This window comes from Sus scrofa, chromosome 10 (genome assembly GCF_000003025.6).
Source record: "Sus scrofa isolate TJ Tabasco breed Duroc chromosome 10, Sscrofa11.1, whole genome shotgun sequence".
In the NCBI taxonomy this organism is placed as follows: Eukaryota; Metazoa; Chordata; class Mammalia; order Artiodactyla; family Suidae; genus Sus; species Sus scrofa.
In genome coordinates, this window is record NC_010452.4 from 56,796,114 (window position 1) to 57,918,763 (window position 1,122,650).

A 1,122,650-nucleotide genomic window follows, 5' to 3' on the forward strand; every position below is an offset into this window, starting at 1 on the left:
GCTGCCTTCAGGGAACACGTTTCACTGGACACAGGGCACAAGAAGACCTCTTTGGGGCTCCACTGGAAGCCTGTGAGGAGGGCTGGTTAGTGCGCTTGCCTTACAGTGGAAGGAACAGGGGCCCTGGGAGCTCAGACCACAAGCAGGAAACCAGAGGCCTGTCCCCTGCGCCCCAAAGACCCCACTCGGAATCACCACCCTTTCCACCTTGTCTCCACATGCTTATCTAATCTCTTTTCTCTTCTTTTTTCTTTATGGAAGTTCACAGGCTAGAGTCTGAATCAGAGCTGCAGCCGCAGGCTTACACCACAGCCACAGCAACATGGGATCTGAGACGTGCCGGGGACTCACACCACAGCTCACAGCAACGCTGGCTCCTTAACCCACTGAGCAAGGCCAGGGATTGAACCTGCATCCTCATGGGTACTAGTTGGGTTCTTAACCCACTGAGCCGTGGTGGGAACTCCCTGTTTATCTCATCTTTAATTCCTAGTCTCACGTCCCATGCTTCTTCTCCCTAGTACTAAGGGAAGGGAAGCTCATGCCAGATTTTATCATTTTCATTATTTGTCTTGTGAATGAAATAAAAGCGCTAAAAGGAAGGGCCGGCAGTTCAGTCCCTTGGCACACACGCCTAGGGGAGAGGGCCACCCCTGAAGGAGGTCAGTCCAGTTGGTACCCAAATGACTCCAGAGCCAAGGTGACCCCCACCCTGCTGGCTCCTGGTGATCAGAGTGCAGCTTCTCTTCCCTCCACAGCACAGGCTTCCTTTTGCTTCCCAGAGAGACAGAGAAGAAGGACCGTATGTTACACTGCAATTCTCCCCACAGATGCTAAAACATGGGGCATAGCCCTGTGCTTTGAAATAAGTGTATATCGTCATGTGATGTGTTCAGTGAATATCAGCTGAACTTGCTTGTGTCAAGACTGTGCTCAGTATCAAAAAAACAAACAACCCAATCAAAATAAAATGGGCAGAAGATCTAAATAGACATTTCTCCAAAGAATACAGACAGATGGCCAAAAACACTTGAAAAGATGCTCAGCATCGCTAATTGTTAGAGAAATGCAAATCAAAACGATAATGAGGTATCACCTCACACCAGTCAGAATGGCCATCTTCAAAAAACCTACAAACAATAAATGCCAGAGAGGGTGTGGAGAAAAGGAAACCCTCCTGCACTGTTGGTGGGAATGGAAATTGTGTGCAGTCACTATGGAGAACAGTATGGAGGGTCCTTAAAAAACTAAAAATAGAAGTACCGTAATGATGCAGCAATCCCACTCCTGGGCATCTATCCGGAGAAAACCAGACCTCGAAAAGACACATGCACCCCAGTGTTCATTGCAGCGCCGTATACAATAGCCAAGATACAGAAGCGACCTAAACGTCCATCAGCCAGAAGAATAAAGATGCCATTTGCAGAAACATGGATGGACCTAGAAATTATTGAACCAAGTCAAGTAAGTTAGACGGAGAAAGACAAATATTGTGTGAGATAAAGAAAATGCAGAATCTATCCAAAAATGATACAAAAGAACTTACACAACAGATTTGTTTTGAAATTTGAAACCAAATTTATGGGTGCCAAAAAGGAAATGGGGGCAGGAGGGATGAATTAGGGGGTTGGAATTGACATATACACATCACTATATATAAGATAGATGGGTAAAAGGATCTACTGTGTAGCACAGGGTTACCTACTCAATACTGTGTAATAACCTACATGGGAAAAGAATCTGAAAAGGAACAGATATATGTATACAGAGAACTGATTCACTTCGCTGTATGCCTGAAACTAACACAACTTTCCAAGTCAACTACACGCCAATAAAATGTATTATTTTTTTTAAAAGTGAAAAGAATGGTATTTCATAGAATCCCATGATTTGTTCAAATGCTTCATGCTGATAAAGAATCATCAGTGATGGCCATTTGGGAACAGAATGTGAAGGAGAATGGCTGTGTGTGTATATGTATGACTGAATCACTTGGCTGTGCAGCAGAAATGATCACAAGCTTATAAATCAACTATCCTTCAATAAAACTTAAAAAAAAAAAAGAATCATCAATTAAAAAAAAAAAAAAAAGACTGTGAGGTCGGGTCCACACCTGCCTCTCCATCCTGTGCCATCCAGCCCTCAGGAAATGCTGAGTAGATGACAACAGGAAGACGCTTCATGGGACTTGCGTTGAACCTTCACTACACTTCAGAAGCCGATCATTCCCAGCAAACCCAGCCTTTTCAATAATCACACAGAATGGCTTCTGTGTTAAAATACCCCCTCCTAATCTTGCTGGTGTCTCTCTGAATTCCTCTGTATCAGTCATTAATTAATCAATCATTCAGCAAAACTTTAAGGGTCTGCTAATGCTGGGCAGCAGGATGTAGGGATAAATGATTGCTGTGCTATTGGGCATGATACTATGCACTTATTTTCCATCTAAGGCATGCAGACATTTTTCAAGCATTTGTCTTTTTCTTATGGGTTTTTCTTTGCGAATCGTGAAAAGGCAACGCAAAGCTGCTGTTAAACTGTGGGAACGTGTAAACCATCCAGGACAAAAATGTGCCATTTCCTTCCTGCCATTTTCTCCCCTTTCTAAAGAATAAGCAGATTTTTTTCATGGTTATTTTTGAACATGGTCAAAAGGGGTTACCCTGCAGTAACACTGATGGAGGCTTCCCAGCCAAGAAGCTTATAGTAACCACCATTCTTACAGGCCATATCCTGCCATTGATTTTTACACAGGACTCCCCATTGATTGCAACAGGGAGTTTTTCCCTTAGATCGATGGCAGGATACAGCTAGTGACATTAAGCATAGATAAAAGACCCTTGAGTTAACTGTCAACAGAACGCAAATTTAGATGTAAACTCATTTAACAAAACTTAGCTTCAAAGGTGCATCAGAAAAGACAGCATTTCAAAATGCTTCCCCCCCTCCCCCGCCCCACCCATGAAGTTCAGTGTAAATAAGATTTCTTATTCCCAAACCATGATTTCCTTAGATATGTCTTTTTGCTTTTCATGTTTATCTAAATCCCATTCTCAGCGATACTCCTAATAAACTGAACGGTTTTTTTTTAATTTTTTTTATTTTTTAGGGCTGCCCCTGCTGCATATGGAGGTTGTGGGCCTAGGGGTCAAATCAGAGTTGAAGCTGCCAGCCTTCGCCACAGCCACAGCAACGTGGGATCTGAGTTGTGTCTGAGACCTACACCATAGCTCACGGCAATGTTGGATCCTTTAACCTACTGAGCGAGGTCAGGGATTAAACCCGCATCCTCACGGATGCTAGCTGGATTCTTAAGCTGCTGAGCCAAAACGGGAACTCCTGAAAGATTTTTTCTTCTCTCTCTCTCTCTCTTTTTTTTTTTAGGAAATGTGGCATTTGCCCTCAAACAGTATAACATTTAACTCTAGTACAAAGTGGCAGAAGAAAAGAAAGGGAACAGAGAAGGAAGAGAGTGTTTCAAATTCTGGGGTGTTAAGAAAGATGTGTGTACAGTATGTACACAGTTTCTCTAGTACTGGAAATAAAAAATTAAATATTTAACCATCCATATTTTCTGATACTATATAATACACACTTGTACTGATCCTATTAGAATGCCAATAGGTACATCCATATATCAAGACACAAAAGGGAAATTATCCGTAGGCAGAATGGGTCACCTTCCCTCCCAGGATTCCTGGGAAGACCCAGTTGCACCTGATGTCCCAGAGAAATTATTAAGAGCATCCCCGTGCACCCTCAAAAGTGACCCCAGTTAGCTGATAAACTCCATGCCCACACTGCTGGCATGTGTGAAGTTCACAGTCCAGAGCTGCAGGTGTACCAAGATCGAGACCTCATCCTAGGACACAGTACCTTCCCCACCAACCATCACCCAGTCTCACCACCACAGCACCAAAAGCCTCCTCACAGCAATGCCCAGCTTAGACTGTCCTCTGTCAAGAAAAATTAGGAGTTCCTGTCGTGGAAATGAATCCACTTAGTATCCACAAGGATGCGGGTTCAATCCCTGGCCTCCCTCAGTGGGTAAAGGAACTGGCATTGCCATGAAGTGGGGTAGGTCGCTGACGTGGCTTGGATCTGGTGTTGCTGTGGCTGTGGCTGTGGCCAGCAGCTACAGCTCTGATTCGACCCCTAGCCTAGGAACCTCCATATGCCAACGGTGGGGCCCTAAAAAAAAAAAAAAAAAAGAAAGAAAGAAAGAAAAAGAAAAGAAAAATTACAAATTTCATGACAAATTTGTGAATGTAACCATATAAAATTGTCTTGAAGGTTTCGTCAATCTGAACAACCTAAATTAGAGCCAGGAACTCTGAAACATTTTTCTAATTAGTGGGGGAACCATGTGGGGTTGACTCATGTATATTTGAAATTGACATTAATCTCATTCAAACAAGTTTAATGAATAATCATTAAAATTTGATATAAGTAGATTTCTCCCATTTCTTCCATTTTTAACAGAGGAATTGTGTGTATAAAAGGAAACAGATTTAGCCTTTTCTCTCTGGACATAATACCATCTGATTGACAGATTTAAAAGATTCTGTCAGCCTCATGCTTAGATTTTTTTTCTTTTTCTTTCTTTCTTTCTTTTTTTTCAGTTTTAGGTTGTTCCTTTACTTTGCCCCCTGTTCATACACCCAAGTAGGGAACGCAGATTTTTTTTGTTTTGTTTTGCTCTTTTTCTACGGGCACACCTGTGGCATATGGAGGTTCCCAGGCTAGGGATCTAATCAGAGCTGTAGCTGCCGACCTACACCAGAGCCACAGCAACGCCAGATCTGAGCCACATCTGGGATCCTCACCACAGCTCACGGCAATGCCAGATCTTACTTAACCCACTGAGCAAGGCCAGGGATCGAACCTGTAACCTCATTGTTCCTAGTCGGATTCGTTAACCACTGAGCCATTTTGGGAACTCCAGAATCTCAGATTTTACACAAAATAAGCTGCTTACATTGACATCCTGGAAGTGAAATCTTAAATTTGAGGAAATGAACACAGACAAACTCACAGTGAATATGTCTCAGACTCGTGGCTTAGAGAAATTTCACAAAGCAAAGATTACTCAGCTCTTGAAGTTAGTTTATGGGAAACGGAATTTTATGGCTCTTCCATCCATGAGACTCATCATCTCTGCACACCAGTTGCCCCTCCCCCTGCAGCCAGCAATTAAGAACAGGGCTGCATCTGGACATTCTGATGCAAGAGTGACATTCGGATTTAGCCTGACTTGTAAACAGCATGATTCATAAAAACCCAAGTGAGTAACAAAAGAAAGCGGACAAGGCAGTGAGGAGCTGTAATCATTGTGAATCCAAGGATGTGCAAATGTCCACTTCTTCCCGGCTGCTCGGGAGGCAAGCAGCTGATGTGTCAGCCCAGATTCCAGAACAATCCGCAATCTCCATTAAGCACTCATCATGCAAAAGATGGGTTAGCTCTGAGAAGATGTATCAGAAAATGACCACTCTCTTCTTAAGGATTACCCTCCAGGTGAAGGGGGGAGAAAAAAAGATGCGTTATGTCCCCCAATCCCTTCTGTGCCAGACAAAACCATTGCACAAGATTAGAAACCAGAGGGTGGAAGTTGCTTCCCTAAGGGAAAAGCCTTTCTCTCCAAGCCACCGCGATTCCCGAGGCTGGGGTCCTGAGTGGACGCTGGCTTCCTGCCTCCCGTATAAGACAGTTGAATTCCTCTGTCCTTCTCTCTGGTGCAGAAAAGCTCTTCAGCCATACCTCCTGGAAGCTGATCCATCTTCTTGCTAGCCCAGCAGACAGGGGTTTTTAGAACATAAACAGTGGAGTTCCCTCTGTGGGTGAGCAGGTTAAGAACCCGACATAGTGTCCATGATGATTTGAGTTCAACTCCTGGCCCCGCTCCGTGGGTTAAGCATCCAGCATTGCCACAAGCTGCGGCAGAGGTCACAGATGTGGCTCAGACCTGGTGTGGCTGTGGCACAGGATGGCAGCTGCAGCTCTGATTCAACCCCTAGCCTGGGAACTTCCATATGCCGCAGGTGCAGCCCTAAAAAGAAAAAAAAAGAAGAAGAAGAACATAAACAATTCTACTGTGGTTAAGCACCTGAATGCATGAGAGATTTACTGGGGGGCGGGGGAGGGGGGTAGGAAAGCTATTGTCTGCCTTTCTGTATGGTTATTTATATTCAATCTCAGCTCTTCACTTTTGCACACACACACACACACACACACACACACACACAAGAAATTAAGAAGGATTCTCTGGAGTTTTGCACACACCAGACAGCCTGTCTGGCGTTGGCCGCCGTGCATTTTTTTCTAGCTATGGACACCAGCAGAGCAGACCAGCATATCTTTCTGGATTTTCTTCTGAGCACATGGTAGGACTGCCATGCCTCGCCCTCCTCACCAGGTGTGGGCCTGTGATCTGCTCTGGCAGGAAAGAGAATGGGGTGACACACCTCCCTTCCAATGTGTGACTCAATTTCTTTCTCTTTTCCCTCGGCCACCTTGATCAGCAATTTTTTTAGCCGGTGTTGTTCACTCAGATCAGGTCCTAGAGGTGAGACGAGGCAGAAAACGATGAGCATGTGGACAGAAAATATACCCTGTTCTTCAAACTACTGAGACTGGGAGGTCTCTTGTCACTGCCCTTGAACCTCGCCTCTGCGGCTGAGATACTAACCTTGAACGGTCTCCCCAGTCTCTGAGACACGCTCATGTTTACACCGCCTACTTTGGAGCAGAGTCTCAGAGCCCAACATGGCCCTGTGCCCTATGTTCAAAGAATGGAACACCAGTAGGGCCAGCACAGACGCGTGATGGGTTCCGCATCAGCAGAGTGCTTTGCAAAAGCTCTCCAAAGCTCTTGACGTCAGGTCTGAGCTGCATGCCTCTGCGAAGAAAAAAAAAAAAGATCACTTTAAGAGTCCAGGCCTTTTGTTTTTGAAATCAGCTCTTGGTCTTTATCCCTTTCCTACCTGAACTTACTCTCCTCATAAATTCAAACAAGATAACTCGCCCATCAGACGTTAATAAAGACATAGGGCCGCCGATCCATTTTGGGAAATACACACTGAGTCATCCATTTCTCCACCTAACTGTTCAGCTGCCCCCACTTCCAGGAATTATTTCTGTCGAGAACAGCAGTTATTCATTCTCCAGCCCCCAATTCACCCCGGCTCAGCCATCTCTCAAGCCATAATAGGGCAATTTGGAAACACAAACCAACTCAGGGATGTGGCCAGTCTCTGCGCATGTGCATGGCTGCCTCGGTCTCTTCCACAAGCGGGTCGGTGGGGCTGCCTGGTCAGCAGCGGCAGGTGCTGCCCCAGGATTCTCACCTTCCATCAGCACACAAATAACAAGCGCAGCTACTCTCTTTCACAGGCCTGAAAGAAACTTAAACGGGGCGGGGAGTGGCCAACACAGTGACACGGAAATCTTCAGATATGGAATTTACCTGAAGATACCTTTTCCACCATTCGACCCGCAAATGATTACAGATCGGTCTAATCGTGGGCACAGCAAAGGCAAATCATATTTAGATGAAACCTAGAAGTTCAAAAGACTGAGGGGAATCTTTTGCTACAAAGGCAGCAAGAGACACTCGAACACACCAACCTACAAAACCGAGCTTTTCATCTCATGTCAAAGACGGCTCTGCCGAGGTGATCCAGAAAGTGGATTCGATTATGCCACTTTGTTCTGAAGATATTTCTGTTTGGTAAAAGTGAGGCCCCTCTTTGGGTTAAATGCCCCTTCTTTATGCTCCCCCAGTACTCTCTGCATCCTGCCTGTGTGCTGTTCCTGCTGCAGAGGGACGGCTGACGCCCTTCTCTGACGGTGTGTTCCTTCTGGGAGGGGACCGTGTCTGATTTTATTGCCGCATCCTTGGCAGGGAGCATCCGGCCTGGCACAGAGCACTGACTCGATAAATATTGAACACTGAAGGCTTTTTGATGATGTCACTTTTGAGTATCCCAGACTCTTCTCCTGCCAGGGCAGAGTCTGGCAAGGGCCAGGGTCCCCCATGCAAGCTTCCCCCCAGGAAGGAACAGATCAGGAATGAGGCAGAAAACTTCCCCCAGATCAGGCTTCGCATAACTTAGGGGAAAGTCAGGAGAAGGGCCCAACCATCTTCAAAGTCTATAATTATATTGAGGAGCTACATTCTGTATCTTAAAATGACTTCTATAAAAAAAAAGTTATGAGAACATTTGATCCTGTATTTGGCAGATTATAATCTTAAACACACGCATGCACCCCACTTCTCAAGGGCTTCTTTTAAGACTTTTAAAGATCCAAACCCCTTCTTGTGACTGATAAGGCCTGGTGATCTGAGCCTGCGGACTGGGTTTAGGACTTCACCATCTCTTCCGGGGAAGAAATTCAAACACCCAAAGCATTGATTAGATTAGTCACTTGGGGCCCATGGAACTCACTTTAAGAATGAACCAGTCCTGGAGTTCCCGTCGTGGCGAAGTGGTTAACGAACCTGACTAGGAACCATGAGGTTGTGGGTTCGGTCCCTGCCCTTGCTCAGTGGGTTGACGATCCAGCATTGCCATGAGCTGTGGTGTAGGTTGCAGACTCGGCTCGGATCCCGCGTTGCTGTGGCTCTGGTGTAGGCCGGTGGCTATAGCTCCATTCAACCCCTAGCCTGGGAACCTCCATATGCCGCGGGAGCGGCCCAAGAAATAGCAACAACAAAAAGACCAAAAAAAAAAAAAAAAAAAAGAATGAACCAGTCCTAAAAGTACAATTCAAAAAGACACATGCACCCTATGTTCATAGCAGCACTATTCAGAACAGCCAAGACAATGGAAACAACTTAAATGTCCACTGGCAGATGACTAGATTAAAAAGATGTAGTACATACATACAATGGAGTCCTAACTCAGCCATTAAAAAGACCAAAACAATGCCATTTGCAGCAGCATGGATGCAACTAGAAATTCTTATACTAAGTGAAATAAGTCAGAAAAAAAAGACAAATACCACGTGATATCACTTATATGTGGAATCTAAAATACAGCACAAATGAAACTTTCTGTGGAACCAGAAACAAATTCATGGAATGGGGAACAGACTCAGTTGCCAAGGGGGTGGGGGGAGGGAGTGGGACGGACAGGGATTTGGGGAGTAATAGACGCAAACTATGACATTTAAAATGGCTAAGCAATGAAGTACTGTACAGCACAGTCTCTTGGGATAGAACATGATGGAAGATAATATAACAAAGGGAATGTATATAAAAGACAATGTAAGAAAGGAATGGGTCACTTTTCCATACAGCAAAAGTTGGCACAATATTCTAAATCAACTATCCTGTAATAAAAAAATTTAAAAAAATTTTTTTTGAGGATTTTCCTTTTGCCTCAAAAAAAAACAAACAAACAAACAAACAAACAAACAAAAACCAACCAGTTCTTCCATTTTGGTCTTGAATTCCGGTCACCTAGTGCCTCCTGGGATACAGGCAAAGGAGCCTCCTCATGGCATCTTTTTATCAAGCAGCTCATCAATCGCAAATACCTGGAAATTTGGAAGAAACTGCCGCAGAGTTTTTGAAATCTTTATTAAGGGTCAGGGACAAGGACAGACAGAATAGAAAGCAAAGGAAATGTTTAGGTGATAAACAATTGTAAACATTAGTAAGGCACAGGAACCACACTAGCGTTTTTAAGACGGCTAGGATTTTGGAATGGAGGTGGTCCAAAATTTTAACAGAAAAGTGAACACGTTTAGTCTTAGCAGTAGGGATGTATTTACGAAGTGCACAAATTTCCCAAGAAGAAACATGAGGAAGGATCCCGGAAGCCCAGACGCAAATGGCTGTGCTCCATACAGCAAAAAAAAAAAAAAAAAAAAAAAAAGTAAAACTGCTTCCCAGGTGACAGCAGACACATTCCGTGGACAGATATTTGTTGTAAATGACCCCACCTGTCCCGCTGTCATGTAATCGGTGGTCTGTTCTGCAGAACTAACCGGGTGTGACGCAGAGTGTAGGAGGGGTTAGGGGTGTGGTCACGCCCTGCAGGTTGTCCTGTGGGGTGACCAGGACATCTCCACCAGTGCACCCAGCCTTGGGGGTTCTGCCTTGGGGGTTCTACCTTGACCCGATCTGGACTGCAGAAGGCTCCCTGCCTCATGTGAACTCCAACAGGACCACCGCTCAGTTCCCTTGAGAACCATGGATCTGCAGGAAATCAAATTCAGCAGAGAGCACTAAGTCCGCGATGACCCAATGCGAGTGTGTTCCGTCCCTAAGCCGACTGTCAGCTTGATTTGGGGCTCAGGGGAAGTCACCAAAGGAGGACAGGCCACCGCTCTCTATGACTCATAGAGCTAGACGACCTTAAGAGACGTGCATTTCATTTGGCTCCAAAATAGAACACACTTCCACATGAGGTAACTGGGGCCTCGTTTTTGAAAATATACAAACAGCAACCGACTGGAATACGATTAAACAAATTCCTGCAAAACGGTGGGAGCCCGTCTCTCATGCTCCTTCCGACTCTAAACACTGTATAATTTGGGAGATTGATTTCAGTCCCAGAAGATTTCAGATATGCCGCTCTGTCGAGTTCATCGAAAGAGAGATCAGAAAAGAATAACATGATAAATGATGTAGAAGGAATTTAATCACGGACCCAACACGCAAAACGAACAGTCGACACTCCACTTGGAAGCAGGCGTCTAAGGAAGTCAGGAGTGGTTGCCTCGTCTTCAGAGGCTGATCTGTCCGAACGAACCAGGGCCATGGAGAGATTTCAGGGGGTGGTCATAGGACAGGGTGTCAGATAAATCAAGTCATCTTCCATCTGAAAGAGCCTTAAGCCGCTGTGCTTTCTTCAAGAATTTACATTTGGTAGCGCTAGTTCTAAAATGGAGCAAGACGGTTCCTGGGTGGGGTGGAGGGAGCCTCTGTTGGAATCGACTCAAGGAAGTCTTTCTAAATGACACATCCTTTCATATAACTCTCTAAAACATGTTTGCTTTCATTTGCTCATCAGAGAATAAAAACATTAGACCACAGTGAAATGGTCTCCTCCTTATTAGGTTTTCCAAGGACAGTTGAAAAAGTTATAGGCAGTGTAAACTGATGCACACTCTGTCAGATGCCGATTTAGCAATGTATCAAGAACTTTGATATGTAACTTTTCTTTGACCAAATTATTCCATTTTATGGAGTCGATTCCAACACAATAGTTTGAAATACACACCAAGGTTTAGCTCTTCATCTTATCATTACTTGCAACGGTGATAATTATATACTCCATATGCCAAATAAATGGAGCAAGCTGTAAAAATGAAATGAAACTAAAATTAAAAAAGTGAATTACATGTCCTTTGGGAGGAGCTGAGGGGAGGTGGGCGGGGGAGGGGTGGTCAGGCCAGAGCGTGTTTGAAAATGTTCCTCTGGTGACTCTAAGAGGCTTACCTGTTTCCGTATCATTTCACAGAAAATGGAATAAAAAGAATTTTCCTTCATTTCCATCTATTTTGTTAACGATTTTCCTCCAAAGTTGGCTTCCCTTCTCCCATGGCCTGACTTCCCTTCTGCCGAGTAGGCTGTTAAGGAAATCTCTGAAACAATTTGCTCAGTAAATCTGTCTTAGCCAACTCTAAAAGCTTCTTTTTTTTCCCTCCATTTCAAAACCTCTATTAATTTGTGGTGATAAAAATCTTTCTCATCTTGAGAGTTCAGTGAAAAAAAAATTCAAAAATACGTGATTGCCAAAAATTGTGGTAAATTCCCTTTTGTGTTGCTCCACCAGTACGAATTTACCCCAACCAGACCTCCCATGTTTAGGGACCTTCCTTAAACCCCTTGACTTTTTAAGATTATGAAACTTGCTCTGGGTCCAACCCCTTCCGTGTCCACACCCGCCCACTCCATGAAGAGACAGAACATCTGCTCCTCGGCTCCCTGGGAAAGTATATTTAATTATGGGATGCTTTCCTTTTCAAAATGGTGCTGGCTTTTTTCTCTCTCTCCTTTCTTTCTTTCTTTCTTTCTTTCTTTCTTTCTTTCTTTCTTTCTTTCTTTCTTTCTTTCTTTCTTTCTTCCTTCCTTCCTTCCTTCCTTCCTTCCTTGCTTCTGGGGCACAAACCAAATAAAATAATCTCTTAGATGTTTAAATCAGATAACAGCATCTGCATCAACAAAAATCACAGCTAATAGCATAACATCAGGACTTCTAGACCTGCTGAGAGTCAAGAGTCAGGTTCCGACATTGCTTCTCACTGCATCCATGAAAGGAATTGACCTCAGGAGACTTCTAGAAGTGCGGGTGTGCTGAAAACAAGAAGGTGAGGCGGTAATGGAAGATTACGGAGTCTTGCAGACTTGAGGATTCAGCTTGTGTGCCTCAATCCTGGCACGATCTATTGGAAAATTGTGTGTGTGTGTGTGTGTGTGTGTGTGTGTGTGTGTGTGTGTGTGTGTGTGTGTGAGAAAGAGAAAAAGAAAAAAGAGATACATCGGGGGAGATGGAAACAAATCAAGCATGTTCATTTTTCTCCTGAGAAACATGACATCTTCCCCATCATTGTATGAAAGACTGAAAAACTAGAAGTAGGGATTTCACCAGAGGCAACTTTTACCAAAACACACACACACACAGTTTAAGTAAGTGTGAGCCTGGTATTGTTCACATTTAAACACCAACCATGGACCAGTATCACCAGCCTTTGTTAGAACTTTGTTGTTGTCGTTGCAGATTTGTCTATTTTCCTAGCATCTTATTTTTTTTTAAGCCCTGTTTTTCTAAAATCCAACAAAAAACTAGCCAAAAAGAAGTTTGCTTCTGTCTGAGCAAGAGCAGAGGAGGAATAAAGGAAAAGCTCCCCAGGTTCAATTCAGTTCAGTGGATATTTTTGGAACCACTTCGAAGCCCTCGCACTTGCCCTCATGAAGTGGACATTTACTGGGGAGACACACAACTGAAGACACTGGAGTTCAGTTTGCAGAGGCAGGTTGGGGAAGATTTCCAGTGATGTGACGTCTACTCGTGGTCCCTGAACTCTCAGAATTTCCAGGGGTGTCCTGGACACTACGAATGCATGGATCTGTCCCTGGATCTTTGGACTCAGAATCTCTAGGACAGGATTGTCTGTTCAGAGTTTCCCCAGGTGAAACGGAAGCAGTGGTCTGACCCTGAGTCCTGGGAGGAGAAAAGCAATGAAGAGCGCCCAGGGGCCAGATCACGAGGGGCTTGTGCATACTGTCAAGGGGGGTGGACCTCACTCCAGGACAGTACAGTTGGGCGAATGGAGGTAGTGACTGGACAGGGGTAGAGGAGGATCCGTGGCTTCAGGAATAAAGCCAGGAGGCGTCAGGAGCCATAACAGATCCACACCCCTCTCGGGGGCTTTAAGCTGCCAAGAAACTTGTTGAACTGTTTGTCCCCAACCCCTTCCCTTCTGTCTACACCTCCCACTATCCACCACTGGGGATAAGAGATGAGGTGGAAATAGATACCTTAGTTAGGATCAGCTGGTCCACTTCCACTTTTCCAGGCACAAACAGCAAAGTCCACGGCTGCACCAAAGCAGAAAGGATGCAGTACACACTACCTCTCCAGGTGGCCCTGTGTGACCTCTTTGTCTACCTAAGGCTACTTCAATGCTCCTTTTAGCTGACCGCACTTGCAAATAAATATCATGGTTGGTTCGAGTTTCTCCCTTGATGCCGGTACTTGGCCCTAAAACCTGCCATAAGATGACCCTCGAACTGTCCCCTTTGTCACGTGACCACGTCCTCTGGGTGCAAATCTCCCTGGCTTCATTAAGAGAGTCCATGTCCCAACAGTAAGGAATGGATCTATCACAGGGGAAAGGTTGGGGCTTCGTGTTCACCTGTCCCAAGGTTGCAGGGGTGCGTACAGAGAGACGGGACATCAAGGCTTATTTTTAGGAAGCAGAGTTTATTTGTGCCAGCGCTGGCTCAACAGATTCATATCCAAAGGCTAAGCCCCAAGCGCAGAGGGGTGTATGTAGCCTTCATTAGATTCCCCTTTACATTTCAGCCCCTTTGTCTTCCTCATGGGGTAACATACTTTCTGTACATTCGGATTGGTCTATATTACGCTTACACAGGCGCACACACATGCTGATTATGCCACATTGCCTTCCCTTTGTTCTGGGAGGGCTCTTACCACACCAAAGGTGCATCCACCCAAGCGTAACTGGGTAAACTGGGCATTAGGAGTCAATGTCGGTGGGAAGATTTAATGCAAACATTTAGTGGTGACAGGTCAAGGGGTAGGTGTTTGAAAACCACTCATAGCTCTCCCAGCCTCTGTTTAAGTAAATATACTTGTACCAATAAGACGTGAGGTTTCCCTGAGCAAAGGGAGTGAGGGGAAAACAACCCCTCGATGACAGAGGTTTTTATATTTACTAGTAACCACACCGCAAATAAAATGTGCTGGAGAGGATGTAAAGGCATCCGCCTTATCCAGTGGGTCTCTAAACAGCGCCGTGGCTGAAAGCTTCCTCCAGCGTGGAGAATCTCAATTTAACATACGTTGCTGTGGGGAGAAATGGAGGCAAAGATGAGAGTTATCGAAGAATGACTGACCCTGAATTTCGTTTTCTGCTCTTAATCTAACCACAGCCAACGATTTGAACCCCAGAGCAAAACGTCCAGAAATCTCAGTCTCTCCTACTCAGAATTTCTTTTCTCTTAAAACCTATGTCAGAATATTAGAGAGTATTCATAGGTCAAAATTATCTAATAAAAGTCATTATTAAGATCAAGAAATTAATTTTGGTGAAAGGAAGCTTTAACATGACAAATGATTTTCTGGAGGAGGTAGAAGTGTCTTTGCATTAGATTCTTATTTGGGAAAGAAGAAAAAAAATTCTTAGGTGTGAACTGAGTTACTATTCTAAAGCTGGGGTTTAGGAGTTCCCATCATGGCTCAGCGGAAACGAAGCTGACTAATATCCATGAGGACGCAGGTTCGATATCTGGCCTCGCTCAGTGGGTTAAGGATCCAGGGTTGCCGTGAGCTGTGGTGGAGGTCGCAGACACGGCTTGGATCTGGCATTGCTGTGGCTGTGGTGTAGGCCAGGGGCTACAGCTCTGATCCATCCCCTAGCCTGGGAACTTCCATATGCTGCAGGTGTGGCCCTAAAAAGACAAGTAATAATAATAATAATAACAACAATAGTAATAAAGCTGGGGTTTAATTTGCCAAATGAAGCCAAGATCCAGATTCAAAGGAAAGCAATTGAAAATACAAATCTACAAGATGAGCTCAAAACTGAACTCTCTTTTAAACAGAGAGAAAACCTTTCACAACAAAAGCATCCCAGTTTTGAGCTATTCTTCCCAGAAGAGGGAAGGAAAAGTGGAGCAATAAACCGAAGCAGGGAGATACCGGGGCGGGGGGTGCGGGGGGAGCTAGAATGTTCTGTTTTCCATGTGCAGGGGGCTTGACTGTGTCATACGTGCCACCTGAACTCACATTCTGAATGGATAAGAACCCTTTCCTCGGGTGTTTGACAGAGCCTAAAACTTGTGACTATGGATTCAGAAACATCTGTCTTCTGCAGCCTCTCTCTATGGCTCGCCTTCAACTACATCTTGGGTGAAATTAATAGCTCTAGGCAAGCAGGCTGATGCCTCCAGGGGAAGGAGGGGAGAACACCGAAATATTAATACACCATCAGAGAAACGACTCGAAAGCCAGCAGCAGGGACCGTTTAGTCTCCTCAACTTGCATGACCTGTGTCACTTTAAAAGTGAACTAAGGAAGGAGTAAGAAGATGTGGTGCACGTAGACACTGGAATATTACTCAGCCATAAAAAGAATGAGATCATGCCATCTGCAGCAACATGGATGGACCTAGAAATTATCATACTAAGTGAAGTTAGTCAAACAGTGAAAGACAAACAGCACATGATATTACTCATATGTAGAATCTTAAAAAAAAAGGCAGAGCTTCCTTGCCTGCCTGCTTACATCTCTCACAAGCATTCTATCCTAATAAATCTGTTTCTTGCCCCAAAAAATGATGCAAATATGAACTTATTTGCAGAACAGAAACAGACTCACAAACTTTGAAAAACTTATGGTTACCAAAGGGGACAGGTGTTGGGGAGGGATGGGCTGGGGGGTTGGGATTGCCATATGTACACTGAGGTACATGGAATGATGGGCCAGCAGGGACCTGTTGTGTAGCACAGAGAACTCTACCCAATATTCTGTAATGATGGACTTCTAAGAGTCCGTGGACCTGAGTTTGTGGTTGAGAAGGCAGGAGGGCGCCTCGGGACCCAGTGTTCAGCTTCTCCTAGTCTGTGGCCAAACCTAAGCAAGACATGAAAACTGATTTTTATAGAGTCCAAGGCACTGACAGTATATAAAGTTTTATTGTCTGATTTCTACAACATGATCCTTGCTGTGTAAATTTTCATCCTGCTGAGAAGGCAGAATGGAAGACACCGAATGCGAGGGGCGTCCAGACCCGCTCAGAACCCCGGGGGTTAAAAAGCTGATACCAGTAATTACTTAGGCGTGAAGCCTGCAAAATTCAATATCAAAATCAGGGCTGGTTCTCAAGAGATAACCGAGGGTGCCAGAGAGGCCGGCGTGTGTCAATTGCCCACCTGCCAACACTTCAGGTCGGTGGGATCTTGCTAAGTTTTCCTGTGAAATCGTAGGAAGGGACAGACGGCTGTGAGGTGGCCCTGCACGCTGTCCTTACAGCAAAGGTTCAGCAACAGCAAGGACGCTCATCTTCCTTTGGGGGCTAGAAAAGCAGATTAAGGAAACGAGACTGAAAGTTAAAATTTCACCTTCAGTAATGACCACCCGACGAAGGCAGGGCTAATGTCAAGACGTAAACAAGGTCTTAATTCTGACTCTGTGCAATGATTGACACCCCTCCCGAAAGAATGTATTTGCTGATGGAAATAGGGAAACGAGGTATTTATTCTGATGCTGCGCCTAAGACACCCGGCACTAGCACTCTGCTTTTCATTTATTTTATTCATAATTATTCAAAATCATCCAGAGGGGCAGAGGAGGCTTTCAATGGCAATTTCATGGTCCTGACTTCAAAGAAGTCACACGGTTTTCTGAGATTCGCCCAACAGAGTGAATGACAAAATCACAGAACTGCGTGTTTCTTGTGCTCCGCGTGGCAGGTGACCCAGATGGGTGCCTCGGTGACATGGAAAGCCCTTCATTTTGGAGGCTGAGACCTGGTTTGAGGCCCCAGCTCCACCCCCATCCTAGCCCAAGGGCTTTCGACTACGTTTCAGCAAGGCCTACTTTTTGACTGGTTTTATTTCCACCGCCTTTAAAAATCACATTCCTGTCATCTCTCTTCTGAAGTTATTTAACTTTTGCCATTAAACATTTTTACTGCATTCGCTGGAATCATGCTTTTCTGAAACACTGATATGCGAAAGAATACAATTTCAAGCTACCTAACCATGGCATAAAAACGGCCTTGAAGGGACTGCCATAGCGATTCACATAAAGTTATGAAAGAGTGCCTAATGCAGAGCATGTGTTAGATGGTCTGTTTTTATGAAATCAATATTGATACATAATTTAAGCAGTAAAACCTACTATAAAGTTTATCATGAATGACTAGAGTGGATCCCTACTCCTCACCTTTGTCTACTGTGAGTCCTAATGCCCAGTGGCAAATGCTTTCAGCTTCTTTTCTGTTTAATTTTTTTCAATTTTATTTTTTTTAAATTTAAAGTACAGTTGATTTACAGTGTTGAATCAATTTCTGCTAGCTTTCGACTTCTTAGCTAATTCGTTTGAGACTTGCTTCCATTTTTCTCAATACTGTGATGAAAGTCAGACCTAAGGTGTCAATTCTCTATTAAAAACAGGAGAGGATTTAACTCTCTTATACCAATAAACACCCTCACAGACACACACACAGAATCTCTCTGTTCCCCACCATCCTCCAATAACTTCATATAACAACTTTGTAACTATGTGCAATTATTGTTTCCAGCTGAACCAGGCAGTGGACTGTGACAATACTTCCTTCTTCATATATATTTTCTTTCAGTCCATAATTGCCTCAGTTGGGTTTGTTTGTTTGATGGTTTTCTATCCCCCATCACTCAATCATTCTTTAATAGACATGAGGCCCCCTCACATGGCCACATGCGTCATGAATATTAACCCTTTTTTGATTCCTGTCTCCTGGAGTCCTCTGTGCCCTGCTCTAATCTGCTCTGGTTTCATTCTGCACAGCCGGGATGTAGTGCCTTCTCTTCACCATCAACCCAGAACTTCTTTTTTTCTCTCTTTTGCACCAGATGTACAGTTTTCTGATTCCCTCTCTCTTTATTCCTTTGTCTTCTAGAACGATCTTTTAGAGGCTTCCACAGAGGAGACACAGGGAAGGTCACTGTTTTGAGCCCTTATTATGTTTTTAAAAATCCTCGCTTTTTTTTTTTTTTTTTTTGCTAATTTGACTTGCTCAAGATTTTCAGGTTGCCTTTACAATTTTAAAGCCATTGTGAGATTGTTTTTCCAGCTTCCACTACTGTTACTAAGAAGTCTGATGCATATATATGCATGACTGGGTCACTCTGCTGTACAGCAGAAATTGGTGAAACATTGTAAAAGAACTATACTTTAATTAAAAAAAAAAAAAGTCTGGTGCAGTTCTAAAACTTAGTCCTTTACGTGGTGTGTTTGTGTGTGTGAGTGTGGGTTTTCTTATTTTGTTTTGTACTTCTTTTAATCAGTAGAACCTTCTGATATTTTTTTTCTTTATTCCTATTGCTTTGGAATTTCATAATAATGAGTCTTGGGTGCTTTGTTTTGTCTGTTTCTTAGTTTTTCATTTATTATTTTGGAATCAGTGTAGAAACTTATGATCTTCAGTTTTGAAAAATTTTTCTTGAATTGTATCTTTGATAATTTTCTCTTTTCTTTTTTCACCACTTCTGAAATTCTTATTAACTAGATGTTTTACTTCCTGGATTGAGCCTCTGCTTTTCTTTTTCTCCTTTTATATGGATAAAGTTATCTCTTTTCTTCCACTTCTTGAACAATTTTCAACTTTGTGCCTATTAAATATTTTATTTTTGCTGTTTTTAATTTCTAATAGCTGTTTCTAGTTTTCCCATTGTATACTGTCCTTATTTCATTTTTTTTTTTTTAAGGCTTCGCCTGCAGAATATGGAAGTTCCCAGGCTAGGGGCTGAATTGGAGCTGCAGCTGCCGGCCTACACCACAGCCACAGCAACATGGATCTGAGCCACATGTGTGACCTACACCACAGGTCCGTGGCAATGCTGGATCCTTAACCCACTGAGCGAGGCCAAGGGTGGAACCCACATCCTCACAGAGACAATGTCAGGTTCTTAACCTGATGAGCCACAATGGGAATTCCCTGTTCTTATTTCATAAATGCAGTGTCTTCCTTCTCTCTCTGAGAATGATAACTGTGGGGGTATTTTGTTTTAGTTTTCTTTTCCTCCTCACATTGTTATTTTTTCATATTTTTCGTTTTTTCTATCTTTTGGTTTGTTTTACCTTTCACAAGGGAGCCTCTCCCAAGGAACTGGTGGTTCTTAGCTGTCACTCATTTATGAAAAAGGAACTAGAAAGCTAATTATAAGCTCAGGGCGCCTTTGCATTCAAGTGCTAAAACGCGGACCAACTCTTTTAATGGCTGATCCCAGATGTCAGCATCAACAAGTTTTTTCCCTAGGACCATCCATTTCTCTAGAGAGAAATCCTCCAATCTCCAGTTACTGCCAGGGTGCTGAGGACCTGGGGAGGGAAGGGGCCTGAGGCTGGGGAGGTGCGTCTCTCAGTAAGACACAGTCATGGAATCGCTCTGCTTTCACTTCTGCAAAGTACCCCACCTTCAGCTTCCTCATAAGCAGGAGTCAACTCTCTGATCAGCTTCTATGGGGACTCTGCCTGCCGCCTGCTCAGGTTGGGAAGAATGAGAGAAAGAGGAGACGGGGTTCTACCTCCTCCAGAAACAGAGTTTCCAGCCTGCTCCAGTGCCTTTTCTGCCAGTCCTTGAGCCTGCCCCAGATCTGATGAGATAGCAAAGGACTCCTCATTGCCATTTCTCTCTGGAGGCACAGAGACTTCAGATAGGGGTTTCCAATGCCCCTCTGTTTTCCATCCTTCTGAAATGTCACTGAGCCTTCCTGTCCTCACTGTGTCCCTCTTAGCCTCTCTGTCCTTTGGTCTTTAACCTTTTAAAATGATTTAGTGTCAGCTTAGAAGCACTTGGGAGGGAACATCGCCAGCCATGCATGCTCAGTCCACCCCGAGGTCGAATAATGATAAATGTTTTACTATTGTTACCTTTTTTTTTTTTTTTTTTTTTTTGCTTTTTTTAGGGCTGCACCTGAGGCATGTGGAGATTCCCAGGCTAAGGGTCTAATTGGAGCTTCAGCTGCCAGCCTACACCACAGCCACAGCAACACCGAATCCAAGTCATGTCTGTGACCTACACCACAGCTCATGGCAGTAATCGTTTTCATTTCAGTTCATAATAAGGTTACTAGGTAATATACCTGGGTTGGGGGGTGGGGGGAGCCACTCTCACGGCATGTGACGTTCCCAGGCCAGGGATCAAACCTGCGCCACCACAGCACCCCGAGCTGCTGCAGTGACAGCACTGGATCCTTAACCCACTGAGCCCCACTGGAACTCCTGAAGAGCTGTCATGATAACCATTGCTCATGTCCTCTAGCCACTGTGACTATAAAGCAGGTTTAAAAAGGGAAGCGTCATTGGTAAAAGTCAGAACCTAGAATATTTGGTGTCTCTCACCTTGGCTCTGAATAGCTCAGCCGTAGAAAATTCTCTCTCCTCCCTCTCAACTCAACTGCAGCTTTTCAGCAGATTTCCTCCTGATTTCTGGTTCCTTTCCTCCAGTCACTTTTTAATCGGCCCGACCACACTTTGACCTCCCAGTGGCCCTCCGGCTCCGGGCACGTCCTTCTCGCTCCCAAACCCATCTTGGTGTTTCCACGCGTCCTTCAGCTCTTCCTGGTTCCAGTTGCCCGGGTCGGCTTTCTCCTTGTCAGGTCATCAGCAGGTCTCGATAATTCGGCTCGCAGATCACTGACCCAGCCAGGCATAAGTGAACTTCAAATTAAGTCCTTCAGCTCCTCAGAGAAAAGGCGCCACATGCGGGGGAGGGGATAAGCAAGGAAATCAGAACAAACATCGGCTTTCCGGAACGTTCCCGACAATTCCACGTGCAAGCAGGAAAGAAAAGCATAGTCTGTGCACACCGGACGGGGGAGAACCGGAGCCTTCTCTGCCCTGAGCTTACAGAAGAAGCGCAGCAGGAGGCCCAGTGGAGGTCCACACAGACCCCACGCCTCTCCTGGGTGACACACACGGAGAAAAGTCAGGGTCGCTGCTCCCTCTTTAACCCAGAGTTGTTCTCTGTGATGAGCCAAAATCCTTTCTCTGCCTGGAATATGAATTATTGGCAATCCCCCCATAGACCTTGGAATACGAGGCCTCAAATTTCTGGAAAAACATCTCAATTTCCATTCCTGTATCTTTCCTTCTATCGTTCTCCCTAAATACAGCCCAATCTTTCTGCAGAGAGAATTGCAATTCTGGTCGCCAAGTGGGATCTCTGCTCTTTTGAATATTTCCCTTGCCTCTGGGAGGCTCCAGCACATGCATTTATGTATCAACTGCAGAGACGCCACGGCCCTACCATAGAAGGGTCGCGCCCTGAAACTTCTGGGTTTAGGAGGGAGTTGGCAGCTCCAGAGTGAAAGGACAGAGGGGAAAAAGTGGGAAGGAATGTCAGAGGCACTACAGCGAAAGTACAGCACCTTCAGGTGACATGAGCATAAAGGGTAATTGTTTGGCAGCTGTCATTCCACCAAGAGACCCCACGGCAAGACCAGCCTCAGAACTCACATGCGGTGAAATCATGCAAGTATGTGAGGAAAGTTGAATAATGGAATGATTTAAGTGAAGATACTGTCATTGGCCGAAACCTCCTGAATTGTTATTTTTTAATACAAAAGAAACACTGGCAAAATCTCAAGTTAGAAATCTCTGGTTGACACAGCCCCCCCCACCCCCAGCATCCCTTTGCAAACCTCCCAGTGAGTTGAGGAGGTTTTCTTATGCCCCCAAATATTTTGGTTTAATAGAAGATTGTTTATCTTGGCTGCTAAAATTTCACATGTCAACTCTGACCTTTTCTTGGGTTGAAAAATACTGAACTCACAGAAGAGAGGAGAACGCTCACCCTTCCAGATAAAATGAAAATTCGGCTTGCTTCATGAGATACTGCATGGAAAGAATGCTGATGTGTGAGTTCTTTAAAAGCCCCCCCCTCCCCCATCCTCTGCCTTCCCAAACCTTCCTCCAGACAAACAGGGATGAGGAAGACGGAAGGAGGGGAAAATATGCCAACTTCAGACCATGCACGATTTGGCCCTTTTTCTTGAAGGCAGCCTCATCTGTCCAATCACAACACTGAGTTAATTAGCATTTCCACCATCAATACCCCATTGTGAATAAAGTAATAAAAACAGGAGTTCCCATCGTGGCGCAGTGGTTAACGAATCTGACTAGGAACCATGAGGTTGCAGGTTCGATCCCTGGCCTTGCTCAGTGGGTTAAGGATCTGGCGTTGCTGTGAGCTGTGGTGTAGGTCGAAGACACGGCTTGGATCCCCCGTTGCTGTGGCTCTGGCGTAGGCTGGTGGCTACGGCTCCAATTAGACCCCTAGCCTGGGAACCTCCATATGCCGTGGGAGTGGCCCTAGAAAAGGCAAAAAGATAAAAAAAATAAAAATAAAAAAAATTTAAAAATAAAAACAACAGCATACTTTATCATAGAAGTGACTTTCAAATCATTCTTTCATCGACCTTTTTTTTTTCTGGTAAACATGAGATCGTTGTACTTTCTGTAGGAAAACTGAAGTAATTTATGCAAAAGAAAATTTGAGTGGTTTAATCAATTGGGAGAACCGAAACCAAGTGAAAAAAATGGAAGTAGTTCCCCTTGTGGCTCAGCGGTAACAAACCCGATTAGCATCCATGAGGATGCGGGTTCCATCCCTGGCCTTGCTCAGTGGGTTAAGGATCCAGCATTGCCATGAGCTGTGTGGTGTAGGTCACAGACTGGGCTCGGATCCTGCATTGCTGTAACTGTGGCCTAAGCCAGCAGCTACAGCTCCAATTGTACTCTTAGCTTGGGAACCTCCATATGCCCTGGGCGCAGCCCTAAAGAGACAAAAAGACAAAAAAAAAAAAAAAAAAAAAAGAGAGAGAGAGAGAGAGAGAACAAAACGGAAGAAAAAAGTGACAATTTAGGGGTAAGTATTTCACTAACCAGCCTTCGTGAAAAATACCAAGATGGCAGAAGGGTCTTTATCTTCCCCAAGTGATGACTTTAAAATAACATTTTAAAGCTTGCACCGCACTAGCAGGGATGCAGCTGCTGGGCTGTTTTTCTTGGCAAGCCCCGCGATCCTTTGTGGGTACTGAACAAACCTGACCTTGGGGGCCGAGCAGCTCTAGAACGAGGCTGCTGGATGGTTCTCCAGAGAGTTCAGACACTTGAGTGAAAAGATATGTATAAAACCCACTTTTTGTTGGGAGGCAAGGAAATATGGACACTTAACCAGGTGTGAAAACACGGCTGAGCTTCTGTAAAAGTGGGGTCAGCTCTCAGCAGTCTCAGGAGGTGATGAGAAATGCGCCTTCCCAGGCCTCAGATGCTTGGCAGAAAAACAGCTCCTTCAACTGCACTAGGAAGTCACCATCGAAAGCAGGTGCGTCCTGGGACAGAACGGCAGAGTCAGCTGCAATCAGCTTCCACAGGCCAGGGCTGGCCTCCCGTGAGTCTAGGACGTAAGAGTTTGGGGGGGATTCAGAAAGCAGGCTGTAGATTCCCCCCCACTGAGCCTTTATTTTGAGCCCTGGCCCTGGCCTTAGGCATGCTTCCCCTGCAAGGATGCTTTCTCGGCTTTCCTGAAGTGTGTGGGGTTTGGATGTTATTATTATTACTGTTATTATTATTATTAGCAGCAGGAGTAGTGTTGTTATTTTTTGTTTGTTTTTAGCAGCAGCAGTAGTAGTGTTTTACTATTATCATTTAGAGGGTCCCCTGTACATAAGCATTCGTGGGTCCTGTGCAGGGCACCATGCACGATGCCTCAAGTTAAGGTGAAAATGTGGCTTTGATAGCTTCATGGAAGACTGTATTACTTCACTCCTGAGTCTGGTTCAGTTCCCTCACTGACTTATTACTACATTAAAAATGTTTATTTCATTCAACAAACAAACAAAAAGAAGTGACCATCTCTGCTTTGTAGACCCGGTTTCCTTAGGGCTTTCAATTAGGAGAACATTCCTTTTCCCCCCCGACTCTTTTGAAGTTCGGTCCAGGTCAATGAGCACCTGAAGGTTTGGGGGCAGCAGATAATAAGCTTCATCAGCCTACTGATGGGTGAAAATGCTCACAGAGTCGCAGCACTGGCATCTTTGGCATTTTCCTATTCCAGATGTGCCTGGATAACATCTGGGATCAAATGCAGTTGAGGGGTTTGAAGTGCCCAGAAGCTTACTCCTTTTTTTTTTAAGACCCCAATTACACTCACTTAATACGTGGTTTCCTCACCAAAAATCTTATTAGAAAAAAAAAAAGTTTTCTTGAGAGCCAACATCTAAATGTATCAAGAAATTTCAAAAAAAAAAAGAGTTCCCGTGGTGGTGCAGAGGAAACGAATCCAACTAGGAACCATGAGGTTGAGGGTCCGATCCCTGGCCTTGCTCAGTGGCTTAAGGATCTGGCATTGCCATGAGCTATGGCATAGGCTGGCAGCTGTAGCTCTGATTCTTCTCCTAGCCTGGGAACCTCCATATGCCTCGGGTGCAGCCCTAAAAAGAAAAAAGAAAAAAAGAAGAAGAAGAAGAAGAGGAAGTTTCTGCAGTAAAATGTGTTGCTCGTGGGACGTTAAGAGTCAAGGAAGAGAATGTTTCCACTTGGCAAACAGCTGAAAAACACAATCTGAACATCTGTAGAAGTTGCCAGAGTATTTCGTTTGAGGCGGGGGCTGATAGAAACTGAAAGAATGGTTTTAGAGAAATAAACCATACATAAGGAAAGCATGGTGACCCTTTCATAAGCACAGCGTCCTTGACTTTGCTTGGTAAATTTACTTAGTTCAAAACAAAAGAGTACTTTAACCATTTTATTTTTTCTTTGGTAAACTGACTTATTTAAAAACAAAAGATTACAGGAGTTCCCTCGTGGCTCAGCAGGTTGAAGATCCTGCGATGTTGCTGCCGTGGTTCTGGTCACTGTGGTGGCACAGGTTCAATCCCTGGCCCGGGAACTTCTGCATGCTGCAGGGCCCCGTCAAAACAAACAAACAAAGACCACATGAACCATTTTATTTTTTCTTGGGTAAATTTACTCATTCCAAAACAAAAGAATACACTAACCACTTCATTTTTGAACTATGGTTGCTAAGATTCAACCCATAATTCCAGGGGGATGTTGCCTTGTCTATGTAAATTACTAGGTGGCCCAGGCTGCATGATTCCTCACCAGATCACTTATGGGAGAAGATCACTTTTCCTGAAGACTAGGGCATGGTCTTACAGTTGTCGTCTTTTCAAGATGTATTTTGCCTCACTACTCATTCTTAACTGATAGATGGAAACGTGCATGCTGCAAATCTATTCCTCTTTGAAGGGTAGAGCACCCCCTTTTTCTAGAGCCCCTGGATTGTTTCAGTCAACGTAGCCACAAAGCTCATCTGCCAAGAAGCCACCTTTCCTGTGGCACCTGCCTTGCCTTGTCCTTGTCAGGCTCTCCCTTTTAACTTCTGCTTAAACTCTTACAGGCACAACTTCCTGCTGATTCTGCCTTCCCTGGCTCGCTCTGATTCCCCCTTCCTGCAGCCCCCCAGGTCTGCTCTGCACGTGAGGCTCCCGGCCGTGAGCCAAGCCACAGTCAACTCATCCCTGCTTCCTAGTGAAAACGCATTGCCATCAGGTGTCGTGTAATCACAACAAATCGGACATGGTGTCTGTGGCACAGTGGGGGAAACCAAGGCATGACACCTGTGCTGGTCAAAATCTGCCTGCCAGGGGACCTTGCAGGGAAATGCAAAGTGGGTTTGCCTTGTAGACAGAGCTAGGGCACGTTGTTTTGAAAAACAATAAGATGTCATTAAGTCTCCACCAAATAATACTGGTTCAATTCATATAAATTCAACATACTCAATATTAAATGTTACAGGAGAGTTGGGGAAAGCTGTATGAAGAAGGCGACACTTGAGTATGATTTTGAGGAGGAGGCAGAGTAAGGGCTCATACACAGGGCTCTGCAAAGAAAAAATAGTAGCTTTAAGGTAGGGGCAGGTGGCTTGGGGCAGCTGGTGGGGGGCAGAGAAGCTGGGAAGGCAACCGGGGGGGTCTTACGTTGGCTGGTCTGACTTCCACACCAAACTAATAGACGGTCCTGCAGACAAAGAGACAAAGAGCAGCCCCTGACAGTTTCTGAGTAGGGGATTGCATCATCAGAGCAATATTCTCAGAAAGGTGAATCTGACCATGCAGGTGGGTTGGGGACAAAAGGGACCAAGCAGACAGCCACGGGGAAGCTGGGGCAATCATCCTCAAGGGAAGTGAAAGTCTGAGTCATGGGTGACAGTGTAGCTGGGAGTTGGAACAGAGAGAGGATGCATCAAAGACTTGGATCTGACTTGGACCTGAAGGGTGAAGGAGGAAGGAGCTCCGAAATGACGAGGTTGGGTTCCCAGCCCAAATGACGAGGATGCCAAGTCACCAAGGATTGAGCCAGGGAACCTGTCCTAGATGTTTTTTGTGTTTTTTTTGTTGTTGTTGTTGTTTTTTGTCTTTTTGCCTTTTCTAGGGCGGTTCCCACAGCATATGGAGGTTCCCAGGCTAAGGGTCGAATCGGAGCTGTAACCACTGACTTATGCCAGAGCCACAGCAGCGCAGGATCTGAGCTGCATCTTGGAGCTACACCACAGCTCACGGCAACCCTGGATCCTTAACCCACTGAGCAAGGCCAGGGATTGAACCCACAACCTCGTGGTTCCTAGTTGTATTCATTAACCACTGCGCCGATGGGCACTCCCTAGATGTTTCATTTGAAGGAACAACCAGGCATCCAAGTCCAGCCTGGAAGACACAGGACTGCAGAAGAGAAAAAGCTAAGAACCGGAAAGAGTGGTGAGGGTCATGTGTGGGGGAGGGAGGGGTCTGCATGAGGAGGACCCCAGGGCCACTGGCCTGGGCTACGCGCTTTGTAAGTGTCAACTACTTAAATGAATGAGAGGGAGAAAAGGAGATCAATATGAATGAATCGGCATTAGCCCCACTTCCAGCAAAGATGGAATTGATGAAATTCAGATACAAATGAAGGCTGAAAAGTATAAAAGACCCAAGGAAGCAGGTGCTCTAAAAAAGCTTAGTAAGATTGAAACCATTCCTGCCATCTAGAAATTACTGAATAAAATAGGCATAACATGATGTAATTATATCATAGAGCATAACTTGCACGAATGAACTATACGGCAGCCACTCACAAAATCCAAGAATATTTTCTCAAGTACCAAGGGTACTGTTCTGCTCAATAAATTATGTCCTCAAAATGGACCTCTGGCATTCTCCTGAAATAGTGGGATTTCTGAATTGGAGAATCCAGGCACCCTGCTGCCAGAAGAGGTGCATTACATGGGACGTCCAATCTTTTGACTCTCTCACTGAGAACAATGCTTCAGTTCACCACCTGCTGTAAAGAGCTTTGTTTGGACTTTTTTTTTTCCCCCTCCTGAAACTAGTAACAAAGTTATAGACAATGCTTATTTCTCCAAGCACTTGATTTTTTTTTTCTCATTTCCTGAGAGCCTGGGTGGAAGATAAGTGTGGGGACTTGTCCGAAAATTGTCAGGGGCAGAGAAGAAACGGGGGACCTGCCATAATACTGACCATTTGTATTTACAGCATCTTCGCTTGAAAGAGCTGTGGATGGTTTTAGAACTAGCCAAGTGCAGATGAAAAATACGACGGTAGTCATGTTAAAGATTTTTGAGCTTGATCAATAAAACTTTTGTACTCCACCAACAAAAAGTACTATTAAGACAAGCTTGCCCACTGCATTCTTGTCAACAGCCGTCATAAGTGGATGTTTAGATTTAAATTAATTAAAATTAAAAATTCAGAGTCTCAGAGTTCCCGCTGGGGTTCAGCAGGTTAAGGACCCTACTAGTATCCATGAGGATGCGGATTTGATCCCTGGCCTCACTCAGTGGGGTAAAGGATCCAGCATTGCCATGAGCTGCAGTGTAGGTCACAGACGAGGCTCAGATCTGGCATGGCCGTGGCTGTGGTATAGGCTGGCAGCTGTGGTTCAGATTCAACCCCTAGCCTGGGAACATCCATATGTCATGGTTGCGCCCCCCCGCCCCCCGCAAAAAAAAAAAAAAAGAGAGAGAGAGAAGAAGAAAACAAAGAAAGAAAAGAAGAAAAAGAAAAGAAAAATTCAGAGGCTCCATCCCTTTGGCCATATCTCAAGGGCTCAGCAGCCAGGGCAGTTAGTGGCCACGGTATTGACCTGCAAAGAACACTTCCATCTTTGCAGAAGCTTTTTGGATTGTACTGCTCTGAACGGATTGTCAAACCCTGGTGGAGAGTCACTTTCAGATGAGGAGTGTATCCAACAGCCACTTAACTGTTTATGTCAAAAATTGGCCGCAATAAAAATTTAACAGTAATTAGGCAATACAATTTATTCCCCAGACATAAAAGGAGCAGAGACAACGTTTTTCATTATATAGCACAGAAAGGACATAACAAAGGTGTCCTCGATACGGCAAGGACCGCACTGAAATGAGTGAGAAGAAAAAAACTGCGTCTTTTCAACAGGCATAGTCTTTAGAGATGTGTATGAAAAGGTGCTTTGTAACGGTCCTCGCAATCCTCTAAAATTCACATAAATAATTTAATCTGTATTATGTCGCTTTGGTGTTTAACACACACGGGAAGCCTTCAGTGTGGAAATTAGGCTGATCTCACACACAGAGCTCAAGGCAACCTCCAGCCAGTCAGATACAGGGCAGTGGAACAGAGGAACCAGGACCAGAGAGAGGGGCATTGGTTCAATACCAAGAAGGTCAGGTGACAGCTGCTCACAAAGACCCTCCTGTGGTCCGGCGGCTGGGGAACCTTGTCTGGCACCTAAGGCCACGGGCGGTGCTTTTTCCTGTCCACAGCCGTGCAGTGGCTTTTCTGGACCAGCCCTCTCCCAGGCCTTGCTCTGTGGGGCCTTCCTGTGGCTGGTAAAGCCGTGAAAGAGACACAGCAGAATAGAGCTGTGTCCTTTTTCATTTTTATTTTATTTTATTTTTACTTTTAGCTTCTTAGGGCCATATCCATGGCATATGGAAGTTCTCAGGCTAGGGATCGAATCTCGAGCTGCAGCTGCTGGCCTACACCACAGCCACAGCAATGCCGGATTCTTAACCCACTGAGCAAGGCCGGGGATCGAACCTGCATCCTCATGGATACTCCTCGGGTTGGTAACACCCTGAGTCAGAACGGGAACTCCCTATTTTTACTATTTTTGCAAGGATGCAAATGAACTTACTCGCGGAACAGAAACAGACTCACAGACTTTGAAAATCTGACGGCCACCAAAGGGGACAGGTAGGGGGAGGCGGGTGGGAGGGATGGACGGGGGGTTTGGGACTGGCGGGTGCACACTGAGATATATGGATGATTGGCCAAGGAGGACCTCCCGTAGAGCACAGAGGACTCCAGCCAATGTGCTGTGACGGTCTGTGTGGGAAAAGAGTCCGAAAGAGAATGGATGTGTGGATGCCTAACGGAACCCCTTTGTTGTGCAGCAGAAGTGATCACAGCCTTGGAAATCAACTAGATTGCAATAAAACTGTTTAAAAGATTTTTTTAAAAAGAACAATGCTCTGAATTGCGAGTCAATGAAAGTCGAGAAAGGTCCATTTGGGGGCTGATCTTCATGGAAGAAATCTAGCACCATCCCTGAGACCCCCCAACTCCAGTCTGGACCCATCTCTATGTCCAACCCATCACTTAAAATATGCAAGGGTGTAGAGGAAGAAGCCCAGCGTGGATGTTAGGGGACTTCCCTGCCTCTCATCCCCACCCACGCTCCGGGCTTCGCTTGATCCCCAAAGCTGACTCCCCTTCCCCAGGATGGCTCTCCTGAGGGCAGCCGACCGCTCCTGGACACACGGACTCAGCCCCTCCAAGTCAGAGTTAAAATACAACCCCCGATACAGAACAGCCTAGCTCTGCCCGCCTGCAGCCCAGCATTGCACCAACTCCCTTGGGGGCCTGAAAAACAGCCACTCACAGCTAGAGCCATCAGTCATCACACACGTAGTGGCACCCTTTACTTGTGTCACATACATGTATAGGATCCAAGCTTGTGCCTTCATGAAGCTTCCGATGGAAGTTCCCTCTGTTTTTAAAATGCAAACATCTGAGACAGGAGAGTGACAGGCAGTCCCGGGGCCCTAGGCATCGCTGAGTGTCTATAGCACATGGACTGCGGTGGGGAGGAGGATGCTGAGAGGTACGGGGATGGTGTTGGAGGCCCTGACTGGAGGGAGGAGGCCCACGAAAGTCAGGCTCAGCACAACCATTTAAGTGAACAGCTGGAGCCTCCTTGCTCTCACCATCGAGAAGCTTCAAGGGTGTGTCACAAGCCTTTTTTCCTTCCTTTGTCCTCGCCTTTGTTTTTGTCCTGGTTTCCCAAATCCCTAGACCTTTTTTTACCCAGTGAGGACCAACTAGAACATCCATTAATTCTCTAAAAGTCACATATTAACAAGCAACTGCTATAGGCAGAATATCTGTGTCCTTCAAAATGCAGGTATTAAAACCTAGCCTCCACTGGGATGGTCTTAGCAGGCAGGGCCTCTGGGAGATGATTAGGTCCTGAGGGTGGAGCCCTTATGGTGAGGTTAGTGTCCTTATAAAGAGGGCCCTTGTCCCTTTCACCATATGAGGACACCAGGAAAAGGCAGCTGTCTATGAACTAGGAAATGAGCCCTCATCAAACACAGAATCTGCCAGCAACTTGACCTTGGACTTCTCAGTCTCCGGAACTCAGAAATAAGTGTCTGCTATTTATAAACTCCCTGGTCTATGGTATTTTATTATAACTGCCCTGACGAAAACAACAACCCTAAAACAATAAGCCTTTCTGTTTATCCTACTCTGTCATGAATATAAGCAGCACATCAGCTGTGGTACCAGCTTCAAGATCCCAGGCTTTCAGGGCCAGGTATCTGGACAAAGCCTGTTGGGTGAGAGTTAAGCATTTTCTTTCCCTCAGGCTGAATGGGATGCTCGTACTGAAACAGGTAAATGGGGAGTTCCTGTTGTAGCTCAGTGAGTTAAGGACTCAAAACAGTTTCTGTGAGGATGCAATTTTGATCCACGGCCCCCCACTCAGTGGGTTAAGGATCTGGCATTGCCACAAGCTGTAGCATAGGTCACAGATGGAGCTTGGCTCTGGTGTTGCTGTGGCTGTGGCATAAGCCTGCACCTGCAGCTCCAACTTGAGCCCTAGCCCAGGAACTTCCATATGTCGCAGGTGCAGCCTTAAAACAAAACAAAACAAAAAAATACAAAAAAAGAAGGAAAGAAAAGAAACAAGCAAATGGGGCCGAGCATGTTCCTAAGCTTGCAAGGAAAGTAAGTAAGATCAGCTACTAAGCTGCTCTGTGATTTACCAAGACAACAATTTTAATTGCACTTGGGCAGATGAGCTAATTACGGTCAGAAAAAAACGAGCACAGGGGTTACCATGAACGGCTTTTTTTTTTTTTTTTTTCCCCTAGGAAACAGCACACAGGTGATGTCCTTAGGCAATTCAAGGGTCTCTTCAAGGGTTTGGAAAGATATTTAAACCAAAAAGAGTTCAAGATAAAGGCTGGGAGGGACTGGGTGTGATTGTGAAGGTTGAGTGGTGAAGGAAGCGGATCAAAAGAGGTAGGAGAATGGCTCACAAAAGGCGGCCCTACGTGGGAAGGAGCAATTAATTGGATCAGTCTGTTAAGGCTCAAAACAGTCTGATAGAAAGACGACGTAATATCCTGATTGCTGAGTTAGGATCCCAAGTCTGCCATATGACTAATAATTAAAGCCAGCTCTTGGGAAAAGGAGTCCTCAATTTGTAGATTCAAAACGGAGAATGCAGCTAGCCCTCGGATCTTACTCCAAACTTTCTTTGGGTGGGGGATACGTTAAGATGCTCAAAAAAAAAAAAAGTTTGGAAGCATTCTATGTAACCATGACGAACCGGAGGTCCTAACGAAAGGACCAGGAAACAAACTTGGCTTCCCAACGTGCAGCCACATCCTACGCAAACCCCAGAGTCTGCCTTTGAAGACGCAACGGCTCCCCTCCACGTGAACGTCAAAGAGTCTTAGTGATGTGATTGCTGGGTTTTCTCTTTCTTCCTCCATTTTTCTACCCACCTCCTATACTTTGGGCACCCACAGCCACGCACGAATGCCACCAGGTGTAGGCAACCAGTCCCGCTGCAAACACAAACACCTAGGCCCTGGCCTGGGGAGACCCTGGGTACCAGAGGAAGGATGCTTCTGGTCGCTGTGCAAATGAATCACGGGCACAGTCAGGCTGAGTGTGGAAGATTATTGGATTGTTTTCTGCAGTTTTCACACTGGATAAGGCCCCACCTCCTCCTCTGGGAAAGGGAGATATTAGCTTTTTGTTTTGTTTTGTTTTGTTTGTTTTTTTGAGGGCTGAGGGTAAGGCAAATGGAAGTTTCCAGGCAAGGGGTTGAATCAGAGCTGCAGCTGCTGGCCTACACCACAACCACAGCAACGCCACACAACACAGAACCTTGTCTGCAAACTACACCACAGCTCACAGCAACGCCAGATCCCCAACACCCCTGAGAAAAGCCAGGGATCGAACCCGAGTCCTCATGGGTATTAGCTGTGCCACCATGGGAACTCCGAGTTATTCAAGTTTTTTGACTAAGAACAAAATAAGTGAGAAAAAGCCCACTGAAGTAGATGGTATTGGAGAGAAAGAAATGCAAAGAAGATGTTTTATTTATTTATTTATTTGAAGGGAGTGTTAACTCTGCTCCCAGGAAGAGTCAAGGGCTCTTGTTTCTCCTCAACAGGGAGAGGGAAGCAGAAAGTGGCAGTGGGGTTAGGAAGAGACAGTGGAGGACGTGTGACATTGTTGGGGCGGGTGGGGGGGAGGCCTGCTGGGAGGAGACAGCTGGAGGGCATCGCCAGGGACCGTCTGTGAAAGAGGCTTCCCTGTCAAGGACAGCTGAGAGCAAGGCGCTGGCAGAGGCCAACACCAAAGGCATGAAGCGCCCGGGGAGAGCAGAAGGCAGCCTCTAATCAGCACTCAGCACCCATAGCATCACCTGTTATCACATGTGGGCCGGTGGGGGTGGGCTAGGACCCCAAGTCTCAAAGATCCAGATTTAGCAGGTCTGGGATGGGGCCAGTAGATTTGCATGTCTATCAAATGCCCAGGCGGTGCCAATGCTGCTGGCACTGTTGAGAGACACATTTCTGCAAGAGAGCATCGTTGCCATGCAAGAGTGGATTTTACGGGAAACCAGTGTCCATGTGCCTTTAACAGGCAGTGTCCGTGTTGCAGTGGAACCGTGTACTGAGCCAGGCCTCTGAGGAGAGGACTTGCTTGCCGTGGAGATGCACCAGGATGGCCAGTGGGGCCCATGTTCCCAGGAACCAAGGGAAAAACTCACGGCTACGTGTTGTTTGTTTCCAGCAGAGTCATCTCTGGGCAGGGGTCATTCTGGGAAGTATTTGGTTCAAATATAGACACGGCTTTGGGAGCCCTTCTCTAATCGAATGGAAAACTTCATAATCTTGTGATTCCACTTCTTCGTGTTCTCAGTTGCAAGACAAGTCAAAATCCACCTGCATTTATACAGGATTTTTTCCTCCCGTGCACAAGCAGTGGTTTCCCTCTAGGCCTATTGAAAGGCCTTGGAGACATCTGAACACCTGTACAGAGACCTGAAAATCACATTTGCTCCAGAAAGAGAGCTGATACTGCTCAACAGGTTGGCTGTTTGGTCTTGAACCTGACTTGGTGGGGATGGACCCAGGTGCTCTCAAAGGGAATGACAGTAACACACCTAATACTGTTAACTGAAAAAGTCAGTGACTCCCAGGCAGGTATGTTCTGTTTGGCCATCTAGAAACTGGGTCTCCGGGAAATGGGCATGAGACAGCGACTACGGCTATTGGTTCAAAAGCCTCACTTCCACTGTAAAGCCATTTCAGCGCTTGTTCATTAAACTTAAAACATCAAAGAGGATTTGCAAATCTGGAAGACATTTATGAAAAACTTAAATGGGGTGTCACTTTGGCAGTGTAAGTGGCATGAACTGTTTGATTTTCAACTATTTACAGATGTATCTGACTCTGGGATTAATGCCTATATTTTCCAGGAGAAAGTATGTAGGCAAGATTTTAACCAAATTGGCCGGAAAGCAGAAAATTATTTTAAATATATGTAAAGTGGAACTATTCGCCTGTATATAGGATATGTCTCTTTGTGTATATGAGAAAAGAGAAAACTTTTTTTTTCACGTTTGTATTGTTTTATAATCCTTGATACCAGAAATTCTACATCAGAAAATTTAAGAACATAATGTTCTATCTTCATTTTTGTTTGGAATTCCTGAGTCTCACAGTTGCCAAATCCCTTCTTTCCTGTGCATATTATGTTTGAGAACTTTCTTTAAATAACTATTTGGAAACTGGTCATATAAGACAATGCCAAAAGACAATATAAATTGGGAACATGTCTGGCCCTCTGCACGTCTTCTAGAAGTCTTCTCAAATATTGTTTTTCTACTGCAGATTCCAGTAAATGAATGATACTATGACTCAGAACTTCAACCCTTGGGGGGAAAAAAAGAAGAAAGTTCAAATCTTTGCCTAGAATATATTTGAAAGATTAAGTGTTTTCTGTAACTCACATTTTAGTGATTATTTATGTCGCTTCTTACCCCTAAAATGATTTGCTGTGACTTACGTAAGTACATACAATACCTCTGAAAGCAAGCCAAGAAAATGAGGAAAAAGAAAAAATAATTGCTCTAAGGACATGTCACTAGAAGTCTGCTGTACCTTGGGATCTGCATTTTCTAACAGCCAACTCAGAAAAGAAAATACTCTTTTTGAAAACTATCAGAAAAGAAATCAATTACTCGGGAGAAGACTAATTGCTCCTGGTACTAAGGGCTGAGTGAACATTTTTTACATGGGTCAGTTTAGAGAGAATTCTCTGTATTCCCAACAGCTCCTACATGATATAATAACGGCTTCTAAGACTTGAGTCCTGTACACCCCTGAAGGTATGCCAAAGGGTCAGGCCCAGGGGAGCGCTCAATCAGAGAGTGCCATGAGGCGGTCCAGAGTATGCCAGAGCATTCCAGAAACTCGGCTGGACCCTTGTCTGGCTTAATCCAAGAAAATGCGGTCTCTCTAGAAAAGCAGATGGGCTGCCTACTAAGGCAATCGTCCCTAGATATTACAATCTGGAAGCAAGCCCTTATAAAATGTTGAACAGGGTTGCCTAACCCTCCACTTGCATATCACTGGGGGAGCTTTAAAAGGGGAGTCCTGAGAGTTCCCGTGTGGCTCAGCAGGTTTTGAAGCCGACTAGTATCCATGAGGATGCAGGTTCGAACCCTGGCCTCACTCAGCGGGTTAAGGATCCGGCATTGCCGTGAGCTGCGGTAGGATCTGTGCAGACGAGGCTAGGATCTGGCGTTGCTGTGACTGTGGCAGCTGCAGCTCCTATTTGATCCCTGGCCTGGGAACTTCCATATGCTGCACTAAGAAGAAAATACATAATAAATAAACCGATACATACATACATAAAATAAAAATGGAGTCCTGTTCCTGGTATTCCCGAATGCCCACCCCTCACCTTAATGTTCACTCTTTGCTCCCTGCTCCTGCCCTAGCTCAGGTCATCACAGCATCTCCCCTAGAATTCCTGAGCTCTAATCTCCTTCAGTCTCAACCCTTTGGGAAGGGTTGGAATTGTTTGGATTGAATTAGGTTTTTGATTAATGCATACCCCCAACTTTCAAAGTCTTGTTTTCTTTGATTTCCCAGAATAAGCCGTATCATCTTTGGGTCTCAACCTGCCTTTCTAAACATCCCTCTCCCATACGAGTTCTGCTTTTTCCATTTTTGGCCTTTCTTCCAGTGGAAATACCTCTCTGATCCCAACCGAAATGAAACCCTAATCCTACCCAGCATTCAAGGTAGGTCGGCCATGTGTCCCACACATCAATTAGCTTGGAGTTAACTTTGGAAAGTTAACTCTTTCCAAAGGCTGGAGTTCAGTGACTCTTGAGTGGCTAAATGAACCCATGAATGTTCATCTCAGAATGTTCCCTTGGTTGCATTAGACAGGAAAGGAAGAATTTCTTTTATTTTTAATTTCTCTAGCACAATCCTTTCCGGGGGAAAGAGTCATTTGGACCTGCTTTGGCACTTTTTAAAAACTAAAGAGAAAAGCTTTCCTACGTGACCCTTCACAGGGAGCAGAAACCTTTCAAGTGAGTCACACATTGGATCCTCTCAAGGAGGCCTTGTTTCACACCACGAATCAGCACATCCGTGTGGGGCGAGCCCAGTCATGACACAGGAAAATCCACACGACAGGAATTTGCTCAAGATCTTGAAACCAGGCAGCTCTGCAGAAAAGCAAAAGCTCTGCTAGGAAAAAAGCATGGGGCGCACTCTTCACCTGCCTGCTATTCTGGGGGCAATGACACCACAGGACACTGTGATTTATCAGAGGAAAATCGCCTGGTAATAGGAATAGAACTAGACCTCATTAAGATGAAACAGTGTCTGATATCCTTGAGTCAGACAAAAGACTATGAAATTGATGTGGTCAGCCTCACTGCCAAGCTGCATTTGCCAAGAACCCAACCAAGTGGCAATTGACAGCACTTGAGGAGGAAAATACCCACAAACGAAAGAGAAGCGTGTTGAATGTAAACCTTGGGTCTTAAGTGTGTTAAAACAGGACTTTGCATTTGAGTTCCTTCCACGGTGAGATCATTCAGAGCACATCTATCAAAGGAACAAGGTGTGTACACTTAATACGCTCTCTCCAAGCCCTCCAGCCAAGGGGGGGGGGTGGTGGTAGGAGGATTGATTTAATTACCACACTCTCATCATCTTGAAATAAGTGTGGGCTTGTTTCTAGGGCTGAAAGACCAAAAGTGCTCATGAAGGGGAGGAGGAGAAGAGCTGGTGATGTTTTTGGAGATCACCACTGTCACCAAGGGACCACCCGCTAAGACCCGCCCCCCGCCATCAGATAATGACACTGTCAGTTACCAACGCTGCTTGCTGCCACCTCCCAAAATATGTAGGACCAATGACAGCACATGTTCCCAGTGCCTTTAGCTAGCGAGCCACACAGTCTGTGTGTATGAACAGCCTTGATTCACAAGAATGGAAGAAGGGTATCAATACATTCTTCTAAGAAGCAAGTAGCAAGTCTCTCTCCACGCCAGGCTTGGTGTTTCTGTTGTGGTTTGATATTGTCTATGGACTAATAGAAGTAAAATCAGTCATGATTCTTTTTCTCCAGCATATATCTGTATTTATGAATTCCATACAAATTCTCCCAAGATACTACCTCTGGTCTCCCACTCATGGGATCATCTCCAACCTTTTGCTCCCCAGGCTCTGATGTCCCTTCCCCGCACTGGACCACATTTCTAATACAGCCACTGGGCAGAGGAAGGAGGGCTCAAACGTATTCTGGAGACCCCTCCCCAAGGGGCCAACTCAAGAAAGAGGTTCCACTGCTCCCTCCTGGCTCTGACCCCTCTTCCTCCTTCTCCTTGTTGTTCATTATTTTCCAAAAGAAAAAATACTATTTTTGAACTAATGTGAGGTCATTTTTTCCCCTTTTCTAAATTGCAGTATAGTTGACTTGCAATGTTGTGTTAATTTCAAGTGTATAGAAAGTGGTTCAGTTATATACTTATATTCTTTTGCAGATTCTTCTCCATTATAGGTTATTATAAGACATTGAATCTAGTTTCCTGTGCTATGCAAGTAGGTCCTTGTTGTTTATCTGTTTTATATATAGTTGTGTGTATACGTTAGTTCCAGACTCCTTTTTGTTTGTTTGTTTGTTTTGTTTTTTTAGGCCCGCACCCAAGGCATATGGAGGTTCCCAGGCTGGGGGTCGAATGGGAGCTGCAGCCGGCAGCCCACACCACAGTCACAGCAAAACCTGAGCCGTGCCTGCGACCTACACCACAGCTCAAGGCAACACTGGATCCTTAATCCACTGAGAAAGGCCAGGGATCGAACCTGTGTCCTCATGGATTCTAGAAGAGTTCGTAACCCGCTGAGCCACAGGGGGAATCTCCCCAGACACCTCATTTATTTCCCTCTCCTGCCCCCACCATGCTATCCCCTTTGATAACCATAGGTTTGTCATCCATGTCTATGCGTCTGTTTCTGTTTTGTAAATAAGCTCCTTTGTATCCTTTTTTTAGATTCAATGTACAAATCCCAATTTACATTCCCCCAAACAGTGTAGGAGAGTTCCTTTTTCCGGGTGAGGCCGTATTTTTAAAAGCACAGACACGTCATGTAGTCTGCTTCTCAATTTGAAACCCTTCAACGTAGATACATCTATGTGTGGTAGATACAGTTTTTAAAAATACATTTCTTGTTGTGAGCTGCTGCTTTAGAACAGAATGTTTGTCAGGAAGAAATCTTGGGAGAGCGCCCCTTATTGGACACGCAGCTCTTGCTCAGCCAACTGTGAGAGCAATAATAAAGGGGGCAGTTCTGTGCTGTGGGAAAAGGCCAAATAAACACAAAAGTGCAGGATGTGCCTTACAGAGATTTACTTTGAAACGTGACCCATAGTAATTGCAAAAGAGGGAAACGCTTTCCCGTCATTTCTTAGAAACCTACCTCATCTGAACAAGTCGAGTGAAAATGAAGGAACAACAGACTTTCCGAATTTTAATCTTACTTCTTAAAATAAATAAATTCCTCCAACAGGGCAAAAGGGACAACTTGGTAAAGGACCAAACGATGGGCTGGCAAGGCTGGGAACCAGCTCAGCCTCTGGGTGATGAGGACACCAGGAGTCAGTTACTGAGACTTTCTGATCCCGCTTCCTGCCCCCTCACCCCAAAAGGTGAGATTCAACCACTGACCTCTCATAGATTGAGAAAAAAAAGTAATAATAGGAGGAGGAGGAGGAGGGAAGAGGGACGGGTAGAAAAAGAAGATGAAGAAGAAGGAGGAGGAGGAAGAGGTGGAGGAAAAGGAAGAAGGAAGAAAAAGAAGGAAGCTTCTTTGGAAAAATCCTGAACTTGGTGAATATGTAATTCAAATCACAGCATTTGCATTAAATTATTTCAAGAAAGTTGCTGAAGGGACTCATCCTTCTAGCTTTGACTCTCCTGGAAAATTTGCTTCCAAAGAGCCTTGCAATGAGCAACAGGGTTTTAAAAAAATTGTTTTTTCTACAATCAAAGACAAAATGAATACGGCGTATGTGAGGTTTGGCAGGATAAGAAGAAAAGCAAGGAATCTCAGGTTGACCTGGTCTAGAACCTTCTGCCAGCCATGCTCTGAGGTCATTTTACCAGTTAAGGGAGATGGCAGAGAGTCTTCCAAAAGTGATGTGGGGCTCAAAAAACAAGCAGGCACCCCAAAAATCAGAGCCCTTTAATTTTTACTGTGAAATAGGAACATTTATTTTCTCTATATTTAGCATACAGCAGAGATTTATTTGTTAATGAGTCCTGTGTTTGCAAAGAAGTTTCTGTATGTGATTTAGAAAAAAATGTGAAAACCCCACAAATAGAAGAACCATCATTTCAACGTTAATTCCCTTTCCCACCCATTTCTCACAATCATGTACTCTTGATATATTTAATCTTTTGCAATGGTTCCCATAGCAACTCCTCCTGGTAGAGGCAGAGCTGAAGGCTACTGGAGTCTTGAAACTCAGCCCTGCCCCGGGCAGGTTTCTCTCACTCTCTCTCTACTTGTTTATATTAAATGTTGGGCATTTTACAACACTTCTCGCATTGGCCATCAAAACCCTGCCAGAGATGAGAACATGAGATTCTTTTAAGGACACAGGATGTGTTGTTTTTGTTTTGTTCCATCGGGGGGTTTCCAAACAGAGGCCCCGACTCATTTAAATCTGCACTCTCCACCCCAACTTACAAATTCTTTAATAGCACTTAGAAAACATGAGGGGGTGCTCCTTAAGGGGTCGTCATTCAAATCTGTCCCTAAAGAGTGAAAACATCACCTTTGCTCTGCCCTCAGGTTCTGGGATGACCAGGAAAACAAGATGCTGGAAATCTCGTGCAAAAATGCATGGGTGACACAGGCAGGGTTTGCAATGGCAGCTTTGGGACCGTGTAATGCTTACAAATTCAAATGGTAGGACATGCTTCTCACTTCCTTCCTGCAATTTGTTTCTCTGCCCCCAGATAATACCAGCTCGGAGGAGTGGGCTTGGGGACTAGAAAATCAAATATTATTATTAATCACTGTAATTACTTTTCTTGGCCCAACTGTGGAGCTGGGAAGCAAATCAAACTCTCTTGCGTGCAGTCTTAACTAAAACACGTTGCTGAACCACGATGACTTCATCCTTAGTCATCTTAAACTAGAGAGACTATTACTGCAAATCCTTTTTTCTAAAATAAAATTGAGCTTATTTACATGCATTCAACTCATAAATAACAGAGTTTAAAGTTATTCTTCCTGAAGGTGGAGAAAAGTCTTGTCTCTAACTCCCAAATGTCCCCCCCAACTTCAATATGAACAAAAGTGGTTTAAAAGTGACTTACATGCATTGGTATGAAAATGCCCTTCTGCTTACCAGTTGAGGAAGATTAAAGTTTCAGAGTTAATAATACTTAAATGCCTTGGTTGAAATTATAGCAGTTAGACTTCTAATAACTTAGTGGTACATTCCATTTTCTGATAAATGTACATCTAGGGCCTCCGCTGTTGCCAAACTCTATGGGGTGCCGTTCACATTGAAAAAGTCAGAGATTCATGTATTTATTGCGACCATTCTCTGGCAAATGGAATTAAAGTCTTTTGATCTTAAACAAACCAAAACCAGCATATTGTGACAATTTTCTGAGAGTGGAAAGCCAAGTATCCTGAGGAAAGCATGTCTTTTTCTAATTTGCACAGAAGAAAATACTCAATATATTAAATGCATTCCACTTAAAGCCATTGATATGAATTATAGAATAGACCAAGATATTTTGATTGAGATTTCTGGTCAGATGAAAGTATTGGTTATTTTGTGCTATCTTCAACAATGATTACAAAGATTGCTTGAATTTTTCAACTAGTGGATTTTATCATCAGAAAGTCAGGTTGGAGACCAAATGAACACGGCATTTTGACCGTTTGTTAAAATGTCACTATGACTTAGCTTTATGGGTGGCAGGAAACCAAAATTTTCATTTCTGTTAGCTAGTTTAGACACACTGCATTCTTCTGTGATTCAGGTCACATCATTTTACCCCATTCAGGCTAGTTTCTTCACCTAAAAAATATTAGTACTGAAACCCCAGGGTCTCTGTATATTTTATAGGATTATGAATTGGATCCACTGATACCTTCAGGAATGCATAATTGTATTGCAGTCAAAGAGACACAGCCTTTAAAAACGTTAATATTTCATAGGTCAAACAGCAGTGTATTAGACATTCAAATAGGTCAGCTTCTATTTCCTTTTTTGAAAAAAAATACATTGACATAGTACCTTGCATGTAATTAAAGTATACAATTTGATAAGTTTTGATTTATGTCTATACCCATCATCGCCACAACAGGATAATATCCATCACCCAGACAAATTCCTCATGTTCCTTTGTAATCCCCCCTTCCTGCCCCACCCCTTCTCCAACCCTATTTCAATCCCCAGGCAACCACTGATCTGCTTTATTCATTACAGATTAGGTTATGTGGGGTTTTTTTAGAATTTTTATATGAATACAAATATATAGCGTGCATTGGTTTTTGGTCTGACTTCATTCAGTATAGTTACTTTGAGATTCATCTCATGTTCTTGCAAATATTGATAATCTATTCCTGTTTATTGCTGAGCAATATGGGATTGTATGGTGATACCAGAGTTTGTTTAGCCATTAACCTGTTGATGGGTATTGCGTTTGTTTCCAGCTTGGGACAATTACAAATAAAGCTGCTAGGAACATTGGTGCATAAAGCTTGGTCTGGATGAATATTTTCATTTCTGGGAACAGAGTGGCTGGATCCTATAGTCCATGTATCTTTAACTTTTTAACTGACAGATTATTTCCATGGAGGTTATGCAAATGATTATTTCCAGGGGATTATGTGCATGTACAGGAGAGTTCTAGTTGTTCCACGTCCTTGCCCGCGTTGGCATCATCGGTCTTTTTATTTTCAATTTTTCTTTGCTTTTTAGGACCGTACCCATGGCATATGAAAATTCCCAGGCTAGGAGGGGTCGAATGGGAGCTATAGCCACCGGCCCATGTCACAGCCACAGCGACTTGGGATCCAAGCCACGTCTGTGACCTACACCACAGCTCACAGCAATGCCGGATCCTTAACCCACTGAGCAAGGCCAGGGATCGAAATCACATCCTCATGGATGCTAGTGGGGTTTGTTAACCACCGAGCAACAAGGGGAACTCCTCATCGGCGTTTTTAAACTTACACATTCTAACTGGTGTGTAGTGACGTGTACTTGCGGTTTTAATTTGCATTTCCCTCTGTTCAGCATATTTCTACGAGTTTATCTGCCATCCATATATCTTCTTTGGTGAAATGTCTATTCAAATCTTTGCTCATTTGGTTTTTGGATGTTCGTCTTATTACTGAGTCTTGAAACTTCTTCCTGTATTCTGAATACAAGTTCCTTAGCAGCTCATATGTGATTTGCAAATATTCTCTCCCCATCAGTGGTTGTCTTTTCACGTTGCTTACAGCGCTTCCAGAGAACAGAATCCTTAAATCGATGAAATCTAATTTATCAAACTTCTTTCTTTTATGGATTGTGCTTTTGATGTCATAGGTAAGAAAGCTTTGTCTAATAAAACACAAAATTTTTCTCCTATGAAGATAGAAGTATTCTTCTAGAAGTTTCATAGTTTTATGTTTTATATCAAAGTCTATGATCTAGTTAAATGAATTTTTTCATATGGTGCAAGGGGTGAACTGGTATTGTTTTGTAAATATGGTTATCCAGTTGTTCCAGCAAAATTGGTTGGGAAGACTATCCTTTTTTCCACTGAATTGCCTTTGCAACTTTGTCGAAATGTGCATGCCTGGGTTTGTTTACGGACACTCCAAGATTTGTCTGCTTATCCTTGGCCACCTATCAGTTTTTGCTTCCTGTATTTTGAAGTTCTGTTATTAGCTGCATTAGCACTTGCAGTGGTTGTGTTCTAGAACGAATTGACCCAGTGTTCACTATGTAATGACCTTCTTTATGGCTGCTAATATCCTTTACTCTGAAAACTGTTTTGCCTGATAGTAATATAGGCACTGACATTTTCTTTTGATTAGTGTTAGCATGATGTACATTTTCCCATACTTTTACTTGTAACCCAATCATGCCTTTGTAGTTAAACTGGTTTCTTATAGGCAGAATATAGTGATTCTTCTTTTTGGTTTGTTTTTTTCTGCCTCTGACAATCCGCCTTTTAATTAGAGTGTTACCACCCTTGTAATTATAAAGATGATTGGGTTAGAGCAACCATCTTGCTATTTGTTTTTATTTACCTCATCTTTTTCTTATTAAATGGTTAAATTTTACCTATAGCTTCACTATTTACTTATATTTGTTCTATCTATTTCTTGCTCCCTTTTTTCTTTTTCTCTATTTTTTTTTGATTCAGTGTCTTTTTCTAATTTGCTTATTTATTTAAGGCTTATTCATTGACATCTACACTATGGCGTATTCTAGGTATTGGAAATATAACAGTGTGTAAAACAGACAAAGGGGCCACTTGAGGAGGCAAGTAAGAGGTTCAGTCGAGAGTCAGATCACATAAGGCTTTGCAGATCATGGTAGGGCTTGGGTTTTATTCTCTGTGTGATGAGAAGCTACTGACAGGTTTTAAGCATGAAAGTAACACGATCTGGTTTAAATCCTAAGAGAATGACTCTGGTTGCTGTGTGGCAAAGCTAGATTAGAAGCAGAAAGTGCAGTTAGGAGGTGTTGCAGTTCTCCAGGGGGGAGAGAGTGGTGGTGTAGCGTAGGATGCTCTGTTGGTTGGATTCTGGCTATTATCAAGGTAGAACTGATGGAACCTACTAACCAGTTGGATTGGGGGGAGGGGGAGAGAAATCAGGGATGATTTCCAGGTCTTTCATCTGAGCCATTCCATGAAAGCCGGTGTCGTTTGCTGCAGAAGATGGGGTTTGGTTTTGGTCCTACAAATGTTTTAGGAAATGTTCATGGGATATACAAATGGGGAGGCCAATTAGGATGATGGATAGGAGCCTGGAAGGTGAGGGGGAAGGGCAGCCTGTAAAAGAAGGGCAGCCTGTAAAAGGCACCAGGGGGCTGTGTCAACTTTTAAGATGATATCTCAAGTGCTATATCCCAGGAGAAGAAAAATTTATTTTCTTGTGAGACATATATGCTATGTTACTTTGCATTCCAACTCCAACACAGCCTATACTGTTTTAGTGAAGGTTCTTTTGATCACAAAACAGCAGAAACTGACTCTGGATAGCTAATGCAAAAAAAAAAAAAAAAAAAAAAAAAAAAAAAAAGAGGAAGAAGAAATTGCTTGAAAGGAGTTTTTCAATACAGTCATAGAATTAAAGGAATATTAAAAACCACGACACAAGAAGAGCAGCATCCAAAGCCAGACCAGAGAGCTCTATGATAAGCATTTGAGGAATTGCTATTAATGGAACTCAGGTCCAGAGGTGCTAGGTCCTCCAAAGTCATTGCCATGCTCTAAAAAGCCAGGAAAAGGACTATCTGTCCCTCATGTGTTAGCGGAGGGGACTGAAAGAAATCCTTGCTGTTAAAGTGTGGTCCTTGGATCAGCAGCTTGCTTGGAATGCAGCATCTTAGGTTCCACCCCAGACTTAATGACTCAGAATTTAGATCACAACAAGGTCACCAAGTGACTAAAATACATCCTCTGTGTGTGTGTGTGTGTGTGTGTGTGTGTGTGCGCGCACGCGCCCGCACGCACGCACACGCCTGGTAATTTTTGATTGAATGCCAGACACTGCGAGTCTCACCTCATTGGCTGCTGAATATTTCCATAGTCCTATAAATGTTCTTGCATTTTTTTTTTCCTGTGGTCAGTTTCCTTGGAAACATGCTGATTCTCCTGGGTCCTTTAAGCATGACCAGTCAGTACCAGTGGAGCATTACAGCTAGGGAAAATTTTTCTCACCACTTTGGCAATGCTCTGAGTACTCTACTCAATGAACCATAAATTATGAGTTTTCCACTCTGACTTCGGGGGGATGGGCAGTATTGTCGGCCCTAATGGAGCTCTGGGCACTTTTCATTCTCATCCTCTTGACTAGTTCTTTCTCCACCTTGGATAGTTTCCTCCCAGACATGCACTGATCACTTTTCAATGGAATACTTAAGGAGGACACCCAGCAGACTTCCAGAGTTCTCTTTCTCTTTGCAGCTCCCTCCCCTCTGGTGCTCTGTGCTGTGAAATCTAACCACCTCGATCCACCTGTGCTACCAGCCCCCACCCCCACCCCCACGCTCCTTAGCTCCTTAGCACAGAGAGACAGCTTGGCTCCATGAGGCTTCCCTTTTCTGCATCATGGCCTGGAAACATTCATTTTCCACCTCATATGCTGGGTCATGCGCGGGACTCACCTTTCCTATTTCCTTGTCTCAGTGTCTCTATATTTTATTACCCAGTGGCCTGATGGCCAGTGTTCTGATAATTTTGTTTCCTATACTTTCCCTAGTCTTTTAGATTTTCAGGTAAAAGGACATATCTGGCCCATGTTCATTTGTCTTGGCTTTTGCAAGAGAAGCAGTACCCTTACGTTCTTTATGTAGAAAAGTGACTTGGTATTAACAAGAGGCAACGTGGGGATATCATTTAGGAGGCTATGTCCAGGTAAGACTACAGATGGGAAAAGGAGGTGTGAGAGGTATGTGGGCAGTAGAATCAACAGTATTTGGTGACTGATAGACGGTGCAGGAAGGGCAGAGGTGGGTGAAGAAGTGCTGGTATGTGACACTGGATATACAATGACACTACTTGCTGACACAGGGAATTCTGGAAAGGAGCCAGTTTGGGGTGCTATAAGTTTAGTGTGGAATATTTCAACTTGATTTGGATAAGCAATGTTTATGGAGTTTGGAATGACTCATGAAAAGGTAAGGCTCAGACAAGAAATTGTAAGAAAGTAGGAGTTCCCGTCATGGCTCAGCAGAAACGAATCTGACTAGTATCCACTAGGATGCAGGTTCGATCCCTGGCCTCGCTCAGTGGGTTAAGGATCCAGTATTGCCGGAGATGTGGTGTAGGTCTCAGACACGGCTCAGATTTGGCATGGCTGTGGCTGTGGCATAGGCCAGCAGCTACAGCTCCGATTTGACCCCTAGCCTGGGAACCTCCATGTGCTGCAGGTGCGGCCCTAAAATGGCAAAAAACAGAACAAAAACAAAACGACAAAAAAGCTTCTACAAAAAAAAAAAAGAAAGAAAGTAGATTATAAATAATAGAAATAGAAGAAGACAAGAATTATGATGAAATTTTTCTTTCATAGTATTTTCTGGAGCATTACTACTCTCCTTTATAAGAGGCGTGTAGTTAACACTTAGAAATGAAGAATTTTCACTGACCAATACTGACTACTCTAACATGTCAACAAGATAAAAACGGCTTCCACTTCTGATTTTAGAGCCAGCAATGTTAAAGACTTACGTTAACAGAATAGATATTTTATAATGAATGCCTTGTAAGATGTTACATTTTTGCATAAATGAAAAGTCTTGACTTACGCCATCAGGCTTTTATGTTAAAAGCTGTTGCATCCTATCAGGAAAACACTGACCCCAAATGTAGACAATAGACCAATGTCCAAAGAGGTCAGAGCATTGAGCCAGATTGACAAAGCGAGGAAGGAAAATGTAGCTCAGCTTGCAGACGAGGTGGTGGGCTTGGCTGTAACACATCAAAGAGGAAAAAAAAAAAGAAAGAAAGAAAAAGAAAAGCAGTCTCCCGGTGTCAACTGAGAATTTCCAAATGTGAAATAAAAAAATACTTATAAGGAATTCATTATTAAAATATTTACTCCATTAATCGTAATAATAAAAGTAACCTTCCTAATTCTAAATTCAGAGGTCAAAGCCGTTTTTATCTTTTATGGACATGTTAAAAGCAGATGGCATTGGTTCAGGCGGAGTCTGAATGATCTGATTATGAGCCCATGTCAAACGTGCAGACAGTTTTCTGCAGCGAGAGCAAACACCTGCTGAACTTCCCATCATGTTTAATGCTGCACTGAATTTTGAGATATAAGATCACAGTTTAAATACTTGGCTGACAAAACAGCATCCGGCTGAAGATGTTGACCTTTATTTGTCTAAAACACAGAACAGTCTCCCCCGTCAATGAGCATGGCTGTCGAATGCTCTGGGTGCAGCCACTCAACACTGGCAGGACTGCAAGTCGAGGCATGGGTGTTTGGCATGCGCTTCATCAGCTGGGGAAGGTGAGATGGAGCATTACACTAATTTCAGTAGGAACTCTAATGGGCTCTTAATTACATGTAGTGTCTGGTAGATTCATTGAGTTGCTGATTACAAGATGTAACGTGGCACATATTGAGCAGGTTACCGCTGTACCTTTAAAACGGTGCAGGTCCTAAAGAGACACGCACATTCTCAAGCCATGCTATTGTGAAGCTAAATTGGGGAAACATTTTTGGAGGGCAATTTGGCGACACCTATCGAACTGGAAATGGGCTTACGTTCCCTTCCACCAAGCAATTTGAATCGAACACTCTTACCCTACAGATGGTTTCACACGCGTGCACAAAGACATATGGACAAGGATTGTCGTTGCGGAGTGGAGGGTAATGGCAAAATACTGGAAACAGCTTAAATGTTCACCGGTAGGGAATTGGTTGGATAACTTATGAAATTTCCACACACGGGAATAAACTACAGCTATAGAAATAGTGAGATTGGCTTCTATAAATATCAGTTGGGAATCATTATCTGAGATTTGTAGATATGTGAGAAAACAAAATTCAGAACAACGTGTAATAAACGCCTCTTTGTCCAAAGGAGGAGGAACAAGTGTACACTCCATATACAAGGGTATGTTTGAAAGGATACATCAGAAATGAGTAGTCTCGGTTGATTCTGGAAAAGAGAACTGGAAATAAGAAACTAAGGGCAAGGAAAGGGTTTACTTTTCATCCATATCCTTTATATGTTTTGAATATTTTACTATGTGATATATAAGCTGTTCAAATATTAAAAATTAAAAATCCATCAAATATGGAAAATTATATCAAATGCCATTATAAATTTTGACACAGCTTCAGGGGAAAAAAAATACTTGCTCGGAGTACAGCAGAGGTCCTTAAGAATGTGCCAAAATCCTGTTAAAATTGCATATTTAAAGGAAATGAGAAGTTTCTGCCAAAAAGAATGATGATTAAAATGAAGTCAGAAATATGGAAACAAAGGCATTAGGGTGCTTTTCTTGCTGGGCACATCAGCTTCACATTCTGGAAAACATCATGACAGCTTTCCTAGACAGAAGACACTCTGAGCCTCCATATCCTCTTTGTCCTCTTGGAAGCTCAGACCCAGGAAGGAGTTGGCCTGGTATTTATTAGGATTTTATCAATAAACAGGTGTGTCTGACCAACAAGGGAAAGATGCTCAGGGAAATGAGAAAAGAAATCGTTTGAAATTGTACATGAACAAAAGAGCATGTTTACTGGGATAAAAATTTACCAGAACAGAGTTCCCGTTGTGGCTCAGAAGTAACAGACCCAACTAGTATCCCATGAGGATGTGGGTTCGATCCCTGGTCTCACTCAGTGGGTTAAGGATCCCCCATGGCTGTGGCTGTGGTGTAGGCTGGCAGCTGCAGCTCCGATTCAACCGCTAGCCTAGGAACTTCTATATGCCACAGGTGCAGCCCTAAAAACAACAAAAAAAGGAAACACAATATGCACACAAAAACTTACAAGAACAAAAATACTAGAATAAAAAAATATTTTATCTGTCACATTTCTAGGTAATGAACTGTAAATATCTATCAAAATGACCTTCGTCTGCATTACCTGTGAGTTTGTAGAATATAATAACGGTGTACATGATAAAATAGCTGAAAGGTATAGTCACTCCCTATGCAGCCCTGCAAAGCTCTGCAACCTAGAGAAAGAGCAAAGGATACAGTGAGTACTTTGTAAATTTTGCTGGAAGATATAAAATCTAAACTGAAAGCCATTATTTTGCCTTTATAAACATCAGAAGCTTTGTTAACACCTCACTTTTTATCTTAAAAAGTACTTTCTTGTAACAGGCCTGGTTCAAGACCTTAAGGCATTAAGGGAGTTTTTTTGTTTCAATTAGATGCTTTAAAAAAATTGGTGCTTTGTTTTCCTTTTTTTGGGCAGTTTTAACAATTAGAAGCTGATGGGCTAAAAGGCCTAATGAGGAGAGTAGCCATCAGTTAAAGATGCAAATCACCAGGTGGAGGGTAGACCTTTCAGTGAAAAAAGTCACGTCTGAGATTTAGAATTGCCTTCATCACTCCTTAAAAGATGCTCAACCTCGCTAATCCTCAGGGAAACACAAATCAAAACAGTAATGAGTTATCTATCACCTTACACCTGTTAGAATGGCTGTTATCAAAGAGAACACAAATAACAAATGTTGGCGAGCATGTGGAGAAAAGGGTACATTGGGCTGGGAATGTAAATTGGTGCAGTCTCTGTGGAAAACCGTATGGAGGTTTCTCAAAAAATTAAACAGAAAATTACCATATGATCCAGCCGTTTTACTCCTGGGTATATATATGAAAAAACTAAAAGCACTCATCTGAAAAGATACATGCACCCCAATGTTCAAAGTGACATTACTAACAATAGGCAAGCTATATAAGCAACCTAAGTGTCCATCAATAGATGAAATGAATAAAGAACACACACATACACACGATGAAATACTACTCAGCCATAAAAAAGAATGACATTTTGCCATTTGGAGCAATATGGATGGACTTGGTGGGCATTATGCTAAGTGAAATAAGTCAGAGAAAGACAAATAAATGCATGACATCACTTACATGTGGAATCTAAGAAATACAACAAACTAGTGAATATAAGAAAAAAGAAGCAGACTCATAGAGAACTAGTCGTTGTCAGTAGAAAGAGGGAGTGGAGGAGGAACAATATAGGGGTAGAGGAATACGAAGTACAAAGTATTAGGCATAAAATAAGCTACAAGGATATATTGTTTAACAGAGAATATAGCAAATATTTTATAATAAGTGGAGTATAATCTTTAAAAATTGTTTATCACTATATTGTGCACCTAGAGCTTGTATCATATTATACCTCAACTATACTTTAATTATTTTTAAAAAGAATTGCCTTCATCAAAGTTTAATCATATTCCACAAGTTTCTGGATGTTTTCTTAGGCAAATTCCACTCTGGCAGAACCTAACTAACTCTACATGCAAGTTTCGAGAAGATGAAAAGCATATGCTCCCAACAGGCACAGGTGGCTGCCTTTTAAAAAACTGAACAGTTGCCAAAGACAAACAGCAATTTCTATGGGAGAAACCCAAGGAGAGAAGAAAAAGAAAAGCAAGAGATAATGAAAAGAGAGGATACATCAGAGGATAAATAAAAAAAAAAGTTAATTTCCTCTAGAGGGGCAAACTCCTCCCCTTCCTTCCTGCCTCAGAGCAGAGCAGCTCCCTGCTACGCCAGACTCAAGTCTCACTTCCATTTACCTAATAAAAACCATTTCCACACCTCCCCTCTCCACTCGAATCATCTCAAGCATTCTACGCTAACCTTGAACGATTATTCTCCCCAACCTTGTAGGCGTTCACTGAACGTCTCCGCACACATGCGGCTGCAAGATGGCAGATGAGTAAGTCATGATTCACCATCAAGTTCACAGTTGAGTGAATGTTTTATGGTCCCTGACTCTGAAGCTTGAGCCCACAAAGTAGAACAGACTTCAACATAATCTATCATTACACAAAAGTCCTACTTGGTGTATTAAATAGCACTTAGACTAACAGCTGAACAGAAGGATCTCCTCCGACTTCAATTATTATTATTCCTATTCACAGATTTTCCACAGCTCCAAACACTGAGTATTTGACATTTGTATGGCTTCCTGTGATTCAACTAAGAAATGCCTCATCTCTGATGTGGAGGGGTAGAAACGGCCTTACAAAATTCTCTCCTGCCTACAGTTACATAAATCTATGGCTCCGTACATTTGGTAACCGAAAAAAGTCAGAGCCGCCACAGTATTAATCATTCATTGATGCTACAACATATTTATTGATGGTTTAGTATATGTCAGGTGCTGTTCAAGGCCCTAAGGATAAAAATGTGAACAAGACATAGATCCTGCTTTAAAATTGCAAAGAACATTGAACATGAATGGAGTGTTGCGTGGAAGGGAGGTGCAGAGAAAGTAGGTCACAGAGGTAAACAGTTGGCTAAAATAAAGGTGACTGCTGCTATGGCAGAGATACGCCTTGGAGACAGAAGAGCACAAAGCAAGGACACCCGAGTCTAGGGTCAGAGAAGATCTCTGGGAGCAGGTGAATTGTAAGGAAATTGCTAGGACTTAGGTGGGTCTATCAGAGAAAGGAGAGCCTGTAACATAACATCCAGAAGGGGTGTCCCTGTGCTGGAGACACTAGACGAGGGGACCCATTTTTCCACTGCTTCTCCCCATTTTTAACACAGGCCTTCCTTATCCTGTGCCATCATGGATACTTGCTGAATGAATAAAGGTTGATGGTTAATGTGATTGTTCTATACATCTGTAACCTAGAATTGGAATGTTCGAGAATGAGGTTTTAGGAGTAGCAAGGTCATAAAGAGATTTATAGGTCTTTGGGAAGGAGTGTGTAGCCTATTCTACAGGTAACAAGGAACAGTGAAGAATTATCTCCGGAAACAGACATGAAAAGCTTCGTCATCATTTTTCCTGAGAGTTAAAGGCCTCTTGTCAGTGCCTGTTCCTGCCTCGGTCCTTTCGCGCGCATGTGACAGCGCCTGACTTGATGCTTCACTCTGGAGGGAGGACGTGGGACTATTACCAGAGCCGCTCGGGGACCACAAGAGTGAGACTGTGGAAAATTACCTTGTGAGGGTTGGGAATCTGTGTATCCGGGTGTCTGTTCAAGGGCAGCCTTGCAAAGGCTGAGCTGCTCTCCTCCCAGAGGGGGGGCCCGAAAAGACAGAAACACCTCGCTTGGTAGAATAGAAAAACTCAAGCTAGGAAAATACCCAAAGAACAGAGCACCTGAGGGAGACAGAATTCCTCAGTCTTGAGACGACTCGCCAGGGTTCTCAGTGTCCATATCCAATTCACAGACTTATCACCCTGTACATCTTTGTTTGCACCACTGCATCACGGAGGATGTGCAAGGTGTGTGTCCCGAGGGATAATGGGCGCCATACACACACCTACAAGTTCTTAAAGAGGCTACGCTCTCGGTGACAAGGATACGATTCCAACTAAAGACGGCTTCCCGGGAAAGGGTGTAAACACCCAAGGTTATGTGAGTACATGAGTGGCTGTTTAGACATTCAGACTCATGAAAGTCAAAAGCAACATAAATATCTGCTGATATCCAGTCCTGTGACATCTTTAGCAAGAACTTCCTCATCGTGGGTGAAATCTCTCAGCCAGCCAATCACTTCTCCCCAATCCACCCATCACTGTAGAACATTCTTTGTCTGGATGCTTGATTTAATCGGCTTCACAGGTCTCTGATGTCTTAGGCAGAAAACATTGAAGATATTCAATCACTTTTTTTTTTTTTTTTAAGGGCTGCACCCAGAGCATATGGAAGTTCCCAGGCTAGCGATTGAATTTGAGCTGCAGCTGCTGGCCTACACCACAGCCACAGCAACTTGGGATCTGAGCCAACAACACCACGGCTCATGGCAATGCCGTATCCTTAGCCCACTGAGCGAGGCCAGGGATGGAACCCACATCCTTGTGGATCCTAGCCAGGTTCGTTAACTGCTGAGCCATGAAGGGGACTCCCAATATTCAATCACTTTAGAAATAGTAGTTTAACATTACAAGGAACAAAACTAGAATAGGAAGCCACATAGGTCTTTGGAGAAATTTTTAGTCAATTTTTCTCTTTCTTTTTACCTTTTATGAGAAATGGATTAAGTTCTTAGTTTCAAGTATTCAGAACCAAAATAGAAGATAAGTATCTTTTTCTCACCTTTATTTTGAGACACTACCAATAGTGGATAATATTTTACGGTTAAGAATCTGGAAATTATATAATTAACATCCTAGAAAATCTCATTTATGGTTGAGAGGAGTTTCCATGTATGGAATAGCACATTTTTAACAGCCCCTTCTCACAGACAAGTGTCAATGAACCAACGATGACCGGGTAATAGATGATGGGACAGCTCAAGGGCAAATTATCAACAGTATCAGAGGCATAGGACTTTACAACCAGGGGATGTCACCTTGTTATTAGCCATACATGTTCCTGCCTATCATAAGATTGACTTAAAACACTTGATTCCAAATTCCCAATTCTAACTTTCCAATTATGTATCACCTGGCTTAGGGAGTATAAATAAATAAACTTTGGATGAGTAGATAATGCCCAGAACACCTGTCTCAAAACTCTACTCCTAATTGTTTCAAAATAGGAGAAAAATACCTTAAAACTTGAAGGGGAGAAAACCCAGAAGCTGTTAAGGATGGCAGCTTCCAAGTCAAATCACTTAATGTGGTGCCACGTGCTATGTTCATTTCAGTTTTCCCACAGACGAAAAAGGCTAATGGAAGGCATAGTTGACGTTTTCTTCTCTCAGTGCTGCGAATTCTTTTCCTTGCCATTTCTTTCTGGCAAATCGATGCGCACCGTTATTTTCTGAGCACACTTGGAGGCAGCTGCTCCAGCAGGAGTTACCTTTTGCTGAATTCCACCAGCGATCCATTACAGAAGACAGCTTTGGCCCGGTACTCGGGAGCTGGGCTGCTGGTCCCTGCTCCTCCACCAGTTTGTGGTGTGACCTTGAAACATCATCGCCTTTCTGGGGTCTGGGTCTTCACATCTAATTGAAGAGGCCTGCATGGGATGAACTCAAAGATCCCCCCACCGAAACATCATCACCCATGGTTATGAGATAGAAGCGCAGTCATAGCGGGAGCAGAGAAGAAAGAGATGAGACAGTGGCCTGGAAGGAAACTAGTTCATGCTGAAAATTCAGGCCAGCAATTTGATCCAAAAAAAAAAAAAAAAAAAAATGGTGGGTGGCAGATTTGCAAGAGCCTATTTTTCAGTTTCACAGTTTCCATCTCAGATCTTGGAAAGCCAGCATCTCCAGTCTTTTCTCCACTTTGGCGCCTCTGACTCAAAATCAGCCCTGAGTTCAACCACTGATTGGCTCACCAGGTCCTTAACTAGGGCACTCCTGGTCCACATGAGTCTCTCTTCCCGCTCCGTCCCCTGTTCTGAGCCAGCCACGCTGCAGGCACCAAAAGGGGTGAGGAAAAAGGAAGGGAAGGTACAGATACACGGCGACAACATAGCGAAGCGGGGCGAGAGCCTGAGTCAAGAAGGAATTCAAAGCAAACAGAGTTTAGCCAAAGGATGTCTGCGAAGTGGGTATGAGATGCCTCACATCCTCCCTCCCCCATCCCACCCCACGGGTAAATCTCAGCAAATACCCAGAGGAGGAGGACAGAGGGAACAGTAAGCAGGGAGCCAGCTTCCCAAGAATGATGGAAGAAATCAAGAATTTTTTTTTTAATCCCATATCAAGAAGAGACTGTATCATCAACAGCCGAGGGAAAACGCTGACGGCCTGTGGCTGGCATGATTCAAATCCGGGCGAGTCCAGGCGTCAGAAAGACACACCGCAGGGATCAGAAGACCGGGCTGCATGACTTAACAAGTCTCTCCTCCTCGCTAGGTCTATTTTGGGACCTAGATGAGAACGGCAGCTAGGGCCCTAGGGCTCCAGGAGCAAGAATACAGTCAGTGAAATCAGGCAGTTGATAGTGATTGGACCCTGATTGGACCCTAGTTTGGGCAAACAGTAGAGCAGGACACAAGCGTGTCTTCCCTGCTGCTGGCACTCAAGTTCTCCATCACCGGAAAAGCAAACTGCTTCCTGACGATAAACACACCTCTCGTAAGAACATTTTGGGTCCTTGTGAGATGTTCACGTTGGGGGCAGGGTAGCTTTGGGGAAGGGAGGCATTTTATATTCTCTGCATCTAGCTAAACAGCAGACTGGAACCACGTATTTTTCTGACCTGGGTAACTTAAGGAGGCTATTCTGACAAAGACCACAGCAAACTTCAGCCCAGCTGGAGGTGGTGACAGTCGGTGGGCAGAGCAGCCTATGCCCCCTTCATGGCACACAGCTCTCTAGGTATGGGTGCCCTGCTAAGAAAAGGACACTGGGAGTCTCATTTGTGTGTCAAAGAACAGCCAGGTATGCTGGAGCCCACCCCAGTGTATTCCTGCTTCTCCCAGGGGACGGTACCCTGTCGCAGGACAAACTCTGCTTTTAGAAACAGGGAACTATGAGGGGAGGGCGAGATGAAACAGGTTTGAAAGTGAGTATGCTGCTCTGACATTGAAGCACCAAAGAAAAGAGCTACCAGCAAAACAACTCAGGTAGCCACCCAGAGCCCCAGGACCGCAGCTCCCCACGTCCTGCAATGGAATTTTCTGCTGCTGTTCTGAAACAAGTGGCTTCCTTGTTCACAGGAATTCCAGATCCATTTCCCTTGCAGGTTCTAACCAAGCTCTCCCTCATCCAGGCCTTCGGTTCTAACAACGTTGCTGCAAGAATGGGATGTCTTCCAGAACAAAGCCTGGTGTCCTTCCTCCACCGCTTGGATCCTAATGAAAGAGTTTAGAGATGATCAAAGAAGTTTCTGCCCGAAAAATCCAGACTTTTTGCCTAATAATAACATCAAAAGAAATCAGACGGACTCTTTAAAGTTATCCCTGGGTTCTTTAGAGCTTCAATGTCATACCTACCGCGAAGCTGGTAACAGGTGGGGATTTTACAGAAATCAGTGGACCCAGTTAGCATCAGGCGTCCGCAAGGCAAGCACTTCCAGGCTACAAATTATTGCTGACATTTCCAGACACAGACTGACGGAGCCAGGACAGCCTTCTCCCCACTTTTGGAAGATGATTAGGGAGCAAATTCTCTACATCTACTCTACCAAAGAGGTGGATCCTAAAAGTTTGTCGTCATACTGACCCGTGCTCAGGAGACTGGAATGTCCTTACTCAAATGAAGCCCAAAACAGCCTTGTCTGTGATGCTTACATGTTGCACTTCTAGGAAGGTACATATCCAGGCACCCAGACTGCCTAAAAATCATTATCGTGATAGAATTATATAGTCGTTTGTTGATCATGGCGTTGTTTCTGGATTGTCCCCCTGTGAAATTTCACACACCAGTCTTGCAATAAAGGAGTTCAGAGCCATTTCTGTTTTCAACTAGTCATCTTCAAACTGTTTCCTTCAAATAACAGTGCTCCAGAATCTGGACCAAAATATTCCATGTGTAGTAGCATCCTGGAGTATCAGACAGAAACAGTCACCAGGAGAAAGTTGGAGCTAATGATTGTCAGGTAGGTTTTCTCACACAGAGTTTTCTCAAACCCTGGGTGCTTGCTTCCCTCACGTCTGTTAGAATTTGTAGGCAATATGCTAGCAGATGATAATGCGGACGAAAAATAGCAAATAGGGAAACTCCGTCAGAGCCGACCCTGCTGATTCGACAGCTGGTTTCTTTTCCCACCTACATGGGTGTTCCGAGTTGTGATTTTTACATGGCAAACATGTAACAAGCTTTCACTCAGCTCTGCAATTTACGGGGTGGGGTGGGGTGGTCTCTACCCACAATTCAACAGCCTGTTCAAAAATAAATGTCTCGGGAGTTCCCTGGTGTGGCAGATTGAGGATCTAGTGTTGTCACTGCTGTGGCATGAGTTCGATCCCTAGCCTGGGAACTTGCATGCCATGCATGCAGCCTAAAATAAAATAGGAGTCGGAGTTCCCGTCGTGGCGCAGCAGAAACGAACGCGACTAGGAACCATGAGGTTGCAGGTTCCATCCCTGGCTTCACTCAGTGGGTTAAGGATCCGGCATTGCCATGAGCTGTGGTGTAGGTCACTGACGCAGATTGGATTTCATGTAGCTATGGCTGTGGCTGTGGTGTAGGCCAGCAGCTGTAGCTCCCATTGGACCCCCAGGCTGGGTACCTCCATATGCCAAGGGGGCCGCCCTCTGAAGCAAAAATAAAATAAAATAAAAAATAAAATAAAAAGTGTCTTATCCAATGAACTAATCTTTGAAACAGAAACATGCTCACAGACATAGAGAGCAGACTTGTGGTTGCCAAGGGAGGTAGAGAGATGAGGGAGGGATGGATTGGGAGCTGGGGATTGGCAGATGCAAACTAGTATACAGAGAATGGATAAACAACAACAAGGCCCTACTGCAGAGCAGCGGGAACTATAGTCATATTCTGTGATAAACCATCACAGAAAAGAAGATGAAAAAGAATGTGTGTGTGTGTATATATAATTTATATAAAATATATAATATATACTATAAAGTATAATATATAATAATGTTATATGTGTGATGTATAATACAGTATATTAACGATCACTTTCCCTCCAGCAGAAATTAACACATTGTAACATGTGTGTTATAATTAACATTGTAAATCAACTATACTTCCATAAAATAGATTTTTAAAAAGTAGGTGTCTTACTTTAATAGGAGGTAAGAGCACAGGCACCCTCTATTTCCTCATCAGGCCCTCTTAGAACTCACTGTCTCTCTGCAGAGCAAAACTCAGTGAGAAAAACAAGACCAAAGGAGATAGATGCCCTCTCCACCATAATCTAAAGCAGGGCGAGCTTTCTCCGCAAAGGCCCAGCTAGTAAATATTGCAGGCTTTGGGCAGCATGCTCTGCCACAGCTATGTCACTGTATTCGTGCTCTGATAAAGTTTCAGTTATCGATACTGAAATGTGAATTTATTTTTCATGTCACGAAATCTTTTTTCAACCACTTATAAATGCAGGAAAAAAAATTTGCATTTGACCCACAGGCCACCATAGTTTGCCCCTTTATCCTCAGGTCTAACTGCTTTCAAATGCATCCTTGGGAGTTTCCATTGTGGCGCAGCAGAAACGAATCCCACTAGGAACCACAAGGTTGTAAGTTCGATCCCTCAGTGGATTAAGGATCCTGCGTTGCTGTGGCTGTGGTGTAAGCTGGGAGCTGTAGCTCTGATTTGACCCCTAGCCTGGAAACCTCCCTATGTGGTGAGGGTGGCCCTAAAAAGCAAAAAAAAAAAATCCTTGCTCATCGGAAAACAGTGTACCTGACCCCCTCGTTTGGGCCCTTGGATGGGTTACATCTACTGAATTGGCTTTGCCGTAGTTTCAACAAACTACGCAAAGGATGTAGAGAAACAGCGGCAGATGAACTTCACAACTGGGTTTACCGAGAAGATGCCACCCAAAGCATCACCTGCTGCTATTTGACCTTGGGGGTGTTTTCTCAGGGTGTTGATCTTAGGAATGGTTGTACTCCTGGGCAAATGGATTATCACAGAGAATAATGTTGATAACCTTCTCTCTTTGCTTTAGCTGCTGCAAAGTTCACAGGCCAGTTTGTTCAGATCTAGCACACAAAGTATCGGATTATACAGCGTATGTTTTGTGTAAATACATCCCATTTTTTAATCTTGTTTTTCTAGTCAATTTTTCTCTTTATAATGACTCCTTCACTTTAAAACATGATTGTATTATATGGATTTTAATAATTAGTCCAATATGGCAGGACGCAAAAATAATAATAGCAATAAAAGATACGCAGTGTACTTATATTTCTGTACCTAAAATTGCTGGTAATTTATTAATCAAAAATAATTTGTTATAATGTCCCCAAAAAAACGCCATGACCTCCAGATACCAGTGAGACCAGTGGTTTTCCAACGTGTCATGGCTGAAGAGTCTGGTCCTTGAAGGAAATCTTAGGCAGAAGCCCAATAATGCATCAGACACAACAAGGAGTTGATTTGAGTGAAGTGGGATGACCCGCTCAAGGAAAGAAGGTCCAGAGACCACCTGAAGGACAGTCCCTGGGGGTCTTATTAGAACGACAGACTTCTGGGCTCCACTCAGAACCCCTGGATCTTTTTCTTCTGGGCATGGAGAATGACAATCTGCATTATAAATGAGATCTTCAGAGGATTCTCTCAAACAGTAAAAGTTGAACAACATCACCCAAGAACTCTGTTAAGGACAATTTGGAAAACACTGTTCCAGATAATAACACCAACTACTGGAGAATTTAGAGAGGTTGGGGCTAGGGAAAGGGAGCCGTCTGGGAAACTGGGCCTGTTCTTGGTACACGTGATGATGAGATGGCCCCAGGACACGTTTGGCTAGGTTCAAATCCTGGCTCTGCAGGTACCTAGCTGTGTAACCTCAGGCAAGGCACTTAAGGTCCCTGTAAGGACCTTCTTGCTAATCTCTACGCCCCATTGTAAGATGAGGATGTTGATAAGCAAAGGCTTGCTGGAAAGATTTTGTGTCTGCAACCTTAGAACAATTCCCAAACACTTCTCCTTATTCCATCTCCCTCGGATCAGGCATATATAACACCTTTCCCAACATCTCCTCCTAGTTCTCCCCCTCTGCTTTCTTCTGTCACTCCCAGTCTTCTGTTTTACCCACTTTGATGTCAAAACTCAACATTGTGGAACAGAAGTGGAGAAGGGGAAACGGCCTCTTACGGTTGAGGGTGTCAGGACCATGTTGAAAAGATGAGCAGGAGGATTGGGAGGGACGTGGTTGCTGTTAACCTTGAAGCTATCGAGCACGCCTACGGATTAGACAGCATATTCTTTGGAAACCCCACAAATAATGTGTCATGTGCAGACTACACCTGACTACTCTTGCCTGAAGGCACCTGCGCCTCCTTAGTGGATTGGGCTGAATCTTGATGACCCACCGCAGGCCAACACCAATTTCCTTATGTCCCACTTGAGTCCAGCCACGTCCTCACAACCCCCACAACCTGGCAGCCACAGTGCCTACATTACCAAGAGGCAGTGCTACTCAACAGACATCGTCTTTTAATGCAAAGGTACAGTAAGCATAATAAGCACATTTCAATCAGTAGCCAATTGCTTCAAAAGATTTTCGTGACTTAAGGAAGCAAAATGTAAGATTTAGGAGGTCCTGCTGTGGCTCAGAGGGTTAAGGACCTGATGTTGTCTCTGTGAGGATGCAGGTTTGATCCTTGGCCTCACTCAGTGGGTTAGGGGTCCTGTGTTGCCTTGAGCTGCAGTGTAGGTTGCAGATGTGGCTCAGATCTGGTGTTGCTGTGGCTGTGGCATAGGCCTCAGCTGCAGCTCTGATTGGACCCCTGGCCTTCGAACTTCCATTTGGCAATTAAAAAAAAAAAAAAAAGTGGCAGATTTACTTGGTAGTACTGTGTGTCTATTCAGAAGACGTACGAGGGAAAGGGGACGACTCTTGCCCCAAAATGATGAAAATTGGTTCTTGGAAAGTAAAAGAATCTCAGTTAGGACAATGGTTTATGGTCATATGGAGAACCACAGCACATAAAGAGATATACACTATATTTGAGATATTAAAATTTCATGGGGAAAGAGGACAATTAAGAAAAAATGTCTTCAAAAGCTTGGCAGGGTGGTGGAGAAGGATATTCATAAAAAAAGCTGGGGAAACATTGTTTCAGTGGATTAGGCTGATGCGAATTTGGCAGCAGAAGAAACTCAGGATGCGCAAATAAAAGCAATTTTTAGACAGAACCATTAAAATAATCCTGAAGCTTGCTGAAGACTCTGAGGGGGCCTCCGAGCTTCTGGAAACATCATAGCTGGCAAAAGTTTTAAGACTGGGTCTAGGATGGGGTTAAATTAAAGCCATGCATATAAAGTACCTCCATTGTGCTGTCAGTTAGTTCATGGCCTGATTCTAAAAAGCCTTATCATTGAAAAGTGAAAAATCATTTTTTTCAAAGAGAGAAATCCACTCTGTATTCTTGAATTAAAAATGACGCCCCATGAATTCTGAACGATAACAATAGCTACAATAAAATGATTGAGATGCCCAAATTCATCTAATCACACATTCTGTCTGGCCTATTCAAGCACAAAAGAATGAGTCCCAGGCTTTCTTCTCACTGTGATCTGTAAATAGGAAAGAATGTATGAGAGATGGGGAGATCAAGTTCTGTTGGAAACGCTCATATTTTCACAAAATGTAGATTGCCTTCTAGAGAAGCGATTGGCTGAAAATTTAGTTTATTAAACCAGGCTCCGAAAACAGAAGTTTAAAAGAGCGGTATTAATATTCTGTTCAAACCCTCTCTTGATTTCTATTTTGAAGGACACCCTCTGACAGCTTGATATTTTATTACCGTGAAGAAAAAGAAAACGGCTCCTTTCCATTCATCAAAAAAAAAAAAAAAAAAAAGTAAAAATAGGTTTCACTAAAAGCTGACTCTGACAAGTCCAAATGGAAAGTTTGATTTTGTGAAGAGATAAAGACTATCTCTCAGAGTATTGCAATCCATTCTGAAAAAAAACTTAATTTTTTTTTCCTCCCTAGATTTTCACCTGTTGGGATCATCAATCCCAAATGCTTCTTTGAGTGATGTCCTTCTGTCCTGCCGCAGAAAATGAACTATTTTTGCTCCACCCCTAGTGGTAAATTCCATTTCAGCAGAGGGATGAGGCCCAGACTCCAGCAGGCTCCCATCGATACATTTGGTTGTGATCCGGAGATGCTCATGGGAGATAAAGAACAGACAGAGGCCCTGATTGATGTCCTACCCCCCACCCCACCCCACCCCCGCAGCAGTGCACTGACAGGCCAAGCCCTGGGGAGCAGAGTGGAAAACCAGACGAAGGCAACCGAAAGGGTTGCACCGACCAGCAATGGACACAGGATCACCACTCAAAGCCAAGAGAACACAGCCCCAGTGCAGAGCATCATGTGAAATCTGGACTCTACATCTGATCAAAGCAGGTCTCTGGACCACCGGGCTCCCATGGACCAGCCGGAGGAGCCTGCCCCCGAGCTGGGCAGATAGGCTGCTGTCCTGGCCCCGCTCTGGTCACTCCTGACATGGCTTGCTTTGACTGGCAGCTGAGATGGAGGCGTCACCTTGGCATCAGGTACAGCCTAAGAGCCCTGCAGATCAGACACTTTGCAGGACAAGTGACCATGGAGAATTATCAATGGCTGAGTCCTCATTACAGGCAGCTCTCTAGCGTGACAATTCTTGCCTGGTAAGATTCCGATTTACTTTCGAGGACAGGCATGTAGAAACGCACAGTTTCTTCTTCTGAGGGGCAGAGAGCAGACTTTACAAATACTGGGCAATTCTGCTGGAGAACTTTGAAACTCCTTAAGTTTTGAGAGTGAAAGTACTAGATCAACCAGCTACAGAGTGAGCTACAGTAAAGAGAAAAGAGCAGCAATCAGGAACATTCTAGTAGCCAGGCACAAATGATCCACGCAAACCCACAGAAAGGATCTGAGCGAGAAAGGACCCTGTGTTCCTGCATTTGTGCTTGTATACCTTCTGAACACAAACCACATCTAGTTGCTTAAAAAAAAGATGCATATACATGCAAATACTTCATAGAGAGGATTGGAAAAAATCAAACATCCAAAACCTTTCAATTCACGCTTGTGCTGTTCAACAGAAAGAGAATAAACAAGGGGTAAAACAGATTTCTAGAAAAGGCAGACGTCAAAAACTGACATTTGCCTTCCGAAGGACCCATTTGGACAACGTCTCACGCAGGGAGCACAGGAGATCCAAGGATCACTCACTCTCCTCAAGGCATCTGCCCATCCGTTGCTAATGTAAGCACAGAGGATCTGTATTTTCTGGCAGCAATTTCATACAGTATAAATGCTCTGAAGAAAATGACTGCTCAAATCAGATAACCCACAGGAGAGTGCGGTGCACCCAGTGGGCAATGAATCAAAGTTAGTCACTGTTATTTGAGAGGTCAACTTGCTTTCCAGAGAACGTCCACCTACACGGACACAGGAGGTGCCCTTCTACAGGAAAAGGACCAATAACAAAATCTCCTCAGCTCTCCCAGAAGACCTGTATTTCTTCCAGCACAGTGGCCCAAACAGCCCCCCTCCAGTTCTGAGATGAATTCTGATGAGAACCATCACCATTCGTTGCTGCTTCAGATCATCCACTTGAGATGGTATTTTGCCGTCCTTCTTTCCCTTTTCTTGTTTTGGTTTGGTTTTCATAACAACAGCTGGGCTCTGAATCAGCTTCTTTTTGTCCCTTGAAAGTGGCTGGAATCTGAGGGGGGGTTGAAAGATGCGTCTTCATACCACTGATCAAAGATGCTTTGCCCTGAGAACCGCTCCCTCCCTATCTGTGCATTCATCAAATCCTCCCCTTTTCCTCCAGCGCAGAGAGTGTTTTCCTTCCCTCCCTCCAGCCTGAAGTCTGATTCCAAATTAGGAAAGTTGATGGAGTGGCTGTGCGGAGAGGGAGACCCCCAGGGGCTTTCATCTCAAAGACCACAAACTCGATCCCCTGTTTAGCCAACCGTAAGGCTGCGCCTTATCTGTCCCGCTGGAGCCCCCTCCACGGCGGGGTCAGAGTCAACACCTGAGAACTGGCAGCGACCAATCTTGCGTGTTTGTGAAGGCATGACCTACAAGGGACAGCCCCCTGGGGGACGTGACCCTGGAACACACATCCGGGATCCTTTTCCAAATGACGCCCCCTCACTTTCTTTGCTGTCAGCCACTCAGCCATTTGTCTTCTGTGAGTCATTTTATCTTTTGCAATAAATTTTTATTGGGCATCTATAATTCCTTCAGACTCGAGGCCCTAATTAGGAATCATGTGGGTCATATAAAACCTTTTTTTGGTCGGGGTAGCATTAGGTAGGCATTATTTCACCCCACCTAGCATACACCTTATTCCATGCCCAAAGGTCCATGCCAATAATCATATTCTAATTGCCTGCATTTGGGCTCTTTCTGGCTTTGCCAGTCTTATTCTGAGAACGGTCCTTCTGATTCACCAGAATAGCTAGTATTTGCTGAACCAAAACACTGCACCAGTCCTTTAAGAAAGGAAGAACACTCAGCATGGGACTGTGTTGCCTAGCAACACAGGACTAACTTTTCTCTCCTTTTCCCAAATCGGTGGACAGCCTCCTCTTGGTCTGCCAGCATTCCAAAGCAAAACTGGCCCCCACCCCTTTTAAAGTTAGGAATGATGTTTGGTTTTCTAGTTTCAGAGAGTGGACTTCAACCATCATCACTCTTCTCCTGAATTTCACAGTAATCTTGGTTCCCTCATTTTCAGTAGGGCCTGGTTTGTCTTCCCTCTGGATAAACACTGCTCTTATCCTCCAATCAAGCACCGTATCTAAAAAAAAAAAAAAAAAAAAAAAAAAAAAAAAAAAAAAAATGCTTATTTCTCATAAGAGAACATAAGCCTCCAATAGAAGTGGAAATGATTTTAATTCATACTACTAATCCCAGGCAATTAAATGGCACTTTCTAACTTGCCAAGTCCTTTCACATAAACTCATTCATTTAATTCAACTTCTAGATGCTCAGCCACACTTCTTTGGCTTATGACATCACATCACATTCAAAAATTTTTTGAACTATGATAGAGAGGTCGGTGGTGCTATCTTTGGTCATTTTACTTTCAAGTTTGGAGACAGTATCTAGTGATGAGGCTTTCACATGGTAATTGTGGCATTTCCATCCTTGGCCTGGTCAGAAATCTAAAGGAAAATCAAAATAAAACCTTTCATGGGCTCCTTTCTTTTCTTCCTCCCACACTGAGCTCCATTTTATAGGAAATGAGTCTTGGTGAGGGCCGATGAGCCAGTGAAGACCCCATTTCCCTGGCTTCCTCCAGCCCCAGCCCCTCTGTGTCTTTGACGGAAGCGGTGTCACATAGCTGCAGGGACAGTGGCTCAGCTGAGGAGACTCCTGTGCTCACCCTTATCTTGATGCCCTTTTCTGTCTATTCAAGGTTTTTGACATTTTCTCCAGACAGAAGGCAAAGAGATGTTCTCACAAAGCATCCCCTATGCTTTATAGCATGTTCGTTGTCGACGCCACTATGGGCCACATGAATTGGGTTTAACGACCCTGGCTCTTCTTGGTAGCTCACTTAGCACTGGCTTCCATCTGACTCACAAATAGTGGGTCAGTGTTTGGGTCGCAGGCCACAAAAGCACAGTGATTTCCAGTCTTTGTTCATTCAGTCAGTGTGGGCCCAGGCACAGCAAAATAAGTGGCCAAGTTTATTAAAACCACCCAAGTCTTGTATCTTCAATAAAAATATTCTACAGGGTTTGGGTCTTTGCTTTCAGAGGTTGGAAACAAAGCGTCAGCACAACCCGTTTCAAAGCCCCTCAGAGTCAACCTAAAGATATGAATAAATTAAATTAGATGAGGGAATTTTCACTCCAAAGGACTGTGTTTAGACATCAACAAAATGTAAGAGAAACAAATGTGTCCTAAAATATCTAAATCCTTTGGCAGCTGTATTATTTGGTTTGTGTTTCAGGATATGTGAATATGTATATTTTAAGGCTCCAAATATGTAACGTAAAAAAAAAAAAAAGAGAGAGAGAGAGAAGAAATACACTTAAACATTCATCTTGACATCCTGCAGTGTTTTCACTGACCAAGGAAGCCTTAGTAGAAACGATGCTTCTTTCATTCCTTTTTAGAAGAAAGTTCTTTCACACCAGAAAAAGGATTTTCCGAGAGTCTTTTTCAGCCTCCTCCTTCACTTCCCCGCAGCAGCAGAGGGTCTAGTCATGGCTTTGGAAGGGACCATCTTAGAACGTGAAGGAAAGAGTGCGCATGCGTGCATGGGGGATTGCCCCCCAACCCCCACCCCTCCGCACCCCCACCCCCACGTACCGCACGAGCAATCTCCACTGGGATGTCATAGTGGGGTCGGAACCAAAATAAAACATCAGCCACTATTTCTATGAATTTCCATATGGCAACAGTGGACTGTGAAACCAAGCTCAGGTCCCCCCTCTAGCAGAAGCAGCCCCTCTCAAACAGGGAATGAGCGGCCAAAGAGAGGGTCTCAGGCCCCTCTAGCAGGGAAAAGGTTGGGTCCGGAGGAAAAGAAGAGCGTGGAAGAGCATCATGCATGACATGGGACGGTTGTATTGAATACCGGCTACTGCACTGAACTCCTGCAACGAGGTTCTGAGGAAGGTACCTCAGTTTAACAGATGAAAGAAATTCAGAGCACTGAGCACCATTCCCAATTTTTACAATTTAAAAGTGATGGAGATTGGGTTTGAATTCCAATCTGGCTTCTCCCAAAGCTTGTCCCCACTGTTGTCACCTGCAGGCTCACCGTCTTTCTTAGTCCTGGAGACAAACCTCTTCAACTGAGTGAAACAAGAAAAGTGAAGAGTAGAATGAGTGGGTTGATGGAAACAGCACACCTTGTGCTTCCCTAACTCTGCCAGCACCGTCCTGTCTCTGGGGTGCCCTCTTCTCCAGGAGCCCCATGTTCTCACCAGGCCCCCCCCCCCCCCGCCTCGATGCTCACAGCATGCCTTCCACACGACAACCCAAACCCTAGATGTTTCCCAAGCGTTCTTTTCATCAAAATTTCCCCATCTCACATCCCATCCATGGTGGGGAATGTTCCCTGCCAAGATAACTAATCAGATCACTTGATTCATGAGCCAATACCTTAACTCAACCCCACAAAAATGTAAATAATGTGTAAATTGCAAGGTCATTTAGGTGAAGTTTTTTCCTGAGGGATGCTTTTCTGAACCCTTCAAATTATAATCCCTAGTCAGATTAGGCCTGTGGTTCAACAGCATCTTTATCCATATAAACAAAATCAATGATTTAACCACGATTATCCAGTGTATAGGTCAGGTTACAGGGTGGAGAAAATAGCCTTAGGTCCTGGAGAGCTTTCCCAGGGAACGGTGATAAAATACTTTACATCTGATCTCTAATATCCTGTTCCCTGTTTGTGCTAGACCTGCAGTGAAAACAAAATTGCCCCTTCTGCAAAATTTCATGGTCTACCATTCTATGATATGGAGGAAGGTCCAGGATGGATTAAAATGAAATCATCAATGGCCCCACACTGACAACCTATGAAAGACTTGATATCTCTTTCTATCTCCAAAAAGATAAAATTTGGGGAGTTTATCTCTCCCAAAAGAACACTCGTAACTCAAACCACTTCATCACGGAGTCCACTAAAACAGCATAAAAATACGTGGGGAAGCATCCAAAAAAAACATACATAGTATACCCAAACCTTCTGGATGCAATGTACTATCTTGGGGCTTCCTAATATCAATATCCAAATGTTCATCTTTGACAAGAAATAAGCTATATTACTGGTTCCAACACAACATGCTATTCAAAGACACAATCCAATATGATTGCTATACAGTACACGATTGAACCTGGTCCACACGGAAATGTCAAACAATTTGAGGAGAATAAGCCATTTATATTTGGGTTTGGAATATGATGTCATCCTGAAATTTAAGCGTGATTGTGTCTGATAGTCTAGGGAAGGACTTCTAACAAGACAACTTGGTCACACGTTGAAGATCTAATCCAGAAGAATCCGGGAAGAGTTTCCTGATCTCATTTCTTCTATTTGTCCTCTGCAGTATTTGCCTTCTTTTGAAATTCTCTTTCCTCGACTTCCCTGATACCGTATTAAACACAATTAAGTTTTTTCTCCCTCAGTCCCTTTGCTCTGTGGTCCCTTTTCTGCCGCTGCATCCTCCAAAGGCCAGCCATGGTTCTCTCCTCGGCTCATCTCTCTCTTACTTGGGACAGTTTTGCCTAGCTATGTGTCAGAGAGTCAGCGCATCTTCTTGGCCCCAAATCTTTATCTCCCACTCTGGACTCTCTACCGATGTAAAATCTTCTATTTCTGATCATCTGAACAGCCTCTTTTGAACTCAAGAAATCTGAATCGAAACTCCCAAGTTAAGAGATGCTGTTTGAGGAGAGAGACCATGTCTGTTTTTGGAAATACCCACCCTTAGTTCAACAGTCCCTTTTGCAAATTGATGTGGGAAAGATCTGGACCCTGGCTGTGAGGTTGGACTAAATGAACTTAGTTAAGTTCCCATCAACAATGAGATTCTGGAATTTCTTTGCCCCCACACCAGTTTCCCCTTTTGAACTTTTCCTTGTCTCCCAGACTGAGAATCACGGAGTCACTATTGTCCCTTGTTTTCATTTTCCTTCCATATGGAATTGATCACCAGGTTCTAGAGATTCTCCTACCCAGCTTTGTAGGATCTCCCCTCCTCTCCATCCCCATCCCTCAGCCCAAACGGCAGCACAACTAAGCTGCTGAGGCTGGTTGGTGCCTTTGAGCCAAAGCTGGGATGACTCTAGAGTCAGAATCTCTGTGGTGATTTTTCTACCAGCAGGTGACAACTTAGAGGAGGGAGTCAGACAGAAAGAGCAAAGAGGAGAAGAGCAAGAATGAGGAATGAAAGTAAGAAAGAAGGTGGACCTGCAGCTTCTCCTTCATCCCCAGTCAGCTGCTCTGTCTTCAGAGAGGATGCTGGGCTCACTGCTGCCTCTGGGTCCATGGAGCCCTCCTCCCAGGTCTGCTTTGACAAGCTCACTCCACTGCCCCTAAAAGCCCTGTCTCCATCTTTCCCTCAAGACCCCAAAACTGCACGCGTAATTAACCAGACTCAATTTCCCTTCTCTTGAAAAAAAAAGACAATATCTTTCATCATATTTGGGAGCCTCACAATCTCCATCAGGAACTCCCAAAATCCTATGCAGTCTTAAAGACCCAACCACACACATCTTTACTGTCCAAGCGTCTCTCCCAATTTCAATCAGAAATACATCATCTGGAGTTCCCACTGTGGCTCAATGATAATGAATCCAACTAGTAACCATGAGGGCATGGGTTTGATCCCTGGCCTCACTCAGTGGGTTATGGTTCCGGCATTGCTGTGATCTGTGGTGTAGGTTGCAGACATGACTCGGATCCCATGTTGTTGTGGCTGTGGTGTAGGCCAGCAGCTGCAGCTCTGATTCAACCCCTTGTTTGGGAACTTGCATATGCCACAGGTGCAGCCCTAAAAAACAAACAAACAAACAAACAAACAAACAAACCCTCTTCCTTTTCAAGTATTTATTCTCTAAGATTATATATCAAGTAGATGATGGTGTCTCGCACCTAAAGTGTTATCATTACCACATTTGTGTTGTAATTTTTACACATAGCTCAGCTTTTCCACTAGTTCACTTCCTGGAGGTCTGACTCATGCTCCTTTTTGAATATCACAATATTAAATATAGTGTCTCACACGCAGGAGGCATTTGAAAAGTTGTCGTTGGCTAACTAAGTTAATGAATGAATAAATCTTCCTTAGCAACACCCTGCTAATAATAGACTATTCTTTCTTAAACAGCTATAAATTTTGCTCTCCCAGTATTCCTTGAGGGAGGCAGTAATTTGGTTTCGAAAGATTTCTATACAAAAAGAAAAAAAAATAGAGTTGAGAATGTGAACCAACCTATGATTGATATTAGCGACTATCAGTGAGGTGTGCACAGGTTTGGTTTTGTTTTTTTTTTTTAAGCACAGAACTTAGTACGACTGAAAGCAAAGTTTTCCTCAGACAAATTAATCCACAATTATCCCACATCACCATGGTAGCCACACGTGGACACTCTTACCCCATCCTTGCTAGATGCAATTGGCCAATGTTCCTGGAACAAAATTACTATATGACCACTAAATTTAAAAGGCCAGCTTAAGTCCAGGTACAACAATACAAATGAAATCACATAAAATAGAAATGAGACAAACCCTACGATCAATTCTAATACATGCTCATGTAAGATTTACTCTGCTCTCAAACTCTTTACCCTTCCTGCTCCAGTATCCTAGATAAAGGGAGGTTGTTGCTAGCTGAGAAATTGCTAGTTTCCTGTCTCAAAAATATGGAAGTTCATGGAGTTCCCATTGTCACACAACCATTGTCACACAACAGGATCTCAGGAGCCCTGGGAGGCAGGTTCGATCCTGGGCCCGGCACAGTGGGTTAAGGATCTGGTGTTGCCACAGTTGGAGCCTAGGTCTCACCTGCGGTGTGGAGTTCTGATCCCTGGCTAGGAATTCCATATGCCAGGGGGCAGCCAAAAAAGAAGGGGGAAAAAGCGTGGATGTTCATCCACTGTGATAATATCCACTTGAAAAGAGATTTTATGAGCTGCTGCTTGTGCTCTGTGAGTTTAGAACCATCTGTTCAGCCTCAGAGCTGATATGATGGAACTGACAATATGTTTCTGTACATTTAAAACCTGAAGGACATGGAGACCAATGACGTTACTTGAGTTTTTACAACAACAGTGTAGGTAATGCCATTCCAGCAGCTGTTCAGCAAAGCCTGCACCCCTTTAAGGTCTATAGCATGATGCTAGTTATTTCTTCAAGCCGTTGATAATTGCCAGGCACTGTATTAAATATTAGGAATAGAAAGAGATGGACAAGATATGGCCCTTGAGAAACTCATCTAGGCTGAGAAACTGACATGTCAACTAGCATTCAGCATGAGATGGGAGATGCACATTCCAAGTGATGGAAGGACGCAAAGGAAGTAGCCCCAAACTCTGCCAGCTGGTAGGCAGCCAAGTTCAAGTTTTGCTTTTTGGAAATTTTTGGATATTTTTCTGAATAGATTCAATTCACTCTTGGTTGAATCCATATACTCAGAATCAGCAGATAAGCAGGGCTGACTATACACCAAAATAACAAGAATGTTTTTCTCTGGGCAGTAATTTTAAAAATAATTGTCTATTGGAGTTCCCGTTGTGGCTCAGAGGGTTAAGAACCCGATTAGTATCCATGAGGGTGTGGATTTAATCCCTGGCCTTGCTCAGTGGGTTAAGGATCTGGCATCACCATGCGCTGTGGTGTAGGTCACAGGCGTGGCTTGGATCTGGCATTGCCATGTCCGTGGCATAACCACGGCTGTGGCACAGCCCAGCTGCAGCAGCTCTGATTTGACCCCCCTAGCCTGGGAACTTCCGGATGCCACCAGTGCAGCCCTGAAAAGAAATAATAATAATTTTCTATTGCATTTACATATATGTTTTTCATATTTCCTGTAATTGGTATATAGAAAAATTTAAACAATAAACATTTTAAAGCTGGTTGACTGCATTCACAAACAACTTTCAGAATCTTTCTCTAGCCATCCATGAGCATATTAAAAGAACTCATAATTTCGAAAAGAGAATTAAGGGGCAATTAAAACAAGCCCTGTAGAGGCGTGCTTTCTTTGAACCCACACGGAATCTGAATGGAATATCACATCTCACTCCTCTGATTGCCTCAATTAGATCATAGCCCTTGAATTATTTTGAGGCTACCAATGTGTACAGGTTTATCAAATGTTTACTTTCTAAACATTCCTCATGATCACCTTTGATTTCTGACAATTCCACCCCTGTGCACAGCGGGTCTGAAAGCAGGTGACGCCCCTTCTCATTCGAATTCCGGTTCAGTATTTATTGAGAGATCCGGATCTCGACACAAGGCAGGGAAATCCGCCTCTCAGCCTCGAGGATGAAATCGGTCATCACCATGGTGAACAAGGCTGGATCTCCGCGCATTTTGCTGCTCTTGCTAAGCCTTGACCTCATACCATTTGGGAAGCAGGAACCCTTGGGGCAGCATGTACCTGCTTGTTTACTGACTCCATTCACTTTTTATTTTACCAAATACAAGTTGTTAAGTTGCAGTCATGTTGTTGGCCGTTATGAGAGAATCAAAACATAAATTCAAAAAAAGGAAAGGCCTCCCTCGTATGGCTGGGGTCCTTCACAGCTTACACGGAGCCAGTGTGGAGTATCGTCCCTCTGCCCCACCTTCCCTGGTTGGTCCGCCCACATCTTCGGGTACTTACGTTACCACAATACTCACATTTTCTGGCTCCTGAGAACAGGCTAGGTGAGGGGGTGCGTTCCGCCGTAAAGAACAATTTGCCTAAATAGGAGATTGCCATCTCGCCCATTAACTTTCCATTACCACTCTGTACTCCTACGGATGCTCTCACCATGCTTTCTACAGCTCCTTATTGTGCTGCAAAAATACAGACTGTCCTGTCATGAAGAAGAGGAAACGATGTTTTGAGTGAGGCAAGGCAAGGAAAACGTTTGTGATCACTGTCTCTGACTTGAGCAAACCGTGTGTGGTTTTGTGTAAACACTCAATGCGCCTATATGTGGCTGTGGTAGAGCTACTTTGTTGCCCTTGTACGACTGAACTATTTAAGATGATCTGGCTGTTATGCTTAAGGACACATAAACCAAAGAGGCTCTTGACACTGTTCCAAAGACGTGACTCCTTCTCTGTTTTTCTCTCTCATTCCTAAATCATTGGGAAATATATGAGAAATGACGGCCATAGAACTACCAGCATAGTTCTTTGCATTAAGATTTAGTATATGTATACATGTCAGTTACAAAAATAAATAAGTAAATAAATAAATTAAAAGTAAGATAAAACAATCATAGAAAACACTTTGGAAAAAAAATCCTAATTTTCTGTGGAAAAGCCATTGGACTGGGAATTAGAAGAAGGGTTTCAGATCCTAATCTGTCCCTTGTTATGAAACACCATGAGCAAGGGAAGCATGTTCACTTGACAAGAGCCTGGAATTAATGAATGAGACGGACCTTGGTTTGCATGGAAGCTCTACCACGTACGTCTGTATGACCGTCAGTGAAGGATTCCCCAGTCCTGCTTTCTTCATCTATAAACGTGAGACAATAATACTATCCCACTCATGAAGTTGTTGTAAGAATGTGGAGCATTTAGCACAGAATCTGGAAGACAATAACAGCCAATAAACAACAGGTATCGTTATTTCTACTAAGACATTATTTCTGGGCAGCAGATTCTTCAGCCCTATAACATAACTGTATGAGACCACATCTGAGGGTTCATCCGGGTATAAGCGTCTATAATGAACTAGACAGTGATTGCATTTTACAAAAGAATTCCTCACAAGATGATTCAAATGACAAAAATAACATGTCAATTCATCAACAAAAATATTAACCTCTATGTTAGAACTCTTTATGTGAGGTAAAGATTTGATACTAAGAACCATGTGTGGGAATTATGATTATGTTTCTCTGTATTTGCTCGTTTATCTTTCTCAGTAGACGCTGAAGTTTCTTCAGGCAGGGATTATCTCTTATTTATCTGAGCCCTGGTGTTCAGCTCATTGAGTAATTTAAAGCAAATATGTGAATGAATGAATGACTTAATAATGGGAACAAGTAGCCTAAAATCTCTGCCCTTGTAGAGAATATAGCCAAGTGTAGACACTTTGGAAAAAGTACACTCAATCATGCTAATTATTAGAGAAATGCAAATGAAAACTATAATGAGGTATCATCTCACACTGGTCAGAAAGGTCACCATCAGGAAGTCTGCAAATAAGAAGTTCGGAGAGGGTGTGGAGAGAAGGGAACCCTCCTACACTATTGGTGGGAATGTAAATTGCTTCAGCCAGCATGGGAAACAATATGAAGGCTCCTTTAAAAACTAAAAATAGACCTGCCATATGATCCGGAAATCCCATTCCTGGGCAGATATCTGGAAAAGATAAAAACTCTACTTTGAAAAGATACATGCATAAGCAGCGCTGTTTACAGTAACCAAGACACGGAAGCAACCGAAACATTCCTCAGCAGAGGAATGGATAAAACCATGTGGTACAGCCAGACAGTGGAATTCTAATCAGCCATTAAAAAAGAATGAAAGAAAGCCATTTGCAGCAACATGGATGGGCCTAGAGATTATCATACTAAGTGAAGTAAGTCAGACAAAGAAAGACCAATATATCAAATATATCAAAGAATATATCAAATATATCAAAGAAAGACCAATGATATCACTTATAGGTGGAACCTAAAAGAGAAGCGATACAAATGAACTTACAAAACATAGACTCACAGATATGGAAAACAAACTTATGGTTACCAAAGGGGAAAGGTCAGAGGAGGATAAATTAGGAATCTGGATTTACCAAATACACACTACTGCATATAAAACAGATAAACAAGGACCTACTTACTATACAGTATGATATAGTAGGCGAATGATAGTCAATATCTTGTAATAACCTATCATGGAAAGGAATCTGAAAAAGGAAAAAAAATATATCTATATATATATAACTGAATTAGTTTGTTGTATACCTGAAACATTGTAAATCAAATACTTCAATTAAGGGAGTTCCTATCATGACTCAGCAGTAACGAACACAGCTAGTATCCATGAGGATGCAGGTTCCATCCCTGGCCTGGCTCAGTGGGTTAAGGATCTGGCCGTTGCTATGGTCATAGACATGGCTTGGATCCTGAGATGCTGTGGCTGAGCTGTAGGCCAGTAGCTACAGCTCTGATATGGCCCCTAGTCTGGGAACTTCCATATGCCACATATGCAGCCCTAAAAATACAAAAAAATCAAAAACAAAACACTTCAATTAAAAAAAAAAAAGGGGAGTTCCTGCTGTGGCACAGTGAGTTAAGACTCCTACTGCAGCAGCTCAGATCACTGGGGAGGCTAGGGTTTGATCCCCAACCCAGTTCAGTGGGTTAAAGGATCCAGTGTTGCTGCAGCTGCGACCTATATGGCAGCTGTGGCTCTGATGCAATCCCTGGCCCAGGAGCTTCCATATGCCATGGGGAAAAAAAAGTATGGAAAAGGTAAAAAAAATCTTGGACTGAAGTGTGTAAATTCAGTTAGAGTGGTCAAATGAAAGCCTCATTGAGAAGGTGAAATATGAGCCAAGAGAAAAATGTAAGGGAATAAATTGCTTTTGTTAGCTCGGTGTTCCAGATGGGAGGGAAAGTAGGGGCAAAGTCTTTGATCCGGGAGGGCAATTCCGAGTTAAAGGAGAGGTAAGAAAAGGGTGTGGTCAGCATGGAGGCAGTGGGGAGAGAAGCAGGGAGGCAGTCAGAGGTCGTGGGGAGGAGGACAGATCCAGTGGGGTCTTACCGGTTCTTTTAGATGCTTTGGCTTTTACTCTGAGTGAACAAAAGAGATTTTGGAGTTTGAGCAAAGAAGTGACAGAAGAGATTTGTGGATTACTTTGGCAGCTGCATTGGGTCAAATCAGGTGGGGAGGTAGAAGAGGAATAAAGGGAATCAGTTAGGAGGAGGTTATTGCTACTTAGAGATAACAGGAGTCCTCGTGGTAAGCTGATAAAAACTGATCACATCTGGGATAAACGGTGAAAGTAGAGCTCTAGGATTTGGGTTTATAAGACTTACAGGTAAGATTTAGAATAAGAGAGAAGAGAAGAATCAAAGATGAGCAACCAGAAGGGAGCAGTTTCCACAGGCTGGGATGTTGAGACTGTGGGGGAAAACAGGTTTGAAGGGAAACATGAAGAACTCCTTTTTTTTTCCCTTGTTTGGTGTGAGTACGTAGAGTGCTAACTAAAAAGTTAGGTATAGAGTCTGGAGTCCAAGATACGGGCTATAGCCAAGATATAAATTGGGAATGATCAGCAGATAGATGATATTTAAAGCTATGGAACTGAATGAGATTTCAAAGACGATGTACAGAGATAGAAAGATGAATGGTCCAAGAACCAAGCCTGGGGATGCGTGAAGGTTTAGAAGCGGTATCCAAAGAGAAACCAGCAAAAGAGTTGGAGAAGGACTGGCTAGGAAGGAAGGAAGAAAACTGGGAAAGAGTGGAATTCTAGTCACAAAAGGCATCAAGGAAGAGAGCTGTGTCAAATGCTATTTATTGGTCCAGTAAAACAAGGACCAAAAACTGATGATTGGGGTCAGCATCATGGTCATCTATGACCTTGAAGATGGAGGTTTAGAGAAGAGGTGAGGCAAAAGCCTGATAGAGAGGATGCAAGAGTGGATGAGTGGAGGGGAATTAGAGAGAGTGCATATGGGAAACTCAATTTTTATTAAAAAGAAAAGGAGAGAGCCAGAGTAGTACCAATAGGGGAAGTAGTCTCTAGGGAAGGGTGTTGTTTGTCTTTTCGAAGATGAGAGAAATAATCATGTATTTGTGTGCTGATAGGAATAAGCCACTGGAAAGGGGGAAATTATGATGTAGGAGAGAGGAAAATTGTTAGAATTATTTTCGAGTTTGAGAGAGGCTAAGACCTAGTGGACAGAGGAAGCAGTTGGCTTTAGCTACAGATCAGGGATGGTTCCTTCATAATCCTCTGCAAGGAAGATGAAGGAGAAACGGGCAAGTTTAATCTTGTGGTTTTCTAATGATGAACATAGACTGGCTTCTTTCTTAAATTCACATGTGATCACAGGAACAGCCCTGGAGTAGTTATTCCAAATTGCAGCTGTTGTGGAAATAATTTTAATTCAGCAAATAACAGTTTCACCTGACTGTTCAGGATCCATCACATCTATTGCCTGAAGCAAATTACTCCTAGACAATATAGCTCAGTTCTGGAACCAGCCATGAAACAGTGATTTTTGAGACTAGATATTTAAATTTGGATTTGTTACATAGCTTATTATTTCAGTATAACAGCAATCCATAATAGCATTTCATATCTAAATTTTCTTCCTATATTATGAAGCAATAGTCTTTAAAATCCTTTTGATTACTCTCCATCTTCTCAGACTGCTGATAGTCCCTACTATATATGTCATTTATTTAACATTTTATCAACTATTTTTTTTTCTTTTTGTCTTTTTAGGGTCGCACCTGTGGCACATGGAGGTTCCCAGGTTAGGGGTCTAATTGGAGCTGTAGCTGCTGGCCTACGCCACAGCCACAGCAATACCAGATCTGAGCCATGTCTGCGACCTACACCACAGCTCACAGCAATGCTGGACCCTTAGCCCACTGAGCAAGATCAGGGATCAAACCTGAAATCTCATGGTTCCTAGTCAGATTCGTTTCCACTGCACCACTCCAGGAACTCTCATTTTATCGACTAGAACGTTGTATTGTTTATTTCGTGAATGTAAAACATAGTGTGTGCACACATATCAATAAACATGATATTGTAACTAATTGGAGAATATGAGCCACATTTGCTTCTGTGTCTGTGTTACTGATGATGACTGACAGTGACCTAAAGAGCAGCAAAACCAGGAAATTTCTGGAGAAACATCCACAGTCATATAGTTATTTTAAAAATAAATACAACTGTGAGTCCACAGAGAAATAAAGCCTCCTGGACTATCAGAAACAAATGGCAAGTCTATATGCATTCTTCAGAGAAGAAGGAAACTTTCCAAGACAGATATCAGATCATTTTTTAAATAGAATCTTTCTTTTAAAAATTTGCCATGAGTTCCCACTGTGGCTTAGTGGAAACGAACTTGACTAGTATCCATGAGGATGTGGGTTCAATCCCTGGCCTTGCTCCGTGGGTTAAGGCTCCAGCGTTGCCATGAGCTGTGGTGTAGGTTGCAGATGCGGCTCGGACCTGGTATTGCTATGGCTGTGGCCAGAAGCTGCAGCTCCAATCCAGCCCCTAGCCTGGGAACTTCCATATGCCACAGGTGCAGACCTAAAAAACAAGCAAACAAAAGAGTCTCCACCGATATACCATGTCAAGTGAAACTTGCACACCTCTTCTTTCACATCCAAGGTTGATCCTCTTCTGCACAGCAGGTCTCATCTACCTACTGTAGTTTTCTCAAGGGAACATCATATACCACCGCATACCATAGTATCAGGCACATAAAGGCACTTGATGTATACTTGTTAAATTTAATTTTTGCAGAGAAATCTTCCAGGGATTACAAATATTTCTGTAGACCACAGTTTTTAATTACTGGAGAGTGCATGTTAAAGCAAAATTCTGGCACATGTTATTTATATGAATAAACTATAAAGTGCAAATTTTTATGTTAATCAATAGCTTCTTAAAATGTGCTAAGAGTGATACATTTTGTTAACATTTATTAATTAGGCTTTGTTGGCAAACGTTGCAATTCATTATCGAAATTAAGAAATATAGAAAAACACAAGGAAAAAGAAAAAACACAAAAAAAAGAAATGTTATGTTATCATCCCAAGACCATGTCCCAAATAAATTCAGTAAGATTTTATTATATCCTTCCAATAAATACTTTTTCTATTAGGCATTTTATAGTACCTGTTTTATAACATGATTTTTTGACAAAATTAATTGTAACTCAGTCCTTGTCCACACATGACAGTTTCCCAAAATGCAACCTACTCTTTTTGAATTAAACGAAAACACCTTGCTGCCCTTCATTTAACATTTTGCATCAAAAAAAAAAAAAAACACCTCCTATCAAAGCAATCCATTCACAGTGAGTTGAATGGATGTGTTAGAGGGAAAACACACCTTCACTGCTGCCTGATGAGGAAACCTACAGGTGCCTTGTCTGGGCTGGAACTGGGGTGCCTCAAAAATGCAACCTTTGTACACAAACACATTAACCATCTGTGGCAAAGTTGCAACGGCAGCCAGTTCTCTTTTCCTAGCGACTCCCCCACAGTGCATGTTCCTGCAGTTAACACCCAGAACTCAAATTATTTCCCATCCAGAAAGCCCTAAAATATGAATGCATAGATCTCCTATACAAATAACCAAAGACACTGCTTGAATAAAGATATTTTTATTGCCACTCATTAAATTTCGATGTTTGAAATGTCTCAAACAAATGCTTTGGAACAGCGTCATGCCAAAATGTACCCACACAAACAGAAAGGCAACTCAGCTTCAAAAAACAAAGTGCTAACAGCCACCGTGCTCTGATTGGCACCACATGGGACTCTGGGCTACCATGTGCTGCTTTTTCCACCCAAATTAACTGGGAACATTTCCTCCTGCCGCCCCCCCCCCCCGAGTTCCTTCCCCCCTCTGACTTAGAACACATTACATGAAACTTGAATGCTCTTTGGGTAAAGATACCCAGAGACAGGACCATGCAAATTGATCATCATCAAATAGAGAGAGCTGTTTATTTTTAATCCCTGGGCTGCCAAGATGACATTTTACATGTTCCAATAAAGACACATCCAACTGCCACCATAATCAGCATATAGTTAATTTCCAGGAGGGCTGTTTTCGTACCTGACCTGTAGCCAGCAGCGTGAACACTCCAGGCTGCTTTCTCCATGGAAGCCCTGTCTGGTTATAGCACAGCCCTGGTGGCATTGGGGGGAAAGAAATATGATGAAAACACATTTTACAGAGGAAGAAACGGAGATGTGAAGTTTCTTTTGCTTATCCAAGATCCCCAAACTCCTAAGAGATGGAAGAAAGAGAGAGATGGAGGGTAAGAGATGCCAAAGCCCAAATGGGGTCTGTCCGGCGTTTTGGAATCCTGAGGCAGCTCACAACGACCTTTCCCTTTAGCCTGAGAAAATAGGATATTTCATTCACACAACAATCAGACATTTGTTTCACTGAATGATTAATTTGCAATACTTGGTACTGTTTAAAAGCAGAGTTTCACTAAAAAGACAAAAAAAAAAAAAAAAAAGAAAAGAAAAGAAAAAAGAAAAAAACCAAAAAACCAAAACCAAAACCAAACAAAAACCTTTGAGTTTCTCTTGACTTGAACAAAGCATCTGTGTGTGTTTCATTACAGCTTGTCTCCTAAGTGCCGCTGTGTAGACCATCACAACAGCCCTGGAGGGTGTAAGAGATGGAAGAACTATCTGGGAATAACCAGGGCACCCATTTGAATGCCCTGTGGCTTGTCAGTATTCGCTGCCAATGGGCATCCTTTAAAGACAGTGCCCTCCCCTGCGGCTCAGGAGTGCAGATTCCAGAGCATCGCAGATGCGCAGATGCACTAACTCAGACCCCTCCGCCCAGCACCCTCCTGGGAGCACGCTCAGCATTTGCACCTCCGTTGTCACCATGTTGCCCCTTAGCCTCCTGTACATGTCTGGACCTTTCCTGCCCTTCAAGGCAAGTTATAAGCTCCTCTTCTGCTGTGAAAGACGACTCAAAGGGAGATAGTCCGAGCCAAGAAAACATATGGTCTAATTTCCTGGAAGAAAGAATGGAAGGAAAGGGTTCTAAAAGAGCTCTATTTTTAGAGGAAAGAGGTATTGAACAGCGTAGTGAGTTTGCTAAATTGTTTTTAAAAAACAATTTTAAAAGACAGGTGTGCTGACAGGTGTGCTGTTTCCTGAAACCAGATCACATTTAAAAAAATCTTAAGCAGGAAATACATGTCAATGTGTTGTTCCTTTGACATTGGAAGCGATAAGGTTAACTATTCATCCCACCACCTCTTTATCACCATCGGCCTCCATCCCCGGCTGCCCGACCAGGCAGGCTGGCAGGCAGAGGTCTACAAAGCAAGTAAGCCCTCTCCCCGTGGGTAGCCCTCATTAGGAATTTAATCATTCTCCCAAGGACTGAGCTTTCAAACCCTTCTCATTACCAAAGCACAATACAAAACACCGTAGCTATGGGTGAAAACCTAGAAAATACTCAGGACTACAAAGCAGCAGGGCAAGTTCCCATTGCGGCTCAGCAGTAACAAACCTGACTAGTATCCATGAGAACATGGGGTCGATCCCCGGCTTCACTCAGTGGGTTAAGAATCCAGCATTGCCATGAGCTGCAGTGTAAGTCACAGACACGGCTCAGATTCTGTTACTGTGGCTGTGGTGTAGGCTGGCAGCTGTAGCTCCTATTTGACCCTTAGCCTGGGAACCTCCATATACCACAGGTGTGGCCCTAAAAGAAAGAAAGAGAGAGACAAAGGAAGGAAGGAAGGAAGGAAGGGGAAAGAAAGAAAAAGAGAAAGAAAGAAAGAAAGAAAGAAAGAAAGGAAGGAAGAAAGGAAGGAAGGAAGGAAGGAAGGAAGGGGCGTTCCCGTCATGGCGCAGTGGTTAACGAATCCGACTAGGAACCATGAGGTTGCGGGTTCGGTCCCTGCCCTTGCTCAGTGGGTTAAGGATCTGGCGTTGCCGTGAGCTGTGGTGTAGGTTGCAGATGCAGCTCGGATCCCGCGTTGCTGTGGCTCTGGCGTAGGCCGGTGGCTACAGCTCCGATTCGACCCCTAGCCTGGGAACCTACATATACCGCGGGAGCGGCCCCAGAAATAGCAAAAAAAGACAAAAAAAAAAAAAGAAAAGAAAAGAAAATGAGTTCCTTAAAAAAAAAAAAGAAAGGAAAGAAGGAAGGAAAGAAAGAAAGAAATGGAAGGAAGGAAGGAATGGAAAGAAGAAAAGAAAGAAAGAAAAAGAAAGAAATGGAAGGAAGGAAAGAAAGAAAGAAAGAAAGAAAGAAAGAAAGAGAAAGAAAGAAAGGAAAGGAAAGAAGAAAGAGAGGGAAGGAGGGAGGGAAAGGAAGGAAGGAAGAAACAAAGAGAAAGAAAAGAAGGAAGAAAGGAAGGAAGGAAAGAAGAAACAAACAAACAAAGAGAAAGCAGCAGCACCACTTGGATAGAGGTCATTCCCAGCTCATCATCACTGGTGGCCTGGGACTGAAGGGTGAAGCAAAGCCCTCAGAGAGTGTCTGTTACAGTTTGGTCCTTGTGGTGAAACTGGGGCACATGCAGGGGATGGGCTTCTTGGGCAACCGGTTCTGGGGCCCCTGCCCAATGAAGCTTGCACCTCGGGGTCAATGGCAGAATCGAGAGAGACCCACGGAGGAACAAGTCTGGTGGGCTCAAAGCAGGAGAAATACTGCCTGGATTCTAAGAGCCTGTTCTCATACCCAAACTGGGCTCGGCATCCTCACCAATTCAAACCAAGAAGAAAGTGGATTTTCTTGAGGGCCTAGGTGGGGGAAATCCTGATAAATGGTGAACTAGGATTAGAACACAGACCAGCTTATCTGTTACTTAATGATGCTTAATGAATCACATAGAAACTGCACAGAATTCTCATCCCATTAGTGAGCTTGCCCATCTGTTAATTATTGTTGTTGTTATTGTGTTGCTCTGGTCTGGAGTCAAGGTGGCACCTTCCCTGGGTGGGATGCCTGGGTGACTCTCTCAGTTCAGGGTCTTGGATCCCGTGGGGAGGGAGGACAGGTGGGCAGCTCTGCTGACAAGCAGCCCAAGCTGACTTCAGTCTGCATGTGCTCCATCTGACACAGAGAAAGGGGAACTGTGCATTTGAATAACCAGATTACATGTTTACTGCCTTCTTAAACACCGTCCCTTTCCACCCCGGCTCTCACCCCACGACAGCCTGAAGCCCTTTCTTCTGCCCATCACCTCCCAAGCGCAGTCCTCAGAAAGGGACCTCTCTGGGGGCAGGGAGCGTGGCTTGTTCTCCTTTGCCCCCAGCCCCTCCCACAACTCCCAGAACAGGGCTCGCACACCACCGGCGCTCAATAAATATTTATTGGAGTCAATCTGCTGTAACCTTCTTCATGCTAGCACTCTGACGATGCTAAACATCTAAGCCAGTCAACTTGAGAATAACAAAACTGTTTTCCTAAGGAGGAAGCATATTTCCAAATGACATGTGTGAGCTTTTTCTGATTACAAAAGTAATACATATTCATAGTAGAAATTTGGAAAACTCAGGAAAGCATAAATAAAAAGTAAAATAATTAATACTCCCATCCTCTACAAAAGAACCACTGTGAACGTTTTGAGGCTTATTCTTCCAGGTTCCTTCCCATGCCTCAGTTCACATATATTATAAAGCTGGAATCATAGTGATTACTATTTTTAATCTTTTTAACATAACTTATGAGCTTTATCATGCGTGTCCTTAAATATTCTGGAAGAACATGATTTCTAATGGTTGCAATGTGTTCTACCATATGGATGTTCCAGCATTCTGTAATTTAACCAATTTCCTTTGTTGGGTATTTTGGTTGTTTTTAATTTTCCACTATTATAAATAAAGCTTCAGCGAACATCCTAGCACATAAATCTTTGCACCCATTTTAATTATTTCCATATGTGAAATTCCTAGAAGTGGAATCGCTCAAAGACAAAAAGCAAGAGTATTTCGAAGATGAAAACTGATACGCAGGCCAGCGTCTAATTTCATCCATTTTGGGAGATGAGGACCGATGGACCGAGGACCAGGTACCATCCCTTGGCCTCAAAACACAGCCCTGACTTTCTTGGTTCATGGATCTACCATCCTGCACTCTGCAAGAAGACCATCTTCTACTGAGAAGAAGTGCCACACACTGAAAGGAGGCTGTGAATCCAGACTAACCTGTGTTCTACTCCTGACACCTCCACCTGCCAGCCATGCGACCTTGGCTAATGCACCGAGCCCTGCTTTCGACAAAGACATAGTGAAGATAAAAGAAGGAAGTGTCCAGCAATGCCAGTTGGTCACTCGGTATTTTTTCTACCACCCCCACCACCATCAGAAACCTGTTTTCCATTGTGGGGAGCATTGTGCTGGGTGAATTTATGAAAAGTCACTTTCCCTTGGCAGCTAGACATGGTTAGGTGTGGCCTTAGGTATTAGAACTTAATCTTAAGAGGTTGGGGGAAATTGAGTGGGACTCCTGGGAATGCTTTTTTTCCCCCAGCTTGACTGAGATATAATTGTCATACCACATTATATACGTTTAAGGGGTACCATGTCATAATGTGACACACAGATGTATTGCAAAATGATCACAATAAGATCAGTGAGCATACCCATCACCTCACCTACTTACTTTTTTGTATGTGTGATGAGAACATTTAAGATCTACTCTCTTAGAAACTTTCAAGTATAAGATACAATATCATTAACTGTAGTCATTACGCTGCAGTGCTTTTCCCTGGGGAAAAGTTATAACTAAAGTACAAAGTTATAACTAAACGTTGTACTTTTGACCAATATCCCTTGACCAACAAAAGCTGTACTTTTGTTTGTTTCTTTGGCTGTGCCCGTGGCATATAAAAGTTCTCAGGCCAGGGATTGAACCTGCGCCATAGCAGTGAGCTGAGGCAGAGCAGTGACAATGCCAGATTCTTAACTATTAGGCCACCAGGGAACTCCTGGGTAAGACGTCTTAAAAGCAGGAATGGTTGAGGAAAAACTCTTTCATAGTCCCTCCTTCCTGATGCTTTGGACTCAGATGTGATGGCTGGAGCTTTAGCAGTCATCTTGAGATCTTAAAAGTGAAGTCACACACCAAGAGTATTGGAAAAGAAATGCTGATGCCTGGGTCCCTTGTGATACCATGGAGCTGCCACATTTGCCCTGGCCTGACTCTTTGACACTTCTCTGAGTCAAGAAACATTGGTTAAGCCAGTTTTGTTTTGAATTTTCTCTTATCAACAGCCAAACCTAATTCTAGTTGATGAGAATACCTGAATTACGTAGTCATTGTGAGGATAAAATAGAGTGATGTATTTATATACCCGGCATATATCAGGCTCTCAGTTAAGGTTCACGTCTTTGCTGTTTTAATTGTATCCAGTTTTTATTCCCAGAACATGCTAACCTCCTACTGACCCTCTCTCCTTTTCCCTCTCGGCATGAAACCACAAAGGACCTCCTCTTCCAACTTCTGGTGGAGAATTTCTTCCTGGTAATCTTAGCACTTTATCTTCTGACATAAATTTCTCCTTCTTTCATCATTTTCTGCTTCCTTCCTTGAAGTCCAGTTTCCACTAATTTACTGGGATTTCTGGACCCATGTGCCTCTCTTAAGGATACAGAACCAACACTGATTTTCCAACAAGTAACCCAGAAATTTACTTTATATTTCTTGTTGAGACATAAGCATTCATCGCTCCAAATAGCTGTCACATACTCAGACATACTTGTGCCTGAAGTTCTAACGTACAGCTTGGATTACCTTACAGATCAGATCTGGCAAATTCCCGGGTCCAAAGAAAATCAGAAAACTTTGTTTTCAATGTGGAAGTCAGAAAAATAGCTCATTGCCCCATCGGAAGTACTGAGGTTCCATCTACTACGTTCTCTTGGTGGACTCAGAATCGAAATAACCAGGGCAGGACCTGCTTCTTAAATGGTTGGAGTGAAATTAATTTAACCAGTCAACAAAGTGACTGGACCAAATTTGATCAGCTGTTAAATTAAAAGGCAAAGCCATTGTTTGAAATCAAAACTGTCCTCAATTTTGCTTGCATACGTATATGCAATTACAAAAGAGGCTAAATTATATTTATGATAGCATTTGTTTTAATCTTGGAAACAACTTCAATGTAACAGATTCATAAACCAGGTTATCCCCATAGATGCAACCTTCAGTTATAAATGTATAGAAAGTAGCTAATAACAGGGAAACTATTTTTAATGTTAGGGAAATGAAATAGACAGAAGACATAAACAGCATGGCCATTCTGTCCATCTTAGTCACTGTTAACCTGCTTTTTCCGCTACCCCCACACATCCATGGGGCATCTTGACACTTGCATCCCGACACCTGCATCCCCGTGTTTTCCTCCGTCCCCGTTCTACGCACCTTCCTGGATAACATGGCCATCCTGGTAGAGCATACATTCAGTAACCTGGCCTATGGTTCTTTGGTTTCTGGAATTCCAGTGATCTTCCACCCTTACATTTGAGGCTATGATCTGGTTTTGAGTTAGGTTTTGTATATGGTGTGAGATAAGGGTTGATCTTGATTCCTCAATACCTGCAGTTCTCTTTTCTCTGGGTCTTCATTGCTGGCTTCCCTCCAGTTTTCATCCAATCTCACTTCACATTCATTTTGTTTCTACAGAAAGTGTTGTTTTCTTTTCTTCAGGGCTCCATTGTAATTATTGACTCAATTTTGACTCCCTTCCTCGATTGTAAGTCTGGGAACAGACACTTCCTTATTTGGCCTTATGTTTACCAAAACCTCTGACAAAGCCTGGAAATCTGTGGGCATCAATCCATGTTTATGTAAAAAAACAAAGACGGCATCAGGAAAAAAGCCTGAAAGTAAAATACACAATCTGTGTGTGTGTCTGTGTGTGTGTGTGTGTGTTCATACACACCGATATATAGATAGAGATTTTGCCTTTTTTCCTAATTCCTTGTATTTTTTATAATAAAGATACATGGCAATAGTAGGAAAACATCTGTACTTAAAGAGAAGAGGGAAAAGAGCTACAATTTTGACAGGCAAGAATAAGTTACTGTGCTGACAACCTCACTGGACTGTGAGATCAAATGAAACCATGTAATTGCAAGTAACTTTTTTCAAGGCACTGTACAAATACAAAGTAAAGTTCTAAACAAACCTCAGATGTTAATGCCCTTGTCATCATCCAGTAAACTCCGGATTCCTTTAGGGAAGCCCCCTGTCACGTGATCCCCAGCACGTAGCCCAATACCTGGCATAAAGCACATCAAAAGTCTTAGCGTTTTCCACTAACATGTGTTGAGTAGCTACCATGTGCAGACCGTGCATTGTGCTAGAGTTTAGAGAAACATCTACCATCATGACCTACTGTGCAGTTGAGACAGGGAATAGGTTTATCCTGAGCAAAATGACATCTGCTGGTGTTCCTGACATGTCATCTTTTCAAAAATTCAATTAAGATGACCATGTACTATATTTCAAACAATTTTTGCCTCCGGGCTGATCATTTGAGCTTCATGGGGTGGGGGGGGCATGTTAGAAAATCCCACGGGCCCCCTTCATGTTTCCCAGCCCACCACAATCAGTCCCATGACCAAGTGAAGTCCTAGCAAAAGGGGGAACACGCACAGTGCCCCGGGCCAAATCAGTCCCCCACCGGCACATGGTAAGGGCAACCCAGGAGGAGGTGTCACATGAGTCCCAGAGATGGGACAGGTGCACCTGCCTCACAGTCTCAACACCCCCCCCAGAGGAAGCTGCTCACTAGACACACTGCAGTGGGAACGTGGAATGATTGGAAGAGGGGTAGACAGACACATAACTCTCACACAAGGGGGTTGGAGGGGTAGAAATGCTGAACACAGGCTGAGAGAGTTCAGGGTAGGGCAGGATTACAAGAGAACATCATGTTATCTTAGTTAGGGAGGCTTCTGCTCCTGCCTGCCTGCTGGGCAACACAGGCTGGGACAGCTCTGCAAAGAGATTAGGGCATCTGTGTGCCCACCTCCCTGTAAACCCTGATGGGAAGATGGCAGCCCTAGGAGTTCATCACTCAATCCTGGGCATTATGTGGGACAAGGCCCGAGTGCGGTGGGTTTTCCATTTCTTCTGGAATATGTGAGATGAGCAAGCACCACAGGGCAGGAAGGGAAGCTGGGGACCACCCAGGCCAACCTCCCACGCGGGGCTTCGCTATTTGTTGGATTTTTCTGTGCCTGAGCTTATGTCCACATTCAAGGACGAGTGACTTTGGACTCCCCCTTCCAGGAGACCCTTGAATTTCTGAAGCTCCCCACATTTAAAGGAAAAGGAGAAGAAATGAACATTCAATTCGATGTAACTCAAACAATCTGTTTTATCAAAGCAGATTGATCATAAATCAGAAGCAGAGGTGCCGTCCAAATCACAGACACGAGACAGGAACTTGGCAACCGCCCCATCTTGGCAAGCTGCCCTTCCAGGTCCACACGGGGTCAAGATGGTAATTCATTGCCTGAAATTACTTAATTCTGCTGTCTGTAACAAAAGCGTTATTTATCTTCAAGTACAGAAGCCTGTCATTTCAGGTAAAATTGATATTTGGATATCCAAGTTTACACTCAGGTGAACGGTTACTCTACCGTTGGACTGACTCCTTTGCAGGGAACGTGTCTTAAACATTCTAAAATAGGATTCCGTGGACAACAAAATAAAAAATCCTTTCCTGCCACCTTTTCTGGAACACAGGAACTCCACAAAGCTGCATCTATCGCTACCAGAAAACCCTCCTTCCCACTGTGGTCAGCAGATAAATGTCTGTGCTAAGGCAAGTTCCAAGAGTCTGAGCAGTAAAAATCTTTACAGTGCCAAGCCAGATTGCTGGGGGGGTCAACTGTAATGTTCTTTCAAATTAGAATAATTAATAACAATTTTTTTTTCTAGTCATTGACCCAGGCATAAATGCAGGCTTGAAAAATGGCCCAAACAGATTTACACGATGCCCTAAAAGAAAGTTTTCCTCTATGGCACCAACACAAGCCTTACTCCAGATTTCTGGCAGAGCTCATCTCGGTTGCCTTGCTCCAGCGAAGTGGGCCTACGCACTCTGTAAAATAAACTCAGAGAATGTTCTGCAATCTGCTGGGGGAGGTGCTTGCTAAGTGAGCATCTTTCCCCTCCGTAAGCTGAAGTGTGATCATTTCTCTGTTCACCTCATTTGCATGATCTAGTGAGAAATGCACAACCTTGGACGCTATTTGCAGCTATGCACATCTTAGGCCTTGACACTAAGAAGCCAGGGCTGGTATGGATGACTTCAAGGAACACGTGTTAAATGACACAGGACAGCATCCTCATTCTCTGAAGATAGGAAATGATTGATCTCTTTATAAAAGCCCATGCATTTCTTTAAGAAACATGTAACAAACACTGAGAAAACAGTGTAAGAATCTTACTCTTTGGTAAACTAGAGGTAGATTGGAAGGCTGGACACAACACACTATTAGAGAAATGGATGGGCCTCCTGGAGAGAGGTCGATTCTGTCTTAGGCCAGAAGGTGGTTAGACTCTCCGTTGTATTTCATGAAAAATGTTGGGGAGAGAATCTAGCCAGGTGACTGTCTAAACATCATGCCTTCCTTATTCAAACAGGAAAGCTTTCAAATGAAGATATCTCTAGCAGAGACACAAAATCAGCTGGTGCTGGGGTTTTTCCCTAAAACTGAAAGGATGTTTGGAAGAACCCGGGTGACGGGTGATACTGAAAACTCTTTGTGCCTCCAAAAAAGAAAAAGAGATCTTCTTTTATACACATGTGTGGCATCAGACAGACCTTCTTACTCTCTGCAGAGAGTTCATCTTTTTACTGTAAGTTCTGGGCTGCAGGTAAGCTGATGATATGTACTTTGCCCTTCTCTCTTTTGAGGAAGAAAATGACAGCTGGACGCGGCACAAGGCGTTGCCATCTGTATGCATGCGACTAAGCCAATTTAATTGTTAGGATAATAGGACTTTCCAGCATTCCTTTCCAAGCGGGGGGGGGGGGGGGGGGGGGGGAAGGGAAGGAGGGGACCAACTTAGACTTGCTCAGATTCTGGAAGTGATTTTTCTGTCTTACGTAAATTATTACGATAGTGGAAACTATTGACATCACGATATTTACTCCATAAGATCCTGTTTTGTAATTGCATTTGAATATGTAATACGGCACAAGAAATACCTCAGGGTAAGGTGGGGCGCTCTGTCCATGTTGGAGCTGAGGAGACACATACTCTGAAGCAGCCTGGGCTTCTGGGTGGGGGGGCGGGGGTTGTGAACATCAGAATACAGCAGGGAATCAGGAGGCGTCAGAAACCCAACATGCTGTCAATGGGAGAAGCAGGTCTGAGCTCCCTATGGAAAGGCACGAGCAGAATCAATCAGATTGGGCTTTAATTAGGACACGAGTCAATCAGGGGACTAAATTCCAAGGCTAATTCTAGTACTGTCCAAACCAAACCAAAAACCAAAAAAAAAAAGCTCAATTAGACATTGTCTTCTGGTCCGCCTCTAAAACGGAAGCATCTGCCTAATGAGAAAAAGACATCATTCATCCAAGACAAATTAGGAGACTCGTCCAGGGAGGGTGCATGCACAAACGACGTGAGAGGGGCTAAGAAATTTCTATAACTCTCAAGAACATGTTTATAGCATTACCCAGCCTTTGATGAAATTCTCATTGCAGCCCGCTCGCAGGGCTGTGTGAAGGGAGTTATCCTTATCTTTAAACGAACAAATGCCAAGAATATCCCACCCCAATAGCCTTTCTCCGCAGAGCAAGAAAATGTGTCATTTGGGGGACTGACTGTGTATTGAGCTTTCGCTTTCTGTGTCGATTATATTTTTCAAATTCGTTTTTATTGAATTGGACCAGCTTAAAATGTAATTGGCTTCCTCGAAGACAAAAATAGGTCTCATAACAGTTGTACTGAATTTTTAAAATGCAAAATAGAAAAATAAAATGACGCATGCGCACTTATCCAAGGCTGCCAGCCCCAGCCCCCACTCTCTCCCACCCGTGTGCGGTTTGATCCAGACTGTACGTCTTTCCTCTTAAGGCGCCCAGGAAATTATTACACACGCGACCATATCAAGCAATTTGACTTGGAGGGAGTAAGTTTACCTCCATTGCAGCTCTGCATTTTAATATAAGGAAAGCCAGTGCATATGGCCATTCATTTAGCAAGAGTTCCTCACCTAAAAATATCTGTTAAGGATCCACCTGCAGGTACAGTTGTATTGAGAACTCAGCAAAGCTCACCTGTGTCTGAGGGAGTGGAAATGTCTTCCTGCAAATAATATACCATGAAAAATCATATTTGTCCTCAAAATGCAATTTTTCATGGCCAGACTAAATTTTTAATGAAACATTTTACTTTGCTCTACCAAAATACAACTCCCAGAATAGTCTCAAGGCCAAAATGACATATAATTACTTGAACTTATCCTTTTTTTTTTTTCAGTACAACCTGCATTTTTACATGAAGATCATAGGGCTTTGTATTAATAAAAGGACCGGGTGTACAGTGATGCCTCTACTTACCTAGGATGGACGGGTTGGTTAAAACTCTTGTGCTTCTTCATGGCCAAAGATTTTTTTCCTCCTTTGAGAGGAAATCAGGGCAGTGAGTGTGAAACCCAGCCCCAGCCTAGGGAAGGGCCCCACAGGTGAAAGGTCCTGGGAATGACTCCTTCTGCAACACAAAGGAAAATGTGAAAAGAGCTCCACCCTGGAAACTTTCTTTTTACCCTTTCCCAATCTCCTTTATAAAATGCAGCCCATGTCCTCAAGGTACTTAGAAGGGAAAATATCTTCCCTCCAATATTTCTGGCGATGACCAATATAGGAAGTCACTGGCCCTTATAATAACTCATGGCGGAGAATTCAGTGTTAGACGAGATCCCCCAAAGAGGAAGTGGAAAGATTGTGCCTCCTTCCGTGCTCCTCATCTCCAAGCCTCTTTCTTCCTCTAAGGACCTCTCTTTTCTTTCTTTCTTTTTCTTCTTTCTTTCTTTCTTTCTTTTTTTTTTTTTTTTGCTTGTTTTTTAGGGCCGCACTCACGGCATTTGGATGTTCCCAGGCTAGGGGTCTAATCAGAGCTGTAGCCACTAGCTACACCACAGCTCATGGCAACTCCAGATCCTTAACCCACTGAGCGAGGCCAGGGATCGAACCTGTGTCCTCATGGATGCTAGTCAGATTCATTTCCACTGAGCCACGTCAGGAACTCTGACGTTCCTTTTCTTATAGTATCTTCCATCATGGTCTATCCTAAGAGACTGGATGTAATTCCTAGACAGTATTTTTCCTGGAAATTTTATGTTTATGTTTATTTCTGGTTCCTGGTATCTGAGTAAGAGCAATTAAATCAACCCATCTTAAACTATACTAAGTTGTGTTTAGCCCTCTGCTAGTCTGCAATTTATTACCTGGGCCATCTTTGCCATACAAGTGGCATAAATGTGACCTACTTTGCTATAACACTGCAGTTTAGTCCCCTTTGATAAAGGATGGAGCCTGTAATGAACCCCAGCATGGAATGAAATGTGTGTTCTGATGGTAAGATAAATATCATTTTACCTTTTTAAGCCAAAGAGATTCTTTCCCCAAACACTTAATTTGATTCCACTCTGAAAAAGCATCCATTTCTATCTCTTCACTAAACAATGTGATTTTTATTTAAACACTGATATGGGCACATTTATTTCTTAACCTACATTTTTTTTCCTCTTTTTTTTTTTTTTTTTTAATTGCTTTTAAGGGCTGCACCTGCAGCATATGGAAATTCCCAGGCTAGGGGTCAAATTGGAGCTACAGCTGCTGGTCACAGCCACAGCCACAGCAATGTGGGATCCAAGCTGCCTCTGCAACCTACACCACAGTTCTCGGCAACTCGGGATCCTCAACCCACTGAGTGAGGCCAGGGATTGAACCCGCATCCTCATGGATCCCAGGGAAGGGAACTCCCTTAACTTACATCTTTACATCCCTGTGTCCTAGCAAGTGATCCTGCCCACTTACGATGGTAGTGTGGCTTCTTACCCAAACAACTCAGTGTCAGCAGAACTCATGGGTACCAGGAAAATCCCATGGCTTAAAATTTCATTCACAGTCGAATGCAAGTACTTGAACTGAAAGGAACCAATCAAAGTGGATTTGGCATTAAAAGCCCCATGAAGGAGAAAAACCTATCTACCGACACTTACTTGGTGTTAGGAATAATACTCCTTGAAATCAATCAACCAACGACAAAGAAACTTCTTGGCAATGCCTGCACTGAATGGAAACACCACTGGCTCTGCTCTAATTGTGTGATTATCTCTAATTTCTCTGGGTAAAATTATTTAAATATGTGGGGAGGGGGTGTACACATCGATAGGTTTCACAAAGCACCTGCAGAAAAAAAAGAGTGACTTGAGAGGCAGCATGAACTCAAACAGAATTAGAAACAAACAACAACAACAAAGGAAATTACTGGACTAGAAAATGTGCACAGATTTGTGTCCTTTACTTTTGCAACAAAGTGCCATTCAACCCACGTGATGCCTCTTTTTCTCCAGCTCTCCTGCTTAACAGAGTACAGCTTCAATACGAAATACAGCAGAATAAGACACAGCTCATCCTGGCTCTGGGTCCCTGCCATAAGCACAGAACTTCAGGTCAATGTCTGGCCAAGAGGGAGGGGTCTTGTCAGGCTGAGCCATCAGGCCACAGCAGGTGGCCCTGCTGCTTCCCTGGCCACTCTACAGTCCCTCTGAAATAGAGTTATCCTGGAGAGTGACAGGTTACCTGCCCCAGAGGCTACAGCCCAATGCTGCCTCCAACAGACAGCGGGAACCCACAGAGTTAAGGAGCCCACAGAGTTAAGGAAAGCCACAGCACATCATCTGTGACCCAGAGAAGCGTCTCGAGGGAAAAAGAGCAGCCAACTTTCAAGTGGGTCAGTATTTGGCCTTTGTTTTCAAAGTCACTCTCAGGCTACCGTAGTTCTACTCCTGGGATGAGATTTAGTGGAATACCAACGATGCTTCTTTCTTACAAGCTGGCTTCTAATAGCAGGCAGTTTCAGACCATCTCAGCTCATCTGCTGAATAAATACTTCCAAGATAAGGAACTTTTGCCTTTCTATTCCAGACCATGAGTCGTGTTCCTTTTAGAATGTAATCTCATGTAAACACGACATGGTGTCTTCTTGGCTCCATTTGCCCTGACATAATAGAAAAATGTTAATGAGAGTAGGTTGTCCAAAGCTCCCATCATTGCTCAGAGGAAACCAATTTAACTAGCATCCATGAGGATGCAGGTTTGATTCCTGGCCGTGCTCAGTGGGTTAAGGATCCAGCATTGCCATGAGCTGTGGTGTAGGTCGCAGACGTGGCTCGAATCTGGCATTGCTATGGTTGTGGCATAGGCCAGTGGCTACAGCTCCTATTGGACCCCTAGCCTGGGAACCTCCATATGCCATGGGTGTGGCCCTAAAAAGACAAAACAAACAAATGAACAAACCTAAAAAAAAAAAAAAAATGCTTGACAAAATGTTCCTCTGTATTATGATTTTGATCCTAATTTTACCAGGTAAAGTTGATTTACTGCATCAAGGACAAAGCAGAGAACTACCTTCCTCCCTAACAATGGTACCTAGAGACGATTATTCTGTGGTCATCAAAGTTTGTATATTTTGGCGGATGGATCACAGAAAAACACCTTATCCATGCCATTTCACTGATATCTCACAGGGTTTTCTATATCCAGTGGAGACTGGTGTTGTTTTATAACATGCACTGAAGAGCAAAATAATACCACATTTTTCCTTTCTGATTTTAACAAACTGACTTTAAAAAAGAATCTTGGGAATTTATCATATACTAGGTTTTTGAGAACTAAATTGTTAGATTTGTTTCAAAAATTCAAAAAATTCAAAAAATTCAAAATTCAAAAAAATTCAAAAAAATTTGTTTCAAAAATATTAAGGACCTACCACCTGCAAGACACCAAAAAGGAAAAAGAAGAAAAACTATGCTCTTTGTTTCAAAAGTTCCCTTACTGCAAATGGCTAAGCCTTCCCTTCTCCATTCTCTGGTTAGCTAATGCTGGGTCCTTTTAGGAAAGGAAATATGGAGAAAGAAATCATAGAAAATGGGCACTGCCAGGCAGGCTATTTGGTCATCTACCTGTTAAACTGCATTGCACCTGAACTTTGAAAAAAAAGAAAGAAAGAAAAAAAAAACCCCAAAAAACCTTTGAATGAAATAAGCCATTTCCAGTATGTCAGACAAACATAATGCATTTTGTTCACACCTTTTCTTATAACAGGTTTCTTTCAAAGGTAAGGTATATTTTTACACTAGCAATTCTTTTTAAGATCAGTAAATGCTGAGTTTAAAAAAAAAATCTGCAAAGCGCCTCATTCACATATGGACATTTTAGGAGGGACGGGGTCGGTTAGACTCAGAAGACATTCAGCACTTTCTAAATGCATACCAGTTCATCAGTTTCCTCAGGAGGAATGGTGAAAGCTGGCTTGCATTTTTCCCTTGCTGGAAACATCGGTGTACTCATTTTCTGAACATAAAATAATAATGATTTATAATAGCATCCCTTCCTAGTGTTAGACTCTATTGGCTAGAATCATATTACTAATGGAATTTAAGCTATTTTCACTTATTATTCATAGTGATACTCAGGTTCAGCTCTAGGCAAAATTGTTACACGGGCAAAACTCATCATTGGTGCCTTCCCCTTTGGTAGAAATTTCCCCCGATGGGGAAGTCTAGACCCATACTTGCGAAGGTGTTTATAGCAAATGCAGCAAAACCTTCAGCACCACCTCTTCCAGGGATATTTGCACACAGATCAGGAATTTTTAACATTCTAGGGGAAAAAAAGCAGCCCTCTAACCTTGTGATTGCCAGGTCCTCCTGGCCAGCCGGAGAAGGAGTATTTGGTCCAGAAGAGCCCCGAGGAGCCCCCTTCAAGGTCCACCATGCCAATCTGTCAAGGGGGAGGCTTACTCTTATAAAAATAATAAAGCACTCAATTTTTAGCATAAATCTAGCTATTATGTATAAGTGTATATTAGACAAAGTTTTTCACTTGGACATTATAAAGTAGCACTTTGCAAAATGTTGCACATCCTGCTAATAGATGTAGCGTTCCTATTCTCTGTGCTTTTTCAAACTACAGAAGGCAGGACACCTAGCACCGTTTGTTCTTTGTTTATCGAGAGGAAATTTCCCTGCACTGAAGAAGGGGAGAAATTGCGCAGACTACAGGCAAGTCTCCTATCTCCAGACATCTTATGCATGAAAATGAACAACAGAACTTCCATGGACCGGACAGCCAAGTCAAATCTCCATTTTTATTTTTATTTTTATTTTTTGTCTTTTGTCTTTTTAGGGCTGCACCCGTGGCATATGGAGGTTCCCAGGCTAGGGGCTGAATGGAGCTGTAGCTGCCAGCCTACACCACAGCCACAGCAACTCTGGATAGGAGGCGCATCCGCGACCTACACCACAGCTCACAGCAACACCAGATCCTTAACCCATTGATGGAGCCAGGGATCGAACCCACATCCTCATGGATACTAGTCGGGTTCAATAACCACTAAGCCACAACAGGAACTCCTCTATTTTTATTTTTATATTTCTTTTATGGCTGCACTGAGTCATATGGAAATCCCTGGGTCAGGGACCGAATCTGAGCTTCAGCTGTGACCTACACAGCAGCTGAGGCCATGCCAGATCCTTTAACCCACAGCAGGGATCAAATCCATGACTCTGCAGCCACTAAGCAACTGCAGTAGGATTTTTTTTGGGGGGGGGGGGCACACATGCAGCATATGGAAGTTCCCAGGCCAGAGGTCAAATCAGGCAAACTATACCACAGTTTGCAGCAACACTGGATCCCCAACCCTGTGAGTGAGGCCTGGGATTCAACTGGCATCCTCATGGATACTAGTCAGGCTCTTAATTCACTGAACCACAGTAGGAGCTCCCTGCAGTCAGATTCTTAACCTGCTGTGCCACAGTGGGAACTCCCATTCTCCATTTTTAAAGTCATTCCAGGGGAAAGAAGAGAGTAGAACAAAAGAAATTTCAGACTGAGAATCAAAGTTCCAAATTCAAATCCTGGACCTCCTGCTGTGAGATCTTGAACAAATCACATCTCCCTGGTCGAGGATCTAAAATCCTCATCCAGACGGAGAACTAGATTCCAAAAATCCCTGCCAGCACTAAAAGCATCTTGAGTCGAAAACACAATAATAGACAAATATGACTAACAGTCCAACTGAAATGCCATCTTGGAGTGATAAAGTCTGGCTTTAAATATTTGAACCATTTGGAATAATGAATGGAAGTCTTATTTCCTCTCCTCCATAGTCATACTTGCACCTCTCATAGACTTCCAATTATGATTCATTAAGAAGGAAAAAAACCTTTCTTCCTGATTTAGTGAAGAGCTCATTTTAAATATAATTCGGGTCAAAGTTTCCTTTTCTGTGTCGGGCGAAATTACGTAACTAACTCCAGAAATAGGATTACGGAATGGGTAAGATAATAGCATTTCCAATAATTAATGAGTCTGGTTGTCTTGGTGCATGCAGTGACCATTTCATGCAGATCTGTATTTATTTTATAGTCAAATCTAGGCCAAAATGAGACAGATCGCTGAGCTCGTGGTTAGGTTTGTAGATCAGAGTTGGGGGAAAACCTTGCCAGTTGCTTTGCTGGTTTCCATGAATTGCTTAATAACGCTTAAGTGGCTTTTGAGAAATTGAATTTTCCCCACTTTTCCTCAGGCAGGAACCAGAAACAGGAAAAGCTCTAAATACAGTTAACAGAACCCTTTCCTTCAGACTATTTCCTGATGCTGAATACAGATCATAACCCAGATTGGTTCCTTTATTTTCACTTAACATCATCTGTAGAGGAACACTTTTTAATAATAGACTGCTCTTTGAGTCTCTGATTTAAGTAGTGACTATTGATTGACTAGTTAGAACTTCCGTGCTTTATGAATTGTTCTCTAGAGGTGATGAAATGAGGAAATCAATGCTCTTATTTGCGTTTAGAGTCAGTCTACAGAGTGAATTGGATTGTCAAACACCAGAGACAAAGGATATTTTAGAATGGCATTACTTAAGGAATACAGTTTTAAAAGGGCTAATCAGATCAAGACAAATATTGCGCCAAGTATTGCTAAATGTTCTGAAATGAGTGATTCATGCGGAAAATGTCCACCCTCAACCACTTTCTATTGAACAGAAATTGTCACACTCATCTTTGTTCCTTTGGTGCTTACCTTGTGCAAAGGAAGGCCATTCACCGACTGACAGCGTGGTTCAGAGACCCCCAGAACCGGGCTGGTCCTGGCTTGTCGGCCTTGAGCATGTGGCTTAGTGCATTTAGGTCTTAGTTCCTTTTCTGTCGAATGGAATCGTAATAGTCCTTCCTCCAAGAACTGTAAGGAGGATTAAATAAGGTCACATGTCATGTGATGTCTGGCCGCACACGGCAACGAGGTAGATTTCACCATGATTATGGGTATCATGCCTACATGGTAAGTAGGTACTCAATAACTCCTGATGGAGTGAACTTTGAGACAAGTTTGCAGAGGTTAACGCTCCCTGGTCTGCCCCCGACGTCTCTCCCAAGGTCCATGCTCATGCCCACTTATTTCAGCTATGTATTTAGAACCTGGTGGCCCAAATCAAGACTCTGATTGGGTCCCCCTAGAAGATGTGTTACTTTGGGAGCCAATCATAGTTAAGAGGAAGCAAAGGTCCGAATGGCTCAGGCGTGGGTTACAGGATCCCTCTCTGGAGCAGGGGGTGGAAGGCCTCCCAGATCACAATGACCGAGTATGGGGAAAGGCTGGATTCCCCAAGAATCTAGAGATGCCACAGGGAGAATGGGCAATGGGTGCTGAGAAGGAAAACAATCAATATCCACCAGATTATTTGTCCAGACCAAGAAAAAGAAATTGTAACTGTGTATGGCATTAGCTATTAACCAGAATCTGGTGGTGATCATTTTGCAGTATATACAAATTACCTTGTATACCTGAAACTAGTATCTGTGTAATTGACATATATGTCAGTTTTAAAAAACAGTTCGATTTTACCTCTTTAACGTATAATTCATTTCATGTCCATTAACAACAGTTTCTCTCTCCTTCTCTTCCAATTAAATATTGTACCTACCTTTCTGGTGGCATTGGATCACTTTGTCCTTGTGGCGTGTCATTTAAATAATCACCTGAAAAAGCTTGAATGATTAAAGTGCAGGTGAGATTTAAAATACTCTCACCTAAGGGTATATATTAAACTAGAGGTTGTTTCCTTTATTTTTCTCACTGTATCCTCCAAAGGAAAGTGCAGTAATTTAAATGTAATTATTAGCAAGTAAAGGAAGGTGGCTGCAGGTTTATAAATAAGAGCAACTGCAAATATGCACTTAAAAATTCTCCAGGTCATCCTCTGATACGAGTGGAACTGAAAAGCATCAGCATGCTGAAGAGAAATTACCTGTGTAATACTTCTAGTAGACATATCCAAAAGAGCTAGGAAATCCTTGCTCCCCACCCGGTGCTGACATAGCCAATGAATCTTTATTTTTCCCTTGAAAATTCACATCATGTGATGGAAGATAGCAGGAAGAAAAGAAGGTATATCTGTGTACGACTGGGTCACTATGCTGTACAGCAGAAATTGAGACAACGCTGTAAGTCAACTCTACTCTAGTAAAAATAAAATTAAACAAAGAAAATCCACATCATTACTGCCCTCATTAGCTGGATCTTTTAAAGGTCTGGAAAATATGAAATCACAAAGGTATATTTTTGAGTCCTTCTTCTAGCCTGGCAATAATTTGAGCAGAGTAACACTGCTTGAAAAGTGGATTTGAATGAATGGGTGCATTTGACCGCTAACACACTCTAACACATTTCCTGAGTTGCATGACAAACCATTGCAAACATCTTGAAAGACTTTTCTCCACACCGGAAAACTATACATTGTATTTCACAGTTGCTCTGCTGGTCTGGGAGCGCCCATTAAACAACCCAAGTGATAAACAGACGAATCAAATTCTGGGAACGCTGCTGTTTCAGTATCATCACAGCAACTCCTGTTAAATAGGTTACTTCTAGATCCAGATCCTAGGAATGATATTATTTATTTATTTATTTACTTATTTATTTTTGATTGCTCCTGTGGCATGTAGAAGGTCCTGGGCCAGGGATCAAAACTGTGCCACAGCAATGACAATGCTGGATCTTTAATTGCTAGGCCACCAGGGAACTCCCACTTATTTTTTATTCTTTATATTACTGGAAGTACAAGATACCATTCTATCAATACTCTCTCTTACCTATTTCCATGTCATAAATATTACCAGTTTAAATGACTCCATAAGTTCCAGGGAGAAAAAGAGAATGAGAATTTTGCAGACAGTTTTGTGTTGTTATTCTCTGAAAATTATTTACGAGGCTAGTAAAATATATGCCCAATGTTTTGATTTCAATCAGAAACAGAAGGTTCCTCTCGTCGCTGCCTGTCAGTACTCCTTGGTGTAGTCAGCTTTGCAGAATTTCATTCCATTTAAAATAATCTTATCTTACAAGTAAAAGTGACAGCTCTGAGTGAAAGAAAGACATTTTCTTGAGTAGAAGCAGTAATTATTTCCATTTTTCATTAAAGTAACCCATTCAGTAGTAAAGATTAGAGAAAATTTAAATTATGAAATAAAATTGCCATTAAAGCAGAAATGAGCTAATGGAAGAAAATATATAAACAAGATGAATATGAATACTTTTGAAAATTAAAAAAGCAAGTCAGGATAAACATTAATAGCAAATACTCTGCATTTCCAAAATAGCTTCTATCTAAAAAAAAAAAACCCTAAGAATTGAAGGCAAATGAACCAATAATTATAATGCAAAGGAAGAAAGGCAAAAGAAGATAGGAGTCTCTTTACTTTAGCCAAAAGAAACAGAAGCCAAAAGAAAGAAAAAAATTCAAGAATTTCTTTTTCTGTCTCACTCTTTTTAACATTCTTCTGAGAAATGAGTTTCTTTGAGGATATTTTTCTCTCAGTGGGTTTTCTATACTCCACGAGCTTCCGTGGATGGTCGAGTGAGATAGGCCGGGTGTGTTGGGGCCAAGATGGTAATATGTGTGTATTTTGGAAGGAATACACTCCTTTGTTGCCCTGCTTCATTTTCCCATTCTTCCTCCTTCTATGGTGTTTCGGAGTAGAGGGCAAAGATACAGTGGGAAGGCAGGACCTAAAATTCCTCCAATCCAGCTCTGAGGCCTCTGGAAGCCTCATGCCAGTAACTTAAACCCATGCTAAGCTCATCAGAAAACGGACAGGAGAACCAGAAACTACAGCCTTTGCTGGTTGTGCTGAGCGGTAGCTCTAACAACTCAGTCTTTGTGTGGTATTTTCTCTGCTCTGCCAAGATGTACCTTTATTACTAGAATAAACTGTGGCTGCACTTCCACCCCCCCCAGCCCCTCCACTCCCCAAAAACTAGAAATTCTGGGGGAAAAAAAATCTTCATTCCCACTTAATTAAAAAACAAAAAAATAGAATCTATTTTATTTTTAAAAATCTCAAAATTCCCATCAAGATTATAAAAATGCTATTCCTTCTTCTGGGTATAAGCACCTTCGAGGGAAAGAAAAATATGTTAAAAAAAATTTAAAAATTTCTCAGAATAAAAGTTAATGCTGTTTTGAAGCACTTGAGCCCGGACTGCAAACCAATGGTTGTCACAAGGCATCCCCCCCATCTGGCTTTGCTCCTCCCCTCCTATGACAGAGAGGTCCTTTGTCAAGCACTGTATCCGACATAGAGTCAGATTTCTCACATCCAGGCTTAGGAGAGTCACCTAACTTCTCTAGGCTTAAATCCCTTCATCGGCAAAATGAAAATGAGATAATGCGGCCTGGCACTCAGTCAGTGCTCCTCAACTGCTCTTCATTCATTATGCGTTCTAGCCAGTGATCATTAAGAAAAAAGGAAGGAAAGTGGAGCCTATTCATAATAAAAAGGCAAGTCTGTTTTAGAGACAATTTTTAGTTCACAAGATATGCACATTTTATAATGAGCAGTTGAAATCTCTGAGCTCGAAAGGGAACTGAACCATCACTCTACCACCGCAAGAGCAGGTAGAAGGAGACGGAAGCCTAGGGATAGGTGATAATTTGACCTCATTATGAAGTTCCCCTGGATTCTCAAGAACCTCTACGTCTTCTGCACAGCAAAAGAAACAATCGACAAATGAAAAGGCAACCTGTAGAATGGGTTAAAGCATTTGCCACCCCTGATAAGGGATTGATAGCCAAAGTACATAAGAACACATATAACTCAAGAGCAAGCAAATGCCAACAAAAAAAATGGGCAACAAATATTTTTCTAAAGAAGACATACAAATGGCCAACAGGTACATGCAAAGATGCTCAACACTGCTAATCATCAGAGCAATGCAAATGAAGACCACAGTGAGATATCTCCTCACAGCTGTTAGAATGTCTGTTGTCAAAATGATGAGAGATAACAAGTGTTGATGAGGATGTGGAGAAAAGGGAATACTTGTGCACTGTTGGGAGAAACTTAAATTGGGGCAGCCACTATGTAAAACAATGTAAATTAAAAATAGAATTGCCATATCATCCAGCAATTCCACTTCCAGGTACATATCGGAAGAAAATGAAAAAAGGATGTCAAAAAGATATCTGCACTCCCATGTTCATTGCAGCATTATTCATAAGAGCCAACACATACAACACCCCAAGTGTTTGTCAATGGATGAATGGATTTACCCATTTATACATTTATGCCGTGGAATATTATTCGGTCATGAAAAAGGAGGAAATCCCGTCATCTGAGACAACATAGATGGACCTTGAGGGCATTATGCTAACTGAATGAAGTCAGAGAAAAACAAATGCTGTATGATATTATGCATATGTACTATCTAAAATTCATAGAAACAGAGAACAGATTGGTGGTCGCCAGAGGTAATGGTAATTATCTAAAGTGAAGCAGGTGTTAGCTAAGCTGTGGGACACCATTTTGTCATATAAGTGTATCAGATCAACTTGTTGGACACCTTAAGTTCACACAGGCTTATATGTCAATAAAGGTGGGGGGAAACCTGTGTCAATCCCTCCAACTCCTCCAAAGCCTATGGAAGCCGCATTTAGAAGCAACATTGGTGACATGATCTCTTTTCAACAGGGAAGCTACCGTAAGAAATACTCCACCGAGAAAAGAATAAGGCGTAAGGATTGTGGGCATTCAACTCACCTCTCTCACACATTTACGCCACCTTGGCCATGTCTCTTAACCTTTTTAAGCAAGTGTCTACTTTCACCATCCGTAAAATGATGATTTTTCATGGGATCTACTTCACTGGCTTCAAGGAGTCATGTAAACTCAAATCCTTGGCAGGACGTGGGCTTAACATACAGACTGGCCGTTATCTATGAATATGATTCTCTCGCATTCATCAATGTGATTACATTGTTAATATGTGATTTTTTTAAAAAAATGGTAGCTATACTGAGAAAAGTCATCCATAACAAGGTCAGTTTAAGGATGCTGCTCTGGGGCCCAGCCTCCCCATCCCCGTAGAGGCCACGGGCAGCACTGTGGTCCACACAGCACTCTTCTCAAATAGGAGGGATTCATTGCCTTCTCTGACATCTGAGCAAGGAGTCAGCTCCTGCTTTGGGTGATACAGCCAGGACTCACCCCCACCTGTTCCTGGCCCCCTTTGTCCCCTCTCTCAGGTCCTTTTCCTTTCTTGCCCACACAGCGTCGAGGCTGGTCCCATGGGCTGGTAACAGGTGGAGTTACCAGTACTTCAAAGTGATGGGGGCAGTGCTGCCTCCGGAAGCCGTGTTATCTTTTAGCAGGTGACTGGAGTCCAGGGGCGATAATCATTTCAAACTAGCCAGAAGCGGGAGAACCAGAGAACCATAATAATGTTAGTCAGGTAGCCGTTTCTACCTTATCAGCCCCAGCAGATGCAAACAGGCGCTGACAAATAGGACACCAGAGGGGAGGATAAAAGTGGAATTAGAAAATAGCCACCTCCAGGAGATCCCGGGCTTCCAAATTCGATAGGCAATTGTAATATAGATAGCACGGAAAAACAGATAATAAATACAGCTTTTAATTCCAACATGACCTTCAAAGAGCTTAGAAACACAGACGAAAGGCCCCAAACCTTTGAAAGAGCAGATCCAAACAACGAGCATCTGGCCCCCCACCCCGAGCACAGGACACACCACAGCCGGCTCTTCCCCCGTCACGGGTGCGTGGCACGCTTTTATCACATTTTATGGCACGTTCTGAAGTTCTTCATCACATGGGGAAGATAGCTTCCTTTACCACGTTGTTATCTCATTCCAAAGGTATCTTATCAATATTCACTGGGAGAGCGCCTGGGTATTTCTAAATGACAGCACAGGACAGTGTACGATAAACAGGAACAGTGCTGCCAGCTGATCGGCAGGCACGATAAGGAGAAAGTGGCCAGCCAGAAAAATCATCTGGGCTCGGGGAAGTGTCAGCATCATGGTAATCTGGCAGGAATGATGCCTCAGGGCGCCCCGGGACCCTCCAAAAGATGAAGGGGACTCAGATAGGCGAGGTCGGAGTGGCCCAGGTTTCCCGCAGAAGTAGCTCCTAGCTACAGCCCGGTGGGAGCCACTCACTGTCCTTGAGAGGCAATGCAGGCACTGCCTTCACCTGTCCTTCTCCTTAGGCCGTATTTTATGGGTGATGGGTGTCAGAGCCAGAGCATTTCAATTGAGCTGAACTACGTGCGTGACCCTCTTAAGGATCAGGCGGGCCCTTCCCACCATGACATTGAAACAGAGACTGTGTCTGCCCCTTGGCAGTTTGTAAATCATACAGGAAACCCTGAAAGCCTGGAGTCCCCTCCAGTGCCCTTGATGCTGAGATGTCCCTTCCATAGCCCTGCCCACCCCTTCGTTTCTGTTCTAATGTGGATCATTTGTGTCTCGTGTAGAAAACTGGCTGCAGGATTGGAGGGATTAACATGCAGTTTGCTCTCTCGAGCGTTCAAATATTCAACTGCTTTACTAATTTCCAGAGTACTGTAAAAATATGCTCTTTTCAGTGAAATTATACGAATGGTGTGGTTAAGAAAGATGCGTACGCAAAGGAATGAAGTTCCACCAAATACACTGACACAGCCATTCTCATTTCTGATGGTAAGACCAGAAGCCTTCTCCAATCGATACAGTAAAAAGGCATACACTGGGTCTGTAAGAAGTTATAGGAATTTGATCCTAATAATGAAGATATTAATTGATCCAGAAGTAGATGAAGCAATACTGTTCAGAAAACTTTCTAATCTTCTCCGTCAAGCCCTATACACCAGGTGCAAACCCAGCCCCAAAGATGGAACATTAGAGATGACCTCGGAGGCAGGTCACTGACCCCAGCAGACACCAGGATCCCTTTTGCTGGACAGAGGAGGCACAATTCACAAGCAATTGAGTGGAAATGATTTCCTTTCTGGGGCAGTCGAGCTGGCCTAACAAAATCACAAATGCTGGGATTGGGTTCGCTCGGTTGTTTCAAAAACAATGCTAATGATGTCAGGGTGGCGGGGTCAAACCCCATATGGGCTCAGTGTCTTTGGAAAGGCCGGGGCGGCTTCGGGAGCAAACATCACAGGTCGTGTGAGGGCCCAGTACCGAGACTTCACCACCAGTACTTCTGGAAAAGCAATCCAAGGAATAGCCTCTCCACCCAGTAATGCCCAATAAGCATGGCCTCGAAAGGAGGCTTCGAGGTTATGAGAGAGTCTTAGCCAAGGGTCCAGATTTCGCTGGACATTGTCAAGGAGATCAGAGGAAAGAGAGCTCAGGAATCAGGGCTGGAAGAATGATGGCTCTGGGAAGAGAGGGTGGTGTCCCTGAAATAAACTGGGATAGAACAATCACAAATAATCCCAAAGGGGAGATCAAGAAGAACGATGTAGGAGTTCCTGATGTGACTCAGAGGGTTAAGAACCCAACATAGTTTCTGTGAAGATGCAGGTTTGATCCTGACCTCACTTAGTGGGTTAAGGATCCAGCATTGCCACAAGCTGCGGCATAGGTCACAGATGGATCTCGGATCTGGGGTCACTGTGGCTGTGGTGTAGGCTGGCAGCTGTAGCTCTGACTCGACCCCTAACCTGGGAACTTCCATATGTTGCAGGTGCAGCCCTTAAAAAAAAAAAAAAAAAGACAAAAACAAATCTAAAACGGCTACTGGGACAGAACAAGGAGCTCCAAAGAAAGGAGAGTCTCGGCTGCTCCCAACACGCAGCAGAAATGTTCACTCCAGGAGCCCCTCCCTAACCCCCCAAACCTAACCCAGCCTCCCCTTCATCGCTGAACCACATCGCCACTTTGCAGGTAAAACAGTTTGAAGAGAGGGGGCTCTTTCCTTTAGGGTCTGCATTCTAAGTGCTGGGCAACACATAAGTGGACTTTTGCGAATAAACACTACGTTTTTGGTTTCTGGTTTTTGGGTTTTTTTGTTGCTGTTGTTGTTCTTTTTAGGGCTGCACCTGTGGCGTATGGACATTCCCAGGCTAGGGGTCAAATCAGAGCTGTAGCTGCCAGCCTACGCCACAGCCACAGAGACCCCAGATCCAGGCCACATCTGTGACCTGCACCACAGCTCACAGCTACACTGAATCCTTAACCCACTGAGCAAGGCCAGGGATCGAACCCGCGTTCTCATGGATACTAGTCGGGTTCATCACCACTGAGCCACGATAGAAACTTCTAAACACTAAGTTCTGAAGTAACTTCTCAGATTTTTCAGTTTCATTTTTGCACCATTCCTAATTAAAAATTAACCACCCCTTCTAAATAGGAACTTGGTGAGTCAGCTCCCGGAAAACAAATTATTTTGACAGCAGCAGCATCAAAGAACTGACAGATAAGAATCACCAGCAGTTCAGAATTCAACCCTTTTCTATAAATATGTTTAGGTCCTTCCTTCCTGCCGCCAGGCACTGTGGGTGCCAAACACAAGCTCAACTCCACTTAGCAAATGAGAAGATGGAAAGGGACCCTCTTTTTTTAATGACTGGCTGACTAAGCATTTAAAAAGTTCGGTTGAATCCTGATGGCTAAGCACTGCTCCACTAAACACAGGCGGAAGGCCATTCTTAAAAATTAAGATACAACTAACCGATGGAGTGGTTAACAAACAAGCAGTGACTCTCAAGGCTCGGGATTGAGATGTGACAGCCGAGCGTGAGAAATCTGTTAATTACGTCTTTGAAAAAATCAGTCATTCAAATTTCAGTTTCCCTAACGGGTTACCCTTAGCCTCCGACCTACAGATAAACTCCCAGGTATTTTTTCCAGCTTCGTTGATCAAGGTGTACAACCATTGGAAAGAAGGCAATCGCTTTTCCCAATCCTGGGCCATTTAACGGTACCTCCCTCAGAAACAGGCTGGGGAAACGCCACTTCCTAAACACACAGACCTTTAGGAGATGGTCCCAGAAAGCAACACCGACAGAAAAGTCCAGACACCTATGCCTATGTCTTTTTTTATTATTGAAGTATAGTTGATACACAATTTTGTGTTAATCTCAAGTGCACAAAGTGACTCAGTTATATATTTTTTTCAGATTATTTTCCATTCTAAGTTATTACAAGATATTAAATTTTGTTCCCTGTGCATACAGTCAATCCTTGTTGTTCATCTATTTTATATATAATAGTGTGTATCTGTTAATCCCATCCTCCTGAGGTATCACCCCCCAACCCCCCCACCCCACCCCCGGCACCTTGGTCCCCTCAGTTTGTTTCCTATGCCTGTGACAGATACGTACACTTATCAATTGAAACTATGATTTGATGAATATGCTTCAAATTGTTTTCCTGGAGAAACATATTTCTAATGCTAACTGTTGAGGAGGAAGTACAAGAGAAAAGGTTAACAGCCCAAGAGATAATGCTGACATGTCAGAGGATCCAAATAATCAAGTTAAAAAAAAAAAAAACTGAATTTAAGAAGGAAGATGAGAAATGTAATTAAGCACTCTCCGTTCTATTATAAACAGAAGAAGGATTGACGCTCTCAGCATCCTAATGACTGCTGGCTACACACCTTGACAGAGTGAAACTTCCACAAAGGACTCTGCTTTAGGGACCTCTGTACACACTGAACTGTCTTATCCATCAAGCCTTTCCTCCAACTCATGGGGTCACATCTGAATTCCACCTCGGCATGGCTCCAGTCCCTCCTGGGAATGTGAGAGTGTTTACTTGATGTTCAGGGAAAACAGACAAGGAGCAGAAGGGTTGACTCTGGGGCTGACACGCCAAACAAGGAAGTCTCTTATTTTCCAGTCTTTTCCCAACCAGCCCAGCCCTAAAACCCTGCTGTCTTCCTTCCTGTCCACAAGCTCTTATCTGCATCATTCACTAGATACTTGTCCTAACTGGTAGGGGTAGTTGTCTGTTTATATAAACTTACCATGCTCTCAGAGTAGACAATAAAGGAATTGACACGGGACCCCTTCAAATGAGATAACATGATTCATGTCATCTATTTCTAGAACTCCCCCCAACTCCACTCCACATGATAGCTTAGATAGTAAGTAACCCGTACATCTGTTGATTAAATATATGTGTGTAAGATATTTTTGTTAGAGAACTTCATTACTCAACTACCAAGTCAGGGAGTTAAATTAGATGATTTTTAAATTCCTTTTGAGCTTTAATGGTCCATGACTCGTATGCATTAAGTTTCAGTTATACTAAGGTTTAGCTTTGCATGGTCCATAAGAAAAAAAGTATTTGTTGACAAGCTAATAGAGCCTGACAAACAAGACCCAGGGAAAATGACTGAGTGGAAAGCCATTAAAAGGAAAGAAATAATGGCATTTGCAGCCACATGGATAGACCTAGAAATTATCATGCTACGTGAAGTCAGTCAGACAATGAGACACCAACATCAAATGCTGTCACTTACATGTGGAATCTAAAAAAGGATACAATGAACTTCTTTGCAGAACAGATACTGACTCACAGACTCTGAAAAACTTATAGTTTCCAAAGGAGACAGGTAGGGGGGTGGGAGCGGGTGGGAGGATGTACTGGGGGTTGGAATGGAAATGCTATAAAATTGGGTGGTGATGATCATTGTACAACTATAAATGTAATTGAGTAATACAAAATTAAAAAATTAAAAAACCATCACATTGAAGAGTGGTTGGGGAAGAGGAAGTGAAAAAGGCAACTGAGTGGAGAAGGAGAAGGAAAACTGAGTGTGTTCTCATAAAAACAAAGACAGAAAAAGAGATGGACGGCGCCCAGGGCTCCTGAGAGAGGAAGGTTAAATCACAGCCATTGGGTTCAAGGGCAAAGAAGTCGCTGGAGGCCTCGTTGAGGACAATTTAGTAAAAGGATAATGAAAAGTCTTGAGAGCCACAGAGCTTACCTTCCAGACCTCTGCACAGGACCAGCCATGGCCAACCACCATCTCTCCCAGGAGCTTTCATTGGCATGTGGGTTCTGGTTTCTCTTCCACCCTAGAGAGTCCTATCTGGGATCCTTTTCCTCCCGCCCACACCCACTGAGCATGGGCACTGGCCGAGGTCCAGCCCCCAGATGGCCCTGCTCCAACCCACCCCCAACCCCGGCCCCTATCAAGAACCCCATCCTCACACCTCCATCATTTCCACGGCCAAAGCGTATCTCCCGCAGCCGCTTCCCCAAGCCGCTGCCTCCCCCTGACTGTCTCTCTCTCTCTCTCTTCCTCTCTCGTCCCTCCCCCTCCATCTCTGGCGGTGACCGCTTTGCCCCACACCACAACCTCACTGTTACCTGCATATTTTGCATCTGTACCTTCATCAGCTGGATGCATCTCAAACTGGAGATACCCCGCTGCACCCTGCACGGCCCCGCCTTCCCGCCTCCTAACCCCTCTAGTCCTTCCCGCGTCTCACAGCTCCTTCGGGGCCGGCCTGCATCCACGCTGCGGAGCGATCCCGTCTGCCTCACATCCCCAGTGTTGCTCACATCTTTCCTCGCCTTCCGTTTCCCACCCGACATTCCAGTTGGGGCGATTCTTACTCTTGGCCGACACGGAAACAGATCTCTCATCGGTCGTCTTTCATTCTGCCTCTTCAACGCGGCACATGTTGGCCCAGGGTCCAGCTCCGCTCAGGTTTCTCCTGCCTATGTAACTGAGCAGGGCCCTGTGGGGCTCGTGGGCACACAAGCCTTTCTGTGGCCTCCATGTCTTGTTTTTAGGGAAAATGCTTCAGCCTCCATGAGCTTCCCTGAGTTCCAAAGGGCAGGTTTAAACAGTGGCTAATCAGGAAAGGGAGGGGAGGCGGAGACCCCGGAAAAGCAGTCAAGGGACAGCAGTGCAGCCCTGGGCGCGGTCTGGGTTCCTCCTCCAGAAATATACATAACAATATCTTTGAGCCTTTCTGCAGAACAACAACCCCCAACAAGTGGAAGATGTTAATTGCTTGATGAAGCATTCTTCATTCTGCAAAGGAGGACCATCAGAACCAGTCCTGGGGCCACTAAACATCAGCTTTGAAAGGCAATGAAAGCTCACTTCTACCCCATCCTTCTCTAGGGCCTTATTTCCCACTCCCTAAACTATAAAACCACCTCCCAATCTCTTCCAAGTTGGGTCCCGTCTTTAAGGCATTAACCTGCTGCAGCCTCCTTTGCTGGCAAAGCAATGAATCTATCATTTTCTCCTTCACCCAGAACTCTGTCTCCAAGTTTGTACTTGGCACCATTGGACAGAGGCTGAGTTTTGGCAACACTTCGAAGCTGAATGCCTCCCCATTGCCTAGTGAACGAAGTTCAGACTTCTCCTCTGCATCTTTAGAGCCTTCTGTAACTTGATATTTTATATCTGGCATTTCAGTTTATTGTCCCTCTGCCTGCTCTTTCTCTAAGGCCCAAGCAACCTAGACTGGTCATCCTGGAAGGCCTTAAACCCACATTTCTCAGCCAGCCCTTGTCCATCAAGTTTCCTCCCTGGAAATGCCCCCTGTCCACGAAGCCCATCTCCAATGCCAGCCCTGCCATTACCAACTCCTCTCCACCAACATGTCCCTCCGACCCCACCCCCCGATTTTTATATTTTATTTCTCTTGTGGCACTCATGGTTGTTTTATCCTAATTACATTTATCTGTGTCTCAGAATCATCACCCTCTACTGCGATCCAAGATTCTCAAAGACCAAATCCATGTCTGCTAACCCGGGGCTTTTGGTGGACAGTCGTTGTCTGTTGGCCTGAATTAATGAGATGCCATTGTACATGTGTAAGCATTTGTTAATAAGAGTTAATTTTTTCCCTTTCTAGTGGCATCAAGAACAGAGGTCCCAAATTGGCAGTTAGAAGCTGAATCTGGCCCACAGATGTGTTTTGTTGAATCCACAGTTATTTTTTTAATTGAGTCTACATTTTTCAATGGAATCTTGTACATAAAATGCCAGATTTTCATTCTCTCAATGTGGAGTGTTCTGGCAAGAGGGAGCCCATATTCATTTCTGACAGGAACAGACTGAAGCGGGGGCCAGCCTGCTCCCCTTGGATGGGGTGGGTAGATCTCAGTTCAGTCCCCCCCCCCCCAATACTCCATCCAGCCTCCCAGGTCCATCCACAGCCTCGTTGACGGTACCAAGGCTACCCTGAGGGCATTAGCGTTTGCAACCCCTGGTCTAAAGTCCTTGCAAGAGTGGTCTGAGCACCTATGCTGATCCATGTTACTAGCTCAGAACTGTACCTCAGATCAAGTTTGAGGGGTACATGAATTGGATCATGGCATTCCATCCCCTCCTTTCAGTGGCCGCCCCCATTCTCACCTCCCCGCCCCCAATACCCTTGGATCTCCGTGTAATGTGCTGTGCCCCTTTCTCATCAAAATGCACCTGCCCTCTAATGCAAGCTGGATGATTAATATGGGTCCAAACGCTAATGAATTAGTAATGATATTTCCTGCATGAGTATAGTATAAGGATGACAAATCTATGTCAAGAATGATGTAGCATGCACACACGCAGACACACAGACACACACACCATGGCAGACGTCACAAATCCATCACAGGTCTCTTTCCAGCTAGATCCAGATAAGTCCTCAGAAATCTTCTCAGTACAACCCTTCAGGAAGCCACCACCAGTGGCTGGGCGCTGGCCCCAATGCAGGCACCCTGCGTCTTTCATGTATGTCACCTCTTTATTCACACAGCAGGAAGGAGTCGTGTGGACAGAGAGGTAGCACTGTTATCCTTTGGGAGATGAGAAAATCGATTCCAAAAATATCTGTCACTTGCTCAACATTATAATGAAGGTTATTTGAGATAAATGTAAAATCCTGTCCTCTGGGTCAAAAATCCACACTCCTGCAGGAAGGGAGAGGAAGGAGCTAACAGCTCACCAAGAAAAGATTTAGAGGCTGTGGTTGGTGGTAACTGAAAAGGAATGAATATATGATGTGGCACCCCAAATTTAATGCAACACTAGACTCTCAAGGATGGAGAGAGTGGCAGTCCTTTCCTCTCCAGGCTTCCTGGGGGCGCTCACAGCCAGCACCCCAACACCTTGGCTGCTTCCATTTAACAGAAATAGACATGACATCACAGCCTGGAAACAAAGGGTGACTCAGCTGGAAAAGAGAAGAGGCGGCAGATACCAGAAAGTGGATCTGGACACAAGAAAGGAGGACATTGCTCGCTTTGTGATCCATCCCTGTCACTGGAAACCCAGAGGTGGTTTGGGAAGAATTTCACATGCTGGGTACAGAGAATCCCTCCATGCCTCTAAGAAGGCTTTCACGGCTAGTGCTCCCTGCTTCCATGCAAAGGTCCCTTAGCTGGGAATGGCGGCAGCCAACTTTGCTGATACCTGTCCTGGCACACTTTCCTGCACATGGCGTATCTGTGTTTTCACAAAGGACGGCCATGCCTTAGAACAAGGCACGTGTAATGCTCTGAATCTGAACAACAGGACTTGCCAGAGCCAGACAATCTCCGTGTGTCTGTCCAAGGGGCTGAGGGCTCACTGATCCCCATATCATACCTCGCTGCCCTGCCGTCTTAACCTGGACGTGAGCTCAATCCTGCCAGCCCAGCTCTGTAAAATGCCCAGGGATACCTGCTTTGTAAATGGATCGCAGAGTGCCAAACTAGCTAATCATCTGTAAGAGCTGCCACCTTTGGATGCTTGGTCCTGAGTTTGCGTCAGTGAAGAACCCACGAATGGGGCTCTGCTCCACCTTGGCCCGCCAGGATTTGGAGGCTGGCATCCTGGGGCTGGTAGCTGTGCAGGGGGTCAGGAGAGTCAGGTTACAGGAAATACAGAGAATGGGGCCCAGGGTCAGTGAAGCAAGCCAAAGCCTCTCCCTAGATCTGAAAAGAGCAGAGCCAAAATGCAAGCAAAAGAGCGGGTCGCCAGATATACCAAGAAGGCAGTGGTTCGTTTGCTTGTTTGTTTTACTGTAAGTTTTCCAGTTGTCCATTGTATTGAACTGTAATTGACATATAGCATCGTTTAGTTTATACGATACATGCGTCTATTGCAAAGATCTGCACTCTTAGCCCTTTTCACATCTACAGCAGTGGTCTTACCTACAGTCCCCCACTGCACGCTACATCCAGGACTTATTTCTCTTACAACCGGAAGTTTGTACCTGTTCCCATTTCACCCACCCCACCCCCCTCTCTACCTTGACTGTGGGGAAGGACCAAGCAGTACCAGGGCAGTGGGGGACCGCCAGGGGCAGCTCAAGGTCTCCAGAAGTAAGATAGAAGAATGGCTACGACTTTCTACCTTTCCAGAGCCGAGACGTAGCCACCACATCACAGCCGGTGTGCGTGGATGTGCTCAGGTGGGTCCCCATGCTTGTAGGCACGTGCGCGTGCGCGCACACACACACACCCTACCCACAACCACACGTCCATATGTTTTACCTCCTTGTGTTGCAAGCCAAGTGAAGTCATCTGCATCACTTGACAAGAACACAAATGGGAGAAAATAGAAACAGACTACGCCTGTGCCTCATGACCTGGCAACAGGAGTCTTCCTGCAATCCACTCCCCAGTGCAGTGGAAGCCTCACCTTCTGCTGGGTTTTCAAAAGTGGTAAAACCAAGCGTACATTCCCAGAAAGCAAATTCTTCTCTGCTTCCTAGGTGGCCATGTCATACAAAGCACCACACAGAGGTGGCTGCCTCTTAAATGCCTTTTAATGATTCTGGGGAGACACCAAGAATCATATGATCGATGCCGAGACAGCAGGTTTTCTAGGCTCTGCTGCAAGTGTTGGATTCCTTCAGCATGCCAGGCTAAATCCACAGCAGAGAAAGAGTTAATGGCATCTAGTCTCGCTTAAAGAGTTAACCAGATAGCTTTGTTCGAAGGCAAACTAAAACTAAAAAAGAAGGGAAAAAACTTTTTTGGCTTGTAAAAAAATTCTAAAATTAGTGATTAATGGATATACTTAGCAGAGTATTGCTTGCATTCATCTCTGTCATAAGTTGCCTTGGGAGCTTTGGGGGCCCTTTATCTGTGTTAATTTTGAAAGAGATGATCATGAGAAGTATGTTTTGAGACGTCATCTTTCATTCCTTAGCACTGGGTGGGAGGCTCTCCAGGCTCTCCATTAAGCCTGGAGCTTAATGACGGTGCCACCTCTGTGCCACCACGGCACAGAGGCCTGGAAAACATTGCCCGCTCTTCTCTGAACGGAAAATGCCACTGCTTCTTCCAGCCCCACATTCGGGGAAGGATCAATGTCTATTTCTAAGGGTCAGGCTTGAGTCATAACTCAATATTAAATGCTTGACGGAATGGGGTTCTTTCTAATCAGTTCTATTATATAATCCAAGTCCCCTTTCTAGGAACACAGAGGCAAAAAAAAAAAAAAAAAAAAAAAAAGGCACAAAGTCCCAAACAATCCATACACTGTATAAATACAGAACATGAGGCCTGCTGGGAAGGAGGTGGTTGGATGCACTTGCAGTGAAACTGAGTCCCTGTTACCCAAAAGAAGCTCTGTTATGATCTGAGGAAACAGGTAAGTTATGACACCGCATCCGTTACTGGTGGTCTCTTGATGGACAGGCTCGGTTATATTGCTTTCCACGCACAAAGGACATCTGTGACCTCTGAGACTCTGGGCTTTGTGACTTGACCTAGGAAAGAGCTGGGGCTCAAGGGGATCGAAGGGGCCCCAGGACAAGAAAGAGGCAGAGCTGGGGAGTTCCCGTCGTGGCGCAGTGGTTAACAAATCCGACTAGGAACCTTGAGGTTGCGGGTTCGGTCCCTGCCCTTGCTCAGTGGGTTAACGATCCGGCGTTGCCGTGAGCTGTGGTGTAGGTTGCAGACGCGACTCGGATCCCGCGTTGCTGTGGCTCTGGCATAGGCCGGTGGCTATGGCTCTGATTAGACCCCTAGCCTGGGAACCTCCATATGCCGCGGGAGCGGCCCAAGAAATAGCAAAAAAGACAAAAAAAAAAAAAAAAAAGAAAGAAAGAGAAAAGAAAGCGGCAGAGCTGGAGTTCAAGCTCAGGTCCGTGTGGTGGCAAAGCTGGCGCTCCACGTGGCACTCACTCCTTCCACTGATGCACTCTAACCTGCTGTCTCTGGGTGAGGGGAGGGCTGGGGAGAGAGGGAACCAGGCAGGTGGGTGTTCTGAGCACAGAGTGTTCCAGAGGGCGGATGGGAACAGCAGGTCAAGATGAGAAATCCAGGGTCTAAGCAGAGAATGTCCACCGTGGCAGCCACAGAGCAGGGATGGGAGGAGACAGCCCAAGTGTCCATATCCTACAAGGAGAGCGAGCCCAGGATTTGCCAGGACCCAGGCACCAGCACACGGGAGGGACAGAGCCCGAAGCCAGACGACAGACGTCCCTGCCACCAGATGCTCCCTCTGAGTCTCTGCCTCCTCCCTGCCCCCGGCTCTGCCCATCCTCCAGTCTGGCCTCAAGCCCTGCAGGTGAGGAAAAGGAAAAGAGCTGCCAGGCCTGGGAGCAGACCGCTCCTCTGGCAAAGGCGGTCCCCTGACAGGTGGCGGGAGGAGAGCCTGTTCCCAGTCAAACCGGGCTGCGCGGAGAAAGCCAAGAGGAAAAAGAACAGTGATGCCATCTCTTCGAAATCTCTCTGTTCCCCGGGGAGGTGGCTGCTGGCTGGACCTTGGTGGGAGAGGAGGGAGCCTCCCAGCTGAGGACTGACCCCCAGATGTGGGGCCAGCAGAGACTGGGCCCCAGATGAGATCCTAACTCCGGCTAACTGTGGAATCAGCCTCACAGCAACACTCCCTGAAAACGCCTCGTGGCCATGCACCTGTGCACACGTCCTTGTTTTTATCACCCCAGCCATCCTGGGGCTTCCTCACTTCCCAGGCGAGGACCTCGTTGTTCCCCTGGATGGGGGACGTGCCCACGGCAAGGAGGAGCAGGCGCTCCTATAGAAAAACGTCCCAGAGTCTACAGAGATGGTCAGACCCCAGAGCCCGAGCCCCTCCTGCTGCAGCCCGGGGAAGAGGACTGCCCCTCAAGCTCCCCAGCCGGGGGGAGGTGGGGGGCAGGACTGGAGGGTGTGCACCAGGAAAGGGACACACACACAAATACACACAAACACAGACACATCCAGACACACATGCAGACCACATGGAGACACAGAAACACACACAGACACACATTCACAGGTACACACAGATACATACAGACACACACACCCCTGCACACAGACACACATGCAGACTGCAAAGAGACACAGAAACACACACAGATACAGACACACACACAAAGACGTGCAGACACACACAGACACACAAACACACCCACACGCGCAAACCCCAAGGAAACACAGAAACATACATATATACCCCCCACACACAAATATACATGCAGACACACATGCAGAGCATATGGAGACACAGAAACACACACCTATACACACACACACACACAAACACACTGAGACACACTTACACATGCACACGCCTCCTACATCCAACTTTTCAGGTTTCAGAGGTATTCCCAAATCTTATTTTCAAAATGACCATACACATTCCTTTTCCATCCAGAAGACACACTCTAAAATACATTTAAATAGAAACACGCATTTCAAACAGGAATATAAATCTGTTTCTTCACCTCCCTCTTAAGAGCAATTTGCTTGTAAATCTTTCTCCCCAATTTAACTTTTTTTTCCAAATGGAAGTATTTTTTTTAACCTCAAAAGAATTATATATCCATTGTTTTCAAATTTAGACAATATTATTACAATTTCCCTTCATCTAATATTTCTGAATTAGTCCAGCTTGATTCTTATAATAATTAAGGAATGTGGGTGAAATTTATGGAAATATTCCAGCTAGCATATTTAATCCCCTGCTTTTGGACTGGGACTTATGGGATCTACAAGTCAAAATGAAAGTAACCTCGACACAGGGAAAAAAAAATTAAAGATATTTTTCCCACGCCATTCACGAAAATGTGTATTTAGCACTTTGGGCCTATCAACAGGGCAAATGAGAAAGCTTCCCAGGAGAAAAAATAAGTGTATTTCACGAGTTCATCTGAAAGCTCTGTTTTTAATTTTAAACACATTGCGTCTTTAGAAAGTCCGTGTCGTGGCAGTTGGTTTAAGGGGACCTACGCATCGATAGTGGGTTATTCTGATGTGCCATTTTACTGCGGCAGCAGCAAGACCCTTCAAAGAAACTCGCAGGGGCTGCCGTGCCTCAGAGGGGTCCGTTCCTTCAGTCACACCATCCTCGTTCCCAAATGGGCTCTTCCTAATGAGCACAGAAGCTGAAAACACCGGAAAAATACCCTGGAAAAGGGTGCACAGCATTCTAATGGGTTACAGATGGCCCGGGAACCTTCCTGCCATTTTTTATTGTTTGCTCGCTTCCTTTCTTCTGTCGGCGGTTTTATTGCTTGCTTTCCTTCTTTGCCTCCTGGATGCTTGAATCAACTCCCCGAATCTTTCCACGTGGGGTGGGGGTAGGGGTAGAGGGCAGGACCCACAGCCCTTGGCCATGAAGGTGTCCAGCAGATGGACAGAGAGGGTCCTCGGGCTTTGAACGGGGTTCCACACAGTCCGTAACAGAGGATGCTCCGATGAGTCAGGCCCAGCCCGGAGGTTGGAAAGTGCATTTCTGTAAAGATACTAAACTTACTTTAACATTTTTCGTATTTTTCACTCCTCACCGTTAAAATAATGTCCTCCGAGACCAGGGAAACTGATCCAGATCAGCTTTATTAGGTTGGCTATCAATCAGGGAAGCTCAGGCTGCTGGCGGATTACTGTGTGCGGAGAGCTAGTCAGCATGTTGATGGTTCTGCCTCTTAGCCCCGTTAACTGGCTCACAAGGCTGGGGAGGATTATTCCCTGACACTTGCGTATTCTTGCTGAACCTGGAATGTGACAGCTCAAACCCAACCGCCAGCAACGACGTCGCGTGTCACTGACATGGAAATAAAGAGCAACTGAGCCAAACCACAGAAGATCAGGTGGAACTTGGTAGGTGCGCCGGATCCGGAATCAGAAGACTTGGATCAAGTCCCCAGCGGGCACCCCCGCCCCGCCCCGGGTCTGGCCGAGGCCCCCCGCCTCGCATTTGCCCCGCCTCTGCTCACGTTTGCCCCGCCTCCTCCTCTGCGTCTCCTGGGAGACGCTCCTCCTTCCCACGCCAGCACGTGCCCCTTCCGGCCTGGATGCGGGTCAGAGCACACACTGCGCGTGACCCCAGCGGCCTTGGGCATGTCTGACTTTGAACTAAGGGAAGCCAGCGCCCTGTGCCCCGGAGGGGAATCTGGGAGCCACCAGGGACCACGTTTGCCACCAAGCAGAAGACACACGTTTGTAGAAGGAAAAGAGGATTTGGACGCACCCAGGGTAGCAGAGACGGAGCAGGAAACCCAGGGACCCCCGCTCCCCTTCCATCACTCCGAGGACGAGATTTGCCCTTGCCCTTCGCGTCGTGGGGCTCCATGAGCCGCTGCATCCCCTCGCCACGGAGCTCACTTGAGGTGGGTTCATGTCGTGTAAGGTTCAGACGGCCTGAGGCCAAGATGCTAGGAATTCATCTCTCTGGGCCTCCTTGTCTGTGGAGGACTTTTAAAGCCCTGTATTCCTTGGGATGGAATCTCTCTGCTATCAATGGGCCCTGAAATGACCGTTGCCTACCTATGGGAAAATCTCCAAGCGAGAGTTCCCATTGCGGATCCATGAGGTTGCAGGTTCAATCCCTGGCCTCGCTCAGTGGGTTAAGGATCCAGCGTTGGTATGAGCTATGGTGTAGGTTGCAGACACGGCTAGGATCTGGTGTTGCTGTGGCTGTAGTGTAGGTGGGCAACTGCAGCTCCCATTCGACTCTTAGCTTGGGGACTTCCATATGCTGTGGGTATGGACCAAAAAAAAAAAAAAAAATTCCAAGCTGGTTTGCCACCCCACTCAGTGAATTTGTCAGGGGCTTAGGCTGCTTCTCCCCTAAGGGTACCGGGGTGGTCACCAAGAAAATTAGTGCACGGCCAAGGAGGGGATTTGATGCTATTTCTGCCTGGTGGGATCAGCCATGGTTACAGTCCAATGACCTCTGTGCGTTTCCCGATCTCCCCTTCTCTGAATGCGAGTTTTTACTGTTCATGGTCATTCACCTCACCCTGTACCCCGATGGCGTGCTGAGCATGGAGAGGGTGCAGGTGACTTGTTTTCCCTGTCCTGGGGAACCTTGCAGAGGTGGACAGAGGTGAGCGTGCCTCCCCAAGACCCCAGGGGACTTGTGAGTGGTCCCTCCTGGGAAAGGGGTGGGTGTGATCTATGAGAGAAGAGGGCACACGGATGTTGGAGGGCCTGTGGCAGAGGCTGCTGATCTTCCCCAATGCCTCCTTCTTAACCGGATGCCCAGAGGTTAGCTGGATGGGCCACTGGAGGAGGTAAAATACACGCTCCAGCCTCTAGCAGTGCAGAGAGGCCATGTAACTAAGCTCTGGTTGAAGGGGATCCAAGCCGCTTCTGCAACCTACACCACAGCTCACGGCAATGCCAGATCCTTAACCCACTGGGCAAAGCCAGGGATCGAACGGGCGTCCTCACAGATACTAGTCGGTTCTGTTTCCACTGTGCCACAACGGGAACTCCCATAGTTTAAAGCTCTGGGTAAAGAACACCTGGAGACAAACCCTTAAAGTCATGAATGTGGCCTTGGGAAAGTTAATGTTTCTAAGCTTCAGCAGCTTCACCTTCAAAATGAAGAGAATCACACTTAGCTTGTGGTCCAGTTGAGAAACTGTGCTATGGACTGTGTTCCACCTGAGCTCACCGCCCACCCGGCCATCACTCTCTACCCATCACGCTCCATCCTCTCGCATCAGCCTCCGGAGCTGAGCTGTTGCCCCTACCCACCCGGTCCTGGCTTCTCCCCTGTTCTACCTGCTGGTGTTGCCATCTTCCTCCTGAGTGTGCTCAGTTCCATCCAAAGCCTGATGCCTCTTGGTGGCGGCCCCTCGGGCTGTGTTTACAGAATCAATGAGTAAATGAGCGCGGGAATTAAATATGGTACCGACATAAACTCTTCTCCAAAAACACACCCAGTATCTCCCCTAAGCAAAGACCTATTCAGTTGCTGTGTTGATAAGCGCGGTGGCCTCCCCCAAGGGCTCCCTCCTGTGTCCTTCACTGTCATTGTCATAAAGGGCGGCATGAATCAGGTGACATGTCATGACTTCATCTCCACACTCCTAGAATGTCCTGGACGAGACGTACCACGAGGGAAGTTCACGTTTGCTTCTAAGTTCCTGGGCTTAACCCAACCCTGCACTCTGGTGGCCTCTGTGTAGACGTGAGTCAGCCAAAGCAATCTGTGCTCCCTCACAGGTGGCGGGACAGCCCTGCTATGGGGTCGGTCGGTCGGCAGGGGCGGAGGGAGGTAATGAGGATGTGGGCGCCACCAGGAGTTCCCCACTGGGAAGGAATTTCCAGGTCCTGGCACAGAACCTGGGAACAGCTGCTTCTGCCCTGGGAACAGCGCTGGCTTCTGATATCGATAAAAGTGAAAAAAAAAAATGTGAAAAAGGGAAACCTTCCTGTTTGACTTACAAATACAGCACCTGTTCCATGAACTGAGGACCCCCTGGCAGCCTAGTATCTCGCCCCCCTCGGCACTGCCCTGGGGTTTAGAACAAAGAACAACATCCGTGTGGCTTTGCTCCAATGATTATCTCAACCTTGCTTAGAGGACCTGTCTACATAGGGGGAAAAAAAAGCATCTTTTTTCTTCTCGTTCTCTATTCACAAGTGTTAAGAATAAGGCCCTGAACATTTTAGGAGGTAGGAATGAAAATGATATTAGAAAGGGCTGGAGTGACAAAGGGGAAGAGGGAGGTAATTTGATGAAAGAGCGAAGGTCCAGATAGGTGGGAGAAGGGTGAGGATGAACCCGGAAAGAACCAGTAGATGGTGTTACATAAGCGGAACCGTGGGGCCCAGGGACACTCTCTTGGGCTTATGGCTGCAAAAACCCATCTACCTGAAGACCTGCAAAGAGTCACAGATGATTGAACTTGGAGTTTGAGTTCATCATGGCAGTCAGCAAAGTTATTAAAACATTTCACCAGGCTTTCCCTTTTATGCCCCATCCTATTGCATCCGTGGTACCCGCACAAGCCGTGTCCATGGAGAGGTTCTGCCCCATCAGGCGCATGGTTGCTGAGCTGCAGACTTGGCCGTGGCCGCCCTCTCCCCGCTTCCCTCTCTCCCGGCCTCTGACCCCTGGGCATTGCTCCAGGCAGAGCAAACGATTCCTTGGGACTGTGTCAGGCAGTGTGACCCTGGTGATGTGGCCTAGAGAGCAGACGTGGCTGCTGGGCAGAGGGGACATTAGCTGCCCCTAAGGAACCAAGGCCTCCCTGGGGCTCTGTGCACCTGAGCCCCTTTCAGCGCACAGGTCCCCTCGCTGTCCGAAAACAGAGCATCCGGCGAAACCTTTCCTGAGCTTAAATGGCATAGAGGGAAGAAGCAATGACCTCCTTTTGCAAAAGCAAAACTATTCTTCAGATTTTGTGTGACTGGTGAAAACAGGCGCTCCTGCAGGTTTTTCATCCAAGCAAAGTGGTATAAAGGGAACCTTCTAAAAGGGAGGGAAACCTGTATTCCACAAGCCAAATGGACAGCTATTTATTTTGGCGCTTGACTCTCTTTACTGTCGCAGTTGATTCATGGCTGGTACCCGTCAGCCTTTCTCTCTGCATCTGTGCTTTAGGCTCCTTAAAGATGGGGACCGTGTCCCAGGCGTGGTGACTTCCCACTCAGCGTGGAGTGGGGGTCCGGCTACGGACCAGGATAGAGCCTCTGAAGGTGGACGTGGACTTGGAGATTCAGCTCTTCCGCCACGTCCCCCGTCCTAACTGTCCTCTATCCACGGAAATACGACTTCCATCTGGGGCCAAGGAGTGTGAGAGTTGGCCAAAATGCTCCCCATTGCAGAGCTTTTCTCTGGCCAGCGATGACTCATTCTGGTCTTTAAGCGAAAGACCTGGAAGGCCTGTCACTTGCAGAGGCCGCGTGCCAAGCGCGGGGTGGAAGAGCCACTTCTTTCTCCGCGCAGCATCCGTCTCCCCTCCACTCCCAGATGACCTTACTTTCCGAAGCGCAAAGGCGCCGGCTCGTTTGGGGCTCAGCTTTGCCAACAGGCACAGATTTCTGCGCCACGGTGTCTCCTCTCTTTCCCTGGAGAGCATCCCAATCTTCCTCTCACCTTGGAACATTCTGGGCACTGGGAGCTGGATGGGAACGGCAGCATGAAGGACTCCAAGTAGCTGAGCTTTCCCCATCCGTTCTCTGCTCCTTGCTACCATCCAGGGGAAGTAGGAAAAGGGGTAATTGTGGCTTGCATGTGAAAGACACTCTATAAATGGTGTAGAAATGTTTGGTGCAAAAACGCAAACTGCGATGGACAGCTGAGAGACTGGTAGGGAACGACCATCCTTGCAGGATCCCTCCTGGAATCGTGTTGATGAGATGATTCTTTTTTAATCCTTTTTTGGCCGCACCCAGGCATGCAGAAGTTCCCAGGCCAGGGAGCAAATCTGTTCCACAGCAGCAACCCAAGCCGCTGCAGTGACAATGCTAGATCCTTAACCCACTGAGCCACCAGGGAACTCCCAATTAGACAGCTCCTGAACCATGGGAAAGAATACAGTAAGTATGTGGCATGGATCCACATAGGTAGGTGATCATCAAATAATTATTCCCTGTCTTTTTTTTTTTGCTTTTTAGGGCTGCATGGGCAGCATGTAGAAGTTTCTAGGCTAGGGATCAAACTGGAGCTGTAGCTGCCTGCCTACACCACAGCCACAGCAACACCGGATCTGAGCCACATCTGTGATCCATGCCACAGCTTGCAGCAATGTCCTATCCTTAACCCACTGAGCAAGGCCAGGGATTGACTCTGCATCCTCATGGATACTAGTCGGGTTCTCAACCCGCTGAGCCACAGCAGGAACTCCCACTTCCCTATTATTTTAAGTACACTCAGCAAACATTAATTAGGTGACTACTACATGCAAACCTCTGTGCCAAGTTCAAGACCAGAATGAGGACAGGGTGTCTGCTCTCAGGGAGTACACCTCTATTGGGAGAAGGACAGGTTTACAAATCACAAGGGTGTGTTGAGACCCCAGTGTGGTGAGATTTAGCAGCATGATTCTCCCTTGACATGGGGCTGATGGATGGAGGCCAGGCAGGGTTGGTTCTGAACACAGTGTCTCCCTGGACTCTGAGAGAGGCTAAGGTTTTCCTAAATATCACGTGGATGCATGGTGTGCTTGGGTGGGGCTGAGTAGGGCAGGTGAGTGTGAGGGTAGAATGATGTTCCTGGGAGAGGAAGGTCATGAGCAAGGGCATGGAAGGCCAACGACACGTGTGCTCCGGCAGAGCCTGGCTGACCCAACGCACCTTCAGCAGAAGGTGTGTAGCGGTGCCGAGGGCCAGAGAGATGCTGGGAATCTGACTGTAAAGGACTTGGCCCTCTGTGTTTGGGAGACATCCTAGAGGCTCCTAAATGATCTTACCTAAGAAAGGACCTGATTACCTCTGTTTCAGAAAAGGGACTGCTCTCCCCTGTTAATGGAGAGATTGAGTGTTCGCGGTCGCACCTCCAATACCGATGTATGAATTCAAACATGGCACCATGACGGGGAAAATCAAGGTGCCATTGATACACCTGTGTAAAGGGTGCACCACATTGTCCGGGCTCAGGGGTGCCTTTGGGTGGTTCCAGAGCCCGGCCACGTAAAGAGAGAGGCGTTGCTCTTCCTTGCATTGCCCTGCTGGGTGTCCAGAGCCCCACCTCTTTCTCTTGAACATTTTCTGGGATAGTTTCAGGGAGGTTCCCTACCTGGGGTTAATCGGACTGGAAGGCATTGGTCCTCTCCTGCCCCCCTGGCCTCTTACCCTCTTGTTCTGTCCTCCCCCCACCTCTGTCCTAGGGCAGGAGCCTTGTTTTCACTCATGAAGTTTTCTCCCTAATTTGGCCTAGGTAGAGTCTTTGCCTTTCTCCTTAAAAGAAACAAACAAACAAACAAACAAAAATGCAGAAGGAGATTTCTTTTCCTCTATTTTCTACTCTCGTTTCCTCTTTAAGAGCCAAGAGTCGCAGAATAATCCAAAGCTTGAATAGTGAACAGAACAAAAAAGAAGAACATACTGGGGCACAGGAAATTCTGCCAATATTTTATAATACCTCTAACTGGAGTTGAACCTTTAAAAACTGTGGATCACTATATTGTACAACTGAAACTTATATCATATTTGTGTATCAACTACACCTCAATTAAAAAAAAAAATTCCAGGAGTTCCCGTCGTGGCGCAGTGGTTAACAAATCCGACTAGGAACCATGAGGTTGCGGGTTCAATCCCCGGCCTTGCTCAGTGGGTTAAGGATCTGGCGTTGCTGTGAGCTGTGGTGTAGGTTGCAGACGCAGCTCGGATCCCGCGTTGTTGTGGCTCTGGTGTAGGCTGGTGGCTACAGCTCCGATTCGACCCCTAGCCTGGGAACCTCCATATGCTGCGGGGAGTGGCCCAAGAAATGGCAAAAAGACAAAAAAAAAAAAAAAAAAAAAAATTCTGGTGTTTTCCCCCAAAAAGAAAAGAAAGATTAGGGGAAAGTTGTTTCATATTTTGAAATTATCCTATAGCAGAGGATTCTTTCAATGTTACTGGGCTTTATCAATATATGTATTACATATATGAAATGAAAATTCTTGAAATTTATCAAATACTTTCCTACCAGCATTCGAACATATCCAAGTTCCCAGAACACAGGTATTTATAGACCAGCAAATACTAGTAAATCCATCTGGATCTTAATTAATACAGTTATATTTTCACGCAGACAAAACTTGAGCGCTGATTATGATCATTCAACCAGCTGGCTTGTTCCTCCCCAGTGACATCACTGCTCTGAGGAACTGTGCGTAGAAAATATTTTAGCAAATCACACGTTTTATGAAAAAGGAACTCAAGGCATGGAGAGAATTTACTCCATCCCTCATCTGTAAATCCTAGTCCAATCTGAGTGTATTTATCTCTCTCTTAAGGAGTCTCCTTAGGCTACTTAAGCTTTATAATCTTTTTCCAAAAGTCACTGGGTTCTAAAAAATGTCTCTGCTGGTACAATACCTGGTTCATTGAGGTCTCCCCAGGACTCCCACCAGCTCTGGAGGCCCCACCACTGAAACAACATCCCTGAGGTCCCAGATCTGTTGATAAAAGTCTCCAGGTGCCATGAAACTCTTCTGCACCGTATTTCACCTGTCCAAAAAGTGCCAGGTTTTATTTCTGTTCTGCTAGATGACATAGTACAAAATGTTTGAACAGAATCACCCTTCACGTGGTCCACCCAGGAAGGTCCCAGTGACACCAAGGCTACTGTATTTCAAGATGCACCCACGGTGTGATGGGCATTCTTCATCTTTAGATAGATTGCTTTTAGATGGACCCTGGATCCTTGTTAGGCCTAGATGAGGGTTTTCCAGGGTAAGGGGGAGCCACTGAATAGTCTGTTGAAGATTCTTGCCCTGGCTTTATTTTCTCTGGACCTACCTAATGCATATAATTTTGAAAACTCTTCCTTTGGCCTGGTCATTCAATCCAGGCTTTTTTCTGGCAATCAGAAGAGTGAATCTGGGAAAGATGCCTTGACTTGGGTTCCTCACATTCTGCTTTACATGACGGAAATTAAAGAATGCCCTCTTTCTTGTTATTTTTTTAGTGTGCTTGATTTCATCTTACAGTGCTCTTCCCAAACATATAAAAGTGGAGTCATTCTCATGGTATGTTGACAGGTAGGAAAGCCCTTCATCACTCCCAAACATCATCTTTGCACAAGTGAGTGAGTGTTGTGTGTTGATGTGAGCAGTTTTTGCCTAGAAGCTCATCATTAGTGAATCACTCACCTGGAATTTTAAAAATGCATATTCTCGACTATGATGGGTTTTTTTTTTTTTTTTTTTTTTTTTGTATACCTCTATCAATCCTAACTGATTAAGTCATTCTTTCTTCAAGTATTACAGTCCCCTGGAACAGTCTTTGAAACCACAACTTTCTGGGCTCTACCCCTATGAAATCCGAATCTTTAGTGGGAGAAGATTTAGCAAACATTCTAAAGATTTCTTAAGAACCCTAAAGTCTAAAACCATCAACCCATGAAAAGACAACCTATTGACTGGGAGAAAATGTCTCCAAATGAAATAATCAACAAGGGGTTAATATTCAAAATATATAAAAGCTCATATAACTCAATTTTCCAAAAAAAAAAAACAAAAAATCCATTTTAAAAATGGACAAACGACCCAAATAGATGTTTTTCAAAGGAGATATACAGGTGCCAACATAATTAATCATCAGAGAAATGCAAATGAAAACCATGATTAGATATCACCTCACACCTCTCACAATGGCAAGCACCAAAAACATCTACATATCACAAATGTTGTTGAGGATGTGGAGAAAAGGGAACCCTTATACACTGTTGGCGGGAATGTAAATTGGTGCAGCCGCTATAGAAAATAGTATAGTGGTTCCTCAAAAACTAAAAATGGAATGACCATGTGATGAAGCAATTCCACTCCTAGGTATGTATCTAAGGAAAGCAAAATCACTAACTTGAAAAGATATATGCACCCTCAATGTTCATAGAAGCATTATTTACAATAGCCAAGATATGGAAGCAAACAAAGTGTCCATCAACAGAGGAATGGATAAAGAAGGTGTGGTGTGTCTAAACAATGGAATGCTACTCAGCCATGAAAAAGAATGGAATTCCGTCATTGGAAACAATGTGGATGAGCCTACAGGGCATTATGCTTAGTGAAAGAAGTCAGATTGAGAATGACAGATACTGTATGTTACCACTTATATGTGAGATCTAATAAAAAATAAAACAAATGAATAAAATAACAAAACTGAAACCGACTCACTGATATAGAGAACAAACTAGTTACTGATAGGGAGTGGGAAGGGGTGGAGGGCAAGACAGGGATATGGGATTAAGAGATACAAACTACTATGTATAAAATAAATAAGCCTGGAGTTCCTGGCACAGCAGAAATGAATCTGACTAGGCTTAACCCACCTTAACCCTCACTCCGTGGGTTAAGGATCCAGGGTTGCCATGATCTGTGACGGCTCGGATCTGGCATTGCTGTGGCTGTGGTGTATGCCAGCAGCTCTAGCTCCAACTAGACTCCTAGCCTGGGAAACTCCATATGCCACAGAGACGGCCCTAAAAAGCAAAGTAAATAAATAAGCAAGCAAGCAAGCTAGAAGGACACACTGAAGAGCACAGGGAAATATAACCATTATTCATAATAACTTTAAATGGAGTACAATCCATAAAAGTATGGAATTATTACATTGTACACCTGAAACATACACTGTTGTAAATCAACTATACATCAACTAGAAAAAGAAAAGACATTAGCTGAAATTAAGAATTTGATAGCTGGGTTGTGTCTCAGATTAGAAAGAGGAGAAGAAAGAATTACCAAATTGAAAAAGAAGCCAATTCAATATCCAAATGAGGAGTTCCCGTCGTGGCACAGTGGTTAACGAATCCCACTAGGAACCATGAGGTTGCGGGTTCAATCCCTGCCCTTGCTCAGTGGGTTAACGATCCAGCGTTGCCATGAGCTGTGGTGTAGGTCACAGACGTGGCTTGGATTCTGCATTGCTGTGGCTGTGGCGTAGGCCTGCAGCTACAGCTCCGATTCGACCCCTAGCCTGGGAACCTCCATATGCCGCGGGAGCAGCCCAAGAAATGGCAAAAAGACAAAAAAAAAAAAAAAAAAAAATCCAAATGAGAAAAAAAACCCAAAGTCTGAGAACCACTAGATTAAATATTAATAACAACTATGATTATCCTGGCCTATGTAATCTCTCCATCAAAAAAAAAAAAAAAAAAACTCTCCCTCAAAAAAAATACTGGGGTCTCTCAAGACAGTCTTTTGTGGATTTGTATGCAAAGAAATGGTCTGACAGCACCACCCAGGAAGAACTATGTTACAGCAGATATGACGACAGTGGGGTACGACGCTCACAGAATCATTAACACCAAAAACACCTCCAACGAGCCTTTTCAGGCACTGCCCCCACTCCTCCAGTTTTTCTGCTCTCAAAAGCATGTGTTATCTATTCTTTCCCCCTTATGCACTGAAAAACACACGCTGCAAAAAGAACTCTTTGGAGGGTTGGAGAAATGTGAAATGAGCTCTCTCTATATATTAAACCTTAGGATAGAATTATTAGTTGAAGTGGGTGTGATGATAGGCATGTGGTGTATAAGCGGAGGCCCTTCCTCTCGAGGGATGAATGCAAAGTATTCAGGGGCGAGGTTCCACTTACTTTCAGATGATTCAGAAAAATAAGCCTATATAAGTATATGCATCTAGTACAGACACAAATACACATGCACACATGTACGTATGTGTGCGAGCCTGAAGGAACGTAAATATGGCTCAACGATTGACTGGTTCATCGAGGGTGTGTACTGAATTATCTTCTGTTTTGTAGATTCCAGTTGGGGGGAACAAATCCCTTTCTGCGCTTCTGGCGGCTCTCACCCCACCTCCCACGCCCCAGCACACGCTGCCCACCCTCCCAAGGCCACCGTGCTTCCCAGGCTCCCTGGCATGTCATGGGAGCCCCTAGAAAGAGAGCCGTCTGCTCTCCCTCTAATGTCTTTCATTAATTTCCACTGGGGCTCATGGCGAACTTCCAGGAGGTCTGTCCACACCTGCCCATGGTCACCACACAGACGGTCACCGGGCCGCTCAAACCGGGCTCGTAGCCGCAGGCTGACTTTGTAGAGACACAGGACACAGACAGAGCACCTTTCCCTGGACAGGACATGTAGGAAAAAAGAGCATTTTCCATCCAAACAGCAAATGGCTATGGTACAAAGCTTGATGGAACTGGACACATTGCAGTTCCCTTTGCATCATGAGTTTGCAGGTTCGGGCCTGTTAGGACACTGCATCTGTTACTGAGCTGGTCTCCTGATGGGCAGGCTTGGTTGTATTGCTTCCACACACAAAGGACATCTGTGACCTCTGAGGCAGGGCCACGGGTTTTGTGACTTGACCTAGGAAAGAGCTGGGGCTCAAGGGGATGGGGGGCCCCAGGATAAGAAAGTGGCAGAGCTGGAGTTCAAGCTCAGGTCCGCATGGTCGCAAAGCTGGCGCTCCACGTGGCACTCACTCCTTTCACTGATGCGCTCTAACCTGCTGTCTCTGGGTGAGGCTGGGGAGAGAGGGAACCAGGCAGGTTCGTGTTCTGAGCACAGAGTGTTCCAGAGGGCGGATGGGAACGGCTGTAATTTGCAGCATATGAAAGTATCCACCTTGTAATGCAGGGGTACGCTTATCACTCAGTTTCCAACGAACAGTTAACTGAAAAACTCCAGCGTCTGTCGAGATCCTAAGAGACTGGAAAAATAGCCGATGGACAGTCCAGGCACTCTTGGATCTGAGTCCATTTTTAGGTGGATGTGAGAGTTCCCTGGTATCTCTGGACTAGATGGGCCTTGAGACCAGATCTCTCTTATTCACCACTAAACCCATCTGCCCCTGGCAGTCCTTCTCCACCCACAGTTCTTCGGTCCTGGACTAGCTTAGCATGATATAGCTGAGGAGAACCATCCAGAATGGCCAGAGGAGAGGTATAACAATGTTCTAGAAAGTGTCCTGTTATTTGCATCTGCCAGTGGGGTCCCAACCTCCATGGATTAAAGCACTTTTCAAGATCTCGGGGACAACAGGCCCAGAGCCCTCCGCATCAGGGGAGAGATGAAAGGCCACATCCAGCAGGCATCCCGGGTACCATGGAAAGCAGGCAGCCAGCACCGTGCACAGGTCACTGGAGCCAAGCCAGGCCTCAGTAGCATTACCGTGATAACTGCTATTGCAGCCAAAAGCACACTGATTGTGCGTGTGATTCCAGGAAAGGGCATTGCCGTGTAGAACCCTCTTTAGAGGTTGGGTCATGGGAGAAAGAGGCTGGGGACCCCCACTTGGGGACGAGATGCCAGAAATAAGATAAGGAGTTCCCATGGTGGCTCAGTGGGATAAGAATCCTATACTCTCTGTGAGGATGCAGGTTCGTTCCCCAGCCTCGCTCAGGGGGTTAAGGATCTGGTGTTGCCGCAAACTGAAGCATAGGTCACAGATGCAGGTGAGCTGGAATCTCGTATTGCTGTAGCTGCGGCACAGACCAGCAGCAGCAGCTCCAATTGGACCCCTAGCCCAGGAAACTTCCATATGCCTCGGGTACGGCCCTAAGAAAGAAAAGAAAAAATTAAAATGAGACACAAAACCTAAGTGAGATGCTTCTGGGTTCCAAGAGGAATAGCCACCCTTCTCTGTGCGGTGCTGACAGCACTTCCCGATCCCTTAGCGAGGGGGAAATGAGAAATAAATACCAGACACCAACTGCAGCAACCTGAATGCTGGCCCCCAAGAGGTCCAGTCCTAATGCCCAGAACCTATTATGAATATGACGCCACCCAGCAGGCGAGCCTTTGAAGGCGTGATGGAATTCAGGATCCAGAGGTGGGCAGATTCCCCTGGTTATCTAGGTAGGAGATGACACTGCCGTAAGAGAGAGAGGCCTGGCGATGATGGGAGCAGAGATAGGGATGCTGCGGCCACCAGCCAAGGCCAAGGGAGGCTGGCAGCCTCCAGAAGCAGGAAGTGACAAGGAACAGACACTCCCCTGGAAAAAACCAGCCCTGCTCACACCTGGCTTTGAGACGGCAAAACTGTGAGAGAACACACTTGTATTGTTTCAGGGCACTAACCCTTCGGTAATTTGTTACAGCGGCCACGGGGAGCTAATATACCCACCATACAGATGTTAACTGCGGGGGGGTTATGCTGGAGTTGGCTAAGCACAAATGGCACCCCCCATTTCCATGTACATTCAGTATTTCTCATTAACCCCTCTTTCTGTGTCTTCGTAAAATTTTGCATTACCAAATTCTATCAAGAACTGGTATGGCTAGAGAGAGAGAGAGAGGTCTGAGGCTGGAAACTCCAGCCACTGCAGCAGCCAAGGAGGACTCTGGGCTAAGCGGAGGCGACAGCTCCATCACAGCCCCTTCTGCAGGTGCCGGTACTATCGCGAGAGCAGAGCCAGCTCCGTCCCCTCACCCCTGCAACCGACCACACCACTCAAAACATCAAGGATGCGGGAACTGGGGGCTTTAAGATTGTTTAACAGCAGGGTCCCAAAGTGGCCCGGGGAGGCAGTCAGATATCATAGGATCATAACAGACACGCGTGCCTTTGAATCCTAGCTCCACAAGGACCAGGGCTGCGTTCTGAGCTTCCGTTTCCTCTGAAATCTGAAATAATCACACTTCCATCTTTCCCGGTGGAGAATTACATTGCAGAGGGAAGGCACTAGAATAGCAGGAGGTGGCTTTCCTCAGCCCTAGAGAGTGTCCGAGAAGGGGGCCGTCTCCTATGTCCACCCAGCTCCCCAAACAGGACCTCATCTCAGGAGGGCCAAGCTCTGGTGCACAGCACTTGCCATCTACTGTGGCTGCCGGACCACCTTCAGTTCATGGAGTTGACATCCGCGTGACACCAGCTATGTGACACATGGGGTGATTCGGGCTGGGCCATAGGAGGGAGGCATGTGGGGGGGCCAAACCATGGCCCTTCCCCAAGGAAGGTCCCTTCCAGGGTGTCTGGACAAGAACAGAAATACACACTTGGGGTTGAGTAAGTGGAGAGCCGTGGGGTGGAGTGAGACACCACGGCCAGTTCACGGGCAGATGGAAGGCTTCAGCATGGATGCCCAAAGGGGGCTGTGATTTTTGTAGGCCCTGGAGATGGGCGGGGCTGTGACAGATGGCAGAGGGGTGAGGAGGGGGCGAGAACATCTGGGGCCTGCCTGCACAAGGGCGAGCAGCCTGCCGTGGGTGGCATTTCGTGGACGTATGTATATCTGCTCACTCCAAGCGCAAATGCCATTCCTCAGTCCAGAGGGTTCTGCTTGACTCGTTATAGTCAACACAAGGCACAGAGAAGAGCGGAGTGTTTAATGCTCAGCATGGCTGTTGCTCAAGAAAGAGAAGGTGACAAGTGCATTTGGAGCTGATTTTCACTCTCACCAGAGGATTAACGGGAGCTGCTTTTCTGAGTTAGAGAAACAATGGTAGAGCCAGCAGGTGCCGTGAGCAAGAGGAAAGCTCAGAAAGACTCGTGTGGCTGGGCAGGCACTCCAGGTATCCTTGGGGAAGGGTCTGCAGAGGGGGCATGCCAACAGCTGGGGGGACCTAGGCCCTTGCTTCCTGATTCTGAAAATCAGAGAGGCCAGCCCACAAGGGCTGGGGACTCTGGCTGTGTGGTGTGTGCCAGAAAAGAAGCCAAGGACCCAACAAGACATTCACAAGAGGGAAGGGGGGTATGCACGGGTGACTACAGCTCAGCCAAAGGCGAGGGTCATGGGATGAGCTGGTCCCAGCAAAGCAGGGCTCTAATGCTGGAGGCTCCTGCAGAGCCCATGAGCTAGTTCAATGCAGCATTCTGGAACACACGCTGGGGACCTGAGCAGGAACTAAAGGGACAGTAAACTTGGAGCCCAATCAATACGAGATCTACCACTGCACATAATCAGGGGATCTAGGCTGGGGAGGCCACCCCCCCTGGACCCCCTCAGAGAGACATCCAGCAGGACCACTCCTCTGGGGGCAACTACTTCGTGCCGGGCAACTTGGAGAAAAAGAAGAGCATTTATCGTGTTAGTACCAGCTGGCCAGAAAGATCCTGCTATTTCCCCGGTGTTTGGTGTTCAAGGCAGATGATGCCAATACCAACGTGCACACCCGGATCTGTGTCATCATGTCCACACTGTGACATCCCAGTAGGGCTGCCCAGGAGGCAAGTTCGGCGCAGACGGTGGCAGCCACCCGGGCCCTGGGATGCTATTGATGAGAAGTACTTGTTAAACATCTGAAAAATCTTTCCTGTACCAGGTTCCATGTAGATTACATTAAATTCATAAGTAAAACCCTTGTCCATGTGTCTCATTTATATTCAACCCTAGATAAAAGTCCCTCTTTCTCCACAGCTTCCCGTCACCTATTATTTTTTAATCAGATAATTGAACATCAAACTACACGCGGACGGAAGAAAGCTGATGAATGAAAGGGACACTGAGCTAATACTGCTGGTCTTCTGAAGTTCAAGCCAAAGGACCGGACGGGGCAACTGGTTACATTCTTTGGAGTCTCAAATTCACCGAGATCATTACCAGAACTTTCTCGGCCGTCTTTCTTATCTCCAATCTGGCTCTCCAGCTGCACCACTTTTTGTGATCAAAGAGTGAAGGAGGCTCCCGGGACCTCAAAGGAAAATTCTGGTGGGACCTCTACCTTGAACGTGCTGTCAGAAGGAACTTCAGGGGAACAGGGGCCATGAAGGGCCCCGGGGCTGCTGACCTGGGAGCTCTGCCTCCAGTTGTGCGAGGGAGACGCAGGGTCAGACAGCTGCTCCAGGCATGTTTGTGTCTGTGTAAATATCCATATACTCACTCCGAACTCCGAGAGCATTCTGGCCATCTGCCACAAATCCGGCGTGTGCCTCCGCCGTGGAGGCAGCATCGCAGATGGAGCCGGGGGTCAGCCCCGCACGTCTGTACGCGTCTCAAGCACGAGACCATCCCAGAGGTGCGTTTCTGAGACCTTGAAATTGTTCCCGTCCCCTTGTGACAATAAATAGCATAATTCAAATGAAATGTTGTTGATGGTTCCATTGTTCCAGGGCTGAGGATGCCAAAGCGTTGCTAGTGAGACAATAGGACATCAGACAGCCTCCCCTCTGGTCCAAAGCTATTCTCTAAACACCACCCATAACTCTCCCTCTCATATCCACATCAACAGCCCACTGAACAAGTTCCTACTTCAGATCCCAGAGGCAAAAGGGAAGAGCCAGGCATAGTCCAGTAAACCCTCTTGAGTCTCCCCCCGCCTTCCCCCCTCAAAGCATCGCTGTCTTAGCTGTTCTTTCTTTCACTGGATTCTCAGCACCAGTGCCTTGTTTCCACAGAATCACAGTAATCAAAGCTAAAAAAGACGTTGCATGATTCTTCCCTTCACACAAACCCCAAGGGCAAGATGTTACCAAACTCCTACACGTAGAACCTCCCACAACAGGTCTCCCTGCTGGGAATCGGGCCTGAGCTCAGAGTCACATGTGACGAAGGAGTCCTGTCATCCGCGTAGGAGAACAGCATTGGGCTTGGCAGGTGTGAGAGGCTGCGGGGACGCGCTTTCCTTCCCAAAGAGCTTTCATCCCTCTGCTCTGCTCTCATTTCCTGCTCAGGAGTCGATGCCTCGGGTTCATGTATATTTCTAAGCACTCTCATAGCTCATGCTCCCCGTCACTAATGTGCAGCGCATGCCCCAAGCCAAGAAACTCTCAGGCAGATGGATGGGGCAGGAGATGGGGGGGAGGCTGGCAAACTCCATGGAGCCTTGTCCTGTCTGAGCCACAGTGTGACCTTGGGAGCTGCAGGGCCAGCCCACGGCAGGCCAGCTGGAAGCCAGCTGTTCCAGAGATGAAATATTTTACAGCATCTCTCTTGAGGTTGGCTTCCCGTGACCCAGTCATAGGCCTTCCCTTCCATCCCCTAGACCCCAAAGTGCTCATCTCCTGGACTGTTCTTTTGGGGGTCTGCCTTGACTCACTTTACAGGGGTCTGCCTTGACTTGACTTTACAGGGTCAAGATTCAGTGACATGACCTAGGTCGAACTTTCAATATCTTAACATGAAAAGAATCACCCAATGACGGAAATACAGAGCTGGCCAGTGCAAGACATTTAAAACCCCAAACTAGAACCTCATCAACTGCTTGGTGGGTTCTTGGGTTTCTTCTTTTTTTTTTCCCCTTTTTTCTTTTTAGGGCTGCACCTGTAGCATATGGCAGTTCCTGGATTAGGGTTCTCATTGGAGCTGCAGCTGTAACCTACACCACAGCCACAGCAAAGCCAGATCTGAGCCCCATCTGTGACCTATGCTTCAGCTTATGGCAAGGCCGGATCTTTAGCCCACTGAGCCAGGCCAGGGATCGAACCCTCATTCTCACAGAGATCACATTGGGCCCTTAACCCACTGAGCCAGAGCAGGAACTCCTTGTGTTTAACTGTAAGCAATAGAATAAACATTGATTTTTCACAGTCTTCCCATTGTTATCTTTCCATCACACGTGGGCATGATAGGCTCTAGGAAATGATACGGCTCTAGGCAGTGCATCAAATACATAGCCACAGGGATAAGAAATTGTCCCCAGACCTTTTGGTCTATCATTCTGGCAAAGTGGGCATGTCACATGACCGAGGACAAGTCTTCTTTCCAGCAGCTGGGCCCACGAAGCTTGTCCAGCGATGGGGAGCAGGTTCGCACACAGAACGGACACTTGGTCATGAGCTGTCCAATTTCAAAACTGTAGGCATTTGCGTTCCACATCGGTCTGAAATCAGCCCTGTGAAGAATCTCGATCAGACCCTATCGATCAGTTCTCTAAGCATCTCTTCCAGGGATTCTCCAGATATACTTGACTGAGCTGGATTTAATTAAAGCACGTGGCTAGCTACAGATCCTATCAGGTGCGCTTTGTGAAAATTATGACGCGAAGGCCCCAGCTTCTCTAAGGAGCGCTCAGCCCTGATGTTCCTGACGTCTGGAATGTCCCATCTTGAGGAAGGATGTGGGCAGGTCTGCCCTTCGTTTTCATGGGCACCCTGCATTACTGTCACCTGCTTCCCGCTTCCAGCCACCCCCTCTTGCCACCCAGATTTCTCTCTGATAGTGAATGGATTACAGAGTGGTCCCTGAGACCACATACCCGACACTCCCATCAGCCCGTCCCACTCTGAGATGTATCTTTCCTGTCCACACAGAGAAAGGAATGAAACGATTTGAAGGATCCACACCCCCTCCCTACCGTGTTTTTTAAAAATCATCTTAGACCCCCCGGAGAAGGTCATCCTGGCGAACACCCCCTGGCCTGATTCTTTGATTCGCTGACAGTGGGGCAGAGTGGGAATTACGGGGGTGCGGAGGAGATAGATTTTCAACCCCTTTATTTTCTTGAAACTATTTCCTCTGCTGGTGTGAATGGAATTTTAAAAATGATATCTAAAGCACAGCAGGAAAATAATGCAAATCTAGCGCTGGAAATTCCTTCCCTCCAGGCACCATTCAAAAGCCAAACTCATTTGAGGAGAGTTCCAGGGGTTCAGAAGCGTTGAGAGGGCACTTGCTTTGCCTTGCCCGATTGCATCGACGAAAGAGAGGCAGGCGCGGGGTGGGGGATGCGCTCAGAGACCCTGGGCTTGGAGCGTGGAGCCGTGAGTCAGCCGCAGAGACACCCACGGGAAAGAAGCATTCAGACTTGTCGAGATGCTATCTGGAGGCGTGTGTAGGTGGCTCTCGTGTTGCAGATGCTTTCAGAGTATTTTGTCATGTCATTTGTTCCATTAAGATTTGTTTAAAAGAAGGGGAAAAAAAAAAAAAAAAAACCCAGGAAGCTAATGTCAACAGCTAAGAGGATTTTTTAAAATACCATTCCTCCTACTTCAAGTGGCATTGCCTACATCAACACTTAGCCCTACAGCAGTAATGCTTGTGAAAGAAATTATGTGAAAACGGCAGTCAAAAGTTCCTATTATTTCAGGAAGCTCTTTCCAAAACACCTACTTTGATTTCCCACTTCTGAACACAAGTAGCCACGGCCGTCCTTTTAAGCGGAAGCCTGTTCTGAAATGGGTGAGTGGTGTTGCCGTGAAACAGGAAGCTGGCGAGGAGCAAAGCACAGATGTAACCCCCGGACAGCACCTTCTGCAGGAGGCTGTTCTCAGTCTAATGGAACACGTGCCACGGGCCAAGCCTGGGTGCCAACCCAGCCCAGAGGGGGCAAGGTCTTGATGGCAATGGGTGCTGGAACGGATATAGTAAGACATAGAAAGCACCAGAGGTGAAAGTCAGGTTGAGTGAAATCCTGAACTTTGGGGTAACACTTAGACTAAAAGGACTTTGGTTTTGCTTTCCCCTTCTTCCTTCCTTCCTTCTTTCCTTTTTTCTTTTTAGGGCTGCACACATAGCATATAGAAGTTCCCAGGTTAGGGGCTGAGTCTTAGTTGTAGCTGCCTGCCTACACCACAGCCACAGCAACACCGGATCCTTAGTCCACTGAGCAAGGCCAGTGATCAAACCCGCATCCTCACAGAGACAACATAAGATGCTGAACCCACTGAGCCGCAATGGAAACTCTGCATCTTTTTTTAATACCCTTGTTTTGATGGTTTTGTTGTGGTTATGCAGAAGACTGCCCTTGTTTATAGGAAAATACACACTAAAGTATTCTGAAATGATGAACTATTAGGTTGGCAATTTGATGGCAAGTGGTTCCATTTTAAAAATATTGTGTTCGCAATTTTTGCTAAATGAGAGATTCTTTAAAAAAATTTTAAATCTTGTAGGAAAGGTAAGCTACAAGGATTTTGCATAATTTAATACAGCAGTGCAGTTTTCTCAATAGTGACCTTAAGCCAAGAAGTGTAACAGAATTGTCTAGGGAGATTTTCAAAACCCACACATACACACATGCATGCACACACACAAACATACAGAGAAGTACCCAAATTTAGCCACTAATCCAAGCTAAGTGAGCTCTAATGAAGAGACACTGATGCTGAACACAAAGAAAAGGCTCCAAAGAAGCATTTGCCCTCTTTTCTCCTATTGATGTGGTACCCAGATTAGCACATAAGGCTGAAAACTCCTTTTGTCATCTGTATGGTTAACTCTCAAAGTTTAGGTCAGCCTAAGAGCAGAGGTTCAATAAATGGCAGCCAGTATCATTAATATGTGCCAGCAAGGCATTTATCAAGGGAAATACAATTACCCTTGAATGGTAATAACGAGGGTATTTGCTTGAGGCTCAGAGAGGCTAAGGTTCCTGCTCAGGGTCACACAGCTAGCGATGTCATTGGTACTTTCTCTTCCTGACCCTGGTTGGAGGCCAGATGAACCTCCCTTCCAGGTCCCCTCCACTCAGTTGGACAAGTCCCTCCCTTGGTAGGAAAGACCTATAGGGAAAATATGAACAGTTTTTCAAAAAGAAACCCCCTCTCCCATCAGAGTACCTTGGAATTGAGTAAAAGTCACTTCAGTGTCAAGATATGTCATCACTATCCCAACCTCAGGAGGCCGAGGATGCGGTTCTTCCCTCCCCTGCCATTTGAATCACCCCACAGCACCGGGTGGAAGCCTGAGCCCTCCTGCCTCCCAGCCCACATGCTATTGGAGAGGAAGTACTTGTCCCCACCACCCATGCTGGATGCACCGTACTTTCTCTCTGACTTCCGCCGTCAGCCCCACTCGCTGCCTCAGCCTCAGAGTAAATGGGGCAGAATTTGAGGCCCTCGCCCTCATCTGACTTCTCTACCCAAGCAGTTCTAAAGCCGGAACACACCAGCGCTTGATATAGCTCCTGAGCCTGTGCAATAGCTAGGGTTTTTTGCAGTTTTGTGAGAGGCACTCAGATCTTACGTGTAGAGGCGCTTAGCTCTCACCTTAGCTCTTAGCAAATTTTCAAAGGAAAATCCCTACCGTTGTTGTTGTTAAAAAGTCTGTAAACTGGATGCTGTATCTCAGTCCCTATCTTCACGTCCTAATTTGATAAACAAGCCGTTCCCATTAACAGCAAAAGTTCTTGGATCAGCTCAGGTACTGGAAAACCCCCGTTAAAGAAGTAGGGGAAAGAAGCACAAGGACTTAGAAAATGAGCCATAGAAAATGGGCAGGAATGCTTAAGTGATGCACAGGGCTAAGTGATGCAAAAGGGACTCCGTTTCAAGCGTCCCTGCCCAAAGGCAAGTGGTCCAGTCCATTCCCACAGACAACAAACCTTTATCCAGAATCTGCCACTTATCAGGCACCATTCTCGCCTCTGAGTAGACAGAGATGAACACGACAAACAACTTTTCTGTCCCTGTGGAGCATCAATTGCTCAGTCATTCACTCAACAAATGGTTATTTGCTCATACAATATTCAAAGCCCTGGGCGCTTGTCATTTGCTCCCTTCTGGCTTTTCCAGCCCTGGCTCCATCCAACTACTTAGCTTTTTGGGCTGTGTTGGCCACCCACTCAAGTCTATTAAAGAAAAAAGTGTGCAAGTGCTACCTTTGGTTTTCTCAGCTAACCACCCAGAAGTCAGGACTTGACCTTCGTGATTTCTGTCTCAACGAGGAGTTCCGTGATACCAGCTCCCAGCCGTGTAAAGCTTAGGAGAATTTTTTTAATGAAGAGCAATTGCAGAGGTCCACAGGGTCTTTAAGACCCCTTGTTTACTCTCTCTGGACACTAGTGTCACCAAAATGCAAAGCTCTAAACGCTCCAGAAAGTGAAGCTAAGCCTGGCCTCCCTACTGCAATTTGAAGAGAGTGAAACCCACCACCCACTGGTTCCCAAGACCAATGAACTGGCCAGCCTGTATCCCGTCTGGGTGCGCTGAGGTAGCTTTCAATGAATCCCACTATTTTTATGACAAAAACAAACTTCTAGAGTTGTCTGGGATTGATTTCGGGCCCTTCTTATGATGGGAAAGAAAAGCCTCCCTATTTGTACAAGCCTCTGCCTGTTTACAGAGAGATTCTGAACATGCTGCCAACTGGAGAGCATGGAGCTGGCCTGGTTTTGACAAGAATCTTAATTAGTAACACCAGGAAAAATCCCATTTGGACCAAAATTCCATGTTCCAAAAGTTTTCATCTCAACTCCCCTAAGGCTTATGAATGACTATTTCTGGAACGGTCTAGAGAAGAGGGAGTAAGATAATCCAGGACCATATATTTATCTCATCATATTAAAGTAAAAAAAAAAAAAAAAAAAAACCCAGGCACCTCCAAACTCACAAGTTGGAGCATGAAAATGAATCCGTATAAACACTGACGACCCAGAACCTTGGGTTTCCTCATGGGGTCCTTCTATCTTAGGAAGAAATTTACCAAGAACCCTCATCTGCTTTCCTGGCCGGGCCACAGGGTCCGTTCTCCAAACTTGGTTGGGAAGAAGCATCTTCAGTTAAAACAACTTAATCTGTTTCCTAGGCCAGCATTTCCCAAACATTAATATGCAGGCGAACCACCAAGGGATCTTACTGAAAATCAGGTTTTGCTTCAGGAGGTCTGGGGCAAGGGCTGAAAACCTACTTTCCTAAGAAGCCCCCAGGTGATGCTGATGCTCCTGGTCCATAGGCTACACATTAAGCAGCAAGGTTCTAGGTGAGGACCGAGTATGAGAACTTGGTACTGCCTTATGCAGAGGTGGCCCCCAACAAGTTAGAGGGAGGACGCAGTGCTGGAGAGCAGAGCCTGGAGGAGAAATGGACTCTGGCTCCTGGAGCACTTCGCCCTGGTAGGGCCTCATCCAGCCTCCCATGAGCGATGTCTCCCAACAACATGCCACCTAACCCCCAGCAAAACACTTCCATTGTCTTTTCCCCACACCCACCCAGGGCTGCTCAAATCCTAGGCTACTAGAAGATGGAGAATTCCAGCTCTGGCTTAGCTTTACTAGTTAAAGACTTACTTCGGGGACTTTCCAGTACAAACTGGCTGACCTGCTTTCTCTCCATCTGAGATGACCTTTGAGGAAGGGACCCTTCCTGTACCCAGTTTAGCAGGGCCTCGTTGAAAACTTGGGGCTACTGACATCTGTGATTCCAAGATTTCCAGCATATTTTCTCCACATGGCCCTGACCTGCAGGTTACTGTCTGGTCAGCTCTGGGGAGGGCAGATCTGACTTTTACAGGAAGGAGCTGCTTTCCAGCCCCATCCCTCATTCTCATCCTATTTACCTAAATAAAAGATGAAGCTTTTCAAATAAACATATTTTCTTCAAGCAAGCAAGGATTAAGATGGAGGGGATTGATTAAAATAAAAAGAAAATGATTGAGCTCGGGGAGAAAAAAAGGATATAAATAAAAACATTCATTAGAATGTTCAATGACAGTAAAATGTGAAACTCCTGACTAATTTTGCTTTGGGGTTTTGCTTCCATAGAGGATCATGATGCATTCTTTTTTACCCAAATTTCTGGGCCCCAAGAAGATAATCCCATGTGAGGAGATGGGCCCTCTGTGCAACTGTAAATACTTAATGGCACTACCCATTGAGATGGTTCCTCTCCTGATATTCCAGTTCTTATTAAATTAAACAAAAATGTGTGAGGAAGTGTGGCATGGGGAAAGAATGCAATTCCAAGTTCCCTATGACATGTTCTGAGCTATAGGCCTTACCGTTCAAAGTGTGGTTTGGGGACCAGAGCACTGGCATCATCTGGAAACTTTTACAAAAGCAGTCTCTCTGGCCCCACTCTAGACCTACTGAACTGGAATCTGCATCTTAACAAGACCTCTATGTAATTCATAAATACATTAATCTTTAAGAAACACTGAATCCCAATTCCAGTATTTATGTAATATGACATTTTGGCAATTCTTGTTTGAGGCAAATTTGCTCAGTCAAGGAACCAGTCCTGGAAATGCAAATGAACTGGCCACACAGCTTGTAATTCTACCCCACAATCTCTAGTATGGGGGAAAAAGACCCAGATGCCTCTCTCTCAGAGAGATTCTTCTAAAGAAAATGAGAGTTTTGCTTTAATGGGCATGGACAGTCTAAATTGTCTTTGAAACTATTTTGTAGGAGAGACAAAAATATCCACAAATTCTACTAAATGGATCATAGCTGATGGACTGAATTTGAGCTAACCACACATGACATTTGTGCCATTATGCCCAAATGAACCAAAGAGCCAAAATGGGGACTTGGTTTGACTCATAGAGTAGTAAGAGTAAGTGAAACTCCTCTGCCACATGACTGCATCTAGCCTCTTATTCCAAAGGTCATTCTCTCCTGCTGACCATTCCTGAAGTACTTCTTACCATAGATTTTTTTCTGCTCCAAATTAGGAATAGAAGTGTATTCTTATTTTAAGGAATGGTAAGGTGGGCTATTTGGATCAATTATCCTGCCCTAAACAACCAAAATTTGCTGATTAAAATAAAGAAACTTTTATAGTATAGGGAACTCTACTTAATATTCTGTAATAACTTACATATGAAAAGAATCTGAAAAAGAATGGATATATGTATATGTATAACCAAACCACTTTGAGTATACCTGAAACTAATACAACATTGTAAATAACTATACTCCAATAAAATTGAAAGAAAGAAAGAAAGAAAGAAAGAAAGAAAGAAAGAAAGAAAGAAAGAAAGAAAGAAAAGAAAGAAAGAAAGGTCTTTCTTAGGTGATAAGATATAAAAGAAACTATAGCACTTTTGCCCTGAGAGAATTTGTCAATCTGGAAAATACAAATTTTCATCTGAAAAGTTCATGATGGAGGAAGATGCAAATCATAGTCCACAGTTTACAAAAAGTGTGGTGGCCCCTAGATAGGGTGGTGCCCAAAAGATGGGCCATTTTAAGGTAAAAGTGAACCAGAAGTCATCAAAACCTAAAGACTGGCATCCCAGTTGAGACCACCTAAAGCTTTACACTCAGTTTAAGTGTCTGAGATTGGAAAGGCCCCCAAGCACCCAGCAGAAGCAAACATAAACCTCTCATTGAGGAAGGACTGTCATCAAAGATAATCAGGCAGGTAAGGAACCAAGATACCATGAGTAGCAACCAAGAGAGGTATGCATCAGAAAGTGACTCCAGATATTGGAATTATCAGACAGTAATTTACCAACATAGAGCTCAATAATCTTAAAAAAATCAGAAAACATTATCTGGAATGCAGCACACAGGGAAACAAAAAGATGGGAAATACAGAAGTAAGAAGCATAGAGAACAGACTATAATATCTAATATACATTTTATTTGATGTTTCAAAAAAGAAAGAGCAAAGAGGAAGAAGCAATATTAGAAGAAATAACAATGGAAACTTTCTAGAATGATGAATGTTGCCAAATTATAGATTTAAGGAGTATAGAAATCCCCAATAGAGCAAATAAAAAGTTACACCTCCATATATCACAGTGAAACAGCCGAAAACTACAAGTAAAGAAAACATCTAAAAACAAAGAAATATAAAAGGCTACGTTTATAAAGACTGACAGCTGACTTCTTAAAAGTAACCATAAAAGCTGAAAGCCAATGGAAAATATCTTTCATATACTGAAAAGAATTGCTGTCCATGCAGAGTTCTATAGCCAGTGCACCAATCTTCCAAATATGAAGGTAAAATACAAACAATGATATTGTCACCAGCATACCCTCATTAGAGGAAATTCTAAAGCAGTATTTCTCAAATTTTCCCTGGCGAAGAACTAGGTTTTGGATTTTGTACTTTTTTTTAATGTCCACTCTCTCATGGTCTTGAACCTTTGGTTTATTCCTTGCTCAGCAAGTCAAGTACACAGATCATCCCTTGGATAGTCAGCAGTGCTAAATGCTACACAAGTTTTAGATTCTCACTTTCTGTATCTTGCGGTGGTAATTGACACTTTGCAGACTGGCAATCTTTCTGTGGACCCCACTTTCAGTAGCACAGTTTTAAAGAATGCACTTTAGGCAGAAGGAAAGCAATCCCATATGGGTTGTCTGAGATACAAAAAAAGAATACAGAGCCAAGAAAGTGACTGATCTTGCTGAGGATGCACTGGTAAGGAATCTGAACGTCAAGTTTTACATGGGAGCAATTTCACATCTCTTTTTAAATTAAGTGGATCTGAGTTAGCTGTGGCAGCTCATTAAAGCAGCTTTACAACCCAGCTTTTGATCTATGGCAGGAAAGAGTGAATCTCACTGCAGAGAAAGAGGGAGAAAGAGAGGGAGAGAGAGAGGGAGAGAGAGGGGGGAGAGAGGGAGACTTTTCCTCCTCTTTTCAAAATCAAATACGTTGTATAATGATGCACAGTCTTTTGAGAATTATTACATTTCCCTGATGATATAGGTAATTGTGAAAAACCACTTGAGAAAATTGCCCCAGAAAAACCTACCTAAACAAAATTTTAAATCAACTATATTTTCTCTCTCATATTGTCACAAACAACAAGCTAAAACAGTGGCTGTGATTAAGTTACAGAGTTCTCAGGTAGAGTTCCAGTCGGAACATGGCAGTATCAGGAAAAGTGCTTCTTTTTTTTAATTGCTTTAATAAATAATAATGTCACAGCATCAAAGAAACATTTACAACACAAGTCTAGTAGTCTTCAAAATAATGAGAGCTTAAACATAAGATTCTGACTGCTGACTACTAAGGAGTTTATTCAGCCATCCAAATCAGAAATTAGCATTCTACTATTTCACATATTTTATATATATTTGGATCTTATCTGCTTCTTTCCTTTGTCTCACGAATTAATTAATATATCTCCTTTACCCTCAAATTCCTTCTCCTCCTTAACATCTCACCCTAAATGCCACCCATCATAGGAACTCTGCCCCAGAACCCACGATGGCACCGTGACATGGTGCACGCCTCACCGGGGGTCGCTCTGCCATCTAGTTTCCCAGGCTGAGACTTCGGAATTGGATTTTTAAGATCTGCTGCCTGAGTCGTCTTTATTAACTTTGCTTCCCTAAGGTCATTTCCCTCTTCAGAATCCTTCCTCAGCCCCTCCATTTCCACCACACTGCAGTGTCACTGTTCTCCCGGCCCCTTACAAAGCTATCCGCCCCTCTTTGCCGCCCCCCGCCCCTGCCCACGAGCATCTGCGTGACGGCAGGTGCTCATCCATGGCTCCCTTGCGCGCTTTGCTGGTTCCAGCCATCACAGCTTTGTTCACACTGTCTTTTCCTCCTGACACCCTTTCCTCTCTCTCCCAAGACTCAGGGCAACTTATGCTTCCTCTGCCAAATGTTGGAGACACACACTGAGGAAGGAAAAAAGTCCGTGCTGAAAAGCAACTGAGGAAAATTAGTCCCATAGTGGGAAACCAATGTCATATGCACCCGTGACTGGTTTTTGTTGCAAGGAACAGGTAACGACTCTAGTCAATTGAAGCTGTAGAGGAGATTCATATAAGGCTACCAAGTAGCTCACGGAGTCTGTTCTCAAAATTGGAGAACAAAGTTTGGCAAATGGACTGGATGGCAGAGGGCGGGAACAGAGCCAAGTAGACACGAAGTTATCTGGTGGGACAGCCCCATAACCACCATCTCCGCCATCGCGAGATCCCCGCACTTGTGCGTGGTGTTCCCAGCAAGTCCAGAGACCCTGGACTCTTGCACGGTAGATACTTTTTCAGTTCTCCCTCTGTCCTCCACTCAGTTATTCAAAGTTAAGAGTCCAAGCAAGAGCATCTGATTCTGGGCCTGGGTCCTACCTCCCCCTCACCTGCCAGGAGATAAGGAGAGGGACTAATTAGCCTTTGAGGATGTCTTGGTCAGGAGTGAGGCCCCGCCTCCTACCAGACCTGCGCAATTGGAAGGTTGGGACCCCAGACAGAAACAAACGTGCACTCCAGCAGTTAGGAGATTAATTCCTCCTTTTCCAAGTACGTCCACTCATCCCAGCCCAGTGATGGAATGTGCATTCCGGAAAACTTGGGGGAACAATCTCAACCTGGATTCTTGGTGATGGAGGGAAAGTGAAAGTCCTGTAGTTAGTGTGAGAACATCTTCATGCCCTCAAAATGGGACTTACGCTATTAATAATATTTGATGGTTAATAAATAAGAAGTATCAGCCACTGTGTGAACGGTGACAGTGGCTCATGCACCCCTTCCGTTGGTGTACATCAGAACCCTCGGGAAGCACAGGAAGAGTCAATAACACAGACGCCTCTGCTGCCAAGATGCTTCCTTTCATCACCTTTACTTTTCCTGCTGAACCCAGGTGCAGACCTACTGTCATTTCAGACCTTCTGTATGATCCTCTCCAGAAATGGAGGTCTTTAAGTCATTTCTAGTGAGGTCAAGTCTCAAGGCCACCCTGGTACAGAGTTAAATGTTGCTCTCGAGGGTACACCCAGAAATACCTCCCGCTGTCCTTCACAGATGCGGGCGTGTTAAGGCCAGAGATGCTCAGGGCTCTGTCTTGATCACACAGCCGTCAGGCAGCCATTGGAGAGGTGGCTTAGGAAGGGACTGGGCCCTGGAGCTGGGTTCTCCCACTGCCATGCAGCAGGCTGGGGACCACAGCTGGAACCATGGAGAAGGAAGGAAAGGAGGATGGCCTGGGGTCCACAGGGGACAGCCAGGGAGCGCAGGTGGCCCTCCCGCCAGCAGTCAGCATCTGTGTCAACAGGTGAGAAAAGTAAGATGCCTCAGAGAATGCTGGGAGGCTGCCAGCATCCAGTCTTCCCTCCGCCTTGACAACAACACCCCAGCCTACCCTATGCAGTGATGTGCGCAGCGGAGAGTCTACACTTCTCCACCACTCTTGCAGTGGAGAGCGGGGAGGGAGAGGCCAGTGGATTTCTGGGAGAGCCCCACTATGGGTGCTTGCCCTTTCCTTTCCTCTTGGTTAGATTATGGGTGTAATGGCTGGAGTTCCTGCAACCATTTTGGAAGCTGAAGATCTCTGAATCATCTTAAAGCCAAACAGAAAGACAAGAGGAGCTTGAGTCCTAGACCGCTTGCCTCCAAGCTGTTTCAATGTGAGTGAATGAACACTTAATTTTTCATGCCATGAATTTGGGTCTCTTAACCCAATAGACTCATTCGTACTGTGGACGAAAATGAGCAGAGGTACCAGAGCAATGCAGATGCCCAGGGTGAGGAGCAGTTGCAATTGACCGAGAAGAAAGCAGGAAGAAGTAGAGCTTCAGCCACCTTCTAAAAGCAGGATTTCCGCCCCCAGCTCCCTGAGGACTGGGCTGCCAGTCTCGTCATCCAGATGGAACTTAATCCAGGGAACGAGAGAGCATCCAGGTTCCAGAGCTTTTAATACGAAACCAGAACTGTGCCAGGAATACATGAAAGCACAGTGATCAGTACACAGTGTAGCCCAAGGTCAAGGCTGCATGAAGAGCAGAAAGGATTGGTTGCCAAGTTGTTAAAGCCCTCTGGTCTGGAGTCAGGACTGGTCCAGCGGCCATGGTGAGGAGCAGCTGTGGTGAGCAGCGAGGCAGGATGCTGAGGCTTTCTGCTCACCAGCCCCCCACCCTGGGACAGGGAAGAGCCAGGTTCTCACCAAGAGGTCAACCCACAGCGTCCCCTCCTGGGAGAAGCTCCCTCAATCCCCAGCCCTGGCTGACTCCTCCCCTTAAAGGGGCTGAGACAGAGGAGGGAGGCCGTGAGGGCCTGTCACTGCTCAGGGTTAGGGAGTCAGAGACAGGGTCCTGGGGGAGGGGAGAAGGCTGACCGTGCCTGGCCTCTACTCCTGGGGACCCATGGAGAAATTCGAACATCTGTATGGTCCCCTGTCCTTGACCCATGAGGACTGAAATCCGCCCAGCTCACGGGCCCCACCTTGGCCTTGTCACCACCAACCCAAAAGGGCTGCCACAACTCACAGCATCAAGTGTGCACCTGAGTCAAGCCTTTCTCAGGCTTTGCCTTATATCTAATTGGCCAGAACTAGGTCACATGACCGGTTGCAGGAGAGACTACCAAAATAAATATTTAGCTTTTTTTTTTTTAAGTTTCTTTTGTGAGAAATGACCTCTGCCAGCACAAAGAAGGAGGCTAGAAATGGGTTGAGCAGTTGACCTACTGTGTGGCCTTGGGGATAGCAGGTGCTGCTCTAGAAAGAAGTGTAAGCAAGTAACCAGTGGTGAATGACCTTTGTTCTGCTCAGCACAGGTCTGCATTGCAGTGGACCCTTCCCCAAGCACGTGACAGTTAGTGAGTGACCGCTGGCCTCTCCCCTCCATCCCCTCTGTATAAAAGGAGTCTGAATTCGGACTGAGGCAAGACGGTTTTTTGAGACACTAGTCTGCCAGATTCTCAGTCTGCTTGCGTTCCAATTAACGTCACTATTCCTTGTCCCAACAACCTGTCTCTGAATTTATGCGCTTGTCGTGTGGTGAGCAGAGCGACCTTGGGTTCGGTATCGGAAGGAACAGTTTTAAAGTTAGGCTCCAGAAACCGTCTAGAGACTCAAGTCAGAGAATCGACCAATGATGTGCTTAAGAAAGGTGGGATGGAGAGAGTCTATTGTTTTCTTTTCCCCGGGCTTGCGGGTCAGTCAAGGTGTCCTCTGCTGTCATTGGCACCCGAAAATGACTCGGAGGTCACCCCAAGATCTTCCACCAGCCCCCTTGAAGGCCCATTTATAAAATCACCACAAGCAGTGTGGGTGTTACGGTACAGAAGCCCCTCCAACATCAGAATTCTGGAGCTGAAGCTTAGGGCAATTGAACAATTGAATTGCTGACATTTGAATCTCAAAGTAATAAAAACACAGGGAATGGCTGAAGCCACCGGATTCCAATGAGCTCTCCCGGAGGTGCCCTCATGCCAGCTCTTCTAAATCTCTGGTTGTTCAAATGGTGTTTTTAGATATATTTACTGCTCAGTATCATTTTAATAAACTCCTTTTCGGATTAAGGTCAGCAGCGTAGCTGCCGCTTGCACTTCAAGAACCCTGGCTGTTGCAGATGGAACACCACCTGCCCGCAGAACAGGGAGGCGAAAGCGACTCTTTTTGAAAAAGAAAACAACGCAAATTCTCTCTCCTCTAAAAGATTTTTCAAAGCCCAACATTCAACTACTTGGATGTTATTCGGGTCGCGTGTTTTCCCACTAAAACCAGCCCATCGGCGTGAAAAACAAAGCACCTGCTGACGTGTCGCCCCAATCGGCAGCTTCAACCCACCCAGGCCTGTATCTGACCTCCTCGCCAACAGATGTGAACCCCACCTTGTGCCAGGGTCTCCATGTGCTGGGAAATTGCCTGGCAAACAACCCAGGACCCTCCTCTGTGTCTAAAGTAAAAGAGCACATTGATTTTATGAGGACTTGCAGCGCTGGAATGATTTGCCAGCTTCTGTCCTCTTCCCTTAGAGACTCAGCTCAACAATGTCCTTTCCATCACGAAAAACAAAACAGAAAAAGCAGTTACCCTTCGCAATAATAAACTTTACTCTTAAATGATTCTCGAGTCCTTTCGCCAAAGAGATCTTCCATCAGATGCCATTTTTACTACAAAAGAAAACCAAGGAGGCCTCTCTTCAGCAGAAAGGGAGAGATACGGCCCACATAGACAGCCAGTCTGTCGGAGGTAACAATATTTCATTACCTTGTGTCAAACTAATACACCGTTATAATGATCTGATCATTAGGAGAACCGTTCAGTCAGGCTAATAGCCCGCAAACTATCAGCCTATAAAACAAAGCTGATCACTCGCTGCGCTGCAGGCCAGGCGTCAGACCCGGGAAGGGAATCCTGCTTTTGCTCTCAAAAATCAGCGCCTCGGTACCCGGTAAGGAAACTCTCGTGCAGTGTGACATGCCCTTGGTGAGGAATGGCCCAATTGTCACTTCAGCGCTGTGCTATTCTCCAGACATCTGCGTGGAGAATTATCATCCTAGAGCCACTCAAGCCCATGTGCAATTAAAACAGGGTTCCTTAGCAACCAAAACAGTGTTATTATGCAGCCAGAGGAAAAGGCCTCTGATTAGCAGAAAATCCAGATTCCAAGTTCTGAACTAGAACTTCTCCCCAAACCCAGGCTCTGCTGTCCAAGGCCAGCAGCCACCACAGGGCTCTCCTCCCAAGTCACAGCGTGGCTGGGACCCCTGGGGGAGGGGGGTGCCAAGAGGAGGTGAAGCAGCAGTGCTGGGAGAGACTGACCGGGTGGCCGGGGTGCTGCAGACAGCCCAGGAGGCCCCGTCCCGGAAAGACTTGAGAACACTTATCGTCGGGAGCATCTGCAGGGCCCAGATTGTCCCAGCACAGTCCCAGGCCTCCCTGTACGTTCCCTGTTCCCCGGTCCCCTCCCTCCTGCTTCCTGACACTGTTTCAGTGGGAGTAACATGATGTCCTTGGAGCTGTGCTCTTCCCACGGCTGGAATCCCTCCCCCGGGGAGCCGGCAGCCACCCAGGGACGTTTGGCTGGCATGAACTTGAGAATGGCCGTCTGGGGGGAGGGACGGGGCAGACTGGGATTCTGGGCGCGGCCAGAGGATGCAAAGGAGACCTCATTTCCCTGCCCCCATCGGCCGCCCCAGACTCTGGTGGGAAGAAGAGGACAGACACACTGGCTCTAGGGTCCTCCCCTGAACCCCAGACATCCCCACCTCATGCTTTGGGAACAGCCTACGCTCATTTTATGATTTCTCTCTATGGCAGAGTCTTGCTTACACCACAGCTCTGTGTATTGAAAATGCCCAGAATCTCTGCTTTGTGGGGCTGAGAACTCCTCTCTGTCTCCGCTTATTCCTCTGTTGGACGATGCCTGGCAGGAAAAAGAGGAAGTGGCAGAATTCAATTCACTTGGCACAGCACAGCGAAAGTGATTTGCAAGGGACAGGCCAAGGTTCTTGTCTGCCCAGAGCCAGGCCTGGGGGACACTGTCTGTGGCTGAGGATGGAGGTGGGGACTCGAGGGCCCACCTGGGAGCCAGGGAGTAGTGGTGGGGAGACCATCAGCCATGTGTGCGCATGCTCACAAGCTGGGACACGGCATCAAGCCTCCAAAAGAGAAAGAAGCAAACTCGGCTCCTCTTGTCCCTTCAGAGGAGCCCTGCAGACCCCGTTGCCGTCGGCCCAATCTTCACTTTTCAGGTTTTATGTCCCTCCATTAGGATGCTTTTGAAAATCCCAATTCCACCGGGATTAACAATAAGGGCACTTGTCATTTCACGACTTTCAGGGTGAGCAGTGTCGGCAGCTGGGGCCGCAGGCTCTCAGGCTCACATGGGGGGGCTGGGCTGAACTCATCCTGGGTCCGCAGCACGGCGGCCACAGGCATTCCAGGCATCGTGCCAGATGCAGGGTGTGGGCGGAACTGTGTCCTCCAGATTCTTATGCTTCTGCATATAGCTGTATCTGGAGATTGGGTCTTTAAAGAGATAAATAAGGCAGAAGGAGGTCATTAGAGTGGGTCCGGTCCGACTAGCATCCTTATAAGAAGAGGAGATGGGAACACATTGACCCATAGCAAACGACAACATCCAGACACAGAGCGAAGATCACCATCCACCAGCCCAGGAGAGAGAGCTCAGAAGAAACCAAGTCTACCAGCAACTTGATCTTGGGCCCCAGAATTGTGAGACAATGCATTTCCATCGGTTAAGCCACATGGTCTGGTACTTTGTTAGGAGACCGCCCACCAAACACACACGGGGCCACTTCCAGAAACAGGGAGGACACACTCTCTCTGCCGCAGGATTCTGCAGGCTTTTCTTCAAGTCTCACTGGCCGGAATCAAGTCTCAGACCCCTTCCTGGTCAACTGGGCACGATGAATGGAACTGGCGTGATTGGATTAAACGCCTCACCGGAGATGGAATGGATCTGGGGATGTAAACCCCCATGGGTTTAGCCATGCGCAGCCCCACAAAAATAATTCTCTCTGCTTCTTCATCCTTGGCTGTTCATACTCGGGAGACAGTGGAATAAGAAGACCTCAAATGTGGGAAATGAATCACGGTGGTATGTGTGATGGCTGATTATGTTTCCCTTGCAACTTCTTAAAAGTATGCAGGTCGGTCTGATGTTTTGTAGAAACCAACAATCATATACCTGCTGAAATCACATCTTTATTAAGAAGGATACAGCGTCTGTAGAAAAAGACCATTCAACGTTTGTCCTTTGAGGTCACGTGGCAAAACATCCTTTGTCATCCATCAGGGCAGAGCACAGCGCCGCATACATAGTTGGTACCCGAGAGTGGAAGGTCGATGCCTCGTTACTTTAAGAACTTGTGTTTTATGAGAAGAAAGGATTGAGTTAAAATCTGAACAATGTGTAGGAAATAAATAGAAGCAACTAACGCTAGCCAAGAGAATGAAAAATTAGATTTTTAATCCCTCAGCAATGAATACATCCAGGCTTTGATTGGTCCCTCTGCCCAGAAGTGATTATATAGCTTCTTTGCAAAGAGGTTGGATGCTTTGTAAATTGGGGGAAAGCATTGGATATACGGTCCTCCTCCCCCCTCATACAACACTGCTGGAGTTATCCGTTCCAGAGCCTTCCCCACCCACAGCACCTCAAGCAACCACATTTAAAGGAACACAGCCCCTCTCCACGGCCATAACACCTTGGATCACTAGTCAATGACCAATCCACGGACAAGCCAATGTCTCTGTAGTCTTGAGGTCTACCTCAAAAAACACGGGAGGTGCTCATCCGAAATCTGAACTGTGAAACCAAGTCAGATCAGCAGCGACATTAATATCTGAAAAGATGCAGAGAGAAGACTCCCAGAACAGCCAGAGTTCCACATGTTCCTTGAAAGGATACAAGGAGCCAGGAGGTAGAGCTGGGGTCATGACCAGGCAAGTTATGAAGAGGCAGGAATGGAAAGGTACAGAGCAGGTGGACAACATGGGGGCTGCCTTCCAAGGTCAGCTCGGAACACCATCCGCTTATGAAAATGCTGTACCTGCTGTTCAGAGTTTTTTTGGGGGGGATCTTCAGGGCACCCCTTTAGGGTAGTGTGTCCTGTTGGGTAGCCCCAGATACGTCAAGATTTTTCCGGATGGTGTATTTGTTCTTACCTCGGGGTTATGTATGGCCAAGTCTTAGGCACATAATTTGCAAATCGACCAGCTCAATAGATTCCCTGAGTCACTTCCGGGGCTTCAGGGGATCAGGAGTTTGGATGAGCGTCACCAAGGTCTTTTCCAGCACTAATGTTTTGTCCCCACAATTTTCATCAAGGCCTCTTCTTCCTGCTGGTGGGGGTTAAAATGGCAGAAACGCTTTGGAAACAGCTTGGCAAGTTTTTGTTTTTGTTTTTTAACTGAAGTATAGCTGATTTACAGTATTATATTAGTTTCAGGTGTATAGCATAGCGATTCAATATTTTTCTATGGAGTTTCTATTGTGGCTCAGCGGTAACGAACCCAACTAGTATCCATGAGGATGCGGGTTCAATCCCTGGCCTCACCCAGAGGGTTAAGGATCTGCCTGTGGCATAGGCCATCAGCTGCAGGTCTGATTTGATCCCTATTCTGGAACTTCCATGTGCTGCACGTTTGGCCCTAAAGAGAAAAAAAAAAAAAAATCTAGAGTATATGCCATTTAAAGTTATTACAAAATTTTGCTTGCATCTAGATATGAAAAAATATAGGAACATTTTCCAGGAGGATGAGACCCCCTTAAAAAGCATATCAAGGGAGACTTAACAAGCAAATGTAACATTTAGAAACTGCAGGTACTCTGGACAATATCAGCCTATCTGGTCACTTGGCTTCCCTGTGCCACCTGTGATCTTCTGGGTTTGAGCTGGGGCCACAGGCCACCCTTCTTGCGTGTCCCTGGCTGCCCCCCCCGGCAAGGGATGGTTGGAACTACTTTCCCCAACATCTCCAACCTCGGGCTGCAAAACCAACATACAGTTTCCAAAGGATGGATGCCTCACCATGGGGACATGTGCTTGCAAACACCAACTGTCAATTTTCTGATTTCCTCTTTAGCAGATTTCCCATAAACCTAATCCCTGGAGACCCAGGAATACAAACACAAAAACACAACTTGAGTCCAAATTGCCCCGCAGAAGGAAGCCAGGGAACAGTGGAGAGAAGGCCAAAGACAGTGATATGTGTTGCTCCCAGCGGTCGTGAGAAAGAAAGTTCATGGCTCCTGGGTCCATGCTTGGAAAACTCACATCCCCTCGGGTGGTAGATCAGACCCCTGCGATGTTTTCTGGATGGATACCTACGGCCTTCCAGTGTTGGCTTCTTAGTCTTCTTTGATGTTTGCTGCACCTAGTGTTAGGGTCCGAGGTGGAGGCGGGGATCAGCTATAACAATCCCCCTGCTTTGGAGGCATCTAATAGAGCACACGTTTGCTCTCTTAATCACCACATTTTCAAAGGCCTATAGGAAATGTCAGGGGAAATTAGCTTAAAAAGGTTTCTGGAGTAAAGGCTGGTCAAAGGGACGTAGCAGGAGTCCTTTATCCACCTGTCTGCTCTGCTGCGGCCTGGAGTGTGAATTTGCAGTGGTTTCGGGACAAAGCAAGGTGGGTGGCTGGCCAGCCTCAGGGGAAGATGCTTTAGGGCCTCGCAGAGCTCTTTCCCATAGTCCTCCTCGCTGGCAGCCGCGTCTGTGTGGGAAGGATTTGGGTCCTGTGAGGTAGAGAGCATTGAAACCTCTCATGAGGAAAAGCCAAAGTCACCAGCTTTTCTGGGAAGGGCTGGTTAACAAAAGCACCGGCCTAGACTCCACTTTATGTGGCGGTGTTGTCGCCAGTGGGCTAAAGCCAGGCTTCCAGCACAAACCACCAGGGCTGCTCCTGGTCTCAGCTGAGCAGAGAGGAAAGCCAGTACCCTGGGGGTCAGGCAGAAGAGGGTGGGCAGGGCCTTCTGTGACAGCTGCAGGCACTCAGATCTCAAAACCGCAAGACCCTTCATGTCCCCAACCCTACCCCCCCCCCCACTCTGTTCAGGCCCAGGCCATGCTCCCTGCTCCTCTATGATAACACTCATCAGGGTGTTTTGTGAGGACTGATCGGCTTGGGTGGTACTGAGGGTAGAGCTCCGGCTTTCTTTTTCGTGTTCTTGGCACCTACCATGGCACCAAGAACATAGATGGCTGGTTGGTGAGTGTTCATTGAATGAATGAATAAACGAAAACAATTTATATATTTAAATCTTCTAAAACACTTAATAGCAAAAAGGGACATAATATATGCTTAACATTCAATAATGGATGGGTGGATGGATGGATGGATAGATGGATGGGTGGACGGATAGGTGGGTGGCTGGCTGGCTGGCTGGGATCCACTGGCCTGAGCACACCCAAGCCTGCAGCATCTGAGCTGTAATTCCCCATGACCTGGAGTTAGCTTCTAAAATCTCCCCTTGGGCTTTTCCCAAAAGCCACAGTGCCCCCCAGGCCAGCAGCCCAGGCCAGCAGCCCAGACCATGCCAGACATCACAAGATCCAGTCCATCCCAGAGCCTGTCGTGACATCAGGAATTTTTCCAGGCCTTTCCAAAACATGACTTCACCTGGAAAATGTTCTACCTTGTCATGGTGTGAAGTAGAGGAAAATGGAATAAATTATTCCAGTTTGATGCCCTCTTTTCTTTCTAATAAACCCCATTTTCCCACATTATAATTAAAAGGAAAATATTAGAGCACAAACAGCATTATAATATTGAATTGCTATATTTGGTAGAGTTTCCTCTCTAAACCCACATCAATAGGCAATTTAACAATAGGAGAAATCTCAATGGGAGTTCAACAGATGAAATTAACACAGCACACAGCTCTGGACTAAAATATTTCTTTGCCCATGTAATTGCTTGCAGCCACCCTTGTGTAAAAGCCCCCATCAGATTACAGGATTTGTTGTATGTAAATTGAAGACTAAATGGTTGGTAGCACCTTTCAGCTCTGCAATGCTGGAAATGAGTTTTTTAATAGGAAATTAGATTAGTAATATTTTAGTCAACAAAAACGTGGAAAAATTCTGCATAAAGATGAGAAAATCATTCATGCAAAGAGACTTGAGACTCAAGAGCGAGCAGTTGTGGAAATTTGTGAATGGTTATTCACAAAAGAATTTCTCTGCATTTCTCCTAGTCAAAGTCCAGGATAGAAAAAATGATTTGCTTCAGACCCTTATCGCAAGATTCCGCCACAATTAGTACTGTAGATAACGAGAGTGGGGTCCCTTCCTGCTAGCTCCCAACATGCCGTGTGCAACCTGGAAGCTTCAATCAGCTGCAGGGTAATTACTGTGCCTCTGGCATCCACATGCTTGGGATGTGGGCTGCATCCTAAGAACATGGCCCACGGAAGCTGGGGTGGGGGTTGTTGGGGAGGGGGAGGGAGACGGGGGAGGGAGGCAAAATCTGGTATCTGGCTTCCTTACTCCAGCAAGTGGACCTGGTTGTGTTCTAGGAACCAGGACTAGGCAGGCCTTACTTGTTGTTCCAGGCCAGGTGGAAAAGAGAATGCTGGGTCTCACCCTCAACCCAGGAAAAATGGAATCCAGAAGAGAGCAACAAAATAAGTGGGCGAGAACCAGGGCAGAGAGAACTGTCTTTCAGGGCTGGTCACAGAGCCCCCAGGTGCCAGGCTGAAAAGGAGCAAGACCAGAGGTTAACTTTTGGCGACAGCCCTTGAAGGCTCCCTTAAGCAGGGGCACATCTAGGTTTGGAGGCCAGTGTTTGCAACTCAGTCGGGAGCTCCAGGAAAAGAACAGAAAGTTATGAAGACTCCCCGACACACAAGGCACAAGGTCTTGCCAGGAAGGAGCCTGGAGCTGAAGGGTCCTATGTCTCTGTGAATCGGCCTCTGGTCTCAAGACATCCCTGCAAAAAAGGGAGCTGCCTGTGCATGAATGAACGTGGCTGGATGAGGATGAAACCAAGAGATGCCTGTGTTTCTTCACCGAGATTGGATATGGTGTGAAGGGATGAGAGCCCTGGGTCTGGGGCTGGTCCCAGACAAAGAACAGAAAACCGCAGGAGGAGGTGGTCCAGCCTCCCCCACCAGGAGCAGGGAGTGGGCAGTGTGGGTGCTGCCAACAGGTACGGGCCTGCAGAAAACTGCCCCTCTCCGTCCAAATGGCCCTTCAGAGAGCCCTGCTCAGGCAGCAGCATGACAAGAGGACCAGGTAGAATCAGGGCCAAAGGAGCCCGAGAAAGGGTGGTTCCATCTTGAGTTTTGTCATGGTTCAGACATTGAGTTTATGCAGAGCCACACTGCCTAAGTCCGATCTTGGCTCCACCACTCACACTGGGTGGCTTTGGACAAATAATAAACCTCTCTGTACTCAGTTTTTCACATCTGTAAAATGGGTACCCTACTAGCATTGGCCTCCTAGGGTTATTGTGAATCAGTGTATTTGAAGCAATGAAATAGGCACAATATTTTAAACCAACTATACTTAATTAGAAGAAAAAGATAATCACATTTATATAATCCTACATCCTTAAAAAAAAAGGCAAATTCAATGAACAAAATAAAGCAATTAGAACATCAAATAATGAAAATAAGCTGTGATTATTATCTGTTCCTTTTAAATGATAATTATGCAGATTGATGGATCTCAGATGTGTGTACCTGAGATCAGCAGGCAACCCTTTTTAAAGTAAACTTATTAATGAAATATAAGATACGTATTTTTAAAAAGCATGCATAGCATAAATTGCACAGCTTAATACCTATTCATGCAGTCACTGCTATCCAGTCCAAATTAGGATATATCTGCATGGGATGTGCTTTTATAAATGCAGATTCTCTAGCCTCTTTCCAGAGGTTCTGGAGGAAAGAGTTACCATTCCCAGCCTCCCTCACATCAGCACCTGCTGGGACCAGTGGGGGATGAGCGAGAACCATCTTTAAGGGCTGGTCACAGAGCCCCCAGGTGCCAGGCCAAAGAGGAGCAGAACTAGAGGTTTCCTTTTGGAGACAGAAGGATCCCTCAATCAGAATGAAATGCATTCTATTGTGTTGCCGTCCTGCCCTGCTGATAGGCAAGGAATTACAGGATTGACAAACTGACAGTTTCCCAAAGAGGTTGGACTTGGCGTTAAGTTAATCAATGACTCAAGAACATTGTGGGGAAGCTGCCATGAGAGACGAGTGGCAGAGGAAACACAGAAACACCCAAAGTACGGGCTTCGCCCCCCCGGAAGCTGACAGACCACAGAGGCCGGTGAGACGCGCGCACACAGAGGCATCATCAGTGATGAGAAGCCAGACACGAGAAGGACTCAGGGGGCGGAATATGTGATCGAAGACCTGCGTGTGGAGAGAAATCACGGAACTGGAGCAGTCAAGCATAGTTTTAGAGGAAGGAGACAGAAATTGAGTTGGACGTGGAGGGATGAGCAGGATTCGGGCAGGTGGAAGTGGCTGCTGGCGAGGGCAGAGCAGAGGGAGGTTTTCAGGCCAGGGAACCTCGTGCACCCAAATCAGACAGGAAGGCAGGATGTGGTCTGATGGGAGGGAAGGTTTAGAGATGCAATCCAGAGGAGAAAAGGCCCGAAACGTAAGTCTGGGTCAAAGACAGCCTTGACGCTAAGCTCAGGTTTGAGGGTCCTTGAGTCCCTTGAGCTGCAGACTTGATAACGTTGACTCAGGAAGCTTGGTCTGGCTTCAGGGCACAGCCCCAAGGGGAAGCTCCCGGGGCTGATGGCACTGAATAACCTACCAAGTCACCATTTGGCCACAGGACAGCCAGGTCCTGGCCACCAGGGATGGTGCCAGGTTAGAAGGGCTGTGTTCCTCAGCCCTCTTGTGTCCCCTCCCTGGAGCTCCTCACTCACAGTAGGATGTTCCTTCTGCAAGTCCCTGTGTTCACGGAGGGGCCCTTCTTCCTGTAAGAGACGTGAAACAAAAACAAAAGCCAGAAGGGGCCTGTTTGAGAATATTCTCCTACCTGGGACTGAGCTGCAGAAGGAGGAAAATTAAAGAATGAATAGACTAAATAGGTTTATGGGTTTTTTTTAATATGCTTCCCCCACCCCCCATATCCAGTGGTTTCCCACAGTAGAGAATTAAATTACTCTAAAACACAACTACTTCCCAAGAAACCAGATAATCTTAATCATTTAGGGAATTTAAGCAGAATAATAAGCTTCAAAAACAAACTCTGGGAGTTCCCTTCGTGGCTCAGCAGTTAATGAACCCAAATAGGATTCATGAGAATGTGGGTTCCATCCCTGGCCTTGCTCAGTGGGTTAAGGATCTGGCATTGCTGTGAGCTGTAGTGTAGGCCAGCAGATGCAGCTCAGATTCTGCTGTGGTATAGGCCAGCACTGTAGTTCCCATTTGACCCCTAGCCTGGGAACTTCCATATGCCATGGGTGCGGCCCTAAAAAGCAAAAAAAGAAAAGAAAAAACCCTCTGGTTTGGGGGTTATTTAAGCAGCTGTCCTATAAACATGTTGGGAGATTCCCCCCAAAGCGTAACAGACCTAAAAAGGAGTTAAAGTCAATATTCTGAATGCATCCACCAAAGCTTCAAGAGTCTGTTCATCATTGGTAGGTTGGGTAAGGTGAGCTGACTTTTTTGCAGACAGGAGTTGTGGCCTCTACTCCTGAGCTAAGGGTTGAATCCCTGATACTGGGAAGATGGTTGGGTGTGGGGTCCCAGCCTGGATGCGGGAGCGTGGAGCCTGTGCGTGAATTGGAGACCAAAGCTTCCAACCATCAGTTTATATAAGTAAGAGGCTCTTGCTGGAGGAGAGGAGGAAACAGTAAAGAGGGATGAGTGGGAGGGGACACGTGGGAGGGGACACGAGGGAGGAGACACGTGGGAGGGGACGAAGAGCCCAGTGACTGTCTGTTTAGGAGCCAGCTTTCTGAACATCGCTGCAAACTCCCTCCCAAGCCCCATGGATAGAGGGGCTGCCAGGAAAAACAGAAGGAGCTACTTTCACAAAGGAGCTGGGAAGAAGAATAGCAGCTAAGGTTTTGGGGGGCCCTTCGGTTCTAAGCCGAGAACGCAGCAGTTGCATGACCGATAAACCCTCTTAACAACCCTGTGAGGTAGGTACTGACATGGAGTGCTGTGCCCATGTCACAGATGGGGACCCTGAGGGGTTAATGTCCAAGGCTATCCAGTGAGTAAGTGACCAGGCTGGGATCCAAACCCAGGTCAGAGCCCATGCCTCTTGACACACGGCACTAAATTGTGTCGCAAGCAAGGTTGGGGACAATGCTACATAGAACAGGGGGCCATGGGGGAAGGACAGATTCACCAGAATGGAATTTAACATGAATGGCCCTAAAAAATCTTAGTATTCGTGGGTTCTTTCCAACCAATGGTCCCATTTTCACATGAGAACCTGTAGATCTTAGCCAAGAAAGGATTATAAAGAAAACAGGCAAACAAAAGATGCATGATGATTGAGTCAGACTAAAGAGGGACTCAGCATCTGAAAGAAAAAAAAAATTAAAAGAACACTAACAGATCCATTAAAGCTACACTGTGGCAACAATTGGAAGGTACACTCTGGCAGCAGACACTTCTTAACGTAGAGATTCCTTTAATGTAGGCTATTAACCCTGGCCCCCACCTCGGGCTTGTGTTCCCCTTTGTAAGAAACTTTTAATCAGAGAGTAGCATTTCCTCCCCTTCAAGGGTGATCAATACTCACACCTGTGCCAAGAGGCCATCTGCCAAAGCCAGCATCTTTGCCAGTCTCTCCAAGTTTCAAAAGGAAAGTTGGCAATCCTGAGCAGAGCATGAATCTTTGACCGTCTCCTAATGGGCAACATTATTAAATAGTGATCAGGCGGCTCTAGACTCCTCAGCATCATGTCATCAAAGGATTCAAAGAACTGCCCGAGTGCCTGGCACCTGCTCCTTGCCTCGGCTCCCTCATCCTCCTAAGGATGACCTGGAAAACTTGCACCCCAACTTCGCAGTATGTTCCGTGAGGTCTCTGAGTCTCTGGCTCACCCTCAGCTGGATGGAACTCCAGCGAAAAATAGTGATCTCATAGACTCATTCCGGAAAAGTGACTGGGGCCATGTACGGGGGGAGAGATCCGGTAAAGAATGGCCTCGGCTCTGCCCCCACTAGGAGCCAATGCTCCATCCTGAGGCTCAATCCGTAGCGACGGGAGAGCTCTTACTTCTAGTCATTGCAAAAGCTAAGCTTTTACACAACTCTTTTTGGATTAACCTTTCAAATCTCTTGATAAAGGCCAATGAGACAAGATCAGGCCAAGAGTTCATCATCGTAAGAGAGGTAAACTTGTTCCAGCTACTGAATCCAATCCAGGATTAAAATGACAGCATGTTAAGGCTTTTGTTTCTGAACCAGTCTGAGGGTTTAGACAATTTCTCGGGCTCCTCTTTATTGCATCAGCATTTTTTTTTTTTTTAAAGGAAAAACAGCAAAACAAAACTCCCAAACCTCTCTCACACATGCCAAATGGAAGGTAGTTTCTCTTTTAATTTCTTTAGCGTAAGTCACTGGTCAATTTCAAGGAATTCCCACTTAGCAAGCAGATTTGAAGAGCAAGTGCAAGCCTGATGAGAGCAGGGATTGTTACCTGATGGGTTCAGTGATGTATCACAAGCTCCTCAGATGGTGTGTGACCCACTGAACAAGAACAAGGTGCATGGATGAGTCCACGAGTTCTCAAGAGCCCGCTGTTCCCCAGCAGGCTCTGAGTTTAAAAATCTCTGCAGCTGGGTCTGTCCAGCCTGGTCCAGCCTCTCGCCCACAACATCCTCCTATGAAGGTACCAGAGCCCAGTCCCACCTCCTTCTGGAGGCACCAGGATGACCGCATCGCGGGTGACCTCCCTGTGTTTTGACCATAGATGCCCCCCTTCAGCAGCCAGCAGTCCTGGCACCCCGCAGGCAGTAAGCCCTTGTCATCGTAGGGGACATGGCCCAAAGTAGGTGAGAGGATGAAAGCTAACTAAAGAATTTTTAATTCTTTAAAAATAAGGTGACAGTATTTTAATGGAGACATGTAAAGAAGTAAATACACATCCTAGTCTAAACACGCACCCATACCTCTCAGTGCTGGTGTTACTTCTTCCCTTTCTTCACAGGTATGTGTATACACACACATGTACACACACGTACATACACATATACGCAATCAGCCTTGATGTGGGCACAATTTGCTATTCTGCTGTCTTTCCCTGAACGTTACTGCAATTATATTTCCAGGTTGGTGCAATTTACTCCATAACGGATAACACACTAGTCCATCACTTGCCATAATTTTCTTAGCCGTTCTATTTTTGGCATATTTAGGTCCAATTTTTAGAACACCTTTGGGTATAAGTCTGTCCACCTTTGGGGTTGTTTCATCAGTTACATTTTAGGAAAGGGAAACCTCCATGCCATAAGGTATGAGGTTTCTAGGTTCTTGATGTTTTGCCAAATTGTTAGGTATTCAGGATCTTTCAAGTCTCAGCTCAGTCACTAGACCTTTCACTGTCCCCATGGTAAGTATGTCCCTTCCTCCTGTTATTCCTTCACAGAAACTTGTTTTTTTGTTTGTTTTTTGGTTTTTGTCTTTTTGCCATTTCTTGGGCCATTCCTGCAGCATATGGAAGTTCCCAGGCTAGGGGTCTATTCTGAGCTGTAGCCGCCGGCCTACACCACAGCCACAGCAACGCAGGATCCGAGCCGTGTCTGCAACCTACACCACAGCTCATGGCAACGCTGGATCCTTAACCCACTGAGCAAGGCCAGGGATCAAACCTGCAACCTCATGGTTCCTAGTGGGATTCGTTAACCACTGAGCCACGACGGGAACTCCATAGAATCTTGGTTTTGAGCACCCTTGGCACAGTGTAACATACTATGTGTATTAGCGTGTTTATTTAATCAGTGTTTGCTTCCACCTTCAGACTGTAATTTTAATGAGAACATTTTTGTCTGTTTAGTGCATCACTGAATGCGTGGTGATGGCACATTGCTCAGGACAGATGGATGGATGGAGGAATATTTCTATTATCCCCTAATGGGGTTGGGCATTTTGGCTGCTGTGGTGCTTGAGTTCACAGCAGCCCACCCCTGGGTAAAGCGGTCCATAATGCTTTGCAAACTCCTGCCTCCCAGCATCTGAGAAGTAAGCGATGGTTAGAACTGAATTTCCACTTTCCTGCTCAGAGACCACTGGACTTTATCTCTTCTTCTTCTTCTTCTCCTTCCCCTTCCCCTTCTCCTTCTACTTCTTCTTCCTCCACTGTACCTGTGGCATATGGAAGTTCCCAAGATATAGGTTGAATCGGAGCTGCAGCTGCTGGCCTACACCACAGCCACAGCAAAGCAGGATCCAAGCCACACCAGCAACCTATGCTGCAGCTTGTGGCAACACCAGATCTTTAACCCACAGAGCAAGACCAGGGATAGAACCCACATCCTCATGGATGATAGTTGGGTTCTTAATCCACTGAGCCACAGCAGGAACTCCTGACCACAGGACTTTATCTTGGTCTACATTCCTTTTCACTTCTTCTGAAGATGCCCAGGCTTCTAGGTTATGGTCATAAACTGGCCTGACATCCCTCGTGGGCTTTCTCCATCCTTATTGCTTCTCCCTCCTATCGACACTGCAGGCTTCCCAGGGGCCACTGTTTCCCACTCACAGGGCACGTATTTTGGGCTTGGCAGTGGGCGATGCTCCTGCTGAGGCTCCAGGTCATTCCTCCTCCCTTCTCCCCAACCCCGTCCCACTCCTTTGTGGCTGTGAACTCGCTACAGTCCACGCGGTTTCACTCTTGGTGGCGGCTTCTATCACATCACCGTCCGGGGACGATGCCAGCACCAGAATCGCCGTCTGGCAACCATATCTGTTGCTGTTGTTGATTTCAGTGCCCACGAAGAAGATCCTTTTGACATGCAGGTCTCTCAGTTCCTGCCCATGTCACATGGGGCACCTTCTCTGGCCACCGCACCCTCAATATTCCCTCTGGAATCACTCCTCAGAGCACCCAGTCATCAGCTTGAAACCCCAACTCCAATCATTCTTTGCCCCCAATTCAAGACAGACCTTACTTCACGTCCTCTCCTGACTTCCGGTCCTCACTTTCCTCCTCATCCAGCTCCAATCACAATCCATGACAAAACATAATCCCGGCCTCCTGACCCCTCTGCAGCGCACCTGGCACCTGGCAGCCTCGCGTTAGCACTTCTGGATGCTTCTCCCAGGCAGGCTCTCCCTTCAAACAGCCGCCTGGCTCCCTGGCCCTTCAGACCTCTGCTCAGCTATGATCCCCATCCACACCGCCTGAAACAGCAGAGCTGGCTTCCTGCGTTCTCTGTTTCCTAACCCTCCTGCATTTCCTCCTTGCCGCCTAACACCCTCTGACTGCTAATAAGCGACTCCCTGCTAGAATAAGGCTGTGTTACTCGCTGGAATGTTCCCAGTATCTAGCCCAGCCCTGGGCACACGGCAAGAGCTACAAATGAGTGTGTGAATGAATGAATGAATAGATACTCATTTTTCCCAAACTGACTCCGCATTCCACACTGTCCATTTCAGACCCTATAAAGTGGCATCTTCTTTGAAAATCAATATTGGCCTCTTCACAGCCTTACCATTACCTTGAACAGATCATACAAACAGGATATCCATGACTTTCAATTAATCCAGAGGGAACCCTAAAAGGACTTCAGATAGGCAGCAGGAGATACTAGCATAGTGTATGAAGTAACCAATCAGAGATTAGACGTCCCTGATGAGCCATCCGCTAATGAATGGAGAGAACATTTCCTGGCTTACGGGAAGGAGTGCTGGAGCCAAGGGAAGTGCCTCGTTCAACTGGATTAGTTATTGGAAACTCGCTTCCTTGGGCCAGCCAGTTCTTCCAGACGCTGAGTCTGTGGCTGTCTGCATCTCTTCTCTAGGGGCCCAGATCAGAGGAGCAGACCCTAGAGCATCAGCTCCTGGCTCCTGCCTCACAACCCCTCGGCCCACTTAAAGGAGCAGAGGATGGAATCAGCCATACAGTGAAGCAGAGGGGCAAACCCCAGAGGGCTTCCCGGGAGAGGTGTCCCATCCTCTGGAGCCTCTCAACTCTACCCGCTGCCCTGAAACCTGCCCAGTAACCACCCGCGTTTCTCTCCGAGTTGCTGTGACTCTGTATTTGATTAGCATCTTGAGTGAAATAAGCCTCTCGTTTCACTGGGGCATGTCTCGGAGCTAAAAGTTTCTTTCTATGCATAATTAATATTCTACCTCTTTGGAGAAAAATTTTATCTCTCCAACCCTGTAAATAGATTGTTTCCCCTTGGCTATTAATATGTCATCTCTTTACCAAAAATAAAATCAAATTCAAAGAAAAATGACCAGTAAAGAAGAACGCCTCGCTGAAAGGAATTTTCATTTTTATTCCAATGCAAAAAGCTGAAGAATGTCTTTAATGCCTGTCCAGCTTGAAACTCGCCGCAAATGTCTTACAACCTTTCTGTAACCAGGCTTTTCCCATCTGTGCTGAAAACAGCTGATGATTTAATGCAAATGGTTGTTGTGTTTTTGCACAATCTCCCAGTGATCTTCTTTATTTTGTATTAGCATGAGGGTTCTCTTTTTCATCTGCTTCAGAAACACGCCTGCTGGTGATTAGCTTTCTGTTGCACCCACTCCGGGTTCCCCATGATGCAGCCCCTACTCATTTTTTAAATTTCACTGTCAGAGTTCCTGTCATGGCTCAGTGGTTAATGCAACCGACTAGGAACCATGAGGTTGTGGATTTGATCCCTGGCCTCGCTCAGTGGGTTAAGGATCGGGCATTGCCATGAGCTGTGGTGTAGGTCACAGATACGGCTCAGATCCCGAGGTGCTGTGGCTCTGGCGTAGGCTGGTGGCTACAGCTGTGATTAGACCCCTAGCCTGGGAACCTCCACATGCCGTGGGTGCAGCCCTAGAAAAGACAACAAATAAATACATAAATAAGTTTCACTGTCTTTAATCTCATAGCACTCTTTCTTTGCCCATTAAACCTGGCTTGGAAATGAATCCTTTCTGGTCTAAGAGGTTTAAATAGTGATGCAATACATCCAAAGCTCAGAACGGTGGTTACCGACAAGGGCCCCAGTGGCGTCTGCAGATCCACATGGAGGCCTGGCCCTGTCTATTTCAAAAGGCAATTCTGGACTAAAGTAAACCATTCTGTAACCATTATATTTATCGCACATAATGTATGTCACATATGTACAGATGCAATTTTTAAGTGTATGCAAATAGTATTATGATTAATAAAATTTTGAAAGTACTGCTAATTTCCTAACTCCCACTCAATGACTTACCACCATGCAAAGAATTTTAAATTGTTAGAAACAAAAACTTTTCCTTTCGATAAAACCCTTATGACCCCCCAGGTTCAGCACAACGGGTTTCACGTTCTGATTGAGCTATTTACCGACTGGCAAGTCACAAACTCGGGGAGGTCCAGTTTCCTCATGCATAACACTGGACTTTCATTTCTCAAACATGCTTCACAGGGTTTAGGGCTGGAAAAAGAAGAGAGTGTTGTGCGAATTGTAAAGCAACACATACACAAGGCCACCAAGTAACATGGGCGCCAAGAGCCAGCGGGGCACTCTGATGGCCGGTTCAGATTTTGTGGACAGGCTTTGGTGGCTTGGACCCGAGGGCCAGCTCCTTGGGCTCAGTTGGAAGGCAAGCCCACGCCAGTAACATAAAGGAAGGCTTGGCGAGAAAGATCCCACACAATATCACTTATTTGTGGACTCTAAAATACGGCACAGATGAACCTGTCTACAGAACAGACACAGACGCAGGGACACAGAGGGCAGTCTCATGGTTGTCAAGGGGGAGGGGGAGGGAGTGGGATGGACCGGGAGTTTGGGGTTAGGAGATGCATTTAGAAAGAATAAGCAATGAGGTCCTGCTGTACAGCACAGGGAACTATATCCAAGCACTGGTGATAGAACATGATAGAAGATAATGTGAGAAAAATAATGTGTGTACATATATATATATGGTCACTATGCTGTGTAGCAGAAATGGACAGAACATTGAAAATCAACTATAATAGGAAAAATTTTTAATTAGAAAAAGAAATAAAAAAAGGTGGCTTAGAGACAGTTGCACGTCAGCATGTGCAGGATAAATTCATGACCCCACAAGCCAAGATCAAAGCTTTGCATTGTTCCAAAATCCCCAGCCTTTCAGGGGAGCCATTCTCCAACCCCTTTCTGGGTTGTCAGGCTAACATGTTCCCCCCATTTCATCTCAGCATAAACAACTGTGCTAAGTGTGTTGCCGCTGACGAGAGCCGAGTAGAAGCAAGTCAGATACGAACTGAACCCAGAAACTGGGTCATTAGCCAGGTCGCCTTGGTTTAGAAATCCGGGCTGTTTCCTTCTTGTCACTTGCCAGCAATTTATGGCACTCCCGTCCTTGTAGTTTGCAGTCGGCTGGGCCCTGAGCCACGTGAGACTGTTTTTAATGGCAAAATCTTCAAAGTTGTGCTTAAAATATTTGCATCATAAAATCCCTCCTGGAAGCCAAACTTGGGTTTCAGGAGGCGCCTCCGAGCAAGCAGGGACTCGCCTTCGGAGCCTGGAGAAGGGCTCCTGCTCCAGCACCACCTCCCTGCCGCTGACCTGCCCAAGTCAATGACACCCCAGGAGGAGAGTCAGATCACTGGGGGACAGCGCAGAGCTGGGAGCAAACTCCGAACAGCTTTTCGGAGCCAACGACAGTGAGAGATGACTCAGCAGTTAGTTGAGCAATTCAAAAAAGTGTGTTTTTCACACATTTAATTGATCCTGTGAGGATGAGCAATTGTTCAACCTCACTCTGGGAAGCCGAAGTTCTTGTTTCTTGCACTTTTCTCCTGGGCCCGGCATGATATGGACACATCTGGGGAGTGACAGGCTACCCTACAGGTAACTCGCTTTAAAAACATTAAAAAGGAGGGAGTTCCCACTGTGGCACAGCAGGCAAAGGAGCCAGCATTGTCTCTGCAGCAACACAGGTTCCATCCCCGGCCTGGCACAGTGGGTTAAGGATCTGCATTGCCACAGCATAGGTCTCAGCAGTGCTGCTTGGATTGGATCCCTGGCCTAGGAACTTCCATATGCCGTGGGTGCTACCAAAAGAAAAAAAAAAAAAAAAAAATTTGAAAAGGAGGAAAAAAACCCTGATCATTGAAATTTAACCTGAAAAGGGAGGAAACCAAAAAACAACAATAACAAAAAAAGGAGTTCCCATCACGGTGCAGTGGGAATGAATCTGACTAGGAACCATGAGGTTGCAAGTTCGATCCCTGGCCTTGTTCAATGGGTTAAGGATCCGGTGTTGCCATGAGCTGTGGTGTAAGGTGCCGTCGAGGCTCGGATCTGGCGTTGCTATGGCTGTGGCGCAGGCCAGCAGAAAGGAAGGAAAAAAAAAAAAAAACCTCACAAGGAAAAAGTCATTATCCTTTTTAGCAAAGATGTTTACTCTTCCCTGACCCATAATGGTTTATGAAAACAAAACTATTATAGGGCTGAACTTAAGAAAACGAAATTTCTGGATAAAGGACACCCATCAATTTATACTTTGCTGCATGGAATACAAAAGCTGAGCGAAAAGAGAAAGGAGGCAGAGGAAGAGGCAGGCTGCCTGGGAAGAGAATGAATCTGGGAGGGAAGGAGCCATCTAATGGGAAAATAAGCCCCTCCTCCTGTGTGGGGTGCAATGCTAATCCCACCTTTCCCCCACGAAATCCGAAGTAAAATGTCAGTTTCTTGTTAAAAAAAGAAAGAAGAAGCTTATGCTCAGAATCACAACGCTCATCCTCCACGCATTTTTTTTTAAAGTCAATTTAATTCAACCAGCTTTGCGATCTAATCATTACTCAGAGCTGAAGGTGGTTTTCCATTAATGTATCTCCGTCACTCTCACTTTCTGACCTGTGAATGTTCTTATTAGCTGCCTTATTAAGATGATATCCTGTCTCTGAAGTAAGAAAAGAAGATTATCTCCTTACCTGACATGTCATTGTCGGAGTAATCTTCGTTACAAAAAAAAAAAAAAAAAAAAAGAGAGAGAGAGAGAAAGAACTGACTGTTAAATAGACATTTAAATTTATGGCACACGGTATCCCAGCAGGACATCCGTGATGGCACAGATGTGATGGAAACTCAGTCCCTTCCTCCGCCACGATTAGCAAACAAAGCCAGAAGCAAATCACTCTCTGCTTAATCTTAGGTTGGTATCAAACTGGAGGCCAATTTGGGTTTTAAAGATGAAATAAGGGTGCATGAAAATAACCTGGGACACATAGAATGACGAATGCATTTCACATCTGCTTACACGTACGTGCTTGTTAGGGGTCTCTGCGAACGCGACTACCCTCTAATGACAACTACTGGGGGAGGGGGAGCAGCCCGGGTGATGACTGCCCTCTGTGGACAAGTCATGTGGTGTGGACACCTGGGGCCTCTGGTCTCTTCTTCCCTCTGGCCTCGTGTTCAGACTTACCTGGAGGACTATGGCAAAGCCCACAGCTGTCTATGTGGTCAGCTCTCTTGGTTTATTTTCTGCCCTTTTTCACAAATGGTTTGCAATAAAAATAACTCCCCCCCCCCGTTCAACGAAATAAGATTAATTGGATTTACCATCTTGGTTAACAAAGACGGCTCTGACTTCCTTGGCAGAAAACCTGAGGAGCCCAGATCTGCTTCTTTTTAGTGAGACAGCCTGTCCATCTGGAGATGTGCTCACCTCTGAGCCCTCTTTGGTCTAACGGACCACGGGACGAGGAGGTGAGAGTGGTACTTGAAGTGCAGAGACTATAGATACATTCTATCACTTTATTTTTTCATTTTACTTTGTTTGTTTTTTAGGGCTGCATGTTGGCATATGGAAGTTCCCAGGCTAGGGGCCGAATCGGAGCTGCACCTGCCGGCCTATGCCACAGCCATGCAAACGCGGTATCCAAGCCATATATTCGACCTATAATGAAGCTCACAGCAACGCCGGATCCTGAACCCACTGATCAAGGTCAGGGATCGAACCTGCATCCTCATGGATACTAGTCGGGCTCATTCCCACTGAGCCACAGCAGAAACTCCTATCACTTTGTTTTGATAATGTCTAGTTACATGTACATATTTATCAGACTATCGATAATCCCAGTAGCAAAGAGAGGCACAGCGTGACAGCAGGACCATCTTTCCTGAGAGACAGTGAGTTACTCCACTTCCATCTTCGGCTCTGAGGGCCTTGGGGTGGCCGCCCGCCCCGTTTTGTGACTTGGGACTTCTCCCTGTGGACATGCTCCTCCCGTGGTCCCAGCAAGAGTCCGTGTGGAAGGTTTCGGGGCAGAGGCCAGTTCATTTAGACGAGACTGTGTCATGGGCATATTCTCACTTCTCTGCTGATCCACATCTATTCCTACTCCTCTTCTCCGTGCAGCTCAAGTTGTCAGTTTTAATCTATAAATCCTCTGTGATTTGGGTCTCCCCCAACATTCACTATCGCCTCTCCTGCTCTGCTTCTCAGTGTCAGTTGAGATAAATGACCTGCGAGTTTTGGCATTTGCAGCGGGCCTCCTGGTCAGTGAGAAAATTAACAAATCTGTCCATCTTTGCTTTTTTTCTTTCCCACACCTCATAGGCATATAAGAACCAAAGGCGTGTTATTTCCTTGGCTTGCTCTACCCTCTCATTACTAATCCTCAGGTGACAGATTTCGGATCTAGTGGCAGGATGAGGGTTGCTATGACAACCTGATGATGCTTGGTCTTCCACAGGAGGGCATTTTTGGACAGGTCTCCACAAAGCCCCCCCTTTGGGTGGGGACCACGACCATCATGGCACACAAGACCCCCCCCCCCCGCCACAAGGGATCTAGTGCCCTCTGTGCCTTGGAAACACCATACACATATTAATGAGTGTCCCTCTGGAAGAAAGAGCAAAGCCTCATTGTGTGATTTGGGAAGTAAGAACCAGGCTAGTTTGGAAGTGGGCTCGAATTTGGACTTTTTCTCTGGGCTGGAGGTACCCAGGACTAGGACTCAATCAGAACATCTGGCTCTTTGAAATGGAGCAAAGGGCAACAATGGAACTAGTACACTGCTCTCTCTATAATTACTCTTTCCTTTATTGCAGTGTATCAGCACTTCCCACTCAGAATTTCCTGGCTGCTTTGGGCAGCCCAGGCTTTCCAGCAGACTCATTAATTAAGTCCTTCTCTTTCTCGTCCTTTCTCTCCTCAGGTGTTCAAAGAAACAATCAATCACTCATTTCCGTGTTTATACAGAGATGAGGAAACTTTCAACTTTCTCTAAATATGGGGGAAAAAATCACATCTGCTAATAGACTTAAAAAAAAAAAAACCCAGCAAGGAGAGTTTTCACAGGAATACTACAGACACCACAGAGAACAGGAAGAAATATGCCTTTTATTAGACGTCTCATATGTACAGGGAAAGCTGTTTCTCACAACACAGGGGAAGCTGTGAGGAACAGCCACTGTCATCCGAGGTCACATCGCTTACACCGGCCACATCATTTAAACATCACCACGCTCTGTGAACACACAGAACCATTACACAGAAATGCAAAAGAGACGCAGGTATGGGGATGGACACCTCACATATTTTCTAAAAACAAGTGGACACAAAAATACAATGTGCCAGTAAAAAAAAAAAAAAAAAAAAATAGGCATATCAGTACATGTCTTTTTTCTTTCTTTCTTTTTTGTTAACACACAGTATGCTGAGCTTTCATCTCAAGCTTTTTCCATGTCGGAATTCACAGGCACTTTAGCAATCCAGCCACGGTTTACAGCATGATGTTCAGACCAACAGATGAGATGGAAACACGGTAGCAGCCCAGGTCCTCCTGGCCCACACGTACTTAACATATTGACACGAGGGCAATCTTTTGTTACCACTGTTTGGGGACACCAGAACGTCCCGTGGGATGTCGAACAACTCTCTTCTCATTTATCTTTTCTGTTTCATGGCAGAATTATTTAGAAGCATGGATGGCATCACCAGGAGGAGATACAGCAGGTGGATGAATAGACAAATATCAATGCCAACCAACTTTAAAAATTGGAGAAAGCAGGTGGGTTTTTGGAATCCCAAAATGAGTATCTGACGGATCTTTGTTTCACGCTATGCCCTTCCTGCCAGCTCATCAAACAAAAACTAATTAAAAGAATGACTGGTATGTACTGGGCCAGACACTCATTCTGAGAGGATTTTTTTCCTTAGCTACCACCCCCCACCCCCACATCACAACACACACACAGGCCTGGCAGGCAAGTGGCCTTTGCCCACCAGGGCTCATGCCCACCTCCCGTGCTCCCCACACAGAGTCATGGTGACTCAACACATGTGTGATGAGCAGGACTGAGCAAGGGTATTTATAAACGCAGACAGAATGACTGGTTTATTGATAACACTGAGTTATAAGGCAGTTACAAAGAGACCCCTCCCCCCACCCCGATAACCAGACAGTGTTGGAATATGGCTTAGCTTCTTTTAAATGAAGGAACTTTCCTGTTACAAGGAACCAAGAAAGAAAAGGGAAACCACACTGGTTACAAAGGATTATAAATGACTGTGCCGTGAAGCATCGCAGAGCCCCAATTTCTGGCGTATGTCACCCATTTCCATCCACCAGAGACTGAGATGTTGCCTCATCTAAGAAACTTAAAGGGAAAAAAGAGGGATCAACATCACCCTTAAGTTCAGGGTCATCTGTGGCCACAAGTTGTGTGGGGTGGACACACAAAGCCGAGGACATCCCACAGGATGGGCTATGATTCCCGGTACCCCCATGAGCGTATGAATGCCTTGAACAGGTGATTGTCAGATGGTGAGAAATCCTTCCATGAAATAGACACTTGAGACATAGTGGCAAAGACATTAAGGCCTTCCATCGAATTGCCCACACTGCTTAAAGGCACTGATACCGACAACAGAAATATTCCACAGTACCACTGAGGTTTTAAAAAAACTCCCCCAATACGAGTCTTCATAGGAAAATGTCCTTTATTGCATGACATGAAGCATCTGCTCTTTCTTCTCTTGCTCAGGAATAGAAGGGTCTCCCCTTCTCAGGAGTCTGGAGTCTGTTGAGCCTGGCGACCTGAGAAGGGGATGGGGGCACATCCTGCCGGAAGGGCCCCTTGGGCGGGATGTGACTGGGGTCCTGGACTTTCTTATATGAGTCATAATTGTTGAGCCCCTCGGGAGCAGGGGGCTGCTTCTTCATCTGCTGCTCTTTCCGCCTCTGCTCCTGGCGAAGGAGTTCCTGCGTCTCCAGCATCACCCTGGCATTGAAACCATGCCCGCCCAGGTAGCCATTTCGGGAGCCTTGGTAGCTGGAGTACCTGGGGTTCTCCTTGGCACTCTGGAAGCCTTCCCCAGGGGGGTAGTTCTGCTCCCAAGAGTCCTGGGAGACGGAGCTGGCATTTTTCCTGCTTTGCCTAGAAAGCAAAGCCCAAAGGTGAGTGGGAGGGTTGGGAGAAGGGGAGGGAGGAGGATGGAGGGAGAGAGTGAGGGGCAGGGCTGAGCCAGAAGCACACATTTCCACATCTCAAGAAACATTCCTGTGTTCCAAACATGCGCCAGACGCTGTGATAGGGGCTGGAGGATGAAATCAGGACTGTCCTGGGCAAACATGAGTCTGAGACAAGTGCACAGAGGCTAAACAGGAGAGAGCGCTAATAGATTCTGCAGTGACTCAGAAACAGGGTCCTCCTCCTGAGTCTGGCGAGGCGCTACCTGGTCCACTTAGAGTAACACGATCTCCTGCCATTTAGACTCACTGGCAAGATGCTGTACAGGAGTATTAGAGATGTGGCAGCTTCTACACCAGCAATAACTGCTCGCTTTAGAACATTGCCATTCAATCCTAAACAAGCAAAGCAAAATATGTCACACCGCCATCACGCCAGGGAGGCTGGCTCACGTGAAGTCCAGGTAATGGATTACAATATGAGTTCAGTTATAAAAGATTTAAGTCTAGACTCCTTTATGATTAAAAATGCAACAGGCAGTCCCTTAGAGCCTTAGCTTTCGAGCTGTCTGTGTCAGCAACTGACATGCTTTGGAATACACGCTCATCAAGACTGCAGAATCTGGGTGTGCATGGAGCAAGCACTGTTTTCCTGCACACGGCATCCTTACCCAAGGCCAGGATAACTTACTCAACTCACTTTCTGTCACCCCAAGATGGGGAAATAAATCAGAGTCCTATAGAAATTTCAAATCCTTATCACTCCTGCAATAAAGTTGCACATCATTTTCAGGAAACATTATTGTTTTGAAACATCTTTAATTTACTATCAAGTCTCTAGATGCTTTTATGAATTTACAATAAGATTGGCTATGATAAAGTAAAACAATTTTGTGCCAGAAAGGAAGACATGCCCTAATTTTTTTGCCTTGAACATGGAAGAGAGGGAGCGAGAATTGAGTCATAAAGCAAAATATATTGCTCCATTTATCAATAAGAAAATCACTCGGTGACAGTACGTATTGCTTAGGCTTTCACATCAACACACACAACATGACAGAGTGTTCCAAAGGACTCGGGTAGAGAGAAAATAAGTTCTAGGCAGCACTGGGTCTCCCACAGGAAGGCAGCAATTTGCATATCTGAACATTTGGAAGTGCCATCAATATGGCTTGGAATGAAATCTGCCCATTTTCCATATGGCCTACGATGTAGTCAAGGGGATTTTCCATAAGGAAAATGAACCAATATCTCAGCCTCAACTCTGGCTATGACTCTGATTAATTGAACAGTCTACAGTATATCTATCCTTTGACTGGGAATTGGGCCATTGGTACAATCAGCCCAGGCGAGAATCCTGAGACTTGATGGAATAGTTTATTTGCCTAAAGCTCTGATTATCTTCACTTAAAAAGTCATAAATTAATCTTCCCAGAGTGATGAATGAAGGAACATGCCAGCATGAAATCAAGGGATTTGACATTAATCATGAAACTTTAATTAAGACAGCAAACTTGTTACTCATGTTACAGCAACAATGTGGGATTCCTTCATGGGTTAGTTATCAATTTAAGGATAACCAGAAATAGGCTTCTTCATCCTCGGCCTATGGAGCTCCACTAGCCCTGTCCACCCCATCCCCAAATCCACAAAGCCTGAGGATTTGCCCCACGTGGTCTGGCACCAGAACTTGAATTTTGAATCAGTCCAGGAAGGCAGAGTCTTTTTGTCTTCAAACACATTAAGAATTCACTAACCATTTGTTTGGGATGGAAATTATGGTGAGGTAGGAGAAAAAAATTCCTTGTAGTTAAAATTTTCTTCAAATTCAACAGCATAGGAGTTCCTGCTGTGGTACAGAATTCCTGCTGGGTTAAGACTCCCACTGCAGCTGCTCAGGTCACTGCACAGGCTTGGGTTCAATCCTCTGCTCAGTACAGTGGGTTAAAGGATCCGGCATTGCCACACCTGTGGTGTAGGTAGCAACTACAGCTTGGGTTTGATCCCTGGCCCTGGAACTTCCATATCCTGTGAGTACAGCCATTAAAAAAAATATTAATAAGCAGCCTAGAAAGAAGAAGACCTCCCTGAGGCTCAAAGTAAGACAGGTGTGAGGTTCAAAGCACGCAGATATGGACACAGGGACACAGAGACACACACGCTTCCTTGCAAGGAAGCTCATATATCAACAAGCTCTTGATTAAGGAAGAGGATCAAGCAATGAGCAGGTCTTAGAGAAACATGCGAAAGCAGCAGAAAAGAAGGGTTCCCTTCACTAGAAAGAAGACTGGCCATAGGCACGGGGCACAGCGGCAAGAGGCTGGGCATGGCATCCAGCCCTCATCTGTGTGTATGCTGTGTGAGCCTGGGAGGTTCATACTCTCGGGGGCCATGTGGTCTCATCTGTGAAACAGGCAGCATCTCCAACCTCCTAGAGTTCTGGGGAGAAATAGATGAAATCACACGTGTCAAATGCTCAGAGAAGTGTGGCACTTGGTATACAGGGGACTAATAGGTGACTTTCAAGTGACTTTGCCTCCAACAACTAGGCTCTGGGTTTGGGAGGGGCTGTCTTTCTGATCAAGGGAAAAAATGAAAAAGATGAGCTTTCCGTTCTTTGTCAGAAGGGTCGGGGGAGCTCAAGGAGCAGAGAAAGGCACCAAGGAACATAGAGACCCTCAGGAACACGACCCAGAGGCAGGCTCAGAAGCAAACCTCCCGCTGTCCCATGGCTGCTTAAAGGCCACGAACAACAGCCACAAAGCATCATTCCTTTCCATGAATTTCTTTATCACCAACACACAGGTTGATTTGCTCCTGGACTGAACTCACTGGAGATTCCTGAGTCCACCCAAAGCACAGACCCTGGTTTGGCAGTAATGGCTGAGGACCCCCCCACCCCGCCCCCTGCCAGCAAAGAACACAGAGGGATGTAGAAAGATAGACCTCGGGTGACAAGCAGTGCAGAGTTGGGCCTGGTGGGGAGACAGACTCACAGCCAGGAAGCAAGACTTATGAGCAAGAAGTCAGACACCAGCAGCAGGAGGATGGAGAGGCAGTGGGAAAAGAGAATAAAGAAAACTACTTAATAGGCGTTCCTATCGTGGCTCAGTGGGTTAAGGACCTGGTGTTGCCACGGCTGTGCTGTAGGCCTGCAACAGCAGTTGTGATTTGACCCCTAGCCTGGGAATTTCCTTAAATACATCTTTCTGTCAATGACTATGACCCAACATGCTTGCATGACTCAGATTTAGAGCTGTCTCTGGGGTACTAAGGAAGAGAGCTGGGAACTTTTCTTCTTTTTCTTTTTAGGGCTGCACCCATGGCATATGGAGGTTCCCAGGATAGGGGTCCAATTGGAGCTGCAGCTGCTGGCCTACACCACAGCCACAGCGACACGGGATCCAAGCCATCTGCAACCTGCACCACAGCTCATGGCAATGCCAGATCCTTAACCCACTGAGTCGGGGCCAGGGATGGAACCCACGTCCTCATGGATGCTAGCTGAGTTTGCTCCCACTGAGTCACAATGGGAACTCCAGAGCTAGGAGTTTTTAAAAGGATTTTTAAAAAGAAAGTAAAACAGAAAAAAAGGAAACTAATTTAGGGGAAAAAAATAAGAAAGACATCTTCTTCTGACTGAGACCTGAGTTCTCCTTTTCTCCCATCTTTACAGAAGAAAATAGCGACCAGTAAGGGAGCCCCCATTGACCAGAGGGAACATTCTGCCCCAGTCTCAAGTTACCACCTGGCGGGTGTGCTCACGGACGTTTCAAAATGTAACCTGAATTCTGCCCAGAGGTTTCCTTAATCACAGTGAGAATTTATAAACCCCTGTGGCACGTACATCCCTCTAATTCAAACCACCTTCTCCAGCGCGCCCGAGACAAAGTCTTGACCATTTGTTTTCTTTTAAGCGCCACTTTGCAGCGGAACTCTTTGTGTGTGTGAAATCTTTCTGGTATCAAATGCCACTGCAACTTGTTTAGACAAAACTCTGCTAATCGTCCACATCCGAAGAGCCAAGGTCAAGTGTCTTGGAAAAATATCACATGTCTGACACTGGGATTTGCTGCCAGCTCACACAGGGCATCAAAAGCCCCCCCACCCCCACCCCCCGCCCCCGCCCTCCAGCCTCTGGCTGAGCGGGGCGACTTTGCAAAGAACTGAGCTGGGTCCCAGGCCCCATGAACCCATTTCCTCCCTCACACAGAGGTGCACACCGAGGGATCACAGCTGACCCTCGAACCACACGGGGCTGCTTATACGTGCATCTCACTCAATAGGAAGCACTTCAAGGACTGTATAGTCTGTGGGTAGTTGAATATGTGGATACAGAGGGGTCACGGTTGGAATCGCGGATACAGAGGGCCGACTATACATTGTACCGAATTGACCCCACGTGCTCAAGGGTTACTTGTTCTCTCTAAAAGTTCGCCTAAACTCCCACAGCTCTTTAATTTTTTTTGAGACACTTCTAAAAGTTTTTAAAATTTATTTTTATCTTTTTTGGCCACCCCATGGCATATGGAGTTCCCAGACCAGGAGCCCCAGATGCGACCTATGCCATAGCCGGGACCTATGCCATAGCCCTGTAGCAACACCAGATCCTTTAACCCATTGTACCGGGCCAAGAATCGAACCTGCATCCTGGTGCTGCAGAGACACTGCGGATCCCGTTGTACCACAGGGGGAACGCCATCTCTTTCATTTTAAGAGTTCTCCTTTTCTCCCATTTTCACAGAAGAAAATAGCAACCAGTAAGGGAGCCCCCATTGACCAGAGGGAACATTCTGGTTCTTTAGGGAAATGCTAACTGGCAGCGGTGGCACCGGAAGCAGCAAAAGCTGGTGGTCCCTGGACACACAGGGGCTGCTGCTAGGTGCTTCCCAAGGAGAGGAAGGCAGGACGCACAGCGGAGGGGAGCCCAGCAGAGGGTTAGGAGTCAGGGGGTGCGGGCGCGAGGAGGAAAGGACCCATCTGGGGCGCTGCGCGGCTTTGGAAGCTGAGCAGGAGAAACGCTGGCTTGTTCTCTTCCAGCCCAGGGACCAGGGCCCAGAGTCTCTCCTGCCACCCCTGGCCGCCCTCCCCTTCCTTAGTCCTGGCCATTTCCCATCTCGCTCTCTCCCTACATACACTGCACGAGAGGTCACCTTTGTTCCTTACTCTCAAACACAGCTAAAGCACAGGAACCAAACATTTTGCCAATAAAAGGTCACGGCCCTGTGCTGACAATCTTGTTCACGTGGGCCGGGATGCACGATGGCCCCGAGTGGCTGAGGCAGCAGGACCACACCACGTAATCTTACTTGTAATCTCTGAAGGGTCCCGCATCGGATGCTCCAGGGTGATCCACGCCGAGACCTTTGTCCCCAGTGCTCAGGGCAGCGTGCACAGGGAACTTGACACCTGTACCTACTCGCGTCCAAACTTGGGCTCCAAAGCCCATGGTAGCAAAGAGGCTTATCAGGGCACAGCAGGTTGGAGTTGTAATTCTGGTGGAATTACAAACTTGGGTAGGGCCTTGGGGGGACATTCCTTCATGTTCCTGAGCTGTTTCCTTCTAAGACATGCTCTCCAAGGTCCTGTCCTAAACTTCAAAAGACTCTGACCCAGCCTGGGCCAAATCACTTAATTATTCTCCCATTTAAAAGAAAGAATTTCATACTCAAAGGAGACACAGCTTTATGGATTGAGAAAGAATAGCCGAGCGGCCAAGTTCACACACGGGGCGACCCCATGTGGTCCTGGCTGATGGGGTCAGCACAGTGCAGTCCCTCGGGGCGGTCATAGCGACCAGTTAACATTAAAAGGGACTTGCCTTTATTAGAATCAAGAGTGGTTTTGTATCAGTCAAGTTTACAGATAAGCATTGGCTCCACCGCAACACTGTTTCTCCCCAAATTCAAAACAGTCTGCTTGATACAAACAGGTAAGCGGACTGTTTTCCACCCAAAGTGTTTTTGTCACCTCATTTTATGTATTTATTAAAATTTTTTTTTTTTTTTTTTTTTTTTTTAGGGCCACACCTGCAGGTTAGGGGTTGAATTAGGGCTGCAGCTGCCAGCCTATACCGCAGGCACAGCAACACCAGATCCAAGCCACATGTGTGACCTACACTGCAGCTCATGGCAACACCGGATCCTTAACCCACTGAGCAAGGGAAGGGATGGAACCCAAAACCTCTTGGATACTAGTCAGGTTCCTTACCCTGAGCTGCAACGGGAACTCCCCATCACCTCATTTTAAAACAGTGTTCTATACACATGCCTATAAGAATTGTGACTAAAGTGGGGCTTTGGGAAGTTTGGGGAGGTGAATGCTTTTAAGCACTTCCATTATTTTATGCACAGAGAAAACACTTAGATGGAAAATGGCTATAATGACGGTACTGGGCCTCAGTTACCTGAGGGCAGAGAACCCTGGGGACAGAGGTAGCCGCACGCGGGAGCCTGGCCAGGAAGCCCTTCAGGCTTGGCCATCAGCCAGGGAGACGGACATCCCAGGACTCTCTGAGCTTCAACACCAAGCAGAAGCACAGACGGCAGGACAGCATGAGTCGGGACCACTGCGCCCCCTAAATCCCGTGCATGGAGTGCCAACCACCCATCCTTTGGGAGAACTCTAGATTTATAAGGCATCAGTGATTCTAGTTACCCTTGAGCTGAGCAAAGGAAGCGTTATCTTTCCATTTGTCCGCTGAGGAATCGTCTTTGGCCCCAACGGAGGTGGAAGAACCAATCCCAGAACCCAGGTCGGACCCCCACCAGTCCTGGTAGGTCAGGCCACTTCATCCCATGATGAGCTGTCCCGTGAAGACAATGTGTTTCTTCTTCTCCTGAAACACCTTTCTCCTATCACACTGCCCCCCCCAACCCCCTAAGCTGAGCAATGAGCTGTAGCTGTGGTTCCTGAGAGTTGGAAGGAGGGATTTCCTAAAGGACAGGGGACAGGGAGGACTGGACCCTCAGCAGGGGTGGCCATACCGTGGCAGAGAGCTGTACTGACGCTGGGCCTGCTGGAAGCTCTCTCGCTCCTCCTGGCGCTGGCGCTGCAGCTGGACCTCCACGGACACTGAGTGCCGGCCACTCTGCGCTGACGGTCGGGAGTTGGGCTGCAGGAAAGAGATGCAAAATTGGTCACAGAAAGGAAAGACAAATATCACGTGCCTGGTGGACTCTAGCTAGATGCTCAGAGACTGACTTAGTAACACACTGCAACGTGTGTGAATTTTTTTAAAAAATCAAGTGCAATTTTCTCAAGTTTTTTTTGAGCGAGGAGGCAATCTAATTGGTCTTAGCCCCAAATCCCCCATCACCCTAATTTTTTTTTCCCCAACAATGTGTTTCCTATTTATTAATGGTACGTTAATGGGCAGGCTTCATAGCCATCGTCTGCAGTCTGCCACTAAGCTGACCGGATGGCTGTCCCCTTCTCTACAATCACTCAATATTCTTTTTGAATCAATTATGACCTGTGGATGGGAAAAAAAAGGGGGGGGATTTTTAGAAAGCTCAGTAAAGCTGCTCTTGAACTTCAGAGTACAGAAGAATCACCCAGAACCTTTGCTGATCATGCAGAGGACTCAGTGCAAACGTTGGAAATACTCGAGTTCAGTATTCAAATTAATAGCTGAAGTTATAGGGCAGGGGGGAATTATCCAAAGTGATTAAGAAAAAAGCAATCCATTAGAAAGAGAATAGGAAGGATCTATAACAACCAAAGAAGAAGATATCAAACGAGTGGCCTCTTTCCCCCATCACCCTAGCTTCTGATGACGATTTTAGAATGGTTTAAAATGGACAGGTCCCCCTTTTTCGTCTGCCTAGTGAGAGATACCAGTTTACATCCCTTGTGTATATAGCACCTAGAGGGGAGTGAGGCTGCTCAGAAGACCAGGCGTCAATGCCACAAAATCAAAAGAAACATATCCTACGCTACTTCTCAGAGTGGGAAAGTCCACAGTACACTCTGGAAGGTTGACCATGCTGGTGAACCGCAGGCATTTCAGTCTAGCAGTAGGATACAATGTAGCTGAGCCCCCTTTTACTAGAGGATGATGGTTAAGTTCTGAGCCAAGATTCGTTGAAACTAGCCACGGACAAGTTCTCCAATCCACGGATGGCCGCCACATGTGAGCAGAAATGCTTATCAAAAGAATCACCCTGAAAGCTAACAGCTACTGGAGTCGGTTATGAAATCATACATTTTGCCTGAGTTATTAGGAAATGGCATTTGTAGCTAGGTTAATTATATGCTACAGAGAAGTTTTCAGATCTTCTGGCTAAATAATTAGGGCAGCAGGTCACCTGCTGGCTGCTGCCACTGACCAGCTATCGGTTGTATGCTGTGCTGTGTCTCCATGGATGCTTTAGCATGGATGCTGTGCATCCATGGCTTTTAGCTCACCTTCAAGATCTGGCCTCTTGAAAGTCACTCTGCTCAAATATACAACGATGCCTCTAACTTTACAAAACCCCCAACAATGGTTTATCATAGTGTCAATGGCATGCATTCTTAAGTAATCCCTTTTGCTGAGGGCCAACCTCTGTCCCCTTTGTGTTATGCAACATTTTGCAGTAGGCTTCTTCCGCGTGAAGAATGTCTGCTATAAACAAGGTATTGATTTTCTTTTAGAGTTGAAAGCCAATGGCAGGCTTGGACTCGATAATAATTTTCTAAAATAATATGAGACTCAGCATTCATTTGGAGCACTATAAGATAACATGTGGGCTTGTTACTTCCAGAGGGGCTCCTCTGGTTGGCTTTTGTGTGACGAGAAAGAAAGCAGCCTCTATTGTCCCCTTTCTGCCTGGCCAGCAATATCTTATTTGTTGGTAAGCAGGAATAAGGCAGTATAATAGGACACCATTTCAAAAGCATATGGCATCATCAGTGAGCATATTAAAAATATCCCGACACAAAAATAATGTGTGAAGAGATTAGGCTTTATAATACCCTAGTCTCTACTAGGGGAGTTTATAACCACACGCATTGGAGCAAATGTGTGTTCAGAGACCCACTCCGCAACACCGTTCAAATAACACATCAGTGGTGCCTTCAGCAAGGAAAACACTTCATCGAGTGAGTTCTGCTTATGCAAACAAAGAATGAAGCAATTGTTCATCAATGACATTATGGAGACTGTTTCTTCCATGACATTCCATGAAGCTGGCCCAGAAGAGCGCTGAGCTGATCTGCGGTTCACGGTGAGTCCAGGGAAGCTTGCCAGCGGCTGCTCCCCGGGGACAGCGAAGTAAGGAAACACGCCTTCAAAAAGAACCCCGTTTTCCTTTCCTTTCCACTCAGTCTAAGCTACGTGCATGTGTCAAACAGTCTTGAAAGACCTGGCATTCGGCTGCAGGATTTAGTCACCAGCTTTTTAAGCTCATGCTGCTCTGTGACACGCTGCTTGTGGAGCTGTGAAAAGAAAATGCAAGGTCTTGTAGAAATTTCAGGTGTATTTTTAAGTTCTTTCTCCCAGAGGCTTGAACATTTGATTCTGAGGGAGGGAAAAAAAAAAGCAGAAGGGCTTTTGTTTCCTCCACTGTGTGTTTTCTGATGCTGTTCACCTCCACGCTTATCGGTGGCAATCTAGCTGGGTCTGGATGAACCCCAGTAATAAAATTATCATCAGACGGGATCGGAAAACTTGGAGTGAATGAGTTTGGAATCAGCAAACTGACACACTTCATTCTGCTTGCTCATTCTGATGAAATATAAACCTCAACCTTACTAATTTACCTCCCCCCACCAAGAGCATGCAAAGGCCTAGGTTATTAGACAGAATCACCCTTATCTTTAAGATGAAACCTGACTGGGTCACAGATTTCAAGGAGGACTGTGTGCATAACAGACCCAGCCCGAAAACTAAATAGGTTCGTGCTGGCAAGTTTTCTACTTGGTCTGAATCAAAATTAACCTGATTCATGAGTTCCTATTGTGGCTCAGCGGTAACAAACTCGACTAATAACCATGGAGGATTCGGGTTTGATCCCTGCCTCGTTGCTCTGGCGTAGGCTGGTGGCTACGGCTCCGATTTGACCCCTATCCTGGGAACTTCCATATGCTGTGGGTGCAGCCCTGAAAAGAAAAAAGAAAAAAAAAAAAATCACACACACACAAAAAACCTGATTCATGATTTCAAAGACGATCTAATACAAATGTAAAACACGGGAACGGTATTACAGTAACAGCCCCTGACTTTTAGATACTGTGGTTTTGTGGTTTCCATCCCTGTGCAGAAATAGAATACAGGTGTCTAGAGTCCAAAATCACAAAAATAAAGATAGAAATGAAGAAAGGGATCATTTGTAACCTCAGAAAGAAGGGCAAGTTTTCAAATGAAAAAGCATCAGCAACCACAACAACAAAGCAACATCTATACAGAGAAACATACAGGGAAAGAATAATTGTAAGGATCCTGGAGAGTCACTGGATAAGGAGGCAATAGTTCTGTTTCAAGAATGCAAATTAGAAATAACCCTGGCCTTGTTGGTGATGAAATTGGTGACAGGTGATAACTTTTTAATTAAAAAAAAAACAGCCAAGGTTGCCAAGGACATAATAATGATAGAGGTTGTAACATACTCTTTATACTGTATAAAAAATGTATATAGTTCTCTCATGGCCAGTGGGTTAAGGATCTGGCATTATCACTGCTGTGGTGCAGGTTCAATCCCTGGCCCAGGAACTTCCACATGCCAAGGGGGCAGCCAAAACAAAAACGAAAACAAACAAAAAAACCAACAAGACAAAACAAAACAAATCCCCCCAAAAACCCACCAAAACCCCAAAGAGAGTTCCCCGGTGGCTCAGTGGGTTAAGGATCCGGCATTGTTACTGCTGTGGCACAAGTTCCACCCCTTGTGCCATGACCAGGAATGGAATGTGGCCAAAAAAAAAAAAAAATTACATAAAGCTTGGGAAAGCTGCACAACTTTGGTATTACTTACTAGTGTAAAATAAAGTATTGAAAATATCTTCCATATAGTGTTTCGTTAAATGAAGTCATTAAGCATTTCTCTCCATTAAGTAAAATGATTCTTATTTTTCCAAAATAAAAGTAGATAATACAAAATACAAAAACACAAGCCTCAAACTGTTAATAGTTAACAGACTAAAGAAAGACCAAAAATAGATATACACTGCACAAAGTTTCAGCACTAATGAGAACTAGGTAATATTATAAGACTTTTAGAGCTTCATAACAAAGTGTAGGTGTCTCTTAGGAAATAAAATTCACTAGTTTTATTAGCTTTTACATAAAATACTTAATAATTTTTAACTACTCGAATTTCTTCTACATAGATGATAAACACGGCATATACGCATCTGTGGGCATGCGAGTGTATACGGTGACACATACAACACAGGTCTTTTACACGATCATTTGGGGTGAGTTTTTGACTTAAATTATGAATGATGAAAAGTTACAAATTTTCAGGACATGGAGAGAAAACAACAACAACAACAAAAATAAGAAAGTTTGTGTGTTTGGAAGAAAACCTCTGACGATGCTGCTGCTGCTGCTGCTGCTGCTAAGAAGAACACAAAGACCAGTGATAACCCTTGGAGATTCAAAGTACTGCTTTTGGCAGTTCAAACGCACTGTAACCCTAGTATGAATTCCATCTTCTGATAAAAATGGTCATTTAAAGATTTGGTAAAGGGTAGCAATAATTTACCTGCCATGAAATCACGTAAAGCGTGTATGCTGTTTACTCTGCTTAATTAAAAGTGGTCATTGCTCATACTGGTAATGATTTCCCGGAGTGGACTTACTGCCAATTTCTAATCAAAACAGAGTTAACTTCTGTCTCTGGTTCTGTCCCCTCAGCCCTCCCCTCTACCCATCACACATGGTACTTACACAGCTATCGATTGAACTCTGTGGGTTCTGAATGTTGAAAAGCTTAATTGCTGCTAATGATGTGAGTAATGGCTGAAAAATTGCAGCGCATACCAATTTCCCTCATCAAGATTTTATAAATATGTGTTTTGGTCTTAACACGCTATTTGTCTTCTCATCTTTCCCAACCAGGGTTTGGATCTATCTGCCCCTCTTAATCAGCAGGTCAGTCGAAAATAAAACAAAGGAACAGCTCTACCCACCAAGCAGCTCTCCGGTGTCACCGGTGGGTGAAAGGCAGCCTCAGGCGTGTCACCACCCAGGGCTCCGTGGGTAGAACAGTAACGGGTCTCGGGGGCTTTGGCTGGGAGGGTGAGTCAGGGGGTTCCAGGAAGGGGTCTACGCTGCAGCAGCACACAGATACCCTTGATGTGACTAAAAGGTACCCCTTTGCTGCAGGGATGGGTTTCTCTGGGTGGGTTTCCAAGGGAGGTGATCTCCACTCAGTCTGAACTAGAGTAACACCAAGCACAACAAGGCTATCAACGAAGAAGGCATTTCCTGAGTCCAGGCATGGATGTTCCTTACCAAGAAAGGAGAGCAGCTCCCTCTGAAGTTTTAAGACAGAGGAAGACAAAAAGAGAACCGTCCTTTCCTCCAATCCCCCAGGTCCAGGGGAAGCATCTGGGGGTGCAGGATGGCTGTGCCGTGTAGACTGGCCCCCTCCCTAAAGCAGGCAAGACCCTAAAAGGGTAGGAGGAGCCATTCAAAGTCAAGGGCAGGAAAATGCAGGAGGGGACAGATCTTTTTCATTTATTTAAGGACAGACAGCAAGGAAGACAGCCTGGGGGTGAAGAGCCCATGCACATCTCAGAGGATCAATTTTCTATCTGAAGGACCAAACTACTTTCCGTCACTACCAACCCGGGATGGAGAGGATTTAGCAATACAGCTATTAAAGGCTCCATTATCCCATCTATCAGCCGTCTCAGCCAGCAAGTCTGCTTGCGGGCAACACTCAGGTATCTGCAAAGTTTGAACAGCGTACTGTACTTAGGTCTGCAGCCTGCAATTTAATTCTTTTAAAAGCAACACTCAGTCCTGTCCCTATCCGAGCTCTTCGATAATAACCCTAACCTCAGCTATTGTTCCATTATCTTAAGAAAGATTTAAAGCAACTCGCTGCTTTATTTATGCTGCACCTGTGGCTCTACGTGGGGAAGGACTTTCCTTCTCTTTCTCTTCCTTCTCCTCCTTCTTTTCCTTCTCCTTCTTCTCTTAATCAACTTGGGAGAGAATTCACTTCGATTACAGAGCTAAGGAAATATTCTGGGCCTCCGCTTCCCTAAAGGCCTTTTGTGCCACAAATCGGCTCCCTCAGGCCCAAATGTTATTTTGAACCAAAGCTCAGGAACAGGTGTGGGCTGAACTGCTAGAGTTGAGAGAGAACATTTTGAAAATGGATGAGTTGAAAAGCGCCACTTGGATGAATTTCCTGCAGCATCTCTTTCTGGAGGTAAAGCCACGGGCTTGGATATTGTTCTGTGTGAGACGTCTGACTGCCCTTTGTGTGTGGGCATTTCTAACGCGCATGACCATTTCAGCTAATATGGTCTGAACTGTACACGTGGCTTGAGGATGTGTTTATGGCGCCTTAAAACGAAAACAATCACAGACGATTCCAATGAGTAAAATCCTTTCCAAACACAGTGACCTTTCAAGGTCAGAATGCATACGGGAAAAGATAAAAAGATTGATTCCAAGACGCTCAAAGCTCATTTGGTAAAACAGATAATAAAAACCATAGACCAAGCTACGTTTTGAATGACTGAACAGTTCTTAATAAGGCAACAATGAGAACTGGTATGAAAATTAATAAGCTAAGTAGAATTGCCATCACTTTAAGTTCATTTACATGGTCTGTAGAATGGAGAATACACAGCAAGATCCCAATTGTTTGAAAATGGAAAAAAAAAAAAGAAAGAAAGAAAAAAGAAAAAGAAAAGGTCAATATCTGACCCACAATTTGGGAAATTATTCCACTTCTAAGGTAATCAGCCTATCATCCAAATAATTCCCCACTCACTCATTACAGGAAATGATTGTACAAGCCAAGTTGTCTGTCTAAAGTTGCTATGGCATTTGGATATACAATAATTTGGCCTATGACTTTCAGTAGTTGAGTTTCCTAATGTACAAGATATCCTCAAACATTTTTTTCCCCAACAGGATAGCTCATATTCAGTAGACAACATAAAAACATATGCCAACATATTCATGCCCCGCATTAAAAAATATCCATGTATATATAACCAAAATGGATACCAGACCCCAGACACATTCCCCAGTGCAAAACTTCTCATGCTAAGAACTAAGAAATGCTCATGTAGCCTCTGACAAATCTGAAGATCTCGCATATAGACTCAAGGTCACTGACCAGAAATAATTCCCATCAAGCTAAAGTTTCCCAAGATAGGTTTCTCTGTTTCTCAAAGTTATTTTTTGAGTATATTCCAGCTTCAAAGAGGTGTTCTTTCAAGACTTTCCTGCTCACCCACCACCGATTTGAGCGTGGTTCCTCTGAGTTTCATGATCCATGCATCTCCCTATCAGGACTATACAGCATCCCTGGCTTTTGTGTCAGCTGTAGGGTCAGGCCCTAAGGGCATTCTTTCTTTGTTTTCCAGAACCAAACAAAAGGACAGACCCTAGTAAAGGCTCAAGAAATTTGATGGAGTTAAATAATTGATTACAGAAAGAATAAACATGCAAACACGCTGGTTCGCAGGTCAAGTAAAATGGCGCAGCACTGCCCCTCATGGTAAATCCAGGAGGGAGAAGCCCACAAGGGGCTGAGCAGCTTGGAGTTGGGTGAGTGAGAACCACTGCCATAAGCAGTGTGGCTGCTTATCCCTCCAGGTCGCCATGGTCCTCCTTCTTCCTTTCAGCACCTCTGTGCATAGGTAAGGATGTTCTCAGGACATCACCTTTGAAAAAGCCTGCTTTAAGAAACCTAGGTTGAGACATTACGTCAAACAATAGAAGCAGATTAACATAATTCTGTCCTGTTGCTACTTGGGCATGACTCAGTTTACTTGATTATCTAGAAAAAGAAACGAAATGACTTTGTAAAAAAAAAAATGCTGTTAATTGTCATATTGTTGCAGAGGACAATTAGATTTTCTTAGATATTAAAACTGCTGCACATGTTTTATAACCTCCCAAAGTCGGCTTGGATTCATTTCCTGAGTTTTCCCTCCTGGATGCTTTTCTCCCTGGCCAACTGCCTGCTCGAAGGCCCTCTCTTCCTCCCCTGAACCTAGGTGAGCTCCTTCAAACCAGGACGGCGACTCCAATTTTTCCTTCTTCTTCTTTCCCTTGTGAAATTTACCTTCCACAAACTCCAACTTGATCACCAAATCCCAGACCAGAACCTTTATGGGTTTCTGGCTTTGTGTGGAATATACTGAGGGTGCTGGATTTTAGGACCAAAAAGGACCTCAGTGATGATCCAAACTCTGGAGCTGTGCATCTCTAACCTGAATGTCTTTCAGGAAGACTTGGAGGGCTTAGAAAAATACAAATTCTTAGGCCCCACCCACAGAGGTTCAGATCCAGTAGGTCTGAGGCAGAGCCCAAGAATGTGGGTGTGAAACAAGCTCCCAGGAGATGCTGAAGGTGCTGGTCCATGGACCACACTTGGAGAAGCTCTGAGCGGCAGTTACCTGGTCCATGGGGGACTCTGTATTCAAACCTGGGGGTCTCGACTACATCACCTTTACTTGACACACCAGCTTCCTCTTAGATTTTCCTTCTCACAGAAGGTTTAGTAACTGACACTCAGCTGCACTAACCCATTTGGTTTACAGAGAAAACTGATTTACTTTTTCTGACCTGGCTAGAGGGCTGTCGTTCTGTCCTGATAGCATCCTTGTTCAAACTTTCAGTCTAGCACCTTCCCACTTTCATCTCCCCTCCCCTACGATAGAATCATACTGTTCACATCAGCCTTCTCTAGCACCTTTTTTGACTTCACCCTTTTCTTACACCATTCTTCCTTCTGCCCTACTCTCCCCAAAATCAAGGGTAATCATATTCCCAACTCTTTGAATTGAAGTCATTCACTTTCTGAACCCTAATCATTCCTCTACTTTAGGAAGGCACATGCATGGATGGCATACCTTTGATCCCAACATCATCCAGAACTGTGCCACCCCCGAGATCCCAGACTCCAAAAATACACTGTTTTGAGCACAGCCTCCTAGGCTTTGTAACCCCACACCCAGCAACCTCCCAGCCTATCAGGGCAATGCTTCCCTGAGCTGTACTGACCACCTGCCCAGACTGTGCAGGGCTTCACCAGGATCCTTACCAGGCTGGCCTTCTTTGACTTTCTGTCACATCTGACTCGACAATCCTCATTACAGAATTAACCTGAAAAATCATTTTTCCATTCACAGTCCTCAGCGCATTTTGGCTATGGTCACATCACCATGTGGACTGGGCTTACTGATACATTCAGCTGGATTTCCCTACTTCGGGTATCCTATTTATTCATGTCTAAGTGACTCTCAAGTTTCCAATCCCATCATCTCGAACCCCCAAATCTGCTCCAACACATCCCATTCCCAGAAGTGCTGTGGTCTCTAAGGCAAAGCACAAGATCAGAGCCCAAATCTGGGGCTGGATTGGGGAGGATTAATTAGCAAGCCACCCTGTGGCGCCTGGACTTCTGTGCCACTCCTGACTTCATCTTGGGGGCACTGAGAAGCTCCCCAAAGCCTTGCTGTAGAAAGATCACTTTGGTGGCTGTGGGAGGAAGGACTCACATTGGGCTACAGGCAGATGCAGGACTGGGGTTCAGCAAAAACACAAAGAGAATGGGGGAGAATCAAGAATTTCTAAGTACTGTACTTTGTGTAGAGTAGATATGCAATAGATGTGTTCTGACTCCGTGAAAAGCATATATAGAAAAATATTAAACTTTAAAAACACATAGTTGAGAGTCAGAATAGTCTTGCTCTGGGGAGTTCCCATCATGGCTCAGCGGAAACAAACCCAACTAGTATCCACGAGGATGCAGGTCTGATCCCTGGCCCTGCTTGGTGGGTTAAGGATCCAGTATTACTGTGAGCTGTGGTGTAGGTCATAGATGCGGCTCGGATCCTGTGTTGCTGTGGCTGTGGTGTAGACCAGCAGCTACAGCTCTGATTCGACCCCTAGCCTGGGAACTTCCATATGCCACAGGTGCGGCCCTAAAAAAAAAAAAAAAAAAAAAAAAAGGAATATTCTTGCTCTGTCTTGTCATAAGGCAAGTGAAACCTATGATGCAATGGACAGATGGTGCAACAGACGTAAAATGAAATTAGCAATGATGAAACCCAGGTGGAAAGGAAGGAAAGGTCAACAGACTAAAGGTCAGAGGGACTTGGTTCCACCTTGTTTCCTTTCATAAAGGTCCAAGGGCACAGCTTAGTGGCTTTTACTGCAGGGAAGTCCCAGGACTTCCCACAACCGGGCTGAGGCACCACTCACTCACCCAAGGTTGTTCAAAGCTGTAGGTACGTCGCCGATCTTCCACGTCCTCATCTTGCTTTGCCTGCTGAAATTCTTGCCGGAGACGCTGTATCCGATCATGGTTGCTGGGAGTTGATCTGTTGTCAAAAGACAAAACGGGCCACAGTGAACACCCTTCAGAAATACAATCTATGACACTGCAGTTGCCAAGGGAAAAAAAAAAAAAAGGCAGCCTGCTGCGAAAAGGTGCTGTTGGAGAGGAAGTGAATTTTTAGGACAATATCTAGACATTGGAAATATGTTTTCATTTTGTTCTGATGATTAAGACTTATTGAAGTGATTTCAGATAGATATTCAAGAAGGCAAGCAGTATTTTTACACGTTCCTTTTTTACGCAGCTCTTTCAAAGCCTCATTTCCTTTCTGTAATCTGGCAAGGTGTTGGCAGCAAAAAAATTTTCAGAAAGGACACTGCATTAAGAGTCAGAAAGAACAGGGTCCAGTCCCAGCTCCTCCAACTTCTTAGAGTAAGTCACTTAATACCTCTGCAGCTTCTTTAAACATATGAAGAGCACATTTTTGCTCTAAATGTCAGAGTTGTAATCATCAAGAGAGATAACACCATACAATAGAGCCTGACAAATGTGCAGTATTATTTTCATAATGGCATTAAATGAAGTTCTTCTTTATGAGTTATCAGAGGTCTATACACAAAATCCAACATACATAGTACAAATGAAAAGCATCTTAGAAACAACTTCAGGAATTCCCATCATGGCTCAGTGGTAATGAACACTACAAGCATCCATGAGGATGTGGGTTCAACCCCTGGCCTTGCTCAGTGGGTTAAGGATCTGGCATTGCTGTGAGCTATGGTGTAGGTCTCAGATGCAGCTCAAATGCCCTGTTGCTGTGGCTGTGGCTGTAGCTGGCATCAGCAGCTCCGATTGGACCCCTAGCCTGGGAACTTCCATATGCCGCTGGTGCAGCCCTAAAATTAAAAAAATAAAATAAAAAAATAAAAAAATAAAAAATCCAACCAACCAATCAACCAAACAAACAAAAACTTCAGGTGGTAGTTTTACTGAACCAATTAGCTTATAATAATGTTGCTTTCTTTATAGCTTTGAATTCTGTTTTATCCTCACAGAGAACTTGTAATATAGGTGCAAAAGGTGGTATTTCTTACACACATGTGCACACACACACACACAGATATAAACTGACATTCAGTCACTGGTTTGAGGTTTCCAGTCTTTCCCTGGCCAGTGGGGAATATGATTAGAATCCCAATTTTTCTGATCACTAGTCCAGCCTCATCTCACTAGACCAGGTTGTATCACTCGGTAAAATGCACGGCAGACTCCAAAGCCCCTCTTCCATTAAGTCACACACATTTTTAAAAGAGTATTTTTCAAGAGTAATAGGTATCACCAAAATTAAATCAATCTTAAATTCTGTGGCACCTTTGGCCTATTCCAATTCATGACCCCCGAATTACAGCTCTTCAAGCACAGTAAGTATATAGTTTGCCAACAAAACTTCGGACTTCTTGAGGACAAGACCCAAGTCTTGTATTTATCACATCCAAGCTGCTAGCAGAATGGGAAGCTGTCAGCCATTAGGAAGATGGGTTCCCTCACTGAAAACTCGTTGCCCTGGTTACTCTGAGCTACTGCGTTCTTCTGGCTGCACAGCCCCCTGGGTAATGTAATTTGAGAGGTGGCCTGGAAAGAGAAAGGCTGTCAAAGGAGAGTCTATAAAATTCTCAATCTAACATATGTCTTCGTATAATTTCACGTTTCAAAGAATTCCAAAGGTTTGAAAATCTCAAATCGAAAATGATCACATCCAAAATCACATTCTGAACGTCTTCTAAGAAAACGGGACAGTCTTTCATCTTATCACCTTGGATGGGTTCCTATCACCTTTATGTAACTATCAGTTTCATGAGAGCTTCTGGAATATTCGGTCGCCACATTCAATGTGATGGTTTTCCCAGTCATTGAAAACTTGTCTTCCCTTTGTTCTTCTTCTGACAAATCTTTGGAACTGATCAGCCTGAAAACCTGGAAGGTTCACGGGTCTGCAAAATGGGCTCCTTGACAACATGACACTTCCGTCAACACGTGGGCACCGCTTCAAACTTCCCCTTCACGTTCCTGAGCCTGGCAGGTTGTTATTCCTACAGGCTTTTAAATCATATATACAGCATCTTATCTTGTCCAAACAGATAAACTTTCAATAGTGGCTTCCCCGTGTAATGCCCCACCCACAAAACTCCTCACTCTCCATGTAGAACAGTGACGGTGTAGGCACGTGGATAGATTCGTAAGACAAAAGCTAGGAAAGTGAACATTCTTTAATCTCACTGTCCTCTTTCCAGCTGTGCCTTTTGTGCCTTCATAGCTTTTAATAGGGGGGTGGTGGGAGGCTTGCCTGATGAAGTATTTTGCATGTCTGAGTAGAAATATTTCCCTATTATTTTCATGCAGCACAGTTTTAACCCCATAATTATTAGGTTCATGAAGCCCAAACCACTGATGAAAATGGACCTCTTCTTACTCTTTGTGATGTCTTGAACATGCAGTCTCCCATCAAGGGAAGTTGACCCAGGTCCTTAATTTTAAAAATTGATAAACCGTTAGCCAGACTCATCAAGAAAAAAGGGAGAAGGTTCAAATCAATAACACTAGAAATGAAAAAGGAGAAGTTACAACTAACACTGCAGAAATACAAAGGATGATGAGAGACTACTGCGAGCAACTGTATGCCAATAAAATGGAGAGATTCTTACAAAGGTACAACGTAGCAAGACTGAGCCAGGAAGAAATAGAAAATATGAATAGACCAATCACAAGTACTGAAATTGACAATGTGATTTAAAAAACTTCCAAAAACCAAAAGTGCAGGACCTGATGGCTTCACAGCTGAGTTCTACCAAACATTCAAAGAATTAACACCTCTTCTTCTGAAACTGTTCCAGAAGATGCAGATGAAGGAACACTCCCAAGCTGATTCTGCGAAGCCACCATTACCCTGATACCAAAACCAGACAAAGATACCACAAAAAAAAAAAAAAAAAAAAGAAAGAAAGAAAATTGCAGGCCAATATCACTGACAAACATAGATGGAAAAATCCTCAACAAAATTATTAGCAAACCACATACAAATAGACATTAAAAAGATCATACACCATGATCGAATAGAGGTTAACCCAGGGATGCAAGGATTCTTCAATACCTGCAAATCTATCAATGTGATACACCACATCAACAAACTGAAAAATAAAAAACATATGATCATCTCAGTAGATGCATAAAAAGCTTTTGACAAAATTCAACACCAATTCCTGACAAAAACTCTCCAGAGAGTGGGCATAGAGGGGAACTACCTCAGTATAATAAAAGCCATTTATGACAAACCCACAGCTAACATCATTCTCAATGGTGAAAAATTAAAAGCATTTCCACAAAGAAAGGAAGATAAGGAATAAGACAAGGATGTCCTCTTTTACCAATGTTATTCAACATAGTCTTAAAAGTCCTAGCCATGGCAATCAGAGAAGAAAAAGAAATAAAAGGAATCCAAATTGGAAAAGAAGTAGTAAAACTATCACTGTTTCCAGATGACATGATTCTATAGCTAGAAAATCCTAAAGACACTACCAGAAAACTATTAGAGCTCATCAATGAACTTGGTAAAGTTGCAGGATACAAAATTAATACAGAGAAATTGATTGTATTTCTATTACTAACAGTGAATGATAGGAAAGAGAAATTAGGGAAACAATCCCATTTACCACTTTATCAAAAAGAATAAAACACCTAGAAATAAACCTACCTAAAGAGACAAAAGACCTGTACTCTGAAAACTATAAGATCCTGATGAAAGAAATCAAAAACACAAATAGATGGAAAAATATACCATGCCCTTGGATTGGAAGAATCAATATAGTCAAAATGACAACAGTACCTAAGAAAATCTACAGATTCAATGCAATCCCTATCAAACTACCAAGGACATTCTTTACAGAACTAGAACAAAAAACTTTAAAAGTTGTATGGAAACACAAAAGACCTCGAATAGCCAAAGCAATACTGAAAAGAAAAAATGGAACTGGAGGAATCAGGCTCTCAGACTTCAGACTCTACTACAAAGCTACAGTCATCAGAACGGTTTGGTACTGGAACAAAAACAGAAATATAGATCAACTGAACAAGATAGAAAGTCCAGAAATAAACCCAAACACTATGGTCAATTAATCTATGACAAAAGAGGCAAGAACATACAGTGGAGGAAAGATAGTCTCTATATCTAGTCACTTGTGGAACATGGTGGAGGATAATGTGAGAAAAAGAATGTACATATATATGCAAGACTGGGTCACTTTGCTATACAGCAGAAATTGACAGAACATTGTCAATCAATCATAATAGAAAATTAAAAAAATAAAATAAAATTCTGGTGACCTACATGTTTCTCATAGGATAAGTTCTAGAAGTTACTTCTGACCATATTTCCAAATCTGAGCAGGTGAGACAACTGTTTCACTCTTTTTGCCTTGCTTCCTTTCTTTATGCTCTAGAGTAAACAGACTGACCTGCCTAAGAACAGCAAAACACCTAAGGGCTGAGGCAGGGAAGCAGGCTGCAAGGTTTCCCCATTGATGGTGATTTCCGAAGAATGGGAGAGTGTCAAGTGTCCTTGGGGAACAACAGCTGGCAGTCTGCAGGTGAAACCCTGACTTCCAAAGATGAAGGCACCGTAACTGCTTAGTTTTGCCTCTCAGGCCAGTCTCAAAGAGCTAATAACTCTTATCCAGACTCTTAATATCCCTGGTTACCTCCTCTGCCAAGAAAGCCAAAGAAAATTTTAAATATTCATTAGCACTAATGATTAATTCCTCCAGACCCCAATCAGCTTCGATTTGGGTTCATGGTCAACTTAAAGTTGCTCATTATTTTTTTGGTGATAAATATACTACAGATATCACCTACATTGATCAGATGGGTGAGCAAGACGAGAAAATTTCCGAGGAGTCAGTAAATCATAAATTATACAAAGTCTACAGAAAGGAGGGATGAGGGGGGGAATTACAGAGATGCTTTTTGTGTAAAAAACAAAGAAAAAAACAAACAAAAACCCCCCACACAGTTTACATCCAACACTAGCATTCAGCCTTCCTTACACACTGGTGTTTACAAACATGTGTACACACATATAGGTATGTATGTGGGTATGTGGATTTTAAACTAAATGAAGAGGGTTCATTTTGGTTCAGTAATGATCTAGGACTTTTTCTGACAAAGTTAAGAAAGTGTACATTGGATCACACACTACAAACATCCCAAACCCACAGGTACAACCTAACCCTGACTTATACGGAATTCAAAACTTTCCCATCCAAGTACCGTGGGGATGTACCCTCTCCTGTCAGAGGTAGATTACTCAGAGTACTAAGCTTTCAAGCCTTCAGACTGGACTCCTGCAATGCACTTTACAAACAAAATTGCTGAAAAATACATGCTAACTGCAGCCACGATCCTATTTGCAGATAAGTCTGCATGCCTGTCCTGCATCCGTGCTCCACAGACATGCAACCCAGACATCTCCTTAGGTGCGCTGAAGGAGGAAAGAAACTTCCTAGCAGTGGTTCTCACCACTATACACGTCTCGTGCACGAATCTCATCATCCGGGGAAAAATGCTGATTGATGCTCATTTTGAGATATTCTGAGTCACTCCTCTAGTGCAGGGCCCAGGAATCTGCATGCATTTGAAAGCACTGCAGATGCTCTAAGGACAAGGCTTTTGAAAAAAGTGCACAGGCTTCAGAGTTGGGACAAATTCCAATGCCTGCAGGGCAATTAACTAAAGAGAGAAGGAGACCCACTGTGCTGGAAGCACCAGGAACATTCTGTGACAATTGGGGGAAATCTGCTTGGAATGCAGGGGGCTGGGGGGGGCTTTCTCATTCCTGTAGATTATTGCCCCAAAGGGACATGGGTCTGGTGTTTACCTTCTAATTTTTTTGAAAGAAGTCAGAATTATAGTCCCACCCCCACCCTACTCAATTTTAAAAGTTGGCTTATTTTATTTTTTTAATCCTAGGTGAGACCAAAAAATTTGTCTGATGCCTGCGAGCTTGCAGATGCTGCCCATTTTCTATGTTGCTTTTCTAGGCTATTTACTTTCACTGCACTGAAATAAGGCTAGTCGTCCCCTGCTAATAGGCCCAAGAAACAAATATTATACAAAAGACCACTGGGCATTGTCCACACAGCCTTGCCTCTGCTCCTCCGGATTGGCCTAACTCTGGACATGCTGGCCTGCAGACTTGCATCCCGACCCATCTTTTCAGACCAGCATGTGCTGAGAGAGCAAAGTGTGTGATGTGACTGATGAATTCTTTATGGACTAAAAATACATTAACATGTGCCTGTTTAATTATGCAGGGGAAATCCAGAAAACTGGAATGGAGGTCAGAGCTTTAGGACCCAGAATTCAGTGGAAGGGAGAACCACCACTCACTGTACTGAGCGGGGAGGTACCATCTTGGTTCACACTCTCCTGTCCATAGAGGGAAGGAGAAAGGGAAAGAGAAAAGAGGAGCAGACAGAGGAGAGGATGGATCCATGGACTCCGAAGGGGGAATGAGTCTAGAATGCTTCTAGACTGGTCTCTAGTATGAGAGAAGAGAAGCTTCCAAGGAAGAAACGAGATAAATGTGCTCCGATCTTTCTTTCCGTAATACCCTCTCCTTTTCTTTCCATCTTTCCAACTGTACCAGGAAGTCAAATCAAATTCTACCACCTTCAAGCTCTTCCTGATGACTCCCACCCTGGCTCGTCTTTTCTTTTCCATTCTTCAATAATCATTGTCCTCTGACCCAAATACTGTTTTACAGTGTTTGGTATGTATAAGAGGATGTGTTTCTCTTTCTTAGGTTTATGCCTTCATTACAACCTTTTAACCTCGATATATTTTGCATGTCACACCCCTGCAGCAGGTAAATTGTTACCAATTATTTACAATGGACAGAGGTTCAGGTACCCCACCATCCCTGCCGGTGGGATTTCCACCTGTGTGCCACTCCCACGCCTGAGCATGGGAAGGGCCTGGGCACTGCTTCTATCCACTGCGATGCGGCAAAGGGCAAGGACTGTGTAGGATGATGTGTGTGTATATAAGAACACAGTGTCCATCTCTCCTCTCTGGCTTTGAGGAAGAAAGCTGCTCCATGAATCCTACAGCTCCAAAGAACAGAAGGCTGCCAACAATTCCAGGAGCAGGGAAGTGATGCTTCCCAAGCAGAGGCTCCAAGTGAGAACTCAGCCTGGCTGATGGCCTGACTGCACTGGGAGGTAACCCTGGGCAGGGGATTCAGATGAGCCAATGCCAGACTCCAGAGCCCCAGATACTGATACAGTAAACCTGTGTTGTTTGCAGTTGCTAAGTCTGTGTTTATTTGTAGGCAGCGATAAAAAAAAACTAATACGCTTGGAGTTCCCGTTGTGGCTCAGCAGTAAACTACTTGGATACCCAACTACATCCCTGACTCGTTCAGTGGGTTAAGGATCTGGCGTTGCCATGAGCTGTGGTGTAGATCACAGATGTAGCTTGGATCCCACATTGTTGTGGCTGTAGGCCACCAGCAGCAGCTCCGATTTGACCCCTCACCTGGGAACGTCCATATGCCACACAAGTGGCCCTAAAGAGCAAAAAAATAAAAAATAAAAAATCTAACAGCCAGTGATGCTGGCCTTGGCCATGTGACTTGATTTGGCCAATAGGATGCTGCTGGATGCAATTTAACAGGGGTCTGAAATGTGATCGCCTGGTGGGTCTGCTCTCTGGAGCTCCACTGCCCCAAGGGATAACACATAACCTCCCTAAGCCAGCCTCCCTCCAGTGTGCGTGCACACCCCCACACCATCTCCACCATCACCACCATGTCACCCTAAAAAACGTGACGGGGTTGTTCATACCTATTAAATGAAATCAAATGGTCTAGAAGGATACCTAGAGCTGTGCCTTGCCCACAACCTAATAAACATTGCCCATTGCAAAGCCTGTTGAGCAGCGTAAAAGAGCGTGTTAGCACTCTCATTGAGGTGGCTGGTCACTCCAAAGTTCTCATCTCTGACAAAAATTGCATGAAGTACATACAACTGCAAAAGACCTCACCGAAAGCTGGAAAATGGTGGATCTTAACACATGAAACCAACGGGGCCTACTTTCCACTGGACACCAGTGTACAGCCCAGAACGATGCCCCCTGGAAATCTAGCCAAAGGCCTGGGGTAGCTCCTTTTGTCAACCTCCGCATCGCTTCACCAAAACACCCCCGTCTGACTCTGGGACCTCAGCCCTCATTAGGCCAAAGCAGCCGCGATGGGCTTTTTCCCAGGGTGTGGTGGGAACAGACCCCTCTACCACCACCCGTCATTCAGTAAAGCTGAACTCAAGGGCTCATCCTAGATTCTCTTTCTGGCAGAGATTGGTGGCCTTCTAGGAGGTGGGTCAACACACAGCTCACAAGGAGATATTCCTGGTGAAAGCTGGTTTTACTTAGTTTGCCAAGGGTTCAGTATATAACTGATTTCCTTCACAGCCCCAACTTACCAAAGAAGAATACACAGAAGGGTCCCGGTTATAATCACGTCAGCTCATACCTTTGGCCTCTTCATTTTTGCTATATCCTTCTCGGCCCTAGCACTTTACTTTTTGGCCTAAGTACAAACTTCTTCTTTTTTTTTTTTTTTTTTTGTCTTTTAGGGCCGCACCCGCAGCATATGGAGGTTCCCAGGCTAGGGGTCTATTCGGAGCTGTAGCCACCAGCCTACTCCAGAGCCACAGCAACGTGGGATCCAAGCATGTCTGCAACCTACACCACAGCTCACGGCAACGCCGGATCCTTAACCCACCGAGCGAGGCCAGGGATCAAACCCGTATCCTCGTGGATCCTAGTCATAACTGCTGAGCCATGAGCCATGACAGGAACTCCCTAAGTAAAAACATCTACTCCAAATGCTAGTGAATTTCACACCTGTACTTGGCATCCAATTAGTGGGGATGCAAAAGGACATTATTCATTTCCCCAATTAAAAAAATGCAAAAGCCAGTTTCCAAATTATATTTGAGATTGTGGAAATAATTCTGCTCCACATGCAAAGCTTCCTCCCTTTGATGCATTTCTATCACCTCCCTCCAGTTATTCCAAGGCAACCAGAGGGGAAAACTGCTAACTTCTCTGCTTAAGGAATTCCTTCTCCTCATCTGCTGGCACTGCCCTTTTCAGATCTCGGGATTCCAGATGCTGAAACATAATTATCATCTGCATCGCAGCACAGGTAGAAAGCAGATAGTAAGTGAAAGCTTCCTTTATCCTCATGTATCCTCAGAGATTCTGTTCTGATGACCTCTGGCTTCTCCCAGCCCCAGCTATGTCTCTAGGTAACAACTGCACCTTCATGAGAGGTTCCTGGCTTTTAGTCCACTTATTTAGAGAAATTTCTCTTTCTATTGATTTCCTTGGTGATCAATAGACACAGATGGAAAGACTAAAGATCCAGGACACTGTAGGAATAGACCTTCCTGCAAGAATACTCATATTTTTGGAAACATCTTCACTGGAGAAAAATTAGAGCCTATTTCCCTCCCTTGCCTGATTTATTATCCTTACATTCTAGTGCCTTTTTTGGTACCAAGGGCAAGTCCAAAATTCAACTATTGCATGGATATCACCTCAAACAGACACTGGGACCGGAGCAGGCAAAAAGTGACACCAGAAAAAAACATATGTAGGGCAGACCTGTCACATCGCTTTGGAAACAGGCAGTCAGCAATGACCACAGCGTCTCAGATCATTAAGCAATGTCTTACTGTGATGTCACGTGCGGATGTACAGAGTTGTAATCCTTTCAAAAGAGACAGATTGTCAGTGTGATAAAGTGGATATAAACAAGTTCTTGAACAGGGACAACGAAAGTGCTGGGGGGGGGGGGCGGCAGGGGGGGGAGGGGCAATGTCACTGAACTAATAAGAGATGCTAGTAGCTCAGGGACCAGGAACCACCATCACGCAGAGGCTGCTGGTAAACAACACTCTTCTCACTTGGATATTTTTCTATGCTGATTAGCAATTCCATAAACTATTCCTGATCTTGTAATCGCCAGACAAGTAGTTATAATCTACAGATGTCAGAACTGAGTTCTTAATTGCTGTAAATTAGTGAGCAAACACAGGTTTCTCATTAAACCCATTACACCCCGTATGGTAACAGGGAGCACGTGTCATCTGTTCTTTCGCCTGGCACTCAAATCCAGGAGCATTCTTTGTGACATCCTAGGGACCCACAGAGCAGCAGAGAGGTGGCCAGGGTGTGTGTGGCAGGCTCCTGTCCCCAAAGGTGTGCTTCTCCTAGGGGAGGAAGCCTCTATGTGGCAATGCATTTGTTGCCTGCGTTTGCACAATGACTCCATGGTGACACATCTTTGCTTTTTTCGGGCAGAGTCAAGTGGCGTCACTTCTTTGTGCTACCTTTGTGCTCCTCTTAGAGGAACCTGAAGACACTTCCTTCCACGCCCCATCGTTTGCCTCCTATCACCTGTGCTGGTTAAGAAGCATCAATTGCTCATTTAAAAGGGAAGGAAGGGGCTAAAAACACCGTGACAAAGCCGACTCCGAACCTCGGCTTAAGTTCGCATTAGCACAACCTGGCCAAGGAGCCTGGCTTTCTGCTATGGCTCTACCTCTCTGACTGGAAGATTTATGAGGGATGGGGGAAAAGGGTGGGAGGGTTAAACCAAGAAATGTATCAATTACCAAACTACAAATAAAAATAGCTCCTCTGCACAAGCTTCATTAAGTTTTATCAGCAAGTATCTTGGGGTTTTACACTCAAACCACAGGTCATAAATTCACAGCAACTCCCCCATATGTTCACCAAACACCTGAATTCAATTTCTCTTCTGGTTGTGAAGTAGGAATGTGGTGCTCAAATTAATTATGCATGCAAAGTTAGTTTCTAACAAGGGCCGCTTTTTTGCGATGCTGAAAGGTATTTATAACATCTGAAATTGGGGGAATAGAGCATTTTTCAATCTTAGCATTTTTATACTGGCATGCAGGTAGAAATACTCTCTTCCAAGTTTGTACAGTGAAAAAAAAAATTAAGTTGGTAAATACCTGGTTATAATATTTGCATTTTCCTGTTGATAACCCCAGATATTTGTGAGATGTAACAAGTGGTTTTAATACTTACTCTAAGGATTTTAGGCAAATATTTCGGTGAGTGGGTACACATCCCCTTATACGACAGAAAAAGTCTAAAGTGAGGCTGGATGGCTATATTTATATATATGTCTTCATGAACATGGGAAATTAGCTACTTAGGAAGTGGCGTGTCATTTTCAGTTTATTTTCACAGTTTGACTCATCATCTGTAATATGAAAAGAATTATGAGAAACTGATGCAAATCCCAGAGGCCCTCACTTTCCTCAGCTGATAAAATTCATTTTCAGATTCTGACACCCATGATTTGTTGTCCATTTCACACCAATTTTGGTATAATAAATCATAACAAATTAAAAACATACAGCTCTGTTCTCTGGGTTGAGGAGGTGGTCACCAGAGCTGTTAATACCGCATTTGCTTTGGCTGAGATGAGTCACAGGGAGGGGCGCCTCCTCCATCAGAAAGACTGGGGACCGGTGCTCCGTCTGAGTCCCTCTGCGGTCATTGGGCAACAGGGCTATCATTTTATATGCAGCAAAATCTCAGGAATGTACCCCTCGCCCCATTTTATTAGTATCATCACTCTTCCTTATTAGCCTGTCACCAGGCTCAGGCAGGAGTGAGAAAAATTTAGCTTTTCCTTTTTCGAGGGGAATTCCTCCAGCTACAAAGAACACACACATGCACAGACATACCTAATTTCAGGACCCAACAATAAATACACAGAGAAAAAAAAAACAAACAAAAAAAAACACATTCCACTGGGAGCCGGAGGTAGGTCCTCCTGCCTAGTAAATTTCACAGAAATATTCCACACTGGTTTCTGTTCAAAAGGTAGACTCTATTACAGCCACCCCTCCAGTGAGGCACTGGCTTAAAACACAGCACCAAAGCAATCTTGCCTAGCAAACTTAAACAAACTGTCGATATTGAACTATCAAAGAGATCATATGCCAATAAACCTTTCTAAATAAACAGCCTTTGAATACTGTGAGAGGGACTGTTAGAATCTAAAACCCCAGGGATGGTGGAAAAATCCAGTTTGAATTTCCACGAACCCCTGTGGGAGTCGTGGGCTGAGCAGTGGACAGAGGTGGAATTCTGTAGGCACAAGAATTCCTAGCAGGCAACTCTGTGAGGCTTTCGGCGAACAAATGACAGGAGAGAAAACGTTTTCAGGTATACCTATGAATTTAAATGCACTCTGGAAAATAAAATGTTACTGCCTATAAGAAACCACACATGCCATTTTTCTTTGCACAGTGCGAGAAGCAGATATAATTTGGGGTTAATGCCCAAAGTGCACTTACTTCTCGTAGATTGTGTGATTTTCTTGAACTGTCTATTAAATGACAAGGACAAGTAAGGTTATTCTAATGGGTTAGAGAGTTGAAGAAAGTTTATGGATTATACTATTCATTCAGTAAAACCACTGGGGATACAAAGGTTAGTCAGTTGTGATCCACAGCTAAAGCCTGTGCTTCAAACTAAAATATACATTTGAGTGAGTAAAGAGTGAAAGGATTTTAACAGTATAGGTGAAAACCTTGAAGAAGTAAAAGACGAGTGAAAATCGGGAGTATGTCATGGAAATTCGAAACAGAAAAGCAATAGAAATTGCAAAAGCTGATGGGTTTTGATGACAAAATAAAACCATTAACATGTTCTTTTTCATATTACAGAGGTTTTATCACACAAGCATAGAAACTCATTATAGAACCATTATTTTAATTCTTTAATCATGAGATGATTACACCGAATTTAAGGCTAACATTGTCTTTGTTTTTGATTCTGTCTTTAATGACAGCATAATTGCAAAATACTATACGAAACTAAGCTATGCTTTTTTTTTTTAAGATAAAAATTCCAAGGCAATGCAGTGCTTAATACTCATGTCATAATTCTGAATAATGGCTAAATTCTATATGGCTTTTCTGAAATGACTTAAAGTGGAAAATAATGTAACAGGAGATACAGTGCCTGTAGGTTTCATGAGTGGCTAACTCTGAAAGGTTTTTGACACCTAGAATAAAAGTAGAAGCATAAATTTATTCATTTTCTAAAAAAAACCAGAACATTGGATGGGCCCAAGTAAAGAGTTTGCATATATAATTTTTATATAGTTTTTAAACATTTCAAAGAACACAAGCATGTTTTTCTTGACTGGCAATTAATTTTTCCCTTCTATTTACGCTCTGAATTAATGTCATAATTATTAGTTAATAATTTTTCCAGGCTTTTCTTCCATTCTTGATTTGGCCATGACCCAATTCAGAAATTATCTGGATAGAGGGAAGAAATGTCCATCAATTTCACTTCTCATTTCAGGTTTAGATGCATTATTCTGGGAGAACACAAAAAGTGGGCCTTTGTTTGGAATTAATGGTAGACCTCATTCTTTTGTAAAATACTGCTTTTCACAGCAATGTTTGCCTATGCATAGTTTATATTTTATGAAGCTAACTAAAAGGCTTAGAAAAGACTCTCCTTCATCACATTTTGTCCTTCTGTCCACCCAATTCCCCCCAAAACACGTTTAAGGCTTTTAGCTCTATTTTCTATGATATTGCTTTTTAACTCAACCTAAGCTAGGCAGAGAGGGTCGATCATAATTTCCGGTCTGAGATGCACGCTTCTGATGACTCCTGCATGGCTCATGTTCTTTCACAGTCATGTTTAATACTGGACTCAATATTATCGAAAGTAAACTAGCCGTATGACCCACTACACAAAGCAAAAGCAAGGGATTTAACAGTAGTCCAGGTCTACCTGAACACCTCTGGTATTTAACTACTATTTCTGAATGATGCATTTTTACTGCTATCTTCTGATGCAGTCATTTGAAACACCGTTTTTTTTTTTTTCTATTTCTTTAATTTTGCATCTGTATAAGATGATGGGTGTTCACTCAACCTATGGTGATAATTCATTCCATAATATATTAAGGTCCAGTCATTCTGCTGTCCACCTCAGACTTATACGAAGCTGTACATCTATTATAGCTCAACAGAACTGGAAGAAAATATATAAAATAAAAAACATTCTTTCCTTTCTTCTATGACATTGGTGATTATTCTTTTGCTTCATTTTCTTTCCTCTTCCATTCTCTCTCTTTCTTTCTTTTTCTTTTTCTTATGTCTTTTTAGGGCTGCACCCACAGCATATGGAAATTCCCAGGCTAGAGGCCTAATCAGAGCTGTAGCTGCCAGCCTACACCACAGCCACAACAACGCCAGATCGGAGCCGCGTCTGTGACCTACACCACAGTTCATGGCAACGCCGGATCCTTAACCCCCTGAGAGAGGCCAGGGATTGACCCTGTGTCTTCAGGGTTACTAGTTGGGATCATTACCACTGAGCCACAGTGGGAACTCCTGCTCCATTTTCTTAAAGCCTGTCTTTATAGCCTTTTTAAAAATGACTTTACTTTTTAGAGTAGTTAGTTTTAAGCTCACAGCAAAACTGAGAGGAAGGAAAAGACCCACATACCTTAACCCATGTGCACGCCCAGCCTCCCCGTCTATCAACATCCTCCACCAAAGTGGGACATTTTTTACAACTCATGTACCTACCCTAAAATGTCATTATCACCCAAAGTCCTTAGTTTACAGTAGGGGTCACTCTCGGTGTTGCCCATTCTGTGGGTTTGGACAAAAATAAAATGGCATGGATCCATCCTTACAGTACCATACGGAGTAGTTTCACTGCCCTAAAAAACCTCTGGGCTTGCTTATTCATCCCTCCCCTGGCAACGCCTCATCTTTTTTGTCTCTGTAATTTGCCTTTTCCAAATTGTCACAGAGTTGGAATCACACAGTACATAGCTTTTTCGGATGGTCTTCCTTCACTAGTCATCCACCTTTAGATTTCCTTGATGTTGTTTCACGGCATGAAAGCTCATTTCTTTTTCGCCTTGAGTAATAGTCCATTGTTTGGATGTATCACAGACTATTTACCCTTTTTGCTTCCAAATGCTGGCAATTATGAACAAAACTGCTATGAACATTCGTGTACAGGTTTTTTTGTGGACAGAAGTTTCTAACTCTTTTGGGTAAATACAAAGGGGTGCGATTGCTGGATTGCGTGTTAAGAATATGTTTAATTTTATAAGAAATTGCCGAACTGTCTTCCAAAGTACCATTTTGCCTCCCTCCAGCACTGAGCAAGTTCCCGTTGCTCCACATCTGCACCAGCATTTGGTGTTGTCAGTGTTTTAGATTTTAGCTATTCTAATAGATGTGTAGCAGTATCTCATTATTCTCTTTATGTGCATTTCCCTGATGACATATGATGCAGAACAGCTTTTCATACGCTTCTCTGCCATCTTCGCATCTTTTTTTTTTTTTTTTTTTTTTTTTTGGTGAGATGTCTGTTAAGGTCGTTGGCTCTTTTTTAAAAAATCAGGTTGTCTTTTTTCATATTGTTGAATTTCAAAAGTTCTTTGTATATGTTGGTATGTTGGGTGATAGTCTTTTTTCAGATATGTGGGTTGGTTTTTTTTTTTTTTTTGCAATTTTTTTCTGCCTCTCTATAGCTTTTTAATAAAAATTTCCACAAGCTCAAATCTATGATAGCTTATCGATTCTAGGTTTTTTTTTTTTTTTTTTTTTTGTCTTTTTGCCATTTCTTGGGTTGCTCCCACGGTATATGGGAGGTTCCCAGGCTAGGGGTCGAATCGGAGCTGTAGCTGCCAGCCTACACTAGAGCCACAGCAACGAGGGATCTGAGCCATGTCTGCGACCTACACCACAGCTCATGGCAACGCCAGATCCTTAACCCACTGAGCAAGGGCAGGGACCGAACCCGCAACCTCATGGTTCCTAGTCAGATTCGTTAACCACTGCGCCTCGACGGGAACTCCTTAGTTTTTGTTTTTTCATGGAGTTCTTCAGCCCCCGGTGCTCATCCCACATGCCCCAATCTGCACTTGTTCTCTATCTCCCTGAAGAGCCGAGGTCCAAGCACCTCCCTTCATCATCAGCATTCTATAGCTTCCTAAAAGGGGATGAGCAAGAAATGTGGCATCTTTGCATGCTTAAAATATACTTATTCTACCCTCGCCACTCACGGACAGTTTGGTGAGGTCTGGAATTGCAGGTTAGAAAACGTACCCTTCAATATTTGGAGGAAGGGCTCTATTGTCTTCTAGCTCCCAAAGCTGCTATGATTCCCAGCTCTCTGTCTAACTTTCTAATTCTCAACTCTTTATTGTCTACTTTTTTAAAGGTTCATCTCTTTATTTCTGGTATTTGGAAACTTCACACTGTTCCCTTTTTAAAATTGATTTTTCTGGGCACTCAGTGATTCTTCAATCTAGAAGCTGAAATTTCCCAGTTCGGGGGGAGTTTCTTGCTATTTCCTAACATTATCTCTCTTTCTTGGAAGCATCTACATTAGATGCTGGACCTCCCAGGATGAACTTCTGATTTTCTCTTTCCTGTTAGGTTGTCTTATGTCTCATGTTTTATTATTTTCAGGGAAATTTCCTCAATCTTATCTACCAAGATTTCTATCGTGTTTCTTCATACTGCTATCTTATCTATTATTTTCCAAGAGTTGTTTCATATTTTCTTAACAATCCTGTCTAATAGCTTCCTGGACATGTTTTTGCTTTGGGGCTCTTTTGTTTGGTTGCTTTTGGCTGCACCCACGGCATATGGAAGTTCCAGGGCCAGGAATCAAACCCATATCACAGAAGCAACCCGAGTCTCAGCAGTGACGCCAGAGCCTTAAATTGCTCTACCCCCAGGGAGTCCCATTCCTGGACATGTTTTGATGGTTGCAGTATCTTCTCTTATTTCATGGTGGGTATTAACAGTTTTTAAATATTTCCTATTATTGCTTTGGTCTGTCTTCCACAATTAAGGCTCTCCTCAGATATTTGATACGCTTGCCTGTCCTTTTTAAGAATGTCCTTTTATTTAAGCATGAGGCATTGAAAAGCACCTTAGTCACTGTGTGCATGGGTGGGGCTCATGAAATGGTAGATAGTCCCCAGGAGGGCTGAGCAGAGAGCTTGTTTTTGGCTGGGGATTCCCACATGTCAGCTCCTTCTCTGGGGCCATTCAGTTTCTTCAGAGAAGAGTCTGTCAATCTTTGTTCTCAGGTGCAGTGACTTGGTTTTTGACATCCTGGGGTTATTCTGTCATCATATATAGTAATAAAAGAGCCACTTTTCTGTTTCTTATTCTTTTTTGCCATTTTGGAATGGTTTTCAAGAAAAGAGGAAGAAATGTCTTCATTCTCTGCATTAAGTTTGGACTTTCCAGTTTGTATTATTCTCAATTCTCAATTATTTTCAAGTAGATTAAATATCTTTTCAAAAATATTGGATATTTCAAGGCATGTAGATACTTACATCATTATTATTTTCAGTATATGAAAGGCATAGATGAAAATGTTCTATAATATAACAGTTGTTTTTAATAACAGGAGAATATCTACCACTCCACAACAAACATTAGAATTATTTCTATATGACTTTTTAAGAATATATATATGTGTGTGTATGTGTATATATATATATACACACACACAAACTATACGAACATAACTTTTTAAGAATATATTTTTATATTATATGTTCATATTTTTAATATGTCTACATATATTTATATAAACTTGGAGACTAAATGTTTAAAGCATTGCATTGGTAACCTACAAAGCAACAAATATAAGGAAATTTTATTTTAATGATTTAGCCAAGTCCTTTAAACTTTCTCCCACCAAACACACATTCCGACATTAATACTCAAAATAGTTTTCCTTTCCTTGACACATGATGAAATTCACAGTTTGGCCATACATTTATCACACAGGTTTACTCCCGCTGGTCAATGTGTTGATAATTTGTAATTTTTAATACCCTGCTTCAATATTTGCTGGCCTACACTTTCAGTTTTTGTTTTTGTTTTGGCTTTTTAGGGCTGCCCTTGCTGCATATGGACGTTCCCAGGCTAGGGGTTGAATTGGGAGTTCCAGCTGCCCAGCCCACGCCACAGCCACGGCAATGCAGAATCCGACCCATGTCTGCGACCCACACCACAGCTCACAGCTCACAGCAATGCCAGATCCTTGACCCAATGAGAGAGGCCAGGGATCAAACCTGCACCCTCATGGATCCTAGCTGGGTTCGTTACCGCTGGCCACGATGGGAATTCCCTGCCCTCCACTCTTAACTGTCCTGCCAAATAGGGACCAGCTCCCATTTGGATCTCTTAAAATCATTCCACCGGTGCTCATGGTAAAAGAAGGTGTCATGACTTTTCCCGCAGTGCAGTCCTCCCCCGCTGCAGAAGCAGCTTTGAGAACATTGCCAGGCTCCAGTGTCCCCACCACACACAAAGCTGACATCATTTTCTGGGAGATGGCATAGTTTGGTGGCTACTGCAGGCGAATGAACATAAGCAAACTGAACGTAGTATAACATCGTGAATAATCATAGTCTTAGAAGAAGCAGTTGATACTCTGATTACCTAAAACTTTGTCTAAATCCCTTTTTGTTGGTTTCAACCCTCACATTCAAAAACCCTTCTAGAAAGCACGGAAGTTTTCTTTCATCTTCGAAAGAAGGAATAATGAATATCATTTAACTTTTTAAAAAGGTTTAAGATTCTCATGACCTTTAGGGAGTTCCCGTCGTGGCTCAGTGGTTAACGAATCCGACTAGGAACCATGGGGTTGTGGGTTCGATCCCTGGCCTTGCTCAGTGGGTTAAGGATCTGGTGTTGCCATGGGCTGTGGTGTAGGTTGCAGACGCGGCTTGGATCCTGCATTGCTGTGGCTGTGGCTGTGGCGTAGGCCGGTGGCTACAGCTCCAATTAGACCCCCTAGCCTGGGAACCTCCATATGCCACAGGAGCAGTCCTAGAAAAGGCAAAAAAAAAAAAAAAAAAAAAAAAAAAAAAGATTCTCATGACCTTTAGTTCTTATTAGTGACTACTCCAAGAAGAAAAAAAGGAAGAAATTGAGCTGAATCTTATCCTGTTGACTAGGTATTTCCCCGAAGCCCTTTCACTTTTTTGACCTTTTTTTTTTTTTGCAAACTCCCATTAGTCATACTTTCGCAAGCATCAACCTCTTTCTCCTAAAAAGTAAAATTTGCAAACATATTAGCTACTTGTGGGTTTGCTTGCTTGGCTTCTAGTTAATTGAGATTGCATTGTATCATTTTGCTTAAACATGATTTTAAAATTATACTGTAGCTGAATAAAATGAGAAAAAATTCTTTATTTCTTTTCTGAGCATATATTCACAGAAGAGACTTTTTTTTCTCTAGTTGCCTTTTACTCTCTCAATTTCAAATCTCTAAAAAAATCAATAATATCGGATTCCAGACACAAATTATTTAAAATGTGGATAAAACCCTTTTAACCTTTATAAAGTGACTCATACGGTGAACGTTTCACTTCTCTATGTCTAAAAATGTTCAAAGACTTTAATTCAACACCTTACTAATTTAAATAACTTTCTTCTGGGGAAAAAAAAATCCTAACTTAACGTGATTACAGATTTTAATAAAGATTTGTTTTTCTGCAATAGTCATAGAATCTTTGACCTTTCAATTAAAAGCGAAGAGCTGGAAGACAGGTAGAGTAACTACACAGCCAAGGTGCTACTGAATCGTGGGTGGAAGGGGCAAAGGTCACGGGAATTCAGGCATATATTTCAAAACCAGCCTTGATGCCTGAGGCTCACCAGGGCAGGGGTAGTGCCAGCGATACCTGAGGACATAGGGGAAAGCAATGGAGCAAAGCATCTGTTAAAGCCCAGTATGATCCATTACAAGCAGATTGTAATACCGCCTTTCCTGTATTTTTACGTCCAACTGAAGTCCAAGTGCTAGTGTGCAGGGAAGCTCAGCCAAGACCAAATAGAACTAATTACATGTGCAGTAGCGACAGAAGCCCAGAAGGCACACAGACACAGACACTGACACAGATTTAGATGGAAACATCAGCAATTTTCTAACACAGGCATTTACGGTAAAGAACCAGTTTGGGATAGTTTCTTGAGTTGCACAAGAACTTAGAAAACATATCCTGAAATATTACCCATGTTTGTCACAAGCCAATTATCTGACATGGAGCTACATGAGACTCAGAAGTTACAGATCTCGAGTATACCCTTCTGTTTTGTCTTTTCTCATATTGTAATGTCTCTACAGACTGGCACCAATATTGTTTCATTCTGATATCATAATAGTGTCTCCAAGGATGTTGGCTGACATTTTGTTTTGACATTACGCTACAATAGACCTCCACTGACATTTCATTTTGTTACTGCAACATTGTTTCTATAGGTTTCTGTTATGTTATTTTGTTTTGACATCAAAATGTCATCTCTATGGTCTTGGCAAGACATTATCTAGAGAACTTTATGAAGATGTATGGAGTCCATGAAATAGATGGGTAAAAGGCAGACCACTTAATAAACTTGAGGGTGTTTTTGATAAACACAAATTTACATGTCACTTACTGCGAATTTTGCAAAATTGTTTCCATCAAGTCACTAGGGCTTAATTACAACATGGATTCAGTTGAGGCGTTGATTCTCTATTTTTCCAATAATATGTCAAGAATTTTGGAGAAGTAATCCACTATCTTTTTTGCTGCCAGAATCAAGGTTTTCTTTTTTTCTCTTTTGATCAATATAGTCTGTTTCTTTGTGTGTTGCACACTGAACTAAAATGTAAGGGGTATGTGTGAAGTGTAAAACTATAACTGTGTCTGCATTTAAGAAACCATGAAATAGCCATTTGCAGCAACGTGCATAGACCTAGAGATCATGATACTAAGAGAAGTAAGTCAGACAGAGAGAGGCAAATATCTCACAATATCACTTACACGTGGAATCTAAAATATGACACAAATGAACTTATTTACACAACAGAAATAGACTCACAGATATAGAAAATAAACTTACAGCTACCAAAGAAGAAAAGTGGTAGGGGAGGGATAAATTAGGAGTTTGGCATTAATAGATACACACTATTATATATAAAATAGATAAACAACAGGGTCCTACTGTATAGCACAGGGAACTAGATTAAATATCCTGTAGTAAATCCTAGCAGAAACAATATGAAAAAGAATATATATACATATATATATATATATGTATATGAATCACTTTACTGTACCCCAGAAACTAACACAACATTGCAAATCAGTTATACTTCAATTAAACGAAATAAGAAAAAAAAAAGAAACCCTTAAATCATGACACATTTTATATATCTCCGAGAAAGAAAATGCTGCCAATTAAGGTGACATTGTAAGAAGAATCTTCGTGTCCGAGATTTTAAATTGTGAAAAACATGAATCTTATAATTGATGAAAAATACAGTGGTATGGCACTTTGATAAAATCAGTATTATCAAAAATGGAGATTAAAAAAAAAAACAAAAAAAAACGGATGGTAGTTTGAACATATTTTCTTTAAAATCATGAAATAAAAACAAAAATCTTAAGTTGACTTTAAAATTTTAGGTAGACACTATTGGTGAATTTCCTGACACAGGATTCTAGCTCCCTGGTACTTTTCCCTTTGTTCTGGATTTACAAACTATCTAAGAACATTTTATTGTTCATAAGAAGACTAAGACCATCGATCCGGAAAGTTAAATATTTCTGGATTATATTACCTTAAATTCTCAGGAAGATATCTTTACAATATAATGTTATACCTTCAAGTTTAGTCAAAAGTCAGTCGGACAAAAGATCCATCATGTGAACACTTCTGTTTTTGCAACCCTATATTTATAAACATAATCCAACTCGTTATACAATTTTTATTTTAGAAAGTGTAAATGTAAGAAATTACTCCTAACATACGGTACCAGAGAAGGTGTTTCTACAGATGATCTCATATATTTCCATCTATTACACAATTGATTATAACAATGTTCATGAACCTTACACAACCCTTCATTTGAAAATGGTTATTGACACTGACCTTTCATAAATAGGTGTGTTAAAAAGGACTCCTGGAATTTAGTGCTAACGAGAATATTTCTCTAGATAAACACATATATTTCCTTCTGTCATAAAGTAAGGATTTTATGTTGTCTTTTTTGCCTTCGCTACCAGGAAACTCTGAGATAAATTAATGTTCAATTATAATTGCTCCATTTTCTAATATCTTCTTTATCTTTTCACGTCCTTTTAAACTTCATTTTAATAACTCTTTTAAAAAGTGGCTTCCAGTAAGTTTTGGAAATCGGGTGGTCAATATGCCTACACGAAGAAATTTTATTTCATTAACCACAGTTCCAAGAGGGTTGCAATGGCCACTCTGTTGAGTATGGAATATAAAGCCTAGAATTGTTTTTCCTATTCTGAATAGTTATTTCTTCTGACTCTTCTAATAGGAATAATAATATTTGGCTTATGTGTATGTGAATGCCGTGAGATCAGGTCTAGGAAAGCATTTAACCTAAGCACTTGATAAACACTGAAGACAGTGACTTCTAGAGAGAGGCAAGCGTAGTTCTATGTCTAGGCCTGGAGCTCAGGACAGAAGTGCATTTAAAGGGAGGCTTCAGCAACCAACAACACATGCACAGGTGCACAGGTGTAGTTTCAGCCATGGCAGGGGATCAGATACAGGGAGACCATGTGGAAAGAGAAGAGGGCTGAGGACATGTAAATTCAACCACTACTGCTAGGAAAGGACTGTTTTTACTTTCCACAGTGGTTGTAACATCAATAGAGAAGGACAAAGGAGGGCCGGGCTGTAGTTATGAAGTGGGGCATCTCATGGGATCTAAAACTGTGCTCTGTTTAAGAGCAGCACCTCAAGAAACCTGCCAGGCTCATTGTAGGGGATCCCTGCGGGTCCAAACACCGACCTCTGCTCCCTCCAGGCTGGGCCTTGGGCTTAGGATACCTGCACTGTGCTGGTGACAAAGGAGAGTGTCCTCAGGGGCTGTGGATCTAGTTCCTTTCCTGAGAGCCAAGGTTTCGCTCATTGAAAGAAACTTTAAAGTAAATTAGAATTTGTTTGAATGGACCGCACCTGACAGTTGGGATGTTCTGTTGTGATGATTAGCTTCTCTAAGGCCAAGTCTAAGGTTAATCTTCCGGTGCCCTTGACAGTTCAAGCAGTATCTGTGATCAAATGTGTTCCTTGTTCCATGTAGAGTTCGGCTAACTCCTCTCATGAAAAGAATAGAAGAAAGAGCACAGCGTGTGTCCTCTTCTGACCAAGGCCCCCCTTCACTGTCCTCTCATACGTCCTTGCAGATGAATTATGTAGTTTGTGGAACTTCCAAGTCCCGATGATATGATAGTATTAAGAAATAGCTTTTTTAAAAAAAAAGTTGATTGGACATCTTCAATTAATTTAAGCATTATTCCAAACAAAACAAACCCCCCAAATGCAATAAGGTTTCTATTTTTGTGCTTGTAACTCAGAATCTTATAACTAAGATCTCAGGATCTGAGAATTAAAATATCATGTTAAAGATTTTACCAATAATGTAAGTCTAATTAATGACAAAAAGGAGCACGAAAGGACAAGGAGCTTTTGAATTTTTAAGAGAAAAGCCAGGATTTATCAATAACTCTGACTGCAGTCTATATTTGGAAGACCAAGATGCTTGGCATTAAAGAGAAGAGAGAGCTTTTATTTTATAACACTAAGAAAATTCTCATTCCAAAAGCATGAGTGTATATATGTGTAGCAAACCTTCCAACTAAAGCTTAATTTTGACGTAAACATTCTTTATCCCTTTTGTATCCACTTAGGGGAGGGACTCTGGGAGCCCCTCAAATCCAGTCCAGGAACAAGCCTCCAATCTAAGACACATTGTTCTCATCTGGCCAAGTCATAACGGGGGTATAAAGGGTTGGAGAGCTTACATTTTTAAAAAAGCAGGCATTCTCGACTTTTCACCACAATGTGTTCCTAGAAACCACATCGTAAAGTGAATCACATTTCCCCAAAGGAGCAATGTTATAATTGGAGGTTATGTTTCTGACCAAGGAGTTGGCGCCAGATAACACCATGATAATGCAACAATGGATCACGTAAAGCAGAGATATAATAATTCTAAATCTTTATGGTAAGTTAAGAGTGAAAGTAGACTGCAAATACTATAAAATGAGTTTAAAGACAGTCTATGCGTTACTTATACAAGAGAACACAAGATTCTATAGAATATATAGAATCATATACACATATAGTGCTTACTAAGTGCATACTAAGAAATTTTTAGAAATCTGGCATGAAATGAATATGCCAACAAAATACCGTAATACTTTTTGCTGTTTTTTAAATCTAAAATGGCTTTATTGAGGACTGAGACCAGACTTTTTTTTTTTTTTTTGAAGAGGAAGAGGGACGTTTTCTAGTTAAATCCTTTAATTTTACCCTATAGACCCAACAAGCTTTTTATGTGATTTTTCACAGGATATTTCTGGTACTTTGAAAACATTTCCCTGTAGCTAACAGAGACTTTCCAAAAAAAATCATGTCATCAACTTCAGAAGTATTCCAAAATGCTAAAGCCAGGACATCACAGATTGTCCAATTAAGTGTTTGGGCGTGTGCTGATCTCCGACGTGGCATTCAACATCTTATTCAAATGCCACTTAAAAAAAACAAAACCGGCTTTTAAAAGAAAAGGAACATTCAATCATTTCCCAGAGAACTTTTAGAACTGGCAAAGAACAACATCCAGTCTGTCCTTGGACTGTTTGTTTTTCTGTCTTCTAGTGCAGACCCTGGCTGGGAAGACTAGTGGCAAAGAAAAGGAAACTGTGTCTCTTACACAATGCTGGAATGAACGGCTGATGCTCAAATGACTCTTAGGCTGCAGACGAGACTCCATGATACACATTATTGTGATCGAAGAAGGTTCACTGCTCTTAGAATTGAAGAACATGCAAATTATAAGGTAGTTCTGAGACCCCTTGGAGAGACCCCCTCACCTTATCAATGAGCAAATTGAAGTCTGGAGAGATAAAATGACATGGCAAAGTGATTAACAAACGAGGAGATGGAAAACTTAGGACACTGCAGATAAATAGACTCTTTTTTTCTTTGCTTTGCTTTTCAGGGCCACACCTGTGGCATTTGGAAGTTCCCAGGCTAGGGGTCAAATTGGAGCTGCAGCTGTCAGCCTACACCACAGCCACAGCCACGCCAGATCTGAGCCATGTCTGCAACCTATACCACAGCTCATGGGAGTGCTGGATCCCCCATCCACTGAGCCAGGCCAGGGATTGAACCCGCATCCTCATGGATACTAGTTGGGTTCATCATCATTGAGCCACGATGGGAACTCCCCAAATAAATAGATTCTTAGCCCAGGGCTGCTCCAGCATGGCCAGTGTTTTAATACTCTATAGCTACCATCTTCTTGCATAGAAACTGAAGAAAAAGCTTTGTAATCTGTGTCATACTTGAATGAGGGGAGATCTTTCAATTTCTCCCTCCCTCCCTCTCTCTCTCTCTCTCTCTCTCTCACACACACACACACACACACACACACACCAACACCCCCCCACCCCACCCCCGCATATATTATAAACTTTCAGTTCACACTATGAGTTTAAAGTAAACCTTATACCATTTCTTATTTATTCCACATGGAATCAGCCAAGTGAAGTCTTTAATGCATATCATTCCTAAGAGAAGACCATATTTGAGGTATAAGAAACACAAAAATAAGAAGGAACCCAGCCTCTCCAGCCTCTGGCCATTTTCATTCAGATTCTCTAAAAGTCAGTCAAATCTATAGAAGCCCTTTGTCCAAGCTCTGTCTTTTCTTAGGAGTCAGTTGAAGTCAAAGTCTTGAAGAAAAGATGAATTAAATATTAATCAAAGTCCAGAGAATTTTAAACATCTATCCCATTATCTTAAATGCAGCTCCAGACAAACCACCAAAGCAAATCTCTTTTCTTCCCCCTAACCCTCCAACATAAATAAGCCTTTTAGTCTTTTCCCTTATGGTGTAACTCATACCAAATGATGACACTATTTACAGTATCTGCTTTAAAAGGGCATAGCTTCCATTCCTATTTCAATTAAAGCCATTGCACAATTATGCTTTCAAGAAACAATTAGCAGAGGAAAAAAACCATTTCCCCTGCTCCAGCCTTTTTAGAGTTGGGCAGCAAGGACCCTTTCTTACCACTAGTGGCATTGAAGTAATTATTTAATGTTAAGGTTCACTTCCTCGGGTGTAAATTTTGGTTTTAGTTGACACTAAAAAGAAACATCAATTTATTAGGAGATAAAACTTGTTCTCCAGTAATGGAGCAGCTGCGTACATAAATTTATCGCAGTTTAATGTTCTCACACATAAAGCAATTAGAGTTTTCTGACAAACAGACTTGCCACCGCAGTGACAGTGTGGAGGGTGGTGGCGCTGCTGGGGGAGACGGGAAACATCATGAGAGGGGGACCTCTCTGAGGAGACATAACATAATAATAAGAAGAATGTGCTGGGTAAATCCAAGTGAAACTCTCTCCTCAGTGAGTCTGCATGAAAAGAAATATTGCAGATCTTACAGCCATTGGTGAATTCCCTCGGCACCCACACGGCAGCTTTCCTGGCAACGGACCGATCGGATGCCTGGAACTGAGCCTGCCTGGATGCTGAGCAGAGGATGAGACAGCGAGTCCCACCCAGACACAGGCATTATCCGATTCTCCTCATCAATAAGGAACACCAGCAGACAGGTGAGCATCCCACGTGTCTTGCAGGAAGACTTAGGTTTATTTCTCTGCGCCCTCCGCCCCTCCCCTAACACCACACCTGCAGGGTCGCGGCTGCTTCCAGGCACTGGTCCTTACTGCTTTTGGTGGAGAATGTTTTCCGCCGTGAATGTTGGGGAGATTTGCTGAGACCTAACACTGCTACAACATATTTCTGTATTTGTCATTCGCAGCAACAATTGCCATGGTAGTTGACCAATCGACCTATTCCCTGCCAGATACCAATGGCTGAGAATACCAAGGTGTGAAAAATCATTCCTCCACTCGGCAGTCAAGGTACATCATCACAGCAAAGATCTGAAGTTAGAAAGTAAATGTATATTTTTGTGTGTGAAACTAAGAAGAGGGAGCAACCAATTCTGCAAGGACAGATCGAGACAGGGGCTGAGCATTTTCACAGGCTCCCTGGATTTGGGATGGGCTCTCAGCTGAGACGGAGGAGCCCAGGAAGGTGAGGCAGAGGTGAGAAGCCAGGGGCTCCGGGGGCCCAGACCGGATGCTGATGATTCGTGAAAAGAGGCTGCTGAGCCCCCACAACCAAACAGGAAGACTGAGTACATACGCGTGGCTTTGAGAACTCCGCTAAAATAACAGAGAAATAGAAAGTCTCTATTTCTAAAACGCCACTAAAATAATGGAGAAATAGAAAGTCTTCAAACCACAAGAAGAAGAAAAAGACAGTAGAGGCGACTGGAATAAATAACAGATGAGATTTTATCATTTTTTTTCTTTTCTTTTCAGGGCCACACCCGAGGCATATGGACGTTCCCAGGCTAGGGGTCGAATCGGAACTGCAGCTGCCAGCCTACACCACAGCCACAGCAATGGCAGATCTGAGCCACGTCTGTGACCCACACCACAGCTCATGGCAATGCCGGATCCTTCACTCACCGAGTGATACCAGGGATCGAACCAGCTTCCTCATGGGTACTGTGTCAGGTTCATAACCCACTGAGCCACAACAGGAATGCCAGAAGATAAGATTTTAGAAGCCGGAAGCCTAAGGAGTAAGACTCAGCCTGTGGGAACAGGTGGAAACCTGAGCCTCCATCGGGAAAACAGAGCAAGAGATGAGGTTTTGGTTCTGCGGGACCAGAGTGACTCGGGAATTGAGGCCCAGGAATCCCCAAGGGTGGGTGGTCAGCCAGGGCAGAAAATGACCCTTTGGGTGTTTTTGACTGAAACAGTTTTCCCGTTTCTCCATTCTCAGAAACCTCAAGCCTTTAAAGATACACGTGTGCTCGCATGTGTGTGTGCGTGTGTATTTACATATATATGCAAATATTTATATTATGTGTAGCAGCAACAGGGATGATGAATGGAGCTCAGTGGAGAGGTGTGGCCACTGGGAACTGGACAGCTGCAGGGGGACAACCTGCACTGACCATCATGCTCAGAGCTCGGGTGGCAGATGCGACACAAATTGCCTGGCGCCGTCCTAAGGGCCGCGGATCACAGCCCTGGTCCAGAATCTGCCTCCTTCCCCAGCAGGAGGCCACATGGCCCAGAGGCCGTAGGTCACTATGAAGCCACCTGGTTCCACTTCCTATTTGTATTGAATTAATTAACTTACTTTTTGTTTTTTAGGGTCGTGCCTGTGGCATATAGAGATTCCTGGGCTAGGAGTCAAATTGGAGCTGCAGCTGCCAGCCTATGCCACAGCCACAGCAATGATGAATCCTTAACCCACTGAGTGGGGCCAGGGATCGATCGAACGTGAGTCCTCATGGATACTAGTTGGGTTCGTTTCCACTGAGCCACAATGGGCACTGCCCACTTTCTATTTTTATAGAGCATTCACATGTTCCAGATCAGGCTGAAGAGCCACGATGTCAAACACTCTCTGCCCAGGTCCATCTAGGGTACGGGATGGGTAAGTCGTGGTCAAGGGCAAAGAGGTCCTGTGTCTAGCCTCACAGAGGCCTGGGCAGGGGCACAGATGCTCGAGGATTCCACTTTGGAAAGCGCCCTGCCCTGCCTTCCCCCCCCCCAGGAGCTGGGGCAGAGCTCAGCTGGGCTCACGGGGACACTCCGCCAGGGGAATGCTCTTCTCATCACATCGAGATGCCGCCCAGGCACTCACTGAGCTCCCTGTCGCTTTGGTTTACATGAATGGGAAGAACAGCTCCGGCACATTTAATCTTCTTACTATAAATACCTCGGCAAAGAAAAAAAGGTGACAATGAAGGCTCGTCCCCCTCAGTTTCTTCCTGTTAGCATCTTTCAGTGGAAAAAAGGAAAGAAAGAAAGAAAAACAAAAAACCAAAAAACCCAGCCCTTGAATATGAATGCAACATTAAAATAAATAAATAAAAAAAAAAGCCTCTGCTGAATCATGAGTGTGATTAGGATATGAAAAGATTCAAGCTGAATTTTAAAACCTCATTTTTATAGCTACTTATAAATTCTCTGAATGGCTGTGCATTCAACCCAGTGAACGTCATCATAGAACACCCATTCTCAAGGGCAGAGGTTCTCAGACTTGGTTGGGAGGATGAGGGGGACATGCAGGAGAAGATTTGGACCAGCAAGGCGCCAAGGATGAAGACACCCTTCCATGCCCCCTGCCCTCCAAGCCCAGCTGTCTCACTGGACCAGCTCTCTCTGAGCTTTTGAAGGGGAAGGGACCTTGTCATTTTCATTTTCGTTCCCTTAGCCCTGAGTCCAATGCCAGGGAAATGTGTGCTCCCTGATGTGCTGAATGAATGAGAACCTCTGATCTATGCTTTCCAAGGAGGGATGTGCTCCCCTTTCCCCCATTTTCCTTGAAAAGTCATTATATTCCAGGCCTGCACCTCTGAACACAGAACATCATGAGTATATACACAGTATTTCCCCCAGAAAACCAGCCAGAAAGGATTCCCTCTACTCAAATCTGCAAATTTCACAACGAAACTCTTTCCGTCCCTCTATTTCCAAGATTTCCAAGCTCGTGACTCATGTGTAAAGATTGAACACCACCACGTGCTTCCTGTACCGGGTTCCCCGCTCCAACCGCACGTCCCCCAAATGAAGCACTTATGTGTCATGGTTCTGGTACCCAGGAAAGGATGACATAAAACATGACAAAGCAAGTGGAACACTGCTATAGAAACAGGCATTGGAAAATGAGAAAAAGAATTCTATTTATGGTGTTAGCTACAATTCTAACTCAGGGTTATACAGACTTTGACCACCGCCCACAAGACAGGACATTGTACATCGTGACTGGTACAATATATGTCCATCATAAAACAAAACCACTTCTGTTGCTGGTCTACTCTAATATTTTCTCTTCTATTCTACTTCTTTTTCTTTAAAAACTGATGATGCCAACCGAAAATGGATTTTATAAGCTGACAGTGGGAGGCGACCCATAGCATAAAATCTAAAAAGTTGTCCATCTCTCATTTCCTCTCAAGAGAGAAGTTTTGATATGATTCAAAGGCAACTTGAGCCTTCAAGACCCATAAGGTAGGAAACAACTGTCATGGGAGAAGCTAAAGAACCTAGAATCTTCTGGAGAAACTTCTCACATTTCTTCTCCCTTTGGCATCTTCGCTTGCATGGTTTGGGGATCGCTTCTGTGGGTCTGAGCCTCTTTTCTTTTCCATTTCATGTTGCCCATGTGGTTAAGACTGAGCAGGAAGTAGGCAAGCCCAGGAGAAGTAGGAGAGCAGCCCGTGCTCAGGCCAGCTTCATTCGCGAAGGCCAAGAAGAAGCCTGAGAGCTCACCTGAGTCCCTGTCCCATGTGCCACAGAGCAGGGGCCAAACCCCAGCTGTAATAGGGTGTGCATGTGCCACGTGTCTCTGTGCATATCCCTCTACCACACTATCCAACAGAGCTCCGCCATGATGGAAGGGCCGTCCATCCACACTGGACAGTATGGTCGCCGCTAGCCACATGGGTCTACTGAACCCTTGATCTGTGGCTCATTCACTGGAGGAGTTGAGTTTTTAAATTCATTTCTTTTTTAAGTATTTGGAAGTTAGGGAGCCAAATGCGGCTGGTGTCTTCCGCACTGGACAGTGGGACCCTTGAACATATTAAAGGTAGGTGGAGAGGTGAGGTCCAAGGCTTAGGTTAAGGTAAGAATTTGGAGGTACTGATTCTGACCATTCCATAAGATATTTCCACGACTGAGGACTCAACTGTGGCGTGGGCATTCTCAAATCTTGAAAGAAAAATGGAGTTCATGGAACCAAGCAACCATAGGGTTTCAAACATGGGATTGTGTCATCAGTGATAAGCAATTCCTCCCAACTACACCTGTGTGAAGGGTGTCTGCACAGTTCCATGTGACTCTAGGACCAGAGGAGGCACGAACCTTGCTCACTGCAAGGTTTTGGAAGGACCCAGGTCTAGATTCTGCCATCACTCACAGTCTATAAGACCTGGAAAAAGTTCCAAATGTTCTTTTTAGCCCCCATAGCTGCTGAGAGGTTGCTGTGGGCAGAAAAGAGTGAGTATGAGGGGAGCACAGTGCAGTGGTTTACAGCACAGAACCCTACAGTATGTGAGCAGGCAGACAAGTCAGAATTCTTGGTCAAGTGCAGCATAACTACTGATTAAATCACAGATAGAAAGAAGGCTGACTTTATTACTCCACATGAGCAGTGTTAACTCCTAGAAAAAAGTAGGGAGGTTCCCATATAGTGAAGCGGGTTAAAGATCTGGCATTGTCACTGCAGCAGCTTGGGTTACTGTGTTAGCCTGGGTTCAATCTCTGGCCTGGGAACTTCCAAATGCTGTGGGCATGGTCAAAAAAAAAAAAAAGTAGATAAATAATAATGGCTCTCCTTATCCTAGAAAAAAGTAGGGTCATTTAAAAATTGCAGGACACAGGATAATTCAAATAGAAATTCCCCCATTTACACTCTACACCTTAGCAAATCCCCAAACCTCGAATACAGCTGGCCAAAATCAGGTCTCTGTGCGACCTTATCTATTAGTGTATTCTCAGCAAAAACAACTGACACGGCTTTCTAGGTCTTTCCACACATGAGGCCTATCCTAGGCACCTAATCCTCCCTATTCTAGAAAGTGAGAATGGTTATGCACATTTAGCAGATGATGTAGTGAGGAGAGAAATGGAAAAATCAAGTCACTTGCCCAAGGTCAACAGCTAGATGGTAGCAAACAAGGATTAAAATGTAGTGTGCACACTTCCAATTACTACACAAAATTGCCTTTACATGAAGAGTGGGTTTTTAATAGAGTATAGTCATCTTAACATATTCATCCAAGAACGTGCACTTAAAATAAGATAGCACCTTAGCAGCATCAAGTGAGAAATGATAGATGGCTACAGAGGTCCTATAAAAACAGACTAAAATATTTTAACGGTCTGAAGTTATTTACTGTAGGAACAATCAGTTCTCTATATCTATAACCCAATGAAATAATTAATGCAAACAGATGACCTAGAACCATTAAGTAAGGTTCCATTATCATTCGAATAACTGCTGGGGGAATTTACGCTAACAGAATTCCCACTCAATACTGCAGATATGCAGATAATATAGGAAACATTTTTTGTTCTTAAAAGTGGTACACTTTAGGTATTTGAAAGATTCACGCTACTGAACGCATGAAATAGTTATGTGGAACTAACAAGACATCAATTAAAAACAAACAAACAAACAAAAACCGACTGGAGTCAGTGTCTTCAGTGTTCTCCAAGTGCTTATATTCCAAAAAGAGTCTACAGCCTAGTGCAATCAGTAGGCACCAACACGACAGCCCTCAACAGAACCTCGGTTTCAACACTGCTATTGGGTACATTGGAAAAAAAAAAAAAAGTGCTAAAATAATGAGCCGTGAAGGCATTCTGAAATTAGACCTAACAAGGTAAGGAACTGCTGTGCTAGTCACACTCCATTTTAGCGGCTATGTTCTCACGCCAAACAAGGTGCAGAGAGTGCCTTTGAGAGACATGGTCTTCTCCCATCTGTTTTTTGGTATCTGATGCTAGTGCTTTCCAGGGAAGATACAAAGCCAAGAGAACAATGGTGCGTGTCTCCCAGACCTCTTGACAACGCGGAAACTCTGCCTCCACATTCATTCCCGACCAGCTGGATGGAAGGACCATGTGGCCAGCCACTTACCGAGATGCTCTTTGGAAAAGGAGTGATGTGCTCTGGGGTCCCGATTCTAGGATGCCGGCCCAACCGAGGGAGTGTGTGGAGGAAGACATCCCCCCACATGAGGTTCCCTTTGAGGCTACTGCCAATGCAGGAGAAGCAGCGTAAGAGAGAGAATGAAGGTAGCATGAATTGGGAGGTGGTACTGCACTGAAGGTCAATGCCAGGAGGGTAAGGAATGGATGCATCCCAACGTTTCTATGGTGTACGGTGAGTAAAGGCTCTGGGTTATACACATGCGGAATAAAAGGATGAATAAGATACAGTCACTAGAGTAGGAAAGGTCCACACATTGTTACATGCCTCTCAGCAAAGCCTACTGAGCTACCCCCGGGTACCTGGCTGGATACTTTATACCCAGATACCCCACTTGGCATAAAGCGATGCCCAGAACAGGTGTATTTCCTTTCCTTGTGGAATAACTGCGCCCATAAGAAATCTTAACTAGGATTGTGTTAGGTGCCAGCAAGGAGAAAAACAAGGTGCATCTGGATTCAGGTAAGCTGGCAACATCCACCTGAATTTTCACTATGAAATAGGTTCAAATGATGAGTTTTGTTTTGTTTTTGCTCTTTAGGCCGCACCTGCGGCATACGGAAGTCCCCAGGCTAGGGGTCGAATTGGAGTTGCAACTGCTGGTCTACACCACAGCCACAGCCACACAGGATCCTTAACCCACTGAGCGAGACCAGGGATCAAACCTGCATCCTCATGGATACTAGTCAGGTTCATTACTGCTGAGCCACAACAAGAACTCTTGAAAAGATGAGTTTAAAAAACTCCGCTTAGAGTTCCTGTCATGGTGCAGTGGAAACGAATCCGACTAGGAACCCAGAGGTTGCGGGTTTGATCCCTGGCCTCAGTCAGTGGGCTAAGGATCCAGCATTGCCGTGAGCTGTGGTGTAGGTCGCAGATGTGGCTCGGATCCTGCACTGCTGTGGCTGTGGTGTAGGCCGGCAGCTGCAGCTCTGATTTGACCCCTAGCCTGGGAACATCCATATGCCATGGACGCAGCTCTAAGAAGACAAAAACAAACAAACAACCCCCCTCCCCCATACACACACACAAAACAAAACACTGACCTGATAAGCTAGAAAGACCCCACAGCAATGAAAGTGCCCTTGGATATGGGTATTTACAGCAACCAGATCAGCCTCATACCTCGGACAGGACTATGAGAGTTCAGACTCTGCCCTTAGTCCTGGGGTGACTGCTTGGCTAGAGGCCACTCCCACATGGGAATCTGAAACCATATCATTTTGAGCTGGAAAGGCTTCCCCACACTGGCAGGTTGTGTTCTAAGGGGATGCAGGGCATGCATAACTAAGAACCGTCCGAGACGCAGCAGAGCAGAAACAAGCCCGTGAAGGGCAGCCTTTCACATCACTGTGGATTAATCCAAACACCGCTGTGAACATCAAGGGATCGAATCTGTTATGTTTGACTTCAGAAACAAGTAACTTGTCACCCATAAGACTGTGGGTGACGGGGATCAAAGCCCAGCACCCAGGCTAGAACTCTGAGCAGCCACGCTTGGGAAGGGCTGAGCCCCTGAAATGGGAGTTATGTCCCAGGGTTGAGGCCTGAGCTCTTAGACACTCTAGGGGCTGGGACAGAGAGTACCACCAAGTGCAGGAGAGAAAATTAGATGAAAAATAGACAGATCTTTTCTGGTGGGATCAGAGAAGAAGACATCTTAAGTGAGGTAGCATGTGTGGGGGGTCTTAGAAGAGAAGTAAAACTTGAAAAGATTAGGAAAAGGTATGAGATGAAAAGGTACCATGATGACATGATTGGATTAATAAAAAAGGATGTTCATGAAAAAAAAGGTTGGGACATATGATGCCTGACTGAAAAAGAGAAAGGATAGTGAGAGATAAAAGTGGGAAGGCACAGGGGGGCAAATCATTTACGGCAGGATTGAGAACCATTAGCAAACTTTAGCTATAAAGGGCCACCTAGCAGGTATTTTCAACCAGTCTGTTTCAATTATTCAGCCCTGCCTTTCCGGGAGGTAAGTTACCACATACACACAGACAATATCCCCCAAAATGGCAGGTGGGACGCTTGGTCTACGGGCCATAGTTTGCAGACCCTGTTTTAAAGAGTTGCAAATAGATAAGATCTGCTCAAGCACGGCAGGCCAAAGGCCACTGGGCCAGCAGACACAGAATCGAGAATGTTCTGTGGTAGAATGTGGAGGAGGTGGGTCCAGTGAGTAACGCCAACACTCTGAAGTAAGGATTCTAGTGGCTCATACCAAAAGGTGCCTCAAACAATAAATACTCAAGGGAGGAGTTCCCATTGTGGCACAATGGAAACAAATTGGACTAGTATCCATGAGGGTGTGGGTATGATCCCTGGCCTCACTCAGAGGGTTAAGGATCTGGCATTGCCATGAGCTGTGGTGTAAGTCACAGACGTGGCTTGGATCTTGGGTTGCTGTGGCCGTGGGATAGGCTAGGAGCTGTAGCTCTGATTCGACCCCTAGCCTGCGGACTTCCATATGCCACAGGTGCAGCCCTAAAAAGCAAAAAAAAATAAATAAATAAAATGAATAAATAAATACTCGAGGGAAAGAGGTAACAGGAAGCAAAAAATCAACTGGATTATCACTCCATTTGTTACTCTGCCTAGTTATCTTCTTAAGCTATAAAGAGGAAACACAGATGGAAAAATGGTTAAGTAAAAAAAACCACACACCTTGGTCAGCTTGTGGAAGGCAAGGAACAGGAGTCACCACAGCAGACCTTCCCTAATGCAAAGAAGTAAGTAGCTTGTAGAAGGTTTTGCAGTCCAAACAAACAGCCACCCACCAATGAAGAAAAGGAAGCAATGGCCATAAAAACCATTCCTTCTCCTTTTGACTAACTTGTGAGAGATAAGTGGAAAAGTTTGTCTGTTTGTCTCAAAAGGGCACTTTTTCCACTATCAGTTAAAATTATTCAATAAACTGAAGCATGATCACAGTACTTCTGTCATGGTCTAGTGCATTCAGCTTCCACGTGAACTGCCGTAAAGCTTGTGATTTCCAGGACTTAACCCCAAAGGGATCCTTTCAGGTTGCTCAATACCCTAAGAATACACTTATCGAAAATATATTCTGTCTTATATTGGAAGATTCTACAAAGGAATATGCCAACGCTTTTAATGATGAATGGCAGCTGTTGAATTATTCTCACTAGAACATAGGACAGTGCAAGACAGAATCACAGACTGAAGCATAGCTGGAGACCAGTTTTTTGTTGTGGTGGTGGTTGTTTTTACTTTGAGAGACATTTAAGCAAATTCCAGCAATGAGTTGTTTTGTTTTTTGGGTTTTTTTTTTAGTGCTGAACTCTCAGCATATGGAGGTTCCCAAGCTAGAAGTCCAATCAGAGCTGGAGCCACCAGCCTACATCAGGCCACAGCAACATGGGATCCGAGCTGGACCTGTGACCTACACCACAGTTCATGGCAATGCCAGATCCTTAAACCACTGAGTGAGGCCAGGGATCAAACCCATGTCTTCATCGATGACAGTCGGGTTTGTTAACTACTGAGCCATGATGGGAACTCCACCAACAACAAGTTTTACAGAGGTCTTATAGTCACTGCTGAAGATGATATGTGCAAACAATCTAAAACTGACTTATACATAAAGAAACTGTTCTTTTTCAAAATTCACAAAGTACTACTTCTAGTTTTTCTCCTCATTGGATGGACACACACACAGAGTATTTTAATTTCATGGTCCTTTGTTTGGGTTAAAAAAAAAAAGGCACATGGTAACATTTCTGAAACAAAGCAATTGAAGACATCCATAGAAGCTATCAAGTCACTAAATGGAAAGTTGTTAAGAAATCACGTGGGTTTGAGCCTTGATTTCAGCCAAATGAATGCAAACTATTTAAAACAGATAAGAGCATTTTTTTCCCTTAAAAAGGAGGGCTTTTTTCTATAGCCTCTATCAGAATCCCACCCTAACATTTCTTCAAGTTTTTTTCTAAGACACAGACAAAAAAAAAAAAAAAAAAGTCTCCTTTAATTTAAACTTATTTCACCTTTCCTCTGGCCTCTAGAAGAGGAGGAAAGAATTGGTCAGACTCAACCTCATAAAACCCTTTGTGTTTCTGCGAAGGAGAAATAGAACTCCGTCCAGCTTTTGCTTTTATAAGCTGAGTAAATCTCAGTTCCCTAACTCCGACAGGAAGCCTCTACTCCACCCTTTAGCCCGGCCGGTGAAGCCTGCCAGCTCCTCCACGTCCCTTTTGATAAACAGACATCAAGGTCCACTCTGGCCTTCCCTCACCTCTCCAGCACGCCAGAACATTCTTAGATTAAGATCAAGAACACGAGACAATTTCAGAGCCAGACTGTGTCCCCTGAAGCTCTGCTGAAGAGCTAGCATGTTGCGAGGTGCTCTGTGGGGGAGAAACTCCATCGTGGCTCGGAAGGAAAATCATTGGTTTTTTTTTGCCAGGATGACTCTCTCTTCCGTGTGTCTATTTGGTACCTTCCGCCACCCACCTCCATGCACACGGCCCCTTCTACCCCATGCTTCCTCCATGTGCGTAATGAGGGCATTCCCTACCTGAGTGACTTTCCTCTCATATCAGCAACGCCTCCTTCATTGCTGGTTGATTTAACTCAGTTTAATAGCCTTTCCTTGACCTTCCTATGCAATTTTTTTCTTTTAGAATAACAGTTATTCACGCTTTGATTGCTTCAGCAGCCAAAGTACAACATTCTTTCCTTCAGTTCTGCTATTTAAAAGATGTGCTTTTCTTTAAAGTTACTGTTTATAAGTGGTGAGTTAAAAACTGTTTTCAATACATAGATGACTTCTAGAGTAGAAGCCAAACAGATCAATGCACATGTAAAAATGAAGGCTATAAATAGAAAAATGCCAGGCAATCTGGCTACTTTGTTCAGTGTGCTGCTTGTTATGTTATGAAAGTATGCTAAAAAGAGGTTTGATGCCCAAATCTCTTCCATTTCATCTGTAATTAAACTTGTTGGGGAGTTCCCATCGTGGCGCAGTGGTTAACGAATCCGACTAGGAACCATGAGGTTGCGGGTTCGGTCCCTGCCCTTGCTCAGTGGGTTAAGGATCTGGCGTTGCCGTGAGCTGTGGTGTAGGTTGCAGACGCGGCTCGGATCCCGCGTTGCTGTGGCTCTGGTGTAGGCCGGTGGCTACAGCTCTGATTGGACTCCTAGCCTGGGAATCTCCATATGCCGAGGGAGCGGCCCAAGACCAAGAAATAGCAAAAAGACCAAAAAAAAAAAAAAAAAAACTTGTTGGTATATTAAGTAACACCGATGTTGTTGATTTAAGACATCCACTTGAGTCAAAATATAGGTGCTGAATTCTGCTTCTGCCCTTTGGTACCCAAGGTTGCCGGAGAGCCACTTACTCTTCATCCCTCCCTTCACACTGTCCTCTCAGAGCCCAGCAGGGTGATTTTGGCTGCGCCTACTGCATCCTCACAGGATGTTGTGAGAGTTACACCAGTAAGTGTCCTCTTGGGGGGCTTCTTTCTCACAAAAATGGATGCTGCAGAGTCCCTTCCCTTGGCAAAAACATGATTCCCTCACATTGGTTGAGGCGCACCCTGAATTATTACTCACCTTTCATTTTGTTGGCTGGATCCACAGGTTGGCCCATCACTCTTGTGCAACTCTGACCTCTCTCCTGAAACCCACATCCTTTATTCTAATGAACGGCCTGCCTGCTGGATATCTCACCTGCATATGCTGACATTTCGAACCTGTTACAGAGTCAGCCGTCTGTATCCATGGTTCCATGTGTGCAGATTCAACCAACCGAGGATCAAAAACATTTGAAAAAGAAAATTCCCACGTTTGACCCCTATCCAGGGAACTTCCATAGGCCTCAGGTGTGGTTACAAAAAGAAAAAAAAAAAAAAATCTAGACAGTTCCAAAAAACAAAACTTGAATTTGCCAATGACAGGTAACTATTTACATAGCATTGATATTGTGTTAAGCATTATAAATCATCTGGAGATGATATAAAGTACTCAGAGGGTGTGTGTAGGTTATATGCAAACACGATGCCATTTTCTCTCGGGGACTGAGCACCCATGGATTTTGGTATCTGTAGTGGGGGGTCCTTGAACCAATCCATCATGGATACTGACGGACAGCTGTACATTTATGAAATCTTTCTCCCGAGAGCATTCCCTCCTTCTAGGGTCCCTGTAATGGTTAATACTATCCCTATTCTGTCTCTAAAATCAGCCACCCTTTTCTTTCCTTCCCTAATCCCTCCCTCAGATTGAAAGAGCTGGACTCAAAGATAGGAAGTAGGAATAGGGAATGTCACTTTAATGCCGATAAAACATTAAGCTATGCAAAACAGTTGCTCTGTTGGATAAAATTAATTGGAAAACAAAACTGAATTTATTAATAAAGTTTGGTGCAGTCCAAAACATGGACGATGCTCTGCCTTAAGAAGGACTGATGGATGTTAATTTTTCTCCTGAGTCTCAAGGCAAATTCTATTTTGACCTTGATGAACGGAAATCTCAACCAGAAATTTCTCTTGCGTGAAAAAGAGCTCAGAAAGTCTCAAGGACCCTGTGTAGGACCCTGAGGCCCTTTCATTCCTCTAGAAGAGAGGTGGTTACAAACCACTGGAATAAATGCGTACACATACTCCACACCCACCCACCCCCACACACTCCATATTCACCTACATACACACCACACCCACACACACACCCCACACTCCACACCCACTCACACACAATACCCACCCTACAATTTTCCCTAAATGCTTCTTTTTATTTTTCCCTAGTTTTACTGAGAAATAGTTGACATACATCACTGTATAAGTTTAAGGCATACAGCAATGATGATTTGGTTTATACAGTTGTGGAACGACCACCACAAGAGGTTCAGCGAACATTCACCTTCTCATACAGACACAATAAAAAGAAAAGAAAGAAAAAAAGATTTTTCCTTGTGTTGAGCACTCAGGATTTACTTTCCTAACTTTTCCACAGATCATACTGTGCATTGTTTTCCATCCCCAGTACTTACTAATTTTGTAACTGGAAGTTTAAAAATAAACTAGGAGTTCCCGTGGTGGTGCAGTGGTTAACGAATCCGACTAGGAACCATGAGGTTGCGGGTTCGATCCCTGACCTTGCTCAGTGGGTTAAGGATCCAGTGTTGCCGTGAGCTGTGGTGTAGGTTGCAGACACGGCTCGGATCCCGAGTTGCTGTGGCTCTGGTGTAGGCCGGTGGCTACAGCTCCGATTGGACCCCTAGCCTGGGAACCTCCATATGCCGCGAGAGCGGCCTAAATAAATAGCAAAAAGACAAATAAATAAATAAATAAATAAAAATAAAATAAAAACAAACTAAAAGTAAAACTTGAAGATCTCTCTTTTTTTTTTCCCCTCTCCCATGGCATGTGGAAGCTCCTGGACCAGGGATCATAGCAGCGACAACACCAGATCCTTAACCAGCTGAGCCACCAGGAAACTCCTTTGTCACCTGTGTTTTCCTCCGTTTTTCGCTAAGGAAGGCTGGCTGCTATAATTCAGTATCAACATTCTGAATATCTCCTCTGAAACAAGGCATTCTGTTGGGGTCACTATTTGCAAAACCAAACTATCAAATCAACTGAGAGAGTGATTTGTGAGGACAAATAAAATAAGCATGGCCAATCTGTTTGGTCAAGAATGATGCAACGCTGGTGTACCATTGAAGATTTACCCCTGCTGCCGCGTCAGCTCAGTTTTTCTGCTGCCTTCAAGTTGGCTGCTGGCGGGCTGTGTCTCTGGGTCTGTCTGAGGCAATAACCTCAGGCAGGGGAGGAGGTGAGCTTGGCTACAGAAATCTCCCACTTATCCACAACAGCTTCTTAAATATTGTTCACTCACAATTATTCATCCAGCTCTTATTTCCCAAAGGCTGACTCTCATAGAGCATCCTTAGCCCAACATCACACCGACCACCTTCGGGTCACTAAGAACGTCCATCACTGTTGCCGGCTTCTCCCAGCAGGTGTGGTGCGTGCTGGGGGTGGGGGTTGTAGTGCCTCAATGCAGGCTGCAAAGAGCACAATTAGGCTCCCAGGACAGCCTTTTCATTATACCCTCCGCCCTAGGAACAGAACTGAGTGGATTTCAGGAAAAGGTACTCCATAAGTGACACGACTTCTTCACTCACTGAAGAAATACTTAAAAAAAAAAAAAACCCTCAAGTCAAGAAATTACTCCTGTGGTTAGTAGTAGAATATGGAAAAAGCAATATTCGGGTAAATGGGAAAAAGAACATCTTCTGAAACGAAAAATTAGAAAGCATCAGAGAGCGGAACCGAGGAACATAGGAAAATGTCTTTCTTAAGGGTAAATTATCAGTGACACATCTTCAACTTACTCTACCAATTTCAAACAGAATGACTTGTTTCTGCTTGAACATGTCGCTTATAATGGAAGGTAGTTTTATAAGACATGAATTTCTAATTTGTTTTCGAATTTAATTATTTTAATGGCTATGTATTTGCGTCCCCTGGTACAATAATAGACTCTTGGTACCAGCTGAAATGTCCACTGACCCTGCGTCCTAAAATCATGTATCACCATCAACAGAAGGGGCTGCCCTCTGGCCTCTACTGCTCCCAGGGGTGCGAGAGTATTATGTTGAAACATGGGTCTCTGGGAGCAAAGGTCATGTCAATAGTAATGGCTTGGTGTTCACTTTCTCTTCTCCTCTTTTCTCCTTAATGAAAAGGCTGAGTGTGTGATGGAACTACAACATGTGTGCTCTCTTTACGGTATAGCTTTGGTATCAGTTGCGGAATTAGAGCCCTGCGAACTATAGCTTGACTGTTTTATGCACCATGCCTCCTCCAATAGAAATGTTAATGTTTTAATACACGACAGCCTTTACACTCTGTTTCAGAAATATTTAGGAATAGGTTTGTATTTGGTGTGAAAACTGAGTAGATAATTCCCTTCATGCACTCTTATTTCAAAGGGAGGGTTCGTTCTGCAAAACGAGGTGAGTATGAAAGATGAGTGAAAACTACTTTGAAAATGAGTTCCTAACTGTTCATCTTTCTCCTTGCATCCAGAGAACTGAGAGCCTGGGTGGGGGGACGGGCCAGCACTCCTCGCCCAAGCTGGCTTGTGATGTTAAATATTCAAGCCTACACATTGCCATGTGGGTCCATCCAGACAAATACTTTCCGAGACCCTGGCGGAACCCCCCAGGACAGGCACAGGGTTTGGGAAGTCGTCTCCAGGACGCTGTGCATGGCTCTGATTGTCCTGACAGGCTCTCTCGGCACATGGTTCACTGGAAAGGGCATCTGTAATCAACAGCTGTGTCGTGATGCTTTGCCAATCTGTGCTCATAAAACATGACTTTTGATAACATAGTTCAAGCACCGTTTGCTTTTCTCTTTTCAACACCGAAACTGCCACTTCTGTGTTTTCTCTCATCCGAGAATTCCTAATAGTTTGAGGGCATTAATTATGCCATGCAAAATCCTTTTGCAGTCATTACTGGTGTTGCTGTTATCCTAATTATGTATAATACCAACAAATCCACTTTCTATACTGGATGGAATTATGCAAATAACAATGGAATATGCTTTAACGCTGCCTAGAAAGGTCTGCTGCCTTGTTGACAAAGAATTCTGAAATGCGTACCACAGAATCTTCTGCAGTTTGCTTTTCTTTCTTTCTTTCTTCTTTTTTTTTTTTTTTTTTTTTTGTCTTTTTGACTTTTCTAGGGCCGCACCCGTGGCACGTGGAGGTTCCCAGGCGAGGGGTCTAATCGGAGCTGTAGCCACCAGCCTACGCCAGAGCCATAGCAACGCTGGATCCAAGCTGCGTCTTTAACCTACACCACAGCTCACAGCAACACCGGATCCTTAACCCACTGAGCAAGGCCAGGGGTCGAACCCGAAACCTCATGGTTCCTAGTCAGATTCGTTAACCACTGAGCCATGACGGGAACGGCCACACTGTGCTTTTCACATTAAATGTTGCTGCTAAACTTCTTTTTCTCAAAGCCCTTTTCTATGTATACAGACTTTTCCCTGTGAGTAGGAATTAAGTTCACCAGCTACATTCTGTAATTAATTTCAGACAAACCGATGCTGGGTGTGTCAAAGAAAGGAACAGCTGCTGAAAATTCAATTTCTAACATACTATGTTTTGCAGGAAACACTAAGAGGAGTCATGCAATCTTTGCTTTCCAGAAGCTTACAATTGCAGGAGAACATCAGGTGCAGAGCAGAGCACAGAAGTAAGCCTGGTGTCCCATGACGGTGACAACAGGAGACAGGAACATAGCCCGGGGGGAAGATGCACAGGAGAGCAGGAGATGACAAAGGAAGCTGACTCTTCCTGTGATAAACTTGGAGCTGAAACTTCAAGTTTTGTTTTTACTCGCATATATAATGAGAAACTTCTGGAAACCCTCAGGAGATGATATACGATCCAAGGATTGGCGACAGAGGACCACTCAGAGGTGGCCAGCTGTTTCCCCCTCTCTGCTGGGGACCAAATGGAGGGAAATGGGTATTTCGGGATTTAGGTTAGAGCAAAAGAATACATTTCTGACAGTGAGAATTATTAAATAAATAGTGGAAGCGGTTACAGAAGGAGATTGTGAAAACACCATCCACAAAAGTCTTGAGAACCAAGATCTATTTTCAACAACCTAAAGAACAGAGCAATGGAGGAACAGAGGGTGCCAACCTCAGAAACCACAGAACTTGCAAGGACGGAACACAGGCCCTGTGGCTGCCTCTGCCCAGATTCCTCCTCCAGCCTCGATGGTCACAGTGAGCCGGCTTCACTCAGCCTCCCCTGACCCACAGTGGGCGTCTATGGGGCAGCCAGCCATTGGAGAGCCCCCACGAGATGCACAGAAGTGGGGTTCAGCTTCAGCGTGACATGAATCTACAGCACTAGATTAGTTTGCAGAATCCTTCACGCAAATCCACCTACTCACATTTTAAGTTTGGTGTCATTAGAAGATACTGAGCTTTTAAGAGATGGTTTATGAGACAACTTAAGGAGTTCCCGTTGCAGCTCAGCAGGTTACGAACACAACACACTGTCCATGAGGATGCAGGTTTGATCCCTGGCCTCGCTCAGTGGGTTAAGGATCCAGTGTTACCGCAAGCTGTGGTGTAGGTCGCAGATGTGACTCATCCTGTGTGGCTGTGGCTGTGGTGTAGGCCTCAGCTGCAGCTCCGATTGGACCCCTGGTCTGGGAACGTCCATATGGCACTGGGGCAGCCATTGAAAAATATATATATATACATATATGATGAAGTCCTAAGTCTCACGTTTATTCATGCAACTACTTGGATGCTGGCCCTGTGTGGGTGGTAAGCACAGAGCTAGACGGAGCCAGTACCCTGGGGAAGGCAGCACGTACACAGTTAATTATACACCCCGGGGACAAAGGTTAGGACAGAGAGGAGCCCAGACTGTGTAGGAGGCCCAGATGGTGGACACTGACCCCAGACAGAGGGCAGAGGGGAGGCTCATGGATGGACGGGGGGGGGGGGGGGATCCTAGGAGGAAGAGCCGGGCAGCTGATGACAGAGGGGGAAGGTTTCTTTCCAGATAAGGGCAGGTATGTCTGAAAGCAGGACGAGACGCCACAGAAGCCAAAGCCTCCCAGGGGAAGTCTGGTCGAATCACCACTCCCGTTTCAGCAAGCATCCTCTCTGCCTTGCAGAGCCAAGGTTCCTTGTTCAAATATTTAAGTGAGACCTTCAGCCTTGATTAGAGCATCTGTCACATGAATATGTATTTGCTGGCTCCTTAGGATCATGTGTTAGACATGGAATTCAAATGCCCTTTCGTTTATCAATGGCTACTAAGAGCTGTAATCAAGCCAAGTCCCCTTATCTAAACAAACTCACTAAATGCAGGGTCGGTGTCTAAACAGAAAACGTGACTCCTGGAGCACTGTTTTCTCCCACCGTAAACACTCACCCCTTTATTCATGACATACATTCTCATATGGGGACACACGTGTTTAAACATACCAACCATCAATCCGGAAGAGAGGAAAAAAAAGGTGTCACATTGAATATAGGCGTCGACAAGCTAGAACTCAAGCTTCACCAAGAGGCAAAAAGAAGCTTTAATGAATTTAAAAATTTTTCTGGTTCTATCTCAGCTCACACAATAACCCTCAGAATAAAGATAACCAGAGTTGCCTTTCTTTTCTTTTTTTTTTAAAAACACGTTCATCACCCACTGGAGCTTCCCCAGCAGCTTTCGTCCACTTGGTCGGCACAGCTAAGAAGTCACTAACAAGAAATATGGACACAGTCTCTGCAGGGGTGGGGGGGGAGGGGGAGTCAGGGAGTCAAAACACAGAAATCTCCCACAGGGATACAGATACAATTTGTAGGGGAAAGGGAGAGAAATGCTAATATATGCCTAGTAAAAGTATGGATTTTGGCTAGCATGCCTGACCTACACACGTGCTGCTTTTTTTTTTTTAAGCACATCAGCCTGTATGATCCTCCGAACGCACTCCCAGCAAAGATGTGTAAAACAGAAGCCGTCCACGCTGGGAGGCTGCACAGACCTGCCTCCAGGTTCAGAGACGGGGACCCAAACCCTACCTTCTCTGGGGCCTTTCCAACGACAGTTTGCCCTTTCTCTCTCCCCATGTCTCAGCCCTTAGGAGGGATGTACTCAGAGATTGAGATTTTTCTGGACAGGCAATTGCTGTTGTGACACAACCTTCTCAAGGGTTAAGTGTAAATGAATCAGGAACATGTGGCTTGCATTTCCCACAAAAATTGAATTCATATGGACTCAGATATAAAAGGGAAAAGAGTGTTTTCCGCAGGATGGTTTGAGTTTTGAAAAACTCCACGTGGTGGGAAAATCGTTTAGGTATTCACTTAACTTTTAAACTCTGGCCAGAAATCAGTCATCCGCGATACTACAGAACTTCGTTCTTTTCGATAATGTGTCACGCTCGGGGGAAATCACATATATAGCGATTATATGTCCGGAGAAAAGCACCCACCTTCACACTTGCATAAAGAGCCCTGCCTAGAACCTGCTAAGAATGGGACACAGGATGCTTAGCATGAAAAACCCAGGAAAGTGCTTCCAAATGTTGACCATCCATGTCGGGAACCTTGTGAAAATTCAGACCCTGATTCAGCGGCTCCCAGGTGGGGCCTGAGATTCTGTGCTTATAACAAGCTCCCACGGACCCGTGTGAGCAGCCAAGGCGTAACCACCCATGCTGCCTGTCACACAAGTCACTCAATACCAGGCTTACGGATCTCTGGGCGTCCTGAGATTCCTATTTGTTTGGTGACCAAAAAAAAAAAAAAAAGAAAAAAAAGAAAAAAGAAATCCCAGCGAAATTACATAAGTGGGAATTAAAATAGCCTGCTAAAAAGGTATAGATAATTGCTCTGAAATTTACATGACAATATTCACTGATTGGAAGTAATGAGTAATGTATTCATTATGACACACGAACAATGAGAAAACAAATAAGAAACAGTAAATATTCATCATTACCAGCTCTGCTACTACTTTACATCCTAATCCGACTAGGAATTCTTTCATAAAAGCTTCCAAATCACTTCAGACATCAGAGAGACGGCCTGCTTGGGATTCAAGCATTTCTTGTTTACCGCGTGACTAATTAGCACGCCATCGGCTAGTCTTTTGCACGCAGCAGTTTGGCACTATGGATGTCTGATCTTCCCAACTAGATCTGAACCTCTGCGAGGGTGTGGGCTGTCTTCCTTCTTCCTGAATTCCCCAGAACGCTCAGCATGCTTTCCCAGTGGACTCTGAAACAAGCCACGTCCTGTGCAACCATATAGGGTCCTGGCAAGGCTTAGCTGGTCATTTTTCAAGGCTATACCAACAGCCACCCTCTTTCCCACAACGTCAGAATTCCTGCTGTACAGGAAGTCAGAAAGCCGGTTCTATCTGTCACCTGGAGGGAGGGGCTGGGGACAGGGGGCCCACGTCTGACCTGGGTGAGGACACCAGCCTGTTTTGAGAAAAGTCACTGCTCACCCACAAGGCTTGATGAAAAGTCACCGCTCACCCACAAGGCTTGATCCCACCCCCCGCCACCATCCTCAGGCTTTTCATACCTGCAGCTGGACAGCAACCTGTGAAGAGGAAGAATGCTCCCTTTCTCCTCTTGGGTAAACGGAAGCCCAGGAGCAGCTTGCTTGCGGGGGGTACCACACCCCCCACCACAATGGCAACACCAGGAGTGTGTTTATCAAGCCCTCCAACTTGCAAACCATATCTGACTGCACATGTACAAGCGAGGGCATCCTAGATTCTGGAAAGATCCACTTACCCACCCTGCCACTGGAGGAGCCCCACCCGCCCCCCATCCCTGCCCTTCACTTTCCACATGAGAGCATCTGGGCTCCAACCCAGAAGGTGCTCTTTTCATAGCAAGAGAAAGGGCAACGGACCCCTGGCTATGTGCCCCATCCCCAAATCCTAGCTATCAGCCCCTTTCCCTGCTCTGAGTTCTTCTGCAGCTGAGGCCCCAAGGCCACGGGTGCTCCATCACCAAGGGAGTAACGCAGTCTGCTGCCCCCCTCAGGCAGGGACAGGAAGCCCTTTCTCCCACCAGCATGTTATACAGTTGGCCCCTTGGTGGTGGGAACAATGTCACCTGTGCCGGTTGGGTGGGGACCCAAGCATGGTTCATGAAGCATAATGATGCTTTCGAGGGACCTGTACCCCAACTTACACATGGCCGAACAGAAATAAACTTAAATGCTATCTCTTTGAGTGGGACCGCTCAAAATGGACTTTTCAAAGATACACCTGCCATGACTTTATCTTTCAAGGATTGGCTGAACTGCAGCTATACCCACAACACTATGCTAGGCTGAGTTTGGGAACAGCGCTGATTTTTTCCCATTAACCATGGAAGACTGAGATCTAGATGAGAAGACAGGAGACACACACCTAAGCAGCTTCACAGAGCCGAGGATGTGCACAGAAGAGATGTTACAAAATGCCAAGAATGACAAGAAAGAAGGTCCCGAGCTATGTTTTGAAGGTCAGGGAAAACGTGGAAAGTAAGAGGAGGGAAAAGCACTCCAGAGCGAGGTTGGACAGGTGCTCCGGGCACCGCGAGTCCACCTGTGTGGCTGATGCAAAAGGAACACGTTCGGGAGAACTTCAGGTTGTGCTGAAAGTAAGAAAATCATCACATCAAAGAGTCTGGATATCCGCCCAGCCAGTAAGTGGATACTTTGCAAAAAAAAGTTTCTCAGAATCCTAAGATTCTACAGAGGTGACAATACTCCCAATGACTTGTATTAAGAATAAATGCATGGAAGGCCTTTGACCTTAAAACTAATTTTATACTAATAAGGTTGTTTGGATTAGTTTTACAAACCTAATTTCTATAGACAGTTTGACTGAGGAAAAAGGATAAATGATAAAGGAGAATTACCTTTTTTCGTTATCAGAGGAAGGAACAGCCTTCGTTAGTTACAAGTATTTTATTTATCAGACAACTTCACCTCAAAATTCGTTGAAAATTCATTGTTTTTTTAAGATCATACAAATGCTTCATCTGACACTCGGAGTTCCTAGTACCTATAACGGCAATGTTATTACAGCATTGTCATTATTAATTACAGCAATCTGGCCGCACCACATTATAGGATGAGAACTAATTACGTCTGAACATGTACCATTATGGGATTTAACTGCACACAGTCAAAAAGAATTGCCTGTTTCCCCTGATCCCACGTCCTTAGATAGACAAAATCCACATTAACTTCACGGCGAGTTAAGCATCAGGCAGGGCTGGGGGATGATGGGCTTTTGTCCTTCATGACTCAAAAGAAAGATGTTTATTTCAATTTTGCTGCTCATTCAGAAAATTGCCTTGATAACTTGGAAAAGCCCTGTTCACGCTGTTTCTACTAGCATGTGCGCGCGCACACACACACAAACACACGAGAGTAAATGTGCATGCGTTTGAACCCACAGGAACCATGCCAGTCGTAAAGGAAATTAAAAATAAACTTAAATATGCTTCCATATGCCAGTACACAGGCCTCAGAGACTTGATCATAAGCTTGCACGTTTAAATTATCTACATGAATGTTTGATTCAAAAAGTGAACTAAGCAATTTCATCATCGCAATCACATAAAACAAAATATATTTCTACTTGGGGAAAAATATTCCTCTGGCAAGCAATGGGATATTTTATTTAGACGTCCAAGTATAAGACAATTTACAATAAATGAACGTTTTGGATTTTAAAAAGCCTAATAAAGCTACTACTGTCGATTGTATTAGAAGGTAATATGGAGTGAATAATATCAGAGATATAAGAAAGGGAATTTAAAACAATCAATTTTATGGGATGATTGAGAGTTTTAAAGTAAAATTATATTAACAATCTAAGTGTTAAATCCCCACGTCAGTTCATTCAAATCCCTTTGTACTAGTAAACAGAAAACAGGTGTTTGAGTTTTTACACTGTATTCTTCATACGTACACTACTCTTTTCCTTTTACTGCATTAACAATTTTCTCTGTGTGTGTGTGTGTGTGTGTGTGTGTGTGTCTTTTTAGGGCCACAACCAAGGCATATGGAAGTTCCCAGGCAAGGGGTCGAATTGGAGCTGCAGTTGCCAGCCTACACCACAGCCACAGCAACGCCAGATCTGAGTTGAATTGGAGACTTACACCACAGCTCACAGCAACACCGAATCCTTAACCTACTGAGCAAGGCCAGGGATAGAGCCTGCATCCTCATGGATACTGGTCAGGTCCATTACCTCTGAGCCAGACGGGAACTCCTTAACACAATTTTCATATAGTGACTCCAGTTATTAAGCATTCTTCATACACTGATCAAAAATAACCCACAAATAGATTAAGAGGTTAATTCTCTTATTCAAATACTCAACAAATATATTTCTCTAAAACTTTATTCATATTTTAGGACTGAAAGTCATCTTTGGATATGATTTTAAAAATGAGAGGTTATTATAAAACAGGAGGCTGTGACCACACACCTGAAATGACTGGGGCTTGTCTGCATGTGGACTGCTGGGCCTGTCACTTCCCTTCCTTGATTTATTAGAATCAAGAAAATAAAAGAGTTGAATCAATTTAATTTTAATTCCAATTTAAAAAATGTCCAGCAATTAAAGGACAGTCACAGACTTTTAAGCCACAAGGATACAAGAATTGGGTCCGTAAGTATTGCTAATATGTAATGTTATTAAGAAAAATTTCAGTAAGCATAAATTACATGGGGGAAGGGCAGCAGAGTGCTGGAGATTAAATTCGTAAAAGTGCTTGTTAGCAGAAAATCCACTTGTTTATTGAGAGACAGCCTCAATTAGCTGATGGGGGAAGTGGATAATTTGTTTATTGTTTCCACTTGGAGGAAAGGTGTTCTTACGTGTTTCTAACCAAAATAATGGGCCCAGTGGTGGTGTGTTTTGTCTCTGGGGCAGCTCCTGCCACCTGTACCAGTCACTGCGGTCCCTACCCCTGCCTTCATCCCAGGCTTGCCAATCACTCTTTCTATATCATCAGACGCTTTGGAAGAGGTCTGGACTTCTGAGGTAAGAGACTTAGGTGTTGCTAAGGCTGGTGCAATCGGATCTGAAAATGACTCCAATTAAAAGAAGAAGGAGGGGGAAAAAAAAAAAAAGCCTGCAAGGAGTAAGCCCTGCTATGGGGATAAAAGTCAGCCCATCATAAACCCCTACATGAAACAGCAACTGAATTCACAGGGCTTTCCCTGGTTACAAGACTGTCAGTGGGAAGTGATTTGCAATTGTGCACCATCAGGGCTTTTTCTCAAAAAATCTTCCCTAGGAGGAATGAGATTGGAGGCATCTGTGCCCGTATTTGCTTTTATTAGAAATGTCTTGATCTTAAAATCTAAGGCTAGTGTGGCTATGTATACATGTACACATAGACATTATGTACATAAAATGTATATTCATATGTATAAACATATACATAATATACATTTCCATACATATATACATACACACATATACATATATGCTTGCCTATATATACTACAGGCAAGAAAGTAGCCAAAGGGCATGCAGTATTTTAAAAATACATGAGGAGTTCCCACTGCGGAGCAATGGGATTGGCGGTATCTCTGCAGCATCAGGATGCAGGTTTGATCCCCAGCCTGGCACAGTGGGTTTAAGGATCCCGAGTCGCCGCAGCTGTGGCATAGGTCACAACTGTGGCTTGGAGCTGATCCCTAGCCCAGGAACTCCATATGTTAGAGGGCAGCCAAAAAAGAAAAAAAAAAAAAAATACACCAAACCCTTAACATTTCACCCTGGCACGGCAGACGTTGAAGGGAAGAGGACAAAATAAATGAGCGATGGGCACTGCTCTGAGTGGCACCTTCCCCGCTGCCCTCCTTTCCTGCCCACGCAGCTCCTGGCTGCTGTTCTTTTTGAGGAAGCACACTTGGTCTCAGCCTCCTTTAGGGGCTGAGATTTTCATTCATGATCTGATGGAAGATGAAAAGATAAGACAAAGACCTGCGAATCAATTTGACAAGTTTTCATCAACCAGATTTCAAAATGTTTAAGAAAGAAAACCTCTATCTTAGACAAAATCAATTTAAAAAAAGAGAGAGAGTCATCCTTTATTCTCTGCGATTTGGACGGCTGGCTGGGCTGCTGGCTTTCAAGCCTGACCCTCCCTCGATGTCCACTTATTGTCCCCAGACCACCACTGGGCAATTAACACACAAAGAGTGCTCTTCAGCCACGGCGCGTTCCTCGAATGCGTGATCAAGGAGTTCCCTTGAAAGGGCAAGAAGCCTGCGCCAGGCTGGGGAACATCACAGCTGCTTTAAAGATCCTGCGACGTCTGCCCGCCCTCACAGTTAACAGTGCGACACCAGACAGAGGGAGTCCTTGCTTCCTTGGCCTCGCCCCTTCATCTGCTGTGCCAGCTCCTCCCCGATGGGGACTTCCAGCCCTCGGCCATTCTAATTCCTTCAAGTGTTTCCGACTTTACAGAGTTATTGACAAAAATTACCATCACTGGTCCGGAGATGCACTCCAACAATAAAACAAAATGTATACAAAAGACTTCTGCCGAAGTATTTTCTATTGTCTCTGCTATAAAAAGTAACCTATATATGATATTTTTATGTTGGAGCCAAGTTACCTAATTAGATCAATACATTCTGGGCTGCAGATCCCTGTAAAATTGAACATGTGTAGAGCTAAGGGGCTAAAGGATGCGTCGTGAATAAGATGAACCTTCTCTAACAAGATAACACAGAACACCAAAGAACTTTCCCCCGACATCATCACCTCCAGCAAAGTGGCTTCCTTTTATTCATAAATCCAAGGTTAGCAAACGGAAAACCCAAGATTTCAGCAGCCAAAGGGGAGATTTCAGAGGTCACGGCTTCTGGGGGCCAAGTCAGCTCAAGCCCACAGATCACAGAGACGTGGGTACCAATATTGCTTTTTTCTTTTAAAAGACAAGACAATGGGTTTTCAAGTTTCTGTGGGGAAAAAAAAAAAAAAAAAAAAAAAAAAACTTCACAAACACTGACCTTTAAAGTGAGGATTTTTCCTAAGGAAAAAAACAGGGATAAGAACATAAACCTCAGGAATCCTCCTCACTAAGTGGCTTCCATTGAATTATCTGCAATCACCAAGAAGGACGGACCGGCCTGCCTCCATCTAAACCCATCGAAAAATGCCGGGCCTTGAGGCGTAGGGGTTGGAGTTTACAAAGTGATGAGTATTTGCCAACTCCAAGAAAGAAGGCCTGGTGAGAGATGGAAGGGGGAAAACAGCTCGGTGGCCGCCGACAGGGTCAATTTCACCTCCCGTGATCTGCATGGGGTCAGCAGATACAGCTTTAACAAGAACAGGGTATATGATTATAAGGATGGACTTGAGATACAAAGAGGCAGGATTTGATCAGAATGTGATATGAAAGAAGCCCTGGAGTCAGGACTGGGGACCAGGTTCCGGGAGCCGACCGTGGCTGTCGGCCTCTGCCAAGTTCACAGAGCCAGCCAGGCGTGCACACTGCCCTTGCCCCAAGGCCCCCCTCCTACGGGAACTGAGGGAGAAGAAAGTGGAGAAAACACCAGGGTAGGGGTAGGGGTGGGAGATGTCACAACTTTTCCCTGCCCTCCTCATGCAGAAATAACCCACAGGCGATTCACATAGAAAATGCACACAGGCGCGCACACATCGAGTTTAGAGAGCGTATTTTTCAATGACTACAGGTCACTGAGGCCCCAAGTAGAGGTAGCTATAAATAGATGGGGATCTGGGAGGGTAGCCTTCTGGTGGGACATTTCGGCTCATGCGACCGCTACCGCTTCAAAAAATCCGCATGGATGCGCCTCCATCCTTCTGCTGGAGACAGCCTCTGAGAGCAGCAGATGTGGGGCGGGGGGATGGTTTTTGTCCTGGGGTAACACGAGAAACCTGGGTGCTTTCATGGAGGAAAAGCAGAGCTTCATATAAATCAACTCAAAAGGTAAACACGCCGCTTAAATATTAATCAAGGTAATTAGAGAAAAATACTCCAGAAAATCTCTGTAACAATCCAAGAGAAAGAAATGTCCCCAGACTCAAAAGGAACTTAGAACTCATTTTTCATAATGTAACTTGACTTTCTTCACATAACTCACGCCGAATACCCCATGCTTGGCTACATCTGTCCTAAATGAAATTACTTGCTAGTTGTTATCTAGTTCTAACCCAGCAAACCTACATAAAACATACGTTCAGGCTTCAGAGAGGGGAAAACTAAGTCCAGGGTGAAAAAAAAAAAAAAATCAATGGTAATAATCACAGTCTCCATCAGACAACCATATGCTGTATTTGTAATAGAGCCTATTTCTGAACTGCTTCCTTTGGGAATATGCAAAAGAGGAGAATGGGCAGGTGTGCAAGGCAGCCAGGTTCGTGTAGGCCAGCCTGTACAGAATGCCAATAGCCTAGGCAGGTGGAGAAATGGGAGAGGCCAGTTCTTAGCATCCGCAGGGACTATATCTCGGGAGTGGTTGAGCTGAGGTTTCATTGAGGCGAATGGTCAGATGGGATCTCCACAGAGGAGAGAAGTACATCAGTGTTACTTGGTGATCTTGGGCAGCAGAACTGCAGACCAAAGACAGAGCGAGTTGGAGTTCCCGTCGTGGCGCAGTGGTTAATGAATCTGACTAGGAACCATGAAGTTGCAGGTTCGATCCCTGGCCTCGCTCAGTGGGTTAAGGATCCGGTGTTGCCGTGAGCTGTGGTGTAGGTTGCAGACGTGACTTGGATCTGGCGTTCCTGTGGCTGTGGTGTAGGCGGGCATCTGTAGCTCCAATTAGACCCCTAGCCTGGGAACCTCCATATGCTGCAGGTGCATCCCTAAAAAGACAAAAAAAAAAAAAAAAAAAAAAAAGGAGTGAGTGCAAAGGCTCTAGGGCGACCACAAATATGCTTGTCGAACAAGAAAATCCTCCTTCGAAAGGGGGAGAGTGTCCAGCTCAGTGTTTGGTACTCACCCTGCATATTCAAGGATGTTAACTTCCTTTCCATCTTCTAAGCTCTTCAAATTTGGAAGAGGAGCTAGGCCAGATAATCCAAGATTATTATCTAGACTCCAACATATTTTTGGCCATCAAGGAGGCAACTAACAGAGGAACTTATTAACTGGGTGACCTGAGGCCAGCTCCTTCACCTCTCTGAGCCTCCAGGTAAAGTTAGGATAATTCCTACCATATTGATGGGATTATTGTGCAGATACTGGCCTGGCACACAATTGGTGTGCAAAATTACTGCTGACACAACATAAATAGTCCTGGCTTGACCAGTCTCTTCTGAGAACGTTCTCCAGTGTTTTTTGTTTTAACAGGTCATTAGCTTCTTGAGACCCTTCAAGCTAAAGTGCTAAGACCAATGAGAAGGGCAGGGCAATTATAAACACGGATCAGTCAGCTTTGAAGCCTTAACTCAGTGGGAAGCTATGATCCAATTAACCAACGTGTGGTTGGTAGATGGCGGTGCAAAAATACAAATCTGCATGATGCCCGTTTTGCAAACTAAAGCACATGCATATGCTGAAATTCAAAGGGAGGCTGAGATGAAGCTTCAGGCTCATAAAATCTCGCCTTAAAGAGCTGCATTAGAAAAGAAGCTTCAAACCATAAAGGGTGCTTTTCAGAAGGTAAATACAACCAAGAGTCCCATTGCCAGAATGTGTACTTATTTCTCAGTATGTGTCCAGCAAATAAATTCAAAGTTTACTACTATTTACAAATTTGCTTTGCTTTATTTCCTCCGAAGTCAACGAGCACCTGACATCTACTGTTCTTGATAGCCAGAGGTAACAAGGCCCAGCTTTCTGGAACCTGTTGACATCTACTTACGTGGGATCGCTATCCAGCTTCATCATTCAGGACATCCCTACAGGAAACATTGTGTTTGACCTCTAGGCAAATAACACTGGCACTTTCAGTCACAGCTACTGACACGGCATCTGAAAGCCCTGAACGCAGGCATAGCTCCAGATTTTAAAACCCAGCTTCTTCCAAAGGCAGGGGAAGGATAAAGAAGTTGCACATTTGGAAACAAGATTCGTCCTCAGAAATTGCCCCAACTTATCATGTCAGGGTCAACTAAACGTGTCAGATAAGAATTTGGTGAATTTACTTCGGCTGACACCGCTCTCCTTCGGAGTCCACGGCTGCTAAAAAGCCAGATGTTTTCAATCTGCGAAGCTCAACACCATGGCATGGCAAACCCAGCTGGCAACAGCCTGAAAGAAAGCGTGTGTCTTGCTGGGAGGAGTCCCAGCCCTGGCGTGTTTGATCTTTTGCACACACCAAACAGCGCTCTCCTCTTGCTGAAGTCCACGCCTGTGTCACTGCCTGGCGAAGCCAGCTCCACCAAGACGTGGCATCATCTCATCTTTTTTTCCCAGAGTTCAAAAATGCTTGAAAAAAAAAACAAAAACGTTTTCTTCCAATAGCTCTCTCCCTATACACCAGTTAACTTGAAAGTAACATAAAAATGATTTAAACTCCCTCTCAATGACTTAACCATTTCGTCTGCCTTGTACCATGGTACTGACATACACGTGGGTGAACCCAGATACATCTTGGCAGTTCATACACTGCTAGTTCTCACTCTTGGAAAAACCCAGATTGAAGTTGGTTGAGCACCAATCTATAAAGGAATGTGGTACCATTACTCGAATTTTGAAAAGCGCTAACACAATAGGAATCCATCACAGGAAACAACAGCTATGCCCAGCTCTCAAACATTTCAGAAGTACCCGTCTGCTCTAGGGGATGTGGGCAGAAGCTCATGAACAAATCCTATCTCTTCAGCACAAAGGCAGCGCTTTGCTGGTCTAGGGTCATACTGTACTTCTTTTAAAAAACTGTTTCTTTTTTAAAAAAAAGTGAAAACCTGAATTTTTCACAACGTCCAACACGCCTTCTAAGAGGCCAGAATCAGTGCTATTTAACTGCACATAAATGGGATCTTTGATGTGACATCACTGCTTTCTTCCATGTAAAGTGTGTCTTCCTCATAAGAAATTCAAGTCCATAATGTTTATTGGTAAATTACACTCAAGTTGCAAAAACATTCCAATGATCTCTGCCAGATAAGCAAGCTAGGGAAACAAAAATACTCACCTGACACGGGGAGAATAAAGAAAATAGCACGGAGCTGCTAGACTATGGGGCGGGAACTGCTTTTCTCATATTTAAGTCCTTGGGGATAATCCCAATGTCTAATAGGAAGTGAAAATTCAAAGACCCGTGTTTGTCAAATAAAGCAGTGATTGAGGGAATAAATCAATGAACAAATGACTCTCTGAACAGACTATTAAAATAGCTACAGAAATACTACTTTCCAGTACATTCTGGCTGCCTGTCCTCCTACCCTGGGCAGATCTTCACTCTGGGGTTTCAAACCAAGTACCAGCAGAGCTTTGCCAACACAGAGGGAACAGCAAGAGGCAAAACAGCCACATGGCACATTTCGTGACAGATGCCTGCCATCAGAGGAGAGAAACTCAACTCTTCGTGGCTAAACCTTCAACCCTGGTCAGAATATCCAGGCTTACTTCCCCCACAGGCTGATCCACATTCTACCTTCGTGGCTCTTTCGCATAAAAATTCCACGTAAACTCCTCGGCTCCCAAGCCAGCGGTGTTCTCCGACCAGCTCCGCGTCCCCAGTCTGGCAAGCTTCTCTCCGTGATTAGTTACCGAAGACGCCCCCTGGCTCGCAGGGGGGGGTTTAGAGAATTAATTAATGTTTGCAAAGTGCTTGTAGATCCACAAGCCAAGGGGTATTATATAAATGCAAAGTATTAGCATTAGTCTCTTTTCCAAAGGGGCAGACGGCCCAGAGCACTTATTCAAGCCTTCTAAGAAAACCAAGGCCCCCGAACTAGGTCTTCCTCTGTTAAAGGGGTGGTGGATTTACAACCCTAATCACCGACGCCTGCACATCAACCTGCCCAGGCCTTTGGGTTTTTAAGTTTTTTATTTTTTCTCCAGGCTCTGCTTGGGGACCCTCAGTTCTTAGGCTCCAAAGCCTGCAAAAGAGATCAGAACTTATCATGAAAAGCAAATTCCCTCCTCCAGAAAGGGGTTTCACATCTCACTTCCTCATCATCAGGAGGAGATAAGACAGAGGTCCCGGCTTTTTGGAAAGTTCGCTGTGTCCCTTGGTGGACAGGGGAGGCCCTGGCCAAATTCCTCTTTGAGTGATTACATTCTGCTCACCCCAAGGTCTCCTGCTGTTCCCACTGTGGGCAGTATTTATTGTCACTTCCTGCCCTTGATGGTTGTGCAAGCTTCCTCTGTCCTGTTTAAACAAGTGCTGTGTGTCACCTGCCGTAGCGCCTCCTCTGGATTAAGGAGAACAGGCCACCAACACCGTGGCCATCACTTTTAGGGCCTGGACCTGTGGTTTATTTTGATACATAGATTGGAGGAGCCATTGATGTATCATGTTTACACATGTACTTTCTGCCTCTATCCCTGTTATTTTCACTATAAACCTGGGAAAACCGTTGGGAGGTTATGTAAGCACTACCCTGGGTCCTGATCCGCAAATATCTTAGGCAACGTTTATTGGTCATTGAGAATTCCATTCCTCCGTGCTGAAAAAAACACTCTCTCCTAGCATGTCACTGGTATTATGCAAAGTTAGGGCACGCTGTCATATAGGTCTCCCAACATTAGAGGAAGGAGAAAAAGCTTTAAATGCGTCTTCTTGTATATGTAAAAAAGAAACAAAACCAAAACATGAATGGAAAAAAAAAAAAACAACCATTTTAAGTAATGCCTTCATTTGCGGGATCTTTATTGAACGTCTCTATAAACCCAGACATGGCATTTATTTTAGGATATTTTTCTTTCTCACATGCCAGCTCTAGGACACTTAAGGAACTTAGATAAGAAGGTGACAAGACGAGCTCAGGGCTTCATCTCAGAACCGGAACAGTTATGGGGAAACTGGATGGGCCCCGGAGTAGGTGAGGAGGAACGAAGATTGAAAAAATAAATAAATAAATAACATCTTACGCGTTGTATTACACACACACATGTGCGTACATATTGTGTACTATAGAGTGTCACGGTTTAGAAAGGGCTTTGAGATGTCCCCCACGTAACTCTCACAACAACCCCACAAGGCAAGTAGTATACCCATTTGACAGATGGGAAAACTCCGCCTCCAAGGAGTGGGAGACACGCCTGAGAGCGCAGAGCTGGTCACGGTGCCTGAGCTGAACGTGGGCCGGGGAGCTCCTTCTCCAGGGGGACGGGGAGAAGGCTCGGCCTGTCACCCGTACCTCGCCGGACAACTGTGGGCCTGGAGGAAGACGAGGGGAGAAATGCAGGCGGAGCTGGGGTGGGGGGCAATGTTCGCGGAGAGGAGACTCGACCTTCCAGCCTCCCGCCAGCGCCCGGATCAGACAGGCTTCCCAGGGTTACAGGCGTCCGCACGCGCTTCCTGACCCTCCGTCACTTCCTCCCTGCGGCAGTGACTGTGGAGGTCCCCTGGCCGCCCCTGGCTCCTCTGAGTCTCATTCTGGAGGAAGTCAGCCCAGAGACCAGCACGGGCCCCAGATCAGATGCCTCCGTTTCCCTCTGGTCAGCCTAGAGTTTTCATCCCCAGAAAACAGCTCGTGGGGGGGTGGGGGTAGGTAAGGGCCCGTGTGACCCGTCACCCTCAACTTCCTCACTGGACGGCTAGGGTCCAGCCTCCGCCTGCCCCCGCCCGGCCCATCTCTCCTGGATCCTTAACGCCAGATGTCTCCCCTCTGCTCCAACCCATCCCAGCAGGACTGCGACTTCCTGTGGGCAGAAGCCAGGCTTCGCTAGAGGGCTAATTCCAAGCCAGAAGATCCAAAACTGCCTACTGAATTAGAACGATCCAAAACTGCCTATTGAATTAGCCCTAAAAAACCCAAGCGCTCTCAGAACCCTCCTTTGCTCTCTCCCACTGTTTCACCGAGAGGATGAAGTCCATTCAAGGTGTGAGAACATTTCCTTCTGGAGACATAGCCCCGCATCGGCTGCCACAATGAGCTGGAATTCAGCCGATTGGTATGTGGAGCCCTGGGCTCGAGCTTCGGTGCCCCGGGAGGGCCTGGGGTCAGGAGTGGAGGCACTTAAAGGACTGGCCTTGCACATTTGGCCATTTAAAGATGCTACAAGAGCAGCAAGGGGCAGGGTCTCAGGCAAGAAGCCTAACAGCGCGCCTGATGCTCCTACGATGCCAATGCAGGCAAATGTCATTGAATGTTTCCATCTGTTAGAACCGAGTCTGGAAGGCCCAGGCCCAGGCCCACGCATTCCTGTACCCTCCACAAGCCCTGGGAAGCTCTGCCTGGGAACAGGCTCACTGCTGGTGCTGATCGTTTTCCTCCACATGGCCTCTCAAAGAAAAACAAACGAGCAAACCACAGCATTCATCAAGACGCTGCCCCAAAAGGGCAAAACACAGAACCCCAAGTTGGAAAGCCTCAGCCTAGGGAAGCCACAAAGCATCTCCAACATCTCTTTCTGCGATCCCCGTCTCCCCGTTTTCAGGGTACACTGACTTCCTTGACAGTCGCACCCACAACAGTACCTGCTTTCCAACGGAAGGGAAATTAGTAATGTGTCCCTTCCTTTGCCAGGGCAGGGCTAACGATCCCCTCCAAAGTGAAGCCACCAGGTTTGGTTTTTAAAGGCATTTGCCTAATTCACCTTAATCCACTTAGTCAATCAAAGATGAGCTGCAGAGTATCCCTTTCCCACGGCAACAAGAAGCCTCCTGTCGCCCATATTTACTGGGACAGCCGAGTAAATATGGCTGGGAAAGGTGGATGGAGCAGCAGATAATTAAAGTGCTCAGGACCACTCGCTCATTGATTTTCCTCTTGTAAAGGTAGCTCAATTGAAATGTTCAGAATAAATCATGTGTTAGGATTATCTTCTGAAGAAAGAGCTGAGAGCCTATTGATTAATAATTATTTGCACTAACAGACTCAACTAAGGCAATACCATCAATTACCTTAAAAATTGGCTCAGATCAATCACAATGGAATCAGGCTGTATTTGAAGATTCATTGTCTTTGGCTTAGAATTTTTAAAGAGATCCACAGAGAGAGAGGCAGGGCTTCTGAATGGAATCCTAGGCAAGCATCTGCTGGCCGGAGCGAATGGTGGGGAATTACTTCTGAATATGCATTGACCTAGACCTTGTAATGGAGTAATGAGTCCCCCACACTCTCCCTGAGTCGGGGTTTCCACGGTCAATAAATATTTTCCACATATGGTACCGGATGAATGCATACAGCCCAACAAATGTACTGCGGGTGATAAAGCACAAAATTGGGCGAGAAAGGGACAAGCTGGGAGGCTGACAAGCCAACGGTGGCCGTCCATCCAAGTGGAGACACACAGATAGGTGTCTATGCCTAGGATTAATCCACCAAGTCACACCCACACAGTAGAAACAAGAACACCCAGAAGTACCCCCAACCTAATTGAGTCAGGCACCTGAATGTGATTTGCATAAAGACACCATTCCAAGGTGTTGAAAAATGGGAGCCTTACTCTGTCTTGTACATTCACTCAGCAACTCAAAAAAACACGGCTAATTTTGGCAGTGAGGCCCAGTTCCAGTGTCCCACCTCCCCAGAAGACGCCTCATTCTGTGGCCACCATGGCCACTCTAAAGTACAAATCCGACCACGTCACCCCTCTCCTCCTTCCTGGAACAGTGTTGACTAAGTCTGCAGCCTAGCATCTCTGCCTGACCCTCTGACCCAGGGCGCTCAAAGGGTGGTCTGGGGACTCCTGGGTCACCAAGACCCTTCCCAAGGATCCACTACTTTACAAAGGCCAGAACTATTTCATAATAATTCCCAGACATCATTTGCCCTCTTCACTGATGGTACAAAGACAGCGGGTGAACTGTGAACAGAACTGGTAAAGCAGCTGGTGGTTCAGCACAAAAAAGGCCAAAGGCACCAAATGATGCTGATGGTCCCTGAGTTCTTCCCTTCCCAGCCCTTGAAGGAAAGTGAATGTCAGTTTCACTTAGGCATGATCTTTTTTTTCTTCTTCTTCCTTTTAGGGCTGCACCTGCCCTATGGAAGTTCCCAGGCTAGGGTCAAATCAGAGCTGCAGCTGCAGGTCTACACCACAGCCACAGCAACGCCAGATCTGAGTCCCACCTGTGATCTATACCACGGCTTGCAGCAGTGCCGGATCCTTAACCCACTGAGTGAGGCCAGGGATTGAACCCACATCCTCATGGATACTAGTCTGGTTCTTAACTAGCTGAACTGCAACGGGAAATCCCAGGCATGAGCTTGATGATGCAGTACATTTTTTTGTAAGATTTTTATTTTTCCTATTATAGTTGATTTACAATGTCCTGTCAATTTCTGCTATACAGCAAAGTGACCCAGTCATACATACATATATATATATATATACACACACACATACACATTCTTTTCCTCACATTATCTTCCATCATGTTCTGATGACACGGTAAATATTAATGTTCGTACATCCGACCTCAAATACACACCTTTTCAATATTCTTCCCTAAGAAAACAAGCACACATAAAGCGGCTGCGTTTCATTCACAGGGAAGTATGACATTTGTCTCAAGGAAAAGCACTTGTGTGACTGAGTTATGAGCTGAACTAGCCTTCCTGGCACACCCCCACACCCCCGCAATAGAACGCCTTTTTTTTTTTGGTCTTTTCTAGGGCCGCACCCGCAGCATATGGAGGTTCCCAGGCTAGGGGTCTAATTGGAGCCGTGGCCACCAGCCTATGCGACAGCCACAGCACTGTGGGATCCAAGCCATATCTGTGACCTACACCACAGCTCACGGCAGCGCTAGATCCTTAACCCGCTGAGTGAGGCCAGGGATCGAACCCGCAACCTCATGGTTCCTAGTTGGATTTGTTAACCACTGAGCCACGATGGGAACTCCCAGAAAACCATTTTTACTTAAAAAGAGCAAGTGGCAAAATGCTGGGAGCTGAATTTCAAGAAAGGAATCTGCCTGATGACAAAATTCAGGGGATTCTGAAGAAGGCTCTGCAAAACAGCATATCCACCAGGCCTCGAAACACCTCACCAGGCATTAGAGACCAGTGCCTGGAGATGCATACCTTTGGCTTCTGTTCTTTTGTTTTTAATAATTGATGCATGCCTTGCTTACTGTGCCTTAACTCTGTGTTGTTTTTGCCTTAAGAAAGGAATTTATTATTCTCTATTTAAGCTTCAACCTATTTTTGTTTGTTAGCCTTTAGTTTATCTTTGGAGCTATGGCTCCGTGCTGTCTACTTCCAAAATAATAGCTTCTGGGGAAGTTCCTGTTTTTTCATATGATGATTTTAGATAATATTGGCATGCTTTATTTAGGCAGCACAATTATTTAGTTTTTACAATATAGTATGTAGGCATTAGGAATTGATGATTATTACTTTATTGTATAAGTATAAAAATCTATCATAATGTTAGGAGTTAAAGTTAAGATTGTTGCTAGGTAGTAAATAGACATTTGTGTTAAAGGACACTGAGGTGTGTGTGACATTTACAAGGTTGTTTGTGACCTGTGCGTGCCTCTAGCTTTCTGCTTGTTTACTCTTTAATGGGTTTAGGGTGTGCTTTACACAGATCATGCCCCTTTTGTAATTTGTAAACTTAATCTGTAATTTTTGGAACATGTGCTTCTTAATCTTTACATTTAATCTGTAAGTCTGGAAACATTTCAAGACAGTGATCTTTTACTGCTGATGTAAGCTTAAATTTTTTCCTATAGAAGTGGCCACTGTTCACCAATAAATTTGAGACTGCTCGAGCACTGCTCGAGAGTGTGTGCATCTCTGTTCTTCCTGCACCTGCCGCCCCCGCCCCCCTCCTTCAGGAAATCCACTGACCGCCCAGGCGGGACCCCGGCAGCAAAAACCTGTTATTCAGACTTAGGTATTTAAAAGGCATTTTCCTGAAAAAGAGCCAAGGGTGGATTTGTCCCTTGGAGGAAAATTAACTGACAATATTTGTTGCCAATGATAAAATCTGGGCTTTTAAGTAAAAATGTGAACTTTGGAAAATGTACATTTATCACCACGAGGCTGACAGTTTCTCAGCTTCCGGTTGCGTTTTCTCTCATTCGGTAAGAACATGTATCATCATTTGGAAAATCTTTAGAACGCAGTGGGCCCATATTTTCCAAGTGACCAGTGCTTGCTGTAACTACATCATGGAGGGGCTTTTAAAAAAGCTTCTTTAGAGCAGGAGAGATAAATCGGTTCAAGGTAACAGTGAAGAGTTTCCTGTGGTTTCAGGCTTCCCATCACAATAGCGTGAAAGAAATGACCACTTGTCAGCTGTGGTGTAGAAATCTGACCACAATCAAGGGGAACTGTCTTCCTATCCTTTAAACAAAACCGCTCTTCGAACCAGACTGGATGTAAAAGCAGTCACGACAATCCAGCTGTCTTCTCTTAATAAGCCAGATATTCTAAAAACATAAAGAGTTTTGAAAAAGCATGTCCCTCCTCTCCATACATTTTATCTTCAAGACTAGTTATCTTGGAGTTCCCCTCGTGGCTCAGTGGTAACAAATCCAACTAGAATCCATGAGGACGTGGGTTCGATCCCTGGCCTCAATCAGTGGGTTAAGGATCCAGCGCTGCCATGAGCTGTGGTGTAGGTCGCAGACACGGCTTGGATCTGGCGTTGCTGTGGCTTGTGGTGTAGGCTGGCAGCTACAGCTCCAATGAGACCCCTCGCCTTGGAACGTCCATGTGCCACAGGTGCAGCTCTGCAAGATAAATAAATAAATTAAATAGCTATCGTATAAAAATGTAGCATGTGTAATACCATGTAATGTGTTCATTATTATGGATTTTAAAGGAATGAATGCATAAATCCCTTTTAAATGTCTTAAAAGTCAAATATGGTAAATATCAACACAGAGTGGCTCACGTCATAAACAAAAAGGTTTTCGAGGCCCTCAATAGTTTTTAAGAGTGTCATGGGAGCCTGAGACCAAAAGGCTTGAGAACCACTGTGCCAGTCTTATTTATCCCTGGGTACCGTCTCGCTCAACCCGATTCCTGCCCCAGGAGCTCATAGCCTAATGGGGAGACAGACCAGGAAGTGGCAGCTTAGAGCACCGTGCAAGGAGCCTGCTGACCAGAGGCCCAGGATACAGCAGAAGAGAGCGGGAGAGAGACTGAAATAATGCCCTTGGCAGCAACACAGAGTTGATCATTCTAAGGGAATTAAGTCAGAGAAAGACAACCACTATATGATATCACTTTAGGTGGAATCTTAAAACATGGTGAAAATGAACTTATTTACAAAACAGAAATAGATCCACAGACATAGAAAACAAACTTACAGTTACCAAAGGGGAAAGAGGGGGCTGAGAGATAAATTAGGGGTTTGGGATGAACATATATACACTAGTATATATAAAATAGATAAACAACTACATACAGTACAGCAGAGGGAATTATATCCAATATCTTATAAAAACCAATAGTGGAAAATCATCTGAAAAAGCCTATGTATGTGTGTGTGTGTCTGTGTGTGTGTGTGTGTAACTGAATCACTTTCCTGTATACTTGAAACTAACACAACACTGTGAATCGACTATCCTTCCATAAAACTTTTGTTTTAATTTAAATAAAAATTAATTCCCCATGTCAGACACGAAGGATTCCAGATGAGGGAACCCAAGTCCAAGAGATCGTTTTGAACACGACATAGGATCAAAACTATTTCATAACAAGGAACTATTTTTATCTCTGAAGCCAGGAAATAGATACTCTGGGCGAACACATGGGCTCCACTGAAATCAGAGGACTCTGTCTGAACACAGAGGCTGGTAGAAAGCCCGAATTTCACCCTGGGAAATGGGACTTTGCGGAATACTTCAAAATTCAGCAGTTGGAGAATAAGCATCAACCACTTTCTGCCTGTCTTTAGGGGGTCGGGTCTGAGGCGAAAACAGCGCCAATCTTAGATGTTCCTATCTTCTCAACATAGATCTTTTTTTTGGGGGGGGGGGTTCTTTTTAGGGCCACACTCACGGCACATGGAGGTTCCCAGACTAGGGGTCTAATCGGAGCTACAGCTGCCAGCCTACATCACAGCCACAGCGATGCCAGATCCGAGCCTTGTCTGTGACCTACACCACAGCTCATGGCAACGCCAGATCCTTGACCTGCTGAGCAAAGCCAGGGATTGAACCCACAACCTCATGGTTCCTAGTCAGATTTGTTTCCGCTGCGCCATGACGGGAAGTCCTCAACATAGACCTTACATTTTTCAATCATTTCCTTGTTGCTTCATGCTTTGCAAAAATGTCTTCCATTTATTTAAGGGCTTCTAAGTGGAGATCAAATTCCTTTCCTCTTTTGTCCCTGGTGAGGCTGCAAGATGCCTACTACTGATGGCTTGGGGCTGGCATCCTTCCAGCCTTGTGTAAAAAAACTTTCTTAGGATCTAGGGATAGCTGACTAGTGGTGGTCTGTGTTTCAAGCCTTTCTGGGACCCCAGTACAAGAAAACGGCATGGGAGCTTCATGCAAATAGGAAGAAACAGTTATCCCTGCGTCACACCTCATTCTGCAGTCTGTCAGGGGTAAAGGCATTAAAACTAGAATGTGCTTGAATGTCATTCTTACTCTTAGGTTAAACTCAGTTTTGAAGTTGAGCTAAACCAGTGCCAGCTCCATAAAACTGATTTTTAAAGGAGATGGGGAAACGTTGCTAAGAAGTCGTCTCTGAATTATACAAAACATCTTTTGAATTAAACAAGTAATTCTTTCCACTGAAGTATCTAATTTGAATTAAAACATTTCTTTACATGCTACCTTAATTAGATGCACGTTTCTCTCAGCGTCTTAATTTTATGCATTTTACACTTCTAAGCAGCTTGCTAGTGAGGATTGCTTATTTGCATTCATTTGCATACAATTTGCAAGAAATGTTAAAAAAACCTAGAAAGGGAGAGATTGTAAATTCATGGATTTTCTTCCCTAAATAAAAATGTCAACTCCAGGAGGAAACAAACAGTGCATTTTTTTCCCTTGCTTACCTATAGCACTTTCAAGAGTGCTTTTAATATTTGTATACACAAAGAGATCCATTTAATGAATGCTGCAATAGGAAGCTTTTCCCCTGCAAGTTAATCACGACGATGAAAAAGCCTCGAAACTTCTAATCGCCTCCTTAATAAGAACATGAACCATCCTCAAGCAGATGAGGTCTCCTGAAAAAATATTATTCGCAAAGTGCATCTTCTCATACAAGAAGGACATCGTTTATCAGTTCTACTCTAAAGATCCATCCAATTTAAAAACGATTTCTTTTAGCGATGGGCAGTTTATTCTGTATGACTTTCACTCCAGTTAATTGGATTTTTCCCCACATCCCTCTCTCCTCTTGAGCTCAAATTTATATTCACAATAACTCCACCATCCTTACAAGAAGCCGGAGGAACAGTTCGGGCCACTCTTTATGAGAGAATATTCAATTGGTTATTTTGCAGAGATGGGAGCTGTTGATACTTCCCTGGTTGTCAATGCCTTGTATTTCCACTAACAGTACCAAATACGGGGTGCTCCTCCCCCGGTGACCTTGGGCATGGGGTCTGAAGGGGCTCTGGGAATAGATTTCCCGAGGCAACCATTTCTGCAAGGCGGCAGAGGGAACAAAATATAAGCGCCTTCAACATTAAGTTTTTATCTCTCTGATTTCATTGGAACGTGGCAGGGGGTGCCCCCCCCAATTTCATAAATAACCACTGTGCTTCCAGAATAGTCTCCCCTCTATTGAAAGTAAGTCTAGGCATGGAGAACAGACTTGTGGTTGCCAAGGGGGACAGGGAAGGGAGTGGAATGGACGGGGAATTTGGGGTTGGTAGATGCAAACTATTACATTTAGTCTTTTGTCTTTTTTTTTTTTTTTTTTTTTTGTTGTTGTTGTTGTTGTTGTTGTTGTTGCTATTTCTTGGGCCGCTCCCGCGGCATATGGAGGTTCCCAGGCTAGGGGTTGAATCGGAGCTGTAGCCACCGGCCTACGCCAGAGCCACAGCAACGCTGGATCCAAGCCGCGTCTGCAACCTACACCACAGCTCACGGCAATGCTGGATCGTTAACCCACTGAGCAAGGGCAGGGACCGAACCCGCAACCTCATGGTTCCTAGTCGGATTCGTTAACCACTGCGCCATGACGGGAACTCCCAAACTATTACATTTAGAATGGAGAAGCAATGAGGTCCTGCTGCACAGCATAGGGAACTAAAATGCAGTCTCCTGGGATAAAATGTGATGGAAGACAATATGAGAAAAAGAATGTGTGTGTGTGTATATACATATATATAATATACATATATATATAATATACGACTGGGTCACTCTGCTGTTGGCACAGCAGAAAGTGGCACATCATTATACATCAACTACAATTTTAAAAAAGAATAAACCCAAAGCAATAATGCTAAAAGATACGAAGAAAGCCGCCTGTACAAAAGAAGACGCATGTGAGCAGAATGAGAATTCTGACAGTCTTCTAGCTGTAAACACAGCAACTGGTAGATGGAGTTGATCCTTGAAAGACAGTCAAGAAGCTAGGGTGGAAGTTGCCTCTGCAGAGCAGTAACGGAGGCCCAGGCCCCACGGCTGGAGGCAGCTCGGGGCACAGCAGGCTCCCACAGCTTCCTGTGTGGGCTCTGCTGGTCACAGGGACTCCCCTGAGCCTCAATCCTCCTGATGTAAAACCAAGATCTCACCGAGAAAGCAAAAACAGATGCTGCACTTGAGATGATCTCTCTAAAGAAAACAAATTAGGGAATTTATACGTCAGCTGTGGGTTCTGGAAATCGGCAAGAACCGAGTTTCCTAAAATAATTTGAGAAATCACTACGAATATCCTGCCACGTGCCAAAGCTATGTTGCTTTTCTTTAAACAAACAAAACAAGTGCTCTTCTCCCTCCATGCTCAAGGTGGATGATGGGAGATGGACTGAGGACTCAAGATCGAAGACAGCAGCATGGTGTCTAAAGGGTACCAGTGGAACTGCAGCAGAGGAAACATCACTTTTATCTAAGTGCCTAAGGAAATGGTGTCTTTGCAAATTTAAATTTTATAGCAGGTGCGATTCCATATACTAGAAAAAGTAAAATTTGATGAACTTATCTATTAAGTTAAAATGTCGACATATGCTTATTTATGAAGCAGATTTCCTACTTTTGGTTCTAGCCGTCCAAATCCTGATTTCCCAACTTCCTGAATTGTCTTCAGATGCCTCAAGATGCACCAGAGCAGTTTCTCCATACTAAGGAAATGGGAGAATCCAATCTTTTTTTCATTTTACAAATAAATATGCCAAAAAATGTTTCCTAAAGGAAAAGCATAGTGATGACCAATCAAACGGAATACGTGGCAAAAAAGTTGAGCATCATCACCCGAATGTCACGGCTTCTTTCTTAGATTTTTGTCTTATCTAGTTCCAACCTTAAAATAAAATTGATTCTTTTATGTGTCATTTTCACAATTAGACAAATAATAGGAGCCTTAGCTCTGATGGTGGACTTTCTTTGCCCATGCTGAGCGAGGTGTCTGCTCTTTTCTGTGCTGTTCAAGCAGCATCTGGCACTTAGAACAAGCATTCGGTGAATAATGTATAATATGCACATTTGCAGAAAGCCTGCAGACACACACATATCAAGGTACTAAAATGCTATGAAATGGCAGTACTCAGTATGTAGGTGCCTGTCGAAGAAAATTCCTTTAAAACAGACAAATCATGAGTATACACTTCCAAAACAAACATTTATGGAATGATTATGTATAGGGGCGGGAGACACCCATCCTCAAGAAACCAGACTGGGAGACGAGATATATTTACGTAACTAAGAATATAAGGCATCGTATGTTTCATGCAATGCAGAAGGGACAGAAGGTGCCATAAGAAGCAATGCTTCAAAATGTATTTAGAGTCCTGGAGGTGGGCACAAATATCCCAAATGAAAGCCTAGGGAGAGGTGTGGGATGTCAGTAAGCAGAACAGAAGAGGCGCCGTGTATACACACAAACACATGCCCACCTCCTCACCCACAGAACCAGCTCCGCAGACTTGGGCAAGCTCATCAACCATCTCTCTAAACCTCGGCTTCCTGATCTAGTAAGTGTGGATCATGGTAGCAACACAGAGTCATTGTAAAGACGAAATGTAGCAAAAAGGGCCCAAACCCATGGAAAGCGCTTACGCAGTCTCTGGTACACAGACCACACTTTCAAAAAATGTTAGCTGCCACAGAGCTGGTTTACGGTAAACTTACCTCACCCCTCTTAGCCCAATTACTCATCCTTATGTCATTTGATTTGTTCTCATCCTCTGTCTTGTAGCTGACCTGGGAACCCTTTGTCTATACTTTCTAGAAACAAGTGACCCAGGCGGAGCTCGGTGCCGGAGTGCTCAGCAGGGTTACACCGGATGACTCAGCTCTGACACACGGCTTTAGACAGAGGTCACGGATGCAATCACACTCGTTTATCCCCCGTCAAACCTAATGAGACAGCACCCTAAGGTGAGAGTGACTTTTTTTTTTAACCGCTATAATTCTTAAGAGCTCTGCATCTCCTTATATCAAGGAGCTTGGCACTCATTCTGTCACACAGATTTTCAGGATGGTGGCCTTTTGTGTTATTTGCTTTTGACCAGTATTACCTTTTAAGTTACAAATACTCTGTACCCTTTCGGTTCCGATTACTCGTGGAGTTAAGGGGAAGAGCAGAGCTAAAACTACCTTCCCTCGACACGCCTCCCTTGGTTGCTTCTTTTATTCTTTTTTTTTTTTTAAATAGAGAATTCTTTTTTTAAGTGTATGTGATTTTTATTTTTTCCATGATAGTTGATTTACACTGTTCTGTCAATTTCTACCGTACAGCAAAGTGACCCAGTCATATATATATATATTTTTTTATTCTCAGATTATCCTCCAGCATGTACCATCACAAGTGACTGTGCTATACAGCAGGATGTCATTGCCTAGCCACTCCAAATGCAAGAGTTTGCATCGACTAACCCCAGACTCCCAGTCCATCCCACTCCCTTCCCCTTCCCGATGTCACTACCTGGTGTGAACTTTGTGTGTCCTTCTCAAGGAATGGCTGGTTGTGTCTGGAAGCAGATGGCCATCATACTTTGTCACCTTGTCCTTTTCCCAGCTGTACTCACTAGACACAGAAATACTCAGCTCCAAACTAAGTGCAATGAATTTGAAAATTGTTGCAGTGTCTTGAAACAATGTATTGTGGGGTTTTGGTTTTTTGTTTTTTGTGGCTTTTAGGGCCATGCCTTTGGCAAAGACTTCTAGCCTGTCGTTTGATCGCAGGCTAGGGGTCAAATCGGAGTTGTAGCTGCCGGCCTACACCACAGCTCACCGCAGTGCCAGATCCTTAACCCAGTGATCAAGGGCAGGAATCGAACCCAGGTCCTCATGGATGCTAGTCAGATTCGTTTCCACTGAGCCACAACGGGAACCCCTGTACTGTTTCTCATATTTAAAGAGTGTGCGAGCATGCATGCGTGCGCACGCACGCACACACACACACACATCTAGCACATACTGTTGAAGAATTTCTTGCAGTGACCAAACACTCTGTATGTATTCTTTGGAAAACACTTGTTTTTAAGATTCATTTGGCTTCTGAGTATTTGCAGATGGTCTTAATGTTTTAATTACTCACTTTGAGGGACTGATTGGACCAGAACTGGAATAAAACCTCCAACTTCCTGTTTTCTGTCCCAGTGGCACCCTATTCAGACAACACTTAGGACGATGTATTGTTTTCCTTTAAAAAAAAAATGAAAGAAAGAAAGAAAGCAGAGACCACCTGCCCACCTCTACCAATCTTAAAACAATGGCAACAACAAAAAAACCCAAGAACCCCACCCCACCACCAACCTAGAAGTTCCTGGCATGGATTCTTCCAACAATGTAAGCATCATTAGTTTGTATTTAATTACTCTGGGACATAAAAATTGCTCAGCTCTGCTCTCCTGCTTAGACCAGGTGCATGCAGAGTGAACTAGCAAATTCACAACACTAAGTTAACGCATTTGGGATTTTTTTAAAAAACATAAATTAAAAGTTATTTGCTTGAATTCTCCACCATTGCCCACTGTGCAAATCTTAGCTCTTACTGGAGAAGAATATGAATCTGTCCTTATTTCATGAAAAGAATGAGAAATTCTCTTGGACCTTCACAGTACAGCTCTTGGCAATAATGACAGCAGCAGGTTTTTATTAGACGGTGCAGGAATTAAAATTGTGAACAAATTCACTAAGCCAAGCATGTGCATAATTTCTAGCCAACTTACATTTAAAATTATTTTTGATCATCAAAGAGCCATAACACATTCAGATAATACAGTTATAGAAAAAGAAAATAGAGATCATTCATAACCCTGGCAATTATGATGTGACTGTCTTGGTCTTTTTTCCTTATACAGACAGACTTCGTCTTATTATGCTTTGCAGATACTGCTTTTTTTTCTTTTACCGATTTACAAAGGTGTGTGGCAACCTTGCATACGAAGCGAGTCCATTGGCATCATTTTTCCCAGAGCGTTTGCTCACTTGTGTCTCTGTGTCATGATTTGGTAATTCTCACACTATTTCAAACGTTTTCATTATGATGAGATTTGTTCAATGATCTGTGATCCTCGATATTGCTCCTACCACTGGCTGAAGGCTCAGCAATTTGTAGCAACAAAGTATTTTTAAATTAAGGTATGGACATTGTTTTGTTAGACAATGATGGCTATTGCTACTGCACACTTAGTAGACTACAGTATAGCGTAAGCATACATTTTATATGCACTGGGAAACCAAAAAAATTCTTGTGAGTTGCTTTATTGCTATATACACTGTATTGCAGGGGAACCGAACCACAGTATCTCCAAGGAATGTTTGTATTCAACATTCAGTAATAGCAACGGACTCACAGACATAGAGGACAGACTTGTGGCTGCCAAGGGGCATGGGTGTGGGAGTGAGATGGACGGGGAGTTTGAGGTTAGTAGAAGAAACTATTACATTTAAAATGGATAAGCAATGCTATCCTACCATACAGCACAGGGAACTATATCCATTCTCTTGGGACAGAACATGATGGAAGATAGGATGAGAAAAAGAATGTATATGTATACGCATGACTGGGTCACCGCACTGTACAGCAGAAATCAACTGCACTTTAATAAAAAAAATTCAGTTAGAGACTCAATAAAGATTTATCATAGTTCAATAACTCCCACCTGGGTACCAATTTCAACTAAAATTAATAGAAAATCTAGAAGAACGTCCATTTGAAATCAATGATTGGCACACGTATACACACAAAAAGGCCCATCTAGAAGGATGGCCCTAGGAGGACGTGGGTAGGATATGGGATCATCTTTATGTTTTTAATGGTTTTCTGCATTTTTGAATTTGTATAATGAACATTATTCCTTCTATTATTAAGCAAAATTATTCCATTTGGTGGAAAATTGTCACTGGCTGTCATTTTGTTTGACAACAGTTGACTGAACCCCAGACGCACCCTGCTACCCCTTTCCAGATTACAGAACTGCCATAAGCAGTTCGTTCCTTCAAAAGGTGTCATAAAATAGGCAAATACAAAGGGCAAGCCCAATGGCCAGGTCGAACCCCAGACTTTGAATGTATCTGGGCGGGATTTGAGAGTAACGGGCTCAGCGATGCCTTGCTCCTCGGGTAGGGCTGTTTAAAGAGGGGAGTGGTCCCAGCCTGGAGATGCCCCAGATATGCCCCCACAGCCTGGAGGGAGGGCCTTCCCAGATGCCCTGGTGTGAGGACCACAAGCTAACAAGAGCGCTCTAAGCCAGCATCCCCTGTGGCTGGTTAATGCAGGCAGAGCCCAGAGTTAATGAGGCCCCAGCCACAGCTCCAAGCTGGTGACCAAGGAGTGTGCTCTGTTCCGCGGCCACCAAGGACACCCCATCTCCAGTGACCCATCAGCAGAGCTGCCGGTTGTGCTGAAAAAACCCAAATATGAACAATAGGAGAATAAAGCAATCAGAGGATTCAAAATTCACCTTCCCACAAGGTGTATCAATAGCACACACACACACACACACACACACACACACACACCCCGGCCCACTCTTGAGAACGGAGGATACCTCTTTTCTCTGGTGAGCAAATTGTCCTCATTACATAACAGGAGAAGCAGTAGCCTGGCCAGAAGAAAGGTGTGCGTTCTTTGTTACAGCCTGGTTCTCCCCGGCCTCCTCCGAGGTTCTCTAACAGCAAAGACTCTTCAAATGAGGAGTGAGCAGCAACTACGTAGCCCAACAAAGGCAGAATGTTCTATCCAAGAGAAACACTCTAGTGATTTCCGAACGTTATGTGGATAGCCTGAATTTCACTGAGGCAAGGAAATAAATCATCAGGACAGCCATGAAATGGGATTGGTAAGTAAAGACCTGCTCCCCACAATGTGGAATTTTATAAATGAACTATATTTGAGGCTAGGAGTGTGTGGATCTTGGTTACCAATAGCAACGATAGTGCAAAACCTATTGATCTCTGACTCTGTTAAAAGGACAAGTAAACCATCAATTTCCTGCAGATGGTTCACTAACTTAGGGATGGGTGATATTTTCCATGACTGGAAGAGGAGTGTCAAAGAACATGACTGCTGGGGTTCCTGTCGTGGCTCAGTGTGTAACGAACCCGACTAGCATCCATGAGGACGCAGGTTCGATCCCTGGCCTCGCTCAGTGGGTGAAGGATCTGGCGTTGCTGTGAGCTGTGGTGTAGGTCACAGACACGGTTCAGATCCTCATCACTGTGGCTGTGGTGTAGGTTGGCAGCTGCGGCTCTGATTTGACCCCTGCCTGGGAACCTCCATGTGCCAAAGATGCGGCCCTGAAAAGGAAAAATAAATAAATAAATAAAAACTCCTGACTGTTGCCCCGTGGAACTTTTGCCCCAAACAGAGGGAATTAAATCCTCGCTCCAGAGAAGAAACACATTAGGAAGAGAACTCATGACAGCACATGGGACCTAGATGCTGTGTGCTCATCTCTAGTTGAGTCTCTGCTTATCTCAGAAAAAGAAAACTGTGGGCTGCCCTCTGCCCATCCATCTCACAGCTTGGTACCTACTGAATTCCAATCAGGTATCCATAGTTCATGGGAGCCGGTCCAACTGCTCAGCTCCGTGTGCAATGAAGCACGGGCTAGCCGGGGAACTGAGCATCAATAGTCACCGAGCAATGACAATAGGAAGGAGGGGACAAAGCATTAGTTACTAGGCTACTGCCTCTGTCCACCCCGGGGTTCCTGCTTCCTCTTGGAACCAGGGCCCCAGACTGGCAGCAGGGCTGCAACAGCAGATGGTTTTCAGCTGGCTGTGAGGTCAGCACAGACATCTGGATGAGTGGGGCTGTCCCCGTATCAGCTCTATTTCATGAGCAGGGCAGACGTGGAGCATACTCTTTGGCAGCTTCTTGGCAAACCTCTGCTCTCCCTCTCGTATACATGTGAGCGCCTGTGTGAGCCACAGACATGGGCGCACCTGCCAAGTCATCCCTAAGTCCTGTATCTGCTCCCGGGGAGGCAGCCCAGAGTCGGAAAGGTGTGGGTTTGGAGGCAGAGGGGGCACAGGGTTCCAGTCCAGTCTCTGCCTCCAAGGACTGTTCTGCTGCTGTACTTCTCTCATCTCCCACCTGTCCAAGGAAGCTGCGCTCACCTGCGGGGAACTCTGAGGATGAAGTAAAGAAGGATGCACTCGGAGTTCCCGTCGTGGCGCAGTGGTTAACAAATCCGACTAGGAACCATGAGGTTGCGGGTTCGGTCCCTGGCCTTGCTCAGTGGGTTAACGATCCAGCGTTGCCGTGAGCTGTGGTGTAGGGTGCAGACGCGGCTCGGATCCCTCGTTGCTGTGGCTCTGGCGTAGGCTGGTGGCTACAGCTCCGATTCGACCCCTAGCCTGGGAACCTCCATATGCCGCGGGAGCGGCCCAAGAAATAGCAACAACAACAACAACAACAACAAAAAGACAAAAGACAAAAGACAAAAAAAAAAAAAAAAAAAAAAAAAAAGAAGGATGCACTCGCTGTGTGCAAGGAACGCCATTCACTAAAGCTACTGTGAGGAGCCCCTGCTCCAGCAATGCTGCTAAATCACATTTTATTTCCACGGTGAGAACCTTCTAGGAAGAAAACAGGTATTCTCTCATTAGTTAAAAATGCTATTTGATACAAGGAAGATCTTTATCTCAGCATAAGCAAAACTTTATTGAAATAAATTTTTAAGAAACCAAAGAGAAACATAATTTAAAATTAGAAAGATAGGAAAAACTATGTATATTAAGAGGGCTGGCGTATTTTGGAAAGAGAAATTCCAGCTGCTTTTTCCTCTCTTCAGAAGGCTGACAGTGACGCTCTCTAAAGGGGAGACTTTGTTTTCTACTTTCGATTTGAAATCAACATAGAGTAAAATCGACTTTTTGTGGTTCTCTGTGTTAAAATCCATAGGGCTATACATCAAAGTTGTCAACTCTAAGAAAATTCATCCTTATGTATCAAGATATTAAATAAAAATAAAATAAAAAACAAAGTGAACTAATTACAAATAAAATACATCTTAAAGATTAATTTAGTCTAGGGCTGCACCCACGGCATATGGAGGTTTCCAGGCTAGGGGTCCAATAGGAGCTGTGGCCGCCGGCCTACACCACAGCCACAGCAACACAGGATCTGAGCCGTGTCTGCGACCTACACCACAGCTCACGGCAATGCCAGATCCTTAACGCACTGAGCAAGGCCAGGGATCGAACCCGCAACTTCTTAGTTCCTAGTCGGATTCGCTAACCACAGAGCCACTATGGGAACTCCCAAAAACACATGCTTTTAGAAATTATAAAAGACAGTCCATGGTTGCTTTAGAAAAGAAGGATGTGTGTTTTCAGTAAAGAAGGAAGGAGGAATGAAATTGCATTTTATTCGGGGACAATAAAGCAAGTTTGTCTTATAGCTTGTTATTTTGAATGGAAAGATAGGGACAGAATAATGTGGATACAGAAAGTGATGAAAGGTTTGTGGGAAGTTGACACTGAGAAAAGAATTTTGTGCATGGTCAGGACTAAGTTTAAATTACACTAAACTAATTTTAAAAGTAAGTTAGTACAAAACGAATTTGGACTCGGTCTCTCTGTTAAAAGGTTTTCTTAAAATGCTGTTTTTGATAACAGATTATGTGGCTTTCTCTACCTTTAATTTGTATTTGCTTTTGAAATCCTTTGTTACTTTGGTTGAATGGATAAATAACATTAAACACTAGTCTAAAAAAAAAAGATTAATTTAGGAGTTCCCTTCTGGTGCGGTGTGTTAGAGATCTGGCAAGGTTACCACAGAGGCTTGGGTCACGGCTGTGGCATGGATTCGATCCTTGGCCCAGGAACTTCCACATGCCCTGTGGAAGTTTTTTTGTTTTTTTGTTTTTTTGGTTTTTAGGGCTGTATCCACGGCACATGGAAGTTCCCATGCTAGGGTCCAATCGGAGCTATAGCCACTGGCCTACACCACAGCCACAGCAACTCGGGATCCAAGCTGCATCTGCGAACCTACACCATAGCTCATAGCAATGCTGGATCCTTAACCCACTGAGCGAGGCCAGGGATCAAACTTGTATCTTCAAGGATTCTAGTCAGATTCATTTCTGCTGAGCCACAATGGGAACTTCAAAAAAAGAAAAAATCTGTAATACAATTAATTAGAATTATCTTAAAAACAAAATGTATTTTATGCATCAAAAATAAATGTAAAAGAAAATGAACCCATTTTAAAAGTAACAGAATTCATTTTAAAAATGAGCTTTAATACATCGAGAGACTCGTGGAAGTAGCCCACAATCAGGATACCCAGAATCCATCACCCTAAAATTCCACAGGGGAGAAGTGTGGTCCTTTTAGCAGACACCCCCTGAAAGCTAACTCATGCTGAGTGTGCCAGGTACCAAACAGGAAGGGGAAGCTGAAGGCTGGGTACCACCACCCCAGATCATCAGTGCTGTTGGAGAGAAGGGCCACAGGGCTTCCCAAGTAGATTAAAGCCTTTTCAAGTATATTCATTATGCACCCCTTTACCGCTCTGCAGAGGTGACGTGTGAAAGCTTAGGAAGATTGGAAGAAGAAAGCATCATCTCTTGGACAAACACCACATGGTATAAATGAAGAATAAAACAGGGGTACAGAGAAGCTAAGAGACTTGGCACGGCAGATCCAAGATGCCTTAGCATATCTGAAAACGCAGTAAGACAAACTTGCTTCTCCTTTTATTTCAAATGATGTTTTTGCATCTGCCGGCATTCCTCATATGCATCGATACGATTACATCAGACAAGCCATTCTTTTAATGAGTCTATCTCCAATTTAATGACAGCAGAGAAAACGGAAAATAGGTCTAAGTGTGTGTTTACTATACTACTTTCCTGGCAATGGGTAAGCCACAACGGATGGATCTGTTTCTCTTATTGTGATACAGACATCAAAGACAAGTCAATAATAGAATAAAATAGTGGCCATCCTGAGCTGACTGTAGCCGAACATCTGGCGTTCTGAGGGCCAGAGCTGAAATCTACTGAGGTCTGTATCTGAAGACCACCACGGCAGGGATTGCTAACATCGCCTTCTCCACCCCCTGGGCCCTGCCGCCATCTGCAAACCCAAGGGACACAGCTCCAGGGTCTCCTGGGCCAAGACAACAGGATGGTTTAATTTTGACAGTCATTTTCGGATGGTTAGAAGGCAAAGGGAGCTCCGTTTCCCTCTGACTCTACCAAGAGCCAGAACAGCAAAACCTTCCATGTAGGAGCCGAGCAGCTAAAGAATGAAGGCAAAATGGACCAATACCCAACAGCCCCAACAGAGAAATTTTCCTTCTAGACTCAGATCAAATGAATGACTGGTAAAACTCCCACTGATTCCTAGCCTTCTGCATCATCTGCAAAGCTTCTGAAGCCAGCATTCCCAAATAGTAGCAGAGAAACCACGGCCTGGAATCCGAACACACGTGAGTTCTGCTATCTATCAATGACTGGTATTGCTACAGTAGAGAAGTTATGAAAGAGGGGTGATGTCAAGATGGTTTGTTCATGTGCAATAGAATTTGGGGAGACATCTGATCTGTTTTGAAGAATGATCTGAATGTGCCAAAGATAATCATGTTCTGATTTTAAAAATTAACAGCACCTAGAGTGTAGTTACAGTATTCACAACTAGATTTTATCCCTTGATTAGAGGTTTCTGAATAGTAAATGTATTGGCTAAGCCTAGATCTCACACAGGAAAACGGCAGGTGTATGGAAGGTAAAACTTGATGTATCAACATTTATGGATGGTATTGATTTCAATGATGATAATGTGATAACTTTCCCATGAAAGTCAAAAGAGGATCTGAGTTAATTTTTAGCTTATTTTTCTTGATGTGGACATTAGCCCCCGCATATGATTTTCCAACTCACACCGCCTAAATTATGGCTTCACAGTCAGAAATGTGTCACTTCATAAGGAGAACAACTATTTGGCAAATTTTGGATCGGCTTCTATTATATCTAACTACAAGTCCATTAATTTTTACAATCATATTAAAGAACTCCAGTGAAACTTTCAATGACTCGAGGGAAAGGAAGTTTTAGATAGTCAACCATAATTAAGCAGAATGATTGTACCAGCGTCATTATGGCAAATGTGAGGCATAATTTGAGTCTGGGGACAATCATTAAAAAAAAAAAAAATTGGAAACCAACACACTGTAAACCTTTGCATCATAAGCACATTTTGTCAACAGCAGCCTCAGGGCTCCAGTGAAATCAATTAGATGTGTTACATATTTAACAATGGAAAAAAACTTTGATTTATTTATTTTTTTTTAATTTCTCAACTAAGAGACATCTGATGCTGAAGTCATTGGAACTTTCAGGTGAGAATCAGCAGGAACTTTTAACACCTGCTTGGGGATCCTGCCTGATCTGACTATATTTAATCTGTTATATTGATATCTGAACCCAAGTTGGAAATATTCCCATGCTGGCCTAAATTCTCTGAAAATGTTACAGAGGCCAGGTGTAATGAAGAAAAACTTTGCAATGTATTAGCAAACAAATTAATAAAGTATTCAAATCTTTCTGTAGTTTCTTTAAAAAAAATTTAGAAAAAAAAAAACCACACACTCTTCCAACTCTCCTCTTTGGATAAGTTTTCAGAAGTAAGTCCATGAACAGTCATCACTTAGGACTCGGGTGAGGCCCCCAGACGCGAAGGCTTGGATTTTGGATCAGGATGCCAAGCCCTAAGGCAGTGAGAGGAGAGGGAGGAAAAGAGGGCCCTGGGACAGCGCAGGCAGAGCCTGGGTAAAGCAACAAAGGAAGCAGAGTCGGGGTCCTGAAGAAATGCAAAGACTCACCTCCCGATACTGTTCCTTGGGGTCCCCCCACTTTTTAAACCTCATCTGGGGTCCAGTAAATGCAGCAGATCCCGAGGAGTCTCTGGCTTGCTTCTGCTGTGGCTGCCTGGACTGGGAGGAGGCAGTGCCCCGTGGTACAAGCTCTGGATAGAGTCCCCACCTCCCTTCCCACCCCAGGGCTGGGCATCGCTGTCAGGGCTGCTGTCACCAAAACCCCCGAGGGCCATGGCTGAGGACCAATGCTGAGCACAGGAGGAGGGGCAGCTTCGTGGTGGCGGGTGGGGTGAGAGGGAGGAAAGGATACGGAGCGCACAGGTATACAACCTAAACTTCAGTCCCATTCATCATCTCGCCAGTCCCTCGCTTTAGTCTCACGGAAGAGGGAAGGAGGTTGGCTCAGAAGCAGGTGTGAGAGGTGGCTGTACCTGAGAAGGACCACGTGGGTGGCCCAAAGACAGCACATGAAGGACAGCGTGCTGGTGGGTCAAGAGCTCTGTGGTCCCCTGGCTATTAATCTCAGATGCTCAACACCCTGCCTGTGAAACTAGACTAAGGCTCTCAGGTGGCATCAGGGGTCGTGACAGAGTTCCAACAAAGCCAGCACTGTTTGGAAACAGGAACAGGGGACATTTGGCTTGAGTGAGCACCCCCTGCCATGCTCTGGTTATGCCCCTCCTTCTGCTATTGGGAATCTGTCAAGGTCCTACTGGGTCCAGACCTGCTCCATGTGTATTTTCTGGAGGAAGCACTCCTGACATCAGACAAAACTGGTGGGAGCCCTGTGTAATTCAGGAGGAGCCATGCAGGAGTCTACACCGTTTCATCAACCAACAGGCATCTCGTTGTCCCTTGCCCTGTGCCCAGTTTTAGGTGACCCTCTGCTGTGGTACCCGAGTGCCTGCAGGTGTGCTTGCTGGTCTGTGTACCTGGAGAGCTGGGGCAAGTAAGGTCTCCCTGTTTACAATTTTCCTGGAGAGGAAAATTAAGAGGCTTATTAAGCTTACATCAACATTTCGCTCCTAAAATATATTCCCCTTTTATCTTATAGAGGGACACATACTTCATTAAGATTCAGTCTTTTGATGATTTCCACTCAGGTGGTTGTTTGTTTTGCAACTCTTGGGTTTAACAAAAAAAAGGGGGGGGTAATAAAAATAAGCACGACAGTGAGCATTTTCAATAAGCGACCCTCACACTAACTGCTGGGAGTTCGAGCGGGATCTTCCTCAAGACCCAGAGAAACACGGAAACCCCAGCCGTGGGGTTCCTGGTAAAAGCATTTCCTGAGTGGGTGGAGAACAGCCCTCCCCACCCACCAATTCCCCAACCCCCAGCCGTCCTCAGATGGACTGAGGGTCAGAGGTCACGGCAGGCTGGGACACCGTGGATTGGATTTCACTCTCGGGACAAAGCTGTTTACATAAATAAGATCGAGAGTCACCGGAGGTCTAAATGTCTGTACCAGCTTTTCTTTTACCAAGAAAAGGTGATTTCCTTTATTTTCACAAATCTCCAAAAGCATGCACTAATAAAGACACAGAAACCCTTACAGAAAGTTTCAATTGATATTTATCAAGTGTTCCATTTTAAACTTCTCTCAATTCCAACTTTAAATAACCAGTATGATTTCAGTTTTAAGAAGCTCTAAATTCCATTCAGAATGGACACTGAGGGTTTATTAGAAAAATTCAAACACCCGATTCTTTAAAAAGTCCTTTTTTTCAGAAAGTAGAAATTTTATGTCAAAAGAGGCAATAATCTACATTTTTTTTTTTTTTTTTTTGGTCTTTTTGCTATTTCTTGGGCCGCTCCCGCGGCATATGGAGGTTCCCAGGCTAGAGGTCGAATCGGAGCTGTAGCCACCGGCCTACGCCAGAGCCACAGCAACGCGGGATCCGAGCCGCGTCTGCAACCTACACCACAGCTCACGGCAACGCCGGATCGTTAACCCACTGAGCAAGGGCAGGGACCGAACCCGCAACCTCATGGTTCCTAGTCGGATTCGTTAACCACTGCGCCACGACGGGAACTCCAATAATCTACATTTTTATAAGAGAAAAAAAGGAATGAGCTCTCTTTCTGAACAAAATATGCCTGCAATTCTCATGCAAAGAATACTTCCAATTTTTCAAAGCTTGACTATCCTCTATGGTGGAAAACAATTGTACCTTGGCTAATTAATGAGCGGCGTTCAGCTATAAATCAGCAGAATTGCAGTTTTTGGAAACACACAGCCATGAACATGAGATTTACTTTTTTCCTAGATGCATGTATAATTTTCTTAAAAATTCAATCTTTGTCAGGGACAGAAGTCAAATCAGGAATAATGAGCCCTTCTCTAAAGTGCAAATCATAGCATTCATTAAAGGAGAAGTATTTTAGCAAAGAAAAGTAGCTGACAATAAGGTTGACGCATAGTGAAGATTGCCTGCAGGTGGCCCGAACGTGGGAGGTTCAACCAAATGACAGAGGTTTTGTGGGACAATTTGTTTCGTTGTTCAAGGTGAGAACAGTCATATTTCTGAGTTCTCATCTGGTGTGACTTAACAATATTCCTTTTGTCTCCCATATTCTAAATCCTTGCCAACACCAGCAGAGGATGCCAGGCCTTTTAAATGCATCTTTAACAAGGCTGTTGACGAATATATCACATCTCAGGGTATAGGCTCACCTACATTTGACATCTTATGAGTCTCATTTGTACCAGGTTACAGACAACGGACAAGGCAGAGAAGAGACACAGCAAAGACGGCGCCTAGAAAATGTTAGGTACGACGTGCTGGTCCCCAGGCTCCCCTCTGAGGACAATGGCACAGCAAGCAGGAGCTGTGTACCAGCCGCCTGTCCTTCACCGACCATATTTCAGAAATAACACTTGTCTGAGATATATGACTATTTTGACTAAAGGGGGAAAGAATTAATATTTGGGGATGACCATTTTAATGCAAACTAGATGTTCACATATGCTATTTTGACCCCCCCACCCCCCCAAAAAAGCCATCTTCAATCCTATCATTTAAAATTCACTTCTAGGGGAAAAAAAAAAAAAAGACTTCAGATTTTCTTTCTACTTTGGTAGCCTAAGAATCCCTGATTTCTTTAAATTCCATGTCTTGGGTCAACAGAGGAACAATATGCCTGTTTTAATGGGAAACAAACTTCATTTCACAGGAAACATCTTCTCATCGTAAGTCTAGCAGAATATTTAGTCGGAGGATTATTTGGTTATCGGGAGCCCAAAGGAGTCAATCTTACTGAGCTTCTTTTAATATCATGCTATTAACCAAGTCTGGAGGTAAAGGAGAGATGGATGAAATTCACATGGAGACAGCGGCGGCGCCAGGATTGAGTCAGGCATGGAAGAGAAGGGCTCTGAGAAGCAAAGCTTGGCTGGTTTTGTTCTTTGGGAGAGCTGATATTCAATTTAAGGTTTAATATGAATGTGTTGGAGAGGAATTACCAAGGGAGTAAACATTTAACATCTTTTGCAGGCGGGGAAAATATTCCTCAACTCCATTTTCTTAACCAAGAGCAAAGAAACCAGACTCAGAGAGCGCTGGGTTCAAATGCTGACCCCACCACGTAGCAGCCATGGGAGCTGCGTTAAGCCTCCGTAAACTCTGTGTGCTGCAAAATGGGTTAAAAAAAAAAAAAAGTGCCCACCTCACAGGGAGGATGCAAAAAACAAAATGGGAAAATGCATGCAAATTCTTGCAAGAGGAAGCACTTAATAAATGTTAGCTATTATTAGTTATCATTAACACTCTTATTTTATCACCAAGTTGCGGTATATCAGGTGAGACAACCATGGACAGACATCCGAAATAGGTGTGCCTATCATATACATGTAACCTTCCTTTTCAGTCACCAAACCCCCTACCGAGTGGAGATTAGGTGCACTGACGTCCTAACATACATCTTCCTCAAATTATCCACATATTGCAAGGATAGATTTATTTTTTTAGAATTCACATCAAATCATGAACATCTGCATGATGCTGTCTTTGTCTGCGATGGGTTCAATGCAAGGCCAAGACTAAGGATTTCCCAACATATAAGAAAAGACCTCGTCTCTCTCTCATTACTCCAATAAATGCAAAGATGGGTGCTGTGTGTGTGTTTGGAGGTGGTGGAGAGAAGGGGGACTGGAACAACAGAAGGAGTATTTGGGTTGAACTTCTTCCTTCTGTTCAGCAAGGCCGTGGTGTGATTCCTCAGTGATGTGTTACATACATCAGAATGGCTCTTTCATGCGTGGATTGCCCCATGTATTTTGTATGTGAAGGTTGGAGGGTGCATTTGATGGAGATGGAAAGTGTTTCTGGTAGGGTACTCCCTCTGTACTGAAGCCCAGGGCTCCTAGCATGGGGAACAGGTCAACTAGCCATGGTTCTTCCACGCCAGAGGAAAGACATACCCAGCGGTGCAAGATGGAAAGAATTTATCACTCTCTCGTGACTGCCATAAGAGATATTATCACCTTTTCTCCAGCATTTGTTATTGGTTGACTTGTTAATGACGGCTATTCTGACTGGCATGAGGTGGTACCTCATTGTACTTTTGATTTGCATTTCTCCAATAATTAGTGATGTTGAGCATTTTTTCATGTGCCTGTTGGCCATCTGTAGGTCTTCTTTGGAGAAATGTCTATTTAGGTCTTCTGCCAATTTTTCATTTCAATTTTTTTGGGTGGTGTGTTTGTTTTCTTGTTGAGTTGTATGAGTTGCGTGTATATTTTGGAGATTAGGCCCTTGTCTGCTGCAACTAGAGATTCTCGTACTAAGTGAAGTGAGTCGGAAAGAGAAAGACAAATACCATATGACATCACTTATATGTGGGGTCTAAAATATGGCACGAATGAACCCATCCCCAAAACAGAGACAGATGATGGCCATGGAGACCAGACTCGTCGTTGCCCGGGGGAGCAGGAGGGAGCGGGATGGACGGGGAGTTTGCGGTTGGTGGAGGCAAACCGTTCCATTTGGAATGGACGGGCAACAGGGTCTCACTGTATAGTCAGGGAACTGTGTATGACTGGGTCACTTGGCTGCACAACAGAAATTGAAGACACACAGTAAATCAACTATAATAAAAAAAAAAGCGTATCATCAACGTTCTACTTGTGAAGATGCCATCATTTCGAAGCACCAGTGACCCACCTGGCCCTCCCACAGCCTGGACTCCTTTCCCAGTACCTGTGGTGGTCTGGGATGATTCCCCCCGCCCCATCCCCAAGAAACTAGAATTCAGACCACAATGGCCATTCACAAACTGTCACTCCCCTCTGGACTTAGTTTTTCAACACAGGGAGTGGGGAAGGGGTAGGGACACACCTGCTGTTCCCCTCCCCCCAGTGTTAGGAGAAGCAGCAGTGCACTGCCCCCCACGTGCTGTGTCAAGGTGGTTGTGTGTGTGTGTGTGTGTGTGTGTGTGTGTGTGATCTCGTGGAACACCTGCTTCATGGGTTGGTCAGGAGGACTGGAAAGGCACGTGCAGCCCTTCGGACTCTGACCTGCCTGTTAAAAGCCTTGATCAACATTCCTTCTCTGACCTTGACCCTTATTCTCAGCCTTCTGTGAAGTCAGTATAATCACCCCCCACCCGTAGATGCAGAAACTCGTCTAGGGTCCTAAAGACAGGAAGTGGCTGAATGAGGACTTACGCCCAGTCTGGGCCCATCTGACCCCAGCGTCTGGGCAGGCCCTTTCCTTTCTGCCAAGTCACCTCCTTCTGAGTGTGTGTTTCCTCTGGAAGATCAGAGTCCTGATCTCGGGAAGTGACTGTGCACATAGACACGCTCAGCATCTGCAGGGAGGAGGCAGGACAAAAGCGAAGCACGAAGGTGGGGGGGGGGGGGGCAGGAACAAAGTGCCGCCTGGAGACCTGAGTGGAGGTGGTCTGTCCTCTTCTCTGTCGGCAGCCCCTCACCCCTTACTCCAGGCTCCTTCCCACTCCTGCTACCGCTGGGAATTCAGGGAGGCCGCATTTCCTCCTTCCCATCATCACACAAGGCCACTTTTTCCCCTTTTTGGGGCTGCACCCACAGCATCTGGAAGTTCCTGGACCACGCCCATGACCTATGCCACAGCTGCAGCAATGGTGGATCCTTAGCCCACTGCGCTGGACTGGGTATCGAACCGCCGCCTCCACAGAGGATCATCAACCCACTGTGCCACAGCAGGAACTCCTCCAAAGGCCACTTCTGAGTGTACTGCTTAAGATGCTATTTATTTAGAATCTGTCAGTGCCCTGGGTGACCTTTTTTCATTCTTTGCTCCCATCTATTTTTGCTTCTTGTACCTTTCTGACCATTCCTCCCATTCTTGTGCTTACTTATGGAAGTGCGCTCAAGCCACCACAACCCCCGCTGAATCAGGTGAGCCATGCAGGGGAATCCAACCCTTGTTAATAATGGGTATCCCTCCCCCTATGCCTTTACTTCCCTGGATTGCCACGGCCCCGCCCACATAGGTTCTGAAAAACCTCTGTAGTAAACTCATGTCAGGATGCAAAGTCGTGTTTCTTCCGGACCTTGAGGCTGCCTTTCCACACTGCCTTCAACCTTCCGCATTGTTCCAGCCTGATCCCTGACAGCCATCTCTTCTAGCCCAAATCAGCATGATCATTTAGTTCTCTGCTCTCTTTTTTCCAGCTGTTTCCATCATTCCAAGCCAGAACAAGCCACGAGGCTATGAGGCTAGAAAGATGTTCAGAAAGGGTCTCACTTAGGGAGGGAACTAACTCCCCAGGTGTAACCATACAATGTTGACAATATATGGGAAATAAGAAATAGGTGAGGGAGATTAAGAGGTACCAACTTCTAGTGGCAAAATAAATGAGTCATGGATATGAAATGCCCCATGAGGAGAACAGAGACTAACTAGCAGTACTTGTGTGTGGTGACAGATGGTAACTAGACTTGCAATGGTGATCGTTTTGAAGTGTATAGAAACATCGAATCACTATTTTAGGTAACAGGAACTAACAAGGTTGTAGGTCAATTATACGTCCCAAACAAACAAATTCATAGAAAAAGAGATCAGACTGGTGGTTACCAGAGGCAGTGGGATTTGGATCAAGGTAGTCAAAAGGTACAAACTGCTAGTTACAGGATAACTAAGTATTAGGAATGCACTGCACTGTGGCCGTAATGTACAACAAGATAAATGTAATTAACATGGCTACACATCACATATGGCAGCTCTTAAGAGAGTAAAGCCTAAGAGCTCTCATCACAAGGAAAATTTTTTTTCCTATTTCTTTAATTCTGTATCTCTGTGCAATGATGGATGCTCACTAGATGGAGTGATACACGATAATCATCTCGTGATGTCTGTAAGTCAAATCACGATGCTGTGTACCTGAAACCTACACGGGGCTGTATGTCAGGTCCGTCTCGATAAAACTGGAAGAAAAAAAAATACATATTGGAAACAAGACCAAGACGTGTTTGTTATATCTCCTTCAGCCCCTTCGTGGAGGAGGGAATGATGGGAAGGTGGAGGGAGGGTTCACGGGGGGGGGGGGGGGCAGCGATGGGAGAAGAAGGCCATGGACCATGGACCGGCTTCAGTCCATTGTAAGATGCTGAGATGCCTGGACGCGACCCTGTAGCTCATAGGCTGAGGCACTAAGGCTATTCATCCATCAGCAGCATCCTCCCCCCCCGAAGATGGATTGGACAGGCCTGCAAGTCCTGACTAAACCAGGTAGGAAGTGCTTACAGGAGTCCAGGAAGGAGATGCAACTCCATTAACTTCCTATGCTCAGGTTCATCAGACCCTCTGGGACATTCTTCTGAAACACCCTTTCATCTCTCCAGTGTTCCTCTTCTATCCCCCTCGGAAAATCAACCTAAAACTTCCCTGGCTTCTCCCTGTCCTTCACACACAACCTTAGGCCTTTACCCAACTCCCCCCAGGTCTTCTAGCAGAGGAAGCCAAGCTTTGTTTGACCTTGACCTTGATCCCTACAGTCCACTCAGACCTAGAAAACCCACCGGCCTAACTTGTTTCAAGTCAATGAGTAATTGCATGTTTACTGAGGATGCTAGGGTCCAATCAGAGCTGCAACTGGCACCCTATGCCACAGCCACAGCAACGCGGGATCCTAACCTCATCTGCAACCTACAGCAAAGCTCACTGCAATGCCAGATCCTTAACCCACCGAGCGAGGCGAGAGGCATGGATACTAGTCAGGTTCTTAACCCACTGATCCACAATGGGAACTCCAAGACTGTTTCAGTTGATGACGACAAACTGCTGACTTTTTTTCTGTTATACACTCTTCAACTAATTGTGATTATTTTGACAGGACAACTTTTCATGATGAGTTTTGTACGTGGCCTGTGTTGCTTCCATAGAGAGCCTAGATTTATAGCTCTCTGTGGTCTTCAGATTGGGAGCGGGTGAGTGTTTGTGATTTCAGAAGCCATAATGAAGTCACCACCACGATTAATCTGGCCATACATGCAATTCGTATGAAAGAATTCGGCAATTCTTCCTTCCCCCTCACCAGTGACAAGTTAAATTGACCACAAAGGCTTCTGTGGTTTCAAGCAAAGTGGGGCAGGGGGAGGCCTTTTCTGTGCACACGAGGGGCCAGCTGGGAGTTCCCATCGTGGCTCAGCGGTTAACGAACCAACTAGTATCCATGAAGATGCAGGTTTGGTCCCTGGCCTCCCTCAGTGGGTTAAGGGTCGGGCACTGCCATGAGCTGTGGTATAGGTGGCAAACACGGCTCGGATCCTGAGTTGCCGTGGCTGTGGTGTAGGCTGGTGGCTTCACCTTTGATACGACCCCCAGCTTGGGAACTTCCATATGCCTCGGGTATGGCCCTAAAAAAAAAAAAAAAAACAAAGAAAACAAAAAAGGGGGAAGAGCCCAGGGGTCTCCCACTAGCCCTTCCTTCTCGTTGCACCACCATTACACAAAGGGGGAAAAACTGTGATTGTCCAGAAAGTTTTCTGTATAATGAATGCCTGAAAGTATCACAAACAGAGAGAACTTCAACACTCTTTCAGGAGAAGAGGAATATCAGAAAGTGACAATTGTATTAGGGCCGCACCTGCAGCACATAGAAGTTCCCAGGCTGGAGGTTGAATCATAGCTACAGCTGCCGGCTATAGCCACAGCCACGGCAACGCCAGATCCGAGCCATGTCTGTGACTCACACCACATCTCATGGCAGCGCCGGATCTTTAACCCACTGAGCAAGGCCAGGGATCAAACTGGCATCCTTCTGGGTACTGGCTGGGTTTGCAACCCACTGAGCCACCATGGGAACTCCTGGAGGATAATTTAAAACTTGACCAAGTCAGGACTTTTCTGGAAAGGAAAGCAATGAGATGAGTTTTCAGCACGTCAAAGAGTCTATGCTACTCGAAAAGCCTGAAATGATCAGGCTTGGTTTCCTTTAGGGATGAGCCCAGTCAGGGCTTTGCTGATGGATATGTCGTCTTAGCACTAACTGCAAGGGCCTGCTGACGTATTAGGTCCTTCTCACCTATTGGCATTCCAGGCACCTTGCATAAGTCCTGCAATAAAACCAATTAAAATCTCATTAAAAGATAAAACCTAAAACTATGCCAATAAATGCTAAATACACTCTAAATACATTCATTCTGCATCATTCTTGGAGGGTATAAAATGGAAAAGAATGGTGTGCATGTTTCAAAGCTTTACTGCGAGTGAGGCCAATCTCAGGAGGTCAACCTGGAAAACACAATTAAATGAGTAAAATGTGCCCAGACTTGTCAAATTTCCAGGTCTGCTTTTCATCAACACCACATTTAAGGGATTTCCTTACATGAAATTCTCTTTCTACCTGGAATAAAATACGGGGAGATATTTCTGAGATAAACATGTATTGAAAAAACACATAAAATGTCACGATAAGCAAACTGAAATGTCACTTTCAAAAACTGTATCCTTTTATCCAATTCCAAGCGCATATGTCTCATCAGAGAGCATGGAATTTGCTCTGTGAACATCTCTGATAGGAAAAAGGAGTTGCATTTTAAGTATGAAACTTAACCACAGCAACGCCAGTTCCTTGTGTGAACAGACTCAAAGAGCTGACCCATCAACATTTCTGAAGAGTCCCAACTCATGGTTTATGAAAATGCCTTTCTGTCAGTCTCTGCCAAAGGATATAAACACACAAAGCTCAACATCTCTCCTTTCTGAAGCCAGAAAAAACCATATTTTCTTTAGCCAGGAAGACAAAAGAAAAAAAACGAAAACAAATTATTTTCTCAATCAAACGAGGGGTTCGTGAGGAAAAGAAATGCCGGCATATGTGTATCTGGGGTGGGGGCGGACGGAGAGATGCATTCAAAAATAATCCCTGAAAAACTACACCCAAAGCCAGAAAAGAAATATCACCGGGAGGTGCCATTTATGTTTGTCATTGTGCTCTTCGGTATTCACCACGCTTTTGGTATGAAAGATGCAATCTTTGGAATTTGGGGAAATAAATGCTCCCTGAAAACATGAATTAGCATTAGAAATACAAAGAGGGCGGTTGATGCAATCTCTTCAGTTGGTCCCCCAAAGGGGCAAACCATCCAGGTCAATTGGCTGACACTTCCGGCAAGACCAACACTTACTTCCAGCAAGACCTGTACTTTCTCTCATGGGCACAGCTGTGGCCTAAGATGGCACCACAACATCCTGGATATCTGCCACCCAACTCAATGTCTCTATGCAAATATTTAAGAAATGTGTATGAAACTGAGCAAGCGGGTTACACTGCTTTAACAATAAGCGTTCATAATGCTATTTGTACTCCTACCTGCTGAGAATACCACTGGATGATCTCTTTGGAAATGTTATAAATGGAACACGGTCAAATTTATAGGCAACGTTTTAGACAGCAAATATGTTGCTTGGATTTTAGCAGTCTTAAACACTGCAAGCAGCTTAACCTTATCTCCCAGTGCCACTGCCTTCCTGGAGTAATTGATGCTTGGAGTCCCCAATTTCACATAAACCAGGCCACTGTGTTATTGTATACAGCAATCTGACTGCTGGCAGAGACAGGAAACTGCGCTGAACCCAGATCAATAGACTTGTCAACAGTAAGCGGCTTAATCTAATTCGGCCTATCTCATCTCGGGGCACAGAGTTTGCAATTTTGCTGTTGGGTCCCTCTGGCAGGAAACGGTTTGGAAAGTTTAGTCTTAAGAAGTTTAAGTGATATGCTTATCCTTCAGGCCCTTGAATGTTTATTCAGCAGAATAGCTGTTTTAAATGTTTTATAAATGGCAGTAATGTAAACAAGGCACGGAGGACGCCCCTCACATGCGAAAACTGCAGTGGTGATTTCCTTGACCGTGAACCTCGGGATCAACACCACAGCCAGTTACACCTTAGAGGAAATTGCTCTGGTTCACACGTTCTGAGCTAACACCATGTTGTTTAAACTCTATTCCCACCACATCCGATGGCATTCTTCTGGGAAAAAAAAAAAAAGAGAGAGAAACGCTTCATTTTAAACATGTCTGTTTCATCTTTAACTATATTTTGGCCAAATGACTTCTTTCGTTAGGAAACCTCCAATGAGTATCCATCAAAGCATCCTTCTTCCTCCTCGGAGTATCATGGGTGATAAGATTTGGTATCTTATTTGAGGGAGGGGAACATTTCTGGCACAGAGGATGAGAGTCTGAAATCCTAAGTTCGGCCCCTGCCTGAGACGTCACCCTCTCAGGCTGGCGTAAGCCACCTAGGGCCATTCTGTCCCTAAGCACTCCTTATGCTCTCCAGGAAGGCAGACTAGATACCACCATCATCACTTGGGAGATGGTGAGTGCTAAGGACCTGATACGGCCTGCAGCACTGCTGCAAGCTATCCTTTAGTGATTAAAACAGGAAGGGCACAGACCACTTTCCACACTTGTAAAAGCACTCCATTTGTACAAGTCTCCATGCTTTCGTAAGCCTTTGGAAACGACAATTCAATACCACGGTCATCCTAAAAACGAGCTTTAACAGAAGCACAACAGGTGATACGATTCCAACGAAGGGCACGGAGGATGGGGAAGAGGGGCGGATGGGAAAGAGGGGGGCATGGAGGATGGGGGGAGGGGGCGTGGAGAAGTAGGGTTGCAGAAGGAGAAAGAGGAAGAAGAAGGACAAAAATCGATTCATTCTGTAATCAGTGGCATCAGAGAAAGGCACACTGTTAGGATATTTTAAGATTAGGTGTGTTTTTGGAAATCAGCCGAGGGCTCCTCTGTGTCACTTAAACCAGCCCCACACTTTCTAGGGCGAGAGAGTCAGGAAGCCATGCCAAATGCGGGCTGGAAGCAAAGCACGCAGAGAAGTGAAACATCCAAGAAAGTTCCTGTTGAAAGAGCTGAGGGTCCAGCTGGAAGAAATAGTCAAGGCTGGTACCCAGGAATAAATACCAATCAGGGATGCAGAGCACTCAGCACCGTGCACTGCAGGACAAAGCGCGGAGGCCGAAGGCAGGGAGACAGGATGGGGGGACGACTTGTGAACATTCTCTTCCCAAACCCAAGTCTTCGGGGCCAATTCCGTAATGTATGTGGACACAAGAGGCTCTGCCCCAGGCTAACACATGCTAGTCCACTGGCGATAAAAGAACCCATGAAGTAATGGACATGGATGCCAGAGTTTTGCGGAATTGATGGATGCCTGAATTTCAGTATTTTAAGATGAATATTTATCACAATTTCACATGTTAAACCTTGCTTTTATTAATCTAAAAGAAAATGGGAACCAGCTAGAATTAACAGTGACAAATTTTTCTGTTCCATAGCAACCTTCAAGTAACGTCCAAAACATTGGAGGTATCAAGAGCAAAAATATAAAGAAGAAATGGGGAGTTCCTGTTGTGGCGCAGCAGAAAGGACTCCAACTAGGATCCATGAGGATGCAGGTTTGATCCCCGGCCTTGCTGAGTGGGTCAGGGATCAGTGTTGCTGTGGCTGTGGTAGAGGCTGGCAGCTGTAGCTCCGATTCGACCCCTAGCCTGGAAACTTCCATATGCTATGGGTGAGGCCCTGAAAAGCAAAAAATAAAAAATAAATGGTCATTTTCAGTGGAGCTCATCACAAGCTGAGGTGATGTTTTATTTGCTCAAGAGTACATTAGTAGGGGGAGTTTCCATCATGGCGCAGTGGTTAACGAATCTGACTAGGAACCATGAGGTTGCAGGTTTGATCCCTGGCCTTGCTCAGTGGGTTAAGGATCTGGCATTGCCATGAGCTGTGGTGTAGGTCACAGACACGGCTCGGATCCCGAGTTGCTGTGGCTCTGGCGTAGGCCGGTGGCTACAGCTCCGATTAGACCCCTAGCATGGGAACCTCCATATGCCACAGGTGTGGCCCTAGAAAGACCAAAAAAAAAAAGAATACATTAGTAGGACAATTCATGAGTACTGAAATCCTCTTTTCATGAAGTAAGTATGGAAAACGACTCAGAGCCTGACAACAGAAATGACAGAAGCTAACATCACTTTGGGGGTGGGTGGGGAGTTAACATACCTGGTGGGGAAGTGCTGTTCTCATTTCTAACAGATGAAGAAACTGGGTCAGAAGTTGAACAGTTTTCTCAAGGCCACATGACCAGTGAGTGGCAGAGCCAGGATTTCTCAGGCTTTCTCACAATTCCTCTGTTTCCCTCGTACAGCTGCCCATGTTGTGCACTGCGTAAGTGTGCCTTGACTAAAGGGGCAGCACTTACATCGCAATGTCAATCTACATCGGAGGTGACAATTTTAGGGCAGGTGACAATAGTGTCCCATTTTAATCACATGCCACAGAGAGAGGAAGCAATGATTTGGAGGAAGAAGTGTCTTTTCTACCCTGGTATAAAAGTGTCCTATGAGCTACCAATGGCCCTGACCACAGGTATATCCAATTCAGAAGGTGAAAGAACAAAACTGGTCCAGGGGAACACACAGGGAAGATCTGGTCGCCAGCCTGGGTTCTCATAACACCTTGCATCTCTGAGCATGAGCTGCAAAGTCCATCAACCAACACTGAACAAGACGTTCAAGTCACCATGGGAGGGAATTGCAAGGCTGGGCCAAAAGCAGATCCAGTGTTCCCAAGCTTAGGATGCAGAGATCACTGTAAAGGTTCACCTTTAATATCAAAGTCCATTGCAGTGTTAGGAAGTATTAACTCCCCCTTTCAGTTGGGTCTGCTCATTTAAAACATTACAATCAAAATGAAAGGCTCTAGGAACCTTTCTTCTGGAGTTCTGAATAACCTCAGCCTCTCTGGTTTTCAAGGTGAAGCATCCACGGCAATACCAGGAGGTTAATCTCCCAACTCTGAGGGAGGACATATTGCATGATGTTCCCGAAGAAATGGAAACAAAATACTAACAAATGCTACTACCCGAAATAAAAGAAGAATCCTAGAAAAAACAGTTCTGTTTATGACGGTACATACTCTTAATTAAAGATGAGGAAGCACTCCAAAGAGATAGGCCATTAGCTCTTTCAAGGTAGCTGGAATATGCATCTCGCCCTAATTATGAAGCAAAGTATATACCTTCACGCACCTGACGATTTTCTCGGCAGTGGCGTGGTGCAGTGTTCAACGGGGATTGTTTTAATAGGGCTGGTAATGAGATCTGGGTGAAAAATCTCTCTGCTAATTTAGTGGTCCTCCTGAGATGTTAAAATTCTAGTTGGCAAGTGTTTTCAAGTTCCTCACCGAGCCTGGCCCCGTCCACCCCTGGTCTTGACATTAGACTCTAAATCTCACCTGTACACCTCTTAGTCAATTTGCCTTCATCAACAGTCACTTCTGCTCCCTTTGTGCTTTTCTGCCCATGTGAGTCTCTTTTGATTTGCCCGGCATGGACTAAAATGTTATTAAGTGAATAATTTGACACTCTAATAATCCATACATTTTGAAAGCAAGTCTCTGCAGAGTTGAAACCCTAAGATCTTTCTCATCAAAGGCAAAGCAACCTCAAATAGCCAGGATCAAATCCAGCAGCTGTGGTTGCTTCTCGACCATTTTGTTTAAGGAATACATCAGTTCCCATAAGCAGGACTTAAATAAATGACTTGCAAATTCAAAGAAACATTTTTATGATTCACGGCGGTAGCCTGCTTTTTGGGCTACAAGGTTAAAAGTGAACAGTAAACCTTTTAAGGTTATTGAAACTAAATTATTAACGCTGTGTTTCACCTTCCTTTTGTCCTCGGCGTGGCATTCTTCCTGATTGCTCCCTGCAACTCCACTCCTACAAGTTGTAAATCAAATGAAAAATCTTTAAAGTGCAAAAACAGCTGATTAAAATGTTCAACCACAGGCCATCTCTGGAGATGATGGGGAGTGGCACGCTGCATTAAAAAAAAATAAAAATGAAAAGCTTCTCATACAGCTTTTGCCAAAAAAAAGAGTACGTTCTGGGGACATCGTGCACGTTCATCGCCAGAGGTAGGTGAAAGGGACAGTCCCACTTTGGAAATCCATCCAGGTGAGTCCTTTTCTCCACCTGGATCCCATCTGGTACCTCACACCTGGAGCACATTTTATGTGTACCGTCTTAGGCTCAAATACGCACTGCTTCCAAGGGGACGGGTGACTTTTGGCAGAGAAGGAAGTTTTCTTTCAGCCCTGACAGTGGGAGGTTATGGACAAAGCTGAGAAATCTGAATATGGGGATGGGTGTAATATGAGGAATGCCAAATTCCACCTCACCTGCCTGAGGCCTCAATTTCCTCAACTGTAAAATGGGCTGATGATACTTTCCTCTTAAGTCTTAAGGAAACTTGAGGCGTGAGCATGTAACTTCCATTATGTATTAAGGAGATAGTCCTTGAGTGGCTAATGCTTTCCCCAACTTAGAAAATGATGCCTCTATGATTCACAAGGCAGTTGGAATTAATGAAAAGTATTCTTTTTTTTTTTTTTTGGTATCTTTTTTTTAGGACTGCACCAGCTGCATATGGAGATTCCCAGGCTAGGGGTCAAATTGGAGCTGTAGCTGCTAGCCTACGTCACAGCCACAGCAATGCTAGATCCGAGCTGTGTCTGCAATCTACACCACAGCTCATGGCAATGCCGGATCCTTAACCCACTGAGTGAGGCCAGGGATCGAACCCAGATCCTCATGCATACTAGTCAGGTTTGTTAACCACTGAGCCATGACAGGAATTCCAATGAAATGTATTCTGATTAATAAACCATATCCAGGCCCACCTCTTGGAGCTGCCACATGGCATCTGGGACACCAGGGAGAGAGCCATGGACCCGAGGAGAGGGACAGACCTCAGGAGAACTGATTTCAAGACTCCAAGTGGTCTGACTGGGGGGCTTCCAAGAGCAATGCAGTCCCCAGCATGTCCCTTCCTGCAATGATGTGAAAAATGTCTACCAAGAATGGAGCCAAATCCACAGCATGTGACCCAGGCAGGCACTCAGAGCCCACGTCGCACGCTGCCTCCACTTCTTAAAATTCTTACTCATTTAGCTCGAAACGTATGCTGCGGAAGTGAGGTCTGAAGGGACCATGGTGCCTACGTGTGAGGACCGGAGATCCCAGCCACGTGGTGGCACCGTGGGGCCACCTCCCCTCATTTCCATGTCCCTTTCTGGAGGCTCCCAGAGCACAGGCGCTGACGGTCCTGAGAGGCCATGCTCGCCATTCAAACTAGAACTTTCTTCCAATGCAGAGAGGAGGCGACTGGCTTCTAGGAAACAGGTGTGATCAAGGAGCCCTAGTGCAGCCTTTCTTCCCATGTTAATTCCTGTAATTAACCAAACACTTTCAAAGTAAAGGAGTCACAGAAGTAAAGGGAACATAGGCAACCACAGTCCTGTTCCTTTTACTCCTCCCTCACTCGACGGGTCAAAGGCAGAGAGTGGGGCAGAGACTGCATGCATCAAGAGACACCAACATGAGTTCCCGTCCTGGCTCAGTGGAAACGAATCTGAATAGTATTCATGAGGAGGCAGGTTCGATCCCTGGTGTCGCTCAGTGGGCTAAGGATCCGGCGTTGCTGTGATCTGTGGTGTAGGTCACAGATGCGGCTCAGATCTGGCACTGCTATGGCTGTGATGTAGGCTGGCAGCTACAGTTTCGATTCCACCCCTAGCCTGGGAACCTCCATATGCCGCGGGTATGGCCCTAAAAAGAAAAAAAAAAAAAGAAGAAGAGACACGAACAGCTGAGTTTTGTGCAGTGTTCCACTGCCCTGTCGACAACGCAACACACACACATGTATGATTCATGAAATACAAATGATATGATTTCAGTGATTCTGGGCAGGAGTTAAATGCTCTCATTGTTTCATTTAAAACCAGCATTAGGGAGTTCACGTCATGGCTCAGTGGTAATGGACCCGACTGGTATCGGGTGGGATGATTGTGGGTTTGATGTGGGTTTGATTCCTCATCCCGCTCAGTGGGTTAAGGATTCAGTGTTGCTGTGAGCTGTGGTGTCGGTCACAGATGTAGCTTGGATCTGGCATTGCTGTGGCTGTGGTGCAGGCGGGCAGCTGCAGCTCTGATTCAACCTCTACCCTGGGAACTTCCATATGCTGCACGTATGGCCCTGAAAAAAAAAAAAAAAAAGACTGACATTGTGCAACAGAAAGATGAACTGCAAAATTCATGCTTGTGATTTAAAATGTCGGTGTTTCCCTATTTGGAACAACATTCAATAGCAAATTAAAAGCATCATAATAAGTCAGAAAAGAGACCTCAGAAAAAAGGAGCACGCTTTTAATTTTCATACCTTTTCCAACACTTTTCCTTGCATTTCAGATAAGGGACCCTGTGTTTTTGTTTTGCACGAGGCCTCACCAAGCAGGCAGCTGACCCTGACCAAGAGTCAGGTATATCTAAGCACAGGTCTTTGTCCCCCACATGACCTGGGAAAAACAGGCCTGCCACTGGGACTGCCGCTACCTTTCCTGCTGAAAGCAGAGCACAGGGCCCCTCCTCCTGGGGGTGGACAGCATTGGACTCCAAATGGAGAGAAACTTTAAAGATTCAGGAAGCTTCCATGTACCCAACTCTGGCAAACAATGTGATAGCCAAAGCAACAGCAGAGCAGCAGCTTTCTGGCACAGCCAGAGAAGGACACAGTGAGAAGGAGGGATCCACCTGGTGGCGGTGAAGGGAGAGTGAGCCTCTCACTTGCCTGATGGTCACCCGGCTTCAGGTCCTCTGGGTGCAGAAAGGGGCTGCCAGAGCTCAGGGCTGGACCGGCAGTTTCGCTCTGGGGACACAAGCCACCAGCAAAGCCTTTCCCTAACCTCCACTGTTAAAGGGAGCCTTTCTGCCCTCATAGCCCTTGGGAATCCGCTGCCTCCAGCTCTCACGCCTCAGCTGTCCTGCCCCTTCTGGACTCCACATCCCAGCACGATAAATCCAAGGCCCACATCCTAGACGCGAAGCAAGTTCTGAGAGACATTGGGGGATGGGGGAGGAGGGGTACGTGTGACCTCCCAGTGGAAGCAGGGGGGAGGCAGGAAACGCGGCTGAGTCTGCAGCCCCACTTTCCCATCACTGCCTGGCCCTGGACCACAGGGACCACGGAGGCACACGGCAATATGGGTCGGGATACAAGACAAGCAGCTGATTTTGCACATGGCACCATCACACAAGACATGAAAAGGGGATGGTGGGAGAGAGAACGCTTTCCAGGGATCAGAAGTACAATAGAGTACAAGTCAATGCAATACACAGAACCTAACTGATCCTGGATCAAAACGAAGTACACCGATCGGGGGAACCCACATATGCAGTATACCTTAGGCACTGCAGAGTCAATAGCAATATATTGTGGGTGAGCTTTAAAGAACGCGCCAGGGACAAAGGCCAGTTTTAGGAGGTTGCTCATGCCCTCATGGGGGGAGGTGATGGTAACGGGAAATGAAATGGATGGTATCTGCACCATGTGGTTTCTCTCATGAGAAACCTAAAACAGAAAAAAGGAGATCAAAGCAAAGGATGCTCTGTAAGGCACAGAAGGCTATGCTGAGATGATACGGGGTAACACATCAAGTTCAACTCAGCGCGGAAATAGTTAAAACGTTCAGAATGACGCCCACGTATTAAGAGCTTAATATGCACCAGGATTAGATCCACACCCCTTCCGTGTAATCCTTAATCTTTATAACCTGTCTGTGAGATGGGTGTGAACACCCCTGTCATGAAGCCGTAAACCGGGGCCCAGAGAGGTGGAGTCACGTACTCAAGGACACACAGCCCCAAGGTACCCCCCAGCTCTTCATTCTACTCTGTGTGTTGCAAACTAGAGGAAAGGTCAGGATATAAAGATGGACATTTAGAAGCTTGTTCTTAAATCACGAGAATGTATTTGATCCCTACTGTTTGATACAGTTCGAAGGCCCCAGGAGATGAGCCCCCCAGGGAGTGGTCTTGTTCTGGGAACCTATGTCAGACCCCAGGATCATCCCTGAGCTGACGGTCTTGTCTCCAAAAAACACACCTTAAGAGGCGGACTGAAAAGCTTTCCATGAGACATCGTTAAGAAGATCAATATCCAGTTACACTGCGCACTGACTCCTGCTTACGCTGACAGTATTGGAAAGATCATTTCTCAGCTGGATTTGGGAAACTCTCACCAGATTTTGCAAAGGCACATGGAGGAATTGGGGCAATATTTCTTCTTCTTTCACCAATGTTTTAAACATATTGAACCCCCCCCCCACGGGGGAAGGGTCAGGTGTCATTCAAGTGTGTGTGTGCATGCCCGTGTGTGTGTGCATGCCCGTGTGTGTGTGTGTGTGTGTGTGTCTATCTTCCACAGGGCATAGGGCATAGAGCTTAATACATACTAAATCCTCAATAAATATCTGTGGAGAAAGTGAGCTAAAATCTCTCTCATCTGATTACAAAGAAATATAAACAAACCTTTACTGCAGCAAATTTAAAATAAATCCTTAAGGCATCGGCTGGGGCCTCACCTTGTGCAGCAGAAAATCTGTGGCGGGGCCACAGCGGGAAGCGGGCAGGACAGGGAGAGGGAAAGGGGCCATCTCTCCATCAATAGGGACAAGGCAGGCCCTCGGCGGAACAGAGCACAGGAGGACGGCGAGGAAAGAACAGAGAGGGGGCTGGTGGCACGCCCGCTGCCGTGGGAGGGTTTCCGGGCTGTGTCAGGTACGCTGTTTCAGTGGGTCAGCAGCAGTTATCCATCGCCCTGTTCAAATCCCATCAGATCCCTGTCCCTGTTTATACGTCTGTCTCAAAAAGCTACGAAGCAGCGCTGCAGAAATCTGGGGCCTGTCAGCTAGCATGATTTATTCCTCTTCCGCAACAAGCCGGTTCCCTGGTCTGTTTTCACTGTTGTTGTTATTGCAAATGCTAGCGTCTTTCAAATTTTGAAAGAGAAAAAAAGAAAGACTTTCAAGGTGCACAGAGGGTGATAGTTCACCCCTAATATTTTATTTTATTTTTACTAAAATGCAGTTGATTTACAGTGTTGTATCAATTTCTGCTGTATAGTGACCCAGTCTCTCTCTCTCACACTCACACACACACACACACCCCTTTTTCTCATATTATCTTCCATCATGATCTATCCCAAGAGACTGGATATAGTTCCCTGTGCTGTACAGTAGGACCTCATTGTTTGTCCATTCGAAATGTCGTAGTTGGCATCTACTAACCCCAAACTCCCAGTCCGCCCCACTCCCTCCCCCCTCCCCCTTGGCAACCCCAAGTCTGCTCTCCCTGTCTGTGACTCTGTTTCTGATCTGTAGGTAGGTTCATTTGCGCCATCGTTTAGATTCCACATATCATCTGGTATTTGTCTTTCTCTTTCTGTTAACCCCTAATATTTTAGGTCCTACTAGGTTCCTGGCACCGAGGCTCTGGGGGTGAAGAGGTTCCTGTGCTAACGGGGGAGGCAAACATACTAGCCTTGCGATCACACAGGGTCTACACACAACAATAGGCAAATGTACAAAGACAAAGGGAAGAAGCAAGTTCTATCAGAGGGGGAGGGAGAAGACTTCGTAGAGAACTTAATTATCCAGGCGGAGACCTCAAGGATGAAGAGAGGAGTGAATAAATGGAGTGTGCCGGGCAGACCCTTGCCTGTTCTGAGTTAATTGTTGGCTGGGGTATCTGCACAAGAGTCAGATTACTTTTGTTCTTTATGTCACACCATACGCAACAATCGTCTCAACATGGACCACAGGCCTGAATGTAAGAGCTAAAACTGTAAAATTTCTGGAGGAAAACGTAAGAGAAACTCTTCAAGGCCTTTGGTTAGAGAGTTCTTAGCTATGGCACCAAAAGTATGATTTAAAAAAAGGATAAAGTTAAGAATTTTGCGCTTCAAAAGACATCATTAAAAGGAGTTCCTGCTGTGGTACAGTGGCTTGAGAATCCAGCTAAGGCAGCCCGGGTCTCTGAGCAGGCGTGGGTTCAAACCCCAGCCCGGTGCAGTGGGTTAAAGGATCCTGTGTTGCTGCAGCTTCAGGGTAGGTCACAGCTGGGCTGGGATTCGATCCCTAGTCTGGGAACTTCCATAGGCCACTGGTGTAGCCAAAACATCATTAAGAAAAATGAAAAGCTACAATGAGAAATATTGGTAAATCGTCTATCTGTTAAAGTATTTCTATCCAGAACACAGAAAGGATACTTACAACCCAATAATTAGACCACCAACCTTATTAAAACAGAGGCAAAATGTATGATTAGTTTATAAAAAAAGATATGCAAATGGCTAATAAGCAGATGAAAAGATGTTCAATGTCATTAGTCATTGCAGAAATGCAAATTTAAATCATAATGAGATACTATTTCACACCCATGAGGATGGCTATAATCAAAACAACCATACAATACCAAGTGTTGGCAAGGATGTGAATAAACGAAAACCTCATGCAGTGCTGGTAGAAATGCAAAACGGTACAGCCACTTGGAAAAACAGTTAAACATAAACTTAGGATATAACCCAGCAATCCCACTCCTGGATATCTGCCACATAAAACATGTGTCCACACAAAAAAATTGTACACAAAAGTTTATAACAGCATTATTTATAATAGCCCCACACTGAAAACAAAATCCAAATATCCATCTACTGGTGTATGAATAAACAAAATGTAGTAAGTCCACACAGTGGAATATTAGGAGGCACTAAAAAAGGAAGGAACTACCAGTATATGTTACAGTATGGATGAACCTGAAATCATTATGCGAAGTTGAGGAAACCAAATGTAAAAAATGATAATTGATAGTTCCACTCAGATGAACTACGAAATGTCCAGAAAAGGCAACTCTATAAAGACAGGAAGGAAGTGGTGATTGGGGTGAGAATTGAGATTAACTGCCAACAACCATGGGGGACCTTTCGGGATAATAGAAATATCCTAAAACTGTCCTACAGTGATGGGTCCATGTACAACACTCCACATTTATTTTAAATGATGGAATTGTACACTTAGGACAGGTGCATTTTATGGTTTGTAAATGATACCTCAAACAAGTTATTAAAAAACTACTGGTCAGGATGAAAAAATAGGAGGGAAAGATAAAGACTTTGAGGCCACATGACCAGGTGATCTGGAGTGTGACCACAATTCTTAAACAAATGAGTAGACAAATTAAAGGACATATGTCTCCAGCATATGCTGATAAAGACTCCCATCTTGGGAAACTCTTTCACCTTCTCCTTCGTTAAAAACGTGTACTTTTGGAGTTCCCCTTGTGGCGCAGTGGTTAGCGAATCTGACTAGGAACCATAAGGTTGCGGGTTTGATCCCTGGCCTTGCTCAGTGGGTTAAGGATCCGGCCTTACCGTGAGCTGTGGTGTAGGCCAGCGACTACAGCTCCGATTCGACCCCTAGCTGGGAACCTCCATATGCCATGGGAAGCGGCTCTAGAAAAGGCAAAAAGACAAAAAAAAAAAAAAAAAAAAAAAAAGTGTACTTTTGTGCCTGGAGGGTAACGTGGGGCTTATCCCGCATGCTCTCCTTTCTGCTTTCATTCAGCAATCATCTCATCCTGCCCGTGATGTGCTCTCTCCTTTCATATCCAAATTATTCAAGTCCCAGGTGACAGCAGTGTTTCCTTATCAAACTCTCTGGCCAAGGGTGCCCCTATTTCTTTGGATCTCATGCCCCCTATTTCTTTCAGTCTAATGCCTCATTCCCCTCAAAGTGCCACCCCATTGCCCTGCACACCTGGGCAGCGGGCTCCCCAGCCCAGCTTCTCAGCATCAGCTATAGGATCCCTCCTTTGTGGGCTGCCTCCCCTTCTCCCTGGGCCAGTTCCTGTCCATCCCTCCAAAGGTAGCTCAGCAGTTTTCTTTTTAAACACATCCCACACCTATTAAGCCTAAATACGTCTCAGCACACATACTCCATCTTTATTATTTTTGCTGTTGGACAATGAATGAACACATGACCAAAGGAATGAGTGAATGAAGGCTCGTGCAACAGAGAAAACACTTTGTTTTAAAGGATCCATCAAATTGGCCCATTTGAAGACCTTGGTTCCGTAAAAGAAGACTTAAGTGTGAAAGAAATGCTCATTCACTCGTAGTTACTTATCATGTGACTCTCAGAGTCATTCCTATTTATACGTGGGTGGCTTGAAAACACTACAGCTTGAGTTCACAAGGAGGCATTTGGTCAGTTCTGAGGGGACAGAGTAAATCAAATACATTAAGGTCAAGTACAGCCAACCTTGCCTCACCCAGCCCTGGCAAGCCCTGGGCAGAGGAAACCATTTGGCCTTTTGGCTCCATTTAATACAATGAGCAACCACAAATCAAAGACTGCAGCCCATAAAGAAATACATATAATGGAACATAAACTACCCCAGCCACGGAAGCCAGGAAAGCCTCAACCTGCCCACGTCCTGCATGGGAAGAAATTTGCTGGGCACCGCCAGGTCCACACTGCAACACCAGCTGGTACTGAAACACCGTGCCCATCCCAGTCGCCCCAGGCTGCTATGCGAGGGCAGGTTTCTTTCTCAACTCATATTGGTAAAGCTATAGATGTTTTCATTTATTTATTTATTTTTATATTTTTATTATTTTTTAAGATCTACAGCTGCAGCTGCCGGCCACAGCCACACGGGATCGGATCCTTAGCCACTGAACAAGGCCAGGGATGGATGCTGCATTCTCAGGGATGCTGGTTAGGTTCTAAGCCCGCTGAACTGCAATGGGAAGTCTGCATGTTGTTTATATTTATCAAAAAGCAACAGTAAAAGGACACGTCAATACACCCACTATCGAGGTGTTTGCTTAGGGAAGAAGCCCAAGACTGGCAGCTCTCCAAGCCCAGCAGCTCCCTCTGGATCCTTGAATCAGTCCTGGGACGGCGTCATCTCCTCCAAGGTGGTTTCTTTTAGTCAACCTGATACTGGGATGTCTGGCCTTATTTTGCCCTTTAACTTCCCAGTGCAAACCAACCACCCGATTGCAAGAACTCCTTTTTCTAGGATCTCTAAAATGACCACAAGTTTTCCGGGGGTTTTTTTGTTTTGCTTTTTTTTTTTTTGTTTTTTTTTTTCCTTTTCTTTTTAAAGCTGCACTCAAAGCATATGAAGTTTCAAATTGGAGGCTAGGGGTCGAATCGGAGCTGCAGCTGCCAGCCTACACCACAGCCACAGCAACATGAGATCCAAGCCGCATCTTCGACTTTCCTTAGAGGATCCTTAACCCACTGAGCGACACCAGGGGTTGAAGCGGCATCCTCATACTATGTTGGGTTCTTAACCCACCGAGCCACAATGCAAACTCCACAATAACAGGTTCAGAAAGCAGAGGAGAGGGTATACAAGCAAGAATTTTAAAAGCACCAATCTCCTCTAAGTTTGCTTTTCTTTCTTAGGCTCCTCCATCTGTATCTAAACAAGGTTCATCCCAGCCACAAAAATCTGCCAAAATTTGTCAAATTAGATTTAGGCATTCACAGACCCACACAGGCACAGCAGCATTTTTTTGAAATAAAAGAAATCATAAACTCCACTCTAACAGGGGAAAAAAAAATTGTGACACATGAGATACTCCCCCTTTTTACTGGACACATGCTTTTGCGCTGCAATCTTCAAAAACATAAAGAGAACTTATTCATGAACTATTTGCTACGAAGAATCAACTTTTGGCTGTTGAGCTTCCTTATTTCCAGAAATCACGCCGCCAGGCAATACAGTAGTTACCTGTGAAGGTCATAAAGTCTCCATCCCTTTTTTTTTTTTTTTTTTTTTGTCTTTTCTCTCCCTTTTTTTAGGGCTACACCTGTGGCATATGGAGGTTCCCAGGCTAGGGACTCAATCGGAGCTGCAGCCACCAGCCTACGCCAGAGCCACAGCAACGCAGGATCCGAGCCGCATCTGCGACCCACACCACAGCTCACGGCAACGCCGGATCCTTAACCCACTGAGCAAGGCCAGGGACCGAACCTTCGTCCTCATGGATGCCAGGCAGGTTCGTTAACTGCTGAGCCACAACGGGAACTCCCAAGTCTCCATCCATTTAGAAGGTCAGGGCTGTGTGTGGCCTGTTCCAAAACTCAACATCCAAAGTGGCAGCGGCGGCTTAAGGATGCCCATCTTTCAGGCGCATCACTGACATACATGCTTTTCACAAAGCAGAGCCACAGAGGCAGAGGCCCCCTCTGGACAGTCTCCACTGCTCTCCCCAAACAGCCGCCCGCCCTTCACTGACAGGGACAGACTTTGCTTTAAATCTTCATCTTTTCTCGCTTGCTCATGCCCCGACCTTGGCGTCTGTGCTTGAACGCCAGCTGATGTGATCTGCTCTAACAAGGCCGACTATTGGCAGGGAACATAAGCAGGCTTGGTGATGGCACTGAACTCATTAGGGATATATTTGACATTTGGCCCAAGAGAACATTATTATTAAACGCAACCCGAGTGAACGGCAGCGCGGCCTGTCGATAAGTAAAACAATGCATGTTTTTGCTGATAAAAACAGCACTCGGACCAAGAAACAGGATTTCTGTTCTTCTCCCTCTAATTATGGCAGCAAAGCAAAGTGAAAGATAACTTAAGCAAGAAGAAATAATCGTCTGAAACTCTCAGGGCTAGGTTTAATATTTTATAGTGTCTAATAAAGGTCTGAATATTAATTGTTTAGCAAAAATCCACTTTCCAATCCTGGCCCCGGAGCAGGAAATGCATACACACCCAAGAGCGTACAAAGAGTGATATCTAGATTATTGTTTGAGCCCAGAAAGGATATCTGGGACCTGCTAAAACTGAAGAAATGTCAGTTTCTGCAAGGCTCCAATCAATGGCTGTTTTGTCCCCCTCACCGCTCAGTCAAGCTGGCTTCACCGGGAGTGACAGACAGGCAAGCTTGAAAAGGTGACCAGGACACTGCTGATCTTTGGTGTCCCAGAGCAGACAGAAAGTTTAGGAAAGCCATTCAAATGCTGCAATGTGGCTTCACTCTGCTAACTGGGAAAGGCAAGCCTTTCATTAGCTCTTAAAAGAAAAGTCCGAACAACCTCTTACCTGAGACTTTTTTTCTTTTTTCTTTTTTTTTTTTTTTTTGTCTTTTTTTGCCTTTTCTAGGCCCGCTCCGGCGGCATATGGAGGTTCCCAGGCTAGGGGTCTAATTGGAGCTGTAGCCACCGGCCTACGCCAGAGCCACAGCAACGCCAGATCTGCAACCTACACCACAGCTCAAGGAGATGCTGGATCCTTAACCCACTGAGCAAGGCCAGGGATCGAACTGGCAACCTCGTGGCTCCTAGTTGGATTTGTTAACCACTGAGCCACGATGGGAAGTCCATCCGAGACTTTTCCAAACACGATGACCTCTAGTCTATGAGTGGAGTTTTCCTCACTGATTGAGCAGTACGACTCAGTCAGCGGTAAGAAAGCCGGCCATAAAAATCACTGACTCCCAGATCTGTGCACTGTACGCAGCGGGTACCGGGTCCCCAAATTATACCGTAGCGAATGCAACTTGGAAGCAGAGACGGGATCTTTGTCTCGGACAGGGGGAGAATAAATGCGAACAAATGCTCAAAACTATGGGGACCCGCATACCTCAAACATGAATAACCTTTATTTTTATTATTCTTATTTTTGTAATGCCCAGCTCCGTCTGGGGCCCTGAGCTGAGGAATCAGTTGGGCCTTTCCAACCCCTCCCAGAGGATGCTTTGTGACTGAATGGAGAGCCCCTGCCTCCTGCGAAGCCATCCATCTTCCACCTCCAGTCATGCAGCCAAACAGCTTAACGGGGCCACACCCGCGACTGTCCCCGGGTCCTAATCCCGCTCCACCGGCTCAGCACCATTGCACACGGTGCCCGCCGCCTCCCTCCCGTCTGGGTTTCCACAGACTCACACTGTCCTGATGCCCTCCCACTCTCTGGTCCATCCTGCGTTCTTCGCTCTCCTACTCCCCTGCTGACCTCTCAACACCAGGACCCCCAGGGCTCTCCCACCTCTCCCTGGATGACACCACTCATTCCCATAAAGATCATCTGAAAGTTGATGATTCCCAAGGGTGTGGCTCCAGCCGACACTCCTCTGACCCCCAGACTCACCAGCCCAGTGGCTAACTGGACATCCCGACTTAACATGTGCTAAACTCGGCTTCCATGCCTCCCCACGCCTGGTCCTCCTGGTCAGAAGCTTGGGAGTTGGCCTGGGTTTCCTTCTCAGAGAAACCAAGCCATCAGAACAGGTCCTTCTGGTTCAAGCTCCAAAACCTTCCTCAAATTGATTCCCTTGCCCCATCCACGCTCCGCTGCTTCACCCCCAGGACAGGGCAGGAGCTTTCCTGCACCTGCTGCCGGCTGCTCACCTGCTCTCTGCGCCAAAGCCACCTTACACTCCCCTCTGGGCTGTGAGAGTTGCTTCCTACACTTGTTATCTCTAGAAACTTCTGTGTTATCTTCTTCCTCTCCACCCTCTGTGTTATCAGGCCCCCATACTAAATCCCACCTGTTTGAAATGTCTGGGGTCATTTCTGTTTTCCTGGCCAACACACCCACCTTAGAATCTACTTTCCACAGAGCAGCTGGTGGGGTATTTGGAAATTATGAACCAGATGATACTCACAGTTGAAAAAAACCCTCTAGTGACTCCTCCATAACACCCTGAATAAAGCTCGTCTTGTAAGCTTTGCCTGGATACGTCCAATTTCATCCCACACCACCCTGGCTTCCTTCTAGTTTCCAGAACATGCTGGCCGTTTCCTGCCTCTCACTGGACCTCTCCCTCCTCCACCTCTGACCACTCCGTGTCTTTGAGATTCAGTCCAAATAGCGTCTTCTCCGAGAAATCTCTTTCTTCTTGGAGTAGTTCAGCATCTTGATTATGTCCTTACTATCATTTGTAATTAAATATTTATTCAATAAAACATGTTTCCTTGACTCCGACCCACAGGATGTGGAAAGCAGGGGCTTTGTTGAACTCACCCCTGGGTCTCCAGCCCCACGACCTCCACATCTGTTTGCTCAGGGAATAAATGCAGGAACGAATGAGTAAATGAATGACTTCCAACCACCACAAATAACTTACAAATCAGAAATGTCTCTCCTCACATCGCACAAAGAATGATTTTGTGAGGCAAACTCACAGCGCACATACACTTCAGGGAGAAAACCACTTAAAAACCCCAGTCCACGGTGGATTCATTAGAAATACTGCTTTATTTACCCACTGATATGCAATTTGTAAATTTTTTTCTTATCTATTTACCAAAGCAATTTCTCCAAGGAACTCCATGAGTCTGAAAGTAATTAAATTACTATTAATTTTTTTAAGCGTCTATAATTCAGACCACTCATTTAGTGGGGTCTTTCTCCTGCTTAATGTGAATTTATTAAGTTTTGCCGTGCTTTTTGCACCTGTTTTTTGAAAATAAGATTATTCTGCTACAGAAGTATAAAAATCCTTTTAATTCCATAGATTGGACTATCATGAAACCTTCTCCTGAAAATATAATTCTGTTTGGTGGGACAGGGAAGAAGCAGAGAAGAGACCTGCAGTCAGCCCCGTGCTGCATGAGGGTGAAGGTGACATCAAGGGCTGGGAACGTTCTAGCGCCTCTTCCTTCCAGTCTCCCACTTGGACCTTGCTGAATAACCTCACTCAAATGCGTTGCCTTTGCCCTGTTCTTTCCTACTCCCAGGTGTTTTTGTAAGAGCTTCAGCATTATTTATAATTGGTGACTCTTTGCAGATAATTCACTTTTTTTTCTGATTCACTATGTGTTTATAAAATGCCACACTGGGGTTCCCTGGTGGCTCAGCAGGTTAAGGACCTGGCATTGTCATTGCAGCAGTGTGGGTCACTGCCGTGGTGTGGATTTGATCCTTGGCTTACAAACTCTGCATGCCATGGGTGCGGCCAAAAAAGAAAATGCCACACTAACTACCCCTGTTGTTTAAGTTACTGAGTTCTAATGACTGGTTGAAACAAACAAACGTGTGTGTGTGTGTGTGTGTGTGTGTGTGTGTGTGTGTGTGTGTGTTGGGGAGGAAAATGCAACCAGCAGAAAATCAGATCCCACAGAGTTCCTACTAAAGAGTTCCTACCTGTGGTCTTCCTGGTCTCAGTATGAGCCGGGGATGTGTATTTACAAGAGTGAAAGCTACCATAATTGCCTTGGCATTTGCATGTCTTCTGTATTTGACAGGGTCTTAAATGATTTTTATTTGTTCTAAGAAAAGGTCTGACAATATCCACGTCAATGCATTTTCCAGCTGACATGCTTCCAAACAGCATATCCCTCTAAAAAAATCCAACTATATACAACTATTCACACATTTGAAAGGGCTTTATATTAACAGAGATAGACAATACCAGGAAAATTCTGTACAATGAAAGGGTTCCAGCAAGACAATGTCATCTGTGCCACAGCTGGTAAAATCCTAAATGCTAGAATCAGTCAGAAAAGATCTTGTGGCTTATGCCCAAATCAATCCCAAATCAAGTACAAGGCCAGTGTTGGGGTCTGCGATGGCCATCATGAGTCAGCTGGGTTTATGATGTGGGGGGAACAGGAAGGGGGTCCACAAACTACACCAGCTACTGTCCAGTGACTCAATAGCGACCAAAGAAAACCATACAGAGAAATAGACACTGCATTTACTCTGGCACTTGGTCACCGAAACGGACTCTCACGGCCCACACTCATCCGCTGCAGTTTCCAAGCCTGCCTGATCCGGACAGTTTGCCTTTTTTTTTTTTTTTCTTTTTCTTTTTCTTTTTTGGCCCACACCCACGGCATATGGAAGTTCCTGGGTAAGGGGTCCAATCGGAGCTGCAGCTGCCGGCCTACACCACAGCCACAGCAATACCAGATCCGAGCCACATCTGCAAATTATACCACAGCTCGAGGCAACGCCGGATCCTTAACCCACTGAGTGAGGCCAGGAATCAAACCCATGGCCTCATGGATACTAGCCAGGTTCTTAACCTGTTGAGCCACAATAGGAATGCCGAATCAGGGCAGTTTTAATACCACATTTACCAGGGTTTTTCCTCAATTCTAAAAAAAGAACAGATAATTTATTTAACTGTGTCAACTATAAGGCTAAAAAATAATAGCATTTTCATATAATGAGTATAGGATAAATAAGCATTAAAAGCTTTGATTGTGAAAGATGTTCTTTCCCCTCTCATCAAGTAGAAGTCTTTTCCGTGTGGTGGTTCTCCCTGTCGATATTACGTACAAATCATCTTGCAGCCTGACTGTCTTGCCACCTCAGCTCCCAGGAAGGAAGGGCCCTAGACCCACACTGATGCTAAAGTTTGGAAAATGTTCACAGATGCCCAAATCTCTGAGCCAATGTAAAACCTGCAGCAGTTCAGTGGGATTTGAGAAGGAAGAATGTGCGAGAACAATCCTCATGATGCCCACGGCACCAAGCAAGTCTGCTCCTGAGTAACTGAGCGACTTCCAGGGTGTAAACGTGTTACTGGCAAGTGGGATAGGGTGGCTGAGAATTACAATTTCTTAAACTTTACTTTATCGAAGTATAGTTGATTTATAATGTTGTGTTAGTTTCTGGTGTATAGCATCGTGGTTCAGTTATACCTGAATCATACTCTTTTCCAATATGGTTTATTACGGGACACTGAATATAGTTCCCTGTGCTATAGAGTAGGGCCTTGTGGTTTAGCCATTCTCTTTATACTTATGTGCATCTGCGAATCCCAAACTCCCAGAGAATGACAATTCTTAACACATTTGGAAACTAAGAATAATTTAACTCCTGGAAAATATGAGTGGCAATATTTAAACCGCGGATGCTGTTAAAGAAACGTAGGCTTAGATGCTCCATAAAGAGAACGACAGAGTTCCGACTAAGAGCTGAGACGCTGTAAGGGACAGATGCCGAGGTCAGACCATGCAGCCTTTTACAGCTCATACAAGACCTATTCCAGCGCTCTGTACAGAGTGTCAGGTTGTCAGAACGAGCCTGTGTCTTTAAGCTCTTAACCCCAGATTAGAGGCTTGCTTCCTGAGGGGTTTGGTTTCTTTTAAACAGATGGTCAAAGTGAGGATGAAGGAGGCGGTTTTGATCCATTCTGTGGGTACAGAATGTTATCTTTGTTTTGTTTAAGCATTACACCGCCGAGAGTTAAATAATTGGGTGAAAATTCTCAGCTTTACTTTGAAGCCAGAGCCCATGCAGAAGAAGAGTTTGATCGTTTTTCTTAGAGTATTGGCATAAATGTTTGATCTCTTTCAAATATGAATATAAGCGCAACTATTCTTAGTGCTTATATCGTTATTTACGGGGAGAGGCATACTTCCGTATACATTGTTCATTTATCTATTTCCTTAAGCAACTGTGATCATCTTTTGCCGAAATACGAGGCATGTTGCTGTTGAACGAAGTTTAACTTGGTTAAACTACAGATAGGGGGACAGAGTCTTATTTCAGTTTCCACACAGTATCTCCATCAGCTTTCCGAAGGTGGGAAGCTAAGTCTTTCTGACACGTCTTTCGATTTCACGAGCTGTGAACACATACGTGAGAATTTAACTCTGAAATGTTGATTTACTTATGAGCCTCTGCTGATGACATTCTCTGATATACATTCTGATCCAAAATTACATTTGCTAAAATAACAGGACGCAAAGTGCTACTTCCAGCACACAGAATGGGGCATAAAGAACACTGTCTTTTTCAGCTTAGCATTTGAATGCACTTTTTGATCTGCCTCTCCTGGCTTGGCTTCACACCGGTAAATGGTGTTTCATCAGCCCAAATGATTGGGAAGATGGTTCATGAATTTCCTTTATGAATATTGACACATTTCAACCCACAAATCGGGATGTCACCGTGCATCAAAATGGAGCTGAAAGAGGAAAAAGACTAGAGCAGCCAACAGGAAAATCTAGATGAACTGAACAAAGGCACTTAATTGAATAATGAAAACCACTCCAACTTACGAGGTACTGGACGCTACCTCTAGCCATTCAGTTATTAAAATAAATGCATATTCAGATGTTTCCCAAAGATGCTTTCCTTCTCTTTCAGATTCAAAAGAACGCCTTTCGAATCCAATACAATTCTTTTCACCCTGCGTTTCAGCAGCTGTCTTTCCTGATTTCTAATCAAAGCCGAAGATAACTGGCTTTGGCAACAGCCTGTGGTACCCCAAATGAGTAATTAAAGCCATAAATGTGCTCACTTCTTCCTCAAAACCCAGGGTGCATTTCAGAGCCTAACAGATTCAGGCTCAACAAGCTCTCCTGGTTTTGAAATGTGGTCGAGACCTCTAATGCGCTGGTAAAGGAATGGCTGAGGCTTTGTGTTAGCGTTTCTCAATGGCCAGTTCCACTTACACAATACAGATGTCAGGAGGGTAACAAACTCCCTCTGTCCCAGAGTCCCCACACATATGGGCCCAGGACAAAGAAGCTGGCAGCCAACAATTGGTTCAGACTAAGAAAGACAGAGAGAAATGTGTGTGGGGGGATATGGAATTTTAAAGGAAAACATACGAATATATTTTCAAAATCAGAAAAAAAATATGCTTTTAAAAAACCATGTAGGGCTGAACACCTCAAATCTTCTCTCTCTGGGAAACAGGAGTCAGAAGAAGAGGTGTTCACTTCCTACCCTGATAAAAAAGATTAACTCATGACATGGAGAAAAAAATAATAATAATAATAGATGCACCGCGCCAACTTAATTAAAGCCTAAATAGGATTTGCTTTCCAATTCTTAACAACTGAATGACCCAACCATGAATACAGATTTTTTTTTTTTTACATATACAGAATTTCAGAACAGAAATTTAATTTTGACATATTTTAAAAGGGGACTAGATCTTCATTAGAAGTAGAGACGGGTATTTTTAAAAATAATCCAAAATAAAAGAAACAGCCCAAGCCTTTCTAAATTTACATACATGCTTCACCTAATGAGATAAAAAACTCAAAATAAAAAGTTTAAATGAAATTGAACAACTTTTTTTTTTTTTTTGTCTTTTTAGGGCTGCCCTACAGCACATGGAAGTTCCTGGGCTAGGTCTCGAATGGGAGCTACAGCTGCAGGCCTATGCCACAGCCATAGCAACTTGGGATCTGAGCCACATTTGCGACCTACTCCACAGCTCAAGGAGATGCTGGATCCTTAACCCAATGAATGAGGCCAGGGATGGAACTTGTGGCCTCATGGATACTGGTCAGGTTCTTAACATGCTGAGCCATGAAGGGAACTCCTCAAACAAGTTTTTGTATTTAAGGTCTCATGCACTCTTAAAGAATATAGGTGAATTCCTCAACCCTGATAGACAATTCCTTTGGTCTAATACCACCCTGAGCCTAGTGGTCCAAAGAGCCCTGAGAGGGAGAAGAAATAAGGGAGTCTAGGAGGGGAGCTGTCTAGACACGATAGAAGGGCACAGCAGGGCATCCTTCTGGAACATCCTGGGGGAACATCAACCTTTAGCAGAAAGTCAGATGGCAGAGGTGGCAGAGGCCAAGGATGAGACAGCCTGAGGCAAGTGGCACGAACTTCCACGTTCACATGGAAACCGTTAAGCCAAACTCCAGAGTGCCTGAAGTGTGGTATTAGCCTTCAATATCAATATCCTACCTTTTTTTTTTTTTTTTTTTTTTTTTGGTCTTTTTAGGTCCACACCTGTGGCATATGGAGGTTCCCAAGCTAGGGGTCGAATCAGAGCTGCAGCTGCCGGCCTACACCACCGCCACAGCAATGCCAGATCTCAGCCACGTTTGCGACCTACACCACAGCTCATGGCAACACCAAATCCTTTACCCACTGAGCGGGGCCAGGGATCGAACCTGTGTCCTCATGGATGCTAGTCAGATTTGTTTCTGCTGAGCCATGACTGGAACTCCATCCTATCATCTTTTGATAATGCTATTTGAAAATGAAGAACATATTTATTTTTAGAGTTTTGTATGTTTGATAAAATATGATGGCATATTTGTATTTGCCAGAAATAATGGTAGGACAGGTCACAGTGCATTTTTAGTCGTTAAAAGACAGTAGGAAATGGATAAATAAAAATAGCATCGAGTAGTCAACGGAGCACTGGTGAGACAGGCATTATTCTTAGTGCTTCCTGTGTGTTATCTCGTTTAATTCCTTGAGATCATTTAAGGTAGTGTTATGTTTCCCTTTTGCACATAAGAAAACTGAGGTTTGGGTGGTTAAGCAATCTGACCAAGATAAATCTATGAAAGGAAATATTGCTGCCCTTTATTTAAAAAAAAAAATGTTTTGTAGGCGAATACTTACTGACATGGAAGGATGTTTGTGACAGATGAAGTAAAAAGGCAGGTTAAAGAGTTATGTGGATTTTTTTTTTGTCTTTTTGTCTCTTCTAGGGCCGCTCCCGCGGCATATGGAGGTTCCCAGGCTAGGGGTGTAATCGGAGCTGTAGCCACCGGCCTACACCAGAGCCACAGCAACGCAGGATCCGAGCCGAGTCTTGACCTACACCACAGCTCACGGCAACGCCGGATCCTTAACCTACTGAGCAAGGCCGGGGACTGAACTGGCAACCTCATGGTTCCTAGTCGGATTCATTAACCACTGTGCCACGATTGGAACTCCAAGAGTTATGTGGAATTTGACTCTATTCATAGTTTTGAATAAGTCATATACGCAGATATCTGTCTCTGTGTGTGGTTCTAAGGATATACTCTAAAATGGTAATAATTATTGGCTTGGGGTGAGATGATTTTTTTGTTTTTCTGTATTTTCTAAGTTTTATACAAAAACTTTTTACTTTAATGATAACTCAGGATTAGTGAAAAGAGTCATCTCATGAATGTGTTTTATTCAGTGTTAACAGTTTCTAGAAGCTCTCCATTATATCCTATCAAAGAAGAATTTTTAGAAAGCATGCAAGAAGGGGTAAAGGCAAAAGCTTTGATAAGCAGCCTTTTAAATATAGCTGCTTTGAGGAAGTTAGGATTTTTAGATTTGGTGAAAAGGAGTGCTTTGAAAACCAGAAACAGGAAGCATCCTAAAGAGAGGGCTTGCTTTGGCCCTGGTACGGATGGTCTCCTTGGTGGCAGAGTCAGGAGTCAGCCACCCCTCACCCAGCAGGATTTTTCTGAGAGTGGGTAAGAACACTTAGCAAGCAAGAGGCGGGGAGCCCACAACCCCACATACAGATACACACACAGACATATAAACATACATATGAAGGGACATGCATGCAAACAGACATCTGCAAACACACACAATATACACATGAAACACACATGCGAACCCACACAAACATGTGAGCCCATAGCAGCACATTATAAACATGCATAAAACATACTCCATACATGCATGCATATGTGAAACACACACGCACATACATAGCCATTAAACAAACTTCAGCCGGCAACTACTGCTTGCCGGCTACCGTTTGGGAGCTTACAGACACACCGGTGGACAGGACAGGTGGGGTCTCTGCTCCTGGAGAGCTACATTCAAGAGGGCAGAATTAGAAATAATAAAACACATGAGTGAGTAGAGCATGTGAGGTAGGAACACATGCATGAGGAATTAAGGATAAGGGAAAGGCCAGAGAAGGCTGGCGGAGAGGGGGACAGGGTGTCAGGAATGTCCACTCCAGAGGACACTCAGAGCTGAGCTGGACGACGGGAAAAAGCAGCTATGTCAAGGTCCTAGCAGGGCCTCCAGCAGACAGAGGACAAGAGCAAGGGCCCTAGCGCCCGAGGAGGCCCTGCAGCGGGATGAGGGGGCCTGGCCGGAGCACATGCCCGCAGGAAGGCCTCGCTAGACACCCATCAGGGCACCCAGAGCTGGATCAACAGGGAGGAAAAAAGACAAACGGAAGAGTAGGGAGCAGCCCAGAGGCGGATGAAGGACGGAGGGGCGCAGAGGGGGCAAGGGGAGCACTTGATGCAGAGCAGGTCACCTGCCTCGTGGGCCGCGTGGTGCAATGAAGGGACACCCAGATGCTTTGAGAGAATCTGTTAACAGACTGAAAACAGCAAGGGACCCAGCAGAGGGCGCCGCAGCCTCCTGGGCCAAAGGGAGGAGCAAGAACTATGTGGGATTTGGAGCAAGGAGGCCTGGAGGTCCCAGGCCAGAGCATCTCAGCCCCTTCTCAATAACGAGGACGGTAAACATACAAGTCACTCGTGCACTGTTTATTCACAGATGAACAGCTGTGTCTGCTTAATTTAACTTTGAAGGAAATCTGGTTATGACTCTCTAGATTGTGCTTTGAGTTCTTTTAAAGAAATCTCACTTGAAGCCCAATTAGACTCTTAGCTCAGTATTGCTTATAGATATATAGATATAGATAGATGGGTATAGATTAGATAGATAGATAGATCCAGAAATATGCCAATAACCTGCATGATGAGGTCTATTCCAAAGCCATCGTATGTTTTTTTGAATTAACTCACTTATTCAACTTAATCCTTCAGGTTGAAGAAGAGGTCAAGAGGCAAGGGTAATTTTGCTTTTTTTTTTTTTTATGGCCACACCTATGGTATATGGAAGTTCCCAGGCTAGGGGTCGAATCGGAGCTGCGCCTGCTGGCCTACACCACAGCCACAGCCACGTGGGATCCAAGCCATGTCTGCGACCTACACTACAGCTCACAGCAATGCCAGATCCTTAAGCCACTGAGCAAGGCCAGGGATTGAACCTGCATTCTCATGAATCTATGTCAGGTTCTTTAACCTGCATTCTCAGGAACCTATGTCAGGTTCTTAACCCACCGAGTCATAACAGGAACTCCAGCAAGGGTAGTTATAACAGTATAATACAACACCCAAGTAGGGGTTTGTGTTTTTAAGTACATTTTCAAATATATACACATTATTCGATGAATATATATTTCGGTGACTGCCAAGTCAAGAATGATTATCCCTGTTTCATAAACCTGTAAAAAGGCTACTGGTGATAAGGATTCACCTGAGGACAGCACCCCCCCCATCTCCCCCCCGCCCGCCACGTACAGGTTTCTTGACCCATATCAGGTATTCCTGCCTTGGTACCAAGACCTTCTTAAGTGGAAAGATAAAGATGAGAGCATCCACCTTCATCTGTACTCCACTCCCCGTCCCACTTTTCTTTTTAACAGGAGGCTGTTAAATCAAGTTCCTTCCTGCTCTAAACGGGTAGAAATCTATGATTCTAAATAAGGGTTTTTAACATAAAATTTAATGAAAACCAATATTTCACCGCCAATAAAAGCAACATTACGGCTGTCAAGCTATCACTACCCCTCGACGCTGGAAACCGAGAAACGATTACCACTTGAAGAACCTTGTTAAAAAGTATGCACATTAAAAATAATTTACAGAACCAATTCTCCGTTTGCAGCCACAGTTTAAGAAACAGGAAAATGTATTTGCATTTCTATCTTGTTAGCTCCCGTGTTACGCTGGTGTTACTAATAACATAAAATATTTAAAATTTGTGTTACACACAGAGCCAATTATAATTATCTGGTGAGAAAACAATTTTATCTGGAAGTCTAAAAATAATCTATTTTGCCACTGCAACAGATCGCACACGTTATGAAACAAATTCTATCGCCAATTAATGTTACAGTGGTTCCTCTACCGACAGTCCAAGTTTGAAAAGCTCTCATCCAGCTAATGCCCACGTTTACAACGTCATACCTAGGAAACACTAGCTAGATACCAAATTGTTATCATGCATAGGCAACAAAGATTAAGGACACTGCCCACTATGTCACGGTCAGGGATTATCTCACTTTAATTACTCCACAGTTTGGCCAGTAGTTTATATAGATTAAATTCCACCTAAAATTAAGTCCATGTGGAATCTAAAAAGATGATAAAATAAGTTCATTGACTCACAGATACAGAAAACAAACCATGGTTACAAATGAGGAAAGGGTGGAGGAATGATATATTGGGAATTTGAGATTAATAGGTATTCACTACTGTATATAATATAGGTAAACAACAAGGACCTGACTGTATAGCACAGGGAACTATAGTCAGCATCCTGCACAACCTGAAATGGAATAGAATCCGAAAAAGAATATACGTGTATAACTCAATCGCTTTGCTGTACACCTGAAACATGATAAACCAACTATATTTCAATCAATCAGCCAATCAAATACAGGCCGAGAAGTTATCCAAAAATTTAAAATGTGTTCAGACAGAATGCTTATTCAAGTAATTGTGCTTCTTACTGTGAATTTTCAAGATCTACTTAAAAGAAGGCTTTTTATCATAACATAGTTTTAACATGAGATTTGACCTCCGCCACCATTAAATATATGTATTTATAATACTATAAGCAAGCACTATGCCAAATGGTTTACTTGTATTATTTCATTTATCCCACACAACGCCACAAGAGAGTGATTATTCTTTTTCTTTTCTTTTCTTTTTTTTGTCTTCTGTCTTTTTAGGGCCACAGGCATGGCATGTGGAGGTTTCCAGGCTAGGGGTTGAATCGGAGCCATAGCTGCCAGCCTACACCACAGCCACAGCAACTCAAGATTTGAGCTGCATCTGCAACCTACAGACAGCTCATGGCAAAGCCGGATCCTTAACCCACTGAGTGAGGCCAGGGATTGAACCTGGGTCCACATGGATGCTAGTCAGATTCGTTTCCACTGAGGCATGAAGGGAACTCCAAGAGTGATTATTCTTTTATATATATATATGTATATATATATATATATCTTATTTATTTATAGTTATTTTTATATAGTTACAGAAGAGGGATGAGAGGTGCAAAGTTTCCCAAAGCACATAGTGTTTGGGGTTGAGAGGGGAAAAAAAACCCTTATGTCAGTCCTTCAATGTGCTTGATCAACAAAATTGATAAATGTGCTAATAAGCCTAATATTGTTCCTACTGCACCTTGATTTCAACACCACAGTACAGTAACAGGTACTCCTTCAGACAGTGTTTAATTACCAGGGCTTTTGCTTAGAATTGGAAACTAATTGGAAGAAGACTTTGTTTAGTGTAAACAGACATCTCAAAAGAAGCTGATTAAGGGATAATATGTTTCTTACTCAGGAAACATTGAAAGGAAATCAGCAAAACGTTGCGTCTAGTTAAACAGAGTGCCCAGTAGGGCGTGAATAGCTGCACAGGAAGAAAACAGACAAGGGGACAGATATCCACGGTCCCAAAATAACCTAAGCTCTTTGTTTCCTGACCTTGAATCCAGTATTATCAGTAGAAGAATATATCATTATCATTGGCTTAAGAAATGCACAAAGAAAAGAATATAGGCAATTTTATTAACACCGAGGTATAGTTTATTTGGGGGGGAAAGTGCTAGCAACATGGTGTCATAATGGATTCATTAAGCAATCCATTCTGCTGCATGTCATTGATAGGTAACTGGAAAATTATATATACCTAATTTTTATAAACTGAATTCTCTTTACATGCCAAAGTCACATGCTAGGTCAAGGAATCTTCTTGATTAAATAAATCAAATCACCGAACAACTTTAAGCCAAAATATTTTCATTCATTCATCCTACATACCCACTTTTATTTATTTATTTATTTTTTTCTTTTTAGGGTCACACTTGCAGCATAAAGAAGTTCCCAGGCTAGGGGTGGAATTGGAGCTGCCGCTGCCAGCCTACACCACAGCCACAACAACACCAGATCCAAGCTGCGTCTATGACCTACGCTGCAGCTTGCGGCAACTCTGGATCCTTAACCCACTGAGTGAGGCCAGGGATCAAACCCGCATCCTCACGGACACTGTGTCAGGTTCTTAACCTGCTGAGCCACAACAGGAACTCCTACAGACCCACTTTTAAATTCTCCAAAGATGGACAAAAGCATTTGGAGGGTGTGAGGGTAAGAATGGTCCTTCTCTTTACCTCCTTATAGGTAAGTCCTTATCTCCTTACAGGAGAAGTAACCTGGGAACAGGTGTACAGAGGGATCACATCTCTTGGTCTGAGATTGCTTCCTAGCAGCAGTCAAGTCCTAACAAAAGCTCTTGGAGCAGGACTTCATGCTTTCCCACCATCCCTGAAGATGTCCAGAGAACAGGAGAAAAAAAATACAGATCAGGAATAAGGGGAGAGGAGACAGGTAGCTTCTAACTTTGCTGTACAGCCCATCGTTAGTAGGCATATGTACTGTTTTGAATTCGAGGAAGAGAGGAGATTCATTTTAACTAGACATACTACACTGCAGAGAAGATAGCATTTGGAGAACTGAGATTTTAACAAAAGAGATAAAGAGGGCTGTACACATCAGTTTCAGACTGATTTAAAAAAAAAAAGGCATATGGAATGGGAACTGGGGTAGGAAAACGCTTGACATACTCTGGGATAAGAAATAGCCTGGGGTGCCTAAAGGTTTGATGAGGGCAAACACCAACGATTAAGACCGCGTTGGTTCTCTGGCAGGAGAGTCCCACACTGAAAGGTCGACTTGATGCTGCAGTCAGGTGTTCTGAAGCCACCCAAACTAGCCTGATGCTGACCAGACTGTGCGCAGCGGGTCACAGATCTTTGTGTACCAGGTGGAGGACAGTACATCCTTTGCCAGGAAAGGGAAACAGGTGGAGAAGAACCGAATAGACAAAGAGTATAGAAGCAGCATCTCAAGACCTCACGACTAGATAGGGGGATGAAGGAAGGAGACAAGGGCAGAGACAGGTGAGAGGAAGCGGGGCGGTGACACAGCGGTGGAGGGAGGGGGGCACACACTGTGGTGGCCACAGTTTTGACCCTGAAGAGAACACCAGGAGTTCCTGTTGTGGCTCAGCAGGTTAAGAACCAGATGCAGTGTGTTAAGGACCTGATGCAGGTTCAATCCCTGGCCTGAGGATGCAGGTTCGATCCCAGGCCTTGCTCAGGGGGTTAAGGATCCTGCATTGCCACAAGCTGCAGCATAGGTCGCAGATGCAGCTCAAATCCAGTGTTGTCATGGCTGTGGCGCAGGCTCCAGCTGCGGTTCCAATTGCATCCCTGGCCCAGATTTATTTCTGTTGAAGCCGTGATGCTGTTCTGGGCTTGTAGAAGCCACAGGGAATGTAGAAGTTGACCGGCTCTACCTACGACAACGTTAGGAATAGATTCAGTGGCAGCTGCAGGCACGAGAGGGAGAAAACCAGACGACAGAGTAGGTGCTTGAGGACTGTGACATGCGGGGGACAGCCGCTTGCTCCCAGAAGGCGGGGTCCACAAGAAGGCACAGGTAAAGGAGACACCGAAGAAGCTCATCCTGTGATTCAGGATGGCGTGGGGGCGTGGCCTTCAATAGGAGCTACTTTAGAGACGGCAGCTGTGCCACGTCTCCACGTTTGGCAGTCTGGTCACTTGAAGATCGTCTTTCTTCGCAGAGAGGGGCTGAAGCCACGTGTGAAGTGGTTCCAGGGTAAGACTGATGCGAGTCCAAAGAAGCAGCCCCCGGAGAGAACAATTATTTGAATCCATTTTAAGAGATTTCCGCTTCCGGCAAGAAGAGCAGAAGTGTTGGGATAGAAGATGACCAAAGATAATACGAGACAAAGAACGTATATATATCCGTGACTGCGTCACTTGGCTGCACTGCAGAAATTGACAGACCATTGTAAATCAATGAACTTGAATAAATGTTTTTTTAAAAAAAAGAAAGGTAGAAATCGTTTAGAAGTCCTTTCATACTCTAAGCAACTGGAAAACTAGATAAACGTAGGACACGATTCTTTTCAGAAAACGGGGATGAGAAGGACGGGGACTGTGAGGACACCTGCGTGAGGTGCGCTCCGCCCCCGCCCAGGCTTCCCGGCTGGAGGTGAGTCGGACTTCCGAGCAGGAGGGGAAACAGCAGCCCTGCAGCTGCGCAGATGGAGGCGGAAGCAGAGGAGGACACGAGGGTCAGAACCTGTGGGACAGGTGACCCGGGAGGAGGGATCTACAGAGAAAGCGCTCTGCAAATCTGCGTGTTCCTCTTCAGTCCTTGGATGCTCGGCTGGGCCTGAGTCACAGAAAACCCCACAAGCCCAGACAGAATCCCCTGCGAGGAAAATCACCCTGGGCAGTCATGGAATACACTGGCTCAACACCTAACACATTCAGTCAAGAAGAGCCTCATCTTGGGGAAAAATGGGTTAAATTTGGCCTTTGCATGAAGGGTCCTCTGGATCTGGCCTGAAAGAGATTTACAAACAACCTAAAAACAAACAAAAACAATCGGCACATGATTTAACTCCCTTCTGGGAGAGACCCAACACTCTTTAAAAAGCACAACAAAATGCAGTTTTCAACATCCTAAAATTCAAAACGTCTGAGAGCTGATGGAAAAAAAAAATTATTAGATACAAGATGGAGAAAAATGTGATCCAGAACCAGGAAAAACATAGTCGATAGATACAGATCCAGAAAGGGCTGGGATGGTGAAATTAGAACGGGACTTTTCAGAAGCTAATTTAAATACAGCATACACACTAAAGGATGAAAAGGAAAAGATAAACAGGCAGAGGAGAAAAATGCAAGATACAAATATTCTGATGGTACCGAGGAAACAGGGGATGTCAAAAATTCTTGAAGAATTGATGGATTCGATTAGAAGACCCTCTCGCCCTGTTATATCCTTTCACTGTGATACGCAGGAATCAGTGCTTATGATTCAGAATGATCTGTACACATTGAGGCTTTTCCAACATGAGGAAAGCACAAAGTCATCCTCTTTGAAACCTGGACTGTCTAAAAACACATGCTCTTGCCAAGTATTACTAAACTCTCATGTTTAGTATTCTTCCCATGTTACAACACCTTGCAGAAGAATGGAACCTCTACTGTGTACCCACAACCGACTGACTTAGGGCGGCTGTATAACATTTTCAGGCATCACCAGCAAATTTCCAATGACGAATGCATGATAATCCCCACTTTATCTCTTAAGAAGGGTGTTTATATCACCAAGAGCTTGGGAAACGGATCACTTCAAAATAAAACATTTTGCTAACAACTTTCATGGTTCACTGGCAGAGAAAAGAAGCCTTATTAGCTTGGCACTCCAGATATGGCCTTGGCCATATGGTAAAAAACATACCAGATTTTGAAAAAGTCAATCAAACCATTCTGGTCTAGCTATTAGAATAAACAGCATGGTCCATAAAACCGGTTGTGTTATTTAAATCCGTCTGTTAGTCTCCCAAAAGACGAGAAGAGCGTTATTATCAGAGGTTGGACCTGGATTTCTCTTTTACCCCCAATAGTTTCGAACACAGATCATGACGGGTGGTTAGAAAGAACATAGTTTCTGCAGATAAAAATCAGGACACAGCTGACATATGGTCTAACAATGGGACAAAAAATTTTAAATACAGATGAGTTTAACGAGGCTCACGGAGGTTAAATAACTTGCCCAACATCCAAGCAAGGGGCAGAGCCAAGATCTGAATCTAAAACCACGTCAGCAGCCAATGTCCCTTGCTGTATTTGCTCAGACTTGCATTCTCTGCCGATCAAACCAAGCCTGTGAAGCAGGACAGGCAGGTGGAGACGTTCCCAGAGGTAAAGGAGAAGCCTAGAAAAGGGACATTGTCTACTCTACCTCAAAACGTCTTCTCAGAATCCTGAAGAGTGTTGAATTCAAGGAAGAGAATGACGGAAATGTACATACCCAAAGCAAGCCATGCGAACCCAGCGTACGAGACTGTTTAGTGAATGGAGAGGGTCTTTAAGAAACACTCCACAGTTCAGCAAGATGTATAGAGTAGCTCTGGGCAAACAAGGACTGACAATTTTTAAGGGTGGCTAACATCACCTGACATGTAAATGTTCTTTTAATTCTCCATAGATGTGTATATACCTATTGGGGGCTCATTAATTTTTTTCAGACATACTTCGATAATAGAAATCTGGGCCATGAGGAAAGTCAGCACGATGTTTTCTGGGAAATATTAAAAAGACAAGACAGTCTCCCATCCAGTGAAAATATTTACGCTTTTCAGCACATCGACACTGACCAAATGTTGAAGCACACAAATTTTTATTTCTTAACATGTAGCCGTTTTTGCTCAGCTTCAAAACCGGCACAGCTGGTGAATGTGAATCACAGGTAATTTATAAAAATGATCTCACATGGCTACAGGAGATGGGCATGGAGTATTCCATAATTAATCTGAAAAAAAATGAAAATACCTCTCTAGTCACCTTTTTGTTTTTGATATTTGTCCATTGCTAGAATCAGCTTGTCAGAGTCTCAATCTATGCTGGGGATCCTTCCATGGTTTAGATTAGTGACTTCCAAAAACACCTAGGACCTTCTATGCATTTAAAGAGAGGAGCGTGGAATTGGGGTTTTAAGAGGCTCCAATCAGATGCTCACCCTCTGCACAGGTTGTTTCCGGCTGAGATCAGTCACATGCAGTCTAAGGACAATTTAAGAAGAGGAAAGGCTCTTTTCTGCTCATGCATCATATTCATTAATATAAGGACCCCTCTCTCAGCCTCACTGTGTCCAAACAGCATCCTGTAGGGGGCAGCACCAAAGCCAAGCACAGTGTCACTACCTGGGGACACAGGTACGCTGCACATCAGAGGTCAAGTGCGAGTCTGCATCTAAACTACATCTAGTCAGTTGTGATGGAACATGATGGAGGATGATGGGAGAAAAAGAATGTGTGTGTATGTATATATATATGTATAGAAAAAGCTGGGTCGCTTTGTTATATGGAAGAAATTGATAGACCATTGTAAATCAACTATAATAGAAAAAAAAACTAAAATAAAATAAAATAAAGCAACCAGAAAACTGTTTTGAAAACAAGGTACACACAGAAATAGCAGTCTCATCTGCTGACTCACAAGAGGCCTCATTCTTTCAGCGTGATGGTGGAGTCTAAGAACACGCCCAAACCATTCCCTTCCTGCCTATACCTATGAAAAGTCAGTCCTTACTCTCAGAATAAAGGAAACAAAAAATCTGCATGTTATTATTCGCTGTCCAAATGATGAAAGAAAATTGCCTAAATACACACACACACACACACTCCTTTCCACAGCCTAGAACCTTTAGCTTTAAGTACAGTTAAAAAAAAAAAAAAGTTGGATCAATTAGCAGCCCCATGAATGTTGGAAACATATTATCAGTGTTTCAGAGATGAAAGCGTATAGTACAGAATGAGCAAAAGAGAGAACGTTGAATTATGTCTGCAGTCATAATGAATCAAAGCCCAGAAGGAGGTCTGCAAATCAGTGGGTTCTAATGAAATATTAAGGTAAGTGATTATTGATGAAAAATGAATAAGCCTTTTTTATTTGGGCAACCTTTAAATCACACCTAGCTAATTAAAACAACTCAAACGCATTCATTTACTCCTTGATGGGCATTTAGCTATCCTTGGGTATAATGAGACTTCATTTTGTGAGGTATGTACATAGCTGCTGCCAGGTACATTGACACGTGTGCCAGAAAAAGCCTTATCATAAAAGCAAAAATCTATCTCCTTTTCATATTTGATTTATTGTTTCTGAGCTAGGAATAAAAAAAAAAAAAACCACAAGGGACATTTCCTGTTTACCATAAATAAAGCATCAATAATACTCTACTACATATTTGTTAACACTGAACCTTATTTTAATTAATTATCATATAATGAATATAAGGCATTTATAATACCAATATTATGCAATTACACGGTAGTTTTTATTCAAATGTATCAGAGGGCTATTGAAAACAGCCTTATTATTCCAGCCCACACCTCCAGCAGGAAGCCGTACAGCATCTGCAAAGGTGGGTACCAGCAACACGACATGTCACAAGCTGTGGGAGGATCTGACTCCACCCTCCGGCTGCACCGTCTTCACTCCTGTCCTCAAACATCATGGCCCTTGTCACCGTAGTTTCCTGTTTTGGAGATGAATCTATGCCTATTCAAGCTCAATGCTAGATCAAATTTCTGCAGGTTAAGTTGCTTCCTAATTACAGAAATCAATCAAATGTCCAGAGTCAGGCACATTTTAGCACTGGTCTAGAATGTAAAAAGCTGTAGGCATCCACTGCAGCATCAAAATTAAAAGTCAAGAAACCTAAAATAAGTTTTACACACAAAAGATGCTCAAAAAAAAAAAAAAAAAAAAGAGAGAGAGAGAAAGAAAGAAAAAGAAAAGAAACCCAGAATCATTCAATATCGTACTCACAAAAAAACAACTGATGGGGCAAATTTGCAAGTTTTTAGCCTAAATGTCCTTAGAACTCAAGACTACAGATGCTACTGCAGATGGTGGTGGTCGTGGCAGCATAATAATAACAGCAGCTAGTACTTCCTGGGCTCTTCCTTTGTGCCAGGCAGTATTTAAAGTGCCTTATGTGAGTCATTCATTTAATACTTACACACACACACACACACACACACACACACACACAATGAGGTAAGTTCTGTCATCCCCATTGCACAGATGCAAAGAGAGTGAAGACCAGTTCCTAAAGCAGCCTGCATCTCTGTTCCCAACTGTGTTTAAGAATTTCAAGTGACATCGGAATGTAAAGGAAACTTGGAATTAACATTTTACTTGGCTGCCCTGATGTAGGTTCAAGGTATTAAGTCACCTTCAAGAGACGAAGCACCTATTGCCTTTGCAACTTGTACCTGGTATTATGACCCCTTAAGTATCAAAGCAGAGACAAGAGAAGAGAAGCAAAAGATACCTGCTATCTGGTTTTTATGCAGATTATGTGGAGAAAATTGTCATGATAAACAGTAGGTTCTGGGATGGCAAACGTTTTATTTAAAGTCACATTTTCCTTCATGAAAGACAACCCTATACTTTTATTTTGAAAAAAAATATATATATATATTTAAAATATATCTTCACAATTCCAGGTTTATACGATGTCAGCATGGAAGAATAGCAGGATTTTTCAAAGGCAGCTAATTTATCATTATTTTATCTTTTTTTTTTTTTTTTTTTTTGTCTTTTCCAGGGCCACTCCCGCAGCATATGGAGGTTCCCAGGATAGGGGTCGAATCAAAGCTGTAGCCACCGGCCTACACCACATCCACAGCAACACAGGATCCAAGCCGAGTCTGCAACCTACACCATGGCTCACGGCAACACCAGATCCTTAACCCACTGAGCAAGGCCAGGGATCGAACCCGCAACCTCATGGTTCCAAGTTGGATTCGTTAACCACTGAGCCACCACGGGAACTCCTATCATTATTTTAGCTACAACTTTTGAAAACCTACAAAGAAATTTGTCTTCCCCCTATTAAATATTTTGTCTATACACGTTTCTAGTAGAAATGGGATTTTAGGGGAATTTCTTTGAAAGGAATTTAGGATCATCCTTTTCTATTCCAGTGGTGTTCACATCAAAACTGTGCCCCATCCAAGCAAAATGTAAGCACATTTGATTTATAATCTATGTTAGAATAAAAACAATCTGTAATGTTTAAAAAACTAAAGGTTTGTTGCCAAGAGCACTGTTAATCCTTTACCTGAGTTGCTGGGTGCTCTTTAAAGTGCAAAGTATGGTATCTCTTTTTTTTTTTTTTTTTTTTTTTGTCTTTTCTAGGGCCGCTCCCGCGGCATATGGAGGTTCCCAGGCTAGGGGTCAAATCGGAGCCGTGGCCACCGGCCTACACCAGAGCCACAGCAATGCAGGATCCGAGCCATGTCTGCAACCTACACCACAGCTCACGGCAACGCCGGATCCTTAACCCCCTGAGCAAGGCCAGGGATCAAACCTGCGTCCTCATGGATGCCAGGCAGGTTCGTTAACTGCTGAGCCACAACGGGAACTCCCAAGTCTCCATCCATTTAGAAGGTCAGGGCTGTGCGTGGCCTGTTCCAAAACTCAACATCCAAAGTGGCAGCGGCGGCTTAAGGATGCCCATCTTTGAAGGCGTATCACTGAAGTACATCGAACCTGTAACCTCATGGTTCCTAGTCAGATTTGTTAACCAATGAGCCACGACGGGAACTCCAAAGTATGTTATCTTTTAAATACAGCCTTTAATTCAGGCTTTATGCCATTGCCCCCGCTCAGATTGACGTTACCAAGCAATTCCACGTAACCACATTTCAGTCTGAACTCATGCACCCGCAGGACATCCTCCAGACTCCTGAAAATCATGTTCTTCATTTCATCTGGGGAGTCTAAGCCTTGTTATGAGCTGGGGTCCCCAGCCCATGATTCTCAGATTTGCTCCAGGCTCAGGCAGGCTCTGCCCTGGGGAGATGAACCCCGCCCCAGGCCGGGCCAGGCTGGTCTCCCTGGGAGGTAACCAAGAATTTCCACCAAAACATGGGTAATGAAGAAGCACAAATCCAGGCTAACATTAGTTCCTTGCTCCATCACTTAACTTGCTCCATCGGCTTAACTTTTGAAATTACAGTAAATCTATTTATAAAGCAGCTAAGCTGGAAGAGCCACCCACTCACCCCACCATCCTGACAAAAGGAACTACCTAGGAGATCCTTACCTGGCCCCAAGGTACTTTGTTTCGAGGACACATATTTTCAAACTCTGTATTCCTAAGGATTCAACAATATAAGCCTTGTGTAGTTTATTGGCTAGAACTAACAATGAAGGGTATAAACTGATACAGAATTATCAGTTTTAAAAATATGTGTGGAGTTCCCATCGTGGCGCAGTGGTTAACGAATCCGACTAGGAACCATGAGGTTGCGGGTTCGGTCCCTGCCCTTGCTCAGTGGGTTAACGATCCGGCGTTGCCGTGAGCTGTGGTGTAGGTTGCAGACGCGGCTCGGATCCCGCGTTGCTGTGGCTCTGGTGTAGGCCGGTGGCTACAGCTCCGATTCAACCCCTAGCCTGGGAACCTCCATATGCCGCAGGAGTGGCCCAAGAAATAGCAACAACAAAAGACAAAAAGACAAAAAAAATATATATATATGTTTTACAGAAATGTATATTTATAATAATATTCATTCATTCATTCTACCAACATTGATTGAGTCCCTTGTATTCAATTGCATTTATTTGTTTTTTGGCTGCGCCCACAGCAGGCGGAAGTTCCTGGGCCAGGGAGCAAACCCGTGCCGTAGCAGCAACCTGAGCCACAGCAGTGCCTTTAATGCAATTTCAAATGGATATTAAATAATTACTATATATCCACGGAATATATGAATTATCTAGCTATTTTCTGTTCTGTGACAATACAGAAAGTTGGGAATTTTCCCATTTCTAGCCACATATCCATTTTAGTGGAAGAGTCAAAGGACTTCCTTGATTGGAAAAAACAACAAACATCATTTTTAATTAACTGCTGCTTCTCCTTAGGTTACACAATTCAACCGATGGGGCCCTCAAGAAAGGAAAAGGGATGAAGCAGCAAAGGGAGAACCATCAACGAGTTATCCACACGAGGGCTGGGGGTGCTCAAGGAAAAGCTCTAGAACAGCTGGGAAGTTAATTTAAAAATGGATTTGGGATTCAGATCTTGATAAGTCTCCCAAGAAGTTGAAAATGCATCTCACAACAGGGCTCCATATAAATCCTCATGAATTTATATTAACAATTGATTGATATTCCATCCTGGTGCAAGAGCAAGAAGGAAAAAACACCGACGTAAGACCACTAAATTCCATTAAGATTGGTACTTGAATCCACAGGTTTGGACTGTCTAAAGGACAGAAGAACCAAGGGTTAGGGTCAAAATAAAAGGATGAGTGACCATGCCAAACCGTATGTAAAGCGGGATCTTGATGCTTCTGCCAGAAGACCAAAATTAAATGACATACCAAGCAGCTAAAAGGGATTTCCACCACAGTGTGGCCAGCTCCTCATCAAAGACCCAAAGATTCAGTGCCTTACAGAGACAAAGGCATTAAAACAAGACTCTCATACTCTGCTAAAGGACTATGTGCCTGCTAAGTACCAAGGTCTAAAAGAGTTTTCACTTATCTTCACACTTCTACAGAATATTTAAACTTTCTCTAAGGCTAAAATAAATATATAAAGAAACACCCCCCCCACCCCACCCCTTATACATTGCTTCTCCAAACAAATTGTGGTTTCAGGCAATGTTAATCAACAAAAAGAATTAAACGAGAAGTCTTTAAAATTAGCCATGACCTTATTTATGGCTTCATTACTTTTGAGATTTCATTTGTTGGGTTGTTTCTGTCACCTCAGCCTTTAATTTAATTGCAGCATCTCTAACTATATTAGAATAGCTTAATGAATGGTGATTGCTTGTTTTTACTCACCAAAATTTAACATTCGCAGAACATATAAACACCAAAGAGCCATTTAATTCATCCATGTATTAGGTGAAGTTGGATTTATCCTTTGAGACTGATCCTCTATTAGGAAAATGTGACGTGAACCAATACGACACAGTCTGACATAATTAGGGATGAGGCTGAGTCGAGGGGTCTTAGGGGCCCATAGACAAGGTGCTGAGGGCTTGGAGTGCATCATGGAGACAATAAGAAGTCACAGAAGAATTTTTTTAAGCAAAGAGAATGAGGTTCCAGATTTTAATTTTAGATTTCAAATTCCAGGTATTGGGTGAAGGAGGGATTTGAGGAGAATAAGGCTGGAGGCTGGGAGAAGAGTTAAGAGAGGCCTGCCAGTATCCATGGGCAGGGGAACTGAAGGACAGAGAGGGTTTGGCATGATTTGGAATGTAAAACCGGCAGGCTCTGTCAGTGACAGATGTCAGGGGAGGGAGGCTGGCTGCAGAAGCAAGGCTTGGTCCAGAGTAAACGTGTGAGTGGTGACCGAATTCTCTAGGGTTAGGCTCATGACACTGGAGGAGGTTGGGGATCAAAAACCATGAACTTGGTTTTGAATGGGTTGGGTTTAGGTGCCTGGGAGACCCAGGAAGCCTGAGCTGGTGGTGAGCTCCAAGAATCTGGGGCTTACAGGAGAGGACTGGGCTAGTGCAAACTCTGCCTCACTAGCACTTCCCAGCAGTTAAAACTATACCCAAAAGGAACATGCAGGGAATTGCAGTTGTTCTGAGCTGCTGCCTTAGGGAATTCTAAATTAGGGGACAACAGAAGAGAATCTCTAAAGAGACAGTTAAGGAACAGTCAGAAAGGTGGCTGGTAGCAAGAGATAGCAGTACTGTACTTAGAAACTAAGACAACAGAGCTTCAGGGAGGCCAGAGTGACCCGGAGGGAAAGCACGAAAGTGTTCCCTGAACTAGGAGGCCAGGAGGCCACTGGGAAACTCACACACCATGATGGCTGGAACCAATCCCCACAAACCCACTGCCTTAAGATAACTCCAATTTATCATATTTGAGTCCTGGAGGTCGGAAGTCAGAAACGGGTTTCACTGAGCTTAAAATCAAGGTGTCAGCAGCACTGATTCCCTTTGCAAGCTCAGGAGGAGAGCTGACTCCTGGCTTTTACCAGCTTCTAGGATCCACTGTCCTCCTTGGCCCATGGCCCCTTCCTGTCTTCACAGCAGCAACCTGCATCTTCAAGTCTCTCTCTGACCTCAACTCACCAGCCTCCTTCATTTATGAAGACTCTTGGGATCCACTGGGCCCATCTGGATAATCCAGGGGAACCTCTCCATTTTTAAGATCCTTAGCATAAGCAGATCTGCAGCATCCTTTTGTCTGTGTGAAAAAAAGTATTCACGGGTTCTGGGGACTAGGGCGGGGGCTCCTTGGGGGAGGAGGCTTTATTCTGCCCACTACATGGACTGAACAAGATGTGGGAAAGAGGAGACAGTGGTCTATATCAATCCTAGATAAATCTTTCAGGAAGTTTGGATTAGAAGCGAAGAGGAAAAATAGGGCAGAAAATAGCTAGAGGGTACAAAAGGATTTTTTTTTTTTTTTAACAGCATGATAAAGACAGTATTGGCATGTTTACCAGCTACACATAAGTGACAGCAGAAAGGCACAGGCTAAGAAGGGAACAGGAACAGAGACTAAGGAGCAGGTGTTTTGCAAGGGGTGGGGCTGGGATTTGGAAGAGGGTTCACAGAGTCGGCCAAAAAGAAGGAAAATTGATCCTCGACAAGCAGGGAGAGACAGGTGGTCCAGGCACAGACAGAAGTGGGCTGTAGGTTTGGAGATGAGAGGCCTGTGGACAGGGCCTTTGTTGAGGGGGATGAAGCTAGCCAAGGTCAGAGACGGCTAGCAGGGCCACTGAGGTGGGGCCAGGGTGGAGTTCATTAGTCAGCAGTGGGACCCGATTGCAAAACACTTGTTACAAAGCGATTGACTGCACCTGAGAATTACTTTCTCACATTTCAAGAAAAGCAGAGATTTTTTTTTTTTTTTTTTTTTTGTCTTTTCTACAGCCGCTGCCGAGGCATTTGGAGGTTCCCAGGCTAGGGGGTCAAATCGGAGCTGTAGCTGCCGGCCTACACCAGAGCCACAGCAATGTGGGATCCGAGCCATGTCTGCAACCTACACCACAGCTCACGGCAATGCTGGATCCTTAACCCACTGAGCAAGGCCAGGGATTGAACCTGCAACCTCATGGTTCCTGGTCGGATTCGTTAACCACTGCACCACGATGGGAACTCCAAGAAAAGCAGAGATTCTTAAAAAAAAAAAACAAACAAAAAGCAAAAAACTAAGTAAATGTAAGTAAAATGGTATTTGACTTTTTCAATAGCAAATACAACTTTGTTATCTGACCCAACATTTTCAAAGGAGTACATGTTTAATAACTGCCTGTATCTAAGAAAATTAGTTTTGTTCTGTGGTTGCGAGACTTCCTTTCAACACAACTGGATTCCAGTCTTAATGGAGGAAAAAAAAACAAGTTCACCAAGGTCTTTTCTTTTAAAATCGGCATTTTCTCTTTAGTCGTCAAATGCATGCAAAAAGCATATGATTATGGTATTTATGTTTCCATTAAGGTGTCCTCAGCAACTTGGGGGAGTCTAGCCTACTATTTTCCTGCTATTTAGATTTATAGCAGCACAGTACCTATTTTATTTCAATTATATTTGAGGACAATGCTCTCTTGGTGGCAAATGATTGCACGGCGACAGTCAGCAAATGTCCATTAGAGCTGTCTTTCTGTGAAGTTCTTAACTACAGATTCTGGTATCTGGATATAAAAGTATGAATGGCATTGTGTCTTCAAATAAATTAAAAAAAAAACATTATTGACCAGGATGCCATCAATCCTTTGTTAGTATTCAAAGTATATGACACTTCTGAATTGGAATTGTATACCTTACAGGAAAAGAAACTTTTTGGTAATTGTCAAGAAACACTGAATAAAGTTTATGAATAACCCACCTGCAGGCTGACCTTTGGAATAAAATGATGATTCGCTCACAGATGAACAATGGGCATTTATGAATGGCCAGATAAAGCTGTACCCAATATGGAAATTATAAATTATTCCACAGCTTTATTGTAAACAGACCTTACTAAACCAACTTTCATGGGAGTTCTGATTGGCTTTTTGATTCGACTAAGAATAGTGCTTTTCAAAGGGTGGATGGACCAATTGCATGAGAGTCAACTGAAGAGCTTGCTAGAAATGTGGGTTCTTGGTCCCCAATCAGATCTACTGAGTCAGGATGCCAAAGGGTGGAGGTCAGCATTGGGGAGAAGCACCCCACGTTCTTGGTATACATGCCAAAATTTGAAAGATCACTGATCTAGAACCAGGCTTTGATCATTCTTGAGAGCATTATTCCTGCCTGTCTGCCCGACCAGGAAATAACCTGATGAAAAGAGAAATGCCAACATTTTAGCCAAGGTTTGAGTCCAAGCCTCCATCCCTGTGGAGCATTGAACCTTGGAATCAGCAAGACTTTCATGAAGGTACGACACAAAGAACTTCAAAGAATTCCATGGAAGTACAAAACAAACACGTTCAAAGTGTCAAAAAAAACCCCCAAAAAGACTAAAATTGGTCAGGTGGTGACACCACTATCCCCCAACTCATTCTCAAAGAAGCCATTTATTCAGTACCCGGCACCTACTATGCCCCCAAGTACTTGTACTACAGAAGCCGTCTGGTATGCCTCCCACTGAATTCAGGAAGTCTTAATTTAAAGCGAAATGGTTCCTGATATGACATGATTTAGGAAGAATATGCAGTGAGCACGTCATTGATGACTGAGGTGACAGCAGCAGAACTGCATCCTCACACTTTATGTATGTTACATACAAGGAAGAAAACCATCTTGATCCGTCCCAGTTTCATTCCTCGCTTGTTTCTGCATTCAGATGGGGATGCTATGCTTTCCTGAGAAGAAATGTCCATTTCCTAACTAACAATCCCCACAGGAAGCACCTTAAACGGTGCTTCCTGGGGATTAGGCACAGTGCTAAGCGCTTAAAAGGTATTAACAGACTCAGTCCACCCCAAGCCCATTATCCCCACTTTACAAATGAGGAAAATGAAGCGCGGAGTTTACACACCGACGGTGGAAAAGCCCAAAACCAGACTCAGGCAGTGTGTGTCTTATCCATCACTCTCAGCTGCAGGATTGTTGGTGGAGGTTGGAGACGGTGGTATATCAGAGTTAAGAATGACGTATGCCGTCCGTAGCACTGTATTCACAATTGGAAAGCTGCTGAGAGAGTAAATCTTAAAAGTGCTCCTCACAAGAAGAAAAAAGCTTTGTAACTTTGTAGAGCAACACATGGTAACTATATATCACGGCGATCATTTCACAATATACACTAGTGTGGAATCATTATGTTGTCCACCTGAAACTAATGCAATATTTATGTCAGTTACAGTCAACTACTGCAATAAAAGAGGATATATGCTATCAGACATTTGCTTGCTAACATTTCTTTAAGTAGAGGCTAACTCAGCGAAAGGTAGAAGCCATCGCTGAGTGACACTGAAGAATCTCACAATTCTTACTTAACATCACAAAATACTGTGGCAATGATTTGCCTGGGGCGGGGGGCGGGGGGGGGAGCTCTCCAAAGGGCAGACAATCTTGAGGGGAAGAGGGATGGCTCCCCTGGGCTCTTGTATGCCTGATTCCCCACACTCAGAATAGAGTCAGGCTCCGTGAAACCAAAACCTGATGGAGGGAGGACCAAAGCAGGGAGTGCTCAGCTCCCAGGTAACGAGGGGCAAGGGAGGGAGCGCAGAACGGCTCCGCTGCTCCAGGAGCTAGGCTGCTTTCCTCTTCCTCCACGTGGCCTTTATCCCCAGGGTCTTAGATGAGCCCCACCAAAGGGCACCATCCAACTCCAGGCCCACAGAAGGGAAAATGGCAAAGGGAAAAAACTGAGTCAGCTCCATTTTCATCAGGAAAAACCTGGCTTGGCAGACAGTCCCATGCTAGACCCACTTAACTCATTCATCAAAATAATGTCACGTGCTCACCTCTGACTGCAAGGGAGCCCTGGAAATTGAAATTTGGGGGCTGGGCACATTGCCAGCCTGAACAAAACTGGGATCCTATGAAGGAAGGAAGACGGAGGGAAGAGGGGTTGGGTAGGCAACCAGCGGTGTCTCCCCTGGTGGGGGGGAAATATGGGAAGACTGAGACCCTGCATCAGACTCTGAAGACACAGCAATCAAATGGGATATGTATAGTCTGCCGAAGAAGAAAGGATTAGAAACCATTTGTAATAGCTACATCTTTGCGGTCTCTGGTTATAAGCCAGATAAAATCAACTACGCCAACACTTTGGTGAACTGAAGCCTTGTTATTCATAGAAAACAGACGGGTGGGGGTCACCCACCTAATATCAAAACTCAGAGTGTCGCCAAGGGCATTGATAAATAGTTGTAACAGGAGTTCCCAGCATGGCTCGGTGGTTAACGAATCCGACTAGGAACGATGAGGTTGCGAGTACGATCCCTGGCCTTGCTCAGTGGGTTAAGGATCCGGGGTTGCCGTGAGCTGTGGTGTAGGTCGCAGACGCGGCTCGGATCCCGTGTTGCTGTGGCTGTGGCGTAGGCCAGAGGCTATAGCTCCAATTAGACCCCTGGCCCAGGAACCTCCATATGCTGCAGGAGCGGCCCAAGAAAATGGCAAAAAGACAAAAATAAATAAATAAATAAATAAGTAGTCGTAACAGTGACACTGTGATCAAAGGGTACAGTCCAATAACAGTTCATGTGTCAATCCAAATTCAACAGGCAGGGACATACTGCTAGACAGAGCATGCAGCTATCCCAGAAAAAAAAGCAGTTTCTAAATAATGTGTAGAAATTGAGAGAGTGTCCCATTTTGACATCAAATGCACAGCATTGAATGAATCATCCCTATTTCCAGGTGGGGCTACCAAATTCATATTTCTATTAAATAAATCAAAATGATAAGCAAGGAAATTCAGATCACGGCTTTCTTAGTGAACAAGAAAAATCCCAGAACAGATTCAGGCTACGCCTCAGACTGTCAACAGACCAGTGATGCACTCATGAAATCCACAAATTTGAATAGTAAAGTTCATCTGACACCAACAGCAAACTCGGGTGAAATTTAGTTAGTTGATGGGAGTTTCATTATTGGGTATAAACTCTCTGAGGAGTTTCAAGTTTTATGTTTCCATTACTTAACTTTTTAGAAAGTTAATAGAAGCATATTCCAGATCATCTTATAAGTGTATTATTTCTCCCTCTGAATTTAAGGTAACAGACACAGAGGCACCGAGACACGCTACTTTCACTGTCTCCAGTTAATGGTAATAGAAGCAAGTTGGACTCTGGGCATTAAGGATGCACGGATACGGCACGCAGGTCAAAGGTCACTGGAGAGAGACAAGCAAAGGAACTGCAGAATCTAAATGAGAAGAGCGATGGTTGAACTGAGCCAGCCCTGGGCTCGTAGGGCAGACAAACAAACCCAAATGAACCTGCCACGGAGCGGCCCCCACCGTACTCATGATTTGTGAGAGGGTTTAGATTTTAAAAAACATTATTGGCCACATTAAATTAATGCCGTTCATTTGAATGTAATGGTTTTGCTGTTTTGTTTGTATTTAATTTGTAAAGATGTTTGGTTTTATAGTGGTATAATGGCTGTAAACAGAAGGAGTTTAGTCCTATTTTATTTTTATACATATTTAAGTAACATTATAATCAAAACAGTTTAACTCTATACTGCAGTATCAAGAGATTGTCTTTTAAAGTCTCCACACAATTCAAGTGGGAGAAAGTTTTTTTTTTACAGCTTTGACAGAAAAAGGCAAGGGAGGGGATGCCATTATTTCCAAGCCGAATTCATATTCCTGCTACAGGTCGATGAAGAAATACCTCACAGGTGTCATAATCCCCAGTTTCTTGGATTAGTGATATTACTGTTGAATGCATATCTCAGTCTCTGAAAAAAATAATTCCAAAAAACGAAACTGAATGAGCTCCCACTGTGGTGCAACAGGATCAGCAGTGTCTCTGCAGCATCAGGACACAGGTTCGATCACCACCAGCCTGGCTGGCACAGTGCGTTAAGGATCTGGCATTGATGCAGCTGCAGCGTAGGTCACAACTGCAGCTCAGAGCTGATCCCTGGCCTGGGCACTCCATGTGCTGGGGAGTGGCCAAAAGAGAGGAATAAAAAAAAAAGGAAAGAAACCTAAATTTCCGTGATGCTTAAAAAAAAAAAAAAAAGGATATCTCTTTTGAGTTGGAAGTGTCTTAGAAATCTTTCAGCCCGGTCATCCTTCTGGGGCGCTAATGCATAGAATGTAAAATCCCTGACACACAGCTGGCTGGGCTGAGCCAGGGTGAGGCTGAGAGGGGCTTGAACACAGCAATGTGTATGACGTGATCCTGAGCTGTGACCCACACCCACCCCCCCATAACCAACGTCTCCTCTGGAATGCGTTGCTGAGTGGGGTTTGGATGGAAATGAATTAGGAGGCTGGGTTTCTGCAGACGGCCTGTAGGCTGGGCCCCGTAGCAGACAGAGCCCTTAGGAAAATCTGCAGAAATCTGCAGGGCAGGCTTAGACTCTTGAAGGGCCCTGGGGTTAAACGGGGGTCTAAAGCAACCTATTTCTGGATCCCAGGAGCTGGAGGGACCCCTTCTGAGCCCCAGCTCTGTTATGCTGGACTTCGAAGCCACATGAGTCATCACTATCAGTGATTATCTTTTAGATTTTCAAACTAGATGTGGAAGGTGCTGGAAATGATTCTTGTTTTTATCAATAAGCAATAACACGCTAAACTAACTATCTTTTGGTTCCTCCAGCAGTTACTGACCGGCAGTGCTTGTGTTGCCACTGTCCCTTCTCCCAGGAAAACACTTGCAATGGGGCATCCGTGGCCTTCAGATGCGATCTGGTCTTTGACAATTGCCTTTCACAAATACAGCCAAAACCTAGTAAAAGTTTTTGTTTTTGCTTTTTTAAGAAAATGTCACCACTGCTGGTAATAACCCTATCCTTTGAATCCTGACCCATCTGAATTAGTTAATAAGCACAGTGAACCTTCTAGGTGATCAACATCAACCGCCTGTGTTAACTTACAAGAATCATTACAGTCAACCTCAAACAGATTTTCATACAACAATTTTCAAAACCCTAAAACCAAACCAAACCAAACAACCAACCAAAGAACAGACCAATAATCTGATTTGTTTTCCCCAAATCTGCCTCCCCTTTTGCTACTCTTTAAAATGCTTCTTTCTGGGTATGCCTGAGGGTTACCTGCTGCCTTTGCAAACCCTCCATGACAAATAGCTGGAAATAAATAATGAAAACATAGACTGCTTGCAAAATATAGCACCCAGATAGCACATGGAACTTCGGACACATCTTTAGTCTTGCCGCGGTTCTTAAAGCACAGGACCAGCATCGGACCTGGGAACTTGCTAGAAATACAAATTCTCAGGCTCCACTCTAGTCCTACAGAGTCAAAATTCTGGAGAAAGGTTAAGCCATCTGTGTTTTAAGAAGCCCTCCAGGTATCTGATGCACACTAAAGTCTGAGAACCCATAGTTTGGTTTGTTTTTGGCCACGCCTGTGGCATGTGCAAGTTCCAGGGCCAGGAATCGAACCCTCGCCACAGCGGTGACCCAAGCAGCTACAGTGACAACACTGGATCTTTAACCCGCTGCACCACAAGGGAACTCCTGAGAACCACTCATTTTAAGTGAAACCAACTATTTTTAAGGTCAAAGCTTAGCTCTACCATAGAGCAATGATTATAAGATACCATCGTATGATGAGATGGGTTGGTTGTATATATTGTTTATGATGATAGCAGGCATGTGTTGCAAATAAAAAGAAATGAGTATTATTTTCTTTATGAACCAAACTTTACGTGGTGCTTGAATATATAAACGGAAGAGTAGAAAAAGATCTGTTTTTAAATTGTTTCAGATAAAATTTGCCCTAAATACATAACCATTAACAATAGGGTCAGCACTGCACTCTGTTGCTGTTCTAATATATAGCGTCAGACTTATGGTCATGGCTCGTAACAAGCAATTTGAAGACCGGCTATACTCTACACGGCATCTACTAATAATTTCATAATATAAAATCATGTCACCCCCAAAAAAAGTGGCCCAAATAAATCGTAACTGGAACAAATCATAGCATTGCCCATTTATTTAACTACCACGGCTAGTGGCTCCTCAAGCAATAAAAAGAAATACGCCTTAAAAAGAAGACCTACAGTTTCAAGTTTTGTTTTTCATTTGAGTTATAAACTACAGGTTAGTTCTCCCATATGAAACGGTTTTAAGAACAAGATGAACTATGCTGGGAACATTAAAGAAGCTATCAAAATCTCCACTGTTCCCTCCATGAAGTTTCAGCTTGTGTAGACTCCATACTCTTCAACGCAATGGTTTTTTAAAGGCCATTAATAAAAGGCAGTTCTGGTTTGAGGACTGATGGACAATCCACTCCCTAGTCACCAACTATATAAAAGCTGATTTGGGAGCAATACCCTGATTGCTCCTGGAGCCTACCTGTCTGCAGGTAAAGGTTTGGAATTCCGTGGCTTCTTCACTTGGGCATACAAAGCATCCATCACGCGGCCTTCTCTGGGGCTCTGGGGTCTGGTGCTGAGAGCCATGGAGCCTTCATAGGACATTCCCCCGTACATCAACTCATCATCACAGCCAAACGTCCGATGAAAATCTTGGATTTCAGCATAGTCACGCTCCCGAGCCTGCCGCTCCCTAAATTCTCGAGTTTTGGCTTGAATCCTGTCAAAGTAGAACAAGTTGGAACAAGAGAAACTAGCCCTTTTCTAAGAATTGCAGATAGAAATATTCATCGAAATGTGGTAAGACATTATTTCATGCAACTCTAAGAAGACGGATATGATAAAGGATGTTATAGTCATGGCGTTAGATTGTCAAGGTAATGTCACGGATGCTCAAAACTGATCATCTCAGAGAGCTTTGTTCCCGTCAGTAAGACACAGTTGTCATTTACATCTTCATTGAAATTCGCACTTATTAACTAGCTTGAAAAATTCACCGGGGACAAATAACTTTAAGCATCCACTTGGGCTTTACTCATAAAATTTTTTGAGGCAAAAGTCATGTTTTAAAAAATCGCACACACACATACTATATATTTATTACACTTATGTGTGGGTGTACCATGTATAATCTTGCTCACTGTAAATACACCATACACATTCAACATACTATGAAGTTTACCCATGAATCCACACACCCTAATTCTTTATTAATGGCAAAAGAAGGTCTCAGTTTAATGACACTGACTTTGTTTTACCGTGATGTACACAGAACTGGAAAATCCTGATATTAAGGATAATAAGGATAAGATGGCATGTATCCAAATTCTGAAACAAAACTTGCCTGTGTTACAACTAGGGAACAGACCTTAAATAACCACTTTTACTGAAGATATGTTTAAATATTTCCTAAGATTTTACTAAGCTACTTGGTAGAAAGTCCTCTTCAACCAAATGACATAATGTATATCCCAAGTCAGTCTTAGCTGAAAATAATTAAACTACCCTTGATAGAATTTCGATAATTTTGGATGGGAAAATTCTTTCCATTACATACTTAGAAATATAAATGTCCACTTACAAGTGAAATCTTGTTTATAAAAAGCAACACTTTGGGCTGTTTGTTTGTTTGTTTATTTATTTACTGTCTTTTCTAGGGCGGCATCTGTGGCATATGGAGGTTCCCAGGCTAGGGGTCTAATCGGAGCTGTAGCTGCTGGCCTACACCACAGCCACAGCCACAGCAACTCGGGATCCAAGCCGTGCGAACCATATCGCAGCTCATGGCAACAACAGATCCTTAACCCACTCAGCGAAGCCAGGGATTGAACCCGCAACCTCAAGGTTCCTAGTCGTATTTGTTAACTACTGAGCCATGACGGGAACTCCTGGGCTGTGCTTAATATTTTATTGCAAAGTTATTTACTTTTTTTTACATTTGAAGTAGACCACTGTTAGCATAAGTGAAACATAAATGAATTCAAAAGAATATAGTAAAAATAAAAGACCAGGTAAAGACAGTCCAATAATTATTTCTCATGAATACAGACACAAAACCCCTTACCAAAATACTAGCAAACAGAATTTGCTAATATATAAAAAGAATTAAACAACATGACCAAGTGATATTTATTGAAAGAATTCAAGGCTGGTTGAATATTTGAAAATCAGTCAATGTGAGGGCTAAAGAAGAAAAATCATAATCATATCAAGTGATACAGAAAAAGCATCTGACAAAATTCAACACCCATCATAGCAGAAATCCCCAAAAGCTAGTAGTAGAGCAAAACTAACTTCCTAAACTTGATAAAAAAAGCATCTGTTAAAAACCTATTGGTGACACAATGAAGAAAGACAAAATACTTGCCCTTAAGATTAGGGGAAAGGTAAGGATGTCTGCTCCGACCACTGTAATTCAACATAGTGCCATCTTTGCAACTTCCTGTAAATCTAAAATTATTTCAAAATAAAGCTGTGTTTCTTTTTAAGCTGGAAAACTGTCCCATAGCATTGGAAGCAAAATTTGCAATTTTTCCCTCCTTTTTTTTTTTTTTTTTTTTTTCCTTACATTTAGCTTGTCACCATTGTGCCAGTCTGGTTTTCCAAACTGGGGACTTGCCAATTCAAATTTCTCTAATTTCCTTATTTCATACTTAAATTCATTTCAGTAGTGTTCCTGAACAGGAGTCCAGCGACATTTGAGAAAGGTCTGTCTGTGGCTGTGCAGGATTTCCTGCACAAATAGTTCTACCTACACCTCCTCAAGCAGTGTCCCCCAGCCACTGGGGCAACCAAAAATGCTTCCCATATTCCCAAAACCTTCCTAGAAAGACCTTACTTCCTGAGTAGAGAGCCAGTGACGTTCTTAACTCATGAGGCAATACCGGAAATACCTACTTTCTTATCAGGGGAGTCCAAGAGTCCAACAAAGATAAGACCCACATGAAAAATAGCAGCTCAAATTCTAATATCAAATTTAGCTGAAATTATCATAGATTTTTATTATAGTCTATGTATTCATTTAGGAGCAAATATGACAGTCAAAGATGCTATTATAGAAGCTGATTATCATGAAATGCTAGATATCCATGATGAAAAAGTTCACATAAGTTCAGAGCTAATTTTATTCTTTTCAAACCATGTCTGTCTTTTTTGACTCTGTATTCAGCCAGAAAAACTATCACAAGAGGGAAATGATTTCTTTCTTCCGTGATGATCACTTGTCTCATAACTCACTTTACTCACTTTATACTGACTACTTTATTTGGTCACCATCAGACAATCACCTGTTCACAGGTAATATTCAGGGTGACTGGGTACCACACAAGTCCTAAAGTCTGGGAACCGCCCCCCCAAAAAAAAATTTTGAGGGGCGACACTACCCATAAAGCCAAAACGGAATTTGGAGAACCTCTTGAAACCAAACAGAGTGATTTGGATGGGTTTAAAACGGAGTGAATCCTGTGGTTCTTTCAAAGCAAAGCTACTTCAGCTCATTTAGGTTGGGATGCGCAGCCCTGTTAAGCCATCAGAAAACAGAATAGGAACATTCTCTTCTCAAGGGATTGCACAAAACCTAAATAAATCTTCCCAAATGGCTTACACATCTGTTTCAACATCTTACTGATGGGTCCTGGATTAGAATGTCCTTTTGTTCCAAATTACACAGAAACTCATGTTCACTGGGTGTCAAACCCTAACAAGTCAGCGGCTCAGAGGAAATGCTCAGTCACGTGAGGAATGAGTCATAAATGCCAGTTCTCAATTGCTTTCTTTTACTCAAAGTTGCACATTCTTACAAATTGCCGCTCATCACCGCATCCCATAAACAGTACAGTCACATCAATAGTCCCTTCTGGAAACACTGATTTTTTCTTGCTAAGCTCCGATAACGTAAGAAATTATATTTTTATTGTTTACCTTGTTGTCACCAATGAATTTATCCCCGAAGTTATAACCCTCCTGTCCACACTGGTGGTTCATACTTCCAATGGAAACCTTAGAAATAAAATTCCAGTATTTCTGCGGCCAGCAATGATGGGACTAGATGCAAAAGGCTAACAAATTTGGTTACTAGCCTGAACCAATGTGCATTTTAAGGTTCACCCTAGAAATCAATGCAAATGAAGCTTGCAGGCAAATGGCACTGAAAAGCAGAGGTTTAAAACAAGGAAAGCACCGTTGGGTTTTGGTGCATTTTAGTGACAATTCAGATAGCAAAAGATGCAAATGATTTTATTATACACTTTTATACTTGAAGGGCTTGTTTATTATCACGTGAGAAAAGGGACTCTGTAACACAACCAGACGTTGTAATTCCATGCTGTATATCAACATGTTGTATATATTTGCACTTCATGTTTTCATTTCCATCGTTTTCTTATTTCAGCAAAAATATTTGGCCCAGGGGGAGAAAATATTTTTGGTGTCCCAATAAAAATAGCATAGTTTAAGGAAACTTTGCAAAAATTGTATCTTGCCGTTCAGCCCTTAATGGTTCCAGATGGTCAATGCTATAAAAGGACACCCCGTCCACTCTTTTAGGGTGACCCTGAGGTCACAAATTATCTCTAACATGTAAGAGTCATCCATCTTTCTGAACAGTCATGTAGTTGTTTGGCATTAGCCATCTGATTTACCGCAGGCCAAACCTTAGCAATGACAGAAGTAACTGATTAGCCCAAAACTTAGCCAAAGAAATAAATGTCTATTGCTTTAGGCAGCCCAGAAAGTCCTTCCGCACCATAAACAGGAGGACCATTCTGAGGTTTAAATGATGGCAGAGCGCCATGCTGACGTCAATGGGCAACATCTTCATGCACTATTTCCTTGTTCTTGAAATGATAAAAATAAATAAATAAAACCACCCTTAAAACTTTTTATTAAGACTTTAAACATGTTAGTATAGAATTTATCACTTCAATTTGTTCCGTTCCAACATAAATATTCACACCTTTCTTTTTTGTTAGGGGGGGGAAAAAAAAAAGCTTTTCCATTATGATAATGAAATTGCCTCGAACCTGCATAGAAAATAATACACAAAATAATGTAATATACTAAATAAAGTAATAAGGTTAATTTCTTTCCTGCTGTCACGAAATTCATGCTAACAGTCTCTCTTCAGCTTGACGTCAATTAATGATTTTCATTCCAGGCTCTTGTCACAGTGTTCACCACCCTTTTCTCTAATTAAAATGGATGATGCATGATGAAGATAAAACACACAAGACTTCTGTTCTTGTAACATTTCTATTCATTAGAATTTTTGCTTTTACAATAAATGGCTTTTAGCACTAATTGCAGTAAAGCGAAATGAAAATAACTTTTTTATGACTATGAAGTATAGTCTTTGTGTATCCAGAACAGATACGCGGCAGGAGAAGCATTACTGAGGAACCAGCGTCTCAGGATGGAAAATCAATGGGTTCTGAAATTACTCAGCCGTATCCAAAATACTTCCACCTCCAAAGCTATGAAGCCTCAACACACGGAGCCACCAATGGTGCATTTTATGAAGAAGACTCCCAGAAGCAGAAATTGACCTTGAATGAGCTTAATTAAAAAATTTTTTTTCATGTCTACAGAAGACAGAATATACTAATATTAGTCTAATATAAAAGGAAAAATAAATTTAGATAAGTGGTAGCTATCGTCAAAACAATGTCTAAGAGCTTGAAATCAACTCCTTGGGGACAGGTTTTACCTCAAAAGCATTGCACTACCATCCAGAAGACTCATTCTGGGAACACAGTTCCTGGATCTTTTCCCAACAATATTTCCTCTCTCGAAAAATCGGTATTACAGAAATTCATCAAATAAAACCTAATTTCATGGCAGAATGAAATTTAAGCTACAAGGCGACTGGAAAGAAAAACAGTTCGATTTAACAGCAGTTTGTGGTCAACTGACTGAATGCTTTATTTACCCCTCAACACACTTCAGCAAATGGCAGCCTTCAGAAATCTTCAGCTTACTCTGCTCGATAAATCTAAAAATTTCCACCTATCAAGATATAAGCTGCCAGTGAGGTGCCTGTGCTTAAGGACCCCAAAAGGAACAATGTCCCCCTAAATCGGAAGACAGTTGTGATCCTAAGTGGGATATTAATATTTCTGTAATATTGGGGCAAAAATCGTTTTGAAAAGAAAAGACTTGCATACTCTGAATGGGTCTTTAAAAATTCTTGAGCAGAAACAACTCTCGTTAAGGTATATTTTGAATCCAAGAGAAGAAGGCAAGCTGTTGAAATCCACAGCGGTACCTTCTAATAGGTGGGGGGGGGGGGAGTTAGACATCATCCTGCGAAGTTAAAATGAGCTCATAGTAGTTTTAAAATAGAATGTGGTTAAAAGGAGAGAAAGAGATAAAAGTAAACCATTCATGGGCAATACCAATGAATAAGACAACCACAACTTTTCCAAAGTCTAAGCAGTTACAAGAATGCCCACCCACCATGAGCCCTGCGCCTGAGCGTGAGTGTCCAACTTTTCCATTCTACTAAACGCATAAGTTCTTGAGAACTAGATCTAGACCCCAAATTACCATCTATATGAAGTATGCGTGACTAACTTTAGCCCCAGCAACTTCTCCCCATCCTTAAGCTCTGTGGTCACCAACTTACACAATTGATTATAATGTCTTATACTGATTTTTTAATGTCAAGAGGTTTATATCGTTTCTCCTTCTTAACGAACATAAGGAATCCCTGAGAGAGGAACAATTATAATAATAATAAATTTTATGCTATCATTTTATGGACTTAATATATCGTGAAACCACACAAATTTCTCTTTTACACTAATAAAACACTAGAGTAATATTTCATTAACCAAAACACACATACACAACACACTTTCATAGATAAAGCCACTCATTCATTCACATTATGTTCAAGCTTTCACCAAGTGTCCAAGTACCTACAATTATTTCCAACTCAAAGAGATGCTACAACGCCAAATACGTCTAAGACAGCTCTCATTAAAAGTAAAACTGCCTTTCCTACTCCAGTTACAGACTGTCAATAAAATCTGTTCCAATTTGCCCAAGTACTGGTCTAAATAGTGTACATTCACGAAGTTAATAGATTCTTGAAAAATTGTGTTCACCTCTACAATGATTTTTTTATAAAGACGCCTGATGAATTAATCTCATTGATTAGAGCTGACTTGTCTGAAGGATTCAAGAGGTCAGAGAAAATATGATGAACTCTGTTAGATGAAAGAAAAACATTTCTTTCCACTCAACACTTAAGTTTTAAAAGTCAAGCTGTGTTTGAATGACAACGTATGACCTACATGCAAAAATTACCCAGGACATCTGGGTTCTGGTGTCAGAATTTAGGAAATCTGAATATTAAGTTCCAAGCCAAAATGAGTGAAACATCTTTATTCTTTCAGCCGCACAGGGCATGTACCTATTATTGCTATATAGAGTATTCTTGTCATTTCACAAATTTTTCATTTATGCAATTTAACTTTGTTATTACGATGCTACATTTTAATGTTAATTTCTGCCAAAACTCACTAAGAAAACAGGTATCATCTTCTGAAAAGGATCTTACCAACTAGGAAAGACCACAAATAAGTTTTTATCAAAGTGTCAAGGACTTGCTCAAAGCAGACATTGGGACCTGTTGGTGAAACTAAAAAGAGAAACCAGGAAGAGGCAGCAAGCCTCTTTCGTTTTAGTTCCAAACACCAATCACTTGGCTTAGTTTCTCCATCTAAATCAAATGTGGCCAACAGCATCACGGAAAGGGTAGGGTACCAGGCTCAGAGCTCAGAGCCAGACATCAAAATTGCATATCCCACGACCAGCTAACTTCACCTTTGGTGCCTTCGTTCCTGAGAGGAGACCTCGGGTATGCAGTCTCCAGTGTGCGGCAGGAGGGACTAGTAGAGAGAGAGAGAGAGAGAGAGGGCAGACCCTCGCTGGGATCCTTCTCATGCATTCCTCCTAAGTGGACCCCGTGTATTCAAGACTCCACCTCCCCGTGATGGCAGCGAGTGGAAGGAAAGGGAGGGAAGTTAGCAAGAATGAAGTCAGATTCAATCTCAGGCCCCTGCTCCAAAGACTCTAATTTACTTTCACCATCTAAATAGATCTTAATGTGGTTGGAAAAACCATTTTAAACCATACTCATTGTCCTTTCGATTTTTCGATACACTATCTTGAGTAATAGTCAAGTTTCATGGATTTGCACGGACCAAAAAAAAAAAACCATTTTGGTATGTGGACACGTCATAACTAATAACTAAGGAATGTCAGCTCTTCTATTTTTATATGGAATCAGCCAAAATAATTTTTGGAACTCAAGTAGCTACAGCAGTAAGTAATGTTGCAGGAGATGCTTCACTGCCAATCAGCAGTGAAGTCAAGGCTGTGATGAGAATATAAGCAGTGGTTCATTTCTTTTTCTCTATGATTTCCAAATTCTTCCCAGAGAAGCTGCCGTTTCCGTTCTCAAAAGGAGTAATGCTGGTGCCAATAGACAGAATAGGAAGGAGGTCACACAAAAAGCAGGCTTGCTCCATCAAAATAACAAACACTAAACAAGCACCACTTAGGCAATTCAATGAGTCTCCTGTATCCACTTGCTCCGTTACAGGATCCATGAGTTTAAATAAAACATGCTTGTAAAAATTGTTAGTGAAACACAAAGTCAAAGTCAAACAGTTTTCTTAAATTATGAATCTAATTGATTTTTTTTAATGGACCATTCACTTGTTCCTTGACCCCAAAAGATTCTTTATTCTAGGCCTCCTGTATGTTGTAAATTCATTAGAACCAACCTAGTTCCCAGAAGTATTGCATCATTAGAGGTACAGAAATGGAGATTAAAAGCAAAGCTGAGAGGTGAACCTTGCCTTAGGCAAATTAATAATACAAGTGAAGCCATTATGTAAAACCATTGTTTGGCTGTAAAAATGTGACTATGCATTATAAAAATATTTTGGAAAATGCTGATAGAATTCCACATTGAAACTGAAACTGCAAAAAAAGAGGAATGTTTAGAATATGAAAAATGGGGCAGGATTAATGCAGCTCTCCCTTCGGCTGGCATCAACGTAGGTAAAAGGGAAATGCTTCTTTCTATCTCTTAAACTGCTCGCTGACTAAATCACATATTTGCCTTTGGATAAACCTGAGTTCATACATTTACCTTGGGTATAGTCTTCCTGAAAGAGTAAGAGTCTATTAGGCTAGACGTTTAAACTACTGAACACTTAAATGTCATATTCCGCACACGATGGAACACGCCACGTCCTGGTCTAAAAATAGTGAGTTTATTTATAAGTTTGGGGAGGCCCAGATGAGTGAGAATTAAAGAGAGCTGGGACAGCTAGAAGAGTGAAAGGATTTTGTAAAAAACTGGAGAAGAACCAGAAGAAACCCAGTCTTGCATCGTAGATTAAAAGTGCATATTTTCCCCATTCGTATATTTTATACTCTGAAAAGCTGGAGAATCAGAGTAACTATCCCAGAAAAACAAACCAAAAAAAGAGGTATAAGAGGAATGAAACATAGCCAAACACGAATCCCTTCTAAAGAAAACCCTGTGGAGTTCTTTCTTTCCTTGTTAAGAATGAGATCGAAGGTGCCCCGACTCTAGAATTATAGTAAGAATACCATACTCAGTCTTAGAAATGCAGGGCTACAAGCCTAGCTATGGATGCTATTTAGCTTTATAACCTCGATCAAAGCACCAGACACTCCCTGACACCCCAGATTATTAAAATTAAAAGAGGCATAGTAGCGCTTGCTGCGGCATCTTGAAAATGAAATAGATGGGACAGACAACCTCACCCCAAGCCTGAAAACCCTAATAACCTAAGGGTGAGATAGTTTTCTCACCCTCTACGAATTACAATGAGAAAAATTCTAATTGCTTATAAAGTGGTTTTCAAGTGTCTGCGTCAAGTAACTTTCATTCATTTCATTGGTCTTTGGGTTCCCAAGATGAAATGACCCAACAATCAACATCAATCTTTCTGGAAGAGATGGAGTAAAATTTAAGTAGAAAATGTCACACAAAATGTGATAGTAAAATAGAAGGAGAAAAAAGAAAAAGATGTCAGGTTTGTTAGGAAAACAACACAGTAAAAAAACCAACAGCCTCTTCAATTATTATAAAACAAATTATTTTAACTGATATGCAAAAACTCGAATAGGTTTTTTTTCCCCCGCTTTTTACAGCCACACCTGCGGCATATGGAAGTTTCCAGGCTAGGAATCAAATCGCCAGAGCTGCAGCTTGAGGCCTAGGCCACAGCCACAGCAACATCACGTGGGAGCCATGTCTGCGACCTATGCCACAGCTTGCAGCAATGCCAGATCCTTAACCCACTGAGAAAGGCCAGGGATCGAACCTGCATCCATCCTCACAGATACAACATCAGGTTCTTAACCCACTGAGTCACAACGGGAACTCTAAGACTCAAATAGTTTTATCTCCAGATGAGTATTTCTTTCAAATTATTATAATATATTAACACATTCATAGATGAATGAGACAGAATTTTACATACTTCTTGTGATTTTAAAACTGATCATAAATCCAGCGTTAATGCTGAATTATTCATCTCAGGCGCCCCACTATCTCCTAGGCAACGACCTTAACTAAAACCAATAAAAGTCATTTTAGTGTCGAAACCAAAAATGAGGGGCTTTTCTTTCTTCTTTTTTTTAGGGCTGCACCTGTGGCATATGGAGGTTCCCAGGCTAAGGGGTCAAACCAGAGCTATAGCTGCTGGCCTGCACCACAGCCATAGCAAAGCGGGATCCATGCCACATCTATGACCTACACCACAGCTCACTACGACACTGGATCCTTAACCCACTGAGGGAGGCCAGGGATCGAACCCGAATCCTCATGGATCCTCGTGGGGTTCAGGGTTCCTTAACCGCTGAGCCACGAAAAGAACGCCAAGGGTGTTTTCTTTTCATTGTTCTTTAGGTTGTATTCATCCAACCGTCAGTATTTTGACTGATACAGAAAAAAAAGTGAAAATAAAATGAAAGCAATTTCTTTCTATTAAAAAGAAAGAAAGAGTGAGAAGGAGGAGAAGAGCCCTCCTCTGATGAGGTTGAACCAAGTCACTGAAATCTACCTCTCCTGCTCCTGCTTCATCCGCACTCTCTCCTCTTCGGACGTCAGGGAGTCCTGGATTTTTATTTTACCCGTTTTCTCAATCTTGTCATCTTTCCGATGTTTGCCAAACCTGTTGATAACAAAAAATTCTAACTCATCAATATATACAAAACGCGTTGCCATGCTTTTGGGGCAAAGACATACACACTCATCAAGTGTCAGTGTCCTCAACCCAGGGCCCTAGTGTCTCCTGCCATTCAGTAGCCCAGGATTAAAATTTTATATCGGGTTACTTTAATCGCTTTTTAAATTTTTTTTATTCACGTGTACAATGTTTAAATTATTTTTATTATTAAAGTTTTACAATGCTGGGTCGATTTCTCCTATACAGCCAAGTGACCCAGTCATAAATAGATATATACACACACACTCTTTTTCTCATATTATCTTCCATTGTGTTCGATCACAACAGATTAGTGACAGTTCCCTGTACTGTACAGTAGAACCTCACTGGAATCACTTTTCATTAGAACTTTCCAGAGAATACCCTTTTTTGGAAATAGCCTCCATACCCATAGTTCTTTAGGCGAAACAAAAACAGCAACCACTCAAATCCTCACGGTGCATCTTTGTGAAACAAACAATCTATAAATGTATAGCACTGAGGGCCTAACACCTCAAGTGCCGGAGGCTAAAAATCTGCATCTGAGTGGGTTTCTCTTAGCACTAAAGAAGGACAATCCACAATCATCTATTTAATAATCTCTCCGTAAAGGACGATTCTTCTTTACTTGCACAGTCAGGTTTATTGGAAACTTTCATCATCGTTTAAACACTGACAAACAAGGCCGTGTTTGCAAGGTTCAAAGTAAAAGGGATACTTTCCACTGCAACAGTACATTGGGCTTATTAAATGAAAGCTTTAGGGCAGTCTCATCAAATACTGTTCCGAAATCTGATGAAAAGCCATTGCGAAACGTGGCGTCTGAGACCTGGAAATCTGTATGTGATCACAAGCAAACACGAGGAATAAACGCATGAATCAAAACCAGTCCACACACACTTCCGCAGATGGGCGCTGAAGTCAAGGCTCTCCAAGAAAACAAGAAAATACTTCTGCCCTTCTGGCCTCCGAAATGCCTCAGAAGCCTCAGACTTAGCATCAATTCTTTTTCCTGCTCTGTTCCTTCTTTTTTTTTTTTCTTTTCTCCAGACCCCATAGCCTGGAATGCATGGGCTCCCGACTATCAAATAATATTCGTCTGTAGTGATTCGGTCGCCAGATGTTTAAAAAAAAGACATTGTCTGTAGACAGCTATTCAACTAAGCATTCATAAATATGTAACGTATCCAGAACATTGCTTTCCAAGCACAAACTTAGGACTCTGACTTACAGTGACAGTTAATCATATTGAAAAAGAGGCGTTGGAGTTCCTGTCGTGGCGCAGTGGTTAACGAATCCAACTAGGAACCATGAGGTTGCGGGTTCGATCCCTGCCCTTGCTCAATGGGTTAAGGATCCCGCGTTGCCATGAGCTGTGGTGTAGGCTGCAGATGCGGCTTGGATTCCGCGTTGCTATGGCTCTGGCGTAGGCCAGTGGCTACAGCTCCGATTAGACCCCTAGCCTGGGAACCTCCATATGCTGTGGGAACGGCCCAAGAAATGGCAAAAAGACCAAAAAAAGAAAAGAAAAAAGAAAAAGAGGCGTAAAAAGGTAGGTCCAAAGCTGATATATAATGGTGTTGTTGGGAGTATATATATTTCTTTTTAATACCTACCATATTATATTTATTTTATTTTTTATTTTCCTTTTCTTATTTTTTTATTTTTTGTCATTTTCAGGGCCACACCTGCTGCATATGGTAGTTCCCAGACTAGGGGTCAAATTGGAGCTACAGCTGCCAGGCTATACCACAGCCACAGCAATGAGAGACCTGAGCTACATCTTTGACCTACACCACAGCTCATGGCAATGCCGGATCTTTAACCCACTGAGCGAGGCCGGGGATCAAACCTGCATCCTCATGGATGCCAGTCAGATTTGTTTCCACTGAGCCGTGATGGGAACTCCCCTATGTACCTGATTTTAAATACTGATCTATGCATGAAGTGTACATGGGAATATTTCATGTGTTCAATAAATTAACACTATGTCATAAATAAGGGAAGAATTCTTAAAATGTTAACATAGAAAAAAGTTAAAATAGCACCACCTTTAAAATGATGTATATTATTAAATAGCATTGAAAACTGCCGGTAAACTTAACTTCCATAAAACAACTCTACCCTTAAATTTTAATGTTATTTGGAAATTAGATGATTTCCATTGCAAAAAAAAAAAAAAGAAAAAAGAAAGAAAAAAAAAAAATCCTAAGAACTTAGGCCTAACCTCTGATAACTTCTCAGGGTTCCCATTGGGGTGTAACGGAAACGAATCTGACTAGGGTTTGATCCATGAGGATATGGGTTCAATCCCTGGCCTTACTCAGTGGGTTAAGGATCTGGTGTTGCCGTGAGCTGTGGTGCAGGTCACAGATGAAGCTCGGATCTAGCATTGCTATGGCTGTGGTGTAGGCTGGCAGCTGTAGCTCTGATTGGCCTCCTAGCCTGGGAACTTCCATATATGCATGGGGTGTGGCCTAAAAAGCAAAAAAAAATAGAAAAGAAAAGAAAGAGAAAGAGAGAGAGAGAGAGAGAGAGAGAGAAAGAAAGAAAGAAAGAAAGAAAGAAAGAAAGAAAGAAAGAAAGAAAGAAGAAAGAAAGAAAGAAAAGAAAAGAAAAGAAAAAAGAAGAAAAAATCTGACAACTTCTCACAAAGGAGAAAATTACATGCTATGCTTTTAAAACTGATTAATACAATGTGCTAAAAATAAAAACTTTATTTTTGTCAATATAGCAATAATGCCTAAGAGTTAAGCATGATGATTGCCTTCATAAAATGAATACATAAAAAAAGTGCCAACATAAAAAACTGTCACATCTCAGTAGAAGCCAACATCTAGGACTTCATGTTCATTCCTCTGACAAAAGTGTACTGAGCATCTACGAGAGGTACTGGAGAGAGGACAGGGCTGGCCAAGCTAATCTGAGTGTCATTAGCATGTAGATAGTATTCAAAGCCCAAGTGAATTCCATTGTGAAAATTCTGCAACATGTGAGGCACCTGGAAATATAAACTGTATTATATTCTAACATCATAGAAAGGGTTAAGTTCAAATCTTAATATATCACATTTACTTATAATAGAAATTCCTAAAGGTAAATCATTTAACCACTGAGTTTTCCCATTCATAAATATCCTTTAGGGAGTTCCCGTTGTGGCTCAGTGAGTTAAGAACCCAACACAGTGCCTGTGAGGATGCGGGTTCAATCCCTGGCCTCACTCAGTGGGTTAAGGATCCAGTGTTGGCACAAGCTGCGGCATGGGTTGCAGATGTAGCTCAGATCCAGCATTGCTGTGACTGTGGCATAGGCTGACAGCTGCAGCTCCAATTTATTTATTTACTTATTATTATTATTATTTTTTTTTGGTCTTTTTGCTATTTCGTGGGCCGCTCTCGCGGCATATGGAGGTTCCCAGACTAGGGGTCCAATCGGAGCTATAGCTGCCAGCCTACGCCAGAGCCACAGCAACGCAAGATCTGAGCCGCATCTGTGACCTACACCACAGCTCACGGCAACACCGGATCGTTAACCCACTGAGCAAGGGCAGGGACCGAACCCGCAACCTCATGGTTCCTAGTCGGATTCGTTAACCACTGCGCCATGACGGGAACTCTTGCAGCTCCAATTTAATCCCTGGCCCAGGAACTTCCATATTCCACAGTTTACGGTGTGGCTGTAAAAAGAGAAAAATAAAATAAATATCTTCTAAACAATTCAATGTTGTCACATTGACCTGTTTTGTTCATGTTGCTGATTCACATTCTAGATTTCATAGACTGAACCCTGTATCATATTTGAGAAACACTATGATGACATGACACAAGATATATCATCTACCTCTACCAAAAGCGACAGTTTAATCTTACAAGAAGAATCTGCCATTTGAGTTAATAATACAGGGGAAAACGGAGGTGGTTGACTTTTCCAAGCTTTAAAGCAGTTTAGATATTTTCAGCCCATCAACGTCCAGCTTTTTAATCTCAAATACATAAGATTATAAAGGAAAAAAAGTGAATTCCCAACTCATAATTAAGATCTGCATTTTTTTCTCACTGTATTTGATGTCAAAATATTAGTTTCCTAGGTTGCCTCCTAATCACCAGTACCACTATTTTATTATTTGTAAATTTCTTATCAAACTGTTCTACACTCCTTTTTTAAATTTGATTCAAGATTAATGTATGAAAAAATGAATAAACCATAGATAAAATGTTTATTAGCATTTGGACATATCCCTTAATGCCTCCTTTATTTAATAAATTATGTGATTTCTTTAAGGCATACCTAAAAGCACAGCGTATTACTTTATAATTGGGGTAAAAATGGATCCCTCAGCTGTAATTTTTTGACAACATGAAATAGTGTAAGTGAAAAAAATACACCAACCATCCTAGACGATAAAAGAAAAAGAAAGTAACTATACCCTCATCCCTCTAATTGCCAATTTATTCTAGTGTTCTTAATTTACAGTTGCTTAATTCTTCCTGAAAGAAGGCGGGGGGGGGGGGGTGTCTCTGAAAAATTTCAGCTACACACGTTATTCCAAAAGTCAGTTTCATAGCTGAAGTCAGTAATCAACCTCTAAAGACCATCATTTACTAGCAAGATGCTTAGGAACTGGGAAGACCTCAATTACATTTATTTTATTATCTTTTAAAAGCCACAGATGAAATTCAAATGGGTCATTTTCCAAGGAACAGCATAGCTGGAAAAATACTGTGCGAATAGTTGTCGAAGCAAACCCATTCCAGAAGAGTCGGTTTCACGAACTGCCTTCTGATCACCCCACACACATAATCACCTCCATCACCCCTGGAAGAATCTGTTTGCCAAATCTTAAGACATATGAATATAGTAGAATGACCTTTAAAAAAAAATAGGGACAAAATGAAGAACAGAGAGCTTGGGGAAAAAACAAAGAGCTTGGAGGTATAGCTACATGGAGAGAAAAGGTAGAATGAAAAAAAGTACCAACAAGCCACTGAAGACTCCTTCACAGAGGGAAACAGTGGATGAGCCCACCTTATCAGAGGGGAATTGATTGCAACATGCTGAAACATATGGCTTTCTTCATAAAGGATACAGCAATGTTTTCATTCCGCTAAAGTAATCTCCAAGTAATCTGCCAAATGGGTCCTACCGTGATGCGTTACAAATGAGATCACTGCTGTCTGCCAGATCAGCCATATACATTATTAGTGCAAAGAATGATGAGCAGGACAGGCACTTGTTGATGAACGGGGAAAGGAAAAAAAAACCAACAGTCACAATGGAGTGCAACAAAATTCTGTTGTTTTTATAGAGAAAGAACTGTCATGAAAAATTAACCACTAATAAGAGTTTTGTGCTTTGCAACCATCCCCTTGGGTTTTAGTAAATTAACCTCATTCTCTCTGCAGTACAAATAACACTGAAATATTTTACTATATATTAAACTGCAACTAAAATTAGAGATCTTTAAGAAAAATTAGGCTGAATGATAACACACAGCAGCTGGCTATAAATAAAAGACAAATATAATTGGTTTTGGAAGGAAAGGGCTTTTCCTAAACTCATACTTGAAAATCCAAGAGAGTTAAAAGTCTTGAAAATCTGCTGCTATATTTTAAAAGGGATGAACAGACTATCTAGTACCAATTATCTTGTAAGTTTTGAGTAATCATTTTTCAAATAAGATTTTCTTCTCCCAAACTCACTGAAATGTTACCTAAAGTCTGGTATTTCTCACTGCTAATTACCAAGGTCTTCATGTCTTAAGAGGGCTTCGCAACAAGGCTCATCTTACTATTTACTCAAGAAATTTTAGGTTAAGTGGTACCGCTTAGCTGGGGAGAGAATTGGAAAGGGCACAGATCCGAATTCCGTGTCAGCTTTGCCCGACACTCGACTCCCGCCCTGGGATGTCCACACAGTCCTCTAACTCAATCCTTTGCCCTGAGTCCTGCCTCTCCTTGCTACAGGGTTGCATCATCACATGATTCAGTCACTTCCTTTCTCCAGGAACTTGTTCCCTCTTTCTGGAACCTTCCTGTTTTGGTGGGGGCATGTGTTTGCAGAGCCATTGTACCCAAGGGGCTGAGTTCAAGAATCCACAGAGCAAAAGTGAAGCCCCTGCACGGTGCCATTCCTGCATCCCACCCAGCTCACTCAAATCCAAGCAACATCACCAGCTTTTAATCACCAGCTTCGTACTTTTCCTAAACAGTTCTGGATCCAACTTTCTCTAATTACTCTTTTCCAATTGACTTTAGCACAATCGTTCCCCACATTCTTGGTATGAGTGCTAACTTCCCTCAGCTCATCACCCTGGTGATGAACCTAGGAATTGACTTTTGCCTTAAAGCCCCGCCCCCCAAAAGTAGCTGTTCTAAATTTTAGCTGAAGGAAATAAAAATCTAGCCATGTACCTCTGTAGATGGTTCTAGCACATTCCTGCCCAAGTGCACTGAAGCGCTAGGTGCACACAGATCTGAAAACAGAAGCCTAGAGACGAGTCCCCTTGTGCAACATCTTTCTTTGACAGACAAGGAAACTGACCCAAGAGGTCTGTTTGCAGAGCTGTCCTGAGACACCTGATGAGCTAGGAACAAGAAGCTGGGTCACCTCCTTGAGTTTAAGAGACCTTGGTGGGTCTGAGCTTGGAATTTCCCAGGGAAGAGGATTTAGCAATTTAATAGGGCATCTGGCAAGCAGGCAGCAAAGCCAGAATTCAGGCCCATTTTGCCACACCCACCACCTCCAGCTTTAGCAACCAAAGACAGCCAGTCTCTCAATGCTTTTATACTGAGAGCAGCTGGTAAGACATCTTCCCAGAAGTAAAGGAGAGAAAGCTTGTACTGCTGGCAGCAGTGAGGTTCAAGGGATACTGTTCCTCAATGAACTTCTCCTTGAAGGCCAGGAGTCCGATCCAAGGTCGAGAAAGGATCTTAACCATTGGAAAGGATCATACAAACCACCGCACACCCATTTCTAGGCCACTGCCAATATCACTAAGTGCAGTGACCCTTGAGAAGTCAACGCCGACCATGTGACCGATGCAAACACTGCCAGGCAACGGCAGAGGCGCGTCTAACCACCCAGACTCAATCAGAGGGTAGAACAGCAAGAGGTCGCTGTATACATCTCTCTCCTATAATGATGTGCTCATGGTTTCTGGCTCTGTGTGTGTGTGTGTGTGTGTGTGTGTGTGTGAGTGTGTGTGCACGTGCATGTGCCTCCGCCTCCATTTCATAAATGAGAAAAAGAAAAAAGTCACTTCTAACGTGTCATTCTCACACAGGATCTTACCCATTTTAGTAGCATTTTGAGAAATCGTTGCCACGGTCATGCACTGATTCACTCAGCAGTCGCTTGGGGCGATGCTGGATGAATCAGGAAAGAGAGGTTGATGAGGAAAACAGAAAGCTCTTATTTAGGGAAGAAAAAAAAAAAAAAAAAAACTCGGTAATCAACCATGATGAGAAGGAGCCTTGGAATGGTACGTGACAACTTGATAGTGCACTTGTCAAAACGGGAGGCAGTGTTAAGTCAGCAGAGTAGCTGGAGTTCTCTTTAAAAGGAAATTCACAAACTTGAGCGTCATTATTTGATTGTGTACAGTTTTCATCAGTGCTAGTCTGATGAGATCTAATAAATGAAATTTGGGTTGCTTAGCATTCAGAAAAAAAAATAAGTGATTTTTTTTTTTTTTTAAAGAACAAATCGCTTCTACTTAACCAAGCTAGAACAGACACGTGATGTTCCCTTAATGGAAAACATATCCTTCTCAGGACCCCCATTAAATGTCCTTAGAGGAGCCCTCTTCCCCCGCATAGCCTGTGTTATCGAATAAAGAATGCACAGATATGCCTAGTACCCAACACCACAGGAGTCCTGGAAGGGTGTGGCGCAGACAATAAGTATTAAAACAATTAAGGGAGTTCCCTTAGTGGTGCAGTGTAAATGAATCCAACTAGGAACCATGAGGTTGCAAGTTCGATCCCTGGCCTCGCCCAGTGGGTTAAGGATCCAGCATTGCCATGAGCTGTGGTGTAGGTCAGAGACATGGCTCAGATCTGGCGTGGCTGTGGCAGTGGCTATGATGTAGGCCAGCAGCTGTAGCTCTGATTAGACCTCTAGTCTGGGAACCTCCACATGCCACAGATGTGGCCCTAAAAAGCAAAAATAAAAATAAAATAAAAAATTAAGCACACAGCTCATTACCAATTTTGACTTAACAAGAATCATCATAAACTCCCAAGATCTTAAAAACTAAACCAATCCCTCCCCCACCCCCCCCAAAAAGGTAGGATTCAGATATAAAGACTTAAGGAAAAATAAAAAAGCACAGTAATCCTTTAAAACACAAGGTAAATACATAAAGAACTCTGAAATAATATTTATAATCTATACTTGGAGCTATTCAAGTGAAATAACAGAAGATGGGTAAAAGTGTATCTTAATTATAATGTCAAAAGTTCCCTGACGCATCAGCTAGTTCACAGACCACACGACGTATTTTCTGTAATACATACATTTCCTCTTGGTAAAAAGGGGCCGATCCATAATTACTGTTCCACACAGGACTTTGATAAGGCTTGATAGACCTCATTTTTTTCTCAAAATACACCCACATAGGTAATTGAACCACACTAACCCAAAATACCAAACACGTGAATGCAACTAAATACGCCAAGTAATTTTTTTGTTTCCCCTCCAACCACTACACTGACTTTATAATAAATGATATATTACAATATATAAAATAAAAAATATATATACACACGCACTTAAACAGTAAAAACAACACACAATTCTGATTTTTCTAAATGCTTAATTTGCATTGAAATGGCCAAGTCCACTTTACATGATTTTGAGAGAGTCTTTCACGCAACTACTTCTCTGGGTCCTTTCTTTACCACTATACTCCTAATTCTTGCACTGTTCATTTTAATGCATTATTGTTTCATAATACAATACTACAAATTGCAAATTACATTTGGCTCAAGGAGTGATTATGAAAAATACTACCACGGCTGCCTGTGCTCGAATAACTCTGATAATAATGAGAGATTGATTGAGCTCAAAGCAGTCCAAGTGATGAGACGGGTCAATTTGAACGTTTCTATTAAGCTTCTTTTGTTAAAGCCAACACTCCGCCAGGTCAGAGGCAAATAATCACACCCTCCATCTGGTTACCATGGTTTTCCTTTTCCTAAAGCGTCAGAACAATTTACTAAGTGGGACTGCCCCAAAGGCAGTTCCTATAAGAAATGCTAAGGAGACCTAAGTCAAAAAAACACAGCTATTTCAAAGGGCACTAGAAAGAAGAAACAGCAAAAGATGAAATGATATTTCATAACACACCTTTTTTTTTTTTCTCTTTTAGGACAAAGACTCTGTAGTATTTAGTAACAGATCGTCCTAATAATTTCTGTGACCACCTGCCTCTCTGAGACTCAAACGGGCATCCAGGTTGTCCGTGTTTAGAAGGTAATGGAAATACACGCACAACTTATGGATAGCTTTTTTGAGTCAGAAATACTCACCCTCAATTAAATAAGCATTGCGATTCAAATTCAATGTTCTGGAGTTCCCGTCGTGGCGCAGTGGTTAACGAATCCGACTAAGAACCATGAGGTTGCGGGTTCGATCCCTGCCCTTGCTCAGTGGGTTAACGATCCGGCGTTGCCATGAGCTGTGGTGTAGGTTGCAGACGCGGCTCGGATCCCACGTTGCTGTGGCTCTGGCGTAGGCCGGAGGCTACAGCTCCGATTGGACCCCTAGCCTGGGAACCTCCATATGCCGCGGGAGTGGCCCAAAGAAATAGCAAAAAAAGGCCAAAAAATATAAAATAAAAAATAAATTAAAAAAAAAAAAAACAAATTCAATGTTCTGACTGTTGATCAGAGAGGCTGAGTTATAGACCCTCAAATACACTCTCACCCTTCTTGTGTTGACAGAGCAAATGAAAACAGCCGAGAAAGAGAATATGGTCACTGGAGTTTGAGGGGAGGGGAGGAAAAAAAAACCAGCCTTTTTGTACAGCTCCCAGAAACTTTGAGAGATTAAAACTTCCCCAAAGATCTCATTATCTGTAAAGTTAAGGTGTCAGTCAGCACTTTTTTCTGTCGATGATAGAAAACAATTTCTGTGGATGCGCATTTCTGAGAACGCCCTCTGCAGAGTCAATTAGGAGGCAGAGCTTTCCATGTTTTATCTTTCAGTTGATTTGCATATTCAGTGTAACAGGAAGGAGCTGACAGGCTCTTTTAAGGCCCAATAGGGCTACGCAGGCAAATTACCAAGGGCTGCGGGGGCCGCACCTAATTCTGAGACCAAGAAAAGCAAGCCGATGCCCGCAGAGGCTGCGGCTCCCGGGGCCTCCGCGCCCACACCTATTCCACCTGACTCACGCCACTCTCATAAAGAACAAAGCGCCCAAGGTGACGTACTGGGTGAAAAGCAGTGCTCTTGCAGGACACACCTGGCTCCTGGCAAGTCTGATACATACAGAAGATGATCATGTGACCCCCCCAAAAATGGCAATGGCTCTTTTCTAGAAGATTCTTTATTCTTCTATGCCCGTGCTTTACTCCACCAGGATGCATGGCACTGTGTGCTTGTGTGACTCAGCTGTGGGTAAGAACCCCGCTGGGAGGTAGGATCCATAATCCTGGGATGAGTCCAGGGATCCAATGACAGGGGCTCAGGAGGAGAAAACATGTTGAGGTCTCACCTCCCATCAGCCCGCCCCTCCTGGGATGGGGATATGAAACCTGACAAATGGCCAACCACCGCCTCGTCCCTTCTTTGGCTGCAGAGTTCAGCAAAGGTTCCAGGAGGGGACTTGCAGCTTTGTGCACTGGCTCGGAACTCCTCTCACTTTCACCTCCAGAGAACTGTCGTGTCTGCACTGCCTGCTGTGTGGTCCACGACCCTCTGGCCAGCACAAGCCTCGAAAGCGGGGCTCTGGGAACACGTGAGTGTTTGTGTTTCCTCCTGGAGCCAGAGCCAGCACCACTCGCATCGGTTTAAATTCCCAAGTCACCCCAGGTACAGCGGCTGTTACAGCAGATTACTCTGTGGCTTTTTTCCTGGGCTGAAGTTCAACCTGTCTGGTCTAAATTAGTACAATCATGGGATATTAATAAACCTGACCTCACTGAGAACAATGCGCGCGCACATACACACACACACACAAGGATGTATACACACATATTTCTGGACAGAAATAAACTATACATCTTTCTTAGCAAAGGCACTCAGAATATTTAGAACTAAAGCAGAAATAATTATTCAGAGGGGAGGAAAGCCCAGGTAAAAAGAACTTAACGAATAACAGGAGCCGACAGAGGTGCAGCACCCTAAAATTTCGAAAAGTTTCCAGACACATAGTCCTTCATTCTGTTCTTAAAATGAAATGGGAAGAAAGCGGAGGTGAGGAACCTGAGGCTGACGGGTTAAACGCCAGAGGTGGCAGAGCTCGTTGGGAAGAGAGGGCTTCAAACGCTACACCCCAAATTCTTTCCACCACAGAACACGCTTCTCCCTCTTGGGCTGACCTCAACTCCTTTGAACGCCCCCAAGGTCTGTGTTCATTTACACATTAAGAGTTCATGAAGCAGAGCAAAATCTTTATTTATTGCACTGAAACCAACATTCAAAATAAACTGTGAGAAAGATCACCATGTAAGCTTCTTAAAACATGGAACATGAACTAGACTGTAAACACTTGCAAGTGGTCCATGTAATTTTAGCTCTGAGGCAGGGGTCCTTCACACAGAATGACGGCTGAGACGTGCCACTGATGGAGGGACCTGAGGACAAGCAGGGACAAAACCCCAAGGCATCTGGGTAAACGCACCTGAAGGTCAGCAACTCAAAGACATCTTGGACTACAGCTGAGACTGGGCAGGGTCCCTTGACCTTGGCATCGTCGCCATTTGGGGTCAGATAATCCTATGTGTGCGCGGGAAGGGGGTTCTTGTGCATAACAGGCCACTACATGCCAGTAGCACCCCCTTCCACTTGTGACAACCATAAAAGTCAGAGGAGGGCCAGCATCTCCTACGGGGCAAATCTTTGGGGGCTGAGAACTACCAGGCTAGGGTTTAAGACAAACAGCTAAGTTCCATGTGGCAGCCTCATCATTTACAATGAAGAAGCGGACTGAGAGGACAGAGAAGGCAACTGGTCATCACTCAATAAATGCTCCATTTGTTTCACAACTACTTCCTCGCTACTAAAGAAGGAAAGCTCTTAATACAGAAGTGCTTAAGGCTGATTGCAGGCGGTCATCTAAGGCCCAGAAACAAGATCTAGTTGGAACCCTAGAATAAGTTTGAGAAATACATCCACAGCAGTCAGTGGGCTAAAAAAGCACCAAAGTTGTACAATTGACATTAGAACACTCACAAGAGCTTGAACTCCAAAACCAGAATGACACGGATTATTTGGTAAGTGGCAATCGACACTATGAAATAATAATAAAAACACTAACTATAAAAAATGAAAAAACAGGCAGTGCACGGCTGGCAGAAATCATCACTCAATAGCTAACAGATACAGTTTTCTAACAAGAATATCTATATATTCAGCCCCTCCTCCATTTCCAGCCAGCTCCTCTAGGCTCCCAATAAGGGAAGGTTGTCACCATTTCAAGGGGCAATATAATCAGGTTTTCCAGCATTTGTGGTCTACTCCCCATTCTTTTGGTCAAGCCAAAATGATCTGGCTGGTGGTGGTGGGTCTTGGCCAGCCCAGCAGACTGAGGGTGGCCGGTGGGCCAGTGCTATGGAGCAGCTGCAGTTTCAGAGGCCGGAGGCCACCTGGCTTCAGAAACCAGGAGGTGGAGAGGCAGCTCCCAGGGGCAGGCAGGCTGCTCGCTGCCTCTACCCAAATCCACTCCCCTCCTCCTCTTTCCAAGTAGAGCTGGATTTAGGAGGGAGAAGAATATGCCTCGTGGTGATAAATCTATTTTCCCCAGCCTCCTTCGAAAACAGGAACAGAAGACAGTTAAGAGCCTAGCAATAGAGCCAGATTCCTGGGTCAAAACCCCAGCTTTGCCTCTCGCTACCTATGTGATTCAGTATGCTCAAACAACTCACTGAACCTCTCGGCTAAAATGCGACCGCCATCAGACATTTATTTTGAGAATTAAATGAATTATATATTCACAGTGTCTTGGCACCTAAGAGTACGCAGTCCACATTAACCATTTGATTATCATTGTTAGGTTTCATTTCTGACTCATAGAAACTGATGGTGGCACTTCTAGGAAGGTCCTTAAAGGGGCTGCCCCCACCCGCTGCCCATACCCCAGCAGTTGCCTTTTCCCTATCCTGCTTCTTCTTGCTTAGAAGTCTGACAAGACACCTAGAGTGGTCACCACAAAGTGACAACGAGGACGGAAATTCATGTAAAGACATTCACGTTCATAGTAGCCTTATTCGCAACAGACAAAAGGTGGATACAAACTCCATGTCTGTGGGTGGATGAATGGATAAGCAAAATGTGGTCTATCCATACAGTGGAATATTATTCAGTCTTAAAAAGGAAGGGAATTCTGACACAGATCACCACATGTTTGAACCTTGAGGACATTATGCTATGTGAATAGTCTAGTCACAAAAAGATAAATATGGCATGATTCCACTTATATGAAATACCTAGAGCAGTCGAATTCGGATTAAAATGGTGGTTGCTGCAAACATGGATGGAGAACAAAAGGGGACTTAGTTTCCATTTTATAAGATGAAAAGAGTTCTGGGGTGTTCTGGGGGTGGATGGTGGTGACAGCTGCACAAAAATGTGACAGTACTTAATGCCACTGAACAGAACACTTAAAAATGGTTAAGATGGAGCCAAGACATGGAAGCAAACTAAATGACCATCAATAGATGAATGGGTAAAGGTGTGGTACATGCAGACAATGGAATATTACTCAGCCATAAATAAGATGAAATAATGCCTTTCGCAACCACATGGATAGAGGTAGAGATTACCACATGAAGTCAAGTCAGTCAAAGAAAGACAAATCATATAATACCACTTATATGCGGAATGTGAAAAAAAAGATGCAAATGAACTTATTTGCAAAATAGAAATAGATCTATAGACATAGAAAACAAACTTATGATTATCAAAGGGGATAGAGAGGGGGCAGGAGAGAGATAAATTAGGAGTTTGGGATTGGAAAATACCCATTACTATATATAAAATAGGTCAACAAGGACCTACTGTATAGCACAGGGAATTATACTGAGTATCTTATAATAACCTACAACAGAAAAGAATCTGAAAAACTATATATAAAAGAATACATATACTCAATCGCTTCGCTGTGCACTTGAAACTAAGACAACCTTGTAAATGAATTATACTTCGATTTTTTTAAGAAAGTTTTAAATGATTAGAATGGTAAATGTCACGTACTTTACCACAATTTTAAAAAATAAGTACGTATTAAGGGTGGCTGAATACAAAAGTGGCAGTGACGCCGCTGACACTCTGGGGCCACCATGCAAGCCTTGCATGGTGATCTTCACACTTCTTTTCAATTAGAGAAAAATAAGCCGTGTCCTCTTGGAACCACCATTCCTTGGGTCTGTGCTACAATCAAAACAATCTTCTCACAGATAAAATCATGGAGATAAGAAGGCAAGACGGAGGGTTTCCTTCCAGGCGTCTGGATTCCCACCAGAAAGGAAGACTGTCTTCTTTGCCACCTCTTTGAAAACGATCCCATGTTCACATCAACACTTCAACTGGTTCAGCCCCGCAGCTCTCAGTAACTAACTTTCTCAAGACATCACCCACACGGTCAGTCCCCAGGGGCCAAGGGACGGCGGGGTTGGGGGGTGGGGAGCCAAGAGCCCTCCGAGGGGAAGAGAGTAGAACGGAGAACCCCAAGAACCCCCAAAAGCCCCAGTCGTCTATTCAAGCCAACACCGCCATTCCAGCTGACAAAGACTTTTCAGTGGAAAATAAGACAACAACATTCCCTGACTCAGAAATGATTTCATTTCCCCTCATTGTTTCTGATGCTATGTGGGCATTTCTCCAGTTGGAGAGCAGATGCCTTCACACACTATCTTATTTGGCTGTTAATAGGGTTTCTCTCTAATTAGATGGCTGCCTCTCAGCGGCATGTATTCAGGACAGTGGAGGATGCTTCTAGAAGAAAATACCCTTTTCCACCATGGACCAGACTACCTGGAAAGAATATGAAAATTCTGCTGTAGTGAATTATAGAACTCCCATCGCACAAGAAAAATAATGTTCAAAGGAGTTTTGCCAGACTAAATAGACAGAGGTCTACTCTAAGAGTAAGAGCATAAAACTTTGACAGTAAAGATAATAAGACCCATATGGATAAATGATTTAAATATGGGACCTTTTCAAAAACGAGTTCCATAGGAAAAAATGTTATATAATTTTTTTTCTATTTGTTCATTAAAATTGAAACGGCAGATCTAAAGTCTTAGTAATAACCTTCTAAAGCAAGGTAATGGTTTCTAACTATGACCAAACAATAGCTAACTATTTGTTGTCTGCTTTTTAAAAATTACTTAGCTTATAATATCTCGTTACTGAAAACATAAAAGAAGTCAAAATTGTGTCACAGCAGGAAATACATACAATCCTACACTTTCCTAGGAAATATATTTCCAGAAAGAAATCTAGTTGAAATGTTTTTGAAAGCAATAAAGCGCAGAATACAAAGAATAATTCATGATATTAAAATGCATATAAAAAAATAAAAAGATTTTTTTTTTTAATGATGCATATCAGCAGAGCACAGCCAGGAACCCTTCAGGAAAGACCAAGGAACTAAAAATCACAGACATGCTCAATATACCAATTCAACGGTCTATATAAACCATTAATAGTTTGAACATACCCCAAATTTCATATCCCCTTGGATAGAACATAAAACATGAGCAGTGTTGCCTTGAACAACAAAGATATCTGCAAATTGCAGTTTATTAAAAACTTTTTTGAAGTCATGGGAATGGAAGCACTCATGAATCTTGGGGAAATAGGTCCTGGAAAAAACCAAATCAGAAAATGTATGCAATACAGAGTGAGACCCTGATGACGTGTCATAATGGTTAAAAGTCGCAATTTTTTTTTTTTCCCCCAAAAGACTTTCACCCAAGGTAGTTTTCAAGCTGGTGCTCTGCTGAAGCCAGCAATTTCTCTGACCTCAGGACTTTTCTTGTTTTGTAAACACGGGAGAAAATTAGAGGGAGTCCTATTGTCACTTAGCAGCTGAGCCATCAGCATCCACCCGCTCTGATCACGTGCACAGCTGCCCACAGGAGGGAACAGGATAGCGACAGAGGTGGTAGACTCTGCCACCTCAGAAGGAAGGTGAGAGCCCCCAGTCCACCAAACCATTCAATCATCCCATTCATCTCTCCTCAAAGTTATATGTTGGTACTAACTTACTTAAATTAATTCCCCATATCCTAATCTCTACACCCTCTGTGAAAATCTGCAGTTGGGATTAACAGGCCTCCATGTGTACCTGCAGACAAGGTTCAACATGTCCCATTTCCTCCAAACATGATCTTCCTTTGGGGTCTTCCTGTCGGCAGCGTGCGACTGTCCACCCAGCTGATGGAGCCAATACCTGGGAATTATTTCTCACTGTTCTTTCTCTCTCATTCTTTTCATCCGACCAAATACCCAAGCCCCTTGATGCCTCCTGAGAAATACGTATCTTCTCTCTCTCTGCTCGGCCACCACCATCTATCTTCGGCAATGATTTTTTTTACAACCGTGACCTGGCAGTGTTCCTGCGTTCCCTCTGGTTCAGCTCTTTCAATTCTTAAAATGAAACGTTAGAATTTTGTACTTACGGTTACCAAAGGGGACAGGCTGGGGGTGGGAGAGAAGGACTGGGGGTTTGGGATCGGCATATCACGCTGAGGTCTATGGAATGACTGGCCAACAGGGACCTGCTGTAGAGCACAGAGAGCTCTATCTGGTGTTCTGTGATCGTCTAGGCGGGAAGAGAATCTGAGAGTGAATGGATATGTGTATGAGTGTGGCTGGGTCACTGTGTTGTACAGAAGATAGTAGCACAGCCTTGGAAATGAACTATGCTTCAGTAAAACTGTAAAAAAAATAAATAAAATTTAAAAAGTAACAATTTTATAAAAAAAAAAAAAAAAAAAGTGAATGTTCTCAAGCCAACCTCCTGAGTGGCTTCCCAAGGCCCTCAGGGTAAGGTCCCCACTGCATCACGAATCCTTCATGACAGGTGACGCTGTCCCCCAGACGCCTCCAGCCTCCTCCCCATCACAACTCGGCAAAGCTGGAGGATTGCTACCCTGTAAACAGCATCTTTCAAATCGTGCGTTGCCATGCATAAAAGATTTGGTTGATTTGGTGGGACTCACCGAGCATTTTTAAATGAATTACAGGATAACAACCACAGCAGCTAGCATTTGCCCAGAGCATTCTTTGTGCCAGGAAGGGTTCCAAAGCGCTTTGTGCATATGAACTCACTTTCGCGTCCAAGCAGCCCTGTGAGGCAGCTCCCATGATTATCCACACTTTACAGTTGACAAAGGGAAAGCACAAAAGTGTTCGTGAACTTGCCCCAAACGCGAGGCTGCTGAGGGCACAGCTGGAATTTGGACCCGAGCCATCTTGCTTCCGAGTCCAGGCCCTTGACCTCTATCCTCTGCTGCCTCTCAGAGTCAGCATCCATCGCGTGGGTGAGGGGCAAGGGTCACATTGCAAACTGTTCATCTGAGTTACCTGCACACTGGGCTGCAGGTGGAATGTATTTCTTGCCGAGGTTCGTATCAAAAGAGTTTGGATCCCACTGATAACAAATCCCCCTCTCCTCCGGAAGCCCCTTCAGATACAGAACTCCCAACCCCGGTGGGATCTCGGTCAAGGTCATCTTCCAGAAGGAGGCAGACTCTTTCCCTGGGTCTGGGTCCACGGGCTCTAATCCCCAACCCCCACAGGCCCTCTCCCGAGGCCCAGGGGTGGTGGTGGTGGGGGCTCGCTCATGGCCCCCTGCCCAATCCCCCAGACCTGGCATCACACCTGTTCTGCAGCAGAACTCCAGTATTTGTGGAATGTGCAAATGAAAGCTTTTACCTCACAATCCCTAAAAACTCATACACATTCCATAAAGAAACCTTGGGGGGAAAACTCTCCCCACTCATCACTAAAAACAAATTTTTCCAGGTCAGTGGTAACACTCAATTCATTCCACTGCCCAGGTGACCCTTGGGTCAGGTACGTGGCTGAACACACCCACTGCACTTGCTTCAGAGTCACAGGACACTACAGCCAACTGGGGACACAGAGGTGGGTCTGGATATGGCGGGAGAAGGAAGGGGCTGCCTTGGGAAGTCTCCAGGGTCAGAGGCCCCTGCCCGGCCCATCCGGTAACTGCCTTTCCCGCCAGAGGCACCATCTAGGGAACACGCTGCCCCAGCCACCGGGCACAAGGCTTCTTTGGCCCCAGGTCTGGAGCCCTCACCGCCAGTCTGCAAAGCAGCAGCGGAGGTTACTCTTCAATAGGATCCTTATCATTAAGTGCGGGAATCCGACTCCCTACCGGGGGTCTACAGCTCATTTATACTCACCTGAACGTGGAGACACCTCAAACCAAGTTTATCTTAGGGCAGGCGCCTTTCCCCCGGTGTGCATGGCACCTCTCACGTGTGCAAAGGACAGTTTTCTTTTCTCTTTTTTTTTTTTTTTTTTGTCTTTTTTTTGGCATTTCTTGGGCCGCTCCCACGGCATATGGAGGTTCCCAGGCTAGGGGTCTAATTGGAGCTGTAGCCACCAGCCTACGCCAGAGCCACAGCAACGCAGGATCCGAGCCGCGTCTGCAACCTACACCACAGCTCACGGCAACGCCGGATCGTTAACCCACTGAGCAAGGGCAGGGACCGAACCCGCAACCTCATGGTTCCTAGTCGGATTCGTTAACCACTGCGCCACGACAGGAACTCCGCAAAGGACAGTTTTCTACACCAGTGATCATCCACCTTTGCCACTGCCGAGCAGCAGTTGCGAGGGTCTAGCAAGACACCGAAGGGGAACCGCCACCCCGTTACAGAACCTAGCGACAGTGGCTTTACTTTCTTAAACCTGTTCCAGAATCATCGTCTGCTGAGATCCATTAAGTGAATGCTATCATTTTCTCAACTTCAAATGTTTTCAGCCATCTATTCTAAAAAAAGGAGATAAAAAGGAAAGAAAAGAAACCTGAAATTCTAGAAAGCATCTTGAGGGGCTAAAATCAGTGATAAAGGCAGGAGTTTGATTAATTATTTCCCTGCAAGCAGCCGTGGGAAGCTGCCAAGGCCAGAGACGAGGATCCCAGACCCAGAGCTGGAACAGCCTGCCAGGGCGGGGCCGGGCGCGGAGCACATCCCAGGACCAGGCAGGTGCGGGGCTGGGCGGCAGGGGTGGGGCGTGGGAGAGCCAGCCGGGCTCCAGGGAACACCAGAGGGCTGGCAAAGGACGTGGAGGCTGTGAACCTACTCTCAGGAAAGGAAGAACGGCCTCACGATGGTTTCGATAGGAGGAAATCCATGAAACAGCAGCGGCGGAGCCAGATCGGAGGTACAAGGTGTGTCGCAAGGGAAGGGAAAAATGAGATGTGGAACCAGGAAGCGGTCTGAGCCCTCGCAGGACCATGGGGCTGCCCTGAGAGAGGCCAGCGGGCAGAGAGCTGGCCCTTCGAAGATCACCGTCCCTGGTGTGTCTGTACCACGCACGGTACAGACAGCTTTGAGGGTCAGCTGTGGACAAGGGGATGTGGCGGTGGGTAAGTTTTTAACAAAATTCCTGAGCCTTTAAGAGTTATGTTGGGGAGAGAAAGGACCACAGACAGGCAGCAGCAGCAATCAAACGGGGACAAAAGCCAGGTCCCAAAGGTACTCAGTTCCACATCCCCAGAGCACACAGCAGCCACGGCAGGCGATGACCTCCATGGACCTCTCGGCTCCCACACAGGCCGGGGGCTGCAGAATCCACGAGAAGAGGCCGAGGAGGCCCAGGTGGCCCAGCAGAGGGTAGGACTGTGGCCCTGGAGGGGGACTGGCGTCCAGACACAGTGACTCTACCCTCACCCACTTGTGTGGCTCAGGACCTAGCTCACCTCTCCCACCTGTGTGTTCCGTTTCTTCATCCATAAAATGGGGCTAAGAGCACCTGCCTGCAGGGTAGATGATGAGGTTAAAGGGTTACTGAGAATACCGCTCTGGGACAGCTCACCGACAGGGGACGCGGGCTCCCTGCGGAGGCTCTTCTCCCTGGACAGGTCATAACGACCACCCTGTCACCCCCCAAATCAAAGCAGGGCCAAGAAGTAGTTTCGGATGGACAGCCCTCTGCCTTCACTGGAAGGGCAGAGACGGGAGGGAGCTTGGTACAGAAAGCAGGGATACGTTCCAGGCAGTTTGTATCAGTTCCGTTCATTTCAAGGTCTCTGTTCCTTGGTGTGGACAGAGAATAAGAAGTTGTTTCTTTAGTTTCTTTCTTGTGAAGGACTGGAATTGTTACATAAATCCAAAGATCATCATGTGTGTGTGTGGGAGAGAGAGAGAGAGAGAGAGAGAGAGAGAGAGAGAGAGAGAAGATGATGTTTCCAGTCTAGAAGAAAGGTAAGTTATATTGCAGACGTTACAGACGTTGCAGCAGGAGAAACGAAGGAGGTGAGCTGCTCCCAGCCTGGTCCTCACTGAAGAGCCAGGACCATCCCAGCCCCCTGGAGCTGGGAGGGAAAAGGGGGAAGCTCCAGAGCGCCACCTAGGGGTGAGGCTGTCTGTAAACTAAGCCCTGGGGGGCGTGGCCTCCAGAAGCGGGAGGCCAGGGACCAGGGCGTTCAGAGAATTGTGAAGAGTAAAACCAAGGTTCTACCTTCTTCAAGGGACAGAATCAACTAGAGCCTGACTTTTGAGGTGCAGGAAGACATGAATAGGGCGATGCTAACGTGCATTCCTTGTTTGCATTGATGACCTCTCAACTGCACAACCCCTGGCCTGAAGGTCGGGGCCTGCCTGACGTGAGAGATTTAACTTGGAAGTCAAGTCCTCTCTTGTTTGCAAGTCTGATGTAATAGAAAATACTTAAATCAATGACGGCTACTGGGAGCAGGGAAAATGGTCACCTCCCCAGCAGGCCGAAGAACACGATGCAGCTCTAGGAGCATGAAAAGGCTTGCTCTCTGGGGACCAGCTCTTCAGTCACAGGCGACTCAGAAGTGACATCATCTCCCAAAGGCGAGAACAAGCACCAGCCCTGCCCTGGTGCGGTCACTGCTCATAAACCACCAAAAGACTCCAGGAAGAAATTCCTCACCTGCACTGTTGCCTCTCACTCTGGCAATTTTATTTACTTGTATATCTGTTCATGCAACAGACCCCTTATCTGAGTCTGGGTTTTGCCAGAAGCAGATCAGGAGACAAGGGTTCAGGGCAGTGGTCTGATGGAAGCTGAAGAAACTCTGCTTGGGAGGTGGTAATGAGACAGAGGGAAGGAAAGCAGCCTGTTTCCACGGCGGGCAGGGAGGGCACAGCCTCTCACCTGCAACATGCACAGGGCCCCCGGGCTGGTAACCAGAGCCTGATGTCAGCAGGTCTGGGTGGGGCCTGCGATACTGCATTTCTGACAGGCTCTCGGGTCCTGCCGTGCACTCTCAGGGCTGCGGACACAGACCTACATCTGAGCGTCATCACCCTAAGGCCACAGGGCAAGGAGCACATATATGCCGACTCTCCTGGGCCATGGGTTGAGGCTGTTCTGAGCAGACGCCATTGCAGGGCACCGCGGGCAGCCTTGCACAGTGGAGCTGGGGGTGCCCTGGGGGCGGCCAGGCATGCCAGCCTATCACAGTCACTGGGCACCGATGATGCCCCAGGCAATCTGCAATATAGCAAGTTAAAGGGTTACCAGAGCCTCCCACTGTCACCTTCTTATGAAACCAAGTAAGCAGGATAGAGCATATGTTAGGGGGTGGCAGGTGCAAAAGAAAAAAGGAATGCCAAAAGGCGGGGCGGGAAGTGCCCCATAGGAGAGCAAGTTGGGGGCGCTGCTGGCCAGGCCTCCTGGAAAGGGGATGCTTGAGTTAAGATATTAAAGGTCCAAGGGTGAATTCGCCTGCGATGTGAGAAAGAGGACGCCAGCAGGGGATGGACGAGGTCAAAGGTTTGACTGGGCCTGGCAGTTGTGGGAAGAGAGGCCGGGGGCTCGGAGTGAAGTGGGAAGAAGGAGAAAATAGGAAGGAGCGACAAGGATTTCGGCATCGACCCTGCAAGACCCGCCAAGCTGCCAGGGGTGGAGAGGAGGGCCAGGCCCTGACCTCCAGCTGTGGGGTCCAGACTATACAGTGCAGAAGTGAGAGTGGAGGAGGGGACGTGATGGGGGGACAACTGCCGCCAACCCAGGTGGGGGTGGGGGCGCTGACAAGCACCAGGATGACAGATACGGGTCCAAAACGGATCAAATGGGCCTTTGCTTCTCTACATAACAGATTAGACGTGGACTGTAAGGAAAAAACAGGCATCAAGGGTTAGCCCAGGCTTGTGGACCTTAACCACTGAAAAAGCCAGAGCGACCCCTCGTGAGAAAGGAAGACAGGGGAACAGTCGGGAGGAGCACGTGAGCCACGAGGGGAGCACGTTGGGGTCAGACAGCTGGTCGGCATTCAAGGGACGTGAGATGACGCAGCTTCTACAGAGCTAGAGTTCAAGGGAGCTGCCCGGGGATGGGGGTGATTCGAGTGTCCTCTGCCCGCAGACCGACTTTCGAGTCCCGAGGCTCCGCTTCCTAAGAATGTAAACATCCCGTGTCACAGAGAAGAGAAAAGAGAAGGGGCTTGAGGCCTGAGCTTTGGGCACTCGGATTTCTAGAAGCCGGGCGTGGCCAGATTTGGCAAAGGAGGAAGCCATGGAGGGGGCAGGGCGATCGCGGACAAGCGCGGGGTGACGTCCAAGCGCTGCCGCAGCCCAGGCAGAGGGCGCGATGCGCCAGGAGGATGCAGCTGGTGGTCCCGATGAGAACGGGCGCTGCGGAGCCGAGGGCATGAAGGCTTCATGGATGGCAGTGTGCAAGAGAACAGGAAAAATGGAAGCAGCAAAGCCAGATGCATCCCAGGGATTGCTCTGATGGGTAAAAGGTGGCAGTTGGAAGGGCAGGTGGGGTGACGTTTCTCTAAGGCGGGTGTGGGGCAGGGTGGATGATCTCGTGGGGAAAGACCACCATCGTGGTGCAGGAGAGAGAAGAAAGAATTGTTGGAGCAATAATATCCCAGCATAAGCAAGAGAACCAGATGGTCTGGGGCTTGGCCTGAGCTTAAGCATGGGTGGCTCATTCATCCTAAAAAAAAAAAAATGTTAAGTCAAAAGGTTAAGGAGACATAGCTATTTCACAATGATATGAAACCTAATCCAATTTTAGTCTTTTGTTTCTAAACCGGCTATTATTAAACATAGGTCAGAAGAAAACTCTCCAACATTCAATTATGTAAGAGGTCACTTCCCCAGTGAATTCTTTCAAAGACCGTTGGAAAGAATCAAACAATTACTTTTATATAATACTTTGTGGCTTGATAAAAATACATCTAGGAATGACATGTACTTGACCCATTATATTTAAGGTAAAAAAGATACAGAGCCTCTAATGGTAACAAATAAAAACATTCAGAAAGAATAGTTCCCATCTATGTTGTGGTAAATGTCATTAGCCAAGCTTGTCTTCCAGTGCATTTTTCTCAATAGCATGATGCTATTTATTTGCCCCGTGTGTTAGTAAGGAGTGAGTAGTCGCTAGCCTTCAATTTTCACATCAATTGCAGAAAAAAGGATTCCATTTTCCACACAGTCTGGTATTGAAATTGACTTAGCATCTCAGAACTGTCAAAAATTTCTTTTAGGAAAAGGTTGGCTTTACAGAGACTATCAAGTAGGTGTCATCTTTGACACTCTGCATTCTGTATTCAGGCCGTGGGTCTCTGGAAAAGCAGCGTTAAAGAAGCTCAGCAAAGGTCTTAGCGAGGCCCGGCCGTCACGCTTGGCGCCCCTCCACTCCCTCTGCAGTCAGTTTCTGGGCTGGAGATGTCAAAGGCTCCCCGCTTCCGCCTCTAACGAGGATGAGAAGCATCCTGGCAGAGGGTGCCATGGGCGGCTGCAGAGCTGTGTCTGCTAACAGGTCAGTCTGGCGCTTATTTTCCGCTTTAAAAAAGGGGACCTCTGTTTCCATTCACATTAAAAGCAGCGTATCTCAAAGATGGGATTTACAAATTCAGAACTTACTCCTAGGAAACCACCCCAGAGGTGTCCTTAGACAACGGGACCTGTGCCCTGTCCAGAGGACAAACAAGAAAACAAAACGGTGCAAAATGGCTCTTTCCCACCCTTTCTTTCCCAGGACAAAGTACTGCTCCTGTGTTTCATTAGATGAGCATCATTTTCTACACCTGGATTTTAACTGCGTCTCCTGAATCACCAGCAGCCTTCTCTGGCTGCATTGATTTTACCAACAAGAAACGGTCACGTTCATCTCCGGGGCAATCAGACCCAAGGCTAAATCCACGGGCCCCCGAGCACACGACACTGTTCTGAGTGCCTCCTGCCTGCAGCACAGGAGGGCTCACCTGGCCGGGGAGGGGACAGGGGAGAGGGTGCCGATGCTACCAGGTCAGAGCAGAGGTGAACCCTTCTCACAGGCACCCACCCCCATACAGTACCATGTAGTAAACGGTTTTCCTTTTCATCCTCACATTACTCTTCCAGTGGGAGGCGATTCGACCATTTTTGGGAACAGAGCTAATTATATAACCTCTCTGAAATACCGAGGGGACGAAGGCTTCGCTCTAACGGAAGGACAGTTTGAGACCCACCGACGTGCGCTTTCACATCTGTGTTCACAACAGCCGACAGGAAGCTCTTTCCAGAAATACTTCCATAAAAGGGTGTGTGCCCTCACTCTCTGGGGTCCCAGCAGGCCTCATGGTTACTATTTGCCAGAGTCTCTCTATTTTTTCACCCTGGAAGAGCTTGCTGCTTCAGCCGTCCCCAGCACAGGTATCTATTTTCCCAGCACCCCCCCACCCCAATTCTATCTAAACTGTGTAACCCATCAAGGAGCGAAGCTTTGCCAAAGTCCCTTCCGAACTGGGCCACCTGTCCATCAACCGATGGGTGACTATCTCAACCCACACACCTCATTGCCCCTGGGCTGTTACTCCTCCACCTGCCTGGGTCCCCCCCAGCCACCGTGTCGCACAACAAAACTGAACTGGTACGTGACGTACTCCCCAGAGACCCATTCCCACACCCATGGGTGGCGCTGATGAGTCCTGGATCCACCAGCAGCAAGGACTATGGTTTTCCTCTAGAAAAGGGGCCAAGCCAAGGGGGGGGGGGGACACCTTCTCAAGCAGTACACCCCCAAGCTTGAAATCAAGAACCAAAAGTTCCAAATGGATTGATGCGGAGATTACGGAACCATCAAAACTGCTGATGTCATTAAAAAAAAAAAAAAAAAAAACTGCTGATGTCGTAAACAAAATGTGTCAACAGCCACTAAGAATTCATTAAAAGTAAATTTATTGTTTGTTTAAAAAACAAAAAACAAAACAACTGTGCAATATGTGCTTCCCAAGACATTTGGACTCTGGTTTGTTGCTCATCTCTTCTCGGGCTTCAGTTTGGCCAGGCTAAACGAGAAACACGGTACAGACACACGGTTAGTGAGCACAGGTAAGGGAGCAACCACGACGCGTGTTTGCGATTCTCTCAAAAGCCTAAAAGGTGCAATGCAAACTACACCATCAAGCTTCAAATCCGATCGTGTTCACTGGGTTCGGAACACGATTATATTCTAAAAACGGGAAAGCGGGCAGTGTATCTGATTTCAACCAAACAAGGTTTCAAACTAAATGATCCATGTCCTCGCACAGAACTGAATAAAAACCATGCTGCAGGGATCCAGGGACTCATCTGACATGCAATTGGAGGATTCCATTTTAATGGTAACAGTGCAACAGGACTTGTGCGGTGGTGGTCCAGGGTGACAGGCTCTTGGCCGTCACCTGTCACAACAGCACGCAGAGCGCCCGAGGTGTGAGTGGGGTCACGTCCAGGAACCTTCGGTTTCAGAGGGAGATGATTCCATGACATTCGAAAGAGAATGATTCTAATGTGTTAGGCAAGGCAACATGTAATTCACTTATTCTAGAGCTGAAGAAGGGGGAATACCTAAGTTTGAATGCGTGCCCTCTGAAAGTATTATCCAAATAAGGGATTCTATTATCTCACGATTTCCTTTTGGAGGTGGAAACTCACGCAAAAATATGTTACTTAGCAATGATGTCGCGTTCCCTTAAAGACAGACACATTTGAAATATATACACTAGATCACTCTCCTTCCCAAGTATAGACTTGGGTTCCCTCTTTGGTGACGATTTCATAAAAGTGCAGAATTCTCAGGAATATTTTATAGTATGAACGTGAATAGCCACGCTTCTGAGAATCAGACATTTCCAAAGGCAAAATTTCAGGCCTTCCTTCTGCCCGGCGCTTTCACACGCAATGATCACATCCACAAGTCAGGGTTCCCTGTTTCACAGAGAAAACTCGGGCTTCTCGGCTCCAAAGCCAGTTTAATTAAGGCAATGGGAGCTCCTTGGGTGCAAAAGAAGATGTAGTACATACAAGAGGAAAGCCATACAGACACGAAACACTTTACGTCTGTTACTTGATTCCTTCTAGATTTAAATTTGTGATTTAAAACGTGCATTAAGGCAGCTTTCGCACTTCACATACTCCATAATTTATAAACAGAGGAGTGATTCATAGAACTCACAACACTCTTTCCTAAAGCTGTTGATCAATCATGAAATCATTTTTGTGACGACCATTCAACGCGTGAAGTAGAAAACCATGTCGCCTGTATATACCAACGAATAAAAATACCTACTTGATGTGCTGTGGTTTCCTCTGGTACAGTTTTTTAAACAGAGTACATCCATTTAGCCCTCATCAAATTTAACCAAAAATAACAGACAATTTACAGGGGCAGGACCAGAGTGCGTGTGTCTAAGGGGCAAAAAGAGGGGGACAGTGGGGAGCAGACCCTGTGAGTCTGTTTTCGAAGGAAACCATAGCATTATTCCCTCAAGTGACCGAAGAGAAAAAAGTTCATGTGCCTAAAAAGCTAGACTTGAAAATTCTAACATCCCTTACCCTGAATTTTTCCTGTTAACTGACCCAAGAAATAGAAACCAATCACAACAACACACCAACCCGCCATACACACCCATGCTTTGCACCTCAAGCCTACCTTGGGCAGCGAAATACCATCTCCTTACCAAGGACTGTAAGAAATGATATGCACATACACGTTTTGATTAAGCTGTTTCAAAGCAACACTGCTAAGGGAATCACATTCTATTCTCCTCCAAAGAACAAAGAGGTAGGAAGAGCCTAATTTTAAAATCTTACTACATTCCCCTCTGGTATTTAAAGAAAGAAAAAGAAAACATAAAAGAATTCACTGGAAAGTCAACTAGTCTCAAATAATTAGATCCAGTAGGCATGGAAGGGAGGAAAAAATATTTTTAAAAACCTAACAATGCTTTAAGTCTTCGCAAAGACTGAAGACATATTACAGTGGTGTGAAGGATTAAGAAGCAATAGACAAACAGAGAGCTTATGTGAATCTAATGGAGAATTCGCAACTCATTTTCAAGGAGCAATATTCAGCAAGCTTCAACCACTTCCCAAAAAGAAACCAAATAGAACACGGCCACACTCGGAGGAACTAGATAGGATACGGCAACCTTTTAGGATATATCTGCCTTCTCCATGTGATGGTGCGTCACTCTCCTGGGAGAAAAAGGAACGTGTTTTGTGCAATTTACACACTTCCGGGGGTCTAAGTATGCCCAACATGGCTGATTTTAAGCCTCCAGCATGGACTAGTAGCCCTGAGCCGATACACTGGGTGTAAATAACCTCAAAAGTAGAGCCCATAATCAAATGTCATAAAACAATGAATAAGTGATGGGTTTTGAGTATTAACCACCTTTGATTTTTGTAGAACCTATCTGATTTTTAGTGCCGGCTGGGTTTAACAACCAGTTGGCAAAATTTCTGAAAAAAACGTAATGTTTGGCTTTCCCAAGCTAACACGGGCCACCTCCAGCAACTCGATCCCAGAAAAGTGTGGGCGTTTGGGATTTTCTCAGCATTCTGAAACACTGGGAGACTCCGAGCTTATGTTTTTAGAAAATCCTTTCGTCCCTGCACTTAAACACAGTGGGTGATTTTCAAGGATACACAGGCCTTTGAAGTTACAAATGGGTCGACTTCTTTATCACAAAGCTAGCTTTCACAACCGGTTACAGGTGTAATCTATAGAATTTGATTCAGAGAAATCATCATGTTTTACAGAACTTTTAGCGAAACATGGGGTCCTTTTAAAACGATATAAATTTCCCCATGTCGCCCACATTCTCCACTTCTCTGGCCCCCAAGAGAAAACTCTACCACAAAGCCTCTCTTATTCTGGAGTTTCAAGTTACAGAAAATAATAATAATAATAATAATAATAATGTATAATTTATAAAATAATTTATAGCGAACTAGAAGTTTGCTTATTTTTTGTTCCATGAGAACAGCAGAGCTCTGTCTCTGTCAGATAAATGTTGGCTGATGAATGAAACCTACAAGCTCTCAGCCTTTCGTAAGACTTCACTCAGGAAGGGAGGGCCCCGGAAGTGAGACTGCACTCCAGGCCAGATGTATGCATCCCAGAGGAAGTCTCCTCCCGTTTCATAGTCTCTCACCTAAAGAAGACAGGGGTGCAAGTTCCCTCCATGTTAAGTGATGGGCAACAGCCTTATTTCTGTGCCTTATGCAGGTGCCCAATTATGAGCTGTCAGTCTGCATACATGGAACGAAGAGCCGCCTGCCTAACCCAGAACCTGAAATAAAGCGGCACTTGGAGCAATTTCACCCTGACGGGTTCCTGGACACTGAATGTAATGATGAGAGACGATCTGATTGAAAATGCCTTCAGGAGGAGCAACATATAAACAAGAAAAACTTTGATATAAAACAATGCAAATCCCAGGATTCTAAAGCAGAGAAGACGGACATGCGATTGCATTTCAATTAAAGCTGATACTGCTGATGGGCCAGGCTCTGTCTTATCTGTGTCTACTGTTTACTTCTTCCATGCACTTGACTTAGCCAGACCTCCACTGGACACTTCTGGTGTATGTGGAGCCTGCAGGCCGGGCCTGAGTCCTTGACTTCGTGGGCTTGACTTATCTATAGCTCCCTGAGTTATTGAGGTCAAGCTCAGGACCGTAAATCTGGAAATTCTAGGAAAATAAAAATTCTTGTTCGCATTTTGCAATTAAAGGGGAAAAAAAGCTAAAAGGAAGGGATTCATAACTACTTTTTGAGGAGTCAAGTGGCTGTGCCGTCTGTTTTCAATTTTAAACCATCATCTTGATGTGTTTAGAGGTTTAATTTATGGAACAATCAAGCCATCTTTATATTTAACATTAAATACCTGAATATTATAAATCACCTCAGATGAACATTTATGGGAGAGTTTCGGAGCAACTTCTGAACAACTTGTCACTTTTATTGTGTAGCAATGATTTGTAAAAAAATGATATGCTAAGTAATCCTAGAGTATAATTTAGGGGCACAAAAACAACTGTCAGGAAACAGCCAGAGACGACGTTTAATGAAATCTTTACAGACTGAAGTAATAAGTATTAAATTAATCAACACAGCTTAATTGAAGCTCTATTTGTACCATTTTTTTATGAGACTTGTTATTAATGAACCTTTATAGCTACCACTAACTTGAGCAGGATGTTGAATTTCAACAATGAACCATTGTTCACACACACAAAAGAACAAACAGTGCTGTGAGGGCCCTTTGTCTCTCTGGGCTCTGACTCTCCAGCACAGCTAAGGCTGGCCTTCCTCTCAACACTTATTTACATGGTTGGCAAGATAGCATCTTTCAGCCCCTTTATAAGGGTCTGAAATAGCGCTTGTGAAATCCTTAAGAAAGTAAAAACACAGGAGCAAAGGCTGGCAGAGAAGAATCTCGGTTGACCTCAAAGACAACGTCCTCAAACGTGTACCTTCCCTGACCTCGTACCCACAGGTCGGGGACAGGCTGGCGCGGTCGGTCAGTACCTACCTAAACATGTCTCCCAAGCCCCTCAGCTTCCCCTTCTTGGCTTTCATTTTCTCCTTCTCCTTGTCTCGGTCTTTCTTCTTCTCTTTCCCCATTTTCTCCTTTCTCCGATCGGTCTTATCACCTCTCTCTTGGTTTCCATTCATCTGTCTCTCCAGAGAGTGGGAAGGCTGGTCGCTGGCTGTGGATACAGACTCTCTTCCTGATCTTGAACTTTCTTCTGTGTCTTCTTCCACTTGAAAGGAGACAAACAAACAAATGAAAAGATGAGAAACGCAGGGAACCAAAGGAACCAAAACAAGGAGGCGCAAGTCATATGAGCGTGAACCTCCCTCCACCTCCAACAAGGTCTGCAATGGTGTTTCCCTCTAGTACAATTAGAAAGGAAGATGGGATGCAGATGATTGCTATGCACATGCTCCTGTGTGTGTAACAGGGAAGAACAAATCTGACGCCATGTTAGACCCGATGCTTTTGCTCTAACCTTTGTGCTCTGCTGCCTGAGCTTCGTCATGCTGGCGCTGCACTTTGTATAAAAGAACGTTGCCTATAGCCTGAAATATACAGGATAACCCATTCATTCTCAGGGTTCTGAACTTTAAGAGTCCATTCACAGAGCGACAAAAGTTGCAGAACAGAGAATAACATTTGTCTTGCTGGAGGTGTCCAGGAATATGGCAACCTGACCTACACAGACAACGGCAAGAACAAAGGATTCCCGACACCAAGAAGTCTGACACCAAGAAGTCTGCAACAACCAACCACACCCTTCCCTCACCTTGCCTTTCAAAATGCTTTGCTGAAACCCTTCAAGGAGTTCGGGGTTTTTTGTTTTTTTTAAGCACGATGTACTCATCTCCTCGCATGGCTTGCAATAAACCAAACTCCAACGTTTCAGTTTGTTTGGCCTCATTGAGTGTTGGGCACACACACGTGAGTTCAGTAACAGGTGAAGATGATGGGCCAATAGTAAGGGAGTAGCAGTAACCGTGATGGTAAACTGGCTCCCAGGTAGGACGGATTCCCTCCGGTTGACACAGGGCATGGGGAGGGGGGTGGGGGGGATCAGCAAGCACTCATCACACAGCCGACCTCCAATTCGCACAACATTTGCAAAATGAAGACAAGCAGCCCCTCCCCAAGATCTTCCTTTCCTCCTGTCACGGCGATGAAGGTTCACCCCGGCCCCTCATTAATTTGCTAAGTTGCACCACTCACTAGTAAGCACGGCAATGTCAGCACAGGACCCCTTTCCTCAGCCTCCCAAATATGTCCCTTTGTGCTTTGTGCATATAGAAGACTGGATCATCACAGTCTCCCTAACTTTTCCCTATATGGTCATTATGAGACCAACGTCATAAGCAAATGCCATTATATATTTCGATCAGAAATAATTTTGCACATCAGCCTACGCGATGGCAGGAGAACAGAGATGGATGGAACCAAAAACGCGTAAATCCATAGCCTCGCATTCCTTGGAGATAAAAGCTATATTTAGTTGTAACAGGTAGACAATCCTTCGAAGCAACACTTAGTAAACAAGGGCATACCCCCCAACTTTTTGCATGTGAAAGAATGACACGTAAGGAGAGTAGGTTTCCACCCACAAAAGAACAATAGGAATTCCTATATTAAGAAGCAAGAGATGCACATATTAACAGCTATCCTCATAAATCTTTTTCCAGATTAGTCGCTTAAGGTTTTCTTCAAAATACAATAAGAATTAATGGGACTCCAGTTACTCCTTGAAATCTGAGGTCATTTTCCCCCTTGCATCAACAAGTCAAGTATGAATCAGTGTTTGTGAGCTATTTCTAACACAGAACCATGTAAGATGATAAGAAATCTTTCACAAAGAATGGACCTCTAGATCAAGTTAACACATCTTCAAGGGAAATTCAGTCTCGCCTCTCCACCAGCACTGGAGTTAGCAACACACAAAATCCAGAGCATAATAAGACCAGCTAAAACAATCCAAGTGTCTTAGCGTTCCGCTCTTAAACCCTCGCGGATCTGAGAAGAGTGTATCAAATGATGCACCACCTTAACCAAGTACTACAATTTGTTTAAAATGCCAACTATTTAACATGATACCAGAAAAAAAAAAAAAAAGTATAAACACTTTTGTTTTCATTTGATTAAAAACATGAGCCAATATATTTCCCAACCCAGCAGGTCATGTCCTGGGTACAGCCCAAGAGTGAAAATACCACCATGTCTAAATCCGGAAGGTACTTTGGAGGTCACTTAGACCGACTTCTTCCATTGCTCAGGGAGGAAACCGAGAGGTCTGGGGCCAGCACACTCCCAATGTGGGACTCTTGCGACGATTATATTCTGGTACAGTTGTCCCTCAGCCAGACGTTCATGCATTTCTGTGATCAATTCTGTTTGTGATTGCTCAATTCCACGCTCCATACAGCATGTATGCGGCTCATCTATCATCCAGTCACTCCACGGTCTGCCCAGAAGATCATTCCAGCAGCCAGCACTGCACCTCAGAATTGTCAGTCCTGTGTGGTCCTTCAGCACAGTGACTTGTAGCTCCTATTGATGAAATCACTCCTGAAGCTCCATCAAATGTGCAGAGACTCAAGGACTGGTTCCCATCCACAGAGATGAGCAGAGAGGCCCGCCTCCCTCTGTGCTGGGGTAGCTAACGGGGAGGCACTCTCCTCCTCCAAAGGACCTGGCAGCTTTTTAAGAAGTTGCTTCTTTTCCTCTCTGTCAATTCACATGGAAATAGGAATTGTGCTGGCTTTTAGAGGAAGCCAGTGACAACTTTCAGATGGGCACTGCTAGTGAAAATCCATAGCCTTACAAATAAATGCTGAGTTAAGGCTCTAAATTCTCTGTGGTGTATTCACAGCAGAGGAAGAATATCCTGGCCTTCAGGTCCCGGAGCTTGCTCATTCTGTGCAGCCTTTTCAAAGAAGCGCGCACCAAGAGAATGTAAATACCGCTTCCGCATCTGTCTGAACACGGCTGTGCTCTCTCTGGTTGTTAACCACTGCTTCAACATTTTGGGAAAGGGGTGTGGCCGCGACTTTGAGGTAATGGACCAAGTCATTATAAAACTCTTCTCAAAAGTTCTCGGGAGCTACAAAACCTAGGTGTGTCTATTGGCCCACTCAAGCTAGATAAATGGATGTCAGCGAACATTCTAAAAGTCCCACAGGCAAAACTCCTTTTACCTACACACCCCAAGAGCTCCTTATAAACTTGTATTATTGTACTTCTCACATGATATGATTATAGCTCTGTTTCCGATTCTCTAAGCTACTTACATGAGGACGGCTGGACGGACAGCAGCTACCCATAAATGACTGTTTAATTGGAAGAGGACTAGTGGTTCACCTGACTTGTGACTTTATTCCAACTGAGCAAACCTTTATCCAACCTCTGCATATCCCCATTCCTCTGGTTCCAGAACAATGCCTTGGCCCTTCTAATTAAGCCTGGCAACACTAGCCACACCCCAACTACAGGAATAACCCCAGGAAGGCCCATTGTTCTAGGTTAATCTCTAATCAGCTTCTAGTAGAGTTTTAGGCTATTATTGTTAGTGCTATACGTATTGCCTAATGGATTTTACAACCCTCTACAATGTCTGAAACTATAAACAAAAAATGAGCTCAATAAATGTAAATTACTTTGTCTTCCACAGCAACCATTATCATAAATCATGAATGGAAGTATCAGTAGCAATTCTGCTAGTTTTCTGCCTAATAGTTTTGGCAGAAGCACAAGGGGCATATGTCTGCTCTTGGCTCTGTCACAGAAAAAAGGCAGTGCCTTCACAACTAACTATATGCTGAAGTCATATCTGTTGCCAATTCCTTTCATAGTCACAATAATTTCCTGGTATATGTAATACAACTTATTTTCTAAACTGGGTGAAACAGAGAAAATTAGTATTAAATCATTTATTAACTTCAGGTTTTATAAACTCATTTTATAAAATCACAAATCCTAGCTCAGTTTCCTGTCCCAAGCAAGTGGACTATCGCACAATAATACTTGCCCATTTGAGAATTCTTTATGCTTATCTTGAACATTTTGATTTAGATAATATACTATCACAGAAACTCTTCTGGGGGTGTGCTGATTTAGCTAATCCACTTGAATGCCAACTAATTAAAAATATTTAGCAATATGTGGCTTCATATGTACAAACATAAGATGTTCTTTTAGAGTATGGTATTATATATGCTTCAAAAGCTAAAAGTATTTGATGGAGAAACATAAGCATCTACATTGTCCTGTCCTGATGCAGGAATACTGTGGCTTTTAAAAGCTTACGTGAATTGGTTACACATGCCTAATTATTTTTAAAATGTATGTAGTCAAGGTCACTGATGTGCAAGTCAGGTTTTTTTTTTATTTTTTTAAAACCAATCTTTGTACATTTCATACTACCTTTATAATGAGGTACATAAAATATTTTTATTCCCTTCAACTAAGAAAACACAAAAAAAATCTATATAAACAATTTTTCAAGAAAGAAAAGCACTGGTAATAAATTGCCAGTAAATGGCTGGATCTATTGTGTTCATAAAGTAAATTACAATGCAAGAACTAATCATAAACATACATTTAGGTAATTTACTCTTTTAAATGCTATATAAATTTCACATCTTTTTTCTCTTTAATTTTGCTTTTTACAGGTTGTTGCCTTTCCTTTGCACAAATAGAGATGATTATCTCCTTCCAAACAAACGGAAATTTCTATTTTTGACTAACACCTCCGTCTATTTTAACCTGCTCTATGTACTGAACCATCAGCCATTTTCCCACGTGATTACCTATAAAGACAGGTACTTTCAAGTTTCTTTTTTTGAAAGAGGTATAACGTGAAGCTGCTTATTTCTCTTTCATGTAGCACATTCTGCAATTAAGACATACCTAATTACCATGTTTTCCACAGATGCAAATACAGCTCAATTAAAATTCTAGCCCATGTGACAAATTCAGCGACTCCACTCTGCAAGGTATCATGTTAAGTCTGGGTCACCAAGAAGTTTGGAAAAGATCTGAGCACTTAGATGTCCATGATTATGGAGAAAACGATCTTAGGTTTCAACTGAAAATCATAGTCCTCTAGCTTCTGCCATAAATAAATACTTCTATCTGGTCATCACAGACATTTCACTGTCAAAAGTTAACCCTCAGCCACAGGATCCTTAGTCTTTTTTTCCATCAAGAAGCACTACTACCGTTGGCGTTGTAATGATCTCTGCTGCTTGCTTATCCCAAATGCATTTCTCCTTTTCTTCTTCCTAATGGAACTCGGATTGTGTTCAGGAATGCAACCCAGACTCAAGGTGCAAATTCATTACTAGGTTATTCCAAGCTATGAGTGCTTGCCCGTGCTGCTTTGTGAATTCAACATCATTAGTCCAAGAATGGCCCCCTCAACCCAAGTGGACATATTCCGTGCTTGAGAAGATGGCTCATTCCCTTGAGTTGGATGTGAACAAGAAGGTAAAAGGCCTTTGAGCCCTGCAGTTACCCTCTGGATAAGCTGACACGTGGATAATGTGGCAGAAGGGTCAGAAAGATGGGGAGCTTTGACGAGACCATTGGGCTGTGGAATCAATAATCCCAAAGCAACCCAACTCTAGAACCAGTTATGGCATGAGAGTGTAATTTCTCATGGTTTGAGCTGATCTAAGCTGGGTTTTCTATTAAATGCAGCTGAAAGCATCATAATAGGTACATGATATACATCAAACTTTAGAGCAGCTATGGAATGCTACAGAGCTATTTATCACAAGTGTAAGATTTAGCAGTTAATGTCATTCTAGGCAGCTTTGACAATTGTACTAGAATTAAATGATTTGTTTAGACTTGTTGCTAGTGATAAATGAGTTGGTGCAAACATTCATAGAAATGCAAAATGAAAAGATAACATTACTTCCTATTCCTAGTAAGCAGGTACTCTCCTCCAAGGGCATAGCTCAAAGAAGTGTCATTAAACATTTGAGTGGATGAAACAAATAGCCAATCATATGAAAAACATCCTTTACTGATTCCTGTTGATAAAGAACTACTCTAGGACTTAAAAATATCTAATAATAGCAACACAAATTCTCAAGTAATTTACAATTTGCAAGCCAGAGGATTAAATGTAATAACTGTACACAAGACTAGTCAGTCTTCAGAATCTATCGTCTTAAAATTTAAAATGAGTTAAAATGAGAGATTAGTAATTGGGAAATTTCACTAGACTGCAAAGTCCTGCATAGAATTTGAGAACTTTATATATATATATATAAATATAAAAAGTAAACATATTATAAGATATATAAACATGATTTTTGTTTCTTATTTTAGTTGAATATTTTGACTTTGGAAAAGGAAGAAAGATGTAGGAAATGAACAGCTAGTGATACAGATGGTGTCGAATAATAGGATCTGCTTTTCTGGACCCTGACTTTTAACATCAGAATGATGAGCTCTTGGCAGTGGAAAAACGTAGCTTTTTCAGAACATTCAAAAAAACGCACACACAAAGCTGGCAAGAAACATGAAGGATTAAGAAGCTTTTATACTAAAATGTGGCGTGGGAATAATAACTGATGTTATGAAGAACAGAGAGTATGACCCTGCAAGGAGAAAAAGATATGAAGGAAACAGGTGACATTTATCAGAGTCTTAGAGGAGGAATCTCAGCAACTGGAGGAAGGTTCAAGGAGAGAATGCCCCAAACCCTCGGTTCTAAAATTAGATTTATTTCCTTAAAAAAAAAACAAGAACCAAAAAACAAATAACACCTCTCCTCTCAGTTTACCCTGCAGCGAGGAGTAGAGAGATAAAAACAATAAAACCACATTTCCAAAGAGGTGAAGACTTATTACCAAAAACCATGTTCACGTCTCCTTTGCATTCTAAACTGTCTCTCATGCGTTCCTCCTAACGAGTGAAATGTTCCCGAGGACGTTGGGAGAAGGTCACCTCCACAGGCCCCCTTCCCAAGAGAACACAGCAGAACGGCGACAAGGGGGATGGGACCCTCCATTCTCTGAACCTGGCAAATTTGCTGTCCGTGTACAACCGATTTCACATTCAAATGATGGTCCACGATGGATACTGTCTCAGTCCGCGGGGACGATGTACAGAGGAGCTGAAGACTCTCCCTTCAGCAGACCAAAAAAGTCGGGCTACACAATGACAGTGGCAGCACTCATAACCCTGTGGTTGGAACTACCACTAAGATTTTTTTTTTTCCCCCATCTTTTTAGGGCCACACCCTTGGCAAATGGAAGTTCCCAGGCTTGAGGTCGAATCGGAGCTACAGCTGCCGGCCTACACCACAGCCACAGCAACGACAGATCCAAGCCACATCTGTGACCTACACAGCAGCTGACGGCAACACAGGGTCCTTAACCCACCGAGCGAGATCAGGGACCTCATGGAGACTAGTTGGGTTTGTTTCCGCTGAGCCACGGTGGGAACTACAAGAATTTCATTTTTTATCAAGGACTGAAATGGTATCAAATGTATATGTTAAGAGTATACAAAATATAATTTATGGTGTCGAGGAAAGCGTGTCCAGGCCACTGCTCTCTTCCAAGTGGAAAAACAAAAATAAATATCAACATAAAAATGTACCAATGTGATGAAGTGGTGAATAGCTAGCAATGCTCTGTTTTGCTATTCATTGAAAAATCAAAAAGACTGTTCCTAAAAGCCAGTGTTCTTAACTCCCATGCGATACAATCCCTACTGGGAGATCCACAAAAATTTCTTGACGTTAAAAAAAATAATAATAATAAAATAAAATACCTGGAGCTCCTGTCGTGGCTCAGTGGTTAATGAACCCGACGACAAACCATGAGGTTGCGGGTTCGGTCCCTGCCCTTGCTCAGTGGGTTAAGGATCGAGCATTGCTATGAGCTGTGACTCAGGTCGAAGACACAGCTTGGATCTTGCATTGCTGTGGCTGTGGTGTAGGCCGGCAGCTGCAGCTCCAATTAGACCCCTAGCCTGGGAACCTCTACATGCCACGGGTATGGCTCTAAAAAGACACACACACAAAAAAAACCCACCAAAATAAAACCAATATACTAAAAAGTCTCAGTCAATCCCATATACAGAATTTCCTTGATTTGCCATGGGGCTCAATGAACCCAACATAAATTGAAATTACCGTAAGTCAAAAATACATTGAACACCCCTAACCTAACATCAGAGCTCGGCCTCGCCTGCCTTAAACATGCTCCGAAAATCTACGTTAGCCTACAGTTGGGCTAAGTCATCTAACCCAATCTAATAAAACACTGGCTGTCTCATATAATTTAGTGACTACTGTACTGAAAGTGAAAATCGCAACAGTTGTCAGTGTTGGGGTTGTTTCCCCCCGGGACTGCGTGGCTGGCTAGGACCTGCGGCTTGCTGTCCCTGCCCCGTGTCTCCAGAGAGGGTCTGCCTTTCACTCGCCCAGGAGAAGATCCAAAGTTAGATGTACAGTTTCTACTGAATGCACATCACCTTCAAACCATCGGAAGGTTGAAAAATCGTCAAGGGGAAGCATCGCAAATCGGGGAGCATCCATACATGGGGAGGGCCTTAGAAAGTCAAGGGAACACCAGGTGGCTTGGGGAAAGGTTGAGGAAGAAAGACAGTCCAATGCATTCGGGAGGGCAGGGGGCTGTCAGGGCACAGTGCGAAGAGAATTCTCAGGGCAAGTGGAAGCAGGTCTGTGGAAGCCTGAAGGGCTGTGAGGGTAATGGGATCCCAGCGCTTGCTCAGGACCAAACAGGGAGATCCTGATAGCAACTTCAGATATTAGACAATGAGAATGGGGGCTAGACTGGACAGAAGGAGTGAAAGTAGGAGAGTTCATGGGGAAAAATTAAGGAAACGTGGTAATGGACGGATTACACAGCGAGATGATGATTCTAAGTTTCTGAGCCGGGAGGTACTAATGAGAAAAATCTCATCATCATCATCCATCTCTACGTGTGAGATGCTAAGCATGTAAACGCAGTTTCTGTCTTCGCTCCGGCACTGCCAAGAATCATCACTCACCGGCATCACTGCTCTGCTAGCATAGAACTGATCCTGCCGTCGACACTGCTCCTCACCGTCCACCCCCAATAACACCCCCGCTATCCCACAGCCCCAACGATCACATTCTTTTACTTGAAATTCTTCAAAGGCTCTTCGAGACCCTGAGTATGAACAAAAATAATGTAAACGAGTGGAGTTCCCACTGTGGCTCAGCAGTAATGAACCTGACTAGTATCCATGAGAATGCAGGTTTGATCCCTGGCCTTGCTCAGGGGGTGAGGGATCTGGGGTTGCCCAGAGCTGCTGTGTGGGTTGCAGACATGGCTTGGATCTGGCGTGGCTGTGGCTGTGGCATAGACCGGCAGCTGTAGCTCTGATTCGATCCCTCCTGGGAACTTTCAATATGCCGCGGGTGTGGCCCTAAAAGAAAAAGAAAAAAAAAAAATGTAAACAAGGCTGGCTGTGATCTGTTTTCTGCCTACGTCTTAAATCTCCTGGCTCAGCACACTCTCACTTACAGTGTACACACAACCTTAACAGAATGATGGCAGTCCAGAGGTGCTCCCCTCCCCGTCTGTGCCACACGTTCCCTGAGCAGCCCTGAAGACCTCTCAAGCAATATTTTACTCCTCTCAACTGATACCTCTTTGGGGAAGGCTTCTCCTCACTAGCGCCCATTCCACTCAACTTCTACACACAGGCTGAGCGGGTCCCCCACACTTTTGGTGCCATGGTAACCTATGGACCACAGTGGCCCTTAACCATTAACCACCCTGCTTCTCAATGGTCCATTTATCTATCCCTGGCCCCTCAAGAACCCACAGCTGATACATCAGATTTTAGGTATCACAACTCATTAATACACTGCAGTAGTTTTAGTGTAACGGGTGTTCCCACTTGGGAGTTTGTTTAACATTCTAGAAACCTCACAGGACTGCAAATCAGAATCACACATTTTATGATTTAGTTCCTAAGTAGGATCTTGGACAACTATTTAAATACTTTTTCATCGTCAAAAAAAAAAATGCTTAAAATGAGGATTCTATAATTCAAACACTTTTCATATTTTCAGCCTAAGTGACTTTTCGCCTAGAAAAGGAAATATGAAGAACAGATAGCTTGGGCTACTTCATACGCCCACACTCCTACTGCATTCAGAAACTTTCTAAAATTAACCAAACTCTTTTCCTTAAACTGCAAGCGATACATAGGTATGCAAATTGCCATAAACCGATAAGACAGGTTATTCTGTTTATTTATTTATTTATTTTAATCTAATGTCTGTAACCTCTGCATATGGAAGTTCCCAGGCCAGGGATTGTAGCAGAGCCACAGCTGCGGCTTTGCCGGACCCTTTCACCCACCGCACCAGGCTGGGATCAAACCTGCACTTCCACAGTGAGCAGAACCACTGCTGAGGGATTCTTAACCCACTGAGCCATGGCAGGAACTCCCCAAACAGGTTATTCTTATTCCTAGCATCTTAGAACAAATATTTTTGATAGATCAACACCCAATTATCCATAAAGATAGAGTAACCAAGTGGGAAATCTTGTACAAAGTTCTTTGACTTTGAAATCCGTATCCTGAATTCTTCCACGATAGGTTGATGGTAATCTAATGGGGTTTCTTAAGATAAAATTCAACTTAGTTGGCATGACTCTTACACAAACAAGTAGAGATGAACAGTGGCTAGAAGTGTGGAGGATGCTGAGAGCAGAAAATCTGAGCTACCCACACAATCTGCTATTTGAAGCTAATAGAATAAACCAACAAACATTCCTTGGAAGCACTCAGATTAGCTGATGTACTAACATAAATTCAGTTTCTTCAAAGCTCATGCTGCTAACCTAAGTTATGTATATTTTAGAGCAATGCTTTTTTTCTTATCTCGGTTAAGGGTACTATAAGAAAGCAGGCATGCTACTCAAAAGCAATCTGTCTCTGTGTTTTCAAGGCATACAGTTCTCACATTTAAAATGGTCAACTGTAGAGCACAGGGAACTCTACTCAATATTCTATAATAACCTATATGGGAAAAGAATCTGAAAAAGAATATATACGTATTTGACTCACTCTGTCATACACCTGAAACTAACACAATACTGTAAAACAACTATATACACCAGTCAAATTTAACTTTTAAAAAGGGATACGCTGGACAGATCTTAAAACAGAGAGGTACAATTAATAGGACAGTAATTGGTTTGGTTTGGTTTCACCTCTTTGACCCCCCCCCAAAATCTGTTACTGAATTGGTAGTAAGGCTTACAATTTAGCCACTTTTAAAACGGGGGGGGGGGGTGGAGAAAAAACTGGGACTTTATATTTTCAAAAATATAACAAAGCCATGTTATATCACATCCATGTTTGTGGTAGCAACAGAAACTGATTTACGATGGAGGACGGAGGGGCAGCTTGCTGCGAGCCAGGCGGGGAGTGTGATTTGCATAGAAGAGGGAGCAGATTGTGGATGCCCTGACCTGTCAAACACAGGTAGGGCCTCGGAGATAATGGGTCCCAGAATACAAAGCTCCGTCGTGATCCAGACCGACATGCACAACATGGAGAGGCCAGATGGATTAAACGAGAGACAAAAAAGCCAGCTTCTGCCATCTCTGCAGGAAGAACGTAAGCGTTACAGAAGATGACAGATACCAGATACCACATGGATCCCGCCCCAGTCTCTTGGCCCCATCGTCGTACCCGTGCCACGATTTCCACACTGCCTGTTCCCAGCCATGAAAGAGAGTCACCAGGGAGGGGCCTGACCCAACTGACAGGAGCCGTCAACGAGGCTCTGACTAGCAACTACCCTGGAAAGGGGGACAGGGCGGCCCAGGCCAGAAAGAGGCAGCTGCCTCCCCGCCGCCACGTTTCTAAGATGCACAGACCGCATCCTCCCGAGACGGCTGTCTAACAAAGACTGTCTGCTCCGACACTGTCCTCTCAGCAGTGACACGGCGTCCTCATTTCAATCGACGGCCACACCCCAGTCCCCTGAGTCCTACCCCGTACAAGAAAGCCCCTCAGCCACAGGGTCCCACAGCACGAGGACAGCAGGGCCTGGACCTGCAGCCAGGGATGGTGCCCACATGGCGAGGATGCAGGAGCACAGGCGAGCACAGGCCTGAGGACAGCAGCAGGGAGTGGGGACCACGCCCTGAGAATCCACAGCCTGACTCCGCAAAGGATGGTGTGCAGGACACTGGCGGAAGTGCCAGCCGAGCCGGGCTTTTTTCTTACACCTGTACCAAGTCATCCGTAAAGGTGACGGGCTCAGGACCACCAGCAGAAACACCAGCCTTGACAGACTTTTTTTTTTAAGAGAAAAACAAAGGGTTTGCTGATGGACTGAGGTTGTGACACACAACCAGGTGCAACGCAGGATACCGGCAGGAGGAGGGAAGTGTCCCTGCCGCTCTGTGTGCTGAGAGTGAGAGCCTGCTGTGTCTATGTGTGCGTCTCATGCACGCAGCGGTGCTCACTCACGGATGTGACAGTCACTGACTCCTACGCTTTGCTGGGCCCTGAGCCTGGTTATGCAGGAAGAAGACATGGTGGCATCTCTCTTGGTGGATGTTACAGATGGTAAGAGGAGCTGGTGAGCAGGATTTAGGTCAGAAAGTGAACAGGGACACAGAGTCACGGAATGTTCAAACCAGAGAGGACCTCGGTCTACCTCAGAGCTTTTCAAACGTTTTCGGGAACAATGCCAACTTCCCTGTTTTAAAATTGAAGTTTACAAAGAACCATGATGTGGGTTTTAAAGAAACAAAAACAAACCCCCCACAGGTGGCGTTCCCTTTTGTGCAGCAGGTGAAGGATTCAGGGTTGTTAACTACAGTGGCTCAGGTTCGGGTTCAATTCCTTGCCCAGGAACTTCCACATGCCACTGGCACACCACCTCCCTCCCCCGCCCCCCCAAAAACTGCGACTGTTGAGGTGACAGCTGGTGGCCTTGGCAGAGTTCCACTCGCTCAGCCTCTCACGTGCTTCCCAATGCCCCCAAACCACCAGGGCTCCCCTCCTCCTTAGACACCACAACACACAATCTCAGAATCAATGACCTAGGCATGCGGTCCAAACCTCCACTTTTACAAAAGAGGGAATTAGAACTCCAGGGCTTTAAGCAACTTGACCCAAATCCCAAATGACTGAGAAGAAGGTGGACGGGGCGGAAGTCCTCTGAATCCCAGTCCAGTGCTCAGTCACGGCCCTCATCCCCCAGCAAGAGCGCAAAGTGCCAAAATTTGCAATGCACCATAGCCGCCTTTCTTTTGCTATAATCAAGGTCACCAGGTGGGTCCAAAAAAAAAAAAAAAAAAAAACCCAGCAGACAATCAGGACTTTTGGAAAACCTGGCACTTTGTGATTACAGGTGCACGTGTCACGGCGTCTCCCCCAGCTCTTGTCCAGAACCTGCCCTCTGGTTCACAAATCCTAGTTTGTCAATTTATGTGTTTTTGCCTTGATGAGAGTTGAATACAAAAGTTTTAGCATGAAATACTTAAATCCGTGATTTCCAATTGAAAGAGGAAACATGGGGACAAATGTAGGTGTTCACACCAGTGGGAAGCTTTGGAGGCTCTAGAATTAAGAGCATGCCTCGTACTGCCATCTATTCCATCGCCTGTTGCATTTGCAATAAGTGAGATATGTGAGAAAATTGCATTCTAGGAGGGAATTTAAATACCATTTCAACCGGAATAAGAAAAAAGCTCAGCAGCATCAGAAATTGTAGGTGCTTTTTCAAAAGCAAATACTGAGGGGCCAGAGCACAGTATCTCTTGTTCCCTATGGACCCAAGACGGAGGCAAGGTCTCTAAGTGACAAGGGTCTCCACCAAGGGCAGCACAAGTCGCCCTGGTGAGGACAGCAAGGAACCACCCAAACGCTGGGAAAGACCCAAGAGGGCTGAGAGCTCATGACTCAGGATCTTGGAGACCACGCTTGGCAGCAAACATAGGAAATATGTCCTTCATTTGGCGAGAATGGGCTGCATATATTTGAAATCACTGGCTGCCTAGAGTGGAACACAGTCCAGATTTAGACTGAGAATTAGATGGGGGGCTGGGGGAGGGATGTGGCAATATCCTCCCCTAAGTTTTGCTTTGCGTGTTACATTACGGCAGAAATATTCATCTTCCCAAACACATTATATGTGACAGGCAAAGATTATATAATTTCGCCTTAAATCTCCTCCGAATGTGATTTCCATTGAAAACTCTCCTTCTGCACCTGGCCTTCCTGAGGTATGTGTGAGAGAAGTGGGCCAGCCACAAGTTAAACTGCACGTCCATTTACAACCCACCCAAATCATCTCCACTTTAACCCTGGGCAGTAATGTCTCCGGCTTTTCTTTTCTATTTCTCAATCTTTTCTTAACAACAGTTAGATGCGTTAGATGGGTAGAGTCACTCTGAAGGCAAAAAGCTAAAATGTAATTAGTAGTTACGATCAATAGAAGCGAATCAAAATTTTTTCTATTAGGACTCAAGTCCTTTCTCTTCTAAGGAAATACACTATTGAGATTTTTCCTTATGTTTAAATTGAATGGCTTTTTTTTTTTTTTGCTTTTTAGGGCTATACCCGCAGCATATGGAGGTTCCCAGGCTAGGGGTCAAATTGGAGCGACAGCTGCTGACCTACACCATAGCCACAGCAATGCAGGATCCGGGGTCACACCTGCAACCTACACCACAACTCATGGCAACGCCGGATCCGCAACCCACTGAGTGAGGCCAGGGATCGAACCCGAAATCTCATGGTTCCTAGTCGGATTTGTTTCCTCTGCACCACAATGGGAACTCCGGAATGGTTATTTTTATACTGTAAATGTTTAACTGTAATGATTAGTCCCCCGTGAAGCATACCTTTGCATGTCTTTATAAATGTTACCTGTTACTCCCTCTACTTCAGAAAATATATTGCGTGTTCACAGTAACCTTTGACTTTCAATGCTCTTGGCTCAAAATATTTTGCAATTTAGAAATACACTTACATACACAAATATATCTTGTTAGCTCAGTTCAAGGAAAGCAAGGGTAATTCATAAAAACAAAATGAAAGTATGTTTTTAAAATTTCAGATTATTACATATATTCATTTGATATATTACAGATATACTACACAAGCAGTGGTTTTCAAACATTTTGGTCTCAGGATACCTTTACACTTCCTAAAAGTTATTAAGGATTCAGAATAAAAAATTTTATGTGGGTTACATCTATCAACATTTACTGACTTAAAACTAAAAGTTTAAACTATGAATGACTTCATAAAAAATAACAAATTTCATGTTAACAGAAATTGCTTTCACAAAAAAAAAAAAAAAAAAAAATCCCTTTTCTTCCGAATGCAATTATGGAGAACAATGGCAAATCTCTTTAATATCTCGCTGAAAGGATTCTTCTATCTGCTCTGTATTCAGCCCACTGCAAAATCACATGACAAGTTGCCTCTAAAAAAACCAATGGTATCCTTGTGAGAAAACAGGTGTAAAAAAGGAAAATAATACCTTTCTCTTTTTGTCTTTTTGCCATTTCTTGAGCCACTCCCGCAGCATATGGAGTTTTCCAGGCTAGGGGTTGAATCGGAGCTGTAGCTGCCAGCCTACACCAAAGCCACAGCAAGGCAGGATCTCTGAGCTGCATCTGCGACCTACACCACAGCTCACGGCAATGCCAGATCCGTAACCCACTGAGCGAGGCCAGGGATCGAACCCACAACCTCGTGGTTCCTAGTTGGATTCATTAACCACTGAGCCACGACAGGAACACCACATCTTTTTCCTATTATGATAATAGTTCAGATCTTGTAGACCCCTCTGAAGGGTGTGGGAAGCCCTAGGGTTCCCGGAGCACCCTTTAAGAACTGCTCCACTAGCAGAGTGCCCGCAGACTATGGTGCAGTGGGTTAAGAATCTGACTGCAGCAGCTTGGGTTGCTGAGGAAGTGTGGGTTTTATTCCCAGCCCAGCACGGTGGGTTAAACGATCTGGTGTTGCAGTAGCTATGATGGAGGTCCAAGCTGTGGCTTGGATTCAATCCTTCACCTGGGAACTTCCATACGCCATGGGTGCAACCATAAAAAAATAAATAAATGAAACAAAATTTTTTTAAAAAAGAACTGCTATGCCACTGAGATGCCTGTAATGGCTATTCTTTCAGACATTGTAAACTTACATGTCTCCATGCCTTCGTCATCATCATCTACGGCAGGTTTATCATAGGACTTGTCAATGGCAGCTCTGAAGCTCTCATTGCATCCTCTTCCTCGGATTATCCGCGGCCGTGGGCGATGAAAGGGAATGTCCCCATTCAAAGTCACCTCAGCGACTGCTGTCTGCAGACTCTCTAAAGAGCTCGACTTCTTCAGACCCAAGGAAGGCCCCACATCTCTGCTGGGGGAACCTTGGAGGTTTGCAAAAACAAAAAGTTAGAATCAGTGGTGAAAACGACATGTCAGAATATCTATGAATTGTGGCTAATATCACAGATATAAATTATCGGCTCAATATCAACTTCTGGAATGTGCATGGCAAGATACAAAAGTCAAGTAATGGTAACTGATTTTAAATTGTCCCATATATATTAAATTTGGTCTAGTTTCTCTATTTTCTTTAGGAAAAACTCTTAGTTTTTTAACTCAACGGATGAAATCTTTGTCATATCATTTGCTCCAAGTTATATCAATAATCTAAAAGGCATTAGATTAACCCAGAGGCTTATTTGAAAAGCAGAATGAAGAGAAGGCTCCAGGAAGAAACTGAAAGTAAGCTTTTTAATTTAGCTGAAATCATTTTTGGCAATTTACAACGGAAGTGAAGCTTTCATTTCCATGAGTTTCATCAAGTCTCTCCCTCATCATGGGGCAGGTTCAGACAACTCGGTAAGTAAAAAAAAAGCACAGGAGACCACATGGCACCTGAGAATGAATTCAGGGCACCCTGGCACCAGGGTAGAAATGTACTTCTGGAAAATGGTAGTTCTCTGGGTAGAGCAACGCAAGGTGTGACTAGAAGCAAATTATCTAAGGGCTCTCTCTAGAAAGACATAAAGGAGGAAAGAATCAAGATGGATTGTGACAACTTACATCTTTAGGCCTGCACAGAGAAACAGGTCATGAACAGAAGGAAAAGACGTCACCATTACCAAGAAAAGTTCAGTGGGGTAGCAGGGAGAATTCAGAGGATTAAAATTTTGGCTCTGTGGCTTGAGGATCTCGGGCAGAAAGGCCTGAGATCGCACCATGCTTTAGAAGGCAATCAAAACGGACTTCTCTAACCAGGTAAGACAGCGCCATCCATCACTGCCTGACCTGGCGCTCCAAGGGAGATGAATTTCGCCCCTAGATGACTGAAATACCAGCAGCCACCAGCTGGGCAATCCAGGTTAGAGAAGAAGCTCTTCACTTGCACTGCTAAAAAGACAGGTGCAGAAAATGGCAAGGTAGGAGAGGCCAGTTTATCTCTACATGGGGCCATCAGCCCGTATGTCGGTCAATAATTAAGGAATAGCCTTGGTATGTTACCACTGAGAAGACAAACAGTTCTGACATGGGCTTTCCGTGGCTCAGGGTATAAAACAGAATAAAAATTAAATTAGGAGAGTCAAAACAAGGATTATCTTTTGAGGGTTCCTCTACAAAACATCTTTACATCATCTTCACAATGGGGAAGCAGTTTTAAGTTGGAGTGAGTACGTTAAAAATGGAACATAGGCAGAAAGGCAGACAGATGATTCTAATGCAGAAATAATATTCCATAAATGATTGTGCTTGGGAGAAAAAGATGATTTATTTAACATTCTCCATGCAGGTTTGTATATATTTGATTATTTATTTTGTGACAAAAATTCACAAGAAATATGTCTTTCTAGGATGATCAATCTTCCTTTTCTCTTGATAGCACCATAATTTTTGACAAGTTCATGTTTGAAATAACCATAAAAGTCATGTCACAGGGAGGAAAATGAATTCTGGTCTAAAGAACGAAAGAAAAAGTAAGAAATCGAGGAATCAAAGAGAATAGGAAACAAGGATTCCTGGGTGGGGACACTTATCTTTACATTTTCTGGAATTAGTACTGGGAGGATCTTCTGAATAAATCATGTCTATCGATTCTGATAACTTACTAGATTCATTTGGGTCCTATAAACATTTACAAGGCAAATATTCTGTGCTTTCTTCGGTTCCTAAAGGGCAGATGTCTGTTTATATGCGTGTGTGTCTCTCTATACAGCTATGCACACATCTCCAAGAAAGGCTTGATGCTTTCAGTAAAGCTTATCATGAAAAGGTAGCGGAGATTTGACTTAATATACTCAGAGAACTAAAAGTTTAATGATTAATTTCAGAGTGGCATCAGTATGTCTTAAATGTATCTCTATAGATACATGTATATAAATATTGACATACATACATACAAATGCTCATATATGTATTTATTAAAACACATAAACAAGTAAATCTTGGAAGACAAACAATGATGAAAAAGTAACTAAATAGCTGGAATTCTCGCTGTGGCGTGATGGGGTTGGCGGCGTCTTGGGAGCGCTAGGACACAGGTTCAATCCCCGGACCTGCACAGTGGGTTCAGAATCTGGCGTTGCTGAGCTGTGGCTTAGGTTGTAATTGCGGCTTGGATCTGAGACTTGACCTGAGACCTCCACATGCCACGGGGCAGCCAGAAATGGAGAAGGAAAAAAAGGTAACTAAATAGCAATAGATAATTTGTGTCATCGAGATCTTATCTCTTTACCTTTTTACTCTAAATTCGTAACACTGTAGTATAACTTTTTGGCTAAATGTTGATAATTACATATGGTGGGCACGAGGTATAGGAAAGGTCAGTGAACTACATATAGTCTTTATATTTTTATATGGTTGAAAATTGTCATAACATCTCTAATGTATGAATCTATAACCGGAATCAGTAAACTATGGGCCAAAGCTGGAAAGTGGTACCAGAGCCCAGCCATGGCCTTTGTTTACAGGTGCGCCAGGGCTGCCTTGACACCACATCGGAATTAAGTAATGGCTTCACAATTCCTGTTGTGGTGCAGCAGAAACGAATCTGACTGGGAACCATGAGGTTGCAGGTTCGATCCCTGGCCTCGCTCAGTGGGTTAAGGATCTGGCATTGCCGTGAGCTGTGGTGTAGGTCACAGATGTGGCTCGGATCTGGCGTTGATGTGACTGTGGTGGAGGCTGGCAGCCACAGCTCTGACTGGACCCCTAGCCTAGGAATCTCCATATGTCACAGGCGCGGCCCTAAAAAGATAAAAGATGAAAAAAAAAAAAAAAAGTAATGGCTTCAGAGACTGGTGTGTGAGACCTGCAGTACCGACTCCTTGGTTCTTTACAAAAAGGGCTTGCTGACTCTTGCTCTATAACATGCTTTCATTCGCATATTAGGTTTGCCAAAGAAATTTTAACAAAGATTTTATAATGAGCTATCATAATAAGATTCCTAAATGAGGGTCACGGAGATGCCTAACCTCATAAACTATCATTTACTAGTTATAAAACTTGAAAATGTTTCTTACTACATAAAGCACAGGCTAAAGATTAGTTTTACTTACACACACACACGCACACACAAAATTCATGTCTTTTCACTTTAAAATAATATTTTGAAGCTTTTTATAAAAATCTCTTAGGTCATCATGATACTTTGCTTATTTTTGTAGTTTCAAGGATTAAACCGTTAGACACCCAATTCTCTTATTCCTGTTTTCCCTTTTCTTGAAGAAAGTGGCTATATCCCCCAAATATCAGACAAGATCCCTAAATCCAGGAATAAAGGGGGACATCACAATCACACTACTCTCCTTAGGTCTGTTTTTCTGCTCTTACCTACTAATACCTCTCTCGTCGAAAATAAGGAGAGGATGCCTTTTGCAAGGGCAAAGGGAAATGGAATTCAATTTTCATTATGACAGGCTTATGGCTAGACAGATGATCTACACTAAAATGCCACTGTGACTCAACCAAAAACCTTCGGACTAAACTGTAAAATCGTGATCGTCTTAACAATTCAAGTGAAGTGGAGAAAGAAAAACAGCTGAAAATCTGTTCCCTGCCTAATACTGGAGGGTGGCAAGGATCCACTGTAGATCATTTATTCATCACAGATTTAAAACTAATAGACCAGAAAGTACTTTGATGTCTATGGTACAATTTTTTGTCCCAAGGTGTTCCAGTTTTATTCGATAGAAGAGATTGTACATAATACTTTAAAAGTGCTCTTTTAATCTAGGATCTAACATTTAAAAATACCGTAAAAACACCTGATTCAGTTGGCTTATATAAAACCTGCCTTCTCATCATGAAAGTTATTTAATGTTTTCAGTTGCAATCTGGATAATTATTTTTTAATCATAATAAATTGGTCTGTTTGGTTAGCAATAGTTGATTAAATTATATATTTTCCTTACTTTACCTAATTGGCATAGTATATAAAGTTATGTTCTGTAGCCTGAATTTGGTTTTTATGGACATTAACTTAGACAGGGTGTACTTCTTTAAAATGACTTAATACTATTAATCCCAAAAATTAAATACTAATTTACATATGTAAACTATCCAATAATGTTTTTCTTTAGACTTGTTTCAGAATTTCAATAAATTTTATGTTTGATAAAAGAAATAACTACTTAATAAGGGCTGAGGCTATTATTAATTGCCTTGTACTAAAGTTAATTCCATGATTTATTGGATGTAATTTTTACAATCTATCTTTACAGAATATGAAAACTCCAACCATGTCCACATAATCTTTACATATGTATGTGGGATATACACATTTTTCAAGAGACCAAAAACTAATTATTTCTGCAGGTTGAAAAGGTGAAGTGGAGCTAATTAGTGCTAAGTGGTGTAACTACATCATACTGGATGCAGAATAATTAAAACACTATTCAAAACTTATAACAATAAATCAAAATGCTCAATTGTACACAGCACATTAATTACACATACTTTCCCCTGATTATTTTCATAAAATAACACATAAAGTAAAATCTGCTATAAAGTAAAACGCAGTTCAACATAATCCATTGTTTCTATAGAATGATTTCGGCAGCATTTTAGAAGCAAGCCCCAAATAGTTCAAAACAAAAACACCTTTAAAGCAGGTTCATCAAGGTAAGATACGGATGCATTATTAATAGTCCTACTCAGGGTTAGGTAGCTATGAGCTTACGTTTGCATCCGAAAAAGACAGCAGTATTGGACATTGCCCTTCAGTGAAAATATTTACATTTGTGCCATTATCCTTCAAATCAAAACATCCACTTTGAGAATCATCTTTGGATGTGAACCTAAGCAGCCGATAGATGTAAAAAAACCCTAAAGAATCTACCATGGCATCCCTTTTTCAGGATTTTGTTTTCTTTTCTTTTTTTTAATTGCGACAAAACAGTCCAACACAAATATAATTAAGAAAATCGAGGCTGTTTTAGCATTTCCGAAGCACTAAATTATATTTCCATTTAGTGTGTACTACAGTGATAAATTTCTTCTAACAGCAAATTTTTCTTATACAATTTGATTTCCTACAGTGAAAACATCCACAAGAGCCTGGAATATTTATGTTTACGTGCAATATGATTGGCAGCTCTATAATTATGATAAGCTCCTTGGACCACAGTTTCTATGGCAACAGTCTAAGTGTCCATTCTTACCTGCTTTCTGGTCATCCACTGTATTGAGTTTAGTCTCGTCAGCTACTGTTAAAAGGTAAATGTATAATGGTTAGCCCAGTTAGTCCCATGGCCCAACATGCTTCAACCATACCCAGATCTTTTCAGTTAGGTGATAATTCTTAGGTAACACTTCATGCAAATAATATGAAACATCAAGCAAACATTCATAATCAAAAAAGGGGGAAAAGCAGTGTCTCCATGCAACGCCAGTCATCTCATGTCACAGACACGTGTGTTATTGATATGTTAGCATGTCATCATTAGCCAGGCAAGGCATCACCCAATTCTTCTTTTACGCATGTGATACATTAATGCTTTTAGTCTTAAAGTACAAACAGCCACCAGAGAACAGCGTAAATACGTTACAGCTGATTAACAAAGGTTTTTCTAATCAATCAATCGGTTTATAGGTATCATTAATGAATTAATTGACTTTCCCACTCATTTTGGGTTTTGGTGGATTTGGATTTAAAAAGAGACACTACCTGATTGGTGTTTGATTGAACAACTAGGATTATTTTCCTCCTCTCCTTTGCTTCCAAATACTTTCTACAATAAATAGTCTCTCAAATTATGACTCCAATTAAATGCCTTAATTAGCAACACATAAGAATTTCAATGAAATAAGCCTTACAGGACAGCAATGGAAGGAAGATATCATGAAGGAACAAAACTCTAACATGGATTGAGATAATGGTTTCTCTCCAAGAGATTTTCTTCTAGTTCAAGAATCCCCACACCCAACCAAATAATATTCCAGTGAAACTGGTTTTAAACAGCCCAAGTGTTAAAACGTTTTTTTCTTTTTTTCAAATAAAGATATAGGAATAGAGCATGATACGCACATGTGTTTGTTTCTTTTCTCATCAGAAAACATATATATTACCATATTGCACATGATGTAAACATGCCACTTAGGAGAAATATAGTTATCTCAAACTTAGAGAAAAACTAGTTTTTGCCAAATTGCCTCATTTCCCATTTATGTTCTCTATTGCTCACAGTAAACAGACATGTGTTTGGGACCATCAGTTTTCCTCTGAAAGCATCTAGACCTTATTTAGATAAAGATTCATGGAGATTGTACTCACTACCTAAATCCATGCTTTTTGATTTTCGCGTTTTAACGAAATCCAATTGACTGGCATCTGAAAATTGCTTTGTGCGTTTTTCTGACATACTCTGACGTCCAAATCCTTCTCGTTGAAAAGCAAGAACTGGATCGACATCCGGACTCAAAGAGCTGGTGTGAAGGGAAAGAGAAACATAAAAATACTTACTGAAAATAGGAGGCATGCCATTCAGGAAAGTTCACGTACACCTGTGTGTGTAAATGTGTGTATATGTATATTCCTCAGAAATATCTAAACTAAATAGCACAAATATAGTCCATCGGGGGGAAAAAAAAAAAAAAAAGAACAAATCTGTAGCTGTGTAGGAGGTGATGGGAAAATATAACATTATTTACATTTAGAGCAATTCTTTCACCATGTGATGAAATTGAATATCTGAGGAAACCTTTCAAATACTTATACGAATACTAGCAGCAGATAAGTAACTATATGAATTGCAATTGAAAAGAAGTTTGGTAAAGAATCATTCTGGTCTTCTAATATATCCATTATCTTGTGTTTCAGAAAAGGAAAAAAAAGCCACCTTTACGGTATGTAGTTTTATAAGGATGTAGTTTTCCTTCAATACTTAATCAACTGAGAAGAAGTCGACTCAGCAAATCATGGTTGGAACCTAGTCTGATGAGGGCGCTGTGCTGGGTACCAAAGTCAAAATAATAAATAAGAAAAGATCTCTGTTCCCAACAAGTCCCTGTGAAAAACACCAAACCAGAAGCACAAAGCAGACACTGGGGAGCTGAGAGTGAACAGTGACCCAGGGAGTCAGGAGAAGCATGATTAGGACTGAATGGCATCTGATCTGTGTGACACCAGCACGGTGGCTCCAGCAGAGATGATGAAGCACCAGACAGATCCGTGGTATCAGGAGATGGTTTCCAGGGCTTTCCTGATGAGAGGGGCAAGGGAATCCACTCCTACTTGTAAAAATCTGGGAACACGTGCAAAAGCACCACGAGGTGCTTCGGGCCTTGTGAGCCCAGCCGACACAACGACATGGTTTTTCTCCATGCTGGGCACCCTGAGCATAAAGTAGAGGACTCTCCTGGAGCAACGTGGGGCCGCCTTACCCACATGGCCAGAGTGAATCTGAAATACCTTTCTTTGTGGCATGTGAAAGTTCCCGGGCCAGGGATCGAACCTGTGCCACCGCGGTGACCCAAGCCACTGCAGGGACAGTGTCGGATCCTTAAACTGCTGCACCACAAGAGAACTCCTGAAATACCTAATAGAAATTATTGGTAAAAGGCTTTGAAAACAAAGTACAAATTGCTACTGCTGATGTTCCCTGAAAACCACATATTGGTATATTTTTTAAAGTAAGTTTATAACATCTGACATTATGGTGTCTCTAAGATTAGAATCTGCTGTTATATATTTTTTAAATTTTTTCACCTTAAAAACATTGTTAGGATCCCAATATCAATTCATGGATTGCGAGAAGTGTATTCTACCAGGTAACAAATGCAAAGTTTAGCCATTTGACATATTTAGCCTTCCACAATTGTGCAGCGAACTGTAAACATACACAACTGAAAATGTCAAATGGGTTTGTGAGTTAATAAGAGTCTTAAAATAACGAAATATTCTTAAACCATAACATAATTAATTCGTCCCTATTAAACTATTTCAGACACAATAAACAACACTTTGCAAGTTGGGCTGTGGGACTGACAGCTGATTCTTTCAAGAATGTAACCATATCCTGACCCCCCAACGTTATTAAAATTCCAGTTATTAATCCTGCCTTATTGCCCTTTTGTTTTCATAACATTTTCATCAAGGATTAGGGAGATATTGTCAGGCTGGAAAAGCTTACATTTTCTGCTGTGATTCAGAACAGCTGCCATTCTTGTTTGGATAACCCTTCATTCATATTCTCTGCCAGCCCCTGCACATTCCCCATAGCAAAATCATACAAGTCCTCACCGTTTTAGGAATCCCCTTAGGGAAATCAATGCCACACTTGAGCCCTGCGAGTTATTTATTTATTTCCACCAATACAGCGCTTCCTAAGGCCCCAAACAGATCTCTTCTCCCCATGGCCGCCTTCGCGATTCCTCCTCCTGGTGGAGACGCAAAGACTTTTGTGCCTAAGATGAATAGTGCAAACATCTAATCCTTTCTTGGTTGCTGCTTCCACTTTCAGAAAGAGAAATAAACTGAAGCCGTAAATACGACAGGATGTGAAGATTTCAAGTGGGTTTTTATTTTATATGGTACTTGCCCCTGTCCCCTGAACCAAAAACCCCATTCGCAGGTGAGCTCTTCTGCAGGCTTGAGTGGAGCTCGGTGCCACAACATTGAAATATCCCTTTGCAGATGGATTCATACAAGACCCCAGAGAAAGGGGAATAAGACAATTTGGTATAAGGCTTCACTCGGTTTGTGTTCATTATCAAACAGCCTCCCAAGGCCACCCCTAGGAGGGACTTTCCTTTGGCTTATTTGTGTATATAATTACGAGGTATGCAAATGAAGACACACATCCACATTTATGTGCACAGGCCAGCTCGATAATATCCAAGGCTTTCTTGTATTTTGAGAGATCCAGGAGGAAAAAACAGCATTGGAAGGCCCCAGAAGTCACAATGTTAGAAGTGAGCACGCGACTCCTAGAGTTACAGCGAGTTCCTGTTGTGGCTCAGTGGGTTAAGGATCCAGCGGTGCCATGAGCTGTGGCGTAGGTCACAGGTGCATCCGCCAAAGGCAAAAAATAAATAAAAAAATAAGAAAATCTGTAAAAGCCTCTTCCCACTCCCAGAACATAACAATGGTGGATCTGGCCAACGCCATCTAACTGTTCCAAACTCTCAGTCACCATAACGGTTTGCTGAGACTTTATTTAATAGAAAAACGACTCATCAAATTCACACTGCTCTAGGTGCTCTCTTGTGGTACAGCGAGTTAAGGATCTGGCATTGTCACGGCAGCGGCTCTGGTCACTGCTGTGGTGAGGTTTCAATCCCCAGCCTGGGAACTTCCACATGGCTATGGGCACAGCAAAAAAAGAAAAAAAAAAAAATTATCCGTCTCTAAAATAATTCATAGAAAAACTAAATCAATGAGTAGGGCTTTTTGGTTAGTGGTAGTTTTCTTCTGGGTTTGGCTCAATTATTAAGCATAGCCCTGAAAAGGCTGAAACAATTGGGCAGGTTTATGAGATTGGGCGAATCTTTTGTTAAAAGAGGGATAATGAAGAGTATTAAATCATGAAAACAGAACATTATTATAAAAAAAAAAAAAAAGAAGCAAAAACTGATCTGTTCCAGTGACAGATCATTTAAACATCACATCAAGGGTGAGTGCAATGGACTAAAGTTTTGCAACCCTGGCATCTTCTTACCAGTCTGCTGAGTCAGTGATGGCAGCCTTGGCCCAGGTGCTAGGATCTGTGGTCACGAACCCTACATCATCATGGGAGCTGGAAGATGACTGGTCAGAGAGGTGTGGAGGAAGCACCGGCAACCTGTCATCCTCTATGATGACAGTGTCATCTTGGGGCATGTTCACCGTGGGGGACAGCTGGTATTTACCTGTCCAGTGGGAAAAAAAAAAAAGAAAGAGAAATTCTAGACATCCATCTAAGGGTTAAGGGGGATCATCTTAATTCTTGGCTACACTAGAAAAAGTCTACATTCCCCAAATCTGCTCCAGCTGGTAGGACAAAACTAAATGAAGAAGATGGAGTTTTCATAAATGAAGGTCAGATGGAGACCTCCAGTGTCTTCCTTCCTCTGACATCACAGCTATGAGGCTCTGGGTGCCCTGTGCAGTGTCTCTGGTTTGACGTGTCCTAAGGCCAGAGATGATCTCCAGAATGACCTGTAATGTGGAAATGCCACATCGATGCTACGTGGTTAACGTCCTTTGGAAATTTTTATCAGGAAATTTGGAGGGAAGCCCTGCAGATTTACATCAATGATTCAACCATTCATTCACTGGGCGTGAACCACCTAGCAGGTCTGTATGAAAGACTTCATCTCTGCCCCTCAAGAGCTCACACCCTGGAGGAGGAGACGGACGGATAAAGTGGGAATTGATTGGTGCCGTGAGTGATATGCCAGAGTGTGCTGGCATTCGCCAGTGCTGGTCACCGCCTGGGTAGCTGGAGTCAGAAGATGCTTGGAATCGTAACAAAAGTCAACATCAGAGATGGGCTTTGAATGACGTATGTGATCTTTTCTGCTAGACGAAATGATGACACTGATGTTAGACTGGCCACACCATCACTAAACACACGATGGAGAAAAGTCAAAAGTGCACTCAGGGGACACTTCAAAGATGAGTGCATGCAGCAGCAAGATTGTGGGGAGATGGCAGGAGTTTTCTCAAAGAGAAAAGATTCAGATCTCACTGCCCAGAAGTTTTCAGGCCAAATCAGGGGAGCTTATAAATTCTGATTTATTTAAGCAGGATATAGTGTTGTCAGTAAGCAAAGACCCAGAAGTCTATAATGATCAGATTCTTTCCAAAAAGTCTGTTCAGGTTCATGGATCAGAATGAGAGACATTTATATTTCTTGGGACAAAATTATGATTCAAGGTCCCAAATCCTTAAAGACAGATAAAACTGGGTGCAACTAGAGCTTATCCTACTAAGTGAAATGTCTGAAAGAGGACAAATACCATATTCTATCTCTAATATGCGGAATTTAAAATATGGCACAAATGAACCTATCTCCAAAACATACTCACAGACATAGAGAACAGACTTGTGGTTGCCAAGGGGGAAGAGAGAGGGAATGGGATGGACTCGGAGTTTAAGGTTAGTAGAAGCAAACTATTACATTTAAAATGGATCGACAACAAGGTCCTACTTTAAAGCACAGGGAACTATATCCAGTCTCCTGGGATAGACTATGATGGAAAAAAAATGAAAGAATTGAATATATCTGTGTGTGTGTGTGCACATGTGTGTGACTGAGTCACTTTGCTGTACAGCAGAAATTGGCACAACATTATAAATCGACTAAAGTTAAATTAAAAAAAAATTAAGATAAGGAAGAGGCCATCTTCCTCCCCCAAATGCTTGTAGTTCTTCTGGTTTGCTCCCCAAATCTTGTGCTGTACTTCCTCTGAGCAAGAACCTTCCTCTGGGCCAGGTTTTGGTTCACATGAATACCCCGTGAAAGACTGTACTCAGAGAAACATGTACCCCAGGGTGATGCAGGTCCACTGGCAGGGCTCCCCCAACAAAGCAAGGAGACTGGACACTTTTCCCATCACGTTACAGGATGATGGAAACACTCTCATTTTAAGGCCAATGTGTAATCAATAATTTTTGGAAATTTGGCAGTGGCAGATGTAGGCATGAAGGATTTTTTAAAATATATGTTATTCTAGACATTTCAACAAAGGAGCAAACATTATTAAGATATCTTTTCAGGACAACCCTCAACAGCAAACTTGCTGGAAATCTCAAATTCATTCATTGTTTAGTATCAACTGCTCCATCATAGAAATAGCCTATGTTCAGTGCAGCCTCTACTTGGCAAGTTATCAAGAAAAACACTCTCCATTTTGATCTGAAATGCATCCACTTTGGCAAACTGTGAACACTAGCAACTTTTTATCCATGCTCATGATAAGAATATAAATCAAATTTAATACTTCATTGTTTCCCTTTCCTGAATTCAAATCACTCACTTATGCCTACTCAAGTTTTAGGATATTAGTGCAGAAAGACAGAAATCTGTTCAATAAAACATCACTCATAAATAAGGTTGGACATTCTAGCACTATTACGCAAAGAAATAGTCCCCTCTCAAGATATACTTTTGTTCCTCAAAAGTGTATAGCACTACAAAACCCAAACTACCCCTGAAAGCTCACCACTGACAAGGCACAAGTCATGGTGTTAAATGTCATGTCCTCACACAAGCAAAATTTATTGGAAGAAACAGTCATGGTGTAACTATAGTGCACTCATTTCTAAACACAAAAATGAAAACTCTTCTGCACAATCTATTCACAGAGACAGCCTAACGAGCAATATGGAACACTACATAGTTCTTTGTGTGACAATTCTTTTCAATGTTGTTTTGAGTAGAAATATCTTTCCTCAAGTGATCTGAAATTTTATACAAAAATACACGGCACAAAGTTTCCCTATTAACAGGAGACAAGAATTCAGCTTTTTTTTTTTTTTTTTTTCTTCTCACCCATGATTCCAAAGGCTTAAGAAGACATACTTTCCATCCATTTTCTACTTTTCAACAACTTGCCAGGAATATTGTTTTGGGATCCAGATCCAGGGAATATATTGGGCGTCATGAACTAAACTACCAAATTACAGAGTCTACCAAACTCCACCGAGACAATAACTCCCAATTATGTTTGCTGGTACTTGGCACATCATAAATGTGAAAGCTTCAAAGGGTGACTTCAGAAGGCTTTGATCTGTTTTTTTGGTAGATAAACTTTCCCCTTTCCTCAACCAGTTAACCAACAAATGAAGATTTATACTGCACAGAGTGAAACAATGAGATACAGAATGACTGTTTACTAAACATTTATTCATTGGTACATTTACATAGAAGGCAACACCATGCATGACACTAGAAACCCATGAAAGGAGGAAAAATTTGCCAATGATTTGACTCACATCAAAATAACATTAAAGTTCCATTTTTCTATGGTGGATTTCTAACAAGATCAAAGTATTCTGAACAGACATATTTTTTAAACTCACCACGAGTGTATGGATGTAAAAACTACAGCGATTAAGTTCTAAAATGGATATAACAGATTTCAGTTTTGTTTTAAACAGAAAAATTCTTCAGATTAAAAAAAAAAAAAAAAATTGGAAAAAAGCTAATGCTCCATGCTCCCAAATGTCAGCTTGCAATGTGTCCTATGAAGTGAACATGTTGGTGAGAGGAGCTTGTTAGCAACAGTAATAGTTAGGATGGTCTAGCAACTTGTAAAATATTTTTAAGGCTTTTGAAAGGAAGAAATCCTACGTAGGTTCACTGCAGATTCCTTCTTGATGAATGTCCAAGATTAATCCTTTAAGATCCAGAATAGTGGAAAGTCAGCCACTACAGACGACTTCTGGAGAAATCTTGCCTTTGGTTGCAAGTCTGGCTGACCCCACCAAAAGCTAAGAAGATCGATTGGCTTCCAGGAACTGTGGGACTCATGACTCAGAAAAAAATATACATTGTAATTTGGGTTCAGAAGCACAGAAAGTTTGGGGCTTCAGAGCAGTCACTTAATGTCTTTGGTCCATAAATCCCCTGAACAGAAGTTAAGTAGGCTGGAGTACCTGATTTGTAAGATTATTTCAAAGATAACTTCTTTGATTTTTAAATCACAGTCATTGCCAGAATGGAACAGATTCTGTAGACTGTCTAATGCCAGTTACTTAAAAATGTGGATACTTAAAAATTGACGGGAATAAAAAAAATGAATGTCACTAACACTTATTGTGTGATCCCAGTATTCCCCAGAGAGGATTATTTTTAGAAAGAGGAAATAACCAAGAACAAATCAAACAAAAATTGTCATGGGATCTTGGGACTTAGTTCTTTTATCTGTTAAGTGGGAAAGTGTGGCTGATGATATCTGACATCCTTCCAACTCCAAAATCTTTTCCTTTTTTGGTCTAGTTTTTGGAAGCTTCTCTCCTGGGATATGTTCCCACAGAAATGAGTCAGAGAGCCTCAAGGCTCCTTTTGGGTCTAGAGTCCCACAGAAGGAACATTCTTTGTGAGAATGTACCCTGTCCACATAAAATTAATCATTTCTTGATGTAGTCAGCTGGAATTTCAGTACAAAGTTCTATGTGAATCATAGCAGATCAGGAAGCACCACTACCTCCCCTGGGGTCTATATAAGAGTTAACCTAAAGGCATAGAAAACAACCATTAACCAAACAAGATCTGTCTGGGAGATTTCCATGCACCCAGACCCTGTGTTGATCAGTAAATACTGTTGCTACTGGTTTAGGTTAACTGAGATTCAGTGCTTTAACTCCTTATATTTGGTACTCTGTTTTGGTATCTTGTTGCAAGGTATATCTTTTGCAGGATTTCTACCTTTAAGTGGGATGCGGCGTTAACAGTGTTTGTTTCTTAGGGCCAAAAATACTGAAAGAGGGAGGGACAAAGACTGAGAAATTCTCAGATTTGTAAAACTCAAGATAAATCAAATTAAGCATATACATTTCTCAGGATAAAACTATATAGGACCCTGAGTTTCCAGTACAATATGTAAAAAACTGTCTTAAGAAAATATCCAAATCATTCAATATCCACTTGACCTACCAGCAAAGAGTATGAGGTTTGTAAACCCTACCCCAATCCCAAAGGGTACACCCAGACAGGACAAAGCACAGAGCCATGAGGGACGGTACTACCCCAGGAGAAGCATCTGGAATTTTAAAGTCCAATTCACCTCTAGCAGAAGGAAGGGAAAACCATGCCACCTATAATGCAAACTTAAAAAGCCTAATGAGGCGTCTCTGACAAAACCAGGGCAAGAGACTGAAGAAAAGGAAGGAAACCTGGGAACTCCCTGGTGGCCTAGCAGGTAAAGGATCCCGCGTTGTCACTGCTGTGGCTCGGGTCATTGCTGTGGCACAGGTTCAATCCCTGGCCCGGGACCTTCTGCATGCTGTGAGTGCGGCCAAAAAAAAAAAAAAAAAAAAAAAAAATCCCCAACCCATATATACAGCATTTCCAAAGGTCACTAGGTGAATTGGGTTTGGTTTTGGGTTTTTTTGTCTGTGTTTTAGTTTTAGTTTTTCGCCTTCCTCTGAAGCATCAGGGGTTGGAGGCAGGATGCAGGTTACAGGAGCTGGTGGACCAATGGTCTGATTCAGTATGGCAAGTCCTACGTTCCTATAATAAAGGGGAAATTACAGCGAATCACTTTGTATGCACACAGATCCAGGGGCACATGCACTCTCGTTCTCTGTCAAGGGGTCTGACTTTTCATCAACTAAGAAGTATTTAACAAAGAGAAAGCCTCACACCGAAACCAGGACAAGTATGGAAAACCCAGCCGAAGTGAGGGGGGTGGTCATTAGTAAGCGAAGGTTCATCTCACAAACCATGTGCAATGCCGCTCACCTGACAGGTGTGCAGTATCTTTAGCATCCTTCCCCTACCTGCACTATGCCAAGCAAGCAAAGGAAAAAAAAAACAAAAACAACAACAATAAAAAAAATCGAAATTAAACCAGAGAACTGACATGTCTCCATTCTATACGTGACAAAAAAAGAAGTGGGGAATTGAGCAGGTTTTCCCAACAAGAAAGCCAGAAGGATTAGAGGAAGAAGAACAGAAAATTCTACCAGTCACGTTCATATGTATTTCCTATCACACTCGGCAGAAAGTTCTTTGAAGGCAGACTATTTCTCACTCCTCTTTGTACCTAGAGCAAAAGTGTATGTCTTGCCAACAGCAGGCTTTCCATAAACATCCACGGATGAAGGAAACAAATTCCCATTCCAGTGAAGCTTCCTAATGGAGACTTCTATAAAACCTCCACTAAATGTACTCCAAATGAGTTCAATTTAAGGCTGTACTTATTCAAGGCTTGCGAAACATACCAGCAATGAAGGTGGTTTATGTCACGTGCTATTTTAATCAAAACAGCGTCTTTCGTTTTAAATTTGAAAACTCTCACGAGCTAATCCCAAGATGAGCAACTCGGTAAATCCAGCCACTCTGGTGGCAGAGCAAGTCTTTATTAACCGGATCTGTTAGCAGAGAGCTGAACCGCGGCTGAGCACGTGCTAATAACCTCATTACCCACTGGGGCCACGCAGACAGTATGGGGCTGAATCCAAACAAAGGATGCACAAAACTAGTTTCAGGATTTTTAAATTTAGGCTTTGAAAAAGTAGAGATGCAATTAAAAAATGCTAACATCCTATTAAGTACAAATCACCTAATTTGAATAGTTCATGTACATGTATACATGTATTTTTTGCCTCTCCCTCCAAACGGTGCTATTGTGATTCCATAACGTTTCAATCTTTCTTGCCATAAACCACAATATTTTGATTTTTTTTTTCTTGAAAAAACACAGCTTCACTTCTCATCTCAAACACTCTGAGCATCTCTTGATCACTGGGAAACACTTCTGTGCGACCCCCTTCTTTTTCTCTCTTCGCATGTTACAGGATCTAAAACTCACTTAACAAGATCAATGTATTGACTCTCTTCACATTAACACTTCCTGGAGGATTAGAATGAACCTGCTCCTTTTCCTCTTGAAAACATGGCCTCCTTTACATTAATATTACATTAATAACCTCTCCATGAACCAGTAAAAGCATAAGAGTGAGATGTGATAAACAGGGTTTTACCTGACTCACCCATTATCCTACTGAGCGCAGCATTTCTCGTGGGTGATTCGTCAAGGCCCTCAATCCCGCTGTAGAGGGAATGGGAAATCCTTCGTTCTCGCTCATCCAACACCGTTTCAATGGGCAGCTCGGGTCCAGAGGGGCTCCCAGGTGACTTCAGCTATAGAGAAGGGGGGAGCCAGGGAAAAAAAATCAGAACTGGAGGCCCATTAGCAGCATGTGGGAATTATAACAACTTGCCCAAGGCCTGCATCCAACTGGGTACCAAATGAAGTAGAACTTTTCACCCTGTACCAAAATAATTTGTGATGACAGCTCTGCCTAATGACCAACTTTCTGTGCCACTTTACACTGTGCCTCCCATGAAGTTCTGTCAGATTTCAACCACTGGAGGAAAAATATGTATATTAAAGGCTTTTTTTTCCAGACGCATCTTGTTGCCTTTTTTTTTTCGTTTCAGTTGGGTGGTTAGGATCTGCTGAAGTCAATTTAAGTTATGGTTTAATTCCGAATTCCTTATGAGATATTGCTCTGCGCAAGACATGCCTTCCCATCATCAGAGTGGAAGCTGGAACTGTCCTTTTGATACTGAGTGTGTAAATACACCACCCCACAAGCACACCTTGGTGTGGGAGCCGGGAGAATGACTCTCTAGGACCGAAAGATCACTTGTCAGCGCGGGGGTCTTAAATAATACACTGAGCCTCAATGTCTTCCGTGAAATTAGAAACCGTCACCCCATTCTCTCATTGTGATCGTCGGAAGGAGACAGTCACGGAGAGCAAATAAACCCCAGGGTATACTGATAATACGGATGTGAAGACCTAATATTCTAATGAAGCGGAAAAAAGATGCCCATTTCACACAGACAATCTGCTAGATAAGCGAAGAAGAGAGGTGGATGTCTATCACCAGAATTAAAAGAGGATGTGGCATTCTTGAAGACACCTGTGCCTTGTAAGTTACATACTTGAGAAAAACATGAGTGAGAACTCTATGCAAGTGAGGCCGTTACACATCTGCTTCAAGGAGGAGCAAAGCACACAAATCCTCCCGAGGTGGGCTCGGAGGGTCACCCCGTCACTGACATCTTCTGATGCCTTGGAGCTGGCCTGCAGCCAGAGGCAGGGAGGGTGGGGGCGGGGGCACAGCGCAGCCCAGCAAAGTGGAGAAAAGACCGCACATTCCAAACAGATGAAACCGCAACTGTGGCTCCTTCGTCTGAACGAATTATTATTTCTGTTAGAAGCTATCATCTGTTTAATATAAATGAGATATTTAATGAAGTTCCAAACTGTAGACTTATCGCGCCCAGTTTGATAAGCACTGGGGAAATTTAATGCATTGAAGGGTCAACACAATTACAATTGGAGGCACGTCAAACTGCGGGAGAATAATAAACTTGCCGTGCTAGTGAATTAGACTCAACAAGGTTTAAATTGTGAAATGAGGATTTGTTTTATTAGTTTTTTTTTTTTTAATCGCAGATTACAACTGACAGCTTTACTGAAAAGTAAATTAAATATTCAAGGTCTCTGATGTAAAAAAAAAAAAAATACAAGAACATTTTCTGAAAGAATACTATGCTTAAACGCCAAGGTACCCTGCGGAGGTAAAAACAGAAACACAGCAAATACCCACTACCTTTAAAAACAGGCACGGGTGAATTTTTTTAACGGGCACATGCATCAAAGAGACCTGCTATACACGGCTCCACACTCCAGACCTGCATCCTGCACGTTCACTTATTTTATCATAAGACAGACAACACAGCCTCAAGTTTGCTTAACAAATACTTTTAATTGAACTGTATAACGCCACAATTTTCTAGATGATAAAAATCTTTATAAAGCACCTTTATGAGAAATCCCCAAATACCCCAAGAGGCTCTTTTAGAATTGTATAAAGTCAAATAAAAATTCCATTTAAAAAAAATAGCACATGCAGGCTTTCTGGAGAAAAACAATAAGATGCCTGTTCCTGAGAAACCTCGCACTGGAACACGTTCATGGGAAAGCATCTGCCCCTCCCCTACCTCCCTAAACCACGTCTAATTTGCATCTCAAAAGACAGATTTAAATGAAGACATCAATGGCCTCCTACATAAATATTTAACAGAAGATACAATGCCTTTTAATTTCTTTAAAAAAAAAACTGATTGGGGTACACAGCTTTGTTTTAAATCTTCAGCTATAGAGATTTTGACGATTTTTTTTGTGGTTGCAAGCAAAGGCCTTTGAGAAAAAGGAATGCATTGCATGGGAGCAGGAGGACAGCCACTCTGAGAAGGGCTGTCCTGGAAGAGTAGCCAGGCCTTCCTGCAATCTGGGTGGCTCCTAGGCCCTTTCAAAGTCTCCTTCTATAAAAACCTTATCAAATTAGGCTTCATTAGAAGACGACACCAAAATAGAAGAATGGCAATTTTCACTTCGCTCTTTCAACTGCAAAGATGTTCCTCAGTCCAACATAACTGAGTCTCAAGCAGGAGCAATTGTGTTGGACTGCCCTCAGCTCCAGCCCTAGGAAAACATGAAAGCCTTTGACCCGTGAAAGAAAAATCAGGACTTGATTGTAGCAAGATAACTCATCCTGGGAAGCAGCATAAAGTGACGGCCTTCTTCCAAAGTAATGTGGAAACCATACCCTGTACTCTTTGATCAGGCCATTTATTTTGCTTTGTGGTCACCATCCTCTCAAAATAATAAGCTAAGTGAATAATAAAGATTTATGCCTATCAGCTTTTATCGGAGTTCCCACCATGGCACAGCAGAAAAGAACCCGACTAGAAACCATGAGGTTGTGGTTCGATCCCTGGCCTCACTCAGTGGGTTAAGGATCTGGCATTGCCATGAGCTGTGGTGGAGGTCGCAGACACAGCTCAGATCCTGCATTGCTATGGCTGTGGTGTAGGCTGGCTGCTACAGCTCTGATTGGACCCCCTAGCCTGGGAACCTCCATATGCCAAAGATGCAGTCCTCAAAAGCAAAAAAAAAAGAAAGAAAGAAAGAAACACACAAAAAACTAAAAACATTTATTGGGACTTCATTACCTAAGGCATAAAAAGCAGGAATTACCCCATATCTAAAAACAATATGGTACACTCTTTAAAAAGATATTCAAAGATATATTGCTTTTATAATCAGAAAACGGTAAATGCTTTTTAATAACAAAAGACTGGACTTTGTCCAGTGAACATGCTTTGTATTATACACTTGGCCTACTCTTCCTAGAAAAAGGTAAAATATTGATTTACTTTAAAAAAAACTAAGACGATATCGACGGGGCTTAGTAAAATCTCATGTTGTTTAAATGTGCATTAGCGCGTCAAATTATGTCTTTCGCATCAAGGAAATCTATACCACCAACTCAACTACAAACTGGCATGAAAAGCTGGCATGGATACAGCCCTAATCCCCTTCAGCAAACCTAAAATTGGGTCCTAGTTAGTAGCAGGCACAATCTTATTATCCGACACTTCAGTCTTTGTAAGCTTATTCTATTTTATCCTCAATTCCTGGCATAGAGCAGACACTAGGTGAATAATTAGGTGAATAAAGTTGTTTCTGAGTGAATGACTTAGATTTTCTTAACCCAGTTTTGAGATCTGATACCTTTAGGCCACGTGGAAGCAGGCCTTTAAAGCCTGCACAGCACAACACTGCAAGTAAAAGACATTTGACAGAGATGCCAACCACACAGTGTAGAAAGTTCTGACACCCAACTGAAATGTAAACACAAAACAACGAATAAAAGGACAGACAAGGTTTAGCTTTGGAGAGGAGTGGCAGGGTTTCGGCATCCAGTTCTGGGCTCTGCTCTCAGGGGGACCTACGGTTAAGGTCCTTCACATGGCCAGCGGCGAGGACTGGAGGGTGAGGTGAGCCCAGATGTGGCAGACCCGAAGCTGACCTCTGTCGAAGGCCAGGACTCACCTGTTCACTGTCCACTACTTCCCAGCACAGCTGGGAAATCACCTGCCTGAACAAGTCACACTCGCAGTCAATGAGACTCTCTAACGTGCCTCTTAATTATGCGCGGCCACCACCTTGGCCTTGCATGGCATTTGACCTCTCGGTGTTTAGTCTTCATACATAAAGAGAAGCAAAAATGATACTGTGGGCCCCTTCCTATTCTAATGGAGCTTTCTGATTCTAAGAGGAGGACACCCAGAGAGAGAGTTCATCTTCAAATAGTCCGCCGTCAGTTCACTGAGTTCCGACACATTTCTAAACCCACCCCTATCGGGATAAAGGACATTGCTATGAACGTCCTTCAAATCATTTCCCACTCAATCCCAATCCACCCAAAAGCCACCAATGATATTCCATCACAAAATAGTTTTTCCAGTTCTATATTTTCATATAGATTCAATAAGAATAGCGATATATGCTATTAATAACAAATAATATACAAATTAATCATCCCAATTAGTAGTCCAGTTGTCCACTGCTATAAAAATGCCTGCTATGACTATTAATTAGATGTTGCTATGCTACAGAGCAATTGGAAAGAAATGACCCTTCATTGATACTGACCCCGCTAATCATATATCCCTCTACTGCAATTTTTCAGGGGTCTTTTATAGAATTCTTGTGTACAGAGTTTGCCTATTTTGTTAAGTTTATTCCTAAGTAATTTATGGTTTTTGATATTATAGTATCTGACACTTTTATTTTATTTTCAAATTGTCTATTCCTAGTACATATAAATAAAATTGATCTTCGCCTACCGTTCTGTGACCTTCCTAAATTCACTTATTTGTTCTAAAGTAATTGCCTTGTAGATTCCTTAGGATTTTTTATGTAAACGATGATGTCATCTGAAAATAAAAACTTTTATTCCTTCTTAAAAAAATAATTAAATTAAAACAGCGCTTGGTAACTATATTCTTCAATATGGGGTCTCAGACAAAACTTCCTTCGTCTTATTCTCTGTTGGGACCAAGAAAGGCGTTTACAAGAAATCATGTCTAACAGAGATATAACAAAATGACTAAATGACTGCACCCTATGCCAAACTACCATAATTCCTATAAAAATGAATTTCTTTGGAACATGTAAAATCAGCTTGCTTCTCCCATACAGGCTCTTTTCTTTCTTATTTCCTTTCTTTCTTTCTTTCTTTCTTTCTTTCTTTCTTTCTTTCATGGGCCACCAGTGTGGCACATGGAGGTTCCCAGGGTAGGGGTCGAATCAGAGCTACAGCTAACAGCCTACACCACAGCCACAGCAATGCTGGTTCCTTAGCCCACTGAGCGAGGCCAGGGATCGAACCTACATCCTCAAGGATACTTAGTTGGGTCGGTTTCTGCTGAGACACAAGGGGAGCTCCCACACAGGTTATTTTCAATATGCAAGGAAGGATGTCAGGTGTTTACTCCCATTTCCCGATGTTCTTCAAAGTCCTCAACAAATTCATCCTTTGCTGTGATACCAATGTTTCTGCCTCTTGCTTTATGGATTTTTTCCAATGGAAAAGAAGTCAAAAAAGTTATCCTTCAGAAGCACAAACCAAGAGGAAACCATCTCTTTTCTCCTTTTTCAGGAAACAATTACTGCTTATGAAACGTTTTTAAATATTTACGTAAGAGCGTTAGATCTATTTATTTATTTTTTTGTCTTTTTTGCCATTTCTCAGGCCGCTCCCGTGGCATATGGAGGTTCCCAGGCTAGGGGTCTAATCAGAGCTGTAGCCGCCGGCCTACGCCAGAGCCACAGCACCGTGGGATCCTTAACCCACTGAGCAAGGCCAGGGATCGAACCTGCAACCTCTTGGTTCCTAGTCGGATTCATTAACCACTGAGCCACGACGGGAACTCCAAGAGCATTAGATCTAAAGACAGGAAAGAAAATCTGAATTACTGCCAAAATATTAATTTTGTTACCTGGTCTTGTTAGAACATCTAACGGGAACTACATTAATCTTTTCTGGAGACTGGAACCATCCTGTAGAGGATGGAAAGCTCTCAAAGGGATTTCGGCAAGGAGTGACACGATCAGTTTGTGGGAAGATGTGCTTTACTGCGGTGCAGAGAATGATGGCGAGAGGTCCTTCAGGGAGCTGCAGCAGAAAGCCCCGAGAGATGATGGGGCCAAACCTGGGCAACGGCAGGGGAGGGAGAGGAGGGCAGAAGAAAGGAGAGGGTCCAGAAGAGGCGGCTACGGAGACAGGAAAGGCATTTGAGAGATCAGAGCCACCCCAGGCTTCCAGCTTCTACAGCTGAAGAAACGGTGGCGCTATTTCGAGGGGGATGCGGAGAAGGGTTGATCAAGAGCTCAAGGAGCAACAGGTTTCGGAGAGGAAAAAGTACAGGTGCCTGAGAGACACACCAGCGGACATCTCTGTGGGCGGCTGGAGAGAGGGATCTGGAACGAGCGTAGAAGAAGGAACACCAGATTCATCACAACGTGGGGCCTGAGGACCAGGCGACAAAGGTCCCCCAGGGTGCATGTGCAGAAGACAGTGCCCAGCAAATGCTTCGAGAAACACCACCAGTAAAGGAACAGGTGGAAGAGCGCAGCCTTTGAGGAGACAGAGGGCCAGAGTCAAGTAGGAGAAAGATGGAGAGCCCGGAGGAAGGGATTCAGGACCGAGGCAGTGGTCACAGATGCCTGAGAGGTCCAGTGGAAGAGACAGAATTACCTTCCAGAGAATGTCTGCCACGTGCTACATGGGGACAAAGACCAGGGAAGCGCAGGGGAAGGCGATCCCCAGTGCAGAGGTGACAACTGTTAAACGTAATGAGGGAGTTCCCGGTGTGGTTCAGCAGTAACAAACCCAACTCGTATCCGTGAGGACTCGGGTTCCATGCCTGAACTCCCTCAGTGGGCTAAGGATCCAGCATTGCCATGAGCTGTGGTATAGGTCAGAGAAGAGGCTCAGATCTGGCATTGCTGTGGCTGTGGTGTAGGCTGGCAGCTATAGCTCTGATTAGACCCCTAGCCTGGGAACCTCCAAAGGCTGCGGATGCGGCCCTAAAAAGACAAAAAAAGAAGAAAGAAAGAAAACACACAGCACTTTCCCCATGTGAGAGGGCAAGGAGAGATGCACAAAAGATGTTCTTTTGCAAATTTTCATCTTCTCTAGCTTGAAATTAAGTATGCAATCCCTTGATTTAAAGATGAGTTAGTAAAATATAGTTCTGTGATGCTGTCAAAGGCTGGACCACAGGGCTGATGTATAGACCCAGAAGGAGAGAACTCAGCACATTATCTCGGCCTGAGGTTCATTCATGACAAGACGCCCCATGCTTATATCAATATTTACGGTAATGTAATGTACACATCCCCCCCCCAGTAATTCAGGGAGATGTTTTTCCAAAGGTAATATATAATATAAGTACAACAGCAGCAAAATCATGTCTTAAGACTTACGGGAAGCTGAAACAAGCTCTTCTGTCTTCATATAATTCTCTAGTTAAACCCTGTCAGTACAAAAGGCTTTTCGCTAGTATTACAAAGAAAGCACAGCACTCGTGATAAGATTTCCTTGATCTAATTGCTTTATAAGCTTACTCTATCCTAAGAAATAGTAATAACCAGCAATGTATGAAAATGATACCATAAAGAATATTGAATATTAAAGTCTATTACTGCCTACTGCCGCTCTTCCCTTACTTAAATCATTTTCATTCACACAAATTCACATGTGGAAGTGAATGAGATGCAGAGATATTGCAGTGGGATTCCAATGCCAAGTGTTTGCCAGGGTAACAGGGGATCAGATCAGTGCTTTTATCAAAACATTTTCAGGCTGGCACAGGTCTGTTTGGGGAACAAGAGGGAATCATTTAAACCAGAGTAAAGCAGGCTTGGATCCACGATGCTCACCATCAGTCCATTTCCTACTTTTTTTTTTTTTTCTTTTTTCCACTTTTTAGGGCCACACCCTCAGCACAAGGAGGTTCCCAGGCTAGGGGTTGAAAGGGAGCTGCAGCTGACGGCCTGAATCACAGCCACAGCGACTCCGGGTCTGAGCTGCATCTGCGACCTATACCACAGCTCACAGCAATGCCGGATCCTTAACCCACTGAGTGAGGCCAGGGATCGAACCCACATCCTCATGGATACTCATCGGGTTCGGTCTCACTGCACCACGATGGAAACTCCTCCGTTTCCTACATTTTAAGTCCTCCTATCACATTCAGTTCTTTTCTCTGAAGGAGAACTTTGAGAAGGTGCTAGAGATGTTAGTTTGTTTACAAAGAGACTAAAACTATGACATATTGTCCAGGAGAACATCCAGAGAGGAAACCCCATCTGTTTGTAATCGCCACTGGCTCCCCAGGACCTAACATGTAAATGATGCTCTGGGAACCTCTGTCAAATGAATACAGCCTATGAATACCAAACACGGAGCGATGTGTCCTGTGAACTTACTGTGGAGAATTTTTGACCAAGTTCCTTGTAAGACTTACATGACAAACATCAGTCAATGACTTGGAAACCAATAAAGACTATTATCCAAGAAAACCAATCCAGTAGCCCACTCTGAAAGATCCGTGTTTACATTTATCATGTGAATGTAAATGTGTTATTTCCCACGGTTTTCCACTCTGAGGTTTTTAGTTAAGGTGACATCGTATTCTCGTTGTTACGGAAATTGATGTGTTAATTATCATTAAGCCATGGTGCATTTGGAAAAGAAAAACAATATAAAAAATGGTCAGTAGACATTTAAAAATCGGGTCACCACTCCACTGACTACCCACTGCACTCAAGGGTATGTGGCAAAATCTGATTGCATTATCGGGCTGGGTGAGCCCCAACCACAACCTGAAGAGCTTGCTTTTTATAATAAACACAGCTTTTAAAATTAAGCAAAACATCCTGCTGAATAGCATTGAGAACCATGTCTAGATACTCATGTTGCAACAGAATAAAGGGTGGGGGAAAAACTGTAATTGTAATGTATACATGTAAGGATAACCTGACCCCCTTGCTGTACAGTGGGAAAATTTAAAAAAATAAAAAAATAAAAAAAAAATAAAAAAATAAATAAATAAAATAAAATTAAGCAAAACACCTAAGCAGTTGAGATACAATTTCCAGTTTGTATGATTTGCTAATCGTTGCTTTAGGTGATTTAAAAATGGGGAGAGCTAAGCATCACTAGACACAGAGACCACAAAAACGTCACACTTTCAACAAGCAGGTCCCAACGGTTTCCTAGAGCTGGCATGTATTCTATAAAAGAATTTGGAACAAACTCTTTTCAGGTTCTAATACTAATGAACAAATCTATATACAACGCCCTTTAAATTTGCAAATGCCCTGCTATACAAGAAAGTATGTTTCTACTTGGGATGTTTCTACTCTTTGGGAAAACGAATGTTCATACCCTTCAGGAGAGAAAAACCTTCCCAGTCACGCCTAACCAGAGAGAGAGGGCAGCACAAGCGCAGAACCCACCGTGGCTTTACGCAGGAGATACCCCTGAAAAAGCAGGCTCTCCAGAGGAAAGCAGCCAGCCCTCCAGTGATGGAGAAAGGGGGACCGGGTGGGGGGAGAGGAAGGAGCGGTCACACTTCTGACAATGTCACAGGAGAAACAGACTCTCTCCCTTGAGGGACTTTGCAAGAGGCACTCATTCTCCATAAGCCAGGGCACAAGCAATGCTGCTTAGGTGCTTCTCCCGCGGGTTGGCCACTGCTCAAGGGAAGAGAATCTGCAGGCCCAGGCAGGAAGGCGTGAGTTTTCAAGGTGAGAACTCAGCTCAAGGTGCCTTTGAGAGGACAGTGCTATCGGTTGGGGTAACAACAGAAATACAATGGCACACTTAGGAATATCTGGACAAGAGAATTAAGAAAACAAATCACAGTACCCTGACAGTGCACTAAACTCTAGATGAGCAAAGATAATAGGGCAAAGCCCGGGGCTCTCCCTTGGTTGCCCAGCGTTAGGACAGACCTCGGTCCTACGACCACCAGGGCCCTTGCGTCTTGCTCATGCTTTACCTCAGCACACTTGCTTATTCTCCTTGCCACAATGAGCTGGATCATGCCTCGCTTGTTCCCCTCCGTGGACATGGACCTGCGGAGGGTTTCCATGGCATCCTGGTTTGTCTTCCCCAACAGGGACTCTCCATTCACTGCGATCAGCTGATCGTCCACCCGAAGCCTCCCGTCCTGGGAAGAAGGCAGGTAAAAAGTACCCTTAAAGAGTCTGTAATAAAAGAAGTTGCTTTCCCTTGAGTTAAAAAAAAAATTAAAATAAGAACAAAGCAAAAAGAAAAGGGGGGGGGCGCTTTAATACTAATGGATTACGCCCAATTGAACACCGGCATAATAATGTGTAAGCAGCCATGGCAGCCTGTGTCTACTTCAATCATTTATACATTTGTAAATCAAGTCATTATCATAATCTGTTTACCAAAATAGCATACTAATTCAAAGGACACAAAGTGATTACTTTCCTGCTTCCAGAGACACCCAGAGAGGTTATTTACAACCCAAGACATGCAAAAGCTCCAGGCTATTAGACAATGGCCGAGGAGGGCCCCTTCACAGACAGCCAGGAAATTTTCTCTACACTGGGAAACTGGAGCAGTGACCCATGGCGGGGGATTAGCCTTCACTGCAGGGCAGCTCTGTGCCAGGACCTGGGCCAAGTCTTTGCATGGATAGTCTTCATTTCACTAGAATGACCAGGGGCTGTGAATTCTGTGAGACAAAATAAATGGGGAGCTGGAGCTGCGAGTTCCATCGCGAAATGAGAGATCACTGAGATGCCAGGAGTTGTCTGCTCACGGAACGGGTATTGCCGAGAAAACAGAAAACCTTTATGGGCTCCAGGGTATCAGAAAATGGCACCCCAAAACATACCACTTTGGCAGAGGGATTATGTGAACAGAAGGCAACTGAGAAATGGCAGACACGGAAGGAAAGGTCTGTCCTGTCCCCCTTCTGGCTGAACGTGGGGCATCAAGTTCCCCAGGTGAAGGTGCCCCCTCTTCTCCAAACCTGGGAGGGAGAACAACCCTCGCCACCAGAGAAGGACAGGCACTGAGATAAGTCTACCGAACAAACCTTACAAAATAAACCTTTTCTACCTCGGGTTTCCCTCATATATTCACCATCTCACAACAATTGACCGTCCCTGGAAGCCCAAACCTTTTGTCTAATCATGATTCCATTATTTATCACCATTTGCTAAAATGGTATATAAGCTTCCTAGTCTAACCACTTCTTTGGGTTTTCACTTCTTTCCTGTAGAGCTCCCGTATACATAAAATCGGAAATTTTAACATCAATAAAATGTGTAACCTTTTCCCCATTAATCTGTCTTCTGTTAGTTTAATTCACAGGCCACAGGAACTGAATCGAAGAGGGTAGAGGATAGGTTTTGCCCCTACAGCTTAGAGGCTTCCAAAACAGGACCAGGGCTGTAATTAAACATTTTTGCGAATGAGCATAAGCTGGATCAAGATGACATCTGCTTACCTTAGACGCTGCTCCTCCGTTAATAATGGACTTGACAAAGATTCCCAAATCGGCGTGGTTCTCTTTTGACCGGTTACCTTTGACACTGACGCCAAGACCGGCTGATCCTGAATCATTCAGCGGAACTTCAAACGTCAGGAATTCCCTGGTGCCATCAGGTGTGAGAACAGTATCCTCATCTTCTGCTTTCTAACAGGAAACAAAAGTGTACGTTATATTCCAGTGTTTCTTTCTGTTACTTTTTAAGACTGCTAATGAGCATTCCTTTAATCATAACAGGCACTGTATTTCCATCAAAGTTCCACAACAAGATCCATGATAACCGCGCATCTGCACCCCTTCCAGATGAATCCTGGAACCAGCTGCTAATATTTTTATGCAGCACTTGTTTCAGCCCTGAAACAAACCTAAACCAGATTCTGAGAAATATAGGAGGGAAAAACGTACATGTAGACGCCTAGAGTTTTGTTTGTTGGTTGGTTTTGGGGGGAGAGTCTGTTTATGTATTCCAAACAACAGAAGAAAAACAGCAACAGCAGGAATCAAAATAAATATAATTCGCGTGTCCCTTTTCTTTCAACAGGAATTTTCAATATTAATAGGACTTCGATGTTCACTGAGGGTCTATCACTTTATTTACAAACAATAACAAATCCTGGAGTTCCCATTGTGGCACAGCAGAAACAAATCTGACTAGGAACCATGAGGTTGCAGGTTCAATCCCTGGCCTTGCTCAGTGGGTTAAGGATCCGGCATTGCCGTGAGCTGTGGTGTAGGTCACAGATGCGGCTCGGATCTGGTGTTGCTGTGGCTCTGGCGTAGGCCGGTGGCTTCAGCTCCAATTAGACCCCTGGCCTTGGAACCTCCATATGCCACGGGAGTGGCCCTAAAAAGAAAAAAAGAAAAAAAGAATAAATAACAAATCCCAACAATACAAAGTCAGCAGAAAAAAAGGTATTCATTTTCAGAGAGTCATTTAGAAAGTTTAACCTTCAACATCTGCGAGATAAACAACATTAGGGAAATTTTTTCCACAGGACTGTATGACACATAATACAGCTGGTGGATATCATTCAAGCAATATTGTGTAATTAAACAGCTGTATGTGCCAGCTTTGATTTCCTGACCATAGCCATCAAGCACCTAAGGAGACTATTTCAGAACACAGCCCATCTGAGATACGCAAACTTTGGCCCACCTCCCCCTAAAACTGCATGGAGGAAAGGAACGCTCCAAGGATAACCGGATGAAATGCAGTGAGGTGACACACAAAAATGTCAGACACCAGAAGAGGAAGCGCCTGCCTCTTGTCACCTCTCCACTGGTCCCATCTAGAGCGCGCCACAGGCCGTCTCCACATGCGCGAGGCCAGAAGTCTATCCAACTCAGCATTTCCAACCCACACAACCAAACGCCCTCATCCAGTCCTGCAACCTGCTCCTCGCCTTTTCACAATTTGGGAGTATTGCTTCAGCATCCACCGAGTCCTTCAAGCTGGAATTCTCAAATTACACTTGAGAATCTAACAGCACATAATTGGGCTGGAATATAACGCATCCTTTAAAGACTGTACTTTTGAAGAAGGTTCAGTTACATGCCTGGAAGGCTGCAGCAGAGCAACGGAAATGTGGCTAGACTCCAATTTTTTTCTTGGTATCCCAGGCATTTTTAAAAATTTTTCTAATAATTATCAAGATTAACATCATAATGATAAAATCATCTTTAAAAGGAATCTGGAGATTTAACATACCATCTCAGATATCTCCATTAGACAAAATAATTTATGGAAATACAGAGTTTATCAGTAAGAGATTTTTTTCATGTTGTCATAATATAAGCAGTATGTTCTTTTTAACTCTCCAGACCCATAATAACATGATTTTTAAAGTTTCTAATGTACAAATATTCAAGGTTAATATTCTGTATACCTTCTCAAAGGATAGCTTCATAGTTATCAGAATAAGGTATGTTTCAAAAATAAACTGTTAATATACTAAAAACAGGAAAATGATATAATCAAGAATATTTTAATAAACACCTTGATAAATTACTTAGTGAGAGCTATGTTAACTATACAAAGTAAATACATTTTTAGCATCAAAATCAAAATAAAACCTATACCTGCCTATAAAAGCTTTCTTACACTTAAAATATTCCTAGAGAATAATTATAATGTAAATAAAATCAATGGATTGGGGAGAAATAAACATTAAATACTCATATCAAAGTACTGATTTCATATTTATTATGCAAAGGTATGTTTATACACTTATTTTACTCTAAAAAATTTTGTTTTTACCCATCTGGTTCAAAACGATTGAAGGATAACAAAGACCTGGTAGGAATTAATATAGCTACCCCCAATATAAAATGTTTTTGACGTTTGAAATTAAAAATAGCATCAAAACCCACTACAGCCCCTTCTACTTTAAATTCAGAAGTAATTGAAAGAAAATTCACTTTGTGAATCAAAATCAGTGTTTACATTCCTGGGAAAGTTGCATTTGAAAAGACATGGAAACCAAAAATGGTCCTTAACTGGGCACATTTAGGTCTGATCATTCAGTATGTTGATTTGCATCAAATCTGGAAGGTTCTTAATTGTCACTTACTGATTTGTCTCTTCAATTTGGCTTTTTAATGTTTACTGATTTTGACATTTCCATAATGTTTTACTAAGGCTTAAAATTCTCATTTTTCTTCTACTTGAAAAATCAAGATAAGGTGCTGACTGAATATATAAAGAGAAATTTTAATCAAGTTTGAGTCACTTCCTGACGTGCCCTACTCTGAACTTGCCTTAAAGGAGACTGTATTCTCTGTGTGAAAGTTTCATTTATTATGAGAACTGCAGGATGGGAATAATATTCCTTTTCAGCTTTCTTATCAAGGCTTAAGTCATTATTACCATTAAAAACATTTAAGTGAGAGACTGTGCTTTCCTTTAATATTTCATTATTAATCCATTTGGCTCTTGACATAAGACTGAAATTAATGCCAGCTTTGAGAACTTAATTCTCTGGCAGCAAAATGTTTTAAAAGATCTGCTCTTCACAAACCATTTTAAATGCTACGTGATAGAGAACTTTTCCAAAATCTTACAAGTACATGGATCTCGGTCTTCTGATACAAAGAAGCTAATTTTCTATCCCCTTAAATTGTTACTCCACTGATTTTCAACTCCATCAACTATTTCTTGAGTCAAGTTCTTGATAGAGAAACAAAATAAATGTGGGGTTTTTTTTATTCCTTTAATTTGCTCTGCAGGACATTTGCACATGAATGTCACTGAACCACACATCATATCCCCCACGTACAGACACGTACATACTCCAAGTGACTGTTTTCCATCAATGCAACCTGACATGTTTTCCTTTGGCCATGACTCCACTAGCATTTTTGCCTTCGAAAGACAAAAACAAAAACAAAAACAAAAAAAAACAAAAACCCAGGGCATTTGTGCGAAGCATATCAGAAAGCAGGGCACCTAGGGGGTGGGCAACATGAAAGCAATTTCCTTTCCCACCATCCTCAGAACAGCGGAAAAGATGCACACATATCTGCCAAGAGACAGAAAACCAGCCACAAGTGATCAGCGCTCAAGCCCAGTTTTCCTCCCTCCCCTAACAGTCCCAAGAGCTGCGCGCGGACACAGCTGCCATTCGGAGTCTGCAGGTCATCTGCAAAATGGGTAGCAAGGAGTTGATCATATTACACGCCAAAAGATAACCATGAGAACACTAATCTCTGGGCTTCAATATATGAACATCTTGAGAAGAATGCACAAAATATTGAGAGAGGCAAAAGAAATATGTGTACATATCATGAGACCATAAAATTATAGATGTATGTCCAAGAGATGAATAGGGACTCTGTGAAGAAATAAATGGCAGCACACATTTTATCACTTGTGAAATAATTACACAGACTTACATACAGTGTGTGTGTGTGTGTGTGTGTGTGTGTGTGTGTGTGTGTGTGTGTGTGTGTCTGCCTATGATTCCTGCTAATCTATTCCTCTTTGGTCCCAGCTGCTGGCACAGAGGCCCTAAACCCCTTCAATTTCCTGAGTGACCAGGGCATCTTTTGTTCTAATGCAGTGACTCTGGGTGGACTCCAGAGTACCCTCCGGAGGGGAGTGGTTACCAGAAAGACCAACTTGTGATTAGAAGTTGGAGTTTTCTGCCTCAGCCCCTGTAAAGGAGAGAAGGGCTGCAAATGGAGTTAGTCACCCACCACGCCTCCATGATGAAGCCTCCATAAACATCCCCACAGTATGGGGTTCTGAGAGCTTCTGGGCAGATGAACGCATCCACATGCTGGGAGGAGGAGGGTGCCACACCCCAGCTCCACAGAGACAAAGATGCCTGAGCTCAGTAACCTTCCAGAATTGCCCCACAGAACTCTTTCATCCGGCTGTTCTTTTGCATCCTTTATTTTTGTTGTTAAATCCAAATTTTCAGTGTATCTTTTTTACAATTTATTTTATTTTCCGTTATTTATGTTCTTTTTACAGCCACACCCGTGACATATTGAAGTTCCTGGGCTAAGGGTCAAATTAGAGCCACAGAGATCAGCCTACACCACAGCCACAGCCACAATCACAGCCACAGCAGCACCGGATCCAAGCTGCACCTGCGACCTACACAACAGTTTTGGCAACGCTGGATCCTTAACCCACTGAAGGAGGCCAGGGATCAAACCTGCATCCTCATAGATGCTATGTCCAGGTCTTAACCTGCTGAGCCACAATGGGAACTCCCTCATTTGTATCTTTTAAAACATCCTTAGTAATAAGTCGCCAAGAGTAAGTTAACTGTATTCAAGGATTTTAAGTCACTCTAGCAAATCAGCAAACCCAATGAGAGAGTTGTAGGAACCTCTAATTTATAGCCAAGTCAAGCAGACATGGTGGGTAGTGTGGGACCCACCACTGGAACTGGCTTCTTCAGTCTGAGCCCTTGACCTGTGGGGTCTATGATAGCTAAGGGCAGTTAGCATCAAACGGCTGGGTGTGGAAAATTCCCATCTGGAATCAGAGGTGCCATGAGTGAGAGAAGAAAAGTAACAGCAGGAGTCCTTCCTGCTTGTGGCTCCAATATAATTTATGGATTTCTCTCCTACTCCCTTCTCCATAGAGTTAATATCTTTACTGCACAAACCCCCATTCATAAAAGAAAGACGAGTGGACCAAGAAATAAGCAAAAGGCTCAATTTAACTTGGGGCCAACAATACACAAATTAACTTATCAACAAAAATTATCGAACTGCTAAAAAAAATTGTTTTAAGTAACCATAGCGAACAATGCAGAGGTGTGGCAAAAAGAGCACTTTTGTGCACGGCTGGTGTTCAAAGGTGCAGTACTTATGGAAGCCAACTGGATGACATTTGCCGAAAGCCTCTACGTTTTGCCCATTGCTTAACTGAGAACTATTACTTTTTGTACTACATCCTAAAAATCTAACTGTGGTCACCAACAGAGACTAAACTGTGAAGATGGTCACTGTTTTAATTACAAGAGCTAAAAATGGCAAACAACCTACATATATGATACGAGGTAGATGAAGATAACGGCATACCGCTCAGCTATTAAAGTGTCTCCAAGAATATTTAGTGAGACAGAAAAATAGTGACAACCAAGAAACTGGGTTTTACCCTGTGGGTTTTCATAACTTCCACTACTTCACCATCATAAACCTTGATCTCCTGTTTTTATACACTGTTTAATGTCTGTCTTTTCGTATCAGTGAAAGCTTCGAGAGGACAGACCTGTGTCCCTTTGTACTTGAGACATGACATTTGTTAGCTAGAGCATATGGGTCTCGATCAGGATATATAGTAGCTAAATAGTAAAGAAGGAAAGCATGAAAAATATACACCAAAATGGCAGCAATGACGTCACATAATTGCAGGTGATTTTAATTTTCTTCTGTGCTTGACTGAATGTTCTAATGTCAATATACATTACTTTCTGTAATTGTAAAAGCCCACTCAAACCATTTCTTTAATTCTTCCTCTTCCAAGGAGGAGGATTCCAGGAAGAGGGATAGAAAAGTTGGGCGGGGCTCGGGCTGGATGTCTAAGGCTCTAGGGATAAAAACCCCATCATGGAGCTTACAAAACAATGATGCCATCGTAGCAGGTGGTTCATCATACTCTCAAGCCTAACAGGAGTCTCCATACACGGTTAAAAAGAGAATACACTTCCTCAACAGCTAGAGATTAAATAATATGCAGGTAGAGCAGGAAACAGTAACGACCATTTAGGGTTTAATTAAGAAGCAGATTTTTTTTTTTTTTAAATAGAGAAGTTATCACGTTTATCTTTTGCATAAAAAAAAACCCTCTGGTTTCTTTACACTATATATTTTAACTTTTCCCATGTGTGAGATGACTGTTTATGCATGTTATTTGTGCTGATATTTTAAGGTTAATTACTCTTATTAGCAAAGTTAAAATGTCACATCTGGCTTTACAGTGCTCTTTTCTAATTCAAACAGTAGATGTAAAATAAACAACATTTAAAGAATTTTAAAGTGCTTTGCTTGATGAAACAAATACTGAACAGAAAAGATAAAAGGTTTAGTATAGTTTGTTAATCTCTAATGGGAAGCCAGGAAAAAACCTTTATTCAATCAAAGAAATGTCACACCAACTTGAAGGGACATTCTTTTTTTTTCTTTTTAGAGCCACGCCTGTAGCATATGAAAGTGGCCAGGCTAGGGATCAAATCGGAGCTGCAGGTGCAGGCCTACACCACAGTCAGAGTGATGCTGGATCCAAGCCATATCTGTGACCTATGCCGCAGCTTGTGGCAATGCTGGATCCTGAACCCACTGGGCGAGGCCAGGGATCAAACCCGCATCCTAATGGATACTAGTCGGGGTCATAACCACCTGAGCCACACCAGGAACTCCGATGGACATTTTTAAAGTAATTTGCTCTTCAAAAATGAAAAGCAAAGACCTTGAAGAAATGTCTCAGATTAAGAAAGACCAAAGTGACTTGATAGCTAGATGCCATGCATGATACTAAGTAGGAAACTGGACCAGAATTTGATTCTTCTGTGATCACTCATTCGTTCACCTCTGCGCACTAACTATAAAGGGCAGTGGTGGAAACCACCAGTAACACAGCTCTGTTAAGTCAATGTTAATTTCATGACTTGATAACTATAAGCTTGCTACATATGAAAATGTGCTTGTTCTTAGGATACACAGTGAAAGGCTTATAAAGGGGAATTCTGTTTACGATTTAACTCAATGCTGAAAAAAAGCTATATAGTAGGAAGAAAAGGAGGAAAAATTAGAGAGGGGGAAGAGGAAGATGAAAGAATATTACTTATCAAGTGTAGTAACATATTAACAATTGGGGAATGTGGGAGAAGGGTATATTGGAGTTCTTTGGGCCTTTCTTGACGTTTTTAATTGTGCACTCTAACTACTCCAGAAGAGTTTTGCTATATCTAAGAAGTCTCATTTTTAAAACAGACATCACTGCTAACACGATTTTCAAAATAACCTGAGTTCAAGAGTCAAAAAAAATTACAGCATAAATTTTAAAGCTATTAATTTTATCACTATACTGTGAAAGGAAGACAATAAAAAATAACTAAGATACATTTCCCAAGGGGAAACACGTTAAGCATTAGGAAATCCTTAACTTGAAGGAAGTTTGAGTCATTTATGCTGAAAAGAATTTCACTGAATCATGACTTTAAAATAAGTTTAACCATTTAAAGCACAAGAAACACCATACATTTTATAAAATTCTTTGTGATAAACGCAACATTTGAGGCTCAAAACCAAACTATTAAGGTCAACGTACGATTCGTGTATAACAGTATAGACAGTCAACAAAAACTCAAATTAAAAAAATTTGTACTTTCACCCACGCTATCTAGATTATTAAAATGCATTTACATTACAGGCCTAGCGAAATGGTCAGTGTGTCCCAAAGGATTTATACAAAGTTTTGAACGAAGATGTAACAATCCATATTGCAATCCCCCCATTAGGGTCCCTATTTTCTTTGCAAGATTTGACCATTATTTCCAGCTTTGTTGAGATATATTTGCTGTGTAACCTTGTGTTAATTTAGGGTGTACAAAGTGTTGATTTGGCCCATTTACATATCACAAAATGATTACCACTGTAGCTTCGCTAACATACCTCCATCACCTCATATAATTACTACTTCTTTGTTGTCAGGAGGACATTTAAAATCTACTCTCTTAGCAACTTTTGATGATAAAAACAGTATTATTAACTATAATTACCATGCTCTACATTAGATTCCCAGAACTTGCATATTTTATGCTAGAGGTTGATACAATTTGCCAAATATTTCCTTTTTCCCCTTACTGTCCAGGCCGTCACCACCACCATTCTTATCGCTGAGTATGAATTTTTAAGATTCCACATATAAATATATCATCCAGTATTTATCTTCCTCTGCCTTATTTCATTTAGCATAAGGCCCATTAATGTCCACTCATATAATCACAAATGGGCAGTATATTTTTATTACTCATGGTTCAATAACACTCATGTGTGTATGTGTAAAATATCTTTTTTATCTATTCATTGAGGGACATTGAGGCTGTTTCCATATCTTGCCTATTGTAAATAATGCTGCAATGAATATAGGAGTTCAGATATCTTTTTGAGATCCCGATTTTCATTTCCTCTGGATAAACATCTAGAAGTGGAACTGCCGGATCATATAGTAGTTCTATTTTTAATTTTTGAGGCACCTCCATGCTGTCTTCCATAGCAGCTGCACCAGTTTACATTGCCACCAACAGTGTACAGGGGTTCCTTTTTCTCCACATCCTCACCAACTTGGCATCTTGTCTTTCGATGACAGCCATTCTAACAGATGTGAAGTAATCACTCATCGTGGTTTTGATTTACACTTCTCTCAGGATGAATGACGCTGAGCACCTAGTAATGCACCTGTTGGCCATTTTTCTTTGGAAAAATGTCTATTCAGTTCCTCTGTCCATTTTCTAATCAGATTATTTACTTTTTTGGCTATTACATTCTGAGTTTTTGTTTCCCTGATTTGGATATTAATCCTTTATCAGGTATATGATTTATAAATACATTCTCCCATTCCATGGGTTGCCTTTTCATTTCACTGATGGCTTCCTTTGTTATGCAGAAGCTTTTAAACTTGATATAGTCCGATTTGTTTATTTTTGCTTCTGGTATCAAGTCTGAAAAATCGTAACCAACACTAATGTCAAACTGCTCACTCTATATTTTTGCTTCTAGGAGTTTTATGGCTTCGAGTCTTATATTTAAATCTTTAAGCTATTTTGTGTTGAATTTTACATATGGTGCCCCATAGGAAGCCAGCTGTGTTCTTGTTCACTGGTTGCCCAGATTCCCCACCACCATTTATTAAAGGGACTATCCTCCCCCGACTGGAATCTGGATGGAGAACATGAAACTAGGGTTTCTCATCGCTCGCTCTCAGGAGTCAGTACAATATTTAGAAGATGTACAAGAAATCTACATTTCAGATATTTAAAAAGTCCACAAGCCATTGGTAGAGCCCTCCTCATCTACCTAAAAAGACCTTTTTTTGAAGTGTCTCAGCCTTCATCAGTTACGGGCGTCATGGTGATAACCCACTAACACACTAATTGAGCTTCAGGACGTTTTGTTCTCTGGGTGCCTAAAATCACCTGAACAATGACACAAAATCAGAGAATTTCATGACTTGAGTGAACTTAATGACTTGCCATCCAAAGGGACAGACAGCGGCCCTGGAAGTCCATTTTTAAAGTATAATTTTAACACAAAGCCTGGAACAGCTCCAAATGGTACTGCACAGCAAAAGCGGAAAGAGAGGCACCGATGCAAGAGGACAAGACGAAGAACAAGAAATCAAAAATAAAATATTTAGGGGAAAAACCTGTACTTTTTTTTTTTTAATCTTACTTGGAAAACCCTCTTCAGAAAAAATTCCCATTTGTCACAGGAAGTCAGACACATATACAGGTATCATGTCTTTGGTGAAGGTGGCTGAACTGTCACTTGCTGGGACATGCCAGGTGGAACACAAAAGCCTTGTGGGTGGGGGGCAGAGGTGAACAGCCCTTGACATTCTCGATGGAATACCACATCCAAAGCCAAGTCCGTTTCCACCTGTTAGTGACGGAACATTTCTGAGCTCATCCACCCTTGCCTCACCAGGACTGACCACTCGTGTCGAAAGAACGTGCCTCTCTTGACTGTATATCGTCATTTTCATCTCAGCTCGTCTTAGGCATAAACAGATACAGAGCCTGTGTGACGTCATGCGCTTTTCCAAAAATTCTATGATGCTAAGATTCCAAACAACAAAGGCACAGTTCTTCACCCAAGAATCATGTTGCAAAATGCTTCCCACATTCAGCTTTTATCTTCCAACTATTATATGGTGTACCTACTGCTCTACTCAGTTTTTAACATATATAAACAGGAGTTCCCATCGTGGCGCAGGGGAAATGAATCTGACTAGGAACCATGAGGTTGCCAGGTTCGATCCCTGGCCTCCCTCAGTGGGTTAAAGATCCAGCGTTGCTCTGGCTGTGGCACAGGCCGGCAGCTATAGCTCCGATTGGACCCCTAGCCTGGGAACCTCCATATGCCAAGGGTGCAGCCCTAAAAAGAAGGAAGAAAAAAAAGAAACCACACACACACACACACACACACACCCATATGTATACATAAACAAATCTATCAAGCTACTCTCTTAGGACACGCTGGCTGTGTCATGCCTGGACAAGTATTCACTATCCCCAGTGAACAGGGAAATTTTTCTATCTTCTCAATACTTTTTGGTACGTTGTAGGTTCAATTTCACTGTCAAGCGGGATTTATTTTGGCGTGTGGTGAGAAAAAGGCACCTAACATTTTAAAGTGAAAGGCCAACTGTCCTAAACACTAAATAAACCACACTTACCCCCTCCTTGGAAATGCCTCCTTTCACACACATGAACACACACACACAAACACTGGGACCACTTCCCTCCTCATTAATGTGTTTAAAGGACCTGCTTATCTAGTCTGACAACAACACTACACTATTTTAAGTATTCTGACTTTATAGTACACTTTGCCTCCATCACTGTCCTTTAAAGTAGAATAAATCGTTCTTGTGCCCCACTTTATTCTTTAGAATCAATCTGTTTGATTTCCAATCACCTTTCAACCCATCACCATCACACACAAACACACACACACACACACCCCATTGTGATTCGGAGTTACTATCACAGACCTAGTATTGATTTGATGGGTTAAAAAAATGAAAGCTATGAATTCCCTACAACCTATATTAATGAACACGTAACATCCTTAAACTTGTTTAACGATTTTCCTCTGACGTCTGATTATTCAACTATTTTTGCAATTATGGAATATTTGAAAATAACACTGTATTAGGTTCAAAGCTGTCTGTTTCTGAATACGTAAAAGAAAAATCAAATGATGTTATGCTATTAATAATGTTAATTATGTTATTCAAATTCTTCGTGTTTTTACTCTGCCTACCTAACATGCCAAATTTTGGAAAAATACATATCCACATCGCCCATCAGGGATGTATGGTTTTGCTGAATTTTCACTTTACGCACAAGAGTTTGTGAATGACATGTTTCTGTGCTATGCTGTCTAATGCAGAAAAGATCCTGACTGTCAGAATTTCCACGGGATGGAATCGTACGTCAACATAATACACCCTCTCTTTTTTCCCAATGCAGGGCATCCACGAAAAAGTAAGTGCAGAGATTGATACAGCAATCCTTACTTTCACTGTGTTAGCATTGCCTGCTAGAACTCAACTTATTCCTTTATTTCCAGCCTATCACATGATTTATCCTCTAAAAGGACACACTTGTTTGTGTATTTCAATCTAAGCTGTGAAAACTTATTTCTCTCTGGAGAATTAACCCCTTATAATACACTATAACGCTGATAATCAGTTAAAATATCTGTAAATGTAAATTTTGACACAATATGTTTCGCCTGATTGCTGACTTTTTTTTTATTTTTCCTCTTTAGGATACATATTTTGTGCTTTGGCTCTCCCCTATTTTTTCTATGCTGGAATCGAGTTTTCCTTTTTTCACTTTTGTAGTCATTACAAAATAGCACTTTACAACACATGAAGTCCTATAATAGAGACGTATATATACACACACACACACACATGTATGTGTCAAACTACTAAGCTCACTACTTTTGGTCCCTCTTTTTATGCAGGTCAATAGGAAAGTCTGGAATGTCTTTTTTAAATCCCTGTCTCATCAAAAACAATCACAAAATATTCTCCAGTTGGGGCAGTACCAGTAAATCACCTAAGGGACAACCACTTTGATTAAATCTAGGTAGGATCTATTATGAGCCAGGAAAAGAGAGGACAAAGAGCTTCATAATTAGTTAGTAAGAAGTTAGTTCTGGTTATCTTTCCAACATCTCTGCATCCTGCAAAAGACAAAGCTCTTACCGTTTCTTTTGGAATCTGCATCTGGCTTGGCTCTGCATTCTAGAAGAATTGAAGAAAAGCATAAATACAGACTGACCAAAGCCATCTTCAACACACAGGGACACAAAGCTTTACTTTGAAGGAGAAAAATTGTTGGTTCTTAAAATCCGCAAAACATATAGAGGGTGATTATATTGTGGCTGATATATTGCTGTCTTCCAAATTTTTACTAATGTGGTTATATTGTCTTAAGGAGGGGGTGGGTTACAATTTTTTTCTAGATGTAAATTTTTACTTGCTCATTCACAGGACATCATGAACTTATTATTTGGAGGAAAAAAACAAAAAAACCCACCAAACTGCTTTTCTATTCCTGGCACTGTTTCTAATTTTGTTTTCTAATTTTCCCAACTAAATCTAAATTAGAAGGTATATTGTCATTTGATAGCTAGACCAGATAATAACAGTCTGAACCACAGTCTAAACCACAAGCCCTATACTTTGCAATATTACACTGGTTATAAATGTGAATTTTGTCTAGTGTTATAGAGTTGCTTTAATTACACAGATAGTTATAAGGTTGGCTTGTTTAAAAAAAGGCACTTATTGATTAAAAAAAAAAAAAAAAGTATTTTGCTTTACACACAGAATTTAAACACAGGCACCCTAAACAGAGGAAAAGAGTTCTGTTAATTGGATTTCAAGATCATTTTAAACACCCCCCTCCCCTTTGAGTTTTCAGATTTTATTCACTGAAATCTTGAATAGCAGCTGCAACGTGAATAGTAAACTGACGGCCTACTGGCTCCCTCCTTAATGAAAAGCTCACAAGCAATAAATTAAATAACCGAGCGGGGGGGGGGGGGGAATATAGGCAGCAGAAGGGGAAAACAGAAGCCTGGAAGATCAAAATTGGACCAGAAGAACCTGAATGACCTTAAGCTGGTTCTCTGCTGGCACTAACTTGGGGAAGGCTGTAAGAGCAATGCTGAAGCTTTGGCAACCAACTAATGCCAAATATCACCCAGGCTCGCATACACCGAGGAAGGACTAAAGCTTGAGCAAATCACGGCAAAAGCTGAGTGGGTTGTTTTTCTTTAAGTGCTCATTTACAATTTAATAGAGACAACTCCAGATTTAGGATCAGGTGGCATTTTAAGCACAAAATTGGATGACAGTGAGGGGGAAATTGGAAAACAGAATTTAAATTGAGAAATAATGCATTCCACATTTTTAAATAGAAATAAAGACGTTGTTGTTGTCATTTTTCAACAACTACCTAAAGCGCCGGTGTTTACTTTTCAGCCCTGACACAATCGGAAATTTCCATGAAATCACCGTAAGTTGTAAATGTGTGCAGAACCCAGGGATGGGATAGTCCGACGACTCAAATTGATCTGCTTTATAATATAAGGAAATTCTTATTAACCATGACACATCTATGCTTGAAATATCAGCCTAAGAGAATTAGGACAATTGAATACATTCAGGAACTGTATCCCTAAAAGCTACCCAGTCTAGTATATCCAGATTAATTACTGTTTAGATAAGCTAAAAGCTATCTGAGAAACATTTCAAATATCCTGAAAGAAGCCAGCTAGAATCTGTTTTAAAATATTTAAAATACCCCTTGAACCTGAAGTACAACAATTTTCTTACCACATCAAAACAAAGGATACAGGTGATTCTTCCAATATTATTTTTACATAGAAATTAAACCTATGTCTTTTTGCAGAAAAACATTGAGAACTATGTCAATTTCATATAGGTAATTCATTCGCACCAATACTATGTAAACATCCCTACCTAAAATTGGGATGTATTGACATATGTATAAAAAGTGAAATAAATAGTTTGCAAACACATGCCTTTTCATTTATGTCTTTCCAAATAATGTCTATATTAGTCATGAATGGCCCTGGGGCTTATCGCAACTCAGGTCTTTTTATTTTCAATAGTTGTATTTAATTACGTTCCTCCTTTTCATACAACAGTAAGCAAGCATCTTTATTTGATTTAGCCACACGTACCCTGAAAACTTGAAATATGAAAATTTGTCATACGTAGTGGAGAAGATGGCACGCTTTCAACAACAGCCTCTGAAGTGACAGTTATGAAATAATCGACGTCTCCATAGTCCATCAGTCCATCTAAACGCATTCAGTAATAAACATGTGCTGCCCTAGCAAATACCCCTGCAATTGGATTTTCAGATACTCCTGCCCTCAACACCATGGATGTCTAGTTCCAAAACTGAGGAAATACGAGAAAAGAATGCTTATCTTATTTATGTTAAGGCTCCGAGGTAATACAAAATACAGAAACTGCTTGGAAAATGTCTCAGTGAACCCTGGCCACCAGGTCGCCAGCCCAGATCCCTGGTTCATGTGTATCAGAAAGGTTTCATGTGTTCTGAATGTACACACCAGTTCCCTTGGGTGGAAGGCATCTTCTTGGCGATAGACCAGAAGGCTCACGACCCCGTCCATCTTGGTGCTTCTCAGCAGGGAAACGACTTCCTCCTGGGACTTGCCTGCTAGATCCACTCCGTTCACCTACAACAAACACAAGGTTGTCAGCTGCCACGCTGTGCCAACAGGGAACAGGAGACAAGTCACGCACTCTAGAACGGATCACGTCTGCTGTGGAACATGGCACGTTTCGAGGCAAATGCTGCCCTAATCTAGTAACAATCAGGCTGGTGGGGCTAATGAAGAAATGCAGAGCAGACCGGGTATCTAGAACGAAGACAGGACACAGTCGACGTCTCGGGGCTCATCAATAAAACAAAAGCATAGCCACCAGCACATTAACAAGTAACCAGGTGAAGGAAGGCAGACAAAGACATATATATGAGACCACTTCTATGTGGACGCTAATAAAAAATGCTGCAAATGTACTTAGTTACAAAACAGAAGCAGACTCAAAGATTTTAAAATCAAACTTACGGTTACCACCGGGGGAAACGGAGGAGGGAGGGATAAATGAGGAGGTTGAGATTGGCACATACACACTACTGTATATAAATAGACAACTAACAAAGACCTGCTATAGAGCACAGGGACCTGTACTCGATACTGGGGGAAAAACCTATATGGGAAAAGAATCGGAGACAGAGTGGATACATTTATACCTGAAACTAACACAATATTGTAAGTCAACTATATTCCGATAACATTTTTAAAAAAAGAAAAAGAAAAACAAGTAACCAGTGATACAAATATACCTAAAATGCCAAGTCAACACAAAACTTACTGGCTTTGGAAAGGAAAATGCAAAGTTTCTTTAAAAAAATACTCTATACTACTTTTAACATAACACTTGTCTAAGGCAATTAAGCAAATTATTTAAATAGTAATATGAAAACTTTCCTGTCATTGAAATATGTTTTGGAACCTTTCCGCCTCCTAAAACCATCTGATACAGGTGAGGAAGAAGGACAAACTCAGGGAACGGGATTAACACATACGCTCTCCTGTATATAAAACAGGTAACGAGCAATGACCTTCTTACAGCACAGGGAACTATACTTAATATCTCATAATAGCCTGTAATGAAACAGAATCTGAAAACAATAGGTATATATACGTATAACTGACTTGCTCTGCTATACACCTGAAACTAACACAACATTGTAAATCAATGACACACCAATATAAAATTAAAACTGGAGTTCCCGTCGTGGCGCAGTGGAAACCATGACGTTGCGGGTTTGATCCCTGGCCTCGCTCAGTGGGTTAAGGATCTGGCGTTGCCGTGAGCTGCGGTGTAGGCTGCAGACACAGCTTGGATCCCGAGTTGCTATGGCTCTGGCGTAGGCCAGCAGCTACAGCTCCGATTTGACCCCTAGCCTGGGAGCCTCCATATGCCGAGGGAGCAGCCCAAGAAATGGCAAAAAGACAAAAAAAAAAAAAAAAAAAAAAAAAAAAGAAGGGCAAGGGAGACGAGGGACAATAGGACAGACGTTTTTTTTGGATTTAAAGATAACCAGTCTCACGATCCACCTGGCTCTTCCCAAAGGAAACAAGCCACAACTACAAACTTGGAGGAAATCTCCCCCGGCTCCTTACAGCCAGAAGACTAGAGGACCTTTCTAGATACAAGACCCTAAATACAACGTGTCCTCAAAGCTCGCCTTTTCTTCAGCTTCTATCAGCATCCCTGTAAAACATGGCATCAAGCCAACATGACAAAGGAAAGAGTAAGACTTAAGGACTCTAGACCCAAAGCGTAGACATGGGAAAAAAATCTGGACGCCTTCCCTATGTTCCATTACTTTTCAAGGAATCTTGAAGAGAAGAACTTGACCTGGAGAGTTCAAAATAACATATGAAACTACGAGAAAAAAGGACAACATCATAAAAATTTTCTTAACATTAGTATTTGAATGCTAGTCAATAATTAGGAAACAGTACCTGCCGTTAAGAATACAGACTATGTTTTCTCAAGACAATACTAAGAAAAACCACTAAAAAAAAATTATTCTTCCTCAATCTTCCTCCTCTATTTATATATGGACAATATTCATGCAAAGAGAAATTATGCATCTTTGTGTATGTCAAAGATTGCTTCAAAGACCAATGAACCGAAACCACATGAGAAACTGAAAGGAAATTTTGAAAAACTATTTCTTTTTCTCCCTGACATTTGATTTTTATGTCTCAATTCATTCTTCATGCTGACATTTCCAAATTTCCTTGTTCTTCTCATCAAGACACACTGTTTTCATTTACTTCATTTGTCTCTGCTCTGATTCCAGAGTAGATAACATTTCCCTACTGCCAGACATAAATTTAAAGTCATCCAGAAATATAACCTAACAGACAATGTACTTACATAATGACAAAATGTTATGTTATCTCACGAACCAAATGTCCAAGTCACCACAAATTTATGGGTAAACTAAACGAAAAGATAGTTCTCATCAAAGAACTCAGAAAAATGTAAAACGAAAGAGGAAATATGATTGTTTTAGGATGCATGTTTCTGCTGAAATATCCAATTTCCTTTCAGGTTGCATGAAAACGTCCAAAAGAATCTGACCCTTGAAAAGGGACCTTTGCAAGAATTGTGGAACTTCAGACACAGAGACCTCACTCACCTCTATAAGTCTGTCTCCTGCCTTCAGTCTGCCATCTTGAATGGCAGCCCCTCTTGGGAGAATGTTTTTCACATAAATTGGCGCTGAGCCACCTATTGTTACATCCCGAGAAGTGATGCTGAATCCTAAACCTTCTGTACCTAAATACAGGATAGAAAAAAAATAGGTGAATAAAGTGAGACATCGTGAAGGTCTCAGGGATATCATACACAAAGGATTTGTTTCTACCTCAAGTGGACATTCTGTAACTTTCACAGTGGCCTACCTTTCCTGAAATACGTTACGAGTTGTAATAGATTTTTCAAAATAGACTAAATTATAGAAGATTTAAATGGTCTATCTAGCGAAATGCATTAGTCTAAGAAGAGATGGGAGCCTACGCAGGTGAAAGTAATACACAAATATGCCTGAGGAATGTTTCTAAACTGGCCTAAATCTTTGCTTATGAAAATAATTTCTCTATGCCAAAAAAAAAACAAAAACAAAAAACCCAAACCCGTCTGTTAAAACCCATAGTACCTCAGATATCTAATATTATTGTGCAATAACGGTCTCCAGATTAAAGGGTGGGAGGTGGAGAAAAGGAAGAGAACAAGTCCAGGATGGTGGAAAGAAACAGTGAAAAAAAATTTTTTTCTAGATACAGATAACAGAACCGCCCCAAACTGTAATTACTCACAACGATTTCCTGACAGGATGAACCATACTATCTTTGCCTAATTCTCTTATAATTCACCTAAACTTACCATGCGTACTTCTTAAAAAACAAAAACAAACCAAAAAAAAGCAAATTACTCATCTCCGATCATGGCTACCCGGTCTGAGGATCACCATCTTATGTTTAAAGTTACTGAAATCAGTGTGACATTTATCCATCACTGTGCTCGTGGGTATAATTTCAATTCCAGGCTCTTTGGCAGCTCTCTCGACAGACACTCGTATGAGCTCAACAGTGAACAGGGGTTGTTATGTCACTGTAACCAACATCCAATGAGCCAGAATGAACCAAGAAAAAAATGCGCAGATAATGACACATTTCTAATGAACCACAGATTTTCTGTAACACTTGTAATGATGATGGATTTTGAAAGTTATTTTTTAAGATATTAGGTTCCATTCCAGTTCAAATGATATGAGGACAAATACTGGTTCAATATAGGAGGAATAAAGAGATACATAAAGGTGAAAAATCTACACGAGAATTCATTCATGTGATGTGCCACTCAGTAAAAAACCATAAGTTTATGAGTATGAATCTGTAGGTAAACAAACATGGGCAAGTAAATATGAATAAAAATGTGGGTTAAAGAAGAAACAAAGCAGAAATGAAGCAAACACAATCAATTATACTTACAACAAAACCTACAGTAACTCTTCTCAAATTCAAACAAAACATTCATTTACTCCAGGTCTGAAATGACTTTAATGTGCCTGAGCTGTTAATTTCCTAAGTCTTCTGTGAAGACTTGAATGGCATACTGTCTATATGAAATTTTCCTAATTATTCTGCTGGGACGTTTCCATATGTCTCTGTGCTTTCATGAAACTCTAATGACTTGCAATAACATTTATTAAGGAAGAATTCTAAATTGTTCTCCTTTTGCAATATTAATTTCTATGAAGTACAAAGGCTGATTGTTATATGAACCTCAATATTATTAAAACATCAGCAATAACCCCTAAATCTGTAAGCTAAAAGTTCAGACAATGACCTTTCAAAGAAAGATAAATAGATATCAATTTTCATTTAGCAAAGCCAACAAAACATTTTGCACTGACTGAAATAGATCACTGACCTTCTCCTGTGACTTTATTAAAAAGCTAATTTCTACAAAAGAGCGGGGTATTTGAGAATGCCAGAATGACAATAAATATTAAGAAATCATAATTATGGAAGCAAGTACATCGGGGCTATTCTATTTTGACATGTCATGTGACATAGAGCCAAAATTATGCCAAAGAATCATTTTAACAAAGGCTCCTCTTCTGAGTCCCTAGCATGGATCTCAGTTTATGAAGAGCTTCTGTCACTCAAATTGTGTCAGTTCAAAGTGAATTTAAAGTTTAATATTGACAAATCCTACCTTTTTGATGTACTTCATTAAAAACATTAAATGCAGCAATATTCATTGCTGAAATTATTATCTTTTAACTACAATGAAAGGCTCTTCAATGTCCCACAATGATGACTATTAAAACATCTCTATCTAGTATTAATCAAAGATAATGAGCATTCTTCCTCATTCTTATTTAGAGTAGAACAGAATTTATTTTTATAGAACATATTTATAAGTTCTGGCAGGATGCACAGGCAGTTTCTGCCTTTTGACATACATTCTCACAGTTAATCAACTAAAATCAAGCTGGATTTGTGAGGTTCCATATAATCGAGACTACTCAAGGTCAGAAATATTTAAAAGAAACCATTGTTTCTATTTTTATGTTGGCTGCAGGTATTCTCTCTAAATTAACTTCTATAAAATGCCATCCTATATTCTGAAATGCTATCAAAATGAAACTATTAATTTCTGTATTCACAAGAGTGATTCTTTTAATGGCAAAGAGAATTTCACTGCATATTAAAAGTTTATATTGTATCACAAGGTGCTAACATAATAATTATGTGGAAAACTAAATAAATAATGAACATTCCTGTTTAAAGAGTAAAAGGCAGAGATATTTATGAACGAATATCTTTATGAGAATGGAAAATGGTCTACCTTTGTCAAGAGAGTCCGAGTAGAATTATATTTTTCATACTCTGTGTTTCTCATTTGCTTTTGCTTAAAAACTAGGTACCAGAGTTCCCTTTGAGGCTCAGCCATAGCAAATCCGACTAGTGTCCACGAGGACACGGGATCCATCCCTGCCTCGCTCAGTGGGTCAAGGATCCCACATTGCTGTGGCTGTGGTGTAGGCGGGCAGCACAGCTCGGATTGGACCCCTAGCCTAGGAACCTACCTATGCTGTGGGTGTGGCCCTAAAAAGACCAAATAAATAAATAAATATAAAAATAAATAAAAATTAAAAATTTGGAAAAAAAACCTAGGTCCTGTCACTTGCGTGGGGGGAAAAATGCAGAGAGAGAATCTGCTCTTCCTCGTACTTAGGCATTAATGGAGCTAAAAGGAGTTCAGGCTAATATGACTCTGTATCTACCAGTGGTTCAGAAGTGGAGGGAGGCTGTCAGTTCCTGATCACGTCAACCAGGGATGTGGAGCTGAAGAAGCCAGGAACCAGAAAGAAGGACTCAGCGGTTCACAAAGTTCAAGGAGGGAGTGTGATTTAGAAAGGGAATGGGAGTCTCGGCGTTTCCAGTGCTGTGAACCGTCCCCCACATCGAAACGTCAGGCGTCCCGGACGCACCTGCGACCAATGGCCACGTGACCTGAGGAAGCTCCCGCTCCTCCGGGGTCCCTTTCCACTCACTGCAGGACTCGGTTGAGCTCGTAAAAGAAATCGTCTTTATAATGACACCCTTTTGAAAGACGTGACTTAAACACATATAAAAACGCTCAGCGAAAGTGGAGGTTTGACGCCCGGCGGGGCAGGGGCTGCAAAGCAGGACGTCAAGGCAGGCAGCCGGCTCTGAGCCCGGGGCGGGGGCAGCCGGCGCGCAAACGCGGGCCTCCTGTTCACCAGGATCCGCAGACACACACACGGATGCAACAGAGGAGCAGCAAGACCCATTCCAACTCCCCTGGCATCGCCGGAGAGGGAGGCAGTGCCAGATTCTGGCAGAACAGGAGACAGGCCAGTGGCCTGGCTTCTCAGCATTTCGCCGTGAACCACCAGGGGCTTCAAAGGAATCGACCCCTTCCTCGGAAGGGACGGGGCTGCCACGGAGGGCCCCTAAAGTCCATCTCTGAGGACATCAACGGGGCGGCGCTCCCAAAAGCCCCACTATTGCTTTGGGCTTGATGGGAACATCCCAGAGCCAGGTTCCTGCATCATCAGCGGTGTTACTGCAGTGGGAACGGCCCCCCTTTTCACAGAAGCATGAGGTGTAAAGCCTCACCCTTTGAGCGTCTACATGCTCATATTTATCCAGCAACACGAGTCAGAAAAGCATAAAAAATACAACTTTAAGTACTTTTTTAAAACGGTGGGTCACAGGATAATGAGAAAAGCCTTGGGGTGCTTTGGGAGGCTGGTGGGCTGGATTTCTGAAATAAACCCCATGCAACAAGAGGAAGAAGACCGGCCGTACCTTTCCTGAGCTGGATGTCCAGCTTCTTGCCTACTTTTTTGGTGCTGTACCCACTGCTTAGGTTGCTACTGAACACATTCTGGGCGGCTGGGGCCGGAGCGCGGGCGGCTTTCCGGAGGGCTGCGGGCCCTGAGGTAGGAGTCGGGGGAGGGGGTCCGTGTGCTCTGGCGGGGGGTTCGGCCTGGGCGCCCGGGGCAGAGTCTGAAGGCCCGCGCTGTTCACACTCCTGGGGTCCCCGTACTGGCTGTCGGGGCTGAAGCGGCTCGAATAGTAATTGTTCCTCTCGCTCTGGGAGAGTTGTTCGTACTGCTCTTTATTTGCGGCGGGAACCACATGGAACAAAATGATAGATGTACGCATGGCTTGGCGAAACATATGCTGTGCTCTGGGTTTGAGAAAGAAAGGAAGATTAGCAAATTAAGACTGGCAGCCCCGAAGATATTATGAGCTTAATTAAGTATACTAATTAAGCAACAAGGACTGACAGCCTTTGTGGAAACTGAAAACCAAATTCGAGCAACCCATTTATCAATCAAGTTTGCAAGCTCTGAGAGCAGCAGGGCTGTTTCTCCAAATATAAATTTCTCAGTCTCTAAATAAAAATGACAAAATGATCTACAACTACCGATGAAATGCTGGGCCCTCAACTGAAAAATCACTCAATCGTACTGTAGTTTTAAGCACATGAGGTGTTGTCATTTTGATATTAATAGAAATTAAATATACCCCTCTTCCTACAACGTTATCCAATACGACTTTTAAAAATCATAAAATATTTCCTTACGAGGGGACCAATCGAGTTTTTAAAGAAATATTAGAAATATACTTAGAAAACCACAGAAAGTGCCTATCTGCTGTGTATGGGAAAATTCATCCAATTCTATGCTTGCAAAAAAAAATCTCAAGGAGGCCAGTGCGGCCTCAGTGACTCGAAATGTCAAGAGCCGTTGGTCCCAGTGCTGCTAATTCATGACCCCCCCCTAGGATATGTTGTTCCATCTCATCTGGATCCACCATCAGGTCTTTACTTTTTTTTTTTTTTTTTGCTTTTTTGAGCTGAGAAAAATGACACCCCCGCTTTTTTTTTTCAATAATTTTAATTTTTTTCATTATACTTGGTTTACATCATCGGGTCTTAAACGCCTTCTGATTTCTGCTCAGGTTTGCCTGGTTTTATAGGAACTGGACAATTTTTCTTTTTAATTGAGTAAGATCCTGAATCTGAAGAAAAAAAATTTGAGTGGACACTGAGGTTCCAAGGAGTTTTGCCTGCCTATGTGTCTTGAGAGTTGTCATGGGGAAAGACAAAGCTGGGAATGTGAGTTAAAGATACAATAAAAACGAGCTCCCGGTGCATTTTTCAAAAGGGGAGAGGGGGCCCAATTGTAAAGCCTAAATTGGGCCCATAATATTTTAAGAAGTGCTACATCCATCAGAGGGCATTTGGAAAGCTAATCTAATAAGAGTAATTACCTGGAGTTTGATTAAATTTTTAAAAGCTAGATAATGGCAGCAAATAGTCCTCTCCGGCATGAAGGCAGAGACGGCAGACACGTGGTCCGAGGCACGCCCCTCGCCCACTCTCTGCCACGCCTGACGCAGGAAGGAGCAGCAGTGCAGGCCGCACACACTTACTGTTCAAATCTTCTATTTCGAAGGTCGCCATCATTAATCCTGACAATGCAATCATTCTCATGAAAAAGGTTTTCTTGCTCAGCTTTACCACCTTTCTCCAATCGTTTTACTAATAACCCCAGGGTTCTGGAACATTAAGAATGCAAATCATTACACACGTCATATTTCCACCGTGCACCATGGCCTATTGCTTTAATGCTGGTATTATATTTACAAAGACTGCCTGATAAAGGGGTGCATTAAATCGCTATTCAGACATTTTAAAATAACACCAACACACACACAAAAATAACAACAGTGTAAATGGTCTGTAGAAATGGATCCTTTCAATAAATGTGAGCCACCGTTTCTGGCTTGTCAGGTGCTATACTTCTGAAATAAACCGAATCCTTCTCTCCAGGCTTCAAAATGCTCCAAGCAGAGCTTCCCTGATGACTCAGGGGCTATGGCCACGTGCAGGGTGGATGAGCGTGGGGTTGTGAGGGGCTCTGCTAAGTTTCTGTGTTAAGCCAGCTGGGACCCTGCTGATGGCAACCCCATCTTTCCATGGAAGGAAAGGTAAGGAGAGGCTAACCAAGACGTGTTGTCCACTTGAGACGGAAAATTGGAAAGATTTCAAAAACAGAAGTATTTCGGAGTTCTCGCTATGGCTCAGTGATAAAGATCCATGAGAAGGTGGGTTTGATCCCTGGCCTCGCTGAGTGGGTTAAGGATCTAGTGTTGCCGTGAGCTGTGGTGTAGGTTGCAGATGAGGCTTGGATCCTGCGCTCCTGTGGCTGTGGTGTAGGCCAGCAGGTGCAGCTCTGATCTGACCTCTAGCCTGGCAACATCCATATGCCACAGGTGTGGTCCTAAAAGGGAAAAAAAAAAAAAAAAAGAATGGTTTCCATTCTTGGCATTGAATTTGATAGTGCCTCATATTCTGAATTTCAAAACTTGGTAGGTCTCCCAGAAGTAAGTAATTGGTTGCCCTTATTCCCATCTGAAGAAAAAGGAAAGACAGGGCTAAGTTCCACCACTGCCAGTCACCATCCAGCCCTTCCCCGTGTTCCCAAACCTCGGGCTGAAAGAAAAGCCTGAATGAACTTTTAGAGACCGAGCTGGAAGGAAAAAAGCAAACATGAAATGTACTCAGTCTATAGCACTAATTCCTTGACCTCTACATCCCCCGGGGCAAATAGCAAACACTGTACATGTCACAGCTTTGTAAGAACTAGGAATCTTCACCTCCTTCTGATGCTCTGATGCACTTGACAGTGAGTATATCTTCTGAGTCAGAACCATGTTAAAATGTTTAGGAACTTATTTTTGGCTTGCCCAAAGCTTGCATTTTCTCATAATTCTAACTATTTAGAGACAAAAAATGCCCATACAGATACTGCCATCTCAAATCCTGCATAAATTGCAGTTGAAGACACCAGGATTTCCAGTCGCCTATCTGTATTAGCCAATGGAATACAAGGAGTGGTAGCTGCATGTACTTTCCAGCTGAAAGATACCCCAGTGGATGGCTTCCTTCCTCTTTTGAACCTGTTCGGTACCTGTGGTTATTCGTCTCGCTGCTGCCCTGTCTCTAGGACTTAGAGGCACCCCGTCTCTCTGCTCCTGCACGGTGAGCTCCTGGAGGAGGCGGAAGATAGACAGCAGCAGCACAGCTCAAGTTCTCAGAGTTAGCAGGTCGTGACAAACGACAGCTGAACGAATAGGTGACTGAGCTGAGCTGAGACAAACAGGTCTCCTACTTCTAAGAAGTTTTTTTTGCCAAATACAACAAGGGAAATAAAATTTAGACTCAGATCCTTTTTTATACATAACAATTTCACTTATTCCAGACACAGAACTGAACTGAAATGAACTGAAATGAAGCAGCAAAGGTCCTTTTTTTGTTTGTTTGTTTGCTCTTTCTTTTGCAGTTTCACCTTTTTGTGTGTGTGTGTGTGTGACTATTTACTGAGTCACTGTTTAACTTCATTCTACTTTTTATTATTAAGTGTGGCAAAGAGGCATTGTGTTTACTAGGGTCAAGTATACCTACTTGCAAGAATAAGAGGAGATAGCATTTAAATTGCCTTTTGTCATGTTACTAAATTAGCATCTACTATGTAAGAATCTAAGTGATTGATGAGAAAAATATGACAGTTGTTTTTAGTAACTTGCTATCATATACTGGAACTAGATAAATATGAAAATGCTCTCAGCACAAAGGTAAGATAAAGGACACTGACAAAGCTGCATGAGAAACTTCACTGTCTGAGTCCTTATTCTGCAGGATCCAATTCCCTAATGCACCACACCAATAATTAAGTGCCTGCTAAAATGGTGCCAAGCCCACAATCTACCTCCCTAAGCTTCCCTACTGTTTGTTTCTATGTTTTATCAAAAGCATCAAATCATTACACTCTACCTATGGCTCTATTCAATGGGAAAAATAGAGAAGTCAAATTAAATTACAGTTACTAGTAATGGTGGAACTAGGAGAAGACACTGAGCCATGTCCCCATCCATGCAACCACGTGAGTCAACAGCTGAAGGACAAGATGACTCGGCCACCCACCGGCAGTCCTCATGGAGCCGTAACGTGGAACCACACTTGTTGCCAAAAGCTGCCTCTGCAGATCAACAGTGCGTCTTTAAAGTTCACGTGTTCAGCTCCAGAGTAAAAATGTGCCCTAGCAAGAGTCACTCCCGTTAATTAATTGGTTTTTTTTTTTTGGTTTTTTTTTTCTTTTGTCTTTTGTTGTTGTTGCTATTTCTTGGGCCGCTCCCGAGGCATATGGAGATTCCCAGGCTAGGGGTCGAATCGGAGCTGTGGCCACCTGCCTACGCCAGAGCCACAGCAACACGGGATCCGAGCCGCGTCTGCAACCTACACCACAGCTCACGGCAACGCCAGTTCCTTAACCCACTGAGCAAGGGCAGGGATCGAACCCGCAACCTCATGGTTCCTAGTCGGATTCGTTAACCACTGCGCCACAGCGGGAACTCCAATTAATTGGTTTTTAATCTGTGAGATCGTGAGCAATTTCTCAGTGTGGTTACCATATTTCTGTGATCGAAAGTGACGAATAATGATTATGGTTTTATACATTCTGAAATATTTTGAGTATTCTAAAATAGCCCACACATAGTTTTAGAGAAATACATAGAGAGATGATCTCTAATGGAAATTACTTAGCAGGTAACTGGTATCAGTCCTTTGTTCAAATCTGTAAATATATCTCCAATAGATCCTCTCAGTATTCATGAGAGTTCAAATGATGTAACCTGGAAATCTGTCATTTAATTCTACAAGTGATATTAATATTTTCAGCTGAATAGGTCTATAGATTTCTATCGATCTAAACAATCATTTTTCTTTTTCTCTTTCTCTTTTTCTCTTTCTTTTTCTTTTTACAGCCACACTTGCATATGACGTTCCCAGGCAAGGGTTGAACTGGAGCCCAGCTGCTGGCCTATCCCACAGCCAAAGCAATGTAGGAGCCCAGCCGCATCTGTGACCTACGCTGCAGCTTTAGGCAACGCTGGATCCTTAATCCACTGAGCGAGGCCAGGGATCGAATCCACATCCTCATGGATACTAGTCAGGTTCTTAACCCACTGAGCCACAACGGGAACTCCAATAATTATTTTTCTTTTCTTAAATCTACTTTTAAACTCCCACCCCGTCCCAGGAATCATTCTAGAATAATAATCCCAAGAAAAAAAGGCAAGACATGCTTCACTTATTAGTGAATAAATATGCTCTCTTTCTAAACATGCCCTCATTATATCTATGGCCAAATGCATGAGTAATTCTAACATATGGTAAAAATGTTAAAAATCGTGAATAAATACACTATCATATTTACATGAAATATAGAAGTTTATTAAATGAGGTTTTAGAATCCAGCACTGTTAAAGTCATCACAAAAATCTCAGAATCGGAGTTCCCGTCGTGGCACAGTGGTTAACGAATCCAACTAGGAACCATGAGGTTGCGGGTTCGGTCCCTGCCCTTGCTCAGTGGGTTAAGGATCTGGCGTTGCCGTGAGCTGTGGTGTAGGTCGCAGACGTGGCTTGGATCCCGTGTTGCTGTGGCTCTGGCGTAGGCCAGCGGCTACAGCTCCGAATAGACCCCTAGCCTGGGAACCGCCATATGCTTCAGGAGCGGTTCAAGAAAAGGCAAAAAGACAAAAAAAAAAAAAAAAAAAAAAAAAAAAAAAAAAAACCCAAAAACTCAGAATCTCTTTTCTCAGCACTAGAGACTAAAGAACTGATGGGGGAGGGGAGGGAGCCACGGAGGAGCAGAAAGGGAGGAATTTCACCCTGAGTGACACAGCAAGTGATCAGGGAATCAACGGAACAGACTGAATTAAGGAGAAGTTAGCAGCCTGCTGATTTCTAAGTACTTGACCACACTATTAGAATCATTCTCTCAAAAAGAATGGATTAATTTAAAAGGAAAGTGGTACAATCTGCAAAATTATCTCATTTGCTGCACTAGGTGAAAATGATTGCAATAGGAATGGGAATGAACTATTCAAAAAAAAAAAAAAAAAAAAAACCTTCCCAGGAAAATTGAACTGATAACATAACGGCTAGACCGAGAAGGAAAAGTGCCCTCTGAAGGGAAATCAGCACGAATTAATAACACTTTCATCCTCCTGCAAAATGTGTGTGTGCAAAGCAGACACATCTCCACAGCCCCCGCGTCCCAGGGCAAGGCAGCTCAGACGATCAGAAACAAGCTGTAGGTATCTATTCTGCAAATGCAACCAGCAACTTGAATTCATTCTAAGGTAAACGAATTGAGCACCCAGGGTGTGGTGGTTCCTGTAACAGGCTTGTTAGAGAAAATGATGGAAGGGTGTGAAGCCCAGAGCACTTGGGATGTCACTGGGCTGGAGGAGAGAATGGTTTTTCTTCTTGGTGGCAGGTACCAGCACTCCTGACTAGGGGCAACCACTTTCCATCGGAAGAAGAAACCGCTTTGCGAACAGAAGAGGGAGCAGGAGAAGAGAAGCAGGGCAAGTGCTGCTGGGAGGACCAGTCCAGGTGCGGAAGCGCGGAGGGCTGGCCTTGCCGGAGGGCACCGGAGGAAGCCAGGGGGAGGGGGGCACCCTCAGCGCGGCAGGGAGGGCAGATCTATGAAGACAGGGCTGCAGGCACAGGGGCGCGGAGAACAGCACCTCTGCACCCCAGGCATGAATCTCACGTGAACCCTCCAGGACACAGATGCCTTCTGAGCAAGTGGATTCCTTTCTTCTGTTACAGCTGAAACAGCCCCAGATCAACACCTCGTCCCTGTTCCCTCTACCGTTTCCAAAATTTAGGGGGGAGAAAATACAGTGTCCACTACAAAACTCACTTCGGAATAATTTTCCTGAAATAATACGTACAAATTTCCTTTAAATCTTTCATCATGGCTTTTGTGCTTTTTTCTTTCTACCTGCGGCAGATGGAAGTTTCCAGGCTAGGGGTGGAATAGGAGCTGCAGCTGAGGCCTTCGCCACAGCCACATCAATACCAAGTCCGAGCCACATCTGGGACCTACACCGCCCCTTGAGGCAATGCTGGATCCTTACTCACTCACTGAGGCCAGGGATAGAACCCACATTCTCATGGATGCTATGTTGGCTATTAACCTGCTAACCTGCTGAGCCAGAACAGGAACTCCTCGTCATGGCTTTTGAACAATGATTCTTACCCCCAAAAAAGGGGCAAGGAAGAAGAACAGAGCCCCAGAAAGCAAGCCACTGAAAGGCTTCATCTTTGTACATGATTCTGGATGCATAATTAGAAATTTAACTGCTTAGATTATATTAAGGATTGCACCACTACATTTTTACAAGGTTCATTAGCCTAATTATACACTTAATTAAAACAAACGCAGTCACACATGTTAACATTTTCAATTCTAAGTATAAATTACAACCAATGATAAAACTGGAAATAAGTAACAAATGTTTTATTGACATCTAAATTGGCTGAGCAAGTCTGAGTTTTGCTTGGATAATGTAAACTCCCACAACTGCCACCCAGCTGTATGGAAATGATCATAATTCATCTTAATAAAAGCTGACACAGTATAAACACCACAACTGCAGCGAAGGCAGAGCAGGCAGGAGCAGAATGGGCTCCCATCAGCAAGACCCTCTCACCCCACTGAGTCCTGGATGGGGCTGGTGGTCACTGACATTCAATTCCTCAGAACCACAGCCAGAATCCCAAGTTAATCCTAGTTTTTTTTCATCTTTCAGTCAATGAGATAAAGTAGACCCAAAAATGGTAAAATGAAAGTAGAGAGGTTCTTTAGACTCAAGCAGAAATGGCCAGCCTCACCCTGCTACCTTTAAAGAAGCAAGAGTTACCTAGATGTAAAGCACCACTTTCTCTCTAAAACAAATGCATGTACTATGGCCCTTTATTAAAACAAGTCCGCAGCTGAAAATGCACAACTGAAAGCTTCAAGTTAAAAAGGTGGGTTTTGGGGGGAAATTAAGTAAAATCAAGTACTCAAAGTTCAAGGGCGTATTTATTCTTTTTTTTTTTTTTTTTTTTTTTTTTTGTCTTTTTGCTATTTCTTGGGCCGCTCACTCGGCATATGGAGGTTCCCAGGCTAGGGGTCTAATCGGAGCTGTAGCCACTGGCCTAAGCCAGAGCCACAGCAATGCTGGATCCGAGCCACGTCTGCAACCTACAACACAGTTCACGGCAACGCCAGACCATTAACCCACTGAGCAAGGGCAGGGACCGAACCCGCAACCTCATGGTTCCTAGTCGAATTCATTAACCACTGCGCCACCACAGGAACTCCGATTCTTTTAAAAGCAAAGAGTCACCTTTAAAACTCTACAGTGAATGGACATATGCCTGCCTCAAATAAAGCTCTTCTCAACACCTGAGGTGTTGCCCCGACATTCAAAGTGGCTATAATTCTTCATTAACAAATGCACCCAACTAACGGTGGACTGGGATTCTCAAACTGATAAGAGCAGACTCCCTTCTCACATTCATGGTAGAAGGATCATTTTCCTCGACTAGCCAGCACTTGCCTAGACAACAAGAACACCAACCATGTGGAGGAAATTTTTTTTTCCTCTCTTTACGGCCGCACCTGCAGCCTATGGAAGTTCCTGGGCTAGGGGTGGAATTGGAGCTGCAGCTGAGGCCACAGCCACAGCCACAGCCACAGCCATGCCAGATCTGACTGCATCTGCGGCCTATGCTGCAGCTTGCAGCAACACCAGATCTTTAACCCACTGATCGAGGCCAGGGATCAAACCCACATCCTCTCGGACACTATGTCGGGTTCTTAACCCACTGAGCCACACCAGGAACTCCTGGAGGGAATGTTAAAGGCATATCCCAGAAAGATAAGTGGAAATTGAAATATCATTTTTACTAACCACTACTGCCAAGTAGGACACTAACTGTATTTTATGTGTATTTTCTTATTTTAATCAAAAAAGCGAGAAGCATGTCCCAGCCCTCAGAGGTGAAGGCTGAGGCCAACCTGCCCAAGCCAGACTTACCAAAAAGTCAGAGCCAGCTTCTGTCCCAGGCACCTCCGGCCCCTAAACCTGGACTATTCCTAACGACCCCTCTATCAATAACACAAACAAGACTTAGCATGGGTCAAAGTCGTCACTGACCGCCTGAGAGAGGAAAGACAGCACTGCTAACCGGAAATTCTGGGAAGAAGATGAACTTTTTGTTTGCGATGCGTTCTGGAGCAAAAGGTAATAAAATACAGGTTAGATGAGCTAAGAGTTATAACTAACACCATTTATAACCCATGTCAATGTGAGGCAGAGAAGCCAAGTTCCCAGATTTTCACTGGATGTTTAAGTAGATGAGCACAGTTTTCCTTAAGACTTTTGAAAGATGTTTGCTAGATATTCTTGTATACAGAAGAGTTAAAACTTTATAAAGACTTTAGTTTTTATTTGAACAGGAAATTATTCAATATGTGCATCTACAACACAGAAAACCAACACTTATCTTTTCATGCATCTGATCACAGGAATACTTATTTTCCAAAAGGGTCACTTTTCTTTCAACTCGAAAACCTAAACATTAAAAATATTCTCTTAGATATGTGATTTTTTTTTTTTCAGCGTAGGTGGTAGGAAATATGGACTGTAACATAAGTAGGAAAATAACTCCTGGAAGACAGTCATGAAAAGAAACTTGAATATAGCAATTGAAAAAGTTTGGTATTGGCAAAGGTTGCGATCCTTCCCCTGACATTTTATCCAATAGAAGTTTAAATGGTTGAAAAAAAAATCACTTTGGATAAAAATCAAAACTAATCAGACAAATCCAATGATGGTACTTCTGTAAAAATAAAGTTGAGAAGCAATTAATAAGTAAGGCATTTGCTAGCATGAGCCAGCAGCAAAAAAAAAAAAAAAAAAAAATGTGAGCCACAAAGATGCATACACACACCCTCCTTACCAAGGGCTTGTTGCTAATTAAAGACTTCAGATTTTTCCTCACATGTCCTGACTGACCATCAGGATATTAGGAAGAAGAGTTCTGTAAGTGCCTCTTTCTAAGTGGAGGATATTTTTTTAGAAGTTGATTTTTTCCTCTTTCCCTTCCTCCTGGGAATCTGGGAGAATCAATGGTGTGTGTTGTTGGGAAATATTAAATAGTTAATAATAAAGAGGCTTTCTTATCAATCGGCAAGTAGAAATGAAGTTTTGGACTCTTGACCCCAAAACAACATGAATGGGAAACAGAGCAGAAGGAATGTTAGATATGAAAACGAAGAGAATGTAAACTCCCTGACAGCAGGCATCTTTATTTGTTTGGTTTTCTATGGCAGGGCTGGCAGATTATCATCAGTGAGCCAAATTCAACTGGCCACCTGTTTCTGCCAGTGAAGCTTCTGTGGAGCACGGCCACGCTCCCTTGAGTTCTATATTGTCAGTGGCTGCTCTCATGCTACAACGATAGAATTGAACACTTGGAATAGAAACTCAGTGGCCCACGGTGCTCAAAATATTCTCTGACCCTTGAAAGAGAGCTTGCCTTGAACCAGGAATGGTGCTTAGGAGATACTCGATCTTTAAACAACAACAACAACACTGGCTTAATAAAACAAACACAAACATACAATGACTATTTGCATAAGAAAAAAGTACAGTGACAGAAAAGTCCAAGGGTCTCGGGGCTCAGGATAAAGAAGAATATGTTTAAGTGGGAAACCCCATTCCACAAAAGACACCGGGAAGCTGGCTGCAATTTGTCAAGAATAATATGCTTCAGCCATATATGTCTTCACAGGAGAAAAGCTTAAGAAATCCACTATAAGTTAGGCTCTGGAGTCCACACAGAAGGATAATAGCTATTTAAAAATAAACCACATTATTGTACATGGAATGGACTGTCAACGGGGACCTGCTGTATAGCACAAGGAACTCTACCCAATATTCTATAATAACCTATATGGGAAAGGAATCTGAAAAAAAAAGAAAAAACGGACATGTGTATATGTATAACCTGAATTATTTGTTGTACAGCAGAAATGATCAAATGCTGTACATCAGCCATAATTCAATAAAACCTAAAAAAAAGACACAGCAAAAAATTAAAATGGTATTTCTTGAAAACCTTCAACAATCTCTCTGTTATTTACTGAATGGGTCTCACTTGCCGTTCATATAAAACTTTCTAACCTACTCTCCCATGCCACCTTTCAGCACATTCTATTTCAAATCACGGACTCATTATTTCTCACACGTTTCTAGGGAGCATCCTCCTTTCATGCAGTCTCTTCCTGAAAGAATACCTTTCCAGAACATCACTGGCCTAGGTCCTATATTTTCCTTCCAAGATCACGTCCACAGCCGTACTTCCTCTAAAGCCCGATGGCACATGTGCACAGAGTTCTTTTGACACATGGTATGTGTTTTTTGCATACCTATGTCTCAATTAGACCTTAAGTCTCTTAAAACTAAATACAAAATCTTTTCGTTTCATAAGCCCGGCCCCTATTTCAACTTATAATTTTATATCTTGCTTCCTAAATACTCAACTGTACATCATAATCATATTCCCATGTAACCAGAAAGTCTCAGCAAAACTCACTGACATCAGGCCAGGACACGTCCTTATTGTTCTTTGTTGTTGTCATTTTGTTTTGTTTTTCCTTTTTCTTTTTAGGGCCAAACCTGCGGCATTTGCAATTTCCCAGGCTAGGAGTCGAATCAGAGCTGCTGCTTCCAGCCTACACCACCGCCACAGCAACACCCGATCCAAGCTGCATCTGCAATCTATGCCACACCTTATGGCAATGCAGGATCCTTAACCCACTGAGCGAGGCCAGGGATTGAACCCACATCCTCATGGACACTGTATCAGGTTCTTAACCAAATGAGCCACAACGGGAACACCCCTTATTGTTTTATTTCTAATGTAGCAATGCAGAGCTAAAGGGGAGAGTCAACGTAGGCTAGACTGAGCAATACCCACATGCTATGTTCTAGAAATATAAAAATATATGAAATGAAATGGGGTTTTTCTGCCAAAGGAAATGACAATTACTTGGCATAGCCTTCCTGAAAATAGTAGCACTTGTGATTTAAATAAGGAGGTTATGTTTGACATTTAAATCGGGAGGAAATGAAATTATACGTGTGAAGTGAAAATTGATTTCAAGGTAATAAAACTGTGAATAAAGAGTTCTGGATGGGGATAGGTTAACTTCCTTTCTGAATAAAATACCAGAAGATGATTAGAGAGAAACAGCATCCAGGGGCGACAGCACGGTCATTCCCCCTCTTCCCGTATCCACAGGGCAGTGGCCGGAGGAAGGGCCGCCACAAGCCAATTGTCAGGAATGGCCCCAATCAGAGAAGGACATTCAACCGCCTCTAGAAAGTGGCTTCTTTAAGTTGGCCCAGCAGCATCTGTATTCCAAACACTTCGTTAATCCTCAGGCCATAATAATACCTCGTACTTACGTGGCTTTAAACATCTAAGACTGACTTCAGGTTTTCCCTATTGTCCTGAATCGTGTCTAATAGCTGAGGTGTTCTGCACAGTTTCTTCCCTTGGCAATGTATACGTCCCATTCTGCATTGTCCCTGAAGACGCTTTGGCTTTGAAATTGAAATCAGAAAGCAGTCCTGACATGTACGTGTCACTTTTATAAAAATAAGTATTCAGCCAGTGTTATTCAATTAGTTATATCGCCAAAACGGAGAGGGCCCGAGTATGATTGGAATCTTGCACAAAGAAAGTTATTCTTGGAAATTTCAACTTACATCCCATGAATATGTATTCTTGTATTCCCGCTAGATATACGTGTGATTTCCTCACCAGTTCCACTTAATTTCTTCCTTTCTGCTATACCACATCCCTTAATTTGCCCTTGCAGCTACCGTGGAGCTGACGCTGCCCCCTTTACAAGCTGTCATCACAATTAAAATCATCTTTCACAACAAGCCAGTTTCCGTTCCCTACTGCAGACAGCTTCTCCTCTATCAGCGCACAGAGCACCGACGATACAAGGCCATGGGCATTTATCACATGGCGTGGCTCCTGGCCTCTCGTTCCACCGTGCCTGCCAAGCCCTGGAGAGACACTATGTCCTGTTCCTCCTTGTCTCCTAGCACCTCACGTGGAACCATCACACGGTACATGCCAGGGCAGGTTTCTGACTGATTGAGAAGAAGGCACCTGTGAAGCACGTCTGAGAACGAGGAAGATGCATGTCTCTGGCTCCTGATTCCTGGCCCCCACGATTCCCGAGCAGCCGGCTGCCTTTCTCTCCTCATCAGCCTCACTCTGAAGGCCATGACCCTCGAGGCCATAAGGGATCTCGACGATGCGACACAGGGCTCGGGGAGAAAAAAATGCTGTTCTGTTTCCCAGTGTGAAAATTGGCAGTGCCTAAAAAGGGTTTATAAAGAATCTCGTTTTCTTAGTCTCTTCGTCCCTTGTATAGGAAAGCCATACAGGACTGCCTTCATGAAGCGCCAAATCAACAGGGATTAAAAATGACTCAGCTAAAAAAAAAGCAAAAAAAACAAAAAACCGCTTCTGGTTCTGTAAAGGGATACGTGTCTTCTCAAAGGCGTGCTGTACATTGAAACAAAACACCATGGTAACCAGTTAACTGGTGGATTTCGTGAGACGCCTTCTACTGAATTAATCTGCAGTGGATTTATTTTTCTATCTTATTCTTTTTTGGCTTTCAGATTTTTATCTATTTTATCCTAATACCCTTCCACACTGAGGTAGGAAAGGTGTCATGAATGACAGATAATAACATGTTTGTGATAGAAGCACCGTTCAAAGCTGGTAGATGCACAGTTAAATCTCATTTGTGATGAGTTATATCCCACAAGCAGTTAAAGGCACATTCCTATTGGGAAGCTAGCATTCATGCATTTTAGCCTCTTATTTTTCTACTCATGACATAAATGGGAAAAAGAAAAGATTTAACTTCTGAGATCATTAAAAAATGTAATTTTTAAAGAAGATAAAGGCAACAGCCATTCTGAAAACAACTAAGCTTATATAACTGAAAGCTCTTTCAAAAAGTTTCAGTGCTTCTCCAGAGTTTTAAAAAATCAACAAAGGAAGGAAAAAAGTGAGCTCTATCATAACTCTGTGAATAAAACCCTCTCCCCCAAATCAAGGTGAATTTCACACCCGGTTACATAACGCTAACATTCAAGCCTCCTACTCCAGCAGAGTTCTAGGTAAATCCAAGTTTTCAGCTTCCAGACTTTTCATGAGGTGTGTGTTTTACCAAAGAGATAAAATCTGGACTCAGTACTGTCAGGAACATACAACAGAAAGGCAGGGCAACTGTTCAAATACTTTTACTTTAAAAATTAAATACAGGAGTTCCCGTCATGGCGCAGTGGTTAACGAATCCGACTAGGAACCATGAGGTTGCGGGTTCGGTCCCTGCCCTTGCTCAGTGGGTTAACGATCCAGCGTTGCCATGAGCTGTGGTGTAGGTCACAGACACGGCTTGGATCCTGAGTTGCTGTGGCTCTGGCGTAGGCTGGCAGCTACAGCTCCGATTCGACCCCTAGCCTGGGAACCTCCATATGCTGCAGGAGCAGCCCAAAGAAAGAGCAAAAAGACAAAAAAAAAAAAAAATAAATAAATAAATAAATACATAATTTAATGACATGCTTGCAGCAGATAACCCATCTCTCACAACATGCTAGATGCTTGTCATTCCACGGCAAGATGGAAACTATATTCTAAGTTCTCACTCACTGGCCTAAGGTGGCTTTGCATTATTCCCCTTTCTTCTCCCAGTGTAAATGGTGTTAAAATACAAAATAAACAGATAAGATGCTAACAATAAAAAAAAGAGGTTCAAACTGAGACGCCAGATAGTTCATAAATATGTTGCATCAGGTAATCACTAGATGGGTAGATAAGAGAGGATGGGATTAAGCTTCAAAGACCAACACCCCCCGCCCCCCACCCCCCAAGGAGGCAGCATTTCACTTGCGGATAATGGAGTCCATCAAACATTAGCTATAAAATCAATTCACAGTATTTGAATATACATACAAACAAACTAATTCTTTCACAGAAAGAGAGCTGAAGGATAAAAGCAATTCATATAACATTTAACCTTTTCTTGTTTTTCTTTGTTTTTCTGGTTTTTTTTTTTTAGGGCTGCACCTGCAGCACCTGGAGGTTCCCAGGTTAGGGGTTGAATAGGAGCTGCAGCTGCCGGCCTACACCACAGCCACAGCCACTCGGGATCTGAGCAGTGTCTGAACCTACACCACAGCTCACGGCAACACCGGACCCTTAACCCATGGAGCAAGGCCAGGGATTGAACCCACATCCTTGTGGGTACTAGTCGGGTTTGTGACCCACTGAGCCACAACAGGAATTCCCACATTTGGCTTTTTTAAGGATACATATTCTCTGAAGACTTACTAAGAAATAACACAAAAATGTGCCATTTGGGGGGTGCAGATTGAAGAGAAGCAGCCACAAGCCACCAGGCAGGAAATCAATCTATAGCTTGTCTAACTTCTTAAATTTTCAAGCAAAATCACAAAAATCATATAAAATTAAGGAACTAAAATAAAATAAAAACAAATTTCATAGGAGTCATTTTCTCCGTGATCCAGATAATGGTGGCTGGATACACTTTTCCAGAAAATTCCTTTAAGTGCTCCCTACACTTTGCACGTTCAGCTGGAGTTCCTCAGTCTGCAGCGAGGACTGGGTTCGCAGGGGTGTGACCAACACTAAATGTATGTCTTAGGAAAACATAAACGCCCAGTTTCTTCATCAGCCTAAGTGCTTTTTCTGTGACTATGATGTGTACGTGTGAATGAAGGCGCCTCTGCCCCCAAATGAAAATGCTTCTATTAAGCACGTGCTAAATCAACACCACGCCAGAGCTGAGCACAAATGACGATAAAACCCTCCACATTAGGATTCATTAAAAACCTGCAAGATACGTTACCTGCCGCCTCGAGCACTGAAAGGCACTACATGGATTCCCAGAGGCCCTCCATCGTTGGGGACTTGTACGAGCTTTACCATATCACTGTGAGACAATGATGAATGAGGAGCATGAACATGTAGGGTCACAAACCAAAATCGAAACCAAACCAAACACAAAGCCGCAAGGACACAGACACACGACAAACAGCAACGGAGGACAAGACGGAAAGCCCCACCGGGCACACACACCCATTTACACACACAGTCTAGACTAGGAGCATGTGGCGATGAAGGCACATGGAATGCTACATACCTGCACGCTAGTCTGATGGCATGGGGGGGAGCAATCATCAGAAATAATGACATTAAAAACGACCCCGAACCGTTTGGCTCCTGTGTAGTCCAAGTACACATTCAGTGATCGAACCTCTCGGTTGCCCCTGATAATGTCCCATCCCAGTCTCCACTCAAGGACTATGCAGACTGACTGGGTAGAGATGGTTCAGCTGCCCAGCACTTCGTACCTCACACATCTTGGAGCCCTCCGAAAATCTAAGGAGGTCCAAGTCTTGGCCCTGGAAGTGGCAGTCCGGAGGGATCCCACGGCGACGTGGAGCCGTGCGGAATGTCACCCTCCTGCCTGCAACAAGCTCGCTCATGTGCAGGCTACTCAACACCCATGGACAAGGGCTGAACATCGAACGTCTGCCCTAAGGGTGTTTGTGAATGAACGCTCAAGTCCTGAAGCTCTTTACGTGAAGTAACGTGAGGTTACTCCTACGACACAGTCTACAGTACTTCAATATTCAATATAAGAAGCCTGACTTTGATAACAACTGGTCTAATCTAGAGAACGTAGGTTTTCTAAACCATTTCACTGAGATGTCACTTTCTGCTTTATTTTTGGAATTAAAGGATAATTGATGTGCAGTGTTGGGCCACAAATTTCACGTTCTTTATAGACATTTCTGTGTGTGTGAGTACTGCACAGAAATCTAAGCAGCACTTATCCAACAGTCAATATTTGGAAATACTATTTCAAGTACTTATCTAGTTGAAGCAAGCTGGCCCACCATAAGTGACGACCCATGGACTTGGCAAAGATCACGGTTCGGTTTTTATGCAATGGAAAATGCCTCTGCTCCCGTTGTATTTCTTAAATAAAAACCTGAGGTTATCCTATATACTATAAGGGCCCTAGTTAAATAATACAAACACTAAAGAAAACTAAAGCTAGGACTAGCAAACAAATCAACACAAAATTGAAAATATGTATACAGACGTCGTCACGTACCCTGATTTTAGGACAAAATTATAATTTTGTCATATAGCCAAAATAATTCCTAAAGTGAATACTTTTCAAATGGATATTTCATTTTTTTATATTTTCACAGAATTTCCTAAAAACCGTATTTTAGATACGGCTAATAACATTCAAACATCTGTTCAATGATTGGTTTGTTAACTAAGAATAGTAGAGTAACTCTAATACATTAAGCTCACATTCTTTCTAAAAAGAGCTACAACAGGGCACCTATTTCTTAAATGTAAATACTTAAGAGAGTGCTGGTTGCTGGGTCTTCAAACATGATCTGCTTCAGGAGCCTGTTTAATAACCTCCCTGAGAAAATTCTTATAGCCCTTCCTTGGAAGACCAAGAAAAGACAGAACAAAGAATTTAATATTTAATTGAATTCCCTCCTGCTCTAAAGTAACTTAGAAGTAGTTCTAAGAACATCTTCCATTCACACATGCCATAATCTAAGATAATTGCAGAGTTGTGATAATATAGGGAAATTTTTCTTCCACTTTTTACACTTAAATTATGTTCAAGGACCCTAACTTCCAATTTTTCATCAGCTCTCTTGAGAGATTCTATTTCTTACCTGATCCAACTAGTTTTTCAAGTTTAGCAAGTTATGTCTACAATTTCTTTTTTAATTTCACAAAGTTGAAGAACACACACATGACCAAAATACTGATGTACAAAAGCAATCTGAAAACAGTTACAGTGCTGCGAACATGACACACACGTTCGATCAAATACTATTTTCTGTTATAACTTAATAGTATTTGCCAAGGCATGAAACTCAGAGCAGGTGTATGTGAATTTCCATGCGACAGTTCATACACTCCAGTATTAACTCAGTCAATGAAAGAGGCTCTTTGGAAAACACACCAATGCAAGGCATGTTTTAACTAAGCACAAACATCCCGCATGCCATATGCTTTCAGAATACTGGCTGCTATCAGTGAAGCTGCATGGATATCACAAAGTCAGTTGAAACCATCAGTTAACTTACTCCAGAGAAAAGTTGGGTACGTTCTCCACACCAGTGTCGGCGTGTCCCACGGGTTCAACACGGCTGCTGTCTTCCTCCGTCCCATCCTCATCCTAGAGACGGCACAGCACAAAGAGAAGGAGACTCTGAGTCAGGTCTATGTCTATAATGTGAAGGAGGAAGCTGGATAAAACTGGAGTCTAAGAGGGATGCTGAGCATCAACGAGGTCTCTCCTCTAGCAAGGATGACCTTTGATGAGAAGATGGGCTTGGGCACATGAAAAGCTGCATTTTAAAGCAATGGTCTCCTGAGTTAGCCCATCCCAGAGGATGAAAAATACGCCACTGCAATAAGGAATGAAAACATGAGAATTTCCACTAACCCTCCTACCTTACCATTTTTATTTCACTCTGTGTGTGTTTTAGGAAGTAATTATATATCACTACAATGCTACAATACACAAATAAACAAATGCACATTACACTGGGCATGCATGTTTTCACATTTTTCCTAATCCAAACAGCTGAGACCATTATAAACCTTAACAAGAAGCAAAATCTTCAGTCCTGTGTCATTTCCTCAGTTCCTATGAACACAGCAGGTCAAAATGAACATGAGGTACAATCCGGGACTTAAATACCTCATCCTGTGGAATTTCACATGAAGTTACCCTACGCCAATCGACTGATCATTTGGAGGTAAAGGCATGAAGATCTTAGACATGAAGAACCACTTCGGGTTCTTCTGTTACACCAGGCTCAGGCAAAGGCAGAGGAGATGATGCAACGAAGCCCCACCACTGTAATTCTTCCTTTGCAAAAGGCGGTAGTTTGTTTAAAAAAAATTAAATTCCAACATGTGGAAGAAACTGGGTAAGTATGCTGGTACTTCAAAAGGCGCATGTGGAATAAATGTGAGGGTTCATAAAAATAAACGAAATGTCATCCGAGAACATGCTTAACTTGACAATCTTGGCCACGGCCTTTTCTCTAAGCAGGTCACTATCAGTTAAGTTGGTTTTGCAGGATCATTTGAATAAGGAGAAATGTGCCGGACATATCAATGGTTTTATTAACCAAATTAGAATATTTAGAAAAGACTCGGAATCTCCAAACACAGTGGCTGAGAGACTCACGTGCGTTGCATCTTGGACCCAGCGTCTCATAAACATTTTGCTAATGCAAACAAAGTCACCCCTAGGAATCTCTGGGACAATATGCTTTCCAATACAACCAAATAAAATTTATTTCATCTATACCTTGGAAGTCTATGTGTATAGTTTATATACACATATAATTGGTCAGGTTAATTCTTTCTACTGTATAGATTTGATAACAGTGAGTTTACATATGAACTTACTAAACCACCTACATGAGAGTCCACCATTAGAGAGAAACTGTATAGTTTTAACCATGTATTTGGCAGACTCATAGTAGAAATGTATGTGCTATCCATAGAGACATCACCGAACAGAATGATAAGCAAAGGTTTTATGTTTAAGACACTGTGTCCAACAACATTTCAAATAATTGACACAATCTAAAGGAATCACAGAGAGGTTGGTAATGCCCAATTGACATTTCCTCTGAGAATCTACCAAAATAGGAAGCTGAATACACCAAGATTTTCTACAAGGTTAGACTGTCTCGGTGCGTTCTCAATGGCAGGGCACGGCATGAAGCCAAGCCTCTTGAAGATTGATGATCCTGCGTTTTGAGAGGCTCTAATATGTACTTCTTAGTCATCTATCTTTGTAAGCACCAGCGCATAATACATTTCAAAGGTTAACCAGCATCTTGAACCTGACACTCAGAATGTAAACAACAACTCCCCAAATCATGCTTTTCCACTGGGAACGTGGGTAGGGAGAGGAGAAATGTGATTGTATATAAATAAGAGGGAAAACATACAAATAATCTTGCAGGTTAAAGACATTTTGTTTCGAGATGCATAACACAATTGAAGCACTGGTGAAATACCACCTCCATGTATAACTAGCACACATACCTAGTCGCACTGTGAAACGGTCACATAAATGAAGTGCCCCAACTACAGAGATGAAACAGTAACTGACCACTGACACATTCACTGTTCCCAACAGCTATTATCTGCCCCCAACAGCTCAGAGAATATGATTTCATGTAGCTGCATATGGTGCTCGGTTATTTTGCACCATTCACTGCCCTAAGGCTGATCTGCAATTGCTGTGGGAACCACAGCATCTGGATGTGTGCAGATCAGCTCCTGTATGGCTTTATTTTGTTGTTTTGTACATTTAAAAGCTGGGACTGAACACAATTACTTTTAGCAGGAAATACACCCTGGATTCTGTTATAACCGTAGTAAATGAAGCCCAGTTACTGGATATGTCAAATCAAGATTGAAGGCCTTAGGGAGTTCCCCAGGTGGATCAGTGGTTACAAACCCAACTAGGATCCATGAGGACGAAGGTTGGATCCCTGGCCTCGCTCAGTGGGTTAGGGATCCGGCATTACCATGAGCAGTGGTGTAGGTCCCAGATGCAGCTCGGATCTCATGTTGCTGTGGCTTTGGTGTAGGCCGGCAGCTGCAGCTCTGATTCAACCCCTAGCCTGGGAACCTCCATATGCCTCAGATTCGGCCCTAAAAGGAAAAAAAAGGGGGGGGGGGTGAAGGCCTAGAGTGATAATTTAAATTACAGGAGTGCTAAAAATTGTTTTCCAGGTGAGTTGTCGTATTTTGCGTCCTTTCCCTTCTCTCCATTTTACAGCAAAGTGAGGTGGTTAAGAGCTCGGACCTGTGTGTCACCACCAAGTGCTCCATCTGGCCTGGCTTGTGTCCTTAGGCCACGTATATCCCCTCCTACATATCCATCCCTGCTTCTGTATACTGGGAGCAATGCAAACATCTTCTTAGGACTCCTGAGAGGTGCAGGTAAGATAATCCATGTCACAATCATAACATGGTGCCTGGCGCATAATAATTAACAATAAGTGTCAGCTGTGATTGAAAAGAGGAACAGAGGAGTTCCTGTCGTGGCTCAGTGGTTAACGAATCCGACTAGGAACCATGAGGTTGTGAGTTCGATCCCTGGCCTTGCTCAGTGGGTTAAGGATCTGGTGTTGCCAGGAGCTGTGGCGTAGATCCCAGATGCGGCTCGGATCCCACGTTGCTGTGGCTCCGGCATAGGCTGGCAGCTGTAGTTCCGATTCGACCCCTAGCCTGGGAACCTCCATATGCTGAGAGTGCGGCCCTAGAAAAGACAAAAAAAAAAAAAAAAAAAAAAAAGGTGAGGACAACTAAATGCTGTATACAACCCAGTAAAGGGTGGGAAGAGGAAAAACTACGGGTTACTGGTTGAAGAAATTTTCAAAGAGAAAATAGATGTCAAGAACCATGAAGGGTCTATGCTTTTACCCTCGCGGAAAGGTCCTAAGTGAGCCCGCCACAGCCTCAAGGACGTCGGAGAGGAAACGAGCCTCCTGGATCAGAGAAAAGGCGAGTTCACTGCAGCAACAGCGTTAACCCTTTTTTTTTTTTTTTTTTTTTTTGTCTTTTTGCCTTTTCTAAGGCCGCTCCCGCGGCATATGGAGGTTCCCAGGCTAGGGGTCGAATCGGAGCTGCAGCCGCCGGCCTATGCCAGAGCCGCAGCAACTCGGGATCCGAGCCTCATCTGCGACCTACACCACAGCTCACAGCAATGCCGGATCCTTAACCCACTGAGCAAGGCCAGGGATCGAACCCGCAACCTCATGGTTCCTAGTCGGGTTCATTAACCACTGAGCCACGACGGGAACTCCCGAGCATCATCCTTTTATGCACTGATTCCTAGGCTAAAATTCTCACAGGTGATGTGAAGAGGACCAGAGACACTGACTCACACAGAAGAAAACTGAACCCAGGGACCTCGGTCTTTTATACAGACAGTAAGCATGTCTGCTCCCTGCTTTGGAGAGAGATGTTTCCCCTACCTTCTAAGGCGGCTTGCTGGACGTACATCACTGAAGCTGAGTCCAGAAAAAGGTCTTTGTTCTCAAAGGGTACAACAAGGCAAGAGAACCATGGAGAATTATCTCCCAATGACAGATTTTCATCTGAGCATTGCTAAGTGGTAGCATTTGTATGATCACTAGCAAATTAAACTAGGAATATCATTAACAAATGCTCCAGGACAACAATACATTCTACTAGATAAGAGAGTCATACTTTCTATATCAAGGGAAAAGTTACTTGTCAATGTAGAACATGCCCAACCAAACAAAAAAACCAAGTGTGAAAACTGGAAAAAAACAAAAACAAAAACAAACTTTCAGACATGCAAAGTCATTACCTCCCATGGATCCTTTCATTAAAAAACTCTACTTAGATACACTTCAGTAAAAATGCAGAAAATTCAATAAAACAATGGACAGAGCCCAAGGAAAATCCTAGAATATGGTGAAAAAACAGCCCAGAGAAGCCAAAACCAGTTCAGGTTAGAGCAGCAGGATGAGAAGTCTGAAAATCTCCATGAGAAAAATAATAATTACTCCTCTATTTTTGAACATTTGGGAACTATTCTGACAGAGAATGGGAGGAGGAAGATTAAAGATATGTACAGAAAAAACTACGCAAATTTTTTACAATTAGCTCCAAGAACAACAGAAGAAAATGTGCAGGAAAGGAAATGCAATCAGAACACCTACTTGGTTATGCAGTGGGCAATTCCTACCCTCGCCATGTATGTGACACTGGCTACTGACTTAACTTGGACTTCTCATGTTAACAAGGGGATGGGAACGTGAAAAGCGAAAGGGGCATAAAAGAGAAAACTCTGGCTTCCATAACGGCAACTCAGCAGATGTCAGTGACTGGTAACCAGGAAAGACAGACATAAATGTTTTATTCAGAAACACGGAAGTAAACGCCAGAGCCAACACCTGCAGGAATTGGGAGTGGCTGCCCAGGGGACAGGGGCTAGGAACACAAAAAGCAGAGCACAGAGACGGCTAGTTTCTCAGCAAATGCCTTCCAGCGGGGTTTACTTAATGTTATTCTGACTACACGTTTGAAATGCCCGCCAGGAGAGGCTCTTTAGGTCCAGTTAAACATCTGGATTCTCAAGATCCCTGGATCTAGATTTACTTCAAGGATAAAAGGCAGGAAACCCAACTTGCCAGCAAGGCAGCACCCTGCTTTGGTCCTTAGCAGGAGACGTCCCCAAAACTGCCAGGCATCTCTTCCTGTGGGTCTCGCAGATGACAGCCCAGGTACAGGGCTGGTTGCAAGTGCTACCCTGGCTAAGGAGCCTCTAGCCTCAGAGAAGCCAGTATCTTTCATGATACCTCCAGAGGGACAGCTGCTTGTCAGCCATTTATAGTTTTTCCAGTCCAGATGCAATTTGCCAATCAAAATAATTTAATTACCCTACAAAGATAGTTTACGGAAACCTTTATCAGGTTTCCAGAAAAAAAAAAGGGGGGGGGTGCCAAAAAAAAAAAAACCTCAAACAAAAACAAAGTTTAAATTCTCATGCAGAAAAGACTTTGTTAACCCTTCACCTACCATATAATATTGATCAAAGCAACTTATTTTGAAGATGGAGGATCAAGGAGTGAAAGGAGAGGGAAAAGAAGTGAGAGAAAATGAATACTTGATAAGCTTGGGTGAGAAGGATGAGTTTTAGATCAGGATAGAAACTTGTATTAGACAAAGAGAGATAAAAGCCTCATGTGAACCTATTTGTCCTCTGCTTCTCATAAAAATTAATAACCTTACTCTCTTCCATAATTCTAATAATAGAAAAGCTCGCCCTCAATTGAAAAAGTCCTTGCAGGAACAACGGATGATATATTGTGAAATCACAAACACTCACGTGAACTACGTCTTAAAGAAAACTAAATTTGGCTAACCCCCAATTATCTCTTTAACTTAAATATTATCCAGTTGTTTTTATCCTAGTTAAGTTCTAAGTATCTTCTGTACATTCACAGATTTTTTTAAAAATGATACCCAAAAACTTAAGTGGATGCCAGTGCAACATAGTACAGTTTGTAATTAGAGCACTTAAAATTTGAAACCTGCCTCCATCACTCATCCTATAAAATAAGAAAAACATTGTAACTAGTTTGTTTACAAAACAAGGAAAGCAAAAGCACACTGTCTGCATTATAAAACATAATAAAACATCACCTAGAAAGCAATCACCTGCATATCTACATTCAAACTCTTGAGTTCCAAAGATCTAAATATTTTGAATCATTACTACTTTATAAAGATAAGGCTACCATGTTAAGAAATAAGTTAATCATTTTTAAAAAGTCCTAACAAATTTATTGTACTTGCCCACTTAAATTTCCTGCACACCTATCTATCTTTGATTTTTCTGTTCAGGAAAGCAAGAAAGGAAATGAAAGTTCTGACGATACGCTGTTAAACAAATTGAGAATATTTTTCCTCAAGTGTTTTTATTACTATTCGTAACAGTAAAATAATTTAACTGTTTCAATTATATTGCTACACAAGTGCTCAACTAAATGATCTTTCTCACCTTTTTAAGAGTATTTCCAAAACTTAATGAGAGACGTATTAACTATTATTAATGAGCTAGAGCATCCCAGAGTAGTTATTTATTTGACTGTTTTTTTTTTTTTCATTGTCTTTTTAGGGCTGCACTTGCGGCATATGGATGTTCCCAGGCTTGCAGCAACATGGGATCTGAGCCACCTCTGAGACCTAAACCACAGCTTGTGGCAATGCCGGATCCGTAACCCACTGAGTGAGGCCAGGTACTGAACCCGTGTCTTCACGGATACTAGTCAGCTTTATTACCGATAAGCCACAAAGGGAACTTTTGACAGTTGACAGCATGAATTAAATCACTTTGGGGGGATCACATTTGGTGGAAAATAATTCCAGGGGAATCTCTTTCCAAGTCGCCTAAGTATCACAAACAGGACCAGAAGGCTCTTGTGTGAACGTTGCCACTACTTGATTAACTGACCAAAGTGCCAGGGAAAAGTAATTTCCCATCATATGTGGAAAACAACTGAAAATATTTGGGGGAAGGGAGATTTCACAACTGAAAATGATAAATTGAGAGCCATCTTCTAAAGAAATAAAAATCAGGAAATGTGTAACATAATCTTACTTGAAGATCATTAAATTCTACTGTAGTAAAAACAAATGAAATCCAATACCCTAAAGCACAGACAGTAAGTACTGGATAATCGACAGAGCTTTTAAAATAAAAATATCTTCTTGGGGAGTTCCCGTTGTGGTGCAGTGGAAAGGAATCCAACTAGCATCCATAAGGATGTGGGTTCAATCCCTGGTCTCGATCAGTGGGTTAAGGATATGGCATGGCCATAAGCTGGGGTGTAGGTTGAAGATGCGGCTCAGATCCTGAGTTGTGGCTGTGGTGCTGGCACTGCAGCTCTGATTCGACCCCGAGCCTGGGAACTTCCATACGCTGTGGGTGTGGCCCTACAAAGCAAAAAAAAAAAAAAAGAAAAAAAACTTCTTGCATTATAGGGGGAAATTAGCAGCTGTTATACGTTTCAAGGCAGTGCAGTTCATTATGATATGAACTTACTCCCCAGAATTCAGAGCTCAACACCAAGTCATTTTGAATTAAATGCAGAGTTATTCAGTACCTGTGATATTGGGTCTTATATGTGAGCTGCATCCCCTCAGCTGATGCCTAACATGCTCCTCTATTCTCATTTTTAGCTAATACTGATGGAAAAGAATGGCAAACGCAGTCCTGAACATGGCCCATGAAATTCCCATTTACCACAGAAATGAAACATTTCCTGTCTTGAAACACACACAATATGACTCTACACCACCCAAGGCAAGAAAAGAGTCTTAGAAGAACAGATGGTGCTGATTTATGAAGCTCTCTAACCACAGAGAACCACAAATTGTATGTATCTTTGCACCTGTTACACAAAGAGTTGGCATCTCGAAATTAAGTTCCAAAATGTAAGCCTTGCTTCTCAGAGATGACTGGTTTCAGGGCATGGAGGAATCGAACTAGGTCACATCCAGTCCAACCTGCAATCGTGTACAGGAATCTCCTTCACACCCTTCCTCCATTTTTCCTGTGCTCCATGAGACGCAAAAGCAGCCTAAGAATCACCGAATTCAACTAACCCAGCATCCTGCCTGACATCGTCTCACTCGTATCCATATTCATCCCAAACCCTGGACCATTTGAGGACCTATCACCACTGCGGCACTATGGAGGCCATCTGTTTTGCACGAAGTACCACCTCTACATTGTTCAGTTTCCGCACGGCGTACCGAAGGGTAAGGGCACCCATGAGGTGACATGATTTTAATCAGCCTCCTCAGTCTGGTTCAGGTGCGCCTTCCTTAGCAGAATACCACCCACTGGTTTTCATCTGAACATTCCTGAAAAAACTACTCTGATTCATGGACTGTTGAAATGTACTAATTTTGTCATCTGACCAATCTTACCTTTCTAACAATAATTTAATCCTTACTGGGGTGACGTTTAATTTATTTATTTATTTATTATTGTTATTATCATTATTATAAATTTGCTTTTAGGCCCAGGGTCAAATCAGAGCTATAGCCGTCGGCCTACACCACAGCCACAGCAGTCCAGGATCTGAGCCTTGCCTTCCACCTATGCCACACACACACCACACATCACATCATACCACACACACACACACACACACACACACACACACACACACACACAGCAACGCCAGATCTTTAACCCACTGAGCGAGGCCAGGAATCAAATCCCCAACCTCATGGTTCCTAGTTGGATTCGTTTCGGCTGCACCATGATGGGAACTCCTTTAAAGGGGTGACATTTTAAAATGCTTTATTTTGGGGGTAAAATAAGTAATACATGGGTAAGGAAACAATACTTATCTTAGTAGTACAAGACCCTATTTAAAAAAAAAAATTTATAACTCATCATTCGAAAAATCCATTTCTCCTTGGCTCAAAAACAATTTCAGGATTAATCATTGATTGGTTAATGTTGAACCTAAAATAATTTTAAATAAATGTTTATTTAACAAGAAAAACATCTAAACAAATATTTATTGCTACCAAGTACAAATCACTTCTTAAAAAGGCAAGACACACATTTTAATTTTTAAAAATGTTTAAATATCAGTAAGTAAAGGGATCCTTGCTAGCATATATTGAGGACTTAACATCTGCTGCTGAGCATGAAAGTAACCATTTCTTTGATCCTCAACACAACCTCAACTTAACAACACAACCCTTAAATGTCTTCTAATTTAAAAACAATGGGACTTTTTAATGAATTCAGTTTGTACAAATCGTTTTTCCAAACATAACCACAGGACAAGTTCCCAGATCTTTGAGCACAAAGGTGGCTTGGACGACAGAACTGCGTTGATGACATGCAACATATTCCTTAATAAAGTTTATTAGTTTAAATGAGTGTATTGTTTAAGATCTTAATTTTGTTTGGCACTTGCATCACATTCTGGGCATTAAGAGCAATGCAACAATACATAGCTAATTAGCTGTCTTAATGCTAACCTCTAAATTGATTATAAACTTTTGAACCATGATTTAAAGCTGAGCATTCAGACTAATCATCATTGCTGCATACCTGGTGGCAAACATATAATGGTATCGTTTTGTTTGAGAGAATACAATCACTTGATTCCCAGGAAATCTACCAACTCAATCTTGCTTCATTGAATTTAACTAGAAAATTGAGGGAAAACAAGATTTTTTCTTAAAAAAAAATCTCGTTACTTTACCTGATCCGTTTACTGATCTCAGGTAAGTTCACAACTGCATTTCATTTGTGGAATTTTAAGATTGCACTGGAACGTCATAAAGCAGTGCAAACTCTCACAGATGTTTACACGGGTGGAGTCTGCTGCAGGACCCATGTGCTGCTCTTCACTAGTTTATTTTCACGATTTAAAATAATGAGGCGTAGAACTCCGGGGACCACAAAGTGTTTTTGAAGAAGCCCTTCAAAATGAATCATGGGGAGGTATGTATTTCTCTTCAAGGAAAAGGGGTAAAATTTATACTATACATCTTAGTCCCCGTGTGAAGCCACGTGAGGTTTTTGTGGACCACAGAGCCCAACGGCGGACTTGCCGTGTGATTCTGTCCTTCCGAGCAGGTGGAAGCCCGCCCCTCCTGGGCGCCTCTGCCGCCCAGACCCAGGGCCTCAGAGGCTCCTCTCCTGGCACGGAGAGCTCTGGGAGATGAGAGGACACCCCCGCCCCAAAACGCCCTCAGCACCTGCAGCTGCTTCTCCAGCGTATCAGGGACTGAAAAGCAGGTGCTGAATGAGTGTCAGAGGATGGACGGAAGGAAGGAAGGAGGGACTCTGTGGGGTCTGCTTGGCCTTTGCTCAACCAGACGCTATACGTGCAGCCTGACATAACAGGAACGTGGGCCATCAGTAAACATGAATTGTGATATTTTTTTTTTTTTAGGGCCCCACAGGGGGCATACGTAAGTTCCCAGGCTAGGGGTCAAATCGGAGCTACAGCTGCTGGCCTACACCACAGCCACAGCAATGCTAGATCCGAGCCATGTCTGTGACCTACACCACAGCTCACAGCAACTCCAGATCCTTAACCCGCTAAGCGAGGCCAGGGATCGAACCCACATCCTCGTGGACACTAGTTAGATTCATTTCCACTGCCCCACAATGGGAACTCCGCCTTGTGATGCTTCTTCACTGTTAACTCTTTCTTCCCGATTCTGGTTAAATTTCTTCTAATTTATTTGACATGGCATGTTACCAGTCTTTTTCTCTTGTTATTCTTCTCTGCCATTCAGATACTACAAGGAAACAGTTATTAAAAAAAAAAAAAAAATCTCAGAATCCCCCGGTGGCTAGCGGGTTATGGACCTGGCACTGTCATTGCTATGGGTCCTTCCTGTGATGCAGGTTTGATCCCTGGCCTGGGAACTTCTGCATGTTATGGGTGCGGCAAAAACAAACAAACAAACAAAAAAACAAACAAAAAACACCTTGATTTCACAGCTTTTATTGTCTGTCTTGGAAGACATTCTCCATCGGACTCCTCCATATTTGCACATGTTAAGAAGAGACAATATCTCTCTTGCAGGCAATTGCAGGCACCCTTACCGCCCATCAGACAAGTTCCAAGTCTCCTAGGCCCAGAGTTCCTCTCCTACAGCAACCTACAGGGCGTACGGAATTCCACTGGTGACACCTGGGCCCTCTGGTGACACCTGCACGGGCCTTGGGGGTTAGGGCAATGGCACTACACACGCTGATGTTTGGGTTTGCTGTGCAAAAGTACCACATCTTTCTTCTGACCCAGGAATCTTCTGACTACTCATCAGAGTCCAGGAAATGGTAGCAAGCAGACCTGTTAGCTTACAACTAGGATAAAAATTTAGACCCTTCTCAATTCTTGACTGGCTGAACACACACACACACACACACACACACACACACACACACACACACACACCTTAGTTAATCTGACCATCAGGAAGACTTGCTGCTACTCTCTTCGAATGAAGATTATAGTGAGGAGTTCCCATCCTGGCGCAGCAAAAACGAATCCGACTAGGAACCATGAGGTTGCAGGTTCAATCCCTGGCCTCGCTCAGTGGGTTAAGGATCCGGTGTTGCCGTGAGCTGTGGTGTAGGTCGCAGATGTGGCTTGGGTCTAGCATTGCTGTGGCTATGGCATAGGCCAGCAGCAACAGTGATGCCAAATATACCATCTTGTTTGCAAACTGGTCACAAAGACTCTTGGTTGGTTTATTCATTCACTCATCTATTTATCAGAAGCCTATTTTTTTCTATGAATTCTAACAGAATCTTTATAAATAGTCCTATTAATCCTTCAGATGGCATGTAGATATTACCAATTTATGGTTCACTTGCACTTTATGTAAGATGGAGGTGATAACACATGAGAACAGTATAAAAGCGCCTGCCCCCTTCACTGCTTTCCTCCTGGCTTTAAAAAGGACCCAGCCGTCAGCTCCTGCCACCTCCCCTTTTGCTCACCTCCTGGAAGACATCAGTGATGCGGTCTAAGGTGTAACCTTCTTTTCTGTTCAACCAAAAATGGTCTGGAGAGAAGGACTATTTAGAGGCGGTAACTGCTTAGAGTGTCCTTTCTAACATTTATTACTAAAATGTCTTGAAGCAGAGAAAGGAATTAAAATGCTGGGAAATCATTTCATTAGCTTTAATAACCATATCATTTACTTTTGATTACACAATTTGATCCAATTCTGTTGGTTCTCTTGGTTTCCCTTAGGATATATAATTAAATCTGGAATTTGTGATCTGCAAAGGGACTAAAAAACTTGAGCTCATTTTGTATGAAAGACTGTCTTATCAACAATGACCAGAAAGAGATGCCTTCAGAGTAGGAGGTTCATTACAGGGAAGGGTTGGGGTTTCGTTTTTGTTTTTGTTCTTTTGTTTTTTAGGGCTGTGCCTGTGGCATATGGAGGTTCCCAGGCTAGGGGTCAAATCGGAGCTGTAGCTGCTGGCCTACACCACAGCCACAGCCACACCAAATCCAAGCCACATCTCCAACCTATAGCACAGCTAACGGCAATGATGGATCCTTAACCCACTGAGCAAGACCAGGGATCAAACCTATGTTCTCACGGATACCAGTTGGATTCGTTTCTGCTGCACCACAGCAGGAACTCCTCGTTACAGTTTTTAGTGTAAACTGACTGCAGCTGTGATGTATAGGACAAATAAAAGCATAAAATTATAACAGATAGTGGCTACTTTCAGTTATAAAAATGAAAGTATAGAAACATTTATTTAGGTCATTCACAGGAATAGAAACTGTTTTACTCTTGAAATATTTGCTCCTGAACGTTCAGATGAAAGAGGACCAAGCCACCTGCGTACTTGTTCTCCAAACAGCAGCCAGGCTGACCTGGGCGCTAAGTGGTGAGAGTTTCCTCTCAAGGAAAAAAAGTTGACCCCTCCACAACCCACCCCCTACCCCCACACACTCCCACACACACACACACCCCCACCGCAAATACTGTGATTCAGCAAAAGATAAGAGGTTTTTTTGTTTGGTTGTTTGTTTGTTTGTTTTTTGTCTTTTTTTGCCATTTATTGGGCCGCTCTTGCGGCATATGGAGGTTCCCAGCCAGAGCCACAGCAGCAAGGGATCCGAGCCTCGTCTGCAATCTACACCACAGCTCACGGCAACACCGGATCCTCAAGCCACTGAGCAAGGCCAGGGATCGAACCTGCAACCTCATGGTTCCTAGTCAGATTCGTTAACCCCTGAGCCACGATGGGAACTCCAACAGATAAGAGTTTTTAACTAGCAACAAACCAAAATAAATTTTTAGGTATTCGATGGTGTATTGCTGAAAAGCATCCTGATCCGAGGCATGGACTTATTTCGGGGGTGTGAAACCGTGGTGTACCTTCGAGACAATGCAAGGACCGTGCTTCATATTTTCTCTGCAAAGCCAGCTCAGCCTTTGTGATTCAGATTAGCTTTCAAAGGGCCAGAGCTACCTTCGTCCCCTTATTGGAGAGATCTCAAATAGCAAAGCCTCTTTCCTATTCAAAACCCTGAATCCGGCTTTCGATGATTTATTTCTCAAGTAAGTCCCAGACCTTTCATCCTGATTCGCCTCTCTGGAGCCTTGGTTGAAGATTCCAGGAACTCTTTCAGTGGGTGGCATTTCTCCCTGGGGCATTAAATGTGACACCCATCCTCCTTAGGCCACACGGCCCTTTGTCTCTATTCTCTATCATTTTGAAAGCTACCTCCACATATGAGAATTCTTTGTAAAAGTGGAATTGTATGGGGGGGGTGCCTCTTCATATTCTTGAGGGTAGAAGTCAGATATTAATAACATTCCCGCTTCTTAAAAGAATCACTAACCAGACACTACTACTAGTGAAGTTGTTCGGGTCAGTGTAGTTGAGTCGATATATTTGATGGGGTCAAAGAGACCTCAGAGACAGATCTCACTTCTTCTGACAGAATGACCATCAAGACACAAATGTATTTTAAACACAGAATCACATACATTGTCCTGCACATGGTTAAGGAGCAGGGATCTTCTCAAAGCACTTAACCAGCTGGGACACCCCAAGAGCACTCAGGTCCTGCCTTGCTTCTCTGATAGGCCTGTCAAGTTTGAAAGGGTCAGTTTTTTGTTGTTGTATTTATTCATTTTCTTTTTTTGGCCACCCCCATGGCATATGTAAGTTCCCAGACCAGGGATCAAAGCTGAGCCACCGCGGCAGCAATGCTGGATTCTTAACCCACTGCACCCATTTGGGGATCGAACCTATGCCTTCACAGCAACCTGAGCTACTGCAATCAGATTCTTAACCCACTGCACCACAGCAGGAACTCCTAAAAGGGTCAGTTTGACATCACATCCTCAAGGCAGAATCCTGGAGTTCCTATCAGAGCGCTGTCACTAAGAAAGCACTGGGAAATGGGCCTGAACGGCCCCAAGCCCAGCTCTCCTGGGGGACTGGGGTGGGGTGGGGGGGCAGACACTGATGCAAAGAAGCTCCTTTGAGGTAAACAGAAATCTGATCAAAGCAATGACTTGGAGGGACAACCAATAACTCCTAGGAAGTGGGGTGAAGCTGTGAAACAACCAGAATGTGCTGATAAACGTCTAACAGCTTAGCTTGCCAAATAAAAATAATTTTTTTTAAGGAAAAAACATTTGCTGCGTAATATTTGCCAACACCTGTGATACAAATTCTCCCCCCAGAGCAGATTTCAAACTTCCAACGTGATGTCGCTGAACGGAGTTGGGAAGACATATGACCACCAGGCAAGAGCAGCTATGATTACTCAAGTGGTCCTGGGGACAGTTAGAAAGAAAGGAAAGAGGTCTTAGAAGATTAATAAAGAATATCAATGATAGAAAGTACCAACATTCTGTATGACACTTAATCATACTTGGCCAGATTATTGCTTAGTTTTATTTTATATCCTAACAGGGCTACTCATGTATCAGATGTTTAACTATTAGTTGAGCCAACTAACAAATGAATTACAAATCTCCTACTATAGGGTTATGCCCCAATAAGCCCAGAGGAAGCCAAAAATATCATAAGTCAAAAATGCACCTAGAAGTTCCTGTCGTGACTCAGTGGAAACGAATCTGACTAGCATCCAAGAGGATGCAGGTTCGATCCCTGGCCTCGATCAATGGGTTCGGCCTTGCTGTGAGCTGTGGTGCAGTTCACAGATGCAGCTCAGATTCCACGTTGCTGTGGCTGTGGTGTAGGCTGGCAGCTACAGCTCTGATTGGACCCCTAGCCTGAGAACCTCCATATGCCACGGGTGCGGCCCTAAAAAGACCAAAAAAAAAAAGGATCTAATATAGCTAACCTATCAAACATCACAGCGTAGCTTCACTGACCATAAATGTGCTTAGAGCACTCACACCAGCCTACAGCTGGGGCAAATCATCTAACACAAAGCCTACATTATAAAGTGTTGGAAATCTCATGTAATTTCTCGACTACCATCCTGAAAGTGAAAAACAGAGCAGCTGTCAACGTACTGGTTGCTTATTCTGCTCACGTGCTCCTGATAGGGAGCTGCGCTCGCCGCCACTGCCCAGCAGCATGAATGAACATCACCAGCACAGCAAAAGATCCAAATTCAAAACTCAAAGTAAGGAGTTCCTGTCGTGGCTCAGTGGTTAACGAATCTGACTAGGAACCATGAGGTTGCAGGTTTGATCCCTGCCCTTGCTCAGTGGGTTAACGATCTGGCATTGCCGTGAGCTGTGGTGTAGGTCGCAGACGCGGCTCGGATCCCGCATTGTTGTGGCTTTGGCGTAGGCCAGAAGCTACAGCTCTGATTAGACCCCTAGCCTGGGAACCTCCATATGCTGCAGGTGCAGACCTAGGAAGAAAAAAGTCAAAAATCAAAGTAAGCCTTCTGATGAATGTGTATCGATCCATCATAATTCGGGAACTACGTGTACCATCAACAAATGAATTTCTAACAATTTTCCATGACTGTAACAGCAAAGGACAATTCCTGTCTAAAAATGAAACTTGAACTCTCTAAAAGGAAGGAAGGGATTAGACACCACAATGCACCTGGTACCTCCGTGGCACCTAAATGAGGGGAGAGAAAAGTGTCCCCTTGGAGGGTCTGGCTTGGGGTGCAAAGCACAGGTTGTATTTCACACTGATTCTCCCCTTCAGCAAAACACCTAAAGTCAGTGGCCTGGAGCATAACACTGCTCGTCAGTGTTTAATTATTATACCTGCAAGGGCATACATTTTGAACAAAGCACTTTATTCTCTCTTATAGATATTCAAACTAGAACTTTGTAGAGAGTGACCACCTCAGAGGAGAAAGAATGGGCAGGAAGAGAGAATAATATTAATAATATTAATAAATATTGATAATATTAAGCATCAACACGAATGTGCCAGGCACTGTACATGTGCTGTTCCTGTTCTACAGAGAGACAATCACAGCTCAGAGTGGTTACGTAACTCATCCTTGGCCACACAGCTACCAATCCTTTGGTTAATCTACTAGATTCAGGGAGAGGTCCCAGAAAGCAGGGCAGGTGACCTGTAAAGGGTGCAAATGCACCGTACCAGCACCACGTGTGAGATGTAAAGAGAGCCTGGAGGCAGGCAGGACGGAGCCCCCCAGTCGCCCTCCCTGCCATCCCACAGTCGGCTCCGCTCTGAGCAGATGGGGCTGGACCAGAGGCCCCATTGAGAGGGGTTCAGGGGAGCAGCCCCACCCCCCAGCAACATGTTTATAAGGAGGAGGAGGGCGGGGAGGTACAGAGAACGTCAGGAATAATGAGCAAGGGCTCCTGGTCAAATGAGGACAGGAGAGGAGCAGGTGCCCCACAGAGTGGAGGCTTCTCCTGAGCACACTCAGCAGTCACCGCGCACGCAGCCAGGTCAGGCGTGCCATGGGCATCTTGGCACATTCACAACATCCTACCCAGTTCCTGACTCCAGTGCTGGAAATGTGAGGCTCAGCTCTCCTGGAACACACTGGACAAATAAGGTGACAGCCTCCTCGGGACATGAAGGTGAAGACAGGGTCCGACCCTGACAGATGCCAACATCCACTGCCCCTCCTTGGAGACAGAATGCGGGCGGGGGACGATACACAATCAGAAGTGGCTGCTGATGAAACAGCAGCTGAAGTCTGTGGCCTCCTAGGCCTTAAATCGAGATCCTAAGTTGAGGAGTTCCTGCCACGACTCAACAGAAATGAATCTGACTAGCATTTATGAGGATGCAGGTTCGATCCCTGGCCTTGCTCACTGGGTCCAACGTTGCCATGAGCTGTGGTGTAGGTTGCAGACACAGCTTGGATCCTGTGTTGCTGTGGCTGTGGCATAGGCCTGTGTCTACAGCTCTAATTAGACCCCTAGCCTGGAAACTTCTATATGCCGCAGGTGCCGCCCTTTAAAAAAAAAACTTAAGTTGAGACTAGAAAACACTTTTTACATCCTGAGCTACAATCACCACATTCAGAGAAGATGAACTTACTGTGCTGCTGTTTTAAAGAAAATGAAAAGAATTTCAATTAATAGGCAACTTCCACTTACCCAAATTTGGGAAAAAATGTTCAACTACAGAAAATTGAATGAATATACTCGATAGACCTTTCACCTAAATTCACTAATTTCTAACATAGGTCTTCCTACATATTTTATTTTTAAACCACTGAACTTAAGATCCTCTTAAAGGTGACTTGAGGATAATGACTTACTCCCAAAGTTAAAAACTGGAATCCAATTGTTTCAGCTTACTTTTAATTTGGAAACATTTTTGTAAGAAAATGAGAAGAGTATACATCGTACTGGCTTTCAACAACCAACTGCATTTATTTCTGTTCAGCTTTGCTGGTATTTTAACATCCCCCTCACCCTCAAACCAAGAAAAGGAAAAAGGAAAGAGAAATTAAGTTTAAATTTAGAAAGATTAGATATTTAGGCCAGATTTCACAGCTGCTTTCCTGGATAGAACAAACAAAAATGCCCTTGGTTTAACAGATTTCAATGTGATTTTACAAAAGTTTCCAAAGAGGAAAATGACCAGGGAACCGGTCTAGAAAGGATAGGGTTTGGTTTCAGTTTATGTGGAAGGAGAGTAGCAGGGCATGTCTAAAGTCAAATTTTAAAGAATAGCTTTTGTTTAGGAAAAGCATACTTATAAAGATTTGTCTTAGGTCTATAAAAATAAATCTATCTCATAATTCTACATGTTCCCAGATGAGGATTTACTAATTTAAAAAAAAAAAAGCATAATTTTATGTGCTACCTGGATGATTGCTTTTGAGATTTAATAAGCAAAATTTTACAGGTTTATCATGAAATTCAAGCTAATAAAGTACCAGTGGTTGGTGAATATACATCTTTATTTTGGACATTATCCACATTCCTGATGGGAATCGGAAGTAACTGTTATTCCACCAGACTTAATCTTTTGTCTCATAAATGAGAGCAAATAAATTAATGGTCCATTTAAATGTCCATGATTACAGTTCTTCAGAAAATTAATCTGTTTAGAAATCTTGCATTTACTAGTGTTTATAGAGTGCCTACCTTCCAATCACAGCACAAGACACAAGGACACTTAACTGGTCGTGTTCCATTTTCAGAGGGCAAGTGATGCCAGGCGTGCCCTCTGAGAATGCATTCGACTTTTTCATAAAAGACACACTGCATTTATAAAACGGAATAGAAAAAAACAATAGGGTACTTTTTAAATATGAAAATGTTAACTTAAAATTCAACAAGTATATATATATATATATATATTTTTTTTTTTTTTTACATAATGATTTTTATTTTTTTCCATTATATCTGGTTGACAGTGTTCTGTCAATTTGCTGGTTTACAGTGTTCTGCCAATTTGCTACTGCACAGCATACTGACCCCGTCACACATACATGTATACATTCTTTCTTCTCACATTATCATCATCAAGTATATTTTAAAGGTATTGGGTGTTGAAGGAAGGATGAGAGAGAAGTACAATAAAGAAACGGAATCTGAAGCAAGGGATACCAACACCCCTCTGTTCTGGAGTGTATGCGTCTCCTTGGGAATTTTTTTCATGTTATAGGGAGTGTTTCCCCATCATCAGTCATCTCATAAAAGATTAATCTGGTGCTAAAGTACATAGAGTAAAACATGGAAGTCCCATGTCACCTCTCCAGTTCCATTCTGAGTCCCCTCTTTAGAATTAACCACAGTTGCAGTTTGGAAATTTGGAAACTACCCCCCCAACTGCCTCTCTGTGGCTGTATACACAGGATCTGCCTGTTTGCTCAGGTACAGTTTTAATATGAAATGAAACATATTATATATGCTCAGTGAAACTTGTTCTTTTCACTGAACAACATGTCTTGGAAACCTTTCAAAACTTATACAGATACTTTTACCTCAATTCTTCTAAGGGCTGCAGAATATCCCTTAGTACAAATATAAAATAATTGATAGAGTTACTCCTCCAGTCATGGACAAGAGTAGCTTGTTTCTAGTACTTTTCACTACTGCAACAATTGACATGTTTAATCATGTGCAAACATTTCTCTGTAGGTAATACTTCCATCCATCCAATTTTGAAATAAAAGACAGATATATAGCCAAATGTTCTTTTACACAGGCTCTGTCAATCACACTCCAATCTCGAGTACACGAGCATGCCCACAAGGCCCGCATCCTTGCAACAACTTGATGTGACAAATATGTTTAATCTTTGCTAAATTATCACCAAAAAATCAATACTTTAATTTGCATCCCCATGATTCCTAATGAAGATAAGCATCTCTTTATAAGAAGACAATTGCCCTCATTTTCCTAGAAAATGGGTCAAAAACTAATTTGGCAAAAATGGCTTCATTAAGCCAGTAGACCAATGTGAAGAGGAATTTTTATTTCTACTTCTTTTATTAAACCATATACTCTAATCAACAGCATTTGAATTTTTTTTTTTTTTTTTAAAGGGCTGCAACTGCAGCATATGGAGGTTCCCAAGCTAGTGGTCGAATTAGAACTGCAGCTGCCAGCCTACAGCACAGGCACAGCAACTCAGGATCCAAGACGCATCTGCGACCTACACCATAGCTCACGGCAACGCCAGATCCTTAACCCACTGAGCCAGGCCAGGGATCAAACTTGCATCCTCATGGATACTAGTCAGATTTGTGTCCACTGCGCCACAACAGGAACTCCCTGGCATTTGAACTCTTAATAGCTAGTTCAACGTGAGGGACACAGATGGCCAAAACAAAGGTGTATGATTATTAAGAAAATGAAATAAATGAACAAATTGCTTGTGACCACGAGCCCAGAACTCCATGGGCCCCAACTATGTTTGCCTCTGAACATAGGCTCCTGTTTGTGTTTTGTTTTGTTTTGTTTTGTTTTGTTTAGCTTAGGGCATTGCAGCCAATTACAGGAATAAGCGCAAGAATCATCTCTCTGACCAGGCGATGTTCATTGCCCAGCCCAATTTGTTAACATATTTCACCTGTAAAATCATTCTAGTGGAACTGAATTAAGACACATCAAGGTGTACATTCACAGAGAAAAGATACGGACGACAAGTGGTCACTTAACATGTGTATTTGTAGCATTTAGGGAGCATGGACTCCCACAGCTTGGCCCGCTGTCTCTCATGGTGACATTCAAAACCAGACACATGTTAACATGGTCCCACATGAATTTTGTTCCTCTTCAATCTGTCATTTGAAAGTGCAAAACACAATTTACTTTTTCAAACTGATCTACAAAGAAGGTTTAAAATGAACTAGTAGATGCTTGATATTTTTTATTGCTATGAATCAATCACACACAGCTGAAAACCTTGTATGCATGTGTTTTTTAGAGGGTGGTATAATTGAAATATAACATTATTTATACTAATACTGAATATAATATTAGTTTCAGCCATACGACATCATGATTAGATATTTGTACGTATTACAAAATGATCACAATGACCTAATTAATGTCCATCACTGCACAGTTACAAAACATTTTTCTTGTGATAAGAATGTTAATCTCTTCGCAATGTTCAAATAGATAATACAGTTTCGTTAACTACAGTCACCACGCTATATATTACACCCCTATTTATTTTATAAATGGGTTTGTACCTTTTGACCCGCTTATACCCATTCTGCCCACCCCCACGCTGGCAACCACCAAGCTGTTCTCTGTGCCTATCAATTTGTTTTTGTTGTTGTTTTTTTTTGGATTCCACATGTAAGTGAGATCATGTCTCTTTCTGTCTCGCTGATTTCACTTTAGCAGAGTATCCTCTTGGTCCATCCATGTTGTCACGAATGGCAAAATCTCCTTATTATATGGCAAGATAATGTTCCAGTGTGTGTGTGTGTGTGTGTGTGTGTGTGTGTGCGCGTGTGCGTGCGTGCGTGCCCGTGCATACATCTTCTTTAGCCATTCATCAATTCCTGAACACTTAGGTTGTTTCCACATCTTAGCTATTGGAAACAATGCTGCAATGAACATGAGGATGCAGAATCTTTTTCAAGTTAGTGTTTGGGGTCCCATGTTTTTTAAATTCAGCTAATGAGCATACGAATCACCATCTTTTGGGATGGACATTGGGTGTGGTCTGATAAAGTGAGAACCTGATAAAAGCCACGGAGACTTTTCCTAAGAACAAGCACATTAAAAAAAAAAAAAAAGCATTTTCCTTAAGAATTCAGGGTGTTCCCATCATCTACCATTTATTTATTGATTCAGTGAGTGGACGCTTATGATGTGCCAGGCACTGTCCAAGACACTGGGGATACAGGTGTGAACAAAACAGGCAATATTTCTGTCCTCCTGAAACTTAATTTTAACAGGCAGAACAGAAAATTTATAATAACTGTGATAAACAAATTATATGTATGTAAGAGAGTGCTATTAAAATCAGAGTACAGGAGTTCCCTCTGTGGTGCAGTGGGTTAAGAATCCAACTGCACAGGCTCAGGTCGCTGAGGAGGTATGGGTTTGAGCCCCAGCCCAGTGCAGTGGGTTAAAAGGATCTGGAGTTGCCACAGCTGCAGCTCAGATTCAATGCCTGTCCCAGGAACTTCCATGTGCTGTAGGTGCAGCCATGAAGTTTAAAAAAAAAAAAAAAAAAAAAATTAAAATAGTGTACAGTCAGGGGAATTGGGAATGAAGAGGTGGGGAACAGCAGGGGGGCAGGGGGTGCAGCAGAGGCAGCAACGTACAGGTGTAAACAGGGCTTAGGAGAGGCCTCAGTGAGACGGTGAGATTCCAGCACAGATTTGAAAGATGGGGCGAGTCAAGCAAAGAAAGTCTGGGGATAGAGCATTCCGGGCAGAGGACCAGAGAAAAGACCCTAGGAAAGCCGGAGAGGTCAAGAAACAGACTTCCCAAAACACATCCAGGGCTGCCCACCGCACCCCTGGGAATCTCAGACAAAGACGCCATCTTCGTCTGTGCAGATGCGGTCAACCAGCTAATGGCATGGATTTTAGAGCCAGGAAGACCTAGACATGAATGCAAAGGGTTATACTCCTGTGACCTTTAGCAAGCTGTGTGACTTTAAAGGCTCATGTTTCTCATTCCGAAAATGGGGACAATAAGGCTGAACTCTACCTCACAGGTTCTGTATAAGGACAATGCATATCAAAAGCCTAACACTGGGGGATAATGCACAGGGGTTGTTGTAGGGAATGCTGCATTCCAAACCCCAAAGTTGCAAAGAAACTGTATCTTAATTGTTCTCACCACAAAGAAAAGAAAACTCTGTGAGGTGGATAGAGGTGTCAGACAATGCTATGGTGATAATCAGACTGCAAAACATGAATGTCCCCACCAGCACTTTCTACACCTTAAACTTACGCAATGTTATACGTCAGTTTTACCTCAATAAAAAAATTAATTGAATTAAATAAACAAGCTGTTAGTTTTTAAAAAAAACAAAAAAAAAGTGCAACATGGTAAAACAAGAAATGGCATATTTTGTAATTTTTTTGTAATTATTATTAACCAAACATTACCCCAATAAACATAACACAGAAATGCATATATACAATCATACACACACACACACACACACACACACACACACACACACACACACACACACACACGAGGTTTAAAAAAAAAGCCCATGCTTCTCTTACTATTAAAATTGTTTTTATGAGAACAGGAGTACCAAGACCTTAAATTATGTAACAATCACCCAGATTTTACAGACCACCTTAAAATCCCAATGGGTTTTTTTTTTTTTTTTTTGATTCACAGAATTGTCATTACAATTCAAATATTAACAACCTGGGCAAACATAAGATCACATGAGAAGCTGAAAAGAAACCATGAAATTCTAGCCCAATTTTTATCTTCTTATAAAAAAATCTCCAAGCAGTATTATTTAGCAAAGAGCAGCTCACCGCAGACTGAAGATTAACTGTTAAATTCCGTTTTATTTTGAAGCTCAGATATGTTTTTGTATTTGCAACTGTTCTATACCATAAGATTCAATGAGTTCCATATTAACATCTTACCTAACAGTACAAAAACAATAGAAGAAAGAAGCTAAAGTTTGCTGATAAAAGTCCCATTATCTCATTACATGGAGCGATGCGTGCAGAGGGCAAAAAATAAGATCACCAGCCAGATCACATTTTCTACCAGACAAAAGTTCCTTAGCATGAACAGGGGTTTGAATAGTCAGAACCCCCAGGATAAGAATCCAGCCCAAAAGTTATTTAATATATTCTTAGTAATCTGCTGCAAGAAATAGACAAGATACATTCCGGTAACACAAAGCCATTTAGGTCAGGAGAAACCAGAGGAGTCTTTGAAAGACTCCAGAAGGAACTAATCAAATACAAAGCATGATGAAATTTGGCTTATTAATGCTAGGGCATCAAGACTCTCTCTTTCCCTCTCTCTCTCTCTTTCTTTCTGCCGCGCCTGAGACACGCAGAAGTTCCTAGGCCAGGGATCAAACCTGCATCACAGGAAGGACCCACACCCACAACAGTGATAACACCAGATTCTTAACCTTCTGAGCCATGAGGGAACGCCAAGGCTCTTTTTAACTTTTAATGTTGAGCAAACAGCCCTTTCCCTAAAAGCAATGACTTCTTCAAATCGGCAGGTAAAGGGGCAGCAACCACTCACATCATTTAAAAAAACAAAAAACCTTTCTCTCTTTCTCTTAGCTTTTCATGTTTTATACCCATTTATTCCTTAAACTCCTAGAAATCTGGTGCCAACCCCTTCATTCCACCGAAATTGCTGTGAGCCATTTTTAAAGTCTCAACCCTAGAAAATCATATCTTGCTTAGTGTCAAGACCAGTTGATTCCACCTTCTCATATCTATCAAGTTTATTCTTTTTATCTTCACTGCAACAGCATGGGGTTAGGACACTATTACTTATGCTGCTAATAGGGCTGCCACTCCTCGAATCCAATGTCAGGGTACTTAAGGCTTAAGGAAACTCAGAGTTTTAACTAACAGGACAGATTTGACCCCTTTTCTCCATCACCAATGTAGTCTTTGCAGAATATATATTTGGAGGCTTGCACACAATCTGGACCCAATTTACATTCTAATATCCCGCTTGGCCACACATGAACATGAAACCACCTGCACACCAGACTTCTCACCAACAAAAATTCCCCTACGTTCACGTTTCTGGAGCCCGGCTTTACCAGGACACCACCGTCACCCTCCAAGGACCAACGTGAATAGCATCCGCTTGTCCAGAGCAGTCCTAGTTTGGGGGAGAGTCCCTGAATACCCGTCCAACTGTCCCAGGCACTGACGTGCCCACATGATGCCTCTCACCCACCACGGTTATTTCACCACAGGCGCACAGGGATTTCGGTCCTCTGTGGCCCTGAGACACCATACAGTATCAGAGAGCAGGGGTGGAACTATTTTGGTCAACACCGAGCACCAATGCCTACAGTCAACACTGCAGAAATAGTTAACTGAATGCAAACAAAAGGGCAAATTTAGCATTACACGGCAGTCGGCTCTGGAACCAAAATTTAATGGTAAAGATTTGCATTGTTCGAATGCATGCTCCTCTTTGCAAATGTGCCTCCCCCTCAGGAAGTAGTAGGAGTATAGGAGGCCCTCAGGAAGCTGTGATAAAAGTCTAGCCATACCTGGGAGGTGGGCAGAGGCAGAATGAGAGCCATCCAAGCCATGCAGAGATTAGTAAGGGGCAGTGGGTTGGCAACTCGAGGGCACAGCAAGGAAGAGGCACATCCCCATACTGGCACCTGGAAGCAATGGAGAGCTGGATAGAAAGCTAGAATGTACTATGGCAACCAGATGAAACTACAAGACAGAGGGGACAAGCTCCTGCAAGGCGGGCAGCTCCCGAACATGGCCTCAGGCAATGACAGCCCCAGTATCCCCCCCAGCCTTCAAGTCAGGGAACCTAACGGAGGCAGAACGTCTCCTGGCTCCCTCGGCCCGTTACCATGAAATGCTTCTCAGTGTGACTTACAGGACTGTCTTATGTACGGGCCCAGTAAGACTGGAGATGATGCAAAGAGCCTGGGAAGTCACCAAATTCTCCTTGTCTACTGGCAAATCCCGATAACTGCTTTATTGTTAAAAAGGACATGGAGTTCTAGAAACAGCTTTTATTTCAAACCGTTAAGTCTGGGAGTAAAGGAGAGACAGGTAGATGTGAATTATTCAAAATAAAGATGGACGTCAAGGTTCTCCCACACGTGGAACAGCGGGTTAAGGATCGGGCATTGTCGCTGCAATGACTCAGGGTGCTGCTGTGGCGCGGGTTCGATCCCTGGCCAAGGAACTTTCACATGCAGTGGGCATGACCAAAATATATCAGTGGAAGTAACATGGCCCTCGCTGTGTGGACGAAGGAAGGAGACCATCACGCAGAAGTGCCGAGGTACAGAGCTCAGAGCCCAGCCAGCTCTGAAAGGACCAGGTGAACATATGGAGGAGCAACTCTGACTCAAGCCGCTGGAGGGCGAGAGAGAGGAAGCACTAGTTTATTCTGCGTTATAAACTAAAGGAAATCCTGCAGAAACATTACTAAATGATTTACCATAATGTTGTGCACACACACAGTACCTGTGGAAAAGCCAATGCAACCCTTTTAGCAAAGCAAAATGTTGTTATCATAGAAGAAAAACAGTAGCCCAGGCTGGAAGCGCTGAGACAAGGAGTATCAAAAGAAGTATTTGGTTTAGAAACCAAAGAATATACACGGAAATTTTATTTTAGAGAATATTATCCTAGAATCAGAATAAAATGCTTATAAATGTAACCTAATTAGTAAAGATTCTAAATGGAATTGAAATAGAAAATATCATGAAAAGTAACTCCTTTATATTCGAGAGCCAAAAGTAGTTACCGTGCAAAACTTGAAAAAGACTATTAGTTTGAATGAGGAGAAAAAGAAATGCAAAATCTCAGAGGGTGGGAGAGCAGACTTTTCTCTATCTTATGTGCTGGCTAAAATATTCATGAATTGAAGTAACTGGAATATATTCATGAATTGAGGTTCTAGTTATGCTTACTTCAATTTAGATACCTCTTGAAATTTAAATAAAAGATCAACCTAGATGAGAAGCATTATAGCCACAAGTAAATAAAAATATTTACAAGTAAATAAAAATCTGTTTCACTAACAGGAAAGAAGCTTAGCCGGAAGGCTAGTGATAGCAAGTTATTAATAAACATCTTATGTAAAGTGTTTATAGTTCTGGGACAATCAGAAAAATATGTTGATTATATATGCTGGTCACTTTTTTTTAATTATCAAAGGATTTTAACCATGTATGTATGAAAAGCATAACCATCTCATCCACACGGAAAATACAAAGAGAATACATAATACAAATTTGTTTCAAACATTAAAAAACGTAACCTAGAATTTTTGACAGTAGAATAGGCTATTGAATATAATTGCTTATTATTATTCTACCCAACAAGGCCTTATATTTAAAGAGGGAATTCTTATTGTGATTCAGTGCATTAGGAATCTGATATAGTCTCAATGAGGTTGTGGGTTTGATCCCTGGGCTCAATCAGTGTGTTAAAGACCCAGGTTGCTATGGCTGTGGTGTAGGCCGGCAGCTTCAATTCCAATTTAGCCCCCAGCCTGGCAAGTTCCACATGCTGCAGGTGCAGCTATCAAAAGGAAAAAAAGGGGGAAAGATAAGAAGCAGGGTGAATTCTAACCACAGAACATGACTATCAAAAATTTAGAGCAAATCACTAGGACAAGGTGAAGGGCAAAGAACAACAATACACTTTACCTTAGGTTTTGATTAGCACATTACATAGTTAAAGTAACATTTATTGAATACCGAGCTACATGATTTTACTGAAGTCTATGCTGTTCTATTGTCCACCATTTTAGATATGAGAGTTATGGAGTCCCCGTCGTGGTGCAGTGGTTAACGAATCTGACTAGGAACGATGAGGTTGTGGGTTCGATCCCTGGCCTTGCTCGGAGGGTTAAGAAACCGGCGTTGCCGTGAGCTGTGGTGTAGGTTGCAGACGCGGCTCGGATCCCGCGTTGCTGTGGCTCTGGCGTAGGCCGGTGGCTACAGCTCCGATTTGACCCCTAGCCTGGGAACCTCCATGTGCCGCAGGAGCGGCCCAAAGAAATAGCAAAAAGACAAAAAAAAAAAAAGAGAGAGAGAGAGAGTTTTTAAGAGTCAGAGTCAAATCAAAATGACCACGGTCACACGGCAAAGGGCAACAGAAAGCTAAGTTTTGCTGGGTCGTGAGCAGAAGCTGTTAATCACTATGGCAAAGTCATGAGAGCTTCTGAACAACTGCATTCACAAGAAAGAGAGAATTCTCACAATTGTCCAAATAAGGTAATGGCAGCTCAGAGCAGTCAGAGTAACAAACCCCTGAAGGACAGGATCCAACCTGAGTTTCTGAGGGTGGGCACACGCCATGACCTCCTCCCAGGGGGCTACAAACAGCCAGAGCACCAGAACACCCCTGACTCCGAAGCAATAAATACGATACTTAACATCAAGTGACAAAAATGGATTGGTATTTTGGGGAAAGATCATTAATGAAATCAATGATGTGGAGTTCCTCAAAGTTTTACAGACTCCTCTCCTTGTTTTCCAGAAGGACACTTGGAATATTGGTTTTCATGAAGTGACCGTTTCAATCCAGGCTGTGCCTCTCCAGGAAGCTGGAGATTAGGTAGCTTATTCCAGATTCCCATGAGGAAGCATGAACTTGGACCCAATTTTGGACACTTCTGTGTTCCGACCCCTCCATTCTCAAGCACAGTGACGTTCTAAAGCAGGCAACCAGGAGTTCTCATCGTGCCACAGCGGAAACAAATCCGACTGGGAACCATGAGGTTGTGGGTCCTTCCCTGGCTTCGCTCATTAGGTTAAGGATCTGGCATTGCCGTGAGCTGTGGTGTAGGTCGCAGATGCAGCTCAGATCTGGCATTGCTGTGGCTGTGGCGTAGGCAGACAGCTGTAGCTCCGATGAGACTCCTAGCCTGGGAACCTGCATATGCCACGGGTGCAGCCCTAAAAACAAAAGGAAAAAAAAAAAAAAAAAGCAGGCATCCAGAACACGGGTGACCAGAGATTGGATTACGTAATTAATGACATAACACTGACTCAAAAGATGGAGGGACATCTGAGGCAGAAGGAATAGAATATTTATTTAAAAGGAAGGAATAGAAGTCCCAGCAGAGCAAAGGATGTACAGGAGGTCATGGCACAAGATGAAGCCAAAAAAGTTAACTTGGATTTTGGATTGCAAAGGACACAGAATACCAAGCTAATGAGTTTAATCTTAAATCAGTGCAGGAGGGTGTTTTTACATGCATTTAAACTTGGAGGTGATGCAATACAAACAGTGGTTTGAAAGATTAAGCAAGTAGGAATATGCAGAATTGACTCAAGAAGGAATGGTAGAGGGAGACAAATGTCACATCAGCCCCATCGAAGGGAGTAGAGCTGAAATGAGAACAGGTGCTAAGAAGGTAGAAAGACACAGTTACATGTAAGACTAAAGGTATATTCCACGGTACCTGGCAACAGGGAAAACAAGAAGCAGCAGAAAGAAGAGAATGAAACAAAATGAGTTTGAAACCTGGAAGACCCATGGCACGATGACAAGAAATGAGAAAGTCACTGACAATTATAGAATTTTCCAGCTTTAGGATACATTTGGAAATTAACCACAGACAATTTCCCAGGGGGCGAGGTCACTGTGGCATACAGAGGTTGCCAAGGATTACACAGCTAGATGGACAGTTGTGTCCAGAAAAGGGCTTTCAATTCACACTGCATTTTAGACTGGGGACCCCTTCTCCTCTGCCTGGGAGAAGGTGTAGAGACAGCTCAGGGACACCAGACAGAAGTCGTCGGCTAGATGTGTGGGCATCACAGGCTAGAGGGAAGGGCAGAGAAACCAGACGGTCATGGCCAGGAAGAGCACATTAAATCCTGTTTGGCGAAATGACCTGCACGCAGGCAGGCAACGCAGAAGACATATCTGAAATAGAATGTCAGAGAAGCCAAGAGGAAGGTTTTCCAGAGATGCAATAGACTCCAAATACCAGCTCCGTCGTTTACGAAAGGCACAAGAAACAATGATTATTGGTACCTTATTCCCCATCGATAAAAATTCCATGCATATTTGACCACTTTCAATATATTTAAGAAAACAGGACATGAGGTTTACCTTTTTCTAAAAATCCACAAAGTAAATAACAAAAGTTAAATAATAATATGCACCCTAATACCACGTAACTCCTTCTCAAGAGCAAAATTTGGAAAAGTCAAGCAGTCATTACATTGAGCCACAGAAAGCACACCGAATCACTGCCTAAGTCGTGCCCAATATTAGACAACTAAATTAGCAGAAAGTTTAACACATAACTCAGTGGAAAAAATCTTGTAAAAATAACAAACATTATTTTTATTTGAATCAAAACCTATTTTTCTTGGCCAATCCACAAAAACATGTTTCTCTTTCTATGAGTTCAGGACATTAAGGCCAAACTCTCAGCCAAGGGTTTATGAAAGTATTACTGAATTGGGTCTGTTTATGATTAAAATACAAAGTTCTCAGGAAAATTAGTCCCTCCAGGGACTTAAAATATGAGTAAGTCCAAGAGCCTCTGGACCGATAAAATCTCACTTTCCTTGCCCTCCCCTCAAATTTCCCCCAATTTAATCTACAAGAGATTCTTGAAAAGTTAAACACTCAAAGTAAGGAAAGATATGCTATCTATGGAGTAATATATGTTTTATCGAAACGTCTGCTATAAAAAGTTTTAAGAGAAGAACAGTTCAGATGCACAGATTACAAGCCCTTTGCAGTTACGAACGCATTCAATGAGAGCAAAGAATGCTTGGACGCAAGTCTTGTCAAGAGATTTAATGCCACCAGAAGTTTTGTCACGCCTCCCTCAAAAACAAAAGCAGGCATTCCCACTGTGGTTCGGCAGGTTGAGGACCCAGTGTTTTCTCTGTAAGGATGCAGGCTCCATCCCTGGCCTGACTCAGTGGGTTCAGGATCCAGTGTTGCTGCAGATTGCAGCGTGGGTCACAGATGCAGCTCAGGTCTGGTGTTCCGTGGCTGTGGTATAGGCCCCAGCTGCAGCTTCGATTGGGCCCCCGGGCCAGGAACTTCCCTATGCCATGGGTGTGGCCATAAAAAGAAAAAAGAAAGAAAAAAACAAAAATACAAAAGCAGAAACAACCCCCCCCGTGAAACACCTATGGATCGTGCTCTCATGAAACAGGAGACACACAGCAAAAATGCAACACGGGAAGTGCTAGGACAGAAAGAAAGGGAAGTTGCCGGGGGCACCTGGCTTTGGATTGGGCAGGTGTCGGAGGAACGGATAGAGGGGCACAGGAGGGGGGGGTCAGGACAGCCCTAAAGCTGAAGCCACCAAGTTCTGACCAAGCGGAAAGGACTTAGGAAGAAGAAAGGGGGGAGTCGACCAGCATGTTCAAAAAGCCAGAGACAAAGAGCAAGACGCATCTGGAGACCAAACAAGTTCAGGGGAGCCAGCGATGCCGGGAGTGCAGGGGCGAAGCACTGGTACCCAGGCACAACAGAAACAGCAACATCAAAACTAAGACGTGCTGAGAATTCACTTCTTGTCAGGGGCTGTCTTCCTAGAGTCTGCACAGGCACTGGCTCCTCTACTCCTCGCCATCCTCTGAAACATGTCTTTGAACGTGGAGAAACTTGATCTGAGGCTTAGACACTTCAGGAATGTCATCAGCATAACACATGCTATGAAATTCCAACCCAGGTCCCTCTGACTTCAAGCAGCTGTTAGTATAACTGCATGAGCCCTCACGGCTCCTGAGGATGGTCAAAGCGCTGGCAGGGGTTCAGGGGGGTTCTTTACCACCCGTTACTCGGACCTTAATGAAGACACAGATGGCAAGTGATGGCCGGGAGGCTGGTGCAGTGACCCATGTGAGCACTGATGGAAGCCTGAACTTGGGAAGGAGAAACGGGGATGCAGTGGCATGAGAAGGTTTGAGAGACATCTAGGAAGAGAATCTCTAGGACTGAAGGTGCAGGAAAAAGCAATAGGAAATATGGAATAATTCTCAAATTATCACTGGTTGGTCAAAGATGCAAGGAACAGAATCCTATGCTCTATTTTCTTCAGGGAAAATGCCTCAAAATGATGTAAGAACCACTGCATGTGTATGCCAACACACCCTCATATTTACGCAAAGCCTTCCTGGGAGCCGATCAGTGTCAACACCAATTTTATTTTTGAACAGCCATGGCATTTAATAAGTTAGAACAACTTCATCTATGTATAAGAGATAGAAAACCTGACATAAAGTGTCCAAAACCATGGGTCATGGGCTGGTAAATGACATTCAAACAGGGACATACATTCCTTCTTTCTAAACACGGAAATGGGATGTGAGAAGTTTCACATTTGGTAGCTATAATTCGCGTGATATTATTCTTCCTGGGTGTGTGTGTAACCGTTTCTAGTCTACATTTTGATGCTATGAAGGACAGAAAAAACTTCCAGAAGGAAATCCCTGCGTTCGTAGCCCTGATACTTTCCTTTGCAATTGCAGATGCCGACACCTTACCATCTCCATTCTCTAAACACCATAAAGGGAGAAGTTTGGAAACAACAAGAATAATCCAAACTAGCAGCTTTGCAGAGGACACGGATCAGCACATGCAGAGACACTAAGCCAGTCGATGATGGAGCGATGAAAGAATGAAGCCTCATCTAACAGGTGATAAAAGAATAAGAGGATTTAAATTTCTGACAATCAACGAGAAAGGTTCTAAATGAGACACTGACATCTACTCGCCAAAATTCTCAAGCCCCAAACAGCCCAGTTCCACGAACACAAATCTTGTATCTCGAGATAAGCCTCTATGACAAATCCCAACCATTAAGGACAACACAGCACATTTACATTTGGAACGAAGTTGAAATCTTGCAAATACGTTGTTTTTATGCTAATATATCTAGTCTAAGACATAACAGGGAAAAAAAATGTTAGCATAGAAATAAATTACAATACATCTCACCTGGGGGCACATTGGGGCGGGAGCTATTGATTTGACACATGAAGAATTTGAGCATACACGTGATTACTGAGAACCAAGCCTAAGTCTTGCATTTTTCAAGAATCATTCAGTGGGCCACCTATTTTTAAAAAATCTTGTCCTTTCCCTGTCTTACAACTCAACTCATCTGCAGTCTAGCAAATTATGAAATAAGAACAATCACTGGCCAGGTAATGGGGTGGGAGATATTATAATTCTAATTCATAACAGAAAAATATCTATCAAATACCCGAGATTTAAAACATGAAAACACACGTCAAAGTTGAAAAGAATCTTTTAGAAAATCTCATTTGCTTTATGTGAATTTTATGCATTTAACATTAAGAAATGTGTGACTTAAAAGTTTCCAAGAGAGGCAACTGAAGAAAAACATTTCTTAACTCATCATTTTTTTCATAAGCTTATTGGAATTGTTAGTATTATATTTATTAATATATTGTACCCAAGTAAAAAAAAACCTAACAGTAATTGTAATAAAAATTTACCATCTGAAAGTGGATTTTTGTGCACAATCTCTGACAGTGCACTTTTATCACCTCTTATCACTCAGCCCCCAAAGAACTTAGGGGTTTGCAAAAAAAATTAGGGAAATTAAACTTATGTAAAGAAGAAAACACTGGGACCAGAAAGAAGAGGAGCTGAGGCATTTCCAGTGATTTCTATCTCAACAAACACCAATGAACTGGACTCGACTCTGAAGGAGCAAGAACTACACACACCCACACCCACCCACACAAACACCCACACACACCCTCAGAGGAAAGGAAGCCCACTTTCAGTTCACCTGCTACCAACTGTGTCAACAGCCTTCTGCTCTAGGGAGCGTGTAAAGGGAGCTGTTTTAAAGACACATCTCATCAGTTGAGCAGATTCTATACGACCTCATTTTGCACTAAGACCTGACAGAGTGCACGGGGTCTCCTGGGCACTGTGGGTGGGAGTAAAACTTGCTCCAACATCTACTGAGGTCAGTCTGGGAACATCCATCAAAGTTACAAATGTAGAGACCCTTGCACAAACCCACAAATGTACAATTTCATTTTTAGGTTTCTAGCCAAGAGACACTCAGCGCCAAGTGGCTCAAGGACAAAGGCCCTTCCCTGCAGTGCTGTTTGCAGTCGCCAAACACAGGAAACACTCTGCATGCTCATCAGCAGACAAAGTCCCATCTACACAAAGGAAAATTATCAAACTCGTTTGAAAACAGACACATTTTCTCTTTTAATATATGAAGCCTGTCCAGCCATTCTCAGCAACAATCAGACAGTATTTAGGTAAACATGTGAAAAGAGGATAGGTTTTCGCATTTGCTCAGGAAGGAATGGCACTATCTGAAAGGATCCCCAAGAACCTAGTAACACGGGTTGCCTGGGGGGAGGGATGCTGGGGACTGGAGGCAGCGTCTCGTGTATCCATCCAAAAGGGCTGATTTTGCAACTATGGACAGATTACCTTTGCAAAGATCAAATAAATAACATGTTCTAAAACATTTTTTCATTAAAAAAAAGGTTATCAAATTATTCCCCATATAGTCCAGTGAGTAAACTGTCTTCCAAGGTCACAGGGAAGACTCCATGCTTCCAACCATGCCGCTCAGGAAATGTCCAATGCACCCAGAGGACGATAAGGAATAAACAGGGGTGCCTAGCACTACTGATTAAAAAAAAGAAATTCTCCACAGTCGGTGTGGTGTTATCTTCCGCTAAGAATCAATCCCTTTTTCTAAGAAACTTTTTGTGCCATTCCATAAGAAACAGAGAATATTACTTTTCTCTTTGAAAATAATTTTTAAAAGTCAATTTTACACAGAATATCCATGAATAACAAGAGAATCGAATGAAAAAAATATCAAAAAGCTATATATACTGAGTATAAAATGCCAATGATCGGTCAGAATTTATAATATTCATATTTTATGTATCAAACATGTGAAGAGCAAACTCCATTGTCCCTAGAATAAGAAAACTTGTCTCTAAAAGAAAATAAAATTTCTGCCAGCCTGGGCTCCCAGAGGAACAGTATAACTCATATTTCATTCTAGTGAAAATAAAAACCTCGGAACTTTCTGAAAATTTTTTAAACGGGAAAAAAAAAAACAGTTTTTAAATGAATGAAATATATGATATAGTCAGGAGAGTGTATATTACTTTCAACTCAATTGCTTATAAAATATTAAAATAATCAAATGGTTTGTTCAAATATTGATTTTCCAATTAAATGGAAAACTAAGCTGTCACTTTAGTTATAAACAGAGTAATTTAATATTTTCTGATGATTAAATATTTTAAACATTCAAGTAATTGAATATTTTTAGAGCTAATAGAATAGAGGACTACATTGGGCCTTTAGCAACATTTTAGGGGCTATTTATTGCGCAAGCTCCACTAACAGCTCACTTAAGTAAGTCATAGCAGCTCTTACCATGACCTTCTCTACAGAGCCTTAAATGTCTTAGGTGGCTTTCCCAGTGCTACTGTGACCAATGGTGATACAGCAAAAATTATAAGGATGCAGAGGCACTGTCAATACCAGGCTGCTCATGCTTACCTTTTAACACCTAAACCCACGTTCAATTATAAGATGTTCTCAGAGGAAGATTAGAGGCGATTAAATAAGCCCATGGATGAGGAAAACTAAGCTCCCATCAGATCAAGATTTTGATGGTTGTTTTTTTTTTTCTTTTTCCCAAATCAAGTTTTTTGAAGTCAAACTGGCACCATTGGCAAAACAAGCAGTGATACAGTCAAACATCGATGACTCAGAAGCATGACTGTATTTACAAGGTTTAATTAAATATGTACGTCTTAATAGTGAACAGGTTTGCGCTACCTATAATCTGCAGTCTTTAGCTCCTAACTAACAAAAATCACAATATCATAATCATAGAACATAAAAATGGTCCATCTAGTCCACCCATCAAAGAATCCATCTGTAATATATGGCACAAGACAAAGTAAAAACATTATGGACTTTTTCCTTTCAATGTATCAAAACACTCATTCACTCAAAAATACATGGGGGATGACTACAAACAAACAGTAACCAAGACAGTGCCAGTGCCATTTTAGTGCATGGAAACAGAAATGATGATAAATTCAGGTTCATAAATGTTATAAAGAAAAGGATGATGAAAGGAGAGACAATAGTGTAAGGAGGATGCCTGCTTCCTTCAAGCATGAAGATTAGGGAGGGTCCCCTGGGAGTAGGATGTGACGTGATACATGAAAGATACGAAGGAACCACATCTGTGAACTGGGAGGGACAGTAAGGCAGGCAGAGGCAACAGGGAGACGAGGCCTCTTGGGGTAGGGGTGGGGTAATTAATGGAGCATCTATTTGCTGACTTGAGAGATCTGGTGCAGACACACACACACACACACACACACACACACACACACACAATGTAGAGAGAAATCACTTATAAAGGCAAGGTCCTAAGACCTAGAGGGACCATAGACAGAAAAGAGGTGAAGATTGGTGGCCATAGGGAAGCTTCCTCCAGGGATGAGGAGGGGCTACAGGAGAACAAGCCCAGGTAGGTTGGTAAACGTAACTTGTGATGTTGAGCATCTTTTCATGTGCTTTTCAGCCATCTGCCTGTTTTCTTTGGAGAAATGTCTATTTAGATCTTGTGACCATTTTTTGAGTGCGGTGTTTTTTTGATCTAAAAGCTGCATGAGAGGTTTACATATTTTGGAGATTAATCTCACAGCCCTCGCTTCATCTGCAAAGATTTTCTCCCATTCTGTGGGTTATCTTTCTGTTTGTTTGTATGGTTTCCATTGCAGTGCAAGAGCTTTTAAGTCTAACGAGGTCCCATTTGTTTATTTTTGTTTTTATTTTCATTACTCTAGGAGGTGGAAGCAACCTAAATGTCCATCAACAGAGGAGTGAATAAAGAAGATGCGGTATAGACGCACAATGGAGTATTAGCGGTACAAAAGAACAAAACACTGCCATGTGCAGCAGTATGGATGGACCTAGAAATCATCAGACTAAGTAAGTCAAAGACAAATACCACATGAGATCACTAATATCTGGAATCTAATAAAACATAACACCAAAGAACATAATCACAAAACAGAAGCAGAGGCAAAGATGTCAAAACCAAACTTATGGGGAAAATTGGGGGAAGGGATAAATTCAGAGGTTAGAATTAACATATACACCCTACTAAGTATGCAATAGGTAAGTAACAAGGACCTACTGCACAGCCCTGGGAAATCTACTCCAAACGCTGTAATAACCTATATGAGAAAAGAATCTGAAGAAGTATGGCGATATACATAGATATATATATATAGCTGGCTTTGCTGTGCGCTAAAGCTAATACTACACTGTAAGTCAACTATGTGCCAATCAAATTAAAAAAAAAATACGCAGTGGTGGCAACACAAGGGTAAGGAATGACTTCAGAGAAGGGAGGGATGGCCACCAGGAGCCACACTTTGCTTCTGAAAGGGCTCAACTTTATTCTGATTAAAATCGACATGGCCATTTTATCTCACAATGTTGGAATTACGCTATTTGTAAAAGGGAAAAAAAAAAAAAAGAGGAACTGTTGCTCCATTTTCCAAAGTTATGAAGTTTGATTCATTAAAAATGAAAAATATTTCAAGTGATACATTCTTATGGCAAAGGAATATTTATTTATACAAATACATGAAGCAAAACCCCAAAGCCCACCCCACACAAACCCCTCACTTGAAGTGCTGTCATGGACGGGGTGTGTTGTGGAAATTGTTTATTTATTTAGCCCTTCGTCCCTATAACTTTCGGATATGGACGAAAGCTGATCAAAAACCTCCTTTCAGGCATAAGAGCAGAGAAGAAAAAGAAAAACTGAAGGGAAAAAAGTGGCTCTCAGATACACAGCCTGAATGACACACTAAAGGGCAGACATAGACCCAGGCCTCAGTGGGGGAAAAGAACATAAAACCACTGGGCAAAAGAGCAATTTTTTTCAGGACTATTTCAGAATCCTGTTGAAGGCAGCTAGAAAAAAAGCCTGTATAAAACTAATTTTGAAAAATTATACCTACCTGGATCATAAAATTCCAAAATTAAAACTGGCTTACGAGTGATTCAATTTCTACAGGCAGGCTGCCGGCAGCGGGTCGTGAAAACAACACACCGTCAGCCGAAGACGGTAATGCAATTTCTTAAGCAGGATTTTTTAAAGGAGAGCCGTTCCACCGTTCACGGAACATAGAAATAAAAAACATTTTCTAAAGAAAATGACATAAGACGGGTGGGAACAGAGAGGAGAAAGCCTGTATGCGTTTCATGGTCATAATCAATGGCACGGCTCACAACAAAAATCTTTAAGACCGTCTCCAGTGAATGTATGAAAAGGTACCTGCAGGTCGCAGGTACCTGTATCCACGGGGCAAGCTCTAAACAACTAGTTCTAGCAGCTGAAAATTACCAGCTACTAACAGATTCCCCATCAAGGTTAATCCACACAGCACCAAAGACTGTCCCCCAAAGGAACAGGAGAATTGACTAGCACCCCTCTAATCGCACACCCCTCTCCAGAAGCCACTTGGCAGCCGGGCTTCCGACAAATTCCACTCGCATCCCAAAAGAACTGAGATGCTCAGCAAGTGGCCAGAGGCCCCCTGTAAGACACTCAGCATTCTTAAACGGTACCCTCGGATTTAATCCTATCAAAACCACGAGTGCTTGCCAAAAACAAAAGGGGGTGTAAAAAACGGACGCAGACACAGAGAGCAACACTAATGTCTTTTTCGTGTCAGATTATGTTCTTCAGAAAAGAACCAGAGATGATTTTCAAAGATTAAATTTTACGCTAATTCTGATAAGATGCCGTAGAAGCAAGAATCCAATTCTGGAAAAGATGAAGAGGGCCTGAGAAATACACCAGGGACGAAAATGAACCCGCCCAGCCTGCCAAACAGTACGCCCAGTGTGCCAGGAGAAAATAATACTTCAGAAAAACAGTCCGAGACTCAACGCTAGGAAGAGGCGCTGAGGTGTAGCCATTAAGCCTGTTCGTACTCAACTTAACTCGTGCCTACAACCCACCCCAAACTGGATCTGCACTTTGATAAGTGTCATCTCACTGGATCTTCACATGCAATGCCAGTCTCTGCCAAGTGGGCATTATCTTCCCCACTTTGTCTATACTGAAAACAGAAGCCTGCAGAGTTTATACCACCCAGACATGGCCACATCAGTGAGGTGTGTGCCACTCAGTTTACGTAGGGACAAAATGCTACCTGTTGTGCTCATGAGAAAACACCATCCAAAGCGGCCTGGCAAGGTACCCTGGGAAACTCGTGTGTCCTCAGATGAATGTCCACCAACTCCCTGGATTCCAGTCTTGTTCTTGAACTTGATGCTTTGAGTCCACAGTTCTTTGATAATAAAAGTAGAATACGTGTAGGGCTTATGGAAAAGATGTGTCACAGACAGAGAGGATACTTTCATCATGTTTTAAACCTCAAATAATTTTAAGACAGTGTTATAACTGCAGTCGTCCCATTATCAAAGCACAGCAAAACAATCTACTCTTGGCATAGCCAGGTGGCGTGACACGTCTCTTCAAAGACTGTTTTGGTTTTATTTTTGGTGTTATTGTGCATGTGACAGGTTTCTGCTAGAAAGAAAAGCAATGGCATTTTATAATGAAAACTAAATTTAATTTTAAGACGATTGATGTTTTTCGTTTCTACGCTTGCTGCTGCAAGAGGTGACACAATTATGTTTGCTTCTGTGCAAGTTCTGCAAAACTGCCAACTAGGAAATCCTATCAGCAAATCCCCTTCTTTTTAGTAGAAAACTGTAGAACTGCAGAATTTGGAGGCCGAATACTTCTTACTCCTCCTTATTTTTAACCAGATAATCCAGAATCATTTGATTACTTGGGGTCTCTGTGCTACAGAATAAACAAACAAACCAAGTTCCAATTACTACTTGGCAGCACCAGAACCTAAACTCATGACCATGAAGGCCGGCCAGTTCCCACATCAGGAATTGCTAGAGCTTCGCCATGTCCTAATGGGATGACCCTGCAGTCATTTCACGGACCAGCGTGCAGCTGTTGTAACCAGATTTCTGAAGAAGCTGCCTCCTAATTTTGTCATTAAGAAAGTCTGATCAGCTCATATTCTGGAAAACAACTTATCTATGTCATCTGGATGGTTCTAAGCATCAGTGAAATGAGAATTTTGTTCATTTGTTGGTTGGTTGGTTGGGTTTTTGGCTTTTAAGAGAGTTCCCACTGTGGCTCAGTGGTAACAAACCTGACTGGTATCCATGAGGATGTGGTATAGATCGAAGATGTGGCTCAGATCTGGTGTGGCATAGATGGGCAGCTACAGTTCCGATTCAACCTCTAGCCTGGGAACCTCCTTATGCCGCAGGTGCGGCCCTCAAAAGACCAAAAAACAAAAAAAGGTAAGAAAGAAAGAACAGGCTTTTAAGCACTTTGGACAGAATAAGCATCTTCCTCTGTGCAGGCAGATGGAAGAAAAACCATCTGCAGGGAGAAGTTCGGATGCAAGGCCCACAGTTCGAGCCCTGACCCCCATCATTCATCACACGGGCAGAACTCAGGACCCCGAGGACGAGGACGGACTGACCGACTTACTCATTTTGTTTAAAACTATCCCCATATGAAGTTTGGAGAAGCTTAAAAATGTTTCTTCACAATGCTATTTACTCACATCCAAAATAGGCTCTACTTGTGAAAATTTTACTTCTGCCCTAGATCTTCAAAAATTTGCCCTTGATCAAATTATAATGAAACGTAAAAATGAAACACATTCATGGCAATTTACCTTTTCCATGATTGGTGAATATCCTCAATGTGCGGCAGGGGCACATTAATCATAAGGCATAAATATTTTCAAATGTTCAAAAGTATCGGACCAAGAGACAATACTGGGCTCTTCTTTTTTGAAAATAAGAAGACATAAGCACTCACTCTATAGCATTATTTTATTAGATGTTACCTATTTAACACTCACTCGGCTAGTCTCTTATTATCATCTCTAGGACTCTGCAAATACTAAGCTGATGTAAAAACAGACACATATCTGTATTAGGCACCTTCGTTTCAGAAGGAATAAGAGATCGGAAGCCAGCAATGTTCTGTGTGCACACAAAAGCCAGGAGCAAGAGCATCATGGCTAGAGACAGTGACAAAAGTGCACAAAATAAGAAGGAAAAAGGCAGTTCAGTCGCCTAAAACTCCTGGCCTCAAGGCTCTGAGACACTAACGTGAAGGCTCCGAAGGGGAGGATGCAGCACATGCAGAGTCAAACCTGAATCTCATCATCAGCACACATCTAAAGTCTTTCCCTGAGTCCCCCCCCAACCCCCAACTCAGGCTAATCTGCCAATTAGATGAAGTTTTTGCTCGATGGAAAGAACTTGAAAACATAGACTTTTCTCTAAAGGTCAGCCAGTCATCCCCTGTAACAGAGCATAAGTGGTGGTTGGAAAGTGCCTTCCACCTCCTCGCGATTTCTGCTAATTGCCTTCAGACCAAGACAAAGTAGTGAAAATGGCAGGCTCCCAATTAGCTGGTCCCCATTCTCCCGATCATGGAGTGTAAAGTTCCTGCCTCCTCTCTTGTGGAATTTATGAGTTGCAATAAACTGGTGAGGATATAAGAACAAAGGCAGCTTATGATCTATGCTCTGCCAAAATTAAATTATAGTCCACACGGAGTCTGGGAAATGGTCATTGTGAAAAGGAATTCAGATTTCTCAAAGTCTTGCCAAACATCAAAACTATCAAAAAAAAAAAATTGCTGCGCATTTTGTCTCTTGGGTCTCAGAGTCAAAATTCCAGAAGCAGGAGACCTTCTTCAAGGCAGCACAAAATTTAGTTTTAGTTTTCAAATCCTCTGACTTTCTTCTCTCAGAAGAAGGAAGTCACAAGATTCAAGCGAGAAAAGACGCCTTTGAAAGACACACAGTCCCCTAGCTTCTGAGAGGTCTCTGATATAAAACAATAGCTACAGGCTATTCTGAGCAGGATGAATCAGTCATGAACTCATCCACATTGAGTTTGGCTCCAAGTGCTTCCTGGTTCAAGTTCAGAAACACCACCTACTTTTGGTGGCAGAAGTGTGACTCATCAGCACTTGAACAGAGGGAAAGAAGAGTCAGTGGCCCCTTACATAGGATCAGTCCCACAAAAGAAGAAGCACCTCTGCTTTCAGAGGTGCCTGCTTGCTCAGCACCCACACCCTCCTTGGTCCTTTATATTCCTACTGTTTATTCCCACTGGCAAAGCTGATGTGATCATAATTGCCTTCAAAACATAGAGCTAATGAGAGACAAGCACTCTAGTAGGAAATAGAGCAAAAACAAAACCACTAGAGGCGTATAAAACCTAGAACTCTCTTGACCTCTTCAATGCAGATGGCATATCTGAAAGAAGACATCAGCTCCACCCTGGTGACCCCAAATCATAAAGGCGAGGGTCGTTGTTGTCTTTTTTAACCAAATGAAACATTCTTTTATCTACATGATGCCACTTCTTCACTATATTTTAATGGCAGAAACTAAGGCAAAAAAATAAAGCCACAGAAGAGACACCAGGCTATTAAAGTTGGATGAGTCCTGGGAACAGTTAGTTAAACGAATAAATTCAGAATTAAATGAGGATGGCTGGACTAGAGTTTCAGTGTATCTAGCATAACCTATTTGTCCTCTTCTGCCCAAATAATTGTGCAGAGCCAAAGTTTTAATATGGGCTTTGTTTTGTTTTTGCTGTTCTTGTCCAGTTAAGTAGATTTCAGGCTAGTTAACTACCCTGCTGATGTGAAATCATTAAACTTAATGAATGGATCTTCATTTCTTAAACCTAAGCCAAGGAATAAGATGATTTTAGGCTCAGGAATCAGTTATCAAATGTCATCTGCAATAGGCTACTTAGACTAAGAAAATGCTTATTTAAAAAAAACAAACTTTCTTATCATGGAACAAATATTTCAAATAACTTCAACAGGAGCAAATCAAGGCTTAGTTTTGGGAGGGAAAAGGGTGTTTGTGTGGCTTCTCAATGTATCCCTTTTGCTTAAAAAGAAACCATTTTATACCAAAATTACAAAGAAAAGCTATATTACTTCTCTTAAAAGCAGGTCTACAACCACAACAGTAAGACAAAGCTATATTTTTAGAAATAATTAAATGTATCATATTTTAGAAACTCTGGTCTGCCAATTTTTTTTTCTCCTAATCTTGCAATAAAATGGTCAGATTCAGCATATTTAGCTGAAACGGAGCCCTGACTGTGTTCCGTGATGAGCAATTGTGTTTCAAAGAAGGTAAACCCCAGCTCCAGCCCCAGCCCCAGGAGATCACGCTCAATTAGCCTAAACCAAGGCAGCTACTTTTACTGCCTTTGATTTAGAAATGGGCAGGCAAGCCATGTGATTCTGGACAACAAAACACATGAAGGGAAGGACAGGGGGACTGCTGGTGGGAAAAGCTTACCTGCTTTCAAATGAGCCGCAAAGAAGAGGAGAGCACAACTCCCTTCTGCAAGGATGTGACAGCCAGGACTGGGGCAGGAAAGGGGGCTCCCAGAGAAGCCAAAGACCCAGACCCTCAGGGAAGGTACCAAGCCAAAAATGGAACCCCCGCCTTCCCTTCCCCTGTCATCTTGTTAAAGGGGCAAGGAGTAGTCCCTTATCACACAATCTAGACTTTCTGTATTAGCACCCAGTGTTTTCCCAACAAATAAAGTAAGACACACTGGGTTTTTCTGAGTACCAGGCCTGATCCTATGTCCCCAACAGGTATTAAATCCCTTGAGGAGGCAGGTTCTATACTTATCCCATTCAGTACGTGCATACACAGAGGTGCAGATAAGATGAGCGAGGGCTCAAATCCCACACCCCAAATCCCACCTGATCCCAGGCCCACACTAAACTTAAAAAATTATTTCAAAGTGATAATTTTCTCAAAATAATATAGACTTTAAACTACTTGGTATTAGTGTTTCATTACCACTGGTTTTTACTTGGTTTTAATCACTTGTTTTTCCTAAGTAGAACTTCCACTTTTTTTTTAATTAGTTAAAATTATTTCCACCATGTAATGTTTTATGTTATGTATTATATGATTAAAAAGCATACTATCGCAGGTATCAAAATCAAGCAGTTCTTCTGTATTGTTTCATATTCAAACACCCTGTATACACAAAACTATTTTAGAAGGTTTATACTGTCAAACATAGACTGAGATAAATTCAGGAAAACACTAAGGATTCCTTTCCACTGATATCATTCAACTAAATTGAAAAACGGCTATTCCAGGATCTGGGCAACTGAATTATCAACAATTTTAGAAATCACTGAAACAGATAAACAAAACAATCTCCCACTGAGTACTTACCTAGTCTGTGATCCGTATGAACTTTTTAAAGAAAATAAACGGCGAAAGAACCAAATAAGTGGATTAATATCAAAACTATTAAAACTACAAAGACCAGACCGGGATACCCACTACCGAGAAAACACTGTGACTCATGATAAACAACGAACACTTTTACAAAAACAACACTGAGAGAAAAAAAAAAAATTTTTTTTTTAATTTTATGGCTGCACCTGCAGCCAATGGAAGTTCCCAGGCCAGGGACTGAATCTGAGCCACAGCTGCAACCTACACCACAGCCACAGCAACACCAGATTCTTCAACCCACTGAACGAGACTGGAGATCAAATCCAAGCCTCCAAGGAGACCCAGGCCGCTGCAGTCAGATTTTCAACCCACTGCACCACAGCAGAAACTCCGCAAAAATACTCCATATGTCAAAACTTACCAGATAAATTCTTAATCTTCATACAAACAGTGATGGTGCAAATAGTCTCCTTCCCAAGACAGGAATCATTTACGCATGCTGAGTGGTGAATAATTCTGATGTCGTGAACGGGAGGTGGCTACCCCACAGGCTGAACTAAGCAACTCTGAAAACATACATGCTTACAACAGGTCCTCGAATTTACGAAAGGACATCTCCCCAGACCCGACACAAGACGAGAGCTTATATTTATTTCTCCCATAAGGAAGGTCGGGGGATAAGGGAAAATTTTAATTTGCTTCTTCAGATCCTTTGACTTGACTGCCTCTCAATCAAGAGGGGAGCCCACAGGTGGTCTTGAAAGTCTGCTCATAAGCTGCATTATTCACACCAAATATCTGCGCCTCGGGAGCCCAGCAACACGACAGTGGTGACACTTCAAAACCTACAGCAACTGCTTATGAGAATCTTCAGTCAGGAACCACCACTGAAATACTGTGCATTGACGTTAGCCAGGCTCTGAGACAGAGCCTGGCACACACCCAGAGATGGTCTGAATCATCTACCTGCCAGCACGACTGTGACAGAGAGAAACAGCTGGGGGGATGGGCTAGGAAGTCACACCACCGACGCGTGTAGAAGGATTGGGTTGTGTTACCTGTTCTTGCTTCTCCAGCCACTTGTCCACCATTGGGTGACTGGCACTCAGAGATGAGCGAGCATTGTCTCTCTGAAATTGGTTAGACCAGTTACTAGTGTCCCGTGGGAGGCTTCTGTAGTTTTCATCTTTCTATTTAAAAAGAAACAAAAACGTGTCTTGTAAAAAAACCAGACCTTGTCAAGTGATAATGCACCTGGCCTCTCACAACTAGCAGAAAAATGACTCTACATATTGAAAGTATGTTTCCCGAGTCTACACAAAAGAGCTGACTGAGGACATTTCATCCGGGCTCGACCACAGAAATGCCTGGCATCAGGGAATCTGATGACGGTGGCCACACACGCAGGCGCACGACAGACGGAACACACCGCCCTCCTCTGTCAACTTCCCCAGGCCAAGGGCAGGCACCAGAAAACGGAAAACACGTCGATGCCCAACTTTCATTCAGTCACAGCATTTTCACTGTTCTTCTTCTTTCTTCCCTTAGAATATCAGCGGGAGATACTTTTTATCACTCACCAAAAGTGTTTAAAACAGGGAAGCCAAATGAGTTTGTACTTTATTTAGATGGTCGTGGTATTGTGACTTTGGGCAAGAGACGTAAGACTCTGGGCTAGTCTGTCGCCTTGCTCACAAGCTAGTTGTAAACAATAATTCCAATATTAAGTAGAGGAAAAAAATCAATTTATTCCAATACATGGTGCATAAGAGACACATAACTGTCCACCCCGGCATGCTAAGGGCACGTGACGTCTTCATATAAAAACCTAGTCCACTGATGTGCATTTATTTAATACACCTCAGAGCAACCAAAGTATTCCTTTCAGATAATAATTTATACCAACTTGCTTTCACTTTAGGGCCGAAAAACTTAATTGCAAGCTTCTGGAAAGAAGTGAGAAGGCTCAGATACGGTAGGAAAGTCAAACATTTAATTCAATAACTAAATTTAAACATCTCCTACAAGAACAAATTTAAAATGTTAACCTCAATTCAACCCACTTACATAAGTGCTCCACTTGAAGAGAAGTACCCAAATATTTGGCTTACAAACTTTGTTAAGGGTAGTCTGATTATAAAAATCATCACAGACACGACTGATTCTTATTCTTTGTTAATGACACCACATGAACAGCAAACACACATGTAAAACAAACGAAGTATAATATAAGAGATTTGCATTGTATAGGCCTTAGCCATAGACCAGGATCCTGTTTCTGTTCCATCGGAGAATAAAACTTAAAAGTGAATTGACCATGATGGACCTAAGCCAATATTACTGGACCTAAGAATACTGTTAGGCCACCAGAGAACGCCAAAAAAAATTTTTAATCTATGCATATTTATCAGTATAAACTTTAGCACGAAACTTTGTGAGGCTTTTAAAATCAAACTATAGAAAATAAACTTTAAAAATTCAATCATAGGGAAGTTCTCTGGCAGCCAAGTAGGTAAAGATCCAGTGGCATCACTGCTGTGGCTTGGGTTCAGTCCCTGACCTGGGAACTTCGACATGCCGCAGCCATTAAAAAAAATAAAACGAAACAAACAAACAAACAAAAAATCTCAGTAGTAGAATGAAACATCAGCAGCACATCCTTTTTGCTAGAAAATCTCTGTATGTTTCTGGTTACTGTGGCTCAAGAAAGCTGTGACAGGGCAACAGGGCATAACCACCAGTACAAAGAAAACACTAGGAAGATTAATTGCTGCTCCACGCCTGGGGATGAAGTATTGACCTTGCATACAGGAATGTGGAAATGGTAAAAATACGCAGAGGACATTGACAAAGACTAAAGGAAAGCATGAACCAAATGAATAAACTAAAGTTCACTCACTTTATCTCAAAATCCCAAGAGTCCCTCCTTAAAACATGAGCATGGAAACTTCAGAACAAAGCAAAACTATCTATTTCCATGGAAGTCCACAAACTTACTGACCAGAAATTTAAATAAGTCATGAGAAGCTCTTATTAATGACAGAAACTTAAATGTCCATGAAGAGAGGAAGGAATGGAAGGGTGGCAAAACAGGCCCAGTTTTTATGTCAAGGATCTTGAGGCTCCTACCACTGGCTAGGGCCCTGGTTTTTCTATTCATTTTCCACCATTAGAGGTGATTATTACACCAAGTCTTTACTTCGAAGCATCAAACAGAAAGTATTAAAAACCCTACCTTCTCAGAAGCAACTGTACTTCAGAGAAACTAATAGTGCCCGTGGGGCGGGGGGGAGTCATCTGTTCAGAAAAATGCCAAGTAATGGAAGTAGAAAATTAATAGGATTACAAAAATCACCATTTTCAACTCCTAATGAAAAATTACTAGGATTAGAAAAATCACCATTTTCAACCCCTCATTCAGGCAAAGATCATCTGTGGATGCTAAAGCCCCTGGGGAAAAGTTGGTAAACGAACTGGCTGTATGCAGAGAGACAAAAAGCCACTTACAAAAGGAAAAATACATCTTTAAAACGAAAAGACCAGATGCCACAAAACTCTCTTTCCTCGATGTCTAGAATCCAAAAGACGGCTGGTACTTCCTTTTGATTCCTTTGGAACCTCCTCCCTCATTATCCCTCTTCCCCTAAATGGCCCTCATGGGTTCTTACACGGGACCACTGCTGTCACTGCTGTCTCCCTGAACAAGCTCAAAGGCCTTCGATTTCAAACCTTCCTCCCTGACAAGTCCTACACACAGGCCACCAACACTAACCTGTTCTTCTGACTTCATGATCTAAATTTCCAACAGGATGTCCCAAAGATACCTCAGAATCCACAGATGAAGATGAAACTCGCTTCTTTTATCAATTCCGGGGCCCTACTGAAATACAGTCATCACCCCTTCACCTCCCTCCCCCAACCAATCCCTGCCATTGCTTGGCCCTGTCAACCCAATGTTCGTTGCCAAGATCTTACGCGATGGCCATGATCCTCGCTCAGGATCAACGTGCCTCTCCTCTGCTGCTTCGCCGCAAGCAGAAGCAGCCTTCGAACTGGACACTGGCTCGTTATCCTCCCCAACCACATTCCATGCCACTTCCCACAGGGGATCATTCTAAAATGCCCCTTAGGTCATATCACACCTGGGATGTGTGCTGCTGGACCCAGGGACTTGCAGTGCCCTAGGACTCTGCACCAGCATCAGCATCTCTTTTTTTGTCTTTTTGCCTTTTCTAGGGCCACACCTACTGCATATGGAGGTTCCCAGGCCAGGGGTCTAATCGGAGCTGTAGCCACTGGCCTACACCACAGCCACAGCCACGCCAGATCTGAGCTGCATCTGTGACCTACACCACAGCTCACAGCAACACCAGATCCTTAATCCGCTGAGCAAGGCCAGGGATTGAACCCACAACCTCATGATTCCTAGTCAGATTCGTTAACCACTGAGCCACGACGGCAACGACGCATCAGCATCTTTCTGAGCCTCAACTCCTGGTAACACTTCCTCTGTAAAAACCCTCACCACTCTTCAACATCCAGCTCACAAGTTGCCTTCTCTAAGAAGCATTTCCTGATTCTCAACAGAACTAATCATGTCATGCTTCCTGTTACCTCTATATTCCAACTTTACATCTAATTATAGTTCTAACTTATAATTTAGTTAATTTTTAAAATTGCTATTTCCATGATCACAGTGAAACCTCAGCAGAAAATCACCAGTCACCTTTAAACTCCAGCACTTAGCTCACTGGCCTACACCTACATGGAGGGCTTCTTCTGAATATTTGTGATGATTCCTATTTTTGCACAATTTCAGAATCCCAGAATTTTAAAGGAACATTTCTATCAGTTGTGTTAAAAATGGATAAGGGAATGGTTTAAAAAGGTATCACGGAGTTCCCATCATGGTTCAGCAGTAACAAACCCGACTAGGATCCATGAGGACATGGGCTGATCCCTGGCCTCTCTCACGGGGTTAAGGATCTGCAGTTGCCATGAGCTGTGGTGTAGGTCAGAGATGTGGCCCGGATCTGGTGTTGGCGTTGCTCTGCCTGTGGCGTAGGCCAGCAGCTGCAGCTCCCTAGCCTGGGAACTTCCATATGTCGTGCGTGTGGCCCTAAAAAGATAAAAAGAAAAAAAAAATCATGACTAACAAAAACGCATTTCCACCGAAGTATAATAACTGTACTTTAAAATTTAGACTAAAAGATGTATACCACTTATCTGCCTATTTCAACCTTACGTCACACCCACAGTGTACAGTGTCTATGGGAAATGCAATTCTTTCCAATTGCATCTAAACAGCAGTATGGCATTTCTCCATTTATATCAATTATGACATGTAATTCATGCACCTGGCCGCTACAAAGTAATCATGTTAAGGCAAATAAGGGCTAAAAGTCAAAAGATCTGTCCTTTGGAACTCCATCCAAAAAATTCCACAGTTTTACATTTGTGTAAGCGACTTTCAGTATTGTCTTGGTAGGAAAAACAAAGCTGAGATTACATCTCAAACAATAAAAAATTCTTCCTAATTCAATGTTATTATGGAAAAGTCAATCATAAATTCATACACTAATTTATGATGAATGAAAAGTCCACTTACAGTCACCTTGGTCATTATGAGCTAAGTGACGAATTTCTAAAATATATTACTCATCACACATATCCATTATTTTGTGGACAACACTGTGCCATGCTACGAGCACTTCAGCTATGTTCTTCCTCAAAATCCCATCTGAAGTTTGGATCAGGTGCACACACAGTGTAGTCTTATAAAGCTGTGATTACCATCTATGATGTGAGCACATTTGTAAACCTTATAACACACAATGTATCTTCTACTTCACAATATACAACTTGGATCGTCTCTGCTGACAACTGAAATGGATATGATGCATTCTATTTTCAATTTGAAAACATGTTTTTTCTTCAGTGTAAATGTTTTTAAAACTGTGGGACTTCTCAGTATGTCTATGCAAAACTATCTATATTTTTCATTGACCAAACTGTAATCAACTGCAAAAAAAGGTCAGAATGATTGTTAAATGTATTTGCAAAACCTCTATTTCATAACCTGAAGAAGAAAAAAAATAAACCAACAATATTGGTGCCACTGATATTTTTGCAATAAGGTAGAGCTGTAGCTGTATCTATAATAAATTGGAGAATGGGATTTTAAATCTATTTTATTCCATGATCACATTAATACCTCCATTCTGTATACTGGTAAACTTTGTCTTTATTTATTTTTTTCTTTTTTTGGCTGAACCCACGGCATGCGGAAGTGCCTGCACCAGGAATCGAACCTGAGCCACAGCAGTGACAACACTGGATCCTTAACCCACTAAGCTACCAGGGAACTCCACATATTTTGGTAAACTTCAAAGCAAAACAAAGAAAGAAATAATTTTTTTTTTTAATCTTTTCTAGGGCTGCTTCCCAAGGCATGTGGAGGTTCCCAGGCTAGGGGTCGAATCGGAGCTATAGACACCAGCCTACATCACAGCCACAGCAACGCGGGATCTGAGCTGCATCTGCGACCTACACCACAGCTCACAGCAACGCCGGATAGTTAACCCACTGAGTAAGGGCAGGGATCGAACCCACAACCTCATGGTTCCTAGTCAGATTCATTAACCACTGAGCCACGACAGGAACTCCGAAAGACATCTTTTTCTTTAGACTTATTTTAAAAAACTAGCAGCAAGACCAATATAGAAAACCATAATAATTATTAATTTGCTAGTAATTAAACGTTATTGGAGTAAAGCCACTATTTTATGTCTGAAAGATTATATAAGAAAAATACCATAAGGAATTACTCTCCTATTTTTTTTAATTATAACTTTAATCCTCCACTTATGAGACAGGTGCAAAAAGCCACTCCAGCTTTTGCACTGGGTGGGAAACTCCCCCTCTTGCCAGAAAAAAACAGATGCTCCTGCTGTGATCAGGGATTTTCCTTATCATCTAAATGTACTGCCACATCACCAGGTGTCACAAAGCCACTCAGGCTGAGAAATGCATATTAATTTGCTGCCCCCTGGTAGCAGTACCCTGCTCATGGAGGAAATCTCTTCCAGCATAAGGCAATGGACTGCCCTCTCTTCCCCTGCCTGAGCCAATTACAATTCAATAAAAGAAATCACACAGAACCCACCCAATGCCTTGGGATAGAGGCTTATTCCTGGCATACTAAGCTGCAGTTCCAAGGCTTTATCTCTCAGAAACAGCTATTTAGCTGATGGTCAGATTTCCTGGCAAACCTACACCTATTTGCAGAAATACAGGACTACTTCATGAACATTAGAGAAGTAATGGATATTTCCATGTTATATAGGAAATTCAATGACATTTCCATTTTATTTCAAGGCAAAAATTCCAAACCTCTTTTGAAAAATCATTAGGAATTGTGCCATATTTTGAAATATTAAACACCCAATGCCTATAAGTATAGCTTTTGCAACCCTCTAGGAATCCTATGGTTTCAAATATTCCTAGGTGATTTTAAGATTTGAAATTTATAATATTTTTCAACTGTGCAGTTGGGGCAAAGAGAATTCAATTTTCTGCTTTATCATTTCCCTAAGAAAAGATAGACCAAAAAAAAAAAAAAAAAAAAAAAAAAAAGGAAATTATTTTCAGGATGTCTAACCTGAAATTAGCAATTATGGCTGAGGAGAATTTTTTTTTTTTAAATTGCAGGAAGCTTGTTAAAATCTTTCATAATCATACTGTAGATTAAATGTGACAGACTCATTCCTGCTCTGGGACCAGTTTATCTTGTCTGCCTCCTGATGGCTACACCAGCGATTGACCTTGGAAGCAATGCCAAGGTTAAAGCTTCAAGATAACAACCATAAAATGGTCTGTAAACAAGACTGCTGTGAGTGTATTTTTCTGACCTTCAAACCACCCTCTAGATATAACTCAGAATGGGATGGGGATGCAAAGGAAGAGAGATGGGTGGGGATAAATAAATTGACTCACACAAAACACAGGTTCAATAACCAACTTGAAAATGAAGTCAGAAAGTTCAGCGGTCCCTACCAGTTTAAACCAACTGCATGCTGATTAAGACTTTTTTTTTTTTTTTTTTTAAGGCCATTCTTGTGGCATATGGAAGTTCCTGGGCTAGGAGTTAAATCAGAGCTGCCACTGACTGGCCTACGCCACAGAGGCAGCAGCACTGGATCTGAGCCCCATGGGCGGCCTACGCCTCAGCTTGTGGAAACGCCAGAGCCTTAACCCACTGAGTGAGGCCAGGGATGGAACCTGCATCCTCTTGAAGGCTATGTTGGATTCTTACCCGACTGAACCACAGTGAGAACTCCAAGACATTTTTTTTTAAATAAGGAAACACAGGATTTTATCTCAAACACAGTATTTATCATCACTTATCTTAGGCACATGGCTATTTTCAAGAGCAGTGAACTTAAAAAGCATTGCTTGAACTCCATGGCAACCAACATCCTGCATTCTGCCTAATGTTGTTGATCAGAAGCCAAGCAATCATTTCCACGTGAACTGTAATTTCTGGCCCTCCATGAGCATAAATACCAGTACCTGTATGTACACATCTTACTTTCTTTTCTGATACTTGCTTTCTTCACATTCTTAATCATTAGTAATGAGAGAGGAAGAGGAGACAAAGAAAAGAATGTGTTTCAAAGTTGCTCCTACTTATGAGCAAAACTGTGACAAGACAAAGAAGAAATTTGAACATTTATACATTCTTTCTCAAAACAAAATTTTGTCCAGTAAATATGGTAGACTTCGACCTACATAGCTCACGGCAACACCAAATCCTTAACCCACTGAGCGAGGCCAGGGATCAAACCCGCATCCTCATGGATGGTAGTCGGGTTCGCTAACCACTGAGCCACGACAGGAACTCCCTGTAACTTCTTTTAAATTAAAAAAACTGACAGTCAAAATCCAAAGATTTTGAATGCCAAATATCAAATTCCATAAGTAATAAATATTTTACTTTTAATTCTTTAACTTTCTCTTTAAATTGAGTTTAAGGTTTTTTTTGGTTTTTTTTTTTTTCCATCTTTTGTCTTTTTATAGCCATACCTGCAGCATATGGAGATTCCCAGGCTAGGGGTCTAATCAGAGCTGTAGCCACTGGCCTACACCACAGCCACAGCTACACCAGATCCGAGTCACATCTGTGACCTACACCACAGCTCACAGCAACACCAGATCCTTAATCTACTGAGCGAGGCCAGGAATCGAGCCCGCAACTTCATGGTTCCTAATTGGATTCATTTCCCGTGCACCATGACGGGAACCCCTGAGTTTAAGTTTTGAACAGGAATTAGTTAAAAAAAAAAAAAAAAATTGAAAACATTTTTAAAATTTGAAAATATGAAACAAAATTTCTTATTAACATATGAAGTGAAATATCCTGGCATACAAGTCAAATTTTATTAGTTTTTTTCCCCTTTGAAATGTTAAAGTTCTAAAAACTCAATCTGGTCTTAAAAATCACAAATCATAACTCTTGTCCATCCTTTCTGTTGCAGGCCTAATAGCTTCTAGATCGTAAAATTACATTTAGATCAATGGGACACCCAAAATTATTAATAGGACAGAAAAAAAATCATGTCGGAATTCTCCGGTATAGCAGTACACGTTAAGAATTATGATTAGTTTTGCAAATAAATTCCCTGTCACAAAGCAAATCCTTCAGGTTGATATGTTCACAAAACTGGAAGGTTAACATTATAATTTTTTCTCACATCTTATAACTAGCCTTGTTAACAGTCTTTTTAATGTATGTACGGGTGTGTGTATGTATTTGGCTGCACCCACGGCATGCATTAAGTTCCCAGCCCAGGGACCAAATCAAGCCACTGCAGTGACAAAGCCAGGTCCTTAACACCCAAGTCCACATGGAAACTCCCTTAACAGTCTTGATATCAGGTACGAAAAATAATCCCTGGAACGGGCTATGAACATAAAGAACCCGACATAAAAGCCCTTGGTCAAATCTCTCAGGGAGGTACATCAACGTATAAGGGCCATGATGTCTCCTGAGGCGACCACTAAGGCACAGAGGTCTCTGAAGCCACCAGATGTGCACCTGGAATAGACCAGGAAATCCAAGAAGAAGAAAATGAGTTTCTGCAAAACTCAGCCTCATTCAGGCTCCTTGTTGGAACCAATTTCCCCAGTTCTTCCTAACCCAACGCAGTGGCTCAGAACACCATGAAAAACGTCAGATAATTTTAAAAGCTGGAAGAAAAAGGCTAGAGAGCATGCACCTTAACCTCTGCCTAAAAAAAGCAGCAGAGAATCAGAGAATTTCTGACAAGTGCTCTGTGGAGCCCAGGATGGATGACTAACCAGCTCCCATTTGGCGGGGTTATGCCTCCCCAGCTCGATGCCCAGTTTCTGAGTCATAACCTTGCCAAACTCTCCATCTCCAATCTAAGCAGGAACCATACTTTACCTGGGTAATGATATAACTTCCGATATCCAGCCACTCCTCCACAATGACCTCCCACCCACAACAAAGTACCTCCCGAGTTCTTGTTTGTAAAGCAGGGCAAAGCCATTACATCATCTTGAATCCCAAATTATATTTCCATTAGAGGTGGTTCATTGATACATACTACATTGTCTTAGGAAGAGTCGTGAATAAAATGTTTGCTATAAAATTGTTTTAAGAATTCCTTGGTGGCTCAGCGGGTTAAGGATCCAGCATTGTCATGTCTGTGACTCAGATCACTGCTACAGCGCGGGTTCGATCCCTGACCTGGGAACATCCACGTGATGCAGGTGCAGCCAAAAAAAAATGGTGTTAAATACACCGATCTCTTCCCTAATATAACTGGGACTGTCTCCTTTGTCCTATGAAAACATGCACAAGTGGGTGAGGAGAAAGTAGATGTGGAGGAAAGTGCAACATTTTGTTGAAAATTTACCTCCATCTGGATTCTGAGGAACTAAGGAACAGAGCTAAAAGGGAAGCAGCAGTAACGGCAGCTCCCATTTTATTTCTTTCGCAATATGGCATAAAAACCAACATGGTCACTTCGTTGGCCCACAGCCATCTGCCCCTCCTCCACCCCCCCACTCCCCGCCGCCAGTCAGCAAGATCAGGCAGAGAACATGGGACCATCGCTTCTGACCTTACATCTGCCACCAAGGGCAGCATATGAGAAAAAAATGAGAGATCGATGCTGCCGGTCAGAATCACATTTTGAGGAGCCTGGCTCGTTTTCTAAAATCACAGTCAAGATGAAAAACAAATTTCATCCGCAAAACAAATTTGAATCTGAAACAACTTTAAAACGTTTTAGAAAGTGCCACAGGTTTCTTATGTCGAAGGCACAAAATACCAATGTACATTTTCTTTCAAAAAACAAGTACCTGCAAAGGCTCATATTGCAAAACTACCACTGTAAATAAATATCACATTTTGCATCAGGAGCAATTACGCAAACCAAGAGAAGAAGGGAACAGATGCAAGAGCATGAGGGAGAAAAAGTAAAGCAGAGGAGTCGCCTAATTCCAAAACATCTACCAAAGACACTAGACACTTTGGAATTAGACAACTGGGTGAGTATCTACTGCTCATCCGCCCAGCCCACTGGAATTACAGTTGCAAACAGAAAAATGTAAGAAGGAGCTGCTGACAGTTACGCTGCCACTTTCGTTACAGATGGTGCAAAATTTAGTAATTTCTTCGAATACAGGGAATGCTTTACATTTAAGGTAAAAATATTTAGATAGGTAAATATAAAGGATGCACATTGCCTATTTAGATAATTACAACAATAATATCAATCACAAGAACTCGAGAAAACAAAGACACAAGTTTCTCCCCAAAAGGGGAAAGAAGTGGAGATCAGTTAACAAAATCAGATTATCAACAGTGGTATTAATGAAGCTAACATATAAACTATAAGACCTGGTGAGTCTTTTTAAATCATGCCAGTTTTAATAATACATGCTGATTATTCTAATACTCCTATTTCAATGCTTAAGAGAAAGTTTGAGAGGCGATAAAGCTGATAAGGTTGTTAAAACAGTCAATGAAATGAACTCCGGGCAATGTATAAAGTCTGTAAGTACGCTGGGAAGCAGGGTGCATACTTGTTAAGAGCACAGAATTTGAAACTGGACGATCTAGATTCCTATTACAATGTGATCTTTTAGCAGTTAATTTGACTACTAGATGAATCATTTAAACTCAGGTTCTGCCAGTGCATCACTACATTGGGAATAACAACAACATTCATACTTCTGAGGGCAAGTAAATGAGATGCCACATGCAACACGCCTGGCAAGAAGCAAGTACTCAGAACAACTTGGCTATCTTTGCACAAACACACCAAAACCTCAGAAACAGTAGTTTGGAGAGGGGAAGCCATTTCTACCCTCACGGCGTAAAAAAACGGTGACTGGAGCACATCTCCTCAGAGGCAGCCCAGAACACATGGCACCTACGACACATGCAAATTAGAACCGAGCTGCCCCTGCAGCCAGGAGGCAAACATCAGATACTCCAGTCCCCCACCCAGTGAGGCTCTTCTCTTTAATGACAGGACATGATTCCATGTCCCGAAGTAGGTAGGTTTATAAAAAATAAAAATAAAAATAAAAATGGAGGAGTTCCCACCATGGCTCAGTGGTTAACGAATCTGACTAGGAACCATGAGGTTGTGGGTTCGATCCCTGGCCTTGCTCAGTGGGTTGAGGATCTCGCGTTGCTGTGAGCTGTGGTGTAGGTCGCAGATGTGGCTCGGATCCTTCGTTGCTGTGGCTGTGGTATAGGCCAGCGGCTACAGCTCTGATTAGACCCCTAGCCTGGGAACCTCCATATGCCACAGAAGCAGCCCTAGAAAAGACAAAAAGACAGGAAAAAAAAAAAAAAAACCAACTTAAAAAGATGAAATGAGGCCAAAATATTTTTCAGTGTCTAAAGCGTATGTGAATGTTTGTTCAATATAATTTAAGCAGTGCCGGGTCCTCATCTCCTCCCCCAGGTCAAGAAAAACAGGTGTAACAAGGTCCTACAGTAGAGCACAGGCACTAGATTCAATATCCTGAGATCAATCATTGTGGAAAAGAATATTTTTAAAAGGATACATGCACATGTATAACTGAATCACTCTGCCGTGTAGCAGAAATTAATACAACACTGTAAATCAATCATACTTCAATTTAAAAAAAAAAAAAAGAAGGAAGAAAAGAAACGCAGGTGTGACATCGTCATTTTCTTCTGTACGATACATAACCCTGAGGAAGCTCAACAAGGATTCTGACACGGCTTTGGATTTGCATTCCTGGAGCAGTTTGTGAACTCTAAAAATATCACATCCAGACTTAAGCATTTTTTCTCAATAGCACCTTAGGATTTTATAACCATGAACACAAATTATAATATTTAAAGAATGTGAAGCAGATTATATTCCTAAATGTGGCACAGAAATAGATGGGTCTAGGTTATTAACACCTCAGACTAGGTGAGCTTGGCACTTGAGGTGAACCTACTGTAGAAATGTGTGTAGAACTGAGCAGAAGCATCACTTACTGAAAGCACAAAAACGCAGTGCTTTCAAATCGAGATCTTTTAATATGCAAACTAGAAAGGTGAAATTTATAGTTGTGGAGGCTTTTAACAGGAAGTACAAGTGCTGCAGCAGGATAGTCTAAGATCTAGGTCTCAGCTGGATTTCCCTCGAAGCTTATACCCCAGAAAATTAAACACAGCCATAGGGCTCTCCCAGGGGAAACGTGGTTTTAAAGAATTTCTTAGCCTTGTACATTAGAAAGAATAAACAAGCAGCAGCAGAGACTAAGAAGCCAAAGGTTTGAGAAGGGGACAAGGAGGCAAAAAATAAGTAAAGTAAAAATATCGTTTTACAAAGGAACAAATGGACCAATGACTGAATGAATGAACCGGGAAGCCACTATTTTAGAGTCCCAGGGAGGAGGATTCAAACATTATTGCTATGGTAATGGTCTGCCTATCAACGGCACAAGTTTTCTCACTCTCAATAAAACAGGTAGTAGACATTTTCTGGAGTTTTCTTGTGTCTGATTAGCATTGGTGACCTGAATACTGGGAATCTGGTGTCTTGACCCTATGTATTCAAATGCCCTTTAAACTGAGATTTGGGGAAAGAGGGAATGCACGAGGGAACAATGAAGAGAAACGCTGCTTTTATTATAGCTCCTATCTAGAAAAATATTTCCTGTTCTGCTTTGTATTGATAAGATAGGGTCTAGTACCTCAATGGGTTGCCATAATACTTTAAAAAAAAAAAAAACCCTCAAAAAAATTAATCTTAATAGCTTTTCATTTAAAAAATGACACATTTGAGCTGTGTGAAAAGAAGTGATATGTCACAAAACCAAATATGCTAAGTGTTCTGGATTCTATTCTGCTAAGAGAGAAAAATCAGCCTAAAAAGAAGACAGCTCAAAATAACAATTATACTCCTGTTTGCCTTCTCCTGACAAAGACACCTTCCCTTTTCTGCTAGACCCAAGTTCCCAAAAAAAGACTGTGCCTCAGAAACTTTAGGCAAAAACACACAAATGTTTTCAAATGGGTAAATGAAATCTACTGGTAACAGTGTGTTTCATCTTTTAAACGTCCCCACGTAATTCTGATGCACGGCCAAGTGGAAACATTACATTCTTCAGTAAGAAGGTAAGTGCTGGAACTCAGAAAGAGTCCCAGTTGCTTCTTTATGTTTTCCATCCTACCCCCCATCCCAGCCCAGCCCCTCCCGGGCTTCTCACAGTGCTGTATACATCATAAGTACTTTTCACTTTCTCATTCATGAAGCGATGGGAAACAAGGATCTGTAGCTTTAAAAAAATGTTTGTTTCCTTAGTCCAATAAGTCTATTTAAGGAATCTGTCCTAAGAAAAGAATCAGAGATGCTGACAAAAGTTGATATATACAAAGACATTCTCTGAAGGGTACTTCTAAAGGTTACTTAATAAGAGAGAGAAAAAAGAAAAAAAAAAAACCTAAAGTATAAATATGTTAAAGAACAGAAAAATCACCAAAGTTAATAAACAACTCAAAAAACATCACCGCATAATAGAACATCGTGCAATGTTTATTTAACATTATATCAATATTGAATGTTTATGAGTCACAAAAAAATGCTCTCACTTTAACATAAATTAGGAAAAAAGGCAGGAAATTCAATTGTACATGTTGAATGACTCCGCCTTGGTTCCAAAGACAGCCACGGTCTGTGTAGAGCTCTACTATGCGCCATAGAAGTCAAGTTCATACACCAAATGTCAACATGCCTTATCGTCAAGACCCCAAATTACTTACCTGCTTCTTTATGCACTTCATTACCTTCCTCATGCAAAGAGCAAGTGGTACTATTAGGAGAAAAAATATTGTGTGGGGGCTCTTAAAATATACCACAAGAAAGGTTTGTAAAAATCATTTTCTATAAGTTAGAAGGACAATCTCAACTCTTTGAATGTAATGGAAAGAGAGGTGACAAAAGACATAATTAAGACAGCATCTCTTCCAAGAGTGTGCATGTTATCAGGGGTATTGGAAAGATATCAAATGTGCCAAGCAACTACATCAAAAAGAAAGAATAAACCCGGGGCTCAGAAACATCCCAAGAGTTCTCTTTAAAAAATGCAAAAGAATTTTTTTTTAAACCTAAAGATGCCGAGGCCGTGCATTCTCTTGCCACTTTCCTCCCCTTCCCTGAACAGGGTAAGAATCTCTCTTGGAAACTGGCCAAAATGTGGCTTTTATGTTAAATCTACCTACGTTAATTGGAGGGCACTATAACTTAGAAAAGCAACACTTCTTTATTTAAGGGAAAGGAACAACAACTTATAACCACTGCACAAAGAACAGTACGGAGACCTCATGGCAGCTGATCCTGATAAGCCCCTCACTGCACCGGAATGAAGCAGATGCTCTCCGGGTCCTAGGCGGTCTCTTCATTCCCTGGGACCCTGACCTAACAAGGACGGCTCGACAGGTGGCAAAATGGCTTGAAGTACTGACATACATTGAAATACTCTTTGCCAAGATGAAATGTTAATACGCACACATAAAATCTCAAATGGAAATGTATCTTCTAGCAAGATACTTTCCAAAGTGGGACCAAAATGGTCTCTAACTGTCGAAAAGGCCAGTCAGCCACAAAACGCTAAGAGGAAGGAGCCCGCGTTCCAAAGCGCTCTGAAGAAAGCCGAGACTCTCCTCCACTCTCCGCCTCACTGCCAGACAAAACTATGGCAAAACTTAAGCATCCCAGAAGCCCAGAGCACCCTTCTCCTGGATTAATGGCATCAAAATCTGTGCACTGTGCAAAAAAAAAAAAAAAAAGAAAAAAGAAAAAAGATTCCATTGTGGCTCAGAAAGTTAAGAACCCAACTAGTATCCATGAGGACGTGGGTTCGATCCCTGGCCACATTCAGTGGCTTAAGGATCCAGCATTGCCGTGAGCTGACATGGCTTGGAACTCGAGTTGCTGAGGCTGCAGTGTAGGCCGGCAGCTGTAGCTCGGATTCAACCCCTAGCCTGGGAACTTCCATATGCCATGAGTGAGACCTTAAAAAGACACGCACACGCAAAAAAATCTGTGCACTTTTCCCTCTAAACTTGACAGTGGGATGAGAGATTACCACTATTTTAACTGGGAAGGCTCTACCTCGCATCTGTGGTTTTGAACTACAAGGGCAAGCTCAGCATGGCCGAGTTCTCACGCACCAGAAGAGAAAGACCCAGTCTAAATAAAGGCATTTAATTGATTGGTAGCATCACTCTGAAATTGTTTTGCTTATTTAACTTGAAAGAAGAGAAGCCACCTAAGTATGCAGATGAGCTACTCAAGAACATCAAATTATTACTATTTTTTAATCTTTTTCTTTTAAAGACAGGTTCTTTTGGGGAAAGCTTCCTGAGCTATTAAGCTGCTTATGAAACTGGAGCTAGGAGTCAAGTTTTTCCTTTTCTTTCTTTCTTTGTTTTGGCCATGCCCACAGCATGCAGACGTTCCCTGGCTAGGAACTGAACCCACTTGCCCTACAGCAGCAACCTGAGCCACAGCAGTGACAACACTGGATCCTTAACCCACTGTGTCACCAGGGAACTCAAACATTAACTTATTTTAACCATGACAGATCAATGAATCACAGGACTGAGAACCTGTACGTAATTAATTTCCAAGGTTTTATAGCGAAAACCTAAACCTCTACACAATGATAAAATTTATAACATCTTGTAACTGCCTAGCAAGGGTAAGTGCTCATGGACGCTACAGAAATAAATCAATCCAATACTGATCAGCAAGTATGCTTTCCTCCAGGCATCCTTTCTGAATACAGAAAACATGGGAAGTTTTTTGTTTGGCCTTTGAGGGCCGCAGACTAGGGTTTGAACCGCTGCTGGCCCACACCACAGCCACAGCAACTCGGGATCCGAGCCACATCTGCAACCTACACCACAGCTCATGGCAACGCCAGATCCTTAACCCACTGAGTGAGGCCAGGGATCAAAACCTCATCCTCATGGATCCTAGGTGGGCTCGTTAACTGCTAAGCCAGGAAGGGAGCTGCAGGAAGATTTTTTATAACTAAAAATAAGGCAGATTTATCAGGCTTTAAAAAAAACAAATCCTCAGTCTAAAATAGGAACAGCTTAAAAAATCTAAACTGGTAAATTTAGTAAATAGGTATTGAGAACATAAAGCCAAAGATAATTCAGAAGACAAATTGATCACACGTTACTTACACGTGTGTCATACATGAATACGATTGCAGCTAGAGATCTGTGTATGAATCAAGGCTTTGCTGTGGGAAAGTGTAGGCATTTGGCTACATTAAACACCACTCCTAATAGGGAAAAAGCTTGTTGGGTAAGTAGCCATTTTTAAAAACAAATAAAATTATATTCAACTTTGTCTCACAGCACTGATCATTTATAAAGTGAAAAAAAAATGATAATAGTATAAATGTCCACAGATAAAGTATATTCTACAGAGGAATATTCTGCATTCATTAAAAATATTTTCTAATAAGATTCACACCAGGGGAAATCCCTACGAGGAGAAAAAAAAAAAATGTAGAAATAATCAGGATGCAAATATGCAGACATAGAACGACTCCAACTCTGTGTGTGTGTGTGTGTGCGTGTGCGTGTGCGTGTGTGTGTGTGTGTTCACTGACATCTTAACATTGGTTGTTGCTGTGTTTGGAATTATGGATAATATAATTTTGTCCTATTCTATTAGTTTGCCCATCTTTTACAATGATAGATACATGGTTATTTAAGATTGAACAGCAATAGGAGTTCCCGACGTGGCTCAGTGGAAACAAATCTGACCAGCATCCATGAGGACACAGGTTCGATCCCTGGCCTTGCTCAGGGTGTTAAGGATCCGGCATTGCCAAGACCTGTGGTATAGGTTGCAAACATGGCTCAGATCCTGCGTTGCTGTAGCTGTGGTATAGGCCGGCATCTACAGTTGCCATTGGACCCCTAGCCTGGGAACCTCTATAAGCCATGGGTGTGGCCCTAAAAAAAGACCAGAAAAAAAGCCTGAACAGCAGTGGACATGGTACCTAGTGGTATGCACATCAGACCCCTCCAGGCAGCCTCCATGGGCCACCAGGCTGGAAGATCAGGATCTGCAGTAAACTGCATTCTGCCCATTTGGATTCAACGGCCTGAGATTTGAACGATAACTGTGAAACAGAGGATTTTCTGAGCTGTGATTAGTGGCATGCCCTGGAGCTGATGACATTTTCTGGGGCACTTCTGAGTCCAGGTCCCAGCTTCACAGGTGACAGGAGGCAAGGTGAGCACGTGCAGAGAAGGTGCTACAGCAGGAGGGAGGATGCCAGGTCCTGCACCGCTGCCCCCTCCCCAGGCCAGCCAGACGTGTTGTACTACCTGGTTCAGAAAGGCCTGGGCGCCCAGCCTACCTACCACCTGCCCTCCAAGCCCGTCCAAGGATTTTCTAAAAATCAGATTCTTAATATTGAGTCTTTAAAATAGCCATTGTGGTTCTGTTTGCTGCAACTAATGCTAACTCACACCCCAAATGTTGAATGAGTTAAAAAGAAAGCCTTGATTGCCTCAGTGACTTCTGACCCACTATCCTTCAACTAAGTGAAAACCTTTTTAAAAGGTAATAAACAAATTTTAAACCCCCAACTTGACCTGTTATATATTTGTAAATATCCGTATAAATCAGTTCTATTCTGAACACAAATTAAAGGTCATGAGGCATATTCAGAAACCAGATTCTGCTTCTTTGAATAGTTTACTGCCTGATAAAGCAGTCTAAAATGCAGGCTAATCCCACTGAGCAGACAGGCATCACATGTCTAATAAAATATATCAGAAAAGTAAGCCTAACAGTTAAACCCCTAATCCAAAAAAATCAGAGGCTACAGCACACTGGTTTTTTCTGGTAGATTCTTCTCAGTTTAAACTTATATATTCCCTTTTTTTTTTTCTCTTTACTTGAACTAGTATAAAAAAGATTTTGTTGCAATATAAAACCAAGTAATAAGAAGTATTTAAAACAGGTATTTTTTTGAGTTCCCACTGTGACACAATGAGATCAGTGGCATCTCTGCAGCTCCAGGGCACAGGTTCGATCCCCGGCCTAGCACAGGGGGTTAAGGATCCGGTGTTGCCAACGGCTACAGCATGGGTCTCAACGGTGGCTCAGATCTGATCCCTGGCCTGGGAACTTCCATATGCTGCAGGGCAGCCAAAAAGGAAAAAAAAGGGGTGGGTGGGTATTTTTACATGGTGGCAAAGAATAAAATCAAGCAAGTACGAAGCTACATTTATTTAACTATTATCTGTGATTAATCTATTTCTACATTTTTCAATGGGTACGGTGCTCAGTGGGTGCACTGAAAAACGCTTATTAATTCTTCAACAGATGTTTGCTGAGACTCTATTTTGGAGATTCAGCAGTGGAAATGACATGCACAGCTGAAAGCTCATTGGGTAAAAGGTTCGAGGCAGAACAGAAAGGGCTGATCAGGGCTCTGCAGGTACACATGACAAAGAGCATTAACACAAATTGGAAAGAGGTCGACTAAATAGGCTAAAATGAAGTTTACTTCTTTGGACTAAATAAATTAGGTCATGAACTAAATAAAATTAGGTCAAGGGAGAGAATATTATTAAGACTAAACAGTACACGTCCATTTGGTAGGGAGATAAAATTACCAAGAGTAGAGAGAGTAAATGACCACGGTACCCACTTTCATCCCTAAGCGGCCACAGGCTGGGATTTCTTTAATGCTCCTCCGGAAGCAACAGGAACATCTGCTCACTCATGCGTAAACTATCCCTCCACGGACACACGAAAAGCTCATGGGGGGTTGCCCAGGAAGAAACATGGGGTGATCAGGAGCCAGGGTAGGAGAGGGACTTCAGGTATACCTATTTCATGTTGAAATTTTCCATTTTTAATCAAATGCACATATTATCTATTCAAAAAGTGGATACGCAGTTCCCGTCGTGGCGCAGTGGTTAACGAATCCAACTAGGAACCATGAGGTTGCGGGTTCGGTCCCTGCCCTTGCTCAGTGGGTTAAAGATCCGGCGTTGCCGTGAGCTGCAGTGTAGGTCACAGATGCGGCTCGGATCCCGCGCTGCTGTGGCTCTGGCGTAGGCCGGTGGCTACAGCTCCGATTCGACCCCTAGCCTGGGAACCTCCATATGCTGCAGGGGCGGCCCAAGAAATAGCAAAAAGACAAAAAAAAAAAAGTGGATATATAACTGCATGTACCAATACATAGCATGGATTTTATCACAAAATTCCAGGGCAATGTAAAGCAGGAAGTTATCTGAACTTGGGGGTGACAGTCACAGAGCACATGGCAGGGATGCTGTGGAAGCCAAGGCCTGGTCCACAGCTGACCCCCCCATCACCGACACCAAGAAGACGTGAACTAGAAGCGGTTACCTTCCTGTCACACGCAGTGGGGTTGCCGGCCGTGTTTTGCTTGAGGAAGCCGGCGGTGGTCGACCAGCGGGTGGGGTTTTTCCGAGAAGGCTCTTCAGAGAAGTTACTGTCGCTGACAGAAGTGGAGAGGCCAATTAAAGCCGGGTCACTGCTTCGTCGCACGTGAAGAGGCATATCTGTAACACGAAAGAGCGTTATGTTTTTAAAAGATGACCTAAGACCTGAAAAACCACGTGTTAGGATAAAGGGAGTTAAATCCCAAAGATTAAAGAGTAGAAAACACAATCAGGTGACCGGGGGGTGGTCAGCAAACTAAATAGAAATTCCATTTGTTCCTTTAAAACACTTCCCTGGGAAAGAAATACGGAATCTACTGGAAGAACAAAAGAAGCAGTATCGACAGGACGACCTGCTCTGGAGTGAGCCAGCCCGACCCCTACCTGCACTGCACACTTGTTACCAGCGTGGCTCTGGGCAGGTGGCCTCACTGTCCTGTGCCTGTGGCCCCTTCCTACACAAAGAGCAATAAAACGGGACTTCTCTCTTAAGAGTATTGCAGGGACGAAGTGAGATAAAGTGCTTAAAACAGCGCCTGACACACGGTGTGCATTCAGTAGAGACGGTAATAACCTCGGCTGCTATTACCATCCTGATCTTGGTTTGCCCCTCTCTTACATAAATCTCTTGAATAAAATATTTCTTCTGTTCAGTAAAGCATTCGCAGAAAATACAGAGCGCGAACATGTGTCTTACTCTTCAGTTAAGGGAAGTCTCAAAAGCAGCATGCGGCTTCGCAGGTGGTTTCTGCCATGTACTCGTTAGAGACACATACGTGTAAAAGACAGCATCTTAGCAGCTGTACTCACACCAAAGACGACTCTGCCTGCCATTAACCTCACAAAAGCAATAACAGACCCAGGCCAACCTGGGTACAGCAGCCCTGAGAACTTTCTAACAGATATAGTCGCTCTTACAGCAGAAACAAACCAGAACTACAAAACCAGAGAGTCTGTAACATGGACAGAGAGAACCAAAAGCCCCACTCACCAGCTTAATGGAAAGCATCATAAACCTAAGACAAAAACTTGAGGTTAAATTATGCTTAGAGTAATCTGTTCTCAAAGACGAGGATGCAAGTTTAATAGCTATAAAAAGCCACCAAAAAATAAAAACACAGCAAAGACTTATGCAATACAAGTTCACATAAATAGTCATCTAAGGATCTTAGTTTGTTAATAATACAGGACTCTTATTATTAAAAAAAAAAAAAAAAAAAGAATTGGTCCCAGGTTCAAAAATCAAAAAGGCCACAAAATGAGGAGGAGGGAGAAAAAACACTTCTAGCAAATTTCAGTACTGCTCCTTAGATATGGGTTCTGTTTCTCTCCAATTACAGGGTCACTGATTACTAGGTTGTTAAGGAATTCTGTAAACCTCAATTTCTCTGTGTGTGTGTGTGTGTAAGTCCAAAAAGAGCACTATTAGTTCAAAGGGCCTTTAAAAACGGTCCAGTGGTAATGACTAAAAGCAGTCCCCACGACAATAAAATTTCCACATGAAAGTACATTTCAACCCCCAAATAAATTCAGGGCCCATACATTTCAGAGGATTCGCTTGGACACAATAAAGCAGCTTGCTCAGCTTGTTTTCAAAAATTTCCCCAAGAGAAACACACTGCAGCCAGGCTTCAGATTAGATCGATCCCGGGGATCGTGTCTTCTGATGGGACGCGATCACTGTGTTAACCTGCTAGTCTGAAACAGACACAAAAAATTAGCAGTTCACCTCTCTGTGTCTGTGACTCTCCGAAGGACCGATGCAGGGAAAGAAAGAGGGCGTGAGACCGGGGGCTGGTAATCGCGGAACTGCACAGCCCCCAGGCAGCACCTGCATAAACTACACTGTGAAGGATGCCCCAGGAGATGCAGCCAGGAAGCCCTTCTTCTGGGCTCCTCACACACTCCATGTCTTCTTTTCATTTTATTTATTATTATTATTATTTTAAGTCATGCCTGTGATACGAGGATGTTCCCGGGCCAGGGACAGAACCTACACCAAAGCAGCCACCCAATCCACAGCAGGGACAACACGGGATCCTCAACCCACTGCACCAGAAGGGAACTTCTCTTCATTTCATTTTAGTGAGAGCAATAAGAGAAATTGAAATAAGGACAGTCTGGATCTTTCCTTTGGACCATCCTGCAGGTTCAGGCTTCATGGTTACAGGTGTGGCGTGGTCCTGGTCAAATTCAGGAAGGTGCCCTAGATTGGGGTACCAGGCAAATGAGAAAAGAACAGAACTTGGTTTTTGAAAAGTAAACAATATGTTCTCAGCAAAGGAAGCCAAGTGACGTCACGGTGATCGTGAAGTCAAGGTGTCCTTGTAACTGACCAACTGTAAGAACAGAGCCATTAGAGTGCACAGTGGGCCTTAGTCCACAAAACCGGGTCCAGATACGAAGCCCCCATCACACACCACAGATGTCCATGCTCATGCCGCCTGCGATTTAGACTCTCTCTCTCTCTCTCTCTCTCTCTCTCTCTCTCACACACACACACACAACATTTAGAAACCCATGACTTCACCTGAAGAGACTGGAATTTCTTTTCTTTTCTTTTTTTTTTTTCTTTCTGTTTCCAATGTCAGTCCCAGGGGGGGAAATGGGACTCACTCCCCAGATGAGCAAGCAGAGGCTCAGAGAGATGATGGGAGGAGCACGGAGACAACTCCCTGGCCACAAATTGAGGTTCTGGGGTCACTGCTCAACCACCACCCAAATCATGAAATGCATTCTATCATTCAAACATTCTCTGGAAAATAAATTCCACTTCCAGCTACTTGCAGATATAAATGTGAGTCCCGATTTTGTGAAAGGGAAGACTTGTGTTGTTTTCCACAAAGTACAGTTACATCCACTGAGAAATCATACACCGGTTTTAGCTAATAGCATCATTAGGTTTGGGGGAGTGAAGGAACTATTACATGAGTTACACACATAGACTCAAACAACAGAAGTCCCAGTTTCACAAATGCTTAAAAATGAGAAACACACACACACACACAAAAACCAAAACCCTGAATACATTTGGTACCACCCACTTACTTTGTGCCAAGGGGCACACATCTTACCCATCAGAGCCTGGGCACCACTGGTGCAGATGAACAACACAAGTATGTTTCTGTAACACCATGAAGAGTTTGCCCACCAGCCTTCCTGAAATGGCCTTAGTGATGCCAACGACCACACATTAAGAACCACTGGCTTGGAGGTATAAAGCTGGCTTGTGGTTCACCTAACCAGACCTCGGTTTTCTCATCCATAAAACCAGGGGCTGTACGAACGGGGGTCTGAAGATCTTTTTAATGCCAAAAGACCTGTGATTCCGCATAGGATCACACACCCCTACACCGGTCGTCATTCCCCAAATCTCACCCTAACAATTAAAACAGTTTCAGAAGATGTATTAGAAAAATTACAAAAGCATTTCAAAGTAGTATGGGCAGCCACTGCCTCTAAATAGGTTGAAGTGTTACAGGTAACAGTGTAACAATAGGTTAAAGTATTACAAGTAACAGGAGTTCCTGCTGCCTGTGGCGCAATGAGATCCGCAGCATTCCTGCAGCGCCAGGACACAGGTTCGACCCCCGGTCCGGTACAGTGGGTTAAGAATCCGGCATTGCTACACCTGCGGCACAGGCTGCAACTGTAGCTCGGATCTGATCCCTGACCTGGGAACTCCATATGCTGCTGGGTGGCAAAAAAAAAAAAAAAAAAAAAAAGTATGACATGAATGAAAACACACAAGGGTTGTGGGTAACAGTGCACAAGTAGCCACAACTGGCAAGAAGTCTTTGGACAAAATGACCAAGATTTTAAGGAACGAGATTGCTACTACAAACCTGGCCACATCCACAAAAAAAAATGAGTCGTGAAACACAACAGCCACCTCTCAGAGTCCTGATAAAGCCTGACACTATGCAGAGAATACAATCTCGCCTAAGAGAAATGAAAGACAAATACAGCCTTCTTGCCTATCGTATGCTCCATTTCTGGGGCTCACAGCCTAGTCATCCGATGTAATTTGTGTGCTCCAGAGCAATTAGAAATAATAGGAGTTTCTCACTTAAGGTAATGTGGTCATTATTACTACGATTCCTCACACTCCATTTTAGGAAAACCAATGCATTTAGAAACACGATAATAAAACTTTCTCTCCTCATCATCTCATTTATTTAATATATAGATTTTCGAAGTATAACCTCTGGAATATTAACAAGAAAATTCAAAGATGAGGATCTTCAATAATTAAGCGACTGGATGAAGCAGACGGGGACCCGGGTGATGTCGCTGGGTCCCAGACGGTGGCGGAGTCTGTTTGATGTGTGCTTCCTTTGAAGAGTGGATAAAACAGCAATAAACCCTCATCACAAGATTTCAAATTCTCTGTGGCCCTAATGCACTGTAAATATTGATTTGCTTCTCTAGGTAAGGTGCCTTTTAAATAAGTGGAAAATGGAACACTAGTAATGAATTCGAGCAAATACTAAAAGAGCAGATACATACATTTTCAACAGTTACACATCACATCCTAATCAGCTTTCCCAGGGTTTTTCTTCTTTTATTCTTCTAGTGATTTCTAAGTTATTTAACCACTCAAGGCAATGAATAAACCCTTCCCGGGAAGACAGGCACAAGCCGTCAAGGTATTTAATCAAACCTAAACATAATACACAGTGACACATGTCCTATTAGAACTGAGGATGCAAACAGCATAATTACTCTTCATTCAAAATGAAGACTGTCTCCTCGGCCTTCGGGGCGATTGTACATTTCCTGAAGACACATCTCATGGTGAGAAAGTACCACGCTATAAACACAGGCCACGGGGAGAAAAACCTGGCATCAGGGTTGCAAAGTCTACCTTCCAATATCAGCTGCCCCTTTTTATAAAGGCATGTATCAGTATTTCACTTAGTGAGCTAAAATTCTTGGAAGAAATCTGGGGAAGGCAAAACAGGAAATCAGCTTTTAAAAAACAGTGAATAGGAGTTCCCATCATGGCACAGTGGAAACAAATCAACTAGCATCCATGAGGATGTGGGTTCGATCCCTGGCCTTGCTCAGTGGGTTAAGGGATTTGGCATTGCCATGAGCCGTGGTGTAGGTTGGAGACGTGGCTCAGATCCCGAGTTGCTGTGGCTGTGGCTGTGGCGTAGGACAGCAGCTGTAGCTCTGATTGTACCCCTAGCCTGGAAACTTCCATATGCCATGAGCGCAGCCCTTAAAAAAAAAAAGCCAAAAAACAAAAACAGCAAATGACTAGGAGAGAAGGATATAAAATGAGTTTTATCACCCCGTCATTAACCATATATATTTTATATACATATATATAGGCAATATATAGGCAACTGTGGCTCAGATTCAATCCCTGGCCTGAGAACTTCCATATGCAGCAAGTGTGGCCATTAAAAAAAAAAAAAAAAATTGAATTGAAAAAAATTCTTTTAAAAATAAAGAATACTATAGTTGGAAGGTGCCTTAGAGAGAAACTGAAATAGCACGTTTACAGATGAAAGCACTGAGACCAGGACAGAGGGTATAAGGAGAGGGTCAAAGGTCACAGGGCTCCTCTGCGACCCAGCTGTGCCTGGAGTGCTTGTGAATGGACCCCCCATCGGGGCAATTTGGATCTAACTACGCTGCTGTCTGGGAAGGAGTAAGATGTGTCAAATCCACAATAAGCTTATATATCCTTAGAGATAACAAGTGATTTCTTGGGAAGGTTGAGTTTAAAATGTATTTCTATAGATAACAGGATGTGTTCAGGGGTCCCATTGAATGTAAGACACACAGGGAAAAGAAAGTCAAGGGGAAAAAAATAGCTGCAGCGTCCTAAAGTCCTATGAATGTTCACAAAGAAAAACCAAGCATTTTTCTGAAGCTTATGACATTTGCAGCATGAGAATTCTCATTGGGAAACCCTGATCAGAAACCCTCCAAATACTCACAAGAGTACGAGTCAAGTGGGGAAATTAAATAAGATCATGGGTTGTTTCAGTGTTATTGGGATAGAATACTCATTTTTCAAAATCTTCCCAGTGAGGAAAATATACAAGGGATCGCTCTGTGCTACTTCTTACAGCTGCACGTGATTCTACAGTAACCTCAGCTTTCAAAGTCGAATGAAAGACCTCCAAAGAATGAAACGGAAAACCCCAGGCAAGACGTCTGAAGCCGGCCGGGCTGAAGCACCCTGTCTACCACCCGCCCCAGAAGAGGCTCCTCACCGATGCGCATGGGCCGGGCGCCTTCTGACCATCCTCCCCCGGGCTCCCTACCCTCCGGGCTCCAGCGGGGCACCTCCGAGCCTCCCCACCCCGTCCTCACTGCACAGGATCCTGTGCCCCTCGGCTGCTCCTCAAAGGGCACCAACTCCTCAAATCCGTCAGGTCCAGCCTTAGGGCCCCAGCAGCAGATGGCCGACGCAGAAAGCAGCACACGAGGAAAGCTGAGGAAGAATCTGTCTACAAATACACAACGGGATTCAGGAAAAGCAGCCAGGGTGCAGTACCCAGGGGTCTCACTGAAGGGACACAGCCTCTGGTGCACCTGAAGCTGGACAGGGCAGGAGCCCAGCGGGAGGCCCGAGGCTTCTCTTTCCTCTCCATATACACCTGCCAGCAGCACCTCCCTGCCTAGCCGGGGACACCCGGACCTCTGCTGACACCCTTACCCTGGGCCGGCATGTATGACGGGTCGGCACCTCCCCCAGCAGCCTCCACCGATCCTGCGTAAGCCTTCGCTCCATCACTGTAACTGCCCAGTTCCCTCCCTGCACGCACGCGCACACAGGCCCCCAGAGTGGGAACTAAACTTCTTTAGGCTGGCTAAAATACCCCCGCCAGGAACAATAAACTGCCCGCCTGTTAAAGATTTCATTCATCATCCCAGAGGGTAGGAAAGAGTGGTTCCGGTCCACGGGATTTGGGCTGAGAGGTGGAAAGGCTTTCACGTTTGCCTCCCAGAGGGCGGGCCTGGGCTCTTAGGGGAAGGACCGGTGACTGGCTACTGAATCCTGACATGAAAACTCGTCCCCAAATCCTTCGCTAAGACAGAGCTCAAGGATGGGGCGGTGAGGTCCGAGTCCCGAGCTCCCGCCAGGGCCCATGGGGAGTTCCCGGGTGGCTCCAAGAGCAAAGAAAGCAGTGATTCCAAGGGGAACCTTCGCCCTTTACTGATTTGGTGGCCCCTTCTGTTCCACGGTGGCAGGCGTGAAGTCACCAAACACTTGCTCAGCACCTACATCTCTTCTAGAGATTCCACAGAACAATGAATATAAGGCCAGGAGTCCTTTGAGAGTCACAGACTGTGGAAAAATCACTCCACAGGCATCCCGCTCCGATCCCTCAAAGGGGGAAAAATACTCTCAGGAGCTCCACCTGCCCAGCGATGGCTCAGGACCAAACAGACCAGAGACAGGACCTTGTGGACAGTGTGAGCACCCAAGGGGGTGCCCTCGCTCACCATCAGATGGGGACGTGTGCACTGGGCTTCGGTGACACTTGTGGGAACCTCCACGAAGAATGACATCCAACTGTGCCATCTCCACAAACAGCTGTTGAAGGAATAATCGCTCATACCTCTTTCAAAGAGACGCACCACCTGTGCCTCCAGGTTGCTGTCCAGGTACTGCTCTCGTGCTATTTTCTTTCCTTGATGAGCAATCTGCTTCACCCCATGCTTCTCCTTTTACCCACTATTACGCAGCTTCCTGCCCACTCGGCCACCAATGCAGAGCCATAAGCTCCATCATAAAGAGATGTACCCTTTTGAGCACAGTCCCTGGTGAGCTCCAGGCGTGGCATGGACGTGGCCTCTGCCTTCACCGAGGCCACAGTGCTGGGGAGAAGGCAGGGGAATTACCCAGCCAGGGGCAGCGTGATCACGGTGCTTCAGGAGAAAAACCAAGGGCCACCAGAACACCGAAGGGGGTCCTTGCTAAGAGCATCCTCAAAGACATCACGACGGAAGGGACAGCTCAATGTCCCCCAGGGTCCTTCACACTCTTGGTGTCTCCTTTCATAGGAAGCCACTGACCGCTTCTGCAGGGGCAGGAGCTCCTTTCATGGCCTGATCCCCCCAGTATGTTTGCCACACTGTCACCCCGAGCTTTAACATCCACCTTCCCTGAGCGCACAGGGGAGAGTAACACTGCACCTGTCATTGTCACACCCCCAGAGGGTGGCCCTGAACCACACTGGCTGAACCAGCGAAGAAGTGAGAGGAGGAGACATCAAAGCTCAAAAGATGGGGGTTGGTCTGTCCTGGGCTCCGCTCTGCCGTGGCGATGGTGGTGTCTGGCCAGCGGGACACAGAGAAAGGAAGAAAACACAAACCCTGAGAACACTGAGGGGCAGAAACCAGACAGTCAAGTTGTACAGAATCAAAGGGACTGCAAGGTATCCGGTGTGGCTAAAGCAGAGGGTTAAAGACGGGCCTGGGGAAAGCTAATGCCAGGGAGGGGCCCTGGCTGAGCCAACATGGGGTCTTATAAGTCAGAGATGCTCAGACTTTTAATGCGTTCGCACAGGCCAGGGGATCTTGTTAAGATGATTCTATAGGTCTCGGGTCGCAGAGGACTTGAAATTCTGCATTTCTCGTTTCCATGACACGCTCACCGCTGCCCCCACCTCCACACGTTCAGACTCCCCATCGCAGGCTATGCTGCAGGAAAACTTCCCCTAGCCATGCTAAAAAAACCCTGATGGGCCCCCGTCAGCTCGATGTCTTCCTTCCCCCCAGCCTGGCCCTCTTGAGATGTCCTCTGTTAACGCTGCAGCCCCTTCACTGAACCACATGTCAGGGGTCATCACTCAGAATGGTGGCTTCAGTGGGGGTCACAGGACCTCAGATGAAACCCTGGCTCTGCGAGCAGCACCTCTCCATCCTACTCTCAGAACACTCTGCAGGGACCACAAGGCCACAGACTCTTCCAGGTCTCATCCTCTCCTCACCATTCCCCCCCTCTCTTGAGCACTCGGAGGTCAGCCTGGAGGGTACCGCCTTCTCTAAGGAGCCGCCGGGGCTCCAAAAGCATGAGTGACGTCACACCTCATGTTAATTTCACGGATCAGAACCAGAGCTTTCTTGTCCATCTCCCTCATTAACCTTGGAGACCCCACCCCCCAGATCCCAGCCCAGCAAATGTCTGTTAAAATGTTATTGTAACAAAGAGATGAAAGAATATGACTCTCCATTTATCTGCATCCTTTTCACAGTGATTGTCTCGAGTATCACCAGGGCAATCTTTTTAGCAAAGAAGAAACAGTTACAGATGTTGGGTGGCCAGAGGAGACAAAAAAGGTTTTGCTGCTGGGAGAAGCACAAAGAATGGCTAACGGACATACTGGGGATAAACTCTCTGGCCGGGGATCCCAACGAGGATTTACTTAGTTTTTATTAACTTCGCGCTATTGTTCCTCAGGCAGTGTTTGTTCTCCTATGAGAATATTGAGTGTGAGTAAACCCAAAGGAATTCTTCACCTATGATTTATATGTACGTCTGTATCAAATCCCTTTTATCACTTTCACTGTACCCGTTTGGTTCGACAATCATATAATTAAACTCTGAAATTATCAGCTTCATGTGACACATCTTTTGTCTTTCCAAATGGATGTGGACTATCGATGGCATTGGAGACAGTCCCCGAATGCTCGGTGCCCTTTCTCCTTTGACATTTGTCTTCTATGATTTTATTAAGGATTCAAGTACTTCAGTAACTGTCAAGTGGACTTTGGATCAGCATTACTCTCCCATTCCTTTATTCTTTTAACCTTTTCCATATAGTATTTCCAAAATACTATACGAAAGCATAATAGTTTTCTCCTAACTGGGGACCAGCTACTCACTAATGTCAGGAGCCAATTTTCTATTATTTAAGGACATACCTCTGAAGGTCCCCTACTCTCCTAGACTTTATAGACCACTAACCATCCTCAGGCCCTTCTTCTTAGCTTCTTGGCCGGGCTCTTCTTAGCTCTCAGGTGTTACACTCCAGCAGTTCCACAGTTCACTTTGCTCAGATAGAGACTTTAGAACCTGAATCATACCATGGTATGAAAAGCAATAGAAGAATACATCAAAAGTCATTCATTCCATGCAAATATCCACCGGGCACCTACTGTGGGGCCAGGCAATCTTCTCACTGCTGCCATAAGCCACCCCTCGATGGCTTTACATCGGGTGAGGTACAGACCGCCAGAGAGGGCCCACGTACCTTTCCCTCACCAGGGACGAGAAGGACCACAGACCAACAAGGGTAGGCGAGGACACGAGGGAATCAGTGCTGTGAAGTAAAAGGAAGCAGAGGATGGGTCCAGAGGCTGCCCAAAGTGGAGAAATGCTAGTTTATACCGGGGGAGTCCGACAGCAGCACCGCACAAGCAAAGAGCTCATTATCCACTTTCCTGTCTTGAGTGTTCCCATTTCGAATTAATCCCTTGCCACAGAGCCTTGTACATCCTGGCTATTCATAAAGCTATTTGGCCCTGGCTGCTGCAAGGCGGCAATGAGACTGGATGGTTCGGAAACATATGGCCACACGTCTGTCTGCGTTACCTTCGGAGTGCAGAGATGGCTCATTGCTAATCTAATCCATTCCTCCTCCTCCTTAAGGAAAGAGTAATGTAGAAGTAAATTCGTCCTGATCATTTATAACAAGCCAATTAAGCCCGTAATCACGAACATTCGTTGAGCATTTACTATGGGTCATGCGTGTGCTCAGAAGCTTATTGCCTCAATTGATCATCTCCCCAGAACAAGGCTACACAACAGGTTATATGATTACTCCCATTCTATGGGTAGGGGACTGGCGGTGCAGGGGTAAGAGAGCCTGGCTGAAGTTAACCCATCAGCAAGTGGGGGGGACAAATCACAGGCTTGACAGTCAGGCCACAGACAGCATGCTCACCTCCAGGAAGTGTGGGAACGACCAGGACGGAAGGACAGAACGATCAGGACTCCGACCTCACCAACCCCGCCCACCCCTGGTCATCTCAGTGGAGGCAGGAGAACAGTAAACGTGGTGTGTGAGGGGAGCTGTCCCCACTCACACCGAACCTTAGACCTGCAGGCAAGTCATGGCCCCTGAGCCAATGGCTCACTTGATGCCTGGATCTTTGCAGTCCTCTCCACGGGCAAAAAGCAAGGGCAAAAAAGAACGAGACAAGTTCCCTTCAGCTAAGACTGGCAAACCAATGAGGCTTTTAACTTCATCATAATTTACTTTCTTATTAGGGGGTTTGTGGGAAGGAAGAGCAAGGGACATGCTGGGGCAGGGGGGCCTCATTTAGAGAGAGAGAGAGAGAGAGAGAGAGAGGGGCGTGTGTGGGTAATTAAATGCTTCGTCCTTCGTATCGACACAGGAACATTTATTTGGATTAATAGGCTCCATCTACACGCTCACACAATGTGTCACTAGAATCCTATGAAATAGGCTATATTTTCACCAAAGGCGTCTTTTCAGTTTATATACAGTCAATTTAGTTTAAATATAGTCAATTTATATATACAAGATGTATATACTCTATATATTTCCGTTTATATGTAGTCCATTTATACATAGTCAATTTAGGGTAACATCGCCTAGAAGAGACTAAGCGTCTCATAAGGACTACCTCTCTCTCTCACCGGCAGCCTTCCTATATCTGACCCTTTATCAAGGTCGGAAATCCAGGTCGGTACTAAGATCCTCCCGTCCATCCCAATGCACCTGTTCCTACATTCTCTGAGTTACACCCCCGGCTCCAAATCTCACTAGTTATTAAAATGATCTGGCACTAGTCTATAAAATGCCGGTTCCTAGACCCCCTTCCAAAACTACTGAAAAGTGGGTGTAGGATAAGGCCCAGATGTTATCTTTACAAGCTCTCCAGGCAACTCTGGCTGCAGCTGAAATGGGGAATCCTTGCTCTAGACTGAAGAGCAAGGCCTATCCATCCTAAGTGAGCTTGTTTAAAAGACAGATTTTGACGTTCTCTGGTGGCCTAGCAGGTTAAGGACTCCTTGTCTTCACTGCTGTGGCTCAGATGTGATGTGGTCCATCCCTGGCCCAGGAACTTCTACATGCCACAGGGGTGACCAAATAAATTTAAAAAAATAGATAAATCAATCAATAAAATACAGATTCTGATTCAGTAGGGCCAGCGTGGGGCCTGGGAATCGACATGTCTAACAAGTCCCCAGGTGGTGCCTTAGAGAAGCAAGACCCCCCTCTGGGTGGCCCGGTGTAGCAGCCACTCCCCACACCTGCTACTTAAATTCAGTTGCTCCGTCACCCCCGCCTCATGTCAAGGACTCAGCAGCTACATGGAGTTAGTGGCTGCCACGGTGTACAAAACACATCGCCCAACTCACTTATATATTAAACAATTCTGTCAGATAGTGAATTGAGCTACACAAAAATATAATTAAATATTTTGCCACTGTCGGTTCTATTATTAACTTTTAATCACTAAGAAAGGATGAGATTTGAGGCAGGCCTCCTGCTTCTTCTTAATATTAATTTTAAAATGTTATGGAGAGAATAATTTTTCAACTTATTAGATATAGAGCAAAGAACCTACAGGTTCTAACATCTCATTGGACTTTTTTATGTCACATTTTAATGTTTATACTTGCACATTTCGGGACTCATAATACATGACCATGACTCCCCAAAGAAATAAATATTTACATAAGAATTTTTTATTAAAGTACTATATTTGGAAGGAACCCAGTGTGACAATTCAAATCCTACTGCAAATTTGTATTCAGCATAGAAAATCCCAATAATAATCAAGGGAGGAGAAATCTTCTATTTATTATTTTAAGAAAACCCAACAATGGTTTGGCTGCTTTTTAATAGAGGAGATAAAGCACTTTAATATAGATAAAATATTTCCAATATTTAAGAAGCACTTTTACCACTCTAAAGCCACGAACTTTACCCATAACTCTGACAGCCTGACAAGCAAGCAAACAGAATTCAACCCAATAGCAGTTTCCTAGGCAACAAGCACCAATAGGACCAGTGGAAAAAATGAAAAGCAGAGAGCACTGCAGCATTTCCACTGGGCTTGAGAAATACATTTTAATTGTCAAGATGCCATAAAGACAACAATATTGAAAATCATTTCCCTGAAAATGATTCAGAGCAGAATGCCATTTTCATTACGGCAAACGAGGTGTGGAAAAATAGAAAAATTAGGTTCCCTTCCTTTGCTCTGAATTAAGTAGGGATGGTAATCAATCTTGTTTGATTTTACAAAATTTATCTACATTAGAGCAGATTTCTAATATGCCTCCTTAGTTTTCTCCACAAATGTGACCGTACATTGATTCCACCTACAAAAGAAGAGGTTTCCCCAGGGGTTTTTTTTTTTTTGGGCAGGGTGGGGCGGGGGAGACACAGGATAACCGTGTGCGTCTGGGCAACCCTGGCACAAGGGCATGCTCACACATGCCCAGGCCTGAATTCACACATAAAACCAAATGCTTCAGCCCACAGATTAGAACAGCCCCCAGGGCGGTCCATGTTCTCGCCTGGCTTCTGTTTCCTCCTTTCTAAGCTGAAGGGCTTGGGATCCAACTTCGAAATCCTTTCTGGTTCTAACAAGCTTTAGGTTTCTAGAAAGAAAGTAGAAGAGGACCGATTGGTCTAACAACATTGAGTACAAAATAAAGACTGTACCCTAAGCCATTTGAGAACTTTTTCTTCATAGGACCCAAACTTAGACAGTTAACCTTTAGAAAATAATATTGGAAATGTCCTGCTCCAGGGCTATTAAAATGTCTACAACTTACATCAGCTTTTGTAACCATGATGCCATTTGCTCTTATGTCTATGTCAGGGGCATTGACTTGAGTTAACAGAAATGGGTTGGGTGCTCATAATCTATACTTTCCCACAACGTGTCCCTGCAAGCTTGTGAAATAGTCTATATTTTCACCAGAATAGTCTTTTCAGTCAAACGCTTTGTCAATTTAGGAATTTAGGTGGAATTGATCAAGTAATTCAGGCAAAACTACCAATTTAGTAGCAGCAGGCAAATACCAGCGAAGTGGTTGTGCTGATAATTCACTTCCCAATGGTTGATAAACTAAGGGAATGAATAGCAAAATGGGGCATCCAAACAAGAATATGTTCCCTGTCCTTTCTTCTGACTTGTCCAGCCAACAAAGCCAGACTCATATATTATAATTCATTCCCTGGAGCCAATTATCTGCCCTTGAACTTCGCTGGAGCCCGTTTAATGCTGTCATGAATCAGGGGCTCCTCAGGAACAGCCTTCACGTCTGGGTGCCTGCTTCCCTCTTTTTTATACATCCATGCTTGTTCTCATATAAAAGCTACTATAATGCAAGAAATGCACATTGTAACAGAAAAAGTTGATCACCCAAAAGCAAAGAAATACCCATTTCATGCAATAGCAGCATATGCGCTGGCAAGCACAATGTTATAAATTAATTTTAATTCACTTGTATTTTCTTTTTGCTTTTTATCTTACTCTCTAGATTCTTTGTTTACTATTCAGAACCCTGGATTATCAGTATGCTTCCACAGAAATGAGCTCTTTCCTACATGGTATGTGTAAGATCAGTGGAAAGAAAATTTAAGCAACATGGCTTTTAAAAGAAAAATGAGAAGAGTAAATCCTAAAGGAATCTCATGGGTGGACGGATTGAAGTTTTGTGTATGTCTGCAAGGAGTCTGACAAAGCCTGTATTTGGTCGGAACGTTTGATAAGAAATGTGAAAAGACTGATCTTGTTTCTCTTTTCACATTAGCTGCCAGGAAGCAAACCCCTAAATATGACGTGATAGAGGACATGGGTATACGTGACATACAGATAAATTTCTTTTCCTTTGCCTTGGTTTTCAACTCCAACTTACATTTTTCCTTTTTCACAATTCTCTATTATTATTTTCTGTTTTATTTATTTTATTTTTTGCTTTTTAGGGCCACACCTGCGGCATATGGAGGCTCCCAGGCTAGGGGTTGAATTGGAGCTACAGCTGCCTGCCTACACCACAGCCACAGCAATGCGGGATCCGAGCCGCATCTGTGACCTACACCACAGCTCATGGCAGTGCCAGATCCTTAACCCACTGAGTGAGGCCAGGGATCGAACCTGCATCCTCATGGATCCTAGTCGGGTTTGTTAGCTGCTGAACCACAAAGAGAACCTCTCTATTATTATTTTTTAATTATGATTTTTATGGTCATTTTAAAGATCAGTCTAAATCCATGTCTACTAGTTAATCAGAGCACATATATAACATTATTGGGCCTATACAGTGTTGGGGATGTAGTTATGCAAAGAATGGTAAGCTTTAAGTAGCATCCAAATTAATAAGATATATGCAATTGATTTATTCTAACATGTCTAAAACTTAATAGTGCTCAAAAAGTAAATGTTGAAGGAGCGAGTTAATTGGCACTTATTTATTCCTAGCAACAGCATCCCAATTACACAGCACACAGTTCACAAGAGGCCTGGAACTAAACTCAGGTCTTCCTTAATGAAGGAGAAAGAAGTAACACCAAATCGTTCAAACCTTTGAAACCTCAAATCTCAAGAACTTGTCATAACTCCAAAGCGAATCATGGGTAAAGATCAGCATGACCCAAGTGTAGGGTCTTTACGAGGCACTGAACAATGACTTGACAAACCCCAACCTTTCTATGCTTGCATTTCTAAAGAGAGAAATTTCTATTGGGAAGAAATAATATCCAGTATCTTTCCAAATTAATCCTAAGATTCATTAAGAACAAACTGGCTCTCAGAGTGCCAGCTCTGCGTCAAAACACATTTGCTGAATTGAAATATTAAAAATAAACATTAACTGTGCTCATGTGACAGCTAAGTCATTGGAAAAGAGCAAGCAGAAAAAGGACCCTACTTTTCCTTCACATAGTCAAAATCTGAACATTCCCTTCCCTTCGCTCCTTTTCCCAATACACAGTGTCTACACAGTGGTCATTTATAGATGAGATCCATAGAGCCAAACTACCTGGAACATTCTCTCTTCCTCCTCTACTGGCCTGTCCCAAAATTGCTCCAGGCCCCTCACAGTTGGAACTGTCTGCAGTAAATACCTATCACTCCTGCCTTATCCACTGTTTGGGGGGTTTTCTTGCTGCACCCAAGGCATGAGGTAGTTCCTGGGGCAGGGATCCAACCCAAGCCGCTGCAGTGACCACACCAGATCCTGAATCTGGTGCACCACAAGGGAACTGCTTATTTCACTGTTTTGAATCCATTCAAAATGTGTGACTTGCCTGCACTTCACACAGAGATTTTCGTGAGCTGGCTCCAACCATCTTGGTGAAGTTTTCAGAAATTGTTGAAAGTTGGTCATTAAACTGAACCATTATTAAAAATCATATAAACTCAGAATTAAATAGATACTAAAAACAAAGGTAATAAATATTCAAAACACATTACTTTCCAACTCCTCTTGTTATTATACATGCTCGTGATGCATCTGTGGCACACACGTGGTGGGAACATCATATAAGAGGGCATCTCTTACCAATGCTGTGCTCAGTGACATGACACTGAACCTGAAACTGGCCACAGTGAGGGTATTTCCACCATGGAGATGGGCAAAGGCTACAAACCTTTTTTAGGTTTGCAGAGAGACACAGCTATTCAACCATTCCCGGCATACCAGTGGCTCTAGAGAACCCCGACAAATCCCTTCGTCTCCTGGGGTCACCCAAAGTGCAAGGCACCATAGCACCACACAGCCTGATGGAATCAGGAAAGACCCATCACACTTGAGCAGAGTCCTGAGGGCTAAGTCAAGGTTAGGCAGAGGTCCTGAGAAGAAGCTTTACCACACCCAGGAAAACCGGGTGCTTGGAGCCACGAGGGGCTGAGACCCACCCAAGGAACAGGAGCGAGGGAGCCGGTCACAGGGGAGAAAAGACAGACACAAAACTGTTCTTGCAAACTTACCAATATTAACTGTATTAAAAAATATTGCGAAACCACAGGAAGTTTTGAAGCACCGGGGTGGGAGGAAGAGATGTGGGTTTTTCAACAATCGCTCTTGCTACGCACAGAACAAAAACGAAGGACTGCAGCCGTATAGGTTTTGATTTATTTACCATGTAAAGGCATGCTCAACTAGTAGAAATGTTATTATAACACACACAAGAGATGGTAAACTCTAAAATATCAGACCATAAACTAAAGATGTCTGCAAGGTTCCAGTATATTCTGTTTCCACGTGTCCCTGCTCGTGACCACACTGCAGAGACCACCAGCGACACCAGCCTTGGAAGATGAAAAGCAGGTGGGAAGTCACAGGACCTGGTGGGAGCCAGGGCCACAGCCAGTTAGGATGGCCCTCTCCAGGCCCTGGCAACCCTGGCTGTGACCAAATTCCCTCGTGGTGCCCGCTGAAGACAGCACAGTGGTCGGGCACAATTTTCTGGCCACTCAGTTTCACCAGGGACTAGACAAACGCCAAGCTCACTAACTGAGACGCCACTTCTTCTTCACTACTTGAACAACTTGACAACAACATAACCTTAAAACACTGGCTGCCAGTCATTAGAAAAACACCCTGGATTCCTCGGGAGAGACTCCCTACAGATACCAGCACGGTGGCCGCTCTGTGTCCTAGGATCCTACTGAGGCCAAGCACAGTGCTCTCCATGCTTCTGGCACCTGCCAAGTAAGTTCTCATGACACACACACTCATACAGCCCGCAGAAACATGGGATTACAGGCACCTAAAGAGTTCATCCAAATCCAAATAAAGGACCCTTGAATTGGCATGAGGAAGCCAGCTGGTTATTGCCCTTGGAAAGACTCCTCCTCAAATAATCAAGAATAGATTCACTCGTCTTTTAGGCAACACTTTGAAAACTGAAATTAGACCAAGATGCTCATAAATTTAACTTGCTTTTAGGCAAAAATAAAACCAATGCACCCAAATGGCGGTCTCTGAATACCCTTTCCCACGAACAGGACACGACCATTTAGAGAAATGACCGATTCCAGATGTGGGGCAGCAAATATGTAAGACAAGCACAGAATACATCCGTGGCAGAAGGCAAGGCTGCTGTTATCAAGAGCACTCAGAAGCCAATTTAGAGAGACTGCACTATTACAAACGTGGGCCATTTGAGCATCAATAAGAATAATACTGCAAGTGATTGAACCAATAACGGTATTAATGCCTATGAGTTCTTAATGACTTTCTTAAAGAGAGAAAAAGGGCAAACTAAGAGAATGTTAGCCAAGAAAACAAACTCATTCTGAAAACTGGTAAGGAAGGAGACAAAATTCGTTATTTGGTCTGTCCTTCCTACAGAAAGGGTATCGCAGGGTAACAAACAAGTTGACCAAAAAAAGAAAAATAGAAGTATCTTTCTGGAAATGATCTGGCCAATAAATGAAAGAATTTGAATATCCACATGGCAATGGATCTAGTCAATAATAACCAAGACTGCTAATATCACAAAATGAGAAACAGTCAGACTTTATGCATTTCCTAATTAAACCATACAATACCATCTAGAGATACTGCTGTCAGAAATACAAACCAGAATCAAATCAAGACTCTATATCTTATAACTACCAGTTTATAAGAACATAGTAGATGCCACAGGGGTGGATTCAGCAAAACCCAGACAGAGGAAAACCACAGGAAAACTAGTCCAATTTCAATGAATAAATTGCTCTGTGTGAGGTGGGGGGGTGGATGGGTGTGTGGGTGGGTGTGTGTGTGCGTGTGGTGTACATATACACATACCCACATATATATAAACATGCAGACACACACACAGGAAGAGGAACATAGAGACTAAAAGAAACGTATCAATCAAATGCAGTGCAGATTTTCCTTGGATCCTGATTTAAGCCAAATATATAAAACCACATTTACAAAACAGAGTAATTTTAGTAATAATACTACATTACATAGCATTAAGAAACTATTATATGGGATTATATTTTTGAAGTATTTCTACCTTTTAGAAATATATACAGTCCTGAAATATTTTCAGAGGAAATAATATAAGGTCTGGAATTTACTCAGAAATACTAACTGTTAGAACTGAGAGTTGGGCATGGTGTTTCCTCACACTATTCCCTTTAATCGTGGATATATTTGAAATGTTCTATGATAAAAAACTGAACTGAAGGAGTTCCCGTCGTGGCGCAGTGGTTAACGAACCGACTAGGAGCCATGAGGTTGCGGGTTCGGTCCCTGCCCTTGCTCAGTGGGTTAACGATCCATCCAGCGCTGCCTTGAGCTGCGGTGTAGGGTGCAGACGCGGCTCGGATCCCGCGTTGCTGTGGCTCTGACGTAGGCCGGTGGCTACAGCTCCGATTCGACCCCTAGCCTGAGAACCTCCATATGCCGCGGGAACGTCCCAAGAAATAGCTAAAAAGACCAAAAAAAAAACCCAAAAAACAACAAAAAAAAACTGAACTGAAGACAAGTGATCTTCAGACATGGAGAACAGACTTGTGCCGAGGGGGACGGAGTGGGACAGAGACGGAGTTTGGGTTAATAGATGCAAACGATTACATTCAGAATGGAGAAGCAATGGGGTCCTACCGCACAGCGCTGGGAACTATATACTGTGATAGAACATGATGGAACATGATACGAGAAAAATAATGTCTATATGTTATGGCTGGGTCACTTTGCTGTATAGCAGAAATTTACAGAACATTGTAAACCAACAATCCTTCAATTTAAACAATTTTTAAAAAAAGAAACAAGATACGAAGCAAGAGCTAAAACAGAAGACAGTGATCTTGCAATGTAATGATACTGAGTGATAGTCTGTTGTTTTTTTCCAATTAGGGTTAAATTTGTGAAAAAGGAAAGCTGTGTAAAGGCACGTTTTCATCCCAGTGGTTTGTTTCTATAACACTTTCTAGTCTACAGTTGAACGAATCTCCTCAGAACAGGTTGTACTGACTTTATAAAACATTTACGCGGAAGAGGCTCAGTGTCACTGAAAAGATTTGCTAAGTCAAGCCTCCTAAAACGCTATTTCTGACAGATTAAAGTCCTTTTCAAGATACACCATGAAATTTAACAACATGATTCGTGGGTCTAGATGGGGCCCGGAACCCCGTTTACTTAGATGTGCTTTAACTTTGAAAAGGTAAGTGACAAGAACGACAAGAGTCTGATTTCTTCCATTTTTCAGAAAGATGAAACACATTTGATCCTAATCGAGGTAAAGATATAAAGCAGTTGCATTCTCCCCACACACACCTAGCACATCTTTCCAAGGAGCAATGGAGTGATACGCACTAAGAACAGAGAAACGTGAAAAATATTATTGGAGTTCCCTCCGTGGCTCAGTGGTTGACGAACCCAACTAGGAACCATGAGGATGCCAGTTCATGAGATCCCCGGCCTCACTCAGTGGGTTGATTAAGGATCTGGTGTTGCCGTGAGCTGTGGTGTAGGTCGCCAAAGCGGCTTGGATCCCGCGTGGCTGTGGCTCTGGTGTAGGCCGGGAGCTGTAGCTCTGATTCCACCCCTAGCCGGGAACTTCCACATGCTGCAGGTGTGGCCCTAAAAAAAAAAAAAAAAAAAAAAAAAAAAGGAAAGAAAAAAAGTGCAAAAAAAATATATATGTATATGTTACTTTGATGTCTTAAAGTGTATTATGAGAAAATGTTCAAAATATAATATCTACCAATAAGATTAGTATATGAGCAGACAGGAAAAAAAAAAAAAAACTTTTTTCAAATATGAGTAGCTTGGAACCCATAGGAACTGAAAGTAAATTATAAAAAGCAGTTAACGTAGCTAGAGCGACATCACCATTTACCAGCTTCATCTGATTCACAACTTCCCTGAAAAGTCTGAGGATGTGGCATGTGTGTGGTGTGTAAGTATTTCAAGGACAGAGTTTACAATCTAGAAAATATAACATTTCATTTATTTAGAAACATAACATACTAAATCATATAGAAAAACCTGTCCCATTAGTTTTAGGAACAATTTCTTTGTGTCATGTAAGACTGTAATAGACATGTGAAGGGAAAAAGCCCATACCCAAACTCAGTTTTCAGTCAATAAAAAAGGACAATGCTTATGAAATGTGTAAAAATAAAAGCAAGGAATCACTGCAGCTAACTCTCTCTCTCCCTCTCCCTCTCTCTCACACACATACACACATGCACAGGCACACGCATGCACGCCTTTTCCGAACACGTTTAATACACTAATGACAGTCCTTTCTCTTGCGTAAGAAGGTGGTTTGCATTCATCAATGTTTGCGCAAGCGATGCTGGCGAGGTGTCGTTCAGTGTAAATGAGCAGACAGAAATCAAGGTCTGCAATAGCCACGTTCCAGAGAATAAAATTGTGCTACCAGCAGTTGCCCAATATGTTTAGTCCAAAAATACTTTTTTTCTCTAGCTGTACACTCTGTCTTTAAAGCTGGATAACAACCACAACGATGAAACTCTCTATAGCCAAACCAAACTTCCCCTCTGAAGCAGGCGAGTCTTGCAGAAAGACCTTAACGCGGCTTCCGTGACTCAGTGTGTCCCGACAACACGGGAAGTGAAGGAAGGTGGATGAAGCCACTCCCAAGTCAAGAGGGTCGTTTTAGATGTGCTTTCTGGAGATAGTTTTTCTAATTAAGGATCTCGATTTTCTACACTAAAGAGGTTTGCACTGGCCCCCAATCAAGCCTATCCAACTGAGAACACAGAGGTAGAAGGCTGTTTGCGAGGTTTTCACAGAAATTGACAATCTTGGAGGATGTACAAAAACTGAAACATATACACAACTAGGTTCAGAAAATATCATAAAACATTTCTTCTGTGTAAAAAAAAAAAAAAATCCTATTAAGGGAATGTTAGCACCCTGGTCAATGAAACTAAAAGATCACATGTACGTTTGAACTTGGATAAGCTGAAATTTTATGTTCACAGAGAGGAAAGGTCTTTTGTCACAGTACAATTAGTCATGGCCTGAACTGAACTGAACAGACTGCCCATCCATCGAAAGCAGCTCTCGCCAACTCCACGCTTTACACTTTTCCGCTCACTACCCCTGCCAGCCTGGTGGGGCCGAGAAGAGAGAGAAACACACGTCCTCAAGGCAAAGCTTTGAGCCAGCTGCTGCGGGCAGAGGGGGACCAAGACATGATTCCCATTTTTTTATATGCCAGAGAGGTACATACGCAGCTACAAAATAAAGCAGCATATAAGGAAACACGGAAATGGGAAAGAGCGCTATGGTTAAGAAATTTTTCAATTCTTTAAAAGGTTGGTAAGCAGTGCCCAACAATCTGCTTCTTTATAAGCAAAGAAGAAACAAGTGTCATCACAAAAAGGTCTCTGGATGAAGGTGCTTGTGAAGACGCGTTACAATTAGTCTTTTTTTTGCTATTTCTTGGGCCGCTCCCGCGGCATATGAAGGTTCCCAGGCTAGGGGTTGAATCGGAGCTGTAGCCACCGGCCTACGCCAGTGCCACAGCAACGCGGGATCGAGCCGCGTCTGCAACCTACACCACAGCTCACGGCAACGCCGGATCGTTAACCCACTGAGCAAGGGCAGGGACCGAACCCACAACCTCATGGTTCCTAGTCGGGTTCGTTAACCACTGCGCCACGACGGGAACTCCCTTGGCTTTTGTCTTTTTGTGGCACATGGAAGTTCCCAGGCTAGGGGTCTAAATGGAGCTGCAGCTGCCGGCCTACACCACAGCCACAGTAACGCCAGATCCAAGCCACATCTGTGACCTACACCACGGCTCACAGCAACGCTGGATCCTTAATCCACTGAGCAGGGCCAAGGATCAAACCCGAAAACTCATGGTTCCTAGATGGATTCATTTCCGCTGCATCACGAGGGAACTCCCAGAACTAGTCTTTAGTCACTGCAAAGCCTCTGTTCAAAGAGAATTACTAGAAACTCCTAAAATAGTTCAAGAACAGGAAGTGATATGAAGGTTCAAGAATGAAAATTACATCCAATACTCATGAGCTCCACTTCTGCATTCTAGAAGTCATTTTTCTTAGGATACTTTATGGGAAGGTCTAGAACATAACTAAAGTAAACATCACAATAACTTTTAAAGCTTAAAAAATCAAATGCAGTAAATCATGAGGGAGTTCCCATCGTGGCACAGCGGAAACAAAGCTGACTAGGAACCATTAGGTTGCAGGTTCGATCCCTGGCCTCGCTCAGTGGGTTGAGGATCCGGCATTGCCGTGAGCTGTGGTGTAGGTCGAAGACACGACCAGGCTCCCACGTAGCTGTGGCTGTGGCCAGCAGCTATAGCTCCGGTTAGACCCCTAGCCTGGAAACCTCCATATGCTGTGGGTGCGGCCCTGAAAAGACAAATCTAAACAAATCAATCAATCATGCGGAAGGTAAGAAGGAGGGCTTGGACAAGAAGAGAGAGTACATATAAGATAATGAAACTGCCCAATGTTACCAGTTTTCACTAACTGTGTATAATTTTTCTAATCAAAATTTCATCCTTAGAGGAGTTCCCCTGTGGCACAATGGGTTAAGGATCCAGCATGGTCACTGCAGCAGCTCGGGTCGCTGCTGTGGCGCAAGTTCAGTCCTTGGCCTGGGAAATTCCACGTGCCATGGGGGCAGCCAAAAAAGATGTTCACCCTTAGAGTATAAAAACCCATACTCGAAAATTCTTTGTAATTAGGCCAAAGAGATCAATATCAAGCAAATTGTTGCCACAGATTATTTCTGTCGAGCAAAAAGAATTACATAAAAATGGCCTGAGGGCTATTTTTACAGATCTTACTCAATTTGGCTCACCTAAATAAAAAATCGTCTCAAAGAAATACTTCCTGTGAGCTGGTTTGTCTCAGTGTTCGTGACTTTTCCTTCCCAACATACTTAACCACAGGGGCCATTACAAAAACATCCCTGGGTCAGGCACGGATTGTCATACCCAGAGTCAGCCAGTGAGGAAAAATAATGCCCCAAATGCAGGGCAATGGAAGTGATGGGGTTTTTTTCACTCTACCTGACAAAATGAAAATGTACGTAAATTGCGAAGGCGAAACAGTGGCCCTCAAAGGGGACCACACCCTGACCCCTGGAACCCGCCATGGTACCTGCCACGCAAAAGGGGCTTTGCATGCGGAATAAAGGCAAAGACGCTGGCAGGAGGAGGTGATCCTGGATCACCCTGGCAGCCTCACCGTAATCACGTGAGTCCTTAAAAATGGACGAGAAGGGCAGGAGGAAAGCAAGGGAGACGCGACTGCAGAGGAAAGGTCACAGCGATGCTGGAGATGGAGGGAGGCCAGCGGCGGAGGAACACAGGCGGCCTCTGGGAGCGGGGAGACGCAAAGAAACGGATTCTCCTCTGGAGCGTCCAGAAGAAACACAGCCGTGCCCACCTCCAGAGATCCGCATGCGACTCTGACTTAGGGTACTAAAACTAATGCGTATTGTTTTAAGTCACTAAGTTTGCGGTACTTTATTACGGCAAGAGTAGAAAACTAATACACACAAACACACACACACACACACGGAGTCATTTATACCCTACTCTTCAAAACTGGGGGCAGATAAACTGTGTATTTACTCTGGGTTTTAAAGGATAAGTATTCTTTGCAATTGAATAAAACTAGCATTATTGATAATATAGTAATAAATCATGTTGACATATCGAGTTGTGGCATAGCATTAAGGGGATATTCAAACTCCCAGGCTTTAACTTAAAAGGTTAATGCTATTTAGTGGTAAACTAATTTCCCAATATTGAAGAGAAGAGGTGCCGTGACTTAGATGGGGCAGAGCAATGAGGAAGACAGACTGGGAGTCTTTCTGGATGAAACACCAAGGGCAGGCCCAGACAGCCCCTGCCCACCTGGCTCTCCCATCCCCGCCGAGAGGACCCCGGATCACAGACCCATCCTTGGAAGGCAGTGCAGGTCTGCTCTATGACTCGACTCGTCACTGACCTTCCTTCCACCTCCCACCCCCGGCTCCCTTACTGTGCCTGCAAAAGAACGGCTAGTATCCTGGATCGGTAGACACTCCTCTACTGCTCATGCAAACCGACTACCAGCTGTTGTTCTTAGTTGTAAGTCCTTAGACGGTAACACCTCGGCCACGCCAGAGAATCTTCTTTTCCCAAGCATTAACGCAAGTTGTGTAGTTAAAATACATACTTCCCGAGCTGATCTAAATAACAAATTAACCAGTGGATCGGTCGTGGCACAAACTGACATTTTAATTAAATGTGGTGACAGGCTGAATAACCTAGTAGCACTCTGAAATGCCCTTTGGTTCTTGCTTTTTCCATATGATGGTTGGTCTGAGGCTTCCTAGACTGATCCAGCTGTATTTTCAATCTTAAACATGGGAATTATCTCCACAAAATGATTTATTTTCCTGAAGTTACATACTATTCCTGTACTCCTATCAGAATACAACCTCACCAATTATCAGCTATGTTTATGTGCATATATATTTAAACGTGTGACCAGGGTACCACTCTAAAGACAAGACAACAGTGCTTGTAAGATATGATGGAGACACAACCACAGCCCAGGCAATAAGCTGGTGCCACGGCTTCCTTTACACTTGACTCTGCAAGAAAGAGTTGAACCAAAACGCATAGTGGCTGCTTAATCCCAGGACAGACAGAAACCAAAGGGTGCAGGAAACTTTGCACAACTTTTAGAGAGAACGCAAAGGGAAAGGCATTCCACCTGGGGACAGGCAGCGTGACAGTACCTGAGAAGAAGCCAGGTCCATGGGCTGGCTCTTTGAGACCAGGAGGGAGAAGCCAGAGGTGAGGGAAGGGAAGCACAGTCCCCTTTTTGGGAGGTACGAAAACTCTAGATTTATTTAAGTCCTGTCAGATGCCAACGGAGGGACGCCCGTAAAGGAAGCCGCGGGTGTCGGCCACAGAAAGCGCTGCGAGGTGAAGGTCTCTGTGTCCTGGAGCACACGCTCACCGCGCCACGAGCACACGACGCAGTGCCCGGCTCTTCAGCAGGGAGAAAAACAATTTGCTGAAATGCAGGCAATGGGTGGATAAGGACTGACCGAGAAACGCTTAGGGTATACATCACTATCGATGAAACACATCGGCACAAAGTAACCTAATGCGTTCACACACTGATTTGGATGTGAGGCAGTGGTGGTTCAAAACGCAGCCATGTAGCTGTTCATTCCGGGAACAAGCAGAAGGGGTTCACACCTCCGGGGCGCGTTTACCAAGTACCCTGTGCCCTGGCAGAGCTGCCCCTCCCTCCTTCCCGGTTTGGGACGCACACACCGATTCTGAGAGATGAGGCTGGCCTCCAGCTGGAGACGGGAGCCAAGAGAAGAGGAACGCAAAGCCATTTCTGCCATTAAAAACAAGGAAGGGATATATAGGGAAACACAGTCTCAAGAAGTAAACAAGAGCTCTGTATCAAATGCAGCAAGAAGAGAAGGAAAGATGTTATCTGGCCAGGCTTTCACGCTGACAAAATAATCCACAATACAGGCCTCTCTGTGACATGCATGAATAGAAAAAAGAACCTAAATACCTGCTTAGAATGGAAGATGAAAGTGAAAGAGAAAGCTTGTTTACAATCCAACCTTGCCTGCTGAAACATTTTCGTACAATTATTTTTACTGTGTAATGCACTCCGTATTGCCATTTGAAAACGGGCTTTTTTGCTTCTATTTAAATTGCGCTTTCTTGATATATCCATAGCTATATCACTTTTACCAATCTTTGAGTGTCCGTAACCATTTCTGCATCTGATAAACAGACAAGAACTGGGCACATGAGGTATGTTTCCATACAAAGGCAAGAGGGCAAGGCACGACCTCAGGGTGGAGTGACACATACGAGCCAAGGACAAAAAGAAGTGAGGAGGAAAAGTGATTGGGCCGTGGGGAAATATTTGGGGGGGTGGGAAATCTGTAAAACTGTTCTTCCCATGATTTCCCCAGGTGTGACTGGTACAGAGAGCTTTGTGCACAAGAGGTCCAGTTCCGCACAGTCTGGGGTATAAAGACCCCACACAGGCCAGGAACCGACAGGCAAGCCTTCTGAATGGCCAAGGACCACTAACTATGGGCCAAAGCCCATCTGATTACATGGCGCAGAGAATTTCTTAAAAAACGCTCCTCTGCCCAATGGCCCAACAGTCCCCATTACCAAATGCAAAATATTGTATACGTATGTGTGAAGATTTTTTCTTAATTAAGTGCTTCACAGAGATGGAATTAGACAATGTAAGAAGCAAACGGTTATTCTGCTGAAAGGTAATTCGGAAATACTGCGGTCAGACGGGAAATGCGAAGATGCTCTGACTCCAAGTCTGGTGCGTGGAAATGCCGCAAAGGGACCATGAAGTACAGTAAGTGTCCATATATTTTCAGCAACAACTCTGCTGGTCTGAACTATGCAGGACGTGTGCTGTGGTTATGCCGTAAGCACAGACTGTGCTGGTTCACTCCGTGAAGCCTCAGTATCCCGATGATAAAAACAGGGGAGGTGGGCCTACAGCTTTCCTGAGGAACTGCTCCATCCTCCAAGGATGTAGAAACCTGTCCCAAACGTCCCTTATGCAACAAAGGACACTGAGAGCCTCGATTTTCATGAGCTCCGCGGAAGGAAAGGATTCTTGGGTAAAGGAAGCAAAATGACACCATTGCTGAAAAGACGATGCTGTTAGCTTGCGGAGCAATAAGTTCCAACCCAAAGACCACGGACGAAATGTTTCAGCCCAATGAAGCAAGGGATCCCTTATACTGTATTAGTGTTTTAAAACCTAACATGTCCTGTGTTCTGGTGTGGGAAGAATGTATCATGCCCTTTCTTGAATGGATAAACCATATGGAAAGGCAAGTTTAAAAATAATTTTGCAACCAAAATCGCCATATGGAGTTTGCTGGGTATTCCGTTGGAAAACTGAAGGATGGAATCCGCATCTTCGCAATACCAGAGAGAGGTGAAAAGAAGGAAGGCTTTCTCTGTGCTACTGAGATGCCATCTCTGGAACAAGCAACCTGGTCCGCAGACAGTGCGTCTGCGGCTGAACGGCTGTTGCCTGACAGCCCGTCTTATCTGCCAAATTGCTCATTAGGCCTGGCCATTTTCACCTGCGCCTCCAGTTTACATTTCAGCAGGAATAAACATCAGCCTGCCGGCACCATCTTCAGCAGCAGGCTCCCAACACCCCCTTCACAGCCCGGTCCCCACCCACCTGCGATCCTCCAAACACGCTCACCTTGTGCACAGCACACACTATTATTTTTAAAATGTCAATCCAGCTTCCAGCTCATAGAAGCTGGCTTAGCTTACACAAAGCAAAAAAATACAAAAGAGAGAGAAGAGGCGAAATGAGCCCCATGTGACAATACGAAGTGGATCAACCAATAATTCACTTCATTTTTCACACCAAAAAAGAACACATAAATAATCAGAACGTGGTAAAGACGCTTGTTTCAGGGCATATTTCCGAGCGCACAGGTGACAAGAGAGCAGAGGAGAGGAGTTCACTTCCAATTGGATCCAACCCATCCAACCTTTATTATAAGTCTGAAAGGAGAGGACTCCAATTTACAAATAAACAATGGAGGTTCCGTGGCAACCAGAACAAAGGGGGGCTCAGTACTCCTGGCTGTTTCCACTGATCCCTGCCAATGAGCATGCTGACATTCAGAGGAGGATCAATACACAAAAAGATACAAAAGAGATACTTGGTGGGCAAAAAGCACCAAAGATATAAAACAAAATGTCTGAGACCCCATAAAACAACTTCTGATGGAATACTGTTTTTCATTTTGCAGAAGTAAAATATTCACCACCAACCCTGCAATTAGCTAGAAAATTACAATAATTACAGCAATTTTGTATCCCATCTCCAATCCAATTAATAGATATATGACCTTGTCAACATGTAATAATCAGATTGCATCTACAACAAAACTGGATGAATTTTAGATGCTGAATAGAACTTGCACAGTAAGAAGGTAATTATTTGAAATACTGAGAATGCCATTTGTATGCCATGCTCCACTTCACAAGCTAAAAGGAAATACAATAGGAATATTATTTCTATTTTCAATATACATTTAAAGCAAAACCAGAAAATAGTATTCTAATATCAGTTAACGTTAAGAGGATAGATTTCTAAACCAAAGATCTTGGATCTCCTAGCAAGACAAACCCCATCTCGTATATCCTTGGGTAAGAAAAAAATTTAGAGATCAAGAAAGAGGCAAGGCTGTTAACTTCATGACCACCCTTGTATAGTAATTACTGACATCTCTGTGAGTTCCTAAAAGTAGGGAGCTGGTAAAATCTTACCAATTAGTTAAAGGGCATCATTTCAGAAATCCCAGAAATGGATAAAAGTTAACTGTAAAATTAACAAAGCTTAGAAATGTTAGAAGACCATCTAATCAGATACTTTGTTTCTCACTACTTCTACAGCAATTCTATTTCAAGAACTTTCTCCACACTAGTGGTATATATATGCCACTTGCTGAGGCATGTGACATCTTCAGTCTGGCTCTTCCAAAGGAAAGAGAAGTCGCACTCTGGGGTGAAAAGGAATCCTGTCACCTTTGTAAGGCTAGGCTACCTCCAGAATCTCTGACCCCTATAAAACGCCTTTGAGAAAACAACAAAGAAAAGAAAGAAAGAAATCAGTGAAAAAAACAAAAAACTAACAAAACAAAAAAAAAACCTACTAGACTTGGTTGATCTCAATGATTCGCTCAGAAGTTGTGCCCCTAAGCCTAGTGGGTCTCTCTAAGCCTAGATTTGTGAGCATGAAAAAATAGAAATAGTTAAACACCTATCACAGGACTGTGAGGTTAAGAGAACATGGTTCCGATTTGATTCTGTGTGAAAACACTCCACCCTACCTAAGAGAGGCGGTGAGTCCTGTCCAAGAAGACACTTCCTTGTTACTTAGGCTCTGTAACACCTCAGCCCTCTGGAGCATCCATAAGAACTGGGGCTGCATCATTAAAATCTTTCTACAACCCCCCCATTAATCTCATGCTGATCATGTGTCACACACTACCAGGAGTTCACACATCTCATTTACTCTTCAGGATCCCGGCCCAGGTACGTGGAGATGAAGAAATTGAGGATGAGCAGGATTCCTGATCTTGCCCAGTGTGGCACCGCCTTATCCTTTCTGATTCATGAATCCTCCAAGCCACTGTCCTTGAAAGAAGTATCTGCACAGTAAGCTCATGTTAAAAACATAAAGTAGAAGGCATTCCATTCCAAACTTATCAAAAGTCTGGTAGGGGAAAAAAAAAAAAAATCTATGAAGGTTATCAGAATCTGGTTATCTTGAAAGCGCAGTATACCCATCCATGCCTGAGAGGATACAAAGACCTTCCAAGAGAGGACAGAACATCAGCGGTTCAAAGGGTTCAATGTCAAATGGCCCCATTCCTGAGGCGCCACTCCCCAAAATGGCTCTATTGGCCTGAACACCTCCCCGTCTCCCACTGTGGACAGTCCTAAGGCAGAGGAGGTCCAGTGCCCAGCACTTCTAGAGGCCCCAATTTTTTTTTTAATTTCTTATTATAATTTGTTTTAATTTTTTGGCCTCGTCCACAGCACATAGAAGTTCCCAGGCCAGGGATCAAATCCACACCAGAGCTGTGACCTGAGCACTGCAGTGACAACACCAGATCTTTAACCTGCTGTGCCACAGGGAACTTAGAGGCCCAAATGCTTTACTTCTTCTTCTTCTTCTTTTTTTTTTTAAATCAGAAGGGTAAAAAAATGAAATTTGAGAGGAAAAGAAAGTGTTTTAATTTTTACTTCAGGTCATAGGAAAATGATACTTTTAGAATTTTCTTAGCTTCCATCAGTTCTTCATGGAATAAAGGAGACGAGTGAATTCATCCACAGGAAAACACAGGAAAGTTATCTTCAAGAAAAACACTGGGAGTTCCCATCGTGGCGCAGCAGAAACAAATCCGACTAGGAACCATGAGGTTGCGGGTTCAATTCCTGGCTTTGCTCGGTGGGTTAAGGATCTGGTGTTGCTGGGAGCTGTCATGTAGGTCACAGACGCAGCTCAGATCTGGTGTTGCTGTGGCTGTGGCATAGGCTGGCGGCTACAACTCCAATTAGACCCCTAACCTGGGAACCTCTATATGCCATGGGTGCGACCCTAAAAAGATGAAAAGGCAAGAAAGAAAGAGAAAGGAAGGAAGGAAGAAGAGGAAGAAAGAAAAAGAGAAAGAAAAAGACAAATATTGAAGCTTTATTTATCTGAAATCCTGTATTAACCATGTCCTTAACCGGAGTTGATTACTCCTCGACTGGGCAAATATCTACATAATGTTGGCTCCCTTATTTTCATATTGAAAACGAGGAAGAACACTGAACATAACTCCTTGATGGCAAGGACTAGGCCTCATTACCTCAGCTCGGGACTCTGGTTGCCTAGCACAAAGCCTGGCCGGCCAGACCAGCTCTTGTTTTATTTCTGAAGCAGTGGTATTAATACCAGAGCCCATGACTCAGGGCAATGCGTAACTTTCACACAGTCTCCAAACCTTGTAATTAGTGGGTGTTTAACATGCACTTGCCCAATGCCTGCCAAGGCTATAAAATCTAAATGACCTTAGCAAATGAAATTCAGAGCTTCTTGCTCTGAATTTGTGTATATTCTCCCACTGGCGGCTCTAAGACAACACAGAGGCTTCAAATCTAACTTCCTTTTCTCAAGAAAAACCAGGTAAAAGAGATATCTGGGGTTGAAGACAGCATTTAAATTTCAGCACAGAGAGCCAGACCTACATGGGCAGTGGCAGTTTAGAAATGCTGTTGCTACAAGAAAAACAAAATACACAAGAAATGCTGTTAAGTCAAAAGATACAAATTGATGGGCAGCAATGCCATTCAAATTCTTCTTAATATAATAAAGTCAGGATTGGCCTTTGCTCCAACACTCTTTTTACGGTGCAGCTAAATTAAAGGTGCATCTTGCTTTATAAAACACATGGATAAAAAACCACAACCACAACACAACAAAGAGCTCTGTATTTAATTATATACATTAAGGTATAATTACTAACTTAAAGACACTGTTCTCCAAATGTCAGGTACCTATGAAGACTTGTACTATTATTTAAAATTTCCTTTAAATCAAAATTAGGCAATCCATTTTGCATACACAAGGTTATTCCAAGCAGAGCATCATTAATGCACGGACTTAATCAGCTTGTATATAATAAAAGAAAACAAAAGGACCTGTGTACAACCCACACGTTACTTTGTGTACCATACACGATACAACCCTGGCATCTTGAAAAACACTGCCCGAAGTACAGGCCACACTAGATTTTTTTTTTTTTTAATCGTGTATCCATGTAGTCATCAAATGCTACTTCTTTTTTTTAACTTTTTTTCCTTTTTATGATTTTTGTTTTTTCCATTATAGTTGATTTACAGTGTTCTGTCAATTTCTACCGTACAGCAAAGTAACCCATTCATACATATATGTATATTCTTTTTCTCACATTATCCTCCATCATGTTCCATCACAAGTGACTAGATAGAGTTCCCTGTGCTATACGGCAGGATCTCATTGCTTATCCACTCCAAATGCAATAGTTCACACACCTATTAACTCCAGACTCCCAGTCCATCCCACTCCCTCCCCCTCCACCTTAGCAAGCCCAAGTCTGTTCTCCAAGTCCATGAGTTTTTTCTCTGTGGAAAGGTTCATTTGTGCTGTATATTAGATTCCAGACATGAGGGCTATCAAATGTTATTTCTATAAAATTAGTTTAAAATATATTTGTTCATGCATATGCACAAACAAACCTCAGTCTCCTGAATACAAGGAAATGTCCAGCTAAAACACCTAATACTGGCTGTTCTGGTCCTGGCTTCCTTGGAAACATTTTCCACTGTGCCCAGCTCTCATGTGACTATTCTTATCCAGCTGACACAAAGCAATTTTAGGATGTGGCTAATGCTGGTCTGCATCCATACACAATACCTGTCCCATCATGCAATGTGCCTTCACATCCTCTGCATCTCTATGTGGCTACTTTCCCTGTGGTTTCTGATGGATCATCAGCCGTGTTGCCCACTAAACTGATATTCTTTCCTTGTTTTCCTCATGTGTGACAGTGGAAGCAGAAACAGTTGATGAACATCTAGAAGCAAGTTACCAGAATGCTGTGGACTGCCACCAATGCAAAAAGTGGGATTCTAAGTATTCTCTAACTATAGGCTATATATCATTTTAAGTATTACCTAACTATAGTCTCCATACTATTTTACATATAATTATATTCTAAATATTATTAACTACAGCCCATATATTATTTTACACGTAACGACATTCTAAATATTATCTAACTAGAGCCTATATATTATTTTACATATCATTACATTTTATTACCTATCTCCACATGAAGAGCTATTGGAGACTACAAGTAACATCACACAAGACTCAATTTTCCACTCGAACAGCTGAAATGTTTCTATATAGATGTGCCTAAAAGATAAAGGATCTATAACTTATAAATTGCTTACTCTTAATGTTCCATTATAAGAGTACATAACTATAAACACTAACTATTATCTTTAGCAGAAGTTCTTGCCTTTTCCGAGTAAGCTTGGTAGGAATGGCTACAGAATTCTTCGAGCTAGCGTCCTGGAATTTGAGTGGTCTGCATCGTAGGCTTCCCAAGACAAACCCACTAAGTCCAATATTGTCTTTCCTTGAGCTGGTATCTAACAGCAGCTCTTCCAAATCCCTAAAGACAACGATGGCCCTAAGGTCTCTGCATCCCCTGCTCTCCAGATAAAGTTCCAGGAATGGCTGTAACCGAGCGAATGGTCAATCAAACATGCTGTTTTGTTTCCGTGGGAGGCCTTTGATTATTTCTATTTGTTTGAGCATTCAGAAAAAAATGCAGGGAAAGAAAAATTCAGGTACTATAACTTTATCATCCTGACTGACCTTCAGTGAGCAATTAAAAGTCTACCAGTCCAAAGTAAAGTAAGTCCAATCTATTGAAATGTAAAGAATCTTGCCCACCTCTCTGCAAAAGACATTTGCCCAGGTTCTACACTTAATCAATTTCTGATAAAAACAGATAATGAATTCCATTCACAGGAGCATGGCTGGATAACAAAAGCTGGCATCCCCGTAAATGAAGATGAAATATGCACTTACTCGCACGAAGGACAGAAGGGGTGACCTCAATCTCACTTGTTGCTTGGTAAGGCTGGAAGGCTGAAACATTGTTGGGGCCAAGCTCACTGCCAAATATCTCCGGACTCTGGGTGCCCGTGGAGCTGGCACTGGTGCCATCACCTCCATGATGGGGGTCTTGCTCGTCAAACACCGCTACCAGCTAGAAATGAAAGGTCGATGTGCAATTACGAACAAAGGCATGACAACCAAAAACGTAAACCACACGGAATACAAATCTGCAGAGGAGAAATACTGACGTTTCCACACCCGGGAAGGTTATGGTTTAGGAAGCAAAAACTCAGAGAGAGAGTCTCGCCCTGAACTTTGATGCTTGATGTTTACATTTCTAGGTTGTATGTGTCATACCCAAAATTCTATGGGGGGAAAATAATAAAATGGTTTTATATCACAGAATGCTAAAGGGGATGCAGTGAATTTAAATCTGTTGGTACATGGTATATCAAGTGGAAAAGAAAGTGCATATCCACCTATATGGATTTCATATACATGCTACACAGTACACACAGCATAAGGTACAGAGACCCTTCACAGAGGAAAAAGGAGATACTAACAACCATGAAGCATCTGCTCATTTGTGCAAAGGAAATCCAGAAAGGATAAAAGAACTGAATGAGACGAGTAGCCTACAAGGAGACAGTGGGAACAGGGTTGAAAGAAAGAGAGAAGGAACAGATAATGGAGATTAACAGGGTGGTGACACTTTTCTGAATATATTTTCCATAACTCCGACTCTTACAGATATCATAATGATTAAAATCCTAAAACGGACAAAAAATTACAATCAACCAGGATGGCAAGGTGAGGGGAGAGGAGTCAGGGATTCTAACACGGAACACAAACAAATGAAACCCAACTGAGTTACAGACGAAAAATATAACCACAAGCACACCAAAGGGGATAGGGAAGAAAAGAACTAAGGAACTTTGTAAAACTATTTTCACTGCTTAATGCAAAGCTAAAGACAAAAAGAACTGGTACAGAAATACTGTATTCTAGTTAGTAAACTTGTTTCTCACATGCATATGATACAGAAATTCATACACAAACACACAGTAGGAATGAAGGAATGAACAAGAAAACTATTTTGGATAATGGTAACCAACATTCTCACTATCAGAAATAGAAGTTACAAAAAAGGAAATAAACTGTAGTATCAAACTAGAGTTAGAGACATCTACATAAAAATCTATATGGTTTTTATAAGGAGGTAGGCAAACAAGTGAGAATGCAGGTGTGGTATTCAGACATGAATTTCTTAGGTCTGTTCACTGAGAGATCAGAAAAGCAATGATGTTGCTTCCGTGTCAAATTGCTGGTCAAGAAACAATGAACTCAAGTATCCAGATCTTGGGTTCTAATACCATTCTCCAATAAATGAACTAAAACTCCTTAGAAAAATAGTTAATTCCAGGGTTGGGGGCAGAAAAAAATAGATACGATGAGTCATGGAACACCTTGTAAAGCTAAAGAGCCCATCAAAGGAAGCACATCAGAGTCCCCGTCGTGGCTCAGTGGTAACAAACTCGACTAGTATCCATGAGGACGCGGGTCCGATCCCTGGCCTTGCTCAGTGGGTTAAGGATCGGGCATTGCCGTGAGCTATGATGTAGGTCTCAGATGCAGTTCGGGTCTGATGTTGCTATGGCTGTGGCATAGGGCAGTAGCTGCAGCACCAATTCCTCCCAAGCCTGGGAACTTCCATATGCTGTGGGTGCCGCTCTAAAAGGACAAAAAATAAATAAATAAATAAGGAAGCACATTAAAGGGAATTGGGTGCCAACCTGAAGGAGTGCCCCACAGCCAAGAGTGGGACACCTGTACACAATGAAATACTGACAGCACTGGAGTATAACCTATGATAAACTAAACATCTGTGAGTCCACAATGACATAAATAAATAATTGGAGAAATAACTAAATAGATGGCAGAGAACAAACAGCTCTGACTTCCTGAAGCATCCCGGTTAATACGTATGGAAGAAGTAACAGAAAGCAAAAGCATCATGAGGCAACCTGCACAGTCACAACTGTCGCAAGGCAAGATCTACGCGTGGGTGCTAACATCACGGGGTGAGAACATGATGCGATGAGCATCTCCCCACGAGATTCCTTTTAATGAAAAAGAAAAAACAGTCTCTTTGCAGGGCAGGAACTTGGCAGACAGTACTTCACCAAGTAATAAGACCTACCAAGGGCGTGTACCCGCTGAACAATTCACTGAGAAGCAACATTATTTCTGCGGCATTCCTGCCCCGAACGCATAACTTTAACCACAAGGAAACATCAGACAAATCCAAAAGGAGGGACATTCTATAAAATAACTCATACTCGTTAAAAATATCAAGGTCAGGAGAGTGAAAGACCGATGAAAGTGTGTAAATTGAAGGAGATGGAGGAGAAAGACAAACTGCCTGCAGTGTGAGGTCTTTGCCTGGATTCTGGGCTAGAAAAGGGCATTAGTGGGAAAGCAGCAAATTCAGATGAGGGCAACAGATGAGTTAGTAGCACTGACTCAGTATTTCCTAACTGTGGTAACTACACTATGGTTTTGTTGGATGTTAACGTGAGCCATAGATGAAGGGAATATGTCTTTCTGCAACTTTCCTGAAATAGAAAATTATTTCAAAATTGAAACATTTTGTAATCCAGCATTACAAGTACCATAAAAAAGAAAATTCAATTTATTTCTTCATATAACCCAACAGCAGCAGCTCTTCTTTAAAATCTCAAAGAGTAATGAAGTTCTAAGACACAGCAACACGTTGGCAACTCCCCCACCAACTCCATGCCTGGCAAAGCTAAGTTCAGCCTTCCAAGGAAAGAAGAGCCAGGACTGCACCCAAATGGAACCATGCCTTCTGCCTCCAGCCCAAGCCTTCTCAACACCAATACTCCTATTAGTTAAAGAACCGAAAGATGTATTCTCAGGATGTGGAAAGTATTTATAATTACAGTTTGTCACGTTGCGCAAATGCTACCTGCATCAATCAATTCATAAGACAAAAAAGAAAACCACCGTAAGGTCATAGAGACACGAAGACAAACAGGAAGCGCAGGATCCTGCTGTGGCATCTTATATAATTAGCTGATTAAACAATCTGGAGGAAGGTTAAGTGCTAAGAAAAAATTAAAGTAGGATGAATAGTTGGGCCACTCAACCTCAAAATAAGCAACATCAGTGGGGAAAGAATCCAAAGCAGTTATTAGAAATCGAAAGGTGTTTGTATGTATACACTAGAGTTTCCATATACTGTATGCACATATACACTAAATCGGCCTGTTAACAAGCTGACTGACAATCTGCCTGAAAAGCATTTTCCCATAACAAAGACAATCTACAGATCAGAGGTCAGCGAACATTTTTCTAAAAAGGTCAAGACAGTAAATGTTTTTGGAACCGCGCAATTCATTTAGTCTCTGACACAACTATTCTACTCTGCATTGTAACATGAAACCAGCCAGGCATGCAACACATAGACAAATGAGGATGACAAGGTTCAAATAAAACTTTATTTACAAAGCAGGTGGTGGAACAAACTTCACCCATGGGCCAGAGTTTGACAACCATGCACTAGATGGCTCATTCCTCGAGGTACCGCCAGTTCAAAATTTTCAATCTGGGAAATAAAACTAAAAGTCGAGGTCCCTCGGTAACCCTGACAAGCTAACAATATTCATTTCAAGCTCTTCATCGGGATTTTGAATTTCTATGCTTGATTTTAATATCAAACTTCTCACAAGGTGTGAGGCTTAATATGCATTTTGAAGATATTAAGTTTTGACATTTTGGCGCTTAATTGGAAGCAAATGAAATTCAAGTTTTGTTATTAACTTTTCACAATGATGTGTTCTCTCAAGAATCAAGTCCTTTCTGCAAACGGAAAGTGGAGATTGAAAATGACAAAGAACGCGTCTTTAAATGCCACACACGATGAAGAACTTATACACGGATATTAGCTTCAATAATTATCTCCAGCATTTTTAGAAAACACAAGTATTATGAAATCTGGACTGTGCCACGAACAAATGCTGTTTGAATTTCAGTGGCAGAATCACAGTTGGTGATTTGCAATATGCCAATAACATACAATTCTACAGCTTTCTTTTATACCAAAATTTAAGTGCCAGGTGCAGATATAAAGTAATTTTGTGTTAAATTGGGAAGGATATATAATTTCAGAAAATCTACTCTACAAGAATACATAGTAGCAGAGCGAAAGAAAATGAGACCTACACAGAAACATCACATATTAAAAACCTCCATCATGCCCTTCAAAAAAATAAAGAAAATGTCTTGCTTTTAAATTTGTGAAACGTGACTCACATCTAACAGATGGAACCTTCACTGCTGTCCATGAAGTAGATTGCTTTTGAAAGTTCATTTTCACTTTCAATCGTTATTACTTAATTTCTCTTCTGATCCGTGCACCCATCAAGGCTCCACGAGAAAAGACTGGAAGATTTTAGGACAATGCCTCCAATGACCCACCTATACATAAACTCGGCCACATGTCCTTTCCGCTGCCTGAAACATCTGAACCCTCCAACAGAAAACCCATTTTATAGAGAGCACATGCAAATGCATATACAAATCATTCGGATCCAGAGTGGCCCCTTTAACGAGTAAAATTATGAGCTGAACGCCCAGAACTGCATGTAGCAAAGTGGCGAAGAGCATCGAACCCACACTTAAAGAGACCTACATTCAAATCCAGCTCCGACCTTACTTCTTAGAGGAGGGCTGGCCTGACCCACCGGCCTCGTTATCATCTCTTAAGCCCTACTTGCCTCATCGCAAAAGAGAAGGAGGGTTGTGGTGGCAGACTGTGCCCATCACTGTCCACATCCAAAGCCTCAACACCTGAGGCTTTGCTTTCATGGATGCCCTCCTTCCATGGCAGAGGGACTGGACGATGTGACTCAGATTAAGGACCTTAAAATAGGGAGACTGTCCTAACTACCCAACAGACTCCATCCAATCACACCAGCCTGGAAAAGCGGAGACCCTTTCCCCGGGGGCAGAGTGAGTTGCGACAGTGGTTACGGAGACACTGCATCGCTGGCATTGAGGATGAAGGGAGCCATCAGCCAAGAACACGGGGCCCCCCAGAAGGCAAGGAATTGAGTTCTCCCTGGGGCCGCCAGGAAAGAAGGAGGCTCTACGGGCACCCTGATTTCACCCATGTCAGAATCCTACCCTGCAGAGCACTGAGTTAATAAACTAGCAATGTCTTAAGCCACTAGCTTGCGGTAATTAGCTCCGGCAGCCATAGGAAACTGATCTGGTGCATCTCCACTTGGACTTGCGACAAACAAGACAGAAGGCATATCAACTCGAAGAACACAAACACACACTCGCTGCTAGCTATTATCAAGTCCTAATGTGCTGGCTGATAAAGAGACCCTTCGGTAAACTCCAGGATCAGCAGCAAGGTCTTCTACACGCGAGTCATAAGAAGGACAAACGACAGGAAAAGGAAAGGAGAAACCTTGCTGAAAACGTCAACGTCGCAATCGCCAGACTGAGGTTCTTCCGCAGGTGCCCTCCCCCACCTCCCGCCACCCCTTCCCCAGACACAGGGCAGCTTTTTATAATTCCTTTCACAGAAAAGGAAACAGATCCAGAAAGACTAATATGATGAGAGATTAGCTATAAATAAGTACAGAATGAATCTGAAACCGGAAATGAGACCTATCCAACTTCAGAAATGCTACTTTCTCCTAACCTTCCCAGCCCAGAGCATCATGTGGACAGCGTGGCCCTTGGGAAACCCTGGGCGAGGACCACTCACACGCCTTGGACGGGAACTCTGTTCATTCTTCTTCCTCTCCTTTTTTGTTGCGGGGGCGGAGAGCGTGTCAGAGGCACGTGGAAGTTCCTGGGCTCCAACCAGCTCCATAGCAGCAACAAGCTGCTACGGTGATAGCACCAGATCCTTAACCCACTGCATCACGAGGGAACTCCCTGTTGATTCTTGATTAACCAAAGGAATAATGTCCTTATCAAGTTAACATAATTTTACTACGACCATCTAAAAGTTTCTGAACATACTTGAGAGTAACAATGCCAGTGATACCATCATTCAGTCTTCATCAGAAGAGCTTTTTAATTTTTTGTTTGTTTGTTTGGCTGCACCCACGGCATATTCGACCTATGCCACAACGGCGGCCATGTCACTGGATCCTTCACCCACTGCACAGGGCCAGGGAATGAATTCGTGCCACTGCAGAGATACCACCTCTGGATCCTGAAAACGCGGTGCCGCAGCAGGAACTCCCAGAAGAGCTTTTTAAAGAATCAAAAGATCCTGCAGATTGTGTCTTCGTCCAGGAAATGGCAGGTGACTTAAGTCAGGTAGTTGGCTAAGTGAGATGGCAAAGACGCCAGGCCCAGACTCCACAGCCGTGGAAGCTGCTTGACTCTGACAGCCCCGGAGCTGTCCTTCCTTCCATCTCTGTTGACTTCTGCGTGTGCCGGCTGAAGGAAAGGGTGATTACTACAGGAATGTCTTGTGTGTACTCCATACTAATATACTGAATTGTTTGACTGTGAAATAAAGACCTATAATTCTTGAGAAAGGCATTTCTGGCCTTGGAGAAGGTCCAGGGCATGTGGAAAAACACTCAAAACCACAATGAACTTGAAGGTGCCTTTCAGACCCTTCCTTCCCCTAAGGAATGTGAGTGGCCTCAATAAAGAAGCCAGACTCCACTGAATCATTTGGTCTCTGGTATCAAGACAAAATCAGCAAGAAACACAAAAGAGAAAGTGCACTTAATTGTGCCACTGGTGGGGAATTTAAGGATAAGGCTGATGCTTTTGAACCCCAAATAATGCTGTATCATGTGAAACAACACATCTTGCGGGGCGGGGCGGGGGGGGAGGTTTCATGGGTATATCTGCTTATAAAGAATAAATGCAACAGAGAGAAAAGGCAATGCAAATGTGAGAGTGATAGCACACTGCAAACATTTCAGAAGATTAACCACAAAAACCAAGTAGTTGGAGATGCGCGTATTTTACAACCAAAGTGAGGATATTCCATAAGATACAATTTTAAACTATTAGTGATAGTCAACAATTCCAAAAATGACTTTTTCTTCCCATAGGTCAATCTGGATGAGGACTGGGAGCTAATACCTCTACTTTTTTTAATTTTCTTTTTTGACCCTTCGACCCAGGATACACTTTTTAAAATGTCGTAAAGTAGGAGTTCCCTTCATGGCTCAGTGGTTAACGAACCTGACTAGGATCCATGAGGATGCAGGTTTGATCCCTGGCTTCGCTCAGTGGGTTAAGGATCCGGCATTGCCGTGAGCTGTGGTGTAGGTTGTAGACGCGGCTCGGATCTGGCATTGCTGTGGCTGTGATACAGGCCATCAGCTACAGCTCTAATTCGACCCCTAGCCTGGAAACTTCCATATGCTGCAGGTGCAGCCCTAAAAAGCAAAATAAATAAATACATACATACATACATAAAATAAAATGTAGTAAAGGAGATCAAGTCTTTGGGCTCGTGGAGTTCCCATTGTGGCTCAGTGGGTTAAGGACGTGATGTCTTTGTGAGGATGCCGGTCCAACCCCTGGCCTCGCTCAGTGGGTTAAGGATCCAGCATTGCTGCAAGCTGCAGCAGCAGATACAGCTCAAATCCAGTCGCTGTAGTGTAGGTCTGCAGTTGCAGCTCTAATTTGACCTCCTAGCCCAGAAACTTCCATATGCCACAGGTGCAGCTGTAAAGAGAGAAGAAGAAAAAAAAAGTATTTGGGTTCCTGAATTTCCCTTTATCCATTCCTCTTAAAAAAAAAAAAAATCACTTATAGATGTCTCCCAGAATGCACACTTGATAACCTGCGGCACATAAATAAAACGAAAATTAACAGCCACTAGCATGGTTATGTAGATCGGCGCAGTGTGTTATCTACCCCTAAGAAGGGAACCTAACAAGATAAAAATATACCATGGCGGGGGGACGGGGGTGTTAGTAAGACATTCCCCTCAATACCCGAACAGGTGAGAGACCAGTGACATCAGAAGCTCCTGTCAATGACCAAAGCTCACTGTCCCCCAAGAGCCCGCAGCATCCTTTAAAATAGCAATATTTCTTGGTCACAGATGCCTAATAAAGATACAATACTTCATCTGGAAATCACAGTGAAGTAGAGGATACTCTGCAGCTTACATTTCAGAGCTGGGATTTAACTCTGCTGTCCCTCAGGGTGACACACTCTGTCACCCACTGAGCCTTCAGACTAATTAGATCCCCAATTTAAGTTATGCTCAACGATCAGCCGCAGACCACAAGGAACATATGCAAATGCTGTGGCCATCAGTGGGCTGACCCACTGGTCAGACACAATATAAACCCCCTCCCTCCCACCTGGTCACCAAGGGCCACTGTCCCATCTGTACACCTCCATGAGGGTACAGCTATATTACACGCATGTTAAGTGCTAATAAAAACCAAGACTGCACAGTACGATGGAACAAAATAATTCTGAAACTGGTTAATCACGTGGGGAGAGAGGTTGCCTCCAAACCGGAAGAGGTGGTATTCCTTGTGATTTTACCATGAACACATACAAAGAGACGACGGTAAAACTGAAAAAGAAACCCTATGAACCTCAGAATCAAATACAATGATGTCATAACTATGATGGAGACATGGGGAAAAAAACTATTAAATCCATGTGTAAGCTTTCTAGTGACTGAACTTACTCTAATGACAGAGCCAACACTAAATGCTTCATCGTTCTCTGACTCTTACTTGCTCTCATGATTCGTTAAAAACTCATTTAAATAGAGCTACCATTTTACTGCCTGAGTAAGCAAAACTATAGTCAAAGAATATATTTGGGCCAATGGCGTTTTATATAATAGCAGTGATATAAGCTACACCAATAAAAACTCATTGCAGAAGGAGAACCTCAAGCTTGCTACTGGAAAACGTTAAATGTTACATATGCAAGATTAATCCTCTGCTTCCTCAGCACTTAAGAAATAAAGCATATTTTGTTTGGTGGGGGGAAAAAAAAAAAACCATAGCTTATAGAAAAACCTCTAAAATGCTATGAGCACTCGGAAGACCCAGCCATTTTTCCTCCTGGCTAAGCTACAGGTGGCAAAGAGTTGGAGTCTGTTCCCCGCACTGAACCAGGAACCTGGACCTCAAACCTGCCTCAACTTCCAGCTCTCGGGCTGGAGGTTGAAGAGGCAGCAGGACCTCACGGATGGCTCCCCATCCTGCCACTCTGCCATCCTCCCAGCTGACATCACTCTGAGGATGAGTGAGGTATGCAAACAGGCTTTACCAGCCAGGTGTTTTCACCTGTACACAATTTAGCCGGACAATTAGTACGCCTTGTATATTGACTCAGGAACAGCTATTCAAGCATGAGCTTCAGGAATGGTTGTATTAAGGAATCCTAAATGAGAGACTCCCCCAAGAGTGACCCCTCTGATAAATGCAGTAGTCTGGGGGTTGGGGATCGACATTAAAGGATAACTAAGTGTTACGAGTCAAAAGTCAGTATCATGTAGGCAATCGGGCACTGTCAGACAAGCCAAAACCACACACACACAGAAAATATACACCACACACACACACACACACACACACACACACACTCTCACAGCCTTTCGATACCTTGCTCTAAACTGTAATTAAAAGATTCGCTACTAGGAGTTCCCATTGTGGCGCAGCAGAAATGAATCCAACTAGTATCCACGAGGACGTGGGTTCAATCCCTGGCCTCGCTCAGTGGGTTAAGGATACGGTGTTGCCGTGAGCTGTGGTATAGGTCCCAGACGTGGCTCAGATCCTGCATTGCTGTGGCTGTGGTGTAGGCCAGGAGCTGTAGACGATTCGCTACCAAAACCCACAGCCCCAACCACATGACTTGCACTTGGTTGAACAAGTAAGCACGAGCGGCACGTCCCTTCTCGGTTCCACAGAGACGTATCATTGCACCTAGGCTCCCGAGTTTGTGGCACCATCCTCAACTCTCCCCAACCCCAGACCCACAGACCTAAGGGATGACAGGCTGCAGTGTGATGGCTCAGCCCAGACACGCAGTAGCACAACTGCCACCCAGAAGGTCCGAAGAGATGAGAGCTCACACGGGCTGTCCTGCACGTCTGGACCTCTGCCTCCACTTGGTGAGTCCACTGAGGCCGAGTTGAGATCTTTAGTGACTCATCACTAAATTTCCTTGCCAGTCAAATCCGGGGAACTATAATACTTTAATTTTTTGGCAATCAGTAGTGGAAAACTTCCCATCCTAAAATAGAAATTTGAAGGCTCACTTCCTTTGTTCTAAATTTTGCAAATTATGTTTAAAATTAAAAGCACAAGAAAAGAAAACTTGGCTCCGGCCCCACCAATCCATGGGTACTGAAAAGGCGTGAAGCAGAAAGCATCTCAGCGCAACGTTAGACCTAGAGACAGAGCACTAAAGGTAAGCGAATCGTCGTCCCTGCCATTTACAGACAAGACAATACTTCCGACTAAGGGAACCAGCCTTGTTTCCAAGGCAACTTGCCATTTGTAGAGGGGACTCACTTGGGGGTCAGTAATCCCTTAACTGCTGACTTCACAACTAGAACCAGATTCCCACTGATATCTTAGCTTCCATCTAAAAGCATCATCAGAAAAAAAAGAGAAAAAAAAAAAAAGACTGAGAGTTTAACTGCTTGAAAAGAAGAACCAGAATTCAAAAGATTCTGTTGCATTGACTTTGAGGAGTGGGAGGGAATTCGAGAGAAAAGAGTGACTAAGAAAAGCACAGCAGAAGAACCGGGAGTGGCTCTTCACAGCGATTCGTTTCCCAAACCCACTGCTTCTGTTCACTCCGAGTTCTGAATGAAAGTTCCCTCTCCACTGAGACATCACAAAAAGCCACTCTTCATTCTGACAACCGCAAGCCAATATGAGCACAAGATCAGAGTTCAACAAATTTGTTTTGTAAAATATAACACTAATGTTACATTACAAAATGCCTTTCAGTTTAATTTGCATGCCAAAAGAAAAAGTGTGATTTTTAAATATCCACCCAGAGGCAGAGATGAAAAACTTCAAACGTTCTCTGACTCCTTTTTGCTACACTCATTATTTTACCAGCTTCTACAAAGGAGAGATAACGTGTCCTTGACATGCTCCCAAATTATCTTCAGTATGCAACACAATGCTGATTAAATTAGGCTCATTTTAATCAGCTGGCAGGTTTATTCAAAAAGTAACTAAATAATAAAATTCTTTATAACAACTCTTCATTAGTATAACCTGCGTAGCAATGTTTTTTTTTTAAAAAAAAAAAAAAAAAAAAAAAGGCGAACACCGAATAAATACTAATTGTGTGTCAATCCTTTCTCCCCCCCCCCATTTGACAGATGGAAGAAATACCTTAGAAGTTAAACACCCCCCCATTCACAAATTGCTTAAATACTAAAACTTCACACAAATCTTTTTGAAATTCAGTGCCATCTAACGGATTTAAGCAAGCACAAAGAGTTTGGAAATCTTAAGTTTTAGGAGAACCCACTCTGAAGAAGGTCAAAGCCGCTGCTTTCCTTCCACTTACGTCTCACAGAAAACTTCCCCATGCTGACCTGAGTAGGGCCGGGGTATAAATTCCAGGTCATCACCCCACCATCCGCAGAGCCCTTGGCTCGTTTCGTTAAGGCGAGGCTGCCAATCTTGGATGGGTTCCCCAGGACACGTGAAGCTCAGAGAGGTGACCCCCGCCCCCAGCTGTGGCACCCTGGACATTCTTTCACATTCTGGGTCTCAGCGCTGCACAGGGATGTGGCCTGTGTTATTTTACTTAATTCTGACAAAGTGCTCTGAAGAATTACCGCGGATCCCAAGTACTCAATAAATGTCACTACTGTGATGATTTGAGAGAGTGGAGATCAACGGAGGAAGATGAAGGCCTCGGGGCTGAAGCTAAGCCTGGGGAACTTCATCCTGAAAACCGTGGGGTAGCCCTGAAGGCACAGCAGTGGGATCTGCATTTACTCTGCAGGTTTGGAGGGGTCCGGAGAAAGGACCGGAAGGGTAAAAATACACAGCTCATTAGTCCAACAGTGAAGAAGTCAGAAGAGTCTACAAGGACCTGCTGTCGTGCACAGGGAACTCTACTCAATATTCTGTGATAACTTCTATGGGCAAAGAATCTGAGCGAACATGGACATACGTGTATGTACAAATGAATCACTTTGCTGTACACCTGACACTAACATAACATTGTAAAAGCAACTATATTTGGGGGGAAAAATGATGATTAAAATGCAGAATCGAGACTTATTTAAGAGGCTTTGATATATGGTGGGTGTCACCATGGAGGAGGGGGACGAGTGTGAGATGTCCAGGTTTGTGGCTTGGGTGGCAGAAGGTAAATACAAGGACAAAGAGGTCCAGGACAAAAGAGGATGTGCTGAGTCTGAGGTAGAAGCGTCATCCATTCAGTACCCAGCTCCCAGGAGACACGTGGGCATGGGCGTCTATGGTGCAAAGGCGAGTTCGAGGCAGGAATTGGCCAGTGTCCCAGTGGGTGCTGGGTGAAGCCAGTTTAGGTAGGGTCCCAATGTGAATGTAGAGCGTGTATGGACGTCAGAACCAAATCGGGATAAAATGAAGACAGCAGGTTTCTCTTCTCTTCCTCCAAGTGCTGAAAGAATGCAAGTTAACTCAAGGACGCATTGTTTCGTAGAGAGTATCAAGGAGCAGAGATCAGCTCATTCAAGACCACAGGGAGGCAGGCATGCCAGCACTTCCTCAAGGAAGGTTGCATCAATACACGTGTCCCACAACTGGGATCTAAAGTTCCTTCAGCACCAGTGCTAGAATAATCTTAATAAAAGGGGAAGAAACTAAAATAGGAAAAACCTTAAATTTCAATCCACTAATGGGATGTACCTAAAAACAGACACTCAAATATTTGTTCCAATGACACCAAGCAGATAAATTCATTTTCACAGCATGCTTGTCTCAACAAATGAGGATTCGGTAAACAGCTCTAGGTTTTCTTGTGAAAGGGTCTATTTCTTTCATCTCTGGATCCCACCCTGTTCCTACCTGAAAGGTGCCCCAATCAATCCACGATGAATTAATACCACTTGCATCTCTTTTGCCATCTCTTAGAAAACTACAGGTGAGCTAATCCAAGCAGCTCATCCACACAAGTCCTCTGGGCACCATTCCCTAACCTCACCCCCTGGTGCACACCCAGAAAACCAGCCTGCAAGAAGACAGGAAGGTCACCCTGGCATTGCCTTGGTTCAGGGACTGAATGATGCCTACTGCCCATGTCATCATCCTCCCACTTTTCAACCTTCCAATACCCAGATCTTATCATTCTCTGTAGTCAGAAGCATGTCTGAAGTAGGCTGAGCCTAGAATCTCAAGAAACAAGATTGATGCCCAAAAAAAGAGCCAGCTGACATTCAAGCAGTCCCTGACCCCTGACCCCACTGGTCTGTGGTTTCTGCTTTTGCATAAGGAGTATCACAACTTTCAGGGCTGACTAGACATCGCACCAGCTTATAAGGCTACTGTTCACACATGCTTCACTTCATTTATTATTATCATTTTTTTTAGGGCCACACCTACAGCATATGGAGGTTCTTAGGCTAGGGGGTTGAATCAGAGCTGCAGCTGCTGGCCTCCACCACAGCCACTGCAACCCGGGATCCAAGCCTCGTCCATGACCTACACTACAGCTCACAGCAACACCGGATCCTTAACCTACTGAGTAAGGCCAGGGATCGAACCCACATCCTCATGGATACTAGTGTGGTTCATTTCTGAGAAGCCACAAAGGGAACTCCCATTTATTCTTTTACTCACGCCACGCACCTACTATGCGCCAAGAAATGTGTGTCATGGGCCACTTCACTAAGTTTAACAGAGCTACAGATGAATCTTCTCCACAGGGGGTAAAAAAAAGGCACAGAGTCAGTGAAATCTGGAGACAGTTTCAGCAGATTCACAGACCTCTTGAAGAGAAAGAAGACAGAATTAAAAACACATTTTCTATACTCAATTAATATCAACACAGATTTCTTACATTCCATCACGTCACTCTGATTACCGCAAAGTTCTCTATTAGTGGAGTGTAAATCTCCTCTCAATATCCTCAAATTCTCTTTATTCTCTTGAAGTGTCTGTGCTACTTTTTCTGCTCCATCTTCTCATTTTCCTACAAAAATGTACAAAGTTAAAACCTGGAAATAAGGAATCGCTTTACATGGATTGGGATGCAAGTAAGAGATAAAAAGGACGCCTGACTATTTACGAATGTGATGACAGTAACAGCAGCAGCAACCCAGTGATACTGATGGTGGGAGCCGACATTTCTTCTCTTCAAAATGCAAAAGGCGCTACAGTCATACCCACCCACGACCCAGGGAAACAAACGGGAAGCCCGCAGGGTCAGGATCACTGGCCATGGTCCACCACCGCCTGTGAGTAGCAGGATGGCCCAGGTGCACTGGAAGCCAGTGGCTTTGCTCCGAATCCCTGCCGGACACGGCAGCACACAACCTCCATCCTGGCCAGCAAGCAGAGGGGCCACGCCAGGACAGCCACGTCAAGGGAAAGAACAGCCACCAGTTTCACAAGTGAGACCTACAGGAGAACAGGTGCTGAGAGACGCGCTCCACCCACAGGAGATAAACGCAGCCTCCGCCAAACACGTCCATCCAACAGAATGAACACAAGAGCCTCCTGCGCTGGCACCTTTCAGTACAGAGATACGGCACAGAAGGCACTCGACGGGCTGTCACAAGACACAAGTGACCCCATTGCCACCCAACTGCCAAGGTCACTTTCAGGGGACAGTTTACTGAGAGGGCGACACCTCTCAGTGTTAGGAGGCAGTGACATATGGAAGGAACAGGAATGAGGGGGATGCAAAAGAAGTCCTTGTGGGGAAAGTAAATGGAAAGAGGCGACTGAGGCCCGCCCTGAAGGATGCCGGACTCTCAGCTACCGAGTGGCAGAATAAAGCTGAGCGGCAGCTGCCAGAGAAGAGGCGGCAATGGTCCGGACTAAGCTGGCACTGGGCGAGTTTCTTTCTTTTTTTTTTTGTCCTTTTAGGGCTGCACGCATGGCATATGGAGGTTCCCAGGCTAGGGGTCCAATCAGAGCTACTGCTGCCGGCCTACGCCAGAGCCACAGCAACGTGGGATCCGAGCCTCATCCATGACCTACACCACAGCTCACGGCAACGCCAGATCCTTAACCCACTGAACAAGGCCAGGGATCGAACCCACGACCTCACGGTTCCTAGTCGGATTCATTTCCACTGCGCCACGACGGGAACTCCTGGGCGAGTTTCTTGACCTCTCCATGCCCTAGTCTCTCCTCACCTCATAAAGAGAGAGAATAGTAATGCCAACCTGTGAAGCAGTTATACACCTGAGGAGGGGGTTACGTGCAAACATGAGCCTGTATCTGCAACTGTGAAGCAAAAATCAGGCCCAAAGCAAGCAGGCTCAGAACCACGGCAGCAGGGTGGGTGGTGGTGGGTGATGCCACTGTCTTCACCAGGATCAGCTCATCACCCTGCTCCCCTCTGAGGAAGTCAACACAGTCCTACCTTGGACGTGACATAAGGAATTTAAAACAACAGTATGAATGACAAAGGGCCGAAAGAAAAGGTGAGAGACCACAAGGCAGAGGAAAGTACCAAGAGGACACCATCTGCAAGCCAAGGAGACCCCGGGTAACACGCATCCAGTGCAGCCCAGCCCAGGCCCCGGCTGCTCTGGCGCCCACACGCCTCACCAACAGAGGCGTTTTTTTCTCTCTAAACGCACAGAAAATGCTGGAAGTGTCTTAATGGCCCAGAAGCTGGAAAGTGCTCAGACAATAAAACCACTCTCACACACGAGAGACCCTACAGACCGTATGGTCTGCCTACCCAGGCACAATGGCAAACGCAGCGCAGGTCGCAGCGGGGACATCTAAAAACAGTTCCTACATCCATGCAGACTAGCCTAAAAGAAAAGGAAACGCAGACTGGCCAAGTTAGTCTACACTGTAAACCACATATCTGATTAGACAATTAAGATCAAAATTGCCAGAAATAAACACAACCTTCATGTAAACAAACCATTAATGGGCTGCTGCTTTTTTGTTAGAAAAGCATGTTATTTATAAATTGCTGCCACCTTAAAGCTGGCCTGATTCAGTCCTGTCAGACAGCGAAACACACTTAGGCAAGTGGTAAATTATGAGGGGGAAAAAAAAGTCGCTTCACAAATCGTGACATCGCAAAGTGGAATAAATGAATAAAAGAGAATATTGTGCAAGATTGTGAAATATTTATATTCAATACGTTCACCAAGAATGAAAAGTTGAATTAAACCTCCACATTATATGATTGCAAAATAAGTTACGTACACTCATCAGTTTCCACTCATAAAACAATACTAATGGAAAACCCCTGAATTTAGTGATTCAGAGCTCCTGGTGCCAAATATTCCCAGTGGAGCCTTAAAAACCACATGCGAGTCAGGAAATCCAAGCGCCATCCTGCACAGGCACCAGGCAAAAACCCGCTCCTGTTGCCTAAAGCGGTCTTGTTCTTGGAGGCTACCAGCAGGTGATGTCCCCGGGAGGTATGCTCAAGGACAAACAAGACACAACAGGTGTGCAAAGAAATGGGTCTGACCAAAGAGAGTAACTGAAGCTGTCGCAGTCACAGGACTTGAAAGAAAAGAAGCTTTGCAAAGACACAATATCCATATTCCAAGCACTCTGGAATGTATTTCCACCCCCGGAATTTGCTCCTTCCAAGCCAGCTTGTCACTTTCATTCCACTTCCTGGAGGATGAGCTCAGGGCTGGACTCCAGATGTTGTGGCCTCTGTACCATCAGTGCTTGGCAGTTCACACAGAACACTGGGTGAAAGGAGCAGCAACAGAAGGTTATGTAGAAGGAAGAATCCGATTCCATATGAGTCATCTCATAGGATGTCTTTCTCTGACTTATTTCACTTAGTATGATAATTTCTAGGTCCGTCTATGCTGCTGCAAATGGCATTACTTCATTCTTTTTTATGGCTGAGTACTATATATATTATTATGGAATTTAGGTTGATTCCATCTCTTGGTTATTGTAAATAGCGCTGTGACAAACACTGCGGTGACTTATCTTTTCAAATTATGGGTGTTTTCAGATATACACCCAAGAATGGGACTGTGGGGTCATACAGTGGTTCTCTATTAAGTTTTTAAAGGAATCTCCATACTGTTCGCTACAGTGGCTGCACCAAACCCCCAACACTGTAAGGGGGTTTTCTCCACATTCTCTCCAGCATTTATTGTTTATAAGACTTTTTGAGGATGGCCATTCTGACTGGTACAAAAGAACTTATTCACAAAACAGACACAGACTCAAAGATATTGAAACCAAACTTGTGGTTAACAAAGGGGAAATGTTGAGGGGAGGGGTCAAATGGGAGTTTGGGGTTGATATATACACACTGCTAGATACGGAACGGATGAGTAACAGGGGCCAGCACAGGGGAGACTACTCAGTAGTCTGTAGTGACTTATATAGGAAAGGAATCTGACAAGGAACAGATATGTGTATGTGCGTGTGTGTCTATATAAAACCGATTCACTTTGCTGTACACCTGCAACCAACACAACATTCTAAGTCAAGCATATTCCAACAGAATTTTTTTTTAATAAGAAGAAGGGGGGTTCCCATCATGGTTCAGCAGAAATGATTCTGACTAGTATCCATGAGGAGGTGGCTTCGATCCCTGGCCTCGCTCAGTGGGTTAAGGATCCGGCGTGGCCATGAGCTGTGGTGTAGGTCACAGACACAGCTCAGATGTGGCGTGGCTGTGGCTGTGGTGTAGGACAGCAGCTGTAGCTCTGATTCGGCCCCTAGCCTGGGAAATTTCATATGCCTCGGGTGTGGCCCTAAAAAGCAAAAAAAATAAGTAAAATAAAATAAAATAAAAAGAAGGAAGAAGCTGAGCTACTGGGGGTGAAGCCCCAGGGGAGGTGGGGCCAAGAAGCTGGACAGAAAGAATGAAGCACAGAAAGAGTCTTTAATGGGGAGGGAGTCATGGGGCCAGAGGTTTCAGAGGAAGAAGCGAGAAGCGGACCGGGTCCCTCCTTCAGGGCAGCCCAGACTCCAGTCGGAGAGCTGCTGAGTATCCAACCTCTCTCACATCTAGAAAGCAAATAAGCAGGTTCTCCCAGACCTGGAATAACAAAACTTGACCTACAGACAAGTAATACAGCCTCGCAATGTCTTATCCACAGTTCCAAAATCACATGGCTCCAGAAACAAAGTTTTGCTTGTAAATTCCTGAGAAGCACATTTGCTGGCAAAACCCAATCTGAACTGATGCAAAATTATGTATAACATGCATTTACTCACATATTGGTGAATATTCACATGTTTTCCTACAGAGACGTCAATGTTTTGATTACAGAGTTCTGCCTCCAGCATCATAGGAGATGTTACATGTGACAATGCACTCTTGGTATTACCTTTCTAAAATCAAGGAAAATCCAGATTCCAACATCTGGCCATAGGGATTTCAGGCAAGGAACTGTGGTGCTCCCACTGACATGCTGGCTCTGGAGAACTGATTGTTAAGTTTTCAGGAATTTAGCAAACCCGTTGTTAACCGAGTTATTATTAAAACGCATTTACGCAAACCTAGAATTAAATTATAATCAAAGGAGACAAATAAATAAAACCACACCCTTTCCTAATTACCATATTGGGTTGCACTGCTCTGTGTGGTCTGGTGATATTTATGTTGAGATTCTCTCACCCACAGGGTGGAAATACTACAGAATGGTGTATACGGTGAGTTTCTAACTCCCCACCCACTGTTATCACATTGGTCCCTGAAACAGGCCGCGTGGAAATCTCAGAAACCTGCAGACACGACAAACCAGTGGCAGTGGAGCATCTACAAGCACATCAGTGCTCTAGGCTCTCTTGACACCGTGAAGACAAAGATGAATCCTGACTGCCTCTTGGGACCCTAGAGCTCAGAAGGGGCTCCGATGCACAGCAGAGAGCACAGAGGGGTAGGTGGAAGCCAGGTCGATGGAGCAGAGGCTTCAGGAATGCCTGTACCCCCTTGCCAGGGTGTTGTTGGCCATCATGAGACACGAGACAGGAGGGTCCCAGGCTGAGTAATCTGTCCCCCTGGACAGATACTTTAAGATAAAGAGTATGGCAAGAGCAAGGAGGAGCTGCGTCCTGCTTGGACAAAAGAGAAAGAGGCCATATAATTCTCATTCTTGAGGTCAAGGAGACCTCCAGAACCACACATGTGCAGAAAGGTCCCGCAGAGGTCAGAGAAGGGAGAAGCACCAGATCTGCCAACTCCCCCGAGACCCTGGCTAAAAGATGCCCAAGCTCAAGGGAGGGCCTGAGCCAGGCCAGACGTGGGCTCGAGGCCAGACAAAGCAGGATGAATGGCCAGAGGAGCCCAGAAGGACAGCCCCATACAAATGAGTTAAACCACCTTCAAAACATGCATCTCTCTTCTGTCTGTCTGTCTCTCCCTCCCCATCCCCAGTTCCCCCATGTTTTCTCCGCACGCATTTTCTCTCTTAATAAACACTTTATATCTGCCTCACTACTCTCAGTCTCTTTGCTGAATTATTTCTCCAGAGGGACAAGGACCGGGGAGCTACGTCATGCACGTGGTGAGGGTTCAGCATTTTCACCCCACAGCCACCCCAGAAGAATCAGAGGTCAAGCCCTGCAAGCAGCCTCCTTCCTGCCTTCTACCTCATCCTACACATCCCATTAGAAGTCAGCTCCTAATTTTTCAAATTCCATAAAGTGAAAAAGAGTATTAGTCAAATAGACCATCTGCTAAACCTCTTCTAGTAGAATTCATGGGGGGGGGGGGTGAATACTCCGTTAAATCCATGAAGATATCAGATATACGATATTTACTTTCTGGATTATTTTGCTTGAGTCTGAAATCTATTACCTGCAATATTGTTTCAATGGAAAAAATAACAGAGTTCCAAATACCTAATTTTAAAATGAGGTTTTAGAACACAAAACCATTCCTAAATTGGAGACATAGCCTAAATATTATAGTCACCATAGCAACTTTTTCACCATCTCTCATAGTCTTAATTTGAGATACAGGTAAAATTTAAAGGGGGAGGGGGGAACCCACTATCCAGAAAAATTAAATCATCAAAACATCCCATAAAGGCATATTCAAAATAATGTAGAAAATGGAAAAGCTGATTTTTCAGGAGATAAAGTTAATGCTTCTTTTCTGATCTTAACACATTATTTATAAGGCCCTTGGAAGGTCTCTTATTTGTTGCCTCAGAGAACCTTCGTCCTGTATGTAATTGTGCGTAATTGGTATTTCACAGGTGGCATTTGCACAAGAAATGTAAATGCAAAGAGAAGGGAAAGACTTCCAACCTGTAAGCATCTACCATTATAAATGCTTCCTTTAGAGAAAGGAAAACTTAAATCTCCCTAGTCTGTAGCATGAGACTCAGAAAGCCTTCCGCCCAAGGCTTTCTTCCAATCTGTGTTCTTCAAGGGATGAGAATATTCTCTCATTCTATGAATCCTCTACAGACGAATCCTGGCCTAACAGGCAACCTGTTGAGTCTTGTGCAAAAACCCTCAAAGCCCAAGACAGGACACCCTCTCCTCCTGATAGTGTAACCTCTGTCTCTTAAACCAAGGCAGCCACAAGTCTGGACCAGGACCACCTGTCTGGCGTGCTGGGTGTCTGATCACAAGGAAGAGAGCTCTGCTGCCCCATCTGCCGCTGTTTCTCAGAACCGTCACTGCACGTGCGTCTATAGGAGCCCAGAGCAAGTCATGGTCTTCAGCCCTGCTGCACCTCACCCCTAAGAAACCTACAATAATCCTGATCCCATATGGAATTTCAAGTGAATACCAAGTGCTACAGGCACCTACCCCATCCAGAAAAATATACAATAATTTTTAAATAAAATGGTATGGGATGAATGAAATGGAACAGGACAGAGGAGAAAATATCAATGTGCATTTTCAGCAGAGTAGCTGTTTCCAAGTCAACCTATTTGTTCATTGGGCTGCCAAGTCAAAGTGTCACTAGGGACCCTGGCAACGTCTGGAGACACTTTTGGTTGGCACGCCTGGGGTGGGCGCTATTGAAGCTAGTTGGTACAGGTCTGAGAAAACCCCGAAACACACTACAGGGCATGAGACAGTCCCACCCAATCAAAAACAAGCCAGCCCCAATGTCACTAGTGCCACCGCTGAAAAAGACTAGTTTAAAGGCCACTAACTGGCCCTTATCTCACACCCTCCAAGGGTCACTTGTACAGGACACATGTGTGCTCTACCACAGCGGAGGCTGCTAACATTTAAGAGGTAAATGTAACAACAGCCTCTCAACAGATACAGTCAAAATGGGGTTCCAATTCATTTTCCTAATAATAGTGGGTAGTCACTTAAGAGGGTTGTGAAACTAAAAGAGAAAAATTAATGAATTAATTTTGTGCCAAATTAATAAAAAGAGCAAGGCAGGACCACCTCATAATTTGTAAAGCCCTTACCAGAAAGTAACACATTCCTGGCCTCTATACATTGTGAACAAACCACTGGTTTCAGATTTTTTTTTTTTTCTTTTTTCGGTTTAAACTTCACAATTTTTCACCCAAGAACTTTAAAAATCAGACAACTCCCATACTGTCGGAAAATACCAGAGGAAGATGCTAGAGTTAACTAAAAACCCTAAAAACATAAGATGGTTACGTGAGAAAGGGAAGATCAGAAAGAGAAGAAAAAAAAAGACCAAAAGCCAGGAAAACACAAGCAAACGCCTACTTCCTATTCGCCACTCACGCTTTTCAAACCACAATACAACTTGGAGTGTGTTTGGAGTGTTTTTGGTTCGAAACTGCCCAACGTCACACCTGCAGACAGAGCCATGGAAAAGCACAGCCTGATGCTTTTCAAACTGCTGAGAAAAAGACCAGGCAACAGAACAACAAACTGTAGCATTCTTCGTTAAGGATTTTGTTGAAAATATTTTCAATCACGGTCTAATAAATTTTAATCATTACATTTACAGGAATCCTAATTACATTCAAAAGGAAAGCGGAGGCGCTCGCTGTCACTAATGAGATGGGGGAGGGGTGATGGTGCGAACAGTTTCAGCAGCAGCTACTATAAGCGGCTGCATTGTTTTCACCATTTGCATTCAGCACAAATTTTACCAGAAGGCCAATTACTAGTCAATGTAATAGCTTTGTGGACAGAGTACTAAATTAAGTGTGTCACCACCACACACTCAGTGCCTGGCCCTGGCTTGCACTCATCAAGATAATTACGTGAGTGAAGCTTTGGTCTGGCAGATAGATGGTGGTCGATCAATGGCAACTCCCAACACTCAAGGCGACTCCAGTTGTTTTCAACACCTAGTAGAAATCATGCCCCCCCCCCTTCACAAGGACGCTGCAAAAAATTAACTACAGCTCACAGTCTAACGTCATTTTAAATTCTGAATCTCTTTCAAAAATTTTGAAAAAATAAACCTTGTGTTTTGGAGTTCCCGTCGTGGCACAGTGGTTAACGAATCCGACTAGGAACCATGAGGTTGCGGGTTCGGTCCCTGCCCTTGCTCAGTGGGTTAACGATCCGGCGTTGCCGTGAGCTGTGGTGTAGGTTACAGACGAGGCTCGGATCCGCGTTGCTGTGGCTCTGGCGTAGGCCGGTGGCTACAGCTCCAATTGGACCCCTAGCCTGGGAACCTCCATATGCCGCGGGAGCGGCCCAAGAAATAGCAAAAAAGACAATAAATAAATAAATAAATAAATAAATAAATAAATAAATAAATAAAATCTTGTGTTTAAACAAACTAAACCCATCAGAAACCGAGTCCATATCAAAGAACTTTTACTAAACAATTTTCATTAAAATTAAGCCCAACACAATAAACTTACATAATATTACATACCTGTATATTAAGTAGATAGATATTTAAATGCTATCAAAATCCTCAAAATCCTAGATCCTTCTAGTTCTAAAGTAACTATGTCATTCTAGCTTTAAATTTCTAGAATAATCCAAACAATTAAAATTCGACCACTTACAAAAACTGGACCACATGCTAAGTCTGAAGTGATTTAAATGTTATCCAAGCAGGTGGCCCAAAAGAAAAGGTTCTATCATTTACTGCCCTTCTTTTTTTTTTTTTTTTTTTGTCTTTTTGCCATTTCTTGGGCCGCTCCTGCGGCATATGGAGGTTCCCAGGCTAGGGGTCGAATTGGAGCTGTAGCTGCCAGCCTACACCAGAGCCACAGCAACGCGGGATCCGAGCCGCGTCTGCGACCTACACCACAGCTCACAGCTCACGGCAACGCCGGAACCTTGACCCACTGAGCAAGGGCAGGGACCGAACCCACAACCTCATGGTTCCTAGTCGGATTCGTTAACCACTGCGCCACGACGGGAACTCCCATTTACTGCCCTTCTAATGCCTTAACCCAGAGCATCAGCCAGTAGTATCAGCATCCCCTCCACCCCAGAACGCGTTAGAAATGCGAATATTCAGGCCACACTCAGACTTACTGAAGCAGAAGCTCTGAGGCTGAATCCTAGCAATCAGTATTTTCCTAAGCCCTCCAGGCACTTGAATCCAAAGTCCAGTCGAGAAGCCCTGCCCTAACCTCCTGTGACAAGATGGGGGGAAAGGAGGAAATCCAAGACCCACCAGAGCATCCGGGAAGACTTCCTGTACTACAACCACCACACCTGGCTCAAGTAACCCTTCTGACAACTTTATGACTTGGAAACTCTTATTCTTACTGACTCTGGAGAAACCCCGACCCAGTCACGTTAAGTGCTAAGGCCAGACTCCAAGAACCAGTGTGAAGCCAATTTACCGTTAACCACTCTTACCCCACCACAGCTTGGAGTGGGTTTCCCTCACTTTCTGCTCTCACAGTACCAAGTTCATCCACCCAATAGCCTACAGAAGCTTTCCCTTAGGATGTAATTTCGACCTTCTACAACATGCAGAGGGCCCCACATCCCCTGACGCTCTTCCCTCCTCAAAAAACAGGCGAGGTGTGAACTGCCAATGGCCGTTTGAGTCCTCTTTCATCGGTTCAAGTTTTGTTTAATTGCTTGACTGCAGAGTAACTGCAGTCAAGCCTGTCTCGCCGTCTTTGCAACTTGATCACCGGTTCCTAAATCAAGGCCAAGTCTCCACAACTGGCTCAACTTTAACCAACATCCCAACTGCCCCAATCTAGAGGGGTGAGGCAAGAGAGACAGAAATGAATGGGCAGGCACTTGGGGAGTAAAGCCTTCAACTCATGGAGACAAGAGATGTGAAGAGCCAAACCCCATCACTTCTGGAAAGCACTTGTCACAAAAGATAAACACGTGGACCAGAGCTCAGTAAGAATCTAGCACCATGGATGTTGAAAGGGAAAATACTGGTAATAGTTCTATAGAAAATCTGGAAAACACCCTTAACACAACACAAGTGTTAAATAAAATCACTGTACATCCATCTCTAGATCCTATTTAATATCCTACAGAAATTAAAATACATTCATAGGCATAGAAAGAAGAACAAATGATACACTCCAAAATATTAACATATTGGAGTAAACTGCTATTGTAGAATTACAAGAGATTTATTTTCTGCTCTGCACGCCTATGTTTTTCAATTCCTTACACTATAAGCATGATTTATTGTAAAATGTGTATTTATAATAAAATGAAATTAGAAAAAATACCATAAATAAAAAGCATGTTCTATACTTCTAGAACCTAGCACTTATATGTTGAAATTAAAGTAATAATGAAAAATTGTTTTAAATTTTGAAATTAACATTTTACATTACTCACTAAAACACAGACTATACCAGATGACAACATTTTTTTTTTTAGAAAGAAGAAAAATAAGGTACTTTGCAAATCAGAGCAATTACCAGTACCCATTTTATCAACAAGTTCCAGGGTTCCACTGGGAATAAATATGTAGCTTTTATTGTCACTCTATTAACTGAGTGGCATTCCTCCCCTTTCACATTGTTTTAGACATTTAATGTATTCCTTTGGTTCAACACAGTGAATGAGCACATTAGAATTTAAGACCATTTTAGAAGAACCCCTGACAGCCAGATAAAACACTTATCACTGCCGGAACACCAACGAAATTTTCTGAAAAGGCAAGAAATTATTAGCCTCCCATCTAGTTTTCAAATAAACAAAAGCAGGAAATATTTTTTTAAGCATTAACTTATTCCACAAGTTATTTTTATGAAATTTGCTTATTCCATACTTCATCATGAGACCACAGAAATTTTCCTAGTCAACAATGGCTAATGAAACTTTCAAATCGTCGCCATGCAAATTTATGGAATGGGTGTGACATTATCAAACTGTTCATCAGAAAGTCAGGGGGACGCTCCCACTGTCAGCCAATTCCCATTAGCAGGTCAATTCAGTGAACATTAGCAATTTACAGTAATTTACAAGAGGAAATATGTAGAAACAAGATTACTTACCCTGCTTAGCTTCTTTATTTTCACACAACCATTGAAACATTGAAGAGTGTGAAGTTTCAAAGACAGATACACAGCATTTTTTATCAAACATTTTAAGCGTAAACAACATAAATAATCTGCCAGAATTACGCCACATCATTTTTCCCCTTGGGAAGATAAATGTTACATATACCATGTGTACTAAATAATTACGACTAGAGATCATCACGGCACACATAAAACGTATGCATCACTGCCAAGAATTCATCTTAGAGATTTATTACATTGAGACATACAGCTTTTAAGCTCTGTAAGGAAATCACATGTTTCACTCTTAATATTACCTAGAAATGATCCTCCAGATTGGGAAGGGGATATGGAACCACTCAGATGAGTTTGCAATCGGATGGATTACCACTAAAGAGCTTCTCCTTCTCACCATATAACCTGACAGCTATTGCTCAAGTGGCAGCTCAAATTAAAATATTGTTTAATGATGGGAGAAAAAACACACTGTGCGGACAGGAAAAACGGATTTCAGGCAATGACTATGTTTAAAATGGCTAATTAACCAGCCAATACTGACCATCAGTTCTAGTAGCTGCTGAAAAATTGGCCGACGTTAAACGTAAAAAATTTCACATGACTTTATAAATGTTGGTGTGCTTCTGTGGGCCCTAAAAGCTAACGAGATGGGGACCAACGAGGTACACAATGGCGCTGGCATCCTCAGACAACTCAGTTTCTGGTGATCAAGCACCCATTTGATTTTTTAAGGTTTTACTGGTTAGCTAGCCTATATGTTAAAATCTTATGTAAAAGCAGTAACACTAGTTAACCCTGGAAACTCAGTTTTCTGTAGGTCAATCTGTCTCTTCCTTTCATTTTAAATCTCATTTCCAACAGAAGTTTCTCCTCTACTTTTTTTTTTTTTTTTTTTTTGTCTTTTTGCCTTTTCTAGGGCTGCTCCCACGGCATATGGAGGTTCCCAGGCTAGGGGTCGAATCGGAGCTCTAGCCTCCGGCCTACACCAGAGCCACAGCAACGCGGGATCCGAGCTGCGTCTGCAACCTACACCACAGCTCATGGCAACGCCAGATCCTTAACTCACTGAACAGGGTCAGGGATCGAACCCGCAACCTCATGGTTCCCAGTCGGGTTCGTTAACCACTGCGCCACGACGGGAACTCCTGTAGATGCTTTGAACAGTACTGCCTCCTACAAGGTTTTCTTCGGTTTCCATCACACTCAAGTCCTATTTGCTGTTCAGCACTCTCAGAAGTTAGGTCAACTGAAATAGTCAACATTCAACTTCTAGGAAGATATGGGGATATCCATCCATTCCTGGACCTGGCTTCTGCTAAGTCCAACCACCCAAACCACCCAAGCACCTATACAGAGGATGGGCACCTTCAGAGAGCTCTCATCTCAACAGTTACTTTTTTCAGTGTTTTAGTGAGTATCTGCCAACTTTAAGCCCATAGGATTGTCCACACAGTAACTGTGCTGTCTTCTAAAATCCAGTACCTTGGAAACCGCTTGCAATAGTGCTGATTCTCACATGTGAAACTCTGAATTGGAAGCCCTGCTGGATTTGCTACAGATTTGTCTCCACAGAGAACCCGGATGGTTTCCTTTTTTGACCTGGAACACTTGACCACATAGTCTTATGTAAATGATAGAGCAACTTTAAATAATTTTCTCCTCTGAAGAACTTAGATTTTACGGTGCCCTTCATTGTCTAAAGTCAAAAATAAAACATGGCCCCATGCTTTCAGTTTATAGAGGTAAGACATCGTGTTTTGAATCCACAATACAAAGACTCATATGTCACGAGAGTTTTGCTGCAGGGGTTGAAGCTGGCTTTCTGAATTGTGTCGGAATCCAGCCAATCCTTGTGTCCCACCAAGGCATTCTGCTGTTTCATTATCCTCTCTAACCTTTTAGCAAAAGAGCATTTATAATATCTCCTAAAATACCCCAAACTTACACACTGAACAGAGTTGGACTTCGAAGGCCTCTGTTCTTTTAAAAGATATCCTAGGAGTTCCCGTTGTGGCTTAGTGGGCTAAGAACCGGACATAGTGTCCATGAGAATGTAGGTTCCCTGGACTCACACAGGGGGTTAAGGATCCAGCATTGCCACAAGCTACAGCGTAGGTCTCAGAGGCGGCTCAGATCGGGTGTTGCTGTGACTGTGGTGTAGGCCTGCAGCTGCAGCTGCAATTCAACTCTTAGTCTGGGAACTTCGATATCCTGCAGGTACAGGTATTAAAAATAAATAAATAAATAAATAAAAATACCCTATAATCCTCAAATAGGAATAAATTTCACTGAAGCACTATAGTCAGAAATTTTATCTCAAAAAATGAAATCATTGTGTGTCTATCTTTTGTCAGGTCATGCTCTTCCATATATATATTTTTTAAACACCTATAATCCCATCTCGAACTCAGCATTTCAAAAAATAAATCAAATTTTAAAAAATACTCGAGTAAATTATTTAAATCAAAGTTCCATTTTTCAGGAATCAGCTATTTTAACTCTTGTATATGATTGAGTTGAACCTTTAAGGGAACTTTAGTAAATGGACTGAGAAATCATTTTAAATAATGTCCAAATCGCCAATATTAGAATGTAATGGGGAAACCTACTGAAATTTTACGGCAATACTGACAGAAGTGACTTTGCCCTGAGATACAGTGGAGCCTCAAACACCTGATGCTCCATAAACAATGCTACATAATCCAACGAAGAAACAACCACACTATGGGAGGTACAGCAAACAAACTCAACACTGCTGGCGAGGGCTTTGGAGAAAGAAGGCAGCAAATCACCACTAATCAATCTGTCCTTAGAAGCAACCAAGTTCAGAGCCAGGAAATGACTGGGCACCATGGTCACCAGACAGGGCTCCTGTCAGAACCAGTGCAGATACAATCGCCAGGGGACCCCCTGCATTGAACCCGAGACCCCAGAGCAGAGCAGAGCCCCAGGAACCACACAAGCAAATGGCCTGGGAACTGGGATTCCCAGCCAGGTTCTGCATTCAGAGGAAAAGGCCTTTGAATATCTATAAACAACGATCGAGTAATTGCCCAAGGGGTGTAGTGGATAAATAGCAAAGTCTCAGGAAACACAGAGAGGTAAGGGAGGGTCACAGATGAGGGGACAGGAAGCCTGGCTCAGTGGCACACACTTGGTGAGCCAGAATGCATGCGTTTATGGGAAACACAAATGGCAGTGGAAGAAAATCTGGGAAGAAATAAGAGCACGAAACCAAAAGCAAGAGTGAGACACAAAAGATTACATGAATCAAATATTTGGGCTTTAGGAGAAAGGTGGTCTTTTTTAAGCCCCACTGGACCAAATGAGCTGTAAGACGCAAACAGGCAATGTTCTGTTCAAAAGAATAAGACCCTCGCCATAACATTTACAATTCTACAAAAGATGCCATCAAATTCTGCAAAGGCAGACCCAGTGGCTGGCATCCTGAGGCTCTGGAAAGGTAAAATCTGAAACTGCACACTGCTGTTTTATGTATTTGACTGCTAGGCTAGGGATGCATTTAACGCACAAATGCCAGCAATTCCAGGCCAGGATACAAAAATTTATTATGGATGTGCTTTAAGGTAATGTTGATTCCAACAGTTTACCATCCATCAGCTATTCTCGTGCCAATTAGCACCTTAAAAAATCATGTGTAAATATTTGAAAAACATGTTAGCAATTAAAGGGAGGAAATATTCCACATTAAAATCAGGAAGAGACTTTAGGTTAAATGCTAAAAGGTAACTACATTCTCAGAACATCAAGTTTCACAGCATAACACGAAATGCTATATGTGCTCTAAACAAACCAAAAATAAAACATGTAGATCCTATTTAAAATTCAGTAAATGCCAATTATTATTTACTGCTTTCAAAGTTAATAGGTCCTCTAATTAAATATGAGAGGTTTTAAACTTTGTGCATCATTAACTTATACTCCGTGTTAGTAATGAAGTACTGACAAATGCTTTCCGTGAACTAAGAATGTGGAAAACTCTAAATAAAGGTAGCTTAGGTTCTTTCATTGTACTAACATTTTAACGCTTGCATTTTGAAACAACAGGAAAAGTTAGTGTGCCTGGCACGTGGCTTACAGTCAAGCTTTCTTCCTACTAATCTAAAAAGAACATAAATTTCTCAGAATTTATAGACTTTACTTTCTAAGCAGAGTAATTCCAATAGTTAATAATCTCAATGTATAAGCTGAAAGTAACTTAATAGATCAAGTGAACCAAGTTATAATTAAAGCCAATGACGAATCAACAACCTATCATCAGGAATCAGGACCCCACAGAGTTGGGGCCATGTTTTAAGTACTGCACTTTCAAACTGGGACAAAAAAAAAAACATTTAATAGTAGGAATTAATATATTTTTATCAGAGTTCCTGGTCATGGCTCAGCAGAAACCAATCTGACTAGCATCCATCCATGAGGATGCAGGTTCGATCCCTGGCCTCACTCAGTGGGTTAAGGATCCACTGTTGCCGTGAGCTGTGGTGTAGGTCAGAGACACAGCTCGGATCCCATGTGGCTGTGGCTGTGGCTGTGGCTGTGACATAAGCCAGCAGCTACAGAAGCGATTCGACCCCTAGCCTGGGAACCCCCTTGTGCCGAGGGTGAAGCCCTAAAAAGACCAAAGAAAAAAGAGAAAGCTTTGCTTGGGTTATGGGATGGAAATCCTGTGAATGATCATTATACAACTACAGATGTGATACATTCATTTGAGTAATTAAAAAAAAAAGACAAAGCAAAAAAAAAATATATATATATATATATATATTTATCAAAACCACATCAACTCTTTCACAATGAGAAAAAGTGCCAAAATCATTCGCTCACCGGGGAAAATCTAGAGAACAGTAAGATATTTCGATGGCACTGAATAAAATATTTGCAGATCTATTAACTGGTAGAAAGTGGATATATAGACACAAATTTTACCTTTCAAGTCATGGACTGTGGTCCCCACCCATTTACATAGAATGTGTCTTCTACTATTCTGATGGCAGAAAATGTTGGGAAGTTTTACTTCTACTCTAAAATCCAGTTAGGAAAAAAAAAAAAAAAAATTAGGAGTTCCCGTCGTGGCGCAGTGGTTAACGAATCCAACTAGGAACCATGAGTTGCGGGTTCGGTCCCTGCCCTTGCTCAGTGGGTTAAGGATCCGGCGTTGCAGTGAGCTGTGGTATAGGTTGCAGACGTGGCTCGGATCCTGCGTTGCTGTGGCTCTGGCGTAGGCCGGTGGCTACAGCTCTGATTCAACCCCTAGCCTGGGAACCTCCATGTGCCGAGGGAGCGGCCCAAGAAATAGCAAAAAGACAAAAAATAAATAAATAAAATAAAATCCAGTTAGAAGACAAGATTTTGTATGTTGCATGTATGGGAAAATGATCTCCCGGGGGGAAAAAAAAGAAAGTGTTGAATCAGAATTAACTGAGGAATAAAACAAAGTTTGAGTACCACAGAACAATGAATGCATCAAATTTTGCTTTAACTATTAGAAAGCCTTGTATCAAGGAGGTAGATGATGGCACATTCACATCTGAACACTTATCTTGCATTATTATTTACTATGCTTATTTGTTCTAATGTCCTCACGAGGTTTTAATAATCATCTGTATCTTATAAAGCCACTGCGCCCAGGTTCGGTATCACCCCCATCTTCTGGGAAACGCCTTCACCCCTCCACACACCTACACGCGTACCAGCCCCGCAAAGCGGGCACCTAGTAAACACAGGTGCTCTGCTTGGCTCGGCCTCATCCCCACAGCCACTGCTGCCATCATCACGGCGCCTGCGTCGTCCCCTTCCAGCCACACTGATGGGATCAGAGGTGCACCTTTGATCTAAAGGGCCAACTGCATCATCTCCCCACGGAAACTGCCGGTGGGACTGGGAGACTGCAAGAGGCCGTGACTACCGTAAGGCACCCTTAGGAAGGTGAGGGAGAGAACTTCCATCATGGAAATAGGCAAAGAAAGCTGCTGGGGGGGGGGGGGGGGGGAAATAAAGCAGAATTCCAGAAGCTGGCTAGAAATTACAGCCTGCGCATAAGGTGCAGCTGCAGCTCAGATTCAACTCCTGGCCCAGGAACGGACACAGGTCGCTAGGGCGGGGAAAAGAGAAGGAAGGAAAGGGAAGAAATCAGAGCCTGAGAAGAGGGGTCTTTTTCGTTCCTGTTCCTATGACCTTCTTGTCCCTGGTGAGGTTGTAAAGAACCCCTGTGGTACCATCGCCAAGTCCTTCTTCGTACTCGGGCTAACTTGATGTGGCCGCTGTTATGTGGACACTCAACCGAATGCACTCCCACATATCACGTGCAACAAAGATTGAATACGAAGAAGGTTCATGTCGCACTCATGAGCTTCAAGGGCGATAAGGGCACCTCCCTGACACACTCTTGCCCTTCCACCGGCCCGCGGCCCTTCACGTCTCAGTTCCGCCTGAAACAGCTGTTCTAGGATATTGCTGGTTCACAGACGGCCTGTATTTCATACAAAATCTTTCTGACCACATCCAAGTACCCGACCCCATCCCACCACCAAGCACGGGGGCTAAAGGAGGGAGGAGAGTGGGTTTAATTCTCTCTGGCAGCCAGTAGCGCAGCACTGTTCACAGACCCCGGGCAGAGGCGTATCCGTCGCCAAACAACCCCCTTTCCAGAGGAGGTCACTGTTACCACCAGAAAGTGTTTTTAGCTCTGAGTGGTTTGGGGAAGGAAAGAAGTTAGAGTTACAAAGCCACTCGAAAAACGGAAAAACGGGAACGACGCTTTATTCTGTTGTGTATCCTTGGCGCCCAACGCATCATGTAGACTCTAGAACATACTATATAGAGACTGCATAGAATAACTACCCATCAGGAGACGAGAAGCTAGAAAACACAAGAGGCATGATGGGATTGTTATCGTTGTTATTTGGCGAAGAATGTTTCTCAATCAGAATGCAGACAACTGTGGTGTTTCTGGCGGTATGGATTAGAGATGGATAAAGTAAGACCTTTCGGACACACTTCCCTGAAGAAGACGGCAAACATCTCCCAGCTCCTACCCATCTGTGCACACGGGTTGCACATCCTTTTGCTCAAAGGAACTGAGTGAGCCATGGCATCCCCCATCACTCCAGCCCCAGGGACCTAGCTCCGCCACGTCACAGGCTCACTTATGACTTGCTTACTTACTCCGAAACCAATTTGCGTGGACACTGTTACAAAGTTTTTGGTAGCTATCGTTAAACCCTATGTCATTTTATTAGCCATATAAGAATTATAGGCAAGAATCACATAGTAAACAAGCATCATTGCTGGATCTTTAGAACAACTGATAAAAATACTTCTCATGCCTACTCATTCATTTCCCCAAAGTGTGAAGTCCTGAGTAATTTGGGAATGAAATTTGCAAGACGGTAAAGCTACCTAGTGCAAAGAAAGTTGGGTGCGTCAGCTCCCCTTTGCACAATGCCCCCTCCCTCCAAGTTTTGCACATGCATCTTTTATTTCAATTCCGTGAAAGCAATGATTATTACATGCTGCATCCAAACCCGCACATCTGCTATTCCCTCTCTCTGAGATAAGCAACTCCTCTAGAATTAAAAGACTCTTTTTTTCCCCCCTGAAGTCTTAGGTTGTCTGGAGTCCCTATGCCCAGGCACGCCCTCCTCTAATTCTTCTGCCTTTGCTCTACGTGCCCTCTTAGTCATGGGACCACACTCTTCTTTGTATTTAGGCTAATTGTGCACAACTTACAAGAGCTCAATTTGACGGAATCGATCCCATTGGCAAAGTAGTATTCTTCACTGATCCAAGGTGAAAAAGGCTTGTGGGCTAACTGGTGCAAACTCGTTATGATTTTCTATAACCCATGGCTTAGGTGTCTTGGCCTCTTATTTGTAGCTCCTCAGTACCTAGAATTGCTCTCGAATTTTTAGGCAAGGGTCATAAACTCTAAAGAATTAGCCAGAGTTTTTTTTTTCAGAGATGTGTTTTAAGCCCAATTTTATTTTTAACTATAAACCTCTAAATCTTCCCCAACACTTTCTAAAAGAAAAACACTGAGATGTAAATTCTACCTGAGCTACAATAACTACCAGTCAGAACAGACATGCCAGGGAAAGAAAAAACAAGACTGCTTCCTTTTGAAGATGCCAGCAAGTCAAGATTCCACAAGTGAATGCCCACCCATCAATACCACAATTGCCTCTGCAAATCATTATTCTACAGGTTAATAAACAGAGTGACTCACCGACCAGAAAGACACACAATCACTGGTGAAAAGGGTGACTCTCAGGACAGCAATATAACCTGACCCGAGTTACTCGATGAGAATAGAAGTGATTATAACAAAAAGGCACTGGAGAGGCTTCTACTGCTCAGACTTGTCAAAGTGAAGACGAGCACAATGGGTGTATTTACAACGGTCCTGGGAGCTGAGCTGAGATCCTCCACCTTGTGCAGAGGTAGGCATTTAAAGCGAGTCTGGCAAGGTTTCCTACTTGACAAAATACCTTTTACAAAATAAAGGATTTTAAAAGTCTGAATGAGAAGCTGACATGGGTCATGTGCCTTAACTACCTGCATCATAAAAACCAGAATATCCTACTGAGCATGTAACCTTAAAGTAATTCGAAATACTGGCAAACGACTGGCTTCCCAGGAAAAAGAAATTATGTGATTTTTTTTAAGATTTTTTAAATATTGGAAACCATAACTAACCATGATTCCTGAAGAAGTCCAAAATAGCATTTGCAGAGAATTTTTTCTAGACCTTTATTTTTTATTTGATTTTAATTTTTTTGGCTTTTTGGGCCACACCACCCAAGGCATATATGGAGGTTCCCAGGCTAGGGATCGAATCAGAGCTACAGCTGCTGGCCGGCACCACAGCCACAGCAATACGGGATCCAAGGCACGTCTGAGACCTAATCACCGCTCATGGCAATGCCGGATCCTCAATCCACGAGCAAGGCCAGGGATCCAACCTGTGTCCTTGTGGATACTACTCAGATTCCTTTCCACTGCGCCACAACAGGAACTCCTTTCTAGACCTTTAGGAGACTGACTTTAATATACCCTGAGTATTTTTTCTAGTAAGTTCTATACTGGGGTATTGGCACCTATCAGTATTTCTCAAACCCATTACAACTATTGTTCAAAACAATACTTTTGAACAGTTGTTCAAATATGCACAAAAAGTGAATGATAACACAGATACTCATCAAAAGTAATACTTTTGTATATAAAGCATATAAATATAATACTTTTATATTTATAAATTCTACATCTAATGCTTAAACAGTTTAAGGGTTTGTTACATGTGTAGGATTTGATAACGAAAAAAGGACATAAGCCTAGTACAGACAATGTCACAGAAAACCAAAACTATCTACTAAAGGGAAATATATTCATTTTTTGGTTTCCTCCATGTAACGCTTTTTTAAAAACTTTACCTTTACCTCATCAGTGTGAACGGTATTTTACTATTCATGGGTACAAAACAGCCCTGTCCTGGGTATACTAAGGTCTACTTAAGCCTGTAACATCATTAGCTACAGTGATTTCACTTTATTAGACAGTATAGTAAAATAGGATTAAGATACATTGTAATAAGAAAATGCTTTCAGAAAACAAAGTCAATGAACATTTAACCATACAATTTATTCTGTCAAGTAAAAATGTTTGTCAGTACATGTGTGCAGATTACACTGTCAATCTCAACACAGCCACATGCGTACGAAGGTACAAAACAATTAATAAGCAATTCTCTGAGGGATGCACTGAAAATTTCCAGAATACCACAGATTTGTTATTTCGCAGGTAAGGGATAAAAAAATTTTTGATTCATGGCTCTAGTATTAACAGCTCCTACGTTTGAAAGTTAGTGTCAACAGATGCAAGAACTTTATTTTTAAAATTCCAGGGAGACAAAGCCTTGTAAGAATGGGGCCTGTATCCGAGGAACTCTTTTTAAGCTTTTTTCTTTAGAGACAGTGGTATGAACCTTTGATCACGTTTTCACGTGTTTCCAAAGGACAGAAAGGGGAATCTGTTCATATGTAAAATTCATACCTGCCTTCAAAAATGACTCAGGAAAATAAGCTTCACGATAAAGTAAGATTAAGAGCATCGCCTAATAGACCGATGCTTCAAAGGAGTAAGAAACTGCATTTGATAACGGAAGAGTTTAAACCTTAGAGGACCACACCTCTGTCGGCAGCTGCTGGTTCCATCACCTTGGACTATTGGCTCTCTATCCATGACACAGAGTCCACGGTTTCAACCTCATAACCGTTTGTAAGAGGAAAATTATATGTATAACAATTAATTCATCCTGATAGGTAGGCTGCATATACTCAAATGTTAGCCTTTTTGTTCATACGCAAATGTTTCCTACCCAGTGAAAAATATGAAAGGAAAAGCTACAACCATGTTAGTTACGCAATATCCTTTCCAACCTCCTTCACCACTAACCAAACCCCAATTTCTTTCGGTACCTCTTTGTCTCTGATTGACTATGCAACTCCTTATAACTTCATTTCAGGATTTGCTTAGGGAAGAACAAGGGACTCCATTCTAGCCCACAAGTCAGCAGGTGAAGCCTTCCGAAGGCTGTGGGGATGCTTTTCAAAGCCCTGTTGCTGGAACGTGTGAGATGGCGCCACACCAGTTCTCTTGTAATTCTGGAAAGAAGCAGCCTAGAAGCTGAGGAGGACAGAAAAGAGCTGGGTCCCTCATAACATCACTGAGTCACATAATTAATGAAACCTCACACCAATTTTAGGATACGTGATGATGCAAAGTATAGGCTCTCTGTTATTTGAATCTTTCTGAAGTGGATTTTCTATTACATGCATATAGGTTGAGTAGGGATTTGGGATGCTCATGTTTTGTGAGAAGATTATTATTATCTGAGTCTATAATGGCAAGCCATTAACAGGATAATTTTTCACTTACTGATGGTATAAAAATAACCACCACTTCTCAAATGCTCACAGTAACTCATTCATTTCTTAAAACAAATGTATGGGGTAGGTATCTCTCATCCTCAATTTAGAGACAGATCAACTGCAGCCCAGAAAAGCCAAATAACTTGTCCAAATGCACAGAACTAAACATGAAGAGCCAAGGAAACCGGCTCTCAAGCCCACTCAGCATCGTTCAGCAATACTGTCTGTCAAATGAATAGCATTAAAAAAAAATTTAGACCATCAGTGATATTAATTGCTGGCCAGAAACCTAAGATAATTTATTTTCCAATTATATCCAATTATGAGAGCTAGTTTAATTATATCAAGACAGTTCTTCATCTGGTCACTACTGAAGACCATATGGCCAGATAGAAGACATTATAGTGAAAGATTTAATCCTGTTTTTCTTAACTCAATCAACAACTTACTCTTTAACAACTTTGTAAGTCATTTATTCCTAATTCTTAAAATCTGAGTTTTTGAAAAGTGATTTTGATGCATAGCATACCTGGGAACCTTGCCTCAGGGAATTCTGCATGACTTTCACTTTTCAAACATGAAAGGACAGTGGTCCTTACCTTTAAAAGCAGGTGTAAGTTTACAGCACTAATTAGATCACCAGGGTTGGTGGGGGGAGACAAACTTCAAAAAGCACAGGATTCAAATTATCACAATAATTGGCTTTTCCTAATGTGTCCAATTTTCAAAATGGCAAAAAAAAAAAAAAAAATGAAAGTTGTGATTCAACTCTCTCTCCACTTTATAAAAGGAAAAACACCAATCCAGATTTTTCAATGATTAAACACAGTCCAATGAACTGACCATTGACAATCCAATGCAACACATTCCATGGATCCTGGGGTCACTCCAAGGACAAAGCAGGGAGGGGGCTCTTCTTACCATGGTGGGGGTTCAGTCAACAACCCCCAGCCCTGTCAACACCACAGCACAAAATGAAATGTTCTACTTTGCAGCAAGTTTTGAGCAATATTTTCCCACAGACTGACAGGACTGTGCCTTCCTGAAAGGGACGTGAAAACAGCACAAAGCACCCCCGGTGGGGCATTTCTACACAGGTCCTTAGAAGCATCTGCAAGAGGCTTAATCTTACAGCAAAATGCAGATTGTGACTAATTCCAAACACAGATTAAAATCCTTAAAAACCAGGTCACGGTCATGACCTGGCCCTTCTGACCAGCCAGGGCAAGGCTATCCTGATGGGACACAGGGTGGAGACTCAGGGGGTTAACCAGCAAAATGTACCTTAAATCCATTATTCAGGAGATGCAGTGAGAACCTCTGACCAAAAATGGTACAGAAAGTGATGCAAAATGGATCACGACGCAAAATTTATCTGTGTTACCAAAACAAACATACAAAGAAAAAAGCAGGTTTTAAACGTGAGTGGTGTGTGTTTTCTTTTTCCTAACTGTTTTTGCTTTTGCAATGGAAAATGTCACACAACAGTCCCACAGTAGTTCATTTAGAGTAGTCTATCTGGATATTAACTAAACGAATGAGTTTTTTGTTATGGGGGTTTTTTGGCCACACCCATGGCACGTGGAAGTTCCAGGGATCAAACCCACACCACAGCATGGACCAGAGCCCCTGCCGTAACAATGGTGGGCCCTTAACCCGCTGAGCCACTAGAGAACTCCCAAGAGTTTTTATAATTGGCATATCCATCCCTGCGGCAGGCCAAACAACACACAAGATGCTGGACTGATGGCTATAAAGACAATAATGCTTTTCAGACAAGAACATATCTTTAAATGTTATTATTAAAACTCTTTGGTGAGTGTGCTATTTTCAAGGGTTAAAAAATTTTTTTTAATTCTAGAACTGTTCAGATACTTTCAGGATGTTTTTTAAAAATGTATTTTAGGGTAAAATTTAACTTCTCTTACTATTTATAGTCACTTCCTCTATAAAGACTAGAAAATACAGAGCACTATTGACTATTTAAGAATGACAGCTACACAGGAAACTAATAACAGGAAATGCAATTTATAGCTGTTAGTGGAGTGCCCCACTCAAAGAAAACACGAGGTTAATGAGATCTTGTTGAGCCAACCTTTCCTGAAAGTAGGGTTGCTAGCTAATGTGCGACAGAGAAAAAAGATATTCACCAGGGTATGAATCCAACCTCTATAACACATTTCTATAACACTATGAACTGATTCAGTATGTGCTCTGGCAAAGAAATATTAATCTACTAAAAAATTTTTTTGAAAACAATGTCAGTATAGACAAGCTCTCATTTCTAAAATAGTGGTAAAGATTTGAGACAATTTTAAATTATCAACTAAATATGTGTGTGAGCATATATGTACATATAATATACATATGAATGTTTGCTCATGTATTAACAGTATTATTAAAAAAAATAGTTGTGAGGATTAAGAAAACTATGTCCTTTGGCAGCATTTTCTTTTCACACTGACTCGACTTAACATTAAACAACCAGTCTGCTCAAAATTTCATCCATTGAGCACTACGTCAATCATTAATTAACACAAGTACAGAGAGACACAAACATCAGTTATGGACTTTGACAATTTAATCTAATTGTAAACATTTCAGTAGCTTTTAAAGGAGTAAGAGCATCATTCATTTAAGCAATAAGATAAACGCAGGAAGAGCAGAAACCAGCAGTTACAGCTGGACGCTAAGCTCTCAATATTTTACCAAGAAGCCTTGGACAATAGACTTGACTTCCCATGTCCAGATTTATGCTCCAGCCATCTGTCCTCAGATCCGTGTGATGTGTGTAATTGCTGGAGGAACTAGCTAGCAAGCGCAATTGAGTTCTGCCTGCTGGAAAAGGGCTGATAGGTGTGCCCAGAGGAGGGCCCCCCACCCCTTCCCGAGAGCAGCCTTCAAGTCTGCAATCTCTGTTGCTGGCGAACAGAACAGGATTTCAAAAAACTGCATTTTACCCTGGCGGGGACTATCACTGGACAGAAAAGTAAAACCAAAATTCACTCACTCACTCTCCACCCAAGGACCACACTTTTCTCATCAGCCAGCGTTGTGGTAATACTGCCTGGCCTGGCACATGAGGCACCCTTTGATGAGGCCTTGATTCATTATGATTCTAAATCCTTTTGTTACGAATCAAAACCTTGTTCAATTTGAAAGTGCCTGTACATAGAAAACTTGCCTCTGATAATTACACCAAAAAACATAACTCCTACTTTTAAAATTTTATAGAAAAAACAAAGAAAAATGGGATTTTCTTAAAAGAAAAACATTGGCATTATTTTCATAAATAATAAGCCTCTGAGGTCTAAGAAGAACAATAATAACATAATAATTAATAATATAATAACTGAGTCACACTCTGTTCTCCGAGGCAGAGAACAGAGTTGACTGCTCTGGGCAGTCAACCTCTCTGTACTTCAATTCCCTGGCTGCAGGAAGGATGAGCTCCAGTGTCAACTACCCAGTCTTCTTCCTCAATTTTCTTTTTTTTTTTTTGTCTTTTTGTCTTTTTTTGCTATTTCTTGGGCCGCTCCCGTGGCATATGGACGTTCCCAGGCTAGGGGGCGAATCAGAGCTGCAGCCACTGTCCTACGCCAGAGCCACAGCCAATACAGACATTTTCAAGTTAAAGCACAGAGGAGTTCCGTCATGGCGCAGTGGAAATGAATCTGACTAGTCACCATGGGGTTGCAGGTTCGATCCCTGGCCTCGCTCAGTGGGTTAAGGATCCAGCATTGCCGTGAGCTGTGGTGTAGGTCACAGACACAGCTCAGATCTGGTGTGGCTGTGGCTGTGGTGTACACCAGCAGCTGTAGCTCCGATTCAACCCCTAGCCTGGGAACCTCCATATGCCACAGGTGTGGCCTTAAAAAGTTAAAAAAAAAAAAAAGAAAAAGAAAAAGAACAGAGACACTGGAGTCTGAGGCTACAATCCTGCTCCAAAGTTGCTGCCTCTGGGCAGTCAACCTCTCTGCACTTCAATTCCCTGGGCTGCAGGAAGGATGAGCTCCAGTGTCAACTACCCAGTCTTCTTCCTCAATTTTCTTTTTTTTTTTTTGTCTTTTTTTGCTATTTCTTGGGCCGCTCCCGCGGCATATGGAGGTTCCCAGGCTAGGGGGCGAATCGGAGCTGCAGCCACTGTCCTACGCCAGAGCCACAGCAACGCAAGATCCGAGCCACGTCTGCAACCTACACCACAGCTCACGGCAACGCCGGATCGTTAACCCACTGAGCAAGGGCAGGGACCGAACCCGCAACCTCATGGTTCCTAGTCGGATTCGTTAACCACTGCGCCACGACGGGAACTCCTTCTTCCTCAATTTTATCTCCAGTAGTATGAAGGTGAAAGACTTCAATGGACATGGGCTATCACATCCTCAGTATGTATGATTATCTCCTGATGGAAATGTTAAGAAGGCCACCCCAAAACAGAGAATCATTCCTCAGTATGATTAATAATTAATAGGGGTCAATATTCAAATCTAAGCTCATCATACTACTTTTCATACTATCTAAAATACATGAAAACTTTTAAAATGCCAGATAAACAGTATTTTATAAAGAATAATCTAAGGCACAACCACATTTTCCTCCGGAATGAAGGAAAAAAAAAAATCATTCCTAGAGCTCTTCTGAGCCAGCCAAGATGTAACACAACATTAGCCAAGCGCACAAGAAGAAAAGCTTTATTGCATAAGGTTTAAACATCGGCATATGGAAACTATAGCGAAATGCAAAATCATTCTACAAACGAATAGAGTTTTGGGGAGAAGCAGATCTAACTACCAAAGAAAATTTATGTATTTAATTTGGGTTTAGTTTTTAAATTACGAGGGAGAAAATGACTCAAAATAAACATGAAATACTATATAATACTACGGTATAAATGAAAGTGAATTTTTTAAAAATCAGTACAAGTCACCATCACTAAATGCTCCTAAAACTTTAGAGAAATTATAATATCAGGAAAAATGATAAAATGAAGTTCATCCATACCTGTCTGCATGAGGATTAACTGACCATTGGTTAAGCAAAATTTCCTTTCTGCTCAGACTACAACAGGTGAGACTGCAAATACTTTCCCTATCATTATTACAGGTTTCCCACCTTGCTAACATAAAAATAGGAATAGGTGATTTCAATGCCAACAATACACATTTTGACTCTCCTCAAGCAGAGACATATAAAAGGCTCAGATGCAACGAGAAAAATAACCCAACACTCCTGTATCTAATCCTACAAGATGCTTCGGCCTTGAACCCCAGAAGTTGTTCCCTCTCCTGGTTTTAGCCAAAATATTCCAAAATATATTCACATTTCTACCTGTTTGACTTATTTTATACACACGACACAGAAAACTTTGTTGGTTTGCAACAGTGCCCTCGGTGTTGTGCTCCTGCTCACTGGTGAAGGTGGCCTGCAAAGGAGTGTTCAGGAAAGAATAAGATGTTGAATTTCCATGCCAAACTCCAAGAGGTTACTCAACTCCAAACTGCGAGAGGGCCCAGGAATTTATTCTTACAGCTAAATGAATGTGCATTATTAGCACCCCTCTTTAGATAGTAAGACGTTCAATTCTGGGATTCTATGAAAGGTAACAGAGAAGCAGGTTTTTTAATTTTTTCTCCTCATGCCTCAGTGAGCGGAGTGAGCACCGTGCCAAGCCCGCCTGCCGCGTGGGATCCAGGATTTGTCGGCCTGCCCCTCACCTGTTCTGATAAAAGTGAGATGCTTCGGGAATATTTATGTTCTTCGAAGTTGCTGAAAACTCCACCACAGAGTCTTTGCTCAGATGGGGCCTGTCTGTCAATAGGACCCATTTTGGAAATTTAAACTTAGAAAGTTTTAAAATCGGAAAAAGAGAGAAGCACACACGGTCAGTGCTCACGGCCAGGGCAAAGATGCCACAATACTTGGTGCCGCTTCTAGAAAAAGGCACTCGACACTTGAGAAGGAGAGTGAAAACGCAAAGAGCATCTCAGCATCCTGATGAAAAGAGACGGAGGCCGCCGCAGCAGTCCCCCAAACCACACTGAGAACCGCAGGACTACAGTAAGCATCTTGTGGACTCATCGGCCTTTTCACCCCGCCCTCCTGCCTCAATAAGGCGCAGGAGCAGAGGTGAGCACGCCAGGCACTGATGGCCCGACGAACAGCCAATTGAAAAAAGGCTTCAGTGGGAATTCCTGTTGTGGCCGCAATGGAAAAACTCCGACTAGAATCCATGAGGATGCGGTTCGATCCCTGGCCTCATTCAGTGGGTGGGGGATCTGACGTTGCCGTGAGCTGTGGTGTAGGTCACAGACAAGGCTCAGATCCCGCGTGGCTGTGGTGTAGGCCGGCAGCTATAGCTTTGATTGGACCGCTAGCCTGGGAACCTCCATATGCCACGGGTGCGGCCCTAAACAAAGCAAAAAAAAAAAAGTGTTTAACTGATTACAAATTTGGCAAAGATGTATATTTAGAATATTGAATTTCCTCTTCCGGAGACGTGAGAAGGATAATATTGATTACTACAGATGATATTAACAAATTACTCATGATGACGGTGGTAATAGGAGCAATTAACACTGACATTGCACTCAGCATAGGCGAAGCATTGTTCCGGGGCTTTTACGCATCGAATTCATTTGGTCTTTACAACCCTAGGAGGTAGCATTAAACACTGTAAATCAGCTACTACCAAACATAAATAGTCACAAGACTTCCTCTTGAGCATGAGGTAGCAAAACTGGCAATCATTTTAAATGACAAAAAGCAAAAATCCTATATATTGGGGAAATAAAGCAAATGACACACCAAAGAGTAATAAACCAGAAGAACAGATGGAATGGAAACTTTTGTTGAGGAAAGCAATGATTGATTCAATTAAGAACGTTAATGTCCCTAGTATAATTGAACCATCAATTCAACTTTTTGGAACACTGGGTTGTGCAATTACTCTCTCGTTTAATGTAGGAATTCATATTTGGACCAATTTGATGTGCATCGCTGGTACAAAGTTAGCTATTTAAGTAAACAACAATAGTTGTGTGTTTTTCAAGTTAGCGAACAGGAAAAATAATATAGGACTCCAGATTTGGTTAGAGAATGCAAACAAACACTATTATGCTCTATCCAATGAGAATACTTGCCCTTGCACTACCAAGGCAATGAGAATTTGCAATAAACACATCTCTCAATTTAAGATAAATATGAGTATGTGAACGATGGATTACTAAAACAAGCAACTGTCAACTCTAAGGACCTTTCACAGTTTTGAGGGGTTTTGTCTATTTGTTCTGGCCATGCTGACGGCATGCACAAACAAGTTCCAGGGCCAGGGATCAAATCTGAGCCACAGTTGTGCACTGCTGATTCTTTCACCCACTGAGCCACCAGGGAACTCCAACAATTTTTTTGATTATCTTGAAAACATTACCCACACTCTAAGTAAGAAAAATATTTGTTTTGGCAACAAAGCTCATTGATACAGGGATTTTCCAAATAAGGTCATTCAAAAAAAAAGTACCAAAAAAATCAGTATTTTTATCTAAAAAAAAGACGAAAAAAGTGCAATAAAATGACTTAAGATGAAATGAGTAGCCACCGAGGTAATCTTAGACTGACTAGCATCACATTTCATGGTTCTGTTGCACTCTGCTCTTTTTAACTCTTATACAAGAACCAATGGAATGATTTTTTTTTTCAAAAAAAGGATAAAATGTCACTAATAGATGTGGTAGTAAGTGATATGGATAGGGAAGTTGTCTAATCTAATGATACAAGGTGATATAAAATTAATCTGGCAGTACCATTTTTAAATAATTATTTTATATCTTCTTAAAGCTTTCCGTCTTAACATATTTTGGGGGATAGGTGTCATTATATCACACACTAGTATTACAATCGTTGGAGATTTAAAACAGTCCCTGCTGGAGTTCCCATCGTGGCTCACTGGTTAACGAATCCAACTAGGAACCATGAGGTTGCGGGTTCAATCCCTGCCCTTGCTCAGTGGGTTAAGGATCCCGAGTTGCCATGAGCTGTGGTGTAGGTTGCAGACGCGGCTCGGATCCCGCGTTGCTGTGGCTCTGGCGTAGGACAGTGGCTACAGCTCCGATTCGACCCCTAGCCTGGGAACCTCCATATGCCACAGGAGCAGCCCAAGAAAATGGCAAATAGACAAAAAAAATTTTTTTTCATTTTAAAAAAATAAAATAAAAAATAAAACAGTCCCTGCAGTTAACATCGGGAATTTCCAGGATCCATTATAGCTGTGGGCTTAGAAGGAATTCACAGAGTCACCTTCAATGTAGGTTCTGAATCAAATTGGCTTCATGCACCCACTCTTTATGAAATGCCATCAGGAAGCGTAACTTTAACAAGGAGTTTTCTGAGTGGCGTTTTGACATTGGGAAGCCATTGGTTTTCCAGCTAGCTAAGGCTTGAACGTTTACATTTTGAAATAATATTTTTATTGCAAGCAACTTCCTTTGTATTTGCCCTTTATCCTGATAGGTCATTGAATGGTATATAATATGTCCTATAAATGTAGGTCATTAAATGGTATATAATACATCCCATAAATGTGAACATTATAGATTAATATGATACAGCCTACAAGATTTAAGTACTTCATTTTTCTCTCTACCTATCTATTTATAGCTAGGTTACATTTTCTATGAATTTCTTCTCGGGACATCAAAAAAAGAAAAGTTACAAAATATTTATTATAAAAAAGGGGAATGGGCCTAAGGGTTAAAAACTACCACTGTAAACATTACAAACCGTTCACTCTTAATGACCTTGATTGTGTCAGAGCTTCCTAAGCTCTTCCCTCAAATCCACTGTTACAGCATTAACAGAATATCTGTTCTTCCAAGATTCGAGCCGATCATCAGCCATCAAGACATCTGTCCACAGTCCCCCACATGTTCCCCGGCCCTTGAGCACGTAACACGGGGTCCCTGCTAATCATGTTCCGACCACAAGGGAGCCTGGACATCCTGGGCATTTCCCAAGAATCACACACACGTGCAACAAAAATTAAAGTCCGAGTGTCTGTCGTGGCTCAGCAGAAATGAATCTGACTGGCATCCATGAGGATGCAGGTTCAATCCCTGGCCTCGCTCAGTGGGTTAAGGATCCGGCATTGCCAGGAGCTGTGGCGCAGGTCACAGATGAGGCTTGGATCCTGCGTTGCTGTGGCTGTGGTGTAGGCCAGCAGATGTAGCTCCGATTCGACCCCCAGCCTGGCAACTTCCATGTGCCCTGGGTGCAGCCCCAAAAAGACAAAAACAAAAGTCAAAGTCAGGTAACTCCAAAACAGGAATGACCCACTCAACAAGAACAGGCTTAGGGACCTTTCTTTAGCACTCAGATCCTGGAAATGAAAAGCAAAAGTGAGGCCCAATTGGCTATGCGACTTCGGGGGCTTTATTAAACCCCACGAATAAAATATTTATGCCAGCACCACCTTTAGAGAGGGAATTCCAAAACCAAGACTCTGAAGCTCCCTTTTCCTCCTCTCTGGACAAATACTCACTCAAGAAAAAGGGTGAGAAAGCTGGAGCACCCCTGTGAACTTGGAATAAGAAACATTTTCAAAGGTGTCACAGGAGCCAAGTTCCAGGCAGCCACTCAGAGCCACCAGCCGTCCTAGTACCAGTGACCTGGCCATGTCATCCAGAGCAGTTTCTACAGGACTCCTTACACAAGAACGGTCATAACATGGAAAACATTCCTCAGAGGCATTTTAAAAGAAAGACAATTCTAAGAATGGACCAATTCACAACAAACCAGATGCATCACCCTGGAGTACTTCTGGTTGGGGTCTCATCCATGCCGCCTGATGGGTTTTAAACCCTCAGGACACAGTCATGACGCGGCAGGCTTTCTCTTTTCTTCCATAACGGGCAGTAATGGCAAACTTGGTAGACACGGGAATGACTTTGGATCCCACGTCCAGTCATCTCCACAAAGAACACCTGGGTGGGTCAGCATCAACACTGCTACCATCAGAGGTCCAGGCCTGAGGCAAGAAGCCCTCCCAATGTATAGGAGCCGTGCCTCCAATCACGGCTGGACATAGGGCAGCTGTAAAAAAGACAAAGCAGGCGTCTGGGTCCTTTCCATAGGTTCTGAATGAGTCAGCCTGAGACAGGCTTCAAAAGCTTTCAGATTCCACCAAGAGCAAGGTGGGGGTGGGGGGGTGAGCAGGTGATGTTTAGGTCTGGAGTAAATAAGAGCTTGATAGGACAGTGAGAGGTAAGGCCTTCCCCAATCTCAATGCATCCTTTCAGTGGGAGTCCTTGGTAGAAACATTCTGACAAAAGCAACTACGCTTTAAACATACAAGCTGGCAAAGGTGCCGCCGAGGAGAGGGCGACAGGCCCAACACAAAGCAGTGCCCTCTTCCTCCTCTAGACCTCACCCATCCTGGCCTCAGAGAGGCGGCTGGCTTATCTGTCGAACTTTCTCTCATCTGTTGTGTTCCTCTTTCAGCCTCTGAGAGCTCCTCATAATAGCCAAATCAGAAAAATCTTAAAAAAAAAAAAATGAATTCAAATGAAATCAACCACAGAAACACACTGCATTCATTACTTTACATCTGAGGGCAAGACATTTTTGAAGATGACTATCTGACCAGAACGGGTGGAGAAAAGAAAAAAAAGACAAAAGCATTTTTGGACCATATAAAATTAGAGGTAACCAGATGGTGGCTGGTTTTCATTTCAGCCCTCTCCCCACCCCGAGTGCATGTGTCCCTCCCTGACTGCGCTAATCAGAACTCTATTGAAGGAGACGGCTGCGCGAATTTATTGGAAACCAAAGAAATCACTACAGAAACAGACTCCGAAACCCAAAGAGAATCCTGTACGCTGACCAGTGTCAAGCTCTGAATACTAACACACACACATCCCAATTCCGACGCCTCTGTGATCATTTGAGTTACAGGGGCATGAGTCGCCCCGTATAGTTTCTCCGCATCCAAGGCATGAAAATGAAAGGGAAGCGGGTTTTCAACATCATACTGCCTCTAAAACAACTCGCAATCAATTAATGTTGTCGGCAGCAAAACTCAATTTTCTCCCCCGCGTGTGGAGGTGCACGCACCGAACAGATTGATGATTCCCGTTGAGAGTGTGGCTCAGGGTTCCTAAGCAACCTTGCCCCATCACCTTCCCTGACAAAAACAAGGGAAAGAGTCTGAGCTGCGGGCTGAGGGAGCTCTGAATACTGATGACGAGTTAGGGAGGGGTGCCTCCTTACTGACTTTGGGGAGAGAAACACAGGCACTGCTTGGAGCTGTAAATAAATCCTAATTAAAAGAGTTCGCAGCACGTACAGCTAAACCCAAGCCTACAGGTGAGGTCCCCTAGGCGACTGTCCATTCATGCAAGCCGGGCTCATTAATATACCTGTGTACTTAGTTTAGCAAATGATGTGTGTATTTTCTGTAAATTACTTGGTGGGGGGGGGAGAGACAACCTTCCAAACGTCCATATATTTGCTGTGGAATTTGTTTAATCCTCTTAGGAACATTTAGACTGACAAACGTTTCTTAAATTAGCACCTTTGCCCGAGACACCTTTCCAGTCATATGCACTGAACTATAAGACAACCCAGAATCAACATTAAAAACATTTCAAGGCATTCGCACTGTGGGGCAGACGGTTAAGAATCCGACTGCAGCAGCTCCGGTTGCTGTGGAGGTGCGTGTTTGATCCCCAGCCCTGCACGGTGGGTTACAGGATCCAGTGTTGTGGCTCAGTTCAACCCCGGCCCAGGAACTTCCGTATCCGAGGATGCACAGCCATAAAATAAAATTTTTTAAAATAAACAAAATAAACATATTTCAAACCGCTGGCAGTGCTGCTGACCAGGACACAGCACAGCAGAATGAAGCCAATTTGGATGAGAATCAAGGATGCTTTTCTTCTCACACCCGTATCCTCCTCTGCTCAAATCCATCACTCCCTCGTGCTCTCCTAAACTCATCTTCCCTGCCTGTAAAATGGGAATGAGAAATAACCTTTCCCAATAAAAATGCCATAAAACTACCCAAAAAATTTTATATCTTTAAAATAAATTTTTAACAGAGCTTTATGCTGTTCAGAGACAGGAATCATTTATTTAACACTTCAATTGATACTCGAATAAGCTTTTAAAATGTAACATCTCAGAATACTTGAACTACTATTCAACAAAAATATCACAGAAAATTTTTGGAATAAAAAATTTAAAGGAAAAGAATTTTTAACTGAATTATATTCAGGGCACACTGAAAATAATTATATTTAGAGGACTTTTACAGAGTTTCTTTTTTTTTAATAGCCTATAAAAATACCCTGAGAATTAATTAGTAGATCTTCATTTCCTATTTTTAAAATTCTTAAGACACGCTAGTTTTCTTAAATCAAATGACAAGGTATCTCCATGCCAATGAATGATAAAATTACCAAAGACATGATAAAATATCAAGAGAAACTCACATTTTGCCAAGTATGGTGCTTGTAATGTACATGCATCATCTCGTTTCTAACCTGACAGCCCTGAAGTGAGTTCTCTTAACTGGCCCATGCAACATATGAAGAAATTGAGGCTCTGCGTGGTCCTGCATCAGGTTCTTGGCAGAGCCAAGATTCCAACCCAGGCTCTCTGTCTACACAGCCTGTGCCTTTCCCAATTTACACTCATATTTCCAAGTTTTTAAAGGTACTCAATCCCTGAGGTAACACACATGCCTTTCATTTCTAAGAGATGTACTGAATTGCCTGCACTAATCAGACTTTCACGTGGGTTAAATTTCTATTTTCTGGTTTTTCTGAATCAGTTTTGGCTGAATGTATACACTGAGGAAATGTGAAGCAGAGAGAGGGGAAAGATACACCAGACACAGACAATTTCGAGAGATCTGCTTAATCAAGAAAGCAAAGTATTAAATAAACCACTTCGGCAACATCTGCTCTCAGCTGGCTGGGGGGTGAGGACGCTGAATTCTAACCACTAGACCAAGGGCCCGCAGGCTTGACGTAGGTCCCAAGCCCTTGTAACTTTGGAGAAAAAATTCGGCAAACGAGACTGAGAGGCGTGAGGCCAGTAAAATGTTTATTAGGAGAGAAGATACGTGCAGAGAAAGCACAGGTGGGCTGAGAGAGAGACGAAGAGACTGAGAGACCAAGAGACAGACACACAGACACACAGAGGGAGCCTGGCGCTGGGAGTGGCTCACCCAGGGAGAATCACCACTGGGTCTGGGGCCGTCCTTCCGGGCTGCTCGGGCCCATCCTCTGGCTCTGTTTCCCTGAGTCCACGTTGGGCCTGATTCGGGGCCCTCCCCTGGGGGCACGCGCCTCTTTAAGCCGGGATGGATTCTAGCACTGGGGTCTCTGGGAAGGTGACAGCATGTGTTACCACGGCCTGGCAGCCCCTCCCGCCTCTGACCCCTGAGGAAGCTTTCTGCGCATGTGTAGCTGGGGAGGCCTCCCCGACCTCAAGAATGAGAAGTATGGGGTCCCTTTATCTTCTGTGCAAACCGGACACGGCTCCTCCCTGCTCCTGCCATAATCCTTATCTGGAAGTACCTGTCCACGGGGACAGATTCTAGTTGCTCAGCCTGGGACCCATCTGTCTCCTGTCTCACATCCTTTTCACCAAAGCCTGGTGTTTCTAAGTATTGTCGCAATAAGGATGAGCTCAACTATTCCTGCTCCTCACCCTGGGTGAGCCTGGCTTCCTCGCCTGTGAAACAGGTGTTCTCCTAGGGAATTCGTGGAAAGACTAAACCGAAAATACAGGCGTTCCCTTGTGGTAAAGCAGGTGAGGATCGGCATTGTCAATGCAGTGGCTTGGGTCACTGCTGTGGCCCAGGTTCCATCCCTGGCCTGGGAACTTCCATATGCTGCAGGCGCACCATATATATATATATGGGGGCACGCGCCTCTTTAAGCCGGCAAGGATTCTAGCATATATATATATATGAAAAAATATATGTAAAGAGGCTAGTTCGTTGCCAGACAGTAGGCACTTAATATATAATACCTACCATTTTCACTAAGAAAATAATTTTAAATCTCCCAATTACATATTCCTGAGAGAGTCTCAAAAAGTGCCTTAATCTGTTTGCCAAAAATTGCAAAACGAGATTTCTTTTTTAAAGTCTGTAATCTACTTCCCAACCTTTTTACTAATCCTGGCTATGATCCTTAAAATCTACTCCAAAAACCTGAAATATCCCATATTTAAACTCCTTAAGCTCAAGACCCTGATCAAAATTAGGCACATAACACGCAGAGTAATAAGCAAAGACAGGAGCAGGGCCCCTTTCAGATACAACGTGCTCTGTGTGGAGCTGTAACTTCAAAAGGGACCGCTTCCAGTCAAGGGCGAGGTGAACTACTTCAATACAGGTCAAACTCAACATCAAGGAAGTTGACAGATTATTTGCTGGCTCATGAGATGACTCCTTCACTGGTCTAAGTTATCCAACACATTTACCATTTAATTTCTTTTTTTCTATTCTTTTTAGGGCCACATCAGCAGCATATGGAAGTTCCCAGGCTAGGGGTCTAATTGGAGCTACAGCTGCTGGCCTACGCCACAGCTACAGCAACGTGAGATCTATGCCACAGCTTGCAGCAACGCTGGATCCTTAACCCACTGAGCGAGGCCAGGGACCAAACACATATCCTCATGGACACAGAGTCGGGCTCTTAACCTGCTGAGCCACAACAGGAACTCCTACTATTTAATTTCTAACAGAAAATGTAGAACACGGTTAGTGTTTAAAAGGAACATTTTTGAATCCACTCCTTTTTTGCCCACAAAATATAGGCATCATAAAAAATAAGCTTACATACTTGAACTCTTAATAATAAATATTCACTCTCATACATTTGTTGACTTAAATTCCTTTTAAAAAGCCAAAAGTCATTACATTTCTTAAATATAGCATCTTTAAATGTAAAATAACATATATTTGGGATTCTTGAAAAAATGCGTTCTAGAAAAAATTTTAGCTAATTTTTTAAAGAGTCATTGCACAGTGTTTCAGAAATTTAGAAGAAGAATAAAACAGTATTGTGACTCCAGCTCTTGTTTTCGAGGTGGGGATACGGAGGCCTCAAAAGCCACATCCATTTGGCTAATATTAGACATTTTTCCTTCAACAGGAGATCTAGAACTAAGAGCCAGGTCTTGAGGAAACCAGGACAGGCTCCACTGATGTACAGCTGACCCCGAGGGAAATGGACCAAAGAATCAGAATGCTGGGGGCCCGGACAAGACAGCGGTGGAAAGGCGGGATTTCACTCGATATGGATGAGAAAGAGAATCTCACAATTATGATGATACGGGCAATCCCTCAAGGGCCTAAAAACCACTCTTTCGCATGCCTGACACCGAAACACGTAGGAAGGGATGCAGTGGTTCACGAGGAGGCGTCCTTTGTAACACAGCAAGCCGATTTCCCATTAGCTCTACTACTAAAGGAATGGAAAGAAGAGAAAGCTGATATTAACTATTTAAAAATTTACACCAAGAACCAGGGAATTCCCCAGTAGAAATATAAAGACTCGCTAGAAGTTTCATTATGTGAATTTATTGCCAATTCTGTTGTCTTAAAAGTTGTGCTATAAAACATATTGTCCTTGGCTGTTCCAAATCACATCTGAAAGAAATAATAACTTTCTTAAGAATGTTTTTGGAATTTTCGTCTATCCTCTGAAGTCGAATCTCAGAACCTTAAAGAAATGGTGGAATGGCATTTCGTCCATTTCAGTTCTTTTAAAGTATTGGGGGGGGGGGGGGTGAGCACATAGAAAGCTATGCTAACATTAAGCTGCTTGCATTTCCTCCCAAAGCCTTGGGAAATAGTGTGGAAATTGGGAGCAGTATAGAAATCCAGCATGAGGGTTAGGGGTTAGAAAGTGACTTGTGAACGCAAATATGCTCTCCAGTGTTCTCTTGTAGCCACTGGTTTCAGTGCATCAAGTGATTAATGTATGTGCAGCTCTCCATGAAGAGCCGTTCGACATAGAACCTCAAACATTATAAACCCATGGGGAATGCCCAGGGCAATGGACAGATTTACAGACACCCTCACTGCTCATCAGTGGTGTCAGACCCCATGTGTGCAAGAAAAGAGGTCTGTGCCAGCACCCACTCTCCTCTTCCCCTCAGTAAGGAACCTCATCTTGAGCTGAGCTTATCTGATGTTTCTCATCAGCCCGACAGATGACTAGAGCAGGATAAAGGCAGGAAAGCTATCTGGTACTTCACAAAACCATCCTAAAAAGGAAGCCAGGTGCCCTTCTTCCCTCCTTTCTGATGCCTGGAATATACACCTGATGGTTGGCACTCAGGCAGCCGTATGGGACCATGAGGTTGAGGGGCTGAGGATAAAACTGAAGTGAGTCAGGAATCTGGTTCTCTGACTCTGTGGCCATCATACACCTTCTAGCCCTGGGATGCTGATGGCTTAACTTCTTTATGAAAGAGGGAAATCAGCATTTAGGATGTTTAAGCCATTGCTGTTATTTGGGGGCTTGGGGGTTGTATACTGCCATGCTTATTCCTAACTAACACAGTCAAAGATTCACCAAAAAGTATTCACCAAATATTTAATAAATATAATTATTTTGAAAACAATAGAGGGATCTTAGTTTTGTTTTAATTCTAGGAAATGTAACTCAAATCTAGGAGTATGCCAGTAAAACGAGGCAGTGAGAGAAAAGATCAAGTGGATTCTGCGGAACAGACACCAGAATATCCTCCTCTCCAAGTCACAGTAGGAAAGCCACTATTCTACACGCCGAAGTCAGGGACACGCGAGCTCCCTGCTTTCCTTGTCTCTGGGTTGTGTTTTGTTTTCAGCCTTTGGAAAAATGAGTGAGACTGATTGTCAGACCATTTCAGGAGTCATTTCTTTCATTTAGAATCCCTGTCTCTTCCTTTCCTCTGCCTTCTTGAATGTTCCATCACATAGTTCCGCAGTCCAGCCTTCTAAATTGAGGAAATGGACCTCAATCAATCTGCTTTCAGACAGAGTTAAGAAATAGACATTAAAAAACAGAATTAGGAAATCTTATCTTCCAGAGGTCACTGCACAGATGAAATATGAGAATATATGTGAATCTACTTTGTAAACACTAAAGTATAATACAAATGATATTAGTATTGATTCTATGTTAAATTCAGCAAGAAAGGAAAAAAGGACATTTTCTCTTCCAGAAGGAGAATGTGCTTTGCAATTTTCTATCACTTTAATTCTTCAAAGTTTCCCTAAAATTGATGGGTTTTTTTTTTAAATCAATGCAAATTAGGGACTAATTTTAATTCTTTCATCTCCACCAGTTTAACATATATCAATAATGCTACCATTTCTAGATAGTTTATTTATTAAAGGCTTTGTATGCATGAATCATACCATGTGACAAATTCTTAGTATCACTCCGGTTAGAAAACCTATCCTTGATACCTGAATTTGTAGACACAAAGATAACTGCCATGTCCTACCGACTTTTCAAGCTATTATTTTTCAAATGATTGTTTCTTCCTGGCCCAAAGCAGACGTGCATTTGTTGATGTGAGACTCTTTAAGTCAAAACGGCAACTCATCAAGATTGCCTTAGAGACTGAAATCTTCTCCTCCTCCTTGTTCATGTAAACATAATATCCCTACTGCCTCCAAACATGAAAAATGACTACTGATGTGGTCTCAGAAAACTCCACTGCAAAGATGCCCTTGTCTAGTGAGGAGGAGAGAGCCGTGTGCTTAAAGAAGCCCTTGCTGTCTAGAACACACGGGGAAGACACTGCAGCTTCTCTAAGCTAAAGCCTAAATGTGTAAAGTAGAGAGAACATTTATGGTAAAGGACATCCAGAGACCAGCGCCTCGGCCCCACTTCATCCTTCTCAAGCACTACCTGGCACCTAACTCATCAAAAATCTGAGCATCCTAACAAACCACAAGAAAACGAATGTTACCTGGCTCAATGAATTTTCTTATGTGTCTTTATACTGTATGTCCCCTTTTTCCCTATTTTCTCAGTTGAGAGACACACCTTTTTGGAAAAGTGCCCTTCCTGACGTGGAAGCTCTTGTTCTGCCCAATCATAATGCCATTGAATGACGGGAGGGTAACGGAGCTGACAAAACACACACCAGTATTCCTAGGTCGCCGCTTGATATTTTTTTCATTGTATGAACTTAAAAAATTTTTTATGTTAGCTGTACATGAAAAGCATGTCTCATTCATCTAATAATCAACTGTTATTTTAATACGACCTCCTGAAATAGTCATCTGGTCTCTAGGATTCCCTTCCCTCCAACCAAGGATCTGATGATGTATCCTAGATGCACTAGCTTTTTGCAAAGTCTGTTTCACTCTTCACTGTTACATTAAACTTGCGTGTCTGACCCTATGCTCCATTCTAACACTCAATAAAAAAGCAAAAAAAAGGGGGGGGCACCCTTCACTCACTATTATCTGCAGTTGTCATCAATATACTGCTTCACTAATCCTTCTAGATCATTAAAAAATATATACACATTACCCTGTGGTTCTCTTCCATTTGATATATTTTCAATAATCATTACCTCTTCGGATAGCTTATTACACACTTACCATTCCTTTATCCAATTCAGTTAATTTGGTATATGAGATTTCAAAAAAAAACTGCTTTCTCAAAATCATGATATTCAACATCTATAGCCTTTTTTTAATCAAGTAATTCTATAAAGCTATCAAAGGAAGCAATCAGGTTGTTGTGTGATGATTACTGCTTTAAAGTCTCTGGTCCTGTTTCCATTATCTTACAGATGTTTACACATTCTTGTTAATGCTATTTCATCAGTCTATTAGGAATTGAAATTAAACTAACTGGATGTTAATTTTTCTTTTTAAAAACAATCTACTCAATTTCCCTTGCTAGTTCTTTATTATTTCTAAGGCCCACCACTGACTTTTTCTAGTATTTCTTGTTGGGAAAAAACTCTGAAAGCCTACAGATAGCACCAGCTTGAGAAGGAAGAGAAGGTAATTGTGATCCACGGGTGTGATTTCAGGCTGCTGAACGCACACACCTCCTGTCACTCAAAGTGTTCTGACTCCATTGCTTACAGTCCTGTAGGGTACTGTCTTTTGCAAAATCCCAGAATTTTTTTTAAAGAAACTCCCTAAAAAGCAAAAAAAAAAAAAAAAAAAGAGGGGAGGAGTTCCCTCCATGGCTTAGCGGTTAACAAACCCGACTAGTATCCACGAGGATGCAAGTTTGATCCCTGGCCTCGCTCAGTAGGTTAAGGATCTGGCGTTGCTGTGAGCTGTGGCGTAGGTCACAGATGTGGCTTGGATCCCGAGTTGCTGTGGCTGTGGTGTAGGCCAGGGGCTACAGCTCCGATTCAACCCCTAACCTGGGAACCTCCATATGCCCCTGGAACAGCCCTTTAAAAAAAAAAAAAAAAAAAAAAACCACTATTTTCTTGAAAATCCCATAACTCAAATATCCAAGAAAAGAAAACAGGTTAGTAATCTCAAACAACAATTACTACTTTGATGCTGATTAGTTTTCAGCCCTAACTGAAGGATATAGAAATAAGGCACCTGGAGATACAGACATGAGAAATAGATGTGAAAAAACAAGAAAATGAAAGAGGTAACAACCCTAAAGAAACCTGATCATTTTCTCTGCAATAATTACTTGATTGGAGGACCTCAGTCTCAAGGACTTGGAAAAGGACCAAGAGGCCAATCTCGCAGGAGGAATGAACAGGAATAGACCCCAGACCAAGGCCATCAAACTCGGGTTTCTCCTCGGGCTACTCCTAAATGAAAAACATCTTCTTGGCTTCCAGAATTATATACCTGCACGGTTCCCTTGATGCAAAGGCGCAGAGGGAGAAGGACGCGGGGAGACTGTGCTGAGATGTACGACCCAGGACAAGGGCGGACATGGATCCGGTACAGAAAAATTGGCAAATCCACGTGTGTGAGTAACCCCAGCACTTAAAAATCCATTTTTAGATTATTATTAGAATGACCTTCACTTCAAAAAGATGGAACAGCGTGGACTCGCAGAGGTAAATCCAATCGGAAAAAGCAGACACAGTGCCGTTTCCACGACGAAGGAGCATAATCGTCATTTGGGCAGAGGCAGCTGTGTGTCGTGGCCGAGATGCCTTCAAATCTTCCCAAAGCAAAGACACGCTGTGTGTCGTCCTCACTGCGGTGCTGGGCGATGTTCTGGTTTATTCACAGAGATGGGCAGAGTGTTGGGGCAACTTGTTCTCTTTACCCCCACCGCACCCCAGTCCCCACCTACTCATGCCTCCCCGGAGCCTGAGAGGAGTTTTGTGCAGATATTCTGTAAAATCATGACTGGTTAGAAGGACAAGGATTTTATTCAGGCCAGTAAGAGCTCTGGCTGAATAAGTGCCCTGAGATTATGTCCACTGGTGCTCTGACAGCAGCTCAGGGCCCTGTGCCCTGGGTTCCAGGCTCGGCTGCTGCAGCTTCAACTGTATTGATCATTTTTGAACAAGGGACCCACACTTTGATTCTTCACTGGGACCTGCCAATTGTGCGGCCAGTCCCGCCCTGCCTCTCCAGGCGTGATCATCCGATCATCATCGGACGGCCAGCAGCATGAGCCCCGCTTGGAGAACACGTGCAAGGCAGCATCTCTACCTCCAGGTGAACGGACACCTGCATCTGAGCAAGAGGGCGCCGATATTAATGGGCACGTTCAAGTCCAAGTAATAAGAACAGAGAACCTTCAAAACACCAAGACCCACAACACAAGGTTCAGCTCCTGTGAGAGATTAAACCGTGATTAATGAAGTATTGTGCTTTACAGAAATCAATACACGAAGTTCGGTTACACAGAGCTGGTCTGTTAATCCTTCCCTTAAATTCATTTCACGAGAGCTTCGAATCACACTGAAAAAAGTGTGGCGCTGTTGAAGGTCGGCTGTCAAATTCATCCGCTGACGTCCTAACTTCCTAACTTCCAGCGTTTTCAGGATGTCACTGTTTTTGGAAAAAGCGTCTTTAGAGAGGAAATTAGCACAGGCCCTCCGATGGGCCCTAATCCAACAGGACTGGTGTCCTTATAAGAAGACGAGACTGGGGAGTTTCCGTGGTAGCTCAGCAGGTTAAAAACCTGATATAGTGTCTGTGAGGACGCGGGATCAATTGCTGGCCTTGCTCAGTGGATCCAGTACAGCCATGAGCTGCAGCGTAGGTCAGATGTGGCTCAGATCTGATGTTGTCATGGCTGTGGTGTAGGCCAGCAGCTGTAGCTCCAGTTTGAACCCTAGCCTGGAAACCTCCGTATGCTGCAGGTGCAGCCCTAAAATGAAAAAAAAAAAAAAAAAAAAGAAGAAGAAGAGACTGGGACAGAGGCATACACAAGGGGTGACACAGGAAGACACTGGGAAGACACAGTGATCTGTAAGCCAAGAGAAGCATCATCGAAAGGGACCGACACCGCCCACACTGTGACCTCAGAAACCCAGCCTCCAGCCCAGGAGGAAAGAAGAACCTGACAGTCAAGTCACCTCGGCCGCAGTACTTGGTTGCAGCCACCCCAGCAAACGTATACAAGCACATTTCCCAAGGACCGAAAGCATGTCAAAGCAGAGCTTCTTCCTCTTTCTGACAACACCCATGAACGGACTGTTAACCTTCAATTCCCAGTCCCATTAAGGGGGAAATGGTATCACAAGTGGATTTTTTTTTTTTAATTCTCCCAATGGCCCGATGTCAGAACACCCAAGTGATTGCACATAGCGGAGTAATACGGTTCAGCAACACACAGTGTTTGCACCTAACCCCTGTGGCTAAACACACCAGAACCTGCACGCAGAGGAAGTAGGGAAATGACGGGGTGGTCGTCTTAGGGTGGCCCCACACGGACCTCTCTTTCCACTATTTGTACCAAGACTGTGAACATCACCCAACCAGAATCACTTCATACACTTACCAAATGTGTGACTACACGGATGAAACATCCTCCGCTCACCTTGCCGGCAAATGCCACCTGCCATTCTCCCTCCAGGCTTTACTAACCTGGAAAGGATGACACCTGACATGCAAGACCGTCTCAGCAGAGGGTCACTGCCAAGTCTCTCTTCCACTGCAGGTAGACAGTGAGTCACGCTGTGTGTGAGCAAACTTCTGGGCTGTTCATCAACCACTCTCCAAACCTAATCTGAAATCAGTGCCCAAGGAGCGAGGCTCCTAACCCTAACCCTCACCCTCACCCTCACCGTAACCCTAACCCCGCACTATTCTTCTGTCCTGTCCCAGAGGCTCCCAGTCACGAGGATGAGCTTGTCCTGGAAGCCGGGACTGATAGATGAGACTTTGCATCTACTTTCTTTTCGACACACCCCGGGTGCTGCCCGGAGGGCGGGGGTGGGGGGTGGGGACCTCTCCCTCTGCTTCTCTTCCTTTCCAGTCTCCCCCAAAGGGAAAGGAGAAAGAAATGACATAAACATTTGTTTGAAAATGGCCAGCGTGAACAACCTACGGCTGACCACACTGTCACTGCTTTGCAGCACATTCTGTTCCTAGTATTTTTTAAATCGGTGGTGCTTGTGAACTCAGTTAAAGAAGGACAAGAAAAACATCAGCTCTGATTTTTCTCTGAGTCACAGGAGAGGTCACCCGCAGGAGCTTCGCTAAGGATGGAGCCTGGACACCTTTCCAGGTTGGCAATCATTCATGAAGGCAGGTGAGCGTCCACTGAGCCTGAAAGTGCCCCTCGGGGCTTCTCCTGCAGAAATGCCGACTCTTTAAACGTTGTGTCTAGGAAAAGCCAGGACAGGAGAAGACACGTCGGGCAAAGTACCAGATGCGGGAAAAAGCTCTTCCCATCATTGCTGCGGCCCTTTATTAAACCTCCTGCCTTCTCCCTCTGCTGCTGGAGCTCTAATCAACACCTGGAACTACAGCTTTTGGCCCCGCACTATTCTTCTGTCCTGTCCCAGAGGCCCCCAGTCACGAGGACGAGCTTGTCCCCAGCCCCAGCCACACCATATCCTTCATCTGCCTCCCCCCCATTTATGAGCCTGGACCCTCCTCCAGAGAATAAGTAAATCTCCCCTCGCCTCCAGGTGTGACCACGGTTCTCCATTGCCTGACATTCCCAGGTAGCTTAATCAACGTGGTCATTCTGGGCTTGTACCACACATAACGGGCGGGGACGCAGGGAATGAAGCTTCACTATCTCCCACCATTCACTCGCTCGCGCATCCAGACAGCACGTGACCCCAGCCTACCAGGAGTCACACACCACTCTGGGCGGGAGCCAGAAAGACCCACGCCCACAAGCACACGGCACACGAATAAGGCAGGAAGGGAAGGCAGGTGCAGGTACAGGTGCAGGTGGAGGTAGACACCCACGTTCACATCTGCATATGTGCACCACGTATAGTTAAAGGTTGTGTAAAAATTCAACAAATAGTTCTTAATTGAGCACTACCTTGTGCTGGGTGCATAATAAAATAAATGCTGTGATGACAGACAAATGAACCATACTAACATTCACCACAGAATAAATACACATTTTTACAATATAGGATCTGTATCATTTGTAATCACCTTTTTAGATTAACCAGTGCACGTGCACATGTGCACACACACACACACACACACATGCACAGCCTCCAGCCCTGAAACCTATAAATCACTGAATACCTCAGAGCTATTAGAAAACATTAATTCAATTCCTCGAGCTAAATTACATTTCACCATTTCCATCAATGGACCTGAATAGAACCTTGAGAAGATTAATGTTTTATCAGCGACTCCCCAGACAGGGGAACCGAGAGAATGCCATCTCGAATTTAGAGCGGTAGCTCAGCACTGCTAAGGAGGTGAAGCCTAAGCCATCCTCTGTAGAAGCGTGGTTGTTATTATTATTATATTAAAATTTAGTAAGAAACTGGGAAAAGTTTAACTTACCTACGAATTCATTTCTGTCATTTAACACTTGATACCATTCTCTTGCTGGAAGCCAAGAATCGGCAATTGCGAGAAGCCTTAGAAATCTCATGGCTAAAAAGGATGAATAATTCTTCTGTGACCTGGGTCCAGAAAAGAGCATCGGGGCCTCGTTTTACAAGCTTCTGCCCCTCCGCTGTTGGAAGCGGAACCATTTCTCCCGGATTATGTTTATTACAGCCTACAGTGAGGACTCGGGCTGTGGCTTCTCTCTCCAGCTCACGGAGGGCAGAGAAAAGGTTCGTTCCTTCATGTGTGGGCCGTAGGCACCAGGACAGTGCAGAGCTCAGGGGACGAGACCCCCTGCTGAGTCAAAGCTCCTTGAAGGACAGAGGGTGTGTGATCGATGTGTAGAAACAGTGTCTCTGAGATGACCCACAATTGACACTTAACTGGATGACCTTAACATGTATACCCGTCTCCCCCCAGTACCAGGAAGCTTTCGTAAACCAGTACAGTCATTTCTGTCATGAAGAAGTGAACCTGGCTGGATTCTGAGACCCGGTGACGCAAATATACACAGCACGGGAGCCTGCGTAGAAGGCTCAACGCCGCTCTCGCACGGCCTGCCAGACATCAGGGAAGCTCAAGGATGAGGAGGCAGCGATGCCTGCAACCAGACACACGGGACGACTGTCCCAGCCCTGAAGTCCTTCTGAAAGCAGATGAGGACAGAGACAGGCCCTAAGCACGGCGGATTCGGGCTGTTATCCCGACACCGGCCCTTTGGATGTGGAGCATCCCGGCCAAAGAACGCTCCTCTGGGCTTCAGTTCCTTCGGATCAGCCCCACAGGAGGTTTAAAGCTCCAAGGACAAAGCCGAGCGGAGCAAAGCAAAGAGCCACCACCCCCATCACCGTCGTTCTCATTCACTTGCTCATCCAAAAGGCGAAACCTGAGCATGGAGTTCGGTGGTTCGGGAATATATGAGACCTTCTCAAGGCTTCAAAATCAAAACACTCCCTGTGAATATCGGGACGAAAGACATGGACCACAGTTTGCGAAATTCTGTCCTCACTGCTCTGTTCTAGCTGTGAAGGAGTCAAATCGGCCTCCGATTCAATTTGTTTAAAAGTCATTCTTGTGGGATGGAGGAGAGGGAGAGAGACTTATTTTTCTCTCAGCAGAGCAAAGATTAGTAAATTAATAAACTGACATGGAAAGATTAATAAACTGAAAATACTAAAGAGTATACTACATTAGGAATTTCTATTGCAAAATATTGGCATAAGTGTTTACTGAGTGCTCAGAGTTTTAAAGAAATCCTTCAGAAATTTAGGAATAAAAGATTTTTCGCTTGGAACGACAACTTCTAAAATCTATTACAAGGTACTATCAGATACGACTATACTCTATAAAGCTCCCTACATGGCATGATGTCTCCAATTTGGTTAAATTTCGAGTTGATTTGACTACATTTTCTTATTTATCCTGGTGTGTTCCCAATGGCATTCCACGTACCAATTATGGTGATGCTTTGCAGAATTACCCATCTAAACTACTTTAAGGAAGGAGGGTGTATGCCATCACAGCTAAGTCATTTTTTAGAAGAAAAAGGAAACTGTTTTTACGCTGTAGTGTAATAAAATAAGTTTTCCCATTGAAACAGACACAAAGCAAAATTTTATGTTTCACTTAGTTACTTCAAATAGCAAGAGCTCATTATGGAGGTCAAACAATATTGTCTCGGTTTTCGCATGCCAGTTATCTTTTTCTTCTTCTTGCTGAACTATCAAATAAATGATGAGGATAAAAACTTTATTTTATCCTGACAATATGTACCAATTCTTTCCATGAAAAAAAAAAAAAAGTGAGTGGAAGAGGATATCACATAACCTTTAAGAACAAAATTTTGTTGCAATCACTGCTTTTGTTCCTGAACCCTCAGAAGAGTTAAATTCTATAGTCTCCATGGATCAGGAGAGATGCGGCCATGTCTGTGCAGATACCCCTAGAGGCATTCAAGTTTGCAAGCAGTATTCATCCGAGCGCCATTTTTACTGCGTTTTTGGAAAATGTGTTTGGTTAAACACACCTGCATTGGACTTGCCCGCTATTAACACAGACGCAAATTTTTAAAACCCTGTAGAAAACGTGAACCCTCACCAGAGGTGCATAACCCAGTTCTGGAGCTGAGAAGATGATAAAGGGGGGCGGGGTGCCCCTTAATACAGCTTCCTCCAAGAGAGGCAGGGGCGGGTACCAGCAGCTTTTCTAATCCATTAGCTCCATCTTAAATAAATCCAGAGAGACAGATTGCAAAAGAGAGTGGGGATTTGCCTAGGTTTAGGCACAGAAATAAGAAATCGCTCCCAGCTGTAGAGTTGAAATAGAGGGAAAGGAGATTTTTACACCCTCGGCGCCAAAGACATTCTAAGGATCTGCTTTATCAAAGTGAACCCTGAAACCCCCATGGTCACTAGGCTCCCAACAGAAAAGTCCAGGAAATAGCCCGGGTGGGGGCGGGGGTAAAGCGGAGCAAGGAGTAGGTTAGTGGCCGATGACAGCAACACTAGACTAAGAAGAGCTGGAAAGACTGTGGTGACAGCAGCATCAGGCTGCAGCACAGGCTGCTACAAGCCAGGAACCTCGGAGGATGACCGTACCTCCTCGCCTGTGTTTATAACGTGCCACTGATCTTTTTTTTGGTTTCACTTATATAATATTATTACATATTCTATAATGTAATATACGTTACATATTTGTACATATTTCTTGCTTACAGTTATCACCAAGTTTCTAAACAACTTGTTTAGAAAAACACTCTTCACTTTTCTATGATTTAAAACTTTCTTTTTGGGGGGGAAAAGAAATCATCTAATTTTCAATGGCTGGGTAAGACAACGTCGTGGTGAACTGGGGTACACACCCGGAAGGCACTCTGGGGCACAGTCACTTGAAAGAAAACAGGACCTCAAATGCTGCCAGTGGGTGTTGAGTTATGATGCCAAAGTAGTAACCTCCTGGCAGACCTTGCACCCATCTCTGGAGGAACCTATCAAACCATAACCCATGAAATCATTATTTGAAACGTCAAAGACATTTATCTGTTTTAAAAATGAACTTACAAGGAACAACGACTATCTATAAGTGAGTCCACAAAAGGGTCAAAAAGAAATCCTTGGCGAAGAACTGCAATAGGTAATTTAATTAGGCGCATATTCATATCAGCTACTGAAGACACTGAAAAGGTTTGGATCTTAAAATTCAAATTAGCATAGTCTCCTTGCTTATGCTTTAGTAAGCGTTGTTTTTCACATGGCGGTTAATCGGAAATTCCGGTTACAGAGCTTCCCCACCACACTCCCGGCCCCCCATGTACTCAGCGTCACGGATTCCTCTTGAGTGAGTCCCTAACAGTGTGAAATCCTTGCATCTATGATACCACACATGCCTTCAGTGAGAAGATAGACTTGAATTTAAAGAACCCAAGTGGGAGTTCCCGTCATGGCGCAGTGGAAACGAATCCGACTAGGAACCATGAGGTTGCGGGTTCGATCCCTGGCCTCACTCAGTGGGTTAAGGATCTGGTGTTGCTGTGAACTCTGGTGTAGGTAGAAGATGCGGATTGGATCCTGCGTTGTTGTGGCTGTGGTGTAGGCTGGCAGCTGTGGCCCGATTCAGCCCTAGCCTGGGAACCTCCATGTGCTGTGCGGCCCTAAAAAGAAAGAAAAAAAAAATTTAAAATTAAAATAGGAGTTCCCGTCGTGGCACAGTGGTTAACGAATCCGACTAGGAACCATGAGGTTGTGGGTTCGGTCCCTGCCCTTGCTCAGTGGGTTAACGATCCGGCGTTGCCGTGAGCTGTGGTGTAGGTTGCAGACACGGCTCGGATCCCGCGTTGCTGTGGCTCTGGTGTAGGCCGGTGGCTACAGCTCCAATTGGACCCCTAGCCTGGAACCTCCATATGCCTCGAGAGTGGCCCTAAAAGGACAAAAGACCAAAAAAAAAAAAGAAATACAACTTATTTCAGTGTCGTCATTCTATGTAGGCCCTTGCACTTTTTGTTCTCTGTGTTCAGAATTTTTCAGCTGGGGGAGTCATTTGCAACTCACTAGAATGATTTCCTAGGAATCCAAAACGTTGCAGTTCTTGGAACTGATTGTGAAATGGGGATTTTTTTATAACTCTCTGCCAAACGTATGTTTATGCTGAGGGCTTACCCTAAGTAATTACTTCTACAGAGGTTGTTGCTTTATGTGAGAAAAACTGAAATTATAAAAAAGTAGTTGTTCTTTGTTGAACTATTATACAAAGATAGGCTGACAAATCTGGCTCAGCCGCCTGCTGAAATATACGATGCTGATAAATTTGACCAAGTAATTGATCAAACTGGAGAAGGCTCAAAACCAAAAACCATAATGTTGGTCTTCACTACTGAGACAGACCGATATTTAGGTTGGTACATATATTATTCACTTTTTCGGAAAAATAAAATTAAGTGTAACTAAAAACTGTTCAGGAGTTCCTGTGTGTTTCAGCGAAAATGAACCTGACCAGCATCCATGAGGATGCAGGTTTGATCCCTGGCCTCGCTCAGTGTGTTAAGGATCCCGCGTTGCTGTGGCTGTGGTGTAGGCTGGACCCCTAGCCTGGGAACCTCCCTCCGTATGTCAGGGGTGCGGCCCTAAAAAGACAAAAAAAAGACAAAAACAAAAATTAAAAAAAAAAAAGTAAAATCTGCATCCAAGGTCACTAGTACTTAAAAAATTGTTGCTATATCATTAAAAGCGGTGGACAAACAGCAATGCTGTAGTTTTTAAAAATCTCAAAACGTTGAATCCATTAACGCTATGGTTTAGTAGAAAGAGATAAAGAAGCTCCGACAAGTACTAGAGCAGCAAATGGCTATGAAAATCAAGCAGGGTGTATAGGACCTAACACAGTGTATCAGAAAAATAAATGTTGCGCTTTGAAAATTATTCTTTGCTGGCAGCTCGTCAAGGTGGCCCAGAGTGAAGCAAGGGCGCTGGGCTGGGCTGCAAGTTTAAATTAGAAAGGACCCCCACCAAGTGCTTCGCAGCTCTGCTGTTAATAAAGTTGCATCCTTGTTTCCCTTAAGAGTCCTCTTTGTCCTTGATGGCTTTGTGCCCTTGGCAGAGAAGACCTGACACATTCCAAGAACCCCCGGGGTTAATCCTCTGCCCGATGACAACATTAACTTGCCCGGGTTCCATCTGCAAAGATCTTCCCTTCTGCCTAGTTCCTTCTGAAATAATGCAAAACAGGAAGCCGAGAGTAAAGGGAAGCAGATACGCAGATCAGGATGGGGCTTGTCACCTGCTTTTGGGGAAAGCTCCCAAGTCAGCCAGAGTTCCAAACTCCGAACGGAACCTCGTTACCTAGCCCATTAATTACCAAAGAGAGGGGATGCCAAAAACTGACTTTTTTGCCAGATTTCATCACCAGAGGCGTGTCTGAGGCCATAATATCCACCCAGCACACCAGACAGGGAGCCAAAGAGGAGAGAAAGTGAGGAAGGAATGAAAATAGGAAGAGCGTGCCAGAAAACATGAACTAGACACAGGGTGGTCATGGCTCAAAGAGAAAGGTGGGAAGATGCTGAGCTAGGGGAGGCCACGGCTCAGGGTTCAATGAAAGACCATGACCAAAGGGCAGGTTACACACAGAAAAGCATCCCCACGGGCCACCAATCCCTCTATACCCACATCCGCCCCACAGGCTGCCACCCCTTTATACCCAAATCCTGGAGGAGAGAGGCCACCACCAAAGGGATGTCCGTCTCAGACACTTTCAAGAACAAGAAATTCAAAAAACATCTTGTTTGCCCCAAAACAACTGCAACCTTGAAATCTTATCAAAGTTGGTTCCCTCCTTTCACAAAAGAGGCCCCAAAGCAAAGGAGAAACGCCCAAGGAAACATACCTCTGAGAGCTCAAAGCTGTGACCAGCCAGTCCACAAAGGCAAGAGCTTCCCATTAGTCTTGCTACTTCCGCAGGAGAAGCGACATCTGTGCAGACGTACAGGTGGGAGCGGGGAGGCCATGCGGGAGCTCGGGGGCCTCAAACTCCGGCAGAGCAACCAAGAGAAGGAGGAGCAGCAGAAAGATGAGACTGGAAGCAGGAAAGGCAAGTTCACCTGCTATGCAGCATGAGGTGCCAGGATTTCTCTTGGTCGGTGGTTCTTGCCAGGACTTGGGGGGCAGAGAAGCTAGCAGCATCCACGGCACGGCCCTAAGACAGCTGGACGGCCCTGAGGAGCTGTCCAGACCCTAGATGGATGTGCTAGGTTTCAGTGAAAGGCCAACTTGAGAAATGAGCTTCTGCACAAATATCTGGGGGCCCATCTCGGTTCTTTGAGAGGCAGGACCAAGTTTTCTGCATTTTTCAGATTTCAAAACTGACAGAGCTTCACCTCAGACCACCCGCAAAGCCGTGACTCCAGACACAGTAAAACCATAAAAACATTCTATCCCAGTACCGATAAATGCACAACACGTGTGATCTGTGTTTGCGAACAAGCCTCCAGGGTACCCGCGAATGTGCTAAAAACCACCGTGCTTCATACAGTCCTATCAGAAATAATAAGGAAGGGAGCCTTCCCGGGACAGGGCTTCAGGGATGGGTTTTGTGCCAACAATAGGAATTCTTAATGTGTAGCAGCTAGAAGAACAGTTAAATAATTAAGTAACTTCCTGGGATTACTGGGAAGAACAAGAGTATGAATGGAAAAGGAATAGATTAAAAGAAAGGGATCCTCCGTGTTTTCTGTGAACTCTCATAATGAGACAAATTCGGAATGGCACTTATCCAAGGTCATGTCTGTTTCTGTCATCCTTTTTCCCTTCCAAATGTGCGGAGAAAAGGGAGGAAAGGTAAATCCATCTTTAGGCCCCTTCTCAGGCACTTCTGCTTGCGTGTCTGGCACAGCTCAGAGCCCATGCTGCAGTCAGTCCTGGGAGGGCCAGGGGCAACTGGCAGGGAAAATACGATTCTAGGACCCTCACTGGATAGATCTGGGTCCACCCGCTCCACTCAGCCCCCCACCATTAGAATCAAGAAAGCTTTGCGAGAAACAGATGTTCTCCCATCATTTGTTTGAAAGGAAGAGCAGAGAAGGCTTCAGGGGTGCGTGCACCCAGGAGTTAGCACAGAGCCCCACACTGGCCTTAGGTTCCGCTGTCATTGTCTGCTGTCTGTCCGTGAGGACTTTCCTCCTGCCCTTCCCCCCTTCTCCTCCTCCTCCTCTTCCCCCTTTTCCTCTTCCTCCCTCTCCTCTTCCTCCTCCTCCTTGGCCCAACCCATAGCATGTGGCAGTTCCCGGGCCAGGGATCAAATCCACAGCACAGCAGTGACAGGAGCCACTGCAATGACAATGCCCGAGCCTTAACCCACTGAGCCACAGGGGAACCCCTCTTCCTCCTTTTTTTAAAAACGGAAGTGTACCTGATTTAGAATGTTGTGTTAATTTCTGCCATAGAGCAAAGTGACTCGTTATACATATATATACATTTCGATATATTCTTTCCATTACGGTTTATCACAGGATATTGAATGTAGTTGCCTGTGCCATACAGCAGGACCTTGTGGATTACCCATCCCCTGCGTAAAAGTTTGCATCTGCTAACCCCTCACTCAAAGTGGGGGCTTCTGAGCGAGGCACCTGGCACATTCACTCCGCCTCGGGCCTCCCTGCCAGTGACGCAGCTGGTCCCGAGTGAGAGTCTGGTCCCCGCTGCGATGCTCACTCCTCCATCCTTGAACCTGTCAAGTGTGCGAGGCTGCGTGCCTGTTCAGAACAACAGAGAAGAGCAGCACTCCTCAAAAATCCGCGGGCCCCGTGGGAACAGGGCGCGCTAGAAACAAGGAAATCATTGCGCAGACAGGCTGAGCAGAAATCCAGCCTTCGAGGACGGCCAGGAGGGGTAGCGAATAACCCCAAAAAGGTTATGCGTGGATCTGTGTTCATCAAAGGAAAAGAGGCATGTCTGTCTGCACAGAGAATGAATAGGAAGGATACAACCTAAGGAACCGGTAGGATCAGGGTTGAACTACGGTTATTTGCTCAAGCGCATTTAGGGAGTGTCTAGAATACACTATGTTAGGAGGGTTTTCTGACCACAGCGGTGGAGGCATTTTCTTAGATTTCACGTCGTGATGGTGCTCTTCATCGACTGTGCGTAAAACGAAATGGCTTAACACTGTGTATGACTAACTCCAGGTTTCAGAAAGTGTGGTACCCAAAACGACTAGAAAATACCCATAGTTTTGATGACTGAAAATACGCAAGGCTTATTTTATATTTGCAAATCCAACTGCCTATTATGTGCGGACAGCAAACTTTTTTCAACTCTTCCATGACTTTAAAAAGTAAGCAGCACCCAGGGAAATACACTCCTACTAAGATGGGGGGGGGGGGAATGGTGGGGGGTTTTTCTTGTTTAAAAAAGACCTCATTGCTGAAAACATCCTAGTTACTGAACAATTCAGAAGAGCTGAAATCCATCTATTTCCATGTTGTTTCCCAACTCAGCCCTAAAAAAGGAAGAAACCCATGAAGATAGTATTTGGCAGAATAAGGACCAGTTTATTCTTATAGTCATTATTCAAGGCTTTCATAAAAGTGAAATTCTGTGATGACTGGGGAAATTAATCATAGTTTTCAGAGATCTTCGGTGTTTGCTAGTTACTTGTAAAACACGAGGTGATACAAATACGAAGGTTAACCCATCACCGTTTTTAGGAACACAACCTTGCCTAACAACTCAGTTCATTTACGATTAAAGAGCTATAGTCCTCAACTGAAAAATGGAAAGGAAATGTGAAATTTTAAAGTTTTCTAGGAATACGAAACATTTTATAAGAAAGCATAACCCTTACAGAGGCATTATCTGACCAAAACTGGAAGGCAGAACAGATTAAACAACCAAACTGTCGAAAAGCACCCAGAGAACTCATACGCTGAGGGAGGCAAGGAAAAGAAACGCTGGGGAGGAATTTCAGGTTCTCCTGATGCCTTTTCCAATTTAATTGCAAATATGGCCAGAAACATTAACTTGGCAAATCACAAAATTAATACCACTTTTAGAATCCCTTCCTTATGAACTTCTAATAGGGCAAATCAGAATGCAATTATAGGAGATCCAGAGAAAAACTTAGATCTTGAACCAAGAATTTCACCTCTGAGGTCCCACACACAATTGTGCTTAATGAAATCGGGGCGGGGGAGCAGCTAAAATGCGGTAAATTTATTTTAATCCCTATACATGAACATGGAAAATAAACTTAATGCCTGATATTTAGAATAAAGTAGTTCAAATATAGTACACATTTATAAACATAGCGTGTAAGTTGTACATAAACATAGATATAAGCTAGAAATGTGTGTATATAATTGTATGTACACACCCAAGTGCTTTAAAGCTATGTTTAAAATGCATTAAAAATATAAAAGTTAAATACATATAAAATCCTTTTCCAAATACAACCCTAAATCCTTAAACATATAGACATGTTCTCTGTCAGTCAGAAATTGTCCTTTAGGAAGAGGATATAACTTAAAAAAAAAAAAAAAAAAAAAAAAAAAAGCCTAAGACAATGTAATTACTTAAAAAATTAGTTTTTACCTCTTTCCATACGTTTCTCAAGTGGTCACTGCAGGGCGATAAAATGACTATGGAGTGAAAGGGGACAGTGCTGGGCGTTCTGTGTGCTCTGTCCTAACCCAGCTTCTCAGTAGCTCTCTGCAACCTTGGATAAGCCATGGGAAATTTGGGTGATGAATTTCCTTAGCAGGAAAACTGGGCAACAATCCCTGCCCCAAAGGATGGTAAGGAGGACATAATGGATGCAGAAAGCGTCTTAATTCTGGCGTACAACACTGGACCCAGAGCAACACAGCTAGGTGGGTATCCTTATTTTCATTACGGAAAAAATGAAAGCCTGGGACACTAAGCTACTTGCCTGCAAAATGAGTGCGCAGCCATGGGCTGGAAACCAACTGAAAGGAAGGTGAAGAAGTACCTGACAGCCAGTCAAGGAAACAATACTAATTCATTTTCAATGAGAATTAATTGTAATTCACCTTTCAAGTTCATGTGCGTAACTCTCTAAGCAGCTATAAAACCCAAACCCACAGGGGCAACAATAACTTGACCAAAGCTGCTTACAGTACCAACACTAGTAAGTATTTATACTTAAAGTCCAATCCACAAAATAACTTGGTTTCTGAATTGAAAGACATGCTCAGAGCCAACCCGCAATGGCTCAATCACCGCAAATATTCTAACTCATTGACGTAAACCTACTTTTGCACCTTCATAAAAATATATAAAAACACTGTAAAGTTAACAATGAGCAAGAAAGCCAACACGCAGCCTGATTCAAGTGTGCACGCCTGTGTGCTAGTGGCCACCTGCTTTCTTTGTGGTTCGGCTCTTACTTTCCACCTTTCCGAGGGTTAATCTGTGAAATACAAAGATACAGGAAATCTTATTTTCATTAGAAAGCAGTCCCAAAGCATTTTTACGGCTCGAAATTTGAGCTCAACAACATCTGTGCAATTACAAAGTATATCTTGTAGAAATAAGAGAGCTATGTATCATAAATACATACCAGTAGCCCAATGTTAAAATCATTAAGTTTTATTTAATTACAGTCCACTCTCTGAAATGCACATGGTCCAGCTCACAATTAATCATAATTATTCAGCCCCACAGCATAGCACCACAGGGCATCAAGAGGATTAGCAAATGTGTGGCCTTCTTACTCTTTCTGCCCATTATAGGAACAGAAAGAAAATTCAGACAGTATGGCACCGCAGGAAAAGGGCAAACAAATTCATTTCCTGTAGAATGAAAAAAGCTTTAAGAAATGGTTTTCTGCCCAACATTCTCTGGGGATTAGCTTCCAGGTTTCTGGGTGTATGGAGGAAACCATTTAGGGTCCATGGGCAAAAAAACCATTTTGCATCTTTTTCTAAACCATTTGTTCATTCTCATTTTAAATTTGCTTTTTAAATCTATGTGGCATCCCAAGCTGCAGGTGTATAAGGCTCTGCTGACCAGCAGACCCTTTCATGAACCACCTTTATACAAATTATTGAAACTAAAGCAAGTCACTAAGAACATACTCCTCGGCCACACTAATGGGACGTTCACATGGATCCATCTGTTTCGCTGGACCCAGCTTTCAGAGCAAATGGCTGAACTTGGAGAAAGGAAGAAAGTGCTTTTCCTCCTTTACAGTTCTGTTTCTTCTAGGAAACAGCACTCGTATTTTAAGTCAGCCACATCCATCATTTGAACCCAGGACCTCCCCGGCTCTGCCCACCCCTGCACCCCTGCAACGGGACCAAGGCTTTCAGAGGAAGGGGCAGCATCTTCTGGGAAGTGTTTTCAGAGCCACCTCTGGAGAAGAGCTAATAAGAGCTGATGCTCGGGAGATTGCGAATTTGCTTATGTCCAGGAGTTCTCTGACCAAAGACTGAGAGACAGGAGAAACGACTATAAAGTTCAAGGAAAATCAGGGTGAGGACCCCCCCCCCAAAACATGTGCTGTTCAAGGCTAAGGAGACGTATAAAGAATGACCACATGTACGAACTAATTAGCTGAAGGTACTCGGATCACCTCCTCAAATTATCCTTTCAATGTCTAACACGCATTTTTACAACACTGTAAACACGGATGAATATTTTTTTACCTAACTTTTTAGGAAGAAAGTTTTTTAAAGTGTGCCTCCATTCGTCTATAGATAACCGAGTATTGTGGCTCACAGAACCTTACCAACTTATTGTTTCACAACCACAGTAAGAGGACAGTTTTCACAGGACTGGTTTAAGATAGTTACACCCATAGAAGGGCTATGATATGATCCAGGAATCCCACTCCTGGGCGTATATCTGGACAAAACGGTCATTCAAAAAGACACACGCACCCCTATGCTCACTGCAGACTATTCAGAATAGCCAAGACATGGAAACAACCTAAATGTCCACCAACAGATGAATGGTTTAAGAAGATGTGGTACAGACACACAATGGAATACTACTCAGCCATAAGAAAGAACAAAAGAATGCCACCTGCAGCAACATGCATGCAGCTAGAGAATCTCATGCTAAGTGAACTAAGGCAGAAGACAAAGACAGATACCCTATGATATCACTTACATGTGGAATCTAAAACAGGGCACAAATGATCCTATCTATAAACAGAAACTGCTCATGGCCATGGAGAGGAGACTTGTGTTTGCCAGTCGGGGAGAGAGGAGGGAGTGGGATGGACTGGGAGTTTGGGGTTAGTAGACGCCAGCTGTTACATTTAGAATGGATACGCGATGAGGTCCTGTGCACAGCATATGGGTCAGAAGATAGTTTGAAAAAAGAGGGTGTATGTATGCATGACTGGGTCACTTTGCTGTACAGCAGAAATTGAAGGCTCACCATACATCCACTATACTTAATTTAAAAATTAAAAAAATAAAAACCCTACGGAAAGGAGAGCCACCCTCAGAGAGTCCGGAGTGATCTTCCAGGGATGCAGATCAAACTCAGAGCTTTAAAACGTTTATCTTCAAACATTTGAACTTCTTAGTTTAGGTAAAACCGTGAGAGGTAAAAGTTAAAAGAAGTCCAATTTAGCCTGAAAAAATTGTAAAGGAAAACATTTGAGAGTCTTAGCTACAGTTTCTCTTATAAATAAATGCTGTGCTCTACTGTATTCTCTGGGGCAAAATTACATTATTACAACAGAAGATCCTCAAAACAAGGACCTTTTTTAAAACCATAGCCCTGGGCTAAAAAAATAAAGAAGAAAAAAAATAAAAATAGGAGAAGAGGGGAAAGGCTCAACTCCTCTGTCACGTCCTCTCAAACCCAGGCTTCCTAATCTTTATTTTAAAATTGTATTTGTTTATGCATACCCAATGGTGTTCCACTAACAGGGACCTCTGAACAAAGAACCAGAATAAATCCAAAGCCTTTGGACCAGACCTCCTAACGTTACAGGATCCACCAGGGCCCACGCTCCTTAGAAATTCTTAGCCCTGCTTGACAATTCGGCGGCTCCTTTAAAAACTGAAATGCGTTCCGTTTCTGCCCCACTTAAAAGAGCTTTTCTCAACTCTTGGTGACATCAAGTGACACCTTACACCAGGGAAGCCAGCACGTGAGAAACTTCTGCAATGGCGACAAAGCAAGTCGCAAATAGTATAGAAACCAGAAAGGGACATCTCAGGAAAGGAAGGAACCCACTGGAAAAGAAAACTGCCCCCCCCAAAAAGGGACCCCCAAACGAACCCCAGGAATGTTTAAATCAGCAAAGACATGAGCCACCAGCAAAACTGCAAATGTTTTTTTAGCCATGAGAACGCCCTGATGGACTCTGTCCAGTGGGATCTCCAAAACGTCTAATTCTCCATGGCTGAGAGCACATCGTTTTCACCCACCGCACGGTCCTGACCAGTGGCCACAATCACTTTTCTAATGCACTTGAACCTCGCACACTTCTCCCTCCGCACTCGGCCACAAGGTCACCTCAGCGCTAGGGTGATACCTGAGGCCACCGAGGTGTGATCCAGCCTCCTTCCTGGTTTCCCTGCTACTACTTGCCTAAGCTTTCCTCACGGTCCCAGCGCCTCCCCATCCCCACACCAGCCTCCCCAACTCCACACCTGCCCCAACTGATGATGCTCCAGTCCCCCGATGCAGGTCTATAAATTCTTTTTTTATATTTTTTAAAAATTATAGTTAATCTACAATGTTGTGCTTATAAACTCTCTACAGTCTAACCCAACTCCATCCCCTCCCAGAAGGTTTTGCTGTTCCTTCCAACTACAAAGACAACCTGGACACCTACAATGCTGATTGGTCCTGAAATATTTTAGTGACTGGATGGTTCAAAATCCTGAATTTCACTGTGTCTATTTGTCCTTCTGTGTTCTTGTTTTGTTTTGTTTCTTTTTAGGGCTGCATGTGCAGCCTATGGAAGTTCCCAGGCTAGGGGCTGAATCAGATGTGCACGGGCCGGCCTACACCACAGCTCATGGCAAGGCCAGTTCCTTAACCCACTGAGCGAGGCCCCAGGGATCGAACCCGAATCCTCATAGACATTAAATCAGGTTTGGAACCTGCTAAGCCACAAAGGGAACTCCTCATTGTGTCTATTTGTAATTTGTTACTTACTAAATTTTTTTTTTAATTTTTATGTGACTACCAAGATGAGGTTAGGAATACCCAAGCCAAGGTAGGCAACTGGATGCAAACACTGCCGACTCCCTCCCTGGTGACTCACACATCATTATGGAAACAGGAGATGCTCAAATATTTAATGGAGTCTCAGAATATAAATAGCATTTTAGAATCATCTGGCTTAACTGCCCATTAAAAATCTTTGAGTGCCCTCGGCTGTATTCCCACCACTCACCCCCTGCCTGCAGTCTCTCCCTCCCCAGGCAGCTCACAGCCACCGCTGGGAGCTCTGACTCAGGAAGATTCCCCCACACACAACACCTGCTTCTTCCTGGCACTGTACAGAGCAAGCCTATCTCTGCGTGATCGCAGCACCGACTTCTAGGTTTACGCCTTCGTTTATTCATTCATCAAACACTTCCTGAGTACCTACTATGAGCTCCCATTCTTATGCCAGGTATAATGAACACTCCCTCCACCTCTGCTGCAAGCCCGCAGGCCCTGCTCTCATGGAGTGAAAACAAGTAGGAAAAAAGAGACACTGTTCAGATAACCACACACAAGATGCATCCCTGGTCCATCAACCACTCATGCGTGGAGGCCCCCTTGGGTCATTTGGCTTCTCCTTCTCAAATATCACCAAGTTCTTACCCAAAAAGAGGAAAAAAAAAAATAAGGCAAGGAAACATCACCTGCATTCCTTACACCAACAGGTGACTCTTACTCCATCAACAACGCACAAGTGCTCTCAGATTCTATTCACGTCTTCCTGCTTCTTTTCCAGACTCACTTACTCACCTCCAGACTGGGGGTGTGGAAGGTCTCCCCTCTTCCTCCAGTCACGGCCTGAACCAGGAGGGGACCCCTGTGGGCACTCTGCACAGTGCCACCCTTCACATAACCCCCAGACACAGACGAGCTAAAATCCAGACTTTCGTCAACTTATCTTTTCATTTGGAAGGGACAGCCCATCTTGATAAAAAGACCACTGAGGAAAACAAGGCTGCTGTTTGATGAACACCACAGAAAAGTGGAAACTGGGCCGAGCGTTTCATCCACCTCGGAATCCAATCTGTTTCTGCGTTTCTGTTCTGCTTCCCTGTTATCAGCTTAAAAGTCTCACCCATACACAGATAAAAGCTCACCCTGCAATTTGGGGGCCCTCTTTAATTAAACTAATTCCAAAGCTTGAAAGAGAAGTGGGAAATTTCTGATTCCAAGTTAAATCATCACTGACAAAGAACCAGCTCTCATTCCTTATGAAAGCTGCAAGAGATGAAAAGCTCTCCAATCTGAGAACAGGGTGAAAAAGCCCCATCACTCCATCACGCACAAGCGCGCCCCGGCGCCGCACTGAGCGGGGCTGCCCTGGAGCGCACGGAATGGTCCAAGATGACTGGCCTGACCTTGGCCTCCCTGTGCCTCGGCAGTGATCCACCGAAGAGAAACCTCGGAGCAGAAGCGGCAGGAGAACCCCACTCTAGTCTAGGTTTGCACAGGAAAATACTTAATCAGGCAGGACCCATTAAAGACTGACCAGCTCCAACACTGAACAAGAGGATGTGACAGGTGTGTACTCTCCCAGCAGTTCAAGAACATTCTCCAAAACTGGGACCCAGAAGCCCAATTCCCACAATGAGCTGAAAGAAACAGCACCTCGGCCTTCACACCTCCTTACAAAAACCATCGCATCAATTCTTTATTTAAATAGATGCTTTCTAAAGAAGCACATGCAAGGGGTTTCTCTTCTCCAGAAGTCTGCACGGCAGGCTGGACCAGGAGACACAAATGCAATCATGTTGAGCCCAGATTTATTGCTTTTCAATGTCATGCTCACATTTACATAACATCCTGTGCAAGCTGAGGCAAGAGGCTTCTCAAGCAACACATGAACCTCAATCACTGATTTAGTCATTATTTAATTTTCACGCCTTTCATAAAATTCAGTAGAAGAGCCAGGTACTTCTAAAGTGGCCATCTTACACTTGTTTTCAATTAGAGACTTTTGCTTAACGCATCTCCACCGCCCGTGACATCTGACCACATTCCTTGCTGAACACAAAGAACAGAACTCCTCTAAACAGGGCTACATTACCTGTCTGTCAGAAACATACAGAAAGAAAGTTACATTTACGGAACTTAATTTGGAAAACACCCCAATGACAAAACCCAAGATCATCCTCTATTCTGAACAACTTTATTTTTTTTATTTATACATTTTGCTTAAGTTTTATATAAATATCAACTTTGGATGTGCAGGCCAATGCTTTTCTTTTTTTGTTTGTTTTTTTGGTTTTTTTGGCCTCACCCAAGGCATATGGCAGTTCCCAGGCTAGGGGTCGAATCGGAGCTGTAGCCACCAGCCTACACGGCAGCCACAACAACGCCAGATCCGAGCTGCGTCTGTGACCTACACCATAGCTCACGGCAACGCCGGATCCTTAACCCACTGAGTGAGGCCAGGAATGAACCCGCATCCTCACGGATACTAGTGAGATTCGTTTCTGCTGAGCCGCGACGGGAACTCCCTCAATGCTATTTTAAATTCAAACCTGAAGCCTCAAGATACCATGAATCCACATATGAAGGGATATCAAATGACACAACTACATGTGAGAAAGAAAATTGTTTCCTTTACTGAAATTTTTGAAACTAACTCTTTACTATAACTTTCACCTAAAATGTCAGCCATTCAATTATTATAAAAGTATCACAAGGGAAGGTTTTTCTATGGGGGGGGGTGAGGGCCCTTCAGAATGGGTTTGTATCTGGAAGCAAGACACCCATTACAATTAATCCCATTGGGCTACATAAAAACACTGAATAGGAGCTCCCATTATGGCTCAGCAGGTTAAGAACCTGATTAGTATCCATGAGAATTTGGGTTCCATCCCTGGCCTCGCTCAGTGGGTTAGGGATCTGGTGTTGCCCCAAACTGCAGTGTAGGTCACAGATGCAGCTCAGATTCTGTACTACTGTGGCTGTGGTGTAGGCAGGTAGCTGCAGCTCCAATTCAACCCCTAGTCCAGGAAATTCCATTGCTGCAACAGTGCCCCTTATAAAAAAGAGAGAGAGACAAATTATGGTTGAAAGAATATATTGGATAAACTTTAGTCAGTTACTCTTATTTTCTTTTACAAAAACAAGAAGCTTTGGGAAAGCAAGATTACTCTGCTAGAACAAAATGCACGACAGGACTATATGTCTGTGTTTGGTTTTGTTTTTAGAGCACAGGGCATATTCCATATTAATAGTATATCTGGAGTTCCCGTCGTGGCGCAGTGGTTAACGAATTCAACTAGGAACCATGAGGTTGCGGGTTCGGTCCCTGCCCTTGCTCAGTGGGTTAAGGATCAGGTGTTGCCGTGAGCTGTGGTGTCGGTCGCAGATGCCACTCGGATCTGGTGTTGCTGTGGCTGTGGTGTAGGCCGGTGGCTACAGCTCCGATTAGACCCCTAGCCTGGGAACCTCCATATGCCACGGGAGCGGCCCAAGAAAAGACAAAAAAAAAAAAAATAGTGTATCTTATAATCATCCTGACATGCTCACTGGTGAAGAGTGTGAACTGAGCTTTTTGGGGAGCTTTTTCACTTTTTTTTTTCCCTGACAGGTGGACTGTGCAGTTTTCTTTCAGTATCAGAAGTCTGAGCTATACAGGTCACGTGTGAAATGTCAGTGTTTCTGGCCCCTAGAGGCAGAGTAAGAAAAGTGATGAAATAGCAAAAATCTACCCCAAAGTGCTCTGCAAAGACACACAAAAGCATATGGGAATATAAGTTGGGCTTCAACAGCCGGAAAGTGAAAATTGATACTTCACACGGCTGTGTCTGTAGCACATGGGGTGGGGGTGGGGGCCCACAGAACAGCCCCCAAGGCTGTTCCCCACATGCGGGAACAGCATTGCACCGTGTCTGACGGCCTCTATTTATAGCAGACCTGCCTGCTCCAGACACACGATTATTTATGCACATCAAATGTGCATTATTTAACAGTGCAACCACGCCAAAATGAGGGTTTTCAACGCGTCTTTTAAACAGGCTATCAAACTTTTTTCCCCTAAATAATTACATTCAGCTTTAAATAACTTAAAACTTCAACTTTAATTGGGAACAGGGCATTTGAATTTAAAACCTCTGGGACAAGAGTATTTTACTCTCTGAACAAAACAAGTGGTTAAAGGGAAGCCAAGAGATGACACTCCCCACCGTTAACCACAGAAACCGGAATACATGTCAACAGGACACATCGCAGCAAAAGGAACAACCTTAACCCTCTCCAAGCCCCAGACCCACGCGCCACGTCCTCAGGACTGGCCTGCAGGCCGTGCTCAGCCAACGCTCACAGTCCCACGTGTCCGCTGGCGCCTGCTGCCACCGCCCTGGGTCTCTGGCGTGTTTCATGCCACCTCCCCATTCCAGGAAAACGGACAGTCCTTGGATGAAAAGCTGTTTCAACCGTCTCCATCTCTGGCAGCCGTATCTGTGCATCCCGACCCCCGGGGGCAGGACCATCATGTGGGTCCACAGTGAAACGGCCCTTCCTGTTGGGGACGTAGCAGCTGGAGCCGCAGCCTCAGCTTTTACATCATAAGCACAATGTTTGGACCCTCATCCCAGCACCACAAGGAAGAAGGAACTTATGGAAAAGAAACTGGGTGGAAAGGCCGGCTCAGTCGGCAAGGCCACCCTGTAACGAGGATGCTGTGCCCAGCAGGGACCCTGGCGGGCTGGGGCAGGGCTTTGGGCACTCCTCCACCCCGAGACTGCATGTGTTAGGACAATGGGCAGGAGGCAGAGGCAGAAAGCTTACAGCTAGCCATGCCCTCCCACCCCTTCGGCCACTTGCCCCACTCTGATGTCACAGCAAGCAGGGCCCAGGGTGCCCTCCAGGGGACATGGGTCCTCAGGGGTCACCAGGCTGGGCCACAAAAACCCAGGAAAGCGACAGAGGGTGACCTCAAGTGGCGTCCCCATCCTTGCCTGGGCTCAGCTGCCAGCCTCCCACGGAGACCTCCCTGTGTGTTTTGAGTTGGGGCCAATCCATGGGCATGTGACCTCCTCACAGGGGCGCCCAGTAACGTCTAAGCACAGGCCGGGCCAGAATTACTTTTCTCACAAACGAGGTTAGGTGGCTGAAGACCAGAAGGGAGCTTAAGACACACGTTCACTGAGCACCAGCTATGCATCAGGCACACTTGGGGAAAGGCCCTCCAAGCGCTGCCGTGCGGTGTCCTGCAGACTCACACACGGTGGCTCTGGCCTGACCCCCGAGCTGACCCTGGGGAGCTGGATGAACCCAAGCTCAGTGACTTCCCACCAACCACCAACAAGACCTTCGAGGGAGCTTCGCCTCAAACTTTGAAAATAGCGGTAGTGAGTTGATTAAAAGTAAGATTTACGGGCAACCTCACCAGAACCCTACTTTTTTTTTTTTTTTTTTAATAACAGCCGTACCTGCAGCATATGGAGTTTCCCAGGCTAGGGGTCAAATCGGAGCTGCAGCCACCGGCCTACACCACAGCCACAGCAACACCAGATCCGAGTGGCATCTGTGACCTATGCCGCAGGTTGTGGCCATGACGGATCCTTAACCCACTGAGCGAGGCCAGGGATCGAACCCCATCCTCATAGATACTATGTCAGGTTAACCAGCCGAGCCACAACAGGAACTCCCTCCGGAACCCTATCTTAATTTGGGGATAAGTTCTTAAGATGGCCACGATCTTGTCTATTCAGTATCACTTTAAAAATCTCCCCAAACTGCCCATAGTAGTACACACTGCTCGTGGGTTGACGGCCCCAAACACAAAGTAGCCGGCCTGGGCTGAGGGATCATAACAGACCACATCCTTCTCCCCCCCACAAAACAGGAATAAGAAGAACACATAAACATTGGAACTTAGTGCGGCAAGATGCTGGCACTACGCAGCATGAGTGTGTGTGTGTGTGTGTGTGTGTGTGTCCTTGCTCTCTCCTCCTCTCGGTGTGGGGAGGTGTAATCTCTAACCATCTCTCTCATTCTCTGACTCTCATCCTCTCTCTCTGTGAGAATAAAGCTTGTCTTTTTTAATCTCTTCTAGAGAAGACAGGGGAAGGAAACAGAACCAAAAGAACAATACACTTGGAGGTGAGTGAGTGTGCGATTAACTCATAACTCGACATGTGGCGGTACCGGGTCTCTGAAAGGACCCATAGAGCGGGCAGTATCTGTGTCATGACGAAAATGCAAAATCAAGCAGAAAATTCTGACTGCTTTGAGGGCTGTAACTCATACTTGGATACAAACATCTGAGAATTAGCCAAAGAAATGACAAAACACACGAGAAGAACATGCTTACGATCCATCCGCACGTCTAACACACTTGTGTGTACTGTAATTTCAAGGCAAACGCTCAAAAACAGTCCCGGCTTCCTAACACATCCAAGCATGTGAATGACGGGACGCGCGTATCCAGGAAGGCGTCACGACGACCCATGCAATCAACACGCGAGCCCGTTTGTGAAGCCGGAGCTCTCGTGTCCAAGACCGTCCGGGCTCAGAGACTGATGTGCTGCCTTCTCTTGCCTATATTTGGATGAGGCTCTGCTTCTGAAGCCAAATATCCTTTAAAATCCCATTGGGCTGAGATGCCCGTCTATCATGCACTGAATTGTGTTCTTCCCCCCAAATGCCGTGTTCACGTCCTAAGCCCCAGGAGCCCAGAACATGACCTTATCTGGAACTGGAGCTTTACAGAAATAATTAAGTTGCATTTATGATGGTGGGCTAGGAACACACACAGGACTGTGTGATGGGGTCACAAGCCAAGGAATACCTATGACACTACCAACCTGGGAGAGGCGCAGGGCACCCCACTTTCAGAGCCTCAGTGGGAACGCAACTTCTTGGACCCAACTTCTACTTTCCAGAATTCTGTTGTTTTAAGCCACCCAGTTCTTGGTCCTTTGTTAAGCAGCCCTTCAAAACTGAGACCATCCCTAAGGACTGATTGAGAGTTTCTGAAGTTTCGCGTGGGAAATAAAATCAGTGATTTCAGGAGGAGATGAGCTGCGCCCAGAAGTTACTCCATCAGCTTTTGGAAACGTCTGAGGCTGTCGGCGGCACACAGGTCAGCAGCTGTCTCTGGGCCGAGCCTGCCTTTCCACCTGAGGGCGGACAGACCGGGCAGCGGGTGCTCACCGGCTCTGCCCTCGCCTGCCCGACCCTCTGGGGACTTACCCAGCAAGAATTCAGGGGCTAATTCTCAGTGAACATGGGGCGCCCTGCTCCCTGGGAGGATTTTCCAAAGTGCAGCCACTTCCTTGCCCAAGACCTCCCCTTTCCCTACGGAGAGGTGCCACACAGAGGCCACATGACACTTGCACTTGGCAATGATGTGATGAGACACATTCATCTGGATTAAAGTGAAGCACGTGCTCGGATGCGTCTTTATGTCAAATGCATCCTTAGCCCAAGCATCAGGACCCGCGGCTTCACTGCTCTGTTAAGTAAAATCTGATTGGGAAATCTTTATTTTATTATTATTATTTTTTGTCTTTTTGCCTTTTCTTGGGCCGCTCCCATGGCATATGGAGGTTCCCAGGCTAGGGGTCGAATCAGAGCTGTAGCCACCGGCCTACACCACAGCCACAGCAATGCCGGATCCGAGCCGCGTCTGCGACCTACACCACAGCTCACGGCAATGCTGGATCATCAACCCACTGAGCAAGACCAGGGATCGAACCCTTAACCTCATGGTTCCTAGTCAGATTCATTAACCTCTGAGCCATGATGAGAACTCCTGATCGGAAAATCTTTAATCTGGCAATTCATTCAGCAGTTATTAAACATCTATGACTGAATCAGGGGTTGGCGATCATTTCTTGTGGTCTCAGCCCTGAGGCCACTCCTCCCAGTGCCCAGGGCCTGGAAGGGCTGCCCCAACTTAGAGGATGTGGCAGAAGCCCCATCTAGCCTGAGAGACAGGGACAGCAGGGAAAAGCCTTTGACAGCCACACAACCCAGCGCTGATGGGTGGCAGTAACAAGAAAAGGTTGGCTATACCTGTGTCTTGAACGTGTAATTTTGGCAAGAAAATTGGAAGTCAACAAAAAGGAGGAAAAAAAAAAAAAAAGCATAGAAAGGGTAGGGGGGGAAGAATGCCAGAAAGAAAAAAAAATGCATTACGGACGGGAGAGGGCCACCCAACAGGGTTCAATGTCACAGGTGACCCTAATATGATTCACCTACATACTTTTTTTTTGTCTTTTTTGCCATTTCTAGGGCCGCTCCCGCAGCACATGGAGGTTCCCAGGCTAGGGGTCTAGTCAGAGCTTTAGCTGCCAGCCTACGCTGGAGCCACAACAATGCGGGATCCGAGCCGCGTCTGCAACCTACACCACAGCTCACGGCAACACCGGATCGTCAACCCACTGAGCAAGGGCAGGGACCGAACCCGCAACCTCATGGCTCCTAGTCGGATTCGTTAACCACTGAGCCACGACGGGAACTCTGCACCTACAAACTTCAGATATGGTTTTTACAATCCCAGTGAAAAGCCAAATGATCTAAGAATAGGTCCTTAAGCCCTCCCCCAGGACGGGAGCCGGGGTGTTAAATCCCCCCTCAGCTCGGTCTCCAGCAGCCACACAAGAGTGCAGAGTTACGAGGTGACAGTGACGTCCCAGTCTGGGCTGTAATGAAGGTCCCGGGCAGGGACCCTCGGACACAGATTTAACAAGCCCGAGGGTGATTTACTGCCCCGACTCTCGTATTAAACGTTTTCAATATCTTTCAGCAGTTTGATAAAACCTGTTAAAATTAAATTCCAACCACAACTGCACTCATCCACACCTTAGGAAGCAAAGGTTATACTAATGTGATCTCCCTTTACAGCCCCTGCCGAAAAAAAAAAAGGCAGTCTTTCAGTCTCCAGGTACAAAAGCAGTGATCCAAAAGCGGGGGGGTGGGGGTCCCTTAACTTACACACACACACACACACACACACGCTGAGGTCAGCAAGGACAGATGTCGCCCACGTTCTGCGGACCTACTTACTGCAATGCCAGAAAGAAAATCACCTCCAACCTGCCAGAGGAAAGCCTCACAAACAGAGCGTCCACTGAGTGCATTTCACACACGTGAACACTGATGAATCAAAATCACTGTCACGTTGCATTATCTGGGACCCACTGAAAAGAGACCACCCCATCGTTCGAGGGCTTGAGATAAAATATTCATCTGGTTGTCATAACCTCTGTCCAGTGGCTTGTGTAAAACCACAGGCAGAAAAATACTCAAGACCCTCAGCTTTCATTAGATTGTAGGACCACTTTTTGAATAATCTGCCAGTTTCCTGAGGTCAACAGTCCATCGTACTTAACACTCACTAAGCAAATACCACAGAGCTTCAGATACTGAATGTGTGTGGCAGGTGGCTATCTAGAGAAATCTTGAATGTGCGGGATAAAGTCTAGGGGAACACACATCCCACTGTGGTCAGGTGAACCTGAGCTGCTTTCCCTGCATGATTAATGAGCAGCTCCTACTAAAGTCACCTAAATGTACAGACCATGAAACCAGAAGAGACGAGGAGGGAGCGTGGGATGGGAGATGGCAAACGAGACTCGGCGATGAAAACCCAGGCCTCAGACGGAAGGAATTCACTTTGATCCAGGGCTGACACAGCACAAAAGTAAGAAATGCGGAGTTCCTATGGTGACACAGTGGGTTAAGGATCTGGCGTGGCTGCAAATGTGGTGTAGGTTGTAGAACCTACACCACAGATTCGATCCCTAGCCTATGACACAGGGTGCAAGGGAAAAAAAAAAAAAAAGAGTAGTAGTTGATTGGTTCGACAGATAATTATAGACAATGCTACTAAGACTAGCTCTAGAGCATTTACACCAAGTAGGTAACCCTCAGATTTTAGAAAGAAAAGGGTTGGCTAAACATGTATATTTTGAAAATGAGAAGCCTGTGCAATCAAAAGCTAATTATACTGATTGTACGTAAATACAAATCCTTGGTCGAATACAGCTCTAGAAAATACTTCTAGCAAAAGCTATCCTGTCTCAGAGACATTGACAATATTCACAGGGTTCATATACAGAGTCAGATGTGTGTGTGTACTGGGGTGGGGGGGTTGCCTTTTTTTTGGAGCTGCACCTGAGGCATATGGAAGTTCCCAGGCTAGGGGTAGAATCAGAGCTGCAGCTGCCAGCCGACACCACAGTCACAGCAACGTGGGATCTGAGCCACATCTGTGACCTATCTCACAGCTTGCAGCAACCCTGGGTCTTAACCCACTGAGTAAGGCCAGGGATCGAACCTGAATCCTCATGGATACCAGTTGGGTTCTTAACCTGCTGAGCCACAACAGGAAACCCAGTTTAATTTTAATGGTGATTGACTGTCTCAAATGCATTGAGTTGTCTTTTTATAGGTGGATCCTGGAGCCCTGAGGCCAAAGACAACTCAGAGAAGAAAAGAGCAGACAGATACAGACCAGACAGGGGAAGTGGCGTCGCTGGACAAGTAACTGGGCAGGACTGTCATCCCTCAAATTCTCCAGAGTTGGAAGCTCTAGTTTTGATGTTTTGAGTAGAAGGCTATTGATGTGCCTTCATTCCCAGTTCCATGCTCAACTGCATTTGCCTCCAGCTCCAGCTCGTCCTGGGACCCATGCCTTTCTCACCGAGAAGGCAACTAGGAACAAGAAGGTAAGTAGATGATCGAAAGCCACCAAAGGAGTGTGTGACATTAGCAGATGAAACTCTCCCCGAAGGAGCAGGGCTCGAAGAGCCCTGAAAACAGGAAGCGGTACAGGGAGAGCCATGGGAATGGGTCCAGAGCGTCTTGGTTTGGAACCAAAAAAAATAGGGGCGTCGTAAGAAATGGTCCCCTAATTACTAAGGAGTTGTTAACAGATGAACTCAATCTATATTTGCTGACGTGGAAACACATCCAAGATATATTGGCAGAACAGTATGCATAGCAGGAAACCATTTGTGTGTGTGGGTGTGTTTAAAATGCTCATATATGTGCAGAAATTTCTGGAAGGATGCTGCCAAAAAAGGGGAGGGGGAAGATAATCGCGTTTTCCCTCCAGGGGAGGATAATTTGGGGAGGGGATTTTTTTGGGTTATTTTTCCACTTTACGCACTTCTGTTTCTTTTTTCCATACGTATGTGCTACGTTTACAATTTGAAGGTGGGGGGGGGAACCTCAGGCTTAAAAGGAACAGAGAAATTTGAGAGCAAGGCAGTTGTAAGGTTTTAAAGAGATGTTCTCTTAAAATAAGATGTTTAATGAGGAGGAGAGAAAGAAAACCACAGCTAACAGTCCCCTCACAGGTGCCAGGAGTAACTGACAACAAAGACACCTCCAGTGAACTGCAGAGACGGCTCCGGTTTTTGCAAAGACCCCACAGCGATGCTTTCAAATTCTCGGTGGCGTGAAAGCCACAATTTCTACTTCCAGCCTCTTCAATGCATTGGGTGATTTCTAGTTAAGACTGAACAAAAGGCGTGAGGACCAGAGAGGAGGCCCCCTGATGTGAAGGAGGTGGGGTGAAGTTGAGACCAGCACCCGGGACTCCCATCCACAGCCGGAGGCTGGGCTGCTGCCCTGCGGTCCCTGCCTAACACACGGCTCCAGACATGGGAGGACCCAGGCCCCCAGTGCGAAGGGTCCTGGACTAAACACAGGTTCCTCCCTCCGGGAGCTGCCCGTGGCCATGTGGCCTGTGCTCCCATCACCTCTGCAGGAGAGGCCAGGGGCGCAGGACTTCCAGCAGCCGAGGAGAAGCTGTGAGTGAGGCTGCTTTTGCTGAGGTCAGCTCTGGGCCGCCCGCCTCGGCGGCTGAGGGGCATCGGCGCCCATTGCGGGCTAGGGCCTGAGCCACCGTGCGACCCCACTCCTTCTCCTAGCCCTCCTGTCGGTCCCGAGTGACCTCAGGACAGGTGAGGATAACCACCTGAGGGAGTGGCTACAAGGAGATAAGGAGGCTCTCAGAACCAGGTGTCTACTAAGCTGTTCATTCCCTGAGGTCGTCACCTAGCACGTAGCAAACACTCAATAAGTTAACTCGTATCTTTTCTCCTAATTCAGTGTAGAGAGAGCCAAGCATGTGAGCACCTGCTGGCTCGCACCCAACACAGTGCTGGGTGTCCGCAAATATGATATATGGTCACATGAGCTATGTGGGTAGAGCACACACACATCAGTGGACAAGGTCACAGATGACATCCCCCCCACCCCCCGCCGCCACCACAAGCCCATCGCAGAAGTGATGGGTAAGGCAAATGGGATGCTCGAGCCCACAGGGTGCCCACCACTCCACACCACGATCCACGGCGGGGGGCTGGTCTAATGAGGATGAGGATGCTGCTTAATTCATTGTTCCTCTTAAAAAACCCAAACCAGAAACTCTCAGGGAAGGATACACTCAAAGCCTCTGCACGTGTTGAGCCTTCATCAGTTTCGCAGCCCCCTGAGCTCACTGCCACCCTCCCCACGGAGACAGGGAGCTAAAGCCACACTCTCAGCCCGTGGCGACATCACCCACAGGGGCAGGAGCCCACCTTCTCCTCCGCCCTGGGCCAGCATCGCAGTCCTGTTGGCCTCCAGGGAGGGGCCAGGCCTCTGACTCTGGTTCCCTGCGGGCCCCTCACCCAAACTCACACTGGCGGGTGAGGTTATTTTTAAAGCTTTGGGCAAATAACTGAGACAGTTCCCCCGCCAGCGCTTCTGTGGGGCTGGAGAAGGCAAAACACAACCCAGCCTGCACCTCAGGTCATCTCACCCAGAGGCAAAGGCACAGTGATCAGGAGAGGACGCACAGTTCCTGTCAGCCTGATGCTGTCAACCAATTAGCAGAATAAACTGATTTCCTTCACGTTGGGCTACATCCCTGCATTCATCGGCCCGCAGGGGGAGTGGAGGACGGAAAGGAGCAGTGGGTGGGGCGGGTGGGGCGGGGCAGCTGCCGTGATGGGCAGGCGGGATGGGCAGGCGGGAGGCGGGATGCAGGAGCGTGGAGCACAGCGCGGAAAAAGTATGTTAACAGGAAAACTGAGCAGGGGGCGGAACGGTGCCGTTGCTCATGTTATAAAAACCTTTTGGACACATGCTGGCTGTACCCGATCACGTGCGAAACTCTACCTTAGACACCAAGAACGTTGACATAAGGCGTGAAACCTAAAGAAAGGAATTTAAAGTCAAGATGATAGTCTAAGAGTTTTTACACAAATAATATAGAAGCAAATCTAATACTGCAATTACACCCATTTGCAAGGATTGAATCGTTAAATGGTCCAGTTCCCAGAAATCAACAAGTAAAATAAGTCTGTTAGCAAGGATGCAATCAGGTGCTACGAGCAGAGTTCCCTGCAAGATGGATAAAGTAATCCATATGCCTTTATTTGTGAGAATTTTCCATTCTTTTCACAAACAAGGAGGAATCCAGAGAGCAAGCCTCCTCCCAACTAACTCTTATTTTTATGCCTCATAAGTATGCAAGGGATACGATGAGCTCGCTACCCGAGCCTGCCACCGCTTTCCAAAGCCCACAACGGGCCGTCCGTTAACGTCAGCGCCCGCCCCATCCACAAGTGTGAGCTTTAATTACAAGTGATCAGTGTCTCGGGCTCGCCCTGGAGACCAGTCCCCGGGACCCTGAGAATTTCCCGGATCCTGTATTTGAATTCACTACAATGCTCTGTCACTGGGGGTTTCTACACTCAGTAATAATGTGCTTTGTTCTCACAAGTGCCCCTCACACCTGCCAGCTGAAAAGCAGGCCCGGAGACTTGGCCTGACGGGGCGCGGTCGCGATGCCCTCTAGTGGACGCCGCTGGCACAGCACCTCTAAAGGCAGAGGAGGGAGGGAGGAAATAAAAGCTTGGGAAATAAGAACGTTGAATATAGGGTGAACAAAACGGAAAAAGTGAATTTCAGAAAATATAAAGTGGTCTCTCCCAAAAATTCACCGGCATTAGGTAATCAAATAATTAAATTAGCAGGCATGAAATATACTCAAACCTCAGAAAATATAAGGATGTATCTACACATTACTAATTTTTCACACTAAACAACTTAAGCCAAAACATTTCCGTATCCATATGCATACATATAGACAACACACACGTACACACAGACATTAACTGCACGCACTGCTCTTGTACTGAGAAAGCAGTGACAAGCAAAGTCTACAGAATATGAGAAGTGTGTGTCTAGCAGACAAAGTACACAGAAAGATAATGCCGACACTCGGGGAGGGGGGAAAGTGGAGAGTGGATGTAACAATGTGATTCTCCATTTAAAATGCACTTGCGGAGTTCCCGTTGTGGCTCAGCAGAAACGAATCTGACTAGCATCCGTGAGGACACAGGTTCGATCCCTGGCCTCGCTCAGCGGGTTGAGGACCTGGCGTTGCCGTGAGCTGTGGTGTAGGTCGCAGACGTGGCTCGGATCCTGCGTTGCTGTGGCTGTAGTACAGTCTGGCAGCTGTAGCTCCAGTCCAGCCCCTAGCCTGGGAACCTCCATGTGCCATGAGGGCAACCCTGAAAAAATAAAAATAATAAAAAAATAAAATGCACTTGCCAAGATTCAGAGCTGGCAAAGAAATACTCGAAATTTAAGAGCAATTAAAAATCAGCAGGAAATCACAAAACCACCAACAAGGAATTGCCATGCTTTCTCTTTTTTTTGCTACACATGAAAATCACATCAAAAATTAAACAAATGTGTCCACTAACGTCAGTAGGTAGTGAGATTTCCCTTATAAATTTCCTGGTGTGGGGGATGGGGCACTACTAAGTGGGGATTCAAGCCACGTTTAGTAACAGCCCCCATATTATGTCAAACATCACCTAGCAGCTAACTGAAAATGTTCAGTACATCCAGGTAGCAAGAAACAGTCATATCTTCTGAGATACCTTATACATGCTATTATGACACCTATAATAATTTTCATGACAACATTCTAAAATAAAATCTAACTATTTTCACATCAAGCTCAGACCCATTTCCCCTGCAAAGCACCGCAGGCACAGGCTCACGGAGTTACCAGCAGTAAAGCTCAATCACAAACTGGCAGCGACCTCTGCTGGATGGTCTGAGAATCACACCCTAAAAACGGATAATACTTTCATTTCTGGATACTTTAAAATAAAAATACCACAAAACAGCTCAACTATTTAGTTTTAGAATGGCCCCCTTCAACCTGGTGTCACAAAGCACTTGAAAATCTTATGCTTTTTCAGCGGGTTTGTTTTGATTTGAAAATCAGTAATGAATTGAGTTCAATCATCCACAAACATCTTTGTTAGTATTTAAATGATTTATAGTTCTCCCTCCAGGGAAAATAAAATTAAATTCCTTCCCAATTCTTAGAAGAGAAATATAAAATATGAAATATGGCTGTGAGAGGTTATTTCAAAGAATATTTCTTACGAGGCCTAAGGTCCTCAAGCCATTGACATTATATCTAAAATTTTTTTCTGACTTCAAATTCACTCTGATCTCTGAAACAAGGTCTGATGAGATATGAAGGCAGATCCATAAAGGTGATACAAAGCCTCTTCCTGAAAAAAAGAGTGCCTGGGAAAATAGAGTATGTGTTATGACCACCGATCTTTTTTAAATGCACAGGAAAGAAAATATGGGGGAAATATAACACATGCATTTAAATCAACCAATGCAGCCCCTGGGGCATTCTCCCCGTTGGTGCAGGGAAGGGCGCGGAGGGACAGCCAGATCTCTGCATTAGTGGCTTTAGGGCAGAGCCTCAGCTTCCTCAGCTGTGAAACAGGACCTAGCAGGGCTGTCATGAGAATCCACGTGGGCACATCTCCCACTCAACAAACACTAGACTTTATGTGAACCCACACGGCGGACAGGCCCTCTCTCTCCCCCCTACTAAGCCCTCCGAGGCTCCATAGCCAGGGCAGAGGTCCACCCAACCGTCTGGACCAGAGCGTCGCAGCGTCCCCTGGGTGGGTCAAAGGAGCAGGAGGGCATCTGCGGCCTGAGCCAGAGGTGACGGGTCGTCGGTTTCTTCCCCACGCTCCCCGGCGATGTATAACTTCTTATCATGAGCACACTGCATTTTATAATTACAACTCCCTTACTAAATCACGACTTGTGCTAAAACACATCTGAGGCCAACAAAGCAACCACAGAGGCCAAGGCTGCGGAGTGATGATGCGAGCTGGTTCCCGCAGCTCCAGCGCCGGCAGGAGGTCCGGGGGAGGGCGGTCCTGTCCCTGCTTTGCTCCCGGCTCACTCCTGAAAAGGTGGGATCTGGGCGTATCTGGGTTCTGCGATCTCTCACCAGACACTGGCCTTCCTGGCAGACTGAGTAATTCTATCTAACATGCACCGTCCGCCCGAGGGTCTCAGGGCCTTGGGGCGATGCTCAGAGCACACGTTCTAGAGACACGCGGCCCGCGGGAAACGGAGGCCGCTGCCAGCCGGGCCTCTGAGAGCACGCCCTTGCCCTCCCCACCCCCCACCCCAGGGCTCCAAGGGCAGTGCCCGGCATGCTCAGAAGCATTCCTTCCCGTGTTGGTCTGTAAAATGGGGCCATGACCCACTGGCTGGGAGGGAGGGGCCTCAGGGGACAGCTCTGCAGGTAACTGGCGCCGGAACCTTAACCCCGTCCCGTCCCGTGCCCCCGTCCCCGTCCCCGTCCCTGTCCCGTGTAAAGGAAGTGTACGGGTGCGGTGTGCTGAGAGCCAGGAGGAGGAAGAGACCCACATGGGACAGCTTCAAGGGACCAGAAGATGCGCTGAGGCCCCGCCTACCACGGAGGCCCTGCCTACCGGGGGCGCCTCCCCAAGCAAAGCACACCCTCCTGGGCTGCGAGGATTTGGTGGCAGGAAGGGCCTGAGGTCCCATGGAAATCCAAATGCAAGTGCAAATGCAAACCCGCATCTAAAGGGCAGCACCGCATCACCTGTGCCCTCCCTCTCCTCCCCGCCAAAGCCTTGCACTGTCTCCCGCCTCTCCACTTCTGCCTTCGCCTCTCCCCACAGCAGTCCCTCCAGCCACCCTGGGCACGGGCTGATGTCACCAACCTTCCTCAGAATGACCCTTCCCCCACTGCCTCCCTCACCCCCCACCCCTGCCCCACCGGTTCCCCCAGCCTGTGGACCCAGCCCCCAGGGCCCCTCATCACTCTCCAGCTACTCTCCTCAGTCCTCACTGCAGTGGGGCTCATCCAGGACCCCATACACTTCCCATGACCCGGGCTCTCCCTGGACCATCGCACCAGTCCCCAGTCACAGTCAAGTTCATACTCCAGACCCAAACCTGATGACCTGCTCACTGGGGCAACATAGAACTGCACAGCACACCCACACGCTGTGCCAGCACCTCCCTCGTGATCGCCCACCCCCAGCCTCAACCCTTCCCTGCTGTACCAGCCAGAAACCAGGCCTGTCACTCCACCCCCTCACCTGCCTCTCAGATGGGCCGGCTCTTCCCTCTTGCCAAGGCCAGAGCCACCCCCTCCTCTCTCAGATTCCGCAAGAGCCTCAGATCCGCAGAGGAGCCAGACCACCTTTAGAAAAATACATCTGGTACCCTCCCCCCCCAGCGAACCCCTTCCCTGCTTCCTGAGCTGTTCTTATAACCCATCTAGAAACCTCAGTCCGCCTCTGAGGGTGTCTGCTGACATGTGGCCCCATCAGAGAACACCGACTCGACCAGCCCATCAGCCCAGGACCCCACCTCTGGTCCCTCTGCCCTCGGGCTTCCACATGCTGTCAGCGCTCAGCCCTCCTGACGTGCTACGTGTCTGTTTCTGGAACTGTCCATGGCTGCCCCCAAAAATGAAGAGCACGAGCACAGAAACTTGGCTTTTTCACTGAACCTAGATGTCTGCTGAGCCCCTCTCCCGCCCCCGCCTCTGGGGGCCCTCCCACCTCGCAGGACACACCCCTCCTTCCCCTCCAGGCTTCCCTTCCAAGCCCTCAGGTAATAGGAGCCACCTCAGGGACTGCTCCCCTGATGAGCCCCAGGACGAGGTCAAGCGAGCGTGTGCCTGGTGTGTGACCTCGGCCGCTAAGTGGTGAGACTCTGCTGTGAGACCCAGGCGGGATCTACACGGCAGGCCTGCATCCTTTGCACTGGTGACGGCCTGATGTCCCCTGCAGCTCACATAACAGAAAGAGCCAAGGCAACTAGGCAAGAAAAAGAAATAAAGAGCATCCAAATTGAAAAGGGAGGAGGAAAACTGTCTCTGTGAGCAGATGATGTGATATCATACACAGAAAACCCGAAAGACTCCACCAAAAATACTATTAGGACCAAATAATTCAGTAAAAGTTGCGGGATACACACCAACATCAAAAAATCAGCTGTTTCTATACACTATTAACAAAGTATCTGAAATAGAAAAAAGATAATAATCCCATTTATAATAGCATCAAAAACAATAAAATACTTAGGAATAAATTGAACCAAGGAGGTGAAAGACACTGCTGGTTTCATCCCTGGAACCCTGGCCTAGGAACTTCCACATGTCTCAGGCGAGGCCAGAAAAAAAAAGACAAGAGAAAACAAGTGTCGGTGAGGATGCAGAGGATGCAGTGCAACACTTGTGCACTGTTGGTGGGAACACAATTTGGTGCAGCCACTATGGAAAACACCATGGAGTGTCCTCAAAGAATTAAAAATAGGAGTTCCCACTGTGGCTCAGCGAGTTAAGAATCTGACTAGTATCCATGAGGATGTGGGTTTAATCCCTGGCCTCATTCAGTGAGGTAAAGGATCTGGCACGGCCACTAGCTGTGGCTAGGCCACAGACATGGCTCAGATCTGGCATTGCTGTGGCAGCAGTACAGGCCGGCAGTTACAGTTCCGATTCAACCTCTAGCCTAGGAACTTCCCTGTAGCATGGGTGTGGCCCTTAAAAAAAAGACAAAATTAAAAATAGAACTACCATATGACCCAGCAGTTCCACTTCTGGGTATTTAGCCTGAAGAAATGAAATCAGGGTCTCAGAGCGATACCTGCTTCCCCATGTTCACGGCATCGTTGATCACAGGAGCTAAGCTATGGAACCAACCAAAGTGTCTTTCGATGATAAAGGGATAAAGAAACTATACGTGCAATGGAAAGGACGGACAGACGGAAGGGAAAAGAGAAAGAAAGAAAGAAAGAAAGAAAGAAAGAAAGAAAGAAAGAAAGAAAGAAAGAAAGAAAGAAAGAAAGAAAGAAAACGGAAGGAAGGAAGGAAGGAAATCCATGAGAAAGAAGAAAATTTTGCCACTTGTGACAGCATGGATAAATCTCCAGGGTTATGTGAAGTGAAATAAGTCAAATACTGTACAGTATCAACTCATGTGTAGAAACTAAAAATGCTGGACTCCTAGAAACGTGGAGTTGAGTGGTAGTTACCAGAGGCTGGAGGGTTGGGGGGAGCGGGGAGATGTTAGTCAAAAGGTAAAAACTTCCAGTTATATGACGAGTGAGTTCTCGGGATGGCGTGTGTAGCACGGTGATTAGAGCTCACGAAACTGTACAGTGCACTTGCAAGTGGCAAAGACGGTAGATCTTAAATGCTCGCTCTCTCTCTCACATTCACACACACACACACACACACACACACACACACACACACGGTTAACTGTGAGGTGGTGATGGTTTATTAACCAACTGGAGTGCGGTAAACACGGCACAACATGCGAGTACATTGTACGCCTTAAACTCGCTGCGTTAAATGTCAGTTGCAGGTCAGAAAAGGTGGAGGCGCAGCAAAGAGCCCACGGAGGACACCTGCCCGCCGAGTGAACAGGGGGCTCCACGCACATGCTGGTCCCACCGCGTGTAAACACACGAAGGTGTCCGTCCCCGACGGAAAGAGAAAATAAATGAGTGAAACGGGCACGGAAGCCTTTGCTAATCCTGTTACTTTGTGCTTTGACAACACAAACACAACACCAACGAATTTCCTTCTCCACATTTTAAAATAGTACCATTTCTCATGTCCATCTAAAGGAGAATTACAAAACGTATGAAAATAAAAGACTCTATGGTGGGGAGATACATTGTGTGTGTGTGTGTGCACGCATGCATGAGCACGCGTGCATGTCAGATTTTTATTCCGTTTACTGCCTGCACAGTGTTTTCAGGCTGCCAAGCCCTACAAAGCCGTCCACAGTGACTGGATGTTGAACTCAGAGACAAACACGCCAAATTCATAACCTTGTCTCAGTGCCTTCAGGGACGTCCAGAGTCAAACCTGCCAGCCACACATCCTAGCGCCTACGCTTCAGCCCGGGAGATGTCTGCCCTGCAGCCGGGAACTGATAAAACACAGGGGCCCAAAGGACACAGAGTCTTTAGGCGGCTCAGCAGGAGCTTTCCAAGCCTGATACATTAAAGCTGCTCCACACGAGTAGCAGCTGGGTCCCCAGGGCCCAGCTCTGCGCCCTGACAGCCGTCTGCCCACTGAGCCATGAGTGTGGCAGGTGGGGCTGGTGTGGCTGATGGATTGTGGGTGGCTGCAGAGAGGTGCCATCTCCCAGGTCCCAGGCTGGTGGCATTGTGCATGTGGGACCTGGGATGCCCCCTGCAGTTCAGCCAGGGGAATAAGGGTGGAGGGGCCACTTAGGGCGGCGCGACAGCGACACAGTCTTTGCATTAACACCCCCACCCCCAAACAGATAGGACTGGGCATCTATTTGGCCTGAGGGACTCTGCTGGTGTGACAGCATTCTCGGTGACACGGAAACTGGGATTCAGTGTCTGAAGCAGTTTATGAATGTTAAGAAATTTATTTGCTGAATATGTGAGGGTAAAAATACATATTTCAAACGAGTATAAGAAAGCCTGTGCATTACATGGCGCTTCCTAGGGGTGCAGGGATGCGCACTTAACTTTGCGGGGGGCGGGGGGGGAACACATCTGTCAAGTTCAGACCAGCAAACAGTACATACGGCTTAAAGAAAGTGACAATAAAAGAGGAACCAAGACAACGGGTTTCTAGACTCAATACTGCCTTCGAAAACAACCAAGAATTTTTTGCAAGCATGCGTTCTCAACTAGCACATTAAGAAATCAAGTTTTTATAAAACAGAAAGAGCAGGGAGTTCCCACTTTGCTCAGCAGGTTTAGAACCCAACTAGTATCCATGAGGATTTGGGTTTGATCCCTGGCCTTGCTCAGTGGGTTAAGGATCCGGTGTGGCCATGAACTGTGGTGTAGGTTGCAGACGCAGCTCGGATCCCGCATTGCTGTGGCTGTGGTGAAGGCCGGCAGCTGTAGCTCCGATGCAATCCCTAGCTTGGGAACCTCCACGTGCCAAAAAACAGAAAGCTCAGCCTGACAATGGGCCTACCTACCCTGGGCCTGTCCTGGTCCTTGCAGCCTGGGGCTCAAAGGATCCTCTGCCTGGTCCCCTCGATGTCACCATCTCCTCTCAGGGAGGGCAGAGGCAGGACTGGCCACCCGGCTTCCTCAGCCTCTGCAAGGCACACAGGGTGGCAGAGGGCAGGACCCCTTCCCCAGCATCCCAGACGGCCTGAGGCAAGGCGGGCCCACCACTGCCGCTGGAGCTCAGGCTCCAAACACAGCCCTGCGGCCCCTGCCACAGGGCCTGGAAGGTGACCCCAATAGGGCTGGGTCGGGGGGAAGGCTGGCCGGCTGGACAGCTATGCTGAGCACAGCCTGATCCTCTCTGGCTCCTATAAACACTGCATCAATGAAGGAATAAAACCTCTCCTTAGAAATAAAAAAGAAATACAGGTAAGCAGAGATTACCAACTGATTAACAGATTTTTAGAGCAAACTACTAAAATGTGTTATTGTATATTCAACATGTCCTAATTCTTCCCTGCTACACAGAATATTTTTACCTCTAAGAGTAAGACTTTAGGCTAAAACTTGAAATGGAAAAGAAAATCTCTTTAACTGATTAGCTCTCTGGAGAATCACCAGGATCAGACGGAAGCTTGATAAAAGTATAGATTATAGTAAGTAGGACAGAATCGCTCAGAACACAGAGTGCAGACGGTAAGAGTTTTTCACAAAGACGCAAGTTAGAAATACTAAGTATGTGGGGATCACAGCTGAATTCTCACGGTCAGGAAATAAATTACGCTTTTCGTGAGTAACTACATCAACAACTTCGCATTTCTGCTTTCGGATTATACAGATGAGTGACTGTGATTAACCAAGCTTTGTGCGGGAGGGGAGCACCTGTCCTTGAGTCCAGGCACATGAGCAACAGCTCTCATCCCTCACCAACAGTTTAGGAAATAACGTGCTTCTTTATTGAAATTTTGCCCTAAAGCTTTCTCTCCTGTCCAAATAATTTCCCAGCTGCATTTCGAATTAAACTCCTAAGTGTTCACCTCTCTCCCCCTGGGTGTTCTTCCACGTGACAGCATATGTTAATACGTGTAAGTGACAGCAGTGCTCTAAAGGGTTATTTCTCCTTGAAAACGGTCGTTAATATCACTTCCTACCTCAGAGAGCATGAGAGTAATTTGGCAACAGAACCAAGTGTGATCATCACCCGCCAAGAACCCAAGAGCGGAGGTCTGCTTGGACTTTCTGTCTGGCATGGAATGTTCTCCACACAAGCAGATTCCGGCCGTTGCTTAGCTGGGAGCACTGCCCCATCACATCTGATCATTCAGTAACTGCGGGGTCTTTCCTTCTTTTTTCTTTTCTATTTTCTTTTTTCTTTTTTTTAGGGCTGACAGTGAAGCACATGGAAGTTCCCAGGCTTGGGAGGGGTTGAATCAGAGCTGCAGCTGCCGGCCTGCACCATAGCCATAGCATCACAGGATCCGAGCTGCATCTGCAACCTATGCTGCAGGTTGCGGCAACGCCAACTCCTTAACCCACTGAACAAGGCCAGGGATCGAACCCGCATCCTCATGGATCCTAGCTGGATTCTTAATCCACTGGGCCACAACGGGAACTCACTCCCAGGCAGAGTCTCTTCTGTAATCACTGTGTCCTTCTCCAAATGTCCATACCCCTCTCACCATCCCCTCTGGCATCAGAGCCAAAGGCTTCCCACTTGGCACTTGGTTTTTAGAAATGAGAAGTAGTTGCCCTTCTTTAAGCAAAGAGCTTTACTGATCACACCTTCACCTGGGTTGCTACTCTACACAAGAGGAACGAGAGGAGGGTAAGCTGCTCCAACTCTCGCCAGACAGCTGCTCACACGGGGAACGTCCCTGTGTCTGGATGCAGTGGAATCTCACTTTGAACAGCAGCCTCAAGCATCCTCAAACCAGCCAGGAGCACAGGCTGGCATGCGGGCTCTACGGGCAGGGCCCTGGCCCCTCCTGCCACGCTCCACCACTGCAGGGCACGGTAGGCACGCAGACATGTTTGGGGATGAACTAGATAAAGAAGGTGACTTCAGAATATCTGCAGCGGCCCTACCCATACGACTCCATCCATTTTAAGCTGCTCTGTGTCCTAAGACATAACCAGCACCCAGGCCAGGACCGGACTGATACCTGACCAAAAAATCCAAAAGAAATCTGAAAAGCCCTGATGTCGTCAGTGTGCCCGGCTGACACGGAGCCTTAACTTCCTCGTGGTTTTCCAGCTAAAATGCAAGCAAGCATAACACAGCGCCTCTCCTTCTCTTCCAATCCACACCAGCAGCTGCTAACGCCCACACGAGAGACAGCCCGGGGCCCGTCAGCGTTTGAAAATCGTCCATCAAGAAATGATAGCCACGTATGGAGACCGAGCTTTGTACTGTTTGCAACCACAGCTGGGGGTGTGAGCATTTCACCGAAATGAACCTCAAAGAACAGGCTCAGCGAACCGGGTCCCCCGTTGCTGTTCTCTGCACAGAGACCAGTCCTAGCTAGACCCTCGGTGTGCAAGTCACACCTAAAAGACGCACCAGCCTATTTGTGTACAAACAGAAACGCATCCTTCATCCCAGCACTGCCATGTGGCACCCACATGGGTCCCAGGACTGCATTCGAAGTTTAGAAACAGACTGCAACTTCATGTAATGCTCTATCATCTTAAAACGCATATGCGACCCCAAGATTAAACACCCATAAAGCCAGGCTGAATTGCAGCGTGGCAGTCATAACGGCAGCAATGTTCAGTCCGCTTCAAAGCAATTCTTGAAAGGAACTCCAAAAACTTTCATGAATGTTTTACAGTTTTTAATACTGATGTATTTCATCTGAAAACAAATGCCAAGCGCTGCGTGAAAGCTCCTCTTTTCATGTTAGTGACGCTGAGAGGAGCCTGTGATAAGACCCCGTGACCCTTGGTGAGCTCAGAAGCTCCATGCAGAGTGCAAACACCCTCCCGCCAGTAAGGGGCGCTGCTCCAGGGCTGGGCCACCAGCTCTCACCTGCCGGGTTCGAACAGTCATGGCAAATGACTCCTCCAACACGGGAAGCGGTGTCATCGGTTTTACACGTGGCAGCAGAGCTGTGTACCCTTAGCGTTCAACGGATCCAGTCAGCAGGTCCCTGAGCTTCCAGGATGCCTGGCCCCCTTCTCTGCCCCAGGCTTGTGCAGCCACATGAAGGGTGTCACCCGCCACTTGCATCCCCATGAGTGACCGTGATACTGGAGACCAAATGCATCTCGTGTGACAAACTCCAGTGCAAGAGGCTGCAGCCTGGGCAGGGGAGGGACCCCAAAGATGAAAGGGCATGGGGGTTTTTTTGGCTGCGCAGGTGGCCTGCAGAAGTTCCCAGGCCAGGGACTGAACCCACGCCACAGCAGTGATAATGCTGAATCCTTAACCACTAGGCCACCAGGGAACTCCAAAAGGGCAAAATTTTTTTAAACGAAAACATTTATGAAGCTACTGGAAATCTGAATATTGAATAATTGATATTTTAAATGTGAGCCTGTATTAGGTTTATGTTTCTTTTCTTTTTTTTTTTTTTTTTTTAAAGCTGATTGGGCATGCTTTTTTAAGTTGCTTAAATATCCAAGAAAGCCTAGAAAAACTGAGAGCCTTTAGGGTGGGCTTAGAAAGTGTCCCTGCGGTCAACTCATTCATCAACGCAGCTGTCACTCACCAGCACGCAGGTGAGAAGCGCAGGAACAGGGAGGGAAAGCTGAGGACAGGGACCACACCGTGCCGTCCCCACTGTGGCTGCTGAGGAAGGGCGTCCCCACACCCCAGCCAGCACTCCAGGACGCACAGGCACGGCTCACATGCTCCTGGCATCACTGGCACAACCATATATATATATATATATATATATATACACACACACATATTTACATTTATGTTTATATTTACGTGTGTGTGTGTGTGTGTATATATATATATATATATATATATATTTTTTTTTTTTTAACAAAAAGACCAAAGTTAATAAAGCCAAAGACTTCCTGTGTGCTTTTCTGTTGGTCTGCCTGGAGAGTGACACACCTTCTCTAAGAGCAGAGTCTCGCATCCTACAAGGGCGTGTGACCTGCCACCTCCTCTCAGGATGTCACCCCCCAGAGCAGGGGAGCTGCGCAGAGATGGCAGCCCCACACGCACAGAGAAGGCTTACCCGGAGTCCCCACCAGCCTGACGCTTGCTCCTGGCCCAGACCCAGTGGCGGCACCTTCCGGGCAGGCCCCAGGACCCTGGAGAGCCCATCACATGGCCAACTCAGGAAGTACCCCCCACCCCCATTCTGGGGCTGGCACAACACTGAGGCCACCCTCTGGCCAGATGTGGCAAGTGCTGAAGCCATCAGATGCGTGCTCTGGACCTGAGTCACCTTTGATGACCAAGACCATGAACCCTGCGGCTGGGCCAGGACGCTGGCTTCCCTGAGCCACTTCACTGTTGGGTGAGAGACACGGATTTAGAAAATGTGTTCCATTCATTACTTCCAGGCTCTTCACTCTGGATAACAAGGGTGTGTGTGGCGAGGGGGGGTTGTTTTGCAGAACAAAGTGAGCTGACTGGTGCCCTATGTCCTGCTCACCTTCAGGACCTCAGCTCCCACCTGAGGTCATGCACATGTGACCCTCAGCACACAGTCAGGTGGTTGGTGGCTGCCCCAGGCAGATTCGAGTCCCGGAAAGCAGACACAGCACATATTCGTGCTGAACAAGCAGTGCAAGCACCTACCCACCCACCGGCTTCTCATCTCCCCCCAGACCATTCTCCCAGATCTCCCCAGCCAGCCAACTGCCACCATGCAGACCCGCCCTCCCTGTGCAGGGGTCACCTCACAGTCCACCACCGGCCATGGGGGTCAGGATACGGGATCAGTCTCGGCCGACGATAAGAGAAAAGGACGGCCCCAGAAGCTGTCATGTCTTTTTTCAATACTGTTTCCTTAGAGGATGTGAAAAAAGTCTCTTTTCACTTTCTTCCAAATCTGAAGGTTAGATCCCAGAAAACAGAGAAGGCACCTGGTTTGAAAAGCTCTGCTGAAAAACCACATGGATGCTGGTACCAGGGGTGGGGACGGGGTGGAAATGCTGAAACTCCAGAATGGCCAATATCCGCCAAGTAATAGACAAAAGCGCAGATGCGGCAGGACCCAGTGGACACACACACAAACACACACACACACACAGTGACAGGGCACTGACTGGGTGTGTGCTGTTGGTGGGACGGGGCCTGTCTCACCACCTGGCGGGGAGGCCCAGCCCGCAGTGACCAGTGATCCCTGTGGAAAGACAGACACATTCCGGAGAAAGATGTTAACATCCAGGCTGGCTGCAACCATATGCAGCAAATATGCAAATGCCTCAGTTGTAACAAGAAGCCTATATGGCGAGTAACAAACTGTGTAAGTAGGTCAGCCTTGGACTTGTTATGTAGAGATTTGCATTTCAAATACAAAGTCAGAAGCTAAGGCAAAGGGGGTGAAGAGATGAGAAGCATTAAAACAGAAATGCTCATTTAAATGACAAGTCCTAGAGCTCTGAGGCTGGGAAAGGACAAAAAAATTAAAAATAAAAGGAATCATGTGTTTAAGAGAAAAATATGGGCAGCTTAGATCCCTGTTATGGAAGAGAAAGATCTGGAGGGTCTTATATAAGGAGTAACAGTCAGAAAAATAATATTTTGGTTAATATTTTGCAGTCATGAGGACTGCAGGCTTTTGGAGGGGGCGAATTATTCTCAAACATTAAAAAGGCGAAAGTATTTGGGAGCAGAAGCACTGGGTGAGCTAAGCCTCGGGTCGGACCCTTAGACGGGGAACACGCGGTGTCCTTCCTCCTGGTGACCACAGGTCAGCCTGCCCCCCACACCTTCCCTCATACGTCCCCGCATCGGTCCCCGCAGAGACCTGCTCGGCATCTCCAAGGGCTGAACAAAAACCCTATCGTTTCATCTCTTTCCCTCTTTGGACAAACTCTGCTCCTCTGAAAAGAAAACACTCCCACAAGGGAACATAAACATGGCATGTGTAGCGTGAGCCTGTGAAGAGCAGACCTGAAAAGAGGGGGGACCCACAGAAACCTCTAGCTCAGATGCAACCCCTGACCCTGGCAAGCCCAGGAGGCCTGACACAGTCCCGGGCGTGTCCGCGGGGCACCTGGCTGTGAAGGAAGAGTCTGTTCTCTGTGACATGCCACCTGGAGGTGCAATTATAGGGCAGAAAGAAGAGGAATCTAGAAGAGAAGCACGCGTGCCCGTGACAACAGACCTGCACACCCAGCTATGGCAGAATCCTTCAAGCTGCTTCCCCTTAACACAGAGGCTTGAGTTCACGGCCTAAGTCACACCTTGTCTTTATTCATTGTTCTAATAGTAAACTGACAACCTTTATAAAAAATACGAAGGTGATAACATTCTTCTAATAGGGATTATGTGAAAATAAACACATCCGGTGCCAGTAAACTCGTGAGAAAACAGTTCAGAGAAGCATCATAAAGATAACTCCGCTACCGGCTTTGGGAAAAGCTATGCAAATACAACAAACGACAGGACAGCAGCTAATGCGTACAAGGCAACAGCACCGGCCACGCGCTGTTTTCACCTTCCCAACCACCCCTTTGCAAGAGGGATGATGATGATCATTGCCGTTTGCAGATGCACCGAAAGGTTACAGAACTTGCCCAAAGTCACGCACCTGGATAGCTCAGCTGAACTGGAATCCAAGGCATTTTTAATCCAGACTCCAGGCTCTAGAATCCAAGATGCACGGTTTTGCCTTTCTATGGAAAAATATCTGTGACTCACAAGGGCAAAGCAATAGTCCCACTGACAAAAAACAAAAACGGAGCTCCCTGGTTGCTACACGGCTAAATTAGATGGAGCTGCACACCAGACGCAGTCACAAAATCTGATCCCTTCCTGCCTCTCCATCAGCGCGTGGCACTTCTCTGCTCTGATACCTGCCTTTCAACATCTTCCATTGTGGCCGCTGGCCCAGCTTTTCCTCTAAGGAAGACAGCTCACTGCTACGTGGACATATGATGTGCATTTCCACATCTATACTCCCTACCACTGACGCCCAAAAGACACCTTTTTCTTTTTCTTTTTTTCTTTTTAGGGCGGTACCTGCAGCATAGGGAGGTTCCCAGGCTAGGGGGTGAATCGGAGCTGCAGCTGCCAGCCTGTGCCACAGCCACAGCAACAAGGGAGCCAAGCTGCGTCTGCAACCTACACCCCAACTCATGGCAACGCCAGATCCTTAACCCAATGAGTGAGGCCAGGGATTGAGCCCACGTCCTCATGGATACCAGTCAGGTTCATTACTGCTGAGCCCCAAGGGGAACTCTCCCTCAAAACACTTTTGACCCCCGCCTCTTCTTTCTGAAGTCAGAGGCCATCCCTGATTGCTCACACCTGTATCCAGGTGCCCTTTCTATATGCCAACTGCCTTGTAATAAGAACAGAATTAAGTGCTTTAAAAGTCATCGTATAAAAATAGAAGAGCACCTGACAAGTGCTTGTCTGAGCCCAACACTGCCGGGCGTTCATTGAGCACAACCTCGAACAGTTCTTGCCATACAAACTTGTGGTGGACAAAAGCCATTTCCTCAGAGTCAAGGGATTTTCTGTGCTTTAACGTGTTTACTCTGCAATCTCACCTGCGTTACACTGTTCAAAAGTAAACTTGGCCTCTTATCAAACCCTTACAAACTCCTAAAATGTGGAGCTTGAACACAAAGTTTTAGGAGAATACTTCTCTTAGGGCCACCTGCTTAACTGCTGCACACCACGCATTTACAGACCGTGTTTGTCTGTAAATCTTTCTGGCATATTAGTTCTCAACGACTTCTTTGTGCGTTTCCTCTGCGAAAAACACCGCATGTTGCCCTAGCCTGTGTTTTTCCTGTTCACACAGGACCTGGCGTGGGGGGTGTCACGTGCATGACGTCACTACAGAACCTGCGAGAGCGGGCAGAACACCGAGGAGAGTGATGAGGGAATGAGAATTCTGAAGGATGCGGCTGTTCACGTGGTAAAAATGAAGTTACATCGCGGGCCAGGAGCCTTGGGAACGACCATACGGAGCACCCACAAGGGGGAGCCAGTGGGTCCACCCTCCAGGTAACTAAAGACTAAGAAAATTGGTTTCAAACCCCAAACTTTAACCTAACAGCAGCTTTAAATCCCATTAAGACAAGCCGCAGGAAAGAGAATGAGCAAATATTAAGGGTAGCAAGAGGAGCAGTGACAGAAAGCAAAATCAAAGGTAAGTGACAGAGAAATTCCCTGTGTTGCTCAGAACTGAATCCAAGAGCCGAGGGGACTTTTTACCTGCGGTCCTCGGCGCGCGCTCACCGACGAGCGTTTGCGAAGTATGGCTTGAAAACAGCCCTTCCACACAAGAGTGAAAAGCCAAGATGTGTGATGACCTACAAACATGAGCTCGAGGGGGAAAGTAAAAAACAGAAGCATTTTCTCTAAGACTCTTCCTTTGCCAGATTTAGTCACTAGGAGCACCCCGACGGGCCACCCCAGAGTGGGGATGTTAGCGCAGCAGCCCTCAATCCATCCCCTACCCTCCACCAGTAGTAGGCTTATCTCGGCCTCTCCTAGGTTGTGTTTTCTCGTTAACCTTCAAGACCAAAAAAACAGAAATAAAAAGACACATTCCATTCCAGGATTTTCTCGAGGTGCCCCATAACTGACCCTAATTCCGGGAACTGTTATCTAATAAATATATCGTCAGGAGAGATTTAAATATTGCTACCAAAGATGTAATTATAGATGCTCAAGTTTTCATACTGTTGAAGCGCATTAATTAAAACTTGGCACCGCTGAAGGAAATCAGCGGACAAATGCGAAGGAAAGTGGTGGGCCTTTCCCATTGAGTGCAGCCTAATTATTACCTCCTCCCATAGAGACGCGCAGGGGGAGCGCTGTGCCTGTGATCTCCTGAATCATCATTCAGTACGAAAGAACCAATCCGTCAAAATCCAAAGGGATTTGCTTATTGTGCTGCTTTTAGAAAGCTCACCAGGTATTTCCAGAAGCTTCCTAATGACAATAATTAAACATCTGGTAATGGTGACCTACTTGTGGCTGCTGAACTTCCTGGGATAGTGGCTTCCATTAATTATGTACATGCTGGGAACGGGGAGAGAGAGTTTATGTTATGAATAATAACTCAAGACGCGGGAGAAGTCAGAAGCCGACAGGGGCAGCTCCCTGCTGTCGCGACTGCTAGCTGTATTAAGGCCTTGTTAGCGCTCTCGGATTGGGGAACAGATGCTACATAGAAATTGCAAAGGCACCAAGCTAAGGCATGCATGCAAGCTCCATGGAACCGGGGTGTGAGGGAACTGCCTTTTATTAAACATTCCAAACTCTGCCTGAGGGGACAGGGCCAGGCTGTCGCACTTCTCCATTTTACGCTGCCAGGAATTAGGTGCTGCTGCACACGCCGACCCTAAACTTTCGCAAGAGTGACTGGTCTTCTAGGTCCTTGGCAAAAACACAAACAAGAAAAGCCAGAACAAGAACACACACACTTGCAAGCGCTGTCTCATGCTTCCTAAAATTTGGGGTGAGGAGAAAGGAATTTAGAAAAAGAGGTTTGTAGTTGTTTGAAATTCATCTGATGAAATAATTATTTTTCCAAAAAAAAAAAAAAAAAAGTCCCCTTGGAGTTCATTAAAATCAACTAATACTTGTTTAATATTCTTTTTTTTTTTTTTTTTTTTCTTTTTAGGGCCACACCTGCGGCATATGGAAGTTCCCAGGCTAGGGGTCAAATCAGAGCTGTAACCGCCGGCCTACACCACAGCTCCCCCAACACCGGATCCCCAAACCACCGAGGCCAGGGATCGAACCCGCAACTCTCCTTGTCTACTATGCTAACTGAATCAGCATCTTTGCCAAAAGACACAGATTTTACTAATTAATATATGCGGGCTAGCCCTTACTTTCAGCTTTACTGTAACTGTTTTAGAGCTCAATAATGAAATCATTCCACCTTTTTTTAAAAGACTGTTTTGGGTTTTATACCCTTTGGTAAAAATGTGAAAATATTTACTAGTACTAATTCATAATTAGATAATAGTTTAAATTACAATTTTACAGGAGTTCCCACCATGGCTTAGTGGAAATGAATCTGACTAGTATCCATGAGGACACAGGTTCAATCCCTGCCCTCGCTCAGTGAGCTGTGGTGTAGGTTGCAGGTGCGGCTCGGATCCCGAGTTGCTGTGGCTGTGGTGTAGGCCAGCAGGTACAGCTCCGATTCGACCCCTAGCCCGGGAACCTCCATATGCCACAGGTGCAGCCCTAAGAAGACAAAAATAAGTAAATAAATAAACATGGGGTATTTTCAGAGGGTATTTGTCAGTCACTGTGCACAGGGACATCCGGGCATCTTGGGGGGGGGTTGTCCCCTGGGAGGGGAGATGTGCAGGGTGGGCTCTGGGTGCTCAGCTGCCGAAACGCACAGCTCCACTGGGCAAAACAAAGGCAGTGGAGGGAAAAGCCAGCCGTTCTCTCAGCACACAGCAAAGAACACTCGGACAGACGGTCCTTGGGTCCTCACGTGTGGGTTCAGCATCCACTAGGCGTCCAGTCCCACTCAGCCTCAGCCAGCACCTGGGACAGCCGCCCCAGCAGCCAGCATGCAGGGGGCTGAACCACCCAACAGGAGCCGTGCTTGGCTGCTTCTGGACTGGAAAATTATTTTAAAACATGACCCAGAAGCACTGCATTCCATTACAAAATTCTGAGCCTTTTTTTTTTTTCTTTTTAGGGCCTCACCTGTGGCATATGGAAGTTTCCAGGATAGGGGTCGAATCAAGCTGCAGCTGCCAGCATACACCACAGCCACTGCAACAAATGATCCTTAACCCACTGAGCAAGGCCGGGTGTCAAACCCACATCCTCACAGAGACGGGGTCGGGTTCTTAATCCATTGAACCACAACAGGAACTCCTGAGCCATTTTTGTTGTGGTTGATGGTATATCCCAACTCACCCCCCATATGCCACACTGGTACCCCAAACAGAACCTGCTAGCCTTGTGAGGGAGTAATTTAAACAAATGTAGCATTTAAAAACCGAACTGACAGTGGGAGTTCTTTCACACATTATCTCCCGAAAGCCGCTTTTTACAAGTGGCAGAAAGGCGAGGGTTATAACTAATTGGAAAGTGGAAATAATGCGAGGATTCTGTCCAATAAAGACATTTTCATCTTTATACCAGCCCTTCAGGGTTTACTGGGCACCTCAGATCGAGAACTACGTTTTAACTGGAGCTGTAATTACTTGACCTAAGAAGCAAGAGACAAAAAGATGCAGAGTGGCCGAAAGGACCTGCTGGCCCTTCCTCCCCCAGTGCTCAGCCTTCCTCATTCTCACAACGCTCCGACTCTCTACTTCCAGACACCCCGTCGTAGGCAGATACTGACATGACAAACAGGCTCAGTAAACACAGGGGCTGGGCTCCTGGGAGGGACCCACGCATACCTGGGAGGTGCCAGGCAGGGCACACGCTTAAAAGACATGGTGTCATCCTTGTCATCCACAAAACTCTCCTCTTTCCACTGTTTTTCCAAAAAGAGTGCTTTTAATATATTTATATCAATGTCTGTATCAATAGCAAATGCAATCAAAACCTTTTTCTTAGCCAAATTACTGGCTGCTCCACCCATCCTTCCAGATGAGGCTATTAAGAGCATCATCCCAAGTGAACCTTTCTCTGAAAATATTAAAGACTTTTTCCTAAGCACTTCTGGGTTCTCAAGTACTCTCTGTCCTACTCTCGGGAACGGCTTAGAGAGAATCTGCAGACAGTTCAGAACCGCCTCATCAATTATGTAAATGTTTACATGTGCTTAGACAAATAGAGAGCCCAAAAGAAGGAAGGGCATCTTTCCGCAAAGGTGTCCTACCGAGCAGGGGCACAAGCTAAGTAAAACCACAGCTGCCAGGGAAATCATGTTTTAAAGAAAACCTGCCTGGAGGAGTTTCCCGTATTAATATCATCTGTGCAAGTGATTAATAATAAAGATCTCAGCCTGTCTTTATGAAAATAGAGAGAGCAATGCAAACCAGTCAGAGGATAATCACACTCACAGAGTCTCGTGAAGCACCTAATTTACTTCTAAATGTACTTCTAAATAAAAGCCAATCCTCCAAAAACCCCGGTTGAAGTATAGGAGGTATATTACTCAGGCCCTAATGATTTCTTAAATCCCTAGCATGCGTGTTCATGCACCATAGACTAATTAATTACGTGGCTAGTCAAGTAGCAAGAAACTGCTCGTCACTCTTTGCCAACACAATACAGTATCTAAGACCCTCAACTGGCTTTTTGTCACAGGACAGGAGTTAAGGCAGTATCACTACCAGACTCTAGATGGCGGTAGAGGAATGAGTCAACAAGATTCAACAGCTACTCAAGTTTCAACAGCTACTCTTCACCCACTACCATCTGTCCACTGAGGGCTCCTCCTTTGCTGTTGTTCTGCTCCTGGGCTTAATTACCTTCCCCTCGCCCTTAAAGGCAGGAAGAGGGGGAATAGGGCACACACACATAAATGGGATTGAGGGTTTTCGAAACTAAAGATGGAAGTTTTGAACCAGACTTTTGTTTGGAACTAATCTGAAACCAGACCTTGATCTGCATATCCAACAACAAAAACATCTGCCCCAGATCTTTCAGAAGCAATCTACAAATATAATTAACTATAAATAGCTAGCCCAGGAGTTCCCTGGTGATGCAGAGGGTTAAGGATCTGGCATGGTCACTTTTGCAGCTTGGGTTACGGCTGTGGCATGGGTTTGATTCCTGGCCCAGGAAATTCTACATGCTGCGGGTACAGCCCAAATAAATAAATAAATAGCACATAGCAATTACTGACATCTAGGCTGAGAAACGGATTTGGAAATCCAAGAAGAGAATCCAAACGTTAAAATGAACCAATCATTAAGGGCAAACCAGCCAGAAGAAACCATCTTTGTTAACTTAATGCTGACAGGTCAGAAATTAGAATTCAATATCTAAAGAAAAAAGGGGTTGTGCTCCAAGTGTCATTCCAGTTTCTTAAAATGAATCAATACCCAGAGCAAGCAGGGCTGGCGAGATCACTGGCTATGCCAACAGCAGCATGACAGCCTGGGGCTGCAGTGGTGTCACTTAATTCATTCCTAAGCCAAGAGAACATGATGCAAAGAGATTATTTTTATCTGCCGCCTCTGACACTGAAAAATGCATAAGGATCTCAGATGACTTTGCATCTAGTGTATTTGAGATATATTTGCAGCAGATAATTCTAAGCATCAATGTGCTCACATGTGGGTGGCACAGGACAAAGCCAGGGCGCCCCCCCCCCTCTAGTCCAGTCCAGTTGGATGTACCCAACTGGACTGACAGCTGAATGTCCAGCCTCAGGGCTATGGTCTTGGCAAACGAAGCTGAAAATGTAAAACTGAGCAACCATAGCTCATGTTTATTCTTAACTCCCACAGGAAATACATGTATATTATGCTGACTTTGTTAAAGTAATGAATCATAATAAGCTCCGTCCTCAGCAGGAGAAATTACCTGCTGCTTTAATGTTCTAAGGTCCCACAGAAGGGAGTGAGGGGGAGGGATTGAGTTTCTGAAAGCCAGGGAAAGAAGGGGATGCCTTGTTCACAGCCCTCACCTAGAGTGACAGATGCATCAATGAAGGCCAGGGCAGACCCAGCTAAACAGCATCTCAGGCAAATTTCCTGGCCATAATAAAAAAGTTCTGTTTCAAAACACCATCCTGTGTTGACCCCGTCCCTTCCCAGTACTGAAGGGTCTGCACTGGGATTTTGCCCGTGCTTTGCAGGTGCCAGCCTCCTGCTCGCCCTGCTCCTCCAACATCCCATGGCTGTCTGGGTTAAAGGATCTATCACTGTTCACAGCCACGTGTGTAACTTAAAGAGAAAGCAAAATCTAGTAAGAGCTGAGAGAGACAGACAGACAATTCTCTTCCTCCAAACCTAGTTTTAGGGAATTTAAAGGTCTCTGGGGGAGTTCCCGTCGTGGCACAATGGTTAACAAATCCGACTAAGAACCACGAGGTTGCAGGTTCGATCCCTGCCCTTGCTAAGTGGGTTAATGATCCGGCATTGCTGTGAGCTGTGGTGTAGGTTGCAGACACGGCTCGGATCCTGCGTTGCTGTGGCTCTGGTGTTGGCCAGTGGCTACAGCTCCGATTGGACCCCTAGCCTGGGAACCTCCATGTGCCGCGGGAGCGGCCCAAGAAATGGCAAAAAAAAAAAAAAAAAGACAATAAAATAAAGGTCTCCGGGGCCTTCCTTGTAGTCATACTTAAATCCCATGGTAAATATTTAATTTTCATGGACAAGCCAAGGGAAAAACTTCACACGATAGGGCCTTCCCAAAGCAAAGAGGGGGTACTAGCTCACGCCCATTCATTCCACAACTATTTGAGTACTTCCTATGTGCCAGCGTTGTTCTAGGTGTTGGAGATTCAGCAGATGAAAATGCAGGAGACGGAAAGAGGAGGGAAACAGGCCTGTAAGGCCAACATACCTGCTAGGAGTTCACTGAAACATCTTAGGTGCAGCAGAAACCAGCACTTCTGTGAGCCAGCAGTGCGTCTGGGGCAGGTCAGTAGTAAACAATGGCAATTTGATTTATTCTTACTCTCTGGAAAAGGAGTCAACACAATTCCAGAAAGTGCCATTGCATTTCTAAGGTTAAGAATCCCTTTTGGAGTTCCCACCATGGCTCAGTGGTTAACGAATCCGACTAGAAACCATGAGGTTGCCGGTTCGATCCCTGGCCTTGCTCAGTGGGTTAAGGATCCGGCATTGCCATGAGCTGTGGTGTAGGTTGCAGACGCGGCTCAGATCCTGTGTTGCTGTGGCTCTGGTGTAGGCTGGCAGCTACAGCTCCGATTCGACCCCTAGCCTGGGAACCTCCATATGCCATGGGAGCGGCCCTAGAAAAAGGCAAAAAGGCAAAAAGACCCAAAAAAAAAAAAATCCTTTTTATCACATCTGGAACAGTGCTATGCACAGAATGGGTGCTTGAGTTGTTATGGGGGGGGGGAGACATAAACTGGTCAATTTTGTGCTTATCTTCAAAGTTGGCTAAGTACAAAATTGTATTTTAAAGCACTTAAAAATTTGGGAGTTCCCGTCGTGGCGCAGTGGTTAACGAATCCGACTAGGAACCATGAGTTGCGGGTTCGATCCCTGCCCTTGCTCAGTGGGTTAAGGATCCGGCATTGCCATGAGCTGTGGTGTAGGTTGCAGAGGCAGCTCGGATCCCGTGTTGCTGTGGCTCTGGTGTAGGCCAGTGGCTACAGCTCCGATTAGACTCCTAGCCTGGGAACCTCCATATGCTGTGGGAGCGGCCCAAGAAATGGCAAAAAGACAAAAAAAAAAAAAAAAAAAATTAAAGGGCTTGTTTTTAATATAAAAAAATGCGTATACTTTGTAAGAAAAGGGAGTGAGAATTAGTTTGGAACTAAGGAAAAGGGACAGGATGACAAAATGCCTGTTTTCCCCTATTTTGGTGATTCGAGTGTCCTGTGTATCAGCATCCAAAAGTCTTTTAAAACAAAAAACCTTTTTACATGAGGTACCTGGACTCCTCAGGTTGTCTTCAATTTAGACAGAAAAACATATTCCAAAGATACCTATGAAAAATCTGGCTATCGACCCTAAGACAGAAGCAAAATTCTACAATGAAGAACAAAAATACAGACCATATGACAAAACGATTCACGTGTCCCCCTCAGGTTTATACCAGAAAGTTAGCCAAAGCTAGATAACTTTGTTAACAAGGCCATACTTTGTGCTTTAGCCCCTTTAGGGGCTAAAAGAGTCTTACTCAGTAACCAGCTTGGATATTTTGATCTTGCTTTTAAATTTTGTCCCAAAAGTAAACAGGTTGCCTGTGCTGTTACATAGCAGTGCGGGAATCGGAAGATGTTAGTGGCAGCCTCCTATCCCCACCATGGTCACACCTTGCAGCTGTAGATGTTCCTTTACCTGCCTCAGAACACAGGGACACCTGCACAAAGGCTACCGCCAGCCACAAGCCACTGCCAGCCAATGCCAGCCATCACCCGTCAACACCAACCAACACCAGCCAACACCAGCCACCACCAGCCACAAGCCAATGCCAGCCATCACCTGTCAACACCAACCAACACCAGCCACCACCAGCCACAAGCCACTGCCAGCCATGCCAGCCATCATCTGTCAACACCAACACCAGCCAGCACCAGCCAACACCAGCCAACACCAGCCACAAGCCACTGCCAGTCAATACCAGCCACTGCCAGCCATCACCTGTCAACACCAGCCACCACCAACCACCACCAGATAGCACCAGCCAACACCAGCCACCACCAGCTCACCTATCACTCACAGAGCCCGAAGTCTCATGCTTTCATTTCTTACTGGGATGAGCACCTGTCCTTATGGTCACTGCCACTGAGTTCTGGTCTCAAATCTGCAGCTAAATAGTTCGCGACCTTCTTTCCATAAGGCCCTTAACTTCTTCAGAGCTCAGTTTCTTCATCTGTCAGTGTTCAGTGGATTAGGCCAGACCCACCTGAGATCTCTGAGGAAGGGAGGGGACCCGACTGGCCCCCACAAGTGGAGATGCTTTCCGGAGGGAGGGGAGGAACACATCTGGGTCTGAGTGTCCGTAAATGTGGACAGCATCTGGCTCAACCACCGTTAAGAACCCCTAGATTAAATGACAGCTAAAGTCCAATCAACCTATAAAACTTTTCCAAGAATAAACCCACAATAGGGAAGAGGAATTGTGGTGGTTGTTTTATTTACATATTCAGCTTTGTTTTTAAGAGAAAGCCAAACACAGTGAAGGAGCTGCAGTCATGAGCAACCTGAAGTTTTAGGTAACTGAGCCTCACCACAAATACAGGAAAGCATTTCTGCCTCATTTTCCAGTTGGTTCAAGAGTAAGTGGGCCGCCATTCAGGTCTACAAAACTGAGACCCCGGGACGCCAGAGGCACTGGCCAGGATCAGACAATGGAGGACACTGGCAACGGCCACTCTTCCAGAAGCTGACCCCCCAGCCTCGGTAGGAATCCAAAGAGCTAAGGGTTCGGGCTGCATCTCACATGGCATCGGACAGCTGCCCCGTGGTTTGTCTATGGTGCCAATTTCTGTTATGATCACAGCTCCGATGGAAAGGCAAGAGGCATGACAAAGTCCGGGGCACTGAGTTTTGTGTTCAAGAAATAGTTTTGAATCCAGGAATTCAAATGTACCAACGGATATCGAAACAGTATAACAATGCTAAAGTAAGGAAAAATAAAGTGCCAAATTCAAATCAAACTTTAAAAGAAGACGAGGAGTTCCCTCTGAGGTGGAGTGGGCTAACGATCTGGCTTGTCTCTGTGGAGGCAGTTTGGGTCCCTGGCCTGGCGCAGCAGGTGAAGAATCGGCTGTGGTGCAGGTCACAGCTCCAGCTCGGATTCAGTCCCTGGCCCAGGAACTTCCATATGCTGCAGGTGTAGCCGAAAATGAAAAAACCAAAAAGAAAAGAATGAATTTTTTTTTTAAAAAATGGAATTCCCATCAAGGCTCAGCAGGTTAACAACCTGATTAGTATCCATGAGGATGAGGGTTTGATCCCTGGCCTCACCCAGTGGGTTAAGGATCCAGCACTGTTGTGAGCTATGGTATAGGTTGAAGGCACCACTTGTATCTGGTGTGGCTGTGGCTGTGGTGTAGGCTGGCAGCAGCAGAGATTTGATTCAACCCCTAGCCTGGGAACTTCTGTATGCCACTTCTCATGGGTTGCGGCCATTAGAAGGCGGAAAAGAAGAAGAATGAATTTCAAACCAACTTTCACAAGCAGTGCATTAAACTCCTCCACAAGGGTCAAACAATTCCCCCTAAATTTTTTCTTTAATTTGCTCAGTACTTGATATTTAGAATATAGTGCTAAAAAAGCTATTTTAAAATTTCACCATATGCATCACAGTAATATGCATTTCAAACTCCATTTGAAAATTCAAGAAAAATTTAAAAACTAAGGGCAGATGTTACCATATAATGCTACAGGACACACTGAAACATCATGGTTAAGGGAAACTACTTGCCACAATATGATTATGTGTGTTTCCAAATCAGAGAGACATGATACTTTAACAGCAAATGTCAAGTGTTCCAGCTGTTACAGAGAAGAGCCACATCCTCTGTAGGTGCTGGAAGAATTCAGGCACAGGGTTCCTGAAGGACAGAGAAGCAGGCAGGACATGAACTTCAAAATCAACACGTTTTGTGGCTTTAACGATACAACTTAAGAATCAATCTATCACTGGAAAAAAGCCTGGTTTATTTACATATGACTCTGATTCAGCAGGTTCACCTCCCTCCTTTTCCCCCATGAACACTGCTATTTTATGCATATTTTTCCATCTCTTTCTTGCCCACCCTTATGATCTAGTACAAAATTGAAGACTTTTTAAAGCACAAATTAACATAAATGACAGTGCATTTAGCTCACAACCCAAAAAGGTAAACAAGAAATTTACCACCCACCAGCCGGGCACCCAGTCTCTGTAACCAGGCAACTGCAGGTACAACCATCCTTTCTAATCCGACTGGGACGGCCCCTCACTGTGAACGTGAAGCGCCAACAGTGCCTGAAATAAACCATATCCCCCCGCGGATGGGAGGCACTGTGTCCACTCTGACTGAGGATGCTCCCCGTATGAGACTGTCACCTTTCCAAAGAATTTCTGGGACTCCTCCAACGACATGACCTACATTTTATATTCACAATGAGCCACAGTTCATGCTGGTCCTTCTGACTCTTGGGAGCCAAGGCCTGTTTTAGTTGATAGCAGGATGTGGCGAGATCACCAGCTACAGAAAGGGATGGCAAACACGAGGCAAATTAAAGCCCTTGGCCCTTTTTCTTTTCTTTCTTTTCTTCCTCTCCTCCACTCCCAGTTTTTACAGCCACACCTGGGTAATATGGAAGGTCCTGGGCCAAGCAGTGGAGCTGCTGCTGCAGCTGCCAGCCTACACCACAGCCACAACGGCAACTTACACCGCAGCTTGCGGCAACGCCAGATTCGTAACCCACTGGGTGAGGCCAGGGATCGAACCCGAATCCTCATGGATGCTGTGTCGGGTTCTTAACCTGCCGGGGCACAATGGGAATGCCTCGGCTTTTTCTGAAACACCTCAAGGATAAATCTCATCATTATCACCTGCTTGCACTTCATTTCCCTCTAACGTTAAAGTATTAAAAGCTCTGGATTAATCGGTTCTTAAATGTAAAATTAGCTCAGCCTACTTTAACTTGGCTGCTGTTTCAGAGCAAACCACCTAATCAAGAAACGTCAAAGGAGAACTAAGGAGTACAATGAACGCCGAGTTCCTGGTACAAATTTCCCTAAAAATAACTAAGGGAAGCTTGCTTCAATCAGAAATCTCAATCTGGGGACAGCATATTTTTGGATAAAAATTTATTTGCCCTAGAATAATTTGAGGGTGGCAAATACCAAAGGTTTGTATTTTTTAAACTAATACTTTGAGTACCGTGATATGTACATTTTCACCTAATTACATAGGGTAAAGCTAAACTTAATATTAAAAAAAATAGGCGTTCCCATTGTGGCTCATCGGTAATGAATCTGACTAGTATCCAAGAGGTTTCAGATTCAATCCCTGGCCCTGCTCAGTGGCTAAGGATCTGATGTTGCCATGAGCTGTGGCGGTCAAAGATGAGGTTCGGATCTGGTGTTGCTGTGTCTGTCGTATACGCTGGCAGCTGCAGCTCCGATTTGTCCCCTAGCCTGGGAACTTCCATATACGGCAAGTGCAGCCCTAAAAAAATAATAATAATAATAATAAATTAAAAATTAAAAATTTACAAATTATAGACCAGCTACTCTTGAAAAAAATGAATTGTATTTAAGTTCAAGAGCTTCTCATCAATTAAGGTTGTGAAAAAAGCAAGAACGTACAACTTTTGCAACACATGAGGAAGAGGCAGTTGAAGCTGGTGACATTTTAATGTGGACACAGCAAAGCAATGTCACAAAATTCGTCAAGAACATACTTCTTTCCATCTGGGTGACGTCAGCAGGCAGCACGATGCTTTCTGCTATGATTAGGAAGCCACTCTGGTAATGAAGAAACAAAACACTTCCAAGTTATCATTCTAATTTCTAAGTCACTCCCTCTTTAAAAAAAAAAAAAAATGCCTGGTTATTCTTTATGCAGTAGAAGGGTTATATATTCTTGAGCAGTTTTCTATTTTTTTAATATTTTATTTTATTTTTTAATTTTTATTTTTTGTCTTTTTGCCTTTTCTAGGGCTGCTCCCTTGGCATATGGAGGTTCCCAGGCTAAGGGTCCAATTGGAGCTATAGCCGCCAGCCTACACCAGAGCCACAGCAACGCCAGATCCGAGCTGTGTCTGCAACCTACACCACAGCTCACGGCAACGCCGGATCATTAACCCACTGAGCAAGGGCAGGGATCGAACCTGCAACCTCATGGTTCCTAGTTGGATTCGTTAACCACTGAGCCACGATGGGAACTCCTACTTTATTTTTACTTCATATATTTTGATGGCTTCACCTACAGCATATGGAAGTTCCCAGGCTAGGGATTGAATTGGAGCTGCAGCTGCCAGCCCACACCACAGCCATGGCAATGCAAGATCCAAGCCGTATCTCTGACCCACACCACGGCCTGCGGCAATGCCAGATCCCCAATGCTTAAGAATTGTAAGTTCTATAGATGTACAGTTTATCTGTTAAATAGCCAAGGATTGAACCCACATCCTCGCAGACACTATGTTGGGTTCTTAGGCTGCTGAGTCACAACAGGAACTCCCACACATGCTTTAAAGTGAATGCTTTACCTTGTGAGCCCAATAAACTGTCCAATATATGATATGTCTGCTTCTCTTTGTTTCCATTTAATACACGATCTTCATTCTCTTGTTCTAACCATCACCTCACCCCCTAAAAGTATACAAAACCCTGATTCTGACACATATTTTCTATGGAAACATTTACTCAAGCAAAGCAAGCACAAATTGGAAATTATAGGGCTGCTGACAGGTCACACGTTGGTTTCCAGCAAAGAAACAAGACTCTGAGGAGGGACCGTGTCTTCCCAGACCCCCCCCCCCAAAAGAAGAAGTGTCTTTCTTTGTCCTGAGTGTCAGACACAAAGGAGCCAGGAACCAGAGCAGGAATCTAAGGTCTCCACCTACACGCCCCCATCCCGGGCATCCTCCGAAAGACCACAGCTCGGGTTGAACCTGAAGCGGTAAACTCCCTTTACTACAGCCCGGACTTAATCACTTAGAAGCGTGTTTCCGCGGGCAGAACACCATCCGTCTTATTACCACGGCTGGAACGACAAGCAATTAGAAAGAGTTCAGGGCAGGAAGTTAGAAATGCTCAGCAGAATTTAATTAAACAAATTGGATTCTGGCAGAGAAGGCGAGGGTAACACCCTACTTCTATAAACAATGCCCGTGGAATCCTTCATGACAAGACAGGGCACTGGCATTTAAATTCTCCAGCGGGGGATGCCAACACACCGGCCCCGCCCTCAAGCGCAAGCCGTGGTTTTAAACCCGACGCTTCTTCAAGGGGAAGGAGAAAAGATTTCTGTCGACTGAATCAGCATCCGGAATGTCCTCGCTCACTTCTGGTATTATTTTCTGTATGCTCTTTACAGAAGGTTTAATTCCTTAAAACAGGTTTTACTCTGTGTCAACTCAAATTACTCTCATCTGCACATAAACACTGCCACACTGGGACCATTCAGGATCACTGAACATCCTTCTTTTTTGTCTTTTTGTCTTTTCTAGCGCCGCAGCCACGGCATATGGAGGTTCCCAGGCTAGGGGTCGAATTAAAGTTGCAGCCGCCGGCCTACACCACAGCCACAGCAATGTGGGATCCGAGCCTCGTCTGCAACCTAACCACAGCCCACGGCAATGCCGGATCCATAACCCACCGAGCAAGGCCAGGGATCGAACCTGAAACCTCATGGCTCCTAGTCGAATTTGTTAACCGTTAAGCCACAACGGAAACTCCCCATTGAGCATTCTTAACCAACAAACAAACATCTACTATGACTGCAATTTCTGTCGGAGGAAACGGATTAGCCATTTGGAATGTCTCAGACTTGACTTGTTTCTAACATGTCAACATTCTCCGTGACTGTACAGAAAAGAAGAAAAAGAAGAGAAAAAAGATGAACTTAAAATTACTCAAGATTTGGAGTCCCCGTAGTGGCACAGCAGAAACGAATCTGACTAGGAACTACAAGGTTTCGGATTCGATCCCTGGCCTCACTCAGTGGGTTACGGATCCGGCGTGGCTGTGGCTGTAATGTAGGCCAGCAGCTGTAGCGTAGGCCGGCAGCTGTAGCTCCCACTAGACCCCTAGCCTGGGAACCTCCATATGCCTCTGGTGCAGCCCTACAATGCAAAGGAAAAAAAAAAAAATTACTCAAGATTTAGCAGACATGTGTGGACCAAAATAAGTGTAATAGCAATGATACATGTATGAGTTTTCAGTGTCCGCTTGTATGAACCAATCAGAGATGTTCCAAAAAACACATCCTTTATCAATTAGCCAGAGAAACAAAAACATTATGTGTTTGAGCTGAATTGGAATCATAAGAGGAAGTGGTTCTGAAGCACTGGCCTGGAGAGCAGAACTACAACTTAAGGCAGCTTTAAAATAATCATCATCTACCAAGAGACCACTGGGGGGCGCACACAACCCATGGCACTTGTCCAAAAATAAATGATAAAGGGGGAAAAAAATCACATTCAGTGGGAGACACAAGTTTACTTTCTACCAATTATTATTGTTCTTTTGGTAATGAAAAGGTGCTCCAAAAATATTAACATTAAGAAAAAGAATCTTTTGAATCTGAAAACTATATATATTACCTATATATGCATTATATATATTATATATAACTGAATCTCTGTGCTACACACCTGCAACAAACATGATATTGTAAATCACCTATGCTTCCATAAAAAATAAAAATAGAAACGAAAAGGAGTCTTTTCATTTCCAACAAGCATACTACTGGAAGACATGCCTGTATTATTTGAACAGCCTCAAGTTGCATACCAACACATTGGTAGTAAAACAAAACAAGAAAGCACACAGCCAGAATCACTTCCAATCATTTATATTTCCATGCAGTAGCCTCCAGGTACTTTTGGGAAAAAAAAAAAATCAGTTTAATTCCACACAGTTCTATGAAACAATTTCCTATGAAATTATATAAACATTAATTTGCCTTTATTCTAACATTCTGCTTATGCACCTAAGTCAACTAATCCTTTCAGTGTGTTGTCTACATGACAGGAGGGTCCTCACGAAGCAAAGTGTTAGGAGAAGAGTTCAGATTAGGAATCAGAATCTTCTGATCACATAATGACGTTGCCTTGTAACAAGTGGGTAATTTAAATTCATGTGCTAAATGAATATACTTACACATAAATAGATAAAAACATCCACAAACCAACCAATGGCACAGAAAATATCAATACGGTTTTGAAATTTTAAAAGAAGGTTCAAGGTAATCAGGAAGTTTTTTCAAAAAGTTTCAACTGCTGTCAACTCCAAAGGAAACGTGAAGGGATCGGATATTTCCGTACCAACCTGCCTTTTGCTGATTTCTGAAGTGGGTCTTTTGAGATTCAAGGACCTTGAGAACCTGAGCGCCTTCACTGAATCCTTCCGCGAGATTCCAGAAAAAGAGCGATCCCTCTTGCAGGTTTCCTTGGCGATCCATCTGCCATCTCAGTCCACTAGGACAGCCAATGCCACAGTGACTCGGGTTCCAAAACTAACCACAGAAAAAAAAAAAACTGACCCCCAGATAAACAGTCCCCAGACCCAGATATAGGACCAGTGTAGTGCTCAGTCCTCTAAAAAGGGTGACAAATTGCAAACAGGTGGAAAGCATAGGCCAGAACCCTTTCCATCTAAGTCAGCTTCCATGGGCAAGAACCCTGCACAGGGCAAGGAGACGGGAACACGGCGCCACTGCACCAAATGAAAACACCCGTCACCAGTTAAACAGGCCAAGGGTGGTTGTCAGGAGTGACACAGGGCTTCGCAACACACCTTGGAGTCAGCAGGGTGTGAGGAAACACAGCAGGTTCAAAGAAGTCTCCTTAACTCCTTCCTCACCAAAAGGGACGGCCTCAGGCTACAAGCCCCACTTCAAAGCAGGAGCCCTCTGACTGAGCAGGCCTGTCCTCCCAATTCCTGGAGCCTTTCTCCCCTGGTGAGGACGACGTAGAGGGATGAGAGGTTCAAAGACTTCTGCTCAGAAGCGACGAGGACAAAACATTCACAAGAAAAATGCAGTCGGAGTCTGGCACCTCCGTCCCCCACCCCAGAAAGGAGAGGAGGGTGGTTTATGTTCCTCCCAAGGGCAGCAAGAGCATGGCTCTCGCACTTTCTCTCAGGTCTGACTGCAGGAGGCGGGAGGGCGAGGGGGGACCGGGAAAATGAGGTGGCTGAGAAACACAGACCCGGCTCCGGGTGAGGGCGGAACCCTACGAATGCTCACGACACAATTACCACCACGGTGCGGTTAACACTGGAGCCCCCCAAAGCCCAGCGCTTGGGGACACACACAGCCTGACCCAAGGACGGAAAGCTGGTCCAGACAAGGTGATACTTCTCAGTGCAGCTCATCATGCTGAGAGTCCTCGGGCCTGAGGAGTCAACCATCTCCTGAGCTGTCTCTTTCTGGCCTTGGACACGCAGTGGTTTTCCTCCAAATCTGAATCTCACGTTACTCTCATTCCAGTGTTTTGATTCAGGAGAACGTACGAGTTCCTCTTCCACCTTGTGTACTCATTTCCCAATTAAAATGTATCCGTATTTTCCATCACAGTCAGGGCGCGTTTTAAGCCCAGGGTGTGCACCATCGGAGGCACCAATAAAGATTATTAGGTTCGGATGATGGCAGAGCTTTGCCACGTGGAAATGCTACTTGTCACATGCCTTTAAACACCACCTGTTCGACAGAGTAGTGATTTCCAAATCCCTATCTCCACCTCTGATCTCTCTGATCGCCCGAGCTTCGGAATCATGTGTCCAGTGACCTACTTGATGTGTCCACGTGGCTGTCTCGAAGGCATTGCAAAATCAGTGACATGTCTCCATAGGAAAGAGACCTGACTGTCCCCAACCCAGTGAGTACCCAGTTCTACCCTGGCATCTTCCACTTTTCGATGTGATGGAACTTCCGTCTCATCCCCACTTGCTCAGTTAAGAAAGCCACCCTCGATACCTTCCTGGCCCTCATCCTCACAGTCGGAAATCCTGGACGTTTTAACTACAAAACACATCTCACCTCTGGTCCCGTTCCCCCGCGTCTACTGGAGACTGAGCCTCCGTCTCTCCCCCACTGGATGCGCCCCCCCCCACCAGCTTCTCTCCCCTCTCATGCTCCCCTATGAGGCATCCTTCCCAAAACAACCTCCCAAAAAGATACATCGAATTATGTGACTGCTCAGTCTGACAGTTTAATGGCTTTTACTGGATTTAGTAGCACGTCTCACCTGCTGAATACAGTCTTAAATATCCCCCTTCCCTCCCCCCTCCCCCAGCTGCCCAGTACATCCCAGCCACGCTCTTCCCTTTGGATCCATGAAACCTTCTTTCCACTTTTGGTTGCTGTACACGCTGCTCCCTCTGCCCCCAGCTGTTCGCAGACCCCGCTCCATCACAAGCACCAAAATCCAGGCCTCCTGGCTCCTGAGAGCTGTCCTTCCGAGCAGGTGGAAGCCCGCCCCTCCTGGGTGCCTCTGCCGCCCAGACCCACGGCCTCAGAGGCTCCTCTCCTGGCATGGAGAGCTCTGGGAGATGAGAGGACACCCCTGCCCCAAAACGCCCTCGGCACCTGCAGCTGCTTCTCCAGCGTATCAGGGACTGAAAAGCAGGTGCTGAATGAGTGTCAGAGGATGGACGGAAGGAAGGAAGGAGGGACTCTGTGGGATCTGCTTGGCCTTTGCTCAACCAGACGCTATACATGCAGCCTGATATAACAGGAACGTGGGCCATCAGTAAACATGAATTGTGATACTTTTTTTTTTTTTTTTTTTTTTTTTTAGGGCCCCACAGGGGGCATACGTAAGTTCCCAGGCTAGGGGTCAAATCGGAGCTACAGCTGCTGGCCTACACCACAGCCATAGAAATTCGGTATCCAAGCTGAGTCTGGGACCTACACCACAGCTCACGGCAACGCCGGATCCTTAACCCACTGAGCGAGGCCAGAGATCAAACCTGTGTCCTCATGGATACTGGTCAGATTTGCTTCCACTGCGCCACAATGGGCCTTGGCTTTTTAGATTCCACATGTAAGTGAGATTATACAACACGTATTTGTCTTTCTCCGACTGACTTGTTTCACTTCGCATAAATTCTCTAAGGACCACCCCTGTCGTCACAAATGGAGGGATTTCCTTCTTCCCTACAGCCTTCCTTCATACTGGGGAGGGATCTTATCCACCCCCAAGCTCCCCCTACAAGATGCTGATGAAGCAGCAGAAAAGCAGTAGACCAAGAAACCAAGCCCCAGTCTGCAATTACCAAACTGCCCCCACTCCTCCAGACTCACTGGTGGCCCTAGCCAAGCAGAGTCCTCCCGGCGTCCCCAGGAACGCAGCCCCCACCATCGAAGCTCCTGTAGCTTCGGAAGATCCCTGCAGGAGCCAGCCTGGCCCCTGTGCTGTTTCCTCTGCTCATACCCTGCACCACCGCCTCCTCTGCTCCACCCAGCTCTGCGCTCCCTGCCCACGAAGCCAGGAGTGTGGGCAAACCAGTCCCCCAAAAATACTTACATGTTGGGAAGTAATCCTGTTGAATTAATTAATGAGCCATTTAGTGCTCTACTTGGTGTTTCATTTAAATATTTTCTTCTTCAGAATCCAACAAAAATGAATCCATTTAGGAGGAAATTAATCAAGTCATCTAATTAAATGAAGTCTATTATACTAATTATTTCTATTCCAAGTTACCAAACTCTTTAAACGAGTCCTTCCCTAAGCCAACTCATGCTAAAGTTTTTGTTTTTTTATTTTTAAAAAAGAGGTTTCTATTCTAACCTATATTTAGAACTGCCTAATCTCTTCACCTTGGAATTGGGCAGAGGAGAATTACGGAGAAATTTAAAAATGGAAAGTAATAAAATCCCCAATTATGCAGTTACTTCACCCTCAAAGATAACTATTTCAATCTGTCCCTTTCCAATGGACATGACTATTTCTGCTACAACTGTACCATATTTTGGATGCTGTTTTAACTTGATTTTTTGCCAAACTTATATCGGATACATGTATCTGTGCTTCGGTTCCAAATATCCAACTGGCTAAGTAACACCTCCAAGGCGGCCAAACCAGCTGAGGTCAGGATGGAAGTTGCCTCCCACCCAAGTTGCCCCCTCGCACCCGCGCCCAGCATCCCCGCTGTGGGGAATGGCCCCACATTGGTGGATTCAACCACCTCAGACCTACCTACTCCCCACTTCTCCCCCTGGCCCAACCTCCATCCATCCCCCTCTCCCCACAAAGCCCCCTGGCTGGCCCTCTGGGCCACTCTGCCTCCCGGCTTTCGTTTGTCCCACTCCCCTGGGCATGCTTCTCCAAAGTCCATCTGAGCCCCACACCCTCACTCTCCCCCTGCTGCCCTTCAGACTGCAGCTGATTCATATTTTTTAAGGCAAGTCTCTGACTTCACCCTGAGCTCTGTCAAGGGACTTTTGTCACATCTTGCACAGGACTCTTCCTTTTCCTCAGAACCATTATCTAAGAGTAATTCTGACTCTCACAACAGACCACAAGCCCCAAGAGAGCAGGAACCATGTCCGCTTTTGTTCAACAATGTGTCACGGCACTAAGCACAGTGCCTGGCACACAAGAGGTGCTCAGCAAATTGGTTAAAATAACTTAACGATACTTTCAAAAAAGTCCTACTATCATTCAAAGGAAATTACTACATGTGCTGTCTTTCAGATGATTATTTTTCAGACACTCTGGTTTGAAAAAAATTCTCTACTTAAGCTTTACTCATGAGGGGTGGGGCACTTGGCTTTGGTTCAACAGTGCAGCTTTAACTAGCTCTTCCGTCTAATCTCAACCTCACAAAATCATCCAAAGACGGGGGGGGGGGTGTACTGATGCATAAATCAGCTATTCCTTTGGATTAGGACAACAGGAAATATTTTTCACAAGTATTTCATGGTCAGGTTTCCCTGTAAACAGAGAGGGTTTTGTGATGGGGTATAATTTCAGAAAGCACTACTTCTTGAAATTGTGCTTTTCCCCAGGGCCAAAAGGAAAAGATGTCCACATGAAAAGCTTGGTTCCGGAGTTCCCGTCGTGGCACAGTGGTTAACGAATCTGACTAGGAACCATGAGGTTGCAGGTTCGATCTCTGCCCTTGCTCAGTGGGTTAAGGATCTGGCGTTGCCGTGAGCTATGGTGTGGGTCGAAGACGCGGCTCGGATCCCTCATTGCTGTGGCTCTGGTGAAGGCCGGTGGCTACAGCTCCAATTGGACCCCTAGCCTGGGAACTCCATATGCCGTGGGAGTGGCCCTAGAAAAAGCAAAAAGACAAAAATAATAATAAATTAATTAAATAAATAAAAAGCTTTAAAAAAAAAAAAGAAAAGAAAAGCTTGGTTCCCATGACTGCATCCATTCACTTAAAAGGAAGGCAAGGAATAGCTATTCTATGATTAAGTGACCAGATGAATAAAATATACACCAATGGGCTTTTGTCACCGAGAAACCCTAAGCAGACATCCTAATCCATTATAACGGAGGCAATCGGTTTTCATTTGGGAAAAAGTACCAATGCCACGTCCTACCACCCACATCTCTGGGAGGCCCATTCTACAACCCTTACCTGTTTTGCATGTAAACTATTTAGCTTAAATGGATTTTACATGTTTAATAATAACCAAGAGAATCTACTTGAAATGAAGACACCTTAGTTATTTCCATGATCACTGCTTCTCACTAACACGGAATCTGCTTGAATTCCTCAAAGGCAAAATACAGTTGTCGCCCGTTTAGTATCAGAGGTCTCCTTCATTCAGTGTGTGTGTGTTTTCTTTTTACAGCTTGACGGTTCCAAGGAAGGCACAATATGTAATGTTAGCAAATCAGTATCCTTGACAATGTACAAAATGAGTCCCAATGCGTTCGTTTTCCTGCAGCTCTTTTCTGTCTTTTCACAACACGCCTAGGATGGTTTTAAGATTTTATATGTTTCAGGGATGCAGAAAATCTGGCATCTTTGGAAATTCTATCCAGATTTAAGAGCATAAGAATGCTCCTTAAAAAAAAAAAAAACAAAAAAAAACAGCATCACATTCTGAATACGGATCAAGTTCTTTCCAAGAAATTAGCTCAAAAAGCAGGGAGGGGTGAAAAGAGAGTTAGCCAAGGATCCCCCCACCCCTACCCCAGGGTACGGATCTTCCAAAAATAATTTGGCCACATGCTGCAGTTTAGTGTTTCTGTCTTCACAACAAAGAAATTCAAACACCAAAACTTTCTCTTATCAGGCACATACATGCTCATGCATTAAATGAGAAAAGGTCTTTAAAGAAATTAAAGTAAGATTTCTGTCAGTTACAAGCTGTTAATTCTTGTAAATTAAGCAGCAATCCATTTCTTAATAGAAGAGAGCTTACGCTGCTTTAAGAACTCATTTCAATGTTACCACAGAAATTCTTTTTTTTCTTTTTTTTCTTTTTTTTTTTTTTTGTCTTTTGTCCTTTTAGGGCCGCACCCTCAGCATATGGAGGTTCCCAGGCTACAGGTCCAATCAGAGCTGTAGCCACCGACCTGTGCCTCAGTCACAGCAACGCCAAATCCTGAACCCACTCAGCAAGGCCAGGGATTGAACCCGAAACCTCATGGTTCCTAGTCGGATTCGTTAACCACTGAGCCACAACGGGAACTCCTACCACGGAAATTCATTTTAATCTTCCTTATTCCAGATACAAGAATCTCTTCTGCATTCTCATCTACAGACTGTACAGACTGCGACTGCTTCCAGCACAAAAACGACACGGTGTCTCTCTCCACATTATCCACAACCAGGGCACAGAATCCCTAACGCTTTTTAAAGTATGTAGGTACACAGGTCCCCCACAAGTAAGAAAACACCCTCTTGCTGGACACTGGTTACTTTTTAAGACTCGATGCCAAAACAAGCATGAGAATGATTTACACTTTACACGTATGTGATAAAAAATAACATCTGCAGCAGGAGAAAACTGTGCCTTTTAAAATTAAGGAATGTGGCGTTCTCGTCGTGGCGCAGTGGAAATGAATCCGACTGGGAACCATAATGTTGCGGGTTCAATCCCTGGCCTCACTCAGTAGGTTAAGGATCCGGCATTGCCGTGAGCTGTGGTGTAGCTCAGCAGCTACAGCTCTGATTGGACCCCTAGCCTGGGAACCTCCATATGGCACAGGTGTGGCCCTAACAAGACAAAAGACAAAAATTAAATTAAATTAAATTAAGGAATGTTCCTTACCTAAAAGTTCAGCCACACATGTATTTCAAAAGCAAAATTTCTAACAACGCATTTTCTGAAATACAAATATAAACATGGACAGGGCAGTAAGATCATTAACACACAAGGCACAAAAACTGCACCAGTTTCACAGAGAAGAAAGGTGAAAGCATGTGCTAAGCACCTCTGTGCTTTCACCAGCATGTAGAAATTGGAGCTTCCCCACAATACCCATACTTTTTTTTTTTTTTGCTGCACCCACTCAAGGTACATAGAATTTTCTAGGCCAGGGATCGAACCTGTGCCACAGCAGCAACCCTAGCCACAGCAGTAAAAATGCCACACCCTTAACCCACTGAGCCACAAGGGAACTCCCCCAGTACTTTTTTTTTTTTTTTTTCTTGTTTACTGCCATACCTGTGGCATATGGAGGTTCCCAGTCTAGGGGATGAATCAGAGCTGCAGCTGCCAGCCTATACCACAGCCTCAGCAACACAGGATCCGAGCCACCTCTGCCACCTATGCTGCAGCTTGTGGCAATGCTGGATCCTTGGCCCACTGAGCGAGGCCAGGATCGGAACTTGCATCCTCGTGGAGACAACATCAGGTCTTTAACCAGCTGAGCCACAGTGGGAACTTCCGATTTCAAAAGTGTCTTTTTCTCAACATTCTTCTAGTGAGGACACTGGCCAGACTGTCCACCTGAGGATTCTGGCTTCTTTCCCCCAGGCAGCAGCCAACTGTCTCCACAAGCACCTTTCATGGTGCCTGGACCTCGCCTAATCAGACACGCTCTCCAGAGTTTAAACTGCTACTCCACCCACGCTTCCCACAGACATCGAGAAACTGAGAGTGGAAGAGACTTCCCAAGGTCATCAGCAAAACAGAACACGCATCACAGCATTCTTGGTCAAAACCAAATTGCATCCCAGTGCAACACAGGCAATGCTTGATGCCACATCTTAAATCACCTTCAGCACCAGAGACGCAAAAGAGAAGAGCATGGCATGAGTGAGAAAAAGCCTCTCTTGCTGCTGATCGCCAGCCCCCCAAAGCACACTCCCCCCAACTCTACGTGCAGGTCGGTTCCTGGGAAACCTCTGTGGACGCCCCTACAGTCAGGCTGCAGGAAGACATGAATGCCCAGGATTTTGATCCTGTCACCTACTCAGTGGGGTTTCCTGTCATTCACAGAGGGAATGACAGGGGTGACTGAGGAGCCAGGGAGGCTCATGGATAGTAAATAATAAACAAGAAGAGCAAACCAGGAAGACAGACATTCAGACAGAACACAGCCAGCACTCAGCAAGGCTTGGGTTACAGCTGTTGTACACGGTGCTGGAGACGACGTGAAAAGCACTTCGGTTTTTCGTAATGTGGCAGAATGTCAATCGAGAAAACAGGATCACACACTAAGGGCAAACAGAACAGGGCGACAGCATGTGTGGGCGGACGCTGTGCCCTCTCGGGAAGCAGCAATGTCCACAAGGGACAAACAAACAGGGCACGTGGGCACATCCGTATGCCCAAAGCAGATCTGGACTATTCTCTGTCTTAGAAAAAAGTCAAACCTACTCCAAGAACCCAAGACAACCCACACTCGCACTGTTTTGAGCACATCTGGGTAAACCCTGGAGTTGGAAGCCTATCGGCACTAAATGGAAACTTCCTCCGTGCTGTGCACTGAACTTGGATGTAACTAAAGGCTAATGAGCAAAACTACAGCTAATCAGGTACTTTGATTGCCTTCTGCTATTATTGGAATTATTGCCTCTTAATCCTAATTTCCCTCAATTAAAAATTTTTTTCATTATTTTACACATTCATGGTGACCGAGTATAAAATCTGTATCTTTAAGAGAGTTTTCCACATGACACGAGCGACAGGGCAGGGCCACTGAAGCCTTGTTTTCACAGTTTGTGAATGAAAATAGAAGCTGGTTGGGGTGTGGGGGGTGCAAAATACAGGTGTTCCAGCCTGGCTCACAGAGACCGCACTTCCCTGGGCCAGGTAGCTATAAACATGTGCCCACAGGAGTTTCATAGAACAGGACCTTTAAAGAAAAAAAAAAAGAAAAAAAAAAGAAAGAAATCTCACTGTTTAGGAGAACTGTAATGCTTTTTTAACCTAAAAGCAAAATAGGTGTCAAGATACCTGCCAAAAATGTTGAAAACACTCAAGGGTGATAAAATCAGAATCAAATTTCAAAACCATGGAAAAGAGCCATACAACTGACAACACACAACCCCTCTGTTTGAATAATGCATCCTACAACACCAGTGAATCTGGATATGGGGATTCTGGATTAATTATATTTTTCACAGTTGCAACTTAAAATGGGGCCTGTCAGATGCTCATTCAAAACTTTAATTCTATAATACACATATTTAAATACTTCTGAACAAGTAAAACGATGATTTAAAAACCATTTTAGGAGCTCCTGTTGTGGCTCAGCACGTTGACAACTTAACATAGTGTCTGTGAGGATTCGGCTTTGATCCCTGGCCTTGCTCAGTGGGTTAAAGACCTGGCGTGGCTGTGGCTGTGGCGTAGGCCTCAGCTGCAGCTCCAATTCATCCCCTAGCCTGAGAACTTCCATATGCTCCAGGTGCAGCCGTAAAAAGAAAAAAAAAAATCTTATAAATAAAAATAAAAGCCGTTTTCGTCGTGGTACATCGTACCCGTTAGCATTTTTCTATTTGAAAACTCAATTTAATCTACATGATAGAAAACTGTGTGAAAACTTATTTCACCTACTAATATAAAATATTTTTCTCAGGTTTAAAGCTTTAACTTGTTTAAGATATACAAGATTGTATAGGAGATACATATATATATATATATATATGTAGGATAGGTATAGGATTATATAAGATATATAATAAAGGACAATGTAGATTTATCATCATCAAATTCAGTAAGAATACAAAATGTAAAACACGGTTTATTACGTATCCTGTGATTTCAGAGCTCCCTGGAGGCCTAGTGGTTAAGGATTCGGCATTGTCAGGGCTGTGGAGCAGGTTCAGTCCCTGGCCTGGGGAATTTCTGCATGCTGAGGGCGTGGCCCAAATAAATACATAAATATTTAAACATTTTTAAAGACAATAATTTTTAAAAGTCCCCTGTGATTTCAATATGCCACTGTCTGGGGTCACCCAACTTGCCTTCTCCTTGACTCTTGTGTATGATCTAACGGTGAACTGCGTTGAAAGAAGAGCGCATTCTTTTCAATTGCTGAGCAACAAATTGCTGCAAAATCTAAAAAAGAACATGAACGACCTTAACCCGGTCACAGAACCCACCATATTCTCAAGTACGCGTGAAACACCCATCAAAGGAGGCCGTATATGGGCCATAAAGTAAGTCCCGGTACAGCTTTAAAGTTCTTTTTTCAATCCTGTTGCTGAACCCTACCCGTCAATGCCCCACCTGCTCAAAATGCGAGGTGTGTTTGGAGCGTGAATGCTGAAGGGGGTGCAGGCAGGGCTCCTACCGAGACTTCGTGAGCCCACCCGGCACTACACCAAGCGGTATGAACACCCGGAGTCCATTCGGCTCAGCCTCCTCAGGACACTGAGACGGGGCAGCCCCCTTGTCCTGCTCCCACAGCAACCGAGGCCCACAACAACACACCTGAGCGAGGCCCAGCATGGGGGCCACCTCAGCTGCTTCTCAGGGACTCTACTCATTTGGACGCACAGTCGAAGCACAAAGTAGGATGGTCCCAATGTGGGGGACACCGAAGTCTGGGCTCAATCAGAAAGGAAGGAGGTTTCAACACCTTGTAATAACCTATAATGGAAGAGAATCTGAAAAAGAACACACACACACACACACGTCTATGTATATGTGTGCTTATGTACATGTGTGCATCTAGGTACACGTATGTATATATGTATATATACACATGTGTGTATGAATCACTTTGCCGTATACCTGAAACTAACACAACATTGTACACCAACTATACTTCAACTTGAAAGAAAGATGACAGGTGGAGAAACAAGCATGGGCATCAATGATGCTGGGGGCAAAGGACATGCCCAGGACCACTCAGCTTCCTCCACAGAAACCCAAGAATCCAAAGCAGCAACGATTTGAAAGCAATACTGTCTGTGCAGCCATGTCAGCATAGCTATGGTTAATGGATTTATAATCAACTCCAAAACAACAGGCCACCCCTCAATCCTTTTTATTTGAGAGAAAGAGAGTGTGTCTCTCTGAAGGACGCAAAGCCTACTCAACCAGCTGCCGTGATGAGCTTCAGGCAACATGGGGTGCCAGGTGGTTATTTCCCTCTGCGTATGTTTCTTTTTTCTCACGAGAACCTATAGTACTCTTTTGGAGAAAAAAAACAAACAAAAAAGAAAGACAAAAGAAAAGAAGGAAGAAGATGGGAGAAGAGGAAATGTTAAAAGATCAACCCAACACTAGTTCATCTCTCCTGGTATTACAGCTGGGAAAGGCCACCTGTTCAAATTCTTCATAAATCTCTGGAGTGGTTTAAGCTCTGGAGCTGAACTGCACAATAAATTGGCTATAACGCAGGTCTCCGGAGGGCACTCTTCGTGTGGGTTGCAGGAAAAGGCTTTGAGAGCCACCCTACTCCTGGCTCATTGAAGAGTCTAACAAGGAAACGGACACCAAAAGAAACAGCAGCAGATCTCAGACAGGCAGAAAAGTTCTGCATTTGGGACCCAACGTATCCCAGGCCACAGCAGCTTCACGGGACAAACCCCACGACGGCAGGTGCCCGTGACGCAAACATCTGTCACTTCACACAGTTTCTGGTACCTGAAATTGTTCCTTCACCTTAAGATGTCAAGAAAGCACTGTGCTGTCAGAAAGGCAGGTGTGAACAAGACACAGCCGCCGCGCTTGTCCAGCCCACCGCACAGGAGGCAAAGGGCTGCAGAGCTCCCAGGAGGAAGAGGGGTGAGGACTGGGCGGTTTACCTTCCTCAACCCCATGGCGGAACCTCACTGTGGAGCCCACCCTGAGCCGGCACAGGCCGTGGTGAACATATGAGACGTGGTTGCCAGCCCTCCCTGCTAACACGGCGGGCGTGGCCGCAGCCTGCTCAGATCAGCGCCCCATCCAATCCAGACCCTGTGCTGAGCAGCTCCTCTGCCTCCTCCCCTCAAAAAGGACAGACTGGGGGGCGGAGGGGGGGAGTGGTTAAAGGGCCTGTGGTGCCACAGTCAAGCCGGCCTTGAAGATGCTGTTGCAGTGCGACAGCCCCCCGAGAGGCTCACGGGGGAAAGGGCGGCTCCCCAAGCCAAGGGCACAGGGAGGGTGGTGGAATGCAGCCAAGCCGTGACCCCCAGAAGCCAGCCACTGGGATGGGCCACCCCTGGGGTCCACAGAGACCGTGCGTGTCCCACATGGAAGTGCCGATCGTAACAGACCTGAGTTATCAAGAAAGATGTTACGTTTGGTTAAAATAAGGGAGGACCAACATGGAAAGCTCTTAACCATACTCCTTTTTAAAACCCTGCCATTTCAAATTCCAAAACTTCGGATTGACTCCCAGGTCTCAAGAAAGATCATTATACCCTGGGGTTCAGGGAAGGGAGGATTCATGGCACTTCTTTTAAAAGAAACAAACCAGTATGAGTGGCCCAAATGTTCTTTAAAGTACACGTGCCTGAAATAGGAAGGCAGCTGCTCCTGCCACCCACGCCCTCCCCCGCCTTCAAAAGATGTGCTCAGAGGCGCTTCCCTGGGCTTGCACTCACCCTGTCTTTGTCATCTGCCACATCACAGAGGATGTCGTCAAGATCGAGAATTCCTCCATCCCCATGTTCCAGGCGGTGCACTTGTATCCAGTAGTTTGGATCCTGTAGGAAAGAATACATAGTAAGTTAGCATCACCCAAGAGAAGGCGACAGTGTAAAACTGGGTAATAACCTCCTGCCGGGAAAAGGAATGGGCCTCATCAGCAATATAGCAACTGACTAAAAAGTCAGGTGGCTCCCTATCTCCGATTGAGTCAATTTTCCTTTTTCAATGATGGAGTCCCTCAGGCATGCACATTCCTTTGGCTCAGATGCTGACATGCTGTTATAGGAACCGCAGGAACCAGCAAATCTCAGCGCATCTGAAATACTAATTCCTCTGAAGTATGCTGGGTTTCCCATGGTCCAGCATGAAATACTTAGTAATCTTCCCAATCCAATCTGTCGAGACATTCCAATAAGCAAGCAACATATACTGTGTGTCTGAATAACCCAGGTCAGAGCTACCTGAAGAAAAGAAGGCTGCATGCCTTGGTGGCTCAAAGTAATCACTACAAACAGGTCTAAATACATGGACCCAGAAGGCTGTTGACAAGGCCACACGTGAACAAAGCACAAGTACAGAACAATATGTGTGTTTGAGTCCTTTGTTTATAAAGACAAAATTGCACACTTTTGTATGTGCGCATATAGAAATGACCCCAAAAATACACAGCAAAATTTGCCATAGTTATCCCTGAGGAGTGGGACTGGAAGACAAGACAAAGGGCTTCATTTTAAGTGTTACACCTGGGGGGGGGTGTGTATGCACACGTGCTTATGCATACACACACAATGTGCAGACACATATGTACACATATATACATACAAACACAATATAACATAAAATCAAGTTCTAGAATTGCGTGAAAAGAGAACACAATGGTTTTGAAACATCTACAATCATGCTCAGTTGTACACTCAAACGAAAACTCTATCTCTTGCCGTCAGCTGCTGAATCAGCCGGGGCACAGGATGACTAATAAAAAGTTCAAGCAAACACTCCACTTTTCCAACCTAAACAGAGATGTTTGGTACAGTTCTTTCCTAAAGGAAAAGCTGGGATGGAGGAGCCACAAGATTAATGACAGTCCAAATACAGCTTCTGGACCCTACGCCAGATCTCCTGACTCAGACCTTCTTCCCAGGGCAGGGCCAGCCTTGAACCTCCCGGAGGAATCTTTAATAGAGCCAGGCCTAGGAGTCACTAAAATGGACCACTTATTTAAACAAAGGGGAAAAAAAATGCAGAGTGACCAATCCCTGTCACTTTTTAACCAGCACAGAAAGGAGTTCTGACCCTCACTCTCAAAGTTATTAGACATTTCTGTAGAAACGACCACGCCAACAACCCACAGCTCCTCGGCACCCTCCTCCATCCAGACTTCGTGAAAAGGAGATTCAGAACTGAAAGTAACTCTTCACCCAGAACACAGAGCTGAGCTGTAGGAAACACACGCACACACACACGCACACACACACACACACACACACACACACACACACACCCCTTGGCATCCCCTTCATTCCCCGGGCCTTCTGCTGGTTACACTGTCACCCAGAGTTCTTAGGAAACCCCCTTCACTGAGTCCAGCCCAGAATTTGTCATCCCTAAATTTGTTGAGTCACTAAGGAACAAAATCCCAGGAGTCCCCTGGTGGCCTAGCAGATTAAGGATCTGCTTTGTCACTGCTGCAGCAAGGGTTCGATCCCCAGCCCTGGCATTTCTGCATGCCTCAGGCATGGCCAAACCCTGACCCCGACCCCACAAAAAAAAAAGAACAAAGCCAAAACAAAGTATACTCCTACTCTCCCCTACCAAATGGTATTACTTCTCCAGGGGAAATGAGGAGTTATTCATAACCTGGGGGTGAATGAGGAGACGATGCCCCAACCATCGGTCCCCAGCCACACACCATAGACCCACCCCGCCCTCCACTCCCGGCCCCAGCAAGCCGCAGGATGACCTCATCAACTGAAATATCAACTTTTATTTCCACAACACTTTTCTACACAGAGAAGCAAACTGACCTCTAAAATGTGGCTTATATAAAATTCTTAAAGCCTCTTAATCCTCCTCACTCTTTCCACATGAGATCATAACCTACTGCCTTTCCATAACACTTGGAGCCACTGCTTTGAAATAAATTCCCTCCTCAAGATTTCTCAACCTCTTATATTTATACCCGAGAACCTGCTCTGGTCAGCCTCATCCCTTCAGAGCCTGCCCTGTGCCCGCATCCCTGTGCACCCCTTCCCGCCGCGCCTGCTGCCCTGCCGGGAGCCCCAGCCTCCCTGCAGGCTGACCGTCCCCGGCCATCAAGACTCCGCAGCCGCCAGCTTCCCCAAGAGCTTTTCCTGACCAGAACACCCCAAAAAAGGCTAGAACTCTATCTCCAGCCTCACTAGTAATGTTTCTAAAACCCTAAGTGTACAAAATAGTACTCAGATGTCAACTTTGAGCTTTTAAAAGCTGTTAATACTGTATTTTAACACATGCTAAAACAATAGTCCAAAACCTTCTGTTGACCCTACTTTGCCCTTGGGCGACCACACCAATTCTCCCATCCTCTTTTTTTTTCTTTTTTTTTTAACAGCGGCACCTGTGGCACAGGGAAGTTCCTGGGCTGCGGTCGAATCAGAACTGCAACTGCAGCCTGTGCCATAGTCACTGCAAGGCAGCCTCTGAGCCGCATCTGGGACCTATGCTGCAGCTTGTGGCAAGGCCGGATCATTAATGAACAAGGCCAGGGATTGAACCTGCATCCTCACAGAGACTATGCCGGGTTCTTAACCTGCTGAGCCATAATGGGAACTCCTCCCTGATCCTCTTGCCAGCAACATTTTTTAAAGCTGTGTTGTCTCAGATTCTTCTCCCACGAAGCCCATTCCACTCAGGCCTCCACCCCAGCACAGCCCCAAAACGGTCCCCTGAGTTCACGAACAGCCCCCAAGCTGCTAAGTGCGTTCTCAAGATTCATCTTCCTTGGTCTGTCAGCAGAACTTGATACCTGGTCACACGATCCTCCTGGAAAGACTCCAGGAACTTGGCTTATCATCCTTCAACTATCTGATCAAGGCTTGTCTAGTTCTGAGATGCAGGTGTTGACTCCTGCCTCCAGAGAGGTCCCAATTCAACAGTCAGCCACGCCAAGCGGCCGTGACAACAGCACGTCAGAGCATTCATGAGGCCAGCACGTAGTAAATGTCACTCCGTCCTAAGTGCCAACGGGAAAAACCCTCTGGAGAGAAGGCCCTGGGAGGGGACTCCTCCGTCATCCCGACAGAGCACACGAAAAGTCGGATCTGGGGAGGGATGAATTAGGGGCTTAACACAGACATACCACCGCCCATCAACAGAGGACCAGCAAGGACCTACTGCCGAGCACAGGGAGCCACACTCACCATGTGCTAGTAACCTATGAGGGAAAGGAATATAAAAAAGAATATATGTAAATGTACACACACACACATAAATTCAGTGTATAACCAAATCACTTGGCTGTGCACCTGAAACCAATGCAATGTTGTAAATCAACTATACTTCAATTTTGAAAAACAGTAAAAAAAAAAAAAAAAAAAGGTTAAAAATCAGTCTGAACGGTGCACATGAAAATGACCTCCTCCCACAAATGTATACAAACCAGGAAGGATTTTTTTTTTTTGGGGGGGGCCATTGAGAAAATATAAATATCCTTGGAAAAGCAGGCCCTCAGAAGATTTTCCTTTTTTTTTTTTTTTTTTTCCCTCCCTTTTTAGGGCCACACCCATGGCATACAGAGGTTCCCAGGCTAGGGGCTGAATCAGAGCTATGGCCACCAGCCACAGCTGGATCCGAGCCACATCTGCTATCTACACCACGGCTCAGGGCAACGGTAGATCCTGAACCCACTGATGGAGGCCTGGGATTGAACCCGCATGGCTAGTTGGGCTTCTTACTGTTGAGCCACAGTGGGAACTCCTCAGAAGATTTTAATAGACTGCTTCATCCACACAATTCTCTGTCAATAACCAGAGGACCTGCGGCATTTTCCAGGGAACAGTCAAATACCTAGAGGAGAAAACTGTTTTCTAAAAAAGTTAGAGTATACTCATTGATTCCACCTTGTGGTAGTTTACACTAAAAAATCTGGAAAAATAATTATAGAAATCACTGCTATACTGACTACAGACAGAAACTTAGAAATGTAACTGAACAGAAAGTTGTGATAAGCCAAAAACAGTACTTCCACAATCTGTATACCTGATTAAAAGAAGAGGAAAGTAAGGGAGGGAGAAAAGAAAAAGAAAAGAAAAGAAAAGAAAAGAAAGATAGATGGAGGAAGGGAAACTTCCAGCAAGTAAAATACAAGTCACTACAATGAAGGGAAAAGGAATCAGAACGGGTTGGACCTTCTCAAGAGCAACACCAAGAGGTAGATGATAATAGCACCACGACTTCAAAATTCCTAAGAGAAATGGTCCACAGCATAGAATCCTAGACCTTGCCCAGCAGCTATGAGTATAGGAATGCAAAGCCTCCAAAAAATTACCCCCCTGACACTTTCTCAGGTACGTACTGGATGCACCCCAACAAAACAAAGACATAACCATGAGTGAGGATGGGGCAGCAGGGGAAACAGGGGGCACACCTGGGAGAGAACGCCCAGGATGCCAGCTGCATCCCAGGTGTGGGAGGGGGCGGTCCAGGTGGGAACTGACTCCAGGATGAGGCTGGGAGAGGACTCAGTGCAGGGTAACACTGGACTGCTGGCAGAGCTGGATGGAAGACCAAGCAAAGGTGGAGGAAGAAGGGCATCCATCCCAGGAAAAGCTGTGAAGGAAAGAAAGCGTAATCAAGGTACCTACCATGCATGAGTCAGCTATGAGCTGCTTTTAAGATGAAAATCGTGTGAAATTGAATATTTGATCAAAATTACAACTACTCTGGAGGCAAAGGGGTCTGAGAGAGAGTGTGTGTGTAAAACACAAATCCAAGAAGAAGGAGGCAAAGCGCACACACAGGGCAGTGAAACAAGGTGAAATCTTCCACAAGCAGTCAAAAGACAGACACCAAAGGGAAAGAACTAGCGTGAGCGGCTCACACAGAAATATGGGGAAGAATGTCAGAAGAATCTGGTGGAAGAGCCGGAGAAGGCAACCTCTCTAGGAGGTACTGCTCTTTTCCAAGAGATCCTGACACCGCGCGTCTAGAACGTGAGGAATCAAAAAGACAGGAACCCTCGGAATGATCCCTTAAAACAATGGGAATGGTTAACATCCGTCAGTCCTAGCAGCCCAGGATGACATGTGCGGGGACCAAGGCAGTCACTTGGTAACAACATCACCAATAGAGAGCATTTCATCTTTAAAGCCAATAGGAGAACAAGACCGAGAGGATTGTTCTCCTCATGCTGGATTCTCTAGATAAGCATCTCTCCAACCCACTTAAACCAAAAACAAAACACTTGAAAAATGTCCTAAACTTTTTCTTTCACGAGTCATTGGTATTTCAAGAGACATGACGCAATGGTCCCTCAGTATTTGTGGGTGAGGGAAGTTGGTTCCAGGACCCCTGGGAGACACCAAAACCCACAGCTGCTCAAGTCCCTGGTATAAAATGGTGCAGTATTTGCATATAACCTACCACGTCCTCCTGTATAATTTAAATCATCTTTAGCTGACTTATAATACTTAATGCAGTGTAAATGCTATGTCAATAGTTGCCTGTGCAGGGGGCAAATTCAAGTTTTGCTTTTGGAACCTCCTGGAATTTTTAAATATGTTCAATTGACATCCACCGTTGAGACTGAATCTGTAGACGCAGAACCCACAGATAACAGATAACAGTATCGACCACACATGCGTTATCAGCTTTAGCTACTTTAATCAGCTCCGTTTCAAACCTGCCTCTCTTTTAGTATAAATTCAAGCAATAGCACCCATTTTCAATTCTGCTGCAATGACATTAAACAGATTTTTTTGGCTGCTTTCTCAAAGAAGGGCAGAAAACACAGCTGATGCTCAATAATATTAAAACAACCTCTCTCACTATTAAATAACAAGCAGCCCCCTCGTGTTAAGAGCACGCCCCCGCCTCCCACCTTCCCATCCCAAACCACACCCAAGGCCTCACCGCCACAACACAACAGAGCAAACCACAAACCTGCTGTCTGCCTGGAAGAGTGGAGGGCTTCGTTTAACACGTCAATCAAAAAAGAAAACGGCAGCCTGAAACCAAAGGTGAATTCCAACCTCCAGAAATTACCTTCGGGCAGTTGGCTGTATTAGAACCAGCACCTCCATCCTTCACGGGGTCGCACAGAAGCCTCGCCATGTGGGAGGTCAGCCCATTACTGACCCCCCTACCTGTGACATCGCTTTCACAACCACACGGAGAGCACTTGAGCCATGGCTGTGCCCCAGTTCTTGCGCTGCTCCGTGGAGCTCACAGTAGGAGATCACAGAGCTGGCCCGGGGCAGCACCAGGGCAAGAAGGAAAAGGGAGCACCCACAGTTATATCGACCTTCTATTTTACAGCTTTAAAAAGGCATGCGTGAGCATGGTCTCCTGTGCTGGGAGAGTTTATAATCTCTTATTTTCAGATGAGAAAACGGAGGCTCAGAGAGCGTAAGTGGCTGACAAGAAGTCCCAAGAAACAAACGCCGTCGGCCCAGACTCGGCCCGGGTCTGCAGATCAGCCCCAGCCCTTTCTCAGACCCACTCGGATGGTTTCAAACAACAGCAAAACAGTTGCTGTCTTCCCCCGGCCACTCCGCCTCCTAATCTCTTCCCAACAGCATCATTTTTGCATACTTTGCATAATGGGGGGGTCTATAAAACATTTACTTTACTAAAAAAAAAAGTTTTGGCTTTTTAAAATCAAGTCTGGGAGTTCCCGTCACGGCTCAGTGGTTAATGAATCTGACTAGGAACCATGAGGTTGTAGGTTCGATCCCTGGCCTCGCTCAGTGGGTTAAGGATCCGGCATTGCCGTGAGCTATGGTGTAGGTTGCAGATGCAGCTCGGATCCCGCATTGCTATGGCTGTGGCGTAGGCCGGCAGCAACAGCTCCAATTAGACTCCTAGCCTGGGAACCCCCGTATGCCGCGGGAGTGGCCCTAGAAAAGACAAAAAGACCAAAAAAATAAATGAATAAATAAAATAAAATCAAGTCTGAAACATGACTCACCTAAGTCTTACATTACAGTTCTAACCTCATCCATGATTTTCTATCCCTGGGACTCCATCCCAGACCAGCATCGCTGACAACTAGTTAGATGTTCCAAACCTCAGGCTCGACCCTGGTCCTACTGAATCAAAATTTCTCAGGGCTGAAATGCTTTGCGTTTCTCCTGAATTATTGCATAGTATGCTCAGAAATTCATGGGCTGAGGCCTTCATGAACAGATCTTAAATCAAACATATGTTCACAACTGCGCCTTAAAACTGTTACCATGAACGCATTCATATATATATTTGACACTCCCGTGATAACTATATAAATAAATTCCTCAGTGGCAGGTACAAACTCTTGGAGCAGTTTCACCTCTAAGCTCTTCGCAGGAAATTGGGGAAAGTACATTGCTGGAGCAGGGCCTTTCAGCAGTCCAGCCTCCAGCATCGACCTCTCTCACTGCATGTGAGCATTGGGAGCAGTCTGAATTCCCCAGGGAGCCAGGAAATTTTAATGCAGTGAATAAAAGGATGTCCATTTGGGAATAACTGGCAATTAAACAATTTTTTTGTTGTTGTTCTTAAGGGCCACATCTGCAGCACATGGAGGTTCCCAGGCTAGGGGTCTAATCGGAGCTGTAGCCACTGGCTTATGCCACAGCCACAGCAACTCAGGATCCAAGCCACATCTTCGACCTACATCACAGCTCACAGGAATGCCAGATTCTTAACCCACTGAGCAAGGCCAGGGATCGAACCTTCGTCCTCATGGATGCTAGTCAGATTTGTTTCCGCTGAGCCAAGATGGGAACTCCTAAACCAAATTTTTTTATCAAGTCCTACTTTAACTCATATTTATTAAGCTTCTCTTCCCTGTCTTCATCCTAAAACCAACATCTTGTCCTCATTCCAACTGACCGCACCATACTCCTCTGAGTTAACCTAATCAAACCATAAGCCGACCTCTCAACAGGAAATACAGGGGACAGAGACTCAGGTCATATGGCACCACCAGGAAACAGCCACACAAACCCAGAAGGTGAGACCTTTAATAACGCAAATGCACTGATCTCTTTAAAAAAAAAAAACTGGAGTTCCCGTCGTGGTGCATCAGAAACGAATCTGACTAGGAACCATGAGGTTGTGGGTTCAATCCCTGGCCTCACTCAGTGGGTTAAGGAGCTGGTGTTACCATGGGCTGCGGTGTAGATCACAGACGTGGCATGGATCTGGCATTGCTGTGGCTGTGGCGTAGGCAGCAGCTGTAGCTCTGATTGGTCCCCTAGCCTGAGAACCTCCATATGCCGAGGGTGAGGTCCTAAAAAGCCAAAAAGAAAAAAAAAAAAAAGGCAAAAAAGGGTAAAATACAAGAAATCCACATTGTCTAATATCTGGGTAGAATGTATAATTCCAGAGTGGGTCCTGCTCTGGAATGAAACTTTATGAAAAAGAACTGGGACAATTGGAGAATCTGCCACATCACGAGATGGAATTGAAAACTGGAAATTTTCCTGGATATGATTGGTATATAGTTATCATATACAAGAACGTTCTTGTTTTTAGAGGATGTGTGAAGCAGTGCCCTAGTATCTGCAGTTTAGTCTCAAATGGTTCTGTACACAAGAGAAATCAGTGCTATGGCTAATGCATATCTATGTGCATACAGACAAGAAGAAAGCAGATGTAGCAAAAAGCTAAAAACTGGTGACTCTAAGGGTTCAACTTACTACCCTGTAGTTTAGAAATTTTTCAAGAGAAGATGTTAAAGGTCTGTCAGTTTAAAAAATAAAAAATTGGGAACTGTTCTAAGAAACTAAAAAGGCATAACCCAATTCAAGGTATAAGCTTTGACTGCATCCTCATTGAGGTTAAAAAAAAAAAAAAAAATTCCCCATTTTAAAAATCTTGGAAAAGACAAAAAATAAAATATTTTTAAAAATAAAAATCTTGGAGACAGTTGGGGAAAGTTTAATACGGACTCAATGTTAGATGATACTGAAAAACCACTCTTAATTTTCCTAGTCATGCTATTAGTTTTGTAAGAGAATATCCTTATTCTCAGGTGATGTGTGTTAAAGTATTTCGTCTCATGATGTCTGCTGTTTACTTTAAAATACTATATATTGGCATTTCCACTGTGGCTCAATGGGTTAAGAACACAACATAGCATCTGTGAAGATGTGGGTTTGATCCCTGGCCTGACTCAGTGGGTTAAGGATCCAGTGTTGCCACAAGCTGCAGCATAAGTCATGTGGCTTGGATCTGGTGTTGCCATGGCTGTGGTGTAAGGCCGGCAGCTGCAGCTCCAATTCGACTCGTAGTCTGGGAACTTCCATATGCCACAGGTGTGGCCATAAAAAGAAAATAACAATAAAATAAAATACTGTATATTTATAGTATATTACACTATATTAAGTATTATATTATATATACGTATACTTTTTTTAAGCAGAGGGAGATAAACACAGAGAAATGGTTCCGAAGCCACAAGAGGTGGGACCCAAAACCAAGATGGCAGTGGCCTGGGCCAAACCCCCAGATCGGCAGTAGCAGGATGATAACACCCCCTAAGGCAGGAGGAGGCACAGAGCCCAGGGTGGAGGCTGTGGCAGCAGCTGGTCCCTGGAGGCCTTCAGGGCAGGAGCTGGAATCTGGAAAGAGACGTTGACATGGCAGAGACACAGCTCACAGCAGACAGGAGGAGACAGCCACTGCAGGGCTATTCTGCCATGGGCCTCCCATCTCCCACTAAGTCCCACTGGCCAAATCCAACCAGAGGTCAGCTGACACAGCTGTCCTTGGAGTTGTTCATAACAAATTGGGGGAAAGATTGGCTGTAAACAACCTTAACGACCCAGGGTTCATGAGAGGAAGGAAGCCAGCATTTTCACATGCTGCTCCTGAGTTCTAAATTGTCCCACATGTTTTGATTGGGGGGAGGGGTTGGTGGGGTGAGTACCCTGTGTACCACGCATCAAAATGCTTAAAACGGAACATACCCATTAACCCAGGAACTTAGAGTGTTTGTCTACGTGGTCAGCGCGTACACATTAAATCAGAGGCTTTAATAAACAATAATACAGCAGAGGGAGCTCCTGTTGTGGCTCAGTGGGTTATGAACCTGACTAGTACCAAGGAAGATAGGGCTTGGATCCTGGCCTCACTCAGCAGGTTAAGGATCCGGCATTGCCATGAGCTGTGGAGCAGGTTGCAGACGCGGCTCGGATCAGGTGTTGCTGTGGCTGTGGTGTAGGCCCGCAGCGATAGCTCTGATTCGACCCCTAGCCTGGGAACATCCACAGGCCACAGGTGAGGCCCTAAAGAGGGAAAAAAAAAAAAAAAAGCCTCTGCATAGAATACCATGGAAGGTATGTTATCTCACCTTGACCCTGACGACAGTGGACCCTGTAGGCACAGGCACAAGTCCAGCACTGGTGCTCACAAGAGGCAGTGCTTGTCTATACCTTCGGATTCTCCCTAATAAACACATACGTAGAGTGCATTCACCTTAAACAACCAGTGAGCACAGCCCGTGCCTTCCCTCTTCTCGTGTTCTCAGTAATGGACTTGCCATTTATCGTGCCTCAATCCTGTCCACATCCTGCAGCCACATCCATCTTCACCAAATGCCTGCTTGACGGAGTCCTCGTCCTGTGATGAGTCATTTCCAATGACTCACTACATTCTGAAGGTTAAAACCCAACATCCTTGGCCAAGGACTCAACACTCTCTCCACGCCTGTTTTTCCAGGCTCCGCACAGACCCCATCACCGGCCCTCAGTTCTCCGCAGAAGGCCTGCCGTGGCCTCGCCACACCCAGGTCTCGCTTGTCCGCTCGCTTTGAAACCGCAGCACCAGAGCCGGGCCTGGGCCAGAGCAGGTGCCCGGGAAACACTGGTTCAGTCCGCTCCACACGCCGGAACCCCCACAGCTCCAACACCCAAGCCGCCAACTCCTTTCCCACCCGCGATCACAGCCGTCCCGTGAAATGGACTCTAAGCCCTGGGCGTTCACCTAGGCCACATGTTTGTCACCAAAGGGCCTACTTCCCTGTACACGTGTGGCGTTTCACCGACCTCTAGATCCATTTCCCAAAGGCAGGGACCTTCTACTTTTTTTAGCATCGAACAATGAACAGAGCACCATGATGTCATATAAATAAGGCTTAAAATGCGCATAAATAAATATAGTAATAACCCTATTGGGAAAAGGAAAAAAAAAACTTAAGACTTTCTCAGAAACTATAATCAACAAACACAGGCTTGTGCTGTCCTAACAGCCAAAAGGAACACAGGGGACTGGGTGTCTTGTCAGGATCAATGCCCGCTTCCCCCTTTGTCCCCTGACTCCCAGAGCTGGCGCAACAAACACCGCGTGACTATACCCACTGATGCCCGCAGACAGGCATCAGCTACTCTTCCCTTCCCGGGTCAGAGAACCCAGTTTCCAGTAGAAACACCTTCCTTCTCACCCACAGAGCTGAGTCCCCCGCCCCCCAGGCCTGCAACACCGGGCGATGTGAGTTTACGCCTGGATAAACTGCCTACGACCCAAAAAAAGGTGGGTCAGCCTATGGCTCACCTTGGCCAACCACATTCTCTTCTCCGCAGCGCTGGTGAGGGCAGGACCAAAGGGTGGGGTGGGGGGGCGCGGAGACACTGGAGCAGGAAACGTGAGGCATGAACCCGGGTCCCTACGAGCAATAGGGACCTGCGGGAGCCTCTCTCCTCACGGTACCGGATTGGGAAGGAGGAGCCTGGCTGGGGCCTGCCCTTCCCTCCCCCAGCTCTCCTGGTTCAAGTAACTGCTTTCAGCTCCACGTGCAGATGGGAAGCCCAGGTGGCAGGAATCCTAACTTGTCTGAGAAGATCACACGTGCAGTGTCAGCTGAAGAGGAAGGGCGCTCCAGCTCAGATGTCACTCCAATGTCTAAACTCAAGGCATGCGCTCTCTGGCACACCGCCTCTCGCACGAGGATCAAGCAGATTTGTCAGGGGAACAAATGTGGAAGGAAAAATTCATCAAGAGAGAGTCACTGCTGTTTTCCCTTCTTTTTGTCCTTCCTTCCTTCCGGCTTAGGATGGAAGAAAAGGATAATGAAAAATATATCACCCACCAGTCAATAAACTGGACAAACGTCAGCATGAGGACGGCACACCAGGCCCCCTGTACAGATGCACAGACGGCGGAAGAGGCATTCCAGTCAGGCTCCCAGCCGCGCTGGGTTCAAAGCTGCTGAGAAAACCACCCACAACCCTTAAAAATCCAGCCTCGTTCCCCTCAGGGCAGAGACCCACCCTGTGGCCTCCTCTGCGCTCAGCGTGTGCGCAGCTCAGACAAAAACGGAGATCTTTCAAAGTGAACTAAAACGCTGAACGTCTTTCTAGGCTTGATAAAGAAAGACCCAACCTAAGAGATCCTGAAGGCTGTCACCCAGCCACACAAAAGGAAAACCTCCCTCTCCCACTTACCCTCCACAGCGAGCGGGTGAGAGAGGCTGACTCAGACCAAAAGGAATTTCTCTGACCTGGAAGGAAAGCCTCCCTGAAACATGATAAACTCTGAACAGCTCAGAATCCTAAAGCAAACCAACAAAATGTGACCCCAGAGCCGCTCTCCACGCCCCCTCCTATTTCTTCATCCACAAACCACCTCCCAGTTTCTCTTAAAGAAATTATCGCAAATGACTTAAAAATCCACCCTTAATTGCTTACACCGGGCCATAGCCAACAGTCCCCAGGTGAGAAGAAATACTCCTGAACTAAGAGGGAAGAAAGAGGGCGCCACGAGGAAAGGGCGACTTTGGACAGAGAACCCGCACCCACCTTGGGTCTCCTCTTGTGAAACCTGGGCAAACGGCCGTCCAGCCGCATCCTGCGGACTCTGCACCGAAACCCAGCACAGCCCAAGCTGCGCGGGGTCCAGCTGGGAGCTCCACAGCACCGCCACATCGCAGGGCTGGCCCACGGCACGGACACCGCACAGCAGTGCTCGGAAGGCGGCTCAGACCATGGGCACGCGGGAGGGCGGAGGGCCGGTCCCAGGGACTCTCGGGACTGCTGATGCCAGAGGTGGGGCTCCTGCCTCCTCCCAGATATGATGGTATCTTCAAAAGATGTGCGGGACACGAGCATCCTCCGGAGGCTGATGACCGTGGACAGCGCTGCAGGCGGGGAACCCGGGTCAGCTTTTAGGAAGATTTTCCGGAGGGAAGGGAGCGACAGAGGGCACGCGGGCATCACGTATCCCAAGATCCGGCCAGTCGGTCCACGGGATCTCCTCACCGCTCACACTTGCGATGGCTCATTCGCACCTGCCTGGACAGCCACCCCCACCTCTTCGCCTGTGGCAAGCGTGCCCACATGCCAGAGGCCCACATTCTAACAGCGGCCTCTTCACGTCAGTCTTCAGTCCCACTTATCCTGTGCCCTCTCTCTCCACAGCACCCACGACAGTGGCTTGAAGATGTGTGTGTTTTACAAGCATCCCCAGATGAGCCTGTGGACCTGATTCATGCATTCACACAGTTTTTGGGCATCTCCCCTATGGCAGGTCCGGAACAGATACAGGTCACAGCAGTAAACGGGCCTGGGGCCCCAGAGTCTCTCTCTTAGACACAGCCTCACACCCCCGAAGTCATCAACACATATAACTGGTTATCTCCAACCAAAGATCAATTTGTATTCCGTTACCAGCTCCTATTTGTTTCCACATGTGTTGGCACTTAGATGTTTCCTGAATATCCCTTACGTGATTCATAAGCCTACCTGGGGACATCTGGTCAATTTCAAATTTGAAGTGGGGGAAATTTAAAGGAAAGGCACCAAAATACCTTATGAAATATGTAAAGGAGCTTATATAGGCTAATGTCATATAATCTCTTAAATACATGGTTAGTTCAGAGCTCTTGCGAAGTTTTCCCTTATAAGGTGTTTGAAATATAGGTAACTGTGGCTTCAATTTATTGCTTCTAAGAAACCGTAATACACAGCATCTCAGTGAGGAAAAAAAAACAAACCAAACACGAAGCAGCACGATCAAAGCACTAAAACAGAAAACACAGCAAGCATAAACCCGACCAGCCTATTCTGCAGCATACTTCAAAGCCAGGTTTCCGATAAAAATCCTACATGGAAGCAAAGAAGCAAATTAGCTGTACAGGAACCCAGGCAAAACCTAATTACACAACTAGTAATTAAAGTGTGAAATGAACGACCTCAAACAATAATAAAACATGTAGCTCTACACTTATCAGACGGGGGGGGGGGGGGACGGGGGGGACAAGACAGAAGCAAAGCTGGTTTGTGAAGCTCTGAAGATGCACCGATACAGGGCGGACGGGACAAGAACCAGGGCTTCATGACAGAGGCACCCAGTGGGCAACGGAAGGCCCCACTAGCCGAGCAGCCTGCCACAGCACAAATCCTTCCCTCTCTGCAGATCCCCGAGGCCTCATCTGCAGCAGTGATGGGGGTGGTTATCTCTGAGGTTCACGTGTTGTTCAACCAGTCACGAAAATTCAACACACTCCAGGCAGCTCTCCTTTTCAAAGTGGAAAGGAGATAATTAAGCATTTCCACAAGCACCACAATCTGATCTCAAATCAATCTCCAAAGCAACTTGTAATACAAAATTAAAACTACCAAACAGCGGGAGTTCCCTTGTGGCTCGGCAGAAATGAATAGGACTAGGATCCATGAGGAGGCAGGTTCGATTCTGCTTAGTGGGTTAAGGATCTGGCGATGTCTCATGAGCTCTGGTGTAGGTGGCAGATGCGGCTTGGATCTGGCGTGGCTGTGGCTGTGACTGCAGTTCCAGCTCAGATTCAATCCCTAGCCTGAGAACTTCCACATGCAGCGCCTGCGGCCTCAAAAAAAAAAAAAAAAAAAAAAAACCTAACCTCGCCTACAACCTTCTCTGTTGCACATCTGTTCACAAACACGTGTCTCGGCTGTGGCAGAGTTCCAAGCTCTGTCCATCCCACCCACTCTTCCAAACCCAGGGAACATCCTGGCAGCGAGAGAAGTGTAACTCTGTGCCCTCCGAAATGTGAAGAGCAGGAAGCCGGGCCCCAGGCTCATGCAGAACGCTGGACCATTCCTGCCATCAGAAGAGTCAAGGATACAGAGAACATCCAATTGGAGGCTCCTAATAGCTGAAAACATGCTGTTACACAGTCTCACAGCTGCAGATAAGAGGACGGCGTGTTACCCACTGCCAACAACTAAGCACTTAACACTCAGTCTGAAGCAGTATGTGTGTTTTAGGGTAAAAGGGGTACAGCCAGGTCTATGTACGGCCCCTCCAAGACTTTTTTTTTTTCTTTTTTTGGCTGCAGTCTGGGCAGCAGAGGGACCCCAAGGATGAAAGGGCATATTATTTTTTGGCCACACCCTCAGCATGTGATCGAACCCTCACCACAGCAGTGACAACACTGGATCCTTAACCCATGGCACCACCAAGGGAACGCCTCTACAAGACTCTAAAATCAATTTTGGGAGGTGAGCCACTGGTATGCAGAAAGTTCGCTAACAATAGCCAGTTATCAAAATTAGATGCCAACCAACTGGTACAGGAATTCCAAAACTCAGAAAACACTGAAAGACAAAGCAACACTTCACGAAGGAGTTATGTCACCTCCAAAGGGGGAATCTCAGGCCCAAGGTGCGGAGGCCAAGACATACATGGCAGTTTGCACAGCAGGGAAGAACCCCGACAGGACACAGCGCTTGGCTCATACGTGACTCATTCTCCCCTCCAGGACCGCGATGTGCAGGGCTGAGCACACATGCAGGACCCCACTGGGGCCAGGCTGCAGAAGAGGCTCTCTAGCCCCGAGCGCCAGCCCCTGACACTCCAGCTGCATGTTGGCTCTCGACAACTCGTAAAACAAGGCAACATGTCACCAAGAGAAGCAGCACACACAAACCCACAATGTGAGATCTGACCAAAGAGCCCAAGTCAAATTTTGTTTTAAATTCCCAAAAGTTAAGGATTATGGGATGATCTTGAGGCTGCAGTCTCTGGCCAGAACCCATCCCTCCTCTTTTTACATTTAAATCCGATCTGGATAAAACTCCCTTGCCTCAAATGGGCTCCACCTCAACAGTTCCTTAAACATCCCTCCAAGCTCTCCCCGTTTATCAAAAGCTAAACGAGACAGCAGGTCCATAAGACTCAACAAGGAAAACAGAAATCCCGTCGGACCTGTGTCCCTGTGAGCAAGGCAAGCGGCCCCCACCTTTCCATCGCCTGCCCAGCACAGCCCTCCCCGCCTCCTGCCACTAAGACACGTCCACGTTCCCGACTCGGCAGAGGAACAAACACTGGACTGAATTAGCATAAAATCAGCCCATGCTCGTGTGTGAACTGCAACACTGGAGCCCATTCTTACTGAAAATCCATGATGCCAAACATGAGGCAAAGCCCATCTGGCCTCAACGAGTGTTTGTTTTGACACAAAGCCTCTGTGCGGGCCTGCCCCGCAGTCACGTGACATGCCTGCAAAAACTTGTCCCTGTTTTGGATGGACCCGCAAACAAGGGGACGGGCACCAGAATTTCAGTTTGTGGTGCAAGTTAGGTTGCAAAACAATTTCCCCCACAGGTGACTACAAATAGAGTATGGATGCCTGGCATTCGTTTTCCTTTCTTTCCGCTTACTTTAAAAAAAGAAAAACCGTCTTGGAAATGATGCCATTTTGTACTGTGTCAGGAATTCTTCTCAACTCACCTAAGATAAAACCTACAGACATACAAATATATACCACCAATGTCCTTAAAATGTGTCCAGTTATCTAGAAAGGCAAAATCCATCATAATTTAAATGAAATAACTTGCCTTTAACATCTTCCACTCTCCCTTAGTGAGATGTCGCAACATTATAAACTAAAAAGAAAAAACTCAACAGACTACCTAGAGGACATCCGTTCCCCCTCTGTGCTCCATCATAGCAGAAAGGCAATAGAAATACTGAGAAGGGTGACCCGTTTATTCTAACTCGACACCACATATTCAAGCACCCCTGACAAAGCTTACATAGAAGATATGCCATTGAAGCAAACTTGACTTGGTTACAGGTAAACCCTAGGCAATGTCCACTCTTCACAAAGACCACCGGCAACCAGAAGAAATCAATTCCAGAGGTGAGGAGATGGCATTCTAAAACTAACAGGGATTCTAACATTCAAATTAAATTTCCTCCCTGGGAGCTCCCATTGTGGCTCAGTGGTTAACGAATCCAACTAGGAACCATGAGGTTGCGGGTTCGGTCCCTGCCCTTGCTAAGTGGGTTAATGATCCGGCGTTGCCGTGAGCTGTGGTGTAGGTTGCAGACGCGGCTCGGATCCCGCGTTGCTGTGGCTCTGGCATAGGCCGGTGGCTACAGCTCCGATTCGACCCCTAGCCTGGGAACCTCCATATGCCGCGGGAGCAGCCCGAAGAAATAGCAAAAAAAAAAAAAAAAATAATAATAATAATAAATTAAGAAGAAGAGAGTGGGGCGGGGGGCGGAAGGGGTCTCCCTAAGCGTGTCCGACATGTGCGAGGGTCGGGCAGGTGACTGGGGTGCTCAGCCTGGACAGGGTCAACAGGAGAGCAGGCATTGCGGTGCCACAGCCCCAGTCACAGACGCCGCCGGACCGCATCTCCTGCAGCTGTCAGAAGCCGCGCTTGCACCCCTGAGGACAGGGTCAAAGAAGGAATCCAGAGTCTAACAGGGAGGTGGACTCAGTATCTAACAGAAGATACAAATAGAGCATTAAGGAGCCCTGCCAAGCTGAATTGGATAAAAAAATGTGTATCGGGGTTATGCCAATACCTTCAATCAAGCATATATTAAATCACAAATGACTAAACGCTAACATTAGAAAAACGCTAACTTGTTATTTTCTAAATAGTAATAAGTAGGATCTCACCCCCCCACTCTGTCCCTCACCCCCACCCCTTCGAGAGGACGTCACCTGCAGCGATAACAAGTTCTAGTTTACCTACCACATATTTAAGAATAAACTGGCTCAGGAGTTCCCATCGTGGCTCAGTGGTTAACGAATCCGACTAGGAACCATGAGATTTCGGGTTCGATCCCTGGCCTTGCCCAGTGGGTTAAAGATCCGGCGTTGCCGTGGGCTGCGGTGTAGGTTGCAGATGCAGCTCGGATCCGGCGTTGCTGTGACTGTGGTGTAGGCCGTCAGCTATAGCTCTGATTTGACCCCTAGCCTTGGAACCTCCATATGCCGCGGGAGTGGCCTTAGAAAAGGGAAAAAGACAAAAAAAGAATAAACTGGCTCAATGCTTCTGCACAGGGTCCCCATCAATCACAATGACAGGAAACATCCCCAGAGGCATCCTGCCTGGCAGACCAGCCTGGCTGCTCCATCTCCAGTGGGAGCGGGGTCAAGCAGGCTCGCGGTTCGACACGGTGCCCCAGTGGTCAGTCCGCTCCCTCCTCATGCCCAGACACATGCTGAAAGCCTCCATCTCAAAAACACTTAACTTCACATCGTCTGCCTCTGCCTGTGTAGAAACCCTTAAATGAACGTGATGCCTTACTGACTCCCCAGATTTTATCTGTCACAGTTAAGGTGCTCTTCTTTGAACTTCTTTCAGCTCAGATCACTGAATATTCCAAACAATCCTTTAAAAACCAAAATGTGGAGTTCCCGTCATGGCACAGTGGAAATAGGCCGGCAGCAATAGCTCTGATTAGACCCCTAGCCTGGGAAGCTCCATATGCTGTGGGTGCGGCCCTATAAAGATAAAAAAATAAAAAATAAAATAAAGTAAAAACTAAAATGTATTAGGTATCAATCAGATCAGAGTAATTAGTCTTTGGCTTTATTAGGTCAAGAAAAGTTTTAAACTTCCCACTTAGCACAGCTCGTTTCCCTGCTTGGAGGGGAAAAAAAACCCAAGGCCCTCATAAATGTTGCATTAGCCTAGTACACTGTTTTAAAACATGCTCAAGTATTGACCACAGTGATGCAGCAGAGGCCCTGAAGGTGCTGGCTTGGTAACTCCGCAGGGACACAGGACCTGGACAGGGCTGCTTCCTCCTGGGGCGGGGAATGGGGGGCCTGTCTTACACTCTAAATACAGGGCAGAGGGGGCCACCGTAGAGTGTTTGACTCTCAAGTTCCTGTGTCTGTTACTTCCAGGGCGATGGCTCTGGGACTGCTACTAAAACCCAGAGCCACCAGCAGAGGGCACTCTGGAGCAGAGGTTCCTTTCCTCCACAAAGGGAAAGAGTCCTGCACCCCAACAAGGCAGAAACGCCTTCTTAACTGAAACTTCATATTCAGCATGGGAACAGATTAATCAGAAATTAGAAGCCGCTCACGTGTTCATGAGAAAAAGGCAATTGGAAAGATGCTGCAAAACAAACCCAACAGCATTTAAAATATCCCTCCTTATAAAACACTTCTGCAGGGGGGGGAAACAAACTATGCAGAGCATTCGGAAGCTGTACCATGGTCTACAAAGCCACGCAGTTAAAATGTCCCTCCAAATCACGCCCAGGTGTAACGGTTTGTACGACCATCCACTCTCTTGTAATGACACAGAGGGTGCTATTCATTCCCCCTTTGGTTCTCCTAGATGACTAATTTTTTAAAGGTCATACATTTCTCTATTTGCTAGCAACATGTTTCTAAACTGATTAGTCAATTTCTAAATTTCCTTGTAAAAATTAAACAATATGTAAGACACTGCCCTGTTCCTAACCTCCATAAATTATTTTAAATAATTTGATTACTGTCACAGTAAACATAGCATATAGAACCACAGGAAATACTACAGTGAAATAATATGCATATATTATCTTAATTTACGTATGCATATGTAAGTTAAATTGGCCACATACCGTGAGACGTTTTTGTTCGTTACTGCTATGCCCAGTTACTGCCCCTCAAGGCAGAGCACCATGGTGAGGGGTGGGGAAGGGCGCCTGGGGAAGTCAGCCCGGCCGGAGGCATTTCCGGAACCCCTGCAACATCCCCAGGGTTCTGGATGTCCTGATCCAAGGGACAAAGACGTGCTGCGGAGCAAGTGCCCCAGCAGGAAAATGCCAAGGCTCTGAATCAGCCTCATGAGCTAAGTGGCTTCGGAGGTTCCTCAATTGGAAGGGAGCTGCTTCAGCACAAGGCAGAGCGTCCCGGAGGTAGCGCCCAGGCTCTGAACCTCGCTGGAGCCAACTCCTGACCCTGTCTCTGCCTTCCTTCCCTCGGCTGAGAAATGGAACAAGAAAGAGTCCCCAACGCACAGAGCAGTTAAACTGATGAAAGCAGTGGAAACCTTCAAAGCAGTTAAAAGAGCTCAGGGCATTTAGGCACCGCTCAGCCAGTTTAGCTACTATTGTTATAGCCAGGATGTTCCAAAAAAGTCCCTTCCTCAACTGTGTGGAGTATTGTACATTGTCAAACCTCCCCTTTGAGGGGCACAGCTCTATACAGTCAATCTATTCAAAACGGAGGGAGGGTGTGCGGAGGGCGTCCTCTATACATCATCCGAAATACCTGGGGAGCTTTCTTAACTGCTCTCCGCCCCCCACCTCGGACCCACTCTTCTGGAAACCAACACTGTGAGCTCTCCCACCTCCCACAAGGGTAGTGACTGCACAACAAGGTTCTCTGCAACCCAGAAGAGTATCTGCTTGGGGTGGGCTGAGTCTACTGTCACGGTTTAAAAAGAAACCCTCTGTTCCCCCTGTTTGCGGCCATGCAGTAGCTAAATGCAGCATCTAAGCATCAACTTCTCGAGACTGAGATTTGGTCCAAGTTCCTCCCAGCTTGAAGGGTCAGTATATAGATCATCAATTAGCACCTCGTGGACTTATGCCTCAGTTTAACCAGCAGCAGCCAAGTGTTTCTGAGCCAGATGCAGTGCAACTTCCCAAAGCTCCCTAAAGCTCTCAGTGATAACTATTTTTATATACTTAGGAGCTAGTAGTTTCCTAAAACAAAAGCTGTTCTCTCTTAGCCATACGAGAAAGGCCAGGACTGTTTGTACAGCGCCCTCCCTGAGCCCGGACCTGGGAGGGGCCTCTCCCACAAACACAGGGTCCCGGAGTCCTCATGGCGGGCAGCTTCCTATGGGTTTCTGCAGACTAGGACTCAGCTCTAGTCCCTGCTGTGCTGATAACTAGCTGCTCGAGCTCGGGCAATTCCAAGGCCTGGCCTTTCCCATCTGTAATCACAGAGAGGCGGCACCAGACCAAGGGCCCCACTCCCTTAGCACGGTACCATGCTGAGCCACAAAAACCAGACGACCCGCTCCCCCTTCACACAGCCTGCCGGGTTCGGCCGGTGTTCGGAAAAGTCACATTTAAACACCTTGGCGCAGAGGGACATGTGTGTGATTGGGTCACTTTGCTGTACCACAGAACTTGAAGAAACACTAAATCAACTCTACTTAAATAATATTAAACAAATAATTTTTAATTTTTAAATTTTTTTAAAAAAATTAAAAAACAAACACTTTGGCGCAAGAGTCCCAAGCTCACATGCCTGCAGGAACCAAGAATACACGAAGGGGGTCGGGGAGGAGCGAGAGGAAAATCAGGTGGGCAACGGGCAGGTTCAGGGCCTGGAGAGGCTGGGCCTCAGGAGGAGCTGCCCGTTCTGATGATCCGTGTGGCACCTTCTCACCTGCTCAGAGGGCCCTGACAGCTTCCAAGCCCTGCTGTCCAGACCACCCTCCTCTGCAGGCAGGGCAACTTCTACTGGACCCCAAGCAGGCCTGTCCTTCTTGGCGGCTTTAGCCTGAAAGCAGGAAGGATGCCCAGCCTGTGCTTGGAAGGAAGTGGAAATTCATTTAACTGAAACAAGTCCGAGCACAGCAACCAGGGAGATTGCTGTGTTTGTTTTCTTAATCAAAAACCATCCGTCCAAGTTTATAAGCAGAAAATGATTTATGGACATTTTGAAGCCTTTGAGATTTTGCTCTGTCTCCAGTCTCTCCTCTCTCCATCCCAACATCCTACACTGTTGCCAGAATAAAACTCTTGCGGCCCTGTTGGGAAACACTCTTTGAGAATTAAAAGTGGAGATCCCGGAGTTACCATCGTGGCTCAGCCGTTAACGAACCCGACCAGCATCCATGAGGACACGGGTTCGATCCCTGGCCTTGCTCAGTGGGTTAAGGATCCGGTGTTGCCGTGAGCTGTGGTGTAGGTTGCAGACGTGGCTCAGATCCCACGTTGCTGTGGCTCTGGTGTAGGTTACATGTGGGGCTCAGATCCCACATTGCTGTGGCTGTGGTGTAGGCGGGAGGCTGCAGCTCCAATTCTACCCCTAGCCTGGGAGTCTCCACATGCCACGGGTGCGGCCCTAAAAAAAAAGGCTAAAAAATAAAAGTGGGGTTCCCTACTGGGAATGACGCAAGTATTCACCCCACCTCCACGCACGCGCCCCTCCACTCGGTACCTACTGCCTCATTCACCTTGTGTACTGGGCACAGCCCAAGGGCACCTGGCATTTGGCAAGTGACTTTTAATGTTAATGCCAAAACAACACAAGACCACCCCCCCCCCGCCCCTCACACACATTCTGGCTCAAAGGCCACATTGATTTAATTCGATTAGATTCCACTGGTTTGAGGCTTAGTCGTGTGCTGCGCATGATGGATTGTATGTTTAAGGTCGTGCAGAACAAAAACTCTTCCTTCTCCCTTTTCCTCGGGCTAGTTAAGAACTGATCATAACTCACAAAACAAAGCTTTTAGAAAAAAAGCTCACATTTGGCTCTCAAATACTTAATAGAAGGATACAGTGCTTCAAATACATGTAAAGACCCTATGGGAAACTTGTACATTAAAACACGGAAAATGAGACTTTTCAAAGACATAATAAGTGTCTTCTGTGAACATCTTCACAGATGAGAAGTCACGTTAGCAAGTCCCCATCTTAAATATTTCCACAGACTGTGACGACATAGGACACTTCAGAAGTAAAAGCAGCAAAACTCCTCAATTCTGAAGCATCACCTAAAAGTTGAGTATAAAAGCAAGGAACAGAAGTTCCCACTGTGGTGCAGCAGTTAAAAATCCAGTATTGTCTCTGAGACGGCGTGGGTTTGATCCCCAGCCCTGTGCAGCTGTGGCATAGGTTGCAGATGCAGCTCACATTTGAGCCCTGGCCCAGGAACGTCCGTATGCCATGGGTGAGGACAAAAGAGAAAGGGAGAAAAAAACAAAAAAAACAAAAAGAATGGTACACAGGCAACTAAAAGTGCCCTTTCATTTTAAAATGATTCGCTTCCGCTAACCCTACTCACCCACTGAGAGTAAACAGGTCACATCCTTACCTATTTTTAAGTCCTCTGCAATCAGATGGTATCACTACAGGCTGCAGTGAAATGTTTTTATTTTCCAGCAGGACACAACTACTTCTTTCTTTCTTTCTTTCTTTTTCTTTTTTCTTTTTCTTTTTTTTTTTTTTTGCTTTTTAGGGCCACACCCGTGGCATGTGGAGGTTCCAGGCTAGGGCTCAAATCAGAGCTATAGCTGCCAGCCTACGCCAAAACCACAGCAACACAGGATCCGAGCCGCATCTGCGACCTACACCACAGCTCAGGGCAATGTCGGACCCTTAACCCACTGAGCAAGGCCACAGCTCGAACCCGCAACCTCATGGTTCCTAGTCGGATTGTTTCCACTGCGCCACGACAGGAACTCCAGAACACAACTATTTCTATACTTTTTTTTCTCCTTACCCAGAAGCAGCAATCAAAGATTCCACATTTTCAGGAGGTACATTAATGTTTAAACTAGTCTGTCACATTTCGTGCAATATTCTGACTCCTCACATTATGCAGAAGTATCAACTTATCCTCAAATGTAAAAGGTTTAAAACACTGAAAGTAGCTACACTTTTAAAAGAGATAGTGCTATGAAGGAAAAACTCCTGTGAGAATTTAAAATATTCTGTATGTGAAATGGAAGCTAGACATCTTGGGTGTGACCTGATGTAAATCCAGAAGGTCTGCTACTAGAAGCCAATCTGACAAGTGTGTGCCCACAAAAATCCTACTTAATTAAAACACACCCAACAAATTAACTCAGTATTCAATGAACAGCCTTCTAGAAGAGCCAGAAAGTAATCTGACAGCACCCCGACAGCTCACTGTGCCTCACTCTGGCTGTTGTGCCCTCATCTGTGATCTGTCCCCAGGGAGAGATTAAATTTAAAAGGATGGGAAAAGAAAGAAGGATTCTGTGATAACAAACCACAACCAACACCCCCTTTGCCTTCTTTTTGCAAAATCAAAGCCTTTTTCAACGTGCATTGGGGAATTTTAATAGGTCTTACAGTCTGAATAAGAACAAGAGCAAGCCATAAAAAATGTCAGTGTTTCTTAAAATGCTCAAAAAAATAATTCCTCAGGGCTGGATCCTGACCCAAGATCATTGCTGTCCTTCCTGAAGCATCTCACGACACAGGGAAACACCAGGTCCATCTCGTGAAACATGAGGCCCCCCGACCCCCCTCCCCCACCACAGCTCCAATCTTTTAGCTCATATTCCCTTCTGGACAGATAAAAGTACAGATGCAGGAAGGCCAGGCTCTTGACAATGAGATTCTAAACCTGGAAAATACATCGAACTATATCAAGAGACAGTGAAATTTTTACATTACCAAGATTTTCCCGCAAAAAATAGAGTAAATATTTCAACACTTTCAACTAATAATAAATCAATGATTGTTTGAAGTCAAACTTTCACAGAAGTGCCTCCTCTGCCCTTTTTTCACCCTAGGTGAGCTGAACAATCCATTAGCATTATTAGTAATGAGGTACAAATTTTGGTTGCAGTTGTGATTTGTCATTTTGTCAGCTTGAGGAAGGAACCAATTAAGCAAACTTCCCTTTCTACACGACAATTGCCTCTTGTTTTGCGGTCATTTGGGGAAGGGCCCCCATCCCCTCCCACAGAAAATTCACCAAGAGAGTCACTGCGATCACTGCAGCCTGCATCACGCTCACACCTCAGCCAGGAGACAGATGCTGTTCTTAATTTTTTTTTTTTTTTTCGGTCTTTTTAGAGCCGCACCCATAGCATGTGGAAGTTCCCAGGCTAGGAGTGGAATCAGAGATGCAGCTGCCAGCCTACACAGCCACAGCAACATGGGATACAAACCACAGGACACAAACCACGTCTGCGACCTACACAACAAGTTAGGGCAACGCCAGATCCTTAACCCACTGAGCAAGACCAGGGATCGATTCTGCGTCCTCATGGATACTAGTCAGATTCATTTCCACTGAACCACGATGGGAACTCCTGTTTTGATTTTCAAACTATCACAGTCCAGTACAAGCAAAACGCTTTTTAAAAAAAATCCAATGTTTAGGGGAGTTCCTGTCGTGGCGCAGCAGAATCAAATCCGACTGGGAACCACGGGGTTGCAGGTTCAATCCCTGGCCTTGCTCAGTGGGTTGGGGATCCAGCATTGCTGTGAGCTGTGGTGTGGGTCGCAGTCGTGGCTCGGATCCCTTGTTGCTGTGGCTGTGGTGTAGGCCCGCAGCTGTAGCTCTGATTATACCCCTAGCCTGGGAACCTCCATGTGCAGCGGGTGAAGCCCTGAGAAAGACAAAAAGACCAAAACAAAACAAAACAAACAAAAAAAAAAAAAATCCAACGTTTAGGAATTAGTGCAATTCAATCAGATCAATATTCCTAGAAAAACAAATTTAATATATGTTGCCAAGTGGTTGTATTATTTGACAGAGTCCCTTGTTGCTTTAAATTCTATAAGAGAAGGTGATGATATAATTTTTGTCCTGACTATCCCAGGGTCTTTCATTCTACCTGCCTCACTCCAGCTACAGATTTGTAAATTAAGATTTAAAAGGCTCAAGACATTACATTTCAGTACTTATTTTACTAGGAAATGCAGAGGGGATAAACGCTGTCATTTCACAACAAACCAGTCTCAGTTCATCCACCTATGAAAATATCACCCTTGGAATATGTACAGTCGGCCTTCCGTATCCACGGTTTCTGCATCTAAGGATTCCAACAATTGCGTGGATGAAAAATACTTGGAAAAAATGTTCCAGAAATTTCCAAAAAGCAACATTTGAATTTGCCACATGCCAGCATATTTTGCATGGCATTTACATTGTATTTACAACTATTTACATATCATTTACATTTCATTTACAACTATTTACATCGCACTTACATTGTATTAGGTGTTATAAGTTATCTAGAGATGATTTAAAGTGGACAGTAGGATGTGGCAGGTTATATGCAAATACTATGCCACTTTATATAAAGGATTTGAGCATCCACAGATCTTGGTACCTTGGTGTTTAAGGGGTCCTGGAATCAAGCCCCCATGGATACTGAGGAAGAACTGTACAATATTATGTAAAAGTCCTACCACTGAAAAATGGAATTTCAGTAAAACAAATCATATTTCTGTCATTTTTTGAGTTGACCAAAGAATGAGAGTGAATTTGCAATTTGAGGAAGAAACCAATTAAGCAATCTTCCTTTCATACACTAAATTGCCTCCTGTTTCATTACTGTAGCTTTGTGGTCAATCCTACAGGGAGGGGACCCCCCCATCCCCTCCCACAGGAAATACACCAAGAAAGTCATTGTGAACACAACAGCCTGTATCACTCCCACACCTCAGCCTGGAAAGAGATGCTGTTTTGTTCTCAATCCAACTTGTCTTTCCTCTTCTAGATAAAATAAGAAGCAAAAAGGGTTTCAAGTACATGGGGAACAGTCACCCAAAATTCAGCCACAGGCTGAGTCATAAAACAAGTCTCAGTAAATTTCAAAGTACAGAAATAATATAGTGTCTGTCCCCTAGGCACAGAAATAAATTATAAATCAATAATAAAGATATTTGGAAAATCTCCAAATTTTTGGACACTTTAAAATTAAGGAACATGCTTCTAAATAACTCAAGGCTAAAAAAAACTCACAAGGGAAATTAGGTTTTGAACTGAGTGATAATAAAAATCAAACATATCACAATTTTGTGGATAGCAGCTAATGCTCGATGGGGAATTTATAGCTCTACATGCTTATGTTAAAAAAAGAAAAAAGGTCTAAAAGCAATTATCTAAGTTTGTGCCTTAATAAGCGTAGGAAAAAAAAAAAGACAAGCAAATTAAACCAACGTAAGAAAAAAGACAATAATAAAGCTAAATGATGCAGCAATGAAATAGAACATGGACAAATAGAGAATATCAACCATACCAAAAGTTGAGTCCTTGAAAAATTAATAAAACTGACAAATCCCTATTTATATTAATCAAAGAAAAAGAGAAATCATAAAGTAAAATACCAGGGATGCAAAAGGGTCATCACTACAAATCATACAGATATTAAAAAGCTAATAATAGACTATTAGGAGCAACTTTATGCTGATAAATTTGACAACTTAGATGAAATGACCAATTCCTTGAAAGACACAAATTACCAAAACTGATATCAAAAAATACCGAAAATTTGAACATCCCTCTTTCAAAACATAAATTCATAATTTGAAACCTTCCCAGAAAGATAAGTCCACACTCAGAGGGCTTCATTGGTGAATTCTCTCACAAACATTTAAGGAAGAATTCATGCCAATTTTACATAAACTCTTTCAAGAATTAGGATTGGCCTCACTCAGTGGATTAAGAATCCGGCATTGGCGTTGCCGTGAGCTGTGGTGTAGGTCACAGACGCGGCTCGGATCCCAAGTTGCTGTGGCTGTGGTGTAGGCTGGCAGCTGCAGCTCCAATTAGACCCCTAGCCTGGAAACCTCCGTGTGCCCCGGGTTCGGCCCTAAAAAGCAAATTTTTTTAAAAATTTGCATAATGCAGCAGGATTACTTTTTAACAATCTGAAATCAAGAATATAGTGATTAAACCTAGAAAACTAAGACGCAGCCCAGAGCCATATTCAGAATGCACTCCATTAAGTCTCCAGATTGGCTGTGAGGATTCTAGTAGCCTGGGCTAGAAGGCAACCCCTGTTACTGACACACGCTCTTAAGAGAACTACGGCTGTAGGTATCACCAGGAAGAAATTTCCCTGGTGGATTCTCAGAGAGAAGGCTAAGTAAGACACAGTAACCCCCTGGCCTCAAAACTCACCTGTAATAAACCCAGCCTTGAGTTTCACAGGTATGCTTATTTGATCATCTCAAAATTAAAAGGAAATGACATAATGCCAAAAGCAATGGGAGAGGGGCAGCAGCCCACACTCTGACCCAGCCACCCAGCTCTCTCACTCTAAGTTACCCAGCTTTGCTCCCCAAATTCCAGAATGTTACAGCTACAAATTTCCATGGGAAGGGTCTCTGTATCATGAAGATATCTGTATCTCCATGAACGAATACATGATGAAGTCATCATTATCAACATCCCTAAAAGAGGCTTTGAGCTATGTCTTTAATCTCTCTGTGCCTTTTTTTCTTTTCTCATTCAGGAAAATGTCAAAGAACAAAATTATGGGAGTTCCTGTTGTGGCGCGACAGAAACAAATCCTACTAGTATCTATGAGGATGCGGGTTCAATCCCTGGCCCCGCTCAGTGGGTTAAGGATGCAGCATTGGCACAGGCTGTGGTGTAAGTTGCAGATGCAGCTCAGATCCAGCATTGCTGGGGCTGTGGTGCAGGCCAGCACCTGTAGTTCCAATGTGACCTCTAGCCCCAGGTGTGGCCCAAAAAAAGGGGGGGGGATCATGGGTGATCATCTTCTTGAAAGACCTCTTCTACAGAGCAGGTCTGAGTTTGAGGCTGTTGCAAAGAAAATGTATTCTTCTAGCCTGAGATAAATTGCACTCAGCTCCTACCTGGAGGGCTGTTCTTTTACTGTAGTCCTTTGCACTAACCGCTGACAATGACAGTTCTCACCGTTCTGCTCATGCTGACCAGCGAGTGGATATCACATTGTCTGAACCACTGAACCAAATTTGTTTAGAAGCAACACAAAAACCCTCTATGTCCTACAAATTAAGGTGCTTCCTAAAAAGAACACTTTTTAGGCCATCAAGGAAGATAAAACAACTTTTATTTGCCACTGAAACCACTGAGCTTTCAGTGAAGGCAAAGAATTTGGAGGTCATGAATAACAACAGAAAATTAAATGTTAACTGGTAAAATCTAAAAATTTCCAACTCCCAGCTACTAGTTTAATGTTTCTCCAGCACGCTACACACCTTTTGCCAAAATCTTTTGTCTAAACTTAAACCACAGGAAAAGTAAATACTGTAATGAATTCGCAAATATTTACAAGAGGCGAGCAAAGAAGCAAGCCAACCAAATTCAAGGAGACAGGCATAATGGGAAATAAGCCCAGGCTCAGGGTTCCCAGCTGCTCAGAATTGATAGGGTAAGAATAAAAGGAAGAGAGTTCCCATCGTGGCTCAGTGGTAATGAACCCGACTAGTATCCATGAGGATGCAGGTTCGATTCCTGCCCTCACTCAGTGAGTTAAAGAACCAGCATTGCCCTGAGCTGTGGTGTAGGTCACAGATGTGGTTCCCCCGTTGCTGTGGCTGTGGTGTAGGCCAGCAGCTGTAGCTCCGATTCAACCTAGGAACCTCCATATGCCTCAAGTGTGGCCCCAAAAAGACAAAAGACAAAAGACAAAAAAAAAAAAAAAAAAAAAAAAAAAAAAGTAAAAGGAATAGGAAGACTTTTACAAGACTGAATCTCAAAAAGAATAGCTTTTTGTGAAATTGATCCCAGCAATTAATCTTTCCTTGAAAAAGAGCCAGGAGGAAAGTGTTCCATGTCCCAGGAGCTATCAGAGGAAACATCGCACACCATCCCTGTGACTTTCGAGCTTATGAAAACAGCAAAGCACCGAATAGTCACTGATAACATTAACATGGAGTCCACCCTGCTTCCTGTGGAGGAAGGTCTGAGATGCAGACAGCCTGATTTCTGCCCTCCCCCAGCGCAAAGCGCTTCCAAGCCTCTTTAGAAGTATCTTGGTTTTGAGTTCCCATTGTGGCTCAGTGGTTAATGAATCCGACGAGGAACCATGAGGTTGCAGGTTCGATCCCTGGCCTTGCTCAGTGGGTGAAGGATCCAGTGTTGCCGTGAGCTGTGGTGAAGGCCAGTGGCTACAGCTCTGAAGAAGTATCTTGGTTTCATCTTTAAAATGCATATAAAATGCCCATCTTAGACCATAATATCTGTGTGTGTCTTACACAAACCTGCAGCCCTGGATACAGGGACAGGCAGCTCTCAGCCCCATCGGTGAGGGTCAGCCCCTGAGAGATCCCTCAGCTTTCAGCACCGAGCCGACTCAGGCCCCCAGGAGGCCCTCCGAAAGACCCGGGTCCCCGGCCTCTTCCCCCACTGCCCACCCGCCCTTCAGATCCCCCTCTCTCCTGCCCTCTGGAGGAAGGGAGGTGACACAGCCGGAAAGGAGCAGGCGGGGATCAGACCAGGAAAAGGAAATGAGGAGTTTCTCTCTGTCCACTGCACACCTAAGGGCCTCCCTAGGGCAGTGAAACACTTGCTTCCCTCTTCCTTGGACTTTATACCAAAATCCAAAGATAACACCATTAATCATGTGTGAAAGCTCAAACCAAGTCACGACTAACCAGTGATTTCCTGACCGCGCGTGGCAGCTCAACTTTATTTACCAGCATCTCTACCACCTACTACAAGTACTGAAAAGTCCCATTACAGGCACTCCTCAGAGGGGTCTTTTTCTGTAAGACAAAATGTGAGGAGGAAAAACAATTTCTTTACTACAAGTTCTCTAAGATTTCAGTGTAAGCATATCTACACGCTGTCACTAGTAAGAAAAGGTAGCCAGACTTCCCACTGCGGCTCAGCAGTTAATGAACCGACTACGATCCATGAGGATGCAGCTTCGATCCCTGGCCTCGATCAGTGGGTTAAGGATCTGGCATTCCCATGAGCTGTGGTGTGGGTCGAAGATGCAGCTCCGATCCAGTGTTGCTGGGGCTGTGGTGTAGGCCAGCAGCTGTAGCTCCGATTAGACCCCTAGCCTCGAAACTTCCATATGCCATGGGTGTGGCCCTAAAAAAAAAAAAAAGAAGAAGAAGAAGAAGAAAAAAAAAAAAAGATATCCAATTTAAAAGAAAAAAAAAAAGGCAGCATGATCAGAACTTTTATCAGATATCTGTCTGGTAAGCAGATCAAACTTAAATTTTATTTCTCAAAATCCCTAATATCAAGCTAACTACAATCCAATAAAAAGAGTAAATTATGCTTCTGTAAACATGAAATCCATCAGTTTTCCACTTATTTCCCACTGACAAAATGAACCCATAAACAGTGAAACCATCACTTATTCAGAAAAAAAAAGGCATAAAGAGTATGTAAGCAGGAGTTCCCGTCGTGGCGCAGTGGTTAACGAATCTGACTAGGAACCATGGGGTTGCAGGTTCGATCCCTGGCCTTGCTCAATGGGCTAAGGATCCAGCGTTGCCATGACCTGTGGTGTAGGTTGCAGACGCAGCTCAGATCCCACCTTGCTGTGACTGTGGTGTAGGCTGGTGGCTACAGCTCTGATTCAACCCCTAGCCTGGGAACCTCCATATGCCACAGGTGCGGCCCTAGAAAAGGCAAAAAGACCAAAAAAAAAAAAAAAAAAAGAGTATGCAAGCAAACCACATGTTTTTGAAAGTCATAAAGAATGAAGTGCAAAATAGTGAATTCCTAATCTGGTAATTTATGACTTAGGACAACATGCTTCCATACCTAAAGATGGGTCAAATTCCCATCAGAGAAGATTCACTCTATCTGTACATAAGAAATATGTGGACACTTTAAAAGCAAAACAGACACAAGACAAAAATTTTAGATACTGTGTTGTAACAACTGGCTATCCATTTGGCAGGCAGGGTGATGCAGGAAAGAATTTTCTACCTTACCAAACACAAAGTCAATTCCAGATTAACTCAAAATTAGATTCTAAATGTTTTATTGTTTTTAAAGTACTGATTTTAAAACATAGTATAGTTCTGCAATTTGGGATGAATAAGGCTTTTTAAGCCTAGGCATAAAACCCAAAAGCCAGAAAGTTAAAATCTTCTGTAGAGTATGATATGCACCATTAAACTGAATCTGAGCCGAGGCTTCAGCAACACCAGATCCTTTGACCCACTGTGCTGGGTCAGGAATCGATCCCCCGCCTCCGAAGCGACACAAGCCACTATAATCAGATTCTTAATCCACTGCACCGTAGGAGCTACACAATAGAGAAAAGACAGAAAATATGTTTTCAGTATCAGAATTACTACTCTCAAGGGCTGACAAGGAAAACAACCCAAAGGAAAAATGGATAAATAAATAGGAAATTCTGAGCAAAAGATAAAAGAATATAAGATACTGAGACCTATGGGGACAAAGTAAATTAATGATCATACACCAACTTCTGACTACCAAATAGACCCCCAAAATAATAACAGACTAGTATTCATTAGCTTCAGTATTCATAAGAGGTGGGAAGCATAAATTTTTTTAGTGCTACTCGTTAATAGCAAAGAAAACATAAGAGGTGCACTTCCTTTGCTCCAAGCAACGCATTTAGATTCTATAGAAAAAATTCCCAAAGAATAGATCTGTAAAGATGCTGCACCAATAGTTATTTATAACAGAATATTGGGAAAAATATGAATATCGTTAAAGGAATAGTTACCTAAGAGATGCTACTTCCACCCTATGAGATATTATGGGCTATGTACTAATGATCACAAGACTTCCCACTAGATGGGATCTGAAATCCAGACTCAATCAGGTGCTGAAGCCCCACAAAACTAAACAAAGTCTAATAAATTCTCTGTCTTCTCCCACTCTTCTCCTTCCTCAAATGACCTCTTCCAACTGAAAAGTACTTGCCGGCCCCTAAATTTGGCTTATACTTCCAGCAGTCCATTCCCTGACTTTACCAGCAATGCCTATCAAAATGCAACCTAACCTTATCAAACAAGCTTCAGAGATTTTGCCTAAAAAAAAATAAAGTCTATGTACGCAATTACTTATTCAGGAAGATTCTCATGACACCCTTTATAACAGAAGAAGCTGAAACAATCCATCTTTTTTTTTCTCCATTTCAAAGTAAATCGCAAATGTCAGCATACTTTGCCCAGCTAGGGGTCAAATCGGAGCTGTAGCCTCCAGCCTACGCCACAGCCACAGCCACAGCCACAGCAACGCAGGATCGGAGCCGTGTCTGCAACCTACACCACAGCTCACGGCAACACCAGATCCTTAATCTGTTGAGCGAGGCCAGGGATCAAATCCAAAACCTCATGGTTCCTAGTCAGATTCGTTTCCATTGCACCACAATGGGAACTCCCCAATTTTTTAAACTACATTTTATAGACTGTATATATCCCACCTGTGTAAAAAAAAGCTTCTCTTAGAGTAATAAAATGAGAGACTTTTTTCCTTCATGCGTGTTTTTCCCCAAATATGTGGCACGAGCAATTAAGACTTTTAAAATGTACCCCCAAAATGTGAAATTTTGAATGGAGAAAGCCCTAAAAAATACATAATCCAAGAGTCGCTTTTATCTTCTTTTCCTTTCTTCCCTTAAAAAACTACATTTTTCAAAGGAACTGTAATATTTGCAACTGAATTTACACATTCATTTTTTTCAACCCATCAGTGAAAGGCTTCCCTTTCTTTTGCCTAAAATTGAAAACAGAACAAGACAAAAATTGCCAGTGCTGATGGTATGATCTAATTCTTATGGTAAATTCTTCAACAACAGTAAGCCCTTGCACAGAAGTTCATTGTTAAGTTAGAGCCGTGGAATCACACTTAACTTATTCTTGCTTTCCCTGGCCTACCTGTGGGCTGAGAGCTGCAGAATGTGCTCCATTTCTCCAGGCCCCCACAAACGCATGCTTTAATACAAAAAAATGCCTGAGGCCACTGTTTTCAAACTGTAAAATGTATATTTTTCACATGAAAACCTTGCATTATACACACACACACATACACACTTAAAACTCTATTGACAGCTACCCCACTCCTGGGCATATATCTGGAGAAAACTCTAGTTCAAAAAGATACCTGCACCCCAGTGTTCCCAGCAGCACTATTTACAATAGCCAAGACCTGGAAGCAACCTGAGTGTCCAACAGATGAATGGATAAGGAAGATGTGGTCCATAAACACAATGAATACCACTCAGCCAAAAAAAAAAGAAGAAAATAATGCCATTTGCAGCAACATGGACCTGGAGATTATCATTCCAAGTAAAGGAAATCAAAGACAAATACCATATGATATCACTTATGTGAAAGCTAAAAACAATACAAATGAACTTATTTACGAAACAGAAATGGACTCACAGGCATAGAAAACAAACTTTAGGTACCGAAGGGGAGAGGGGTGTGGAGGAGGGATAAATCAGGAGTTTGGGATCCGCAGATAAAACTGCCACATACAAAACAGGTGAACAACAAGTCCTACTGCAGAGCACAGGGAAGTACAGTCAGTATCTGCAATAAACCATAATGAAAAAGAATACGAAAAAGAAGGCAGACATAGTTGCCGTCACTGTGCTGAACACCAGAAACTACCACAGTGTTGTGAATCAACTATGCTTCAATTTTTTAAAAAATAAATTTAAAAAACTCTGTTAAAGTCTTACTGTATGTGCACTACAATATTTTTGACTCTCCTTTTTAATGCTAGTTGTATCCAACAATGAAGACACATCCCATTTACTTTGAAACACTCTTCTTCCCCTGTTGTATTAGGAAACTATGCAAACATACGGAAGGTTGAAAGAATTAGACAGTGAACTCCCATGCAGCCACTGCTTAGTCTACAATTATTGGTTTGCATGTTTGCTTTCTTAGAATCCATCCACCCGTCTACACACCCGTTTTCCAGCTTATTCTGTGATGCATTTCAAAGTTAAGTTGCAGACCTCAGGACCTGTTCCCCCAATCCCTTCAGCGTGCTTATCACTGATTAGAGATCCATCTTTGAAACACCCCAGGTGTGTCTTCTTCCTATCAGCAAAATGTATATAACAGGAATTAAAATTTTGTGCAGAAAGCAAAGCGCTTTGGGCCCATAACCAGCTGCCTGCCCTGGCAGGATGCCCTCTCTATGGGCAAAACCAAATCAGAGAAGCCTGGAGCCCTGGCCCCCGACAGCCACACAGAGATGCCAGCACAGAGTCAGCCCTCTGCACCTGACCAAGGCCTGGCACATCAAAGAAGCTGGATGGACCAAGGCTGCTTGTGGCTCACTTAAATCTTTCCATGATACATGCATTTCTGATATTGTAACATATTCATCCTCTCAAATATGTTACTGCCTTCTAAAGTGGAGAAACCATTCTCTACGGCATTTAATAAGTAGAAGGCATTGCTTTAAGTCAAACACGTGGAGGAAGGCCTAAAATTGCGGCTCAGTATTATGTGTGGCCTTGCTATCAGGAAAACCAAGAGGGTCTCAATGGCCTAGCTCAAGACCCCTCCCCACTCTGACCCTGTGGACAAGGCTCCCACCCAACCACCCTCCACGTGGGGACCAGGCCCAGCTCCTGTCCATCCCTGAAAAGCAGCCCACAGAATTATTCAAATGAGCCAGTCATATCCTTTTGGGGGAACCAGGGATCACCCCTCTCTCTTGATCCTATAAAGCCTGCCTCTCCTGGCCCTGGCTTGTTCACTCTGTTCCCGAGCGACCCCCTGATTGGCATGCACGGCTCTCCTCCCCTGGGTGAGTACGGCTTAAGATGCAGTTTATGTAAGAACCTGCCAACCAGCACACCTGTCCCGTATCAGGTGTCATGAGTTTGCTTGTGCTGTGTCCCTAAGGCAGCAGTCCCTCCCCTGCCCAATGGAAGAGGAGTCAATCCAAACCAAAGATTCATTTCTAATTAATGCCTGCACGATGACTGAAGAAAGAGAAACAGGTGATCACTATACCTACAACAAAACAAACTTTAACATTTACAAAATGGAAGATTCAGAGGGTGTCATGAAAAATGAATACTGAATTTCGTCCTTTACAAAAACAAAACAGAGGACTGCTGGTATCGGAGACTCCCCACGGCCAAGCGCAGCTCCCTGAGGTCCCTCCAAACCCGCTCCTCGCTGGACCTCCCCACTCAATGCCACACACCACCGTCCCCACAACTGGCTGTGTGATGTCAGGGGCCTGCATTTCCTCTTCGCTGCCAGACCCCCAACACCTAGAATGGGCCTTTTAGCACAGAGTAGGTGCTTTATTAAGGTTTGAGAAAGAAATGAACAAAGAGAAAAAATGGTTTCCTTCAAAGGACTGAAGTTCGCCTTTCCTGCACCCCCATGCATTTACAATATGTGTTTGGTTTAACTCAACTCAGAGTCAGTTTTTCTTATTAACAAATTGCATTATAAAAGAATTCATGGGATAGAAATAGATTGCTGAAATAAAGAGTTCTGCATTATTGTCTAGATTCACTTAAAAAAATGACAAATACAGAGAAAAAAATTTAAGGACTATCTTGAAATGTTGGAAATAGGTTATTGTAGACATTTCCAGAAGGGTGGACACAACCAGCCTCGTTCCTCCAGCTTCCCAATCCCCACTGAGAACTGCAAGATCAAGACCAGTCACGGAAACCTGAACGGCCCCGGCCAGAGCAACAGGGGCAGACGCAGGGGTGCATCGGGTCCCAAGAACTCGTGCTGCGCTGTGTAGTTAGGAGGTTTGAGCTAACACCTGGTGAGGTCGAAGGTACCTCGCCCATACAATTTGCTTTTCACTTTTTAACAAAGGCCGAAGTTTATTCTGTGATCCTGTGGTCAGGCGAGCAGGAGTTCCTATTTCCTGAGCAGGAGTTCCTATTTCCAGAGTCACGTCCATCCAAAGCGGAAAGCCCTTCTAGGTACTTGCTGCATTTGCCTTCGAGGACAGGGGAAGTCACGCCCTTCACCTTGGCTGCTCGGGACAAGAAAGGGGTCTGCCACGCACATCACTGAGCAGCCCTGACCCCGAGGCCAGAGAGGTGGAAGTCAGATCCCCTTCCTCCACACGCTCCTCCAGGGAGGCAACACCACAGCAAGGCAGCCTGAGGCCCGGTTAAGAGACCAGGCACACTCGCGCGTGGGGCGCGTGGGGTGCGCAGGACACGGCTGGGCCGAGAGCCGGGGGCAGGGCAGGAGCAGGTGGGGGCGTCCGGATGACTGAGCGGAGACTGAACTTTTCTAAAGGCTACGGGTCTTCCTACGGGCACTGTCCTCAGCAGTCCCCCTATTACGTCTTTTTTCAGATGCCGGTTTTAACACAATCCCCCCTGGCTCCCCGCACCCTGGACTAACTCGCCTACATGTGGAAAGTAACGTGATGTCTTTTCTATCAAAGGAAATCTCGGTGACCCCATTTTGCTCCGGCTTCAGCTGAAACACCTTCCTGCGACCCCCTCTCTTTTCCCTCTTCTCCCAGTAACAATCTGTTTCAAATGAGCCAACCAAGAAGAATGTGCACCCTGACCTGACTCGTGGGAAGGCGACAGGTACATCACCTGCGTTAGGGATAAACAGGGAGGGTCTCTTCTTCTTGGCGCGGGCTTTTTGAGCACCCGCACTCTTCCGCAGAAGTAAAGAGGCTTGTCGAGATCCCCCCATGTTCATGCGTCTCATTTTGCGACACTGACGATCCGACCCATGTCCCCAACATACATGATACACACATGGAGAATTTTAAGGGAAATATCTTCCTTAGATAGCGAGATGGAATGATCACTTATTTTACAAGGACCACTGGCCCTGGAAAGCTGGTACTAGACCTGTCTGGTCACACAAGTAGAATCCCACTGTGAATCAGCTCCACGGCACCTCAAAACTGCTACCTGTTCCAAACCTCATTAAAATGGAGAGAAGCCTGATGCCACATCATGCGGAGTTCTGCTCATTTTACTTGTAAATATGAAGTGTTTAAAAAACAGGCTACTGGAATTCCCTTCGTGGCTCAGTGGTTCACGAATCCGACTAGTATCCATGAGGATGCGGGTTCATTCCTGGCCTCACTCAGTGGGTTAAGGATCTGGCGTTGCCGTGAGCTGTGGTGTAGGTCGCAGACGCAGCTCGGATCTGGCGTTGCTGTGGCTCTGGTACAGGCTGGCAGCAACAGCTCCGATTCGAAAGAAAGAAAGAAAGAAAGAAAGAAAAGAAAGAAAGAAAGGAAGGAAGAAAGAAAGAAAGAAAGAAAGAAAGAAAGAAAGAAAGAAAGAAAGAAGGAGAGAAAGAAAGAAAGAAAGAGAGAGAGAGAGAGAGAGAGAGAGAGAAAGGAAGGAAGGAAGGAAGGAAGAAAGAAAGAAAGAAGCTACTATAAAACTTAAAACCAGAACAAGTACGGATGGAGGTCTTCTGTGAAAAGCTACGAATGCTACATGGGCATGAGTTATCTACCGGTGCAGTAAGGAAAGGTGACAGCTAGGAGAAGGGAACTCGCTCTCCCCGCCAGCCCCTGCAACGACATTACTACACACTGAAAAGTAGATGAGCTTTTATTAATATACAGTCGACGACGAACCATAATGGGACAGAAAGAGGACATTCATTGAAAAACTGGTGAAAATCAAGTGAAATCTGGAGCTCAGTAAAGCAACACAAGCTGTGGTAGGATACAGAAGAAGTGGGGGGCTAGGGGTTCACCTCCCTGGGCTCACAGGAGGCAAAGGGGAAGGAGGAGGATATTAGAGCACTTCAGCTAAAGCGAAAACAAAGAGGCAGCTGGTGAGAGCCTGGCCCCCGCCCACCCCCAGAGGAGGGGGAAGGAAATATGAAACCTGCGCTGGGGGCGGGGAGGGGGGGCGGCTTCCCAGATCTGGGAGGCTGGCACTTCTCAGAGCTCCAGGCTGAACAGCAGGAGCTAAGGCTGAGAGTTCTGCTAGATTCCAAGATAGTGGTTGATTCAAGCAGACACAGATGCTCTGAATGCAAAATGACCCCCCCAAAAGTCTCAGTGGATCTGGTCTCCTCGGAAACAAATGTGCCATTAGGATTTGGCCACTTTCATGACCGAAGCATCACAAAGTCACCGGCCTTTTGAACCAGGGGCACTTACACAACTCCTCGGTCAATCACCTTTACAACCAAATGGAGGCAGAGCATCGGTTCCCGGCAGAACCGTAGAAGGCAAGCTGGCTGTTCCTGTGGCTCCCGCCCCCATCTCACACCCCCACCCCTCCCACCTGTCATCTCCCGGATCGCACATCAATCTGCTCCGAAGCTTTGAACTGTCTCCCCCACCAGCCTCTTTCCTTTTGTGTGAACAACAAATTCTGTTCCCTCCCTTCTCCTCCTAGTGACTCAAAGCCACATCTTAATTCTGCGCTCCCCCAAAAATGAATGGGCACATATCTTTTTTTTTAGATTCAGACTTCACAGAATAATAAAAATCAAGTCAACAGTGAGTTTAAATATTTAAAATGAGAAACTTGACTTCACAAGTCTATTTATGTAGAAGCATCACTACATCAGCAATGTGCTGGGCACACAACGTTGGCGAGCTCTCAAATCACTGACTCTTGAGTTCAACCTCTAACGGAACACACCTAAGTTTACATGCATAGACTTTAGTTACAGAGAACTTTCTCCCCCCCCACCTCCGAAATGAGTAATATGGCTGAATGGGACCGGGCCTCTTTGCAGATGGGCAGACCGATGAGCCAATGGTCTATCTGATACCCTGTCTCCAAACACAATACAATGCCCAACTTAGAAACAGGTTGTTTCCTATGGAAAAGTCTATCCCTATGTTTTCACAGGCCAAATTTTTTTTTTTCTTCAAAAGAAAATCTTTGATGAGCCCAAAACACAGCAAACCCCATGTGTGTCATTTTTCTGGGACACCAAAAATTCTTGAGTTTTGAGTATGCACGTCTCCTCATCTCTGCAGTGGTAACAGCCCCCTGTGCACACCTCTTGGGCAGAGGAACCAAGCAGCATGTCCAAGGTCAGCACTTGGCACTCTGCTGGTCAGAGTGCCCAGGTCCCCATCACCGTGGGGTTGGGGTTCCTGGACGACAATATCCTGAGAAACCTCCCACAGCTGCACAGGAGTCTGAAGAATGAACATCACAGAAAGGCCAGCAACAGTGACAGAATGCTTGCTTCCGTGCAAAAAATAATGACTGGTATTTAGTTTGTAAACTCACGTGACAATTCTTAAGATTTCAAAACCATTAGCAACACAAAAGTTTATGAAATCCATTAAAGCAGATGACAGGCAAATTCCTAACAAGCAGGTTCGGATGGTACTGAGGAGCAGATAAGACGGTTCCTTCTCACCACCCAGCCCACAAACTGCCTTTTCAGGGAGTTCCCCTGTAGCTCAGCAGGCTAAGAATCCAGTGTTGTTGCTGCAGTGGCTCAGATCACTGCCATGGCACAGGATCAGTCCTTGACCCAGGAACTCCCACATGCCCCAGTGCGGCCAAAAAGAAAAGGACGTTTTTACTTCTGTTTGTTTCCATTTTCAGGATGTTTTTGCTTCTATTTGTCTCACCCTCCCCATAACAGCCTTGGGAGGGTGGGCAGGCAGGTACCATCCCCAGACCAGAAGATGAACTGCCTCCCCCATGTTGCTCCCATTGGCATCTCCATCTCACAGATCCCACAGCCCAAGCACCTTACAGTGTCCTGGTTAGGACAAAATGTATCATCAGATCAGGGTCACAACCTTGCTCTCAGGACACAGAGAAGGTCACAGATGATCCACTGAGTGCTGGTCCCTCCCTTCGCCACCCCCCAACCCCCCCCTGTCCAGCAGCCTGGCACCCTCCCTCACCGCCTGTGCAGGGCAGAGCACAGGGAACAGACCAAGAGTGAAACTGCCAAGAAGAGGGTCAGTCCTTACCTAGTTCAGTACTGCTCACAATTTTTTTTAAATATTATTTTTAAAAGCCAATTTTCAAAAGAAGAAAGGAAACCACACAGAAAAGGCCTCCCTGTGGGTTCCCATCATGGCTCAGTGGTTAACGTACCCGACTGGTATCAATGAAGATTCGGGTTCGATCCCGGGCCTCGCTCAGTGGGTTAAGGATCCGGCGTTGCCATGAGCTGTGGTGTAGGTCGCAGATGCGGCTCAGATCCTACTTTGCTATGGTGTAGGCTGGTGGCTACAGCTCCAATTAGACCCCTAAGCTGGGAACTTCCATATGTTGCAGGTGTGGCCCTAAAAGGCAAAAAAAAAAAAAAAAAAAAAAAAAAGGCAAAGAAAAGCAAAGCAAAGGCCTCCCTGTGTCCAGAGTGAAGAATCTATAACCAGCAACAGGAACTGGCACAGGGCAACCCCAGAAACCGTGGCCAGCACGCTGCTTCCACAGGCTCTCTGCTGGAAGCAAAAGCTTTGGAGTCACTGGGTCCCAGCCTCCAACAGCCATTTACCTACACAGCCATGCAAAGCTCCCCCTGGTATGCTGTAAAGATAACACCTAGTTCATACAATTACAAGTTCACAGGCAAAGGCCAGAAGAGTGCACTGCACTCAGTAGACAGTCAATTAAATTGTATCATCATCTTATTATTATTATTCTCCACTATATCTTTCCTCCAACCAGGGGACCCTAGGGATGTCTGGGTTCCAGGGTATGAGCACAGAAAGGATCAGAAGCCGGGCAGAATCCCACCCATCCTGTGGTGCTTGTCTGCTGCTGTCTTCTCGAGTGAGCAGGTTCCTAAGGAACCAGAGCCGCACACCTGGGCAGTGACTCTAGACCCCTTGTCTGCATAGCTCAGCATCAATGACCCAATGCAGGTTTGTCACCTTGGGAAAGAAGGAGGTGGCACAACCTTAGACCAGCTTCTGTAGTGGAGCTGATGTGCGGACAGCTGAATGTAGAATAAATGTAGGACAGCTGAATGTAGGATAAGTCCACGCTAACAGGACCCCAGTTTAAGGAGCACTTGCCACTCAAAAGCCTACACCTCACCCTGCCTTTCAAAATGGACTGAAATTGACTCACAATGTAAGGTCCTGAAATCTCCTGCCTATTATGGGGCGCACAGACCCACAGGCAAGCAGCCAAGCTCTCCTCTACATAAAACCTATGTGCTCTCAACAGACAGCATCCTTCTCCGTCTTGATGGGTTTTACAGACGCCACTGATAGGGAAGGACTGAAACTAACTGAAGCCGAGGTGACATCAGCTGTCAGAAGTCAATGCCACAGTCAGTCAGAGGAGGTAAGAGGAAACAGCGCTGGCCTGAGGGCTGGCAGGCCACGTGACTGCCCAGGATGGCTCTGGTCCCACTGAGGCCCTTCCCTGCCATATATAGCAGCGCTGGACACCTGGCAGACACCCTGGGCACTCAGGCTGCCTGCAGAACGGCTCGGAGGACAAGCATGTCTCTGCTCATCTAAGAGATCCCCAAACACCCTCGCCTGCGGGAAGCAGCAACAAAGAACCAGGCCTGGGCCATCCTGGCAACAGACGGGGCACAGCAATGCCAGTCACCACGACCCCACTCCTGCGTCTCCCCCTGCTCTAAGGGCCCCCACGGTGTCACTCAGAAATGACCATAAATAACACAACTTCATTGTACAGTTAAAGGCAACAAGCCAGACAGCTCTGTTTCTCTTAACATTTCCCATGTTGAGGAAGATTTGCGATAGCTGTGCAAAAATTGAGACTTAGCATGAGAAATCCCAGCTTTTAAACTAAAAAAAAAAAAAAAGTTCAGCACTAAGGGGAATTCCGTAGCAAGGACATTACACTTAGCATCTCAAAATTAATAACCAAAAAAACTTTTTTTGAAATGAATCCAGTATTTGGCTATTTATCTGTACCTTCCAGGACTGAGAGACTAAGAGGCTTCTTTCCACCCCAAGGGGCGAGACTGACACCTTGACCACAGCCCGCCTACAGCTCTGTCTTGACCTCAGGGTTTTGCAATTGCAGCTGCCCAGCCACTGAGTCGGCATAAACAGGCATCTGTCCACCAGCCTATCACTGGAATTTTGTTTTAACCTACAAATTACCTGGCTTTGATAACCACTCTTGATGACAAACAACAAAGAATTATAGTCTTTACAAGGCCACAACCGGGGCAGGGCGGGAACGGGTGAGATGGGGACAGAATTTAAGGGAGGGGCCAGAATCTCAGTAGTCACGATAAATGCTTTAAGGCAATTTTTGAACAACAACAAAAAAATTAATGGGAAAAATTCATGATGAATAAAATGCCAAAATGTTAAATAAAAACAGGATCATTTGAGAAGAGTTTAATAAAGTGCATCAGGATGGCAGGCCACACTGCTCCCCCTGGGGATCAGAAAAGGGTTGGGTGATTTCAGGAGCTCTGCGTGCTCCTCAGCCAGAGACCCAGCCTCCAGGCAGGTGCCTCTCCGGGTCCCCCCTCGGCCTTCAGTCTCCACCTCCAGGGAGGAGAGCTAGCTGGGGAAAGCGAAGGTGAGAAGGACCTTTGCTTCCTCCCAGGCACCCTCTCTGTCCTGAAAATCAACAGTGGTCACCAAGACATCAAACACACCATGGTCCAAATGAGAAAAACAAGACTCAACAGGCAAATTCCAGAAATGAATACACACCCTCTGGGCCCACTGTTGGCGGAAAGGCTGGGATACTAACGGAGTGTCACACTGAGTCCCACCCCAGGCTGCAATCCAAAGAGACTCAGCGAGAGACACGCCTTCTTTCTGGACATCTTTAAAGCTGTTCATATGTGATTGCAGGATCGTTATTAACCCTTCAATTTTTCTATGCAAGAAGCTCTCCTCATTTGTCCTCTCAGGATTATTACTCTTCAAAAATCAGAATTAGAGCAGTAACAAAAGTAATACTCTCTAATATAATAGAATTTTTAACAGAATTGTTTGCCCTGATCCATAAGGAATAGGCTTGGAAATTCACACACGCAACTTCTTCAACTTTAAATTAACGGTTTTCAAACATCTCTAATGTCTTAACATACAGGCAGCCGTGTTTAATGACAATTCTATACTACACTTTTAGTTCCAAAACTAGAGAACTGAAGCTTCACATCTGGAAAAAAAAAAAAAAAAAGACAGAAAGAAAGAAAGCAGATTATAGTTTTGTAATATGTGAGCAAAACACCCAACCGGTTGCAAATGTCAGGTATTTATCACCAAAGTCACAAATGCTATCTCTGTCCTAATGCAACCATTGGCTGACCAATACATTTTTCTTCAAGGGTCTCGCTGTTGTGTCTCATTATAAGAAATAACTATACAAAGCATTATTAGGTTTCATTTTTACAAATCTCTTTGGAGTTCACAGATATTCCCATCTGACAAAAATATACAAGCTGCAACACAAAAGTCTTGGCTGAAGTTGCTCTTTATAGCATGGACAGAGTGATCACGGGTGGTCTGCAATTCTCCAGGAAGCTCCCATAAATGTCACCTTTTGCACAGAGCATCTCTTCTGGGAGAAGAGGTAACAAAACCCTGAATTCTCAGACTAGGGAGAAATCCCAGCATCACCACCCCCAACCCAATGCTAGCAGCCCCTTTCCAAAGTGTGCTTTGCAGTAAGTGGTCACATCACAGCCCAGAGACCTGACCGCCTCCACCCCAACCAGGAGATTCAGACATTCTGGGTTCTAAGCCTGCCTCTCTCACCCCCAGGCTCTGAGAGATGGTGCAAATTAACCTCACCAGGCTTCAAGTTCGGCTTCTATCAACATGGGGATAACCCTGCCTACGGCATAGATTCAGTGTGAGGACTTAATCAAATATATGAAACCCCAGCCTGGGATATAACTCAGCAGTTAACACCAGTGACCAGCCCAGGACAAACTACCACAAGTCTGCTCATTAAAGGTACTTCTCTAAGTGAGCTATACCCACAGGCACAGGAGCGATTTTATAAGCACTAAGATCCAGAGTGCTAAAAATACCCTGTACTAAACTAACAAACTTTATGCTAAAACATACCATTCCTTTAATAGCTTCTTCCAACTTAGAGGGAACACTGCTCAGGACATTGTTCCCCACAAAGCTGTAAAGGTCTCCTCCGTAACTGCTTTTGTGGACTCAGTGACCCTGTGCCATGCAAAGGAAAGAGCACTGAAGCCTCTAAGAATCACTTTATTATCTAAAAATCTTTTTTTTCCTTTTTAGGGCCACACTCACAGCACATGGAAGTTCCCAGGCTAGGGGTCAAATTGGAGGTGCAGCTGCCAGCCTACACCACAGCCACAGCAACACCAGATTTGAGCTGCATCTGCGGACCTATCACAGCTGACAGCAACACGGGATCCTTAACCCACTGAGCAAGGCCAGGAATCAAACCCCCATCCTCATGGATACTAGTTGGGTTCATTACTGCTGAGCCACAACCGAACTCCTAAAATCATTTCTTAATACTATTGTCAGAATATTGAAAACATGGAGTTCCCTGGTAGCCTAACAGTTAGGGATTCAGTGTTGTCACTGCTGTGTCTTGGGTTCAATCCCTAAGCCTAGGAACTTGCAGGCATCACCAAAAAAAGAAAAAGAAAAAAAGAATATTGAAAAAACAATTTCCTTTAAACCATGGAAGTCAAATGTCTCAAATTTACATTTCCAAGAACTTTTGCAAATACGCCCCTAAGTAGTCCAGCCTCATAGAAACTAGAGAAAAACAATTACAAACATCTGTAATAAATAAAAACTGCACGTCATTGATTCGACTATTAAAATGATGAAAAATTATGAAAGAATCTCTGAAGAACTGCTAATCTACACACCCAATTTCCTTTTTATGTGACATTTCTAAGGTTCCAGGAATCTCCTTTGAGAAACAGAAATTTATTTACTTCTATTAATGTGTCAATGGAAATTAACTCATAAAATGTTAAGTTTCTGTGACATGTTTTCTAAAAGGGCACCACAGCCTCTTCTCTCTTAGCCATGCCCAGGCAGAGCGCTCAGGCTTGTGCTGTGAGGTCTGGGGTCACTGCTTTGACCACTCTTCAGTGCAGGGAACAGAAAGCAAACCCTGGTCTCTGCTCCTGTTTTTCTGAAAGCTTCCTTCTGATGGAAACCAAATAACGTCAACAAAAGAAAACTTGGTTATTACTCCTACTTCCATTAATAGTGGAGGGACAGAAATCTGTTCATTGGAAAGCACTGTTCCTGGAGTGTACCTTCTCTATTTGCTGGGTTGTTTTTTCCCCCCTTAGCTTTAAAAATCAGGAAAGGGGTCTAGAAGCATCCCTTGAGCCATTCTTGTAAAGCAGGTCCAGTGACCTGGGCGGTGGCTGCAGAAGCAGCAATGACTCCAGGAAGATGCATCTCTGGGGAAGATGACGGAGCCTAAATCCTTTCCACCTGGACACTCTCCGTCAGGACCCAAAACTTGCAGGGTGTGATGTTTTAATAGGGAGGCCTTTTCTAAATGCTCACAGGCATATTATTGTCCTCCTTAAACAACATAAAAGCCAGCACAGGAGCTAGGGATGCCGGGTCGAATCCTCCTCGCACAAACTCCTCTGCCAACTTCGTGGCCACTTGACCAGAAGTGAAAATGATCACATCACAGCCCCCCTTTGCTGATATTCTCGCTGAGCTTCCAGCAGCATCCTGGACACCTGGCCCAACGCCCTCAAACTGCATCCCCGACAGATGGTCTTGGCTCTTCGCCTCCCTCTTCCCCTAAACGCAAAGCAGCCTTCTCACCGTCTGTTCATCCTGCTGGGCTCCCTCCTCACACGAGTCCCTTTAATCAAAGGGCCCGTGACAAACACTGACTGCAGAGCCACCTGTGAAAGAGGCTGAGGCGGGTCCCCGGTAGTTCCAGCCCCGCTCTCACAGGATGGCTCCGCGGCAGACCCTGCAGCTGACTGGCTGGCCACCCACTGCCACCCTGTGCCCTTGCTCCCTTCCCCGAGGTAGACGGAAAAGCTCAGACCTCGTCCTCACTGTTCTCTGACCAAGGACACCAAACACCGCTGGTCCCAGAGAGAGCGGGACAGGATGCAAGGGCATCCCCTGGGCCATTGCTGCCCTGTCTTCACATCAAGGAAGACGAAGAAACTGTGCGTGCAGAAGCCCACGCCAGCCAGCCCCTCGAGAGCTGCCACCCCCATCTCAGCCACCGGGAGCCCTCCACACCGCAGACAGAACTGCGTGCCCCGACCTGCCCGGGCCAGTCCACCTGCATCTGACTCCTCCACCTCCAAGGGGCTCCTTCTCCTCTCCTCCCGACACCACCTGCCAAATCCACGGGAGCATTTCTTCCACTCATGAACACATACCTGAGCACCACTCTGTGCCAGGCACTGTTACAGATGGGGCAAACCCAGCTGTGGAAGTGGACGCAGTTGCCTTCTTCTAAAATCCTCTGGCCATTTGTGCCTGTGACCCGTCTGGATCCCTCAGGCCTTGGCTACAGTGAGCTCAGAACCGTCCCTTCATTCAGCCCTGCACAGACACTGACAATATCACAGGGACGTTTCTGCCCCTCTGTCTCAGGCACTTCATGTCGCAGGCGCTTCAGAGCATCCATCAGACAGAAACGGAGCCTGATGCACAGCTGGTTACATAACTCTGACCGACTCGGCAGGCGGCCCCCCGGCACCCAGGCAGCCCTTCTACCTGGACTTCTCATTCTTTACTCCTCAAACTCCCGTCCTACTCTCTTAGCTCCCCGATGCACTTTCATTTTCGACTTACTTTCTCATTAATCTGTTTCCAAAATTATAAATGTAACTGCAACATGTTAGGGCAGACTTTGACAGCCTTTACAGCGAAAACATCACATCGTCTAGCAGACAGCTGGCAGGATGCTAATTAACAGCACTATCATTTGACATGATTCTGGAAGCGCTAGCCAGTGCAACTAAACAGAGAAGTAAATATTTGCTATGAATACAGGAAAGGAGGCGAAATTATCATTATTTGCATATGCTAAAATTACATACCTGGAAAATTCAAAAGAGAAACTTGAATGATTATAAAATTAAAATAATTCATGAATGTTATAATAATCAAATAAAGTAATTGTTTTCCCACATATAAAGTGTTGCCTCTTTAAAAACAGAATGATGGGAGCTCCCCTGTGGCACAGTGGGTTAAGGACCCGGCATTGTCACTGCAGTAGCTTAGGTCACGGCTGTGGCATGGGTTTGATTCCTGGTGCAGAACTTTTACATGCTGGAAGTGCAGCCAAAAAAAAATAAAAATAAAAATAAAATGAGAAAAAGTTGACAATGGCAATCAAAAGAGTTAAGTGCCCAGGAAACACTGAATAAATATATCAGACATACTTGATATTGAGAACTTTGAAACTCTAAAAAGTGACCAAAAAAGACTTAAGTCAAAGGGAAATTACATATAGTCTTGGAAATTTTTTCAGTTATTTAGATTTAACTATTTTAAAAATGCCAATTCCCCCCCGAAATAATTTATAATTATAATGCATTTTCAATTAAAATATTAACAGATGTCTGTCTTGTTTCTGTGACATGGATCAACTTTGGCAAAATGAATCCGAAGTTATGATATTGAAAACTAATTACTGGGAGTTCCCGACGTGGCGCAGTGGTTAACGAATCTGACTAGGAACCATGAGGTTGCGGGTTCGATCCCTGCCCTTGCTCAGTGGGTTAAGGATCCGGCGTTGCCGTGAGCTGTGGTGTAGGTTGCAGACACGGCTCGGATCCCACGTTGCTGTGGCTCTGGCGTAGGCCGGTGACTACAGCTCCGATTCAACCCCTAGCCTGGGAACCTCCATATGCCGCGGGAGCGGCCCAAGAAATAGCAACAACAACAACAACAAAAACAACAACAAAAAGACAAAAGACAAAAAAAAAAAGAAAGAAAGAAAACTAATTACTAAAAATTCAGAAAAATCATGAAAACAAAAAGTAATATGGAGGTGCCTTATCAGAATTAAAAACAGTTTGGGACTTAGGAGAGAAAAGGAGAAAAGATATATAAACAGAAGAGATACAGAACACAGGAAAAGAAGCAAACATACCTTAATTTAGAGAAGATATGACATTTGAAAAAAGCAAAAAGCAGTGATTATTAAAAGAGCAATGGCCCAGCGATTCTGTTTCTAGAAAGTAGCAGGCATACTTGTGCCATTACCAAAACTGGGATCATCCCCTGCCCCGCCAGTCACACACAGGCACACACACCCCTATCTAAAAGCCTCGACAACTGGAGGGCTATGCAGAAGCCACAATTAAAATGTTTACATTTGCAGCGGGGATGGGAGCCTTGTTTGCACTGATTAACTTGTCTCAATGTTTATACATGGTGTCAATTTGGATTATTCTTGGAAGCAACATAAAGAATTGTGTTTTTTTCTTATTTATACTCTTTTGTACTGTAAATTCCGGGTGGGAGGCACAGAGAGAAGCACAGGCACTGCTATGAGCCAAAAACCAGGCTCAAACCCCTCACTTCCAGGCACTGTTGACATGACCTTGGGGAAGCTGCTGAAACAACTTCATCTGCAAGATGCAAATGAATCCCTCACTGAGTTGCCCAAGTATTAAACGCCTAAAAATACTCAGCCAAGTGCCTGGCACATAATTATCCAATAAAAGGACACGGCTGCTGTGCTGATAAAGAACTATGGTTAGAAGAGCAGTCGCACCTCAACTTTGCTCGTGAGACAGGGAGGGAAAGCAGGCTGCACATCTGAGACTTGGCGTTCTCTAACTGTTAATTGAATGCTTTCCCCAGTAAACTATATTTTGGTCATATTTTCTTAGAGAATAACAGTTTACTTTTGTGGGAGATTTTTCTGTGGCACGAAAAAAGCCCAGCTGCTAAGGGGCCCATAAACTAGACAGAAGGAGAGAAGACAAGCTTCACCAGAGGGACCAACTCATCTGCTGATCACAGAAGTGTGTGAGCAAGGCCACCTCCTTCCTGTGCCCAGTTCAGTGGGACAACTGGGAAGTAACACGTTCACCTCTACAGAGACAGCACTTCCAACTTGACAGCAAGCACAGATCGCGGCCCCACGAACATACAGCAGCCCTTTGTGTTAGTTCCGGTACAAGCTTTTAAGAAAAGTCATTTAAATGTTCCTGAAGCCATAGCAAAAGTTAAGAAAGTCTTGAAAAATATGCATATAGGATTTATGCTTTAAAATGCATAAAGCATTTATACTGAGGCTGAGTCAGAGCTGATGGAAAAGAAGAGCTTTTTAGATTGTTTTATGGGGCCAAGTATAATCACCTCATATACTTGTCTCTCAATTCAGTGGATTCTCTTTACAAAATACCCAGACAAAATGCAAAGAGATCCAACTTACAGCAGATACCTGTCCTAAACTGCCAGGGGGATGCTGTCACCTGTCACACAACTAAACCTGGAAAGACCGGTACTGGGTCACCACCAGGAGACAGTGCTTTGATTTGTGGGGGCCAGGGGCTGTCTAAGAACACCTCGGCCAAAAGCTTTGGTCCCATGGAAGCCCATGCTTGCAAAACTGCACCCTAATACGGACTGGTCTCAAAGTCAGAGCGGAAATTCCTTCTTTTTCTACCACTCCCTATTTTTCCCAAATGTCCCACCAGGAGATATCAGAATGGAAGAAGCGAGCCAGAGCTGCAGGTAAACCCCTCTCCCTGATGCACTAGGCAGCTTTAGCCTCGCTGGCTTGGCCCCCAGGACCAGTGCTCAGAAATTGACCCGGATGGACGTGCGCACAAAAGAAGACTCTCCTCTTCGACCGCATCCGGCAGAGGAGCCGAACTGGATGACACACTATCCATGACCCAAGGGCACATGGACTGACAAATGGAAAAACAAACCAAGAGCACAGGGCCCCTTTGGAGAAGCTGGCAGCCAAGCTTCAGGCAAACCTCAAAGAACAGGTGTACAGGTGCCAACCTTGAACCACCGGTTGCCACATCTGCCTGATGCCCCAGTCCACTCGACCTGTGAATCCCCGTGTAAGACCAGTTACCGCAAGTGAGCCTTGGAGCGCAGCCACTTAAGATGCCAAGGGCACAAACAAATATTCCTAAGACCTTATCCTGTGGTGTGGAAAGTAACACAAAAAGTAACTGTGCTCTGGCTAAATAATGCAACTGTGTATTTCACTGCTGCCTATCAAAATACCACTTGGGATAAAAGTAAATATGTAGCTACTTCCATGAAGTAAGTCAGACAAAGAGAAATATCATACGATATCACATATGTGGAATCTAATTTTTAAAATGATACAAAGGAACTTATTTTAAAAACAGAAACAAACTCACAGATTTCAAAACTAATCTTATGGTTACCACAGGTGAAACGCTGGGGAATGGAAGAATTGGGAGGGTGGGAATAACACATACATACTATGTATTAGAAAGTAGATGATTAATGAGAACCTAGTGCACAGCACAGAAAATCTACTCGATAGTCTGTAATAACCTATATGGGAAAAGAGAATGGACCTATGTATATGTATGACTGATACACTTTGCTGCACACCTGAAACTAACAATGGAAATCAGCTATATGTCAATAAAATTAAATTTAAAAAATAAATAAATGCTAGCTGAGAAATATTTCTTTAAAATGTAGCTACTTCCAATAGTTGTAATAGGATATCAGTCAAAGCATGAATAATTTTTAGCAGAGGATTGGAAGTTTTAGATCAAGACTGAAAGGGTGAAAGGGAACATTTTAATTCTCATTAGATTAGTAATAAGTTTTCTTCTGCTCCCCTCCCTTAAATCCTAACCCACCTGAATAAGTATAGACACCAGTGATTTCACTCCACAAAATGCAAGCTCTCCAGAACGGGGTTTTAATGCATTCATTTAAAGCATGTGGGCAGTTTTAGTTTCCAGCCTGCTAGATCCTCTACTGATCTGGGCTGAACTACTTGGTGGAAGTCCTCACCAAAAATAAGATTTTTTTTTTTTTTTTTTTAGAGCTGCACCCGTGGCATATCAAAGTTCCCTGGCCAGGGGTTGAACTGGAGCTGCAGCTGCCAGCCTACACCACAGCCACAGCCACAGCCAGGCAGGATCCAAGCCGCGTCTTCGACCTACACCACAGCTCACGGCAACACCAGATCCTTAACCCACTGAGCAAGGCCAAGGATCGAATCCATATCCTCATGGATACTAGCTGGTTCTTAACCTGCTGAGCCACAACAGGAACTCAAAAAAAAAAAAAAAAAAAAAAAAAAACACCAAGATTATTTAACCCTCACTCTTCTTTGCCCCCGCTTGCTTTTCCAAGGTCAGGGTTTCTGCCTGGTTCCCAAGACTGCGGATAACTCCCTGCGAAGGGGGAGCATCCTTCCGGCACCCATCTCCACAGGGCACAGCAGAGGGTGCAGTGAACTCTGGGTGTTCACAGGCCTGCCTAACAAAATCCAAGAGGACATTTGCTTCGAATCCTCTTCTATCTCTAGACCAACAAATCCAGCCCGTGGAGAAGCAGAGACTCACAAACAGGAGAGTGCGCTGGGAAGGGGGACCATGAAACTGACCTCGAAGTGAACGGAGGAAGCACAGGGAGGAAAAGCTAACTTAAAGCCAAAAGGGGGGCACATACTTCTCATCTAGGAAACAAAAAAGGAAACATCCAAAAATAGGTGTGCTTGTCAGGCTTACAGCATGTTAATGAAATAAAACAAGCCTGCTTATAATGAAAACCTTCAAAAGTGGCTTCCCTGAAAGACACGGAGTAGGTGATTTGTATGAAATTGTAGGAAAAAAATGAAAAATTGTTGTCATAGGTCAGAGCATATAGATTTTTTTCATGTTGCTGAATCACTGACTTACGAAAAATATACAAGCATCTGTTCCCAGCCCCAATGAAAACCCTTTCAAGTCATGATGGCTATTTCTACAACCCCTGCCTTAGGTGACAATTTGTACCTCATTCATTACCTCTCAAAATAAGAAAGGACCATATTTTATATCTACCTATTCTCCATGCATCCACATGATTACATATGACACAAACAAATACTTTATAAGCAAAAAGGTATATATATTTTTTTACAAGTCTGTCCTTTTCATATCATACACACACTTGATAAAAGTCACTGATTTCAGGAGTTCCCACCACGGCTCAGCAGTTAATGAACCCGACTAGCATCCATGAGGACTAGGGTTCGATCCCTGGCCTCGCTCAGTGGATTAAGGATCTGGCGTTGCCGTGAGCTGTGGTATAGGTCACAGACGTGGCTCAGATCTAGCGTTGCTGTGGCTCTGGCGTAGGCCAATGGCTACAGCTCCGATTGGACCCCTAGCCTAGGAACTTCCACATGCCATGGGTGCAGCTCTAAAAAGACAAAAGACCAAAAAAAAAAAAAAGTCACTGATTTCAGAGTTCCCACTGTGGAGCAGTGAGTTAATGATCCAGCTTGTCTCTGTGGAGGTGCAGGTTGGATTCCCCGGCCTAGTGCAGTGAGTTAAGGATCAAGCATTGCTGCAGCTGTAGCTTAGGCTGCAGCTCCAGCTCAGATATGACCTCAGCCCAGGAACTTCCATATGCCACGGGTGCAACCAAAAGAGAAAACAAAAGTCCCTGATTTCAAAAATCAGGCAGGCTTTCTTTTCCCATTTTCAACTAACAATGATAAATTCTAGACTTCTCTGAACAAATTACATAGGCTAAACTGAACCCATGCCAACTTCCACAAACTATTTCAGCCTGCATTAGATTACAATCCCCTGGCTTAAACTACACACATAGAAATATCTCATCACAAATAATTTTCATAAAAATCACCTTCCCCCTTTGAACAAATAGCATTTATGAGTCGCTGAGAGCAGGAAAAGACACTTCAAAAAACAACCCCAATGTCAGCAGTGGTGAGAACACAGGTCTTATGAACAACCTGAGGATTGCCATCACGGTGGGGTTGTCATTTTCCCAAGGTCTTTAAATCAAGTGGAGTGAGCCAAAGACAGAAGTTTTCAGGGTAAAGGAGTGATTGACAGCTTCACCAGAAACTGCTGGGCACAGCACTAGCCCCAGGTTCAAGGGCACTCCTGCCAGAGGGAATCCTCCCTTCCTGAAGCTCAACTGACCCCTCGGGAAACCCTAGTCGGGTTTGACTGTGCTTGAGCTACTGGGATCCAGACCTGCATCTTCAGTGGTAGCAATGACCTCAACTAGCCTCAGAGGGCAGCTCGTTGGGCTGCTCATTAGCCACGTTCTAATCAAATGCCTCCCAGGAATAGCCCCTCCTCAAGGACGTGGACAATCAAAGAATTGGCATTAAAATGAGAACTGAGATGAGGGATGGGAAAAAGCAAACATCCCACCCTACCCGTGTAAAAACCTGCTTTATTCCATCTTTCCCTTTCTGTGCTGATCAACTCATTACTGAACGGAGAAAATGATGACAGGGAGTTCCTGTCGTGGCGCAGTGGTTAACGAATCCGCCTAGGAATCATGAGGTTGCGGGTTTGATCCCTGCCCTTGCTCAGTGGGTTAACGATCTGGCGTTGCCATGAGCTATGGTGTAGGTTGCGGATGTGGCTCGGATCCTGCGTTGCTGTGGCTCTGGCGTAGGCCGGCAGCTACAGCTCCGATTAGACCCCTAGCCTGGGAACCTCCATATGCCGCAGAAGAGGCCCAAAGAAATGGCAAAAAGACAAAAAAAAAAAAAAAAAAAAAAAAAAAAAGATGACAGGCCAACTGGGTGACACAGTCATTCATCTCCAGATGCAAGAGGGGCTATGCATACTTGCCTCAAAGAGAACAGTGACAACTGTGCGTACTGGCCCCTCATGCTCTAGGGCTGGGGGGTGAGAGCTCCCCGTGATGGAGGAGAGGACCAGGGTCGCTCCCCGTGGGCGCAAAGGGGGGCAGCTGAGGTGGAACGAGATGGCAGGTAAAACCACAGAGGGACTGGGGGTGGTACCTGGATGAGAGCCCCCACAGGTAGAGCGTACTTGCCCCTACTCCTTCCCCCTCCCGCCCCCGTTCACCTTTTTACGGATCATTTCTGTCCTTCTGAACCAATAAACTATTTACTGTGCAAAGCTCCTAGTTTCTGGGAGACTGCCAGGTGGGAGATAGATGGGAACGCCTCGAACTGACCCTCCTCTTGAAATGCTATTCTTCTACTTGCCTTTCTGCATGACTCTAAGCTTCAAGTTTTAAACTCAAGTCACCAAAAGGTACTGCCATTCTCCCAACAGGAGGCTTTTAAGGATAAATGGCATGATTTATTGAATATTTGTGAAAAAGAAAGCTCTCTTGGACTCCTCAGTAATGTACAATATTAGGGTTTTGTTTTGCTTTGTTTTTTTTCTTTTGATCCAAAGCCATTCTGGATCCTTTACTTCTGAGCCTTCATTTACATTAAAAATTTATCACCTTTTTTTCTTTCTTTCTTTCTTTCCTTTTTTTTTTTTTTTTTTGGCTGCCCTGAAGTATGGAGTTCCCAGGTCAGGGGGAGGGGATCAGATGTGAGCCACAGTTGTGACCTACACCACAGCTGTGGCAACGCTAGATTCTTAACTCACTGTGCTGGGACAGGATCGAACCTGAAGCCTAGTGCTCCAGAGTGGCTGCCAATCCCACTGCACCACAGTGGGAACAGTGGCATCTTTATCACTTTTGAAATATGTATTTCCAGAATATTTGCATGCTAGATTCAATTATAGAAATTATGACTGAATTTCACAGCTAATTAACAGTCCTAAATTAAAAGAAAAAAAAGGGGGGGGGGTCAAGTCTGCTTTATCATTTCCCACAGTATGTGGTTAAGGAAGTTCAAGCAGCCATGCGCTCAGATGGTAGGACCTGCCCTTCATTTTCTGTCTCCCTAGCCGCTCACTGAAACTCGAGGAGGTTCTGTTTCTTAAACAGTATATCCTGAAAACTACTGTGAACTCTCCTGGACATAGACAACCAGGCGCAAGGTGTGGGGTTCTGACCCCCTTGTAAGGGGCATGTTTTTCTGACCACCGCTGTAAAATAACCCAAGATGCGATGGCTCATTTTGCCCTTACACCGGAGCGCTTCACTGCTGGTGCTTCACAAGGATGTCCCAAAATTCTTTTTCTAAGGCAAAGCCACCTTTTAACACATGATGTTTTTAGGCGTGAAATCTAATTTCCTAAACTAACTCCTTGCTGTCAACTCAGTTACGAGCCCTTGATCTTCACTCCTAAACCGCATGCCCTGACCCCTCTCCAAGCACCCAGTGTTCTTCTGTCATCCCACAGCTGCCTCGACCAAGACATGCTGGACACACAACCATCATCTACATGGGCCGCTTTAACAAAACTTCACACAGCCAGGTCTCGGCACTGACACAGGAGGAGCTGGGCTCTGACCTACCCGCTGAATAACGCAAGAGTTTTCAAATCCCATCCACGGTTTTGGAATACCCACCAAGCACCACGTACTGTGCTAGATGTGACTTCATATATGCTTGCGGACCTCTAGCAAACCTCTCAAGAAAACCAGCATCCTCCCCTTTGACAAACGAGGAAACCCAGGCTCATAGAGATTAAGTCATTTTTTCAAATAGTGCAGCTGGAAAGTGGCAGAATATCACTCGCAAGCCTCCTCACCAAGCTGCCCTACATATCAGCCTGAGCTGCAGGAGAGCAGCTCTAAAATGAAGGGCATTAGAAAAGCCAAGTGAATTTAAGTCAGAGTCACTGTTTCACCTGCAATTTCCTTTTTCCTCTATCATGTCATGCTCTCTACAGAACTACACCTGGTGATGAATCATTTTCTCACCGGGGCAGCCGGGTACTATGGACCTTCAACTTTCAGTGCCTCGTGTAAATGCGTTTTAATCCTGGAGCACTGAGTGTGGATTAATTTCACAGTTACTCATTCACAGAATAAAAACGAGTCCCACCTAACATGCAAGACCGGGAGAGTTCTAGACCCGCCCCCGAAGGGCACACCTTGGACTCTGGTAACCAAGACGGCTTAACAACCCTGGAAATTCCCCCAGTGTATACAGTGTAATGGGTGTGACCGAAACAGCTAAATCCAGTCATGACAGAAGGTGTGTCAGACAGAACAGGTGATGCAAACAGAGGACGCACTAAGGATGCTTTGGGATTCTCACTGCTGCCTGAGAAGGGGTGGGGGAGAAAAGAAAAGCTATGGAATCACAGCTGTTGAAGATAAGTAAGAACAAATAAATGAAGAGAAAATAACTTACTACTGCTTGCATTAATCAAGACTCAATACTGAGACCGGAAATGGGAAACCAGGAGTTCCTGTCATGGCACAGCGGAAATGAATCCGACTAGGAACCACGAGGTTGCAGGTTCGATCCCTGGCCTTGGGTTAAGGATCCGGCACTGCCGTGAGCTGTGGTGTAGGTCGCAGACACAGCTCGGATCCCCAGGTGCCATGGCTGTGGTGTAGGGTGGGAGCTATAGCTCTGATTAGACCCCTAGCCTGGGAACCTCCATATGTCACAGGTGCAGCCCTAAAAAGCAAAAAAAAAAAAAAAAAAAAAAGGAAACCAAATAACTATCCTGCTGCATAGAAAAGAACTACAGCAAAGGTCTGGCAGAGGATGTTTGGTCACATTGTAGAATCTCTAAACCTAGGACGTAAATGGTCCCATCACCTTCACAGAAAAATTAAGCATAAATGCAACCAATGAGGAAGTATCAACACTTAACATGGTAGATACAGTGTTGAGAACTGTTTCCCAAGTGGCCCTGCTTAAGGAAAACGTCACATCATTGGTAAAAATCATCTAGATTATTTCCACAAGAGGCTGTCATCTATTCAGCACCTCAGCAAAACAGAAAATAAACCTCTAGAACTTTCTGCTTCAAACCTTTCAGGATGTACACTTAGCACTCCAACATTCTAATTTAAAGCAAGTGGAAAGAGGGTCAAGGAAAAGTATCAGTATAAAAAAGAATGAAGAGGAGTTCCCGTCGTGGCGCAGTGGTTAACGAATCTGACTAGGAACCATGAGGTTGCGGGTTCGGTCCCTGCCCTTGCTCAGTGGGTTAACGATCCGGCGTTGCCGTGAGCTGTGGTGTAGGTTGCAGACGCGGCTCGGATCCCGCGTTGCTGTGGCTCTGGCGTAGGCCGGTGGCTACAGCTCTTATTAGACCCCTAGCCTGGGAATCTCCATATGCCGCAGAAGCGGCCCAAGAAATAGCAAAAAGACAAAAAAAAAAAAAAAAAAAAAAAGAATGAAGATAAAATGTCTAGAAGAGAACACAGGCAAAACATACTCTGACATCAACCATACAAACGTTTTCTCAGGTCAGTCTCCCAAAGCAACAGAAAGAAAAGCAAAAACCAATAGGACCTCATCAAACTGACAAGCTTTTGCACAGCACAGGAAACCATTAAAAAAAAAAAAAAAAAAGAGAGAGAGAGAGACAACCTATGGAATGGGGGAATGGGAGAAAATAGTTTCAAATGATGCAACTGATAAGGGCTTAATCTCTAAAATATACAACTTATACAACTCAACAGCAAAAAAACCCAAGAGCCCAAATGAAAAATGGGCAAAAGACCTGAAGAGACATTTCTCCAAAGAAGATATACAGATGGCCAACAAGCAAACAAATGTTGAACTTCACTAATTATTAGAGAAATGCAAATCAAAACTACGATGAGGTACCATCTCGCACTGGTCAGAATGGCCATCATTAACAAGTCTACAAATAACAAATGCTGGAGAGGGTGTGGAGAAAAGGGAACCCTCCTACACTGCTGGTGAGATGTAAAGCGGTATAACCGCTGTGGAAAACAGTATGGACGTGCCTCAGAAAACTATACATAGAACTACCGTATGATCCAGCAGTCCCACTCTTGGGCATACATCTAGACAAAACTTTCCTTGAAAAAGACACATGAACCCATATGTTCATTACAGCACAATTCACAATGGCCAAGACATGGAAACAACCTAAATGTCCACTGACAGATGACTGGATTAAGAAGATGTGATATATATACACACAATGGAATACTACTCAGCCATAAGAAAGAAGAAAATAATGCCATTTGCAGCAACATGGATGCAGCCAAAGATTCTCACACTAAGTGAAGTAAGTCAGAAAGAGAAAGATAAATACCATATGATATCACTCATATCTGGAATCTAATATAAGGCACACATGAACCTTTCTACAGAAAAGAAATTCATGGACTTGAAGAACAGATTTGTGGTTGCCAAGGGGGAGGGGGAGGGAGTGGGATGGACTGGGAGTCTGGGGTTAATAGATGCAAACTATTCCATTTGGAGTGGATAAGTAATAATTTCCTGCTGTACAGCACAGGGAACCATATCTAGTCATTGGTGATGGAACATGATGGAAGATAATGTGAGAAAAAGAAAAAAAAAATATATATATATATAATGGGTCACATTGCTGTACAGTAGAAATTGAAAGAACACTATAAATCAACTACAATGGAAAAAATAAAAATCATTAAAAAAATAAAGAAGAATGGAGAGAGCTGACTCAGAGGAGCCTATTCAACACTCCTCACTGAACACCAAGGCCAAGTTCTTCTGAGCAAACAGCATGTTAATACACACACGGATTTCAGCTAGCCTAATGCCAAGGTAAAATCTAATATTAGAGAGGCTTACTGAATGAAAGCTCACCCCGTGGCAATTCACACGTCACTTATTTCACATGAGAAATGTCTTAGGATTTCATGTTTTAATATACTGAGAAGCTCTGCCTAGATCACTGAGTTTTCCGCATCCCCTCTACTTTAAGATGAGCTTAGAACATTTACAATTGCTACATTTTCCTTAGAGCTTTCTTTCTTTCTTTTCAGAAACATAACTTCACCCGTCGAAATCTTCCACATTGCCATGAGGTATGCAGGTTTCAACAAGTTGACCGTCATCCCAAGCGCCAGCAAACTCTGCATTATACACGTAAACTGAATGTGGGCAGCAGCGTCTAAAACACCCCCGCGATCTCCATCTCCTGGCTGTCAGGCCCTGCGTAATCGCTTCCCCTTGATCTACTTCTAATGAATAGACTATAGCAGAAGCGATGGGGTGTCATTTCCAAATTAGATTGTAAAAAGCAGGTGGCTGCTGTCTTAGGCGCTTACCCACTGCGGTGAGGAACGGAGGCCTCCTGCCAAAAGCCAGGTGACTGCACCTCAGCAAAGCCCTCAACCCCACCCGCCCTCAGATGACCGCAGCCTCCTGAGAGAGGAGCCAGAGCCCCCAGTCTGGCCACCCTTCAAGTCCCACCCCATGGAAACAATGAGTTAAGAAGTATCTGGGCTTGGAGAGCAGACTTGTGACTGCCAACGAGGACGGGGAGGGAGTGGGATAGACCAGGAGTTTGGGGTTAGTAGATGCAAACGACTGCATTTAGAATGGATAAGCAGTGAGGTCCTGCTGTACAGCACAGGGAACTATATCCAATCGCTTATGACAGAACATAATAGAAGATAATATGAGAAAAAGAATGTATATACATATAACTGGGTCACTCTGCTGCATAGCAGATGTTAACAGAACATTGTAAATCAACTATAATAAAAAAAAATTTTTTAAGTGTCCTGGATTTGAAGCCATTAAATTTTGGAATGGTTTTTATACTGTAAAAGATAAATTATATAAAGATAACTAGGAGTTCCCATCATGGCTCAGCAGAAACAAATCTGACTAGTATCCATGAGGACACAGCTTTGATCCCTGGGCTTGCTCAGTGGGTTAAGGATCCGGCATGGCCATGAGCTGTGGTGTAGGTTGCAGATGCAGCTCTGGGATCTGGTCTTGCTGGACTGTGGTGTATGCCAGCAGCAATAGCTCCGATTCAACCCCTAGCCTGGGAACCTCCACATGCTGTCTTAAAAAGACAAAAAAAAGAGAAGAAAAAAAAAAAGATAACTAAGTCAGATAAAGATAAATAATTATTTAAGTTAGATAAAGATATTTTTATACAGAGCCCTTCACAGAAGATATAACTTGGGCATAAGTTTCAATCAACCTTAAAAAAAAAAGGCACAAAAGTATTCAAGGATCTACCCCTACTGAAAACAAAACAAACACAACACTGTAAACCAACTAAAATGGAAAAAATAAAAATCATTATTTTTAAAAAAAGAACACACATTCAGATTTAGTATTTTTCAAACATTAAGAAGGTTACACACCTATTTTAGTATCTAGGGTAGTTTAAAACTAAACAATTAATTATTCTTTAACTCTAAAAAATGATCAGTGAAACATTTTAGAAGTAGAGCCAAATCAGAAAATTCCTAGGAGATTTCCAGAGGCAAATAATGGCACATTTCCTCTACCAAGTCACATGAAATGATTCTACCATTTCTCCCATGACACGGGAGTGTATTTCCCTGGAGAAGCAAGGTTAAGCAAAGACACATGTCTCCCTTCTATCTATAGTATTTTACCCTCTTCCCCCAGCAAAAGGTGCTGCGGCTTTCTATTTAAGAATAGAATGTCTTAAAGGAACCAAGTGCTGCCACCGAAGGAAGTATGGATGTCATGGTGAAGGAACGAGGGAGGAAGAGGGCTCAGGGACGGGGCTTGAAAAGTGCTTCCACATATGGAAGTGGCTTTGTACACACTGCTTGAGAGCCCATAAGATGTATTCACATAAAGTGCACGTGTAGTTTACACACACCCACAAAAGAGAATTCGGTTTCCATCCGCGGGGCTCTTGTGATGCTGCAGTGTATACGCCTTCTTTTAATGACACAGAAATAGGTTCATCTTGAAAAAAGAAAACCATCAAAATAGAAACCTCTGCTGCTGCCTCTAGCATTGAAAGTCATCCAGTTCAGCCCCCAAAAATAGATCAGGTCCCAAGACCCAAGAACACTTAGCAACCTATCTTACTAGGCATTTTGCTTTTGTAAAGTTTCTTTCCATCTGCATGATACAAGACAAATACTCCTAGGTTCTACAAAGTATCTTTGACATATTAGAGAGGGAGATGGGGAAAAGCAATTTTGTTGCTGGCGAGGAAAGGGCAGCAATTGGTGCTGGGACTGGCAGGGCTCTGGGCTCCCACACACCAGCTCTCCCACCCAATGAGCAACACCCCTGCAGGGCACTCAGCCTGCCCTGCAAAACACAGCACACACCAAGGGCATAGGATATTGTTAACAAGAAACACTGACCATCAGAACATCAATATTATCAGACTAGTTCAAACCAACACTCCATGCACCGAGCATTTTCTCTCCAACACAACACGGGCACTAAGCATAGATCCTCCTGTCTTAGTAGTTCTCCAAGGCAGGTCCCACTCCCCGGCAGCATTTTGGAAATTCTATTGTCACAAGAATGTTGGGGCTCTGCCGGCATTGAGCAGCAGAGGTCAGGGAAGCACCCTGCAGTGGGGGGATAGTCTCCCGGAGGCAAGAAATCATCTTCAGGTTCTGAAGGTCCCACCAGACACTCAGGTAGGTAACAAATTGTTCACGAGTTTCTGAGCCTTAAGCTTAAATCTGTGTTACACAGTATTTCTGCCCAGTTTCAATAGTGCTCAATATTTTAGGAAAATAGTGACCATGCAAATGGAGCCAAGACAGCCTAGAACTTTCTAAGAGCTGGTCGCCATTTTGGAAGAGCCTGTGGTTGCAGCAACACTGTCTGTGACACTGAGTGGCCAATGCCACACTCAGTCGGTCCTCATACTCCTGTGCCCATTGGTCCAGGTGAAAAGTTTGGGCAGGTGGGGTCAGCCTCACAGGGCTCTGAGTACCACCCACAGCATGAAAAACATGCGTTTTGCTGATGATGAAACTTTCGCATCCTCCCCGATTTGGTACTACATGGGCCAAAAGTAGTCCACAACATCGAGAAAAGATACACATCTGACCCGAAGAAAAGGGCAGTGCACCTTCCACACACTGGTTGTCTAATACCTCTATTTAACACCTCTAGCCTCAAAAGGAATAACATCCTCTCCAAGGGTGAAGACACAAACCTAAACAAGATGTCCAAACTCCAATACTTTCAAACTGAAGCCAACCACAGACATTACACATCCCAGCGAACAGCTAGCACAAGCAGTGCCTTAGAAGACAAACAAAGCCACACTGGGCAGACCACGCAGGGTCTCGGCCAGGCACTCCTTATCAGATCTGACCTTCTTCCAGGGCTTGCTCTGTGCACGTGGGCAGTGAGAGCTCTGACTTCTCAAATGAAGACAACGATGATGCTACATTAACAATGTCAGGAACAGAGCTAACATTTCTGCAGCAATTATGAGCCAAGCAGTATTCTCAGCACTTTCCAACCAAGAGCTCAAGGAATTCCCACTCAATCCTAAAAGCAACACTATTATTACCGCCCTCCCTCACCCCCATTGCACAGCCGAGGAAACTGAAGCCCAGCAATGTGAAGTCATTGTCTAAATCTACACAGGTCTCCGTGACAGAGCTAAGTTTTAAAACCAACAGCCCGGAGTTCCCATCGTGGCTCAACAGAAACAATCTGACTCGTATCCACGAGGATGCAGGTTCAATCCCTGGCCTCGCTCATGGATTAAGGATCTGGTGTTGCCGTGAGCTGTAATGTAGACATGGCTCAGATCTGGTGGTGCTGTGACTGTGGCGTAGGTCGGTGGCTACAGCTCTGACTGGACCCGTAGCCTGGGAACCTCCATATGCCGCAGGTGTAGCCCTAAAAAGACAAAAAAAGAAAAGAAACAAACAAAAACCAACAGCCCACTTACAGTCTGAGCTCAACAGATAATGTGAAGAATCAGATTAACTATATTTAAGTGACATGACATTTTCAGGGTTATCATCAGCAGTTCACGTTAACTGTGTTTGTCTATGAATTGCCACTTAGCCAGCCATTCACGACATTGCACTTTGCACTGGAAAAAGCATGTGGATTAACCAATATTGAAGTATTTGTTTCATTCATCATATTTTATCAGACTTCTTTGTAAGGAGTTATGCAGCCTCTTAGCAGGCAAAATCACCCAAAGCTGAAACAAGCAGGTCAGATTTGCCGAGGGAAACACCTCAAGGTACAAGGGCAGATTAAAACGCTCTGTTTCAACACAGACATCTGTTCTGCCATAAGTGACCATCTGCTCCATACCCCAGACAGCAAAACATTTCAATAGGAAGTGTCAAATCTGACTCCTAATCAGGAAATAATTATCTACGTTTGCTACCAGCCCCAAAGCTGATTCGAAACTCCTGGGGCAAAAGTTAATGGAAAAAAATCACAGTACAGGTATATATTCTAATGAGACTAGAAATTGGCCAAGATCCCTACCAGCCATAATATGCTAAGTATGTAATTGACCAAAAAATAAACAACTGAAAAGGTAAAATGAGAGAGGTTGAGAAATTATCAGAGAAGGAAAAAAGCAGTTTGGGAAACAAAGACCTCTAAGTGAAAAGTTCAATGGGCCTTCAGCTGCCTGAGCTCTGAGTGCTGGGCCAGGAACTTGTGTGAGCAGGGGTCCCCAACCCAAAGGCACAAAGACATAAGCACACACATGGTTAGAAGGCAGTTTTAAGAGAGAAGATGGGAGGAGATCCCATAGTGGTGCAGTGGGAACGAATCCGACTAGTATCCATCCATGAGGATGCAAGTTTGAGGCCTGGCCTCGCCCAGTGGGTTGGGGATCCAGTGTTGCTGTGAGATGTGGTGTAGGTCACAGACACAGCTCAGATCCCAAGTTGGCAGCTGTAGCTCCGACTCCACCCCTAATCTGGGAACTTCCATATGCCGCAGGTGTGACCCTAAAAAGACAAAAAAAAAAAAAAAAAAAAAAAAAGAAGATGGGAGTCACCACTGCGACTCAGCAGGTTAAGAACCCAACAAAGTCTAGAAGAGGATGCAGGTTCGATCTCTAGCCTTGCTCAGTGGATTAAGGATCCAGCATTGCTGCAAGCTGAGGCATAGGTCACAGATGCGGCTCGGATTTAGTCTTGCCGTGGCTGTGGTGCAGGCCTCAGTTGCAGCTCCAATTCAACCCCAGCCTGGGAACTTCTATACGCTGCAGGTGCAGCTATAAAAAGAAAAAAGGAAAAAAAATAAAAACAAATAAGATGACTTTCAGGGGTGCAGAAAAGCAAGCACTAGAGCCAGTTAGGACATGAGGGATGGTTTTGTGGGGGAAACAAGCAAAACACTGAGTTGAGCCCTAAAGACTCAGCAAGTCCCATATGAAAGGAAGCCCTGGAGCAGCAGGGCACCACAGCCAAGGAGCGGCATGTGGGACTCCGAGCAGTGTCGTGCCAGTAGATGTCTGGGAAAGCAGCTGGGGCAACCTGAAGATGGGGTGCCACAGTCTGTACTTGTTTCCATGGCAACAGAGAGCTTCTCGGGCTCATTCAGCACCTCTTACAGGCCAGATTCTGGGGAGAGAGCGCCGACTAGAAACATCAAGTGCTTGTTGCCATAGCACTTGGGTACCAAGGGGACAAGGCAGAATCAAAGGTGTACACTGACTGCAGTCAGGAAGCAGGGCACTGAAAAATGAAACAGGATAACAAGATGGAGAGGCAGGTGGAGCACAGTGGCTGGTTAATGCGCACCTCGTCCCTCTGGGCACAGGGAAACAAGGGACAGACGCAAGCCCTTGTGCACCTGAGCATCCTGAAAAAGTCAACCGATTTTGAGTCTTTATTATTATTATTACAGTTGATTTAAAACGTTGTGCCAATCTCTGCTGTACAGCAAAGTGACTCAGTCATAAATAAATACATATTTTTTTTAGACTCCGACTGTTTTTACTTCAACCTCAATTAACTGAGCTAATGGGAGGCAACCAATAATGGCTTCTCGTTAATAACAAGCAGAAGCATCTTGAAAAGTGGCCTCCAGTTTTCTTTCGGATTTTGGTTGACAAACACTTCCACGCCTGCTACTGACGAAATCCAGGATGCTGCTGGACACACGTGCAGTGGCAACACCCTCTCTCAGTAAAGTTCCAACTGTAAAGAGGACAACAGCAGACTTTTTAATTACGACTTCTTTTTTTTTTTTTTGGCCATGGCGTGCAGCAGCTTAATGTGGGATCTCAGTTTCAAGGCCAGGGATTGAACATGGGCTGTACCGGTGAAAACGCCAAGTCCTTATCACTAGACCACCAGGGAACTCCCTTTAATTATGACTCTTGAATGAATTTAGCAAAAATGTTTAAAGGACATAAGTACATAGAGGTGAAATGAAGCATTACTTTCTCAAATGTTGGTACGCTGGTGAGACTACAAAATTACAGCCATTCTAATAAGCAACATGGCAATATACAATAGTCTATTTCCTTTAACTCAAGAATTCCTCTTCGGGAATCTAAAGACAATACTGGATATTTGGATATGTATTTACATATAAGTAATTTCAGTGCAGGGTTATGTACAAAAAACGAGTTAAATATCTAGAAAGAAAGGCTCTGTAAATATAGCCATACAAAGAAATATGTAAGCCATTTAAACATTAATATTATAACATTAATAGAAGAAAATGTTAATGTTTTTAAAGTAGCATATGATTATCTTAGTGTGATCTCCAAATTCATAAGAATATGGGGGAAAAAAGAAAATCCATAATGATAAGGGATGAGAAACCAAGATCCCCAAAGGCAGCGTGAATTCGCTTTTTGCAAACACAGGTGCAAATGTTTGTTTCCTTGAAAGTCTCTCTCATCTTCATCTCCTTATGTTGTTGCTTCCATTACTCCACTGGACTGAAGCACTTAAGAAGGTTCCCAGATCCAAGTTTACCACCCACAGCCCTGGCACTGTCGCTCTGTGAGGGTCAAGACAGGAGACTTTGGCAAAGGAGCCCTGACGTGGCCCTTGTCCACCTTTATGCTCTGAGCACCGGGCAGCAGAGCCAGGCAAAGGGCTCGGTGCCTGGCCCCAGCCCCAGCCGCTGCCCTACACACGTGCCACCACCTGTGAGCCCCACCCGGGCACGGGCACAGCTCGGATGGGTGTGACTCCGTCTAAACAGGCAAGTATCCAGTTCTCAGGGCCGAGCTCACTCACTGTCAAGCTCGGTGCTCCGCCCTTACTGTTCCCAAACCACACCTCCCCTCCCCAGGCTGCGGGAACTCCTGGACTTCTGCTTCCTCCAAAGCTGAATGAGTGCCATCGTCCACCGACCTCACCCTCAAACTGATCTCACTGTCAACACCCCCTGGCTCCCCACGGAACCAAGCTGGCCCACGCTCTGCTGAGGCACACACTGCAGCCACCGGAGGGCGAGAGGACGAGGCTGACTCTCAGGACTGGACGTTCCTCCACCGACCCCACACACTGCAGCCTGGGGCCCTGGGCTCAGACCACCACCCCGACCAACCCTGTCACCCACCTCTACAACCTAAAAGACTGCCTGCAACTGGTCTGACAGAATCATCACCAAAGGAGGCAGTCAGCCCTGCAGTCACTCTGACCGCTGTCCCACCAACTCATCCCACTCACCTCCATCCGGATGGAGCCAGGCTTTTCTCTTTTTTTTGGCCATCCCCAGGGGGATCAAATCTGTGTCCCAGTCCCCCAGAGATGCCGCCGATCCTGTTGTGCCACCGCCGGAACTCCAAGCCAGTCTTTAAACTGCTGGACAAGAACTGGCCCCTCTTCTGCGCTCCCTCCAGCACGTCACCAATTCCTTCTCAGTTAGCCGGCGCCTGGACCATGGACCCCTCCCGTGAATGTTAGCGGACCTGCATCTGCATATTCCACCACCACTTCAGGGACAGCCCCTCGAGGTCCCACACATGTCCCGCCTTTATCCTGGACCCTCCAATGCCTGATACAGCACCCACAGTTCCCTACGAGTGCTTGACATCCTCTATCCAAGGGTTTTTCGCAGCAGTAGGGTATGAAGACCAAGAGGTCATCAGTGTCCTTTCCGTCTGCCTCGGACATCCTCGGGGTGACCTCTAAGCCTCACTCTTCCAACCTATAAAATGGGGACGGCGCCGCAACAGTTATCATTCATTCGGGGCATTTGCATAATCACAGCAAGGACCACAGTCCTCGATTTACTCCCCAAAGCCCACGCCAATGTCACAGCAAGTGTGGATTAGGTACCCATTTATTTGACATCCGAGGAGCACTTACACACTGCAGTGGAGGAGGAACAGGAGCTGTGCTCTCCCAGAGGCCATGGTCTGATAGGAGCACAGGTGGGTAAGAAGGTGTCTAACAGTGTGTTATAATATAAGCATAAGTACATGGAAAATCCAATGGGATCACTAAGGAACAACAGGGCTGGGCCAGTGAGGGTGACAAAGAGACAGAGGAAATGCATGTCTAAGGAGAGGGGACATTTGAGAAAGATGGGTTTGGTCAAAAAAGACTTTTTGGGGGGTGGGGGGAGAGGCAGTCCCTGAAGCATGTGGAAGTTCCTGGGCCAGGGATCAAACCCTCACCACAGCAGCAATCTGAGCCGCCTCAGTAATACCACCAGGTCCTTAACCCACTGTGCCATCAGGGAACTCCAATAAAGACGTCTTAACCAAACACTGCTGGAGATTGAGGAAAATAGCAAAAACGGAACACAGAATTGCTCTCTTCTCCATTCAATTACTTCAGCTCGGAAAGGATTATACCAGATGACCTGGCCTCAATGTCTCACAGTTTTCTCATTTTAAAACTAGAACAATACTTTTAGCACTTTACATACCATGAAAAATCAACCAAAATGCTCCAAATAACTCAAAGGTCTTTAAAAAAATAATAGGAGATACATCTGCATGGTCATTAACCCTGACAGATTGATTACTGAGCATTTTAAAGAATTACACTAGACCACAAATCTTTAATGTCAATGTTTTCTTTGTATCTCCAGCATTCTTCGGCTACACTTTCACCTGCTCCACACAACGGCCCGCAGCCATCCCATGTACTGAGAATGACAGGTCCCTGAAACATGCCTTCTCATTAACTCAGCAGACACTGGCTTCGGGGGCACGATGGCTGCCATTTATTTTCAAAGGGCGCCAGCTCTGCTCCAGCACCTCTTCCTCCTAGACTGACAACATCCGTCTGTGTCTGAAATTGGCTGGGAGGCCTAAATGCCTCTTTACCTAAACTCCCAGCTGCTGAGTCTCTGTGACTCTTTTTTTAAGTGACATTAATTCAGAATGAGGAAGGGGTGGGGGAGTCCCCTGCTCTGATCTACCCAGACCACCAAAGCCAACTTCATCTTATTAAAATACAGTCCCAATCACTTAATTCCCCTTCTCGAAAACCTTCAATGGCTCCCAATTACTTCCTAAATTACGTATCAGCTGATGGTCCAACATTCAAGATGCTCCATGACACACTGCCATTTTTTCTGGCTTATCTTCCACCTGCAGCTACATTATCCAGCCAAGCATTCCCTGCAGCTCAGACACAAGCCATCCGTCATCTCTGTGACTTGCCTCGGTGTCCCAGCCAACAGGCCCACAGCTCTCTTTTTCTCTTAACATCAACTTAATGCCATCTCTCTCCCAAGTCTTCGCTGGTTATTCAGCCATTGATCATCCTGCCTGCATTTGAGCTGCAAAAGCACTTTCTCCCTCAGATGAAAACTATCCCTTTTTGCCTGGAATTCCAAGTATTCTTCAACTAAGCTTATACCTCTAGCCCTGAACTAGCCTGCAAACTCCCTGAAGACAGAGCTTGGACATCTGACTCAACCCATCACCTCTGCTAAGCACCCTGCACACAATGGCTTACCCGCATTTGATAAAGTGCCCTTCATACAACTTTTTCGTTACAGAGGCCCTGAGTGTCAGGAAGAACAGAGCTTGTAGGTAAAAGGGCGCTTCGGCCGCTTTTGAGCAGGTGCATCACAGGATTGGAGCTTATGCAGTGGAGCAGGGTGGCCTACGAGAGTGGAAAGCTCTAGACTGGGAGTCAAAACTAGCCTGCCACTCACCAGGTATGTAACTGTGGACAGATGACTCACCCCTTGGACCACAGGAACCTACCCCGGAATGTCTGCTCTGGGAGGAAATTAGAGGGCACGAATAAACTGCATGTCAAGTTCCCGTTCCAGTGTCCTGGTGGTGGTGCCTGCGATGACCGAGGTTACATGGGGACTCTGGGAAGAGAGCATGGGACCTGTTCTCAGGATCCACCAGCCTGGAAAGCTGGGTACCAAGGAGAGGCCATGGATTTGCCATCCTCAGACCCTATGACCTTCAAGGGCTAATCTTCCTGGATTTGGGGAGGCTTTGGGAGGTTCCTCTGGGAACTCAAAACCCTAAAAGTCTATGGGGCTATTCTGGAATGAAGTCCAAGTGCTCCTCTGGGAGATGCGGAGGAGGGGAGGGCAGGGGGAAGACCTGGTAATTAAAGGCTGTCATTTTAATTTTTTTTTTTTTTTTTTTTTTTTTTTTGGTGGGTGCCCCTGGCATGCAGAAGTTCCTAGACAGGGATGGAGCCTGTGCCACAACAATGACCCGAGCCACAGCAGGGACAACACCAGATCTTTAACCACTAGGCCACCAAGGAACTCCCTAAAAGCTATCATTTTAAAACATGCAAGCATTCAAGATTTTCATCAAAAAACTACACAAAAGTAAATTCGTAAAGTTTTTTAAAAGTTTGTACTTCTTTGATTAAAATGGTCTGGCCTCTGAAAGCAAATGTGGACAAATTCACCACAGGAGGTACCCCTGGGAAGGCAGGCCATCCCAGCTGCTGGACCCAGCATCGCTCAGCCTCCTGGGTTCATTTTCTGGGGACAGCAACAATAACCGCACCCACCAGACAGCGCTGTGAAACTAAAGGAGTCCCGTGCGTGGCACAGTGCCTGGCACATGGGCATACACAGCTAACATTTGCTGCTCCTGCCACCATCACTATCAAGATCACTGCCATGCAATTAAACTTCTGTCTGTATGTTGTCGGTGCAAAACAATTTTCTAAAACCAAAAAATACTGACACAAAACTGAGAAAGAAATAACATCAGCCAGTCCCACCCATGTTAAGCCTTTTTTTTTGGGGGGGGGGGTGTCTGGTTTTAATGCCAGCCAAGGAACAGTTTTCACAACCTCTTTCAATTCCGTGGTCTATCTCATGAAGCAATAGGTATTTAGGCAAAGACACACACATGCCCAGGCTGGTATATTTAAAAGAACCAATCTGATAGAAATGAACACCCTGTACTTTTAGGCAGAAACAAAGCAGGTTTTCCACGGGGTGAGCTCAGCCCTTGTTTAATGGAGTGGCACAGAAATAGAGCGAATTAAAATGACACTATTTCCTAACAGCTCACAGGATAAGCCACTGCAGGTGGATCACACCTGGAAACAAGCTCAGGTCAGCCCTTGACAGGGGTAAGTAGTCGCGGATCCAAAGACCAAGGAAGTTCTTCAGTCCCAAAGGCAGGACAGCCTGCATCGGGCCCACCAGCAAAGCGCAAGGATGCCAACGTGCCTCTGAGGGTTTCTGCTTTTTCCAACAACACTGAAACGCCTCGGCAGGTCCACAACAGAAGTACATCCATCAGATTACAAGGCCTGCATCGAAGCGACGCTCAGGCCCGTTTGAATTTAATGAATAAACCAAGTGAACATGGTTAGATGTGAACAGACTCCGAAGATAAAAACAGATTTTGCAGAGTGCATGTTTGAAGCCCGTCCTCTCACGGCAGCTAATGTCTCTGAAACCCTGTGTTGGGGCAAAATTCTACATTTGCTATGGAAGCAGTGGCTGAAGCAGCTGGCGGGCAGGCTGGTCCATCAGCAGCTGTCAGAACTCACAGAACGACGGTGGCAGGAATGTCTTCACCCCATTAAACGTGTGGATGTGTGTCCTTTGCTGTTGTAGGTATGTTGCAGACACGTCGTGTGTAGCGATGCTGTTTGCAGCTATGCAGGTGTGTTGTAGATATGTAGGTGGGTGACACACTTTGAGCCAGTAACGCTTCAAAACAGCCAGGACAAACATAACTGTGCTAGCTGTCGGAACGAAGGAAATTACACTCAAGTTGGCAACCATCAAGTTGTTCCCTGAGAGACTGGATGATATTAAAAATGTGACTGGGAAGTCACCCAAGTGATTTTACTAGCAGAACTTCAAAATGCTTTCCTTCCTGTTCAGAAATGGACCTACGACCTCACATATCAAGGACATAGTGCAAGTTCTGACATACGCATCCTTAAGGATTTTTTTTTTTTTAAGTCTTTTTAGGGCCACACCCATGGCATATAGAGGTTCCCAGGCTGGGGGTCCAATCAGAGCTACTGCTGCCAGTCTACACCACAGCCACAGCCACACCAGATCCAAACCTCCATGTGCCGCGGGTGCAGCCTTAAAAAGACAAAAGACAAAAAACAAATAAGTAAATAAATAAAATAGAATATGGCACAGATGAACCTATCTCTAGAAGAGAAACAGATATTTCTCTAAAAGAGATAAAATCAGGAACCAACCTTCCAAAGAAAGAAAAATTTCATTCTCCACCCTCTTAAAGCAGCTAAAATCACTTTTGCTTCAAATCACTTGGCACCAAAATGTGACAGATCTGGAGTTCCCACTGTGGCTCAGCTTTGGCAAACCCAACAAGTGTCCATGAGGATGTGGGTTCAATCCCTGGCCTCGCTCAGTGGGTTAAGGATCTGGCCAGGAGCTGTGGTGTAGGTCACAGACATGGCTCAGACCTGTCATTGCTGTTGCTGTGGTGCAGGCTGGCGCTACAGCTCTGATTTGACCCCTAGCCTAGGAACTTCCATATACTACATGTGTAACCCTAAGAAGACAAAAAAAATTAAAAATTTTCTTCAGAATTTTTTAAAAGATGCTCACCATCATTAATCATTAGAGAAAGGCATAGTAAGACCTCAGCAAAATACACTTATTAGAAAGGCTCAAAAATTCTGAGAGTATCAAGTGCAAAAGAAGATGTGGAACAGCTAACTCTCATTGGCTGCAAGTACAAATTTACAATGAAATAATCTCTCGATTAAAGTAAAGCATACACTTCCCATGTGACCCAGCAATTCCATTTAGGTATAGCTCTAAAAAGATAAAAAAAAAAGACAGATCCACAGCAATGTTTCAAATTTCACTAATCTAATTCCAATATTTTTCAAAGGACATTTTATTCCATGGTGCAGTCATGATTCAAAACAAAAGGAAGCCATTTAGCTTGAAACTATTAAAATAAACCCTGCTAATTCTTCTTGGGTCTGCTCCCAAGCAGCTTGCAGGAAGTCATTGGAAACACACTACATTTTGCAGCTATTGTTAAGCGAGATAAGTCTCCTCCACTTTACCAAGTATTACTCTTCAAATGCAGAATGTATTTTAATAGGTGAAACTTTTTCTAAATAGTACTATTTCTGTAGTTAAAGCTCTAGAAGGGGGTGAAGGATTCTTTTTGATGTTTCAGCCATATGGAAAGCAGGATGCAAGCGAAATCCACCTACACAGCAATATTCAAATAATGCTAAAAACCTAAGGCAATGAACTTCCTTCCCACCATCAAACTTAATTTCCAAAGTATGCAACTTAAGTAGAAGCATCCTTCTTGTGGAGCCTTTCTCCTGATCGTTACGGGTCCAGCGTCACCTGCATGGCCTGGGACCCTGTCTGAAGTGGGGCCTCTCAGTCTCATCTTGGACCTGCTGAACCAGAGTCTTCATTTTCACAGGATCCCCAGTGTCCACATGAAAGCTGAAGAAACACTGCTCTAGGGAGTTCCACTGCGGCTCAATGGGTTACTAACACAACGAGTATCCATGAGGACGTGGGTTCGATCCCAGCCTCACTCAGTGGGTTAAGGATCAGGCACTGCCTTGAGCTGCACTGTAGGTCATAGATGCTGCTTGGATCCAGCGTTACAGTGACTGTGGTGCATTACAGTGACCGTGGTGTAGGCCAGCAGCTGCAGCTCTGATTCAACCCCTAGCCTGGGAACTTCCATATGCCACAGGTACAGCCCTAAAAAGACAAAAAGAAGAAGTGCTGCTCTAGGAGAGTATGGCATTTAGAAAAATACAGAAACAAAGCTAATGAAATAGCAACAGAAAAACAATAAAACTCATAAAACCTGGCCTCCTACATGTGGCGGTGATAAAACCCCAAGTTTTACTGTAATATCTGATGGACCTAATGTGCACACCCTAAAATAAGGGACCTGGAAGTTCCTGTCGTGGCACACAGGAAACGAATCAGACTAGGAACCATGAGGTTGCCAGTTCGATCCTTGGCCTCACTCAGTGGGTGAAGGATCCGGCGTTGCCATGAGCTGTGGTGTAGGTCGCAGACACCGCTCAGATCCTGCATTGCTGTGGCTGTGGTGTAGGCCGGCAGCTATAGCTCCGATTGGACCCCTAACCTGGGAACCTCCATATTCCACAGGTGTGGCCCTAAAAAGCAATAAATAAATAAAAATAAAATAAAATAAATAAAATAAAATAAAATAAAATAAGGACCTGAAATTGTCCTCAACTACAAGCCAGGGCTGGCCTCAGAAAATAAGATGTGTGATTACACTTTCAAATTTATGGGAAACTGCAAGTTAATTCTGTAGTCTGCAGATAAGAAAATTGATATGCAAGGTTACAAAAATGACTGCTGACCTGGACTTGCGTTATTTGGAATGATTCTCCATCTCTGTCTCTCAGCCTGAACTCTACCCAGGATCTTTGCCTTCTTCCTCTCAGGTCAGATCAAAAGAAGCTTCCACATGCCTCTGTTCCCACCGCATCTTCAGATGTTCATCACTCATCACCTGCTGCAACGCTCTTACCCTGATCCTCTGCCTGTCCCCTCTCCAAGTGAGACCCCCAACAGGTCCCTGCCCACCTGGTCTTCCTCAGATATCAGCAGGAATCTCACCTACTCAGGACCTCACAGCTCCCACCTCTTAGGGAACAGAGGAGAAATGCCCATGTCTGTACCTGCACAGGTGTGTCTGTCCCCACTCACCTCCCAGGAGGGGCACTGGCCCACCGGCTGAGTCCTCCTTGCTCAGACGTGGCTTCCGACCCAGGATTTGTCTCTCACCCAATCTGCAAGGCCGTGTCCCACGTCCTCCCTGGGGCCAAAGCCACTCTCTGTGTCCCGGAAGGATTCACGGGCAAGGACATTCACTTCCCTTGGCCTGTCCTGTGGGCAGGTTCTCGCAGGTGAATGACCCTACTGTGGGTCCCGTTAACAGGACAAGGCCGGGAGGTAAATGCCACTGACTGCTTCCTGCTTCAGCCTGCAGCAGAAGGAGTTTCTCCCAAGTTGGTACCCAAGCTCGTGCAGTTCAAGTCAAGCTCTGGATGAAGGGGGAGGGGAAGGATCCCTCGCTGAGACTTTCTTCACCACAATGCTAAATGCATCAGGGTAGTGTGCCCCTCATTACTTTCCAGAGGCCTCACAGAATGCCAAGTATTATAGCCCCAAAGCAAAGATGAATCTCATTTTCTTTCTTTCCTTTTTTTTTCCTCTGTCTTTTTGTCTTTTTAGGGCCACACGCATGGCATACGGAGGTTCCCAGGCTAGGGTCTAATCAGAGCTGTTGCTGCCGGCCTACGCCACAGTCATAGCAATGCTGGATACAAGCCGCGTCTGCAAGCTACACCACAGGTCACGGCAACACCGGATCCTTAACACACTGAGCAAGGCCAAGGATCGAACCCGCAACCTGATGGTTTCTAGCTGGATTCGTTTCCGCTGAACCATGACAGGAACTCCAAATCTTATTTTCTAAAATACTCAAGTGCTAGGACACCATGTATCTCTAAGCATCGTACACGATGCCCGGTACCAACGAAGTGCTCAGCAAACATTGGTTGAATCAATAAATGCGTTTCCTTTTTTTGTTTTCCCATTTATCGCACACAGAGACTACATTGAATTAAAGAGCCAAAAAAAAAAAAAAAATTTAAAAAAAGACTTGAAGAGCTTCAGGGGAAAAAAAATCTGCCTGAGGCAGAGCTTACTTAACTCTTCCTCTACTTTTCCTCCTCTTCCAAAAAGCAAATTTCATTCAGTGAGGAAGCTCTTCAATAGACATAAATTTAAATGAAAAAACTCACCCCGCTGTAAGAGACCACTGGGCAGAAACACAAACAGAAACGCAAAAAATACACTGTTAATGGCTCACATGATGGTTCTTCACTAAAGGAAAAAAACAGCTATCAAAGAGTTCCTGTCGTGGCTCAGTGGTCAAGGAACCTGACTAGTATCCATGAGGACAAGGGTTCAATCCCTGGCCCCGCTCAGTGGGTTAAGGATCTGGTGTTGCCGTGAGCTGTGGTGTAGGTCAAAGATGAGGCTTGGATCTGGCGTTGCTGTCGCTCTAGCGTAGGCTGGCAGCTGCAGCTCCGATTAGACTTCTAGCCTGGCAGCCTCTATATGTCAACAACAACAAAAAAAAAAAAAAACAGCTATCAAAAGACTCCACATAGTTCCCATCATGGCTCAGTGGTTAACAAATCCAACTGGGAACCACGAGGTTGAGGGTTCAATCCCTGGCCTCACTCAGTGGGTTAAGGATCCGGCGTTGCCATGACCTGTGCTGTAGGTCACAGACATGGCTTGGATCCTGCATGGCTGTGGCTGTGGTGTAGGCCTGCAGCTGCAGCTCCGATTGGACCCCTAGCCTGGGAACCTCCATATGCTGTGGGAGTTGCCCTAAAGAAGGCAAAAAAGACAAAAAAATAAATTAAAAAAAAAATAAAAACCATAACTGGGAGCTCACTGATCTAAGGAGTAAATGGGCCTATTTATTGGCTAAGATCCACCTATACTGCATGAATAAGCATTTACACAAATGTCAACCTTCATCCACAAAAGCATGATCTTAGCTTTTTAGTGAGGATTGACTATCTTTGAGAGATGTGTCCTACAGAAAATGTAGGCAGATCCTTTACATTCCCTAAAAGCACGAGTCATTAATACATCAATTACAAACCTGCTGTTAAACGCTATCACACCTGACACTATCAAACGCAGGACAGAATCTTTGCAAACGCGATAATAAAGCTGATCCAAAATGAAGAGTAGAAATCAAAACATTTGATGATTCAAAGATTTACTCTAAAACACTTAAGAAAAAATATTTCCATGGAGTTCTATGCCTTGTATTCACAATGCAGCAAGGAAGCTGCAATAAATATATTTGCAAAAACAGACACACTCAGCAGATGGAACTTGAGCTTTAAAATATGGCCTTAATATGTTCATTTAACTACCAAGATTACTTCTCATTCATACCCAGCATCTAGGAAAGTGATAGCCATTTGCACAGCAAATGAATCACTAGCAGAACCAGGCGGCACACCAAAGGGGCTGACACATTTCCTTGGATTCAAAATAAAGTCATCCAAACATCTCATTTTCATCCTACCATAGCCTTATCTAATTCTTTAATTTTCTCTTTACTTTGATGAAGCTCTTAATTATAAACCAAAACATAGAAAATGCATCTATAAACCCTCCACCCTTCAACAAATAACATTCGGGTACGACCTTAGTTACAGCGTGTTCAGCACTGTTCTAATTGTCGGGTGCATTTAATTTTGAACCTTTTTTCACTTAACCCAGCATAACCTTTGTTCACTTTGCTATAAAGCCTTTATATCCATTTCATGGCCACATATGATTTCTTCTAATGGACAATCTGTGGCTTACATAACGATTTTCCTGTTGTTGGACCTTAGAAGTCATTCTGATGATTTCAGAGTTTAACTAATGCGGGCTGAATGTCCTCACCCATAATTTCAATGTCCCAGGGATAAATGATATCCCAGGGGACAATATTCCAGGAACTAGATGAAAGGATAGGAACATTTTTGCAGTTCCTGATACTCTTGCCAAATTGCTTTTCAAAGACCATGTACAATTTTGCACAAGAGCACTGCTGTGGTGGTCCAAACACACCAGGTCACTGCGACCTTGCAGCAGGGAGTACGCTAAGCCTTTTGTTTGTTTGTTTTACCAATTTAATAAACTAAATGATAATATTTTAATTTGCGAGTCTTTGAATGGTAGGTTTACTCAATGTTTTTCCATGGCTTTTTACTAGTTATTTCCCTCCTTTGTAAATTGCCCGTTTGAGTTTGGCCAAGCATCCACGGGGCTCTTAATGTTCTCGTCATTAATTGGATGGAGTCGAAGTGCTCCATAAGTGCCTTGCATTTTCAATGAGAGGCTTTCATATCAAATGGAGAATAATAGGAACTTAATCCTATCACTGATCAGTTGGGTGAATGATCAGAGGTAAACAACCCATCACCACCACAGGGACCCCCACCTCTGGGAGGTAAAGACTGCTGTGCTTCAAACCAGTGGCTCTCCAGTTTATTTAATTCAGCCCACATTTCCCAACCGTTACTGCTTCAAGGAACTCAGTAACAAAAACGGACTGTCACTGGATCCACAAATTGAGGGCGAAAATATACATCTATTGAAATGGGGTCATGGATGATTTACATTTGAACAGCAAGACCTACCTCACTTCAACTCTCATGATAATAAATTATAATCCTCAGTGCTACTGATAACAAAGTGCATCACTACACCCTGTAGATTTGGCCAGAGAGTTCAGGGCAAACCGCACCACCTTTTTTGCAGGGCTTCTAAGATCAAGGCTAAGGTTAAGACGGAATTATCCTGGAAAATTACTTAAAGAGACCACACAATACAGCACATATGGCTTTTTAGAAATGTATTCTCCTTCACAAAGCCTAATGCTGCCAGTTTTTCATGTAGTGTTGGAAGAGATTGCTATTTCTTCAGTTGTACACCAGAAGGGTGATAAATAAACATAAATCAGGCTCACATAAGGGAATGTTGCGTGGTGAAAAAGTATACTGTTAATGATTTGTAAGCAAATATTGATAGTTAAATTAGCATGAGCTAAATGCACATGACACAATGCCACTGTGAATAGATAATGATGATGCCAGATGCGCTAATTTATAATTTAAAAGCAAAACAAAAGCAGCAATTGAAAACCACAACCAAATCAAGACCACACTGATCTTATGCTGATAAAACATCAAGTTTTACTTGAATTAAAGGACCTGCATGTACATACCTGTCACTGTCTTGCAATCTTGCCAAGTACTAAGTGACATCCAGACTTTAAAATACTGAACTCAAATCTCACACTCACTTTTCTTTTTCTTTTTTTCGGTCCTTTCAGTCATGGCATATGGTGATTCCCAGGCTAGGGGTCTAATCGGAGCTGCAGCTGCCGGCCTACACCACAGCCACAGCAACGCAGGATCAGCCACATCTGTGACCTACACCACAGCTCACGGCAACACGGGATCCTTAACCCACTGAGCGAGGGCAGGAATCAAACCTGTGTCTTCATGGATGCTAGGCGGCTGCATTTCTGCTGAGCCAAGATGGAAACTCCCTCACACTAACTTTTCATTGGCAGGCACCGAATTTCAATAACTCAATATTTCACTTAGTGTTTTAAAAATGAAAGTATATGAAACAGAAGAACCCAAGAGAGGATCTGCATCAGCATTGAAGGCTTGTCAGTAATTATGCTTTGAAAATCTTTGCTCTGAAGACAAGTGCCAAGCAGGTAAAGGAAATGTACTTTGAGGAAAAGGAGAAAGAATTTTTTAAACTCCAAAATCCCTTTCTTCCAGAGATGTGTACAAAGAAGTAGCATGGTAGCCAGTAGTTGAAAGTTATATGACAAAGAAGCTGCTCAAAATACAACAGTCCTGTAACCTTTCTGTGCCATTTCTTTACAGGAGCAAGACTGGACAGACAACAAAAAGCAAGGCTGCCAGTTAAAGGTACCCTTTGTTCAGAAAACATATGACAAGAGCAAATGTTGGATGTACTTGCGGGAGCATGAAAAATGTGGGTGTGAATAAGAGGGAAGTGAAATAGGCAAAGTACTGCAATGAGAGTTCACCACTCACTGTAGGGAGAAACCAAAGATACACACACATAACACTGTCTTTTTTTTTTTTTAATTTTTTTTTTTTTTTTGTCTTTTTGTCCTTTTAGGGCCGCACCCGTGGTATATGGAGGTTCCCAGACTAGGGGTCTAATCGGAGCTGTAGCTGCCGGCCTACACCACAGCTCACAGCAATACAGGATCCAAGCCATGTCTACAAACCCACACTACAGCTCACAGCAACGCTGGAGTCTCAACCCACTGAGGGAGGCCAGGGATCGAACCCGAAACCTCAGGGTTCCTAGTCAGATTCATTTCCACTGCACCACGACAGGAACTCCACTTTCTTATTTTTAACCATATATTTGCACAGAATCAAGATGTAAGGAAAACCTTCAGGTATCACTCTAGAATTTTAAAAGCATGTCCTAAGAACTGACCGGCCTCTAAGAAGCAGTAGGAGAGGTGTCATCCTCTGTTTCATTCCTGTCATTAACAACATTTTGGTTTTTTTGTTCTTCAATGCCTGCACCCGTGGCAGATAGAGAAGTTCCCTGGCCAGGGATTTCAATCATGCTGCAGCCAAGGCAATGCCATCTCCTTTAACCCACTGCGCCAGGCCAGGATTTGAACCTGCGCCTCTGCAGTGACCACCTGCTGCAGTCAGGTTCTTAACCCACTGTGCCACAGTGGGAACTCCCAACATTTTGTTCTTTCACAAAATTCATGTAGCTCATTGGAGCAATGCCATTCAAAGTATGAAGAAAATCGAATTCACCCATAACCTGGGCCAGATGAGAATTACTCAGTCAGGCAGTCAAGGACCCAGGAAGAAAGTGAGAGTCCAGTTTTGAAATAACAAGACAGGGGAATAATAAACACAGCGAACACCATGTACAGACTCAAGAGACTTACTTTTGAAAAGCCCAAGAAAAAAGGTATAATCTGAGAAAGATGAGACAGCATCCCCCAAGGAAGGAATCTGACTGACTGGGTAGTTCAGCTTTTAGAACAATGTATCTAAGAACCGGAGGGGCAGGCCAAGGAGGAAACGAAAATGTGGTATGAACCGCAAAGAACCCTGTCAGGAAGATAAACCCCAGAATGAGCTGAAGTGCAGGAAACAAATTTTTTTTAGGGCCACTCCTGCGGCATGTAGAGGTTCCCAGGCTAGGGGTCAAATCGGAGCTTTAGCCACTGGCCTACGCCACAGCCACAGCAACGCCAGATCCGAGCCACGTCTGTGACCTACACCCCAGCTCACGGCAACGCCTGATCCTTAACCCACCGATGGAGGCCAGGGATGGAACCTGCAACCTCATGGTTCCTAGTTGGATTCATTTCTGCTGTGCCACAACAGGAACTCTCCGAAACAATTTTTTTTTTTTTTTTTTTTAAGTAAGCAGAGGAGGAAAGTAAGGTTCTAAGCTCTATTCAGAGCACAGGAGAGACAGGCTCCAGTGTGGAACATGCAGGCTACTCCTAATGAGCGTATGTCTTCTTGGTCTTTTATAAAAGAAAGATTTTGAGCTAGGAAAGGGAACAACATTGAGCAGAAAAACTCAGCAGCCTCTCTCTCCTTCCAAAAAAAAGAAAAAAAGAAAATTCGAAATAAAGAATAAGAACATTCCAAAGCATTTTTCAGTACTTTCCTACATTCCTCTGCTTGCCTACTAGCCCCTCCTTCAAGCCCCTTCAGGCCAAGATCAGCCCCTCTTGGCCTGGTAGACTCACCCAAACCCACCCCCAAAGTCACCTTCTCTGGATGGGCTCTTAACTTGCCAGCAGCCCGGGAAGAGCAAAGGTGGCCTTCCCTGTGTGTCCCCATGACACGTGGTGCTCAGGCATCTACCCATTTTCCACCTCTGCTGTTACTGTTTCCCACTGGACGGGGTTTGGTGGATGGGGGTAGGGGGGCATCTTCACAACACTAGCACCATGAATCAGTAAGAGATGCTCTCTTCTTTTTTTTTTTTTTTTTTTTTTTTTTTGTCTTTTTTGCTATTTTGGCCTCTGCGCATATGGAGTTCCAGCTAGGGTCGAATCAGACTGTAGCCACCGCCTACGCCAGAGCCACAGCAACGCGATCCCAGCTGCGTCTGCAACCTACACCACAGCTCACGCAACACCGGATCATTACCCACTGAGCAGGCAGGACCGAACCCACAACCTCATGGTTCCTGTCGGATCGTTAACCACTGCCCACACGGAACTCCGAGATGCTCTCTTCTTAATGAGTCAGCTAATGACGAGTCCCTGAGGAATGATCATGAGAATAGGAAAGGATCAGAAAATTACCAGCAGTGCTGGGGAGTTTCCTAGTGGCTCAGCAGGTTAAGGATCCTGTGTTGTCACTGCTGTTGCCAGGGTCTGATTCCTGGCTCAGGAACTTCCACATGCTGCCCCCCAAAAAGAGATGAGCACTGCTGCCTCCCCTAGGAGGTGGGAGACTGGCCAGGCTGCAGCTCTCTGCATCCCAAGCAAGGCTCTGAGTTCAAGCTTTACTCTCCAGCATCCTTCCAAGGGAGGGAGTGCCCTGCCCCTCCAAATAAGAAAAGGTGGCAGCTCAGTGGCTGCATAATGTGTCTGGGGTCCCAGAGCTAAGAAATGGTTCTTAACCCCATGTCCACATACTTCCAAAGCTTCTCCCTTCTCCCTGGGATTCCAGTGAACTCTGAGCATCAGCCGGAAGGCAGAACACTGTGACCTACCCAGGGACCACTCAGTTCGGGTTCACGAAACTAATCTCACTTGTTTATACTATGGTTGCCAAATGTCCACTAAGTACTTTTTTTTAACTTTCCCAAGTGGCTATTACTATATTAGATGGTGAAACTGTAAGCAGATGGCAAATGTCCTTGTGTGTTCAGCTCAGAAAGAAGAACTAGGAGTTCCCATCGTGGTTAACGAACCTGACTAGTCTCCACGAAGATGAAGGTTCGATCCCTGGCCCCACTCAGTGGGTTAAGGATCCGGCATTGCCTAGGAACTTCCATATCTGCGGGTACGGCCCCAAAAGGGAGGAAGGGAGGAAGAGAGGGAGGAGAATTAGCATCGGAGATCAAAGTGCCTTTTCATTATTGAACTCAGACCTGAAACAAAACTCACTAAGCTCACAGCCAAGGTGTGAACAGTGCGTGCAAGCCCGCGGGGTCTCTAGGTGTCCATCCATACAGGGACAGGGAGGGAGGGAGCACCAGGTAACCTCGAGGTCCAATTCCCAGGCTGTTTGATTCTATATCCCTCAGCCAAGGACAAACTCAAGTCAGTAGCTAGTTCAAGTGCACTTGTCTGGCAAGTAGCAGTATCCCTGCCTGCCTCCACCTCATCTTGGGTTCTTAGCTTCCAGAGCTGGGTGTCACAGACGGAAGGGAAAGACTCAGGCTGTCCTGCTGAATAACAAGCAACATGAATTGACAAGGGTGAAGATGAAGCAGGTATCCGGCCAAGAGAACTTTTCTAACAAGAGTTTCCAACCCTTAGAACTGGCTGCTGTGAATGGCGCTGAGTGCATCGCCTGGCCCCAGGCAAACATTTGGTGAAGAAAATACGTCTACACTGCTCCAAAGGCCCATGTACTTAGGCGCAACTTCTTAGGATCTGCCCCACTTTCTATTCTATCAGTTATATGGGGAATTGTACATATGCTGAACCACTGTAAATAACAAATCATATTTTTAATGAACAGCTTGCACTTTAAAAGATTTAGTGTGATTTTCTTCTTAGTGCATCCGGTTTTTTTGTTTGTTTTTTTGTTTGCCATGCCTGCAGCATATGAAAGTTCCAGGGCCAGGGATTGCACCTGTGCCACAGCAGTGATCCTTAACCTGCTGAGCCACCAGGGAACTCCCCTTAGTTCATCCTTTTTAAAAATGCCTCTGCATCTGGTCCATCACATTCCCTTAAAGTGAGGTAGGTAAACCAGCATGTTTGCTCACAAGGGATGGACAGATAATAGCTAATTGATAAAGCTGTCAAATTCTGATTTAGAATAACCTAGCCTTCTACAGCAAACATAGCACATGTAATCAATCAACACTAATTTTTAGTTACCACCCATGTAACATAAGGCAACTATGCAGGGATCATCTGTTTCTGAATTTGCTACAAGAACCCACTAGATTCACTACTTTTTCTTTTTTGGCCACCCCACAGCATATGGAGCTCCTGAGCCAGGGACCACATCCGCACCTGCGGCAACGGCTGGATCCTTAACCCATCCTCAGATCCTTGCCAGGCTGGGGATCGAACCTGCATCCCAACGCTCGCAAGATGCCGCCAACTCTGTTGCACCAGAGTGGGAGCTCCTGGATTCACTACTTCTATAAAGTGATGTGCAGACAGTGCAGAGCAGTAGGCCACACTCACCTGCTATAACATTTCAATCCCATATCACGAAAAATTGCACATACTGTCCAATGGAGGTTCAGGCATGAAAAAAAAACCCATCACGGCTCTCGCTTGGCACTTTGAGGAAGATGTGCCCATTTTGGAGAAACTTATACACAGGGGCAAGCAAACTCCTCAGTGTTTCCTTGGGTGCCTGTCCTCTTTGATCCCTTGCAGCTGAGGAGCCCAACTGGTTAGAAATGAACAAACAACGACACTGATGCCACAAGTGACGCAGGGCATCAACATTCCCCGTCACACTCTTGGTCTCTTCTCTCCATCATCTTCTTCGCACAGGAGATGCCTTACACCTGTGGTTATCTCCATGGAAACACTGTGAAGTTTACTTTGATTCTGCATCTTTGAAATGAGTGGTTTCCAAGTTGCTGATACACATTGTACAAAACATTTATTTTGCCCTGGACCTAACCTCACTTCAAAACCAATCACCACACACTTTCCTGGTTTCCATTTCTTTCCCCAGACCTGGATGGTACGTCGACAATGGAAATGTGGGTACGATCTGCCAGCACTTTGAGGGTATGCTCCGTGAAGTCCCAGTACTGGTTTATGGGAGAATTCTTGGTCCCAGGCCTTCTCGATACATTTCCGGAATGATGTGTACTATAAAATCACAATTTACATGATAAGGCTCACAGGCATTTCCCTTTCACTATTAATCAAGTTTTATGGCACTTTTTTTTCTGTGGATAAACATCTAATTATTACAAGCCTATAATCAGAAAGAAGTCATATGAGTACTATCCGAAGGAATTATATCTGGAGGTTATCGAGAATCACAATAGGAGGAAACCCTGCTCTGTTGTTAAAACTCCACGGGGATTCATTAATAAAATCATTGCTAAGTGGAAACGGCGTCCTGTTTGGTCTCCTGCCTATTTCATCCGCAGGGACAACAGCCCGCCCCTTCTTTTCTCCTGCCACAGTTTTTACAGAAGCCGTGTGGTTTTTTTTTGTTTTGTTTTTCCAAATAAAAAGGGAGAGAGCTGCAATTCAAAATTGCTGTTATTTTTCCGTTCCGTTTCTCCGGGTAAAACAAGACTTCTAAACTAACAAAGCACAGTAATCAGTGCCAACGTGAAACACAATACACTGTAATAAGGAAATACTGAACACCAACACTCAGGATGCCACACAGGAAAAGGGGCTGAAACTCCACGTTCAGGCGAAATTGCAAGATACGATTGCGCACAGCTGCGAGGGAGAATATAAAAGCAACTGGGGATTTCCTGTATTGAAGGGAAGTACTTCCGTTTGCTTTGTCCTCTTCTTGAACTTGAGACCGATCACTCTCCCATCCCACGCTTCCCAGTCCCAGCTCAGCCTCCAAGCAAAGCTCCTCTGCATCTTTGGGGACCGGGCTGCCCCTCCCCCCAGCCCCCCAGAGCACCCACGTGTGCAGGGGCTCCCAGGAGCAGAAATCCAGGAATTTAGAGCAGCTCCCAGAGGCTGCTCAGCTGCAGACGCTGTGGCTGGTTGAGAGCCCTTGGCCGAGCGAGGCAGCTGGGCCACTGCACTGCGACCAGGACTGCAGGCCCTGGATGAGCTGCGGTGCTTCGCTAGGGAAACTGGTATTTCCTGTCTGCTCCCCAGTCACTTCCCATTCTTTTTTATTGGTTTCTGGTGGTTTCCACATTCAGAAAAGAAAGAGCAGAATAAAGAGGCCCATCAGATTTCAGCCTTCTTTCACAGCTAGCACTCGCCTCGACTCCAACGGAAAGCCAAACAGTGAAATTTCTAAAACCAAGAGTCTGGTGGTGATTTTAGGACAGGTTCCTAGGAGTCTGTAATAGAATGCTGCAACAAGTTAGATCTGACTCTCTAAATACCCCAGGCCTTTTCCTATAGACATTTAACTTCAGTTATTCCTTCTTCTTCTTCTTCTTCTTCTTCTTCTCTTCTTCTTCTTCTTCTTCTTCTTCTTCTTCTTCTTCTTCTTCTTCTTCTTTTTTTTAACAGCCGCACCCACAGCATGTGGAGGTTCCCCGGCTATGAGTCGAGTCGGACCTGTAGCTGCCGGCCTAGACCAAAAAGCCACAGCAACACGGGATCTGAGCCACATCTGCCACCTATGCCTCAACTTGCGGCAATGACGGATCCTGAACCTGCTGTGTGAGGCCAGGGATCGAACCCCCGCTCCCCATGAACACTATGTTGGGTTCTTAACCTGCTGAACCACAGTGAGAACTCCAGCTACTTGTTCTTGAATACACAGGGTTTCTGGGAGGAGAAGCGGGGGCAGGGGGACGGGAGTGAACTTCTGGGCCCTGTCCTCACGCAGAGCATCAACCTGCGCTCGCCTTCGCAACTCTGGTGGGGGGACTGAACCGCAGGCCCCCAGCAATCACGAGACCGCCATGGAGGGGGTTTTGAACTTTTCAGAAAAACAGAACTGTAAAATTAATGGAGTTCTCTCTTCACGGTGCTTAAGCCCTCTAAAAGGTGGTACCTAAATCTGGCACCTACTGAGAAATCGTGACCTGCCTGCTGTAACTTTTAGATATTTTTAACTTGCAAAGAGAACAGAGTAAGAGAATACACCTCGACTCCACTATTACTGTGTCATTTTCCCTCAAATATCCTCCTGAGGAGCTTCGGGACCCAAGTGCATCACAGCAGAGGCCCCCAACAGATCCCAGAGGCCCGATTACAGGCCCATGGGTAAACCTGACCCATTCTGACCAAGCAGCGAGAGGAGACCAGCACGTGTCCACGGAAGAGCCTGCCACCTCCAGGGAGCAGGAGGGGCCGAGGCCACCTCCTTCAGAGATGCTCAACCCACACCAGGGCTCGCAGAAAGGTCTTCCCTGAAAAGCCCTGTCTGTCAACAGCCTCCAGGGCAGAGATGAGCCCCACATCTGTTCATTTTAACTAACTGCAATCCTCACAGTGACATCAAGCCGTCTTGGGTGTTGCTTTCTTTTTGTTTTTACTAAGGTAGAGTTAATTCACAATCTGTATCAGTTTCAGGTATAGAGCAAAGCAATTCCATTCTATACATTTTTTTCTTTTTTCAGATTCTTTTCCATTATAGGTTATTACAAAATATGGAGTAGAGTTCCCTGTACTCCACGTAGGTCCTTGGTATTTTCTACAGAGTAGTGTGTCTCTGTGAAGCTCAGACTCCTAATTTATCTCCAGCCACCCCCCCCAGCCCCACCCTGCTGCTCCTTTGGTTACCACTGAGCCACGACAGAAACTCCTAAAATGTGCATTTTATACGTGGTTTCTTAAACTGCTAGTTTTTATAACCATCATTCTAATATTTAAAGGAAGCATCCTAAAAAGTTAATAGCAGTCCAAGTCATCCAATATAAATAGCAAGATATAGAAATTAAAGGAAAGGAGTTCCCATCATGGCTCAGTGGTAACGAACCCAACTAGTGTCCATGAGGACGCAGGTTCGATCCCCGGCCTCGCTCAGTGGGATAAGAATCTGGCGTTGTCATGAGCTGGGGTGTAGGTCACAGACGTGGCTCAGATTCCGTATGGCTGTGGCTGTGCTATAGGCCCGCAGCTGCAGCTCCGATTAGACTCCTAGCCTGGGAACTCCCATATGCCAAGAGTGCAGCCCTCAAAAGACAGAAATGTTAAAATATTTAAAAAATAACATAAAGGAAGAAAACTCTAGCTCCCTGTGAGATGGCAGGAGAAAAGGACTCAAGTGCTTTAGGATGTTTCATTTTGTCTCGTGAAGATCTGGATACTAACAAAAGAGCAGGTCTAAGCGGAGATAAGTGGTCTCTGGGTGTTTTCAAACATACTTTTTTAAAAGATTTTCTTCCCTTTTCTTTTCCTGTCTCTCCTATCCAACCTTGTGGAACTTGGGAAGTATCTTGCACTTTCCTTCTGTCCAGTGGGAATGCAACTGTTTATGGGCATGAAAACCCTCTTAATAAAATGCACTACAACAGTAATTTTACTAGACGTCATTCCTTTCAATCTTCACCTCAAGGTCATCTTTGAAAAGCTGGTGCCCCAAGTTTCCTCACTGCCTTAGAGTGGCTGGAAATGGTTAAAGTGAACACTGGAATTGATTTAAATTAATGTATAGGAATATGAAAGTATTTCATACTAGAAAATAATTGCTAGAGTGTCAGAGAAATGCTGTTAATCTTTCAGTCCACACAGCAAAGCTCCCCGGGATGTTAGGTTACATTTTTGCTTAAATACATAAAAGAGGAACGATTTTATCCTTTTAAAAATCAATGGCTGGGAGACTCAACAACATGCTACTAAACAACCAATGGATCACTGAAGAAATCAAAGAGGAAATTAAAAAATACATAGCAGCAAATGACAACGAAGATACCACACTCCAAAACCTATGGGATGCAGCAAAAGCCATTCTAAGAGGAAAGTTTATAGCAATACAAGCCCACCTCAGGAAACAAGAAAAAGCCCGAATAAACAAGCTAACTTTACATCTAAAGCAGCTAGAGAGAGAAGAACAGACAAGACCTAAAGTTAGTAGAAGGAACGAAATCATAAAGATCAGAGCAGAAATCAATGAACTAGAAACAAGGAAAACCATAGAAAAGATCAATGAAACGAAAAGCTGGTTCTTTAAAAAGATCAACAAAATTGATAACTCCCTAGCCAGACTTATCAAGCAAAAAAGAGAGAGGACTCTAATCAACAAAATTAGAAATGCAAAAGGAGAAGTAGCAATGGACACCACAGAAATACAAAGGATCATAAGAGACTACTATATGCAACTATACGCCAATAAAATAGAAAACCTAGAAGAAATGGACAAATTCTTAGAAAAGTGCAATCTTCCAAGACTAAACCAAGATGAAATAGAAAAGATGAATGGACCAATCACAAGAACTGAAATTGAAACTGTGATTAAAAAACTTCCAACAGGAGTTCCCGTCATGGCGCAGTGGTTAACGAATCCGACTAGGAACCATGAGGTTGCGGGTTCGGTCCCTGCCCTTGCTCAGTGGGTTAATGATCCGGCGTTGCCGTGAGCTGTGGTGTAGGTCGCAGACGCGGCTCGGAGCCCGCGTTGCTGTGGCTCTGGCGTAGGCCAGAGGCTACAGCTCCGATTCAACCCCTAGCCTGGGAACCTCCATATGCCGTGGGAGCGGCCCAAGAAATAGCAACAACAGCAACAACAACAACAACAACAGACAAAAAGACAAAAGACACACACACAAAAAAAAAAAACTTCCAACAAACAAAAGTCCAGGACCAGATGGCTTCACAGGCGAATTCTATCAAACATTTAGAGAAGAGCTAACACCTCTTCTTCTGAAACTATTTCAAAAAATTGCAGAAGAAGGGATACTCCCAAACTCATTCTATGATGCCACCATCACCCTGGTACCAAAACCAGACAAAGACTCCACAAAAAAAGAAAACTACAGGCCAATATCACTGATGAACATCAATGCAAAAAATCTTCAACAAAATACTAGCAACCGCATCCAACAATACATTAAAAGGATTGTACATCATGATCAAGTGGGATTTATCCCAGGGATGCAAGGGTTCTTCAATATCCGCAAATCCATCAGTGTGATACACCACATTAACAAACTGAAGAATAAAAACCATATGACCCTCTCAATAGACGTGGCAAAAGCCTTTGATAAAATCCAACACCCATTTCTGATAAAAACCCTTCAGAAAGTGGGCATAATGGGAACCTATCTCAACATGATAAAGGCCATATATGACAAACCCACAGGGAACATCATTCTCAATGGTGAAAAGCTGAAAGAATTCCCGCTGAGATCAGGAACAAGACAAGGATGTCCGCTCTCACCACTACTCTTCAACATAGTTCTGGAAGTCCTAGCCACAGCAATCAGAGAAGTAAAAGAAATAAAAGGAATCCAAATTGGAAAGGAAGAAGTAAAACTATCACTATTTGCAGATGACATGATACTATACCTAGAGAATCCTAAAGACTCTACCAGAAAACTGTTAGAGCTCATCCACGAATTTGGCAAAGTTGCAGGATACAAAATTAACACACAGAAATCAACGGCATTTCTATACACTGACAATGAAAGAGCAGAAAAAGAAATTAGGCAAGCAATCCCATTTACCATTGCATCCAAAAGAATAAAATACCTAGGAGTAAACCTACCTAAAGAGACAAAAGATCTGTACTCTGAAAACTATAAGACACTGATGAAAGAAATCAAAGATGACACAAATAGATGGAAAGATGTACCATGCTCATGGATTGGAAGAGTTAATATTATCAAAATGACTATACTACCCAAGGCAATCTACAGATTCAATGCAATCCCTATCAAATTACTAAGGACATTTTTCATAGAACTTGAACAAAATATTTTAAAGTTTGTTTGGAAGCACAAAAGACCCAGAATAGCCAAAGACATCCTGAAAAAGAAAAATGGAGCTGGAGGAATCAGGGTCCCGGACTTCAGACTATACTACAAAGCAACAGTCGTTAAAACTGCATGGTACTGGCACAAAGACAGACATAAAGATCAGTGGAACAGGATAGAAAGCCCAGAATTAAACCCATGCACTTACAGCCAACTAATCTATGACAAAGGAAGCAAGACTATACAATGAAGAAAGGACAGCTTGTTCAATAAGTGGTGCTGGGAAAACTGGACAGCCACATGGAAAAGAATGAAATGAGAACCCTCCCTAACACCATACACAAAAATCAACTCCAAATGGATTAAAGACCTAGATATAAGACCAGACACTATCAAACTCCTAGAGGAAAACATAGGCCAAACACTCTCTGACATAAACGACAGCAACATCTTCTCAGATCCACCTATCAGAGTATTGACAATAGAAAGAAAAATAAACAAATGGGACCTACTCAAACTTCAAAGTTTCTGCACAGCAAAGGAAACCCTAAACAACACAAAAAGACAACCCACAGAATGGGAGAAAATCTTTGCAAGTGAATCGACTGACAAGGGATTAATCTCCAAAATTTATAGACACCTTCTGCAGCTCCATACCAAAAAAACAACCCCATCCAAAAATGGGCAGAAGATCTAAACAGACAAATCTCCAAAGAAGACATACAGATGGCCGAGAAACACATGAAAAGATGTTCAGCATCACTCATTATTAGAGAAATGCACATCAAAACCACGATGAGGTACCACCTTACACCAGCCAGAATGACCATCATCCAAAAGTCTACAAACAATAAGTGCTGGAGAGGATGTGGAGAAAAAGGAACCCTAGTACACTGTTGGCGAGATTGTAAATTGGTGCAACCACTGTGGAAAGTAGTATGGAGATTCCTCAGAAAACTAAACATAGAACTACCATTTGATCCAGAAATCCCACTCCTGGGCATCTATCCAGAGAAAACCACGACTCGCAAAGACACATGCACTCCGATGTTTGTAGCAGCACTATTTGCAATAGCCTCTTACATGGAAACAACCTAAGTGTCCATCGACAGAGGAGTGGATCCAGAAGAAGTGGTACATATACACAATGGAATATGACTCAGCCATTAAAAAGAACGAAATACCAGCAGTTTTAGCAACATGGATGGACCTAGAAATTATCATGCAAAGTGAAGTCAGCCATACAATGAGATACCAACATCCAATGCTTTCACTGACATGTGGAATCTGAAAAAAGGACAGACAGAACTTCTTTGCAGAACAGGTACTGACTCTCAGACATTGAAAAACTTATGGTCTCCAGAGGAGACAGTTTGGGGGGTGGGGGGATGTGCTTGGGCTGTGGGATGGAAATCCTGTGAAATCAGATTGTTATGATGTGATACAGATGTGATAAATTCATTTGAGTAATAAAAAAAATGAAAAAAAAATAAAAATGAATGGCTGGGTTCCCTTGTGGCACAGTGGGTTAAGGATCCAGTGTGGTCACTGTAGCGGCTTGGATTGATATTGTGGCGTAGGTTCAATTCCTGGCCCAGGAACTTCCACATGTTGTAAGCATGGCCCTAAACACACACACACACACACCACACACACACACACACACACACAGAATCGTTTTTCAAATCCCAAATGACTTCTATCACCAAAGATTTGCACAAGTATCACATAGTTACGTTTGGAAACCCCAGAAATCTAAATCCACAGTTTTAACTGTTTTCTCCTCATTTCCCTGATTTTTGGACTTTGAAATCCATACTCTGGTAACAGCTTAGGATAACCCAACTGACTCTGTCAACTGTGTTTTGTTCTGGCCGCAGCTCTGACCCATAATCACTGACTACAAGTGGCTGAGCAAGGGCAGAGCATTCAACGCTGGGAAAGCCCAAGAAAACAAACACCACCTCCCTGGTATGAGTGGCATGACCCTCTCAAGGGACGGGCGAGTGGACCAGAAGGGGGTGGGAGAAGTTCTCTGACAGTCTGAGAGGCACTGCCACCACCACCACCACCACCGCCACCCGGGAGGGCTGGCCAGCAGTTTTATGAATGGCAACTGGAAGTAACTACAGTCAGAGGCATCTCATTCCATCTGGGGATTAGAAAGGAACGGAGGCATCTGCCAGCCTCCAGTCTGAGAACCACACACCCATACGATCCCATCTAAACAACAGGCCCAAAAGGTGCTCTTAAAATCTACCCATTTCTAACACTCGCTGCCAAGTTAACAACTTAAAAACTCATTTTAGATCCTACATAGACCTCTCTTCCAAAGTGTACACATAGATTCGTTTGAAGAAGTCCAAAAATATCATGCAGACTTCAGTGAAAGGGACAAGGCACACCACTATTTCCGGGACCCATGGTGGCAAGGCTTGTAAAAAGCTCTCTGGAGCAATTAGTCCAAAAACTAGCACCTCATCCAGCTCGGAATCAAGTCACGGAAAAACTACTGGGCTTTCCCAACTTTTTTTTTTTTGTCCTTGTAGGGCCAAACCTGTTGCACATGGAAGTTCCCAAGCTGGGGGTCAAATCGAAGCTGTAGGTGCCGGCCTACACTGCAGTCACAGCAATGTGGGTTCCGAGCCCCATCTGTGGCCTACACACAACAGCAGATCCTTAACCCACTGAGTGAGGCCAGGATTGAACCCGCATCCTCATGGATACTAGTCAGGTTCGTTACCACTAAACCACAATGGGAACTCCCCAACTTTTCTCAATCCTTGGAAATGTTGCAAAAATCCTTGTAAATCTATATGCACCTCAAGAATACAAAGATAAAATCCAGCTCATATGAACAGTACTAAACCAGTACAGACTAATCCAAACGCCATAGGTTAACAGGGACACACACTTCACATATGCTGAGGAGCCAGGACACATTCAAAAGGAAAGGATGAGGAGTTCCCACTGTGGTGCCACAGGATTGGTGGTATCTCTGCAGTGCCAGGACACAGGTTTGATCCCTGGCCCTCTGCAGTGGGTTAAAGAACCCAGTGTTGCCACAGCTGCGGCGTGGTTTACAACTGCAGTATGGAACTGTTCCCTGGCCTGGGAACTCCATATGCCATGGGGCAGCCAAAAAAGGAAAAAAAAAAAAAAAAAAAGGATGAAACAGTTACAACTCCAACAGCAGAATCTAAATGAAAGACAAAGTACTGGCGTTTCCCGCTGGCTCAGCAGGTTAAGGATCTGGCATTGTCATTGCTGTAGCTCTGGCTACAACTGTGGTGCAGGTTCGATCCCTGGTCCAGGAACTTCCGAATGCCATGAGTATAGCCCCCCCCCCAAAAAAAAGACAAAGTGTTGATCAGAGAACCCACCAGTGAGAAGGTAAGTGTGACAAGAACTGTCAGGGAACAGCTAAAACCAGACATACTTCACAACTGGTCTAGATATGATCTGGGAGCATTTAGCAGCCGGATGAACAACGGCGCAGACTCTCAGCCTTTCTGTATCCCAGTAAAGACGGAAGGAATCCTTGAGGACCACAGAGGCGAAGGAAACGAGTCCGGCTTCAAGTGCAGAAGAGACAGACTTGACAGTCATGACCCAGTCGGGTGGCGGGAAAGTCGTGAACAGCGTCACCCCACACCCAGAGCACAGGGCCCGTGAGCTCCGCAGAGTCCGTGAGACGCAGGCGGGCTGGGGACGAGGGGGGCGTTACCCAGCCACGAGGACAGCTTCGCATTCATTCCATTCAGGAAACACCCTCCGGGGAGAAAAGTTGCCTCGTTGTTTGTACTATTTTTTGGCCGCACCCAAGGCATGTGGAACTTTTCAGGCCAACGATCAGAACTGAGCCACAGCAGTGACCTGAGCTGCAGCAGTGACAACACCGAGTCCTTAAATACTAGGCCACGGGGAAACTCTTGTTTTTAATATTAAACATTGGTTTTCAAACTGTTTTACACACAATCCCAGTTGAAAGAAGCACTCTGTGTGTCTCCCTAAAAGTGGGGGACAAGTTGATGGGGTTACCTTTCATCTCCCAAGCCACTGCTCTGCTCCAGCAACATGGAAGAATCTAAACCCTGGACTTAAGATCGGTCATCTCCGCCGCAACGACCAACCACAGAATGCCTGCACTGGACAAGCTCAAAGCCACATCCTCAATATAAGTGTCACTCATTTAATCTTCAAAGAGAAGACGCAGGTATTACAGCCCAGCTAACAGAGGATCACAATGAGGTTGCCTCATTCCTGAGCCCAGCAGCTCACAGGTAGGAGTGCGTGTCACTCACTGACCCCGGAGAGCTCCCTGGCAGAGGGAGAGCCTTCCAGGCTGGCCAGGTGTGCCACGACACAAATTCTAAAAAGCGAACTGGCAAGGAGTTCCCATCGTGGCTCAGTGGTTAACAAATCCGACTAGGAACCATGAAGTTGCAGGTTCAATCCCTGGCCTCGCTCAGTGGGTTGAGGATCCGGCATTGCTGTGGCTGTGGCGTAGGCCGGCAGCTACAGCTCCGATTGGACGCCTAGCCTGGGAACCTCCATATGCCATGGGAGCGGCCCTAGAAAATGCAAAAAGACAAAAAAAAAAAAAAAAAAAAAAAACCTGTATTTACACAGACACAAACCTACAGAAATTCAGACTGAAAAGAAATACTCAAATGTTAGATTATTCTGGGTGGCGAGACTGTAGATGTTCTCCAAAATCATCCGTATGTTCCAAATTTTCTCTAATAAGTACTTATTGTATTGTAAACAATTCACGCTTAATTAATATTTTTTATGAAAACATTCATTACGCTCACTCACAGCAGCAGCATCTCTGAGGAAGGATCCTGAGCTCCTGGATGCTGAATCATGAACTACAAAGACGCTTCACCTGCAGGAGCTTTGGGCTGGGATAAAACTTGTCAAATTCCTGGTTAATTATTGATGAATCTGGAAATCGCCTCATTTATTAAAGACTTACATGCTTTCAGAGGCATGGCAGCACAACAAAGTCTGTGATCTGGTGCGAGCCAGCAGATTCTAGACTGTAATAGGATTACTGCTGGTGTTCTCATTCAAAGGACAAAATCCAATAAAATAAATTGTAGAGTGTGTTTGTTTAAATCAAACACTTGTGCGTTGTCTTCCACGTCCTCTGCCAGCACTAATTTACCCATCAGTCAGGTCCCTGAGGAGGCAAGCACAGTACTGATGCGGATGCATAAACAAGGGGGGGGGGCGCGGGGGGGGGATGCTGAAATGATCCACTGAGCTCCCACACAGATGCAGTGAGTGGCAGAGAGGGGGCCTCAGAAGCTCCGCCCTGAGCAGAATCGGCGTTCATGTGATGCTCCAGTGGTGGGTACATGAAGCAGGAAACGTCAAGTTATAGATGAGTTAATACAAACCGGAGGAAAAAATGAAGTTTTACTGTAACTTGTTTTCTAAATATTCCAGCAAAGTCCTCCAGGATAAATGGATTTTTAAAGATTTAATGAGCCACACAAAAACCAACCACCTTTCTTTAATTCATGGATCTATGTAAGAGAGCAGGCACTGTATTACCTGGAAGACACCAAAGGACAGCCTATGACCGTAACAGAAATCCCAAGTCCTTCACTAAAGAACTCAGTCCAGTAACCACCCTCTCCATCCCAGGCTCCCACGGGGGTGCACACATGTGCAGATGTGGTGCAAACGGACACACATGGACATGCTGAACACACACACACACACACACACACACACACACACACTTTGGTTGATGTTTGAAAGCATCATAAAATAGAAAATCATTCCCCTGGGAGAACGAAGGCACACTGAGGGCCTGATTCTCCTCTAAAATGCTCTTCCTCCACTCAGGCAGGTAACTCCAGTTTTTCCCTCTCTGACTATTCCTAAATCTGGCCAGACAGACACTATGACCTTGTTACGTCCTGCGCCTCTGAGTGAGCAGCTGTCACACAGGAGATAACCGGTGGCCAGTCCAAAGCACCATTCCCAAGAACTGCTCCAGCCTTCTCGGGAGAAGACAAGAACAGGGGTGGATGGTTGCAAGCCCTCGGCACTTTCTGGGGAGTTGGCACACGTACCCGACCGAGTCTCGCTCCCGGGCGGCAGATCCAGGCTGCCCTCCTGGGCTCATGTGGACCTGTGCCTCCCACCTTAACAGCTTCTTCCAACTGCCCTGATCCCTCATCTGACTGCCCTGTCCATCCCGACTGCCCTGACCATGGAGATGGAGGCTCAGCCTCATAGAAGCTGCCTTTGCGCTCGCTCCCCCCACACACACAAGGCCTCCTGCTCTGCCCAGCATGGGAGCTGAAATCAGTGGTAGCAGGACGGAGTTCAAAGGGTCTCGCCAATCCTCTGAAGGAAGGAAAGGTGGGAATTTCAAATACCCAGTTCAAGCCGTTTGTTCACTTTCCTCACTTGATTCAAAAACTGTCATTAACATAGCAGCCCCTGTTCTTCCACTGTCAACTCCACAGACTCCATTCCTCAGAGCGCAACAAACAAAACAAAACAAAAACACAAAAGACCTTAATATATCTCATGTTTAATTATAAAGGACAAAAAATAATGTTTGGCTCCTTACTGCCTGAGGACTATTTCTTTCTTTCTTTCTTTTTCTTTTCTTTTTTTTTTTTTTTTTTTTTTGTCTTTTTGGTCTTTTTAGGGTCGCACCTGCTGCATATGAAGTTCCCAGGCTAGGGGTCTAATTGGAGCTGTAGCCGCCAGCCTACATCACAGCTACAGCAACTCGGGATCTGAGCCAAATCTGCAACCCACACCACAGCTCGCGGCAACACCAGATCCTTAACCCACTGAGCGAGGCCAGGGATCAAACCCACAACCTCATGGTTCCTAGTTGGATTTGTTTCCTCGGTGCCGAATGGGAACTCCCCGAGGAGTATTTCTTAATTAACTCCAACATCAGTCATAGTTGCCGTGCAGTTTCCAAGGACGCTGTTTTTCCACCAAGGATACATGCTCCCCTCTTTTGTCTACTTTACAGAAAAGTCATCCACCACCTGGAACTTACACACCCACCCGTAGCCTTCACGGTGACGTGTGAGTGCAGTAATCAGGCGTGTCAAGCCACAGCTGTCAGCAGGGAAAGTGGACACTGCTCTGGATTCCTCGTGGAGATGGGCTGTGAAACCAATCCCGCGCTACAGAAGGGCCACTCGTGAAATCTGTCCTGATGGCATCAGCGTACTGTTTCTTAAAAGCTCACACTCTCCTAATCATTTACAAGTAAAGATACACGTAATAACAGTCACTATCACTGGGCCGACTGCCTTTCAGAAAGAACACGTTTGCATCCTGGTTCTTTACACCCCTGTTAACACAGTGTGTCTGTTTTCGGACCTCTCTGGGCTGGGGGTGGGGGGGAAGGGAGAGCACTTTGGGGCTGCGCCTTGGGCCATGGCAGAGGTGGCCCTGGGGAGGCCTGGGGAGGGGCACGTGGCACCAGGTGAGGAGAAGCCCAGGCAGGGGCAGAGCCTTGAATGCCACTTGCAGAGGTGAGCCTCTGAATCTTTCTGAGCAGAATGACACAGCCCTGGCCACAGTGGAAAGAGTGGAGGACCGGGGTGAGACGGGAAAGGCGGACCAGAAGATTCTGTCAGGACAGGGGAAAGGGAGACAGGGTCCATTTTCAAGCTGCAATGTGCTATTTTTACCGGGCAGGCGCTGCAGACACCAGGGGCTTCACCGTGCTGCAGCGATGTGATGAAAGCGGGCCCTGGGGAGCTGCCCTGCTGGGGACATGCAGGGTGGGTCACTGCACAGAGGGGAGACGTCATGAGCCAGGAGATGCCCTTCACCAGCGGCGGCTGGACAGCTTTCTGCCCAAAGCCTGATACCCATCAATTACATGTAAAGGATCTCATCTGAAGCAAAACTAAATGAGCACCACCACATGCAGAGCATTCAAGTGAAGCTTGGGCGCTAAACAGCATGGGTAAGGTGAACTTAACCTACGCTTACACTGTCCTTGAAAACGCCACTGAATCACCCATCAGCACAAGGAACTGCTCCCACAGTGGGAAAACTCAGGAATGGACACCCCACAGGGGACAAGGGTCCCCCACTTCCAAGTCCACCCTCCGTCCACACGGCACACTCACCAGGGGATGGCTGCCTGCTCACCATGTCTCCCGTCTGCCTGTCTCTGCTCAGCTCAGAGAATTTAAACCATTAAAGTGAAATACCCCAGTGATGCCATACCCACAAGCTTCACCCCAAAATAATCCTCATTAGAAATATAACAACTTCTTCTTTAAATGTGACACTTTTTGGGCAAATGGCATAGAATTCAAAATATTACCAGATGTTCAAAAGTCGATCTCCACTACTTTCCAGAGTCCTGGGTAAAGAAAAGGTAAACTCGTACTCAAGTTGCAGTCAGGATGTGGAACATGGGAGAGCCACCTTCTGAACACTGTTTACTAGCGCCCTGACGAAATTACTTCGCTTCCTCATCGGTACATGAACTTGAGGGTATATGGCTGGTTAGCCTCACAGGACATTCCAATAAAGGAGTGATGAGTGGCACAGCCACTTTGAACCTCTTAGAGAAGATGCCACATAAACCTAAGGTGTTATTACCATTATCTCTTGCTGCAGTACTGCCTGGGAAAGTTGTCAGGTCTTTGGACTCAGAATTAGAAAGGAGTTCCCGCTGTGGTACAATGGAACCTGTAGTGTCTCTGCAGCACCAGAATGCAGGTAGGTTAATCCCCAGCCTGGCACAGTGGGTTAAGGATCTGGCATTGCCACAGCTGTGGCGTAGGTCAGAACTGTGGCTCAGATCTGATCCCTGGCCAGGAAACTGCATATGCCTCAGGGTGGCCAAGAAGGAAAAAAAGAAAAGGAAAATTTTAAAGATAGAAAACAATATAGAGTAATTTTTGATGTTATACACACACACACACACACACACACACACACACACACACACACACACCCCAAGAGCAGAATAAAGAGCGCCACAAGTTCCTGGACACACCCAGCTTTGAGAAGTGCATCCGGCATCCTCTGTATGAGAATCTGGGCTGCTTAGGGGTTGGCGCAGAGAAGACAGAGCTGAGGACTCTTGGTCTTAAGAGAAGGACCACTTCCTCTCCTGCCTCTGAGAACACTGTCTCCAGGAGCCCTGAGCTCTCCGAGCTGGAGATGCCATGACTAGGTGATCCGGTCGACAGTCACAGCAGACTCCACGCTTCCATCATCTCCCCCCCACCCCGCCCAGTGCCAGGCCCGTGAATGTGGCCATCTAGGACCTCCCCCCGCCCCTGCGCCCCAGATCTGGTCACTTGCCTGCCAAACATCCGCAAGTAATCCCAAGGAAAGCAGAAGAACCAGCCAGCTGAGCCCTGCCCAAATTCTGACCCACTAAATCATGAGCTATCATTAGCTGTCAATTTAAGCCATGAAAGCTCTGGGTGGCTTGTTATGCAGCAATACCTCAACGTGCATGAATTTTCAAACAACATTTTGACCACTCAACTTAGGGTAACCTCTACTTGAAACTGCTGAACCAGAAAAAATTCCCACATGGGTCCTGCTCCCAGACATATCAGACCTTTAAGTCACGTCGAACTGGTCTGTAAAACTCAGTCCTAGGAAGTTCTTCTACCTGCAGAATCTTCGAAGACAATGTTTTAAGCATAATGACCAAGAACGGCACTTGGCAGCTCTGAAAGCACTCTTGAGGAAATGATTTTGTGTCTTAATCACCCCTGGCCAGCGAGCCCTGTGCTGGGTCCTCCCTGCACTGCGGAAGCCCAGTCCCACGTGCCAACTGTAAAAAGGTCGGCTGGTGAATGCCGTGTGAAGAATGACAGCCTGGTCATCTGTCCTCTTTACTTCAGTAACAAAGGAAATGGATAAAACAAAGGAGCCAGGATGCCAGCTGAGACACCAACAACAAAGCCTCATCAGAGTTAACAGACCTGATCCCAGGCAGGCAGGTCCTCTGACCCAGGTGCTGGTTCCTGAGGCCACAGGCCAGAGGCACATGTTTGCTCTCAGCTCTGGCGTGGGGCTGGGAACTGCTGCAAGGGAATATTCCAGCAAGCAGAGCGTGGAAGTTCGAGAGAGGAACGCCCTGTGGCCAGCTTCCCTCCTGCGACTGTCCCCCAACACATGGAGGCACAGCCACACCAGCGTGAAGGCAAAGTCCAGCACAGGGAGTACTCGGCCCACTGCTCTTGGGGCCTCCGCCCCTCCTCACCCCAAACCAAAACCCTAGCTGTCCTGTTTCTACACATCACAAGCACCCAGGGGACATCACCTGACTCTCCCATAACTCCTAACTCTCCCATTTTGAGGATTTTACTCAGCATGACCTTTCTTTTCCCCTCATCACTAACCCCCATGCTATCATTTTATTGCCCCTCCTAAGACCTGTGGAAAGTAACGTAATGTCTTTTCTATCAAAGGAAATCTTGGTGACTCCATTTTGCTCCGGCTTCGGCTGAAACGCCCTCCTGCGACCCCCTCCTCGTTACCTCTTCTCCCAGCAACAGTTTGTTTCAATTAGCCAATCAAGAAGAATGTGCACCCTGCCCTGACCCATGCGAAGGCGTCAGGTACATCACCTGCGTCAGGGATAAACAGGGAGGGTCCTTTCTTGGGCGCGGCAGGCTTCTTGGGGTGCCCGCACCCTTCTGCAGAAGTAAAGAGCCTCGTCGAGATCTCCCCTTGTCCACGTCTCTCACTTTCCGACACTGACGACTGGAGCCAGAGTTGTCTTATTTTTCCAACAGACCCTTGAGGTCATTAAGCTCACCCAGACATCATTAAGAGCTAGTGGCTAAAACCTAGGGATGCTGGTGCTGTGGATTGTTTCCACAAATAAAACTCAAAATGAACAGGCAGAAGTGAGTGACTTCAAATGTCAGAAATGAAAAGGTACAGACTGGGCCACTGTCACCTAAGTGACCAGCCCATTTCCATGCACAGCTACAAGGCAGCAGGGCCCTCGGTCACCTAACACGACCCCAAAGGACCTGGTGGCTGCTCTACCCCAATGGTTCCCCATCCTTGTGGCATGAGAACCACCCGAGGAACTTGGCAGACATCCCAGTATCCACCCCCCGACCCAGAGATCTGATGCCTGTGGCTGGTGGGGAGCCTGGGCATCCATGTCTTAGACACCTTTCAGGTATTGCTCCCTGCAGCCAGGGTTGAGAACAATTGCTCTGGAATCATCTGTGGATCGGGTTAAAATGCGCATCCTGAGAGCGTCTGGGATGAGGTCTGTGATTTTACATCTCTAACCAGCTTCCAAGCAGTGCCGCTGCTGCTGGTCAGCAGACCACACCTGAGCAGCAAAGGGCTCCAACATCTAGCCACGCCTCCTCGACCCAAGCAGGCCCATCATCCCAAAGACGCCCTTCTTCCCTAAGCCCATGAGCTGCTCAGGGGCAACCAGGTCAGGAAAGAACCTGTCTTCTCGGACGGGGGCTGTCTACTCTTTCTTGTGGCACAGCAATATCCTAAAATGCAGGGGCCACGTTGAGCGTTGTGGTGTAAGGAGTCACAGCACAGGCTCTGCAGCCAGAGGGGGTCGAATCAGATGTACAACTTTAGGCCACTTTTTAAATCCTCTTTGGCCCAACCGTCCTCACCTATAAATTCGGATTTGCACCACTCCCAGCCCTGCATGGGATTAATAAAGCGGCTCAGAGCACTGAGCCCAGCACATAGGACCTGGTGCACAAAAGGCCCCTAATGCACAGAGTGCCAGCCTGGCCCTCGGTCATGACAGCATCACAGCTACCATTTCCTGACACCGGTTTCCTGGTTCCCCGCCTACCTGCCAGAAACTCCCCAACGAACCAGGACTCAGAAGACCTCTGGCTGTCACTGTCAAAGGTACTTTCTCAACAACTCCCCCACCTGACAGGCAGAGAAATAATGCCCTTGATACAGCACCAAGAGGTGCAAGAACTTTCGATCATCTGTGCTGACTTAATAAGCTCACTAGCACCAAAAGCAAAGACTGACCTGAAAACACCACTCTGTTGAATCTATAAAGGAAGCAGCTTCCCACTTCATAGGTGGAAAAACAGCCCAGGGCCAAAAACTCCTCTGCTCTGGGCTGAAATCCCGCCCCCAAACCATCTATCAAAACAGACTAAGATCTGTCTAAGACTCCCTAGATAAAAGAGTAAAACTTGGGAGTTCCTGTCGTGGCTCAGTGGTCAACGACTCCAACTAGGAACCATGAAGTTGCAGGTTCAATCTCTGGCCTTTCTCAGTGGGTTAAGGATCCGGCGTTCCCATGAGCTGTGGTGTAGGTCGAAGATGAGGCTCAGATCTGGCATTGCTGTGGCTGTGCCATAGGGTGGCAGCAACAGCTCCGACTGGACCCCTAACCTGGGAACCTCCATGTGCCACTGGTGCAGCCCTAGAAAAGACAAAAAAAAAAAAAAGGAAGGGAAAAAGAGGTGAAGTTAATTAACTCGATGGGAGGAAATCTGCAAAATGTATATGCATATCAAAATCACGTGGCACACTTTAAACAGCTTGCAATTTTGTCAATTACACCTCAATAAAGCTGAGGAGGGAACTCCCCCAAAGTTATTTCTCCCCAGTTTTGTTATGAAATGCTAGGGCATTCTGGAAAGGTTTTGGAAAGTACCATTCATTCCTTTCATTACAAAGCACAAAACACAGGAAGCTGGAAATGGAAGAGATAGGCATGAATTCGAATCTCCCAAACTGTGGTATCTCCTTTTCCTGTCCTGTATGGAACAAAAGCTTAGAATTTCAAATGCACCCAATGACATTGAGACAATGTTTACAAACAAATACTGGAAAGGATCAAAGTCAAACTATGGCCATTGCACCACTAGATAAGCTCTATTGTTTTAATCACTACTTAGCAGCTTCCCTAAACACATATGCAGAGAAGGAGGCAGCACTGCTCTAATTAATAAGACATTTAAAGTCCTCAAAGAGAGGAAAACAACTCTCCATTCCACGGTGGGGAAAGGCAGATGCGAAGCGGCGATCCTCTGGAGGCCACGAGGCCAGTGAGTTGTGAGGCACTGGCCAGGCGGACAGGGAAGCACGGCCACACCCAGAGCCCAAGCCAGCCTCCCAGACACCACGACCTGTTCAAGATGATAAATGGGTCCATTCTTGGGAGACGTCTTCAGGTGACTGGCATTGGGTGCCTTTAGCTGAACAGAGGTATTAAAAGTCACAGCAGGAGTTCCCATCGTGGCACAGTGGTTAACGAATCCAACTAGGAACCATGAGGTTGCGAGTTCGGTCCCTGCCCTTGCTCAGTGGGTTAAGGATCCGGCGTTGCCGTGAGCTATGGTGTAGGTTGCAGACTCGGCTCAGATCCCGCGTTGCTGTGGCTCTGGCGTAGGCTGGTGGCTGCAGCTCCGATTGAGCCCCTAGCCTGGGAACCTCCATATGCCACAGGAGCGGCCCAAGAAATAGCAAAAAAGACAAAAAAAAAAAAAAAAAAAAAAAAAAAGTCACAGCAATCTGTCAACCCTTACAACCACCTACCCAGGCAAAAGATGCTCTGGGTTCATTTACCGCTGATTTAGCCCTAAAATCACCATCTTAAAGATCTAGAGAAGAGGAGTTCCCGTCTTGGCACAGCAGAAACAAATCTGACTAGGAACCATGAGGTTGCAGGCTTAATCCCTGGCCTTGCTCAGTGGGTTAAGGATCCAGCATTGCCATGAGCTGTGGTGTGAGCTGTGGTGTAGGTCGCAGACGTGGCTTGGATCCCGTGTTGCTGTGGCTCTGGTGTAGGCCAGTAGCTTACAGCTCCAATTAGACCCCTAGCCTGGGAAGCTCCATATGCCGAGGTGTGGCCCTAAAAAGACAAAAGACAAAAAAAAAAAAAAAAAAAAAAAAGATCTAGAGAAGAGCAAGGAAGTACTATGGGCACGTGAGTTATAGATGCCTGTAGAATAAAGGATTACAGGGGCCACAAAAATGTCGCCTTTCCCATTTTATTGTTTTTGTTTTTTTGGTTTTGGTTTTGGTTTTGTCTTTTCCAGGGCCGCACCCTCAGCATATGGAGGTTCCCAGGCTAGGGGTCCAATCGGAGCTATAGCTGCCGGCCTACACCACAGCCACAACAACGCAGGATCCAAGCCACATCTGCGACCTACACCACAGCGGCAATGCAGGATCCTTGACCCACTGAGCAAGGCCAAGGATCGAACCTGCAACCTCATGGTTCCTAGTCAGATTCGTTAACCACTGAGCCACGACGGGAACTCCCTCATTTTATAACTCGGACTATCTCTTTGAGGTCCAGGGTATTCACAGAACTCCTACCAGTTAATAAATACTGAAGGTCTTTAAAACATTTGTGCATTCTATGAATATCCACAGTGTTTACAATTTCTAGCCTTACTCCTTCCAAGTTTCAAAAGATTTTTTAAAGGGAAAATGTGTAACCAAAGCCTTTTAAAATACTGAAACTTGGCATCGTCTCCATTCATCTAGTAGTGTGGCAGCTGCAATCATCTTAGAAAATAACAAGGGCTGCTAGGAGAAGAAGTCACATAGCTAAAGTCACACACTTCTCCTTGATCTGTAAAAGAATCAGCTTTAACTATTGGGTTAGCAGAACATTCTTCTTCCCTATTTCCAATTGATTTATTAGTAAATACTAATACTGGAATTTTGACAGTACTTTTAAGAATAAAGAGGTAACACTTTAACTTATCATCTTGAAAAAGACAACTGGTATCATAAATCAAACCAAAAATCAAGGTAACTTTATGAATTAGCCACTAAAAAAAGTGTGCCTAAACTATGTGTAAAACTTGGGAGAAAGAAAGAAAAATATCTAAAATTGCCCAGAAGACTATAATATGACGAGGGGATTATCAACACTAAATCCCTAGATCATCATTACTGCCCACAACAACAGCAACAACAACACAATTCCAAATCAGAGATGAGAAAACTGAGGCTCACAGAGCTGACGGGGCCTGCCAAAGGTCAAAACTACTGCGGCCAAAACCAAGAACTCAAAGAGCTTTTCCACTGTGGACATCTACGGGGCATCTAAATCAATGTCACCAGGATTTTATTTCTTAAATTGCAGGAGAATGTTTTCAAGATGTTTTGAGGGAGAGCTTTTTTGGCCAAACATTGTTTCCTGCATCTACAGCAGTTCGAAAGAGGATGAGAAGCAACGATGCAGAAGTATTTATTCAAGTGAGCCTTAATCCCCGGCAACCGTTCTTAGCAAAGACAAAAGAACAGTTCTGCGAACATTTACTCTGTTTTACTTCCTATGATGCTTTTTTACATTCTCTCTTCAAACCCTCACAACAATCCCATGAAGGACTCAGAAGTCACATCAGAAGCTAAGGATCCTGGGCTTACAGAGGTTATGGTTCTTGCTCTCACACACACAAATGCTGCAATCTGCTCTTCTGAATCCTGGCCCAGAGTGTGTCATGCTGATGTGCCTGCCTCCTGGGAGAAAGAAAAAGAAAAAAGAAAAAAAATCCACCACCAAACTTTCCACCTCTGACTAATTGTGTTTTTGCAAACATCTGTGTTTTAAGAAGTAGCTCATAAAACACAAAAGATAAAATTGACTCCACCATAAAAAGTGTAGAGTTATCTATCCAGATGATGCACTTTCACTTCAAGAGATCCTCTCGATTTGTCTAAAGGTTAGTTCCAGATCTCTCACAAAGTGGCAAAGGTACCAAAGCCTACATCCAACTTTCATGGCTGCAGTGATGGACCAGAGCCTGTGTGGTGATGTCCCAGGTATCAAGAGCCTGCGTGTTTACCTCCCTCTTCCAGGAACAGAATCTCAGTTCAGGGAATAGCACTGCTGGGCAGGACCCTGGTGCACTCTTGCTCACCTGTGACTTTGCACACCGGATTTCAGAACTACAGATTACACATCTCTTTGTGTGTTCCCCGGAAAATGGTTGAATCTTTGAAACTCTGGATCTAATATTAGATTTGGAAAAAAAAATTAAAACACGAACATGAAAAATTTTCCCAGTTTTACTGTATGCTTAAAAGAACCAGAAAAAATAATAATAATTCCCAGGCTGACCCTTTATAGAGAATGGTGCTCTCTTTTTTTACATTTTTAATCTGTTAATATAACATATTTTTATTATTTAGCAATTTTAGGTTGTTGATATACAGTGAGTTATTTTCTGAAATAAACGTTGAGAAGGAAATACTGATTTTTATTGTAGAATACGTCAAAGAGGCTTTTTCAGAAACATAAACCCTATCGTACAGGAATGCAATAGAATAACAAGAAAAATTATACACCAAAAAAAATAAATAAATAAACCTAAGTTATAAAAAATGGTCTTAACTGTGTCTGAATATTAAAGAACATTAAAAGTGGGGAAGGAGTTCTTGCCATGGCTCGGCAGTAACACACCCAACTAGTATCCATGAAGATGAGGGTTCAATTCCTGGCCTCACTCAGTGGGTTAAGGATCCAGCGTTGCCATGAGCTGAGGTGTAGGTCACAGGCGCAGTGTGGATCTCGCACTGCTGTGGCTGTGGCTGTGGCTGTGGCACAGGTTGGCAGCTAAAGCTCCAATTTGACCCCCTAGCCTGGGAACTTCCACATGTCGAGGCTGCAGCCCTAAAAAGACCAAAAAAAAAAAAAAAAAAAAAAAAAGGTGGGGAAAATATTGACCTGCTTTCTCTAAAACCACTTAAATTTTCACCACCATAAAAATAGCAAGCTCCTGAATATATATGTGTATGTCTTTGTATATACATAGCAAGCATTTAGAATCATGCAGTATCATGCATTTAGTCACACTTCACAAAGGCAATAGTCTTAAGTCACTCCTGAGCACGTACTTTATCTTGAAAGACATTTATCTTGGGTCAGTAAAGAATTCTGAGGAACACTCCAGGCAAAATACATCCTAACTCTAATCAGCATAAGTTTGACCCAGGGTGCAGGCCCATCAGTTCAAAATAAGGGAAGCAAAACATTCTCACTGGGAGGGGGGGATGGAGTAGAGACGGACCCTGTCTGCACCTCCAAAAAGCCACTGCCACCACCCCGGCCCCAGGGTCCCACAGGCACCATAACCAACACACAGACTCGGGGTGGCTGTCAGCAGGGAGCCCAGCCCAGAACTGCTGAATATGGGCAGATGAAGCTGGGAAAATTGACTCTCGTAGAGCTTGCGAGATTTGCCAAAGGTCAAAACTACGGACCCAACCCCAAAACCAGAAAAGCTCTTCCACTATGGACACATAGGCCATCCAGTCAACTGCAGAGGCAGCTGGTGAGCTGGGTGGGAAGGAATGTATGGTTGAGGGAGAACAAGGCAGGACAGGCGGGGTGTTGGCTGGTGAAGCCTTTGAGGAGACCAGGGGACCTGTTAGCTCAGCAGCCCAGGCTTAGCAGACAGCACCAGGAAACACCAGGCCGGCTTGAGAAAGCAGCTTCACGCACTGTATGGAAAATGCCTAAAAATAGCCAGTCTTCATTTTGAGGTTTCTGAGCATCTCTGACACAGCATGTCTTATGGGACTCTCAGAACAATAAAATACCTAAAAATGGGGCTTTGTTCATAATGGCTTAGGAAGTCCATATTTTTTTAACATCTTTATTGAGGCATAATAATATATCACAAAATTCACCCATGTGAAGTGTACAGTTCAGAGTTCCTGCTGTGGCACAATGGGATCGGCAGTGTCTCTGGAGCTCTGGGACACAGGTTCAATCCCCAGCCCAGCACAGCAGTTTAAGGATTCAGTGTTGCTGCAGCTGCACGTAGGTCGCAACTGTGGCTTGGTTCTGATCCCTGGCCCGGGAACTCCATATGCCTCAGGGTGGCCGAATATGAAAAAAAGAAAAAAAAATGGAAGTGTACAATTCGATGATGTTTAGTATACTCGCAATGGAACACAGCTATCACCACTATCTCAACTTAGAACATTTTCATCACCCACAAAACCACCCCATCGCCATTAAACATCACTCACATTACCCTCAACGCCCAGGCCCTGGCAACTGCTATGCCACTTTCTCATCCACACACTTGCCTATTCTGGTCCTTTCGTACATACGTACTCATACGATATATGTGCGCCAGTATAAGTGGCTTCCTTCATGCAGCATAGTGTTTACGAGATTCATCTATGGTGAGGGCTGTGTCTGAAATTCATCCCTTTTTATGGCTGAATAATATTCCCACGTGTACTAGTCCACAAATTATTCAGTTGGTAGACATTTGGATTGTCCCATTTGGGGACTATTATGAATTGTGTTGCCATGAACGTTCATATACATGATTTTTATAGAGAAACATGCTTTCATTTCTCATGTGGGTGTATGTGTACAAACTATTTTTGAGAGAAAAAATTAAATAATTCACAGTTCAAGTCATTTGGAATGAAGCTTGGCATTTTATTTCCAAGTTCCGATACGAGTTGACAGAGGAAAAAAGCATAAACAAAAGTAACATTTAATGACATGAACCACATCGAGATGGCAGGCCAGACACAGGCAGACGCAAGGCTACTAAAGAAAGGCATGTTTATATCATCCTTCCAAATGGAAAACAATCTTTAACAGGTTAAAATAATAACTAAAAGACAAAAAATAATTACCGTTCAACTATGTTCACAGAACACTGCCATTCTTTTCATAAAGTTTTCTATTTTCCATATAAAACAAAATAGATGCCAGAAATAAATAGGTAGAATGTATAAATGCACTGAGCTTCTGCTTTACTGCCGTTGACCTTGGCCCCGGCTAGGACTGCTGCCTGAGTGACCCAGCAGGAGAAAAGTCCATTGTGCGGGCCTAACCACCCACCACCAGCCCCTGGAAAAGCAGCTCCGCCTGTGGAAAGCACGTCCCTGGACCAACTGTATATATTTCTTTGCATCCCTGAGAAAATGCAGAGGGCTCTGGTCGTCTCTCAGGTGTTCACCATCACCAGCCTGTCTCCACCTCTACAGAGAGGCAGAAACCTCCCCCGGCAGATGGAGGGCTGCACAAGTGGGATTCTGAATGTCACCTCTCCGCCAATTCACAAGCCAAGAAGCACTTCATGTCGCCAGACTCTCTCTGCAAATCTCAGACCCTAAACATTTCTGTTGACTCCTGGCACTTGCCCACGGATCCCAACTGACAGATTTAGAAGTGCCAGACCCAGCATAGGTGTGTCCCAGGGCCAGATTCCTGCACTGCCCTGGCCACCTGCCTTGAACCAGGCCCAGTGCAAATCCCAGGACGATCCCTCTGCTTGGTCTGAAAAACAGACCCAACTCCTTGAAAATGGCCAACACAAAAGCATACCTTTGAGGACTCCAAAATCACACTAAGTCTGAGTTTCAATTACAATCTCTTCGGGCCAATATGCCAAACATGCCAAACATACCAAACACTGAAGTCCTTAAAATTATAGTCTCCAAAATAAAAGCGCACTTTTTGAGGGAGAATAATGTGCAATGTATTTATTCTCAACTTTGTATCTACTCAGCTTGTGAAATGACTAAGTGGCCAGCTTTCTTTTCTTTTTTTTCTTTTTTTTTTTTTTGGTCTTTTTAGGGTCATACCCACAACATATGGAAGTTCCCAGACTAGTGGTTGAATTGGAGCCCCAGCCCCAACAACATGGGGTCTGAGCCTCTTCTGTGACCTACACCACAGCTTGCAGCAACTCCGGACCTGCAAGCCACCGAGGCCAAGGATCAAACCTATATCCTCATGGATATTATTCTGTTTCTTAGCCTGCTGAGCCACAATGGGAACTCCTATGTGGCTGATGTTGAGGCAGGGCCATCACCTTCCAGCACCTCTCCTGGAGGAGAAGGGGCACAATTTTGTTCTGAAACAAACAGACCGAAACACCCACAGCAAAGCACATTCCTCCAGGTCAGTACAGGAGCTGCGGAAAGGTCCTAAGAGAAGCAGCAAGCCAGGAGAAGCCCAGGCAGCCTTGGAATGCAGAGTCAGCATCCCGATGGGGGGGCTGAGGCTCAAGAGATGCACAGACACAGTGAAGAAGTGGTCCAGGAGGGAGAAATAGACAACACGAAAGCGAAGGCAGGAAAGTCCAAGCAAGTCCAAGTGTATAGGGGTGAGGTGGGGGTTTGATGGGGGAGAGGCTGGAGTGAGGAGGGGTCCTGCAGGGACAGGCTCCACTGAGACGAAGGACTCAGCCTCTGGGGAAAGTGGGTGCTGAGGGGACTCAGCCTCTGGGGAAAGTGGGTGCTGAGGTATTTAAGCAGAAGAGCACAGTGAGATTTGCATTTTAGAAAGATTGGCCTTGGAGTTCCTAGTGGTTAAGGACTCAGCTTGGTCACTGCTGTGGTCACTCCCTGGCTAGGAAGATCCACATGCTGCAGGCATGGCTAAATAAAGGAAAGAAAAATTTAAAAAGATTAGGCTTTCAAACATGTTCCATTTATTTTTCCTCTTTGAAGGGGAAGACAGGAGAATGTCAATGAAAGAATAAAATTTATTTCATTTCACTATTCAAAAATATTGTCATTCATATAAAACAAAAAAATATATTGTCATTCAAACTGCAACAAGATAACTGTTTTCCTAAAAGTTTCAGTAAGTTTGTAAATGTGTAACAACATTTGTTCACAAAAAAAACTCACACCAACCACAAGATTTGTCATAAAAACCATGACTTATATGGTTATAGTAATCAACCGTCCTTCCTCCCCTCAAAAGGAAGGCACATTTTCAAAAGTTACTGTCAGCATCCATCAATTTAAGTTGTTTTTTTAATAACAACAAATTGCTGTTAAATAACTCTTAAGGTTTCCACACTTGAGGACAGAAGCAGTGGCCCAGAGAGCAACTCAGAGTAAAGCCAATATCCACAACGCTTACATTCCCTGCCTAATACACACACACACACACACTCTCTCTCTCTCTCTCTCTCACACACACACACACGATTGCTCTTCTGATTGTGGTACTACTTAGGCAAATATGAATAATTCTACCTATGCTTTAATCAAATTGCACACACTGCCTTCATAAGCAGAGAGGAAAAACCCAAACAGGAGTAGTAATAGCAGACTACTTGGGAAAGTTCCACAGGCAGCGAAACTGTTTGGGGAGCAAACCATATCAGGGATCCGGAGGCAGTACCTCGGAGTTTCCGCTCATCAGCCCACTCAGGACCCCGAGAGCCCTGCAAGGGAGCAACCCACTCTAGAGATGAGGAAGTGAGGCTCCGCTGGGCTGGGCTGCCCAAGGCTAAGTGGTGAAGAACCGTGATCTCCAAAGCCCATCCCAAGCTCCCCCCGCCAAGAGGGCTCTCGGGCCAGGGGCCGGGCTGAGAGGTTCCAGCCGCTTCCCACCCTCGCCTGTGACTTGAGGCCCTTCTCCCCTCCATTGCTCCGCAGTCGGCAGCATTTCTGCAGCCCGAAGGTGATCCCCTGCCCTCCCCAGAGAAGCGCCCGTCCAGACTGCCGCCCTGCCCAAACACCCCAGTCCTCCGGGGACCATCCAACTGCAGGAAGTCCCTGCGTCTTGCCCTGGAATTCCCGGTCCTCCTCTACTGGATCCCGCCTTCCATCACGTGACAGGAAGTCTCCACAGGATCCAGACCAGCCCTGATGCCCAAGCACCTTCATCATTCCCTTCCTGCACTGCCTTCCCTCCCACTGCTCAGAATGGGAGCCCACACTCTCCAGACTCAAATGCCTGGACCCCACTGCAGACCGAGGAGCCAGGACACCACGGTCGACAGGTGCTTTTTGAGGTCGCCCCACTACCCAGGTAGGAAGCGCTGTCCTAAATCAAGGCCAGTCTTCCCACTTACTAAACCAGACGCAAACCCTAGGGATTACAGGAGATTGCCGCCCCCTCCCCCATGTGCAAAGGACCACTCCCCTCTCGGAAATCCAGCAGCCACACCTGTGTGTACCAACCCGTTGCAAATTAACACCACTGCCTACTGTTATTTATAGTTGAATATATTCACCCTGCCTCCCAGATTACTTTCTTCTTGAGGGCAAGAATTTGGTCTTAATGTTTTTCTTCACAAACCGTGAACACAGCAGCCCTCCAACAAATCAACAATTTTTAAGAAAACAAACATGGAAATCTTCTTATCTTTCTCCTAACCAGAGTCTGGATGCACAGCAGGAAAAAATGGGAAATCTTGGGGCCAGCCCTGAGCCACTCAGAATCAAGAAGGAGCGGGTAAAGCCCTAAGAAGTCAAGTCGCCAGACGAGAGTCCCGGCAGTTGGCGCTTTTTACCCCGTGTCCATCTGGGACCATGGATGAGTCTGGCCACAGGCAGAAGTCACATACACAGACAGAAAGTCCACATAACGTGGTCCTCAGTGTCCAGCAGAGCACGCTCCTTAGAGACAGTCTGGATGAGGATGGGTGGATGAGGAAGAACAGCCAAAACATTTTCACCCATCAGTGATCATAGACAGAAAAATGTTTTTTCACTGAAGAAAAAAAAAAGTGAATAACTGTAAGCCTTCAAATACCTACTTATTGAGGACATTTCTGGTATTAAGTCACACCACGCCACCGCCCAGAAAAACTGATTTGTTTAATCTGAAAACAGCTCAAATATAATGCCAAAAATTAGCCCCACCACACCACAAAATGCTCACTGCCAAGTCTTAGAGGCTGGGGTCTTTTCTCTCCCCTTTCCTTCTCCCACCTGCCCCTCAGCTTAGCTGGTTCTTACGAAGCCATAAACATGATCTTCCCCCATTTTTCCCCACCAGATGGGAGTTTGTCATGGCACATGTCACCTAGCAACCAAACACCACTCCACAGCTACCCAGCTACCCAATTCTTCATACAAAATTTATCTTGTTCTCCTGAACAGTAAGGGATAAGGCAGAGATGACAGAATAAAAGTTAAAACAAGTGTTATTAAGTGTGTGCTTCATACCATTTTACACAGGGTGGGAGAACTGAGAAGAGCGACTAAAGTTTAATCTTGGCCCGTTACCCAAATTTTTTTTTTTTTGGTCTTTTTTAGGGCCGCACCCACAGCATATGGAGGTTCCCAAGCTAAGGGTCCAATCAGAGCTGTAGCCACCGGCCACAGCAATGCCAAATCCAAGCCATGTCTGCGAGCTACACCACAGCTGACAGCAACACTGGACCTTAACCCACTGAGTGAAGCCAGGGATCAAACCTGTATTCTCTTGGCTACTAACCAGATTCATTTCCACTGAGCCATGACGGGAAGTCTTTTTTTTTTTTTTTTTTTTTTTTTTTTGGCTTTTTTACGGCCCCACCCTCAGTATATGAAGGTTCCCAGGCTAGGGGTCGAATCCAAGACAGCCACAGCCACAGCAACTCGGGATCTGAGCCGCTTCTGTGACCTACACCACCCGTTACCTAATCATTTAAGAGGCAAAAATACAAATGGACCCAGAAGATACTCTTGCAACACTGGAGAGTCAACAGTCTTGTGATCCAATGGCTGAACTTTGAAGACTGGAAAGCCCATTTAAAAATGTACCTGCTGAGCAGTGAGTTGCACTTAAAGTGAATTAAAATAATTTGGGGATCATCTCCGAGTCATTTACGTCCACCTCCAACAACACCATCACTCACTGAGAATCACCCTTCCTTCCTTCCCTACCAGGTAATCAATCTCGTACCTACCCTTCAAAACGCTTAGGCTCCACCCCTTAGGGTGCCTTCCCAGGCTCCCTTCAGAAACCCGTGCTCCCTTTTCCATGTTCTCAGTCTCTGTGAGACAGCCACCCCTGAAGCCTGCACACAAGACCCAGATCCATCATCAAAGCCTCTCAACTCAGCTACCCGACACTCTAGACACCCTAGGGTTTTCTCCCCACTGCACCACAACAGGCACGCACACCTGGCTGCCTTCACCCGGACCATGGAGCCTCTTTCCTAGACTCTCACCATCCAGTTTCCACCAGCTGCCTATGGGTCCCTCAGATGTCCAGCCCCCAAAACAATGCCTTGGACGTGGCGAATGCTGAAGAATGTCCATGGAAGGTATAGATGACTCAATCAGCCAACTACATTTCTATCTTCCAAACAAGCTGTTCAAGCAACTTGCATCGTGTGCATAACGAAATATGACTAATTTTAAGCATGTAAATGACTAATTTCAAGCATGTAAATTTTAAATTAAGCATATAAGCAAAGAAATGCCAATCACTCCTCCCTACTCAGGAACCTGGGCACAGTGCAGAATGTATGTTATTATTGTATGTCTCTTTCTCTTCACGATTTTGTTGGCTTCCCGAGTACATGTGCAACCTGATTACTGATCTAGAACGTTGCGATCACAGAAGTGATTTCTATGATTATTCATAAACAACCCTTTAAATGTGAGTGTAGGTTTAGAGGGGTTTTCCCCTTCGACTGTTTCAAGACAAACGAGTACCCAATTTCCACTAATTTTATTTGGTTTCTCAATAAAAGAGTTCAACTGTAAGGAACACTTTAGAGCTGTTAAGTCAACATCTTCCATCATTGTGTCAGGTTCTTAAACGTCCCCAAGATTTTCTTTAAAAGGCCAGTTTTATTCTAGTTTTTCTCCACACTAAAAACAACAGTGTAAAAAGGGTTTTTTCCTCTTAATGTCAGAGATACTCACACGCGATCAGTCTTGACAAAGCCACCGTCCCCCTTAACTGTGACCCCCAAACCCCCAGGACCCAAACCACTCCAACGTCGGGGACAAAAAGGAAATTTTAAAAGTGAATATGCTTTCCACCGAACGCTGCTCTGCGGCAAAGACAATATCCTCAGGTGCCTGAGAAAAACTTGGGAGGCGTGGGCTGTTGTCAAACAGACACAGACGATGCAACACTTTAACAAAACGCCTTTCCACTTCTGACACATTGTAGAGGAATGCAGCGAAGTGGAGACAATGTTACCACTCCACGGGGACGAGGAGAACGCTACTCCACACCCGGCCGTGGCCCCGCAGCCCCCGTGCGCGTGGACCTAGTTGCAGTCAGTCAACTCGGCAATCCGGTGACCGATTTCGGGGCTGTGCTCCTTCAAGGAGCCGTGCTCCGGGGCCTCTCGGTCACCGAGGCGCTGGGCTCCAGCGACGCTCGCGAGCCAGAGGGAGCGGGTCGGTCCCCGCGCCGCGCCCCCACCCCGCGGGACCCCCGCCCGGGGGGCAGGAGCGGCTCCCCCCGCCCGGCGGGGCCCGGAGGCACAGGCGAGCCACTGTCCCAGCGCGCGGAGCGAACTCTTCTCCGCCAGAAAAGTTCCCTGGGCCGGCCTCCGCCCGCGGGCCTGGGCGGGGAGCCGGAGCCGCAGTCCACAGCCGGGAACAGGCGTCCGGCCGGGCTCCGCGCGCTCCGGCGCGGCTCGAGCTCGGCTCCCGGGAGGCTCCGGGCGGCGGCGGCCGGGCGCCGGGGGAGGGGAGGGGGCCGGGGGCCGCGGCCCGGGCGCAGGCAAGTTTGCGGCCCGCAGCCCGGGCAGGGGGCGCAGGCCGGGCGGGCCGCGCGCGCTCCTTTCCCCGCCTCCGCCTCCTCCTCCCCTTCCAGGAAGCGCCATGTTGATCCCGGCGCCTTCCCTCCTCCCGCTCCTCCTCCCCTCCTCCGCCCCCTCCGCCGCCCGCCCCCGCCCGCGCCCCCGGCCCCTCACCTTGGCGATCGCCTTCCGGTAGCGGGTCACCGCTTGCTGGATGAGGCTGAAAACTTTCATGTGGCCGTCCCCGCACGGCACGACCACCCGGGTCCTCCCGAAGCACACGGTCACTTTCATGCCGCCGCCGCCGTCGCCGCGGGCCGGCCCGCGCCCCTCGCTGACCGCGGCCGGAGAGGCCGGAGCGCCCGGGGCCCGGGCGGCTGCACGCGGGGCGCGGGGCGCGGCGCGGGCGCGAGGCTAGGGGCCGGGGCCGGGGGCCCAATCGGCTCGCATGCCCGGCCCGCCGCCCTTGCCTCGCCTCGCCTCGCCTGGCCTGGCCCGAGGCTCGCCCGCCTGTGCCCGCGCGGCGCCGCAGCCTCCGGCCACCTGTTCGGAGTGTCGGCGCGCTCGGCGGCGGGGCCGTGTGGCGCTGGCGCGGCGCTCGATCGCGGCCGCGGGGGAGGGGACGGCGGCGAGGGGAGGGGCAGGGAGGAGGCGCGGAGAGGGGAGCGGCGCGGAGGGGAGGGAGGGGACGCGAGGGGAGGGGCGCGGAGGGGGAGGGAGGGGCGCAGCGGGCCCACAACACTGTGCACACGCGGCGCCGGGGCGCGGGGTGGAGCGCACCGCCGCCTCCCTCTGCCCGCGCCCTCCCCACCGCCGACCCCCAGCTCGGGCGCCGCTGCCCCCGCCGGCCCGCCTCGCGGACGCCCGGCCCCCCCGCCTCCCGCAAGCTCTCCGGAGCCCCCGTTCCTTTGTCGCCGTGAATGCCCCTCCTCGGCTGGAGGGCCCCGGGCGGAATCGCGGCGGACTCGACGCGCCCCGGAGGGCGGGCAGGGTGCTCCCGCCCGGTCCCCCCACTCCCCGACTCCTTGGAGCGCCAGGCGACGCGCCGCCGGCCGAAATGAGGGGGCGGGGCGGGGCGGGGGGTGGGGGCTTTCTTCCGAGACCACTATTTACCTTGAGGCTCCTGTGACCCCGCGGTGACCCACCCGCTTCAGCGTCTGCAACTCCAACATCAGCAATTCAGATCGTTTTATTCCTTAAAATTCTGCAGCCCAAGCAATCTTAACGCGAAGTTACGAACAATAACACTGAGAAGGCCGGCGCGGAGCGCGGGCACCTCAGCCCAGGAGGGAAAAGCAGCGCCGCAAGGAGTTACCTGCGTGGCGACAGGCGACAGTTTAGAGGAACAGGGGCCAGGTCAAGAAAAGTAACTGACGGGCCACTCTTGTCTCAGTTATGGCAGGAATCTTCGTGTTCCTCACAACTGTGTGTCATTGTGTTGAAAGAATGGCAAATGTCAGCAAAGACGCAGGCCCACGTCTGTCCCAAACGATGGTGGATTTATTTTTGCCAGCTTGTCTAGGGTGTGTGGAAGCAGGCGACAGCTCCCTGAGCTCAAGTAGAGCTTCAGCACGTAAAGCAGGAAGCGCTGGGGACCGTCTACCTGCCATTTCAAAATAAGGAACCAGGACAGAGATTCATCTGCTTTCCAGGATCCCTGCACTGTCCACTGCCCCAGGTATAGTGCAATTTGTCCTGTAAAACATTGTACTTCCTCTCATCTCCAGCCGTTGACCAATACAATCAGTTGTCCTTGCAAAGCAGGGCCATGAGTAGATACCACATGTCATCATCTCACCTTACCCTAGGATACTAGGGAGTGTTGAAATCACTTGCCCAAGGCCACAGAGAAAACATGAGGCAGACCCAGCAAGAGAACCCAGGTTTCCTTCCATGCATTCACAGAAAAAGCTTTCATACTCTTCTGTTTAGCTGCAATGTACAACACTTCTACACAGTGATCAGTTTGTGACAGCGATGACAACTGGCTGAGGTCTTCTTGCTTCTTGTATTAATGTTTGGCTCCACAGTGGCAATTCCTGATAATTAGAGACATTGTTTCTGTGTTGATGCTTTGGGGAGGGAGGAGTATACTGATTGAAAGGCAAGTTCAAGAACAGCCAGAGGACATCAGACGTCGCTGGCATCTAGGTTCAGATCCTGAAGGGTAACAAAGTCAGGACAGGCCAGCAAAGGATGATGCTGGGGAGGAAGGGAGAGAGGGGGAGGAGGAGACCAAGGCTCAGAGAAATTGCTGGACTGATGATACAGCTGTGCAGTGTCTGGACCAGGGCCTCATGACTCTCAGGCCTGTCCTGGCTTCACTTCAATTTGATTCCACACACAGAGAAGACCTTCCATGTGGAAAACATTGGCTAAATGTTACAGAATTTTTAAAGGGACTAAGAAAAATATAGATTTTGGAATAAGATAGCTACTCCAATAACTGTAATTCAAGACATTATCAAGTGCCAGCAAAAGGTTTAGGGCCGTACTGCGGAGGGAGGCCTGCCTTCACAAAAGAGATGTGCCACTTTATTTACATCAACTCCTTCCACTATTCAATAGTTAATAAGGGTTTAGACAGGTTTTTAAAAATATGATCATAGGGAGTTCCATTGTGGCGCAGCAGAAACAAATCAGACTAATATCTATGAGGATGTGTGTTCGATCTCTGGCCTAGTATCTTACCGTTAGAACATTTTAATAATTAGGGATAAAGAAAACACAGGTGTTTTTAAAACTCAGTTACATTTTGGAAATTATTATTTCTGAAGTATTTGAAACAGATGTGGAATGCCTTTCACTGTTATCCTTAAGATGCCATTGGCAATGTCATATGCCTAACCTCTCACACGTTCAGTCTAAAGAAGAATTGGATCTGTATTCACCAGATAATGATTGTCTACCTATTTTGTAGCAAGCGCTGTATTGCAGGCTGGGGATGTAAGTTCCTCCCTCAAGAGGTGCCCAGTCTGGTAAAGGTTTCAGACGTCAACAGGTGGCCACCAGAGGATGATAGATGCTACACATCAAGGATGGTGGTGGTACCCAGAGGAAGTGCTCACTCCTGGGAGAGGAAAGAGGGAGAGGTAGAAGCAGACCATCTAGAGGGACTCTGTCCAAGAGAAACATCAAGCAAGCACATTTGTAACCTTAAATCTTCTAGTACCAACCTGAGACCTTCCCAGGCCCCCCCAACCCAACCCCACCCCCACCCCTCACCCAGAGCCAGACCTGCTTAGGTCAGAGGAGGTGAGTGGTAGTGAGATTGGTCTTTGACGAAATCCAGTGCCCAGGCTGTGGCATTCTAGGCAATAATTCAGGTGCACTGGACCAGGGCACACCCAGCCCTGCTGCTGCTCTGTCCCTGATTTCAAATGGCTGACTCATCCTCCCCTCCTCTGTCAAGTTACTCTGCTAAGCTGGGAGTTCAGTTTCAAAATCTGGCTCTGGTGCTTTGGAATGTCATCTGTTCAGGGTCTCAGTAGATGGGAAGTTTGCTCAGGTGAGCGTGATACGGTGGATCCCATCCTGGACCCAGAACCGCAGCAGCAAGAAGTCTCCGTGCTGCCAGCACAATGGATGCCCTGCCTTGTCCAGCCCTTCTCTCAAACGGGTGACTGTGAGCCAGGCTCTGCCTTGCTTGGAGCCCTGCGCTGCCCTCCCTCTGATGCAGAGGCGAAACCAAAGTCCTGACAGTGATTTACGGGGGCTCCTTGACCCCCCAGAATGCCCAAACCTTTTCCACTCCCCTCACTGTCTGCTCAACACCTAGGATCCTGCTGATCCTGAAGCAGGCTGAGATCCCCCCTCCTCTGGGCCTTTGCAGCTGCTGTTCCCTGGGGGAGTCGAATGCCCTTCACCCCAGAATCTGCTTGGCTTCTTGCTCACTTCCTTGGGGCCTCTGCCCAATGTCACTGTTGCATTTCCTGACACCCCCCCCCACGATGTAGAATAACAACAGCTCTCCTCTGTCCATCTCTGTCCCCCTTGCTTTATTTTTCTCCGTAGTACATGTCACCACCTGACACATTCTGCAGTTACCTGCTTACTGATTAACTGCCTGTTTCTTCCACAGGAATGTAATCTTAATTCGAGCAAAAATCTCTTCTATGCTGTTTATCACCCTGTCCTCAGGGTCTGCAATAGTGTTTAGTCCATGCCAGTGCTCAATGCAGAATTTTTAAATACATCTCGGTCACTAGTGACCAGCAAGGCACTTGTCACCTCGTGGATCTGTGACATCCTCTTGACTTCAGAAGGCTGGCTGGCTCGGGAGTGGATGTTGGGATGGTTCCCAAGTAATTGTTATTTTGAAAAGAGTAGATGCGACTGTGTGCTGGGCGCTGCTGATTGGGCCCGCCTCTCCACCGCAGCACAGGCGTGTCCTCGTGAAAGCACAGCTGTCCTCTGGGTCCAGAAGCCGAATCTGCCCTATTTGTGTGGCTTGTGACCTAAGAATGGTTTTTTCATTTTTCAGCATTTGAGAAAAAAGATCCAGACAAGAATGATATTTTGTAACATGAAAATTACAGGAAATTCAAGTTTCACTGCCTGTGCCTGTTTATTGGAACTCAGGCACACTTACTCCCTGCGTATCATCTATGGCTTTTGTGCTCCATCAGCAGAGGTGAGGTTGCAACAGAGACCACGGGGCCCAGAAAATCTAAACTATTTACTATCTGGCTACTTACAGAAACAGTTTGCAGACTGTGGTTTAAAGCCATGTATGGTGATTAGAGGATGGGAGAGGGGAGAGTAGAAAGAACATTTGGCTGGAAGCAAGAAAAGTGACTTCTCCTTCATATGCCCCTCATTCTTCTGGGATGTTGACAAGCTAATTAGATCCAAGTCCTAATCTCTCATGGCAGAGGCACCATAAGGCAACCCCAGTGAACCCCTGCCCCCATATAATCCCTTCCCCGTGTGTGTGTGTGTGTGTGTGTGTGTGTGTGTGTGTGCGTGCGTGCAGAACCTGTGACTTGTTCCCATCAATAGAATATGGCAATGGGATGCCAGTCCGGTGAGGACATTCCATCCCAGAAGCCTCCACCCAGCACACTCGACAGGGACTCTCCTGCTGGCCGTGCTGTGGATGACCTGTGGAAAGGGCCATGTGGCCAGGAGCTGGGGTGCCCTCAGAGCCAAGGCCTCCCCTGTAGAGATGGTGGGAAGTGACTCTTGCCAACAGCAAATAGCTTGGAAGCAGTTTCTTCCCTGATCAAACCTCAGATGAGACTACAGTCCTGTTGACACCTTGAGAGTAGCCTGTGAGAGCCCAAGCAGGGAGCTCAGCTCAGCTCAGCTGTTGTGTATTGTTTTAAGCCACTAAAGTTGTGGCAATGTGTCACCTAACAATAGAAAACTAATATCTATACCATAATATTTGAATTCTATTTTCAAGTACCTTAAAATTTTAAGGTTCCTCTTAAGATATTAGCCTGATGCTAAGAATCACCTAGGATGCTAATTAATGTACAGATGCCCGTGGCTTTCCCTTAGAGGTTTTTTTGGTTTGTTTGTTTTTGTCTTTTTAGGACCACACCTGAGGCATATGGAAGTTCCCCAGGCTAGGGGCCAAATCGGAGCCGTAGCCATGCCTATGCCACAGTCACAGCAACGTGGGATCCAAGCCTCGTCTGCAACCTACACCACAGCTCACGGCAATGCCAGATCCTTACCCCACTGAGAGAGGCCAGGGATCGAACCTGTGTCCTCAAGGATGCCAGTTGGATTTTTTTCTGCTGAGCCACGATGGGAACTCCGTCCCTTAGAGATTTTTGCTTTGGACACTCTGGAGGCTGTTACAAGGGGTGGGGTGTGTGCGTGCGTGCACTGAAGTGCACATGCCTATGTGCACAGCCTGCCTTTGCGGCCCTGGGTCTCTGCGCAGCTCAGGAACAGCGTGGAAACGTTCACACCTGCATCCTGAGGGTGGCTCCCCAGTAATTCAGGGAGAGGGTCCCCCTAAGCAGGAGCAGGGGGCAGGTGACCCAAGGCTTTTTGCGAAGCAGTGGTGAGCAGACAGGCCTGTGGAAGTGGAGGATTCTTGCGAGTGAGTGGCTGGAGGTAGTGGGCGAAAGGTGTGTGGGGGGACCCAGTGATGGAGGGCCTTTTATGCAAAAGTCTCCTTTTTGTGGGGTGGCCAGTGAGGAGTCTTTGCAGGACTTGGGGTACATGTGTGGGATGGAGAAAAGAGTCAGCTGGGATGCCCCCAGCCTCACCACCCCGGCAAAATGATAAGAAGCAGTGATCTTGGGGGTACTGCCCTCCCCCCATAGTGAGGACGGGGGATAATCCCCACCGAGAATGGACAGCATCTCCCTGGGCAGGGCTGCCCAACTCAGCTGCTCAGGCCTGGACTCGCTCTGCCGTGCTCCCAGGCACGACCCCTCGATGGCTCAGGGTCATTGTCTCTGCAGTGTCTCCACCACATCCCTGCAGCTCGCCCCTCCCACTCTCCCCTAAAATTGCAACTGAGCATGTGTAGGCTGAAGCAGCTTCTTCCCCAGTGCCTGGACCGCTCCCTCTCCTCTCTGTCAGCATAACTGGAGCCAGCCCCGGGTCCCAGGGCCTCCCTTGGCCACCTCCCTCCCTCTCCTGCCAACCAGCATCCCCTTTCCCACTTCTGACAACTAGATTTCACATGCTGCAATGTCTGTTTGTCAAAAATGTATTCATTCACTCATTCAACTTTGAGGAATTCGTATTTTGCCACTCACTGTGCTGAATAATGGTGATAAAAGGTAAGATGCACTCTCTGCTCTCAAGGACGTCCTCTTCTTGGAGAAGAGAGGCCCAGAGATGAATGTAAACAGGCCGCTGTAACAGAGTGTAGACTTTACCATGGGAACACAAAGACTGAAGCCTCAGTGGCCAGAGGTGGTCAGACAAAGCTTCCAGAAAAGAGTAACTTAAAAAATGGATAACTGGCAGTGAGCCGCCTAGGAAATTAAATATCTGAACTGAAAGGGGAGGTCTAATCCATGGAGATGGATGACAGACAGATCTGAGTTCCTCTAGGAGAGAGGCAAAAAGACTGGAAAATGACCGAGTATGAAATAAAATGAGATGGAGAAATTGAAGACAACTCAAATTGTCAATGCATTGAGACTGACAACTCAGTCTCAATGTATGGAGATTCCAGTGTTTAGAGAGGAAAGTAGAATATAGAATACTGTCCACACGAGCTGTGTCAACATGGCTTTATTGTGCTGTGTCCACCAGGGCACCCCATGCCACGCACTGAATATCCTTCCAGGACAGCCCTGGTTTTTATGAAATGGGAGGACTATGGGACTTACAACCAGAAGACTTGAGATTGAGCCTTCTCATCACCAGCAGTGTTGTTGGCCAAGTAAAGTAACCAGCAATTATGACTGTTTCTGTTTCTACATCTGCACCATGTGAATAATTCAAAGGCATATCTCCAGGGTGGCTGAAACAATCAAATGAGATCATGAAAGTGAAAATATTTTGTAAAATGGAATGCCATCTGAAATGTTAGCTATGATGATTGCTAGTTCATTTTTCAGCTTGCTCTCTTTCTTGCCATAATACTTGACTCATGGAAATGATCCCCCCCCAGGGGCACGTTTGTCATTCTGCTCTTCTGATGACAAAAGTCACCCTCTTCTGCTTCCATGATTTAAACATAATGGAAATAGATTAGATAAAAAGAGAACTCCCTTCCCCACACAGCCCCCCAGAGATAACCAGAGTCAGTGCCTCTGCTTCCTGGACATCTTACCTTGTTTATGAAACCAGCCTTTCCACCAAGCACCGCAAAATGTTGTGTGTGTTTTTGTTGCCCGGTGTTTTTGTTCTCCTCTAGCGCTTTAAAGTTTATTCAGTGGGGAAACTTTCCTCTGCCACTGGCTGAAAACTTGGCAGACCCCTCACATTTCTTGCTCTGTTTTTAGGCACTGGACTGTCATGCAAAACATGGTATCAAATCAGAAATGAGGGATCCCGTCCAAGATTGTATTCATCAATTCTGACGGCGTTCAAAGGAGAGTCCACCTTTCCTGCAGGTGGTGAGTCTGGTTTTCTTTCTTTCTTTCCTTCTTTTTCTTTTTTTTTTTTTTTTTTGTCTTTTGCCTTATTCTAGGGCCGCTTCTCATGGCATATGGAGATTCCCAGGCTAGGGGTCTAATCGGAGCTGTAGCTGCCAGCCTACGCCACAGCCACAGCAATGCTAGGTTCGAGCTGCATCTGTGACCTACACCACAGCTCACGGCAATGCTGGATCCTTAACCCACTGAGCGAGGCCAGGGATCGAACCTGCAACCTCACCGTTCCTAGTCAGATTCGTTAACCACTGCGCCGTGACCGGAACTCCCTCATTTTCTTTATTTTCTCCTCCTTCCCCTCCTTGGCCAAGTCGAAGGTGGGGATGGCAGCTGAGCGTACACTGGGACCTCCTCCCTCAGCACCTGGCCATCGCTCTGGGCAGACAAACACTCTAAGCCAACACCTCCCCTCCAGGATGCTTTGGAGCCACCTTGAGGTCCCCTAGGCTATGCCTCTTCTCCCACTGGATCCTGCCCAGTTCAGCCCTCTGGTGTCAAGACCCACTGCTCACTCAGACTCTCTTGGACAAAGGTCCTGGCCCTCCCCAGCCCTCATTTTGGACTTAAAATGGATTATAAGTGGCTGCAGGCTGACTCTTTCTCTCGGCCCAAGATCTGCACAAAACAAGTCATGCATTCCACATCTAAACCCTGTGGGAGTGTGGTCACTTCACAAATGCAGCCCTCTGCTCTCTGCCCTGCTTTTTCATTGGGAGGTGTGAGTCAGCACCCATCTGTGCGGTCCCCCAATTTCAAAGACCACAAACCCAGCCCCACAAGTGCCTGTAGAAGCCCATCCTCTCCGGCTCCAGAAGAAAGACCCAGCGCTTCCCTGCCCCTGCCCCTCTGGCCCAGAACTCTTGAGTAAATTTCCTCCCGAAGCCCTGCAGCTCCACTCTCTTTGGTCTCCGTATGGCAAACAGGACTCACAGGTCCCAGAACCAATTTTCAGTATTTCCTTCGAAGATTCCTCCAGGCTGACCTGTGTCACACTCCACATGGCATCTGATACCTCTCCTGCCCTGTCCACTCCGCTGAAGCTTCCCTTTTAACCTTTAGTTCCAGGAATCAATACCTATGTCAGTACAAATACTTGAACAAAATATTGTGTGATGGGTACAGTTTGACAGTTTTTATTTCTCTTAATTTAGTTCAGGCATCTTTTCAAGTAGTACAAGTAGAATCATCTCATTAAGGTAGCTTGTTCTAGTCTGGAGAGCGTGCCACCTGCAGACATGGAATTCCACTGTGGTTTCAGACAGGACTCCTGGACCAGGATGCTCAGCTAACCTCCGCTGAGGCCTTGGCCGGGCAGTGGAGGTGGCAGCTCCGGGCTGGGCTGCAGTGATGGGGCGGGTAGGGTGGTGGACAGGGAGATTGGGGGTAACATGGTGGCCTTCCCTGGAGGGCTGTAATTACAGTAGCTGCTCGGCAAGGCTACGCCTCGGTCCCTGGGGTGTGCTGAGGATTTAAATTATGGGATGGAGACCAAAGGTGCCATCCTCCTCCCTTTTCTCAGGGCCTCTGTCCATGTCCTCATTGTTGAAGGAGCCAGATGCCTCTTGGAGAAGCACTTTTGGCCTCCAGGGCCTAACAGCCTCCCTTCCTCTCCCCTAGTGTCTGGGGTTGGGGAAAGAGTGGGTGTGTAGGAAATGCTAGTAATGGGGTTAAATGAGTTGCGGCTAGAGCAGGAAGGAGGATGTAATTCTGGAGAAATAGGGACCATCACGTGACCTGAATGGGATGAAGGGGGAAAGGAAGTTAAGAGCAAATATTTGAAATCCTTCTAATTCTTTTCTCTCTTTCCTCCTCTCTCTCCACCCCACTGCTTCAAAAAGGGACCGGTACATGTTTTTATCGTAGCTGCAAAATCGCACAGCTTAGAAAAACAGCCACAAAAACAGGCCACTAATGGAGCTCCACGCATGAGCATTCTGATGTCTCTTTCTGCTCAATCCCCACATCTCCATCACCGGGCGGGTCACCAAGGTCATAAGACATTAATGATCTGATGGTATGAGGTTGTAAACATCCAGTGCAGACTCGTGGACCAGGGAAGACCCGCCCATGTGTTGAGCTGTTGAAGGCAGAAGAGAGTCCACAGGATGATAAGGATGGAGTCTCAGAAAAGAACAACTTGATAAAATAGAAGGAAATAATGCCATTTGCAGCAACATGGATGGACCCAGAGGTTATCATAGCAAGTGAAGTAAGTCAGGCAGAGAAAGACAAATACTAGAGGATATCAGTTTTATGCAGAATCTTAAAAAAAAAAAAAAAAATGGCTCATTCTTGCCCTCCCCACCCCATCCCCTCCACTCCCTACAAAAAGAGCCAGAGGATCTTTTCAAAACTAACAGTCAGATTTTGCAAATCTCTTTCTTTCAAAACCTTAAATGACTTTCTACCATCCTTAGAATAAAAGCCTCCTTTGATGCTGGACACCCTGTAAGGTCGGTCCCTGCCTCCCACCTCCCCACGTGTGCTCCCTCCTGCCAGCTGCCCTGGAGGGAGCCTCCCTCTGCTCCTCAGTTCTTCCCTGGGCATCCGCATCCTCTAATCCCTTCTTCTGGAATGCTCTTCCCAACAAGTTCACATGTCTGCTTCTTGTCATCAGCTTTCAGCTCTAATGCAGCTCCTCAGACAGGGCTTCCCTGACCATCCAATCAAAGGACCCGCGTCACTCCATCTCACAACCTGGGTTAAAAATTTGCATTGCACATAAGTATCACCATCTGATATTTTCTTGTTCTTTGCCTCCTCTCACAAGAATGAGGCCCTCCCAGGAAGCATCTCCATCACTGTCTCCACTGCCCATTACTGAGTCGACATTGCTAAGTATTTATTGAATGAAAACATCTAACAGAGTGTTTTCATTTACTTTTTAATTGATTATTATTATTATTATTTTGTCTTTTTAGGGCTGTGCCCATAGCCTATGGAGGTACCCAGGCTAGGGGTTGAATCAGAGCTACATCTGCCATCCTACGCCAGAGCCACAGCAACGTGGGATCCCAGCCGCAAGTGCGACCTACACCACAGCTCACAGCAACACCAGATCCTTAACACACTGAGTGAGGCCAGGAATTGAACCCACAACCTCATGGTTCCTAGTCGGATTTGTTTCCTTGGCGCCACAATGGGAAATCCGGTATTTTTTTTTTTTAATTATTCTTTCTAACTACTTTTGCTGATTTATAAAAATGCAGTTGGCATTTGTGCATTGATTTTGTTTTTAGCAACCTAGCCAAACTCTTATTGATTTTCATAATTTTTCTGTTTATTCTCTTGGATTTTCTACGTAGACAAGCATCTGATCAGTAAATAATAAGAGGTTTATTTCTTTCTTTCTATGTTTCATGTGGGTACATAGAAATGAAAATATTTGGGGGTTATAATCAGAAAGCCTCAAGATCTGTTGGGTTATAAGGGTGAGAGAAAGGGAAGATCAAGAAGACTTCTTTCCCCAGGAGTTCCCGTCGTGGCGCGGCAGAAACGAGCCCGACTAGTATCTATGAAGTTGCAGGTTCACTCCCTGGCCTTTCTCAGTGGGTTAAGGATCCAGCGTTGCTGTGAGCTATGGTAGGTCACAGACATGGCTCAGATCTGGCATTGCTGCGGCTGTGGTGTAGGCTGGCAATTATATCTCCAATTTGACCCCTAGCCTGGGAACCTCCATATGCCGCAAGTGTGGCCCTAAACACACACACACACACACACACACACACACACGCACACGCACACGCACACACACACTTAACTAAAATCACTTCAGGAAATGATTAAAAATTTTGCAATGTGGTGTTGTAATATAACCTCATATTTGGAAGTACTTATTTTCAGTGATCAAAAATCCTCCCAAGAAAAGCTGAAAAATTGATGGGGTCCGTCTTAGGTCAGGGAAGGTCAGTGAAGGTGTGCTGTTGGGAGGTGACACGATGGCCTTTGAGACCCTGGGGTGTGGAGGAGGAGAGAGCTCTGAAAACATTTGGAAATGTTCCCTAAAGCCAGGCATGATTTGCCAAATTAATGGGGAAGTGCCGAAGAGGAACAGGAATTTTCCCCATAAAAATTAAAGGTGTGGAGCTCCCATCATGGCGCAGTGGTTAACGAATCCAACTAGGAACCATGAGGTTGCAGGTTCAGTTCCTGGCCTTGCTCAGTGGGTTAAGGATCCGGCGTTGCCGTGAGCTGTGGTGTAGGTCACAGACGCGGCTCGGATCCCGCGTTGCTGTGGCTCTGGTGTAAGGCCGGTGGCTACAGCTCCGATTTGACCCGGAGCCTGGGAACCTCCATATGCCGCTGGAACAGCACAAGAAATGGCAAATAGCCAAAAAGACCCCCCCCAAAAAAAAATTAAAGGTGGATGGAGTTCCCGTCATGGCTCGGTGGTTGACTAACCCAACTAGTATCCATGAGGATGTGGGTTTGAAACCTGGCCTCGATCAGAGGAATAAGGATCTGGCGTTGCTGTGGCTGTAGTGTAGGCCGGCAGCAGCAGGGTCTGATTAGACCCCCGGCCTGGGAACGTCCATGTGCCTAAAGTGCAACCCTAAAAAGAAAAAAGACAAACTAAAGAAAAGAAAACAGAAAATTTGATGTCTGTGTACACTTAAATATCCTTAGACCCTATAAAAGGAGCATAAAATAAATCAAAGGTAAAAATCTAATGTTTTTAACAAGAAAACTTGACAAAACTAAGACTTATGAAAATTGGAAAGAAAAATGTTTGCTTTTGTCTTTGCTTTCCAAAGTGTCTCCATGTACAAAGAGAGAAGCTTCTACAGTTGCAGAAGTAAAACTGCTGGAGAGCCTCTTTTGAAGTAGGACATAAATATCCCACCAGGGTTCGTGATCATTGTGTGAACAATTGAAGGCGGCGATGAACTGCTTCCTCCGAGGGGAGAGCCTTCTGATTCGGCCGGAAGGACGGCAGGGGCTTTGGGATGGGACCGTCTCATGGTGGACTTTTCCACACATTCAACTATGATTCGGATTTCGCATGCGCATTGTCTGAGAAGCCTAGTCAAATGGAGAAAAATAATAGAGGCTTCGTCTAATTCCATAAAGATTATTTCCACTAACTCAGCTAAATTTGAGATAGACGCAAATTATATAGCCATATTTTTCCATGTTAATCATAAAACATTTTCCAAAAGGAAAGATATATTTTTTTCTTTTTAGGGCCCCACCCTCAGCATGTGGAATTTCCCAGGCCAGGGGTCGCATGGGAGCTACAGCTGCCGGCCTACACCACAGCCACAGCAACAGGGGATGCGAGCCGCGTCTGTGACCTAGACCACAGCTCACAGCAACGCCGGATCCTTAACCCAGTGAGCCAGGCCAGGGATCGAAGCCAAATCCTCATGGATATTAGTCAGGTTCGTTACCACAGATCCATGACGGGAACTCCAAAAGATAATACTTTTAAAGAGAATTTAAGAAAGCAATTGTAGGGTGTTCCTGACGTGGTGCAGTGGTTAACAAATCTGACTAGGAACCATGAGGTTGCAGGTTCAATCCCTGGCCTTGCTCAGTGGGTTGGGGATCCGGCATTGCTGTGGTGTCACAGACGAAGCTTGGATCCCGAGTTGCTGTGGCTGTGGTGTAGGCTGGCGGCTACAGCTCCAATTCAATCCCTAGCCTGGGAACCTCCATATGCCTCAGGAGAGGCCCTAGAAAAGACAAAAAAAGGTAACTTTAGTTTTCTGCTAATATAATTCAGTGAGGACTTAGCAAATATATGATTTCCGAATTACCCAAGGGGGTCATACAAATGGTTACTAAGGTCCCTCTTAAGAGTCTATGGCTCCGGGGAGTTCCCGTCGTGGTGCAGTGGTTAACGAATCCGACTAGGAACCGTGAGGTTGCGGGTTCGGTCCCTGCCCTTGCTCAGTGGGTTAACGATCCAGCGTTGCCGTGAGCTGTGGTGTAGGTCGCAGACGCGGCTCGGATCCCACGTTGCTGTGGCTCTGGTGTAGGCCGGTGGCTACAGCTCCGATTTGACCCCTAGCCTGGGAACCTCCATATGCCGCTGCAGTGGCCCAAGAAATAGCAAAAACACACACACACACAAAAAAAAAAAAAAAAAAAAAGAGTTTATGGCTCCAAAATTATGAGCTTTTTATGAGGATCAGGTGTCACTCACAAAAATCACTACCAGTGAAGGGCTGGTTTTATTGCTCTGTCCCCCTCACTCCCACGTCCCACGGGCTTGCAGTCAGAGGCCCAAGAACTGTCAAGGAAGCAGTCACACCCTCAGCAAAGTCTCCTACCTCCTCTTAGCATCCTCTTCCAAAATACAGAAAGGGGATGGTGGTGGCTGGAGCATCGTTTCTCACCACCTGGCCCAGGCACCATGGTTATTAGGAGAGGCTCTCAGTGGAGAAGGGGAGGGTGGAGCTTTATCACAGAAGAAAAAAGCTTCTTGAGTGTTGTAAATTAATATAAGTGCAAAACTGAACGGAAAAATTTCCATCAGTAACTCCACAGAATACAGTGGTAGCACAGATACTGTCCTTGATTTTTCTTTGCCTTAGGAGGTAAACCTAAACATAGCCAATTTATAAGGAGTTATCATGAAAAAAATGCAGCTCAGTGCAGGCCGCAATTTGCAGTTAAATAGTAGGTTTTATTTTAACCATTTTTAATTGAAGCACAATTAATGTACAATGTTGGGTTAGCTTCAGGTGTACAGCAAAGTGATTTCAGTTTCAGAATATCTTTTTCAGATTCTTTTCCGTTACAGGCTGTTGTCAGATATGGAGTGTAGTTTCTTGTGCTCGACCGTAGGTCCTTTTTGTTTACATATTTTGTACATGCAATGTGTATGCTAATCCCAAACTTCTAAATTATCCCTCCCTGCCTCCCACTTTCCCCTTCAGTAACCATGTTTGTTTTTATGTCTATGAGTCTATTTCTGTTTTGTAAATAAGTTCATTTATATAATTTTCTTAGATTCTGCATATAAGTGATGTCATATGATATTTGTCTTTCCATCTGACTTATTTCACTTAGTATGATAATATCTAGGTCCATCTATGTTGCTGCAAATGGCACTATTTCATTCTTTTTTATGGCTTAGTATTCCACTGTGTATATATACCACATTTTCTTTATCCAATCCTCTGTCAATGGACATTGAGGTTGCTTTCATGTCTCAGCTATTGCAAATAGTGCTGCAATGGATATTGGGGGGCATGTATCTTTTCTTTTTGGGGGGAGGGGCCCGCACCCACGGCATATGTAAGTTCCTAGGCTAAGGGTCTAATCAGAGCTATAGCCACTGGCCTACACCAGAGCCACAGCAACGCCAGATCCAAGCCACGGCTGCAACCTACACCACAGCTCACGGCAACCCCAGATCCTTAACCCACTGAGCGAGGCCAGGGATTGAACCCACAACCTCATGGTTCCTAGTCGACTTCGTTTCCACTGCACCACAATGGGAACTCTGAATGTATCTTTTCAACTTAGAGTTTTCTTCAGATATATACCTGGAAGTAGAATAAATTGTATGTTTTTATCTAGCTCTTGAGTGGTAAGTCTGTACTACTTAATCGCAGTATTATTTACATCTATCTCATTGTGTTAAGGAGGGATAATTGTCCCCAAGAATTAGTAAGGCTATATAAAAATTAGGGATTAAAGACTTAGATTTATAATCTTTTGACCTGAATGATTTTGCCTCATATTAATTCTTAGAAATGATTTTTGAGGAATTCCTGTTGTGGTTCCGCAGTAACGAACCTATGTAGTGTCCATAAAGATGTGGGTTCGATCCCTGGCCTCCCTCAGTGGGTTGAGGATCTGGCATTGCCATGAGCTGTCGTGTAGGTCACAGACGTGGCTAGGATCTGGCATTGCTGTGGCTGCGTTGTAGGCCAGCAGCTGCAGCTCCAATTCGACCCCTAGCCTGGGAACTTCCATACGCTGTGGGTGTGGCCCTAAAAAGAAAAAAAATTATTTCTTTATACTCTGTCCCAGAGAAAACGTGAGTATAAATATGGTTTTATGAAAAAAAATAACAGCTTATATTGTTTCAAAATATAAATTTAAAGTTCTCCTTAAGGTCATATTTCCATTCTCCAGTCTTAATTTTTTTTCTACATCTAAACTAACTCAAGGCCCTTTGGCATAAGTAATGCAAATATTCAATATTGTATGCTTTTGGAGTTCCCGTCGTGGCTCAGCAGTTAACGAATCCGACTAGGAACCATAAGGTTGCGGGTTCGATCCTGGCCTTGCTCAGTGGGTTAAGGATCAGGCATTGCTGTGAGTTGTGGTGTAGGTCACAGACGCGGCTCGGATCCCTCATTGCTGTGGCTCTAGCATAGGCCAGTGGCTACAGCTCCCATTCAACCTCTAGCCTGGGAACCTCCATATGCCGTGGGAGAGGCCCTAGAAAAGTCAAAAAGACCACAAAAAAAAAATATATATATATATAGATATATAGTATGCTTTTGTTTTAGGGTTCTCTCTCTCTTTTTTTTTTTTAATCTTTTTGTCTTTTTAGGGCTGTACCCACTGCATATGGAGGTTCCCAGGCTAGGGCTGAATTGGAACGATAGCCACCAGCCTACCCCACAGCCACAGCAATGCCAGATCCTTAACCCACTGAGCAAGGTCAGGGATCGAACCTTCATCCTCATGGATGCTAGTCAGATTTGTTTCTGCTGAGCCATGATAGGAGCTCCAATATTGTATGCTGTTAAAAGAGAAAAATAAAGTTTTCTTTTGCATATAAAGAAGGCTTTGGTATAAAATAGTTTGCCCTGTTCGAAGAGCATTATAAGGAATTAAACAGAAGGAGATGGAGGACAAATTAACAGTGAGTGAAGCTTGAAGACCAACAGTATGAAGAAGTGGATTCTCGGCTCAGACCATCTGGGTCCCATTCCACCACTTGCAGCCATGGGACCTTGCACAAGCCAGGTCACTTCTCTAGGACTCAGTTGGCTGATCTGTAAAACAGCAATAATTACAAATGCCTACTGCATGGAAGAGTAATGAAGTTTACATGAACCAGTAAATCACTTAGTGTATTACCTGTAGACATGCAACAGGTGTGTGTTCATCCAGCCATTCAGTCGCCAAACTAATAGGCATCTACCTACTGGGTACCCAGCACTATTCCAGAAAGAGTAGCTACATCACTGAACAGAATGATAAACACCTCTGCCCTCCTGGAGCCTACATTCAAGTGAGGACAAAGAGAGCCTGACACATTCCGAAGGTGGAAAGCTCAATAAGTATTAGCTATTGTTATCATTAACTACAATAATGACGCTATTACTATTATTATTAAAGAAAATGACCACGATGTCCATTAAAGTAATTAGAGAGATTTGGACCAATTGAGTTCGTGACGATTCTAAAGCCAGTGAATCTAACTGAAGGAACACTCCATCCCTGTTCCCTCTGTGAACTGAATACACGTAGGACAGTTGAAGGTGGCTTGGGTACCAAATGCAGGTGAGCCGTGGATGCTGGGCTGGGACCCATCCTCCCAGCCCTTCACTCCGTGGGCTCCTCCCACGTGATTGCTCCAGCTCACATCCAGGCTCTTGACTGTGTCTTTGTGTTTGGTTGTTTTTCTGCTGCTTCTTGGATTTCTGTCAGCAATCCAGTTTTACAAATTGCTTGGCTGAGATGTGTGTTTGTCGTCTTCCTTTGAAACTGTGATTCACAGTGTACACCCTTTACACAGAATCCTTGCAGCCGAGAGACTGAAAAGCTTGTTTTCAAAACAAATCGCAGAACAGGCCGGCTACCCGGGGTTTTCACGCAGCTGCTCAAATGGTCAAATGTAATTAAGGGAGCAGGTTCAAGATCTTTATGTTTTAACTTAGCCAAAATGTTTTGAGATGCTGATCAGATGGTGATGTCACTTCGCCCACCATCTAGGCAGCTGAGAAAACAAACTTGAAATTGAAGAAGAAAAGGAGAACAAGTTGGTCCGAGGATTTCAGGAAGATGTTCTCCGTCTGGCTTTTTAATGCAGCAAGAAAAGGCTGATGATCCCAGGAAATGTGTAGGGTCCTTGGTTCCTAACCTTTTAACTCAGGACAGACGTAGGGATGGCTCTTCTTGTCCTATTTTGTCATGTGTAGGATGAGACAGTAATGGTGCGGGCCTCTGGGTATATCTGGGGGTTTAATAAGTGTATGCAAATACTTAGTGCCACACCCAGGGGAAGGCAAAGGTTCCAGAGGTGTTGCTGTCATTGCTATTATTTATTGCACAGGCAGTGCTGCGCGCGCTCGCCCACGGGGGAAATAGGGTCACAATAGCAAAGCCCTATGTCCGTGACCCTGTCCACTGGCAGAGTTTAAGGACCGGCCTCTTACAGGTTATGCCTCCGTGGTTCACAGAAGCTCCAGGAGCATCCTCGGTCTCTGAGAAGTGAACACTCTTGGCTGCTACAAAACCTAATTTTCCTCCATCTGACCCCTGAAGTCATGACAGATGACGCCTCCATCCCTAAACACCCTGACAAGGGCTGCACAACCCACATATCCACCCTGGGCCTCGGGCCTCCAGGCCTCCCAAGGCAGCCAGTGTGCTCTGCCCTCACCACCTGCTCCACAGGGTCTTCAGGACCTGTCCAGGAAGCAGGCCTTTCATTTTCATTGCCTGCTTGATCCAGCGCTCCTGCACCAGCCCCTGGACAGCCGCATGGGCTGGACACGCACATCCCGTCCTGTCTGGGTCCTTTTTTCTCCCACAGTGGATTCTCTCGGGTGAGTCACTTGCCTGGAGGGGATCTGCCCAACCTCCCAAATCTCCTGTCCTCCCCAGTCCTGGAACCATTCAGACTTTCCAACTGGGCTTCCACCTTCTCATTCTGGAAAGGCGGCAAACATACAGAAGAGCAAGAGACAGGCAGACAGGGGTCCCAGATGTGGCTTGGCCTCTTGAAGCTGTGTACACATGGAAGCCACCCCATCCTTCTGTATCCCGGTCCCCTTCTTACATGGGGACACCCCCCTGAAGAGCTGCAGCACAAATCCACAGGAAGTGTCAGCTCACGCTGCTGGGAGAGCTCCTCCCGGTTCTACATCCAGACCCCCGCCGCCAACAGGCAACTCCAGCCAGGTTTCCCCCGAGCAACATCCTCCTTCCTCACCTTCATGCAGCATCACAAGATGCTGCCATTTCCGGCCTGGCATCGGCTCTGGATTCTACCGTCACTCCTGTCATCTCCCCACCGCCCTCTTCCTTCAGACCTTAGCAGGGTCCCCCGAAGCCCTGCCCCAACATCCTAACCAAACATCAGCTCCTGCCTCAGCCCTTTTCCTTCCTCAGCGTGCCCCGCACCGTAAAGGTGTACAGACAGTCCATCAGCTCACCCTGCCCCGCAGGAAGAGGGAGAACCAGGCGCCCTGGAAAGACATAAAAGGCACCTGACAAGCCCGGAGCCTGCAGCTCCACCCCAGGGATCCTGATCTGCGTGTGTCTGTGCTGCCCTGGGCAGGCATCTGCAAACATCTCCCCTCAGGCTCTCTCTCCCCTCCAGCTGTCAGAGTCTATACCATGACCCCTATTCAAGCAAGTGGTTTCATAAGCTTCTGCAGCCTCATAAACTTGCGGGTCCCTCCCGGCCTGCTCTGGGCACCAGAGTTCTGAGTGATCGCTGCTTTTTGTCCTCTCCTGAGCCCTGAGGAGTGTGGCTGGGCGGGGTGGACGTCCCCAGCAGAGAGAGATAATATTGCCTTGCCCCCAACACCGTGTTCTTGTGTTCATACAGCTTCTCCCATCGCTAAGTTCAAGTTTCTCACAATTGATTATGACTTCTTCATCTTTTGACATATAACTCCTGGCAAACGACATAGAAAGTCCTCAATTGGGAGTTCCCATTGTAGCTCAGCGGTTTAGGAACCCAACTGGCATCCATGAGGACACGGATTCGATCCCTGGCCTCGCTGAGTGGGTTAAAGATCTGGCATTGCCATGAGCTGTGATATAGATCGCACACGTTGCTCAGATCCCGTGTTGCTGTGGCTGTGGCTATGGCGTAGGCCGGCAGCTGTAGCTCCAATTCAACCCCTAGCCTGGGAACCTCCATATGCTTTGGGTGTGGCCCTAAAAGGACAAAAAGGAAAAAAGAAGTCCTCAATAGATATGTGATGAATGACTACATGACTAAGAGCTGGAGTTTTTGTTTCTGTTTTCGTTTTTTTTTTTTTTTTTAATGGAGGCCACAGTCCCAAGACCTCATGTCCTGGGAAAGTAGAAAATAGTCCTTTTCCAAAGGTAAATTCCCACGGCTTTGGAGCAATTTACCAGATAAATCTAACCAGAACTCTCTGAAGGCTATCTTTCTTCTCTGTTTGGTTTTGCGGGGGACCAGATCTTTGGGCATCTGACAAGGAGGGCAGGTGCATTAGAGCCTTAGAAGGTTGTTGTACAAGGTGAATCTAGACCTCTGGGCCGACTCAGTAAAATGCGAAAGTTCTTACTGTTCTAGAGCTTTAGAGAAATACATTTGAGGTCTTGAAAACAAATCTCTAGGGAAGTGCAGAATAATTTCTAGTTGTGGCCCTTCCTCAAGAGAGTGTTATAAGACCATGCAGAGTAAGAGGTTTGGTTTTATTTTTTTAATTTATTTCATTGAAATATAACTGATTTACAATATAGCAAGAGGTTTTAAACCTCACAGCATATAACTGATGTTGATAATAGCAGACTCATGTTAGATGCATCAATGCTTTACTCGGAAACAAGCATCACAAGTGCTTTAGATCCATTAACTCAACCCTTGCAACCCTCGAAACAACCCCAGTTACAGAAGAACAAACAGAAGGAACTGGCACAGGATGGGACCTCAGGCTGATGTCCTGTTAGCACCCCAGCCCTTAACCTTATACCAAAAAAAAAAAAAAAAAAAAAAAGTGTGTGTGTGTGGGGGGAGTTACCATTGTGGTTCCACCAGTTAAGAACCTGTCATGGGTCCGTGAGGAGGCAGGTTCCACCCCTGGCCTCGCTCAGTGGGCTAATGAACCAGCTTTGCCACAAGCTATGGTGTAGGTCTCAGACGCAACTCAGATCTGGCATTGCTGTGGCTGTGGTGTAGGCTGGCGGCTACCTCTCCAATTCCATCCCTAGCCTGGGAACCCCTATATGCCATGGGTGTGGCCCTAAAAAGACAAAAAATAAATAAAAGAAAAGAAAAGTGGGGGGAGAGAACTCAAAAGTTCTCTTCTGAGAACTCCGTTTAACAATCAGGCTTAATGTCGACCACAGCGTTGCTTTTTTTTTTTTTTTAATTTTTATTTATTTATTTATTCATTGTCTTTTTAGGGCCACATCCTCGCATATGGAGGTTCCCAGACTAGGGGTCTAATCAGAACTGTAGTCACCAGACTACACCAGAGCCACAGCAACGTGATCAAAGCCACTTCTGTGACCTACACCACAGCTCACAAGGCAACACCGGATCCTTGACTCACTGAGCAAGGCCAGGGATCGAACCCACAACCTCATGGTTCCTAGTCAGATTCGCTAACCACTGAGCCATGACAGGAACTCCCCCATTACTTTTTTAAAGGAACATTCTGTGAGATCTGCGGACCCAGAGTCTTTGGCGCCTTAAGGATGCCGAGGCTGCTCCGCACACCCCCATGCCCCTGCCCAGCCCTCTCTGTCCTGCCCGGGGTCCAGGGGCAGAGGGAAGGAAGGCGCAGCCGGCCTTTCGGATTTGTCTGGCTGCTCTGGGCAGACAACCCCCTGGGGGACTGTGGGGATCTGGTCAGAGCCGGCGCCCGAGGGCCCACTGGCCACTCTCACGGGGTTCACTGGGGGCCTCACACATTTCTCTCTCTGTTCAGCGCCCGTGGGGAACAAAACTTCCTGCCTGCTTCTTCCTTGTACACCTACTACCTTCACAAAAAAGAAGGGGGTGTGACTCCAAAAAAAGCAAAAAAAAAAAAGGAAGAGGGGCCTTCCTTCTGATTCAGTTGGTAGACTTGGTTTGGCCGTCCCCATGCCCCTCCGCTGCTGGAGGCAGAGGGGAAGGAGGAGCCTTGCAGCCAAAATGAAGACAGAGCTTCGTGGCCTCCTCGGAGGGATGGGGTCAGAAGATGCTGACGGGCTCAGAAGCTGAAATAGTGGCAGTGTTAACGGCCAGCTCCTCTAGTTTATCTTAAATGAAAAGTCATTTATCTTAAATGATAACTGATACACTTACCACTACCTAAATTGTATATAGATCAGGTCCCAGAAAATCCAATTTTCCCATTGGATAAAAACCAAATAGGGCATGACCACATGGAATTGTTCAGAACCAGACCTCTTAGCCCACTTTCCGAATGAAAAGCACTGCACTTGACCTGGCTCAGAGGGACAAATAGGCCTCCTGGAGCTGCTTCTGAAACCGGGCAGCTTCTCACGGGCGTGGCCACCCTGCCTTCTGTGCTTACATGTCTGGAGAGGCATCAGCCTGCTCCCCAAAATCCAAAGCCACACAGTGTCAACACACGACTCCCGAGCAAATATTTGCTCCAGAGAAAATGTCTCAAATGCTGGTACAACCAATTTTCTAGCAGGAGGCAAGATGAAAAGGGGAATTAATGCACATATTAAAAGATTTCTTATCCGAGCCCTATCAGCTGCCAAACACACTTAATGGCTTTTTCTTCCTTCCTCCCTCTCCCCCCCACTCCCTCGCTCCCAGCCCTTCTAATAAAAAGCACACTAAGTCTTTAGCCCTGTTGGCAAGGAGAATTAAATTGCTGTTTGCCATCTGCTGTCTTAACATATTTCCAAATTGCTCTTAAATCTCCCTTTGGAATTCTGCATATAAATACTAGGAAGCAGGGAATGGAATTTGGAGAAGGAGCAGCAGCAGCAGGAGCACTTGTACGTCGTTTTTGTTAGCTTTGTCATTTTTGTTAGGTTTCATTTTACCAGACTCATCTACGTTTCCTCTCTGCCTTTATCTTCTGCCATCTTATTCGACTTCTCTTGACATTCACCTTTTTTTCCCCTTTTCATTCTCTAGAGGTTTATTCAAATAGGTTTCATTCAAACATGTTTACCCCACAACAAAAATCATGCTCACGTTACCTATGGAATTGTCTGAATGGTTCTTTGTTTTTTGTTTTTTGTCTTTTTAGGGCCACACCTGCAGCACGTGGAACTTCCTGGGCTAGGGGACTATAGAAGCTCCCAGGTTAGGAGTTGAATTGGAGCTACAGCTGCCAGCCTACACCACAGCCATAGCAACGCGGGATTTGAGCCATGTCTGCAACCTACACCACAGCCCACATCAACGCCAGATCCTTAACCCACTGAGCAAGGCCTCATGGATGCTAATCAGATTTGTTTCCGCTGAGTTACGATAAGAACTCTATCTGAATTTTTTTTTTTTTTTTTTTTTTGTCTTTTTGCTATTTCTTGGGCCGCCCCTGCAGCATATGGAGGTTCCCAGGCTTGGGGTTGAATCAGAGATGTAGCTGCCAGCCTACGCCAGAGCCACAGCAACACGGGATCCGAGCTGCATCTGCAACCTACACCACAGCTCACGGCAACGCCGGATCCTTAACCCACTGAGCAAGGGCAGGGACCAAACCCGCAACCTTATGGTTCCTAGTTGGATTCGTTAACCACTACGCCACGACGGGAACTCCTATCTGAATGTTTTTAATTGAATTGGATCCCGGGAGCTCTGAGACTCCGCTCTTGGTGACTCTGTTTTTAAATTTTCAAGGCTTCTTTCTCCTTCATTCCTCTATTTAGCAAACATTTGCTGGGAATCTATGCTGGCCTGGCACCCGGCTCTCTTCTTTTTCCACTGTGTTCTGACTTATTTCCTTTCCAGTTCAATGATCAACTATGCGGAGTGAGTAAAGTGAGAAGGCGCTCACTCACCTGAAAAAAATCCATTCTTTGCAACTGTCAGGCACTCTTGCCTCTACAGCTTTTGGTAATAAAACGAGGCATTATAATAGGCACAAAGTTCTGGAAGAACTCCGCACATTAGAAATACTTACTTTCTGTTAAGTGAATTCTTTTTAAGGGGTGGGGCTGTCATCCTCAACATCCACTTAGAGCAATGTTTTCATTCTAAAAGGGGTTTCTATTAGTTCTCAGAGGCCCATTGGAAGCTGCATTTCATTCATTGTAATGACAACTTCCTGAACCTTAAACAAGGAAAAAAATCCTTTGACAAACCCAAAACAATGGCAGAATCAATGTTGGCCCCTGAGGGAATTTACCATCAGAGGGAAAAGATGACAGGACCCACAGATGAAAACAAACCGTGATAAAACACAAGCCCTCAGCGAGGGATGGCCCAGGAGTGGAGATAAACCCAGCTCTGGTCCTACATCACCCAGGGAAAACGTAGTTTCCAAACGAAGAGCTGGACAGACCTGGGGTGCGAAGGAACCTCTCTGACATGTTCGAACACATCCTGTTTATGAGATGTTTAACGCTTAGAATTCACAGATTGTTTTATTCCAACTCAGAGAGAGAAGGTCTACTTTGGTAGAGACTTACATGCAGTCAGATGAAGGGTCGTTTCCTTACTTCGGTCTAGAGGGCAAATCCCGGTCCCTCTAAGCAAAGCTGACCGGGAGAGAACTGTCTGAGCAGGGCTGCTGTGAAAAGACAGAGGAAAGGCTTGGGCGTGGAGAAACAGAGCTGCTTGGGGGCATCTGAGGCTTCTAGCAAGGAGCAGGGAGATGTTAAAGAGGTAATTAATATCTGTATTCTAAATCGCAGCGAGTACAGGTTAGGACAGATGGGTTCAGAAATCATAAAAATCGCCTGGGATAGTCCGTAGGTGGAAGAAAGAGCTTAATACCTGTGAGTGACAGGACACCACAGTCAATCTGTCATTAGGGTTTCTTTTCTCTAAACACTGGCTTTAACTGGGTAGTTTGGGCGTTTAAGAGAAGGTGGCTCAGGTATTGTCCTGAGTGAATAACTGGTCTGGAAAAAGTACTTGTAAATGTCCTGAGTGTTGTCTCTTTGCATCTCTCTGCTCTGCATCTGGAAGTAAAGCCAGTCCCAGGCAGGAACTATCAGTAAAACAGCGGCAACTGCCAGTCCAAAAGCCGTTCAGTACAAATAATGTCCTGTAGGATCTCATGCACTGTGCAAATCTCACCTTCTGTAAGTGGCACTTCGTGAAATTTAGAGAACAGGGAGGGTTCATATATGAAAGTCGATTCAAAACATGTCAACAACAATACAACACAGGAGTTCCCGTCATGGCTCAGTGGTTAATGAATCCGACTAGGAACCATGAGGTTGCAGGTTCGATTCCTGGCCTTGCTCAGTGGGTTAACGATCCGGCGTTGTGAGCTGTGGTGTAGGTTGCAGACTCGCCTCGGGTCCCACGTTACTGTGGCTGTGGCATAGGCCAGTTGGCTACAGCTCTGATTTGACCCCTAGCCTGGGAACCTCCATATGCCAAGGGAGCGGCCCAAGAAATGGCAAAAAGACAAAAACAAAACAAAACACAATACAACACAAAAAGTCTCATGCAGTTAAGTAAAACCCAGTAGAAGCACTTACTTTCTTTCAAAAGGTTAAATTCTTTTTCTTTCCTTTTCTTTTTTTTTTTTTTTGTGCCACACCTACAGCATGTGGAAGTTCCTAGCCCATGGATCAAACTCTAGCCACAGCAGGGACCTGAGCCAAAGCAGTGACAATGCCAGATCCTTAATTGCTAAACCACCAGGGATCTTCCAAAAGGTTAAATCCAAAGAGCAAAGAATTCACTGATTTTTGCAAAAAACTAAATGTTATATGTTTCCGAAGCACCTTGAATTTTGAAGGGCTTGGAATAGAGAATAGGACGGCATTAATTTACCACTGGTCCTTTTTTTCTGCTCGAGAAAAGTACTTTATGGGAGGAGTTTGAGTTTACAGTACACAGAATGACATTTAAAAACAAAACAAAAACTTCATTACCATTTAAGAAGTCGTATGTGTTTAATCCTCATTTCAAATTAAATGCTTAAAGTTGATTCTTTTTCTATAAAAGCCTATGTCTTGCTCTGAAAACTTTCTATCATATTATTTATTAACAGTCAATAAAATTTACAATACAGACACTGGGAAGACATGGATGGAAGATTTTGAAAACAGGGAGTTTGTGGGGTTTTGTGGGGTTTTTTTTTTTTTTTTTTTTGGTCTAGAAAATACCCCAGGATCACAGTAACTAAAGTGCAATGGTGACGAAATATGGTCGCCTAAGAGGATTTGATCCACTTTCTAACTTGCTATTTGACAATGTACAGATGCTGTTTATCTCTATGTTTGGTTTCTCCACAGGTTATTAAATTTGATTTGCAGTGTCATCATGGTAGCAGAAAGGCAGACATTAGTTTGGTGTTTGCTCGAAAGAAAACTTTCAACAGTAATGAGCAAGCAGTAGTTCTTTACCAAGTAATGACGAAAAATTGTATACATTTTGGAAACCTGAAACTTATAATGGTGAAAACAATGCAATTCAGGAAAGAGTTTAAAAAAAAACTACTGGAGTTCCCGTCGTGGTGCAGTGGTTAACGAATCCGACTAGGAACCATGAGGTCGCGGGTTCGGTCCCTGCCCTTGCTCAGTGGGTTAACGATCCGGCGTTGCCGTGAGCTGTGGTGTAGGTTGCAGACGCGGCTCGGATCCCACGTTGCTGTGGCTGTGGTGTAGGCCAGTGGCTACAGCTCCAATTAGATCCCTAGCCTGGGAACCTCCATATGCTGCGGGAGCAGCCCAAGAAATGGCAAAAAGACAAAAAGACAAAAAAAAAAAAAAAAAAAAAAACCTACTATAGTGGTAATTATCCCTGACACTACTATTTCTTCTGTGGCTTGCACAGAGCCTTCGCAAGAAGATAATATTATTTCCGGAAGCATGAGTAGGGGTTTGGCTAGTGAAACAAACCTAGGAAGACATCCTGGAGGAGAGGCTAGGTAGGCAGAGGCTGGGCCTTCAGGAAAGACCTAGGAGAGAGGGTTCCAGTGGCTGACTGGGACTTGAGTACACTCTGCGGGGAACACTGGGCTCCCTGGGCTTAGAGTAGCCCTGTGAGAAGGAGGATCAATATTATATTATGAAAGAAAAAATCAGGGTGTAGAGATTTTTTGTTTGCTTTTGTTTTTGTTTGGTGTTTTAAGGCTGCACCCAAGGCATATGGAAGTTTCCAGATTAGGGTAAACTGGGGCTGCAGCTGCTGGCCTACACCACAAGTACTGCAATGAAGGATCCGAGCAGAGTCTGCGACTTACACCACAGCTCACAGCAACGCCAGATCCTTAACCCACTGAGAAAGACCAGGGATGGATCCCAAATCCTCATGGATACTAGTTGGGTTGGTCACCACTGAGCCACAACAGGAATACCAAAGGTGGTCATTTTGAAGATGATGTCAGGGTGCTCCATCTGCTAGGTCAGAAAAGAGCAACTGAGCAGGTGCTTTTTCAGACAGTGCTTTAATGGAAGTAACTGACTCCCCCACCTACCTGTCCCCACTCTCTCCACCCAACCGCATTAGCATCTGAGCATCTCTTAGACAATGCAGTGCTCGACACCTTGTATTACATTCGTTGGAATCCAGGGCTCATCTGCCCTGCTTGGTATCAGCACCAGAGGTTCAATGGGAATGTCTGGCGAATGGGGGCAGGAATCAGGGTCACCTACATGGGTAGTTCTTTGGAATCACTTGGTCAGAGAAAGGGGTTCTCAGAAGTTCCTTTCAAGGCAGAGGCTGGGGCAGGTATAGCCCCAGGGGATTGTTGGAGCCTGGGAAGTCCCCTGGCTTTTGCCTGCTCTGGGCTGGGCAGTGGATAAACAACCCAGGCAACAAATTACAGCTCATGGCTGGTCTGAAAGGAATAAATTTTAACCCTACAAAAATATGTCCCACAAGAGAAGAACCAGAGCGGTAGACTGTACACAAAGATGGAATCGACTCAGTGCAAAGAACTTTCTAGCCATTAAAGTCTAGCCAGTTGCTTATGCAGTATGAACCAAGGTGGGATGTTATGGTGGGGCCCTACTTTGACCAGAAGTTGGGTGGCCCAGGGTCGAAGTTTGCAGACTGAGGTAGTTCCCAGGTCACAGGACTTTCAGTACTCAAACTGAGGAAATCCTGGCAAACTTCCTAGCTGGGAGTTTGGATAAAAGATTTGCACAAAGCCTGGTATTATAGTAGGTGTTCGATAAATATCTGTTAAAAGAATGCATCAAATTCTATGATTCTAGGAACTTGGTCCACTTGCAGCGAGTGAATAATACTTCTCTTTGTGTGGCGAGGGGAAAGCTCATCTGAAGAATTATTTAGTTATGAGACTGACGTGCTGGGTACTGTGCTGAGAAGGCCCTGGGAATTATTTAGTTAAACATGAAAGAACCCATCCAAACTAGTCCACGTAAAACAGAGATCATGGGAGGGTTATAAAGGACTCTCGCAATCAGGAAAAGCCAGCAGGTCTTGGAGGGTTGGAACAGGGAAGTGGAAACAAACTGGAAATAGGGCAAAAGACTCTCCCCCTTCTTCCCTCTCTCTTCCTCCCCTGCCCTCCCTCTCTTACCTCCCCTCCCCTTCCCCTCCCCTTCCCTTCTTCACTTCCCTCCCCTCCCTCCCCTTCCGTCTCCACCTCTTCCCTCCCCCTTCCCTCCCTTCTTCCCACCCTCCTCTTCCCTCCCCACCTCTCCCCTCCCTTTCCCTCCCCCTCCCTGCCAACTGCTGTGTTTTTTTTTTTTGTTTTTAGTCTTGTTAGTGCCACCTGTGGCACATGGAAGCTCCCAGGCTAGGAGGAGCTACGCCACAGCCACAGCCAAGCCAGATCCAAGCCGCATCTGCAACCTACACCACAGCCCACTGAACCAGGCCTGGCGGGGGTTGAACCGGTGCCCTCACGGTTACCAGTCAGGTTCTTGACCACTGAGCCGCGGCAGGAACTCGCATGTGCTCCTTTTATCCCTCACGCGTTCTCCTCCCACAAGGCTCATTATGGCCACACCCAAAGTTGAGTCTAAGCCCTGCAACAAGCACGACCTGTCGGTTTTGCTCATCCCAGCAAATTAGCCCAGGCTCTGCAGCCCGAACGCCGGAGAAGCAGCCGCGGATTGGCCCAGGTGTGTGGGGCGCCCCTGGTTTCACCACCTGTGACTGGAGGGGGAGGGGCAAGATCACGCCCCTCTGGCGTTGGGCTCTGGCCTTTGGGGCTGTGGAAGTTTCTGTAAATCTGGATGCTATTCCCGCTGGTGGGGGTGGGGGGAAGGGGCGGGGGCTGCACAAGTGGCTGCAACGGCTTTAGGTCTGAAACTCCGTGGTGGGTTCCCCTGGTGTTTGCTAGATTCTTCTTCACACTCGTGAACGTCTGAAGTCCTTCTTGAAAGTTTCAAAATAAAAAGGAGTACCTCTTAAAATTAAAAAGAAAAGCCAAAGTGTTCCCTGGTGACCTAGCGGTTAAGGAGCCAGTGTTGTCACTGCTGTGGCTCAGGTCCCCCGGGCTGGGTACTTCTGCATGCCGTGGGCGTGGCCAAAAAAAAAGGCAAAAGAAAAAAATGACTAAAACTGCATGTATGTAGACGAGGACATATCTACCCATGATCATCTTTTAATAAGATTAGTAACTAATTCTACGCTAATCTCTTGGTTCTTGAGCTCTGGTCCCACTTTACTGATAGACAGTTTTTTTTCATGAGTTGGCCATCTGTTCAGTGACTCAGCAGATGATGTGGGGCTGCCCACCGCACACCAGGTGTGGGTCCATGGAAGCAGCCAGGGGCCTGAGGTTTAAACAGAAGACAGACATGCAGTGAGGAAACACCTAGCAGGGTGGAATCCTTTTTTTTTTTCCTTTAATCTATTTTTTTTTTTTTTTTTTTTTTGTCTTTTTGCTATTTCTTGGACCGCTCCCGCGGCATATGGAGGTTCCCAGGCTAGGGGTCTAATCAGAGCTGTAGCCACCAGCCTACGCCAGAGCCACAGCAACATGGGATCCGAGCTGCGTCTGCAATTTACACCACAGCTCATGGCAACGCCGGATTGTTAACCCACTGAGCAAGGGCAGGGACCGAACCCGCAATCTCATGGTTCCTAGTCGGATTTGTTAACCACTGCGTCACCACGGGAACTCCTCTTTTTTTTGCTTTTTAGGGCCACAGGTGTGGCATATGGAGGTTCCCAGGCTAGGGAACACAGGATCCAAGCTGCATCTGCAACCTATACCACAGCTCTCATCAACGCCAGATCCTTAACCCACTGAGCAAGGCTAGGGATCAAATCTGTATCCCCATGGCTACTAGTCGGAGTCGAATCTGCTGAGCCACAGTGGGAACTCCCTTTTTCTTTAATCCAAGGTGAGCTTCCATTTAAAAGTTTCTCATAGTGTCTATCCAGGAAAATCCTCAATTGTTCTTGAGCAAACTGTCTCTGGGCTGGAACGAATCACTTGAGTGGCCCATGTTGGTAGCAGTGGGCGGGTGTCATGGTTACTCTAGAACAAGGGGATATAAGGCACGTATCTGTCTCCTTGTCCACCATGGAAGCAGGGGAGGTGGACCCCTCAGACCGGGGGCCCAGGCCTTCCTGGGACGATGGGGAAGGAAGTCTTCACAGCAGTCAAGGGTTGTGGAGCCTGGACTGTGAGGTGGCTTCAGTGATCAGCTGGCAGAGAAAATGTCAAGGTTGCTGGTGGGGGGCTCGCATATTAGAGAACCGTTCTCAGGTCCCCTCCACTGACCTTGAGCTGCGAGGACTCGTCAGTACGTGGTTCCAGGGTGTGGGCTGCGGGGCTGAGGCAGGACCACAAGGAGGGAGGGCATATAAGCTGTCTACACTGCAGCGGGTTGGAGCCCTCAGGCACCTCCCCAGAACCCAGTCTCCAAGGCCACAGAGGGGCAGTCCCAGCTGCAGAGCCTGGTGTAGCGCCAGGGCCCGCGTGGCCACGGGGTGGGTGTGGGATGCTGGAGCTGAGCTCCAGAGCCACACCGGACGTCCACCCAACATGGTGAGCCCCAAGTGTGAGCTCAGCCAGCACAGGTGGGCCAGGGACTGTGGGCACTGACCCCTCCCAGTGCTCAGGACTGTTCTTAACAAGAAAGCATATTTTAAAAAGGGAGTTCCCATTGTGGCTCAGTGGTAATGAACCCGACAAGTATCCATGAGGATGTGTGTTCGATCCCTGGCTCCTCGATCAGTGGATTAAAAATGCGGCATTGCTGTGAGCAATGGTGTAGGTCACAGACGCAGCCTGGATCCCTACGTTGCTGTGGCGGTGGTGTAGGCCAGTAGCTGTAGCGCCAATTTGACCCCTAGCCTAGGAACTTCCGTATGCCTCAGGTGCGGCCCTAAAAAAGGGAGCAAAGTACTAAACTCATCAGAGGCTCTAGCCTCCTCCTGTCAAGGTGTTTGGGCTCAGGACTGGCCCCTTCCAGGTGAGTAAACCCCTGAATTTATTGGACAATCTTGATGGGAAAAGAACCTCCCCACACCCCTAGGAAGGGTGTAAGCTTCCTGGAAATCTGGCTCGTGGAAACCACAGCCAGTTCTGACTTGAAGAATTAAGCACTGTGACTTAATTTTCACCCCAAGCTGGTGAAGCAGGTCGTACCAGTTACACACAGGGAAGGAAAATCGTTTCGAATTGTGATAAGTGCCATGGCTATAAAACACAGGTTAAAATGAGACACAAGAGTAGAGAGATACTATTGGACTTGGGAAAGAGGGGCTCAGAGAAGCCTCTCTAAAACTGTGGAATTTAAACAAAGCCTGAAGAACCAGTGGTATGGGGAGAGGCTTCGATGTAAGGAACACAGCATATGCAGAGGTCCTGTGGCAGGAAGCCAAGTGATGTGCCCGATGAGTTTGGCCCCGGAAGAGTGAGGAGTAAATGGCTCCAATGACGCTGAGAAGGATGTGGCAGGGTCCTATGAACCCTATCAAAGGTTTAGTTTGTTTGTTTGCCTGTCTTTTCCCCTAAGGGTCGTGGGGATACCTTGAAGGAATTACAGCAGAGAACTAACCTGATGAAATCCAGCTTGAAAAAAATTACTCAGGACTTCCCTGAGCAGATTAAGGACCTGGCATTGTCACTGCTGTGGCTCAGGTTTGATCCCTGGCCTGGGAACTTCCCCAAACCTTGGGCGAAGCCAAATAAACAAAAATTACTCAGACAGTTGTGTGAAGAATGGACTAGAGCCAGACAAGGATGGAAGCAGGAGTGGGTGAGGCCATGATCTGGGGGTCAGATTACTTGAATTCAAAACCCAGTTGTGGGACTTCCCATCACGGTTCAGCGGTTAACAAGCCCGACTTGGATCCATGAGGACACAGGTTTGATCCCCGGCCTTGCTCAGAGTTTTACAGATCCAGCATTGCCGTGAGCTGTGGCGTAGGTCGCAGACTTGGCTTGGATTTGGCATTGCTGTGGCTGCAGTGTAGGCCGGCAGCTACAGCTCCAATTCAACTCTAAGCCTGGAAATTTCCACATGCCGCAGGTGTGGCCCTGAAAAGACAAGAAAAACAAAAACAAAGAGAAAACCCAGCTGTGCCACGTACTAGCTGTGTGATTGTGGGTGATTGCTTAGCCTCTTTCTGCCTGTGTTTTTTCACGTCCAAAAGGCAAATAAAAATAATAAACATTTCCCTGGGTTATTATGAGGATTACCAGTTATCCTGTTCGATAAGCACTTTCAGTGCAGTAACCCTGGCACATGGCAACATCCAATAAATGTTGGCCAATTTACGGTTTATTACTGTGCTATTGTTATTATTATCTTCAGTGGGAGGAGATGGCGGTTAGAGTTTTAGGAAGCAGGTAAATAACAATCTTTCTTTTCTGAGTCCAGAGCCAACTGAGAAATACGTCACAGAAGATGGCAGATGGACATCTGTTTTTATAGATATATGCACTATAAATTTAAATATATAATACGTATTATATAGATTCATATATTATATATAATTCATATGTATGATATACACTTAATATATGAATTATATATAATATATATATTATATATGTGTGTGTAATATATATTTTAGGGCCTCTCCCTCGCCATAATATATATTATATATGTGTGTGTAATATATATTTTAGGGCCTCTTCCTCTCCCAGGCTAGGGGTTGACTCAGATCTGCAGCTGCTGGGCTGCACCACAGCCACAGCAACGCCAGACCTGAGCCATGTCTGCGACCTACACCACAGCTCACGGCAACACCAGATCCTTAACCCACTGAGCGAGACCAGGGATGAAACCCTTGTCCTCATGAATGCTAGTCGAGTTCGTTACCACGGAGCCGCAGTGGGAACTCGGACCTCTGTTACATGTTACTGATAATTACGGTGTGTCAGGCACAATGAGAAAAACAGATGAAAGCTTAATTTTAACATGGGTGAGACATGGGGGCAGAAATAAGTCAATATTTATTTATTTATTTATTTTTTGTCTTTTCTAGGGCCGCTCCTGTGGCATATGGAGGTTCCCAGGCTAGGGGTCCAATTGGAGCTGTAGCCACCGGCCTACCCCAGAGCCACAGCAATGTGGGATCCGAGCCGCGTCTGCAACCTACACCACAGCTCACGGCAACGCCGGATCGTTAACCCACTGAGCAAGGGCAGGGACCGAACCTGCAACCTCATGGTTCCTAGTCGGATTCGTTAACCACTGCGCCACGACGGGAACTCCAAAAATAAGTAAATATTTAAATCAGGAAGTCATATCATGCTTCAGAAGGTATCTCTTAATTAATTAATTAATTAACCTATGTATTTACTTAGCTGAGTCTGTTGGTCTCAAAGATTAGATTAGCTCTCTAATGCCTAAAATCTGGGTTTATAGGTTTCTCAACAAAATTAGAGCTGTTAGCAGGAGGAAGGCGGACGGATGCTGAGTAAGCAAATCATGATGCTTCATCCTGGTAAACAGCGAAGATCTACCCAGCTTCCCAGAATCTCCCAGGGACTCGGATTAAGGTCATTTTCCATTTTTTCATGAGCCTCTGTCCCTAAGCTGCAGGATCACCAGCACAGCGATCCATATGTGAAATTTCTACGGAAGAGTCTAAATCTCTTGGGGGAATATGATTCATACTTCTTCCTCCAGTAATGTTGTTGCTGTTTTTAAACATTGAACTGCATTGCCAATATCCTAGGGACAAAATAAGCATTGCTGTTGTGCTTTGAGGATCTTATTTAAATTTGCCACATGATAGGTGGGTCGGGACAGGTGAACATAGAGCTATTATAAAGATAGCAAAATCCAGGATGCATTAACTTGACATTGGCCACCCAACACCGAATCAAGGTGAAAACTACATTCCTGTGCTTCAAAGACAGCCAGCAGGCTGCCCATACGCTCCATGGATCCTGTACCAATTAGATTAATTCTAAAACAAGAATTTGTTGGTTGATCTTTCTGCGAAGACTGGAATACAGGTAGCTGCAGACCAAGCTGAGTCCAGAAGCTCAGAAATTGTTATCAGGCTCATCTCTGTCTCTTGGCTCTAGCAAACACAAATTAATGTATAAGGCAGAACTGAATTCTTTATACCTGGGACACAACTAAAGCAAATCTGAATATTGAAAATAAAAGGGTAAGAAAAGCTAGATTAGGGGGAAAATACACCTAAAGGAAGAAGAGGTCCTAGTTTTTTAGGTAAGTTGAAATTCAGGCCAAAAAAATGATGAAGCAAGACCAATAAAACGCCTTATAAAGCTAAAGGGTGTGATTCATGGTGAAGATATAACAGTTATAAATAGCTAAGCACCAAATAACAAAGCAATAGCTCCCATAAACTTGAAATTATAGGAGATAAAAGGATAAATAAACAGAAAACGCTGGTTTCATCCCTGTCTGTATGGATTATGACAAGTTAGGTGGATAAATGAAACCAGTATAGAATTCTCATATAACAGATAATAAACATGATAGCTCTGATTAATATATGTATCAAACCCTCTACACATAAAGAGTATTTTTATTTTCAAGAATATTCAAGGGAGTTCCCGTCATGGTGCAGTGGTTAACGAATCCGACTAGGAACCATGACGTTGCGGGTTCGATCCCTGGCCTTGTTCAGTGGGTTAAGATCCGGCATTGCCGTGAGCTGTGGTGTAGGTTGCAGACATAGCTCAGATCCAGCATTGCCGTGTGCTGTGGTGTAGGCCAGCAGCTACAGTTCCCTAGCCTGGGAACCTCCATATGCCCTGGGAGTGGCCCAAGAAATGGCAAAAAGACAAAAAAAAAAAATATTCAAGAATAGACCATTCAGAAAATTTGACCATATTATTAGGTCATAAAGAAAACCTCGATTCCGTGAAGTAGAAATAGTGCTGGTGATATTCTCTGGTCACTGTGCAATAAAATTATAGTTAATTTTTTTTTTTTCTTTTTAGGGCTGAACTGCAGCTGCCAGCCTACATATACCACAGCCACAGCAACACGGGATCCAGGCTGCGTCTTTGATCTACACCACAGCTCATAGCTACTCTGGATCCTTAACCCTCTGAGCGAGGCCGGGGATTGAACCTGGGACCTCATGGATACTATTTGGAATCGTTTCCACTGAGCCACAATGAGAACTCCCTGTAAGTTAATTTTAAAAATCAGGTAACAAGATTTCTTTTTCATCTGGAAATTTAAAATTTTTATCTTAAAGTTTACTTTTTTTTTAAGAAGCCCTCAACTCTTGGATTAAAAAAATAAACCTAAATTGTAGAACTCTTAGAGGTAACACTAACAAAAAAAAATTTCCTACACGTTAATTGCTGAGATACTGCTAACCAGAAATCAGAGGAAAATTCTTAGGTCTAAATAAGTATGTAAGAAGGAAAAAAGAAAAATAAATGAATCAAATATCCAGCTTAAACTAGAACAAGAAAATAAACTGAAGGAAGGTAGAGAAGAGGAAATAATGAGAGAGAAACCAGAATTTTCTAACTTAGAAAACAAACAGAAAAAAAGAGTTAAATAAATAAGTTAGACCTTTGGGGAGAAAAACAAAGAAATAGATAAAGCACTAGCTAACGTAATTGTTTAAAAAGCAAAAATACAGGGAGTTCCCATTGTGACTCAGTGATAAAGAACCTGCCTAGTATCCATGAGGATGTGAGTTTGATCCCTGACCTCTCTGAGTGGGTTAAGGATCTGGCATTGCCATGAGGTGTGGTGTAGGCCGCAGATGTGGCTTGGATCCCACGTTGCTGTGGCTGTGGTGCATCCAGGCAGCTGTAGCTCCAATTCAAACCCTAGCCTAGGAACTTCCATATGCTGCAGGTGTGGCCCTAAAAAGCAAAAAAAAAAAAAAAAAAAAAAAAAAGCATAAATGCAAATACCCAAAATAAGAAACAATAAAATGAAAATAACCACAAAAATGCATTAAATTAAAATAATCATAAGGAACTACTTTACCTGACTCCATGAAAGTATATTTGAAAAGTTAGATGAAACATATATAATTTTCTTTGAATATATAATTTGGCAAAATTGATCCCCAGGAGAGAAAAAAAAATCAGATCAGACTGGTTTTCAAACAAGAGAGAGTTGTCGAAGTGTTCCCTTAAAAATACCTAATTTCCCGGGGGCATTCTACCAAATCTTTAAAAAACAGGTAGTATTTAACTTTGCTGAAATCGTTCCAGAGCCTAAGAGCGAAGGAAAACTCAGGAATTAATTTATGAAACATAACACTGATTTTGAAGCCTGAGATTACATGCTTTGATATAGAAAATTACAACTCAATGTTATTTATTAATGCAAAAGCCATGAGAAACAGATCCCTCTTTCCAAAAACTAAATATGTAACACATCTGGGGGTGATTTTGTGGTCGCTCTTCAGGAAGTGCAACTGCAGTAGCCTCGGATTCTGGCCCAGTTATCTTAGGCGAACCCAGGGCCTCGGGTCTGACTGCAGTATTTGGCCAGTTTCTCTCCCAAATGCAGGAGCAGCACAGGCCTCGCTCAGGAAGCACCTCCACCCCTCCCCGCCCTCCCCACCCACCCCCTGCCAGCAGCCCAGGGCCCCTCTCTGCCCCACGACCTCTCCTCCTCAGGTGGCATCTAACAGTTCCACACAGTTCCAGCACCTCCCCCATCGGGCCACCCTGGCCCGGTTCACCAGACCCCTCCTGTGACAGGCGCCACTCAGACGCACTAATTTCTGGGCTGGGTCATCATGGTGACACGACGCCCTTCGTGGGAACATGCTGCTGTTCTGTTGCTGCCGCTCCCTGGACGTTTAGGTCAAACTCACAATCCCAGCAGTTGAGACTCTGGGGCCTGTAAGCATCAGGTGACCCTCACGGTACACAGCTTGCCTGGGAGCCTGGCTGGGCACCCTGGGGAACGGGCGTCCCTGGGGTCTAGCTCGGTTGGTTGGAACGGGTGTGAGGCCACAGAGTCCCAGCAGCTCCTCATCCAAGTCAGGCCGGCCGGGTCCTCAGTGCACACTCACTGTCCAGGACTGCAGGGATTTCCGCCCCTTTCGGCTGTTCTGGGTTGAACATGTGTGTGGGAGCCTGGGTCTCAGTGCCAAGAATTGCAGGTGGGCCCAGAGCCCTGTGCCTGGACAGAGTGCACCCTGAAAAGGGATCCGGTAGATAGAACTCTGCTGTCACCACCCTTTGGGAGAAGTCCCCTCTTGGTGTCAGGCCAGACTCGGTTGGCTGATGGGTCCTGGCTTCAGGGAAACATCGTCAGCCCAGGGCCTCAGCCCTCTGCCAGGCCTGGGTGACACCAGGGAGAACGTTCCAATATTCAGGACTGAAGGGTGTTTGGCATTGTCGCTGGTTTGTTTTTCAGTTTATTCTCACGGGGGCTGTGGGCTGCATGTACAGCACCGGGCCCAGAGTGACATGTGATAGGAGCAGGGAGGAAAGGGGACAAGGAGGTGGTTGCATGGGAGATTTTCAGGGGAAAAACATTCAGGTTTATAGGCACAAACAAGGTAGAAAAAACTGGAAGATGTCCAGCCGTGTGTTGTCCAGAACAGACTGCAACCTCTTCGTGGATCTCAGCTGGAGCAGGCTTCCAAGACCAGAGACACACTCTCGGCCACAGCAGCTGGGCACGGAGGGAAAGTCAGCTTGCCAAGGGCCTCTCCTCCAGTGGGGAGCAGCCTCGGCCACTGTGAGCAGAAGAAGGAAGACACGCAAATGAGAACCACAGGAGACTGTGCTGGAAGATCTGTTTCGAGATCTGGGCTTGGAGGTGCAGTCTCATCAGACCCTGAGGGTGCATCAGGGGGAAAATCCATTTTAAAATAACAGCTTGCTTTATTTTTGAGTACAGTGAAGGCTAGTGCCATCTTTACAACAAAATCCAAAGACACTTTATGATCTGCAGAAATACATCAAAAGCTCTGCCTTCTTCATGGCACCAACAAACTTGAGATAAAGAAATGATGGACGGAGTTCCTGTCGCGGCTCAGCAGGTTAGGAACCACCCAGCTAGTATCTGTGACGATGTGGGTTCAACCCCTGGCCTCACTCAGTGGGTTAAGGATCTGGCATTGCCGCAAGCTGGGGCGAAGACTGCAGATGCAGCTCAGACCCCACGTTGCTGTGGCTGTGATATGCGTAGCTGCTGCTCTGATTTGACCTCTAGCCTGGGAACTTCCATATGCCGCAGGTGCGGCTGTAAAAAGAAAAAAACAAAAAAGAAATGTTTACCTAGGTTTAAGCCATAAGAACAAACATGACTAAAAGTGATTTCATTCCACTGGAACATTCCGAGTCCAACTCACAAACATGGGAGACCGGCTGGTTAGGAGAAAGTTGGTCCCCGCGAGACACGTCTGTGAAGAATCTTTGCATCCTTAGCCAGTGTGCCATGGGCACAGGAGTCTTGGAGCAAAAGTTGCAGCCCACAAGCTGTTGAGGGTGCACAAAAGGCGGCAAAGAGGAAGCAGCTGGTGTCAGATCACACAGCAGGGCTGGTGGCCAGAGGAAGCTCCAAGGCCGCTCCTGCTGCTAGGATTGACCACGAGGCTCAGCATGTTCTTTGTGAGGCTTGTGAAAGGACAGGGATTGAGGTGCTCATGCTCCCTGAGGACATGGAGCAACTAAAGCCCATGGAAACCATCTTTACAAGAAAAGAGAGGGAACTCCCTCGTGGCTCAGCAGGGTAGGGATCCAGCATTGACACTGCTGGGGCTCTGGTTACTGCCGTGGCGTGGGTTCAATCCCTGGCCCAGAAACTTCGGCATGGCATGCCACCTCCTCCCCCCTAATAAGAACTGAAAGGCTTCCAAAGCAAACCACAGAAGTGTCAGCCCGTGGAACATACTGCTGCCTGGCCAGCCACCACCACCCCCGCTTCTTCTTTGCCAAGCAAGCCCTACTTTGGTCAGGTCCAGGCTTCTCCTCTGTGACTCGTGCCTAAGCCGGTGCTAATGGTTCCACCCCCTCCGTGGTGATTTATTTAGGGATGTCCCTGTGCCTGTTTCTGGCCACTTGTGATATAAGGGGAGGTCTTCTGGGGATGGGGAGGAATTCTCAGAAACATTTTCTTGTTTATAGAAAGAGTCACGAGTGGCAGAACAATCATTTTTCTTCCACCCGAGTTGCCATATCTGGATGCGAGGCTTGGACCTGCCAAGTGACTAGCCAGAGTGCTTGCTGAGGCTAGGAGGGAGGAAAGAACGGGGACCCCTGGTGACAGTGTGGAGCCAGCCCCAAAGCCACCCTCCTCTAGACCTCTTGAGGAAATAAGGGAACATTATGGAAAATAGAGTGACAAGGCAAGAGACCAAATTCTCAGCATCAAACCTCAGGCCCACCATGGACAGGGGTGCTGCCCACGGCTACCAGCTCTGGAGCAGCCCAGAAACCCCAGGCTCATCGGCCACATGCTGTGCAGCAGAGCCCAGGCTCTATCCAGACCAACCCAGTCCCCAGGATGGCCACAGCTGCCTCCCTGATGTTAGCTAACTTTTTTTTTTTTTTTTGAACTTCTTTGCCATTTTCTTGGGCCGCTCCCGTGGCATATGGAAGTTCCCAGGCTAGGGGTCGAATCGGCGCTGTAGTCACCAGCCTACACCAGAGCCACAGCAACGCGGGTCCGAGCTGCGTCTGCAACCTACACCACAGCTCACAGCAACGCCAGATCCTTAACCCACTGAGCAAGGCCAGGGATTGAACCCACAACCTCATGGTTCCTAGTCGGATTCATTAACCACTGAGCCATGATGGGAACTCCAGACGTTAGCTAACTTCTTAACAAATGAATCAGAGATTCAGATGAAGCTCCTATAAAACCACAGGCCACTCAGAGACACGGCCAATTGCTAACACATCTTTTTGGTTAGAGTACAGTCACGTTCCTGCCAATGATAAAAATGAGAGGTTAGAGAACAGATCATTTTATTATCACAGAAAGAAAACTGACCAAATGTACAGTCATGTTTTTCAGGTATATGGGAAGTGAATTTTGAAATCTTCTGGAAAAGACTATTTTTATAGCTAAAGAAGGTCTTGGCTATTAGAGGTGAAGCCCAAATGCATCTCAGTTGTATTCATTCAAAAACAGTGAAGCAGAATGTGTGTATCTGCATTGCTTAAACATCAGGGAGGGAAGTTCCTTTTAAACTTTATTTATGCATGCTACCGGCCACTCCAACATATTTTATTGCTAAAATTTCATCAGAGCCTAAGCCATTTCCTATTTGCTCTATTCTATAATCATGTACAATAAATTATAGGATTTCAGCTAAAAGGAGATGTGTATATGTATACATATGTATAGGCTATAATTTTTCCCTTTGTGGGCATACATTGCATATTTTTACTTATCTGGCTTGGAGGGTGGTTATCATAAGACTTCTATTTTAAGAGCATTTATTTGCCTGGTTAAATACTCCTAAAATGTCAATGGTCGAAAACCTTTAAAATTAACCAGCTGAGCTTGGTGAGGGGCAAACTTAATTTAGCAATTAGCCTGACCAAACTGTCTTTCACTATATGAGAAGAGTTTATAAAAAAAGAACATTCCTCTGTGTAATTATTTTTTCCAGGAGTTCCCGTCGTGGCGCAGTGGTTAACGAATACGACTAGGAACCATGGGGTTGCGGGTTCGATCCCTGCCCTTGCTCAGTGGGTTAAGGATCCGGTGTTGCCGTGAGCTCTGGAGCTCTGGTGTAGGCTGCAGACGTGGCTCGGATCCTGCGTTGCTGTGGCTCTGGCGTAGGCCGGTGACTACAGCTCCGATTCGACCCCTAGCCTGGGAACCTCCATATGCCACGGGAGCGGCCCAAGAAAAGGCAAAAAGACCAAAAGAAATTATTTTTTCCAGGCACAGTGCATTCAAAAATCAAAAAAATACACGTACAGCGTCAGCTCCAATTACAGGGATGCAGCTAAAAATGCTGCTGGCGTAGAGTGAAAGTCAGGTCCTCAATATTCCAGGTTAAACCTAAAGACAAAGATAAACAATGCAATGTCAAAAATACCAGTGGAGGAGCTCCCGTTGTGGCTCAGCGGGTCACGAACCCAACAAGCATCCATGGGGATGCAGGTTCGATCCCTGGCCCTGCTCAGCGGGTTAAGGATCCAGTGTTGCCATGAGCTGTGGTGTAGATCATAGACAAGGCTCAGATCTGGTGTTGCTGTGGCTGTGGTGTAGGTTGGCAGCAGCAGCTCAGATTCAGCCCTAACCCAGGAACTTCCATATGCCATGGGTGTGGCCCTAAAAACAAAACAAAACCAAAAACCCTGGAGGAGTTCCCCAGTGGCACAGTGGGTTAAGGATCTGGTGTCATTGCTGTGGTGAGGGTTCAATCCCTGGCCCCAGAACTTACGCATGCCGTGGGCATGGCCCAAAACAAACAAGCCAGTGCAATTAGCCTCTCTCTGTGCTGTTCTAATGTGCAGAGTTGCCAGCTCCCTCGCAGCAGGGACACTGAAGCTCAGAGGGGGATATTGACCATATTTTGACCAGCGGGCGCTGGGACTTGTTTCCATTTGGTTGCAGAGGACCCTGAGCCAGAGAGAAAGCAGCCTGGACCTGCCACCAATGAACTCTCTTCCCCCTGACTTTGCAGCCCTGAGGCTTTGAGCCCTTTGATGCTCCTCGGGATTTAATCATGCAAATATGTGCTGGACTTGGAGGGAGAGATTTCTGAGACTAGGCCGCTTGCAGGAGAGCCCACCCCCAAATGCACGTTGCATATCACCCTGTTCCTAGGGGGGATGCATGGCCATGAACGGAGCAAAGAGCTGGGAGCTCCAACCAGTCACTCAATCCATCGATCCATCTATCCACCAATCCGTGGTTACCAGGCACCAGCCAAGGGCCCAGCCCTCGCTCTCTGTGCGTCATGTCTCGCGGTGACAATGAGAGACAGAGGAAAAGACGGGCAGCCGCATCACCATGAGTCCAAAAGCAGTGTTTGCTGACTCAGGGCCAACAGCCCAATTCAAAATAACACGAGACGGTGCAGTGCGAGGAGGAGGTTCTGGGAAAGGCAGAATGTCCAGAGGAGGATTTGGGGCAGCCGAGCCCTGGAGTCAGCAAAGTGGGGGCGCCAGGGCAGAGCCCGGAGGCCCCCCTGCCCAGCAGCCGTCCGGCCTCTCCAGCCCTGCTCTCACCGGGTTCTGCCAGCCCCTCACTCCAGACCAGTCCTAGCCAGAGGGGACCTCGGGAGCTCTGCCCTGGGCCACCCAGTAATAGGATCCGCATGATACCTAGATGTGAACCCTGACAAGAGGCATCACAACCATGAGCTTCCAGGGAAAATGATGCTTTTGGGTTTTTTTGGCCGAGCCTCAGCATGTGGAAGTTTTTGGGCCAGGGATCAAACCCATACCATGGCACTGACCAGAGCCACTGCAGTGACAATGCTGGATCCTTAACCCATGGTGCCACAAGGGAACTCCGAGAAGACTATCTTGATGGGTCAACTTCCAGTGTCATTCCAGCTATCAACTGAGGCTGTTGGGCTGCCAGTTACTGAACTCCTCCCAGAGGACTCACAGGGACAGTGACAGACATTGTCATCGCGAACCACAGCCTGGAATCTGGACGGTTGCGGTTGTACAGCCTCATCCCAATGGCTGAGCACCTGGCCCCGGCATGAGGGGCTGGCCTGTGGACTGCTTTGGAGGGTGAAAGGGCTACTCATTTCCCCTGTTGATTAAAAATATCATCTCATAGTTTCTCTTTTTTTTTTCCTTTTAAAAAAATTGTAATTAGGAATTCCCATTGTGGCTCAGTGGTAACGAACCCAACTAGTATTCATGAGGACTTGGGTTCGATCCCTGGCCTTGCTCATTGGGTTGGGGATCCGGCATTGCCGTGAACTGTGGTTACATCAGACGTGGCTCAGATCCCGAGGTGATGTGGCTATGGTGCAGGCTGGCAGCTGCAGCTCTGATTCGACCCTTAGCCTGAGAACGTCTATTTGCCACAGGCAGGGCCCTAAAAAGCAATTACTACTAATTGACAGGCAATGTTTTGTCAGTTTCTGCTGTACAGCAAAGTGACCCCATCATACATACATACATTCGTTTTCTCACATTATCTTCCATCATGTTCTATCACAAGCGATTTCACATAGTTCCCTGTGCTGTACAGCAGGATCTCATTGCTTCTCCATTCTAAATGTAATAGTTTGCATCTACTAACCCCAAACTCCCAGTAAAAATGCTCATCTCATAGTTTCATCGTAATGTATTTTCTTTTTTTTTTCCGGGCCATACCCTTGGCATATGGAGAATCCTAGGCTAGGGCTTCCATTGGAGCTGTAGCTACTGGTCTACACCACAGCCACAGCAACACAGGATTCAAGCCTCATCTGCAACCTACACCACAGCTCACCACAACACTGGATCTTCAACCCACTGATCCAGGGTAGGGATCGAACCTGCGTCCTCATGGATGCTAATCGGATTCATTTCCACTGAGCCACAGTGGGAATCCCATCTTAATGTATTTTCAAAGTAGCCTCCATATGGTTTAGCATAATAAAGAAATACCCACCTCTTAAAAACCAATTTTGCTGCTCATTTTATGTAGATGATCGAGTAGTTCAAATGATAACTGTGTCCTTGAGCCTCTCTGAAGGAGAGTCCTAGAGAAATCCTACTCGGATTTTCCAGAAAGTTGGCTTGATCTGCCTTTTGAGAGCAGACTGAAAACGTGTTTCACTTTTCCTGTTGGAGACGATGTAGGAAGGTCTCCTTTGTTTCCTGACAGGGTCTGCTCCCCTTGCCTGCCACGAACCCGCAGGAGCAAACGACCCTCTCCACCCAAAGAAGGCCAGTCTCACCGACAATAAGTACAACAGTGTGGGCTCTGACACAACAGATTGTGTCTTCAACCTGCACCACTGCTCACAGCAATGCCAGATCCCCAACCCCCTGAGCAAGGCCAGGGATCAAACCCGAGTCCTCATGGATACTTGTCCTGTCCTTAACTCGCTGAGCCACAGCGGGAACTCCCAATAAGTACTTTTGAAGAAGTCAAAAGATTATATGTTTTTTTCTACACATTCTTTTCCGTTCCAAAAACTAGCTGCTCGTGGAAACAGGATATAAGTGGTCCTTAGGGAACAGTATAAACACGTCACTGTGGAAAACTGTCTAGTAAATAATGGGAGCAAAAGTTGAGCCCCAAGTAATTTACATCTAAAGCAGTGATAAAATCAGAAGGAGAAAAAAAAAAAACACTTAGAATTTTGGAGGGTGTTCTTTCATCTGTTCTAAGCAAAAAGCAAATGTGGGTCTTGGACAGTGAGTTTATCTCTAATGTTTGATCCATTCACAAGGGGAGAAGGATCCAGAAGAAGTTCCCTTTAAAGAAAACTGGGGTTCCCATTATCGCTCAGCAGGTTAAGAATGCAACTAGTATCCATGAGGGTGCAGGTTCAATCGTGGCCTTGCTCAGTGGATTAAGGATCCGGTGTTGCCACAAGCTTCCACGTAGCTCGCAGACGTGGCTCAGACCTGGCGTTGCTGTGGCTGTGGTGTAGACCAGCAGCTGTAGCTCCAATTCGACCTCTAGCCTGGGAACTTCCACATGCCACAGGTGCGGCTGTAAAAAAGGAAAAAAAGAAAAAGAAAACAAAAATAGAAATCAGGAACTAAAAAAGTGAGTTTCCTCTGCTCTCACTGACAACCAGGATTTCTACACAGACAGTGAAAGAGCTTCTACTCAGCAGACTTACGGCCTCTGCTCTCAGAGTCTTACAGACAGAACTTAACAACTCCAGCTTATAAGCCTTGCGGCCAGGTCTCCTCTTGTGTAGTCCGGATAGAACAGAAGTGGGATTTGAGGAGTTCCCGTTGTGGCTCAGTGGTTAACGAATCCGACTAGGAACCATGAGGTTGTGGGTTCAATCCCTGGCCTCACTCCGCGGGTTAAGGATCCGGTGTGGCTGTGGGCTGTGGTGTAGGTTGCAGACGCGTCTCGATCCCACGTTGCTGTGGCTGTGGTGTAGGCCTGTGGCTACAGCTCTGATTGGACCCCTAGCCTGGGAACCTCCATATGCCGCGGGAGCAGCCCTAGAAAAGGCAAAAAGCCAAAAAAAAAAAAAAAAAAAAAAAAAAAAAGAAGCGGGATTTGATGGCAAAGAAAGATACCAACCTGGAAAGCACCTCAGCTACAAAACAAATGGTATTTTCAATTTTTCTTCAAATCCAAGTTCTTTTGAGCCTTGGAGCTATTCCCTTCAGGCCCTGAAATTGTTAGTCAAAATCAATTTGTTGAGCCAACTTCCATGTTCTGCATCTTGATATTGTAACACAAGAAAGAAGACAAGCACAGAGTGACTCTCTTGGCCTCTGAGTTTATTAGCTCCACATCAGATGCGTCTGAAGAAGGCCTCTGGGTGACACAGCACTCATGTTTCTGCATGTGTTTAATCTCTTGATTTCACCAACAGCTTGGATTTTTTTGAAGCACTTCTGACTCAAGCACAGATGGTACCTGACATGAGCCCACACACCATTCGCTCACTAAATGTGTCGAAGACCTAAATTCACCAGAGCCTTGTCCTGAAAACCCTGGGCCCAGACAAGCAGGAAGCTCCTCCGGCAACTCTCACATCTAGAAACTTTCTCATCTCTCAGCTCCACATTCCAAAATGGTGTATTAATGTGGAATTCTCCCTTGTGAACCTGCAAATAGCTTTGGCTTTGGCAAGGTGCTGTGTTGGTCTGGTGAACTCTGAGTCGAAGTTAGGGATTTTTTTTTCTTTCCGAGCGCTGAAGTTAGATCCTAGGGGTGCTTAAAGGGAACGTTCGTCCAAAGTCTTCTCTGGCCCCTAAAGACAATCTTTTTTTTTTTTTTTTTTTTTTTTTTTTTTCACTAGGCTTTATTTTTTAGAGCAATTTTTGGTTCACAGCACAAAGAGTTCCCGTATACCCCTGTGCCCACACATCACTGCCTCCCCCCCAATCAATTCTGCAGCAGATGGTACATGTGTTACAACTGATGAACCTACAGTGACGTCTCATTATCACCCCAAGTCTACAGCTTACGTTTGGGTTCACACTTAGCATCCTACATCCTTGTGTAGAATAAGCAGGTGTATAACGACAGATACCTACCCCCTGCAGTTAGCTTCACTGCCCTAAAAATCCCCTGCGGGTCTCCCGTCCCCAACCCTTGGCAATCACCCGTCCCCTCACTGTCTTCATAGCTTTGCCTTTTCCTGAATGCCATAGAGCTGGAGTCACGTAACTTCAATTGGCTTCTTGCCCTTGGTGATACACATTTAAGGTTCCTCCATATCATTCGTGGCCTGACAGCTCATTTCTTTTCAGAGCTGGAGAGTATCCCGTTGTCTGGATGTGCCACAGAGCTGCACAGATTATTTGTCACCTACTGAACAGCAACTCCATCGCTTTAGGTATGAATCAAGCTACCATTCGGGTACAGGTTCTTGTGTGAACACAAGTTTTCATCTCACTGGAGTAACATCAGGGAGCGTGATGGCTGGATCGAAGGGTAAGGGTACGTTTGGTTTCGTAGGAAACTGCAGAAGTGTCTTCCAAAGTAGCGGTTCCATTTTGCATTTCCACCACCAACAAATGAGTTTCCGTTGTTGCTCCGTATCCTCACCAGCCCTTGGTGTTGTCCGTGTTTGGGATTTTAGCCCTTCTAAGAGGCGGCTAGTGGTATCTCATGGTTGTTTTAATTTGCAATTTCCTGATGACATGATGTTCAGCACCTTTTCATGTGCTTACTTGTCCTCTTCTCTGGTGAGATGTCTGTTCAGGTCCTTTGCCCATGTTTTCATAAGACAGTCTTTTGAAATCCAGTTCTTATCTGAGTAGATTATAGGCCCAGAGAGAAGCCAGGCGCTGGGAGATTACATGTGTGGACCCTGGAGGCAGACTGCCTGGATTCGAAACCCAGATCTGCCTCTTTCTAGAAAGCTGTGTGTCTTTGGGCCAGTTACCTCCCCTCTCTGAGCCTCCATTTCCTTATCTGTAAGATGGGAAGAAGAATAGTGTCTCCCTTGGAGGGCTGTTATGAAAGTTCCGCACATTAACGCATGTCAAGCTCTTTGATCGGCGCTGGGATATGGGGTGCCCCCAGCACTCAGCCGGCCTTCCAGACAAAGGACACACCATCAAGATCCGTTCCATTACCAATGCATCATCAAGACTCACCTGGGAATGTCCATCAGTTATTAAAGCATCCCGGGTTGTGAATTTTACTTTATTAATTAATTAATGTTTTCTTTTTAGGCCCACACCTGCAGCATATGGAAGTTCCTGGGCTAGGGGTCGAATCAGAGCTGCAGCCTTGGGCCTATGCCACAGCCACAGCAACATGGGATCCGAGATACATCTGTGACCTATGCCACAGTTTGCAGGAACCCCAGATCCTTAACCCACCGAGCGAGGCCAGGGGATCGATCTTGCATCCTCATAGAAACTGGTTGGATTCTTAATCTGCTAAGCCACAATGGAAACTCCTGGGTTGTAAATTTTATCATCACACCAAATGTCTGAAGTACATATTATATCTTTGATAACGGAGGGGAAGGGAGGCCCACATTGCACAGCCGGGGATCAGCACCAGGGTTTGAACTCAGGCCTACCTGACTCCTGAGTCTGGGTTCCTAATCACTTCCAAGCTTCCACAAGCTATTAGCCAAAGTAATGTACCTGTTTCTTTCAATCTGGCATCTATTAGGTGACCTCTATGGAACTGCTGATATTTGACCTTTACTGCCCTAAATTTTTTTTTTTTCCCCACTGTACAGCAAGGGGGTCAGGTTATCCTTAGATGTATACATTGCAATTACAGTTTTTTCCCCCACCCTTTCTTCTGTTGCAACATGAGTATCTAGACATAGTTCTCAATGCTATTCAGCAGGATCTCCTTGTAAATCTATTCTAGGTTGTGTCTGATAAGCCCAAGCTCCCGATCCCTCCCACTCCCTCCCCCTCCCATCAGGCAGCCACAAGTCTCTTCTCCAAGTCCATGATTTTCTTTTCTGAGGAGATGTTCATTTGTGCTGGATATTAGATTCCAGTTATAAGTGATATCATATGGTATTTGTCTTTGTCTTTCTGGCTCATTTCACTCAGGATGAGATTCTCTAGTTCCATCCATGTTGCTGCAAATGGCATTATGTCATCCTTTTTATGGCTGAGTAGTATTCCATTGTGTACATAGACCACATCTTCCGAATCCAATCATCTGTCGATGGACATTTGGATTGTTTCCATGTCCTGGCTATTGTGAATAGTGCTGCAATGAACATGCAGGTGCATGTGTCTCTTTTAAGTAGAGCTTTGTCCGGATAGATGCCCAAGAGTGGGATTGCATGCTGCCCTAAATTTTGTATGGACCATCCTAGGACTGAAAAGCTACTTCATTTAGAATGTGTCCCCTGAGGGGTCTGGAGAGAGAGGGCTGTGCGGAGCTCCCCAGGGAAGAAAGGGCTTGTTCTGGACAGTGGCGGGGCTTACCATGAACAGTGGGGCGCTCACTCTTGGGGCAGGGGTGGGGTGGGGTGGGGGGCACCTGAGAGCTGGACCTGGGTGGGAAAGACCAGCTCTACCCACTTCCCGATTCACCAAGGGTGGCCCCCGCGAGTCCATTCACTTGGAAACTGCAGCACGGGCAGGCCCAGCCATCGGGAGTCAGGAAAAAATTGTCTTTCTGATCGCAAAAACTGTGACTATTGTGCTTCCCAAACTGACTCTGAGAGCAAGAACCATCTTATTAGATATCCTATAAATAGTGTTTGGCTCATTGTGAAAGCTTAATAGATATTTTAGAATTAGAAGAAGAAAAGTCATAATAAGCCCCTTGTTTCTGGAAACACAAGAGCTCTCTGGCCTCTGCTGGCCCCCCTCCCCAGCCCTGAGGGGACTCTGCAGATGCCAGAAGGACCCATCTCCCCCCAGTCCCCGGTCCCTGCACCTGCCAGCCCAGGGTTGCCTCCACTTCTGTCCAGAGGGTGACAGTCCCACCACTTTATCAAAGGCACTCACCTTAATTCCAACTTGGGCAAGACCAATGGGAAACACTGCAAAACTCATACAATGTCAACGCCACCTTTTCTACCCCATGATCAGAAAAGCAAGTGCCCAGGGTTCCTTGAGCTTTCCCTCTGGCTACTTCAAAGGATGGAGCAGTTTCTGCTCGTGGGGTTAAGAATCTACTCAGGGAAACGACTGAGCAGTTAGGGGGGTGAGAGACAGGCAGACTGTCATTCCTGAGTGTGAAATTCAGAGGAAATCAGTGACACCTGTACCGGGGTGGGGGTGGGGGTGGGGGCCGTAGGTCGCAGCCGTGGGATCCGGAAGGTGGCCAGGAGGTGGGAGATGAGGATAACTCGGGCAGGTGTGGAGGTGGCAGGAAGGTGGGTGGGGAGGGCAGGGATGCCCCAGAGCCCTGCGTCCCAGCATGAGGGACACCCCTGGTTGGCACTGCAGGGACAGGTCTCCCACCTCATTCACATTGCCCCCCCCCACCACCACTTGACCTCAAACCATCCACAACCATACAGTTTGCCAGAGGCAGAATCTGGACACGACCCAGGTTCAACCCCAAATGCTGTGTTCTTTGCACAGAGACCCACTGCTTACAGGCAAAGGGTCTTTCCTGGCCGGGCTCTTCCGCACGAGTTGTCCAGTAATAACAGCCACAGCGACTCATGCGTGACTTTTGGCCAACTCTTCACTCAGAAACTGATCTCAGATCTGTTACTTAACACCCAAATCACGAATTAGAGGTTTCCTCTTTTCACAGAGCCAATACTCAAGTGTGGGCAAGAAACCCTAAAAACTTAATGTTCTGACCACTCTTTGGGGAAAAAAAGCTGTGTTGGTACTAGGTAGCATCTATGGAAGGCAGTCCAGCAAGGAGCTGAATGCACACGGGGAAGGATACAGTGATTCCAGGGCAGGCGGATTGTGCATCCCCGGACTGAGCCACCTTCAATTAGCAGTTTTTACAGGAGCCACAGGAGTGGATTAACCCGGTGACCCTGGGACTTGCTCAGAAGTGGGCTCTTTTTCCACACCTGCTGCCCTCCGTGGACGACTGGCTTCATCCCTTAATACCCAACGTGAAATGAAACATGTAAAACAGTAACCAAATCACTGACACCAGATGTGACGCCAAATGCTCAGAATTACCCAAACAGCTGAATCGGGGCCACCGTCCACACGTCTCCAGCTTCCGACCTGGAAGTCGGCCCTATGGGGTCTGCAGGCGCAGCTGTCACCTGGCAGCTCGGCCCTGGAACCCTGCCCTCCCGGGTGCCAGGTTGGAGGCTCTCTGGGACAGTGACTCCCCACCCCCACCCCGAGGCTCCCCTTTCAGCTGCTCTCCTTTTGTGAAATCAGTTGTTCGCCCCCGATAGGACTTCACAGCTGCCCCAGAAAGCGGCCCCCAGCAATCCGTTCTCATTCCATTTTCCTGGGAAGTCAGATCTGCTCGCTAATCACTGCACATTTTATCGAGAGACTGATGAGGTGAAGAGGCCAAGAAGTCCCCTTGGATGTGGCTGAAAGCCCACCGCGCAGGGCTGCAGCTGTGTCTCCCATGCCTCCCCCGCATTTGCCGCAGGCCTGGGAGGTAGGATGGACATGGGGAAGCTTCCTTCGGCTCCGAGCAGCTGCCTCTCTGTACCACACATCAAAGGGGGTGCGTTTCCCCCCCCATCTCCCAGGCGCCCGTCTGCGGCATTGAGGGAGTTTGATGGAATAGTCTGAGTAAGTGCTTGCATTTAATGAGATGCATCCTTCATTTGTTCCCACTGGCTGCAAGGGGGTTTTGCATTAACAGAATTATTATGCCATAACGCTCCATTTTAATTATGGCTAGTAGCAGCTGGCACCCCAGTTCAAGGCACCAGCATTCTGTTAATGACATTCAACCGGCCGCGCTTGTTCCTACGCAAAGATGGGAGCGCTGTGTCAAGCTGCATGTGCCCTTCCGACTTACATGTAAGGGAGGCGGTGAGAGGGTCCACTTTCATGATCTGTTATTTCTTGCTGCTTCCCAGGTCCTGAGAGCCTTGCAGTCTCATAAACCCACTGAAACTCACCGAGCCCGATCTGCTGACATCATTCCTACTGCTTTTCACCACCAGCCTCCCTAGACTCCCAGCAGCAGTTCTTTGGAATAAAATCAGACCACAGCAGGCTACTTACAGGTAGAAAGAACATCCAAAAATTTCATTCATTTGCTTATTTATGCCATAAAAATAATTGGACAACAAACAACCAAGAAGCAAATGTGTAGAAGGTCAGAGAGTAGTCGTAAGACTCATGAGGACGGAGTTCCCACTGTGGCTCAGCAGGTTAAGGATCTGGCGCTGCCACAAGCTGCCACGTAGTTCACAGATGCGGCTTGGATCCAGTGTTGCTGTGACTGCAGCATAGGCCTGCAGCTGCAGCTCTAATTCAGCCCCTAGCCCAGGAACTTCCATATGCTGCAGATTCGGCCCTCAAAAGAGAAAAAAAGAATCGTGAAGACGAAAAAGTTGGGTAATGGGCTAGAGACTGTTGGGCCAAGGGCAGGGTTTGCTGTTTTATGTAACTTGCTCAGAATACCTGGCTGAGAGCGTGGCACTGAGGAGCACCTCGAAGGAGGAGGACTGGGTATGGTTCATGCTGATACCTGGAGGGAAGCTGTTCCGGGCAAAGGACAATCACAAGGGGCCCAGGACAGGAACGCGCTCGGCAGGTTTGGGAAAACAAAGAGGCCGTGGCGGCCAGAGTCTTGTGAGAAAGGGGAGACTTAGGAGATGAAATCAAAGACAGAGCAGGGCCACATAACACCAGATGGTGGCCAGCGTGGGGACGTGGGCCATGGCTCAAGCTGCATGAGCAACCCATGGGGTTTCAGCAGAGGAAAGGCGTGTCACGATCACGTTTCAACAGGCTCAGGCTGCTGCTGTGTTGCAAGTGGACTCCTGGGGGCCAGGGCGAGGCAGGGAGACCAGCCAGGAGGTGTGTCCATTTGCTAAGGCCGCTATGGACTGCGTGGCTTGAACAACAGAAAGTTATTGTCTGACGTCACCTCACCTTGTACCTTCCCTTGCACCCTTCAAGTCAGTGTCCCTCCCGTCCAAACTGGCTCCCTCATGCTCCTGGCATCCCCGCACGCCCAGAGGGCTGGGTGACCCCGGGCTAGAAGGGCTCACCTGCTCATCACAAGCCAGGCTGAACAAGTGGTTACACCTACGCAGACAGCCCCGCTTGCTGCATGCTAGACGCTGCCCACACTCCCGTCCCTTCCCCAAAGCTCCATGTAAACACGACCTTCCGCTCTCCTCATTTGTCTGCCGCTTGTCTTCTCCTCCTCCTCCTCCAGACAGGAACAGGCTCTCTTGCTCACAGCCGTATCCCCTGTACCTAGAAAGCGGCTAGTCCTCAACAACAGCCCCTCAGTCAAGGGGCACCTGATGAGCAGCGGCCCACTCACCCGCCCCTCCCCATGAGCACACACCACTGGGGTGCAAGACCCATGTCCACACGTGCTAGCCTTGAACTGGCAGCTGGGAGCCACCACAGGGACCTTTCAGCCCTCACAGGCCCAGCTGGGGGCCACCAGAGAGAGCGCTGAACTGGGCAGGCCTCAGGGCATCACCATCCACAAGAAGCCCAGCCCTTTCATTGCAAAACGCCTTTTCATTTTTATTTGATTTTTAATTTTTATTTATTTATTTATTTTTGCTTTTTAGGGCCGCACCCGCGGCATATGGGGGTTCCCAGGCTAGGGGTCCCATTGGAGCTACAGCTGCCGGCCTCCACCACAGCCACAGCAATATCAGATCTGAGCCACGTCTGCGACTTACCCCACAGCTCACGGCCATGCTGGATCCTTAGCCCACTGAACGAGGATTGAAATTGCAACCTCATGGTTCCTAGTCGGATTCGTTTCTGCTGCGCCATGATAGGAACTCCCCAAAACTCCTTTTTAAATTACTTTTGCAAAAAGGGCACCAGAATTGTTCAGTCACTTCCTGCTATGGATAAATTGCATCCTCCTAAAGGGCATAGGTTGAAGTAAACCAAGATCAAAATGTACAAATTGGCCCAAAGAAAATTCATGTCTTTTTCCTTGCTGTTGACGCCACTGAGCACACACCCTGCTGGTATACAAATAATAACCAAATAAATAAATATTGACCCTATTCATGTCTACACTTGGAGGAGTCCAACAGCTAGACAGAATGGTGACCCATTTTTAAAAATACGGTGGGCACCATGTAATTAAACCTTGTATAAAAACTCTGAAGAAAATAAAGATGTTCAATTTCTAATTTCTTCGTAGGAGATTAAATGGAAAACCAACAACTTATTATAGTAGCTGAAAACAGCCCATGGGTTTTATTAGGCAAAAAGTCATAACGCCCTTGAACTTGAGCCAAGGCAGTTGTAAATGAGCCATCCCAGTTTATCCGCCTTCAATATGCAGAATTTATTTCTTTCAAGTTGAAGAATATTAGGATAAAGATGACACTTTTAACAACAAACAGATGTGCAGCTAGATCCTACTTCAACTGAACGAGACCCAGTAGAATCTTGTAACCAGTAAATTACATCACAGGAACAGCGGCCTTCCCAGGAGATGGCCAGTCCTGGGGTTTAGGTTTTAGGGGCCTTAGGCTGCATGTCTCTTTAGGGAAAACCCTCCACTACCCTGAGGTCTTTCCAGGTGTCTTCTCCCCCGCATTTTCTTTGTCTCCTGTTTCCTTCTGCTCTTCCTGTGGGAACATACACGCCCAAGCCTTCCCCATGCCCCATTCCTGCTCCCTCCCCTGCGTCTCCAGAATCTGGACTAAAAATTGGGTTTACTATTACCCTCCTTTGGGCACACATTGGTCCTCTCAAGGCACCTGCTCTGAAGTCACTAGGAAGCCCAAGAGAAAGATCTTGAGTGGTGGACCCCACACTGGTGGGGTGTGGGGCAGGGATTGCGGGCAGGTAAACTCTGCACCCCCCAACCCAGGAGGCTGCCCCCTGCTGGCCACATTGAACAGCAGGACGGCGCTGTGCTGAGAATGGCTGGTGATGGCCAGAGGGACAGGAGAAGAGAGAGGGACTGGCTTTCCGATTTGCTGCTGGGATTCGTTTGGAACAATCTAACCAGCCAAAAACACGTTTGCTATTCCTAACACTGCCCTTCTGAATACTTCATCGGCCGTTATCTTGCGGGCAGGAGGCAGCTGGACGCTTCAGTCTGGGAGGACTCTGATTTCACCCGGACACACTCGCTGAGCAGTTTCCAGGTTCAATAGGTTTACATCCCACCCACCCTTTATTTATTTATTTGTCTTTTTAGGGCCACACCCGTGACATATGGAGGTTCTCAGGCTAGGGGTCGAATTAGAGCTGCAGCTGCAGGCCTGCACCACAGCCACAGCAATGCGGGATGCTAGTCAGGTTCATTACCAAGGAGCCGGGACGGGAACACCCACCCTCCTTTTGAATGCACACATTGTAGGAGCCCTGTTGTGGCTTAGCAGGTTGAGAACCCAACTAGTATCCATGAGGACACGGGTTCGATCCCTGGCCTCATTCAGTCGGTTAAGGATCTGGCGTTGCCCTGAGCTGTAGGTCATAGATGCAGTGTTGCTGTGGCTGTGGTGTAGGCCAGCAGCTGCAGCTCTAATTCAACCCCTAGCCTGGGAACCTCCATATGCCCAGGGTGCGGACCTAAAAAAAAAGAAGGAAAAATAAATAAAAAATAAATAAATGCACACATTGTAGGCAAAACTATAGTCACTTGCTCTTCATAATTCCTGATCAATAAGCTGATCAATGGATTAGTCCTGCTGGTCTGTGGTTTCTAAGATGTTGGTGCCTGCGTGGCAGGAAGCTGGTTTGACCTTCTCCAACAGCGGCTGTTTTCCGGGAGCAGGCAGCTAAGGCAGCTGGGAGCAGATCTGTCCATGTCCCCAACTAGCCCAGACACTGCCCATGAGATAGCCATCTGAGTTCTGAGCAGGCCGAGGTCCAGGGATGTTCACAGCCAACCCTGTGCCTGGACTCGTCCTTCCTCTGGCCCCTCCTGGGGTCCCCTAGCACAGGGACACAGACCAGAACTTTCACACACCTTCCAACAGGCGCGGCAATGGCACAGTGATGCGTCCATCATGGGAACACCCCCCGAAGGACCAAGCGATCTCCTACCCTCCTTCCCAAGGGAGGAAACAGCCAGGCAGAGGAAGAAGGCAGTGATGGTGATGAGGACTGACAGGGAAACGGGCTCCCGGAGAGGTGACTGCCAGCCGGCACCCGAGGCCGACGGGCGCCACTTCTGCTCCAGCTCCTCGGGTCTTCTCCAGCCTCTGCGCCCTCAGCCCTTATTTATTTATCCATCTTGGAGGATGTGCCGGGGATCTGAGTCTTCCTGTCTCTGGACAGTGTCATTTGTTCTTCAGTCCCTGACACTTCAGTCACCCGCCACTGGGACCTAGCTTAGGTCAGAGCCCAGGGCTCTGACCACTTGCAGGGAAAATAACCGTGGTTGGAGATAGATAATATTGGAGCTCCTTTGTGGCTCAGCTGGTTAAGAACCCAACTAGTATCCATGAAGATGCAGGTTTGATCCCTGGCCTCACTCAGTGGGTTAAGGATCTGGCATTGCCATGAGCTTTGGTGTAGGTCACAGATGCGGCTTGGATCCTGGCATTGCTGTGGCTGTGGTGCAGGCCAGTAGCTGCAGCTCCGATTTGACCCCTAGCCTGGGAACTTCCATATGCCGCAGGTGTGGCCCTAAAAAATAATAAAAATTAAAAAAAAAATAAGAGAATCTGAATGAAGTATGAACTTTCATAATAATGGATCAATATTGGTTCACCATTTGTGAAAAATATATCACACTAAATAAGACATTCAGAAAAGAGGAAACTAGGCACAGAGAACGTGGAACTCCATGTGCTATCCTTGGAATAATTCTATAAATCTAAACATTTCTAGATACAAAGTTTATTGAGGGAAAAAAAAAAAAAGAGAGAATTTCGGCCATTGTCATAAATGGAAATTTATTAAAAGGCCAGAAGAAATCCGCGCCTGGATGTCCAAACTCTGAGCAACTGGCTGTTATTTTTCATTTAATTATTATAACAAAAGTAAGCTCGGAGGCGCCTTGAGAGTTTCCTCTGAGTATTTCAGTGAGTTTGTAAAAATAGAAACAGACTTGAAAGCATCAAGTGAATTGAAAAGCAAAAGAGTAATTTTATCACTCATTAATTCTGAACCGCAACATTAACCTAACGATGATGGTGCATTTCAGGGTATTTTTTGTCTACATTAATACCTATCAAAAATGTTCCTTTACTTCAATTATTGTCACTTGACTTTAAATGGAAATGTATACGTACACACACACACACACACACACAGAGGTTTTAGCATTTGAGAGAGCTGTATTTTCTCTGGCATCGCTCCTGCTTCTCCACACTCAGTAGAAACTGGAGGGGGAGTGCCCATCGTGGCACAGCAGAAACAAATCCGACTAGTATCCATGAGGACAAGGGTTCAATCCTTGGCCTCACTCAGTGGAGGAGGAGAGAGGAGGGGGCCAGCTGTTTAACCCCTCTGAGTGCACCGCCTGCTGGGCACATAGGTTCAGCTCCTCACAAGAAAGGTAGGGTAGGTACCCCTGTACCTTAAGAAAGAGGCTTACAGAGAGGCAGAAAGATAACAGGACCCAACAACTCATAAGGAACAAAGCCAACGACCAAACCCGGGTCCACCTGGGGCCACAGCCTCTGACGCTGAAAGCAGGTCCTGCTTCATTGGCCTCAGTGTGGCTGCTTCAGTGCCACTGTTTTTGCAGAAGGATTTCTGCATCAGATCAAAAAGTCCCTTTTCTGTCCAAGGCTTTGGAAAATTGTTCCACTTTTATTTTTGCAGCTTCTGCAAGGTGCTATCAACAGGTCCTGACAGCTACCCAGAAGCCTGCATTTCCATCTGCTCCAAACTCATGCTCGAGAGAAGATTCTGGGCCTCCCGGTGACCTGACGTGGTTGAGCTGTGCAGCCTTTCTCCTTGATTCTTATTGCAAGGCATCAGCAAGACTAGCCAGTAATTACCTTCCAAGTAATTGCACAACGTCTGCATGCGTCTTGCAAACCTGGTCTGGAGCCACACGGTACGTGCAGAATGAGAAGTCTTTACACGACGGGATCTGCCACTGCCTGCACGGCTCCCCCCAAGGGGATGATGGGAAGATAACTGGAGGGGCCGCGCCAGAGTTTCGTTTGGTGATCACACAGGGACACAGCTCTGGGTGAGTTAGAGCCTCATGATCTTAAAAGACCTTGACATGTGTGTGTCAAACACTGTTTGTTTGAAATGTTTATTTGTTTATTTATTTCAAATTACAAAATATGACTTGAAATTTAATTATGCATCTGTCTATATGTTACATATCCAATGCAGAATTTTTTATCTGGATAGGATTATATGTTCCTAAGTACATTATCTTTTTTATTAGTTAATGAATTTTTTTTTCTTTTTTTTTTCTTTTTTTTTTGCTATTTCTTTGGGCCGCTCCCGTGGCATATGGAGGTTCCCAGGCTAGGGGTCAAATCAGAGCTGTAGCCACTGGCCTACGCCAGAGCCACAGCAACGCGGGATCCGAGCCGCGTCTGCAACCTACACCACAGCTCACGGCAACACCGGATCATTAACCCACTGAGCAAGAGGGCAGGGACCGAACCCGAAACCTCATGGTTCCTAGTCGGATTCGTTAACCACTGCGCCGCGACGGGAACTCCTAGTTAATGAATTTTATTACATTTGTAGGTGTCCAACAATCATCACAATCAAACGTTACAGCATGTCCATTCCAAACCCTCAGTACATGCCCCCACACCCCAACCTGTCTCCTTCGGGAACCATAAGTTTTTCAAAGTCTGTGAGTCAGTATCTGTTCTGCAAAGAAGTTCAGTGTCCTTTTTTTAGATTCCACATGTAAGTGACAGCATTTGATGTTGGTGTCTCATTGTCTGACTGACTTCACTTAGCATGATAATTTCTAGGTCCATCTATGTGCTAAAAATGCCGTTATTTCTTTCCTTTTAATGGTTGAGTAATATTCCATTGTGTATATGTACCACATCTTCTTGATCCACTCCTCTGTTAACGGACATTTAGGTTGTTTCCATGACTTGGCTATGTTTGAAATGTTTAGAATCCGTCTACAGAGAGGGTGCCAGATGTCACTGGGTTTCTAGAGAAGAATGTGGACGTGAACCATGACTGGGTACAACTAAAAGTCCCTGACAAAGGGAAGGAGGGCAGGGCGGGGGAGGCACTGCTGGCGCCATGTCTGTGGTGCTTTACAAAGCCTTGGCACTGCTGGAATTTTTAAACCTGAGGCACACACCCTTGTGACTTTTTTTTCTTTTAATGGCCGTGACTGCGGCTGATGGAAGTTCCCAGGCTAGTGGTGGAACTAGACCTGAAGCTGAGGCCTACACCACAGCCACACCAGATCTGAGCCCCATCTGTGACCTGTGCTGCAACCTGCAGCAGCACTGGACCTTACACCACTGAGCAAGGCCAGAGACCAAACCTGCATCTTCACAGACACTATGTCAGGTTCTTAGCCCACTGAGCCACCATGGGAACACCCATTGTGACTATTTTAAGTAATATTATTAATGCCAAAAAATAAGTCGTTTCTACCTGGGGAACAGAAGGCAACCTGGGGATCGGACTTCAGGGCGTCCCCTGCGTGAAGTGCCTCGTGTTTCTTGAAGACGGATGCTAGATAAACACCCATTTGGCTTATCTCTTACCCTGTTTCCATGTCACATTGAAGTCACCAACTATGAGCAGCCTGCTGTGGAAAGACACTCAACAGGAGAAGCATTCTGAAGCGGTGAGCTGGAGGCAAGCAGCCCTCAGAGTCCAGCCTGGCAGGAGCCAAGCTCAGCGACCACCTGCATCTCCGTAACCACGTCCCCCACCTCCGCCAGGAACAGAGGCAACGGGTATGCTTATCACACTCTACACTCTCTGGCCTTCGAGGAAGAAGCCACCAGGGTCAATTCCAGCACTAAAGCAAGATGGTGCAGGAGGCCCAGGCTGACCCTTCGCCAAAGGTCAGGCAGCCCCTGGCTCTTCCTGCCTCTCTGTCAGAAAGAAGACTTTTTATGACTTTATTTTAAATCTGTTCTGTAGAAGGCTTTTCCTGGAAGAGGAGATTCTGAGGCAAAGATTGTCAGCAGTCTCGGCAGGAGCTGTCAGAACGTGGTGTTCCAATAACAGTTCTTGGCAGAGCTTGGAGCTCCCTCCTGGGGTTGGAGCTGGCTTGGCGGGAGATGAAGGGGCCTGAGGCCAGGCTGCCTGTGACCCACATCCCGGGCAAGTGCTCTCAGCAGCACGCTTGGACCTTGGTGGGACATCAGAACCACTGCTGGTGCTGGGCGATTTCCCTTTCTCCTACAAATAGGTCCCAAGGAGACCACTGGGACTGTTTGAAATCCACATGTTGTTTCTCCAAGGGTTCTTCCAACCCCAGAAGGATGGACCCTCCCCATGTTCCTAAAGAAGGCTTTTTTCTTTTCTTTTCTTTTCTTTTTTTTGTTTTGTTTTTTTAGGGCCCCACCCTCAGTATATGGAAGTTCCCAGGCTCAGGGTGGAAACTGAGCTGCAGCTACCGGCCTATACCACAGCCGAAGCAATGCCAGACCGGAGACACGTCTGTGACCTACACCACAGCTCACGGCAAGCCAGATTCCCAACCCACTGAATGAGGCCAGGATTGAACCCAAATCCTCAGGGATCCCAGTCGGATTTGTTTCCACTGTGCCACAATGGGAACTCCTTTCTTCTTCTTTTTTTTTTAAGGCTGCATCCACAGCAGATAGAAGTTCTCAGGCTAGGGGTTGAATTGGAGCTGCAGCTGCTGGCCTACACCACAGGCACAGCAAGCTGATCTGAACCCCATCTATGACCTTTGCTGCAGCTTGTGGCAACACTGGACCCTTAGCCCACTGAGCAAGGCCAGAGATTCAACCCTTACAGAGACTACAGAGACTACGCTGGGTTCTTAACCTGCTGAGCCACAACAGGAACTCCCTAAAGTAAGGCTTTTAAAGTACCAGGCGAATGGTAGAAAAACCGAGTCTCTTCCAAATGAACTAAGTGCCTCAAGCAGTTTGTCTTTAGGAGCATCCTTGAAAACTCCCAACCTTTACTTTTTTTTTCTTTTTTGTCTATTTAGGGTGCACCCACATCATATGGAAGTTCCCAGGCTAGGGGTTGAATCAGAGCTACAGCCGCCGACCTACACCACAGCCATAGCAATGGGGGATCTGAGCCAAATCTGTGACCTACACCCCAGCTCACACCCAAGCTGGATCCCTGACCCACTGAGCGAGGCCAGGGATTGAACCCGCATCCTCTTGGATACTAGTTGGATTCATTTCCACTGTGCCACAACGGGAACTTCCTCAACTGTTACTTTCAAAAAAATACTACTAGAATGTTATTTTTCCTTAAGGTTTATAATCATGGGCTTCAAGTTGTTTCTTTTCCTTATAAGACTTTGCTTGCCATGACGAGCAAGCTGACATGAGGTGATCCTCTGGCTCCAGCTGCCTAGATTCACCCAGTTGTGAGGCTCATTAGCAGTGGAATTAATGACTCTTTAAAGAATAAAACTCGTTATTTAGAGACAGTTTCAGGAACCAACGTTAAAGGCCGCTTTATTTCAAAAGGTTGAGTGTTTTCTGGAAAAAAAATGTAAAGAAACAGACATTCATTCATCCATCCATTTATTCAATGAATAGAGTGGGTGCTGCTCTCTGGAATTCTGGGGGCACAGTGATGGGCCACACAGAGAACAATTCCTACTCTCGGGAACATAGTCTAGTGGCCGAAGACTGGCAATGAAGAAGCAAAGATGCAATCGCCTACAGCGTTAGATGGTGACAGAGAAGACGAGTCTGCAAAGGGAGGGGAAGCAGGGGAGCAGGTGGGGCCGCCATCCCAACAGGGTGGCCAGGGAAGGCTTCATGCAAGAGAAGGACGCAGCCTGTGGGACCCCATGTGAGAAACAGCTGGAAAGCAGGGTCACCAGAGCCCGGGGACCGAAAGGAGTGGGGGTGGGGTGATCCGGCTGCAGGGGATGGAGAACTTGTAAGGGCCTGGAGGCTGTTCTCTGAGTGAAGAAGTCAGGGCAGGTGCTCGGGCTCAGAAGGACACAGTCTGTTTCAGCAGTAAAAGCATTGCTCTGGTGATAATGCCATTTGCAGCAACGTGGATGGACCTGGCGATGATTAGACTAATCAGACCCAGAAAGACAAATATGATATCACTGATATGTGGCATCTAAAAAAAAAAAAATGATAGAAACGAACTGATTTACAAAAGAGAAATAGACTCACAGACAAAGCCAACTTATGCTCACCACAGGGGAAGGGGGAGGAATAAATTAGGAGCATAGGGTTAACATACACACTGCCATATGCAAAACGGGTAAACAACAAGGACCTACTCTATACACAGAAAACGGCACTCAGCTACATGACAACTATCTTGTAATAAGCTGTAAGGGAAAAGAATCTGATAAAGAATAGGGGAATTGCCACAGTGGCGCATCGGGTTAAGGATCCAGCTTTGCGACAGCTGTGGTGCAGGTTGCAGCTGTGGCTTGGATTCGATCCCTAGCCAGGGAACTCCCATATGCTGAGGGTTCAGCTGAAAAAAGGGGGGAAAAAAAGGAGTAGAAGGAATAGATATATATGTGGACAACTAAATCACTTTGCTATACACATGAAACTAGCACAACACTGTAAATCAACTACACTCTAATACAAAATAAATGAAATGAAATAACAAGTTTGCTCTAGCTACTTTTGTTTTTTCTTTTGAGCAGAGCCTGGGGTGGGGGTGTGACCATCCAGTGCTGGAAGGTGAGCTAAGAGGTTATTGCCATAATCCAGCAGCCTGAACGCTGCTGGTGATGAGCCCGGCAGGTAAAGCCTGGATGGATTCTGAAGATAGGATTTGCTGACAGATCTCTGGTGTGGATTTCCTCCTCTTATAGGGACGCCAGCTCTGTGGGATCAGGGCTCCACCTTTACGACCTCATTTAACCCTAATTCTCCTTAAGCCCTTTCTCTAATACAGTTGCAAGGGGCTTGGGGCTCCAACATATAAATGTGGGGACACAATTCAACCCAAAGCAGCAACGGGAAGCATAAAGTTGTCATTTACTGAAATAAGTCATGGGAGTAGCAAGTTTGGGGGGAAAGTGCGGGGTCGGAGGCTTAATTCGGAGATTATGCCTTTTCTATTTTTAAAATGTTAACATGTCCTTTGTTTTGTGAATGAAGGTAAGTCTAAATAGTAAGGGTTTTTTTTGTTTTGTTTTGTTTTTCCCCCTCTTTAATAGCCTTCCTGGACAAAGTAAACAAAGTTGCTATTCCTATGTCCAAAAAAAAAAAAAAAAAAAAAAAAAGAGTTGGAGGTGAGACACTTGTTCATCTAGGATGTTGGCCATAAACTGGGAATGAAGGTGACAAGTTTGGCCAGAGAGATACCCTTGGGAGACATGGCACTCCTGGTGGCCAGGAGACTGAGGAGGTTACCAGAAGGGACGAGGATCCATGACTGCCCCTGCACCCCCGTGGGGGCTGGCGGTGAGGACGAACAACACCAGAGACTCCAAAGCAGCAGCCAGAGACAGAGGGGAAAACCAGGTGGTGTCCCCCAAGCCAACTGAACGCAACCGTGTAAGGAGGAGGAATTGAATGTGATAAGAGCCACGAATCGGTCAAGAAAGAGGACTAAGATTTGTGGGTTGGTGTAGCCCCACGAAGGTCCCTGGGACCCCGACATAGGTAGCCTTCATGGAGTGAAGCCTGACGGAGCAGGCGCAGGTGAGAGCAAGAGACAGCAGGCGCAGATGGTGTGGGAGGCAGCCCTTGCCTGGAGTCCTGCTGTGGATGTAGGAGGGAAACGCGGGACCCTCCCTGGAGTCAGGAGTGGATGAGGAGCGAGGACTCGGTGGTGGAAGGGAAGCATGGGCCAGAGAGGGATTCTTTTCCAGGGGAAGTCATTTACATTGATTTGTATGTTGAGGCGGGGGCGAATGACGGCGAAAACCTCGGTGATCACTGATTAAACTTTCTCTTCTTGATTTAACAATAGACGCTGTTCTAGCCTCCCCTGCCATGACTGGGCTTGTTCAAAACCCAGATTTGCCTCTGAGGCTCCATCTGGTGCATCCTCCTTCAACCCCCTACCCCGCCCCTGTTCCTCCACTCCTTCTGCATGATGCTCCCCTTCATGAGCATTAGGGACCAGGCTGTACAGCTGCACGCTGATTAATCCTTAAACACTCTGTGAGAATGACAGCAGGGTGCCTAAATCCTAAGGGCAGAAGCTGAGAACAGAGTTTAGGTCACTGTCCAAGTTCTGGAGGAGGAGAGGGGACTCAGCCCAAGAAGGCAGTTTCTGAAGATCATGGTTCTGTCTTTACTGACTCAGGTTCTAGTCTTTTGCTTACCAGCCCCTCCTCTCGCCAAACACTATTTGCTTCCAGCCCCTCCTCCACCCATATCAGAGCATCTTACCGCCTCGCAACAGTACTGGACATCAGTGTTGTGTATCTCTATGACTGTCCATTTCAGATATGGCCTCATTGCTAATCCTATTTTGGGAAAGAAGCATGAATCCCATCCACTGGAGCCCTTCCCTTCTTACACTGTGTTGTGCACACGAGTAAAAAGGAATTTAGTTTTCCCCACGAGCCAGTAATATTTACATCTTGCTTCTAATACAAAATATTAAGTTATAAAAATTTCACTAAATGCTAGAAAATGTTTTCTTTTAAAGGTCAGTCTTTCCTTCAGGGTAAAGCATTATCAAACACGACCCAGGATTAACTGAATGGAGCTTCCCCGCCAGGCACAAACCCTGCCCTGACCTGGGCTGACTGCACTGTCTCCAGGGACACTTTCCTTCCCACCAAGGGCACTTGCTCAGAAGCTGCCACCAATGGCTGGGGCAAAGCTGCAGTGAAGGAGAGCCTGGTCCCACTGACAACTTAATTTTGGAGTTCTAGGCTCTAGGACTGTGAGAGAATCAATTTCTGTTGTTTTAAGCCACCAAGAATGTAGTAATTTTTTTTTTTAATAGCAGCCCTAGGAAACTCATACAGCCACCAAACATTTTCATGGTTGCATACATACTATGGAATGATATGCCCTGGCTGAAAAGAATGAGATGGATCAAATATTGCTAGGAACACTCTCCTGGCACAGTGCTTTGCTTTGAGTATATAAGCTATAGCCCTATGTACATAAGAAAAAAATACCATAAGTGTGTTTAATGTGTGCACTCACTTAATGGACAGGAAAAGCTCCAGAAAGAGGCAGCAAACCTTCAACAACGCTTACCTGTGGACAGTGGGAATGGAGGGCAAAGGATTTAAAGGGAGGGGGGGTTCACTTTTTACTCCATATACAACAGCATTATTTTGACTTGTAAGGCAATAAACTTGTATGACTCTCGCGATTTTTTTTTTTTGTCTTTTCTAGGGCTGTTCTGGAGGCATATGGAAGTTCCCAGGCTAGGGGTCCAATCGGAGCTGTAGCTGCCGGCCTACACCACAGCCACAGCAACTCGGGATCTGAGCTGCATCTGCAACCCACACCACAGCTCACAGCAACACTGGATCCTTAACCCACTGAGCGAGGCCAGAGATCGAACCTGCAACCTCATGGTTCCTAGTCGGATTCATTAACCACTGAGCCACGATGGGAACTCTAACTTTCGTGATTTTTAAAACCATAGCCACTTAAAAGCATTTTGATTCGTGGAAGGTCTCACAATTCAACTCACCTGAAAGGCAGCTCATCCCTAATGGGCCGGTGTCTCTCTGATTACTCTATTGGCCAGGAGTGTGGTGGTGGTGGGAAAATGCCTGGCCCCCCAGATGGGGGTCATTTCTTTGTATGAACCAGCTAGTCTGTCTCTGTTTGTCAGCAGAGCAGGACACACACAAGAAGGCTAGAGCCCATCATCCTTGCTGCACTCTCTCCACAAGGAAACCCTTCCAGATCAGATTCCCAGCGCAGTAGCTGGGGACAAGACCTGAGGCAACAGCGAGCAAGGGATCATAGCCGTCCAAGTCCAGGCTCTGCCCAGGGATCGCCCTTCTCAAGTCAGGCCCCACCCCTTCCCAGGCCACGCCCACCCAGCACCGCCCCCCAGAGTAAGTCTCCTCCCCGGACTGGCTTAGCCCTGCCTACCCCACCCCAGGCTCTGCCTTCCCCTGGGTTCGGCTCAAATCGAGGCCCCGCCCCTCCAAGGTAAGGCCCTACCCAGGACACGCCCTTCTCAGTCCAGGCTCCGCCCCTCCCCGGGCCTTCCAGGCTCCTCCCTTTCCTGCTGCGGCCCCGCCCCCAGGTCCTGGAGGGGCTGGCGCTGGAAGCTTCTGGGGCGCGCAGCTTGGGCTTGGCACACGCTGGGAAGTAAGTCCGGGACTTCCGCCCTCGGCGAAGTGAGCCAGGCAGGCCTTCGATGGACCCAAGGCTTCAGCGACTTCGGAGCGGAGGCCTTGCCTGAGCGCCCTGGTGAAAGCGGCCTAATGAAGGCGGGTGGAGGTCCCTGCCAGAACCCCCAGCCTCAAACCGGGAGAAGCAGCGGAAGGACGTTCCCTTAGAGAAGTTACGTTTGTGGACAAGCCTGCGCTTCAGAAACCACAGATGTGCCACCGTCCAAACCGGTGTCCCCACTTTCACTGAGCGCCCTTCCAGCCCCTGCTCTTTCTAGAGAGAAAAGGAGGACGCTCCAGGATTCGTTTTCCTCACCCACGGCCTCCGAGGCCCGAGGTGTTCCCTTCCTCCTTTGTGTAGGAGTCGGATGTGTGTCTGGTAGGAACGCTGCCAGCCTGAGTGCCCTGGGCAAGGCTGAAGGGGCAGTCGATCCCAGGTCAATCCCAGGTCAATGAAGTGATTCATTCCCATAACTTCCCAGTAGATGGATCAGGAAGATCCGGGAGAATCCTTCCAACAAAAACTGCTGTGCTTGTCTTTGTCACCAGGTGATTTTTTTTTTTTTTTTTTTTTTTTTAATGTAGGCAGAAGTTTTTGCTGTTTGGAAGATGACTGCTGTTCTAAATGTTTGGTTCTCTGCAGACTCGTGGTTGTCAAGAGGCGGGGGGGACGGGGAGGGAGTGCGATAGACTAGGAGTTTGGGATTAGTAGGTGCCAACTATTACATTTTGAATGCATGGGCAATGAGGTCCTGCTGCACAGCACAGGGAACTATTGCCAGTTTCTTGGGATTGGTCATGATGGAAGATAATATAAGAAAAAGGAATGTAAATGTGTATATATGCGTATGACTGGGTCATTTTGCTGTATGGCAGAAATAAGAACATTGTAAATTATTTTAAAAAATATGTATATAATATATATTTATAAATATATAAATAAATTGTTGGTTCTCTAAACTGAGCCTCACCTGAGAGGCAGCCCTCAGGGAGCCCAGAGAGAGTGGCCCAGGTGCCACTGTGCTGCCTTCTGACCTGTCCTCTGTGACATATACACACTTCCTAGTCCTGACCTGACCAGCCGCTGACGTCCTGTTCTGAAGGGCATGAAAGGAAAACAGCACTGTGATTGGCAGACATGCTGTCCACAAGCCACTGCCATGATATGCATTTTCATGCTCCCAACTTTAATTCATTCTCTAATGTATTTCCAGACTGTTTCTCACCCTTTCGGATTTAGCTAACAGTGAACAATCAAGACTTTCCTCCCCCAGGTTGAAGTCATCACAGACTTCGTTAACTTCCCCCCACCCCCAGTCAACCTCCTGGTGGACTGCCGCACCAGTAGGAAGATATTTGGGGGCACGTTGGCTTCCCTGGACACTTCTAACTACCTAACACTACATGTGTGGCCTACGCAAGAGGCCAGCCCAGCTGCAAGCCTGGAAAAGCACATACATCAGAATAAATCACCCATATTAGAAAACGGTTTCAATTTACTAACACACTGAAATTGTCTTTCAGGATAATTACAGGTGCTAAAAGGAAAAAAGGGAAACAGAAGCCTAACCAGCAGTCCGTGAATGCATCTATAAGACAACAGACTCAGCTCGGAGGAGGCTGGCCCCTGGTCTTTTCCCAGGTAAGACGTGACTGGGCCGTAGCAGCTCCACAGGCTTCACCAGCAAGGCCATGTGATGCTGTTCCATTAGGTAGATTGATGCCTCTGGTACGTCTTTACCAAGTGCCAGCTGTGGGCTGGGTACGGTGCTCGGGTTTGGGGATGCACGGGGAACAGAACAAAGACCCCTGTCTTCAAGGAAGGTGCATTCCAGTTTGGAGACAATACAGATAACAACTGTAATAAATAGGCACATTCTCTAGTTTGCTGCAGGTGCTGAGGGCTCTGGAGAGAGGAGGAGGAAGGTGGGCTGGGGGCATTGACACTGTTTGGCAGAGCGGGTTTGTGGACGGGGCAGTTTGCCATCCTAAGTGACCATGTTCAGAACAGGCGTAACTCGGAATTCCGGTTTTGGCTCAGCGGGTTAAGAACCCGACATAGTGTCTGTGAGGATGTGGATTCGATCCCTGGCCTCGCTTGGTGGGTTAAGGATCTGGCATCGGCTAGAACTGCAGTGTAGGTTGCAGACATGGCTCAGATCAGGTGTTGACGTGGCTGTGGTGTAGGCCAGCAGCTGCAGCTCCATTTTGACCCCTAGACTGGGAACCTCCATATGCTGCAGGTGTGGCCGTAAAAAGGAAAAAAAAAAAAAAAAAAACAGGCCTCACTGAGAAGGTGAGATTTAGGCTGAAATTTGAAGGAGGTGAAGGAACCAGCTGAGTGACTGGACAGTAGAGCAGAGGCCTGGAGGCAGGATGGAGGGGGCAGCGTGGCTGGCGCAGCGTGTGGAGTTGGGGGCAAGGCGTGTGGGCCTGGCTGACCGTTGTTGGGACCTTGGCTCTCAACTCTGAGCGAGAAGGGGCCGTGGCGGGGCTCGGACAGGAGAGTGCTGCGATCTGACACATGCTCTAAATGGGACACTGTGCCTACTGTGTGGAAAGAGAATCAGGGCAGAGGCAGGAGGACCAGAGCTGAGAACACATGGGTCTTGTGCCTCATTCCAGGATGGCAAGTGCAGCCATGCGCCTGGGGGAGCTTCTGGATTTATTCTGTTAGGTTGAGTCAGAAGCTGTCTCTGGTGGATCTGAATGCAGAATGTGAGAGGAATCAAGAATGGTTCTGAAAGCTTGGCCTCGGCAAGTGGAAGTATGCAGTTACCATCCATTTAGGCTAGAAATTATTCATGCAGCATTGTCTATGCTCTGTAATAACCAAAGGATGCAACCCTCCTAAAGATATTGATAACCCGAATCTGCCTGAATCATCATAAAATAGTGTATAAAGTAGGATCCAGTGTCATCTGTGCGGAGCAAACTGCCAAGGACTTAAAAAGTAGAAAAATTGAAAACTGGAGTCCATTCTTGACTCATGAGAGTGTATACTAAGAAGGCATGGTGCATCAATTTTTTTTGAAGTAAATTTCCAGAAATTCCTTTGCACCCCAAACCTAGTCATGGACGCTACTAAATGAGTGGGAAATAAAACATGACGTTAACATTCTTGGAGTTCTCGTGTGGCTCAGTGGGCTAAGGGTCCAATGTTGTCATTGGTGTGGCTTGGGTCACTCACTGCTTTGGTATGGGTTCGACCCCTGGCCCAGGAACTTCTTCATGCCACAGGGGTGGTCAAATAAATAAATATTTAAAAGTAAAAAAGAATATTATCCAGGGTTTAAAAGCTGCATATAAACAGTGACCGCTGTCTGCATGTTTCAATCTGATTTTTATAATGTACCCCATTTCATTCAGGGCCTGTGATTCCTTATTGATTTTCTGTCTTGATGATCTGTCCATTGCTGAAAGTGGGGTGTTGAAGTTCCCCACTATTGCTTTGTTATTGTTGATTTCTCCTTTTACGGTTGTTAGCAGTTGCCTTATGTATTGTGGTGATCCTATGTTGGGTGCATAGATATTTAAAATTGTTGTATCTTCTTCTTGGATTGATCCTTTGATCATTGTGTAGTGTCCTTCTTTGTCTTTTAAAATAGTCTTCATTTTCTTTTTCTCTTTTTTTCTTTTTAGGGCCGCACCTGCGGCATATGGAGATTCCCAGGCTGGGGGTTTAATAGGAGCCATAGCTGCCGGCCTACGCCACAGTCACAGCAACGCCAGATCCGAACCGCCTCTGCGACCTACACCACAGCTCACGGCAGTGCTGGATCCTTAACCGGCTGAGTGGGGCCAGGGATCGAACCCGCAACCTCATGGTTCCTAGTCGGATTCGTTTCTACTCCACCATGATGGGAACTCCAAATAGTCTTCATTTTAAGGTCTATTTTGTCTGATGTGAGTATTGCTACTCCAGCTTTTTTCTGATTCTCGTTTGCATGGAATATTTTCTTCCATCCTCTCACTTTCAATTTGTATATGTCCCCAGAAATGAAGTGGGTCTCTTGAAGACAGCATATATATGGGTCTTGTTTTTGTATCCGTTCAGCCAGTCTGTGTCTTTTGGTTGGGGCATTTAGTCCATTAACATTTAAGGTAATTATTGATATGTATGTTGTAATTGCCATTTTATTAACTGTTTTGGATTTGTTTTTGTTGCTCTTTTTTTCTTCCCTTCTTCTCTTGTTCTCTCCTCTTGTGCTTTGATGACTATCATTAGTGTTGTATTTGAATTGATTTTTCTTAATTGTGTATCAATTGTAGATTTTTGGTTTTCAGTTACCCTTAAGTTTTGATATAGGAATCTATATATATATATACAAGATTGTTTTGTTTTTGGCTATTATCTCTTTGAATATTTTTTCCATCCCTTTGTCTCTCTCTCCTCCTTCTGGCACTCCTATAATATGGATGTTGATGCATTTAATGTTGTCCCAGAGGCCTCTTAGACTGTCTTCATTTCTTTTCAATCTTTTTTCTCTTCCGTGTTCCACATCAGTAGTTTCCACTAGTTTGTCCTCCACCTCGCTTATTCTTTCTTCTGCCTCCTGTGTTCTGCTGTTGGTTGCTTCGAATGAATTTTTTATTTCATTTACTGTATTTTGCATCTCTGCTTGCTTAAGTTTTAAATCTTGTATTTCTTTGCTCAATGTTTGCTCTAAATTGTCAGTCTTTGCCTCCAGTTTATTTCCAATGTCTTGCATCATCTTTAGCATCAACAGTCTAAAGTCCTTTGCCTGGAGGCTGATAATCTCCTGATCACTTAGTTGTTTTTCTGGGATTTTTTCTTTCTCCCTTATCTGAATTATAGTTCTCTATCTTTTCATTTTTATAGGTTTTGGGTGTGGTGTCCTTTTTGCAGACAATAGAGGTGTAGCCCCTCTTACTTCTGGTGTCTGCCCCCTTTGTGGCTGAAGTTGGCATGGGGGCTTGCTGTAGGCTTCCTGATGGGAGGGACTGGTGGGTGGGGCTTTGTATCTCAGAGAGATTAGAGGTGGCTGTGTGCCTGGGGAGTCTTTAGGCAGCCTGTTTACTGATGGATGGAGCTGTGATCCCACCTGGACTATTGTTTGGCCTGGGCTTCTCAGTGCTGATGGGTGGGGTAAGATTTTCCCCAAATGGCCACCTCCAGAGAAATGCACACTGATGAATTTTCCCAAGAGCTTTGCCTCCAGTGTCCTTCCCCCACAGCAAGCCACAGTCACCCCGTTTTCCCAGGAGATCCTCCAATAACTGCAGTCGGGTCTGACTCAGATTCCTATGGAGCCTTTGCTTTGCCCTGGGACCCAGTGCACGTGAAAGTCTATGTGCACCTTTCAAGAATGGGGTCTCCGTTTTCAGTCCCGTGGAGCTCCTGCGCACAAGCCCTGCTGGCCTTTAATGCCAGATGCTCTGGGGGCTTTTTCTCCCAGTGCCAGATCCCCAGGCGTGGGGGGTTGATGAGGGGCTCAGAACTCTCACTCCCGTAGCTGAGTCTCTGTGATAGTTACTTTCTAGTCTGTGGGCTTCCCACCCAGGAGGTATGGGGTTGCTTATATCATGTAATCACCCCTCCTTCCTCTTGATATGGCCCCGTCTTTGTCTTCTGCAGTAGGATATTTTTTTGAAAGTTTCCAGTCCATTTGGTTGAAGGTTGTTCAGCATTTGGTTGTAGTTTTGTTGTTTTATGAGAGAAGGGGAGCTCCAGTCCTTCTGTTCCGCTATCTTAATCCCGTCTTATAATGTACCCCACTTTCTAAGTGAAAATAAACATTTGCCTTTTATGACAATTGCAGAAAATAAAGTAGATCCCAGATTGTCCCTTTCGTAATTATCTTTGTGTGAATACAGGACAGTCATTTTCTTTCATGTATATTATACCCTGGGGAATAACAGTTCTTTTTTATTCAAATCTAACTACACGTGGTAAAAATACTGAAATAAGTTAAAAAGCACATAGCCAGATAATGGCCAATTTAAAGAGGAAATAAAGATGTTTCTGAAACGTGTCTTACTGCCCTAAAGATTTTTCAGTTTTATTTATTTATTTATTTTGGAGTGAAAAAAGTATCCCTGAGCTGATTAAGTGAATCTTGATGTACTTCTGCAGCTTTAGTTGTGACTCCCTAAAAGGTAGATACACTGTGCCAAATTCTGGGAGCACATGGGTTTATGTGTTGGTTATCTACAGCTGATGTGATTGCCAGAGTTATTAATTTCCTGCATTATTTTCACATATGGTTTGGAAAATTGTACTCAGTCTAGTTGTACATACTGCGTGTGTGTCATTCACGACACACCTGAACTGTTGATGTCATGTGCATTTTTTTTTTAATTCACATTATTTGAAACTACAGGGTGGGGTGGGGAAAAGCAAAAAACAAAAATTTCTGGCCATCAGGGCAAAGCTAAGATTTAATGCAATTTTAATCAAATTCCCAATGAAGCTGGTGGAGCATTTTTTTTTTTTTTTTTTTTTTGCCTTTTCTAGGGCCGCTCCCATGGTATATGGAGATTCCCAGGCTAGGGATCCAATTGGAGCTGTAGCTGCCGACCTACGCCAGAGCCACAACAACGCGGGATCCAAGCCACATCTGCAACCTACACCACAGCTCACGGCAACGCCAGATCCCTAACCCACTGAGCAAGGTCACGGATCAAACTTGCAACCTCATGGTTCCTAGTCGGATTCGTTAACCACTGTGCCACGATGGGAACTCCTGTCATGTGCATTTTTATGTTTCCAGCTTCAGCTCATTCTTTAAAACATTCAGTGTACCTATTAGACTAGATTTCTGGAGACAGATACCTAAGCCCCGTTATTTGTATCCTCTCTCTCTGGCTGGTCTTAGCAGCTTTTGAGTCACTTCTCTGCCCTTGACTATTTTTTCAGTGAGTTCTTCCTCTCCCATGAGAAGCCCACAGCCATCCTGCCCACTAGGCATCAAAACCACAAGGAGGCGCCCACGTCAGCTCTGCAGGGGGTAGTGAACAGGTGGGCCAGCCCTGAGCAGGGTGAGGCCAGAGGCAGGAGGAGAGGAAGAAACTTTGCTTGACTAAGTGGAAGGTCTTCTGAACGTCTTCAGATTGTGTTTCTATAACACATACTGTTTCTCTCAGTTTTGGTCTTGTACTTATTTTCTTTAAAACCAAATTTGGGAGTTCCTATTGTGGCTCAGTGGGTTAAGAACGTGACATAGTGTCCTTGAGGGTGTGGGTTCTATCCCTGGCCTTGCTCAGTGGGTTGAGAATCTGGCGTTGCCATAAGCTGTGGCATAGGTCACAGATGTGGCTGGGATCAGGCATAGCTGTGGCTGTGGTGTAGGCCTCAGCTGCAGCTCCAATTCAACTCTTAGCCTGGGAACTTGCATGTGCCACAGGTGCAGTCATAAAAAGAGAAGAAAATTGCTCTTTGTTGTCCAGTTTCCATGGTGTTTGTCATTTTAAAATAAACATCCACCCGTTATGGATGCAGGCACCCGTCCTATGCAGGCCCTTGTTTCTCTGAACACAACTCAGTTCTAGGAATTCCACCGAGGCTGGCAGGGGTGTGAGCCCTGGATGAAATAGACCCAGATTCCAGGCTGGGCCTTGCTGCTTATGAACTCTTAGCTCAGCTGACCTCACATTCCCTCATCTGCAAAATAGGAAAACGAATACCCGCTCCCTGCCGCCTGGAGCAACTAAAGCCCTGCACGCCTGCCCCCGCAGTGAGCATCCTCAGGGGACAGCAGGATTGTGCCTCATGGACTGTGTGCAGAGGTGCATTGTCATTTGTTCAGACACTTTGTAAGCTGTTACGTCCTATCGGAACTTTCTATTAGCAACTTACTTGGACTGCCGGGAAGCACTTGGCGGGGCAGAACCTAGAAAAAGGAAATTGCTCTTTGAATCCCCAAGCGCCTTGTTAGTTCCAGGAAATAGCCAAACAGGCACCAGCGTTACCAGCAGTCAGGGCAGTGGCTCTGGGGATGGTGGCCTTCGTACCTGATGGCCTGAGGCTCCACTCCCAGATCTGGAAAAATGGCAGACGTCACTGTTGGCTGAGTCCAAGGCATGTGGAGGGCCACTCTGCCCACCTTGAAGCGAAGCTCAGGAGCACTGACCCCACAGAGCGGGCCTCTCTCCCCCGGCCATTGTCTCAGGTCCCACCTACCATCTCCTCCAGGCCCAGGCCTCCCCAGACTCCAGGGACACGGCACACGGAAGACACATCCAGACGGACGACCACCAAGAAGACATCCTTGGCAGTTATGTCCTTGACAAAGACATTGATCACGTGGGGTTTAATACCTCCCTTTCCCCTTGTAAACTTCCCTTGTCAGCCAGGGAAAGTTCTAGAGTGGGGCACCCGCCTCTGGCCCCGGCAGCTCCTCGAGCTGCTGCCCCAGAGCTGCCAGCTGAGCCTGATCCAGGGGCTGAGCCAAGCCTGGAGCAGACTCCGCTTCCTTCTCTGTGACCATGAATTGGGGCCTCGATGCCCAGACAGTGCTCCTGCCATCAGCTGCTGATGGACACGTCACAGAGAAGCCACGAGGCGATGCATTCGTGCCAGAGGGAGGGCACGTGTGCTCCTCCCTGCAGTGCAGTGTGGAGGCCAGAACAGTCAGCTTTTGTGTGAATCCGCACATTCAGTCACTAGCTCAGGAATCAGAAAGCGCCCTCGAAGCCGCAAGGTGTTATCCAGATCCAGAGCGGTGTTTTGATTGCTGTGGCTGGCCTCTTGGAATCAGACTGTTTGTTGATTTCACAATCTCTTTCCCTCCGAAAGTCTGTGCTTTGAGCTTGTACAAGGTGTGAGCTTATTTTAAAGCACAGGGACTTAAAATCATTTTATTGTTAGAATTGTACAATGGCCCTTGGAATAAAGACCCCTGGGGGGTGTCCTAAACCAGGGCTGGGAATCACTGACTTAACCACTTGGAAAGGAGCATAAACAGGGCTGGAATTCCAGGCAGACTTGAAAATCTAGTTTGGGAGTTCCTGTTTTGGCTCAGCGGAAACAAATCTGACTAGTATCCATGAGGACGCAGGTTTGATCCCTGGCCTTGCTCAATGGGTTAAGGATCCAGTGTTGCTGTGAGCTGCAGTGTAGGTGGCAGATGTGGCTCGGATCTGGCGTGGCAGTGGCGTAGGCTAGTGACTGCAGCTCTGATTCAACTCTTAGCCTGGGAACCTCCATATGCCGAGGGTGTGGCCCTAAAAAGACCAAAAAAAAAAAGAGAGAGTAAAAAGAAAATCTAGTTTGGGCTTTTTTTCCACAACCCTCTACCTGGAAGCTAGCTGCCATTGCTCTTGTGTGTATGTGTTTTTGGCTTGTTTTGCGTTTTGCTGGGGTTTGTTTCGTTTTTGCTTTGCGGCCTGGGGGCAGGGGTGGAATGAGGGGGTGAGGATGCAAGGGCTTTTGATACACGCGGCTCTCCCTGCAGTCAGGGTCTCTGGTCAGCCTGCTGACTCCCTTCTCTTTGAGCACCTCGAGGTACCCATGGGTGCACGGCTGCTTTTTTTTTTTTTTTCCCTGAGAGTTCAGTTTTATTTGGGGCGAAATTAGGACTTAAGCCCGGGAGACAGCCTCTCAGGCAGCCCTGAGAAACTGCTCCCTGCTCTGTCATTGTTGCTGTTGTTTTAAACGCTCAGAACTGTGATTGCCAGCCTCCCGGGGCAAGGCCTGACCCCACAGCCCAGCCAGAGTGAGAAAGCCAGGATCCGGGGAACAGGCGCATGTCCCCTCACACCCAGGGCTCCTGTTAGTGCGCTTCTCAGAGCTTTCTCTCTTGGAAAAAAATCTCCGTTTTGATTTCATGTATGGGCCTTCCCCCTCCCCCAGCCCCGGGCGCTCCCTTGTCAGGCCATGGCCCTGTCCGATTCCCAGGGCAGCATGTGAGGGGCGAGGCCACCGGCGCCCCGGCCTCATTCTCCAGGTGGTGGGTGGCGGTAGGTCCCCCGGAGCTGGCCTCTCTCTGCCGTGTGTGTCAGTGCGTCCAGGCCTGCGACAGGGCCCCTGAGGTCTGCATTCATGTCCCTGGCTTCATGTGGGACCCACCCCGCCCTGGGCCCGCACAGGTGGGCAGAAGCCCGCTCCCTGTCTCTTCAGCTGCCTTCTCCTTCCTTCAGAAAATGGTTTTCCTTGAGTTCCTGCTGTGGCTCAGCGGGTCAAGAACCTGACATGGTGTCTCTGTGAGGATGCGGATTGGATCCCTGGCCTCTCTTAGTGGGTTAAGGATCCAGCGTTGCTGTAAGCTGTGGCATTGGTCGCGTGCAGCTCAGATCTGGTGTTGCCAGACCCCTGGCCTGGGAGCTTCCATAGGCCTTGGGTGTGGCCCTAAAAAAAAGAAAGAAAAGAAGAGAAAATAATTTGCAACAATATTTTCACTGCAAAAGCAGTTTCCCCCAATGTTCCGAGTCTCCCCGGCAGTGGTTCTGTCAGCTGGAAGGAGCATCATGCGCATCAGTGACAAGCGTGCCAGTACAGGAGTCTGTGAATAAAGGGTAGCGGACGCTAAGGAACCTGCTCGCAGTGCTCAGCTGGTGCTGCGTGTACACACACGTCACTGCGCCGCACACCCAAGACTGAGACGGTGCCGCGGGTCGGTGATATCTGAGCACAGCGTGGGGGAGCATGGCGATGAAATGTGAACTTGCTTTGCAAAGGCCTCCCCTGCCCTGCAGCTTTCAGGAACCTGTGTCTGTGGCTCCTGTGGTGGCCTTGATCAGACCTCCAGGTGGCGGGGAAGCCGACAGGGGAAGACTCCTCTGGCTGCCTGTGACCGGTTGCCTCCCAAGGCCCATGTTCGCCGTGCCGCTGACCGCCGTGAGCGCCGCCCCCCACCCCATCCTGCTCCTGGGCACCTCGGGGCTCCCTCACCACAGAGGCCCCCCACCCCATCGCCTCTGGCCGCAGCTTTAGGACCAGACTGTCTGCAGGGCTTTTTTTCTTTTTTTCTTTTTGGGCCGCACCCCCGGCGTATGGAAGTTCCCAGGCCAGGGGTCCAATTGGAGCTGCCGCTGCCGGCCTGCACCACAGCCACAGCAATACCAGATCTGCAACCTACACCACAGCTTATGACAACACCCCCGGATCCTTAACCCACTGAGCAAGACTAGGGATCAAACCCCACTGACCATATCAGGAACTCCTGGCTGCATTTTTTTTAATGATTTTATTTTATTTTCTATTAAAGTATTGTTGATTTATAATGTTTTACTTTGTTTTGTTTTGTTTTGTTGGCTTTTGTCTTTTTAGGGCTGCACCCACATCATGTGGAGGTTCCCAGGCTCGGGGTCTAATCAGAGCTGTTGCTGCCTGCCTACGCCACAGCCACAGCAATATAGGATCCAAGCCACGTCCGCAACCTCCACCACAGCTCATGGCAACTCCAGATCCTTAACCCACAGAGCAAGGCCAAGGATCAAACCCGCAACCACATGGTTCCTAGTCAGATTCATTTCCCCTGCACCACAGCGAGAACTCCCTGGCTGCATTTTTAACTCCAGCTGCTATACGTACACACCTTAGCACGTCAGCATCCCCCTCCTCCATGGACAGCCGTCCCTGGCAGGGCTTAGTCAGCCGTCTGACCAGACACAGTGTGATTTCAGAGACCTGCTTTAGGATAATCAGGCTTCAGATGTGGATCTTAAGGAGCCTGGGGAAGTGGGGAGATCAGGAGCTCGTAACACAACTGGGGAGAAGGCACTGGCTTCGCGATTATCTTTCCTCGCTAAGGCCGGACAAGGCTCACTGCCCACCTTGTACTTGACCGCAGCCAGCCTGTGGGCTACACAGCATCTCTGAAGGTGAAGTAAGATAAAAACCAGCCTTCAAATAACTTTCCATCTGCCACATGAAAAATGCCAACTCATCTTATCAAACAAAAGTACTTGACGAGGCTAGATGCCGGCTCTACTTCCAGAGCCCAAAGCCATTTTTTATTTTTATTTTTATTTTTATCAATCTAATATGTGCACTCTGCTTTAAAAAAATAAAATCCGTTTGAACAGTTCCACGTCATGAAAACCCACCTTCCCAGCAGTGCTTAAGCCTTGACTGGTCACAGCACCACTCAGGGCCCTGGGAGGGGGTTCCTGCCCGTCACTTGACCTCCCCCATCTTTGACCAGGAGCCCAGCGAGCGGGGCCTGCGTCCTGTGCAGGTGGTGGCCAGGAGGCTGCTGCTGTCAGCAGGGCAGTGGTTGTCTAGGTGGCCCCTGGTCACAGCAGAGGCCCTGGCTCCTTTGGTGGCCATCCTGTAGTCCATTGTGGGAACCAGAGCCTCTCCTCGTCTCCCCATGATTCTTGGAGCTACAGCTAGTTCTTAAACACCTGTCTTCTTAAGAGCAAGTGGATTCTGTTGTCTCAACTAAGAACCCTGATGATAAAGGATTATGGGTTTATAATGAGAAATAGCCTCACCCTAATCCCCCACTCCCACTGGCAACCCTGGGACCATTTTAGCCAATGCGTCTGGTACACATTAACTTTATTTTTCTTTTTGGCCACACCTGCAGCATGTGGAAGTTCCTAGGCTAGGGGTTGAACCCAAGCCATAGCAGTGGCAACAGCAGGTCCTTAACCCACTGAGCCACAAGCAACTCCATATTAACTTTAGATCCAGCGTTTTAACAGGGTTTTTTTTTTTTTTTTTTTGTGAACTTAACTACCTACTTCTGTTTTTCCTCTTTTTTTCTCCAAATGTATTTGTGTGTTAATGGTCCACTTTATAGTAGCAATGTAGATATTTACTATTGAGTTAAGGAGTGTACCATATGCTTCCCTTTTCATGTGTCTTGCCTTCCTTTCTTTCTTTCATCTTTTAGGGCCACACACACAGCATATGGAGGTCCCCAGGCTAGGGGTCAAATTGGAGCTGCCGCTGCCAGCCTAAACCACAGCCGCTCCAAATCCAGGCCTTGTCTGTGACCTACACCATAGCCCATGGCAACGCTGGATCATTAACCCAATGAGCGAGGCCAGAGATTGAACCCCACATCCTCATGGATCCTAGTCGGGTTCATTACTACGGAGACTTCGACTTTAATTTTCTTAACTGGTTTCCAGCTGCTCAGTTTTCTAAGCAGAAGAAGATCTATTGGTCTTATTTCCAAATGTTCCCGATAGATCCAGGATGAGAGTATTTACACACTTTGCCCAAGATGCCCCAGAGAACAGATGGTGAAAAGTGCAGTGAGAACATAGTTTGTGTTCCGAAGGGCCTTGCCATCCTCCACATACACAAATTTATGAAATACACTCCAAAGGTTAGAAGGCCAGCAATAATACACAGGAGGTGAAATTGAGAACTGAATTCTGTTCCAGCAGGATGATGGCAGCCAAACCAACCCTACAGACTCTTAACATCGATTGATTTACAACTATTCTCCAAAGATTTTAAAAGTCACTGACATGGGATAATGCCGTTTTGCTGAGCCTCCATTTCTTTCATTTTCTCCTAGGTTTCAAATATTTATTTGTTTTGATTGATCGATTGATTTTAATATTTGATTGCTTCTTAAAATTTTCCAAGGTACTACATTGGCCCTGGAGCAAAGTCGAATAATCCACAAAGCAAAAGATGTGTCTTCTTGGAGTTCCTCTTGTGGCTTAGTGGGTTAAAGGACCTGACTAGTATCCATGAGGATGTGGGTTTGATCCCTGGCCTTGCTCAGTGGGTTAAGGATCCAGCATTGCAGCAAGCTGTGCTGTAAGGCAGCAGTTGCAGCTCTGATTGAACCCCTAGCCTGGGAACTTCTATATGCCATGGGTGTGGCCCAAAAAAAAAAAAAAAAAAAAAAGGATGCATCTTCTTACCTCCTTCCCCATTAGAGAGTGTCTCCCCCAGACTCCCTGTGTGGTGAGGTGTGTGGCAGGAGCTCACCTAACCCGAAGGCTGTGAAGAATCAGCTTTGCTGTGAGGGAGCCTGAATGCAAAGCCTGGCTCTGCCCTTTGGGAGCTGAGTGACCTTGGACAAGCTCCTTGGGCTCTGAGCTCTGGCCACACCCCTCTAGCGCCCGACAGCAGTGTGTGCCTCATAGGATTGCCTGGGTACCTTCTCCCCCATCGTGGACCCAGAACCTTGGGATTCCCAATGACCCCACCTTGCTGACCTCCCAGTGTTACCAACCAAACTGAGGTGGGCTTGCTCTCATGCAATAAAGCCAATCTGCGGTTGCGATGATGGAAAGTGCAGCATTTGGAATTCCCGTCGTGGCACAGCAGAAGTGAATCTGACCAGGAACCATGAGGTTGCGGGTTCAATCTCTGGCCTCGTGCCGTGGGTTAAGGATCCAGTGTTGCTGTGAACTGTGGTGTAAGTTGCAGACGCAGCTTTGCTGTGGCTGTGTCGTAGGCTGGTAGCTACAGCTCTGATGAGACCCCTAGCCTGGCAGCCTCCATGTGCCTGGGATGCAGCCCTCAAAAGACATTTAAAAAAAAAAAAAGACAAAAAAAAATGCAGCATTTATTATAGGCACCAAGCAAGGGGGTCCAAGTAGCTAGTGCTTAAAGGGCTGGAACTCCCTGAAGGCTTTCAGGGAAGGGTTTTTAAAGACAGGGTGAGGGATGGGGGGTGTGGGGATTCTTCTCATTGGTTGATGGTGAGGTAATCGGGAGTCAGCATCATCAGCTTTCTCGTTCCATCTGGTCTCGGGGTCCACGTGCTTGTGGGCAGCATACAGTTACAATCTTCCGCCTGATGGGGCTTGTAGCATCTACAAAATAGCTCAAAGGACCTGGCTCAAAATTTATCTATAGCCCTTGAGGAAGAACTGAAGGTCCTTGGCTTTGTTTAATGACTAAACTATTATTACTTTGTCCTGTTTCACTCTTTTTCCTTTCTTTCTGGATTGTCTCACTTTTCTGATTAAATGTACCCTCTGGAACTCAGGGAAGCCTAGGAGACTGAAGATTTTCTACAGACAAGAGGCGGGCGGAGGACATACAATGGCAGTAGGCTGTTCTGGAAATGCCCCGTAGGGTCCCTCTCAGTTACACCAGCAGCTGAAACGGCACCCTCTTATCATCCCAGCGCTCACAAGGGATAGAACCTTTTCTTGTGATGGATGTTACTTAATTTTTTTTTTTTAAAGACTAGCTTTGTTGTAAATAGCTCTTTAAAAAGCCAAATTGGGGAGTTCCTGTTGTGTCTCAGTGGAAACAAACCTGACTAGTATCCATGAGGATGTGGGTTCAATCCCTGACCTCACTCAGTGGGTTAAGGATCCGGCATTGCCATGAGCTGTGGTGTAGGTTGCAGACATGGCTTGTATCCTGCGTTGCTGTATTTGTGGCTGTAGGCCAGTAGCTGTAGCTCCAATTCAAACCCTAGCCTGGGGACTTCCATATGGTGCAGGTGTGGCCCTAAAAATTAAGAAAAAATTCAAAAAGTGATGGTTCTTAATCAGAAAAGTCAAAATTTGGAGTTTAAGGAGTAGAGTTTCAGCTACGGTGTTGCCTTAGAACAAAGATGAGGACAAATGAGTAACCACTCTGCCTCAAAGAAATAGAAAATGAGAGTTCCCTTGTGGTGCAAGGGATAGGATCCAGCATTGTCACTGTAGCAGCTTGGATGCTGCTGTGGTGTGGGTTCAATCCCAGGTCCAGGAACTTCCACATGCCATGGGTGCAGCCAAAAAAAAAAAAAAAAAATTAGAAAAATGAATGAGGATGGCATGGGTGGAACTCTCCTTAGCAGAGAGAGGCTTTAAGTGGAACAGAATCGTGCAGGTGAGAAATATTACTGAAATTAGAGCTCTGCCTAACCTGCGGGTCAAGGTTAGGGAAACCATGTGAAACCAGATGGGAATCTGGGGAGCTGGGAGTCACTACAAACGCCTGCTTAGCCAAAAGGTATATGGATGATAAATATTTCCAAAAATGTCCCTTGGAAATCCTTTTCTGGTGCCTGAGGAAACGCCAGAGATGGAGGGACCTTGAGTGGCTGGAGGGAGGGTGGTGCAGAGGCCCAGAGGTGAGGCCACTGCTGTGATGTTGGCATCAAAGATGAGCCACACGGGAAGGGGCTCAGGTCCACTTAGCCCGCGGAGCATCCCCCAGCTGCCAAGGGGCACAGTTCCTCCCCTCCCATCCCAAACAGAAGTGTCCCCTCTCACCTCTGACCTGTGCCCCAAGCCTGTGTCCCCCACCTTTCTCTGTGTTTATGGCAAATTCGTTTATACTCATGGGTATGACCAGACCGTCACCTGCTCTCTGGCGACGCTGGCACGCTGGTCCCAGTTACCTACCCAAATCCAGACTTTTGTGTCAACTTTTCTGGTTTTCTTTATTAGCCACTGATTGATTTTATTAAAATAAATGTCACAGGACAGGACACAGGGAGACGGCAGCGTGGCGGGGGAGGGTGAGCGTGCTGTGCCTGCAAGCTGAGGGCACACTGACGGCCCGCACCTGCTGGAAGCTGCAGGGCACAGCAAGGGTCTCCGGCCAGTTTCAGGGGACACTGGCCCCGCTGGCACCTGCAGTTAGACTCCTGGCCTCCAGAATCGTGGGTACCTGGCGACAGCTGCCCCAGCAGCCAGCACAGATGGGGTGCCTCGTGTCCTCCGGCTGACACAAAGCCACAGGGGCCATCTTCACACGCCACGTGGTGACCCGCAGCCATTGGAAGCCCCTGTCACGCAGCCTGTTGCTGGAAGGAAGCTCGGGGCCTCGCAGCAAAGCCGACCGAGTCACATGGTGCAGAAAGTGACCCACACGGGCTGCGGGTGGGTCTCTGGGAACCGGAGGGGCCTCTGGCGTCATGAAGTGACTCAGAAGTGAGTTTGAATCCTGTGTTCTCAGGTGACACAGTTCTCTCTGAGGACACGGGCCTCGACTCTATTGGGAACTCGCCCCCTTGGCCAGAGTGAAGCGGCAGGAAGGGCATCGCCGTGACCTGCTGCCCCACGCGTCGTGCTCAGTGGAATCAGCCCAGCTGCACGTGTGCGCACCTCCGAAACCACGCGCACTTTCAGGGTCTCCGCAGAACCAGGGCCCCTGGACTGATGCTCTCTGGGCTGGATCCTCACACTGAGGCGGTGGGCAGACCCACCTCAAAGGGACAGTACAGACCTGGGAGAGCCTGCCTGAGTCGGGAGCAGGGCAAGGTCGCCCTGAATCAGCCTGAGTCATCCCCAGAGGGGACCCAGGAGAGCCTCCAGGGGGCTGGGCCTGTGGCTGAAGAAGGAGCACAGCAGCCCAAAGGCACCAGATGGGATGCTGGTGAGGTCCAGGTAGGGCAGGAGCCTCCAGGACACAGCCAAGGCGGGAACCAGGAGCTCAGGTCTCCTCCTCGTGTGGATCCCAGGCCGGGCGAGAAGGTGACCAAGCGAGCACGCTGGCCCCTTTGGGTTCTGAGCCTGAGGCCCAGGGAGGAGAGCTGCTGTAAAGAATAGGACCAGGAGTTCCCTGGTGTCTCAGTGGGTTAAGGATCTGGTATTGTCACTGTTGTGGCTCAGTTCACTGCTGTGGTGCAGGTTTGATCCCTGGCCTGGGAACTTCTACATGCCATGGGTGCAGGCCCCCCCCCCCCCCAAAAAAAGATAAAGAAAAAATATAGGACCAGCCTGCAGACAAGAGCAGTGGGCCTCTGTCTCCCCTGTGGAGCTAAGGAGGATTTGCCCACATCCTTCACAGGCAGGGTTGCCAGATGGAATTCAGGATGCCCAGCTAAATCTGAATTTCACATCAGCAGTGAGTAGTTTTCAGTGTAAGTATGTAAATGTTAGATGGGACATGCTTAGATTAAAACAATGAATAACCTCTAATGTAGGTGTGTCTCAAAGACTCCGTGGGACCTACTTATGCTAAAACAAGTTCATTGTTTATCTGAAATTTTGATTTAACCGATGCCCTATTCTTTTTTTTTTTTTTTTTTTTTGCTTTTTAGGGCCATACCTATGGCATATGGAGGTTCCCAAGTTAGGGGGGGTCGAATCAGAGCTGTGGGGTAGGCCTCAGCCACAGCAATGCTAGATCCGAGCTGCATCTGTGATCTACACACTTCAGCTCGTGGCAACATCGGATCCTTAACCCACTGAGCAAGACCAGCGATTGAACCTGCATCCTCATGGATACTAGTTGGGTTCTTAAGCCCTGAGCCACAGTGGGAACTCTGATGCCCTGTGTTTTCATTTGCCAAATCCATTAGCCCTATCCCAGGCAACAAAGAGGATACCTCCTTCAGCATCATATTTCTCATCAACACTCAATAAATACCCCATACTGGAGAAAAAAGTCCACAGGGCTGCAGGGAAAAGCCAGCATATCTGAACAGGCAGAAACATGGCAAATTAAGCTTCTCTTCCCGCCTCAAACAGCTTGAAGGTCATGGTGATGACAGCCTTCTAGAAACTCAACCCCGACAGTCTTTTTCTCCAGACCAAATGCTAGGAAGTTGCGGAAGATTCAGTTTCTCTTCTGATTCCACCCAGAGACACCATCTTGAGTGTCGCTGGCCACGCCAGGAACGTGGTTTGGTTCGGGGCCCAGCTCAGTTTTTCCCAGAGCTATTATAAGAAAGTAGTCATGAAACAAACCGAATCTGTGTGGTTGAAAACTGCAGTGCTGACCCAAAACATTTCTAATGTGTGGAACTAGCTGGCAAGCTGAGAGCCTGAGAAAAAAAGAGCTGTCTGGCTGTGTTGAGATGCCCAGAGCCTCCAAGTGTGGCTTCCACTCCCTGCTCTTAGCTGGGTTTCAGCAGGCAGGGAGCCAGCACAGGCTGCGCCTAGGACTGCGTGCTGCCAGACTCCACTGGGCCTTGACAGCTTCATCGGGGGACACCCAGGGGTGAGAGGGAGGGGGGCATCAGAGAGCAGAGGCCCCGGCCCGCCTCCAGGTGTGCCATAGAGGCCATGGTGCCACCCACTCCCAGCAGCCTCCCTGCCAGTTCCATCTCAGGGTGAAATTTTCTCCATTTCACAGACTGGAAAGTGAGTTTACCTCAGTCATCTAAGGGTTAAAAGTCAAACTCAGCTCTTTGGGATCACACTTAATTTTTTTGCACCTGGTTCGAAATCCAAAATGTATTTAGGGATCTGGTGAAAAGTCTGCCCGCCCTCCTAGCTCCACTCCAAGGAGGTGCATGACATTGTCCATGGATTATACGTCCTTGGAGAGGGATTTTCCAAATATCTGTTTTTTTCAGAGAGATGACAATTTAATATACACATTCTTCTGCCTGAAATCAAACCCTTTCAGTCTAACTAAAAGAGAATATTTTGCCATTAAAAAACATAGTGGGAGTTCCCGTCGTGGCGCAGTGGTTAACGAATCCGACTAGGAGCCATGAGGTTGCGGGTTCGGTCCCTGCCCTTGCTCAGTGGGTTAATGATCTGGCGTTGCCATGAGCTGTGGTGTAGGTTGCAGACGCGGCTCGGATCCCGCGTTGCTGTGGCTCTGGCGTAGGCCGGTGGCTACAGCTCCGATTCGACCCCTAGCCTGGGAACCTCCATATGCCGAGGGAGCGGCCCAAGAAATAGCAACAACAACAACAACAACAAAAAGACAAAAGACAAAAAACAAAACAAAACAAAACATAGTGAATTTTTCCAATTTCAGAAATTAGAGAAAAATGGAAAGAATAGACTCTCATCTCCTGCCCTGCCCTATTTGTTTGGCGTTTCACTCCAGGATTTTCAGAGTTGCTGATTGTAAACAGCTTCGTATGCCTTCTTCCTACTGCACTGCAGTCACCTCTTTAGACTAAAAGACAGTGAAGAGAAGAAGAAACAGGAACAAATGGTTTGTCCAGAGGTCATGGGGTGTGTGGACAGCAGAGGTCGATCAGTCTAGGGAGGAAGTGAACGCCTACTCATCCTTCTGAGAACACCTTTTTTTTTGAGCCCCAAGCACCTGCTCTGTGGGAACACAGATCTGACGATAAATCAGAGAGCAGGGGAAAATAATAAATCAATGGGCCATTCCAGCACTGGGTGATAAGTGTTAAAACAAGAGGAAGCCTGGGGGGCAGAAGCCAGAGGATGTGGGAGGCCGAGGCGGCTGGTGGGAGAGTGGTGCTGCAGGTGAACCTTGCCCGGTGACCCACAGGGTCCAGCCAGGTGACGCGTGCAGGGGGCATTCCCGTGGAGAAAGGGACGCAGGGCATGGCACGGCGAGAGGCGGGAGGGACAGGTGCATCAGAAGAAAGGAACGTGGGCTTTATCCTGGACGACACGAAGCTCTCGCAAGTCGCAAAGCAGGAAATTGACACACCTGGATTTGCCCTTTGACAAATACCAAGTTTGGCTGCCTGGTGGGGGGGGGGCAGATAAATTAGGAGTGGACGTGGTGGAGGGGGGTCCGCAGACTGGAAAACGGGTGCGGGCAGAGCTGCACGAATCCGGGGCGGGGGTGGGGGAGATGCCGTCGTGAACAAAGGCTGTGGTGCTCCTAGAGACGGCGAGACCTGAGTGGACGCTAAGGAGGTTATGGCTGTAGAGTCGGTGACCGACCGGGCATTTCCGCCTCAAAATTCTTCTCTGGTTCCCCTTTCTCTACAAAAGTTTAAGCTTCCGAACTTGACCCGGAGGCCCTCAGTGACATCATTTCAACCTTCCTTTGTAATCGCTGTCCCTCTCTCCACTTGTACTTGAGCCGCAGTGGAATGCTGGTGGTTGCCCAGGCACCTGCTCCCTTGGCCCTGCGGCCTCCTCCATCCATCTGCACTTCCTGTAGCATGTCCCATCCTTCCAGCCCAGCTCATACCGCCCCTTCCAAGAAGCCTTCCCAGACCTGCCCTTCCCTTCTTGGACTCATCTCCTCCTCTAGGCCCCGTGGAGCACTTTGCTCCTCCGTCTGCTGCAGGACTCACCCCATCCCACATTTCGCTTTTTGTGGAAGTGTCTTATTTTCACTCCGAGTGAAAGCTTGCCCCCATTCAGCGTGGGGGGTGTTGGGCCGTGAGAAGCAAGCTGAGAGGGGAGTGATGAGTGGGAACATTGAGAGGAAGCAGCAGCGGGCAGGACAGGACGTCTCACTGCGGTTTTTAAGGATGCGCTGCAGCGGGGGGTGGGGTTCAGACACAGAAGGAAGGACCAGCTCTGTAGTCGCTCACTCCCTGGGGCACAGGGGGAGGCCAGGCTGAGGGGTGCCAGGGACAGAGCCTTCCAGGACCCCCCTCCCCCTGTAGTTATGCCTCTTGCTTAATTTTTGTTCCTCAGGATTGCTTTGGCAATTCTGGGACTTTTGGGGGGGGGGGATTGGAGTTCCCGTCGTGGTACAGCAGAAACGAATCCGACTAGGAACCATGAGATTGAGGGTTCAATCCCTGGCCTTTCTCAGTGAGATAAACCCAGACACCTATGGTCAATTAATCTTTGACAAAGGAGGCAAGAATATAAGATGGGGAAAAGACAGTCTTTTCAGCAAGCATTGCTGGGAAACCTGGACAGCTGCATGCACATCCATGAAACTGTACCATACCCTCACACCATGCACAAAAATAAACTCACAATGGCTTAAAGACTTAAATGTAAGACAAGACACCATCAAACTCTTCGAAGAGAACATAGGCAAAACATTCCCTGATATCATCCTTACAAATGCTTTCTCAGGTCAGTCTCCCAGGCAACAGAAATAAAAGCAAAAAGAAACCAATGGGACCTCATCAATCTGACAAGCTTTTACACAGCAAAGGAAACCAAAAAGACAACTTACAGAATGGGAGAAAATAGTGTCAAATGATGCAACTGAAAAGGGCTTAATCTCTAAAATATATAAGCAGCTTATACAACTCAACAGCAAAAAAGCCAACAACCCAATAGAAAAATGGGCAAAAGACCAGAATAGATACTTCTCCAAAGAAGATATACAGATGGCCAACAAGCACATGAAAAAATGCTCAACATCACTGATTATCAGAGAAATGCAAATCAAAACTACTATGAGGTACCACCTCCCACCAGTCAGAATGGCCATCATTAATAAATCCACAAATAACAAATGCTGGAGAGGGTGTGGAGAAAAGGGAACCCTCCTGCGCTGTTGGTGGGAATGAATGTAAGCTGGTTCAACCACTATGCAGAACAGTATGGAGGTATCTTAGAAAACTATACATAGAACTACCGTATGATCCAGCAGTCCCACTCTTGGGCATATATCCAGACAAAACTCTCCTTAAAAAAGACACATGGACCTGCATGTTCACTGCAGCACAGTTCACAATAGCCACGATGTGGAAACAACCTAAATGTCCATCAACAGATGATTAGATTAGGAAGATGTGGTGTATATACACAGTGTAATACCACTCAGCCGTAAGAAAGAACAAAATAATGCCATTTGCAGCAACATGGATGGAACTAGAGGCTCTCATCCTGAGTGAAGTAAGTCAGAAAGAGAAAGACAAATACCGTATGATTATCACATATCTGGAATCTAATATACAGCACAAATGAACCTTTCCACAGAAAAGAAAATCATGGACTTTGAGAACAGACTTGTGGTTGCCCAGGGGTGGGGGGCGGGGAGTGGGATGGACTGGGAATTTGGGATTAATAGATGCAAAGTATTGCCTTTGGAATGGATAAGCAATGAGATCCTGCTGTATAGCACTGGGAACTATGTCTAGTCACTTATGATGGAGCCTGATACTATGAGAAAAAAGAATGTATGCATGTATGTGTGACTGGGTCACCACGCTGTACAGTAGAAAATTGACAACACTGTAAACCAGCTATAATGGAAAAAATAAAAATCATTATAAATGAAAAAAAAAAAAAAAGACCCAGGAGGCAGGCCGAGGCCTGAGATGGGGGTTCAAGGAGATGGGAGAGGTGGGCCTGCGGGTCAGAGGAGGGGGCTCTGGAGGGTCCTGGGCCCTGGGGGAAGGGCCTGCATCACTGCCCCGGGTGGCGACTCGGGCGTTAGGGAGCACACTGAGGACCTGTGGACTCACCCTCCCAGGTCCCAGCGCAGGAGAGGGGCCCTCCCTCCAGCCCTCTTGCCCCCCAGGTCCCCGCTCTTCTGGCTCCTCTCAAACTTGGCCTCGGGACAGGGCCGAGGTGGCTGTGCACCCCAACTCCCAGCCCGTGGAAGCCGCCCCCAGCCTGGTCCTCCACCTGGGCCCCCCAGGGCGTGCAGACACTTGCCGGCGGGAGGTAGGCCCCCCAGTTCCCTGACTTACAGCGAGGCTCAGAGAAGCCCCGTCATCTACTCGAGGCTTCAAGCTCGGACGGAGGAGGCTGAGGCTGGTCCTGCACGCGTCCTGGGCAGGCAGCAGGGAGGGGGAGGGTGGGGGGTTATTGTTGAAACCACACTGATGTGCACACTAGGGCACACCCCTCTTAATTCCCAAGAGCACATTTGGTTTGGGGGGGTTATATCTGGGAGAGTTGTTGGCTCGTAGGGTAGTATGTGTATTTTTGATTTTCGGAGACAGCATCAGTTTCCGAAAGTGCTAGCTCCAATTCACTGCCACCAGGAATGCATGAATTTTTCAGTAGCTTCACATCCTGAAGAGTCTGTTTCTAAAATCCTAGCCATGCAGCGCATGGGCAGAAGTGTGTCGCTGTTTTTAATTTTCATTTCCTTGATTACCAATGAGGTTAAGCGCCGCCTCGTATGTTTATTGACCATCTGGTTTTCTTTGTTTGTAAAGTTCGATCTCTTGCCAATTTTTCTGTTGGGTTATTTGTCCTTTTCTTACTGATTTGCAGCACTTCTTTCAATATTCTATTCTAGATATAAATCTCTTTGTAAGCGAGATGAGCCTGCAAGTATTTTTTCCCAGGCTATGCTGGCCTTTCTGCGCTCCTCAGAGTGTCTTCAGGAACAGAAGTCCCTAGTTTTAATGTAGGCAAATGTATTGATCTTAAAAAGAATAGCATTAGGAGTTCCCGTTGTGGCTTAGTGGAAACGAATCTGACTAGCATCTATGAGGACACAGTTTGATCCCTGGCCTCGCTCAGTGGGTTAAGGATTCGAACAAAAACAAAAGAATAGCATTAATGCAAGGTCAGAAAATTTTTGTTTGTTTGTTTGTCTTTTCACCTTTTCTTGAGCTGCTCCCTCGGCATATGGAGGTTCCCAGGCTAGGGGTCGAATCAGAGCTGTAGACATCGGCCTTCGCCAGAACCGCAGCAACTCGGGATCCGTACACCACAGCTCACGGCAACACCGGATCCTTAACCCACTGAGCAAGGGCAGGGATCGAGCCCTCAACCTCATGGTTCCCGGTCGGATTTGTTAACCACTGCGCCATGATGGGAACTCCAGAAAAATATTATTTTATTTATCTGCTAAAAGTTTCATTGTTTTACCTTTCATATTGAGTCTTTTTTTTTTTTTTTTTTTTAATCTTTTTAGGTCTGCACCCATGGCATTTGGAGGTTCCCAGGCTAGGGGTCTAATTGGAGCTGTAGCTGCTGGCCTAAACCACAGCCACAGCAATGCAGGATTTGAACTGCGTCTGCCACCTACACCACAGCTCACAGCAACACTGAATCCTTAACCCACTGAATGAGGCCAGGGATCGAACCCCTGTCCTCATGGATCCTAGTTGGGTTTGATCGACCGAGCCACAATGGGAACTCCCTCAGATTTAGTCTTACAGCATATCTGGGGTTGACTTTCACACAGGGTGTGAGGTAAGAGTTTCATTCTTCTTTCATGGATAACCAGTGGTTCCTGGACCGTGTATGTATGTATTTATTTATTTAATTTTTATCGTTGATTTGTAACTAACGCTCTGTCCGTTTCTGCCGTACAGCACGGCGCCCCAGTCTTGCGTATACATGCCTGCGTTCTTTTTCTCATTCTGTCCTCCATCGTGTTGCAGCACATGATTGGCTTCAGTTCCCTGTGCTGTACCCCAGGACCTCATTGCTTATCCATTCTAAATGTAATAGTTTGCGTCTACTGAACCCAAACTCCCATCCATCCCACTCTCTCCCCGCCCCCTCGGCAGCCACAGGTATGTTCTGGACCATTTCTTTAAAAGTGCATTTTCGGAGTTCCCGTCGTGGCGCAGTTGTTAACGAATCCAACTAGGAATCATGAGGTTGCTGGTTTGACCCTGGCCTTGCTCAGTGGGTTACGGATCCGGCATTGCCATGAGCAGTGGTGTAGGTCGCAGACACGGCTCGGATCTGGCGTTGCTGTGGCTGTGGTGTAGGCTGGCGGCTACAGCTCTGATGAGACCCCTAGCCTGGGAACCTCCATATGCCGCAGGTGCAGCCCTAAAAAAGACCAAAAAACAAAACAAAACAAAACACAACGTGCATTTCCCCCCACTGGTTTGCAGTGAAAGTCTGTCAAGTCCATGATCATGTAGTCCAGGGTCTGTTTCTGGGCTGTCTGTTCTATATGCTACTGGTGATTGTTACACCCAGGCCGCCTTGACTTACTGTCGTGTAGTTTTGCCATAAGTCTTGACACTTGGCAGAGCAAGCCTTTCCACTTTGCTTTTCTTCAAGGCACAGTTTTGATTATTGTTGATCCTTTGTATTTACATATACATTTGAAAATTAGATAGCCACAAAATATTTATGTTGCGATGAATTCGCATTGAATGTGCACATCAACTGCGGGAAATCTGGTATCTTTACCGTATCAAATCGTCCCGTTTATCAACACGGCATAGTTCTCTGTTTCTTTAGCTCTTTTTTGTTTCTCACAATACTATTTCACAGTTTACTGTATAGATGAGATTTGATCTTAGGTAATTTATCATTTCTGTGTCATTGCTAGTGATGTATATATTTTTTTCTTTTTAGGGCCATACCCACGGCATATGGAGGTTTCCGGGCTGAGGGGTCCAGTTGGAGTTACAGCTGCCTGCCTGCACCAGAGCCACAGCAATACAGGATCCAAGCCGTGTCTGCAGCCTACACCGTAGCTCACGGCAACGCTGGATCCTTAACCCACTGGGCGAGGCCAGGGATTGAATCCTCAACCTCATGGTTGGATTGTTTCTGCTAAGCCACATCAGGAGCTCCCACAAGTGGTATCCTTTTAAAATTTATTTTTCAACCACTTGTGGCTAAATTTTTATGTACTGACCTTGTATTCAGAAGCTTATCAGTTCTAATAACTTACCTGTAAATTCTCTCCGGTTTTCCAAGCGCATAATAAGATTGTCTTCAAATAATAACACCTTTCCCTTCCTTTCCGGTTCTTAGGCTTCTGATTTCCTTTTCTTGATTTACTACACTGTCCAAGAAATGTCACAGAGGAGTGGTGAGAGGAGGCCTCCTTGTCCTATTTCTGACATCAAAGGGAACACTTTCATTAAATCTTTGCTTTTCCTGAAGATCTTCTAGGCCTGAGTTTCTGTTTATTTATCTTCTTTGGAATTTGTTGGTTTTTTTGAAAACCGTGGCCTGATGTCTTATGTTAGTTTTGGAATTTATTCAGCCAAACCCTCTAAAATATTGATTCTGCTCCATTTTCTCCTTTATTTATGAGATTCCAATCAGGCTAATATTTAGCCTAGCACCAAGAGGCTGCAGTGATTTAAATTTCTATTATCTGTGCTGGAGCTATTGGGCATTTGTGTTTTATACTAATGCTGTGGCTGTTGAGCATTTGAAATATGGCTAGTGTGATGGAGAATTGAATTTTCTAATTTCATTTATTTGCAATTCATTTAATTGTGTGTGTGTGTGTGTGTGTGTGTGTGTGTGTGTGTCTTTTGAGGGCTGCACCTGTGGCATATGGAGGTTCCCAGGCTAGGGGTAGAATTGGAGCTGTAGCCACCGGCCTACGCCAGAACCACAGCAATGCCAGATCCAAGCCGAGTCTGTGACCTGCACCACAGCTTACGGCAACGCCAGATCCATCACCCACTGAGCAAGGCCAGGGATCAAACCCGCAACCTCATAGTTCGTTTCCGCTGTGCCACGACGGGAACTCCCTCATTTAAATTTAAATAGTCACATGTGGCTACTGGTTACCACATTGGACAGTGTGGATTTAGAACCTTCAAACTCTACCAGTGGTGTCTCTTACCCTCTGCATATTCCATCCTTCTGACCTGTCTTCCAGGTCCCTAATTTTCTCTTGAATTGTGTCTAATCTGTTGTTAAACTCATCAATTTTCTTAACTTTGGTTATTTTATTTCTCAATTAGAAAATGTCTTCTTGGGAGTTCCTGTCGTGGCGCAGTGGTTAACGAATCTGACTAGGAACCATGAGGTTGCAGGTTCGATCCCTGGCCTTGCTCAGTGTGTTAAGGATCCAGCATTGTCGTGAGCTGTGGTGTAGGTCACAGACGCGGCTTGGATCTGGTGTTGCTGTGGCTGTCAGCTACAGCTCCGATTCGACCCCTAGCCTGGGAACCTCCATATGCCATGGTGCTGCCCTAGAAAAGACAAAAAGAAAAAGAAAAAAAGAAAATGTCTTCTTGCTGCTTTTATTGGTTATCGATTTATCACCTCTCAATTCTAAATTCTCCTTAAGTATCTTCCCCCATGCCAATTGGCACTGAAGCTTTCTTAGTAAAAAGAGCGCAGGAAGGGCCCTGCAAGCACCGTTTTTGCTTCCTGGTTCAAGCAGACTTGGCAAGGCAGGCAAAGCACATGGCTTTCCAAGTGCGTGCAGCGTCTCTGGCCCCCTGCCCCAGCAGTGTACCCAGAGCTCTCCATCCTGGCAGTTTTGGTGGTGGAACATCTCTAGTGAGATCCTGCCCTGTAAAGAGCTTTCCCAGCCCCATAAAGGGCAGATTTCTGGCAAATTTCAGAGGGTGTAATTCCAGCAGGTTCCACCAGTGCAGCAGCACAGTGACCTCTGTCATCCGGTGAGCGGCAGCTGGCCCGGGCCTCTCAGAGTTCAGAATCTCAGCCCTGGGGTGGGAGAGGACTCTTCCTTGAGTGCTCGGGTCAGCCCTGCGGGTAGCGATTACTCCCTTGGTCTGCTGTGTGGGCGTTGCTTCAGGCTCTCTCCTTGTGGGCCAGTCCTTCATTAGGTGTCCTTTGTTAGGATACCTAGTTCTTGACAGTAAACTTTCACCTGTTTCAGTGACTCTGTGGTTTCGCTTGCTCGTTTGGATGCAGACAGATGCAGTTCTTTTTCAAATAGGCAATGGTGCTTTTTACAGGTTTTTGGTAAAATTGTAAAGTTTGGCTTCTCTCCACAAACGTAACAGGTATAGTCATTTTACAGTTTCTGACTAGTAACTGTACCTCTGGCGTATCTGTGAGTCTATTCCTAGTTGTTTGTGCTGATTCTCACTTATTTGCCTCATTCCCTCACATAGTGGGTTGTATTTGATGTTGTGTTGATTATTATATTTTTATAATTATTTATAGAAATAAATTGTGACCAAGCATAGGTGTTATAAGTATTCTTTATAATTATTTATAGAAATAATTATGTAATTTTAACAATTATAATTTAATAATTCTATAATGATTTTATAGACATAATTATTATAAAGAAATTGTGACCAAGCATAGGTGTTACTTTCTTCCAGAGATGTTTTTCTTAAGTTTCCTCCAAGGTCTTAAGGAGGAAATTTGTCATTGGCCCACTGACAATCATTCTTACCTCAATAGAGTAGCGTTTGAGATTTTTCTGGACAATCCAGGGGACTTGAAAATAGGCTGCATTTGGCAGTTCCCATCGTGGCTCAATGGAAACGAATCTGACTAGCATCCATGAGGACTCAGGTTGGATCCCTGGCCTCGCTCAGTGGGTTCAGGATCCAGCGTTGCCGTGAGCTGTGGTGTAGGTGGAAGATGCGGCTCAGGTGTGGCGTGGCTGTGGCTGTGGTGTAGGCCGGCAGCTGCAGCTCCGACTCGACCCCTAGCCTGGGACCCTCCATGTGCCGCAGGTTCGGCCCTAAAAAGACAAAAAAAGAAAGTAGGCCGGATTTAATATCCCGGTTACTGCAGGTGTTCCTTTATTCCCACGGTGCAGCCCTTACTCCTCCCCGCCCCTGCCCCCGCCCCACGTCTAGCGCTTGTGCATCTGTGTCACCAAATGTCTCCTGGGCAGAGCAGGCCCAGTGCTGGACTGTATTCTCCAGATTCCGACTCATGGAATCTTGTCCTTGTAACTCTTGTAACTCTTCACTCTCCATTTAGTTCTTTGATGCTGTTCGAAAGCCTGTATTTTTAAAAACACACTGTCTGGCTTTTTTGCTGGCTTCAGCAAGATGATGGGGCATTCGGCGGTTCAGCTCAGACCTGGTAGCAGAAAGGCATCGTCATTCATTCTCGACCGAAAGTCAAGTCTTAACTCTGTACCGTGAACTAGCTGTAGGCCGGGCTCCCACTGGAGAATTGTCCCCCCCGGAAGCCATCTGCAACCCCCACCTTCACCTCCACAGTAGCTGGTCCACGTCTGATTATCAGCTGCATACCCTTAGCCTGTGGGTTCCCTGAGGCTGGGAACTGCCCCAGGTCTGTTGCTTGTATCCTTAGCGTCAACCGTGGGGCCTTGCACATGGCGGGTGTTTAATAACAGCTACACGAGTGAAGCTATGATGAATAACAACTTTGTTCTGATTTCTTAAGTTTTTGACACTTCCTCTAAAAAGCTGATCTTATCTTTGGGAGCAAAAGTTCAATCTGTTCTTCAAGGACTGAGTCTTAGAGGAGCCCCAAGAGACGTGCCCAGGCTCGCCTCGGATCCTGTCTGTCTTCCTTTTTCTCATAGGGCTCCTCTCTGCTCCACTGAGAACTTCCTTTCCAGGGCATCATGTTTCAGCAAGTCAGGAGACACATGATGAGACATGAACGTGGTGTCAAAAAGAAGTCAGCCTGGGATCACAAAAAACAGATTTTTAAAACTCCACACGCAGAGATTTATTTTAAAATCCTGTCATTTTCTTACAAGTATTTTAGCAAGGACAAATGCGTGTGTGTGTGTGTCTTCATTTAAAATGCACATCACGTGTGTGTGTGTGTCTTCATATAAAATGCATTTAAGAAATCAGTGACTTTAATCAGCAACTTGCTCTTCAAGAGTGGTCAGCTAGGGAGTTCCCACTGTGGCATAGTGGGTTAAGAACCAGACTAGCAGCTTGGGTTGCTGCAGAAGCATGAGTTCAATCCCTGGCCCAGTGCAGTGGGTTAAGAAATCCAGCATTGCTGCAGCTGTGGCATAGGTCACAGCTGCGGCACAGATTCAGTCCCTGGCCCGCGAACTCCTATGCCATGGGTGCGGCCATAACAAGTTTTTTTAAAAAGAGAGGGGCCGGCTGATATTTAACCTAAAAGCCACACAACAGAGTCGGCTACTACAAAAGCTTCACGATAAGTAGGTAGGTAAGTAGGTAGATGGCTCTTGCCCTAAAGTAACCACAGTCTTAATAGTATTAAGTAAAAGAGTCCTTTTTACTGGAAAAGTGTCATAAATAGGTTTCAATTTGAAAAACCAGTCACTTTCTAAACACAATGGATGTCAGAAATGGGCTCTTTCCCCACAAAGAAAACACCAAGCCCAGGGTGTTTTACAGGCAAGTCTACCTATTTGAGGAATAGATTATCCTAATTTTATAAAGGCTTTTCTAAAATAAAGAAAAAATATTCTCAACTCATTTCATGAGGCAAGTATAACTGGAACTGACTTTTAAAATGCAAAAGGAATAGTGTCCTGTAACGTCAGAAAGAAGACAGTAAGGTCCAGCATTATTAACATGTCTGTTCATCTACACTGAAATAAAATTATATTTTATATGATTGTCTTCATAGGAAACTAAAAGGAATTAACAAATAATTACTAGATACAGAAAGGAGTTTGGAAAGATGATAGATATAAACATATAAAGAACAGTTTTATTGTACTCTCTAGCAACAACCAATTAGAATTTTTCATTTTATTTTTTTATTTTTATTTTGTCTTTTGTCTTATTAGGGCCGCTCCAGCGGCATATGGAGGTTCCCAGGCTAGGGGCCTCATCAGAGCTGTAGCCGCTGGCCTACACCACAGCTCACAGCAACGATGGATCCTTAAACCACTGAGCGAGGCCAGGGATTGAATCCGTAACCTCATGGTTCCTAGTCAGATGCCTTTCCACTGCTCCACGACGGGAACTCCCAGAATTTTTCATTTTATAAAAGATACCACTTAATAGCAAAAACATTAATGAACCTGGAAATAAGTCTAATAAAAGATATGTAAGCCCCCTACATAGTAAGTTGTATAACTTTATTGAAAACCATTAAGACCCAAATGAAGGGAATGATATATGCTGATGGGCAGGAAGGTTTAACTTGAAAATGTCATCATTTCCATAGCGATCTGCAGCATTAATACAACTCCCACCAAGGTTCACAGCAGTTTATGTGGGTTTTGTGAACGATGACAAATGTATGAGGAAGAGCAAAGAATATTCAAGACTCTTCTGAAAAAGAAGATGAAGAAGACCAGCTTTGCCTGACACAGAGGCTCAGGATAAAGCTAATGAAGGAGACTGTGTTACTGGCACACAGGCGGAGTGACCAATGCAGTGAAATACAGAACCTGAAACACAACTCTGCAAATGAGCAACATCAAATTAGGACTACGGGGGGGTCATGGCAAGTCCCTGGGGAAAAGAGAATCTGCTGACAAAAACATAGGTTATCAGAGTTCCCGCTGTGGTGCACTGGGTTAAAAGAATCTGACTGCAGCAGCTCAGGTCACTTCAGAGGCATCAAGTTTTATCCTTGGCCCATCACAGTGGGTTAAAGGACGTGGCACTGCCGCAGCTGAAGCTCGGATTCAATCCCTGGCCTGGGAACCTCTGTATGCTAGAGGTGTGGCCATTTAAAAAAAAAAAAAGGTTATCCCTGCAAGGAAAAAAAAATGATCACGGATCCTCACTATAAAAGTAAATCCTGAATAGATTAAGAACTTGAATTTCTTTCTTTCTTTCTTTCTTTTTTTGGTCTTTTTTTCTTTTCTAGGGCCGCTCCCATGGCATACGGAGGTTCCCAGGTTAGGGGTCCAATTGGAGCTGTAGTCACCGGCCTACGCCAGAGCCACAGCAATGTGGGATCCGAGCCACGTCTGCGACCTACACCACAGCTCACGGCAACGCCGGATCCTTAACCCACTGAGCAAGGGCAGGGATTGAACCCACAACCTCATGGTTCCTAGTCAGATTCGTGAACCACTGCGCCACAACAGGAACTCCAAGAACTTGAATTTCAAGAGAAAAATGTTAACTTTTAGAAGAAAACACAGGTGCCATCTTGTAGCCTGAGAGTAAGGAATAATTTTAAAGTAAGGCCTCATCTCCAAAATAATTTATCAGTACTAGTTAACTGTCAGGGCATGAAAAGCAAAGAAAGAGAAACTTTCGGTCCCAGAACAAATCACGAGACGTGACCACCAGATGCGCTGTGGCGTCCTGCGTGAGGGCCTGGGACGGAAAAGGATGCGAATGGAGAGACCAGCACACTCCCAGCAGAGTCTGGAGATCAGTTCACAGTGACGCCCTGTGTCGGGCTGATGTCCTCGTTGTAACACTGCCGCGAGGTGATGTAGGGTCACAGCAGGGAAAATGGAAACTGGGCGGGGAAGCCAGCAACATTTAAAATTAGCCCAAAAGAAAATTTTATTTTATTTTTATTTATTCATTTATTTTGTCTTTTTGCTATTTCTTTGGGCCGCTCCCACGGCATATGGAGGTTCCCAGGCTAGGGGTCGAATCGGAGCTGTAGCCACTGGCCTACACCAGAGCCACAGCAACGCGGGATCCGAGCCGCGTCTGCAACCTGCACCACAGCTCACGGCAACGCCGGATCGTTAACCCACTGAGCAAGGGCAGGGACCGAACCCGCAACCTCATGGTTCCTAGTCGGATTCGTTAACCACTGTGCCACGACGGGAACTCCAGAAAATTTTATTTTAAAAATAAGACCCAAGAATCTCTAATGATAAAACAAAATACTAATAAACTTGACTACCTCAAAGTAATAACTTCTTTTTCATCAAAAATACCCTAAGTTAGAAGTTCCCGTTGTGGCTCAGCGGCCGGTTATGAACCCACCTAATATCCATGAGGATGCAGGTCTGATCGCTGGCCTCGCTCAGTGGGTTAAGGATTCAGCATTGCCGTGAGCTATCGTGTAGGTTGCAGATGTGGCTTGGATCTGGCATTGCTGTGGCTGTGGTGTAGGCCTGCAGTTGCAGCTCTGATTTGATCTCTAGCCTGGGAGCTTCCATATGTTGCAGGTGCGGTCCTAAAAAGCCAAACAAAACCCTCCCATCAGTCATTTCTGTCAACCTCAGCATAGTATTTCATCCATTTTTCAATGTATTTTTTTTGACAATTAGATATCAGGCTAAAACTTAATTTAACATTTATAAATATTTAAGAAAAAAGGAATCAATTTGGAAAACTATCAACAAGTTATCAAAACAAAGGTCTTTTTTTTTTTTTTTTGACAGCGGATGTACAGTATTATGCGATTTGCCATTATTTCCTCTCTGGGGAGAAAGGGAAAATGATAAATAACAGTATAGACGTCATTAAAAAAACTCAGTAGATTTTTTTTTAAACACTTCAGAGACATGAGCTAGAAAAAGCACAAACAAACCAACTGAAAAAACTATTTTTTGCGACGAGAAATTTGAGTAGGGACCATATATTAGATGGTATTAAGTAATGACTATTTGTGAAGTGTAATGTAACTGTGGTTGTGTGTGTGTTTACAGCCTTTGCTGTTAGAGCTGCATGGTGAAGCCTTGCAAGTGAATGATTCGTGTAGGATAAGCTTTAAAGTATCCTAGCTTAAAAAAATTGTGTGTGGGTGGTGACGGGGGAAGGGTAGACAGTAGATGTGATAAGACTAGACTATTCCACTACAGATGTTGATACAGATAATAAAATATGTATCACGTCTGTATAACTGGCACCTGGTGTACTGCGTTGAATAGACTTAAAAACGAAAGGTATTTAGGTTATGCATTGCCGAGGACATTGTGACGCAGGAGAGTGAATCTAGCATCAGGGTGGGAGGGTCCCAAGCGGGTGGGGTTGGCAGGACCACGCTGGTACTGCAGGGTCCTTACAGCCCAGGGGAGGAGGGAGGGAAGGCAGCAGGGCCCGGGCCTTAGTCTCCACCAGAACTGATGGATCATGGAAACAGAAGATAGATGACCTCTGAGTGACAGCTCTTTTTACGCCAGCCCTGAGGTCACACATATTCCCTCACTCTTGCTAGTGAGGTGCATACCACCACCAACTCTGGACAGAATCCAATCCTCACTCTTCAAAACGCTCATGGCTGATGCAGCTCTAGCACATAAAACTTTCTGTGACTGAATGCATTTGGCTGCAATCAAGAACAATAACCTCAAGTTCCCATCATGGCGCAGTGGACACAAACCCAACTAGGAACCATGAGGTCGAGGGTTCGATTCCTGGCCTTGCTCAGTGGATTAAAGATCTGGCGTTGCTGTGGCATAGACCGGCAGCTGTAGTTCCGATTAGACCCCTAGCCTGGGAACCTCCATACGCCGCAGGTGCGGCCCTAAAAAAACCGAAAACAATAATCTAGACGTTTTTGGTGTAGGATTGAAACAGGAGTACAAGTGAATTAAACCGATGGGATACAAATGCAACTAAAGCTGCATGAGCTGCTTTAAGGACTCATAAATGAACGTTTGTATGTATGATTCTGTCATACTCCATCCACATAAAAAAGGCATTCTATTTCTTTATTTTTTTATTTGACAAGCAGCAATATCATGTTTGTCATTTTAATGTAGATACAATTATTAGGTTATCTGTCATATTACAATATTTAAGTTTTTTTATCTTATGTCCTTTAAGATACATTAAAAAAAAAAACACATCAACTGCAAACGTGAAGGGGAGAAAAAGCATGGTACCCAACCAAATTTCCACATTTCAGCAATACTTCACTCATTCGTTTTTAATAAAGTTTTAAGAAATGTCGTAATGACATGAGCTTGAAATATCTCTAAGCATTTTCTCTGACGCTCATGACGTGGCACTGGTGATGTTGTAAACAGCAGAAGAACAGGGGCTGCCAAATGACCAAATTACGGAGGCACAGGCCTGCTTTCTCCCACGGGAACACACCGGACCGCGACGGCAATGACCTCACACCACACTGGAGGCGGCCTCACGCCACGTAGCTGTACTCGTCTGCGGAGGCCTGGCTGCGCTCGATGTACTGTTTGTCTATCAGGACCTCGATGCACTTCTTAATCATGCTGATGCTAGGGTTAAACCGAGCTCTCGATTGGCTAATCACCTGGCAAGAGAGAGGCGGGTGTTAGGGCGGGACAGCGCTGTTGCCACCAGGGGGAGCACTGGAGCAACTGGTTCAGTTCTGACCGGATGACCAGAAAGAACTTTTACATCAACTAAGGAAAAAGCCTGCTGTTCAAGGTGTGAAGAACCCAGAGGGAGTTCCCTTGTGGCACTGCGGGTTAAGGATCCTGCATTGTCACTGCTGTGGCAGGGGGTTCGATCCCTGGCCTGGGAACTTCCACATGCCGTAGGCGCGGTCGTCCACCCCCGACCCCCTCCCAAAAAAAGAACACAGATACAGCAAAACCTAGCAATATTCCGACATAGCTAACTTAAACTATGAACTGATTAATCGATCTGAACAGGCATACGCGCCCTCAGGCTGCCATGTGACCCCGACTGTCGGCTCTGTGTGGACGTAGCCCTTGCTCAGGAAAGCTCTGAGTCAAGGCCTTCACACAGTCTCACAGCCGCGTACCCTCGCTTCATGGCACGTTAGTGTTAGTTCAGTGATGCATTTCTTCCCCATCACAGCCTGAACCCCGAACGGGCAGGAGCACCTCCCGAGCTGCTCTGTGCCCTCCGTGACCAGCCCAGCGCTCGAGGCACGCAGACGTTCAGGGGATGCGCGAGCAGGTGCCGGGTCCGTCCTCAGTGACTGGACGGAAGGCAGGACGGGTGAGGTTCTGCACTCAAACCGGGACTGAGTACGGACATCACACGGGAGCGCTGTTCTCAGCAAGTGCCTTTGTGCTGTCTGGGGGCCATTATTTCTGTAGCATCTTCACAAAGCAGCATTCCTGACCCCAGTCCCCTCTGGCCCGAGAAGTCAGCGGGCTTCTCCTTCTCACCTCTTGAATAAGGGCATTATGCCGAAGAACTTTCCGCGCTTTCATGATTCGCACTATAGCAGCTTGGAGATACATTTTCCGGTCTTCATCGACAGCACTTCTCGTCTGTTCCATTTCCTGTTTTGCAAGGGAAAAAAAAAGCAAATGAGACATTAAGTCACTGTACTTGTTTTTAATTCCTTTTCTTTGTGACTTTAAATAAAACTCCAATCAATACTGAAACTCCAATTACACAGTTATGTGCCCAAAAAACATAACCATCACCAAACTATCTAGAGTGAGCTATATATAATTTCTTGGGTTAAAGTTAGAAGGTTATTTTTTAAGTTTTGAAACTTTTGTTTGTTTCTGGCTGTGCCTGGGGCATGTGGAAGTTCCCAGGCCAAGGATCCAACCCATGTCACAGCTGTGAAGTGAGCTACCAGGGAACTCAGAGTTATTTTCTTTTCAATGAACGCTATTGTATAAACTGTACGCAGTGCAAACAGTCTTTAAAGCAGAACCTAAGTGACACAGAGCAGCAGCATTTCCAAGACGGTTGTCTTATCAGTGAGTGAAGACGTATACCACAGAGCTCGCAGACTTTAGTAATTGGCTCCAAGTGCATACTGGGTCGGGCTTCAGCGGCAAGAGCTGTGGAGGCCCCATGTGACTCAAGCAGAGAAGCCAGCAAGGATGGGCCAGAAGGGCCTCTCTCCATGGAGCTCAACGACAGACAGTGGAGGGAGAGCAGAGAAGCAGGCAACGCACATTAATAGGGATCCCGTAACAGTTTTTAAGATAAAATACAATCCATATTACTAACTATTATTCATTTGCCTATAGGAAAATGAGATCTTGAGCATTTTAGGGTTTAAATGTAATAGCAATTAACACTTGACTCCCATAGGGGAATAAATTCCTGGAGAGACCTGACATCTCTTAAACCTTTACACCCTGCCCCGAGCCCAAGGACAGAGTGGCACAGCGGAGGCAAGCCGGACACTTCAGTGACATGCCAACAGGCCACCCCAGAATAGTCATCGCTGCTAAGATGGAACAAACAGATGTTCACTGTGCAAACTGGCTCATCCGGTGTCAGACCCACTCCTGACCTACTCGCTCACAATCTGAATTTTAAAACAATCCCCACATGGTTTGTTTGCACAGGAGAGTTTGGGAAGCATTTTCAACAATTTTATTTGAAAGAAATGTGTTGCAAAAGTTTCCCTTTTTTAAAAATGAAAAATATGAGATGACGTTACTATTCAAGGTAGAAATTTTGGAGAAAATACAAAACAAAACCATATAGTTTAAGAGCAAACATGACTAGGTTCACTGTGGCATTATTTACAATAGCAAAGATATGGAAGTGACTGAGTGCCTATCAATAGAAGAACGGAGAAGGAAGATGTGGTATATATATATGTACAATGGAATAGTACTCGGCCATAAAAAAGAATGACATCTTGCTATTTGTGACAACATACATGGACCGAGAGGATATTACACTAAGTGAAGTAAGTCAGACAGAGAAAGACAAATACTGTGTGATTTAAAGTATACGTGCAATCTAAAGAAACAAATGAACAAACGTAGCAAAACAGAAACAGAGCTAAAGATACAGACAATAAACACATGGTTGCCAGAGGGGAAGGGGAGGAGTGAAAAATAGGTGAGGGAGATTAAGAGGTATAAACTTCCAGCTGCAAATAAATGAGTCATGATATGAAATGTACAGTGTGGGGGAATTCAGCCAATAATTATGTAATATCTTTGCGTGGTGACACTGAAACTAGACTTGCCATGGTGATCACTATGAAATGTATAAAAATACTGAATCACTATGTTGTATAACAGCAATTAACACAGTGCCAATTACACTCCAAAAACAAACAAACTCACAGAAAAAGAGGTCAGATTTGTGGGGGAGGGAGAACTGGATGAAAGCAGTCAGAAAGTACAAACTCCCGGTTCTCGGACAAATGAGTACTAGAGATGTAACGCACACGACACGTATAATTAATGCTGCTTTCCAACGTTTCCATCCCAAACCCAGAGGGGAGTAAGTTCCTGGAGAGGCCTGACATCTCCTGCGTTGGAAAACTGGGTCGTGATGATGGTTGTTAATTATAAATATAATAAAATTCATTGCGTTAAAAAAATTCTTGCTCCTGTGTGTTCTGTGTGAACGCTGCTAAGTTTTGCTCTGTGTCCGTGTGAGACAGCAGATCCCCCTCTACTTACTGTGACTAATTTCATGGGGTATGAAGGTAAATGATTATACTGTACACCTTGTACAGTGCCTCTACCATTCATATCTCAATACAACTGGGAGAAAAAACAAAACCAAAAGAGCAAATATGACTCAACTATGACACTTCTTCCTAAGATACTCACTGCACTACTATTGTTAGAATCTAAAACACTATCTGTAAGGTTAGAAAATGCAAAGAATAAGCCAGAGAAGATGTATCCTAATTTCTTTTTTTTGCTTTTTTGCTTTTTAGGGCTGTACCTGTGGCATATGGAAGTTCCCAGGCTAGGAGTCAAATCAGAGCTACAGCTGCCGGCTTACGCCGCAGCCACAGCAATGCCACAGCCAGATTTGAGCTGTGTCTGAGACCTACACCATAGCTCAGGGCAACATCGGATCTTTAACCCACTGGGCGAGGCCAGAGAACAAACCCACATCCTCATGGATACGAGTCAGGTTTGTTTTTGCTGAGCTGCAATGGGAACTCCTCCAGATATACCATAATTTTGATGTGCAGTTTTGCATTTATCTCAATGTTACCACTCATTCAGTCCAATGCTTAAATATTCCCCCAAAAATGATATCAGAAAACACTTACCTGTGGTGTGTCCTTCTGCATTGATGTAGTAATTTTAAACTTTGTTCTTTTACTGCTGAAGTTCATATTTAATGAAAATGAAGACTCTGCATCAATGTCTTCCTACAATTAAAAACAATTTATTAAAAATTAAAATCATTAAATAACAATTGCTGCAAATAATACACCATGAAATTAAATAATGACCAGGCAAAAAAGACTAAACTCTCGTAATCTTTTACATTATATTATTTAAGAGAAAAATAATTGTCTTCTATCAAACAATAAAGGAAAATACATTCTTTTCTGATTTTACACTTGATGGAATTTTTGTCAGTTTAAATTTGAAAAAAAGCTATTTTCTGGCCCATCTGTTAAATATATTACCACCAGATAAGACAAGAGCCAAGGCTCAAGAGCTTAAAGAAACAAAATTTTCACATTTAATTTTTATGAAATATCAAGGCTCATCATTTTTCTAGCACATTTTGAACAACGAAACAACCAAATGCGTTCTTTTGAATGCTGCAGTAACCAAATGCCAATTAAAAATAACTTGACAGCAGAAGGCTGCCGTTTCTGGCCGCACAGCAGCGTGGCCTACGGCGCCCCATTAACCCTCAAAGCACGTTCACTCACCTGCCAGCAGGGACTGGCCTTTTCTCAAGCCAGTTTTTAGAACCACAACAGTTCTACCCGGCTCAAGAAAGCCACTCATGTCATACAGTCTAATGTCTCCACCAGCAGGACTAAGCAGCACCTGGCAGACGGCACTCTCAATAATAACCAAAGAAATGGCATTAAGGAATGCCAGTGTCACATTAAAATTTACTGTGCAAATAACCAATCAATGTTTATCTTCTGGGCAGCAAAAATAACATGCTTTAGAAAAATACTTAACTTTTTAAGCACTTGAGTAAGCTTAACAATTTAAACTTAAATTTTAAATTTAAAAAACATTTAGGAGTTCCCGTCGTGGCGCAGTGGTTAACGAATCCGACTAGGAACCATGAGGTTGTGGGTTCGGTTCCTGCCCTTGCTCAGTGGGTTAATGATCCGGCGTTGCCGTGAGCTGTGGTGTAGGTTGCAGACGCGGCTCGGATCCCGCGTTGCTGTGGCTCTGGCGTAGGCCAGTGGCTACAGCTCCGATTAGACCCCTACCCTGGGAACCTCCATACGCCACAGGAGCGGCCCAAGAAATAGCTAAAAAGACAAAAAAAAAAAAAAAAAATTTACTCATAATTAACTGCCTTAATTAAAAACTTTCATTAATATTAAGAATTTAATGTTTCATTAAGATTCTGAAGTCAGAAAAATCAATTATTTCTCTAAGAAAAGCTTGATTTGAATTTCAGCGTATATGCCTAAAGGTATTCAGTTACAAGCTACAAAAGTCATCATAACCCTAGAGATGTTATTAGCAAAATAACTAGTGAGAGAAATAAGTTGTAGGCCATGAACCAAAATGAAACATCATTCACAAGAATTTTTGTCTTTCAGGCACAATAATTTGAAGCAGAAGATTTAGCCCATATCTGCTGCTTTTTTAACCATTCAGTAAGAGAAAACAAAAACTTGCAGGAAAAAAGTCATAAAGAAAAAAGAATATACTATAGGCTTGCTATATTCTCATGAGAGATATTAAAGATATATGAGGGTGGAGTTCCCGTTGTGGCTCAGTATCCATGAGGATGAGGGTTCGATCCCTAGCCTCACTCAGTGGGTTAAGGATCCGGTATTGCGGTATGGTGTAGGTCACAGATGTGAGCTTGGATCCCATGCTGCTGAGGCTGTGGTGTAGGCTGGCAGCTGCAGCTCCAATTCAACCCCCAGCCTGGGAGCTTACATATGTTTCCAGTGCAGCCCTAAAAAAAATATATGGGGGTTAGCTGACTCCAGAAATTCAGAGACAAGAGAGTCAAAGCACCTGAGAGGCAGTTATACATATTAAATATGCTTATAAACAGGCATCAATAGTCTATCGTTTCCTATTATAGAACCATGTAATTAAATATTAACTAAACACATGAAAAAGAAAAACCAGAAAGATTTACGATAGACTACAGTTTTAAGACCTCAAATAACCAGAATCCTTCTGCTGTCAATTCTTTAGTAATAATTCTTTTCAGTAAACTGTCACAGTATAGGACAAATAAAGTCAAACTATAAAGGGCCCGAGAGTACCAAGTCACAGAGCCTTCTCTGGAACGCTTCCAGTTCTTGGCTGGAAGGAGCCTGAAGCGATGGAGCTGATTCCGGTGCTTCTCAATGTACAAAGAGCATTAACAATTCTAACCTACTGTTAAAACTGCAGACATCCCATGAAAAAGCTTTGTTTATAATGTTTAAATTCCTTGAACTATTACCCCGTACCTTTTCTGAATCATGGTTAATCATTTTCACATCGAGTAACGATTTGATTGTTTTGGTCAGCTCCTTTTCGTTCATCTGAGTGCTGTCTTGAAGCTCTTTATAGCTGACGGTTTCACTGTTGTTAAAGGCAAGAAGAACCGCCATTTGGTATGTTGTAACCATAGCTACGTATGGTTTGCCCAAATAGTTCATTTTAACTTCACCTACAGTTAAAACAAAATTGTGACAAACTGGTCATTCAAAGAAATATTCCAAAATTACTTGAGGGATAATTGTTTGTTTTTTTCTTCCCCATATATTTTCTCCTGAAAGAGTGAACCAAGAATTTATTAAATTGTTATAGGAGTTCCCTGGTGGCCTAGGGGGTTAAAGATTTGGCATTGTCAGTGCTGTGGCTCAGGTTGTTGTTGCATAGGTTTGATCCCTGGCCCAGGAACTTCTGCATGCTGTGGGCACAGCCAAAAAAAAAAAAAAAAAAAAAAGAATAAATTGTTGTAAAGCTATTCCTGCTAGCAATGTAATAATCTGTTTGTTGTGGTGGGGGGGGGTTCGAAGGGAGGGCTATTAGTTTTGAGGATGTAGTATAAATTAGAGTGAAGCCATCAAAACATTACAGGTAGGCTTGAACAATGTCTTTAAATATTAATAGAAAGGCTGAGACTTGGGCATAAAGTGGGATTAGAAGGACAAACGGACAGATGAAGGGAGAGCATGACAGCCTGCTACTAGCAACTGCCTCCTATGTGTCTGTAGCTGGTCCATCCCAGGCAGGTGCAAGCATACAGGAGGACCTTCTACTGCAGCCCTGTCTAAACCATAATTTCTGCCAAAATGGAACAGTGCTATTTTGTCTCATAAATAGTATTTTTCTTCCCAGTAATTTTCTAGGAATAAATGCCAATGGGAGGAGAGACAAACAGGCAGATCTATTACTTTGTTGAAATACTTGACAGAATAAAACTGTTCTGGACTGTTCACTACCCTGGGAATTATTAAGACAAGTTCTACCCATCCCAGGGGGCAACACACTAAGAAGCTTGTAAGAACCGTTTGTCAAACAGGTATGCACTTGCCACATGTAAAAAACAGTTAATCAAGTCAAAGAACGGCTTCCTAAAGTGAGAAGTTGTGGTTTAGTGTCTGTAGTTCTCTTTCTCTCTTACACACACCCTGCATTACTTGATTGGTAATGAATTTATAAACTAAATCAGCATGAGATTTGGTTTTAAAGCTCTACATTTTGGAGTTCCTGTCGTGGCGCAGTGGTTAACGAATCTGACTAGGAACCATGAGGTTTCGGGTTCGATCCCTGCCCTTGCTCAGTGGGTTAACGATCCAGCATTGCTGTGAGCTGTGGTGTAGGCCGCAGATGCGCCTCGGATCCCGCGTTGCTGTGGCTCTGGCGTAGGCCGGCAGCTACAGCTCCGATTAGACCCCTAGCCTGGGACCCTCCTTATGCCGTAGGAGCGGCCCAAGAAATGGCAAATAAATAAATAAAGCTCTACATTTTAACTCAAGGAAGTTATCCAACATAAACTCACCCCAGAGGCTGCATTCTCTGTTGGTATGATAATTAGTAACTCTGATCAGGACTTTATGCTCCTTTTATTGCTTTTAATAATACATATTTGGAGTTCCTGTCGTGGCGCTGCGGAAATAAATCCGACTAGGAACCATGAGGTTGTGGGTTTGATCCCTGGCCTCACTCTGTGGGTTAATAAGGATCTGGCATTGCCACGAGCTGTGGTATAGGTCGTAGATGCAGCGTGGATCTGGCATTGCTGGGGCTGTGGCGTAGGCCAGTAGCTGTAGCTCTGATTAGACCCCTAGCCTGGGAACCTCCATATGCCACGGGTGCGGCCCTAAAAAGCAAGCAAGCAAACAAAAATCCATATTTAATTCATATAAAGATTTTAAAGAATATAAATCAATTTTCCAACTTATTACCACACAAGTATCTATTCTAATTTGCATTATGCCTCAATTTAAAAAAAACCTGATATTCAGAAATATTTTTCAAAATGATCTGGATAGGAACACCTAGAGAAAAATTTCCTAATCTGAATTTTCACAAGAGGAGGGTTAATGTGTTAACTGGAATACCCGACTCATGCAGAGTTTAAGGAGAACGCTATCACTAGGACTGTCTTCCTAACAAATAGTATAAAAGAACACTTAACGGGCCTCATCTCAACACTGTAAAGTTCAGGGACCATGGGGAGAGCCAGAAGTCCCAGGCATTTATACCATTTGTGCAACAGCTGCTTAATCATATCTCAGGAACAAGTGTAAAATAATGCCCACCGCCTGTCTGTCACAGACGCTGCAAGGTACTGCCATGGGCCTGGAAGCAGAACCCAACAAGCATTAGACACCATGGAAGTAAGGGGTCAAAGCGTCATTCACCCAGAGCAGGGCTACTCCGCAACCCTTAAAAAGAGGAACCCTTGTTAGTTTTGTATTACGCCTTTTTATTTCTATCTTGCAATAAATTTCAGCATCGGGGTACATGGACCTCTTCCCACTGTTTTCAGCAACACTCTTATTAGTCAGTTCACAGCCCGTAAGACCGAGGAAAGGGCGGAGGAACATCTGGGGCAGGGAAGGAAACCCCAAATCTGGATGACACCCTTAATTACTGCCATGTAAACAGAAAAGGCAAATGACAAAAGAGGTCATAAAACCTTCAGAATAGGTTGACAAACTCTAGGAAACTCCAAACCAGAATAAAACACCTGATACAAACATACTTTAAAAGAATAAGCCAACCACAACACAAGTGGTATTAACAACAGCCAGAAACGACGAGCAGGCAGAATTCCCACCAGACTTCCATGGCAGTGACCCCCCACTGCTGGTCAGCAGCGCAGTCTCTGCACAGAAGAATGCCAGCACCCCAGCGCCGAGTGCCTGACCCGGCATCACCAATTTGCTACCAGCAACCAGGTAACTGACGCACTAGTGGACGTTATAAGCAGCGGGTGGGGTTGCTCCTGGGAGAGGGTATTCGCCTGGGCCCCGAGTATCACCCTAGATCATGTTCTAACTGAAAAGGGGAGAGAGTCTGCTCAGTGGTGACATTACCGTAACCAAGTGCCCCCCTTCCCGTCTCTGTAGTGGGCACCACACACCTTCTGACGTAATGCAGCAAGAACATGCAAGGAGTGTTCTCGAGATGAAAACAAGATACCTCATAAGTAAATAACCTGACAAATCCCAAATGTTGGATGTTTTGTAAGGCAACTGGCCTGTTCTTTTCAAAAGAGCATGTGGAGAAGGCTGAGGGGGGAAGGTGGGCCAGGGTGGGAAGTGGGTGGAGAAAGGAAGTGAAAAGACACTAAAGCCAAATGCGATTAGTGGCCTTTGATTACAGTAAAACAGGTATTAGTGAGAGCTCCTGTTGTGGCTCAGCAGGTTAAGAACCCAAATAGTAACCATGAGAACTTGGGTTCGATCCCTGGTCTCGCTCAGTGGGTTAAAGGGTCTGGCGTTGCCGTGAGCAGTGGTGTAGGTCGAAGATAAGGCTTGGATCCTGAGTTGCTGTGGCTGTGGTGTAGGCCTTCAGCTAGAGAGCTTCAATTCAACCCCTAGCCTGGGAACTTCCATGAGCCGTGGGTGCGGACCTAAAAACACAAAAAAATAAAACAGGTACTGGTGTCATTTGGGGGACAGTCGGGGATGTCTGAATAGGAACCAGATGTTAGATAATATTAAAGCGCCTCACAAATTTAGCTGTTAAAGTACCTGAAATCAACAATGAGAAAAATTCAGTCAATGAGAAAAAGAATCACTACCGGGCATTTCCCGTCGTGGCGCAGTGGTTAACAAACCCATAACTAGGGACCATGAGGTTGCAAGTTTGATCCCTGGCCTTGCTCAGTGGGTTAAGGATCCGGCGTTGCCGTGAGCTGTGGTGTAGGTCACAGACGCGGCTTGGATCCCGAGTTGCTGTGGCTCTGGCGTAGGCCAGCAGCTACAGTTCCAATTAGACCCCTAGCCTGGGAACCTCCATATGCCGTGGACGCGGCCCTAGAAAAGTCAAAAAGACACACACACACACACACACACACACACAATCACTACCTTTTATGATATGTGCAACAACAATATGGTGTGATTTTCATTTTGGCAAATTTTCCAGACTTCATTTTGGCAAACAGTAACAGCCAATGCTTGTGTAATAATTGGCGGTTCACTAGGTGCTAACCAGGTCCCGTCCATGTACCACCTCCCTTAAGTGCCTCATTTCTCAACTTAGCAAGTGACCTGGGACTCCTGAAACGTCTTGCTCTGCCACAGATGAAACATTTCTATCCAGACAGTATCTCTTCGTAAGTCTGTTCTCTCAGAACAGTTCTATCCAAAGCCCTAAATCCTATGGAATTTTCATCTTTCTCTCATTCAGCGTCTTGGTCATACCTGCTACCCCAGACTGCTTACTTTTTAAAAGTCTTACTTACCTTTGATGATAATAACCCTTGCGACACTGTTCTTTGCCTATCTGGGCGAGGTCCTGTTACTTCCCTGGTGTCCAGGTCTAGTCTGGATGTTAGCTCCCTCGCCAGGGGCTGTTTGCCACCACCCTCCTATGTGATATGTAGTACTCTGGCACAACAGTCAAAACATGTACTATAATTATTTACTTGTCTGTCTTCCTACTAGATTTGTGCTTTTTCAGAGCTGAGGCTCTGTACTTTACTTGGCATTTACAAGTAATACACAAGGTGTTCTGTGAACTGATAAGTGAATTTTACAAAGATAAAGACGAGGAAATAGGGAGTTCCTGTCGTGGCTCATTGGTAACGAACCTGATGAGGACCCATGAGGATGCAAGTTTGATCCCTGGCCTCGCTCAGTGGGTTAGGGATCCAGTGTTACCATGAGCTATGGTGTAGGCTGGCTACTGACCCCTAGCCTGGGAACTTCCATATGCGGTGGGTGCAGCCCTAAAAAGATTAAAAAAGAAAAAAGAAAAGATGAGGAAATAGGCTTGGAAAAGTTAATGTCTTGCTCAAGGCCACACAGTAGGCTAATACTCAACCCTATAGATCTTCTGATTCTAAATTCTGCCAAATACCACCTTATACCCTATCTCCAACCCTTTGTAAAGGACTCTTATCTTACAATACAAAAATACCTGAGAATGTGGAAACGGACTAGGAAAGAGTAATTCTGATTACATACATGTAAAAGCATGAGTGACAGAAGTTCTCAAGAAACAGAACTCTGAATGATCAGTCCAGGATCAGTGCCGATGTCTTAAAGAAGTCCTTGTGACAACTGTGGGCCCTCCAGAACAAGTATCCTAAAATACAGATGCTATCTGAAAACCTTTTGCTAGGTAAAATAAATGAAAGCAAAACCACAATAGGGAGTTCCCGTCGTGGCGCAGTGGTTAACGAATCCAACTAGGAACCTGCCCTTGCTCAGTGGGTTAATGATCCGGTGTTGCCGTGAACTGTGGTGTAGGTTGCAGACGCGGCTCGGATCCCGCGTTGCTGTGGCTCTGGCGTAGGCTGGAGCTGCAGCTCCGATTAGACCCCTAGCCTGGGAACCTCCATATGCCACGGGAGCGGCCCAAGAGATGGCAAAAAGACAAAAAAAAAAAAAAAAAAAAAAAAACCAAAACAAAATTTACCCAGCAGTTTCATTGTTAGCGCACAGATATTTTCAGTGATTCAAAACAGAAACAAACTTACAAGGTTAACGTCTCCCTTCCAAAGGAAGAAACTCTCCTTTGGAATACATAGATACATAGATACATAGACGTAACACTAAAACAAGACAACACAAGCAAACAAAAGAGCTCCCCAAACTTGGTAATTATTATGGACCAGCTTGGGAATTTAGTGTAGTTCAAAAACAGAGAAAGAGACTTGATCTCTTTCCTATTTGGGTGTTACTGGTAACAGTTTTCAGACCAGATTCTAATTACATAGTTTTTATTCTTTCTTCCTAGATATACTAGTTGTCAAACACCGAAAAAGTGAGTCCCTCATTAAAATTCTGGAGACAGACTGATTATTGCTGAGCTAAGAAAAATAAGCAAAGAGAGTTTATACTCTCCAAGATAGATATTTAGGGGAAGTAAAGTAAATTTAGAAGTTCCCATCATGGCGCAGTGGAAACAAATCTGACTAGGAACCAAGAGGTTGAGGGTTCGATCCCCAGCCTCACTCCTGGCCTCACTCCATGGGTTAAGGATGCAGTGTTGCCATGAGCTGTGGTATAGGTCGCAGGCACGGCTTGCATCCTGCATTGCTGTGGCTGTGGTGTAGGCTGGCAGCTGCAGCTCTGATTAGACCCCTAGCCTGGAAACCTCCATATGCCACGGGGTGCGGCCCTAAAAAGCAAAAAAAAAAAAAAAAAAATACACACACACATATATAATGTATATATATGTAAGTAGTCAAATAAATAGTACTTAAGAGAAACTACTAATATGAAATTTCTCTTAGGTGAGTGGATTTTCTAATAAAAGCATGGCAACTATTAGAGTTTCTTGTACTATTTCTAAGAGACGTGAACATATACGAATATCCTTTCCTCCTTATACAAAGGGACAGTTAATTCAATGCACTTTTCAAAGCATAGCTTTGGGAAAAGGAGAGAAAACCTGAGTGTTTGCTTTGGCTGACGTCCTCAGGCAGCTTAGAGCAACTGCATACAGTCTTCAGTCACTCAAGGTTTTCATCCTGCTTTCCAGTAAGTAGACCTCACTGTTTCAGGAAGAAGCTAAGGAAACGATTAGGTTTTGATTAAACTTCTCTAAAACTGGAAAGTACTAGAAGTTAACTGGGTCATTCCGGAAAAAGCACTTATTACTGCAGTTCACTCTGGTACCACAAATAAAAATGAAATGGTTAGGTTTCCTTGTGAGGCTCTAAGAGTTAATGAAATTTCTAAGGCTATCTGAAATATCTAGAGAGAATAGGTTTTTAGGAGTATCTGACTCATCAAGTACAGGTTTCTAAATAAAATTCCTAGTATCTATAAAAAGTGGTTTGTTATAGAAATATAGTAAGCTATTACACAAATTCCGAAACTCAGAGTTCCCATTGTGGCTCAGCAGTAACAACCCCACTGGTATCCATGAGGATGTGGGTTCAATCCCTGGCCTCACTCAGTGGGTTAAGGATGTGGCACTGCCGCATCCTAGCCTGGGAACTTCCATATGCCGAGGGTGTGGCCCTAAAAAAATAAAGTAAAATTCAGAAGCCCTTTACAAGCAGTATAATTATAAAAGACTAATAAAGGTCCTGCCTATGAATTTCATTATTAGTTGTTGTAATGGTGACTAAAAAGGGAGATGAAGAAGAAAAGGTTAAAAACTATAATTAGAGAAAAAAATTATAATTACGCTATAGGAAATCTCTTCCAAATGTTTAACATACTCATATCAGATAAATTCAGTAAACTAGAAATAATTAAATGCATTTTACCTGTACAAAGATAATGTAACCATGTAAGTTTCCTTCCACTGAAATGCTGGCTGTAAAATAATTCAAACTGTAAAAAAGAAAAGAAGAATCACATTATTTTCAGCTACTAGGACATAACTTACCGGGTCATCATGACACTAAAAAAGTAAAAAGAAAATTCATGTTAGAAAAGACACGATAGCCCAACTGGTATATTTACACGTTTTATAGATGAGAAAGTACATCCATGCAAGTTCCTGATGGAGATTATAAAAATATCAGCCCAACTCTTTCCACTTAAACAAGCCCATCTGTGGTTCTCTCCACCAGACCACAGCCCTGCAGATTTGACTTTTTGTATAAAACAAATTATCATTTTGAATGACATTTATTTGGACTTTATATAAATACAAATCACTGACCCAAAACTCTATTACAGATGTTTTAATATGAAAACATAAATCATACCTTCATTGCTAGTCTCTTATTTACCAACACAGTCCCTTGCTGACGGGACAGGTGGATTGATATTAATGGTTACTCCTAAAGTGACATTTACAATTTAGCTTCCAAATATGATCAAACACTAATACAGGTAGAGCCTCAGAGTACTTGTCTTTGTATCTTTTGTTGACATTACTGTGAAAGATTAAACATTCTCAACATAGCGCAACATAGCTCTGAAATTTTAAAAATGCCTCCCTCAGACTGAATGTAGGACATCAGTCCAAAAATAGAGCTATCTTTTAAAGAACGAGTATATAATCTACATTGAGAAAATGATACTGAAATATAAAAATGATTAAAAACTCAATTTTCTTACAAAACTGAAAAATAAACAGATGCATCATGTCACAATTCAGAATTGTGGACATACCTTCAGCATTTAGCTTTTATTTGTATTTCCAACTTTACCTTCTGTACCTTCAAAGTTTAAATAAAGCAGTCAGCAACATCTGACCTGTAAGCTGCACTATGCCCACTCCTTACAACAAAATCCACAGCTGCCAGCCAGAACTAGTGAATTCTTTCAGCAATTCATCCCAAATCTGCCTAGTCCTGGGAAGCTGAAACCTGAGCATTTTTTTCCCTCCAGTGGTGCAGCATTCTCCTCTATGACAAATTCACCAACCCCTTCACACGGTAAATAGGAAATGACAGGCACCTGCAGTACTTAAGATGTTCTGCCTGGTCCTGATCTAGACAAACAGAAAATCAAAATATGTCATAAGAGGATCTCAGAGGTATGCGCTGACTCATTAATAATCTCCAGAGGTGTCAAAAAAATTATTTTTGGTTTTTTCTTTTCATCTGTATACTGTCTTATTTTAAGTGATTACTTTCCAACTATGATTTCCTCCATCTTCTTACTTCTTTCTTAAACATTTTGAAATTGAGAAAGCCAAACTTTATAAATGCTCTTTACAAATTATTTAAGCACAAAACTAGCTTAAGGATGTATAGTCCAAGCTCTGAAAGCACACACTTTACCTTTTTATAGTCCTAGCAACGAGTACTTTCGGCGAAGTTTATTGATGATAACCAATATGCCAAAAGAAAGCACACTTTTATCCTTAAAATCAAAAACTTTCAAGAACAAAAAGATTCGGCTCCAAATAAGAGCATTATCAATTCCTCTGTTGTTAAAAAAGTTGTAAAATCTTGCTTAATTTTATCATTACATGATTGTGTTATCAAAGTTTATTAGTACGAAATATACCTTGACTAAACTTCTCATTTTATTTATTTATTTGGTTGTGCCTATGGCATGCAGAGGTTCCCGGGCCAGGGATCAAACCTGTACCACAGCAGTGAAAACACGGGATCCTTAACCCACTAGGACATTTTAAAGTAAGGGCTTAAGAGTTATAATAGGCTAATGCACAGCATCTTTTAAATACCATTTAAGGAATTAACTGAACTCAAAGGGCCATTTAAAAATGACCATTTCTTATTTGATGAGCTTATTCATTTCAAATAAATAGCTGCATTAATATACACTACTTTATATTTCTTTAATATCATTAAGGTTTGTGGACCAGGTACAAAAGTGGTATAACAGTTAAGATTTACTGGTCTAGTATACAAATAATTATTATTTTTTTTCTTTTTTGGCCACCCCTCAGCATATGGAGTTCCCCAGCCAGGGATCAGATCCAAGCCACAGATGGTGGCCTAACACCACAGCTGTGGCAATGCTGGATCCTTCAACCCACGGTGCCAGGCAGGGGATTGAACCTGTCTTGATGCAGCTGAGAGGCCACCAATCCCACTGCACCACAGCGAGAACTCCCACATAAATTATTTTCAATTAAAGCTTAATTTCTACAGCTTTAAGATACATGTGTAAAATGGACATGATTTCTGATAGGCACCTATATTTAAGGTAAAGATGTGAAATATATAAACGATCATTAACGCAAGAGGAATTAATCTACATGTGAAAAATGTACACTATTAAATACACAGATGGATTTTCATTCCTATGTCACTCAAAATTTGGATTTACTAGGAAATAATATAAGGACAAACTCCCTCTACTGGTAATTAGAGAAAGTCCAAATGGAGAAAATATTCTTGGAATCAGAATTTTGTAGTCAGAAAGAAACCCACTTCCCATTTGTAAATGAGGACACTGGAACCTGGGATAATAAATGAAGCTTAAGGGGGTTTTATCAGTATTCCAATAATTATTGGAAAATTATTATTTCAAGGAGAAAGAGAAGAATATTCACAAAAAACTTTATTTCTGCCAGTCCCCACCCTCAATTTCAATTGGAAAAGCAGGCTCTTAGGAAGAAATAAGTTGTAAGACTCTCAAACGTGAGAGGGCAGTTGTCTTTCTCTCGCGTGGTCATGTCAAAGTGCCTGACCTGGCTGCCCCTGCCCCAGCCCCAGCCCTGGGGTCATATTCCCCCCATCCAGATGAATGCTCTTCTTCATAAAGTTCCTAAGAGGATCTGTGCCATCATGGCTTTTCAAAGACGCAGAAAGCCCTACATTAGACTTCTATTCTGAAAGTTACTTGGTGTGTGGCATCTTGAAATCTATCTGGCTGTTTATAATATTCTACTCTGCCATTACCACCACTCCCATTTTTAACGATGACGTCTGCCACTATCAGCTATCATTTATGGAGTACTTGCAAAATGCTTTACATTATCTCATTTCATTTTCATATCGCACTCTCAGCAGTATTATCAGTTAATAGAAAATTAGAAAGTTATTTGCCTAAACTCACAGAGCACAGTAAACGGCAAAACAGACATTTACAACCAGGAGTTTTGATTCCAGAGCTTACACTGTGCTATTTGATTTATAATCCTTATTTTCAAACAAACACAAAAAAACTACATACTTTTAAAAATGATTCAGGAGTTCCTGTCAAGGCACAGTAGTTAACGAATCTGATTAGGAACAATGAGGTTGCGGGTTCGATCCCTGGCCTTGCTCAGTGGGTTAACGATCCGGTGTTGCCATGAGCTGTGGTGTAGGTCGAAGATGCGGCTCAGATCCCGCGTTGCTGTGGCTCTGGCATAGGCCGCTGGCTACAGCTCCGATTAGACCCCTAGCCTGGAACCTCCGTATGCCACGGGAGCGGCTCTAGAAAAGGCGAAAAGACAAAAAAAAAAATAAAATAAAAATGATTCAAACTACACACTGTAAACACCTCTAGGAAATAGTATAATGAAATACCACTTTCATTTTAAATTTCATAAACATGTGCAGAACTCACTTTTTTACAAACTCAAGGTACCCCAAATAAAAGAGCATTAAAAGGTAACGATGGGAGTTCCCATTGTAGCACAGGGGAATAGAATCTGACTAGTATCCATGAGGATGCGGGTTCGATCCCTGGCTTTGTTCAGTGGGTTGGGGATCCGGCGTGAGCTGCGGTGTAGGTTGCAGATGCGGCTTGGATCCCAAGTGGCTGTGGTTGTGGCTGTGGCGTAGGCTGGCATCTGTAATTCTGATTCAACCCCTAGCCTGGGAAGCTCCATATACTGTGGAAGTGGCTCAAGATGGCAAAAAGACAAAAAAAAAAAAAAAAAAAAAAAAAGCCATTTTGACGTGAATGTTCTAGCTTCCATTTTTTATAGAATAGTTCACGTTCTATATATATTTGCCTAAATTACAGCATAGAAATAAAAATAACTATTGTAAGGGATAAATGAGTTATAAAAATGGCTCAACATTCAAGTGAAAAATTAGGAAATGACTGTTTTAAGTACTGGATTCTAAACTTTCTTCTTTCTTTGCTTTTTAGGGCCACACCTTTGACCTATGGAAATTCCCAGGCTAGGAGTCAAATCGGAGCTGCAGCTGCCAGCCTACACCACAGCTCAAGGCAAGGCCAGGTCCTTAACCCACTGAGCAAGGCCAAGAATCTGCATTGTCATGGATACTAGTCAGGTTTGCTTTCACTGTGCCATAATGGGAACTCCCTAAACTTTCTTCTAATATCAAAATTTTGTGGGAGTTCCTGTTGTGGCTGACCTGGCCTTGCTATGAGCTGAGGTGTAGGTCCCAGACTTGGCTCGGATTTGGCGTTGCCATGGTTGTGGTATATATAGGCCGGCATCTGCAGCTCGGATTCGACCCTTAGCCTGGGAACTTCCATATGCTGTGGGTACAGCCCTAAAAAGAAAAAGAGAAAAAAATTGTAATTTAAAACTGCTTAAAACAGATAATAGATTTACTAAGAGCAAGAGACATGCTTTGACAAAAAACTGACACCCTTAGTATTTTATTGTAATAATTTACATTTTTCCTACAAGGTAGAATAGAATAGAATAAGCCTAATTTGTGAATATATTTTTATATCACCTGAGCCCTTAAGACTTTGGAGATATATTTAAAGTGATATAACAGGACGACAATTATTAAACTGTCTCAGGTCTTCCTATATATCTTCTGCCAACTTACCATCTGTACACTTTTTTCCAATTCCTGGGGAATCGCAAACGTAGATGAAGGAGCCTGAGTAAGAGGCCATGCCCCAGCCTAGACGGAGAAAAGTACAACAGTTAACATAAACATCTCACTTGAAAGTAAATGTTTACAAAATGATTCCAGCAATTAAAGCATTCTCCTTCCTCAGAATGTTGATGAAACCTGTCAGCATTACTATCACGGCCGGGTTCACCCAAATCAGTTTAACGGGTAACTTGAGAGGCTCTACGTCTCTGATTGAAAGAAAGGTAATCAGGCATCCAACAATTAATCCTTTTATCAGAGTAACTGAAATGATTAGTAAATGCCCACCAGAAAACACTCATTCCTACCTGTAGAACATATATTTGAAAACTAATGCCCAAGTCTATTACTGTGTCTTGATTTTTGATAAAATTGTTGAACTTATTGTTGAGATCTGCACTGACACTCATGTCTGTATACATCCGATGTAGCTTGCTGGTAAATTCATAACCACAGGCTTGCTGTAAAAAACAAAAAAGTTTGAAAAATATACGGCTTAAAAACAAAAATAACAAACTGTACTGATTATTAAGAATGTCTTGCTACCACCAGGTCTATACAGGGTCAAAGGTCCTGCTTGTAACACTTATACCAAAGGCCTGTATTATTAATGACCCAAAAGAGCTGTTCAAAATTTAAAAAAAATTTTTTTAATCAGATTAAATAAGTCAATTAAAACACATATTTATAAAACATAAATTTGCCTCTAAAATAGGAACTTTCTGGAGTTCCCGTCGTGGTGCAGTGGTTAACAAATCCAACTAGGAACCATGAAGTTGCGGGTTCAATCCCTGGCCTTGCTCAGTGGGTTAAGGATTTGGCATTGCCGTGAGCTGTGGTGTAGGTCGCAGGCGAGGCTCGGACTCCGAGTTGCTGTGGCTCTCGCATAGGCAGGCGGCTACAGCTTCGATTAGACCCCTAGCCTGGGAACCTCCATATGCCGCGGGAGCAGCTCGAGAAAAGACAAAAAAATAAAAAAATGAAAATAAAAACTTTTCGATTAATCTGTATATAATTTCAACACTACAAAATGCTCCATTACTGTACATAAACTACCTTGTGAGGTTTACAGATATAGTAAATGCATAAAAGACAACTGGAAATATTTCAGCCAGTAGTCAATTTAAAAAATCTACTGAGGCAGATTTTTCTTTCCTTTTTTTGCTGTACCCACAGCATGTGGAAGTTTCCAGGCCAGGGGTCAAACCTGTGCCACAGCAGCCATCTAAACCTCTGCAGTGATACAGCTGGATCCTTAACCCACTGCACCACAAGAGAACCCCATGAGGCCAATTTTTAATACCATCAACTGAGTAATGAAGGAATCTATTTCTTTAAAATTTTTCAAAATTCAGTCATCATTAGGTCAGAAAATTTGATATCTAATCTTGGGAGATAAAAAGCTTTGTTAACATTACGTCAAAACTAAAAGATAAGTTATTTTTGACGTATTTTAAAAGAACTTCATATTCAGTGCCTACTATACAGGAAAATAATTAACAAATAACTCAGGGTACATATGAATCAGCTACTGCTTATCTCATCAGTGTGTAACTAAAATGATGTAGAAATGAACTGAAATTCAAATATACTCCAAACTTGTACTTAAAGGACTGTTTTTGGTGCATTCGTTTATAAGTAATATGTGTTTTGCAAAGTTAATGCTCGTTTTCTTTGGATGATTCTTTATCAACATGCAGGGAGGTTTTGTCCTTTAATACAATATGCACATATCCCATCATGAGACTTTGGCCCAGAATGTCCAACTATTTCCTATAATTTCACATACTGCTACAGTGAACATCTCTGTGTGCTGGTGGAATAATCTCCAGGACATTTTCATATCAACGGCTTACAGTACCTTTAATTTATTGATCATGGCTTCTTCAGAATCCATAGACATGGATAACCCATGAATTAAACGTTTCGCCAACATTCTTGCGTAGAACTACATTAAAAAATATTGAAAATGTTACTTCCTTTCTGATGATTTAAAGTTCAAAAGTAAATCAAAGCTGACAAACACACATAAAATTCTCAATTCACAACTCACCTTTTGAAAAACATCCTTGTCATCGATGTATTTGAAGACGGTGATAAAGCTCGTGAGCTTGTCCTCCACTTCATTCTCAGTCATCCCCTTTGCTGATTTCTTCAGCAAGTTGTCACAGTACTTAGCGAGCTCAAATAGAAATCAACAGGCACTCTTATAAAGGGCTCTTCTCAAAGCAGGCACAGGAGCAACAACACAAAATAAAATCCTGGGTCTTTGCCATCCTAAAGCTTATGCTTTAAATGTCATGGACATGCACAAAATAGCTAAAAATATGTGTCATTAGGTAAAACTTTTAAAAAAACTATAACTAAGTAAAAGTCTAATTCACACTCAGTGATCAATAGAGCAGTGACATAAACATTTAAGTTTCAATGGAACACTTAGGTGAGTTTTGAGAATTTATATAATTTCTGACATTAAACAAGTACTTTTTAAAAAGGTTTTTTTTTTTTTTTTTCCCTGTCTCTCTATTTAAATAGGGCTGTACCCACAGCATGTGGAGGTTCCCAGGCTAGGGGCTAAATCAGAGCTCTAGTCACTGGCCACAGCCATAGCAGCCACAATAACACCAGATCCGAGCCACACCTGCAACCTACACCACAGCTCATGACAATGCCGGATCCTTAACCCACTGAGAGAGGCCAGGGATCAAACTCGTGCCCTCATGCATGCTAGATTCATTTCCACTGAGCCACAACGGGAACTCCTATTTTTAAAAATCTTACCACAACCTTGTAAACAAGTTTTCAAACACTTTAAAGGTTATCAAACACTGTTTATCAAATTCCCTTTAGATTTCATATAAAATAAAATCTCTATGAAAAGTAATGCAAATGATTTTAAAGCAGTCATACTTTCAAACCCAAACTTTGTAAAATGGAATATTTTCTCCTTCAATTATTAAGAAAAAGCTATAGAGATGACCTATTGCATTCTTTAAATAAATGCCAAATTAGGAGTTCCCGTCGTGGCGCAGCAGAAATGAATCCGACTAGGAACCATGAGGTTGCGGGTTCGGTCCCTGCCCTTGCTCGGTGGGTTAACAATCCGGTGTTGCCGAGAGCTGTGGTGTAGGTCGCAAACATGGCTCGGATCCCAAAAAAAGACCAAAAAAAAAAGAATGTATCATTGGCACCAACCAGGCTATTGAGTACTACAGAAAACAAACCATGATTTGAAGGCAGTGACAAGAAACTCTCCCTAGAATAAAGTTGCATTTGAAAAAATAAATAAATAAATAAATGCCAAATTATATACAATATTAAGTTTTTAATAATTTCATCTATTGACTCAAAAAAGTTACGAAACAATTTAATTTAGATCCTCCTCAGTTTTCATTTTCTAATACCAATTTTTCATAAGATTACATTTAAACCATCAAATTTACCAGTTCAGGTGCTTTGCAAACAGACTTGGGTTCTCTGTAATTTACAACAGATGTAAGGGCCTAAAGAGAAAACAGACGAGAAATTAGCTGATATAGTAATATGGTAAAAAATACAGCTGGCTCAATATATGCTATCATCCGTATGTCCAAAAATTACTACTCTACACAAAATACAGCATTTTACCCTGTTTTCATACGTAACACAGGGTAAAACTTCTCTACCTGTATCCCTCGGGATAATTACATATCCTGTTCCTACTGAAAAATATTCTTTACGATTCATGACTGATATCTGAACACAGATAAAAGAAGACTGTATTTTTTAAAATCTTACAACAACCATGTAAGAAAATTTAAATTCAAAGGTTTGTAAAATATATTTATTTTTATTCTTTCAACTATTATTCAGTATATCCTTATTATATTTGAAAGAAAAATAAGCACTAAAGAATATTAAATTATACTTGTATTTTTCAGAACATACTAGTTTATTAACATCTTCTAGAGCATTATCATGGGAAATTCAATTCCATGTAATTCAAGTATTCAATTTAATCATTTAAGTTATAAATTACATCCTTCTATTTTGACATTCGCTATGAAATTGACTGGTTAAAACAAATCTCCATGTCCAGATGAGAAATCTCATAATTAGAAGCCCTAATTCTGAAAATGTCTTAAAGAATAATGCTTAAAGGAAGAGAATTATATACAGATAAAGATAGATGTATTAAAGTTACCTTATCCAATGCACTCATAAAGTGCTGATCACCATTCAAAACAGTGTTAATAAGTTGAACAAATTTACCATGCACTTCCAAAACTGACTCCACAAATAGTGTTGGCATCTAAAAATATAAAATACAAAGTACAAAACCACATTTTAAGAAGTTCAAGGATATAACTAGGCTTAGTAAAGAGTTGTTTAATGGTAAAGTTTTCCCCAAGCAAACTGTTACACATGACACATACCCTCAAAAAATGTTTTTAGCTGAGACAGTCTTAAAACTCTAAAACTCTGATATTGAAATTAGTTGTCATTCAACACCAGAAATGCAGGACTTTAGTTCCTCTGCCAGAAGAAGCCATAGAAAACACACTTCTCCCTGGTTGGAGAAGTGTTGGAATCTTTAGTATAACAAGATACAATCTCAGGAGTTCCCGTCGTGGCTCAGTGGTTAGCAAATCTGACTAGGAACCAGGAGGTTGCAGGTTCGATCCCTGGCCTTGCTCAGTGGGTTAAGGATCCGGCGTTGCTGTGCCTGTGGTGTAGGCTGGCAGCTATAGCTCCGATTGGACCCCTAGCCTGGGAATCTCCATATGCCTCCCGTGAGGCCCTAAAAAGCAAAAATAAATAAATAAATAAATAAAAATACAATCTCACAACTACCAGACTTATCACTTTCATAGAGGATTATGTAAACCAAAATGGCCTTCAGAGCCACTGAAGCTGAAGAGAGAGAGAGGAGAAGTTAAAAAGCCATTATCTGTGAAAACTAAAACTTCCTAGAACCAGACGGTACAGTTCCCACATCTCAAGAGGGGAGAAATACCTGGTAGTGCAAAAGGGAGTTTTCACTCTTAGTGGAGAGAACTATGAGTGACCTAAGACTTTTCAGTCACCTAAAATTATCTGAGTCTCCTACAAATGCAGTCTTTTGTATCTGCACCTCCAAAGCCTTGACAGCAAACCCTATGCCTTGATGATCAGTGTCATTCCACACCCTGAATCTATAAAACTAAAATAACTAATGAACCTAATAAATAATACAGGCTAACAGACCTAAACAATATAAACTAATAGTTTTATAAAAATGGAAAAGTTTATGCATTACTGTGGTGGGACATTACATCTTAGAATATCTGCCAAAGACAAATAAATCTACAAGTAAGGAGATCAGCATCTAAAAAATGCTTTTGGGAGTTGCTATTAGGGCACAGCGGGATAAGAACTGGACTAGTGCAGTTCCTGTTGTGGCGCATGGGAAACGAATCCGACTAGTATCCACGAGGATGCGGGTTCGATCCCTGGCCTTGCTCAGTGGGTTGGGGATCTGGTGTTGCCATGAGCTGTGCGGTGTAGGTCACAGACACAGCTAGGATCTAGTGTTGCTATGGCTGTGGTATAGGGTGGCAGCTGTAGCTCCGATTCAACCCCTAGCCTGGGAACTTCCATATGCTGCAGGTGAGCCCCCTCCTCCAAAAAAAGGAATTGGACTATGATCTATGAGGATGTAGGTCCAATCCCCGGCCTCACTCAGTGAGTTAAAGGATCTGGCATTACCGTGACCTGCAGTGTAGGTCACAGATGCGGCTAGGATCTGGCATTGCTGTGGCTGTGGTGCAGGCCGTCAGCTCTAGCTCCAATTTGACCCCTAGCCTGGGAACTTCCATATGCCACAGGTGCAGCCCTAAAAAAAGCAAAGAAAGAAATAGATAAAAAATGCTTCTGAACAATGAGGTCTATACATAGCTCACTGCAGTACAGATGAGGAACAAACAGCTCTATTTAGGAAAGAGAGGCAGCATTTCATGTCCTGTCTGTCTTATCTGTCAACCATCAATGGTGACAACAAGGAAGCCAATCCAGTAAGATTTGACAACAGGAACACACTTTGATAGGAAAGACACCTTGTTGTAAATAGCCATTTAACTGGTGGGGAACTCTTGAGGGGGGCATCAGGGACCTGAGGGTCAGTGTTGGGTATTTTGGGTAGTAAGCATGTATTTAGGGAAGAATGCTTTAATCCACATTTACTTCCTGGGCTGTCAGACTCAGAGCATGTAAAAAGGAAACCAAGTTGTAAGTTGTCGGTATTACTACTGACTAGTACCAGGACCACTATGAACACAAATGCCCGTTTCACAGAAACACAATTATTCAGAAACACCTAACACATTTTTCTCTGAGAAATTAATTAACAATTGCTAAATAAACACAGCAATGTGTAGGAAGAAGTCTTATCTCACGCACTGATTTTCTAATAATTTGATAATTTGTCCAACAAATTCTAGGTTTAGAACATGTTAATAAAGATGTTTTATTGATTGGCATGGTAGGACTTTTCTTTCATGGTTTTTAAACGGTAAAGTCAAAAGAAAAACTCCATGGTCATCTGATTAAGAGAACATTTCTCCAGTGCCTTATTTGTAACTCACATTTTCCTGAGTAAGATTACTGGTTGCTCTAAGGCCCTCATCATGGATATGATTTTGCAGCTCCTGAATCATATGAGGTAAACCAGTGGACACAGCACGGAGTAAGACATACATATTTGCCATGTCTGAGGGGAAAAAGAAATGGGATTATTAAACTTCCAAATAGTTTAAAAATATTTTTAATATAGTAGGCAATTCATGGTTCAAAATGCAGGCTTACAGAGGCGTATGCAGAGCGAGTCCCACTCCTTTCTCCAGTCTCCCAGCCCTCTCCCCTGGGAAAGCAAGGCTGCAGTGGCTGGGTATCGTTCAGAGCGGTTTCCTACCCACTCAAGAAAATACATTATTCTCCCCTCCACCCCTTTTACACCAATAGTCTGGCGTGTTCCATGCACCCTCTGCAACTGCAGAACATAACATTTTAGCTTAGAGATCTTTTTATATCAGTACAGAAAGCATTTCCTCACATTTTACGACTGCCTAGCACTCCATTATACAGCTGTATTACAATCACTTAACAATTGATGGGAACTGGGTTCTTTCCAATCTCTTGATATTACAATGTCACAATTAATAACCCTGCATATGGGCAAGAATATTATTCCGCAATATACATCCCTATAAGTGGGACTGCTCTACAAAGCTTGATCTTGTAGGAAGACCTTGTAGACAGAGTGCCCAGCAGCCGGGAGCTCCCCTGCCAACCATGTATTGTCAGATGTTTTGATCCTTGCACTGAGAGGTGGAAAATGACATCTCAGTGTGGTGGTTTCTATTTTAAACTTTTTATTGAAGTATAACACACATACAGAAAAGTGTACAAACTGTAAATGTGTATCTCAATGAATTATCACAAGCGAACACCACCCCCCCCACGTTATCACCACCCCCAGTAAGAAACGAGACATGACCTCCACCTAGAAGTCTCCTTCATACCTCTTCCCCAGCACGACGACTCCTGTTCTTCTGCAAAGGTAATCACTGTCATCACGGTTTATTACTCACTAAACCGCAGATTTCTTTTTTCTGTTTTGAACTATTTATAAAAATGAAGTCATACAATTCTCTCTTTTGGTTTCTTTGGTTCAGCATGCTCATAAGGCTCATCTGTGTTGTATGAGTTATTAATTCTCATTCTTCTATCTATAATATCCCATTGTAAGAAGATGCTATACTTTAATCATTCTACTGTCATTGGTTGGTCGAGCTGTTCCCAGTTTGGGCTACTACACACAGCACTGCCATGAACATGCTTGTACGTGTCTCTGGGTGCACGTGTGCATGCTTTCTGGGCGAGGGGTTGAACACCTGCGAGAGCAATGGCTGGACCGCAAGAGGCTGGCATTTGCTCACTCACTGTCAGCTTTTCAATGTGGCTGCACTAATTTATACCTTAGGTACAACAAATAACAAGTTCCTGTTCCTCCATATGCTTCCAAACACTTGTTATTTTCAGTCTTTTAAACTTTTTATCAAACTGTGATTAAGTACTGATACCTTAGTGTGGTTTTGTGTCCCCCTATTTTAGTGAGATAGACAGCTTCTTTATATGTTTAATGGCCATGTGGATATTCTCTATTCTGTAGTACCTGTTCAAATTTCCTATTTTTTATTTTTGACATAAACCTTTTTTTGAGCTATTGCAAATATATAACTCTATGACTGTCTCTCTTTTTTTTTTTTTTGAGGTATCGACATATAACATTACATTGGTTTTAGGTTAATAACATAATGATTCAATATTTGCATATTACTGCAAAATGATCACCACTAATAAGTCTATTTAACATTTGTCCCCATACATATTAACAATTTTTTCTTGTGATAACTTTTTATACTCTGTTGAGTTTCGTGGCAGTGGTTAACGAATCGACTAGAACCATAGTTGCGGTTCGTCCTGCCTTGCTCATGGTTAACATCCGTTCGTAGCTTTTAGTTCAACGCTCGATCTGCTTGCTCTGGTAGCTGCACTACACTCATTTATAGCTAACTATATGCCAAGCGCCAAAAAATAGCAAAAAAAAAAAAAAAAAAAAAAAAAAAAAAAAATACTCTGTTGACAACATTCAAATATGCAACACAGTATTATTAACGCTAGTCACTATGCTGTGCATTATTATAGCTCCATGCCTTAAGTTTTTCAATTATTGGAAGTCTGTACCTTTTGACTCCCTTCACAATCCTGACTCTGTCAACCACCAATCTGTTCACTGCACCCCCGAGCTTATTTGTTTTATTAGATTCCACATATAAAATCATGTGATATTTGTCTCTGATTTATTTCACTTAGCACAATGCCCTCAAAGTCCACCTCTATTGTTGCAAAAATAGCAAGATTTTTGTTTTTGTTTTTTTTCTCTTTTTGCCATTTCTTGGGCCACTCCCGCGGCATATGGAGGTTCCCAAGCTAGGGGTCGAATTGCAGCTGTAGCCACTGTCCTACGCCAGAGCCAAAGCAATGCGGGATCCGAGCCGCGTCTGCAACCTACACCACAGCTCACGGCAACGCCGGATCGTTAACCCACTGAGCAAGGGCAGGGACCAAACCCGCAACCTCATGGTTCCTAGTCAGATTCATTAACCACTGCGCCACGACGGGAACTCCAGATTTTGCTCTTTTTTATAGCTGAATGCTATTTCAGTGTGTGTGTGTATATCCACGCAAGTTATTTTAATCCATTCTTCCATCAGTGGATACTTAGGGTATTTCCTTATCTTGGCTATTGTAAATGACACTGCAGTGAACATCGGGGTGCATGTATCCTTTTGATTTAGTGTTTTTGTTTTCTTTGAATAACTATCCAGAAGTAGAATTGCTAGATATGATAGTTATATTTTCAGGTTTTTTTGTTTGTTTTTTGTCTTTTTGCCATTTCTTGGGCCGCTCCAGTGGCATATGGAGGTTCCCAGGCTAGGGGTCTAATCGGAGCTGTAGTCGTCGGCCTACACCAGAGCCACAGCAACGCAAGATGTGAGCCGAGTCTGCAACCCACACCACAGCTCACGGCAACGCCGGATCGTTAACCCACTGAGCAAGGGCAGGGACCGAACCCGAAACCTCATGGTTCCTAGTCGGATTCGTTAACCACTGCGCCACGACGGGAACTCCTATTTTCAGTTTTTGAGGAACCTAAATACTGTTTTTCATAGAGTCTGCACCAATTTACATTCCCATCAACAGTGTGCATGCAAGGCTTCCCTTTTCTCCACATTCTTATCAACATTTGTTATTTCTTGTCTTTTTGATTAATAGCCATGCTAACAGGTGCGAGGTGGTATCTCACTGTGGTTTGTATTTGCATTTCCCCGATGCTTAGTAATGTTGAACAACCTTTTCATGTACCTGTTGGCCATCTGTTTGTCTTTGGAAAACTGTCTATTCATATCTTCTGCTCACTTTTTTAATCAAGTTTTTGCTGTTGGGTTGTATGAGTCCTTCACATATTTTGGATATTAACCCCGTATCAGGTGTAAGATTTGTAAATATGTTTTCTCCTTCAGTAGGTCGCCTTTTCATTTCGTTGATGGTTTCCTTTGCTGTGCAGACACTTTCTAGTTTCATACAGTCCCACTTACTTATTTTTGCCTTTGTTGCCTCTGCTTTTGCTGTGAGATTCAAAAACTCATCACTAAGACTGACGTCAATGTCACTGCCGACATTTTCTACTAGGAGTTTTATGGCTTCAGGTCTTAGGTTCAAGTCTTTAATTCATTTTCAACTAATTTTTGCATCCGGTATAAGATGGTGGTCCAGTTTCATTCTGTTATATGTGGCTGTCAAGTTTCCTCATAAACATTTATTAAAGAGACTGTCCTTTCCCTATTGTGTATTCTTGGCTCCTTTGTCCGATGACTGTCTTTCGATGATCAAATGGTCTTAATGACCTTTTTTTTTTTGGCTTTTTAGGCTGCACCTGCAGCATATGAAAGTTTCCAGGCTAGGGGTCGAATCAGAGCTACAGTTGCCGGCCTGCACCACAGCCACAGCAACACAGGATCTGAGCCACATCTGCAACCTACACCAGAGCTCACAGCAATGCCAGATCCCTGACCGACTGAGCAAGGCAAGGGATTGAACCCGCATCCACATGGATAGTCGGATTCGTTTCTGCTGCACCACAACGGGAACTCCTTAATGAGCTTTTAATGATCTAAAGTTTTTAATGTTAATGTAGTCAACTTGATCAGTCTTTCCTTTCTGGTTAGTGCTTTTTTGTGTCTTATTTAAAATTTTCTACCCTCAAGGTCACGAAGTTATTCTCCTGTATTATCTTCTGGAAGTGTTACTGCTTTACAAAAGCCCACAATGAGTTGGTTGATTCTGTATATGGTGTTTGAGGTAGGGATCAAATTTCACTTTTCTCCCAAATGGATATCCAGTGAATGGACCTGGCATTATGTGTTGAAAAGACTGTCTTTCACCCATTGATCTGCAAGGCCACCTAGGTCTTAAATGAATTATCTACATATACATTTCTTGGCTTTTTCTTTTATTCAACTTGTCTCCCTGTCTATCCTTGCAGCAATGCCTCATTTTCTTAATTACTGTGGTTTTTGTAAGTCAGTCCATCCTCCAAAGTTTTCCCATCATGCTCTTCAAAATTGTCTTGACTGTTCTTAGTCTGAGTATAACTTTTAGAGTCAAAAAAAAAAAAATCTTGGGTTTTGAGAAGACTGCCCTGGATCTATATAAATCATTGCTGCTTTCAACAATGTTTAGTTTTTTGTGTAGGCCTGGCACATCTCTTGTTACATTTTTTTTGAAAATTCTTATTGCCATTTCCTCTTTTTCTAAAAAAAAATCCATTTGTTCACTGTTTATTGTTAACATCTCACTGTATCTTTATTTTGTATTTCTGTTTTGAGTGAGATTGAGCATTTTCATATGTTTAAAATCTATATATATTTCCTTTTCATATTCTTTGTCTTTTTTCCTATTTATTAGAAATATATTAAGGAAACTAGCTCCTATGATTTTTAAAAATGTGCAAACACATTTTCCCAGTTTTTCTTTTGACTTTAGAATACAGTTTGAAAATTTACTTTTCCAAAACAATCTTTTAAAATATATTATTAATAACCCGTAAAAAGGCACATCAAATATTTTAGAGACTATTACTTAAATATGCCTGAAGTCTAAGTAGCTGGGAGAGGATATAAAAAGTGGGTTTATAATTTTATTTCTATTCATATTGATGTCTGGTGTCACTTACCATTTTTTTTCTCTTGTCGAATAATATTATGACATTCTGCATGTAAGAACTGTAAGTGGTCTGCTACCATTCGTTGCTGACATTCATGAATCACTTTAGTATATGAACTTGGATGTAAGTATTTTCGACATCGAATTTCTTCATCTTTTAATCTACCTAGAACCTTTAGAAATATATTCTTCAGTCAGTCATTAACTACCATGAGAAAAAACTTGTAAAATCAGTAAGTAACATGACATGGTAAAGGAACAAATAAGAATTCTATAACCAGTTTAAACTCACACTCCATGAAACATGTCAAAATGTTATTTAAGCTACTAGATGTCACCCACATTTCACCACTATCTAACAAGAAAACCCAGCAATCAGGAATTATCAGAAAGCATCAACCACAACGAAAATTGGAATAGCACTTTTTCTCATGGAGACAGGCACAGCAAGAACAACAGCTTATCAACAGGTACAATGATTAAACAAACAAACCAGAAATTTTTCCACAAAAAAATATTAACTAAGATAAAAATGTTATGTAACACCGTGCCTGATATATAATATGTTTTCTTTCTTACCTTTTCCATATACTGTGAGCAGTTTGATTCTTGTAATAAATTTGAAGCTTCTTGTTTGTAATACTCTCCTGTTTCAGCCAGAAAGGGAGACTCAAAGATTTCCTGATAAAACTAAAATCAATTAAATCATATTTAAAAATTAGAACAAGCAACTTAAGAAATTAAAAGTCTAATTTTTTTTTTTTAAAGAAGGCTTTTTACCTTTAAGGGGAATTTTTTCTTATACTGTTCAACATGAACAAAGGAGTTAATAACCCCATGGATTACTTTCTGGTTTGGGTCTTCTCCACCACGATCACTGAAACAAAGGTGTAACACCAAACATTCTTGAAAATACAAGTATCTACAGAAATATACCAAAGCTTACCAAACTATGGCTGCTTACGCTATTGGTCTAATCACATTATATATAAAGCATTTTAAAGCCCAATGCCCACATGATACTTAAAAATAATTTTTTATATCACAGCTGAATTAATAATATTTATGATAGTTAATGGACACATTGGATGACATTTCAATAAACAGGAAAGCTTTAATTGTAAAATTAAAGATACTATGTTGATACTAAGACGGTATTTATTTCATGTAAGCACAAAGGTACTTCTCTACTTAGAAACTTGGTGAGATATGTTTTAATATTAGTATTAATTTATTTAATATTAAATAGTCTACCTAGAAAGGTAGTAAGATATGTTTTAACATTTCTACATTCCTTTACAGTTAGCAAAGCGATCTAAAATCATGTGACACTTGGCTAAGTTCCTACTTAGTCAAGGGCACTACTGGGATGCAAGTCTGAACCACAATAAGAAATGGCAGTGAACTGTGGCTTTTCTAACTACAAAAACAGGAAAATAACATAAGGGAAAAAAGGGGTTTTCCTAAAGCCACTGTAAAACAGTCTGGCTCTATGCTGGGAGTTTCTGGCTCCAATAGTAATGCTCAGATCAAACCATTACACAGTCAAAGGTTTACCTCTCTTGCTAATTATGCATCTCACTTTAGTTTTTTCCTTTGAATTAGTAATTATTTTACAAAGAAAGTCACAAAAAAATACATGATCATCATTTCCTAGTAAAATCTCCTTGTTTTGATACAAGGATTTTCTCATATTTAAGAGAAGTATTGGAGTTCCCACCATGGCACAGTGGAAACAAATCCAACTAGGATCCATGAGGATGAGAGTTCAATCCCTGGCCTCGCTCAGTGGGTTAAGGATCCAGCGTTGCCGTAAGCTGTGGTGTAGGTCGCAGATGCGGCCCAGATCTGGCGTTGCTGTGGCTGTGGTGTAGGCCGGCAGCTGTAACTGCGATTAGTCCCCTAGCCTGGGAACCTCCATATGCCACAGGTGTGGCCCTAAAAAAGCAAAACAAAAAAAAATAGAAGTACTGACTGGAATTCCCATTGTGGCTCAACGATTAACAAACCCAACTAGTATCCATGAAGACTCGGGTTTAATCCCTGGCCTCACTAGGCAGGGTGAGTATCCAAGCATCAGTGTGAGCTATGGTATGGGTCACAGACATGGCTCAGATCTGGTGTTGCTGTGGCGTAGGCCAGTTGGAGCTCCGATTTGACCCCTAGCCTAAGAACTTACATATGCCACACATGAGGCCCCAAAAAGCAAAAAATAAATAAATAAAATAAAAGATGAAAAAGAACAGTATTGAGGAAATTACCTTTATAAATCAGTGCCCTCCCCCTCTCCCCGACCCTCGCCTCCCTCTCATCCTCCTTCCTTCTCCCTTTAATTATCTGGATGTTCTGGGGAAGTTTTCTGTGCTGAGTTAACATGGCTACAGTGCTCCTGTCAGTCTGGGAATCTTAGTTACAAAGTCTACATTTCGGTATCACTAATAAGAAGGCTGAGTTCATACAAGGTGACCCGCAGTGAGCTCATTCCCTCTGCTGACCTTCCCTCTTGAGCCTAAATTAAATCTGGTGAAATAATGATCTAATAACTTAGTCTATCAATTTGGGGTGAATCACTTTTTGCGTTTCGACTTTGGGACCAAGTGAAAATCAGTCAAGAGTGAGAAATACCTAAATATTTGAAAAATCAGGTTACCTAAATTATATTCATGACCAAATCCTACTGCCCTCCTCAGCACCAGGAAAACGTCCACTCCTGCTACTCTCAGCACTCCTGCCATTTGTTTCTGGATCTCAAAAGGCCCAGAGAATCTGAAATGGGATAAGTAGAGCCTAGAAAGAACATCGATAGTCCCAGTGCTTAAAAACTAGGCTGTCTGCTCTGTAAGAATAACATCTGAACTCAGAAACTCTGAGGCATAATTATTCCATCTTGAAGATCAGCATATATTTTTATAACTGTACAAAAGATACTAGAGAAAAATCATTATAATTTATTTCTATTAGGCTGACAGATAATGAAAACAAACTATGAAGTGATGCTAAAGTAGTAATATATAAAAGCCTGACTAAACCAGTCATCTGAACAAGCACCAGTCCCATGTACGAATGGTGATCCCAGGAGATGAGCCTTGAGCAAAGAATGAGGAATTTTTAGAAATTTGGCTCATTATTTGATCATGACAGAACTAAATGGAAATGCCCACAACAATCATAATGAAATCACTCAGCTGGGAGGATGCAAACTGACTGGAATAGTTTATCACAGCCCTCAAGACCAGGACTTTGGAGTCAGACTGCCTAGGTTCAAGTTCTGGCTGTATTAACATGTCACCTTGTGCAGATGCTGAACCTCCTAGTACTCAGAGGTGTCCCCTTCTGGAAGGTGGAATAATAAAAGTACCTGGTCTCACAGGAAATGGTAAAGGTTAAGTATAACCCGAGGAAGCACGTAGCACAGTGCCTGGTACACAAGTGAACTGTTAGTAAGCCAGTATTTTAAGTACAGATAGGAGGAAAACAGAAGCATTTTCAGTAAAACAGAGCTAAGAAACAACAACAAAAAGCTAAGAAACAACAACAAAAAAAGCCCTGACTTTGATTTTAAAACCAAGACACGGAGTTCCCGTCATGGCTCAGTGGTTAAGGAATCTGACTAAGAACCATCGGATCCCACGTTGCTGTGGCTCTGGCGTAGGCTTGGCAGCTACACCCGGATTAGACCCCTAGCCTGGGAACCTCCATGTGCCGCGGATGCAGCCCTAGAAAAGACAAAAAGACCAAAAATAAATAAATAAATAAATAAATAAATAACAAAACCAAGACCCAAGACATTTAAAGCCAGTTTAACTCAGAGAGCAGATCAGATGGTTATTAGAAGTCAGCTGGAACTCTCAGCAGCCCTGATTCTGTTATGTGGCAATGAGCAAATTTATCTTTTAGTGAAACCTTCATTTACCCCCTATGATTAAAATGAGAATATGGTTCCAAGAAATTACATGCAGGCTCCTGCTCTCATTACAAATCAGAGACGCAACAGGAAGGATACTTTTTATTTATTTATTTATTTGTCTATTTGCCATTTTCTTGGGCTGCTCCTGTGGCATATGGAGGTTCCCAGGCTAGGGGTCGAATCGGAGCTGTAGCCGCCAGCCTACGCCAGAGCCACAGCAACGTGGGATCCGAGCCGCATCTGCAGTCTACACCACAGCTCACGGCAATGCCAGATCCTTAACCCACTGAGCAAGGGCAGGGATCGAACCCACAACCTCATGGTTCCTAGTCAGATTCGTTAACCACTGCGCCACGACGGGAACTCCATGGATACTTTTTAATACTCAATTGTTGGCAGTAGCCTTTGGACCTGCAGAAAGTGCAAGAGGATGGAATGAAGACTAGAGAGCACAGAAAAACAACACTATGGCCCAAAATGCATGAGAGAAAGACCTGTTACAAGGCAGTGGTCGAAGGACAGTGAAGGAGGACAGTCAAAAAGAGGCGTTACTGAAAGAGAGGTGGCACAACGAGTTGACAAAACCAGAGGTCATCGGCAGACAAGCTGCTCTGTGCGTCTCCTCAGGAGCAGTGAGACTGGCACCAGAGGAGGGGACGTACCTGCACCCAGACTGCAGCACCCCCCACCCGACATCCTCCAGAGCACCGCAGGAGACACTGAGAAATCAAGGTGAGCGTTCACCCTTAAACTTGCAAGATCTGGTAAAATCAAGTATTGGTGAGTGGTGGAGAAATGGGTTCTCACATGCTGCCTTTGGAAGAACAGGTACTTTTTAGAGGGCAAAATTCTAAATGCACGTACTCTGTGACTGCAGAAAAAACTACTTACACGTGTGCATAACAGAAGCAAGAACTGTACTAATGAAAAACTGGAAACAACCTAATATACATCACCAGGAAAAGAGCTGAATAAAATGAGGGAGAACTACACCAAACATCATATAGAGTTCAGAAAGAATGAGGAAGACCTCTATGTACGCAGAAAAATTATCAAGATAATGAATTTTAAAAGAAATTAATAAGGAGTTCCTGTCGTGGCTCAGCGGAAATGAATCTAATATCCATCAGGACACAGATTTGATCCCTGGCCTTGCTCAGTGGGTTAAGGATCCAGCGTTGCCGTGAGCTGTGGTGTAGGTCGCAGATGTGGCTCGGATCTGGCGTTGCTGTGGGTGGAGGCCAGTGGCTCAGCTCCAATTCAACCCCTAGCCTGGGAACCTCCATATGCCACAGGTGCAGCCCTAAAAAGCCAAAAAAAAAAAAGGGAAAGAAATAAGTATGTCACTTATGATTTTCAAAAGTTAGAAAAAAAAGAAAAATTACGTACTTAGAAAATAACATTCTGCATCATATTCTATCTATTCATTTCTGAACATAGATATAAAAATCTATAGGAAAAGGACTGAAAAGACAGTTAACTAAATGGTAACAGGGATTACCTCTGTGGAGAGGAAGACTGAGGAATGGATCTGGAACATTCAGAGTGTTTCAAGAATGCATTTACATATCACTTGTGTTTTTGGAACTAAGTTTTTCACTGAGTGGCTGATACCAGGTCTGGGGAAGAAAATGTACAAGATAAGCCTGGAACATTCTGACATACTAGATAACAAACAAGTTATCAAGGATGACCAAGGTCATATCAAAAAGACTCTGGCATCAACTAACCAAAGAGAGGCAATTTAGGCAGTTCCCATTGTGGTGCAGCAGAAACTAATCGGATGAGTATTCATGAGGATAAGGGTTCGATCCCTGGCCTCAATCAGTGGGTCGAGAATCCGGTATTGCCGTGAGCTATGATGTAGGCCACAGATGTGGCCCACATTGCTGAGACTGTTGGTGTAGGCTGGTAGCTATAGCTCTGATTCCATCCCTAGCCTGGGAACTAGCATATGTCACAGGTGCAGTCCTAAAAAGACAAAAAGAAAAAAGAAAAAGAGCGATAAATCAGACATGATGAAAGAGGAAAGTACCAATGGAAACCAACGTGAGTCTGGGTAAGCCACTGAACTGCCAACTTAAGGGAAATACAGAGGAAAATGAACACGTATAAATGGGCCTCATGCACAGAGTCAGCAAACTTCACAAGTGAGAAAGTCTAAAGATCAAATGGCCAGGATTCGTGAACAAATAAATTACAAGGGGAAAAAAAGGATGGGAGTTTGCAGTGGGTTAAGAATCTGACTGCAAAATAAATAAATAAATAATAAAAAAATATTATGATAATAAAAGAATCTGACTGCAGTGACTCTGGTCCATGCACAGGTGTGGGTTCGATCCCTAGCCCGTCACCGTGTCTTAAAGGATCCACTGTTGACACAGCTGTGGCATAGGTCACAGTTCCAGCTTCGATTCAGTCCCCGGCCTGGTACAGCCATTTAAAAAAAAAAAAAAAAAAAAAAAAAAAAGGATGGAGGAGGAACCTGTTGCTTAAAAGATTTAAAGGCATGTGAAGTTTGTTTTGTTTTTTTTTTGTCTTTTTGCCATTTCTTGGGCCGCTCCCGCGGCATGTGGAGGTTCCCAGGGTAGGGGTCGAATCAGAGCTGTAGCCACCGGCCTATGCCAGAGCCACAGCAACGCGGGATCCGAGCCGCGTCTGCAACCTACACCACAGCTCACGGCAACGCCGGATCCTTAACCCACTGAGCAAGGGCGGGGATCGAACCTGCAACCTCATGGTTCCTAGTCGGATTCGTTAACCACTGCGCCACGACGGGAACTCCAGGCATGTGAAGTTTTTAAAGAGAGGAACAAGACTAAACTATAGAGCCTAGGAATGTACACATGGCTGATAAAAGCAAAAGGAAATAGAAGTTGGGACAGTGGTTACCTGGGGAGAAAGGGAGGGGATGGGACACGACACACACTTTCTTCTCGCCTTCTAATTTCATATTCAGTTATAACTTTGGACTACATTAAAGTTACTGCAGGAAATTTACATCAAGATAAGCACTATTACTTATATTTCCAATTATGTGTCTGCTTATGTCACTGAAGATATTACAGTTTTTATGCTGTAACATTCACATTCACAAAGTTACAGTATTTTATTTATTAAAATTATAAACAATGTTAGGTTGTTACTGCACCAAAAGTCCCAATGGCAATTCTACTATTTTACTATAAAAGACAGATAAGTTATTGTATGAACAGAATTATTTTTACCTTTCTCTAGTGAAGGAGACACTGAGGAAAACATGCAGATACACAACCTATGATTGCTTGTCTTTTCCTTCCTTGTATAGGCAGAGCACCTTGACTTTTGGATTATGAATTAAATTTTGTGTGTACATGAATCAGAAATCATGAATTAGATCTTGTGATACCATGAAAAAAAAATTAAACTAATGGTTATTTCATTGACCCTCTTAAGCAAACAAAAAAAAAAAATTCTACAAACTACATTCCACTTTTAAATCTAGTACTTGATTGAAATAGTTTCTCCAAAATGCACGAAGCTGGGATTATTCCTATTGCATTTATACACCTCAAGAGAAGCCACTTTTAGGGAATATAATTAATCAAAAAAAGACTTGGAGTTCCCATGTGGCTCAGTAGTCAGTGAATCCAACTGGGAGCCATGAGGTTTCGGGTTCAATCCCTGGCTTCGCTCAATGGGCTGAGGATCCAGCGTTGCCACAGGCTGTGGTGTGGGTCTCGGATACGGCTTGGATCTGACGTTGCTGTGGCTGTGGTGTAGGCTGACAGCAACAGCTCTGATTAGACCCCTAGCCTGGGAACCTCCATATGCTGTGGGTGAGGCCCTAGAAAAGACAAAAAAAAAAAAAAAGAGAGAGAGAGAGGCTTGGAGTTCCTGCTGTGGCTTTGTGGTAATGAACCCAACTAGTATCCATGAGGACATGGGTTCAGTCCCTGGCCTTGATGGGTTAGGAATCGGCGTTGCCATGAGCTGTGGTGTAGGTCACAGACATAGCTTTGATATGGCCTTGGTATGGCTGTGGTTGTGGCCGGCAGCTACAGATCCGATTCGATCCCTAGCATCCTGGGAATTTCCATATGCCCTGGGTGTGCCCCTAAAGAGACAAAAAAAAAAAAAAAAGAGAACCTGGTCCCAGTCTGTATCTTAAAAGCAGACAATGCATGGTCTTTTACCTTTGATGTCACTTTATGTTGCTGTCTTGTTTTTCTGGGTCCTCCTTTTCTGATCTGCAGAAACCCCATTCCACCCAATTATATAACTTCTTTGAAAAGTCGTGATGTCCTGTTACAGTTTACTGAGCACTTCAGCATTCATGCTCAGTAAGAATTTTCACTTAGCAGAGTGCTTTGATTTCACAAGAAAAAAAAAAAATCCCCATTAGCCTGACAGGTAACTTTACCTCTTTAAGGCTGCAATGGCCCTCAACTTTCTGCAATCTTCCAAGATTAACACTTTACCTGGGGGTTGGTGAATCTTTATGATCTGTATATTTTTCCTAAAATAGGTAATTAAGGACAATTCTATATGTGATTCTATACAAAAACTCCTAGAGACACAGGTGATGGTGCAGCATAAAATACAACTTCACATAACCGAAGGTACATTAGGAAATACTCTTTTAGAGGGCGCCAACCAAGTTAATTCATCCAGTGATGACTCCAAGACTACGCAGCTAAAAGGAGAAAGTATAATTACACGATTAAATGAGATTGTGATAATTTAACCCAAGTTGTAGGAAAAGAGCTGTATGGGTATCAGCTAAGTACCTATGTCGTGGAAGCAAGCATTTTAGCTAAAGGATAAGTACTTAAAAATCACAGAGCTAAACAAATGTAAACAGCTGCAGAACACAGTTGTAAAGCAGCAGTATCTAAAACATATTGATGTCCACATATAAACAATGGACTAAGCACTAAATGTATTTAAGAATTAGGAAGGATACATGTCTTTTCTCTTAGCAACTCTTGGCTATTAGGATAAAAATAAATAAATATGTAACCTCTCAGACTACATTAATGAAGATCAGCACTAAGAGAGACCTATCTAGGCAGGAATAAAAGCAGGTCTATCCATTAGAGATTGCTGGCATGTCCTGAGTCTTCCCAGGCTAGGGGTCAAATCGGAGCTGCAGCTGTCAGCCTACACCACGGCCACAGCAACATGGGATCTGAGCCACGTCTGCGACCCACACCACAGCTCACGGCAATGCTGGATCCTTAACCCACAGATGGAGGCCAGGGACTGAACCTGGGTCCTCACGAATGCTGTTTGGGTTCCTTACAGCTGAGCCACAATGGGAACTCCCATCTCATCTTTTTCAATCTACTTTTCCCAGTGCTCTGGGCAATTTACCAGTCTCTTATCATCCTATCCATGTTATCTCAAATGACAATGGGTAAATAGATGTTAAAGCAATGCAGCAGACTCAAATTGGAAGTTTAAAGACATGGAGTCTCTTTCCCAACTATATCAAATTCACTAAGCCACTTCTCAAGAGTTCCCACTGGTGCAGTGGGTTAAGAATCCGACTGCAGGGAGGTCCTGTTGTGGTGCAACGGAAATGAATGGGACTAGTATCTGTAAGGATTCGAGTTCGATCCCTGACCTTGCTCAGTGGGTCAGGTATCCAATACTGCCATGAGCTGTGGTATAGGTTCCAGACATGGCTCAGATCCTGTGTTGCTGTGGCTGTGGTGTAGGCCAGCAGCTGCTCTCCAATTTAATCCCTACCCTGGGAAGCTCCGTATATTCCAGGAGTGGCCATAAAAAGGGGGAAAAAAAAAAAGACAGGCATAATAGATTTAGACTTAAAGTCTCAGATCTGAATCTCTGGAATTAAGAATATTAGGGATGGAAAGAGCAATACTATTGACTTCGCTACCTGTAAAATGGCAAATCATATCAAGGTTTGATTTGGTAAGGATTAAATGGGATTAGCATGAAAGCTTTTAGAACACTGCTTGGTACCCATCTTCCATATTTTATTATTATTGTTATTATTACTATTATGTCTTAGTATTTCTAGCTGTAAAATATAAGGTAACACCTACCTAATACACATACAAAATAAAGGAGATATTAATAAAGCATGTCAAATAACACTTTATAACAACGAAATTAAGACAAGTACCCAGAGAAAATATAATACTCAATGGAGAAAAGCTGAAAGCCTTCCCACTAAAATCTGGAACAGGACAAGGAGGCCCACTCTCACCACTGTTATTCAACATAGTAGTTAAAGTCCTAGCCACAGCAATCAGACAAACAAAAGAAATAAACAGCATCCAAATAGAAAGAGAAGAGGTAAAACCATCACTGTATGCAGATGACATGATACTATATATAGAAAACCCTAAGGACTCAACCCAAAAACTACTTGAACTGATCAACAAATTCAGCGAGGATATAAGATTAACATCCAGAAATCAATCACATTTCTGTATACTAACAATGAAATATTAGAAAAAGAATACAAAAATACAATACCTTTTAAAATTGCACCCAAAAAAATCAAATACTTGGCAATAAACCTGACTAAGGAGGTGAAAGACTTACATGCTGAGAACTATAAAACCTTAATCAAGGAATTCAAAGAAGATACAAAGAAATGGAAAGAAATCCCATGCTCATGGGCTGGAAAAATTAATATTGTAAAAATGGCCACACTACCCAAAGCAACCTACAGATTCAATGCAATCCCTATCAAATTACCCACAATGTCATTTTTCACAGAACTAGAACAAACAATCAGAAAATGTACATGGAACTACAAAAGACCCAGAAATTGCCAAAGCAATTCTGAGGAACAAAAACCAAGCAGGAGGCATAACTCTCCCAGACTTCAGGCAGTATTACAAAGCCACAGTCATCAAGACAGTGTGGTACTGGTACCAAAACAGACATACAGACCAATGGAAGAGAATAGAGAACCCAGAAATAAACCCAGACACCTGTGGTCAATTAATCTTTGACAAAGGAGGCAAGAACATAAAATGGGAAAAAGACAGTCTTTTCAGCAAGTATTGCTGGGAAACCTGAACAGGTGCATGCAAATCAATGAAACTAGAACACACCCTCACACCATGCACAAAAATAAACTCAAAATAGCTTAAAGACTTAAACGTAAGACAAGACACCATCAAACTCCTGGAAGAGAACACAGGTAAAACATGCTCTGACATCCACCTTACAAATGTTTTCTCAGGTCAGTCTCCCAAAGCAGCAGAAATAAAAGCAAAAAGAAACCAATGGGACCTCATAAAACTGAGGAGCTTTTACACAGCAAAGGAAACCAAAAAGAAAACAAAAAGACAACTTATAGAATGGGAGAAAATAGTGTCAAATGATGCAACTGATGAGGGCTTAATCTCTAAAATGTATAAACAAGTTATACAACTCAACAGCAAAAAAGCCAACAGCCCAATTGAAAAATGGGCAAAAGACCTGAATAGACAATTCTCCAAAGTAAGTTATACAGATGGCCAACAAGCATATGAAATAATGTTCAACATCACTGATCATCAGAGAAATACAAATCAAAACTACTATGAGGTACCACCTCACATCAGTCAGAATGGCCATCATTAATAAGTCCACAAATAACAAATGCTGGGGGTGCGGGGGGAGGGGGGAAGGAACCCTCCTGCACTGTTGGTGGGAATGTAAGCTGGTACAACCATTATGGAAAACAGTATGGAGGTATCTTAGAAAACTATACATAGAACTACCATATGACCCAGCAATCCCACTCTTGGGCATATATCTGGACAAAACGTTCCTTAAAAAAACACATGCACACCCAAGTTCACTGCAGCACTATTCACAGCAGCCAAGACATGGAAACAACCCAAATGTCCATCAACAGATGATTAGATTAGGAAAGTGTGGTATATATACACAATGGAATACTACTCAGCCATAAAAAAGAACAAAATAATGCCATTTGCAGCAACAATGGATGGAACTTGAGACTCTCATCCTGAATTAAGTAGGCTGAGTGAAGTCAGTCGGAAAGAGAAAGACAAAGAACATATGGTATCACTTATATCTGGAATCTAATATACTGCACAAATGAACCTTTCCACAGAAAAGAAAATCATGGACTTGGAGAACAGACTTGTGGTTGCCAAGGGGGAGGGGGAGGGAGTGGGATGGACCAGGAGTCTGGCGTTAATAGATGCAGACTGTTGCCTTTGGAAGGGATGGGCAGTGAGATCCTGCTGTATAGCACTGGGAACTACGTCTAATCACATCTGATGAATTTATATGTGTAACTGCATCAACATGCTGTAGAGTAGAAAACTGACAGAACACTGTAAACCAGCTATAATGGAAAAATAAAAATATTAAAAAAAAAAACCTTCAGGTTCAGTATGTATGGACTTATGTATGTGTGCACACCTGAGCATGTGTGCATAGCTACATATATTACCTGCATAATAAAAGGTATAGTAACTGAAAAAAAAAAAAAAAAAAAAGGCCAGTTTGAGTTCCCTCTGTGGCATGGGTTAAGAATCTGACTGCAGCAGCTCAGGTGGCTACAAAGGCTCAGGTTCGATCCCCAGGCCACTGCAGTGGACTAAAGGAAATGGCATTGCTGCAACTGCAACATAGGTCCCAGCTATGGCTTGGATTCAGTGCCTGGCTCCTGAACTTGCATATGCCATGGGTAAAAAAATAATAAAAAAACAACTTTGCTTAATGTCTCTGACCATACAGTTTCTATGTCTTTTCTGGAATTAGCATCCTACAGTTGTATTATTTTTCTTATACAGTAATATTTTCCTTAATTTTTCATCATATTCCTTTTTAACAGCTAATAATCACACGTAAGGAAAATTTACCAGGTCAAAATTATATTAATAAAGACATTTCATTAAAAGTGAATTTAGAAAATTACAACAGTATTTTCAGTATACCTTTAATGTAAAATAGCTGAATTCTAAGTCAAGAAGAAGGTTTACTATTTCTTAGCAAAGGAAATTATATAAGAACCTCTAAATCTTGTTGGGAGTGTTCTTTTAGTCAGTCCTAGTTGAGCAGAGAAAAAGAAGAAACCTGTTCCACCCTCCTGCCTCGCTGCCTTTTCTCTCTCACCGCCTCAGCAAACAATGGAACCGTTAAAAGTGTGAGGGACAATTTTAAAAACCAAGTTACTAATTCCTACCACAACTTTCTATTTGGTATTAATATTAAATATTAAAATATTCTCTTATCCTCTTTGGGGGCTTTTTATTAACCCCTCTTTCCTCCTAGGAGCCTCACAGTAAGAACAACGCTTTGCTCTTTTCCCCTCATATAAAAAACTCCAGTATAGGGAGTTCCCGTTGTGGCACAGTGGTTGACAAATCCGACTAGGAACCATGAGGTTGCGGGTTCGGTCCCTGCCCTTGCTCAGTGGGTTAAGGATCCGGCGTTGCCGTGAGCTGTGGTGTAGGTCGCAGACGCAGCTCGGATCTTGTGTTGCTATGGCTCTGGTGTAGGCCGGCGGCTATAGCTCCAATTAGACCCCTAATCTGGGAAACTCTGTATGCCGTGGGAGCAGCCCTAGAAAAGGCAAAAAGACAAAAAAAAATAAATAAATAAAATAAAATCCCTCCATATTTGGGTCTTCTTAAAGAAAGCAGTTTCAAAGGGAGTGGCCATTATCAAATGGCAATTCACTGGTCTAGAGAATTCCTCTCACAGCAGTTCCAGGCACATGGACACATGTGTGACCCACTTCTCTTGATTCCCAGGCTGAGTAAGAACCTTCTATGCCAGAGCTGACCCAAGGATGTGCTACTCTGGACCACACAGGAAAACTTCCTTTGTCCCAAACTCTACTCATTCACACAGCAATCAGGTAAAGTCAACTGCTCTGGGCCACAAGTCAAATGGGAAGCCATTTTCTCATTTACCTCACAATTTAACTGCTTGTTAAAGTAACCAGCTAACTAGAGGAATCTGATCTCCTGAATAGGTTATGGTCATTAGGGTTTCGACTGAGAATATGTTCAAACAACTCAGCACTGCCTATAAGGTCCAAGAGGTCTCAGGACTGTAAAACAAGTCACTTACGTCAGGGACTTACTTATTTACTAAGCATATTAGGCCACATAAAAATGTGCATCCCCCCAAAAAAAGATTATAAAATGATTTTAAAATATTGGCATTAAAATGGAAACTAAGGCTAGTTACAGTTAAATGAGGATTATGTGCAGTTGACAGCCATGCAACTGTTCACTGTTTTAAACCATTTCAAACAGCAAGTTAGAACTGACTCAAGAAGATAAAGGTCAGCACTCACTTTTGATTTCCCGTAGCAGCATTCGGATAAGGATGGTCTGAAGTGGTTCAACCATCAATTTCCTCCACATATCCAATGCTAGCTGCCAGGAAAAATGAAAATCATCAAGGCTGAATTACTTGTATTTGTTTTCAACATCTGTTCAAGACTTTATTTAAAAGTAAAAATACTCATCACAGGAAGTATTTATATTTCAAAATTCAAATGAAAACTGAATATACATAAGGAAAATAACTTTCTAATTTAAATTGACAATTACTATCATACTGGGCTTGTACAAAGAACAGAATTAAGGTTTTATCATTAACTGAAAATCTTACAGAAATAATTTTATAAAATTCTGTTTTATTTATTTTTTTAGGGCTGCACCGACCCACGGCATATGGAAGTTTCCGGGCTAGGGGTCGAATCGGCTACAGATGCTAGTCTACGCCACAGCCACAGCAACATCAGATCTGAGCTGCGACTCTGACCTACACCACACTTCCTGGCAATGCAGGATCCTTAACCTACTGAGAGAGGACAGGGATTGAACCCGCAACTTCATGGTTCCTAGTTGGATTTGTTTCCACTGTGCCATGATGGGAACTCCTAAAATGTTAATTTATTGTTTGTTAAATGCCCATTATTAGGGAAGGGCTATAGAAGCCAACAGTGTAACAGAAACAAAGGCATTAGATCACAAGTAAAATGTGATTTGGCTGTTGGCTGATTTTTGAAATTATAAAACCTCTCATGTAAACATTAAAGCGTAAGTCAAATTAAAGAATAACAAAAGAGGAGTTCCTGTCGTGGCGCAGTGGTTGACGAATCCGGACTAGGAACCATGAGGTTACGGGTTGATCCCTGACCTTGCTCAGTGGGTTAAGATCCGGCGTTGCCGTGAGCTGTGGTGTAGGTTGCAGACACGGCTCGGATCCCAAGTTGCTGAGGCTGTGTTGTAGGCCGGCAGCAACAGCTCCAATTAGACCCCTAGCCTGGGAACCTCCACATGCCGCAGGTGTGGCCCTAGAAAAGACAAAAAAAAAAAAAAAAAAAAAAAAAAAAAGAATAAAAAAGAAAACATCCCTATCTTCACCACCCAGTTTAAGAAAAACAACTTCACCATAACTGCTGCCTCAACTGTCTTCCTCCTTTCTTTCCCCACAGACTCTATCAGAATCCTGCATTTTGCTAAATCATTCCTTTCCTTATAGTTCTTCCAAGAATGTGAGTATCCCCATATAATACATTTGACTTTGGAGTTCCCATCGTGGCTCAGCAGTTAACAACCCAACTAGTAACCATGAGGTTCCTGGTTCGATCCCTGGCCTCCTTCAGTGATCCAGCACTGCCGTGAGGTGTGGTTGCAGACGCGGCTTGGATCCCATGTTGCCGTGGCTGTAGCTCCGATTTGACCCCTAGCCTGGGAACCTCCGTATGCCACAGGTGTGGCCGACAAAAGAAAAAAAAATATATATATATAAATAAATAATCAAAATGTGTTTGGTGTCTTAAGTGACTATGAGATAAAATTGCAAAAAATAAGTGTAGTGCAGTATAAAAAAATTTTTTTTTTTTTTTTGTCTTTTGTCTTTTGTGTTGTTGCTATTTCTTGGGCCGCTCCCGCAGCATATGGAGGTTCCCAGGCTAGGGTTGAATTGGAGCTGTAGCCACCGGCCTACGCCAGAGCCACAGCAACGCAGGATCCGAGCCGCGTCTGCGACCTACACCACAGCTCACGGCAACGCCGGATCCTTAACCCAATGAGCAAGGGCAGGGACCGAACCCGCAACCTCATGGTTCCTAGTCGGATTCGTTAACCACTGCGCCACGATGGGAACTCCCAGTATAAAAATTTTTAACAGGCATTACAGAAATACAAAAAAAAAATACGTTTGATCTTGACTATTTCTGACCTGATAACACTGTATGCTCTTTTATGCATGATTTTTAATTTAATTTTATTTTACTTTATTTTTGATTTTTAGGGGTGCACCTACGGCATATGGAAGTTCCCAGGGTAGGAGTCGAATCAGAGCTATAGTTGCTGGCTTATGCCACAGCCACAGCAATGCCAGATCCAAGCTGTGTCTGCCACCTACACCACAGCTCAGGGCTGTGAAGGATCCTTAACCCACTGAGCAAGAACAGGGATCGAACCCACATCCTCATGGATACTAGTTGGGTTTATGGGAGTTCCCTTTGTGGCTCAGCAGTTAACAAACCTGACCAGGATCCATGAGGATGCAGGTTCGATCCCTGACCTTGCTCAGTGGGTTAAGGATCCTGTGTTGCAGTGAACTGTGGTGTAGATCACAGACATGGCTCAGATCTGGCATTGCAGTGGCTGCGGTGTAGACCGGCAGCTGTAGCTCAAATTAGACCCCTAGCCTGGGAATTTCCATATGCTGCGGGTGCAGCCCTGAAAAGCAAAAACGACAACAACAGAAAACTAGTTGGGTTCGTTACCACTGAGCCACAAGGGACCTCCTATGTATGATTTTTTAAACTGTAAATTTATTATTGAAATCCAATCAAACTGGTTAGAGCTTATGATTCAGTATCACTGGCACGTACTATCTTCTTTATGAAGACACCAGGATTAACTTTTACTTTCCACTGCTGATGACATGTGTTTGTTTCCAGCTTTTGCCACTGAGGACACCACAGCTATTCCTGCACTCACCTCCTGGAGCACACAAGCAGTTCCTGACACACCTGCAGGTAGAGACACCTAGGCGCAGGGCTAGACACACGTGCAGCTTTACTAAACAAAGTGGTTTTCCACTTGACACTCATAGCCAACATCCTGACAAATGGCACTGCCAAGCAGCTGTGGTCAGGCTTTGCCAATCTGCCAAACAAAAGGGATCTCTTTTCGGTCTTAACTGGCATTTTCTTGAAAGAGGCTGAGCATCTTTTTATGTTTTCTGTGCGTCTCAGTTTTTTTATTCCTCTATAAAATATTTATTCATCTTTTTTTTTCTTTTTTTTTGTCTTTTTGCCTTTTGTAGGGCCGCTCCTGTGGCATATGGAGATTCCGAGGCTAGGGGTTGAATCAGAGCCATAGCCACCAGCCTACCCCAGAGCCACAGCAATGTGGGATCCAAGCCGCGTCTGCAACCTACACCACAGCTCACGGCAACGCCAGATCCTCAACCCACTGAGTGAGGCCAGGGATCAAACCCGCAACCTCATGGTTCCTCGTCGGATTCGTTAACCACTGTGCCACGATGGGAACTCCAAAATATTTATTCCTCTCTTTTACCTCCTATTCCATTAGTGTTTGTCTTATTCTCAGTGAGACCTAGGAGTTCTTTATACATCATGGACATGAATCCCCTGACAGTTTTTCATACTGCAGTTTGCCAGTTTGTGACTAGACTTTTCTGAATTTCTTTATAGTGTTTTTTATTTTTTTACTTATTATTTTTTTCTCTAGTTTTGTAAGTAAAAATATATTATTAGGACAATAACAACAAAAAAGAGGGGAGTTCTCTAGTGGTCTAGTGGTTAGGACTTGATGCTTGGCCTGGGTTCAATCTCTGGTCTGAGGATCCGCATCAAGCTGCAGCAAGCTGCGGCCAAAAAAATACATAGATGTATGATATTTTAATGTGCTGCAATCTGTCAACCTTTTTCTTTACTGTTTGCATTTTTGCATCTTTTAAGAACTCCTTTGCTACCCTAAGGTCAACCTTAAGGAGATATGTATGTACACTTCTATGTTGCCTTCCAAAAGTTTTAAAGTTTTGCCTTTCACATGTAAACTTTGAAATCCAAAATATTTTTCTCATACAGAGTACATGTCATTCCAGTAACAAAAACTGATTGCTCAGAGTTCCCACTGTGGCTCAGTGTAACAAAACCAACTAGTATCCACGAGGATGCGGGTTCGATCCCTGGCCTTGCTTAGTGGGTTGAGGATCCAGTATTGCCATGAGCTGTGGTGTAGGTTGCAGACGCGGCTAGGATCCTGACACCACTGGTGTGGCTGCAGCAGCTCCAATTTGACCCCTACCCTGGGAACTTCCGTATGCTGCATATGCAGCCCTAACAAAAAAAAACAAAAACAAAAACAAAAACATTGATTGCTCCTGTTTCCTATTAGCCGCATCCACACAAGCATGAGTCTGCTTCAGCCTCTCCACAGGGATAACTTTACTCTGATCCACTGGTAATTTCATAAAAATAAGGAAAAGCATCTGTCTTCCCACAAGGAACATTCCTCAGGTTTTGCCTTGTTTTTTTCCTTTTAAATAGCACAAACTGAAAAAAAAGAAGATAATACATAAGAAAATGGGGTTGTATAACTGTAGCGGGAGGGCAAACTGGTAAAAAAAGGCAAGGTGGCAGGGCTATCAAAATTCAGGCTGTGCTTTGACCCAGAAAATCCATTCCCAGGTATTCATTCCATGAAAATTTCTGCTCATGTACAAGCATATATACACATTAACCCCAAGACTGAGAGAATTCTGATTACATTACTCTCAACACCGTATCCCCAGCGTACAGAGTAGTGCACACAGAGGGGTTCAAAAAATATTTAATAAATGAACAATGACTCACACATTACTTAGGACAACAAAAAAACCTAATAACTAAAGGGAATCATTTAATAAATAATGTTATTTGATATCCCTACATTTTTAAAAAGGCAATAGAAGTTATAGAATTGTATAAATGCTGTTGTATCAAAATTATTATTTGTCCACTCCCATGAACTAAAGCAACTACTGTTAAGATTTTGGTATTTCTCACTGATGTATTTCTCTACATCCTTCTCCGACTACAATTTTATTCCTATTAAACATATAATGTTGTGTCCAAATGATTTCATAAACCATTTTTCCCTTTGCTAATGCTTCCACGAATTATTTTCTACTAATGTATCCCCTTTGCCTACTTTTATAACAAAGTCATACTGTATATAGTCTTCTATGTATGATTTTTATTGCTGGATATTAGAAATCTAGACTGCCCATTAATTATCTTTATTAATGACTGCAAGGAATACTTTTAAACATTTGAACTTTTTTTCCATATTAGTGTTGCTGTACAGATTACTAGACATGGGAATACCTGGCCAAAAGGTATTGAACATTTTAAAGTCTACTGGGAGACACTAATAAATCTCTTTCTAAAACAGTGGTTCTAATTTTTTTTTTTTTTTTTTTTTTTGCCTTTTAGGGCCACACCTGAGGCACATGGAGGTTCCCAGGCTAGGGGTGGAATCGGAGCTGTAGCCGCCGGCCTACACCACAACCACAGAAACGCAAGATCCAAGCCGCATCTGCATCCAACACCACAACTCACAGCAACGCCAGATCTTTAACCCACTGAGCAAGGCCAGGGATCGAACCTACAACCTCATGGCTCCTAATCAGATTCATTTCCGCTAAGCCACAATGTAAACTCCTGTTCTAATTTAAATTTCTACTAATGCTGCACCTTAGCTTTTATTTCCTTCATTAACACTCATCACAATTTAACATTAATTTCTTTACTTAATTTGCTATCTGATTTGCTATCTGCTTCCCCATGAGGAGAGGGACCTTCTGTCTGTCCACCACTGCATTGCCAATGTCTGGCTACTTGATAAATTTCTATGACGTGAATAAACAAACACTGTGCTAGAGTATTTCTTTTACAGTATATATATATGCTAGTTATATATTATAATTTCCATATTTAAATCTGATCTGTATCTCAAAAATTTGACTTACTTGAACTGCACACTTCATTATTTTACTCCGAATTTCTTTAATCACTTTTCAAGTTAAAATAAATGTGTTACATACACATTTTTTTTTTTTGTCTTTTTGTCTTTTTGCCATTCCTTGGGCCTCTCCAGTGGCATATCAAGGTTCCCAGGCTAGGGGTCTAATCGGAGCTGTAGCCACCAGCCTCCGCCAGAGCCACAGCAACTCGGGATCCGAGCCACGTCTGCAGTCTACACCCCAGCTCATGGCAATGCCGGATCCTTAACCCATTGAGCAAGGGCAGGGATCGAACCTACAACCCCATGGTTCCTAGTTGGATTCATTAACCACTGAGCCACAACAGGAACTCCTGTTATATCCACATTTTATATTCCGTCTCTTTTAGGTTCTAAGTCCATGTCCTTTGCATTTTTTAACTGTAAGAGTTTCAACATTTCCTGGAGTTCCCACTGTGGCGCAACTGGATCAGCAGCATTTCTGCAGTGCCAGGTGAGAGGTTCGATCCCTGGCCCAGAACAGTGGATTAAAGGATCCAGAGTTGCCGAAGCTGCAGCATAGGTCGCAACTGTGGCTCGGATCTGACCCCTCTCCTGGGCGCTCGATATGCTACAGGACAGCCAAGTAAAAAAAAAGAATTTCAACATTTTCTGAATACTTTCTATGAGCTTTTCCACACAGCAGAACTATATGAACCTTCTCATTCATCCACCATTAATTTAATTATTAAAATAATACTCATCACATCTTTCATTTTCTTCTCATTTATCTGAAAATTCTTAGGAAATCACGTCAGAACTTTATTTCCTTAATGTTTAGGATGTTTTAAATCTTGACAATTTTAAGACAGTCAACTCTGTCCTTAAGGAAAAGGACAGTGAGTCAAATTACCTCAGCATATAAAAACACTTTTATGTTTGCTAGTTATTTAAAGAACTTCATACCTCTCCTATTTCCATAAGTGGTTCATTCATATCTACACCACCATAACCATACTGAAGATCAGCTTCTGTCAATTTATTCTTTTTAATAAACTGGGTGTTGAGATACCTGAAAAACAAATACAGTATCAACAGACACTATGTCAAAATCAGTAGGAAAACAATTAGCAACTTTTTTTTCTTCCAACTTGCAACTTTAGAACAATAATTTTAGGGTTATAAATCAACTACAGAATGGTTCAGTAATACATCCAAAAAAATTATTACGAATTAGAGATATAATCTAAAAAGATAAAAATTATCAGCCCAACTGTCTCTGCAAGGCCCTAAGAGACGAAGAAGAAGACCTCTATAGAGGAGCTCCCATTGTGGCTCAGGGGTAACAACCAGACTAGTATCCATGAGGAAGCGGGTTCAATCCCTGGCCTCGCTCAGTGGGTTAAGTATCTGGAGTTGCCATGAACTGTGGTGTAGATCACAGACGTGGCTCGGATCATGTGTTGCTATGGCTGTGGCATAGACCAGCAGCTGCAGCTGTAGCTCCAGCTCCCATTTGACCCCTAGTCTGGGAACTTCCATATGCCACTTGCGCAGCCCTAAAAGAACAAAACAATACAAAAAGACATGTAGAGTAGCAAAAAAAACAAAAAAAAAACAAAAAACCTATTGCCGCAGTCTCACTTTAAAAAACTCAAAAGTTTTGCTTTAAAAATGTTCAATGCTCTTATATCCCAACAGCTCTTAGCCAAGGGTCAGACCCTCCACAATCCAATTCGCTCATTTTCAGATTCTTATTAAATAAGCAAGTTCACTTTGCAAAAAATGAAACAGAAAATGTTAAAAGATCAAAGTCAAGTAAGTTTTCTAATTTATATTTTATCACCAGTCAATATGTAATTTTTCATTTTTTATACCTTTTTTTTTTTTTTCCTGGCTGCCCCCATGGCACGTGGAAGTTCCTGAGCCAAGGATTGAACCTGCGCCACAGCAGCGACCTAAGCCTCTGCCGTGACAAAGCCGGATCCTTAACCTGCTGTGCCACAAGGGAACTCCTGTAACTTTCCATTTTAAAACAACAAAAAAAGATCACAATCAGACGGTAAGAAAATGGAACAGACTATTAAAGACAGTAAGAAGTATGGCAAAATTGACAGATTTAAGAACACTTTATCTACCAGGGGGAAGAGCTTTATAAAAAAGATTAACAGGGAGTTCCTGTCATGGCTCAGCAGTTAGTGAACCTAACTGGCATCCATGAGGATGTGGGTTCAATTCCCGGCCTTGCTCGGTGGGTTGAGGATCCGGCATTGCCATGAGCTGTGGTGTAGGTGGCAGATGCGGCTTGGATCCTGTGTTGCTGTGGCTCTGGTATAGGCAGGAGCTGCAGCTCCGAATGGGCTCCTAGCCTGGGAACCTCCATATGCCGCAGGTGCAGCCATAAAAAGACAACCACCACCCCCGGGCACCCCCCCCCCCCCGCAAAAAAAGACTAATAGGGAGTTTTCTTGTGGTGCAGCTGGTTAAGGATCGACATTGTCACTGCAGGGGCTTGGGTCACTACTGTGGCACACGTTCAATCCCTGGCCCAGGAATTTCCACATGCTGCAAGTGCTGCCAAAAAAGAAAAAGAGACTAACAACTGTGATGAACTCTTAAGAATTACTGCGATGAATAAAGGGTTCCAAGATTAACTAAATGTGTACAAAGGGCATATAAAATTCAAGTATCATTTTTCACCACAAGGCCTTTAACGCTCATCACCTAAAACTATGTTTGACACGTTCTGCCAAGGTGAAAACAGCTATTGACAATACAAATGTTTAGGTAACAACCACAAAATCTCTATGTTAAAACACACATGCTGCTATTTTCACTGCATCAAAATGAAAGGTTCACTCAATGTTTACAGAGAAGTGAAACTGAAAGCAAAGGCGACAAAAATGTCAGCTGCAGGACTCCAGTTACCTCTGCAGCACTGCTTAGGCAGGTTCCTCCCTCAGTCATCACTGCAGGCTCGGGCTCCAGGACTTAGCCTTGGTGCTCTATTTGACATTTTAGTCTCCTCTGCCACTGGTGACAAAGTCAGCTTTTCTTCCTTCAAAATGCCATTTACCCTTGCCTTCCATTCCCACTGCAACCCTCCTAGTTTCCTGCGGGTTTCCTTCCAGCTGAGGCAAGGGGACCAGGACTGAGAGATGGAGGCTTCAGCTAGACAGAAAAGGGCTGCCTCACCTGGCCCACACTCTCTAGCGGAGGGCGTCTCCCCTCTGGCCTCCGTCATTCTGGTCTCAGCTCAAACATACCTCTTGACGACCTGACCTGACCCCAAGCCAAACTAACCTTCACTTCCCAGCGCCAACAAAGTAACTAATACACAGCTCTTTTCTTTCTTCCAGCACTTGCTACTATGTGAAATATTGCTGTTCTTTTCCTTGCCTACTGGTTTTGCTCACCCACCTCCTCTCTGGAATAGGAGGTCTGGTAGACAGCACCCAGAACAGTGGCAGGCAGGTAAGCAGTCCTCGAGAGAAAGACTTTTTCAATGATCTATGAAATGAATAAGCAGATAATATTCCAGACAGCAGCGATGACAAAAGCTAACATTAGAACATAAACTTGGAAAAGCAACCTGGAGCCAGATCATAAAAGCCATGAATGCCAGGAAATAAAAGTAATCATTAGGCTTCAGGAGCTCCTATCATGTGCCAGAGACAGCCCTAAGCATGTAGCTGGCGAACACCATGAGGGAGACCTATGTGGAACTATTAGGATCCACATTTTACGTGTAAGAAAACTGCAGCTTAGAGACCTTAAAGACTTCGGCAAAGGGCCATCCACTACTAAGTGGCAGAGCTGGCCGGAGAACTCACGAGGTCTCCTGTTCCCACTGAACAAGTACTGGCCAAGTGCATACCACATGCCGGTACTACTGGGACAGAGAAATGAACAACAAAAATGTGGTCTCTGCCCAGAGAGCTTACCTATCTGGTAGGACATAAAAGACAAGCAATATAACATGTCGACAGTGACAAGAGCTAAGTAGGAGGAAGTTAACTGTCCCATCTGCACCACTACAGGTGCCTCTCTATAGGACCCTTTTCGGGTCGGTGTACCAAGGTCATCCCAGGAACCTACCTGAAGCGCTAGCTAGCATCACTTAGCTCATCCTTCCCTTCACCTCCTTTCATCAGCTGGTCCTCCGGTTCTCCCACACTGCTCGACGTCTCCTCCCATGATTTTCCTTTTCACCTCCAAAGGCATTTGTTGACTCCCTGCTTGGATCATGTGTGATGCCCTCATGACTGGCCTCTATTTCCCATTTATGGCATCTCTGATTCATCTAAAAATTCTGCTTTCAGGATATCAACTCCCTATTCAGCAGCCCACAGCAGCTCCCTTATTCCTGTATAGTAGGTATAAACTTATAGCACAGGGGTTTGCTGACTCTGAAGAGAAGCTGGGGTGTCTGCAGAAATCTGACTCACTGATCCCCTCCAAAGATCTATGTGTATATCCTGGAGCCAGTATGTTTTGTATCTTATAGGACAAGTCGCTATTCTCTTTCCCGCACAGAATAAAACTTTACCTCTGTTAACAATATCTTTCTCATTCCAGACTTCTACTCTTGATAGTTTAAGCTTGATAGATAAGCTTTTAAAATAATTTGTAGACATAATTTAAAAAGTAGTAATAATTTTTCATTTTGATTAAGACATCACTCTTAATTTCTAAGTCACTATATATAGTATTTTACAATCAGATTTGTTAACCAAACATTTGTTTTTAAATAAAGACATACAATCTAAGAAATTATAAAAGGAAAGAACTTCCAATAATTTCCTAAAATAGTTTATACTCCACTGCCCATGCAATATCTGATTGTTCTGCTCAGGTATAAACCAGTAGTACATGTTTTCATAAAATTCACTCTGTCAACAAAGTGGTTAGCAAGCATCTTAAGAAATCCAGGGGTGTCTCTGTGGTTGGTTCCATCCTTGGCCCAACACAGTGGGTTAAGGATCTGGTGTAGCTACAGCTTTGGTATAGGTCACAGCTACAGCTCAGATTCAATCCCTGGCCAGAACTTCCATATGCCATGGGTGCAGTGGAAAAAAAGTAATAATAATAGTATTAACTAATAAGAACTAATAGCCTAAGGTAACTTTGATTCTTCTAAGAAATCAGGCATTTCAATATTTCTTAGAAAATTCTATTACAAGAATTGTTTTTATGCTAATACCTACTGGATTTCAAGAGCTGTTAGTTCCCAAGCTAATACCCTAAGTGCCCCACTTTAAGGGCCAGTGGGGCCTAAACAGACAGGTAGAAGTGGGAAAGGTAGGGCAAGAGCATCACTATTTTCTTTAAAATAGGAATCCTTAAGTCACCTGTGCTAATGCAGAGCCATCTTATAAATCAATCAGAGTAAAGAAAAGGCTAGAAATTATTTCCAAGGAATAATATTGAAAAATACTTCTACCTTTTTATTTTTCATTTTTTAGGGCCGCACATGTGGCATATGGAAGTTCCCAGGCTAGGGGTCGAATCAGAGCTGTAGCTGCTGGCCTACACCGAAGCCACAGCAACACCAGATCCAGGACTGCAGCTCATGGCAAAGCCAGATTCTTAACTCACTGAGCAGGGCCAGGGATCGAACCCATGTCCTCATGGATACTAATGAGGTTTGCTACCGCTGAGCCACAATGGGAACTCTGAAAAATACTTTTGAAACAAAACTGATTTTTTTCCCCTTACATTTCTTCACATAGATTTCCTTAGAGACTATGATTAATAACAAGAGAAAGCCTGGATGACCTACTACCCAACAAGTAAAGACTAACAAACAGTTTTCATCTAATTCCTGCCAAATATGCCCTCTATGAGAAGGATCTCAACACCCAGTCTACCAATATAATTAAATAAAGGTCCCAAGGCAAAAAATAAAAAATTTTTAAAAATCATGCAAAACAAAAAACAAAACAAAAATAATAATAATCATTAAATAAAGGGTGATCAGTCACGTGGAGCCAACACCACAGCTATAGAATAGTGGAAAGTTATTAAATGATTTCAGACAGTGATCAGATTTGCACTTGAGAAGTTTACTAAATGGAATAAATGAAAAATCAAAGGCTGGGAGACTGGTCACAGGGAAGGTATCATTAATAATCCAGGTGAGAAATGATAAACACGTTGAACTACAGTTCTCTAATAGCAACACAAAAGGAATAATAAATTTAAGAGACATTTGGAGGAACTGCTCGAGAGGGGCGAAGTAGGGAAGGACAGATGAGACCTCTGGTACATATGTCTAGGTGTCCAGCACTACCACTAACTAAAATCAGTATTTCGGGGAGCGGTGTGTGCATAAAAGACAACAAGCCCAGCTGGGCACATCTGCAGTACAATGACCCCTGGGACATCCTGGAGGTAGAGGCTGCTATGTAAGAATACTCCTCAGAAACTTAGACCACCTGCAGTAAACATGTATTCTGGTGGTTATCAATTTATACTGTAGCTAAAACCAGGAGTAACTGAAAAAATTAATTAATTAAAACCAGGAATAACTGAGATCATCCTAGAAAGAACATGGAGTGTAAGCTAAGGGATGAGAACAGAACCTCTATAAGCGACTAAAATGACTACAAAGAATGAGACTAGAGGGAATTCCGTCCTGGCTCAGCAGTAACGAACCAGACTAGTATCCATGAGAATGCAGGGTTGATCCCTGGCCTTGCTCAGTGGGTTAAAGATCCAGGGCTGCTGTGAGCTGTGGTGCTGTGGTGTAGGTCACAGATGCGGCTTGGATCTGCTCTTGCTGTGGCTGTGGCTGTGGCTGTGGCTGTGGCTGTGGCGGGCAGCTCCAGCTCCAATTCAACCCCTAGCCTGGGAACTTTCATATGCCACAGGTGTGGCCTTAAAAAGACAAAAAACAAACAAACAAAAGAAACTAGGTAGGAGTTCCCACTGTGGTGAAGTTTCTAGAGCGCTGGGATGCAGGTTCAATCCCCTGCTTCGAATAGTGAGTTAGGGATCTGGGGATGCCACAGTTGCAGTGTAGGTCACAGCTGAAGCTCAGATCTGATCCCCAGCCCGGGAACGCCATATGCCACAGGGTGGCCAAAAAAAAAGAGAGAGAGAGAGAGAGAGACTAGGTAGAATGGGGAAATTAAATGGATTTCATCAGACTGATCTGTGTTTAAATCCTGCCCCTGTGATTTTTTTCCAGCTCAGCAGCCCTGAGCCAAATCATCTAACCTCTCTGACCCTCAGTTTTCTTCAGTTTTAAAAATGGAAATACCAATTACCTCGGATGGCTTTATATATACACACATACGTGTATATATCATACATACTCAAAATTTAACAAAGCTTATTAATAGTACCGATTTAATAGTATTAAGTAGTACCAAATTGCTTTTGGTAAAGAGAGATGTAGGAGAACCAAGGGAACAGTGCTGAAAACTAAAAAGAAGAGGAAAACAACTTGAATCTTTACTGAAGTATCCCAGCTAACGAGGGACCCCACTGCATGGCCCCCTGTCTAGAGCACTCTCTCTCGTCATCTATACACCAGTGGCCCCAGGTCCTCGGCAGTGGCAACAGCATGCATGTGCTCTCACTGATCCTTAAATCTCTCTGCTCTCCCCCCACAGTTTAGCGTTTAGGTAGGGAATTCTTTTTTTTTTTTTCTTTTTAGGGCCACATCTGCGGCATATAGAAGTTCCCAGGCTAGAGGTCGAATTGGAGCTGCAGCTGCCAGCCTACACCACAGGTACATCTTCAGCATACACCACAGCTCATGGCAATGCTGGATCCCTGACCCAGTGAGTGAGGCCAAGGACTGAACCTGCATCCTCATGGATATTAGTTGGATTCATTTCTGCTGCGCCACAACAGAAACTCCTAGGGATTTCTCAAAGCTCTATTTATAACAAGTTCACTTTGGTGGATGAGAGGGAAAAAAAAAAATCAAATGCAGGGTGCTTCACGGATGGCGAACATTTTTATAAAAGCCAAAGCCATAATAAACCAATTGCTGGTTTCGGGTTCTATTATATTTTGCTCTTCTAAGAAGAAAGAAAAGTACCGGCCATTAAGAAGTAGGCTCCAGTTTCTAACATAGGCAACATACAGTGAGTAAAGTCCGGTATTGTTATAAAAACCAAAGGGAACATGAACAGTAAAGCAAAGAAGGACAAACACAGCAAGGCAATCATGCTTTGGCCTCAGTGGGGCTTGCTGCAACGTCTGGTGCCACTGCTAACACTGTGAGACCCAGGTGATGATGTAAGGTGAGGACACTGCCGTGGATGCGATGTGCCTAGAGAGGGCAGGAGACCTTCCAGAGAAAACTGCCAGATACTCCCACGAGACCCAACACGCTGACTCCCAGAGTCAGACAAAGCATGCTGGTGTGGGGCGGGGGGAGCGGCGGGCTTAGAGTCACTGCAAGTTTCATCGAAGCCAAAGTTTCCCTTCAGATCTGTCCAGATTCAACGTGTGTTACCTAATCCCAGATAACTGGAGAGCTAGGCCATCAAACACAGGTTTAGTTTTCACAGAGTTAAGTTTCCGCACACTGCCTGACTCCCAGTCACCCACAGGACCCACACTGCAGCCCCTTCCCTGTGGCAGAGAAAAGTCCGTACATCAGGCAGTGCTCTCATGCTGCGCGTTTCAGTGGGCAATAGGTAGTAACCTCCTTCGATCACCAAGTGCAGCAGGCGATACTCTTCAGACGGTCAACGAGTCTAAAGCACACTCACCTGTACAAGCAGTCCATGTAGTCTGCACCCTTGCTATACTCTTCCCAGTACCTATGATACATAACAAGCACTTGCTCTTCAGACTCCAGAACTCTCTAGAGGAAAAAGAAAAAAAAAGTTTTACTCAGAAAACACTTAGTTCACTTGTAAGCTATGAAATTTATCAAAAACTAATGTTCTTAAATAACTGACATAATTCAAGCACTATATATGACATTTACATCCATACTAGAGCACACGTGTCATGCTCTAAGATAAAAGAACAAAATGTAATGGTCTGACGCTGTCTTTGGGCTAAAAGAGTAGATCAGATTAAAGAGACTGTAACTCGATTACCATGCAGCTCTGTGTCTCCTCATATCCATCGCTTCTGGTCAGCCTGCCAGTGACACAGGTCTGTCATCACCTCACATTATTCACTTCTGTGAATAAGACCATTTATCAACACTGACACCTTTCTCACATTCTCCAAATAAGTTGCTTTATGTTTACTAATAAAACCTACTACTTTTTGAAAAATGAAAATCAAACTGAAATCTGAGGCCCGATGCTTAAAAAGTTAACTTTAATGGAAATCTCATCCAACAATAAAAATCCACCAGACAAAACTGACATTCCCAAGGCCACCACCTCTCTCTTAGCTTGTTCTTTCATCAACTGTCCCTGTGACCTTACACAAGTCATGACATTAACATTCATATAATTAACTCTCTGAAGAAATGCTATGCTTTTAAACGTGGAACTTGGAGTTCATGCTGTGGTGCAATGGAAATGAGCCTGACTAGTATCCATGAGGTTGCAGGTTCAATCTCTGGCCTTGCTCAGTGGGTTAAGGATCCGGCGTCGGTGCAAGCTTCAGGCTAGGACACTGAGGCGGCTAGGATCCTGCATTGCTGTGGCTGTGGCGCAGGTTGCCGACGCAGCTCGGATCTGGTGCTGCTGTGGCTGTGGTGAAGGCTGGACCCCTAGCCAGGAAACTTCATATGCCATGGGTGTGGCCCTAAAAAGCAAAAACAAACAAATGAACAAACAAACAAAAACCAAACTCTGGAATTTTAACAATAAAGGCTCAGGACGATAGGAATAGCCTATAAATAGTACTTTTTTGCCTATCATATGGGAAATAAATTAAAAATAGCAACTACTAATAATAATGCCAGGGAACAGGGCCCCCTTAGGAACTGCTGCTACTGGCTGGTTAGAATATAAATTCAGAAACAATTTCCCACTACAGTCCTTCCTCAGTATCAGCAGGGACGGTTTCCAGACCCCATTGATACTAAGCTCCATAGACGCTTAAATCCTCTCCAGCTGGGCCTCCAGGCCCAAGGGTATGGAACACACCTGTACGAGGGCTGACTGTGCAAGTCGAAAGAACTAAAAATGCACATGACCAATGACCCAGTAATTCCATGACTAGAGATTTATCCTATTTAAAAGCTTAGTAACAATAAGAATAATTTAGCTACAAGGGTGTTTCACAGAAGTATTGTTGACAATAATAAATTATAAATTGGAAATAATCTATATACCCAGCAATACAGGAATATTTAAACAAATCACAGCAGCATCTTCACACAATGAAAAATTATACAATCATTGCCTGGATTACAGAAGTCTATTTAATGACAGGAAAGAGATCTACCATATTGTCAAAAGCAAAAAGCAAATTATAAGGTATATAACACGCCTCTGGTTTCTAATAAAAAATGGAAGTCTACACAAAACAAAAATACGCAAAAGACATATATCAAATTACTTTTAATATGTACCAAAAAAGATACATTTAAAAATAGATATATCAAAAATATTAACAATGGTTAATTCTGAGGTATGTTATGGATGTTTATTTTCTTTTTGCTTAGCTTTATGTTCTAAGTTATTTATAATGTAATACAATACTTTAGTAGTTTCATTTTTTTTGTCATTGGATCTGAGAGAACATATGATGTATAATTATACAGGTATCCTAAACATTCATAAAACTACTTCACAATTATCATTTTTATTCGTTTTCCTTCTTTGGCTGCCCCACAGCATATGGAGTTCCTGGGCCAGGATCAGATCTAAGACGCAGTCCCTACATAAGTCACAGCAGCAGCAATGCCGGATCCTTAACCCACTGTGCCAGGCCAGGGATTGAACCTGCATCCCAGCACTCCCAAGACACTGCCAATACTGTTGCGCCACAGCAGGAACTCCACAATTATCATTTTAAAATCACACAATTATACCAATGTTAATTTCTTAGTTTTAATATTTGTACCACCATTATGCAAGATGCTAACATTAAGAACCTGGGTAAAAAGTATATGAGAACTCTCTGCATTACTTTTGCAACTTTTCTGTAAGTTTAAAATTATTGCAAAATAAAAAGTGTGGAGGGAGTTCCCGTCGTGGCGCAGTGGTTAACAAATCCGACTAGGAACCATGAGGTTGCGGGTTCGATCCCTGGCCTTGCTCAGTGGGTTAAGGATCTGGTGTTGCCATGAGCTGTAGTGTGTAGGTTGCAGATGCGGCTCGGATCCCACGTTGCTGTGGCTCTGGCGTAGGCCAGTGGCTACAGCTCTGATTCGACCCCTGGCCTGGGAACCTCTATATGCCGCGAGAGCAGCCCAAGAAAATGGCAAAAAGACAAAAAAAAAAAAAAAAAAAAAAAAAAAAAAAAAAAAGTGTGGGGTTCCTGTTGTGGTTCAGCGGGTTAAGTACTTGACATTGTCCCTGTAAGGATGCAAGTTCGGTCCCTGGCCTTGCTCAGTGGGTTAAGGATCCAGCATTCAGATCCGGTATTGCTATGTTTGTGGCATAGGCCTCAGCTGCAGCTCCCATTTAACCCCTGACCCCTTCCATACACTGTAGGTGCAGCCATAATAAGAAAAGAAAAATAAGTCAAGAAATATCAAAGATGTAGAGAAAAGGGAACCCTTGTGCGCTGCTGATGGGAGTGTAAACTGGTGCAGCCACTAAGGAAAACAGGCTGTTCCTCAAAAAAATCAAAAACAACTATCATGAGAACCAGTAAACACCCACTTCTGGGTACCTGAAGAAAAAGAAAACATTAATTCAAAAAGATACATACACCCCAATGTTCATTGCAGACTATTTACAACAGCCAAGATATAGAAGGAACCTAAGTGTCCATCAGCAGATGAATGAATAAAAATGTGATATATACACATAATGAGATGTTACTCAGCCACAAAAAGAGTAAAATTTTGCCTTTTACAACAACATGGATGAACCCAGAGGGTGTCATGCTAAGTGCAATAAGTCAGAGAAAGACAAATACTGCGTGATCTCACTTGTACACGTAACCTAAAACACAAATGATCTAGCAAAACAAAACAGAAACAGACTGATAGATACAGAGGACAGGTGGTTGCCAGAGGAAACGAGGTTGCAGTAGGGGGCCAAAAAGGTGAAGGGGATTAAGAGGTATAAACTTCCAGTTAGAAAATAAATAAGTCACGGGGATATAGTACACAGCACTAATCTAGTCATTAACTTTGTATGAGGCCAGATGGTTACAGAGGACAGTAATATTGTAATAACTCTGTATGAGGACAAATAGTGTGATCATTTCAGAATGTATGTAAACGCTGAATCACTCTGAAACTAATAAAATATTGTATGTCAACTATACCTCAATTAAAATAAAATAAATAGGCTTCGAAAAACGGGGGAAAAAATTGAAGTATTTCCTTCAAATGTTATAAGGAAAATATCACAGGATCAACTGTGCTCCATTTATGGCTTATCACCATCTGAAGAAGATGTGCTCTTCGCCACGTGCAGGGTTAGACAGATCATTACACAGGCTGGGCTACTGTATCTCCATTTTACAGATAAAGGAACTTAAGGCTGGTTAATTAACAAGGTAGGTCAAGTGAGCGGCCCATGGTCACAGACAGGGCTAATAAAAAGTGATCAGGTTTCTAGCAGAGATAATAAATGGCTTCATCCCATTCCTGGTAAGATCAGTGATCCAAAATAAGTTAGAAATACTGTACATGGCCAAATCCTGCAGAATTCATTCACTGCTTATATACACATCAAGTCTGTGATGTTGCCCTTATGCACACGGCACACTAACCAACATAACTGCTCACAGAGGGTTTCTACTGCACTTTCTTTACCATTCTTCTTTTCAATGCTAAGTTTTTAAAGATATTACATAGGATATGAAGAGGCAGCTAAAAAGTTGAGTATAAACACAGAGATTCACCAAGAGATGGGCAGCAACAGTAAAAGAAAACTTAGTTCTATAAACACCATCCAGAGCACATGTGAGGACTTTTTCAAGTTGAACAAACCTTGATTTGAAACCCAACTTTTCCATTTACAAGCTCTAAGATCCTGAACAACTAAACCGATTTCCCTGGAAGAACCTAACAACACAGTGTTTGACCTATAGTTCTTAAATACATTTGAAAAATGCTATTTAGGAAACAAAACAAATAACCTTAACTTGACAGAAGTTCTGCGATGGAAAACAGTGAGCTAGTCAAATAACCATGCAGCTATAAATACAACCACATGCATGTGTCGGTCTTTACCTTGTGCAAATGCCGTACGTGATTTTCCAAAAAAATCTTAGTTTCTGTATAAAGTCTTTCTCCAAGGGGTTCAGGATAGGCCACACATAAAGCATAGATATCTCTAGTTAAATTGTCAAGGTTGTCATATTTACTCTGGAGATATTACTTTCAGACAAATGATACTTAACTCAAATTTGGCATTAAAACATGAAAAATACTTCTTTTTTTTTTTAGAGCGCACCCGAGACATATGGAAGTTCCCAGGGTAGGGGTTGAATCGGAGCTGCAGCTGCCGGCCAGACATAGCAACACCAGATCTGAGCCACATCTGTGACCTACACCATAGCTCACACAACACCAGATCCTTAACCCACTGAGCAGGACAAGGGATCGAACCCACATCCTCATGATACCAGCTGGGTTCACTTCTGCAGAGCCCCAGTGGGAATTCCCTGTTATACTGTTTTCTAAAAAAACAAGAAAATAGGGCAATAGTTATCTCCAAGGGAAATAAGAGGGCCTGTGAACCGAGAGGGATACCTGGTGGGGGAGGGGTGGCAGATGCCTGCAGTGCTCTAGCTCTTAACCTGGGTAGTGATTGTGCAGGTGTCTGCTTTCTAATTATCTGCTCAACTCTACATGAATATCTTCTTTTCCATATATATATGGAAAAATAACATTTCACACACCTCATAAAAATACTTCATAAAAGATCAAGTACTAACATATGGCGGTGTACAATTTGCAGGGGGGCTTTTTTTCATTTTCAAAATATTAAAGATGTGTGGCCTCTAAAATTTCTACCTAAGATATCCAAGTGTCAGAAGTCAACATTACATTCTTGGGCAAAATACCTGATGAAAGGAGGGATTCTGGCTTTAGAACAATCAGTAACACAGGTCTTCATTTTTCACAGTAAAATTTGAGAGTCCATTCTTAAATTTACTGTTTCTGCAGATATTTTTTACTTCAGAGGAGGAGGATGAAATTCATAATCAGGGCAAGAGTAGCTGGACCATTTTAGATGGATCAAGCAGTAAACATCTTAGAAATATTAGTAACTGAAGGGGTGCTTTCCAAAAACGTCAGCTATTTCAAAACCATTTACAAGCCAACAATTAATTATGTATTCTGTATAAGAATAAGGACACATTTATTCTATTTTCTTTACCTTATGGTCAGTTTCTCTTTTCTTGTACTCTTCTGTGACCAACTCTTCTTCTCTCTCTGCTCATTATTTTAGTTAAAACAGCCTTAAAATATCTAAGTACTTAGTCAGCTCAACCTCACTAACACACAAGCAACGTTTAACACTTAGTTTTTATTAAGATTCCTACGCATGATGTTCCACAAAAAAATTTAAGAGACTAACTCAATAATAAGCCCTTCAAAGGCAGAATTCCTATCAATATCATCTAGATACAATGGGAAGTACAGGGAATTCAATGTTAGAATCCTGTATCCAAGTTGTGCTCCATCAACTACCCACAACCTGGGCAAGTCCCTCTGAGGAACCCTCTGAGGAGCAGGTTACTCAACTAATATATCTACCTCACTGATCTCACAGGCTTATCTGAAGAACCAAATTAACATTAAAAATGTAAAAGATGGAGTTCCAATTGTGGTGCAGTGGAAACGAATCTGACTAGGAATCATGAGGTTGCAAGTTTGATCCCTGGCCTTGCTCAGTGGGTTAAGGATCTGGCATTGCCGTGAGCTGTGGTGTAGGCCAGCAGCTACAGCTCCGATTAGACCCCTAGCCTGGGAACCTCCATATGCCGAGGGTGCAGCTCTAAAAAGACAAAAACAGAAAAAAAAAAAAAAAAAAAGTAAAAGATTTATGCCAAACCCACGAAACCGTCTAGAAACGAACGTTACCAACATTTTCTGTATCTGTAGTGCCTAGAACATAGGTAGCCTAACAAATGTCTCTTACTGAAGATGGCAATTGTAATGAACTCAAAGAACTTCACTGCTCTTGCTCCAACATTCGGTTCAATATTAATAACCAGCTTGGGCACTGAGAACAAGGTAAATCAGTGTCTTATGAAATCTGAGCTCTTCTACAGAACACATGCCCCACACAGGGAGGGCAGACATCCTGCAGCCCCGGATGTGAGAGAACTCAGCAGCTGCACACCCACTCTGCTAATAACTTCACATCTCACCTCTCCTTCTGGGGGAAAAGAATCTCTGATTCTGACAGTGTCCACCCAGTCCCCAAGACCTCCTTCAGGGTGCCCTGGGGCACCCCTATGCCATTTAGACCCAGAGACCAGGCCTCCACCCCACTCCCTTTCTTCACCCTGTGACGTGGTGTGTGGTGGTTCCGTGGTGGAAAATGCAGGTGGGAAAGGTGTCTGCCAGGGCACGAGTGCCAAGGCTACTCCGAGGCCCTCCCAGTCATGGCCCCTGGAGACAGTAGGGGCCACCCACCACTCTGCCCCAGCTACCTGTGGCTGAGTGTTCCAAGAGACCCCCTTAACCTCCCAAATACTAAGAAGCTAAAGGACTGGAGTAGTGTGGGTTTCTTCCTGGTACCAGGGTGTATACCTTGGGTATTGGGGGTTGCACCATGTTTCTTACATATATAATGTGTATGATAATAATAATAATAAAATATACATATATTATGCATATTATATATAGTGTATATATGTGTATATATATGTACTTTAAAAAAAAAGATTGCTGGAGTTCCTTTCGTGGCTTAGTGGTTAAAGAATCCGACTACGAACCATGAGGTTGCAGGTTTGATCCCTGGCCTCACTCAGTGGGTTAAGGATCCAGCACTGCAGTGAGCCCATGATGCGGCTCGGATCTGACGCTGCTGTGGCTCTGGTGTAGGCTGGCAGCTACAGCTCTGATTCGACCCCTAGCCTGGGAACCTCCATATGCCACAGGTGAGGCCCTAAAAAGACGAAAAGAAAAAAAAAATGTTTAATTAAAAAAATAAAAATAAAAAATTTAAAAAAGATTGCTGTTATGAAGGAATGCAGGAGACTGGGTTTCAGATTGTCCTAGGGAAAATCACAAATTTATATTTTCACATAAAACTGCTACCTCACAAATTAGACATCCCAATTAAGAAACGTGTCCATCTCAGAGGCACCGAATTTGATCCCTCCTGGGAACATCTCGTCAGATACCTGTGTGACCTGCTCCCTCCCTCAGTTCCGTCTCTGCTCAGGTACCACCCGGGAGGCCTGCCTCGACGACCCCACCTAAAGAGCCACGCACATTCCAACTACTCCCATACCCTCGCCTCGCTTTATTCCCCCACCCCATTTATCCCTTCCTGTTATCAGAAGCACTGGTATTCGGGGGTTTTTTTAGTCCATTTCCTCTAGTAGAATGTTTGTGTTCACAACTGTACTCCCAAAGCCTAAAACAGCGTCTGACATACACTAAGTGCTCACTCAAGTAGCTGTTGAATGAAAGGTTATCAAAGACTGCTGACTGCCCCACATGGGTGATGAACTTGGAAATATGAACAATAAATATATTTGAAAACGGCCGCACTGAGGGGTTCTTCCATTTATGAAAGCTTAGACCTGTTCACACTTTTCAACAAGCTTATCAACCTTAGTGGGCCAACCCGTGCAGGGACCGGCGCCACGCAAAGGATACGAGAAGCGGTCATTCCATGTCGCTCTCTCCACGTACTCCAGCATGACCACAGCTTTGATTGTCGTGAGGAGTTTGTTCCAGGTTTCATCAAAATCCACGACTCTTGGTTTCAAAGACATTGTGCAAGTTTAGTGTTGAAATCTGTTAATTAAAAACAACGGTAATGTTAGCATGAATTCTACAAGGTTAGCTGCTTGTTTTTAAAGCTTCGCATAATTAGCAAGGGGTCAGAACAGAACCCAGCACATAGCAAGGGTAATAAACACTGGCTGCCACCTTTTCATGACTGTCTAGACAAGGAATCGCACAGAATTCCCTACAAACCCTAGGAAATGGAAAGCTTTTAGCAGACATTATTTATAATCAAGGGTGTTCCACAGATTAAGAAGCCTCAGTTAATGTGCTGAGAGAAAGAAGCTGAGAGCCATGAGCCAAAAAGCCAATCTCCATCAGGAAAAAATGCACAAGAGACACTCAATATAAGGCTTTTGCCCCAAATCCTTGTAATCTTCACTCCTTAAACTTGAGACTGAGGTGGTATGTAGGGGAATATGAGAAAACACAAGAAAATTAAAGGGTTTATTTCCCTGGAGCATTGGTTTAGCTAGATTTCAAATCTTTCTCACTATCACACCAGAAGAGAAATAAAAGCGAAACCTCTTAAATTTAATTGCACAAGGGAGCTCTTTTCTGGCACATGCCTTCACATTGGCCCTCTGAAGCACCAAGCCAGCCTGCAGCCAGGGGCACTGCAGGGAGAGGGAGGGACGGAGGCCATGGCGCTCTCCCTGGGCACAGAGAGGAAGGAAGAGAGAGGCAAGGCGAGGAGACGGGCTGCACGTGCCACCCCCGCCCCAAGGAACTCGTGACCCCGGGGCCCTTCTTACGTTTCTGTCCTGTGAAGAGAACGCAACAGGAGTCCAAGCAAGAGACAAGGAAGAGAAGGAACCAGACAAGCCAAATGAAAACCCAGAAGAGGGTGTGCCACACTGAATCTCCTCACTTCAACACACCAAGCTCCACCTCCAGGCCTTAAACTTTCTCAAACCAGAGTGGATTAGCAGTAACTGTGTGTGCGCTCCCTGGGGCGGGGGACCTAAAGCTCTAGCTTTAAATCAGAAAATTAATTTTTTTTTTTTGTCTTTTGTCTTTTTTTGTTGTTGTTGCTATTTCTTGGGCCGCTCCCGCGGCATATGGAGGTTCCCAGGCTAGGGGTTGAGTCGGAGCTGTAGCCACCGGCCTATGCCAGAGCCACAGCAACGCGGGATCCGAGCCGCGTCTGCAACCTACACCACAGCTCACGGCAACGCCGGATCGTTAACCCACTGAGCAAGGGCAGGGACCGAACCCGCAACCTCATGGTTCCTAGTCGGATTCGTTAACCACTGCGCCATGACGGGAACTCCAGAAAATTAATCTTAACTCCTTCTCATCCTTATTCACAAATCCTATCTGCGTTCTTCAGTATTTATTTCCATCCATTCCTGCGTAACCCTTCAAAATGCTCAGGAAACAAGCCTCCAAGTTCTAATCTATATTAATCTTTCATTTACCAAAGAAGTACTAATTAACAACTATTAATATTTATACAGTACTTATTATGAGCCAAACACAAATCTGGGAAATAAAAAGATCAAAGTGCTTGACATAAACTAATTAAATCCTCCCAACAACCTGATTAGGGAAGTCCCACTGTTCTCTGCATTCTCTAGATAAGAACACCTGATGATTAAAAACTTGCTATTTATTGGTGGCATTAGGGGGATTCAGACCCATGCTAGAACCCCTGCCCTCCACTGCCACAGACATCTGTACTGCCTTACTAACATTTTTAGTGAATACTTAGATATGCCAAGCACTGTTCTAGGCTGAAGATACTATAGCCTAAATAAACAAAGTTCTCAACCTTCAGGAAGGTAAGATTCTTGCATCTGGCTGTCAGAAACAAAACCAACCTACCTAAACATCAGAGCTGACCTTGTCACTTGTACTTAAAGCTGTCTGAGGTTTTCCACTACACACACCATTCAGTTTACACTCACTGGCAGCACAGCTCACCAGGCTTCTGTGACCTGACCTTGGACTTCAGCACCTCTTCACCTTACTCTTCTCAGAGACTCCCTTAACACCATCATCTGGTAACTTCTTTGACTGCACCAAGGTCACTAAACACCACAGGCTAATTCACACACCCTGCTTTTAAGCTGTTTTCTATTCCCAAAATCCTTTTCTTCACCTTGCCGCCCCCCTTTTCACATATTCACCTAACTCCTACTGATATTTCAGCTCTGGCCCAATATATTTGCTTTTAAGAACATGTCTGGGGCATTCCCACTGTGGCACCGCAGGTTAAGAATCCAACTGCTGGAGCTCCCGTTGTGGCGCAGTGGTTAACGAATCCGACTAGGAACCATGACCTTGCGGGTTTGGTCCCTGCCCTTGCTCAGTGGGTTAACAATCCGGCGTTGCCGTGAGCTGTGGTGTAGGTCGCAGACACGGCTCGGATCACGCGTTGCTGTGGCTCTGGCGTAGGCCGGTGGCTACAGCTCCAATTCAACCCCTAGCCTGGGAACCTCCATATGCCGCGGGAGCGGCCCAAGAAATAGCAACAACAACAACAACAAAAGACAAAAAGACAAAAAAAAAAAAAAAAAAAAAAAAAAGAATCCAACTGCTCGGGTCACTGCAGCAGCACCAGTTCCCAAAGGGTGCAGTGGGTTAAAGGATCTGGCATTGCTGCAGCTGCAGTGTAGGTCGCAGCTGCAGTGTAGGTCATAGCTGTGGCTGAAAATTCAATCCCTGGTTGGGGAGCTTCCACATTTTCAGAAAAAGAAAATTTCTGAGTGAGCAAAGGTGCCCCTTATATATCACTTGAGAACTGTCTGATCACTATTACTGAGGACTAAACCACTCTTACCTCTAATTATCTGAGTGTTTTTTAAGGGTAAAGACTATTATGTCACTGTATACCAAAAAGCTTCATTTCCTCCCCTTATAAAAACGTGATCACACTACAAACCCTGCTTATAAATTATTTTAATGGTTGCACAGATTGCTTTCTAGCTTTACTCAAGTTTTGGAAGAATCAAACTGGCAATGACTTTTCTGCTAAGGCCAACAGACTTACGATAGAATAGCTTTATGGGCAGTGATGGTCATTGTTGGATGGGTGGAAAATGTGGAAGCCAAGGACAGAGAAGCACCAGTTCACTGAAGTACACTAAAAACTAGGAGTTCCCACTGTGGGTCAGAAGCTTACAAACCCAACTAGTATCCATGAGGATGTGGGTTGGATCCCTGGCCTTGTTCAGTAGGTTAAGGATCTGGCGTTGATGGAGCTGTGGTGTAGATCACAGACACAGCTTGGATCCTGCGTTGCTGTGGTTGTGGTGTGTAGGTCAGCAGCTGTATCTCCGATTCGACCCCTAGCTTGGAAACTTCCATATGCCCTGGGTGCAGCCCTAAAAAAAAAACAACTAACAAACCAGTAAAGGGAAATATGCTGAAACAGTCTGTTAAATGCTCTGCTTGCACCAACAGAAAGCTCATATAGGGGAGTTCCCGTCGTGGCACAGTGACTGATGAATCCGACTAGGAACCACGAGGTTGTGGGTTCGATCTCTGGCCTTGCTCAGTGGGTTGAGGATCTGGCATTGCCGTGAGCTGTGGTGTGAGTCGCAGACACCGCTCGGATCCCGTGTTGCTGTGGCTTTGGCTTAGGCTGGTCGCTACAGCTCCAATTAGACCCCTAGCCTGGGAACCTCCATATGCCACGGGAGTGGCCCTAGAAAAGGTAAAAAGACAAAAAAAAAAAAAAAAAGAAAGAAAGAAAGCTCATATAACTAAAAAAAGTAACTTCCTTCATTTAATTTAAATTGTTTACATAATTTTTCACCGATAATTTACATAAGGATGGATGTGAGTGAGTAAAAGAGGGCAAAGAAAGAAACAGGACAACAACCAATGCAGTATCCTTTCCCACTTGCCAAGCTGTCAGACAACTCACAAGAATACACATCTTGAGAGTTCCCACTGTGGCTCAACGTATCCATGAGGACGCAGCTTCAATTCCTGGCCTGGCTCAGTGGGTTAAGGATCCGGCATTGCCATGAGCTGTGGTGTAGGTTACAGACGTGGCTTGGACCTGGTGTTGCTGTGGCTGTGGTGTAGGCTGGCAGCTGCAGTTCCGACTTGACCCCTAGCCTGGGAATTTCCATATGCCATGGGTGTGGGCCTAAAAAAGCCAAAAAAAAAAAAAAGCCAAAAAAAAAAAAATGCACACCTTGTTTTCACCCCTGTGCCTTACTGAGGACCGTACACGTCCTGTACCTGAGGTCACGTCAGGACCATTTCCATCCCCAGGCAGTGAGATTACATCCCAGTGAGCATCAGCAAAGTTCAGATCTCACATTACCAGTCTCCTCTGGCTCTATTCTAGGTAAATTCATGCAATGTTCAGGGGGTTTGGGGTTTTTTGGCAGTGGCTTGATGCTGGATCTCAGTTCCCAGACCAGGTACTGAACCTGGGCCACAGTGGTAAAGTGCAAAGTCCTAACCAATACGCCACCAGGGAACTCTCCACTTTGGGGTTTTTAACATTTTGGCACACAGGTACTGTGTCTAAGGCTCATGAGTGTTAGGGGCCCTAAAAATCAGACTCCAAATTTAAAAATATATATATATATACAAATTCATGCTTAATTATGTTTCCAGATAATATTATGATATTTTATGACAATAATATGTGAAATGTTCATTATATTTGAAAATGATTCATAGATTTTCTCACTTAAACCACTATTTCTAAGTATGTATCATAAATTAAATAAATTTATATTTTATAAATTTGTATTTATTTATTTTATTTATTAAATAATTACAAAAGTGATTTATTTATCTCTTTTTCAGGTTCCCAGGCTAGGGGTCAAATTGGAACTGCAGCTGTAGGACTATACCACAGCAACTCAGGATCTGAGCCATATCTGCAACCTACACCACAGCTCAAGCCAACGTCAGATCCTTAACCCACTGAGGGAGGCCAGGGATCGAACCCACGTCCTCAGGGATACTAGTTGGATTCATTTCTGCTCAGCCACAACAGGAACTTCCCAAAAGTGATTTATATAAACATAGTTATAATATGACCCAGAAATTCAATTCCTATGCAAGAAAAAACATGTCCACAAAATAAACTGTACATAAATGTTCACAGTAGCATTAATTATAAAGGCCAAAAAAGTAGAAATAACTCAACAGTCTATCAAGGAATAAATGGATAAATAAAATGTAGTAAATCCATACAATAGATTATTATTGTGTAATATAAGGGAATGAAGTACTGACTGATGCTACACTACAGATGACCACTGAAAACACCAGGTGAAGAGAGCTGATCACAAAGGACTACGTATTACAGGATTCCGTTTATATGAAATATCCAGAACAGACAAATTCATAGCCTAAGAAAGTATTTCCTTGGCTGCCCAGGGCTAGAAGACTTGGAGAAAAATGGGAGGTGAGAAGTGACTGCTAATTGGGTGATAAATACATTCTAAAAGAGACTGTCATGCTGTCTGCAGAACCCTGTGAATGCGCTAAAACCCCCTGAATAGCACAGTTCAACCGGGTACCCTGAATGGTATGTGAAGGACACTGCGATAAAGCTGATAGGCATTTAAGGTGAAATAGTCCTCTCGAAAATTTTAGAGCAATTTATTGTGGTGGGGAAGAGAAAACAGGTAAATGTGCACGACGGCAAATTCTGAAATGTGAGTCTCCCTCTCACTCCCATGCTTAGTCACCAGCTCCCATCCTCAGAGGCCTATTATATGTACCTGGGGGCATTATATACACTTATTCCCTTTTTTTTTTTTTTTTCGTCTTTTTGCCTTTTCTAGGGCCGCTGCTGCGGCATATGGAGGTTCCCAGGCTAGGGGTCTAATCAGAGCTATGCCAGAACCACAGCAACGCGGGATCTGAGCCACATCTGTGACCTACACCACAGCTCACAGCAATGCCGGATCCCCAACCCACTGAGCAAGGCCAAGGATCGAACCCGCAACCTCATGGCTCCTAGTCGGATTCGTTAACCACTGAGCCACGACGGGAACTCCCACTTATTCCCCTTTTTTATATAAATGATTTATATACTCTTTTCACCTGTTTTACATTAATGGCATTATACTACTTACTTAATATATTCACTTAACAGTACACTTGGGAAAGCATTCCACATTAATACATAAGGATTTCTTTAATCCTAATAGCATTTCATTGTTCAGCTGTATCTGTTGATCCCACAGCTCCACAGGAGGAACTTTGGCTTTATCTGGACTCATTCTACCATGTTTGACATGACATGTGATGAGTTCTCCAAAATTAGAGTGCCTAGCAACATCAGTAATTTTAAGTTAAGTGGTTTTTTTAAATGGGTAAGCTCTTTTTACACTGACATTCACAAGGATATATTCCAAAGAAAATGACAACACAAGTCGACATTGTGATACACACTTACTGATAAGAGGAGAAAATTGAATACTATCATTATCTTTAACTGACAATGTCTTCCGAAGTCCTCCTATGCTACACAGTACATACACAAGCAGTACTAATCATCAACCTGCAAGTCAGCAAAATCCAGACCACTGGATAATTAGATTTCTTCAAAAACCTATGCACACACGTAAGAGAGAAAGATGTAGAAACGAAAAAGAGGGTGAGAGAGATACATGGAGGGAGAATTGAACTAAAAAAGGCTATAAAGGGAGTACCCATCATGGCTTAGCAGAAACGAATCTGACTAGTCTCCATGAGGACACAGGTGTGATCCGTGGCCTGGCTCAGTGGGGTAAGGATCTGGCGTTGCCGTGAGCTGCGGTGTAGGTCACAGACACAGCTCTGATCTGGAACGGCTGGAGCTGTGGTGTAGGCCAGCAGCTACAGCTCCAATTCAACCCCTAGCCTGGGAACCTCCATAGGTCATGGGTATGGCCCTAAAAAGACAAAAAGAAAGAAAGAAAGAAAACAGAGAAAAATAAAAGAGACTAAAAAGGCACATTAATCTATCACAATGTGATTGATCTTACTTGGATCTAGATTTAAGCTTTTTAAGTAAATTATATATATATATATTTTTTGGGGGGGTCTTTTTGCTATTTCTTGGGCCCCTCCCGCGGCATATGGAGGTTCCCAGGCTAGGGGTCCAATCGGAGCTGTAGCCGCCGGCCTACGCCAGAGCCACAGCAACAATAGATCCGAGCAGCGTCTGTGACCTACACCCCAGCTCATGGCAACGCCGGATTGTTAACCCACTGAGCAAGGGCAGGGACCGAACCCGCAACCTCATGGTTCCTAGTCGGATTCGTTAACCACTGCGCCACGTCGGGAACTCCCTTAATTTATTTTTGCTTTTTAGGGCGATATCCGTGGCATATGTAAGTTCCCAGGCTAGGGGCTAAACTGGGGCTGCAGCTGCTGGCCTAGGCCACAGCCCCAACAATGCCAGATCCAAGCCACATTTGCGACCTATACCACAACTCACAACAACACCAGATCCTTAACGCACTGAGTGAGGCCAGGAATCAAACCCATGTCCTCATGGTTACCAGTCAGATTAATTTCCACTGTGCCACAATAGGAACTCCATAAATTATATTTAAGATATCCCAGGAAGGAGTTCCTGTCATGGCGCAGCAGAAATGAATCCGACTAGGAACCATGAGGTTATGGGTTCAATTCCTGGCCTCGCTTAGGTCTAGTCAGCTCTGATTAGACCCCTAGCCTGGGAAACTCCAAATGCCACGGGAGCGGCCCTGAAAAGACAGAAAAGACAAAAAAAAAAAAAAAAAAAAAAAAGATACCCCAGGAAATTTGAAAACTGCCAGGATATCTGATGACCTTAAAAAATATTTGTAACAATAATTATAAGATGAGAGCTTTAAAAATGAGAGTCCTGGAGTTCCCGTCATGGCACAGCAGAAACAAATCCAACTAGGAACCATGAGATTGCAGGTTCGATCCCTGGCCTTGCTCAGTGGGTTAAGCGTTGCCGTGAGCTGTGATGTAGGTCGCAGACGAGGCTCGGATCTATCGTTGCTGTGGCTGTGGTGTAGGCCGGCAGCAACAGTTCCGATTAGACCCCTAGCCTGGGAACCTCCATATGCCGAGGGTGAAGCTCTAAAAAAATAAATAAAAATAAATAAATAAAAATGAGAGTCCTGGAGTTCCCATCGTGGCGCAGTGGTTAACGAATCCAGCTAGGAACAATGAGGTTGTGGGTTCAGTCCCTGCCCTTGCTCAGTGGGTTAACGATCCAGCGTTGCCGTGAGCTGTGGTGTAGGCTGCAGACGCGGCTCAGATCCTGCGTTGCTGTGGCTCTGGCGTAGGCCGGCGGCTACAGCTCAGATTCGACCCCTAGCCTGGAAACCTCCACATGCCACAGGAGCGGCCCTAGAAATGGCAAAAAGACAAAAAAAAAAAAAAAAAAAATGAGAGTCCTTATCTGTCAGAGACACATTCCAAAATATTTATGGATGCAACAAATGCTAAGATCTGCTTCAAAATTAAACACCTTGGGAGATGATCCCACATTGCCGTGGCTGTGGCGTAGGCCAGCAGCTACAGCTCCAACTGGACCCCTAGCCTGGGAACCTCCATATGTGCAGCATGGAAAAAAAAAAGACAAAATTAAACAGCTTGCTTATGAATTAATTGTTGAGAAGGAGTGACAAGTACATGAGGGATTATTATTATAAGTATTATTATTTACTTTCTGCATACGTCTGCAATTTTCCAAAGAAAAGGGTAAAAAAAAAAACTTCACCAACATCACCAACAGTTCCACAAACGTGGGGTGGGGAGGGACACATTAAAAAGTCAAAAGCTTAAAAAAGAAAAAAACTAGTATTAATCCAAAAGGCCTAACAGTCAGCTAATATGCATTCTAGAAAATGAGAATGAGCAGTAACTATCAAAGAAAAATATTCCAGAAATAACAAACATCTGTTTTCCAACTGAAAAGGACCTGCTCAATTCCCAAAATATTTAATTTTTAAAATACATAACAAGGCACCTCTTTTTGACCAATTAAAACATTGGGAGTAAAGAAAAGATTCCAAAAGTTTCCAGAAAAGAAAAAAAGGTCTTAAGACTGTAAATTGCAAAGTCTTTAGATTTAAAATTTCAACGCTAGAAGCTAGAAGATAATCTTTTAAATTTCTCAGGAAAAACGACTAATCACCTAGAATTCTCTATTAAAAATGGTATCAAGTGGAGTACCCACTGTGGCACAACAGGATCAGCAGTGTCTGCAGCGCCAGGATGCAGGTTCGATTTCCCAGCCTGGCATAGCAGGTTAAAAGATCCATCATTGGAGTTCCTGTCATGGCTCAGTGGTTAATGAATCCGACTAGGAACCATGAGGTTGAGGGTTCAGTCCCTGGCCTTGCTCAGCGGGTGAAGGATCCAGCATTGCCGGCAGCTGTGGTGTAGGTCACAGACGCGGCTCAGATCCCGCGTTGCTGTGGCTCTGGTGTAGGCCGGTGGCTTCAGCTCAGATTGGACCCTAGCCTGGGAACCTCCATATGCCGCAGGAGCGGCCCTAGAAAAGATAAAAAGGCAAAAAAAAAAAAAAAAAAAAAAAAAAAAAAAGATCCAGCATTGCTACCGCTGCGGCATAGGTCACAACTGTGTCTCAGATCTGAGCCCTGGCCGGAGAACTCTATATGCCACAGGACAGCCAAAAAAAGGAAAAAAAAAAAGCGGTCTCAAAAAATTTTACTTCCGGAGTTCCTGTTGTGGCACAGTGGTTAGCGAATCCAACTAGGAACCATGAGGTTGCAGGTTCAGTCCCTGGCCTTGCTCAGTGGGTTAAGGATCTGGCGTTGCCGTGAGCTGTGGTGTAGGTTGCAGATGCAGCTCGGATCCCGCGTTGCTGTGGCTCTGGCGTAGGCCGGCGGCTACAGCTCCGATTCAACCCCTAGCCTGGGAACCTCCATATGCCGCAGGAGCGGCCCAAGAAATAGCAAAAAGACCAAAAAAAAAAAAAAAATTTACTTCCCACGCAGCCTTCTTATTCAGGAATCTATTGGAAGATACCCTCTCCCAGGAGGAAATGCAAGAAAGAAATGGAAGAAAGACATGGAATGCCAGAAACAAAGGGATCTAACACAGGAGAAAACAGGAAATTTTCAGAACGGCAGCTTCGCAGACTTAAAAAAAAAAACTTGTCTACACTGACACAGAACACAGAGCTCCAAGAGGGTCTTTTCCAAGACAAAAAAAGGGGGGGGTAGGGTGGAGGGAAGGAAGAGTGTCTCAGGGATCAATAAACTGTTCCTGTAAAGAACAAGACAAGGATGCTCACTCTGGCCACACGGTATTTCAACACAGTACTGGAAGTCCTAATCAGAGCAATTACGCAAGAAAAAGAAAGAAAAGGGATCCAAATTTGAAAGAAAAAGTAAAACTGATAACATGGCATTATATAGAAAGAACCCGAAAGACTCCTCCAAAAAAACTATAAAAGCTATAGTCAAATTCATAAAGTTGTGGATAGAAAAACTTTATGAATTGCATTTCTATATACATACATAAGTGTTATAAATACATACTTACTTTTTTTAAATAAATGTATCTGTTAACACATATATATTTGGGTTTTGTTTTTTTTTTCCTGTCTTTAGAGCTACTCCTGAGGCATATGGAAGTTCCCAGGCTTGGGGTCAAATCAGAGCTGCAGCTGCCAGCCTACGCCACAGCCACAGCAAAGCCAGATCCGAGCCAAGTCTATGACCTACACCACAACTCATGGCAACGCTGGATCCTTAATCCACTGAATGACGACAGGGACTGAACCCGTATCCTCATGGATGCTAGTCAGATTCGATACCACTGAGACATCAAGGGAACTTCCTATACTTGTTATTAAACAAACGATCAGAAAGAGAAGTTATGAAAACAATCCCATTTACAACTGCATCAAAAAGAATATAATGCCTGGAGTTCCCATCATGGCTCAGTGGTTAACGAATCCGACTAGGAACCATGAGGTTGTGGATTCCATCTCTGGCCTTGCTCAGTGGGTTGAGGATCCGGCATTGCCCTGAGCTGTGGTGTAGGTCACAGATGAGGCTAGGATCCCGAGTTGTTGTGGTTCTGGTGTAGGCCGGTGGCTACAGCTCCAATTCAACCCCAAGCCTGGGAACCTCCATATGCCTCGGGAGCAGCCCTAGAAAAGGCAAAAAAAGAAAAAAAAAAAAAAAAAAAAAAAAAAAAGAATATAATGCCTGGGAATAAATTTAACCAAGGAGGTGAAAGACCTATATACTAAAAACCATAAGACGGTAATAGAAAAAAGTGAAGACAGTACAAGTAAAAGATAAAAGGTATCTGTACTCATGGATAGAAAAAATTAGTTTGGTTAAAATGCCCGTTCTGTCCAAAGCAATCCACAGAGTCAATGCAATCCCTATCAAAACTGCGATGTCATTCTTTCCATATAAATAGAAAAAATAACACTACAACTTGCATGGAACAAAACAAAAACCTGAAATCATAAGTTCAGAGACCAGACTGATGAATGCAGAGGGGAGGGAGTTGGGGGGGTGTGAAACGGGTGAGGGAGGTCAAAAGGTATCGACTTACGGTTGTAAAATAAGTCTTGGGGATGTAATGTACACCACGGTAACCACTTGTTAGTAACATCAGACTGTGTATTTGAAGTCACCAAGCGAGCAAACCTTTAAAGTTTTCATCACGAGAAAAAAATTGGGGGGGGAGTTCCCATTGTGGGGCAGCGGAAAGGAATCTTACTAGCATCCACGAGGACAAGGGTTCAATTCCTGGCCTCGCTGAGTGGGTCGGGGACCCAGCATTACCGTGAGGTGTGGTGTAGGTGGCAGATGCAGCTCAGATCTGGCGTTGCTGTTGCACAGGCTGGCAGCTGTAGATTTGATGTGACCTGGCCTGGGAACTTACATATGCCACAGGTGTGGCCCTAAAAAAAAAAATTGTCGTTATGTATGGTGACTGCTATTACCTAGACTTACTGTAATGATCATCTGTAATACATGCAAATATCAAGTCATTACGTTGTCCACCAGAAACTAATATAATGCTCTATGTCAACTATACCTCAATGAAAAATTTTTAAGAAAAAAAAACCTAGGAGAATATATTCATAAAATATTTATCTGATATAGAACAGATATACACAGGCACACACATAAAGTAATGGTACTTAGAATATATAAAGAACTCTCAAAGGTCAATAATAAGAAAACATACAACTAAATTAATAAATAGCCCAAAGACCCAAAGGGACAGTTCGGAAATGCTGACAGGCAAGAGGCACATAAAAAGATGTTCAACATCATGAATCATTACAGAAAGGCATGTTAAAACCTCAACAACATACACTTATAAGAAAGGCTCAGAGTTCCCCTTTGGTACAGTGGAAATGAATCCAACTGGTAACCATGAGGTTGTGGGTTCGATCCCTGGCCTCACTCAGTGGGTTAAGGATCCGGCATTGCCGTGAGCTGTGGTATAGGTCACAGATGCGGCTTGGATACTGCATTACCGTGGCAGTGGTGTAGGCTGGCAGCTGCAGCTCCAATTCAACCCCTAGCCTGGGAACCTCCGTATGCCTCAGGTGTGGCCCTAAAAAACAAAAAAACAGAAAAAAAAAATAAGAGGAAAGAAAAGAAAAGAAAGAAAGGCTCAAAAATTCTGACAGCATCAAATGCAGAAGAGGACATGGAGCAATTAAATCTTATTGGCTGCAAGTGGAAATTTAAAATGAAATAATCTATTAAAGTTAGGCATAATTTCCCATGTGACCCAGCAATCCCATTTCTGGATATTTACACATGAAGAATGAAGACATACATTTACAGAAAAACCTAAGCCTAATTTTTTAGATTTATTTTCACATAAATTTATTCATAATTACTAAAACCCAGAAATCCAAATGTCTCATCAACTACTGAATGAAAAACAAAGTATGGTGCATTCACACATTGCTATGCTATTCAACATTAAAATGGAACAAATCACTGATATGTGGACAACAGTGGATGATTCTCAAATGCACTATCCTAAGTGAGAGCAGATAGACTCATTGGGCTATATGTCTCATGGTTGCTGAAACACACAATACAGGGACATACATCATCACTGGTTGTCAGAGACTCAGGATGGGCTACAAGGAGGAATGGGAAACTTTAGGGGTGATAAAATATTCCATCTCTTGATTCTGATAGTGGATACATGATCACATACATTTGTCAAAATTTGGGAACTCCCGTTGTGGCTCAACAGTAACGAACACAACTAGTATCCATGAGGATGTGGGTTCTATCCCTGGCTCACTCAGTGGGTTAAAGATCTAGCATTGCCATAAGCTGTGGTGTAGGTCACAGACATGGCTTGGATCCCGAGTTGCTGTGGCCATGGTGTAGGCCGGCAGCTGCAGCTCTGATTCCACCCCTAACCAGACAACTTCCATATGCCATGGGTGTGGCCCTAACAAAAAGACCAAATGAATAAATTAATTAATTAGTCAAAATTCAGGGGAGTTCCCGTCGTGGTGCAGTGGTTAACGAATCCGACTAGGAACCATGAGGTTGCGGGTTCGATCCCTGCCCTTGCTCAGTGGGTTAAGGATCCGGCGTTGCCGTGAGCTGTGGTGTAGGTTGCAGACGCGGCTCGGATCCCGCGTTGCTGTGCCTCTGGCGTAGGCCGGTGGCTACAGCTCCGATTCAACCCCTAGCCTGGGAACCTCCATATGCCGCGGGAGCGGCCCAAGAAATAGCAACAACAACAACAACAACAACAACAAAAAAAAAAAAAAAGACAAAAAAAAAAAATTCAGGGAGCTGTGTATCTTCTTTAGGGTGAATTTTTACTTTGTCTAAGTTGAACTTCAATAAACCCAACCCCTTAAACTCAACATGTCCATCCATTCCCAGTACTTCTCATCTTAATAAATGATATTATCACACACCAAGGTCCTCAAGGTAGAAATGTTATGAATCATTCTTGATTTCTCTCTAATTAATCCAATCAATAAAATCCTGTCAACTCCATCCTGTAACCATTTCTTTCTCTTTTTTTTTTGGCGCCCCGAACGGGGACTTGAATTCGAACCATTTCCTGAATCTACCCACTTCCTCTCTTTCCCACTAACATTACCCTAATCTACATCACCACCTCTCACTCAGCTACTGCCACAGCCTCCTCAATGAGCCGCTGCCCCTTTGGTAGTTCCAAGTACCATGGCCAATGCAAGGTTTCCAAAATGCCAGTCTGATTACATCATACCCTCTGTTTAAAACTCTTCACAGACTTCAACGTAGTGTTTATTACCTGTCGAGGGTTTATTCATTTCAGAAAAAGTAAAATTTCTCTGTGTTTTCTCATCACTGACTTTTCATGAAAGTCAATAAAAATCTTATTAATATTCTGACAACAAAGATTTTAAAATCAGTTGCCAGTTCTAAGAGAATAGCTAGGTAACCTAAGGTAAAAATGAAACTAGGCAATCAGGAAAATCAAACTGATAAACTACCTAGATATCTGATATACATGTTTTGAAATCCTTGTTTTGCTTTTTTTAAGTTCTTCTCCTCACACATACCTCACTCTTAGAACACTAAAAGGTGACCTGTCACGAACCTTCTTTCTTTTCTCCTGATAATTTGAATGTTTCTGTGAGTTTTAGGTACCAGTTCCAAGACAACCTGGTACTGCCCCACAGTGTAATGTTAACATAACTGATAAAATTCTTTATTTTGATCCTTTTATTTTTTTCAATTTTTTTGGCTACATCCACAGCACGTGGAAGTTCCTGGACCAGGGATCGAACCCATGACAGAGCAGTGACCCAAGCCGCTGCAGTGACAAGGATGTATCCTTAACCCACCGCACCACAGGAGAACTCCAAAATTCTCACCCCCAAAATGTTTTAAAAACAAAGTGACTATTATAACCCAACTATACTCCATTAAATTTTTTTTTAAAAATAAAAGATTACGGTACTGAAAGAACAAAAAAAAAAGTTATTAGTAATTGCAGAAATACAAAAAATATATCTTTTTAGTAAAAAACAAAACAAAAAACTACAAAACTATAACTTTTTATTTCAGTAGTGATCATTATCAGCAGTGAGTCGGGCATTCCAATAATTACCAGAAAGATATGATACTGGGGCCTAAACAAATTTCAGTTAAGTCAATATACACCACAGTTTGTTTTTCAAATGACAAGAGGCTTACTGAATAGGTTATATTCTAAGTACACAAAATAAGGAAAATATTTAAGACTCAATAAACAGCATTATTAACTTTGCAACATTCTCCATTTCCAAAGCTGCCTCTGGTATACACTGACCAAATGAAAATAAGCTCCATCAGAGCTCTCGCTGTGGCTCAGCAATAACAAATGCAACTAGTAACCATGAGGATGAGGGTTCAATTCCTGGCCTCACTCATTGGGTTAAGGATCCAGCGTTGTCATGAGACGCAGCGTAGGTCACAGATGCAGCTGGGATCCCGTGTTGCTATGGTTGTGGTATAGGCCTGCAGCTATAGCTCTGATTAGACCCCTAGCCTGGGAACCGCCACATGCTGCAGGTGCATCTCCAAAAAGCGGAAAAAAAAAAAAAAAAAAAAAAAAGAAAAGAAGCTCAAGAATGCACTGAATGGGTGAGCCATTAGCAATAACTAAGAGATAACTTTGTTAGTTGGAGGCTCAGGATACAATGCTTACTGCTGCATTAAGATATGACACACACAGAGTTCCTGTCATGGCACAGGAACTAGGAACCATGAGGTTGCGGGTTCGGTCCCTGCCCTTGCTCAGTGGGTTAAGGATCTGGCACTGCCGTGAGCTGTGGTGTAGGTTGCAGACACGGCTCAGATCCGGCGTTGCTGTGGCTCTGGTGTAGGCTGGCAGCTACAGCTCCGATTAGACCCCTAGCCTGGGAACCTCCATATGCCACAGGAGCAGCCCAAGAAATAGCAAAAAGACAAAAAAAAAGATATGACACACAAAGCTCCATGCCACAAGTATCATTTCCACCATGTGACTTTCCTACTTACGAAATTTCCAGGCAGTTCCTGTTGTGGCTCAGCAGTAACAAGCCCATGACTAGTATCCACGAGAATGGGAGTTCGATCCCTGACCTCACTCAGTGTGTTAAGGACCCGGTGTGGCCATGAGCTGTGGTGTAGGTCACAGACATGGCTTGGATCCTGCACTGCTACAGCTATGGCGCAGGCCAGCAGCTGCAGCTCTGATTCAACCCCTAGCCTGGGAACCTCCATAGGTGGTGAGTGTGGCCCTAAAAGAAAAAAAAAGGGGGTTAGAAATTTCCAGTAGTATGCTTCAAAAAAAAAAAAAAAAAAAAAAAGGAAATTGGTGGGAAAAAACAGGAGAAATAGAGCAGTCTGTCATCCCAGCTGGCAAAATGCATAGTGCAAGAAAAAAACCTTAGTCTCAATAAAAGGGAAGGGGGACAGCAGGGGAGTAGGGACTGTATTTATAAAACAACAAATAAGTTACCGAAGACATTTACTTCCAAAATAAACCCATCTGACCAGTAAAGACCCTTCTCTCCTCAGTGAACCTGAGGCTCCACACGTCTACACAGACATCCTAGTTTTCACATCGCTCCAATCAGCATGAAGCTTAACGCCTTTTTCACTGCTTTCCTACTTTTTCCCATTTTTAATAATCTAGGCAAGGAACTTAAGACACCAATCAACCTAAAAACAAAAACGAAACAACTCTTCTCACATATGTATCCAGGATGAGTTGAAAGCTTGAACTGAAGTCCTCCCGGGTGGGCAAGTACACATTGGCAGGCAGGCTAGACAATGCTGTGACCAATCAGCTTTTTTACAAATAAGTGAAACATTAAGAGTACATTTTTTTCCTCAGCCTGAACTTTTATCCAATTTTTAAAAAGGGGTTATTCTAATTATCCTCTCTTTGCACAAACCAATGATCTGCAGTATTTGATGTACTATTCTGAGAGCTAAATTAAGTCACATATATCTAAAAACCTTGGATTCAATTCTTTTCTCACAAATACAAGGATAAGATGCTAAGATTAGTAGTAATTTCCTCTGCTTTATCTGAGTTTTTTCCTTTTTTTTTTCTATGATTCTGCAGTTATAATGCTTTATGAAGAAGGCAGCTCACACTCTAACCAATTCCTAGTGTATTTCATCGACTGTGATAAAATCCAGAGTCCCGCCTCACCTTCCAGTGCTTCTCAACTTTATCACTATTTCTCAACTGGTTCTTTGTTTCAGACAAACAGATCTATCTGCCAGCTTCTCTATATTAAATCCTACTTATGACCTGGCGCTGCTACAGAAGACACAGACATGGGAACATAAAAAAGGGTGACACAGCTGTGGCAGATGTGTATCAGCTCTGCCCATCACCCCCTGTTTAAAATCCCAAAGACAGCTTTCAGTCTGGACAACATAACCTCTCACAATTCCCTTCTTTCACGTAACTGAAATAAAGGCAACCTAACAGTGGACATTATTTTTTGTTTTTTTTGTTTTTGTTTTTGTTTTTTTGTCTTTTTGCTATTTCTTGGGCTGCTCCCGCGGCATATGGAGGTTCCCAGGCTAGGGGTCGAATCCGAGCTGTAGCCACCGGCCTACACCAGAGCCACAGCAACGCAGGATCCGAGCCGCGTCTGCAACCTACACCACAGTTCACGGCAATGCCGGATCGTGAACCCACTGAGCAAGGGCAGGGACCGAACCCGCAACCTCATGGTTCCTAGTCGGATTCGTTAACCACTGCGCCACGACAGGAACTCCCTAACAGTGGACATTATAACGACATCCTCTTTCCCGGATGAGGGACACTAGCACGATGTACTCTGCTCATTCTCAACCACCATGGCAACATCATCGAGTTCAGGGTTGTAAAAGATAATAAAAATAGGAGTTCACGTCAGGGCTCAACGGTTAGCGAACCCAACTAGTATCCATGAAGACGCAGGTTCGATCCCTGCCCTCACTTAGTGGGTTAAGGAGCCGGCGTTGCTGTGAACTGTGGTGGGACCCCTAGCCTGGGAACCTCCATATGCCTTAGGTGCGGGAAGGAAGGAAAAGGAAGGAAAAGGAAGGAAGGAAGGAAAGAAAGAAAGAGAAACAAAGAAAGACCAAAGGGAGTTCCCGTCGTGGCGCAGTGGTTAACGAATCCGACTAGGAACCGTGAGGTTGCGGGTTCGCTCCCTGCCCTTGCTCAGTGGGTTAACGATCCGGCGTTGCCGTGAGCTGTGGTGTAGGTCGCAGACGCGGCTCGGATCCCGTGTTGCTGTGGCTCTGACGTAGGCCGGTGGCTACAGCTCCGATTCAACCCCTAGCCTGGGAACCTCCATATGCCGCGGGTGCGGCCCAAGATATAGCAACAACAACAACAACAACAACAAAACACAAAAAGACAAAAAAGAAAAAAAAAAAAAAGAAAGAAAGACCAAAGAACGAAGGAACGAAAGAAAGAAAATAATAGCATGCCTTTATTAGCCACCTGCATTTCAAAGACTATGCTAAACATGTTATATACATTATCTCATTAACTTCTCCAAATAAGCCTAAATGGCTACTATTACTGTTTTAATTCACCACTACAGAAATTAGATTCGGCTCAGAGAAAATGGATGGATATACGGCAGCCCTCTAGAGGAAGGCAAGTCTCACCCAAAAAGTTAAACATCTTACAGTGACCAAGGAAATTTCTGCTAGTTGCCAAAACATTTCAGGAAGGGAGGAAGGGAGGAAGGGACAGAGAGTGGGAGAGAGGGGAAGGGAGGAGGCGGGGAAGCGGGGAAGGAGGGAGGAAGGAAGAGAGAGAGAAAAGGAAAGGGCAAGAAAAGGATAGATAATGCTCTCAAAAAAGGAAAGGTTGTGAGTCAAAAAACTAATACTCTAAACTGGTTCTAACAATGACAGTGTAATCCTAGGCTACCTGCTGTTTCATTTCTACATCTGCACAACATAAAAACAGCATAAAAGACAATGTTTAGATATACTTGAAGTTTGCTGGACAATGCTAAGTTATCTGCTCTCTTTATTTGTAATTTTACTTTTCCATCCATGCTTTTGAACCTAATGAAGACCAACACTATACTGCAGCTGAAATATTTCTACCTTCACTCTTTTTTAGGCTTCTCAAATCACCTATTAAAAATGCTTTCTTTCGGACTTCCCATGTGGCTCACAACATAAAAATGCTTTCTTTCATTCTATTTTTCTCATAAGCAGTTCATTTTCATGTTTATCTGTTTCAGATAGAAAAAAAAATGTAATCCCTTTCATCATAAAGCCATGCAATTTCCTTCATAATCGATTTTTTTTTTGCTTTTTGTTGGGGGTGGGGGCACACTCGTGACATATGGAGGTTTCCCGGCTAGGAGTCAATTGGAGCTACAGCTGCTGGCCTACACCACAGCTCACAGCAATGTCGGATCCATAACCCACTGAGCGAGGCCAGGGATCGAACCTGCAACCTCATGGGTCCCAGTCAGATTGTTTCCGCTGTGCTACGATGGGAACTCTGCTAAAAAAGACTTCATCCTTGATTTATAACTGCTCCTTTTTTTTTTTTTTTTTTTTTTTTTTAGCCCTCTAAACTTCCAAGTCAAAGTTTGGATTGTAAGTGCCAACATAAGGCCATCCACCAAAAGTCATGTAAAATGTACTATCCTCATTTACACTATAAACAAAAATTAATTCAAAATGGATCAAAGAGGGAATTCGGAGTTCCTGTCGTGGCGCAGTGGTTAACGAATCCGACTAGGAACCATGAGGTCGCGGGTTCGGTCCCTGCCCTTGCTCAGTGGGTTAATGATCCGGCGTTGCCGTGAGCTGTGGTGTAGGTCGCAGACGCGGCTCGGATCCCGAGTTGCTGTGGCTCTGGCGTAGGCCAGTGGCTACAGCTCCGATTCAACCCCTAGCCTGGGAACCTCCATATGCCGCGGGAGCGGCCCAAGAGATAGCAACAACAACAACAACAAAAGACAAAAAAAAAAAGAGGGAATTCTCTGGTGACCTAGCAGTTGGGGACCTGGTGTTGTCACTGCTGTGGCTCGGGTTTGATCCTCTGGTCCAGCGACTTCCATGCTGGGTACAGCCCAAATTTAAAAAAGGATCAAAGACCTATATTTAAGAGCTAAAACTATAAAACTCTTAGAGGAAAACACAAGGGTAAAGCTGTGTGACAATGGATTTAGCAATGATTTCTTGAATATGCTGTATATGTTGTCAACAGCACAGGCAACGAAAATAAAACTGGTCTTCATCAAAAATTAAAAACTTTCACGCATAATAGGATACTACAAAGAGAGTTAAAAAAAAAAAAAAAACCCAGGAGTTCCCGTCGTGGCACAGTGGTTAACGAATCCGACTAGGAACCATGAGGTTGTGGGTTCGGTCCCTGCCCTTGCTCAGTGGGTTAACGATCCGGCGTTGCCGTGAGCTGTGGTGTAGGTTGCAGACACGGCTCGGATCACGCGTTGCTGTGGCTCTGGCGTAGGCCGGTGGCTACAGCTCCTATTCAACCCCTAGCCTGGGAACCTCCATATGCCGAGGGAGCGGCCCAAGAGATAGCAACAACAACAACAAAAAGACAAAAAGACAAAAAAAAAAAAACCACAGAATGGTAGAAAATAATGCAAATCATATACCTGATAAGAGATTAATACACAATGTATTTAAAGAACTCGGAGTTCCTGTGGTGGCGCAGTGGTTAATGAATCTGACTAGGAACCATGAGGTTGCGGGTTCGGTCCCTGCCCTTGCTCAGTGGGTTAACGATCCGGCGTTGCCGTGAGCTGTGGTGTAGGTTGCAGACGCGGCTCGGATCCCACGTTGCTGTGGCTCTGGCGTAGGCCAGTGGCTACAGCTCCAATTAGACCCCTAGCCTGGGAACCTCCATATGCTGCGGGAGCGGCCCAAGAAATAGCAAAAAGACAAAAAAAATAAAATAAAATAAAATAAAGCTCTGACACATGCATTAGAATGAACCTTGAGGACATACGTCCAGTCAAATAAGCGAGACACAAAAGGACAAAAACGGTATGATTCTACTTATATGAGGTACCTAGAATACGCAAATTCATAAAGACAAAAGGTAGATCAGAGGTTACCAGGTACTGACAAGAGGAGGAAAGGGGAGTTATTGTTTAATGGTTCCAGTTTTGATTTGGACTAGTGAAAAAGTTTTGGAAACAGTGGTAATGTTTGTGATGACATTTTGAATGCAATTAATGCCAGAGAACTGTACACTTGTGAATGCTTTAAAATGTCAAATTTTATGTTGTGTATATTTTACAACAAAAACAAAGAAAGGCACTGTCCTCATTCTAAGTGCTTAAAATCCAGACCACACGGACAACAAAGTTCTGATGTAAGAGAAGTGTATGAATCTCAGTGCAAAGTGCTGTCTAAAAAACTTTACTTTTATAATCATTTTTATTTATTTTTATTTTTCCTTATTTTTTAAATTTATGGAACCTTATTATTATTATTATTATTATTATGTCTTTTTAGTGCCGCACCTGTGGCATATGGAGGTTCTCAGACTAGGGGTCAAATCAGAGCAGCCAGTCGCTGGCCTACGCCACAGCAATGCCCGATCCAAGCCACGTCTGCAACCTACACCACAGCTCACAGCAATGCTGGATCCTTAACCCACTGAGCAAGGCCAGGGATCGAACCTGCATACTCATGGATTCTAGCCAGATTCGTTTCTGCCGAGCCATGACGGGAACTCCTAAAAAAGTTTAAATGGATGCTGACTAATCAAAGCAATACTTAGAACTGTGAACACAAAATGTTGCTATTTTTGGTTCGAACCTTTACCTAATAAAAGAAATATTTTGAGAAATATCTTAAATTTTTCTTTTCTTTTTTTTTCCCTTTTTGCTTTTTGAGGGCTGCACCTGTGGCATGTGGAGGTTCCCAGGCTAGGCATCAAATCAGAGTTGTAGCCACCAGCCTATGCCACAGCCAGAGCAATACCAGATCTGAGCTGCATCTGCAACCTATACCACAGCTCATGGCAATGCCAGATCCTTAACCCACTGAGCAGGGCCAGGGATCAAATCTGCATCCTCATGTATACTAGTCAGATATGTTCCTGCTGTGCCACGGCGGAAACTCCTTAAATGTTTTCTTAAGGCTCAAAACTACTCGGGGATATTTCTCTTGCTGTCACATTATTCATTATTTTGGTAATTTCATACTACATACATTGTTACAACTATTCAAAAAGTAAGCTCTACTTCTCCATGTCAGAAAATAGCAATTATAAACAAAGGGCGACAGCCAGTGTAAATGCTATAGTGCTTGACTGGAATCAGAGTTCAGTATGGTTTTTAACACACATACACACATGAAAAGATACAGAAGTAAACATAGGTTTTTTTGTGTACGCATGGTTAGTATACACACATGTATTTCTAGCTCTGTTCACTGAGAGGGTCTAGGAGCAGTGACATCCCAGTGGCAAAGAGCACACACTGCATGCAGATTTTGGTTTCTAAATACCATTCCCCAAAAGAAAGAACCAGAGCTCCTTGGAGAAGTGGTTGTTTCTGGGGCTTCAGCAGGGAAAACATAAAAATAAGCCTGGACATCTTACAATGCCAGAAAATAGAAAGTGTTTTCCTCAAAGAGGATGGGGATTTTAAAAAGACAAAAAGCCTACCTGAAAGCTACAGAAGAACAATTTGAGAGATAAATAAAAACAGAATTAGATTATAAACCATGGAGTTAAAGAAGTATCTATGATGCGACACTGATACATACAAATCACTAAATAAATAAATGTGGGAAAAGGGACAATTCTCTCTTAGAGAAGAATTCCAATTAATAAGTGTAGAAGGAAATGAAAAAAATATAAAATTGCCATCAGATGAGCACCACTATAATAACTGCTACAAGCAAGAACTACCAAAGAATGCTGCAATGAGTGGGCAAAAATTGAGAACGTTATCTGCACAGTTTCAAAGAATCGCCCCCAAGATATCCAGCAATTACAAAGGGGAAAACAGTAACTTTGCAAGCAGAGTAATTTAATAGACATGACCTTAAGGAGAGTTAGAATCATCTCTAATAAGATATGGTGACACCCTGTATCCTAGATGTGATGCAATGAGTAGGGCTCAACATCACTTCTGTAGTTTTTTTTTTTTTTTTCTTTTTGGGGCCGCACCCATGGCATATGGAGGTTCCCAGGCTAGGGGTCAAATCAGAGCTGTAGCCACTGGCCTACACCAGAGCCACACCAACACAGGATCCAAGCCACATCTGCAACCTTCACCACAGCTCACAGCAACATTGGATCCTTAACCCACTGAGCAAGGCCAGGGATAGAACCCACATCCTAGTGGATACTAGTTGGATTCGTTAACCACTAGCCATGACAGGAACTCCACTTCTATAGTGACCACATGCATCACAAGCACAAAGGTAGTTGAAGATGAAAAGACTATCACAGATCAGAAGAGACTAAATGCAGTGTCTGACCCTGGACTGAATCTTAAAAGAGGTAAAGGACATCAGAAGAAAAGTTGGTGAGATTCAATTAAGGTCTGTAGTTCAGGTAACAGTATTGTGCCAGTGTTAATTTCCTCAGCTCTCTGTATTGTTTATACTTCTCTGTAAGGCTAAAATTATTTCAAAATTAAAAAAAAAAAATGGGGAGTTCCCATTGTGGCTCAGCAGGTTAAGGTTAAGACTCCAACTAATATCCATCAGGATATGGGTTCAATCCCTGGCCTCACTCAGTAGGTTAAGGATCTGGTGCTGCGGCAAACTGCAGCGAAGGCTGAATGCAGCTCAGATCCCACGTTGCTGTGACTGTGGCACAGGCCAGCAGCTAGAGCTCAGATTCAACCCCTATCCTGGGAACATCCATATACCAAGAGTGTGGCCCTTAAAAAAAAAAAAAAAAATTTAGTATCCTGTTTCTCTCCTTCAAGTGAATTAAAACAAAGTTGAGAAATTCAAGAAATATTTACACAGGGTAAATCGGACATTTCATTATTTGAAAAGCAATCTAGGAGTTCCCACTGTGGCTCGGTGATAACGAAGCCAACTAGGATCCATGAGGATATGGATTTGATCCTTGGCCTCACTCAGTAGGTTAAAGATCCGGCATTGCCATGAGCTGTGCTATGGGTCACAGACATGGCTTTGGATCTTGCTTTGCTGTGGCTGTGATGTAGGCCAGCAGCTGTAGCTCCAATTCAATTCCTAGCCTGGGAACGTCCATATACCATGAGTATGGCCCTAAAACGACAAAAAAAAAAAGCTTACAGCTGGTCAGAGAAATAAAAATGATAAACTATTAACTTGATTGATGAAAAACTCTAACACACACACAATCAGGCTATAATCTGATGATTGATTAAACAACAGTAACAACACTGAATGTACATAAATGAAAATCCTCTGGATAATAAAATTTTCAAATAGGACATTAACATCTATACATCAACAGAGTTCAAGTAAGCTTAATATGCCCACCACACATATTTCATCATGATTAGTGTCTAATGCTTCAAAAAGAAATATTAAATATTTTCTACCAAAGATTATATATATTTCTCCAACCTAGAAACTAGCTGCTTGCTTTAATCTCAGGCAAAAAAGAATAAAAAGGAGGTAATATAACAAAAATAACCACAAAAATCAAACTGAACAAAACAGTTCATAGGAGCTCCTGTTGTGGCTCGGCGGTTAACAAATCTGGCTAGGATCCATGAGGATGTGGGTTCGATTCCCAGCCTTGCTCAGTGGGTTGGATCTGGTGTTGCTGTGGCTGTGGTGTAGGCCAGCAGCTGTAGCTCTGATAGGACCCCTAGCCTGGAAACTTCCATATGCCACCAGTGCAGCCCTAAAAAAGCAAAAAAAACAAAAAAAAACAAAAACAGAAACAGTACAAAAATCAAGAACAATATCAGGAAGTTTCCACTGTAGCACAGTAGGTTAACAATCCTACTGCAGCAGCCCAGGTCACTGCGGAGACACGGGTTTAACTCCTTGCCTAGTGCAATGTGTTAAGGATCCCGTGTCACCGAAGCTGTGGCACAGGTCACAGCTGTGGCTCAGATTCAAGCCCTGGCCCTTAAAAAAAAAAAACAAAAAACAATCTCAGGAAAAAAAAAAGAAAAGAGGTAGATCAATTTACACAGAAAGTATCTGTCAAAAAAAAAAAAAAGCATCTGGCTAAAGACAGCTAACTGAAAAACAAAATCTCAACCAATATAAAAAATACTATAAAATTCACTAGAGAACATAATGAGCCGGGGGGGGGGGGGGTTGGTATTTTTTTTTTGCTTTTCAGGGTTGAACTTGGTGGCATATGGAAGTTCCCAGGCTAGGGGTCTAATTGCAGCTGTAGCTGCCAGCCTATGCCATGGCCACAGCCATGCCAGATCCAAGCTACATCTGCAACCTACACCACAGCTCACAGCAACACCAGATCCTTAACCCACTGAACAAGGCCAGGGATCAAACCCACATCCTCATGAATACTAGTAGTGTTCATTATCACTGAGCCACAACGGGAACTCCAATGAATCTGGATTTTTAATTCTTCAAAATAATAAAGCTTAAAGCACGGTAGGTGAAAATATTCTACTCCCCCTCCTCCAGGTCAATCAACTGGGTTCAAATGCACCCCAAAAGTTGTTATCTCAAAATTTGTTAAGAATCAAAGGAACATCACTCTTCTAGTATCTCCAACAGGCCTTTCCGAACACACAGTAATAGAGCTGAAGATCTACACACAGATCTTCTTCAGCTTAAGATGGGGTTACACCCCACTAAACCCATCTTAAGTGGAAAATACCCCATGCTGAAATAATTTAATACACCTAACCTACAGAGCGTCCTAGCTTAGTCTCGCCTAGCTTACATGAGCCCACAGCTGGGCCAAATCATCTAACACTTTATTATCTACTTTATAATAGTGTTAAATACCTCATGTAATTTACTGACTACCACACTGAAAGTGAAAAACAGAATGGTTGTATGAGTCCAGAACAGTTGCAAGTGCATCTGTATTGGTTGTTCACTCTTAAGATCACAAGGCTAACTGGGAGCTGAGGCTCGCAGCCACTGCCCAGCATCTCGAGAGTATCATACTAGCCCAAAAAAAGATTGAAATTCAAAATTCCAAGTATGGTTTCTGCGTAGTGCATATTGCTTTTATGCCACCCTAAAGTTGAACATTTTTAAGTCAAACCATTGTAAATCGGGGACAGTCTGTATTCTTTTTTTTTTTTTTTTTTTTTTTGTCTTTTGTTGTTGTTGCTATTTCTACCGGCCTACGCCAGAGCCACAGCAACGTGGGATCCGAGCCGAGTCTGCAACCTACACCACACACAGCTCACGGCAACGCCGGATCGTTAACCCACTGAGCAAGGGCAGGGACCGAACCCGCAACCTCATGGTTCCTAGTCGGATTCGTTAACCACTGCGCCACGACGGGAACTCCCAAGTCTGTATTCTTAAACATAGTAACACAAGGATTATGTTAACATCTGCAATGCAATAGAAACATTACTGTTAAGAGCCAAACCTAGGCAGAGTCAGATCACGCTGAACAAATAGTTTGATTATTAACTGATTACTGACAGAATTCAGCCATATATCTCAAGTATCAATAATTGGTTATGTCTCATGATAACATGCTTGCTTGTTTCTCTAAGACTTTAACGTTAGCCAGTAAAACTTCAAAATATTAAGAGTCAAGGACTGATCTGATCACCAATTTACTTGAATTTAACTGACAGCACATACATGAAAACACTGCTTTCAACCATAACATTCTTCTAGCATATAAAAAAAAGAGGTAGATAAAAAAGGTGAAACACAAAAGAAACAGGGCAATCTTTTGTAAAAAGCCTCACAAAAAGTAACAGCTCTTTAAACAACTCCTCAACAGCAGGTCCCAAACTCAAGGAGCACAGGACCCCAGGGCTATCTCCTTTTCTTTCTACATTCTTTCTTGAGCTGGTCTCATACTGTTTCCTAAATACTATTTAATGCTCTAAAAAATACAAGGTGTCAAAGCAAGTAGAGGATGCCAGCCCTCTGGCCAAGTTAGGAGACAACTATATACATTTGCTTACATGTGCACAAATATATCTTTGGAAAGATGAGTATGAAATCACTAACATGTCTGACCTTGATGAAAACTGTGGAGACAAGAAATAGAGATTTTTTTTTTGTCTTTTTTTTTTTTTTTTTAGGGCTGCATCAGCAGCATATGGAAGTTTCCAGGCTAGGAGTCCAATTGGAGCTGTAGCCGCTGGCCTATGCTACAGCCACAGCAACACCATATCTGAACCGCGCCTGAGACCTACACCACAGCTCACAGCAATGCCGGATCCTTAACCCACTGAGCAAGGCCAGGAATCAAACCCACAACCTCACGGTTCCTAGTCAGATTTGCTTCTGCTGAGCCATGACAAGAACTCCCAAGAAATAGAGATTTTCATCCTGCATACCATCAAACATTTCAAATTCTGAATCATATGAAAGTCATTTCTATTCAAAACAAAACTGGAATTCCCTGGTGGCCCAGGGGTTAAGGATCAGCATTGTCACTGTTGTGGCTTTAGTCACTGCCCTGATTCAGGTTCAACCCCTGGCCTGGGGACTTCCGCACACCAGGGGTGCAGCCAAAAATAATAATTATAATAAACCAACAGATAAAGGTGGACAACTCCCCATCTCTTTCACTATAATTTAAGTCTTATGAGGGCAGATATTTGCGTCTATTTTTTCACTATTATACATGCCCCCTACCTAATCCACAGCTGGTGCTTAAAAAAATATTTGTTGAATGAATGATTCCCTGATCTGTCAACTAAATTCAACTTAAGACATCCAACTGCCTGCTCCTCCCCTCTACCTCAACCCGTACGAGATCCTATTTAAGATGTCCCATCCAACTCTACACCCACAAAACCACCCGCTTCCCTGATTTCTCTGTCTTATTATATGACATCGCCATCTTCCAGATGAAGCCCCAAACCCAGGAGTCACCCCTGTCCCAGCCAACTGCACTCCCATCCAAACCATGCCAGCTTCAGTATTTTTAACTCCCAAATACATCTCAACATTCTTTTTTTTTTTTTTTTTGTCTTTTCTAGGGCCGCTTCTGAGGCATATGGAGATTCCCAGGCTAGGGGTCTAATCAGAGCTGTAGCCACTGGACTACGCCAGAGCCACAGCAACGCAGGATCCAAGCCGCGTCTGCAACCTACACCACAGCTCACGGCAACACTGGATCCTTAACCCACTGAGCAAGGCCAGGAATCGAACTCGCAACCTCATGGTTCCTAGTCGGATTCGTTAACCATTGAGCCACGACGGGAACTCCCATCTCAACATCTTTTTCACTTGGATCCAGTCACTATTCAAATCTGCCACAGCCTTCCCATTGGCATCCCTGCTTTTCTCCTCTAAGCCAATCTCCACAGTCAGACTGCAAACCAGACCCTATCACTCCCAGCCTCTCAAAAGGTGAAGAGCTTTTCAGTGCACTTTAACAATAAGAGCCAAACTCCACTGGATGATAGACCCCTGGCTATGACCTAACCTCCTATCTCTCACTAGGGTCCCAACCCACCTTCACTGAGTTTCTTTCAGTTTGCTGAACTCAAGCTCAAGCTTCATCTCTGGGCATTTCCATGTGCTGTTCCCTCAGACAAGAACACTCTTCCCTCAGACATCCAAGGCCTAAATCCTTCTCACGTTTTGGATATCAGGTCAAAAGTCACCTCCAACAGGTCTTTCCTGACCACAGCATCTAAAGGAGTCTCTCCCAGTCACTACCACAACTCCCTCTCTAACTTCCTTCATAGTAGCACTTATGAGTCTCTGGATTTACTTTTATCTTTAATTACTTTCTGTCTTTCCCTTACCTCCCAGAACTGAAGCTCCAGAAAGGCAGAAATTTCATGAACACCCCTAATGCCTCCAGGAATTCTTGGCATCTGTCCCCAGTGCTTAATCAACACTGAACTGATAGACGAGGCAAAACTCACTTTAAAGAAGGTCCACAACATTTTAATTTAGTGACAGACTAGTGAATATAAAAAACACAAACGACCTTCGTACATAAACCACTGAAAAATCACCAGAGGGTGGAGAGGAAGTAAGCGTATTTCAGATGCATGTGAACATTCAAACACACAGAAACGGTATTTTTCATATTCTATGTACATGCATGCTATAAAGCTGGTCCCCCAACTTATAAATAGCATCTGAGGAGGGTGGGGGAAGAGTAACTCAAAACACTGTGTCCAAGAGTTCCTGGTGTGGCTCCTGACTAGCATCCATGAAGACTCGGGTTCCATCCCAGGCTTCACTTAGTAGGTTAAGGATCCAGCGTTGCCGTGAGCTGTGGTGTAGGTCACAGACGTAGCCTACACTGGTGTTGCTGTGGCTGTGGTGCAGGCAAGCAGCTACAGCTCAGATTCGACCCCCAGCCTGGAAACTTCCTTAGGCCATGGGTACTGCCCTAAAAAGCAAAACAAACAAACAAGCAAACAACAAAACATACTGTGTCCATCTGCTATTTCATCTCTCTTTTGTTTTGTTTTTTTCTTTTTAGGGCTGAGCCCACGTGGCATATGAAGGTCCCAGGCTAGGGGTCCAATCAGAGCTACAGCTGCAGGCCTACGCCACAGCCACAGCCACATCAGATCTGAGCCATGTCTGGGACTTACACCACAGCTGACGGCAACACTGGATCCTTAATCCACCGAGCGGGCCAGGGATCGAACCCGTAACCTCTTCATTCCTAGTCAGGTTCATTTCCACTGTGCCACAACAGGAACTCCCTCATCTCTGACTCTTTTGGAAGGGTCTTTCGAACACTGTATTTGGGCAAAAGAGGCAAAATATAAACAACCTGTTCAACTGCCTGTCTTTTTGGAAAGAAATGTGAGACTGTAGAGGAGTGTTTTAAAATGTCTATTAGGTAGTCAACAGTAAATCAGAACTAAGTGATCATTTCCGATACTTTACTATGAATGTAGATTTGGGACAGGTCTATTTCAAAGATGTTTGTACTGTAAAGTCAGAGCGTCTGTAGCGAATGTTAATCGTTTTTATCTTATTATATTCAAAATTTAAACTTCCAAGGTACTGCCTTGAAACTGGCAATAGTAACCCCTGGGGGAAAAGGGAGGATTTAACAATAATAACAGTCTGCAACTCACAGATGTTTTATGTTCATGAATCTATTTGCAGGATAGTAGGGAATGGTCCAGACTCCCTGGTGTGTAACTAAGTGCTCTAAAGAGAGTCTAAGGATCTTATTTCACCAGACCCTAAGTGTTGAGACAGGTCTAGCATGCACGAAGGACACTCCTCCCCAGAGCTATCAATCTTCGCTGTCTGCGGAAACAAAAGTGAAAACACTCGTGGTAACGATGTAACAGACTGATGCGCCCTCCCCACCCAGCGCCCCGCAAACGCACAGAGCTGTGTGCCGGGGCGAGCACATAAATAAGCAGAGAAGAACACGCACTCGCACCTTCCCTCCTTAGGAGGAAAATGGGGCCGAGGGAGGGGCGGCCAAGGCCGGCTTGGGAGGCCCGAGATGCAGTCCGGGGGATGGCCAGGCTCTGGGGCCGGCGCTCCGGGAAGCGGGGTCACCCATAAGAAATCCTGTGCCCGGCCGTCCCTCAATCACTCCCCTCCCCCCCCCCCGCGCCCCCAACTCCTCTCCCCGCCCCAGCCCCGCCACCCACTAACCGGGAAGGGAAGTTTCCCGGCACCCGCAGCCAGCTCCAGGCCCTCGGCTGGTTACCTGATGCAGAGGCGGGACGCGGGGCAGGGGCCAGGGTAGGGAGGCAGCCGGAGGGCGCGCAGGACGAAGCCCGGCGAGGAGGGTGGGCGGCGGCGGCTGTCAGCTCCGTCCCCGCTCACCGCGCTGCCATTACTGCGCGCAGGCGCCTCCCCGCCGGCCGCCGCCACCGCCGAGATGCGGGGGTGGCCCGGCCTGGGGCCGCGGCCAGGCGCTCACCTGCCGCCGCGGGGACACGGCAGCGCTCCGGGATGGCACAGGACAGTGCGGAGCAGAGAGGGGAGAAGGGTGAGCGGGCTACGCAAACCGTGAAACGACCGTCTTCCGACGCCCCGCTTTCCCGACACGCCCTCGGGGCGCCTCTTCCGCGGCCTCCAACCCCCTCGATGGCGATGGTAGAGTCCACGTACGGCGAGCGCCGAGGGCCGTTCCTGTGCGATCGCGGGAGGCCGCGGGATCCTTGCTCCGAGGTGCTGCGCGCGGCGCCTGCTGCCCACCAGCACTCGCGGTTCAATGAGCTCGGGGATTGGGGACCCCCAAGCTTGGGACTGCTGATAAGAGCGTGTACCAAGGGCAGTTTCAACACAAGGACCTTTTCCCTTGAGTTCTTTCAGACCTGTATGAACATTCTGAGACACCACCATCCACTTGCCACCTACTTCCATGGGCTTTTCGAAGGATCAGTATGTACAGCAAAACTATTTTTCCTCGGATCTACTCCTTTTCTAGTGGATTTTTAGCTTATACATTCCTGAGGGATAAGTGTTTATTTTCAGTAAAGGCATGTCTCTTCACAGCCGTGACTCAACTGCCCGCCTCCTGGCACCTGTCAGTCTAAGGGTTTCCTCACCTACAGTTTCTAAGGGTGATGTTGACAAAGCGCAGCCTTACCCTTCACTTCCTGGTGCACACAACCGCACAGGGAGCAAAACCTGACTTTATTTCTTATCAGCCTTTCCTATCCTCAAGATCTCAGAAATCAGAGTCTAGTCTTAGTGCCTTCTGAGCAAGCCTTTCCCTTCCAACACTCTTCAAACTATTCAGACCAATCTTTAAGGCCCGTTTAAAATCCTGTCCCCCAAACAGATTAAGTCCCACCAAAATTTCCCCATTCAAATCTGCCTTTCGTGGCACTTGAAGGCTGCAATCCTCATTTTAAGAAAGTTATTGTCTCCTGGAGTTCCTATCCTGGAGGAGCGGAAACGAATGGCTAGGAACCGTAAGGTTGTGGGTTCGATTCCTGCCCCACTCAGTGGGTTAAGGATCCGGCGTTGCCGTGAGCTGTGGTGTAGGTCGCAGACGTGGCTCGGATCTGGTGTTGCTGTGGCTGTGGCATGGGCCGGCAGCTACAGCTCCAATTAGACCCCTAGCCTGGGAACCTCCATATGCCTCCTGTGCAGTCCTAAAAAGCTAAAAAAAAAGGAACTTCCATTATGACTTGTTTTCTCACTTTCTCCCTCTTCTAATTCAGCAATTTTCCAAGTGTGACCCCCAGATCTCTGGAAATCACCAAGACCTTTTCAAGGTTCCTGATACTAAAAATGATCTTTGTTGTAAATGACACGTTCTTTGTCTTTTTTTCTGGGTTCACATAGCACTGCTGACATCATCTCAGCAGGATTCAAGAGCATGGCACAAAGCTATTCCACTGGTTGTTACATCGCTGCCACACACTCCTATTTTGTTTTTAAAATTTAGGAATATAGGAGTTCTCGTAGAACCCAACTAGTAACCATGAGGATGTGAGTTCGATCCCTAGCCTCCCTCAGTGGGATAAGGATCCAGTGTTGCAGCAAGCTGCAGGATAGGATGTCAAGGCAGCTAGCTAGGATCCTGCGTTGCTGTGGCTGTAGTATATGTAGGCTGGCGGTTGCAGCTCCAATTCAACCGCTAGCCTGGGAACTTCCATATGCCGCAGGTTTGGCCCAAATAAATAAATAAATCTAGAAATTTAGGAATATCCTTTATGAAATAGTTTAAAAATATATAAATTCTATAAACTTCAACCCTGAATACATGTCTTTCCTACATTGTGAGTGAAGAAACAAGAAGCACATGTGCACTCTTGCTGTCTACCAAAGTAGCATGGCTGTCTCGAAGAAAAAATACTTGAGTGGCTGAACTAGATGTTCTTTCTTTTCTCTCTCTCTCTCTGTTTTGTTTTGTCTTGTTTTTTGTTTTGTATTTTTGTTTTTTTAGGGCTGCACCTGAGGCATGTGGAGGTTCCCAGGCTAGGGGTCAAATTGGAGCTGTAGCTGCCGGCCTACACCACAGCTCACGGCAATGCCAGATCCTTAACCCACTGAGCAAGGCCAGGGATCGAATCTCTGTCTTCATGGATACTAGTCAGAGCCACAATGGGAACTCCTGAACTAGCTGTTTTTTCACAGAACATCATTTTTCCTTAAAAGAACAACTGACACAAAAAAACTAATGTTACTCTGACTTGGGAATTGATATGTTTCTCCAAAATGAATAAAGTGAACCTAACACTTCAAGCAAAACAACTGACAGTGTTTGTTGCCAATGATAATATTTAGCTTTAAAGTGAAATTTGAAAATTTGTGTTAACACTGTCAATGGAAATAATCAGTAAACAATTTATAAACAGAAAAGAGTTTTATTCCAGCCAAACTGAGGACTATAGCCTGGGAGACACAGATTCAAAACGCACTTGAATTGTGATCCTCCAGGCTCCAAAATGGGGGAGGCTTATATATAAGCCACAAAATTACCTATATTATTTGTCAAGAATTAGAATTAAATACAGTATTTTAAATCAATTCTACAGCAATAAAATTTTTAAAAATTAAAATTAAGGAGTTCCCATTGTGGCACAGCAGAAATGAATCCAACTAGTATCCGTGAGGATGTGGGTTCGATTCCTGGCCTCGCTCAGTGGGTCAGGGATCCAGCATTGCCATGAGCTGTGGTGTAGGTCGCAGACATGGCTTGGATCCCGAGTTGCTATGGCCGCGGTGTAGGCCGGCAGCTGTAGCTCCAATTCGAATCCTAGCTTGGAAACTTCCATATGCTGCCAGCGCAGCCCTTAAAACAACAATAATAATAATAATAATAATAAATTAAATTCTTTTAAAGAAAAAAAAAATTTTTAAGATGGATTGGATCTGGCAAGAAGGATGCTTATTAAGTAAGGATTGTTTGTGGTCCAAAGTGGTTGCATAGTTAGAAGAAAAGACCTAGGAGTTCCCATCATGGTGGAAGGAGATCATCGTCTCTGGAGCCCTGAGATGCAGGTTCGATCCCCACCCCAGCAAAACAGGTTAAGGATCAGGCATTGCCACAGCTGTGGTGTAGGTCACAACTATGGCCTGGATCTGATGCCTGGCCTGGGAACTCCGTATGCCACAGGGTGGCCAAAAAAGAGAGAAAAAAAAAAAAAAGAAAGAAAAAGGAGAACTTGAGACTGTAAGGTTCCAGCTGTCGGCTGCCAGCAGATATTGTTTTGAGAACAGCTGGTGGTGTCCTTGAGTTCAGAAAATTCAAGTTCTCAGTGATGCAGTAACATGTCTGAAACCATATCCACAATGGCCACCGGCTCCATGTGGAATGCCTGCACTGCAATTATTCCATTTTGATGTTTTTCGATGCATACTTTTATTTAATGGTTAAAGTAGATGTACACTGTATATTAGACAGGCTATTCTAGTTGGCCTAAAGTTCAAGCCAAATCATATATAAGCCAGAATGACTTCACCATACCTCAATATGTGAAAATTTATTCCATTACCACCATGAGCTTGGCAGTTTAAAGACTTTTCTGATGAGATACATTGTTATTAATGACCATGATTTTCTGATACTGTGTGAGATAGCTCAACATATGGAAGATCGACATGACACAGGGAACCAATATTTTCCAAATGACCAATGCAGGACATTTCAAAATCATCCATGGATAAAAAAATCCATTCAAAATGCAAGATAGACCAATGGATAGATAGGTGTGTGTGTTTATGTTTGCATGTGAGTAAACACACTTAAAAAATGAGTACAAAAGATTAATTGATAGGGTTTCAGATTTTCACTGCAGCTAACCTTTAAGAAACGTCTACCTGTCACAGAGTTCCCATGGTGGCTCAGCAGTTAATGAACCCAACTAGTATCCATGAGGTTTCCGGTTCCATCCCCGGCCTTGCTCAGTGGGTTAAGGATCCGGCGTTGCCATGACCTGTGGTGTAGGTCGCAGACATGGCTCAGATCCTGCATTGCTATGGCTGTGGTGTAAGCCGTCAGCTATATATAGCTCTGATTCCACCCTTAGCGTAGGAACTTCCATGTGCCGTGGGTGCAGCCCTAAAAGACAGAAGACAAAAACAAACAAAAAGAAATGTCTAGCTTTCAAATTTTCTGTAGTATCAGAGAATATCCAGTTGCCCAAAAAAACTATTAAATTATCCTTCTAATCTTCATAATTTCTTCATAGCCCTCAATCAGGGAGCACCTAGCTATCTTTTATTCAGCAGGATATTGAAATAGGCAAAAACAGAAAGCGATGCCATTCTTTTCACTAAAAGAATGAAAACTCATAGAATTTTTTTTTACTTTGGAAAATATGGTAACTTTCTGCAAAAACACATAATCTATGTTAAAATGTGTTTGGTTTTTTTAAAATTAATAATTAGTTTTAAATTTCTCTTTTTCATGCTAATATGGTAACTAGGCTAGATATAACCCACATAAACATAAGCTCTTTGAGTTCCTCAATAATATTTAAGAGTGTAAAGTGGTCCAGAGACCAGGAAGTTTTGAGAACAGTTGCCCTGAACTCATGAAGCACCCCTGCTCTCACTGCGTTTTGCAAACTCCCATCTGGAGTGTGGATTAGAGTGGAGGACACCAACTATGAATCATGGTAAGACGCTTCTATTTCCAAACTCTAGAGATTTTTCTGGAATGTGTATCTTACCCTCAGTGGATAATAGGGAAATTCCATTTCTCAAAAAGTTATAGTATATAAGCCCTTAATATCTTATGTTAATATCACAGCATTGTCGTGAGCTGTGGTGTAGGTCGAAGATGAGGCTCGGATCCCGAGTTGCTGTGGCTGTGGCGTAGGCCGGCAGCTACAGCTCCAATTCGACCCCTAGCCTGGGAACCTCCACATGCCATGCCTGCGGCCCTAAAAAGACAAAAGAAAAAAAACCTATTGATGTTATAGAAATAGATAACCATGCTTAGGTTGATAACTATCCCTCAAGGTTTCTCTATGAGTATGATTAAATATATCTACCCAAACCAGATCTTTTTGTTTGTTTTTTTAGGGCAGCACCTGAGGCATATGGAGCTTCCCAGGCTAGGGGTCAAATTGGAGCTGTAGCCGCCAGCCTATGCCACAATCACAGCAACACTGGATCCTTAACCCCCGATTGAGGCCAGGGATTGAACCTGACACAGTGGAAATGAATCTGACTAGGTTTCCAGTTTGATCCCTGGCCTCCCTCAGTGGGTTAAGGAGCCGGTGTTGCCATGAGCTATGGTGTAGGTCACAGATACGGCTCGGATCTAGCGTTGCTGTGGCTGTGGCGTAGGGGGGCGTATGACCCTAAAAAAAAAAAAAAAAAAAAAAAAAAAATTGGAGTTCCCAATGTGGCACAACAGAGTTGGTGGGTTCTCTGCAGCTATGGTATAGGTTGCAACTGTGGCTCAGATCTAACCCCTGGCCAGAGAACTCCAAATGCCACAGGGCGGCCAAAAAAGAAAACAAGCATTTTCTACCTTTTGTTTCCAGTAAACTAAAAAAGAATAAGAGAGAGATTGAAGAACAGTTTTCCTGTTTGGAGTGGCTGATTAAGGAGTGGTTTTGTACTTACTCAATTGCAAGGCTCCTCTTTGGAGAAACATCTGACACTAGGGCTGGGGCAGGAAACACACAAGATGAGCCTGGAACCTCTTGCAGTGTAAAAAAGTAAGGAAGTCCTCAAAAATAAAAACAGCCACATTGGCAGGAGTATGTCAAAGGGCATGGGAGTCAATTGAAGGAGCTCCCAACAGCCAAAGATAGAACAACATAAGTAAAAAAAAAAAAAAAATAGAATCGAAGATGATAAACCACAGTATAATGTATTATCCATGGGTCCATGCTAATATACATAAATGACTGGATAGAGTATTACACAGGGTGAAGAGTCTCCCACAGGACAATTCTAAATAAATTCAGTAGGTACTCCCCCTAAAGGGAGAGGAGCATAATTCCCCACTCTTTAAGATTAGACCAGGAAAAGTGACTTCCTTCCAAAGAATATAATACAGAAAGGGAATTTAAAGGAGTGACATTTTAGTGGAGAAACCGGCAAATGTCACTTCAGCCAGACAATTAAGGTCAATGATAACTCACGGCTAATAGTAAGTGATAAGAATGGCAATTTACAACTTGTGATCTTCCTCCCCCAAACCTAAAATTCCAGGCTAATCATGAGAAAATGTCAAATAAAGGGGCATCCTACAAAATACCTGACCAGTAATCCTTAAAACCGTCAAGCTCATCAAAAACAAGATAAGTCTTATCTCAATAAACCTGAAAGAAAAAAAAAAAAAAACCACAAAAACAAACCAGAAAACAAGTCTGAGAAACTGTCACAGCCAAGAGGAGACATGACTGCTGAAAGTAAGATGAAGAACCAGAGAGGATCCTGGAACAGAAAAAGGACATAGAGAGTTCCCACTGTGGTGCACAGGGATCAGCAGCATCTTAGGAGCGCTGGGACGTGGGGTTTGATCCCCAGCTCAGCACAGTGGATTAAAGATCTAGAGTTGCCAAAGTTGAGGCTTAGATCAAGACTGCGGTTCAGATCTGATTCTTGGCCTGGGTCACTCCATACGCCCCAGCAGGGCCAAAAAAAAAAAAATGACATTAGGTAAAGACTGAGATTTGAATCATGTGGATTATAGCTAACAACAAGTTATCAAAATACATTCATTAATTTAACAAATGTGTCATTAACAGGTAAGAGGTTAATAGGGAAAATGAGGTGGGGAGAAGAGAATGTGGGAACTCTCCATTATCTGCTCAATTTCTGTGTAAATTTAAAACTATTCTAAAAAATAAAGTCTATTAATTTTTTTAAAAAGTTATCGAGGAGTTCCCATCGTGGCTCAGTGGTAACAAACCCAACTAGTATCCATGAGATCTAGGATTTGATCCCTGTGCTGGTGCAGTGGTTAAGGATCTAGTGTTGCTGTGGCTGTGGTGTAGACCTGCAGCTACAACTCCGATTTGACCCCTAGCCTGGGAACTTCCATGTGCCACAGGTGCAGCCGTAAAAAGAAAAAATAATAATAAATAAAAATAGAAAATAAAAAGAAAAGATATCCTCTTTTAAATTAAAAAAGAGAGTTTCCTCATGGCACAGTGGGTTAAGGATCTGGCGTCACTGCAGTCGTTCGGATTGCTGCTGTGGCTCTTGGCCCCGGACCTTCCACATGCCACGAGAGTGGCCCCCCCAAAAATTGCTTATGAATCCTTTATTTTTCTTTGCAGTCACATTCAGACAGGTAATTGAACATGATCAAAGCTATGTCAAATGAGAGCTCATTTTGGAGAAATACCCAATACGTTCACTATCTATGATAGTGCACTTAGAAGGTGGTTTCCCAAGGTTGGGAAGAGGGTGAATCTGAGTGATGGATTACAATAAATAATATGTAATATGTGAAAGAAGGAGAGAGGACGTTTTTCTCAACTGTTATATTAAAAATATGTGTGTCACTGGAGTACAGCATGAATCATGATCCACCCAGATAAGTGTGATGAAAAGCAAGATGGGAGAACTTGTAAGTTAAAAATCTAGGAGAAAGGGATAAAGAAAGCAGAGCAAATCAAAAGCGGCGAGCCTGGAAGGAAGCTAATTTACCGAAGGGGTAGGTGGGCTGAAAGATACAATCTCTGGGCAACAGAAGGAGGTGGATCAATAGAACTTGTGCTCAGTGGGTCCTAAGTGCCTCGTCTGCTCAATCCCAATGTTGGAAATAGGAATTAAAACTTCCTACATAATTGCAAGATTATGTAACCAGGTTTTTAAAATAGCATATCTAGGTATGGCAAGGTTAAGAGCCAGTAAATAGAATACATGAGTCAAGTAAGAAAAAAAAATTCATCCTTTTATCCTTACAGTTTGCTTGTCTAGATCTCTACAGGTAAGCAGAGAAGCCCAATAACATACAAAGAATTGCACAATGGTTTATGTTTACTAAAGCACACTATACAAGTTCCTGACATGGCTCAGCAGAAACGAATCTGATTGGCATCTAGGAGGACATAGGTTCAACTCCTGGCCTTGCTCAAGGGGTCAAGGATCCAGTGTTGCTGTGAGCTGTGGTGTAGGTTGCAGACATGGCTCAGATTTGGCGTTGCTGTGGCTGTGGCCAGCAGCTAAGTTACAGTTCAGTTTGGACCCCTAGCCTGGGAGCCTCCAAACGTTGCTGGTGTGGCCCTAAACAAAACAAAACAGAACAAAACAAACAGGCATGCTGTAAAACAAAATATCCATGTAACTCACTAACCTAAAAAAAAAAGTTACCAACCTCTTGATTTAAAAAAGATGTATTTTGCTAGTAAAAAAGAGAAAACAAAGTGAAATATTCAGATGTACAACACGTGTGTACATGTGGAGGGTCGTTGTACCTCTACTGTGTCTAACAAGGAACCACTTCAGAGCCTGGAGCCTCATCACACTTCCTTTGAGAGTGTTTAGGACGGTAGGAAAGACGGGAAGCATGATGTCTTTACACTGTTTTACACTTTGTTTTTATTTATATTTATTTTAAATTGTCATGTGGTAAAATTGGTTGGGGGAGAGGTGTACATTTCTATCAAATTTAACATTTAGATCTGCGTAGCCGCCAACACCGTTGGAATTCAGAACTCCAACACCCACAAAGCACTCTCATGCTGCTCCTTTATAGCAATCGCTCTGCTGATCTCCTTGTCGCCATGGGTTCTTGTCCAAGTTCTTTCTTATTTAAGTTTCCCTCCACTCTAGTCATTTCTTTTCTTTTCTTTTTTTTTTTTTTTTTTTTTTTTTTTTGTCTTTTTAGGGCCGAACCTGTGGCATATGGAAATTCCCAGGCTAGGGGTCAAATCAGAGCTGTAGCTGCTGGCCTACAGCAATGCCAGATCTAAGCTGAGTCTGCAATCTACACCACAGCTCATGTCAACACCGGATCCTTAACCCACTGAGCAAGGCCAGGGATTGAACCTGTGTCTTCGTGGATACTAGTAAGATTCGTTTTTGCTGAGCCACAGCGGGAACTCTTCCCAGTCATTTCTGACCCCAGAAAAGACAGGGAAAAGCACAGTGATATCTGTGTGGATTTGTACTGGTCATGAGAAGAAGAAAGAGACAGGAGAAGAGGCCTTCCAGGTAGTGAGGAAGCAGTGACTGCATTCAGAAGACAGTTTCCACTCTTTTCTCTGGGTAGCTCCCATCACTTCAAGGAAGTTATGGGTTCCTCACCCATGAAAAACAGGAGTTGAAGTTAAACTTGCATAAATTAAGACACAGAACCTGGAAGTCAAGATATTCCTAAAGGAAGATTATAAAATCATTTCTTTTACAAATTTAAAGTTGATATGTAGTTTTTTGTTGTCTTGGTTTGTTTTTGTATTGTTTTGTTTTGTTTTTTGCTTTTTAGGGCCTCACCCACAGCACATGGTAATTCCTAGGCTGGGGTGGAATTGGAGCGGTAGCTGCTGGCCTACACCATAGCGACAGCAACTCGGGATCCTCCACATCTGTGACTTACACTGCAGCTCACAGCAACACCAGATCCCCAACCCACTGAGCAAGGTCAGGGATCGAACCCACATCCTCACAGATACCACTCAGATTTGTTTCCACTGCATCACAATAGGAACACCTTGATATGTAGTTTTATTTGAATTCAGATGTTATCTTATGCAGCTTAGAGTTTAAAATTTTTTTGCATATTTTAATTTTTTCCAGCTTTATTGAGACATAATTGATATATAAACTTGTGAAAAGGCATCAAATGTGTTGATTTGATATACTTATATATTATGAAATGATTATCACCATAGCTGAGCCAACATCTCCATCACCTCACATAGGTACCACTTCCTTTTTGCAGTGAGAACATTTAGGATCTGCTGTCTTAGCAACTTCCACGTACATAACACAGTATTGTTAACTATAATCACCAGGCTGTGCATTATTTCCCCAGAGCTTACTCATCTCATAACTGGAAGTTTGTATCCTTCTACCAACATCTCCCCATCTCCCCACTCCCTAACACCTGGTAACCACCACTCTATTCTCTGTTCAGCTTTCTTAGATTCCACATATAAGAAAGATCACACACTATTTTTAAATTTTTTTTATTTTTATTTTTTGTCTTTTGAGGGCCGCACCTGCAGCACATGGAAGTTCCCAGGCTAGGGGTCAAATCGGAGCTGTAGCCGACAGCCTACACCACAGTAACGCAGGATCCAAGCCATGTCTGCAACCCACACCACAGCTCAGGGCAACACTGGATCCTTAACCCACTGAACGAGGCCAGGGATTGAACCCACAGCCTCATGGTTCCCAGTTGGATTCGTTTCCACTGTTCCACAACGGGAACTCCAGATCACACACTTTATTTCTCTGGCTTACTTATTTTACTTAGGATAATGTCCTCGGGGTTCGTCCAAGTCACAAATGGCAGGATTTCCTTCTTTCTCATAACGATTCGGGCCGTATTCTTAACAGGAACCCTGCCCTTGAGGTCTGTTGAATCTCCTCTCCTTTGCTCTTTCGTAGCCTTTATAGATTGTGATTCGCAGCACAACACAAACGTATATTTTATATTGGTCTCTACCAATTTTGTCGTCTTCCACACCTGGATTATAAGCACCCTCAGGAGAATGACGATGGATATTTAGAGATCCCCTTTAGTGCCTGAACAATTCTGAGTCCATTAGGGAAGTGTGTAAACACTTATTGATTCACTGCCACATGTAATCACTTTTCTTCTTACTCTACATTACTTAGTCTTCACTTATTCCTCATCTTAGGCAAAGATGCAGGAAGGGTAGAAAATTGTTATAAAAGCATGTTCTTCAATTTTCATAAGCTCTGCAGTGAATTTCAGAGCCAAGCAAGGAATAAGACAGAGAGAACGACCCTGTCCCTGGCTGAGATCGCAAAAAATCACAGAAACAAGTGTCCTGGGTGTGCAAGTGTATTTTGAGTATCCACCATCGCATCTTCCATTGAATCTTTTCATCATTGGTCATTAGTGAGTGTCAGTTTCTTCAGAAACATATAGACTATGTGCCATAAGTTGGATGCCAAGTAATTTTATTTTATTTTTTTGTCTATTTTAGGGCTGCACCTGTGGCATATGGAGGTTTCCAGGCTAGGAGTCAATCAGAGCTGCCACTGCCGGCCTACACCACAGCCACAGCCACAGCCACCTTGGGATCCAAGCTGTGTCTGGGACCCACATCACAGCTCCCAGCAACACCAGATCCTTAACCCACTGAGTGAGGCCAAGGATCGAACCCCACAACCTCATGGTTCCTAGTCAGGATTTGTTAACCACTGAGCCACGACAGCAACTCCATGGACAGCAAGTAATTTTAAAAGCATGTGGACAAGATTTTAAGTGATATTGAATCACACAGTGACAATGTTACTCTCTCTCCAATTATTAATTACTATCCTCTAGTAAGTCATGGGCAAAGTCTCCACTTAGTGTTAATATGTTTATTTATTTCTTTTTTTTAGGGTCACAGCCATGGCATATGGAAGTTCACAGACTAGGGGCTGAATCAGAGCTTCAGCTGACGCCCTATGCCACAGCACAGCAATGCAGCATCTGAGCCACTTCTGCAACCTACACCACAGCTCATGGCAATGCTGGATCTTTAACCCACTGAGTGAGGTCAGGGATCGAACCCATGTCCTCCTGTATACTAGTCAGATTCATTTCCACTGTGCCACAACGTGAAAGCCCTGCTTATTTTTTATTAAGCTATAATTGACATATAACATACTAGTATCGGGTATGCAATATTATAATTTGATATTCGAATACACGGTGAAATGATCATCACAAGAAATCTAGTTACCACCTGTTAACATACAAAATTACAACATGTTTTTTTCTTGTGATGACAACTTTAAATATCTACTCTCCTAGCAACATTCGAATATGCCATATAATATTATTGACGGTTGTCACCATGCTGTGCATTACATACCCATTACTTACTAATTTTATAACTGAAAGTCTGTACCCATTTTGCCCACAATCACTGCCCTGCTCTGTGGCAACCACCAACCTCTTCTTTGTGTCTATGAGTTTTGTTTTGTTTGTTTCACTTTTAGTTCTACATGTAAGTGAAATTCAGTTTTTGTCATTCTCTCTCTGATTTACTTCACTTATCATAACACCCTCCAGATCCACCCGTGTTGTCACAAATGGCAAAATTCCATTCTTTTTTGTGGCTAAGTTGTATTCCATTGTGTATACATCCATATTTTTCATATCCATCCATCTATTGATGGAAACATAGGTTGTTATCATATCTTGGCTATTGTGAACAATGCTGCAATGCACATAGGGGTACATATACCTTTTCAAATTAGTTTTCATTTTCTTCATATAAATACCCAGAACTGGAATTTTTAGATCTGTGGTAGTTCTAGAAACTCTATACTGTTTTCCTCAGTGGTTACCAATTTACATTCCTAACTACAATGCATGAGGATTCTGTTTTCTTCACATCATCAGCAACACTTGTCATTTTTTATCTTTTTCTTTTTGTCTTTTTAGGGTCACACCCACAGCATATGGAGGTTCCAAGGTTAGGGGTCGAATTGGGGCTGTAGCTGCTGGCCTACACCACAGCTCACAGGAATGCCAGATTCTTAACCACTGAGCAAGGCCATGGATTGAACCTATGTCTTCATGGATACTAGTTGGGTTTGTTACCACTGAGCCATGGAGGGAACTCTTTTTTTTTTTTTTTTTTTTGTCTTTTCTAGGTCTGCACCTGCGACATATGGAGGTTCCCAGGCTAGGGGTCTAATTGGAGCTGTAGCAGCTGGCCTACGCCACAGCCATAGCAACTCGGAATCTGAGCCAACTCTGCAACCTACACCACAGCTCATGGCAACACCAGATCCTTAACCCACTGAGTGAAGCCAGGGGTCAAACCTGAAACCTCATGGTACCTAGTTGGGTTCGTTAACCACTGAGCCATGATGGGAACTCCCAGGAACTCTTATTTCTTATCTTTTTAATGATAACAGGTGTGAGGTGTCATTTCACTGTGGTTTGGGTTTGTATTTCTCTGATGATTAGTGATGTAGCATATCCTTTCATGTGCAAATTAACCATCTGTATTTCATCTTTGGAAAACTGTCTATTCAGGTCCTCTGTGCATTATTTAACCGGATTGTTTATTTTTCTCCTATTAAGTATGTGAGTTCTTTATATATTTTTGATGTTAACTCCTACACAGATATATGATTTGCAAGTATCTTCTCCCACTCAGTGGGTTGCTTTTTCACTTTGTTGATAGTTTCCTGTGCTGTGCAGGAGCTTTTTAGTTTGAAGAAATCCCGCTTGTTATTTTTGCTTTTGTTGCCCTTGCTTTTGAAGTCAAATCCAAAAAAAAAAAAAAAAAGTCAGCAAGACAGATGTCAAGGAGCTTATGGCCTATGCTTTTTTTTTTTTTTTTTCTGTCTTTTTGTCTTTTTCTAGGGCGGCACTCATGGCATATGGAGGTTCCCAGGCTAGGGGTCTAATTGGAGCTGTAGCCCCAGCCTATGCCACAGCCCAGCAACATGGGATCTGAGCCATATCTTCGACCTACACCACAGATCACGGCAACACCAGATCCTTAACCCATTGAGCAAGGCCAGGGATCGAACCTGCAACCTCATGGTTCCTAGTCAGATTCATTAACCACTGAGCCATGACAGGAACTTCTAGCCTATGTCTTCATTTAGGAATTTTGTGGTTTCGGGTCTTACATTCAAATCTTTAATCCATTTGGGGTTAATTTTTGTGCATGGTGTATCAGTCTGATTTCATTCTTTTGCACATAGCTGTCCAATTTCCCCAACACCATTTATAAAGAGACCATAATTTCCCCATTGTATATTCTTGCCTCCTCTGTTGTAAAGTAATTGGCTGTATTATCATGGGTTTATTTCTGGCCTATCTATTCTATTGATCTCTGTGTTTGTGTTTTACGGCAATATCATATCATTTTTATTCCTATAGTTTTTTTTGGTTTGTTTGTCTTTTGTCTTTTTAGGGCCACACCCGTGCCATATGGAGGTTCCCAGGCTAGGGGTCTAATCAGAGCTACAGATGCCGGCCTACACCACAGCCACAGCAACCTTGGGATCTGAGCCGTGTCTGGGACCCACACCATAGCTCACAGCAATGCCAGATCCTTAACCCACTGAGCAAGGCCAGGGATTGAACGCACAACCTCATGGTTCCCCGTCAGATTCGTTTATGCTGCGCCATGACAGGAACTTCTCCTATAGTTTTATCATATAGTTTGAACTCATGTGGCTTGATGCCTTAAGATTTGTTCTTTCTCAAGATTGGTTGGCTATTTGGGATGTTTAACAGTTCCATACAGATTTTAGGGTTATTTCTCCTATTTCTATTAAAAATGTCATTGGAATTTTGACAGGGATTGCATTGAATCTACAGATTGCTTTGGGTAGTATGAACATTTTAACAACATTAATTCTTCCAACCAAGAGCACAGAATATCTTTCCATTTATTTGTGCCTTCTTCAACTTCTTTCATCAATGTCATAGAGTTTTCTAAGTACAGGTCTTTCACCTCCTTGATTAAATTTATTCCTACATATTTTATTCTTTTGGATGCAATTGTAAGTGGGATTGTTTTCTTATTTTCTCTCTCTCTCTCTCTCTCTCTTTTTGGCTGCACATACAGCATGTGGAAGTTTCTGGTCCAGGGACAGGACCCATGCCACAGAACTCAGTAACCAGAGCCACAGCAGTGACAAAAACAGATCTACAACCTGATAGGTCACAAAAGAATTTCCCTTATTTTCTCTTTCTGATAGTTAGTGTATAAAAATGCAACCTATTTCTGCATATTGTTTTTCTATTACAACTTTACTGAATTTTCTTGTTCTTTTTTTCGGAGTCTTTAGGATTTTCTATATATAAAATCATATTTTATGAAAATAGTGACAATTTGACTTCTTTTACAATGTAGATGATTTCGCCTTAGAAAACTGGTTAGTGGACATCTTTGTCTTGTTCTTGATCTTAGAGGAAAAGCTTCCCACTCTTTTTTTTGTTTTGTTTTTGTCTTTTTGCTATTTCTTGGGCCGCTCCCACGGCATATGGAGGTTCCCAGGCTAGGGGTCGAATCGGAGCTGTAGCCCCCAGCCTATGCCAGAGCCACAGCAACGCAGGATCCGAGCCGCGTCTGCAGCCTACACCACAGCTCATGGCAACGCCAGATCGTTAACCCACTGAGCAAGGCCAGGGACCGAACCCACAACCTCATGGTTCCTAGTCGGATTCATTAACCACCGTGCCACGACGGGAACTCCAAAGCTTTCCACTCTTCACCACTGAGTATGATTTTAGCTGTGGGTTTGTCGTATATGTCCTTTATTATAGTGAGGTAGATTACCTCCATACTCACTTTAAAAGTTTTTATCATAAATGGATGTTGAATTTTATCAAAAGATTTTTCTGCATCTATTGAGTAGATCATATGATTTTTTTTTTTTTTTTGGTCTTTTTAGGGCCACACCTACAGCATATGGAGGTTCCCAGGCTAGGGGTCAAATCAGAGCTGTAGCCACTAGCCTATACGACAGCTCACAGCAACGCCAGATCCTTAACCCACTGAGCGGGGTGGGGGATCAAACCTTCATCCTCATGGAGATTAGTCAAATTCATTTCCACTGAGCCATGATGGAAACTCCGATCATATATTTTTATCCTTCACTTTGTTAATGTGGTATATCACATTGATTGACTTTTGGATATTGAACCATCCTTGCACCCCTGGAATAAATCCCACTTGATCATGATGTATGATCTTTTCAATGCATTGTTGAAATCCACATGCTAATATTTTGCTGATGTCTGCATCAATGTTTATCGGTGATAGTGGCCTGCAGTTTTCTGATTTGTATTGTTGTTGTCTCATTTTGGTATCAGAGTAAGGCTGCCCTGGTATAATGAGTTTGAACTTTCTCTCTTCATTTTTCTGGAAGAGTTTGAGAAAGATAGGTATTAAATCTTCTTTGAATGGACAAGTAAATAGTCCTTTTTCATAGGATGGCTAGGAATGAGTTTCAGCCTTGTGTCTGTTGTCTGTGCTATGCCACCTGGGGGTGGTAGCATGCCAAGAATTGCCTGATTGTTTCACGCCCATGGAGGTACAGAAATTACCCTCCCACCCCCCTACCCCCAGCAAGCTAGTTACTCAAGGGGCATCCCCTGTGTGGACTGACTGCAAGCACCACATCCATTTTAGAGGTGCTGTGGGAGAACACCAGGGTCAGGCACATTAGCAAGGTAGAGAGGCAAAAATGGCATCTGTCAGTGCCTCTGTCCCCAGAGAGAGTCCTGACAGGCCCTTGCCCCACTGGCAGATGACCTATGATAAGCCAATGGATCTCCTTCACATATGGTCTAGGTGCTTTTCAAATTGCTACTTTTGCACTGGGTCTCGAGGTGAGTGAGTTTGTACTTGAGCCCTTTAAGAGTGGAATCTCAGTTCCCCATAGCCTTGTAGGTCTTCTGGAGTTAGGTCCCATCGATTCTTCATCTCTCTAACACAGGTCCCAAGGATTTTAGTGACTGATGTTTGGTGAGAACCCGCTGCTCCTTAGGGAGAAGCTCCCAATTTGTGACATCCCTCTTGAGTGGGGGTCACCACACTAGGGGTGGAGTTTTTGGTGAGACCTTGTATCTGCCTCTCTTGCCCATTTCAGTGTTGCCCTCTTATCTGCTGTACTGAAGCTGTTCAGCTAGTTTTCAGATCTTTTTCAGAGGGAATGGTTCCATATGTAGCTGGGGATTGGGTGTGTCTGTGGGAGGAGGTGAGTTCAGGATCTTCCTACACCGCCATGTTGAACGGCCTCCTCAATTCTATTTTTAAAAATAGAAAGCACAAATTGTGAAAAGGTGTACAGGAAGAAAGACAGAAAATTGAAATATTATGTCTCCTAGCCTTCATGCTTTTTATTAATTAAGAAAATTATTTTTCACCTTTGGGGTAGAACAATTAAATCCAGCACACAGAGAATACTAGAGTAAAAGAGTCCTAAGTTTACTTCCAGATTCCATATTTCACAATTCTATGTATAGGCTTTATTTATCTGTACTAGGAAAGAATACAAAAATTATAAGGGTGACAACTGATATTTGCAAAGAAAAACAACTTGAGCTTAGCACTTGATCTTAGAATAAACATTTTTCAAACATCTGAAATATAAATATGTAAATATATATAATGAACAATACATTTTATGTAAGAAAAGACCTAAAAACAAAAGTCCAAAAATCCATTCTTTATTTGTTTAGTATGTCTCATAAGATTTTAAAGAAGCAAGCATATTTATACATTTAAACAGTCTGATTTATTGGAAAAGAATAACCTACCTGAATTTGGAACTAGTTCAGAACAGCAAGTTTGCTCAAAGTTGCAAGTGTACCTCCCTGAGTGTGAATGTTGTTTTGAAAATAAGGTCAGAAAACAGAGCGATGACAGCTACATTTGATAGTTTTAGACATACCCCCTTTTAATAAGGTTTAATACCTATGGCTAATATTTTCAAATTAACATCTCCTGCTACCCACCCAATTTATCTGGTTACTAAACTTTTTATTGTTTCTAGACAAATCAGGCCCTTTGATGACTCTTTGTATTTGTGTACATTGTCCCTCTCTCATTTACTCTTCTCTACAAGTGAAATTCTATTCATCCTACATGACTCTATTCTCCCAACCGCCTACCACTGCAGAATGAGTGCCTAAATCACTTATTATCCAAACCACAGAATAACCTTTACTCTGACCAAGAGTTTATTCTCCCAACCTCCTACGACTACCATCAGACTGAACTAGTATTGATATTCATACTTCTGTATGAATACCTTCCCTTTTATACTGTAATACACCTATTCATATATAGGTCACCTTACTAGATGTCAGGCACTGTGAAGGGTCAAGAAATTATACTACTTGGAAGCAGATAAGTTGCCACAGTTTCATGGATGCTGAAAGAAGACATAAGACGCCTGGGTCAGAGACACAGGACTTTCTTATGTACATCACAGCATGAGCTTCATGTTCACACTGGTTTCCCATGTCTCCACCCCCCCCCACACCATCAACAATGCCACAGGGGGGACATGAAGCAGCCAAAGTGATTGTTGAGCACAGAGTAGGTTTGTGCTATATCTCTTGAACGCTGAGCTCAGGAATCTCAATCTTTAATAATCAGCTGCTTTATATATGGGCTGTTTGCTATACAATATCCTTGATAACTGAGTCTGTAGCAAAAGCAATCAGTGCCTCTGTCTAAAAGATAAGCAGAAATGTGAGAGGCTCAGGGGGGATTTCTGCCGACACTAGATTGAAAACCTATTGAGTGGAATCCCTGTGTGGTTCAGCAGGTTAAGAACCTAGTGTTTTCACTGCAGTGGCTCAGGTCATTGCTGTGGTGCCGGTTCAATCCCTGGTGTGGGAACTTTTGCATATTGTGGATGCAGCCAAAAAAAAAAAACCTATTGAGCAACCGCTATGTGGAAAATGCAAGGGAATATATAAGAAGGCTGAAACATGTCTAATGGGATAATCGATAATAGATAATTGTGTGAATGAATGATTTGAAAGAATGGGAAATTACTGGGCCATATGGGTCTATGTAATGCCACAGTAGCCATGTTTGTCTCTCTAGTTTCATATATATATATATATTTTTTTTTTTCCCTTTTCTTTTTAGGGCCACACCCATAGCACATGGAGGTTCCCATGGATGGGGGTCCAATCAGAGCTGTAGCTGGTGGCCTACAGCACACAGCCACAGCGATGCCGGATCTGAGCCACATATACGACCTACACCATGGCTCATGGCAACAGTGGATCCTTAACCCACTGAACAAGGCCAGGGATCAAACCCGCAACTTCATGGTTACTAGTTGTATTTGTTTTTGGTGCACCACAACAGGAACTCCAAGTTCCATGTTCCTATCGTGCAATCTAATGTTCTTGATTTGGGGAGTAAGCTTTGGAATCAATTATTAAATTGATTTCCGGATTGGAAATGGGCCTTATATGAATCTGATTGGCATGAGCCAGTGATCCTAAGGACCTTATAATTCCTAGACAGGAGTTATAAGGAGCCTCCGTGCTCTAGCCTCTTCCCCATTTTCTGGTCTTGGTGGTTCTCACTCTCATGGTGTATTCTGTGCTCTAGCCACATCAGTCCTCTAGCGCTTCCTTGAACGCCAGACCCCTTCATAATTCAGAGCCTTTCCAAAGGCATTCTTTGCTCAGAACGATTTTATGCTGACTCTTCTCCAAGAGTCCTTTAAGATTCAGCTTAAAAACTTCTTGTTCAGGAGAGCCAACCTGCTCCTCAGACTTGATTGGTTCCTGTTTATTTGGTACTTTTCCTTCATAACCCTTGTCACAAGTGTAGTCAGGTAATTATTTGCCTAATTGTTTATTTAATGTGTGTCTCCTCCACGTGACTATAAATTCTGGCTAGGTGGGGACCGTGAATATTTTGTACCACTTTACCTTTATAGCTGGTACAGTGCTTGAGATACAGTAAATCCTAATAAATAACAGCCGAATCAGTGAATGGGGAGCAATACTGAAGCTGATCTGACCACCCCTTACTACACTATGAAATATCAATCTGCCCCTGAGATAAAAGGATGACATCACTTGACAAGGCCTGCTCGTCAGCCCAGGTCCCGAAGTCAGCGGCGCCGCAGAAATAAGAAGAAAGAGACACAGAAATAGAGTGGGGATCAGGGAGCTACCGCCTTCAAGATGCAATAGCAACCCTCTGAGCCAACTCATGGTTTTCATTTACTATTTTCTATTTCCTTGTACGTGCAGGGGATATATCGGTATTTTACCTCAAACTTATTGGAAGCAAGATATGCTAGGACAGTCATTCCTAAGCACATAAAGTAATCATAAACATTTTAGCCCTTCCAGGCTATAATGTTGTTTGCTTGAAGTCATCTATGGCCTCTCCCATAAACCCCCCCAGGCTCCAGTCCTGAGAATGTCAGAGCTGATGGTTTTCCATCAGCAACACCAGTGCTTCAGCAATCTTGTTTTCAAGATGCCATTCTTTGATGTTGTTCTCATTCATTTTGCCTCAAGGGTCATGAGAGAGTCACAAGACTTTGTAAAGTATAGACTGACCTCTACAGCCATTCTATGGCGCCAGTCTTTTCTTTCCATTCTTTGTCATGTCGCATATTCAAGCCTCCAACAATCACTGTCATCACCTTATAGCTTGTGACGAGCAGACATCACTAAGTGTGCTCTCTCCTGTTGAGACTTGATGTGGAGCCCTTCTCAACACAATGGGGTGGCTGGGGAGTCACTAACGATTGACAAGGGTGGGCATGAGAGTTGAAATCCATTTGCTATTCTCGATATGTTTATTTTGTATTCCAGATGCATAGAGATGATTGATTCCATTATGAAGTCAATTTAACAAAAACATATGAGTCACTGCAGAGAATAAACACCTAAAATACACAGTGACTATCTGGCTCAGTCAGGATTCTTTCAACTGCAAATGGCAGAAACAAGTCTAAGCACCAGAGAAACCTAACAGTTCTGATAACTGGGAAATCCAGGGCGTAAGCTGTCATACATAGATCCTCTAAAACAGTACTTAAAAATTCTAATGTCCAGGGGAGTTCCTGTTATGGGTCAGTGGAAATGAATCTTACTAGTATCCATGAGGACACAGGTTTGATCCCTGGCTTTGCTCAGTGGGTTAAGGATCCAGTGTTGCTGTGAGTGGTGGTGTATGTAGGTCACAGATGGGGCTCAGATCTGGCATTTTTGTGACTGTGGTGTAGACCAGCCAAGGAACCTCCATATGCCCCGGGTGCAGCCCTAAAAAGACAAACAAAACAAAACAAAACAAAAAAATTCTGGAGTTCCTGTCAAGGCACAGTAGTTAACGAATCTGACTAGGAACCATGAGGTTGCAGGTTCAATCCCTGGCCTTGCTCAGTGGGTTAAAGATCCGGCATTGCCATGAGGTATGGTGTAGGTTGAAGATATGGCTCGGATCCTGTGTTGCTGTGGCTGTGGTGTAGGCTGGCGGCTATAGCTCCGATTAGACCCCTAGCCTGGGAACCTCCATATGCCCTGGGAAGCGGCCCTAGAAAAGGAAAAAAAAAAAATTCTAATGTCCACACAAATCATCTAGAGATCTTATTAAAATGCCTTTTTTTGAGGGGGGAGCCCAACTGAGGGATATGGAGATTCTCAGGCTAGGAGTCTGATTGGAGCTGCAGCTGCCGGCCTACACAACAGCCACAGCAACACCAGATCGGAGCCTCATGTGCTACCTACACCACAGCTCATGGCAACGCCAGATCGTTAACCCACTAAGTGAGGCCAGGAATCAAACCCACATCCTTGAGACACCATCAGGTTCTGTGCTGAGCCACAATGGGAACTCTTTTTTTTTTTTTTTTTAAAGATTCCAGTGATAAGTGATATCATATTGTCTTCGGCTTACTTCACTCAGTATAATTGCTAGGTCCATCTATGTTGCTGCAAATGGTGTTATTTCACTCTTCTTTATGGCTGAATAATATTCCTGTGTGTGTGTGTGTACCACATCTTCTTTAGCTATTCATCTGTTGATGGACACTCAGGTTGCTTCCATGTCTAGGCTATTGTGAACAGTGCTGCATGTATGTTTTCAAATTATAGTTTTCTCTAGATATATTCCCAGGAGTGGGATTGCAGGATCATAGGATAATTCTACTTTTAGTTTTTTAAGAACCCTCCATACTGTTCTCCACAGTGGCTGTACCAATTCACATTCCCACCAACAGTGGAGGAGGGTTCCTCTATCTCCAAATCTTCTCCAACATTTATTATTTGCAGACTTTTTGATGATGACCATTCTGACTGCAGGTAAGTGATACCTCGCAGTTTCGAGTTGCATTTCTCCAGGGATTAGATGTTGAGCATTTTTTCATGTGCCTGTTGGACATCTGTATGGAGATGTTTGGAGAAATATCTGTTCAGGTCTTCTACCCACTTTTTGATTGTATGGTTTTTTGTTTGTTTGTTTTTTGATATTGAACCATATGAGCTCTTTGTGTATTCTGGAAATTGGTCAGTTACATTGTTTGAACTATTATCTTTCAGTCCACAGGATGTCTTTTCATTTTGTTTATGGTTTCCATTGCCATGCAAAACCTTTAATTATGTCCTATTTGCTTATTTTTTGTTTTATTTTCATTAATCTAGGAGACAGATCTAAAAAGATATTGCTCCTACTTATGTCAATGAGTGTTCTGCCTGTTTTCCTCTAGGAGCTTGATGGTATCTGGTCTTTTATTTATCATTCCAATTTTTAGTACACGTGCTGTTGAAGCGAGCACTGGTCTTACATTTAGATCTTTAACCCATTTTTAAATTATTTTTTATATGATGTTAGAGAATATCCTAATTTCAACCTTTTACATGTAGCTGTCCAGTTTTCCCAGAACCGCTTACTGAAGAGACTATTTTTTCTCCATTGTATATTCTTGCCTCCTTTGCTGTAGATTAATTGACATAGGTGTATGGGTTTATTTCTGGGCTTTCTATCCTGTTCTACTGACCTATATGTCTGTTTCTGTGCCAGTACTATACATTTTTTTTTTTTTTGGCTGTACGCACAGAATGTGGAAGCTCTCAGGCTAGGGATTAAACCCATCCCACAGCAGTGACAACACCAGATCCTTAACCCACTAGGCCACCAGGGAATTCAATGTCATACTGTTTTGATTCCTGTAGCTTTGTAGTATAGTCTGAAGTCAGGGGCCCTGATTCTTCTAGTTTCACTTTTCTTTCTCAAAATTGTTTTGGCTATTTGGGGTCTTTTGTGGTTCCATACAAATATAAAAATTTTCTAGTTCTATGAAAAATTCCATTGGTAACTTGATAGGGATTGCATTGAATGTATAGATTTTTGGGGGTAGTATAGTCATTTTATTTATTTATTTATTTATTTATTGCTTTTTAGGGCAGCACTCATGGTATATGGAAGTTCCCAGGCTAGGGGTTGAATTGGAGCTACAGCTGCTGGCCTACACCACAGCCATAGCAATGCAGGACCTGAGCTGTGTCTGTGACCTACACCACAGCTCACAGCAACGCTGGATCCTTAACCCATTGAGCAAGGCCAGGGATCGAACCTGTATCCTCATGGATCCTAGTCCAGTTCATTAACTGCTGAACCATGACAGGAACTCCGGGGTAGTACAGTCATTTTAACAATACTAATTCTTTCAATCCAAGAACACTTTATATTTTTTCATCTATTTGTGTCATTTTCAATTTCTTCAAATAACTTTTTTTTTTGTCTGCCACTTGGCCTACAGAGTTCCTGGGCCAGGAATCAGATCTGGCCCTGCAGCTGTAGCTGCAACAATGCCAGATCCTTAACCCATTGTGCCAGGCCAAGGATTGAACCTGCATTGAGTACTCCAGAGCCATCACCAATCCTGTTGTGCCATAGCAGGAACTCCTCAATTTCTTTCATTGGCATCTTTTTAGTTTTTAGAATACAGATCTTTGGCCTCCTTAGGTAAGTTTATTCCTAGGTATTTTATTTTTCTTGATGCAATGGTAAATGGGATGGTTTCCTTAATTTCTTTTTCTGATCTTTCATTGTTAGTATATAGAAATGCAACAGATTTTTGCGTATAAATTTTGTATCCTGCAACTTTTCCAAATTCATTAGTGAGTTTTAATAGTTTTCTGGTAGTGTCTTTAGGATTTTCTATGTATAGTATCATGTCATCTACAAATAGTGTCAGCTTTACTTCTTTTCCATTTTGGATTCCTTTTATTTCTTTTTCATCTCTGATTGCTGTGGCTAGGACTTCCAAAACTATGTTGAATAAAAGTGGTGAGAGTGGGCATTTTTGAATAGCCAAAACATGGAAACAACCTAAATGTCCATCAACAGAGGAGTGGATCCAGAAGATGTGGTACATATACACAATGGAATATTACTCAGCCATTAAAAAGAATGAAATACCAGCATTTTTTGCAACAAGGATGGACCTAGAAACTATCATGCTAAGTGAAGTCAGCCATACAATGACACACCAACATCAAATGCTTTCACGGACATGTGGAATCTGGAAAAAGGACAGACAGAACTTCTTTGCAGAACAGATGCTGGCTCACAGACATTGAAAAACTTATGATCTCCAGAGAAGACAGTTTTGGGGGTGGGGGTTGTGCTTGGGCTGTGGGATGGAAATCCTGTGAAATCAGATTGTTATGATCATTATACAACTACAGATGTGATAAATTCATTTGTGTAATTAAAAAAAAGAAAGCAAAAAAAAAAAAAAAAAAAAAAAAAAGAGTGGGCATTTTTGTTTTATTCCTGATCTTAGAGGAAATGCTTTAGCCTTTTACCATTGAGAATGATGTTAGCTGTGAGTTTGTCATATATGGTCTTTTAAGATGTTGAGGTAGGTTCCCTCTATGCCCACTTTCTGGAGAGTTTTTTTTATCATAAATGAATGTTGAATACAGCGGCTGCTTTTGACATTGGTAGTAGTACAGCTAGTGTTCAACGTATTGCTCTAATTCTAGCACTCCAAAGGGAATGGCTACTAACTAGAGGGAGCAGACATAATAGAGCACTAAAGCAGATCTGTACTGACATCACACAAGTCATTTAAATGTCTGTGCCTGAGTAATAAAACAAGAAACTTGAATTCGGTGACCTTCAAAGTTATTTCCAGTCCAAATTGTGGAAGTTCTATAGAACCTAAATGAATCATGCTACCTATTAAGGAAAAGGACTTGTAAAGTCAGTATGAAAAGCTCTCTAGGGAGTTCCCATCATGGCTCAGTAGTATCAAACTCAACTAGTATCCACAAAAATGCGAGTTCGAGTTCATTCCCTGGCCTTGCTCAGTGGCTTAAGGATACAGCATTGCTGTGAGCTGTGGTATAGGTCACAGATGTGGCTCAGATCTGGTGGTGCTGTGGCTGTGGCATAGGCCAGCAGCTGTGGCTGATTCCACCCCTAGCCTGGGAACTTCCATATGTTGCAGGTGTGGCCCTAAAAAACAAAACAAACAAGCAAAAAAAACCCCTAATTTGATATTTTTTGTATTCCGTGTCTAATCTATTGGATCTTTGTAAATGATCTAAGCCAGAGGTCAATGGGCCTTCTAGGTAGTCCTACCCCAAATCTACTTGGGTCAAAATGTTTTCATTCAGCCTGTGTGAACTAATATTGATCTCATATTCTTCCCCCATGCATCCTCCCCTCTATATTTAATATAAAGTTTCATAATAAAAAACCTCACCACATTCAGGATTTGAGGTATTTTCTTTAAGAAAAAGAATGTGAACTTACACCTAAAAAATGTTAGGGCCCCACAGAAGGTCTTGGAAAGAAAATTCAAGCTTTATGGTAAATCATTTGTCTCTGACATCTGGAAGAGTTTAAACAGTCTATTAGCTGTACAAAAACAATGTTACGAAGAGACTAACACAAATACACATTTATAGCCCCACACATACATGCATGCACACACAGCCCAGGAGATTGTACAAGACATTATTTTAGCCTCTTGAATGGTTTTCTTCCTTTTCTTTCCTACTCTCTGCCTTCTCAGTCTTTTTGACTCATTTTTTTTCTGGTTGCCTAGAACCTTGATGTGGTGGGGAAGAAGGGATTTCTGCCTTTATTTTCTAGTTCTTAGCTCGTGTTAAAGAAATTTTAGGTAAGCATAGTGATGTGCAAATACTAGGCACTCAACAGATCAACGTCAAAGTAACTCACTTTATAGGTCAATACAGAATCAAGGTTTTACAGGTTTTTGTTTTTTTTGTTTTTTTTTTTTTTTGTCTTTTTAGGGCCTCACTTGAAGCACATGGAGGTTCCCGGGATAGGGGTCTAATCAGAGCTATAGCCGCCAGTCTACGCCAGAGCCACAGCAACACCAGATCCGAGCCGCATCTGCAACCTACATACAGCTCACGGCAACGCTGGATCCTTAACCCACTGAGCAAGGCCAGGGATCGAACCTGCAACCTCATGGTTCCTAGCCAGATTCATTAACCACTGCGCCACCACAGGAACTCTGAGTTGTAGTTCTTTAAATACATTGTGTATTAATCTCTTATCAGGTATATGATTTGCATTATTTTCTTCTAGTTCTTATTTTGTGTTAAAGAAATTTTAGGTAAGCATAGTGATGTGTAAATACTAGGCACTCAATAGATCAATGTCAAATTAATTCACTTTATAGGTCAATACAGAATCAAGGTTTGTCAGGGTTTTTTGTCATCTTTTTAGGGCCGCACTTGAAGCATATGGAGGTTCCCAGGATAGGGGTCAAATTGGAGCTATAGCTGCTGGCCTATGCCACAGCCACAGTAACGCCAGATCCAAGCTGGTCTGTGACCTACACCACCACTCACAGCAATGCCGGATCCTTAACCCACTGAGTGAGGCCAGAGATTGAACCCACATCCTCATGGATACTAGTTGGGTTCATTACTGCTGAGCCATGATGGGAACTCCCAGACTAGGGGGTCGAATCGGAGCTATAGCTACTGGCCTACACCATGGCTCATGGCAACATTGGATCCTTAACCCACTGAGCCAGGCCAGGGATCAAACCTGCAACCTCATGGTTTCACTGCGCCACCACAGGAACTCCCATTATCAAGATTCTTAAAGGTACACTCATGTTCTAGAAATGAAACAGTGTTACACTTAACAAAGGTTAAATATGATGCCGGGATTTAGGTTCCAAAAAATTAAATAATTTTATACAATAAAGGGAGTACAATTAGTGCTAGCCACAAGGTTTTTTTTTTTTTTTTTTTTTTTTCCTTTTTTGCCACACAGGCAACATGTGGGAATTCCTGGGCCAGGGATTGAACCTACACTGCACAGCAGCAACCAGAGCCACTGCGGTGAGAACATAGGAGCCTCAACCTCCTAGGCCATTAGAGAACTCCCACAAGCTTTATTAAAAGCCATAAACCCGGCTCCTAAAAGAGGCAGCCTCTTTACAAAAAAAAAAAAAAAAAAAAAAAAAAAAAGAAAAAAATCAACAAACACTGTAATAAAAACATTTCACACATAAAAAATTAAGATTTTGGCATGAAACAATGTATTTTATATGTAGGAAGCTATGAAAGATGAGAAAAATATATATCCTGACCAATTACTGAAACAAAGATTTAAAAGGTTAGAGGGCTGGAGGCTAAATCAAAATGTGTGAGTTTGGGAGTTCCCGTCGTGGCGCAGTGGTTAACGAATCTGACTAGGAACCATGAGGTTGCGGGTTCGGTCCCTGCCCTTGCTCAGTGGGTTAACGATCTGGCGTTGCCGTGAGCTGTGGTGTAGGTTGCAGACGCGGCTCGGATCCCGCGTTGCTGTGGCTCTGGTGTAGGACACTGGCTACAGCTCCGATTGGACCCCTAGCCTGGGAACCTCCATATGCCTCCGGAGCGGCCCAAAGAAATAGCAAAAAGACAAAAAAGTAAATAAATAAATAAATGAAAAGAAAAAGAAAAATAGTTTAAAAAAAAAAAAGTGTGAGTTTGCTCGTATAAATACTCCTTTTGGCAATAAAGGAAAAAGGACAAATTATACCTGAATTGCCCTTACCTGGTTTTCAAAGCAAAGTGGTTATGACCAGGGATGGAACCTAGATCCCAGTGCTCACACCACCAAGCCACAGCGGGAACTCCAAACGAACAATCCTTCTATTTATTTTTTTATTTTTTAATTTTTCGGCTGCACCCACGGCATATGGAAGTTCCTGGGCCAGGAATCAAATCCCAGTGACTTAATGCCACAGTTCCAGCAGCTGTGCTGGGCCGGGCATCAAACTGGCAATGCCAGAGACAAGCCACATCATTAACCCACTGTGCCACATTGGGAACTCTGATATCTCATTTTAGATTTTACAATAATCTTTTTTTTTTTGTCTTTTTGCCTTTTTCTAGGGCTGTTCCCACGGCATATGGAGGGTCCCAGACTAGGGATCTAATTGGAGCTGTAGCCACCGACCTACGCCAGAGACACAGCAACACAGGATCCAAGCCGTGTCTGCAACCTACAACCACAGCTCGTGGCAATGCCGGATCCTTAACCCACTGAGCAAGGCCAGGGATCGAACCTGTAACCTCATGGTTCCTAGTTGGATTTGTTAACCACTGAACCACGATGGGAACTCCAGATTTTACAATAATCTTAAAGCATAAATATGAGAAACTGAAAAATCAGTTACTGGCATTTCTAATCAAATGCTTGAATTGTTTGCAAGGGATGACCCTGAAAGGTAGGTGATTTGCCTCAGGAGCTCAAGCTTCTATTGGAATCCTGTGCTGTGTGCTGGGAGAATTACACCGCAACCCAACGCCCCCAAAATATCCACATCCTAATTCCTGCAAACTGTGAACATATTAGGTCACATGGTAAAGGGGAATTAAGGTGGCTAATTCCCTGGTTTTGAGATGAGGAGATTATCCTGGCTTGTCCAAGTGGGCCCAATGAACTCACAAGGGTTCTTATAAGTGGAAGAAGGAAACAAAAGAAAGAATCAGGGAGATGGCAGCAAAAGAAGGACTCAACCAGCTATCGCTGGCTTTAAAGAAGGAGGCAAAGGGCCATGAGCCAAGGAATGCGGATGGCCTCTAGAAGGTGGAAAAGACAAGGAGATCGATGATTTCCTGATATTACCCCATAGAACTTTTAAGTCATCTGTTTTAAGCCGCTAAATTTGCGGGAATTTGTCATAGCAGCAAAAGGAAACTCCATGTACCTTTCCTGCCTTCTCTCTTCAGATCCCAGGTACTCTGTCACTCTGTCAAGAAGAGCAGGTACTCTTCCCCCTGCTCTCAAGGATTTGATATGACATTTATATCACAGTGTGTGTTGATGTAGCAGCCATACTTACATTTTAAGCCCTTGGTCTAAAGGAATCTAACTATAAAGACTGTATACTTTGGTAAAGGAAATTTCAGAATAAACAAGTAGGTAAGGAAGAACAATGTTTTTGAGTGATTACGATTTCCCCCAAATCACTTGAAGTTCAAAATCTGTTCCTCCAGCACATGGTCAACCTTGACCAAAAGGAAAGTTAGGATTTTTCGGTTTTAGCAGTCTAGACTTTTTTCTTCTCTTTACGATAACTCCTTTTTTTCTGAGCTAAAATGAGCTACATTGATTACTTAGAGACATTCTTTTTGTGTCAACACACACAAAAGAGATTTGGTTAACTTCTAAATTTAACTTAAAAAAATTAATTTGGCAATGTCCCTCATTAAGAAGCTAATTTTTATAAGGAAGTGGAGACAGGCATTGCCCATCGCTCTAGAAGGAGGAATTTCAGAATTCTGCCAATGGGGAAAGAAAGACGTGAACTTACCAGGTTTTTATCCTCTTATCTCTGCTAGTACACATTACAGCTGAGAGTAGTTCGGGATGACCATAATCTAGCATTGAACAGTTCAGAATTTTCCTCTACTGGGAGAACTCCACTGGAATTCTAATATTTCACAAAGCTTCCCTTTTCCTCCTGCGCTACGTGGATTATGCTTTTATTTTCTTTTCTCAGCAACTTTTCAAGCAGTGTCCTTGACGAAGGTTCCCGGTGTGACCTGCTCCTAAGAGTGGGTGTACAAAAGATGACCGTCTCTCCTACTGTAAAGCCCCGGGTTCCAAGTGAACGAAAATGAAACTCCTCTGTTCCAGACCTGGGCTTCAGCTATTCAGCTTTCCTCTCCTCCGTCACATCGCAGGTAGGGACAGCGCTGTGTCCCCGCGCAGACTAGGTCGCCGGGGAGGCGGCAGAGGGTAGGGCCTCCGGGGCTCGCGTCCGGCGACATCGAGGTGAGGTCCACAGGATGCTCTCGCGGGCCTCTGCTGGCGGCTGAGCTCGCCCGGACAGGTGACCGACACACAGAGGCCTGGAAAACCTTGATTACTCTCCAATTGATTGGCTTCCGGGAGCAGGCTCCGCGAAGCAGCTTCCGGCTTCCGGGCCGCGCCTTAGGCCACGCCCCAAACTTGGGCCTCCTCCCCACCCACCCTACTTCCTCCTCCCGGCCCCGCCCCTAAGCTCTGGCTCACCTCCATGCCCCGCCTCCCACTAGGCCCCGCCTCTCATGCCTCCCCTTCCCCACCCCGTTCTATTCAATTGTTGGATTGTCTGCGCCGCACTCCCGCCGGTGGCCGGCAGGGGGCGGGGTTCGAGCGTGGATTTCCCCCGGCGTCCCCGGGGAAGGGGCAGGCGCTGCGCGGCGCGGAGCCGGGCGGGCAGGCGACGCGAGGCCGCGTTGGGTCGCGCTCGGCGGGGAGGCAGCAGCGGCAGCATCAGCGCTGACGTGGGGCGACGTGGGACGGCGCCGGTCCCGGTGGGGCTCTTCGTCCCACCTCCTCGCGTCCGTAAGCAGTGACGAGGCCCGCTACGTAAATCGCTTCGCAGCGGGTAAGTGGAGCGCCGGCCGGCGGGGCCCGCGGAGCCTGAGGCGGAGGCGCTGGCGCCTGAGCGGGGGCGGGGCGGGTAGCGCGGGCGGTCCCCGCCGTTTGCCCCGCGCACCCGGCGGGCGCTTTCGGAGGGGCCAACGCTCCTGCTCCGAGGGAGGGGAGGCCGCGCAGGGCGGGCGGGCCCGCCAGGCGGCTCCCTCCGCTCCCCTCGCTCGCCCCAGTCGCCGCCTCCCGGTCCTCGCGGCCGGAGACCGAGCGAGCGGGATGCGGTCGCGGTGCTGCTGGAAGGCGCACGTCCCCCGCGCCCCCTTTGCGCCGGGACCGGCCGGCCTGGCGCGATCCCCGGAGCCGGAGCTGTGAGCGCCGCGCCTCCTCCGACGTCTTCCCAGCTGTCCCGAGTGTGAGCCGCTCACGCTCCCCGCACGGCCCGGGAAGCCGCTGCCGGCCCTGGGTTGAGCGATGCTGACCCTCGGGACCAGCCTCGGTCCCCACCCGGTATCCGGAGGCTCACACCAGTGGTTTCCGAACTCCTCTGCCTTTCCTGCCTAATTCGCCCGGCTGCAGCCGCCCTCCCTAGAAAAAAATACTAACCGAGATGCGCAGGGCCAGAGGTCCCCGATGTGAAGGTCGTGTTAGATTACTTTAATAACTCGTGCTCTGTAGTCTTTCCCTGGGGGTACCACCACATTTTTCTCCTAGTCTTGATCCTCCTTTTGGATAACACGCTGCTTTCCCTTCATAAGTCACAGTCTTTGAATTTTTTAACTTCGGAACTTTTTCTCCCCCAAGAAAGGCAAATTGCAAAAAATGTGTTTTGGCCAACTAATGCTAAGTAGTAAACACTGATGTTTAAAGAGCTGCTGATTGATCCAAAGACAACTTTTTAAAAGATATTTAAATGGTTTTGAACCTGGATGAGTATAAACACTGAACGCATTGTCATGTTAAGTGTTGGTAAAGACACAACAGTTTTGGTGCGTCGGTAAATAGTTCAGTGTAAGCACGTGCTTTGCCCAGTGACTTGCTGGTCCACCTGGGGTCGTTTTGGTGAGTGTGAAGCTGTAATTACACGTGTGTTTTCTGTACATATTTTGTAAGAGTGAGTGAATAAAATTTTTTGAATGTGTAAACACAGAGGAGCTCTTTAGTCTTTTTGTCTTCGCATTATCTCAGAAGGTTAATGAAGTGGTGAATTCAGCAAATTCCAGACTCCGTAGACTGCTTTTGTTTGCTACCGAGGCGAATCATTGCATGATTCAAATATGAAACTAATGTTTAGAATTATGGCCATTTCATGAAAAGTAGAAGCGTTTCACATTAGTCACATACATAAGGAAACCTGAGTGAATCTTTACCAGGATAGACGTGTATTCCTGATCCTGACTATTTTCTCCAACCTGGTATTCTCTACAAGTTAATATTGGGCCAGAAGAGTAAGCCGGGTTTATTGTGGAAGTGGATAATCTATTGGAAAGTGCTTAAATGCTGTGTCGCATTTAGATAGGCTTTAAAAATAAAACTGAACAATGCAAACACTTAACAGCTGAACCATTGATGTTTTGACATGAAGTCAACATTGGCCATTAAGGAGAGTTCCCGGGTGGCACAGCGGAAACGAATCCAACAAAGCACCATGAGGTTGCTGATTCGATCCCTGGTCTCGCTCAGCGGGTTAAAGATCCAGAATTGCCATGAGCTGTGGTATAGGTTGCAGACGCAGCTTGGATCCTGGTTGCTGTGGTTGTGGCCTAGGCCGGCAGCTGAAGCTCTGATTCGACCCCTAGCCTGGGAACCTCCATATGCCCAGGGTGTGGACTTAAAACAGTAAAAAAAAAAAAAAAAAATTGGTCATTAAGGAAATAAGCCTGAAATGTCTTTGAAATCTGTTAAGTATTTTTACTTTAATTCAACTGATGTTCAATTTTGAGAAGAGTTATTATTGTACAATGAATGCTCTCAGTATTATCAATACAAGTATATAGATAGTAAAAATACAGATTTCAGGGAAAGTGTTTCTCATCCATTTCATATGTAGGAATAAATATTTAAAATCATTTTGTCAATTTCTTTTTAAAGAACACATAAGGTGTATAAACTACTTTTTTTTTTTTTTGGCTGCACCCGCAGAATATGTAACTTCTCAGGGCAGGGATCTGAGCCACAGCTGTGGCAAAGCTGAATCCCTAACCCACTGCAGCACAGCAGGAATTCCTTAAAATACTTTTTACCATGGGAATCGCACAGTAAAGAAGGCCTTGTTTTTAAGAGTAAATCTTTTTTTTTTTTTTTTTTTTTTTTTTGTCTTTTTGCCTTTTCTAGGGCTGCTCCTATGGCATATGGAGGTTCCCAGGCTAGGGGTCCAATTGGAGCTGTAGCTGCCAGCCTAGGCCAGAGCCACAGCAACGCAGGATCTGAGCTGCATCTTGACCTACACCACAGCTCACGGCAACGCCAGATCCTTAACCCATTGAGCAAGGCCAGGGATCAAACCCGAAACCTCATGGTGCCTAGTCGGATTCGTTAACCACTGAGCCACGACGGGAACTCCCAAGAGTAAATCTTTCATTCATGAGTTTTCTTTTAATGATGCACTGGAATATCCAGTAGAGAACAAGGGGAAATGAAGAAAAAACCTAAGGATGGCATCAGTGGGACTTTATCTCGATATTACTCGTGAAGACAAGTTGAGTCCAGTCACACTGCAGCAAAAAAACAAGTTGAGTCTTGCTGGTATAATACAGTTACAGCAAATTTTTGAAAAATATCTACTTTGCAAACATCTTGACTGACTTTCCCAGGAGTGTTACAGGAAATTACTGGCAAGGTGCATGTGAAACAATTTTGCGGAAAAGCATTGGCTGGTAAATTATTTGGGACTGTTTAAATAACTGTCTCACTGGTGAGGAAAGAAAACCTTACTGGAAACGTTTTGTGAGGCTCCTTTGAAGTCTCCCAGTTCTCCCCAAATGAATGGGAAGCATCTTTATACATACTTTCTGAATAGTGATACAACCCGACCAATCAAATGTTAAAATGAAATCCTGTGAAATTTTAACCTTGAGGCTCATGTGATTCTAATAGTTTTACTTTTGAGAATTGGAGAGAATAAACTTTTCAAAGTTATCTTAGTGAAAAAAAAAATTATCTTAGTGAACCTTTAAAACAAACAAACAAAAAAACACAGCATATTTAAAGGTAGACTGTCCTAACTCAGAAGGTCAAATGTCATAGAGTTTTGTTCATATTCTCAGTCTCAACTTTTTTCATTGATGCACAAACATTATTTACTTATTTAGCCTAGAAATGCTTAGGGATTTGTATCTAGCACTGATTCTGATGAAAGCTCCCACCTCTGGAATTGGGACAACTATATAATGCATAAAGACACTTAGGATGCTTTTAGGCCTTTTAAAATTGATGGAGGAGTTAAATTTAACTTATTTAGGCATTTTTCTGCACTTACATACTAGTTTTGTTTCTATACACAAGATAGGACCAACGTTGAAATTAATCTTTCTGAACTCTAGCTGATTCAAGTGTCTCATCTACTCTTTCTCAGATTTACTAATTAGTAGTCAGTGCACTTGTACTTTATGTGTAGTAAGTTTTGAAATATACTTAAAATGCAGTAGTGTAGCATGCTGTTGAAAAGTAAAACCCTGCAATGATTAGTCAAGCATGTAACTCCCCCAAGAGATGGAAAGTTTTGTTTCCCTTCTTGAAGTGGTACAGGGGTAGGGGATGAGGGGGGTTGTGCTTGGAGAGGTGAAGACAGGTCAAGATTATTTGAATTTCATTTTTCATTTCCTCCTTAGTAATCAATTCTGCTGTTCATTGACTGAAATAGACAAAAATAGGCACCAGGTGGGAGATGAATCAAAAAAGAGATGCTTGAATAGTCAGTGCTTTGGTGATTGTTGTAAAGAGTTAAGATTTTTAAAATAATAATAGGTATCTGAAGCAATTAAACTGGAGTGACATGGAATTTGTATCCGAATGCTGTCTAATTTTCTGTATGATTCATATTCAAAATAGTAAAGACAGTATTTACAACTATTGCAAATAATTATTTATAAGAACTGCTCCTGGGCACTTCTATTTTTATACAAAAGTGTAAAAATTGCTATTTGAAAGTTATTCTGGGAGTTCCCAATGTGGCTCAGTGGTAACAACTGGACTGGTATCCACGAGGACTTGGGGCTGATCCCTGGCCTCCCTCAGCGGGTTAAGGATCTGATGTTGTCATGAGCTGTGGTGTAGATCGCAGACCAGGCTGGGATCTAGTGTGGCTGTGGCATAGGCCAGTGGCTACAGCTCTGATTTGACCCCTAGGCTGGGAGCTTCCATATGCCAAGGGTGCAGCTCTAAAAAAAAAAGAAAGTTTTTTGACTTTGCTTCACAGAGATTACAAAACTTCTAAAGTGGCATAATTTCCTGTTACTGCTTTATTGCTTTGTTTTTCCTCTGCTCATCTCCTTCACCTAAAATGCATAAAAAGCCATAGGCTCAGTCCTATCAACTTCATTTATATGGCTCTTTGTAATTACAGTTGACTCTGCTGACCTCTGTCGTTATCCCTGTAAATTATCCCTGTATGATATTTACTCCTCCCAAACTTAGTTACCAATAGCCTACTGTTGACCAGAAACCTTACCAATAACATAGTCAGTTAAAACATATTTTGTATATGTGTTATATACTGTATTCTTACAATAAGGTAAACTAAAGAAAATATGTTTTAAGAAAATCATAAGAGAAATACATTTATAGGACTATACTGTATTTATTGATACAATAAGTTTATATTGTCCGTTTACAAGGTGAATCTTGTCAGTACCTGTATCAATATTGTCTTAGATGATACAAAACACTGTAGATGTTATACGTATTACTAACACTAGATAGCAAAAATTGAAAGAATGTGAAAAAGAAACTTGTATTTATTTACAGATATAACGATTCATACATTGATAGCAAAGAAGCAGCAAAATGATTGCTTTATGGTCCCCTAGTATCATCAGTAGGCTTGCTTCATAGTAGCCTAGCCCATACACTAATGATTCTATCATTAGAAAAATGTATGGCATACAGTGTTGCAGTCACATGCATAATACAGTATTGGAAACACTGTTACATTTTTTAAAAGTCACTTACTGTGGCAATAACTGATCCACAGTTTCTCCAATTATGAGAGGCATACTGTACAGTAATGTAATTCTTTGAATGCAAAGTTATAAAACAGTAAGAAAATTAACACATTATTAGTTTTATAGTTATATCAAATACCACTCATGGGGAGTTCCCAGCATGGCTTAGTGGTTAATGAATCCGACTAGGAACCATGAGGTTTCGGGTTTGATCCCTGGCCTCGCTCAGTGGGTTAAGGATCCAGCGTTGCCGTGAGCTGTGGTGTAGGTTGCAGATGTGGCTCTGATCCCGAGTTGCTGTGGCTCTGGCTCCGATTCGACCCCTATCCTGGGAACCTCCATATGCCACGGGAGCGGCCCAAGAAATGGCAAAAAGACAAAAAAAAAAAAAAAAAAAAAGTACCACTCATGTTTATGTAAGGATAGGCTAGTATCTACATATATTTTATGCTTTTATGACATACATAACCTTATTTTTTTTTATATTTCTAGGCTATGAGTTTCATCTGTGAGTTGTTTCAAATTGTTGCAGATTTCCAGAAATTTTCCAATATATTTATTGAAAAGAATCCACATATGAGTAGACCCACACTGTTCAAACCTTCTCTCTTCTACCTAGCCTGCCTTTTCCCAACTTGTGAAAAGGACCAGCTTTACAATAGAGCTTCATATTCTTCTCCCATTTTCTTTCAAACCTAACTTGCTGTTGCTTCTTGCATCAGTTCACCTATGAAGGTCTCCTACTTTCCCAAAGAGGTAAAACTTTTCTCCATCCAGAACTGAAGAAACAGGATTTCCCACCCTGGTGAATCGGAAATGAATCCAAGTAGGAACCATGAGGTTGCGGGTTCGATCCCTGGCCTCGCTCAGTGAGTTAAGGATCCAGCGTTTGCCATGAGCTGTGGTATAAGTCGCAGACGAAGCTCGGATCTGTGGCTGTGGGTAGTCTGGGGGCAACAGCTCCGGATTAAAAGAAAAAAAAAAAAAAACAGAACTGAAGAAACAGATTGTCCTTTTCTGTGTTCTTTCTCTTCCTACTTCCATTGGAAGTGTGCTACCCTTCCTTTCACATTCTTTTCTTTTTATTTTGGCCAAGCTAATTGCAGTGGGGGTTTGTTTTGCCTTTCTTGCAAAAGCCAAAGTGAATAAGGACTAGAACTCAAGTTAACACCCTACTTAGCCTCCATTGCCATCTCTTTACATTGCACACTGCCAGGTCACCCCCACCAGACCACAGCGCCTCCTCAGGAATGGGAATGAAGGGAGAGGATGCCTTGATAGCGTGGCTGAGCCAATGGTTATGTCAGTCCTCAGCCAGGATAAAAGTCCAGCGAGAGGGGAGATGCAGAGCAAGGGCTTGAGAATCTATGAGCATTAGGCAGATATATCCAGGATGGAGCTCAGGAGAGCGAGGTCCAGGCTGAAAGTGAGATTTGAGATGCATCCAGTGTGGATGAAGCAGCTTAGGGAGAGAGTGGAGGGTCTGTGACTGGAAGTCTGGGAGTACCAGTCCTTAAAGAGAGGGCCCCAGGAGATGGGAGCAAAGGGCTGGATGATGTGGAAGGGAAGCGTGAGCATGGTGTTCTGAAGGGTTCAAGGAGGTTGAAATTCGGGAAGTAGGAGTGCTGTGGGCATGCTAAGGAGGATGAGGCCTAAAACTCGTTCTTTGAGATTTGGCAGCAGACCTCGGCCATGACCCTTGGAATGGTAGGAGTGAAGTAAATACTCTGATGAGCCTGAGTCAGGATTAAGTTGACCCGATGGTCATTATTTCTGTTGTGAGACTAGTCATTTTCTCTCTTGATATCTTGTGAGGGGGCTGGCTGGAAGCTGGGACTGTCTTCAGTGCTGACAGCCTCTGGGAGGAGGGAATGGGCTGTTCGTGGACTTGGCCAAATACTTTTTTCCTTTTGAGTTCTGAATCATGATGTATTACTTTCTCAAAAATTAAACTAAAGGAAATGGTATTTCCAAGAGAAATTGAGTTACTCCTCTCTCTTTCTCATACGGTACCAGGCTCACCATCATCATTCAGGCAATACTTTACTATTCCTTGTTTAAACATCTCATTAGAATTCAAGCTCTTGGAGAGCAGGGACATCTTATCTGTGTCTCGATGCCCAGCACTGTTTAATAAATAAATAGCCCCTGCCCTCATGGTTATACTGTTGTTATGGAAGATAAGATGTCCCCGTGTAAAAGGTCCCTACATAAAACGCCAGCATAATATAACACAGAATAAAGTTTAATCCAAAGGAATGGCACCATCCTTGCTTTTTGTTCACACTGTAAGTGGCCCGATGCAAATGCCCTACCCTTTCTCATTGTCCCTGTGGTGGGGTCTGGGCGGTTGGTAACGATAACCATTGTCTTAGTGCCCACAGTGAGGAGTGATGCACCTGCCTGCTGACTCAGTTTCCAAATTGTCTGGGGTGGTGTGACACCACTTTAGAGAGACCACTTAGGAGGGGGCCCGGACAGCAGCATGTCCATGCCAAGTACCATTGCTGCTGGCATAGACATCTGGAAAGTACTTGGGAATGCATGCGTTTGTCCTTTCAAGTCTAAAATAAATTGAGGCTCCCTTTTCTCTCCTCTTTTTTCTTTGTCAATTTTACTTCATTCAGTATGTCATATATGTATTTTAAAGAGCTGTTATTTTTTTAACGGGGTTTATTTGCTGGTGTGGCCTAAAACAGTCGTTTTAATGGATTGAAGGCTTCGGAGGAGATTTTAAAGGAATGGTTACCATCTTGTTTGAAGTTGAAAATCTTTGACAAAACCCAGTTTTTGTTCCTTTTTTTTTGTCTTTTTCTAGGGCCGCACCTACAGCATATGAAATTTCCCAGGCTAGGGGTCCAATTGGAGCTGTAGCCTCTGGCCTACGCCAGAGCCACAGCAATGCCAGATCCGAGCCGCGTCTGTGACCTACACCACAGCTCACGGCAACGCCAGATCCTTAACCCACTGAGCAAGGCCAGGGATCGAACCTGCAACCTCGTGGTTCCTAGTCGGATTCCTTTCTGCTGTGCCACGACGGGAACTCCCTGATTATTGTCATTTTAAAATAGAGCTGATACCTGTGAGCAATTTGTAGTAGGTATTAAATGATGTAGGGAGCACTACTTTCTCTTCAATAAAAATAATCTGAGGAGTTCCCTGGTGGCCTAGCAGTTAAGGACTCAGCATTGTCACTGCTGTGGCTTGGGTTACTTGCTGTAGCTGGGGTTCGATCCCTAGTCTGGAAACTACATGCTGCTGGTGTATTTGATAAATAGCTTGATTTAATTTTTTCCCTAAGAAGATAAGTAAATTGAATAGAAATACATTTTTTAAAAAATGTGAAGTTGTGGAGTTCCCATCGTGGCGCAGTGGTTAACGAATCTGACTAGGAACCATGAGGTTGCAGGTTTGATCCCTGGCCTTGCTCAGTGGGTTAAGGATCCGGCGTTGCCGTGAGCTGTGGTGTAGGTTGCAGACGCGGCTCAGATCCTGCGTTGCTGTGGCTCTGGCGTAGGCCAGTGGCTACAGCTCCGATTCAACCCCTAGCCTGGGAACCTCCATATGCCGCGGGAGCGGCCCAAAGAAACAGCAAAAAGACCAAAAAAAAAAAAAAGCAAAGTTGTTTTCAGCTTTCTATGCTGGTGGGGCTTTTTTTGTTTGTTTTTTAGTTTTCTGGAAATTGGGGCATTCTGATGTAGTTTTGAGAGATTTTAATTTTTTTAATAAAGTCTATTATGGTCTTCCAATTCAACATTATAATTTTACTACAGGATAAATAAAGAAGAAAACGGGAAGGAGCAAAGCATTGATTACAGATGTCTTAATAATGAACAAATGTGGCAGGAAAAAATATATTAAGACAAATCTAAGGTAGGTGGATATATGTTTTTCTGTTCTTTTGGAAGTTCTACTTGGAGAACTTAAACTTGAAATGATTGATAAATTGATGGTGAATGTCTTTCTATAGTATATATGTATGTGTATGTTTATGCATATGTGTTCTATAATAATAAGCAAAATATAATAATATGTGCCCAACTGCTCGGTCATTTTGTTAGGGAGTTTGTCTTCTAGCATAGAGGTGAGTGGACATTCGTGTTCAGCTCACTCTAAGTGCTGGCCTTTTCAGTTAGAAAGGAGACCATGTGTAAGGATGTGGACAGTTTTCATTTTCCTTCTTTCATCTATACTTATGCCTAAAGTTATAAGTGAGAAGTCTCCACCAATGTCTTACAGAAATCCAAATATTATTTTTCAGGGTTTCTTTTTGTTTCTTTCAGAGACATCCTGGTTCTAGTTGGGTCTAGTGTCAAAGAGAAACTAAATTTTCCATGACAGTTTTTGTAAAACAGTTTAAAAATAGATAATAGAAACAACTCTAATAATTTTTCCTTTTGCAGCTGGATTCTGTTTTTAAAAGAGGTGAACAAATTTTACAAGGGCGAATATAGTTACCCTGCAGTGTAACTTGTCTTTGCAAATTGAATCCAACCAAGACTTTAGAAGTTATTAATTATACACTTTAGTTATCATTAGGAAACTGCCTTTGTCTCATTTTCCATTGGGATATTTTTGGCCTGTATTCCTTTTCTCTTCTTTGTTCCTGGCTTTTAAGAACACTTCCCTGTGTATCTGTATAATAGCATTTCTTTAAAATGTTTTTCCTTTTTCTTCTTATTTTTCCTTCTACTTAAGTATCTTGTGTGTTCTTGATACGTAAGTAGGCCTAAATAACTTAGGCCATTAATTACCTCAATAGTTCTATAGTTGTAAATATAATTTTTACACATGTTTTCTTTTGCATTCATTTCTTGAAGGTGTGTTATATACAAACACACTGTACTGTTGTACTTGAGGAGGTAGGTATCAAAGTATGACATATTTGTTACACTAAAGACCTAGAAAATAACAAAGTCAGCAAACAAATGCAATTCTACCCCTCCCTAAAGTAGCGCACCCTGGAAGTCTTTGAAAATTGTGCAAATGGATGGATCTTGTTCTTTTAAAACCATAGTATTAACATTTATTAAACTGAATTCCAATATATTCTGAACATATTGAGATAATTTTTACTTTTCTATCAAAGAAAATGATTTGCTTAATAAAATAAAGACTTCAGAAGAAATGTTTACCTTTCATAAGAAAATATTGCTGCTGCCATTAGTCATTTATGAGTTTAAATACACCCATTTTAGCAAATCTTCGCTTGTTCTTTAGACTTGTGGAACGAAATACTTGCCGAGGAGTTCCCGTCGTGGCACAGTGGTTAACGAATCCGACTAGGAACCATGAGGTTGCAGGTTCGGTCCCTGCCCTTGCTCAGTGGGTTAATGACCCGGCGTTGCCGTGAGCTGTGGTGTAGGTCGCAGACGCGGCTTGGATCCCGCGTTGCTGTGGCTTTGGCGTAGGCCGGTGGCTACAGCTCCGATTCAACCCCTAGCCTGGGAACCTCCATATGCCACGGGAGCGGCCCAAGAAATAACAACAACAAAAGACAAAAATAAATAAATAAATAAATAAATAAATAAAAAAAAAAAAAGAAATACTTGCCAACATTTTCCTTACTGTTAGTTTTTAGTGCTTAATGGACTTTTTAATTTTAGTTTTTCATTTTATCATATGTGTTTTTATTTTTAAATATTCTGTAACTTATATTTCCTAATTGCTTTTTCTCTCTAATTTGGATTATTGTTTAAGATTAAAATATTACATAATTTATAGATTATTCCAGTATAACAATGTTTAAAATTTGTTACAGAAAGTGAGATTTGGGGTAAATATTGTGTGGTACACCTCTTCAGTTTTTGCTATAAAGTATGTGGAGAACAAAGCAGGATTAAAATGGATCTTTCTCTTACATTTTTTTTTTTTAATTTTTAAAATTTTTCACTTTTTAGGGCCACACCCACAGCATAGGGAGGTCCCCAGGCTAGGGGTCATTTGGGAGCTATAGCTGCTAGCCTGCACCACAGCCACAACACTGAATCCAAGCTGTGTCTGCGACCCACACCATAGCTCATGGCAATGCCATATCCTTAACCCACTGAGTGAGGCCAGGGATTGAACTCAAGTCCTCATGAATACTAGTTGGATTTGTTTCTGCTGCACCACAGCAGGAACTCCTCTCCTGTACTTTAGAAATAAATTGTCTGGACTTGCTGAGGCTGATGTACAGAGTTAGTGTAATGTACCTCATTTCTGGCTGAGGTCTGGATCCTTGGATTGCCTGCTGAGATGGTGTTTGAAAATGCTCAATATAGTTCTGACCCATAAAGAACACTTAAATGTTAGTTGAATCTCCTGCCCCGAGACCTGCCCTGGGGTTGGTTTTTAGTGGGTTTTAGAGGTTGTACTGGAGAGCAGTTGGTTTACAGATCAGCAGAACAAACTTGTGTGAAAATGATAGTGTATTTCTCAAATCGATAGTGCTGATCTTATGCTTCTGTAGATACTTTATAGCTTTCAATAAGTTGATTTAGTATCAAACCTTCATTGAATGACCTATACTCCGCACTCTAGGAGAATGAGATAGGATAAAATTAGAGTCCCTACATCCTGGTGTGAAAGACAAAGCATATCTGAATGAATATTGTGACAACAGTGGCAGTATGCTCAAAAGCACACCAGTTTATAAGATCCGTCTAGAGGGGACTTCTGCTCAGGACCCTGGCCGTGGAAGAAACTCTGGAGTCACAGTCACAAGACCTCTTGTTCACCCTCTATCGTGCCATCCGTTGAGCGCCCTATAGAAAGTCACTTACTCTCTCTGAACCTTATTTTTTATCATTTTAGTAACATCTACCAGTTGAATAGTCTTCCAGAATAGTTGATCAATTGGCTTATTTAGTTATGGTAGATTTTATAATAGACACTGGGAATACATTGAAATCAAAGATGTCATCTCTGTTGTCGCACTGTGCTAGTACTTTGTGGACAGGTGTGGTGAAGACAAAAGCTGAAATGGAGGGATTGCACACAGTGCTTTGGAAGCTCAGAACTGATAACTAATTCTGTCTAAAGCTGCAAGAATAGGCTTTTGAAAGATGGTGTCCTTGAGCCAGGCCTTCAAGAACTAATAGGAGTTTGTCTCTTGGACAAAGAAGAGGTGAAGGGCATTCCAAGAAAAGGGAAGAGCAGTACAGCAGATTGAAACTGGGGGAATGAGGTGTGTATTTGACCAAAAAGTGGCTCCTAAGAAGGCTAGAATACAGAAGGAATGGAGTGACAGGAGATGAGGCTGTAAAGATAAATGGGTGACATTGTGAAAGAGATTGAATGGCAGTTTGATTTGGTAATTGAGAATATGGACTCTGGGAAAAGATCTTAGTTCAAAACCTGGCTTTGCAACTCAGTACCTTTGTGGTTAAATCAGATTCTTGTGTGTGTGTGTGTGTGTGTGTGTGTGTGTGTGTGCGCGCGCGCGCACTTTTTGGGGCTGCACTCGTGGCATATGGAGGTTCCCAGGCTAGGGGTCCAATTGGAGCTACGGCTGTCAGCCACGCCACAGCCACAGCAACACCAGATCCAAGCTGCATCTGTGATCTGTACCACAGCTCACAGTAACGCCAGATCCTTAACCCACTGAGCAAGGCCAGGGATCGAACCAGCAACCTCATGGTTCCTAGACAGATTAGTTTCTGCTGCACCCCAACAGGAACTCCTAAATTAGATTCTTAACCTCTTTATGTTTTCTTTTCCTCATCTCTAAAAGAACAAGCTATATTGCCTTTATAAAGTTGTTAAGGATTAAAATTATTAGGCATTTACCACATGGTAAGCATTTAACATGATAGTTGTAGTTATGATTATTGTAAGAAATTTGGATTCCATTCTACAGTCACTAGGAAGCTCCTGAAGAGTTTTTTTTTGTTTGCTTTTTTCATTTTTGAAAAGTTTTACTGATTTACAATGTTATGATAATTTCTGCTGTACAACAGCTTGAAGAGGTTTTTGGTTTTTTGGGGTTGCTGAGTCTTAGGGTAGTTCTGTTTTTAGTTTTTTTGATAAACCTCCATACTGCTTTCCACAGTGGCTGCACCAGTTTACATTCCCACCAACAGTCATACTTGGAATTCTTGATCCGTTTATTGTATTCTCTATATGTTTCCTCCTTCACTCCATTGCCAAGTCACTTTTTATATGTTGTATGTTTAGAAACCAGATAAATGAGAATTGCATTTAAAATTGAAGGGGTTTAGAGAACTGAGCAAGAGAGGTTCTCTTTGTTTTTTCCTTTTTTTCCTTTTTTTTTTTTTTGTCTTTTTGCCATTTCTTGGGCTGCTCCCAAGGCATATGGAGGTTCCCAGGCTAGGGGTCAAATCAGAGCTGTAGCCGCGGGCCTACACCACAGCCACAGCAACGCCGGGTCCATAACCACTGAGCAAGGTCAGGGATGGGACCTGCAACCTCATGGTTCCTAGTCGGATTCCTTAACCGCTGACCCACGCTGGGAAGTCCCCAGTTCTCTTTGTTTTCCAAGTTGCATTGTATCAACTTTGGGCCATTTGTTTTGCCTGTTAATAGGTAACTCTTGCTTGTTGTCTAGTTTTTGACTGAATTCAATGTATATCAAATAGTTGAAACCTTATACAATATAGATGCCGGAGGACCTAGAGTAAGGAGGTGTCTGAGTGAGGTGGACATTTTCTTCTCTCTGGAGTATTAAAAGCAGTTCTTAATCTGGTTCCATTCAGCCATTTCTGGCTGTACTTCTATCTGTCTCTTGTGCCTCCTACCCCCTCGATTTAGGTAGGCTCCCCTGAGGGCTCCCCAAGCCCCCCAGATTCTCTGCTATGTCAGCTATTCTGTTTTCCAAACATCCTCTGTGTGTTCCTTCCTCTCATCGTCCTCCTTTCCTTTGGGAAATCCTTCTCATCTTTCACCTCACATGGCCCCACCTCAGGCCCACTGCAACACGCCTTCCTGGGTTTCCCAAAGCATGTCATACGTAGCATCCTTCACACAGTCTAAGAAGTGTTCATTACTGGTCTACCTGATAGAATTTACCAACAAGTGAAGTTTTTCTCAAATTTTAATATTTATCAGAATCTCTTGGATATAGAAAAATTAGCTTGGAGTTCCCATTGTAGCTCAGCAGGTTAAGAACCCGACTAGTATCCACAAGGATGTGGTTCAATCCTTGGCCTCGTTGTGGGTTGAATCAGGTGTTGTAGCTGCGGCATAGCCCTCAGCTCCAGCTCTGAGTTGACCCCTAGCCTGGAAACTTCCATATGCCGCAGGTGTGGCCCTAAAAAAAAAGCTCCCCCAGAAAATTTGAATTGGTAGATTGGGGTTGAGCCTGCATTCTGCTTTTTTTTTTTTTTTTTTCTTTTTTACAAATACGTTTGTTAATTCTGATAGAGTTTGTCCAACAAGTATACTTTGAAAAACCAATTCTTCAGGGCAAGGATTATGGCTTACCTATTTTTGTACCATCAGGGCCTATCATGTAGATAGTGCTAGAGGAATGTTCCTGAAATGGGGAAGGTCTTCAGCATGTAGGGTTTGAGTTGAGACTCAAACTCTTGGCAGAGCCTTAAGAGAGCTTTTAAAAAAGGTGTTAAGAAATAGCATAAGACAACATGGCTCAAGTTGTTTCCAAAACACTACTGTTAGGAGGGCTTGCTTTGTGGAACAAGGGCTTTTGGTGGTCAGACACTTTTGGAAGTGCTGCCTATCGGATCTGTACCCTCCACCCTTCTCAAGTCGTTCTAGAACATTCAAGCTTCTGAGAAAGTTTGGCAGCAAAGGAACACCCCTCCCCCCTTTTTTGACTGCTCTACAGCATATGGAGTTCCCAGGCCAGGGATCAGATCTGAGCTGCAACTGTAGCCCAAACCACAGTTGTGGCAATGCTGGATCCCCAACCCGCTGTGCCAGCCTGGGGATTGAACCTGTGTCCCAGGGCTCCCAAGATGCTGCTGATCCCGTTGTGCCACAGTGGGAACTCCAGAAACCCTTTTAGTCCCAGATATTTCAAACTTGACTAAGTGTTCCCTCCCTTTCCCTCTTTCCCCAGATAATACCTTTCCTCATCCTGAACTAAATGTTCTTGGTATTCGCTTTGGCAACTGCTCACAAGCAAAAGTAGACGCCCCCAGAATTGGCAGTTTTTGCAGGGGATTGACCTCTGCTTACCTAGAATTTGGAGAGTCCATGCAGAGAAATAAGAAATAAGATAATTAGGGAATATTGAAGGAAAGACATTTTCTGTTTTTTGGCTGTTCCTGTGGCGTGTAAAAGTTCTGAGACAGGAATCAAACCCACGCCACAGCAGTGAATCCTTAACCCACTGAGTCATGAGGGAACTCCAGAAAGAAATTTTTTTCTTAGTAGACTGTAGGTTTTTATAATTCCTTTAAATTGTCATGGTTAGTTATAATGTTAAATGTATGATTAGTCAAAAGTAGTTCTTGGTGGAGATTAGCAGACAGCTTTGAGAATAGAAGATTTGGATTCAGGTAATCTTTCTAATTCAAAATAAGGTAGTAAATAGATGAAGGATCTGTAGGATCTGGTTACTAATTAAATCTGGGGAAAAAAAATCTGGACATTTTAATTCAAAGTTCTAAATTGCCTGCATACTTTTTGGATATATATTTAGACGACTAAGGTGAAAAAAAAGTTATATTATTGACAGTTGAAAAGATATGTAGGAGTTCCTGCTGTGGTGCAGTGGATCAGCAATGTGTCTGGAGTGTTGGGACACAGGTTCGATCCCCAGCCTGGCATAGTGGGTTAAGGATTTGGCATTGCCACAGTTGGGGCATAGATCTCAACTGTGGCTTGGATCTGATCCCTAGCTTGAGAATCCCATATGCTGCTGGGTGGGCAAAAACGAAGGGAAAAAAAAGGATGTGCAGTAGAGAGTAGTTCCTACAAGTTTTTAAAATTTGATTGTGTGTGTTTATTTTGTTTGCATTTTGCATTTTTTAGTAGTAGGGTAACATTTATTATAATATGGATTACCTTTTTTTTTTTTTTTTTTTTTTTTCTTTTTATGGTCACACCTACAGTACCTGGAAGTTCTCGGGCTAGGGGTCGAAATGGAACCTCAGCTGCAGCCTCTGCCACAGCCATGGTAACACTGGATCCAGGCTGCACATGCAACCTATTGCAAGGCTTATGGCAACACTGGATTCTTAACCCACTGAATGAGGCCAGGGATCGAACCCACATCCTAACAGAGACACCGTCGGGTTCTTGACCTGCTGAGATACATGGGAACTCCTACCTTCTATCTAGAGAGAATTTGTGTAGAAATCATTAACTTAAATTGAAATTATAGGCCAAAAAAATTATTTCGAAAGATTTTCCTGGAAGAATTAGCTTCTCTTTTAAGTAGTGGGATAGTGGGAGGACAAGTGGGGAACTCTGAGTGATTCAGTTTGAGAAACTTTTTTTGTTAAATCAGAAACTACTTAATGCTGAGCCAGACACATCCTTATAACACATTTAACTTAGACAATGTGGAAACTGTTTCATGCTGTGTCGTATTATAAAGCTAGTTTATTAGGCCATGAGAGTCATGTAATGTTTAAAGTTCGTGTAAGATATAAAACCTCACTTTATAATAAACTAATTCCCATGGAACATTTTGCAGTACTCCTTTGGTAGTGTTCATATCCAGCAAGCAGGGATGATGCCTTCAAGTTTGGAGAGTTAGAACTCTGCCTTTGAATCTATTTCTTGAAAAAACTGGATGATAGAAATGAATATCTGAAAGCCAAGTGAGGAGTTCCTGTCATGGCTCAGTGGTCAACAAACCCAACTAGTATCTATGAGGATGCGGATTTGATCTCTGGCTTTGCTCAGTGGTTTAAGAATCCGGTGTTGCTACGAACTATGGTGTAGTTTGCAGACATGGCTTGGATCCCGTGTTGTTGTGGCTATGGTGTAGGCTGGCAGCTGTAGCTCCAATTCTGCTCCTAGCCTGGGAACCTCCATATGCTGCAGGTGAGGCCCTAAAAAGACAAAAAAAAAAAAAAAAAAAATCCAGGTGTAAACAGAAATATTTCAGATAGGGCCTTAATACTTCTTCCTTTTTATTGTCTTTTCAGACAAATGACCATGGAAACAATTGACTCTCAGCAGGATGGAAGTATACCAGATTCTGTGGCAGAGAGCGAATCTGCTCATATGCAGATGCAGACTGGTCAAAATTCAGTCCCCACTTTAGCTCAGGTAAACTCACTATAGGCCACAGGCAGGCACCACTGAAAGTTACCCCCCATATGGAAATGAGAATTATGTGCAGATTCTGTTTTCTTGCAGTTGATCTTAAGTTTACCCTGTTCCCTGGTTTTCAGCCATTCTTACTGATTTGACTTTAAAGAGAAGATACGTGTTTGATTTACTTTTGCATTGTAACAGACGCTACGTAAAGGAAAAACAACCCCCTCCCATAGTATGTAATCCTCAAATTATTATTTTAGAAGGTTGGTATTTCCAAGCTGATGTAATTTTTTATTCTTAGCTATAAATATGGCAGAAATCTTGCCAATTTGCGCAGTATGTATTTGGTTTAATCGTTACTTTCTTTTTAGGTAGGTCTTAAACTTTGAATTGATTTCGTTGGGAGGGCACCATACGAGCTGGTGTTGTTTTTTAGCTCCTCCACTTTATTTCTGAGCTATTTCCAAAAATAGGTACTAACAACGAGCTCACTTATTTAGTTCATCAAATACCTACTGAGGCCCCCTGTATCTAGGCACTATTCTAGATGCACTATTCTAGAAGTATTTCCTGGCGCTGTATGTCTCACAGTTTAGGGAGGTAGAGGTGTTTGAGTGTGACTTGTTGCTGTCTGAGAAGTGCTGCACGATGTTACGTCGAGATGACTGAGGCATGCAGAGGGGGACAGCTGGTTGACCAGGAGTGCTTTGTAAAGGATTTTACCTTCGAGCTGGACTCAGAGGGTGAGTAGGAGGTCGCCGGTGGGTAAGGAGTGGGGACCCTGTCCCAGGCCAGGGAAGGGTATGTAGAGGCACAAAGGCAGCATAGGGGGTCAGGACTAGAGATGTTGAGGCCAAGTGGAGCTGTGTGGCTGGGCTGGGAAGTTGAGCTGATCCGGGTAAGCAGAGGATGGTACACATTTGAGAGAGTGGACTCTCCTGTGTTCTAAATGTTCTTGAGACATTATCCAGTGTCTTCTGTGTTTAGGACACCAGCGGCTCTTGGGGGTTCGGTTGGAAGTCAGCGGGCTAGTAGCGGGGAGTCCGGGTGGTGTGGTGGTATGGGATGCTAGCCGTAGAGAGACTTTACCAGTATCTCAAAGGGAGAATAGAAAGGACCGGATGGCTGCCTGGAAGGCCAGGGCGATGCCGGGTGCCTCCTGGGTTGTCTCTGGCCAGACTGGTTCCTAGGAGGCCTCTTCTTTGCCAAGACAGCTCGTGTACCCAGCCTGCATTTCTTTCCTCCCACAAGCTCCCAGCACCCACCTGCTCCCTGTGGGTTTTCTCCTCACAAGGGCTCAGTGGAGCTGCATCACTCTGGCAACACCCTTCTTTGTTACTCTGGAAAAAAGGCATACAGACCTTTGCTTTTTTTTTTTTTTTTTTTTTTTTGTCTTTTTGAGGGCCACACTCACGGCATATGGAGGTTCCCAGGCAAGGGGTCTAATCGGAGCTGTAGCTGCCGGCCTACGCCAGAGCCACAGCAATAGGGGATCTGAGCCTCGTCTGCGACCTACACCACAGCTCACGGCAATGCTGGAATCCTTAATTGAGCGAGGCCAGGGATCGAACCTGAAACCTCATGGTTACTAGTTGGGTTTGTTAACCAGTGAGCCATGATGGGAACTCCATGCTATTTTTTTTTTTTTAAGCAGCTTTTTTTCTTATTAAAAAAAATGCATGTTCATTGTAGAAAATAGACAAAATGTTATTTATTATAAAGAAGAAAATTAAAGCTACCTATAGTCTTAACATCTAGAAATTTAATTGTTAGCATTTTGGTATTTATCCTTTAGGCTTTTTGTTTGTGAAAACAGAATACAAATGCACATATATTATTTGGTGAATTTGAAGTCTCCTAGATTTTTTATAACTGTGATTCCTGGTCTGTAGTTCTGCCCTTTTGCTGAAATGGGAGTAGAAAGCAAATCTTCCTTCTGCCCCCACTTCTCTCTTTTTAGGGACTGGCTCACCCTCTCCACACAGCCTTTTTCTCCAGCCTTTTGGGCCGCATAGTCAAGACAGTTTATCTTCATTGTCTAACGATGATAGTTTGCAATTCTAAGGACCTTCAGCCTGGGTAACACTCAGCTCTTTGAGCCTTGGTCAGTAGTTGCTAAAGAGAACAAGTAATATGAAGTGTGAGAAATAATCTTGCATTTATGAGGTTTTGGAATTAAATAGGAAACTAGCTAACAGAAGCCATGCTTAGAGAATAAACAAGAATAAACAAGAGGGAGAGGAAGTAGAATTTTGAAATATAGATTCTTCAAGAAGTTTTTCTGTGAAATAATAGAGAAGTTGGGTCTGTGAGACAAAGGAGTGAAAACCGGTGCCTGGGAAAGTGGGAGTGTTAAGTAAAATAAAAGGAGATCGAGATTTGTGAGAAGCTTGAATCATAGATCAAGAAAATGGCTGTGGTTTACATTTATAATGTTTAGGGGTCCCTGGAGTTGCCATTGTGGCGCAGTGGTTAACGAATCTGACTAGGAACCATGAGGCTCTGGGTTCGATCCCTGGCCTTGTTCGGTGGGTTAAGAATCCGGCATTGCTGTGGCTGTGGCATAGGCTGGCAGCTGTAGCTCCATTTAGACCCCTAGCCTGGGAACCTCCATATGCCACGGGTGCAGCCCTAAAAAGCAAAATAAAATAAAATAAAATAAAAATTTTAAATACATTTATAGTGTTTACTTCTTTAAAAATCTCAAATGTGTGAAATGTTGATAGTCATTAAATTTGGATGGCAAGTTCATGGATTTGGTGTGTTATTCTCTTTTCTATGTATTTTAAATATTTGATCAAAAAATAAATTATGATTTTCATCTTTACTAGGAATGTTAAGAGATTAAGAAGAAATCTGTATGATGATACATTGATTCTTTTGGTTAACTAAGAGTTATCTTCTATGGATATGTGGATATAAATCCTCGGTGAATCATAACATGCAGAACTGGGACACAATTCTTCTTATTTTCTGTCTTCTTAGGGCCTTACCCGCGCCATGTGGGAGTTCCCAGGCTAGGGGTCTAATTTGATCTGTAGCTGATGACCTGTGCCACAGCCATAGCCACGCCTGATCTCAGCAACCTATACCGCAGCTCACAGCAACACTGGATCCTTAACCCACTGGAAAATGAATCCCACGAGGAACCATGAAGTTGAGGGTTTGATCCCTGGCCTTGCTCAGTGGATTAAGGATCCGTCGTTGCTGTGAGCTGTGGTGTAGGTCGCAGACACGGCTCAGATCCCTTGTTGCTGTGGCTGTGGCATAGGCCAGCAACTGTAGCTCCAATTAGACCCCGAGCCTGGGAACCTCCATATGCTGCGAGTGTGGCCCTAAAAAGCAAAAAAAAAAAAAGAGTAGACTTGGGGGAGAGAATACAAAGGAGGGGCTATTGTTTAGGCCTTTAGAGGGTATCGAGAAGAAAAGCTAAGATGTAGTTGTTTTATAAGCAGTGTTTAAAATGGTATGTTTATTTTTGTTTGGATATCTCTTAGAGATTTTAAAACATTGTAAGACTTCCTTCATGCCATTTTGGCTCGAAAATCCAAAGTAAAATTTATTATTAGATTTTCGATTCATGGTAAGACCAAGTTTCATTATAATTTTTTTTTTTTAGGAGCTAAGTTCTTAGACTTTTCTTTTTATAAACTCTGACCTTTTGGATTAGTCCAAAAAAAAAAATAAAAACCCTGAAAAAAAATAAGGATATAGTTTGCTCTGGTCATGTTTTGTCACTGATTCAGATTTTGACTTCTACTTTTATGCAAATCCTTGCTTCTTCTTTTGCCATCTCAATTTTGAGGAAGACTTTAAAAAATATTTTTATCTTCCCAAATCCAAGGATTAATACATGTAAGTTAAGTTCTACATTCTTAACCAAATTATTTAAATGAGATGTAACAATAATAAAAATAACAAAGGTGAGCATTTATTGAATGTTCAGTATGTGCCAAGCACCTTCGTGCTTTATACATATTGCTCAGTTTTCACAATTTTGTAGAAATGTACTATTTTTACTCTTTCGCAGTTGAGGAAAATAAGATACAGAGGCTGAATAACTTGTCCTAGGTCACAAAGCTGGTAAAAGGAAGAGCCTGGATCAGAACCCAGGCGGTCTGGCTTTAGCTTGTCTATGACTTATAATAACATGGGTGCTCAGTGTTGAACCGGGACATTTCAGAGGGCATTACCTGGAAAAATGCATAGTTAGCAAAGAGTAATCATAAATATATGCCGCATATAGTTAGTGTATGATAACACTGTATCTATACACACAGTACTATTGTCTGCGTACCTATATACTCTATACTGTTACTTCATTATTTAGTGGTAGATGAGGTAGTTTCATGATTAGATCCCAACTCAGCTTTTGACCTTGGATATGTGAAAAGCATAGGGAATTTAAATTTTATCCATTTTGATGTGTTAGTAATTGGTCCACATAATCCCTGGCACCACGAACCAGCCTGTGTATTGAGCAGTAATTCTGGGGCCAGGAGTACCAGAGCACCCAGAACTTTAGAATTATGTCTTATGAAGTGATGGGGAGATCACTCCCATTGCCTTTGGTGAAATCAATTTGTTCAGTGTATTCCTGGCAAGAAGCCAGTTGGTTATCATATCCACCAAATGTGAGGCTGTTTTTTGCATGTGGTAAAAAAATACAAAAAATCTGCAGTAGACAACAAGTTTTAAATGTACAGTTCAGTCAAGTTAGGCATATTCACATTGATGTGAAGCAGATCTCTAGAACTTTTTCATCTATACCCATTAAATAGCAGCTCTCTTTTTACTCGTCTCCTCAGTTCCTGGTAACCACCATTCTACTTTCAGTTTCTGTGAATTTGACTACTTTTAGATACTTCATATAGGTGGAATCATCACTATTTGTCTTTTTGTGACTGGCTTATTTCACTTAGTATAATGTCCCAAAGGTTCATCCGTATTGTATGAGAAGGAATTCCTTCCTCCTTTGTGTGTGTATACCACATTTTGCTTATTACTATTTTTAAGGTTGTTCTTGCTAAGTCAGTACTTGTTAGGACTTATACCAAGTGATTGGTAGAAGAAATAAGAGTAATGTAAACAAATTGCAGTTTCCTTCATAGGCATTCCTGTGAGTTTATTTTGGTCAGAAATAAATATTAATATGTAGTTTGAATAATAAGTGGTTTTAGGCATTCATTCTGTGGCTTCTGGCTTTGGCATGTATGTACATTTCCTATTCCTTATTAGAAATTGTGAGAAGGAGGAGTTCCCTTCATGGCGCATCGGAAACAAATCTGACTAGGAGTCATGAGGTTGTGAGTTCAAAGTGGGTTAAGGATCTGGCGTTGATGTGAGCTGGGATCCTGCGTTGCTGTGGCTCTGACATAGGCCAGCAGCTATAGCTCTGATTAGACCGCTAGCCTGAGAACAGCCATATGCCACAGGTTCAGCCCTAAAAAGCAAAAAATAAAAATAAAGAAGAAAGAAATTGAGAGAATTAATTTTAATTCCCACTGCTTGCCCTTATAAGATATCTGCCGGGTAAATGCCATATTTGTCTTAGGATTTCACTACAGCTTACTTTACTATGTGCGTTTATTCCTTTGAAATGCATTTGGCTAGTAAATTATGATCAGTTTTAGTTTCAGTCTTACTGAAACCAAAATATAAGATTGAGTTTATAAGTCTAGAGCTAGGTGTTCCCATTGTGGCTCATCCGGTTAAGGACCTGATTAGTATCCATAAGAATGTGGGTTCAATCCCTGTAGAGCTAAAAGAATTTTGACTTCTATAAAGATCATGCTCATATTCATAGTCCTTTTAAACATAAATAAAACGTATATTGGTTAGAATATAAAATGATGCTCCATGTACTGTAAATGGGAAATTCAAGTACTGTAAGGATGAGCCAGGGGAAGAAATTCCCTAGAACATCATTTTCAAAGCGTAAAGAACCCCTAATTTTAAACTGTTCTCACTGAACATCTAAGTGATCACCACTGCTTATTAGAAGTATTATCAACATAAGCTATGTAATTCAGAATGATTTGATTCTGATATTTGCTTTACTTTCAAGAGAAAATTTTTTTGTCTTTTTTATCATATGCACCTGCGGCATATGGAAGTTTCCAGGCTAGAGGCTGAATTGGAACTGTAGCTGACAGCCTATGCCACAGCCACAGCAATGCCATATCCGAGCCAAATCTGCAACGTACATCTCAGCTCAAGGCAACGCTGGATCCTTAACCCACTGAGTGAGGTCGGGGATCAGACTCATGTTCTTATGGATACTGGTCAAGTTCGTTACCATTGAGCCATAATGGGAACTCCGTCAAGAGAATTTTTTAAAAGAGACATAATATTCGGCTATTTATAATTACAATACCAAAAACAGACATCCACTTCTCACTTTTAAAATTCAGATTATAGATTTCAGATAGTACTTATTTATGCCCTACACACAGAAAGGATTTGAGGACCCCATTGTAGTTCTTTTAAGAATTTTAACATAATAGATATCAAAATATCAGTCTTACGTAGCTAACGCTATCATTTTTTCTTATATTTAACTCCATTGATTTTTGCAATTTGTTAGCCACACTAAAAAAAAAATTCAATAGGAAAGTAAAACACTAAAGACACTAAAATGATACCAATTCTACATTTTTCATTGTTTTTTTTTTTTCTTCATTTAGCACAATTAAATACAAGTTTTTAAAAATGAACTATTGGAGTTCCCATTGTGGTGCAGTGGAAGTGAATCCAACTAGGAACCATGAAGTCGTGGGTTCCATCCCTGGCCTCACTCAGTGGGTTAAGGATCTGGCATTGTTGTGAGCTGTGGTGTAGGTTGCAGAGGTGGCTCGAATCTTCCGTGGCTGTGGCATAGGCTGGCAGCTGTAGCTCCAATTCAACCCCTAGCCTGGGAACCTCCATATGCTGAGGGTGTGGCCCTAAAAGGCAAAAAAAAAAAAAAAACCAAACTATTTTGCGTCTTTATTAAAGTGTTCACATTGATAATATTTTCTGTTTTCAGCCTTAAAATATTTGAAATATTCCTTAAACACTTTTTTCCTCATAGAAGAAACAGACTCTTGAGAATCCTGTCTTGATACACAGAAATCAAGATAGTTTTCCAACTTCTCCCATAGAGTGTTAGTGGGTTTCCATTGTAGTCCTTAGAATTAAGATAGGTAATATATAGATCTGACTTCTCAGGCAGCAGCAGGGTTGATAGTGACATCTGCTATACTGTGAATGCACATTTTTTCATCCTTTATTAACTGTCTTAAATGCAGGCTCAGGAGCTCTGTGACATTTGAAGCTGCACTATGACATCATAAGCCCCATCATAAGGGAACCTAGCTACGGATTGGAGCTAGTCCACTAGGTGCTAATCAAGTGCTGTGTTACAACATTGTGAGGTTTTCCCAGTTATAAGTGTCCTTATTAGGAGTTTTTAAACTGCAAAGCCAAGTAAGACTGTCGATTGCATCATCTTAATTTATTTCTTCAGATTAACTACTGTCTGTAGTGGGGTTTTCAGTGGATGTGGTGGCATCAGCATAGTCTATGTTTCAGGCATCCTGTAGAAGAGGATTATTCTTCAGAGGATCTGGAAAAAAAGGTAAACCGTGTCTACTCTGAGTTCACTTTTCTCACTTGTAGAGCCTCATAAAAGAGGTATAAAAATGATGACGTATCGGAGTTTCCATTGTGGCGCGGTGGTTAACGAATCTGACTAGGAACCATGAGGTTGCAGGTTCAATCCTTGGCCTTGCTCAGTGGGTTAGGGATCCGGCGTTGCTGTGGCTGTGGTGTAGGCTGGTGGCTATAGCTCCGATTCAACCCCTAGCCTAGGAACCTCCAAATGCCGTGGGAGTGGCCCTAGAAAAGGCAAAAAGACCAAAAAAAAAAAAAAAAAAAGGATGAAATATGAAGTACATCCATTTTTTATGTTTGTTTTTTGAGCAGTTGCCTGCTCGATTGTTGGAATGTGATACGTATAGATTTTCCCATGGCTCTCTCTCCCTCCGGCTTTTTGTGCAGAAGTTCCCTCCTGAGAAGCTTTCCATAGTAGGTACACCTTAAGTAGCTTCCTTCCGCCCTCCCCTCGGCTCATTAGTTACCCTGCTTTATTTTTCTTCCAAGAATTTAGCACCACTTCGAATTATCTTTTTGTCTCTTCATCTGTTTTCTGTCTCCTTCTGATCTAGGAGAGCAGCCTTTTCCTGTTCATTGCTCTGTTCTTGCTCTCTAGACTGTTCCACACGGGAGGCTTCCAATAAATGTTTGTTGTGTGAATAGAAGAATGCATTAACTCAGAAGTACAACTTGTTTCTGTGAAATTTACTTAACTGAAAAGCCTTGTACTGATTGTTCTATGTTTATAAGAACAATTGCTGTTTCAAGTGAACTAAAGTTTGTATCTCTAGCAGTACTGTCCTTTAGGAGAGACTTAATTCCCTTCTCTTTCCAGAGCTTCTTTAGGATTCTATTTGCACGTTGTGAATAAAGTAAATATACTACCTTTATAGGCTGCTCTTTGTCACTATATCTCACAGCATCCTGTCTGAGCTCTAACCCAAGCATCAGTCCCATAATTCTTGTCGGCTAAATATTTCCACCTGGTTGCCTCTTGTTGCTTTCACTCTAGCCTGCCTAAAACTGAATCTGCCACCCTAACACAAAAACAAAAAGGTGCTTCTTTATTTACCCATTTTTGGCTTTGGGGCCACCATGCATGAATCACTGCCTGAGTTCCTTCTGGGGCATCTGTGCACCATATCCCCATATCCTACTTCAAGGGCGCCTTCTAGTTGCTTGTGGCTCATGTGATCCGTAGAATAACAATAATGCTAAGATGTGAAAGGTAGGGAGCCATGTGAATTTTTTTTTCTATGAATAATGATGAAGTTTATCCTGTTAACTCTACCAGTAGTTGATAAGCTTAATGCTAGTTGCTTACCAATTTTGGTAAAACGTGAGAATACCTGACAGGTTCTCTAGATTTAATTCAGTGTTGTTGATTTTTAAAGATACATTTGAATTGTAACTCCAGGGTATGACTCTTGTGCTGCTTCTCAGCCTCTGTTTTAACAGTTCAACTAAAGAGTTGTCTCATGAAGTTCCCATCGTGCAGCCCTAAAAATCAAAAACAAAACAAAAAAAAAACAAAGAGTTGTCTCATGAGCTTTTGCACTGCCTAGAGTTGGACATAAGAGTTTTCACTATAGTTACAGATTCATAGAAATCACCTCCACTATTCTAGGAATATAGTTTTGTATTAGTGGGTTCAGCTCCCTTTCTTTTCTTTTTTTTTTTTTTTTTTTTTTTTTTTTTTTTTTTTGCTTTTTAGGGCTAAACCCACCGCACATGGAAGTTCCCAGGCTAAGGGTTGAATTAGAGCTATAGCCGCTGGCCTACACAACAGCCCCAGCAACGCCACATCTGAGCCATGTCTGCGACCTACACCACAGCTCACGGCAACACTGGATTCTTAATCCATGGAGCAAGGCCAGGGATTGAACCCACATCCCCATGGATTCTAGCCAGATCCATTTCTGCTGTGCCAGAAGGGAACTCCCTACAGCAGGTTTTCTTGATGCCAAGCCATTCTTAGAGTATTGTTTAATAATTTAAAATCCTGAAAATTATATGTGGAAGATAATTAAAGCAACTTAAAGCATGATTTATACTTATCAAAACCCCATGAATCTTTCTTGAGTTGTTCTTCAGAAGATCTGGGTTCTGTGAAACTGGGTCATTTCCCCATAGAAAGTGAATGTTGCATCATCTACAGTCTCAAGCCACAGGTCCAGTCTGTAGGAATACCTGTAGTCCTCTTGGGTGTAATCAGGTCCAGTCTGTAGGAATACCTGTAGTCCTCTTGGGTGTAATTGACGTTCTGTTCTGCTCAGTCTCTGACATATGAGTGCCCTGTCGGGTTGCTGTCTCTGATGGTTTTGGCTGTGCTGCAGTGGCAGAGCTGACATCACAGCCTGCATCAGCACTCTGCTTTTTGAGCTGTGAGCATGGCCTAGGGGCTGCATGAAGATGAGCAGCAGTTTTCAAAGTGTGGTAGGTGGACCCCTGGGGGAGATACCAATGACCTGGTATTTTGCAAATGACCTCCATGTCACATTACACAATCATGCCTGGAAGTTTGGGATGACAAAACTATTTACACAATAATGCTAAGATTTCTTTTCTTTTTTTTTTTTTGTATTGGCATTTGCCCTGATGGTGCAAATGCAATAGTGGGGTAAAACGGTTGGCGCCTTAGCATAATCAAGTCAATGTCACCAAACTGTTAGTTGTCATTATATTATTCACTGCACTCACTTACAGTTCAAAAAAATGCCAGTTTCCTTTGAGAATATCCCCGATGAAGCAGTAAACATTACCAATTGTATTAAATCTCAACCCTCGAGTACATATTGTTTTAATATTCTGTTCTGTGAATTTGGGGTATTCGCTGAGAGGATTTCTGCTGCCTGCTGAAGACCAGTGGTGTTCTTGAGAAGAAACACTTGAGTTATTGTCTGAGTGGCAAGATGGACTAGCTGTGTATCTGCTCCCCCGCCCCAGGCCAGGACAGCATTTTTCTCAAAACAATGGCAAATAGCCAAACTATGACTGCTTAAACTTGGGTATTTGAAAAACATTTTCTCAAAAGCAAATGAAGTAAGGTTGTCATATCAAGGACAACAATTTAATAGTGTTTATTGCCAGTGATAAAATTCAAGCTTTGCTTTTAAGCAGGAGTTTTGAATTTTGGAAAACCTGCATTTGTCATTTTGAGCTTGATAGCTTCCCCAGTATTAATAGTTTTCTAATGAAATTGAAGTTGGTTTTAATGAATGTAATTTTCTGATAGCGTATCATGAAATGTGTCAGCATTTGGAAGATCTTAACTCAGTGAACCAGTATTTTCCAAATAACTACCACGTAATGTTACAAAATCATGCCTGGCTGAAGAGACATCCAAAATATAAGAAAGATCATTAGTTCATTTGTGCCATATATTAGATTCCACATATAAGCGATACCATATGGTATTTGTCTTTCTCTTCCTGACTTACTTCACTTAGTATGGGAATTCTGGTTCCTTCCATGTTGCTGCAAATGGCATTCTTTTGCCCTTTTCGTGGCTGAGTAGTATTCCATTATATATATGTACCACATCTCCTTAATCCATTCAATTGTCAATGGATACTAGGTTCCCAGGCTAGGTGTCTAATTGGAGCTATAGCTGCCAGCCTACACCACAGCCACAGCAATGTTGGATCCAAGCCATGTCTGCAATGCAGATCCTTAACTTACTGAGCGAGGTCAGGGATCAAACCCACATACTCATGGATATTAGTCAGATTCATTACCACTGAGCCACAATGGGAACTCCTGCATGTATCTTTTTAAATGAAAGTTTTGTCCAGATATATGCCCAGGAGTGGGATTGCTGGATCATATGGTAGTTCTATATTTAGTTTTCTGAGGCACCTGCATACTGTTTTCTATAGTGGTTGTACCGTTTGACATCCCACCAATGCGAATGAGGGTTCCCTTTTCTCCACCCACTCTCCAGCGTTTGTTATTTGTAGGCTTATTAATGATAGCCATTCTGACCAGTGTGAGGTGGTACCTCATTGTAGTTTTGATTGTCATTTCTCTAATAATTAATGATGTTGAGCATTTTTTTCATGTGCCTGTTGGCCATCTGTATGTCTTCTTTGGAGAGATGTCTATTTGGGTCTTCTGTCCATTTTTCAATTGGATTGTTGGGTTTTTATGTTGTTGTGTAAGTTGTTTGCATATTTTGGAGATTAGGCCCTTATCGGTTGCATAGTTTAAGAAACAGACTCATGGACATGGAAAACAGACTTATGGTTGCCGGGGGGAGGGGATGGAGTGGGATGGACTGGGAATTTGGCATTAGTAGATGCAAGCTATTGCATTTGGAGTAGGCAGTGAGGTTCTGCTGTATAGCACAGGGAACTATATTCAATCGCTTATGATAGAACACAATGAAAGATAAGATGAGAAAAAGAATGGTGTGTGTGTGTATATATATATATATATGTATATGTATAACTTGGTTGCTTTGCTATATGACAGAAATTGACAGAATATAGTAAATAACTATAATTTTAAAAATTAAAAAAAAAGATCCTTGAATTTTAACATGAACTGCTAAGTTTTCAGATTCCATAGGACAACTAATCTTTAAGGAAACAATCACTTGCTGAGTTTCGGTGTAGTATCGAAGAAGGTTATCTACATTTTTCTGAAAAAACTACTGAAATACTCCTCCTTGGAGTTCCCTCGTGGTTCAGCAGGTTAAGGATCCAGCATTGTCACTGCTGGACACCAGTTGGCTCTGATGACAGCTGTGGGAAGAGAGTTCCATCTGTCTTTTTTTTTTCGTCCTTTTGCCTTTTCTAGGGCTGCTTCCGATGGCATGTGGAGGTTCCCAGGCTAGGGGTCTAATAGGTGTAGGCCACCAGCCTACACCACAGCCACAGCAACGCAGGATCCAAGCCGCGTCTGCAACCTACACCACAGCTTATGGCAACGCCAGATCCTTAACCCACTGAGCGAGGCCAGGGATCAAACCCACAACCGCATGGTTCCTAGTTGGATTCATTAACCACTGCGCCACGACGGGGACGGGAACTCCCGGGAGAGTTTGATCTCTGACCTGGGATCTTTCACATGCTGCAGGCACGGCCAAAAAAAAAAAAAGAAATACTCCTCCTTTTTCAATCATGTATAAGGCATATTTTCTTCACGTACTAACGAAAATAACATATTTTTACAGATTCAGTGCATGAATAGGTATGAAAATCCAGCTGTTTTCAGTTAAACCAGACATTAAAAAATTTGTAAAAACATAAAACATTGACAATCTTGTCACTAATTATTTTGTTTTGGAAAATAATTAGTCTTCATAAAATGTTATTAATGTTAGTATGAAATGGAATTATTGTTATTTTTATTTTTTTATTTTTTTTGTCTTTTTGCCATTTCTTGGGCCACTCCTGCGGCATACGGAGGTTCCCAGGCTAGGGGTCTAATCGGATCTGTAGCTGCCAGCCTACACCAGAGCCATAGCAACGCAGGATCCAAGCCGCGTCTGCGACCTACACCACAGCTCACTGCAACGTGGGATCCTTAACCCACTGAGCAAGGACAGGGATCGAACCCGCAACCTCATGGTTCCTAGTCGGATTCGTTAACCACTGAGCCACGATGGGAACTCCTATTGTTATTTTTAAATAAGTTACTAAGTATTTTAAAAATTTCTCAGTTTTAATTTCTCAGTTTTAGTTTCTGGTAAATCTCAGTATAGGTCACCAGCAGTATGCTGAGCTGGCTTGTGAGAGCCAGTTGTGCATGTCTTTTTCCAGCTTTATTGTCAGTGTCACCTGTTGGTAGCTTGAAATCTGCCTTGGAAGGAATATTGCAAAAATCCACAAAGTTACAGATAGTGTTCTCCCTTCCCAAGAGCAGGTTGTTTGTTTACAGCATCCTACGGGATATATAAATCACAAAAACAGGAGTTATTTGAGATCATCAATAATTTTTAAGAGCATAAAGGTGTTTGAGACTAAGAAGTTTGAGAGACTAAGAAGTTTGAGAATTAGTCATTTGGCAAAAGAATACCTTTTGGCAACTGGTTCACAAAGAGGTAGATGCCTTTTTATAATTCATGGAGGGAGTGTTTGTAGCTTTAAATCCAGTGGTTTTTGAACTTCCGGTTGTTAAATCTGCTGGCTTCATTATAGGATGACCTTTTTATTTCCATTAAAATCTGAAGTAGGCAGTAATACTACAGGGGCAGATGGACTGAATTTGCCACTTGGGCTGCATACATGTTGGGTATCTCTGCCCCAGTTTCTCACTTTTCTGTCCAGATGTTGTAATCCAGGCTATTGCAAGGCCCAGCTCAGGCACTGCTTCTGCGCAACGCCTCCGCCTGTTGTTCAGGCCCATACTGATCTTTCTGTTCTGTACTCCTGTGGTTTTCATGACCTGGACAATGGAGCAATTAGTTTTGTATTGTTAGTGTGCTATTGTTCCTTAAGTGTTGATTTTAGCAATTTTGCTTTTTCCACCCTAGTGCACTGAGTTCAGTACTCTCCTCATAGGTTCTCTTTCATGGATAAAAGATTTTTTACTTTTGGGTTGCTAAACAAGTTTGCCTTCCAAGAGAATGATGTAAATAAATATAATTATTTATTATAAACCCAGTTTTTAATGATTTTTAAAAGTATTAATGTAAGAAAAAAGAAACAATACAAACAAAAAAAGTATTAATATAAGTAGATTAGAAACTTGCTTTCCTAAAAGTGTGTTCCCACAGAGGCTTTCTTCAGAGTTAGTTTTAGATTCTGTGGTCCGCCACCTCTCTTGATAGAAACTAGTAGCTCCTTTCATGGCCAGAGTCTTTGGCTGTTTTGAGTCAGTCATAATGAATAGCGAAACTTAGTAAAATGAGGCAGTTTCTAAGATTACACTCGCTTTTAGGAATGAGTTGTTTACTAATTAGAAACTTGGCAGGTTTTGAGTCCAAAGAAGTGAGGGTTTTTTGTGGGTAGGGATCTTTGTTGAAAGCACCCAAGGTAGCTGGGAAATGGCTGTGCTTTCCTCTCTGTGCTATTGATGGTTCTGGCCCCTCCAATGTTGGAGCTGTGGTGGGGGGCAGTGTGCAAGGGCCCTACCAGCTCCAAGGCACAGGCTTTCTCTGGTTGGGAGATGCTGGGGGTGTTTCTTTGGCTTTTTTTGTGGCTATTGGGACATAAAAGCAACTGCAGTTTTCATCAGTATAGAGACAAGGCATTAGCTTGTGTCTGAAGTAATACCGTATCGTATATCAGAAGTCTCATTTATTAAAAAATAATTGACCATATTTAAGTTCAGTCTCCCATTTCTCTGAGGAAATTAGAGAGGGTGGTTTATACTCTGGCCTAAACCACCAGTGAGATCTTAGTGAGGTAGTTTAACTGCTTTAGAACTTTGCGATTAGAACATTCTTAGCCACCGAAGCATGGGAACCGAAAGTCAGGAGCATGGGTTCTTTAATATCTATCACATCAGAGAATGACTGTTCCAGGACAGTGACCATCTCCTAATGGTAAGTACCCTGGCTTGCTTGTCATTTCTTAGAAGCAGGAAAAATAGGCCAGTCATAATGGTGAATGGTATTTCTTTAAGAAAAATGAAAAGAGCAAAAACAAGGTTCAGCTTTAATTCTAGTGATGGTCATTTTTGCAGGTTTCTGTAGCTGGATCAGGCACCGGAAGAGGCTCCCCAGCTGTAACTCTAGTGCAGTTACCTTCAGGCCAAACTGTCCATGTCCAGGGAGTAATTCCGACACCACAGCCATCGATTATTCAGTCACCACAAATACAAACTGTTCAGGTTAGCCCCCATTCCTGGGTGATTTGTCTTTGACTTTCTTGAGCTTTTTTCTTTTTTTTTTTTCCTCTTACTAATTCACTTATCCTCATTTTCTTCATGTAGCTTTGATGCTCAAACTTGTTATTAAACATTTGGAGGAATTTCCTTTTTGTGTGTGAAGTGCATTTGTGTCCTGTTAGATAACAGATTTGACTCAAGTTGCAGTTTTGTTATCAGCTCTTAATTTGCAGGTTGAGTCATTCTCTTTTAAGTTGTTGCTCTCTGCTTAACACAGATTTGTTTAGCAAAGCTCTCCAAAGATGCTTAAAAGTATTCTGAGGATTCTTTGGAGACGTCTGATAAACATGGTAATGTAAAGATTGCAGTGCTGATGCTGTTTTCGTGAGGACTCCCATTAGTGGTGGACATTTAGGTTTGAGGTTAATTCAATATGTGTAACACGATATTATTGTTACTTTGATGTTGTATTTATACATCAGATTAAACCTTGTTTTTTTTTTTTTAGACGTGGTCAGTGTTGTGGTTGTGATCCAGAGATGTTTTTTGTTATTTATTATCATCAAAGTTGGTCATAAATTCTTAACATTTTTCAAAGCTAAAACATTTTTTTGCATTAACAGATGTGAATTATTAAGTATGTAATTTTTAAAGCATACTTTTTTATTGAATTTGTTTCTGTTTCTTTTTAAGGTCAGTTTGTTATTACCCTTCAAATGTTGAAATTATTTGAACCTAATGATGACAAAAAGATCGCCGAGGAAAACTTAGTTGTTTATACTTAATCTTAGCTGGTCTTGTCTTTTTCCTGCATACTTGAATCCAGTTTGTTGCAGAATAAGGATGAGAGTTGCAATGTGATACCTATAGTAATAAATCCACATGTATTAAAAGCTTGCTTATCTTTGAGGTATAAGTGTCTCTCTCGGGGTGTTGTTCAGAAGCATAAGAGTGATTCTCAGTTTTGTCTTTTAAAAAAATTTTTCCTGTGATGACCTTTAATTCCAGGAGTTTCTGACTCTCTCTGAGCTAATTATAAAACAAGAAGGCCTTTCCACACTCCTTTTTGTGTTACGGCTTTTATTGGGGTCTCCGCAGGTATTTCTGTTTAGTTTTAACCTGGCTGCTACTGGAAAAAAAATACTGTCTTATATTCAGTAGGCACTTTTGGATTTTATTAATTGGATGATTTAATTACCTTTGTAGGGATAGGTGCCTCTGGATCTTGTCTTAGAATTGTACCTTTTGAATGATGAATTTCAGCTTTCACTTTCTCAGATAATAATGTACCTCACATAAGGAGGTTGTTAGGATTCTAGGAGAGATGTGTGAAAGCCCAGTGTAGAGTGATAAATATTTGGTGATGGTATATGGTTGTCTGATTGCAATGACATTTTCTCCAGTAAGTTCTGTTCCTGGGTGAGTGTGCTTTATGTGTGGAGTGTCCATGACCAGTGATGCATGGTTGTATGTGTAGGTAAACATTTATGCACATCTGTGTGCCTTGGGAAGTATACATTCCTGCTTGCACTGTTGGCATTTTAATAAGCTGTTTTGATTGTGCCCAAATCACATCCTGTGTAATTGTAATACTAAGTAAAGTGAGATTTGTAAACTCAGAACTGTCCTAGACTCTGGATGATAGATGATTGAATATATTGAGAGCAGTCATGTTGTAGAGATTAATTATTTTAGTTTTTTTTTTTTTTTTTTTTGTCTTTTGTTGTTGTTGTTGTTGTTGCTATTTCTTGGGCCGCTCCCGTGGCATATGGAGCTTCCCAGGCTGGGGGTTGAATCGGAGCCGTAGCCACCGGCCTACACCAGAGCCACAGCAACACAGGATCCGAGCCGCGTCTGCAACCTACACCACAGCTCATGGCAACGCCGGATCGTTAACCCACTGAGCAAGGGCAGGGACCGAACCCGCAACCTCATGGTTCCCAGTCGGACCTGTCAACCACTGCGCCACGACGGGAACTCCATTATTTTAGTTTTATGGCGTTTTTGGTGTGGGGGGGCTCTTTTTGTCTTTTTTTTTTTAGGGTTGCTCTTGCGGCATATGGACGTTCCCAGGCTAGGGGTCCAATCAGAACTACAGCTGCTGGCCTACACCACAGCCACAGAAATGTGGGATCTGAGCCACATCTTCAACCTACACCACAGCTCACAGCAACACCGGATCCCTAAACCACTGAGCGGGGCCAAGGATCAAACCCATAACCTCATGGTTACTAATCGGGTTTGTTAACCACTGAGCCACGATGGGAACTCCACGACTTTCTTTAATATTCTGTTATTATGCTATTACATGCTTGAGAAAATTAGATCATATTTAAAACTCTGATCTTTCTTTTAAAGAAAAATTTTTTATTTTTGTCTTTTTAGGGCCATACCCAGGGCATATGGAGGTTCCCAGGCTGGGTGTCCAATAGGAGCCATAGCTGCCAGCCTGCTCCACAGCCACAGCCAGGCCCAATTCAAGAAGCGTCTTTGACCTACACCACAGCTCATGGCAACGCCGGATCCTTAACCCACTGAAAGAGGCCAGGGTTTGATTGAACCTGCAACCTCATGGTTCCTAGTCGGATTCATTTTTGCTGCACCATGACGGGTGCTCCTAAAGAGAAATTTCTTATTTTGACTTTCAAGATCTGCCATCAAGCCCCAACCCAAGGATTTATATTCATGCGATATAAATCCTAACTTTAACCAGTCTTGTTACAGGTTTACCTGCTTAAATATACTTTCTTCTTTGGATCTAGCTAATGTCTAATTAAAAGACCCAGCTCAGGAATTCCTATTGTGGCCCAGCAGTTAACAAACCCGACTAGCATCCATGAGGAAGAGGGTCTGATCCCTGGCCTCGCTCAGTGGGTTAAGGATCTGGCTTTGCCGTGAGCTGTGGTGAAGGTTGCAGATACGGCTTAGATCCTCTGTTGCAGCTTGGATCCTACGTTTCTGTGGCTCCAGCGTAGGCTGACCACTATAGCTCCAATTGGACTCCTAGCCTGGGAACCTCCGTGTGCCATGGGTGTGGCCCTAAAAAGACAAAAAAGACCCAAAAAAAATGAAGACCCAGTTCAAATTACCTGAGTGATTATGAAACTAAGACACTATTTCTGCCTCTGTCACTCACTGGCTTCACCCTGCTTTATTTGTGAGAGGTTTCTAGGGTTGGGATCTTAGGTCTTGTGTCTTACACTTAGTGCTTTCCTGAAGCCTTGCCTGACAGTCATTTGCATTTCTGTAGCATTCGTTACCTTTGCCATCCTTTGCACCCAGGTTGGTTGTGCAGCCTAGTGTTGGCACGCTTCCTTTCCTAAGCCAGATTGTGGGCGCCCTGGGTGCAGTTAGTGTGTTCTGTCCCCAGAGCCCGGCTTAGTGCTGCTCACAAAGGCACTTAAACACTGTGTTGTGAATGAAGACGATATCATAGATTTTATGATACACTTCAGGAACTCTTGTGTTATAGGTAGCAACAATTGCAGAGACAGATGAGTCTGCAGAATCAGAAGGTGTAATTGACTCTCATAAACGTAGAGAAATCCTGTCACGAAGACCTTCTTATAGGTAAGTTAAGTTTCCTACTAGAATGATACTTTTTCCAAAGAGGGAGAATAATTATCCATCAAATGGATTCTCCCATTTTTAGCTTTTCTGTTTTAAATCTCATTCACGTATCTTCATTATTCCTTTTGTTAAATTATATTTTAGAAAAATACTGAATGAACTTTCCTCTGATGTGCCTGGTGTTCCCAAGATTGAAGAAGAAAAATCAGAGGAAGAAGGAACGCCACCTAATATCGCTGCCATGGCAGTGCCGACTAGCATATATCAGACTAGCACGGGGCAATACAGTATGTATGCTGCAACTCCCTATGATGTAGTGCTAGCTTTAAGTCTCTCTGGTTTCCTTGAAGCCACTTGGGTTTTGGCACTAAACAGTCCCATCTTAAAATGCATCACAATACCTAAACTGTGTAAAAGAGTAAGAGATTTGTACTGACATTTGTCATATACTTTTGAAAAGTTAAAAAAAAAAAAATTACTGAATATAGACGCAAACTTTGTGGTAAGGATAAAGGGAGGGTTTTTCCTCTTTATATGTTTATATTCATATCTAGTAAAAGTTTAAAACTTAACTGTTTTTGTCTTTATGATGCATGTGAACATAATAAGATATAAATGTCTGTATTTCGTTCTTGTTGGCTTTTGTTACCAACAGTTACATTTTATACTTACTAATTTAAAAGAGCTGCATATGTTTTCTAATCTCTGTTTTAAATGTAATTCTGTTTTCACTACTCTCTACTGTGTTAATTTGTGCTATAGCTTTTTCTAGAAGGGAATGGAAAATGATTTATTTTTTTTTAAACTGAACAATTGGACAGATCATTTCTTTGAAATTTTAAGCACCAAAAGCTGTAAATAAACAGATACATTCACATTTAGTCTTGTGCATTTTAATGGGCTGTTAACTTTGTGCTTTTTGCTCCAGTTAAAGCACTAGTCTTTTCCCACATCAAGAATGTTGATACTTAAAAATACTTCAGTAAAAAATGAGAGCTAGGAGGAAAAGTGGGGAGGAAAAGAGAGAAAAAGGACAGTAAAAAAGTTTTTTTAGAAAGCTGGTTAGGTCGAGGAATATGTGTGATGTTAATGTGTTGATCCAGGTACAGTTTTAAGATTTTAGATGTATTTTCTATTTTCCTTTTATAAAGTAGCAATACCTACAGAAAGTCTCAAGTCTTAACTTATGACCTGGCTGTTAAAGCAAACTATAATCTGTGGGAAAACCTTATCTAGTCATTAGTTCTTTGAGTTTTCCTTTTGGTGATGGTAGATTTGCAGAGTTAAACAAATTCCACTTTGGTGATTCTGGTTCTTTGGGTAGCTTCTACTCTGATACCTGGCAGAACTGGGGTGTAATGTGTACACACCCTCTGTGGGATGGTGTTTGGATATATCCAAAGTCAACGGTGGAAAACTCTTCATGGCTGTAAGAGTTAGGCCTTGAGGTTTTCACTTTCATTCCCCTTTTGTTGCTTCTCTGATTTCTGTGTCTTTTTTGTCTGGCCCACTGGGGATACATGGGAGGAGTTTTAGAACTGCTGTGCCACGTGCCTCAGCAGTGCAGTCCCCACCCTCAGTCCCAAGAGCGGCTGGGCAGGGCTTGGAGCTGCTGGAGCCTCTTGGCTGGTCATCTCTGGCTTTGAGCAGTGGGCTGTACACATACTATCATTTTCTGTTTTGTATCACAACAGGGAAAAAGTTGGAAATTATTGCTGAGATAATACTAAGACATCTTAAAGTTTGAAGGGTGATCTAAGATACCGTCATCTTAAACAGTTCTCTGGCATATCCTGATGCTGCCTAGGAATTATTCTCTTTCTAAGTGATATGGACGGGGATGCTATGGGTAAATTTGCCTAGATTATTAGCTGGGAATTTGAAGTTGTGAGAACGTGTTGGGCTGAGGATATGTTGAAGCTGGAGATGACGTGGGGAAGGCAGCGCCTGGTCCTGCTGTTTGTTACCTGAACCAGAGTGAGATAGTTCCATGTCTCAGGTTTTAATCTTTGAAGTAGGAATGATGCTAAATTGCCAAACTCCAGAGTTAATGTGAGGACAAAAGGAGATAATGGATTTTAACTGTGGGGGGAAAAGAGACATGCTACTTGTGTGTGTGTGTGTGTGTGTGTGTGTGTGTGGTCTTTTTAGGGCCGCAGGCATGGCATATGGAGGTTCCCAGGCTAGGGGTCGAATTGGAGCTGTAGCCACTGGCCTGTGCCACAGCCACAGCAACATGGGATGCAAGCCAGGTCTGCGACCTACACCAACGGCAACGCTAGATCCCCAACCCACTGAGCAAGGCCAGGGATGGAACCTGTGTCTTCATGGATACTGGTCAGATTTGTTTCTTCTGAGCCACAACGGGAACTCCTGTTTTTAGATTATTTATTTTTAATTTGATATCATGAGCTAGTTGGAGTTAAAAACAAAAGAACTATAAAAGGACTTTGTGAGTCAAAGTTGAAGAAGTAAAAATAAATGTACTCAGGCTTTCTCATAGACAAGTAGTCATTTTTAATAGTTGAAAGTGAGTTATTTGACTGAAGTCGGCCTGATTATTTCAACTTATTTTTTAATCGCAAAAATAAGAAGTGAAAGTTAGCATAGGCTGTTTCCGGAAGTAGGGAAAAGAACTTAAAATAGGCAGGGATTCATTATTGCAACACCAAGAAAGTGAATTTACACTTTTGAAACTTTACTGGAAGTGCAGTTCTTAGTGATTTAGATTTGCTGTATGCTAATTAAGTCATTCTGGTCAAAGGAAATTTGTTCTGGCTCAAGAGAATATTTCTGAAAGATGGTGTTTCAGATGGTCTTGGAATTAGCAAAGAATGTTATTTTCTGCATAGGACATTTAAGACATGCATTAAATGGGAGTGAATTCATTTACATAGGGACAATGTGTGGTTCTTTTATATGCGCTATTGCAGGTATTTAAATGTTTGTAGTTTCTTAATTCATTAAATTTCCTCTAAAGACAGTTGTTGGGTTTTTTTTTAATCCCCCATCTCCTTTACCCAGCCTCTTCCCTTACCAATTAAGGACTATCACCCAAGACTTCAATTTTTTTTTTTTTTTTCCTAAATGTCCCTGCCTCTCTACTTGTGCTACTTTATTTTACTAGGAATCTTTTTTGAGTGGGTCTCTATTAACTCATCTTTCCTGGAGTCTTATACAGTAAAGGTAAGTGGGTCAGTCCTAAATCCACCATTATGAAGAAAGATACTTGTGAGCTTTGTGGACTGCCTGAAGAATTCAGAATGCTCAGGAGACTCAAATGACTAAACACTGATTCCATTTTTTCATTAGGAGGAATTTGCACTATAGGCTTGTGCATTCTAAAGTAAATGCAGTTGCATTTATTACTCTTAGGAGGGACTTTTCTTACCTGCTCCCCAGGTACCTTTCAGAGCAGACTTAGAAGGTATCTAATTGATGGAAATCTGCTTTTTAACCTGAGTGTTGCTGTTCTTGTTTTAAGATGAGGCTGTTTTAGTCTTCTGCTGTATGCACCTCTTGGCTTTCAGGCGTAGGTACTCACAGGTTCTGTTTGTGCTCTTTTTGAATTTCCGTCTAAGAATTCACTGGAAAGATCTGCTGTTCCTTTTTTAAAGTTCACTCAATGAAGTTTTATTTATGAATCTTTTTATTGAAATTTGGAATAAAGATGGTTTTAAATTATAAGTAAATATTTACATGTTTATGTGTTTTGATTAGCTCATTTGTTCAGGTTTGAGATTAACAAGTGAAATCTTTTCATGTAAAATAACATCTGCTCCTTCCTTATTTGAAGGCAGTCTTTTTTTTTTTTTTCCTTTTTTGTCTGTGCCCCTGGCATGTGGAAGTGTCTGGGCCCAGGATCAAACCCTTGCCACAGCAGCAAACCAAGCCACTGCAGTGACAACACCAGACCCTTAACCCACTGTGCCACAGTGGAACTCCCTGCTCCTTCCTTATTTGATCTTGAGGTTTTTTTTTTTCTTTCTTAGTTTTCCATCCTCCTTTTCTTCCTTTTTTATTGATTACACAAGATTTTAAAATATTATTTTTTGAATTAAACTTTTTTTTAACCAAAATTCTTGAATTTTTATTCCATAAGTAGTATTTTCCTTGCTTCAGTGATATTAATAGCCCTAGGAGAGAAGTCATTAATGACACTGAGTAGTAGAAATAGCAGATTTTTTAAACACAGGTTTTCATACCAGAAAGTTTTAAAGAATTTGTTGTTTAGGGAGTTCCCGTCATGGCTCAGAGGGTTAAGAACCTGACTAGTATCCGTGAGGGTAGGTTCAATCCCTGGCCTTGCTCAGTGGGTTAGGGATCTGGCATCGCCACAAGCTACAATGTAGGTTGTAGATGCAGCTTTGATCTGGCGTGGCTGTGGCTGGCAGCTGCAGCTCCTGTTTGCCCAAGCCAGGGAACTTGCGCATGCCACAGGTGCTGCCCTAAAAAGAAAGAAAAAAATGTTTATTGCCCAAACAAGTTAATATGATATCATCCTGGTTACCGTGGTATATGGTAAATTCAGGGTCTGGAGACTGTACCTGGGTTAATACTTATTTGAAACTCAATGTCATGACTATATAACAATGTCTATAAAGACATTTGTGTAACCACTAAAACTAACTTAGTAGAAAAATAATTAACAAATTATACTCTCTCTAGACAAACTCTTTGTTTAATGTAAGGTCCGTGTTGTTCAATATTCAATCTGTGGGTGTAGAGCAACCTACTTAATTATGGGGTATAGCTCATCTGAGACATTAGGTACCTCTCGGAACAACTCAGCAGAGCCTAACCACGTCCCACCACTACTAGCAGGCTTGAATCAATTAATAGTGGACACTGAAGTAGATTTTTTTTTTTTTTTTTGCTTTTTAGGGCCACACCCAAGGCATATGGAAGTTCCCAGGCTAGGGGTCAAAATGGAGCTACAGCTGCCAGCCTACACCACAGCCACAGCAACACTGGATCCCTGACCCACTGAGCGAGGCCAGGGATCGAACTCACATCTTTATGGATTCTAGTCGGATTTGTTTGCACTGTGCCACGAAGGGAACTCCCTGAAATAGAATTTAATTGATTATATAATCTAACTGTTCACTTTTAATTCTATTTATATTATTTCATTAATGTATAATGTTATTAAGGATTACTTGAAAGAGAAAAATAAGTATTCATATGGTCTAAAATAATAAGCCACTTTTACTTCTACTTGAGTTATCAGTATTTATAGACCAGTGTGGACTCTTCATCATGAACAACAAAGTGGCCATAAGTATAAGTTTTGGGGAGTTCCAGTGGGTTACGAACCTGACTAGTATCCATGAGGATGCGGGTTTGATCTCTGGCCTCGCTCAGTGGGTTAAAGATCCCACTTAATGCCAGTGCCACAGCATTGCAGGGAGCTGTGGTGTAGGTCCCGTGTTGCTGTGGCTGTGACATAGGCCGGCTGCTGCAGCTCTGATTCGATCCCTGCCCTGGGAACTTCCAGGTGCTCCATGTGCGCCCGTCGTGGCACGGTGGTTAATGAATCCGACTAGGAACCATGAGGTTGCGGGTTCGATCCCTGGCCTTGCTCAGTGGGTTAAGAATCTGGCGTTTCCATGAGCTGTGGTGTAGGTTGCAGACGCGGCTCGGATCCCACATTGCTGTGACTCTGGTGTAGGCCGGTGGCTACAGCTCTGATTGGACCCCTAGCCTGGGGACCTCCATATGCCGCAGGGGCAGTCCAAGAAATGGCAAAAAAAAAAAAAAAAGACAAAAAAAAAAAAAAAGCTTTTTTTGCCTCAGTTGCATATGTCAGTCCAAGAAAGCATTAATAAGACCTAGGTCCTCCCAGATTAGTAGGAAACATAAAGGTATTCTATTTTCATTGGTTAGTAATGGCTTTGATATGGGCCAGTCAACTTATTTAAAATGATTAGTCAAACATGATGTCTGAGATTTGTTTTGAAATACTCGACACACAAAAAGTTTGGAGTAAGTGAACAGGGAGACTAAATGACAAAATTCTTTCATCTTTTATGTTCACTAGAAATTTTCCATAAATTTAAAAAATTAATAGGTAAAAGGAGATATGACTAAACACATTCAGTTAATTTCATTTTAATTTTTCCTGCTACTTCATGTTGTGTCTCCTGAAATATTATGCTATCCTTGTATATTATGTAACCTAAAAAGTTTCCACCTCACATCTTTTGAATATGCACACATACCCACAAAACCTATTTCTGGTATCCTGAAGCACTGGGAAATCTTATTTATTGTCAGCTGTGGGGTGACATTTTGAATGAGAAGGTCCTCTGTTGTTTGATAATGCCCAAATCAAGAGTGCCTTGGGTACAAAAAATGAAAGTTAGGTTAAAGACCAAACTCATCAGTAGGAACTTTTTCTCCCTAGACCCAGCTTCTGTGTGCATGTGCATGGTGTGTATGTGTGTTTTGTTTTCCACACCAGAAATAAACTTAGGAGTTTCCGTCGTGGCTCAGAAGTAATGAACCTGACATTGCTGTGGCTGCGGCATAGGCCAGCAGCTCCAGATCCGATTCCACCCCTGGCCTGGGAACTTCCGTATGCCGCAGGTACAGCCCTTAAAAGAAGACAAATAAATAAATAATAAGAGGAACAGATTCTTGGATATATCAGCTTTTCAGAGTATAAAAGCAAAAATGTTTGGTTGGAAATATGGGGAAATACTGGAAAAAAAAAAAAAGGGATCTTTATTTCATGGTTCTTATCCCTAGAAGCAACTACTCTCCCCTCCGATTTTTTTAACTAATCCAAAAACTTGATAGTTGTGTTGTCAATATTGGAAAATTAAGGTTTGGGGTTTTTTTGTTTGTTTTAGGAAACAGAAAAAGTAGCCTTAGTGGCCAGGAAAAGAGGGGACACAACAGGCTAGTACCTCAAGGACTGTGCCCTGGAAAATAATTTATAGTTTAAAACCATTCTTCATTTAACTCTTCTAGATTAACATGCGGCTTAAGTTGTTTTTATATATTCCGTCTTGAAGAAATGCTAGCCATGCATTCATTGTATTTACTGAGTGCCTGCTATCTGCTAGGCTTTGTGCTTCTTAACATTGCGGTTCCACTGCCTATGTCTTTCTGTTTTTTTTAGTTTTTTAATTTGTTTTGTCTTTTTAGGGCGGCACCAGTGGCATATGGAGGTTCCCAGGCTAGGGGTCCAATTGGAGCTGTAGCCACCGGCCTACACCACAGCCACAGCAACACCAGATCCTAGCCGAGTCTGCAACCTACATCACAGCTCACAGTGACGCTGGATCCTGAACCCACTGATCGAGGCCAGGGATCGAACCTGCATCCTCATGGATCCTAGTCAGGTTCGTTAACCGATGAGCCAGGACAGGAACTCCCTATGTCTTTCTAAAGCACTATTTCTGTGACATCAAACTTTCGACTTGAAGATAGGCACTCAAATAATATGATAACATGAAATTCCTTCATGTCCAGCCTTGAAGATCCAAGGAAGCAATATCCCCTCTTCTTCAGATTTCTCTCAAACCCTCTTATTATTAAGGGGTGAGTCCTGAGACCCTTGAAATATTTAGAGAATCATGGTGAAATCTTATTTTTAAAATGTGTGCAAAGAATATAACGCTCAAGATGAGCCAGACAAAGTGGGATTACCTCAGAGTTTCTCAACCGCTGTGCTATTGACATTTGGTAACTTATTCTTCAGTTTCTGTCAATCATATAGCAGCCTGCCAACGAACTAGAATCAGATGGTGCCTCTGTGTTGAAATCCTTTTAAAAATGTTAACCCATCTTGCTGTAATGACCCCAGATCCTTAGGTCAAAGAACTGGAGATTTGTTGTTATTGTTATTCTTTCCAATAGTTGTGACAGGTTTATTCGATCATCACTTAAGTGGTCCTTTGCTTAAGTACTGTTACAAAGTTAGGGAGTGACTCAGAAATATTCAGAATATACTTTAGACGCTACTACGCGATTCCTGTAAGGCATTTACATTGATTTATAGATGTTGTGTTATTCTGATTATGTGTTATTTTTATCTCCATTGTAAAGTCTAGTTAGCTATTTTATATGTTTTTTTTTTTTTTTAGGAATAGTCCTTGGTTCCACTTAATCTCTAGTATTTAAACTAAAACATACTATAACTTTATGTTAAAGTATATAGAACTCCCAGACATTTAACACACTACCTATTTGTCTATTAGAGTGAAATTTTAAAACATTAACATTCGATCAATTATTCTTTTGAAACTTTCTGTTAATATATAAACTTTTAAACATGACTGGCAAGTCTCAGTGTTTAAAGGCAGTCCACCTAATATTTGTTACCATTAGCTACAGCTATTCAAGACATTTTGTGGAGGTCAATACTGTAGCACAAATTCTTTCAATACAGTTACCTTTTAGGGTTCTTTCCAACCTAATATTTTATATTTCAGAGTTCTCCTGGCATAGTCAAAATGATAAAGGTTACAGTTTTGTAGACTTGAGCTTCGAAACATACATGTTAATCATATACATATGTATTCCATTGAAAGCTACTTTCTTTTGATGATAAATTAGACAAGTAGCTGAATGAAGGTACAAATTCATTATGGTTATAATCCTCAATGGAAGCTAACTGACCATTTATTAAATAATAGAATAATGTTTATACCTAAAGATAGATGAAAGAATGGAAAAATTTTAAAAATGGACTTTCTCCCTGTCTACATCTTCATTCTTCCTCGTAAATAATTAAGTTGGATGGATGCCAGGGAGAAGGACAACTCCATGAGTTTTTGGGGTTTTTTTTTGGTTTGTTTGTTTTCACTTTAGGGCTGCATCTGCCGGCATATGGAAATTCCCAGGCTAGGGGTCAAATCAGAGCTGCAGCTGCCAGCCTATATCACAGCTGTAGTAATGTGGGATCTGAGCTGCATTTGCAACCTACACCGAAACTTGCAGCAATGCCATATCCTTAACCCACTGAGTGAGGCCGGGGATCGAACCTGCATCCTCACGGATACTAGTCGGCTTCTTAACCTGGTGAGCCACAATGGGAAATCCCATGAGTTTTATGTATTTGAGCAGTTCTGAAACATAAGGTATTTTCAAGTGTTTTGAGCTTTTTCAGAGTGTTGTCCAATGAAAGGAGGATATCTTTATCCATTCTGCCTAGAGAACTAAGAGTAACTTGAGAGTGAGAAGCTTTGGTCATTAAATAGATCCAAAGTATATTCTTCCAATGTGGGATTATTAAAAATGAATCTTGAAATTCTCTAATATTTCTTTTCTTTTTCTGTTAAGTTGCTATAGCCCAAGGTGGAACAATCCAGATTTCTAACCCAGGATCTGATGGTGTTCAGGGACTGCAGGCATTAACAATGACAAATTCAGGAGCTCCTCCGCCAGGTGCTACAATTGTACAGTACGCAGCACAGTCAGCTGATGGCACACAGCAGTTCTTTGTCCCAGGCAGCCAGGTGGTGGTTCAAGGTATATGTCATTCATCTAATGCATTTAGAATATCTGTGGGTTATGATAGCTCACCATTTAGTGGTGATTTCATAGTTTTCTGAAATATACAGGTGGTAGATTTTTTTGGTTGGGGGAGAGGGAGCACTTTAAAAGGTTTAGAGGAGAAATATTGTAGTATATTAAACAAGTTAAATTATACAATTTTCAATTTTTAGCAGGTTTTATTAGATTTAATGAAATGCTAAATTCAGGGTAACATAATGGGAAAAAGAAATTGGAAACATGAAGTTTTTAATTAAGAAAATATTCTTCATTTGGGGATTATAAATGTACTGAATATGTTTTTAGTATCTAGTCTAGGAAGATGTAAGTATCCAGTCCACGAGACACTGAATTTGGGTTTTCTCCCCGCTTGTTACACTCAGGCTTGCTTTCTAGACCTCACCTTTCAAAACAAATGTTGATTTTTGTTTTTCTTTTGACCATCCTTAGTATATTTGAATTCTAAGGTATCTGTTCTACCTCTTATGGAAGCTGAGGGTAGTGAAATAAAGCAGTTGGGATGTAGCCCTCAGCTTTTAGGGTAACCTAAGATTTCAGCTAAAAGTGAGTAACACATTATTTTGATTTCATTCAGTTGTACTCAAATAACTATAATGTGTTGAATACAACTTGCAAAAATTCGGTGTTTCAGTGTAACTGTATTCCCCTTGGTGCATTTACACAAATTTTAAGGGGAGTAATATCAGTTCTTTTAGTATGAGTGTCTTGCAAGTATTGAAAAAAGCAGATTTTAATTGATGAGTCTCTTGATAATTAGTTTTATTTACTTAGGTATTTGGGGGGCTAATATGGATTATGATGAAAGTGTATGAAGAGCTAAAGTAGTGACATTTATGAAGTTAAAAACAAATTCACAGTATTTTCTTTTAGATATAAAATTAAAGCACTCATTCTTTTTCCCTGGTACTCATGAACCCTATTTGTCTAAAGGAATAATCATAAAGAATGCTTATTTCTTCTAATTATATCTTTGTTATGTGGAACATCCACTTAAAACTTGATACTTTAAGAAGAAGAGAGTTTTTTTTTTTTAATGTTTTGTGTTTTACATCAATAATACACACATAGATTTTTCTACTTTGGGGACTTTAAGAACTCTTTTTCTTCCGTAAGTCGCAAAGCTATTTGTCTGCATTGATTCTGTTAGCTTTATAGTTTTACCTTTCACATTATGTCTTTAATCTACCTGTGGCCCAGCTCTGGGCATAGCTTTGGGTGGGAACCCATTTTTACTTTTTCTCTGTGTATGGCACTAGTTTTCCCCACTAACAGTTTGTCCTTTGCCCATTGATTTATGGGCAGTCTTAATTGTGCAGTACGTAGGTCTCCCGCAGACCCGATCTGCCTCGGCACCCTTTGTTCTGCCTTGCCAGAGCCACACTGGTTTTGTTGTCACAGAACAAGTGCCCTTTTTTTGTCTTCTAACTTTTTTTTTTTAGCGTTTTTTAGCTTTTGTGAACCATTGTTTTTCATATGCATTTGGAATAAGTTTGAGTTCCAAGTAATTATAATAATAAAACCAGTGATGAGATTACATTTAATTTATAGATTAATTTAGGAAGAACTGAAATCTTAGTATAAATGACACCTAACATTATTAGTTTCAAGTGTACAACGTAACGACTCGGCATTTGTATGAATCACAGTAAGTGATCACGACAGTGAGTCTAGTTAACATCCTTAACCATATATAGTTATCGTCTTTTTTTTTTTTTTTCCTTGTGTTGAGGACTTTTTAAGTTCTACTCTCTTAGCATGTTTCACATATGTACCTGCAAGCACCATGTTAGACATCACATCTCCAGGACTGACTGATGCTACAACTGCAAGTTTGTACCTTTTGACCTGCTTCACCCATTTCGCCCACCCCCACTCCCCGTCTCTGGCAACCACCAGTCTGTTCTCTGTGCCTCTAAGTTTGGGTTTGTTTGTTTAGATTCCACATTTAAGTGAGATCATTCAGTATTTGTCCTTGTCGGACTTATTTCACTTAGCGCAATGCTGGCTTCAGGGTCCATCTGTGTTGTCACAAAGGGCAGAATTTCTTTATTGAGAGCAGAATAAAATTACATTGTGTGTATATATACCACTATATATGCTCTATATATCACATATGGTGTATATTTATATATGTAATATATATGCTATAATATAATGTAATATATGCTATAATATATATACACACATAAACTATAACATACATGTATCTCTTATGTAATGTATATACTATAATATAGGTGCACATATATTATGTAACGTATATACTGTTATATATATTGCACACCACATATTCTTTATCCATTTGTCTGTTAATTGTTTACATGTCTTGGCTATTGTAAATATTGCTGCAGTGAACATGAGGGTATAGACATCTTTTTGAGTTGCCGTTTTTATTTTCTTCAGATGAATACCCAGAAATAAGATTGCTTGATCATATGGCAGTTCTACTTTTAGTTTCTGAGGCCCCTCCATGCTCTTTTCCATGGTGGTGGCACCAGTTTATGTTCCTACCCACAGAGCACAGAATGTCTTACACATTCAGATTTAACTTCTTTTATGTTTAAAATTTTCTCCATGGGGGTCTCACATTCTTTAATTAGTTCTTAAATGTTTGATGGTTTTTTGTTTGTTTGTTTTGCTATTGTGAGTGGTAGCTTTCTGTTACTTTTTTCTAGTTGTTGCTGCTGGTATAGAGAAATACTGATTTTTAATTACCATTTACCAATGAACCTTGCTAAACTCTAATTCTAATAATATGCTGATTCTTGGTGAATCTCCCTGTGATGCTCCGTGAATGTTTATATCCAACACAAGTAAGATGTTTGTATTTTTCCCTTCCAGTCTTTATTCCTCTTGTTCTTTCTCCTTGCCTGGTCTTTTCCTTTTCTCTTCTTTTTTTTGCTTTTTAGGGCCATGTCCACAGCGTATGGAGGTTCCCAGGCTAGGGGTCCAATCAGAGCTACAACGGCCGGCCTACACCACAGCCACAGCAATGGTTGGATCCTTGACCCACTGAGCGAGGCCAGGGATCAGACCCACAACCTCATGGTTCCTAGTCGGATTTGTTTCCACTTCGCCACAATGGGAACTCCTTCTCCTTTTCCTTTTTTAAAATAATGCTGGTCAGGGGTTCTAGTAAATCTTTGTAAACATAGTGAGGTCCGTGAGCATTCTTGGCTTTCTGTCCATCATCCACCTTGTCATCGCCTTGAAAGGTCACAGCCTTTTCTCTCTGAGTCTCAGCCCTCATCTTGGTCGATCCCTCCGCAGTACTTAGCACGACTGACTCCTCCTCCCTGACCTTCGGGGATACTCCTGACCCTCTTCCAGCCTCCTCTGCCCAGCTTGGAGCTGCTGGTGCTTGGTGCTCAGCTGCGGCCGGGGCCCTCTTCTACCTGGCTTGAGGGCTCATCCCTGCCCATGGCACACATCCATTTTTCCCTCCCCAATTCTCCATTTGTTCTCTGTTTCAGTAACGAAGCATCCTGCTGCTTCAAGCCAGAAACCTGGGTGTCACTGTCTCTCTCCCTCCCCTTCTCCAGCCATTCCTCTTCACTCCTCTCCACTCCGATTGTCACAGTCCTTCTGCTCTCATCCCTCTGACCTGCGTTACTGAGACCCCTACCCTGCAGGTGGCTGCCCTGAAGCTGGTAGCTGTGGAACAGGGTCCTGATTTTCCTAATCATGCCAGAAACAGCGGCTCCTGTTTTGGCCTGGTCTTTTGGCAATTTCTCCTGAAAGTTTAGCTAGGCTCCCTTTTTTCACCCCTGCCAGTGATTCCAGGAGCTACTAATATTTCTTAAAAACAAAAGTCTCTGCCTCCAGCATTTCCCTTTCTCCACTCTGCTCTCACTTCTGTAGTTCAGGGTGATGTTTCTAAAATATGCGTGTAATTGTGTCAGCCTCCTGCCAAAAACCTGTAGTGAGTGCCTGTTCTCGTTAGTCAAAGTCAGAATCCCTAACCAAGCCCATGCCCAGCTTGATCCAGGCCTTACTTCCCTTCCTAGGAAAGGAACTTCTCCCTCTCTGGGCTGAATTTCTTTCATTTCCTGTAATGAGCCCCCCCCTCCCTCCAAGGGCCCTCAAACACCAAGCCATTTGCCCTGCTGGGAACACTTGCCCAGTCTTGCACATTATTCAGGTTTCACATGGGATAGCACTTCCCTAGAAAGCCTTCCCGCACCTTCCAAATCTGGCTTGTATGACCTCTTCCCCCTGCACCCGCTGAGGGCACGGATCCCCCTCTCCCCTCTTTACATGACTCTCTGTGTCCTGCCCACAAGGTGACTTCTGTTCGGATACGGATCTAAGGTCCCTAGCACAGTCCCTTGGCATATGATAAATGTTCGATAACCGTTTACTGAATGAAAGTGAAATACTCTTCCTCTGTGAAAATGTTACTAGTCCTATGTGCTGATTAACCAAGTTTATCTGACCCAGGGGATTTATTAAAACCTTACCAAGAGCAGTAGTCAGCCAAGCAACCAACCTCCCTTCTTTCCTTCCTTTCTCTACCCATTTTTTACACTAATATCTTTAGAGAACCTACGTGCCAATTTCAAGAAATGTTGAGCTTAAAATCAGTTTGAACTTTCTCACATTTGACATAAAGTTGACTAGTCCTCTTGGAACCAAGGCCTTAGATGTGGCGGGGATGGAAAAGAGACCCTCGTGGACTCTTAAGTGGTCTGCAGACTTCTTTACTCAACCAGGATGTCTTCAGTTTATGTGCTCTGGAGAGGTACTAGAACCCTTGATGTCTCACCTCCTAAGCGTCTGAGTGTAAAGTCCTTGTCTCACTAGGGGTGCTGAGCTGAATAAGGCAAACACGTGGAATGCTCTTTCATTGCCGTTCGATCGCGCTGAATCTCATCTTACAGGGAATGGGCTTTGTAAACTCACCAATAAAGATAAAAGGTCAATAACATGTCACTTATTTTTGTGCAGTAGAGATGCAGATCATTTTCCCCCTGAGCTATGGATGGTCTGGTACATTGTTGAACTTGGGCTGGTCTTTTGTCCAACTTCATAATCATTAAATTTCCAGTAGTGATCCAATGCTTCATGTGCAGAACCTTCATTAAGTGATCAAGTGAAAGTGGACATGTGTTTTATTATTTTATTTCATTTTATTTTATTTTTTTGGACATGTTTTTTAAATGCACATTTAATAATTGTGATTTATTAATTTTTTTTTAAATCACAAAATTCTTTTCAAGGGATTTAAATTCAGTAAAATGGTGTATTAGATTGAGCCACATGCAGTTGTGGTCTCTGTGGGCTGAAAAGGTTGAATATTAGCTAATTCATATGGTTCAATATAATTTTTATGGAAGAATGCTATATAATACTTGCTACTTTTGGCACAGTGGATTTTTAGAATTTCAGCGTCTACTCCTTTCAAGTGAAATCAACAAATTCTGTGTCATCTTAGGAAAAGTTGGATTTTATGGTGTTGTAGCAAATAAAAATGTTAAGTGAACTAAAGTGGCTGGATATTCTTGGCGAATTTAGAAGTATCTGTGAAATAACAGTTCTTTGCGTTTCACAGTGTATCTCTGGGCTGACTGTCAGATTTTTTTTTTTTTCATCCTATGAAAAACATAGGGTTTTATGCCCACTCTGTTTACTTAGAAATCTTGGACAGAACAATAAAAATAAATAAACAAAAGTAGCCCCTTGAGAAATAGCCATGTAACTTTTAATGCTAATGAGTTGTTTTTTTGCCAGAGCCCAACTCAATTTTTATGTAAAACTGAGAAACAAGAGCACTGAGATGGTTTATTACAGGACGGGTTTTTAGAGGGTTTGGTTTCAGTGAGCTCGCCTGTGACAAAGCAAATTGATGGCAGTGATAGGCTAGTGATGTCACTGTGATGTCAGTACTCCTGCTTACCCTGCACATGCTTGCTGGTTTGGAACACTTTATGTGGACCTGTGATAGAGGAAGCAAGACAGTTCTGTATGCAGAAGCCCGTCATGGCTGTAACTGGAGATGAAACAGGTAAGAATTTTAAAGAGGGATTTAAATTCTGCAGATTTTTTTTTTTTTTTTTGAAGCTTAGAAGAATTATTTAGGGGCCTCTGAGTGTTTCAAAAAGTATTAATTTTCTAGTAGCCGAGGAGTAAGAAGTTTCCTCTAATGTGTAACCGTATGTACTCGGAACTCTGTGAAGGCATCTGAGCATAATTGCTTCTTTGCTCAGCACTGTGCTGCTTCCTTGACCAAGGCGGTAAGCCTTTCTGTCTCCATTTGCTCTGCTAAAATAAGCTGTTGATTCATCTGCAACCTGTTGCAGATCCAGTGCAGCTTCAAGTTAAGCACGCATTCTGTTCGAGTTGTAAAAAAGTAAGCTTCCGATTTTATTGCTGCGTTCAGATGTAACTGCAAAACAGAATAGGAAACCCAGCGCGTCACGGGTGTTTGTGAGCCTGCCGTTCCTTCCGTCCTGTTTAAAATGGTCTGTTTCTCAGCTAACCGGGTTCAAAGGGCCCACGTCATTACATTTCCTGGAATCGGTTCGGCAGGGAGTGGAAAGTTAAACTGCAGGCGAGCTGCACACTGACGTCAGCCCGAGTCACGCTGCGATTGAGTCAGTTCTTTCCGCTCGGCCGCGCGCAGGTGGGGGCTGCCACCCTCTCCGACTGCGCCTTAGACCCCTAGCAGGTCCCCGTAAGCCTCGCCTTAACGATTCTGCCGAGGTAAGTGTGTGTGCCTGGCGGGGGCCCGAGGGGCCTGCGCGGGTGCCTGGGGATGGAGCGCCCGCTAGCGCCAGGTCAGGGGAGTGTTCGTCTTTGAGTTCCCGCCCCACCTGCAGTTCCGTCCGGGGGTGTTGCCAGTTACAGGTAATGCTTGTGACTTAGGTACTTGCAGCTGAGTGCCTTCGGACTGCTAGCCGGGCCCTGAGTTTGCAGTTGAATTCCCGAGGCCTGGGTGCCTGTACTTCACCACACCGTAGCAGCACACTTAGTGGGTCTCTTCCTGGGTAGGAACATTCCATTGTCTTGAGCAAGCGAAGCCTGTGTTCAGTTGTTTTTCTCAAAGAAGTTTTTGTGAAGTTTTAGAGGTGCAGAAGATGGCAGAAGCCCTCAAGTGACAGATCTGTTGTAAGATGTAGATGGGCTTAAAGGGAAATTTCAACCACTGCATGTCATAGGCGTCTTTGAACCAAAAGGCATTTTTGTGCATACATTTATTTCCTAAAATTTATTAGTTTATATTTTTCTTTACTAAGCCTTTAATTCTAATTCTCATGTCCAAATATGAGAGAGAATCATAACAAAAGATAAAATTAAATGATTCGAAAAGACAGAGAAAAAATTTAAATAGGTTTTTAAGTTTTTCCATAAAATTTTAACCATTGCTTATAAATAAGTGAACAATTTTATACATTTATGTTTCCAGAGTGAACATTCTATCCTTGAAAAGGCTTTTTTCACACTTTTACCCGTAACGCTTAAACATGATTTACCTGTTCCAGTTTAACATTTTCAAAATGCTGAAATTAAAAAATGTCAGACTTTTTCCATAAGACCTCATTGTACTTTTTGAAATTATTATTTTTGGAAAGCTGGTCGGTTCTCACAGAATCAGTTCTATTTAAAATGCTATTTGAAAATGAACAGCATATTTTCGTTGCTTTTTCGAGGAGCCCAAAGAGCATTTAAGGGGCCTTTTTTGAAGGTGTAGTAGAGCAGCTTTGGGGCCCACCTCTGGGATCTCCCCCAACGCCCCCCAACCCCCTTTGTGGATTGAGCTAATCCATGATGAGGCCGTAGAGTTTGTCGTGTGTAAAACAAGCATGTTTACATAAAACATTTCAAAAACAGTACTTATATTTACTCTATGTGATGTACTCATACTTTTCTATTTTTTAAATGCTGTTTTTGACCTATGAAATTGGTTTTATGACTTGCTCAGTGTTTACAACTTAAGAGTTTGAAAACTGCTCTAGACCAAAATTAGGCTCCAAAATAATGACTGGTCTGGGAAAAGTTTAAAGAGCATGTGCTTATAGGATCATAGAATCTTATGTGAAAGTTAATATTGATAGTTGATCATTTATATCATTGAGTCCTTTGGATATAGTTTAAATTTATGTTAGAACTAAGTTTGGGGTTTATTTATAAGCTGATTATGTTTAGGAGCCTAACTCTGTATCTTTTAGCCTCCAAGTCTAAAAAACTCTAATGAATGGTAGTCAGCCTGGATTTCTGAATTGTTAAAAAAACAAATGTTATAACTTATTCAAATTTGGAGAATGGTATCTTAGTTAATATTTCAGGCATGAGAATAAGGATACATTTCACCTCTGTGAAAGGAGGATTCTGGGAAGTTTTTTGTTCAGAAATTTTCTAATAAAAGAATAGTTTGGATCAGGTCCGTAACAGCTTGTTCAAGTTGGTAGCACAGCAAGTTATAATCATGTTGGAAGTGAAAATCCCAAGTCACTCATTTGCCTTAAGTTTCCGTAAACCTCCAAACCTGTGTGGAAGGTTATACTGAAATGGCCATTATGTTATTTCCCCACTATTTTTGAAAATTTTCTAATGAAATATAATTTGGGATAATAGTTTTGTCTTGTCCAGTTTTATTTGCCTTTGTGAACATATTGCCTAATAAAATAATTATGATGGCACTTTGCATTTATGCAAACTTTAAACTTTTTAAAATCACTTAACTTTACAAATAAGCATAAATACAAATGTGGCGAATGCAATCAAAGAAGCTGTCCAATGGTCAGAGACCCACAGGAAGCTGGGAATGTGGGTTAAAGGATCAGGAAAGTCCTCAGGAGGAAGCCACATACTTCCCATGCATTCTCACTGAGACACTCAGTCCAGATATTGTTACACTCATTTGCATATCACTGAACACAGCCCAGAGTGGGTAAAGGCTCTTCTAGCTCACAAAGCTAGCAAGTAGGAGTTTGGGATTTTCCGACTCCTTGCCTGGTTCTGTTCACACCATATCACCCTGGTCCTCAAAATCCACCTGCCACTGATAAATTAATGCTACTGTTAGCTAAGTTATAATGGCATACTATACACTGCTTCTAAAACATGCAAAATAAAGTTGGCATCATATTGTCAAAATGGATTTTTCTCTAGAATATTTATTATTACTGTCGTAGGCCAATTTATTAGATAAAACTTTAAATTTCAATATGCATAATTTCGTCTTTTACGTAGGCTTTTTTTTTTTTTACTTTAAGATTTTCACTTAATAAACAACTCAGCAAGGTCTCTTACGTGTAACTTAAAATAAAAAATGTGTACTGGCTTAATTCTCCATGTTCTATGTGTTATATAGTAATTGTAACAAATTCGAAAATGTTCAGTGCTTAGTTACATTTACATAGGATTCGGTTTTCCTCGAAAAAGTGAAGCAGTGGAGGAGGGAGAGTTTTTGACAATGTGAGACACCAGGCAGGACAAGCCTGCTTTGGGCATTATGAGTACTGATGTGGTGGCGGGGAGAGAGGGGACCAAAAAAAAAGAGAGGTCTGTGGATCACTGGAGCCAGGGGAAGAAGCCTGTGGTCACAAGTGCGACTCCTAAGTCACCTCATTGCTCGTGATTTCAAGGTGTTTGGGATTAGCCACACATAGCAAAATGACATATGAAGGTAGGAGCTGCACATATAAACATGTTTTTATTCAGCTAATGTGCTCAGTGCTATAGAGATCTCAGTAAACAAACAGGTAAAATCACCATCATTTGGGGTGTTGATAAATTGTTTCATTTTGGAAGCTATCCAGACAGGCGTTTCTTATTTCTCATTTCTTTTTTGTTTGTTTGTCTGGAAGAAACCAACACCTCTTTGACTGGCGAGGTTTTTGGTTTTCTTATTACCAGTCTGATGAGATTGTATCATTTGTTTATTTGTGATTCTCCACCTTCGAGGTTCTCTTCTAAATGATCATGCACATTAAAAAGGACATTTTATATTAGCTTTTAATCATTTATTCTCTAAGGGGATATCATAAAATAGAGTAGAAATTATAAAAGTTTTTTAAGAGGCATATTTGTAAACATAAGGAATAAGAGCCATATGTTTCAGTCATTCTATTACCCAGGTTTGTTAGAAGGGAAACTCCAGGGGAAAATATATTTGTGGTGGTTATATGCCTTTTAACTAATATACAGAATAAGCATAATTTGGAACATTGTCTTTCAGAGCTTAAGGAAGGGAAGAGGAAGGGAACTAACATTTGCTGAAAGCCTACCATGTGCCAGGCACTGTGCTAGACACTTTGACATACATTACAGGGTTTATTGTGAGTATTAAATCAGATCATGTGTCCCCATTTTACAGATGAGGAAACTGAACTTGCCCCAAGTCACATGGCTGGTAAGTGGCAGAGCTGGACTAGGACCCAGAGTCCAAACCCCATGCTTTTTCTGTGTACCGTGTATAAAGCTTACAAAGAGAGGTATGAAGTTACTGACCAGAATTGAGAGTTCTAGGAATTTTCTTTCTGATGAAATATTTATCCTAAACCTAAGTTTGTTTTTGTTTTTTTTTCATGCCAGGAGCTAGATGGTTGGAAACACACTATAATTTGAGATTCTCTGCTTCTAAAATGCCAGGTTGGATGACTAGTATCTAAGGGAAGACGTAAGAAATAATGCCTTTTGGGAGTTCCCACTGTGGTTCAGCAGTATCTGACCAGTATCCATGAGGTCTTGAGCAGTGGGTTAAGGATCCTTGAGCTGTGATGTAGGTCACAGATGCAGCTTGGATCTGGTGTGGCTGTGGCTGTGGTGTAGGCTGGCAGCTACAGCTCCGATTCAACCCCTAGCTTGGGAACTTCCATATGCCTCAGGTGTGACCCTAAAAAAGCCAAAAAAAGAAAAAAGTAAAGAATGCCTTTTACCAAGAAAGGCCGCTTTGAATAAATACATGACATTTTATACGGCTTTCCATGGCTTAGTGTTAAAGATTTAGCTTAGCTATGATTATAATAACTAATTATAACCTTATAATAATAAGACTGCTTATTTTAAATATTCTAAATGACAGTGGGATTTTTGCAAAAAGCTAGGGAGTTCAAACATTTACTTTGTGGTGCACATGTAAACTCACCAAGCACCCAATTTGTGCCAAGGACTGTGCTCGACTCTAGAAGGTACCAAGGTAAAAAAGACATCCCTGACTTGTCTTTAAAGTTTACCCCCTTAGAATAAAATTAGTGTATAAATGTCTTTTTCTTATCTTTATTAAATCTTTTTTTTTTTTTTTTTTTTTTTTTTTTTGGTCTTTTTGCTATTTCTTGGGCCGCTCCTGTGGCATATGGAGGTTCCCAGGCTAGGGGTCTAATCGGAGCTGTAGCCACCGGCCTACGCCAGAGCCACAGCAACGCGGGATCCGAGCCGCGTCTGCAACCTCCACCACAGCTCACGGCAACGCCGGATCGTTAACCCACTGAGCAAGGGCAGGGACCGAACCCGCAACCTCATGGTTCCTAGTCGGATTCGTTAACCACTGCGCCACGACGGGAACTCCCTATCTTTATTAAATCTTGAGTTTAAAACCCCCACTGATGACCCATTTATTTTCAGAAATAATTTTGTGCAATGAAATTCTGGAATAAAAAATAATTCGACCTACTTAGTAGCTGGAACAGGAATTGGCCTTTAGAAGAGTACGGGGATGAGAGTATGTCATCAAGGAATGTAGTAGGATTCTTTGAACTGTGATCCTTGGTAATCTAACTGGTTTAAATCACCATTGAATCCACTGGAACTCTGTGTACCTTGTTTCAAAAACAAAACTTTATGACATTTGGATTTCATCAAAACAAGAGAATCTCTGTGCCCATATCTTATTCATATGTTTACTAATAAGATCATATTCAAATAGATGGGATTCATCCTTTGATACTCATTCAGTGACCATTCGAGATGTACCATTATATAGATTCTTTGGGGTATTACAGAAATTTATGCTAATTCCTCCTCATTTATACTGACTCCTATTTCTGGCTTGAACTAATGAGCTCGAATCTAATTTTTGTTGAAGGAGACAAAATGAATATAAACCGTGTCTGAAGACACCCAGCCTAATGAAACTCAGTCTGTCAGCTAACATCCCATAACCAATAGAGCCAAATATATCGTTCCTTTCCAAGTTATCATTTTAAAGCGATATTTTCCCCCTCAGCTGTTGCTCAAAATATTTTAAGACTCCTTCCTTTGGAATTGCCATTCTTCATGGTACCAAGTTTGGCCCTTAGAAGGTAGTTTCAACTTTGGGAAACTGGCACAAGTTTAGAACCATTTCTGGTTTTAAGACTGGTGAATGAATTTTATTTTTTCACCTGTAGAGTATTTCTGCCCGCCCCCCCCTTTTCCTTCTTCTTCTTCTTCTTCTTCTTCTTTTTTTTTTTTTTTTTTTTTTTTTTCTTTTTAGGGCTGCACCCATGGCATATGGAGGTTCCCAGGCTAGGGGTCACATCGGAGCTGCAGCTGCCAGCCTGCACCACAGCTCATGGCAATGCCAGATCCTTAACCCACTGAGCGGAGGCCAGGGGATTACAGCCTCATGGTTGCTAGTTGGATTTGTTTCCGCTACACCACAATGGGAACTTCTCCCCCACCTTGTCCTTTTTTTTTGAAAAATGGGAGACACTGCTTTGGGAAAGATCTTGGTATTCTCCTTAATGCTGCAAATAATAAGTAAACTCTTCCTCCTTCTAAAAAAATTAAAAATAAAAAAATAAATTAAAAAAATGGATGCTCTTAAGCTAATTTTTGCATAGCCTTTAAGCATTCTGCTCTATCTTCTGTAGTACAGAAGACAGCAGAGGAACACAAGAGTAGAGCAAGCACGGGGAACCCCTCTGTACCTTTCCATTCATTTTACTGCACTCCTTGTGAGCAGTGTTTGGCAAGAGCAGCCGTAGACCCAGGTCTGCATCCTAGCTGCCTGCAAATGTCAACATGTGGACACGTGAACTTCTCCTTCGTCACTGGCCATTGTTCCAGTTTTAGAAAGCCTCTGTCGTCTCCAGCTGTTCCATTGTTTAGCGTTTATTATCCCATAACCACCTTCCCTTGATGTGGATAAAGACAAGTCGAGAGCACTAGGTGCTGTGCACCTTCTAGCTCCTCTGGCAATAGCATTCAAACATTTTTAAAAAGCCTTTTAGCAAGTTAACAGTTTAAACTGATTTTTAAAACTTACCATCTCAAATAGCTCAAAATATTTCAAAATTTTCTATGACCTATAATAGGACATTTATGTATACAGTAGTTTTAAGAAGTCACAGAGACAAATTTAACATTTTTCCCAAGCCTATTCATAGAGATTTTGCTGGTGATCCTTATGTCTGTTGCAGATACTACTTATCACCATTGTTTATTAAATTATATATATAGAAGGAAAAACCTTATAAATGGTATTTCTGTTAGTTTTATGAAAGTCTTCACCCAAAGCCATATTTTATTCATTTCCCTATGGCCCTAGAGGGAAAAAAAACCTGGTATTTACCCCAAAGAAGCACATAGATCAATTTTTGCTGAAACTTTTAAACTGCTTTGCTGCTTTCAATGATAATATTTCTGTTTAAGTGAAAAAGATTTTGTTTCCCTTTTGGGTAGGATTTCAGTTCTTATACCATGGGCATAATGAAATAGAGCAGTGATGCATTTCATATTTTGATTGGCATTGTGTTCAGGTCAATTTTTATAGGAGTCGATAACTTTTAAAAATCTTTTTCTTGCATTTAGCTTTGAGAGAGCATGTATTTTATAATATCTCATCAGAATGTCAAGTTAATTCTGGACCAGACGTTCTCAAAGTTGAAACGTTGGTGGTAAAAACATGTTTCATCACTTAAATCCATCTGTCCTTTCTAGGAAGCTATGTTTATTGCAGTAGATAAGACAAATTTTGAAACTAAATTAGGACACGTTGAGGTCCTACTTTTAGTATTCAATCTGAATACTAAATAAACATTAAATTATCATTTAACTATGATGATACTATAATTAGAAAATGTGTTTTTAAAAAATAAACTATTTAAGGAGTTCCTGTTGTGGCTCAGAGGTAATGAACCTGACTAGAATCCATAAGGATGCAGGTTCGATCCCTGGCTTCACTCAGTGGGTTAAGGATCTGGCATTGCCATGAGCTGTAGTGTAGGCCAGCAGCTGTAGCTCCAGTTTGACCTCTAGCTTGAGAACTTCCATATGCTGTGGTGTTGCCCTAAAAAGACTAAATAAATAAATAAACAAACAAGTTCTTAGGAGTTCCCTGGTAGCTCAGGGGGTTAAGGATTAGGCATTGTCTCTGCTCCGGTTCTGATTGTTGCTGTGGCTCAGGTTCAATCCCTGGCCCCGGAACTCCTTTAGACCTTGGGTGCAGCCAAAACAAAACAGAAAAACAAAGGCTTAGAAATGTAATATTATCCTAAGAAATGTAAGAAAGATCAAAATGATCCCTCCCTGGAGAGACCATTTTTAAGTAGAGCTTCCCTGTTTCTTATGTTGTTCTTGGTTTAAAGCTAAAAATACACAGCTAGTATTTTCCTTGTAGTTCCTCAGTCGTCATCTGTTAATAAGACTTAGACTTATACAAAGACATTCAGGAACTGCTTCAGGCATGATATAGGGTCAGGCAAATCTCTTAACTGGGATATTCAGAGGACGGAGATGTTCTGATTAATTCAAAACGTCTGCAGTGGTGTTCTAGGGCCAGCTCGTACTAGTTTGCTGAAGTCAATTATTAAATTTTCAGGATTTTTATGAATGGGTTGCAAAAACAGCCATTATTAATAACTATATATGTATATATATAATAAATATATATATTAATAAAAATTACATTAAAATAATATTAATAAATATATAAAACCCACCCTCCCAATAATTTCATTTACATTCTTGAGGTTATTTACATCTACTTTATCTGAATGGTGTGCTGCTTACTGTGTTATGTCTTTCCAACTCTACATTCAGTGAAGTCACACTGGTAGCTTGAAATTGGCCATAGTGAAAGTATTTACATCATGGGAATCCATAGACACTACAGACCAGGGCTTTTTTCCCCCTAGAGAGCTGGTGGTTAAACATTTATCAGCCCACCACTGATATTAGGCTAAATGAACTAAGGGTTGAAAAGCCTCTCTACTTTAGCCTTTGATAAAAACCTTTCTAAAATGCATTAGGACATTTTTTTATGAAATGTGTAAAGCATGCTGAGAATCGTTGTTCCAAATGCTGAAGGGATCTTTAATACCTAAGATTTCTATAATGTTCAGAATAATCATCTTAAACATTAGCAACCTCATCTCTTATGACATGTAAAAAGAAGTATGTTATTTCCAGATCAATTTTATATAAAATATCAAGTGGTAAATTGTTTAAATAACTTGTGGTATTTTATTTCATTGCAGCTGCCACTGGTGACATGCCGACTTATCAGATCCGAGCTCCGACTACTGCTTTGCCTCAGGGAGTGGTGATGGCTGCCTCTCCGGGAAGCCTGCACAGCCCCCAGCAACTAGCAGAGGAGGCAACACGCAAACGAGAGCTGAGGCTAATGAAAAACAGGTAAGACATTTCGTGAGAAACCGCAACCACTTAGGGGTTATAATTTATTATCGTGGGGCTTTTTAAAAACTGCTTATCCTCAGCTATTTCTCCCAAGTTTTGTGTTTTGTGGCATTTTGTGTGGGTTTGTGCTTTGTGTGTGCTGCTGGTAGTCTTCTAATCAGAGTTTCAGCCATGAAACTACTTTATCAGCAGGAGGTATATCCTTATACATTTTAGGCTAATGTCTAAAAGGTACATTAATTTTTTTAATGATAATGGAAGGACTTTATTACAAATATTCATTTTGTACTCGGTATTTGCTTTGTGAAGTAGGTGATAAGTGTAGTTTTTTAAAATTTTATTTTATGGCCACATTCGTGGTATATGGAAGTTCCCAGTCCAGGGATTGAATCCTGGCCATATTTATGGCAGTGCTGGATCCTTTAACTCCCTAGGCCCGGCCAGGATCAAACCTGCACCTCTGCAGAGACCCCAGTCACTGCAATTGGATTCTTAACCCACTGAGCCACAGTGGGAACTCCTGATAAGTATAATTTTTTAGCTTCTTTTAAGCAGAATAAATTGGAGGTGAGTTTAGATTTTTCTATGTCCATTACATGTAGTTTTATCTGTTTTGTAACTTTGTTTTTTCTCTATTATACTGAGAAAAAAACAAAATTTTCCATATCTAGTCTGAAAAATTCTGGCTGAGTACCAATACAAAGCAAGAGGAAGAAATAAAATTACCCGCAGCCCCGGCACAGAGAGAGAGACACCTCCTACGGCACGTACACTTCTGGTTCCCTGTCTCATTTTCTCACACATTTCATTGGCTAGAAATAGCTAAGAGAATCCCTAGCTGCATGGGATTCTGAGAAGGGTCTATGTTAGCTTCCAGATTTCAGTTTCAGAGCAGAGCAAGAGAGAAGCAGATGATAAATGGCTACTAGATCGCTCAGTGTCTGTTGAGCCGGTTTTCAGCGATTGTGGCTTCCATTTCTTTAGCTTGCACGTGACTTGCACATGAGAACAGGTCTGGTTATTCTCCTTACTTCACAGAGGAGGAACTGAGGCTCAGAGAGGTCAGGTAACAAGCTGATTAAGATCACGCAGCCCAAACTGGACAGAGCCTGGAACTAGAAGCAGGCCGTCTTTACCCAGAGGCCACACTGTGCCACACAGGAGTCACCTTGGAGACACAGCGGGGTCAGCTGCAGATTTAGCTTCCCAGAGAGTGTGTTGGATTTATTCATTAACGTGAAAGACCTCTCATGCGTTCTCTTTTTGGAAGGAATAAATTATTTGGCTGGCATTCATAATAGATACTGAAGTGTATTTCTCCGACCCAGCAACAGCCTTTATTTCTCTACCAACCTGCTCAGCTTTTCCACTTTGCTGTGTATTTCCTCCCCATGCTAAGGAGGCATCCAGACCCATGCAAGCCCTGAAGACCGAGCTCACTATTAATAGAAGAAACAGGTGTTTTCCATCGCTCAGGCCTCCTTAGGAATGTGACCGTCCAGAGCTCTGTGCTTAGAGCATTTTGACTCGTGACTTGCAGGCAGGCACATGAAATATGGAGTCTGGGTATTTACAGTAAATAGTACAGCTTGGTAAATAAGATTTTAAAAATTAGACATCCCGCCACACTGCTCTTCAATATTTAAAACTTTGTTTAATGGTTAACCTGTTGTGTAAAGAGACTGTCTTCCTTCCAGATCTAGAATTTAATAGAATGATTCCATCATGAAACCTTCGGTGTTTTAGTTCCTCTGTAGAAGAGCTGAATTACATTCCCAAACTGACAAATGTTTACGTGTACTTGGATTTATTCTTGACTTTGCCCCACGCATCATTGACATTGAGTTCATCTTTTTAAATCAGACTCGGTTCACTTTTACACTGTCAATTTTTCTGAGCCCCGGTGGAGAAGTCGGAGAACCTTGTGAGTTTACAGGGTGACGGCATTGTTCTCGGCTGGGAAGCAGGGCTTGAGCTTTTCCTGCAGTTCATTGGGATTTCAAGACCTCTCCTCTGCAGAGAAAACACTGATAACCAGCTGTTAGTGAGGGTGAGCTATCCTAAAAATAAAGCAGAACGGGCCAGATGTGGTGCACATGTCCCTCCTGGTTCAGAGTTAGAGCATTCAGCACACCTTTGTTGATGTATGTTTAAGTTATCTATTGCAATGCAGGCTTTTTGCTGTGATGAGTAGCCCAAAGGCAGTTATTGTCAAGGGTATACTCCAAAATAAAGCTGTTATCAGAGGGTATATTCTACAGAGGAGTTAAACCGTGCAGTTACCACCCCCCCTCTCACCCACCCCACCCCCCAAAAAAGGAGCAAGAGCAAATGTCTGTATCTGTTGGTTTGGGCGGGGTTATGCGTGGAGATGACTAACTCGGCTCATCTGTTTATTCGTGTGCGCTGCTTTGGCTGCTGGTCTGGGCTTTCTTGGGGCGCATCTGCAATGCTTTAAATCCCAGGAATCGGTTAGCGGATGTGTGTCTCGTAACATCCTTTCCCTGATTTCTGCTGTGGCGTCCCACGTGCCCGGGTTGCCATTGTCTGAATTTCTGACCCCGTGTTCTGTACCCTCCCTTCTTTCCTTCTGTAGTTGTCAGAAGCAGAGTCCCTTTTGTTTCGGTTCTGGTTTTTGAAACTGTGCATGATTTGCTTATTGTTATCCATATTGTTTTCTAGCTGATCAACTGTTGCTTGCAGTCATGATTGTTGTACTGATTTAGTCTTGAAGAGTCAAAATCTCCAACATCGACATTTCAGGCTTCTAAGGATTCATTTTTCTAATCATTTTTTATTTTTAAATCAAGTTAGCTCACTGTGATGGAAGGTATGGCTTTTGGTGGACCCAAATAAGAGACCTGGAAAGATCTGTACATGTGTTTGTAGCAGTTCCGCTTGGGGTGGTGGTCCTGTTGTTCTGGTTACTGAGAAGCTTCTGGTCACTGTGATGGGACATGCGCCCTAAGAGAACAGAATGCTGGGCGAGTTGTCTCGCTCTGCCGTCGTGTGCGCTCCTCAGGCAACCTCACCAGGTGGCATGTGCTTGGTTACAACCGAGTGTGGCTCTGTCCGGACCCTCCCGAGGCCTGACCGGCGGTGGCGCTGGGGGGCAGAGGTCGACGAGCCACTCTGGATGGTCCTGACGGGTTGTTCCTGTAGTCATTTGCCTTGTGTTGGTTCCAGGGAAGCCGCCCGGGAGTGTCGCAGGAAGAAGAAGGAATATGTCAAATGTCTTGAAAACCGTGTGGCTGTGCTTGAAAACCAAAACAAGACTCTCATTGAGGAACTCAAGGCCCTCAAAGACCTTTATTGCCATAAAGCAGAGTAACTGGCTTTGACATGGACCTTGTTTGCCCTGAACTCTAACCCCGGCAGGAGGTGCCGCCGTCCTGCTCATTGCCGTGTGGACTTGTGGAAGGGACCCTTGTGACCCTTCTTAAGGAACCCAGTTGGGCTTAGTGTGTGGAAGTTGACTTGGGAATGTTGTTCCAGGATGCGGAAGGCAGCCGTGATCCCCGTCACCAGGCTTGCTTCAGTCGCGGTGTCAGTAGCGTGCGAAACATGCTTTGTTTGCCCTTTTGCTTCTACTTTCTTGCAGGGAAGCTGCTAAGGAATGTCGCCGTCGAAAGAAAGAGTATGTCAAGTGTCTGGAGAGTCGGGTTGCAGTGCTGGAAGTTCAGAACAAGAAGCTCATAGAGGAACTGGAAACCCTGAAAGACATTTGCTCTCCTAAAACAGATTAGTAGAAATATTTAACTATGAACTGACTCCCACATGTACAGTTGCTTCTGAAGGCAATACACCATATAGCCGGCAAGAATGATGGCTTTTTTCCTTTGTGTCATTCATCATATTTTCTAATCTCTAACATTCCCAAACTGCTTCACTGTACGTAGTTAACTCTTAGCTGTAACTTCAGTTTTTTTTAAAAGAGACAAACTGTAAAAAAGAAAAAAAAAATGTATGTAACAGATTCTTAAAATGCAATATTTGTAAGACTTGTTCCAATGCCACATATTTGCAGTTCCCAATCTGTGTGTCATGAATAGTGTCCTATGCAATAAAATTTTTTGCAGGTCTTTTGAAATCACTTTAGAAAAGGACAATCAAAGAGAATGCATCCAGCAGTACAATAAAAGTAAACCACAAAAAATACCTCAGGAAAGAGTCGAAAGCGAGAAAGAGTTGAAAGAACCTGATGACATGCCTATGTGAAAATAATAGCCTATAACTGAACTTACGGCATTTGCAGATTTTTATATCAGTTGCTTTGTAAAGAAAATACTGTATTCCTGTCCCAGAATGCCATAGTTGAAGAGAGTTTTTAATAGAACCATGTTGGTTACACTTGGTAGCGTTTGGTGCTCATTTAACTATCTGAACATCGGCTGCAGTTTTTAGTCCATCGTGTAACATAAAAGGGCTTGCAGAAGTTTTTAGTGTCGGCTTGATAGTACGCGAGGAAAGGTGACACACGTTGCAACACCTCACCGAGGGAACAGAGTTGGAATTGGATTTGCATACCCTCTGGAGACGCTGCCCATTTCTGCAGTGGGTCACGCTCTCTGCAGTGCCCTTTTCTGCTGTCTCGTGGGAAGCACAGCCCCAGAGCTTTTACCCAGAAGAGCAGCTGTCCGAGATGCAGCTGCTGTGATGGAGCAGGCCTTTCTGCAGATGGTCTGGAAAGCTCCTGCTGGCAGCCCTCTCTTTTGAGTTCTGGCCTTAGGAGTCTTGAAGTAAAAACTAAAATGACCCAAGAGTGTATTTTCAGCTTTAATTGCTTGAAGTTCTACCTTAGATCAGGTATAGAAGTTGGAGTTTATTACATGGAGTTACTACTGGTATTCACATTTCATCCTATGTTTATAATAAAAAACCTCAAGGGATAAGCCCGGAGCCCTTAAGCATAAAATGCTCTGTCACCTCCTGCACTCAGGAGACACCTGTTGAAAGCTTCTTGTGTGCGAGACTCGCTGTATTTTCTCTAACTTCTGACCTTAATATTAAGGGGCCCCACCCCCGGTTTCCGCAGGGGACCTGGTCACCGTAGAAAACAGGAGATCGTGGTGACCACACGGTCCTCGTCCTTGGTGACTCTGTCACCCCCAGAAGGCCAGGCGTGCCATTTGGGGCTTTTCGAGAAATACCTATGCCCTCTTCAGTGGCTGAGCGCTGAGGATCTTCTGTCTCAGCTTTTGTCTTTTCTTCTGCAGAGGAGTAAGAGGAGGAAAGGCCACAAGGAGGAGGAGAGGAAGGGAACCCCCAGGCTTGCGGTGAAGGAGAGCGGCGCTTCGTGCTCACGCGGTCCTCATTCACTCTTCCCCTCATTCAGTTACCGGCTGGGTCTGTGAAATGTGTGCTCAGAGTGTGGACACCAGAGGGAGACCCGGGGATGGGCAGACCAGGCGTGAGCAAGTCCGGGCAGTCAGTGCACTAGGTTAGAACCTGGAAGAGAGGCAGGCGGGGTCGGATAAACTTCCGGCAGGAGGCGGACTTTGAAGTGAGTGGTGGTGCTGGAGGGTGTTCCCAGCTGGGGTCCAGAGCACGCGCCCCTCCCCAGGGACCCTGAGCCCGGGAGGCAGGGGGCTGAATCACCCAGGGCGCGTTCCATTTAACAGAGGAGTGTGCGTGCGCGCCCATGCGCGTGTCGTCCCTCTGTAAACCGGGAATGTGGTTTCAGAGGAAGGAGATTGCATCTGATTACTTGCGTTTGCAGGTAGCCGATCCCCCCTTTCTCCTTTGTGGTTTAAACAGGCGAGGAAACTTGTACAGAAGACGCTGAGCAGCAGATTCCCTCAAAGTCTCTCCAGCTAGACTCTCATCTAACCTCCTGTAACCCAAAGCCTGGCAAGGAGGCTGGAATTAAAAGCTCTGGGTTACTAGTGAGGATCCAGTCTCTGGGGCTGGGATGGTTCCTGGCTTCTGTAGGGCACATGGCCATGGGTGTGGAATAAAACTGGGTCTTGGAAGAGTGTGTGTGCAGCTGACGGTGTCTGCTGCCCCAGATCAAGCATCAGTGTAAGGCTGCAGCTGGGAACAGCCCATGGGAGTTGGGGCTGGAGCCCAGCTCTGGCCACAGCACAGGACTCCAGACTCTGGCTCATCTGAGTTGTCCCTGGAACCAAACCTTTTGCTGCCAGATGAGCATGGTCTGCTGGCTTTCTGTCCAGCCTTGGCAGATAATGCCTACTGCCTCCTGGTGGACATAGCAAGCTATAAATTGGAAGCTGCATGAACATGGTGAGTCTTGTACAACAGTGATACACGGAGTCCAGAGCTGCCACTGCATTTGTGACTTTTTTTTTCTTTTAAATCCTAAGGGTTTTCAAATCAGAACCTCCAGAGGTAGAGATGACTGTTCCTGGGTCAGATTTAGCTAGGTAGCTCCTGATGTGAAAGCATTCAAAATGGAAAAATAAAGGAAGAGGACTCGTGTGTGTGTGTGTGTGTGTGTGTGTGTCCACATGTGGGCTCTGTGTTTGCCTGAAGCAGGACAGTTCACACCAGCAACCATGCCTCTCCCTTTTCTACATCTGCTCCTTTTTTTTTTTTTTTTTTGGCCGCCTCACAGCATATGGAGCTCCATATGGAGTCCCCAGCCAGGATCAGATCAGAGCCATGGTTTTAACCTACGCTGCAGCTGCGGTAACACCAGATCCTTTAACCCACTGTGCCAGGCCAGGGATTGAACCTGTGTCCTGGCGCTGCAGAGATGCCGCCAACCCCACTGTGCCCCAGCAGGAACTCCCATCTGCTCTTCTTAGTTCTGTAAGGCTGTGTCCTGTGGGCCTAACATACATTTTAAAAATATGAGGGAGTTCCCGTCGTGGCTCAGTGGTTGACGAATCCGACTAGGAACCATGAGGTTGCGGGTTCGGTCCCTTCCCTTGCTCAGTGGGTTAAGGATCTGGCGTTGCCGTGAGCTGTGGTGTAGGTTGCAGACGCGGCTCGGATCCCACGTTGCTGTGGCTCTGGTGTAGGCCGGCGGCTATAGCTCCAATTTGACCCCTAGCCTGGGAAACTCCATATGCTGCAGGAGCAGCCCTAGAAAAGGCAAAAAGACAAAAAAATAATAATAATAAATAAATAAAAATATGAGGACTTATGAAACCAACACACTGCCTTAATGAAGGCAAGGGTGTCTTCTTTGACCTGGGTAACCTAGTTTTTGACATGTGAAGACTTTATTTAGACAAATGCTACTTCTCTTACAGTTGTTTGTAAATAAGCTCAAAATGTGACTGACTGTAAATTTTCCACCTCACAAGTCTCTGCCCTTCTTAGTCTTAATGTAGCTGTGCCAAGTAGGAGGAAGCACTGCCCAGAAATGGTTGTGGTTTTCAGAACACCGCAGGCTTGGCCTTCCCTTAACCTGACTTACTGTTTTTATGTTCCTGAAAGAACGAAATTAGTGATGAGAGAGAGGCTATCATCCTTTTAGAAGATTCCTCCACCTTAACTTGATATTTGAAAAGTTTCACAGGGAACTGTATCCAGTCTCTTGGGACAGACCATGATGGAAGATAATATAAGAAAGGGAATGTGTATATATGTGTGACTGGGCCAAATGGCTATACAGCAGGAATTGCTACAATGCTGTAAATCAACTGTAATTTAAAAACTGTTTATTGATTACTTTTTTATCTGAAAGGTAATTAGATGGAAATTTTTTTAAGTACTTTTAAATTTATTATTATTATTATTTTTAGGGCTGTACCTGCAGTATATGGGAGTTCCCAGGCTAGGGGTGGAATTGGAGCTGCAGCTGCCAGCCTATACCACAGCCACTGCAATGTCAGATCCAAGCTGTGTCTTCAACCTACACACAGCCCATGGCCATGCCAGATCCTTAACCCACTGAATGAGGCCAGGGATCGAACCAGCATCCTCATGGATACTGGTTAGGTTCTTAACCCACTGAGTCACAATGAGAACTCCTAAATTTACATTTTTAATGTAAAATATAATAGCCATAAAAATCAAAGTTTATATAGCATGTTTACTGCGACACATAATTATTCCAAAAACTAGTTTTTTGGTTTTTTTAGGGCCATACCCGAGGCATATGGAAGATCCCAGAATAGGGGTCGAATCAGAGCTATAGCCTCTGGCCTATGCCACAGCCACAGCAATTGAGAATCTTGAGCTGTGTCTGCAAACTATACCACAGCTCATGGCAATGCTGGGTCCTTAACCCACTGAGCAAGGCCAGGGATTGAACCTGTTTCTCGTGGATGCTAGTCAGATTTGCTTCCACTGATCCATGACGGGAACTAGTCCAAAAACTAGTTTAAAGGATTTTAATGTTTCCAATAGGACTGAATTTCTTGTTTCCTTATTGAAAATTATTGTGGTATGAGATTTTACTTAATTATGTATTACCATGGATTAAATGATTGGACAGCCACGATCATTGTAGATTTGCATAAGCCAACATTTGAAAGCATTTCCTTGTTCCTAATAACCTGATCCTGGTGTCGGGTGACTTCAAGAACCTCAGATCCAGGAAGAGGGATTTCTGTGGTTTCAGCTAGTCCAGGGTGGGTGATGTTCTCCTTGGAAATAAGTTTATGGACAAACTCCTCGTGTTTGTCTTTGGTGACACCTGTGGTCATAGGTAGTACTGCAGCTGATTTGGGGTGTGTGACTTTATTGAGATGCAGATCACATACCACAAAACTTGTCCAAGTGTACAGTTCAGTGATTTTTGAACAAGTTTTCCTGGTTGTACAATCATCACCACAATCTAGAGCATTTCCACCACCCCACTAAGACTGTTCATGCCGATTTATAGTTAACAAATTTGGTTTTATTTTGCTTCCTCTGATACAAAGAATGGTAAAATATTGTTTGTAATTTTGTAAAACTAGCAGAGAATTATATTCTGGATGCTTTTTTTTTTTTTTTGGTTTTTCTTTAAAAGTCACCTAGGCTTAGTGAGCCACACTTGGAGAAAAAAAAATCAGAATTGTTGAATCTTTGGTTGAGTACCTTTGACAAAATCAGATGCTTGAGCATGAAGACTATTCTCAGAAATTAAAAGATCCATTGTTATGAAGCCTATTTAGGGTTCAAACAGGCATTTTAAAAAAGCATTATGGGGAGTTCCCTGGTGGCTCAGTAGGTTAAGGATCCAGCATTGTCACTACTGTGGCTCTGGTTACAGCCATGGCATGGGTTTGGTCCTTGGCCCAGGAACTTCACGTGCCACAGACGTGCTCCCCGCCTCCAAAAAAAGCATTATGATTCCATTCTTTTCATATTTGCCACTCAAGGATTTTCTGGTGAGTGAAGGCTGGTCTAAACTGAAGGGCCTGACACTGTCCCCTGTCGGAGCTGATGGGGGTTGGGGGGGCACTGCAAAGCTTACCTGTCCCTTCTGTTGATCTGGTCCTGAGAGGGTTGGTTTCTGTCAATTTAGAAAATTAAACTAAAAATCCAACCACAACCCTGTCCCCTAACCCTACGATGGGCTCTCAAGTACCTTAACACATTGTTAGATTAAAAAAAAAAAAGAAAATAGAAGAAATGGAAAAGCTATAGGGACTTGCAGGCAAAGCCTTTCTAGTTTAAATTATATGAATATTTGCGTGGAGAGGTTTTGTTGCTTATTTGAATAATTGCTAATCCTGCTGCTTAATTCATGTATTTGATGATGAGGGTTTGGAGTCACAGGGAGACTCTGAGGCCAGGTGTGGCCGTGTGTGGCTGGGCTGGGCTCTGCGTCCATCCTGTGCAGTCCGCACAGTAATAAATACCACGTGAACCTGGGCGTCTGAGAGCTGGCAGCGACCCCTCCGGACGCAGGGCAAGATCTCAGTAGAGCGGTCCCTTCATTTTTTTATGTCTGGCGGTAGCAGTTGAAGATGATGCGGCCAAACTTACCCTGACAGGGCAGCTGCGGAGACAGACCATGTGTTCTCTGCCCAAAGTGGTGGGGCCTGCAGGCTTGTGTGTTATCAGCGGTATAGGAAGCGACCCCACGCTGCAGTCACAGCCCTGACGGGCTGCTGTGCGAGCTTCAGGAAGTGTCTGGGGATGTCCTGATGAACCGTCTGGATTCTTGGTTTGTGTACATCTGGTGGCCTCTGAAAGGGTGGGGGATGGGCAGCCCAGGTCTCCATGTATCTGGAAACCCCTCTAGGTACCAGTGGCCTCCTGAGCAGAAGCAAGCATCCATCTCAGGACACGTGGCCCTATTTGGGAAAAGGAAGAAAAGCCTGTGTGTGTGTGTGTGTGTGTGTGTGTGTGTGTGTGTGTGTGTGTGTGTGTTCTCCCATGCACACATTCAAGCCCTGGGCACTTGGCCCAACTTCTGCTGCTTGTTTTCTGTTTCTGTATTCAAGGTGGCGCCCTGTCCATTTCTCCAAGACACCCGTGCTGCAGGCCCTGTGATGCACAGGGTTAAATACTGTGTGCTGCACCCCGGCATTAAATACGACTGCAATATCAAAAGTACGTTAAGAGCGATAGTACCCACAGGGAGCCCTTTCCAAGACATGCTCGCAGGAAAACGAGTCACAGCACAATTCAAAAGTATGATCCAGTGGTTTTACACACACACACACACACACACACACACACACACACGTCCATGTATGTACATTTGTAGGAAAAGGTCTCGACTTCACTTCTACTAGGTGCTCTGAGACCCTGCCCCCCACCCACCACCTCCAACTAGACCCTGGAGGTTCGGCCCCAGCCCCTCCAAGGGCCACCCCCTGAAAACAATGCAGGCTGGCTTGGAGAGGGTGACCCTCTGAGGGGTTAGGTTGCCTTGAGAGGGAGCCACAGCTCTCAGCCAGGGCGGGTGGGGACGCTGGCCTCCGGTTCTGGGTGGAGAAGGGCAGTGAGCAGAGCCCCCATGGGAAGCTCGGCTCTGGAGGGAAGTTTCCCTGATTCAGACCCGGTGCCTCAGGATGGGTGACCACAGAGGTTCCCAGCGTGTAAGCAGACGGCCACTGGGAGAGCGGGGTTCCTACCCCAGGAACAGCCTCTTCGGGAGGCAGGGAGCATCCTTTCCAGGTCCGTGGGGGAGGGGACATTCCCCTTCCTGCTACCGTCCCCGGCCCTCTGGCTGGGCTCCCGCGAGCTGGATGGACAGACAGCAGATAAACCAGAGGAAAGCACAGAAGATCATTAGCCTGTGCTTCTGACACACGGCAGCACCTGCAGATGAGCGACTCGGCGGGGGCTTTGAGTGTGGGCTTATGGAGCATCTCCGAGTAGGAACACTGAATTTTTAGGGAAGTGGCAAGACAAGGGAGAAGGACCTTGCGTGGGGAGGACTGTGGGAAGGCAGATACCTGGGGGAACCCATAGTAGACTCAGGCCAGTGGTTAAGTCTGTTGGTCCTATTGCTTCCTCTGGTGCTGTTTGAATGAAAATTTAGGGTCTAGAGTTGTCTCATTAATGTCTGTCTTTCCTGGCAGAAAGCAGAGGGGGACATCTTTGTAAATTTATGTCCTGTTTTTAGGCAAATGGAGGAGCAGAGAGCTTTTCTTGTTATCTGCTGCTTCTCAACAACCTTCAGCTCGAAGTAATCCTTATGCCAGAGTGGCCTATCGCGGGTGTCCTATCCCGCCATTTCCCATGAGCCAGGATGATCCAGCCACTTCTTTTGAAAGCTAGGAAGCCATGATCAAAATAACTAAAAATCTAAATTTTAACTAGTTTCAAATTCACGTATTGTCTCAGATGCCATTCATTTTGTTTAGGGCTAAAGATTTAACCTGTCTTGAGAGATCCCATCGTGGCTCAGTGGAAACAAATCTCACTAGCATCTATGAGGGCTAAGGTTCAATCCCCGGCCTTGATCAGTGGGTTAAGGATCTGGCGTTGCCGTGAGCTGTGGCGTAGGCTGGCAGCTACAGTTCGGATTCGACCCCTTAGCCTAGGATCCTCCATATGCCTCAGGTGTGGCTCTAAAAAGACAAAAAAAAAAAAAAATTTAACCTGTTTTTAGAAGAAAAAATACCACTGCTTCAAAGGAAAATATGATACTGTCCATGTAACAGGTATTAGGAAAAAAAAAAAAAAAAGGCCCACATTTCCTTCCCACATCTTTCTCTGGGTGCTGTGCAGGTGAGGACATTCAGTGAGGTGCCCCAGGACTCAGATGCTGTCACAGTCCCTGCCCCTGCACAGGGGCGTGCACCGATGCACCTCCCAAGAAAAACTCGGGCTGTGTTCTTGGTGTCACAGGGCAGGTAGGTTTCCTTTTAAAGCTAATGTGCCCAGATGAATGTCTAGTTAAGAGGAAAACTCTCAATGGACCATCTGGCTAAAGGACAATTTTGTTAAAATAACCTTATGCCAATTCATACATACAGTGTAATCATACCAATTTGGGGTTTTTTTTCCCCCTTCCTTTTTTTTTCTTTTTACAGCCACACCTGCAGCATATGAAAGTTTTTGGGCTAGGGTTTGAATCAGAGCTGCAGCTGTCGGCCCACGCTGTAATCCTTAACCCACTGAGCAAGGCCAGGAATCAAACTTGCATCCTCATGGACACTGTCTGGTTCTTAACTGGCTGAGCTGCAACAGGAACTCCTGATTTGATTTTAAAAACAACTCCCAAAGAATATAAACCAATTACTTAGGAAAAAGTCTTCCTGAGTCCAAGCTCATACTGCTCGCTCTATGATAGGCCAGTAAGTTGAGAGATGAAGTGTTGGGGCAAGGAATAGCGACTTTATTCAGAAAGCTGGCAACCCAAGAAGATGGTGGACTCGTGTCCCAAAGAACCAGCTTGCCTGAGTTAGAATTCAGCTTTCTTTTATACGAAAAGAGGGGGTGTGTGTGCAAAGTCAACCCTTTCCTGGTTCCAGTCAGCTGGTTTCTTCCTTCTCTTCCTGCCTGATGTCTCTCACGGGTGGGGCTGGTCAGGATATTTCCTGTGAGATAACCAAGGCCTTCTAGTGCCCAGGTGGCAGGGTTCCCAGAGATGGGCCACAATGTATAATTTATGCTTTAATCCCTTAGCGATTAACAGGTAATAGAATACAAAGGTTCTTCCCTAGTCTAAAATGTCAAAAGAATAATAATACGCAGTGCTACGCCACCATTATTTGGAATTCACGTTTCCATGTCCATAAATAAGGTTTCCTGTGGAATGACCCGTGGTGGCATTTTTTGCTGAGTGGTTGTGACAGAGACCCGCACCCTGCAAAGCCTGAATGAACCATCTGCTTCTTTACAGAAAAGCTTGCCATTCCCTGCCCTAGGGCAGTGCTTCTCAGTTTTGAAACCATGTGGGAAGCTTTAAAGATATGGATCTAATTGGCCTGGGTGAGCCCCACCCCTCCCCACCCTGTGACCCTAAGCCAAGGTTGAGAAGCTCTGCTTTGAAACCAGACCTCAGAGTTTTTTTTAAATACTGAGGTTGGGCTCCACCTCCATCCAGTTAATTCTAAAGGAGGAGGGAGATGGGGTGGGGGAGTGGGAATCCCCCCTGGTGAGTCTTACGGGCAGCAGGGCTAGAAGGGGGGGACCCTCTCAGTTAAATCCCTGCCCCCACATGTCCTCAACCCGTGGCCCGAACTCTCAGGTGAGCCCCAGGGTCCAAGTAGAGAGGGTTCGGGGAGGGTGGCGGCTTCCCTGGGGCCTCACAGGGACATCATTTCACCTACCCAGGTAAAGCTATTTCAGCATCCTTGGAGCTTAAACTCTAGTGCTTCCTGATTAGACCTCTGATCTGATTTCTTTGGGGAACTTAAAGGGAAATTTTGAGTGAAAAACGAGGACACGCCATAGGAAAATGGGAAAAATAAAGACTTTGATGTGGGAAGTTTGGATCCTCAGAATCCTCATTTGTTGAAGGAGATGAAAAACTTGACACAAATATATGGAGTTGCCACAAATATATGACACAAATATATGTATTTGGAGCATATTTATTATTAAAAAATTTTCTTAATCTGAAATTTAAATTGTACTGAGTACCTTGTATTTTTTATTGGCTAAATCTGTCAACCCTATATAAAATCTTAGTAATTCTTCAAAAAATGATTATCATATTTGCTAAAAATATACATATTCTCTTAATTTCAGTCAATCAGTTCCCCCTAAACAAAAGAAATGACGCTGCTTTGTTTTTTAAAGGACGTTTTAAAGAATGAGAACCTACTGGAGAATTTTAGTAAACTCACACACTGACCACTAGAGGGAGCCAAATTGATAAAGAACCAGAAATGACAGCCTATCACCTGGGCTGATGAGCCTTAACGCATGGATTCAAAATGAGCCCTATGTGAGAATCAATCACGTTTCTGAAAGATATGTTTGCTTTACTTCCTTAAAATAACATAACTAACACATTCAGTGTTGAGGTTCCCAGGCTAGGGGTGGAATCGGAGCTGTAGCCGCTGGCCTTATGCCAGAGCCACAGCAACGCGGGATCCGAGCCGCGTCTGCAACCTACACCACAGCTCACGGCAACGCCGGATCCCCAACCCACTGAGCGAGGCCAGGGATCAAACCCTCAACCTCATGGTTCCGGGTCGGATTTATTAACCACTGAGCCACGACGGGAACTCCTCTTACATTTTTCAAATGATCATCAGGGTTAAAAATTATGTTCTTGTAATAATCCACAAGCCAGCCCGATTTGCCCCTGGAAATATAAAGCATCTGTCTCTTTGCAAGTCTGTGATCTTAAAAATTCTCAAAAGCGGAGTTCCCGCTCAGCAGAAATGAATCTGACTAGCATCCATGAGGACGAAGTTTCAATCCCTGGCCTCGCTTAGTGGGTTAAGGATCCTGTGTTGCTATGGCTGTGGTGTAGGCCAGCGGCTACAGCTCTGATTTGACCCCTAGCCTGAGAACCTCCATACGCTGAGGGTATGGCCCTAAAAAGATCCCCCCTCCAAATTTCTCAAAAGCAATGGCTAGACTGCAAAAACATAACATTTTCTCTTTACCTTCCTTCCTTAAGAAGCACCACCCTGCCTGAGACAAATGGATACTGCTAACAGAACTGGGAGAAGTCATATATGTGGAGGTACAAGGAGAAAAGTGTGGCGCCTATTTTAAAAAATATTTTCCTTTATGACGATTCAGCACGATCATAGACCCAGCTTTATCAAACACTTTCTTACCTCCGACGTGCAGCTGGTGGTTATTCAGATCCAGGCAAACGGAAAGAGTTCCTAACCTGTGTAAGAGGCAAGAAGCTTTGTGTTCTATTACAAGTTAATCACTAAAGGGCTGTTGCCCGTAAGCTTAAATTATAATCATGGCCCATCTCTGGGAACCCTGCCTCCCAAAGTAATGAGCATGAAGCTAAAATACCCTTGTTCAGCTCCCAGGAAACATCCTGACCAGGTCCACCTGTGAGTGGCTGCGGGAAGGAAGACATTAACACATCCCTTCCAGAGGTCGATGGGAACCAGGAAGTGGCTGACGTTGCGCCCTCCCCTTTTAGTATAAAAGAAGGCTGAATGCTAACTCAGGCAAGCTGGTTCTTTGGGACACGAGTCCACCGTCTTTTTGGTCTGCTGGCTTTCTGAATAAAGTCACTATTCCTCGCCCCAACATGTCATCTCTTGGCTTATTGGTCTGTCGTGCAGTGAGCGGTGCGAGCTCGGAGTCATGTACATTCTCAAGTAGGATGTACAAACGTTGCTATTGTTTGGAGGTCATCAATGACGGCCACTCAACCTTCCACGAACATAAGAACAAATTAATACTTGCTCTTCCTCAGTTTCTGAAGTAAGTACCATAGAAGAGTCTAAGTGGCAAAAGAATTGTTCTAAAAGAATTTTTCAAATGATTGCCCACTGTTAAAAATTTCAGTGCTATAATAATGAAAGAACTATATGGCACGTGGTGATCCTGTCACTTGCCAGATGGCTGGTTAATGTCATGACAACCAGTGGGAGAGGTGACGGGCGAGGCCGGTGGTCTTGCTAGTAAGCCAGGGTTGTAACAGTTATGTCTGGGGAGTTATTAAGTGTTGCAAAAGGTTGAATAGCATTTTTTAATTATATAGTAAACATCTGTGGAAACAAAGGAAGACCAATAAAATGAGAAAAGCCGGGAGTTTCTGTTGCGGCTCAGTGGTTAAGAACCTGACATAGTGTCCATGAGGATGTGGGTTCGACCCCTGGCCTTTCTAGGTAGGTTAAGTATCTGGGCGTTGCCACCAGCTGTGTTGTAGGTGGCGGATGTGGCTCGGATCCAGTGCTGCCGTGGCTGTGGCGTAGGTTGACTCGACCCATGGGCCATTATTCTGAGTTTGCCATAGTAAGGGAGCCAGCCACTGTCTCTTGTGCTTTGTTTTGTTTTGTTTTGTTTTGTCCTTTTGCCTTTTCTAGGGCCGCTCTCATGGCATATGGATGTTTCCAGGCTAGGAGTCAAATTGGAGCTGTAGCCGCTGGCCTACACCCAGCCACAGCAACGTGGGATCCAAGCCACATCTGCGACCTACACCACAGATTACGGCAACGCCAGATCCTTAACCCACTGAGTGAGGCCAGGGATAGAACCCGCAACCTCATGGTTCCTAGTCGGATTCGTTTTTGCTGCGCCACGACGGGAACTCCTGTCTCTCGTGTTTTGGTGGAAACTCAAAGGTGGGCAGAGGCGTGGTAAAGCTTTACAAGGCACAGAACAGGAAGGACGGCTTCAGGTGTGCCCGACTGGAGGCGGGGGCAGGGGGGCAGCTGGGGGTGGATGAATAGAAGCGGGCGTCCCGTGTGGTCGGTTAGGGGGCAGATGTGGCCTCCTCTGGTTGGTCCTAAGCTGGAAACAAGGACAAACATTAGGGAAGGCTGTCAGCTGTTCATCACGTCCTGGCCACTGGGGCCAGTTGTTACAGAAGTTGCTATTAAGCTTCCTGGATGTGGTGAGGGTCCGTGACCTTGCTTCCTGTAAGTCTGATTTACAGCAGGCCGGCTTCCTGGGCTGGTACCCGGGGCTAAGGGGTTGGTCTCCTGGGCAGGTGGCTGCAGGTTGTGGGGCAGAGCTCTGTGGTTTGGACGGTCTGGCCATGGTCTGCGCACATTCGTTAATATTCCATAACAGAAAGGGAAACTAGGCAGATGCCCCCCAAATATTGATGGGTTTAAAAATTAAACATGTTAATCATTACGCTCTTTTAGAATTAAGGTATTTAAATATCAGGTATATTCTTCATCCAAATAGGTCAGATTGCAGACATTCTGGGGCAATCATTTATTTTACGAAAGCCTGTGTCCGACGGTTCTGCGCATCATTACATGGGCTGCAAAGCAGCGTTTCCTCTTATTCACTGAGCTCTGGAACAGAAGCTGCAGCCCTTGGCCCTGGCATCAAGAATAGGCCTGGGGAGTTCCCGTTGTGGCGCAGTGGTTAACGAATCCGACTAGGAACCATGAGGTTGAGGGTTCCGTCCCTGCCCTTGCTCAGTGGGTTAAGGATCCGGCGTTGCCGTGAGCTGTGGTGTAGGTTGCAGACGCGGCTCGGATCCCGCGTTGCTGTGGCTCTGGCGTAGGCCGGTGGCTACAGCTCTGATTCAACCCCTAGCCTGGGAACCTCCATATGCCGCGGGAGCGGCCCAAGAAATAGCAACAACAACAACAACACAACAAAAGACAAAAGACAAAAAAAAGAAAAAAAAAAAGAATAGGCCTGGGAGTTCCTGCCGTGCCACAGCACGATCTGCCATGTCTCTGCAGCACTGGGACACAGGTTCACTTCTCTAGACTGGGACAGTGGGTTAAGGATCCCGCAACCTCATGGTTCCTAGTCGGATTTGTTAACAACTGAGCCACGACGGAAACTCCTCTAAATCTTTTTAAAGTTTTTTTTTTTTTTTTTTTTTTTTTTGTCTTTTTTTTTGCTATTTCTTTGGGCTGCTTCTGCGGCATACGGAGGTTCCCAGGCTAGGGGTCCAATTGGAGCTGTAGCCGCTGGCCTATGCCAGAGCCACAGCAACGCGGGATCCAAGCCGCGTCTGCAACCTACACCACAGCTCACGGCAACGCCGGATCCTTAACCCACTGAGCAAGGGCAGGGACCGAACCCGCAACTTCATGGTTCCTAGTCGGATTCATTAACCACTGGGCCACAACGGGAACTCCCTAAAGTTTGTTTTTAACTGTGGTAAAATACGTAAAATGCAAAATGGACCATTTTCACCATTTTTAGGTGGACTGTTGAGTGAAGTACATCCACCTTGTGGCGTAATCACCTCCAGAACGGTTTTCATCTTGCAGAACTGAAACTCTGTACCCACTAAACACCACCTCCCCATGTTTCCTTCTCTGCAGCCCCTGTCTCTCTGAATTTGAGTTCCCAGCTGCTCCATATAAGTGGAATCTATAGCATTTGTTTTTTGGTGCCTGGCTTATTTCACTTGGCATAACGTCCTCGAGGTTCATTCATGTTCAGAATTTCTTTGCTTCCTTTTCTTTTCTTTCTTTCTTTTTTTTTTTTTTTTGAGTTCCCTGGTGCCTCAGTGGGTTAAGGATCTAGGGTTGTCATGGCTATGGCTCTGGTTACAGCTGTGGCGATCCCTGGCCTGGGAACTTCTGCAGACTGTGAGTGCAGCCAAAAAAAATTTTTTTTGTTCTTCCTTCTTTTTTTCCCAACCTTCCCTCACCTGTCCCTCCCCTGAAAACAAATTAAGAAGGATACAATCTGGGAGTAACCAACTCCCAACACTTTCTTGTTTCTCACACTCCACTCATTTTGGCATTTGGAAACTGGAAGCCGCCTTTCCGTCATCTGTAAAATGGGATCATAGCATATAGGTGCACGTGCCCACGGATCCAGCTGTCGTCCCGCCCGGCGCAGAGGGGGGCTGTCCCCTGAGCCACTTTTCCCTTCCCATCTCTTCCGTTCCCTTCGCTCCTCTTTTGACCTCCTTGGGAGCTGGGAGATGGCAGGGCGGGGGTGAGGGGTGGGCCATGACGGGTACAGGTCGTGGCCTGGGTGGAAATGACCTCAGGAAGGAAACTCACTCTGTCCAGGACAACGTGGGGACTCTGGGGGAAAATACTTCCTTTTTTTTAAAGCTGCACTAGTGGCATATAGAGCATCCCAGGCTAGGGGCCGAATTGGAGCTTCGGCCGCTGGCCTCTGCCACAGCCACAGCAACGCAGGATCTGAGCCACATCTGGGACCTACACCACAGCTCACGGCAATGCCCGATCCTTAACTCGCTGAACAAGGCCAGGGATCGAACCTGTGTCCTCACGGATACCAGTCAGCCTCATTTCCGCTGAGCCACACCGGGAACTCTGACAACACTTCCTTTTTAAGGCTGAATACTACTCCACTGTAGGTATACACCAGACTTTGTTTACCCACCAAGAGTCGACAGACCCTCCAGCTGTTCCCACCTTTTGGCTATGGTGAACCGTGCTGCTGTGAACAGGAGCACACAAAATCTCATTGAGACCATGCTTTAAATTCTTTTGGGTATATACCCAGAAGTGGGATTGCTGGATCATATGATAATTCTATTTTTATTTTGGGGGGAACCACCCAGAGCAGCTGTGCCAGTTTATCTTCCCACCAGCACCAGCAGTGGACAAGGTCGTTTCTGACTCCTCAGTTTGATCTCCTGGTGTGCTGGTCTGGAGCAGCTTGGAAGCTGTGCATTAGAAGGGACCAATGGGAGTTCTCTTTGTGGCTCAGTGGTTAACGAACTCGACTAGGATCCATGAGGATACGAGTTCGATCCCTGGCTTTGGTCAGTGGGTTAAGGATCCGGCGTTGCCATGAGCTGTGGTGTAGTTTGCAGATGTGGCTTGGATCTGGCATTACTGTGACTGTGGCGTAGGTTGGCAGCTGTAGCTCCAATTCGACCCCTAGCCTGGGAACCTCCATATGCTGTGGGTGCGGCCCTAAAAAGCCAAAAAAAAAAAAGGGGGACCAATGGGTAAAATAATGGCACAAAGTGTCATCTGGTGATCTAATGCTGAGTAAAGCAAAACTAGTACCAAATTATTACAATGTTCAATTATGCCTTCTCTTCATGATGCTCTGGAAGGCGATGAAAAAGCTAAATTGATTTCCACATTATAAAGAGGCAGGCATCTCTATATTTTTAATTTAAAAAAATCCAATTTTTTAAAATTAATGTTTTTTAATTCAATGAATTTAAAAAATCCATTGATAAACATAAGTTTTTGTTATGGTTTTGAAAACTAAGAGTTCCAGGAAAAATGGTGAAACTTTTCAAAGGGCTGGTCTTTAGGGAGGTCATTTTCATCTATCCAGGAAGGTCACTGCTATGGCCTGGAGCCCCCCCGTACAGGAGCCGTCCCTGTGATGCTGCATTAGCGAGACATCACTGCTTCCATGTATAATGATCATACGGAGGCCTTTCCAGATATAAACCACGATGTAACAAGGACACGTACTAAGCCAAAATAATATTTTCAGCTAATGGTGTTTGTGTGGTTGTGAAATGTTTATTGATTAAGAGGGAATCCCTTGAGCTCGGAAAACAACTGTGGAGGTGAATATTTAGTAGATCCTCGAGGGCAGAGGGAAAGTCAGAGTCTGCAGGATACCGTAGGACTCCTGACCTTGCATCTTTTCTCATCTCATCTTTTTTTTTTTTTTTTTCCTTTTTTCAGGCCATGCTCTTGGCATATGGAAGTTCCCAGGCTAGGGGTTGAATCGGGGCTGTAGCCGCCAGCCTACACCACAGCCACAGCAGTGCCTGATCCGAGCTGCATCTGTGGCCTACGCCACAGCTCACAGCAACACTGGATCCTTAACCCACTGAGCGAGGCCAGGAATTGAACCCACATCCTCATGAATACTAGTCAGGTTCTTAACCCCCTAAGCCACAGGGGAACTCCTCATCTTTCTTAACTGACATTTACAAACTGAACCATTGGAGAATGACAGGCCTCTTGTATCCTTGCTATTGGGGGGAGGCATATATCGAACTGTCTTACATACAGAGCACTAGGGATATGAAAGAAACGGGGAGGCGACAAGTGGCCTGAGCAGGGTCATGACCTAGTTATGACACACAAGGGCTGTTGTTACAGGGTGTGGGCTGCACGGTGAGGAATGGGGGGAGCCGGGGAGAGGGGTGCCCTTTATCCTGGGCAAGAGCCACTGCAGCCACGCCAAGAGCTGGTGGGCTGGCAGGCTTGTCCAGAGGTGCGGGGAGAAGCATGGTTGTGCCCGGGGCATGAGCCAGGCCCAGGGCACAGGGGTGGGGGGTGACCTGGGAGTCGGGAGAGATGCTTGTCACAAAGCTTGGTTGGGGTTCACCAACAGAGACAGAAGCCCGCGAGGCAGCAAGGGTACCCACCGTGATCTGAAGAGAGGGCACTGAAGCTGAGAAGAAACAAGCCATCGACAGCTGAAACAAACAAGCCTTGGCAGAGTCCGAGGGTGCGTGGGGACATCCACACGCAGCTTGAACGGGAAAAGGCCACCGAGGCTCGGTTCGCTCCATGTCCTGGTTCCTTGGTAAAGTCAGGTGTGCTGTCATCCCAGGTTCACAGGGAGGAAACTGGGCGGTGATTCCAAGCGCCCTTCGGTCACGTCAACATTGGGAGCTGAGCTGGGACCAGAGCTCCCTGCCCTGGAGCTTTCCGCTACCAGGTGAGGCCAGGTCCTGTGATCTTCCAGGGCTAAACATCTCCTTGCAAGAAAAAGCTTTTGTTTCTAAGTGCGCGATGGCTTGATGGGCAGTAGGCTGCGGAGACGGCGGTGTGGCTTGTGCAGACCTATCTGGGGAGAACCACAGGACTGGCTTGGGAACTGGTCTGAATCTGAGGTGACTGGGTTTTTAGAGTCTTTTCTAGAGATACGAGGTGTGGTGCCTGGCACTGAGACTTGTATTCAGTAGTACAGATTCTATCCTGACCATTGAGCCTGTGCTGGGCTAATTATTTTTGTCTAAAATGAAGTTATTCATCTGCTTTCTAGGCAGTGAAGCAAGAGCTTTTGCATGTAGGTTTGAACCCTCAGTGGAGATTTCAGGAAGCCACTACATGTAAGGCTACTGACATTGTTTATGTCATTTGAAGCTTTCTGAACATTAGCTTGATTGATAGACAATGAATCTTAGTCACATCTTGTTTTTCAACTGGAAGTGCCCTTATCTGGCAGTTGTATCTCGAGTTACTGCTAATTGGTTACAAACAAAAGAGCCCAGGCACTGCTATGCCGTATTCTAGAATGTTCTGCAAACAAGTGCAGTTTGGATTTATAGTATCAATGAACACTGAGGTGGAAGAGGCCCCTCTTCTTGCAACTGACCTCTTACTGTGGGGAGTTCGTGTAAAGAAAATAACCTTGGACTTTATGAAAGACCCTCTGGGGTCTAAGGTAAAGGATGGAATGAAGCCATGACTAATCAGGAACCACTAGGCATGTTTCTTAAAAAATGGTGGGTGGGTCATCAGAGCACAACATTCTGAGCTGTTTGCTGGCCGTGGGCATTCTTGGGCTTCACTTGAGAACTACTGAGTGAAATAGTCTTTGGGAGAAAATTTGGGAGCCTGAATATGAAATAACTCCAGGTGGTTCCGCACGTGCTGAGTTTGAGAACCCGGCATTTGAGGCGGGACGCAGACTTCGGCACGGGTCGGCTCCCCATACCCCCTCATCTGGACTCTCCACCATCCCCACAACTCCTTGATGAAACACATTTAACTTTCTCACGCTTCCCGAAGAGACAGATTTTGTATGTTCAAACTGTTCCTTTCAGTCAATGAACATACATCTGGGTGGAGTTCCTGTCGTGGCTCAGTGGTAACGAATCCCACTAGGATCCATGAGGACGTGGGTTCGATCCCTGGCCTTGCTCAGTGGGTTAAGGATCCAGCGTTGCTGTGAGCTATGGAAGAAAATACATCTGGGAGAATTAGGGGTTCTTGCCACGTGCACATCTAACACCTGACTGATACCGGGGAAGTTCCACTTAGCAGTTGTGTTTCTCAGACTCGGGTATTTAACGGAACCCTTTAAAAAAAAAAAAGGTCAACCTCAGAGTTGTGACTTAAGGTTTCTTTGACAACGTTACGTATAGGAGCGGATATCATATTTGATGTAAACTATGAGGATAAACCTCATTGATACCTGAAGTCAAAGCAAGATGTGAAATGAAATAAAAACTATAAAACTGACAAAAATTCAAAGTGGCACCGTTGACCTGAGACAGATGGTGTTGTTTGCTGAAACTAAATTGTACCTGTTAGGTTTACAGCAGAAGGATGTAGCTTCAGTCCAGTTCTATTTTTGATGAAATTAATTGTGGACAGTCTTCATTTGCTAAATCATACTAATTAGACTTCATACATAACCAAACTTCCCTACCAGCAGTCCACCAGTGCCACTGGCAATGAGGTTTCCCAGGAAATCTCAGAAGATCCCCAGTCTTCTAGATTAGGAGCTTTTATTTTCTTTTTTGGGGGTAAAGAACCAGATATTAAATCTTTAGGTTTCGTAAGCTAAGAGGAAAACCGAGGCTATTATGTAGATACTTATATAATAAGAAAATGTCTTGTCAGACAAATAGGCACTGCTGAATACTAAACTAATCATGAGCAAATGATCTGATTGAGACTTAATTGCTTGAGGCACTCGTAGAATATATGTTTGTAAAATATATGTAATGTATATACATATATTATTCAATACATGTCCTTTCCTTGATATTTGCCTTTCAGCGTGTTACAGTGTGGATTAATCACTTCGATTGGAGGTTTAATGTAAACTCCGAGACGACACAATTAGAGGGATTTGGAAATATGGGACTTTGCATGTCCATCGAGAGCCAAAAAAACTCGGGTGTAACTGTAGGCTGAGCTCAGAAGATGCATTCTCTGCACATCTGTGGGGAATGGAGAGGTTATTTCTCATTTCAGGTTTTGACAGCATAGGAAATGAATATAGCAACTTGATATTACTTGTGATTCAAACAACCTTAGTCATTGGAGTTCCCGTTGTGGCTCAGTGGTTAACGAATCTGACTAACATCCATGAGATGCAGGTTCAATTCCTGGACTCACCCAGTGGGTTAAGGATCTGGCATTGCCATGAGCTGTGGTGTAGGTTTCAGACGTGGCTCAGATCCCGAGTTGCTGTGGCTGTGGTACAGGCTGGCGGCTACTGCTCCAACTCGACCCCTAGCTGGGAACCTCCATATGCCCCCGGTGCAGCCCTCAAAGACAAAAAACAAACAAACAAACAAAAAACAACTTTAGTTGTTATCAACATGACTTAGTTGCAGTATAAATTCTGCATAAACTCAATTTTGCCTTATAGTTTTAGGCTCAACTCATGAAGAAACATTTTCAAGTCCGCAACCCGAGCTGATTTCCAAGGTCATTCAGAGTTTATAACAGTGGTTGAGGAAAAGTCCTCATTCAGAAAAATTTCATCTTGACCCCGAACTGAAAAAAAAAATCTCAATATAATTTTACCATTGCTAAACCACTGGACTGCTGTGTGGAAGGGCAAGCAAGGGTTTGCTTCTTTTTGGAACAAAACGTCACACAACTGAAAATTATTAACTCTGTGACAGTGGAAGGCCAGTACTGACACTGAGTTTTAAAAGGCGCGGTAGTCAAATGTTTTCCTCAGAAGTACCTGCCGATGAATCACACAATGAGTGCAAGGAAGTCTTTATAAACACCTCACATTCTTAGAAACTTTGTGCAGGCGTTCCTCTGTACCCGCAGGGGACTGGTTCCAGGATACCTCCCTCCTCCACCTCCAGATACCAAAATCCAAGGATGCTCAAGTCTCTCGTATCAGATTGTATAGGGAATTCCCTGGGGGCCTAGTGGCTAAGGGTCTGGCATTGTCACTGTTGTGGCTCCAGTTTGATCCCTAGCTTGGGAACATCCGCATGCTGAAGGTGCAGCCAAAAAAAAAAAAAAAATTGCATTGTCTTGGCAGTGGGCCCCTCTCATAAAACCACCTCCCACCTCCCCCATCAACTGCTCATTTTCAAAAAAAGCCAGTAATTCCAACCTGAAAAGTTAAGAAAATTAGATGAGATGGTGGACATAAGTGCTTTGAAAAAAATTAAAATTAAAAAAATTAAAAAATAAATTGTGTAGTCCTTGCCTATAACCTCATATATCCTCCCGTATACTTTAACTCATCTCTGGATTACTTGTAATACCTACTGCGATGTAAAAATCTATGTCGATAGTTATAACTACAATATAAATGCTATGTAAACAGTTCCAGTGCATGGCAAAGTCAAGTTTTGTTTTTGGCAATTTTCTGGAGGTTTTTTTTTTTCAGGTATTTCCCATCTGTAGTTGGTGAATCTGTGGATGCATAACCTGTGGGTGTGTAGGACCGACTATAGATTTACCCGACAGAGCCTTTCTCTTTTCCGCCTGCATTTTTATCACCATCACACAATCTGCACATCTTCACAGAGCCTCTTCAGGTTGTACTGACTTAGTGTTTTCTCAACTTTGAAAATATTCTCTGGTGCTCCTGTCGTGGCTCAGTGGTTAACGAATCCAACTCAGAACCATGAGGTTGCGGGTTCGGTCCCTGGCCTTGCTCAGTGGGTTAAGGATCTTGCATTGCCGTGAGCTGTGGTATAGGTTGCAGATGCAGCTCGGATCCTGCGTTGCTGTGGCTGTGGCGTACAGCTCTGATTCAACCCCTAGCCTGGGAACTTCCATGTGCAGCGGGGGCGGCCCTGGAAAAAAGGCAAAAAGACAAAAACAAACAAACTAACAAACATTTTTAAAAAGGTCATGTTTTGGCGATGCACCTGGCACTCAAACTGCCTTCGCATCAGCGCCGCACCCCTGCGCTGTGCAGCGGGCGGAGGTGGGGTGTGAGGCAGAAGAGTGCCACGTACAGTCCTGCCACGACCACTCCGCTCTGTCCCTGCACACACGGGAGCCCACGAGCGTGGCCGCACCCCAGTGAGGCGTCGTCCTCGGACACTGAAAAGAACCTCATAATTTCCACATCCTGAAATGTTACCCTTTTGATTTCTTTTCCAACCATTTTGAAATTGAGAAAGAGTTCCGGGCTCCGGGACACAAAACCCGGCGGTGGGTGGGCCGTGGCCCGCTGCTGCCCTGGACCTAAAACCAGGCCTTTGTTTCCGATGACTGTAACTTCTGCTCCCAGGGCAGGGTTGTATTTTCAGCCCAATTCCTCAAAGCAGAAAAAAAAAATGTGGTCTCCCCTCAAAGGAATTTCAAGCGTAAGCGAGCAGCCACCTTTTCTGAAGGGACTGGTGTCGAGAATCACTGGCTCTGCCCCTTCCTGGACCCTCCTCCGCGCAGGTCCCAGAAAAGAGGCCGGAGGTCGAGGGCACAGCCCCCACGTGGGAACCCAGGACCCCCCCTCTCGTCCTTCATCACCTCTATGGCTGTCCTCTTCTGCTCTGGCCCCCTCTCCCCTGCACCCCTCACCCTCCTGGCATCAAGTGACCGGATCTTCCTATCATGACTGCACATCTGAACAAATGCCTGCTCACTCCAGAGTCTCAGCAAGACAGGACTTCAGGGAGAAGAGGATCTTGAGTCACGGGTTCCAGTCTGGGTCCAAGCACAGGGCACATTCTACACCTAAGAGCCCACCCCTACATCTCGAAGCCCGCTCCCGCCATGGCCCGGGTCCACACAGCCTGGCCCAGGCAGGACCTTCTTATCCATCACTCCTGCTGCTCCCCTCCCCTCTTGGGGTGTCACAGTGTGTCAGTCTAGGACCCATACCGGGGACCAGGTGGAGAAAGCATGCAGTTGGCAAACCCTAAGACGAAGCACGGCCTGGGCATGAGGGTTTCCCAGGGCGCTCTGGAAGAGGTCAGGGCCCGAGCCCAACCTGAGCTCCATCAGATGTCTTCCAGGGTTCAGTGTTGCTGCCTGCTCATCATTGCTTGGCAGGGCCGGCCACCAGGACACATGGCCTGCCTAGAATCCTAAGGCCTAATTGAAGGATCTTTGGGGTCCCTGAATTACCCTAACATGTAACAGTCACATTGAAAAATCTTGAGGACTCCTGCAAGACTTGGTGGGTTAGTGAAATAGCATCACACCTGAACCTTCATAGGAGGTCAGCAAGAGCCCATTACAAACCCAGGATTTTTTTTTTCTTTTTAGGGCTGCACCTGCAGCCTATGGAAGTTCCCAGGCTGGGTCGAATCAGAGCTGTAGCTGCCAGCCTACACCACAGCCACAGCAATGCAGGATCTGAGCCAAGTCTGGGACTACACCACAGCTCGTGGTAACACTGGATCGTTGACCCATTGAGCGAGGCCAGGGATTGGACCCGCATCCTCCTGGATGCTAGTCAGGTTCGTTTACCGCTGAGCTGCGAAGTACACTCCACAAGCCCAGGATTTTGAGATCAGTACTGGGACCGAGGCGTCTGAAAGTCTGGACCGTCCTGGGCTGCTCTGCCTTGGACTCGCTCCCAGGTACCCTGGGGATGCGCTGCAGGGCTCAGGGGCGTCTCTGCATGTCTTTTCTGGGAAGCGGTCTCGAGTGCCTTGACCCGAGCACGACTTGAGGAAATCGGAAGAAACGGAGCGTTCTGAAGGGCTGGATTGA

General features: G+C 44.1%; 3 protein-coding genes and 6 long non-coding RNA genes across 40 annotated transcripts; 4 read left to right on the forward strand and 5 right to left on the reverse strand.

The window, feature by feature from the left end:
- On the reverse strand, nucleotides 13,933-22,033 carry LOC106505189. The gene is made up of 3 exons (XR_001299351.2): nucleotides 20,805-22,033; nucleotides 16,631-16,773; nucleotides 13,933-14,543 (listed from the first exon to the last, which is right to left on the reverse strand). It is a non-coding gene; the product is annotated as an uncharacterized LOC106505189 (long non-coding RNA).
- On the reverse strand, nucleotides 62,244-74,655 carry LOC106505188. Of its 2 annotated transcripts, XR_001299350.2 has the most exons (4): nucleotides 74,574-74,655; nucleotides 73,165-73,314; nucleotides 72,410-72,588; nucleotides 62,244-64,834 (listed from the first exon to the last, which is right to left on the reverse strand). It is a non-coding gene; the product is annotated as an uncharacterized LOC106505188 (long non-coding RNA). The 2 variants fall into 2 exon arrangements; XR_002336406.1 differs by lacking the exon at nucleotides 62,244-64,834 and having other exon boundaries at nucleotides 71,539-72,588.
- On the reverse strand, nucleotides 89,497-105,587 carry LOC110255706. The gene is made up of 4 exons (XR_002336407.1): nucleotides 97,777-105,587; nucleotides 95,374-95,466; nucleotides 91,018-91,168; nucleotides 89,497-89,828 (listed from the first exon to the last, which is right to left on the reverse strand). It is a non-coding gene; the product is annotated as an uncharacterized LOC110255706 (long non-coding RNA).
- Nucleotides 171,987-804,402, reverse strand: PARD3 (par-3 family cell polarity regulator). The gene is given in 26 exon segments (XM_021064231.1): nucleotides 171,987-173,055; nucleotides 180,074-180,201; nucleotides 190,478-190,592; nucleotides 330,793-331,032; nucleotides 341,423-341,533; nucleotides 371,768-371,999; nucleotides 387,966-388,193; nucleotides 393,468-393,512; nucleotides 394,670-394,731; nucleotides 397,965-398,154; nucleotides 404,948-405,098; nucleotides 414,894-415,064; nucleotides 416,379-416,567; nucleotides 428,881-428,919; nucleotides 431,286-431,414; nucleotides 433,961-434,100; nucleotides 438,171-438,272; nucleotides 438,275-438,555; nucleotides 439,806-439,931; nucleotides 454,255-454,338; nucleotides 456,539-456,630; nucleotides 501,546-501,677; nucleotides 521,448-521,623; nucleotides 555,659-555,839; nucleotides 688,023-688,124; nucleotides 804,188-804,402. Coding segments are annotated over 26 exon segments (3,963 nt in total). The 5' UTR covers nucleotides 804,308-804,402; the 3' UTR covers nucleotides 171,987-172,658.
- Nucleotides 804,741-817,301, forward strand: LOC106507921. The gene is made up of 3 exons (XR_001304304.2): nucleotides 804,741-805,691; nucleotides 811,939-812,052; nucleotides 816,843-817,301. It is a non-coding gene; the product is annotated as an uncharacterized LOC106507921 (long non-coding RNA).
- LOC110255615 lies at nucleotides 833,005-839,502 on the forward strand. Its single transcript, XR_002336161.1, has 3 exons — nucleotides 833,005-833,175; nucleotides 837,889-838,022; nucleotides 839,445-839,502. It is a non-coding gene; the product is annotated as an uncharacterized LOC110255615 (long non-coding RNA).
- LOC106505191 lies at nucleotides 850,809-867,630 on the forward strand. Of its 2 annotated transcripts, none has more exons than XR_001299355.2 (4): nucleotides 850,809-850,894; nucleotides 855,521-855,670; nucleotides 861,387-861,762; nucleotides 866,884-867,630. It is a non-coding gene; the product is annotated as an uncharacterized LOC106505191 (long non-coding RNA). The 2 variants fall into 2 exon arrangements; XR_002336408.1 differs by lacking the exon at nucleotides 866,884-867,630 and adding an exon at nucleotides 863,302-864,074.
- Nucleotides 904,554-1,033,275, reverse strand: CUL2 (cullin 2). 4 transcript variants are annotated; one of them, XM_021064982.1, is made up of 22 exons: nucleotides 1,003,015-1,003,199; nucleotides 1,002,422-1,002,599; nucleotides 972,148-972,288; nucleotides 968,536-968,638; nucleotides 963,980-964,074; nucleotides 956,214-956,319; nucleotides 949,564-949,649; nucleotides 936,150-936,246; nucleotides 935,949-936,059; nucleotides 935,380-935,542; nucleotides 930,167-930,291; nucleotides 927,748-927,855; nucleotides 927,008-927,067; nucleotides 925,618-925,746; nucleotides 925,426-925,512; nucleotides 923,873-924,025; nucleotides 923,514-923,591; nucleotides 918,609-918,675; nucleotides 911,167-911,369; nucleotides 908,815-908,916; nucleotides 905,981-906,097; nucleotides 904,554-905,130 (listed from the first exon to the last, which is right to left on the reverse strand). In XM_021064982.1, the coding sequence occupies exons 3-22, from the start codon at nucleotides 972,264-972,266 to the stop codon at nucleotides 904,999-905,001; spliced, it is 2,241 nt and encodes a 746-aa protein (XP_020920641.1). In that variant the 5' UTR covers nucleotides 972,267-972,288; nucleotides 1,002,422-1,002,599; nucleotides 1,003,015-1,003,199; the 3' UTR covers nucleotides 904,554-904,998. The 4 variants fall into 4 exon arrangements, with proteins under 4 accessions (XP_020920641.1, XP_020920642.1, XP_020920640.1 ...); XM_021064983.1 differs by lacking the exons at nucleotides 1,002,422-1,002,599; nucleotides 1,003,015-1,003,199 and adding an exon at nucleotides 1,032,696-1,033,275; XM_021064981.1 differs by lacking the exons at nucleotides 1,002,422-1,002,599; nucleotides 1,003,015-1,003,199 and adding an exon at nucleotides 1,003,231-1,003,372.
- On the forward strand, nucleotides 1,033,410-1,099,497 carry CREM (cAMP responsive element modulator). Of its 27 annotated transcripts, none has more exons than XM_003482828.4 (10): nucleotides 1,033,435-1,033,757; nucleotides 1,042,677-1,042,776; nucleotides 1,050,966-1,051,089; nucleotides 1,066,348-1,066,494; nucleotides 1,069,964-1,070,061; nucleotides 1,070,206-1,070,348; nucleotides 1,079,353-1,079,541; nucleotides 1,089,905-1,089,940; nucleotides 1,094,988-1,095,144; nucleotides 1,098,334-1,099,497. In XM_003482828.4, the coding sequence occupies exons 2-10, from the start codon at nucleotides 1,042,733-1,042,735 to the stop codon at nucleotides 1,098,476-1,098,478; spliced, it is 1,083 nt and encodes a 360-aa protein (XP_003482876.1). In that variant the 5' UTR covers nucleotides 1,033,435-1,033,757; nucleotides 1,042,677-1,042,732; the 3' UTR covers nucleotides 1,098,479-1,099,497. The 27 variants fall into 27 exon arrangements, with proteins under 27 accessions (XP_013835748.1, XP_013835751.1, XP_020920645.1 ...); XM_005668185.3 differs by having other exon boundaries at nucleotides 1,098,749-1,099,497; XM_013980294.2 differs by lacking the exon at nucleotides 1,066,348-1,066,494 and having other exon boundaries at nucleotides 1,033,410-1,033,757; nucleotides 1,098,334-1,099,237.

What these genes read in the sequence shown, in the direction of transcription:
- CUL2 (XM_021064983.1), bottom strand. Translation starts at nt 972,266, where the DNA reads ATGTCTTTGAAACCAAGAGTCGTGGATTTTGATGAAACCTGGAACAAA. An exon ending in GTAATCTTACTCAGGAAAAT is followed by an intron (nt 927,856 to 930,166) that starts GTGAGTTACAAA and finishes TTATATTTTTAG; the next exon opens with ATGCCAACACTATTTGTGGA. An exon ending in TTATGAGTGCATTGGATAAG is followed by an intron (nt 927,068 to 927,747) that starts GTAACTTTAATA and finishes TTTTCTCTTTAG; the next exon opens with GCCCTTACATCTGTTGTAAA.
- CREM (XM_003482828.4), top strand. Translation starts at nt 1,042,733, where the DNA reads ATGAACAAATGTGGCAGGAAAAAATATATTAAGACAAATCTAAG. An exon ending in CAGTCCCCACTTTAGCTCAG is followed by an intron (nt 1,051,090 to 1,066,347) that starts GTAAACTCACTA and finishes TCATTTTTGCAG; the next exon opens with GTTTCTGTAGCTGGATCAGG. An exon ending in CTGAGGCTAATGAAAAACAG is followed by an intron (nt 1,095,145 to 1,098,333) that starts GTAAGACATTTC and finishes TGTTGGTTCCAG; the next exon opens with GGAAGCCGCCCGGGAGTGTC.